The 912,834-nt window shown below is 37.6% G+C and overlaps 9 protein-coding genes and 1 long non-coding RNA gene across 15 annotated transcripts; 3 read left to right on the forward strand and 7 right to left on the reverse strand.

Annotated features, from left to right (window-relative positions):
* Positions 1-14,456: 14,456 nt before the first annotated feature.
* LOC5578748 (heterogeneous nuclear ribonucleoprotein M) lies at positions 14,457-46,281 on the reverse strand. Of its 2 annotated transcripts, XM_001657065.2 has the most exons (6): positions 46,115-46,267; positions 45,311-45,838; positions 44,331-44,451; positions 42,358-43,215; positions 42,161-42,296; positions 40,968-41,803 (listed from the first exon to the last, which is right to left on the reverse strand). In XM_001657065.2, the coding sequence occupies exons 2-6, from the start codon at positions 45,763-45,765 to the stop codon at positions 41,748-41,750; spliced, it is 1,626 nt and encodes a 541-aa protein (XP_001657115.1). In that variant the 5' UTR covers positions 45,766-45,838; positions 46,115-46,267; the 3' UTR covers positions 40,968-41,747. The 2 variants fall into 2 exon arrangements, with proteins under 2 accessions (XP_021709691.1, XP_001657115.1); XM_021853999.1 differs by lacking the exons at positions 40,968-41,803; positions 42,161-42,296; positions 42,358-43,215; positions 44,331-44,451; positions 45,311-45,838 and adding exons at positions 14,457-16,325; positions 16,385-16,583 and having other exon boundaries at positions 46,115-46,281.
* LOC110679434 lies at positions 18,664-19,214 on the reverse strand. Its single transcript, XR_002502486.1, has 2 exons — positions 19,042-19,214; positions 18,664-18,978 (listed from the first exon to the last, which is right to left on the reverse strand). It is a non-coding gene; the product is annotated as an uncharacterized LOC110679434 (long non-coding RNA).
* Positions 24,235-25,347, reverse strand: LOC5578747. The gene has a single exon (XM_001657064.2). It carries the CDS (start codon positions 25,345-25,347, stop codon positions 24,235-24,237), a length of 1,113 nt encoding a protein of 370 aa, XP_001657114.1.
* A 12,079-nt stretch (positions 46,282-58,360) lies between the features above and the next one.
* LOC5578749 (JNK1/MAPK8-associated membrane protein) lies at positions 58,361-62,366 on the forward strand. Its single transcript, XM_001657066.2, has 3 exons — positions 58,361-59,074; positions 61,936-62,070; positions 62,134-62,366. Exons 1-3 carry the CDS (start codon positions 58,453-58,455, stop codon positions 62,271-62,273), a joined length of 897 nt encoding a protein of 298 aa, XP_001657116.1. The 5' UTR covers positions 58,361-58,452; the 3' UTR covers positions 62,274-62,366.
* A 2,097-nt stretch (positions 62,367-64,463) lies between these two features.
* Positions 64,464-77,728, reverse strand: LOC5578750 (protein scarlet). Its single transcript, XM_001657067.2, has 6 exons — positions 76,718-77,728; positions 65,490-66,358; positions 65,202-65,429; positions 64,906-65,147; positions 64,751-64,851; positions 64,464-64,689 (listed from the first exon to the last, which is right to left on the reverse strand). The coding sequence occupies exons 1-6, from the start codon at positions 76,953-76,955 to the stop codon at positions 64,517-64,519; spliced, it is 1,851 nt and encodes a 616-aa protein (XP_001657117.1). The 5' UTR covers positions 76,956-77,728; the 3' UTR covers positions 64,464-64,516.
* Positions 77,729-84,805: 7,077 nt separating this feature from the next.
* On the reverse strand, positions 84,806-911,431 carry LOC5578803 (furin-like protease 1). 5 transcript variants are annotated; one of them, XM_021854004.1, is made up of 13 exons: positions 911,273-911,431; positions 910,013-910,300; positions 547,176-548,361; positions 195,149-195,364; positions 194,953-195,081; positions 176,418-176,899; positions 176,139-176,344; positions 175,853-176,039; positions 175,363-175,536; positions 174,801-174,919; positions 146,427-146,605; positions 137,470-137,560; positions 84,806-85,983 (listed from the first exon to the last, which is right to left on the reverse strand). In XM_021854004.1, exons 3-13 carry the CDS (start codon positions 547,902-547,904, stop codon positions 85,088-85,090), a joined length of 3,408 nt encoding a protein of 1,135 aa, XP_021709696.1. In that variant the 5' UTR covers positions 547,905-548,361; positions 910,013-910,300; positions 911,273-911,431; the 3' UTR covers positions 84,806-85,087. The 5 variants fall into 5 exon arrangements, with proteins under 5 accessions (XP_021709696.1, XP_021709694.1, XP_021709695.1 ...); XM_021854002.1 differs by having other exon boundaries at positions 910,013-910,431; XM_021854003.1 differs by having other exon boundaries at positions 910,849-911,431.
* Positions 679,742-681,038, forward strand: LOC5575436 (transcription factor Adf-1). The gene is made up of 3 exons (XM_001661901.2): positions 679,742-680,076; positions 680,147-680,309; positions 680,576-681,038. Exons 1-3 carry the CDS (start codon positions 679,938-679,940, stop codon positions 681,003-681,005), a joined length of 732 nt encoding a protein of 243 aa, XP_001661951.1. The 5' UTR covers positions 679,742-679,937; the 3' UTR covers positions 681,006-681,038.
* Positions 686,104-690,180, reverse strand: LOC110679435 (protein ALP1-like). The gene is made up of 2 exons (XM_021854006.1): positions 689,545-690,180; positions 686,104-687,090 (listed from the first exon to the last, which is right to left on the reverse strand). The coding sequence occupies exons 1-2, from the start codon at positions 689,652-689,654 to the stop codon at positions 686,166-686,168; spliced, it is 1,035 nt and encodes a 344-aa protein (XP_021709698.1). The 5' UTR covers positions 689,655-690,180; the 3' UTR covers positions 686,104-686,165.
* Positions 796,206-796,899, reverse strand: LOC110679436 (vitelline membrane protein Vm26Ab-like). The gene is made up of 2 exons (XM_021854008.1): positions 796,745-796,899; positions 796,206-796,677 (listed from the first exon to the last, which is right to left on the reverse strand). The coding sequence occupies exons 1-2, from the start codon at positions 796,757-796,759 to the stop codon at positions 796,435-796,437; spliced, it is 258 nt and encodes an 85-aa protein (XP_021709700.1). The 5' UTR covers positions 796,760-796,899; the 3' UTR covers positions 796,206-796,434.
* LOC23687962 (cuticle protein 19.8) lies at positions 806,197-806,868 on the forward strand. The gene is made up of 2 exons (XM_021854007.1): positions 806,197-806,312; positions 806,374-806,868. The coding sequence occupies exons 1-2, from the start codon at positions 806,295-806,297 to the stop codon at positions 806,743-806,745; spliced, it is 390 nt and encodes a 129-aa protein (XP_021709699.1). The 5' UTR covers positions 806,197-806,294; the 3' UTR covers positions 806,746-806,868.
* Positions 911,432-912,834: the final 1,403 nt, after the last annotated feature.

Raw genomic sequence — 912,834 nt, forward strand, 5'->3', positions numbered from 1 at the left:
GAAGGCAGGATCAAACATGTCGCGCGTCGGTTGAGTGAAGTGAAAAAGTTCCGCGATCGGTTAGTTCTGTTTGATCTTCGACCTTGACGATTGCACCTTGGCAGTGCGTCAAGAAAGCCCGAGCAGTCGTCAGTTGTTTTCCCTCTCGGGTCGTGCGCCTATTTTCTCTGAGTGCTTTTATATAGCCGAGCAAACGAGCTAAGCTGAATGTGGATTGTTGCTGCTCAGTCAAGGATGACGGATCAATTGGTGAGCTCGTTTCATGCTACTATTTCTAATCTATAAAATATGTATACCTGCACATTTAATCGATACAACGGTAGGACGTAAATATGATTTTTCAACAAACTATGAAGGGTTCGTCACTGTGAGTGTCGACATAAATTCTAATTCATGAATTATTTATGTTTAACATTTTTTTTTGTTTTCAAAACGCCCCTTTCTTTTTATCTTTCCCTGGGCTTGGGATTATATTTTCCAGGGAGCGATGAATTTTGATAATTGATCGCTGTTGTTAGTAGTTTTGATTAGATGTTGGGTAAATTTCAAAGCAATGGCAACCTTTTTATTACAAAATTTAGATTTTATCTTCTGACCTAAAGATTCTGGTTAAACTACTGTACTATGCAGTTGGGCTGCACTACGCTATCACTCATCAAAATTACTTTCACTTCGGGAAAATATAATTTCAAACTGGCGAGAAGATTACAGACTGAGGGTGGGTTAGGAGCACAATCAGACCCTTGAATGTGCAATGTGGGGTAGTAATTGGGAATGCCATTGACGGTCTGTAATCTTCTACGAGGTTTTCGAAAACCAACAGGGCGCGTGCACCGGGTTGCGGATAGGAGCAAAGGGAGATCAATAGCATCTACCTAAAATAATAGAGCAAAAAGCCGTTCCATGATTAGGTAATGTTAAGCGATCTTCTATGGTGTTCTAGTACTATAAAATTCTTCACTCACTGGGAATTCTGGCCTTGATAATATCAATAGTGATAAAAACATAAAATAATACCTAATACTTAATAAGCACAATGTAGTTTTAATGTAGTAATAAATGAAACAAAATCAATTTTCTATACTTGACAAGGTTTTGAAGACAATCAATGAGTGAAAGAACTACCTATTAGAAAAGCCACATCAGCTAAGTCTATACATATACAAATGTTGGTCATAGGGTCATGGCGAGCATTCGATATGTATGTCTATGACTGATTCTGATCTAATAGGGGCACTAGAAGACCACGCGGACAATTTCGAAACAAATTATTTTTATACATCGGTCTTACGTTCCGAAAGGCTCAGCTATGCTGCAAAGTAATTTTATAAGTTATTCATTACTGCTGTTTAATTGTTTATAATTCTAACAAAACTACATAATTAACTCATTACTAATCACTGTTCCTATATTCTCTTTTTCTCTCCTTCTTATCTGTTGCATGATTATGAGCATCACTAATATAATGCATGAGCATGCACAATAAGAATAATTTCAGGATTGAAAGCAGTACATGGATACCTGGATAGAATAGCTTCGAAAAGGGCGCTCAAAATATAATATTTCTGGTCAGGGAAGTATTTCATCAAGGGTATGTAAAATTTTTCCATTATTAACACCTAGATCACATAAACAAATGAACTAATATCAAATATTTTTTGAATATTTTTATATAAATCAGCATCGTCAATCAGTGTAAAAACAGATAAAGTTTGTAAAGTTATCAACATCGATTAAATTGCGCTCTGTATAGTAATGTTCATTCAGTATCAAAATCTCCTAAAGCGTCGCATTGTGCCATCAGCAGCCCTTAGCATCACTCTCATATTGTTATTATTTTGTTGTTTATAAAATTTCTAGAAAGCGATCAGCATATACTTTCTTACTTGTACAATGGCCGATCTATTTGGAATTTTAATAAGTCAAATCAAACTTCAAAACTCAAATTAAATTGCTTTCAGCACATTTACATTTTGCAGCATTAATCGCATTACTGTGTCAAGTCTTCTCCATTCCCTATACCCTACCCCAACCCTTCTTATCCTTTCCGATGGTGTTCAAGTGGTCCGCATAGACTATTACGGCCATTACCTATCCCTTACCCCGGCTTTGGACTGACTTGCGCTCTCATTGCCCCACCAAACGCTGCAAAATGAAAATGAAAATGAAAACGCCCCTTTCTTTTTATCTTTATTTTTGTAATTATAAAAAAACTTTGAAAGGTTCGACACTATAAGTGTAGACTTGCGAAAGGTTCACTTTATTCAACAAACTTTGGATGGTTCGCCACTGTAAGTGTCGGCATAAGAATAAGAGTGTTCTATGATGTTCCAGCCAATCGAGTTTTTGTTTCTTTTCAAATATGATTTTTCAACAAACTATGAATGGTTCGTCACTGTGAGTGTCGACATAAACTCTAATTCATGAATTATTTATGTTTGACATTTTTTTGTTTTCAAAACACCCCTTTTTTATCTTTATTTTTGTAATTATAAAAAAAACTTTGAATGGTTCGACACTACAAGTGTAGACTTGCGAAAGGTTCACTTTATTCAACAAACTTTGGATGGTTCGCCACTGTAAGTGTCGGCATAAGAATAAGAGTTTTCTATGATGTTCCAGCCAATCGAGTTTTTGTTTCTTTTCAAATAAGTAAAATATAATAACACATGCTTTCGTCCTGACAGCTGTAGTAATGTTACATTTAGATATTTGTTCAACAAACTTTGAATAGTTCGTCACCTCAAGTGTCGGCATAATTTTCCTCTACATAGAAATTTGGGTTAATTCTACGACTGGCGTGGGGTGACAATTGTCGGTGTCGTGTGGCGGGGTGACAGTTGTCGACTCGAGTGAAGTGACTCGCCGTGTAAATCAAATGGAGAGTCACTTCACTCGAGTCGACAGTTGTCACCTCGCTGTGCGACACCGACAATTGTCACCTCACGCCAGTCGTAGAATTAACCCAATTGTTCATATCAAATGAAAATATTATATTTTCATAAAAACATATTTATATTTGACAAAAAACTATCATGGTCTAATCACTTATCAAAGTGAATCCTTTGATCCAACGATCCTCCCCATTAACAAACATCCTTCCCAGTAACCTTTGTGGAGATGCAGAGGCAAACACGGTCTCCAAATAGCAAAGGTTACACACTAACATTCCTTCCTCCAATCCCACCTGACTGCAAGGACGTGGCCGGCGCCGTTATTGACCCTGTATAAATAGAGGCACTGAATTATGCACACTGAAGAAGATTATGGCCAATCCCAGCCGAACTTCTAGTTGATTCTTTGTGCATTTTCACTGACTTCGGTCAATCACGGAATAGCAACCATTGATATGTGTAGTCAGTCTAAGCTAAGCTAAGCTAAGCTAAGTTTTACTCATATGTAATTTTCAAACAAATTATGTATGGTTCGTCACTACAAGTGTCGGCATTATTCCTGTTTCATATAATTTAAAATATATACATGTAATTTTCAGTTTTCGTCATTAATAAAAACGTCTTTTGAATTGTTCGACATTATAGATGTTGACGTATTTTTTAAAACTTCTACCAAAAACTTCTCGAGACAAAAATACAAAACTAGCTTTAAATATAAGTCGTATATTTCCCCCTAGTCCATGAATCGCATCACCGACCAAAGGTGACTCCCAGATATTTTCCTCCCTCACTAATAAACACCCTTCCCGTGGTGATTGTGGAGATGCAGAGGTATTCTCGGTCTCTAGAAGCAACAATCATTACACCCTAACATTCCTTCACCATCCCAACTGACTGTAAGGACTTAGCCGGCGCCGTTATTGATCAGCAATATTGAATCTGCTAAAATTGCACTTCGAGAGTAAGCGGAAACTCCCATCCCTTATTCATTTGGATCGTAGTGCAATTCTTACCAGTTCCGATCAATCACGGAGTTGCAACCATTGACATGTACAGTCAGTCTATGCTATGCTGCTATGCTATGCTATGGTCCCCCTGGACATAGAGTATCATCGTACCTGCCACACGATATACGAATGCGAAAATGGCTACTTTGGCAAAGAAAGCTCTCCATTAATACCTGTGGAAGTGCTCATAAGAACACTAAGTTGTGAAGCAGGCTCTGTCCAGTGTAGTCCAGTTGAACACCGACCAACATAATGAAGATTTTTTAGTACAATTCATGACGCATGCTGATGTTCGATTGTGACTGTGATACAATTTTTCGAAGTACCGTCGGACGGGGCTACTTTTGATTCCGGGGGCTACTTTGGACAGTCACCTTTTGTATTTATTTGCAGCGTAAATATTAATCTGAGCAATTTTGTGTCTTCAGCACTTTTATTAACCAATATATGCTCTACCTCTAGGCATGATTTTTTTGGAACAACAGCAATAATAACAGGATAAACAAGAAAACATTTCAAAAAAGTCTGAATAAATATTCACAAGATATAAAACATTGGCTATGCAAACACTGTTTGAATTTTCCCCATGTCGTGGAAAGTTTTCGGAAGCATCACAAAACTATCGAATCGTCATGTTTCATAAAAATCATGTGATTTGTTTTGCTTAAAATTGTTGTTTTATTAAAAAAAATGATCAAAGGTCTTATTTTTACGACTTTTATTTTATTATAATGTTTTGGTTTGAATATTTTACAACATAAAAAAATTGAAATAAATATTTGTAAATTTGAATAGACATAAAACACACATATTTCAATACCAAGTTCACAACATAATTGTAATTGCTCAATCCACACCCTGGCAGACAATTATCCGCCCATCTAGACACGGGCTGGGTGAGGACCTACCAAGCCTCCCCCGTTAACATGTCCTATACCGTTTAGCACACCGGGATCTTCCACAAGCAGGCGCCGGAATTAAAGCGGTCCCACAAGCTTCAGATACATTAAATAGATATAGTCCCTCTGGCACTAAACCGAATAGCGGCCTTCATATCATCACTAGCACTGCCTATCCCGCACGCCAAACAAAATGCCGGAAGTAGCGTGCCGTGTAGAACATCCGATGTTCTACACAGCACATCACCTCCGACACCATGCTCAACGTACAGCAAAGACATCGCTAATAAAAAGCGGAATGCGTCATTCGATTCAGTGCCAGAGGGACTATAAATGTAACGAAGAGGAAATGAAAAGATAGTAGAGATGGTTTGGTTGTTGGATTGCTGAAACGAGAAGAAATAAAGTCATTACGTTAAAACGTGGTTTTTATAGTTGAATAAATGTATCGATAGTTTCTCATCTGTTTCTTTTCCGTGTCGTAGTTGCGTCGATTCTATCCACCTCGAGTTTTGTCGTCTCCGCTCGAGCAATGAGGACCGCGATGAAATGAAAATATAAAAATATGACCATTAGTGTTTATCTATTATTTAATGTGGTTCTCATTTGCTTTTAAATACCTAAGTAACATGTGAACTCTGCCTCTATCAGAAAATTCTAATGAATTATTTTTTTTATTCTCCTGCACTTTCCCTAACACAAAGTATTCCTATTTAGTAAGACATTTACAAGTGCAAAAGCGCAAATAAAAGTGTGGGACCTCATCGAATCATGTTGATGCCCTCAGAGCACTCATTCTTCGATTTGCGAAAAATGAGTCCACTGAAAACACCGACCCGACTCGACGCAATCGCGCACCTCTACCAACGCCTCCGCACATGTAAAAACTTCTGCGATAAACCTGTGGTGTGAAAGAAATGCGCAATATTATTTTAATTTCAATCCTAACTGCATGACCCGTAGGCTCTATGCGTATGATTGTTCATTATTTTAGCTAAATATACCAGTTATTCCTGTACATCAGAAGAAAAGAAAAACGATTAAGAATATCTTGCAGCGTAAAGTTTAAGTGATCAAATATTAATCCTTTCTTCGAACCTTATTTCATTATACATTGGGTTATGCTATGCTTCGCGTGTGATACGAACAATTAGATTTATCAATATAATGCATTAGCATCCAAATAAATACCCTAGAAAATTTTCTTATTGTCCGACAAACATTTCAAAACAATTACGAACTGCAAAAATTCAACGGTAACTTTACTCAACAAAGCTTTCATTCGATCACCCTTAAAATACACAGTCATCAGTAGACCATGCACTATAATATCCTCCTAATATAACGCAGAGCTAAAAATCCTCTCTTGCGTTACCCAATCTGAACAAGAAAACATTTTCAAATACTTCCCATAATTTGTGCACGGCGCCCAACTCTCCAGACCTGCGCCCTCCAAGATCCAAGGTGCTGCTGCCTTACGTTCAAAACTTCTTTCCTCAAAGTCTGTCTATCAATTCCGAACTCTATTGCATACTACCATACCAATCAGACCCTATTCCTGACAAGACACAGAGTCATAACCCCAATGTGATGGATTTACCCAGTAAATCCACAACCTTGTCCTAACCCCTCTTACGTTTCGCTATCCTCGAAAGTCACCCATATTGATGCTTGGCAAAAAATATCAGTATTCAATCCACAAATCCCAAATTACACCACATTACGTTGGTCCGTTTGGCGTCGCCGGTGGATACCTGTTCTGACATTCGTTTCTTTTAAACTCCATTTCAACCATGTCCCTCCACTTTATCAATACGAATGTTGACGAATCACGATAATCTGAAGATCGTGACCAGAACGGAGGTAGGATAAATCACTAGGGACCAACTACCACCTTCAATACCAAGTTCACAACATAATCTCTAAAAATATATTTTCCGTCATATTTTACATGGATTTGCAGTACAAAACAATTGCATCCTTCAATTGTTAAGATAAACTACTCTTAAGCCAGCTCTAAAGGCTAACAAGCTTAAAACATATTACAAAAGCAAACTTTTACTTCTTTACGATCTTGTAAAACTTCATAAATTGCGTTTTTAATGAAAATTACTTTTTAGTTACAGGTATTAATATGATCCTTTTTTTCGTTCATATAACAGTAAGAATAGAAAAGACAGTTTTTGTACATAACTCATTGATCATCGCAGCACCTAGTAGTTACATCGTTCGTTTATGTCAAATTAAAAATCAAGCATTCGTAACTGATAGTTCCATTTAAGAGGAAGTTGAAAGTAAAGTTTCATACTGCAAACTGAAAATAGTGAATAGCATGTTTCGCTGAAATTTGTTATATATGTGTAATTGTTTCGAATTTTGCAATTTTCTAAGTTATGTTTATCAATGAAAATACGTTCAATAACATCACAATGGACGATAATACATAGAATCAGTTTGAAATCTATAAGAAAAAATCATTTCATTATCATGTCCTAAGTAGCCCCTTTTTTGTCTTGAAGGACACACTTTTTACGCTATTCAAGCATTTTTGTTATTTCTTGATGGATTTGCCTCATATTTTGCATACTTAATACGTACATATACAACTTAAATATTTGCAAGAATTATCAATATCTATCCATAATTCTAAGAGTTACAAATCTTCCAAAGTCGAAGAATTTGGAAATAATGTCAAAAGAAGCCCCGTTTGACGGTATAGAACCATTCTGGGTTGAACACTACAATAATTCCTCAATAAATTTCTAGGTCGATTTTTTTTTTAGTTATTCTTCGATTTTTATAAGGATTCCTTCAACAATTCATCCACAGTTTCTCAAATCAATGAGTCCAAAAATTCTTCCCTTGAAGGAACTATATTAAGAACAACTCTTTCAAAAATTAGTCGATCAGTTCAACCAGGGATTTGTAATGAAGTTCCTTAAAAATTCCCAGTTTTATATCCAGAAATAACAACTGCATTTCTCGAGAAATTTCTCATGAAAAATCTTCATGGATTCTCTAAAAGTTTATTTTAGGGTAATACTACAGCATTTATTCTAGTATTCCGGTCCTTGCTATACACTTTTCTTTTTAGAAGTTTCCTTCAATATTTCTCAACAAATATGTGAACTTCGTGGTCGTGCAATTAGTGTTACCAAGCATTTAGCCGCATCGGTCCAACGCATGCATGGGCAGTGGAGTGGGGTAGCCGCTGCACCAATCAAATAGGCCAGCTATTGTTGGAATCCCTGGCCGCATTAAATGTAGAGCTGGCAAATGTGGGTACAGTGAGTACCTTCCGCAGAAATGGTGCAGAATTGATTATCGACGTAACGTTTTGTAGTCCTAACCTTTTAGGTATCATGAACTGGCGCGTTGATGATGGTTATACTCATAGCGATCATCAATCGATTCGCTATAGTATAATACCAGGCGGGCGGAAGGCAGCGCGATGTAACTCGACCCAATCCCGAGGATGTAAAACAGCGCGCTTCGACGGCGAAGTATTCACTGAAGCCCTGAGGCGCGAACGGAACACTCTGGACCTAAACGGTGAAGAGCTGGTTGCTGTGATATCAAGAGCGTGTGATGCTCCTCCTAGAGAGAACAGGCCACCGGTGTACTGGTGGTGCGAATCAATTGCAAATCTTCGAGCAATCTGCCTTCGGGCTAGACGAAGAATGCGACGCGCACGCACAGAAGCACAAAGAGAAGAACGCGGTGCAGCCAGGTCCGTCCCACTCGGACTCAGATTGGGTACCACTTCTAGTACTGCATTTGGTCCCTTGGTAGTTCAAAACGTACCCAAGTTTGACAGATCGCAGTACACTTTTCACGGCATTCTAGATTACCTTATGAGCCATAAAATTTTGGGCAACTGCAAGGGACAATTTGGTCTTTAATTTGTCTTTGGTGCAGCATTCAGAGAGGCAAAGTTGGCTCTCAAAAAGAAAATCAAGAGTCGAAAACGGGCATGCTTTGATAGTCTATGCGTGAGTGTCAATTCAAGTCCATGGGGTGACGCCTACAGAGTGGTAATGGCAAAGACCAAAGGTGCAATAGCGCCCCAAGAGAAGTCGCCCGAGATGCTGCGATCGATAATCGATGTACTCTTCCCGCACCATCCCATAAGCCCATGGCCCCCAACGCCGTATGCGGCAGATGAAGGAGAAGAAGTGGCGAGAGTGACAAACGAAAATCTGGCAGAAGTCGTGAAATCATTCGCGTCAAACAAGGCACCGGGACCCGATGGTATTCCGAATGTTGCCTTAAAAGCGGCAGTGATCGCGGATCCAGGCATGTTCAGAACCACGATGCAATGCTACATTGATCAAGGAATCTTCCTGGATGTATGGAAGCGACAGAAATTGGTGTTACTACCAAAGGCGGGGAAACCACCAGGTGACCCGTCGGCGTATAGACCTATCTGTCTACTAGATACGACGGGTAAGTTGTTGGAGAGGTTGATTCTCAACAGGCTAGTACCGTATACGGAGAGTGCGGACGGCCTGTCCAACAACCAGTTTGGATTCAGAAAAGGTAAATCTACTCTGGACGTTATTCAGTCCGTCGTTCAGGCAGCTGAGGTGGCAATCGAGCATAAAAGGAGCGGCATCCGTTACTGCGCGGTTGTCACTCTGGATGTGAAGAATGCGTTCAACAGCGCAAGCTGAGAAGCAATAGCACACGCACTTCACCGCCTCGAGGTACCGGTGCAGTTGTGTAAGCTTTTAGAAAGCTATTTTGGTGGTAGGATTCTACTGTATGACACAGAGGAGGGGCAGAAATTCGTTCGAATTACCGCGGGAGTATCTCAAGGTTCAATCCTGGGCCCGCTGTTATGGAATGCGATGTACGATGACGTACTGAGGCTGCCCCTTCCGACGGGTGTTAAGACTATTGGCTAAGGGGGGTCCGTAGCCTTGAGATTACGCTTCCGCTTCATAAGCGGAAGGTCATGGATTAAATTCCCAGCCCCTCCAAAAAATAACCCGTCCAGCCACCAGAAGACGCCGCACGGAGGACCGTGCTTAGGGGAGCACATCCATCCTCCGTCAGTATCAGATGGTGACTGAGACAAACTGACCCACTTCGCAGGCAGCTAGCCTCAAACGACTCAGGAACACGGCAAAACGAACCACCGCAAGAGCAATGGACTATGGCTTATGGAAATCGATTGGACCAACAGCAGAGCACTCTCCTACCTGCTCGGTGTGAGAGCAAAAGAGCAGAGGAGAGTGAAAGCAGATGTAAATATAGATTAGTTAAAAATAGAACTGTATCGGTAAGGAAGATACAGATAAACTGATTCCGGCACAGTAGTGGCCACGAGCACGGAGTGCCTTAAAAAAAAGACTATTGGCTTCGCCGACGACATCACCCTAGGCCTAGTGGTCTATGGTGAATCGATGGAGGAAGTAGAGTTGACAGCAGCGCACTCTTTTTCCATAGTTGAGGAATGGATGAATGGATGAATGGCCCGTCACAAGACTGAGGTGGTGGTGGTCAACAACCGCAAGTCCGAGCAACGGGCGCTTTTCTCGGTAGGTGATTGCACCATAGAGTCCAAGCGATCCCTTAGGCATCTTGGGGTAATGATCGATGACAAGCTCAGCTTCGCTAGCCACGTTGAATATGGCTGTAAAAGGGCATCTACGGCTATAGCGGCGCTTTCGAGGGTGATGTCTAACAGCTCTGCTGTAATTGCCAGCAAACGCAAGCTACTGGCAAGCGTGGCGCTATCCATACTAAGGTATGGAGGACCAGTCTGGTCATCCATACTAAGGTATGGAGGACCAGTCTGGTCAAAAGCGCTTAGAACGAGCAGAAACCTAAAGCGGTTGGAAAGCACGTACAGGATAATGTGCTTAAGAGTAGCAAGAGCATACCGGACGGTATCTAAAGAGGCCGTGTGCATCATAGCCGGGATGACGCCCATCGGGCTCATCATCAAGGAAGATGTTCAATGCTTCAACGAAAGGGGTACCAGAGGAGTCCGCGATACGTGTAAAGAGGAAACGCTCAGAAGCTGGCAGCAGGAATGGGATAACTCCACTAAGGGTAGATGGACCCATCCGTTAATACCAAATGTGTCAGATTGGTATAATAGAAACCATAGGGAAGTGAACTTCCACCTGCCGCAATTTCTGTCAGGACATGGTTGCTATAGACAGTACCTGCATAGGTTCGGGCACTCAGAATCTCCTGCGTGCCCCAATTGTGCTGGTGTGGATGAAACAGCGGAGCATTTCGTGTTCGATTTCATTGTTGTGAGAGGTCGCATGCTCACTACATGCGGAGGAGACACGTCCCCCGACAATATAATAGAGAGAATGTGTGCGGATTCCGATTGCTGGAATGCAGTAACTTCGGCTGTCACTCACATTATGTTAGAATTGCAGCGTCTATGGCGCGCTGACCAAGAGTTGGCTGCAGAGGATTAGCCCTGCCGAGGCTGGTCACTTGTAACTTTGTTTAAGTCGGCTAGGAGAAGCAGTTTACCTTATATGCACAGGCCCCTCCCCGAAGAAATACCGTAAGGTGGTCCCGGGGAGATAAGGGTCTGAAGCCAAGGGTAATGTCGATGCACTGCTGACCACTTGAGCAATTCTGAAAGAATTGCTCATGTACAGTGCATAGGCTGGTTTTAGCGGGTCGTCGTTGTTGCGTCATCCCCGCATTCCCTGAGTAACCTTCTCAGGGGATCTGTTTGCAGATTTCCCCCTTGTAAAAAAGTGTGGGTGCGGTTCCCACTATAGTCCGAATTTTTTTTCGTTAGGAACGTATTGCGGGTGTGCCATCCAGTCCGTTGTCTGATGTGGTGCTTTCTTCAAAGGACTTCTTCTTCTTTCTGGCATTACGTCCCCACTGGGACAGAGCCTGCTTCTCAGCTTAGTGGGTGGCAGGTACGAAGATACTCTATGCCCTGGGAAGTCGAGAAAATTTCCAACCCGAAAAGATCCTCGACCGGTGGGATTCGAACCCACGACCCTCAGCTTGGTCTTGCTGAATAGCTGCGCGTTTACCGCTACGGCTATTCGGGCTTCAAAGGACATAACCGTTGATTGAAAGCATTAACGTGCCAGTGTTTCTCAAAAATTCCTTCCGAAAATCGTGCATGATATTATCCAGAGATTCGATTGATGTTTTTTTTATTATCTAAGCAATTTATCGAAGAAATCCTCTAAGATTTCTTCAAAAGTCTAGGAGTTCTTTTAGCGACTGAGTGCCTTTTGATTGGAAACATTGACACCTGATGCCTGAAAAATTCCGAACAGGATTAAAAAGAGACCATACAAGACTCAGAAAACAAAAACAATCCAAACCACCATCAGGAGATTTAATTTTTCAGTGAATCCGGTCAGACATTTTTCTGTAATTTTTTTTTTTTTTGAGAATTCTAAACATTATTGCTCGTGATAATACAGCACGCATTTTTTTCTCGAATTTCATCACATAATAATTCAGGTATTTGTACAAAGAATTTATTTAATGATTCTCTTACGACTTGCCCAAGGAATTGCTCCATGAAATTAGATCAAAATACAGGTCGGATTCGATTATCCGGAATATATATTTTGATGTTCATGTTTTTCAGTTTGTATGCATAATTTTGAGATAATTTAGTATTGCTATGTACGATATGAATGGTTTAGCAGTTTTAGACGTAGGTATTGAAGGGGGAGTTTGAAAAAGGGGTTTTGTGTGTATGCCGGCCAAACAATTATTTTTCTTCTCAAGACCGCTAATGTTCCTAGAAATAATTTCTGACTGCGCCACTGCATCATATAAATAAAACAACGAAAAAAAAGATAATATTTAAATTCTTTTATCGCAGATTTTATTTTTTCTTTTAGTGATTCGATTATCCGGAGTGAAAAAAGAACCGATAGGTACTCTGGATAATCGAGTCCGACCTGCACCTTCAAAAATTTAACCTACAATTTTTAAAGGATAACCCTAGAAACTACTTCAGAGATTCTACTATGATTTTTTCAGGACTAAAGATTTGTTCATAAATTTCTCAATAAAATCCTGGAGCTCATCCAGTGATTTTTCTATTGATTTCGTCCAACATTTACGTTTAGGACATTTTCAAGTGCTCAAGCAATAATTTCTCCAGAATTTTCGTTGTTTTTCCAAGATTTTTAAACTCTAAGGATATGCTCAGAAATTACTCCTATGATTTCTTCAGAAAGTTCAACAGAAATTCTCTGAGAAAGGGTTTATCCAGGTTATGTCCCCTTGAAATATGAAAATGGAGGTAAAAACAACTGAAAAATCGACATACGCTTCAAAAACAGAGATTAAACTCAGATATTCCAAATCAAGGCCGGCCAACACTTCCCCAACAGGTTTCTACTCTTTTCAATGTATTCGAATCCTCTGAGCAGAATCTCAATAGAGAAACTTAAAAGTAGATAGGAGTACGGTGTACCTTTTAATTCCGCCCCTAAATGCTTATCTTTGACAGATACGCGTATTTCGACTACCATTTGCAGTCTTCTTCAGTGTCAGTTACTCGTAACCCTGAGTGGATGCAAGTGGTAGTCGAAATACGTCAAAGATAAGCATTTAGGGGCGGAATTAAAAGGTACACCGTACTCCTATCTACTTTTAAGTTTTTCTATTGAGATTCCGCTCAGAGGATTCGAATACATTGAAAAGAGCAGAAACCTGTTGGGGAAGTGTTGGCCGGCCTTGATTTGGAATATCTGAATTTAATTTCTGTTTTTGAAGCGTATCAATATCCGAGTTTGATTGTCGTTCGTTCTCTGTCTTTCTTTGTCCCCTTCAAATTGTCTCGTTGTATCTCCTCCCACAAACCGTTTCTGTTTAGTTTCGTTACAGATCTGTATATCTTGTCCCATCAAGGTTTATCAGCTTAGGGCCAATTTCTTCACCCGCTTAGTTCTTAAACCTAGTTTAATCATATGGGTAAACCACGTTTACGGCTTGAGCGAACGTGAAGAAATCAGCCCTTTGTAATCTAAATAGCTTAAGTAATCCCGAAAAATCCTTTCCTTTCCTGTTGTATAAGTGTATTCCCTAACTTTTAAACTTCCCCAAACTAACATAGTTTTAAAAATAAATACAAATTTTAAAATGCAAACAATGTTAAAAAAAGAAAAGATTTCGGCTCTGTTATGCTCTACGGCTCCCGAGCGGTTGTCCGACATTTCGCGGTAAACCATTCCGCGGTCTACCATTTCGCGGTGTACCGTTTCGCGGTTTGTATCATTTTGCGGTTTACCGTCTTGCGGTTAGTACCATTTCGCGGTATGCCGTTTCGCGGTCTATACCATTTCGCGGTGTGGTTTTTCCAACTGAAAATTGTTGGCATTATCACTAATAATGTTTTCATCGGTGATTTACCCTTCTTTTGAACACAGGCAGTCCTTCAAATTGCACTGTTAAGTTAGATGAAACATCTCGGTCCAAACCGCAAAACGGTACACCGCGAAATGGTAATAACCTCGAAATGACATGCCGCCAAATGGAACTAACCGCGAAACGTCGTACCGCGAAATGACAAACCGCGAAATGGTATACCGCGAAATGGTATACCGCGAAATGGATTACCGCAAAATGTTATACAATCCTCCCGAGCCTGCCAAATAAACGAGTTAAATAGAAAATAAATAAAACAACAACTGTATGTAACGAACCATTTGTAACATGTCTTTATTAATCCAAACCCATTTCAATACACATACCTAATTGCATTTCAACATCCCACAACGCTTTCCAACAAATCACACCCGGAGAGCACAGTGTCCGAAGCGAGCACCACTTTGCCACCGGTTAGTTTTTCGACCAACTGACAGGCGGCAACCTCGGCGTACGTGATTCCACCAATCACAAAAACCACTATCGTCTTAACCTTCAGTGGCAACAACTGGTTGACGTCCGCCTTTGCACTGGTGATAGAGAGCTCCCGCAACGTTTTGGGTCCAAAGTTTTTACCGGATAGCTTCAACCGTTCCAAATGGCCGAAACGATTGTTCAAATCCTCGAAGCTGACCGCGTTCAATATCATGCTGCTGAGCTGAGCGATCAGTGGAATGTAGTTTCCGTTGAAGACGTAACTGGGACATTGCTTCTTGCCGCTTCCGGTGGGCGTCGTCGGGCTGCTCGGTGATACCGGTGACTGGGCGGTCTCGTTCGCATCTGTTGGTAGTAGCTTGAGTTTGTTCGCTTCTATTTGGAATGGTGTTTTGAGAATGGGAATTGAGATTTGCGACAAGATCTTAGCTTTCGTTAGATTGGTTGTATCTGGGAACAGTTTTGCCTGGAAAAGGTTATTGAATACGGTCAGATGTTGATACCCAAAGGCATTCAAATAGGCGGTCATAAGTTTGGTCATGTCCTCGCTAGTAAGGCCTATGGTCACATGATACAGGCAAATCAGACGGAGCGTGTTGAACTTGTGGGCATCCGCCGCAAGTAATTCATCAATGTAAGACATAATTTGTTTGCGGTTGGTGTTGGTTAGGATGCTTTCCTCAATAAGTTGATGTTTTTCAAAATTTGCGCCGATTTCCTCCATGATTGTTTCGCATAGTAGCAAGTGCTTAAAAAGTTCCTTTTTCTGAGCAGCTACCTTGGGCAATTTGTTGGTGACGTAATCTTTCATTTCGGATAGTTTCATATCCTTCGAGTACATCTTTCCTTCCAGTCCGAGAGCTTTTGCTTGTGAACTTAGAAGGCCTATCACTTCCGAAAAGTGGCGGTACCGGTTCTCCTGATAGATGAGGTCTTGTGCTCCATTCATTCGGAGATTTGTTGTCTCCTTATTTTTTGGTTTACTGTTATTCTCGTTTTGAAGAATTGCCAGCTTTCCATTCTGTATCTTGTTACCCGTAGATTCTATTGTCAGTGAACCCGAGTTGTGTTTGTGGATTTCTAACAATAGGCCTGAATAAATGACTGGAGTCAGTAGACAGGACGGATAGTCTTTATCTCGATCTACGATCAACATGGCACTGAAGTCTGAAATATCTTTCGCCTCGCCACTTTTCACCTTTCGTTCTGCATCAATTTGTTGTATCATTTGCAAAACCTTCTCCGCATTTTCCCCAAAACTGAACAACAAGTTTGGCCTTCCCATCACCATGTTGAATATTCTCAAGCTTTGAGCAACAGATCCCAGCAATGAACCATCTCGTCTGACAAACACATCGGCAAACAAGTTTGGTATCTCTAGGCTTAACAGTCCCTGATCGAGTGCTATGAAATCCCACTGGAAACTGTACAAATCTACGTATCCATAAAGACCTTCCTCCTCTAGCAGGTGTTCAAAACTAGCCAGCACTTGCGGAAACACCATCACATGATACTGGCGGCTATTTCGTTCCGATTCCGCCGCCAGAATGCTATTGGAGGTCTGACTCTGGTAGCTGCTGATTTGATCCAGTGCACTTTTGAACGTCAACAGGTTGCTGGTGAGAAAATACAGAAACTGCTTCCGCTTGGGTGGGGCATTTTTCGGGTCGAATTTGTAGATTTTATCGATGCCGTTCTTTCTGAAATGGGATGAAGTGTGAGATCGACTTCGTCGTGGGCGTTTTTCGTGAATCGTTACCTCAACCAGGATGCTCCTACAATGTTTTCTAGAGGCTTTATCAGAGCCGGTTCAATTATGAGATCCTTATCCAGTGGGATTGAACAAAGAATATTTTGAAGCTTTTCTTGGGCAATTTGCCTGAAGCCGAGCAGCTTTTTGTCCAGTGTCGTATCCATTATGTTATGATAAAACAGTTTTTAAACAGAGTTTTACATTACTGAAATAAAAAGTAAACAAATTTAAATGTTTATGCGCTCAACGTTAACTCTGATACTTTAGTGTTAGTGCAACTTATACGAAGAAACAGATGGATCAGAAGTTCTTAAAATGTCATTTGACATTGACTAGTTTTTTAAAAGGCTTATGCTAGTTGTATTCATAAGCTCCGCTTCAAGTTAAATTAATTAACTCACTACTCGTGGTAAAGATTAGTTTAGTTAGATGTTTATGAATATTGTTTCGATTTTGAGCGAAAAATTTGATTCGAAAATTGGTAAAACGATGACGGTTATTTTCTCTTAATGTGAAGATGAATCGAAGCCTCACATCAAATCTTAAAGAACAGAAATCTTGAGAACCAGGAGATCTTTCAAGCTGAAAATTTAATCGATTAGTCACTAGCTGATGTTAAGCAATTATTTTAAATTCAAGTGAAATTACAACAGTCAAACCTACATGAGTTGATGTTCTATTACTCAATATCGTCTCATAGAACCTTACTAAATAAAAAGGGTTTCTTTGATAGTCCCTTTAAATAACTTTCAAATAAATATCTGAATCTTGATCCGATATTCTAAGGTGAACATTAATCGAACACATAGCTCAAAAAGGGTCCTAAAGCCCCGTCCCAATTTTAGTGCCAAACGCTTAAGTTTAGGCCAAAAATACATGTTTACTCAATTTTTTTCGTTTGTTTAGGTCCAAAAAACATTTTTATGCATCTTGTCACTTTTTTCACTCGATGAAGGGTAATCGATCATGTTAAATTCACTCTAATCCTAGCACACGTTTGAATTGATAAAATGTTCAGCTTTAAAGGTTGTCTGGTTCATTTGTGCTCTAAACAATTCGAGGTTCGGCTTCGATGTATCTTCACCTAAACAGGGCAGTTACAAAAATCTTAAAATTGCTACTTCTATATTTCTTCAAGTTTTTTTAATACATGTTTACAGGGTGCTCGATTCATGAGTGCAAACATTTTAAGGGATGATAAAGGACCACGTTAGATGAAAAGAATCGTTCTACGCATATTTCAAATTCTTAAGGTGAAGATGAATCGAAACCAAAGCTCAATTTTTTAGGAGCACAAATCAGGTGAATCGAACACCTGTTCGAGCTGAAAACTTAATCGATTGGTCACCACCAGCTAGTGACCAATCGATTAAATTTTTAGCTTAAACGGACGTGTGGTTCTCCAGATTTGTGCACTTGAAAATTTAAAGTTTCTCTTCGATTCATCTTCACCTTAACCGTTACCGAGTTATTGAACATTTTAAGTTTTAGGCAATGTTCGTCTTTAAATGGTAATAACTTTAGAATAGTTCAACGCATCTCAGTTCTCTTACTCCCATTCGAAAGCCAATGAAATTTCCAATCGACCTACCATCGAATGGATTTTTGAGAGCTAATAAGTTCAAATTATTTTTTTTTTTTGTTTTTGTCAATTTACTTGAAAAATGTGAAATGAATTTCAGTATTGTTTTAAGGCCAAAGTGAAAATGGATCAAATGTCAAAAATTAGGACACCACCGTGACATGCCCTATTACCGTGAGGCTAAAATATCTCAAGTTTCAATTAATCAGAAAAAAATAATGCAAGATTATTTCAAGTTTTTTAAAGTTTTATATAGTAGACCGTTTTATATATTTTGCACCAAAAATATGATTTGTACTATTTTGAAAATTTTAACCATAGTTACAGTTGCTGTTGTTAAACATACCATTGTTCCAAATACCGCGCATCTGACCCCGACTACCGGGTGACATTTTGAAACATCTCTCAATTAAACGAACAATGCGCATCATAATTAAAACTTTTGTGTCAAACAACGTCTTGAGGTTTGTATGATTAAATTGGGGAATAAAATATATCATTTACTCAGCCATTTTGGAATTATAACTGAAACACGGTATTTGGAACTCAGGTGCAACCGTGCCCTAATACCGTGTGTTGGCACCAGGCGATAGAATTCTAACATTATTTTAGTTCCCTTGTATGTGCAACTTAAGTTAGAATTTGACATGGCTTCCTAAAGACTTGTTAATATGGTAACGTTTGTGTAAATCATTTAATCTGCTAATATCAACGCACCCCCTAGCCATGGCCAATCTGCGTTGTTTACACAAACATCCCTATAAACCCCACGCTGGGAAATACGTTTACCGAAAAAGGCGTTAAGAGGTTCTGCACTGCATTCTTGTATTGGATTTACTTTAATGGCATTGTTGTTAGCAATTCACAAAAAAGTGAAAGAGAAAGAAAACATGATTTGTGCAGGCAGAGCCCCATAGGCCATGCTATACCAGTTAGCACGACCGACGCCCACCGATGACAGAGTGGGTAGGCTCGCACCATCGTCCCGCCCTTCTACCTATTTTTGAGATAGGCAGTTCTGTCAGGGTGTAAATAGTTATTATTATCCATGTAATCAAATTGTAATGCACCGATTTACGACCTTCTACGTGTTAACGACCTTAAGGTGGGAATATTTGCGTGCCGGGTTTGCACATCTTCCTGTTGTGACATCACTTCTCCACAATGGCTTGGAGGTTTCCTTCTTCATTTCGGTTGTTCTGGAAAGATAAGAAAACAAGGAAAGGAAGGGGCCACACCACTCCACAGAATGGCGGCCCATCTGATATTAGTTTTGTGTTAAATAATTATTGTTGTGAGTAGAGATCCTGAAAGGGAGAAATGCGAGTAGGCGGTAAGCCGCCAATCGAACCGTCAAAATCCCCATTAGCTTTCAATACTATGCCTCTATCAGAAAATTCTAATAAATCATAATTTATTCTCCTACACTTTCCCTAACACAAACTATTCCTATTTAATAAGACAAGTGCAAAAGCACAGATAAAAGTGTGGGACCGCATCGAATCATGTTGATGCCCTCAGAGCACTCATTCTTCGATTTGCGAAATATGAGTCCGCTGAAAACACCGACCCGACTCGACGCAATCGCGCACCTCTACCGGCACCTCCGCACATGTAAAAACTTCTGCGATAATCCTGTGGTGTGAAAGGAATGCGCAATATTATTTTGATTTCAATCCTAACTTCATGACCCGTAGGCTCTACGCGTATGATTGTTCATTATTTAGGCTAAATATATCTGTTTATACCTGTACTTCAGAAAAAAAAAACGAAAAACGACTACGAATATCTTGCAGCGTAAGTGATCAAATATTCATCCTCTCTTCGACCCTGCACTATAATAACCTCCTAATATAACGCAGAGCTAAAGATTCTTTCTTGCGTTACACAATCTGAACAAGAAACCATTTTCAAATACTTCCCATAATTTATGCGAGGCAAAACAGATTCCACTTTCTACGTAATGTAACCCAGCATAAACAGCTGCCCAACTCTCCAGACCTGCGCCCTCCAAGATGCAAGGTGCTGCTGCCTTACGTTCAAAACTTCTTTCCTCAAAGTCTGTCTATCTATTCCGAACTCTATTGCATACTACATACCAATCAGACCCTATTCCTGACAAGACACAGAGTCACAATTCCAATGTGATGGATTTACCCACAACCTTGTCATAACCCCTCTTACGTTTCGCTATCCTCGGAAGTCACCCATATTGATGCTTGGCAAAAAATATCAGTATTCAATCCACAAATCCCAGATTACCTACACCATATTACGTTGGTCCGTTTGGCGTCGCCGGTTCTGACATTCTTTTCTTTCAAACCCCATTTCAAGCCTGTCCCCCCACTTTATCAATAAGAATGTTGACGAATCACGATAATCTGAAGATCGTGACCAGAACGGAAGTAGGATTTATCACTACACTGAGGAAAAAAATATATCGATTTCCATACGAAACGGGTATGAAATTTTACCAGAAGAAAATATTATAAATTTCATACGATGTCGTTATGAACGAATTAGCTTGTGGTATAGTATGCTTTTTGCAGTACAGTAGTATAGATTCCATAAATGTTTCGTATGAAATCTATGAATACTTGTTATGGACATCAAATTGTACTCGTATGAATCTCAATATATTTGAGTATGACCCTTGTACGACACTTCATGTAATTTATTTTTTTTTTTTTTTTTTTTTTTGTCGGTAGCGATAGGGGTAGTACTGGCACTCTTAATCTGCCCTAAGCTCCTTCCCAGCATTTGCTTTTATAAGCCTCTATTGCGTTCATCACACAGACGTTCCTAAGCAATGTTGCTCAAATGGTCACTGTGTACGCTAGCAGCAATTAGCCCTTGCCGTAGTTTAGAAGTCTAGTAGTTCAAAATACTATCAAACTATGATAAGGCCTGAAATGCTACTAGAGTGGTTAAAGTGAAGAACGAAATAGTTTTATTAAAAGGTCCTCATTCCCCATTTCATTTCATCACTCACTATCGTCACTTTTATTTTCGACACTATCACGTATATCACCGATTATCACTCATCAACTTTCGTAATACACTTCAGATATACTTTCTATTATATCACTTTTCACATCACACCATTTTCATATAAATCTGTTAGCATTACCATCTGTTAGCATTACTAAGTAATTTAAAAATATTCAATTTAAATGTATCATTATTTTTGTTGCTGTAGAGTCATTACTATTCAAACTACGATTTAGCACTATGATCAAGAAAGTTACATTAAAAAAAATCAATTCGATCCATTCTTCTGCACTCGCTGTCATTATGTATTAATACTTTTATCATGTACGTTTGAAGAACTAGGCAATTGAGTTTATATTCAGAAAAATGATTGCACAATGTATTATGGCCATAATTAAATTAGTAGAGTTCACATCGTTATTATTATATTTTTAGGGGACGGACCTGGTGTAGTGGTTAGAACACTCGCCTCTCACGCCGAGGACCTGGGATCGAATCTCATCCCCGACATAGTCACTTATGACGTAAAAAGTTATAGTGACGACTTCCTTCGGAAGGGAAGTAAAGCCGTTGGTCCCGAGATGAACTAGCCCAGAGCTAAAAATCTCGTTAATAAAGTCAAACCAACCATTATATTTTTAACAAAACTATCAGAATCACTTCACCTTAATTTTCAAATTTTCATCACTATAGATTTAATTATAAAATCACTATTAGCACCTTCACAATCACTAAATTTAATAACGACGAGTGTAACGCACAGTTCCACCAAACACCCATTCTTATGTTGCATTATAAAACGATTGATCACACGTTGGCTTCGAAACTTAACCACCATTGCTGATTAGTACAAAGGATTCTACAGCTCGTGTAAACGAATTGAAACATCAAACAACCAGCACTGGTTTATAAGTAACTAATGAGCCCTGGCGGTCCCTCCGTTCGAAGAGGACCTGATAATATGCCGAAACATATTAACAGATCCTCCGCCTGAATGCAGCCGTTTCATGATAAATCATGAACCGTTGGAGGTGTGCCAAAGTATTGGGAAGGTGATATGTTTCACAGACGGGTATTATTATGGTGCACCTTCTACTTTGGCACCGTCAAACCCTGTGATCGTGGCCAGGGCCACTTCATGTAATTTATTTTATATTATTATGACTTTTGCAGTATTTCAATTGTAACAAGACGTTTCTCGTAGTTTTCTTTGTCTTATAGAATATCACTTATAGCGTTCTTTTCATTCTAAACACGGCCACTTATTGGAAAATGTTGTTTGCAACTTTTTAAATTGATTAGAAATGAGCACTTCAATATATGTAAACTATGCTATATTTTTGCAAAAAAATTACAATAAAAACATCATTCACTTAAAAACATACATTTCGATCGCTGTTTACAAATCAACAGTTTGTATCCCCGTTGAAAATGACATCCAATTGAATATTGCCGTTGTCAGAACTGAAGTCTCCTGGCAGTTTGGCACCGCTCCAGAAAGTTTCATTGAGATGTTGAACAGATTCTGAAGGAGATAGTCGATTAATAATATGAAACATAAGATAAAATCTAATAACTCAACTTACGTTTTGTTCTACCCTTCTTGATAACCTCGTATTCCCATTGTGCTCCCATTGCACGAGATAAAGCTTTACAAATTTCTTCTTTTGGCCGCCGTATTTACGCTCTACGTAGAATTATCGATAATTTTTTTTACCTCTAAACACGGCAAAGGTCTTGACCAAACTATGAAATTCGCGAGCTTCTTCTGTACAAACGCCATTTTGATCCAAATAGAAAGTAGACCAGACTCGATTCATAAGAAAAACGTATGAACTTTTTCAAACAAGGCTTGCATTGGATTTCATAAGTACATCGTATGAAATGTTATAGAGCCTCGTATGAATCTTGAATTTGATTCGTATGCTCTTCATAAACGATTTATGGGAATCATACGAATCGTATGAAATGTTTTTCAGCTGACAAAATACTGTTTCATACGAAAGGTGTTATGAATAACATAACTCCAGTTTCCTCAGTGTAGGGGCCAACCACCACCACTAATGGCACCGGCACCCTAATTGTCAACAAATTCCAACCAGATTTTCTCAAGATATTTCTTAAGGAATTTCTCCAAAAATAGAATAGCAATTCAGTCGACTCTCCACAACTCGATATTCTATAACTCAATATACTCTATTACTCGATGGATTTTTCGGTCCCTTCAAATTTCCATACATCGTGCTCTCCATAAGTCGATATTTCTATAACTCGATATCTCCACTAGTCGATGTCACGTGAGTGGTAAATTTCTCTCCATAAGTCGATATCTATTTTAAATTCTTTTTTATATGGGGAAACGAGGTCTGAATCATTTTTGGAGGTGAATAAATACTTGCAAGTTGTAATAAAAGTTGAAAAACATGAAAATAATAAAAAAAAGTCAGTGTAAACAATGTGATTTTTCGAGTATTTTGAAAAAAGTTTTCAAATAATATATTAATAGTTTGTAAAATACTATTAACAAAATAGTAATGCTTTCTTACAGGAGTGATCATATATGTATTAGAAAAAGAGAAAAATGTTCCTTCGATTTTATGATTTTTTGCGTCCGTGTATTCTATAACTCGATGGTCCCTTGAATATCGAGTTATGGAGAGTCGACTGTAGAACCTTTTAGACAGATATATCAACCTTTATATACCATGACTGAACTAAACCATACTAAAATGAAAGTCTATTAGATAACGACTATCTTTGCTCTGCAGGCGAAACTTGTGGTAGGTACTGATTGTTAAAAAAGTGTCAATTTCTAGGCCACTAAGCATCTATTTAAATAAAAACCTCTGAACTCTAATATAACCTTCTTTTTTTCCTGACGTTACGTCCCAACTGGGACAGAGCTGCTTCTCAGCTTAATGTTTCAATGTTCACATCCACTGAGTATTTTTTTTTGCGAATTGACAATTTTTGCATGTGGCATGTACGAAGATACCCTATGTCCTGGGAAGTCGAGAAAATTGCCAACCCGGAAAGCTCCTCGACCGGTGGGATTTTTAAATACGACCCTTAGCTTGGTCTTGCTGAATAGCTGCGCGTTTACCGCTACCGCTATCTAGGCCCTACTGCTTACGCTATCAGCATTACATACTATTATAAATCCAAGGAATTTCTTTCGTAAAAAACCTTATCAAAATCGCCTATTTCAACTACTAGGATACTTTCATTATATTGACCTACATCACAAGTTGACTTTCGAGTAACAATTCCAAAACATAACCCATCACTGACCGGACCGGCCCGTCATGCCAGGCACTCTATATAGGAACTCACCGTCGTCATCGTAGAAGCAATCATCCAGCTGATAGGTGGCGCCTTTCTTATACAGCTTACGAGGAATATGGATGTTCTCTCTGAGGTCAGATTTTTTCTGTACGGACGTGTTGCTCGGATCGAACGATACCAGTTCCGATTCATATTTCTTCACATTAATCAGGCAATCACGGCTCGAGGTAAGGGAAGATGCATCGGAATCATCGGAGTTATCAAGCGACGTTGGAGGCATGCCCAGTTCTCTTTTAACCTGCTGAAGTGTTTTCGGCTGCCTATCGGATATGTCTTTCATCACGAACATGTCCTGGTTCGGCGCCTTGATAGGAATCTCCGGTATGTCGTGTTGCGCTATTTGATCCTCCTCGCCGATCCTCTTGACATCAACCTGATTTTGTTCATTAGCGTACTTTTTACAGCTGGTTATGATTTGCGAAAATTCTCCCCCTTCCTGACCCTGTTGTCGAATGTCGTAAAGCCGCTTATGTTCCACCTTTGGCTTCTGAACTTCCTGGAAGTTGCGATGGACAAACTTGTTCAAATGTTCTGCGAATCCATCGTCGATGTTCTTAATCCGACCCGATTTGAAAAGTTCCCAGTTTTCTCTAACCGCTTCGTCATGCCTTTGGACTCGAGTGGTATCTCTTGGAATCCACTTAGCTTTGATAATCTTCACAACAGTATAACGATCCGCAGGAAAACTTTCCACCAACTTATCAATGCTCCACTCTTCCGGATCGAAATTGTGCAGGTAACGAATCTGCTCCTTCTCCGACCAAGTCAGAAAGTTAAGCTGCTTAGTTTTGAAGTATTTATTTCCTACGATCCAACTCTGCAAGCGTTCTCGGTAGCGTTGCGCTTCTTGCTCGTATTGTTTGTGTGATTTGTGGACCTGACTGAAATCGGCCTCCTCCAGTTGTTCCAATTCGTTCAGGTTTGTCTGCAACTGGTCCCGGTTCAGCAGTGCCATCCGACGATCTACTCCGGGATTGCGAGCACGGCGAGCATAGTTCCGGACAAGCAATTTTTGTTTGCTGTAGGCAAGCTTGAGAATTGTACGTAGCATTTAAAATTAACTTTAACTTTTTTCAAGATGAAAAGGGAAACTATGACGCAGTGTCTGGAAAAAAAATCAACGAATAAATAGTTAATAGCCTAGTTACTTTGCACGTTTGTTTTGACTGGATAAACAGTAAGCTCGACAACAAAAACCAAAGATGCAAACATATATCCAATGTCAAAAAGAATCGTCTGTCATTTCCGTCATTTCACGCTACACTGTTGCGTCAGTCTGCACATAGTTAACATACGCCCTTTTGTATAGAAATCTATGATGGGGCACATCGGGCTCAATAGGCCTTTTCATGTGACAGATCCGTCTATGCATTTGTTTACATCGGTGGAGGACCGGTGCTAACACGGGCCTGTCATTTTCATAGAAGAACTGTCAAAGTGCTTCCCGATCAGCTGATTTGAGACGTCATGTGAATAGGCCTATGGCTTTCAGCCCTTGAACCAATGCACTATATATCACATTTATATTATATCACATTGGACTTGAACGACTTTAAAAAAAAAAAAAAAGATTCTACTCGTTAATGCTTCCAGTGGGCTATTTGCCCTTTGAAGAAAGCACCACACTAGACAACGGACTAGCATGCAACGCCCAGTGGCACAGTCGGAAAACATTCCTCTCGAAAAGTTTTTCGGCCTGATGCGGGAATCGAACCCACACTCCTTAGCACGATGTGGCTAAATGCTTCGGTGACACTAACCGCACGCAGAGTTGCTCACTGTAACTATGAATGCTAAAAAATTGCTGATTTGTACAGGCCGACTGCGATACAAATCGAATCATTCCATATCACATCAACATCATGCTGTCTACTCCATCACCAGTGCATTGATGGCGATAAACTATTGTCGTTTTCGTTTTTAGGAACTGGGTCGGTGATCAACACATAAACAAACCAAATTGTAAAAAAAATAAATTGTAGTTCCGTCGAACCTGAATCGGGTTGGGGTGGAAACTGTGATTCAGAACGGGTTGCGCCAGTTCCAACCTAGGTTCAAAAACGAATTCGACATATGTATATCACTGTTGGGTTAAGTTTAGCTTTAAATTAAGCAATCAAAATAGCAATTTATCAGTACGATATTTTTGATAGTGCTGCCAATGGATTGAAACTGTGTGTTGGTCACTGAAAAACATTATTAGTTTGGATAATTATCACGTGATCATTCATTCTGCAGTGATTATGATCTAGAGTGCGATGTCGCATCACTGCTTTTGGTTGTCAAATCAAAGTGATATTGATAGTTCGCAACTGATATTGATAGTTTTAAAACATCAGCCATCAGCTAATATGACTGACATTGAGCAACTCTGACCGCACGGCTACGAAGCCCATACGACTTATTCGAGCTTTAGCTTGTTTAGAAATTTTAGCTCGGTAAGACTATATACAATAAGCGGAAGGTCATGGGTTCGATTCCCAGCCACTCCACAAAAAAACCCGTCCAGCCACCAGAAGACGCCTCACGGAGGACCATACTTTGGGGAGCACATCCATCCTCCGTCAGTATCAGATGGTGACTGAGACAAACTGCTCGATGTGAGAGTAAAAGAGTAGGAGAGAGTGAAAGTTGATGTAAATATAGATAAGTTGAAAATAGATCTGTATCGGCAAAGAAGCTACAGATCAACTGATTCCGGCACAGTAGTTGCCACGAGCACAAAATGCCTTAAAAAAAAAAAAGATTATATAGGGTCAGTGTTCCCTTAGTGGACAGTCCCCTATAGTCGCACTAGCGGCTTTTTACGGCCGTTTTGCTATGAATCTTTTCAAAATATTTTTTGACATGAAGGTCAGGAGCTATTTATCTAAGTACCATTGATACACAGCTTGATTTTGTTAAAAAAATGATCGAAATAATTAGTTTTGCTTAAAATTTGAGCTCCCTTGCGCCTATAGTTAACCTATTGTTCCTATAGTAGCACTACTGAGAGAAACTATTTTTTATTATACGAAATAATTAATGAATTAAGTACTTTTTTTACATCAAACGAAAGCTTTTGATCCACACTTTCAAGGAAAAATATAAAAGCTTTGTAAAAATAGGTTTTGATTAGTATTTTGCCAACGCCGTGAAGAAATTAGAAATAGTGCTACTATAGGCACATGTATTCCTATAGTGGCACAAGCGATAATAAATGCAAACATATGAGTTTTCGCAGTTCTCACATTTTTCCCACAAAACCAAGATAAAAAGCTTTCAGATGATGTAAAAATAATGACGCTAGCGTTATTTTTCGATTTTATACGAATATTTGTTTTTAGATATGCGGCTATTGGTACATCGACCCTATTAGTTGTTGAATTAATTACGACGAATATTTAGTTCTGCAACGAGTGGCGTACAACATTTTTTGCAATTTCCTATATCAGAAATTAAATGGAGATACGTTTATCGGTTGTCCGACATTTGTGTTGAAGTTGATGCGACTGAAAACCCCAGCATGCCATGACTTTTCAAATATAATTCTGAATCGCAATAAATTGAGTTATAGTTCTAGTTTGACCGTCAAGCAAACCTGTTGTTTTATTGCTTTCGGTCCGAGCTACGGTCACATCTCTTAGCTGTTTATGTAATCGATTTTTCATCTCTTAGATTGTTTATGTAATCGATTTTTCATGAAATAATATTTAACATATTATAAAAATAGTTTCAATAAAAAAAAAATAGAATGACGCTCTGGGGCGAAATTGATCACCATATAAAAAAGCAGGTTGAGGAGTAAAAATTTCCCTATTTACTAAATTTGGGTCTCCTGAATCTGAATATGATGTCAAAAATCTTACAACTCTAATATTTGATCATTTTATTGCAATATCAAACTTTGAAAATCTGCCTAATACGCCTAAACGTGGGTAATTTCCTATAAAATAAGCACATTATTTGAGAATAAACGATTTTATGAGCAAAACACTATACTTTCTATGCTGTATGATATCAAAAATGAGTTCAGCAGTTCATACTAAAGTTTACAAAACATTTTAAACACTCATAGTTGGCATGTAGGCATGGCACCAGTGGATTATTTAGCATCGACATTTCCAACTGTGGCGCGGTAAATGGCTGGGCATGGCGTACCATTGGTACCTCGCGTACCTGCAGGAATAAAATAGACCCCTTTGTGCGGTCCTTAGCCTCTTGCCCAGCAACTCCTATCCCTACCTCCTCGTGGTACTGGCCGGGGTACGAGTAACCTTGGGGAAGATCGGGTAACCAACCCCCGGTGGGAACTTTGGTCGTATGCTGACAGGGAAGGGGGGGTTTGCTTTTGCAAACCTGGAGCGTCTGTACTCCACGTTAGGAGCGGCTCACAACAGCGTCTGTTCCCCATGTCAGGGGCGGCTGATCATCGTCCGAGTGCCAGAGAAGGACTCTAAGCTAAACTGCGCACTATGGCCCTCCGAACATTTAGGGGGAATGGTCCTCCGGAAATCTAGGGGGTTGGTGTCAGGCCCTGCAAGCCAACCGTAAAAACACATCAGCACAGGAACGTCAACGAGAGAATACGGACCAGAACAATCGGCAAAGACCACAGCGACGAAAATGGACTAGCGATTGGAAACTCGGTACGTGGAACTGCAAATCTCTCAACTTCATTGGAAGTACTCGCATACTCTCCGATGTACTGAAGACCCGCGGTTTCGACATCGTAGCGCTGCAGGAGGTGTGCTGGACAGGTTCGATGGTGCGAACGTTTAGAGGTAATCATACCATCTACCAGAGCTGCGGCAACACACGCGAGCTGGGAACAGCTTTCATAGTGATGGGTGATATGCAAAGGCGCGTGATCGGGTGGTGGCCGATCAATGAACGAATGTGCAAGTTAAGAATCAAAGGCCGATTCTTTAACTTCAGCATAATCAACGTGCATAGCCCACACTCCGGAAGCACTGATGATGACAAGGACGCATTTTACGCGCAGCTCGAACGCGAGTACGACCGCTGCCCAAGCCACGACGTCAAGATCATCATAGGAGATTTGAACGCTCAGGTTGGCCAGGAGGAGGAGTTCAGACCGACGATTGGAAAGTTCAGCGCCCACCGGCTGACGAACGAGAACGGCCTACGACTGATAGATTTTGCCGCCTCCAAGAACATGGCCATTCGTAGCACCTATTTCCAGCACAGCCTCCCGTATCGGTACACCTGGAGATCACCTCAGCAGACAGAATCGCAAATCGACCACGTTTTGATCGATGGACGGCACTTCTCCGACATAACCGACGTCAGAACCTATCGTGGCGCCAACATTGACTCCGACCACTACCTGGTGATGATGAAACTGCGCCCAAAACTATCCGTCATCAACAATGTACGGTACCGACGCCCGCCCCGGTACAATCTCGAGCGGCTGAAACAACCGGATGTCGCCAATGCGTACGCGCAGCATCTTGAGGCAGCGTTGCCGGATGAGGGCGAGCTCGATAGGGCCCCTCTTGAGGACTGCTGGAGGACAGTCAAAGCAGCCATTAACGACGCTGCCGAAAGCGTTGTCGGATATGTGGAACGGAGCTCAAGAAACGATTGGTTCGACGAGGAGTGCCAGGAGGTTTTAGAGGAGAAGAGTGCAGCGCGGGCTGCAATGCTGCAGCATGGTACGCGGCAAAACGTGGAACGATACAGACAGAAGCGGAAACAGCAAACCCGCCTATTCCGGGACAAAAAGCGCCGCCTGGAAGAGGTGGAATGCCAAGAGATGGAGTTGCTGTACCGTTCTCAAGAAACGCGGAAGTTCTATCAGAAGCTCAACACATCCCGCAAAGGCTTCGTGCCGCGAGCTGAGATGTGCCGGGATAAGGATGGGAGCATCTTGACGGACGGACGCGAGGTGATCGAAAGGTGGAAGCAGCACTACGATGAACACCTGAATGGCGCAGAGAACACAGGCACAGAAGGTCAGGACAGCGAAGGCGATGGCTACGTCAGCACAGCGGACAGCGGAAATCAACCAGCTCCCACGATGGGGGAAGTTAAGTATGCCATTCAACAGCTCAAGAACAACAAAGCCGCTGGCAAGGATGGTATCGGAGCCGAACTCATCAAGATGGGCCCGGACAGGTTGGCCGCTTGTCTGCATCGGCTGATAGTCAGAATCTGGGAAACGGAACAGCTACCGGAGGAGTGGAAGCAAGGCGTTATATGCCCTATCTACAAAAAGGGCGACAAACTGGAGTGTGAAAATTATCGTGCAATCACCATCCTAAACGCCGCCTATAAAGTGCTATCCCAGATTCTCTACCGTCGTCTATCACCTATAGCAAACGAGTTCGTGGGAAGTTATCAAGCAGGTTTCATCGACGGCCGCTCGACAACGGACCAGATCTTTTCCGTGCGGCAAATCCTCCAGAAATGCCGTGAGTACCAGGTCCTTACGCACCATTTGTTCATCGATTTCAAGGCGGCATACGATAGTATCGACCGCATAGAGCTATGGAAAATCATGGACGAGAACAGCTTTCCCGGGAAGCTCACAAGATTGATCAGAGCAACGATGGACGGTGTGCAAAACTGCGTGAAGATCTCGGGCGAACACTCCAGTTCTTTCGAGTCTCGGCGGGGACTACGACAGGGCGACGGACTTTCGTGCCTGTTGTTCAATATTGCGCTTGAAGGTGTCATGCGGAGAGCCGGACTTAACAGTCGAGGCACGATTTTTACGAGATCCGGACAATTTGTTTGCTTCGCGGACGACATGGATATTATTGGGAGAAAATTTGAAACGGTGGCAGATTTGTTCACCCGCCTGAAACGCGAAGCAACAAGAGTCGGGCTAATGGTGAATACGTCGAAAACAAAGTACATGCTGGTTGGCGGAACTGAGCGCGACAGGGCCCGCCTAGGAAGCAGTGTTACGATAGACGGGGATACCTTCGAGGTGGTGGACGAGTTCGTCTACCTTGGATCCTTGCTGACGGCTGACAACAATGTTAGTCGGGAAATACGAAGGCGCATCATCAGCGGAAGTCGTGCCTACTATGGGCTCCAGAAGAAACTGCGGTCAAGAAAGATTCACCCCCGCACCAAATGCACGATGTACAAAACGCTCATAAGACCGGTAGTCCTCTATGGGCATGAGGCGTGGACTATGCTCGAGGAGGACTTGCAAGCTCTTGGGGTTTTCGAACGCCGAGTGCTAAGGACGATCTTCGGCGGCGTGCAGGAGAACGGCGTGTGGCGGCGAAGGATGAACCACGAGCTCGCTCAACTCTACGGCGAACCCAGTATCGTGAAGGTAGCTAAAGCTGGAAGGATACGCTGGGCAGGGCATGTTGCAAGAATGCCGGACAACAACCCTGTAAAGATGGTGTTCGCCACGAATCCGGTCGGAACAAGAAGGCGTGGGGCGCAGCGAGCTAGGTGGATTGACCAGGTACACCAGGACCTGGAGAGCGTGGGTCACAGTCGAGGATGGAGAGAAGCGGCCATGAACCGAGGGAATTGGCGAAATATTGTTGGCGAGGCTTTATCAAGATAATTGATGTAAAGCCAAATAAGTAAGTAAGTAATTTCCAACTGTATTGCTTACACCTTCAAAAAATGTGAATATTTCTATGCAAAACTGACACTTATTAAAATGAAATAGTTCCAAATCATCATTAGGCATCTATAAACTTGAAAGCATGGAATGTGTTTGGTGCCAACGAAACCTTCAGCATCTGTGGGAGGAAATGTTTTTCGGTACCGACCTGATCAAATTCGCCCCAGTGATCAATTTGCCCCCGGTTTACGGTACCACATTGGAGACGAGCAAGATCCCACGGTGGAATCGGAATTCAGATAGGACAGGAACTCAAGTTGATTCTCAAGTCATCGATTAACGGTAACTATAAAATAGCTGAATTTCCGACGGATAACATCTGATCGGATCAGGTATGGGTAATGCGAAAAGACTCGCCTAGAAATAGGGAGACGCCTTAACGGCGGATGAAAATCCGACCGGAGAAGGCAAGAGAAATGTCTCGCCTAATGGTGGGGAGACGCCTTAACGGTGAAAAGCCGGAGAAGGCAAAAATGTCTCGCCCCAAAAAGGGAGACACCGAAATGGTAGATGAAAATCTGACCAGAGCAGGCAATAAAAACGTTTCGCCTCATGTGAAGGAGACGCTTAAACTACGGATGATAAATCAGTTGGAGAAAGCAAATTATTTCATCTCATAGGAAAGAGACCTATGAAGAAAAGCAATTTATAAAAAAATGCTCACCTTGGAAAGGAAAAAGTCGTTATGACAGTTTTGAGCTGTCAGGTTATGTAAAGGGAACAGTTGAAGCTACAATCCTTTGTGACCAGCGGTAAAATCATATGTTCACTATATTGTGATCTCAACAGGAAACATTCAAAACCGCTGGTACGATCCATTGTATAAAAATATTTATACAATGTAGAAAATAAATGGAAAATGAAAATGTATAATTATTTAGAAAGCGCTTCAAAAGTAGTCAAGCTGGACAATATTTCTGAAGAAACAGCAATTCAAATATTGACCAAAAGTCACGAAGAATCAAATTGCAAGCAATCAATACAAAGCAATCTGTAAATAGAGTAAAATAAAATAAAATTATTCGAGGCCAATTCTGGATGAAAGATTTAATGGCAGCAGACTCCATGAAAATATTAAACTCAGATGTAACAGTTGTCCCCTCAGAGTGAAAGCACGTCTTTCGGCGAAGAAAAGGAGATGTGGTAGGTTGACAGCAAGGCGAATTCAATTCTCTAAGGTGTCCTATTATGCTCACTTTGTGGAGAAAACTCCAGCACAGTGGTGACACGATTTTCCCGGATTTCGGGGTTTTGCGTTTTTGCCCGATAAAGGCAGCATAAAATTGAACTTGTTTACCGTAAAGTGCCCTAATTCAGCGCAGTGCCTAATTCCGCGCATTTCATACAAAATTATTTATATATGGAAATACACGTTAATATTTCAGCAACTTTTAATGCTATTCGAGGCTACTTTGATTAAGAATAAGTTTGAATCACAAATAAAAGCAAATAAGGCATTTTTTCGCGGCATAAAAAAATAATCAGTGCAGGCCCGTCGGAGTAGACGTTATTTTTCTAATTTTCTTAGCGTCCGCGCTAAGACTGTACGACAACAACAAACGCGATTTCTTTATTAAAAATGTTTTATTTTTTATGCAATATTCCTTGGAACTACTTGCTAGAGATATGTTTCATGGTGCCTCTATGAAATCTTATCAAATATTATTTGAGTTTTATTCAAAAAAGTATTGTGCGGAATTAGGCCACGTCTTTTTTCATAATGCCCTAATTCCGCGCACTGTTCTTCGCATAACAACAGACAAGTAAAACATGCTATATCCGTCTTCACATCTGTCTATTTCTCTGAAAAGTAACTTTATGCATACATACGTTTCATGTACAAGCGGAATATCGGGAAAGCCCACTTAGGCAGCGTCCATAAATGACGTAGCATCTTTTGACCAATTTTTGACACCCCTTCCCCCTTCGTAGCTTATTTTTCCATACTTCCATACTTCCATTACATGGTTCGTAGCAAAATCGTAGACTCCCCCTCCCCCTAAATTGCTACGTCATTTATGGACGGTCCCTTACAGGGAAAAATACCACGTGGTTTATGCACAGCCCCAACAAAATAGTCTATACACACTTAGATTTTTTTCACGAGCTCGGCTATGCGGATCTCTGTTGAAATTAGCCGAGATTCAGCATTCTAAATTAAGTGTGTACAATGTAGGGGAATGTGGGGCAAGATGAGCACCCGGGGCAAGATGGGCACCCCTAGTTTGTGTCGTTCCTACCAATTTTTTTTTCAAAACATTATTTGGGGTTCTGATGAATATCATTAAATTGATATGATGACCATAAATTTCAGCTAAAAAATCAACAGCACAACGTAAATATTGTCCAAAATACATATACACCCGATTCTGTTTTTGCACGGGGGATGCGTACCGTGTAAAAAAAGTTTTCAGTTCAAAATTTCAAAAACCGTGCAAAAAAAGTAACACCATTTCTCGACGTTTCATGCAAAAATAAAGTTTCGGCGGAAAAAAATATATGGAAACTTTTTTTGCACGGCCGTGTAAAAAAAATCCGTGCAAAAACAGAATCGGGTGTAAGTCAAAAAATTTACCTTTTCATATAAGATTTGTTCATTTAAAAGTGAAATATTTGTTGCGTAAACAAATTTATTTATACATTTTTGGTCGTATAGTCATAGAATAATCTTCTGTAGATAATCAGGAGCAAAACTTTTTATCAAATTTAAAAAATATTTCAATTGTTTTGATTATATTAATAAATTTACACCCTTGGGGCAAGATGAGCACCATATTCAAAATTAAGTAAAAGTGTGAAATTATAGAACCACATTTAGCTGTGAGCTTGACTTACGGTATCTTCTTTGCACAAAACGATTTTTCTAAAAAATATACAAGCAAACAACAAATTTAATCGTTTTTTAAGTAAAATCTTAGCAATTTATGAAAAGTTATTTATTTTCTGATAAAAGTTTTAACAACTAAGCTAGTTGAAGATAAATATTATCAGATATTAAAGATAATATCTTGGGATATTGCAAGCATTGAAAAATAATAGTTTTCTTTAGTAAATTGCATCTTTTAATGGGGGTGCCCATCTTGCCCCGCAGTTTTTTTGACCGATGATAAAAAAGCTATTTTTTAAAGTGTTATTTGTAAAACTATTTATCACTTTTTAAAACTTTTAATGGTTGGAGGTCTAAGTAATAATGTAAAAGATAAGGATGGTTACCAATTTTACCAAAATAATAACGTTTAAGTAGGCTTAAATCGCACTTATCCTTAGGGTGCTCATCTTGCCCCGCCTGACCCTACATCTGTGCGCACAAAATTTACTTAGCATAATGAACCACACATAACATTGGCATTGTTTATGATTCTTATTTATATTATACAATCCATATGGAATCATTGTAAAAACAACATATCGTTCACATGTTCAACAGGTCGTAATTTGTAGAAGACCTCACAAATTACGACACATTCTCGGGAAATGATTCACGGAAACTTTACGATCTCTACATAATTTACGAAGCCTCCATACAAAAAGTATGATAATACGGGGGAGAGGGATTGAAAAAGGCCATATTTTGTGTGACGTAATTTATGGATGACCCTTAGGTTCTTCTGAGGTTTCTTTTTGCTTAAAAAAATAAGTTTCAGTTACCCGTGGCATTAGTGGATACCATTAATTGATTTGCTTAAGGTGATTATAAAACGAAGCCAAACTTTGAATTTTCAAGTGCACAAGACGAGAGAATCTGACAACAGTTTGCGTTAAAAAACCAATCAAATTGCTTGCTTGCTGGTGGTGATCAATGGGATAGGTTTTCAACGCGGAGCGCTGTTTGGTTCTCCAGTCTTGTGCTCTTGAAAATTTGAGGTGTGGCTTTGTTTTATAATCACCTTAAAACCCTTTGATTCCAAGCAATAATGCGAACTGGTCCTTGTATTGTATGAACAGTGCAGTTTGCTACAAAGCAAAGCCATGCTGAAGGTGTCTGGGTTCGATTCCCGGTCGGTCCAGGATCTTTTCGTAGTGGAAATTTCCTTGACTTCCCTGGGCATGAGGTATCATCGTGCCTGCCACACGATATATAGGGGGCTAAGGGCAAGAAGGACACCTTAAGATATATAGGTTCAAATCATGGTTTATTAGCACAATTTTTGAAGATTATTTCAGTGTAGGGGTAAGCTCACCTCTTGTTCTAAATGATGTTATCGATAGATTTCAAAAATATAAGAAACACATGATGATTTGAGATTTTTGAAAATGTCCCTTCTTATGAGGTTTTTAAACGAGGCACGGGGCAAGAGTGCCACTCGTATGGGGCAAGAAGACCACCAGAGTAAAATGCCACAAATTTTGTATATTATTATTTCACCGCCAAAACGATAAATACTAGAGTAAGTAAAGATAAAAACTGAGGGATAAAAGTTAACTTATAGTTAAAAAGAAATTTTACGAAATTAATTTAGTTCTCATCTTATTTGACTGTAACAATAATAGTAAAAATTTTCAGAAACCATTTTGAATGTCCAAAATGGGTTATTTTGATTTTATTTAGTAGAAAACATTGATTTAATGCAATAACAAACAAGAAAAATAAAAGTTCATTTGATTTTATATGAGAAAATTGCGGTGTCCCTCTTGCCCCATAAGACATACTGTTTTTATATATGTAAAACTTAATGTCAAAAGGACTTTTTCGAAAAAAATTCCTCACAGCTATATTAAACAATTGAAAATCATCAATACTGTACGGAAAAATCATTATGTTTTGTATTTATTGGGAGTCAAACCTTGTTTTCCAGCCTTACATTCTTATAATATTTCTCATTTTTCGCGTTCGTAAAATAATTAAATTGTTAGATTCTATGGGATAATTTCACAACATAAAATAGGGTGCTCATATCACCCCATCGACAGAAGAATCGACGAAAAATCATTCGTGTTTTTTTAAGACGACGGAAATCGTGCGTATCTAGTGTATTGATCTAAAAATTTCAATTGTTACGACTTTTCTTAAGATGGCCAAATTGCCCCACTTTCCCCTAGACGAAATTCACACGTACCAATGCCACGGTTTTGGTTATCTTTATTTCATGTGATAGACAAAAAGTTAATAAAAAAACTGAACGTAGACTAAAAAGTTACGGTTCATACAAAACTCTACGTTTTCTCATACAAAAAGTGTAACGGAAGGGGAGGGGGAGGGGGTTTGAAAATTTTCAATTTTAAGTGTTACGTAACTAATGGATGCAGCCCCTTATCAAAATTAATGTTAATTTGATTGTTTCATAAGTGCACGGAATTAGGCATTCTTCTGAGCGGAATATGGAAAAGCGTTTAAAAAATGCGCGGAATTAGGCAATTTCAACGAATGAACCATTTCAAAAAAATCACAATTGTAAATTATGAATGCAGTCTAGTTTATATTTTTCCCATAATCTTGAATAGATTTGCTAGCGATCCACTCATAAAGCTTTTTTGTTGATGCAATACTAATTTTTAATTAACAATTTGAATCGTTTTATTCCTTAACTGCGCTGAATTACGGCACTTTACGGTATATGTATCACAATGGAATGAATGTGCTCTTGTTGTTAGCGCTAATAGATTTCAATTAGTTGAAAACACAAGCGAAATATTAGCGATTGAATTAGGTATTTAACATCTTTTTCAATCATTCACCTCGGGATGGCTGCCCGAAAACGATCACAGTGGAGAGACAAAAACATTCAAGCAGTGTGTGAATCGTTGGCAGCTCAACGTCTGATGGTATTGATGCTGCTGCTGCTTTGTGTTTTGGTTGACTGGCAGAATCGATGAACTGTGATGAATTGTGGTCACAGTTCCCAAGCCTGGTAAGGTGATTCCGGGGAGATACTCAATACTCGATGATGCGGTTCCATACACTCAAAATAATCCAAACGTCATTGCTACGTGAAAAATCACGTAGACCATTCCAAATTCATTTTGCCTCATCTTCACCTGACCAAGGTAATTATTACTAGGGCATATATAATCACCAAATGGAGTCCGGTTGATTGTTACCGAAGCTACCCGTCGCACTTACCTGAAAATCATGTAGGCAATTAAATTCATTTTCACATCGCGTTCATTCTCTGCTTTGACATCGCGTGTATTCTCAGTTCAATTTTAAAAATGGTGGCCGCTTGTTTTTCCAGGAGTTGCTGGACTTTAAAACAACTTTTGGATTGATTTCATGGTAAATATGTGTTAGATACTGGAGAATATCAATATTTTATAGCTTTTTTATATCTTTCATAACTTACGAAACATAGAACAGCAAATCCGAACAAATTTGTGTATGTTCTAATGCAGTTGGACCATGGATGCCACCGTGTCGGTCAGTGGGTATACACACCATCAATTGAAAACAATGTTAATACTTGTATTCGCAATAACGATTGAATGCAATAAATACTTGAATTCTTTTTGTTTGTTATACTTTTTTTTTCAATGAAATACTATTTACCGTGAGGGCCCCTAACTCTGCGCAGCTCCTAACTCTGCGCACTTTTACCAAAATCCACCAAAATCTGGTAAATCATTTAAATTTTTGTTTAAAATTTGTTATCCATATATTGATACAATAGTAATAAAAAAGTACGTGAAGAATTTTCTTGACAAATTTTCGTTTATTACTTTAATAAAAAATAAAATAGCTTTAAAAATATTGAAAAACGTCCAAATTGACTGCCCGTTAGCAAAAATGCTAAGGGGGTTGTCCGACATTTCGCGGTAAACCATTCCGCGGTCAACCATTTCGCGGTGTACCATTTCGCGGTTTGTATCATTTTGCGGTTTACCGTCTTGCAGTTAGTACCATTTCGCGGTATGTCGTTTCGAGGTCTATACCATTTCGCGGTGTGGTTTTTCCTACGAGTTGCACTGAAAATGGTTGGCATTATCACTTATAATATTTTCATCGGTGATTTACCCTTCTTTTGAACACAGGCAGCCCCTCAAATTGCTCTGTTAGGATAGATGAAACTTCTCGGTCCAAACCGCGAAACAGTACATCGCGAAATGGTACTGACCGCGAATTGACATGCCGCCAAATGGTACTAACTGCGAAATGTCGTACCGCGAAATGACAAACCGCGAAATGGTATACCGCGAAGTGGATTACCGCAAAATGTTATACAATCGCTAAGGGAGTACCTCATCACTTAAGTCATTTGAATCAAGTTAAAGAGAATATATTTCAGATTTTTAGATCACTGGTGAAGTGCACCTTATTTTCTCTTCATTTTCTTATTCTTCTTAAGTGCGCATAGTAAGGAACCATTTTTCAACTATGTCCCTTACTATGCGCAGCAGTTATAAAACGTTATTTTCAACATACAATCAACCCTCCAGAGGTCGATATTGAAGGGAACCATCGACTTGTCGACACCATCGAGATATGGAATGTAAAAAATTTTTGGTAAATTGTTTAAGGGGATCATCATAGTAAGGGAAGATTAAAAAATGACGTCCAACATATTTTAAGGATTTCTACACTCCGTCCCCCCAATCCCCTGTCGCGATTTTAACAGTACCTAATGGATGAATTGTCACATTTTCGTAGACTCCTCCTTCCCTGAACGATGGACGTAATTTTTGAATGCTCCCTAACCATGCAATAGAATAATTTTGATTTTTTGTATAGTTTCATGAGTCAATATCGAGTAATGGAACATCGAGGTTTAATCGTATTTGCTATATAGAAACGCTAATAAAGTACTGTTATTGATCTGAAATATGAATCGTTCATTAATAACGTCATGCTTATACAGGGCGGCGATACTTGTCGATTGAGTGATGAACAATACATTAAGCATGGATATACCCTTTCGCTTAAACCATTCTTCGTATTTAGTAGGAATGTTCGGGTTTCACATATAACAAATCAGAACCAGGTTCTTATTAATTTTATTCAAACTCGGACCCGAACCGAATAAAAGAAAATTTGGTTTTTATATTTTCTAGTGAAAATTCATTAACAGTCAAAGCTAATTTTCCTTTACACGCCAAGAAAGAATGCAAAAAAGATGTAGTTTGTACCCTTTTTGTATGTTGCTTTGGATTTTAGAAAACTAAGTTAATTACATGTTTTGGAAATCATATGATGATTTCGATTATTTTGAGAGTTCCACTTAATGGCATTCAGTAACAGTAATTATCATGGATTGAATTAAAGATAAAATTCACTTCACTTAATAAACTTCTATGTTAGAGACATTCCACGCTCCACTGGGGACGTAAAGCCGTATAAAGCAAGAAAATTAAGATTAATTCAGAGTTTGAATGCTAGAAATGCTTTTAGCAAAATACTTCAACTGTTATAAATAATGTATCGAGTGCGCAGAGTTAGGAACCTGAATGCGCAGAATAAGGAGCATTGCAAAAATGAGTGCGCAGAGTTAGGAACACGGACACCCTTGAGAAAAATTAAAAATTTGCAATAAAAATCATTACTTAGTGAAGCTTTTATATTTTTTCCTTATACATGAAATCAATAAGTATTTGCTCCCAAAATTTCAGAGGATTGTGTTTTGTTTTCAATTAATTACAGCTGTTTGAAATTTAAAAATCCTTAAGTGCGCAGAGTATGGGGCCTTCACGGTAATTGGCAAAGCCAATGCAAAGCAGAATTGGGTCTCATTTAACTATACCGATAAAAATCAATAAAAATATCATCTAGGATCCACTAAAGCACTTCGTAGAAGCTACGTGAAACTTCGATGGAACTGATGAGGTCTATTTGTTCATGCGTTCATTCAGTGGTACCTATGATCCACGTAAGCGCTACGTGAAAAGTGCGATGGAAAAAAACCACGTATGTTTTCACGTAAGAATGACGTTTGGATTATTTTGAGTGTACGTTGGGCGGGTAGTGTATATGCGCATCTTCTAAATCTACACGGACAGAGACGAAACCTGAATGAATTAATTTGAGAAACTTACATTGTGAATTGGAAGAATGGGACTCAGAAAAGGTCATAAAGAGCTCATCCATTTAGTGCATTAGATATATAGGCAGATACAAGAAATGTCATCGCAAGGATATCGCACAATTTGATTATTCTCCAATCTTTATTCGTTACCATTTATATGCATATCGCGTTTGGAATATTTACGAGTAGGTACCTTCAAGTTCATGTTGTAGACGGGTAATATTTTCTCGTAGATACATTAATTACTAGAGCCTGGAGTGCAACACTACAAACTGAACAACCAAAAGGCGCCCACTTTCGACGCGGAAATGAATTAAGCATGTAAAGACATAGTAATATCGTCATTCACATGCCTCTATGTGGAGTAATATGTATATTCCTAATGACGGAAAATCAGTTCAGAACCAGCGCAATATTATAACTTAAGCTTAAATCCTAATCTATGCTGTAAAATGGACAATTGCCTTTAACGATTATCCTCTAGTTGCAGAAGTAAAACAAAGATGTTGCTCCAAAAACAATTATGTTAGGAAATCATTCGAAACACAGAAGTGAAATTTGTCAAATACTAGTCGGTGGTCACAACTTATACAACGCTGTGGAAAAAAGTACAAAATATCGAAGAGTTCCGATACTACCCGAAATTCTTCGCTGTTCGACTATTCTCTTTGACACGGGCAAAAGAAAAACAACCAAATCGACGCAACGGACAATCGCAAATAATTTGATCTTCCAGGAAAGAAAAGTGTCGTCCCTTAAAAAAAGTTCCTACGTGTGAGAGACTAAAACAACCACTCATCCTACTAAAATGTACAGCTAATGTAGCTCAAAGGGGGAGGGGGTTATGGTTTCTCTGTTACTGGAAGTAAATACGGGAGCGAACAACCTCCGGCTAGGTGCTTAGAAGAATGTGACATCAACGGTGCGACCATCGAAACGCGAACCGTCCATTAATTCTGGAAAAGTAAGATATAAAAAAAGACAATCAGTTGAGGAGATCTATAGGTGTACAATAGGATAGGGTGCGGCTTTTTTTTTCAAATGCTCTCAAAACCAAAAGCTCGTATACTTAACCTGGTAACCTGAATTCGGTTTTAACTCAACAATCATGTGATCCTCTTTCAGAAAATTAGATGGCCATCCAAACACAACGCTTTCTACTGTATATGCAACACCTAGCCGAGATCCACTATTTATTAGTTATCGAGCTACGGACTAAACGATTAAAATTCAGAAGAGCACACGAATTTTCGGTTTTGAGTACTTTTGACAAATAAGCCGCACCAAAGTGCACTATCATTCGTATGACATACTTATGGCAACCTCAGCGTCTCGTTCCTTGGCGAAGCGAACGACGCCAGTGTCCTGTCCGCGGATTTCAGCAAACTTGACTTCTCCGACATCACGGAATTTGTCCCGAAGGGTCTGCCATGTCCAGGAGATTGGCATCTATGGATTGAAAGAGATGTTAAGAAAGGTTTTTTTTTGGGAATGCTTCTAATGAACTTACATTGCGAATAACAATCGTGTCGGATGTTTTGCGATTGTTTCCGTTATTCATGCCGCCATAGCTACGTCCGTAATCGTCATTCGGTGCAGTGCTGTAGTTGCGGACATTGGACGATCCCATGTCGTAGTCGTTTCCTCGGTTGCCGCCACCGCTGCCTCCAAATGCCCCAGAAGAATAGTTCTGGTTGAAGTTGCTACCGCCGAGTCCACCGTCATTTCCTCCTCCACCAAGGGAACTAAGACCAGCCAATGCGGAAGCACCGGATGCACCGAGTCCACTAAGACCGCCACCACCACCTCCGCCGGTAAGATTACCCAAGCCCGTCAAATTGGACAAACCGGCCGCAGCATTGCTCAACAGAGAATTTTGCAAATTACCAGTTAAATTGGACAAGCCAACGACGCTACTGAGTTGAGCGGCCAGATTGCTGTTCAATCCGGAAGCAGCGCTCAACAAGTTTGCACCGAGTGGAGGTTGAACCGGAGTCGGAGCAGCGTTTTGGATGGGATTGTTCTGAACCTGATTATTCTGTTGTAACGTGGGAAGATTGCGAGCCACGTCCTTTAATGGTTCGCCGTTCGGACCGAGACCGATGCCGATACCCTTCAAACCCTCCGGCAGACGGTTAAGCTCACCCTTCTCCGGCACGCGATCAAGACGAACGGTCATGCGACGATCGAACAACATTTGCCTGTCGAACATCGAGATTGCCTGGACAGCCTCGACGGGATGATCGTACTCAACGACTGCGAAACCCCGGCTGTTGCCGTCTTTGTCGACAGACAGGTCCACATTCTGGACCTTGCCGGCCATCTTGAAGACCTGCTTGAGCTTTTTAGCATCGACCTTGTAATCAAGCTGTACGATAATCGACGGGAGACGATTGGCGTTATTTCATTCACAAGAGAAGAGATGGAAAAGAAAGAAAAGCAATATCCTTACGATTAGCTAACTGCTAGTTAAGAGGAAAATTCTACTGCAGGAGATAGGATACAACTGTTTTGCGGGATTTGTTGCAATCTGATTGACGGGGAATTTTTAACCTTTTCAATTGATATTGATTCTATGGAATCTGGTATGTTGTACGGAACACTAGACGAGTGCTAGGAAATCTTTGATATCAATGTGTAACAACTAAGTAACGTCTATCTGATTAAAGTATTGCCGATCGCAGAGAGGACCAAGTAGAAAGATTAAATTAATGGATTTGTTATCACACTTACGAACAGAGACGTGAGCACATTCAAAACCATGGATAGGAAAAAAAAGCAAACATTTCACTAAAGATGTGTGAAATTCAGAGGCGACTCGTAACCTCACTTTTTACCTGTTCTACGCATCTAATAATGTCTTTTTCGACAAATTGAGATCATAAAGCAAATAGTAAATGATTGGAATCTTCCTTTCTAGCAAATCTTCACCCGATAGATGCAAATTGGTTGCATAAAATCAAGAATTTCTATTCGTGGAACAGGTAGATTTGAGGTTAGGGAATCGCCACTGGTGAAATTCTTATGTAATTTCCAAAATTTTCCCCGACGAAGGCAAATAACTGAATAACTAATCTTGTCCGATTGAATTATGAGTTAGAACTGAAATCTGCTACTGGAGAAACAAGATAATATCAAACTGTTGAAAATGTGCATAGATATTCCTTCAGATTTTATTCAAACTGTAAATTTGGATCACTACAAGGATGGAACGAGGGGTCCAAATACCACAAGAACAATTTCGAAACGTTAGAAGTCGTCTAAATTTATTATTTTTGTATGAAGTGAAATAGACTTCTGATTGTCCTACCCAGGATTTTTAGTGTACCCTGCGCCTCTGCTAACGAACAACTTCGACGTCGATTGGGAATAAACCTTTCTACCGTTTGCAAACTATGTAAACTCATAAATCACCCCACAAAACAGCTTCAAAAGTTCATGTACTGTAAAAAGAGACAATAGACTACAACAAACCATACTCACATTGGCAATGAAGATACGCGTATGCAGAGGTCCCTGAATGCCGAGACCTTCCAAGAACTTGATGCTGAGACCGTAGGTATTGAAGTCCGGATTGAAACCACCACCATCATCACGTCCCGAACTACACGAAGAGCCGAATCAGCCGAAAACATACAACAGAAACAAAATATACAATTCAAATGAGAATCGAAAAGCAAACACAAGAGTACCGGAAGCTCCTCGTTGATCAGGTGACGGGATGAGCGAGATCAGTAAGACAAAGATAGAAGCACCTCCCGGTTATGAGAGGAGCATCTCATGGCAACTTTTCGAATAAGCTAAAGATCTTTAAAATGCAAACTGAAAGAAGAAGGATCAACCTGCAAAGGATATCTATTCGAAGTTACATAAACGACGTGACCAACTAGGGTGTCGACTCTATTTTGAAAATTCAATTCTCTGACTTTCCCAACCTTCCAGTCGATTTGCAGACCATATAGCAATGCTCGAGTTTGACATTTCATTCCCTACGGACGAAAAAAAAAACTATGATTCAGCATATTATAGTAGAAAGCAATGCTGTACAGATTTATGGTAATATGTCTATTTGAGTAGATTTTCTCCGTTTAATACAACTCTGATCCATATCTGTGTTCTATCTATAACTGTGGGACAAACTATCTGAAATTATGCCGAGATGGCAAGATAGATGTTTTAAATCATTATCAAGAGATTGTAATCTATTGCAATGCTGGATTGGTCTGTGGGTAACTTTGAAAAAAAAAAAAACTAAAAAAAAACATGTTCAGTTGAGAAAAAGGTTTGTTTTCCGACAATCCATGTCAAAATGGAATTTCCTGACAGTTTTCCAGGTTGTCGACACCCTGCCATCCCTTTCCCACCATCTTTCCATCGAAAAAACCCAATCTTCGAATAAATCCCTTTACCAAGGAGCCGGCAATCTTACGAACTAGCAAAAATACCAAACCAAATACACGCACATGCGATCATCATCACGATCCCGACGACGGCTGCTATCGTCGCGATCCCCGCGGAACGACTTCGGCACAACCCGGCCATACTTGTCCCGTTCGTTGCCGTAGTCCTCCTTGATAACCAACTGGCGACCGTTGATGTCGAAGCGGTTCATTTTGTCGAGAGCGGCTTGTACGTGTTCGGCCTTTTCAAACTCCACGATTCCGCAGCCTCTTGGCTTATTGTTCTCATCGTGGAACAGCTCAACGAACGACACATCACCCACTTCCTTACGGAACAGATCCTTCAGATCTTGCCAACGGTACTCGTACGGAACGTTCGAAACGTAAATCCGACGGCAATCGCCACGCTCACGATCACGGCTACGGTCCCGGTCGTTGCTAAAACGGGAACTGTTGCGGCCCCGATCGTTACGACGGGAACGGTCACGGGTATTCTGCTGGTCGTTGTCGTTATCCATCACTTCCAAAACACTTCCAATTCAAGCGACGAAATAGGTGCACACCTTATGAGAACCAAGAACGAACTAGTCACTAGAAAACAGATCAAGAAACACTTGTAGATTAATTCTGCGGAACCAACGATGGAGAGGTAGATATCGTAAACATAAACAAGAGGTAAACGTTTCTGTTTTTTGAGGTTAGGTATGCAGGAGCGAAAACAATCGAACCAAAGCGGAAAACGGAACGGGCGGAACCCGTCCCCCATTTTATTTTCTGCACGCAGGCGGTACAACACCATATTTATATTTCCACTTTTGACCGAAGATTTAACAATTCCCCCCGGAAAAATCCATCTTAAAATACTACCTGATGGCACCAACGACAAAAATTCGACAACCAAGCTCTATGAAAACGATGATTTTCAGGCAAAATTTGCACTTTTCACCGGCACTACACGCGACCACGCACTTTGCACTCCACAAGAAAGCCACGAAAAGTTGCCAAGCAAGAAAGATGGCCGACTGATGTCTTGTTTTGTGAACAACGTTCCTGAAGGGTACTACCGCAAACACGGAGGGAAAAAGTCAAGGTAAACAATTGAAAAGTTTCCAAAAGACTCAATTTTTTTGCAGCAGCTGCCAACTTTTGCACGAGGCAAATCGAACTTGATTCGCGGTAGATGAAAATCGATTTTAATATTAATAATAAATAGTTCCCTTGCGATACTCCGCTGCCCCTAACCCGATAAATCCAAACTTTAAGAAAACATCATCACATACGGTCTGTATTCCATGTTTTACCATACCCTGGGAGGGAGAAACCAATACAAAATTTCTGTACGTCATAGTGAGCCGAGATTTCGCTGTCATGAACTGTCACTGTGAGCCCAGATCTCAAACATTTGACAAATATGAAAAAAGCGCGTAACTGATTAAAACACATTTTCGTATTTCTTCAAAAGTGATAAAAATCGAATGAAAATCAATTCATGCACATAACGCAAGTAATGTCACGTGAGCACCATTTAATCTGATTGAACATAAAGCATTGAAAAACACATCGTTCTACTTTTTCCAATGAAAATGAATATTTAGTGCATAGAAAACTGTGGCCCTGTTTTCATGTTTGTCAGGAAAGATCGAAGGTGCACAACAAAAGGAAACTACCGATTTTCTCGAAGCCTGCCTTGATTGTTGTTGGCAAGCTGGAGTTATCTTGCAGTTCAAAATAACGTTGCCTTATATTTCGTGTGTAGTATCGGTGCCTCCCTCCCAGACCATACCCATATGATACCTTCGACCGTAAGAGGACCATTTTCGGTTAATGTTTTGACCGTAACTGTTAAAGTTTTTGGGAACCTGATCATATCCACTTATCCGCGAGCGGGAATAGCGTCTTGTGGGTGCTGCTTGATGGTGGGTGAGATTCAAAGTTTGACGTTTGTTGGAGGTCGTCAAAGCAAGGGCACCTACCAGTGAAAATTTCGTCCACGCTGGGTTTGATGTTTGCAAAATATCAATGTGAAAGAGCGGTACGTTTAGATAAAAGTTTAACTTGAACAATTCGAATTCTATCGTAGAAAAGTTTTGAAATACCATCTGCTAGAGTGAGCACACTGTCCGAAGAAAGTTTATTTTTATAACTAGGAATTCGCCCAACCAAGCCAACATCAATTTCGAAAGAATTCAAGCTTTCAGAAGCTATGACAACAACTTTCTCATCAAGCTCCTCTCGTAAAACAAAACACTCTTCTTGTAGCATATCTGGAACATACACTATCTGAACATCCTGTTCCTCCGAAATATGTGTTACGCAGTATCGTAGCATCGGGATAGCTCGAGAAGTTCATTCATTTTCATGGGTCAGCTTGTTTGTACCACCGGCGTCACTCTGTTTGCTTAGAATGGATCATTGAAGGTAGTTTTTGCCAGTGCTCTCCGCATCAAAACAAAGGCGCCACTGTATCCAGCTTTTTACGCTGGGTAGCTATAAAGTTCTGGATCACCCCCACTTGATGTTTCTTGTCTACACTATAATTTTTTTATGGTTAGATCTCAGCAATCCTAGAAGGATAAAAAACTTCGATGTTGACAACAGCCGTCAGATTTTTTTTTTCAATCCAACTTGATCAAGTTTTAATTTTCTATCAATTTTGAACTCGTTTACGATTTATAACAGTTTGTTTTTGCAGGTTTACAAAACTCATCGAGTCGAATTGGACATAAAGATACTAATTGACTGAATATTGGAACATGGACTTCAAAGCATTTCAAATCTTCAATGAGGACTTTCTATCCGTCGTGCGCCAGCAACGTGCATTCATAATTGCAGTTAAAATTCAATTAAACTAACAACAGTATATATAAAAGGCATAAGCTAGAATAGTAATTTGTCTAAAGCTTACAGAATCTGCCAAATTTCGCTGTCAGACAATCGATGGGATACGGGTGATGGCCTGATCCAGAAGAACCAAACAGTATTTAAACAGCTCAAAATTGTGTTGGAAATCTATCAAATGTCGCTAATATATGATTTGGGATATGGGTACCTGAATGTACTTCTCATTTATGCAAGATTTCGGAAAGAAAAAAGCATGATTGTGTGCTTAGGTTTATTTTATTCATACGGCCAAGACTCAAAAATTTAAGTTAGATTGCACAGTTTTTCGATTTCTTGATCCAAGTGAAAGTTGTTGATTGATGATTATTTTTTCGGAATGGAATATTATAATGTAGGGACATCTTCGTCTTCTAAGTTTGTCTTGAACACAAGAATTCATGTTGAAAGCCTGATATTACTAGTAACAATAACAGAAATCAGATCTCTTCAATGTCCATATGTACCTATTATGCGAAGTTCAAATTGAAATCCACGTATCCGATTGATTGGGGAACCTAAAATCACGTGAAATAAATAAATTGAACAAATTTATACGATACATTAATAAAATTTGATTTAAGAAATTCTCCTAGGTGCAACACGAATGTGGTGAAAATTTTTGACAATTTAATAAACAAACCAGAATTACAGCCTGCTAAGATTTTACTATAAAATCTGTGAGCAAAATATGTCATAATCAAATCACCCCTCGTTTTTTTTTATAGCCAGCGAAAAAAACCTGGATATGGGATTTAACGTTGTGACAGCATTGCTGTTCTGTCAAACACACAAGGCTACGGTGGCGCTATCTATGCTTTCCATAGCGGCCGTTTTGGTTATTTTAATGATCCATTGGGACAGGATGGGAATCTGTGGAACGACACTGTTTCCGGGATGCATTTTAAATTATATTTACACGTTTAGATTTACATTTTTTTTTCAAAACTACCATGGTTTGAGACAAGACAATGAGCCTCTGTACGTGCCATACATTATTTTGTGCTCATGACTTTTACTGTGCGCCGTGTGTTGGTGCTGTCTCCCTCTCTCTCACGGGCAACTTGAAAACAGGGCGCACAGTAAAAGTCAAACGTTTTATAGCATGCATAGGCTCATTGCCAACTTTACTCTACGGTAGATGCTTCTTTTTCTACTCTGGGTGACAAGACTGCTGTCTCCGGTAGGTGCACTTCCCGGATAAAAACGTATCATTCAGTGAATGGAATAAACCATTAATGTACAATATAACGTATTGGATACAATACAGCGTATTGTAATTGAATGTCAAAGCAATATTATTCTTATTTGGATATACAATTCAAAAACAATATAATATATTGTAACAGAACATTGTATTGTTTTTAATTGATTTTATACATTACAATTTTGGTCAAATTCCTATTTTCGCGTAAAACAACTGTTGCTTTTTTCTATGTAGCTTTGCTGAAAGAAATAAACAAAACAAGTTGAGAAAGCAAGAAATGTTGGGTGAAAAATATTCAAAAAGTAAAAATAAGTAGTTTTTTAGAAGTCACTTGACATTAGCTGTAACGACGAATGCAACCATGATACAGTTCGTTGAATTGTTTTTGTATTGTACAACAATACACGAATTGCTAATCAAGACAATACATGAACATTATATCGTATTGTATTTTCAAAATGTTTGTATGAGAAAATATCTCTATTTGTATTGTTACGATACTTAACCACCCATACATTATATTGCAAAAATCTCATATACCATACAGTGAACTGTTCAAAACAATATATTGTACTGTAATTATATTGTCATTTTACATATACTGTATTGTATTTCCAATATATTGAATGGTACTGTTACAATACGTTATATTGTTTTTGTATTGTATTTTTTATTTGTGTTGCTTTGACGACCTCCAACAAACGTCAAATTTCGAATCCCACCCACCATCAAGCAGCACCCACAAGCCGCCATTCCCGCTCTTGGATTAGTGGATAAACAATGGGTTGTTAAGAATGTTTACCATGAGCATGAGCATGAGCATGACGGCCCGCAGATGCTACTCCGTTATTGCAAGAAAGGCTGTACTTACACAGGGAACCAACAGACGCTACTCGGGATGAGTAGCATCCTCAATGTGTAAGTACTGGTGCTCTCATTATTATAACAAACAATAACGGCGCCGGCTGCGTCCGAATGCAGGTCAATAGGGTCCTAAAGCCCTGTCCTAATTTTAGTGCCAAACGCTTAAGTTTAGGTCAAAAACACATGTTTACTCAATTTTATAATGTTTTCCGTTGGTTTAAGTCGAAAACACATATTTTTTAGATTTTGTCACACCCCTTGGCTTAAACTCAAATTTTGGGTGTATTTTGTTTTCCGTGTCCCTTCCGAAATGTCAGATAGGAACAACCCCGGTGTTAAAACTAAAACCCCTGTGGTGTTTTTGTCGACTAAGCGAACGTCAAACATGATCTCAAGTGTCAAGGTTCATTTATGGACCCAATTTTTAAATTAAAGTTTAAATATGATATAGCCGTTATTTGAGCGGGAAAAAATGCTAAAGTAGTTGAAGTAACATGCTCTTTCGGGTTGTTAAATAAAAACAAGATTTTATTGAAAATTTTAGGACCCAATTGAGGGATGGGAGGGAAATGTTGACGTGTTCCTTGCTTTATGGAAGCCGAGGAGTCCTCTGCACTTCCACTAGTAAACACTGGGAGTTTGGATATGGGGGAGGGATTCGTTTTGGTAAACGATAAATATATAATTTGAAATAAATGCGCCTTACCGGATTCGCGATATTACTCGATAAACGAATTGAACGCCGAACAAGTGTTCGTCACTCGCCCTCATAGGACCAAGCGACAAGATCAAAGGATCAAACACTACTAACGCGTTCCGCCACCCGCAATACTATTCCACCTAGGGTTACCATATTTGCTCTCACTGAAAAGAGTACATTTTTTCAACTCTGTAAAAGAGTACTGAAGAGTACACTTAGCCTATTTAAAATTTCAACTTTTTACCAATGTATTTGTCTTAATTTTCTTGTGTTACCCATTTTCTTAATTTATTCTTAATTCTAAAGTCGTTGGTCGCATTAACACTATTGACTACCAAAAGTTAGATTAAAAAGTTAAATGCAAATTGCCAGATTCATATTAACAGACACTCTTCTTGCATTTCAATCACAGTTTAGTTAGCAGGGAGACACTATTCTCAATTTTTCATTCTAGATTTCATGAACTTCAGCGTTTTTCCGCTAATTCTATAATATGTTTTCTTAATATACTGGACATTGACTTTGAGCGAATTGGTGTACTAAATCATGATTTTTTTTTTATAATAACGCAAGTTATGTTTTTTATAATAACGCAATTTATATAGAAATGATGACTTTTTGTAACAATGTATTCCTTCAAATGGGTTCGTTTCTTAAACAAACATTTAGTAAAAATGTTCTCTACCAGATGCACTGAGAAATGTCAATTTTGGTAGCATGGCACTGTGTTTTATTTTGTCGATTGCGTGCGCTTTTACAATAGCACCCGAATCGTTGATTTTAGCGATAAAGTTTATTCGGAGAAGTTTCTTGGCATACTGAAGCGCATCTTTTGATGCAAACTGTTTAGTGATCAAACCCCCAGCAGTGAAATAGAAAAACTATCTTTTCATAACATTTAGATAGACAAAGTTGTAGAAGTAGCAATTTGAAACAACTTTGTGTGTTCGATTGTCTATCTCCCAATCTTTTCTACACCGTTGTATGTGAATTTCCTGTAAAAATCATATTATTGATTATCATTTTCCAAAATTTTCAACATTTTTTGTGTTTTCTACAAAGTTTGTTTTCACATACAAACCCATGTTTTTGCTGATCATGTTATCAAGCTATCTTTAGAAAGAACAAAGTTACTCAAAAATTACTATTTTTTGAGGGCTAGTTTAGACCCCAATTCCTGCTTTCGGCGCAAAACGGTGCAGACAGCCCTTAAATATTATAATAGAGTCATATCTTCCGTTCCGAAAAAACAATTGTCTATAAGAGTATCTTCATGCGCTTTTCTATCAAACAAATAAGCCTTATGAAACAGAAATCGACCAATAACTTCTTTACTCTAAGAGATCGAGAGTTGTGATGTTTTAGATGCTATACTTCAAAGTTAAACCTTTTAATTTTTGAAGCTTTGTTCATTATTTGCATTGCCAAATCGACGTTTCCAGAAAAAGTGCACAGTTCTAGGGAAGTTGTTTCAAATAGGCTGAATTGTTATAAACAACTTTACACAACTCTCATCTGAAAAAATAGTTAGTTGATTGTTTATCAATAGATTTTTCATTGGGCCTCTTATTTATATATTGAGTGGATTCAATGAGCGCAAAATTTCTTTCCAATCATTATTGCGCTTATCATACCAATGCTACTCAATCAGCATTTCTCAAAATATGTTAGAAAAAACATCTCTTATCGTAGGAAAAAGGTTTCACAAGTAACCGTGCTTGTGGCCAATTTGCCTTTTTGGACTTAAAGTGCTAAGATAGGACAATAAAGATCATGTCACCTGTGTAATAGAACTATACAACTTGGGTAATCGGGTTTCTTTCACAGGTTATTTGATTTTATCAGCATTCGTCAGCAACATCTTGAAAAGAGTACACTTGAGTTCGTTTAGCCAAAAAGAATAGTACACATATTTTTAAGGCGAAAAAGAGTACATGTACTCTTAAAATAGTACGTCTGGTAACCCTAATTCCACCGTGCCATGCGAGCGACACGTAACACGATTAATGCTGCCTTCATCACCCACCCCCGTAGGAGCAAGCGTCAAGGTCGAAGGATCAAACAGAAGTAGCGGACCAATTCACTTTTTCACTCTTTCCACCGACGCGCGACTATTTGATCCTGCCCTCATCACCCGCTCCCGAAAAAGCAAGCGTCAAGGTCGAAGGATCAAACAGAACTAGCGGACCGATTCACTTTTTCACTTTTTCCACCGACGCGCGACATGTTTAATCCTGCCTTCATCACCCGCTCCCGAAGAAGCAAGCGTCAAGGTCAAAGGATCAAACAGAACTAGCGGACCGATTCACTTTTTCACTCTTTCCACCGACGCGCGACATGTTTGATCCTGTCCTCATCACCCGCTCCCGAAGAAGCAAGCGTCAAGGTCGAAAGATCAAACAGAACTGGCGGGCCGATTCACTTTTTCCACCGACGCGCGACATGTTTGATCCTGCCCTCATCACCGCTCCCGAAGAAGCAAGCGTCAAGGTCAAAGGATCAAACAGAACTAGCGGACCGATTCACTGTTTCACTCTTTCCACCGACGCGCGACATGTTTGATCCTGTCCTCATCACCCGCTCCCGAAGAAGCAAGCGTCAAGGTCGAAAGATCAAACAGAACTGGCGGGCCGATTCACTTTTTCCACCGACGCGCGACATGTTTGATCCTGCCCTCATCACCGCTCCCGAAGAAGCAAGCGTCAAGGTCGAAGGATCAAACAGAACTAGCGGACCGATTCACTTTTTCACTTTTTCCACCGACGCGCGACATGTTTGATCCTGCCCTCATCACCCGCTCCCGAAGAAGCAAGCGTCAAGGTCGAAGGATCAAACAGAACTGGCGGACCGATTCACTTTTTCCACCGACGCGCGACATGTTTCACTCTTTCCACCGACGCGCGACATGTTTGATCCTGTCCTCATCACCCGCTCCCGAAGAAGCAAGCGTCAAGGTCCAAAGATCAAACAGAACTGGCGGGCCGATTCACTTTTTCCACCGACGCGCGACATGTTTGATCCTGCCCTCATCACCGCTCCCGAAGAAGCAAGCGTCAAGGTCGAAGGATCAAACAGAATTAGCGGACCGATTCACTTTTTCACTCTTTCCACCGACGCGCGACATGTTTGATCCTGCCCTCATCACCCGCTCCCGAAGAAGCAAGCGTCAAGGTCGAAAGATCAAACAGAACTCCAATGGGTTGTTAAGAATGTTTATCATTCAAAAACACGATGTTTCTCACACAAGTTTTGCACGACGACTGTACAGGGAAAGTATCTAGTACGGTCGAAAAATTTATTACTGGAAAGATACTCGAATGTTGTTGATATGTTTCATATATAGATATATTTATGTACGATTTATTTTCAAAACAACACAATTGTTCAATTTTTGATCACATTTTATTTCTGCTTATGAATAATTTAACAGATGTATGCCATAGTTTATGTATATATCTCGCATAACTTCTGATCTCGCCCTAAAAGCCATCCCAAGTAACCACGAAGCTATATATGCATACTTTATGTTTGCTCTATAGTGTGCTATCAGATTTTGTTTTAAAGTGACATAACCTTTGAAAGCTTTATAAAGCATAATTAAAGTGGGAAAGGGCCCCACAACAACCAAATTAATGCAATACTTGGTAAAGCAGTTTTAATGCACAAGCCCTACTAAAGCATTTATGTTTCTATATTTAGGGTTCATGATGTATATTAGCTTTAAATAATGTATGTTCAGGGCTTGCGTTAAAAATAAACAAAACAATGAATCCATTGACAACCTTTCAATGGTTTTCTTTACCAGCTTAATGATTTTTTTGTTAGAATCAGGATTCGAACCCACAACTAGGATGATGGTGTGCTGGATGCCTGGCGCGTTGGTGTCCTGTGCTAAAGCTGCTGATGTAATAAGGTAGGATAAAAGTTCCTTATAAACGAAGCCATTGTGTGAGTTAACATTAATATTCGCCCAGTTATTGCGAATAGAAAGAATTCTCTTCGGCGATTGATTTCCTTTCCTCACCAAATGAAACATCAATAGAAAGAATTTGATCACCATTCTTTCTCGTAGAGGAAATAACAGAACTTAACACACAAAACAAAGCCCTAGCACATTAAAAAGATTTCAGGGGAGAGAAATTGATCGACATTTCTTCTCGCTCCTTATGAGTAAAAGAGTCTCATAGATAAAATACACCAATTCTGATTGAATACATATATCCTTAGATCATGAAATGGGGGTTCGAGATGGAAGAAAGTAATTTCATTATTCTTCCATATCCCACAAAACGTAATGAGCGAGTGCGAACGTGCTCGATCGTCTTACTTATTTATTACAGATTCGAGTGCGTTTAATGAGGTTACGTAATCTTGTATGACAGCATAACTGTATATTCACTCTAAACGCTTAGCATAATGCTATATTAAAATAATGCTACAAAGCATTTACAATGTTAATCAAATGCATCATTGCTTGACAGTTATTGAATAAATGCATGATAACATTATTAATGCAAAAAAGGTTGACTTCCGACCAAATTAATGCAATGATATAATGCTTGTGGTTACTTGGGATTGGTAACCATGTGTGTAGCTCGTTGTCTCTGAGCATTTGAATGGATTTTCATGTTATTTAATAATGCTATGGGGAAGAAAGGATCATTATCTACCTGCCCGTAATGTTGGTTTGGATGCTTTTTCTTTCATGGGTTTGTTCACATATTTCATAACGCTAAAAATAGTCATTTTCGACACCCACCCACCCCCTCGTAACGCTTTTTGTGTGAATATTTTACAAGTTTTGTATGAGCCGTAACAGGACGAGGACACCCACCCACCCCCTTCAGCGTTATGAAATTTGTGAATGGGCCCCATTTGCTCATAAACAACGAGCTACACACTTGGCTACCAATGGCTTTTAGGGCGTTATCTCAGAGTATGCGAGATATGAATGAAATTGATGAAAAAGACTCTGTGTTTGGGATTTTGGTTATAAACAAGATGATGTGAAAATGACGCTGGAACGGGAACACCTCTTGCAATCGACTTCACCCATTTGGAGGAAAAAAAAACTTTTGTACGAATGGTCGCCGCTGTTCCAATTTTGACATTGGTGCCACTCTTATTTAAATCCACTCTGTGCGGAACGTGTGCCGGGCACACTGAGCCGAGTTTCCCACCCCCTGGGAAGAATGCACTTCAACAGAAAAGTAATCGCCTGTCTCGATGCGTGGGGAATTTGCAGTTGGTATAGGGCATGTCCATAGACTGGAGATTAGGCGCGAAAAATCCAATAAGAACCGTCACTTTCGTATCAATCTCCGAAAATATGCCAACGATCGATAGAACTGTTATATACGCCGAATAATATAGCTAACAGGTCGAGGCGACCAATTTTCGCCTGTCTAGTGTTAGTAGTGACCAACACTACAACATCTAGCCGTTCAAGACCAGGACGTTAGGCAACGATTTGTCGTTCCGATTGTGTTGTTCACACATGGCCTTCTGTTAAAACAAATTTTCAACTTCTATTCATTTCTCTCGTCTCTCGCTTGCGATTCTATAAATACATCTTGTTATTTCATTACTTTCGTTGCTCCCTTTCACTCTGAGTATTGCATTCACCGAAAAAAGCCAATGAATTTTCATAATATTTAAGTTATACTTTCATTCACATGTGCCGCTCTTCTACATTGATTTTTTTGTAAACATCAATCCCAGGACGCCAAAATTCTCACTCATCAAGCCAAGTACGGACCTGAAACGTAAATCACTCAAGTAAAATTTCTCCTTTTTACCAAAGTAATTTTGACAGCTGATTCAGTATAAGCGAAATGTCACTTTTACTTGCGGAATAATTGAGCGGCACATTTTTCCGTTCGGAAAAGTGACAGCTCCCTTTGATTTGTACAACAGGCGTTACCGACGTTATGAAATCAGCTCTACTTCTCAGCTGCGTACAGCTAAAGTAATTTCGGTAGCGGAATCATTCCTTGACCGTTTCTTGTCCTATCCTTTTGCACAGTACTTATGATCAGCGTACCGGCCATCAAGCAGCACCCATAAGACGCCATTCCTGCTGCGTCAAAAACACGGAGAAAAAAATGGGTAGATACAAACAAATTTAACTTAATTTCAACCAAAATCTTAGGTTAAAACTTGCACAAACGAAATCTTAGTTTGATTTTACCAAGTGCGTTGGTTGCACCAAACTAAAGTTCAATGATGTTTTTATCATGGAAATGTTATTTGTTTTTACCAACTTTAGTTTAAAACAACCTAAGAATTTGTTGTTTGATTTGACATTTGTAAAAACAACTACTATATTAGTTTGTTTCAAACAAAGAAAAGTAGGTTGAAATTACAAAATTACATGTTGAATCAAACAAATTGTTTGCCTGATATTAACATTTTTTGGTAGAAACCCCAGCTTCATGTAAAATGATAAAAATTAAAAAAAAAACTTGAATGATAAACATAAATTTATTGTTTCCTTTTCAAATACTAAAATAATAATATATGTTATACAATTCTTCATTATTTAACAAGCGATCCTTGATGTGGTTCGGTTAAGCAAAATCATTGGACTCATGAATCTCGCGTTGTCCTGGGTTGGGGAATGTTGAATTTTCTGGGAACATGATCTGCAATACACATACATCTTTGCAGTTTTGTTGCACAATATAAATTTAAAATTTACCTCTAAATTCGCCATTGGATAACTCAGATGCATGACGGCAACATGAATTAAACGAAAATGAAAAATAAATTAGTGACGTTGATGTCAGTTTTCTTGAATAAACAAGGCAAACTTACCCAATAATACACACAACGGAATCAATAGCACCGTATATACGAATTGGTACGCATCGACTTTTCCATTATGTATTAAAACAATGTTTTCCGGGATACTTTCAAATGAAAAGGCTAGCAGTAGAGCGCAGCGAAAACAAAACAAAATAAACTAAGTATTTAGTTTATTTTAAATCATAAATATTGTTGTTTACTTTTTCAAACCACATCTTAGTTTGATTCAAACTAATATTTGGGTTTGATTTCTCGCTATGGTTTCAAATATAAACAACCCAGTTTATGACAAAAGTAAATTAGGTTTTGTTTGAAATAAACTAATATTTTAATTTTATTCAACCATAATCAATGTTGAATCAAAATAAATGGTTTAGTTTGAAACAACATAACTTTCAAGGTTGATTTAAACAAAGCAAATAGCTTGTAGCAACAAATTCATGGTTAGGAACAACCAAATTCCTAGTTTGAAAAACAACAAAAAATTTGGTTGTTTCAAACTAGCCTCATTTTTCTCCGTGAATGAGGTTAAAAACCACTATGTCCTTAAAGTAGAACGTTGCTATCAAATTTAGCAAGCCTAATCCCACCCTGGTTTTTCATCACCACGATGCCCTTCAGAAAAGAAATCTAAAGAAATTTCATTCGTCAAAACAGAATCAAAACAAAACAAAGTTCGCGAAGTGGTGATAAAAATGGATATTTTTAGGATTTATTTGTAATTATTCGTGAGTTTTCATTAGTGAAGCCATGCTAAAAGTGGTGGAAAAATGTCCAGGCCTGTACTGTGGCCGGACACTGCTGGAGAATGCATCGTACAGCGACTGCGGCGCTTGCATGCGAGGATATCGCGTCGACAAGCAGTTCGTTTGTTCCCCGTGCCAAAACGACCTCAGTGAGTACGACTGGCTGTATCTGGGCTTCATGGCCATACTCCCGTTAATCATCCACTGGTTCTGTATCGATCTGAACCGGCAAAATCAGAGGAAGTTTACGAAAGGTGAAATGATTCTGCACGCGAGTGCTTGTATCGAGGTGCTGCTTTCGGCGTTCCTTACCATCCTCTTCACGGATCCAATCTGGGAACTGCGAATCAATTCCTGTGGGGTGCGTCTGCTGTCCGATTGGTACACGCTGTTCCACAATCCGACACCGAACTACGAGACGACGCTGTACTGCACCCAGGAAGCGGTTTACCCGCGGCAAACGATGATCTTCGTGTTTTATCTGTTTTGCGTTACGTTTATGATGATTATCAGACCGATACTGAACGCAAGAGCTCTCCCTGTTTGCGGGAAGATGGCCGTGTATTATGCGTTGTACATCTTTCCAATACTGTCCCTGCTCCACGCTGTGGCCGGTGGGCTTATTTGTAAGTATAGAGTCGAGCCTTCTTGAACAATTTTACCCCGATTACGCTTTCACACTTAGATTAAATTACTGGGGTCGGTAAAATTTTACTGGGTTTTGGAACTACCGAAAAAGTCAGTAAAATGAAAACTGTCGCCACGCGTAATTGAAATGCAAATTTCACCATGTTTTATTTTTTATCGATATATGATATAAAAAGAAAGCTCTCTGCAAAATTTCAGTGAAAAATCTCTGTTTTTCGATTTATGACATTTTTTTTTAGTTTACTGACTTTTTCGGTAGTTCCAAAACCCAGTTATTTTTACCGAACAGATTGAGTGTGTTCCTTCGATTTTCAAACTAGTTTGACTACACTATGAATTTTGTTGTAGAAACTACTGAATCCATGGTAAAATTCTCGCCTAACTTGAGATCTCGCCCTAAAAGCCATTGGTAACCGAGTGTGTAGCTCCTTGATTCTAAGCAAATTAATGGACCTGGATGAAAACTATCACCATTAGAAGATAGAGGAGCATTGTTGAATTACGTGAAAATCCATTCGTTTGCTCGGTAGCTACAAGCTACACACTCGGTTACCAATGGCTTTTAGGGCGAGATCTCAAGTTATGCGAGAATTAATCCAATGATTTGCTCCAGATTTTTCACTACTCCTCCAAGAGTTCTTTCAAAGATTCCTCCAGAAATTCATACAAGAAAATCCACAAAGGTTTACTTTTGACGCAATTTGTTTAGGAATTTTTTAAAGTCCCCCTACAAAAGTTCCTACCGTCAAACGGGGTGACTTGCAACACTTTTCAACTTCAATCAACCAAAACCATGATCTAAACATCATCTAAAAATCTAAATTCCTTTTGGAACTTTTAATGGCCGGCCCACCTACAGAATGGGATGACAAAAGATTGAATCGAATTATTTTGTCATATCAAAAGTCATCAAAATGATGATTTTTTTTAAATGTCCTTATGCGGGGTTACTTACAACACTCAATGCTAATTTAGTTTTTGCCAACAAAATGTTGGAATTTTTTATTAGTCACAATTGTTAAGTATTGTTAGTCATGTATTTAAAGCATTCGAAACAGTACAAGAGCATTTTGAATACCTTTTTGTAAGAAAATAATTGAGCTATTTTTGTATGGGAAAAATATGTGTTAAATCATCAAGGTCCAATATCTTAACTGAACAATGTTTTTAATGAGTGTTTGTTGCTGATTGATGAATTATTACTCTTTTGATTATAAAGTAGACCTAACTCAAAAGTTTTTCACTTTTATAAAACTCTAAATTGCTTGAAAATAAAGTGTTGCAAGTCACCCCGTATAAGTACATATTTATAAAAAGGATTTTTATTAAAAACTTGTTGCTACAATTTCGTAAAATAAAATTCGTCATATTATTACTTATTAGTTATAGAAACACCATGTAGAGTATTACTTTTGTAAATTAAATCTATCTCATGTTTTTAGTTCACGATTTTGAACCTCCATCAAGTATCAGTTTTAAGACATTTTAAAGAAATATGTTCAATGTATAAAAATATTTATGATAACAGCTTTAATAGTGACTCTTACTTGACTTGTGTGTCAAACGTATTGAAGCACCGATTTGAAATTAATTTTCTTTTGAAATTTGTGTTTTATAGCGAAATATAGTTGTAAATTACAATGTGTTGCAAGTCACCCCGTTTGACGGTAAGTCTTTTCATGTAGATTTTTCCAAGAATTCATCCACGTTACTGCTCGAGGAAATCTATCAAAAACTTCCAGGAATTCATAAAAAGACCTGGGATTAATCATAAATTTCTAGGATATTTTACATCATTTCTTTCATGAATTACTTCTAGTTAGTTGTTCCAAAACATCTTGAAGATTATTATTATTATTATAGCTTTATTAAGGAGATTTTCAGCCCTTGGCTGGTTCATCTCCGTACTTCTTGAAGAATATATAAACAAATCTATGGAACTTTTTTTCCTTTAAGAAATCCTGCGGAATTGATATTTTTAACTACCTTAGCGGTTTATTTAGAAAATCTCCCAAAACTTACTCAAGAGTGTGGGAAAATCTAAGAAAGCTAGAGGCATCTCTGTCGAAGTTAATGTTCTGAGGAATCTTGAATGGCGTGCTAGGAAAATCAATGAAAGATTTACTGAATTAATTGATTCCTGATTAAATCTCTGAGGTGATCTCTGAGGTTTGAAAAAATCAAGATTGAGTTCTTGAGGTATCCAAAACAAAATTCTTGGAGGAATTCATTAGGAAATTCTTCGAAAAATTCTCTGAGAAAGTTCTTAACGTTCAACGCAACGTCATCGTAATCATCGTCATCATCGGAACTTCAACAGCAGTTTTTCTGTTCAAAACTGAACTTTTTCCGACGAAAATCTGTGCACTGTGTTTTGGTTGGAGCATAGAAAACAGTGAACACATTTTCATGTGAACTTTCATGAATTTGAACAAAAAAACTGCTTTTGAAAATTTCCAAATTGATGACGGATCCTGCCTACTTAAGGAGATTCCATGGACAATAATCGCTAAATGAACTCCTGAAGAAATCTTCGGAGTAATGTCTGAATCTTAGGCCATTCGAATTCTCAAACCCAAAACTCGACCCAAACCCGTATCATTTATAGAACGAAGCCACACCTCAAATTTTCAAGAGCACAAGACTGGAGAACCAAGTGGCGCTCCGCGTTGAAAATCTATCCCAATTGATCACCACCATCAAGTAAGCAATTTGATTGGTTTTCAACGAGAACTGTTGTCAGATTCTCCAGTCTTGTGCACTTGAAAATTCAAAGTTTGGCTTCGTTTTATAATCACCTTAAAGATCGACTAAATTTTAAAAATATATTTCTTTACAGATTATCTCTTCCCCTATCTGAGCATTGTAATCTCGGTGGTGTCGAATGCACTGCATTTTTCGTTTAAACTAGACCAATCGATGAAAGCCCTGTTGGAAAACTCAGTTACTCAGATGCGCAACGTAACTATCATACGTAAGTAGCCCGTTCATTGGAATACCTAAATAATGTTTCACGACAACGTGGATACAATTTCAGTGGGCCATTGGTTACTGCTGGCGTACGGTATCATTTCGATTCGGTATGATATTTCTTACTTTTCCCTGTTGCTCGTGCCCGTTCCGGCTCTATTTTACATCTTTACCGCGAAGTACACCGACCCGGATAACTTTAAGTGAATTCCAGATTTTAGAAGCCTAGTTTTAGGTATGTATTAAAAATTGTATATTAAGTTAGTCGCAGTGTGATAATACTTCTAATTTGTTTAAAAACGTTTTTTTGTTGCGTAGATGAAATTTCACAGTGATCCACAGTGGCGGGCCTCCATACCAAAATCGGACAAATCGACACTGTTCTTTCATAAGGGCTTATCTGACATAACATCCTCAAAAAGCATATGCTTTTTTCCTAATATCCCTCCACCAATTCTCCCAGGAATTCGTCTAGAAATCATTTCAGCGATTTTTGAAAGGATGCTTTGAGCAAATGTTTTCAAAATTTGTTTCAGGATGTCCTTAAGCAGCTCCTCCACAATTTTTTTTCAACATTTCATTACAGTAAATACTTTTGCAATTTTTCCACAAATTTCTCGGATATTTTATTAACATAAATTTGCATGGACTCTAAGATGTCTTAAACGGAAATCCAGGAAGGATACGTAAGGAAATCGATGGAAGGATCTTCGGATGAAATCTTGGAGAACTTAGGACTTTTTTTGTAAATTTGGCGTTTACCAAACAACTTTGATTGTGATAAAAAAGTAGTAAAAAAGGTTTTTTACAGAATTCAGACAAATTTTACATAATTTAGACGACAGCAATTATGTTAGTATGCAGAATTAAAAAAATAAATAAAATAAAATAATCCAAATTTTAGAGTCATAATCTAACTTTTATTTGTCAATTCTGGATGTAGTGATGAAATTTTAATTATCGTAAAACTCGAACACGAGAAAATAGTGTGGCTGATCCAATAATAGTGGTAGTGCGGGGTTTAACATTTAAGCTATGTATCATTACACACTTTGCCAAGTGTGCAAATATTTGGCTATTTGACATTTCAGACGTTTGGCCAATGTTTGCCGTTTGGCTTTTATTTGTCAAAAGTCATTGCACGATGGACAAACATCTGACTAACTCATATTTGTCCATGTTTGCCACTCGAGAACTGAACGGAGTTGCAAAGTTGAGCAAATAAAATTTGTTTTGGCATACTTTCGCATTATATATTTCCTCGTATCTTCAAGAATTACAAAGTTAGACAAATATTTGTACATCAATGTTTTTGCAAATATATTTGGTCATTACACATGTGACAAATGAATTTGTCAAAATTTGGCAAATATTTGCACATTTGGCTAAGCACATATGAGATGGTACACAAATTATGTCACGCTAAATTTCAAGTTTTTTGAAATAAAAAATCAGCAGTTTTCATCGGCACACACTGTAGGTCTCAGCGCATTAGATTTTCATAACTTTTGAACAGCTCAACCGATTTCCAATCTTTTTTATGGAATGAAAGCTTAAGATTTCAACTTTTCAGAAACAAATTAAAACTCCAGAAAAAAAAATTCATGAAAATATATAAAAATTTTCTAGGTTTTAGGAAATTTTTATTTTTTTTTCAGAGTCCTATATATTTTTTTGAAAACTTGAAAAAAAAAGTTATCATTTTTTTTTAATAAAAAATCTAATGCGCTGAGATCTATAGTGTGTGCCGATAAAAAAAAAAACTGATTTTTCATTTTCAAGAAAAAAAAAATAAAATAAACTAAAACCATACTATTGCTAAAATTTTTTTTTTGAGAAAATCCAATTTTTGTGAAATTTTATATTTTTCTTGAAAAGTCAAAATCTTTAGCTTTCATTTCGTCCAAGGAATTGAAAATCGGTCAAGCGGTTCGAAAGTTAAGATTTTTAAAAAATAAAAATTTTGCGTAGTCGCGATTTTTCTGGTCACCTTATTGCGGCTGAAACTAGAGTAAATTTGCGCTTTATACAACAGAAGAGATCGTTTCGAACTGTTTCACAGAAAATTTCTTATGTTTCTAAACACGGAATGTTCTCGGAAAATATCATGGAAGCTAGGCATATTTCCATGTTCTGTAAAAATTACAAATTTGAGGATACATTCCCATCAAACATTCTAATGTCAAGTTTGTTGAGTTTTGAAAACCGAAGAACTTTTACAGTTTTGTTGAATTGAGTTCAAATTTTGGTTTGCAAATGCAAATGCAGTATTTGCAAGATAAAAAAAAATATTTTTGCTCATGGGGAGTTTGGTTTTTGTTTCCGTAGTTCCCACGGTTATTTGATGTTATCAGGAAATCAATTGGAATTTTCGAAAACTAAGAAAGCCTTATTAGGTTTAGGATTTATAATTTTTCGTCTTTATTTCGCCACCTTATAACTGCTTCGTATTAACTCTTTGAAGCTCGCCTATGCAAAAATAGTAATGCTAAAGCATGATATAGAAAATACTGAGTTATCAGCGCAATAAAGTCCAACATCAAATGCGTTCTACCAAACGAATACTGCTGAAGAACGTCATCTCCGTCGTGCAGACACGCCCTGTCCGGAATTCCTTCGCAATCTGAAATGATTTTGATTGAACAACCAATGTCTACCATGGCGCTTCTTGGTGATCCATTTACCTAAATAGTCAATTCCATCCCACTGAGCAACTGAAATAGCTTCGCTGGCAAACATCATCCACGATATGAATGGCATCCACCGTAGCACCGTCGGTATGGTCCTGAAATATCTAAATTTTATCCAGGGATCAGACCTGATAGCTTATCAACCTTACCATATCCGAATGAAGATTCCGGACGTTATCATGAGGATGTAATCGAAGGGCACGAGGTAGGACATGGCCATTGGAACCGAAGAGAACATGGTGGAGAAAAAGCACCCACACGCCATGGAAACGTTCATTACCAGCGTACAAGCTGCCACGGTGCAAAGAAGTCCTAGTATCGTAGGTCGAAGATGGGCCAGGTAGTACACTATCAGAATGAACGTCGTTGACTCCAGTAGAACAAATGGAAGCTGAAGATCATAACTGATTAGCTTTAGAACGGAATTAATTCTTGCGTTTCTTACCATAGCAACAATTTGAGCGATATAGAACTGTCCCGTTCCGTACAAATTGGCTTTGCGTTCTCGCAAAAACAATGGAAACGATTCAGGAAACACCGACAGAACGGCATACATCGGTAAAAAGGTATTCTCCGAAACGATGAGAAATATGATTCCTTGCACCGCTTGGGCTCCGCTTTGACTCAGATCAATTGTGCTGGAAAAGCACAATCCTACCAACACGGCGATAACCTAAAAATGAAAAGCAATCGTTAGTCATTACTTTTTGTTTCAAGAGTATTAGGTTTTTACAAGCCTTTGTGCCAGTTTCATGTACTGCAATTGAGGATTCCGATGGGCGCAGAGAAAGTTTCTTCTGATCAAGCAATTAAGCGTGTAGAACCAACTGTGCCTCTGCTGTGAATCTTCCATTTCCAAAGGCCTTCTGTATCCATATTCCGACAACAGAAGTTCAGAGCTTATGACCAACTTCTGTTGGTGGTAGATATCGCTGCGCTCATATTCGTCGCATATCGTTTCGGGTTTAATCCGATCCGAAGCGTCCCTACAAGTCGAAAGGCATTTGATGAAATGTTCTGCCGTTGCGCAGTTGCCTGGCCGAATCATGCCCAATCTATCGAAAAACTGAATCGCTTCGTGAGGCTTTCCCATAAATGCTGTCCTCCCGTTCGAGAGCAAGAGCACGCTATCGAACATGTAGAACAACTCATCCGACGGTTGATGAATGGTGCACATGACCGAAGTCCCAGATCTCGTTAACCTTCGGATCATGTGTACCACTTGGCCGGCACTGTAGGAATCCAGTCCAGTTGTAGGCTCGTCACAGAACAGAATCTTGGGTCGAGAGATCAGCTCTACGGCAAATGCAAGACGTTTCCTCTCGCCTCCGGAGAGAGTTTTCCGTACGCCAATTTGTCCGATCTGTGTGTGGTAGCATTGTAGCAGGTTGGTTTGAGTTAGCAGGTCGTTGATCAAAAGATGTTTCCTGTGGGTTGACAGCGAGGGCCCAAGTTTGAGACAGGCCATAAGGTGCATATGTTCTCCGACGGTTAGTTCGCCACATAATAGCTCATCCTGGTAAATGATTCCGCTGACGTTGTACATGAATGGTCCGATTCGCTTGCCGTTCAATCGAATTTGGCCTGACGTGGTTATCCCGGCTTTAATGGAAATTGGAAATAAATAGACTGATTAATGTGGTTCAGATGGAGTAATAATCTCTGAAATTTCAAAACATGTTTGGTAAATGCTGGGCATGGCGTACCATTGGTATGTCGTTTATTTAAAGGGATGGAATAGACCCCTCTTGTGTGATCCTTAGTCTCCTGCCCAGCAACTCCGAGGAGGTAGGGGTCATCGCGGGAGTGCGAGCAATCTTAGGGAAGATCGGGTATCAAACCCCGCCGGGAACAAGGGAAAGGGTTTGCTTCTGCAAACCTATAGTATCTGTACTCCAGCTTAGAAGCGACTCACAACAGCATCTATTTCCCATGTCAGGGGCGGCTGGTCATTGTTCGAATGCCAGAGAAGGACACTAAGCTACACTGTGTACTATAGCCCTTCGAACATTTAGGGGAATAGTCCTCCGGAAATTTAGGGGGTTGGTGTCAGAAATCAGCGCAGAATCGTTTACGAGAGAATATGGACCATACAATCCACAAAGACCACAGCGGCGAAAATGGACTAGTGATTGGAAACTCGGTACGTTGAACTGCAAATCTCTGAGCTTCGGAAGTACACGCACACTTTCCGATATACTGGAGGTCCGTGGTTTCGGAATCGTAGCGCTGCAGGAGGTGTGTTGAACAGGAGCAATGGTGTGAACGTTTAGAGATAATCATTAAAAACCATACCATCTACCAGAGCTGCGGCAACACACGTGAACTGGAAACAGCTTTTATAGTAATGGACGATATGCACCTTCGCGTAATCGGGTGATAGACGGTCAACGAAAGAATCTGTCAGTTGAGAAATAAAGGCCGATTCTTTAACCTTAGCATAATGACGTGGTAATGACATTCCATCGTATAAAGGATCCAATACTGTGTAACTACTACATCGATAGCAATTTGCTTCGTAGAGTTGATAGAGTAAATGACCTTGGAGTACTACTGGACCCGAAGCTCGATTTTCGTCTACACTATTCATCAATCATCGCGAAGGCTAACAGACAACTTGGCTTTATTTCTAAGATAGCTCGAGACTTCAAGGATCCTCACTGCCTTAAGGCATTGTACTGCTCACTGGTTAGGCCTATAATTGAAAATGCTTCTGTGGTCTGGTGTCCGTACGAGGTTACCTGGATCCTTCGCCTTGAAGGAGTGCAGAAGAGATTCGTGAGGCTAGCCTTACGGAATCTTCCATGGCGTGACCCAGTAAACCTACCGCCTTACCCGAACAGATGTTTGTTGCTAAGTTTGGAAACTTTGGAACGAAGAAGGAAAATTCAACAAGCAACGTTGGTTGCAAAGATAATAAATGGTGAAATGGATTGCACGGAATTATTATCGCAATTAAACTTTCGCATTCCGCAACGGACTCTAAAGAGCTACACGTTACTGCAGCCAAGGAATCATCGTACGGCATACGGCTACCACGAACCTCTAACGGCGATTATAAGAGTGTTTACTTCGATGGAATCAGCGTTTGAGTTTGGTGAGCCCTCATATAAGTTCCGCAATAGAATAAGAAGAATGTAATGTACTGTTTTTAATGTAGTTTTGTGCTGTAGATTGTCTTTGTTTATTAGTTTTTTTTTTATCAATTAACCACATTCATGTAGACTGTTGTTGTCAGATGAATTATATCAATAATCAACGTGCATAGCCCACACCCACATCACAAGGACGCATTTTATGCGCAGCTCGAACGCGAGTACGACCGCTGCTCAAGCCACGACGTCAAGATCATAATAGGAGATTTGAACGCTCAAGTTGGCCAGGAGGAAAAGTGCAGACCGGCGATTGGAAAGTTCAGCGTCAACCGGCTGATGAACGAGAACGGCCTATGACTGATAGGTTTTGTCGTCTCCAAGAATATGGTAATTCGTAGCATCTATTTCCAATACAGCCTCCTATATGGATACACCTGAAGATCACCTCAGCAGGCAGACTCGAAAATCGACCACGCTTTGATTGATGAACGGCACTTCTCCGGTTATGGTGAAACTGCGCCCAAGATTATCCATCATCAACGATGTATGGTACCGATACCAGCCTCGTTACATTCTAGCGCGACTGAAACAACCAGATGTCGTCAATGCGTATGTGCAGCATCTTGAGGCAGCGTTGCCAGATGAGGGCTGGATGGGGTCTCTCTTGAGGACTGCTGAAGATCAGTCACAGCGTTAGCGTTAGCGTTAGCGTTGTTACGGTATACTTCGTAGATTGGATACTAGCAACATTCATGTTTCTTTTTAATAATCTCATCCTGACTACTTTCAGGAACAAGGCAGGGGAATATACCTTGTTCTAATAATAAACAAGAATATTAAAAGCATGAATATCGCTATTCCCGGCCACGCCCATCTTTACCGTAACTTAGGATAGGGGAAGGATATGTTGATGTAGCACTTACTTAATGAGAGGCCACCGACTCAGCGACGCCCTCATAAGTGCTACGGAGGTGGGGGTTGGGAGGGGTATAAGGTCACGTCAGGATTCGCCTGAAAAGCTAGCGATGGACCCAGAGCATTTGTGATTAGGTGGTAATTATTTAGTCTTTTGAATGCCGGCAATCAAAAGAAAAAGCAATAGTTTATTTATTATATAAATAATATTTAGATTGATGATTGTCGATTGTCCGGTATTTTTTTTTTTTTTGCTCAATAGCCAGTAAAGAGCAAAAACGATCCCTCCAGGGTCATCGTTTGTAAAAAAGATAATAATGCACGTAAAACAACACATCCGACCGTAAAAAAACATTGAATTGCAAAACGGATGGTACGGTTTTTAGGAGAGTCAAAAAAGGAAGGAAGCGCGTTTGAACTAAACAATGAGGACAACACACTCTGTTTTTCTGCTCAAAATTATACCAAAAGCAGAATCGATCCCTCCAGGGTCATCGAATGGTTAAAAAAAAAGTACCCACAACTCATTGTAAGCTACATAACACCCGCCCGGATAGAACACGCGAACCGAACAAAAATATCAAACTCCGAAAAAACATTTTTCGTTCAAGAAACGACCGGAAGATCCACAACGCACAAAAAATACGGTCCTTAAAACATACAAAAGAAAAAGTATCAAACTGGAACAAACTCACCGGATTGATTCTCTGAAATCCTGTGTTGCATGAATCTTCCGGACGGTTCGTTGCAAAGCATGGGGCAGCCAAAAACCATTTGATTCACAGTATCTACAACACGAGTCAACGAAATCACTTTTCCATTCTTCAAATTTTTCACTATCACTTTTTGAACATAACATTTGTATTCTAATATTAATAGACATTAAACCCGGGAAGATTTGTTTTTTTTTTATTTGACCCACGAATTCCTAGAATTAGGAATCTTCACTTACATTCCATGCATTTACAAGTCATTGACTCCGCAAAACTATCGCATTATGTACCAACCTACTGTTCAACGGTAGTTTGATCATTCCAAACGTATTCCAATCGAGACCCGGTGATTACGCTGGAATCACGGGTCCCAGTGTCATCCCCTCCCTGGTGCACGTCACTGACCGACGTCAAGTACACCAGCACTATGCGCTGTACGAAGGAAATAAAAAATAAAGACGAAGAGAAGCACCCGAAACGGGATCTCTCTTTCGGATTGCAGATTTTTTCCTTTCCTTTCCCTTCCTTCCCCGGGAACCCATTTGCCCCATCCCTTCTCTTTGATTCGTTTCGCCTTGTGCTCTTCCATGGAGGATGATAATCTTCCCAACAATAAAAGCAACTATTTTTTGCCCAAACGGGATTTTGACTGTGAATAATCCGAATAATCTTTGTCTTTTACCTCCGATACCGATTCCTCGTCCGATTCCGAAGAGTCCGAAACCCGGGGCTGGAACTCGGAGAACGTCGTCTCCGTGTCGGACTTGTGCTCCGGGGACGAGTGCTGGCTGCTTGACTGCTGTCTTCCTGCTCCTCCACCACCACCACCCCCGGAAGATGTCGTTCCGGAGGGGGCGGAATTGCTACTTCCTGTCGCTGCTGTTATTGTTGACATTGCATTATTTGCCACTTCACCGCGACTATTGTTGGAATTGGTTGCACTTCCGGTCGTTACTCCGACTTCCGGCGGGGCACGACACGAATTATTCTGGTGCTGCTGCTGCTGCTGTTTCGGATTATTCCCTTTGGCAGCAGCAGTTCCTGCACTTCCCACTGAAACTCCGTTACCACCAATACCACTACCACTAATTCCACTTCGATTGCTCACACCAACACTAGCACCGCTATTACCAACACTACCACTACCACTACTACCGTTGGATGACGAAGTAGGCTGCGGCTGCTGCTGCTTCGAATTCGATTGATTCACCAGCGAAGATTTCTTCGCACTGCCTCTACCAGATTTGTCCCGGTTCTTCGTTCCGGATTGTTCCGCATTCTGCATCTTGTCCGGCACCGGTTTCGAACGCCGGACACATTCAACTCGCGTTTGACGCACTTTTCGGCCCTCTTGGGGTTCTGGTTCGCCCGGAAATTGCTCGCAACTGAAACGCACTACTTCTTTCTGAACACCGTTCCGTCGTGTCACTGCTGAAGATCAGTCACAGCAGCCATTAACTACGCTGCCGAAAGCATTGTCGTAGAACGGAGCTCAAGAAACGATTCGTTCGACGAAGAGTGCCAGTAGGTTTTAGAGGAGAAGAATGCAGCGCGGGCTGCAATGCTGAAGCGGAAACAGCAAACAAAAAGCGCCGCCTAGAAGAGGTGGAATGCCAAGATATGGAGTTGCTGTACCGTTCTCAAGAAACGCGGAAGTTCTATCAGAAGCTCAACACATCCCGCAAAGGCTTCGTGCCGCGAGCTGAAATGTGCCGGGATAAGGATGGGAGCATCTTGACGGACGGACGCGAGGTGATCGAAAGGTGGAAGCAGCACTACGATGAACACCTGAATGGCGCAGAGTCAGGTCAGCTCATCCTGAGTGAAAGCAAGGCGTTACATGCCTTATCTACAAAAAGGGCGACAAACAGGAGTGTGGAAAGATAATAAATGGTCAAAGTGCTATCCCAGATTCTCTTCCGTCGTCTATCACCTGTAGCAAACGAGTTCGTGGGAAGTTATCAAGCAGGTTTTATCGACGGCCGCTCGACAACGAACCAGATCTTTGTTCATCGATTTTAAACGGCATATGACAGCATTGACCGTGTAGAGCTATGGAAGATCATGGACGAGAACAGCTTTTCCAGGAAGTTCACAAGATTGATTAGAGCAACGATAGACGGTGTGCAAAACTGCGTGAAGATCTCGGGCGAACACTCCAGTTCGTTCGAGTCTCGGCGGGGACTACGACAGGGCGACGGACTTTCGTGCCTATTGTTCAATATTGCGCTTGAAGGTGTCATGCGGAGAGCCGAACTTAACAGACAACATGGATGTTATTGGGACAAAATTTGAAACGGTGGTAGAATTGTTCACCCGCCAGAAAAGCGAAGCAACAAGAGTCAGACTGGTGGTGAATGCGTCGAAAACAAAGTACATGCTGGTAGACGGAACTGAGCATGACATGGTCCGCCTAAGAAGCAGTGTTACGGTAGACGGGGATACTGTCAAGGTGGTTGATGAGTTCGTCTACCTCGGATCCTTACTGATGAGTGATGGCTGACAACAACGTTAGTCGGGAAATACAAAGCCGCATCAGTGAATGTCGTGCCTACTCTGGGCTCAAGAAGAAACTGCGATCGAGAACGATTCACCTCAACACCGAATGTACGATGTACAAAACTCTCGTAAGAGGATTACCCCTCTACGGGTATGAAACGTGGACTATACTCAAGGAAAATTAAGCTCTTGGGGTTTTAGAACGCCGTGTGTCAAAGCTGGAAGGATACGCTGGGCAGGGCATGTTGTAAGAATGCCGGACAACAGCCCTGTAAAGATGATGTTCGCTTCGAATCCGGTCGGAACAAGAAGACGAGCTAGGTGGACTGACCAGGTGCTCCATAATGTGGAGAGCGTGGGTCAAGTTAATTGATGTAGAACCTAATAAATAAATAAGTGATATATATATGAACGTATAAATTCGTTCTAATCATTCTTGAGCTGTTTTCTGTTTTCTTAACAAGTTATTTAATTTGTTCGGAAATCGTATTTTTCGAAATATTGACAATTTGAGTGACAATTAGAAATTCTTCAGTCAAAACTTCGGCGTCGGCATTTTAATACGGTGCTTCGCCGACGCATAAGGATTACCTTTGTCGGTGTAGCAATTCGGTAGAATGCCGACGCCGAACTTCGGCGAACTTTCGGTGATATTTCATTTCTTTTATGAACTTCGGTCTAAAGTTATTCTGAATACACAATATCTGGAAAAGAGTACACTTAGGATAATTTAGCAAAAAAAAAAAAAATAGTACACGAATTACTAAGGCAAAAAGACTACATGTAATCTAAAAGGAGTACTCTGATAACCTTAGCGAAAATGAAAATCATCTTGTTTGTATCGGGAAATAGGGTTGGGCTCGGGTTAGGCAAAAATCATTCAATTCATAGCGAAAGTTTTCGTTCAGTGTAGAAGCAAGAGCATTTTATTCCCAATTGTTCGTGAATCTACGATTCTCAAGATTATCTTTCAGTAAACGATTGTTTAATGAATCATAAATTAATAAATCCGAATATTCTGTACAACTTTGCTTAATTTATAAGAGTTTCTAATGTATCATTAGTTATCTAATCCATCAAAAATTGAATAACTAAGTGAGATACATGCTTCAACATGTGTGGCTTTGTTTCATCCTTACCTTAAACTTATTTGCTTTAATGAACACTTCATTTTTATGAAGAAAAATCGAAAGATAAATGGTGTTTGTTTGTCACAAGTTGGCTTGAAAACGGATTGACCGATTTGAACAATTCTTTCATTTATGTTTTCCTTAAGGGCTCCAAAGTGTTTGTGTGGAATATTTTTTTTTAAATCTTCCGAGAACGTTGAAAAAACGAAAAATTCAAATTTGACATCAACTTCGGGATTTTTTTCTAATGCCTCTACAGCCTACTCTGCAATAGAACGTTTGCCGGAACAGCTAGTTGTTGGTAAATATGGGCTATCAAATTTAAAACGACCCCTTGGCGAAGTGAATCAAAAGTGTCATGAGTGTAATCCATCCTATTGGCACAATTCAGAGGGTTAGAAGCAAAGGGATGTAAGTAAAGAAAATGGTTTTGGGCAAATCGACTTTTTCAGAAATTTTTCATTCCATATCAATTGTACGGGAGCCAAAAAACAAGCCAATCTTCTACGAATAATATTATTTATCCTATTGGACGTAAAAATCACCTAAAATACGGCCTAAGAGTTACCCTTTTAAATTTGGGCCCTTCAATTAAAAACCGGAAAAATTTTAACAATTATACCGGGAAAAAAGCGGGAATTTCGAAATGGATATTTGGTGACCACCCTGAGATGATCAATAATTCACAAGATTGAAAACTGTTTGCTGAACTTTAATTTTTGTGATTAGATTTTCGAACGTGTGCGTTAAGGTGAAGATCGAAACCAAACCTCAAATTTTCCACAGAACAAAACTAGAGAACCAGACAGCGGTTTGAGGTGAAAACTTAATCGATTGGTGATACGCTGTGGTCACCACCAACCATTTGATCAAGTTTTTAGCTTGAACGGCTAAACCTCTAGATTTGTGCATCTTCACCTTAATGAATTAAAATTGTGTTGCTAGCTTTATGTTCATTCACTGAAAAATAAGGGTTCAATGCACAGTAAGTGGCTGGTATAATTACTTTCGCTTTTATTACGTATAAACAAATTGCCTGATGATAAGGAGCTACAATGACATGTCAATTTCAGTGGGACAATCCCGTACAGTAGCCAATCAATTTTCGAACGTGTCCTATGTCAATTATTTGTAAATTGATATTTTTTTTGGACTGCTGATAGAAATTTGCGTACGATTGAGGCAATGAATGGTCACATCGGTCACTGCGCACATGGTTCATTGAAATAACATACTTTTTCTTCATAATACTAACGGATTCAACAGATTACAGTAGAATGTCAGTGTTGGCCGCTTATCTCCATGCAAAAATGTGAATATTTTTGAGTGAACAAGACGTCTTCTTCTTCTTCTTCTTCTTATTCTGGTTCTTGGCATTACGTGCTCGCTAGGACTGAGTCTTCTGAGCTCAGTGTTCTTATGAGCATTTCCACAGTTATTAACTGAGAGCTTTCTTTGCCAAAGTTTCCATTTTCGCATTCGTATATCATGTGGCAAGTACGATGATACTCTATACCCAGTGAAGTCGAGGAAATTTCCATTACGAAAAGATCCTGGACGGACCGGGAATCGAACACAGACACCTTCAGCATGGCCTTGCTTTGTAACCGCAGACGCTAACCACTCGGCTAAGGAAGGTCCCAAAAGACGTACTAAATGATAATGCGTTAGGGGCGGTCCATTTATTACGTAAGGCAATTTTCGGGATTTTTCGAAACCCCACCCCTCCCCCCATGATAAGATTGTTTGTATGAAAATTAAAAATAAATTGTATGCCGCGTAAGAAATCTCAAAACCCCCCTCCCCCCATAAACCCTTACGTAATTAATGGATCGCCCCTTACGTCAATATTGGAAATCAAATCTTCAGTATTACGCTGAGTTGTAGAAAAATAAAAACTTTTCGGAGATTAAGATTCCAATACACCGTGATTAAATGTGACGGTCGTGCATGACTGAACCGTTTGAAGAGCAACGATTATGTAAAACAAAATTGTTTTTATTTTGCCTGTTCTATAAATGTACGAACACAGACAACAGACATAATACTTGGAATAAATCTCTTTAACAATCTTTCACGCTAGCATCATCTGGTGAGAATATTCCACGAAAATCTGTCTCGGGCGATAGTGAGTGAAAAGTCAAACACGAAGAAAGCGATGCGCGCGTTCTGCTTGTATGAAACATTGCGAATTTGAAATGATCGTTAAATGAGTGGTCGATTGAAATATCGTCAGTGTTGCGTTTGTTTATCTGTGGTACGTAAGTGCATTCGTACAAGTCGGATCAAATGCAACTCATTTCATTCAACGAGTTATCCATTCTACTCGTGTTTTTGAGTAGTATAATGTACGGTACCAACATTAGTTTAGTCACCGCACTTTTATTAATCAGCATACTGCCCATAACTGCAAAACAGTCACATTCGACATTTTTGACAAATTGGAGTTAATACCATGGAGAGTCATCAAATGATAAATACTTTCGATCAAGTTACTGACACCTGTGAGATTGTTCTAGAAAATTCGAAAAAAATACCAAGTTGTTTTGTCACATTGGTAATTATAACCGCAAAACAGTCACATTGAGATTATAGATGAGCCTCGTAATGTGATAGCAACGAAATTTCTATCAGAATAATTTTCTGACAATTCACCTAGTATGCGATATGAGTTGTACAAAATATCAGCCTCAAATAAGCACTTTTGAGTTCCTGGTAATTTTTAGAAATTTTAGTTTCCTCCCATACTGCCATAAAATGCACACTTGGTATTCCATTTACTTAATGTCTACTTTTGCCGAGTGTTACAAATATGCAGTTATGGGCAGCATAGTTACTTTGAGTCACTTTTCAGAATTTTGGTTAACACATCATTAGTTGCGTTTTTTGTATTTTTACTGGTGGAAAAAAGCTCGCAATTAATAAATGGATGGTTAGCAATTAATAAACTAGAAAACTACTAATTCAACTTTATCACTTCACTTCTGAATCACTTTCGCAAAATAAAAAATAAAATACTAAAAATCACTAGTAAGGCAAGCAAATGCCTTTAAACTCTAATATGATTACCGAAAAGCTAAACATTACATATAGTTTGCAATTGGATTAAATGGACAAATTGATGTGAAGTTTTGCTAAAAAGTTACACGTCTTCTCAGTGAGAATCGAATTCACGACTCCCTCATCTCTAGTTGCGAAAAAGGACCACGTGATTATTTAGCTGAAATCGAATTCAGGTTAAATTCTGCGTTTATGAGTCCTCTCATGGCGTAGGGGTAACGCGCCCTAACTAGAGATCAGGGAGTCGTGAGTTCGATTCTCACTGAGAAGATGTGTAACTTTTTCGCAAAACTTCACATCAATTTGTCCATTTAATCCAATTGCAAACTATATGTAATGTACAGCTTTTCGGTAGTTGTTAAACTTCCACTCGGCTGGTTAGCCGTAAACAACGATTCATAATTAAAAACAAGTATCTAATGATGCTTATCTTGACTGATAGGCCTAGTTCGTCTGCGACTTACAGTCTTTTTCGATGTGAAATACTCGACTTGATATTGATTAAACGATAAGTTGAACAAACTAATATGCAATGTACTATTCACTCACCTGAACTCCGATGAGCCAATGCTCCCATAAGGGTACTTTTGCCAGCTCCACTGGGTCCCATCAGAGCGACCAAGCTTCCCGAATGCAGCGATCCGTTCACATTGTGCACAATTGTGCTGCAGCTGTTTCGTGTTTGGCTACTGATGGTCAAATTCTGCCACACTAATGTGACGGTATCGTTGTTGGAGGTGCACAGTTCCGATTTTACCGATTCCGACAGTCTGGTCGTTCCGTCCATCACACTTTTAACTGCCGATTCCTTTTAACTGCTATATAATACGATAAGGCGTTCGGAAGCCAGTAAGAACTCAGAGCGTGCTTCACTACGGATGGCTACAATGCTACTGAAACATTATCAGTAATTTTGGTTCATTTTCGGGATGTTCGAGATTATAGCTGGAAAGTGTTTTTTTTTCGCTTTACAAAAAAAAAAGATGAATGTTTTCTATCACAAAACGACGTTATCTTCAACGTTATGAATGAAAGCATAATGATGCATTTTCTTTCTCAGCAGCATCAAAATCACGTAAACCTTTGTGAGGTCAACGAAATTTTTGCATCCGAAAAATCGTTCAAGGCCACACTGGGATCTATTGTGGTCATCAATCATTGTTCTATCAATTTGAAGAAGCGAATTACAAGTTGCACTCCATATATCGATTTTTAATTGTTAAATCCATGCAAGCTTTGATAAATTCATGTAAACTTTTCTGCAAATAATTTATGAAACATATTTGAAAAAACACCAAGTAAGCTTCTTGAGAATTTCTATAAAAATTTTGGAGATATTTCTTAAAATTAAAATAACGACAGTTTCAGTGAATTGCTCCGGAATTTTTTTTTCACTAGTATTTACAAGATCTTCCGGGGAAATTTTTCGAAAATTTTTTGATATATTCTTTACAGAAATCTTTGTAACGGTTCCTATGTATTACTGACGGAATTAAGGTTTTTTTTTTCTATCTTTATTAACGAGATTTTTAGCCCTGGGCTAGTTCATCTCGGGACCAACGGCTTTACTTCCCTTCCGAAGGAAGTCGTCACAGAATTTTTTTTGTGACTATCTCGGGGATGGGATTCGATCCCAGGTCCTCGGCATGAGAGGCGTGTGTTCTAACCCCTACACCAGATCCGTCCCCCACGGAATTAAGGTTTATATTTATGGAAAAATCTCTAGACGATTCTCCGGAAATATCTTTTAAGGCTTCCTCAGAGAAAATTATGAAAAAGTTACCGTCAAACGGGGCTTCTTTTGACATTATTTCCACATTCTTCAACTTTGAGGATTCGTAGCTCTGTGAATAATGGATAGATTTCGATAATTCTTGCGCATATTTAAGTTGTATTTGTAAGAAACCAATGTGCAAAATATGAGGCAAATCCATCAATAAATAAAAAAGTTGCTTGAATAGCGAAAAATATTTGTGTCCTTCAAGACAAAAAAGGGGCTACTTTGGACACTTTTAAAAATTAACACGTTCATCATAATTTTCAAACTGATTCTATCAATTATCGTTCATTGTGATGTTTTCTAATGTTTTTCAATGATATACATAACTTAAAAAATAGTGAAGCTTGAAAAAACTACACATACCTATTCAATACTTTTCACAAAAACATGCTATTCATAATTTTTAGTTTGCATGATGATATGTCAACTTTACTTCCTTTTAAATGTCAGCTTGATTGTTCAAGTTGATGCAAATGAATTGTGTAACTACCAAGTACTGCGATGAATAATTAGCTTTGTACAGAAATATTCGTTCTGATTCTTAATGTTATATGAACGATATGTAGAAGAATCTAATTAATTCCTGTAACTAAAAGTAATTTTTACTCCAAATACAATCCATGAAGTATAAGAATAATGATTCACAAGATCATAAACAATAAAAGTTTGCTTTTGTTAGATGCATTTTGACTCTTCATAAATTTGAGATGGCGTAAGAGTAGTTTATTTCAGCAGTTGAAGGATGCCATTGCTTTGTATAGCAGATTCATGTAAAATATGACTGAACAATATTTTTAAAGGATTATGTTGTGAGTTTACGGTTTATACAAGTTGAAATATATATGATTTATGATTATCTACTTTTCTTCATCCTTTGTTTATTTTTATTGTGTTGTAAAATATAGAAACCAACACTTTATAATTAAATATGAGTCGTAAAATGAAGACATTTGATCATTTTTCAATTCAATTCATGTATATTTGTTGTTTTGTCAGTTTACAAAGTGTATCATTAGATTAACAATAGAGTTTTGGTTTTCCTTACAACTATTTCATAATTCAGTTTGTCATTTGACGTAATTTATACAATATCGTTTGAGCAGCTCTGCAGGAAAATACTAGCAAAAAACCTGCAATCATTACTTTTAGAGATGGGATAGAAAGAGGAAGGATTATTTTCTTAAAACTATATCACAGACAAATTATGGCACCAAATTGACGATCAAATCGTTTTCCGAAATTGTGCATCCAGTCCAGAATTTTTGGAGCAGCTTTGTGGTCCATGAACCCAAGTGTTCAGTGTGTGATACTTCTTGTAGCTCATCAGATGAAAAGTTGAATGGTAAATCCAGCATCATTTTCAAGATCTTGTTCTGCTTGACTTGAAGTTTCATGCGACGAGACTGAGCGCAGCTGTGCCAAGCTGGAAAGCCGGAATATCATTTTATATATTAGTATTTTATTCACGCTGTTGAGTCGTGATCGACGACAAATTAGAGGATAAAGCATTTTAATGAGTTTGTTACATTTCCCCAATATGCTTGCAATATGCTTATCAAACTTAAGCTTTTTATCCATCACTAGGCCAAGGTATTTGGCCTCATCCGACCAAGGAACAGTATGGTACATTGCTGTTAATTGCGTTTGTGGTAGAAAACGTTGATTACGTCGTCGAGTGAAGAAGATAGCTTGAGTTTTCGTCGGGTTTATCCTAATTCTCCATTGCCGTTGGTAATCCTCAATAGCTTTTTGGGCTGTCTGTAACTTTTTGATGACCACCTCTGCTTTTTTGTCGACAGCCACAAAGCCAGTGTCGTCAGCGAATAGGAAATACTCGACTCCGTTCACCATCACCATATCTGACGTGAAGATATTGTACAAAATAGGGCTCAGCACAGCACCTTGTGGAACACCATAGGGTATCTGTTGAACGTGAGACAGCTCTCCCTTGACGATGACTTGGAAGCTACGTTCTTTAAGGAAAGATTGCAGAAGTTTCAGGATGTACAGTGGAAAGTTGGCAGTCCTCATTTTGTGCAGAATTGCATCTTGCCAAACGGAATCGTAAGCTTTTTCCACATCCAAAAGTACCATGCCAGCTGACTTTCCACTGGTGAATGCATTTTTAATGAACTGGGTGAGACGAACTAGCTGATGACTTGTGGAGTGACCACGTTTGAACCCAAACTGTTGCGCAGGAATGATGTTGTGACCTTCAAGGTGTCCTTCGATTCGAGACAAAATGACTCGCTCAAGTATTTTGCTCTTGCTGGGCAGCAGACTGATAGGACGATAGTTCGCAGGAAGAGTTATGTCCTTACCTGGCTTAGGAATTGCAGTGACAACTGCGTGTTTCCAAACTTTTGGAAAGTAGGAGTTCCTCAAGCATGCGTTGATGATCTTGGTGAGCATAACCAATCCTTTTCGAGGAAGATTCTTAAGAAGTGCGTTCCGGATTTTGTCCTTTCCGGGTGCTTTCTTCTGTTTCATAGATTTAATGATCTTTTCGATCTCTCTGGGCATTTGATCATTAATATTTCTAAAAAAACAACTTTCAATACAAATTTATCACAAATTTCTTTGAATCATGACGATTCGATAGTTTTGTGATGTTCCCAACAAGTTTCCACGATATGTGGAAAATTCATACAATGTTTACATAGCAAATGTTTTGTAGCTTGTGAATATTTGTTTGGACCTTTCTGATATATTTTCTTGTTTATCCTGTTATTGATGATGTTGTTCCAAAAAATATTCATGTCTGATTGTTGAACATAAATTGGTTAATAAAAGTGCTGAAGACACAAAATGGCTCAGATTAATATTTATGCTGGAAATAAATCCAAAACGTGAGTGTCCAAAGTAGCCCCCGGAATCAAAAGTAGCCCCGTCTGACGGTATGGTTTGAGATTTCTTAAGCATCATACAATTTATTTTAAATTTTCATTCAATAAATCTCACCATTCGGGGCGGGGTTGTTTTAAAACTCTGAAAATTGCCTTACGTATTCAATAAACAGCCTCTAAGCTGAAAAGTAGCCTCTGCCGCGGTGGGAAGGTTGCGCCAGATAAAAAACTATTACTTGAAAGACTTTCTTTTTGTTCAAAATCAATTCCATGTAACACCATGATTTCCATAATATGACCTATGATATACTTCATGGAAGTATTTGAGATATTCTAGGCTATCCAAACAGTCTCTGATTGTCCTTTAATCTACCAGTGCAACCAAGGCTTAAAAGATTTTCCATAAAATCAAAACCAAGTAGATCCTTTAGTTCTAAAGGCTACTCTTCCAGTGTGTTAAGTTAAGCTAAGCTTATTTCAGACTGTCTGCACATTAGGGTGCGGCTTATTTTTCGAAAGTTTGCAAAACCTAATACCTTTTTGTGTTCTCTTCTGAATTTAAATCACATAAGAAGAGAAACCTCAAAGTTTGAGCCTTTTAGGCTTAAAGATTTAAAGGTGGTGCAAGCTGATAAAAGGCTAATTTTCAAGTTATAAAATATGACTTCTAGTGAAGTTTTCTTAAAAATTATATTTTAAAAAACCTTATAGAGCATCAAATTTGCCTAATATTAAAATTGTTCTTGTTAAAAATGTTTTTCATTTTACTAAAAAATACTGATTTTTGATCATAACTTAATGAATACTCAACCGATTCCTAATATTTTCACATGCTTTTGAATTAAATTTAAAAATTGTTTTGACCTATTTATTGAAAAAACTACTCAAATACGGGATTTTTCGTTGAAAAATAAAAACAAATTTCTTTTGATTGTTCATGTTTTTTGTCGAAAATTATATTTTTAATTTTACTGTTAGATTGTTAATGTACCATCTTGTGAGAACGATTTGAAAAGTGCATATTCTTTTTAATAAGTTTTTGTCTTAAAAGTAATTAAAAATATTGTTGAGACCTTCTCAAAGGTATGTATGATAGAGTAAACTATATTCTACCATCTATAAAAAATCCTAAGAATATCGAATTTTGAAAATGTGATGAATAAGGTTCCAAGCGTTACTTTAGGATTTTTATCAGAAGCTTTCCTATAGTGATGCTCAGTTTTTAGAATGAACACAAATAATTCCCCAGATATTCTGGAGAATCTTCTGAAATTCTTCTTATAATTACCTTAAGTGTTCATTCTGCGATTCTTTGCAATTTGTTATATCTGGATCATGAGCATTTTTTCGGTGAAATTTACTTAAAATCGTAGCATTTACCAAACGTTGTGACCTACTAATTGATTCGGTCATCATCAGCGGTTCATGCTATAGAGAAAGTCCAACACCCTCATCTATCTGCTTACTGGAGGGAAGAGTACCAATTTTCGACCCAGCGTTAGTTTTCGCTTCACTCATACAATTGTGGCCCATTTTGTATGAAAATCTGAAAATTAGCACAGAATTCTTGTGAGTCGAAAATTGGGGAAACGCAGCAGGCTTTGCCGCATACGGTCGTGTTATATTTTGCTCCGCGTGCTTTTATTCGTGCTTCAGTTTTTCGCGATTTCGCCGGAATTGGCTGGCGCTACGCCATTCGGATTTTGGGTTGAGAGTGAATTATAGAAAGCCCAAGGAGTTTCACGTTATAATTCGTGTTTTTGTGACGTTTCTCGGCCTTTTGCAACTAGATATTGAATTTATTCCTGCGAAAAATGTGTCCGGAATTGTGAATATCGTTCTACCGCCACCTAGAGTGTTGAACCGGGTTTAAAAAATGTCGGAAATAGATCACAGAGCCTCTTCCTGGCAAATGGAGCAAATTGGAAGAAACAAAACAGTGATTTGGTTTGTTAGAGAAAAATGCGTTGATGTGAATCGAAAAAAAAACGTAGTGCAATACTAGATATTGGAAAAATGATTTTTGTGTGGTGCATAGACGAACGAATACGTGGCAAAGCCGAAAGGGGAAGAAAGGCGATTCCAGAGCTGGTTGAGTCGAAGGTTACCATGTTGACGGCAATGCCGCCTTAGATGGTTTTCGGTGAGATTGTTCTGATTATGATTCTTACTAAATAAACTGCGGGTGCCAGTTTTAAAGAAAACATCTTTAAAACTGGAAGTGTGTTTGCAATACCATTATCCATTTGATAACGGTAATGCATGCATGCGGGGCTTATTGTTAGTGTAGGTGACTTCTGAATGGACAGAAAAAAAAACAGGTAAAAATTTGAAGTCCGTACGTGGGCGCTAAGTGGTCCCCCAAAGGCACTGAAGGTATTAGGTGTAAATGACCCCCGTGCGCAAAATCGAGCTCGCTGCTCTAGTGGACGCAACATGACTACGAAAAGCCACTGGTAACAAATTGATAATCAGCATAGAATTTATAAGTACAGTGAAACCTCCATGAGTCGATATTTAAGGGACCATCGACTCATGGAAATATCGAGTCATGGAACAGAAATATTTTGGAAAGCTGTTTCAAGGGACCATCATAGTAACCAAGAAATTTTGTTTCTAGTATGGTTCCATGAGTCGATATCGATTCATGGAGGTTTAACTGTAAAATAATATTTTATACTGTGGATAGTTTCATAACACTGCACACTGGTATAAAATTCAGAACTACAGAGGGATCGTTCAAATATTACGTAACGCAACAGGGGGAGGGAGGGGGTCTTCCGTAGTGTTACGGTCCATACAAAAATTTTAAATTTTTTATACAAAAGCTGTTACGAGGGGGTCTAAAATTGGTAAATTTTGCGTCACGTAATATTTGAATCATCCCAAAGAAAACAAACTTCTACGCTGATTATCAACGCGCGCAGGACTATTTGTTACTGATGGCTTTTCGTACTCATGCTGCGTGCACTAGAGCCATTGGGGGACCACTTAGCGTCCACGTACAGACTTAAAATTTTTACCTGTTTTATTTCTTTCCAAAACGAGCACTTTACAATGACGAACTTATAACATTTTGCATTTTCAAAAAATAAGGGACGGCCTAATATACAACTTGGGTCAATCCGTCCTAAAAGAGTTAAGCTTTCAATGTAGGGGAAGGGGTGGTAAAATGAACACCTTAAGGATATCATCTTGTTTCTGATAGAAAAACGAGGAATTCATATAGTTCTATCGCACAACATCAAAAACAGGGATGTTATTGTGCATCCGAGTAATCGCTGCAACGTCGCTCAACTGTCGCGTCGTTGGACTGTTGAGCGCTTTGCAGTTTAGTGCTCCAGCGACGCATTGAAATAGCCTGTTTCGCTCGAGCACCAACATGAAAAGGTCGCCAGCGACCAGCGACGTTTTGGTCTGTCGGAATAGTTGAGCGAAGTTTGTGTTCGTTCTTACTATTGTCTGCATTGACAATATCAATAGCAGCGATACGAATTCAGACTAAAATAGCTAAATTTTCACATATTTTTATCGCTAGCAAAAAACGATGCAAATGTTCATTTTAGCTGCACTATGTGGGTAAAATGAACAGCTGTTGGTGGTAAAATGAACATCATGCAAAAATATTTTAGTGAATCTTCATTGCATATCCGAAAATATATCCATTGAGGATGGTAACTCATTCAAAAAGAAATTTAAAAGTATCAAATTTGGCATCATATTATAACGATATTCACCTCACTGAAAAACGTCACAACTTCCGAGCAAAAAGTTACGTCAGTTCTAATTTTCAAACGTGGTTTTCCAAAATCTTTGTTTTCGTTGATATTTTCACTTCAATTGACCTCCGTATCAACCCGAATACTACGATTTGTGTTCTAATTCGTCCGTGCGTGTTAAAAATTAATTGAAAATTGTTTTTTTTTCGGTAAAAAATATGGTGTTCATTTTTCCACCACTTCCCCTTTGCTGTGATATAAATGTACTACGAAAGTCAAATATAACCAAACATTTAATAAAATATTTATCTACTTTATTCTAATCACTTTTTGTTTGTTACCTTACTTTACTAGTTTAAAAGCTTCATTCTAACTGGTTCATTTTACTTCAATTGTGCTCATTCATTTCTCTGCATCACCTTCCTACCTGTAACTACTAGAAATCCAATCAACTACATACTACTTAATGCTCTCCTACCCATCTTTGCCGGAGTGTTAGCTCCATTTGCCACATGGCATGGAGTGTCGAATGGTGCTTTCGCTGATTCGGGCCCATGCTAATGACACCACATCTCTATCGTTCCAGTGGTGCAATGATTCGGGTGGCCATAAAACTGCCGCCCGACTCGTCGCTGGAGCTTTCGCCCAGAATGTCATCAATCTCGTCTCGAACCAGTTCGGCGTAGGACGGTTCACTGCCGGCATTGGCTTCGTCTGTTCGCACCCGGTCGTACTGGTAATCGGCGGTGCCACCAGAACCTACCCCGGAACCCAACAGGACACCCCTGAAGCAACGCCGCCACATCAGATAGATGACCGCAAAGGCCACTACCAGTGTCGCTCCTACGGCGGTTATCATAATGAGGTAGTCGAACGATTGCCAGCTCTTATCGGACTTTTGGCTATCGTCCTGGTAGGATAATGTAACATTAGGCCGGGATTTATTTGTTCCGCCCGAGCGTTGTTTTCCGGTGATAGAGACGCAGTGACGTCGTTGGTTTGGCAAACCCACATCCGAACTGGGATGCGACGCATTGACATCATTGTCGCCGTCGACGACGAAGGCAAATAATGGCTGACACTCGGTGCACTGAAATTCGTCCGGGCCGAAACACTTGAGGCACGTGGGATGACACTGAATGCACAAACGGCTTTCCTGATCCTGCTCCTGCTGCTCGTGAGGTTGAGTGTCACGTTCTTGCGGTGATGGTTTTGCCACTGGCACCAGTAGTGCGTCGTTGTCCAAATTGTTGGAATTATCGTCGACCAGCTGGAAAGCGATAGCTGCCGCAGTGCTGCGTCGTAATGAACCTTTCGGTAGCGGTTGCTGCTCGATGAAGGCACTTTCTTTAATGGTAGCTTCATCGTCGTTGTTCGGTGGCCCACTTGGGACCGCGTCCGACGGGAAGGTCGAATCCGGGCATGTACTGTAGCAGCGGCCTTTGTACAAGTATGAGGATGAGCCGCAATCTGTAATGGGAATTGGGGAGAAAGAAGTTCGCATTCGATTGAAAGTTGCTAACCGGAGCTGTTTGCGGATTACGGGTTGTGGAATCTGTACCGTGCACTTTTCCATCTGTATCCCGTTGGTGTTATCAGAAGACAATGCAAATGTTAAAGTTAGTAGATGAACCGACACCATATGAAAACGAATTATGCTAACGAGGCGAACATTGATTGAGGAGATATGTAATTATGTTAAATTTTGTATTGAACTATTGGAAGGGTTTGATTAATTAAATAATAATTAGTCACTAAAATTGTTAGGCACTTTTGTAACATTTTACATCTTTTTGAAGCATAAAACTTCGGGATAAAATTTGATTACGAAAATTTAAAAATTATCAAAAACTGTATGCATATGAATTAAATTTAATCATTTTTTTGAAAATCAAGATTGAACGAAAAATATTGAAGTAAAAAAGGAATCAAGGAAATTTGATCCTTGTTTTATGCGCGAAGGTTTCAAAGATCGTTTTTTAGGAAATTTTTCTTGAGTTTTTCTGTTGAAATTCAGATAGCGGTAGTGGTAAACGCGCAATTATTCAGCAAGACATAGCGGAGGGTCGTGGGCTCGAATTCCAATGGTCGAGAAGCTTTTTTGATTAGAAATGTTCACGGCTTCTCAGGGCATAGAGTATTTCCGTACCTAGCATACGATGTAGACATACAAAAATGCACAAATGACAAAGAAAGCTCTCAATCAATATTTGTTGACCTAAACCACTTTCCTCTTCCATGATCGCAATCTTCTCCTACATTCTCCATGCATGAAAGCTTTTTAAATATTAATTTTTGTATGGAATAAGTCCGGTATCCGGGTTTCGAAGCGTGCGGGCAATTAGAATCAACACAGTACTCCTCAACATCACCAGAGTTCGGTGACATGCACTAGAGCAAGGTGAGTGCTTTGTACTCTGTAGCCAGAGTAAAGTGAACACGCCTTGCACTAGAGCAGCATTCTGCCTGCTTCTTAGCGTGAGAGCAAACAAATGCAAAGCAGAGAGGGGAATCCAATCTTAGGGAAGATCTGGTAAAAAATCCCGGGTAGAACTTTGGTCGTATGCTGACAGGGAAGGGGGGGGGGTGGGGGGGGGTTGCTTTTGCAAAACTGGATCGTCTGTACTCCAGGTTAGGAGCGGCTCACAACAGCGTCTCTACCCCATGTCAGGAGCGGCTGAGTATCGTCCGAGTGCCAGAGAAGGACTCAAAGCTAAACTGTGCACTATGGTCCTCCGGAAATCTAGGGGGTTGGTGTTAGCCCAAGGAACACACATGTTATAATTGATGCATATTAACTCTTATATGACTAGATTTTGTCATATAAGAGTTAATATGCATCAATTATAACATGTGTGTTACTCGGGAGGCCTTTGTAGCTAGCCATAAAAAAATCAAGCAACGAATTATCAACGAGAGAATACGAATCGGGATAATCGGCGAAGACCACAGCGACGTAAAGGGGCTAGCGATTGGAAGCTCGGTACGTGGAACGTGCACAGCCCTCATTTGGGAAGCACTGATGATTATAAAGACGCTTTTTACGCGCAGCTCGCACGAGAGTACGACAGCAACCCAAGCCACAACATCAAAATCATCATGAGAGATCTGAACGCTCAGGTTCACAAATTTCATAACGCCAAAAATGGCGATTTTGCTTAAATGCTTTTATATAAATATTTTTACGAATTTTATATGAGCTGTAACATTTCGATGACACCCACCCACCCCCTTCACCGTTATGAAATTTGTGGCCTGTTCACTTGACGAGAAGCAGGAATTCAGACCGTTGATTGGAAAGTTCAGCGCCGACGATCACATACGGTTACACATACCCGGCAGAACGTGGAACGTTATAAACGGAATCGGCAACAGCAGACTCGCCTCTTTCGGAAGAAAAAACGCCGCCTGGAGGAGACAGATTGCGAGATGATGGAACAGTTCTACGCATCCAGCAATGGCTTCGTGTCGCGAGCCGAGATGTGTAGGGATAAAGATGGGGGCATCTTGATGGACGAACGTGATCGAATGGTGGAAATAGAACGGCTACCGTAGGAGTGGAAGGAAGGGGTAATATGCTCCATCTATATGAAAAGGCGACAAGTTAGATTGTGAAAACTTTCGAGCGATCACCATTTTGAATGCGGCCTACAAAGTATTACCCCAGATCATCGTTCGTCGTCTGTAGTAAACGAGTTCGTGGGAAGTTATCAAGCCGGCTTTGATAGCATCGACCGCGTAGGCCTATGGAAAATCATGAACGAGATCAACTTTCCCGGGAAGCATACGAGAATGATAAGAGCAACGATGGAAGGTGTGCAAAATTGTGCGAAGGTTCCAGTTCGTTTGAATCCCTCCGGGGACTACGACAAAGTGATGGACTTTTGTGTCTGTTGTGCAATATTGCGCTAGAAGGTGTTATGCGGAGAGCCGGCCTAAAAAGCCGGGGTACGATTCTTACGAGATCCAGTCAATTGATTTGCTTCACGGATGATATGGACATTGTCGGCCGAACATTTGAAAACCTTTTCGATGGATTGTATGATCAACGATCAAAAATTTTACACTCAATAAATTACAAGAAGGCTCGCTGAATCACAAAACATCCATTCTTCCATAGCTCTTGATGATCAGGACTCTAACTCTGAGGTTACTAAAAGCGAGTTAGCCTCCCCCCCCCCAAAAGCCTCGTAATCTACTCAGCAACCATGAACAAATCCAAAAACCTATCAACGAGAATGTTTTGATTTAAACTCAAAGAGGAAAGATAGCTTCGCTACTACAGGGAAAATATTAAATTCCAGATAGGGTAAATGATGGCTTCGGCACCCTGAGGGTATTTTCGGCAGCATAAACTAGTCGTCCTTTTTAAGATTTATCTACGGAACAAGAGTTACCTACAATGTACTCAATATATTCCTTGAACTATAATCTTCCATGTGAACCTCATCTTTCACAAAAATATGACATAACATGGGTTTTATCATTGAATGAAATAAATGCTTACGAAATTATCGTCATTCGTGACCTGCCGAATAAAACAACACAAGAACAGCTTAAGAAAAACTCACCACTTTGAAAGGTCCAATTCTCCGCTCCAATACCAATTTGTCACAAAAGCTACGCACCGATCACTCATGCACTTTTAAACTTTTGATTTGTCTATAAGACACTCGAAAAAACTGAATTTTTGTGCTTTAAATCACAAATTAAAATTAATGCACTTTGCTTTCCTCGGCAATCACTTTTTATTACTTTTACTTTTTATTTATTAAATGTAAAAATAGCCTGTATAATTTTCAATTTCGCGTTACCTTTTAGCGATTTTTTTGCGCATAGACACTAGGGTGCGGCTTTTTTTTCCAAAAGTTCTCAAAACCAAAAATTCGTGTGCTCTTATGAATTCAAATCATATTAGAAGAGAAACCGCAGAGTTTGAGCCAAAAATATTAAGATTTATATATTTATTTATTCGCCGTCTTTGACTACAGGTCACACAGACTGAAATTTTAATATTATGTACTTTACTTAAATTCTATCTCTTATCCTATTAAAAATTTTGGGGTGGCGCGTGCGTCTTGAAGGTGAATTTTCAAGTTTTAATAAATGGCCTTCAGCGAAGTCACCATAACTTTGGTTATTTCTCACCAATTTCAAAAATTTTAGCATCATTATTTTCAAAATTAATATTTGAAAACTTTCTAGAACATCAAATTTGTCTTAAATCGAAACAAATCTTTGTTAAAAGTAGTTTTCTCGAATTTTTTCTACATTTTACTGGAAAATTCATATTTGATTGACCATAACTTCATAAATACTCAACCTATTTCAAATATTTGTACAGTCGAAGCTTGTTATAACGACATGACAAGGGAGCGTCGTAATAGAGAAATGTCGTTATAGAGAATAGTGAATAATAACATTAAAATCTTTTTCAAGGGACCGAAAAATGTCGCTATAGAGAGCTTTTGTCACTATTAAAGTGGTCGTTATAACGAGCTTCGACTGTACATGTTTTTGAAGCAAAAAATAGTTGTTTCCATACTGTTCATACAACATATGTTTCTAAAAAATGGTTTTGGCTTTGTTTTGTAACAAAAACTACCCAAAACATGATTTTTTAAAGAAAAAATATAATTTCTTTGGATTATTTATGTTTTTTTTCGCCAAAAAAAAAAAATTTTTTTTTCTATCTTTATTAACGAGATTTTTAGCCGTGGGCTAGTTCATCTCGGGACCAACGGCTTTACTTTCCTTCCGAAGGAAGTCGTCACTGATTTTTTTAGTGACTATTTCGGGGATGGGATTTGATCCCAGGTCCTCGGCGTGAGAGGCGTGTGTTCTAACCACTACACCAGGTCCGTCCCCCTCGCCAAAAATTACATTTTTTCCTATAAAACTTGTGTTTATAAAGCATTTTGTTTTAATTACGAGTTGAATAGTGCATATATTTTTTACCATGAGCAAAAATATTATTGTTTCAAAATTATTCAAAAATTGTTGACAAGTCCTTTTCAAAGGTTTTCCAAATGAGGAAAACCAGTTTCAGCTTTAAAAATATTGTTTAGCTGACAAAAAATAAAAAAAACTGACGTTTTTCGTTAAGAAATCATGGTTTTGTGCAGTTTTTGTTGAATAACTTGGTCAAATATATTTTTAAGTGAAATGTGTCGAATGAAAAGTATGAAATTAATTAAGTAAGCTTCTAAACCATGCAACAAGATTTGGAATCGGTTGAGTATTCATGAAGTTATGGTCAAACAAAGATGTTATTTTAGTAAAATGAGGAAATATTTGGAGTAATCTACATTTTATTGTAACTAGTTTTGATTTTACACAAATTTGATATTCTACAAAGTTTTCATAAGTTTTCAAGATAATGGTGCTGAAAGTTTCAAAATTGGTTAGAAATTACCGAAGTTATGGTGACTTCACTGAAGGCCATTATTTATAATTTGAAAATTTACCTTCAAGACGCTTGCCCTCCTCTAAATCTTAATATTTTTGGCTCAAACTTTGAGGTTTCTCTTCTAATATGATTCGAATTTAAAAGAGTACAAGAATTTTTGGTTTGAGAGGTTTTGAAAAGTAAGCCGCACTCTAATAAACAGTAGTGTGAGTAGCGAATAGAGGCATGTATGTAACCCATTCAAACGCAACTCTGAAATTCCAGTAATCCGATAATCGTGTTCCGTGGATTTTACTTGCAAAGCACAATATTATGAATCAATTAACCATGACGTTACGCTGCAACTTCTAGGCTGGATTCATTTGCTGCAAGACCATGACATGGCAATTTTAACAGCCGAAATGCTGCCATAGTGAGAGCGTTACGTAATTTGTGGACGGTGCCTTAGTCATAAATTTGCCATAATTTTAGTGGCGCCATAAATTTAGTGGCGTTGTGTATTCAATTTGACTCTCTGCTATTCTATTTATAACTGCAATTATGTTCTCAGTGTAGTGTGTATTTTTCTGCATTGGCCCTTTCAACAAGTAGAACTTAATGAGTGACGTTTAATTTCAGGATTTGTCAACAGATATGAAATGTTACCAATACATAAACTAGTTTTTGCGCAGTTTTGGATTGCCGAAGTGAACATTTTTGTTGCCGACAATAGTAATTGCATTGCCGATAAAAGAACAAGTGCCTCGTGACTTTGGTGAGGAAAAATAGAAGATTAAGAGAATAAAATAGTGTTTTGTGTATAATAATTAACAAATGAAGAGTGCTCAAGTGTAGTTAAGGCGTCTGCTGCTAATTATTGTGCTCTATTGTGGCGTAAAATTGCCCTCTTAAAAGTTCAGCTGCTTAGGCTGCCGACAATATGTAAGTTCCCCTATCTTATCTTTTAAGACTTCGGAAACAGCTGGGTTTTCAAATGCAACGATCATACGTTTTCATGAATTGAAACCCACTAAGGTCGAAGATGTGATCCAAGACCACCTCTGTGAAGTCTACAATATGACAACTCCAGCAAAAAATGGAAGTTCAAAGGATTGCCGACTTAACTTTTCTTCAAAATGTTAACAATCCAGAGAAAATGGACTCGTGATTGTACACGGAGGGTAACTCAGTATAGTATCCTCATTGGGAAGTCCCAAAATTTCACTTTGTCAGAAAACTCCAAATGGAAGCTAAGGATGTCATAAAAAAAAACTATTGTATGGGGGAAACTCGGAGAAATTACGTTTAGAGGTTGCCCCATCAAGATTTTTGATAAAAGTCTGAGTTCCGTGAGAATGTCAAAGAAATATTTATAGCTCAGCAAAATCAAGACAAACGGTTTGTCAACCCAAACCAATATTATATTATTATTATATTATATTTTTTGTAAATCCATAGGGGTCCAAGATATCCTAGAAAAATCATTAGCACGTAAATTTTGCACATCGATTTTTTGAATGCTCGAAAATAATTTTTTTCAGGGCATTTTTGTTTTATATTATAAAAAGTTGGTATCAAACTTAACGCTAGACTTATTTCTTACTTATTGAAAGATGGGAAATTTTATAAGGAAAAACTTTGCCATATATCTAATTTTATGCGTTTTGGAGTTATTCGAGATTTACAGCGGGCAGAAATGCACCCTTTTAAGTATTTTTCTTGCCGAATATCATACAAATGTGATCCAATTTCCACCATATGTTCCTAAAAACCGAAGGAAACGTATTGGTGCACCATTTTTCACTAAGGCTGGTTTTCTTTTTTGAAAGACGGTTTTTAGAAATTTTGATTTTTTTTCTCATTGCAGTCACTATATGCTCGATTTTTTCAATAGTTTTGTAATGCTGTTCGCACAAAACCTCATACCATTTGTGGGCTTCGTAGCCGTGCGGTTAGCGGCGTCAGTCGTTTAGGCGTATTGTGCTACGGAGTGTGGGTTCGATTCCCGCCCCAGTCGAAGAAAACTTTTCGTCAAACGAAAAATTCTTCACTGGTCCACTGGTCATTCCGTGTGTCCGTTGTCTAATGTTAGTTATGTTCAGTCTGTGCAGCCTATGGCTGAAGACGGTGTAAATTGTCTTTTTTTTTTTTTTAATTATTGTAGGTCAACCAGAATAATTTAAATTTTTAAGTAACTTCCCTAGAAAACCAAATTTATTATATTTAATTTTGATTTCATTCAAAATTTAAGTTATGAATAATTATTGCTTAAGCCTTTATCCTCTAATCTGTACAGTTTTTTTCTGTTTTGGAGCGTCTTGCTGGGTAGTGCTTCGTGAAGCCCAAGCAGGACAGTTTTTACATTCAGAAATGGAATAGTGAAAAGTGAAAAATGAAAAAGTGATTTGTTTGATTTGTGTCCTTAGTACTGTTGGTTTTTGGCTGCCCTAAGTTCACCGAACCATCCGGAAGTGACAGGCAGCACATAAATTTAGAGAATCAATCCGGTGAGTTTGTTCCAGTATGATACTTTTTCTTTTGTGAGCCTTCCGGATCGTTTTTGTCCGCGTCGTGGAACTTCTGATCGTTTCTTGAACGGAAAATGTTATTTTCGGAGTTTGATAATTATGTTCATATTGCGCATTCTGTCCGGGCGGGTGTTACGCAACTAACAATCGGTTGTGGATGCTTTTTAACCGTTCGATGACCCTGGAGGGATCGCGCTTCCTTTCGTTTTTCGATTATCTAAAAATACAGTACCACCCAGTACAGTTTTTCAATGGGCACAGTACAGTTTTTCAATAGGCGTGATTTTTTTTTTTACGCGTATCGTTATTTTATACAATCCGATGACCCTGGAGGGATCGGTTTTGCTTTTTACTGGTTATTGAGCAAAAATATTACTGCACAATCGACAAGCATTTCGCGAAATACTATTTATACTATAAATAAGCTATTGTTTTCTCTTTTGATTGCCGGCATTCAAAAGATTAATTTGAAAACGCTTAAACAACAAATATTTATGGTCTATCGCCAGCTTTCTAGGCGAATCCTGACAATATACCTTCCCCAACCTCCAACTCCGTAGCACTTATGAGGGTGTCGCTGAGTCGGTGGCCTCTCATTAAGTAAGTGCTACATCAACATTTCCTTCCCCTATCCCAAGTTACGGTAAAGATGGGCATGGCCGGAAATAGCGATATTCATGCTTTTAGTATTCTTGTTTATGATTTGAACAAGGTATACTCCCCTGCCTTGTTCTTGAAAGTAGTCAGGATGAGATTATTAAAAAGAAACATGAATGTTGCTAGTATCCAATCTACGAAGTATACCGTAACTACGCTAACGCTAACGCTAACGCTAAGCCTTTATCCTCTAATCTGTACAGTAGCTGTAAAATTATTTCCAATAAAGTATTCGCAACAATGGGAACAGTGTGAGACCCTTTTTGAACTAACACATTTGCTATGAGAACATTTCCATAATACCACAGACAAACAGACGTAACAGCTAGAATAATTATCAATTTAAAACATAGTCACGTAAACATTTACGCCTAATGCTAAAAATACTTCATTAGGCCAACCGCGAACTAGGTGGCGGTTGTGAGCAGATGTCAAACTCGAACAAAAGTGATGCGAGCGCCACGAGTGGCCCGTCGGCCAACTACCAAATATTAGAATTGGGCGCTATTCTGCTGTGCGATGCAAATAATTAGAGTGTTACGTCTGTTTGTCTGTGATACTACATTAGACATGATGGACGTTTAACATGAAGTAAAATAAATGACTCAGCCAGCTCATGTACGGAACTAAATAGCTAACTTGCCCACCAAATTATGAACCCAGCCCTATCAAACAACAACTATAGTCTCTCTAGCACTAAACCGAATAGCGCCTTTCGCTTTTTTACGAGCGCTGCCTTTCCTTTACGTTAAAGATAATGGGCGGTATGAATAAAATGTAGTAAAGTTGAGTTTACTACATTCTCGGTTCCACATGTAGAACATGTTTGTGTCATTTTTCTTTCTACACTTTCCGAACATACTACAAACAACGCGTTGATATGAATAAAGGTAGCATTTACTACAAAGCTTCTAGTAGTTAGCATCAGAGGTTGCTACTCATGCTTTTATATTATTAAAATGAATGGAATAATTGCAATATTAAATTGAAAATGAGATAACGATGTCAGCTTTGAAATTTAGAAAGTTATTTTCAGATTTCCGTAGAAACCCTGATAATTCGAAAAAAATGAGATTCCCATTTGGAATTTATTTGTGAATTCCGGTATTTTTTCTGGCGCCACATCCCAACCGAGACAGAACCGAGAAGTAGGCTTAGTATTCTTATGAGCACTTACACAGTTGAGCAATTCTCGCTGAAACCAGGCCGCCATCGGAACCCATCGTTAGAATTCCAATTTTATGTCACTGATCGCTAGTTTTTGATAAAACTTAAGAGTGGTCCTTTCTGTTTTCTCAAATTGGTGGACCCCTCGTATGCCAGCTAGCTGAACAGTTTGCGAAAAAGCCCATTTTTTGATAAATCTTGTGTATTTCGTCACGTGATATGTCTCATATTTCGTTTGGAACACAAAGCAAACTTAGTGGCATCACATAGAGAAAGGATATAGCTTTCATTTGAAATCGAAAAAATATTGGCGGCCATTTTGAATTTGGCCGCCATCTTGAATTGAGATAGAAAAATCGTTTTTTCACCATTAGCGCACCGCTAGTTTTGAATTCTGAGATCCCCATCAGAAAGCTGAGGAAAAATTGCGTTAGATAGGCTACAGAAACTAGGTGAGCAATGGTATTTACCCTATCAAATGAACGATTTTCTATATCATGTTCTACGATTTTGACGCATATGGCGAATGCAATCAATACAAAAATCTTTTTTTGTACTACAAAGAAACAAGTTTTCAATCTTTGGTGTTTTATCGAGTCGAGTAAAGAATATGAATATTATTTTAAGTGAAAAAATCGGGCGGCCATCTTGGATTTTGACGCCATCTTGGTTTTAAGTAGTGGAATGATTTTTCACCTTGTTAGCACTCAACATGTTGAACTTTAATGCTACCGTTACACTTATTATTCTTCTTGTTCTTATTTTTCCTGACGTTACGTCCCTACTGGAACAGAGCCAGCCCCTCAGCTTAACTAGCTTTAAAAACAAATTATCAAGTATGATTTTTTAACTTGCTACCTGAATGGTTCTTCTGCATATCTTCGAGTTGAAAAATAGCATTATTTCTTTCATTTATTTGGTCTTAACCATTGATAGAAATGAACAATCAGTTGAACAGCTGAGATAAGATAAGAAAAATATAATCTGATTGTTATTTTTTAACGGAGACCTCATAATTCAACATGAACAACAGAACAAAACCTGCTTCTCATCTTTCAATTTCGCTATTTTTCACATGCATGTTGGGCGGTAGTAAAAACGATACTTTATTGTTCAGAAAATCAAGGATGTTTTTTTGCTTCAAAATGTAAGATTTCCATTCTAAATTAATGCACTTTTGTCAATGTTTTACGTTAAAACTACAGATATTACAACAAGACTTACTAATGTCCCGTTGCCCAATCTATAAAATTCATTCAATGAATGGTACAAAAATGTTTGTTTAATACAATCAATGTTTTTGACCGGTTTTCATTTATTGAATTTATTAATTCAAAGATAAGTCGTAGAATTATTCTGTTCTCAGAAATCGCATTATAAAAGAAAATTCCTGTCTAATAACCTGGATTAAAACTAATAAAGCTGAGTATCAGGCTCGGTTCCAGTAGGAACGTAACGTCAGGAAAATGAAGAATAATAAGAAGAAGAGTATACGTAACCTTTTTTTTATTGGTGGTCACTAAATTCGACATGCTGAGTGCTATCAAGGTGACAAATTCATTCTTCTACTAAAAATCAAAATGGCGTCAAAATCGAAGATGGCCGCCAGATTTTTTCACTTAAAACAATATTCTTATTCTTTACTCTACTCGAATAAAACAACAAAGGTTGAAAACTTGTTTCTTTGTAGTACAAAAAAGGTTTTTGTATTGATTGCACTCGTCATATGCGTCAAAATCGTAGAACATGATTTAGAAAATCGTTCATTTGATAGGGTAAACACCATTGCTCACCTTGTTTCTGTAGCCTTCTTCTTCTTCTTTCTGGCCTTACGTCCCAACTGGGACAAAGCCTGCTTCTCAGTATAGTGTTCTGATGAGCACTTCCACAGTTGTTAACTGAGAGCTTTCTTTGCCGATTGACCATTTTTGCATATGTATATCGTGTGGCAGGTACGAAGATACTCTATGCCCTGGGAATCGAGAAAATTTCCTTTACGAAAAGATCCTCGATCAGCGGGATTCGAACCCACGACCCTCAGCATGGTCATGCTGAATAGCTGCGCGTTTACCGCTACGGCTATCTGGGCCTGTAGCCTATCTTACGCAATTTTTCCTCAGCTTTCTGATGGGGATCTCAGAATTATCAGAAAAACTAGCGGTGCGCTAATGGTGAAAAAACGATTTTTCTATCAAAATTCAAAATGGCGGCCAAATTCAAAATGGCTGCCAATTTTTTTTCGATTTCAAATGAAAGCTATATCCTTTCTCTATACGATGCCACTAAGTTTGCTTTGTGTTCCAAACGAAATATGAGACATATCACGTGACGAAAAACCCAAGATTTATCAAAAAATGGGCTTTTTCGCAAACTGTTCAGTTAGCTGGCGTACAAGGGGTCCACCAATTTGAGAAAACAGAAAGGACCACCCTTAAGTTTTATCGAAAACTAGCGGCCTGGTTTCAGCGAGAATTGCTCAGTTATTAACTGAGAGTTTTCAATGCCATTTGACAATTTTGTATGTGTATATCTTGTGGCAGGTACGAAGATACTTATTACGATAATTATGTTCATTCTGGCATGACGATAATTATTTTGTTTCTTAGGAATCCTTGGATGTATGATGGAATTCACTATTTATAAAGTAATTCTTTATTTTACGTGAGAATTGTGACATCCATTGTTCGCGGATTTCCTTTGGAATTCCAGAATTTCAGAGCAAATTCTGTGATTCCGACAGACATTCCAGATTTGTTATAATAACTCTGGGATTATGTAAGCCTTTCTAGGATTCTTGTGGCAATATTAAAAATCCGACATATGATTCGGTTATTGATAATTTAAAATTATGTTGGTATCTTTGAGAAGGTGTTTCTGATATTTTCTGATTTTACATCAGAATCTCAATACTCGAATCCAAAAATGTATCCAAATAGTATAATGTTATGTTGCTGTAATCTCAAGACCACTTTATAGGATACAGATTGCTAGCTAAAATTCCAAAATTCACAGAAAAATCTTTGTTGTCAAATCATCATAGAATTCACATGCACATAAAGGGAATGCCAGATTTATCGCAAATGTATACATCAAATCTTGTAACATTACATAACCTACATGAATTTGTGTCCAAGCTCGATTACGCGATGTATAGCGGGAATGTAGTAATATTCATATTTTAACATGATTTGTCGTTTGAATAAAGGCTCATTCACACATATCATAACGCAGAAGGGGGTAGATGGGTGTCCCCAAGATTTTTGGCGTTATGCAATATGTGAGTGAACCCTAAAGGACAAATTTGGCATCCCCGGTTATGCATGTTTTTATTGATTTTAAGAGTAACTCTGAGTGGATTTTTAACGTGCAGCATCGCTCTGCACTCTGAATGGAATTTTCTTAGTGTTCAGCATCAGTCACTGCTATCCGTAGAGTGCCTGTAAATAAGAGTAACGTCTTGTTCCGGTTTTGACAGGTCTCCTGCTCGATTGGACGTGGATTTGTATGAAAATGACAGTACGCCGCTGTTCCAATCTTGGCATTGACGCTACTCTTATTATTTAATCATGTTTGAAAGCAGTACGTTCTGCATGTTCGGAAGGCTTTTCATTCATACCAGTAGGCGAATTCCGGCGCGTATTTTCTTCGAAGAAAAGAAAATTTTCTTGCTGGTGGATTATGGAAGAAAATTTCTTCTCTTCGAAGAAAATGTGCGCCGGGATTCACCTGCAGAAGTGTGGATTTTGTTTTTAAGTAGATGCTACAAGTAGTAAACTGCCCATAACTGCAAAACAGTCACATTCGACATTTTTGACAAAATGGAGTTAATATCATGGAGAGTCATCAAATGGTAAATACTTTCGATCAACTTACTGAAAACTGTGAGATTGTTCTAGAAAATTCGAAAAAAATACCAAGTTGTTTTGTCACATTTTCAATTATAACCGCATAACAGTCACATTGAGATTACAAATTGGCCTCGTAATGTGATAGCAATGAAATTTCCATCAGAATTATTTTCTGACAATTCACCCAGCATGCGATATGAGTTGTACAAAATATCAGCCTCAAATAAGCACTTTTGAGTTCCTGGTAATTTTTAGAAATTTAAGTTTCCTCCCATACTGCCATAAAATGCACACTTGGTGTTCCATTTACTCAATGCCTACTTTTGTCGAATGTTACAAATATGCAGTTATGGGCAGTAAAGTTCAACGCTTTTTATCCATACCACCCAATGTCGGAAGAAGTGCGCTGTATTTTCCATCGAATGCTCTATACAGCGCACCATTTCCGACATTATGTTTAACGCACAGGAATGACAGCGCTAATAAACAGTGGAAGGCACTATTCGCTCCCAATACGACAATTCGTCCGGTGGGGTGTGCTGCTGTCGTCACGATGATGGTTGACGAGAGCAATGTCAAACTCATTCATGGTTTCAAAACATTCGGAACAAAATATTTATTTTCACCGCTTACTTCACTTATGTATGAAATTGAATGAGATCCAATGGTAGAGAATTCATTTATCTACCCAATGGTATTTTTAGGGGCAGCGGAGAATGTCCCGAAACGTGTTTTATTCAAGCGCAAAAATCGCTCAGGCGAAAGTTCCAATGAAACTAACCTCACATATCCTGGTTTTCCAACCTCAAACTAGTGCTCCTACCAGCCGGATCTCAATTTTTATGGAAGTAGTGCAATAATACAAAAAACAAACGTATGTAGAACAAAGAGAATGGATATTCCTACCACAGACAAACAAACGTAACAGCTAGAATAATTATCAATTTAAAACATAGTCACGTAAACATTTACGCCTAATGCTAAAAATACTTCATTAGGCCAATCGCGAACTAGGTGGCGGTTGTGAGCAGATGTCAAACTCGAACAAAAGTGATGCGAGCGCCACGAGTGGCCCGTCGGCCAACTACCAAATATTAGAATTGGGCGCTATTCTGCTGTGCGATGCAAATAATTAGAGTGTTACGTCTGTTTGTCTGTGTTCCTACCTTTTCCGCCTAACTGTTTCACTGTGAACCGTCTTATATCAGGAAAATAAAACATTTTTCCTCACAGCGGCATGTGATGGATGCGTGAAAAATCAAATCTCTCATCATCTGACTAGTTGCGCTACCAAAGTATAGATGGCTAACAGTATGTTGCGTTTCGCGATTGGAGGCCTATTCAGTTGAGTACTAGAACTTTCGCCATTATGTATACTACGGTTTATGGAGACATATTTTGGTGTTTGACCGATGGGCCAACGGATGGTTAGTGCCAAGCAGAAGTTTGTCCTTCCGTTCAATGAGTCTCTTATATGCTTTTCAGATGTACTTATGGGTGTTTCTGGATATCTGAAGTTAATTGGAGTTATTATTTTTTTTTAAAGACACCGACACGTTAATGCTTCCAGTTGGCATTTTGCCTTTTGAAGGAAGCACCACACTAGACAATGGACTAGCATGCAACGACCAGTGCTACAGTCGGAGAACATTACTCACGAAAAATTTTCCGGCCTGCAGCAAGAATCGAACCCACACTCCTTAGCACGATGTGGCTAAATGCCTGGTGACACTAACCGCACGGCTACGAAGCCCACAATTATTAAATCGCTAGTGCATAGAGAGAAAGTCTCATTTAGTTGATCAATTTTGTCGAACACATCATTTTTTTTTCTCATCACTGGACACCAATATAGGCGACCACAAAAAAAGATATAAGTGAATAAATTATTTGCCCCAAGCATTTGCTAGGGAGCACATTTCTAACTTTTAAATTTTGTATGCGAATAGTCTTACTTAGTTGATTAACTATGCTGAAGCCATTCATGTTGTATTCAATCGCTGGATTGAGCCAAATGCGAATAAATTGTTTGCCCACTAGTACCATCTTGGGAGTGATTTACGAACTAATGAGGATTAGGCGAATGGGACATATTTAGTTCATCAGATTTGTCGTAGACACCAATTTTGTATTTAATCACTGGACTTAGATATCAGTGAATAAAATGTTTGCCCACTAGCAAAACCTTTGGAGTGTATTCCGAACTAACAGGTTTTAAGCCGAATATTTAGTTGAAAACATTTGTCAAAGACATCCATTTTTTATCTCATCACTGGGCTGAGATAGAACGAATAAAGTATATGCCCACGAGGACTCTCGGGGGAGAAATTTCCGAACTAATAAGAGTTTATGCGACTATGTCTCATTTAGTTGATCAACTTTATAGAAGATACCAACTTTGTATTTCATCACTGGACCGAGCTACAAACAAATAAAATGTTTGCCCATAAGCGCCACCTTGGGAGTGTTCTCCGAACTAATAAATTTAAAGTGAATCGATCTCATTTAGTTGAACAAATTTGTCGAAGACATCAGTTTTGTATCTTATCACTGAACCTAAATATAAACGGATAAAATATTTGTCCACTAACGCCGACTTGGGATAGTTTTCTGAATTAATAAGGTTTTAGGTGAATAGGTCTGATTTAGTTGATCAGCTTTGTCGAAGACACCAATGCTTTATCTCATCACTGGACTGAGATATAGGCAAATAAATTGTTTACCCACTAAGGATGTTTCCCGAAATATAAAAATAGGCTTTATGGCCGATTTCTTCACCTTCGCTTAAGCCGTAAACTAGGTTTAAGGTCTAAGCGGTGGTGAAGAAATCGGCCCTTAGACGACTAGGTCTCATTTAGTTGATCAACTTTGTCGAAGACACGGATTTTGTATCTCATCACTGGACTGAGATATAAGTGAATAAAATATTTGCCTACGAGCGCCATCTACAGAATGTTTTCCAAACTAATGAGGTTTTAGACGTATAGGGCTCTCTTCGCTGGACTTAGAAATAAGCAAAAAATATATTTGTGCGCCGAAAACTTATTCCTTATTTTACATCTACATGCGCCTTTGGTTGGAGTCTGTGCGCCACCTGGTGAATTAATTCTGAATTAAAACAGTCACCAAGTGGAAGTTAGCAGTCCTGTGATCAAATTTGCAGAAGAAAGTTTTCTCCTAAGCCTCTTTATTTTCAAGATAATGGCACTACAAATACTGTCCTATTTATAGGCTGTGCGTTCTTCTGTCCTATTTTTAAGACGCTGGGCGAAGACACGGATTTTGTATCTCATCACTGGACTGAGATATAAGTGAATAAAATATTTGCCTATGAGCGCCATCTACAGAATGTTTTCCAAACTAATGAGGTTTTAGACGTATAGGGCTCTCTTCGCTGGACTTAGAAATAAGCAAAAAATATATTTGTGCGCCGAAAACTTATTCCTTATTTTACATCTACATGCGCCTTTGGTTGGAGTCTGTGCGCCACCTGGTGAATTAATTCTGAATTAAAACAATCACCAAGTGGAAGTTAGCAGTCCTGTGATCAAATTTGCAGAAGAAAGTTTTCTCCTAAGCCTCTTTATTTTCAAGATAATGGCACTACAAATACTGTCCTATTTATAGGCTGTGCGTTCTTCTGTCCTATTTTTAAGACGCTGGGCGGATTTGGGTTGAATTCGATTAAGTTTTTCAAACTGTATCAAATTCTCAGGGTGTCAACAATTTGCAACGTTTCATCCATCTACATAGTATTTGTCACTTAGAACTTGTTTGTTTCAGAGAAATTAACAAGGTGCGTTCTGCCCCTACGGTGCATATTACCCCAGAAAGCTCTACGCCAAACATTAACCCCTCTACCGGCAGCTTCATTTTTTACCGCAAAATTCAAATTCAAATCGTTATAACTTTTTTGTTTTTCAATATTTTTGCACCATTTTTCCACAAGTTCTCAAAAAACTCTTCTAGTATTTGGATCTGTGTCGTTATTGATCATTGGTCAGCTGGTGTTGAAGATATTCCAAAATTCCTTGGGGGACCGACCCGTTACTAAAACCCCCCGTTAATTTCTATAGGCTATAGAATTTTAATCGTATTCAGATATTCACTCTTCGGGACAGTTCATTCATGAGAGTATATTGTGAAAAAATGAAGCAATTAAGTGCAGCCGTCTTTAAGTAATGAGCATTTAGGTTTCTGGAACCACGCTGGCCAACTTCTTCTTCTTCTTGGCATTAACGTCCTCACTGGGACAGAGCCTGCTTCTCAGCTTAGTGTTCTTATAAGCACTTCCACAGTTGTTAACTGAGAGCTTTCTTTGCCAAAGTTGCCATTTTCGCATTCGTATATCGTGTGGCAGGTACGATTATACTCTATGCCCAGGGAAGTCAAGGACATTTCCATTACGAAAAGATCCTGGACCGACCGGGAATCGAACCCAGACACCTTCAGCATGGCTTTGCTTTGTAGTCGCGGACTCTAACCACTCGGCTAAGGAAGGTCCCTAACACGCTGGCCAACTAAAGATCTTAAAAACTTCAAAAAACATCATATCGTAATTTTCAGATATCTCTAAGAATACTGAACCGATTTGTATGATTTTTTCAGAGTAGCTTCTTATAACCTGGCGTAATATAGCCCACATTTTATTTTTTTGATAAATTGATCAAAACAAAATGGCCGCCAAAGACATTTTATATGGAAAATGTCGGTCCCCCAAGGAACATCGGAATATCTTTAAAACCAGATCATCAATAATTAATATCGACACGGATTCCTAAACTAGAAGAGTAGTTTGAGAACTTGTGAAAAAATGGTGCAAAAATATTGAAAAACAAAAAAGTTATAACGATTTGAATATTTATTTTGGGGTAAAAAATGAAGCTGCCGGTAGAGGGGTTAAATGCTTTGTTAATCCACGCACATACTATCACACTGCCTGGTTTTGGCTCCTTCTAATTGCTCCATTCCGGGCAATGAGAAAGCGGACTCTGGTGAAAGTAGACACTGAACTGATCTTCACGAGCGTCTAATGATGTTATTTTTGGCCCGTCAGGAGATCTTGATCAGCTACTAACAGAAATAGGGCTTCAGTGGTAGTAATGGAACCTTTAGTAGCTGAGATTCATTCTCGACGTTTTTTTGCAATGATATCTTAGATGGATATACGTTTTCTGCAGTCTTTTAACAAATTTCATGTCTTTACTTCATAGTGCGCAAAACATTCGATTTAGCCCGTGAAATACTCATTTGGAAAACTGTTGTCCTTATGCCTATTACTTATGGACCCTCTTGCGTGGTTTCATTTACAAAACTGTTCAATTTTTTGTATTTTTATACCTTAATCCAAATATTTTGCTTGAAACTGCTGACTACCAATGCAATCGAAGTTTCCCCGGTGGATTTTCATAGGAATAAGGTTGCTTTAAGTGTTAATTTTATGTTTTTCTGTAGGGGGTACATAATACGCAAAGGGTCCATAACCGGCATTGACTCCCTAGGTACAGATAGTTGCATTATATTTTTTCTGCAGGTGTCGAGAAACAGGGTTGAAGATGAGTTAAATATAGATTCTCTAGGATAAACATATTTTTTTGAAACGGCTTAGTAACAGAATGTTATTATTTTAGTGAATTCCTTCGACTTAAATTAAACATTTTTTTTGTCATACCACTTACCTGCGAACAGACAAATAATGTCTGAACCGGAAAATTCGTAAACATTCAAAGCATATTTTTACAGCGCTTGCCATCTCACTCCTCAAGGTTAGCGTTGAGTTATTTTTGGTTAGTATCCACTAGACGATTATGTGATAGATGTGTGCATACGAATGAGCATTAATATTAGCTTTTTACATAACTCATACACCATTATTAAACATCAGGTATCAGGCTACTTATATGTACAAAAGAAATGGGTCGAACTCATGGATGCAAAGCAACAACTAAATCTAAAATTATTCTTAATCTAAGGATACACAAATACAAAAAAAAAAAAAGAAATGTTCAAACTAAATACTAAAGCTTTACAAAACTAATCAATGTGAATAAATAAAACAACTCCAAGCAAACAAATGCAAATTCGAGTGATTTGTTTTCCGATTTGCCTCGCTAGCCGTGTTTAAAAAAAAACCATATATGTAAAGTATGGGGAAATGAAACTGGGACCATAATACGAAAACTAACTAAAAAAAAAAAATTGTTAATAACTCTCTAAACTACGGAGTCCTTGGAAAAGATAAACCGGATGCAGCAAGAGTTAGAGGCTTTGTTTCTTTCCACTTCGTGGATGGATGGACGACAGCGGGACGGGTTTTGAGTACTTTTTTCAACAAACATTGTATCGCAAATGTGTTCGCACTTTATTAAATCGATTCCACTTGTTTCTTTTTTTTCTGCTTCATGTTATGTTTTGTTTGTTTGTTTTGGATGGCTTGTGGTGTGTTTTTTTGCGTGTGTCTGTTTTTATGTACGAAAACGGATTTCTTCTGTACTGTTCTCAGTTTTCGTTCATTTTTTTTTACTCGGAAACATTCACATCTTCTTACGATCGGATTTTACACAGTTAATAGGTTGGGGTTTACTTGTTCGCAAATCGTAATTTCTGCATTCGGTTTGGGAATTGAATTTATAAATACAACTTTGTTTACTTGCTTGCCCTTTTTTACGCCTATCTAATGAACCAGGTTTTAAAAGATATCCTTCTCCCGCTAGTTTATCTCTTGTCTTAAATAATAAATGTGGGAAGGATGATTTTGTTTCACGCAGAAGTAGGGATTGCGAAATTAGATGTATCATTATGCTATATTTTACAAATTTGTGCTTTGATTTTTTGTTTTATCTACACAGTAATGTTTTCCCTTTTTCGCGTTTCGTGATGTTTCACTTGTTTTCGATATACAATTTAACTAAGTTACTATCATAATTACTGTTATGTTTCATCTTACTTAGCTGGAGTTTCCCATTTGTTGTTGTTTTAATTCTTATGCAACTGCTTTGCCCTTAGCTGCTGAGCTTTTTTTCTGTTGTGCTCGTTAAGTAACATAATCACTAGCTTTTTAATTTCAGCCATCCGAACCTCATTTGTTTGCGAGAGTATTTTATTTATTCAAAACGAAACGAAGTAGGTAATTAATTTCATTTGTTCAAGAGTTGAGTCAAGATATTACAAAAGTTTTTCGTTAATCCGCCTTATTTGGCAATGTCGCATTGTTTTTTTAATTACAGCACCAATAGTGTAATTTTTGTTAGGGGTTTGCGCGTTTTTTTTCTACAAAATTTTGTCACTTTCATTTGTATACAAAATTTATTGCAATCTCAAGTATTTACGCAATTTTTTGTGGAGTATCTATGGATAGATGCCTTTATTCATGTAAGCATTTCTCAAACTCGTTCACTACATACTGGTCAGAATATTGAGCAAACCTAAAGAAAGAAAATGCTACTTCATTGTATGGCAGTGAACAATCTCTTATTTTCACACTAAAAATTTCCGATGTTACTGGGTTGGTTAAATTGATGAAATGTACTCTGGATGATTATGTAAACCATTAGCGAAAATATGTGTTACGAAAGGTGTTTTATCATTAACATACAAAGTTTGAAACGAGTTTTCCAAAAGCGGTCGAAAAACGAAAAAGACTGCCGATTTTTTCACAACACTGATCCAATGGTTGTTGTTTTATACATAATTCAGTGTACCGATCTAATCAAGCTCAGTTTTTAATAGAGTTCAATTTGAATTCTAGTTTGTGTTGTTCAATGGTTAATTAGTTATTCCGCATGGTTGTGTTGCTATTTCAAAATCATCAATAAATTTTTAGTAAAACATAAATAACAAACGAAAACTTTCATCTGGCCCAGTTGCCTATAAAAGTGAAAAAGAAAATCGATGAAGAAAAATCGATCACTGCAGATACGCCTCTATGATACTAAACGCGAGAATTCGACAATATTGCTTCATTATAACTTCACTGACTATATCGATTGCTCTTCATCAATCCTCTATTTAACAAATAACTTAGCCAAAACAAATAAATTCGCAATATTTCTTGCTCACGAAGCAATATTTAGTGATCCTTTATTTTTCAACACTGAAATATGTTTCGAAAAGTGAAGTAATGCAAAGACAGCAACGATGAAAAGAAATCGATAATTTCAAGTAAATCTTTATGATAAATTATTGCCAAACTGCTGTCTACAACCAGACTACAAATCATTCGATCTCTACTAGGAAGTAAACTTGATTGTGAAGACCATTAGTACTCGTAAAAAGTTGGCTACGAAAGTTTGTGATAATTGAGATTAGGTTCTAATAGTGAAAACATGGGATTATTTTGCCAGCTGCCTTCTGCTAATGCAATTTGTATTGCGCAAACGTGCTGCCATCTCTGGTCGACTTCTTTCCAGTTCTTTGTATAATTAGCTAACGAAATGTTCAAGTATTTTTTCTGCTTTAAAGAATCGCGATTAGATAAAGTGCTAGGTATATAGGTTTGGGATATGTTACGCGGCGCACATACTTAAACGGGTACATACAATAGATATACATATATAACTGTCGAACAACTGAAATCCTGGTTTGTTTGGTTGGTTTCACTTGAGCACGCAGGATTCGAAGATAACAACAGAACTAGAATTGATTGTTTTGCGTACGAACTACTAAACGATATATAATATGGTATAATAGTTATCAATTTATATAAATAGTAATATGTGTTTTTTTGTTTGTGTTTTGTAAGGAAGGGGGGTTATTGTTATTGTTTCATTTGGCTTGTTTTGATTATACGTGATTTGTTATGTTGGTTGGCTTTGCAAGTCATAGCGTCTAAGGATATGTCGGTAATTATAATAAGCGCTCATTCAATATTTGATATTTCGGCGAAACGGATCGAGTTGAAGATGCTACACTGCTTGAGAGTACGCCTGGTTGCCTATAACGATGAAACACGATCTAACAGTAGGAAGAATCGTAAGAGTTTTGTGGAACAACTTTTTTAATCATTCTCTTCCAGCCCGATGAATATTGGTACTGACATCACGGTGCTTCCCAGACCGCTATTATCAGAAGAAAAATCTCCATCAAATGTACTCACCAGTCCATTATCATAGTTTATCTGCACTTCTACGTCTACTTGTCCCATATCCTATGTAAACCTTATGGGCTGCGGGGCTAATATGCATAGAACGTTTTAAGGCTATACCAATTTGATGGTATGAGTCCACAAATTCTTAAGAAAACTATTGTGTGCTATTTACAAGATTTTTCGTCTTTCGTTATTATTAGAAGTAATACATCATCAAAGCTCGGTTCAAAGTTGTTTCGTAAAGAATTTTTTTCACCTCTAGACGGATTTTTCAAATAATAAATCTACAAAATGTTGAGTTACGCCCTTTTTCAGGCGTAAACGTTAAGAACCTTAAGTTTAAGTAGCTTAACGTAGCATTTCAATACCGTCAATCGCTATTGAATAGATTCATTGGCAAACAGCGATTTCAATTCATTAGATTTTTTTTTCTTGGTATTATGTCCTCACTGGGACAGAGCCTGCTTCTCAGTTAGTGTCCAATGAGCACTTCCACAATTATTAACTGAGAGCTTTCTTTGCCAAAGTTGCCATTTTTGCATTCGTATATCGTGTGACCAGGGAAGTTTCCATTACGAAAAGATCCTGAACCGACCGGAAATTGAACTCAGACATCTTCAGCATGGCTTTGCTTTGCCGCGGACTCTAACCCCTCGGCTAAGGAAGGTCCCCCTCCGTAGAGCGTTAAACGCGATTGAGCCTCAAATAAATGAACTAGATAAAAAAAAAAAAAATAAGGAAGGTCCCTTATTAAGATTTATGTACTGAACTGATTTTTTAAGGGGTTTTGCACTATGACGCATTACGGAGCCAACTTTTTTTAATTACACAGCGTAACAAAAATAACATTTTTGCGTGTCTCAAGGATCAAATTATGTGTCTCTAGTTGATTTGGGGTTGCTGAATCTGGTGCCATTCTCAGAAATGTTCCAGCACGTCACAATTTTTTGCTACAGATCGCCAAAGTTGTATAAAACACTGGTTTTATTAATGTTTACATGAAATTTAAAGTACATTTTATCATACTTTTTTGTAATCTAATCCACCAAACATGCAAAATAGAACTTGAACTTTCATTTCAGACATCATTTGATTGAAATTGCGCGATTAAATTTCGATTAAACCGATTTTTTCAACATGCTTGCAGTCTCCATACAAAATTCTTCGTTTCTTCTATATGGCAAAATACAACAATTCTCTAAATCATCAAAAAATAACTTTTCCGTATCGAAAGTAATACAAACTTTGATGATAAGTATTGATATACACATAAAGTTTGAATTCTGTGGCAAATTAAGCCAATATATTACCTTACAAGCTGGCAAACTTGCATGCAAGTTGGCTGAAATAGTCATTTTTTGCATTTTCATCAGTCAATATCTCAAAAACTAGACGTGCTATGATATTTCTGAAAACGGCAATGGATTCAGCAACCCTTAATTAAGTGAATAGCGGTATTTTGGTGCTGGAGACAAAAACGTGTTCCGCAGTGTTATTCATTTACGCAGCATTTGAATATCGTCAAACGTAATCGAATATATATTCAATGACAATGGCCTTGCTTTGGGTGTAGAAATTTCGTCATTTTCGTCCATTCTTCCATTGATTTCAGAATGAGATCATTCCAGAAATCCTCCAAGAAATTCACAATCACTTCTGCATGAACTCTTTCCACAATTCTCCCAAAAACCAATCTACCAATGCTTCAAAAAATGATTTTTCCTCGAGTTCTCGCGAAGATTTTTTCAATACTCATTTCATGGAATAATTTATGAATCTATAGATATAGATATCAAGACATAATCCAATGTTCAGGAAGCGCCTCTTGGGTAAGCTTGTCCAACTAATGGAAGTTGCTTTACAACATTTTCCAGTCTATCTAGAACCTGGTGAAATATTTCCAGATTTTGAGAAGCTTTACATCTTCTGGGAGCTTTGTTCTGGGAGATGCTTTTTCAGCTTCTGGGTAAAGTTTGTACAACCCCTTGTAGAAGCTTGTCCGCGTTCTCAGAGAAGATTTTTCAGCATCTCAGCGAAGCTTTCTCCACTTTTCGGAGAAGCTTTGCCAGTTATTGGATGAAACTTATCCAGCTTCTGGCGGACGCTTTATTCCAACTTCTGCACATGCGTTTCCAGATTTTACAGCTTCAGAAGGAAGCTTTACCAGGTATCTGAAGGAAAAAAACTTCATTCCAAGCTTCTAAGGAAAGCTTTTTCAAACATCCAAGAGACGTTTTTTCCATACTCCTAAGAGAAGTTTCTTCAAGCGTCTAGTAAAAAAAATTCCAAGAATCTAGGAGAAGCTTTTTACGCTTCTAGCAGAAGGTTTACCAACTCTGCAGTTTTTTCAAGATTCTAGGCGAAGCTTTTCCAAATTTTCAAGATAAGCTTTTCCTAGCATCTAGGAGAAGCTTCTCCAAGTTTCTCGAAGAAACTTTTACATGTTTCTAGGAGAAACTTTTCCAAACTTCAAGGAGAAGCTTTTCCAAGCTTTTAGAAGAAGCTTTTACAAGCTGCTAGGAGAAGCTTTTACAAGCTGCTAGGAGAAGATTTTCCAAGCTTCTAGGAGAAGCTTTTCCAAGCTTCTGGGAAAAGTTTTTCCAACCTTCTAAGAGAAGCTCTTCCAAGCTTCTAAGAGAAGCTTTTAAAAGCTTCTACGAGAAACTTTTCAAAGCTTCTAGGAGAAGCTTTTCCAAGCTGCTTGGAGAAGCTTTTCCACCAAGTACCTGTATGATGCTTTTCCAAGCTTCTAGATAAAGATTTCCAAGGTTCGATGAGAAACTTTTTCAATATTCTTGGAGAAGCTTTTTTTCCAAAGCATCTAGGAGAAGCTTTTTCAAGCATCTGGATGGAGCTGCAAAAAGAAGCTTGGAAAAACTTCTAGGATAAGCTCTTCCAAGCTTCTAGGAGAAGCATTTCCAATTTCTGGAGCAAGCTTTCCAGCTACTCGAGGAACAGGGTGACCAGTGCACCGGGAAATCGGGAAAACCGGGAAAAAGCCGGGAATTTCAAATCATCGGGAGAAAACCGGGATATATACGGGAATTTCAATTAACACCGGGAAAATATTGTATACTAATGTTTCAACCAGCACAATCTTTATATTGTTTGTGGATTTTAACTAGAGCTTCTGGAATCGAATCCCAAGTAAGCCAATAAAGTCAGGGGATTGTTTATGGAAGCATTTCCTCATTATAAATGTTACCACTTGCTCTAATCCAATAAATAATTAGCCAGTAAATTAAACACGTATAATGAAGAAACATCTTGCGAGAAGTATTTTTTTGCATAGAGTTTCATGAAGCATTTAATGTTACAAACTACAATGTATGGATATTATCAATTACATTTTTTTAAGCAAGCTTGCAATTCGCTAAGATAAAATGATTTGCATTTATAACTTTCTATGCGTCTTAGTTAGAAGTCCCTCCCCTCAATACTTCTTTTTTATTGCTAACTAGTGGCCCCGGCAAACTTCGTCTTGCCATCAAGTAGGCTGTTGTAAAACGTCATGTTCATCCCCCATACAAATTGACAGATTAGTTTTCTCCGGATTTTCCAACTAATCCGGAGACTTTTCAAAACTTTTTTTCTCATACGAACACGTCGGAGCCCTATATGAATACAACAGTGAAAGAATCGTGCAAATCCGTTGACCCGTTTGAATGTCATTTCGTGACATACAAACACCATTCCATTTTTATTTATTGCTAATAATAAGTTGTTGGCATCCTTAGAAAATATTTTTTGAATCCTTTATCGGAAACAGCTTATGGGAATGCTTACCTATTTTTTCATATATTGTATGAATTCGACAAATGAGTATAGATACATTCACGCCTCTTTTGGTTTTTTTTTAATTCCTTAAATATTTGGTAAATTTTAAACCTATGATCTTCATTGAAAATTTGCAATTCGTTTCTTTTTTGAGAATGGTAAAAATAGTATAAAACTTTCTAATCCATTCCAGAATTGTAACTGTTATATTTTATCAGAAATAATTGCCCTGAGAAAAACTTCTAGTTTTGTAGGGGGTAAAAACATAAAAAAATGTATATGATGATAAACATGGAACGAAATGTTGAATAATTGATAAATTCGTTATTAAGTCTACCGAATCTGTGTGACCTAAAATTAAAACTATGATTCATTCTCTTCCATCATTTAAACAAGGGTCAAACTTTTTTAACACTAAACTGTTTCATAAGAAATTCCACGATTACTTAAAATGACGTAAAAAATTGTTTCATACAGCGTTGCCAACCTTCCAGATTTGTCTGGAATATTCCAGATTTTCGAGGCCTCATTTTATAAAAACCTGGAAGATCCAGATAAAATTAGTAATGAATTTGTAAGGTTTTGTAAATAATTTGTAAGGTTCTCCATATACGACATAAAAGATCCAGACTTTCTAGACAAATTTTCAAAATCATCCAGATTTTTGGAAAATTGACTTGGCATCCCTGGTTTCATATAACAAACTTAAATTCAGCAGAATCAGTATAAGCCCAGAAAATTTAAATTCGCAGCAAAAAAAAAAAAAGATTTCCATCTACTCCTAATAACTAAAAAACTTAAGTACGAGTTTAAAGTCGTTTAAATTGGTAAAAAAAATCGTAATAATATACATTTCATAGCATATTATTAAACCGGGAATATTTTTGAAATACCGGGAAAAAACCGGGAGAAAACCGGGAATTTGAAATTGACTTTTCACTGGCCACCCTGGAGGAAGCCTTTCCAGCTTCTGGGGAAAGTTTTTCCAACCTACTGAACAAACTTCCAACTTGTGGGAGACACTTTTAGAGTTTCAAGGGGAAGCCTTTTCTGTTTTAAGATCACCAAAACCAGCACAATGAAAGCATTTATGCGCACATTGCGGTCAACCAGTCAGTGATTGTCGATAGCGATCGACATCGGTTCGTTTTGGATCGTTGTAACGCTGGTTGATCGGTATATATGAACTATAGAAAGTTTTTGTGCTACAAAAAATATTTAAATTGCACAATGACACTCCATAATGCTTCATAGCGATTGAGCCATGAAAAGTAGTTATTTATGAAAAACATTCAGAGGGATATCCCACCTAAGCCAATAAATTTTCAACTCCAAAATTGGTTTTATGCAATTTTTTAACCCATTTCTACTAAATATGATCTCTTTTGTTTTGTACAAAAATTGATTTGGAAATATTCATTCCAGCATTGCATTTTAATGATGTGTTTCAGCAGTAATTTTATCAATCTTGGAAGGTGGCCTCCAATACCGGACACAATCTTGAAATGTCTCCAAGTTACTAAATGTTTCCTCTTCATGAGAAGTGATTAGTAGATAATTCGAAGCACCTTGAATATCGATATGGATTATTTGAGTTAAACTTTTCCTTCAAGACGCATATCAAAAATGGGTTGATATAGAAGAAAAAAAATGTTAATTGTTAATTTTGCATCTTGCCATTTATACCTTAAAAATTGTTTTGAGGTACTGGTGCGAAAATAACAATGATATACTGCGGAAAATTTCTCTGTCCAAAACTGGGGGACAGGAGATGTAAGACCAATACATATTATATTTTTGCTATAGTTTCTTTCAATATGGTTAAACATTTCAATACAAGATTGTTTTTGATCATTCTTGTGTGTTTCATATTAATATCTCAGACGTATTGTTATCGTCGTTTTTTTATCGGATTCTAAACATTTGTTATTATTGAAAATGCATGCAAAGATGTGTAATTCCAGATAAATTATACTCTATGTTACAGCTTCCTTTTCTTCTGATACAGATTTTTTGTGCTTTTACGAAAGAGACTGAAAGAGTAGAGATTGTGATTTGCTTTGTCTAGCACAAACACAAATTGTCTCTAGCACCTTGCTTTGAATTTACTCGCAAAGAATGGGAGACGCACAATTAGTTTCTGAGTGACACGCATGTTTTTGGCACAGCTATGATTTTTCAGACATTCCCTGTTCTTGTGAACTCCTTAGGATTAGAAAAATTCTTAAGTTAAATCCTAGAATGATACTCGTAGGAATTCATGAAGAATCATTAAAAAAAATCCAGATGAAAATATTTGGAATCTTCGTGGCAACTTCATGAAAAAATCCAAATTGAATTGGAAAGATGTCTGTCTATATGGTTGTGCTACTTTTCCCCGAATATCAGTTCCCCGAATGCCAGTTCCTCGAATACCCCGTTTTCCCGAAAAAATCTTGGTACTCAAAATTGCCATAACTCGTCTGATATGCACCCTTCTTTATTTGATTTGCGGTTTTTTCGAATTTTAATTTTCCTCGACTTTTGTGGCACCATCTGATTAGTCAAGAATGACCAAATATCTCCTTCTTTTGATTACTTAGGCAGCGTCCATTTATTATGTAATGCTAAAATTGGAAATTTTTGACCCCCTCCCCCCCCTCCGTAACGCTTTTTGTATGAAAAATTTCAAATTTTTGTATGAGTCGTAACGATTGAGCCTACCCTCCCCTCCCCCTGCCGCCTTATCATTCTTTCCAGTTTGCCACCATGTCACTGAAGACTATTCTGGTACATTTCTGAATTGTATCACTTTTCGGGGAAACGGGTCATTCGGGGAACTGGCGTTCGGAGATATGAGACTCGGGGAAACGACAAGTAGCATAATCATCCATATAGGAGTGCCAGAGAGATTATGACGGTACCAGTTATAACCATAGATAGTGGTACCCTATTTCACCACTTGTGATAACTTGAACATCTCAACATTTTGTAAGGTTAGAAGTGTTCTAGCATTAAGATATAGGGTATATCTTGATGGTAACACATTCAAAAAGATTAAAAATGCGAATATTATCGAAATTTCACATATGGCCAAGTAGGGAACCACTATGGCTATAACTGGTACAGTTTCTCTAGTTATATAAGGATTTTTCACCTAAAGCAAATCCTTAAGAAATTACTACAGAAATTCTTGACGGAATTGCTTAGAATATTCTACATGGAAGCGCTGGAAGATATTTTCTGGATTTATTTCTTATGTTGATTCTAAAAGATTGCAGTAAGAATTCCTGAAAAAAACTACTAAACAAAGAATCTCTGGATATGTTTAATTACAAACTGTTGGTGAAATCCATCACACTATCTCATATAAGTGTACCATGAGAAAATTACAGAAAAAATTGCAGAGAAATATCTAACTCTTCTTGAATAGTTAAAAAATAAACTTGAACAAAAGGTGATTTCCAATCAATTTCATGGGGAAATCACTAGGGATTGTGCAGTGGAACCTGTCGAGGAATCAAAATATTTCCTAAAACCTTTTATCAGGAGAAGTGATAGAAGGAATCATTGGTATAACTCATAGCAGAAATGCAGGAGAAATACTTGGAGCTATCTCTAAATGATTAGTATTGAGATTAGTAAATCCGTGAATTAGTCATTGTACAAAACTCGATCGATAGATAGTATCTCAAGCGTAGAAATCTTATACAATGTACAAACCTTCAACTCATGACTATGATGTAATGTAACTGTTGCAAAGGTCTTTTTATTATTTTGAAATGTGTGATATAGTGATATTGAGCTTCGATTATTTCAGGTCGTGAAAAATTGTGCCCAAGCTCATTCAAAACTAACCAAGGCTCCAGATTTTTGAAGGCCTACAAACTTGGATAGATGTCAAAATCAAAATTTATTAAGAATAGCCGACCGACCCCCACCCCCCCCCCCCCAAATCCACTTTAAACCTATCCATATCATAAATAAAGGATAATCAAGGGGCCTCTGTACATCGCCCATCCGCCTCCTCTTAAACTGATTCAACTTGCAATGCTCATTTTCATTTTGGGATCTTACAAATTGTCAAATTCCAACAAGCTTGTCCGAATGCCATTACCCTGAATTCCAAATCCCCAAACGACCCATATCCCCGAGTGCTATTTCCCAGAATTTACAATTATCTCGACATCATAACATCGATGACATTTCCCCATGATATTGGAATTCGGGGTAATGTCATTCGGGGTTATGGGTCTTTCGAGGATTTGGAATTCGGGGTAACGGGGTAGAATTCTGCCATCAGAGCATGTATAAATCGTTGTACACAATAAACTTATATTAGAAAAATAGTTAAAGTCGACTCTTCACAACTCGATGTTCTATAACTCGATATACTCTATAACTCGATGGATTTTTCGGTCCCTTCAAATTTCCATACATCGTGCTCTCCATAAGTCGATATTTCTATAACTCGATATCTCCACTAGTCGATGTCACGTGGGAGGGAAATTTCTCTCCATAACTCGATATCTATTTTAAAATCTTTCTTTTCTGGGGAAACGTGGACTAACTCTTGTTTGGAGATGAAAAAATACTTGCAAGTTGTAATAAAAGTTGAAAAACATGAAAATAAAAAAAAATATTGTCAGTCAAAATAATGTGCATTTCGAAAAAAGTTTTCAAATAATAGTTTGTAAAGTACAATCAACAAAAAAATATTACTTTCTTACAGAGGTGATCATTTACGTATTAGAAATATACAAATTTGTTCCTTCGATTTTGTGATTTTATTTTCGGTACATTCTATAACTCGATAATTCTATAAGTCGATGGTCCCTTGAATATCGAGTAATGGAGAGTCGACTGTATTACCGTATATGTACAATGGATGCTTTATGCAGATTCGCTTTAAAAATTGTGTAAAGCAAAAGATCTTTTTAAAAAAAATCCTCCCAAGAGTAAAGCATACTTATAAAAACAAGCCGTAAAATGAAAAACCGCGTAAATACTTTTTTTTCTTAGAAATTGTAAGTTAATCGTGAAGATATATTGAAGCCAAACTTCAAATTTCTAAGAGCACAAATCTAGACAACCATACAGTGGTTTGAGCTGAAAACTTAATCGATTGGGCACACGCTGGTAGTGACCAATCGATTAAGTTTTCAGTTCAAACCACTGTCTGGTTCTCTAGATTTGTGCTCCTAAAAACTTAAGGTTTGGCTTCGATGCATCTTCACCTTATGTACCGTTTTGACTCATATTTTGAACACTTGAGGCCAACAGTGACTTCAAATGCATCTGATTGGCATAAATTGGTTGATATTTGTTTAAATTTTAATTTATTCGCAAAGTCTAACTGTTAGCTATTGAGTGTAGCAATAATAATGTTGACTAAATTAGTTTTATTATTGTTTGAACGTAAAAATATGGAACAACATTTTGATTCAAATGCCGAACACTGTGTTTATTCTGTCTCATATTCCGAACACCTTGATTCAAATTCCGAGCAGCACGAGTAAATCGTGTTCAAATGAATAATTTTGCAAATAAATTTATATGAGCTTGTTTTACTGATTGGTAGTATATGACTACTCCCGTGGTATAAATTATATTGGAGACGTTAAAACTGAATTGCAATTCACTGCCATTTCCTTGTTATTTGGTGACATATTTCAGCGAAACATTTCAACCAAATCGCCATACAAAAACCGAGTGTTCGGAATATGAGTCTGTTCGAAATTCGGAATTTGAGACAGAACGGTAATCAAAATAGGCGTAATTTTTTAACAGACCCTATGATTTTTGTCATGACCTACAGCTAAGCTTTAGAAATCGACTGATCAGTACAGATTTGATGGAGATTTTTTTCTGATAATAACGGTCAGGGAAACACCGTTCGAGTTGCACGTTAAGGAATTTGAGTTGTTCGATTGTCAGTAGACACACATTATAATTGCGCCATAATTTACTCTAAATGCATGGTTACACGTCGTTGAGCATGCAGATCAATATCCCTCAGCCAGCGATAGCCGTAAATTATTTGCGCAATAAATTTCATCGATCCTGGCAGCGGGATATGATGTTATAATTATCGGCGCGTAAAATGCCCAATTCGACAACTTTCTCTCGAAAAAAAAGGTACAAACTGACATATGTACTGCTTGGCACTATGGAAACGATTTTAACCAACTCAATTAATAATTACTGCAACACGGTCCAAAGTGGTCCATTTTTTCTCTGCTCAAACATGGGTTTTTATTCTCCACTTACTGGTAGCATCATGCAACCCCGTCCCGGTTCGCCAATAATCCGAAAACATATGCTACTACAAAACCCGATAATTGACAACGATATCATTATTTTTCTGCGGGCGGACAAAGTCCTACAACAAACAATGTGGCCCCTCGGGGGGAAGATGGGTCGCAATGGGGGTGGGAGGCCGACGATAACGACGATCGAATGCATGCATAATTAAAATGTTTTACGCGCGCCGAAACAGGAAAAATGCGATTTATTCTCACACGTTGGCCGAACCGACGACGGCGACATCCTGATTGACAGCAGTTCGATTGGGCGAAAATTGAACAAACATAACGCGTTGCTGCCCGGGCTGAACGATGAATTAATTAAATGGCGAAAAAACGGCGTAAATTGTTGTACTGCGTGCTGGAGAGCAGATTGTCCGCGACGATCGATGTGGAAAACAGGAGTTTTTTTTTTCTGGGTGTAACAGATTTGGAGGCATTATTAATCTGGTGGAAGTGAAATCCAGTACAGTATTCATATCTGAATAATCTGAAGATGAGTATTAAAATATTATTCCAAAGAGTATATAGATTCATTCTGCGCCGTTGTGGCTAGCAGCAGTTGAGCCAAATAAACCCAGAAGTAAACAAAATTGTCCTTAGAGTAATGAGATCTTTCCTAAGAGTTGTTGCATGAATATAAGAGATTTATGATTGCTTGAATCAAGCGACAAACGTAACCCATAACGCGGGTAGATCACCTTTTCGTGGTGCGTTATGGGGTAAAGATCTACCAGTGAACCCTAGTCCTGACTGCTTCAAACGAAGAGAACAGGATGTTATAGTAATCAAAGGAACACTTTTAGTCCTTGTTACATTTTAAACCTTGTTGAAAGTGACAAGTCTCGGTTTTCCCAGTTGCCGAGAATGATCTTGAGACAAGGAAAAAAAATGAGTCGAATTCAACAATTTGTTTTCTAATCTTTTATTTATTTTGTTCTCTAGTTTGAAGAAGTAAGGACTAGGATTCTGATGCATGGACAATATCGGTGTAATTTCTTGGCTTTATCGAGGGATCCGATTTTGCCTGATAAAGGGGCGCGCCTGTGGAGAGTGCATGCACCACACTCTTCGAAGGGTAGGAACCTTTCAGTTAGAATCCTTTCCTGTGATCAAGTTAGGAATTACAACTGTAAGAAAACCGAATGCTTTATCACTTCTCGATAGTGACAAAGTAAAACGACATGCACTACACAAAGGACACGGGATATACTACAATAGATCAAATATTGGTCGCAGTGGTTTATGTTCCGAACAGAAAAAAGAAAAAAAAAAGCGACAAACGTTTGTTGTTCTTCGGATTATCAAATGAACTTACGTTGTTTCTCGAATAAATGATAGTTTCCTGATAATTAGGACAACTTTTTTCACACAGGTTATTTCAATGCATGGAATTCAAAGCTTGTCAGAAAATTACCATAAAATGAAACACATATATCTTCATTGGCATCAGAAAACCCCCATGTTTGACTGCAAAACTGCACAAAAAAAAAAAAAAAAAAAAAAACACTGGAAATTACATCCTATCCATTTTCCCATTTTCTGATCGATTCCGCATTTTGTAGCTGATATTAATCCCAGATCGGTCAAATTGACACGACAAGCCACTCCATACCGCATCAGCCACACAGTCAGTCAGTGATGGGAATACAGGAAGGCAAAAACTGCACAATATTTCGTTCCGGTTAACTTTCGGTTGTGGCGAATTGATTTTAATCATATTTTTTTTCCTTTGCATTCTACCTCGTCATAGCACAAAAACGTTTCTGTTGCAAAGCGTTTATGCAGTTGGTCGGTACAGGTAGGGGTGATAATAAATTGGAAAATTTCTGGACTATGGTGTGGCTGTTTTTGAAACCTGCATACCGGTGGAAGCTTTGCTGTCATATCTACTGTCAGCGTAGTTTTTGCTTACCGAAATCACGATAACTGTTCTGTTTAAAATGTATTCTCATTAATTTTGAAAAGCTTCTCCCAAACGCCTGGAAAACTTCTGGAACAACTTCTCCCAGAAGCTAAAAATGTTTCTATCAAAAGCTAAAAAAAACTTTTTTTGTAAGATGAAAAATCCAGAAGACGGAAAAGCTTCTGCCAGTAGCTGGGAAAACTTCTCGCAGAAGCTGGAAAAAATACTCCCGTCCAGATGCAGGAAAAACCTTTGTTTAAAGCTGAAACAGCTAATCCCAGAGGCTTCCTACCAGAAGCTGGAAAAGCTTTCCCCAGAAGCGGTGAAAAACTTCCACCAGTATCTGGAAAAGCTTTCTTCCAGCACCTGGAAAGCTTCCTTCTAGAAGCGTGAAAAGCTTCCTTCCCGAAACGTGAAAAGCTTTTTTTCCTAAAGATGGAAGAGTTTCCTTCAGAAGCTGGAAAAGCTTCTTTGCAAAAGCTGGAAGAGCTTCCTTTAGAAGCTGAAAAAGCTTCCTTTAGAAGCTGAAAAAGCTTCCTTCAGAAGCTGGAAAAGCTTCCTTCCAGCAGCTGGTAAAGCTTCCTGTCAGAAGCTGGACAAACTTCCTTCCAGAAGCGTGAAGAGTTTTTTTTTCTTAAAGATGGAAGAGGTTGGAAATGATTTCTTCTAGAAGCTGGACAAGCTTCCTTCCAGAAGCTGAAGAAGCTTCAGAAAAAGCTTCCTTCAGAAGTTTCAAAAGCTTCCTTTCAGAAGCTGCAAAAGCTTACTTCCATAAGCTGAAAAATTTATTTCCAGAACCTGGAAAAGCTTCCGTCCAGAAGCTGGAATAGCTTCCTCCCAGAAGCTGGAAAAACTTCCTTCCAGAAGCTATGAAAGCTTCCTTCTAGAACTTGGAAATGCTGCTTTCCAAATGCTGGAAAAGCTTCCTTCTAGAAGGTGGAAAAGCTTCCTTCCAGAAGCTGGGAAAGCTTCCTTCCAGGACTTATATATGCTTCCTTCTATAAGCTGGAAAAGTTTCCTCCAGAAGCTGGAAAAACGTCTTCTAAAAATCTAGAAAAGCTTCCAGCCAGAAGCTGGAAAAGCTTCCTCCCAGAAGCTGGAAAAACTCCCAGAAGCTGGAAAAATTTCCTTCTAGAACTTGGAAATGCTACTTTCCAAATGCTGGAGAAGCTTCCTTCTAGAAGGTGGAAAAGCTTCCTTCCAGAAGCTGGGAAAGCTTCCTTCCAGGACTTATATATGCTTCCTTCTATAAGCTGGAAAAGTTTCCTTCCAGGAAACGTCTTCTAAAAATCTAAAAATATATGCTTCCTTCTATAAGCTGGAAAAGTTTCCTTCCAGGAAACGTCTTCTAAAAATCTAGAAAAGCTTCCAGCCAGAAGCTGGAAAAGCTTCCTCCCAGAAGCTGGAAAAACTTCCTTCTAGAACTTGGAAATGCTACTTTCCAAATGCTGGAGAAGCTTCCTTCTAGAAGGTGGAAAAGCTTCCTTCCAGAAGCTGGGAAAGCTTCCTTCCAGGACTTATATATGCTTCCTTCTATAAGCTGGAAAAGTTTCCTTCCAGAAGCTGGAAAAGCGTCTTCTAAAAATCTAGAAAAGCTTCCAGCCAGTAGCTGGAAAAGCTTCCTTCCAAAAGCTGGAAAAGCTTCCGTCCAGAAGCTGAAAAAGCTTTATTCCAGAAGCTAGAAATGATTTCTTCCAGAATCTGGAAAAGCTTCTTTCCATAAGCTGGAAAAATTTCCTTCCAGAGACTAAAAAAGCTTCCTCCAGAAGCAAGAAAAACTTCCTTCCAGAAGCCGGAAACGCTTTCTTCCAGAAACTGAAAAAGCTTCTTCCAGGAGCTAGAAAAGCTTTCTTCCAGAAGCTGGAAAAGCTTCCTACAAGAAGGTAGAAAAAGCTTCCTTCAGAAGTTGTAAAGCTTCTCCTTCCAGAAACTGAAAAAGCATCCTTCTTGAAGCAAAGTTCAGTGGCTGAAAAAGCTTATCTGGAAAATCTTCCTTATAGAAGCTGGAAAAGCTTTCTTCTAGAAGCTAGAAAAGCTTCCTTTCAGAAGCAGGAAATGCTTCCTCCAAAAGCTGGAAAAGCTTTCGTCCAGAAGCTGGAAATGCTTCCTTCCAGAAGCTGAAAGAGCTTCCACAGAAGCTGGTAAAGCTTCCTTCCAGTAGCTGGAAAAACTTCCTCCTAGCAGCCAGAAAAGTTTCCTTTTCCGGAAGCTGGAAAAACTTCTTTTAGAAGCTGGAGAAGCTTCTTGTAGAAACTGGAAAATCTTCTTCTAGAAGCTGGAAAAGCTTCTTCTAGGAGCTGAAAAAGCTTCTTCTAGAACTACAGCTTCCTGAGAAGCTGGAGAAACTTCCTCCAGAAGCTGGAAAAGATTTCTTCCCGAAGCTGGAAAACGTTCCTCCCAGAAGCTGGAGAAGCTTACTCTCTGAAACTGGAAACGATTTCTTCTAAAAGCTGGAAAAACTTCCATTCCAGGAACTGGAAAAGTCTACTTTCAAAAGCTGGAAAAACTTCCTCCAGAAGCTGGAGAAGCTTCTTCTAGAAGCTGGAGAAGCTTCTTCTAGAAGCTGGAGAAGCTTCTTCTAGAAGCTGGAGAAGCTTCTTCTAGAAGCTGGAAAAGCTTCTTCTAGAACTACAGCTTCCTGAGAAGCTGGAGAAACTTCCTCCAGAAGCTGGAAAGGATTTCTTCCCGAAGCTGGAAAACGTTCCTCCCAGAAGCTGGAGAAGCTTGCTCTCTGAAACTGGAAACGATTTCTTCTAAAAGCTGGAAAAACTTCCATTCCAGGAACTGAAAAAGCTGGAAAAACTTCCTCCAGAAGCTGGAGAAGCTTCCTCCAGAAGCTGGAAAAGCTTCCTTCCAGAAGCTTTAAAAGCCTTCTTCCAGCAGCTGTAAAAGCCTTCTTCCGGCAGCTGGAAAAGCTTCCTTCTAGAAGCTGGAAAAGCTTCCTCACAGAAGTTTCAAAAGCTTCCGTCCAGAAGCTGGAAAAGTTTCATTTCAAAAGCTACAAAAGTTTCATCCAGAAGCTGGAAAAGTTGACTTCCAGTAGCTGGAAAGGCTTCCTTCCAGAAGCTGCAAAAGCTTTCTTCTAGAGGCTGGAAATGATTTCTTCCAGAAGCTGGAAAAGCTTCCTTTCAAAAGCTGGGAAAGCTTCCTTGCAGAAGCTGGAAAAGCTTTCTTCCAGAAGCTGGAAATGATTTCTTCCAGATGCTGGAAAAGCTTCCTTCCAGAGGCTGAAAAAGCTTCAGAAAAAGCTTCCTTCGGAAGTTTAAAAAGCTTCTTTCAAGAATCTGGAAAAGCTTCCGTCCAGAAGCTGGAAAAGCTTCCTTCCAGAAGCTGGAAAAGCTTCATTCCGAAAGATGGAAAAGCTTCCTACCAAAAGCTGGAAAAGCTTCCATGCAGAAGCTGGAAAAGCTTTCTTCCAGAGGTTGGAAATGATTTCTTCCAGAAGCTGGACAAGCTTCCTTTCAGAAGCTGAAAAATTTATTTCCAGAAGCTGGAAAAGCTTCCTTCTAGATGCTGGAAAATCTTCCTCCCAGAAGCTGGGAAAGCTTCCTTCCAGAACCTGGAAAAGCTTCCTTCCAAAAGCTAGAAAAGCTTCCTTACAAAAGCTAGAAAAGCTTCCTTACAAAAGCTGGAAAAGCTTCCGTCCAGAAGCTGAAAAAACTTTATTCCAGAAGCTAGAAATGATTTCTTCCAGAATCTGGAAAAGTTTCTTTCCATAAGCTGGAAAAGTTTCCTTCCAGAGGCTAAATAAGCTTCCTCCAGAAGCAAGAAAAACTTCCTCCAGAAGCTGGTAAAACTTCCTTCCAGAAGCCGGAAACGCTTTCTTCCAGAAGTTGAAAAAGCTTCTTCCAGGAGCTGAAAAAGCTTTCATCCAGAAGCTGAAAAAGCTGTCTTACAGAAGCTGGAAAAGATTCCTACAAGAAACTACAAAAAGCTTCCTTCAGAAGTTGTAAAAGCTTCTTTCCAGAATCTGGAAAAGCTTCTTCCAGAAACTGAAAAAGCATCCTTCTTGAAGCTGGAAGAGCTTCCTTCCAGAAGCTGGAAAAGCTTCCGTCCAGAAGCTGGAAATGCTTCCTTCCAGAAACTGAAAGAGCTTTCACAGAAGCTGGTAAAGCTTCCTTCCAGAAGCTGGAAAAGGTTCCTCCTAGCAGCCGGAAAAGTTTCCTTTTCCGGAAGCTGGAAAAACTTTTTTTAGAAGCTGGAAAAGTTTCTTCTAGAAGCTGGAAAAGCTTCCTCTAGAAGCTGGAAAAGCTTCTTCCCGGAACTGGAAAAGCTTCTTCTAGAAGCTGGAAAAGCTCCCTCTAGAAGCTGAAAAAACTTTCTCCATAAGTTGGAAAAGCTGCGTTTTAATAACTGGAATAGTTATGCAGAGAAGCATAAAATTCATTCAAGAGAACCTTCACCATGCAAAGGCAGCTTCAGCAATCTTATCTAGAACTTTTACAAAGGACAAAATAGACGTGGCGCTTTTACAAGAGCCATGGACGAAAAACCACAAAATTTTAGGAATCAATATATTAGGATGTAAGTTAATCTATGATAATACTCAGCTCGTCCCGAGAGCTGCAATTCTAGTTAACTGCAATGCTAAATTTACACCAATTACAGAATTTATCGGGAAGGACATTGCTGCAATTTCTTTAGAGGTGCCAACCGCGAAAGGAAATACGCTAATATACGTTGCGTCCGCCTATTTTCCTGGCGATGTTGAAGAAGTACCTCCTCCAGAAGTTGCAGCTTTCGTGTCCCACTGCAGGAGACAAAACAAAGGGTTCATCATCGGATGTGACGCTAACGCCCACCACACTATCTGGAGCAGCACCGATATCAACAGTAGAGGTGAGTCTCTTTTCAGTTTTATATCTCAAAATGATATTGACATTTGTAATAGGGGTAACGCCCCTACTTTTATTAATGCTGTGAGGGAAGAAGTGTTAGACTTAACACTCTGCAATTCAACAATATCGGGTAGCATTGAAAAATGGCGGGTATCTGATGAAATATCGCTATCAGATCATAGGCAAATTTTATTCGAATTTGCTACCAAAGATATAGTAAGGGAAACGTTTAGAAATCCCCGAAAAACCAATTGGGAACTTTATGATTCTCGGTTACGATTACAAAATGAGTCAACTTCTAACATCATTAATACATCCGTTGAACTTGAAAAGGCAGCTGACTGCCTTACTACTTCTATTATGGTGGCTTATAATGAAAGCTGTCCAATAAAGGTACGCTCTACTAGTAGAGATGTTCCTTGGTGGAATGATAGATTAGATAAACTAAGAAGAAATGCTCGTAAACTATTCAATCGGGCAAAACGTACATCGAACTGGTCTCAGTATAGAGAGGCCTTAACCAATTACAACATAGAGATAAGAAGATCAAAGCGGAAAAATTGGAGACACATGTGTGAAAGCATAGATAGTACTCCTGAGACTGCAAGACTTCAAAAGGTTCTTTCTAAAGACCATACCAACGGTCTCGGAACACTTAAAAAGAACGACGGGTCTTTTACTGAAAATACACAAGAAACTCTAGAATTAATGATGGAAACTCATTTTCCAGGGTCACTACCATGTTCATCTGATCAAACTAGCACATTTAGCTTATCAAATGGATCGGATATGTCCAATGAAGAAGCTTCAGATCTAGCGGATCATATATTTACATATTCTAAGATAGAATGGGCATTGGACACTTTTGATCCATTTAAAACCCCAGGATTAGATGGAATTTTTCCAATACACTTGCAGAAGTGCAAGGAAAAAATTATTCCTACCCTGCTGACCCTATTCAAGTGCAGCTTTCTATTAAGGTATATTCCAACCAAATGGAGACAAGTCCGAGTGGTGTTTATACCCAAAGTAAATAAAAAGGATAAAACATTGCCGAAATCATTTAGGCCAATAAGTCTTACGTCCACATTTTTAAAATTAATGGAGAAATTAATTGATGAGTATATTAAATCAGATATAATTAAGCATAAACCGTTAAATAGAGCTCAATTTGCCTATCAGACTGGCAAATCCACGACAACGGCTCTCCATTCCTTAGTTACAAAAATAGAGAAAACTTTTGATTACAAAGAACTACTTTTGGCAGCTTTCCTTGATGTTGAAGGTGCGTTTGACAACGCTAGCTTCACATCGATGAGAAGAGCCATGAGAAGTCGGGGTTTTTCAAAAAGTATTATTGATTGGATAGAAGAGATGCTGTCAAACAGAGAGATATCAGCATATCTTGGTGATTCAGTTGTAAGGGTAAGAGCTGTTCAAGGCTGTCCCCAAGGCGGAGTTATCTCTCCCCTCCTCTGGTCCCTAGTTGTTGATGATCTTCTTATAAAACTGCAGCATCAAGGGTTTGAAGTAATTGGATTTGCGGATGATATCATCATTATTGTTCGTGGAAAATATGATGCAATCGTTTCTGATCGGATGCAATCTGCGTTGAGCTACACTTTAAGGTGGTGCCAAAATGAAGGGTTAAACGTTAACCCTAACAAAACCACAATTGTACCGTTTACTAAAAGACGCAAAATCTCCATATCGAGTCTAAAACTAGGAGATGTTAGACTGTCTCTGTCTTCAGAAGTAAAATTTCTTGGAGTTATCTTAGATAGTAAGCTCAGTTTTAACAGACATGTTGAACAACAGATAGAAAAAGCAAGAAATGCTTTCTGGGGCTGCAAAAGAACTTTTGGTAGAAAATGGGGACTAAAACCAAGGATGATACTTTGGATTTATACAGCCATTGTGAGACCGACTATTACATATGCATCTGTTATTTGGTGGGAAAAAAACAAACAAATCTCAACTCAATCCAAATTGAACAAGCTGCAAAGATTGGCTACAGCTGCATTAACTGGGGCGATGCGTAGCACTCCTTCTAAAGCTTTGGACGCAATGTTGAATCTACCTCCTTTGCAAGATTTTATACAAATGGATGCTGTTAAAAATGCTTCACGACTCAGAAGGTCCTCTACTATTAATGATAGCGATCTCAAAGGACATATGAGCATCGTAAAAACATTAAATATAAATCCAATATTTTCAATAAGCGAAGATTGCATGATGAAGCGAAACTTTTTCGATCATCTCTTTTGTGTTCCAGATATAACTCGTCAGGACTGGGAAGTGGGACAACCGAACTTCCGTTCTGGCTCAACAATCTTTTTTACAGATGGCTCGAAGCAAGATAACCTTGTTGGTGCGGGAATATCTGGCCCGGGAGTAAACGTTTCACTACCACTAGGTTGTTGGCCAACAGTTTTTCAGGCGGAAATTTTTGCCATCTTAGAATGTGCCGACATCTGTCTAAAAAGGCGCTATAAAAATGCTAATATCTGTATTTGTTCGGACAGTAAGGCAGCTCTCAATGCTTTAAAGTCGAACGTTTATACATCTAAACTGGTTTGGGAATGCACCATGCTACTGCAGCAGTTGTCCTGTCGCAATAAGGTCAATCTTTATTGGGTTCCTGGTCATTGCGGAATAGAAGGGAACGAGAAAGCTGATCAGCTAGCTAAAATAGGGTCATCCACTCAATTTATTGGACCTGAGCCTTATTTTGGAATAGCTCCATGTGGTTTTAAACTAGAATTCGAGTCTAGTACACGACACTGAAGACGGCCTTACAGTTGAGGTCGAAATACGCGTATCTGTCAAAGGATACAAACTCTAGTGGAATTAAATGGTATAGTACTAAATTCGGTTTTTTCATCTACTTAGAATTAAAGAATTTAAAAAGGACAAAGATAAAACTTACCTGGACCAATACATCCGATTCCCGTCAGGCGAAACGATTCATAGAACCGGACGCCAGAAAAACACTAAGGTTAATAAACTTGAATAAACATGAGTTAAGTACTTATACTGGACTAATCACAGGTTGCGTTAAAATACACTCAAATAAAGATATAAAAAAAAAAAAAAAACTAATCACAGGTCACTGTCCTAGTAAATACCACTTAAAAATAATTGGAAAGTTGCAGGAGGATAAGTGTCGCTTCTGCAAGTTGGAGAGTGAGAGCTCTGAACATTTAATGTGCGAGTGTGTTGCACTTTACCGTAAGCGTTGTAGATATCTTGAAAAAGGCTTATTAGAGCCTTGGGAAATCTGGAACTCTCATCCCAAACAGGTACTAAGTTTCATACGAAATGCAGTACCTGATTGGGATACACGCCAACTGATGGGTGGATAGTCACTTCTTATAGTGATGAGTCCACTCATCGCGGCAAAAACAAAGAGGATGACACCACAAAAGATCAAATAAATGGTCGCAGTGGTAATATGTCCCCGACACTGGAAAAAAAAAAAAAACTGGAATAGTTTCTTTCTATAAGCTGTAAAAACTTCCTCCATAAACTGCAAAAGCATCCTTTCAGCAGCTAGCAAACTTTTTGTCCAGAAGCTGGAAAAGCTTTTTTTTCCTGATACTGGAAAAGCCTTCTTTCAGAAATTGGAAAAGCTTCTTTCCAATAGCTGGAAATACTTCCAAAAGAAGCTGGAAAAGTTATCTCTATAAGTTGCATCAGCTTCCTCCAGTAGATGGAAATGCTTTTTCCACTCGCTGAAAAAGTTTCCTCCTTGAATAATTGTGGAGTGAATTCATCTTCTTCTTTCTGGCGTTACGTCCCAACTGGGACAAATCCTGCTTCTCAGATTAGTGTTCTTATGAGCACAGTTATTAACTGAGAGCTTTCTCTTCCGATTGACCATTTTTTGCATGTGTGTATCGTGTGGCAGGTACGAAGATACTCTATGCCCTGGGAATCGAGAAAATTTCCTTTACAAAAAGATCTTCGACCAGCGATTCGAACCCACGACCCTCAGCATGGTCATGCTGAATAGCTGCGCGTTTCCCGCTACGGCTATCTGGGCCCCTGGGAATGAATTCATGCAGGAGATTATTGTGGATTCCTTGGAGGGAATTGTAAAATCTATTTAGAAATATCATTAGAAATCTTTAAAACATTCTTTTGTAATCAATGGAAGAATGGACGATAATGACGAAATTCCTACACTCAATGCACTATGGGACAGGGACGCAATCTGGCGGGACAAAATTAATAACTCGGTAACGAAGCGTTTCCGGTATTTGGTGTCTTCGGCAAAGTTTTTTGTTACAACGAGGACCATCTACTGACATAAACGGATAGTTCGTAAATCGTCCGCATAGGTGACGCCACAATCTAACTTTTTACTGTGACGTTCTAGAGACTTGGCATGTTCGGCAAAGTTGTTCATTTTGATAAAATAAACAACTCTCTCGAAGACGTCAAAATTCCACAGCCTACTATTTTCGAGTTATTGGCGAAATTAGAGAAAATTAGTGAAAAAACGATTTTTTTCACCGAATTTGACATTTTTCCTAAGAACCATGTCATATAATATTTTTTGCCGATAAATATATAACAAACGCAAGCTCTGGTGGAAAATTTTTAATAATACGATGCGTAAAACCTAAGAAATTATGAAAAAACCTGAAAAATAGAGCATTTTTTGAACCTTAATATCTCCAAAACCGCAAAAAATCGCAAGCTGAAATTTTCAGGCAACATAGAGCAATACTTGATGAAACGGATGTCAAAATTCCAGAGAGGTATATTTTGGTGTTTTTGAGATTTTTTAATTTGTTTTACAGTGATTATATTTCTCCAATACAGTGAATTTCCATGAGGAATCTGAAGGGACGATCGACTTCAAGAAATAACGAGTCGTGGAACAAAAACTTTCAGAAAACTGTTTAAAAAAACCATCATAGTAGCCATGAAATTCAGTTTAAGAGCAGTTCCTTGAGCTGATATCGAGTAATGTAGATGAAAGTGTAGATTAAAACTGGGTACATAATTGTTTTTCTTCAATAATTCCAAAGATATAGTATGCCATGAAAGACTTGATCATGTGTCAGTTAATTGTTGTCATCATGGTTTAAGGTGAGCAATTTATTTTGTGAATGTGTTACTTTTAACACGGAAAATCAAATTTTAAAGCATATTCATGTCGATATCTCTAAATATTAAAATTTCAGAGCGCACGATCTCTTGTCCGGAGCTAGTAGATTTATTTTAAAGCGGAAAGAGCGTTGATTCTTGGATGTTTCGAAACAGAGGATACAGATCAAAGGTATCAATTTGAAGATTCCTTCGATTTTGAGAACTGTTAGGTTGTTTAACCTTAAATGTTTTTAATCACCGGATTTGCTTAAATTTTGAGCTTCCGGTAAACTGTGACAACGAATCCGAGATGAAATCCAAAGCCAGCTTGTACTGTGAGCAGATATAATAATTTCATGAAATAATAAAATATATTTTTCCGATAATTTAAACATACACTTAAATATTTGCCATGACAATATTAATCGCGTAATGGAAAGGAAACCGTAAAAAAATTAAAAAATCTCAAAAACACCAAAATATACCTCTCTGGAATTTTGACATCCGTTTCATCAAGTATTGCTCTATGTTGCCTGAAAATTTGAGCTTGCGATTTTTTGCGCTTTTGGAGATATTAAGGTTTAAAAATTGCTCTATTTTCCAAGTTTATTCATAATTTCTTTGGTTTTATGTGTCGTATTATTAATTTTTTTCCACAAGAGCTTGCGTTCGTTGTATATTTATCAGCAAAAAATATTATATGACATGGTTCTAAGGAAAATGTTAAATTCGGTGAAAAAAATCGTTTTTTCACCAATTTTCTCTAATTTCGCCAATAACTCGAAAACAGTAGGCTGTGGAATTTTGACGTCTTCGAGAGAGTTGTTTATTTTATCAAAATGAACAACTTTGCCGAACATGCCAAGTCTCTAGAACGTCAAAGTAAAAAGTTAGATTGTGGCGCCACCTATGCGGACGATTTACGAACTATCCGTTTATGTCAGTAGATGGTCCTCGTTGTTACAAAAAACTTTGCCGAAGACACCAAATACCGGAAACGCTTCGTTACCGAGTTATTAATTTTGTCCCGCCAGATTGCGTCCCTGGCCCATAGTGCAATGCAAGGCCCAATACAAAAATTGTATTAGATGCTTTCATATACCGTTTTGTTTCAAATTCATGACTCATGTACTAAACAGTGGCGAATTTTTTAGAGGAAATTTTGGAGAACTCTTGGAAAAAAAATCTTTCAAGTTCATTAGACAAATTCCAGCAAGATTTCTTGAAACATCCTCTAAAATCCTATGGAAGTCCCTTGCAGTATTTTTTGGAGGTATTCCAACAAGAATATTCTTGAGAACAGATATCTCGAGAAGCTCTTGAAAGAATATCTGGATGAGTCCATGGAAAATTTTTTGTTCCACTCTTTGGAGGAGTTCTTGAAAGATTTCACAAAGGATCACTTGGAGGAACTTTTGGATAAATCCTTGATGAAATTCCTTTAAGCGTCAGGAAAAAGCTTATGTTCTCTTTCGATCACAAAGAGGAAAGTGGCCTTGTTTTTTTTACCTAAGACTAAGACTAGTCAGGATCATCTCAATCTCTCTAAAAGTCTTTATTTTGTTCAGGTGATGTAAAAAAAAAAATAATAATGGTTTTGAATGGATCCAGCCTCACTTACTATCTAATGCCAACTTATATTTCACATGCACGTGTGTCAATCATGCTCTCACTTCTATCTAGATCGATCCAACCTGTATGGTTGAACACAGGTGATCAATTTCCGACGCGTTTGGGTTTCGCCCAGGGTTTAAATGATGGTCGCTTGGTTTCAGATGGAAATGGAAGTCCTCAGCACCTCACACAATCCACCATGGCAGTTGTGTGGGAATCGGATTGGTGCCATTGAACACGAAATTCGATGTAAAAAAGTAGGATAATTTATTTGCACGGCGGCTTGTTCGTTCGTTTGGGAAAAACATATTTCCGATTTGCTCGGTGCCATGTACCAGGGTATGGTTCCGGATATAATTGAATTCTGGAGTTTACAGCCAGCGCGCGGTTTCCATGGAGGTGAGGTATGCAATTGTACTCGATTCGGGATGTACCTCATTATATTTTTTTTTCTCGGTGTTCCGTCGCACTGAAAACAATTTAATTTAATTTTCTCATGTTCCACCAAATGACCCCGCGTATCGCGATGGGAGGCTCTCTATAGTCGTATTTCAAAGACTAAATACATGGAACACGAATCGTTAGCTGTACCAACGATATCGTTTTTTACGTGTTATTTTCCGCGTTCAGTTAGCCTTGATTGCTACTGAGGGGATGCGAAGCCATTCCCAAAAATGGGATGGTAATCCGAAATGGACATGGCTTTTCAACTTTTTGAAATTTTTGTGGGATGGTTGCGACCCAATTGCAAAGTATTTGTTTCAGTACCATGTATAGTGAAATTGATTCCACCGAAATTCAATCGTTTGCCAAGTTGATTGGGGTTTTAAAGAAGGAAATTAAACAATGTGAAGGCTCAGGAGATGACGCGGCTCGAATATGTTTGATTTAACTTTACCTACTATCTCGATTCCTTCAAACAACCGTATCTCAACGAATCTCAATCGGTCCTTTGAAATACATGTCTGAATCCTTGCATGCTAGTCATGCAGTTTAACATGTCGAAAACACGTTGTCCTTAAATGTAGCTACCCACAGGAGTTATTCAAATTTCTGTAATAGTTCATCTAGAAGTTCCTATAGGACTTCTTACTGCTCAAATTCCTCCGGAAGTTACTGCCGGAGTTCCAGTAGGAGTTTATCTGCAATTTCTATTATGAATTCCTCCTGAAGTACCTGAGATAGCTTCACTGGAAGTTCCTCCGGAAGCCCCTGTAGAATTTCATTTAGAAGTTCCTGTAGCAATTACTTCGGAAGTTTGTGTATGAGTTCCTCTGGAAGTATCTGGGGAAGCTTCACTGTAAGTTCCTGTAGAAGATCTTTCGGAAGTTTCTGTAGGAGTTACTTCGGAAGTTCCACCGAAGGTTCCTATTGGAGTTCCTCCGGAAGTTCCACCGGAAGTTCCTGTAGAAGTTTCTCCAGAAGTTCCTGTAGGAGTTTCTCCGGGAATTCCTGAGGAAGTTCATTTCAGGAGTTCCTCCGGAAGTTCCTGTAGGAGTTCCTTCTGAAATTCTTGTAGGAATTGTAGTTCTTGAAGAAGTTCCTGTAGTAGGTTTTTCGGCAGTTTCTGTAGGAGTTCGTCTGGAAGTTTCTGAAGCAGTGCCACTGGTAGTCTCTGTAGGAGATCCTTCGTAATTTCCTGTAGTAGTTCTTCCGGAAGTTTTTGTAGGAGATCCTCTGTATATTCCTGTAGTAGTTCCTCCGGAAGTTTCTGTAGCACTTTCTCCGTAAGTTGCTGAAGAAGTTTCTCCGGAAGTTCCTGTAGGAATTCCTCCAGAAGTTCCTGTAGGAATTCCTCCAGAAGTTCCTGTAAGTGTTTCTCCAGAAGTTCCTGTTGGAGTTATCCGGAAGTTCAATTCAGGAGTTCCTTCGGAAGTTCCTGTGGGACTATCTCTAGAAATTCCTGTAGGAGTTGTTCTAGAAGTTCCTGTAGTAGCTTTTTCGGCAGTTTCTGTAGAATACCATCTGGAAGTTTCTGTAGAAGTTCCTCTGGAAGTTTCCGAAGGAGTGCCACTGGTAGTTACTGTAGGAGATTCTCTGTAATTTCCCGTAGTAGTTCCTCCGGAGTTTTCTGTAGCAGTTTCTCCGTAAGTTCTTGTAGGAGTTTCACTGAAATTTTCTGCTGGAATTGCTCTGGAAACCTTGTAGGAGTTCCTCCGGAGGTTCCTGTAGAAGTTCTTCCGGTAGGGGTTCCTCCGGAAGTTCCTGTAGGAGTTCCTCCGGAAATTTCTGCAGGAGTTTCTCCGAAGTTCTTGTAGGAGTTTCACTGAAATTTTCTGCTAGAATTACTCTGGAAACTTCCGTAGGAGTAAGTTCCTGTAGAAGTTCTTCCGGAAGTTCCTGTAGGAGTTTCCCTGGAAGTTCCTGTAAGAGTTCCTTCGAAAGGTCCCGTAGGAGTTCCTCCAGACATCGTTTGGAGTTCCACCAAAAGTTTCTGTACGAATTGTTCTGGAAGTTCCTGTAGGACATAAGTACCTGTAGGACTTCATCTGGAAATTCCTTTGTAAGTTTCCTTAGGAGTCCCTCCTGAAGTTCTTCTAGTAGTTCCTCTGGAAGTTTCTGTAGAAATTCCTTTGGAAGTCCCTGTAGGACATCCTTTATAAGTCCCTGTAGAAAATCCTCTGAGAGTTCATGTAGGACATCCTCCATAAAATCCTGTAGGAGTTGCTCCAGAAGTTCCTGTAGGAGTTCATTTGGAAGTTCCTCCTATAGTTCCTGTACCAATCCGTCTAAAGGTTTCTCTAGGAATTTTTCCAAAATCTTCTATAATTTTTCCGAAAGTTTTCCTAGAAGTTTGTCTGTAGAGTTGCTCTGGAAGTTGCGGTAGACGTTATCCCGAAACTTTATCTCTGGAATCTTCCTGAAGTTCTTCCGGAAAGTTTTGTAGAAGTTTTTCCGAAAGTTCCTCTCTAAGTTTCTCTTTCACCGCTTGTACCTCCGAAAACTCCATCGCATTTGCAGTTCATTCGGAATTTCTCCAGAAGTTTTTCAAGGGTTTTCTATAGAAGTTCTGCTAGGAAACCCTCCAGAAGTTCTCGTAGAAAATTCCTTCGAAGCTCCGCAAAGAATTGTTCTGGAAGTTCGCTAAAAAGTACCTCCGGATGAACTGGAAGTTTTTTTTGGATTACTTCTTAAAGTTCCTCTAAAAGTTCTTCCACAAGTTTCCTTCAGAGTTCCGCCACCACTTTTTCTAGGCTCTACTCCAGAAATTTCTTCAGGAGTTTTTCTTAAAGTTTCACAAATTCCGGTGTTTCTCCGGAAGTTTCTTTAGAATTTCTTCTGGAAGTTTCTCTAGGATTTTCTCCGAAAGCTCCCCTAAGAGTTCCTCCATTATCCTAAGAGTGACTCTAGAAATTCCTCTGAAGTCTGCAACGAATACTTCCAGAAGTTCAGTTAAGAGTTCCCCCAGATGTTTCGCAGTGATTTTCTCCGGAAGTTCCGCTAGGTTATTCCGAAATTTTATCTCTGGATTTTTCCTGAAGTTCTTCCGGAAAGTCTTGTAGAAGTTTTTCCGAAAGTTTCTCTCTAAGTTTCTCTAGGAATTCCATCGCTAGTTCCTCCGGAAACTCCCTTAGAAGTTCTTTTGGATGCTCCTTTGGGATTTGTTTCAGAAGTCTCCCTAGGATTTCCTATGGAAGTTCCGCTAGAAAACCCTCCTGAACTTCTTGTAGAAATTCCTTCGAAGTTCCGCATCAAATTCCTCTGGAAGTTCCCTTGGAAGTTTGCTAAGGAGCTCCTCCAGAAAAATCCCCAGTTCTGCAGCTCCTCTGAAAGTTTGTTACGGATTTCTTCTGGATGTTCTTTTAAAAAATTTCCCCGCAAGTTTTCTTCAGAGTTCCTCCGCCGTTTTCCCTAGGATTTTCTCCAAAAGTTACCCTAAAAGTGTTTCCTCAGATTTCGCTAGGAATTTGGAATTTCTTCTGGAAATTTCTCTAGGGTTTCCTCCGAAAGCTCCCCTAAGAGTTCCTCCATTATCCTAAGAGTGACTCTAGAAATTCCTCTGAAGTCCGCAACGAATACTTCCAGAAGTTCAGTTAAGAGTTCCTCCAGATGTTTCGGTGTGATTTTCTCCGGAAGTTCCGCTAGGTTATTCCGAAATTTTATCTCTGGATTTTTCCTGAAGTTCTTCCGAAAAGTCTTGTAGAAGTTTTTCCGAAAGTTTCTCTCAAAGTTTCTCTAGGAATTCCATCGCTAGTTCCTCCGGAAACTCCCTTAGAAGTTCTTTCGGATGCTCCTTTGGGATTTGTTTCAGAAGTCTTCCTAGGATTTCCTATGGAAGTTCCGCTAGAAAACCCTCCTGAACTTCTTGTAGAAATTCCTTCGAAGTTCCGCATCAAATTCCTCTGGAAGTTCCCTTGGAAGTTTGCTAAGGAGCTCCTCCAGAAAAATCCCCAGTTCTGCAGCTCCTCTGAAAGTTTGTTACGGATTTTTTCTGGATGTTCTTTTAAAAAATTTCCCTGCAAGTTTTCTTCAGAGTTCCTCCGCCGTTTTCCCTAGGATTTTCTCCAAAAGTTACCCTAAAAGTGTTTCCTCAGATTTCGCTAGGAATTTGGAAGTTTTCCACATCGAAAAGTGTACTAAAAACCTGGATTTATGAGGTGCTGATACTGTCTTTAAATTGTAAATTAGAACTAATAAATTATTAGTAATAATAACTCCATTATCGACTACAACCTTTTTAGAGGGTAGAGTGCCTTTAAACAAGAGTGACGCCATGTACTAATTTTGCCAGGTGTACTGATCGATTGGAACGTGGATTTTTATGGAAATTACACCACTACTTCAATTTTAACATTAACGAAACTCTTATTCAAAGACACTCTAGTTCACCGTTTTCCATCACCCGGTTGTATTTTGCAGTACACTAAAACGTCGATTCCCCATAGAAGTTTGTCTAAAGCACACGAACATTATTCCGATCCGCGTCTTTTTGTAAGCGAAACTCAACTCCGACTTCTCACACCGACGACGACGGTGACATAAAACGACCGCGATTGATAACGCGTATCACATCTACCCTATTTTGTTTCAAAATTTTTGCTTCAATCACATTTGCATTCACGGTTCACACCTCCGCAGCAAAAGTATATCTTTTTACAGTTTAATTTGTGAATGTGTTTATTGTTTTCCTCCGGTCGTGTTTTTTATGTTTCGTTTTATTATCTCTTTCGAATGTACGCTTTATCCCTTTTTCAATCTCATTAAAATGTACAAAATGCATGAGTTGCTCAGATCGCTTTTTAAATTTAAATTTAATTAATGGTATCGTGAGTAGTGTGTAATTAATTTGTTCCCCGCGTTGAATGTGTGTGTTTGTGAGTGTGAGAGAAAGAGAGTAAGTTTGTGTGAGTGTGTCTATGTGTCAGTTGATGGGCGAATGCAATGTGTTATCTTTGTTTTAAATTTCCTAGAAGGTATAAAAGTTTAATTATCCGCCGTTCTGTTATTCGCTACTGTTGTTACGTAGTTTGCGTTTGCTGTGTATTGTTAGTTTTTTCATCTTGTTGTAGAAAATTTTCCTAAACGATTTTTTGTTTGCTGCACAATACTCGAGGTGCGAGTGCGCTATGTTTCCGATTTCATCTTTTTTTTACAGAATTACCCATTTATTCTTATTTGGTTTTTCGCTTAATTTTCTCTAGCTCTCTCAGTAGCATTGTAGTAGCTGTTCATTTGTGAGAATTCATTATTAATTACCTACTTTCGCTGATTAGCTTTACTTGCTTACGGTAGTTGGAAAGGAACAAAACGATCAAACACGAACCTATGCACAAGGCTCCAGAGTATTTGGCGCACACCGAGGCCGTCACGTCGCTCGAAGCCGTCCGCTGGACGTCCACGTGGCTTTCACCGATCTGGAATAGAATAAAGAAGATATTAAACTTGAATTAGCAGTATTGCGCGATGACGGTATAAAAAATATGATGGCAGATGGTTTTCTGGCGAAGCTTGTTAGATTCATGAAACTTCAATTTGTTCTTTAAGACTATGCTCTCTAGCAACCTCTTTAACTGTTATAGCCATAATTGATACTTCTACGCTAATCTATTTAATTCACTTGAATAAATAATTCAACGAATTCTTAGATTACGTAAACATTGATTACAAAACATTTCATTTCAGTGGTTTGCGGGATGTGTAAAAGGACGTCGCCGCTTCAAACAAGTTGAGAACCACTGTTCCAAGAAAAAATGATTCTTATGAAGTTTGCCCCAATTACAGCATCAAATGTGGTTACCGATGATATTCCGAACAGCTTGCTGAAACAATAATCGAAAAAGACTGCCGGCAAACAAACAACAATTGAGTCAGCTTCCATTAAGTTCGGCATTTCATCATCGAAGTGCAGTGTTTTCTCCGTAGGAAATGGCATTCTCCTCTCTGCCTTCTTCTGAATGTGAACAAGTGCCAAGGATAAGAAAATGATTTAATATGTAAATAACGGGGTCTTCCTTAGCATAGCGGTGAGTAAGCGGCTGGGTTCGAATCTTGTACTTGTCACACAAACTTATTTCCTGTCATCAATCATTGACGGGTTCTCAGAATACCAGTAAGAGGAACAGGATCTGTTCCTGGTAGGGCCGTACTTTGTGAAAATGAAGAGAAGGATGTAAATAACGATGAAACGTTTGCTCGGAGTTCACTGTGGAAATGGGAGAACCACAGATTTTCTATTTATATGTAAATATTACTGACCGAAAGCTTCCGGCTCGGTCTGGTTTCAGTCCGGTGCTGTGTTTGCTTTGCGTATTTCTGTTTGCTCCGTCGAAACAATGGTAGGGCAAATATTGAGAACGGTTTGTCGGGATCATTTCCATTGATAAATTCTCAAAATGGTTCCATGCGGGCAGTTCCGTGATAAACTGTGGAGATTGATCGAACGTTCTCCGATATGCTGCCGGTGCCACACATCAAACAAACTTCATCAGGTTACGGGTGTTCATGGAAGTTAATTTATTTTCCTGGTTAACTTTGTGCCTAGCAGCTGTTGACCATTTTGATTATTGTGGTTTGTTCAACAGTAGTGAAACAATGTTGGGTACGAATGTAAAGGACTAGTCTTGAGAGTGGAAGTGGATGGAAGTTAAAATCTATCGAACCAAATTCTAGAATTATCCTTCTTTCATGCTGATATGATGTTCCTTTCAACGATAACCTGTTCTAGCAATTTAAGGGCTAGATTTTAGAATTCAGATTGAACGATTGAACGAAGTAGCGCTTTTCAGTAATGTATTTGTTGGTGTGAAGAGTAGGCCGTTATATAGTTCATTCTTTTGATAACAAGTAGGCTGATATGCAACGGAATTGCATAATAGTTATTTATGCAACAATTAAAGATTCTTTAACGAAACTGAAAAGTATTACTTTTGTCATTACACCATTATGAAACAGTGCTAGTAAAGAAGCACTTTACAGTATTGCTTTTGTTGGTGGGAATAGTAGGCCACTATGTTGTTCACTCTTATGATAAAAAGGCTGATCTGCAACAGAATAGCAAATGTGTTTCCATTAGAGGATGCTCGTCTTTCGTCGTAACCGTCCTCAAAATGGCATGCTGGACGTAAACGTTTTAAAGAATTCTGATTCCAATCTCAGTATTATGAAGCCCACAGACGCTCATACGGTTTGACCAACATTAACTTGGCCCCCTAAGCTAGTCAAACCAATTTATGTCCGACTGTCAAAGTTCGTTACACGAACACTATATTTCTTCACTTGCTTTGAATCTTAGCGAGTCTAGTCGGTATGTGATTGTTAAATTTTCGCATTTTGTGGTTGAAGGGAAAATATCTCAACGATTTTTAGGCAATAATCGTAGTGAGGAAGAGCAGAACTTTCAAAATTAAGGTAGCGGAAAAAATGGATATGGATTCCTCGATTCAGTTATAATTCGCACGAAGTATTCCGGCAAAACTCTAAAATTATGGAGGGTCTCTGTCAGGAATTGTTCTGAGCAGTCATCGCTATGGGAATGGCTATGGGATTTTTTTCGAACATTTTATTCAGAACAGTGTTGTGAAAAACTCAATTTCTCACAACTCATGCTTGAGATTTTTTATGCGTGAGTTGTCAATCATGCAACTCAGCAGTCAAAATATCATGGATGAGTTGGCTCACCTTTTTAACTCATTGTCTCGTATTTCCACAGTTAACTCACACACGGCAATTATTTCTTGTTAGTCTGTCAAAGTTATATTAATCCTTTCTAACGTAAACAACAACATTCGTGTTTCACGAGTTTTTGCCGGGTTTTGCGACTGAATCATTTTTTACGGGTTGAGTTGATTGAGTTGATTTTGCATCAAAATCTCAAGCGTGAGATTTGCGAAGCAGATCTCTAATGAGTTTGCTCTCACGGGAGAGCGTATTGATTGAGATTCTGAGTGTGAGTCTATCAACACTGATTCAGAATTATTTAGTGGTTTCCTATAGTTATTCTACTTTGAAGTTTTTCCAGGAATCTATGGCACGGTTCTTTCCTGAGCGTTATTTTTAGAATAAAAAAAATCTCCATCAAATCTGTGCTCACCAGTCGTTTTCCAGAGCTATGCTGCATGTCTGGGCAGAATTTAAAAAAAATCGTAGGGCCCGTTTTGAAGTTACGCCTTTTTGATTGTATAAGTCCACCAATTCAAAGAAAATCTGAAGCAGAACTCAAATTACAAATGGCTTCTCTTTCAAGAGAAGCCGTAAACCGTAAACGTAATGCGGAAACCTCTGCTGGCAGCTGTTACCGCTAAGCAAAGAAATAAATAATTGCTTACATATAGGATTTTCTTTTGTCAGCACTGACTGTTTCTTGAACTAAAACTTAGAAGCTAATTGTTTATATATCAATGATAATTTATCCTTCTTTCAGAATAAGCTGAATAAGTTCTTCGAAGTTCAGCCTAGAAATACATTACACATGCATGCTAGCTGTGTTTCACAATTGATTTTCAATTTCGGCCAAACGGCATTCGGCCAAATGACTCGGAACCACCACCACGTAGAGCCAAAATTGCGAACTTCACAGTGCTGCCAAATTGCTTTCAAGCTACTGAACAACTTTGCCGAAGACAAGAACTTTCTAGGTGGCCATGATCATGAGCTAGATTCTACTGGAATATGACCAAATTACATGCACTCTAGCGCCACGTACCGTCAACATTTCCAACTAAACAGTGCTGCTTCAAATTGCTTTCAAGCTTCAGAACAACTTTGCTACAGACAAGAACTTTCTAAGTGATCGGGATCATGGGATAGAACTTGCTATAATATGATCAAATTACATCAACACTACCGCCACGTAGCGGCAAAACTTCTTAATTAACAAGCTTTGTTAATTTGAAGTCAGCTTGACTCAATTTGCTTTCAAACTTCCTAACAACTTTGCTGAAGATCTTTTTCATGGCATTAACGTCCTCACTGGGACAGCGCCTGCTTCTCAGCTTAGTGTTCCTATGAGCACTTCCACAGTTATTAACTGAGAGCTTTCTATGCCAAAGTTGCCATTTCCGCATTCGTGTATCGTGTGGCAGGTACGGGAAGTCAAGGAAATTTCCATTACGAAAAGATCCTGGACCGACCGAGATACCTTCAGCATGACTTTGCTTTGTAGTCGGCGGCCGGAACCACTTTGTTGACGATACGAACTGTCTAAGTAGTCGGGATCAAGAGCTAGAGTCTGTTGGAATATGATCAAATAACATGCATACTAGTACCACGTAGCGGTCAAATTGCAAACTAAACAGTGCTTCCAGCTTCTGAACAGCTTTGCTTAAGACACAAACATTATAAGTGGTCAGGATCATGAGCTAAAACTTTTTATAATATGACCAAATTACATCCACATTACCGCCATGTAGCGGCATAATTGTTAACTAAACAGTACTGCCTCAAATTGTTTTCAAGGTTCTTAACAACTTTCGTGATCTGGATCAAGAGCTTTCGTGGTCAGGATCATGAGCTAGATCCTGCAAGAACATTAACAAGCAACATGCACGCTAGCGACACGTTGTGGCAAAGTTGATAACTAAACAGTGCTTTCTCAAATTGCTTTCAAGCTTCTAAACAACTTTGCTTAAGACACGAACTTTCCAGGTGGTCAGGATCATGAGCTAGAACAGTGGTTCTCAACCTTTTTGCAGCCGCGACCTCCTTTGAACCTTTACAAACGTTTCGCAGACCCATAAATATGGATGTCCTAAAAATCAATCATCATGGAAATACCGAATCTCTCAAAAGGAATCCTTCCGGTCGTCATGCGGTTGACCATCGCCAGAAGCACCACGCTGTTGCTGAGAACGAAAAGCGAGGTTTTCTCAACTGTGTTGTACAAATTACAACATGCAAATATTGAAGTGTTTTTCGATGTCCTGGGCTGGCATTCCTACAAATCATGTCTGTAATCCAAAAAAGATTTTAAGAAATTGTCAATACAAGAATCCTGCTGTGATCCTTTGGAGAAGTTCAATAAAAATTGAGTGAAAAATCTAGTATTTTTCCAATAATACAAAGAACTTCCATAAAGGATCTTGACAATATTCAACAATGCATGCAGGGTAAGTAGACAACAGAACGTCGAATTTTTGTACGTTTCAGAATAAAGTAAAGAACTTTGGCATTTCCCGGATCCACTTTGACGGGTGGAATTTTCTTGGCCGAATTGTGCGAAACTTGGTAATAAGAAGCGCTGGAAAAGAATGAACATTGTGACCAAATACGAGCTCAGTAGATAAAAAAAAACTTGTCGAAGTGAGTCAGAAGTGCAAAGAGTAAAATACTTCACTTCCTAATTCCTCCAATAAATCATCAAAAATATTCGCAGTAATTAATTGAAAATTTCGTGGGTTCTTTAGAAGCCAAATATCTTCCGTTGGGAGAAGTATCAACAAAATTGTCAGAAAATTTCCGAAAATCTTGGATATCTTCAGTTATCTGGCAAAATCTATCAAGGATTAAGTCTCAAATGTTCCAGAAATTACCTTTCTCAATTTCCTAGTAATTTTATTTGACATGCAATCTTTAACTTTTTATTTGACATGCAATCTTTAACTACATTGAAGGTATGTCCCAGTATTTTTACAGATGAAAGACATAAAATAGGTTTCAATTTAAAAATACTTCACAGATCAAAACTTTGCAACTCGGTTATAATGTTCCCTTGAAACCAAATTGGATTCAGGAGTCCTCACATTTATTCACCAATCAGGAGAAACGACACTTGCTCTCAATGGCTTCGAGGACCCTCTGGGAACTCTTCACACCATCCTAAGGGTCCGAGGACCACTGGTTGAAAACCCCTGAGCTAGAGTATAATGAATTTGACCAAGTTACATGCACACTAGCGCCACGTAGCGGCAGAATTACGCATTTAAATTTTCGCCAAATAAACGCCATAAGGCAACAACTTTGCCGAAGACCGCAACTTTGTAGATAGTAAGGATTCCGAGGTCATTGATCATAAATATTATTGTTTTTAGGTGATGCTAAACTTTTTGGGGGGTGCTGCAATATTCAACTGGGGTGTTGCAATTCTAGGTGATGCGATTCCATACTTATGGCGGGTAGTGTAATTCTTTACCAGAAATTCTTCAAGGAATTCAAAAACATCCCAAGGGATTTTTTCAGTGATTCATCCAATGCCTCTACCAAAAACTTCTCCAAAGTTTTGAAGATTTGTTTAAGAATTCCTCCAGCGAAACATCAGAAACTTCTATACAGACTCTATCAGAATTTTTTCCTGCAATTCCACCAGGAACTCCTCAATTTTTGAATCGTCCCGATGAAATCCCTGGAGCGATTTCTGATAAGATTCTTGATGGAACTCCTGATATAATCCCTAGAGGATCTCCTTATGATATTCCTGAAAAAAACATTGATGTAATTTCTCGAGGGGCCCAGATAGCCGTAGCGGTAAACGCGCAGCTATTCAGCAAGACCAAGCTGAGGGTCGAGGGTTCGAATCCCACCGGTCGAGGATCTTTTCGGTTTGGAAATTTTCTCGACTTCCCAGGGCATAGAGTATCTTCGTACCTGCCACACGAAATACGCATGCAAAAATGGTCATTGGCATAGTAAGCTCTCAGTTAATAACTGTGGAAGTGCTCATAAGAACACTAAGCTGAGAAGCAGGCTCTGTCCCAGTGGGGACGTAACGCCAGAAAGAAGAAGAAGAATTTCTCGAGAAACTCCTGATTTGATCTCTAGAGGGACTCCTAGAAACAATTGGGGAATTCCAGGTGAAATCTCAGAAGAAACTCTTGATAGGATTCCCGGAGGAACACTTGATGAAATCCCCAGCAGAACTCTTATGAAATCCCTAAAGGTATTCCTGATAGAATCCTTAAAGAAACTCCTGATGTAATCCCTGAAGGAACTTCTGATTGAAACTTTTGAGGAATTCCTAATGATATTCTTCAATGTACTCTTGATGGAATCATTGGAGGTATCCTGATGAAATCCTTACATGATGGAATCCCTTTAGGAACTCATGATGAAATTCCTGAAGGAATTCCTGATAAGATTCCTGATGGAACTCCTGATAGAATTCCTAGAGGAAGTCCATAATTTCTAGAAATATCATAATTCCTACAAGAAATATTGAAATCATTGAGAAAACTCCTGATGAAATCCCTTGAAGAACTCCTTGGTATCCCTATAGGAACTCCTGATGAAATCCCTGGAGGAATTCCTTATGATATCCCTAGAAGGAATACTAATGGAATTCTTTGAGGAACTTCTGATATAATCTCTAGAGGAACTTCAGATAGAAACACTTGAAAAATTCCAGGTGGAATCTCGGAAGGAATTATTGATGGAGTCCCCAGAAAAACTCTGATGGAAGCCCTAAAGGCACTCCTGATAGAATCCCTATAGGAACTCTTGATGTAATCTTTGGAGGAACTCCTGATCGAAACTTAGAATGAATCGCGAAAGATATTCTTCAAGGAACTCCTGGTGAAATCATTGGAGATATCCTGATGAAATCCCTAGATGATCTCCCGATGGAATCCCTTTAGGAACTCCTGATGAAATCCCTGGAGGAATTCCTGATAAGGTTCCTGATGAAACTCCTGATAGAATTCCTAGAGGAAGTCCATAATTACTAGAAATATCATAATTCTTAGAAGAAATATTGATGGAATCTCTGGAGGAATTCCAGCTAGAATCCCTGAAGGAATTCCTGATGGAACCCCTGGAAGAACATCTGATGAAATCCCCTTAAGAACTCTTGGTGGAATCCCCAGAGCGACTTCCGATGAAACCCCTAGAGAACTTCTGATGAAATCTCTTGAGAAACTTCCGATAGCATTCCTAGAGGGACTGCTGATGGAAACCCCGAAGGAACTCATGATGGAATCCTTCGTGGAATTCATTATTGAATCTTTAGAAGTACTCCTGATGGAATTCCTGGACGAACTCGTGTTTAATTCCCTAGAATAACTCCTGATCCCTAGAGGATGGATGGGATCCCAGTAGGAAGTTCTGATGGAATCCTTGGAGGAAATTTTGAAGGAGTTCCTGGTTAAATCCTGACAATAACTTCTGATGGAAACTTTTGAACGGAGTGGAATCCCTGGAAGAACTTTTTGAATAATTTCTTGAGGAAGTCCTTGTGGAGGAATTCCAAGTAAACTTTCGAAAGGAATTCTTACAGGAACAAAAAATTGGGCATAATCTTGATTGAATTTCTGGAGGAACACCTGGTGGAATCATGAAGGATTTACCGATAAAATCCATGAAGGAAATTTGGTAGAAATTCCTGCAGCGTAACCTGGATACTTTAAAACCTTTCAGCTCAACCATTAAATCGGTACCGTAATCCGGGGTAACATTGATCATTTTTTTTAGTTTTTCTTAAATTTTTCATTTCACAATACAAATGTTACAAGTTTCATATTTTTAAAACAAGTACTGGCACCCTCCGCTCCTAACTATGTACTTTATTTTGTTTATCGAAAGATTTAAACATGTTTAAATAAATGTTTTAAGTGATTTTTTGATTCAACTGATATGGGGTAACATTGATCACCCAAGTAAACAACGTTCGCTAATATTGGAAATGTCGTTACTTACTAAAATCAGGGCCCCTGAAGCCGAATATGAAGACCAAACTCTTACAAGTCATTTACTTTTTGAGTTATTTCAAAATTAAAAACACCTTGAACCGTGGAATACGCCTAAAAGTAGGCAATTTCCTCAGGAAATTCTACATTCGTAATAGTAATTAGTTAATGTTACCTAATTGAATAAACTTATGAAAGATTTGACAACGGAATCGTTTTCGGCAATGCCGTTTTTAGTAACACCCGCATTTTCCTTGATCACATCGTCTGCAGAACTCATGTGAGACATGAATTTTCGGAAGTGTCAGTGAAAATGATAGAAATCATTGTTTCAAAAAGTTGACAAATTTGCGCATTAACTAAACGCAGTTTTTGCAAAAACCTTAATTATCATTAGCTTATGAATATACGAAAGAGAGGCACCATTCATGGTTCGAAAATGTTTCATCAATAAATCTTTATTTGAACGTTTAACAAGATGAGTCATCCCGATCAATGTTACCCCGCTGATCAATGTTACCCCGGATTACGGTATCACAAACTGTCAAATTGGTTCGTCAAGCAGCATCACACACGGCCAAACATAGTACCAACATGAGCATCAACCCGGAGGCGAAGTCAACGTTGGTCAAACCGTCTGAGCGTCTGTGGGCTGCATTATTCAACTCACCTGCTGCATATTCCTCCACTGGTCGCTGGTGATGCCGTTGTCGAACTCCAGCGAGTTGTGTTCGATCTCACCGCCATAGTTGCTATCACTGAAGCCGGGCTTCCCCAGTCGGACCGGGTCATCTGGTTGAGCCGGCGTTTCCGTACCGTAGAAGATTAGATTCCAGTGCGTTATTTGAGCTGGTTTGAAGAAAGAAAAAAGGAAATGAGAAGTTAGTCGTTGAAAATACCATTTGAATAAGCAATTACATATGAAAATATAAATAAGGATATGCTTTTAATACAAACACATAAAACATCGAAGAATAATCTACAAAAAGCAAACAAAACAGTAGGTAAAACACTAATGAAGAAACTGAAAAAAGCGAACAGCAATCTTGAAGGCAGTACTTAAGAACTAAACATCAGCCAACTAGCTACAGCTAATTACCTAACGACGTTAGTAGTCGAAAAGAAATTATGAAAAACTTTAAGATCCGCAGTTACCGTCGTCACCCGTTGTCGTAGTCTGTGCCATCATCGTTTACAGTAACATGGAGCTAAGGAGGCAAAACACTACAGCTTTTTTGCACCGACAGAATGTCTACTCGTTATTGCATTGTCAGGGCTGGTAGCAGGTCTCTTTTAGAGACTTGGTAACTATTTGCAATTCTCTAAAAATTCTCTATTTTCTTTTTAAGAAATTCTCCATTTTCTCCTTTTCTTCCTTTTTCTCATGATCAATCCTGGTGCAAAATTATGATGGCCTCATAATCTCCGCCAGAGTCTCTTACGCGACTATTCCACAGATTCTTCAATAATTGTCAGATTTCTCGAGGAAAAGCTTCAGGAATACTCCTAGTGATTTCTTCAGAAATTTTTCACTGGAATTATATAAAAGAATTTTTATAAAAGTGCTAGTGTCATGAATTATTGTTGACTCCTTTTTGGTTTCTTAGTTCCTATTCGATTTCTTCTTGTTATTTTGTTCCTGTACTTTAAGACTTTATTTTCAGACATAAGTTCCTATTTTTAAGACATCCAGCCGCTACCAGCCCTGCTTTTCAACAAAACCGAGCGAAAGCGAAACTTTTTCGCACTGCACAAATCGAATCAAGGCTCTCTCCCCGTTGGCAAAACCGGCAGGAAAGAACCGTGCACGAGAACATTATAGAAAACAACGCAAACTTGAACTTGTGCCGCCGAACGGCTGACGCTGAAACGCTTTAGCAAGCGAACAGAAAAAAAAAATGTGGAAATATTAAAAACTTTCAAACCGATTTGTGTGGGCTTGGGCACGCGACTTCCGTTTGTAGTTTTGCTCTGGTGAAAGAAAAGAAAAACTTGCTCGAAACTGTCTCGTTGCTTCGCTGCTCGTCGTAAGCCGAGTTGGCGTTTTGTTTCGGTTGCTCCCCGGGCAGATGTTGTTGAGGAAAAGTTTTTTTTCCTTAAGGAAACGATGAAATCTGCTTTGAAGCGGAAGATACTCCAAGTTTTCACAAAGGAAACCCGTCGTCGTCCGTGCGGGATGAAACGCTGGAAGATTAAACTTTGGTTCCCACAGCTAGCGGTCACTGTGCCACTTGGCCTAGGTTCCTCGTGTCGTTAGGGGAAAATATTTTTTACTTTTTATTCGTTTAACTGTTTTTACCTTGTTCTAATGAAATTTAGGATGAGAAAACTGAATATAAGTTCAGTCATTCGGCTCAAGTGAAGCAACCAAATTGCAAGCCGGAACGATTTTTTCTTATTTCTTCAATAATGACAACATACGTTGGGACAAATACACGGATTCAGTTTTTTTTTATGGGAAGCGGTAAGCTTTTTTAATAATAACATCAGATTTGCAGGAATAAAAAAAGAAACGGTAAAAAGACATCTGTCGTAGAACAGCAACTCAGAAAACTTCAACTAAGTGGCACAACCGTTGAACTTGGCTCTTCAGACAAATTTTATTGTTTTCATTGTTTTGAGATGCCACTGGTTTACAGATTGTATACGAAGTTTGGGACGTTTCGTAATATCGTGTTAGGCGCAGCAAAAGAAACCTCAATTCGATCCTCAGTATCAGGTTTAAGTTTGGAAGTATCTTACATAATTCCTTTGTAATAAGGATTTAATTGCATACCTACAGTTAGCAGGTCACTTTTTAGAGAAGTTGTCACTAAGCATCTGAAAAGTTTCTAAAGTCACTTTTTGGTCCTTATTGTGCATGCAGTTAATCTTGATGCAATGTTCTAGCGGCTCTGGAGAAACTTTTAGAGTCTCTTACGCGATTATTCCACAGGTTATTCACAGACATCTGCACATGCATATCTTCTAAGATTCTGCGAGGGGAATTCTTCTAGCAATTTCTCCAGAGATGCTTTCGAGAACTTCTTTCAGGGATTTCTACAAAAATTCTTCTAAAGAATATACTGATTTTTCAAGAGACACATAGAAAATGTTCATCAAAATTTGCTCCAAAAAAGCCTTGAACACTTCAACGAACTGCTAAGATTTTATTTAGATACTAATTCAGGAATTGCTCCAAATATTACTTTTCTATTTTTTACACTAGTAGATTTGCCAAAGATTCACACATGAGTTCTTCCTAGTCAAAAAACTCGAACTAGTATTAAATAGAATAAAGGTGAGGTTAAATTTCACTTTGAATCACTTTGAAAACTAAAAATTGGCGTTTGCCAGAAAACTTTAATTGTGATGAAAATGTAGGAAAAATGGTTTGTATTAGAATCTTGACAAATTTTACTTCATTCAAGCACCAGCAAGTCAGAATTAGTTTTTCCAATCCTCCAATTTTACGAAACATAACCCAACTTTTATTCGTCAATTCCTCATAAATCTCCTCCAGAAATTTGTCCAACACTTTATCTGAAGATTACTGCTGCAAACATTTCTAGAAAAAAATCTCAAGTTTAACTTTATGGATTGTTCGAAAGTTTCTTCAAAACTTCATACTAGTAAATACTTTTGAAACAATTGCAGTGATTTCTAGGATCATTACTATGCAAATTTCTTCCGGGATTTGTTCCGACGTTCTCCAAGAAATTACTACAAAAAGTCCTGCGGGATGCGTAGATTTGATTGTTTTATTTTTCAATAATAATCTGAGCAATAATATTACATATATGTATAAGGAAATCCTTCAACACTTTTACAAGCTTGTAGGAGTTTTTTCAGAGATCCTTGCAGCAGTTTATCAAGGGTAATTTTAAAATTTAAGGAAGTACAGTCCTCTCAGATGCCAATGAAATTTTCTAGATGTGTAGACCTTGACTAAGTAAGGCACTATGCATACTTAGTTTTTCCAAAATGTATCTGGACTATCCTTAGGAAAAGACCAAATTTTTTAACTCGATTTTTTTTTTTTGCGAAATAACGTATGAAAAAATGGCAACCCCTAAAAAATAAGTGTTGTACGGATGACTTGTAGATGATTGTCCAAATTGTTGAATAAAATTACTAAAACGAATCTCATTTGTGGCCTACACTGATACACTGAAAAAAAAAAAGATTTCTAAAATTTTAAGTCGACAGTGGCTATTTTTTATATTAACAAACTTTTGTCTTAAGATATGTAATTATTTACTACCAACCGTCCATACATAGCGTGATGGACACTTTTAAGGAAAACAAGTTTTTCCAACAAAAACCTTTTTCCTATCTTCATTTTTTTAGCGTGTCATTTTCAAACAGAATTAAACAAGCAAAAGTCACACTTATCTCAGAATTCAATGAAACTCAAGAAGCAAGCCAATTTGGTCTAATCAAGAATTTCATTTAAAAATTGTCTCATTTGTGGCCTACACTGAAAAGAATGACCTTCAAAATTCAAAGGCATGCCCATTTTTTATTCGGATGAATTTTTTTCTCAAGATAGTTTTTACTGCCAACAAATTTGAGGAAAAAAACATTTATGGCAAAACCTTTTTCGCGTGTCATTTTCAAGCAAAACTAAACAAGTGAAAGTCACAATCATCTCAGAATTCAATTCGACTTTAAATTTTTAAAATCTGTTTTTTACAGTGTATATGCCACAAATACGATTTTTTCACTATTTTTATTCAAACATCCATGCAGGGGTCATGCACAAATTACGTCACGCTCCAAGGGGAAGGGTAGAGGGTCAAGAAAGGCGTGAAGAGCCTTACAAAATTTGCAAAGTATTCATACAAAAAACGTGAAAAAGGGGGGAAAGGGGATCAAAAAGGTCGAAATTTAGCGTGACGTAATTTGTGTGCCATCCCAACTACCTACAAGTCATCCATACAACACATTTTTGTAGGAGTTTTTCGATTGCATTATTTTGAAAAAAAAAAACGGGTAGAAAGATTGGCCCTTCAAAAATAGTCCAGATAGATTAAAAAAAACTAAGTTATTTAGTCAATGTCTATACATCCAGGAATTTTCAATGAAATCTGAGAGGGTGCTGCTAACAATCTGTTTTCTTTTAAAGTCTAAAAGACTAAGAAAAGACGGAAAAATCCGGAAATTTGGGATGGTCACTGGAAAAATCGTTTTGAACGAACATTTTCGAGCTTTCAATCTACAAACCATAAGTTGTAGAAAATCGTTTTGTTTGAAAATATTGAAATTCTGTATTTATTAATTTCAGCAAGTAACTATCATTGGAATACTTTAAAATTTCCAATAATTCAATTTGTATTTTTTACACTGTGATTTGAGGGAAGGTTCATCGTAACATCGTCAATCAAGTTTAAAAATATTTGTTTAATCTTTCCACTACTGTCAGGGGTAACATATTTTGAACTTTTCTTTAACTGATTTGACCCAAAGTTTTGAATCACAGTTAAATATTGTTTATCAGAAGATTTCGGCACTCAACCGTATGTATTTACAAATTTCTTCAGTTACTGAGCATTCATACCACTATTGGGTTTTTGGTATTTTTCAAAAGTTGGCAAATTGCACTTTTAAATGAAAGCTTATCGTTTCTTGATATTTTTTTATATTATCTGTACCTGCACCAGCAATCAATGAAAATGGTAAAAATTATTTTTTTCTCATTGAAAGACGGATAAAATAGTGACAGCTAACTTTACCATAACTTTGAGTGAATTTCGTTTATCGTGCATAGTAAGGTGTGGTTTATTTTTCAAAAAAAAAAAAAAAATCGTGTGCTCTTATGAATTCAAATCACAGTAAAAGAAAAAAAGAGAAACCTCAAAGTTTGAGCTAACAATATTAAGATTTAGAGGTGGCATAAGCGTCTGAATTAAGGTGAATTTTCAAGTTGTAGAAAATGGCCTTCAGTGAAGGCACCATAACTTCGTTATTTTCTAAACAATTTTGAAATTTTTAGCACCATTATTTTCAAAATTAAATTTATGAAAACTTTGTGGAACACCAAATTTGTCTAAAATCAAAACTAGTTTTAGTTAAAAGAATTTTGACCCAAACTTTTCCTCATTTTACTAAAAAAAATATCTCTGTTTGACCATAAATAATCATAAATACTCAACCGATTCCTTCATGCTTTTGAAGCTTATTTATTTGTTTCCAATCTGTTCATACAACACATTTCACTGAAAAATTGTTTCGACCAAGTTATTCAACAAAAACTGCACAAAAACATGATTTTTTTCACGGAAAATGTCCCTTTTTTCAAATTTTTGCCAGTTGAACAATATTTTTAAAGCTGAGACTGGGTTTCTCATTTGTTAAACATTTGAAAAGGACTTTGCAACAATTTTTAAATAATTTTGAAACAAAAATATTTTTGCACATGTAACATATTTGCACTATTCAACTCGTTAATGAAACAAGATGCCTTATAAACTTAAATTTTATAGAAAAAATGCAATTTCTGGCAAAAAAAACTTAAATAATCAAAATAAAAAAAAATGATGTTTCATTAACAAATCGTGTTTTTGGGTAGTTTTTGTTAAATAACTAAGGCAAACCCATTTTTTAGAAAGTTGTGTTGCATGAACAGTTTGAAGACAACTAAATTTGCTTTGAAAAATGCAAAAAAAAAAAGATTAAGAATCGGTTGAGTATTCATGAAGTTATGCTCGAACAAAGATGATTTTTTTTAGTTAAATGAGGAAACATTTGAAGAAAACTTGTTTTAACTAAGACTAGTTTTGTTTTCAGACAATTTCGATGTTCTACAAAGTTTTCATAAATTTAATTTTGAAGACAATGGTACTAAAAAGTTTTTAAATTGGTAAGAAAATAATGAAGTTATGGTGGCTTCACTGAAAGCCAGTTTTTATAACTTGAAAATTCACCTTCAACACGCTTGCGCCACCTCTAAATCTTAATATTTTTAGCTCAAACTTTGAGGTTTCTCTTTAAATGTGATGCGAATTCATAAGAGTACACGAGTTTTTGGTTTTGAGAACTTTTGAAAAATAAGCCGCACCCTAGTGCACAGTTTGTTTACGAATTGCAAAAGAGGCCATGGTGGCTGGTGCATTTTGTCAACGCCATGTCACCTAAATTAAAATTTTCTTCATAATGTTCAAACATTTTTTTTATTTCTGGGGCTCAAAAACTAACATAATGTTGGTTCTGGAGTCAATTTTGACTGACAAGAAATCTGAAATAATCTTAACACCCCTCAAAAACCAAATTGAGTTTTTAATTTTCCCAAATTTGTCAAATTTTGTTTCCACATGGTAGCTTTACGTTTTCTGTGCACAACAATATTTCTTTCAGATTTTTCGCACATCCAATTCGCGAGATAAAAATCGCAAAACTATAATTTCGTTCATTGAAAGACGGATATCATAATGACAGCTCGCTTTTTGACAAAAGTTTGAGTGGTTTTGGTGTATTGTGTACAGTGTGTTTACAAATTGTAAAGGAGGTCATGGTCATCACTTTTCAATTTAATTTGCAGTTCCTTAATGCTCGGATACAGTTTATCGGAAATTTGATTTTTTTGTCAGTTTTGAACGAAGAACCTGAAAATGAAATACAAAGATAACCCAACTTTGTCAGCCTCTTTTTCCAAACTTTTATCAGTTCTCCTTCAGAATGTTAACAGATAAGGTCCTAAAGCCCTTTTTCAATTTTTTTACCTAACGCTTAAGTTTAGATCAGAAACATATGTTTTCTAATTTTTTAAATGAATATTGGTAATTAAAGCCAAAAAAACTTTTTTATTGTTTTCCGTGTTTCTACCGAAATGTCGGATAGGAACAACCCCGGTGTTAAAATTAAAAGCTTTGTGGCATTTTTGCCGACAAAGTGAACGTCAAAAATGATCAAAAGTGTGAAGGTTCATATTTGAAACCATTTTAAAAATTGAAGTTCAAACATGTTATAGCCGTTATTTGTAGTTGAAAAAAATATGCTTGTTTGTATGTATGTGTAACATTAAATTACAAATTTTGTAGTTGAAAAAAATACTCTTTCGTATTATTAAATAAAAACAAGATATCCATAAAAATTTTAGGACCCAATTGTCAGAATTCCTTATTCCCTATGTTATGCATGTTCATAATAATTTGAACTGGGATAAGATTTGGTGAAAAACAGGCATTGCATTTTATCTCCTCTTTCGATCATCTGAGCAAGATATGGATCGAATAAACAGATATCATCTAGAGCTCTTTGATCATCTTTCTCGTGAAAATCTTTGGCTCTTTTGATGCTCGATAAAATCTTTTCAACTCAGTAATCCGCGGGGTTTATACGGTGACAGCGTTTGAAAGAAGTACAAAACAATTTGCATACTCAACGTAAGTTAGCGAACTAAACACATTTTGAATAAAATAAATTTTCATTTTAATCAACTTTTAGGTTTTGCAGCACTTTACTGATATGAATTGAAGGTTCATTCACTGCATAGTGTATATTAAGTTTTGTGCATATCGAACCAGTAAGTCTAGCTGCATAGTATATAGATACTCATTGAGAATCTTAATTACCGCTTTTTCTTCAAACATAGAACTCAAGCGCTCGAGTACGGAATATTCCAAACAACAAAATGATTTTCATTGATGACAAATTTATGTTAGCTGGAATCCGCTTGTAATCAAAATAGTTGTCTATAGAAAGTTAAGCTTAGCAGCACTGATTCTGAATTAATTTGACAAAAAAAAAAGAAATAAATAAATTCTATGTCTAACACCCTTAAAATGAGAATGAAATCTATGTTCCTCCAAATTCATCTGGCATGGCATGGCATTTGTCGGACATAGTGCGCAATGTAGCATACCGGATCTACTGTACAACTTCACCATAGGTCTTACGCATGGATTTGAATAAAAGTCGACTTTCAAGGTACGATAATTTAGGTACATATAAGTGTTGGTCCATTGGTCCACTGAGTGTTTTAAGTGTTTTCTTATGGAAGACGGTCTAGTGTCTGTAATACGGGTTAAATTAGGTTTAAGGCCTGAACGGTGGTGAAGTAATCGCTTTTAAGTTTATAATTTCAATGGCCGACTGCCATCAACAGTTCCTTTTAACATTTTTCGGTCTTCAAATTCGTCGGAACGCTGAATGATTTGTCTATAGTTTATCAATCAGTAGACAGTACGTTTCAAAAATATTATCATTTTCAAGAAAATGCTTAGCAGTTAAGACACGTTATCGAACACCAGTAACCAGTTATGTAGCAGAAATTTAATCATAACACCAGAAAGTTGTCAAGATAATCAAGATGGAAAGATGATCTCATTTCAATGCGCTCTTCGATTAGGGATAATATCTTTGAACCACACGGAGATGATCTCTTTGATCAGATGAGATTGTTATGCCTGGTGAAAAATGATGTGGCAATATTTTAAAGTACGTTTGACATAGAAAATGGGTTTTAATAAATTAGTTTTGTTTTCCATGACATGAGGTAGAAGCATCTAAAAGGGGGGAGTGGGTTTCCATGACACCTCATAGGTCCAATGTCACCCTGCATGATAGTACCCAGGTAACGAATAATCACTATGATCATCATAGTGCTAGTATTACATTGTTCAATTACTTATTAGCCATGTACTAACTTTATTTCTCCGATTTGAAGCTTCAAGTGCTCAATAATTATTTGGCTACTGTACGTATTATCGAGCAAAAATGTAAGTTACATCGATTTGTACATTGCACATTGGTCCCAGAGCCATATCTAGGAAGACAAAAATGATTGCGCCTAAACCGTCAATTTTAGATATATGGTGTCTTTGGCAAAGTTTCTCCATATTTTTCAGACATTTTTTTCAGAGATGTGAAATTAGGGTGGCCCACATGGTTTACGAGATCAGCACATAAACTTTTTTGCTGACGCATTTGGGACTACACAATGTTCTACAATGTTTTAGAACAACCGATTTGGAGCAACTTTGCCGAAGAACCCGAATTTCTATCTCTTATGGTTCGCGAGTTATGATTTTTTTTAATAAAAAAGTTAGGGTGGTACTGAAAAATCAGTTTTTTCTTGATAATTTTTTATACCATAACTTCTCGCAAAAACTTTGTTCCGAGCACTTTTAGAACTTTTGATTGCGCAACTTTCTGCCGAACAAACTAATGTTCTATCTCTTATGGTTACAGAGTTATCAGAAATTTTCTTCGAAAAAATGGTTGTTTTCAAATGCCCATATCTCCGAAAGGCGCAAACGGATTTTCAATCTTTTATCGGCATTAGAAAGATTATTTCTTTCTCTGTTTATGGTGAAAAAAACTGTGAGAACGTTTTTTGTTTGAAAAGATTGACAAAGTTTTGAAAATGATATGTTTTTCAACCGAAAATTGTCCATAACTTGAAAAATATTTGAGATAGCTCTTTGGTGCCTTCAGCAAAAATGTGCAAAATTGAAAGTTCTGAAAGTGCTTCATACAAAGTATTCATAAAAAATCATTGCTTTAAGATATATTCACCATAAACCGAATTTTGTATGGTAAAGAAAGCAAAAAAAAGAGATATTTGCTGGAACAACCGGAATAACTGTATGTAAAGTCATTTAAAATTGAAAATATATGTAATGAAATAAGATCGATCACAGTAAGCGAAATGTTTGGAGTTAGGGAAAGATAGTTGCTGAAGCAGTTTTAACAATGATCCATGGACATTGATCCATAAACGGTGTCTTGTTATTTCACGCAACATAATGTTTGTCCAGCTAAGCTATGCAGTGGTTGGTTATAAATTGCTACCGCTTCGGCTTACTAAGCAGAAGGTCATGCGTTCAATACCGGTTCCGTTTGTTATATTATCAATCCCAAACGATAACAAAACGTATACTTTGAAGAATTCCTTCAAATTACCAAAACCTTACTTCCCGTGATATCCTCCCAAAGAAATATAGAAGTATCTGCAATTATTCTATCTGGGCATCCAACTTAATCTGGGCATCCAACTTAACTTGATTGAATTGAATAATCAAATCCAATAAATCTGCCACAGCGAATTAGTCAGGGCAGCATTCGCCTGTTGAAGAATACATGAATCTTGAACAAGAACCAGATATAAATCCCAAATATCTGTCTAAGGTAACGAACCAGAAGGTGGGCCTTGATCACTTGAAAACTGTTTCAGCAAATAATTTTCCTTTTTTCAACTCTTTAGATTCCGCTTACTATGATCGATATCAATACATGTGTATTCAATTTTAAATGACATACATACAGTTATTTCGATTGTTCTAGCAAATATCTCTTTTTTCGCTTTCTTTACCATATAAAATTCGGTTTATGGTGAATATATATGTAAGCGTTGATTTTTTTGAATACCTTGTACGAAGCACTATCAGAACTTTCAATTTTGCACATTTTTGCAGAAGGCACCAAAGAGCTATCTCGAATATTTTTCAAGATATAGACAGTTTTCGGATAAAAACATATTATTTTTAAAATTTTGTCAATCTTTTCAAACAAAAAACATTCTCACAGTTTTTTTCACCATAAACAGAGAAAGAAATAATCTTTCTAATGCCGACAAAAGATTGAAAATCCGTTTGCGCCTTTCGGAGATATCGGCATTTGAAAACAACCATTTTTTCGAAGAAAATTTCTGATAACTCTGTAACCATAAGAGATAGAACAGTAGTTTTTTCGGCAAAAAGTTGCGCAATCAAAAGTTCTAAAAGTGCTCGGAACAAAGTTTTTGCGAGAAATTATGGTATAAAAAGATATCAAGAAAAAATTGATTTTTCAGTACCACCCTAACTTTTTTATTAAAAAAAATCATAACTCGCGAACCATAAGAGATAGAAATTTGGGTTCTTCGGCAAATTCACGAAACGCGACGCGAGACAAGACATAACACTTATAGTTCTTACTATCGTCAAAAAGTTTTAAAAATTACCTTTCTGTCGACCGGTTTCGGGCGCGATGTAGCCCATCTACGGGACAATGTCCGACTGACTGCATTTCGTACGTTGCTCGTACACGTCCGAAGAGAAATGCTACTGGTGCTTCGTGTCTACCAAATCGAATAGGCACGATGTGATGGGGGGATCGTCTTCATTCATCAGCGGTCCTTGATTGTTGCTGATAAACATGGATTCCCATGCGTTTAAGTGTGAAGCTTTCCTAATGCTTTTGATGAGCTTAGCACTTTCCCAAAGGATTTCATGATTTGTATTTACCGCATGAGCTGCTACACTGGATTCGTTTGTTTTACCGCCCGTTACGGCATTTTTATGTTCTCTCAGGCGGTGTTTGACTTTTCGGCGGGTTTGACCAATGTAAACAGCTGGGCAATCCTTACAAGGTATCTGATATATTCCAGATTGTTCGTCCGGTGGAATCTTGTCCTTAAGGTTGCACAGTAAGTCGCGTAGGGTCTTATCGCTTTTGTGTACAACTTGTAGGCCTTGTCGATTTAGTGTGTTTTTAGCTCTACTAAGTCTCCGTCGTCATTTGGAACGCAGTCGAGCTCCACCAAACCACATCGACGCGTATCTTTCCGTTGCTCAGGTGTGTATGAAGCAAAACTTTTTCACATTTAGAGGAAAGGTTTACAGGCAAACTTTCGGATTGAGCATGGGCAGCAAGCTATCGCCTTTACTAGCAGACGTCTTCATGAGTGATTTGGAGGTTGATGCTCAGAAGGATATATTGTTTCCCAGAGTCTGGTGGCGGTACGTAGACGACATTTTTGCCCCAGTGAAAGAACGATATTTAGACCAGACCCTGAGAATGTTAAATTCCCAACACAGTTCGATTAACTTCACGGTAGAAAAAGAGGTTGAGGGCAAATTGCCTTTCCTCGATCTGACAATCAGCAGGAAAGAAGATGATACAATAAAATTTGGTATTTATCGCAAACCTACGTCCACTGATCGCTATATCACTTCCGATTCCAACCACTTCGGCGCCCAAAAGCAGGCCGCTTTTCACTCAATGGCACACCGGCTCTACAACATTCCAATGGAACAAGACGAATTCGATAAAGAAGAAAACCAAATCCACGTGGCAGCCGAGATAAACGGGTATGACAGAACATTTGTTAACAAAATTCTCCGAAAACACAAACGCAAAAGACACCGAAGAAACATAACTACACTACAATCGGATACCGAACAAGTTAGAAGAGTCAGTCTGCCTTTCTTTCCGAAAGTAACCAATTCTATTAAAAACACACTAAATCGACAAGGCCTACAAGTTGTACATAAAAGTGATTAGACCCTACGCGACTTACTGTGCAACCTTAAGGACAAGATTCCACCGGACGAACAATCTGGAATATATCAGATACCTTGTAAGGATTGCCCAGCTGTTTACATTGGTCAAACCCGCCGGAAAGTCAAACACCGCCTGAGAGAACATAAAAATGCCGTAACGGGCGGTAAAACAAACGAATCCAGTGTAGCAGCTCATGCGGTAAATACAAATCATGAAATCCTTTGGGAAAGTGCTAAGCTCATCAAAAGCATTAGGAAAGCTTCACACTTAAACGCATGGGAATCCATGTTTATCAGCAACAATCAAGGACCGCTGATGAATGAAGACGATCCCCCCATCACATCGTGCCTATTCGATTTGGTAGACACGAAGCACCAGTAGCATTTCTCTTCGGACGTGTACGAGCAACGTACGAAATGCAGTCAGTCGGACATTGTCCCGTAGATGGGCTACATCGCGCCCGAAACCGGTCGACAGAAAGGTAATTTTTAAAACTTTTTGACGATAGTAAGAACTATAAGTGTTATGTCTTGTCTCGCGTCGCGTTTCGTGAATGTCGTGTTGTTCTTACGTTAGCACAAATCACACAAATTGATAGTTCTTCGGCAAAGTTGCTCCAAATCGGTTGTTCTAAAACATTGTAGAACATTGTGTAGTCCCAAATGCGTCAGCAAAAAAGTTTATGTGCTGATCTCGTAAACCATGTGGGCCACCCTAATTTCACATCTCTGAAAAAAATGTCTGAAAAATATGGAGAAACTTTGCCAAAGACACCATATATCTAAAATTGACGGTTTAGGCGCAATCATTTTTGTCTTCCTAGATATGGCTTTGGGACCAATGTGCATTGTTTTATCATGATCACCTGTGATTTACTTTTTTAAATGGTTTAAACGCACTATAAACAATTCGAAATTGTGATAGAATTCTTTTTAGTGTATTCAAATCCATTGAGCAGAATCTCAATAGAGAAACTTAAAAGTAGATTGGAGTACCTTGTACCTTTTAATTCCGCCCTAAACGCTTATCTTTGACAGATACGCGTATTTTGACTACCACTTGCAATCTTCTCCAGTGTCAGTTACTCGTATCAACTGGTGGATACGAGTAACTGACACTGAAGAAGATTGCAAGTGGTAGTCGAAATACGCGTATCTGTCAAAGATAAGAATTTAGGGCGGAATTATAAGGTACAAGGTAGTCCAATGTAGTTTTAAGTTTCCCCTGTTATAATATTGTTTGTTTGAACTATTATCGGATCCGATATAGATAACAAAATCCGATATAGATTTGCTGACGATATTTTCTACATCTAATATTGATATTATAGATAAGCAGTACTTCGTCCTAGCTCTAGAATGTTGTGAGTATGCCTGACCCAAAAATATAATTTGTCTGACAAGATTTCGATCTTCTTCGTCGCAATCGCTATTATTCGTCGTATCAAACTTGAAATGTTCCACTACGGCCGATATTCGAACTTACTCACAAAGTATGTTTTTAAAGTTGTTATGGTTTGTTACAAGTGGACAAACCATAACAACTTTAATAACACCAAAAATGCAATACAACTACTGTATTTCGATGAATAATTTCAGTTCAATTATCCACTTTACACTTTTTCACCAAAATCGCATGGACGCTGTGTGACGAACTTCACCGGACACTTATTTCCACTATAGAAATCCTTCGTACATCTTCACTGAAGGATTTCATTCCAATCACACGCTATAATTCACGAAATTTTAAGGGGACATGATCCGTCATTGATTTCGGAATTTTCGAAAGCAGTTTTTTCGTTCAAAATCAAGAAAATCTACAGGAAAATGTGTTTACTGTATTCTGCTCTTCAATCGAAACACAGTGAACACATTTTTATCAAATAATTTTTAGTTTTGAACAGAAAAACTGCTTTTGGAGTTTTGATGATGACGATGGCGGAGCGTTGAACGTTAAGAAATTTCCTCAGCCATCGCATATCATTGAGAACGTAAACAAAGTTTTACATCCGTCCGAACTGAGAAAACAAACTTGTACGCATCAATGAAAACGATTCCTTTGATTGTGATTGTTTCACTGCACTGAAGTGTTGTATTTTGACTACTCATTAGATCACAGTGAGCCGTTAGTTTTGAGACGAATCAAAACTGATTACGACCGATATAAAACTTGATAAGACGAATATAGGCAGAGGTAAGTAATAACTTCATTGCATTATTTTCAATAAACGATCGAGATTTATCAAAATCTTATTGCACAATGCGAAAGCCGTCTGTGGAAAAAATAGTCTGTCATCGGTTTGTATCGGCATCATTCACTGCAATACTGGGAAAATTGCAGGTTCTCACTGATCAAAGCTTAATACGATGGATATTAGCACATTACCCTATGTCAATAGTCAAACATTTTCTATAAAACTACAAACTGAAGAAGGAAAATCACTCGAACAAGCATAACAACATTATAAAGAAATCCCAATCAAATGAGAGAAAGAGAGAGACGCCAGTACCCTTGCCACTTTTGGACCCGCTGGACACGAACTGCGAGCTCTGCGTCCGCCCGTAGAACGGCTGTATCGGTTGCAAGCTGGACGAAATCTTCCTCGGTCCGATCGCGTCGATGATGTCCGTGTCGGGGAAGAAAATCTTGGTGTTCGCTCGCGAGGGTTTCCCGTTGGTCACAATCGCGCTCGGATAAGATGACGATCCGCCGCTGCTGGCGATAGTCCCGCTAGCATTGATGGACGACAGTAGTGTGGAAGACGGTTTCACCTGGGATGGTTGATTGGGCGCTGGCGGGCGATCCAAGTCGTCCCGGATCGACGAGTACGGTTTCAGCTCCGGGTAGAACTGCTGGATTTTTTCGTATTGTTGGAAAAGTTTCGGGATGCGGGCGTTGGTTGTGGAGAATCGTTCATTGAAGAACGGCGGTTGCGTGGTAAGGCTGGTAGTTCCCGTGTAGGTTGTGCTACTACCACTAACGACTTGTGACGATGGCAGATTTGTGGTTGAAGTCACCGAGATCGGTTTTCGAGATGATGCCCGGGACGGAGTTTGCGAGTTGCTGTCTTTGACCTGCTTAGGGGCTTTGATAGCGACTTGCTTCTCGTAGATGGTGGAAGACGCCGCATTGAATTTTTCGTTTCGGTTGTAGTTGGAGTTTTGCGACGCCGGAGGTTTCGGCTTGGATGTTCCCGTTTTCTTGTTCCCGTTGGCATAGGCGTCAAATTTCTTACCGTACGAATTTGCGAAAACACCTAATGTGGTTTGACCGCCGTTCGGACGGACGGTCGTAGTTTTAGATGAATTTTTATTAGGCTTGTTTTTGTTCTTGTTTTTCCGTGGAGGCGTCGCGGCAGCTGGAGGCGCTTGGTACATGGTAGTCATACCGATCTGGGAAGCCGCTGGAGTGTACGTTGCATATTGCAGCTGTTGTTTGCGGTTTGGTTTACCAAGACTGCCACCCGTTGCGAAGAAATTCTTCGAGCTGCCCACTGAATAGCCAGCGTAACCGGACGCGGGTATGATGGGTGGCAGCACCGGTTGAGGAGTTGACAGGACACGTGGCACGTTCGGTGGATCGTTAGGATCCGGTGCACCGCTAGTGCCGTACAGTATTAACGACCAACCGCGAATCAATGAGTATCCTGTTGTCGTTTGCGATTAGTGCGGTGTTAGTAAATCCATTAGGCGAATGCATGCATGTACGGTTAACAGGTGAGGTAAATGGGAGTTAATTACAATGATACATATAGTGACACTAATTGCTGTTGGATATCCCTGACCCTTGTGTTTCTGTGTTTCAAGTGGCGGATGGTCGGTGGCATTGTGTCGAAGATTCCGATTTGATTGTTTGTGTTTCCTGAAGTGGAGCTGAAAATTGTCAGCTGAATGATTGATGACTGATTGCGCCGGTGCTAATAAATTAACAACGGGCAAAACCTATCGCTTCCTGCATCGATGTGGATGACGATATCTCCGAACATCAAATTATAGTTCAATCGATTGATGTGACTTTGCGGTGAAGAGCGGTTCAAAATGGTAAATTAGATTTAATGTCATTCGTGCCGAGCACGCTATCGATATGACGTTTGGATAATGCATCTACCTCGGGCTACTGATTTGGGGCAATGAGGCGTATATTTGTTGCTCATCTGGTTAGTTTTGCCCGGCTTGATTTGGCTCGTAATTTGCATGAAGTCACATCGATTTCGATATTATGTTCAATAACATCAGATGAATGTGTTCGTAATCAACAGTAAACAAATTTAGAGGAATAATCTGGTTTGAAAGTTGAGACATCACAAATTTTAGGGAATACCTTGAAACCACATAGGATTTCTGTTAGGAATTATAATATATGTTACTCTTCATTATAACCCTTATTACGTAATAATTGTGTACGCTACAAGGTGAAGAATGATTGAATCATTGATCAAAATCGACACAAATTTAGGCTGACCATACGTACCGTATTTAACGGGACAACGGTACTGTCCCGTCGTTTCATGGAAAATGCTCGAATTGTCCCGTATTTTAGGAAATGGAGAATTGGCACATAATTTTCAATACCAGTAAAACAATAAAAGTAACAACATAACAAACAGTTTTTAGAAATATTTCAGAGTTTATTGTCTTACTCATCTATTTTCCAAGCAATTATTAGTTACTCAAACAGAGTTAAACTTGATCCGTACATGCTTCTGCATAACTTTTTGCGTTTCTTTACTCATATTTATGCCAAAATTGGTGGATTTCCAAAATACGGATCTTCATAAGATAATTATTCTATAATACCTAAAATGAAAAAAAAAAACTATGTGTTTACTTTGCAATTGATTGGATTAACTGTTTAAAAAGTGGATATTTCAATAAAGTAATGAAATATTAGAAAAATTTCTGTGTGAATTGGAAAAATTAAAAAGTGTAACGATTTTTTTTAGGAAATTTTTAAAAAACCGCTGCTTCTCGGAAATCAAAGAATGCGTTTCAAGGTTCTTAAGTAGTTTTTCTTGAATCATACAGACATGTAGCTTGGGATTGCATAATCTGGTTCTGCTAGTTTCCCTCGAATGGCGGTTTCCCGAATGTCATTCTCCCAACGCCAGTTCTCAGAATGCTAGTTCCCCGAAAACCCCGCTTCCCCGAATAGCTAAGTTCTCAGAAAAGTTCTAACACTCATAATTCTCATAACCTTTCGCATTTCAAGGTGATGAACAGTGTGTATATTTGGCAATATGTATTTAGTCGAGAACGATCAAATATCTCCTTCTTTGGTAGCTTATCGATCTTTCTAACTCAACACTATCTCACTACCCGAGCAGAAGCAAAGTTCTAACCATTAAATTGAGATATTGATTTGATTGACATAAGAGATAAAAGATCTGAAGATAATATCAAAATTTTATTCCTGGAACTTCTGAGCCATAGCTAAATTTGATGTTGGAAGATCTAAGGAATAGCTCGCTGATATTGGTGAGATCTTATAAAAGCTAAATATGATATGCTAATAGTATTCCAGGAGTAAATTTTAGATATTATTTTCGGATCTTTTATTTCTTATATCTCTAAGTTAATATCACTTTTGTATGTCCATATCAAAATTTGGTAAACACTTAGATTAAATAACTGGGGTCGGTAAAATTTTACTGGGTTTTGGAACTACCGAAAAAGTCAGTAAAATGAAAACTGTCGCCACGCGTAATTGAAAAAGCAAATTTCACGTTTTATTTTTTATCGATATATGATATAAAAAGAAATCTCTCTGCAAAAATTCAGTGAGAAATCTCTGTTTTTCGATTTCTGACATTTGTTTTAGTTTACTGATTTTTTCGGTAGTTCAAAAACCCAGTTATTTTTACCGAACAGATTGAGTGTGTATTACTTAGCTTTTTTCGCCTGCTCGGGTAAAGACTATTATTGCACTTTTTTGAGCTGCATTGCTTTACAAGGGAACGGGTCATTCGGGGAAATGGCTTCGGTTAAACGGGCCATTCGGGGAAAAGTAGCACAATCGCATAATCTATGGCTTTTAAAAATGTCCCGTTTTTGTTTTTTATTTGTCCCGTTTTTATCTGGTTGGCTTATGGTCCGCCTACACAAATTCTAAAAGTAGAAGAGTTTTTTGAAGACTTGTAAAAAGATGGTGCAAAAATATCGAAAAACATAAACAAAAAAATATTGCCATTTGAATAGTAGAGGGGTTAAAGAGCTTCTTTGAAAACAGGAAAAGCATAACCATTAATCTCTCAAAGGAATTAATGAAAATAGGTCGAAAAGAGACAAAAGGCCTGAAGGACAAGAACAAAAAAAAAAAAAAACAAAGGGTTGAAAGCCTTTTTTCAAAGAGTGAAATTCCATCCTTTCCTTGTCCTTTTGATCTACTCTCCCTTTGACTATTTGTCTTTCGATCTTTTGTTCATAGACCTTTTAAAGGTCAATGTATAAAGTTAACGCTTACACAGGTCAATATAATTCATGGCTTTTGGTTTCAACTACAATATATGGATAAACTTATTTGGGTGCAGCCTTCAAATCTTAGAGCTTAACTAATTACCGCCCACGACTTTTTTTTAATTTTGGATAGGAAAAATGGCTTCATACGAAATTTTCTTAAACAAAAGTAGTTGAAAATTGTCTAAATTTATCGAACGCCAACGTTACAAAATCGAATTGAATCAATTTGTGCTGGATTCGTCGAAAAGTGATGGTGCTCTACTGACACCATGAGCGATGAAGGGATATATAGTGATCTCCTGAAGGTTATACCCAAGCAGGCTCATTATAATATCTCCTCAATAAGCTCTTGAAGCAAGTTCAAGCAAGTTCCTACAATTGAATTCTATGGTTTTTGTATTTCATCCATACCTGCCGTTATGCATGAGCTACTTTGAGTAATCTCATTGAGATCTAATAAATATGGTTCACATCTTGGCTCGCACACAAACACTATTTAGACAGAACTTAAGGTTCGATAATCGTAATCGTAATCGATGATGATAATCTGTCGGAGTTTAATGATAAATGGTTTATACTCAAGTAGGCTCAAACAAAGGACCATCGAATTATGGAACTGATCGAAAGACAAAACGTCGAATCCCAAAACATCGAAAGGGACAAAACGTCAAAGTGGTCAACATTGCTTTTCAGATGTCTTTTTTCACATTACGTTCGAAAAAATATACTATGAATAACGTCTGGCACATAGTGAATTATTTATTCTTTCAGAAGAGAATCATTCTTCGAAGAAATGTGCGTTTCCTTCCTATTCTCTCTTTTCGACGTTTTGTCCCTTCGCCGTTTTGGCCTTTCGACCTTTTGTCCTTTCGACGTATTGTGATTCGATGCCAACCAAAACGCCAAGGAAAACTGATTGTTTGCACCATCATAGTAATCATTCAATTGGGTTTTAGTGTGGTTCATGAAACACCGACTCATGGAGGTTTTACTGTATTACAATAATATTAAAATTATTAAATAAATAAGCTTAAATAAGCTTAAAGGCTGCTTCATCCAAGTACATTGTCTGTTCCATCAGTGTAATCATTCAAAAGTTAATGAATATATGAGTAATATGAGCGTTGAGCATAAAGATAATCTAATAATGAATTCTTCTCTCAGATTTCTTTAAAATGTCTCTACATTTCGATGAAAGGTCTCTAATTTATACAAAATGGTCTCTAAAGGATCTCTTTTCCTTATCTTGCTTGCAGTTAATTCTGATGTCTAAATTCTACAGGGTCTCGAGTAGTTTTCAGAGATTGTTACGAAACTATTCAACTATTCAAGAATTTCTTCACATATTTCTAGAGAAAAGTTTCAAGAATTATCCTAGTGGTTTCTCCAGATATTCCATCTGGAATACTTTCTGGGTCTAATTTAAGAGATTCCTCTACCACTTCTTTTTGAAAGGAGCTTAAAGGAATATCTCCAGAATTTGCTTTAGGAAATACTTGAGCACTTCAACAGTACTACATAACTTAACGCTAGCTCAATAACAATAAAGTTTTCTCGAAAAACTTCTGATCCCGACGCTGGCAGCACTGAAAGCGTACATATCGAATCAGAAGGTAAAACCCCCGATCGAACTCTGAGCGCACTAAAATGACACCAGCAGGAAATGTCATGGATCAAGGGATTCCTGACAGACAAACGTCAATGCAGTGAAGATTGGAAAAGACGTTGTAAATCCTTCGAATATGATGAGTGAATTTCAGGTTGTAATATTTCATTTTGGAAAGCTTAAATTATACGTCTTACTTTGAGCACAAGTGTGTTAAATTGAACTATAATATCTACTTCGTAAGTTTGCTGAAATATTTGGATGTACTTAAAAATTATAAATTAATTCGCTTAAATTTAGACAACCTGAAAGGTTCTGATAGAATTGTTAATCCTTAAACTACCAGCGGTAAAAGGTATAGTCGAGTAAGTTATTTTTTTTTACTTTTCTGATGTGCCGCGTAAAATAATATTTATTGGGATAAATTAAAACTTGAAAGACCAGATTGTAGGTAATATGAGCGTTGAGCATAAAGATGATCTAATAATGAATTCTTCTCTCAGATCTCTTTAAAATGTCTCTACATTTCGATGAAAGGTCTCTATTTTATACAAAATGGTCTCTGAAGGATCTCTTTTCCTTATCTTGCTTGCAGTGAATTCTGATGCTAAATTCTACAGGGTTTCGAGAAGTTTTCAGAGATTGTTACGAAACTATTCAACTATTTAAGAATTTCTTCACATATTTCTAGAGAAAAGTTTCAAGAATTAACCTAGTAGTTTCTCCAGATATTTCATCTGGAATACTTTCTGGGACTAATTTAAGAGATTCCTCTACCAATTCTTCAGCAATTTTGAAAGGAACTTAAGGTGATTATAGAACGAAGCCACACCTCAAATTTTCAAGAGCACAAGACTCGAAAACCGAACCGCGTTTTGCGTTGATAATTTATCCCACCAGCAAGCAAGCAATTTGATTGATTTTCTACGCGGAGCGCTGTTTGGTTCTCAAATCTGGTGCTTTTGAAAATTTGAGGTGTGGCTTCGATTTATAATCACCTTAAAGGAATATCTCCAGAATTTGCTTCAGGAAATACTTGAGCACTTCAACAGTACTACATCCAGTAATTTTCTCAGGGGTCACTTTGAAAAGTTTTTCAAATACTTTTTCAAGACTTCCTCGAAATATTTTTTCAATAACTCTTTTATCAAATTGTCCAGCTGTTGCTCTAATAGATCTTCCAAAGATTCCCATATAATTTTTAATAATAGTCGTCCAGAAATTTTGCTTTCTTTCAAGAAACTCAACAAGAATTTTTACGCCATTTTGTCCACATTCACTCCAAAAAAGTTACAAAAATTCCTCGAGTGGTTATTCGAGTAAATCTATTAGGAACATTTCAAATACGACATGTAGAGTGTCCATTTCCCGGCCATTTTAATCGGCCCGGGTTCGGGACAAAAATCTTTGCTATGTAGTAACAATGCAATTCAGTAACCTAACCTGATGAAGTAACCTAACAATAATCAAAACTTAACTTGATGGATTACGGGTTTGCTATGGATTTTTTCAAATTCTCTATAACATTTATGAACGGAAGTATGATAAAAACTTAAGTTAAAATTTTAAATCAATTTGAAAAGTCATAAAACTTTAGAACAAAAGAAACGATTAAAGATCATTGAAAATTATTGACTGAAGTATACTGCCGTGAATCGCAAGGCAGTCCCATCTACATTTTAGTCAAAATTTAGTTGATATCAGTTTTCATTATATCTTCTAATGATCTTTCAGCTGTACCAACGAGAAATCACTTTTATTTCAGTAAAATTAGGAAAAAACACCAAGTTGAATTCATCCATAATGAAAAGTCATGCGTTTACTTTCAGTCCCACAGCATATTTTCGCCTAGTGTAGCACAAAAATGGATCGTTATTTGGTCATCTTTATAAGTTTCTTGGAAAGGTAACGAAGTGAAAAGCAAATTATGAAAGTTTCATTGAGAGCGAAACATTTTCCAATCTCCTGGAATTGGCTGCAATTGGCTAATGTTAAAAAGCAAAGCATTAAGACTTTGCAACTAGACAAATAAAAATGTGTTTCTTACTTGGTAAATTGATTTTCTCATGAAAATAATCAGTCGTTTATTTGTATGTTAGTAAAAACATAATGTAGAACATCTTTTTCATTATGCTTTTCTACTTTATTAAATAAGGTTGATAGTGAGGAAAAATGTCATTGTTTTTCATTGAAATTTAGTGGTTTTTCATCAAATTCTACGTACATTTCGGGAATCCCGGGATTCCCGGGATATCAGAAATAAAATCCCGGGAAACGGGAAATCCCGAAATTTGTCAAATCCCGGGATTTTTTGTCCCGGGATTTCCCGGGATGGACACTCTAGACATGTGTTTCGTTATTCAGTTTCCCTAGAACTTTTTCTTGGGATTTCCCCAGCATTTCATCAAAAGATTACTGCAGTTCTTCCAAACATTTCTCGATGGATTTATCAAAAATGCATGGAATTTTCGAAAGTTCATTTAAGGTTCCACACCAGTTGCTATTAGTACTCTGATCATTCCTACACAGTTTCTTAGATATTTCGTTTTTCAAGGAGTTCCTTCACAATATTGATTTGGTTTTCTTTTTTTTTCAATTATCTTAGCAATCACTCTAGAAAATCTTCTAAAGGTTTGTGAAGGTTCCTCTAGAAATCCTTATATATCAAAAATGACCTAAGAACTTACACAAGTTCTATCATAGTTTACTCTAAGATTTGCTTTAGAAATTCGTCATGAAAAACTCCTGGGAGAATGCTTGGACACATCTTTGAAGACTTCCCTAAGAAATTTCTAACAGTTTACTGCAGGAATTTCCAAAAAATCTTAAGCGCTATCTCTGGAGTAATTCCTGATCCTAATCTTTAGAGAAATTCCTAGTCAAAATATTAAAGAAATTTTGAAGGACAATTCTGTAGGAAATCCTGATAAACCCCTGGAGGCATCTCAGGAGAAGTTTCTGGTTGAATATTCCAACGTGTTTGCAATGGGAGCCTTGGAGGTTCTAGAAAAACCGGTGGGAGAATCACCGGGAAAAAAACCTTGAGAACTAAAGGCTTTCTTGAAAAATATCTGAATCTTATATGAAGTAATATCTGATGGAATCTCAGGTCATTTCTGTGGTTATTTTTGGAAAAATTCAGGTTGTATTTTGAGATAACCAAAACAAAATTCTAGGACGAATTAGGAAAATTCTTGAAGTTAATTTACATGGGAAAGAATCACTGAATGAATCCCTGAAGAAAAAAAAAATGCAAATCTTCAAATTAAAATATCGATTTATCTATCTAACCTGAAAAAATTTTCGGAGCTATATCTGGATCTTTGGACAAATACCTGAGATAAATTCCGGCACGATCATGGTCAGAGCTTTTACAATCGAAATAAAATACATTATTTTATTAAATACAATTTATTTGAACAGATCTTGAGCTTTGATATTGTTAGCACTTTGCTTTCAAAATGTTTAGAAGTGTAAATACACTTAAAAATATTTTTAAATTTCATTAGATTGTTTTCGTTATATACAAATAGAGTATTTCTAGAACCTTTATAAAACCTCGAAAATAACTGCAAATATCAGGGAATTCCATTGTGCTAAATGAGTAGGCACCCTGAAAACCTACTAGAACTACAATATGCGTTAGTATTTTCCGTATTCATTAACTTCCGAGAGTTATTGTGTACGGTTATAGATTTGCAATAAAGTCCTAATAACCATAGACATTTGTTCAGCTTCAAATTGGATAGATAGGACTCTGCTTTATAACAATAGATCCAATCAGATGTTGTATGTATTTTTTTTAGAGTGCATTTTACTCTCTACCATAATGATTGAGCTTGTGAACTTGCACACACTACTTAATAAATTTATTCATAAATATGATGAACACAAAGAAAACATTTCTTACATATAATTATAGATCAAATAATTGCCAGCTATTCATAGAGCTAAGTCAATATGCAAATTTACTTCAGTGCATAGTTCTCGGCAGTGATCGACGTGTTGTGACGTGCAAGTCTTAAGTTTTGAACAATGTTGTGGGGAAAATGTTTGTCGAAAGCTGGGAAATAGGAGATGTTCAATGTTTAAGTGTTCATGAGAAGCGCAATGATCAAAATTGCGCGTCGTTTGCAAAAAAAAAATACCGTGACCTGCTCTAATTCCGTGTGTTGCCTAATACCGTGTATTTGGGAATTATGTGGATTTCTAGCATATTATATTATTTATTTTTCTAAATGATTGTCACAAACGTTAGCACATTAAGTAGTATTTAGAAAGCCATGACAAACTTGAACTAAAGTTGCACACACAAACAAGCAAAAATAATGTTAGAATGTAATCGCCTGGTGCCAATACACGGTATTAGGGCACGGTTGCTTATGGTTCCAAATACCGTGTTTCAGTAATAATTCCAAAATGGCGAAGTGAAATATATATTTTATTTCCCGAATCAATCATGCAAACCTCAATACGTTCTTCGATACAAAAGTTTTATTTTTGATGCGCTTCGTTCGTTCAATTGAAAGATGTTTCAAAATGTGACTCAGCAGTCGGGGTCAGATGCACGGTATTTGGAACACTGGTATGTTTAACAACATCAACTGTAACTATGGTTAAAATTTTCAAAATGGTTCAAATTATATTTTTTATGCATAGTATATAAAACGGTCTACTATATAAAACACAAAAGACTCGAAAATAATCATACGTTATTTTTATCTGATCGATTGAAACTTGAATTTTTTTAACCTCACGGTAATAGAGCATGTCACGGTACAACGTTGTAAAAAATTGTTTTCGAAAACTAGCCCAATATGGAGGCAAGACACAGAAGAATTGTGGGGCAAGCTAGATCATGGAAAATGGAAAATCATCGGGACAGTAATTAACTTTCTAAAGAGCTTCAACCAGATTAAGAAAAAGACTGTGTCTTGATGTTTCTCGTTAGACAACATATCAATTTTCGAAAAGTTGCCCGCGTAAAAAAGTTAAATAAGCTAATAAGCTTTTGAGACGCCATGAAGAAGCACGGATTCGCTTGCAATAATATACGTTGAGGTTGGATCATTATTTGAACAGTTTAATGGTAATTGAACAACTATTTAATTTCAATAAACTCTGGTTTTATAGTTATGAAATCTCAGATTTTCTCTTTTCGTTGAAGATTCGATTAAGACAACACATTTATGATACATAAGCTGCCTTCCAAATACCTGTCGTAAATATCTATTGAAATAAAGAAAAAAAAAAAAAAACATTGTTTGGTTCTTCAATTATGATACATAGTATAGGATTATGCTACTTTTCTCCGAGCATCACTTCCCTAAACGCCAGTTCTCGAATAACTCTCTTCACCATTTGCCATTTTCCCGAATGACTCGTTTCCCCGAAAAGTGATGAAGCCAGATCAAAAAGGATAAATCAAGCGTGTGCTGGAATAAGGGCGTAAGCATTAGCGTACCTTGAACTCAAATCTAGAGGGGGTTTGACGCTTTTGATCAAACAAATCCCTTAAGTAAGGTGCATACTTAGCAAGAGAGTTTAAATTTTCTAGGGGGGCTTGAACTTTTGTTTCGCATGATCGATTTCTCTTGATCGATCCTCTTTTCTGTGAATAACGGTGACAAGATGCGGGTTTTTAAGCATTTTTTCATCTCAGGATGCAAGATTGCATCGCGGCCTAGCGTCCTGAAGTGAGAAATGCTAACAACATCTTGTCGCCTTTATTCACAGAAGAGAGGATCGATGAAGAAAAATAGATCATGCGACTTACGCCCTTATTCTAGCACACGCTTGAAATGATATTATTCAGTGACATGATGCTGAACTAGAAAGAACGATAAGAAATCAGAAAAAGGAGATATTAGGTCATTCCTGCCCAAAGAAATATTGCCAAATATACTGAGGACAATGAAACTCGAAAGAGATATCGATGAAATAAAGCACAACAGATGATCGGTTTTTCACCACTTTGAAATTAATTAAGTCATAACAATTATGGGTACCAACAACTTTTCGGGGAAATGGACTATTTGAGGAAACGGGGTGATGAAAAAGGGGCATTTGGATTAGGGGAAACGACATTCGGGAAACATTCGGGGAAAAAAAGCCATGAAAAAAATCATTAGATTAAGTCTACTAAGGTCGAACTTTCACAAGAGCGAACAATATCAAAAACATGTATAGCATTCTCAAACAAGAAAATTTTTTTTTAAATAATTTTTGGAGGATTTATTTGGAAGAAATGAATTAATAACTTAGAGACCTTTCTTAGCCGAGTGGTTGGAGTCCACGGCTAGAAAGCAAAGCCATGCTGAAGGTGTCTGGGTTCGATTCCCGGTCGGTCCAGGATCTTCAGCTTTCAGTTAATAACTGTGGAAGTGCTCATAAGAACACTAAGCTGAGGAGCAGGCTCTGTCCCAGTGAGGACGTTAATGCCAAGAAGAAGAAGAAAGAATTAATAATAAAGTGAAATATGATTAAGTAATTCAAGAACATGAAAATATAATTATTACGATTAAACAATTTTAAATAGAATTAGCAATAGTCAATCAAATCAAATTTCAGATTGTCAAGAGGAATATAGAACAACAATCTGAATATAAGCAAAATTTGTGTAGAACATTGATATAATTAGTAGAAATTTGGTTACATTATTTACTTTATCACACCCTTTTATCAGTAGTCATCAGAAACCGTTTTTAAAAGCTGAGCTGAAGGTACGAACGACTTTCAGTAACCATATTTACCTATAGCATTATTTTTTGTACCAATTCTGAAACTACTAAGAATGCACTTCAGACGATTTGTCATAGACTGCGTTTAAAGCACATATCGGATTTAATGATAATGAATAGTGGTTTGTATTCGCAGAACAGGACACATTTTATGCAATTTTCATAAAATTTAACCAGGAAAAAGTTTATTGCCAGCAATATAACCACTTAGTTGTCGAAGAAGCGGTGACCCAAACAGCACACAGTTTTACGTTTTAGAAGCAACCACGCGTCTCCATCGCCACGCTTTTTCGCTGTTCATTTCTTCTGATGTTCTACTGGCGGTGCGGAAAAGTAACCGCCAAATGCTTAAGATTCTACCTTTGATGTTTCGTTCCTCTTCGCTGTTGGACATCATCCATCCATTTCTTCCACTTCAGGAAACAAAGTTAACATCCAACATCTCTCGGCATCGGCGGTGAAGAGAACACAGATCAAAAGCCACAAGAACCTGTCGTCGCCACAATGCCACCGACCAACCGACCGACCGTTGTTTGGTTCGTAGTTTTGAGCAAAGTAATTAGTTTGTGTCATCCCGCTGTCGAGCAACACACACATTGCATCACATTTTCTGCAAGAACACATGTTCCTAGACCATCTTCATTAGACTGATGCAAATTTTGAAGTTTTGGCTCTCCTATGCTTAAACGATGTCAATTATGATTGATAACATTCTCCCGAAATTTGAAATGATTTGGAAGTTCTTATGCAAATTACTATAGAAAATGCCAAGCGTAAATCATTTTAAACTATTGTGAAAACGTTGTTTGTCATAATTGGCATCATTTGAGCGAGGGAAGCCAAAACTTCGAAGTTTACATCAGTCTAATCTTCATATAGCTGCAACCAAACCACCATCACCGCAGCCACCAAAGTTATCCCGCTATATGGAGCCTGCCGCCGTCCAGATGGTGGCCATGGCTCTATAATATGTAGGTAGTGTCATATCAATCTCTCACCTAATAGACGGCCTTCGTTGTGGATCTCCAGCTGCCAGGTCCCGTGCGGCGCTTCGCCCCATGTGTGCACCGACATGAAAGGCCACTGATTGAAACCGGAACGAGATAAATCATGGGATCTGCGAACGGAACACGGAAGTTAGATTGAACCATCCAACGGATGAAAACGGTGCCCTTGAGCGCACGGTGGGATGGAAAGCAATTATTATCGAACTTGCATGAACTTCTGATCTTTTTTTACTCAAACTTAGCCTTGGTAGTCCAGATTTTTTTTTTATATTCTTGTCGATTTCTCATTTATAGGTTATATAGCAATAGCAAAATTATCGAGTTTCAATAATAGTTGCAATTGACGTCAACTGCCTAAGACCAATTTGACATATCTTGAAGCTGAAGGAATTAAGATGTTTCAAAATGAGCATACTAAATGATCAGCCTATGGCAGTATGCCACATTTTATTTGCTGCTTCAAACTTACTGATATACCCAGCTTTCCGAATTATACAAATTTCAAGTTCGATAATAACTACGTTTCAGAACACCGCGTGGCCATCGTTCTTACCTAGGTGTCAGCAGCGTGACTCGGGTGCCGGACGGCGAGGTTAGGAATATTTGAATATCGCCCCGTCGCTGGGAGGTCAGTGTTATTTTCGCTTGCACATGCTCCAGATAGTTGACGCCCTTGCAGTGCTCCACCACGAGCTGTAGGGTGACTTTGGTGCGAGGTGGAATTTGCCTGTTACACGGTACACAACGACAACGGACGCACAGTGAAAAGTTAATATTGTTCATCGATGATGGAAGAGTGGTAAAAAATAAATGACATGCATCTTGCGAAGGACGCACAATGGGACCATTTTAGGAAGAGACGATCAAAACCTCTAATGGGTCTAAGATGGCGTTTTAGCGCATCGGTGCTTCCAGAGAATGTATTCAAAATGTTCTTCTACATTTTTATACTAAATAATTTTGAGGCTAGGTAATAGGGTATACTCGACCAAAAAAAAAAAGGCTTTAAATTTTTAGAGAGTTGTTTGTGGAACAATACGTACTTGTCCAGATGGGGTGCGTTGATCTCGCAGATTTGCTGCTCCGGAACGGTTTTCCATGTACGTGCCAGCTTCACCATTGCTGCGGCGTCCATCAGCCCGTAGCCAAACGAGTGAGATACTCGTCGACCGACGCCGTTTTTTGACCACGTTGGATCCTTCAGATTGCCTGGTTTAGCCGTACGGACCACTAAATTACAGCGCGAACGAAATGGTGAAGAACACAAAAAATAGGAATGTGTATTTGGTCATGTGCTTTTCGATAAAATGGGTTATTTATGTTGCTTACCTATGTGCTGTAGATCTCGCCACGTGAGGTTAGGATTCGCCTCCAGGACGAGAGCAGCTATTCCGGCTGCAAGTGGAGCCGAAGCCGACGTTCCCGTGTGCGATGACGTACAGGAGTGATGTAAATCGGTTGTGATCACCTGTTTTTCATTGGTGTTACCGCTGCTATAAGTGGTCGCCAGCGTAGAGCTGCACATTTCCGAAAACCTAAAGCAAAAAACGTAAAAACCATACGTATATTGACTGTTCTCATTTGGTTCAACCTCGCATTCATCCTTACCAAGGCACCAATCCTTCCTGCGAGGCGCTAGAAATCGACAGGGTCCAGATGGAGTTGGTGTACCCGTCGCAATTGCAGTTGTCGTGTTCCCGGCCACCGTTTCCCGAGGCCCAGATGAAAATGGAACCCTTTCCGCCACGTCCCTTCCGGACGCCTTCGATGAAGGCCCGCGTCGCCATGTCCCCCGGACCATCAACGGTTTTCCCGTCGTCGTCCGGTCCCCACGAGGCACTGTAGATGTCGATATGTTGCGAGTTCAGACCGAGCGATTTCGCTTCTACCACGTCCGTAACGTCCCCGTCGAGCATCCGGACACCACCGACCCGGGCACCGTACGCAATGCCCACGGCGCACTTGGAATTATTAGCCGTGGCAGCGACCTCACCGGCACACCGAGTCCCGTGTCGGTTCGAGTCCGTAAGGTCGTAGTGTGGCATCGGGTCACCGTCGTTTCCGTTCACGTCGTACGATGCTTTGGGGTCCTGTTTGGAGGGTGCGAGAGATGAGAAGCTTGTTAGGGAATCGATATTGAACGGGGCAATGGTGTTAACACATAGAGTTCATAATTTCTTACACGCATTCATTCTTTTTTTGTAAGTCTTATGGTCTGCCAGTTTTTCTATGAGGTTATGTTTCTTATATCTTCTTTTTCTTGGCATTCGGTCATCACTAGGATAAAGCCTTTTTTCAGCTTAGTGATCTTCTGAGCATTTTTAGTTCCAATAATTGACTGAAAATTTTCTTTGCCAAAGTTGCCATTTCCATTTTGCACGATGATAATTATGCCCAGCGTAGTTTCCATTTTGAAACGATCCTGAATCGAACCCGGAAACCTTCTGCATGGCCTTGTTGGTAGCCGTAGACTTCACCACCCTTGGCGTAGCTAGTATTTTTCTCTGGAGGGGGCCTAGCAAAGTTTTGTTTTGCAGAAATAACGTTGGTCACAATAATCAAGATTTTCGTAGTTTGCATAAATTTTATTTGTTTGTCATTTTGCCTGACATCGATGCACATTAGTGACATTTGTAAATTAATATTTTCACTACAGAAAATATTCCTTCATTTCCATCATCATTCCAGTAAAAAATACTTAAAGATGTTTTCCAAAGAACTCACGATGAATATTCCTTGTGATTCTTCCACGAACTTTCCAGGTATTCAACCATGTTTTTAAGAGATTTCTCAGAGAATTCTCACGTGAATTTATTCACGAATTTTTTCCGTACTTTTTCAGCGCTCATTCCCGAAAGCAGTAGATTTTATTTAAAAGACTTTTCCCGAAGTTTCTTTAGGCTTCCTGAGTTTACTTAAAAATTTCTCAAGGTATCTCCGACGAGAATGTTTTAGAAATGTTTTAAACATTTCTCTAGGAATGTTCTCTACGCGCTTATAACATATACATATTAGCATTTGTTGGTTCAAAATATAATCTAGTTATTCATTAATAATTTGTTGTTTAAAATAGAAAGTTCCATAGGAAGCACCACTCAAGACAACGGACTAGCATACAACGCCTAGTGGTACAGTCGAATTATTGCCTGACGAAAAGTTTTCCGGACTGTAATGGGAATCAAACCCACGTTTCTTCGATCGATGCGACTCATGCTTAGTTACACTAACCTCACGGTCACGAAGCTCACTTAAATTTTCTGGAATTATTGAGGATTTCTCCAAGAAGTTTTTGGAGTCTAACCACAATTATCTTCAAGATTCAAGCAAGGGTTCTTTCCAGAAATTTTTCAGAGTTCACTAACAGTTCTTCCAAATTTGCTTTTGAGGTTCTTCCTGAAGATTTTGTTCAGATGCGTTGAACAATTATTTCGTATATTTTTCAAGGATTGCTTAAAAAATTCGCAGCAAAAATTGTCCAAAAATGGTTGCTTCCCGCATTTCTTCAAAAATCACTTGAAAATAATATTTTATTTTTATTTTTTTCAAAAATGCCTACCTGAGAATGCGTAAAACGAGCCGGTAAAATGTTCATCATATATTTTCCCTTCTTTTATATGTCAACTATTCTTTCGAAATATCTTGTTGGCAATTATCTTCTGCTCATTCTTTCTGAGACAGTGTATGTTTATCAGCTCAGTGGGCACTTTCGCAGTTTAAGGGTTCATTCACAAATTCCATGACGCCAAAAATGGCCGTTTTTTCACCTACCCCCCCTCTCGTACCATTTTTTGTACGGAAATTATACATATTATATACGGCCACCCTCAACATTTTTTGCCCCCTTAAGCATTACAAAATTTGTGAATGAACTTTTAATATAATAAGCCTTTTATTGACTGAGAGCTTTCATTGTCAATTTACCATTCTTGTACATGTGCCTCTATGACCAGGGACGTCAAGGAAATGTTCAATGCACATAACCCACAATAAGGCCTTGCTGAACAGCTGCGCGATCACCGGTATTTGGACTTCTTGGTGGTGTTCATATTTCAATTTTGTTTTTAAACAAATATTTTTCTTTCTTATGAATATAGGTTGGGTTCTTACAGTGATGATTCACGTCATAGCTGCAAACATTTCACCAGAAATTTGCCCTTCTTTCTTAAATAGGATGTTCTTTCAAGTTTTCGTTGGACATGCTAGTCACTAATATTTCCGTTTTTTTTTTAAAGAAAAATATCCTGAAAGCATTCACAAGTGCATCCAGCTATAATTCTATTCAGTAATTTTCCCTTTTTACCTTCTTGTATTAAAAGAGACAGATCTCTTATGCATTTGCTCACCACTTTGCTGGCATCGTTATTTCTTCATTGTCTCGAATAAAAAACAAATTGTGGTTATCTCATCGAAATTCAAAATAATGAGCTCACAAACCAACGAAAGTTTTTACTGTAGCGGCAATCAGAGGCCGCCGTTTTTCTAACAAGTACAAGTGTATTAACGTTTCGTTGCTATATCGGAACGGTTGCGTATCAGGTTGGTCTTTGGGCGAGTTCCGTAGAACAACACTTGCAGCGACTATCTTAAGGTGATCTTCCATTACCATCGTTTACGGAACAAAACCTTTGAGAAGATCTTAATGCTAGTAGACCGACACCTACAAAAATGAATAAAGGACGTACATGTAGACATTATTACATCCTAATTTTGTGCAGAATAGCTATAAATCCTTTTCATAATTAATTTACCATTCTTTTCAAAATAGGCTGTTCTTCAGAGCGTTGCAATGTGGCTGTGTGAATCTCATCGAAATTAGAGGACAAATCCAAACAAAACTTAGTATGTAAAAATTATTTGTTGAAAAACTAGCTACTTTTCTATCTTCTAATATTTAAAAAATAAATTGTTGGGTCAAACTCGTTAAATACTTATAAGGAATCGTACAATTATCTCCCCGCTCTCTAGTTAGAATAAGTCTCAAAATGTTATGCATTCGGGGTAATGGCGTTCGGGGTAGTGACCCATTAGGGGTAGTGGTGTTCGGGGTAATGGCTTTCGGAGTAACGGCGTTCGGGGTAGTGCCATTCGGGGTAGTGGCGTTCGGGGTAGTGTCATAGAGTCGTTCAAATGTTCTTTCATATCTTTTACGCGAAAATCCTAAAATGTTACGCGAACCTTCATGGATTTCTTTAGATAATTATATTACTGTTTCTCCTGGAATGTTATCCTAGGATTCTTAAAAAAAAATTTCAAAGATTCATCGAACTATTTTTCAAAGATTTCGTTCATGAAAACAGCACTAATGATTTTTCTGGAGATTTTTTGAAAGAAATGATTTACTAAAGTATTTTGCGATTCATTCTTGAACTTCTTAAAAAATCCTCCAGAAATTTCATCAGCTATAATTCTGGGTTCTAAAGATTACCCTGTATTTTTTGCGAATGCTTATCCCGGGATTCTTTCATAACAACTCTTTAGAAATCTATCTACTCTCCATTTTATGTTCAAAAACTACTCCAGGAATATATTTTTCAGAGATGTCTTTATAATTTAATTAACGAAAAACTATCCATATAAAATTTATATCAGATTTCTATAGTAACACATGAGCAATTCTCGCTGAAACCAGGCCGCCATCGGCACCCATCGTTATAATTCCAATTTTATGTCACTGATCGTTAGTTTTCGATAAAACTTAAGGGTGGTCCTTTCGGTTTTCTCAAACCTCTGGTGGACCCCTCGTACGCCAGCTAGCTAGTATTTCTTCACGTGATATGCCTCATATGTCCCTTGGAACACATAGCTAACCTAGTTACATCGTTTAGAGAAAGGATGTAGCTTTGATTTGAAGTTAAAACAATTTTGGCGGCCATTTTGAATTTGGCTGCCATCTTGAATTTTGTTAGAAAAATAGTTTTTTTCACCATTAGCGCACCGCTAGTTTTTAATTCTGAGATCATCATCAGAAATCTGAGGAAAAATTGCGTAAGATAGGCTTCAAAAACTAGGTGAGCAATGGTATTTACCCTATGAAATGAACAATTTTCTAAATCATATTCGATGATTTTGACGTATATGGCGAGTGCAATCAATGCAAACATTATTTTTTGTACTACAAAGAAACTTGTACAATCGTCGGTGTATTATTCGAGTCAGATGAAGAATAGGAGTATTATTTTGAGTGAAAAAATCTGGCGACCATCTTCGATTTTGATGCCATATTGGTTTTAAGAAGTAGAATGAGTTTTCACCTTGTTAGCACTCAACATAAATGACGATATACAACACAGAAAAATTGTTTTTTTTTTTTAATTTACTACAATTTGATTTTTTTTTCAGGAATTCCTGATGGACTTCCATCAGGACCTGATGGACTTTCAAAAATCACTATTTTTCAAAACTTCAAGAGTTTATCCTGTCTTGCTTTTTGAAATAAGAAAAGATTTTTATACAAAGTTCTTTAAGGAATGGAAGAAATGCAAATGGAAGGAATGAAAGAAATGCGAGGAAAAACTTTGAAATTATTAAAGATTAAGTTTTTTTTTTCAAGTTGAATCTGGAAACATATTCCAGAATCAATTTGTGTACAAATAAAGACATAGAAGGAATGGTTGTCCTCCCAGAGGAATTCAGGTTGAAAGGTCGAAAAAATCTTACAATTTTATTTGACTGTTTATCAAGCAAAACCTCTGAAGCTACCTTTCGGTATTCCTTGAGGAATGGAAAGCTGAAATTTGCCTCCCAGAAGCTGTAAAAGCTCACTCTCAGAAGCTGTAAAAGCTTCCTACAAAAAGCTGGAAAAGCATCTTTCCGGAAACCAGAAAAGTATCATCCAGCTTCCTCTCAGATGCTGGAAAATTTCCTATCAGAATCTGAAAAAACTTCCCTTCAGAAGCTGGAAAGGCATTCTCCAAGAAGCTGGAAAAGCTGCCTACAAGAAGCAGGAAAAACCTTTTTACCAGAAGCTGGAAAACCCTTTCTCTGAGACTGGATAAGCTTCCTCCCAAAAGCTGGAAATGCATCCTCCTAGAAGTTGGAACAGCTTCCTTTTAGAAGTTGGACGATCTTCTTTCCCAGAAGCTGGAAAAGCTTTCTCCCAAAAGCTGGAAAAGCTTCTTCCAAGACGTTGAAACCCCTGGAAAAGTTGCCTGGAAAAGCTTCCTTCTGAAAGTGGGGAAAGCTTATTTTCAAAAGCCTGAAAAGCTTTTTCCTAGTACATATCTAAAAAAGCTTGCTCAATGAAGCTGGAACGCATCTTCCCAAAAAGCTGGAATACAACCTCCCAAAAGCTTGAAAAGCTTCTTCCTAGAAGCTGGACAATCTTCTTTCCCAGATGCTAGAAAAACTTCCTCTTAGGAGCTGGAAAAGCTATTTATCTAAGCTCAAAAAGCTTCCTCCCGAAACTGGAAAAGCTTCCTTCCGAAGCTGGAACAGCCCTTTCCCTAAGCTGGAAAATCTTCCTCCCGAAGCTCGAAAAGTTTCTTCCCGAAGCTGGAAAAGCTTCTACCAAAGCTCAAAAAGCTTCTCCCGAAGCTGGAAAAGCTTCTCCCGAAGCTGGAAAAGCTTCTCCCGAAGCTGGAAAAGCTTCTCCCGAAGCTGGAAAAGCTTCTCCCGAAGCTGGAAAAGCTTCTCCCGAAGCTGGAAAAGCTTCTCCCGAAGCTGGAAAAGCTTCTCCCGAAGCTGGAAAAGCTTCCTCCCGAAGCTGGAAAAGCTTCTCCCGAAGCTGGAAAAGTTTCTCCCGAAGCTGGAAAAGCTTCTCCCGAAGCTGGAAAAGCTTCTCCCGAAGCTGGAAAAGCTTCTTCCGAAGCTGGAAAAGCTTCTCCCGAAGCTGGAAAAGCTTCTCCCGAAGCTGGAAAAGCTTCTCCCAAAGCTGGAAAAGCTTCTCCCGAAGCTGGAAGAGCTTCTCCCGAAGCTGGAAAAGCTCCTCCCGAAGCTGGAAAAGCTTCTTCCGAAGCTGGAAAAGGTTTTCTCGAAACTGAAAAAGCTTCTTCCGAAGCTGGAAAAGGTTTTCCGAAACTGGAAAAGCTTTTCCGAAACTGGAAAAGCTTTTCCCGAAACTGGAAAAGCTTCCTTCCGAAGCTGGAAAAGCTTCCTCCCGAAGCTGGAAAAGCTTCCTCCCGAAGCTGGAAAAGCTTCCTCCCGAAACTGGAAAATGTTCACCCGAAGCTGGAAAAGCTTTCTCCCAAAGCTGGAAAAGCTTCCTCCTGAAGCTGGAAAAGCTTCCTCCAGAAGCTGGAAAAGCTTCCTTCAGAAGCTGGAATAGCTTCTTTCAGAATCTGGCAAAGCTTCCTCCAGAAGCTGGAAAAGTTTCCTCCCAGAAGCTGGAAAAACTGGCTCCCAGAAACTGGAAGAGCTTCCTCCCAAAATCTGGGAAATCTAACTTCCAGAAGCTGGGAAAACTTCCTCTCAAAAGCTGGAAAAGCTTCCTCCCAGAAGCAGGAAAAGTTTCCTTCTGGAAGCTGGAAAAGCTTCCATTAGAAGCTGGAAAAGTTTCTTCCTAGAATTTGGAAAAGTTGTAAAAGCTGCCTCTAAGAGGTGGATAAGTTTCTTCTCAGAAGCATGAAAAACTTCTTCTAGAAGCTTGAAAAGTTTCCATCAGAAGGTGTAAATTTTTCTTTAAAACTGAAACAGCTTTTATCAGTAGCGTGGAAAAATTTTTCCGAGAAGCTTAGTAAAGCTGCTCTTATAAGCATAAGGAACCTACCCTCAGAAGCTTGGGATAGCTTTTTTAATACTTCCAAAGCTTAATGCATCTACTCCTTAAAGCTTGATAGTGCTTCTTTTTGGTTAGAACTTTGGTGGAAGACTGTATATTTGAAGACAGTATATTTCAAAATAAATATCAAAATAGATTCTTGAAAATTTAAAAATGAAATTAAACGATTCTTAACATTAGTCGGAATGTAATTTACCGGAAGACAGTTTACTGGAAAACATTTAACTGGAATGCATTTACCGGAAAAGCTAATCTGACGATCTTTATCAATGTGGTTGCATTTCAATTCTTATTTGCTTTCTGTTATGTTTATCATTGCAAATTATATAAATGAAATAACACAAAGATGGAATTGCAGTTTCAATATTAGTTTCAGTCAATATGATCAAATAGTGCTTCTAGAGTTCTACAGCTCATTGGTGGGACGTATAAAGTCATCATCGCAAAATTATTCAATTATTGTAACCATTTCTCTCCAATTATGTCGAAATGAAACAACACGTGGCATTTGATACCCTCGATAACCGACGAAAACAATGCTCATCACAATCTAAACAATTACCGTGGCATATATGAACACAAAACCACGTGTTAAAAACAAAACTCCTAGCTAGAATCCACACAATAAAAGTTCAATTAGTTTTGACACGTCCCTGTTTACCAAGGAAAGATATAAATCAAATCTAAAATTAACAGCAACATAATCAGTTTTGTGTAGGTCGGGTATTATGCTGCAATTAAAACGAACCCGGTAAGCATCCAGCCTAGCCTGGCAGATAATTTATCAAGTTTGTTCGATTAAATTGGTATACATTATTGAATGATTAAAACGGCAGCAATACGATCCGGTGGTAATTTATTTCGAACTATATGTTAAATTGATGTGGTTGTCCAACTTCGATTTATATTAATTTCACCGCAGACGTTGTTGGGCAACCTGTTTGAATATTTTTGCAGACATACATTGTTTTGAACAGAATACTAATTTCTGCTGATGAAATGCATGCAATTGACTCTTGAAATAGTTATATAATTTTCTGATAATAGGGTTTTGCCGATGGAAACTACGCGGTCAAATTAAAGCCTAATATTTGATAAATAATAACTTATTTGGAAGGATGATCAAACGAAATAATTTAATTCCACAACATCCGAAGCTCGAACGCGCTTCATCCCCAGTGGAGAATTTCCATGCAGGTATGTGATTTGGGGGCTTCCCATTAGGCAACCCTGAATTGTGTATTTTTCCTCTGTGGCTTTACCAGGCTAGAGGGTAAACAATATTCCACCGAAGAGCACCGGTCGAAAAGTAAATTCTGAACACGTTCGAACAGTTTATTTACCCTCCCCGTATATGTGCGTTCCCGATCAGCAGGAAGATACAAGATTATAACAGAATGTGTTCCTCTGATATGATTTGTGTTTATATCACTAGTGGTTGAAAAACGTGTATTGTTAATGGTTGAACTACTAAAATTGGCAAAAAAAAACAAGAGTAAATCAAATCATATTATAATTACAACAAAATTATTGCAGAATGTGTTTCAAGCATGTTACAAAATGACATAATTACTGTAAAATATGATACTGTTCATAACTTCAGATTGTATTTACAACAAACATGCAAATGCAATGTACAAAATATAATCAATGTTGTTTTAAGCCTGTTGAACAAATATAACAATTTAAGATCAAAGCCATCTTGATAACAAAATTATATAAACTTCTGTTAATTTTAACCGCTATTGATATAAATGTATTATAATCTTGTTATGTGTTTCAGGTCGGGTTTGTTCGGTGCGGGGAAAATATTTCTATCAACTTGAATTACGGATGTATAGGCATGGGTAAATTCTGCCAGCAAGTGGACCCTGATCGAGCGGAAAGGTCCTTTATTGTTTTTTTTTGCTCCCCCTTGTGCAGTAGTTTGGAATTTATGAGCGGTTCAATTAAGGTTGTTTCAACTGGCATTTGTTTGCGTAATGAAACGTGTGGGTTGAAGCAGAACTAGTGCTTCTTGATTGTGTCTTTTGGGTGTGCCTTGCACAAAGGGTTATAGATGTTTTATAATGTTTTATATGTCAATTAAATTTTGAATCTGTTCTCAAAACATTTCTCTGAACACGCTCGGTTGACCACACAAATCATATTGCATTTGATACATAAAACAGATTTGGATGTAGAATAAAACGATTTGTGCTCTATTCTCCCCAATCATACATATTTATTGATTTTGAAAAACAAGTTGCCCGAAAGGCGTGGTCCAAGTAACATATTTGTATAGGATCTTCTAGGTAGCTTTTCCTCAAGAAATTTCAAAGTGTTTTTTTTGTGGTCAAAGGTTTCTCCAGGAAACACAATGAATTACTGCAGAGATACCTTTATAAACTACTAAAGAGAAAGAACGATCTATCAGGATTTCCTTTGAATTCTTTCTGAAATTTCTTTATGATTTCACTCGTAAATCCTTCCAAGAATTTATTTACTCACAGGAATAATTACGGTAAGATTCAAGATTTTTTAAGAGGATTCTATTCAAAAACACAAAATACCTTAAATATTTTCAAAGAAAATTCTTCAAGGTCAAAACCTTCAAGTAAGAATTACTATAGGGATTTTTCAAAGAATTTCTTTCTTTCTTAAGGATTTTCCCGGGAGATACTTCAAGATTTTCCAGAACTGCCTTCAGAATTCAGTCAGAAATAGCTATACGGACAGACCTTAGATTTGTTTATACGATTATTTTTTGGATTTTTCTATGGGTATCCAGTGATTCCTTCGAACATGGATTTATCAACGAATACCTCTCAGAATAGAGACGAATTCGTCTTGAATCTCCTCAATATGTTTTTGTTTGCCTTCTATAATTTCCCCAATTGGACAATAACAATTGGAATAACTACAAAGAATTTTCAAAGACTTATTGCATTTTCTCTATCTTTATTGAAGAGAGAAGCTCTAGCGGAATTCCTAGATTTGTTATTAGTGTGATTGTTGGAAAAATATGTGAAAACTTCTAGTGTGTCTTGAACTTCTTAGAAATCTTTAAAAAAATATGAAACAATTATTTAAGAAGTTGTTTCAAGTTTTGAAAGAAATGCTTTAATAATTACAGAGGCAAGATTTTTTGATTTTTTTAGATGTTTTCTATAAAACTACTTATAGGAATCCCTGGTTGAATATCTGAAGAAATTTGAAGGCAGACTTTTGAAGATATTTCTATAAGAATCGGCTAGGCATAAACAAAAAATCAGGTTGTTCAAAAATACTGTTGAAAGGTTTCAGAATTGAAAATAGTAACGGGACGTGTTTCGAATTTTGTCTGACCACCTGAAACATACTATAGAGATATCATGGCAACTGACGGTTTTGAAAATGCTACCGAAACCATTTCCTTGAAAGCTGCCTCAAGAGTCATTTTCGCTCTGAGGAAGTCATGTCATTTCAGATGACTGTCAATGCATTTGTGGTCATAACTGTAGTGACCGGAGGAACGAACCGGCACATGCAAAGTTTATGGCTCGATCAGGCTTATTACTCATTCCTCATTCAGACATCACTTCTCATTTTGCATTCCTCACTCCTTATTCATCACACCTGACTCCTCATTCCTCATACCTCACTCCTCATTCATCACTCCTTATTCTTCACTCTTCATTCTTCACTCCACATTCCTTACTTTTCCATCATTCCTCAATCCTCGTTCTTCACACCTCATTCCTTATATCTCACATCTCATTACTCATTCCTCATTCATTATTCCTCAAGAATTACTTTACCCTCTCGGGGGAATTCAAGCATTGCCTTGACGTATTTCACCACATACCATACCATTAAGCATAACACAATAAAGTCGGCTTTATTTGAAGAATTCTGATAATACTGTTTTCCGATTATGTTTCAAATTAGTTACTGATTGATACTGTGTCGTTCATAAACATAAAATAAAGTAATATCTTACCCAACATTTAAATTCACTACAAGCAACGAAACAAATTTTAAAATACATTTACCGTAACCTCCGAACTCCATTAGAGCAATCCGGCATAAAATCAACAATTAACACAACATGTCCTCCGTCTAGTGCCAAAAATATAACGACTCATCCTGAACAAAAAAAAAAAAAAAAACAACAATCAACTTCGAGGCTTCGACTCAAGTTGTTCTGTCTTCCGTTCCAGGCCGAGGCTTCAAATGTTTGGGAGCGCACAATACACTTATCAACTGCGCCATTGTAGTGTTCGGAGGTAGGAACCGGCACATGCAAAGGTAATGGCTCGATCAGCCGAATTGCAACAGGAGCTCGAAACACTTCACAAGCCATTCGTCTCTTCGCGTTTGCTTAGTTTTTCCTTGTTACTGAAACTATATGCCCTTCTGCTTAGTTTATATCTTCTCTAGAACCCCTCTCAATCCCTACAAGAATTATATTTAGATTTTCGTAATTCTACAACTTGACTTTTTAACTTTTGAATCACACAAGCACGACGGAGTCTTGGACAAATGCAACAGTGAAAAATTTATGTTAATTCGTTGACCCGCTCTTAAGCCAACTATTTACATATAAACAGCAATCCATTTTTATTTATAAATAGAATGATATAATTCCATATCATTCCGTGTTGACAATCAGGCACTTCCCCAAGACTAAACAGTGTTCATTGCATTTCTTCTTTCGAAACCTGAACGGTCAATATCATTATCAATAGTGCTTTATGTGTAAAAATATCGAAAAGCATTAGTCAAAAAGTCAAATGTATTCAAAAAACATATTTCGTCAATTTCTTATCCCAACGGAATTCGGAGTTCTGTTTGATCCTTCGACCTTGACGCTTGCTCCTGGGCAGTGCGTCAAGAAAGCCCGAACAGTTTTTTTTTTTTTTTTATTATTCTTTTTGGGTCGCGCGCTTATTTTTTTTTCCTGAGTGCTTTTTTATAGCCGAGCAAACGAGTGAAGCCGAAAGTGGATTGTGGCTGCTCAGTCAAGGATAACGGATCAATTGGTGAGCTCGTTTCATGCTACTATTTCTAATCTATAAAATATGTATGACTGCACATTCAATCGTTACAATGGTGGGATGCAAATATGATTTTTCAACAAACTATGGATGGTTCGTCACTGTGAGTGTCGACACAAACTCTGATTCATGATTTATTTATGTTTAACATTTTTTTTTCAGAACACCTCTTATATACCTTTATTTTTGTAATTAAAAAAACTTTGAATGGTTCAACACTACAAGTGTAGACTTGCGAAAGGTTCACTTTATTCAACAAACTTTGGATGGTTCGCCACTGTAAGTGTCGGCATAAGAATAAGAGTGTTCTATGATGTCCCAACCAATCGAGTTTTTTGTTTCTTTTCAAATGAGTAAAATATAATAACACATGCTTTCGTCCTGACAGCTGTAGCAATGTTACATTTAGGTATTTGTTCAACAAACTTTGAATGGTTCGTCACCTCAAGTGTCGGCATAATTTTCCTCTACATAGAAATTGTTCATATCAAATGAAAATATTATATTTACGTATAAGCATGTATATATCTCACAAATCATTGTTTATCATGGTCTAATCGCTTATCAAAGTGAATCCTATGACCCAACGATCCTCCCCATTAACAAACATCCCTCCCAGTAACCTTTGTGGAGATGCAGAGGCAAACACGGTCTCCAAAAAGCAAAGGTTACACACTAACATTCCTTCCCCCAATCCCACCTGACTGCAAGGACGTGGCCGGCGCCGTTATTGACCCTGTATAAATAGAGGCACTGAATTATGCACACTGAAGAAGATTATGGCCAATCCCAGCCGAACTTCTAGTTGATTCTTTGTGCATTTTCAATGACTTCGGTCAATCACGGAATAGCAACCATTGATATGTGTAGTCAGTCTAAGCTAAGCTAAGCTAAGCTAAGCTAATTTCTTATCCCAACGGAATTCGGAATTACTCCGCAATCATAACGTGAATCGGTTCCATTTTGCGGCTCATGTAAATTGAGACAAATGTGGATCGCATGCAACACCGCTAGCGTATGACGGTTCACCATAGTAGGATGTCCGAAAGAATTTGAAACTATGGATTACCAGAGCTACAGGTCCATGCCCTGATAACTATGGCCTAAATTTTGGAGTTTTACGCAGTATTCTTCAAATTTAATTCTTTATTATTGCCTCAAGGGTGTGGTCTTCTGATTACATTGCATGCTACTGTTATGTGTGCAACGGAATTCAGATCAGTTAGGGTAGCGTTGTGAGTGGTGAGCTCGTTTCATGATTATTATAAAATATTTGTGTCGTGGCAACGTTACGTTTATGTAATTTTCAAACAAGCTTTCGATGGTTCGTCACAACACGTATCGACTTACTGTTAGGGTAAATCATGTATTTTGGCCAGGCTAACTATAAGCCTGGACAGTGTTGCATTTAAACGCGTTCAGTTTGCGTTCCCTTTTCAAACCTTTGAACGAAGGATCAAGTAGGCTTGAACACGTGCGAATTCAGAACGCGTTCAGTTCACTTTTGGCTCGCGTTCAGTTTAAAATGCTTCACTGAGTTTGGAAATGGTGATCGATTTACTGCAAAAGATACTATTATACACTCCCGTGCAAAAATTTGGGTGCACCCCCCCCTAAAAACATACAAATGTGCTCTGTGTACATACAATGTAGCTCTGTGATTACAAGTCCAATTGAAACTCTTTAAGCCACATTCGAAAAGCAAAGAGTCATTCTTACTTCGTATGTATTTTTTCAAAAACATTTTTTTGAATTTTCATTAGAATCGTAATCTTATATTCTTTGAAGAGACCCCACGAAATGTTGGCGGAAAAAGCTGGAAAGAATTTAAAAACAATGAAACAGTCAGTTTAGTCATCGTGCAAAAGTTTGGGTTCACCTGACCAAACGCACATCATTTATGTCAATATCTCTGCCATTTTTCAACCGATTTTAATAGTTTAAAGCTTTTTTTGAGTGCTAATAATGGCGCGTACAGGATTGGTTTAAGATTTCACAGATTTAAGTAAGTTCAGGTGAACCCAAACTTTTGCACGATACACCATACTGAGGGGTGAACCCAAACTTTTGCACGATGACTTGACTGACTGTTTCATTGATTTTAAATACTTTCCAGATTTTTCCGCCAAAATTTCGTGGGGTCTCTTCAAAGAATATAAGATTACCATTCTAATGACATTTTGATTTAAAATTTTGGTCGATCCAATGCTAAGGAAATTAGATATGATTTTTCAGAGAGTTTTTCGAAAAATATCTCAAATTTAAGTAAAAATTTAGTATACAAAATTCAAAGAAGGTTTTTGAAAAAAATACATACGAAGTAAGAATAACTTTTCGCCTTTCGAATGCGGCTTAGAGAGTATCAATTGAACGTGTAATCACAGAGATATGGACTGAACACTTTTGCATGTTTTTAAGGAGGTGAACCCAAACTTATGCACGGGAGTGTATTACTACGCCATGTTACTTACATGCTTAATGTCTTATTCTACTTTAACTTTGTGGAAAGAAAAAGCTTATAAAGGGCAGCATTAGCTTTCAAAATAACGTTTTAAGCGGCCCATCTATTATACATTTTGGACACCAAATATACATTCTGGACATCCTCGTGTAAATATAATTTGAAAATAGACGTTATCTCAATATCCTTTAAATAATTTCTTAAAATCAGAAAGCGTCTGACTTATGCATTTTTTATTTTATGAGATGTGTAGGGTAACGGTCGTGAGCCCTAAGGAAGTGATTTAAGTTTTTTGTCACATTTAATTAATTGCACAGCGTAACCAAGTCAAAGAACATGCCAAAATGTAGACAAAAACTTCCTCTACGGGATAAAAATGCCCATACGGTCATGTAGAATCCAAAAAACGTCGAAAATAATTGAATTGTGAAGCACTGTTTTTTGGGCACACCAATACATTTTGGACCCTCAAAGTATATATTTAGGACACCCGGCATTTTTTATCGTTTGGCGACAATGTTCACGACACCGATTGTATGATATGCTTGTCAATTGTCTAATCAATCGATTGACAATGGAAAACCGAAGAAATTCTACGCTTTTAGTTCAGAAATTTGAAAAAAGATTTTGTTTACATTTGAAAAAAATCTGATGGCTTCAATTTCTGTGTGTAACATGTTGTAACGGTTGGATGGATGAACCGATTAAATTTAATTAATTTAAGATAAAATAAACACATTTTCTATGTACAAACGGTTGATGCAAGTGCGGAATAGTCCTCTCTTTCCAAATGGCATGCGAATTGAGTTGGTCTTTTGATTCAAACTGGGAAATTTGCAGGAAAATGGCCTAGGGGGTCCAAAATATATTGGTTACCCTATATTAGTGTAACCTTGATTTATGATTCAAAAGATGAAAAGAGAAGCTGAACAACGTAAATGGTTACTCATAGACAGTGATCTTAGCGCCATCTTCTGGAGAAGGGTCACAGTTAAGGGAACTGGGGGTAATTTGCCCATAGGGGGCAAAACGCGCCACCCTCGATTTGGACGAACGATGTGTTTTAGAATATTTTTTTTCTCCCTAGATTATAGAATATGGATATAAATACTTCTCTTAATATATTTGTATGTTTTTTTTCCACGAAAATCGTAGAAAGCGTACAATAACATTTTTGGCTGTTTTAATTACAGTTTTTGCGATTTTCAAGGTAATTTTTAAGGTCGATAAATAACTAAATTTCTGAAACTATTGCCGAGAGCCAACTTGTGCACTGTAATAGTTTGTATTACATGCAAAAAATATGTTTAATTTGTCCTTAAAAAGCTTATTGAAGGACCTAAATTTTAATCAACTCGTGGCGTTTGTTCAGATGTTATTGTTCAATAGTAGTATACATGCTGATGCGACAAATGTGCATTTGTAAGGCTCCAATTTGCGCGTTACTTTTTTGGTGTTATGAAATAGGGGTGGACGTTTTGCCCCACGAGTTGATTAAAGTGTACTGCCGCGAATCGCAAGTCAGTCCCATCTGTAAAAAGTAGGCATTGAGAAAATGGGCTGTGAAGCTTTCAAACTCGTTTTCCATATGAATATTCAAAAAATTCCAGAGGATTGGAAAATGTTCAAATCTTAATGAAACTTTCTCAATTCGCTATTCACTACCATAACTTTCCGAGAAAAATATAAAGATGATCAAAAAGCTGTTCATTTTTGTGTTACACAGTGTGAAAACTGTAGTGGGACTGATATGCGGTTACTTTTCATTATGGGCCAATTTGACTTGCTGTTGTTTCCTAATTTTTCCGAACAAATCATATTATCTCATTGGTGCAGCTGAAAGAGCATTGGAAGATATGTTGAAAACTGAACTCAATAAGGTAGGTCCTTCAATAAGCCTTTTAAGGACAAATTTAAGATAGTTTTTGCATGTAATACAAACTATGACAGTGCACAAGTTGGCTCTCGTCGATAGTTTCAGAAATTTGATTATTTTTCGACCTAAAAAGTGATCTTGAAAATCGCACAAAATTGTAATCAAAACCGTTATTGAGAAAAACACATAAAAATGTATTAAGAGAAGCATTTCTATCTATTTACTATAATCTAGGATGAAAAAACAGCATTCTAGAACACATCGTTTGTACAAATCGAGGGTGGCGCGTTTTGCCCCAAATTACCTCAAGTTCCCCTAACGCGCAACTCAAGCGGGGCGTTCTACCCCGCAAAACAATACATATGCAGTTAAGCAAGCATTTAAAAACAAATGATTAATAAATCCCAGAAAGGCTAAAATGGATAACTGTTTCTACTATTTGATTGAAAACATGTTTGTTTGTTCGTCGCGCTGTTGTATTTTGTACAACACTGTTGAAAAACCTCGCTTTTCGTGTACAACAGTAGCGTGGTGGTTCTGACGGTGGCAAACCGCGCGACGACTGGACCCCCAGTCCCCTACCGTTGAAATCCGGCTAGAAATCGAATCGAAATCAAACAATTATACTCCATAAAACTTAATCGAACCATAATAAGCAAACGATAAACACTACTCAAAACTGCTAGATGATGAAATTCGAGCTAATGGTGGAGACGCATGGTCTTCCACGGTTGTTCAAAAGTGGACCAAAACTAATTCAAAAAAATCAAATACCTAGCACTCACGAACTCAATCTTTAACGAGTCAATTTTCGAAAGAGTATGAAACAAAACTAATCAGGTAATGGTACCTAACTTCTATCTTTTAACAATATTTACAGGCCATTTAAGCTCGTATCATGGAGTGCACTCTGGTCAAGCTTACTTGGTCGCCAGAGGGCTTCTGGCTTGGGTATCTAACGTAGGAAGCGCTTCAGGGACGCTGAGGGCTTGAAATTCGTTCTTGGTTCCACCTTGGCCACCTAGCGGCGACAGGGTGTCCCACCCACGTAGAATGGGTTGTCACGTGTTCAATGTAAATTTGGAATGTTTGAGCACTCTTATAACTTTTTCAATAAAGTTATTACCTGGTGGAGAATCGACTGTATGATATGACTGTATGCATATTTGATTCTATATGCTTTTCCGCTTCGCATTCTTAATTTTTACAACGGCTTTTTTATTTGCCCGACATTTCGACACAGGAATTGTGTTTTTCTCAGGGGGTAAATATTGTTGTCGTAACAAATATGATAGACCAAAGTGCGGCCAGAAATGAAGTAATATTGCGCCATTGCCAGTACATGCTGTTCGGTTAGCTCCTTGTCACCTAGCTTTGCACAGCCCATTTTTTTGTTGTTGATAAATTGACGTAAAACAAAATGGCCGCCAAAGACGTTTTATATGGAGAATGTCGGGCCCCCAAGGAACATCGGAATAACTTTAAAACCAGATCACCAATGTCAGATATCGACATTGATTCTAAAACTAAAATAGTTTTTGAGAACTTGTGACAGTATATCGAGAAACAAAACAGTTATCAAGGTTTGAATATTTTTATTGCGGGAAGCTGCCGGTAGAAATCGAAGTACAATTCTTACCAATTCCGATCAATCACGGAATTAGACATGTACTGTACAGTCAGGCTATGCAATGCTGTGCTTTGCTTAGACTGAGATTGTAGGTACAATATCAAAAATCACTATTGCGAAATTCGTAGCAATAGCCTATGATAAAAGAAGAAAAACTTTCTAATTCCAGTTTTGAAAAATTCGGCTCAATAACCCACTCGGCTTAATCAACTTTGGCCTAACATAATTCGACCTAATGATCTGACACCATCCACTAATATTATAACCTGTAGGCGAATTCCGGCGCGTATTTTCTTCGAAGAAAAGAATTTTCTTACTAGTGCGTAATGGAAGAAAATTTCTCCTCTTTTAAGAAATTGTTCGCCGGAGTTCATTTACTGGACTTGCTACTCACAAGAGAATGAAATGCTTATCAGAAACGTAAAAATCCCATTCTACTTACGTAGTTATGTTCCAGATCAGGATGGTCCGATTCCAGACCGTCGTCCAGGATCGTCACCACGACTCCCTTCCCCGTTACGCCTTCCTTCCAGGCTGGTATCACATTCATGTCTAGGCCGTTTCCTCGATTCTGCAAGCACGGAAGAAGAAAGGGCGAATTAGTGACTCCGATTTTCTCGATAACCGTCCGGACTTACCAGGTACCACATCTCGCCCCACTTGGGGTCGTTCAGCTGTATCGTGTAGGGGCTCTTGAGGGGTCGAAAGTCCCGCTTCGGGCGCCGTTTGGCTCGCTGCTGTTTCGCCCATCGTACCCGATCGTCTCCGTCCAGTCGCCGCTGGTGATGCCCCGAAGGATTAAGGGATCGCTTCTGCAGGTGCCGGTGCTCGAAGTGGTAGTACCCGTCGAATATCTGCCGAGCGAGAAAATCGGGAAACGAAAACGTATTAGTAATTGGTTGATCTACATACAGATAAATGGATATGAGTTCGTAATTTCAACCTCATGATACAACATTCATGAAATCAGTCTGCGCCATGTTTTAATCTTTTTAGTACTCAGGAATATACTTTTTCATAAGGTTTAAGACAATTATATATAAATTCGTTATAGTACAAAATCTTAAGGTTGCATGATGAACTTCGAAGATAAGTTTGGTTAAGTGTAAAATCTAAAACTGCTCGAGTTGGCTTATTTTGTGATTTATGCACCGGAATGCACTTATTTAAGGATGCATATTGTTGAAATTATGTATAAATTATGCGTGTAGAGTAGATTGGTCGAGGCGTACGCTTCCGACATGACGTTGGTGGCCAGCGCTGGAGAATTGTTTAGTCAGCTTGCAAATATTTGCATTTTGAAATGCGCTTACCACAAACACAGCCAAAATGTGATGTACTTGCACATATGGCAAACGGTATATGATATCCATCGGTGGTATCGCCGGAGGAAAGGATTCATGCAGCGCAAGTTTGATTAAAGTTTTTAATTAAATTCACAATAGCTCGCAGTAGAGTGCACGGGTCATGCCACCGGGGAATCGCATTGTGGTGGAATGGTTCTGGTTCCGGCCGGACCGGATCTGATTCCGGGGTTTTGGTCGGCGCACAGAGGAGTAGCTAGAATAAATAGCGTGGTCATAATATCAAATTTATATCATTTAAACCGTTTTGGGTCATTTGGTCAAACGCCATATGGTCGAATGACGTTTGGAAGAACGTCATTTGGCCGAAACGATGACCGAATGCCATTTGGCTTAATACCGTTTGGCCGAAAAATTACACGAATTGGAATACTATAGTAAACATGTCAGAAACAAGATCTAGTATGATATGAGCCATACGTTATGAATGAGCCCGTCTAGAATGCGACTGTGAGTAGAATTCTTTAAGAGATTTCTTCTGAAATACTTACAGAAATTTCTCCAGGAATTCCTCCAAATATTACTTCAGAGATTCCTCCATCAAAGTGAAATTGTTACATCGATTTTTCAAGGAATGCTAAGAAAAATTTCTCTAGCATTTGCGGAAATCATGGAGGAAGACCCCAGCCTTTTACCATTTTTAGTCTATATATAATAAGATCATTAAGAGCAGTAAACAGTTTTTGCCATCCAAATTACTCCTGTGTGCATCGTTTCTAGCAATGATGTAGGTAGGTGGGCCTCGTTCGTTTACCCCGGTGGGAGTTGCGTGGGGATTTTGTCATTTGTGGTTGGAAGTGGCAACAAATTTAGCGTTTATCACTGACTCGACTTGACTGCAGTGGGTTGGTTGATTACACGGTTGAGTAAACAGCTTGTGGGATTGTGCAGATAATTACAAATATGTATGTTTGCCCATGGTTCAAAGTTCATCATACGTGTGCTTAATTTCGAGGAGAACTAGTTAGACCAAACTGCGTAATTGTTTAGGGTCTAGTGGTACCATTACCCATGAATAATTGAAAGTGACTTCAATCCAATCCTAATCTGGTGTATGACTGGAACGCGAGTTCAATTTGCTAATCGGAATGGTATAAAGTACTAAGCTTAGCTAGCATCAACCAATCAGATTGATCAGCAAGACGAAGTTCAGTCTACCAAACTATTGCACTAATCCACAGTTTTAATGGAGTTCAGCTACAGAACCGCCAGTGCGTTAAATCTCGCTAGCCCACGACCCGTAGCTGATGGTATTTTTTCCACACCGCCAACTTTCCGATAACATCCATTATAATTCCCCCCAGTCATTCATTGCCGTCGTAAATTAACATTTCACATGCAAAAGTTTTCGCTTCAGCATAATAGCTAGATTATATGAATATTTTGATTCTCCTCATCGTTTCAGTCGTAAACCATCATCGGTATGTGCTGCTGGTTCGTCATTCCATAGCATTGTCGGTGAACAACTCCACACCTGTGGTGCGTACCAACTGTAGGATACTTTCAACTCAAAGTTCGGTACTCATTCGTTAATCCCATCGCAAACTCTGGCATCCATTCTGTATCGCACTCCTCTGTAGCAATGTGGCCCGAAGCGATGAATTCTTTTGTACCACACGTGTGGTGTGCACACCTGACTCTTGCATATTTGCGCCTGTTAGTACACAAATGTTTGATGCGTGTTGAGCTTTGGCACCCAGAACTGATACCGAATACCAAAAAAATTGGAGATTTAGGGAAATATGATGAGAGATTTGAATTTAGCATAAATGTTTTAAAATATTCACTAAGATCTCTTGCTATCAATACTTCATAACGCTTGTTAGTAATTAGCCAAGGATTTTGCAAGTAGATCACTGCAATAAATTAATCGTATGTTTTTTTTTTGTAATAAGTGTCGCTCCAATATTTCCTAACTGCCTTTTTATTCTTAGGCAGCATCATCAACCTCACTTAACGCTGGTGTCAATTCATCACACTTGACCGCACCGATGCAGCTCTGCCTGTTATCATTGTTGGTGTTCAGCCACCAGCTGTTCACAGTAGTGCATTTTTCACCTTTCACCAACCTCACGTTCACTTCTACTCTTCTCTTGGATCCTGTTTTCTCATCTGTTTGTATCGCTCCATGTTCGGACGAGTTTCCTGCTGTACCACCAATGCCAGAACGAAAAGAAGCCACGTGTTTAGGAAACTTTTACTGTAAAATGTGGTCTCTTACAATCACATAAAAACTGAACCATACACTTAACGCTCAGAATTATAAGTGACATATGATCATTCCCAAACAAGTGTGTTAAGTGCTGGAATCAGTATTTTGTTAACCATCCCGAGCAATCAGCACTCTTTGGCACAACATTTTGACTTCATTTCAGTTGATCATGAGTAACAGCCCATTCGGTCCCATGTGGAAGATAGGCCATGAATCTCTTGGAAAAATAGTTAAGGTTGCCTGCTAAATTTTCCATTAATTCCACCTGGTATCTAATATGCTTCAGTAAATATTTTTTTCAGTGAAGAAAAACTTATGAGATAACTACTCTCAACTGAGACTAGTTTAGAATTTAAGACAAATTTGATGTTTTACAAACTTCTCATAAATTCAATTTTGAAGCGAATGATGCTAAAAGCTTTAAAGTTGGTTAGTTAGAGGTTGGTTGCGCCACCTTTAAATCTTATATTTTTGGCTCAAATTTTGAGGTTTCTTTGTGATTTTACAATTAAGAATAGCATACGAATTTCTGGTTTTGAGGACATTCAAAATCTAAGCCACAACCAGCATATGAATATTTTATATTGAACAAATGTTTTCCATCATTTTTGCTTTGAAGATTCTCCAATAAATAGAAAAATGACTGCAAAAACCCGGTAAACGCGTTTAAAAGCAAAACAGTTATACCTTGAGAAACTAAAATGCTGGTTCTCCAGGGTAAAACGGGCAACTCCGTAGACATAAGTCATTTTGGAACTTTCTGTTCATTGAAGTCTCTTCCCTAAAGATTAAGGAATCTTCAGGTGAAAGTAAATTCCATTATAGCGCCATCTAAAATGGAAATGGAACATATATTCTTCTATTTAAATTTCTCCTATCAAGTAGAATCCCCTCTTGTTAGAATCGATTGGTCCGGATGATGAATATTGCATATTGTTGATATGCGCTACTCTAATGTAGAAAAAAAGCCTCGATTTGTCGGACTTTTTCGAGATTTTTGTTGTTGTATTTTTTTGAGCTAATGAACATAAAAAATCAACTACCGTTTTGTCTCAAATTCCGAACAGACTGATATGTCATAAAATTGCCATGAAATGGCAGTCATTTGGAATTCAATTTTTATGTCTTTTCATCTATATTATATGTGTTAGGAGTTGTGATGATTCTCTAGTTCGAGGTCAGCAGAATTTGAGAGAGAGGAGACAGCTGGCTTAGATTGCGAGTTCCCAAACGTCAAAAACCGTCAAAATTCAAGTAAATTTAATAAAAATTTCTAGGCGTTTTTAGATGATTTCACATTTTTTTTTTGAATTACTAAATATAGTTGTGTATTGACAAACTGCTAGTGATTTCTTTCTATTCATACCCTTTTTCATAGTGAACAACAAAAAGTGAATATAGTTTTGACCAAAATAAGTTCAACTGACTGTTGTGCACAACCCAAGAATAAAAGAAAGAGGTCAAAGAATGCAAGAAAAACATGCCAACTGTCAGTGAACTATCTCCTCTCTCCCAGAGTAGTACTAGTTCAGATAAATTTGTTTGCGAAATTATTCATTTGAATACGATTTATTCGATCTGTTCGGAATTTGAATCAACGTGTTCGGAATATGAGACAGAATAACACAGTATTCGGCATTTGAATCAAAATCTTGTTACATACTTTTACGTAAAACAATACTAAAATACATTGATCATCAATTTTATAATTGGTACACGCAACAGCTGGCAGTTAATCTTTGCGAGGATATAAAAATTTCAACAAATATCAGTAAATCCATGCCTACCAGAGGCATATGAAGTCACTGTTAGCCTTTAGAATTCGGAATATGAGTCTTTTTTCTAGAACTTCTGGAAGAATAATATGAGAAAAAATATAACTTCAATTCTCTCATTACGACTGGTATTTGTAGTTTTTTCGAGACAAGTTTTCAAAAGATTTGTTGAGAGATTGAGGAGTTTTCATTTCTGTAAATGAGTAGACACTAGAGATGGGCAAAACGGTTAATTTTAGTGAACGGATCTGATCCGAATCACTCATTTTATTGAATCGGATCTTTTGAACGGTTCAGCGGCTCGCACAAAGGAAAAACGAACTGAACCGAGCGAACGGAAAAAAAAGAGCGATTGGCTTATGCTGCGCGACATGCGGTGTAGCTTTTGTATCTTTCGCTCTCTCATTTTTCGTACATTTTTCCCCAGAAACTCTCTATATACTCCGATTTCTCTTACACGAAACAAAAGGAACAAGCAAATGGTAGTTTACGCAAAACAGTTGCGTAATGAGAAAGCGTTCCGAATTATTAATTACAGCACTGGTTTACTTCAGGAAAGTAGGCCGTTTCATGTCAGATTGGCGTGAAAAAAAATCAGCCTATTACGATGAGATTTTGCAAAAGTGTGCTTTGCCATTCAAGTGGGCACTTTTTCTCTCTATCTCTCATCTGTCTGTATGCAAGTGGGCGGGGCAAATTAGTTGTTTGGCTGTGTATGCTGAGAGTGCAGAGCTGCTGAACACTGTGTTTGCATGTGTGCCGTGTCGCGCAAAGCAAGGCACGTGTCGAGCGTTGTAATAAAGTCGAGGAAAGAACACAGGAGAATAAGGGAAAATAATCGGTTCGTTTATTTTCCGGGTCACTTTTTGTCTGATCCGTGCCGGTCAAATGAACCAACTCTCGCCAAAAACGAGCCATCTCTAGTAGACACCATTACTCATTTACAGAAATACAAATTCATGATATTTTCAGATATTTTCCAAGATTAAGAAGCTTTTCAAAATGCATAAATTATTGACAAATGGTTACATTGACAGTTGACTATAAATATTTGGAATAAAGGTAGTAGTCTTCGAAACACTTAACCAAAAAAGTCGTAACGATAAATTTCACAGTATTTTCCGCTTCAATAAAAAAAAATGTTAGAGAAATTTGGTGATTGTTATTCAATTTCCACGAACAACGAGAATGTCTATTAAATGATCCGAAAGTGTCTTTATTCATCAAAATCAGATATGAAAAATATTCTATTCGATCTTAAAAAAACCTTTCCTTTAAAATGGGATTCAGATTCAGATTAAGATTCGGAATTCAGAATTCAGGGCTCGTAGAGACTGATAGTCTTGGAAATAAGTATTCTAGAAAACTCTTGCTTTAAAAAAAAATAATGGTAATAATAAACATGAACCAAAAAGAGACCATCTATGAATTATGACTTATGACTAAAATACACCTTACAGGAACCACGACATGAGAGTATGATTCCTCATTTGAACAGACATTTTTTTAAGAATATTTCTTAGACTTCTTTGGAATTCCTTGTGACAATTCGACAATTATTACTACTTGTTTTACTGTAAATTTTGGCACGTATTACTCGAAAGAGTTGATCAGGAGTTTGTTTTGAGATTTTTACAAACTTTTCATGTAATTCTTTCAAGAATCGTTTAGAATCCTTCAAAAATTCAATTTGGATTGTTTTTTAAGAAAACCACGCTTTTTCATTAAAACTATACTTTTACATCTTTTACGAATGCATTTCTCCGTTTTTTAATGTTTTAAGCTAAAAAGATCATTATATTGGTTGTTTTTTTTTATTATGGCGAAGAAAATACTTTGAAGATTCCATCAGGAAGTCCTCTATTTTTCAAGGAAGTACCAAGCTCTCCAGAAATTTATGCATTAGTTTTTCTTGGATTTCATTAGAATTTACTCCAATTTTTTTGAATAAAAAATCGCAAAGTCTTCAAAGTATTCTTCCACTTATTCATCCAAGGATGTCTCCAGGGAAATGTCAAGGAAATGTTTCAGATTTTTTTTGTAGAAAATTTTGACTAAACCCGTGAGGGATTTCTAAAGCAAATTCTAGAGTAATCTCTGATGAAATTTGTGTGAGTTCTAAGTATTCCTTGATGAATTCGTACGGGGATCTCTGAAAGAACTCCTGGATTCTCGATGAAATTATTTCTTAGATAAATTACTCTGAATAATGTCCCCCAAAACATTTTGGAGAAAGTCGGACAGAATCCCTGAAGAAATTGATCTATAAATGATCGGACCAATAACTGTAATAATTGCTGCTTGAATTAAATTGTGAAGAATCCATGGAGATTTGGAAATTGTGTTCGTAAAATTATTAGTGAAGTTTTTGAACCGCAGCAATAATATTTTGATGAAATGCTGGAAAAATTTCCAGAGGAACCTAATAAGGAATACTAGGTGCAATTTATCGAATTTTTTAGCAATTTCTCAGAGTTATTGTGGATGAGTTTTCATAAGAACCCCTATAAAAATGTCTGGATTAAATGAAAAAGTTGTAGGATTCATAATAACCTTTGTGGAAGAACTAGTTGTAGGACCTATCCTAGAAGTAACGGAGAAATCGGTGGAGATTCAGAGTATGAAATGATATTTACTGAAGGTAGTAGTGTTGCAACGCCGCCTGGAAGAGGTGGAATGCCAAGAGATGGAGTTGCTGTACCGTTCTCAAGAAACGCGGAAGTTCTATCAGAAGCTCAACACATCCCGCAAAGGCTTCGTGCCGCGAGCTGAGATGTGCCGGGATAAGGATGGGAGCATCTTGACGGACGGACGCGAGGTGATCGAAAGGTGGAAGCAGCACTACGATGAACACCTGAATGGCGCAGAGAACACAGGCACAGAAGGTCAGGACAGCGAAGGCGATGGCTACGTCAGCACAGCGGATAGCGGAAATCAACCAGCTCCCACGATGGGGGAAGTTAAGGATGCCATTCAACAGCTCAAGAACAACAAAGCCGCTGGCAAGGATGGTATCGGAGCCGAACTCATCAAGATGGGCCCGGACAGGTTGGCCGCTTGTCTGCATCGGCTGATAGTCAGAATCTGGGAAACGGAACAGCTACCGGAGGAGTGGAAGCAAGGCGTTATATGCCCTATCTACAAAAAGGGCGACAAACTGGAGTGTGAAAATTATCGTGCAATCACCATCCTAAACGCCGCCTATAAAGTGCTATCCCAGATTCTCTTCCGTCGTCTATCACCTATAGCAAACGAGTTCGTGGGAAGTTATCAAGCAGGTTTCATCGACGGCCGCTCGACAACGGACCAGATCTTTTCCGTGCGGCAAATCCTCCAGAAATGCCGTGAGTACCAGGTCCCTACGCACCATTTGTTCATCGATTTCAAGGCGGCATACGATAGTATCGACCGCATTGAGCTATGGAAAATCATGGACGAGAACAGCTTTCCCGGGAAGCTCACAAGATTGATCAGAGCAACGATGGACGGTGTGCAAAACTGCGTGAAGATCTCGGGCGAACACTCCAGTTCGTTCGAGTCTCGGCGGGGACTACGACAGGGCGATGGACTTTCGTGCCTGTTGTTCAATATTGCGCTTGAAGGTGTCATGCGGAGAGCCGGACTTAACAGTCGAGGCACGATTTTCACGAGATCCGGACAATTTGTTTGCTTCGCGGACGACATGGATATTATTGGGAGAAAATTTGAAACGGTGGCAGATTTGTTCACCCGCCTGAAACGCGAAGCAACAAGAGTCGGGCTAATGGTGAATGCGTCGAAAACAAAGTACATGCTGGTTGGCGGAACTGAGCGCGACAGGACCCGCCTAGGAAGCAGTGTTACGATAGACGGGGATACCTTCGAGGTGGTGGACGAGTTCGTCTACCTCGGATCCTTGTTGACGGCTGACAACAATGTTAGTCGGGAAATACGAAGGCGCATCATCAGCGGAAGTCGTGCCTACTATGGGCTCCAGAAGAAACTGCGGTCAAGAAAGATTCACCCCCGCACCAAATGCACGATGTACAAAACGCTCATAAGACCGGTAGTCCTCTATGGGCATGAGGCGTGGACTATGCTCGAGGAGGACTTGCAAGCTCTTGGGGTTTTCGAACGCCGAGTGCTAAGGACGATCTTCGGCGGCGTGCAGGAGAACGGCGTGTGGCGGCGAAGGATGAACCACGAGCTCGCTCAACTCTACGGCGAACCCAGTATCGTGAAGGTAGCTAAAGCTGGAAGGATACGCTGGGCAGGGCATGTTGCAAGAATGCCGGACAACAACCCTGTAAAGATGGTGTTCGCCACGAATCCGGTCGGAACAAGAAGGCGTGGGGCGCAGCGAGCTAGGTGGATTGATCAGGTACACCAGGACCTGGAGAGCGTGGGTCACAGTCGAGGATGGAGAGAAGCGGCCATGAACCGAGGGAATTGGCGAAATATTGTTGGCGAGGCTTTATCAAGATAATTGATGTAAAGCCAAATAAGTAAGTAAGTAAGTAGTGTTGCAATGCTTAAGAATTTGTTTGACCAAATTCTGAAGAAATTCCTCCAAGCATCCATTGAAAAAATGTTGATTGCATCCCTGGAGGAGTTCCTGAAAATACGTTAGAACGTACCTCTAGAGAAATAGTCGGTGGGAGTTTTTGGAGCCTCTAGAATGTTGCACAAAGATTCACTGCAAGTTGATTAAACCTTCCTTTCCTACGACTTTGATCGATTTTTTCGAAAATAGCGTTTTTATAAAAAGCACTTGAACAAACAATGTTTAAGTCTCTAAACTAGATACTTTTTAGGCAAAAACTAGATACCGTAATCCGGGGTAACATTGATCAGCGGGGTAACATTGATCGGTATGACCCTTCTAGTAAATAGTTCGAATCACCATTTATTGATGGAATATTTTCAAAGCTTGAATGGCGCCTCTGTTTCTTACTAATAAGCTAATAAAAATTACGGTTTTTGTGAAAATTGTGTTTCGTTCGTGCGTAAATTTATCAACTTTTGGCATAAATGATTTTTAACTATCGAAGATTCATGTCTCACATGAGGTCTGCAAATGGTATTAGCAATGAAAATGCGGCTGTTACTACACGCTATGTCCAAACCAGCAGATTATAAAGATCGAATGTACCTCGAAGTTTTTCCCGCTAGATATCAGTATATTGACCAGACATAATCGAAAGGTTAGAAAATATTCTATCGGTGAAATCTTTCCCATACATTTTGTATGGGCATAAATGTGTCGGAAAACGTGATTTTCATTGATTTTCATAGGCTTTATATGAAAAAAATGCTAAAAAGTGGAAACAATCAAAATTTCACTCATGGAATATTTTAAAACCTTCCGATTATGAAAAGATAACCTAATTACTGAACTATAGCGGAAACAAAATCCGATCGATTTGCATAATCTGCTCGTTTAGACATAGCGTGTACTACAAATAGCATCGCCGAAAACGATTCCATTGTCAAATCATTCATAAGTTCATTCAATTAGGCAACATTAACGAACTACTAATAAGCATGCACAATTTCCTTAGGAAAATGGCTACCTTTAGTTGTTCGAAGTGTTTTTATTTTTGAAATAACTCAAAAAGTAAATCACTTATAAAAGATTAGTCTTTATTTTCGGCTTCAGGGGCCATGATTTAAGTAAGCAACGACATTTTCAACGTTGTGTACATGGGTGATCAATGTTACCCCATATCTGTTATATCTTAAAATCACTTAAAACATTTATTTTTTTTTATTATTTAAACACACTTAAATCTTTTGAAAACCAAAATACAGTGTAGTCACGAGCAATGGGTGCCAGTACTTGTTTTAAAAATATAAAACTTGCGACATTTGTGAACCATGCTTAAAAGTCGTTTGCAGATGCAACGAATTTATAACAAAAGGTCGAAAGACAAAAAAGTGAAATTCGCCCCAAATTTGATTAAAAAAAATTCACAGCAAAAGAGAATCATCGCAAAAAAGAGGAAGGTGCGGTTGAAGTATCAAACTAGTATTTGTGATAAATTCAATGTTGAAGTGATAGATGTGCGATGCCAACTTAGGCGAGCCGAAAGTTCACGAAGTTGCCGAATATGACGCTATGTCTGATGAGCTGCGAACATTTTTTTTAGCAGCTGATCGTGTTGCCTACACCTGTTTCGTGACTAATACAAACAAAAACATACTAAGAATCGAACCTGTTCTTTAGGACATTGCAATGAACTACTGATGTCAACGTCAACTTTAACGAATTACTACCAAAATAAACGGATCGAAAGTACGCTCAATTATTTTCAATCAATTATACGGCTCATTCACTATAATCAGTATTACAGTTAGCTAGAACTAATCAGACATTTCGTTTGGGCCTAGCAAATAAACGAATTAGAAAAAAAAACTAATCAGACTGAAATAGTTCTATCATATGGCAACCTGCTACCTCAGAATACAGGCCAATGCGAATAATATATTGCTGTGTGCGGTTGAAACGCAAATGTGAAATGCGGGAACACCAAACGCGGCAAGATTTTCTACGAGGAATGCGATGCCAAAGATAGCTTTTTTTTATTATGTAGGCTGTGATATCGATTATAGTTGCTAGGTGTCCTTTGATTGTGTTGTCTTACTGCATTTGAAGCACAGTTAGTCAAGGATTACACCTCAAAGGCAAACAGCAATACTCGCTAATTGCAGACCGTGAAATCTACTTCGCATGTGCAAGGTCATCTAGGTTGCAATCATATCGGGGGAATATTGTATGGCATACACTCAACTGTACAATATTTCTACTCATGAGCATGCATTGAGTTTCGAAAACAAAGAGCGATGGCTATGAAAGAATAGTTTTCAAGTGCGCCAAATTAAGATTGGAAGGGAAGTGAAAGATACAACTACAAAGTACGAGGAAAGGGATAGGCCTGGGATTCAACTCATGGCCAATAGCCATTAGAACACCATATAGCCATATAACGCGCAGCTATTCAGCATGACCATGCTGAGGGTCGTGGGTTCGAATCCCGCTGGTCGAGGATCTTTTCGTAAAGGAAATTTTCTCGATTCCCAGGGCATAGAGTATCTTCGTACCTGCCATACGATATACACATGTAAAAAATGGCCAATCGGCAAAGAAAGTTCTCAGTAAATAACTGTGGAAGTGCTCATAAGACCACTAATCTGAGAAGCAGGCTTTGTCCCAGTGGGGACGTAACACCAGAAAGAAGAAGAAGAAGAAGAACACCAACCTTTGAACTGTAGATCGTGTTTGTCCCTGAAATCAAATGAATCTTTTAAGTCCTTTTACGCCCCTTTACTCGGTTATAAAACCATAATAAAACCAGAAAATGTGATACGGCTTAACAAAAAGTCAAACATTCACATTCTCTTTGGGTGTCGGTTCATAATCAGCTGCCGCTCCAGGTGATGTATTTATGGGAGCGCTGAGATAGCACAAAGACGAAAACTTTGTTAATGAATTTAACTGAAAGGTGATGTATGCAATGAAATTTTCCGGCTTGTTATCTGTCTGGATAAATGTACCTATAGTGATATTACCTATCTCTAGCAGGGGAGCGATAATCACCACTAGAGAAAAAGTTTTTCAAGTGCGGCGCATTATTTTTTATATGTTTCAAATGGAACTTAGTTCGTAGCCAAAATAAAATGTAGTTAGGAACATTTTCACAGTTTTTAATTTCAGGTGGTTCTTTGTCTGTCGTTGCATATAATGCATTGCATTGAATGTGATTAGCATAATGAAAAGCTTTGTGAGAATTTCGAGAAAATTCCCCCTATGAAGTGCCGAGTTGAAGAATTGCAGTGAATTTTTGAAACGGCAGTGAAAGATGAAGTTATTGCCTTGAAATATTCCATTTCATAAAGAAATTCAGCATAATTTGGCAGATTCACATCTTCTCCCATAGACTTGCAAAATTATACGAATCACAAGATCCATTTCATTATACCAAAAACTACATAAATAAATCACAATCTCGCAACAGGGTGGCAAAGAAACAGTATCTAATGACCAGACTCCATTGTGCGGCAGACCAATTATTCATCGAAAGTGTCCACTAGCGGCCAGAGGCCAGTCTAAGTTGTATAGTAAGACATCTTCTGGCTCTGGAATAGAATGCCGGCACGTTTGCTGGAAAACGTTGCGCTCTAACGTCCTATTCACTTTGTTTTTATGCTGCAGTGCACTCACAACTCTTGATGTTGCTGAGGCTATTGGTGCTGCAGTACTAGGATGAGGAACCCATCCCATCCAAGATACGACTAACCATGTTGATTCCGGGGTGAGCGAACTTTTGATTTTTTTTTCTTTTCCCAATAGCGGAATGTATCTTCTGCGGACGGAGAAGCGTGCCAAGTTTTGTCCGAATGGTACTGCAGGAAGTCAGAGAGTAGCGAATGTGTACAAGTTGAATCAATGTGATTGTTACACTTGAAAATAAGATTCGAGCTACGACAAGGTTTTTTTTAAGTTCCTCAGGAAATTCTTGGAAACCTTCAACAACTTAAAGTTCCTCTAAGAACACTAGGAACCACCAGGAACCTCTGAGAACCTCTAGAACCTTTTTGGAAACTCCATCGTAAACTGCTAAAACACTCAAATATCCAATGAGAATGACTTCATAACCTTGCGAACCCAAAAAGCCCTAAACCCCTTGAAAATTCTTTGAATCTCTTTATACTAATACTCCTAGAAATCTCAGAGAAGCTTCAGAAAATCCTTAAAACCCCATAAAGTCCTTAAAAACGCAAGAGTACCCCTAGGAACCTCTATATTCCAAATTGGACCTCCTAAAAGCCTCTGTGTACCGCTTAAACGCTTAAACCGCTGTAATTCTTTGAGAATTTTTAAAATCTCTGGAATTACTTGGAAACGCTATTGGAACCATGTTGTAACCTCAGGAAAACCTTGTATGTTTTCTCGTTCAAAATCATTTATCAAATCTTTTTTTCTGGTTCTGTCTGGAATTGATTGATTGATTTATTGAACCAAAATGAAGATAAACTGTAATTTTCAAATGATTCAATTCAAATCAGTCAGTGTATCGGGTAAATCAACTTAGCTTTCCAGCTATTTATAGTAGTTTGCTGCCCTAAAAGCCAAACAAAATACTGCCTTTACCTTCGTTTTACACATGGCCCACCGCCTCTAACCTTTGACTGAACAACAACCACAGCCATCGTTCAACTCAAGTCAACAACAAGGCAGGGGCCAACAAACCCGGCCATACCTAAGGGAAAACGTGGGTAATATACGCCCTCTAAGGGAAAAACTGAATTTAGGCAATGAATTTAAAACAAATAAATTTGAAATAAATTAAATAATATTCAATGATTTTTAATGCAGCGGGATATAACGCACCACCTCAATTCCAAACGTTTTTACACAGGTTTGGATTTTTGCAGCAATGTCATTTAAACCAAATGTTGCCAAAATAATTTTTGTTTTGTCTTTTTTTTTGTAGAAGCTGGGAAATGTTTTTTTCTTCTGTGAGAGGCATTAACATTGATAAATATATCGTATGAAATGATGATCGAATTTGACTAAAACATCCTCTGTCTTGGAGATATCCCGGTGGCACGATTTACCCCGACGGCGCATTTTACTCCTTGTTCCCCTGCATATGGGTACCCGTAACGCCCCGGCTCCACTCCAGGGTGCAAACATTATTGTAGCGTGCTGTTTGCGGAAAAAGCTTCCTTCGCTCAAAGAAACCAAACCCTGTGGTGGTGGTGGTTTGGCAACAGCACCAGCCGGAAAATGGGTGGCATGAAAAATTACGGCTGGCTAACCGAAAGCTGTGCTCACTTTGGTTCGCACTTTTTACGCCTCATTTTGGGAATAGGGGTGGTGGGGAGGTCAAGACGTTGTAGTAGAGAAAGCGACCAGATGCTACATAGTGGGGTCCTAGGGTGATCTGGGAGGATGAAATTAATCATCTTGATGTAATTAGCACATCATCTATTTCTCTTGAAGGTCTATAATTCAAATTAAGACAATTGAGTATTTTTTCTAAAATATTAGACGTTTGGTGAGATAGTGGAAATTGAAAGGTTCATGTGGATGTTTGATCGGGAGGGGTAGGGGTTGACGAAGTGTCTATGTATGTGTACGATGAGGGTGGAGGAGCATCAAAAAAATTGAATTTTATGTACACATGGTATCTGGACGACCCCTTTATATGTGTTTCTTCAGAAAGAGTTTCAGAAATTCAAATTGAATATCTCTTTCAATAACTCTGGGTGCTCTGGGAGTTTCATATAGAAAAAAAAAATCGTGGATTCCTCACATTTCTTCCAGAATTCATGGATTTCAGCTAAACTTTTCAAAGTTTTTTTTTCTGTGATTCGATTTCAACTTTAGACCAACCAGACAATCAAGGCACCCCTCCCTGTCTCGGTCGCTATTACCCACTGCCGGCAAGTCATACTTTACTAGTTAACTTTCATAACACGAACAAACGAGTGTGCATGTGAATGGATGTGTGTATGTTGTTGGTATTTGCAACCTGAACCTGAATGGGGGCCGTATTGTTATGGAATGAAAAATGAAGCAGCAAATTTTGCGGTCCATGGAGCAGCATGGTAAATTGTTCCACCTCCGGGCCAGTCCTTTGTGGACTAATGGAGTGTAAAGCTGTTTTCATTCATATTTGTAAGTGGTTTTGTTACACAGTCAGGTTTGCTGGTACAGCAGCACCACATATCACTTGCAGGTTGAGGTCTCGTCGGGCTGACCCACATTGAGGAGACGAGGAGGTTGGTTGGTCTTGGTCTTTGGTTTGGAACAATAGGAGAGGCTTTGAATTTATGACTATGTTGAACGCGAAGAAAGTGGATTGAGTATACGTAAACGAAAGGGACAATCTGGGCTAAACATATTGCTTGAAATGTATTTGTATGTATAAATTTGGAAGAGTATTCTGATAAAGGAAATGGGATAATTGGAGAGAATGCCGTTTTACGTAAAATTGTCCCATGTTTCTTTTAACTCCTTCTGATTTTTTGCCATGAAACCGTCCCGATACTGTATTTCTACGCATAACTGTCACATTACGGAACATAAAGCGCTAATCTCAAAGAAAATATTTAGTACGCAACTTTTAATAGTCAGCGACTTTGGAAAACCGTTTTGAAGATCTTCTAACGTTTGCTTCAAATGTCATGTGAAAAATAACCTGTTTTACGTCTATGTATTCTGGGGTCCCGATCGTATTAATACTTTTGTGCCTGACGTCAAATCTGAGTAAATTTCAAATTTCAGAATTTTATTCCCCATCCATCTTTTAACAGATTTCCGTTAAACTTGGATGGGCGAATAAAAAATTCTTCTGGGGTTTGGAACCGCGGTCATCAATTAGGGAAGTACGTTAGTTTTGGAATCGCGGGGAGTAATGCAATAACCACTTCAATATCGAGTCCCAAACATAACTTGCGTTATATTAAACTTTATGGTCTGGCAAACCAGGTCTAAAGCATTTATGGGTTACTTGACCACATGCTGGGTTGTTCCGAAAACTCGGTTCCCTGGAGGGAGGGCCCATTATATTAGTAGTTCTGATACCTAGCTTGTGATATATCAAACTTCATGAATTCACAGATCAAGTCTGAAGAAAGACGGTTAAGAAATTTTCGTATCGAGTTTGTTTTATCAATTTTCAACTGGAGTTTCGTCTTAAGTCACGGGTGTAGCCAGGGTTTCCATCAGAGGGGGGCGAGCGATCACCGAGCTCTACCCTGAGGAATTTTTCTAGAGATTCTAGATTCTAGAGATTTAAGATAATTTCTTCCAGAGATATCTTTGGGAAAAACTAAGATTTTTTCATATTGCCAATCACCACTATTCTTGTTTACGTTCGAAAGCTTTCGATCGGAAACCGTTTTGCATTCTCGTTTACGCCAGCAAAATCAAGTGGGCCGCGGATTCGAACGAATAGGATTCGATCGAAAGTTGGATACGCCGCAAACAAGAATGAGGGTGAACATTTACATATATGTATCAAATAAGAATTTCTCCAGGGATTTCTTTAGAAACTTCTACAAAATACTGAGAATAAATTCCTCAGGAGCTTTTCTTAAAATCTCCCAACAGAAAATTTGAAAAAATTCTCCCAGAATCTCATACACAGATTTCAAAATAAATGTTCTCAAGAATGCATCAAAATTTCATCAAATTTTTTCTCATGTCGTTCCTTCAGAGTTTTTTCAGGAACTCCTCTCTGGCCAAGAAGCATTATTCTGAAAAATATTCTACGAGTTCTGCAGAAGAAGTTTTTTTGGTGCTTGAATTCATAGATAAATAATAATAAACTCTGAAGAAAGCATAAGATGAAGTCCTGAAAAATCTATGGAACAATTTCTAATGCATCTGTGGAATGATTCCTGTTTAAATATTTAGTAAAATCCTTACAACAGGGGTTTCAGCATTTGTGACTCATGAATCACTTTTAGAAATAAAATTGATGTTTGAAATACGTTTGAAACACGTTGAAGTCGACCTTATGATTCCTTCGAAAATCGTAGAGTAAGATTCATATTGGTTTATCTCCTATTAACTTTGATCTTATTTTAAATATCTAATAATGGTCTAAAAAATTTGCTTTATTTGATTTAGCAAGTTTCTTATATTTCAGGCTTAAGCTGTGACAATAAGGTATCTAAATGGAGCTATATTTGTTTTTCGTCAACTGATTAAAAATCCTGGGCTTAAAAAAGGCAGAATAGCTTTGGTTAGGAATTTCTCGCCTTTTATTTTCAGGTCGAACAACTAAGCAAGATTCGATTACTATCGAAGTGGTATGTACCTTATTTTTTTTGATAAAGAAAGATATCCCGACAAAACTTTTACACCCTGTTCTTCCGGTGAAAAATAGATGCCTTTCAGTTTAACCCCTCTACCGGCAGCTTCAATTTTTACAATGCCAAGTAATAAGGAGCTACTCTGAAAAAATCATATAAATCGGTTCAGTATTCTTGGAGAAATTTGAAAATTACGAATTGAGTTTTTTTAGGGGTTTCAAGATCTTTATTTGTCCAGCGTGGTACCAGAAACATAAATGCTCATTACTCAAAGACGGGTGGACCAAATTGCGTCATTTTTTCACAACATACTCGCATTTATGTGTCATTCCGTGGAGTGAATATCCGAATACGATAAAAAAATCTGTAGCCTGAGATATTTACGTGGGTTATGGCTACGCGTCGGTCCCCCAAGGAATTTTGGAATATCTCCAGATCCAGATGACCAATTGTCAATACCGACACATATTCTTAAACTACAAGAGTTTTTTGAGGGCTTGCGAAAAAATGGAGCAAAAATATTAAGAAACAAAAAAGTTATCGCGATTTGAATATTTTTTTAGCGGTGAAAAATGAAGCTGCCGGTAGAGGGGTTAAGGATACAAAATTCAAGAAAACCCAATTTTGCAGCTAAAACTATCCAAAAAAAATAGCCGACATAATATTTTTCAGCTTACAATTACAAAATCTTAGCCCAAATACTAAACATTTCAATAAATATATTTGAAGTAGTTTTTTCGAAGAAAACTTCAATGTGTATGCATGCTGTTTCAAAGAATTACAATTTATATTTTTAAAACAAGTACTGACATCCTAGCTATCGATTGCACTTGATAGATTGCCAAAATTTATTCTGAATGGATATATAATTTTTCATATAATCGAAAGTCGGTTTTCTGTCTTGGGGTAACTTTGATAATGGAGTATGAATCGAACAAGATTGAATGAATTACGGAACATTCATAGGGCGTTGCATACCTCTAGGCGCTTAACGCTATATGGAAATTTTTGACTTAGATTATAAAAATGGTCCCAGTTTGTAAAAATGGTTTTCGCTAAGAGATTTGAAACCGAATTCATGTTCTACTATAACTAGGCTATCATGGGTAAGTGACGAACTCATTATGACTTTATCAAATAGTGGTCGTAGAACAGATTGTTTTTAAGCGTTGCAAAAATGATAAAATCTTGTAAATTTTTGATATTTGCATAAAAATCTGCAAATGCACTTGACTACAGGATTAATTCTGGGGCGAATCAATTTTTGAATTATTTTCCCGAAGGGACTCCTCAAATATTACGAAATCTCATTAAGGATTTCAAAAGAAAGGATCATGGAAATATCTGACGAAATTCTTTAAAAAGAAAAAAAAACTGCCTAGAGAACTTTCTGCAGGAGTCGTTATTGATTTTTTTTAAGAATACTCAAAAATATATACAGCAGAATAGGGTCCTAAAATGTTTAATGAAATCTTGATTTCATTCAATAACACGAAAAAGCATGTTACTGCAACTAATTTAGCAATTTTTCCCGCTCTATCATATTTAAACTTTAATTTAAAAATTTGGTTCATAAATGAACCTTGACACTTATGATCATGTTTGACGTCCGTTTTGGTCGACAAAAACACCACAGGGCTTTCAGTTTTATCACTGGGGTTGTTCCTATCTGACATTTTGGAAGGAACACGGAAAACAAAATACACCCAAAATTTGAGTTTAAGCCAAGTGGTGCGACAAAATCTAAAACAACATAAAAAATGTTTTTTGGACTTGAACCAACGGAAAACATTAGAAAATTGAGTAAACATGTGTTTTTGGCCTAAACTTAAGCATTTGATGCTAAAATTAGGACAGGACTTTAGGACCCTATTTCCTACACAAATTGCAATCGTGGGGGTACTCTGCCAATTTCTTCAAGCTCAAAAGGTATCTGTGTAGAAATTTCTACGATTGCATCCAAACTATTTAAAATAAATTACTTTGAATTGGAAATTTCTGGAAGAATATTAAAAAGCGTTCTTGGAGAAGTTCCAAGATATATTTTCAGATCATATTCCTGATTAAAAATTAAAAATTTGAATCAGGAATAGACAAGGAATTCTTGGAAGAGTTCGTGAAGTAATTCATAAATTTCCAACAATTTTTAAAGGAATATCTCGAATTTACAAAGAAATAAATAACAAAAACTAAAGTGATTCCTAAAAATATATAATTCCAAAAGCGAAGTTCCGGGTTTATCTTCTGACCGAGATCGAGAGGAAACAAATAGAAAATTTCTTAAAAAATATTCAGAAGAATTTCCGAAGGTGCCAGCTTAGGCGAATTTTTGGAGGAATCCCTATAAACTTTCATGTAAGTTCTTTGTGAGAGCTCTTGAAAGAATTCATGAAGCCTTGTCTTTTAAACATATTTCTGGTAGCACTACAAAGATACATTCCCCAACAAAAACCTTGGGTTTTTGCTAAAGTCTCATTGAAGAAATTGTAGGTATAACGAGAAACGGGTTCTGGAATTAAACTTGGATTGATTATTTATGTAATATTTGAAGAATCTAAAGAAAAACATATAGAAAAATCTGAGGAGGAATGAGCTTCAGGAATATGTGGAGCAATCTCTTATCCATTTTTTTTTCATGTTCTTGGATGAATTCCTAAGAGAATTTGTTTTAAGATAACTCGGAAGATCTTTTTGAATTCCGTAATATATTGTTGACAGATTACACTCAAGATATAGTGATAGAACCGTCTAATGATAACTGGTGAGATCTTGATCAGAAGTCTAATTGTGTTTGGTGAAGTTGAAGAAGTCAATCAGATCGCAATTTTTTTTTTTCAATTTGGATGCTGAACGTAACTTCTTAGAAATTCAAACATAAGCTCAATGTCCATGGCAGTTTTATTCATCGGCCAGGAAGGGGTAAGGCAGAGCCAAATTTTCTTAATGATTTCTGGAAAGATCTTTGACATTCTGATTTTGAGTAGGACTCTTAGATTTATAACTGGCTATGCCCATGTGTTAAGTGGAGGCTTCGCTAGTCTTAAAAAAATAAAACAAGCTTTATTTATTTGTCAAACGTTCTGGTCTTTATTTATTTGTCCAACGTTCGGCTCCATTTTGCCAAATGTCACTTGAGCCTCATATGAAATTTCAACATTGTGAAATTCAACTTCCGCCTAGTTAATGAAATGAAGAATTTCCTACATAAGAGTGCCATCACAGCATCGCGAGACTTATTTTGATTGGACGGATCAGTCAAAGTACCGTAAACCGGGGTAACATTGATCAGTTTTTTGGCATTTTCATAAAATTACATTTGAAAACGTAAATGTTGCAAGGTTTATAATTTTAAAAGAAGTACTGGCTACCATCGCATGTGACTATTTACTGTATAATGTTGTCGACAACTTTTGCTTAAGAGAATGTTTTATTCAATTATTTAATTTAGCAGATTTGAGGTAACATTGATCACCTATGTAAGCAAAGTTCGGTAATGTTTATAATGCCGTTGCTAACTAAATGCGTGGTCTCTAAAGCCTAAAATGAAAGTTAAACTCTTATAATTCGATTGCTGCATGAGTTTTTTTTAATTAAAAAACACCTTGAAGCGTGCAATACGCCTAAGGGTAGGTAATTTATCAATAAAATTAAGCATTAGTTATAGTAATCGTTGGTTTAGCTCATTTGAACATATGTACGTTTGGTAATTTCGACAATGGAATCGGTTTTGGCGATGTCACTTTTAGCAAAAACAGCATTTTTCTTGTCTATTTCATTTACAACACCTATATGAGGCATGAATCTTTGGTAGTGTAATGAAAAATCATTATAACCAAAACTTAATTTATCGACGAAAACATTATACACGGGTAAAAGTGCGGCACCCTAAAAGAGGAGAAAGCGTCATGATTTCTGGAGGAAGGTGTGTTTTCTTGTTAAGAAAATACACCTTTACCAGAGGTCATGAAATCATGAGGCAGTTTAACGTAACACCGGCTGTACGTTACGTTTTCAATTTAAGCGAAAAAAAATGTCAATTTGAATCCTCAAATAATGAAGTATGCATGCTGGAGCCATTAATAAAATTCATGGAAACCTAAGCACTATTCATAGATTTAGTCACCTGTCATTTATGATTCCTATTTTTGATACGAAAAGTGGCAATTTCGGTCATGAAATCATTATGCAGGATCTGACACAGTTCATGAAAACACAAGATCTTTTCATGTGTTTAGATGCCTGTTATTTATGATTCCGATTCTGGTGCTGAAAAGTGGCAAGTTAAGCCATGAAATCATGAACATCGAAATGATGACAAGGTTTCGAAGAGCATGATCTTCAATTTAAACTTTTTCAAAAACAAAATTTTGTTTTTTATAATTTCACCAGAAAACATCACCGATCGCCATAAGAGGCGTTGACTAAGGTGAAGAAAGTGACAGTTAGAATAGTGTAACGCGCTAAGCATACAAATTCTTGCATAATACTCACGATTTCATGACTTTTAGTCATGATATCATGAAATATAAAATTTTATGAATTCATGACGTTTTGTTCATGGATCCGACAGCGGATTTTTTTTTCATATTCTTATAAGATCCTGAATCCAGGAGAAGAAAGAACTATTGATGCGTTGAATATAATTCAACGAAAAATGTTAATTCGAATGTTTTACGGTGGGGGTCATTCCGATCAATGTTACCACGCTTGTCAATAATACCCCGTTTTACGGTACTCTGAGTGTGTGAGTGAAATTAAACAAAACCAGCAAGCGTGAAAGAATCCTTTTTGATACTCTTCTGTTCAGATCGCGTGAGGATTTATGTTAAGAATTCTCAGTTCAAGGTCTATTCCTCAGAACTTCCTCAGATGAGTCACTGTAAAGCCTTCTGTAAAGCTTATTCATTTTCCCATAACCTCACATAGGGTGATGTGCTTATATCCATCGTATTAAGCTTTGATGAGCGATAATCTGCAATTTTCCCAGTACTGTAGTGAATAATGCTAATAAATACAAACTTAGCTTAGCTTAGCTTAGACTGACTACACATATCAATGGTTGCTATTCCGTGGTTGACCGAAGTCAGTGCAAATGCACAAAGAATCAACTAGAAGTTCGGCTGGGATTGGCCATAATCTTCTTCAATGTGCATAATTCAGTGTCTCTATTTATACAGGGTCAATAACGGCGCCGGCCACGTCCTTGCAGTCAGGTGGGATTGGGGGAAGGAATGTTAGTGTGTAACCTTTGCTATTTGGAGACCGTGTTTGCCTCTGCATCTCCACAAAGGTTACTGGGAGGGATGTTTGTTAATGGGAAGGATCGTTGGGTCACAGGATTCACTTTAATAAGCGATTAGACCATGATAAATAATGATTTGTGAGATATATACATGCTTATTTGTAAATATAATATTTTCATTTGATATGAACAATTTCTATGTAGTGGAAAATTATGCCGACACTTGATGTGACGAATCATTCAAAGTTTGTTGAACAAATACCTAAATGTAACATTCCTACAGCTGTCAGGACGAAAGCATGTGTTATTATATTTTACTTATTTGAAAAGAAACAAAAAACTCGATTGGTTGGAACATCATAGAACACTCTTATTCTTATGCCGACACTTACAGTGGCGAACCATCTAAAGTTTGTTGAATAAAGTGAACCTTTCGCAAGTCTACACTTGTAGTGTCGAACCATTCAAAGTTTTTTTTTTTAATTACAAAAATAAAGGTAAAAAGGGGTGTTCTGTTCTGAAACGAGCTCACCAATTGATCCTTTATCCTTCACTGTGCAGCCACAATCCACTCTCAGCCTCACTCGTTTGCTCGGCTATATAAAAGCACTCAGAAAAAAATAGGCGCGCGACCCGAAAAGGAAAAAAAACTTGGCTTTCTTGACGCACTGCCCAGCAGCAAGCGTCAAGGTCAAAGAATCAAAAAGAACTAACCGATCACGCCACTTTTTCACTTACTAGACCGACGCGCGACATGTTTGATCCTGCCCTCGTCGCTGGCCCCCGTAGGAGCAAGCGTCAAGGTCGAGAGATCAGACAGAACTCAGTATGTAGTGAATAATGCTAATACAAACAGATGATAAACTATTCTTTCCCTAGACGGTTTTCGCATTGTACAATGAAATTTTAATAAATCTTGAACGTTTATTGAAAATAATGTAATGAAGTTATTACTTAGCGTTGCCTATATTCGTCATATCCATTTTCATATCGGTCGTTATCAGTTCTGATTCGTATCACGCTCACTGTGCTATAGTGATTTGTCAGAATACATCACTTCAATCTTATAATAAAATGTTTAACTAGATTATATAGATCTTCGGGCATCCCTCTCCATTCCAAAAGCATGTGGAAATATGTAGATTTTCCTTAAAATTCATTGGCCCCATAAGAATACAGTCCAAATATTTACGGCCAACAGTGCATCGAAAATAATCACAAATAAAGGAACCGTTTTCTATGCCGAACATGACGCACACATTTTTTTATCAGTCCGGATGATGAAAAACTTTGTTTACGTTCTCAATTATATGCGTTCGTTGAGAGAATTTTTAAATTTTGTGGTTTTGCGGCGTGTTATTGTAATAAAAGCTTTTAGTACAACTTTTAGTACGAGCTTTTAGCTTTTACGACGAATAGTAGCGCTTGTGACGAAGTAGATCGAAAAGCCACAGATAACTTTGAATTCCATCCCACATTTTTACACAGTTTTTCTATATTTCCCCCACATTTTGGCTCCGTTTTGCACATGGCATTTGAGACTTCTTAAAGTGCGTTTACCTTGAAGATATAGGTACGCTACATTCGGTAGAACGTATACCTAAGAAAAGTCAGCACCAAATTGGTCTTCACAATCAGTGGGGCTATTATGCGTTAAATTAAACTAAAATTCCATATTTTAAGGCATCAAAGTTCTATTATAAATTTCATAGCAAAATTTGCGTTTTTCCGATAGTAAAAATTCTTGATTCTAATGAACACCTTAGTCTTCAAACTATTGCAGTGCAATGAATTTATTTAAATTCGTCAAAAACCTGGCCAATACGAGATAGAAATGTGTTAAAATCTTAAACGCATATTTTGGAACATGGGTATAGTAAATTATAGATTCGAGAGAAACTACGATTTATTTCACATTGAAGTACATAATTGATTGACGGAAATATGTTCATCAAAACATCAATCCTCATTTATTATTAAAACTGGTCCGTTTGAAAACTCCGATCATCTGTTCCTCCCCACTAAATCAAGTTAAACCATAAACGGCCCATCCAATTACCAACTTAGCACGCTAATTAAATTTTGGACATGATCGTAAACAATGTATATCGGATCCAACAAATCCACCTAACCCGTAAAAATTTCCACCGAATCCATCTCGCCAGAACCCCGTCCCCTGCAAAAGCTCAGTATAACAAACAGTAATGTTTAAAGGGCCCATAACCGGCAATAAATTGGCTACTTTCATCCCCCTCCTTTGGCAAACATTCCACCACTCTCCACCACGAATCGTGGTTCTAATTTGCGCCATATTTTATTACCACCATAAACAGCGCCATGCCGATAGCACTGATTAAATTTTCAAAAACCAACCACAACACTTTGAGTCCGAATAATAGCGGTGTACTCGAAGTGGACCTGGTTAAAATTTGAAAATTAGTTCGCAACATTTAAACATGTCTCATCTGTGGCTGTGGTTCCATCATTGGAAACGTCAAAGCCTTCGTTCGAGGGCCAAAATAGCAGTGGCGAAAATTGAGACTTTTTTTTGTGAAAAGCCAGAGGAAAGAGATGTGGTTACCATCTGGCGGATTTTGCTAGGGTTAAGCTTCAATTAGTTTAATTTGGGTGGCTGGCTGCGATCCTTTGCATTTGACTTTTTGTGTATGGATGCTTGAGATTTTTTGCCATCTTCGACGGTAACTGGATCTGTTGGAAAGGAGCAGTATTGAAAGAATAAATAACGTGGATTTTTTTTCTCAATTTTCTGCGGTTCTATCGTTGGCTTGAGAACATCATTTGTTAGCCCAAGCGCAGATGTGAAAGTCCTTACGAGCATTACCTCGATCCTAAGTTGTGCAAAATACGTGCTTTTTTTATAATTTATGAGGGCATATATAGTTTATGAAGAAGGTGTTCTGTGACGTAGAGGAATGTTTGTTAATCGTGGAAATAGATACATGCAGAACGAATATTTCACCTCCGAGAGATTTCATGACAGGGATTGGATGCTGAGAAAATTGAGAGCATCTCTCACTTATCGCTCTCTGTAACAATCATGATCCGCAGCAGATCATGAGAGCCTGTGTAGCGTATACTGCCACAGCTCTGATTAGATCGGAGGGATAGCAGTGTATAATAAAACTCAAAATTAGAATGAATTCTGCAGTGATTGAACTCTAGATTTAAAACTGTGGAGGTGCTCTTTCAACATGTTAGAATGTAACGATAGAAAGAAGAAGAAATTGTTGATGAACAATTATGGAAATTGAATTGACGTTGGTGTATTCAAACAGCTAAGTATATTTAATAAGATAATTTAATGAAACTACTCTCAACAAAAACTCCGGAAACTTTTTCTCAGTTCCCGAGAAACACATTCACGAAATGCTTTTAAGCCCTCCGCATGCTCCTCGAGTGGACGTTCGTTCCCAGCAAACCGAACAGATTATCGCCATTAATTAAGTAGATCTGTCAAGCAGCGGAAAATTCCATGGAAGCCACTCATACATTTGCGAAGAAAAAGCTGTAGGTACCGTCGACTGCAGGAGCAAACCGACAGTCAAATAGTTGCTCTAAAGCCACATTATCCCTGCCGAGCAACGGGCAAGCAACCGCGATGCTCTAAGGCAGTGGTTCTCAACCGGTGATCCGAGCATTACCAGGGGGTCGCGACGACTTCTCGAGGGGTTTGCGGAATTGTTACAAAGAGTTTATTATTCCTTGATTTATGATTCAATTTAAGTAGTGTATCTTATTTGTAATTTACGGAAAGCAGTAGACAGGATTTTTTTTAATAAATCGCATAGGGTCAATTTACGAATAGCTTTTCAACTAAGAACAAATATGTGCATAAAATCTAAGAATTTGGACAATTCGTCTAATATTGAAAGGCTGTTGAACGTAGCCTATTGTTGAACAGTCCGTGTATTCTTTTTGGCATGTTCTACAATTAGCGAGCATTTTGACCGTCCAACAATAGGGTCCTAAAGCCCTGGCTCAATTTCAGTACCACACGCTTAAGTTTAGGTCAGAAACCCATGTTTACTAATTTTTGAAATGATTTTCGTTGGTTTAAGTCCAAAAAACATTTTTTACGGTTTTTGAGATTTTGTCACAACTCTTGGTTCAAACTCAAATTCTGGGTATATTTTATTTTCCGTGTTCCTTTCGAAATGACAGATAGGAACAACCCCAGTGTTAAAACTAAAAGACCTGTGGCATTTTTAGCTTAGCTTAGACTGACTACACATATCAATGGTTGCTATTCCGCGATTGACCGAAGTCAGTGAAAATGCACAAAGAATCAACTAGAAGTTCGGCTGGGGTTGGCCATAATCTTTTTCAGTGTGCATAATTCAGTGCCTCTATTTATACATGGTTAATAACGGCGCCGGCCACGTCCTTGCAGTCAGGTGGGATTGGTGGAAGGAATGTTAGTGTGTAACCTTTGCTATTTGGAGACCGTGTTTGCCTCTGCATCTCCACAAAGGTTACTGGGAGGGATGTTTGTTAATGGGAAGGATTGTTGGGTCACAGGATTCACTTTGATAAGCGATTAGACCATGATAAATAATTATTTGTGAGATATAAACATGCTTATTTGTAAATATAATATTTTCATTTGATATGAACAATATCTATGTAGAGAAATGCCGACACTTGAGGTGACGAACCTTTCAAAGTTTGTTGAATAAAGTGAATTTTCGGAAGTCTACACTTGAAGTGTCGAACCATTCAAAGTTTTATTTTTAATTACAAAAATAAAGGTAAAAAGAAGAAGGTGTATTGAATAAAAAAAAATGTAGACATAAATAATTTATGAATCAGAGTTTATGTCGACACTCACAGTGACGAACCATTCTTTCTTTTTTTTTTTGAAACATCATATTTACATCTCACCGTTGTAACGATTAACGGTACAGTCATACATATTTTATAGATTAGGAACAGTAGCATGAAACGAGCTCACCAATTGATCCGTCATCATTGAGCAGCAACAATCCTCTTTCAGCTTCAGTCGTTTGCTCGGCTATATAAAAGCACTCAGAGAAAATAGGCGCGCGACCCGTGAGGGAAAACAACTGACGACTACTCGGGCTTTCTTGAAGCACTGCCCAGGAACAAGCGTCAATGTCGGAAGATCATAAAGAACTAATCGAAAGCGGCACTTTTTCACTTTACTCGATCGACGCGCGACATGTTTGATCCTGCCCTCATCGCCGGCCCCCGCAGGAGCAAGCGTCAAGGTCGGAAGATCAAACACAACTAAGCAATCGCGGTTTTTTTCACTTTTACTTGACCGACGCGCGACATGTTTGATCCTGCCTCTATCGCCGGCCCCCGCAGGAGCAAGCGTCAAGGTCGAATGATCAAACACAACTAACGGATCACGCCATTTTTTCACTCTCACTCGACCGACGCGCGACATGTTTGATCCTGCCCTCATCGCCGGTCCCCGCAGGAGCAAGCGTCAAGGTCAAACGATCAAACACAACTCACTAAAAGCCCTAACGTCAAACATGATGAAAAGTGTCAAAGTTCATATTTTAAGCCGTTTTAAAAATTAAAGTTTAAATATGTTATCGCCGTTTTTTGAGCATGGTTTATTGCTAAAGTAGTTGAAAGAACATTCTTTTTCGTATTATCAAATAAAAACATGAATTCATTAAACATTTTAGGACCCATTTGACGAATTAGCCGTAGCCATCATGAACGGACATCTATAATTATCTCTGAAGACTTCTGGAAGATTTTAAGTCGTTTCGACGGTTTGCCGATGGTCTTTTCTATGGATTGCTAGCTCTTGTGAATTTTTACAAGTACCTTACGAGATTCTTGACACATTCCAAACGTTGCCCTTAGCGGAATCAAAACATGACTATTGGAAAATATATCGAAGCATTTCTTGTGCGATCATTGTAGATTATTAGAGGACATCTTTGGTAAACCAGAGATGTTGGATAAACTCCTGACAAGATTCGTATAGTCCTTCTGTCAAAATCTTGGTCTGCGTCAAGTTGCTTAGCGTACTCCTGGTAACATTTCTTCTTATTTCTATTCATTATATTGGTTTATTCATTTTAATTTTCATAAACGTTTTTGTCCAGTTATAAAAGCTTATTGAAGCCGAGAAACATTAGTAGAATGTTTAACGAAGTGGTGACTCAGAAAATGTTGGGAGCCACTGCTCTAGGGCTGCTCAGAAGAGAAGAATGGAATCCGGCGGCTGCCAACGGCCAACAAAAGCGACCGGGGCAAAAATTTAATCTGGCTTCTGAGCTACGCTGCCCGTTGCTGTTGTCATTTTCCGTTCGGTCATGTTATGGCTTATCTTTTGCCGAAAACAAACTAAATAATTAACACGAAAACTTTTCTCTCGGGAGCATCTTTCGCCGGGAACGAACAAGGACGAACTTGGATTGCACATGGAGGCTTAGCACTACAGTTCTAAGGGATCAGTAGTCATAACCTGGTTTTGCTCATTGTGTGATTATAAAGAGCTCCAAAGTGAATTCAACTTGATAAATAATATGAAAGTTCGGTTTTCCATTGTTAATAATTGCGAATAATGTTATCAATACATTAGATCAGATCGTTCCGACACACCGTGTTGACCGGTTGCCTTTGTACGTGCGCTCGAGTTAAACCAGGTGTTTTTCCGAGTTTTTCGCGGTTTTCACGATCGAAACGCGTGTGAATCCGTGGTTGCGGTGGTGAAGAAGAAGAGCATAGTGAAGGTTTGGTGAAAAACGGTTAAAAATGGTCGAAAACAGTGAAAAAGTGTGTACACCACGTGCTGTTAAAGGCAAAACAAATCGCCGTCAGTCGGCTCCCCGTTCTCATTCACCATTCGGTAGAGTCAAACGTGGACCCAACGAACCAATTTGGTGAGTTGATGTTCCTGCAACTGTTTGGGAAAAACGGAGTAGCGTTACCGATTAACCCGTACATTACCGGGAAATCGGTTGAGGCATGTGCCGGCGGACCTATTGAAAGCGCGAAATCCGAAGCGCAAAGTACAAAATACACCCTAAGAGTCCGCGACCTAGCCCAAATTGCCAAGTTACTTAAGTTAACGAAGCTAATTGATGGAACAGAGGTAGAGGTCGTCCCTCATCTCAATTTGAATATTAGTAGATGCATTGGCGTAGGAACAGGGGGGGGACAGGGGGGCCTGGCCCCCTCCAGAATCATCCAGCCCCCCCCCAGAATTTTTGATGACAATAAAAAAAAAAATAATAAAAATAAAAAGATGACGCAAATTCTTCTGGAATTATGTACATGACTCTTGTTTTCAACAAAAAAATCGCTTCAGTAGTTAGTAGTTAACTTACGTATTTTCGGCAGCTTAAGCCGATGCCGTGCTTCTTTTGTAATTTTCTCGGACATCAGCAGACAAATTGCGTGTTTGTCTATTTACATTTATGCGTTGCTCAATCCTCTATCGATTCATACCGACAGAATTGTCAAAAATGCTTTTGGAAACGTTTTTACAACGCTGCTAACATCCCTTGTCAGTGTGACTATTGTCGGCAGCCTCAATCTCTTCGGCAATTTTCCCATAACAACTGCTGGTGAATCTCTTCGGCAGCTCCAAATAAGCCGCATTTTGAGGCGTGCTCATTTGAATTGATGACATCTCCGGCGATATCGTTGGTTTAGTCTCGGAAATCTCGCCAGCGGGAAGCGGGCAGAACAAAGGATCATCTGAATGTTTCCACTGATGTGTTTTGATAGAAAAATACTCTTTAATGAATGTTCGAATCCTCTGAGCAAAATCTCAAATAGAGAAACTTAAAAGTAGATGGAGTACCGTGTACCTTTTAATTCCGCACCTAAATGCTTATCTTTGACAGATACGCGTATTGTGGATACGAGTAATTGACACTGAAGAAGACTGCAAGTGGTAGTCGAAATACGCGTATCTGTCAAAGATAAGCATTTAGGAGCGGAATTAAAAGGTACACGGTACTCCATCTACTTTTAAGTTTCTCTAGAAAAATACTGTATATTTGGCGTTTGAAATTTGGTTGCCGATAATAGTCGAATGGTGCCGAAGCCGTAAGTCTCCCTACGTTATGTAATGTTGTACAACTTAATGAGAAAACCTCGTTTACGTTACACAGCATCAGCGCGGCTGTTCTGACTTCGGTGAATCGTGCGACAATCGAAAGCTTAACCGTCCGATTGATTTCCCATATGAGAATTCGCTAAAAAAAATATAATAATTGAAAAAAACAGACACAAATTTTGTCACAAAATTACTAAAAATACTACTACGAAAATTAAGGTTTAACTTCCAAGGAATTTCGGCATGGGAAACTTTTTATCAGATTAATGGCTAAAACAATGTAACAAAATCGGCCATAGTGTTATTCCAGCAATAAATTCTTTCTTTGATTTTGATTCAATGTTTTAAGTATTCGCATGAATAAATTTATTGCTTTAACTATATTATTTCAAGAAAACTTATTATTCCATAAATTATTTGATTAATTTCCAACAGATTTGTAGCAAATTATTTTCAAATAACTTTTCGATATTATTCATAGAATATAATTTTTATTAAATTCCTCAAGGAATACTGAAGGGTGGCTTCAGATCTTTTGCAAATCTCATGGAAATTAATCAAATAATATTGTTCATACCTTCAAAGTGAATTCTTCCTGGTGGACATCCATTCCTTCTATGTCTACATTTTATTAGCAAGTTGATTACGGAATACGTTCCCGGATTTTAAAAAAAATTACTTCTGTCAAATCTAATGTATCCCAGCACTGTGAATTTCTTTCAATTTTTCACAAAAATTTTATTTCAAATTCTTTTGCGTCGCTCTTCAATGGTCCTTAAGAAATGTTTCCAAAATACATCACTAGTTGCGTCAAATTCTTCTTTCCTTTTTTTTAGAAATTTTGCTTCAAATCTCCGGTTAATTCATGAATTGGAAAGAAAATTGTATTTGAAACATCTCTTGCCTTCGAATCTTCAAAATAAATTTGTTGAAATACCCCTGGAAATTTTAGCTTCCAAAGTTAGCACAGCGGAAAAGGAATTTGTAGAGAAACATGTAGTAAAATAACTGGGAAGGGGAAAAAGATATTTTAAGATATTCATAAAGAAATTTTTATTGATCTTTCCTAAAACACTTCCTTAGAAATAATTTTACCAATTATTGTCTGATTCCAAATTCCTATATTTTTGGTCGGAATTTCTAGAGGCTTTCTGGCAGTATCCTAGAAAACCAGAAGTCAAAGAAGGATAGATTTCAAGGATAATTTCTAAAGATGATTCTGATGGAACCTGAACCTGAACCTGAAATAAAACTTGATGGAATTTCTGGAGATTTTTTTTGAAAACTTCAAGAATGAATCGCAAAATCTTAGTAAATCGATGAAAAATTTCTTCAAAAAAATTCTTTTGGGAATTTTTGGAGGATTTTCTTTTGGGAATTTTGTTAGTGCGGTTTGAAGAAAAAAAAAAAATCTCTGTGAAATACTTAGATGAATCTCTGGTATTTTGTTCACGAGAATCCTAGGGAAACAATAATTTAATTCTCTCAGACATCCCTGAACAAATTACTCTGGAAATCTTTGAGTATTTTCGTGGAAGAGTTTTTGAAAGAACAGTTCAACGGTTTCCGCTAGGAACTTTATAAAAATGTTAGAATTTTTTAAACATTTCTTAGTTAAGTAAAGCAAAGAAAATAAAATAAAAATTCAGATGAAGTTTTGAAGGAATGGGGGATATTGCTCCTTGATTTTAGAGAAATATAAAAAATGCAGGTAGATATGTGTTGATGATAGATTGGCTTTTCAGTCCTGACAAAATTAAAAAAAAACTGTTATTTTATTTTGTCCAATGTTTCACTCTGTTTGGGACTTTCTTCAGAGACTCAATTTTAACTGTTCTTCCTTCCAGATAGATAGACGGTCAACTTCTTTGAGAAATCATGAGAATAACAATTTCCCAATTGAATTCTTTCTAATTGATCATAACATTTTTGTGGAATATTACGAGGAACATTTAGAGTAACACCCAGAAGTTTTTTTGCGGGAAGTCTGGATAATTTTTGTTGTGATTATTTTCAAATAGCACTGTAGGGCTTCAAAAGCAAACTGTTCTGAGGAATTCGTGAAATGAATCCTGGCTTGGTGATCTTGAAGACATTTTAGGTGTTTTTTCTGATTAAAATCCTAAACAAATTATTAATGAGCAACTGGAGGACACTTTAAACTAACAGTTTATATATGATAAGTACGTAGAGGACCTTCCAAAATAAATGATTAAAATAATTTCTAATACATTTTCTGGCCGAATTTTTCAAGAGATTGTTTAAGTAATTGGATACAGATTCTTCGAGAATTTTTCTGGTGAGATCAGAGAGTCAGGGTATGATTTTCTGTGGAAAGCGGAGTATATGAAGTATGGAGTATATGGCTTGCTCCGTGTTGCTACTCCGATGCTCTGCTATGGCTGCTTCAGCTATGAGCACACTCGTGTTCATTGCCCTGGACCGCAACGCTGCGCCAATTGTTCTCAGAACTTCCACGGGGAAGAATGCGGCGAAGCTCCGTCGTGCCGTAATGGCAAGGGTGATCATCGGCCAACCAATCGCCAGTGTCCGGTATATCAAAAGGAAGTGCAAGTGATTAAAATGAAAGTGAGCGAAAACCTGAGATTCCCGGAGGCCAGAAAATGCGTGGAGCAACAAGCTGGTAGCTTTGCCTAGGAAGCGGCCCAACAGAGCGTTTTTGAGAGGAAGCTGAAGGAGCTGGAGCGGCCTGCTCCAAAAAGATAAGGAAATCGCCAGGTTAAACGAAGACAACAAAGAGAAAGACGAGAGGATCGAGCAGATGATGGCTTTCATCATGCAGCAGTCTAACCCAGAAAGAGTGCACCATGTGAGCGAAACCGTCGTCGTTGAGAAGCCCCGCCACAGCCGAGAGCAACGAGTGGCCCAGTCGACGGCTGGCCCGATGACTCGCTCAAGAAACAACTCCCCGGCTGTTCAGGAGACCAAGCGCGGAAGACCTCCGAAATTCGTCTACCCCAAACAAGCCACCCCGCCAGATACCAGCCCGCCTCCGAAGAAGACCGCACCCACTACCCATGACCTGACTCAGATGGAGTATTCCGGCGAAGAGTCTGAGGTATCGGAAACACCTTCTAATCAGCGTCTTCGATAACCCCATACTCGAACAACGTTCGGAATACAATGACGACCTCCGTAGCCGATGGAATCCCACACGACACCACGATATTGCAGAGCCACCGAGGTACCATCCACTCTGTTCCAACATCAAGCAAGACCTTTTTACCTGTTTGTTGCTAAAAATCATAAGAACTTCTATTCATAGAACAGGTATATTTGAGATTAGGGAATCGCCACTGGGTCAGTCTTATAAATTCTCAACCACAAACAGGTACTGCCGCGCCTGCAATACTTTCAGACATCCACCAAACACCACCAACCGCTGCAAATCCCAATGGACATCAACCAGCATCAACCTACCGCCTCGTATTCAACAACCAACTCACCGACGATACTACACAAAGTCTTTCCCCAGTGCCGGCTGTTGCCGGTGTTACTGGAATCAGTCGTCTAGTAGTTTCGGCAATGGCTGGCACTGTGGGGCAAGACGTCACACAGCTCAGCCTTTCTAATTTCCCAACGCAAACGGTTGCTGGTGCACTCGGAGAAGGCCCTTCGAGAGTTCATCGCAAAAACATTACACAAAGTGCTTCCCCAGTGCCGGCTGTTGTCGGTATTGGCAGAACTTGTGTAATGGTTTCGACAGCAGCTGGTACTGTGGCACAAAGCGTCCCACAGGCAAGTAACAGACTGGTTTTTTCACCGACAGAGGCTACCGCACTCCCTTTTTCTCCCACAACAGACCCGCTGATCGTCATCCACCACACGATATAATCTTCGACGTCGAACCGTGCGTCGTAGCTTTGCAGGAGACCAAGGTGAACCAGACTGTTGTTCCGCCAGACTTCGTTGGCAGAAACTACACGTTGCTGCTACAGTCGAGGAACGCTAACTATAGGCAACATGGTGTAGACCTTGCCATCCGTGAAGGCATACCGTTCGAACGCATCCAAGTCGATACCTCTCTGCATCTCGTTGCTGCTCGCCTTCACGCACCGATCCAGGCAACCGTTGTGTCGATATACGTTCCGCCGAGTTCAACTCAGTGTCAGACCGCACTGGGGGAACTATTCGATCAGTTAGAGGGTCCGATTTTGCTCCTGGGAGATTTCATCGCCCACCACATCGCATGGGGATCGCATCATTCAAGCGCGCTTGGGCGATTCATAGCTGAAACAATGTTACAAAGCAAATGGTTATCCTGCAGTGCGCATCGTACCTTCGTGCTGTGCGTACACGAATTATCTCTGCTCTTGGAAGTTTTCTTAAAAACTTTAGGTAGTTTGACAATAAAACAGTACTTTTCAGTGCTACAAAAACAGTACTTTTCAGTGCTAAAATTAAAAACGGTACTTTTCAGTGCTACTAAAACTATTTTTTTACTATTGATCCCTTTATGATCCTTGTTTGGACCCGTGCCTTCGATTTTTCGTTGGAATCGTTGGCGAAAGCTAGCGGTGGTAATCCTTCTTGGACACCGTCTTGGGAAAAAACCTCTCGAAGGTCACGTATTTTTTCGTTTATTAACTAAACATGGTATCAACAACTAACAAAAGGAAGGGTTAATCTCTGAATTCACAACTTCCTTCCAAAAAAGTGGGATTTAAAACTGTCACTAAACGTGGCAAGAATGGAAGAAAGGACGCTTCCCCGGAATGCGAACTTTCTTCCAAGGGCGAAATGAATAATTGTATCGAAATGAGCAATCAGTTCGATGCTCTAGACAAATTTTCCGAACACCAAATCGAAGCAGCCTCTAGCCCAGGCTCTTTGATTCAAGTGAGGAAGATAAGAGTGCCGTCTATCCTGGTCAGTTGTTCCGAATTTGGAGGATTTAGGCAGGAGATCTTGAACTCCATTAGGGGAATCAAGGTTTCCTTCCAAATCGCAAAGAAAGGAGACTGTCGCGTTTTGCCGGAAACTCTTAAAGATCGCGAACTTCTTCTCAAACATCTTGAAGAGAAGAAGCACAAATTTTTTACTTATGACGACAAAACTGAACGTTTGTTCAAAGTTGTCTTGAAAGGTCTCTCAAGTGACTATAAGTCACCTGAAGAGATCAAAAATGGAATAAATGATTTGCTTGGATTTTCCCCAGTCCAAGTCCATTATGAAAAAGAGAAACCAATCTGGCATTGTTCGGAAAGGACTTTCTCAAGATTATTATTTAGTTCACTTCAACAAAAAAGGACTAAATAATATTAAAGCTTTAGAAAAAGCAAAACTATTGTTTGATGTCCGTGTGACATGGGAACATTTCCAGAAACCTGGAGGAAATTACCAGAACCCCACTCAGTGCCGTCGGTGCCAAATGTGGGTCATGGTACAAAAAATTGTCGCATGGATGCTAAATGCATGATTTGCGGAGGTTCTTCTCACGTCCTGTGAAAGAAGATACCAGAAAGTTTGAATTTTCAATTGCAAGGGCCCTCATAAAGCTAACTTTTGGGAATGCCCTTCACGCAAAAGAGTCATTGAGGCTCGTGCCAGATGAAGGATAATATCCGTTACGATAACGGTCGTTTCCGGAATTTGCCTGGTAGAGCATCGAACAATGCTCATTTTTCAGTTAACGATCGCTTGATTAGGAATCAGGAAGATCATAATCATGCTCATTCACAAACAAATTTTAATCCGTCGGGTAGCCGTTCGAATCTTTCAATTTCAAATGTATCTACCCACGGAAAATCTTTTGCCGATATCGTAGCAGGTAATTTGAACCCTCCCCTATTCGTTCCATGAGTACCCATTCTTCTTGTTTCAAATCAAATGAAAAAAAAAAAACCCTACCGCCACAGGTAACTTCTACTCCGCTTCTTCGTCTACCGAAAATTCTAATGAAAAATCATCAGATGTACTCACTTCAAGTGATATATAGATATAAGTGATATTTTAATTTTCTAACTGAACAATTGAATCTGATGATTGATGCAATGTTCAAAGCCACCACTATGACTGAAGCAGTCCAAGTAGGTGTAAAATTTACAAATCAAATTGTTATTGGATTACGTTTTTATAATGGATCTAAATAATAATTTAAATATTTTAAATTGGAATGCTCGTTCTCTGAATGGTAAAGAGGACGAGCTGTTTAATTTTCTTACAGCTAATAACGTGCATATAGCAGTTATTACCGAAACTTATTTAAAACCTGGATCCAAACTAAAAAAAGATCCTAACTTTTTTGTTTATCGTAATGATCGACTTGATGGGGCATGAGGGGGAGTTGCAATCATCATTGATAGGCGTATAAAACATCAACTGTTTTCGTCATTTGAAACTAAAGTTTTTGAAACTTTAGGTGTTTCAGTTGAAACACAGCTTGGTAAATATACTTTCATAGCTGCCTATTTGCCTTTTCAATGCTCTGGACAGCAAGTCAATTTGCTCCAAACTGACTTGCGAAAATTGACTCGCAATAAGTCAAAATTTTTTGTCATTGGTGACTTTAATGCCAAACATCGGCCATGGAATAATTCTCAAAGTAATTCCAACGGCAGAATTTTATTTGATGAGTGCTCTTCAGGATATTTCAATACCCTGATAGCCCTACATGTTTTTCCTCTTCTAGAAATCCATCTACGATTGACTTGGTCTTAACCGACTCTAGTCATCTTTGTAGCCAATTAGTTACTCATGCTGATTTTGATTCTGATCATGTCCCTGTTACATTTCAAATATCCCAGGAAGCGATTCTCAATCCTATCAGTTCCACTTTCAATTATTTACGAGCCGACTGGAATACATATGAAACGCAGTTGACTCTAATCTTGATGTTAACATTTCTTTGGAAACTAAACTTGATATTGACAATGCTCTTGAAACCTTAACAAATTCCATTGTGGAAGCCAGGAGCATTGCAATTCTAAAATGTGAAGTAAAATTTGAATCCGTGATTATAGACGATGATCTTAAACTCTTGATCCGTCTTAAAAACGTGAGGAGAAGGCAATTTCAACGCATCCTGCTATGAAAATTATATGGCAGGATTTGCAGAAAGAAATCAAGAAACGTTTTGCAGATTTAAGAAACAAAAATTTTGAAAATAAAATTTCTCAATTGGACCCTGGCTCTAAGCCCTTTTGGAAATTATCTAAAATTTTGAAAAAAACCTCAGAAGCCAATACCGGCATTGAAAGAGGAAAACAAATTATTACTAACTAATTGCGAAAAAGCTCAAAAACTTGCTCTGCAGTTTGAAAGCGCGCACAATTTCAACTTAGGACTTACGAGTCCATTTGAAAATCAAGTTACTCAGGAGTTCGAAAATATTCTCAATCAAGAGAACGTTTTCGAAAATGCCTGGGTGACTGATTTGGAAGAAGTGAGAACTATTATTAAAAAATTCAAAAATGTGAAAGCTCCTGGCGATGATGGAATTTTCTACATCCTCATCAAGAAACTTCCAGAAAGTAGCTTATTATTTTTAGTTGATATATTCAACAAATGTTTTCAATTAGCATATTTTCCTGACAAATGGAAAAATGCTAAGGTTGTTCCAATTTTAAAACCAGACAAAAATCCAGCAGAAGCTTCTAGCTATCGTCCAATCAGTTTGCTTTCCTCCATCAGTTTACAGTTTGACAAGGCTATTTTGAACAGAATGATGGCCCACATCAACGAAAATTCAATTTTTGCCAATGAATAGTTCGGATTCCTCCATGGACATTCGACCACTCATCAACTTTTACGTGTAACAAATTTGATCCGTTCCAACAAATCTGAAGGCTACTCTACTGGTCTTGCTCTTCTAGACATAGAAAAAGCATTCGACAGTGTTTGGCATGAAGGTTTGATCGTAAAATTAAAAAAACTTTAATTTTCCAACATACATTGTTAGAATAATTCAAAGTTATCTGTCAAATCGTACACTTCAGGTTAATTATCAGAACTCCAGATCTGAAAGACTTCCTGTAAGAGCTGGTGTTCCCCAAGGCAGCATTTTGGGACCAATATTATACAATATTTTCACATCTGACTTACCTGAGTTACCTCAGGGATGTCAAAAATCTTTGTTTGCGGATGACACAGGCCTCTCCGCCAGAGGACGAAGCCTGCGTGTCATCTGTAGTCGATTGCAAAAAAGTTTGTATATTTTTTCTTCATACTTGCAAAAATGGAAGATTTCTCCTAATGCTTCCAAAACTCAACTAATAATATTCCCACATAAACCAAAAGCTCTTTATTTGAAACCTTCAAGTAGACATGTTGTCACGATGAGAGGGGTTCCAATAAATTGGTCAGATGAAGTTAAGTATCTAGGACTCATGCTAGATAAGAATTTAACTTTCAAAAATCACATTGAGGGCATTCAAGCCAAATGTAACAAATATGTAAAATGTCTCTATCCACTTATTAATAGAAAATCAAAACCATGTCTTAAGAACAAGCTTTTGATATTCAAACAAATTTTTAGGCCAGCCATGTCGTATGCTGTACCAATATGGACTAGCTGTTGTAATACCAGGAAGAAAGCTCTGCAGAGAATTCAAAATAAAATTTTGAAATGATTCTGAGGCTTCCTCCCTGGTATAGTACAATGAGATGAGTTACATAGAATATCCAATGTTGAAACATTGGAACAAATGTCAAATAAAATAAATAATAATTTCAGGCAAAAATCGTTACAATCTTCTATTGCCACGATTAATGCGTTATATGTTTAGGTTAAGTTAGGTTAAGTATATTAAAAACGTTTTTTTTCTCTTATAAGCAGGTGAAATCAAATCACCTGTAAAAATCTGAACTGCTACGGCAAATGAAATGTAATATGTTGTTAACAAAATGTTTATAAAGTCTTAGATTTGTGTTACCAAATTAGGATGATAGTGTCGTCCAATAACACAAAACACCTAGATATAAGAAATAATGAATGTAATGTTTGGAATGATACTAATAAAGAAATTATAAAAAAAATTGTTTTCCTGAATGACGTTTCAGTAACTCGCATCGACCCTGCTTCTGGCAACACTTCGGCGATCGATGTGACCATCTGCTTGGAGAGTCTGGTTCGGAGGTTCACCTGGCGGATCTTATCAGACAAGTCCGGCAGCGATCACTTCCCGATTGCGGTGTCCATACCGGGTGGTCATGTCAGCGAACAACGCGGCGAAAATGGCTCTACAACCAAGCTGACTGGACATTATATGAACGAATTACAGAAGAAACTATCCGTCCAGAGATCGAGTGGGATGTAGGTAGACTAGCTGCATGACGAAGACCTTTGAGCGAATTGTAAACCGACGTTTAATCACGAAGCTGGAGTCGAACGGACGACTAGACAAGCGTCAGCACGCTTTTCGTGTGGGACGCGGTACCGATACGTACTTCGCCGAGCTGGAGAGATCGATACCGAACGCCGACGAGCACTGGTTGATAGCGTCTCTTGATATGTCGAAGGCATACGGCACCACCTGATGACACGGTATTCTTCGCACCCTGAAATCATGACGGATACGTGGTCGGCTGATGAACCTTCTGCAAAGCTTCCTCTAGGAGCGAACGTTTCTGGTGTCGATAGGTGGTTACACGTCCAGTCAACACAACCTAAAAAATGGTGTGCCGCAGGGATCAGTATTATCCGTAACGCTGTTCCTCGTGGCGATGCAGCCCATCTTTCGGGTACTGCCGGATGGAGTTGACATACTTTTGTACGCCGACGACATCCTCCTCATCGTTAAAAGGGCCAAAAGCGAAGGGCACGCCGCCGTGAAGGCTGTCTGTAAGTGTGCGAAGAGTTTTGGCTTTGCCATGTCCGTACCTTAACGTTCAAACCGCATTGCAAAATGGCGAAGAAAGCATGTGAGTCACGGCTGAGAATACTCCAGATGATCGGAGCAAAACTACCGCGAGGCAATCGAACATGTCTACTGCAAGTCGGATCGACGTTGGTAACAGCAAAACTGACGTACGGCATCGGATTGGTGAGCCGAGTAGGACCAGCAAAATTGCAGACTCTCGCTCCGGCTTATAACAAAATGGTTCGGTTTACTTCTGGAGCGTTTGTCACCAGCCCTATAATTTTGGTCGTGGCCGAAGCGAGCATCCTACCATTTGAACTGTTGGCGGTTCAGTATGTAGCGAGGATAACCATCCGTATTATGACGAAGAACAGCCGTAACTCTTCCCTTGATTCGACGCGCTTCGGAACGTTTGGAAGAACTAACCGACGCAGCACTCCCTGCTGTCGGTCACATTGCAAGACAGGGCGATCGTTCCTGGAATGAACGGAAACCCTCGATAGGAGGGGACGTGAAAAGGAGCATTCGAGCCGGTGACCCTCCGGAGAAAGTCCACCCAGTCGTCCAGCAACTTCTGTCGACACGCTTTCGCAACTCGACCGTCGTCTACACTGACGGTTCGAAGTGTGAAGACACGGTAGGAGCAGCTTTTTACAACAACGGCATCTCCGGAACCTTTAATCTACCGAAGGAGTGCAGCGTTTTCTCGCGTTTTGATCGCATACGCTGATCAAGGAAGCGGTTTCAATTCCAAACATTCGGAACGAGGTGGTGATCTTAACGGATTCGGCGAGTTGTTTGCAGGCCTTAGAGGCCGAATCTTCAATGCACCCGTGGATTCAGGAGGTTGAGTACATAGTGAGAAACAAACACGTTTGGTTTTCTTTGGATCCCGGGTCCAGCTCGACAACAACCGGCTATCGACTTCCCTATCCCCAGCGAAGATGTACTGAAAGCGACGAAAGCAGCCATACGGCGCCGACAGGATTGCCAATGGTTTGGAATAAGAGATAACAAGTTGAGAGAAATTAAGCACGATACCAAGAGGTGGACAGAACGTGGCAATGCTGCCGACAAACGCGTGCTAACGAGGTTGAGAATCGGCCACACCCGGTTTACACACACTTTTCTTTTGAAAAGGGAATCTCCGCCTACTTGCGAGTGTTGTGGAACCATAATCGATGTGCGTCATCTAATTCTGCACTGCAGGAAGTTCGAACACGAAAGAAGAAGATACGGTATCGATGCTTGAAAGCTTGAAAGAAGCCCTCGATGACAATCTAGAGAGAACAACGAGGCTGTTGAAGTACTTACACGAAACAGGATTGTACAAGACATTGTGAACATCAAAAAACGGATTGCGTAATGTAAATTAGATTGAACATTTTTAACAGAAACGAATGCACCCTTCTGGTGTAAAGTGTCATTAATAAACAAAAAAAATGGTCATTAATAAACAAAAAAAAATACATTAGATATTGGATGTAAAATGACCTTAAGAGAATTAAATTAGTTTTCAAAGTGAAAAACAAGAACAAAAACAAAGAAAGTTATGATTTAATCCTTAGTTATCACTAGGATGAATGCATGCACGTTGGGATTTCTTGCCTGATTTGTTAGAGTGGTAAACAGGTAAGAGATTCATTAGAATTCAGTCGATGAGCATAATGACTGACGAACGTGAGGTGACTGAAAGGTGGAAGTAGCACTTCAATGAACAGCTGAATGGTACCGAGAGCGTAGGAAATAAGGGTCAACAAAACGGAAGAAATTTCTTCGTCAGTACGTACGATGAAAACAGAGAGCCGAGCTTTACAGCTAGAGTATGATTTTCTACAGATTCAGTACATTTGTTTGCTTCGCGGATGATATGGACGTTACCGACCATACATTTGAAGAGGTGATAAACCTGTACATCCGCCTAAAACGTGAGGCAGCAATAGTCTGACTTTTGGTGAATATGTCAAAGACAGAGTATATACTAGTTGGCGGACCCGAGAGCAATAGGATGTGCCTAAAACGCATTGTGACTATAGACGAGGATACGTTCGAGATGGTCGATGAGTAAGTCCACATTGGATCCTTGCTCACGACTAATAATAACGTTAACCGTGAGATACTAAGATGCACCATCTGTGGAAAGCTTCAGAAGAGCTGACGTTCAAAAGAGATTAGTTGCCGCACCAAATGTTCAAAACGCTCATAAAAAGATTATGAAATAGATGTTCCAGTATCACCTGTTTAGATGTTAAGTTAATAAATGAATGAAGTCTTCAGTTGTCCACAAAGGTCGATATTGATGGACTAATGAATTATATGAAATTTGAGATGAACTATATGAAATTTTATCCCATCTCATTTTTACCTCCAAATGGAATGCCAACACAGTGGAAAACCCTTTTTTCGAAGACATTTCCGTCCCACAGACAGACAGGTTTGTTTTCCATGCATACATTCACGCGCTGATGTGACGGCAAGTTTCGAGATTTGCAGCACCATCTAGATACTGCTCCATCGGCGAACCATAAATGACAGCAGAGTGTCGGTCCTGATTCGTGATTCTGCATCTTTTGCTCGTACCGATTTTTTCTCGCCCTTCACGAAAATGGAGCAGGAAAAAGTTTTCCCTTCCACCATTGCTCGAGAAAGAGCTTTTGTTTGCGATCGTAAAAGCGTATTCACTACCGTAATTTAGGAAATTTCCTGAAGTATGAGTTTTCAGGGCATATTTTGCTTTATACACTTTGTATTGATTGCAATAATTAAGTTCTTTATTTGACAGACTTAAAATTCGACGTTCTCATCGGTAGCGTTCGGTGAGAACGCTAAGCCGTCCGCAGTCTTAGCCCCCTACAGTAAACTTGTACTTCATCTCAGCGCACCTTCGATGTCGTCTCACGTTCTCCCAACCTCAAAGTAACGTGCCTTGGTGTGGAGCGAAAAGTGGAAAATAATGGGAAAAGTTTTTCCCGTAAGATGCAAAGACGATTGTTTTTACTGATGATAATATTGTTGTTGTTGTTATTATTGTCCCATAGAAGTCGCGAGCATGTGAATTAAAGCTTGTGCGACATATATACTTGGAATCGGACGAACTTCCACCCATTTAGGTTAGGGAGGGGGATTCGGAAGAGACGACTTTGTGGCTTAGCCTCTGCCTCCGTGTCCTTGGGAAGAATGTTCGCATTTTGTGCGATTTTCATTGTACTTGGCATTACAAACAAGTGGAACAGTTTGTTAATCCACCTTTTCAATTTGCAGCGAGCAAATCTTTGCTGGGATGGCATTTCGGTCGGTTGATGTTCATTCTGTTTTATATTCTGTTGAAATGTGGGGACGTTTCGGTGGAAAATCGTGTACTATTCAGAATCCGTTTTTCAGATTGTGCTTCTACAGATTACGAGAAATAATCCAGACTTAGGTTATCCTTAAGATTATACCCGACCAGGAGAAAATTGCTGCTGAGTATCCAATTAACGCGAGGTATTCCATACCAAGTGATCTACAGTAGTTATTATCTGAATAAGGTATTCGAGAGCCACGTTTTAATAAAAATACCAAATCTTATTTATGTTCTACAAACACAAAATTCATATTTAGTTCAGGTATATCAATACCCAAATAATACAAAATTTCTTCTACATTATTAAGATTATATCAGGTTCTACACCAACTTATATAACCCCAAATTTACTTGTTATTACGGGGTAATGTTATTCAGCAAACTTTCGAGTATATTGAATGTCCTTCGACTAGCGCAGTAAAGCAACGAAGGCAACTCTCGGAGAAAATCCTTAAAAAAAGTCCTGGTATATTACGAGAAGGATTAAAAATTCATCATCTAAGAAGTTCATTCAAAAGTACATCATCTTCTTAGTCTTTCCACTCAACAAAATTTTACAGCTCTCATTTTTTTTCGTGTCTCGACAATACCGCTACCATATACGCTCTCGACAACAAGGTCAACCAGCAAATAGGATCAAAGTCCCCCAAAGTAGAACAAAGCAAAAGTTCACTTGCTTGCGCTTGGGAACTTTTATTTTCAGCAAATCTTTCGAAGAAAAGATGATGGAAAAGCACTGAACCTGGGCGGAAGAGGTACCTCTCGAACTCAAAGCGCAAAGTTTAAGCTTCTTCCCCTATTCTTTTGAAGGACTCCGAAACGGAAATGATTCCAAAAGCTGTTCACGAAATCAACACAACCGAAAATAATCTTCCCAAGTGTCACTGCGTTTATTCCGTTCGTTGCTCTGCGCCATGAATTCGCACTGTGGAGAATCACTTTTGCAAACGCATTCCGCTTCAATCACATCAATCACATCACCCGCCATTAATCCGCTGATTGATGGGCCCACGTGAATTATGCACAATGGACGGGCAATATCTGGCCGCCATCATTCTCCGTCGTGACACGAGCCTGTTGGTGATGACGGGTTGGTTCAGAATCACGGAGACCAGTCACACAGGGGTTCACTTTGCTAAAAAGCTGACAAAACACAATTTCCTGACATTTTTTTAGTTAAAAAGCAACATACGGAAATCTCTGAAGAAATTTTTTCTTCTTGTTTTGATTCAAAATAAAAGACATAAACAAAAAATATTTTTTTTGTGTTAATACTCAATTGATTCATCTTCATCACAAACATAGAAATATAGATTTTAGTACAAATTTTGCTGATTGGTAACTCATTTTTATCTAGACTCAGCATTCCCGGATGCATTTTTTATGTGTTTTATGTTTTTTTTTATGTTAACCCTATCTTTTCTTCTATATAATTGAAAAGGGAATGGTTTTTGTACGTCACGAATTGGCTCGAGCATGGGCTATCGGATTTTGAAAACTCTCTCATAGCTATGTGCCTGAAGTGCTCAAACGTGTTTGTGTCTATAAAAAGCACAGAAAATTCAGGAAAATCGAAAAAAACAGGAGAAAACAGAACTGCCGTTTTGTATAGGACATTCAATGATATTTTTCAACAGCCTACTTTAAGGCAAGACGAAGTTTGCCGGGACCACTAGATAAATTTATAACTGGTATTGTAGATATGCCAAATAATAAAAGTACAGCTTCTTCATATCGTTCAAATCGCTCCCGCTGCTTCTCGGGGAGAAATCTTGTCCAAATGTTTTTTTTTTAAGTCTAAAGAATCGATTAGAAAAAGACCGTACAGCCGAAGTTTGCCTGAACATTCGTTTTTTGAAAAAAGTTGAGAATTTTAGAATGTTTGAAAAGAAAATTATTAAAATTTTGTTCTATGCCCAAAATAGGATTTTTAGTCCTAAAACATGTTCCACGACACTTGTCAAGAACCAAACATGAAAAGTACTAATAATGCGTCATTTTGCCATGAATTTTCAAATCTGAACAACCGTGGGCCACATGGTCATCACAACCACCGGTTGCCACGTCATTGTCCCATTTGTTGTAGCGCCAAATGGAAATGTCTTCAATATGGTAACTCGCTCGAAATGACGGACGATGCTGGCCGTATAAATTATGACGAGTGGGAGGAGCTTTGGAAGGAAATACTAAGGAGACAGACGCAAGAAGGCTTGATGGTGAGATGTGATTAGAGCGAGCTCCAATTAGCAGATTGAAATGGAATTTTCACGGTAGGCTACGTTTTATGGCGGCGGTTTACTGAAGATGCACGTCTTTGGTAGAAACTTAGGAATGCTTCCTAGCTGGAAAGTAGCTCGATTAAGTTCGGATTCGCATTTAAGATTTTTTTATGCATTCTGGAGAAAATGGATAAAGTTGCTAAAATGAATTTGGTAGAGCTTTTTAGAGCTTATTACATAATATTTCCGAAGAAATTTGGAAAAACTTTCCAAAAATACTAGAAAATTCTTGTTATTCCTCCCTCCAAAGTAGGAGGTAGAATTTTACGATAACTTCAATCAGCTTGTCACATAGCACTGAGTGTTGAAATTACGCTTCCTTACAGAAACTTCAAGATGCTTGCAGATAAAATTTCGGAAAACTTTCTGCATAATTTAGGAAAATTTCACGCCATTTGAGATTATTACGTAAAATTTGGAAAAATTTCCCGCAAAGGAAAAGTTTACTGAATATACGACGGTTTTACACAGAAGCTTTTTGTAACTAGATGAAGTTTTTTTCGGAAATTGACCGTGAAAAAATCGAAAAGGGATAAGGACTGCTTTTTACATAGGATTGAGAGGAGGAGAAAAGCGTACAAAAAAGTTTTTGAAAGCTGTTTTTTGAAGTTTGGGATATTTTTTCCTTTATTAGGGTTGGCTTCCCAAAACAGCGTAGGGTAAGTCTCTCACAACTTTGCGTAAAAGCTCTCAAAAAAAAAAAAAAAAATAAAATAAAAACAAGAAAACTTCAATAGCTTCTCACAGCAAATTTTCACAAACCCTTAAACAGCTTTCCATAGGAATCTGGGCTTTGAGAACCATGAAGAAGAATAACTCAGAAACTTTAAGGCGATCATCACTTAGTTCGGAAGGGTGGGTAAATATATTAATATTTTTGAAAAAAGAGAAGCTTGAGAGAACCCGACTAGCAGATCATATCAAAATTATAACATAAATTTATCATTTACTCATTTCGCATATAGACGTTTCGCATGGAGCAGTTTCATACATGAACAGGTAGCATTTTGAGGAAGGTATATAATTCTGATTATGCTTAATGCTTAATTGAGATACAATTATCGGTAGTAGGTCGTTGGGCATAAAGTCGTTTGGCATGAAGCCGTTTGGCATAAAACCGTTTGGCATAAAGTCGTTTGGCATTATGATCATTTGGCATAAAGTCGTTTAGCATAATGGTCATTTGGCATGATGAGTCTGAAAGCAAGGATTTCTTAAGATGACATTCGTTTTTACGTTTTTTGAATCTCTCTGACAACATCAGGCTTATTTTGGAGTCAATTGATACAAAATGACACTTTATCCAACAATCCTATGCTCTTGAATAAACTAAAGCATATTAGGAAAATTATTGCCAATAGTATTTTATTATTTATCTAGAATTTATCATTCTTTCAAATATTAATTCTTCTTTCGAGTTTCGCTATTGGAATCAATTTTTGCACTGGAGATTTTGATATATTTAGCACAAATTCATCCTTCTTTCAAACATTTGATATTCTTTCTGAATATTATGTAGCCATGATAATAGGCAAACTATTGATTTCAAATTCAAATAAATTTCAGCATCTTTTATACATAGGTTGTTCTTTGGAGCTATATTTTCAGATATTTTTTATTTCCAACTGAGGGCGGTAATCGATAACATTGAACTGCTCAAGTTATCAGCGAAAAATGAAATCGATTGCTGCAGTTACTTTGATAATTATGAACGCAATTTTTGTTTGTTTTTTAGTATGCCGCAATAATTTTGGCGTCCAATCTTCTATTGTTTTAATCATAAATTTTGCCTTCTTTCAATAATAGGCTATTCTACATACTTAAACTGATGTAAGGTAACATTTAGTAAAGCTAAATGTTACCCATTTTTTTTATATTTTGCTATTTTTGTACAACTATTTTTGACATTGGAAAATATCTGAACGGATACCACGCTTGTTGAGAACCTCCAAAAAATTTTACTATAGGTTCGTTGGTGTTGATCTCGGTAAAAACTTAAAAAATGCCGATATTCATTGTAAGTCACTCATTATGCCAAACGGCCATTATACTAAATGACTTTATGCCAAACGGCCTTATGCCAAATGGGGTACAACCTAATTATCTCCCGTCGAGAAAAAATGTATTCCTTATAACATATATTTATAACAAGATCATATCAGAACGTGTAAAAATACATTTTATAACAAATCATGTTACAAAAATGTATAACAAATTTTCTTATAATCTAGTTATAAATGGAACAGAATAGAGGTCTACAAGCAAAGTGCCGCTTATACCGACGCACGATCGATCGATTTCCTCAGAATTTTCATTCTGCTCGTATCGTGTCACAGCAAAAAAAAAAAAAGTTGTGACAGTTCTCACAATAAACAAAGAGAATTCTGACATCATTGCACTATTACGCAGGCAATTGTACATAGAAGAATACAGAGCTCAATTTGTCATTATAATCAAATTACACAAGTACAACAAGCAAGTTGACCATTTTATTGCGTCGCTAATTGTGATGTCTTGTTTTTCAGCTAAGAAGCGCTAGCAATTTGAAGAACATCAAGGCCTTGTTCAGATGAGCTGAGAAAACGTATAACTGGTTGAGCTTGTATCACCCTTCATTCAAAGTGTATCAATAGCTGCGATGGTAGGGACGTCAGGTCCACACTAGAAGCTTACCGGTTCGATTCCCGGTAAGAACTCTGTTTTTTAACAATGGAAACCTTTTTTATTTGATTTCAGTTACTTTCTAAAAATAGACATTTAAACACATTTAAAAACATTAACCCAAAAATGAGTAAGAAATATATTGTTGATTCACTCTAATTGATTTTTACCCAAAGCGGTATTGTAACAGAGTATGTTATAATTTTGATAAGTGGTATTGCAAAATTTTATATTTTTTTTTAATTTTCCTACGGTGTTTAGGTCAATACAACCCGAAACGCACTTTCAAAGCGTCACAACTGTTGTTTGTTACTTCCTATTGTTATGGTATTTAATTACTTTAAATATTTTGAGGAAAATAAGAGTTTTATGTTTGAAAACAAAAATTGTAGGACAGTTCTGCAGGGCTGGACAAAAAGGCTTATATTTTGTGAATATATTGTGATTAACAAGATCCTGCATCTTATTTATAAAAATCGGTGTTACAAAACATGATCGCAACTAAATAACACATCAAATTATAATTTTGGTAGTTTCTGCTATTCAGGAAGCTATTATTTAAGGTTGAGAAACGTTCAACAAATGCTTATAAACAATTCTCCATTTGCTTTGCATAGATACTTAGATAAGTTTCAACAAGAGAAGTATTGGTTTGTTAAAAATTAAAAGCTCCCCAAGCTTCTGTCAAGTGGAAGTTACCCAGTTTTTACTTTCGAACAATCTTTAATATACATAGCGAAATGTGTACTTCTAAGGAATTGTTTGCTAGCAACGGAAGCTTCTTGAGCTTTTGTCAAAAACATCAGTAGTTTTCAAGCATCTATCAGAAGATTCGCAGGCTTTTACAAAGACTTTTAAAGCTTCTAATGGAAGCTTTGCAAGGTTCTGTACGAAAATTTGCTAGCAGCTATCAGTTTGTATGCTTCTATTGGCAGCTTTTCAAGTTTTTATTGGAAGCATTACAAGCTTCTATTGGAAGCTTTCCAATCATTTTTGGAAGCTTTGCAATTTGCTCTGGGCCTCAACTTGCAAGTTTCTTTTGGAAGCTTTGCAAGCTTCTATTGGAAGCTTTCCAAGCTTCTATTGGAAGCTTTCCAAGCTTCTATTGGAAGCTTTCCAAGCTTCTATGTAACTGCGTTGCGCTTTTTTCTGTGAGATTAAAGTATTTTGATCAAGGGTTCTACAGCCCTCTGGTATATGGTCTTTAGATCCATTCAAAGTAGTTCGGTTTATATGACATATTATTCCCCATTTTGAAAATACCGAAATCATGAGTTAACATTTCATAGTAATCTATCACCTTGAATACGGTTATACATTAAAATGGGTGGAGTATCACAATAGGTCAAACACTGCAACAGACTTCTATTCATTGGAAGCATTAAAAACTTCTATAGGATTGTTCTATAGGATGTTTTGAAAACTTATATTGGAGAATTTGCAAGCTGCTATTGAAAAATTTGCAAGCTGCTATTGGAAGCTTTGTAAGCGTTTATTAAAAGCTGTGCAAGCTTCTACTGATAGCTTTGCATGCTTTTATCGAAAGTTTTACAAGCTGCTGTCGTAAGCATTGAAAACTTGTATCTGACGCTTTGCTCACAGGTGTCGGAAGCATAGCGAGATTCTTTCGAAAGCTTTGCAAGATTTTTCCGGACGTTTCGTGTACTTACATCGGTAACTTTGGAAGCTTCTTTCTGAACCTGTCAAAGCTTCTGTCGAAATCTTCCTAAGCTTCTTTCAGAAGCTTTCTTAGATTCTTCCGGAAGCTTCTGTCGGAAGACTGCCAAGCTTTATTGGAAACTTCCAAAGCTCTTTTTGAAAGCTTTTCAGCTTCTAAGCTTCTATCAGAAACTTCCCAAGCTTCTATCGCAATTATCTAAACCTTTTATCAAAAACATTCCGAATTTTTATCAGTTTTTCAAGATTCCACCGAAGGTTTTGTTAGCTTCTTTAAAAAGTTTCCCACTTTTCGGGCTTTTTATTTTATTTAGAAGTATTTTCTGTAGAAAGTTATCTTACTTCTACATATATGCAAAATCTTATAATTATATAATTATAATTATAAAAGCTTTCAAAGCTTCTGTGAACATTTTTTTATATATATTTTTTTTAAATTTGTATATGAATTTTACCAAGTTATTGTAAGTGGTTTCAGAAGTGGGAATGCTTCTGTGACAAATAAGCGATAAATTGGGAATTTTCTATAGTTTGGATTGCCTAAAGCAACTACTTTGAAGCTTTTGCTTACTTTAGAGCTTGTTTTCTAGAGCACTAATTGGAACTAGTTTTACTGTCCCGTAGTAGACGTACTTACTGTAGGATCTATTTCATAACTTCTCCTAAGATTGTTTCAAAAGCATATTAAGTTTTTATTAAAAGCTCCGCAAGCTTCTGTAGAAACTACTCCAAGCTGTTGGAAGCTTTCGTCGCAAGTATTTTAAGCTTCTATCGAAAGCTTATCAAGATTTTGATGAAAGCTTTTTTCTGATGAAAGCATATTAAGCTTTTTTAGAAAACTTCTTCAGCATTTGTCGTCAGCTTGTTTGAATTTTGTTAAATGCTTCTTTAGATTCTGTTTCTGATGCTTTTAACGACTTTGTCGAAATATTCTTAACCTTCTGTGTCAAGCTATTTAATTTAAGATTACTCAAAATTCTCTCAAAAGCTTTCTGAGATTTAGTTGAAAGTTTTTTCAGCTTCTGATTGAACTTTCTATTAGATACTTCGTATTCAATAAGCTTCCTAAACTTCCTTCAGAAGCTTCTCATGCGTGTATAGAAAGCTTCACACGCATGTTTTAGAAGCTGTGTAGCTTTCCAGCTCCCAAGTTTCTACCAGATGCTTCCAAAGCTTCTATCGGACGCCACCCAAGCTAAAGAAGCTTCCAATGTTTTTATCTCAAGTTTTTTCGGAGCTTTTTTCGGAAGTTTGCCAAGCATTTATTGGAATCTTTTCAAGTTTCTGTTGGAAGAAACCCTAGATTTTGTAGAAAGCTCTCGAGATTCTGTTGGAAACTTTCCAGCTACTGTAAAAAGCTTTCAAAACTTCAATCGGAAGTTTATGAAGCATCTGTTGGATGCATGCTTCTGTGAGTAGTTTTTTTTCTGTTCGGACATCTTAACCCTCTAATACCCAAATTTTTATTTTCGATTTAAGTATTATTTTTCGTTATCTAAAATCGTTCTAAACACGTTTTGGGCATTTATTTATTTTTATTCGCAAATTTTTAAATTTTGGTTTTTGATTTTTATAATTTTTAATTTTGAACATCCCTAGCTTTTTTCATTTTTTCTTGAAGCCTTTTCTAGTTGTTGATTTTTGGCAATAATAAAAATTTAAATTGTTACGGTATTTTTAAAAATATTAAATTTTTAATTTTTTTTCGGAGCATATTTTATTTTCCGTGTAACTAACGGAAAAACAGGTTTGAAATGATTTTAATACCACCAGGCTCTTCGTTTGTGATAGGTTAATCGTAGAAAAATATAAAAGATACGAATTTTTATATTACACGTTAAATGAAACCCAGGCATTTGTAGGTTATATAGGAATGCAATTTTTCAAACAACTTTTAAAAATACATAAAAGTTTCAAAACCCTTAAAAAACTTTTCTTATATGCGTGTTATGAGTCAAGGTATAAGCCAAAAATAAAATCATTTTGATTTGCGAGCTACGAAAAAATACACAAAATTCCAAAGTGTACCCCGTCTAAAGGCGGGGTTGGGTATTAGAGGGTTAAGGTTCAATCAGAGCTTCCCAAGCTTCTGTCAAAATAAAGCTACTATGGGAGGTTTCACGAATGATTTCCCAAGATTATGTTGAAAGTTCATCAAGCTTTTATTGGATGCATCTGTAAGCATCTCTACAGGCTATTGGAAGCTGTTCAAGCCGTTTTGGTATTCTACATTGGCTTCCATTGCAAGCATTTTGAGCTCCTTTTGGATTTTTTGTCAAAAGCTCCTTAAAGTTCTGTCGGAAGATTTTGAAGTTTCTTTCTGATGGTTTTTATACATCTATCGGACCTTTCTATTGGAAACTTTGTTTTGTCAAATGTAAGGTTTCTAAGCAACTTACAGAAAAACAATATGTGTATCTCAAACTTCTCAAGATTCTTATGAGAGTTTTTCTAGTTTCTATTGTTAACATCTTAAGTCTTATTGTAAAGCTTCGTTAGAAAGCTTCTTAACGTATTTCAGCAACTGTCAGAAACTTAATGAGCTTTTATCAAATCAATTAAATTTTTTGTGAAATTCCCGAAAATAGAATTAAAAAAAAAAATGCAAATTTTTGTATACAAAATTGAGGTATAAACCTACAAATGCTTAAAACATAGAAACAGCGTTTGCAAACGCCATATTTCAATAATCAAAACGTTCTCAAACCTTTCACCGAAAATCCTCCCAACTAAACATGAATAATTAAGTCAACTGCGAAGCAAAATCTCCGTGACTTGTCAGCAAACATCTTCCATTAGCAGGCAGAAAATCTAATGCCGCCCGAAATCCCTTAAAAGAGAGACATCGCCGTTTTGCCACACTGCAGGCCGGAGGAAAATTAATTATCAACCCGTTTAAGAACATGTCAGCATTACCGTATGGCAGCTTTCCAAAAAGAGAGGAAGAAAGTTCCATTTTCCCGGTGAAAACCCGACGATGAGGAAGACGGGACGAAAGGATGCGGGTATACATCAAACGTCACTCCCTGGGTTGAACACACGTGACTGAAGCGACAAACAGGGTAAAGCTTTCATCTTCAATCACTCTCTCCTCGCTGTGTTGCTTATGGAACATCCCCGGAGGGATGTATCCTTCTTTTGAAGGGCTTCCTTAGCCTAGTGGTAACGTCAAGGGCTTCAAAGCAAAACCACGCTGAAGGTGTCTGGGTTCGATTCCCGGTCGGTCCAAGATCAAAAGCTCTCAGTTAATAACCATGGAAATGCTCATAAGAGACTGAGCTGAAAAGCAGACTCGATTCCAGCGAAGACGTAATGTCAAAAAGAAAACGAAGTATGTTTCTTCTCTACAGTACCTATCTACCGAAGGCTTCCCTGTGACATGTGAAAATAAAAACGGCTCACCAGGCTTTATTAAACTCGTATGAGTGCTTGAGCTCCTATAAGATGCTCCCGGCTTGTCAAGAGATTTTTGTGCAGGAGTGATTCGATTTCGTTACTTGTATTATTTTAACATTCAGTTTTGATCAGAAACTCGCAGATTTTCTAAAAACCAAGTCACTAATAATATACAACGAAATTCAGTGATGAAACAATTTTCGACATGAACTGCAGAAACCACAATTACTCAGATGATAAAATCCCAACTACCCTGTACATCTTTTTCTGAACGAACGATGACGGTGGAGCAACGAGTAATCCTTTAAAGACGTCATGAATAAGGAGCTTCCTGCTCTGGCAAGACGATACAGGTTGCAGCACACTGGAAGGAAGTGGTCGTAGGAAGACGTGGTGCGGTAGAAAAGCCAAAGCTGAGGGAAATTGAAGATAATAATTCATAATTCGGTTTTTCTTTGCTCGGCGATGCATATTCCGTACCCGGAAATCAGCGGTGATGTAACTTGTTTTGTGTTGAGCGATAGTTGGGGGAAGGTTCGTGTGGGAAGGTAACCGAGAGGATTAACTCACAGATTTGAGCCAATAAAGATTGCTTTGAAATCGCAGCTTAAAGATCAAGCTGAATTTATTGATATAGTTGCTCTTTTTCAATGATTCCTACTTCCTAAGTAAAACCTTTGAGAAAAGCTGAGGAAGCTTCTGATAGAAGCTTGAATGATTTGATAGCAACTTTGGATGCTTTCGATAGTAACTTGGGAAGCTTTCCATAAAAACTTGAAAATCTTCAAAGAGAAGCTCGGAAAGCTTACGATTGAAACTTGGGAAGCTTCCGAAACATGCGAAGGTTACGATAGAAGCTTGGCAACCATCTAAATAAAGCTTGGAAATCTTCAAATAGAAGTTCCCAATGGAGCTTCTTATATAAGCTAGGGATGCTTAAAAGGGTTGGGAGCTTTCAATAGAAGATTGGGAAGCTTTCAGTAAAAGCTGCCGACAGAAGCTTGAGAAGCTTGAGTGGCTTCCGACAGATGCTTGAGAAGCTTCCGACAGAAGTTTGAGAAGCTTCCGACAGAAGCTTGAGAAGCTTCCGACAGAAGCTTGAGAAACTTGCTTGTGAAGCTTGAGAAGTTTCCTTGAGAAGAGTGAGAAGCTTCCTTGAGAAGATGAGAAGTTTCCTTTAGAAGCTTGAGAAGCTTCCGACAGAAGCTTGAGAAACTTCTTACAGAAGCTTGAGAAGCTTCCGACAGAAGCTTGAGAAGCTTCCGACAGAAGCTTTAGAAGCTTCTGACAGAATCTTGTGAAGCTTTCGACAGATGCTTGAGAAGCTTTCGACAGATACTTGGGAAGCTTCCGACAGAAGCTCGAGAAACTTCCGACAGAAGCTTGAGATGCTTCCGATAAAAGCTCGAGAAGCTTTCAGATGTTTCCGACAGAAGCTTTAGAAGCTTTCAACAGAAGATTGAGAAGCTTCCAAAAGAAGTTTGAGAAGCTTCCGGTAGAAGCTTGAAAAGCTTTCGACAGAAATTTGAAAAGCTTCCGACAGAAGCTTGGGGAGTTTTCAACAGAAGCTTGAGAAGCTTCCGATAGAAGCTTGATATGCTTCCGACCGAAGCTTGACATGCTTCCGACAGAAGCTTGAGTAGCTTCCGACAGAAGCTTGAGTAGCTTCCGACAGAAACTTGAGAAGCTTCCGACAGATGCTTGGGAAGCTTCAGACAGAAGCTTGAGATGCTTCCGACAGAAGCCTGAGAAGCTTCTGACAGAAGCTTGAAAAGTTTCCGACAGAAGCTCGAAAAGCTTCCGACAGAAGCTCGAGAAGCTTCCGACAGAAGCTTGAGAAGCTTGAGAAGTTTGAGAAGCTACCAACAGAAGCTTAAGAAGGTTCCGAAATGATCTTGAGAAGTTTCGGACAGAAGCTTTCGACAGAAGCTTGAGAAGCTTCCAAGAGAAGATTGAGAAGCTTCCGGAGAAACTAAGTCAGCATCCAAAAGAAGCTTAAGAAGCTCAGTATCGACTTTTGTGTAGTTATTTTTTGAAAACATTCCACACAAGATTTCTTCATCATTATCTTTTCTTCACAGACGTCCAAAACTGTTGCTAGGTGCGCTTCGTTAGAGTAACGATGTATTTCCACGAACACACATCAACCATGGTAACGGTTGCAACAGCTCTTTTCTCCACCGAAGAATGGCAAACCAAACTGAATGCTACCACTCACCTCTCTGACCCACCACGAAAGCAGCAGATCGCATTGCACATTGGTCCCAAAGCCATATCTAGGAAGACAAAAATGATTGCGCCTAAACCGTCAATTTTAGATATATGGTGTCTTTGGCAAAGTTTCTCCATATTTTTCAGACATTTTTTTCAGAGATGTGAAATTAGGGTGGCCCACATGGTTTACGAGATCAGCACATAAACTTTTTTGCTGACGCATTTGGGACTACACAATGTTCTACAATGTTTTAGAACAACCGATTTGGAGCAACTTTGCCGAAGAACCCAAATTTCTATCTCTTATGGTTCGCGAGTTATGATTTTTTTTTACAAAAAAGTTAGGGTGGTACTGAAAAATCAGTTTTTTCTTTATAACTTTTTATACGATAATTTCTCGCAAAAACTTTGTTCCGAGCACTTTTAGAACTTTTGATTGCGCAACTTTTTGCTGAAGAAACTACTGTTCTATCTTTTATGGTTACAGAGTTATCAGAAATTTTCTTCGAAAAAATGGTTGTTTTCAAATGCCGATATCTCCGAAAGGCGCAAACGGATTTTCATTCTTTTGTCGGCATTAGAAAGATTATTTCTTTCTCTGTATATGGTGAAAAAACTGTTAGGATGTTTTTTGTTTGGAAAGATTGACAAAATTTTGAAAATGATATGTTTTTCAACCGAAAATTGTCCATAACTTGACGAATATTCGAGATAGCTCTTTGGTGTCTTCAGCAAAAATGTGCAAAATTGAAAGTTCTGATAGTGCTTCATACAAGGTATTCATAACAATCATTGCTTTAAGATATATTCACCATAATCCGAATTTTGTATGGTAAAGAAAGCGAAAAAAGAGATATTTGCTGGAACAACCGGAATAACTGTATGTAAAGTCATTTAAAATTGAAAATATATGTAATGAAATAAGATCGATCACAGTATGCGAAATGTTTGGAGTTAGGGAAAGTTAGTAGCTAAAGCAGTTTTAACAGTGATCCATGAAACATTAATCCATAAACGGTGTCTTTTTATTTCACGCGACATAATGTTTGTCCAGCTAACCTATGCCGTGGTTGGTTATAAATTTCTACCGCTTTGGCTTACTAAGCAGAAGGTCATGCGTTCAATACCGGTTCCGTTTATTTTATTATCAACTCCAAACGATAACGAAACGTATACTTTGAAGAATTCCTTCAAATTACCAAAACCTTACTTCCCGTGATATCCTCGCATAGAAATATAGAAGTATCTGCAATTATTCTATCTGGGCATCCAACTTATCCCATTCAATTCAATCAAATCCAATAAATCTGCCACAACGAATTAGTCAGGGCAGCATTCGCCTGTTAAAGAATGCATGAATCTTGAACAAGAGCCAGATATAAATCCCAAATATCTGTCTAAGGTAACGAACCAGAAGGTAGGCCTTGATCACTTGAAAACTGCTTCAGCAAATAATTTTCCTTTTTTGTTGAGTTGTCCTTAGACTCCGCTTACTATGATAGATATCAATAGGGGGGGGTCCCCCAGTGCCGGACAGCACCCAATACCGGACAAAGTCGAAACATTGAGAAATCATGGTCCAATCGAGATGGTGTATTAGTCGAGAAGAAAGCTATTATGTAGACTAATGTTTGCGAAGAATAACACATCCTTGAAATAGGCATGCCTTTTTAAAAAAGTGGAAATGTTTGAAAATTTTAAAAAATTTGGCGTATTCTCTTAATTTTGAGCTTATTTAGTAATGATTTTGAATATGAAAAAATACTTTGAATCACGCAAGCATGATCGAACATAACCCTAATTTGATAGTATGAATGTATTTTGTACCATAATTGAACTAAATATGGACAAATTACAATTTTCGTTAAGCACCTCCTGTCCCTCAGTTTCGGACAGATTGATTTGTCATATGATAGCTTTGTAATTATTGCGTCAGTGTCTCTAAATACTTTCATTTTTCATGGGTTCCGTCGATCATGGTATCAAACATGCAATAAAATTAAGACGATTGAACATTCAGAACAACATCGTAAAATGTGCTATTTTTCATCATATATGAAGGAGGTTTTTTGATAGGCATCTTGCAAACTAAGAAAGACTCAAATTATTCTTGTAAATGTTGCAAATGCATTGAAATGATAAATATCAACTATTCCTATAGTGTACACATTCAATGATGTTCAAATTTGCAGAATTCAAGGCATTTCCAGATCGTGTCCGGTATTGGGTGCTACCTTTCAAGATCGATCAATTTGGTACTGAAATACATCATCAAAATGCATTGTCAAAATTCATATTTATATTTTCAAATTTATTTTTGTACACTATAAAAATGATAATATTTATCATAAATGGGTATCACGAGCCCATAAAATCAATAGTTTTTGAATTATGAATTTAGTGGCTTAAGTGTCCGGTACTGGGGGATCTCCCCCTACATGTGTATTCAATTTTAAATGACATACATACAGTTATTTCGATTGTTCTAGCAAATATCTCTTTTTTCGCTTTCTTTACCATATAAAATTCGGTTTATGGTGAATATATGTGTAAGCGTTGATTTTTTTATGAATACCTTGTATGAAGCACTATCAGAACTTTCAATTTTGCACATTTTTGCTGCAGGCACCAAAGAGCTATCTCGAATATTTTTCAAGTTATAGACAAATTTCGTTTAAATACATATTATTTTCAAAATTTTGTCAATTTTTTTAAACAAAAAACGTCCTCACAGTTTTTTCACCATAAACAGAGAAAGAAATAATCTTTCTAATGCCGACAAAAGAATGAAAATCCGTTTGCGCCTTTCGGAGATATCGGCATTTGAAAACAACCATTTTTTCGAAGAAAATTTCTGATAACTCTGTAACCATAAGAGATAGAACAGTAGTTTTTTCGGCAAAAAGTTGCGCAATCTAAAGTTCTAAAAGTGCTCGGAACAAAGTTTTTGCTAGAAATTATCGTATAAAAAGTTATAAAGAAAAAACTGATTTTTCAGTACCACCCTAACTTTTTTGTTAAAAAAAAATCATAACTCGCGAACCATAAGAGATAGAAATTTGGGTTCTTCGGCAAAGTTGCTCCAAATTGGTTGTTCTAAAACATTGTAGAACATTGTGTTGTCCTTAATGCGTCAGCAAAAAAGTTTATGTGCTGATCTCGTAAACCATGTGGGCCACCCTAATTTCACATCTCTGAAAAAAATGTCTGAAAAATATGGAGAAACTTTGCTGAAGACACCATATATCTAAAATTGACGGTTTAGACGCAATCATTTTTGTCTTCCTAGATATGGCTTTGGGACCAATGTGCATTGTCCTGAGCTGCCCACGTTCGAAAAACTCTGACACAAACTTTCGAGAGCGTGACAGCAACCACCGACTACCATGAAATTCCGAGAAAAGCTTGTCAAATTAACTTTTCGTCGGAAAGTCTCGAAAAGTGCAGTGCACTTGGGGTAGCAGCTGTCATCGTTGCACACAATGAGCTTTACCTGTTCGGGTTACAGCAGCGTTGTTACTGAGGCGAGTGGTATCCGACAGAGTTGGACAGTTGGACCACCACCCGAACGAAATTCAATTCTTCAAATTGTTGGAAAAAGCAATTACTTAATCTGTTCAATGCAATACACCACGAACAAGATGCTTCTGGTTTCGAACTTACCGATATGTATTTTTTTTTTCTGTTGGATTAAGAGAGCGAAAAAAAGGAGCGACAATCCTTTGGCACCACTACAATAGATAAGGGCAGCGATTGTTCGGAAAAGGCCGGAAACAGTTCAAAAACGTTTTGCCTTCAGAACCATTGCGAGCGACCAGTCCGACATACGTGGAAGGCACTGATGAAAATATCGGCTTAATTTACACTCTTCATAAAATAACATTATGATAGCGTAATGTCTCACTAAATTTGCATGATGGCAACGTAATTTTACAATTATCATATCCTGCAAGTTTTTTTTCGTACTGTGCACCAAACACATGCCACACAATTGTGAAAGCATCGGGTTTCCCAGTGTTGGTCTGCGTCTTGTATGCTGCTGATGCACCGGAGAGCACCAGTGAGATATCTTTACTGCTCTTGTTCGGGGTATGGTCCTGATGGTTTTGGGTCCGGTTCAATGCATTGTTACAGAAGCTCGGACCTGGACCCAGACCCGAGTTGTGTCGTTGGCATGTGAGAACCGAAGATAATAAAATTTGCAATATCCTGTATGTTGTGTGTGTGAATTGAACCGAAGCTGGGCTGTCACATTTCAATGGGTTACGTAGGTACGTGTTGGAAGATTGTCTTTATGAAGAGGAGGGATAAGCTATGAGTTAACAAGGTAATGCGTTGGATTGATGGATTATTTTTTGTGAGAGATTCCCGCTTGGTAATACTTTGCTACACAATTAAAAATGTACAAGAAACTAAAATGCATTATTATAGAGACATAAAATATTGAAAGAAAACGGAATTTCACTCAATGTATGTAAAGTAAATGGGAAAATCACCATTTACTTTACAGACATTAAGTGAAATTCTTTTTTCTTTCTAAGATATGAAATAAGAGGAAAAATTTGAATGTTTTCAACAGATTCTGAAGAAGCTTCATACAGCTTCCTCAGCTTTCAACAGAAGCTATGGATGATTCAGATAAAAACTTAAGAAGCTTTCGACAGGAATTCAAGAAGCTTCCAACAAAAGCATAGGAAGTTTTCAATAGAAGCGCTTCCGATAGTAACTCATGAAGCTTCCAACAGAAACTTGAGAAGCTTCTGACACAAGCTGACTGAAGCCTGGTGAGTTTCCAAAAGAAGCGTGAAAGCTTAGGAAGCTTTCGAACACAAAATTAGGAAGCTTCGGACAAAAGCTTAGGAGTTTTCCGACAGAACTTTGGAAAGCTGTCGACAGTTGCTTAAAAAGCTTGTCAAGCTTCCAATAGAACAAATTGGGAAGCTTCCGACAGAAGCTTGGGAAGCTTCCGACAGAAGCTTGGGAAGCTTCCGACAGAAGCTTGGGAAGCTTCCGACAGAAGCTTGGGAAGCTTCCGACAGAAGCTTGGGAAGCTTCCGAAAGAAGCTTGGGAAGCTTCCGAAAGAAGCTTGGGAAGCTTTCGACAGAAGCTTAGGAAACTTCCGTCAAAAGCTTGGGAAGCTTCCGACAGAAGCTAAGGACACCATCTACAGGGTAGACTTCCAATGAAAGCTTGGGAAGCTTACGATAGAAGCTTGAGAGCTTCCGACAGAAGCTTAAGAAACTTCCAACAAAGGCTTGGAAAGCTTCCGACAGAAGCTTAGGAAGCTTCCGACAGAAGCTTAGGAAGCTTCCAACAGAAGCTTGGGAAGCTTTTGACAGAAGCTTAAGAAGCTTCCGACAAAGGCTAGGGAAGCTTCCGATAGAGGCTTAGGAAGCTTGCGAAAGAAACTTCCGACAGAAGCTTAGGATGCTTTTTTTTAAAAGACACCGACACGATAATGTTTCCAGTAGGCATTTTGCCCTTTGAAGGAAGCACCACACTAGACAACGAGCAAGCATGAAGCACCCAAGGGCACAGTCGGAAAACATTCGTCACAAAAAGTTTTCTGGCCTGAAGTGGGAATCCAACCCACACTTCTTAACACAATGCGGTTAAATGCCTGGTGGCACTAACCGCACGGCTACGAAGCCCACAGAAGTTTAGTAAGCTTCCGACAGAAGCTTAGGAAGCTTCCAGCAGAAACTTTGGAAGCTTCTCACAGAAACTTCCTATATATGCTTAGGATGCTTCCGACTGGCTTGGAAAGCTTTCCGACAGAAGCTTGGGAAGCTTCCGACAGAAATTTAGGAAGCTTCCAACAGAAGTATAGGAAGCTCCCGCTAGAAGCTTAGGAAGCTTCCGACTGAAGCTTAGGAAGCTTCCAACTGAAGATTAGGAAGCTTCCGACTGAAGTTTAGGAAGCTTCCATCAGAAGCTTAGGAAGCTTCCATCAGAAGCTTAGGAAGCTTCCATCAGAAGCTTAGGAAGCTTCCATCAGAAGCTTAGGAAGCTTCCATCAGAAGCTTAGGAAGCTTCCGTCAGAAGCTTAAGAAGCTTCCATCAGAAGCTTAGGAGGCTTCCGTCAGAAGCTTAGGAGGCTTCCGTCAGAAGCTTAGGAGGCTTCCGTCAGAAGCTTAGGAAGCTTCCGTCAGAAGCTTAGGAAACTCCCGTCAGAAGCTTAGGATGTTTGCGACAGAAGCTTACAGGGTGTCCGCAAATTATCCGTACAAACTTTGAAGACATGTCTCTATACAATCAAGCATAATAAATTCAATATTCTTGCATGGTTTCAACCATTGGCTTATTATATTCATAAGAAGTAAGTTTGACGCATTTCCGAACTCAAATATTTGTAAAACCAAGCCAATTGTGTAGAGGTGTCTTAAAGAGAGCTGTTTTTCGTGCTTTATGACGGAAGAGAAATGTCCGTAGAACTCACTGGACTTGAACCGTGTAATTTTCTATTTCCAGTCTAACTTGAAGCCACTAAACTGTAGGTTACTTCAAATAATAATAGGACATTTGAATTCATCTTTTTTAGATTTTAGGGATAACACATCTCCAGTATGACTAGCGGCCCTCAGGAAAATCGTCTCCGAAAAATTTAAATTTGCCTTTCTCAGTAACAAGCAATTAATTCGAAATTATTTAAAGTTGTATTTTGTGTTAGCATATAGATGTATTATAAAAGGTACATAGACATTGATTTTTCATTGTTTTCAATGCGAAATCATCTTCCGCATATTTAGCTGTTCGGATAATTTGCGGACACCCTGTAGGAAGCTTCGGACTGACGCTTCTGGCCGAAAGCTTTTGAAGCTTTCTACAGAAGCTTTGGAAATCCTCAGCAGAAACTTTGGATGTTTCCTACAGGAACTTTTAGCGATATAAGCATAGGAAGCTTTCGATTGGCTTGGGATGTTTTCTTCAGAAGCTTAGGAAGCATCCGATAGAAGCTGAGAAAGCTTTCGACAGAAGCAAAGCAAGCTTCGGACTGAAGCTTAGGAAGTTTCCGGCAGAAGCTTAAGATGCTTCAGAAAAAAACTCAGGAAGCTTCGGACAGAAGCTTTAGATGCATCCGAGAAAAGTTTAGGAAGCTTCGGATAGAAGCTTGGGAAGCTTGCGAAAGGAGGTTGGGAAGTTTCCGAAAGAAATAGTGAAAACTTCCTACAACGTTTGGCAAGCTTGAAACAAAAACTGAGGAAGTTTATGACAAAAACTTGGTACTTTTCGATAGAAGCATAAAAATCATCCGACAGATGCTTCAGAAGCTTCCAACAGAAACTTATAAAGCTTTCTATAGAAGTTTGGGATGTTACTGCCAGAAGCTTGGAAGGACACAACATATTTGTCATTATAATCAGAGTGGGCTCATGGTTTGTTCTATTTTTTAAATAAGAACTGCTTTTTTTTGTCAAATATGATTTGTATATGGGAAGATGATATTGAATATGTTAGGAAAAAAACCTTTCAGCCAGGAGAAGATTTACATTTTTGTATAAAACAATTTTTCAAAGCTTCACGTGCTAATATGAAAGCTGTTTTCTAACTTCTGGGAAAAGCTTTTCCAAGCTTCTGTAATAAGCTTTCCAAAGTAATGGAATAAGATTTTTGAACTTCTGAACCTTTTCCAAGCTTTTTTTGGGAAAAGCTTTCCAAGCTTCTGGTAGAAGCTTTTCCAAGTTTATGAAAGGAGCTTCTCTAAGCTTTTGAAAGAAGTATTTTCAAGCTTCTGTGAGAAGCTCTTCAAAGCTTCTGTGAGAATCTTTTCAAAGCTTCTGGGAGAAGCTTCTCCAATCTTCTAGGAGAAGCTTCTCGAAGCTTCTAGGAGAAGGTTCTTCAAGCTTCTGTTAGATACTTTTCCAAGCTTCTGTTAGAAGCTTTTCCAAGCTTCTGTTAGAAGCTTTTCCAATTTTCTGAAAAAAGCTTTTCCAAGCTTCTGAAAGAAGCTTTTCTAAGCTCTTGAAAGTATTTCCATTTTTTGCGAGAAATTCTGCAAGGTATTTGAAGGAGCTTTCACTGCTACTGGTTATAGTTTTTCCATGCTTCTTAGTGGAGCATATTTTTTCTAATGGAGCATATGTATCTGGAAGCAGCTTTTTGAAGCTTCCAGGAGAATCTTTTCTAAACTTGTGAGAGAAACGTTTTCAAGCTTTTGAAAGAAGCATTTTTGAGCGACTGGTAAAAGTTTTTATAGCTTTTCCTTGAGAGAAGTTTTCTAAGCTTCTGGAAAAAGCTTCTCGAACCTTTTCCATGCTTTTAAGAGAAGTTTTTCCAAGCTTTTAAAGGTTCTGGAAGAAGCTTCTGGTTTAGGATTTTCTAAGCTTTTCAAGCTTGTGGAAGAAAATTATCCAAGTTTTTGAAAGAAATTTGTCCATGATTTTGAAAGAAGCTTTTTCAAGCTTCTGGGAGAAGTTTTTCAAAGCTTTTGGGAGAAGCTGCTCCAAGCTTCTGCGAGGAGCTTTTCAAAGCTTCTGTTAGAAGCTTTTACAAGCAGCTATTTCCAAGCTCCTGAAAGAAGGATTTCCATTTTTCGAGAAGTTTCTGCAAGCTACTGGAACGAGCTTTCACAGCTTCTGGTTTAAGTTTTTCCATGGTTTTCAGTTGAGCTTCTTCAAGCATCTGGGAGCATATTTTTAGGTATCTGTAAGAAGCTTATCTGGAGTGTGCCAATTACAGAGGAATTACCCTGCTGAATTCGGCGTACAAAATTCTGTAGCGCATCCTGTTTAACAGACTGAGACCGCTCGAGGAGTCCTTCGTCGGCGAATACCAAGCTGGTTTTCGTGAGGGCCGTTCGACAACGGACCAGATGTTTAGCTTGCGAATGATCCTAGACAAATTCCGGGAGTACAACTTGCAGACTCACCATCTGTTTATTGATTTCAAGGCGGCGTACGACTCAGTGAAAAGAAATGAGCTTTGGCAGATAATGTCTGAAAATGGTTTTCCGGCGAAACTAATTAGGTTGATACGTGCTACGTTGGATGGTTCGAAATCAAGTGTTTGGATCGCAGACGAGGTGTCAACCTCATTCGTGACGTTAGACGGATTGAAGCAGGCAGACGCACTTTCGAATTTACTGTTCAACATTGCACTCGAGGGTGCTATTAGGAGATTTGGCGTGCAGAGAAATGGCACTATTATCACAAGGTCGCACATGCTCCTTGGTTTTGCGGACGATATAGACCTAATTGGAATCGATCGCAGGTCAGTGGAAGAGGCCTTCGTGCCTCTGAAGAGGGAGACAGTGAGGATAAGCCTGACCATTAATTCTACCAAAACGAAGTACATGGTTGCAGGTAGAGATAGAGTCAGACATGGTGGTGTAGGTGCTGAGGTAGTGTTTGATGGGGATGTGTTTGAAGTTGTTGAAGAGTTTGTTTACCTTGGAACACTTGTGACATGTGCCAACGACGTTTCCCGTGAAGTGAAAAGACGTGTTGCGGCTGCGAATAGGGCCTTTTACGGACTACGTAACCAGCTTAGGTCCCGCAGCTTGCAAACGCAAACAAAATTCACCTCGTATAAAACATTGATTCTTCCGGTGGCTCTCTACGGGCACGAAGCGTGGACGTTGAAAGAAGCAGACTGGAAAGCTCTCGGTGTTTTCGAGCGTAAAGTGCTGCGGACAATACTCGGTGGGAAACTCGGAAATGGTGTGTGGCGCAGACGCATGAATCACGAGTTGTATCAAGTGTACAAAGATGCGAATATTATCAATCGTGTAAAATACGGCAGACTTCAGTGGGCTGGTCACTTAGTGCGAATGTCGGAAGAAAGAATTGCGAAAATAATATTCAGCAGGGAACCAGGAGAGGTCGACGGCTTCGGGGAAGACCACGAATACGCTGGCTGTACGCAGTGGAAGAGGACCTGGCGACCCTAAACGTTCGGGGTAACTGGAAAAGTTTCGCCCAAGACCGACGAAGATGGAGCTCTACAATATGCCCGGCGTGATGCTACGCTGTAGCCATCAAGGTATCAAGGTAGGTAAGAAGCTTATTTGAAGCTTGCTGGAGAATGTTTTCTAAGTTTGTGAGAAAAACGTTTTTAAGCTTTTGAATGAAGCATTTCTGAGCTAATAGCAAAAGTTTATATAGCTTTACGCTGGTAGAAGTTTTTCGAGTGTCTGGAAGAAGCTTCTTGTAGGAGTTTTCTAAGCTTCGTGAAGAAACTTTTCCAAGCTCGATTTGGGAGATTTTCTAAACTTTTGAATGAAAGGATATTCTATTGGTTTCTGAGAAAAGTTTTTCCTAGCTTCTGATAACAGAAGGACTAGTTTCTGTCAAATAATGTACTTTTTTGAGAGGATTTTTTCATGAAGATTCTATAAGACGCTTTTCCAAGCTTTTTGTAAGAGTTTCTTTTTCAGTTTGCTGAAAGAAGTTTTGTGAAATGCTTTTCCATTCTTCTGAGGGAAGCCTTCTCTAGCTTCTGATAAATTGATGTTCATACTTCCAGAAGAAGTTCTTTCCTGATCAGAAGAAATACTTTTGGGAAGAGTTTTTTCAAGTTTCTGGGAGAACCTTTATCAACATATGGAAGAAATTTGTATGCTTTATGGGAATGTCTGCGAGAAGCTTTTTTGGATGCGGGGAGAAGCTTTTCCAGCTTTGGAAGTAGCGTTTCTAGCGTTTGGGAAAAAACATTCTGATGTCTGGTTTCAGCTACAGGAATTTTTTTTTTGCAATGTCTGTTTGTGTTGAAAATCACTGGTCACTCGCTGGTAAGGGTATGCGATATGGATTTTTTCCATGTCGATACGAAACGAAACGATACGCGGAATATCTTGCGCTGATAATGACGAAACGAAACGAAATTTTAAAATGTTTCATGTAACTCGATACGAAATCAAATATCTCACGGAAGTTTTCGAAACGAAACGAAATTTTTGAATTTGTTTCGCGGAATACACGTTTATGTTTTTTTTCTTGTCAAACGCTGGAAATTTGACAATAGGCATAATAACGTCTTTTTAAATCCTCTACCAGCATTTAATAATCTTGCTCAGCGGAATCCTTACATGTTTTGGTAAAACTCTTTTCTGTTTGTTTGAAATCTTCTTAATAACTTTCAACATATCTGACACGCACAAGGCAATGAGTGGGTTTAATTTAAATGTAGCAACTAAGAAGTGGGTCGAAAAGCAGTTACAAACATTTAAAACAATCTCAAAAATATTGAGAGAAGTCCAAAATTAATTTGATTTTTAGAAACGTCTTACAATTTTTTTAATCATGTGGATATGCTGATATATACCATAAAACATGGAATAATAATATTCATTTTTTTGCTGTATTTTATGCTTTGTGGCTTGAATAAATGTGATTGGGGACACAAGTCGATCAGTGATCATGAAAACAATAAAATGAGAAGCAGACTCTTTCCCAGTTGGTACACAACGCAAGAAAGAAGAAGAAAAATAAGTAGAACAGAGGAATCACTGGAATATTTGCTTTAGTATTTGCTGGAGTATTGAATTAAATTAAATTTTAAAAAATCCATCAACACATACCTAAGCAATCAATCAAGATTAATTTAAAAGAACTGCAAAAGTAATAAACTCCAAGAGACATAGCGACAGCAACTTAACCAGGATTGCCTGTTGGGGTAAATTAGAAGTTCTTAATAAATTTTCTGGAAAAGCCTTGCATAAACTGTGAATTAATTCTTGGAGGGATCAAGTCTGGATGAATGCAAACTTTTAGAGTAAACCTTGTAGAAAATACTGAAGGTATTTCTATTATTTTGTAGAGCAAATACTGGAGAAATGATCCTCTTCCAAAATCTGTGAAGGAATTTCTGGAAGAAGTAAGGATTGTTAATATTATCTCATTTTCAGATTCTTTGTTTAAAACTGACTACAAAATCACATTTTCACTGAATTTTGAGTCTCGAGAGTATTTTAAAAAAATATTTGAAAATTTCGAAAAAAAAAGTTTTGAACCTGGACTACATAGCATAGAGGAACCGCAAATAAGATTGACAAGTTCACCCATGTCCGTTCAGACAATCCGTCTTTCAATGAGCTAAATTTAATGTTTGGCTTTTTTTTCTCGAGATCTAGATGTGCGAAAATTGAAAAAAAAAAAAATTGTTGTGCTTTTTTATTGTGAAATACCCTAGGTACCCCACCAAACTTGAATCTAAATCCGGAACCAATTTTGATGGTGCTTGCAATGCATGAATCAAATTTATAACTGATTTGTGATTTTTACTAAAACAAATCATCAAAATCGATCGAAAGATGACGAAACTGGAGAATTTTGAAACTTGATGTCGGTATTGTAAAGGTTAAGACCTTTGCCTTGCGGCATTTGGCTTCCAACACTTGTAATGATAGATTATCAATATTAGCATTTTTTTAATTGGGGGTCGTGAGGAAATTATGTCACGTTATAAGAGGAGAGAAAAGTTGGTGGTGTGGTACAGTGTGAATAAACCTAGAATCATTTTTCGATATAAAATAATGTAAGCATCTTCCTTGTTTAAGGTGAATATAAATCGAAGGCATCAGAATTTCAAGAGCACAAATCTAACGAACCCGACAGCGATTCAAGCTGAACACTTGATCGATTGGCCATCGAGTAACCAATCGATAGATTTTTCAGCTTGAATGAACGTCTGGCTCTTTAGATTTGTGCTCTTGAAGATTTGAGGTGTGGCTTGGGATCACCCAAATCAACGCGATTTTTTACGGCGACAGCGACAAACAATCGCTGCGATTTCGCTGCTACATGTAGAGTTTTATGACACAACAACGAAATCGCGGAGAGCCTTAACTCATTGATGCGTGCTATTAGTTTTCTCTTCTATTCTCCCGCTGTTCTTATGCAGAGTTAAAAGTGACGTCATAGCGGGAAAGCAAGAGAGAAAACTAATGCGCGCATAAATAATCTGCTCAACCTGAGCAAATCCAGAACATCAGGGACTCACGCTCCGCAGCTTTTTTTTTGACATTTAGGCTGATACAAATATTAATTTTCTTTTATGTCACCCCCCCCTTCGAAAATCCGAAAATTTTGAAGGGGAGAAAAAAAAAGATTCGTCATTTTTTTGACATCAGTTAGGTTTTTTCAATTTTAAAAGTAAAAAACAAGTAAAATAATAACCCAGAGGACGTTTGAAAAAAAGTTTAACAATTATCGTTAAAAATGAAAATTCGAAAAAAAAACTTTTTTTCATTTTTATTTTTTTGTTCCTTATTTATTTTTATCCCCCCCCTCGTACCTTTCAAGTGGTCTCGGACATAAAAGAAATTTAATATTTGTATCAGCCTTATGTACAAACAATTTTTGCGATATATTAACCTTTCAGTCGTCGCGCGGTTTTCCACCGTCAGAACCACCACGCTGATGCTGTGTACGATAAGCGAGTTTTTTTCATCACTGTTGTACAAAATACAACAGCGCGACGACTGAAGTGTTAACGGATTTGCTCAAAAGGACACGCGATGTTTCCAGGAGGAAACCGTGGTTTAGCTCTCTTCATTCTTATGGAAGATAACATTGCGGTAGTTCATCAAACGCAGTTGTTCCTTTCCTGGGCTATTCGTCGCGAGGAATTTAGGGCAAATGGGCGTTTTTGGAAACTTTACAATGGCAGTGCAGTTTATCAGATCCTGAAGACCAGTCAATACTACAGTCATCCCACAGTTATGGATAGCACACAGATATGGATCAAAGTTGGATTAAACGGAGAATATCTCATCAAATAGAGTAGCAATTACGCAGAACCCATTTTACCTACGCGAACCATAAATCTATACAGCATCGCAATCAACAATAACATGCTTAAACACATTTGTTCCATTCGTAGGAAATAAAATGTCATACATATGCCTAGAAGCGTTGATTCATATTTGTGGGGCATTGAAACTCATACCACAATTATGAATCTAAGATAAGACGATTCCTAAAGAAACGTCAAAACGTATGCTTTCACTAGCACACCATTCGTTTGCCTCGCAGATAATTTGCTGTTATAGTGTTCTGATCCATGGTATGAGTCGGTTTGATCCATAATACGGACCCATTTTTGAATGTAGCTGCTAGGAGTAGAAGCGAACGTTTTGCTTTTTTTTTGTTCGAAATTAAACTCGAATTTCGCGAAATTCCGTTTTATTCCGTTTGTTTTCAATTTTCCGTGGAAATATTTTAACAATTTGGCGAAACGAAACGAAATAGCAAAATACAAATTTCGCCAGTGCGAGTTCCGTGGAATTCCGCGGAATTTCGTTTCGAAGCGTATTTGACGGAATCATTCGGTATTTCGCATACCCTTACTCGCTGGTGGTGCATTTCCTGAATCTGTGGAAGGGTCTTCTAAAATCTTAACAGGTATCAAGGCTTCGTTTTTTTTTCTTGTACTTCAAAAATACTCTGAAATTGATGAAGTACTTACCATAGTCCTAGACAGAATGATTTCAGATTAATAGTTAAGAAATTACCTGAAATGAAAGTAGAAAATCGAACGTTAGTATTTTAAAATTCATTGAAAAGCTTATCGTAAGATTGCGAAGACTTCAGCTATCAAGTTTAACAAACATAAAGAAGTTCAAACAGTTTCCATCTCTTCATTAACTTGAGTCGTATTCCTGATCGGAACATAGTTATGCTCTCCTATAAGCAAGGACAAGTTTTCCTGTACTGACAAGGGTCAATATTTGCCCGAAGAAATCTCGTCCAAAACCTCGACAGCCAATCTAATTTCCATTCCACCGAAAATACGACAACAAACTTAATTTAAACTTACGTCATCTCATTTTCTGATTACATACAAACTAAAACCACCCTATTCCGTCTCTCTTCGTCGTCGTCGTCGAGCAGTTTCTTCGCCCAAAAAATTAAGTTCCACCTAGTTACCGCAAGTAATGAGCTTTCACCACTTAGTCACCTAAACACTAACTATCGGGTAGTGTGCTCGGCCTGGAATTGTCACAACCTCTCCCCGATGAAAAACTGCCAACAAAAAGCTGAAAATGACTGCCGCCCTGTGAAACGGGGAATCAGAGTAACGAGAGGAGCCGTTCGCTTCCAACGGCCGACCACGGCCAACAACGAGAAAAATGTGATCATGCCCTAGGAAAACGATAACCGTTGCAAAATCTGACAATGAAATTTTTCGAATTTTTTTGTATTTAAAAATAAAATTGAACAAATTCCACGAATTAAAATGTTCCAAGAAAAAACTACAATAATAGACATTTATCAAAGAAAAAAATCAACACTTCAAACCGCAAACGTGTTTTTCGAATTTTAAAGTGTTTAGTTTAAATTTTTCATAACAAAAAAGTTTGTTTATTTTTTTTCTTTGAATATTTGAAATTTGTTATTTGTAGTTTAAATTTTTATTGCTGATTTTTTTTATTTCTTGCATACAGTTTGTTAAAAGTTTGTACTAGTTCCAAAATCATCATTATTATTTATCGTTTCAACGATATGAAATATGTTTTTAATGCTCTTTCGTCTTTTCATTGATAATTATGTTCAAACAATTGATCATATCAAATTATTTTATTGACTACTTTTCGATACAACACAGAGTATTCCCCTTCTTTAAATGCTTGCTAATTTGCTTGCCGCCAACAACAGCAACACCAGTATCAGTGCCGGCGAAAGTTGACTAATGAAATTACTTTGGCTCCTGGAAAAGTTCAGCTTCTCTGGTCCAGTTCGCCTTGTGGAGGAAGCTCCACCACGGACGGCAGGTGTGTGCGTTCTAGTCATTATCGCTGACAGTTTTCCTCAGAATTATGAGCTGGACGCATGGAACGAGTGGAAGGGAAGGGAAGGGATGGGGATGCACCTGAGTTACATTACATGGAGTGGAATGAAAAATTTTGTGTCGTAAGAGAAAAGTTTGATTAATTTACTTTTTCTTATCTACCTTGCCGCAGCAGTATAGGTACGGAGCAGCCAGTTGAAGCAACACGTTTGGAAGGGCCACGACGTAATTCACTTACGTATAAATTACGCACTTAAAGCGAGAATATACTCTACGGTAGTGGAGGGATACAAAAGGGAAATCAGAAATAATAGGAACATCAGTAACTTAAGAAACATTGGAAACATCTGAAACAACAGAAACATTTGAAACATTTGAAACATCGAAAACATCTCAAACATTTGAAACATCTGAAACATTTGAAACATCTGGAACATTTGAAAGATCTGAAACATCATGTGTCTAGCTCCTAGGAATGTTTATAGAAAGCTTTTGAGAGAAGCTTTTCCTGCTGCTGGGAGAAGCTTTTTGAGCTTCTAGGAGAAGCTTTTTGAGCTTCTAGGAGAAGCTTTTCCAGTTTTTGGGCGAAGCATTTTCTGAACAATCTGAAACATCATGTTTCTAGCTTTTAGGAATGTTTAGAGAAGGCTTCTGGGAGAAGCTTCTCAAGCTTCTGAAGGAAGTCTCCCCAACTTCTGAAGGAAGCTTTTCGACAGAAGATATTTAGGTTCTGAAAAAAGCTCTTGCGGCTTCCGGCAGAAGATTTTCTAGCTTCTGGGAGAAGTTTCTAAAATTTATATAGGCTTTTGGGAGAAGCTTTTCCTGCTTGTGAGATATGCTTTTCCAGCTTCTGGAAAAAGCTTTTCCAAATTCTGGGAGAAGTTTTTCAGTTTCTGAGAGAAGCTTTTTCAGCTTCTGAGAGAAGCTTTCCAGCATCTGGGAGAAGCTTTTTTAGCTTCTGGGAGAAGCTTTTCCAGCTTTTTGGAGAAGCTTTCGATATTCAGAGAGAAGCTTCTCCACCTTCTGGGAGAAGCTTTTCCAGCTTCTGGAAGAAGCTTTCCAGCTTCTGGGAGCTCTTCCAGCTTCTGGGAGAAGCTTTATCGGCTTCTGGGAGAATTTCCTGAAGAAGCTTTTACAGCATCTGGGAAATGCATTTCGAGATTTTGGGAGAAGCTTTTCCAGCTTCTGGGAGAAGCTTTTCCAGCTTCCGGGAGAAGGTTTTCCAGCTTGCTTGAGCTTTTCCAGCTTTTAGGAGAAGCTCTTCCAGCTTCTGAAAGAACTTATTCCTACTTCTAAATGAAGCGTTTCCAAGTTTCTTAGAGAAGCTTTTCTAGCTTCTGGGAGAACTTATTCCAGCCTCTGAGAGCAGCTTTCCAGCTTCTGAGAGAAGCGTTCCAGCTTCTGAGAAAAGCTTTCCAGCTTCTGAGAGAAGCTTTCCAGTTTCCTAGAGAAGCTTTCCAGCTTCTGAGAGAAGCTTTCCAGCTTCTGAGAGAAGCTTTCCAGCTTCTGAGAGAAGCTTTCCAGCTTCTGAGAGAAGCTTTCCAGCTTCTGAGAGAAGCTTTCCAGCTTCTGAGAGAAGCTTTCCAGCTTCTGAGAGAAGCTTTCCAGCTTCTGAGAGAAGCTTTCCAGCTTCTGAGAGAAGCTTTCCAGCTTCTGAGAGAAGCTTTCCAGCTTCTGAGAGAAGCTTTCCAAGCTTTTAAGAGAAACTTTTCCACTTTCTGGGAGAAAGGTTTTCCAGTTTCTGGGAGAAGCATTTTCTGATATATCTGAAACATCAGAAATATCATGTTTCTAGCTCTTAGGAATTACAGAGAAGGCTACTGGGAGAAACTTTTTCAGCTTCTGGAGGAAGCTTTCCCAGCTTTTGAAGGAAGCTTTTCAAGATAAGCCTTTAAGCTTCTGGAAAAAGTTTTTGCGGCTTCCGGTAGAAGCCTGTTTAGTTTCTAGGATAAGCTTCTAAAGTTTATTTAAGCTTTTCCTGCTTCTGATATATGCTTTCCCAGCTTCTGGGAGAAGCTTTTCCAACTTATGGGAGAAGTTTTTCCAGCTTCTGGAAGAAGCTTTACCAGCTTCTGCGAGAAGCTATTCGAGCTTCTGAGAGAAGCTTTTCCAGCTTCTGGGAGAAGCTTTTCCAGCATCTGGGCGCAGCTTTTCCAGCATCTGGGAGAAGCTTTTTCTGAAACATCTGAAACATCAAAATTTCTAGCACTTAGGAATGCATAAAGAAGGCGCTTCTGGGAGAAGCTTTTCCAGCTTCTTATTTATCTTCTTCGGTTTATTTAGGCTTCTGGTAGAAGCTTTCCCTGCTTCTGAGATATGCTTTTCCAGCTTATGAGAAAAGCTTTTCTTACATCTGGGAGAAGTTTTTCCAGATTCTGGAAAAGCTTAACCAGCTTTTGGGAGAAGTTTTTCCAGCATCTGCGAGAAGCTTTTCAAGCTTTTGAGAGAAACTTATCTAGCTTCTGGGAGAAGCTTTTCCAGTTTCTGTGTGAATCATTTTATGAAACATCTTAAACTTCTGAGACAACTGAAACAACTGAAATATTTGAAACATCTGAAAAATCTGAAGCAAAAAATCCTCTTTCAATGAAATGGCCCTGCGTGAAAAACAGGTCACTCAATTTGCATATCACCATATTTTTACCCTCTAAACGCATCACATGCTTCAAAAAATCCACAAAACGCACCGCTCACAGCGGCCTGAGATTGAATTTGATTATAATTTGCGAAGCAGTGCCGGGAAAATAGTTTGCAATTGACATTGGACTGGCTGGCTCATCCATTCGGGGGTGAGTTTGGCGTCGTCGCATTTCCAGCACAGCATGAAGTGGCCAACGATGACCCAAAGCTGACCAAAATGACGAAGAGCGGACTAAAACACTCGCCGGAATAGGCTGACCGGAAGTTAGGCGACAACTTTGGTCGTTTGCCAAAAATTGTTATCATATCATTATTTTAAAATCCGGACATTTATTTCTGGCGAATCACCAACGGTTTGCTCTCGATATGTCGTTTTTTTTTTGCCTCTTTTTTGCACTCTGCGGTTGGATACTCGAGCATAAGAGTAATGCAGAATTATAACTACTGGTGCTATTTATCTCAATTTTATTTGTTACAAAGTGTGTTATAAAATACACTGAAAAGCTGTTAGAATGACAAAAATTATAGCAAAAAAAACTGATTGATAAAAATATATATCAAATATTTTCACGATTGATTTATATTATAACACATTTAGTTACTTGTCAAACTTTGAGTCATAACTAATTTGAGTTAACCCTTTTTTTCTGCATTATTTTTAAGAGTGTTATTATATTTTTAGAATTTCACAATACAGTCGAAGCTTGTTATAACGACATCGCAAGGGCCCGTTGTAATAGAGAAATGTCGCTATAGATAATAGTTATAACATCGAAATATTTTTCAAGGGACAGAAAAATGTCGCTATAGAGAGCTTTTGTCGCTATAAAAGTTGTCGTTATAACGAGCTTCGACTGTAGTTAAAACAATCTGATTTTCAAAAAACCGGATCACGATGGGAGTTGAACTCGAATCTGCAACATGTTCGATACTACCTGTATGACTGAGGCCAGCAGTGCTAACCCGTTCACGCGCCAGCTCGTGACATACAAACACCATTCCATTTTGTTATATAGATGTATTGATAGATAGATCACGATGAAATTTTTGCAGAACACGTTTCAAAAGTATATCTGAAAGCAATAAACGTTGATATAAATATCAACAGTTGATATAAATGTGTTTCAATTTTGTTATTCCTTCCTGATCAGACAAAGAAAAAAAAACTGCTCATACTGGACAGTGGCCACTAGGGCCATTTTGGAGAGTTGCAACTCTAGATAGACTCTTGAATGGGAAAAACTCTTGTCTTTTGGGCCAACGTGCAATTTATAGTGCAACTGCTCTGCCCTTTCCCCTCCAGCTCTGTCCATTGATGATTTTTCCTCGTACCGGACTGTCCTAAATGAACTGAAGAAAAACGGGCACAAGCCAGCAAATATTTCCGAGGACCGAAAAAAAAACGTGGCATTGCAAATAAATATTTCCCGCACTTCCCCCGAACCTTGGCTGCAGCTTCCAAAAGCCTTTCGTGTTGGTTCGATAAAATGATTTAATGCTTTTCTGCAGTGAGATAGAGGGAAAAAGATTCACCAATGATTTCGGAGGGCACCAAAAAATAAAAAAAAGCATAACCAATCCTTGCCGGGAATGCAATAGTTTCGAAATTTAGTGCCAATCTCGGCATGGATTCTGGGATGCTGCGAGGGTGGGTTTGGAACGAACGATCAGTCCAATTCAATGGAGGGAAGAGTCACATAAAATGGCAATTGGTCTTTATTATCCGAGGGAGCTTTTTGTTTTATTTCGGAACGATGGACGTGATTTTGGCAAACAGTTGCGGTGTATTTTTATGTGGGCATTTGTGCATCTAAGGGTGACATTTTGTATTTGACAGAGCAGAACATGATAGTCATAGAATGCAGAAGAAAGCAACTGTCAAATCTTGAAAAGCTTTTAAAATATTCTTGGCAGAAAAATTAAAAGTTTGTGCTACATGTGGAACTATATTAGGAGGAAAATCATTTCTCCCAAATCTACACATACAAGCTTTTCAGAACAAGCTGTTTAAGCAAGAGGAAAACTCTGAAATTTGTAAAACAAGCTTTTCGTATTTTTGAGGAAATTCTCCGGTCTTGCAAGCTTTTCCAGCTCCTTAAAAAGAAAAGTATTGCTTTTTCTGGTAGCTTTTCTAGATTCGGTGAAAAAACTGTTTCTAGGTTCTGGGAAAATTTGTTTCAAAAGTTTTGAGGAAGCTTTTGGAGGCTTTTCCAGCTTCTGGAGGAAGCTCTTCCAGCTTCTGGAAGAAGTTTTTCCTGCTTCTGAAAGAAGCTTTTCTAGCTTCTGGGAGAACCTTTTCCAGTATTTTCTGCATCCAGAGAAAGCTTTTCCACATTCTGGGAGAAGCTTTCCCACCTTCTGGAAGAAGCTTTTACAGCTTCTGGGAGAAGCTTTTCCAGCTCCTGGGAGAAGCTTTTAGAGCTTCCTGAAAAAGCTTTTACAGCATCTGGGGAAAGCATTTCGAGATTTTGGAAAAAGTTGTTGCAGTTTCTGGGAGAAATGTTTCAAGCTTCTGCGAGAAACTTTTCCAGCTTCTGCGAGAAACTTTTTCAGCTTCTGGAAGAACTTATTCCTACTTCTAAGAGAAGCTTTTCCAAGTTTCTGAGAAAAGCTTTTCCAGCTTCTGGAAAAAGTTCTTCCGGCTTCTGGAAAAAGGTTTTCCAGCTTCTTTGAGAAGATTTTCCAGCTTATAGGAGAAGCTTTTCCAAGTTTCTTGAAGAAGTTTTTTCATGTTTCTGAGAGAAGCTTTTCCAGCTTCTGGGAGAATCTATTCCAGCTTCTGGGAGAAGATTTTCAGCTTCTGGGAGAAGTTATTCCTACTTCTAAGAGAAGCTTTTCCAAGTTTCTTGGAGAAGCTTTTTCAAGTTTCTGAGAGAAGCTTTTCCAGCTTCTGGAAAAAGTTTTTCCAGCTTCTGGGAGAAGGTTTTCCAGCTTCTGGGAGAAGTTATTACCAAGCAGCACAGTTTGTTTCAACTCAACAATAAAATAATCTCTTGAAACTAATCCAACTTGTCAATGGTAGAAAATATGACTTACAATTGCACTGAATAGCAACGCAAAAAGCGCAAGAGGTGGAGTCTGTTTGCAACATATTTAAGTTACATCGAAATTGCTTATTTGTTGCAAAATACTTGAGACAAAAAATGAAAACAAAAATATGAACGCGAATTTAACTTCCGACCTTAAGATCACCAATCTTCTCTTCTACTCACTACTCTGCCAGCTCTTCGAACAGTTACTTCGCCAATGCACTATAAAAGCGACCACACGGCCCATTTATCAAAGTTTGTTGCTAATAACTTTACTGCACCCTTCGGAATACAAGTTCATTACCGGCGAAATTGGGCCACGCCTGAAATAATCTAAACTTTTCGCAAAAACTTTCGCGCAACACATGAGAAACACTATTCAAACAAACGAACCGTTGATAGACCATGTTTTCGTTGTTAGATGATACGTAAGGTGCAACTCAACCATATCGCAACTGGATTGAAACAATATTCTAGCTGTCGTACACGTAGTTTAGTGCAACGTTCTCGCAACTGGAATGAATCTTCTTGAGTTGTGGGTATGAGAACGAAAATTGAATGCAAGTAACGGATGCTTTAAATGAAAGTAATTTTAAACATAACATTAAAACCGGTATTTTGGGAGAAGTTTCAAGAGTTTGTTTAAAAAGTTGCTGAAAACATCTTGATAAACTTGACTTCATTGCTATTTGCAAAGGGTATTTGCAGCTAATTTTGTCGTTTCAAAAGTGTTAAACGTCGAACAAGAAGTGAAATGCATGTTCATTGGAACGGAAATGAAACTTTATGAGCCTTGATATTGATATGCAACCGAACTAGAACCAAGTAAGTTACAGATGCTTTTATTGATACGCGATTGAAACCATTTTTGAAAAGCATCTCTTTGGAAGATGTTTCGTGTGCTACTTGGGTTCCTATTTCTAAGAGAAGCTCCTCCAAGTTTCTGAGAGAAGGTTTTCAAAGCTTCTGAGAGAAACTTTTCTAAGTTTCTGGGAAAAGCTTTTCCATCTTCTGGGAGAAGTTTTTCCAAGTTTCTTGGAGAAGCTTTTCCAAGTTCCTGAGAGAAGCTTTTCCAGCTTTTGGAAAAAGTTATTCCAGCTTCTGGGAGAAGCTTTTCCACCTTCTGGGAGAAGATTTTCAGCTTTTGGGAGAAGTTATTCCTACTTATTAGATAAGCTTTTCCAAGTTTCTGAGAGAAGTTTTTCCAAGTGTCTGAGAGAAGCTTTTCCAGCTTCTGGGAGAAGCTTCTCCAGTTTCTGGGAGAAGCTATTGCTACTTCTAAGAGAAGCTTTTCCAGCTTCTGGGAGAAGCTTTTCCAGCTTCTGGGGGAAGCTTTTCCAGCTTCTTAGAGAAGCTTTTCCAGCTTCTGGGAAAAACTTTTCCAGCTTCTGGGAGAAGCTTTTCCAGCTTCTGGGAGAAGCTTTTCCAGCTTCTGGGAGAAGCTTTTCCAGTTTCTGAGGGAAATTTTTCTCAAGCTCCTCTAAGACGCTTTACAAACTTTGGGAGGAGCTTTTCAAAGCTTTTTGGAGAAGCTTCTCCAAGCGTTTAGGAGAAACTTTCCCAAGCTTTCTGGCGCTTTTGTAGTATGCTTTCTCGGATTCTTGAGAAAATATTCTCAGCAGCTGGAGGAATCTTGTCCTACTGCTCAAGCATCTGGGAGAAGCTTTTAAGGGCTTCTTGAAGACGCTATGTAAAGCTTCTGGGGAAGTTTAGTAATGCTGCTTGAAGAAGCTCATAAGATTTTCTGAGAGAAGTTTTTCTAGCCTCTGGGAGAAGTTTTTTCAGCCTCTTGAAAAAGCTCTTCAGCTTCTGGGGGAAGCTTCTATGGCTTCTTCGAAAAGCTTTGCTTACTTCTAAGAGAAATTTCTCCAGCTTTTGAAAGAATATTTTTAGTTTCTGGGTGAAGCTTTTCCATCTTTCGACAGAATCTTTTGCAGTTTCTAGTATATGCTAGTATATGCTCTTGCTTGCTTCTTGCTTCTGGGAGAAGTTTTTTAAGCTTCTAGGAGAAGTTTTTTAAGCTTGTGGGAGAAGTTTCTCTTGATCCTGGGAGTAGCTTTTTGAAATTTAACAGAGTTGTTTTTCCAAGCATGTGGAAGAAGCTTCTTCAAGCTTTTGGAATATGCTATTTTGAATTCTTGGTAGAAGTTTTTTGTATGCCCCTGGTTGAAAATTTCCAAAATTCTAGATGAACCTTTCAAGCTGCTCGGAGGATGTAAATTTACTTGCGATGCCAAATACTGGTAACACACAATATTGTGATGGCAGGATTTTTGTTTATCCTCTGATGCGATACCTTATATAAAACGGTACTTTCAATCAACTACTTTATCCGATAGTAAATTCTCCCTCCTTTACAACAATCTAAGAATGAAGATGTTTATTTTCAACTGTTGTCTGAATTTCTCGGAAAGAAAAGTTGTGTGCCATGAACGTTCATCGTTCCTTCATACTACATATACGGACACTGCATCCACTCAGTGAAAGGAAAAAGTACACAAGCCATCCACGAGAGAAGGATGGGTGGATTGTTCCATCTAGGATGAAACCAGAATCAGGGCACACCACTCACCGCCGGGATTCCAACATAATGCGGAAAAACCATTGTGTGCATCTTTTTAGAACTACGAAAATGGTATCCTTTTTCGATGTAAAAAATAAAAGGAAAAAAGACAACTTCCAAGCTGGATAGACGAAAAGCTTACTAACGATTTTCCGGTATGAGATAAGCTTGCATTGTTCGGTCAAGTAAATGTTCCCCGTAGTTTGCGCCTTACTTAGGTGGAGTCCATTAGGATACCTTGAACAAACAAATTTTATTCCATCGAACGCCCAACTCTATACTTTTTTTTTATGTGTACCGCATAAGATAGGTGTGATAACCCCATCCCTTCTTTTGACGTACATCATGCGTCTTGGTATGGCGTCCATTGAAAGCTCATCGCCATAGAGCAAAAAAGTCGAAAGTAAAGCTTTTCGTCCAACCAAGCTGGAATCCATCATCGTCCCCATTTGATTCGTTCATTGAGGTGGAACGTACCGGGCAGCACTTACATAGGTGGCTTATTGGCTTGTGTATCCTATCTTTACTTGACTTAACTAGTGAGCCATTTGGGTGGAGAGGGGAAGTGAAAATCTGGAATTTTACGCTCCAGTCCCATCACTCGGAGTGTCAACGTCGATAGAGATCTTTTTTCGGAACACTTTTGAAACAAGTGGCTTCGATGATGGTTCCGTCGATGAAGAAGATGAAGATGTGAATGATGTTGACTTTGGAACAATTTGCTGCTGTAATAAAGGTACAATGATGCAACAGGTGTGTACGACGAGTATAAAGTTGTAGAAACTGAATAGAAATATAAGCAAAGATATTATTTTGTATGTATTGTATGTTATTGTTGGTCCTACTTTATAGAAATTCTTAAACCCAACTGTAACTGACCATATATAATTATTTCTCTGAATACCTACTTATCCAAGACATCCTCATTAGATTTCTCTATGACTTCTCCAACAAACTCCGCTAGGAAAGTATTTCAGGATTTCTTTTCCAGGACTATCTGTTCCTGTGGAAATTGCTTCTGGAATTCTTTCAATTCCTTCAGATATTTGTTTGAACTATTGAAAAAAATCCACTGAAAAGAGTCGAGGGATTTACAAGGGAACTGCAATGTTAATATTTATCCGTATTATAGAGATAGAAAAATGGGGATGGGAGATTCGTTACTCTCCTTTCTGCTTTTTAAGCAGGATGTTAAGGGAACAATCCCAGGCCCGTCCCCTTCTGTAATTCATTTTGGAGCAGTTTTCTTTCTGTAAAAACCCTCTGCCGTCCTTTATAATTACATTACCATCAAACATTACAGGAACTATTCGAAAATAATTCTAACTAACCGCATACTACATAAGTCTTCCTTGGTCTTAACATCTCTAATCAAATCCCTTGTCCACATTTTCTTTGGAAATGCAGAGGTATACTCGGTTTAAAGTATTACCAGTCATCTTAATCGACCTTTCTCATCCTTGGTGAACATAAGGACAAAATTAAAAATGTGTGTGCTTCGGTGAGAGTTGTACATGAATCTCAAATGCAATCTAGGTGATTCTCTGTTCAATACCACTTGTTTTGATCAACATAAATCCATTTAAGATTCATTAAAGGTTTTTCGAAAAATAACCTCGAGAAATCTTCGAAGAATTCCAATGAAGGTCCCTCCATAAACGGTTATGATTAGTACACGTCACCAAAAAAAAAAAAAATGTAATCATTGAAGAGATTTTCATTTTTTATTGAAATCTCACATATGTGGTAGAGGTAACTTTATTTTACAACATATGTAAGGTTTTTATACAGAATTGCATTGTAGAAGTCATCCGCTATTACAGGGATTCTTACAGGAATTTTCCGGAAATACCTTCGAAGATTTCATCGAAAATTCCTCAAAATTTCATTAATGTTTCTTTTACTAGAAGATTCTTCCAACTCTTCCAGCTTTTCTGTACAATACTTTCGAGAATTCTTTCAGGTATTCAAGTAATATTTGTTTAGGATTGCCTGGCTGAATTCTTCAATGGATTAATCTAAATTTACTCCAGTGACTCTTCCTCAATCAAGAATCTCCTTGATAATCAAGAAATGCTTCTAAATAAATATATCAGAATTCAAGGAAAATATTTTTTTAAAGAAAATACTTCAAATTTATTTTTAGATATACAGGTATGTTGCGTTTTTATCAACAAGATCGGCAATTTTTAATTGACAAAAACAGAAAAATTTTCTTAGACAAAATATTTTACAAATTTGAAAAGAAAATTGCAGTTTTGTCAAGATAATACACATTTTCATCATATTAATGTACAGTATTGATGTTTAAAAGCTGTGAGGAGCTTAAAATAGTTCATTCTTATAAGTTCGTAATGGAAGTTGATAGCAGACTCCTATCAATATGATCTTGTAATAAATCTTTAATAGTTTTAGTTCAGATGTAATTAGAATATTGAAACAATATTCACACAAATGTCCTATGCATTATAAGGCGCGTCACATATGTAAAAATAACTACAAGGAAGTGGGTCGAGCTGATATTCTTTTTTTTTTCTTAAGAGAGATTAAAGAAGAAACAACTTCCTTTTCTACTGTTCCTCTTCATCCTTTTGCTTCTTCTTCTTTATGGCATTAGCCTGCTTCTCAACTTAGTGTTCTTATAAACACTTTCGCAGTTATAAACTGAGAGTATTTTTTGCGAAGAGTTATGTTGCGAAAGTATTGCAAACTGAAATGAGTATGCTCGGTTTTCTGTGATTGCCAAAATCTTACCAGTAAAATGATTGTGGTTATCTTTCTTCTAAAGTTATTACTACCAACTTCGACAGGGATGCACTAATCACCAATCTAGAACAGCGCCACCATCGTCTTTTAGCTTTACGTCAGTTCACGAATAGAATGGCAATAAACTAACCTAAAGTTCTAGTTTTTTGTTAAGTAAAAAAAAATATTAGTGGTCCCGTCAAACTTTGTTTGCCACTTAGTAGGCTGCTGAAAAATTGGAATGCAATCTCCCATACAAAACGACAGATTAGTTTTCTGTTGTTTTTCCTGTTATTCCAGAGAATTTTCCAAATCATTTCCTTCATTCAAACAAGTCGGAACACTTGACCAATGCAACAGTGAAATAATCATGTATGTCTATTAGTCCGTTCTTAAATCATTTCGTTCCAATTTTATTTGTATAGGAGTTCATTAAAAACACAAAAGTGTACAAACTATAGAACAAGCATCACCACTTTTTGGTAAGAAACTTTTTTGTTAAGTTTTATGAATAAGCGTATGAATGTTGGTATAAGACTCCTAATTAACCTTTGAGTCTCCATTTGAGAAGAAGTTCATGCCGTCTCAAAGATCAAGATCCCAGCAAATTTGGGATGGCAACGTGCGTGACGTCCAGTATCAACAAATCGGGAATCGGAAATCGGAAATCGGAAATCGGAAATCGGAAATCGGAAATCGAATCGGAAATCGGAAATCGGAAATCGGAAATCGGAAATCGGAAATCGGAAATCGGAAATCGGAAATCGGAAATCGGAAATCGGAAATCGGAAATCGGAAATCGGAAATCGGAAATCGGAAATCGGAATCGGAAATCGGAAATCGGAAATCGGAAATCGGAAATCGGAAATCGGAAATCGGAAATCGGAAATCGGAAATCGGAAATCGGAAATCGGAAATCGGAAATCGGAAATCGGAAATCGGAAATCGGAAATCGGAAATCGGAAATATCCGAAATCTGAAACCCGAAATACGAAATCCGAAATCCGAAATCCAAAATCCGAAGTCCGAAAAAGGTAGTTATTTTGAATTTAAATATTTCAAATATATCAAAATATACATTCGGCAAACTTTGACATTTGGTAGATGAAATATAGCGTACTTCGGAACATTGATAAGTTTTTGCAAAAACTTGCAACTTTTTGAGTTAAGTTATGTTAAAAATTATGATATTTTTACAATAATTTGCTCGATAATTTAAATATTTATATAAAAATAAGATTTTTTTTCTCATACAGTAAATGCATGTTATCGAAATAAAGCGACGCATGGTTTTTAAAATGAAACATTTTACGATTTTGATGTAAACAGTAGAAAAAAACGTAAAATTTAAGTGATTTACACATTTTTACCATAACTTTGTAATTTGAAGTCCTAGAACTTTGGTGTCTTCGACAACTTGTCGTATTTTTACACGTTCTAAAACATTGCCGAACACGCGAAAGCTCTAGGACGCAAAACAAAAAAGTTCGCATCGCAGCGCCACCTATGCGGCGAAATTTCCAACTAAATTTTGTCATCAAATTGAAGAAAAAACAAATTCAAGATAAGTCTCCTTTGACACCAACCCGAAAAAATGCACTCCTAAAGCGCTAGAGGTTTGGTCTGGCTAAATTCTGCTCCTGGCCCAGTGTGCATTGGAATCCTGAAAATAATTAGTGAAATTTTGAGAATTCTTTGAGGAACCGTGAGTTATTTCCTTAAACATATCCGATGGATCCCATTAGAATTTGCAGCTTTATAGCAAACTACTGATATCCCTAAAAAGGATAATGAGAATTTCCGACGGAATCTTGAGGGGTTTGCGGGACTCCAGTAGAGGATTCTCAGAGGGGCTTTGGAAATTACATCAGATTCTAAGCTGGATTGGGATAGCTTAGCCACGGGAGTTTTTTTTTGAGCCTTTACATGAATAGTAGGTTGTGTTACTCTTTCTTGGATGTTGGTCGATGAGCTTCGACTGAGGTAATGTAGTTTCAGTGTTGGCTAAACAGTCTTCGGGGAATTGAAAACGCTATTTTTTTATATCCTTTTCTAACATTGGTGTTCATTTGGGATCTCTCTCAAGGGTTGAGTCACTGCGGTTTTCTAATCCAGCCATTCCATGAAAAACCGATCTAGTGGGCCACCGAATCACGTGAAAATTTGCTATTTTGTTTCTTATCCGAAATAAGGATACACGTTTTTTGGATTTTTTGGTTAGGGTGACCATTTCCGAATTAGGGTGATCAAAAAAAATCGCGATTTTGCAAAATTTTTATTTTATGGAATGTAACGATTCCAATTCCCCTAAACCTGATTAATCAAAACTGAAACGAACTGAAAAAATATTGGGAATTCTACCTACAGAATTACGGATACGATAAATGTTCCCGCTGTTTGCGTGAATAGCAATCCCAAAAGATGGAGTCATGGTTGCTCTTGAAACTTAGGTATCTGAGCAGACGTCCTCAGCATTAGAAGGACCTCCAGAAATCAAGCATTTAGCATCCATGCGGCAATTTTTGCTACCATGGTCCCACTGTTAGCACCAGCGGCACAGCTAGAAATTTCCTCTAGTCTTCTGGAAATGTTCGTCTTACGGATATCATTTATTTTTATTTTTATCTGATATGACAAGCGTTCATCTGATATAAAAAATGTATTGCTGTTTGCATTTGAGAAGCAAACCTTGACTAAACGTCCTCCAAATGCGGTAACACAAAACAATCAAAGGACACCTAGTAACAATTAAATAAATCACCGCCGCCCTAGCAAGATAAATCGATTTTTGACATCGCATTTCTTGTGAAAAATCTTACCGCGTTTGGTGTTCCCGCATTTGATATTTGCATTTCAAATGCACACAGCAATACCTCCTCTTTTCAAGATGTTCGAGAGGATGTACGGATCTTTAAGAGCTTCCGCCAAAACGTGTCTCCTTTCTTTGCTATTTGTTAGGAAACCATTGTTCTTCTAATGGAGCTTTAGATCTCCGGCCTGGATCAACCAAATTCTGAAACACTGACTAAGACTGGCTAAGCCCTTCCTTACTTGAATCAAAGAGCCTGAACTAGAGACAGCTTTGAAAAAAAATTAGATCCACCTTTCTCCTCTTTCTCTTAAACATGTTTATCTCAAAAATATTTCGCATTTAATGGCGACCACTTTAAGCTCCTGTTGCTCGCCCCAAAATTAGCTAATGGAATTATTTTGCTCAACTTATCCAACCAATCATATCATATCCCGCTGCAAACGAATGACAACCCCATTTCCACGGTTGCACTTCATAAATCACGATCGCTGCAATCCACTCAAGGATGAATAACACATGCCGCCGAGCAAACAGAGCTTTCCTCCAAACAACAAGCCACCTTCGCTGTTCTGTCTGACCCGAGGCTTCGTAGTCCCAATGTCATCTCCGTCATCTCCCCCAGGGAGCAGCGATCCGTCGCCCCAGATTGGATTAGAGAGCAGCGCGCATATTTCCATAAATATTCATTTTGTGTGCCATTTTTCTCTCACTTCATCCATTTTCATATGGTCTACTAGCCATCGTCGACGCCGCCGCCGCTGCCGACGCCATTCGGTGACCTGGTAACTCTACGGAAGCAAGTTGCATCATCCGACCGACTTTGCCACCAGGACGATGACGACGGCGACGTCGGAAATGGTGTCTAGGGCAGATCAATTTCCACAAAGTTTGAAAATCTAACCTTCCATATATTTCTTATGATCTTTTAAAGAAAATTTGAGCTTTGTGACAGTTAAGCCCATCGTCAAATATATTGTGGGTCCGATTTCTGCTACAGCTGTTGAAATTTCCAGCTTCTGGTTGCCAACTTCTGCACGGGTAAAAATGTGGCACTCAAAACAAGCAGAAAAGGTCATGATTTTGGGAGGAAGGTGTATTTTCATGTTATGAAAATACACCATGACCGAAAGTAATGAAATCATGAATCTTTTTAGCGTAACGCCAGCTGTACGTTACGTTTCCAAAGTGTATATTCAAATCATCAAATCATAAACTATGTATGCTGGAACCATGAATAAAATTCATGAAAACATGAACACTATTCATGGATTTAGATACCTGTCATTTATGATTCCAGTTTTGGCGATGACAAGTGGAAATTTGAGTCATTAAATCATGAAGCAGGATCATGAAATCATGAACTAATTTCAAATGTCAATTATGATCCCCGTATATTTGTCATAGGTAAACAAATAACATGAAGATGTATTTTGTGCCAGTAGTTTCGGAATAAACTGTGAGAAGAGTCAACAAGTGCCACATCTTGGGCAGGAACGCGAACATCCGGTGGTTATGTTTGCACGCAAAATGTCAGTTCAAACATCAATGAATTGGCACATCGTCCCTGGGCTGCAAAATGCGATGGAAAAATTCTAAACGACTCTGCAGGCGTGTAAAGTGGTAAAGATCAGCCAGCTGCCGAAGTTTTGTGTGAGCTGCTCTATTGTAAGATGTGGAGAATGCATCACATCCGAACATTGAAAATCGCCGACGAATTTGTCAAGCAAAACCTTCGTCAATCATTGCCCGGTATGGAATAATCTGTGTGAAAGCTGGCAAGTACATTTTCGCACATCTAATAGCACCGGCAGTTTAATTGGGTTATCGGTAATATCATCGATAAGATGGCAAACTTCTGACGAGCATGGTATTCAAATTAACTTCTTCCGTAAACAAAACTTATTCATAATTTCACTTAAAAAAAACACTACCAATCGCAAAATACGTGTTGACTTAAATGAAAAAAGTGACAGTTGGATTTATGTAACGCCCTGAGCACACAACTTCTTGATTAATAGCCATGGTTTCATGACTTGTAGTCATGATATCATGAAACATGAAATTTTATGATTTCATGACTTTTTGTTCATGATTCCGGCAACGGATTTTTTTCCGTGTGTGAGAATCTTTTAAAGCTTTTGGGAGGAGCTTTTCCACCTTCTGGAAGAAACTTTTTCAGTTTCTGGAAGAAGGTTTCACAGCTTTAGAGAGGAATTTTTCCAGCTTCTTGTAGAAGTTTTTACAGTTTCTGGGAGAAGTTTTTCAAGATTCTGAGAGAAGCTCATCAAGCTTCAGGGAAAAGCTTATCGAGCTTCTGGAGGAAGCTTATCCAGCTCCTGAGAGAGAGCTTTTCCCAGCTTATGAAAAAAGCTTCTGGGAGAAACTTTTTCAGTTTCTGGAAGAAGGTTTCACAGCTTTAGGAAGGAATTTTTCCAGCTTCTGAGAGAAGCTTTTCCCAGCTTGTGGAAGAAATTTTCCAGATTCTTAGAGAAGCTTATCCTAGCTTATGGAAAAAGCTTTTTTCAATTTCTGGGAGAAGTTTTTTCAGCTTCTAGGAAAAGGTTTGCCAGCTTCTGGAAAAATCTATTTTATATCCTAAGAGAAGCTTTTCCAGCTGCTTGAAACATTTTTTCCATCTTCTGAGAGTAGCTTTGAAGCTTCTATGAGAAGCTTTTCCAGCTTCTAGGAGAAGCTTTTCCAGCTTCTGAAAGCAGCTTTTCCAGCTTCTGGAAGCAGCTTTTCCAGCTTCTGAGAGAAGCTTTTACTGCATCTACAGTTTCTGGGAGAAGCTTTCCAACTTCTAGGTGAAGCTTTTCCAGCTTCTGGGAGAAGCTTTTCCGGGTTTTGGGAGAAGCTTTCCCAGTTTTGTGAGAAGCTTTCTCAGCTCCTGAGTGAAGTTTTTCCAGCTTCTAGAAGACGCTTTTCCAGCCTATGAGAGAAGCTTTTCCAGCCTCTGGGAGAAGCTTTTCCAGATTCTGGGAGAAGCTTTTCCAGTTTCAAATACTCACTAAAATGTCTGAAAATTGGCATGTTGAGGTTGTAAAATCAATATATATAACCATTTTCCAACTTTTTTATGTTATTTAAACCACCCTAATGATTCCGTTCTCAATGCCTTGCTGTCCTTGCCATGAAAGTGGAATAAAATAACATGGAAAAATATGAAAAATAAATTTTTCCGCTACCTTTAGACACCGCGTGGTGGCAGACAAGAAGCGAGAACGCGATTCGGCCCGGTGAAAAATAAACAGCGACCGCCACGCTAACTCAACGCCGCGCCAAGGGGAGCGTTGCCATTTATCTAAATTCAATTTAATTCCGAGAGATGACAAGCCGGGGACCGAAGTAGTAATCTGGTGCTCAGGTCTCGGAGTGATTTTATCATCGGGAAGGCGAAGGAAGTTTGCAGCGAAAATCGAATCCAACCGGGATCACACAGGATGATTCTATTTGCATTCTTGCCACTACCGTAAGAGGACCATCGAAGAAGATGGTTTTCGCTTGTGGGAAAAAAAGGGAAAATCGAGAATTGGAAATTGATACTTTTGACAGCCACTATTGGAATCGTGGAATGGAGTTTTTTTTTCGGAATGGCCATTAGAAGTGTGCAACAGTTTTATGCGTCTTCCCGCTCGAATTCGTCGGGTGGCAGCGAAGTGAGCAAACTCCTGCTTCGGTTAGTTGTCTGATTGCTATCGCAATTGTTTACAGGGTATCGCATTTCGATTTAGCAGCTGGAAAGAGGTGGTGGAAGTTTAAACGATTCAGGAAAGCATTCGGATTAGGTATAAAGGTCTGCAATATTTAAGCGGAACTTATTCGAAATCAATAAAACAGTCATACAGTCAACATAAAAAAAGTTTGGGGTCACTTGCATTCCATGAAAATCATTTTTGTTAATATATCTGCAATTTTCATTAGTTTATGACTTGTTTTAACATGTTTATAAAGCACATGCCTTTAAGGTGAAGATGAATCGAAGCCAAACCTCAAATTTTCAAGAGCACAAATCTGGAGAACCGAACATCCATTTGAGCTGAAAACTTAATCGATTGGTCATCACCAGCCAGTGACCAATCTATTAAGTTTTCAACTTAAACGGATGTTTGATTCTTCAGATTTGTGCTCTTGAAAATTTGTGGTTTGGCTTCGATTCATCTTCACGTTAAGCTAAATCAAAAAGGTAGTCGAATATTTTTCCACACAGATACGGCTTCCGGTTCTGCATGTTTTCGCAACTTTTCATCGCGGAATGGTAACAACAGAACTTTTGAGAAATCAGCGTGAAACAAATTTCACTGCAACGTTTTCACGTGCTTGGAAACGATATCTTTTGGCACTGATATGATCTATTACAGATTTGGTTTGCTTCTTCTTCTTGCAATTGCACTTCTTGGCTTCTTCTTCGGCTTGACGACGCTTAACAATGCTGGCAATGGCAGTCACCATCAGGCTTCTTCCTTGCTCTTGACTTATCCTCTTTCTCCCCCTTTTAAAGATCAACTACAAAAGAGAAGCGATTTTACCCAAACACAAACTGAGCGTACGAGCTCTGCGGGATGAATAAATCACACGTTTGTGTTTTGTTATTTTCATTCCCACAGTGTTGAAGAGTTTGTTTTGACAACCTCAGTGCTTAAAAGCGAAAGAGATTATTTTCTCCCTTTCTCAGTTAGGGCAAGACCATGTTTTCCCATTTCTCAATTCGGGGAAGAGCATTTCCAGACAGCTCTTCGCTGTCTCTTTGTAGCTCTTTGCCCAAATGGGCAAAGAGGAAAGTGAAATCATGCTTTTGCGTTGACGGAGAAACCAACCTCAGTTCATCCCAAAAGCAATGATGATGTGTTTGCAGAGCCTCGCAGTAACCTAGAGCTGTCAAATGGAAGATGTGCGTTTGGGTCGAGCCAACGTTTCTCTCCACTCTCTCAGCCACGGATTATTCAACCAACTGCGAATGCTGGTTCATAATTGTTGTGAGCGTACGAGGTCGCTTCATCTATCAGATCAAGATGAGCAGAATAAAGCCTGGTCACCATCAGGGTTGGGAGAAAATCTGAAATTCACTCTACAGTAGCCAAGCAAAGCCAATCACAGTCAGCGAAGCCAGTGAAACTCACGCCCATCGCTACTGTAGGCAAAATGCCTTGAAAATAGCAAAACACCCGTTGCTAAGGGCAACCCAGAATTACTGTAGAAAAATGTTCTATTTCCCGCTGCATTTCCCGCATGATTTGATTTGATCATGATTTAGAAAATTCGTGCACCCAACATAAGCTACTTGATGAGATTCACGTTTTTGAACTACTGTACTGGGAGAGCCACGTGATTTTCGCGAAAATTCAAGCCTACTACTATTACCATTCCCAGCACTGGTCACCATATCTGCCATTCCAGTAATGGGTGAACATGTGTTCTGTGTGTTCTGCTTTATGCATTGCCCGTACTGGTGGGACAATTCCTCTTGATCTGATGTGGAAACAGACTACCTCGATCAGATGTCCGATTCTGGGATTCTATATACTGCCCATAACTGCATATTTGTAACATTCGACAAAAGTAGGCATTGAGTAAATGGAATACCAAGTGTGCATTTTATTGCAGTATGGATGGAAACTAAAATTTCAAAAAAATGCTAGGAACTCAAAAGTGCTCAATTGAAGCTGATATTTTGTACAACTCATATCGCATACTAGAGGAATAGTCAGAAAATAATTCTGATAAAAATTGCATTGCTATTACATTACGAGGCTCATTTATAATCTCAATGTGACTGTTATGCGGTTATAATTACCAATGTGACAAAACAACTTGGTATTTTTTTCGAATTTTCTAAAACAATCTCACAGATGTTATTAAGTTGATCGAAAGTATTTATCATTCGATGACTCTCCATGGTATTAACTCCAATTTGTCAAAAATGTCGAATGTGACTGTTATGCAGTTATGGGCAGTATAGTAGAATGTCAAAGCTGAAGTTCTATCGATGGATAGATGGATAGATGGACAAAAAAGGTAGTCGATTGTTTCCACATAAGTATTTTTGCTTTGGATTCTGTGATTTGTCACTAATACAGTGACGTAAGATTTTTTTAAATTAAGAGTTTTTTTAGCTATCCCGAGATGAGAGCGAACTTATACATACAGTGGTGGAAGATTTTTTTCTCAATTAAGAGTATTTTTGTTCTATCTCGAGTTGAGAGCGAACATTGTTTTGACCTCCATTGAAGATTATCGTCTCCTCCATCAAGAACTGTTTGTGTGTTTCTCGCTGCTAGAAGCGGTTTTATGTTGTCCCTGAGACGAAGAGACCTGGTAAGAAAGCAGACTACAGTCGGGTCTCCTATTAAACGCATTCCTATAACGTGCACTCCTATTACGCTCACTCCTATAAGACACACCAGGACGTTATAGGAGACCCAGGGCTTATGGGATTTCATCACTTTGGGGGTGTCGTTGAATATCTCGTATGCCAAAAGAGATAGTACAGTACTGTCTTCGGCGAAGTTTCAGTACTAAGTACGATCTACCTTTAGGAGTTGAGGATCATCCTTTTAGTTGAGAACTTGGCCGGTAGGGGCGCTTTTTCTGATTTGCACTATATGAACCATGAGGGATAAGAATGCAAAATTTTGTAACATATGATATCTCTGAATCCTGATGTTTTGGAAGGTTGGTGTCTTCGGAAGAGTTGTTCAGTAGCTCAAGGGCTGACATGTGGTGGTCATTCTGATACGGAATTACGCCACCAGGCGGCGCTAGTGGGCATGGAATTTTTGTTTTGCGCATAGCTCAGTTGCCTGACCACTTAGAAAGATGGCGTCTTCGGCAAAGTTGCTCAGTATCACAAGGGCTAATATTATTTTGAGCCGAAAGATTCAAAATTTTGCCACTAGGCGGCGCTAGTGAGCCAAGAATTTTTGTTTTGCGCATAGCTCAGTAGCCCGACCACTTAGAAAGATGGCGTCTTCGGCAAAGTTGCTCAATATCACAAGGGCTAACATTATTTGAGCCAAAAATTTTCAAAATTTTGCCACTTGGCGGCGCTAGTGAGCAAATAATTTTTGTTTCGTAGGTAGCTCAGTAGCCTGACCACTTAGAAAGATGGCGTCTTCGACAAAGTTGATCAGTTTCACAAGGGCTAACATCATTTGAGCCGAAAGTTTCAAAATTTTGCCACTAGGCGGCGTTAGTGAGCAAAGAATTTTTGTTTTGCGCATAGCTCAGTAGCCAGACCACTTAGAAAGATGGCGTCTTCGGCAAAGTTGCTCAGTATCACAAGGGCTAACATTATTTGAGACGAAAGTTTCGAAATTTTGCAACTAGGCGGCGCTAGTGAGCAAATAATTTTTGTTTCGTGGGTAGCTCAGTAGCCTGACCACTTAGAAAGATGGCGTCTTCGACAAAGTTGATCAGTTTCACAAGGGCTAACATTATTTGAGCCGAAAGTTTCGAAATTTTGCCACTAGGCGGCGCTAGTGAGCAAATAATTTTTGTTTTGCGCATAGCTCAGTAGCCTGACCACTTAGAAAGATGGCGTCTTCGGCAAAGTTGCTCAGTATCACAAGGGCTCACATTATTCGAGTCAAAAGTTTCGAAATTTTGCCACTAGGCGGACCTAGTGAGCAAATAATTTTCGTTTCGTGGATAGCTCAGTAGCCTGACCACTTAGAAGGATGGCGTCTTCGGCAAAGTTGCTCAGTATCACAAGGGCTAACATTATTTGGGCCAAAAGTTTCGAAATTTTGCCACTAGGCGGCGCTAGTGAGCAAATAATTTTGTTTCGTGGATAGCTTTTGAAACTTTCGGCTCAAATAATGTTAGCCCTTGTGATACTGAGCAACTTTGAATTTGCAAAAATTCTTGGCTAACTAGCGCCGCCTAGTGGCAAAATTTCGAAACTTTCGGCTCAAATAATGTTAGCCCTTGTGATACTAAGCAACTTTGCCGAAAACGCCAACTTTCTAAGTGGTCAGACTACTGAGCTATCCACGAAATAAAAATTCCTTGCTCACTAGCGCCACCTAGTGGCAAAATTTCGAAACTTTCGACTCAAATTATGTTAGCCCTTGTGATACTGAGCAATTTTGCCGAAGACGCCATCTTTCTAAGTGGTCGGGCTACTGAGCTATGCGCAAAACAAAAATTATTCGCTCATTAGCGCCGCCTAGTGGCAAAATTTCGAAACTTTCGGCTCAAATAATGTTAGCCCTTGTGATACTGAGCAACTTTGCCAAAGACGCCATCTTTCTAAGTGGTCAGACTACTGAGCTATCCACGAAATAAAAATTCCTTGCTCACTAGCGCCACCTAGTGGAAAAATTTCGAAACTTTCGACTCAAATAATGTTATCCCTTGTGATACTAAGCAACTTTGCCGAAGACGCCATCTTTCTAAGTGGTCAGGCTACTGAGCTATGCGCAAAACAAAAATTCTTTGCTCACTAGCACCACCTAGTGGCAAAATTTCGAATTTTTCGACTCAAATAATGTAAGCCCTTGTGATACTGAGCAACTTTGCCGAAGACGCCATCTTTCTAAGTGGTCAGACTACTGAGCTATGCGCAAAACAAAAATTCCTTGCTCACTAGCGCCACCTAGTGGCAAAATTTCGAAACTTTCGGCTCAAATAATGTTAGCCCTTGCGATACTGAGAAACTTTGCCGAAGACGCCATCTTTCTAAGTGGTCAGGCAACTGAGCTATGCGCAAAACAAAAATTCCTTGCTCACTAGCGCCACCTAGTGGCAAAATTTCGAAACTTTCGGCTCAAATAATGTTAGCCCTTGTGATACTGAGCAACTTTGCCGAAGACGCAATCTTTCTAAGTGGTCGGACTACTGAGCTATGCGCAAAACAAAAATTCCTTGTTCACTAGCGCCGCCTAGTGGCAAAACTTCGAAACTTTCGGCTCAAATAATGTTAGCCCTTGTGATACTGAGCAACTTTGCCGAAGACGCCATCTTTCTAAGTGGTCGGGCTACCGAGCTATGCGCAAAACAAAAATTCTTTGCTCACTTGCGCCGCCTAGTGGCAAAATTTCGAAACTTTCGGCTCAAATTATGTTAGTCCTTGTGATACAGAGCAACTTTGCCGAAGACGCCAACTTTCTAAGTGGTCAGACTACTGAGCTATCCATGAAATAAAAATTCCTTGCTCACTAGCGCCGGCTAGTGGCAAAATTTCGAAACTTTTGGCTCAAATTATGTTAGCCCTTGTGATACTGAGCAACTTTGCCGAAGACGCCATCTTTCTAAGTGGCCAGGCAACTGAGCTATGCGCAAAACAAAAATTCTATGCCCACTAACGCCGCCTGGTGGCGTAATTCCGTATCAGAATGACCACCACATGTCAGCCCTTGAGCTACTGAACAACTCTTCCGAAGACACCAACCTTCCAAAACATCAGGATTCAGAGATATCATATGTTACAAAATTTTGCATTCTTATCCCTCATGGTTCATATAGTGCAAATCAGAAAAAGCGCCCCTACCGGCCAAGTTCTCAACTAAAAGGATGATCCTCAACTCCTAAAGGTAGATCGTACTTAGTACTGAAACTTCGCCGAAGACAGTACTGTACTATCTCTTTTGGCATACGAGATATTCAACGACACCCCCAAAGTGATGAAATCCCATAAGCCCTGGGTCTCCTATAACGTAGATTCCTATTACGCCCCCCAACCATGTGTCTAATAGGAGACCTGACTGTTCCTCGAATAAAACTGCAAATTCAAGCTTGTTATAACGAAGGGGTTGTTCTAGTTCAATCGATGGATATAAACTTCGATGAGCCTTCCACTTGAATCTTAACTTGTACTGAATTCTTATTTCATTGCAAAGCAGTATCATGATGTCATAGTTTTGGGGGAATCTGTTTAGTACATCTCATTGGAAACATTTGCAGGTAAAAAAAACGATCATATGTTGCTACTCACGAAACTAATCGTTGGTTTGAAAATAACAAGGAACACAACACAGGAACACACATTTCTCTATGCATACAGTAAAATCATGGGAGTTGCATTTAAGCGGACCTCCGTATAAGTGGAATGATCAATAATAAATGTCAAGGAACAAACTCACCATTCTTTCCATGGCAGGCAATGTATTTCAACAAAAACACTTTTTGATTTTTGTCTGCTAAATTCTTACTTAGAGTTTGAACATAAAAAAAAAACACTCAAAAAGTAAAATGTGCCAACCTTGTTTGGATGTTCGATTCTAGGATTCTTTAGCAATCTACTCTAGCTGAAAGCTGAAGTTTTATCATTAGAAAATATAGGGGAACTTACGTATTGTCGGCAGCCTAAGCAGCTGAACTTTTAAGAAGGCAATTTTACGCAACAATGGAGCACAACAATTAGCAGGAGACACCTGAACTACACTTGAGCACTCTTCGTTTATTAATTGTTATACATAAAACATTATTTTGTTCTCTTAATCTTCTATTTTTCCTCATCAAAGTCACGAGGCACTTGTTCTTTTATCGGCAATGCAATTACTATTGTCGGTAACAAAAATGTTCACTTCGGCAATCCAAAACTGCGCAAAAACTACTTTATGTATTGGTAACATTTCGTATTTGTTGACAATTCCTGAAATTAAACGTCACTCATTATGTTCTACTCGTTGAAAGGGCCAATGCAGAAAAATACAGACTACACTGAGAAAATAATTGTAGTTAGAAATAAAATAGCGGAGATTCAAATTGAATACACAACGCCACTTAATTTATGCAGACTAAGGCGCCGTCCACATATTACGTAACGCTCTAGGGGGAGGGGGAGTTGGCTCAAACGTTGCGGCTCAAACACATTTTTTTTTCATGCAAAGACCGTTGCGGAGGGGGAATGGTCGAAAATTGTACATTTTAACGTTATGTCATGAATGGACACTGCCTAATTTCATTTTCATTTATTTTAATGGAATAAATTTTGTATTCAATCTCACTATGGCAGAATTTCGGCTTTAAAAATTGCCATGTCATGGTAATAAACTTGCAGCAGGTGCGGCTTATTTTTCAAAAGTTCTCAAAACCAAAAATTCGTGTACTCTTCTGAATTTGAATCATATTAGTAGAGAAACCTCGAAGTTTGAGCCAAAAATATTAAAATTTGGAGGTGCTAGCGTCTTGGAGGTGAATTTTCAAGTTATAAAAAAATGGCCTTCAGTGAAGTCACCATAACTTCGGTAGTTTCAGCACCATTACCTTAATTATTTTTTTTTTTGGAAAACTTTGTAGAACATCAAATTTGTGTAAAATCAAAACTAGTTTCAATAAAAAGTAGTTTACTCCAATTTTTTTTATTTTACTGAAAAAATATCTTTGTTTGACCATAATTTCATGAATACTCAACCGATTCCAAATCTTTTTGCATGGTTTTGAAGCTTATTTAATTGTGTTCAAACTTTGCATACACCGCATTTTACTGTTTTGACCAAGTTATTCAACATTTTAATTTTTATCAGTTAAACAATATTCTTAAAGCTGAAACTGGTTTTTCTTTTTTGTTAAACCTTTGAAAAGGACTTGGCAACATTTTTTAAATAAATTTGAAACATTGATATACTTGCACATGTTAAAAAAATACACTATTCACATTGTAATTCAAACAAAATGATTTAGAAACATAAGTTTTATATGAAACAAAAAAACTTAAATAATCCAAAGAAATTCGATTTTTTCTTTAAAAAAATCATGTCTTTGGGTAGTTTTTGTTACAAATCTAAGCAAGGTCCTTGGTTCGATTCCAGGTTGCCACGAAAACTATTTTTGTTTTCAAATGTCGGTTCCATGACGTAAATTTATGAATTGCAATCCAATTTCTTGTGGCGAATTTTCATATGGGGATCCTATGTTTATCGATAGTTCGATTTCCTGAGTGTAGTTTGTTTGGCCCAATGTCACCTTCTCGAAGGGGTGAGTTTGGGCCAATTTTCAAATGATTCCTATTTTAAGGAAAATAATCAGATTTCAATTATTTGTTCAGCATTTGCAACGTATTCTCATATTTAACCGAACATATCAAGTCAAATTGCGAAAGTTATTTAAAAATAAATGAGAACTTACGTACTTTTGGCCAAATCTCACCCCCAACGATGGTACTTGCATAGTTGTTTTAATTTTTTTTTAATGTCAAGAATTTCACCATGAATTGAACTATTCACTGACAAGCTGAATGGCTCGATATGGTTTTAGTCTGTAAAGGTTGCTGCTCTTGAACGCTCTATCACCAAGTTATTACCGAGAGAATGAATGATATTACAGACCAACCTCTTTTTACGACCGTTTTTTTTTACCGACGGTTCGTTTTACGACCACTTTTTAACGACCGAGATTCAGATTAACGACCGTTTTTATAAATGACCAATATCTTACAAAGTATTCAAAATAGAGGATCATGATGTTAGCAAAATTGTTCACTAGTTCAAGGCCTAGCACCACCATCACTGAATTGCGGAATTCTACCACTAGGTGATGCTAGCGAGCATGAAACATTTGTTTTGCGGTTATCTTAGGATCCTGGCCACTTAGAAATATGGCGCCTTCTGCAAAGTTGTTCAGTAGCTCAAGGACTATCATTATAAAAGCTATGAGATTCAAAATTTTGCCACCAGGTGGCACAAGTGAGCATGAAACTTTTGTTTTGCGGATATATCAGGATCCTGACTACCTAGAAAGATGGCGTCTTCGATAAACTTGCTGAGAAGCTCAACTTTGCCCAAGACGCCATGTCTATGTAGTCAGGATCCAGCTATACAAAAGTTTCATGCTCACTAGCGCCGTCAGGAGGCAAAATTCTGAATCGCATAGCTTTTATGATGATAGCGCTTGAGCTTCTGAACAACTTCGCCTAAGGCGTTATTATTCTAAGTGGTCAGGATCCTGAGATATCCGCAAAACAAAAATTCTACGCTCACTAGCGCCGCCTGGTGGCAAAATCCCGAATCTCTTGGACAGACTAATGATAGTCCTTGAGCTACTAAATAACTTTGCCGAAGACGCCATCCTTCTAAGTGGTCAGGATCCTGAGATATGCGCAAAACAAAAATTCTACGCTCACTAGCGCCGCCTGGTGGCAAAATTTTGAATCTCATAGCTTTAATAATGATAGCGCTTGAGCTAATGACCAACTTTGCCAAAGACGCCATCTTTCTAAGTGGTCAGGATCCTGAGATATCCGCAAAACAAAAGTTGCATGCACACTTGTACTGCCGGTGACGCAATTTCACTTAAGCAGTGTTGCCAGCTACGACAAAATTTTGAACCCTTCATGAAAAACTGGATTACAGTTGAAGAGTATTGCTATGTTGCTAAGCATTCTATTTTTCTGTTCCGCTCAAGTTTTATGGTTTTGATCTTTTCTTTATTCTTCTTGAACAGTGCTGCCAGCCACATGAACATTTGTGATTCGGCCGACTGTATAGCACGCAACACTTCCTTCAACTTTGGTCAACATTCGGTACCGTCATCTTCGTCATCATCGAAATTTTTTGGTATTTGCATATCACACCCCCATAAAATTGGCTCTTTTGATAACAATCGAGCAGTGTTGCCATCTATTACCAAAATATGAAAACTTGAACGGCCATTTTGGAAAGTTCTCAACCCATGCTTCAACTTTGCCGAATATCCCGAATCAGTATTTCCGCATATAGAAGTTGCATTTTTCAATTTATTACCCAGATTTTTTTACGGCCCCCCGATAACGGTCGTAAAAAGAGGTTGGGGTGTATTAAAAAAAATCCGATTGCGATGTCCCAGGAATTTTTTTTTTTTGTTTTTGAATATCACTCTCCGAATATGGTTTGATCAGCTAATTTGGATCGAAATCCAAACCTTGCCAGTAATTTTTAAGGTTCATATTCTTCTCAGTGTATGAGAAAATCAGAATAGACCCTTTTCAAATCTACTCACTTTTGATTTGACACAATTACATCATCCACTGATTGCCTGTAGAACAACAGGAGTGTTGTCAAAATAGTTAACCTATTAAAAGACGTATATTTTATATGTTTCTCAGTATTTTGAAGTTTATGCGCTACAATCTTCAAATAAGGAAGGCATTGAAAGACTCAATTATTACCCATGCATGCTTTGTTGCATAATTCCAATAAATTAATTAGTTGTGTTCGATCTTTTCTGTGAATTTAAATCGTGAATAATAATTACACCGCAATTGAATATGGTTTTCTGGCAACCTGGTGCAGTAATAAAAAGTGATTGCCGAGGAAAACAAAGTTCATTAATTTTTACTTGTGATTTGAAGCATAAAAATTAAGTATTTTCGAGTGCTTTATAGACCAATCAAAAGTTTAATTGTGCATAAGTGATCGGTGCGTAGATTTTGTGGAAAAATTGGCATTGGAGCGGAGAATTGGACCTTTCGAAGTGGTGAGTTTTTCCTAAGCTGTTCTTGTGTTGTTCTGTTCGGCAGCTCACGAATGACGATGATTTCGTAAGCATTTATTTCATTTAATAATAAAACCCATGATATATAATATTTTCATCAAGAATGTGATTTATATGGAAGATTATAGTTCAAGGAACATGTTGAGTACATTGAAGGTAACCCTTGTTCCGTAGATAAATTCTAACAAGGACGATAAGTTAGTGTTGCCGAAAATACCCTCAGGGTGCCGAAGCCATCATTTACCCTATATTGATAAAAAAACAGCAAAAACTTTACTAAGGTATTTTGATTCCTCCAATTGAGAAAGAACTTTGTGTTTGTTCTCTATTGAAGATTTTCGTCACCCTTATCAAGAACTGTTTATGTGTTGATTTTTTGTCTCCGAGACGAAGATTCATGTCGTTATACTTGTCATGAAAGCAGACTACCACGAAGATAACATTGAACTAAAGTTTGTTATATACTACGAAGGGACTGTTCCTGTTCTATCGATGGATATGAACATCAATGAGCTTTCAACTTGAATCTCAACTTGTTTCATCGCAATGCGATATCCCATTATTAAGATAGTTTGTTAGCTGGAAATCTGTTCTTAGCACATCACATTGCCAACATCTACAGATAATAAGAAAAGTGAATAAGGAACTCTTACCATAAAACATTAATTAAATTACATTTCAATGGACTTCCATATAATTGAATTAATAACAGCAAGGAACGAGCTCACCAACACCTTCTTGTCATTATTCTCATTAGCAACTTTTTTTTATACGTTGAATTCAGAGTGGTAAACTCACCTGAATGGCGCAGAGAACACAGGCACAGAAGGTCAGGACAGCGAAGGCGATGGCTACGTCAGCACAGCGGATAGCGGAAATCAACCAGCTCCCACGATGGGGGAAGTTAAGGATGCCATTCCCAGCTCCTGGGAAAAGCTTTTCCAGCCACTGGGAGAAGTTTTTTCAGCTTCTGGGAGGAGATTTTTTAGCATCTGGGAGAAACTTTTCCAGCTTCTGAGAGAAACTTTTCCAGCATCTAAGAGAAACTTCACCAGTTTCTGGGAGAAGCTTTTCCAACTTCTTATAGAAGCTTTTCTTGCTTCTGAGAGAAGCTTTCCCAGCTTCTGAGAAAAGTTTTTCAAGCTGCTGAGGAACTTTTCCAGCTTCTGTGAGAAGCTTTTCCAGCTTCTGAGAAAAGTTTTTCAAGCTGCTGAGGAACTTTTCCAGCTTCTGTGAGAAGCTTTTCCAGCTTTTGGGAGAAGCTTTTCCAGCTCTTGGGAGTAGCGTTTCCAGCTTCTGGGAGAAGCTTTTCCAGCTTCTGTGTGAAAACTTCCAGCTTCTGGGAGAAGCTTTTCCTGCTTATGGGAGAAGCTTCTACAGTTTCTGGGAGAAGATTTTTCAGCTTTTGCGAGAAGCTTTTACTGCCTTGGGAAAAGCTTCTTCAGCTTTTTCAGTTTCTGTGAGATGCTTCTCCAGCTTTTCCAGCTTCTCGGTGAAGCTGCTTATGGGAGAAACTTTTTCAGCTTCTGGTAGAAGATTTTTGCTTCTGGAAGAACGTTTTCCAGTTTCTTGAAAAGGTTTTCCTGCTTTTGGAAGAAGCTTCACTAGCTTCTGGGAGAAACTTTACCAGCTTCTGAGAGAAACTTTTCCAGCTTCTGGGAGAAGCTTTTTCAGCTTCTGAGAGAAGCTTTTCCAGCTTCTCTGAGAAACTGTTCCAGCCTCTAGAAGAAGCCTTTCCAGCTTCTGGGAGAAGCTTTTCCAGCTTTCGGGAGAAGCTTTTCCAGCTTCTGGGGGAAGCTTCTTTAGCTTCTGGCAGAAGCTTTAGGATGGAGCTTTTCCAGATTCTGTGAGAAGCTTTTCCAGCTTCTGGGAGAAACTTTTCCAGCTTCTGGGAGAAGCTTTTACAGCTTCTGGGATAAGTTTTTCAGTTTCTGGGAGAAACTTTTCTATATCTTGAGAGAAGCTTTTCCAGCTTCTGGGAGAAGTTTTTCCAGCTTCTGGGAGAAACTATCCTATATCTTGAGAGAAGATTTTCCAGCTTCTGGGAACAACGTTTCCAATTTATATGAACATTTTTCCAGCTTCTGGGATGAGATTTTCCAGTTTCTGAGGCGTTTAAAATTTTGGAAGATGCTATTTTAGCTCTTGGGTAATACTTTCTCAGCTTTAATGAGGAGCCAATAATTTTCCATTTTTTTCAGAATGTTCGTAATTACAAATTGTTTAGTCCCATTAATTTCTCGCTTTTCAACGGATAAATCTCCCTTCCATCTACTAAAAATTGAGAAGAGCTTCACTTGTGAAGCACTCGAGTTACTTCTTGAAAACTGTGGAAAGTTAGCAACGATTTAACGCATTGTGAACGTTTCCTCCTACGCTCCACTCCACCGCCAATTTTCCTACTGGAGCAATTTACCGACGGCAGCCTCGCAAAGTAAATGTTTTTCTCTGGTTCTTTTATCTCACGCTCAAGCACAATGCAGCTTTGCAAACCGAGGGAACAAGTTTAGTCCTGCTGTAGTGGCTGGAATAAATCCCAGCTGCTTTTTGTCTCTCGTCGCACAGATGTCCAGGGTTCTAAAAAAAACTGGTAAAAAACTAATTCAAATGTAAAACAAAGTCTAACATTCATCTAGTACAGTGATTCCCAAAGTGGGCGAATTCGCCCCCCTGGGGGCGATTTTCAGATCCAGGGGGGCGAAAATTTGTAAAACTTAATTTGGGGGGCGAAAATGATAGAAAGGGGGCGAAAGTTGGGAGCAAATGAAAAACACAAATAGATTCAAAGCTTGTAAAAGACACTAATATGTTGATGATACAGTGGCGCAACCAAGGGGGGGTTTTGGGGGTCAAAGCCCCCACCAGAGCAGAAAAAATTATAGGAATTACCCAATTTAGTTTTGAAATTCAACACTGCAATCTACAAAAACTGGAGCAGTAAGTTGTATTAGTATCTATGTTCTTCTAAGTGGTTGATTTTTAATTTTACGACCACCAAAGAGTTTTGTTAAAACGAATGTTTTGAACGAGAAGTTAATCAAATATACGTGCAGATATGAATGTATATTGTGACCTTTTAAAAAGCTGATTGATGCAAAATCTGTTAGTCTGTTCAGCATTTACCTAAGTTTTATGACCTTCAGAGAGCACTAGCAGCAATTCCTCAGTTTTGAATGACTTAAGATAAAAATCCTAGTAAAGATTAAGTGAAACGGCGATTCCTAAGCTGAAAAATTATACATATTGGTCTACAAGCTAGAAATGCTTCAATATCTGCTATGTCGATTCGTCTTCGACCTTATTACAACTCTGGGCGTTGAAAAACTTGAAAACGTGTATAACCGCTCCAATAGCAGCTTCATTTATTGCCGTTAAAAATTTATTCAAATTCATTTTTTCACATATTCTTAAAGAACTCTTCTAGTTTTAGAATCTGTGTCGATATTGACCATTGGTCATCTGGCTCCAGAGATATTCCAAAATTCCTTGGGGGAGTTATTGTGATTTGATTTTTTTTTGCGGAAAAAATAAAGCTGCTGGTAGAAAGGTTGAGGAACATCATAGGCGAAGAGCACTATCATGCTAATATATTTGCATCCAAATTAATAAACTTTTGAACAAACTATGAAAGATGTAGGTTTAATCGATATTAGAATATTGTAATGTCGTTTAAGCATTCATATTTTAAAAGTGAAATCCACGATATATTTAGTAAAACACGAAATATTCTTTTGAGCCTCCACAAGCGTCTGTCGGAAAACTTTTGGAAAATTTCGTCAGCTATAGAAGATTCTTGGCTGGCAATAAATTGTATATGAAAAACAAATGCCTAGGATTGACGCCAGAAGTTTATGGTTAACAGAATGTTTAATTTTTTCATGTTTATCTCAAAACAAATTTTTAAAAGTTTCTGCTTGTAATTTTTTACAAACTTTTCTTTTCCAGAAAATTACATTACAAAACTCCCCCCAGAGCCAAATCCTGGTTGCGCTACTGTGATGATAGCATATACATCTTAGGAAGAATTTATTTGACACCTAATTATTTCATTGACTTTTTTATTCCAAAGGTGCTCGTTTTTAAGTTATGTTAGACAAATTTGACGATTGTCATTGAGATCTGAATGTTTGTTTTTTTTGCTAAAAATAATATTTAAAGCATTTTGAAAGGAGAAACTTTTAGCGATGTTTGAAATTTATGTCCAAGTCTAAAGTAAAGTTTGATCACTTTTTGATTGAGGATCTTTACAATAAGGTAGCTTAAGTTCCTATTCTTTCTAACGTATTTGTTACACTATTCATTTTGACACGCATACTAACAGTATTTATAGTAGAAATCATTTTATAAATAAATTCGTGTGACTTTGGTGTGCAAAAATCGGGTCCCAATGATAAAATCTCTGCATGCCATAAACGTAAATCACCCTACTTAAAAATAGACTTGAGCATCATAAAATTGCGACATAAATGGATCAAAGCTTTAAAAAATAAATAAATTGAATGTTATATTTCAGTGAATGAAGAGTTGAAAAATGTCTGGGTTTACTTATATTTTTTTAAATTTTGTATATAAATTGGTCTGTTTCCAGAACAGTCGATGAGGTATTACCCAAAGTTTCGTAAATTTATTACAACAACTTAAGATACATAAAAAAAGCAAAAAGTCAGTAAGTGTGCGAAAATTTTTTTGATGATCACACACTAACCAAGATTATAGATTTGTTGATACAAATATAATCGATGCACATGATAGATATGGCATGACTCCTTTCTGGATATACCAGTAGAAGACACTTTGGGGTATTTTATTGAAGCATTATGGTTGACTGCTACACGCTTTAAATTTGACCAATTTTCGGTATACTTATGATGAGATATTGATCAATACTTCAACGTAAGTATATCGCTTAATACAAATGTTTAAATTTTATATCAGGGGGCGATTCTAAAAAATATTGGTCTCAAGGGGGCGAAAGTCAAAAAAGTTTGGGAAACACTGATCTAGTAAATCAAATATGCAAAATATGCGAAAATTTCAAAGGAAAATTGTTTTTCTTTGTGTTTTGATCCTAATTAGGACTCATTTAAACCTTGATTCAACTTTCCTGGATGCTAATTTATTTTTATCTGTCGTCAACCATGTAGATATCTTGCTCAAATGGTCTTTTTTTGTCCAAGAAATCGATTGGGAAAAAATCCTCTTGCCCAAGTTTGCCTAAGCATTCGTTCTAGAAAGTTGAGAACAGCAATTTTATTCAAATTTTATTCTATTAAAATCAAAATACGGTGGCTATGTCCACAATCAGGTCTGTAACCCCAAATCATATTCCACGCCACTTGTAATAATCGAAACTTGTCTAATATTGACTTTTGCCATTATGTTTTGTAATCTGGACCACTGTGCGTCGTCGTAGTCATCGTTGTAGAGATAGTTCTTTGGGGAAGATCGAACTGATAGCTGGAAAGTTGGCAAAAGTTTTTCACTGCAATGCGCTGAAACTATTATCGGGAGACTCATTGCACAGGCAGAGATAACCTACGACGACGACGACGACGACGTTGAGCGTGTTTTGGGTGATGGGGAGGGACGTGTTGAAAACGTAATGAATCTTGTCAGGGGGTGCTTCTGTGAATTGAGAGCGAGTTTGTTGATACTGTTATCAGCCGAGTTCTTTCGAGGAGTGGATCGGGCAGAGGGAAAGACAGTGCCAAGAGGTTAGTGCGTTTCATAATTGTGAGACATTTATGGACCATTCACAGCGATGATGGAAGATGTCGTAAAAGTGATGCGATAGGAGAACTTCTCACTTGGGACTTAAATTATCCTGGAAGATGTATTGTAAGTAGGTCATAATGGCTTTTCCCGGTGGAATTCGCGTCAAGTAAGTCAAAAGATAGTAATTGCATGAATTGGGTAACATCTCTTCTTAATGGTATGTACAGTATCGGACATATAAAATGCACCAACGCCGTTTTCCCATACAAAATGGTCATCTTTTGAGAGCTATATCTTCGCCGTTTCTCAACCGATTCTTTTCATTTTTTCTGTGACGAACCTCAAATACCTCAATTTTTGGTAACTATTGAAAATGTTGTGTGAAAACTATTGGTTTAAAAGTTACAGATAGGTTGAATTTTGACATAAAAAATGCACAAAGGCGAAAAGTAATGTATCAGACGAACTATGCGTCGTATCCTTTCGGTGTCTTCAGCGCATTTGGTCCTTGGATTTTCCCGGAGTAATTAGAGTAGTTTCCGACGAAAAAAAGAAAAACAAGTAAAAACTTTCTGTAAGTTTTTTTTAAATACTAAACAAAACAACAAAAATATCAAGATTGATATCTGCGAATCCGAGGACATTTGAACTATTCTAAAAACTAATGTTTGCAGATAACTCCCCCTGTCTACACATAGAAAACGCTGGAAGAAACTCTAGACGATTATTTGTGATAAGCTTTTTATGAAGTATTTCGCGTATGCTTCCAATAAAGTTTATCTACAGCTACTTACATTTAGATTATTTGTTACTGTTATTATTCATCATCAAAGTTCCTCTTACCTGAAAGCAGAAACAAAAAAGAATATAGAGTTAGATACGGAGATGAATATAGAAACGCTATAAAATCATATTTTTGAGTAGATTTCTGCAAGAGTTGTCAGAAGAACACAAAGTTGGGATGATAGCCTGTGTTTCAGTCGAAACAGTCAACCACAAACAAGACAAATATTTGCAACGGTACCGAAAATATGCAAATATCCACTTTCACCATCTGTAAATTGACATCGGTTCCCTAAGTGTCGTTTATCGCTAATCCTCCCGAAAACCTTCTTTCAGTCAGCATCAACCATCTGCCACTTCCTAAACATTTTATCTTATCATCTCTCGGAAGACAACATCTTCATTATTTGCTTATGGATTCTCCGCCCCCTCCGTTCTTCATTCCCATCGCTGGTACGATAACGATAAAGCAGACCAAACTGCGCCGGGAATGGCTCTCTGTGGTGGTAGCTTCGGGTTCTTCTGACACGTGTGCGGTGGAATTGTTTTTGGATTGCTCTCTTCCTTTCCGGATAGAATTTTTCTTGCATGCATAACTGGCACCCATAAAGCCTAACAATTTCCTTCTTCGCCACACCGATGAGGATGATGATGATGGTGATGTGACCGAACCCAATGTTGTGGGATGTCTATTACGGAAAACCGGTGGATTTGACCGGAAGAACCGGGAAGTGGATCCCACGTGTCGTCACAATTTTCCGATATTGTTATGATATGCTTTCGGACTAAGCTTTCTTCGGAACTTTTGTAACCGCAATTTCGGTGTTTGATATGGCGTTACAGATATTGATTGTTTGAATTTGTTGCCACTTGAAGGGCAGTAATCTATCTATCAATCAAGTGAATTGAGTAGAAAGCAAGTTAGGAACGATCAAGAAACATTTGTTCAATTCCTTATCAGTATTATTTCAAACATTACATTCATTTCTTATATCTAGGTGTTCTGGGTTTGGTAATTGGTGTTATTATTATTTTTTTACATTTGTTCCACTGTTTCAACATTGGATATTCTATGTAACTCATTAGTACTATACCAGGGAGGAAGCTTCAGAATCTTATTAAAATTTTATTTTGAATATTCTTCGGAGCTTTTTTCCTGGTATTACGACAGCAAGTCCATATTGGTACAGCATACAGCATGACCGACATGAAAATTTGTTTGAAGATTAAAAGATTGTTCTTGAGACAAAGTTTTGGTTTTTATATATTTTTTAGATTTGGCTTGTATGCCTTCACTGTGGTTTTGAAAAATAATTTTTTATCTTGCATGGACCTTTGATTCCTAACTTCATCTGACCACTTTTTTGAAACCCCTCTCAACGTGACAACATGTCTACCTGAAGGTTTCAAATAAAGAGCTTTTGGTTTATAAGGAATATTATTAGCTGAATTTTGGAAGTATTACGAGAAATCTTCCAGTTTTGCAAGTATGAAGAAAACATATCCAAAATCTTTTGCAATCTACTACAGATGACACGCAGGTTTCCTTCTTTTGGCGGAGAGGCCTGTGTCATCCACAAACAAAGATTTTTGACATCCTTGAGGTAACTCAGGTAAGTCAGATGTGAAAATATTGTATAACATTGGTCCCAAAATACTGCGCCTTGAGGAATACCAGCTCTTACAGGAAGTTTTTCAGACTTTTAGTTCTAATTATCAGAACCTGAAGTATACGATTTGACAACAACTTTGTATTATTCTAACAATGTATGTTGGAAAATTGAAGTTTTTTAATTTTACGATCAAACCTTCATGCCAAACACTGTCGCATTTGACAGTTTCTATGTCTAGAAGAGCAAGACCAGTAGAATAGCCTTCAGATTTGTTGGAACGAATCAAATTTGTTACACGTAAAAGTTGATGAGTGGTCGAATGTCCATGGCGGAATCCGAACTGTTCATTGGCAAAAATTGAATTTACGTTGATGTGGACCATCATTTTGTTCAAAATGCCTTTTTAAAAAGTTTACTGATGGATGAAAGCAAACTAATTGGACAATAGCTAGAAGCTTCTGTAGGATTTTTGTCTGGAACCAAAATTGGTACAACCTTAGGGCCTTCATATTTTTGATTTTTTAGTAATAGTTCTCACTTCTTCCAAATCAGTCTCCCGGGTATTTTTGACATCGTTCTCTTGATTGAAAATGTTTTCGAAATCTTGAGTAATTTGGTTTTCTATTGGGCTAGTAAGTCTAAATTAAAATTGTGCGCGCTATCAAACTGTATAGCAAGTTTTTCAGGGTGTCTACTAGGCCGTCCCTTATTTTTCGAAAATGCGAAATGTTATAAGTTCGTCCGTACGTGGACGCTAAGTGGTTCCCATAGGGGACGTTAGCCACAAGGAAGGACGTCTCCAGTAATACTGTTTCATATGGTATGCCCTCTTCAACATCTAATCCAATTTCTCTCGCCGTTCCCTTACGGCATCTATCCATCTAGTATTCATTGCTTTCTTCTCCATGCTCCCTCTTACTTCGAGCAAATAGACCGATATGCCGATAAACAATGTCAATGGTATGTATTAGGTATAGATGACCCCAGTGCGCCAAATCAAGCTCGCTGCTCTAGTGTATGCAACATAAGAACGAAAAGCCACTAGTAACAAATTGATAATCAGCATATAAATTTAAGTAGAATAATATTTTATACTGTAGATATCTTCATAACACTGCACGCTGACATAAAATTCATAACCACAAAGGGATAGTTCAAATATTACGTAACGCAACAGGGGGAGGGAGGTGATCTTCCTTAGTGTTACGGTTCATACAAAAAAAAATCATGCAAAAGCTGTTATGTGGGGGGAGGGAGGTGGTCTAAAATTGGCAAATTTTGCGTTACGTAATATTTGAATCATCTCAAAAAAACAAACGTCTATGCTGATTATCAACGCGCTGGATAATTTGTTACCGATGGCATTTCGTACTCATGCTGCGTGCACTAGAGAAGCGAGCTCGATTTTGCGCACGCGGTCATTTACTCCTAATACCTTCAGGGCCGTTGGGGGACCACTTAGCGTCCACGTACGGACTTCAAATTTTTTCCTGATTTTTTTCTTACCAAAACGAGCACTTTACAATGACGAACTTATAACATTTTGCATTTTCGAAAAATAAGGGACGGCCTAGTGTCTACTCGTTTACCGAAATAAAATTATCTGATATTTTCAGGTTTCATAAAATAATTCCTGGTTTAAGAAATACATAAATGTACTCCAATTTTATATGGCTAAAACAAAATAATGACAAATTTAATAGCAATTTATGCACTTCTAGAATATTTTTAAAGCATGCTGAAGCTATTGCAATATGAAAGTTCTTACAATACCAAAGTTCATGTTTTATTCAAAAGAATTGTATTTGCCAATGATGAAGTCTTTTATTTATTTTGTAAGAACTTTGTTTATCATCGTAAATTGAATGGAACTTTCAAGTGCATCAGTATGCTTACTCTCTAATGCTTTTAAAGTAATGCGTTCTCGTACAATTCAACATTCATTTCCATGAGTCATTTCGATACCTAAGGCGACTTCATGGGCGCAACAGTATTTTTTTTTTTGGATTTGTGACAACATGTTAAAATAAAAGCTAAGTTAATGGATGTTCTCGCAAGTATTCATACAGTTCCGACCTACAAAAAAATAAGCAAAATCATATTTGATAATGTTTATTCCCATCTAAATTAATACAAATAATCCGAAAAACTTCTGAATCTGAATTCTGAATCTTTTTTTTCGGATAATAGAAACACAGAATGTCAGGTCCCGGTGAATCGCGTCTGGCCTGTATAACATTCAAATGTGGTAATTACGATATATTATGAATTATTATACTTCATTGAAACATGTTCAACAGTTTTTAATTAACCTTCTCTTTCCCATGGTAGCATTAGAGTTCCATTAATTTTCGACGAACTTAAGACACACTGAATCAGATAAATACAGTGCAATTTCTCAAATAAATAGTCGGTTAAAGCCGTGCTGAATTAAAAAGTTAATCATAATTTTAACGATATTTTGAATTTAAAGTTGTTTAAATTCCAGAGTAAAGATGTTGGAAGGCTATCAACGTGTCGTTCTCACTCACTCTCTCGACACGTTGATAGCATTCCCACATCTTTACTCTTCCACAATACAGTTGTTGTGAAAGCGATGTAGGTGCGATAGGCAAACAGTTTCAACACTAAATAAATAGCACTCGCTCTTTCCGTGTGTGTAGTGATATGAGATGGATGTATATGGGTTATGAGAGGGGTCCGCGTGGTCTGTAGGGATTTGAATTCTAAACTTGTAACCAACTCAGTTATTGGGTCACCAAGTGGCTCGGTAGCTTAGTTGGTAAAGCGCTCGTCTAGCATACAAGAGTCCTGGGTTCAAATCCCAGCCGAGCACGTGGATTTTTTTTCATAATTTCACCCATAATTTGTCCATCTTTACCACGCGTAATGAGTTTATTAATTTAATAACCATGCGGATTGGATTACCGAACAGCTCAATATAAGTATCAATTTATATCGAAATATGTTTCATAAGTGTTCCAGTCGGCTCGAAAATAATTGAATGTGGAGCTTGTTGGTTTGTGAATCGCTGCATGGGATATTTGAAATGTAACAGGGACATGATCAGAATCAAAATCAGCGTGAATAGTCAGTTGGCCACAAAGGTGACTGGAGTCGGTTAAGACCAAATCAATCGTAGATGGATTTTTAGAAGAGGAAAAACATGTAGGGCCCTCAGGGTATGGAATTGAAATATATCCTGAAGAGCACTCGTCAAATCAAATAAAATTCTGCCGTTGAAATTCAATGTGCGATATTTGGCATTGAAGTCACCAATGACAATTTTTTTTTTGATTGAATATGAGCTAATTTCCGTAAGTCAGTTTGAAGCAAATTAACTTGCTGCCCAGTGCATTGAAAAGGCAAATATGCAGCTATGAATGTATATTAACCAAGCTGTGTTTCAACAGAAACACCTAAAGTTTCAAAAAATCTGGTTTCAAATGACGAAAAAGCTTGTTTGCCTATGAATGATGACTGCACCACATGCTCCATCCAGTCGATCAATGTGATGAAAAAATTGGAACTCTTTTGAGTTTGGATCCAAGTTTGAAATAAGTTTTAATAATTATTATTCAGGGTGTCTTCAGAAATCGAATTTCCGGATATTCCCAGGTTTTACAAATAATTCAAGGCTCAAGAAATACTCTGATTTCAAATGGATAAAATGTTAATGACAAAAAAATGGATTCGATTTAAAATTGTTTGCATTTTATTCGAAAATGTTCAAATTTTCTAAATTGCATGGCTGATAGCGACTGAGTGTATTAAAAATAGGAACCAGCGAACCAGTGACTTTTTCCTGAAAAAGAGACAAACTAGTGACCGAAAACCGAAAACGAAAAGAGATCAAACAGGAAAAAAACGAAAAACGAAACCTAACAGGAACCAGAGTGAGTTTAACAAAGGAACTAAACTAAGGAATTCATCAAAGAATTTTATTTTAGGTATCTCAAGTGTACAACTTGGTTTTTGCCAAATATAACCACAGAAATCAACTGCAGATTGTTTTAGATATTTTTCAAGAAAGCCCTGAGTCCTCCAGGATTTTATCCGGTGATTCTTCCATCTTTTTCACTAGGACATCCTCCAAATCTTCCGTTTGAAACTTCTTCACAGAATCAACCAGAAATTTCTCCAGGGATTTGTTACAAAATTGTCCTTCAGAAATTTCTTTAGCATTTTAACTAAGAATTTCTGTAAAGATATCTCTGGAAATTGCTCAGAGATTTCTTCAGGAATTCTTACAGTAATTCTTCGAAATTTCTCAAGGAAGTCTTTGAAGGTTTGTCCAAGAATATTTTTACTTAGAATTTTTTGAGGTATTTCCCAAAGGAAAGCTGAATTTTTTTGCTAAAGCAAATTTTAAAAACATTTCTGATTAATATTGTTTAAGTTCTTAAGTCACCTTCGATGAATATGGGTTATTTGAAGAACTTTAAGAAGAGTTTCTAGTTAAATTTTTAGGATGATTGAAAAAAGTATCAATTAATACAGGATTTTCTGAATGAGCTTCTTGAAAAACATTGGACGGAATACCCTAAAAAAATTGTAGGGATGATTGGAGGATTTTGAGCATGAGCATGAGCATTAGAGTGATGCAAATTTTGAAATGTTTGCTCCCCTATGCTTAAACGATTTTATTTATGGTAAATAGCATCCTCCCAAAGTTTGAAGTGATTCGGAAGAAATTTGACTGTGCACACACCATTTGAAGTTTATATGGAGATTACTATGGAAAACGCCAATCTTTTGTGTTCAACTCTCTATCTCTCCTTCATAATATTTTATGGAAAAGTGAACAAATTCTTCTAATGTGAAATCCTCCCAGCTACAACTTTACCGAAGACCACTTTTTGATCGGACCTCAGGATAAATTGTTATTCATCGTCATAAAGTTGGTAAGCATGCAGCATGCTTCACCAACTGTTCGGCAGGCAACAGTGGTGCTCCTGGCGGGAAGAGTAGATCAAAGTAATCCAGGCTACTATGTTCTACAGCAAAAAAGCAGTGTTGCTCTGAAAGTAATTGAATGATCATCTCAGCATGATTTAAACTTTGTTACCAAAAATAACAAATTATCCTTACGTCCCATCGAAATGTGGTCTTGGGCAAAATTGTAGCTGGGAAGTTTTCACATGAGATGAAAGTGTTCACTTTTGCATTGATTATTATGACGAGCAGTTAGGGGACTGAACACAAAAGGTTTGCCTTTTCCATAGTAATTTCCATATAAACTTCAAATAGCGTGTGCACAACCAAATTTCTTCCGAATCACTTCAAATTTTGGGAGGATCATTTTCATGATAATTGACATCGTTTAAGCATAGGGGAGCAAAAACTTCAAAATTTGCATCAGTCTAATGAGCATAAATGACCGTACAATTCGTAGTTGCTATTCCGTGATTGACCAGAACATTCAAAGCTGCACAGGGAATTGATGAATGGGGCTTGGAATTAGCTTACCATTCTTCAATGTGCACAAATCGGGAGCTAAAATTTTAAAAATCAATAACGGCTTTGGCCACGTCCTTACGGTCATCGGAGGAGGGAAGAACGTTAGTTAGACAACCGTTGTTACTAGAGACCGAGTATATCTCTGCATCTCCACAGTTGTCATGGAAAGGATATTGAATTAGTGAAATAAGGTAGAGATCAGGAGTCACCAATGGTTGGTGATGCGATCCATGATATAGTCACGCCTAATCGGATTCGCGATATAATTCGATAAACGCATTGTACCCCGAACAAGTGTTCATCACTCGCCCAAGCAAGAGCAAGCGACTCGATCAACAGATCAAACACTACTAACGATCCGCGGCGCTTTTTCATTTCACTACTCGACCGACGCGCGACATGTTTGATCCTGCCCTCGTCACCCGCCCCCGTAGGAGCAAGCATCAAGGTCGAAAGATCAAACAGAACTCTAAAGTGAACTAAATAATATTCTTGAGAAAGTCCTTTCCGAAGAATGGCAGATTGGGTTCTGTTTTGCATATTGACTAGGGAAAACCCAAGTAAATCATCTATGCCATTTTTGATCTCTTCAAGTGACTAATAGCCATAAGAATGGATCAAAAAATCGTTTTTGCTCCACACTGCTCATTCGATTCGAGATCAAAGACTGCACAAGCCTTTCAAAGTTTATATGGGAATAACTATGGGAAAAGCAAGCAAATCATTCAATCGGTCTTAGTATTTGTCATTATCATTATCGCTACATTGATACTGTGAGATACATTCATCAGCTACAACTTTGTCGAAACCCGTTTTCAAATCGGACGCCTCAGTAATTAGTTATTTATTTTTATGTGAGTTGTTAAACTTTGACTTTAATTATTGGGCTGATCTGCAGGCATCACTGGATATGTGCAGTGAAACATAGTAGCCATGATTTGTGTGTGCTATCTTTTGCGCAATGTTGCCTGTTCAGGAGATAAATGAGCACTGTAGAATAATTTGCAATTGGATATAAATCAATAACTAATTACTGAGACTTCCGATTTGAAAACAGTCTTCCGCAAAGTTGTAGCTGATGAATGTATCTTACATTATCAACGTAGCTGTAATTCCTAAGGCCACATGGGCAAACACTATGACCGGTTGAACGATTTGCTTGTTTTTCCCATAGTAATCACTATATAGACTCTGAAGGGTTTGTGCAGTCTCAATTTTTATCCAAATGAGCTCAAATTTTGGGAGAACACTCAGAATTTATTATTGAATCGAATGAGCAGTGTGGAGCAAAAATGATTTTTTGAATCACTCTAATAGCCACTTAAAGGTCTCTATTTAAAGACAACTTTGAACAAACGTTCAGTAAAGTAAAAAACTATGCTTCTTTTCTTAAATATGTCTGAGAAGAAATTCGCGATCTCTAATAGTATCTGGCAAAACACGATAGTCTCCTTCTTTGCGATTTGGAAGGAAACCTTGATTCCTCTAATGGAGTTAGTTCAAGATCTCATGCCTAAATCCTTCAAATTTGGAACAACTGGCCACGATTTGCGGCACTCTTTGTTTCCTCACTTGAATCGAAGAGCCTGGGCTAGAGGCTGCTTCGATTTGAAAATTTGTCTAAAGCATCGAACTGATTGCTCATATCGGTGCAATTATCAGCATCAACCATTTCATCCTTGGAAGAAAGCGCGCATTTCGGAAAAAACGACCTTCCCTCCATTTTCGCCTCGTTTAGTGACGACAGGTTTAAATCCCTCTCTTTTTTTAAGGAAGTTGAAACCATGTTTAGTGAATAAACGAAAGAAAAAGTGGCCTTCTAAGAGGTTTTTCCCAAGACGGTGTCGTAGAAGGATTACCACCCTTAGCTTTCACTAACGGGTCCAACGAAAAATCGAAGGCAAGGTTCAAACAAGAATCGTAAAGGGATCAAAAGTTTTTGTAACACTGAGAAGTGCTGCGTTATTGCTTTAAATTCTTTCAAAAACCTCCGAGAGTAGAGATAATTTGTTTACGCACAAGTACGACGGTAGGTACACTGACATTCCCTATGGTTGATCGCCATTTCATTGCAGCAACAATTCTATTGCTTTGTTGTTGTAAACCACACCGCAATAATTAATTCGACTCTCGAGTGCTGGAATGTACGTTACGTGCGTGCCCAGCCTAAAGTCATTTGAGGCACGGTTTGGAACTCCTTTAACGTCTTGATGGCTTGACCATCAGATGACCATCAAATGGCTTTAAGGACATTCGAAATGATGTGGAACTGGAAGGGAAAGAAGACCGAATTGAAACGAAGCCAGATTCGCCTCAAGGTTGACTACTGCGTGATTAAGTTCCGTGTGGATACACAACTAATGAGGAAGCCACGGGATGTCCAACTGCTAATTAACGTTTTCATTCGAGTGGAGTTGTTTTCTGGTTGTTGTTTAATGGGAGCTGCAGGAGTAAATAGTGACAGACGCTATGTTTAGAATCCTCCGGCAACGGGCAGAGAACGACAATTTGTCATGTTATTAGATTGGGGGAATGCTCTAAGAATTGTGACGTTCAAAAGCAATTAACCGAATTCAAGGTGGTAATTAAAAGAAACATGTGCCGGAAATAGGTACTAATTTCTGTCGGAATCTTTCTTTTAATAATTAAGATCATTTTTTTTTTATTTTCAATTCTATTTTTATTTCACTCTTCTTTTTCCACATCACTCTCCAACAACATCATTCTTCAAACTGAACGCTCATTCAACCACGGTCCCTTTCATCCCTATCGGAAGCTCGCTTTTTCGCCATCGCTCTTTCTATCTCGCTTCCACATACTACTCACTGTCCATTCAACTTCAAGTTGGGTCAGTCCTACGAAGCTGGCTATTGAAAGTTCTCTCTCAGTCTCACAAACGGTCTTCTCTTGACTTCGCATATTATTGGAATCTGTCAGTTCTGGTTGTGCTTCACTTCATTTAATAGTACACTGGTCCAAATCGTTCGATAGGAATCGGTTAACCTTCATGGAGATATTAAATAGAATATGTTCTGTCTATGTTCAAGTCTAATTTACATAACAGCTTTGTTATTAATTTATAAGGGTTACTCATTACACATATTATTCCTACATCCACCTCCTCCCCTACTCTTTCTAATTATTAACTTTTTTTTTTTATTTACTATCTCTTTCTTCAATGTGCTTTTCTTATGAAATCGTTGATTTGTGATGTTATGAACACCTGAAATATAAAACAAATGGTTAATGGATTCCAAATAAATGGTATACCAACAAAAGACGATAGTGTCTTTGTACCTACCATAGAACATCATTTCAAAACCATAAATAACCAATAATACACACACATTTGTTAACAATATTTTAATACGAAGCACACAATCTAGATTTCGAATGCTTCTTAAGTCAACAATAGCCAATAGTTGATTTATCTATGCTTTTTTTTTGATGCCATCTTTCAATCTCCAACAGTATAAATCCATTTACTTTTTATCATTTCATTGTACATAGTCCTACAGAGTCATCCAATGATTCAAGAAAAGTGAATAGCTAAATTATCTCTGCTCTCATGGATGGAGCATATCAGGTTCTATAATTATCAATCAAGTTACCATCACAGAAAATGTTCAATATGTTTTTTTATTATTCACATATTGAATTGTTTTCTTTTTAAGCTCCAGAAGTACCAATCGATTTATTAAATCCGAAAATCTGTTTTATTTAATGTCTAAAAAATCTATCTCTCAACAAAACTCAATGTCTGATTCAATTCTGCTTTTTAAGGATGGAACTTATCGGGCTTCAGAAGTGCCAATCGAGTAAGCAAATCAAAAACTGTTCCAAATAATACTACATCTCTGTAATTCAACATGATCTATCACCCAACAAAATTCAAAAGCTGACCTCATACTTCTGTTTCGTATTGATATATCTGAATGCAGAAGTGTAAACCGAGCAATCATAAAAAAAAATATTATTATAATATGATTAAATACAATGAAATTCTAAATAGTCTATTACTCAACAAAAATTAATAGATGATTTAATCTTTCTATTTCATATGAAGCTTATCAGGCTCCATAAATGTACATTGAGCAAAAAAAATCAGAAAGTATTTCAACAAATGTACGCCAAGAATGCGATTACACGTTCTATTTCTCAACTCCTGACAATAGCTGATTTCAATATGCTTCTTCGGATGGAGCTTACCAGGCTCCAGAAATATCCATTGAGCAAAGAAAATCAGAAAGTATTTCAACAAATGTACGCTACGAATGCAATTACACGTTCTATTTCTCAACTCCTGACAATAGCTTTTTTCAATATGCTTCTTCGGATGGAGCTTACCAGGCTCCAGAAATGTCCATCAAGCAAGGAAAATCAGAAAATATTTCAACAAATGTCCGCAACGAATGCAATTACACGTTCTATTTCTCAACTCTTGACAATAGCTTTTTTCAATATGCTTCTTCAGATGGAGCTTTCCAGGCTCCATAAATGTCCATTGAGCAAAGAAAATCAGAAAGTATTTCAACGAATGTACGCCAAGAATGCGATTACACGTTCTATTTCTCAACTTCTGACAATAGCTGATTTTAATATGCTTCTTCGGATGGAGCTTACCAGGCTCCAGAAATATCCATTGAGCAAAGAAAATCAGAAAGTATTTCAACAAATGTACGCTACGAATGCAATTACACGTTCTATTTCTCAACTCCTGACAATAGCTTTTTTCAATATGCTTCTTCGGATGGAGCTTACCAGGCTCCAGAAATGTCCATCAAGCAAAGAAAATCAGAAAATATTTCAACAAATGTCCGCAACGAATGCAATTACACGTTCTATTTCTCAACTCCTGACAATAGCTTTTTTCAATATGCTTCTTCGGATGGAGCTTTCCAGGCTCCATAAATGTCCATTGAGCAAAAAAAAATCAGAAAGTATTTCAACAAATGTACGCCAAATGTACGTTCTATTTCTCAACTCCTGACAATAACTGATTTCAATATGCTTCTTCGGATGGAGCTTACCAGGCTCCAGAAATATCCATTGAGCAAAGAAAATCAGAAAATATTTCAACAAATGTACGCCAAGAATGCGATTACACGTTCTATTTCTCAACTCCTGACAATAGCTGATTTCAATATGCTTCTTCGGATGGAGCTTACCAGGCTCCAGAAATATCCATTGAGCAAAGAAAATCAGAAAGTATTTCAACAAATGTACGCTACGAATGCAATTACACGTTCTATTTCTCAACTCCTGACAATAGCTTTTTTCAATATGCTTCTTCGGATGGAGCTTACCAGGCTCCAGAAATGTCCATCAAGCAAAGAAAATCAGAAAATATTTCAACAAATGTCCGCAACGAATGCAATTACACGTTCTATTTCTCAACTCCTGACAATAGCTTTTTTCAATATGCTTCTTCGGATGGAGCTTTCCAGGCTCCATAAATGTCCATTGAGCAAAAAAAAATCAGAAAGTATTTCAACAAATGTACGCCAAATGTACGTTCTATTTCTCAACTCCTGACAATAACTGATTTCAATATGCTTCTTCGGATGGAGCTTACCAGGCTCCAGAAATATCCATTGAGCAAAGAAAATCAGAAAATATTTCAACAAATGTACGCCAAGAATGCGATTACACGTTCTATTTCTCAACTCCTGACAATAGCTGATTTCAATATGCTTCTTCGGATGGAGCTTTCAAGGCTCCAGAAATGTCTATTGAGCAAAAAAAATCAGAAAGTATTTCAACAAATGTACGCTACGAATGCAATTACACGTTCTATTTCTCAACTCCTGACAATAGCTTTTTTCAATATGCTTCTTCGGATGGAGCTTACCAGGCTCCAGAAATGTCCATCAAGCAAAGAAAATCAGAAAAAATTTCAACAAATGTACGCTACGAATGCAATTACACGTTCTATTTCTCAACTCTTGACAATAGCTGATTTCAATATGCTTCTTCGGATGGAGCTTTCCAGGCTCCATAAATGTCTATTGAGCAAAAAAATCAGAAAGTATTTCAACAAATGTACGCTACGAATGCAATTACACGTTCTATTTCTCAACTCCTGACAATAGCTTTTTTCAATATGCTTTTTCGGATGGAGCTTACCAGGCTCCAGAAATGTCCATCAAGCAAAGAAAATCAAAAATATTTCAACAAATGTACGCTACGAATGCAATTACACGTTCTATTTCTCAACTCCTGACAATAGCCTTTTTTAATATGCTTCTTCGGATGGAGCTTTCCAGGCTCCATAAATGTCCATTGAGCAAAAAAAAAATCAGAAAGTATTTCAACAAATGTACGCCAAATGTACGTTCTATTTCTCAACTCCTGACAATAACTGATTTCAATATGCTTCTACGGATGGAGCTTACCAGGCTCCAGAAATTTCCTTCAAGCGAAGAAAATCAGAGAATATTTCAACGAATGTACGCCAAGAATGCGATTACACGTACTATTTCTCAACTCCTGACAATAGCTGATTTCAATATGCTTCTTCGAATGGAGCTTACCAGGCTCCAGAAATATCCATTGAGCAAAGAAAATCAGAAAGTATTTCAACAAATGTACGCTACGAATGCAATTACACGTTCTATTTCTCAACTCCTGACAATAGCTGATTTCAATATGCTTCTTCGGATGGAGCTTTCCAGGCTCCAGAAATGTCTATTGAGCAAAAAAATCAGAAAGTATTTCAACAAATGTACGCTACGAATGCAATTACACGTTCTATTTCTCAACTCCTGACAATAGCTTTTTTCAATATGCTTCTTCGGATGGAGCTTTCCAGGCTCCATTATTGTCCATTGAGCAAAAAAAATCAGAAAGAATTTCAACAAATGTACGCTACGAATGCAATTACACGTTCTATTTCTCAACTCCTGACAATAGCTTTTTTCAATATGCTTCTTCGGATGGAGCTTTCCAGGCTCCATTATTGTCCATTGAGCAAAAAAAATCAGAAAGTATTTCAACAAATGTACGCCAAGAATGCGATTACAAGTTCTATTTCTCAACTCCTGACAATAGCTGATTTCAATATGTTTCTTCGGATGGAGCTTACCAGGCTCCAGAAATGTCCATCAAGCAAAGAAATTCAGAAAATATTTCAACAAATGTACGCCAAGAATGCGATTACACGTTCTAACTCCTGACAATAGCTTTTTTCAATATGCTTTTTCGGATGGAGCTTACCAGGCTCCAGAAATGTCCATCAAGCAAAGAAAATCAAAAATATTTCAACAAATGTACGCTACGAATGCAATTACACGTTCTATTTCTCAACTCCTGACAATAGCCTTTTTTAATATGCTTCTTCGGATGGAGCTTTCCAGGCTCCATAAATGTCCATTGAGCAAAAAAAAATCAGAAAGTATTTCAACAAATGTACGCTACGAATGCAATTACACGTTCTATTTCTCAACTCCTGACAATAGCTTTTTTCAATATGCTTTTTCGGATGGAGCTTACCAGGCTCCAGAAATGTCCATCAAGCAAAGAAAATCAAAAATATTTCAACAAATGTACGCTACGAATGCAATTACACGTTCTATTTCTCAACTCCTGACAATAGCCTTTTTTAATATGCTTCTTCGGATGGAGCTTTCCAGGCTCCATAAATGTCCATTGAGCAAAAAAAAAATCAGAAAGTATTTCAACAAATGTACGCCAAATGTACGTTCTATTTCTCAACTCCTGACAATAACTGATTTCAATATGCTTCTACGGATGGAGCTTACCAGGCTCCAGAAATTTCCTTCAAGCGAAGAAAATCAGAGAATATTTCAACGAATGTACGCCAAGAATGCGATTACACGTTCTATTTCTCAACTCCTGACAATAGCTGATTTCAATATGCTTCTTCGGATGGAGCTTACCAGGCTCCAGAAATATCCATTGAGCAAAGAAAATCAGAAAGTATTTCAACAAATGTACGCTACGAATGCAATTACACGTTCTATTTCTCAACTCCTGACAATAGCTGATTTCAATATGCTTCTTCGGATGGAGCTTTCCAGGCTCCAGAAATGTCTATTGAGCAAAAAAATCAGAAAGTATTTCAACAAATGTACGCTACGAATGCAATTACACGTTCTATTTCTCAACTCCTGACAATAGCTTTTTTCAATATGCTTCTTCGGATGGAGCTTTCCAGGCTCCATTATTGTCCATTGAGCAAAAAAAATCAGAAAGAATTTCAACAAATGTACGCTACGAATGCAATTACACGTTCTATTTCTCAACTCCTGACAATAGCTTTTTTCAATATGCTTCTTCGGATGGAGCTTTCCAGGCTCCATTATTGTCCATTGAGCAAAAAAAATCAGAAAGTATTTCAACAAATGTACGCCAAGAATGCGATTACAAGTTCTATTTCTCAACTCCTGACAATAGCTGATTTCAATATGTTTCTTCGGATGGAGCTTACCAGGCTCCAGAAATGTCCATCAAGCAAAGAAATTCAGAAAATATTTCAACAAATGTACGCCAAGAATGCGATTACACGTTCTATTTCTCAACTCCTGACAATAGCTTTTTTCAATATGCTTTTTCGGATGGAGCTTACCAGGCTCCAGAAATGTCCATCAAGCAAAGAAAATCAAAAATATTTCAACAAATGTACGCTACGAATGCAATTACACGTTCTATTTCTCAACTCCTGACAATAGCCTTTTTTAATATGCTTCTTCGGATGGAGCTTTTCAGGCTCCATAAATGTCCATTGAGCAAAAAAAAAATCAGAAAGTATTTCAACAAATGTACGCTACGAATGCAATTACACGTTCTATTTCTCAACTCCTGACAATAGCTTTTTTCAATATGCTTTTTCGGATGGAGCTTACCAGGCTCCAGAAATGTCCATCAAGCAAAGAAAATCAAAAATATTTCAACAAATGTACGCTACGAATGCAATTACACGTTCTATTTCTCAACTCCTGACAATAGCCTTTTTTAATATGCTTCTTCGGATGGAGCTTTCCAGGCTCCATAAATGTCCATTGAGCAAAAAAAAAATCAGAAAGTATTTCAACAAATGTACGCCAAATGTACGTTCTATTTCTCAACTCCTGACAATAACTGATTTCAATATGCTTCTACGGATGGAGCTTACCAGGCTCCAGAAATTTCCTTCAAGCGAAGAAAATCAGAGAATATTTCAACGAATGTACGCCAAGAATGCGATTACACGTTCTATTTCTCAACTCCTGACAATAGCTGATTTCAATATGCTTCTTCGGATGGAGCTTACCAGGCTCCAGAAATATCCATTGAGCAAAGAAAATCAGAAAGTATTTCAACAAATGTACGCTACGAATGCAATTACACGTTCTATTTCTCAACTCCTGACAATAGCTGATTTCAATATGCTTCTTCGGATGGAGCTTACCAGGCTCCAGAAATGTCCATCAAGCAAAGAAAATCAGAAAATATTTCAACAAATGTACGCCAAGAATGCGATTACACGTATAGAAAATCAGAAAGTATTTCAACAAATGTCCGCTACGAATGCAATTACACGTTCTATTTCTCAACTCTTGACAATAACTGATTTCAATATGCTGCTTCGGATGGAGCTTACTAGGCTCCAGAAATGTCCATTGAGCAAACAAAATCAGAAAGTATTTCAACAAATGTACGCCAAGAATGCGATTACACGTACTATTTCTCAACTCCTGACAATAACTGATTTCAATATGCTTCGGATGGAGCTTACCAGTTTCCAGAAATTTTTATCAAGCATAGAAATCAGAAAGTATTTCAACAAATGTCCGCTACGAATGCAATTACACGTTCTATTTCTCAACTCCTGACAATAGCTGATTTCAATATGCTTCTTCGGATGGAGCTTTCCAGGCTCCATAAATGTCTATTGAGCAAAAAAAATCAGAAAGTATTTCAACAAATGTACGCAAAGAATGCGATTACAAGTTCTATTTCTCAACTCCTGACAATAGCTGATTTCAATATGCTTCTTCGGATGGAGCTTACCAGGCTCCAGAAATGTCCATCAAGCAAAGAAAATCAGAAAATATTTCAACAAATGTACGCCAAGAATGCGATTACACGTTCTATTTCTCAACTCCTGGCAATAGCTGATTTCAATATGCTTCTTCGGATAGAGCTTACCAGGCTCCAGAAATGTCCATCAAGCAAAGAAAATCAGAAAATATTTCAACAAATGTACGCCAAGAATGCGATTACACGTATAGAAAATCAGAAAGTATTTCAACAAATGTCCGCTACGAATGCAATTACACGTTCTATTTCTCAACTCCTGACAATAACTGATTTCAATATGCTTCTTCGGATGGAGCTTACTAGGCTCCAGAAATGTCCATCATGCAAAGAAAATCATACGCCAAGAATGCGATTACACGTTCTATTTATCAACTCCTGACAATAGCTGATTTCAATATGCTTCTTCGGATGGAGCTTTCCAGGCTCCAGAAATATCCATTGAGCAAAAAAAATCAGAAAGTATTTCAACAAATGTACGCCAAGAATGCGATTACACGTTCTATTTCTCAACTCCTGACAATAGCTGGTCTTTGACTCTGCTCAACACTCTCGAGCGTGACCCCCATACCCATGGACTTTCATTCTGTTCGGATCTCTCGAGTGGGACGCCCATACCATGGACGTACCAGCATTTCAGCTGGACTTTCAATCTGCTCGACCCTCTTGAGCGGGACGCCCATACCATGGACGTACCAGCATTTCAGCTGGACTTTCATGCTGCTCGAACCTCTCGAGCGGGACGCCCATACCATGGACGTACCAGCATTTCAGCTGGACTTTCACTCTGCTCGACCCTCTCGAGCAGGACGCCTATACTTTGGACGTACCAGCATTTCAGCTGGATTTTCATTCTGCTCGAACCTATCGAGCGGGACGCCCATACCATGGACGTACCAGCATTTCAGCTGGACTTTCAATCTGCTCGACCCTCTCGAGCGGGACGCCCATACCATGGACGTACCAGCATTTCAGCTGGACTTTCATTCTGCTCGAACCTCTCGAGCGGGACGGCCATACCATGGACGTACCAGCATTTCAGCTGGACTTTCAATCTGCTCGAATCTCTCGAGCGGGACGCCCATACCATGGACGTACCAGCATTTCAGCTGGACTTTCATGCTGCTCGAACCTCTCGAGCGGGACGCCCATACACATGGACGTACCAGCATTTCAGCTGGACTTTCATTCTGCTCGAACCTCTCGAGCGGGACGCCCATAACATGGACGTACCAGCATTTCAGCTGGACTTTCGATCTGCTCGAACCTCTCGAGCGGGACGCCCATACCATGGACGTACCAGCATTTCAGCTGGACTTTCAATCTGCTCGAACCTCTCGAGCGGGACGCCCATACCATGGACGTACCAGCATTTCAGCTGGACTTTCAATCTGCTCGAACCTCTCGAGCGGGACGCCCATACCATGGACGTACCAGCATTTCAGCTGGACTTTCAATCTGCTCGAACCTCTCGAGCGGGACGCCCATATCATGGACGTACCAGCTTTTCAGCTGGACTTTCATTCTGCTCGAACCTCTCGAGCGAGACGCCCATATCATGGACGTACCAGCATTTCAGCTGGACTTTCATGCTGCTCGAACCTCTCGAGCGAGACGCCCATACACATGGACGTACCAGCATTTCAGCTGGACTTTCAATCTGCTCGAACCTCTCGAGCGGGACGCCCATACCATGGACGTACCAGCATTTCAGCTGGACTTTCAATCTGCTCGAACCTCTCGAGCGGGACGCCCATACCATGGACGTACCAGCATTTCAGCTGGACGCCCATACACATGGACGTACCAGCATTTCAGCTGGACTTTCATTCTGCTCGAACCTCTCGAGCGGGACGCCCATACCATGGACGTACCAGCTTTTCAGCTGGACTTTCATTCTGCTCGAACCTCTCGAGCGGGACGCCCATAACATGGACGTACCAGCATTTCAGCTGGACTTTCGATCTGCTCGAACCTCTCGAGCGGGACGCCCATACCATGGACGTACCAGCATTTCAGCTGGACTTTCAATCTGCTCGAACCTCTCGAGCGGGACGCCCATACACATGGACGTACCAGCATTTCAGCTGGACTTTCAATCTGCTCGAACCTCTCGAGCGGGACGCCCATACCATGGACGTACCAGCATTTCAGCTGGACTTTCAATCTGCTCGAACCTCTCGAGCGGGACGCCCATACCATGGACGTACCAGCATTTCAGCTGGACTTTCAATCTGCTCGAACCTCTCGAGCGGGACGCCCATATCATGGACGTACCAGCATTTCAGCTGGACTTTCATTCTGCTCGAACCTCTCGAGCGGGACGGCCATACCATGGACGTACCAGCATTTCAGCTGGACTTTCAATCTGCTCGAATCTCTCGAGCAGGACGCCTATACTTTGGACGTACCAGCATTTCAGCTGGATTTTCATTCTGCTCGAACCTATCGAGCGGGACGCCCATACCATGGACGTACCAGCATTTCAGCTGGACTTTCAATCTGCTCGACCCTCTCGAGCGGGACGCCCATACCATGGACGTACCAGCATTTCAGCTGGACTTTCATGCTGCTCGAACCTCTCGAGCGGGACGCCCATACCATGGACGTACCAGCATTTCAGCTGGACTTTCACTCTGCTCGACCCTCTCGAGCAGGACGCCTATACTTTGGACGTACCAGCATTTCAGCTGGATTTTCATTCTGCTCGAACCTATCGAGCGGGACGCCCATACCATGGACGTACCAGCATTTCAGCTGGACTTTCAATCTGCTCGACCCTCTCGAGCGGGACGCCCATACCATGGACGTACCAGCATTTCAGCTGGACTTTCATTCTGCTCGAACCTCTCGAGCGGGACGGCCATACCATGGACGTACCAGCATTTCAGCTGGACTTTCAATCTGCTCGAATCTCTCGAGCGGGACGCCCATACCATGGACGTACCAGCATTTCAGCTGGACTTTCATGCTGCTCGAACCTCTCGAGCGGGACGCCCATACACATGGACGTACCAGCATTTCAGCTGGACTTTCATTCTGCTCGAACCTCTCGAGCGGGACGCCCATAACATGGACGTACCAGCATTTCAGCTGGACTTTCGATCTGCTCGAACCTCTCGAGCGGGACGCCCATACCATGGACGTACCAGCATTTCAGCTGGACTTTCAATCTGCTCGAACCTCTCGAGCGGGACGCCCATACCATGGACGTACCAGCATTTCAGCTGGACTTTCAATCTGCTCGAACCTCTCGAGCGGGACGCCCATACCATGGACGTACCAGCATTTCAGCTGGACTTTCAATCTGCTCGAACCTCTCGAGCGGGACGCCCATATCATGGACGTACCAGCATTTCAGCTGGACTTTCATTCTGCTCGAACCTCTCGAGCGAGACGCCCATATCATGGACGTACCAGCATTTCAGCTGGACTTTCATGCTGCTCGAACCTCTCGAGCGAGACGCCCATACACATGGACGTACCAGCATTTCAGCTGGACTTTCAATCTGCTCGAACCTCTCGAGCGGGACGCCCATATCATGGACGTACCAGCATTTCAGCTGGACTTTCAATCTGCTCGAACCTCTCGAGCGGGACGCCCATACACATGGACGTACCAGCATTTCAGCTGGACTTTCAATCTGCTCGAACCTCTCGAGCGGGACGCCCATACCATGGACGTACCAGCATTTCAGCTGGACTTTCAATCTGCTCGAACCTCTCGAGCGGGACGCCCATACACATGGACGTACCAGCATTTCAGCTGGACTTTCAATCTGCTCGAACCTCTCGAGCGGGACGCCCATACACATGGACGTACCAGCATTTCAGCTGGACTTTCAATCTGCTCGAACCTCTCGAGCGGGACGCCCATATCATGGACGTACCAGCATTTCAGCTGGACTTTCATTCTGCTCGAACCTCTCGAGCGGGACGCCCATATCATGGACGTACCAGCTTTTCAGCTGGACTTTCATTCTGCTCCTCACTCTCGAGTGGCATGCCTTGGACGTGGACTGCTCGACACTCTCGACACGTGGACTTAGCAGTATTCGAGGTGGAATTACAAATCAATACAAAATTACGCTCAGCTTTTCTTTGTATGCGATTCAATATTTGTGAAAATAATTAAATACTTCCAGCTACTTTTCAAAATATTCGCATAGTCAAATTGTTCAAACAGCCTTTGAAGATTACATCGGTATTTTTTTCAATTAAGCATAATTCGCGAAATTTTATGCTGCGGTAATGTTTCTCTCATAAAAGTCATATTATTTCATCAATAGGGTCTTAAAGCCCTGTCCCAATTTTAGTATCAAACGCTTAAGTTTAGGGCAGAAACACATGTTTACTCAATTTTTAAATGATTTTCATTGATTTAAGTACAAAAAACATTTTTCTATGATTTTTGAGATTCTGTCACGCCCCTTGGTTTAAACTCAAATTTTGGGTATATTTTGTTTTCCGTGTCCCTTCCGAAATGTCAGATAGGAACAACCCCAGTGTTAAAACTATAAGCCCTGTGGCAATTTTGTCGAAAAAGTGAATGTCAAACATGATCACAAGTGTCAAGGTTCATATTTGGAACTATTTTTAAAATTGAATTTTAAAAAGGTTATAGCCGTTATTTGAGCTAGAAAAACTGCTAAAGTAGTTGCAAGAATATGCTCTTTCGTATTATAAAATAAAAACAAGAATTCATTAAACATTTTAAGACCCAATTATCTTGAAAGTTATCTTTAACTGATATAATGTTCTGGCTCTGTCAAAATTATCACATCTCTTAAATTAGTTTAATATTTATTTCTCAAACAATTAACAGTTTCGTTGACACTGCTGGTAGTATTCTCTTCTACGCATAAGCAAATTAGCAAAAGTTTAGTACATAATCAACACCCAATTTTTTACAAAACGCTATGAGGTGTTGTTTATTCCCTTTGCTTGTTTGCTTGTTAACAGGAAAACACATCTTTTTTCTTGATTAGTAATTTGGAGTGTGATTTGAAAAAAACATACTCTATTCCAGGTTCTAAAGCAAGTCAGATTATAAAAAGTTCTACTTATTATTCTTTGCAATTTAATCACTCCAGTGGTTAGGCTTCTTTTTTTCTTGGCATTCACGTCGTAACTGGGCCAGAGCCGGCTTCTCAGCTTAGTGTTCATATGAGCACTTCCACAGTTATTAGCTGAGAGCTTTCTATGTCTTAGTTGCCATTTTCGCATTCGCATATCGTGTGGCAGGTACGATGATACTCTATGCTCAGGGAAATCAAGGAAATTTCCATTACGAAATGATTCTAGACAAACCGGGAATCGAACCCAGACACCTTCAGCATGGCTTTGCCTTGTAGCCGCGGACTCTAACCACTCGGCTATGGAAGGCCCCAGTGGTTAGGCTATTACATTTATTTTGTTTATTTTGTTGGTAGAATGAGCATCGCTTCTCGTACTCAGCATCAGAGTTGTGATTTTTGCGATAGTAAATCGTGCGACAGCAAGGTTAAAAATATCAGCAATTGAATAATTTGATTTACTTTTGAAAACACCGATTTGCTATTTGCGAACAATGTGAGGTTATGTTGCGAGTGTTTGTAATATCAATGAATATTCACGGTTTCCTGTGCTTCGAATTGAAAAATTGTTGGCAGTTAAATGTTTGTGGTGATATTCCCTCCAAAGTTATCGTTACTAACTTCGACGAATCACCATTTTAAAACTGTCACATTTGCATTTTAGCTTTGCGTTAAATCACGAGTATAATCGACGAAAATCAGATGGTCAGATAAAACAAACACTGCCCACTTTCTGCACCCCACCTTGAATCACTGTCTAACGATCGCAAAGCGCAAATAAGAAGAAAAAAAAAGTAGCGAAAGTTCAGCGGCGATATCACTGCATAGCACAAACTGTACGGTACTGTACTGAAATGCGAATCATGCTGATATTTACACATCTCAAAATTGAAACAAACACCTTCAGTCCACGGTCTTTGTGATGCTTGTTAATCAAAAGATTGCCAGCATCACTTCTGTCGTCAAAATTCAGTAAGAATTTCTAAAGAATAACAACTTACTTGCATTTTTGATTTCATCAGATATTTTTTTAACCACACTTTCAACCGTCCAGCCATTAATGATCAGCTTTAATATTCACTATTCACTACCAAAATCACTACAATCACTACCGACTGTGCCATTGTCGGAATCTTTCTTTTAATAATTAAGATCATTTTTTTTTTATTTTCAATTCTATTTTTATTTCACTCTTCTTTTTCCACATCACTCTCCAACAACATCATTCTTCAAACTGAACGCTCATTCAACCACGGTCCCTTTCATCCCTATCGGAAGCTCGCTTTTTCGCCATCGCTCTTTCTATCTCGCTTCCACATACTACTCACTGTCCATTCAACTTCAAGTTGGGTCAGTCCTACGAAGCTGGCTATTGAAAGTTCTCTCTCAGTCTCACAAACGGTCTTCTCTTGACTTCGCATATTATTGGAATCTGTCAGTTCTGGTTGTGCTTCACTTCATTTAATAGTACACTGGTCCAAATCGTTCGATAGGAATCGGTTAACCTTCATGGAGATATTAAATAGAATATGTTCTGTCTATGTTCAAGTCTAATTTACATAACAGCTTTGTTATTAATTTATAAGGGTTACTCATTACACATATTATTCCTACAATTTCGTCTTTCTTCTACTCGGGATGCTTTTCTGCTATCCTTGTAGAATTCCTTCAAGGAGTTTTCACAAGATAACCTCGGTTGATTGCTAAAACAAATTTGATAGCCAGCCAATTCCAATTGGGCCATTTGAATCGAAATACTCTTCACTCGGATAGGGGAACCGTGCTCATATATTAGCGTGTTTACTCTTCGGCTTTGGAATTCGGAGGGCCACTCGCAAACGATGGGAATTGATGTCAAATTGATGTACTTTCCGTGCGGTTTTGTGAAGTGGTTGGGCGCAATATCGTTGTAATGATTTTAATATCGAACCAGACATAAATAACGGCATCCCAGTCGGCAAACATACACATTTGTACACACACGCGCTCAATAATCGTGATTTATGGAACTGAATAAAAGTCTCTCCGCTGCTGCTGCAACGCTCCCATGAGAAGCAACGACAGGAAACCCAAATAGGTTTATTTTCGCTGAATAAATATGTAATTAAGTTGGAAACGTGCATTAAGCTTATTTTGAACAGAGCCAGAAATTATGGATGCGTTCCCCGAACGAGAAAATAATGGAGCAAAATTAATAAAACCTCCCAAAGCCCTACAATTGCCTGCTTTGCGAGCGAAGCCAACACCAGTTTTGTGCAGTTTTGGCATTCTCGACAGCGGTAATAATCCCCTCACAGGCGCACTGTCGATGCGAAGTGAACTGCTTGCTGCTGCTGGTTGTTGTTTGCTAAACAAGTGCTCCATTTAGAGAGATTGCACTCGAACAACAGCAAACCAAAAACAAGTCACCACCATCCAGTGCGAACTCGCCGATTTGTTCTAGTTTTCGTTTCAGAGCTACTCCATGAGTGGTATGAATAAAAAGCGGTCAAGTTGAGTTTACTATACATTATCGGTAGTAAATTGTAAATGCTGCATGTGGAACTCTTTGTGGAACATGTTTGTGTCATTTTCAAATGGGTTATTGGTAACATTTTTGTTATTCCAACAGGTGGCGTTATTTTTATGTAACGCACCTCAATATGTTGTGGTGTTCAGTAAAAAATGAAAATGGTTTAGATACCTTTCTGTAATTAAAATTCATGTTATGAAAAAGTACGTGCAACATGCTACATGTAGTATGGTTAACCGTTTTTTATTCACATCACCCCATGTGTTCAGCATATACTACATATTTCATTGCCAAATTTGAACGTAACGTTTCGCATGAACGAAAGCACGAGAAGCACGGTATGTGTCGAAATGAAATTTAGATTACATTTCAAGCGACCAATTAGAATTCAGTTAAATCGTAAATATGCTACTCTGGATGGTACGACCGAGAGTGGATGCAGTTGCATTCGTAACTACGGCTGCGAGCACGTACGAGAGCAGGTTCTAATCCCTTGCTCGATGGAAGCGGTTCCCGAATAAAATGGTACCATTCAGTGAAATGGTGTATTTATGTACGATATAACGTAATGTATATAATACAGTGTATTGTAATTAGGTGCCAAAGCAAAATTGTTCTTGTTTGAAGATACAATTCAAAAACAATTTAATATGTTGTAACAGAATACTGTTGAATTGTTTGTGTATTGTAGAACAATACACACATTATTCATTCAATACAATACATACACAATATTTTCTACAATTATCTGCTCAATTTTATTACCAATAAAAACAATATATCTTACTTATAGTTTTTTTTTTTCAAACCTATGCATGAGAAAATACTGTATTGTTACGATACCTAACAATCCATAAAGTATTGTAAAACCCTCTTATACCATACAGTGAAATGTACAATACAATGTATTATACTGTAATTGTATTGTTATTGTATAATATACAGTATTGTAATTTTAATGCTTCCAATAGTACTATTACAATACGTTACATGGTTTCTGTAAAGTATTCTTTATCCGGCTTCTCAGAGCGATGGGTGCATCCCATGGCGGATGGAATGGAAGAATGCTTCCGGATTTCGCACGACCGTACACTGTATCGTTTTGGGAAAGTGCTGCAGAGCACATGTGTTGGTGCATGTAGGGAAGGACACCAAGGAACCAACCGAAAACAAGCGGCAATTAAGCGGCTTTTTGTGAAAACGGTGCATCCTCCGCCCGGTACCGGATGATTCAGAAGTTGATTGTGAACATATGGAAGTGTGTCTCAACTTAGGAACTTGGGAAAAGATTGGAAATATTCTTTCGAGATGTGACAGATGTTGACGTCGTCTTATTTAATCTCGTTGTAAGTAGATCAGTCAATGTTGTTCGTAGTGGAACGTAATCTTGTAACAATATGGGATGAGATTTTGTCAAAACTTACTGCTATTCATGAAGTTCTAGATCTTCAACTAGAGCTAGCATGCTTTGCACAGCTCCTTTAAGTTTTTTTTTAGATTACGGCGGAGAGGGATATGTTCAGCGTCTTCAGTACTTGGAATATTTGGACAAAAATATAGAATTGTTCACAAAAGTAATCGCTAATATTATTATTTTTGTACAGGTGTCTTTAAGATAGTTCTCCCTGTGGGGATTAGGATTCTACCAGTTGATGTAAATATTCATGAAATAAATAATTTTAACAAATTCGTAGGGCTCTACCCCATTTGGCTTAAGGCCATTTGGCATAATTCCGTTTTGGGTAGAGCTATTCGTAGGTAATTGTCTTTGGAACCAGGTCACCATCGGCAAATATAGTGAGCATTCAAATTTGTTGTCACTGATCGCTAGAACATGCTAAAACTAGAGGAGAAGCGTGAAATTTCCATATGTTAAATTTCGAAAACGTTCTCATATATTCTCATCTATTCATCATTCTCTACTAAAACACATACAATTATTCAAAATTTGTAAACAATTAAATTAACACGTATTGCGAAATAGGTACCCAGATAACCAATAAGCTTTATTTGGAGCACGTAATTAGCATTAGGGGTCATGCACAAATTATGTCACGCTCTGAGGGGGGGGATCAAGCCAAGCGTGACAAGCTTTACAAACATTTCGGAGGACTCATACAAAAAACGTGACAAAGGGGGGAGGGGAGATGGTCGAAAGAGTTGATATTTAGCGTGACATAATTTGTGTACCATCCCTTATATGCGTCTCTACCCAATCAGCCAAAGTCACCTATTGCAAACATTGCTAGCATCTCAGCAATTGACAGCTAGGATAAAACACGATTAGCATTCTCTGATGCAGCCGTGCAAACCGATCTAGGGCAGCCTAAAAAAACAAGAAAACAAAAAAAATCCTCTAAGGATGGCAAATCGAACAAGTGCCTTGCATTGCTTACACATGCCAATGCGAAATTGGATGCTTTAGGGTCTTCCGGATCAGTGCCGAATCTGCATGAATGTCATGCCATCGAACTGAAAGATACCAATGAACCCAATGAATGATTTGAGTGAATTCGATTTTCTTGAAAAAAAAGTAAGGATAAAGGATTCGTCGAATAGGCGATTGCTTCAATTAGTCAACTACATGGTCCCCAACGGTACACAGGAAGAGAAATATCCGTTTGCCTGTAGATTATGGACTATTTTTTCGACCGCCAGTTTCTGCTGAAATGGTCGTGGACTGGAACTGGGCGAAAATCTCCTGAACAAGAACAAGTGTCGAAGAAGATCCCATTCAATAAGTTTAAAGGCGTGATCAAATTGTTCTACCGGATTGTTCTCCATCCGACTCTGAATTTCCGTTGGACGAAGGTAAGGCGTTTTTGCATCGATGTTTACGCAATGCGAAGCAGCGATTTGAAGAGCAAAGAGGATCACGGAAACCTACTGCACGCAAAAGGAAGCTACGTGAATCAAACGGACAGAAAGCAATGTATAAAGAAGATATCGTTGAAGTAGCAGGCGCTGTTTCCAAAAGTTATTTTTTTCTTTTTCACGGTTCCTAACTTATGTTGTAATCGTACATATACTGTTTTTCGATAGATGGGAATGGCTACAAGCTTGCGTAAGATTTCTTCGAAGGTAAAAGCTTACTTGGTTCAAAATTATTATTAGCAAAGGAGCGAAATACGTTCAGATCAAGCGCCTTCGGTGGACTTTTAAACTGTTGTTCAGTATTTTTGAGTTCTTTCCAACGTTGTTCGCATAAATTACTTGTTCGTTCTTAGTGAGGAACCACGTATCAGAAAACATATTTTGCAACGTGAATCCTTCCGAAATTGTAATTTGAGAGAATGTCGTCGTATCTTCGCTGCAAGGATGTGTTAGTAAGAGATAGTTTTCAAGCATCTTCTTGTCAAGCCCTTGTTTTATTTTTTAGACAATTCGATTAAAGATTTGGTTTTGGAAATTTCCATTACGAAAAGATCCTGGACCGACCGGGATTCGAACCCAGACACCTTCAGCATGGTTTTGCTTTGTAGCTGCGGACTCGGCTAAGGAAGGCCCCTATAATTCAATCATATCATGCATTTTTTCCCACAATGTGGGTATTAAGAACGGTAAATCAAAGTCGGTTTTTATGTTTTTATCACATTTCGAAACAAGGAATAAACGAGTGTGACATAGCAGCATAAACTCCCAGATGACATAAAAGTACATAAAATGACGTAAAAATATAAAAAGAGTTTTAAACATAAATAATCGCAGAGATCTTTCTACATCGTATCTTGCCGACGAACGTACAGCTTTCTTCTGAAATAAAACGACTTAATTCCAGAACCCCATATCCGCTTTCCAAGTTACGGGAATTAGTATGCTAATGAAATGAAATCTCAATCTACGGCTAATGAATCTTTTATTCTCGTGAAAATGGCAATTTACACCACAAGTTTGCAATCTTATCTTCATTGCTTCCGGTGGTGATGCGTTACTCAGTAAGACGTCCCCCACCGGAACAGAATGGGTGTTATACAATCAACCACCCCCGCCAGCAATGGCCTATCTTATCAGCCGAGGATGGAGCACAATCGGAAGCTTCCAAGTGGAAAATTTAGTCCTCCTCCAGCTCCGAGGAGAATGGGGTGTGCCAGTCAGTGGCAGACGTTTGCCGAGATCTGATGAAACGAACACATTAAGTCCGCCCACACAATGTTCTCGAAATTAGAATGTCTTGCAGAGGCTCCAAACTCAAGCCAGAACATTCCAAACAAGATTGCCAGAGGTTGTAGCTGTCTGTATCTCTCCCAGTTGGAAAGTCGCGCGCCTTTCGGAGACAGGACATGTAGACCGAACACGTCTTGGTTTGCCAACCGACAGCTGACAGAATTCCCACGCCTCCGAGGGAGATGGGTTATAGACTCCGCCGTGACTAGGTGTCAATTAGGTTTGTTGGGTTGTACGCTCGATAGTGTGTGCATGACGCCTCTGTGCATGGGCGTAACCAGGATTTCAGTGAAGGGCAGGCGAACGAAACTTGCTTCTTAGCTTAACGTTCTTTTGAGCAGTTCCACAGTTATTAACTGAGCACTTTCTTTGCCAATTGACCAATTTTTGCTTGTGTATATCGTTGGCCCTTTCTCACTATGCTTATGCGTGTACCCTTTCTCGGTTTGTAAATTAAATTGGATCATGTCTCGGGATCAGTACCAGTTGTCATCCCCGACCGGCACAAGCGGTGCCAGATTTGATTGGAGATTACAAACAGAACAGTTTAATTGTGGCTTATTCGCATCCCGCCGAGACTCGACGGAGGAGGATAAATCACCCGAGACTAGAACCAGCTGTATTAAGAGATTGTGTGACTAGGTGCGAAACTGACACTATTAGGTGGAGACCCGCAGGGGTAAAGGACTCACCTAAATTGACACAGAAACCAATTCCCACGGGGACTTGGTTAACCAAGCCGCTAACTCACTGCAGCAGGGCAATAAATCATTTTGGATTCCCGTTTCCAGTTAAGCAGGGGTGGCGGCGGTGACAAGAACGAATGTCAATCGGGGAAATTCGAGAGCCCTCAATGCCACGGGGGGAAAATATCACCCCTTTCAAAAGCGATTCCATGCAATAATTTTCAAATTATGCAAATGAGCTGCGGTTGGCAGGCGACTGTTTATAAATCAATCGGTTGGCTTGGTGCGATTTTTCCGTTTTCCCTCCGGGAGGTGCTTCTCTCGAGGGCATATAGATTAGGGTGAGGCTTATATCTTGAAGATTCTCAAAACCTATTCGTGTACTATTCTTTTTTTTAAATCACAAAAAATTGGAAACATCAAGATTTGAGAAAAATATATTGAGATTTAGAAATTTGAAGGTTAATTTTTAAGTTATTAATTATGATTTTTACTGCCCATTAAAGCTTAATCATCTCATATGAATTTACGAACCAACGCCTTTTTGTATCGTAACATTCTTTTTTTATATTTACTTTTCTACGAATGCACTTTGTTTGGAAATGATGTAAAAAATTATGATTTTTTGGAATTTTGTAGATGTTTGATCATCGAAACCATTGTTTCGGAATTATTCTCCCCAATTAAATCTAAACATCTAAACAAAACAAGTTTATTTGCTCAAAGCCTTTGCAATATTCATGAAAATCTATCATTGAATTGGTTGCTATTCGGACACACTGCACTAGATAATATTTGACGTTCTAAAGGTTAAAAACTCCCTCAATTCTGATTTTTTCAATACTATTTTGATACAAATTTATTATCAAATAGATAAGTTCCACTATGACAGCAAAATGCAAATATTTTCCTTAAACCCTTAAAAACCACTATCTGAACACCCTCTAATTTTACTTACTATATGTAATACAATGATAGATTTTCATGAAGTATCTTCTACTTTTGAACAAAAAAACTGGTTTTTAATTTTCGATAATTGCTGATAATTGAATGATGGATTCTTGAGCCTCATATAATTGAATGCAGTTCACATACCGATTCACCTCTGTTACTTCATAAGGGCTTAACTGACTTAACCGATTTTGCTTCCTCTCTTCTGTTAATAACTTTAAAAAAATTCATAATATTTCTTTTTCGTCAAGTAAGATGTAATTTTGTCGACGCATCTTCTTCTTTTTTCTTGGCATATCGTTCCCACTGGGAGGAAGCTGGCTTCTCAGCTTAGTGTTAGTTCAGCACTTCCACATTCATTACCTGAGATCTTTCTCAGATAATGACCTTTTTGCATGGATATATCGTGTGGCAAGCATGCGCCCATACTCTGTGCCCAAGGAAGTCAAGACTCTTTCCTTTACGAAAAGATCCGGTAATCGTCATACAAATCTCAAGCTCTACTTCTTTTTTGCAATCGTGCAACACGACTATCCGTGTAGAGGCGTCACTACTGTACTGTCACAGACAAACAGACGTAACACTCTTGAGAAGCTCATGGTACATGCGTTTAACGATGAATTTGAATTTCATTTGACCGACGCGATCGTTCCACCAGAGGCGCTAGTGTTCGACCGCTTTGATTTTTGATAGTGTACACGTTGCTGAATGATGCGAACAAAATTTACAGGCAATTCGTGTAGTAGTGTGCGTGTTATGCAAACGTCAACTAAAAATCCATCATGGCAGACAGTGCTTCGCGCGGTTCTTGCAACAGATGGCAGTGTGGACTATAAGACTATCCATGAGGACACTTCGCGATTGGGTTGACAGCTCAAAGTGCAAGCATAGTGAACACTAAACTTACCGAAATTTCGTTAAGCGTCATCAGTGCTTACCAATCTCCTTTGTTCCCCAAGCGATGATTGTCAAAAATTCATGGTAAACAAAAAAATTTAGCTGATCACAGCTGTCTCATGGATTGCCTTATTGTCAGTTAAGCACTTGGTAAACTCTTTGCCATGACATGAAAAGGCATGTGAAGCAGCGTTTTTCTTGACATAATAGGTATGTATTACCAAGTACGAACATCAATTGTATTTACAAAAGGCATTTTAAGCTTCTTTTATACTGCCCATAACTGCAAAACAGTCACATTCGACATTTTTGACAAAATGGAGTTAATACCATGGAGAGTCATCAAATGATAAATACTTTCGATCAACTTACTGAAATCTGTGAGATTGTTTTAGAAAATTCGAAAAAAATACCAAGTTGTTTTGTCACGTTGGCAATAATAACCGCATAACAGTCACATTGGGATTATAATTGAGCCTCGTATTGTAATAGCAATGAAATTTCTATCAGAACTATTTTCTGATCATTAATCTAGTATGCGATATGACTTGTACAAAATATCAGCCTGAAATAAGCACTTTTGAGTTCCTGGTAATTTTTCGAAATTTTAGTTTCCTCCCATACTGCCATAAAATGCACACTTGGTATTCCATTTACTCAATGCCTACTTTTGTCGAATGTTACAAATATGCAGTTATGGGCAGTATACTAATTATTCTATTTGTCAGACTTCTGCATGTTCAGGATGTTCTAGGTTGCCAAGTAGGACATTAAGGCATACACCTAAAATTTTTCCCTGACAGGGAAGTATATTTGCAAGGACTTTTCCGAAGACAGTAAATTTTATTCATTGGTTCTTTTTATACAGCCATTTTCCGACTGCGGTCATAAATGACCGTGCCGGCCCCAAAGGGAAAACTTTGATCATTTTAGCGAGAAAAGTTACTGGAACAAGGAACTTCAGGGTAAATTGGAGGGCCTGGAATATCACCAACGTTCCTTGAAATAGCCAATTGGTCTGTGAGAAGGTTCAGTGAACATGGTAGATTATATAACTTCACTCAGTTTAGAAGGAAATATTAGGAAGTTCTGAACTCCAGGGTAATTTGGAGGGCCCGGAATACTCCAAACGTTCTTTAAAACATCCTATTGATACGTGCGAAAGTTCAGTGAACATGGTAGATTATATAACTTCACCCAGTTTAGCAAGAAATACTACTGGAATAAATGTAGACATGAAATTCAGATTTCCAGGGTAATTTGGAGGACCTGGAATACCTCAAACGTTTCTTGAAGTAGCCTTTTGATCCGTGACAAGGTTCAATAAAACATTGTAGATTATATAACTTCACTCAGTTTAGCGAGAATAACTACTGGAACAAGTGTAGACCTGAAGTTCTGAACACCAGGGTAATTTGGAGGGCCTGGAATATCCCAAACGTTCCTTGAAATAGCTCTTGAGATTCTCAGAGGTTGGTAGATTCTATTTGAATTTGTAGTGTTATTGTTTTTAACCCAAACAATTACTGTTACGGTTGTAGATTTCAAAGAGTGTGCTTCAGGACAGTGTGGACGTCCTAAAACATCCCAGGACATAGCAAAGCAAGTGAAATAGTGTTTTTTTAAAAGAGTAATTCAGTATTTTCTAGCCTGAAAATCATTTATGTTCACAAACAGCGCTGTTTTCCAAACTTCAGGATGTTCAGGATGTTCTAGGTTGTCAATTAGGTCTTAAAGGCATATACTTCATATTTTTCTCTGATAAAAGAGTATATTTGGGACAACTTTGCCGGAGACAGTATATACATTTGTTCATTGGTTCTTTTTTTACAGCCTTTTTTGTACTGCGGTCATATATGACCGCGCCGGCCCCAAAGGGTTAAAATCAATAAAATCATGAATATAAAAAGAATGCCAAATTTCTCGCTTATTTACACTAAAAATCATGTGAAAATATGAATATGTATTACTACATTACTACATATTCATTAATTTTTTAGATTCCGATACTAAGATTCTTACAGAAATACCTTCTTAAAAATACTCTAAATAATTTCCGAAGATCAAAAATCGAATCAAATACCGGATTTTCATATTTCCTCAAGTATCCCTGAATTATTATGAGAAATCTAGAATGTATATCCGAATCCCAGAGTTAATTTAAAAATTTTCGAAATTCCAAAGAAAATCCGAGAACTTTGGATATTACAATTCTCACGTAAAATTCAGTATTACATTATAAATACCTGAATTTCCACCAACATAATTATCGTAATGTCAAAATTCGTGCGAAAATTCATAATTCCTACGGTTATCTTACCGGAATCTCAAAATTCTTTCTAAAATTTTCGTTTTTTTTATGGAATATCAAAGCTGACATCATTTTCGCATGATTTTTACTCAAAAGTAAATTATTTAATTGAATTTAACAACCTCAAAGCATGAGTAGCAACCTCTGAAGCTAACTACCAGTAGCTTTGTAGTGAATGCTACTTTTATTCATACCAACGCGTTGTTTGTAGTGTTGTTCGAAAGGTGTAGTGAAGTAAAATGACACAAACATGTTCCCCATGTGGTATTTACTACCTAGAGTGTAGTAAACTCAACAACACAAATATCTTCGAACTATGCAATTTGCTATGGCCTGCATTTGCGCAATTTGGGTTCAAGGTACGATTTAAAAAAATCTTAAAAAAGACACTGACACGTTAATGCTTCCAGTGGGCATTATGCCCTTTGAAGGAAGCACCACACTAGAAAACGGACTAGCATGCAACGCCCAGTGGCACAGTCCGAAAACATTCCTCACGAAAAGTTTTTCGGCCTGCGGCGGGAATCGAACCCACACTCCCTAGCACGATGCGGCTAAATGCCTGGTGACACTAACCGCACGGTTACGAAGCCCACATATTTGTTTTAAAATTTACATTTCTTGTCGTCATCAGCTTCCAAATACATTCAGAAACCACATAAAGTTAATTCACAATATTCTGCTTCAAATTGGTATGCAATAGAGTGTACATCCTGAGACAAGAAAACCACGGGATTTGAGAAAATTTAACTACTGAAATCCTGAAAATCCCAGGATTAATGTCCGAATAAAATCCTTAAATCCATCGAAATATATTGTAGTTGGTCAAGCTACCACCCGCAGCGCTCGCATCGGTTTTGTTCGAGTTCGACGTTTACACACTACCGCCATCTGTTGGTCTATCGGTCAAACACGACGATGTCAGTATTGGGCCTACATGTTTTCCCGATTATGATATTGATTTCGATTTGTTTTAAGTGTTACGTCTGTTTCTCTGTGCTTAAATCTTATTGTTAATCAATACCAAGTTGGGCCAAATTTGAACTTTATTTGATTATGGAAAAACGCATTAAAAGAAGATAGGGGTCGTCCATAAACCAGGTGGTCATTCATGTGCGGCATGAGGTGGGGGGACTTGGTCAAAGACCACGGTCGATACAAATCTTAAAATTTGTTATGGACAAATGATTACGAGGAGGAGGGGGAATTTAGAATCCCGACAAAAATGACCCCATAGGCGAATTTTCATAATGCTTGTCACTGAGGTATTGGAAGCTATGATTATTTACTTTGAGCCCGATCCATCAAGACAACTTCATATGTCTTAAATGGAAACTTAACGTGGACAAAACCATAACTAATTTAAAATTTGAAAAAAAGTCAGTCAAATTTTGAAAATCGTCTTACATACTCGCAATTTGTTGAGATAAATGAAGATTTCTGTTTAAAAGATTCGTTAAAACAGGATTTAGAACACTTGGTCGAAAGACATTTGATAGAAAGTACATTTAGTCGAAGGGACATTTTGTCAAATGGACATTTGGCCGAAAATCTTTAGAACATTTCGTCATTTGGTCGAATGACGTTCGGTTGAATGACATTTGGTCTCAAGTATATGTAGTAGAAGGGAAATTTGGTAGAATGGACATTTGGTCGAATGACGTTTTGTCAAACGACGTTTGGTCGAATGATATTGTCCGTTAGTTTATTTTAAAAAGGTTTATCGATAGCAAGAAGATTCTAGTGGAATTAGACGGTTTTGTACTAAAATCGATTTTTCATTTAGGCGGCATCCACAAATTACGTAACGCTCTAGGAGGAGGGGGATTAGACTCAAACGTTACCTCTCAAATAAAAAAAAATTCATACAAAAAGCGTTAAAATAACTGAATTATCCATTATTATTGGATGAGCAAACTGGACGTTTTAGGCCAGCCAATTTTTAACATCATACATCCATTTGTGGGAATTTAAAGTTATGCAAATATCTAAGATTTCAATAATAATTTCAATTACCTTTTGAAAATTAGTTGTTGGGTTTACTGACCTACAAATAAATTGCACGCAAAAATTTATAGGCCATTTTCAAAATAGAAATTCAGGAACAGAGTCAAGATGATCGTTTTTCTATGGTAGAGGGAGATCCCCCAGTACCGGACAGCACCCAATACCGGACAAAGTCGAAAAAATTGAGAAATCATGGTCCAATCAAGATGGTGTATTAGAAGAAAAGAAAGCTATAATGGAGGCTAATGTTTGCGTAGAATAACATATCCTTGAAATATGTATGCTTTTTTTAAAAAGTAGAAAAGTATGAAAATCTTAAAAAAATTGAGGTATCGCCTTAATTTTGAGCCTATTTAGTAATTATTTTGAATATGAAAAAATACTATGGATCACGCAAGCATGATCGAACATAATCCTAATTTGATAGTATGAATGTATTTTGTACCATAATTAAACAAAATATGGACAAATTATAATTTTTGTTAAGCACCTTCTGTCCCCCAGTTTCGGACAACTTGATTTTCTATATGATATCTTTGTAATTATTGCACCAGTGTTTATAAATACATTCATTTTTCATGGTTTTCATCGATCATGGCATCAAACATGCAATAAAATTAAGAAGAATGAACAATCAGAACAACATCGTAAAATGTGCTATTTTTCATCATATATGAAAGAAGTTTTTGATGGACATCTTGCGAATTAAGAAAAACTCAAATTGTTCTTGTAAATGTTGCAAATACGTTGAATTGGCAATTATATAATATTCCTATAGTAAAAACATTCCGTGATGCTCAAATTTACAGAATTCGAGGCATTTCCAGATCCTGTCCGGTATTGGGTGCCACCTTTCAAGATCGATCATTTTGGTACTAAAATACATCATCAAAATCCAATTTCAAAATTCATATTTATATTTTCGAATTTATTTTTGTACACTATAAAAACGATAATATTTATCATAAATGGGTAACACGAGCACATAAAAGTAATATTTTTCGAATTATGAGTTTAGTAGCTTAAGTGTCCGGTACTGGGGGATCTCCCTCTAAACACTTATTCGACCATACTGAAAACATATGAAAAATTTACTGTAAATCAAAGATGGTCGTGTCCTGTGACTGACCAATTTGACATGGAATTTGTCAGTACAAGCCTGAATGTAAAAGCAACATGAAATGTAAAAAAATAACAAGGGGCCCAAGCAGCACAGTTTGTTTCAACTCAAGAATAAAATAATCTTTTGAAACTAAACCGAGTTGCCAATGGTTGAAAATATGACCTACACTTGCATTGAATAGCAACACAAAAAGCGCAAGAGGCGGAGTCTGTTTGCAACATGTTTAAGTTATATCGAAATTGCTTAGTTGTTGCAGAATACTTGAGAGAAAAAAAAAATAAAACAAAAATTTTAACGAGAATCAAACTTCCGACCTCAAGATCACCAATCTTCTCCTCTACTCACTACTCCACCAGCTCTTCGAACAATTGCTTCGCCAATGCACCATAAAAGCGACCACATGGCCCATTAATCAAAGCTTGTTGCTTATAACTTGACTGCACCCTTCGGAATACAAGTTCATTACCGTCGAAATTAGGCCACGCCTGAAATAATCTTAACTTCTCGCAAAACTTTCGCGCAACACATGAGAAACACCATTTAAACAAATAAACTGTTGCTAGACCATGTTTCCGTTGTTAGATGATACGTAAGGTGCAACTCAACCATAGTGCAACTGGATTGAAACAAACAATCTTCTAGCTGTCATACACGTAGTTTAGTGCAACTTTTTCGCAACTGGGATGAATCTTCTGGAGTTGTGGGTATGGGAACGAAAATTGAATGCAAGTTGCAGATGCTTTAAATGAAAGTAATTTGAGACATAACATTAAAACCGGCATTTTGGGAGAAGTTTCAAGAGTTTGTTTGAAAAGTTGCTGAAAGCATCTTGATAAACTGGACTTCATTGCTATTTGCAAAGGTCATTTGCTGCAAATCTTGTCGTTTCAAAAATGTTGAACGTCAAACAAGGAGTGAAATGCTTGTTTATTGGAACGGAAATGAAACTTTATGACCTTTTTATATTGATATGCAACCGAACTAGAACCAGGTAAGTTACAGATGCTTTTATTGATACGTGATTGAAACCATTTTTGAAAAGCATCTCTTTGGAAGATGTTACGTGTGCTACTTGGGGGTTGATCATATATGTTGGAAGAATACATCATCAAATAGAATAACATAATATTGCTTAACGCATAATGATTACTGCTAACACAGCTCTGTGTATTGGTGACAAAATGATACTTTAGACGATAATCGGTTTGAACATACTATTTAGATTCGACCTAACGACTTTTCGGCGAAATGTCGGTACGGTCAAAGTTCATATGCTTTCTATTGCAATTATATGTTTTCGATTCATTCCACGAAATATCCGTTTGACCCAACGTACTTTCGACTACACCCACACAACCAGAATGTACATATAACGAAATCACCTTTTGCGTTATGCGATGCTTATATGCGCAAAGTTTCACGTATAAGATGTTGCAAAAAGGCCTTATACGTACATAAGTGGAGGCGATATACTTGCATATTGTATATGATGAAAAGTAGTTTGCAATGCGAGTGTGTATATCTTATTACGAACTAACCTGTACTCTTATACGACTTAATTTGTAACAAAAAAAAATAATTTGCCAGCTGCTACGGATTGATCCGACTTACTTTGTATGTTTATGCGGGACGAAAAGAAATGTACATATGAACCCATAAATAAGCGTTTTATGCGAGGAAACTCGTCGGTCAAACGATTTCGCACTCCATGAAGTGCGGGTGTGATGCTATTTGTACTGATAAACGACTTTGTTCGTAAACTGTTATGCGACTTCTGGTTGTCAACGAAATGTCATTCGACTAAATGTCTTTCGACTAAATGTCATAGATCCATTAAAACAAATAAGAACATACCGGGATCCTGGGTTTACTGGGGGAAAAGCACCAGTTTCCGACCCATTCATACAATTTTGGCCTTCTTTGTATGAAAATCCGAAGATTGGCACAGAATTCTTGTAGGTTGAAAATTAATGCTTCTCCCCTCAATTCAAAGGAATTCGATGTTTATAGGTTTTATATTTAAATTAACAAAATGTTTCAAACTAGTTCTGCAAAGTGTACCAGAAATGTCGAATTTTTGTTTCAGCGACCATTTCGATCAAAATACCTTCAAAAATTATGAACGAATCAATAATGATTTTTAAACGATTCGAGTGAGAATTTTACTTGGAATGCGACAACTGTGCGGTGTTGATAAATGAATATGACATACAGAAATATACTAAGAAATTACGAACATTTATATGAGAAGACAGATTTTTATTTTCACGAGAAAAAAAATGGTAAGCCAAAACGTTTTGACTACAAAAACTGCTCAGAATCATGAACCATAAATTAAAAATTAAAATTGATTTTTAGATTATACTCTATTAAATTGAAATTTACAAAGCATCTTACGAAATTTACTAGTTCAATAGGCACAAATATTTCATAACAAGCGAAAATATGTTTGTTATCAAATAAATTGAAATCTATTGCTAAGACTTTTTTAATAGTTTACCAATGTAGATTAACGAATTGTGCACAATATTAAGATTTAACAAGCATAACATTGAAAAAATGTGACATTTTTCTTCAAAATTTCATGTTTCTGTCAAATAACTAGATCAAACGATTTTTTGAGGATTCGACTGTTTGACTAAGCTTAAAAGTAATCAAATAGTCGACGTTAAGTCAGAGAGGATCAAGTGTCATTTTTCATATTTTGAGAAAAATGAGCTTGAAGTCTAACACTTAGCAATTCTCTTTAATTTGAGAAAATTTTGGATCATTATTCTCACACATCTTGGTGTGACTTTTAAACAATATAATGTCAAGTGATGATCATGGAAAAACATAATCCAAACCTCTAATAGAACGATTTTTTGATGGATTGACTGCACTTGATACACTCTGACTGAGCTGAAGAACACTGTTCGGTGATTTGGTTCACTCTGACTGAGCAAGATCGCGATAAATAGATAAACAGATTACCAGCATAATTCGATATCAGTATCGTGAATTCTTTAAGTCTCCATATCCTTAATTCTGAAATCAGTGACATTAAGGTAGCTTAAAAACTAAAGTTTTGTTGGTTCAGAGCAGTGAAGGCCATAGATTTTTAAATGTGTGTTCAATCAGAGTGAACTAGATTTTGAGTAGTGACCAAAATATGTTGTTCTAATTGAGGGACGTACAGAGACAGACACCATACTACTAGCGATAATTTCTATGGGACTTTAAAATAGACTTAAAAAAAATGAAATAATCAATCAGTTCATTGTTTTTGACACTTGGTCCACTCAGTCTGCACAGAAATTATTGCAATTTCTAATCACCTATCCAAATATAGTAAATAGCCAGAAATCAAAATCAGATAAATGTGTTTCATATCTCTTTACAACATTCATCAAATATGATCAAAGTGAAATGAAGGTAAAGAAGTTTTGCATCTAATAACAGAATAATTTTCCCAAGTTTTGTACTTCGTCCACTCTGACTTAACGCCGACCAAATGAACTTCAAATGCATATCGAATGATTTGAAAATGATTGAGTATACATGAAGTTATGGTCAATCAAAGTTCAAACATTGAATTAATAAGGAAAAAATGAAGAAAAGGGCTTTAAACTAAAACTCGTTATAGTTTTAGATAAATTCTATGTTATACAAGCTTTTCATAAGAATATTTTTTAAGAAAATGCTACTAACAGAATTGAAATTCTCTGGAAAATAACAAAGTTATGTAGACTAAAGTTACTAAAAATCATATTGTACAACTTGAAAACTCATCTTCAAGTCGGTTGTGCCACCACTCAATCTTAACATGTTTGGCGCAAGCTTAATTTGTATATGATTCGTTTCAGTTCTTATATGATTCGAATTCAGAAGAGTACACAAACTATTGATTTTAAAAACTTTTGAATATAAGCCGCACCCTAATACACTTTCATCCGATGTAATCTCGTTGTTCGCGAGACATGATCGGATCGGAACGACGTAACCATATGGGACCTGGTGCACTTGTCTGTAGCATTCAACCGCCGCCGGGAGCATCAAGTGGCATCATCACCGCGCTTACTATCAGTGACGGGATTACGGATGCACGTGAAGGACCGTTCATAAAGGAGGTTACTGTTTTTTGAGGAGAGGTTTTCTGAAAATGTGACGATTCACGCAAAATGTTTGGAGATCTGTCAAATGGAGAATGGGCATATGCCATGTGAAGGCGTCGTAGTTGATGGACGTTTGAGTGCTTTGGAAGGGTGAGATTCTCGCAATTTACTGTATGTATAATTTCTTCCTAGAATGAGACACGTGTTGACTGCCAGTCAACCGCAAGCATATGAAACGCGTTTAAGTAATTTTAATTGAAAACTGATTTTATAGAAGTTTACTTTAGGCTTTGCGGCAATCTGTTGAGCCCGATATTTGGATAATTGTAAACCAATCAGGTGATGACTCTCATGTTATCCAATAAGCATAGCTTTTGCAATAACATGGATATATTATATTTCGAATATTCTGCCGCTATACGCATAATTGTCTCATATTCCAAAATATGCAACAGTGAAATACTTGCTTACAAATTCTAATGTTTCGTATTGGCAGTTCAAGGGGAAAATACCCATCATCGTATTAATTTTTTGTTAAAAATCGGAGCAATGTCAATTACGCCCCATTGCCCCAAGCCATTTTGAGTTTTCTATATCAAAACTTATAGAATGAAATGTTAAATTTTATTTCATGAACTGATAGTGATCCATGAAGTACTGATTTTGTTAAAATTGATTTGACAATATTTGAATTCCAAAGTAAAACATAACAAAAAGTTGTAAAATAGTGATCTATTTGCCTCCGTTGGTCAGTAATATAATTCTGATAAGCAGAGTAAATATTTATTGGGTTGTATCCGTTTATACAGATTTAATGTATAAATGTTTCGGTTTTGTGCAAATAAACAATGTTATCGACAAATGCTGCGAGAAAAAAATCCCCTAAAAATATTGTAGCCTACAAACATCCTCTAAAATTCGGCACGCACGTGGACCATTCCCATCATATTCCAGCTCGCCACACCTAAATGGATTACTTGGCAGCGGTATCCAGTAATTGAATGACCCGAGTGAAAGCACTGATGCTGCAGTAGTGTACCTTCTTTCCGAGGCAAAATATGCCATAAATCCACAATCTGCCCGTTTTTCACATACAACACACTCACATGTGTTGTAACATTCGACCATGAACTCCCACCCCACAGCCCTTCGCCAACATCCAAAATTCACATCACGAAAAAAAGAAGAAATCTACAAAACCATGCCAAACGTGCAAAATTTTCGCCAAATGAGATTTGGATTAAATGTATTTCTGTTTGCAAAACAAACAGTTTCATATTCTGCTGGATTTGATGTGAATAGAAAGTAGGAAAACAGGCTGACAGAGAAAGCGGGGAGAGGAGATGCAATGCGATTTCCACCCACCATCAGATGCACACGTACTCACGGATTTTTCCCCCGCATTCAGCAGAAGTAATCCTTCTTTTCTTAATATTTCTTTCATGTATTTTTTTCTCGTACTTACTTATCACGTTTCCTTTTTCCCCGTCCACGAATGCGATTTATTGAAAGAGCCCTCTGAATGTGGGAAAAACGAAGCGAGTGGAGGTGGATGGTTCCAAAATTGGATACGGATGCCCGGAGCTTGTTTCGGTTATTTGAGAAATGTGAGTGATGAGATTTTTTCTTGTTTGATTATTAATGACATCCGTACGAAACGTCGTTTATCCCTTTGATGATGATGATGATGATGATGGGGACCATGAGATGGCAGGGGGAATGAAATCCGAACTGGGTTCCATTAACGAAATTTGTGCCCTGGGTTATTTTCGCAAGGGTAGATTCGATAAATGACAATTACGATCATTTTTTTTCGAGCATTGGATTTCTGGCAATAACTGGGCTTGTAGCGACTGAGTGAAACCTAACAGAAAGAGATAAGAGTTTTTTTTCTCATGAACCAGACATTCCTATGAATATATCTTAGAATATCCTAAAACCTTTTTTTATTCCTCGTGACATTACGACAAATGCCACTGCTCGTATTCTACTGAGTGCATTTTCAAATGATTTTCGTAAGGAATTTTATCAGAAATTTTGTCAGGTTTTCATATATTGCCCAAAGATTCAGATATTTTTCCGAAGATTTCTTCAGATTAGATAGATGAATAAATATCTTTATTTGAGGAATCTGGAGTCCGAGGCAAGCTCATCTCTTAAATTTCTTCAGAAGTTTATTTAGTGGTTATTTGCCTTGAAATCTTTCCAAAAAAATTGTTTTGGATACCTCAATAACCACGGAAATTTCATCAGGAATTTCTTCTAATATTCTTTCAGATATATTTCAAGAAAGCCCTAATTCCTCCAGGATTTTATTCGGTGATTCTTCTATCGATTCCTCATAGACTCACGTTTAAAACATCTTCTAAACTTCAACCAAAAACTTCACCATGGATATCTCAGGATTTCCTACAAAATTGTCCATCAGAATTTTCTTAAGATTTTATCTAGAAATTTCTCTGAGGACACTCTAAGCCAATCCTCCAGATATTGCTCCCAATATATCTTCTTACAAAATTCCTCCAATACTCTTAAAGATTTTTCTAGGACATTTTTGTCCAAGCTTTCTTGCTGGAGTTTTTTTTCATACATTTCTCACGTAACTTTTCAAAAGGACCTATGTGACAATGAGAGTTTCTCTCTTCTTACGCTTTCTTTCATTTCAATTTCAATATCAGTGCAATACTCATAATACTGGGAGTTTTTCATCATAAATTGAAAGACAATGTCCTTGGATAGCGTTTTTTATGAACACACCACAGAAGAGGTTGATGTGGCTAAGTTATTGATCAAAGAGAAAGTAAACAAAAAAAGCTTCTCAATGTTAGGTAGGTCCTTCTGTACACGATCAAAACATACAAGATTTCTCCAGGCAAATGTGAATAAATTTGTTCATTAAGTATTTCTAAAGCAAATTTTAAAGTAACCTCATATGAAACTGTAATTTATTAATCTATAAGTCACCTTTATAGATTTAATTTTATAGATTAATTGCCAAATTTATTGAAAAAAAAAACATAAACAAATCAATCGATCTGTGAATAGTTTCCTGCAGAAATTGAGAAGGAACTCATTGAAAAACAATATACTGAATCCTTAAAAAAGCTGTAGTGCTAACTGGTGTTTAACCCTAAACGAACTTTTGAAGATTCCATGGAGAATTTAGAGCAAAAGAAGAATCAATTTAATTAGTGAAAAAATATATGAAGGAAAAAAATCAATTATCTGTTTTTAGGAAATTTCTGTATGAGTCCCTGAAAATATTTCAGATGAAAAATCAGGAGAAACCTTTTTGGATAATTACTGAAGGTTTTTTTTTCGTGAAATCGGAATTATAGAAATTATTGAAGAATTAGTCCCGTAACCACGAGGTCATTTTTTCACATTTTCAGACTCCCTTCCTCTCGTGTTTCATTTGTGTTCATACAAGAATTTTAAAATTCGTATAGACTGTATTTGTAGTCATTGCACAATGGTCGGGCTTCATATAAAGGGTCGGCCAAAACTACCAAAAACTTTTTTGAGATTTTTATGTTTTTTATCATTTTAAAATATACCTCATGTATTATAGTATTGTGATCCTCAATTGAAATTGAACTAAAACTTAAATTGCTTTGACTTTTATGACGGCAAATTGGCAAGTCAAATTGGCAGTCTGGCCAATTAGACCGAAATATGTTAGGCCTAAGTACTTTGGGCCGAATGGACAATTAGGTCGAGCTTGTCATAAGGCCGAATGAGATAAAAACGGAGGAAGAATAGCATTCAAAAAGAGGATAAACAATTCTTTTTTTTTTTTTCATTTTATTTTATGGTAACTAACTTTGGCTCAACGAACTTTGACCCAATAACCTGACCCCATTTTGCAGCACTTGAATCGGTGTACACATAAATATCCAATAACACAGCGTAACAAAAATGACATTTTTGCGTGTCTCAAGAATCAAATTATGTATCCCTAGTAGATTTGGGTCTGCTGAATCTAATGCCGTTCTCAGAAGTGTTCCAGCACGTCACAATTTTTAGCTACAGGTCGCCAAAGTTGTATAAAACACTGGTTTCATTGATGTTCACATCAAATTTAAACAATGATTTATCAAAAAATATTTTGATATAATCTACCAAACATGCCAAATAGGACTTCAACTTTCATTTCAGATATAATTTGGTTGAAATTGCACGATTAAATTGAGGTTAAATCGATTTTCTCAACATGCTCGCAGTCTCCATACAAAATTCTTCGTTTCTCTTATATGGCAAAATACAATACTTTTCTAAATCAACAAAACATAAATTTTCAGTACCGTAAGTATTATGAACTCTGTTGATAAGTATTGTTCTATACATAAAGTTTGAGTTCTTAGGCAAATAAAGCAAATAAATTGCCATACAAGTTGGCAAAGTTGCATGCAAGTTGGTTGAAATAGTCAAATTTAACATTTTCAACAGCCAATATCTCAAAAACTAGATGTGCTATGATATTTCTGAAAATGGCTATGAATTCAGCATCCCTTAAATAAGTAAATAGCGGTATTTTGGTGCTTGGGACAAAAAAGTGTTCCGCAGTGTATTTGGAGAGAACTCTGTGAGGCGATTGCTCAAATATCAAGTACAGGGCTACGTAGATGGAGTAACTCTGGAGAGGTCTTGAAACCGGCAATTCAAATGTACTGGAAATCATTAGAAAATGTGTCGACGTTTTCGACCATGTCTGCTACAGAGGATTACTCCAGATATTTCTCCAGTTATTTTTCCATAATATCTTCTGCTAGTCTTTTCGAGATTCTCCTAAGGATTATTCCTGAGATTTCCTCCGGGATTGCTCCAGAAATTTTCCTGGAGAAATTCATCTAGGGATTCTACGAAAATAACTTCATGAATTCCTATATGGACTCCTCAAGAGTTTTCTTAAAGAATTCTTTCAGGTATGAAAATGGCTACATGAATGATTCTAAGGATTTCTTCAGGTAATTTTCCAGGAATTCACCTGAAAATTTCTCCAGAGATTCCTGTTCTGGGCCTCCTAAAACTCATCCAGGGAATTCCTCGAGAGCTCCTCCAGATATTCCTACAGAGATTCGCTTATGAATTCCTCCAGGGATTTCTTAGAGATTCCTCTAGAAACTCCTTTCCTACAGCAGTTTTTTGAGAAAAAAAAGGAAACCCTAGATCCTGAAGAGATTTCTGGAGAGATCTTTGGAGACAGAGATTATGGAACAATCCATGGAGAAAATTAAAAAAAGGCACCTACACGTAAATGCTTTCAGTGGACGATTTGATCTTTGAAGGATGCACCACACCAGGCAATGGACTAGCATGCAACGCCCAATAGTTGAAACATGTTCCTGGTGAAAAGTGTTTCGAGTTAAAGTGAGAATCGAACCCGCGCTCCTTGGTCAAAGCTACTAAATGCTTTGTTACTCTAGAAAACGAATCTAGAGTAACCCCCCAAGGAATCCTCGGTTAAATTTCTGGAAGAACCCTGGACAAATTCTTGCAGGCGCCTATCGAGGGATTCCTGAGGAAATCTCTGAAACATCAAATATGCTTTTTGACTACACAGTCTTTATTTTTTCAACGGCTATGTTATAATAAAAACTTCGTAGATGAAAAGCATATTTCATTAAAATATGCAGTTGATTGTCTACCAGCTCATACCTGGAACAATTTCCCGAGGAAATCATTTAGAGATTTTTTTTTAAACAATCCTTTATGAAATTCCTGAAGAAAAATCTGAAGAAAGCTCTGCAGGTATCGCTGTAGAGATTTTACGAGAGAAATTCCTGGATGAGTCTCTGTAGAAACTCCTGTAGAAATATCTGAAGGGCTTCTGGAAGAATTCCTGGAGAATCTTTGGAGGTATCCCACGAGGAATCACTGTAGAGATTTTGCTGATGGAATTTGTAGAGAAATCCCTGGAAAAACCACTGTAGAGATTTTACAGGAGAAATCTCTGGTATAATTCTTAGAGAAATCCCAAGAGAAATCTCTCTCTCCGTGAAGAGATGTCCCAAAAGATGTAGATTCATTTAAAGCATTTCCCGGAGGATTTTTTTGTAGAGATTTTCCTTAAATAATCGCTGAGGTAATTCTTAGGACACTTTCTGATGTAATTCCTGCAAAAATTCATAAGAGAATATCTGCAGGAATTTCAAGAAGAACTTTTGGAGGAATCCCCAAAGGATTTTTTTGAGGCCCAGAACGAGTCACTGGAGAAATTCCTGGGGAATCCCTGGAGGATTATCTGGAGAAATCATTAGAATAATTCATGTCGCGATTTTCCTTGTAGTAATTGCAAGAATTTTTTGAGGAATTTGTGAGTAGTGGAACACCTACAGATATTTCTGGTAGAATCGCTGGAGCGATCTGGGGAGGAATCCCGGAAGAAATCTCCGGAATGATTTCTGGAAGAATCATGAGAATACTATTTGGGGATGATTTTGTACGTTTCCGTGGAGGAAATTCTAAAGAAACCACTAGAGTAAAAATCTTGAGTAATCCTTGAAGAAATTGTCCTAGTGTAACTCCTGGAGAAAACCTTGAAAATATGAAAACTCCCAGTTGAACTTTAACATACTCTAATCATCTCTCCATAAAATTAAAAAATATCTTAAAATATCTCCATCTGAAGATATATCTGCAAGAATCCTTGATTTTCTAGAAGAATCTCTGAAGGAATACCATAAGAAATCACTTGAAAAATTCCTGAACTTTCCTGAAAGAAATCCTGAAACAGATCCAGGAAGATTTCTGTGAAAAACTCCTGGAAGAATCTCAGTAATAATTTTACTGGAGGAATTCATGAAGGAATTACTATTTGTTTATTTGGCTTCTAGCTTCATCTGCTTTTGCTGAATGAAGAATTTGATGAGGAATAGCCGATTTGAGTAGACCAACAAGCTCAAAAAGGTGTAAAAACCTTATTTCTTTCCTACATAAACATTACAATCACTGTCAGCAACAATTATAAACAAAGTCAATAAATATAATACGATCACAATTACTTTTCTACAAACATTGGCAATCATCAGAAAACTTAAAAACTATTCATGCATCATCCATCAATTCTCAGTCTGTGGAGATATTGAGAGAGGAATTCTTGAGAAACCTCCAGAGATTAGGTTTTGCTGAAAAAACGCCCCATTTGAACAGGTCTCAGATTTGCGATTGGTGCCAAAAGTTATAATTTACCAGCAATAAAATGTCGTTGTACGCATCAAAAAAAAAAATGTCTTATGTTCGGAAGGTCCATATAGCTTTAGCGGTAAACGTGACATTTCCAGCTAGACCAAACTGAGGGGCATGGGTTAAAATCCCACAGGTCGAGGATCTTTTCGGGTTGAAAATTTTCTCAATTTCCCTAGCATAAAGCATCTTCGTGTTTTCCAAACGATATACATAGGCAAATATGGTCAAATGACAAAGCTCTCCGTTAATAACTATAGAAATGCTCATAAGTGTTGAGAAGCAGGCTTTGTTCCAGTATGAGCGTAACGCCAGGTGCATGCTATGGTTTTCTGTTACATCTGGATGAAAAATCGTGTATTTTGAGCCGTCATTTGATGGAATTATATGATGGTCTGAAAATGTCCACATCAAACCCTAGCGGAACCGGTTCCGGAATACTCCGTCCAAATCCAGCTAAATCTAAATGTTGGTCCTCTCGGTGCTCTTGTCAATCTGAATGAAAAACCATGAAATTTTCGTGTGTATGAACTGCTGAATATGATATATGCCAGTTACTTCTGAAACAGGTTCCAAGTTCTCTTGTGCCTAAAATGGTCATACTCACAAAAAATTCTAGGGTTCCATTCTAGAGTTCCATATCTTTCATTAAAGCTAAAAGAACGAAAATCAATTCAAAAATGGATTTTTGAGAGCGTTTCAAAGTCAAAGCCCGTTGACCTAATAGAGTTTATGGAGAGATTGAAGACAGCTTTGGTTGAAGTAAAATCTAAAGCGATTCCTCTTAAGGAGTTACCAATCCCGAGATAAGAACTAATGACAATGGTGATACGAGTTCAGTTGCTGATAACAATTGAGCGGCCCAAACGGTAAGGGTGTATGTGACATTTTGGCCGGCTTTGACATCCTAAGAATGTCTACTGTTTATAAGCTTTTCAATGATTTGGGTGATTTTTCTTTCAACAAAATAAATAACAGAATTCATAGAAGTAAAAAAAATGTATGAAAAGAAAAATTGCTCAAATAACTTCATAGTTGATTTTCTTAAAACTAGTTCTATGTCACATACGCCTCTTTGCTTCTAACTCCCTTAATTCGCAATGGATTTTCATTGAGGATCAACCAAGCTGCCTTGTGGAGTGATTCGAAGACAGTGATGGCATATTTCAACTCGGATCATCGAAAATATTGGCAATTTATCGTAATTCGAACAATCCAATAATTAACGTATCAGCCGAATTAGCTTCGCCGGAACACCATGTTCAGACATTACATGTCAACCTCCATCAATTTGTCAATGTACACCACTTTTGATCAGCAACAATCAAAAAATTACCATCTTCTCCTTGTTGGTGCCCAACGTACAACACCCCGCAGAGCAAACATTTCCCTAAACGAATGGTTCATTTCCCGCTTACGACACTATCCAATGCCCGCAGACTTCATGTTTGTTTCTCTACTTGCATCATTCGAAGGGAAAGAGCTATACCGTCCCGAGTGCCTTTTTTCCGGTAGCTTGCCATTCCCCACAACAGGTAAAAGTACCACCGTCTCAGAGAACCCAACACATCAAGTTGGGGCCGTCACTAGTTTTCCGGAGCGCAGTTTCAATTTTAATTAGAAAAGTTTGCGCTACTTCTGCTGCTGTTGTTGGTGAGACTCCGATGTTCTCTCCTCAGTATGTAGTGCATAGCTCGTCGGCTCGGGTCGGTGAAACAGTATCGGCGAGAACCTTTTCCGGAGCTGACTGGCTGCAGGAATAGGCCCTGAATAGGCATCGCCTAACTTTTGCTGTTCGTGCGAGTTATTACTTCCGAGTCGGCCAGAAGTAAGAAAAACATGCATACGGCACAGTTGGCCGGAGCACAGTGGTCCAGAATTGAGAAATCATTTCAAAAATTTAATTCTCTTGAATATATGATTCAGAATATGATTCTAGGTCGTATTTTGAGCACAATCACCATTCATTTTTGGTTTTCATGGAACAAAATTGCGGTTTTCATACATTTTGAGATACCCAACTTTTAAAAATCTTGTCTGTTTTTTTTTTTCAACTAGGGTGCCGGTGCCATTAGTGGACTACCTAAGCTTTAAAAAATCATAACAAAATAACGAAATGCCTTAACAGAGATCTTTTGGCGTCAACAGAAAGATTTCAACCTCTACTATATGGGAAAAATATAAAAAGAGTGATTAAACTAATTTTTCAACATAAAATCGCTTGAGCCACTATTGGTACACGTGTTCCAGTAGTTGCGCTAGTGCTCCAGTAGTAGACGTTCGGGAATGATACAAGGAATTTTGAACAAAATGGTAAATTTTTACATGGGTTTAACATTTTTCCCTCGAAACAGCAATTAATATCTTTCGAATGAAGCATAAAGATCATCTCTGGGACTTTTCTTCATTTTTATACATCAATTTTAAAAACTGCTTCCATCCGTTGATCCACTACTGGAACACGACGGCGACTATTGGTGCAAGGGAGCAAATTTTTTGCGTAAACTTAATTATTTATATGACTTTTTGGTAGAATAAAAAGCTGAAATTTGGCAAATCGACTAAACTAGAGGCGATCTATCCACCAAAAAGAACACATGTCGTTTTTATCGGAAAATGTACGTTTTATTCCATAGTCCAATCTACTGGTACATTACAACCATTGGTACCGGCACCCTATTTGATAAAGATGAATTTTTGATTTTATTTTTCAACTTCAAATCATGTTTGGAAAATTGTTGTCAGCTTTTCAACAAACTGGGCCTTTGTGCAGCATTTGGTCTTCAGTCTGATGCTGCTGGAAATGGAGCCATCTCGGTCGTCAGCCTGGATGCTCTGTAAGGCCGTGTATGTGACTAATGAATTTGAGTTTTCATTATTGCGGCTTTGTGGGTGTATAAAGGGAAACGGGGTTTTGATCACCTACTGATGAAACACGGCACTACGAGTGCCGAGTCCAATTACATCGAAAGTTGGGGCTATTAAAGGGAGAACGTTGAAATTTGTAAATTCAATCAATTGTGGGGAGTCGGTTAGCTTTAGAAAAGTACTTCTGAAAAAGTTTCGGTGATTGTGGAACTATTTTGCAGATGTTCAGACAAACGTCCCTCGTTGATTAAATAAAATGAGGGTATGCATTCATTTACAGATGGAGTTTTTATCAAGCCTACAAACGACAAAGAGCATCACAAATCAAATCTAGATGGATGAAAACCACAGTGAGAAATTAGAAAGCTTCTGGAAAAGCTTCTCCAGGTTACTGGTAGAAGCTTTTCCAAGATTCTGCTAGAGGATTTTCCAAGCTTCTTGACTTCTAGTAGAAGCTTTTCTAAGCTTCTGGTAGTAGCTATTCTAAGCTTCTGGTAGAAGCTAATCCAAGCTTCTGGAAGAGTCTTTCCAGCTTCTGGTAGGAGCTCTTCTAACCTATGGAAAAGCTTTTCCAAGTTCTGGGAGAACTTTCCAGATTCTGAGAAAAGATTTTCCAACATTTTGAAAAAGTTTTTCCAACTTCTGGAAAAAGTTTTTCAAGCTTCTGGGAGAAGCTTTTCCTGTTTCTGGGAAAAGCATTTCCAGTTTCTGGGAGAAGCTTTTCCAGCTTCTGGGAAAAGCTTTTCCAGCTTCTGGGATAAGCTTCTCCAAGCTTCTGGCAGAAGCTTTTCCAGCTTCTAGGAGAAGCTTTTCCAGCATCTGGGAGAAGCTTTTCCAAGCTTCTGGCAGAGGATTTTTCAGCTTCTGGGAGAAGCTTTTCCAGCTTCTATGAGAAGACTTTTCAGCTTCTGGGAGACGCTTTTCCAGCTTCAGGGAGAAGCTTTTCCAGCGTCTGGGAAAAGCTTTTCCAAGCTCTGGTAGAAATTTATCCAAGCTTCTAGTAGAAGCTTTTTCAAGCTTGTAGCAGAAGCTTTTTCAAGCTTGTAGCAGAAGCTTTTTCAAGCTTTTAGTAGAAGCTATTTCGAATTTCTGGTAGAATCTGTTCCAAGCTTCTGGTTGAAGCTTTTTCAAGCTTCTGGTAGGAGCTTTTCCAAGTTTCTGGTAGTAGCTTTCCTGAGCTTCTGGTATGAGCTTTTCCAGCTTCGCTGAGAAGCTTCTCTTGCTTCTGATGGAAGCTTTTCCAGCTTTTTGTAGAAGTTTTCCAAGCATCTGGTAAAAGCTTTTCCAAGCTCCTGGTAAAAGCTTTTCCAGCTCCTGCGAGAAGCCTTTCCAACTTTTGGGAGAAGTATTTCCAGCTTCTGGTAGAAGCTTCTCCAAGCTTCTGGTAGAAGCTTCTCCAAGCTTCTGGTAGAAGCTTTTCCAGCTTCTGAGAGAAGCTTTTCCAGCTTCTGTGAGAAGCTTTTCCAGCATTTGCCAGCTTGTGGGAGAAGCGTTTCCAGCTTCTGGCTGAAGCTTTTCCAGCTTCAGGGGGAAGCTTTGTCAGCTCCGGGGAAAATTATTTCCAGCTTAAAGGTAGAAGCTTTTCCAGCTTCTGGGAGAAGCTTTTCCAGCTTTTAGGAGAAGCTTTCCAGCTTCTGGGAGAAACTTTTCCAGCTTCTGGATAAAGCTATTCCGCCTTCTCCAGATTTTGAAAAAAGCTTTTACAGTTTCTGGAAGAAGCTTTTCTTGCTTCTGGGATAAGCTTTTTCAGCTGGAAGAAGCTATTCGAGCTTATGGGAGAAGCTTTTCCAGCTTCTGAAAGAATCTTTTCCAGCTTCTGTGAGAAGCTTTTCCGGCTTCTGGTAGAAGCTTTTTCAAGCTTCTTGTTCAAAGCTTTCTAAGCTTCTAATAGAAGCTTCTCCAAGCATCTGGTAGAAGCATTTCCATATTTCTTATAGAAGATTTTCCAAGCTTCTGGCAGAAGCTTTTTTAAGCTAAGGTAAATGCTATTCCAATTTCTGGGAAATGCTTTTCCAGCTTCTGGGAGAAGCTTTTCCAGCTTCATTGAGAAGCTTTTCGAGTTTCTGATAGAAGCTTTTTCAAGCTTCTGTTAAAAGCTTTTCCAAGCTTCTGGTAAAAGCTCATCCAAGCTTCTGGTAGAAGCTTTTCCAGCTCCTGCGAGAAGCCTTTCCAACAATTGAGAGAAGTCTTTCCAGCTTCTGGTAGAAGCTTCTCCAAGCTTCTGGTAGAAGCTTTTCCAGTTTCTGAGAGAAGCTTTTCCAGCTTCTGTAAGAAGCTTTTCCAGCTTCTGGGAAAAGCTTTTCCAGCTTCTGGGAGAAGCTTTACCATGTTCTGTGAGAAGCTTTTCCAGCTTCTGGGAGAAGCTTTTCCAGCTTCTGGAAAAATCTTTTCCAGCTTCTAGAAGAAGCTTTTTTCAGCTTATGAGAGTGGAAGCTTTGCCATCTTGTGAGAGAAATTTTTCCAGCTTCTGATTGAAGCTTTTCCAGCTTCAGGGGGAAGCTTTGTCAGCTCCGGGGAAAATTATTTCCAGCTTAAAGGTAGAAGCTTTTCCAGCTTCTGGGAGAACCTTTTCCTGCTTCTGGGAGAAAATTTTGCAATTTCTGGGAAAAGCTTTTCCAGCTTCTGGTAGAAGCTTTTCCAGCTTCAGGGGGAAGCTTTGGCAGCTCCGGGGAAAATCATTTCCAGCTTAAAGGTAGAAGCTTTTTCAGCTCCTGGGAGAAGCTTTTCCAGCTTTCAGAAGAAGCTTTTCCAGCTTCTGAGAGAAGCCTTTCCAGCTTCTGGGATATGCTTTTCAAGCTTCTGGGCGATGCTTTTCAAGCTTCTGGGCGATGCTTATCAAGCTTCTTGGCGAAGCTTTTCAAGCTTCTTGACGAAACTTTTCAAGTTTCTTGCCAAAGCTTTTCAAGCTTCTTGGCGAAGCTTTTCCAACTTCTGGGAGGAGCTTTTCCATCTTTCTAGAAGCTTCTTCAAGAGAAGCTTTTCCAGCTGCTGGGAGAAGTTTTTCCGACTTCTGGAAAAAGTGTTCTTGTAGCTTCTCGTAGCTGGTAAGAGCGTTTGTCAAGCTTGTAGCAAAAGCTGTCCGGAGAAGTTCTTTTCATACATTTTAGTGATATTTATTTATAACATTCATCATGTTTCCAAAATTTGTACTACTTACAATCCAAAACGAGATTCGTTATCTCAACATAGAGGATGAATGTTTACCTGCAAAGAAAGAAAAGAAGAACATTGTTATTAATTTTGTCAAAAATATTCATATAATTCGTGAGTGAAAAATCTAAAATAATTCTCTCAAGATAAACAAAATTTGAATAACCATCACTCAGATAAATCTTCGCCCTCGTTGAAAAGTAAAAAAAAACAACATTCCCCAGTATCATCCCTATATTTTCTTTCGATTTTCCCCTGAATGCATGCTTCGAGAAGCCAATCTGCGAGATGCCATACACGGCTACGCTGGAATCCCAATTCCAGCGTCAACAGAAGGGAAAAAATGTGCATACAATGTTTAACGAGCCATTTAAATGCCCTACTACGATGGCAAGTAATCCCTCCCTTTTGCGAGTTACTCTTTTTTCCATCCTGCTGCATTATCATCACATCATCTGCCATCATCTGATGTAGCACGCCGCCATTCTTTCCATTCAGCCTGAATGTATGCCTTGTTACAAACACCCCCATCCACGGGAATGCCTCCTCGCCCGCGCCATGGTTGGTGTGTGACATATTTTGCTGTAATACCGGATGATGTTTCCGTGTCAAACCATCTTGGTCTGTCGTTATTTTTTCTGATGGTTTGGTTTACTTTAGGTTAGGTCGAACCGGGTTAGGTCGAATTGGGTTAGGTCAAAATGGATTGAGTCGAGTTCCGATTTATGGCAAATTTAATATTTTTGAACGTTTTTCCAGACAAGTTCGATGTGGTTTTCAAGAATAATTCGCTTTAGTTGTGAAATGTTGCCTATATATATTTTTTGTAACAGTCGATTCGGTTATTTAGTACATTTTGGCTAAATTGTCATTAGTAATCAGCCCACTATAGTCTGCCTATTTTTTTTTTTGACATAACAGTCTTAGGTTTTAAGAATAACTTGGCCTAGTTGTGAAAAGCTTCTTCAATACATTTAGCATTCGGTGATTATGACCAAATTGTCAAAAGTGGCCAGCTTACTATAGTCTACCTTTTATTCAGAATAGAATACCCTAAAATTTTGCGACAATTTGGAGCTAGTTTGACTGTATCAATTTAGTTAACTAAGCATAAATCTATAAGCTTTCAAAAATACTTAATATCTAAGTGGTTTTTCAAGCTCAGACAAGTATCAAATAATTGTTGGGCGCCATTTTTGACTTATATTTGTCCTTTTGTCAAAGAAATAAACTGTTAAATTCCAGTCATTCTTTGTTGGGCATTAATTTTGACAAATATTTGTAAGTGGTTTAAGCAGGTTTAAAACTCGGCAACATTTGACCAATCCCTCTTCAACTTAAAAGTCTGCACCTCCTCAAAGCTCATGCCATTCACAGTTCTGTCGCCATCGTCGCGAAAGGAAATCGCAGAAAAAGGATTACCCCGGACCGTTCCTCCCCACAGGAAGATCACTCACTGCAAATGCAACTTTTCAAGTCTCATCAAACGAATCTCTGCGTATCGTCCTGCAAGCCGGCTGACGATGAACTTTGTGAGTGTGTGTATGTCAGCAACAGCAGTTGAGACCCGTAATTCAAAGGTCGCTTCCCCATGCTTTTGTGGTTGGCTCAGTTTCTACACCAGAGAGGTGCTTGAATAAGTGGATGAAGTCGAAGAGAAAGAGAGAGCAAAAAAAAATCAAGCTTGCCACCGTGTTTGTCGGAGTAGAAGATCAAAGCTTCCAGACTCTTGGCTACTACAGCGCCAATCAACAGCCAGACAGTAGTGCAACGTAGGGAAAACAAGTTCAAAATGCACTCATCGGGGACTCCATCAATCTTTTATAGCAGCTAGAAAGTCTTTTGCTTCGGCTTTCCGAAGTTTCGGCGTATATTTTGCCTAAATCCTTAAAGAAAGCGAAATATACGCCGAAACGTCGGAATGTTGAAGCGAACTGAAAACTGAAACTGAACTGAAACTGAACTGAACTGAACTGAAAATGAAACTGAAATGAACTGAAACTGAACTGAAACTGAACTGAAACTGAACTGAAAACTGAACTGAAACTGAACTGAAACTGAACTGAAACTGAACTGAAACTGAACTGAAACTGAACTGAAACTGAACTGAAACTGAACTGAAACTGAACTGAACTGAAACTGAACTGAAACTGAACTGAAACTGACTGAAACTGAACTGAAACTGAAACTGAAAACTGAACTGAAACTGAACTGAAACTGACTGAACTGAAACTGAACTGAAACTGAACTGAAACTGAACTGAAACTGAACTGAAACTGAACTGAAACTGAACTGAAACTGAACTGAAACTGAACTGAAACTGAACTGAAACTGAACTGAAACTGAACTGAAACTGAACTGAAACTGAACTGAAACTGAACTGAAACTGAACTGAAACTGAACTGAAACTGAACTGAAACTGAACTGAAACTGAACTGAAACTGAACTGAAACTGAACTGAAACTGAACTGAAACTGAACTGAAACTGAACTGAAACTGAACTGAAACTGAACTGAAACTGAACTGAAACTGAACTGAAACTGAACTGAAACTGAACTGAAACTGAACTGAAACTGAACTGAAACTGAACTGAAACTGAACTGAAACTGAACTGAAACTGAACTGAAACTGAACTGAAACTGAACTGAAACTGAACTGAAACTGAACTGAAACTGAACTGAAACTGAACTGAAACTGAACTGAAACTGAACTGAAACTGAACTGAAACTGAACTGAAACTGAACTGAAACTGAACTGAAACTGAACTGAAACTGAACTGAAACTGAACTGAAACTGAACTGAAACTGAACTGAAACTGAACTGAAACTGAACTGAAACTGAACTGAAACTGAACTGAAACTGAACTGAAACTGAACTGAAACTGAACTGAAACTGAACTGAAACTGAACTGAAACTGAACTGAAACTGAACTGAAACTGAACTGAAACTGAACTGAAACTGAACTGAAACTGAACTGAAACTGAACTGAAACTGAACTGAAACTGAACTGAAACTGAACTGAAACTGAACTGAAACTGAACTGAAACTGAACTGAAACTGAACTGAAACTGAACTGAAACTGAACTGAACTGAACTGAACTGAACTGAACTGAAACTGAAACTCGAACTGAAACAGAACTGGAGCAAATTGAAAATTTCATGTTCTGTATTTCGACATATCCCTTACTCGATGATTCCTTCAATATCGAGATAGGGATAGTTGACTGTAATACTATTTTTGAATGTTTTTTTGAAAATCAATATTTTACATCAAAGTTTTTCTGGAAAATATATATGATTCGATAATAGTTAATATTATTATCTACTGTGTTACGTTACAAGCTTCTAGTTAAACTTTGTCATCTCTCAGTAGAATGTGATTGAGTTTAAGTTGACGTTTCAAACATTCTTCCCCTGACTATCGACAGTGCAACTGGGGTGATGCAAACAGATCGATAGAGGTTTTTATGTGGGATTCCTTTTCCATTTTGCTTCGATGAAATTTTCACCCTCTTTCAAATGGGACCATAGGTTATGTGTGTGTATGATTCATGCAAGAGTTCTTGGAACTGCCATTTGATCCGGACGGCATCCTTGGCTGAGATGTTATTCCAGCAGACGGTCAAAGGAAGAATATTTCATTCCGATAAGAGGATGATGAGGAGAGGCATGCGAGGATTCTAGTTCGCACATTCCTTGGAAGTGTTACAATGTCCGGGTGTAAAAGCTTGGCAGTCAGTTCAAACAACTTTTAGCTCCGTGTTGCTTCTTAGCTTGCATTCAAATGGGCAAAGTTCCGCCGTATATAACCCATGTATACGGAACTTTCTTGATAGCACTAATAACCGAACAAGCTCCGGAGTAACCAAAAGGGGATAAGGTCAACAGTTTAATCACTTCCGACCGGATTGACTGCGACTTTGAGAGGCAAGTTGGTGCAAGTTTTCCTCTTGAGGCTGAATGCATCGGGGCTATAAATTTTGGTCGGGATTTTCCCGAGAAAGCAAACAGAATGGGGAAATCTGCTGTGGAATAGTGGCAGTATGTTTCGCACTATTGGTCGTGCCATGAGGGTTATCCACTGAAATTGCTGCGGCATAGAATTTCAAGAGAAGCGTGTTTCCACAACATGGTTTCTCATCGAGAGGGCTTGTGCAAGATTCTTGGAAATTAAAAAAAAAAAACAAGTGTTCTTATGGTTCATGAGTTATGATGATTTAAAGCAAATAAGCTGGTGGGGATTCCCCAGTGCAGGACATTGTCGGATAATTGAGAAATGATTGGATCAACGAGATCAAGATGCTTTATTAGGATAAAAGTAAGATCTTTTAGAAAGCAAATGTTGGCCTGAAATATGCATGCTTTTTCCAAATGCATGAAATCCGATGAAAATCAACATATCGCCTTATATTTGTACCTTATAAACAATGCTTTTGAATTAAAACCAGACATTTCGAAAACACAAGCAAGACCAAAATAGTCCTTTATGCAACAAGTTGCAAATATGTTCAAGCAAGTATGTTGCTAGGGATTATCCAGAAAGCAATGTTTCCCTGTGAAATAATATGTCCCTGGAATATGCATGCTGTTTCCAAGTATGAAAATTGTTTGAAATCTGATAAAAAAAAATCTACGTACCGCCTTATATTTGAACCTTATAAATAATGCTTATGAATATGAACAAAAAAAAATAAGATTATAGATTAAATGCAACAAGTTGTAAAATAAAGATTTTTTCGAGGCTTGCCGAGTTAAATAAATACGATGAGTGCTGAAATAATCCAGTTTTGCTACGAGTCGCATATAGCACTGTTTGCAATTACAAAAATTGTTGGTTTAGTTGAATTATTTGCTTCCAATTTTCCCTCTGAGTCGAATTCGGTTCGTCCAACGGATTTTTTTGTTGGTAGGAAAAGTATGCTATTATGTTGTTCATTATTTTGATGAAAATAGGCTGATAGGCTACGGAATTGAAAAAATAGTTGTTTTATTATATAAATACATGTTAGGGGGATTAGGGGCATAATGAACATACGGGCGAAATGAACACCCCCTCAATATCTGAGAATATGTACACTTCATCGAAAGTTCATACACTCCATGAAATATGTATTGCATTTGAAATGTTTGACGGTATAAAAGTTTATTTTTTGCTTCAATTGTCCTTCAAAATCTGACTTAAAGTTTTTCTCTGTTACAAATTGGCATATAAGCAAGGCCGTGGAAGAATCTAATTTTTGAGCAAAGTAACGAACCCAGAAAGATTCTTTTCAGCTATTATAATTGAGGGAAAGCTCTTTTATATATCGGAACGATTGACAGTCATTAAATTTATAGGAGTCACGAAATTTCATATAGGTGTTCATTTCGCCCCGATACCTTTTTACCAGCCCTGTTTTTGACCCAATTTTCTATCTCGCTTTTCTGACATATGATATGATTTTTATCATCATGAATGAATGTAGCATATCGTACTAGCATCAAACTTGAAAACTAGCCGGGGGTAAATTAAAAACATTGCCATTTTATGGGCTTAAAACGAAATATTGCTTAACGTGTCCATTATGCCCCTAATTCCCCTACATCATATTAAACATGACTGTCAGAAAAACATGATTTTATTCTCACATGACTTGTCCTTCAATTTGTGGAAACTTGATTTGCTGCAGGTTATCAATGTTAAATCTGCTTCAATGTCTCAAAAAACACTCATTTTTCATGGTTTTCGAAAAAAACATCAACAGTACTGTTAAAAGTGAACGTTTTTTGACAAGCTATTTTGAACTAAAATTTCCCTTGTCAGTGTCCAATATGCTTTGACCAAATTTGATGCAAATTCAATAACTTTGAACAATTTCAATGTTGTGCCCGATATTGGAGGTTCAAGATTGGTTAAATTGGTACTAACATACATCATCAAAATTCAAAGCCAAAGTTCCATATTTATATTTTTGGAATCATTTTTGGAAAAAAATATTATTGATGGCATTCATCATAAACGGGAAACAAGATTGTGTTGAATCAATAATTTCAGACATATTAATTCTGCGGCTACTGAGAGATCTACCTTATCAGAGGTATTCTTAGAAAATCATTTTATAATCTAAAACATATTTCACCTGAATAAACTGTTATTTAGCTAGTAATGTTTGTAGGGGAGGTCTCTATTTTAATGAAAGATTCTGAAAAGTCTCTATTTTTACTGGAAGGTCTCTAAGGTAACTATTTTGATCAAAATACGCTCTAGAGTCTCTTGTGGCCTCATAAGGATTGCAGTGAATCCTGATGCAAAATTCTACGGGCTCCAGAGAAAAAGACTTTAACCTTTCAGTCGTCGCGCGGTATGCCGCCGTCAGAATCACCACGCTGATGTTGTGTACGATAAGCGAGGTTTTTTCACCATTGTTGTACAAAAAAGAACAGCGTGACGACTGAAGTGTTAATGCAGCAGGTTCTTTGAAAATTTCCTCTCACAAGTCTCATGGAAAAACTTCAAGAATTCTTGTAGTGATTTTTCCAGATATTTCATCTGAAATACTTTTAGGAACTCATACTGGGATCCCTCTAGAATTGTTTCTACAGATTCCTCTACCAATACTCCCAGAAATTCTTTCAGCGATTTTGAAAAGCATGCTTAGGGGACTTTCTCTAATATAACCTCGAGTACTCCAACGATTCACCTCCAGTTATATCCTTGAGGATTACCCAGAGTTTTGTTTTCCAAAAACTATACTAGGAATTTATCTAGATATTTTTTTCACTAATCCTCCAACCGAATATTACAGTTGATACTAAAAAAATCGATGGAAGAATCACCTGATACGATCATGGAGGACTTAGGCCTTCCTTGAAAAATATCTAGAAGAATCTTTGTAGAAATTCCTGGGTATTTTCTATAGTTATCCTTGTTGTATTCCAAGACATATTCTTAAAACAAAATTCTTGGAGAAATTCCTTAGAAAAAATATTGGAGGAATTCCACAGGAAACAACTTAATCTTCGGAATCATTTCTGAATCTAGGGGAAAATATTTAAATTCTCCTAGAAAAATTCATGAAAAAAAAAACATATAGTAATACGAGCAGTAACACTGTCCCAGATAGCCGTAGCGGTAAACGCGCAGTTATTCAGCATGACCATGCTGAGGGTCGTGGGTTCGAATCCCGCTGGTCGAGGATCTTTTCGTAATGGAAATTTTCTCGATTCCCAGGCATATAGTATCTTCGTACCTGCCACACGATATACACATGCAAAAATGGTCAATCAGCAAAGAAAGCTCTCAGTTAATAACTGTGGAAGTGCTCGTAAGAACACTAATCTGAGAAGCAGGCTTTGTCCTAGTTGGGACGTAACGCCAGAAAGAAGAAGAACACTGTCGTAATGACGTAATGAAGAAATTCAAAAAAAGAGTTCTGTTTCATGTTTGATCCACTTTTGGTCTCTTTTTGGTCAGTTTTTTTCAAGCTTGAGTTCTCTAAAGTTCAAGGCACTTGAACGCTACCAGGTCTGCAATGTGATCGATAGAGTAATTTTCAGAATAAATAATTTAACAATTAAGTCCTATTACTTGATCTGCAGATATACAAATTGCACTCGAACCTCATCTTAAACTTCTTTGAGGCATTTCGTTATAGTTGCAAAAGTCATGTTAGAAAATCGTTAGCAATTTGTTTATCCAATTTTTCTCCACTTGTTTATCCAATTCGTTTTTGAATCTTTTTTTTTCCTGTACGGTCAACAAAATCCCATTCGAAATGTTTGAATATTTTGTTCTAGTAATTTTACATATTAGAGTTTATTTAAAAAAAATTACCCATCGCTCCGGATTTATTAAAAAAACTAGTGGGCTCGGCAAACTTCGCCTTGCCATCAAGTAGGCTGTTGAAAAACGATATGGATCGTCCCATACAAAATGACAGTTCCGTTCACGCTCGCTTTTCCGACTTTCTCGGTGAATATCCTGGGATTTTTATACACACAAACACGTCGGAACACTTGAGGAACAAAACGGAAAAATAATCATTGAAATCGGTTAATCCGTTCGGAAGCCATTTCGTGACATACAAACACCACTCCATTTTTATTTATATAGATAATCTTACCATCGCATGATGCGTTTCCGAAAAGTATTAACTATTGCATTGATTCTAATTATTCGTGGAAGTTTAACTATAAATATTTTCGTCGAGATTTGTGGAAGCCCCTAAAATGTTGGGGCCTGGGGTGACGGCCCCCTCGGCCCCTCCGTAGATGCGGCCCTGGTAATACCAATTCGCAGGAAATTAAAGCAGAATTACGAGGGAGACGCTTGTGAAATTCCAAATGCAAGTCTTGATGAAGCTGAAAGGAAAAAATCCGCAGTATTCCAATAAATTCATGTTTAACTCCAAATGAAATTCGAAGATAATGCAACCGAAATTTTAGTGTAATGCCAAGTGGAACTTCGAGGAGATATTAGTAGAATTCGAGAAGAGTTAATGCAAAATTGCTGAGGATTGATTTATTATAAAATCTACGTAAGTAATAGAAAATGTTAAACGATGTTACTAGAAAAACTTAGAATGGATTTCGAAACGATTCCGGAAAGAATAACGGATGTGTTCCAAAAGAATATCCGATGAAATTTCGTAAAAATGATAGAGATAGTTCTGACAGAAATACTTATTGCATTTCTGATGAAGTTCAAGTAGAATTACGCAATTATGTTTTATTTATTTGGTCAGTGTTACATCAATTTATTTGATAAAACCTCGTTAACGATGTTACGCCAATTTACTCGGTCCATGTCTGTGTCCCTCCAACTTCGATTTTGGCCCACGCTCTCCAGATCTTGTTGCACCTGATCAAGCCACCTCGCTCGCTGTGCTCCTCACCTTCTTGTGCCAACCGAATTCGACGCGAACACTATCTTTGCAGGACTGTTGTCCGGTAGTCTTGCAACATACCCTGCCCAATGCACCCTTCCGGCTTTCGCCACCTTCTGGATACTGGGTTCGCCGTAAAGCCTAGCGAGGTCGTGGTTCATTCTCCGCCGCCAAACACCATTCTCCTGCACACCGCCAAAGATCGTCCTAAGCACCCTTCGTTCGAACACTCCAAGTGCTTGCAGGTCCTCCTCCAGCATGGTCCATGCTTCATGTCCATAGAGGACCACCGGTCTTATTAGCGTTTTGTACATGGTATATCTGGTGCGGGTGTGAACCTTTCTCGACCAGGCGTTTCAGCCGGGTGTACAGGTCTGCCACCGTTCCAAATGTTCTGCCGACAATGTCTTCATGATCCGCGAAGCAAACAAATTGGCTGGATCTTGTGAAAATCGTACCTCGGTTGTTGAACCCGACTTTCCGCATGACACCTTCTAGCGTGATGTTGAACAGCAGGCACGAAAGTCATTACCCTGTCGAAGTCCCGGCGGGATTCGAACGAACTTGAATTTTTCCCGAAATCTTCACGCACACCGTCCGTCGTTGCTCTTATTAGTCTTGTTAGCTTCCCGGGAAAGCTGTACAATTTATTTTAGAAAAAAATTTAAAATAATTAAGTTTGAAATGATTTTTAGTAAAATTTCACAGCTACTAAAAATTTTACGTGCGAATTTAGGATGGAAATCTAATCTATGAAAATTTAGCTCTAGTTTTATAGCAAAATTCTGTTGGAATTGAACTTTTAAAAATTGAATGAGAGATTAAGACTTCTTGTGGACGTAATTGGAATAGATTTTTGTAGAAAATTGTAGCAAATTAAGTAGAGATAATTCTTGTTCATCAGGAATTTCCTAGAAACTTGAAACGATTTACCTTCCTTACATGGTGGATGAAGTTTAAGGAAAATTTATTATTTCATAAGCAAATCTTAATGAATTTCGTAAAAGTTCTAGATTGTTATCAAAGATATTCACAGTGGTGGACAATACATATGTAACTTTTTCGGTTTTCATACAAAACTATCAACTTTGGAGGGTTAGATCTAAGTTATTTACGAGCATATTGAAAGAAAATATTAATGCATTCCTCCCCTTGCAATATTGGGTGGTGGCCTAGGAAAAACTATGTGCTAGCTCTAGTTTTGCTGTTATCCATTTCTCGTCACAGTAGTGCAGGAACGACTTTAAAAGCTTGATATAAGCAAAATTTCCACGTGGAAATATTTAAATTAATAATGGAACGAGTAGATTGGCTGGAAAGATCTTTGACATGAGCCTGAAGAAGTTTATGAGGGTTGTTTGAAGGATTTTTTTTTGCAAGGATCTGTGGTGACTTCTCGACAAAATCTATATGGAGTTCTTTTTCAGAACTTAAAGAAAGATTTATCAAAAAAAAAAAATAAAGAAAACAGAGAGTGCTAAAATTGTTCAACGATTTATCCTGAAATAGAGTGTCTATTTTCCGGTCATTTTGTTCATCTCGAGATTTGGGACAACAATTGAGTTAAGATCCCGGGATTTCCAAAATATTCAATAAAACATTTTTTTTGTTAATAAAATGGAAGTTAAATTGCAAAATATACAATGTTTTCAATTAAAAAAAAAGAAAAAGTAATTTTGCAAGATAAAATTGTGAGCTACAACACATTCTGATTTATTTGAAAATATTTCATTCTGAAGATGTAACTAGTTAACTGAACTTAAACCAAAGCGTATTTTGAGTATTTCTTAGGATTTTTTTTAAATACTCAGTCATAATAGTTAAAATATTAAAACAGTTTGCTTCAGACATTCAAAAAGTTATCAAACTTTGAAGTACAAAAGAAGTGTCAGAGATCATTGGAGGTATTGTAGTAGAGCAAGCTAAAAGTTAATCAATGAAAATTACTGACGGAAGTTAAGGATACTTTCATATTTATTTTTTTTTTTCAGCCTGGGCTTATGACAATAATCAAACGCAATAACAACCTTTGCAACGGAACAAATAATAAAACATGCCTGTTTGGTAATTTGGTCTTTTCATATATAAGGTGATTTATTTCCTTTTCTTTATGATTAATTTCTATTTTATGGAATGAACTCCGAGTCCGAGGGAAAATATCTATGTTTTGCTTAACATTTTGTGGTTTCCACCAAACTTTATGATCATTTCGGGAATCCCGGAATTCCCAAGATAACAGAACTTCTATCCCGGGAAACGGGAAATCTTGAAATTTATCAAAATCCTTGGATTGTTTGTTCCGGGATGAATACTCTATACTATAATAATAATTTTAATAAACAGTATTGGACAAAACATTTGCAACTTTTTTTTTATTTTCCATACAAATTAATCAACTAAAAAAAAGATCTCTGTTATTTATCAATCGATTCGAATGAAATTTGCACAACACGTCAGATATACCGTTCTGATTCAAATTCCGGACTCTCAACTTTGTATGGGAAAGGTTTCAATTGAAATGTTTCAAAATTTTCCGTTCAAAAGCTCCCAATTCGGAGACTTGTTTTTAGCATAGCAATCCATGAAAATTTACTACGCTCAACTAGTATTGACGTTACCCTAACGGTTGGTGTTGTTTAATTAACGATTTTACTTTTCCAACTTTGCTTTTCACGAGCTGTCCGGGATTCAAATCTAAAACTCCGGAATAAGAAGCATAAGTGAGGTGGTGTGCGGATTAAAATTCATTCAAGTTGTGGAATTCAAATCTTTACCTACCATTCGAACGGTAAGTATTTTGAAAGCATGAGAACGCTGAGGTGTCATATATTAGGCAAGTATAAGGTAAAACAGGCTTTAAGTGTTCGTAATATGAATCAAAACGGTAACTTGAATTTTATTTATTTGAATTTTTTTTCCAATGATAAGTTTGAAACTAATGACGATTTTACTTAAATGAAATTTTCGAGAATAAAAAATCAAAACTGTTCATCTCATAATCTAGAAGCCCTACAAAAAAACGTCTTCAGCAAATTTGTTCATCTCGTCAAAATCTAAAACTTTACTGAAGATACCATGAGCTCATTCCTTCAATTTGTTATGTTATGTCAATTATAAAAAAAAATCGTTTAAACATTCACTTAAGTCAAACCCTTATTGCTTTTGAATTCGCGGTTGGAAAAGTCATTTAAAAATATATGTTTATATCCCAATTATGTTTGAAGAACTGTGTAAATTTCATTTAAATCGGTTTGTAAATAACTCGGATATAACCCTCTAAAGTTGATAATTTTGTAGAGAAAACTGAAAAAGTAGCTAATGTGTTGCCCAATACCGTAATTGTAATTTTTTTTTTTCTAAAAAATAGTCTTAGGGATCATCCAAAAATGACGTCCATCATTAGGGGGAGGGGGGGGGGTCTACGAAAGTGTGACAGTACGTGTAGAAGGTATTGGAAAAAGCGTGACAGAGGGGGGAGGGGGGGTCTAGAAATCTCAAAAAACGATGGACGTCATATTTGAATCGTCCCTTATGTAAAGAGACGGTCGTCATGTAGAATGACACACAGTACCCGTTCGAATAAACTTATTCTATAGTTCAGTAAATCAGAGAGAAATCCATGGAGCATATTTTGAAGCAAAAGCTCATAAAATTCTACTGTTTTCCCACCGTCCTGAAATGCGTTTAATTCCGAATTTGATTATAATTACTCCCGCGCGTTAAAAAGCAATACTCATGCAACCTCAAATGGGACAAGAAGCCACAAATTGCAGCCGTCCTCTGAAGGTCCTTCCCCAAAACATGAAAACCCTGCATCATCTCAACCAGCAGCGCTTCCGGAAATGCTTGTCTGCATCGTAAAGCACAGTTTCACAGATTTATCGCGCTATTTACCGCGCCGCAAAAGCTCTGGGTGTGCGAGTCTGTGCTTGATCAAGCTTCTCCATTCTCTCTGGATTGGAGGTCTCGCATATCCTTCCTCCCCCTCCCCTCTGGATCCATCCGCACTCTCTCCGTCCCTGAAAACAGCACTCGACCCAATTACCAGTGCTTCTCATCACGCGTCGCGTCACTGGGAAGGTTGCAAAAATTTACGACAAAATATGCGCACATAATTGGCGGTCTCTTACCGTGGCCAAGGCTCTCCTGTCGTCGACATTATTGTCGGTTCGCTGTGGGGCAGAATCAGAAATTTGAGGACAAAATTCCTTTCATAATGAAAAAATCAATTTGAAACCGGGACCCAAGACCAAAAGAGATCCAAACTTTTTTGATTACCGAAATGATAGACTGGACGGACCATGCGGTGGAGTTGCTATCATCATTCATAGGCGTATGAAATATTAACTTTTTTGTCATTTGAACCTAAAGTTTTTGAAACTTTGGGTGTTTCTGCTGAAACACAGCTTGGTGAATATATTTACATAGCTGCCTAGTTGGCTTTTGAATGCAATGGGGGAGCAAATTAATTCGCTCTAAACTGTCTTGCGAAAATTGACTCGCAATAAGTCAAAAAAAAAAACTAGTCATTGTTGACTTTAATGTCAAACATCGCTCATGGAATAATTCGCAAAGCAATTCCAACGGCAGAATTTCATTTGATGAGTACTCTTCAGGATATTTCTCAATTCAGTACCATCAAACGGGGCTTCTTTTGACATTATTTCCACATTCTTTAACTTTGAGGATTTGTAACTTTTAGAATTATGGATAGATGTTGATAATTTTTGCCTATATTTAAGTTGTATATGTACGTAACAAATGTGCAAAATATGAGGCAAATCCATCAAGAAATAACAAAAATGCTTGAATAGCGAAACAAGCGTGTCCTTCAAGACAAAAAAGGGGCTACTTTGGACATTTTCACAATTTGCTAATGAAAGGATTTTTTTTATAACTTTCAAACTGATTCAATAAATTGTCGTCCACTGTGATGTTATGGAACGTTTTTTATTGATAAACTTAATGTAGAAAATTGCAAAGCTAGAATCAATTATACATACATACCAAATTTCAACGAAATATGCCATTCATTATTCTCAGTTTGCAGTATGAAACTTAAATTTTCAACTTCCTCTTAAATGAAACTATCAGTTACGAATGCTCGATTTTCAAGTTGACATAAACGAACGACGTAACCACTAGGTACTGCGATAATAAATGAGTTTTGTACAAAAACTCTTTTTTTTTTCTATTCATACTGTAATATGAACGATATGTTGAAGAATCACATTAATACCGGTAACTAATTTAATACCAGTAAGTAATTTTCATTAAAAACTCAATCTATGAAATAAAGTTTAACATGATCGTGAAGAAGTAAGTTTGCTTTTGTAACATGCTTTTAGCTTCTAAGCAGTTTAGAGCTGGCTTAAGAGTATTTTAATTTAGGCATTTGAAGGATGCAACTGTTCTGTACTACAAATTCATGTAAATTATGACGAAAAATTGTTTTTTAGAGATTATATTGTGAATTTGGCATTGGTACGTATTGAAATATTTGCGTTTTATGTCTGTTCACTTTTACAAACATTGATTTTATTTTTTTTCAAGTTGTAAAACATACAAACCAAAACATTATAATAAAATTAAAGTCGCAAAAATAAGACCTTTGATCAATTATTTTAATAAAACAACAATTTTAAGCATAACTAATCACAAGATTTTTATGAAACATGACGATTTGTTAGTTTTGTGATGCTCCCAATAAGTCTCCAAGACATGGGTAAAATTCAAACAATGTTTGTATAGCCAATGTTTTATACCTTGTGAATATTTATTCGGGCTTTTTTGAAATGTTTTCTTGTTTATCCTATTATTGTTGATGTTGTTCCAAGAAAAAATCATGTTTAGTGGTTGAGCATATATTGGTTAATATAAGTGCTGAAGACACAAAATAGCTCAGATTAATATTTACGCTGCTAATAAATACAAAAGGTGAGTGTCCAAAGTAGCCCCTGGAATCAAAAGTAGCCTCGTCCGACAGTACCCTGATAGTCATCTTGATTAGAAAACCGTTATGGTTGAACCCTTGCGAAAGATCCCAAATGGACCGAAACGTCGGTAAAAAACCAGTTTTTTTATTTACCTACTGCTAAGCAAACATTGTTTCAATTTATGATGAAGTTTTATGGAATTTTGTGTCGCATTTCTGGCCCATAGTGCGGTCGTCATCCTTGATGGAGGACGCATTGCCGGTTCTGACGCGACAACGACGACGACGACGATGATGATGTTGGCTGGTTGCATACTATCCGGCGCGCTGAGCGTCGTCCTTTGTGGTTTATCCTGCACGAACAGCGGCGCACTTAAAATTTCCATTCACTCACTCGCTCACGGAGCCTTGATTGCTCGAGATGCACTTGAGCAAGATTAATTGCAGGAAAGATGGAAATGAAAAGCAACAGTCATAAATTGTGTGATGCGCCCGGTTGCTTTAGCTAGAAGTCGTGTTCCAGCGCGTGGAAATGACTTTAATTACAGCTGTAAAATTGGTGCGCGTTGTGCGGAAAACCCGGGCAGTGGCTGCCGCCATATCCTGAGAGTGTCAGAGCTTTTTTTATGTGTGTGCTCCATACAAACAAGTTTTTCCATTAGTCAGCGAAACATTTTTCCGTCAGCGCCAGTCAGTGGTTTATGCTCTTAAAACTCCCGGAGCGAATAATTTGGTCACTAAAAGTATCCTTCCAATTTCCATTTCCTTTCGGAGTGGCCAGTCTGTCGTGCTCAAAGGAGTCATCTTGGCCCAGGCACTGTAGTCACTACCCGAGTAGAATCACATAACAAGATAATAACATACATCTATCAAGAGCAGTCAAAAATATCTGAATGTGATGAAGAAATGACTAGCTTGTTATTTTTTGTAACAGATTCCTAATAAAATTTGTTTTTTTTTTAACTGAAGTTTGTTGTAAAATCATCCGAAGTTATGAACAGTTACATAAATTACAATAATTTGATTATTTGGTACCGTCGGACGGGGCTACTTTTGATTCCAGGGGCTACTTTGGACACTCACCTTTTGTATTTATTAGCAGCGTAAATATCAATCTGAGCAATTTTGTGTCTTCAGCACTTTTATTAACCAATATATGCTCTACCACTAGGCATATTTTTTCTTGGAACAACATCAACAATAACAGAATAAACACGAAAACATTTCAAAAAAAGCCCGAATAAATATTCACAAGGTATAAAACATTGACTATACAAACATTGTTTGAATTTTACCCATGTCGTGGAAACTAATTGGGAGCATCACAAAACTATCGAATCGTCATGTTTCATGAAAATCTTGTGATTTGTTTTGCCTAAAATTGTTGTTTTATTAAAATAATTGATCAAAGGTCTTATTTTTGCGACTTTTATTTCATTGTAATGTTTTGGTTTATGTATTTTACAACATAAAAAAATAAAATCAATGTTTGTAAAAGTGAATAAATAAAAAACACATATTTCAAAACGTACCAATGTCAAATTCACAACATAATCTCTTAAAAACTATTTTTCGTCATATTTTACACGAATTTGTAGTACAGAACAGTTGAATCCTTCAAATGCTTAAATTAAACTACTCTTAAGCCAGCTCTTAACTGCTAAGAAGCTAAAAGCATATTACAAAAGCACACTTACTTCTTTACGATCTTGCTAAACTACTTCATAGATTGCGTTTTGAATGAAAATTACTTACTGGTATTAAATTAGTTACCGTCGGACGGGGCTACTTTTGATTCCAGGGGCTACTTTGGACACTCACCTTTTGTATTTATTAGCAGCGTAAATATTAATCTGAGCTATTTTGTGTCTTCAACACTTTTATTAACCAATATATGCTCTACCACTAGGCATGATGTTTTCTTGGAACAACATCAACAATAACAGGATAAACAAGAAAACATTTCAAAAAAGCCCGAATAAATATTCACAAGGTATAAAACATTGGCTATACAAACATTGTTTGAATTTTACCCATGTCTTGGAAACTTATTGGGAGCATCACAAAACTATTGAATCGTCATGTTTCATGAAAATCTTGTGATTTGTTTTGCTTAAAATTGTTGTTTTATTAAAATAATTGATCAAAGGTCTTATTTTTGCGACTTTAATTTTATTATAATGTTTTGGTTTGTGTATTTTACAACTTAAAAAAATAAAATAAATGTTTGTAAAAGTGAACAGACATAAAACGCATATATTTCAATACGTACCAATGCTAAATTCACAACATAATCTCTAAAACACAATTTTTCGTCATAATTTACATGAATTTGTAGTACATAACAGTTGCATCCTTCAAATGCCTAAATTAAACTACTCTTAAGCCAGCTCTAAACTGCTTAGAAGCTAAAAGCATATTACAAAAGCTAACTTACTTCTTTACGATCATGCTAAACTTTATTTCATAGATTGCGTTTTTAATGAAAATTACTTACTGGTATTAAATTAGTTACCGGTATTAATGTGATTCTTCAACATATCGTTCATATTACAGTATGAATAGAAAAAAAAGAGTTTTTGTACATAACTCATTTATCATCGCAGTACCTAGTAGTTACGTCGTTCGTTTATGTCAACTTGAAAATCGAGCATTCGTAACTGATAGTTCCATTTAAGAGGAAGTTGAAAATTTAAATTTCATATTGCAAACTGAGAATAGTGAATGGCATGTTTCGTTGAAATTTGTTATATATGTATAATTGATTCTAGCTTTGCAATTTTCTACATTAAGTTTATCAATGAAAAACGTTCCAAAACATCACAGTGGACGACAATTTATTGAATCAGTTTGAAAGTTATAAAAAAAATCATTTCATTAGCAAATTGTGAAAATGTCCAAAGTAGCCCCTTTTTTGTCTTGAAGGACACGCTTTTTTCGCTATTCAAGCATTTTTGTTATTTCTTGATGGATTTGCCTCATATTTTGCACATTTGTTACGTACATATACAACTTAAATATAGGCAAAAATTATCAACATCAATCCATAATTCTAAGAGTTACAAATGCTCAAAGTTAAAGAATGTGGAAATAATGTCAATAGAAGCCCCGTTTGACGGTAACTAATGTTGTTTTGTTAATTTCTTACGAAACAAGTTTTATAACAAATATAACTATATGACATAATACAAAAAATCCTATCAGAGAAACGCATTCCGTTATAATCTTGTTTCTTCCATCTGTCCGGATTCTGGTCGGTCACTGCTTGCTGCTTATGCTCAGAGCTCCGGATTTTTGATGAATGAGAATGGAAGGATGGCAATTTTTTTTCGTTTGCTCCCATTGCATCCGGTTAAGAGTTTCCCGAGCTCTGTGATGACAGAGTCATATAGTGAAAATGCAAATTTTTCGGACATGGCGCCAAAAAGACTTCCTCTGCAGGCAGGGTTATGCTCCGGAAATGTACAGCGCCAAGCATACGCTCGTGAATATATGAATGAAGCGGCTACACAACTGACAACTGTCGAAATTAGATCAATTTAACGTTTCAGTGACCAAGCGGGCCCTTCGAGGGAGTCAAATGTTTATCAGATAATTTAGCGCGAAATGTTTTTGAGGGAACTTCTGGTATGGTATTTTGGAATACTTCATACAAAGCGCGCCTTCCTTGCTTAGTTTTAAAAGCAACCTATTTGAAATGCAGCCATGGAATTTTTCTTCCATTCCTTCCGGATTTATGATAAACTGTTGTCAAATATTTGTTAGAACTATGATCAGAATACTGCTATATCAGCTATCGATAAAGTTCATGCCGCTAGACTCAGAATATTAAAGACTACTGCTTAGTTCTTATCTGAATCTAAAGTTGATTTTTTTTTTTTTGAAATATGTGGAATGTTTCTTCGTAGATCAACTTAAATGCTTATGAGTTTTCAATTTGCTTAAAAACATAACCTACGGAATCATACATAGATTCAAAAATCGGCTGGAATATCAGATTAAATTGTGTTACAAATCCCTTAGAAGTCCTCCAAAGAACCTGTTCTGTTATGATTAGGGGAGACTGGGTGGACGTGATCCTGGAATAGACTTTAACCCACCCTATTTCTGTATTTTTTAAATTTGTTTCGTTAGCATCATTCCAAACATTACATTCATTTCTTATATCTAGGTGTTCTGTGTTAGACAACACTATCATCCTAATTTGGTAAAACAAATTTAAGATTTTATTAACATTGTGTTAACAACATATTAAGTTTCATTTGCCGTACCAGTTCAGATTTTTTACAGGTGAGTTGATTTCACCTGCCTATAAGAAAAAAAAACACGTTTTAACTTACTTAACCTAACTTAACCTAAATATATAACCCATTAATCGTGGCAATAGAAGATTGTAACGATTTTTGTCTGAAATTATTAATTATTTTATTTGACATTTGTTCCAATGTTTCAACATTGAATATTCTATGTAACTCATTGGTACTATACCAGGGAGGAAGCTTCAGAATCATTTTCAAAATTTTATTTTTCGGAACGGATCAAATTTGTTACACGTAAAAGTTGATGAGTGGTCGAATGTCTATGGTGGAATCCGAACTGTTCATTGGCAAAAATTGAATTTTCGTTGATAAGAGCCATCATTCTGTTTAAAATGTGGGCTTCGTAGCCGTGCGGTTAGTGTCATCAGGAATTTAGCCGCACCGTACTAGGGAGTGTGGGTTCGATTCCCGCCTCAGGCCAGTAAACTTTTCGAGAGGAATGTTTTCCGACTGTGCCACTGGGCGTTGCATGCTAGTCCGTTGTCTAGTGTGGTGCTTCCTTCAAAGGGCATAAATGCCCACTAACGCACTAAATGCATTAACGTGTCAGTGTCTTCTTTTTTTTTTAAATGACGTTTTCAAAAAGTTTACTGATGGAGGAAAGCAAACTGATTGGACGATAGCTAGAAGCTTCTGCAGGATTTTTGTCTGGTTTTTAAATTGATACATCCTTAGCACTTTTCCGTTAGTCAGAAAAATATGGTAATTGCAAACATTTGTTGAATATATATCAACTAGAAATGATAAGCTACTTTCTGGAAGTTTCTTGATGAGGATGTAGAAAATTCCATCATCGCCAGGAGTTTTCATAGTTTTGAATTTTTCAATAATAATTCTCACTTGTTCCAAAATCAGGATCTTTCCGTAATGGAAATTTCCTTTACTTCCCTGGGCATAGAGTAAAATCGTACCTGCCACACGATATACGTAAATTTGAATTATGGCAACTTTGGCAAAGAAAGCTTACAGTTAATAACTGTGGAAGTGCTCATAAGAGCACTAAGAGGAGAAGCAGGCTCTGTTATAGTAAAGACGTCAATGTCAAGAAGAAGAATAAGAAGAAGAAGAATAATAATAATAAGAAGAAGAAAAAGAAGAGAATTCTAAATCAAAATCTGGCAAATTTAGAAAGGATTTGTTAAAAAAAAATGTTTTGCAAAAACTGTTGTTGAATCAGTAGTAATTGAAGTCCTGCTATTTGAATATTTTTAGCCATGGGCTAGCGAATGAGAATCACGTCCGCTACCTCTCGCCTATCTCAATGAATTTCTTGATATTTTCTTTGGTCAAATCCGATACGTTTCGAGTGAAATTTAATTGATTTATTTTTTCAAATTCCGAATATGACTAATATAACAAACAGTGGTAATTTGAAAGGTAAAAATTTATATTTTCACAACTTTCAAATATGAAAGACTTGAACCGAAGAATAATTGATTGTCCTGTTAAGAAATTAATGTTTCTTAAATCGCTAAAAAAAAGTAGAGTATTTGAAATATGAGTCATGCTCAGAATTTGAACCAAAACGTTGTAGTGGACGTGATTAGATTCGTTTACGTCCGGTTCTTGATACATGTCCAAATATTACTTCGGTGAATATTAATTTACTTCTTGGTGTGTATAGAAGAAGAATTGTACAAATATTGAGTAAAAATAAAGAGTTGCAACATTTTTTTGTTTCCGAGAATATAGGGTGGGATAAAGTCTCTCGGGGATCAGGTCTCTTCTGATTAGCGATTAGAACATTTCATCAGCTAATTGTTGCGATTGTTTAGATAAAAATAAAAATCAAAAGCAGGCATGCTAATAGATTGATTTCGGAGAAAATTGAGATTATATCTCACTTATCGCTCTCTGTAACAACCATCAGGTATCAGAAGGTATCAGAAGGCCGGCTCCAAAGGCACGTTCCCCACCAGTTGGGAGATTTGTGCCATCGCCATATTTGAGCCTATTTCATCATCTACCCGATGGGAGAGGAAAGGGGAGGGAAAAATGGGAGGAAATAGGAGTGGGGTCCCTTGAAGAGGGATGATCGCATGAGCGAATTGAGAGCATGTAGCTCCATACCAAAATGGGTTCGAACAGCGCCCTAAAAAGGGCACTGCAAAACGCATGAGCGTAAAGAGAGCCTATAGCTCATTACCAAAGTGAGTTAAGAATAACAGAATGTCCTGAAGATTTTGGCGTCTGAATTCAGTTTCACTTAATGAGTGTTTACCAAGTAATTGGAATCGCATTTGCGCAAAAACTGGACAGTTACATACACTCCCGTGCATAAGTTTGGGTTCACCCCCTAAAAAACATGCAAAAGTGTTCTGTCCATATCTCTGTGATTACACTTCCAAATGAAACTCTCTAAGTCGCATTCGAAAGGCAAAGAGTTATTCTTACTTCGTATGTATTTTTCCAAAAACATTCTTTGAACTTTGTATACTAAATTTTTACTTAATGTTGTGACATTTTTCAAAAAACACATTGAAAAATCATATTTAATTTCCTCAGATTTAAGTCAGTTCAGGTGAACCCAAACTTTTGCACGATTTGCATCATACTGAGGGGTGAACCCAAACTTTTGCACGATGACTTGACTGACTGTTTCATTGCTTTTGAATACTTTCCAGATTTTTCCGCCAAAATTTCGTGGGGTCTCTTCAAAGAACATAAGATTACGATTCTAATGACACCTTGATTTAAAATTTTGGTCGACCTAATTCTGAGGAAATTAAATATGAATTTTCAGTATGTTTTTTGAAAAATGTCACAACTTTAAGTAAAAAATTGGTATACAAAATTCAAAAAATGTTTTTTGGAAAAATACATACGAAGTAAGAATAACTCTTTGCCTTTCGAATGCGGCTCAAAGAGTTTCAATTAGACGTGTAATCAAAGAGATATGGACAGAACACTTTTGTATGTTTTTGAGGGGGTGAACCCAAACTTTTGCACGGGAGTGTATCAGGTGATACGATGTTCCATAATCGGAGTCACAACTATCACACACAAATGAGTCAGCACGCTGAATATTTGCCATGTGATAGTTGAGTCGGCAGTGGCCTGTCAACGCTCTGACCAAGAGACTGCAATTCTGCTTTGACAGATATGTTAAATACTTCGCCACCCTGAGATGGCTCAGTAATGTACAATTTTGTTTGACGACATGACTCCAAACTATTCCAATATTGCTTGCGCTGAGTTGCCGCCTAAGAATTTATCTGAAGCTTCACCCAGCACTTCGAAATTGAAATAGCAGACTCAGGGCCAATGAAGTCATGCGATGCTCCATCGCGAACTAGCTCATCAGCCAATTCATTTCCAGCGATGGAAGAATGGAAAATTCCTCAATTTGAGTTCGACATGCGATAACAAGCTTCGACCTTGAGTTGGCCGCAGCGAGAGCTTTTATAGTAGCCTGACTATCTGAACAGAAGTATATGACTTTACCCATTACGCGCTGTTGAAGTGCTGATTGAACTCCACACATAAGAGCAAATATTTCCGACTGAAAAACGGTGCAGTTTCTACCAAGTGAGTAAAACTGATTCAGCCTTAGCTTAGCTTAGCTTAGCTTAGCTTAGACTGACTACACATATCAATGGTTGCTATTCCGTGATTGACCGAAGTCAGTGAAAATGCACAAAGAATCAACTAGAAGATCGGCTGGGATTGGCCATAATCTTCTTCAGTGTGCATAATTCAGTGCCTCTATTTACATGGTCAATAACGGCGCCGGCCACGTCCTTGCAGTCAGGTGGGATTGGGGGAAGGAATGTTAGTGTGTAACCTTTGCTATTTGGAGACCGTGTTTGCCTCTGCATCTCCACAAAGGTTACTGGGAGGGATGTTTGTTAATGGGGAGGATCGTTGGGTCACAGGATTCACTTTGATAAGCGATTAGACCATGATAAATAATTATTGGTGAGATATAAACATGCTGATATGTGAATATAATATTTTCATTTGATATAAACAATATCTATGTAGAGAAAAATTATGCCGACACTTGACGTGACGAACCTTTCAAAGTATGTTGAATAAAGTGAACCTTTCGCAAGTCTACACTCGAAGTGTCGAACCATTCAAAGTTATTTTTTTAATTACAAAAATAAAGGTAAAAGAAAGAAGGTTTTTTGAAAAAAAATAAAATTAAGACATAAATAATTTATGAATCAGAGTTTATGTCGACACTCACAGTGACGAACCTTTCATAGTTTGTTGAAAAATCATATTTACGTCTCACCGTTGTAACGATTAAAGGTGCAGTCATACATATTTTAAAGATTAGAAATAGTAGCATGAAACGAGCTCACCAATTGATCCGTTATCCTTGAGCAGCAACAATCCACTTTCAGCTTCACTCGTTTGCTCGGCTATATAAAAGCACTCAGAGAAAACAGGTGTGCGACCCGAGAGGGAAAACAACTGACGACTGCTCGGGCTTTCTTGACGCACTGCCCAGGAGCAAGCGTCAACGTCGAAAGATCAAAAAGGAACTAATCGGACGCGGCACTTTTTCACTTTACTCGACCGACGCGCGACATGTTTGATCCTGCCCTCGTCACCCGCTCCCGCAGAAGCAAGCGTCAAGGTCGGAAGATCAAACGATCACGCCACTTTTTCACTTTCACTCGACCGACGCGCGACATGTTTGATCCTGCCCTCGTCACCCGCTCCCGCAGAAGCAAGCGTCAAGGTCGAAAGATCAAACGGAACTAAACGATCACGCCACTTTTTCACTTTACTCGACCGACGCGCGACATGTTTGATCCTGCCCTCGTCACCCGCTCTCGCAAGAGCAAGCGTCAAGGTCGGAAGATCAAACAGAACTCAGTAAAACTGATTCAGCCTTAGCACACGAGAATATACACCTGCACCAGCTCTACCTTCAAGAAGTGAGCCATCAGTGTAACATACTTTATTGTTTGATATACTTCTTTCCAAATAGCCAGACGTCCACTCTTCCCGTGAATTGTGTGGTAAATGTCCTGTAAGGAATGTGACAAGCAAATGTGAGGCTTGGAGTAAGGACCATTTTGTCCCAATTCACCCAATTCACCAAAAGTGAAATCAACGAAGTGTGTGTATATGTACGATTCACTTTCTCCAGTAGATCTAGTACCCATAAACGGTAAGAGCAAGAAAGTGCTTCTTGTTTAAGATGTATATGTGGTTGCGAAACGTCGAAAAGGGCCTCGAGTGCTCCTTGGGGTGTTGTAGAGAACGCTCCAGACATCGTTGATGTGCACATCCTTTGGAGATGGCCCAATTTTGATTGGATTGTTCTCATTTTGCCCTTTTGTCACCACACAATACATCCATATGCTAATATTGGTCGAACAGCTGTTGTGTTAATCCATTTGATATACTTGGGTTTGAGGCCCCAGGTTTTACCAAAGGTTCGCCGGCATTGACCGAAGGCCATGCAGGCTTTTTTGACTCTGAAATCAATGTGAGGTGTCCATGAAAGTTTTGAATCAAGAATGACTCCGACATACTTTACTTGATCAGTCACATTAATCTCAGTGCCAAAAAGACGTAAAAGTGGAATTCCTTCGCGGTTTCGTCTTTCCGTAAAAAGAACAATAGATGTTTTATTCGGGTTAACCGAAAGGCCATATTGGCAACAGCAACTCTCGACTGCCTGAAGAGCACTTTGCATCAGGTCGAATAGGGTGCTTAGGCACATACCAACTATCAAAGCTAGATAGTCGTCGGCAAATTCATAGGTTGGAAAACCGCAATTATTGAGTTGCCTCAAGACTCCCCCTCGGGGACATCTGCAAGCACTCAATTTTCGAATCGCTGCTTGACGCAACGTCGAGAAGAGATGTCGGTTTTTGAGCGTTTGATGAATCCAATTGGCAACCATTGTAGGTAGCCCATGGTTTCGTGCGGCTTCCAATATGGCATCGAAAGACACGTTATCAAAGGCACCCTCAATATCCAAGAAAACACCCAAGCAGGATTGCTTCTGAGCGAATGCTTTCTCGATATCGTATACAACTTTGTGTAAAAGAGTCACCGTGGACTTTCCAGATTGGTAAGCATGTTGATTCACATGAAGAGGCATGTTTGCCAAAAAAAAACATGTGATGTGATGTGATGATCGATAATGCGTTCCAGACATTTCAGAAGAAAAGAGGTCAGACTGATTGGTCTAAAATTCTTCGCTTCTTCATACGACGCACGTCCTCCTTTCGGGATAAACTTTACAGTAATATCACGCCAGGATCTGGGAATGTACCAGGTAGCAAAACTGCAACAAGTAGCTTTGTCAAAACATGTTTGATAAACTCAAATCCCTTTTGGAGCAGAACAGGATAAATCTAATCCGCTCCTGGAGATTTGAAAGGAGCAAAACTATTAAGTGTCCTTTGAATCGATTCAGTAGTTACGATACTGCGAGCCGAGGCCAGAGACTCGTAACTACATGAAAAGGCATTTGGTTCATCCGTTGATGCTAAGTCCACACATCCGGGGAAGTGTGTATTGAATAAACATTTTAAAACTTCTTAATCGGAAGAAGTAAAGTCACCATTAGGTAAGCGAATTTCGTTCACTTGGAAATCCTTAGATTTTGCAAGGATTTTGTTCAGACGACTGGCTTCTTTCAAACTGGAAACGTTTGTACAAAGGTTTTTCCAGCCGGATCGTTCAGCAGATCGAAGAGCCTTCTTGTAAGCCTTGCGAGCCGACTTGAACGACTCTGATCAAGCTGAACGGCGTCTGTTCCAACTCCTTCTACATTGTTTCCTGAGCCTAGTTAGATCGGAATTCCACCATGGGGTCCCTCTTGTAGTCTTTACAGACCGTAGAGGACATGCTTCTTCAAAAGCTTCCATAATGTAGAATGTTGTAATATCAACGGCATCATCCAGATCACTTGGATTTTCAATGGACGGAGAATATCCATGAAATTTGGTCGCAATCAATTCAATATAGAGTTCCTAGTTTGTTGACCGGGGATTTCTAAAACGCAAAGTCTGCGCAGTTACATCTGAATGTTCAAAGAAGATGTAGCAATGATCAGATAATGATTCCTCATCTGATACATGCCAATTCGTCAACTCGTGACTGATTCTATTCGAGCAGAGCGTTATGTCTAACACTTCTTCTCTATTAGAAACCATGAAGGTTGAGCAATTACCTATGTTAAGTAATCCAAGGTCTGTACTACTTAAGTATTCCATCAGACTGGAGCCTCTAAAATTGATATCTGAGCTGCCCCAGATGATGTGATGAGCATTGGCATCACTGCCCACAATCAGCGAAAGGCCTTTTGTTACGCAGTGTACGACAACTCGTTCGAAGTCATCCGTTGGGGATGAACCATGTGGTAAATATACCGAACAATAGACGTATTTCCTGTTGAGATCACCAACAGAAACATCGATTGTGACAGCACATACATCTCTGGTAGTTAACTCAGAAATGAGTGTAGCAACGATTGCTTTATTAACGAGCACGCATGCGCGGGGCATGGAGCGCGAGTTTACTATTTCAAGTTTGCTGAAAGTAGCAAAAACTGGGTCCACAAGATTACCTAGATAGAAGTTCCCTCTAAGGGGTCGTCCATATACCACGTGGTCATTTAAGGGGGGGGGGTTGTCTGGCCAATGATCACGGTCGATACAAATTTTAATATTTTTGTATGGACAAATGACCACAAGGGGGTGGGGGGTTGTATTTGAAAATTCAAAAAAACAAAAAATGACCGTGTGGTTAATGGACAGTCCCTAATAAGATCGGAGGGATAACAGTGCATGATAAAATCCATCTAAACAAGCTCCAAACCTGGGGGCAGTATTGCTGTAGGAGGTTTAAAAACCTGCCTCCAATGGTAAATAAGCGAAACACGAAACATCGCTTTTTCTCTCTTTCATTGGGGCTCTCGTTTTTTTTTGCTGCGAATTGTGGTCGATCATGGGCCGATATAGATGGGATGTTTTATTCACTTGATTTGATCGTGCTTCAAAATCAAATGAGAGCGAATTCTGCAATGCTTGGACATAGTATCTGAAGTTGGGGAAGATTTGAATAAAAAAATTGTACCCACAGCAACTTTGGCATATATCCTATCATTTGAATGGACACAATTCGTACAGTTATTTATCCCAACGTTGATAGTAACAGACTAAGTTTAGTTTAGAATCAAGAACGTAAATAGTACAGAGTTGAAAAAATTACAACAAATTGATGTTGATAGCATTGTCACAGGAAATCAACGATTTTTAGCAGTCTTTGCAAAGTAAAAGCACTTTGAGACGATTAAATGGCGTTGCATGTTTAGAACGAATCACACCACCAAAACGACCTGAAAGCCATAAAGTGGCCAACGAAAGCTTGCGGTTTATGTTTCTTAGCATCGGAGAGATCTCCTCAATTCACAGCGACCAATAATAATGTACCACCCGAGCATCATTATCGTGGAGCATTAAACCTAATCGACCATTTTCAATCGTGTTGCATGTGGTTTTCATTTTATTGTTTGAACATGCCGGATGCCGGAGGAGGTGTTTCCCATCATCGTCATCATCAGACCACCCGAGCGCGAGGAAATATACAGAAAAACCATCTCATCTGTACCGATATGCGATGGTAGATTTCCATCTCATTACCCTTGGGGGTGTTGTTGAGTGCGAGAGATTGGAAAACGTCCTTTCGTGTGAAATGAGCTGTAGCTACTCATTGATGATGGGCATGACCACGGTGCTTCACTTACCGTTGTCTTAAAATACTAATGTTTAGATGTTTTTTTCATGCATTGTTGTCTTACCGATATAATTAGAACTGCAGTAGAAACATACTCTCCTGATGTGCTGCGGATCACGATTGTTACAGAGAGCGATAAGTGCAAGTTTTCCTCTATTTTCGCAAAATTCAATCCCTGGGTGTATGTGTATGTACATAAACTGGCGTTCAAAGGTTTGATCACTAAATTTCCTTGATAATAACGGTAAACGAAACACCCTGATGACAGAGTCGGTGATTTTCATCGGTGTTCAAGTGGGCGGCTGACTCAATCAGGGTCTATTGAAATTTTCGCGGGCCAATAATTCCCGCTCCATTCAATTATCATTCGGGGCAACCCATTATTGCACCTGCCACAAGAACATTATATAGTAAAATGTTCATATTGGAGCCAAAAATTTCGCTTCGTTGGAAATTCGGAAAACATTTCCGCACCCTAAACGCTTTCACTCGTTGCATTCCGGGTGACTTGGCACGAAATTGACTTTCATCCCTTGTCCAAACGGGACGCACCGGCCGGAATTCCCTCTTTGACCGGAACATTATCAGTCTGTGTGCGTGCCGGTGCCCCGTACTGGCAAGGGCGTAGTCAGAATTTCCATCACGAGGGATGGTAGAGGGGGGTTTATTGGCTCGAGCGAGTTCAAAAATTCATACACGAATATTACAAGAAAACTTTCTCTTAAGTTGATAATCTTGTTTACCATTGATGAACGACTCGAATATGTTTGAAGAATCACAATTTGTGCAAATTTAACAAGAAGAGTATTCCACATAAAGTTTAATGTATTTAACAATGCTTGAAAAGCTCTAACATAATATCAATTTCTTTAAAAACTAGGTAATTAAAAAAAAATCCCTAGGCCAGGAGGAGAGACAATACCCTCTGTCCCGTTTTAGATACACCCATGGACGTGCCTGTGTTCAATGCAAGCCGGGAAATTAATTCTCTCCCTCGCCTTCAATGCTCACCGTCAACTCCCTTGCTACATATAAATCAAACGCTTTTGTTGACTCAAACTGGAAGGAGGGGTAAAACAGGGAAACCTGATGCCTTGTTCCGAACTTGACCTCGAGTGCAATAATTTACGTGACTTCGCACGAGCTCCGAAAAAAAATCCATTTCACCTGACCCCTGTTTATTTTGCACCCATCCGATATTCCGACCGACACGATTGCTTCCGTGTTCCGTTTGCAAAAATAAAATCACCAAACAAGGGGAAAGAAACATGTTGAATGTGTTTCCCTTCCGTCTTCAGTCGTGTGCACTTCTACATTTGTCGCATGTCGGTTCCAAGACCTTTTGGCAGGAAATGATGTGCGAGGGTGTGACCCTTCGTTTGCACCCTCTGTTCATCTCGTCAGGGACTCCCTTCTTGTAGGCCGAAGCTGTGTTATTTAGCGATTTTACTTTTGTTCATCCTCACCTTCGCAGCCACCATCACAAGAAGTGTGTTGAAAAGTAGTCGCAAATATTTATAACAATCTCAGAAATATTTAGTTGAACTCACAAGAAATATAAAATATGAGTAGTGAAACCAGAGGATTTTTTTTTAGAAAATTTGCCGTCATGACAAGGTGAATTTAAAAAAAAACACTAATCAGAATTTGAGAGTAAAATTAAAAAATGAAAATAGTCAATTTTTACCCGACCAAAAGGAATAAACAGAATTATAACACCACTCATTTGAAATAAAAGTATGAAACGAGCTCACCAATTGACCATCGTTGATAGGGGAGCTACAAATTACTTCAGTTTTATCACCAGCCCGCCTTAAACAAACGAGCTAAATGAAGAACGAGCCAGCTTGTTTGGGCTTCACGAAGCACTGCCCAGCAAGATTTGCGAAAACGCACACAAAACTTGTTGAGTTGAGAGCATAATGAAAATATGATTGAAAACATTTATGAAAGAGGAAAACTAAGCTCTGAAATTCATCAAACAAGGGTTTGCGACTACTTTTCGCTACACTCCTCAACATAGCATGTCCCGTTTCAATTTACGATCTGGAATCGGCAGGAATTCGACTCACACATCACAGGAAATAAAACAAACCCCCCTGCCGCTCCTACCAGCAGCCTCCGATGCGCTGATGGTTGTGTGTCATTCGAACATGTGCCCACAGATGAGAGAAGTAAATCGAACCGTTTATGTTTCCCTAAATTGGTTTTTTCTTCGTCTTTGGAACGGGGAAAATTAGGGAGGGCTTCTGGAGGCGGCGAAAGAATGAATGAACCATCACGCGTGCCGACTTTTATGTGAACGGGCTTATCTAAAATTTGAGTACTCGTCTTATTTCCCCGGGGAATTGAGGTGATGATGATTTCGAACCGACTTTGTGTTCGTTGTTAGTTATCTTAATTTGAAATCTGGTGACATCATAATTCTTAGGATCAAAAGTATATTAGTTCATTACATAACATTTGATGATATTAGCCTTGATAAGAAAGACCTCTCGCATACGCCTGCAAGACTGACTACATGGCTGTATGCAATTGAGCGGAATAATTTATATATTCTTGCATGGTATAATACTTTGACCTGTTATATTATTTAGTAGTAAGTTTCTCACATCTTCAATTTCAAATATTTGTAAAACCAAGCCAAAAGTGTTGAATGATCTTAGAGAGAGCCGTTTTTCGAGCTTTTTGACCGTAGATACAACTCACAGGGTTTGAACCAATTAATTTTCTATTTATAGCCATACTTGGCGCCAAGGATCTGTAGGTCACTTCAAACCGTAATAGAAAATTTGGTTTAATTTATTTCAGATTTTAGAGAGAAAAATTACTCTAAAGATTCCCTTATAAAATCATCTAGCATTCATTTCTGCAGGAATAACTATAGGGGTTTATCAACGAATACTGATAAGGACACTTTCAGGAGTTCATCTAGCTTCCTGGAGAGCTTTTAGATTTCCACATGAAGAAGATTCTATAATTCTATTATTCTAAAATTATATCCCTGAAATTGTGTTTGTCATAGCTATCATTCAAAGGATATCGAATTCTTCAAACTTCTGCAGGCATTACTACAAATACATTTCTTGACCAGAAAAATAGAGTTACCGTAAACTGGGGGGAAGTTGATCACTTTTGAGCGATTCTGTGCTATAATTCCTAGTGGGATGCATGTATTATCATCCAAATATTTTTAAAACCTGCACTGGTTAAATGTTTAATGAATTATATAAATGAAATTTTGACGAATTATTATCGTAATAACAAAAAAAAAAAAAAAAAAAAAATTTGGAGATCAAAAAGTGGTGTTTTTGATTCCGGGGTGAAGTTGATCAATTACTGCGATAGGTTTCCTAAAATAAAGAAGTATGCCATTCATTAAATTTTGGGTCTCTGAATCTGAATCAAGACTTAAAAATCTTACAACTTATTGATAAATCGGGTAATTTTTTAATTGAAAGTTGTGAATTACAGGTTACACCACATTAAACGCCTAAGGGTAGGCAATTTTCTTTGAAATTAGCAACCCTCTTGCAAAAAGATCATTTAAAAAAAAAAAGTATTTGTATCCTCAATACAAATTCGTAACTGGGTACACAAAACATATCTGGGATGTATGAAACAGTTTATTAAAACTGTAGCTTTGTATAGCCGTGAAAAAAGTCGTTTGTTTGGAGAAGAACCCTTCAACAGTTCATGAAAAATTTCCTAAAAAATCTGTTTTTCCATGAAATAATTACCTTGAATGCCAAACCGAATTTATGAAAATCAAGAGTAGCTATCAGGTAATGCCACAACTCAGAAATTGTGATAATTGAAATCGTGTCATAGCTCTTATAACAGTCTATACATGTGGGTACGGGAATGATCAACTTCTCCCCGCTGATCAACTACACCCCGAATTACGGTACTTTAAAAATAATACTTAAATTCCTTCAGTGAATCCGTTTTGGATTTCACTTAAATAAGCTTCTCCATAACTTTACAGTATTTTTTCTCGAAATTTTTTTGAATATATGTTAAGCAACTATTCCTGGAAAATTGCTACGGAAAAATCATGACAAAGCCTTCTAGAAATACTTTAACAACTCAAGAGCTTTTCCAAGCATTTTCCTATTAAACTCTTACTTTTAACAGCTGCTTATTTTCTGTAAATCAAAAGTGCAAAAGTGAATGCGATGACATGAGGAAATTTTTTATTCCAAAAAAAAAACACACATCTCATAGCTTTGAGTTTTGATTTACAGGCAAACAGGCTTGAATAAGAATAATGTTTCTAAGATTTTAAGTACACGAAATTTTTGGTGTAAGTAATCTAAAACTTTTATTTATGCTCATGTTCATTTTAGAGATTGCTCTAAATACAATTTATAGTGTATTTAAAAAAACAATACTGCTTAAGCATGCTAACTTGACCTCTACAATCAATATTAAGTCGAAAAAATTACATATCATAGCAATGAATCTCGATCGACAGACAAACAGGTTAAACAAATTTTTTTCATAGTTTTTCAAGTTAAAATTTTATTGAATGTTCTCTATAATCATTTTTTCTACTCAAACAAGTTCAACGGTATTCAACTAGCAAATTTATGTTAAAAAACAACATGTCGTTTTTTTCAAATTTGTATTTACTATTTGCCTGTAAATGTAGAAAATAGGGTTCTGATTAGTTTTTTTTCTGTAAAAGAAGTTTTGAGTGTAATCAAAAATTGCTATTTTGACCTAAGCATGTACACTGAATTTCTTCAACTTAGTTGCAATTATGTTGTTGCATTTAATTATTATTTACTGGCAATCAGGTTCAAAACCTATTTTTTGTTTTTTTTTTTTAAGCAAAAGAAGTTTCGAGTGTAATTTAATATTTATCTTTCTTCCTTAACACACGCACTGTTTCTGCACAATTAAAATTAATACAAAGAAAATACATGTCATCGCTTTGGAACTCGAGTTATGGCCAAAAATTATAACAAAATGAGTATTTCCGAAGTTTTTTAACAAGAGAAATTTTGAGTGTACTCAAAAATTGCCATTTATGCCCAAACACATCCACTGAACTTCTAAAAGTGACATCATGCCGCAAAAAATACAAGTCATTGCATTGAATATTGATTTAGAGACAAACAAAACGAAAATTGAGGGTTTTCGTAAGTTTCTAGTAAAATAAATTTTAAATGTAATCAAAAATGTCTGCTCCTAATCATGTTCACTGGACAGGTACAATCCAGTTTATGCCGAAAAAAATACATGACATCGCTTTGAAAAATGATTTATAGGCAAACAGTTAAAAAAAAGAATTTCTTGTAGTTTTTTTTTAACAAAATAAGTTTTGATTGTAATCTTAAATTCCTATTTCTACTCAAAAATATTCTCTATACTACTGCAATCAATTTAATGTCGAAAGAATTACACGTCGCAGGGGGTCATTCACAAATGACGTCTATCATATGGGGAGGGAGCAAGCAGCGAACTGGACTATCGAATTTCATACATTTTGCCTTATGAAAGGTGGAACGATTATTGCAATACGAACGCTTTATGTATCGTTTTAGCATCACTCCACATCAAGGCGTCGATAGGCGCGTGGTGTACGCTTGGGCCTTTCGATCGCAAGGTTCTTGGATCGATTCCAGGTTGCCGCAAAAACGTTTTTTGTTTTAAAATTCTGGTTTCATAAGGCAAGTTTATGTATTTCAATCCGATTTCTTGTGGCGAATTTTCATAAGGGGTTCCTATGTTTATCGATAGTCCATTTGCCTGAGTGAGGAGGTTTACGGAAGTTTGACAGTACGTATTTAAGCCATTGGAAAAAAAGCGTGACAGATGGGGGAGGGGAGGTCTAGAAATCTTGAAAAACGATTGACGTCATATTTGAACCGTACCAAAAGTGCTTTGAATGTAGGCTCATATGCAAACAGTTAAGAAAAAAAATATATTTTTTAATTCTTTTCAGTAATTTAAGTTTTTAGTGTATTACCAACGCCATGATACGAAAATAGAGATACCACGATATACCTCCCGGATGAGCTGCAGAGAACCCTAAGCCCAAAAAATGTGACCATTAACCTCGAGTTGCCACGAGTATCATGGCTCCATCCTTTACTAATTTCGTAAATAAATTGCAAACAATACAAAAAATTAATTTCAGCTCCGTAAAGCGTTAAACGCGATTCAGCCTTAACCCGTACAGGCCTGAGTGAAAGCAAAAATATTAAAACCCTCCCCACTCAGCGAATTCTTGATGGATTCAAATGATTTTTTGTCAGTATACTGGCACACATATCTAGTTTCTAGAAGTGAACAGAGAAACGCGGAAATATTCCAGTGTCCGGAGTTATTCCGGTGGTTCAGTGGGTCAGGTCGGGTGAAAAGGTCGCTGTGCGTTTGTGCCCCTGGATGTAGGCAAATTTCAAGGCACAGATAATTTCCGGGATCGGCTATAATGTGGCCTCTATATGACGGAATTTTAAGAAAATTGCATCATTGTAAACCTTTTGAGAAACTATTTAGTTGGATAACTATGAGTTTTGCATTTGATTGAACCTACAAATGACCATTTTCGGGTCCATGGACACCTCAAACATAAGATAAAGTGGCCAATTTGTATCTGAACATCTATGCCAAGCTTATGGGAACGTATTTTAGTGCACATTTATGTTTGATTTCTACTTTTCGGGAATTGAAACGGTTTAGTATCTAACATATCTATAACCGGTTCTTCCGGGCATTACGTCCGGATTTCCACATCCGGTATATGTTAAACGATGCAAAATTCAAAATTTATAATGGAGGGTTTGAGATTTCTTTTGCGCCACACAAATTATTTTTTAATTTCCATAAAAAAAATCTTACCATGGAGGGAGAAAAGAGTAGTAAAATCCCGAAAATGGCCTTAAGTAATTAATGGACCACACTCTAATTAGTAATGGCAATTTCGACTGGATCTTGAATGCTACTGTCGGATGGCGTTCTCAGATTGGTAGTCAAAAAACGATGTTTTTTACATTCCCGACGTTTTGACCGATGGGATTTGGCCTTTTTCAAGGAGCCTAAGATCTATCGTTTCCCGTTATAAGCAAATTGTCGTCTGATTGTACACCAATCAGACGACAATCTGTTAATAACGGGAGACGATAGACCTTACGCCCCTTTAAAAAGGCCAAAACCCATCGGCCGAAACTTCGGGAATGTAAAAACGAAATGCCTAGTTATATATCGGGGAATCCGGGTTTGAAAAACTTTAAATTAAAACATTCGTGGTAAAATTTGACACGATTCTGCTACCACTTCAAGGTGTGAATTTTTTTTATTGATTTAATTGCTCTTGGGAAAATTTGGACACCACTAGGATCATATTTTTTTTCAATTTTTAACTTTTTTAACTATGTGATATGGACATGAGATATGTGAAAATCGGTTGAACCTTTGCTGAGATATGGCTGATTGAAGTTTTAGGTACAACTGATATTTGATCTAAGAGAAATTTTTGGTAGAATTTCTTCCCGAAGCTCTAGAACCCTGATGATGTCTTTAAACTTCCAGTCTTCGCGCGGTTTGCCACCGTCAGAACCACAACACTGCTGTTGTATACGAAAAGCGGTTTTTTCACCAGTGTTGTACAAAATACAACAGCGCGACGACTGAAGTGTTAAATTCTACTTCCATAACGGAAGAATATCTGTATTATTCATAGCCAAAGTTTCTTGTTGAATTATTGTAGATGTCGTAATCTAAGTAGTTGCTAACTAAATTCTTAAAACGGTCCGTGGAAAATCTTTAGAGAAAACGCCAAAGTAGTGATCAGTAGAGTTATTAGACGAATACTTAATTGAATAATTGAAGATTTCTTGAACAACGCCTTGAAGAGTTTGTTAGAGAAACTCAAAGAATTCCGTGTATTTCTTATGCCAATTTAGCAAGCATTTTGGCCGTTCAAATTACCTGTGCCTTAATAGATTTCATGTCAAATCGCTCATCTGTGACTCGACCTCTTTGATTTACAGTAAATTTCGCACATGTTTTTGTTATGATAGAATAAGTGTTTGCCACAGATAAAAAGATCATTTCGACTCAAGCATAACTTCTAAAAATGGCCTATGGATATTTTTCATGCAATTTATTTGACAAATGTTAATTCCAAAACTTCTATGGAAAATTTGTAGTGAACCATTTGAGCTACAAAATAAAAATATACACTGAAAAACCACCTTTTTTGATTACGAACTACGCTAAAATAAAATATAAATTTAAAATCATACAAAATATTTGAATTTTCACCTTGATATTGATCTTGATATGAGATAATTGTTTAGGATACAGTTTCATGATCGAGGCTTTTTTTTTAATAAAAAAAATTCTAAGAGCAGCTTTGTTTGATTTTCAAAGTTTTTTTTTTCAAAAATAAAAACAAAATTGTGGATGTTATTTTATTTGAGAGTAAAGGGCATATTTCTCTTTACTGGGTTATTGTTCTTGACATAAAATCATGAATAACTTATGAAAGGTTGTGCTACTTTTCCCCGAATGTCGGTTTCCCGAATGTCATTTCCCCGAACGCCAGTTCCCCGAATGACAGTTCCCCGAATATCCCGTTTCTCCGAATCACCCACTTCCCTGAAAAGTTTTTGGTAATCATAATTGTCATAACTTTCTACATTTCAGTTCTTAAGAGTTTTGCCGTCCTCAGCATTTTTGGCAACATGTGTATAGTCGAGAAAGACAAAATACCACCTTCTTTCGATTGTCTATCGTTCTTTCTAGTTCACCATCATGCTACTGAAACTATTCGAACAGTACCACTTTTCGCGGAACTGGATCATTCGGAGAAATGGCATTCGGAAAAAATGGTCATTCGGGGCACTGGCGTTCGGGGAAAAGTAGCACAATCCTTATTTAAATGCCCCTTTTTATTATATGGGGTTTGTTAACCATTTGTCGGCCAGAACGTCTACCGAACGTATCCTATGGCACTACCCTTTCCATCAACATTCCACAACATCCCGTAACACCTATGAGAGGTCGTAGAGTTCTCTGCATCTTTCTTAAGTAGGTATTCAATCAATCATCCTTTCCCATTCCCCAGCTTTCGCAAGGACGTGGCCAGGACAGCTCTCGATTATTGGAGGATGCGTCAATCTTGTCTAAGAGTGGGAGGTTAGTCCCAAATTTCTGATTTTGGTAACGGACGGGAAGGAGGCAACCCTCATACAATGGTCTAGGACTGTACCACCTACGAATTTGTGCGAAATGTTTACTGCTAATGCTAATGCTAATTATTATTTGCCCAATGATATTAGTTGCTTTTATTCTTCTTTAAATTTATTCATATCTCTTTTAAAAACTGGTCACTTATCTGATGAACAAGATGATGAATCGTTCATGTTTTTTGAATTAGAAAACATCGTTCTGCAAAATTAGAAGAGAACAAAAATAATTATTTTAGTGAAAACATCTAGTATTTCCCAGATTTGTAGGTTTGTTGTTTGTTGTTTTTTTGAACAATCACTTATTGGCAAACAGCTTGGTGATAGCAATATTTATACCTAACTTCTGCTAAACCGTTTTAGCCGCTCTGGCATACATTTAGTTGTTTTTAACTATGTCTTTTTTCACAACACTTACATGGATCGGAACTAGCTAAGTGATGACAAGCCTTCTTCCTTATCGAAATGACGAGAATTCATTCCCTGGTCTGGTCATATTCTAATTTTTTTTCATGATTTCGTTCGATAAGTTTACAGATAGTTCGGTTTTTTTTTGGCAAACCCTTGAACTACTGAGATTTCGGTGTAATTGCACTGGAAATTATGGAAAGAATCTACCAATGTAACCACTTGTACGGTAATCCCTGTTTTTGTCTTATGCTCAATGGGAATGTGACGAAGTAAACATTGACGTACAAAGCTCATTTCCTATTAATTTCGCCCTAGTGGGTCGCAAGAGAAAGACGATTTACGGCAAGGTGGGTCGCGCACTCAAAAAGTTTGGGAACCTATAACTACGAATTATGTTGTTTTTCTTGTTGGACGAAAATCTCGAAAAAAAAACCATCGGAAAGCTTAAAAACTGTGGAATTTTTTGGTATACTTAACTCAAAACCGAACGAAATGTCACTTACACCCCTTTGCGTTTGGGCCTCTTATTCAATTGATATAATTTTAAATTAAAATTCAAGTAACTTGAACATGGCCACTTTCAAACAAGTGATCATGATAATCATTATGATGTAGAATAATTTTAGGGTTCTTTTGCTCGTATATATTTTATCTCAATGAAACACACAATTTCAAAAATTCTATCTAAAGTTGTTCTTAAAAAAGCTTTTTTATTAAAAAACAGGCTCCTTCATTAAACTTTGTCCCAAACATCTGTTTTCTAACAATGTAGAAATTTATAAGTAATAAAAATGTGTTTTTGTATAATTGCAAATTTATCTTACAATTTAAATTTTTCGTAATAAAAAATTAAATATTTTTTCGGTGTACATTTTATTTCATGTAGCCTTAGCGGCACACTATAACTTCTTCTGTAAAACCAACAGTTTCCGAGCTTGAATTTAATAAACAAATGCATGCAAAAACTCATTGGCCATTTTCAGAAGTATGCTTGAGTAAAAATGATCGATTTTTCTATGGAAAGAAGTGTTTATCGTTACTGAAAATATATGCCAAATTCAATCCAAATCGGGGTTTATTTCTAATAATTTCGACTCATTCTGGATGGAATTATTTGAAATTCATGTTCCGAATTTTTCTAGAATCCTGGGCAAGGTTTTAGGGGATTTTTGTTTTTCTATACTTCTATTACAATCTAGCTCAAGATTGATAAAAAAGATTCTACCCCATTACCCCGTATCCCATTTCCCAGAATTTCCCGAATTCCATCACCCCGGAAGTACCATTACCCCGAATTCCATCACCCCGAATGCTATTTCCCCGAATTTGCCATTATCTTGACATGATGACATTGATACCATTTCCCCATGATAATAAAATTCGGGGTAATGTCATTCGGGGTTATGGGTCGTTCAGGGTTTTGGAATTCGGGGTAATGGCATTCGGGTTAATTTCTGAGACACATGGGCAGAATCAGTTCACCTTAGATTATGTGCACACACTGTCCAGGATTTCGTTAGAATTTCGTCTCGTGCTCGGTAGTAATCATTTTGTAAAATACATAACCTTCCTAAGAAAACCTGAAGTTCGTAGACACAAAATTCAATTTGAACAAATTCAGTTGTAAAATTGTGGATCTTGTGTATACGAACTTAAGTTTTTTTTTTCAAACACCGTCGGCTGGTTTAAGCCGTCGTAGACATGACAACACTAGTTACGGAATCTTAATAATCCTTCCAAGGATTCAGCAGGAATCTCTTCCAAAATTGTGTAGAATTTGAATCCAGGATTCTGTGAGAATCGAGGCCATGATTTCGATCGACGAGTTGAGTCTTTTGACAGCAACATTTTTCAAGGTAGAAATTCTATTTGGTTTAGTTAATAGTTAAGAATGTTATAGAACAAATAATTGTTTCATAGGAAAGTAACTATAAACTTAAGTGGGTTACGATGGTTTTACGTACATCGATTCAAATTTAATAATTATTATGGTCAAAAGCCGCACGCTAAGAATTAACATTCGTATAAAATCTTAAAATAAAGCCAGCTGCATTATTTTTATATAATCTGAAAACTTGTTGTCTTGGTTTTGTGGGAAAAATATAAGAGCTACGGAAACTCATACTTTGTTTGAAATTTTTCTGGAGGTATCCCTGGGAGAATTCCTGAAGAAAGCTCTTGATGAATCCTTATTGAAATTCATTAAAATGTTCTTTGTAGAATTCCAAGATGCAATTCTGCACAGTTCGAACGAAACGTGTAAATTTCTGAGACATATAATGCACATAATTGGAGCGTGGAAAATCATGGATATTTACATGATATGTCATGTAAACTTCAATTATATGTTATGTAATCCAGCAGCATCCTGAGTGGCTACATGACATATAACACATTTTTACATGATAAGACTTAAATTTACATGACTTCAAGTTTACAGCGCATAAGTGAAGTTTACATTACGTGTAATCTTCATTATTTTTAACAGTGTGGTGCAATCTCCGAAAAAAATCCTGATAAAATTTCTGGAGCGATCCCTGAAGGAAATCTCTGCGATGAATCCTAGAGGCATCTCAAGAGAACTACCTGAGGAATATATGGAGAAAAAGCTAAATCCTTGATGAAATTTCAATAGTGTCGGCTGGAGAAAGCCTCCCTGCAAAAATCCCAGAAGAGATTTTCCTGGAGGAATCCTTAGAAGAGTCTCTGGAAATTTTTTTTTTTGAGGATTATCAGGAAAAATCGTTTAAAGAATCTTTGGAGGAATTCTTGAAGTAATCTTTAAAATAATTCTTATAAAAGTTCTCAGTAAAGATTTTACAGAGGAATCTATGGACGAATCACTAGAGGCATTCCGGCAGAAACTAGAATTTCTGGTAGCCAACAAAAGTCCTTTCTGGAGGAATCTCTAGCAAAACCGATAATGGAAGCTCATGAGAAATCACTGTAGGGATTACAGTAAAAATTATATTGGAAGAATTTCTGGTAAAATCCCTGGATGAATGTTCGAAAGAGTTTCTGAAGGAATTTGTAGGAACTATCGAATGACTAAGCTATATGATGGTCTGAAAATGTCCGCACCATACCTTACCAGAACCGATTGTCGAATACTCCGACTGAATCCGGCCAAATCTAATTGTTGGTTCACTGGATGGTCTTGTAAATCGTAATGAAAAACCATGAAATTTGAACCGTCGTACCGCACATGCGTTTGAATTTCTGAATATGATATGTGCCAATTCCTTCTGAAACAGATTTCAGGTGCCCTTGTGTCCAAAATGTCCACACTCACAAAAAATGACCAGAGTCATTTTGTTTTTGTAGCGCCGCTCCTAAAGGTCGCTGAAAGCTTCTTTTAGCACCAAAATGTTCGTTTTCAGAAATAAGAAAAAAACAACAATTTCCAAATTTCTATCTTTTTTCTCCCCAATGCACAAGAAAGGGTAATAGGGGAAAAGCACTAATTTTCGACCTACAAGAATTCTGTGCTAATTTTCGGATTTTTATACAAAATAGACCAAAATCGTATAAATGGGTCGAAAACTAGTGCTAGGTTGAAAATTGGTGCCTTTCCCCTAGCGCTTGTGCCGCTATAGGAACAGATGCGCACTATTTCTAATATCTGTTCCTATATCAATAATATTTGCAATGTTCAGGCAAAATACAAATCAGAATCGTACTTTACACAACTTTTATATTTGTCCCTTAAATAATGGATCAAAAGCTCTCGATTGATGTAAAAATGTTCTTGATTCTTCCTTTAAATTGTTTCATAAAACATAGTTTCTCTTAGTAGTGCTAATATAGGTACAACAGGTTTATTATAGGCGCAAGGGAGATTACATTTTCATCGAAACAATTTATTTCGATCATTTTTTGAACAAAATCGAAACAAATTTTGCAACGATTCATATCTACTAAGGGTACACCGACTTCACAAGTTTTCTACTGTTTCTATGGAGCTAAAACATTATAACACCATTCTCGGAGAAATTTCCCATTTATGAACCTCAAAGCCTCAATTGAATTTTTAATAATTTTTAATGAAGTTGTTTTTATCTCGTGTTATGCGCGATTGCACGTTTGTTATCTCGTTTCTGAAAATATATCTGTGAAAATAAATCTTATCTTCTGCACATATATCAAATTTTATCCACCTTTACAAGTAACATGAATCACTAGCACCAAACTAATCCTAATCATCTAGGTATGTGCTAATATTTCATCCACATACGAATAGATGAGTCGCTTCACATAGTCAACTGTTAAAATGAAGACACCTTCACAGCTATGGTCACCAGCTAGCCCTCGGTCAACTATCAAACAGAAGGAGTAACTCATCCACATGAGCACACCGTTGAGCACCAGGATTTTCTGCAAACTTTCCGTGCAACTTTAAACTTATTACTGCCATCGGTGGGGTTTCCTCTAAGCTGGCGGTGTTCTTAACAGTTTGCAGCCAAGAGAACGTGAGTTGCACCGAACCGAACTTGTGCATCCTTCCTGTTGGTGAAAACTTCTGCACTGAGCAGTCGTCGGTCAACTTCGCTGTTTGTGTCTTAGCAATAAGTCAACGGAATCAGGAAGGAAAAATAAGCACAGCACGACGAAGTTCAAACACTACACTGAGATGGTAACTTTTCCAAGCAGGGAGGGGGATTTGAAGTTTTCTTCGGTAGAGAAGTGAAATATTGAAAATCAACCGTGACCGAGAGCTGATGAGAATGATGGCATCAACTATTGAAGAAACGTACCGGTATTCAAGTTCATGGGTGATAATGATGCAAGTAAGCAGCAACGTAAGAAGTTTTCAAAGGAATTGGATGGAAAACAAGAAATGGGTTACAATCTTGAAATGATTCCGAAAAGCACTGTGCTCAATAACCGGCACCGTCACAGTAATACGCTGAAAAGCAGATTCCTTTTACAGGGCTGGTAGCGACGAAATGTTTCAAAAATCGGAACTCTAGAGATATCATGCATAGAAAAACAGACCAAACATGAAACAAGAAAGAGCAAAGTTGACCAAATAGAAGTAAAATAGGATCCAAAAAAAAAAGACCCGGAAGGACCGAAGAGGAACCCAAAAAGGAATTCAGGAAGCAAGAAAACAGTTTTCAGAGAATTTTTTTTTCATATTTTCAAATCAAGCCATATGGTAATCTCTAATGAAACTTCTGCAAAATATCCTGATTAAATAATCAATTCAATCCCTGAATAGTTTTCTATAGGATTTCCTGAAGGAATTTATTCAAAAACATCGAACGGATTATCAAAAGAAATTTGTGTTTAAAATATCGGAATTATTGCTGTACGTAGTTTTTGTGGAGCGGGATGTGATTGGCACTGGTCAACGACGAAGGTGAAACGACTGGTTCGATGAAGAGTGCCAAAGAGTGACAAATGTGAAGAAAGTCGCCAGAAGGACTTTTACATGGACAAGTGCTTAGTTCAAAATTCAACCACCGCGTGGTTCTGGTGTCGACATGAACTTCCGGTAGGGGCTACCAGGGCTACCAGCCCTGCATTTGTCAATTGAGCAACAACCGTCCGACTAGGAAGGATAGCTGAATGAATGGCAGCAGGTAAACTAAGTAGCTTCATAATAACATCGTTGGTATCACCCGCCGGAATATCCTTTGAAGTTTCTGTGTGTGTGCCGATTTGCATCCAAGTCGTTTGATAATTCCGAGAAGGACCCCCCAGTGGGATTCATCCACTTCACTTACCCGGTTGAAAGTGTCAGCTTTGGGCGATAGATTCAGTGCCGCGCTTTTGACTATTTCCGGTTGAAAACGTCCCGGAATGGAAAATGTCTTACCTGTAAATGGAAGAAAAAGGCGATATCGTTATGAATCACGTTGAAGATGGGGTTAAGGGTTTGAGATGCAAAGAAGATTTTTGAGCTTCACGTCTTTCTTGCTCTCTGATGGTAGCACCAGAACCTCCTTAATTTTGATCATTTATTAAATTCAGCAAAGGGACCGGGACTCTGATTTATGGCCGTTTCATTAGGTTGGGCTCGAGGGTCATCGCTTGAAGTAGCGCTGGGTGGCGAGCTTGATATTGAGTTGTAATGAAGGCGATAAAATAACGGGTTTTGAGAAGATAAATGAGTGAGAACGGTCAGATGTTTGGGCAGAGGTTAAAGTATATTTGGTGCATCATTAGAAGAGTTAATTAAGGATGAAAGTGTTAGCAACGAAATATGGGTGAGTAATGAGTGAAGGTTTAGATCAGATTTAAATACAGTATCAAAAACTAATTTCTTTTTATTTCATACATAAATATCTGTTCAAGAGTGAATTAGTTATGTTAACATTTTACATAACAACTTAGTGTATGATTAAGCGTCTAGCTTCTTATCTAACATTAATTTCATTTCTTATTATTAAGTAGGGAGAATAATTCACAAATCATTTTTTCAATAGTACTTGTCATTGAAAACCAGAGAAAAAATCCCGAGAAATTATAGGGTATACCCCCAGATTTTTCTTGAGAAAAGCTGAAAATGCTTCGTAGATTATTTTTTAAATCTATAAAAGCTTTTATGCAGAATACAAGGGGAAAAGCTGGAAAAATAATTTGCTGAGCAGATTCATAAACTTGTCCGAAAAGCAGGATTTGTTTTCAATAATCTGAAATAGATTTCTTAACAATCTAGAAAGTTTATCTAAGGAGCTGAGAAAGATTGAATAACCAGCAGCTGAAAAGGTTTCTCAAAGAATTCAAAAACATTTCTCACAGAAGCTGAAAAAACTGAAGCCTTACTTAACGAAAAGAAAAGTATTTTGCTGATGATGGAAAATTTTATATCTGAAGTTGTAAATGCTTCTTTCTAAAGCAAAGAGAAACTTCTTACATAAGCTTTCAATAACTACTTTCAACTCATGAACAAAAATCTTTGCGAAGCTGGGAAAAGTTTCTCTTAGAAGTCTAAAAACAAATTTCACGCAGTAAGGAAAAACGTTCTGGAAGAAATCCGGGAAAGCTTATTCCAGAAACCAGGCAAATCATCTGCCGTAAAGCTAGTCAGAATCATAGAAAATTTTCTTCTCTTACACTAAATTGTTGGCTTTTCTATCAGAAACCCGCAGAAAAGCACCTTATGAATTAGGAACAGTAGGTTTTAGAGCAGAAATCTGAATTATGTCGAGAGCCTGAATAAACTTTTTTGCAATACGATTGCATATCGGCTTACTTTTTATCAAGTACCTACATAACAGACTACTTTTCCTATCGATACAAAAGTAACCGTTTTCAGCACTAATAACAGTTTCGAAAAGTAGCACTTTTCAGTACTGTTTCGGAAGTTATCGAATCGGCGTCGGATCACCTTCATACATCATTTATTGAAATGCTGCAATTTTTTCAACTCATTCTGATTTTAGGATCCAAATCCGATTCAATTCGGTTCGTCAAATGGATGTAGAATCAGAACTTAAGTTGATTCTACATCCATTTGACGAACCGAATTCAATTGGATTCTGATCCTCGAATCAGAAACTGGTTGACCGGAAATCTGAGTCTTGCGGAAGTAGAGGAGTTAGTAAAATTTATGAGTTCACTATAAAAAGAAAGGGAGCGTTATGGAGTGGTTCTTGAATATTTATGTGTAGGCAATTCAACAATACAATATGATTGAAAATTCTAAGCGGAGCATCCTTACCTGGTTTGTCTTTGATAGTAGAATTAGCAATGAAAGTGTGAAAATTTGTGACGGTCATTCCACAGCCTACCTGATTGAGAAATACTGAGTTGCTACAAAGCATGGATGCCCATGTGGATTTTCTTGAAATATCCCCAAAAATCCAACTTCAACGGCATTTTTCGTTATTGCAATAGATGTTGTATGCAACTCGTTGCAAAGCTCGATTTTTTCAGCACTCGTCGTATTTATCCAACTCGGCGAGTCTCGTTGGATAAATGTACGACTCGTTCTGAAAAAATCATCATTTTGCAATTTGTTGCATAAATAACTATTTTAAGAGACCAGAAAAATGTTCCTTTCAGTTGCGTGGAAAAGCTTTTCCCAGAAGCCTGGAACATTTCTTCTCAATAGCCTAGAAAACCTTCTTGGAAATGCTTTTTCTGATTGATTAGAATCAGAAATATTGTTGAACTTCTCCAAAAAGCTCGAAAAGTCTTATCTGAGAAACTAGGAAACACTTCTAGTAGAAGCATGTTTGAAAAAAGCTTCCCGAGTAGCATATATGATATAACTGAGGCCGAATAATTCTTATATGACAAAATCTAGTGATATAAGAGTTATTCTGCCTCAATTATAACATGTGTGCTACTAGGGTTGAGAATACATTTCTTGGAAACATAGAAAAGTAGCTCATAAAAGCTTCCTTTAGAAGCTTCAGCAAGCTTTTCCCAGAAGCAACCTAGAAAAGCTTCCCCTACAAGCTTGGGAAAGCTTTTCCAAGTAACATGTATAAAAATCTACTAGAAGCTGGAAAAGCTGCTCTAAGAAGCTGGAAGAGCTTATCCAAGAAGCCGGAAGAGGTTCTCTTAGAAGCTGGAATATCTTCTAGCAGCTGGAATATTTGCTAGCAGCTGGAAAAGCTTATCATAGAAGCTGGGAAAGTTTCTCTTAGATGCTGGAGAAGCTTATCTCAGCAGCAGGAAAAACTACTTCTAGAAACTGGAAAAGTTCCTCCTAGAAAATTAGAAAAGCTTCTCGTAGTAGCTGGAAAAGGTTCTCCTAGAAGCTGAAAAAGCTTCTTCAAGAAGCTGGGAAAGCTTCTCCTGATAGCTGAAAATGCTTCTCCTAGAAGCTGGAAAAAAAATCTACTGAAAATGGGAAAACTTCTCCTAAAAGCTTAAAAAGCTTCTCCTAGATGCTGGAGAAGCTTCTCCTACCAGCAAAAAAGCTTCTTCTAGAAATTGAAACAGCTTCTCCTAGAAACAAGAAAAGCTTTTCCTACAAGCTGGAATGCTTCTTCTAGAAGCTGGAAAAGCTTCTTCAAGAAGCTGGGAAAACTTCTCCTGTTAGCTGAAACTGCTTCTCCTAAAAGTTGGAAATTTTCTCCCAGAAGCTTGAAAAGCTTATCCTAGATGGTGGAAAAGCTTCTTCCAGAAACTAGAAAAGCTTCTTCTAGAAACTAGAAAAGCTTCTCATAGAAGCTAGAGAAGCTTCTCTTGGAAGCTGGAAAAGCTTCTCCAAGAAGCTGGGAAAGCTTCTCCAAGAAGCTGAAAAAGCTTCACTTATAAGCTAAAAAACTTCTCTTAAAAGCTGAAAAATCTTCTCCTAGAAGCTGAAAAAGTTTTTCCTAGAAGCTGGAAAAGCTTCTCCAAGAAGCAGGAAAAACTTCTCTCAGAAGCTGGAAAAGCTTCACTTCACGGTGTGCTGGAACACACATATTATGGAACTTGCATGAACCTCCGATCTTCTTTCACTAAAAGTTAGCCTTGATAGTCAAAAAAAGCTTGCGAAATATTAAAAAATCTTTCATCGTCAAAAAAATTTAAAAAGTCGATTTTTGTGTTTTTGAATTATATGAGAGAATATGAGTTCATAGGAGAATACTAGAGTTACACTAATTTTGATGCATTGCAATAGCTTAAAGACTTATTTGATATACCTTGAAGACGAATCAATTACAAGACGTTTCAAATTGAGCATAATTTCAACTGACATTCACACAATGTGACCAGCCCATGGTGGTATGCCGTTTATTAACGACATCGCGTTTTGACATAAATTTATTAAGATAACCGAAAATTGTATTAAAATACACAGCCATACAATTATATAGGGCAATGTACTGTTTCAATTTTGTATGGTATGTTCACTCTAGCTGGTCTTGTTATTCACATTTGTTTTGATTGAAAGATGGAGGAAGATTTTACGCAAACCTGTATACGGGGTGTCTACATCCAAAACTAGAACGCATACAAATATTGTTAAATATCGTTACATATACAGAGTTTGTACAGAAAATGTAAGATGTGAAAAAAATCTATGATAGTCTTATGTTTCTTGTATGAGTAACAATATTATATAATATTTGTAAAGTTGTCATGCAGATTTATATTGAAATCTTGCAGCCGCTTGTTGGGTGCATTTGTTAAAACCTCACATCATTAACAAATCCTTAGTTACATTCACACACATTAAAAACTAAATACATATCATGAGACGGGGTGACTTTGATAGTTTTTTGAGAGAAAATCTTTTTTTTTTTGTAAATCAAGCACTGGTTTGTTAGTTATCGATTGCACATGAAAGATTGCATAACGGTTCGATAATCGAAAGTCAGTTTTTGGTAATGGGGTAACATTGATAATGAGTAGATAAGCACATGAAAATCCACAACAAATTATTGTTTGACATCATTACAGTTTGAATTTGATTGGAGAATGTTAATAGAGAAACTGGATTATATTTTATCAATTAAAATACAGAATTTATTGAACAAAAAATACCTTTAAAAGAGTTTTCAGTCAAAACAAATATGAAAAACACCATTATATGTTGATAATTATGAGTATAAAACTATATCTCTGAATAGATATATATCGATAATCATGTTTCGACATTGAATTCACCATAAATCAATCGTTTTTGGAACATGAATGTGTATAAATCGAATGAATCCCGTGATGTACATGACGCGTTGCATACCTCTAGGCTTTTAATGTTATATGGGAATTCGTGACTTTGATTACAAAAAAATAATTCCAAATTGTAAAACTGTTTTTCGATTCGTTTTGCCTATCTGAATAACATAATTTTTATTATTTTGTTTAGTACGTTGCGGATCCTATCCAAGATACCCGCATTATCGAAAATACCTCGTTTTACGATACTAAAATTTATGTGTCCATGTTGGATATTGAAATTGTTGTGTCTATTTTGCAATATGTGCCCTCCATAAGTGCGAAGTCGTGAATAAAAGTGCTGGATTACGTTGGACCGATTTGTCATCTTCGCCACATTTATTATTCATCTCATGACAAATAATTGGAGTAATGACATAATGTCGATCCGAAGTAATCCAGCCCTTTTATTCAAAATCAGGCCTTTAAAACCCCAAATATCATGTGCGCATTGCATATGAGTAGATTAGTGACTGCACAAAACGTCATGTTATAGTAAACCCTCTTTCAAGACTTTTGTGCGTATAAGCACATGAATACGGCCCATACTGTGTATCCATTTCTGGGAATTCCTATTCTGATTAGAAAGCTGTGCCACATACGTAAAATATTACTGATTTGATTCAGAAAGAAGAATTCAAATCGTTCGTATGAGCTTTTCTGAAGTGAAAAGTGAAATTTCCATTATATAAAATACGGCATACCATCATGGGCTGGTCATATTGTGTGAGTGTATTTAGGAAATGATGCTTAATTTAAAACATCTAAGAATTTATTCATGTTAAAGATTTGTCAAATTGTTGATTAAGCCATTAAAAGTCATCATATTAGTGTAACTCTAATATTATCCTATGAACTCATATATGGGAGAAGGATAAAATACAAAAATCGACTTTTTTCAATTTTTTGCCGATGAAAGATTTTTTAATATTCCGCAAGCTTTTTTTGACTACCAAGGCTAACTTTTAGTGGAAAAAGATCGGAGGTTCATGCAAGTTCGATAATATGTGTGTTCCAGCACACCGTGCACTTAGAAGCTAGTGGAAAAATATTTCCTAGAGGTTGGAAAATCATCTCCTAGGTGCTGCAATAAAAATCTCCTAGAACCTGGAAAAGCTTCTCCTAGAAGCTGGAGAAGCTTTTCAAGAAGCTGGGAAAGCTTTATCGGTTAGTTGCAAATGCTTCTCCTGGAAGTTGAAAAAACTTCTCCTAGCAGCAGGAAAAGCATCTCCTAGCAGCAGGAAAAGCTTCTTCTAGAAACTAGAAAAGCTTGTCCTAGAAACTAGAAAAGTTTCTCCTAGAAGCTTTAGAATCTTCTCCTAGAAGCTGTAAAAGCTTTTCCTTAAAGTTGGAAAACTTCTCTTAGATTCTTGAAAACCTTTCTCCTAGATGCTGGAGAAGTTTATCTCAGATGCAGGAAAAACTACTTCTAGAAGCTGGAAAAGTTCCTCCTAGAAACTAGACAAGCTTCTTCAAGAAGCTGAGAAAGCTTCTCCTGTTAGCTAGAAATGCTTCTCCTAGAAGCTGGAAAAGTTGCTCATAGAGGTTGAAAAAGCTTCTCCTAGAACCTGGAAAAGCTTCTTTTAAAGCTGGAAATGCGTTTCCTAGAAACTGGAAAAGCTTCTCCTAGTAGTTGGAAAAGCTCTTCTGGAAGATGGAAAAGCTTCTTCTAGAATCTGGAAAAGCTTCTACTAGAATCTGGAAAATTTTATCATAAATGCTGAAAAATCTTCTCTCAGAATCTAGAAAAGCTTATCCTATAAACTGGAAAGCTTCTCCTATAAGTTCGAAAAGCTTATCCCACAAGCTGGAAAAGCTTCTCCTAATAGCTGAAGAAGCTTCTGCTAGAAGCTGGAAAAGCTTCCCCTATAATCTGGAAAAGCTTCTCCTAGAAGCTGGAAAAACTTCTTTTAGAAGCTGGAAAAGCTTCTACTGGAAGCTGGATAAACTTCTCCTAGAAGTTGGAAAAGCTTCTCCTAGAAGCATTTTTACTAGAAGCTGGAAAAGCTTGTGCCAGAAGCTGGAAAAAATTCTCCAAAAGCTTCTCTCAGAAGCTGGAAATGCTTCTCCAACAAGCTGGAAAAGCTTGGTGAAGCAGAAGCTTTCCCCAGAATCCTTCAATGACTATTATTAGAGGCAAGGAAAAAACCTCCCAAAAGTTTGGAAAAGTTTTTTTAGAAGCTCAATTATTAACTTTAAGTAGTTTGAAAAAAAAAGCTCTCAACGTAATCTGGAAAAGTCTGGAAAGCCAGGAAAAGCATCTGGTATAAACCTGACTGACGTTGTACTGACAGCTTGAAAAAGATTCTCTTAGAAATCTGGAAGATATTCAACTGCAAACCTTAAAAGGATTCTCTCATAAGCTTAGAGTCGATAGTCTGTAAAAGCTTCTTCCAAAGCAAAAAAGCTTCCCCACAAGCCTGGGAAAACCTTCCAAGAAATCTTGAATAATTATTTTCAGAAGTCTGGAAGTTCCTCCTAAAAGACTTGAAAAGCTTTCTTAAAGCTTATCTGGAAACACAGTAACTAAAAGCTTCCCCTGGAAACTTAGAAAAGCCTTCCTTCAAAGCTTGCAAAATCATTTCCTTCAAACTTGGAGAGGTTTTTCCTTGAAACGTATATCAGATTATACTAGACAAAGCAATTTGCAAGTATCTTGGAGAAACTCTAAATCATTTTTGAGAGGAGCTTTTCTAAGCTTCTCGGAAAAGTTTTTTTTTTGTGAACCTTTTTCACAGGCTTATAAAGGAGCGTTTCTAAAAGTATAGTAAAGTATGTATCTTGAAATTGCTAATCTAGCTTGTTCTAGAAGATTTTTTGACTTCTGGGAGAAGATTATCTTGGCTGTTGTTCTTACTTATGCGATTTTTCGATTAGTACTGAATCTTTTTCATAATCTTGAAGAAGCTTCTCCATGCTTCTGCGAGAAGCTTTTCCATGCTTCTGCGAGAAGTTTTTCCATGCTTCAGGGAGAAGCTATTTCAGCTTAAGGGACAAGCTTTTCAATATTTCGGGAGTAACATTTACATTATATTTGAACTTACAAACTTTTGAAAAAAGCTTTTGTAAAGTGCTTTAAAAAACGTATTTTGCAAGCGTCTATTACAATCCTTAAACTTTCTAGAACAAGTTTTTGGAAGAACAAACTTCTCGGAATCTTATTTTGTTAATCTTCTTTGAGAATCTTTTGCAAGCTTCTGGGAGAAGGTTTTCCTACTTTTCTATTAAAAGATTTTTATTTCTTCAAAAATCTTTGCCAAACTCTAGTTATGGTTGTGATCTGAAACCTACTTCCGGGGATCCGTTGGAAGTGGTAGATGTTATAAATGAAGTAAAACCTTACCATGCGACTTATCAAACCGCGCCAGTTTTAATAATATGATGAATTAAAAGTACTTATCTGTGCTTATGACCAGATGAACATCACCGATTTCGGACGCTTCAAAGAAAGGGGAAGTTTCTCTATCTGATACTTTGAGAGCAAAAAGGCATTGCAGAGGTGGAGCCTCGATGGGATTCGAGGGAATAAGCTTTTTCACCGGAAACCTCTAAGCAACTTTGCAAATTCGTCCTCCATAGTGACAAATAACCTTGTAAGCTCTCCAGAGAAGAAATTTTCGTACATAATTCCATTTTTGGGATCCTGAATTATAAATAAGTGCGTCCAGTTTCTCTAGAAGAAATAAATTCGTTCCCTTGTTAAACATTACAACAAAAAAAAAAAAAAACGAGTAAAGCCTTTTCCATCCCAGATGTGCTGTGCTTGGCATTTATTGTCAGTAACTCAGTTTTTCTCCTTCATCCCCTGCGATAGCATAAAATAGAGTAGGTAAGTCCGCAAAATTCTACCGGGCCGGCTTTTCTGCGAATGGGAACAATCCGATAAGCAGGTGACTGAACACGGACAAACTGGATAAAATTATGGACCAAAATGGAACCATTCACGAGAACTGGAATGGCCCAAAATGTAGGCGACAGCTCCGGGGAAAAGAATTTCGAATTCAGGTGGTCGACCGGCAATTGCCAGCTGCCCTGCGATTGCGCTTAGCCTAATGATCTGGAAGATCTGGGGGAAAGATGGCGAAGGGAACTAGAGGCAGGATAGAGGAAGACGATGAAATTCACGACATTTCTTATTCCCGGTTCAGTTCACAAGTCACGTAGAGTTGGCGTCGGCACAAGACGATGAATGGCGACGGATAAATCATAGGCATTTACGACGCCCCCGCCCATTCGATGCGCTGCTTTCCGTATTCATGAAGAGTAAGACCCATTGGGGCCCGGTGAAAATTGGGACCTATGCCTGGTAATTATCACAAATAAGAGTCCATTTGTCCTAATCAAATCGAGCTTAGGGGCCGTCTATTATCCCGGCAGCAGAGAAACAAGACTCATGGCTCCGTTCAATTTTTCGGCGAGAAAGAAAAGCAATCTGGTTGCCATCGTCCTCTGTTTCGGATCCGCACTCCTTCTGGGAGCCTCCCCCAGGCCAAAAGAATCCCAAGAGTGCAACATTGCGAAACAAATGGCTGGTGATTATGTAAAGTAAGGCTAGTTTGCCGGATCATTACAATGAAGTTTAACAAATGACCATACTGTCTCCATCTCGATTGAGCCTGCTTTGCATAAGGTCTGGTGGCAAAAGGCTCGCTTCTGTTCGGTTGGAAAGCAGACGAAGAACAATACCGCCAGCTCTATCCAACGTTCAAGTTGAAAGATTTAGACATTCGCGCCAATAACACTTAAAACAGAGATGGGCCTTCTAGGAGGAGCAGGGGTTGACAGAGTGGGACAAAAGTTCGAGTGGGGTAAGAGTTTCTTTTAAAAATTTCTAGCTTAATTAAAAACAAAACTTATAAATGTCATGGTGGTTCGAATGATATTCAAGTAAGAGACTTTCACTCCAAATATCATAAAAATCGATTGAGATTTGGATAGCTATTTGTAGTTTTTTGACGTGAATATTGTAGTTTTTGGTCAAAGTTTTGTTGCATGGGACCAATTGAAGATAATTGTTTTTCATATTTTATGTAAGGGCGTTTCTAGGCCTATTATAAGGATGTTTTGAGGTGTATTAGTTTTTGCATAAATGCATGGAAACATGCATTTGGCCCATAGTGAGGCAAAAGTTCGGATCAGCGGTTCAAAAGTTCGACCCGATTCGGAAAAAATTGCAAATTGTTTAAAATCTACATATTATCTTCAAATTTAGCTATTTTTTTTCTGATCGTGCGAAAAATGTAACCAAAATTTAGCATTTCCACTAAGTTTTGCTAAAAACTGCTATTTTTGAGTACATTACAATTAACTTTGTTTGGGACATTTTTCGGCAAACTTAGGTTTACGGCTGGTGTAAAGTATACCTTTCATAAAAGGATCAATATTTTGTGTTTTAGCCAGTGAACTTTTGCCCAACACTAGATTCGAAATTTAGCCCCACCGTTGGGGCAAAAGTTCGTTTAAGACAATCAATTTTGAAACTGTTATAACTAAAAATGGGTAAATATTTTGGCACAAGTTTGTTCAGCAAAATTATAGCCAATATTTTGAAGGTTCACTGTATGGTATTTGTTTTGTTTCAACTGCTATTGTTTTCCTAAAAACTTTGGTTATACCACTAAGGTCGAACTTTTGCCCCACCTTACTCTATCATGTATGTAAAATCCCAGAGTTGTCTGTCTGTCAGTTACGCTTTGGAATGTTTCACCGCAATGTTCCAATATTGAGCATCATCTTCAATATTATTTTGAAGCATTGAAAAAAATTATTTAATGTTGGAACATTACAACTGTCATTCAGAAGGATAATAATAAATTATAGAAGGCTACAACAGCTACTCAGAAGAATTTTCATGATGGAACTTTTGAAATGTTTCACAGAAGAAAAAACACAACAGCAGCGCTTAAGGTTCTATTTAGAATCGGTTGTTTACCAAAATTGAAAGAGCAGTTTTCTTTCGATTGGCCAACAATAACGAAAAACAAAAATGTCCGTTCATCGTAACATACAAAATGCAGAAACGGGCGTTTTTATAGTACTAGATTTGAACATCAAGGAACGCGCTCAAAAGGGCATGATTACATCATAAATTTAAGCGATTTTTCAATCATTGGTACCATGCGTGTGTTAACGATGGGTAATGTTAACAAAATATAACTTTTATCATCTACTTCTTGACATCACATATCTGTTGTAACGTAGTCTGTCTCTATACTGAGTGTTCATAGAGCGTTTTTAGAATGATGTACTTACAGGTGAATTGTTTAGCCCAAATTATTATCTTGTGTTTGAATACAGGCATCATCCATCTTTGAAAGGCCATACATATTAATACATAGCGTTTTAAATACATAAACTAAGAAAGAACCATATTATCAACTGAATTGAATGAAAATTGAGTGATTGTTCACTTACCTTGTCCTTAGCTTATCAAACCCACCAATTCAGCATTATGATGTTAGTTTCACATCTTCTTATAAGCACTGTGTCATTGAAAAAGAATATAACTAAAGAAATAGTTTTGAAGCCTTTCAAATATCATTCAAAATTGATGGTAAAATGGTAAAGCTTCTTCCAACCTTGTGAAAGCTCCTTCTAGAAGTTAACAAACCTTCTATTATAAATTGAATAGTAAACTCCTTGAAAAAAGTCCCAAAAGATTCAAAAGTCTCTTCGAGAAACTGAGACAGCTACTCCCAGAAACCAGAAAGCCTTTTGTCAGAAGTACAAAAAGCTTCTCGTAAAAGAAGGTAAAGCTTATCAAGAAACTGGAACAGCTTCTCGCACAAGTAAGAGAAGCTTTTTTAAGTTTCTAGGAGGAACTTTTCCAAGAAGCTCGAAAAGCCCGTCCTTGAAGTTTAAAAAGCTTCTTACACAAGCAGAAACAACATTTCCCAGAAGATGGAAGAGCTTCTACCACAAGCTAGACAATCTTCTCCCCGAAACTGGAAAATCTTTTCACATAAACTTAAAAAGCTTTTCTCAGATATTAGAAAAGCTTCTCACAGAAGCAGGAAAAGCTATTCGCACACTGGAAATGCTTCTCCCAGAAGCTAGAAAAGCTTCTCCCAGAAGCTGGAAAAGCTTTTCTAAAAAGTTGGAAAAGCTTCTCCCTAAAGCTGGAAAAGTTTTTCCCAGAAGACGGAAAATCTTCTACCACAAGTTGAAGAAGCTTATCCCAGAAGCTTTAAAAACATCTCCTAAATGCCTTAATAGTTTAAACAACCCAAAAGCTGGAAAAGCTTCTCCAATAAGCTGGAAAAGCTTCTACCAGAAGCTGGAAAAACTTCTACAAGAAGCTGAAAAAGCTTCTCCAAGAAACTGCAAACACTTCTCCAAAAACCTGGAAAAGCTTCTTTTAGAAGCTGGAAAAACTTCTCCCAGAAGCTTCTCAAAAAATATGAAAAAACATCTCAAAGAAGCTGGAAAAGCTTTTCCAAGAAACTGGAAAAGCTTCTCAAAATAGCTGGAAAAGCTTACCTAGGATTTGGAAAAACTTTAGCCTTCTTCTAAAAGCTTCTCCTTGAAGCTAGAAGAAACAAGAAACTGGGAAAGCTTCTCTTAGAAGCTAGAAAAGCTTCTTCCATAAGCTGGAAAAGTTTCTCCCAGAAGCTTCTTCTATAAGCTGGTAAATCCTTAGCCTTCTCCTAAAAGCTTCTCCTTGAAGGTGGAAAAGCATCAAAGAGAAGGTTTTCCAAGCTCCTGAGAGAAAATTTACCTAACTTCTGATAAACGCTTTTCAAAGCTTTATAAAGGAGCAGTGCTATACTTCTATAAGAACATTTTCTATGTATCTTGAAGATGCTGATCTAGCTTGTTATAGAAGATTTTTCTGACTTCTGGGAGAAGTTTTTCTTGGCTGTTGTTCTAACTTCTGGGATTTGTCGATTAGTACAGAAAATGGAAAGACTTCTCCAAGGTACTGGAAAATGCTTCTCAAAAAAGCTTCAAAAAAGCTGGAAAATTTTCTCCCAGAAGCTGGGAAACTTTCTTCTATAAGCTGGGAAAGCTGCTCCCAGAAGTTGGAAAACCTGCTCTAAGAAAGCTAGAAAAGCCTCTCCGAAAAAGCTGGAAAAGCTTCTCCTAGAAGCTTGAAAAGCTTCTCCTAGAAGCTTGAAAAGCTTCTTCCAGAAGCTGGAAAAGCTGCTCCCAGAAGCTGGAAAAGCTTCTCCCAGGATCTAAAATTGCTTCTCCCAGAAGATACAAAAGCCTCTCAATGAAGCTGGAAAAGCTTCTCAATGAAGCTGGAAAAGCTTCTCCAAGAAACTGGAAAAGTTTCTCAAAAAAGTTTCTCAGAAGCTGGAAAAGCTTCTACCAGAAGCTGGAAAAGCTTCTCCCAGGATCTGAAAATGCTTCTCCCAGGAGCTGGAAAAGCTTCTCAAAGAAGCTGGATAAGCTACTCAAAGAAGCTTCTTCAAGAAACTGGTGAAGCTTCTAAAAATAGCTGGAAAAGTTTCTCTCAGGAGCTGGGAAAGCTTCTACCAGAAGCTGTGAAAGTTTTTCCCAGAAGATGGAAAAGCTCCTCCCAGGAGCTGGAAAACCTTCTCCTAGAAACTGGAAAAGCTTTTCCCGGAAGCTGGAAAAGCTTCTCCCATAAGGTGGAAAATGGTCCTCTCAGAAGCTGGAAAGGGTTCTCACAGAAGTTGGAAAAGCTTCTCCGAGAATCTGAAAATGTTCCTCCCAGAAGATAGAGAAGCTGCTGAAAAAGCTTTAATTATAAGATGGAAAAGCTTCTCCAAGAAGCTGTAAAAGCTTCTCCAAGTAGCTGGAAAAGCTTCTAGCAGAAGCTGGAAAAGCTTCTCCAAGAAAGCTGGAAAAGTTTCTCCAAGAAAGCTTGAATAGCTTCGAGGCTTGAAAGGCTTCCAGAAACTGGAAAAGCTTCTCCCATAAGCTGGAAAAGCTTCACCCATAAGCTGGAAAAGCTTCACCCAGAAGATAGAAAAAGCTTCTCCCTGAAGCTGGAAAAAGGTTCTCCTTGAAACTGGAAAAAACTTCTCCCAGAAGCTAGAAAAGCTTCTCTACGAAGCTGGAAAGCTTCTCCCAGTTGCTGGAGAAGTTTCTCCCAGTAGCTGGAGTAGTTTTTCTCAGGAGCCGGAAAAGCTTCACCCAGCTGGGAAAGCTACCGTTTTGACTCATATTCCGAACACTTAAGGCCAGCAGTGACTTCGAATGCATCTGACAGGCATAAATTAGTTGATATTTGTAAAAGTTTTAATTTCTTCGGAAAGCCTTACTGTTAGCTGTGTAATGTGCTGATAAAAATGTTTATTTGAACTTGTTTAGTATTGTTTTAACGTATTTAACGTGTTTTTCCATAACATTTTGATTCAAATGCCGAACACTGCATTCATTCTCTCTCATATTCCGAACACCTTGATTCAAATTCCGAACAGCACGAAAAAAGCGTATTCGAATGAATAATTTCGCAAATAAATTTATTCAAGCTAGTTTCACTGGTCTTGAACTAAAGAATCACCAATACTCCCGAGGTATAAAATACATTTAAAGACGTTAAAACTGAATTGCAATCGACTGCCATTTCCTGGTTATTTGATGACATATTTCAGCGAAACATTTCAACCGAATCGCCATATAAAAACGGAGTGTTCGGAATATGAGTATGTTCGGAATTTGAGACAAAACGGTACTCCCAGAAGCTGGAAAAGCTTCTCCTACAAGCTGGAAAAGCTTCTCCCAGAAGTTGGAAAAATTTCTCCCAGAAGCTGTAAAAACTTCTCCCAGAAGCTGGAAAAGCTTCTTCCATTAGCTGGAAAAGCTTGTCCCAGAAGCTGGAAAAGCTTCTTCCAGAAGTTTGAAAAGCTTCCCCAGAAGCTGGAAAAGCTCTTACTAAGATCTGGAAAAGCTTTTTCAAAAAGCTAGAAAAGCTTCTCCCAGAAGTTGGAAAAGCTTATCCCAGTAGTAGGAAAGCTTCTTCGAGAAACTGGAAAGCTCCAGCTCCAGAAGGTGTGAAGGCTTTTCCCAGAAAATGAAAAAGATTTTCTCAGAAACTTCCAGAAAACTGGAAAAGCTTCTCTCACAAGCTGAAAATTCTTCCTTCAAAAGCTGAAAAAGCTCCTCCCAGAAGTTGGAAAAGCTTCCCCGGAAGCTGAAAAAGCTCCTATCAAAACCTGGAAAAGCTTCTTCAATTAGCTAGAAAAGCTTCACTCACAAGCTGGAAAACCATCTCCCAGTAACTGGAAAAGCTTCTTTCAAAAGCTGGAAAAACTTCTCCTTGAAGTTGGAAAACTTCTCCCAGAAGCATGGAAATCTTCTTTGCCTGTCAAACCTCCTAAAATGCAAGCACACTCAAATTTACAAATGGGCAAATTTTCAACCATTTTTTGAGATTTTGTCCGACTTTTGTACGAACATCTGCCACTGTGCCACAAGGGGGCCCGTCTGTTTCGCATGTTTCGAAAACCGCTATTTCGACGAGGGAGATCGGAGCCTGGGATGGTTTCTCTGCAGCAGATTATTTGGTTTTGCTTTGGAACGCCGTCAGTCGAAATCTGCCCGCGAAGAAGGCAGACAGCGCGACATGAGAATATGAGAAGACGCCTGCCAGTCTAGCAGGCAGTCGTCCTTCTGCTCCCCCTCTAACCTTTATCCCCTTCTTCAGCTTTTCCACTTCAGCGACGTAGAATATGAGAACTACTACAGAATGCGCATATTTTATGCTTCCCTGACTTCGGCTACCGTATGGGTGGTATGGGTGGTGGTGGCGGAATGAAGAAGAAGCGTTGGCAACCAGACAGACTGCGAAGCAAATGCGATTCTGTGCCAAGAAACAACCCCGAAACAGCAAGTGCCATGTCAACCGCCAGAACTCTAGCTTTTGCTAGCAGGAGGTTAGTCAGGACTCAGTCAGCCAGACGATGATCCAAAAGAACGGGCATGAACGTTATTTGTTTGCTGCAGTCGGGAAGTGAGGTGTTGCTTGCCACGGCAGGGATTATTAATCCAGAACGAGTCTAATACACTTCAAAAGCTTCTCCAAATCCAAATCCAATCCAAATCCAATCCAAATACAATCCAAATCCAATCCAAATCCAATCCAATCCAATCCAAATCCAATCCAAATCCAATCCAAATCCAATCCAAATCCAATCCAATCCAAATCCAATCCAAATCCAATCCAAATCCAATCCAAATCCAATCCAAATCCAATCCAAATCCAATCCAAATCCAATCCAAATCCAAATCCAAATCCAATCCAAATCCAATCCAAATCCAATCCAAATCCAATCCAAATCCAATCCAAATCCAAATCCAATCCAAATCCAATCCAAATCCAATCCAAATCCAATCCAAATCCAATCCAAATCCAATCCAAATCCAATCCAAATCCAATCCAATCAATCCAATCCAAATCCAAATCCAAATCCAATTCCAAATCCAATCCAAATCCAATCCAAATCCAATCCAAATCCAATCCAAATCCAATCCAAATCCAATCCAATCCAATCCAAATCCAATCCAAATCCAATCCAAATCCAATCCAAATCCAATCCAAATCCAATCCAAATCCAATCCAAATCCAATCCAAATCCAATCCAAATCCAATCCAAATCCAATCCAAATCCAATCCAAATCCAATCCAAATCCAATCCAAATCCAATCCAAATCCAATCCAAATCCAATCCAAATCCAATCCAAATCCAATCCAAATCCAATCCAAATCCAATCCAAATCCAATCCAAATCCAATCCAAATCCAATCCAAATCCAATCCAAATCCAATCCAAATCCAATCCAAATCCAATCCAAATCCAATCCAAATCCAATCCAAATCCAATCCAAATCCAATCCAAATCCAATCCAAATCCAATCCAAATCCAATCCAATCCAATCCAAATCCAATCCAAATCCAATCCAAATCCAAATCCAATCCAATCCAATCCAAATCCAATCCAAATCCAATCCAAATCCAATCCAAATCCAATCCAAATCCAATCCAAATCCAATCCAAATCCAATCCAAATCCAATCCAAATCCAATCCAAATCCAATCCAAATCCAATCCAAATCCAATCCAAATCCAATCCAAATCCAATCCAAATCCAATCCAAATCCAATCCAAATCCAATCCAAATCCAATCCAAATCCAATCCAAATCCAATCCAAATCCAATCCAAATCCAATCCAAATCCAATCCAAATCCAATCCAAATCCAATCCAAATCCAATCCAAATCCAATCCAAATCCAATCCAAATCCAATCCAAATCCAATCCAAATCCAATCCAAATCCAATCCAAATCCAATCCAAATCCAATCCAAATCCAATCCAAATCCAATCCAAATCCAATCCAAATCCAATCCAAATCCAATCCAAATCCAATCCAAATCCATCCAATCCAATCCAAATCCAATTCCAAATCCAATCCAAATCCAATCCAAATCCAATCCAAATCCAAATCCAATCCAAATCCAATCCAAATCCAACTCAAATCCAATCCAAATCCAATCCAAATCCAATCCAAATCCAATCGCAAATCCAATCCAAATCCAATCCAAATCCAATCCAAATCCAATCCAAATCCAATCCAAATCCAATCCAAATCCAATCCAAATCCAATCCAAATCCAATCCAAATCCAATCCAAATCCAATCCAAATCCAATCCAAATCCAATCCAAATCCAATCCAAATCCAATCCAAATCCAATCCAATCCAATCCAATCCAATCCAATCCAATCCAAATCCAATCCAAATCCATCCAATCCAATCCAAATCCAATCCAAATCCAATCCAAATCCAATCCAAATCCAATCCAAATCCAATCCAAATCCAATCCAAATCCAATCCAAATCCAATCCAAATCCAATCCAAATCCAAATCCAAATCCAATCCAAATCCAATCCAAATCCAATCCAAATCCAATCCAAATCCAATCCAAATCCAATCCAAATCCAATCCAAATCCAATCCAATCCAATCCAAATCCAATCCAATCCAATCCAATCCATATCCATCCAAATCCAATCCAAATCCAATCCAAATCCAATCCAAATCCAATCCAAATCCAATCCAAATCCAATCCAAATCCAATCCAAATCCAATCCAAATCCAATCCAAATCCAATCCAAATCCAGTCCAAATCCAATCCAAATCCAATCCAAATCCAATCCAAATCCAATCCAAATCCAATCCAAATCCAATCCAAATCCAATCCAAATCCAATCCAAATCCAATCCAATCCAAATCCAATCCAAATCCAATCCAAATCCAATCCAAATCCAATCCAAATCCAATCCAAATCCAATCCAAATCCAATCCAAATCCAATCCAATTTCAATTGAAATCTAATCAGTTGATCACGACAGCACCTTCAATAGTAATAAAAAAATCTTAGAAATCTAAGAAATCAATAAGGGACATGAAATTTGCATCACGATGTCCGTTTATATGACTGTGAATGATGGGTCATCATCATCTGTATTCACGGCTGAATTAACTGAGAAGAGCTGCAATGAAGCTGATTATGGCGCTGATAGACGAACTGTCCTCATAGTTTAATCCCATGACAGCTCGAATGTGAACCCAGTGGACAGTGTTGTTGAAAACATTTGGGATTTTAATGTCACAGCGCATATGCTGGAAGAGCAAACAGAGCAACGATGAAAATTGTAACTCATTCCGAGAAGAAAATCCCTACGTTCCGGCATGGAAAATACGCTGCTGATAGTGAAGATGCATTGCATTCCACTTCCACGAATTTTTCCGTGCATTTTCAGAAGCACGTGACAGATAGACAGATATGTCTAATGTATTCCAAAGAAAATTTCACTTAATGATTTCTTGGAGCCTGCAGTTCACGGAAAGGGTTTCCTTTCATCGTATTTTCGAACACTTAACAATAAAATTGAATATTTGTCTCTTCATACTGAAATTGATATTCTTCTTGATACCCCGAAAGAAATAACAAAAAAAATCACTCAGAAATATGTTTATTACTTTCTCAGGAAAGCTTCATTTCTTTACGATAAAATCATGCTCTCAGGGTGTAATACCATCAAAGACCCAAATGCTACCCCAATTTGGTCGCGTCCTTTGTTGTCTGTTGCAACGAGATCGAAAATTGATAGAGAAGAAATTTGCAAAGCCAATCAATACTTAGTAGTCATATTTTCGGAGGACGGACTCACTGGCAAGGATGGAAAGACAGCTACCATTTTCCAACTGGTGCTAGTTTGAGTTCGCGAGAAACTACTGCTACTTAATTTTTTGCCGAACAATAATTAAACAAATTAAAACTCGCTCGAACATGAGCGCCCTGTCCTCCTAGAAGCAGCAGTAGCAGAAGTAGCAGTGATCACGTTGATGCTGGAATTTCGTTTTAATTAAACAGCATTAGGCAGACTTGAGTTTGAGCACAACCGGGGAAAAAGTTTAAATTGCTTCTTGGCAAGTTAGCAGAGCGACAACAGCCATCGACGGCACTTTGGCTGCAAACCAAATTCCGGGGGCTGCAGAAATTCGCATCACGAATGAGCGAAAAAGTTTACCGTTGTCTTGTTTGGCTGGAGGGTACTTGTTGTATTGTCGAGGGTATCTGCTGTCACAATAAGACTGTTGTTTTTGGTTGACGATGTGCAACTTTTTGAGTGCCGCTTCGGTGCTTAATTTGAATTTAAGTTTAGCAAGAGGAAAAAGTTTTTTATATTTCAGACATAAGAATTCTTCTAACAATAAAAAATCTCTTCTTTTTATAATGTATTAGTATCGAGTAAGCCTCCAATAAAACATAGCAAAAAAATCTATAAAATAAATAATAGAACGATCTCACCACTGCGTACTGCTACGCACTTAATATGATGGAAGCCAAAACGCAGTGCGCATTGTACTCTCCTGCTATACGTACCAGGCAGTCAATGTTCCGAAATGTACCTAATGCTATGTTCAGATAAAGATTCTTCCGGAAAATCTTAGAGGAATCCATGAATACACAGAATTAAAAATCCATGTAAATTTTAGCGTAAAAGCATGCACATAAAGGGAATGCCAAGTAGAGTTACATATTTTTTCAGGAGCACAAAAATGTACTGACCAGCCTCCTACCAAACCGTCTCTTAGCTCATCGGATTCCTAGTGTGCTGCGCTAGATGGAGGCTCACAAAAATTCTAAAAGCGCGCGCTAGGTGATGTACTTTCGGGGAGACTCGTCTCATGTGCTGTTCGGCGCTACGGCTCACCATCGGTATCCAAGTTGTGAAACAACTGCTTAGTAACGAAGAGCTTCTACAACTATTTTCGCCTCATCATTCAGGTGTCTAGATGGCCTACATGATACGGTCGAAGACTGGCGATCTGAAAGTTACAATTTCGATCCTCGTTGAAAACTTTTGTAATCACTTCAATTATTGCGCTGAATTTTAAACAGCACATGTGATGGAGCGCATGAGACCGCAGTGAGACACATCTCAAGAAAAATGAGGCGCACCAAAAGAGGTCTCACAATGTACAGCGCGCCCGTGCGCTTGCAAGCAATGAGGCTCCTGCACCTAAGGCTACAGCACGTGCACAGTAACTCTAATGCCAAGTATGTCGCAAATTTACATGACACATCGTGTAAAATAACATGAACATCTTGTAAATTTAGACGAATTGTCGTGTAGTCGGTTAGAGTCCATGCTAGATTACACGATGTCTAGCGGAAACTTACATGTTATTGTAATTTTACACGATATGACGTGCAAATTTGTGACAAATCTGGCATTCATGTGTACGATTTAAGCTGAAATTTACAAGACTTTTTCTTTCTGTGTATGAAAATCGCTCCGAAAATTTTCCAGGAACTACATTAATTATTCCTCTATGAAATCATCTGGAAGATCCTCAGGGAATAGTTCTGGGAATTCTTTCGATAACTCCTTTAAATTTTTCACTAAATATTCCACAGAAAATTCACCTCGGAACTTTTCCAGGAAGTTCGTCAGGAACCACTCCGTATTTCTCTAGGAATTCTTCCAGGAACTACTCCGGGCTTTTTAAAGGAAATCATCAGTAAACATTCCGTCAATTATTCCAGAAGTTTATTTAGGGAATTACTCCACCATTTTTTCTGGAAAACACTTTTCTTTCAGAGATTACTACGGGAATGCTTCAAGAAATTACTCCGGTAATTTGTCTATATTGTGGTGTAGAAATTCATTGAATAATGCTCCGAAAATTCTTCTAAACATTCCTCGCGAACTTATCTTAGAATTCTTCAAAAAATTCTCTCGGGGATTTTGTAAGGAATTCTCTCAGTAATTTCTGTAGCAAATCTATTAGGATTTTTTTTTTCTGAAAAAAAATCTCTAGAAACTTCTCTGGGAATTCCTTCAGCGTTTCCCTTTCAATTATTTCTGTGAATGATTTAAGGGCATTTCTGGGAATTACGTAGAAGTTCGTTAGGGAACTACTTTAAGAATTCCTGTGAAGAATTACTCCAAAAAATCTTTAGGGAATTATTCCCAAAATAGATCCAGGAATTTAGTTTTTTTTTCTCAGAAACGATTAGGGAACATCCTGCATTAAATTCCGCCAGTAATTTCCATGTGAGTTTATTCCAGAATTCCCTTATATATTCGTTCGGGTTTCCTCTGGAATATTGGATATAGGTACACCTGAGAATATCTTCAGGTGCAAATCCCAAAGGAATTCACAATTTCTAGAGCAACTTCCAAAGGAACTACTAGATGTACTTCGGAAATTCCTTCAGCGATTACTATGGAAATGTTTCAAGGAACTACTCCGGTAGTTTCTCTAACCAATTCTTTCAGAGTTCCTACAGAGATTCTTTGAAATTGAAATTGAATTTGATATACTGCTCCGAGAATTCTACCAGGTATTCGTCACAAACTTATACATGAATTCTTTCAAAAACTTCATCGGAATTTTTTAAGGAATTCTGTCAATTATTTATGTATTTGAATCTTATGAGTTTTTCAAAAAAAAAAAATCGAGCAATAATTTTGGAAGTTTGTACAGCAATTTTCCACACTTGTTTTGGTGTATTTCTCTGGAAATTCGCCTGAAGTTTCTTCAGAGTTTCTTTTTGCATTTTTTCAATGAATCATTTAAGGGCATTTCAGTGCATAATGTCAGAAGTACCTCTGATAATTACTTTAAGAATTTCTGTACAGAATTACTCTAAAAGGTCTTCAGAAATTATTTATAAAAGTCTTTCCAAAAATTCTGAAGATTTTTTTTAGCAAATAGTATGAGATATCCTACATGAACTTCTTCAGGGAACTTTTTAGAGAGTTCCTCCAGGAGTTTCATAAGAATTCAAATCCCAGAGTAAATGTCAAGTCTTTACAGTCAATTGGCATGGGGAAGGAATGTCAGGGTTCTATGATTATTGTTTCTAAAGGTCGAGAATACCTCTGCATCTTCACAAGCATCACAGGAAGGGTGTTTATTAGTGAGCGAGAAAGACATCTGAGAGTCAGCTTAGGTCGGTGATGCGGTCCATGGATAAGGAGGAAAAATACAACTTATATATAAAGCTAGTGTTGCATTTTTGTCTCTAGAAGTTTTTCGTAGAAGATTTAAAAAATACACCAACATACATAATTTCGATCCATTCAAAATATGTTTTTAGTAATGTCAAAGAAGAATATTAAATTAAAATTACATAAAACGAACATAATGCCGACACTTGTAGTGACGAACCGTACAAAGTTTATTTGAATATTACATTGAATATTACGCTGTCATGAAAAAATGTGTTATCATAAGCATGAAACGAGCTCACCAGTTGGTAATCCATCCTCGACTGAACACGAATATCTTTTCGCACTTACACAACGCGAACCGCAAAACTTCTCAGCGTTCCGAAAACGAAGCACATTCAGAGTCTAGGTCACGCTCGACCGATAAAAATTTAAAATAACCACCACAAGCAGTTTCGGAAGAACTTCTAGAAGAATTTCTAAACGAATTCCTAGAGCAACGTCCGTAGGAACTACTAGATGTACTTTCAGAGAAAAACTTAAAGGAACTTCTACAGAAACGGTGGAACTTTTAGCGAAACCACCGGAGAGACTCATAGCTCAACTTCTGGAGGAAATCCTGGGAAATCTCGCGGAGGAGCTCCTAGCGAAACTTCCTGCTGAAAACCAACCATCTGTCCCAATTTTTTTGGTTTCCCTTCGGGAACAGAACTCTTAGGAGACCTTCCGGAGGAATTCCTAGAGAAACTTCCAGAAGAAATTCTGAAGAAACTTCCGAAGCAACTCCAGGTGTGGAAAATCTGTAGGAACTTCTTCGCAAATTTTCAAATTTCTAGCAAATCATCAGGAATAAATTTTGGGGTAACTTCTGGAGGAACTCTTAGAGGAACTTCTGGAGTACATCATGGGAAAATTTGTGGCGGATCTCTGAAGAAAACTTTTAGAGGAATTTTCAGAAGAAATCCTAGAGAAACTTCCGGAGGAAGTCCAGCATTGGGAATACTTCTGCAGAAACTTTTTGGCGAACTTCTAAAGCAACTCTCAGGGGAACTTCCAGATGAATTCGTTGCGGAACTCAAAGGGTTTCCGAAGGAACTACTTCAATAACTTCAGAAGAATTTCCTAGCGGAACTTTCTAAGAAAATTTTAGGGAAACTTATGGAGAAATTTCCAAAGAAGCATCCGAATTAACTCCTAAAATAGATTTCGAAGGAACTTGTGAAGGAATCTCTACAGATACTTTAAGTGGAACTTCCACAAGAAATATTAGAGGTACTTCCGAAAGAACTTTAACAAAAATTTCTCGGAAGATCTTCAAGTGGAACTTCCGGTAGATCCCTTAGATAAACTTTCGGGATAAACTCTGCCGCAACTTCCTCTTCAACTCTGCGGAAGAACTTCTAGTGGATCTCGCGGAAAAATCCAAGAGGATCTTTCGGGAGTACTTATTATTCTGTAGGAATATACTATTATTCTATAGGAACAGTAACAGTAGCTTTCGGAGGAATTCCTACGACAACTTCCGAATGAGCTTCTGCAGGAACTTCCGGAGAAAATATCAGTGAAACTCTCTCAGGTACTTCCGGAGAAACTCATACTAGACCATCCAGAGGAACACATAGTGAATCCTTTGAAGGAACTACTACAGAAACTTCCGAAGGAACTGCTACACTAACTTCCAGAAGAACTCCTACGGGAGCTGTTTAAGGAATTTCCAAAGAAACTCCTACAGAAACTTTCGGAGGAACTACTACAAGAACTTTCGTAGGAACTTCCGCAGTAACTTCTTGAGGAACTCCTTCATGAACTTCTGAATGTACTCCTACAGGAATTTCCGGTAGAACTTATGGAGAAACAGTGGAGGATCTTCTGGAATTCCCGAAGGAACTCCTTCGGGAGCTTCTAAAGGAACTCTTACAGGAACTTTCAGAGAAACACTCACAGGAATTTCCAGATGAACTTTTGCAGGAATTTCAGGAGGAACTCCAATAGGAACTTCTGGAGGACACCCTACAACATCTTCCGGATGAACTCATACAGAAACTTTTGATGGAACTTCTGCAGTAACTTCCGGAGGAACTTCTGCAGTAACTTTCGGAGAAACTTCTACAACAACTTCTTGAGAAACACCATCAGGAACTTCCAAATGTACTCCTACAGGAATTCTCGGTAGAACTTATAAAGGAAAACTGGAGGATCTTTTGGAACTTTTGAAGAAACTCCTTCGGGAGTTTCCAGTGGAACTCTTACAGGAACTTCCAGAGAAACTCTTATAAGAATTTCCAGATGAACTCTTGCAGGTTCTTCCGGAGGAACTCCTGCAGGAACATCTGGAGGACGTCCTACAGCAACATCCGGATCAACTCATGCAGAAACTTTCGGAGAAACTTCTACAGTACCGTCTTGAAGAATTTCTTCGGGAACTTCCGAATGTACTCCTACAAAAATTTCCGGTAGAACTCATGAAGGAATACTGGAGGATTTCCTAGAACATCCGAAGAAATTCTTCCGGGAGCTTCCAGAGGAACTCTTACAGGATATTCCAGAGAAACTATTACAAGAACTTCTGGAAGACAACCTACAGCAACTTCCGGATGAACTCATACAGAAACTTTCGGAGGATCTTGTGCAGTACCTTCCGGAGGAACTTCTACAGTCACTTCTTGAGGAACTCCTTCAGGAACTTTCGGATGTACTCCTACAGGAATTTCCGGTAGAACATATGGAGAAACACTGGAGGATCTTTTGGAACTTCCGAAGGAATTCCTTCGGGAGCTTCCAAAGGAACTTCCAGAGAAACTCTTACAGGAATTTCCAGACAACTCTTGCATGAACTTCCGGAGGAACTCCTACAGGAGCTTTCGGAGGAACTCCTACAGGAACTTTCGGAGGAACTTCTGCAGTAACTTCCGGAGGAACTTTTACAGTAACTTCTTGAGGAACTCCTTCAGAAATTTCCGAGTGTACTCCTACAGGAATGTCCGGTACAACTTATGGAGGATCTTCTGGTAGAACACAGGAGGATCTTCTGGAACTTCCAAACGAATTCCTTCGGGTGCTCCAGAGAAACTCTCACAGGAATTTCCAGATGAACTCTTGCAGGAACTTCCAGAGGAACTCCTACGGGAATTTCTGGAGGACATCCTACAGCAACATTCACGTCTTCTCAGTGAGAATCGAACTCACGACTCCCTGAGTTCGATTCTCACTGAGAAGACGTGTAACTTTTTCGCAAAACTTCACATCAATTTGTCCACATTTAATCCAATTGCAAAATATATGTAATGTTTAGCTTTTCGGTAGTTGTTAAACTTCCAATCCCTTCCATATTTATTTTATACTAGTGGTCCCGGCAAACTTCGTCTCGCCATCAAGTAGGCTATTGTATACGCTATGGATCGTCCCATACAAAATGACAGTTCCGTCCACTCTCGTTTTTTCGTCTTTTCCGGTGAATATCCTGGGATTTTTATACGCACAAACACGTCGGAACCCTTGACGAACAAAACGGAGAAAAAATCATTCAAATCTGTTAACCCGTTCGTAAGCCATTTCGTGACATACAAACACCACTCCATTTTTATTTATATAGATAGATAGATAGATTTTTCAGGTGTGGAATCATAGGCCTGGAAGTACGAATCTAGTCAACTGTAATAAAACGGACAAAAAATGTGAAAAATAAAGATAGAACGGTCTCACCAAATTGTTGCTGCCTTGGAGCAAGAAATGAAAGCGAAAATGCAGTTATTAGGATCGCCATTGAATTATTTTAAGTATGTTGGACAAACAAAATCTAATGAAATTAATCCAAAGAAACGAGAACAAACTCTGTAACGTAATTTTCCATCCCAGAAAATCCCAACTGAACACATTCCCATCGAACAAGACACAACTCCCATTGAGCGGAACGAAAAACCATTTGCTTCCCTCAGAGTGATTCAAAAACCAATTCTACATGCCCACAGGAGAGCATGGCGAGCCGAGATAGTGTTGCAAAATGGACAAACAAAACTTCCCTAAACGAGCGAAGAGAAAGAAAAAAAAAGAAGCGATCCAACTGTTGGGAATATATCCTAAACACACAACATTCGGTTGGGTCCGTGTGCCCGATCAAAGAGGTATGGTTTATATGGAAATATGTTTGGTTAAGTTTTAGAAGCATCATGAGAAATCTTCCATTTTTGTAAGTATGAAGAAAAAGATCCAAACTTTATTGCAATCTACTACAGATGGCTTCGTTTTTTTGCGAAGAGGCAAGTGTTACTCGCAAACAAAGATTTTTGACATACTTGAGGTAACTCAGATAAGTCAGATGTAAAAATATTCTATAATATTTGATCCAAAATGCTGCCTTGAAAAACACGAGCTCTTACAGGAAGTTCTTCTTCTTCTTTCTGGCATTACGTCCCCACTGGAACAGAGCCTGCTTCTCAGTTTTCTTATGAGCACTTCCACAGTTATTAACTGAGAGCTTTCTGTGCCAATGACCATTTTTGCATGCGTATATCGTGTGGCAGGTACGAAGATATTTAATGCCCAGGGAAATTGAGAAAATTTCCAACCCGAAAAGATCCTCGACCGGTGGGATTCGAACCCACGACCATCAGCTTGGTCTTGCTGATTAGCTGCGCGTTTACCGCTACGGCTAACTGGGCCCGCTAAAAGGATATCTTTCAGGCTTAGAGTTCTGATAACCAACCTGACGTTAAGTGTATAATTTGCGAGATAACTTTGGATTATTAAACCAATGTATTTTGAAAAAAAAAAGATTTTAATTTTACAATCAAGCCTTCATGTCAAACACTGTCGAATGCTTTTTCTATGTCTTCAGATTTAATGGAACGAATCAAATTTATTACACGTAAAAGTTTATGAATAATCAAATGTCCATGTCGGAATCCAAACTGTTTATTGGCGAAAACTGATGTTTCGATTATGTGAAGCATAATTCTGTTAAAATGACTCTTAAAAAGTGGAGGAACGCTAGCTGATTGGACGATAGCTAGTGGCTTCGGCAGGATTTTTTCCGTTTTTTAAATTGTTACAACCTTGGCATTTTTCTATTTGTCAGCAAAGTATGCCAACTGAAAACATTTAATAAATATATCAATCGAAAAAGCTTGAACCGGTTTTTGAGGTTTTGATTAAAGTTATTTTTGTGGTTGATTTTCTTGTTTTATTTCTTTTTAATCGGGTACTAATATGGTGCCCGGTATATCATGTCTCCCCGAGGCAAAAGTCGGCCGTTCATCTGAAATTTGTTATGCTTTCTTTTCGGGAGCGAGAGGATAAACATGCGGACTTTTCTCCGTTCGGTGCTCCCCCTCTGTCCTCCCCTTTCTGATACCGTTGATACATGGCTCCCAGAAGCCGCCTCGGGGATCTTCCATATGAGTATTGAGGGAGGGAGGTGGGTATGGTCCGACCGTATTGTTTTGCGCACATCACATTCGACGCGTTGACGACCGGTTTCTAATGAAAATCTAACTGTTGGGGGAAAATTCCCTCACCCGGTTTGTTTACACGAGCCTGGGAGATTCCGCGCGGAGAAACTTTTGCCAGATTGGCCTTGTGACAGTGATAGCTTTGTGTTTGCCATTGTTATGAATAATGAGTGTTTGTTTGCTTTGGATGTTCGGTAGCTCGGAAAAGTTGTACGGATGGAGGGTAGGAAACAGATCAGTGCTCGAAAAGTTACACATTGAGTCCCGGATTGGTCGTCGATGATTATCATTGATATAAAAAAAAGAATTATAAGGGTGGATCCCCCAGATGCCCAACACTACCCGCCGTTAACAATGTACAGTACCGACGCTCGCTTCGGTATTACATTGAGAGCCTGAAATTTGAACAGTCTATGCAGTATCATGGATTTAGTAGTAATTATGAATGACAACTTTAAGACGACTGGTAAATAATTCTAATATTTATAAACAGTCATAAACATCTATACCCTCCTGAATATCTATTATAAAAAGCTCAATGCTCCATCCTTTCCATTTAATAATTCCCGGTCTCATGACATTCTTACGAAACAAAGTGCTAATGGGGATTAATGGGAACTTTTATCGCAGGACTATTCCGTTTCTTTTCGGAGAAACCCGGTCCTAATGGAAAGACGCTCCCCTACTTCGCTCCCTGAACCACGACCATCAGTGCCATTCCGGAGCGCATTGAATCCGCGAATTTCCACCCTCTAATGGAGCAAAGCACGGCGCGACATCATTTTCGAAGAAAATTACGTTTAATTAGAGGACACCCAGCTTTTGGACTCAATTCTCGGGTATGTTTCCGAACAGCTGCTAGCCATTAAAGTGTGCTTCCGACCGATCGATGGCAACTTTCGGAACGATCTGGTGTTACGTCTCAACTGGGACAGAACCTGCTTCTCAGCTCAGTGTTCTCATGAGCACTACCACTAGCTTTCTTTGCCGATGACCATCTTTGCAAAAGGTATATCGTGTGACAGGTACGAGGATACTCGGTGCTTAGGGAAGTCGAGAAAACCGGTGGGTTTTGAAACCCCGACCCTTCAGCTCGGTCTTGCTGAATAGCTGGCGTTTACCTTTGCGGCTATCTGGGCCCCCAGCTGTCACGTTCTATCCTGGAATTTTGCTCTCGGTGAGACTATACTGTTTTAAAGACCTCGTGAGCTATGTTTTCCCGGAGACCACCTGCGGCGCCTGTTTTATTCGTTGTCGCTTTTCGTTTGTACCATTTTGATTCACTTTCTGAACAGTTAAGCCTTACAGTGACTTTTAATGTGTATAATCTGCACGAGTAAGCCAGATCAGAATTATGAAATTTTTTGTATCTTTGCAGAATCAAACTATTATTATAATATTGGTTGTGCCGATGAAAATAATGCTTAAACATGTTTTTTCAGAAACTAAACAGTAGATTAGAGTATTTCAAAGTCCGAAAAGTTTGAATAATTAGCATTTAAGTAAATAATATCTCAAATCAATTCATTTGAACAAGTTGTTACAATCTTGATCTACATTATTACAATGACTCTTAGAGTTCAAATTAGCGTTAAAGGCATTGAAATTAAGATGCAAATGTTCATTGAGAAATTTCAACGTAATCTCTATACAAAACTCGAGTGTTAAAAATATAAGTTCTTCTTCTTCTTAGAATTACTTCACTACTGGGACAGAGCCTGCTCCTCAGCGTAGTGTTCTAATGAGCATTTCCACAGTTATTAACTGAGAGCTTCCTATGCCAAAGTTGCCATGTTCGCATTCGTATATCGTGTGGCAGGTACGATGATACTTTGTGCCCAGGGAAGTCATGAAAACGGTACCACATTCGTCTCCTCGTGGGTGGAAATCGTTTTGGCCAGCGTGGTATTTGCGGAAGAAGATATATTGCAATGGATGGGGACTACTCTGAAGTCGAGTTATCACACCCGTTGGTATCTTCATTGTTTTTATTTATGGAGAAACGTTACTGTTCCGGACAGGTGACATCTACCTACCTGCGAAAATTGTGATGTGCTATGTCAGCGACAGAATATGGCAAAGATACTTGATGGAAGCGCACAATGATTTTTGTTACTGATGAAACTGAATTAAAAAATATAATTCAGGTTTCATTTAGATTAATTTAAGTTGATAGGTAAAATATTATTCAATATCACTAAAATCTATCAATTGTTAATCTCTTATTCTTTCAAGATGCAATATTATAAAACTAAAATAATAATATTTCGTTGATTCGTCGTCATGTATTGCTCAAAGAACTTTTAGAGACATTTCCAGAGAAATTCTTGGAAGAACAAATGGTGAAATTCCTCAAGATTTTTTTTTTTTGAAAACATTGTTTGAATTACTTCTTGAGGTGTTACTGGAGCAATAGTTCAAGAAAGCCATAAAAATATCTAGAGATAATCATGACAGAATGCGATTGAGCAAAATCAAAATGTAAAATATCAAGTGAAATCTAAAAAACATCCAAGGGATTTTCATAGAAAAATATCAAAGGAATCCATTGAAAACTCTAAAAAAAACTCGGGAAATTCTATATGAAAATTTATAGAGTGAAGTATCATGAAGAAGCCCAACGTTCAATTCCTGAAACATTCTATTGGTGAACTTTTGCAGAAATCCTTGAAGTAACTCTGGGTAAAAAAATGTAAGTAATTTATTAAGGATGTATTGGAGAAACTTATTATATTTTGTTTAAAAAATCATCCCGAGCAATCTTAAATTTCCTGACTTATTTTACTATTGGAAACGAACAAAACTATGCTTAACCCGTATAGGCCTGAGTGAAAGCAAATATTCTGAAACCCTCACCGCTCAGCGAATTATTAATGGATTCAAATGATTTTTTGTCAGTATACTGGCACACATATCTAGTTTCTAGAAGTGGACATAGGAACGCAGAAATATTCCTGTGGCCAGAGTTATACCGGTGGGTCAAGTCGGGTGAAAAGGATACTGGGAGTTTATGCCCCTGGAGGTAGGCAAAACTCTTCTTTGTAATGTTGAATATCAGATCTTGTACGGGGCAAGTGAGAATCCGGGGTAAGTGGGGCGTTTCGTCATAGCTCAACTAGGAAAAGTTTTTCATGGGGGTATTCTTCTAGAAAGTTGAAGATACAATGACAATGAATGTATTTAGTACTAACCATATTATTATTTATTATTACCATGTGGTTCATGTAACAGTTGTCAGTTCAGCGCCATTTACAACTTGCATGACAAATTGTGACACGTTTCACGTCTTGCATTGACTCGCAAAAAATAAATGTGTTTTAAATCGAATTTCCATCAGTGAGCTATAATTTTTAGTATTATTACAAGCTGCTAACGATAAACCAGTATTTTGTTTTCATTTCATATGAAATTTTCGATGGTCTGTCTTACCCCAAAATATATTTGTACCTGGGGTAAGTGGGACCTATCAAAACAAAAACCAGAATCAAAACTTTTCGTACACGTTTCATACATTTTGCTAGAGAGTAGCACTAAAACATTCAAACAAATGATTTTTATCAAAAAAGATCAACCTCAAATTACGTAATTGCATAAAAGGGAGAAGAAAAGTGTTTTTATTATTTATTTTTTGCAATTTCTCATCGTAATAGGCTGTTTTTCATCACGCCAATCTGTCATGAAACGGCCTACTTTCCTGCACTGAAGTATGCAGTGCGGGAATAGTCATTACCTAACTGAAACCAGTGCTGTAATGATTCATTACGCAACGCTTTCTCATTACGCAACTGTTTTGAGTTGCGTAATGAATCATAACACAACAATTTTTCAGAAATTGTGAAATGATGGTGAATGCATTCCGACATAATTTCTGATACCCTCAAGTGGTCTTCTACGAAATTGCAAAAAATGTTGTACGTAACTTGTTGCAGAACTCGATTTTTACAGCACTCGTCGCAATTATCCTACTCGGCAAGCCTCGTAGGATAAATTTACGACTCGTGCTGTAAAAATCATCATTCTGCAACTTGTTCCGTAAACTACTATTTTAATTATTTTTTTATTTTTGAAATACGATTTCAAAATTGAACAAACACTCAGCTGAAATTTGTAATGCATCATGAGAACGATTACTTTTCTATGTTATTTGAACTTTATTTGTTATTTCTACCAAATTAAGTAGTGATATGTAAAACAATTCCATCCCATAAGGTGGTTTTCTGCCATGCATATAAATAATAACAAAACATATTAATAATTATTCAATTATAAGTCAATTTTTGATTATTTATGTGCTACATTTTAATTAACAACGTATAAATGATATATTTTGAACATGTTTAATTCCTCTTTACGCTTTTATTGAGGAATTTTCAGTTACTATTATATGTGAGGTGACATACTATTAAATAAAGGGTTTCTTCCTAAAACGTAACGTAATTTATGGTTGATCCCTTATGTACATTAAATATGTACTCAAAATTTAAAAAAATTTTGAATTATCAATCCTATTATTGTAATGGTTGACTTACTGATGTGGATTGACGCATGAAACTGGATGTGTCCCACTTGCCCCGCTTAGCGAGGTAACTGCGTCCATTGGCTCATTCTAAAACTTTCTTCCAAGGTTTTCACAATTTCGAAATTATTCGATTAGTTTCATGCACACACCAGCAAATATGTTGCCAAAACGTGATTGTGTTGTTGGATTTGAAAAATATTGACATTTGAAAATTTTATTGAACAATTTGTTTGAACTATCGTTTTTTTCGTTCCCACTTGCCCCGCGGTACCTTAATTTATGCAAATTGAAATGATTGTCTTTGCAAAAAAATAAAGGTAACTTGGCATGTCCTAAAAAATATCCTTTTTTTACCCGACTTGACCCAGTGATCCACCGGAATAACTCCGGCCACAGGAATATTTCCAAGTTCCTCTGGCCACTTCTAGAAACTAGATATGTGGGCCAGTAAACAGACAAAAACTCATTTGAATCCGTTAAGAAATCGCTGAGCGATGAGGGTTCTAGTATTGTTGCTTTCACTCAGGCCTATACGGGTTAAAGAAACTTATAGTGAACTATAGGAATAGTGTTACAAAAAAGTCACACATGCATTAAGTGTCAAAAATGACCAATGGCTTTTTAAGCGTTAAAACCATTTTATGGCATATGTTGACATAAAGAGTCAGAACACATGCAAAAATGAGCCGATTTGTGAAACTTTTACCTCAAATGAGAGTTTTGTGACCGGCGAAAATATAGATCATACTACCGTTTTCCATACAAAATGACCAAATTTGGTGACTTGGATCTTGGCTTCTAGACCTCCGATTGGGCTGAATTACCGCAGCTAGGAAATAGCTTGAGATTTGTGCAGTAAAAAATTCACAACATTTTGATCACCCACTTCCAAGTTATTTCCTAGTGTCGGTAGAAATTTCAGATCAATCGGAGCTCTAGGAGTCTAGATCCAAGTTTCTAAACTCGGCCATTTTGTATGAAAAACGGCAAAATGATCTTATCGCCGGTCACTGATGTATATTTATATATCTAATTTATTAGTCAAAATAAAATTTGTTCTGTATTCTAGGCTTCCAATGCAATCATATCGAAAAATTGGTGCGGCCCACGGCCAGACTGATTTGTGCTTTGGCAAAGGATTTGGTATAAATATAATTTGAAATAATATTTACACGGCTTGCTGTATGAAATTTTACAATCAAAAATCCATGGATTTTTGATCGAATTCATACATGTGCACCTTAAGTTTTTACCTATAAAAAATCTTAGCATCAAGCATTCTTTAGGGGTTTTCCAAGAATTTCTTGAGGGAATCCTTCTGAAATTCCTCTTAGGATTTCTGCAAGAATTATTTCTGTGATTCCTCAAGTATTTCTTTAGGGACTTCTCCACAAAAAATTACTAAGAATTTCTCAAAAACTTCTAATGAGATGCATTGACGGAATTCCCTAGGAGAGTTTCTGCAAGAATTCCTGAAGGAACTGTAGGAATAACTGGTAGAACTCCTAAGGAAATCCCAGAAAAAAAAAACTTGGGAAATCTCATGAAAAATGCCTGGAGAATGCCTGAAAAAAAAAAACAATGCTGGAGGAATCCCTCTGGATAATGTTATAATGACTAGAAATTTCCCAATGAAACCCCTGGGCAATACCTAGAGGAATTAGTAAATTGTCGAAAAAATTACAACAGAAATTCGTGGGAAAATGCCACGGAGGAATTCTGCAAGGTTTAAGAGTCAGGAATAACTGGAAGACCTTCTAGTTCATTTGAAAAACTCTGAAAGAAGCTTTAGATTTATGACTGAAGGAATTTTCAGAGGGATCTTAGAAAAAACGCTGTAGGAACTCTTGAAGAAATTGTCAGGGATATTCGTTGTGGAAACTGTGAATACACTTCTATAAGTTTTCCTTATTAAATTTCTGGATCAATTACTGGATGAATTCCTGAAGAAATATGGATGTGGTATTTCCTGAAGGTATTCTTGAATGATTCTAAGGAGGAATTTTCGAAACAACTATTAGAAGAATTCATTGAAAAATACCTGGACAAATTTTGGGAGGAATCTCTGGATAAATCCAAGGACGAATTCTTAATGGAATCTCTGGAAGGACGTCTGGAGGAACGGATGTGATTATCCATGAATATTTTTTTGGAAGAAGCTTCCATTAAATCCCTAGAGATGTTACTGGAGAAATTTATAGGGAAAACAAAACAAATCTTGAAATACTTGCAGAAACTTTTTATTCAATTTATACGGAAAATCTCTGGAGATTTTTAGAGGTTTTTTGGTTGAGTAGAATTGGAGGAATTTCTTTAAAAATCTCTGAAGAAATTACCAGAAGAATCCCTAGAGGAACCCTTGAAAGAATTTCTGGATCAATCCTACAAAGAATTCATGGAACAATACCTGGGGATATAATTCTTTTAAGGATTCATGCAAGAATTTCTTCAGGGAATACTTGATTTTTTATTTTTCAGAAAATTTTCTATGATTTTATAAATTGACACTTATATTGAGCTGTTCGGTAATCCAATCCGCATGGTTATTAAATTAATTAACTCATTACGCGTGGTAAAGATGGACAAATTATGGGTGAAATTATGAAAAAAATCCACGTGCTCGGCTGGGATTCAAACCCAGGACTCTTGTATGCTAGACGAGCGCTTTACCAACTAAGCTACCGAGCAACTTGGTGACCCAATAACTGAGTTGGTTACAAGTTTAGAATTCAAATCCCTACAGACCACGCGGACCCCTTTCATAACCAATATCCATCCATCTCATGTTCCTACACACGCGGAACGAGCGAGTGCGATTTATTTAGTGTTGAAACTGTTTGCCTATCGTACCTACATCGCTTCCACAACAACTGTATTGTGGAAGAGTAAAGATGTGGGAAGGCTATCAACGTGTCGTTCTCACTCAAGTGACGACATGACTACTACAGAGAGGCAGTAACAAAAATCATGCTGGAAGCATCATTTATGAAATTTATTTGGAACTAGTGGTCCCGGCAAACTTCGTCTTGCTATCAAGTAGGCTGTTGAAAAACGCTATGGATCGTCCCATACAAAATGACAGTTCCGTTTACTCTCGTTTTCTTTACTTTTCCGGTGAATATCCTGGGATTTTTATACATACAAACACGTCGGAACCCTTGAGAAACAAAACCAAGAAATTATCATTCAAATACGTTGACCTGTTCGTAAGCCATTTCGTGACATACAAACACTACCCCATTTTTATTTACATAGATAAGCACTGTCAGAATCACATGTATATTTAGAAAAACCTATGTACGAAACTAAGAGTGCACATACAGGCTTCAATGAAAGAATTTTGTAAGTAGTTTCTGGAGCATGTCCTAGATGAGCCCCTTGACGAATTACACTGCGGAACACGTTTTTGTCTCAAGTATCAAAATACCGCTACTTACTTAATTTGGGCTTGCTGAATCCGTTGTCGTTCTCAGAAATATCATAGCACGTCTAGTTTTTGAGATATTGGCTGTTGAAAATGCAAAATTTGACTATTTCTGCCAACTTGCATGCAAGTTTACCAGCTTGTATATTTAGCATTATTCGCCACAAAAATCAAACATCATTAATATTTAAGAAGCTGAAAGTTTATTTTTTGATGGTTTAGAGAGCTATTGTATTTTCCCATATAAGAGAAACGAAGAATTATGTATGGAGACTGCAAGTACGTTGAAAATTCAAAATTTAATCGTGTCGTTCAAACCAAATTATATCTTATATGGAAATTGAAGTCCTACTCTGCATGCTTGATACATAAGATCACTTAAAAATTTGATAATTCATACTTTAAATTTCATGTGAACATCAATTAAACCAGTGTTTTATACAACTTTGGCGACCTGTAGCTCGAAATTGTGACGTGCTGTAACATTTCTGAGAACGGCATCAGATTCAGCAACCCCAAATCTACTAGATACACATAACTTGATCCTTGAGACACGCAAAATTGTCATTTTTGTTACGCTGTGTTATCGAAATATCGGAAAAAATGCTCGATCATGCTTGATTGATGAAAGCAATCGAAGTTGCACAGAGATTCAATGAATGGGATTTGGGATTGACTAACCATTATCAATGTGCTCAAATCGAGAGCTCAGAATAACAAAGTCAATAACGGCACCGTTCACGTCCTTGCGGGCATCGGGGAAGGGAAAGAATGTTGTTTAAACAATCATTGTTAGTAGAGACCGAGTATACCTCTGCCCAAAGGAATTTTCGGAGAGATTCCAGAGAAGTTGTTAGAGATACTTTTGGAAAAGTTTTTCTTAAAGGAATCTAAGAAGGAATTTTGAAGAAATTCTTAAAAGAATTTCTGGAGCTATCTCGAAGAAATTGTAGAGGAATGTTTGGCGGGATGCCTGGATGAGTTCCTGTAGCTATCCTTGAAAGAAGTTCATGAAAAATTCCTTAAAAATATTACTGGAGAAATGTATAGAAAAACTGGAAACTGAATGTATGGAATTACTGGAAAAACACTTCAAGAATCCCAGAAAAAAAAATTCCTTGAAGAATTCCAGGATTATTGTCTGTAGATTTTTTTGTAAAATTTCCGGGAGAAATTCAGAAGGATTAGTACTGCAGGGGCCCAGATAGCCGTAGCGGTAAACGCGCAGCTATTCAGCATGACCATGCTGAGGGTCGTGGGTTCGAGTCCCGCTGGTCGAAGATCTTTTCGTAAAGGAAATTTTCTCGATTCCCAGGGCATAGAGTATCTTCGTACCTGCCACACGATATACACATGCATAAAATGGTCAATCGGCAAAGAAAGCTCTCAGTTAATAACTGTGGAAAAACACTAATCTGAGAAGCAGGCTTTGTCCCAGTTGGAACGTAATGCCAGAAAGAAGAAGAAGTACTGTAGAAATTTCTTGAGGAACTTTGGAAGAATTTATGAAGAAATCGCTAGTAAAAATGTTTCGTAGGATCAGTGGAGAATTTTTGGATGATTACCTGGAAAAATCTGCAAGAAAATCTGGAGGAATCTCTGGAGCAATTCTTGACATTCTGAAATAGAGCATTGAAGTAGTCCTTGGAAGCTTCCGTGAAGGGAATTACTGGAGGAATATCTGGTGAAATATGTATTTCATTTAAAGATCTTTGGCAGAATCAATTGGCTGATGAAATTTCTGGAGGCATTCCAGGAATTCCGAGAGAAGTTTCTGGTAGAATTTCTATTGGAATCCATCATGGAGAAACATTTGATGATAACACCTTGGTAAGATTGATGTTTCAGATCCTTCTGAAGGAGGCTCTAGTTGCCTTTGTGGCCAGAATTAACAAATTTACATAAAATGTTCAGGGTTCCATGTAAGGGTCACGTACCTTTCGTTCAAAGCTAAACGAATAAAAATCTGTCCAGAAAACGATTCTTGCGAGCATTTCAAAGTCCCGAAAATCTAGACAAACTTTGCAATGGATCAAACGGACAAATTGAAGTGAAATTTTCAAAATATTTACACGTGTTTTCGGTGAGAATCGAACATCGTAATAAGCTGTTTTTCATCCCGCTAATCTGTCATGAAATGGCCTACTTTCCAACACTGAATTATACAGTGCGGTAATGGTCATTACACAATTGAAACTAGTTCTGTAATGATCCATTACGCAACGCCTTCTCATTACGCAACTGTTTTGAGTTGCGTCATGAATCATTACACAACAATTTTTCAGAAATTGTAAAACAATGGTGAATGCTTTCCGAAACGATTTCTGATACCCTCAGATAGTCTTCTATGATATTGCAAAAAATGTTGTACTCGATTTCTACAGCACTCGGCAAGCCTCGTTGGATGAATGTATGACTCGTGCTGAAAAAATCGTCATTCTGCAACTTGTTGAGTTAAATTCTATCAAAGTCATTCGCTTTGTTTTATCCTTAATTCATAAAGTGTTAGGAATGTTAAAGAAAAACAAACTTTAAGAAAACGCTGATGAAGTTGCTGATGTGAAGAAAAAAGATATTATTGTCGTTCAAATCGGCTAGTAGAATGCATAATGCAGAAAATCCCGAACGAGTTATTTCGAAATTAATGGAGAAAAAATCATAATTCTGTAGTGAACACCCAGTGAATGATTTATCATTTTCTGAATTACTGAACTTCAACAAAACACAGAAGTGTACCACTGATAAGTCTACAGTAATTATTCTCATACTACACAAAAAGCCAAAGGTTGATGTCACAACTCGTGAGTTCAGCAATTAACACCTATCACCTATTTTTACCATGAAGTAACACTTGAGTCACAGATGTTCGACCTATTCAAGCGGTCGTCTGACAAAATCTGTCGTGCTTTTGCTCGATACATGTTTAAAATCGTGACAACTCAATTCTAAGCAGCAGAGGTGCCTTTACTTGCTAACCAAGAGTCACTTCTTCGGTATAGATTGTATTAGAACAATCCTGGAAACCGTTGCCTTTATTCTCCGGGGAATGAACTTAGCAGCTGACATCATCGTGTGAATGATGGTTTCCATTACAGAGGAACCTTGCGGAGTAACAGGCAGGTGTTAATTTCTCTATCGACTGCAACATAGCGGAACTCAGTATCCGAGGCACTGCAAAATTTCAAATGTAGATTCGAAGTCAAGCTACGCAGCATCATTTCATACCGGAATAAATGAGCTGCCAGTTGCCCGATCGGATGGATTGTGCGATATTTGCCAGAAAACCATTTGCCAGAAAACTATTCGCCAGAATGACATCTGCCAGAAAACCATTCGCCAGAATGTACCATTTACCAGAAAACCATTTGCCAGAATGTACCATTCGCCAGAAAGTACCATTCCCCAGAAAGTACCATTCCCCAGAATTATTTTTCTTGTCGATTTTGATCAATTAATGCATGGTGAAATATCTCTGAATCCAAAGATGGCCGTCACAATATTCGACTTGTGTCACTTTTCATATCTTCAAGAACACTAAATTGAACTAGTAGTGTTCCCGCAATCGGCAACAATACGGTAGACGAACTTCCAAAAACTTAAACGACTCGCCGAATTCAATTTACAACGTTTATTATTACGGCTGGCACGTTAAATTTTCCCTGTTGGGATACAATTATTCAAATTTATGGATTATTCATCTTGACGAATTCTTTGCCAGAGTCACTTTAGTTAAATCTCGAAATTTTACATTTACTTACGTTTAGTGTCTATTTCCTAATTTCCGTTGGGTCCGAAAATCGGTACTGTACGGTATTGCTGCGGGTGCAGTGCCTGATACCTGCATTTCAATATTGCATGTTTTGTAAACTTCTGATAATGTATTACTAAAGTAAGTTACCTTGACTATCCTATAGTTCTTGTTTCAGATCACTGCCTCAGGATTAGCTACAAATCTAGTGGTTTATTTTCTTTGCCGACTGTGATAGAACCTGTGATATTTACAACATAGTATAAGTACATATAGTTTTAAGTTTACAATCTAGGATAATAAATTCATTTTTACCTGCTGATTCTTCAGTGATAAACCCACTACCGACTAATTCAAAAACGATCTAATTCACTACTGGTTTTTTTATAATTATTTGCAAATAAAGTGGATTTTAATTCAGGGAAGTGTTCACAGGTTGTTTGTTTATACTTGGATATTTTTTCTGTCTCCCTACTTCGTATGCCTACACATTCTCAGCTATACATACGCAAGCCTTTGAGGTTTGTCCACCGACACAAGCGCATCACGCTGAGTCAGTGGCGTCGAATCCTTGTGGGGGCTTATTGGTAGCGGAGGCGCGTCCGCGGATGGCGGAACAGTCCCCCCCGGTACACAGGATCCGGGTTGATGTGTACTACCTATTGCGCCTACGTCCAATACTGCAAGTCTCACTGCTGGGCGTTCGTAAACGTTCGAGGGTGTTCGTACCGTTGCACTACGTACCTGTCCATTTTTAAGGTTCACGTCTACGACACGCCCTTTTGGCCACGAGTTTCTGGGTAGGTCTGGATCGACGATTATAACTATGTCACCGATTTGGATTGGCTTAGCTGGATAATGCCATTTAGTCCGGCGGGTAATCGTTGGCAGATACTCACGAAGCCAACGTTTCCAGAACATGTTGGCAAAAACCTGCGAAGTTTTCCAACTGTTCACTAGCGTAGCGGGGCTATCGTCGTAGGGCACTAATGGTTTCGTGCCACCAGAGGTACCCAGAAGAAAGTGGTTGGGCGTTAGTGCTTCACACTCGGCGTCTTCGATGGGAACATAGGTGAGAGGGCGCGAGTTGATGATGCTTTCCACCTCCATCAAGCTGTTACGAAGAACTTCGTCGGTGGGTGTCCTTGGAAGGTGCATGTTGCCAAGGATCTTCTTCACCGATTGCACCAACCTTTCCCAACTTCCTCCCATATGCGGGCTGCTTGGGGGCAGGAAAGTCCACTTGGTGTTTGGTGTCACGAATTCCTCCATGAGCCTGTCCTTGTCGAGAGCTCGGAGCGCTTCGCTTAACTCACGGTTAGCCCCAACAAAGTTTGTTCCCCTATCACTGAATAGCTCCACAGGGGTTCCACGTCGTGCCATAAAGTTCCGCAAGGCCATGATGCAAGAACTAGTGTTGAGTGAATGGGCGATTTCAATATGGATAGCCCGTACCACCAAACAGGTGATTAGCACTCCCCACCTCTTCTCGATTCGCCGCCCAACAATAACCTGCATTGGTCCAAAAAAGTCGATCCCGGTATGGGAAAACGGTCTCGAGTAAGCGGCTAGGCGAGCAGGTGGTAGATCAGCCATAACGGGTGGCTGTGGTCGAGCTCCAGCGTTTTTGCAGTACTGACAATGCAGACGGACTTTGTAGCAAATTCTTCGCAGCTGGGGAATCCAGTAATGTTGTCGCAGCTCGTTGACTACTGTTTCGTGGTTAAGGTGATGGTAACGTTCGTGGGTGAACTGAACGACGAGTGTCGTAACTGAGTGCTTCTTCGGCAGTATGATGGTGTGAACAGCGTCTTCATCGATGAATTGACACCCGGCGGTCCGTCCACTCGCACGTAGCACTCCGTGGATATCAAGGAACGGTGATAGCTTGTAGAGTGAGCTGCTTTTAGGAATTGGTGCCACTGACTTTCCTTCTGCATTCGTGGAAAGCTTCAGTTGAGAGATCTCCTCGCCAAAGACTTCTAGTTGGGCTTGCCGATATATACAACGTTCCGCTGCGATCAGCTCCGGTTGATCGAGAATGCCAGTAGATGATGGACGATTCTGCAATCTGGCTCGAATGTTGCTGATGAACCGGAATACGTATGCCGTCACCCTTAAAAGCTTGCGCCAGCTGGAGAACTTAGCAAAGTTTAGGATGGGTTCGTGTACCGCGTGGACATTAACTGAAGCATTTATTTCGGTCGTGGTTATGCCGTGGGTTGCCGGCTGAGTTGGCCACACCGCATAACTACGCCACAGAAAATCCGGTCCCTTGAACCAGCGGCTTGATGGAGAAAGATCGGGAAGCTTCTGCCACTTTGTGCCTTCGTCTGCCACGTTCTCCCTTGTTGGAATCCAAAACCACTCCGAGTGTCCAGTATTTTCCAGAATTTCACCGATTCTGGCACCGACGAATTTGCTGTATCTTCTGTGGTCCGAGCACAGCCAGCATAGAACATCCCTAGAATCGGTCCAAAAGAACCGTTTTCTTATCGGGATTCGATGGGTTTCAGCAATATCCTTTGCCAAACGAGTACCAATCACTGCCGCTTGAAGCTCCAGCCGAGGGATGGAAACGTACTTGAGGGGTGCAACACGTGTTTTCGCAGTGACAAATGAACATTCTATTGTACTTCGTTCTTCGAATCGGAAATAGGCAACTGCTGCGTATCCATTTTCACTGGCATCAACAAAGACATGCAGTTGAATTTCGTTGGTTTTGACTGACGACGTCGTTATTGTCCGATAACACCGAGGAACAGAAACACTCTCCACTTGGTGCAGCACGCTGAGCCAGGTTCTCCACCTTTCTAGTTGGGAGTCGGTTATCGGTTCGTCCCATCCGATTTTAGAACGCCATATCTCTTGAAGTAGTACCTTTAAGAACATAAGCACGTTCGCAAGGAGTCCCAGTGGGTCGAAGACGGACATTAGGATCCGTAGCACTTCACGCTTCGTGGGAACTTGCGCTCCGGATAGCAGCTCATGTTGGCATCGCTTCGGAATCTTGAAGGTGAATGTGTCGTTGGTTGTGTGCCACCACATTCCCAGAACTTTCTCGGTGGACAGCTCACCATTCTTGTTCAGGTCCTTCTGAATCAATTTTGACTCGCCCATGGCTTCCACAACTTTCTCGGAGTTTGATAACCATCCCCGGATCTCGAATCCACCTTCTGCATGTATTGCACGAACATCGTGCGCAAGCCTCACAGCTTCTGCTTCGGACTCAACGCTGCAGAGCATATCATCCACGTACGTTCCGTTACATATAGCCTCAACCGCATCTGGAAACTGGCTTCTGAATCGTTCTGCATTCAGGTTCTTCACGTACTGTGCGCTACTTGGGGAGCAGCTCGCACCGAACGTCATCACTTGCATCGCGTACGTCGAAGGAACTTTTCCGGGAACGCCATCATTCCACAGGAACCTCTGACAGTGTTGATCTTCAGGATTAATTCGGACTTGGTGGAACATTTCGCGTATGTCTCCTGTCACCGCTGTTCGAAACTCTCTGAACCGTTGTAGGACGTGTTGCAGTGGCATGACTAGATCGGGGCCTTTCAGCAGGAATGAATTTAGCGAAAGCTTTCCCACTTTGGCGGCGGCATCCCAAACAATTCGCAGCTTTCCAGGTTTGTTTGGGTTCACGACCGGAAAGATTGGTAGATACCACGAACGCTCGGTGTGTGTTGCTTCCTCCTGTGCCGATAGCTTTCGGATATACCCTTTGGCTTTATAGTCCATGATTTTCTCATGCAATTCCTTGGCTAGCCTTGGTTCGCGAGCCATGCGCTTGTTTAAGCATTCGTGTCGCTTCAAGGCCATGGCTTTACTCTCCGGCATCCGAAGGTCGTCATAACGCCACAGCAGACACGTCTCGTATCTTTTTCCTCGGCGAATCGTATTCTTTTGCAGCAGCTCAAGCGCTCGCTCGTCGTCCTTGGACATCAGTGGCTTATCGGCAAGTTGTACTCCGAGGCTGTCCATGGAAAAGTAGTTTTTAACGGTCGAATGAAGCCCCTCGCATTGACAAATATGGTAGCCGTAAGAAACTTCTTTCTTCGGGATTGGTTGCCCTGGCGCCGAGCACGGACCGTAAACTATCCAACCCAGCCGCGTCAGGACTGCTGTCGGCTGATTTTCGTCACCCTCCTTGGAGTCGAGCGGATATTCCAGTCTGGAACTGTCGACGCCGAGCAAAATTTGTGGTTTCACTGCGACGTATGATTCGATCGGTAAACCCGACAAGTGATGGAATTTCTTTGCTAGAGTCGATACCGACAGTGTTTGTGCAGGAAGATCAAGACTTCGAACTGTGTGCACCTCCGGGAGACGGTAGCTTTGTTTTGGCGTATGGGCGCCGGTGATCTCTGCAGAGAATACAACCGAATCTTTCTCGTATCGGCCTTGTCCGCCAGTCCACGATATGCACAAAGGGGATTTCTCTCCGCTGAGGTTTAGTTCCTCCCATAAGCTGTGTTCCATCAGCGTTGAAGTCGATCCGGCATCGAGAAATGCGTATGTGGTGATTGATTTACCTTTGCCATATACCGTGACACGAACGTACTTCAACAGTACCCTTCCCAGCAAGCTGTGAGTGTTGACTGAGGCGACCTGCGTCGGTATGCTGGGTGACGGCCTTTGGTGTCTACTGTCATCATGCAACAGCCGATGATGCAGGAAGCTACACCCACCCTGGTTGCAGGGAACCCTCCTCTCACAGGCTTTGAAATGCTTGGTAAGGCACTTCCGGCAGATCTTTTTCTGGTTCACTAGCGTCCATCGTGCATTCGGTGTCATTTTGAGAAAGCTGTCGCATTTTTCTAGGGAAGTACACTCGTTTTCACACGCTAGACATTCTTTCCTATCTGACTGTTCCTGCGGGTCTGTCGAATGCGCGTGGACAAAGGCTTCATCTCTCCTTACCTTCCTCTCGGGCTTGCTCTCGGACCGTTGTGGTTTGGCCCACACCGCTGGATGAATCACTTGGCATAAGGCATCCACTAGCTCACCGATCCAGTCGCTGAAGTCCAATAGTGTGACAGCTCCTTTATCTTTCCGATGGAACGCCCACTTCATTTTCAACGCTGATGGCAGGCTATCGACAAGCTCTTGAAGTAATGCGACGTTGTATAGTCGCTCGTCCATCTGGCACACTTGCATAGTCGCACACAGATTCTGTACTGCAACGCCGAAGTCGACAATTGTTTCCATTTTTTCTGCCTTCGGTGGTGGCATCATACGGATTCTCCGGACCATAGTCTCGACGATGGATTCCGGATTGCCGAAGAGAGTTTTCAACCGACTCATTATCACCGGAACGTTGTCGGGATGCAACAGCAGACTCTTAACGGCGTTGAGCGCTTTATCGTGCAGACTACGCTCCAGACGATCGAGCAGTTCATCGTTCCGGAATGCACACATCCTGCTAGTGCGCTCGTAGGCAGCGATGAATCGCGGCCAATCCTCTGGATCACCTCCGAACTTGGGTAAATCTTTCACCGTCTGCCTCGCCGCTAAATGACCACTGTTCAGCGGTACAGCATCGCTACTCATCTGCAGTGGGTATTGTTGCTGAGAGGACTCGACATTTTGCCGCGGAGTTGATGTGGTCAGGGGTGGCTGCCCGATACCTTGAACAGCGTTCGTCATGCTCTGAACGACGTGGCGTGGATGGTTTGCCGCCGGGTAGGCTGTTGACGGTGGCTGCTGCGATGCTACGCCGTGTACAGGTAGCGAAGCGAAACCGGATAATGCTGGTGGATATTCACCAAACGCTGGCTGGTAAGCTTTTGAGATGTTTACGCCAGACTGTGGATGTTTCGCGTGAGTGCAACTTCCACCAGGTTGCTGCCGAGGAATGCGTGACTGAATCGAATCAATCGGCCCGATGAACTGTTGCTGAACGGAGTGTCCAGCTGTAGCACCGCTGCATGTGGGACGTAGTTGAGATGATGACACGGTCGCTTTCCGCAATAATTCGTCGTATATCGGCAATGGCGTATCGTTCATCGAGATTCCTGCTTCTTCCCCCATGTTCTCCGTTTTCTCCAGCCAATCATTTATCTTTTCGATACTGATAATCGACTCCACCTCGGAATCGCTGGTCTCGAGCATCTCACGCTCCAAAGCTAACCGCTCTTCTAGCTGCTTCTTCTCCAACGATTGTCTCGCTTCCAGAGCTCTAGCTTGCAAAAGCCGAAGTTTTGTTGACCGCCTCGATGACTTCGATGAAGCTCCGTCGGTTCTGCTAGGTGGTTTCGCATTAGTGACGGTTGAGTTTGCCAACGGTTCCAGATCACGTCGATCATTCGTTTCGACTCCTTTCGATGCAGCTTTCTCCAAGATCGTGACACGCTGCTGCTGCTGCTTCGGGATAACACCAAGCGATTTTGAAGGAGCTTCAAGTTCTGATATAGCTGCTTCGAACCGCAAACTCTGTGGCTGCAACTGCAACTGTGCTGTCTGCGTCTGGTAGAACTGCTCCTGCTTCTGCCGCTGCAACTCTTGTTGTTTCCGCAGCTGTTCAAGCTTCTGCCGTTCCTCCATCTGATCAACACGCTTCTGTTGCTCTTGTTGCCACTGTCTCTGTTGCTGTTCAAGTCGCTTCATCTGCTCGCTCAAAGCACATCTCTGCTTTTCCAGTGCTGTCCTTAGGCAGCCATTACAGCTCCAATCGTGATTCCGGATGCTGTCGTCCACATTCACACAGTCGTAATGGTACCACACGTCACACTCGTCACATTGCACCATTCGACTATTATCGACACGACGGCACGACCCGCAACTCGCTCCCTCACCACCAGGGGAATCCCGTTTCTTTCGGGAAAATTCCCCGGCAGCCGCTACGCTTCCGCTTGACATTCCGGAATTAAACGGAAAATTTAATTTGTTCCCGCAATCGGCAACAATACGGTAGACGAACTTCCAAAAACTTAAACGACTCGCCGAATTCAATTTACAACGTTTATTATTACGGCTGGCACGTTAAATTTTCCCTGTTGGGATACAATTATTCAAATTTATGGATTATTCATCTTGACGAATTCTTTGCCAGAGTCACTTTAGTTAAATCTCGAAATTTTACATTTACTTACGTTTAGTGTCTATTTCCTAATTTCCGTTGGGTCCGAAAATCGGTACTGTACGGTATTGCTGCGGGTGCAGTGCCTGATACCTGCATTTCAATATTGCATGTTTTGTAAACTTCTGATAATGTATTACTAAAGTAAGTTACCTTGACTATCCTATAGTTCTTGTTTCAGATCACTGCCTCAGGATTAGCTACAAATCTAGTGGTTTATTTTCTTTGCCGACTGTGATAGAACCTGTGATATTTACAACATAGTATAAGTACATATAGTTTTAAGTTTACAATCTAGGATAATAAATTCATTTTTACCTGCTGATTCTTCAGTGATAAACCCACTACCGACTAATTCAAAAACGATCTAATTCACTACTGGTTTTTTTATAATTATTTGCAAATAAAGTGGATTTTAATTCAGGGAAGTGTTCACAGGTTGTTTGTTTATACTTGGATATTTTTTCTGTCTCCCTACTTCGTATGCCTACACATTCTCAGCTATACATACGCAAGCCTTTGAGGTTTGTCCACCGACACAAGCGCATCACGCTGAGTCAGTGGCGTCGAATCCTTGTGGGGGCTTATTGGTAGCGGAGGCGCGTCCGCGGATGGCGGAACAAGTAGTATGGTAACAATTCCGTTCTTCTCATTTTAAGCTGACTGCTACTGCACAGAGTCGAGACAATATAACACTGTTATTCTACATCTCTTGCGAGATTTTTGCCTATTAGATTTTGATACAATATTCTAAGCTGTTTTACCTAGTTTTAACTTCGAGAAAATTGTATTTCCTGTCACCGCAAGCTTTTCTTCATCAGAATATTGTATTGTACAGAATTTATTGTACAACTACCAGATATTTTTTGCTTTTCAATGGGCAGTTTATTGGGGCTGCGCTACTTTCTCCCGAATATCGATACTCCGAGTTTCTTTTCCCCGAACACCAGCTCCGCAAATGCCAGTACCTTGAATAGCCCGTTTTCTGAAGTGGACTATTTCCTCGGAAATGTTTTGGCACTCATAATTACCATAACTTATTGTATATTTCAAGGTGATGAACCGTTTATAAGATATGCCACCTTCTTTTTTGATCAGCGGTTCTTTAAAGTTTCTCCGAACTCAGCATTTTTCCTTGTTTTCTCTATCGTTCTTTCTAGTTTACCACCCTGTCTCTGAAGATTGTTCCTAATTCATTTTGAACTGCATCTATTTTGGTACCGGCCATAAACCACGTGGTCGTTTAAGGGGGGGGAGGGGGTGTATGTATAAGTGGGTGGTTCTATCCTAATACCACAATTTTGGGTCATTCTGGAGAATAGATTGCGGGGAATAGTGTCGTTCGGGGAAATGCTATTCGGGGGTACAACATTCGGGTAAAAATAAACCAATCATTTTTTAGTGATAATGGTCACTTACATTTCAGAACATGAAAAAGTATTCAAAAAAGAGTCATTGTCTATCGCTATTTGATATGGTTTGGGGCAAATCAGAATTCTCCATTCTTCATTAATAGGATATTCTTATTAATTTTTCAACTGTCTTATTTGTCAGAAAGTTCCTGAAAGTTGTTAATGTAACTTTGGTTTGCGAGTGGAGGCAATAATTACTTCATAGAACAGACGGCACAATTAGTTGCAACGTATATCGAAATCTTGTAAATATCCAATGAACTATCCCTTAAGACACAACAAAACTTTAAAGAACAGCTTATGGTGAAAAGAAGAGAGAACCACTTGTGAAATATTCCAAATCGAAATCCTCTTTGAAACTTAATAATATTAGAAAAGAAAAATATTTAATTGAAACTGAAAAATTCAGGAAGAAAACCGTATGGAATTTAGTAATTATAAAATAACAATCTCATACTATAAGATTTGTATAACAATAGTTGCAAAGTATATAAAAATCTCGTAAATATTCAATGAATTCGTCCATGAGAAGCCACAAAACTTTGAAGAACAATTTAGGTTGAAAAGAAAGGCGAATCTCTTGTGAAGTCTTTCAAACCATAATACCATTTTACTGGGACTACATATATTAAAAAAAACATTACTTTATTATCCGTCATTCTGAATATCGAATCTTTACATCAGTAAGCAGTATCTTTCATGCATTGTGGAACAGCTTCCGATGAATGGAATTATGATTATGTTTTCTTCTTTCTAGTTCCAAGGTCCCAAAGGATTAAGTGCTGTCTTCTCAATTCATATTTATACCATTGGCGTAGGAACAGGGGGGGCCAGGGGGGCCTGGCCCCCTCCAGAACCATCCAGGCCCCCCCCAGAATTTTTGATGATAATAAAATTAAAAATTAAAAAAACCAAACAAACAATTTAACATGCAGCAAAATTTTCTGAATCAATTTACATGACTTTTGTTATTGACAAACATTTCTTCAGTAGTTACGTTATTTTATGATGTAGCGAGAAAACCTCGCTTGTATTATACAGCATCAGCGTGGTGGTTCTGACTTTGGTGAATCACGCGACAACCGAAAGCTTATCCGTCGATCGATTGGTACTGTTAGAACTAACTTCTTGTTATATGCGGTAAGCGCAATTTTTCGACGTATCCATTGCAAAAAATACCGTGGTATAAAAAAGTGGAAGTTTGATTCCAAAAATTAGTTTTTTTTCTGAATAATCCAATCAATTCTGTTTCAGTATAGAGCAGCACTGCATTCTGATTTCTCATGTTTTGGGAGGATACCCTGCTCGAGGTGTGTGGTGATGATGATTACCCTTATGAGAATCCACTAAAGAAATCCATGCATTAACTTCAGCTCGTATAATGTCCGAAAAATATAATTGAAAAAATAGTCAAAGTTACTATAGGAATTTTTCAAAAAAAAAATGTAACAAAATCGACCATAGTGGCCATAGCTCTCTTTGATTTTGATTCAAATTTTTAAGTAGTTTTGCATGAATAAATTTATTGCTTGAACTTTATTTTTTCAAGAAAGATTATTTTTTCCAAAATTATATGATTAATACTTAACAGATTTGTAGCTCAATTTTTCAAAAATCTTTTCGATAAGCATTATAAAATTTTAGTTTAATCGAATACCTCAAGAAATATTTAAGGGTGGCTTCAGAACTTTGGCAAATCATTTCGAAATTAGTCAAGTAATATTGTGAGACTTGTTCATACTTTCAAAGCGAATTCATCCTGGTGGACATCTACTCCTATGTCTACTTTTTATTATCAAATTGATTTCGGAAAATGTTCGCAGATTTACCTTTAAAATGTTGCTCTATCTTTCAAAAGATCAGTTTTCACTTGCAATTCCTCCAAAAAATCATTAATTCTGTCAAATCAAATTCAGAGATATTTCACTGAAAGTTCTATTAGAAATGCTTCTTTGAATTCTTTTAAATAGTTTTCCAGAAAAAAAATGTATTACAAATTCTTCCGCAAATTTCATCAAAAGTCCTTAAGAAATATTTCCAAAATATTTCACAAATTGCGTCAAAAAGTGTTCTATGTTTTCTATTTTAGAAATTTTGGTTTAAGTCCCCGGATATTTCAAGAAATGGAAAAAAATGTTTTTGAAATGTCTCTTGCCCTCGAATCTTTAGAGGAAATTTGTTAAAAACCCCCAGGAAAATTTTGCTTCCGAAATTAGCATAGCGGTAGAGAAGTCGGGTAGCAAAATAACTGGGAAGAGGAAACATTATTAGGATATTCAGAAAGAATTTTTTATTGGTTTTCCTCAAAACACTTTTTTAGAAATTGGTTCTTGGTTTAAATTTGTGTGCGATACGAAAGTGGAATTTTTAGAGGCTTTCTGGCAGAATTCTAGAAAACCATAAATCAAGGAAGGATAGCTTTTAAGGATAATTTTTAAAGATGATTCTGATTAACCTTGAGAAATTTGTCTTATTTGTTAATTCATTAGAGCAATTTTTACTATCCTGTAATTAACATGTAGAGAAAATATTATAAATTATCTTACATTGTATCATTGCCCATCTATTGTTCGACTTGCTTCAACATTTTGTTGTTTTTCCTTCCTTCACATAACGCATAACAAAAATCTTACCGTACTCCAAGAAGCAACGTTTTTAAAAATCTAAAAGAGGTTAATTATACAAGTTTTGAAAAATTACAGAATTTTTATGCGTATGGTTTCTGATTCCTGAAAATCCGTCAGGAATTCCTCAACAAATTTTCAAAGTAATGCAAAAGTTTCCACTAAGATTTAAATGAGAATCTTACATTTTCGCGTTAAACTTCTACAGTACAACAAAATAGTCGATAATAAAACCTTCAAAAAAGTTTGTTTGGAATTTTTAGTTGTAGGAAAAAAATGGGTTCGATACACGCTTGGATTAAATTACTGGGGTCGGTAAAATTTTACTGGGTTTTGGAACTACCGAAAAAGTCAGTAAAATGAAAACTGTCGCCACGCGTAATTGAAAAGCAAATTTCTAATTTCAAATATTTTTTATAAATATATGATATAAAAAGAAAGCTCTCTGCAAAATGTCAGTGAAAAATCTCTGTTTTTCGATTTCTGACATTTTTTTTTAGTTTACTGACTTTTTCGGTACCGTCAAAGGGGGTAACTTGCAACAGGGGTGAAACTTGCAACACTTTGACATGTAACCGAATTAACGTTTGGTTTAGCATTAAGTTTAATTATTGTAATTTATTTCGCCGTTTATTGACCTAAAGTATAAAACAGAAGATTTTGGCGAGTGTTTGGGTATTGTTTCTTTTATGGTTGGTTTGCTGGAGGTGAAAATCATATTTCACGTTGGATTGTATGAAAATAATGCTGAAAATCGTTCCTCGTGCCACACAAACGGTAGAAATATGTCATTCGAGGCATTTGCTATCAGTTACAGTACTTAGTAGTGTACAAATTGACAATATAAAAGTTTTGATAATTTGATGCTTAAACACTTTAAAAATTCAAAAACGTTTTTGACTACCCTTGTGGGGTAACTTGCAACAGCAATTTTAATCTCAATTATTCGATATTTCTTGCCGCACGTCATCAAAACCACATGAAATAGCAAAGTTTAACATATATTTGTTCAATAGCATTAAAATTTGTGTACCTCAATCAATTCAATACACGTTTGGTACAAAATATTTCAAAGTTTACAATACGGTTCATTATAATTATAATTATTTTTATTCTCTTCATGAAAATTGTGAATAATTTTGAAAATCTGTATTAATCTGTATTAATCTGTATTATAAGTTAATTTTAATTAGTGGATCTGCCATTAGGAACTTTTTGCATGAAATATGGTGATAATTATGTCAAAACACCAACAGAGACTATATGTGATATGTTGCGTTGATTGAAATATGTATAAAAATATAAGTTATGCGAAGTATAACTTAAAATTCCATTATATTTGTAGAAAAGTTGGCTTTCCAACTTTAGAGACTTATGATGTGCTAGAATTTCCCCGTGTAAACATCCAATAGAGTTTTCAATCGAATTGGTTTAATACTCCTAATTCAAACAATAATAATTAGTTTACTAAGAGTAGATTACTCTGTTTTTGATTATTGTCATGCTTTTACTGCATAAAATTATTATATATTCATAATAACACGATATAGATTAACTTTTTAATAGTGAACTTTTGGTAGCACTATGTGTTGCATGTTACCCCACATCAGGGGGAGCTTGAAAAATGTATATTTTTCGTCTCTCCTTGTCCCAGAAAACCAAATGCTGATAAATTCAATACCGCGTGGTATTCTTCACGTGGCGATTAGGATACCACATGGTTTTTGTTTCATCTGAATCCTTAAATTTTTTTTCTACATAGCTTTGAAGTTGAAAAGTGTTGCAAGTTACCCCGTTTGACGGTAGTTCAATAACCCAGTAATTTTTACCAAACAGATTGAGTGTGTAGTATCATGAATCTTCAGAGTTCATACTAAATATTATATAAGATTCTAGTTACAAATACTTTCAGTAAAAATTCCATACGTTTTAACACGGATCATTTTCTATTATAAAAGACGTCGAAAAAGAACACGATTTATGTAGTAAATCATACAAGAACCACTTAAGCTTTTCTGTGAGGTACATTGTTAACATGTTTTAGAAATTCCTTAATTTTATGACAGGAATTCAGTGATTTTTCCGAATTATATTTAAGCTGCAATTATTCAAAAACTTATCAACAAAGTTATTTTAAACCTTTCGTTTCTTTAGAAATCTGATATGGAGTGATTCATAGAGGAATTTATATAGCAATCCCTAAAAAATATTAAGTTATTCCAGGACTAGTTTTTGAACCAAAAAATGGAGAGTGTTTAAATTTGTATGTTTTTTTTTATGGAAGAGTCCTGAGATTTATATTCGCAAAAACAAATGAGTTATTTCTAGAACCTGGAAGAATACTTGATGGAACTTCTGGAGATTTTTTTTGAGAAGTTCAAGAATGAATTGCAAGTGCTTAGTGAATCTGGTGAAAAATTTATTCTATTTATATCCTAAAAGAATCGTTAGTGCGGTTTTAAAGCAAATAGCTCTGGAAAATGCTTATATGAATCTTTGGTCATTTTTTCAGAAGAATCTAAAAGAAACAATAATATAATTCTCTAAGAAATCTCTGAATAAATTACTCGGGAATTTTTTATTGTTTTCACGTAAGAGTTTTTGAAAGTATTGCTTAGTTAGGCATATTTCGAGAGACTTTCAAAGGAATGCGAGATGTTGCACCTTGATTTTAAATAAATCAAAAAAAAAATTATCTGTGAAAAAACAGATTAATTGCGAAGAGCTTCTCCGAGCAATTCCGAATAATATTTCCCAATTGAATTCTTTTAAATTGCTCATAAAATTTCTGTGGAATATTGCTAGCAATCCTTTAAGTAACACCAGGGAGATTCAATTAATACTTTTGCAGGATGTCTGGATAATTAAGCTACAATTTCTCAAACAATTCTACAGAGAAACCTTAGAAAGAAATTCAAAAGTAAAGTTGGAAAGAAATCGTGGAATGAATCCTTGCTTGGTGATGGCGAAGTCATTTTTGGTGAGAATCCTATATTTTTTTGTTCTATATTTTGGAGAAATCCTAAACAAGTTATTAATGAACACAGGAGGATACTGTAAACTAACAAATGTAATTTATATGTAATGTGTACCTAGAAGACCTTCCAGGAGAAATTATTAAAATAATTTGTAATGCATTCTCAAGCGGATTCTTCAAACGATTTTTTAAGCAGTTCGATAGAGGTTCTTCGAGAAATTTTCTGATGAGATTTCAAAAGTCTGAGAATGATTCCCTTGGGGAATCCTAGGACGAACAATGAAAACTAGTAAAGGAGTTCCTTAAAAAGCACTGAAAAGTACCGTAAATTCGGGTCAAATTGATCAGTAGGGTGAAATTGATCACCGTGCCACACGATTTTCTTTCTTCCTAATGGAGCACAAATATCAATGTAACCTGCAGTGAATGAACGTTGTTTGTCGGAACTATTGTCGAATTGTGTGCAGTGATGTTTTTAGCGTTATAGAATGTTTATTTATATGAAAATAACGCAAAATTTCAAAATTGTGAATGGTGCAGTATTGACAAACATCCATAAACTTCTTGTTCTAAACAAGGTTTTGAACATGGTATAAACTTAAAAATTTGTAAGGATGCTTAAAATATATTCCCAAGCCAGATTTCATCATCAAAACTTGTACCAAATTGCTCATTTGTTTGAAATAATTGAATTTCTGTTCGATATCATAAAATTCCTTGGGAAATTGCCTACATTTAGGCGTTTTCCGCGTATTGTATTGCTTAAATTTTGGCAAGCATATTCGGATTCAGAGAACTCATGTTCAGTATGCAGAGTTGTTTTAAAAACTAACAACAATCGGATTGACAGGTGATCAATTTCACCCCGAAATTGAACACCCCGATTTATTATTTTGGAGATGATTTTTAGCACTAAAATCACATTTGTTAGAAAATTTCGGTATACGAGCCAATGAACCTCACCATTGTACTTGTTTTCATATACTTATTTGTTTGGCATTGTTAGCATTATTGAAAATAGACAAGGAAAACCGATAAAAATGATCAATTTCACCCGAAATTACGGTACGAACATAATTCATGAATAAATTCCCGTAGGAATTCTCAGAGGAAACTCTCCAAATCACATAATTGAATACCTGAAAAGATCAAAGAAGAAACACAAAAGACAATCCTTTGAGTTTTTTGCTTGTATTATTTATAGATTTTTGACTGGATACAACAAGAATGAATCTTTTTCGTAGCGATAATTGAAAATTACAAATATGACTGATATGCCGCGAAATGAGACAAAATAAGATATAAATGAAATCGATACAAATCTATAAAAACTACGAAATTTGTGAAAATCGTGATTATTGCGACCGATATTACTTCGGTAACACAAGAATTTGCTAGGCCCCCCCTAGGCCCCCTCCAGAAAAAAATCCTAGCTACGCCAATGATTTATACAGCTTCAAATGTTGATATTGATCGTTGAATGCACGAGAAAACGATATTTTTATGAACCGTAAGGAAGTCATGTGTACCTAGTCCAACAATTAGAATACTAGAACCACAATACTCAAAACGGATGTTCTAAGCTGGTTCACTAAGTCAACTGGAGATGGTGTCCAAAATACCCTGTACTTTTTTAAGTAACTAACAAAAACAATCTCACAAATGTTTTAACGCTCTGGCTCGATTATTTCTCCTACAATTGATTAATCTGAAAAACAAAATTTAGGGAATGGTCGATTCTGGGGAATGGTACATTCTGGCGAATGGTTTTCTGGCGAATGGTACTTTCTGGCAAATGGTTTTCTGGCATATGGTACTTTCTGGCGGTTGTCATTCTGGCGAATAGTTTTCTGGCGAATGGTTTTCTGGCAAATATCGCACAATCATCGGATGTGGTAGAACGGTTCTCCATGTTTGCATCCTTTCAGCACTCACCCGAATCGGACCAATTTCCACGTCAAATCATAACAAATTGCCTTTTCCATCAACCGATCGGATCCGATTCAACGCGTTCGGACCGACCTTCGCAACGCTCAAACCCCCTTTTCTCTATGAAAGAGATCTATTTATTTAGTTTCGCTACTTTTTACGACCGTTCTCGCCTACCGGTTCTGAGTAAAACATACACATGGATGAAGTAAGTTGAGTTGCGAACCAGCTGAATAGACTGTTTGTTTATGAATGGTTCTTTGATTTGAGCTGCGTAAATTATTGGCAGTTAATTAAACATGTCCATAGGTTTTACCGGTGAAATTGATGAGGCGTTTCGCCACATGTGAGTAGTCGTCGTCGTCTTCGAATGAATATCGTGTTGGAACTTCTGTTTGAGTTTGTACTCTGATGATTTTCTAAACAGATTTAGTAATCATGTAAAAAAATGATGCTATATATGCTATTTGATCAGTGTTTAGTCAGATTGAACCCAGCGTTTTTTTTAAATAATTAATGAAACATTTGCATGAATAGCACATAAAAAAGATCAGAATTGTTGGAGTCCGTGACCAAGCACAAAGCTAAAATATCATCTAGTCCGATCTGGCTGAACATTTAACTGAGATCAGTTGCGTAATGATTATTAAGCAACACTTTTCCATTGCGTAACTGTTTTGAGGTGCATTATGAATCATTTCACAACCGTTTTCGGAAATTTCAAAACCATGGTGAATGCATCCCGATATAATTACGGATTCCGTCAAGCTATCTTCTGCGAAATTGCAAAAAAAAAAAAAATTGTATGAAACTCGTTGCAGAACTCGATTTTTACAGTACGACTCGGGCTGTAAAAAATCAACTTAGTGCAGATGAATATGATTTTTACAGCATTCGTCGTAATTTAGAACTCGGCAAGTCTAGTTCGATAATTTTACGACACATGCTGTAAAAATCGTCATTCTGCATAATTAGGCGCAAACCATTAGTTTCAACTTGAATAAATTTCATATTTCCGAATATCTTTGACAAGTATTTTCTCGATTATTGAGACCACTTTTCAATTGAAAGTTCAAAGTTATAATCATAACACAGAATTAGGTGCCCAATTTGCAACAAATCAGATAAAACAAAAGTAATATAGACAGACTATGAAACCTAATGATGCAGTACATCATGCGGCCATTCCGTAACCACTTTTCCATGGTTCCGGGTCATTTGGCCGAATGCCGTTTGGCCGAATGCCGTTTGGCCGAAATTGAAAACAATAGTGAACTACAGGGGGCCTTCCTTAGCCGAGTGGTTAGAGTCCACGGCTACAGAGCAAAGCCATGCAGGAGGCGTCTGGGTTCGATTCTCGGTTGGTACAGGATCTTTTCGTAAAGGAAATTTCCTTGACTTCCCTGGGCATAGAGTATAATCGTACCTGCCACACGATATACGAATGCGAAAATGGCAACTTTGGCAAAGAAAGCTCTCAGTTAATAACTGTGGAAGTGCTCATAAGAACACTAAGCTGAGTAGCTGGCTTTGTCCCAGTTGGGACGTTAACGCCAAGAAGAAGATTAGCATGAATATGTAATGAATTTCAAAGAACTTATTTTGCTTATTCTTAAAGAAAGATAAATCATCATTGATGCACAAATAATTAGCTCTTTCGTGTTATTTCAAAAAACAGTCAATGTTGAAGAACGTCCTAAACATAAACAATCATTCGCTTCTCTGCTAGGGGTGACAGCTGCCAGCAGAGGTTTTCGCATCGTGTTTGTAGTCTTGTATGCCTCTGACAGCAACTAAACCGTTTTTCGATTCAATCGACTTTCTGCTGGATCGGGTTGCTTCGATTCCTCGAATCGTACTAAGTAAAATATTTCATAGTTCTAGCAACCACAAGTCTTTGTTTCTCTTATTCACAATGGAGAACCAGTGAGCTTCTTCGACGTGTTCACTGAGTCGTTCGGTTTACTGCTTTACACAAGCAACGGTGCAGAGTTCAATTCACACGTTGCAATCCTAATCTTGGAGGAGTAAGACATCTCACCTAAGTTAACCGTTGAGCAAAAAAATACATATGTCTTTTTTATGAACAAGCCTAAATTTCAATATCTCTGAAAAATACTACACTCTTTAAAAACAGCCTATGATCAAAAGAAGGAATAATCTCTGATAAAAATTTGAGCAAGTGTAATGCAAATATTAGTTTTATCGGTATAACTACAAAGAACTACCGATAATTTTAAAAAGGTAAAATTCCCAATGAAAACATTAGCTAAATCATTGCCGATATGATATGAAGAAAAAACAGTTAAACTCGGAAGAAAAGCTTATGTTTGAAAGAAGGAAAAAATTATGATGAAATCATTATAGACACATGAAAGCTTAAAACACCGTTGATAACCCAGAGACGAATCAACCATCAGCTTAGAGTCTTGCACGATGTGTCTTGCACAACTTCGTCCTGAATAGATAGTTCAATCAACAATTAAAGCGTTGTGGCAATTTGATTTTTTTTCGTAATTCGGCCAAATGGCGTTCGGCCAAACGGCGTTCAGCGAAAGGGCGTTCGGCCAAACGGCGTTCAGCCAAATGGCCGGACACTCTTTTCCATTTGAGATGACATCGATGTCCATGAGCAGTACAATCCCAGCATCCGTCACCAAGCTTTTTCGAATTTCGTAAAACTTTGTCTACACAGTCATTGGCAAATCATTTTGAGTAAAACAAAAACCACAAACTCCTCCTAAGCCCGCCCGGACCATCATCTTCAGCTGTAATTTAAAGCGGCCAACTTTTTCCCTCCCATTGCTCATCGGTCGACCGCCAATGACTTTTTAATGTCCACGCAAAATGCTGGTTTGGATCGAGCTCCCCGACCCCGAGCAAATCCTCCAAGAGAGCTTTCGTCATCGGTCGCCGAAATTACAAAAGTTCATCAGCTCCTTGCCCCTGTGTCCCCATTCTGTCACCCAAGTTCGCCGAAATTGTCTCACTCGTTTGTGGAAAATTCGTCTTCCAAAAATTAATTTCATGCAGCTTTCGAGTAAATTCTTGGATTTCGGTTGGAAGATTGTGTTGTGGCAACTTTCTGCCGTTGTTGAAGGGAGTCAACCTTGGACGGACTTCAGACGTTTATTCTCTCCGGGGATGGTGTCCGTTTCGAGGTGAATTACGGCCTTTGTTGCTTGGAGACTTTCCTTCGACAGTTGGAACAACTCATCAAAATGGATCTGGTGGAGAGGTGAACGCAGAAATTGACTGAACAAAGCTTAGATCATATTCTCAGGAGAAATAATTTCCTGGCGTAATCATTCCAATACAAATTGAATGTGAAAGTCTGTGCCAATTACTTTTTCAATATTCTAATTATGTCTTGATAACCCAGATAGCCGTAGCAGTAAACGCAAAACTATTCAGCTAGACGAAGCTGAGGGTCGTGAGTTAGAATTCCACCGGCCAAGATTTGTTTTGTTTAGAAAATTTTCTCGACCTTCTAGGACACAGAGTATCTTTGCACCTGCCACACGATATACACATGCAAAAATGGTCCATTGGCGAAGAAAGCTCTCTGTAAATGACTGTGCAAATGCTTAGAAGAATACTAGGTTCAGAAGCGGGTTTTGCCCAAAAAAGAATAAGAATATGGTGGAAGCATCGACTAATAAACTGTTCTCACACATCCTTTGCCCTTCAGTCAAAAGTTCCAATCGTGATTTAAATTTTTGGCTTAGAAGCAAAGGCATTCCATTCAGCATTGCGACACACCAGACCGCAAAGCATCCACATGCCACCCTTACATCATTGAGACAGATGAGGGGCCCAGTTAGCTGTAGCGATAAACGCGCAGCTAATCAGCAAGACCAAGCTGAGGGTCGTGGGTTCGAATCCCACCGCTCGAGGATCTTTTCGGGTTGGAAATTTTCTCGACTTCCCAGGGCATAAAGTATCTTCGTACCTGCCACACGATATACGCATGCAAAAATGGTCATTGGCACAGTAAGCTCTCAGTTAATAACTGTGGAAGTGCTCTTAAGAACACTAAGCTGAGAAGCAGGCTCTGTTCCAGTGGGGATGTAATGCCAAAAAGAAGAAGAAGAAGAAGAACAGATGAGTAATTAAAGCTAGATGGGTTCTGCTACCAATCCAGATCCAATCACCCCTATCCACCTGAATGTACGAACCGCAAAAAGTTCAAGAAACCGAAAGTATGCAAAAACTTCTGATCGTTTTCATCTAATATAGCCCTCAGTTCGTATATGACAGTGGTTCCCAACGTAACACGCGAACCCTTAAACTGAATGTTCTCGAAATAAATGTATTTGGAAGCTTTGGAAGGCTTCTCATTGAGAATCAACAAAAATCATTGACAAGAACAAAAGAGGCCTAAAAAGGGGGTTATTCTCCTTGTTTTCAACCATAGACAATGCAAGTCTACTGGTAAGCTCCATTGGGCCCATTAAGAATCTTTCAAGAAGTTTTGCCTGAATCTAGTAAGGAACTTTTTAAAATGTTCTTTCCAAAATCTAGCAAAAACTCATCAATTTGTCAAAGATGTTTCTAGAAGTATGACCAAAATTTATTCGAGAACCATTGGAAAAGAGTTTCATAAAATTTGAAATATTTCCTCTAGGATGTCACCGGAACTCTTAATTTTTTTGCCAGATAGTCATCAGCGATCATCAAAGAAATCTTTAAAAAAAAATTTGCAATTCCGTCAATAGAAAGAAGCAACTAAGACTTAGTTTCGTGAACCTACTAAAAATCCATAACGGGGGCCGTGGACCCCCGATTGGGAAACCCTGTCCTCTGACATACACTCCCCATACCTCACACCTTAGTAAGTGATTGACAGACAGGATGGTGGCTGGAATTCTTCCGTTAACCCCGACGAGCAAGAAGCTCATTCGAAGAGAGCTTACCCTGCTACCCCAGATGTGCGCGGAGCAATGGGTCATAAATTAAACCAAGCCCACCACGCGATGCCACGGGAAGGTGAATTTATGGGCGGTATAGAGATGATAAAAGCGGCATTCTTTCGAGACGGAAAAGTTTTCCCATTCGTCGGGAGGTGGCGAAACTACCCATACTTAGGGTGGGTGCTGCGGGAGAATGTGTTCCGTGCTTAGCTTGTGGGGTGAGGAGTATAATTTTATGGGAGGTGAAGGATAATAGCTCTCTGTTAGTGTTCGTTGATTACTTTATTTCAGATGAAGCTAGACCTAAGTGATCTACGTGTATAGCGTGATTGTGTCAAATCAGACTCACCCATTGCGTTGTTAGTAATGAAAATTCAAACGTGATCTGAAATGAAATCATCCTTCAATTGGGTCCTAAAATGTTTGATAAAATCTTGTTTTTATTCAACAACACGAAAGAGCATGTTACTTCAACTACTTTAGCAATTTTTCCCGCTCAAATAACGGCTATATCATGTTTAGACATTAATTTTAAAATTGGGTCCATAAATGTACCTTGACACTTGAGATTATATTTGACGTTCGCTTAATCGACAAAAACACCACAGGGGTTTTAGTTTTAACACTGGGGTTGTTCTTATCTAACATTTCGGAAGGGACACGGAAAACAAAATTCACCCAAAATTTGAGTTTAAGCCAAGGGGTGTGACAAAATCTAAAAAAACATAAAAAAAATGTTTTTCGGACTTGAACCAACGGAAAACATTGGAAAATTGAGTAAACAAGTGTTTTTGGCCTAAACTTAAGCGTTTGGCACTAAAATCGGGACAGGGCTTTAGGACCCCATTTCCATACTTCAAAAGCAATGCAAAACAAATCTCTCTGTCAATAGTGGGAATTCGAACGACATTGACAATCGCCTCAATGCGCACAGTGGTTCCGTCCATAGGCCAAAAATCGGAAAAATATGTCTTCAAATTCAAACTCTTACGTTTTCATTGATTAATTGTGATTCTACGAGAAACCACTGTGCCACGTGACAAACGATGAGCCGCCTTTTTCACGATACATATCCCACGTGTTTCCTGAAGCACAAGCTGAAGACTGACCCTTCTCAATGCATCAAGCTTAAACTCCCGCTTAGGATGTCACTCGTTAGAGCAAACACCAGATTTCGGTGTAAGAATTTATGTTTGTTGCGGTTCAAGTTGTGCTCGTTGGCTCGTTGTCCGGCGATGACAGCGACAAAAGTCGCCATAAATCAAGCGGACGAGCTCAAAGGACGACGTCGGGAAAAGGATTGTTGTGACTGCGGATGGTGGACTAAAGGCGACTCGGTGTGCTGTTCGGTAAAGCTGAGCTTTGAACTAGGCGTTGTGACAGCGAGTAGTGTTTTCAAGCTTGTTTACTGGATGCTAGCAGCAGGATTTGCGGGACATTCTGTGCCGGGCATAACATAGCTGGCAGTGGAGGCTTTGAAGTATCAATTGTGAAAATTATATCCTTCTAGTGAGCGTTATATTTGCAAGACTTCATTTCAAAGATGTATATTTCCCTACACAATCGAATCATGTTCAGTATCTCTAGCTCGATAGCTAGGATGCTAGGGAATTCACTTTGAAGACATTAAGACATTTCACAGGTCTTATTAAATTTTAGCTGTTGGTCATTTATCATAGCTATCATTATATTTCACAACCCGCAGAAAGCTTCCTGAGACGTCTACTTGGAATCACTTAAAAGATCAGTCCTTCATAAGCCGAATGGTTAGGTTCCGCGGCTACAAAGCACAGCCATGCTGAAGGTGTCTGGGTTCGATTCCCGGTCCATCCAGGATATTTTCGTTATGGAAATTTCCTTGACCTCCCTGGGCATAGAGTATCATCGTACCTGTCACACGATATACAAATGCGAAAATGGCAACTTTGGCAAAGAAAGCTCTCAGTTAATAACTGTGGAAGTGTTAATTGAATTGAGCACTAAACTGAGAAGCAAGTTCTGACCCAGTGAGAACGTAATGCCTAGAAAAAAAGATCATTCTTTGACTGAAAACTGTTATCGAGAAGATTTTCGATTCAGAAGATGATACCGGTCTCGTTATGTTGATGAAATTCCTAATAAATGTCATCTGGCCTATTGTCCCTTTGTGATATTCGATAACTACCTTCTGTGCGAAATTCCATCCCGTAATATATCATCAAGAGCTATTTCTGCAGCACTGTTCGACAAAACATCCATTATTGAGCAATCAAACTCCTTCCACCCGTCGCGGCGCGCAGGCAATATAAAAACTGTCACCAGATGAAAAATTTATCGTCCGTGTTTGTGAAAAATATGCATTCGAACCAGATTTTCACGCGCCTTTCAAGTGCAGCGGTGCATGATAGGGAAAGCATGGCCTGGCCAGAGCCACTGGAATTAGCATTTTTAACAAATGTGATTCATTCTTTCAAGTGCGGTGGTCCCCAGATCTCTATTATAAAAAAAAACTTCATCAAATCCGTGCTCACCAATCGCTTTCTATGGCTAAGCTGCATGTCTGGATTCTTCTTCTTCTTGGCATTAATGTCCTCACTGGGACAGAGCCTGCTTCTCAGCTTAGTGTTCTTATGAGCACTTTCACAGTTATTAACTGAGAGCTTTCTTTGCCTCAGTTGCCATTTTTGCATTCGTATATCGTGTGGCAGGTACGATGATACTCTATGCCCATAGAAATCAAGAAAATTTCCATTACGAAAAGATCTTGGACCGACCTGGAATCGAACTCAGACACCTTCAGGATGGCTTTGCTTTGTAGCCGCGGACTCTAACCACTCAGCTGAAGAAGGCCCCACGATGCGTGTATGGAATAAATGTCAAAAATCGTAAGATCTGTTTTGAAGTTGAGCGGTTCCACAGAAAATGACGACTTTTTTCCCAAATTTCATTTTTATATTTTTTGATTTGGATGAAATTTTGCACATGCTTTCTTTATGCCCAAAAATGCCTTTTTGCATCATCGGCTCGCCATTTTGACTCTAGCCTTACTTTTGAGAAAGGCCTAAGAAAAAAATCCCTAATATTTTCAAAAAATTATAGCTTAGAAACGGTTTGTCCGATCAGTTTGGTGCCTTCCGCAAAGTTTTAGGTTATTGTTGGGACTATCTGGAAAAAAATTTACACTGTAAAAAAAAAGTTGTGATTTTTTATACAGTCAACCCTCCATGAGTCGATATTGAAGGGACCATCGACTCATGGAAATATTGAGTCATGGAACAGCAATGCTATGGAAAGCTGTTTGAGGGGACCATCATAGTAACCATGAAATTTGATTTTTAGTATGGTTCCATGAGTCGATATCGAGTAATGGAACATCGACTCATGGAGGTTTAACTGTATATCGAAAATAAAGCTTAAAAATCAATTTTCTCAAAAATCGTATTTTTGATTTTTTTTTATTTTTTTATATGTTAAAGTAGACAAAAAATGAAGTCTTTTGCACAGTGGGTCAAGATGGAGAAATCATGGACAAAAAGTTATGATTTTTTAGAAAAAGGTTGATTTTTCAATATGGTCTAAATAAACTTTTTGAATGCTTTTCGACCCGATTTTATGAAAGTACGCAAAATTTTCAACAAAAAAGGTATATGAGAAAATTTTGCTAATTGCTACCGAAACATTTGAAAAGTTTATTATGACCATTTTCAACAAATTCACCTTTCTTTTTAAAAATCATAACTTTTTTGTCCATGATTTCTCCATTTTGACCCACTGTGCAAAAGACTTCATTTTTGTCTACTTCAACATATAAAAAAAATCTAAAATACGATTTTTGAGAAAATTGATTTTTAAGCTTTATTTTCGATATATAAAAAATTACAACATTTTATTTTACAGTGTATATTTTTTTCCAGATAGTCCCAACAATAACCTAAAACTTTGCGGAAGGCACCAAACTGATCGGACAAACCGTTTCTAAGTTATATTTTTTTGAAAATTATCAAGGATTTTTTCCTTAGGCCCTTCTCAAAAGTAAGGCTAGAGTCAAAATGGCGAGCCGATGATGCAAAAAGGCATTTTTGGGCATAAAGAAAGCATGTGCAAAATTTCATCCAAATCAAAATATACAAAAGTAAACCGACATTCGAATTCAAATGGAACCGCTGAGTAACGCCCTTTTTTATGTTATAAGTATTCATTTAAACGAAATCATTTACCATAATTATCAGAAAAAAATACCATCAGAACATAGTTCAGAGTTCGTTTGATTGGTTGTTTGTTTTGAATAAGAGAATCTTTAAATCCGACCATAATACGATTTTCTTTGCATATGATCCACAATTATGATGTCTTCTTTTCAATCATTTAAATTAAGGAAACAATATTTTTTGGGTGAATTATAGCCGGTATCAGAGATAGCAAGCACCCGGACCATTCGAATCAACACATTGCACATCAAATTTTTGAGATATTGGCTGTTGAAAATGCATAATATGACAATTTCAATCAACTTGCATGCCAACTTACTAGCTTGTATGGTGATTTATTTCCTTAATGTATCACAGAACTCAAACTGTCCTGAAGAATATTTATGAGTAGTTAGTGTAAAACCAACATCCTTAAGTTTATCAATGTTTGAGCAGATTTTAAAGCAGTTTTTGCCACACCCCATCTTTGCTTGCATCATTTCATGTATTTTGGATGACATATTTTGGAGAGTGCCCTGCTCGAGGTGTCCGGTGGTGACGATTTCCATCATAATAATTGACTTAACACTTCAGTCGTCGCGCTGTTGTATTTTGTACAACAGTGGTGAAAAAACCTCGCTTATCGTACCTATAGTATCAGCGTGGTGGTTCTGACGGTGGCAAACCGCGCGACGACTGAAGGGTTAAGAAGTCCAAATATTACCTAAAATTAAAAAAAAAAAATGTCCAACAAATTTAAATGCAATGCCATATTACTTATGGAATTTATTAGACAAAAAGTAAAAAATTCGGGCGAAGAATGTGGTTTAATTCTAAACTAATCTTTTCAGAAAATTATAACGTGGCAAAGTTTTCAGAATTACAGAAATTTTACCTGGCTTAAAAATGTTCAACAAAATCGACCGTTTATTTCAGATATCAATTTGATGTTCGATTTTGCTTCTTTCTTCAAAGTAATTTTGTATGATCAGACTCATTGCCTTAACTCTTAACTACATTTTCCCAATAAAATTTATGTGTTAAATTCTTAGGAAACTCAAAAAATTATTTAAGACATTTTCAACGGATTTGTAACAATATTTTTGAAGCCACTCTTCGAAATTCAATGAAGAAATTTAGAATAATCAAATTCCTCAAGGAATATCGAAGGGAGGCTTCAGAATATTTGCTACAAATCTTTTAGAAATTATGGTGGGAATAGTTCATACTCTCCACGTGAATTCTTCCTGGAGGACCATCATTTCTTATATGCCTAATGTTAGATAGATTCTGAAACATGTTCCCAGATTACATAAAAAAAACTAACCCTCGCAAAAGCTTAAATTTTCCCTCGCATCTTCTCCAAAAAAATGTGCTTTTGTCGAATCTTATACTGAGATTTTTTGCTGTAAGTTCTACTGAAAATTCCTCTGTAAATTTCTTTAAATAGTTTTCCAAAAACTATTATTACAAAATCCTACGCAAAGTTTACCCATAATTTTAAAACATGAATAAAATGAAAGAGATATTTAAAAAAAGAATATTTAAAAACACAACAAAAATGCGTCAGACATACATCAATGACTTTTTGTTTTGTGGAAACTCTGCTCGGGTCTCAAAGAAAAATGATGCATAGATAAGTCAAAACTGAGCAACAATTTCTCTTTTCAAATAGACATATCGAAGAAATTTTCCAAATTAAAACAGCTATGTATTTTTAATTTCTTAGATTTGTTAGTTGAAAAGTAGAAAAACTGCTTTTACAGTTTAGATTTTTGGACCATTTTCACTTGGACCTTAAATCCCCAGATATCTAGAATAATCTACGAAAAATGGTTTTTAAATGTCTTCTGTCGTCGAATCTTCAAAAATTTTTTGAAAACCCCCACAAATACTTTTGTTTTCAATTAGTATAGCGGTAGAGAAAATTTTGGAGGAACAATTAGCAAAATGACTGGAAAGGTAAAAGGGATTTATTCAGATATTAGTGACTCCGGCAAATTTTGTTTGCCATCAAGTAGGCTGTTGAAAAACGTCATGAAACGTCCCGTACGAAATTGCAGTTTCGGCAACTCCCATTTTTCTGACATTCCCATTCAATATTATGCGCTCTTTATATGCACAAACACGTCAGAGCACTTCAGGATCATAATTATGAAAGAGTTTTCAAAATCCGTTAACCCGTTCTCAAGTAATTTCGTGACATACAAACACCATTCAATTTTTTTTTATATCGATATAAGAAGAAGATAGATAGATTCATACAAAAATTTGTAAGTATCTCCCTTAAAACATTTCAATAGTTTTTTTTTTTTCAAATATTGGCAGAATCCATATTATGGGATTGAATTCTTGTGCAAAGAGGCTTTCTTGCAGAGTTGTATGGAATCAAAAAATATTTCAAAAAAATATTCTTGAGAAATTTGTATATTTTTATTCGAGAGACATTTTAATTATCCTACAAACATTCGCCTCTAGAGAAAAGATTAAAAATAATCACTTATCTTCCATTGTTTTGACATTTTCTTGGGGAACTTCAATTAAAAATCTTTTCGAACTCCCAAAAACGCTTAAAAAAATCTGAAAAAAAAAAATTCTATGAGTTTTGAAAAATTGCAGAATTCTAACACGATTTATGAAATTCCATCATGAATTACTCAATAAATTTTCAGAGTGCTTTGCAAAGGCCCAAGCAGTCCGATTCATTTTCGCGCGCTCGGGGTGTTTTTGTTTTTCAGTTAGCACTTCAAACGCGCGCTATCGGAGTTATTTTATATTCCTGCTTATACGTGTTTACGCTGTGATTGCAACTGTTCAGTCGAGAATGGATTACCAATTGGTGAGCTCGTTTCATGCTTTTATAACACATTTGTATCATAACATGTATTTTTTTATGAATTTTTTGAACAAACTATGAATAGTTCGTCACTTTAAGTGTTGACATAAGCGCTTATTCATGTTTTATAAAATTTCTTGATTCAAACCTTTGAATAGTTGGATGTTTGAGATGTCGACGCATTGATAGATAACTTTTAAAACAGAAGTTACATGAATCGCATCACTTACCAAGGTGAATCCTGATCATGTAGCTTTGAAGCCCTCCCACTAACAAAACTCCTTCCTGCGGCAACCATGAAGATGCAGAGGTATACTCGGTCTTTAGTAACTATGGATGTCATCCATTGACATCCATGGATCAACAACAACAATGGATGTCATCCGTAACGCGGGTAGATCACCTTTTCGAGGTGCGTTACGGGGTAACATCTACCATATTGTACTCTTGTTGTATTTGTTCTTGTGAATACTTATAAGTTACGGTCGGAAGAGTATAAGAGAGTAACAAGTCACTGAGACCCACCTATACCCCACGCTAAAGTACGCTAAATGCATGGTCAAAATCAGTATCATTCAACCAGCATAGTGGCTGAACCTGATTAGGGGGCGCGCTTTTGAGAGTTTAATGATGACAAACTGTTTCCTCCTGTATAAAAAACGACTACTTCATTATTTCTCAATAGTAATGGAGTAGAACGACATGCACTAAACAAAGGACACAGGTATCCCACAAAAGATCAAAGAAAACTGGTCGCAGTGGTTCATCCCGAACAGGGCATTCCTTTCAAAGTTCTTCCAGGGATTCCGTCAGGAGAATTTTAAAAGTTTCCATCAGAAATTATTGTGAAGATTCCACAAGAAATTCCTTCAGAGATTCCACCAGGAACTCTATCAAAATTTCCTCCAAGGATTTCATCAAGAGTTTCTCCAGAGATTCCATCAGGAGAACCTTCAGCGATTGCACCTGGAACTCATCTAGCGTTGATATCTGGAGTTCTTCTAGCAATTTCAGAGATTCCATCTGAATCCAATTCTATCATAAGTACCTCTAGGGGTTCCATCAGGAGTTCTTCTCGGGATATCACCAGGTGATCTTCCAATCATTCTATCAGGAGTTCCGTTAAGAATATCTCTAGAAATTCCTCCAAGGATTCCATCAGGAGTTCCTCCACAGATTCCATCAGGAATTCTATCATGAGTACCTTTAGGGCTTTCATCAGAGTTCTCCAAGGGATTTCATCAGGAGTTTCTCCATGGATTCCATCAAGAGTTCCTACTGAAATTTCACCTGGAATTCCTCATGTAATTCTATCGGGAGTTCCTTTAGAGATTAGATCAGGAGTTAGAATTACATCAATATATCTTCTAGGAATATCATAAGGAGCACCTCTAGATCCCATCAGGAGTTCCTTTAAGAATATCTCTAGAAATTTCTCCAAGGATTCCATCAGGACTTGCTCCAAGCATTCTATCAGGATTTCCTCCAGAGATTCCATCAGGAGTTGAAAAAATCACTCGGGATTTTTTTTTATTTAAGTCCCTGGAGGAATCCTTAGAAAAATTACTAGAAAGAATCGCTGAAGAAATTCCTGGTGGAATTTCTGAAGCAACTTCTTCGTGGAATTCAAGGAATCAGCCCTGAAAAAGCCTGGTGAAATCTTTGGGGCTAAGTTCTGGTGATGAATTTCTTGAGGAATCCTTTGAGAAATATCTGAAAGAATTCAAGATGTGATTCCTGGGTAGCGTGTGATGGAATCCTTGTAATTAACTTCTAAATTAATTCCTAAACGAATCTTTAAAGAAATTGTTATAGCAATCCTGGAGGAATTCTTGGGGGCAGCCCTGAAGAAATCCCATAGCTATTCTCATATCGATGACTGCTCAGAACATTCCCCAAAAAAGATCCCGCATAATTTTAGAGTTTACCGGGATACTTCGTGCGAGTTCCTCATCACGGTGTTAATCTTCTTATTCAAACCCTCTTTCAAAGGTTACATGTTACTAATCATATAAACTTTGTACCTACTTTTGATGGTATATTTCTGCTGATAATCACTGGAAATGAAAACACGTTTCTTTAAGTATCTGATTTTCCTATGATTAGTAAAAATAAATCAACTGGTGAGCACAGATTCGATGGATTTTTTTTTCTGATATTAACGGTCTTGGTAGCACCGTGTCCAAGCAGAGACGTGTGGCCGGCTGCTGATTGCCATTCCCTTCGGGTTCATTGCATTTCATCGGTAACGGCTACTGGCGATCGCAGCATAGTTGTTTGTGTGGAATATTTTATTGAAGTTTTTATGAAAAAAAAAAAAATTCACTTTTTTATCTATAAACGTTCGTTCCAATTGGGGAAATTGGACCCGAAATAATGGGAACAACAGAGTTTCACATGCGGAAGACTCAATTTGAGTGCGGGCGGTGATTTATGGGGTTCAATTGGGCTTGATGCAACGACCCACCCTCTCAACGTCGTCATTCGCCTAACCAACAATCGGAGGCTATAAATTTTATGCGATTTATTGGGAATTCCGTGCTACACCTTCTTCCACTGAATTGCAAAAATTCCGATTGGCATTTATTAACACATATATCCATCCTCACGCATTCTACTGGCGCGGCGCTCCGAGCAGGTGAACATCAAAAGGAATTCCTCGGACGGAATGGGGCAGTTGGTCGATTTCAATGAAATTGACTTTATTTGGCTTCATTAATGTGAAAGAGAATATTCACTTTTATGAACAACATTGTATTACTGAGGATCTTCGAAATCCCGTAATTGTCTGGGCACCAACCAAATAAGCTCTGGATGGATGAAATAATAATGAGAGCTTATTTCACTTTGAACTACTTTGAAAATCATCGCAGGGGTTGCCCTGGCTGAAATTGCACCATTGGTTTAAAATTTCGATTGATTCATTAAAAGGGAACTACTTGAACTTGAGATTTCAGAGACTATAGAAGGATACTAGCATAGCATAGACTGACTGTACATGTCAATGGTTGCTATTGGGGATTTTTTTTTATATCCGTACGGGTTTGGGCCGAAAGGTCTCAGATTTTAATGAAACTTTTTCCACAGGCAGGGCTCATCAATATATGAATAAACAATATATGAATATGACAAAAAATGTATCTATGACGCTTTTATCTTCAGTTATGATTTTCGAACGAAAAGACTTGTACGAGAAATCTGGGCATTTTTCACAAAATTATGACCAAACGCAGGAATTAAAAAGTAGTACATCTTAAAAGTTTCAGTAATTGAAATTTATAAAATTTTGTTCTCAAAAAAAAATTCTTTGAAAATCTTACACGAGTTAGAACATAGTTTTCCCGGCTTTTCTTTACGAATTTTATCAACGGTGGAAAACTGTTTCCAGTTAATATTTTTTTTAATTCCTGACAAAATTTGATTTCTACGATGCTTCTTTCTTGAGTTATGATTTTTCAAAGAAAAGGCTCAAAATGGCACATTTGCACAATTTTACAAAATTGGCCATAACTCAAAAACGAAAAAAAGTACATTTAAAAAATTTCAGCAATTAAAGCTTATGAAATTATCTTCTCAAAAATATGTTTTTGAAAATTTTCCACGAGTTGGAGCATAGTTTTTCCGGCTTAACGAATTTTCTCAACGGTGGAAAATTTTGTGGAAAACTTTTTTCCAGTTAATATTTTTTTCATTTCTGAGAAAATTTGCTTTCACTTTCACAAAAAAAAACTTTGTTTCTACGATGCTTCGTTCTCGAGTTATGATTTTTCAAAGTAAGTAGTGTAAGAGGAAAACAAAAAAAAATCCAACTGAGTTTTCCGGGAAAATAAGCGACCCTGAATTTTTCTCAATTTTTTTTATTCATATATCGATGAGCCCTGCCTGTGGAAAAAGTTTCATGAAAATCTGAGACCCTTCGGCCCACTTTGTATGGAAATAAAAAAAATCCCCTATTATGTGATTTATTGAAACTGCACTTCTATCCAATTGAATAAGGGATGGAACTTTCCGCTTACTCTCGAAGTGCACATTTTAGCAGCTCTCATTTTATTGATCAATAGCGGCGCCGGTCAAGTCCTTACAATCAGTTGGAATGGGGGAGGAATGTTAGTGTGTAATGATTGTTGCTTCTAGATGCCAAACATACCTCTGTATCTCCACAATCAACACGGAAAGGTTGTTTATTAGTGAGGATGGAAAAAGATCTGGGAGGCATCTATGGTCAGTGATGGATAAGGGCAAAAATACGACTCTTGACTGAAACTAGTTTTGCATTTTGTCTCGCATTTAAAAGATATTGATAGAAACTCAGAAAAAGAAGCTAAAACACTTTTCAATCTTTTTAATTTATTGCAGTTGATGCAAATTTGTGAAATGATCATCATAATTTTATAAAAACAAACCATTTTGAGCACTTTCAAGAAAACTTAGTTGTTTGGGACGTCGACATTCATAATGTAGAACTATTCAAAAATTAATTTTAGTAACGATGAAAAACGAAAGGTATGGGTATATCAATACTTTATAAAAAGGAAAAATGCTGACACTTGTGATGAACCATCCATAATCTGCTTGAAATTTTAATTGAAAATAGCCTACTAGATGTCCAACAAAACCGATGATTTTTAGTGGAAATAGTGGTGTTCTGATCGGCTTTAATGTACTATTGCTGCATGAAATTTTGGGATGAATATATCAGTTAAGTTATAAATAAAATTAGGTCACTTTATCTTCAAAAACGAGATGAGCGTGATTCAAGTGAAAGTCTAGAGTGAGTTGTTATAGCATACGTTTCAAATTATTTGAAAGCCACTGTCGAACATCTATATAAATAAAAATGGAGTGGTGTTTGTATGTCACGAAATGGCTTGAGAACGGGTTATCGGATTTTGAAATTTCTTCCATAGTTATGTTCCTGAAGTGTTCCGACGTGTTTGTGTGTAAAAAAAGCAAAGGATATTTAACGGGAAAGTTGATAAAACTCCTGCTGAACGGAACATCCATTTTGTACAGGGCGTTTCATGGCGTTTTTCAACAGCCTACTTGATGGCAAGACGAAGTTTGCCGGGACCACTAGTTTTAAATAAAATCCATCGGATTCCAGCTTTCATTTTCGAGAAGCAGAAACTTATTGCAATATTCGATACCTGCACTGCAATTTCCAGATCCAATTGGCGCAAATTGAAAGCTCAATTATCGACTCCAAAAAGAGCTGCTATACTTGAGTATAGTTCAAGTTTCGCAGAACCATCCAATTAGTACCGGGGCAAAATGCAGCACCACAGTTTGTGTACTCCCCAGAAGAATTTCATGTTGCCTGTTACTTCCATTACGGTTACTGTGGTTTGTTACAGCAGGACGATGTCGACGTCGACGATGTGGTTTCCATTTCTCGTCAGTAGTTTCCTCCGATGATGCCTATGTGGGGTGCTCTCCACGTCTTCATTGTTTTTGATTACCATGTTTCCTTGAAAGTACGGCCAGTTTGCCCCGGCCGATTCCCACAGGACCTGCCATTATTCAATTTTTCCCGGTAAGAGGCAGGTGTGCTTGCGAGTTGTAGGAGGAGGGTAGAAATACTTCCACATCGCTAGTGGGAAGCTCGGGTGCTAGTTACTCGGTTCATAGTTCACGTTGCATGACTTGAAACGATTTATCATTTTTTTTTTTGTTCGTAGAAATTGCACTCTGCTGGTCTTGTTTTTATAGGAGGAACATACAGGACGGTTCGGTGAAATGTTTTGCACTCCGGAAAATGGGAGATTTTTTTTATTTCAAATACGATAAAATAATGTCGAAGCGTCTTATAATTTTAAATTACTTTTTTAGCGAGAGAAGTAAGTATAATGATTGAGTAAAGTTTAATTCTGAATATGTTTATCAATTTATGAAAGATACCGATTTGTTCTTTTTAAAAAAGGACAAGAGTTCGTGTTCAGTGTTATTCATCATTTTCATGTCTGTTCATGTGGTTTCCACTGATTCGTGAATGAAATCATTATTGAAAATTGTGCTTTTGGAATTGACAATCTGGCTACACTGTTTAGCTGGATGATCAGGTCAGCGAACTTCAATTCCTTCAGAACTATAATAATGGTTCCGAATGCAATTTTTTGAGTGCAATCTTTTCATAGACGGAAAAAAGACTAACAATAAAAAAATAGACACTCAATTCCCGCACCTATCAATTATGTAAATCATAGTCAAACAGGTGCTCTGCCGGAAAGCGATTCTCTTATCTTGTCGTACCAGACAGGCCGTATGAATTTTTAAACCCAACCTTCAAGTGACATATTTCCATATTCTAGTCAAAATCCTACTTGTTTGAACTGTACGAACTACAACTGCCTCAAAGGCATACAGTAGCCATCTTCTAGGGGAGAACGAAGGTATAATTTTGCATAATCCATTATGCACCCAAAACCAATCATCCCTACCGTATTCTGTTCATAAGGTCCTGTCACGATACTTGGGTGTTCGCAACAAATTTCCCCATGCACCCTTTTCGCTTCATCAAAACGGTATTAATTTAATGACGTTTAAGTGCTTTGCATTCGAAAATTGTGTTACCCTTTCGGACTGAAGGAACAACGATGACGACGGACAGTGCAACAGGTTCGAAATGGAACCCCTCGACGACGGTGATGATGATGATGATGGGTTGGTTGCAGGCAATCGATACCCCTGTCGTTGTTTAGCGATGCATCAGGTGGAAAGCTACCGTGTTTCGATAACTATCCCTATCCCTATAAACGACCTTCGGAACGCTCGTGCCTTGCGTCAATCACCCGGGAGGTTTCATTCAAGGATATCAAATTACGCCGGGAATAGAGTTTTGTGTAGGGTCCGGGTGTCGATTTTCCGCTAAATTTAGAACAGCTTATTTCATTTTTTAATTTGGTTGCGGTTAAATGGTTGGATTTTGAATTGAGGGCATCATGATTGAAATGTTTTTTTGTCCAGGAGTAAATCGATTGAAATGAATTATCAAGTGTAGTTTTCAGCTAGCTTATAATTATATTCTTCAGGTTCGCTGAACGTATTATCATCTTACTTTCTATCGATACGTCTCTCGGCTCAGAAATAATGAAATAGGATTAATTTTATGGTTGATTGCTTCAAACTCGATTATATCATTGCAAGTCCAAAACTTATGTTGTTAATACAATCTCCAGGAATCTAAACCGTTAAGCCCTCAACGATTTCGGATTACGTTATCGAAACGCGACTATTACTTTTAATTCATTTATTGTGCTCCCAACCAACACCGATCAGTGGCGGAGCACACCAACTGATCCACTACACGCATTCGTATAATAAGTTCAACACATCTCATAAGTCAAGGGATGTCTATTTCATTATCCTGACATACATACATACAGTATTCCGGAGATCACAAATTTTGCATAAAACGTTTAACGAACAACTACCGTAAAACTAAACATTGCATATGCTTCGCAATTGGTTGAAATTGACAAATTGATGTGAAATTTGCGAGAAAGTTACACGTCTTCTCGGTGAGAATCGAATTCACGACTCCCTGTTCACTAGATAGAGCGCGTTACTCCTACACCACGAGAGGACTCATGGACGCAGCAGTTAACCTTGATTCGATTTCAACTCAATAATCTCAATTTATTAAATAATGTATAAGAATTACTATTTTATACCATTTGTTTGTTCTGAAATGTTATACGATATTTTTCAACAAACGATTTTTCTTGGCGCTATTTCCGGTTTAGCAGAACCTTCTGTTATAAAAAAAAGTTGCATATTGAAGAACAATCTGTAATATGACATTAATGATAAGCTTGGGTATGCATTCCGCAAGCACTCGATATCATCTCTATAGTACCTCTCAAATCTAGCTTCAACGCAACGAGAGCTAATATGCAAAACTATGAATTTCAAATTACGAATCTCTATTCAAACATCTCACTGGCAGTTCCCAGCATATTCAGATTGTACAACTCGTTCTACTCAAATTACCCTTTGCCACTCCCACTAGCATTGTCATGTCATTTTTTTTGTTATTTTTTTTCTTCTTCTCTGTATCCATAATGAAGTCTGATCCCATTAGCACATTTTACGTACCAATTCACTTGCTGCTAAGTTAATTTAAAAGTTTTCCACTCTTGCACGAGACTTTACCCGCTCCAGAAAGCTTGACTCGAATTTCCCTTTCCACACAACCGCTCCCTCTAAGTTCCCTTTAAACTATTCCAAACCCTTGATGAGTTTGACGTGTGGCGTCGCTACACCTCTCACTACGTCCCTCAGCTCGAAATCCGAGGATGACGACGGTGGCAAAAAGGATTCGTTACGTTCCGATGGGAGCAGCGTTTCGGTATGCAAATCATTGCAGTCAGTTTTCCACTATCCAACGAGAGGCACCCCCCCCCTCATAAGCCACGGAACAGACCAATTTTTCCAGAGCCAAAAGGGGTGGGGGGAAGGGGGATTGAAGTCGCAGTCGTCGACGACTGGTCCTGGCAGCCAACTGGCTGGCTCTCGTCACTCTTTATATCTATTAATACCAACGTACGTGGGCAAAGCCAGGGGGACCAGGAGAGGTGTTGCACCTGCCCCCTCACACTCACAAAATAGTCTCATAATAAACTTTTTGGATAATTGCACAGCGTTACAAAAATAACACTTGGGTGTCTCAAGGATCAAATCAGCAACGAGCAAACAAACCGCCATACAGGCTGATAGACTTGCATGCAAGTTGACTGAAGTCGTAAAATAATACATTTTCAACAGTCAATTTACCAAAAACACGTCAATGAAAAAAAAAAAAACAATGGATACATAAACCCTATATCAAGGTAAAACACCTCGGAATCCAAAGATGGCCATCGTAATGCCCGACTTGTGCCTCTACTCAAGTTTTCTAGGCACTAAACTGGAAAAATAACAGGCAAACGTTCCTGGTCTTCTTATTTTAAGCAATCTGCTAGTGCACAATAAAAACTGCACTGCGAGATTAATGTCTTTGAAGTTTTAGTGCAATTTTAGAAGTTGGATTCTGAACTGTTTCACCTTTAGTAAATAGTGGTATTTTTAAGCTTAGACAGGTTATTGTCCGGTTATTGTGTTATAGTCTAACTAATAATCAGGCTTCGGCCAAAGATCTTATCAGAAATATTTCGAAGGTTGTATAATAATATCATAAAAGATCTTGGAAAGAATATTGTTCAAAATCTGGTATTCAACTTCAAAGGTTTTTGCTAAGCATAGTTTAAGTTATTCTAAAATGAATTCATACAAGTATTCTTCGAAGAATTTGTCTATTGTGTATTTCTAAAATTATAACAATCGTCCAAGAAGGCCAAGTCCAGTGGCCGAAACGTTGGATTTAAAATAAAAAAATAAAAAAAAAGAAAGTAGCGTTTTGATTTATCCGTAAGACTGAAAAGCTGTTAATTTTAGAAGTTACACAACAGTCGTATTCTTATCAACGAATTATAAGCTTTCGATAATATAAATCATATTTCTAACTATGGAATTTTGTTTTTCATTAACAAAAGCGGTTGACTAGTGAAAAGGGTCTATTTCATGTTTTATTAAGTAAATTTTTGCCTTAAAATTAATATAGCTCCAAAATGACCGTTTCTAGAGATGTAATCATGATGATCATCGTGGTTGAGAATATTTTCAACAAGGTTCTTATTTTATCATCCAAACTTTTTTTTGAACAAAAAAAAAAACAAATTTTGAACATCTACCGTATATTGTTTTTACAAAACATGTTTTTTTCCGAAAAAAAAATCATCATCATGAAGCTTTATTCCAAACATCTTTTTTTATCAGGATTCTGGGTTTTGAGTTATTTAAAATTTAAGGTTGATTATTGAAATTTTCAATTTTCAAAATATTTCTTCTTTTTTTTACGTATCTCAAATAGCCTGCATACAATCGTTTTTGTATAAACATAATAGTTTCAAAGCTAGAAGTTACTCTTGGGTCAAAATGACCGTTGTGCGTATTGGAAACAATCATTAATAAAATCAACTAATTCTAAAAGAAATTCATAAGGAATTTATACTTGGATGCATCTTTACTTTCCTCAAGATTCTTTATATTTCTCAATAATTATTCCATAGAATATTAAAGAAATGTTCTTCTTCAAAGTACATCGAAACTCTCCAACAAATCCTTAGCAACATCCCAATCAATAATCTCTGCCGATATGCTCCTTAAGCGCATCTTTGATTTTCTCAGAGAATTTACATGAAATATTTATAAAAAAAAAATCACACAGAATTTCTCTTAAGAGACTTCCCAGAATTAATCTGTGAAATCTTAACAGAATATTCTTCAAATCACAAGGAATTGTTTCGTCAATTCTTTCAACAAGTACAGCAAAGGACATGTTTAAAAGTTCATGGGATGCCTATTCAAGTTTTGACGATTCTCTCAATAATATATTTTCTTAGAGATTTCTCTAAAAATCTTGATGAAATGCATCTAAAAAAATTCATCGATTACTCTGAGATCTCCTCCAACTATTTTAGAGATTCTAACAGAAAATAAACCAGCTTTCTCTCTGATTATTTGTACAGATTTAACAGCAAACCAAGAATTATTCTTAAAACATCTCGAAGCATTGGTTTAGGCAGGGAACCCGAAAGAAATTACTCCAGGGTTTATTTCCAGTAATATCTCAAATAGTTCTAGATATTATCCTAGCATTGAAATGCTTATGAAGCTTTTTCAAGGAAGTTTACAGAATTCTTGAGGAAGTTTACAGAATTTCTGAGATATTGTTATTTAGGAATTTCTTTTGTGTATATTTTTTAAGAATTTCGTTTCGGATTTTTCAAGGAATTACATAAAATAGATTTTACAACGATTTCCGCAAGATTTTTCCAGACAACACTTAAGGATTCCTTCAGAGATTTTTCCAAGATTTTAGTCCAGAAATTCCAACTGGAATTTTTTGAGGATTTTGAGGACGTCCCTCAATTATTCCTTATTGTGATTTCCTAAAAATGCAGGAATTGATTCTCAAGATGCTATTTTGATTTCCTCCATTTATAATTTACTCCAACATTTTTTCTCAGGACTTTTTCAAATATTTAAACAGGGATTCTACCCTTCATAAAAACAGGAATTTCAGGACTTCATCCAATGCTTCCTTCGGGATTTACTTTAAGAAAAGATGCGACAACTGGTTTCTTGTTGAATTCTTCTATTCTTTTTCAATATTTGTGTTTCCAGAAGTCTAGTGCGTATCGATGAAAATTAAAAAGTAGAGCAGAGCGCTGAAAGCGCCCATGTTACCATGCAATAATAATTGCTGACAACGATACATAACTGTAGGAAAAGTTAAAACAAATTAAATAAGTATGTAACATGTAATGATATTAGATCAATCACAGTGAGCTGAATCAAGGAAAATTATTGCTTTAGAGCTGTTTTAACAGTGGTCCATGAAAGATTCATACATTATCGGAGTCTTCTATTTTTAACGTGGAATATAGTTTGCCCAACGGAGTCGGTGATAAATTGCTGCCGCTTCGACGTCATGCATACAATCTCATTTCCGTTCTTTTAAGTCAACTAACGATAACAAAACGTACCCTTTTATGAATTCGTTCACATTGACAACTTTTAACTTCTCGTGATGTATATGAGAGGTATCTGCAATTCCCTTAATTCATAGTCCAAGCTATCCCATTTGTTACAATGATTTAGCCAGGGCAGCATTTGACTGTTGAAGGATGCATTTATATTGTTCAAAAGCCAGATATAAGCTCCAAATATCTGCCCTAGGTAGCCGATTCAAAATTTTGGACCTGGATCACTTTAAAACTGTTTCAGCAAATAATACTTCTCTGCTTAGACTCCACTTACTATGATTGATCTTATCTAATAATTTATTTATTTAATTACTAATGATTTTTCCTTCAGTTATTTTGGTTGTTCTGGCAAAATGACTTTTGCGTAATTTATCAAATAAATTTTGTTTTATGGTCTATATATCCTAAAGCAGCGATTTCAATAATTATTTTGTTTTAGACACTTTTAGAACTTTCATTTGTGATAATTTTCGCTGAAACGCTCTTTGGTTTATCAAGTTATAAAATTTTTTGCTCGATTATTTGTTAAGTTATGAACTTTTTTGTTAAAAACAGTAATATTTTTTTTTCAAAATTCAATTAATCACTTCAAACATTAAACGTCCTCACAATTGCAAACACAAGCACAGAAAAAAAGATAATCTTTTCAATGACGTCAAAACATTTAAGATTTGTTTACGCCCTTCAGAAATATCGAAATTTGAAATCAACCACTTTTCAGAAGAAAATCTTGGATAACTCTGCAACCATAAGAGATAGAACAGTAGTTTCTTCAGCAAAAAGTTGCGTAATTAAATGTTACAAAAGTGTTTGAAACAAAGTTTTTACGAGAAATTATCGCAAACATATCGAGAAAAAAAACTGATCTTTCAGGACCACCCTAACTTATTTGTTAAATAAAATCATAACTCAAATTAAAACACAAATTTGGGTTCTTCGGCAAAGTTGCTCCAAATCGGTTGTGCTAAAACATTGTATTGGTATAAATACATCAGAAAAAAAGTTTATATTCTGATTTCCTAAATCAAGCTGGCCACCCTAATTTCATATCATGGAAAGAAATCTCGATTACGTTTTCAAATCGACGTAAGTAACTTTCACACGGCTTTGAGAAATTTAATTAAGAAGAATCACAACCTGTCTTCTTAAAAGTAGTGTTTTGTTTTGATTCGTGGTTAAGTCACTTTGTCTCTCCATACAACGGAGCGGTGAGAGTAGCGGTTAGGTTGTGAAAGTTGAGAATCTTACGCCGTTTTGTAAATCCGGAAATTAAATGTTATAAAAGTGAAATATCGGTTTGGTTTAGAGCAGAACGTGTACATTTTCGTCTGCGTAATACGTAGCACAGTGGCCCAGCTGACCAAAAGTAAAAAAAAATGGAAATTCCTTCTTGAATATTTTTACTTGATATCTACATTATTAAATAAAAATTCCCCAAAGTTTCAGATCGATCGGTGTGTATTTCGATTTTTCACAGCATGTGACCTGAAGATATGTCAGCTGAAATTGACCCTTTCGAATGTTTCAAATTTCGTGAAAGTTGTTCTATAGGAATTGCAGTTTCTATACTAAATCATGAGCAAATCATTCTCAACCGGTCTCATTCGAAAGAATATACCTTAAGCTTCGATTTGATGATGTTTTGAACTTTGTTTGACATGTTTACAATTTGAGAATGTCAAGAACAAAGAGCTCCTTCAAAAATTAGTCATTTTTTCAAAGGTGGTGCAAGATATCTAGGAAACGCTCTAAAATAATTATTAAGCCCTCAATATGTGGCAAATTTTCCATAGTATTCGATGTACTATGGCTTCACTTACGCTTTTTCGCGCCAAGGTAAGAAAAAAATATGTTTAGTTACACTGCCAATCAGACCATTAGACCATCATACTTGTTATGAATATCTCATTTTTACTATTATAAGCTCCCGAATAGACTCAGAAACCACCTCGAGTTTGCTCTCACGATATTCAACTTCAAATTGGCAAATGTACCGAAAGTATCGGTTTTCTATATCAGCGACTATTTTTATCAAATAATCTCTACAAATCATGTTTCGTCAAAAAATTAGCATTTTTGAACGTTTTGAGAGAGAATTGTACTTTTGGCCAGAATTTGTATAGAGTGCGGCCACTGTGCGTAGGATCGATGAAGTAAGTTTAGTTACCTTTTTGGACTTGAGACTGTTTGAATAAGTTTGCGAGAAATGTCTGAAAAATATGGATACCATATATCTAAAACTGACGGGTTTAGGCATAAACATTTTTGTCTTGCTAGATATGGCTTTGGGGCATTGCATGATTTGCGGACCAACCATGGGTTGGTCCATTTTGGCTGTCTCATATTTTTTTTTAAATTAATGGCAAACTGTGCAGAAAAAAATACCTCTGAGAAAATCGCACAAAAAATCATCTCAATATCCCAAAAGAAATTCTTCAAAACCTTGTTTGAAATTACGCATACCAAAATTTTCTGCTAGGAATATTTTTATAAAAAATCTTCAATAAATACTTGACAAGGGACAAAATATCGAAAATAAAAAATCGAATGCCAAAACGTCGAACTGTGAAACGTCGAAGGAAAACGTCGAAATGACAAAGGGTCAGCGGTCAATTTCCAACATTGTTCTCCATGCTATGAATAACGTCTGGCACGTAGTGAACTATTTATTCGCTAGAGAGCGAATCATACCGTCAAGAAATGTTTGTTTTTCAATTCTCTCCTTTCGACTATTTTTTTCTTTTCGATTTTTGTCCCCCCGACGTTTTGTGCTTAAAAAATCAGAAGTATTTTTAAAACATTGTAGAAAATGTCTAGGAACTCTTGGGAACATTTGAGTAGAAATGAAACCCTGGAGAAATCCTCTAAATTATCTTCAAAGAAATTCAAAGAAGACCTCATGCAAACATAATTAGTTATTATAGATATCAAGATAATTTCTAGAGTTTTCTAACAGGTAATTAAAAAAAATCGAAAAAAATCTTGGATGAATTTTACTAAGAATTTAAAAGATCGATGGATGGAATTGATGGAATATATGGCAGAGCGCTAAACAAAAAACAGTAGGAAGTAGTGTCCATATCTTCACAATATCTAAAAAAAATATGACACTTGTCAGAAGTTTTTGAATTGATATTAAGTTGATGGAAAAATTCCTGGAATGGTCCCTAGAGGAATTCCGACTGACATTTCTGAAAAGCAAGAGAAAATATTCAATAGAATCTATTGAGAAGTTACATGTATCATCAGAGGAACTTTTAACTTAATAGAATTCATAAAATAAATAGTTAAGAAATCTGTTGAGTATTTCACGGGGAAATCTTTGCGCTTATGAAATCATGCTTTGTGTTTTCAAAGTAAAACATTTGATAAAATACAATGAGAAGTTTCTAGAAGAACTGCTTTAAAAGTGTAAAGTAAACATTGAAAATAGTTAAAGAATCTTAAAAAAACTTTATAAGAGATGTTTGAAAAATTTGGGACTTATTCCTGGAAATATTGTTCGAGAGATCTATGTTAGGAAGCTTAGGAAACTTAAAAACTTCTTATGTCCCGTATGAATAACTGACCAGGGTGAAATTGCTGTTCAATACGAGCTCTACTACTTTTTTCAACCTTCATTTTTACAATTGAGTTAATGGACACGTTACTTAGCCAACAAAAGATGCGTTTTGGAGTCCACTTTGGTCACCGTGCCCTTCATATATCAACTTTTCAAGCAAAAAGGGATTGTAGATTGTACATACCACTGCGGAACACGATATTGTCTATACCGCTATTTGCCAAATGGAGCATTGCTGGATCCATTGCCATTTTAATAAATATCATAGTACGTCCAGGTTTTGAGATATTGGCAGTTGAAAATGTAGAATTTGACTATTTCAGCCAACTTGCATGCAAATTCACCATCTTTTATGGCAATTGGTTTGCTAAATTTGAAACAGAAATCAAACTTCATGTGTTAAACGATACCTGTCAACAAGGTTCATAATATCTTCGATGTTCGAAAGTTGTTTTTGATGTTCAGAAAAGTATTATATTTTTCCATTTTAAAGAAACAAAGAATATTGCATGGACACTGCAAGCATGTTGCAAAAGTTGATTTAATCAAACTTTAATCGTGCAATTTGTTTCAAATTATATCATTACTAAAGATGGAGGCCTATTTTGCACCTGGTGAATTAGAACGCTAAAAAGTTCACAAATCACACTTTGAACAGCAAAGAAACCAGTATTTCATGCAACTTTGGCGACCTGTAGCTCACAACTGTGCCGTCCTGGAACATTTCTGAGAACGGCATCAGCTTCAGCAACCGCAAATCTACTAGAGACACATAATTTGATCCTTGAAATAAGCAAAAAATTAATTTTTATTCTACTGTGTAATGGTCGTATTTCGTTTGAAATTCCTTAATGAACTTTAGAAAAAGCACCCCTCTCTCCCTTAATTGAAATCCTGGTAACGCCCATGCCCCCACACGCTAGCTATGCAAAACGCTAGCAGTCCAACCCCAGCTAACCACGAGCCGTTTAAGTGGGTGGACCAAGAAGGATATGGGGGGCTGGGGGTTAGTTTTGCCCTTTCGGTGTGGAAGCGTTCGTGTGAAGTGTAATTTAATACACATTCCCTTTCGTCTGCCCACGAGGAGCTGAATACCTACCTGTCTGCAGGCGGTTTTGCTTTTTGTGCATGGGAGCTCTCCTATTTAATTATGTTCATTTTCCATGGGAAAATGGGGAAATTTCTGCTGGAATTTGTCGTCTCGTGACAGGTATATGATATCAATTACGGCAGTGGTGAACAGATGGAAACAGTGTCACAAAAACTTTATCGGGTCACTAAATTGAGCTTGAGTTTTGCAATTTTACTGACGTTCAGTAAGCTTTTCTCGCAATAGGGTCCTGAAATGTTTAATGAAATCTTGTTTTTATTTAGTAACACGAAAGAGGATGTTACTGTATTTACTTTAGCAATTTTTTCCGCTCATATAACGGCTATACCATATTTAAACTTCAATTTCAAAATTGGGTCCATAAATGAACCTTGACCTTGTATAACGTTCGCTTAGTCGACAAAAACACGACAGGGCTTTTATTTTTAATATAGGGGTTGTTCCAAACCTATCAGGTATCAGGTATCAGAAGGCCGGCTCCAAAGGCACGTTCCCCACCAGTTGGGAGATTTGTGCCATCGCCATATTTGAGCCTATTTCATCATCTACCCGATGGGAGAGGAAAGGAAAGGGAAAGATGGGAGGAAATAGGAGTGGGGTCCCTTGAAGAGGGAAGATCGCATAAGCGAAATGAGAGCATGTAGCTCCATACCACAAATGGGTTCGAACAGCGCCCTAAAAAGGGCACTGCAAAACGCATGAGCGTAAAGAGAGCCTATAGCTCATTACCACAGTGGGTTAAGAATAACAGAATGTCCTGAAGATTCAGGCTTCTGAATTCAGTTTCACTTAATAAGTGTTTACCAAGTAATTGGAATCGCATTTGCGCATAAACTGGACAGTTACATATCAGGTGATACGAAGTTCCATAATCGGAGTCACAACTATCACACACAAATGAGTCAGCACGCTGAATATTTGCCATGTGATAGTTGAGTCGGCAGTGGCCTGTCAACGCTCTGACCAAGAGACTGCAATTCTGCTTTGACAGATTTGTTAAATACTTCGCCACCTTTGGAGATGGCTCAGTAATATATAATTTTGTTTGACGACACGACTCCAAACTATTCCAATATTGCTTGTGCTGAGTTGCCGCCCAAGAGTTTATCTGAAGCTTCACCCAGCACTTCGAAATTGGAATAGCCGGCTCAGGGCCAATGAAGTCATGCGATGCTCCATCGCGAGCTAGCTCATCAGCCAATTCATTTCCAGCGATGGAAGAATGGCCAGGTACCCATACAAGGTTTACAGAGTTGACTGAATTCAGTTCCTCAATTTGAGTTCGACATGCGATAACAAGCTTCGACCTTGAGTTGGCCGAAGCGAGAGCTTTTATAGCAGCCTGACTATCTGAACAGAAGTATATGACTTTACCCATTACGCGCTGTTGAAGTGCTGATTGCACTCCACACATAAGAGCAAATATTTCCGCCTGAAAAACGGTGCAGTTTCTACCAAGTGAGTAAAACTGATTCAGCCTTAGCTCACGAGAATATACTCCTGCACCAGCTCTACCTTCAAGAAGGGAGCCATCAGTGTAACATACTATATTGTTTGATATACTTCTTTCCAAATAGCCAGGCGTCCACTCTTCCCGTGAAGGGAATTGTGTGGTAAATGTCCTGTAAGGAAATTTACAAGCAATTGTGAGATCACTTGGAGCAAGGACAATTTTGTCCCAATTCACCAAAAGTGGAAACAACGAAGTGTGTGTAGATCTACGATTCACTGGATTTTTCTCCTGTAGATCTAGTACCCATAAACGGTAAGAGCAAGAAAGTGCTTCTTGTTTAAGATATATGTGTAGTGGCGCAACGTCGAAAAGGGCCTCGAGCGCTGCTGTGGGAGTTGTAGAGAACGCACCAGACATCGCCATCAAGCACATCCTTTGGAGATGGCCCAATTTTGATTGGATTGTTCTCACTTCGCCCTTTTGCCACCACACAAGACATCCATATGCCAATATTGGTCGAACAACTGTTGTGTAAATCCATTTGATATATTTGGGTTTGAGGCCCCAAGTTTTACCAAAGGTTCGCCGGCATTGACCGAAGGCCATACAAGCTTTTTTGATTCTGAAATCAATGTGAGCTGTCCATAAAAGTTTGGAATCTAGAATGACTCCGACATACTTTACTTGATCAGTCACATTAATCTCAGTGCCAAAAAGACGTAAAGGTCGAATTCCATCGCGGTTTCGTCTTTCCGTAAAAAGAACAATAGATGTTTTATTCGGGTTAACCGAAAGGCCATATTGGCGACACCAACTCTCGACTACCTGAAGAGCACTTTGCATCAGGTCGAATAGCGTGCTTATGCACATACCAACTATCAGAGCTAGATAGTCGTCGGCAAATCCATAAGTTGGAAAACCGCAATTATTGAGTTGCCTCAATAGCGTATCTGCTACGAGATTCCACAAAAGTGGTGACAAGACTCCCCCTTGGGGGCATCCGCAAACACTCAATTTTCGAATCGCTGCTTGACGCAATGTCGAGAAGAGATGTCGGTTTTTGAGCATTTGATGTATCCAATTGGTAATCATTGTAGGTAGCCCATGGTTTTGTGCGGCTTCCAATATGGCATCGAAAGACACGTTATCAAAGGCACCCTCAATATCCAAGAAAACACCCAAGCACGATTGCTTCTGAGCGAATGCTTTCTCGATATCGTATACAATTTTGTGTAAAAGAGTCACAGTGGACTTTCCAGATTGGTAAGCATGTTGATTCACATGAAGAGGCATGTTTGCCAAATAAACATCACGGATGTGATGATCGATAATGCGTTCCAGACATTTCAGAAGAAAAGAGGTCAGACTGATTGGTCTAAAACTCTTCGCTTCCTCATACGACGCACGTCCTCCTTTTGGGATAAACTTTACAGTAATATCACGCCAGGATTTGGGAATGTACCCGGTAGCAAAACTGCTTACAAGTAGCTTTTTCAAAACATGTTTGATAGACTCAAATCCCTTTTGGAGCAGAACAGGATAAATCCCATCCGCTCCTGGAGATTTGAAAGGAGCAAAACTATTAAGTGCCCATTGAATCGATTCAGTAGTTACGATACTGCGAGCCGAGACCAGAGACTCGTAACTACATGAAAAGACATTTGGTTCATCCGTAGATGCTATGTCCACACATCCGGGGAAGTGTGTATTGAATAAACATTCTAAAACTTCTTCATCGGAAGAAGTAAAGTCACCATTAGGTAAGCGAATTTCGTTCACTTGGAAATCCTTAGATTTAGCAAGAATTTTGTTCAACCGACTGACTTCACTCAAACTGGAAACATTTGTACAAAGGTTTTTCCAGCCGGATCGTTCAGCAGAACGAAGAGCCTTCTTGTAAGCCTTGCGAGCCGACTTGAACGACTCTGATCCAGCTGAACGGCGTCTGTTCCAACTCCTTCTACATTGTTTCCTGAGTCTAGTCAGATCGGAATTCCACCATGGGGTCCCTCTTGTAGTCTTTACAGACCGCAGAGGACATGCTTCTTCAAAAGCTTCCATAATGTAGGATGTTGTAGTATCAACGGCATCATCCAGATCACTTGGATTTTCAATGGACGGAGAATATCCATGAAATTTGGTCGCAACCAATTCAATGTAGAGTTCCCAGTTTGTTGACCGGGGATTCCTAAAACGCAAAGTCTGCGCAGTTACATTTGAATGTTCAAAGAAGATGTAGCGATGATCAGATAATGATTCCTCATCTGATACATGCCAATTCGTCAACTCGTGACTGATTCTATTCGAGCAGAGCGTTATGTCTAACACTTCTTCTCTATTAGAAACCATGAAGGTTGGGCGATTGCTTATGTTAAGTAATCCAAGGTCTGTACTACTTAAGTATTCCATCAGACTGGAGCCTCTCAAATTGATATCCGAGCTGCCCCAGATGATGTGATGAGCATTGGCATCACTGCCCACAATCAGCGGAAGGCCTTTTGTTACGCAGTGTACGACAACTCGTTTGAAGTCATCCGTTGGGGATGGTTCATCATGTGGTAAATATACCGAACAATAGACGTATTTCCTGTTGAGGTCACCAACAGAAACATCGATTGTGACAGCACATACATCTCTGGTAGTTAACTCAGAAATGAGTGTAGCAACGATTGCTTTATTAACGAGCACGCATGCGCGGGGCATGGAGCGCGAGTTTGCCATTTCAAGCTTGCTAAAAGTAGCAAAAACTGGGTCCACAAGGTTACCTAGATAGAAGTTCCCTCTACGAAAGTAGGGTTCTTGAACTAGCGCCACTTGGGCTGCACCATTTTGCATGAGTCTGCAAAGATTGATCGTTGCTGTTCTTTTATGCTGAAGATTGATCTGAGCTAACCTAACCGTAGCCACTACCCAAACTAGGCAGGATTAAGCTTTTTGCAATCTCAGCACGAAAAAGACCATCAACGAAAAAACCAGATCGGTATCTGTTTAAAGTCGCCAAAGGCGAAAGAGCACAGAATACACTGTGTAAAACGCATAATGCGAATCCATGTAGGTGATAATTTAAATTAAATGTCAACATATTCATAATCCCACCCTTATTAAGCCTCAGGATAGAGACTGAAGAAGGGCAGCCGATTATCTCGGAGAAACACAAGGTCACCTGCACCATTGCTCCGGGTAGCACAGGAAGGACTCAATACTGTGGAGGGCGCCCTGGTACCCCACAGGCTCCGTTTGCGGTTAGGTTTTATTTAGACCCCCCTAACCATTCATTCTTAGGCACGGTACGCATCACACCATAAATTAGGGGTCACCTGTGAGGTGGACTTTTACCACCGGAACAGGCAGTCCGTAGTGTTAATTCTTAGTCAGTTGAAACAACCGCTACCGACACTACGCGGCTATCTAGGCTGCTCGGGAAAAGGAGGTTAATATTGATGATTAACTCCTGACGTGCCCAAGCAGCCCTCAACGCTTTTATTTTTAATATAGGGGTTGTTCCAAACCTAACCGTTTAGCACTGAAATTGGGACAGGGCTTAAGGACCCTATTATGAATTGGTGTATTTCTTTTATTGTGTTGTCATACGATAAAAACCCAGATATTTGAAATATTAATAAAATTTCTAAGTCTTAAGAAACATTAGTTTAGAAAATTTGTAAAACAACGAATATCAATTACCTTACCAACTAATCTTTGGCCTCGTGACCCCTTATTTGTAAATCCGGCCCTGCCAACCACTTACAATTCATCAACTGTTCAAAGCAAACAGGACCAACTAAAGCCCACCTTCGCCACCAGAAGTCCTTAAACCTTTTGCCTGAACTTGTTCAACCATAATCAGCTTAAGGTTGTTTACCAGACGGTCTTACACGCTCATTAGCGAAACTATGAACCTAGTTAAGCAGTGGCCACCCACACTTAAGTCCGTCCATCCCCCACCTGGATACATTTCGAGGTCAAGTGGAACTTAAAGTGAGCACACGTCCCGCCACTGCCTTTCGCCACCTTTAGGGCGGTAATGAGTAGGCTCCCTTCTAAGAAGTATGGGGAAGAGGCGCCTTGGTAATTGGATTCAGAAGGCCGCTTTTTATTAGAGGAAAGTCTATATGATGGGCACCACAGCAGTTTGATTCAATTTCACTTTGGCACCAGCAAGTGTGAAAGGAGCTGGGTGCAAAAAACGGTGTCTCCAGTAAGTACCAACAGATGTAGGTTTTTTTGTTCCGAAGAAAGGTGGATTTGCCTTGAAGGTGGGACGGATAAAAGAACGCATGTTGTCTTACTCGGAAGATAAGAGGATTTGTATTGTGGTTGGGTATTTTTTTGTAACGATGAATGTTTCAGTATTACCCTGGGCTAATGGCGTTAATTTGGTAGGGTTTCCAAGTAATGGGATTATAGAGCAAATTATCGCTACTTACTTCATGATAAGCATTATAGATGACGGATACATACCTGTAACAAAAGAGAAGAAATGGGACAGTTATTAGGAGTTGACACATCTATCTATATAAATAAAAATGGAGTGGTGTTTGTATGTCACGAAATGGCTTGAGAACGGCTCGACGGATTAGAATGATTCTTCCATAGTTATGTTCCTGAAGTGTTCCGACGTGTTTGTGTATATAAAAAGCAAAGGATATTTAACGGGAAAGTTGAAAAAACAGGAGTGAACGGAACTTCCATTTTGTACGGAGCGTTCCATGGCGTTTTTCAACAGCCTACTTGATGGCAAGACGAAGTTTGCCGGGACCACTAGTATACGATATAATTTGATTTCTGCGACGTAATACGACGCATTTAAAATAAAATTTACACGATTCATAATTAAAAACAAGTATTTATCGAGCAACGGACTCATGTTCCGTAACCGGTCGTTTGAGAGCGTCGCGATCCATTGGAAGCCCACACTATAGAAACCTCAGCTAGCAGAGTTGCTGGCTAGTGTGGTGTGCTATTTCAATACCTAAAAAATAATGCGCTCTAGGGCTAGGCATTGGATATAAATAGAAAGCGTTGTGTTTGGAGGGGTATCTAATTCTTCCGAAAGAGGTGCACTTTGCGAAAAAGGACCACGTGATTATTGAGCTGAAATTGAATTCAGGGTAACTTCTGCGTCCATGAGTCCTCTCATGGCGTAGGGGTAACGCGCCCTAACTAGAGATCAGGGAGTCGTGAGTTCGATTCTCACTGAGAAGACGTGTAACTATTTCGCAAAACTTCACATCAATTTGTCCATTTAATCCAATAGCAAATTATATGTAATGTTCAGCTTTTCGGTAGTAATTAAACTTCAACTCCGCTGATTAGCCGTAAACCACTATTCATAATTAAAAACAAGTAAGATTTACTTGTTTGATCATTCGACTCGTAATTGATATTCAATAATTTACAGCACATCATCATCAACACCAATCATCAATCAGTTTCTTCAAAATGTTACTTTTTCATTATTTGAGATCCCAAAGAATTCTCAGAGGTACTTTCAAGAATTGTTCTAGAGATCCCTCCAGGTATTGAAGAATATTAAGGATTTATACTTGAGTTCCTTTAAAGTAAGCCCCATGAATATATCCTGCAATTCATGTATATGTACTCCTACTGGAAATCTTCATAGATCCCCAAGAACACTTTAAAATGTTTTCAAAAAAAAAAAAAAAACTTCATAAACTCATGCTAAAGCTATTTTAAGGAATCCATGTTTCAGAATATAAAAAAAGCATCAATGAGTGTTATATGCATAGTTGATAGTAATATACAAATGAAACATAAAAGAGGTACAATATGTAACAATAATATCATAGGTTTACTTAAATTAGCGTACATTATCAAGCTTTTGTAATATCTGTTCAATAGCAAGGAGCTGTGAAACTTCTGTTACAGATAATAAATAACGACATTTTGTCTCAATATAAAATTAAAACAGGCCCAACGTAGAGTCAATTCCAATATTCAATATTGAATTCAAATTAAACAACTCACTTCTTATTAGATATTCTCTCAGCGGACTTTCTCTCAGCAAGTTCTCTATTTAACTAGCTACTCTTTCAGAGGACTTGTGATTCGTTAGCTACATTCTTAAGGGACTCGCTCTATATTAGCTCTTCAGGGGGCTTACTTTTTGTTGTCTACCCTCCCAGAGAAATCACTTCTTCACTAGCTACTCTCGCAGGAGACTCTTTTTTCTAGCTACCCTCTCAAAGAACTCACTTCTTTATTAACTACTCTCTCAGGGAACTCACTTATTCATCAGCTACCCTCTTATGAGAGTTTTTGTTTTATTTAACCTCTCTAAAGACACGCTTTTTTATATATTATCTTTTTATAGTACTCACTTTTTGTTAACAACCCTCAGAGGACTCACTTTTTTATTTGCTACCGTCTCATGAGACTTGTTTTTTATTAACCACCTCAGGAGACTCACTCTATTGTTAGCTACTCTCTCAGGGAACCCTTTGTTTTATCTTTCCTCTCAGAGGGCTCCCTTTTTATTAAGTACCCTCTCGAAGGGTCTTTGTTTGCTACCTTCTAAGGGGACTTAGACTCCTTGTTGGTGGTTCTATAAGGAAACTCACTTCTTTTATCACTATACTCTTGGGAGACTCGATTGTTTAATAGCCACCATCTGAGGGAACTTTTTCTATAAGTTACCCTCTCTGGGAATTCCTTTTTTAAGAACTATCCTCTAAGCGGCCTCACTTTTTTAACAGCTTCCCCAAGTAACCATAAGCACTAAAAATAAGCCCTTAATCATCAGCCCAGCATCACTGGGCACTATAAATGCTTACACGCCTAATAATAGCTCTTCGACCACATAGAAACCTTATTACTGCATCATTAATGCTTATAATCCTAATGCATACAGGCATTGAATATGCACTATATTGACAAACAGGGCCTGTTTCAATGCTATCTAGTGTTTTGGCAGATAAACACGTGCTTATTGGCATTAGTGGAGCAGAGAAGCACGGTTATATCTTTTCAATATATTGGCACGCTATTTCGCCTTTTCTAGCCTATTAATTTCTGAAAAATAAAAAACTCAAGCACAGTGCAAAGGCTGGTTTTAGCGGGTCGTTGTTGGTGCGTAATCCCCGCATTCCCAGAGTTATCTTCTCAGGGGATCTGTTTGCAGATTTCTTCCTTGTAAAAAACAAAAAAGGCTTTCAATGGCATTATATGCGTATATTGGGTCATGCATCCAATAACTACCCTACATTCGCATATAATGCTGTTATAATGCCGCATTATCGTGCTTACTGGTAACTTGGATCATTCTCAGGGGACTGTGTTTTTGGCTGTCCTCTAAGAGCACTCGATTTTTATTAACTACTCTCTTAGAGAACTATCCATGTTTGCTCGCTACCTTCTCAGAAGACTCACTTTTTGAACTACTCTCTCAGGGATCAAGCAAATTCTGGACGTGGACACTACAACGAGGAAAACTGTAAACAAATCATAAAAGGCAAAATGACATAATGACGTTCTTCTCCTTCTTCTTCTTCTTCTTCTTCTTCTTCTTGGCATTACGTCTCCACAGGGACAAATCCTGCTTCTCAGCCTAGTTTTCGATGTACACTTCCGCAACTGTCAACTAAGAGCTTACTATTGTCAAAGTTGCCACTCGGATAAGGAAGGCCCTCTACCCATTGTTGAAGATTACATTCTGAACTGAACACGATGAAAAACGAAGTGTGCCGGTGAAAAAAAAAACAAACGCGACAGTAGTGTTGGATTCGCTGAATCTGTTACATGCTCCCTGTGGGCGAGCGACGGAATCCGGATCCATTGTGTCCGGTTCGCGTTGCGCGAAAGAAAAAACGAAATGCGCCGGTGAAAAACAAAAAAAAACGCGCCTGTAGAGTTTGATACGTTGAACCTGTTGTATGCTCCTGTCGAGCGAGCAACGAAATCAGTATCGTGTCTGATTTGGATAGTGCGGTCATTCGTGTATATGCTTACGTATTCATTTCGAATTATATATTTATCGTTTACCAAAACGAATCCTTTCCCATATCCAAACTCCCAGTGTTTTCTTGTGGAAGTGCAGAGGACTCGTCGGCTTCTGTAAAACAAGTAACACGTCAACATTTCCCTCCCATTCCCAAATTGACCTGCATTCGGACGCAGCCGGCGCCGGTATTGTTTATTATAATAATAAGAGCACCAGTATTTACACATTGAGGATGATACTGATCCCAAGTAGCGTATGTTGGTTCCCTGTGTAAGTACAGCTGTTCTTGCAATAACGGAGTAGCAACTGCGGGCGGTCAATCATGCTCATGCTCCTGCTCATGCTCATTCTGAGCTAAACGCGATGGCGGGTTTGCGTTCAACGTTTTGTTAGTCCTCAAATACTCACGTAAATGATAAGTTTTAATATACGTAGGTGTCTTTAGCTTAAGGTGAAGATGAATCGAAGCCAAAGTTTAAATTTTCAAGAGCACGGATCTGGAGAACCATACATCCGTTTAAGCTGAAAACTTAATCGATTGGTCCCTAGCTGATGGTGACCAATCGATTAGGTTTTCAGCTCAAACGGCTGTTTGGTTCTCCAGATCCGTGCTGTTGAAAATTTGAGCTTTGGCTTCGATTCATCTTCACCTTAAGTTAGAGGATTTTATTTCTGACTTGTCTGTGAATTAGAAGGCATGCAATCACTCTACCGGTATCTTCACTTCAAAAAATATTAAAATAGCGATAATTTTCTTCGTTTCTCAATATTTTTACAGTAAAAAAAAACTTCTGTTTTCAGACTCTATGTCGATATTGGTGATGGTCAGTCATATCAGTCATATGGTTTTGAAGATTCCCCGATATACCTTTGGAGAACCGATACTCCCAATATGAAATTTATTCGGCCGCCATTTTTTTTTTGCTCAATTTATCAAAAAATAAAAAATAAATAAATCATTTAAGACCGACATATCAAAGCGAGCTAAATTATATAATATTAAGTTGAATTTCAACTTAACACGTTTGAAATGAACGGAGTAGGAATTTTACTTTTCTAAAATTATCAAGCAAGTAATTTTACAATAAGATGCTCCCTGTCAGCCTAATCTCAAAAACTATATTTATTTGCCAATTCCTCCACAAATTGCTTCCAAATTGTAAAACTGAATGACTCCTTTCAATATCACACATTTATATTTGTTTAACCATAACGAACTTACAGAGTATTATATACCAATTTGACACCGTCAACTGCTCCGCGATGGCAAGAACAATGTCTACATAAATTTGTAAATTACCTTATGATTTTCCACAATACCAAATGAAAAGGGAAAAAGTGCAGTAAAGTTCAAATCCGCTGTCCAAGTTGTTGTTTTGTTTACTGGTTGTGCATTTTGATCTTTCTCCAGAACGAAATGTGCAGTTGTGTCAATGTACCAAGCAACTTCTCTGTAAAAATCATACAAATTGGTTCAGTTATTTCCAAGAAATTTATAATAAGCATATGACATTTTTTGAAGTTTTCAAGATCTTTTTCGGCCGAAACATAATTACTCATTACTTAAAAACAGTTGCACCATTTTTTCACTTTTTAACAACAGACTCTCATCGAAGTATTGTTTTGAAAAGCGAATAGCCGAATACGAGAAAAAATCTGTAGCCTGTGATATTTATGTAGGTTATAGCTACGCGTTGGTCCCTCAAGGATTTTCGAAATATCCCCGGATTCAGATGACTCAAAAAGGACACAGTTTCCAAAAATAGAAGAGTGGTTTGCGAACTTGTGATAAAATGGTGCAAAAATATAGAACAAACAAAACGGTTATTGCGATTTGAATCATTTTTGGTGGTGTAAAAATGATGCTGCTAGTAGAGGGGTTAAGCTCCCTTCAAATCATATAATCAATTCACTACCTATTTTCAGGCAAATTCTTCTGGCATGTGAACCACCTAGAGTTCTTCAACTATCTCAGAGAATTTGAAAAAATCACGTCCCACCAAAGATAGAAACCTTTAGGCATCTCCCAATCAACAATCAACAAGGATGGACATTGGAACTCTGTCAAGTAATCTCTCCAGAGAGCAAAAAACAATAATCTTAAACATTAACCAACGTTCAAGCTTCTCTGCAGCAACCTTTTAAGGGGTTTTGAGGAGTGCTTAGTAGCTTCTCAGTTATTTTCGAAGGATGTCAGTAAGTATCTTGTCCCACGGAATTCACCAAGGAGAATTATTCAAAACATGAGGAAACTACCAACAGTCATTCAGAAATGTGTCCGGAATTTTGCCAAATTCACGCGAGCTTGGAGTTATCACAAATGCAGTTTGGATTCCGCAAAAGAGTATCGACGGTAGACGCAATTCGAACAGTTTTCAAGTGTGCTGAAAGAGCGTCGAATCAGAAATGAAGAGGAGACTACGATCGTGGTTACGATAGATGGAAAAAACGCATTTAACAGCACCAGCACAGAATCCAGGTCCCCGATTATTGGTGCAAGATCCTGAAGAGCTACTTCCAGAGCAGAATCTTGGTGTACGAAACAAATAGCAGAGCAGAAGTCAGCGGGTGTTCCTCAAGGTTCCATTCTCGGTCCAACTCTTTGGAACGAGATGTATGATGGAGTCTTGACACTGCGGTTGCCCAGGAAGGTGAAGATTGTTGGTTTTGCGGAAGATGTATCACTAACGGATGAAGTGGAGATGTCGATAAGGGAAACAATTTACGCAATGTTGGGCTGGATGAGCGGAGTTAAACTGCAGATATGTAGGTCACCACTAAACAGAGGTGCTGCTAGTCAGCAATTGCAAGGCGGTTCAGCAGATGGAGGTCATCGTCGGAAGATATGTGATTGCACCTAAGCATGTATTGTAGCACCTGGGACTGGGAGTAATGATTGACGATCCGCTGAATTTGAACAGCCACGTTGATAGATCGTTTCGGCTGATGACAGTGCGTGTTGCTAGTGCGTAAGTATAGAACGATATCGTCAGATGCTGTATGCGTTATAGCCTATATGATTCTCATTTGCATCACTTTGGTGGAGAATATCGAGTGCTACCAATGAAGAGACGTCAAAAACGTACGAAAAGTCAGAGTTGGATTTATGGCGAGGTGGCAGCACAAGCGCAAATGTGCTGAGGAAGGAAGATGGATCCTAAACCTGTCGACGTGATTTAAAGTGAAGATGCATCGAAGCCAAACCTCAAATTTTCAAGAGCACAAATCTGGAGAACTAAACAGCCATTCAAGATGAAAATTTAATCGATTGGTCACCATCAGCGATTAAGTTTTCAGCTCAAACCGCTGTCTGGTTCATGGAAACATGGAGAGGTGAACTTCTACCAGACGTAGTATCGGTGAACCTGCGAACCGGAAGTTTTTCTCCTCCGGAATCGTAGGACTGACCTCGACACCAAACACGATCAGCATCGAGTTAGCGTTTGAGGTAGTCTAGGTCTGCCATCGGGGACTATTTGAGTAGACCGCGAAATTAGCACCGACAAATGGTCGTCGGGGCACCTGTGAACCAGAAGTTTTCCTCCGCCGGAATAGCAGGACCGGCCTCGGTATCGGTTCGTAAAATTTTCCGCCGCCGACGAAATCTTCATCGGAGTAGGGTAGATCCACCGCCGGAGAATATTCCGAGTAGTACCCTATCACTGGCTTGCGTCGTAGCGCCAGTGAACCGAAAGCCATCCTCCAACCGGAGTCGCTGGACCGACATCCACACTCTACCGGACAACAACGGAGTAAGAACAACGCGTAATGTAAGCGGTTTGAGGAGCTACTACTTCATCGGGGAATTCTCCATCAGAGTAGACTAGCTTCACCGTCAGGAACTATGACGAGTAGTATCGATCACGACGAACCGCTTGCGTTCTGGAAGGCACCCCTTACCGGAATCGCAAGACTGACCTCGGCATTCAAGCGGTCCGCCCGAAGAGCATGACGAGCAGCGCAGTGGAGTCAAAAGAACCAACAAGCACAGGAGCATCTATCATAAAAAGTCTCACATGGCCCAGTCGCGTAGCTGGCCCCAAAATGTAAGTGACATGACAGAGACAAATCGCAGCCAGAGCGAATACATCAAAACAGCGTAAAGGCTTCAACAACAGCCCCCTGAAGTGATACCGTGATGTAGTTCCGGGAGTCATCGGACTTGTTGCCTAAGCCAAATGAAGGTGGCGTGGTACAAAGTCGTTTTCCCCCTTTTTCTTCTCTATGCCACACTCAAGATGTGCATCCATAATAGACCGTTGAGTGAGAACCAAAGAGCTAAAACCCCAGATAGCCAGGTTAGGTGCGAAAATTATAAAACAAAAAAGAAAAAAATCACCAACATCTCACTGCGAATCTTGGCACCAAACATCTTCCAAGGAATTAATTAATAATCTCTTGATAAACCTCCGAAGTTCTTACTAAGGGTTTCACATGGATCTCCCAAGAAATACAGCAAGAGCTGTGCGTGAGATACTAATCCTCTAATATCTCGCAAGTAATTTTCCATATATTTGAAATCGTAGCATATCTAAGAATTGTGTTTAAGTCAGAAACACGGGTAGTCACATATTTTAGTAATTTATAACTATTTTCTATCTGCCTTTCTCTCATTCTGTAGCCTTCATTGCATTAAGCAGAAGAAGAAGCTTTAGGTTAGCTGACAGACATTGGAAATCTGTTTATTTGAAAGCGGTATTCGTTTCAATCAAGTCCTTTATTGTGTATTTGACAATCCCAAGCGAACTTCAATATTCCCACAAGGTTATGAGTGGGACAATACACAGACCGTTACTTTACCAGCTTCTCTGAATATACATTACCGGTTGCTGTGCACCCATAAATTAATCTCCAACTCTCGTACAACTTTGCTACACATCTAATCCCATCATTGACCTTCGCCTCCAATAGAAACTTTATCACGTCCCGTTGTTGCTTAAGGAGTCGAGATTATCACCGCAGAAGGTAAGATATTCCACCAAAACCCGAATCTAATTATGCCGTCGACTTACCAGAGAAAACCGCTCCATTAATTCCGATCCACCCATCTTCTCAGAATCTGGGCTCCAGCGTCACACCATTGTGGCCAGGATTACAAGCTGCTGCCGCCACTGTACCCATGTAAAAGGCCCTCCAAATACAGTTAATCCACGAAGTAGGACACCTTAAATGCATAGGTTTCCATTAGTTTTCACCTACCAGAGGTCGCCATTTTGAGGGCCTTCCTTAGCCGAGTGGTTAGAGTCCACGGCTACAAAGCAAAGCCATGTTGAAGGTGTCTAGGTTCGATTCCCGGTCGGTCCAGGATCTTTTCGCAATAGAAATTTTCTTGACTTCCGTGGGCATAGAGTATCATCGTACCTGCCACACGATATACGAATGCGAAAATGGCAAGTTTGGCAAAGAAAGCTCTCAGTCAATAACTGTGGAAGTGCTCATTGAACACTAAGCTGAGAAGCAGGCTCTTTCCCAGTGGGGACGTAAATGCCAAAAAGAAGAAGGTCGCCATTTTGCACTCTGAATCGCCATATTGGTTTTCGAAAAGATGTATATTACCGATATTCAACATCTCCAAATATGCCCATATTGCATTGGTTTCCAAGGGTTTTCACATACTTGCTCTCTGGATTGCCATATTAGATTCCAAGATGGCGTCAAACATCGACTTCCAACATCTACTCGTCGAGGCTATAACAAAAATACCCATATTGCATAGATTTCCAAAGATTTTCACACACATGAAGTAGCCATCGTGCTGCTGATCCACCATCTTGGATTCCAAAATGGCGTCAGGTATCAGAACCGTCTAGACCAGTTGAACAACTTTGTCGTCAGGCTAACAACATATTCCTAGTATGTATTAGTTGACCGAAATCCCATAACCTACGGGCCTACTTATACGCGGTTCCGTCCTGGAAACCTTCAAACATGAAAACCACGTAGATGAAGTACGTCCTACATCGGAGGATGACCGTATTTCATATCGTCGCAATATATCGCCTGCGGTATCATAATCATCACTTGCATTTGACCTTTACACCGTCAACGGCGTTGACTGTAGTCAGTGTTTCAAACGTGCCCGTGCAGCGTTTCGTGACCCGGCCTTAATTTACCTGATGACGCGCGATTCACGAACCAATTCTCAGCATTAATCGCATGCAGATTTGTCAACGAGAGGTGAGTGCGAAAAAAAAATGTAGGATCCCTTCGCATTGTCCATATAAATAAACTTGATTACATGATTTGCGTCATAATTTTGGATGACGTTGAAAAAAAAACTTGATTTACTGTTCACTCAGAGGTCATTGAGTGATTGGTAAAGTCGATTTCTATTTGGTCAAGCTCTAGGTACAAATTGTCTTAAATTTAATACGTCTCCATCCTAAAAGCATATCTCAACTTGGATGACTTGCTTCAACTAAATCAATTTTTAAACATTCGATCCCCAGGATTGTAAGCTGTAAGCTTCAATCGTCGGAATCCGGTTCTGCAGAACTATCCAGAACTATCAACTTTTCAAATCACGTCAAAACTCCCAACAACTTCACACTCCATTTTATTGGAACACGTCGAGAGCATCGTTCTCCGCCCATAAAACTCGTCCAAATCCTGATGTTTTCCTACTCAAGTCACATTCCGAGGGAACATGAAGCAGCCCCACCAAGAGAACAACTTGAACTATGTGCATGTGTATACAAGTTTGTGTTTCGGTAGGCAGGCACTCGAGAAAGTGTGCCAAACTTGGGCCTCCCATCCAAGGAGTAGTGTCACGTAATATCAGAGCGCAACTGCTTTCGGTGGCATCCTGTCACGTTTCGAATTGTTGACTGTGTCCCTGTTTTCCTGACCTTGTACTGCTCCTGTCGGCAGTAATCCATAACACAGGGCAACACACAAAATGTAGACGAAATTCTAACTTCAGGTCTTTGAAGAACACACCCATCCTATCAAAACTCCATTTGAGTTTGAGATTTACGCCCTTTTCAAATTGCAACCTGATCGATCCTTAGTATGGGTATATTTTATATACGATAGAGAATTACTCAAAGGTTACATTGAGAAATTATAAAGAAGAGTAAAATAAAGAGAAAAATTGTTTTTCTAGTCGTAATAAGGTCAACAAGCGGGTGTAAAAAAAGGGCGTAACATAAATTTCACACTAAATTATGAATACCAGATTACCCCAAAAACGTTGTACTGTGTAATGGAAGGAGCTTCCACAATGTGGAAGCGGTTGACGTGAGCTCTCGAGACCGATTTGAAGCAAATCATCAACGGGAAAACTTTTGCTACACTTGAGCAAAGTTTGCCGTAGCCGCATTATTGCACGAAAGTGGGAAGATTCGGTAAATAGTTAGTCTGAAAGGGCATAGATTGTTCGTACAGAAATGGGAAATCTGTTCGCAGAACCCCTAACTGTCATATCTATACTCACTTGAGATGTAACACAGGGAACAACACTTGTATATGCTATAAACAAGTTTGGTTGGTTGATTTGACTCAAAACAATTTACTTGTCTTCACAAGTTGATGTTAAACTTCGAAATTTTCTGATATTATTCTATCATAGACAAAGGATTGGATTGGATTTGGATTGGATTTGGATTGGATTTGGATTGGATTTGGATTGGATTTGGATTGGATTTGGATTGGATTTGGATTGGATTTGGATTGGATTTGGATTGGATTTGGATTGGATTTGGATTGGATTTGGATTGGATTTGGATTGGATTTGGATTGGATTTGGATTGGATTTGGATTGGATTTGGATTGGATTTGGATTGGATTTGGATTGGATTTGGATTGGATTTGGATTGGATTTGGATTGGATTTGGATTGGATTTGGATTGGATTTGGATTGGATTTGGATTGGATTTGGATTGGATTTGGATTGGATTTGGATTGGATTGGATTGGATTTGGATTGGATTGGATTTGGATTGGATTTGGATTGGATTTGGATTGGATTTGGATTGGATTTGGATTGGATTTGGATTGGATTTGGATTGGATTTGGATTGGATTTGGATTGGATTTGGATTGGATTTGGATTGGATTTGGATTGGATTTGGATGGATTTGGATTGGATTTGGATTGGATTTGGATTGGATTTGGATTGGATTTGGATTGGATTTGGATTGGATTTGGATTGGATTTGGATTGGATTTGGATTGGATTTGGATTGGATTTGGATTGGATTTGGATTGGATTTGGATTGGATTTGGATTGGATTTGATTGGATTTGGATTGGATTTGGATTGGATTTGGATTGGATTTGGATTGGATTTGGATTGATTTGGATTTGGATTGGATTTGGATTGGATTTGGATTGGATTTGGATTGGATTTGGATTGGATTTGGATTGGATTTGGATTGGATTTGGATTGGATTTGGATTGGATTTGGATTGGATTTGGATTGGATTTGGATTGGATTTGGATTGGATTTGGATTGGATTTGGATTGGATTTGGATTGGATTTGGATTGGATTTGGATTGGATTTGGATTGGATTTGGATTGGATTTGGATTGGATTTGGATTGGATTTGGATTGGATTTGGATTGGATTTGGATTGGATTTGGATTGGATTTGGATTGGATTTGGATTGGATTTGGATTGGATTTGGATTGGATTTGGATTGGATTTGGATTGGATTTGGATTGGATTTGGATTGGATTTGGATTGGATTTGGATTGGATTTGGATTGGATTTGGATTGGATTTGGATTGGATTTGGATTGGATTTGGATTGGATTTGGATTGGATTTGGATTGGATTTGGATTGGATTTGGATTGGATTTGGATTGGATTTGGATTGGATTTGGATTGGATTTGGATTGGATTTGGATTGGATTTGGATTGGATTTGGATTGGATTTGGATTGGATTTGGATTGGATTTGGATTGGATTTGGATTGGATTTGGATTGGATTTGGATTGGATTTGGATTGGATTTGGATTGGATTTGGATTGGATTTGGATTGGATTTGGATTGGATTTGGATTGGATTTGGATTGGATTTGGATTGGATTTGGATTGGATTTGGATTGGATTTGGATTGGATTTGGATTGGATTTGGATTGGATTTGGATTGGATTTGGATTGGATTTGGATTGGATTTGGATTGGATTTGGATTGGATTTGGATTGGATTTGGATTGGATTTGGATTGGATTTGGATTGGATTTGGATTGGATTTGGATTGGATTTGGATTGGATTTGGATTGGATTTGGATTGGATTTGGATTGGATTTGGATTGGATTTGGATTGGATTTGGATTGGATTTGGATTGGATTTGGATTGGATTTGGATTGGATTTGGGATTGGATGGATTTGGATTGGATTTGGATTGGATTTGGATTGGATTTGGATTGGATTTGGATTGGATTGGATTGGATTTGGATTGGATTTGGATTGGATTTGGATTGGATTTGGATTGGATTTGGATTGGATTTGGATTGGATTTGGATTGGATTTGGATTGGATTTGGATTGGATTTGGATTGGATTTGGATTGGATTTGGATTGGATTTGGATTGGATTTGGATTGGATTTGGATTGGATTTGGATTGGATTTGGATTGGATTTGGATTGGATTTGGATTGGATTTGGATTGGATTTGGATTGGATTTGGATTGGATTTGGATTGGATTTGGATTGGATTTGGATTGGATTTGGATTGGATTTGGATTGGATTTGGATTGGATTTGGATTGGATTTGGATTGGATTTGGATTGGATTTGGATTGGATTTGGATTGGATTTGGATTGGATTTGGATTGGATTTGGATTGGATTTGGATTGGATTTGGATTGGATTTGGATTGGATTTGGATTGGATTTGGATTGGATTTGGATTGGATTTGGATTGGATTTGGATTGGATTTGGATTGGATTTGGATTGGATTTGGATTGGATTTGGATTGGATTTGGATTGGATTTGGATTGGATTTGTACTGACCGGGAATTGAACCCAAACGCTCTTATTATTGGGACTGCGCCCTTACAATTTGTGCCAACTATGGCCCCATCTTAAACCGCCTACGAATTCCTTAAGTTGATGGAAACTGCCATCATCGGACGAGAACCTCAAAGAACAACACTGAGAACCAAAGTGATGAGGTTGATGATGTTGCCGGTAGTGGATTGACACAACGTACGAATGTCTGCTCTTTCTCCCCATTCTTAGTTTGCTCAGCACTTTTGAAGAAACGATTAAGACCCGATTCGGTAAACATTCATATTTCTTTTGTTGATTTGTCACATGGATGCCGGCGACAGAGATGAATATAAGCTGACGACAACATCCTACTGATGGTGCTGTGAAAATCCTTGCTTTGGATGGTAGAGCTAGAGCAGTCGTACGGAGAGAAAGACATGTCTCCGGATGTGTTTGTGTTTGTTTTGCGGAAATGTTTGCAAGGTAGCAGAAAAGAAAACAAATTTGCGACAAAATGAGCATGATTTTGGGAGTGAGTAACTCGAATGATGTACAGTTGTGAAATTTCATGCTGAATACGAATTACGTATTCCTCGAACAGAGCCTACGCGAAAATCGTCCGCCCCAATTAACGAAACTGGAGTATTTCTGGCTCCCCTTACTCCTGCAAAATACTCAACGAAAATGCATTACAGTCTTTGAGCCACCATCATCAGTTTGACTGATTTTGTATGCCGAGTATACGCCTGCTAGCTCCCATCCGTCCCGACCTGGGCCAAATCAACTTGACTTAATGCAATTATGATGCAAAACAAATGCTGGCCCTGTTCTAGTGCAGGCTCCAGTTCGCCGTGTTTTCGTTCCATAATCAAATTCAATTAATTCACATTAGTTATTGCGCTCCAAGGTGGTTGGTGCCAGAGCTTGAAGCATGAAGTATGATGACACGAGTATCTACGTGTGCCAGTAGCAAAACCTGCTCGTGCAAATATAATTGACGGTTGAGTGTGTCATCCCGGGTTACACAAGGTCATCTAGGTATATGCGACAGGGTTCTTCCATCATTTTAACTCAAGATTTTGAGTTCAATATCATTTCAAACACAAAAGGAAATACACATTGCGGAGGAGAATTTTAACTTCACCTGTAGGCTTTGTTTCATGTGATAAATAATCCCTTACAATCCCATAGAAACAATACATCCAAACACACTCGCCTGCTAGTCAGCTCGCCAGCTGTCACATCCACCTTCCCCGCAGCTAATCTCACCTTGTACCCACTGACTGCTTAGATTGATGAACCTCCCTTCAAGCAATCTAGATGAACACAACCAGATTGGAACGTTTCATGGATTTCTCCTAGGATTTTGAGTAGTTCCTCCAGGCGTTCTTCCAGAAATTTTCAAGGTATTCCTGCAAAACTTTCGAGAAGGTGGCCTAGGAATTTTCTCTATATTTCTTTTGCTAGCTAAGTAAGCGCAACAGGTGTTCTAGTTAGCGATAGCGTTAGCGTAGTTTAAGCGCAACAGGTGTTCTAGTTTATCCAAAAACTTTCTGGAATAAATACCTTCAATTTACTGTTGTAATCAGGGATCTGTTGATGTTCTTACAAAATGACACAGACTTTCCACCTAATATACAAGTATACGGAGTATTGCATGGATAAGTACCGATATTCTTGGTTCTTCAAGGACTCCGTAGAATATAGGCCCAAAAACCTACAAGAGTAAGTAGTTGTATATTGATAAATTTTCATAATGGCGTAGGCTCTCGATCCTTCATATAACTAGACGAAGTATTTCATTAAGTTGTCAGAGTGTTCTTGGTTCTGCAAGAAACCCATTGGATATTGGCCTAAGGATATATAAGCGTAACCAGCGATCAATTGATTGTTTTTAGTCTAGGCCATAAAAGTCACAAAAGCAACAGAGTATTCATTTGAGTAATATCGATGTCGTTGATTCTCCTAGAACTCTATGGAGTAGAGGCCTTGATATCCTCAAACGCTACTCATAAGCGAGTGTAAACTTTATTTGCTCGGATGTTCTGGGTCCCACAAGGTCTTCATGGTATATTCATCTCAAGATCTACAAACGTAATCAGTGCCCTTTTCGTAGCTTTTAACTCTTCTTCTACCAAGGGAGTGAAAACTTACGCCAACTACAAAGGGTCCAATAAAAGCTAGAAGTGCAACTTTGAACATGCATATCACAATTTTCAGCAATGGAACCGGACACTATTCAAGATTAATACCGTAATCCGGGGTATATTGATCTTTTTTTTTATATTTTTTAAAAATTTCATTTGTAAATGCATATGTTGCAAGTTTTATATTTTTAAAACAAATACTGACACCCATTGCTCATGTCTATATACTGTATTTTGTTTTCTGAAAGTTAAAAGCATGTTTTTAAAAATGTGGGGTAACATTGATGAAAACAACGTTTGGCTATTTTGAAAATATCATTACTTACTAAAATCACGATCGCTGATGCCGAATATGAAGACCAAACTCTTACAAGTCATTTACTTTTTGAGTTATTTCATTATTAAAAACAGATTGAATTGTGGAATAGGCCTAAAATGTAGGCAATTTCCAAATTCTGCATTCTTTATAGTAATTTGTGAATTATGCTTAACTGAACATATATATATATAACAGTTTTGAAAACGGAATCGGTTTCGGCGATGTCATTTTAAGTAACAATCGCATTTCTCTTGATAATACCGTTTTCAGCTTTCATGTGAGGCATGATTCTTTGATCGTGTTATTCATAATCTTAAAAATCATTGTTTCCAAAAGTTGTAATTTACGCATGAACGCAACTCAATATTTACAAAATCTTAATTTTTATTAGTTAATGAATAGAAGGAAGAGAATAATCATTCATGCCTTTCAAATATTTCATCAATAATTGTTGGTTCGAACGTTTTACGATGATGGACATTGCGATCAATGTTACCCCGCTGATCAATGTTACCCCGGATTACGGTATTCATTTTTGCGTTTTTGAAATAGATGCGTCTACCCAAAGTTATTAAGCAAAAGGCACTTCCTAGAATCATAACAAGATTGTATCAGAACGAGTTATATTTCATTGCATAAAACATCATGTTACAAAAAGTTAAATCAAATCCTTTTAAATCTTGTTATAACTGGGGATTTTTTTTATTACCGTACGGGTTTGGGCCGAAGGGTCTCGGATTTTCATAAAACTTTTTCCACAGGCAGGGCTCATGGATATATGAATAAAAAAAAATTGAGAAAAATTCAGGGTCGCCTATTTTTCCGGAAAACTCAGGTGGAAATTTTTTGTTTTCCCTTGACACTACTTACTTTGAAAAATCATAACTCAAGAACGAAGCATCGTAGAAACAAAGTTTTTATATGAAAATTTAAGAAAATTTTCTCAAAAATCCAAAAAAAATATGAACTGGAAAAAGTTTTCCACAAAATTTTCCACCGTTGGGAAAACTCGTAAAGAAAAGCCGGAAAAACTATGCCCGAACTCGTGGAAAATTTTCAAAAAAATATTTTCGAGCAGGTAGTTTTATAAGCTTTAATCACTGAAATTTTTGGAATGCACTTTTTTTTCGTTTTTGAGTTATGGCCAATTTTGTGAAAAATGTCCAGATGTGCCATATAAGACTTATCTTTGAAAAATCATAACTCAAGAACGAAACATAGTAGAAACAAAGTTTTTATATGAAAATTTAAGCAAATTTTCTCAGAAATCCAAAAATAAGTATAAACTGGAAAAAGTTTTCCACAAAATTTTCCACCGTTGGGGAAATTCATAAAGAAAAGCTGGAAAATCTATGCCCGAACTCGCGGAAATTTTTTAATAAAATATTTTTAAGAAAGAAACTTTATAAACTTCAATTCTGGTAACTTTTAGGATGTACTTTTCTTAAGTTCCTGATCTATGGTCAATTTTGTAAAAAATGCAAAGATTTGCCATACATGCCTTTTTGTTTAAAAATAATGACTCAAGACTCATCATGACTTGTCGAACCGGATTCAAATTATTTCAAAAATATGAAATTTTTGAAATGGAATCAGTTTCCCAGGACATTTTTCACTGTTTATGAAAACAAATAATTAAAACCCGATTAGCTATTCCAGCTTTCAAACAAAGTATATTTGAAAAGAGCGATCAATAAGATCCAATCCTACAATATTTTTCAATACGCTCATTTTTCGTTCCTAAAACATGATCAAATATTGCTAGGATGAGCTGTTTGAACCATATATTTACAAATTTATAAGTTCATAAACAAAATTTCTTAAGAAAGAAATTATATAGAAAAAAAGTTTTCTTCAATCAGAATGTAGGCAATTTTTTCCTGTTAGGTAATTAAAAAATTGATAGTTAAATAAATGGGTAAACAATATGACAAATAGGTATTTACCAATTCAAGTTTAAAGCGTTGAAATGGCTTGAGAATCATAAGTTTACCAAAAACTAACAAAGAGCAGTGAGAAAATGAAAGTGTTGTCTATAAGGTGTATATTACTCGTTATTATTTTTTGTAAAGTGAAAAAAGTTTTCCCGAAGCTGTTGAAATGGACAAAGTTCAATATTACGAATACAATTCTTTATGCTGTAACCCCTTCGGACTGGGCGGTCACAAATCAGTAAGGACAAATCTACGATCGATCAGCCAAGGCCTCATCAGTAAGCTTCATTCGAATGGAGTTCGGTGGATTACGGAAAAGATGAAAATTTGCGTGAAGTGCTCCATTACCGGTGACCAGAAGGCTCTCGTAACGGATCTTCCAGAAGCAATGGCGTTTGAGGAACAAGTTTCACCACTATCTTCGTTGGCGTCGCCAAAGGAAACTCCTTCCTTGGGTGAGCCAGTTGGTTCTATAAATAATGTACAAAAAATACAAGAGCTTGCTAAATTCTTGGAAATTTCTTTTCAAGTAAAATCTTCACGTTTGGATGCTTCTAGTAGTAACTATCGCAATTCTTCTATGGACGAAATGTTCAATCAAATTTTGAGTAAAATAAAGACTTGGTTTCCGACTAATATTATCGATGTTACAGAGGATTTTAATTCCGTTTTATTAAATTTGAACTCAGCTGTTACAAAAGCCGAACCTGACAAGCAAATTGAACTTCTAAAATTACTTCCTAGGAATTGGTCATATGCCAAAGTTAAAGCTCATTTTGACGTGTCTCAACACGTTATAACTGAATCAAAAAAATACAATTTAGGGATTCAACCACTTTCAAAAGTAGGACGACCCTCGCATGGATCAGATGTCCAAGACATAGTTTCAAATTTTAACCTAAGGGATGATATCAGTCGGCCATTTCCTGGCTTGAAAGATACCATATCTATTAAGTTACCCAATGGAGTGCGCCAAAGTGTTCAAAAACGCCTTTTGCTTGACCCTTTGGATAGTTTATATAAACAATATTTGGAAACCTGTAAGAGTGAACAGGAATCTGTCTCATTCACATCGTTCTGGAAACTTAAACCAAAACAATGTGTTTATACAAAGGATTCATCGGCCATGAATGTTTGTGTTTGCATGATACATGAGAATATGAAATTCATGGTTGATACATTGAAAAAAACTAATTGCTTTGAAGTTCATAATACAGAAAAAAAAAACTTAACACCTTTTTGACTAGTCAAATGATATGTCCAGATAGTACAGATGATTGTTACTTGAGGTCCTGTGGGGATTGTAAATTAAAGAAATTAGATTTTGTTGCCAATCGCTTAGATGAAAACAACGTTGAAGAAGTTAAGTATTGTTTTTGGATTATTTCTCCTCGTTGTGAAATTATCAACAAAGAGGAAAATGTAAATGATTTTATAGAAAACTTGAAAAATCTCACAGAGAAGTTTCTTGTGCATCAATTCAAAGCAGATAAACAAAATAATTTTATAAGAGCTAAAAAGGAATCACTAGTTGAAAACAAAGAAATAATGTGCCAGATGGATTTTGCCGAAAATTATTCGTGCGTGATACAAGATTCCATTCAAAGCCATTACTTTGTACGACCTCAAGTAACAATACATCCATTTGTAATTTATTACAAAGACAAATCTTCGATCAAAGTCTTAAATTTTGTTGTAATTGCTGACATAAAAAAGCATAACACGACATCAGTTTATGCTTTTCAAACAAAACTAATTTCAAGATTGAAAAATAAATTTCCTGAGCTTGAAAAAAACATTTATCTTTCTGATGGTTGCGGAGAGCAGTACAAAAATAAATCAAATTTCAAAAATGTATGCAACCATGAAAATGATTTTAAAATTAGAGCAGAATGGCACTTTTTCCCAACCTCACATGGAAAAGGTCCATGTGATGGTATCGGTGGCAATATTAAGCGAATGGCTAGAGATGCTAGTATTAGAAAGTCAGCGGAAATTAATAACGCCAAACAATTTTTTGACTGGGCTGTGTCGCAAAAGGTGAAAGACCAATTTAAAAAAGATTGGGAATTCATCTATGCAACTGAAAATGACTATTCAGAGGCTGAAAAATTACTTCAGGAGAGATTTTCTAACCTTGTTCCAATTCCTGGAACAAAAAAATATCATTCATTTATTCCAAAAGACGAACGAAGCATTTTTGCGAGTGAATTCTCAGATGCATATGAAAACCAAGAAAATACAGCATGCTTTGTTCTTAATACTACAAAGAAACGAAAATCTTCTGGTGGTAGCAACCAAAGGCAATCTTCCCGGTTGAAAAAATAGATAGTTTTAAGATAAAATGTTAGTTATGTACTGAATAATTGAATAAATAAAATTAAAGAAATATATAAAAAGAATCTTATTTGTTCCATAGAAAAGAAAGAATCCCTTGGAATGGAAAAGAAACAGTTTTTTCAGCTTTGCTTAACGGTGTAATGTTTAATGAAAAATATAATCCAATCCGACTTATACTTCATTAAAACCAATCCCATATCGTTTCTTTCAGATCTTTTAGAAAATTTGCAATTGCTTTGATAAAAAAAACCTTGTTTTTCTGATGCTTCGATTGAAATATGGGTTTTCAAAAAAAAGACTAATATGGTCATTTTTCACAAAATTAACCATAACTCAGGAACAAAAAAAAAGTACATCCTAAAAGTTACTAGAATTGAAGTTTATAAAGTTTCCTTCTCAAAAATATTTTAATAAAAATTTTCCGCGAGTTCGGGCATAGATTTTCCAGCTTTTCTTTATGAATTTCCCTAACGGTGGAAAATTTTGTGGAAAACTTTTTCCAGTTCATTTTTTTTTTGGATTTCTGAGAAAATTTGCTTAAATTTTCATATAAAAACTTTGTTTCTACAATGTTTCGTTCTTGAGTTATGATTTTTCAAAGAAAAGTCTTATATGGCACATCTGGACATTTTTCACAAAATTGGCCATAACTCAAAAACGAAAAAAAAGTGCATTCCAAAAATTTCAGTGATTAAAGCTTATAAAACTACCTGCTCGAAAATATTTTTTTGAAAATTTTCCACGAGTTCGGGCATAGTTTTTCCGGCTTTTCTTTACGAGTTTTCCCAACGGTGGAAAATTTTGTGGAAAACTTTTTCCAGTTCATATTTTTTTTGGATTTTTGAGAAAGTTTTCTTAAATTTTCACATAAAAACTTTGTTTCTACGATGCTTCGTTCTTGAGTTATGATTTTTCAAAGTAAGTAGTGTCAAGGGAAAATAAAAAATTTCCACCTGAGTTTTCCGGAAAAATAGGCGACCCTGAATTTTTCTCAATTTTTTTTTATTCATATATCCATGAGCCCTGCCTGTGGAAAAAGTTTTATGAAAATCTGAGACCCTTCGGCCCAATTTGTACGATAATAAAAAAAATCCCCAACTAAAACATAAGTTTAGCTACATTCATTATTATAACAAAATTATATCACAGGGCATAATATGATTGTGTTTTATTGTATGAAGTACATTTACCAAGAACTAGTAAGTTTGTCGTTTATATACGTTACAAAATGTGACGTCATGTTTTTTTCCACTCAGACGCAGCAGCAATTCGAAAAACACATGTTCATATGAGCTGAAAAGACGTAGAAGCAGTTGAGCTTGTATCACCCTTTTCATCAAGTGTATCAATAGCCCCAACAGTAGGGGCGTCATACAGCGCGTTGCTCCATAGACAAAAATCAAATTTCAAGTTATTTTATTCGGCGATAATAAGTATCCACAAGTGTTTATAGATAACATCGGCTATTGAAACGTGTATTTATAAGATTTATAAAGCACTAAAACGACTACAACAAGCGTCAAAAGTGACAGTTGTCGGAGTAGCAGAAATACTCAATTTTGTCGCAGGTTTTCAACATTACTTTCAACTAGTACGGAGGGTGTTAAAACCAATCCATTCAAGAAAAATTTGAAAGAGAACATGTTTGAAGGTTGGTAAAGTATATTTGATGGGATAAGCACACCAATTTTAACTTTAAATTTGGAAAATCTGCACGATGTGTTGGCTATGAAATCAAACTTATGAAATACTAACATGTAACTTTGGTTATCGATTCAAAAAAAGTTCCACCGAGTTCCACCCTAAATCACTCACAGACATGTTTTTCAGAGTGTCCTCTAAGAAGTCTGAAAGATACAGCTGCAACTCCCTGCAACTCTTCGAGATTTTCAACTATTTTTCGATATACTCCTTAACCAGCAGAAGTATGAAAATGAGTTGTTTGTGATAAAAGTCCGAAAATCTCGCAACGCTATGTGGTCAAAGCTGAACTAGAAATTACACCAGAGCAAGTTCATGTTTAAAATAATATATTTTAAATGAAGTTTGCAAGATTTTATTCAAATTTTATGTTAAAAACTGGATAAATTTAAAAATATGCGCATTATTTTGCATAAAGGCGTATAAGTCACTTTTGCAGCTACGAATATAAAGAGACATATTTGCAAATAACTTTTTACATCATTATAGGCAATAATAGTACAAATTACAAGGTTTTTCTTGGAAAATAATGGAATTGGCGCTTAGGACAGTTTTGCGATTATGCGTATACTATATGTCATTTTTGCAAATTGAAGCTCTTTTGACCAAAAAAAACTTTTCCTCTCTTACCAAGGTACTCAAAAGGCTTGATCTTCCAGTTTTGATTTTTGTCCCGCATCTCCATACATTCAACGCACTGTGCGTCAGGTCCATTTCGGTGTCGCGTTTCAATACCCGGTAGATACTATTTTTAAATAAAATAAATCTTTTTTATTCCATTTCTGCATTTTCAAAAAATGGACTTACTCATTAGAAAACGTTTACCCAAAAATGAGAAAAAATATATAGTTTTTACCCTAATTGATTTTTACCCGAAGCATTATTTATAACAAAATACGGTACAATTTTGATATGCTGTAGTACAAAGTATCATTTATTTTGACAACATCCGGCATCTAATTTATAACAACCGGAATTACAAAAACAATATCCTAACTGAATAACACATCAAGTTATAATATTGATAGCTTCAACAAGTAGGGATTATATGGATTGCAATCATCGGATTAATGTCCTTCTTCAGGATATTGAATTAACTCCAGAACATCCCGCAAGTCCCTGTAATTGACCCTATGTTGCAATAAATCCAGTTACAAATACTGTAGCATTGTTTGATCTGTGCAAAATAATTATAGAAATGTCTCAAATGTCCTTTGAACAGTCCTCATGGAACCTCCGTGTGAATCCGGAACCGATCGTCTGACTTAGGTTCACAGTACAGGTCATCAAATTTGAATAGTGTTGTGGTAATGTGTTAAAATTTCATTCAAATCGGCTAAAAGTTGTGGAAATTAGAGACAAATATCTTAAATTTACAATTTTTCTTATTGTTTCAAATTTGTAAATTAATGACTATTCAAATAAATTGGACGTTAAGGTTTTCACTATTCATTTCAATAATATATGATTTTCATTTTTTTATTCAAGATAATATATGCAACAAAAAATATCATATTTATTTAGATTCCAAAGCCCAACGTACAATTTTTCATTATTAAAATCTCGATCACATATATAACAGTGATCTTCTATTGGCGTTGCAGTCAGTTGAAATCAAAAGCTGATTCGTTTCAAATGTCCAACGTTTCGATGTATTTGACACCTGTTTCAAGGATGAGAAAAAGGTGTTAAATTCATCGAAACGTCGGACATTTGAAACTAATCAGCTTTTAATTTAAACTGCCTGCAACATCCATAAGGCAGCGTCCATTTATTACGTAACGCTAAAATTAGAAATTTTTAATTACCTCCCCCCCCCCTCGGTAACGCTTTTTGTATGAAAAATTTCTAATTTTTGTATGAGCCTACTCCCCCCTCCCCCTAGAGCGTTATGTAATTTGTGGATGCCGCCCAACATATCACTGCCAGTTCCCTCAGTCGATAGCATTCGTTCGACACATATATAACAATATAAAATATGAGAACATATTTCATTCAAAAATACTGAACTCTTCGAGGTAAACGTGTCTGTTCTTGAATATTCGTCCGTTGTTTGAGCACCGTACCATCAAAACAACATATTTCGTGTTGGGAAAATTCAACGGAAAATTTCAGCGTTTTGCTCTGCGACATCCCCCATGGAACGATCCAATCAAATTGCCCAGTTTTGGAGATCGTTGAAAACTAATTGGCCTAGAGTTGGTAAGTGTTCGCCATCACATTAGCAATAAGTCTAAAAATCATTCCAGAAAATTGCCCAAATAACATAAAAACTACGGAGATTTCTCGAGATTTTAATATTTGTCCATGAGTTCTTGGTTAGAGTTTTCATTCTCGGGAACATTTCCCGGGAATTGAGATTTCCCGGGATTACCGTTTCCCGGGAAATGATTTTCTGTTTCCCGGGATTCCCGTATTTCCCGGGATTTCTGTAGTTCCCGGGAAAATCTATTTAAATACAGAATGGACCATGTATATTAATAAATTGACGCTCATATTGAGCTGTTCGGTAATCCAATCCGCATGGTTATTAAATCAATTAACTCATTACGCGTGGTAAAGATGAACAAATTATGGGTGAAATTATGAAAAAGATGAACAAATTATGGGTGAAATCATGAAAAAAATTGATTTTTTCATAATTTTACCCATAACTTGTCCATCTTTACCACGCGTAATGAGTTAATTAATTCATGTATATTCAGTTAAAATCTATCGCACAATTTGCTTTTCATATCACACCAAACAATGTCCTCACTAGAAGAGATACGATGTGTTTGTGAGTTCAAATATTGGTGAAAACCAACCGAAAAAAGGGAAGAAAACGGGATGTATTTCACTGACATTTTATAAGTGATTTCTACATGGCTTACTTCACTGCCTACTGGTTGGCAATATAACGTTTACCGAGACAACTAGTTGGCAATACAATATAAAGAAATTTTCGAATAATCTATTTCATGATTTGAGTTGAATTATAAAGTTTTCAAGGTTTCTACTTGTTTGTTTTTTATTTTAGTTTTGTAAAGATAAATATTATTTGAACTTCATACGATACCTCCACATATAATTTTGCTTAATTTCATAAACTTTTTTGTTAAAAAGCCTCGCAAAAAACGAAGCAAATATTTTTGGAGGAACATAAATAAATTACTCATAAACAGAGAGAACCAATCGTGCAAATGCAATGGGTTAAAAAAAAACATACATAAAATAAGACATTATTTCAAAAAATCTTCATCAAATTAGCATAACTTTTACGTTTTTAGAATTTCCCGGGTTCCCGGGAATTCCCGGGAAATGATGATTTTATTTCCCGTTTCCCGGGAAGTCAATTCCCGGGAAAATTGAAAACTCTATTCTTGGTACTTCGAAGAACATTTCCGAAAACTCGTTAAAACATTCTTGTGGACAATACATCAGATGCTCCTTCTCGCAGGAAATATTCATTAAAAATCACTTAGATATCAACATAATTCTCACAGGAATTTCTCCATAAATTCCTTCTTTGGTTTTGTTAGAAACTCATTTATGTTTTTTGCACAGTTATATCTTGATGAATTATATTGCAGTCACTTCCTAGGATATATGCATTTTTTCAGGTTTGTTACAGATATTCTTACAAAACTTCCTCCGATAATTTTCGATATTGTGATCCAAGAATTTTCTCTAGAATTATTTTACAGCTTACTTCAAAAACACTTGTATGAACTCTTGCAAGAAGAACATGAAGGGTGCGTCACCTGTTTAGTTCTTCAACTTCTTTACCTACGAACTAAGAATAATTTCAATCAATTCCAGATATTCTTTTAGATTCTTTAAGGTTGACCCAAAAAATCGTAAAAGAATTAAGTTTTTTTAGATTTCTCCCGGAAAACTTCCACTGAACGAACAGCAACGAATGAAGAAATTTTATTATGAATTTTTTTTAATCGAACAGATAATTGCTTGATGAATTTTTCAATTTTTTTAGAGGTTTCTTCAGCAGTTCAACCTATTTTTCGTCTAGTGCTACAAATATTTATGTAGATTTCTGTAAATGTTTTGGAACAATTGAAAACGTTTTATAATTAGAAAAATATTTCCACGGATTTTTAAGTGTTCAATTTTGGTTTCCGTCTAAGGAATTGATTTTATAGAGAGTTTGTCTATATGCAACTTTTTTTTTACGAAATTCCATTGCATTATTTATTGGGGTGTCCTGGATGAGTTCTTAGATGAGTTTTTCAAGATATTCCTAAAGGAAACCCCTGATAAATGCGAAGGGAAGGCATAATTTAATACTTGCAGAACAAATAAGGATCTCCAGATAGCCTAGTGAGCTTAGAGTGCAATCCAGAGACGGCTGATTCGATTAGTGTTTTTTTAGGATTACCGAGGTTGAATTTCTAGAGGTTCATTTGAAAAATTCATGGCTTACTATTTTGATAACCTCCTGAAAAAAGCTATGAAGTATTTCCTCCAAAATGTTCTTAAGAAATATTAGAGGAATCCTTTGAGCAAACGTATTGTCATGCAATCTAACAGTCGCATACGTAAGGATCGTAGGAAATTCCCAACACACATTTTTGCTGAATAAGAGTTGAACAAATCACTCCTCAACATATTTCAACTGAATAAGCTGTTGTTCAGCTACTAATGTTACTTGGGTTGTGAGCCCAAAAGAGTTCGGTAATTAGTTACATGAGGGATTAAGGCACTTCATCTGTACAAAGATAGCTCTAAACTCACGTAAATGTGGGAATTTTCCTTTATACAAATACCAACTCCAATCTAGGGATGGTTGCTTAGAGTTTTATATCGAGACTTCAACTTTGGAATACTTTTGTATCCTTAAACATGTCCTCCAACAATGTTTATCACAAAAATACATTCATGTGACCATCAAGGACAAAAAGTGAGCTTGCATGTCGCTACTGTTTTTTAAATACAATCCAGCAGACCAAATCCTAAAAATCAGCCAAAAATAAAACTCTCGCGTCGCCACTGCTTGTTTGCTTCTGGGGATTTTTTTTTATTATCGTACAAATTGGGCCGAAGGGTCTCAGATTTTCATGAAACTTTTTCCATAGGCAGGGCTCATGGATATATGAATAAAAAAAATTTGAGAAAAATTCAGGGTCGCCTATTTTTCCGGAAAACTCAGGTGGAAATTTTTTATTTTCCCTTGACACTACTTACTTTGAAAAATCATAACTCAAGAACGAAGCATCGTAGAAACAAAGTTTTAATGTGAAAATTTAAGCAAATTTTCTCAAAAATCCAAAAAAAATATTAACTGGAAAAAAATTTCCACAAAATTTTCCACCGTTGGGAAAATTCGTAAAGAAAAGCCGAAAAAACTATGCCCGAACTCGTGGAAAATTTTCAAAAAAATATTTTCGAGAAGGTAATTTTATAAGCTTTAATCACTGAAATTTTTGGAATGCACTTTTTTTTCGTTTTTGAGTTATGGCCAATTTTGTGAAAAATGTCCAGATGTGCCATATACAGTTGTGTTCAGAATAATAGTAGTGAAAGCCAATTTTCATACAAAATGCTCAACTTTGGCATGCTGTAACTTTGTTTCCATTTGAACAATCGGCATGAAATTTTGGCAGTGAACTACAAATATACTCAATTTCATTATCACAAGATTTGAAAATTTTCACACTACCGGCTGAAAAGTTAAGCACCAGGTGAAATCGCTCAAAATAATAGTAGTTTTTCTTTTGTAAATTTTTGTTCAGCAACAATTTTTTAAAAAATTGGCTTGTTTATACATTTATAGCTTGGGTGAAAATGGTTGAAACAATGAAGAAAGAAAAATTCAAAAAGCTCAAAATACAGCAGATATTTAAATTATTAAAACTACTATTATTTTGAGCGATTTCACCTGGTGCTTAACTTTTCAGCCGGTAGTGTGAAAATTTTCAAATCTTGTGATAATGAAATTGAGTATATTTGTAGTTCACAGCAAAAATTTCATGCCGATTGCTCAAATGGTAACAAAGTTACAGCATGCCAAAGTTGAGCATTTTGTATGAAAATCGGCTTTCACTACTATTATTCTGAACACAACTGTAAAGACTTTTCTTTGAAAAATCATAACTCAAGAACGAAACATTGAACAAACAAAGTTTTTATATGAAAATTTAACCAAATTTTCTCAAAAATCCAAAAAAAATATGAACTGGAAAAAGTTTTCCACAAATTTTCCACCGTTGGGAAAATTCGTAAAGAAAAGCCGGAAAAACTATGCCCGAACTCGTGGAAAATTTGCAAAAAAATATTTTCGAGAAGGTAATTTTATAAGCTTTAATCACTGAAATTTTTGGAATGCACTTTTTTTTTCATTTTTGAGTTATGGCCAATTTTGTGAAAAATGTCCAGATGTGCCATATAAGACTTTTCTTTGAAAAAATCATAACTCAAGAACGAAACATTGTAGAAACAAAGTTTTTATATGAAAATTTAAGCAAATTTTCTCAGAAATCAAAAAAATATGAACTGGAAAAAGTTTTCCACAAAATTTTCCACCGTTGGGAAAATTCATAAATAAAAGCTGGAAAATCTATGCCCGAACTCGCGGAAAATTTTCATTAAAATATTTTTGAGAAGGAAACTTTATAAACTTCAATTCTAGTAACTTTTAGGATGTACTTTTTTTGTTCCTGAGCTATGGTCAATTTTGTAAAAATGCAAAGATTTGCCATACATGCCTTTTCGTTTTAAAATCATGACTCAAGACTCATCATGACTTGTCGAACCGGTAATGGAACACTTCACGCAAATTTTCATCTTTTCCGTAATCCACCGAACTCCATCCGAATGAAGCTTACTGATGAGGCCTTGGCTGATCGATCGTAGATTTGTCCTTACTGATTTGTGGCCGTCCAGTCCGAAGGGGTTACAGCATAAAGAATTGTATTCGTAATATTGAACTTTGTCCATTTCAACAGCTTCGGGAAAACATTTTTCACTTTCCAAAAAAATATAACGAAGAATATACAGCTGATAGACAACACTTGCACTTTCTCACTGCTCTTTGTTAGTTTTTGGTAAACTTATGATTCTCAAGCCGCTTTAAACTTGAATTGGTAAATACCTATTTGTCATATTGTCTACCCATTTATTTAACTGTCAATTTTGTAGTTACCTAACAGGAAAAAATTGCCTTTGTTTCTATGTAGTTTCGTTCTTAAGAAATTTTGTTTATGAACTTATAAATTTGTAAATATATGGTTCAAACAGCTCATCCTAGCAATATTTGATCATGATTTAGGAACGAAAAATGAGCGTATAGAAAAATATTGTAGGATTGGATCTTATTGATCGCTCTTTTCAAATATACTTTGTTTGAAAGCTGGAATAGCTAATCGGGTTTTCATTATTTGTTTTCATAAACAGTGAAAAATGTCCTGGGAAACTGATTCCATTTCAAAAATTTCATATTTTTGAGATAATTTGAATCCGGTTCGACAAGTCATGATGAGTCTTGAGTCATGATTTTTAAACGAAAAGGCATGTATGGCAAATCTTTGCATTTTTTACAAAATTGACCATAGATCAGGAACTAATGAAAAGTACATCCTAAAAGTTACCAGAATTGAAGTTTATAAAGTTTCTTTCTTAAAAATATTTTATTAAAAAATTTCCGCGAGTTCGGGCATAGATTTTCCAGCTTTTCTTTATGAATTTCCCCAACGGTGGAAAATTTTGTGGAAAACTTTTTCCAATTCATATTTTTTTTTGGATTTCTGAGAAAATTTGCTTAAATTTTCATATAAAACTTTGTTTCTACAATGTTTCGTTCTTGAGTTATGATTTTTCAAAGAAAAGTCTTATATGGCACATCTGGACATTTTTCACAAAATTGGCCATAACTCAAAAACGAAAAAAAAGTGCATTCCAAAAATTTCAGTGATTAAAGCTTATAAAATTACCTTCTCGAAAATATTTTTTTGAAAATTTTCCATGAGTTCGGGCATAGTTTTTCCGGCTTTTCTTTACGAATTTTCCCAACGGTGGAAAATTTTGTGGAAAACTTTTTCCAGTTCATATTTTTTTTTGGATTTTTGAGAAAATTTCCTTAAATTTTCACATAAAAACTTTGTTTCTACGATGCTTCGTTCTTGAGTTATGATTTTTCAAAGTAAGTAGTGTCAAGGGAAAACAAAAAATTTCCACCTGAGTTTTCCGGAAAAATAGGCGACTCTGAATTTTTCTCAATTTTTTTTTATTCATATATCCATGAGGCCTGCCTATGGAAAAAGTTTCATGAAAATCTGAGACCCTTCGGTAATAAAAAAAATCCCCTTCTGTCATTGTCCATCATTGATGTTTCATTGTCGCCCGTCAGTCTGATGCGGCCCTCATCAAACATTGAACCAGTCGCGCAGTGGTACAAAAACCAGTTCCGTTGACCATGCCTGCAACTGTTTCCTTCCTCTCGCCCGTACAACGCCGCATCCGATGATAATGAGATGAAATGATGATAGTTCTGTGGTCCGTCCACTTCGGGCTCCGTCACCTTCTTTCACATGTTGTAGGTAATGTAGGACAGCTTCCGATGAAGTCGACACCTTTTTGTTGTTTGACCCGGCCTTCATCGGTAGAGGAGCACAGTGAAGGCGGTGATGTTCGAGGTCCTGTCGTCTCGACACGGTTCCGGTTTGGGATATGTGCGTGTAAAGTGACTATCCTGGAGCTGTGGAAGGGCAGAAGTGGTAGTGGGGAGAGGGCCACAAACAGTGACCACTTTCCAACCCTAATTTGATGGTTGTTTGGGTTTTTGCTCTAGAGTTTTCCTAATTTGAGGGACATGGCTTTCGAAGAGTAGCTATCTATCAATGGTAGTTATTTTCGACCGGTGAAAGAACGTTCAATGTGAATATCATACTTGACTGAGAGAGCATGGGGTGGAAACGGTTCATCCCCAAAAGGTGTTGATGAATTTGCGGTACCGAAAGCACACTATTATCAGAACTGTCAAGTGTTTGATGGCGGTTTGGCCAAATGTTTTGCACATAAAGAATGGCCTCTGTGCGGTCGATTAAATTCTCATCGAAGCGTGAAACGAAATTAGTTAGAGGACTCTCTTAACTGTTCAGTGTTCTGTTCCATACGGGATCTAATTGAAGACAATTTGCTTGGCAATAATAGTAGGATCAACGACACCCAGTGGCTAGTTGTTGAACAGTCAGAGCTCGATTGATAGGCATGGCCTCGCACTAATTTGCACCAATTGGTTCTAATTTACGCCGTGCGTAGTTGCTTCAGAATAAGCGCTCACAACCAGACCTACCAAGTGCTAGCGCTTCTTGTTGCTATGCCCGTAAGCATGTAATTGTAATTATTATTCAACAATCAACTTTCTCTATGATTGAGATGATCTACAAGTCTAGTCTGCCCGTAGTGAACAAGATTATTGTAACTTAGGTCAAATGTTTGGACTGCTGTCAGATCCCGGAGAAATATGCAAGATAGAAAATATAAAATGTCAAATTGTCAGAAATATTTTCAAGTATTCCCTTTTTCTTTTTGGCATTACGTCCTCATTGGGACAAAGCCTGCTTCTCAGGTTAGTGTTCTACAGTTATTAAATGAGAGCTTGTCATGTTTTGAATTCGTATATCGTATGGCAGATACGATGATACTCTGTGCCTAGGGAAGTCAAGAAAATTTCCATTACGAAAAGATGCTGGATCGACCGGAAATCGAACCCAGATACCTTTAGCATGGCTATGCTTTGTAGCCGGTTCAGGAAGGCCTCAATTGATCATAATCAATGGATAATTTGGTGCTTGAGACAAAAACGTGTTCCGCAGTGTTATTAACTTTTACTTAATGCATTAGGAGAGTCAAGAACGCAGCCAGAAATGTTTGGACTCATTCAAAGAAAGCATAAATGTCATAAATTTATCATACATTCATCACAACGAAAACGCTTGATATTCATTGGCCTTTGATCTCCTGTACCTAGCCCAGCAATGTCGAACATTTTTCTCCATTATTTGTAAACCTTCTGTGCAATATGAGCAAATTGAATGTAACCAATCAAAGGGATGCGCATATTGCTCCTCTACATGATCACACACAATTTATGAAATTTCCCTCTATATTTACCTTGAAAGTTTCCGGTACATATCCATTTAGATGACAACGTTGCCCTGCATATCGGAATGGCAGAGGAAATTCATAAAGTTAGGGTTTTTTGCTTTAACAAATAACCAATAGCATGCATGGAAAACGATTGGAAAATATTCATGTCGCTTGTTTCCAATCAATTTCCCCACCTCCCACCGGGGAAAGGTTCATCAAAAGCCATAAAAATCAAATATTCATTTGTTTCAAAGGAATTCGCCATGCTCGAATGCTGTTTGGATTATTGGGCAGGTGGATTAAATTGATTTTTTTTGTCGCAGCAGGTATGCCACTAACTGGCAACATGGTTGTCTCGTTTGAAAACCACACTGCCATAAGCCCCCTGGATCAAGCTGCGGGTTTGTGTGTGATTGGCGTGAACGCGCGGATGATGAATTGTATACTGTGATTCGTTTTCATTCTATTTTACTCGTTTTTTTGCTTGTTTGAAGTCTCCGCTCAATCTATTATTACAAGGAATTTTGAACGAGAGTCTCATTTTATGCAAAACGTATTTTGAATCGACTAACTAAGTACAGTGTACTCTGTGCTTTGTTTTTGTGAGCTGAATTTATGTTAGTTGCCATCAGAATAAATCATGGACATTCATAATGCTGACTCAAGAGCATTGGCTCATAACGGCTGTGAACCGTTGAGGTAACAACAAAAACGTTTCCTACTAAAAGTACTATATTTTTTACGTCGGATCAAACGCACCCTACAATTATACATTATCAGGCATTGCAGAATTCGTTATTAGCCTTCTAATACCCAAATTTTTATTTTCGATCTATATATCATTTTCAGTTATCTAAAATCGTTCTAAACACGTTTTGGGCAATGATTTATTTTTATTTGCAGATCTATGAATTTTGATTTTCTTTTTTTTTAATTTTTATTTTTGAACATCCCTATCCTCTTTCATTTTTTTTCAGTATCTTCTAGTAACTGATTTTTAGCAATAATGAAAATTCAAATGTTTACGGTACTTTCGAAAATATTAAATTTTTAAAGTTTGTTTCAATAGGTTTTCCCCAATATAATCAGAGCTTTATTAGTAGACGATAAACATACTCTCATGATGTGTAGACGATCATGATTGTTACAGAGAGCAATAAGTAAGAGATTCCCTCAAATTTGTTAAAATTCAACCCCTGTTCATAATATTGGACTTAAAAAATTACTAGATTTTTTTCGATTTTTTTCAAAGTATTGCGATCTAAACCCCTTTTCAAAAACTTCTCCATTATCAGAACAGAACGGCTCATAACGCTACTTCATATACAACTTTGTAGTACTAGGATGAAATTGTTTATGTTTATATTAGAGTGCCTATAAACCAGAGTGACGTCATGTTCCAATTTTGACAGGTCTCCTGCTCGATTTGAACACGGATGTGTATGAAAACGACAGTTCGCCACTGTTCTATTTTTGACATTGACGCCACTCTCATCTAAATCCACTCTGGTTCATGTCTGTGAACAGCCGACACCTTATTGTGTCAAACCCATAAAGTGTTGCCAGGGTTTCTGTTGCGTGAGTCGCAAAAAACCCAACCTCGAACTTTTGCCCCGAATTACCGTTTTGATTCATATTACGGACAGCTTCAAATTCCGGACACTCTCGTTTGTAAGGGAAACATTTCACACGAAATGTTTCAATTTTCGCCGTCCAAAAGTTCTCATTTTCGAGGCTCATTTTTGTGGTAACCGACACTCGCCGGTTCAATGCAGTGAGATATTTTTTTTTTGCGTGCGTTCGTCGCAAAATCCGTTAACAAACTGAAGATCAAAGCCGAACATTATCCATGCTCGCAACAGCTCCAAAAAAGACACCCATACATATTCATCCCGTATCAATCATCAGCGCTGTTTCTTTCGCACCCATCTGCCGAACATCTTTCATTTTTCTCTCACTTTCTTCATTCACGGCGTTGCATGCAGGTACGGGTACTCACAGCTTTTGATTGGATACGCAGCTCATTCTTGTTTTTACCAATACAAACGAAGGCTACGTCGATCCTATTCAAATACAATCCAAAAAGCTTCCGTCAGATCGTGCGCTATTCAAATTCTAAAAACACTGAAACAAACAAGACTAAAATTTCTACTTTTCTAGATATGTACTGGAAGATGCATGCTATCCGAATTTCGTAACGCAGACTCTATACACCACAATCGCTCCCTTCTCTACTCTATTAATAATGCAAATTGTAATGTACCTTATTCTATTCCAATTTTTATAAGAAAAAACATTTCTATCGATATCTATCGTAAAATATATTTCAAAAAAATCAATTCCAAATCCGGCCGACACCTAACTCAATCCAAGTCAAATTCAACTAAAACCAATCCCAATATAATTCGAATGCTTTTCTTGTCCAATCAGATTTCAGTCCTATCTAAGTCAAGTACAAATCCAAATACAATCAAAACTACTTTAAATACAATCGAATTCAGAACTATCTCATGTCATATTTGATCCATATCCACTATTTTTCCTATTTAAAAGCTTATTCAAATTCAATCCAAATGAAATCTTATCCAAATAAATTACAATCTCGATTCAAATTCAATTTATTTAGATAATTCTAATTGAAACCAAATTCTATCGAATCCAATCAGTATTCAACCTTATCTAAATCCAATAAAAATTTATTCCAATCAAATCTATTCAAAAACATATATAAATCAAATGTCAAAGCAATCAAAATCTAATTTAAATCTTATGAAAATCCAACCCACATACAAACGTATATCGAAGTTGAAATCCAATCCATATCAAGCCAATCCAGAATTCTAGCCATATCCAATCCAAAACCAAAACCAATCTCAATTCAAATCCAATTTTCATTCACTCTAAATTTTATCAATGGAATTTAATTCTGTCGAAGTCCTATGCATATCCATATTTAATTTAAATATAAGTCAATCCGAATCTAAGTCTCAAATGAATATTCAATATCTCTATGTAAATCCAATCCATATCTAAACCCATAAAGACGAATCCTGTACAAAAGTAACCTGAATCCAATCTAAATCCAATCATACTCCGAAAACAATCCCAAACACGTAAATCCAATGCATCTCAATTAAAATTCAGTTGAATTTAAAACAAAAAAGTATTATTCAATCGGAATCCCATCTAAATTCAATTCATATCGAAATCTTTTTCAAATTTAATTTAAACATCCAATGCAAATCATATCCACATCCAACAAAAAATCATTTAAATCTGATTCTTATCTAAATAATGCTTAAATCCAATTCAAATCTCTTTCAAATCCAATCGTAATCCAATTCACATTTTAATTCAAATTAAATTTAATCCATAACTAAATTAATATCCATAACTAAATTCAAATTAAAAACAATTCGTTCCAAATCCAAATACTGTTTAAATAAAGTCAAAAAACCTATCCATATCTGATCAAAGTCCAATGCAAATTCAAATCCAATCCTTAGTTCCAATCCAATCTATCTATTGCTTCCCAATCAAAATTAGACCAGTCTAAAACAAAATCCAATTCATATCCAAATTTATTTAGGAACCAATCAAATTCGTTGTCAATTCATTCCAACTTCAATTTAAATCCAATCCAAATAAAATTCAAACCCAACGAACTATCAATCTGTATCTAATCCAAAGCATACCATAGTCCTACAAACTCGAATACAATCTGAATCCATTCTAAATCCAGTTCAGAATTCCAAACCAATTCCCGTCTAATCTAAATCGAGTCCAATCCAGATCTAATTGATATCGAAATCCAATCCACATCTAATTCAAATGCACCATAATGCAATTGGAATCCGATCCGAAGTAAATCTAATCCAAATTCAAACCAATCCCAATTTTAATCTAGTCCATATTGAATTTCAACCAATATTCAACCAGTCGAAACCCAAATTCAATTTGAATCCAATCCAGATTTGTTTTATATCCAATCCGATGTGAATTTAATCTAACTTCAATGGAAATCAAATCCAAACCTTATTCTATGTGAATCCAATAAAAATCATTAATCCGATCCAAATCCTTTCGAATCAAAATGTAATCGAATTTAATGCAACTTTATTACAAACTATACCACAATCTTACCAATTCGGATCAATTCCAATCCAATCTAAAACCAATCCAAAGTCAAATCCAAATCAGACCCTTGTTCAAAAAGAACTATCTATACAATTAGGATCGAATCCAAATCTATCCAAACCATATAAGAATCCTACTAATTCAAATACAATCCGAGTCTAATCTAAATCCAGTTCTAAATCAAAACCAAGTTAATCCAAATTTACTCCACTCTAATGCAAATTGAATCCATTCTATATCTGATCCATATCGAAATTCAATCTACATCTAGTACAAATACAAACGTAATCCAATTAAATCTAATCCATATTCAAATCCAATCAAAGTTCAACCAGTCCAAATCCAGTCAAAATCAAAATTTATTAAAATTCAATCCAATAGATTCAAATCCGATTCTAATTCAAATTCAAATCAGAGCCTTGTTCAATCTCAATCCAATAAGAATCATCAATATGATCCAAATCCTTTAGAATCAGAATATGAACGAATATTGTCCAAATCGTATAAGAATCCTTCTAATTTGAACACAATCCAAATCAAATCTAATTCCAGTCCAAAGTAAAATCCAAGTTCATCCAAATTTAGTTCAGTGTAATGCAAATTGAATCCAATCCAGACCTAATCCAAATTGAAATCCAATTCACATCTAATCGAAATACAACGTAATTTAATTGAACCCAATTCATATTTAAATAAAATCCATGTTTAGATCCAACCAAAATTCAACCAGTTTAAATCCGAATCCAATCTGAATCTAATTTTTTTCAGAATCCAATCCGATGCTAATCCAATTATTCGATCTAAATCTAATCAGTATCATCAATACGATCCAAATCCTTCCGAATCAAATTATATAGAGTCTAATACAAATATTTTCCAAATCATACAAGAATTCTACCAATTCGAATACAATTACAAATCCAAATTTGTTTAAAATCCAATTTGATGCAATTTCAACCAAACTTGAATCCAAGTCCAATCTAAATTCAAGAAAATCAATCCATATTCGGTTCTTAACCAATGAAACTACAATCTGAACTTTATCCAAATCACACATAATTTCAATACAAATCCATTTCACTCAAATTCCATCCAATCATAATTCAGAACAAACAAAAAACCGATTCAAATCCAATGTAAATAGTCTCTCAAAATAATTTTCACTTGGAATCCCAGTTTACAGTTTTAAAATATTATGCATCCCGATGAAATTCAGAACGTGAGCTTCGCTCAATTTTCACTTCTTTATCAACGAACTTAAGGTAACACACGATAAACTTGTTGTGGCATCCATGAACAATCTATGTTCAAACTATCGTTAAAATATTTCTGCTTTATATCATATCGATCATTAGGTGATCTATCGGATCATATGCTTGCTAACAACAGGCATGTTCATACATTTTCAGTTCATCCCTGTCCGGTAAAACGGGATTCGTATATCCAAAACTACAAAATTGATCATCATTTATGGAAAGCAAACAATTTCACCTTAAGCACCGCCAGCACATTTTCAATCGGAAGGATTTTGGCGCTCTCGAACTGACGAATCCTACGCTGTGGTGGTCGTCCGATTGATTTTTCTGACGGATTCGCGCGTATTTTCGTTGCCGGAGTTTTTTCCCCTGTTTTGGAGCGCCTTGCTGGGTAGTGCTTCGTGAAGCCCAAGCAGGACATTTCGGGTTTGCGTCGTCCGATTGATTTTGCTGACGGATTCACGCGTATTTTCGTTGCCGGAGATTTTTTTCCTCTGTTTTGGAGCGCCTTGCTGGGTAGTGCTTCGTGAAGCCCAAGCAGGACAGTTCGGTTTTGCGTCGTCCGATTGATTTTGCTGACGGGTTCGCGTGTATTTTCGTTGCCGGAGAATTTTTTCCCCTGTTTTGCAGTAGTGTGTGATCCTTTGACTGCGACGCTTGCTCCTGCGGGGCGGGTGATGCGGTCAGGATCGAACGTGTTACGCGTGGAGTGCAGTGAAAAAGTGTATAGTTTTTTTACGGAAACCCCAGTGCGGCGACGGAGAAAAACTGCTTCACATCCTGGTAAAATCGTTCTTTATTATTGTTTACTTTACTCACTTATTACCAATTCAAACTAAATACGTGCCAGGGTCGAAAATATAATTTTCGATTCGGGAAGTGTAAAAACATTGCATATATCCATTTGATATCTGGATGTTTTTATGCGGGGCTTACTGTAAATGAAAATGACCTCAGAATGTGTGTGTATTTACTGCCATTCTTGAAATGGGTCGTTGGAATTTCAGTAGAACTATCACCTTTCATCTCCTGGGCTAAAATTGTCTGCAGATATAAAGATATCGAAGGGGGTCATTAAATACATGCATACAATTTTCTTCCATAAAAGCACTGCCGGCCAGTGGGAGGTGGATTGTATCACACACACACACACACACACTCGAACTGACGAATCCTACGCTGTGGTGAAATTTGCTTCCGTCGACGTGATGTCGGTCTGTTTCCAAAAACAGTCCAGATACAAGCCGAGCCGGCAGAGCAATGACAGTTAGTTCGCTTCGGAAGTCCAATCGGCGAACTGCAGATTGCTGCTGTGAAGTCACTTCATCGCTCCAAAAATTACACTCTGTTGCTCTGGTATGAAAATTAGTTGCCAGAAAATCGTTCGCATTCCATTCGTTACAACGTCTCGTTTCATAAAAATATCGATCTCTATTTACCTGTCCATAACGATTTCTATTTAACTGTCCAAGTTTTACCAGGGGACTTGTCACCCCGAAAAAGTTAACGTCTCGAAGACCTGTCGCTTCGGAACTTCATACCTCGGTGACCTGTCGCTCCGGATAATACTTCCACGAAGACCTGTCGCTTCGGAAGTTTGCCTTGGAGACCTGTCGCTCCAGAAAAAATAACATCGAAGACCTGTCGCTTCGGAAAATTTATTGCCGGAGACCTGTCGCTCCAGAAAAATCGACACCGGAAACCTGTCGCTTCGGAAAAGATTAATTGGAAATCCATTGTTCCACATAAATTCAGTTCGGAGTCCTGTCGCTCCACACATTTTTATCACACAATACCTACCGAGTTACGCCATTGTGGTAACCGACACTCGCCGGTTCAATGCAGTGAGATATTTTTTTTTTGCGTGCGTTCGTCGCAAAATCCGTTAACAAACTGAAGATCAAAGCCGAACATTATCCATGCTCGCAACAGCTCCAAAAAAGACACCCATACATATTCATCCCGTATCAATCATCAGCGCTGTTTCTTTCGCACCCATCTGCCGAACATCTTTCATTTTTCTCTCACTTTCATCATTCACGGCGTTGCATGCAGGTACGGGTGCTCACAGCTTTTGATTGGATACGCAGCTCATTCTTGTTTTTACCAATACAAACGAAGGCTACGTCGATCCTATTCAAATACAATCCAAAAAGCTTCCGTCAGATCGTGCGCTATTCAAATTCTAAAAACACTGAAACAAACAAGACTAAAATTTCTACTTTTCTAGATATGTACTGGAAGATGCATGCTATCCGAATTTCGTAACGCAGACTCTATACACCACAATTTTATTAGGTTTTTTCCATAAATGTCATTGCAAATTTATAAAGCCCAACTACCTTAGACGTCTCTTAAGTGGTTGAACGATTTCAATTGATGATTTGACTGTTCCATTAATGATTATCATGAGCTGTCCGTAATTCGAATCAAAGCGTCCGGAATATGAGGCAAAAGTGAGGGAGCGTCCGGAATAAGAATCATGAAAAGGTCACACGTTTTGATTTATTTAAAATGTTTCAAGTAGCGGACGCGTATTCTTTACCCACCATCCGAAAGTTAAGGGCTTCCGACGCTCGATAACGCTAAAAAATCATACAGCCATTTCATGAAAAACCGATCTAGTGGGTCACCGAATTCCGTGAAAATTTGCTATTTTGTTTCTTATCCGAAATAAGGATACATGTGTTTTTGGATTTTCTGATTAGGGTGACCATTTCCGAAATACGGTGACCAGAAAAATCGCGACTTTGCAAAGTTTATATTCTTTAAAAAATCATAACTTTTGAACCGCTTGACCGATTTTCAATTTTCTTGGACAAAATGAAAACTAAAGATTTTGACTTTTCAAGGAAATTATAAAATTTCACAGAAATTGTTTCCACCTGAAAAAAAAAAAAACGTTTTTTGTTGTTTTGAAGGCCTTGGGACTAAAGGGGCTATTGCTGTTTTTTCTCATATTTTCTTGAAAGTTCAAAAAAATATATCTCAAAAACTAAAAAACATAAATTGACGCTTATATTGAGCTGTTCGGTTATCCTATCCGCATGGTTATTAAATTAATTAACTCATTACGCGTGGTAAAGATGGACTTTGAACCCAGGACTCTTGTATGCTAGACGAGCGCTTTACCAACTAAGCTACCGAGCCACTTGGTGACCCAATAACTGAGTTGGTTACAAGTTTAGAATCAAATCCCAGCCGAGCACGTGGATTTTTTTCATAATTTCACCCATCATTTGTCCATCTTTACCACGCGTAATGAGTTAATTAATTTAAAAAACATACATCGCTGAAAATTTGGGGATATGCGTAAAATTTCTGAACTTTCTAGAAAAAATTAGAACAGTAATGCCCTCTTTGGTCCCAGAACCAAAAAAACTCCAAATAGCTAAAAAAGGCTAAAAAATATTTATATTTTTTCATGTAAAAACAAGTTTTTTTTTAGAGTTTTATATTTATTCTGAAAAGTTGAAATTTTAAGCTTTCATTCCGTAGAAAAGGATTGGAAATCGGTTGAGCTGTTCAAATGTTATGTTTAAAAAAAAATGTAATGCACTGAGACCTTTAGTGTGTGCCGATAAAAAATGACTGATTTCAAAAAAATATATCTCAAAAACTAAACAACATGCATCGCTGAAAATTTGACAGTAAACGTACCTAAACGTAATTTTCAAGAAAAAATGAGAACAGCAATAGCCGCTTTGGTTCCGAGGCCTGCAAAACACGAAAAAAAAAACGAAATTTTTGATTTGTTTTCATGTACAAAGCCAATTTTTGTGAAATTTTCTATTATTTTCGAAAAATCAAAACCTTTAGCTTTCATTTCGTCCAAAAAAAATTGGAAACCAATTGGTCAAGCGGTTCAAAAGTAAAGATTTTTTTTTAAATAAAAATTTTGCAAAATCGCGATTTTTTCTGGTCACCCTATTTTGGAACTGGAAGCGTTACTTAAACTCAATCCTAGAGAGGGCTTGGCATACACGATCAAAAATATTTCTCAAGCAAGATACGTACTTAACATGGGAGATTTAATTTTCTAGGGGGGGGGGGGGCATCCCACTAGACCCCCCCTTATTTACGCCAATGGGTCACCCTAATAAAAAAACCAAAAAAAACTAAGGATACACGGGTAAGGAACAAAATAGCACATTTTCACGGAAATCGGTGACCCACTAGATCGGTTTTTCATGGAATTGCTGCATTTCACTAGCGTTTTCCCACAAGCGTTATCCTATTTCTCTAGAAAATCCACCAGCAATTTTACCTGTGATTCCATCAAAAGTTTAACAAGGAATTCCTCCAGGGAATGTACCAGGAATTCCTCCAGGCATTGCTGCAAAAAATTCTTTTGAAATTCCTTCATGATTACACCAGGTATTTCTCAATTCATGAAATCAAGATTTTGTCCACTGATTTAACTAGGAACTCTTGTAAGGATTCCTTTATAAATTCCTTCTGAAAGTTCACCTGGAATTCCTCACGGGATTCCATCAGGTGTTCCTCTAGGGATTCCTTTAAAAGAACTTCTAATTTCTACAGTAAAACTTCAAAGGTTTATATCAGAAACTAATGTAAGGATCTGACCAGGAACTCCTTCAGAGATTCCGCCAGGAATTCCATCAAAATTTGCTTCAAGTATTCCATCAGGAATTTCAACAGGGATTTAATCAGTATTTCCTCATGGAATCATGAGTTACTCTAGACATTTAAACACGAGATCGCCCAGGAATTTCCTCTATGGATTCCATCGAAAGTTCCTCTATGGACTCAATCGAAAGTTTTGCTAGGGATTCCATCAAGAGTTCCTTCAGGGAATTCATCTAGAATTTATCCAGGGATTTCATCAGGAGTTTCTATAGGGATTCTATCAAGAGAACTACTATGGATCACATAAGGTGTTCCTCCAAATGATACCATCAAGAATTCCTACAAAAAGATCAGGTATAAATTCCTCCAAGGATTCCATCAAGAGATCCTCCAGAAATTCTATCATGAGTTTGTTGAAGGTTGCCATCCGGAGTACCTTGAGGGCTTCCATCAGAGTTCTTCTGGGGATTTCATTAGGAGTTCCTCCAAGGATCAGGAGTTCTTCAAGTATATTTTTTCTAGGTATATCATAAAGAGATCTACTAGAGATTTATCAGGAATCTTATCAGGTATTCCTCTAGTCATTTTATCAGGAGTTTCTTTAGAGATTACATTGGAAATTCCACTAGAGGTTTCATTAGAAGTTATTCCACCTGGAACTCCTCCAGGGATTACACCCGAAGTTCTTCAGGGGATTACATCAGAACTTCTTCTAGAGATTTCATCAAGAGTTCCAGGGATCCAGCAGCTCCTTTAGATGTTCTACATGAAATTCCTCCAAGGATTCTGTCAAAAATTTAACTAGGTATTTCATCAGGAGTTCCTTCAGGTACTCAATTATGAATTCCTTCAGAGATTCCACCAGGAGTGATACCATAAAAAGTGCCTTCAGAGATTCTACAGGATTCCTACAGGACTTTCAGAAGTTTTGCTAGGGGTTCCATAAGGAGTTCCGTCGGAAATTGGATTTGGAATTCTTCTAGAGATTACATCAGGGCATCCTCAAGTAATTCCATCAGGGTTTCTTCTATGGATTTTATCAGGTGCTCTGCCAGGCATATTATCCGTATACAGGAATTTCATCAGGAGTTCCTTCAAAGATTCTTCCAGCGATTACATCAGACATTTTTCTAGGGATTACAGCAGGAATTCATCTAAAATTCTTCCAAGGACTTCATCAGGAGTAACTTCAGAGATTCCATCTGGAACTTTTCCAGGGATTCTGTCAGGAGTTCCTATAGGGATTCTATTAGGAGATCCTCTAAGGATCACATAAGGAGTTCCTCCAATGATTCCATCAAGAGTTCCTTCAAAATTATCTTTAGGAATTCATTTAGGGATTCTATCAGAAGTTCCTGCAGGATTTTCTTTAGGGCTTCCATCAGAGTTCTTCTGGGGATTTCATCAGGAATTCTTCCAGGGATTGCATCAAGAGTTCCTTCAGAGATTCTACCTGGAATTCCTACAGAAATTCCATCAAGATTTCTTCTAGGTATATCATAAGGAGTTCTTCAAGCAATCTATCAGGAGTTCCACCAGGAATCTTATCAGATATTCCTCCAGTTATTTTATCATGAGGTTTCATTAGAAGTTTTTTCAGGGATTCCACCTGGAATTCCTACAGGGGTTCTTCCAGATGTTCCTTCAGTGATTCAATAAGGACTTCATTCAGTGATTGCACCTGGAATTCTTCTAGAGATTACGTCAGGGTTTTCTCAAGGAACTCCATCTGGGTTTCTTCTAGGCATTTTATAAGGAGCTCCGCCAGGCATATTATAAAAAGACACGGACACCGTCTTCAGCCATTTAGCTGCACAGACTGTAGCTTAACACTAGTCAACGGACAAACATGCTCCAGTGGCACAGCCGTGAAAAATTTCAGACGAAAAGCTTCGATGGCTGAAGTGGGAATCGAACCCACACCCCATGCCACGATGCGCTCTCTGCTTGACGATACTAACCGCTCGGCCACGAAGCGCACAATTCCAATTCCAATTCAGGAATTTCATCAGAGATTCCATTATTAGTTTCTCCAGGGATTACAGCAAGAGTACCTCTAGGGATATCAGCAGGATTTCTTCTAGAGATTTTATCAGGAATTCCTCCAGGATTTCCATAAGAGGTTCCTTCAGAGAATCTACCTGTTATTACTACAGGAGTTAAATCAAGAGTTTCCATAGGGATTCGTCCAGGGGTTACATCAAAAGTTCTTCCAAGGATTACATTAGAAGTTTCTCTAGGGTTTTTCTTCTAGTTAATTAGGAGTTACATCCCTGTAACTCCTAATTAACTATGAACTTAACATCCCATCAGAAGTTCTTTCATCCAGGAAAACTTCTTAGATTTCGGAAGAAGTTTCTCGGATTCTCAGAAGTTTTCCCAAGGATTTTAACAGAAATTGTTTTTTTTAAGGATTTCACCACCAGAGTTTCTTAAAAACTTCCTTCCGGAATTTGGCAAGGGATTCCTCGTGGAATTCATCAAGTTATTCCTCCCAAAATTCTTTGAGGAATTAATCCCGTAATTCCTTAAGGGATTCCCCCCGGAATTTCTCAAGAAATTTCTCACAGAATATCTCAAGATATTCTTGGGGGTTATCAGAATTCATCCAGGGATTTTATCAGTAATTTCTTATAAGGATTGCACTTGTAATTAGGGAATCCACCAGTAGTTCTTCCAATGGCTTTATCAGGAATTCCTCTTGGGATTAAAAAAAGGAATTCCATCAGGGATACCTCCAAGAATTCCTTCAGTAATTCCACCAGGAATTCCTTAAAAATCCGCTAGGATTTTATCTAAGGAATCCTAAAAATGTCCAACATAAATCCCCCAGAGATTACTTCAAGGATTCGACCAGAGCTTTCTTCATCGATTTCATATGGTATTCTTCAGGATTTCCATTAGGAAAACCTCCAAGGATTTCTGCTCAAATTCTTATTGGGATGCCGCTAGAAATTCATTCAGAAACTTCACCAATATTTTTCCGCTGATTTTATCGCGAATTCAAAAAATCGCCCAAAAACATTCTGGAAGAAATCCTCCAAGGATACCACCAAGATGTGCTCCAAGGATCCCATAACAAATTTCGGAAGGGATTCGACCACAATTTCCTATAAAAGTTCCACCAGTAATTCCTTCAGAAACTAGTGACTCTCTAACTATTTCACCAGTAATTTTTTGAGAGAGAAGTTTTTTTAAGGAATTACCCCAGGAATTCTTCCAGGGTTACCACTGAGAAAATCACCCAAGTTTCGCCAGAATTTCAGCCAGTAAAAAATTACCAGAGTTCCGTCAGATATTCTACCAGAGAAAACTTCAAAGGTTTTATTAGGACTTCTCTGTTTATGAAATTTTTCCAGAGAATCAACCAAAAAATTCCAAAGGTTATATAAGCCTTTTTGTTTTGAAAAACCATTGATATTTCCGAGAGAAAATCTACCATAAATTTCGCGAAGGACTGAACTTTATTTTTTTCCTTTCTTTACTCTAGGTATTCCATCAGGAAGTTTCTGCGAAATTCCAAAAGATTAATCATCCAAGGAGTTACTGATATTTCCTCAGAGGATTAAACACAGGATTTCTCTGAACACCTTCAGGTTCAATCCCTGAAGTAACATGGAAGTTTTTTTTGGAAAATTTCTGGAAGAAACCATGGAGAAATTTCTCGAGCAATCTTTGGAGGAATCACCAAAGAAAAAACTGGAAAAATTTCCAAGGAATTCCATGAAGAAATTCTTAGAGCTTTTAAAGCAATGCCTGAAGGAATTCCCAAAGGATTCTTGGAGGATACCTTGGAAAAAATCCTGCAAGAAATACTGGAAGGAATTGATGAATATTATAATTTCCTCGAATCCTCGAGGCATTTCTGGTAGATTCTCAAAGTAATTCCTGAAGAAATCCCAGGACAAATGCTTGGTAGGGTCTCTTCAAGGATTCAGTAAGAATCTTCAAAGGGAACACTGGAAGAACATTTAAAATAATTTATCGAAGATTCCCTAGAAGAATCCCCGGAGAATAACTTGGGGGAACCATTCAAAAAATGACAAGCGGAATCTCTAAAGAAGTTCCTGTGGAATCCCATGGAGGAAGTTTTGGTGAATTGTTTTGCAGTATTTTTTGTAGAATTTCTTATGGAATCCCTGGAGGAATTCCTTGATGATTCCTCTATTGTATAGAATAACTATAAGAATTCTTGGAGTAAATATATAGATATGCCTGAAGGATTTTTCTCGGAGCAATATAGTTGAATCTGTGGATAAAATTCTAGAGGAATCATTGATAAAATTCTTAGTAGAATCTCAGGAAGAATATCTGGTGGAATCCCTAGTATAACCCATGGATTCCTGTAAAAACTCCTAAGTAGAATAACTAGAGGAAACCACTAAAAATTTCGGATAGAATATTTGGAAAAATTCCCATATCGATGATCTCTAAGAACAATTCAGAAGATTTCATCAAAAAATTAAGGACCTTATTGAACTAAGGTATATACATTTTCCAATATGACCCTCATTTATGCCAAACAAACGATATGGTAGAACAATTCGGAAATAATTTTCATCACATAGCCTATCGAATGCTCGAAACTGCTGTGATAAACATTCCGCCTAAATTCCTCCGAAATAGCATTTTCATGCCTGATGGGATGCTCATTAAAATTTCTCCACAAGTGGACATACGCACACATCGCGATGGCATCGTAACTCATTCGAGCCTCGTGGTACCCAACGGAAACAATTGTCCCATCATGGTGCCATTTTCACGTATCAACATTCAAGCCATCAAACTATGCAAACAGTCCCCATGCAGTGTCTCTTCGGGGAATCATTATCAACGGAACCAATTTTGGCCAGGCCGAAATTATCCGCGAAAGAATCGTCCTTTAATTTTCTATCGAGGCCGAAATTTGGCGACAGGGAGGACATCACAGCACTGTTTTCATTCCATTTCCGTCAGCAGTGAACGGTGACCGGTCATCGGTCTTCCGTCACTTGAAATGGGTGACTCGTTTAGCCCTCTAGTGCCCAACTTCCCCCTCTAGAAAATCAACACAAACGTTATGGATGTACAAAGCAGGTTGTGTAGTAGGAATTTAAATTCATATTGTTTCTTTTTTCTATGATCATTTACTTTACTGACAGGAACTATTAATCACCCTGTATATTTTCCACTGAAACTTTTTTTTCCGTTAATAACACGAAAAATAAAAATGTAAAGAAAAATTCATTTATTTATTATTGTTAATCTGAAACCAGAAGAGACTTCACGAAAAAAATAAAAAAGAGAATGATACTCTAAAATAACCATTAGAAGAAGCAAAAATCAAAAATTCATATACCATGACCCCACAGTTATGGATCAAATAGTGTGGAGTCCAACCTATAAAATTCAATAAAACGACATGGAAAACGTAAAATTGTAATTGAAAAGCACGAATTGCATCGTTTCCAATTGGAACTTCGGTTAGTAAACTGTTTTGAGTGTAATATTCACATAGGATTACATAAAAATGAAAAATTGCATCGGTTTCTGAAAACCATATTATGGATCAATTTTCATATTATGGATCAAATTGTGACATATTACGGATCAGTGCGCAAAATCAAGAGATTTTAAACTCAATGCATCTGTATTGCATGATTTGGTTAAAGTTAATAATGTGTCACATATTACTGCAAAAAATAGCATTGTTAGAGCTGGAAACAAGGGTAAAATGTCCTTTTTTGTGATATATTGTATTGTAGTAACTGAGGCATGAACTGTTTTCGCTCCACACCAAGTTTCCCACCCATTTTTGTCTGCTCAAAAATGAAATTTACTAACCTTGATGTTGTATTAGTTTTATCCTTAGTGCTATTCTCTGAAAATGTCGAATCCAATGCTTAAAATGGTAGAAATCTACATTCTTTGGTAGTGATCCATAACCGTGGTAAACAATCATTTCCTTGTCCATATTATGGATCACTAGTTAGAAGTGCTAATATTCGGTATTTAGAATCAACAATCAAGAAAACTGATTTCTAAAGATAAATTCACACTAAATCGAAGCGAACGAGCATATTTTATGCTATAACATATGAATTTTACCACTTGTGGGAGCTTATGAATGCTGCCGGCACTTCTTAAAGAAAACGACCATATAATGATAGCTGTGTGGTACCAACTAAACATTTGTCAAATACACCGTTATTAAGCGGTTGAATGTTGTGCTTAACTTTACAAATGCTAGAAGACAAATAGTATAACATGGGAAAAATATGTTTTACGTCAACGTTTATATTTTGAGCGAGTTATCCGATGTTGAACGCCAAAGTGATCCGTCACTGTGGGTGATCTGTAACTGTGTGGGCATGGTATTTATGTTTAAAACAAATTCATTCACAAATAGAATAAACGTGGGCTCTACCCCAATTGGCATAATGCCATCTGGCATAATGCCGTTTGGCATAATGCCATTTGGCATAATGGCCATCTGGCATAATAGCCATTTGGCATAACGGCCATCTGGCATAATTAAAAAAAAATTCTCACACATTTCACGTTTAACGTTCAACGCTCCGTCATTGTAATTCAGTTTTTCTGTTCAAAACTGAAAATTATTCGATGAAAATGTGTTCACTGTGTATCAGTTGGAGAATAGAATACAGTGAACACATTTTCCTGTAAATTTTCTTGATTTTGAACGAAAAAACTGCTTTTGAAAATTCCGAAATCAATGACGGATCTGCCCCCTTAAAGTGCTTGAAATGTTTTTTCTAGGACAAGTCAAATTGACTGGAAAAGTAACTAATATGGACAATGATTTTTAGTCCAAAAAGTTAATGTGAAGTAAGTACCGTAATCCGGAGGCAAATTGATCAGTGGGGCGAATTTGATCAGGTCGATACCAAAACACATTTCCTCCAAAGGATGCTGAAAGCTTCGTTGGCACCAAAGACATTCCATGTTTTCTAGTTTATGGATGTCTAATGATGATGTTGCACTATTTCATTTTTATTAGGGTCAGTTTTGCATAGAAATATTCACACTTTTTGAAGGTGTAAGCAATACCGTTGGAAATGTCGGTGCTAAACAATCTACTGGTGCTATGCGTACATATCAGCTTTGAATATTTAAAATGTTGTGTAAGCTTAAGTATAAACTGCTGAACTCATTTTTGATATCATACAGCATAGCAAGTATAATTTGTTGCTAAAAAAACGGTTATTCCAAAAATATCTGCCTATTTCAAGGAAAATTGCCTACATTTAGGCGTATTAGGCAGATTTTCAAAGTTTTATTTTGCAATAAAATGATCAAATACTCGAGTTGTAAGAATTTTGACCTCATTTTCAGATTCAGAAGACCTTAATTTAGTAGATACGGACATTTTATTATTTTGTAACCTGCGTTGTTATATGGTGATCAATTTCGCCCCAGTGTGTCATTTTTATTTTTTGAAATTAAAACTATTTTTATCATATGTTAAACATTATTTCATGAAAAGTCGATTACATAAACTGATGAAGATCAATGGAGTACTGATTTTGTCGAAAATTATTTGACAATATTCGAATTCCCAAGGGTAAAACAACAAAAAGTTGTAAAATAGTGATCAATTTGCCCCCGGTTTACGGTACGAGGAAATACTTTAAGATAGGCTCGTCCAAATAGTGCGTTTGAGGCTGATGATAATAATATTACCAACATTATTACTTGTCACATCTGAGGTTGAGCATATCGCTGGAGGGGCATCCCATAACATATGGGGTAATTAATTTAGATTAGGGGTCGTCCATGAACCATGTGGTCATTTATGGACAGAAGGGGGTTTGCCGAAGACCACAGTCCACACAAATTTTAAAATTTTTGTGTGGGCAACTGACCACAGGGGAGGAAACAATTCGGTCTGAAATTCCGAAAAAAATACCATGGGTTAATGGGCAGCTCCTTTTAATAATTCACCTTCTTTCAAACATGAGCTGTTTTTTTGAGTTTGCAGTTTAGCGAGTCATAACGAACTGTGGACGCTGCGAATGCCAGACAGTGGCCTTTTCGCGATGTTTTTAGACTAAACTCCGACTTTTTCGTCTAAAGTCCATAATTATCACGTCCTTTACATTCTCCATGCATAAAGTAGAAGAAAAATGACTTTTGGGTGAATTAGGGGCAGTGTCTGGGATTGAGTAGTGTTTAGTCTATTGGATGTGTCGCTTGCTCCAGCGGGAGCGAGCGATGGGGCCAGAAACATACTCGTTGGACATGCAATGCGTAACCGAGTAATATCGGAAATCCGGTTAGTCGTGATCATATCATGGATCTCACTACTGAGTCGTGCTCATTCAATTAAGATGAGTTTCCGGAATTTGAAGCGTCCGGGAAATTTGATTCAACTCGGTACCAAGGGCATCCGATGTAATTAAAAATCGATCATGGCGTGCCTATGATTCACTACGTTGCATACTAAAAGAACAGCTTATGTTTAAAAGAAGGTAAAATTTATAGTTGGGTAGTTCACCAATTATTGAATGCATAAAATGCTCGCTAATTGTTGAACATTTCTTTAGGAACACACATATTCTTCAGTAATAGGCGAGATTTAAGGCCGTTCAGCAATAGGCGAAATATTCTGCTTAATAACCGTGTATCAACTGATTGTTGTAGCATTTATGGCAAAGCATCTCTCTTGAGATTTTCCTTCTTTGGAACATTGGATGTTCTTCATATTTAACTTCTGTGCCCTCAAAAAAAAATCAATATAAAATCGTGGCACCCAAGCGACGGCCAGAAATCGAGCTAATGCTTTAAAAATTATTAAAGACAGACATTCAAAGAGCATAACAAGAATGATAAAAGCCGGCTCACTCTACGGTGCCAAATTTTTACTCCTCATAAAACTTCTTTATGAAGCTACGTGAATAAAATCTCACATCTACAAGTGTGACTTGAAGGGCACTGGTCGAAAATCAAAAATGATTCTATTATATTGTCTAGAATGGACATGTATTTCATTTAGGCTGATCATTATCAGGCCAAAAGTTGAGGACAATAATTTAAGGAAATGTATTCTTCAAATTATGCCAAATGGCCGTTATGCCAAATGGCCGTTATGCCAAATGGCCGTTATGCCAAATGGCCATTATGCCAATTGGCATTATGCCAAACGGCATTATGCCAGATGGCATTATGCCAAATGGGGTAGAGCCTAAACGTGCTTAAATCGATTTTAAATAGCGAAAAACGATATTTATATCTAAAATAAATATTTGGGCATTAAAGGGTTAATGCAACGATAACACAGCCCCAGTGTTCAAAGAGCTCAGCCGTCCAGTTTTGTGATCTGGACGTTTCGGCGTGGCCTTTGGGACAACCAACGAACGGCCCGATGCGTTCGTTGTTTTGAGCGAAGCGCATATGGGTTGTACCTTTGTAATTGGGTGAAATTGTTATTGACCTACGGAGGAGAATTTTCCATCAAAAACTCGTCCCGGGCTGGCTCGTACGATGCAGTCACTTCTGTGCTGTCATCATCACTGGAAGGCATAGTGATTAAAACTATTCCTTTCAAGTGAGCTTTTTGATTTTATCAATATTAATAAGTTGAGTTTGACGATAGCTATTTAAAATTAAATTCATACAGAGGTTTGGATGGATTTGACTATAAGTATTAGGGAAAACCTAGGGAAAAATCTAAATTGATTTAGATTTCATCACCTTCATTTACAGTTTTTCAGTTTCGTCAAATTGCGCTAAAATTTGTGCAGATCTTGTCAAATGGCGTTCAATATTACTTCTCAGCGAGACAAAATTAGAAAATTAAAAAAATAATGCATATCTGAAACAATAATGATATGAAACATGAAAATCACCCTAAATTTCCTTTCAGAAGATTTTAATACAATTTTAAATTAATATAATTCAAGGTTTAATGTGATTTAATATATTTTAACCTGCAAGACAATTTATTACATTCAAAAAAAAATAAACGAAATAAAATCTTGCCCTAAAATCTATTTAGGAAAAAGAGGTAAACCTTCAACTATGTATAAGAATGGACATTCGGGTGCGGCTTATTTTTCGAAAGTTATCGAAACCAAAAATACGTGAACCCTTGTGAATTCAAATCACAAAAAAAAACGGGAAACCTCAGATTTTAAGCCAAAAACATTGAGATTTAGAGGTGGCGCAAGCGACTTGAAGGTGAATTTTCAAGTTATGAAGTATAACCTTCAGCTGAGACTTCGTTCTAAAATTTGAACTTTGTAATTTCTAACCAATTCCAAAGCTCTTAGCATCATTTTCTTCAAAATAAATTTATGGAAAGTTTGTAGAACATCAAATTAATCTAAAATCAAAACTAGTCTTAGTTTAAAGTAGATTTTTTCAAAATTTTCCTCTTTTCACTTAAAAAAAATATCTTTATTTGATCATAACTTCATGAATACTTAACCGATTTCAAATATTTTTTCATGCTTTTGAAGAAAATTTAGTAGCTTTCAAACTGTGGGTACAACAAATTAAAAATAAAAAAAATAGTTTTTTTTAAGGCACTCCGTGCTCGTGGCTACTACTGTGCCGGACTCAGTTGATCTTGTAGCTTCTTTACCGATACAGATCTATTTTCAACTAATCTATATTTACATCTAGTTTCACTCTCTCCTACTCTTTTACTCTCACACCGAGCAGGTAGGAGAGAGCTCTGCTGTTAGTGAGGCTAGCTGCCTGCGAAGAGGGTCAGTTTGTCTCAGTCACTATCTGATACTGTCGGAGGATGGATGTGCTCCCCAAATCATGGCCCTCCGTGAGGCGTCTTCTGGTGGCTGGACGGGTTTTTTGTGGAGGGGCTGGGAATCGAACCCATGACCTTCCGCTTATGAAGCGAAAGCGTAACCTCAAGACTACAGACCCACCTAAAAAAAATAGGTTTGACTAAGTTATTTAACAAAAATTGCCCAAAAACATGAATTTTCTGTTGAAAACACATTTTTTTTTATTTTTGTCAGTTCAATACTTAAGCTGAAACTGAGCTTTCTCATTTGTTAAAGCTTCTAAAAGGTCATAGAAGTACTTTTTCATAGGTTTTAAACAAATATTTTTGAATTTTTTGAAAAATATATGCATTATTCAACTTGTCATTATAACAGGATGCTTTATAAACTTCGATTTAACAGTAAAAATGTTATTTCCAACAAAAAATGATTTTTTTGGGAAGCTTTTGTTAAATAACATTTCTTTCAAACAAAATTTTTTGTACACGCAGTTTGAAATCAACCAAAGTAGATTCAAAATAATGTGAAAAGATCTGGAATCGGATGAGTATTCATGCAGTTATGACCAAACAAAGATGATTTTTTTAGTAAGAAGACGAAAAATTTAGAGAAAACTACTATTAACGGCCCAGATAGTCGTAGCGGTAAACGCGCAGCTATTCAGCATGACCAAGCTGAGGGTCGTGGGTTCGAATCCCGCTGGTCGAGGATCTTTTCGTAAAGGAAATTTTCTCGATTCCCAGGGCATAGAGTATCTTCGTACCTGCCACACGATATACACATGCAAATATGGTCAAACGGCAAAGAAAGCTCTCAGTTAATAACTGTGGAAGTGTAATCTGAGAAGCAGGCTTTGTCCCAGTTGGGACGTAACGCCAAAAAGAAGAAGTACTATTAACTAAGACCATTTTTGATTTTAGGCAATTTTTTGTTCTACGAACATTTCATAAATTTAATTTTAATATTTGTTTTTATGTGATTTCAATTCAGAAGAGCACACGATTTTTTTGGGTTTGCGAACTTTTGAAAAATCAGCCGCACCCTGATGGATATACCTTCAATGACACTTAGCCTACAAATTTGTCAAACAAACAAGTTTGAAGATTTTGAAGAAAATCTCTTAATTGATTTAATGATGAAAAAAAAGTAAAAGTTGGCAACACTGTATTGAACCATCATTAAAAGATTAAGAAAAAGCTATCGAAAAAAGCTAAAAGACAAATAGTTTGAAAGCTCAGAAAAGTTGCAGAGGATGTCTGAAGCCTCTTTGGTGTTTGTTTTAAAAATAATTAGGGCTGGCAACACTGTTTAGGCTCGATTATATAATATTTCACATTTGATGAAGGACACCAAACAATGTAGTAGATACTGAATATCGAATTACTCTAAGGTGAATTTACACCAGAAAGAACTTCGCTACCATATTTTCTTCTCCCTATGGGAACCGATAGGGTTCAAGATAGCAATTCGTTTAGGAATTTTGCCGACAGGAGTTCTGCCAGGGATTCCTCCAAGGATTATCTCAGGAATTTTTGCAGGTATATTTTTACAGGAATTTCTCTAGCATTCTCCATAGAATCTTCTAGTAAAATCTTTATTGGAATTTCAACAGAACAGGGAACTTCTCCAGGAATTATTGCAGAGATTACTTCAAGGACTTCTCCAAAGATTCTCCAAGCAATTTTTTCTGATATTCTTCCAAAAATTCTTCTAACTCCTCTAAAATACTCCAGGAAAATGTTTACAGGGATTTTTACAGAGATGTGTAAAAGTTTCCTTTACACTAAGACATTTTTTTTTTCAAGGATTATTTCAGATATTTGTTATATTCCCAGTAACCATTAACCCGCTAATTCGCCTTTTAAGCTTATAGGGCTGTTATACGGCTAACATAGGGCACGTCAGCTCTATAAATCCCTATATAAGCACGGAGGGCGAATTAAAGTGCTATCTGGTTACTTGGGTTATTTTAGATTTCTCCAGAAACACCTCAGGAAGCCCTCTCAAGATTTCTCTAAGAATTATTCCTGAAATTTTCCTCCAGGGATCGTTCTAAGAATTCTATCAGGAGTTCTACCGAAGATTCCACCAGAAAATCATCTAGGGTTTCTACAAGAAATAACTTCATGATATCCTATTGGAATTTCTTAAGAGTTTCGATCAGGATTTCACCCAGAGATACCTCCAGGTAAACTCCTACACGAATTATTCCAAGGATTTTTTCAGGTAATGCTCAGAAATTTCCCCTCAAAACTTCTCCAGAGATTCATTCTGGGCCTCCAAAAATCTTCCGGGATTCCTCCAAGAATTTATGTAGAAATTCCTACAGAGATTCACCCATGAATTTCTTCATTAATAATAGGGATCTCATCAACAAGAAATAAAATTCCTCAAGGGTTGTTCCCGCGGATACGATCCGGTAGGGAATAATTATACGAAAGAGATGTGTTCGAATTCACGGTTTATTTCTAACTGATTTGGTATATCACATGGTGTTGTATTTATAGTCCTCTACCCTATTGTACTTGCATAGAATATTCTCGATGTGCATTGTTGTATACAATAATGTGTTGTGTCTAAACTGTTATACAATTGACGGACTGAATATTCTGGAACTGTCAGACAATAGAGAGAATGAAAATGTAAATAAACAATCGTTGGATTGTGTTCGGTCTGGAAAGATCGAAAGGTAAGTTGATTGCTAATGATGAAATTATAATGGTATACTAATGTTTTCTGTTTTGTTACAGGTATGCTCGATTGTTATGGTATGCTCTACAGGTAAGTAGTTTCAGTGTTGCCAGAATGGCAGAATTTATGGAGTGTTTGTGGCCTCAACATGAGGCATGTTCGCCCACCGGTGTGGTGCAGCATGATGCACCCCGGTGGCTTGTTGTTGGCCACAACAAGGGTTTTCTCCGAGAATTTGTTTTAGAGATTCCTCGAGAAATTTCTTTCTTGAAGTAGTTTTTGTTGAAATCTTTGGATAAGTTCCTGAAAAGTTTCTTAGAGCATTGTGTGGTGGAAACTCTAGAAAAAATCTAGAGTAATCCCTAAAAGGATCCCCGGTTGAATTTTTGAAAAAAATCTGGAGAAATTTTTTCTGGAGCATATGGAGGGATTCCCGAGGAAATCTCTTGAGGAATTTCGGAAGAAATTCCGTAAACATCAAATGTGTTTTTAGCTACGTAATTTATATTTTCTCAACGACATTTAATAATAAAGACTGCATATACGAAAAGCGTATAGTCAATAAAATATATGGACAATTCTCTAACAGTTCATCCCATGAATAGTTTCTAGAGGGAACCATGTGGAGAGCAATCCTTGGAGAAATTCCTGAAGAAAAATCTGGTGAAATATTAGCATGAATCCCTGTAAAGGGTATCCTAGAAAAATATCTGGATAAACTTCTGTAGGAATCTCTGAAGGATTATAGGCAATTACTAAATACTCCTGGACTATTGTAATCCCTGGAGAATTCTTGGATGTACCCCAAGAAGATTCACTGCAGAGATTTTACTTGTAGAATCTCTAGAGGAAAAAAGCATGAAGAGATTTTTTCTGGAGAAATCCTGAAATAGTCCTTGAAGGAATCGATGGAAGTATTTCTGGAGAAATCCCAGGAGAAATCTCTGGAAGAATCCATGAAACGATTTTTAGAAGGAATTTATAAAAAGATTTTATGCAGGAATTTTTGTAGAAATTTTCTAATGGAATGCCCGGAGAAATTCTTAGTAAAATTTCTGATGAAACTCCAAAAGGAATTCAATATCTGGAAGAATTTCAAGACGAGTCTTCAAGGAATCCCCGGAGAATTTTTTGAAGGTCCAGAACGAATTCCTGGATAAATTCCATAGAAATCCCTGGGATATCCCTATCTGTTGAAATCCTTGGAGTAAGTGTAGCGATTTTCCTGTTGGTAACTCTGAGAGAATTCTTGGTGGAACTTCTTGAAAAATCCCTTGAGGGATTCGTGAGTTGTAAAACACCTGGAGGAATCACTGATGGAACCCATGTACAAATTGCTGGTTGAATCCCTGGAGTGATCCGTGGAAGAGTATCCGGAATAATTCCTCGACGAAAAAAATCCTTGAAGAGATTGTCCTAGTCCTGGTCCTGGAAAAAGCCTTGAAGACATCTCTGCAAGAATCCTTGTAGAGATTTTCCTGGAATAATTTGAGAAGTCTTCGGAAGATTTTCTAAAGGAATCTCCGAACACCAGAAGGTTCCCTGGAGAAGTCTCCGAAAAAATTCCGGAGTATTCCTGAAACAGATACTGGAGCAATCCTTGGAGAAATTTCTAAAAGAATCCCTGTAAAGATTTTACTGGAAGAATCTATGAGGGAACCGCTGAAGACATTCCTGCAGGAACTTCTTGTGAAATCTCTAAAGGAATTGCTGTAGATTCTTACAGGAATCTTTGGCGGAATCGCTTGTCGAATCCTTGGAATCCCGGAGGAATTGCTGAAGGTATTCCTGGATTGCTATCAGAACCGGTCTAAAATGTCTCATGACGAGCAAAAATTCGTCCCGGAGGAATTTCTGACAAGAGCCTCACTCGATACATGAATCAACAAGTTAAAACACCTTACATGCGAATGAAGTTCTCAATATGATATGTCAAAGTTCCTTCTGAAACAGGTTCCAGGTGACCTTGTGCCCATAATGGCCATACTCACAAGAAATGTCCAGGATTCCATTCTAGAAATCCGTATCTTTCATATAAAGTTGGATTTATGAGAGCGCTACGAAGTCATGGGTCATTTCTGACCCTTAATGAATAATTTTTAACTTTTTCTTAATGCATCAGGAAAGTTAAGGTATTCTGTGCTGGTGCTATTTAAGAGCTTCGTAAAAACATACTTTAAAATTGGGAACAGTGTTTCCAGATTTTTGATTTCTCACGAAACAGTTTTAATATTTTTCTGCGTTTCAATCGTTATTTTCAAAGAATAAAAAAACGACTTTTATCAAATTTGAGATATCAGATTATTGTTCCAAAGTTATATTAACATTTGGGGCCAAGAAAGTATAAACACACAAAAAAAGATCCTGTAAGTCGTCTAACCTGGTAATCTCAATGTTCCGCGGGCCTTTTTGATGCTTATCATGTTCAAAATTGGTAAATAATCATAGTGACCATGTAAAAAGTTTTAAATTTTTAACTGAATCCATTCAAAATAATGTGTAAATAACAGTTACTATGAATTTGATTATACAATCAGTTTTTCTATAATTTTGACTGATAAATGCAAATCTGGCAACACAGTTGAAATGTTTTGGCTTTTTGTTGATTTTATGATTTCAGAACAGCTTTGTTAGCGTTAGCATTACATTGAGCTCTAATGTTTTTTTTAAACTAGGGTTACCAGACGTACTCTTTGTAGTGTTCATGTGCTCATTTTTACCTTACGACGCACCAAAAAGCCTTGAAAAAAATGTGCATTCTAGGCTTCTCAGGATAAGCTCAGTCTATTCGTTTTACAGATTTAAGATGAATGTACTTTTTCCGGCCAAAGCAAATATGGTAAACCTATATGAAATTATAGTGTATGTGGTTTTTTGAAGTAAATTCTGACTTTTTACTTCAAAACGATATTTCTCTATTTTGGCACATCATCGTGAAGTTAACTGTTTTGGAAAATGTCTGATGGAATTCTGATTTTTGGTTGATGGTATCTTTACAAATAAAGAACAAACATTAGACGAAAAATCAGCATTAACTTTTAAAACAAACATCAAGTATATTTGGCAACACTGTATCCAGAAAACGTTTTCATTTTATAATAGGTGATAAAATAGGGACCTACCTTGCCATGATTGATGAACCCGTGCTCGTCGGCGACTTGTTCCGCCGTTTCGCCGCCGCCCTCCGGAATGTGCACCGCCCAGTGGTGTGTGTAGTGTCCGCTGCCCTCGTAATGATCCTCGCACGCACCCACACTCCCACTGCCGAACGCGTCGTCCTGTTCCACCGCGTTGCTCTCGCCACTGACCAGATGTTGCCCCCCGTCCACGACGGCGTTATCACCACCTCTTTGATTAGGATTGCTATTACTACTAACACTACTACTGCTGCTGCTGCTGCCCCCACTACTAACTGCATCACAGTAAACCGTGGAAATTGCACCTACTAACACTACGCCTACTATGTACAACACTAACGCCGGCGAAGACCGGTGCCAGCACCACAACCTGCTGGATGACGACGACCTAGATCGCCGCCTACTACTGCTGCTGCTGCTGCTGTTCGACTGTTCCGCTGAGTTACCACTCCCACTCAACCTTCTGGACGCCGCTGGACAAGGCATCGTCGGCAATGGGCAGGACTGGAATGCTTCGGTCGAGCTCTCCGCCATCACTTCTTCAGCTCCCTTGACGATCTTTCGCGACACGCGATTGCTACATTTGGCACTTTTTCGGCGACCTTCGCCACTTCGAACGCTACCGGGTTCAACTGTCCATCTGACGTCACTGAACATGACTTCCCCACCTGTGCCGCCACTTCCGGCAGCTCCGTTCAGGTCTTCAAGCTTCATTGGTGGTCTTCTGTGCAGCTTTTGCCGGCTGTTGAACTCATTAGGCTTCGGTCGTGCCTTTTGCTACACACACATACACTTACACAGATAGACGAACACTTACATAAGAATTTAAAACTGTCTCCCAGCAAGAGACAAGCCTCTTCCGTTGATCACCTGAGGCAACAGATTAAGAACGAATGCACCAAGATGACTTCACGGGGGCGTGGATGGCGCTTTTCTTGAGCTCGTCCGGCGAGTGGCGTTGCGGTAATTGAATTAAAATGTGACACTAATGATGATTGCAGATTTCTTGTGCACTTGTTTCGACGTCTGGCTTCGACCGGTGACTGAGCTGCGCTTCGTTACCTCCCGAGTGGACAGAGACTATTAGAAGTTGCAATTTAGCTGCGGTTGAGGGTGAGGTCCATTTTAATCACTGATTCGCGGGGTGAGTGTTGTTTTTTGTTTTGTTGCGCTGCGAACGGAGAAGAGATTAAAAGCGAGTTAGAGATTCTGATCGTATGAAATATGAAAGCTATATTTTTATTTGATTGAAGTCTTAGAGGTAATTTAAAGTCAATGTTGTACGATAAGTCCTCATACCTGGAAGAAGAAACTTCTGATTGTATGTTTAATACCTCAGTAATAAATACTCGGTTATGTTATATCTGAACCAATTAAAATAATAAGTCATTTTAAAATCGAGAAAAATAAATCATTGATAATCTAGGCTGTTAATTTTTGAGCTGGAATATATTAAATTTTATACGTCATTATAGATAACCCATGTACATGACGGCTCTTTATTGGAGCACGTCCGAAAAAAACTTAACAATATTGAAAAATAGAGCTAATTGATGAGAGCTATTGATTGATGAATAGAACCAAAAAGAGGAAAAGAATAGAACAAAAAAAAATAGGAAGAGAAAACGGATTGTTTTTACAACTACAGGCCCGGCAACGAATGAAGGACATCGATTGGAAAGTCACATCTTGAATCACGAGAAGACATCCAGAAATCGTATAAGAGTTTTACGTAAACGTCCTTTAATTTTACGAATTACATCACGTTTGAATCACAAATTTCCTCGGATGTATCGCATTCACTTTTATATGTAGGAGACATTTTGATGATGGTCCTCCAGAAATATAGGAGGTTGGTATCAGGTCCTGCAAGCCAGCGTACAGGTCCTGCAAGTAAGGGTTGCGTACTTAGCTGGTAGTGCAACCTGGGCACAGTTGTCCTTCTGACATCAGCTAGAGTGAGGGGGTGCCAGGTGGGAGCTTGGGATTCTCACCCTTTCCAAGCAAAACTCGCACATACAACCGTATGGAATACCACCTTTAGCACTTCCTTCGGGAGGTGGCCGAGCGTCTGATCCATCTGACCAGGGGCTCAAGCATGGTCTACCTAAGATGTGGCGGGGGTTCATAAGTAGGCTCTGGTGAATCTCTACAAAAAACCACAGATCTGGAAGTAGCCCTGAACAAGCGACCTGGTACCGCTTTCAAAGTACCTTAGCTCTTTGCATTGCCAACCGGCACATCAGGATGCATGCCAGTAAAATCCTGATTATGGTATACTGGTCACGGCGCAGAACAACGGGCAGGACACGCATTACGGATTACACACTACATTGTGACACAGAGCTGACAGTCGTGTGATTCTAGTTTCCGAGAAAGTATGGGTGATACCAACTTGAAACGGCGAGTAGGCAAATAGTGTGATTGCCCCCGTCCCGGTAAAACCTTGGCAGGCCTCTGGATACGTTCGAAACCCGCCCAACTTAAGTGAGGAGTACTAGGCTCGGATGACAAAACCCCGATCTACGCCGATCCGGCTCTGAACACGATTCATAAGGGATCATGTCAACCCTTACATGGCCTCCCTGCTTGCATAGATAACCATGAGATCATGGAAGGCGACTACGTACGGCGGGAAATGATAGCGGTGCAGAGGGGGGACCCTGAAGAATGGAAGAGAGTCAAATTGAAATCGAAGAAGCCGCGGCGAACCCTTTCGCTAAAGGTGGCTTAGTATCGCTGTGTAGTTTCCGGCTTATAGAATAGAACTACGGATGACCTGTTCCGGTGGTAAGAGTCCACCAAACGGGGTAACCCCAATTCAAGGTGTCAAGCGAAAAACCGTGCTGAGGAATGAATGGTCGAAGGGGTGAAAAAGATGTTCGGCCATTAACGGAGCCTGTGGGGCACCTGGGCACCCCTCACAGTACTTTGTCCCTTACCGCGTTAATGCAGGGCTCTGGCGTGGTGGACCTCTTTCCCCGTGCTACTCGTGGGATTCAATAATGAGTACAATTTCTAATCAAAACAATAGTAGTAGTGCAGGTAGTAGCAGTAGTAGGGAAGCGAACCCCTTCGCAAGAAGTGGGCTAGCTAGATCTCCGTTGAGGAGAGTAGAAGCAGGAGGAGGCAGCAGTGCACGTAGTGCCAGTGCTGGAAACCATATTTCATCCCCGGCTAATCGGGTGAGGTTATGGATGGAGCGTGGTTGATGAGGGCCATCAATAAAAGTAGAGATGGGCTCTCTGCGATGGAAGTGGCTGCACAGCAGCTCGACTCCATAATTGACTTTGCGTCCTCGAAGTCTAACATCAGCAAGAAACTCAAGCAGGCCCTGTTTAGACTTCGTAAGTCAATGTTGGCGGCCAAGCAGAACCATGCTGAACCCATGGTGACTGTGGCTGCGGCAGAGCCCGTGGAATTGAAGGTGCCGAAGTCTACCCAGACGGATCCCTTCGTCTTCGCGGGTAGCCCCAAAAGCGCGGAAGCGAATGCTTACAACAAGCAATCGCAGAAGCGCGCGAGGCAGCCGTCAGGGGAGGAGCTACCCGGCGGCGCTCGCAAGGCCAGGCGGATATTGACCCCGAAAACCGGCAGAAGTGCCGGAAAATCGGACCCCAGCCAGGCGTTCCGGAAAGCCGAGAAGGGTGGGTCCGAAAAGGCCGGCCCCACATGGAATGATGGGAACAGGGGGTTGCGACCTTTGAGAGGCCCTCAATCACCACAGGTTAGGGCGGATCAGGGGGGGACGCCCCCTGGACAACCGTAGTGAACAAGAAGAAGAAGAAGAAGAAGCAGGAGGTTCTTCAGCAGGTTCAGGAGCGCAGGGATACCAGACCTAAGAAAGGTAGGAGGGTAGGTGCCAAGCGCGAAAAGGGTGATGCGATTATCATCAAGACGGAAGAGTCCAAGTACTCGGAAGTCCTGAAGGCGATGCGCAGTGACGCGAAGCTCGCAGATCTAGGAGCCGACGTACGCAGTGTCAGACGCACTCGTACAGGTGAAATGATCCTCGAGCTTAAGCGCGACAAGGAGCGCAAGGGCGCCGCCTACAAAAGTTTGGCGGAAGAGGTCCTTGGCGCTGGTTTTGAAGTGAGGGCTCTGACGTAGTCAGTGACTCTGAAGGTGATGAACCTTGACGAGATCACCAACGTAGAAGAGCTTGTCACGGCACTGCGGCAACAGTGCGAAGTTCAGGTGCCCACCGCCGCCGTTCAGCTACGGAAAGGTCCGGCAGGTACTCAGGTGGCCTTAGTACACCTACCTGTGGCGGACGCAAATAAGTCCGCTAAGGTAGGTAAGATCAAGTTTGGTTGGTCAGTATGTTCACTGAACATACATGAGCAATCGGTGATCTGCTTTAGGTGTAGGGAACCTGGACACAAGTCCTGGGGCTGTAAAGGCCCTGATAGGACCAAGTTGTGCAGGCGTTGTGGTGAGGAAGGTCATAAGGCACTAGGCTGCAAGAACCCTGCCAAGTGCTTGATTTGTTCCGGCAAGTCCGTGAACAACAATCACCCAACGGGAGGCTCAAGGTGCCCGACCTTCAAACGAGCCATTAACGAAAAGTCACAGTGCAGGTAACGCAGCTGAACCTGAACCACTGTGACGCAGCTCAGCAACTGCTGTATCAGTCAGTTGCTGAGTGGGGGACGGACATCGCCATCATATCGGACCCATACCGAGTACCCGCCGGCAACGGCAACTGGGTCGTGGATGGATCCGGAAAAATGGCGGCAATATGGACAACGGGTAAATACCCTGTCCAGCAGTTGGTGTCTACTACCTACGAGGGCTTCGTGATCGCCAAGGTAAACGGGGTCCTCTTCTGTAGCTGCTATGCGCCTCCGAGTTGGTCGACCGAGCGGTTCACGCAGATGCTGGACTGTATGACGACCGCGCTGACAGGGCGAAGGCCAGTTGTAATAGCGGGTGACTTCAATGACTGGGCCGTGGAATGGGGAAGCCGTAACACGAACCAGCGAGGTCAAATCCTGCTAGAGGCACTGGCCGTGCTAGATGTCGATCTGGCTAATGTTGGTACCAAAAGTACCTTCAGCCGTAACGGAGCGGAGTCGATTATCGACGTTACTTTTTGTAGTCCTGGCCTAACGAGTAGTTCGAACTGGAGGGTATACGATGCCTACACTCACAGCGACCACCTGGCGGTTCGCTACAGTATCGACTACAACAACAGCAGGCAACGGGTTGAGGAAGCGGCTAGGTCAAGGCCAAGCCCTCGTAGGTGGAAGACATCGTACTTCAATGATGAAGTACTTAGGGAGGCGCTCCGCCGTGAGCGTAACCTACTCGGCCTAAGCGGGGACAAACTGGTAGCGGTGCTTACGCGTGCTTGCGATGCGACCATGCCTAGAAAAGTCCACCCTAGGAATGGGAGACCACCAACATACTGGTGGACTCAAGCTATTGCGAACCTGCGCCGTGCCTGCCTACGGGCCAGGAGACGGATGCAGCGAGCACGTACCGAGCAGGAGCATGAAAAACGACGGGCGGTGTTCACCGCTGCCAAAGTCGCGCTGAAGTCCGAGATAAGGGCAAGCAAAAAGGCCTGCTTCGAGGGACTCTGTCAGAGTGCCAACGCGAACCCGTGGGGTGATGCCTACAGGATCGTTATGGCGAAGACAAGAGGTGCAATTGCTCCTACGGAGCAATCTCCACAGATGCTGGAGGGGATCATCGAGGGGCTCTTTCCGCGCCACAACCCTAGCCCATGGCCTCCTTTTGTAGGACAGCCGGGGATTGGGGCTGGCGATGAGGATAGAGTAACCGATGAGGAACTTGTAGGGATTGCAAACTCCCTAAGCATGGGGAAGGCACCAAGTCCGGACGGAGTTCCAAACCTGGCCCTCAAAGTCGCAATCTTGGAGGCTCCCGGTATGTTCAGATCTGCTATGCAGATATGCCTGGACGAGGGAGTATTTCCAGATGCGTGGAAGAGGCAGAGCCTGGTACTATTGCCAAAGGCGGGGAAACCACCCGGTGACCCGTCGGCGTATAGACCAATATTCTGACGGTTAAGAAAACCGCTGAGATAGCACTCCAGCGTAAGAGGAGGGGTATTCGCTACTGCGCAGTAGTGACTCTGGATGTAAGGAACGCATTTAATAGTGCCAGTTGGGCGGCTACAGCTGATGCGCTCCTGCGTCTGGGGATACCCGAGTACCTGTACAAGATTCTCGGAAGTTACTTCCAGAATCGGGTATTAGTATATGACACAGAGGTGGGTCGGAAGTGCTTTCACATAACCTCAGGAGTCCCGCAAGGTTCCATCCTGGGTCCGGTGTTATGGAATGTCGTGTACGATGAGGTGTTGAGATTAAAATTCCCGGCGGGTGTGGTCATCGTTGGTTTTGCCGACGATATTACGCTGGAGGTCTACGGTGAATCGATCGAATAAGTGGAATTGACTGCAGCCCACTCGATCGCAATTGTGGAGGAGTGGATGAGCTCCAGGAAACTGGAATTGGCTCACCACAAAACGGAGGCTGTTGTTGTCAACAACCGAAAGTCGGCGCAGCAAGCGGTGATCAGTGTAGGCGACTGCACAATCACTTCGAAGCGCTCCGTCAAACACTTGGGAGTGATGATCGACGACAAGCTTACCTTCGGTAGCCATGTCGATTATGCCTGCAAGAGAGCCTCCACAGCTATTGTGGCACTGTCCCGGATGGTGTCCAATAGCTCTGCGGTGTACGCCAGTAAGCGTAAGCTTCTGGCCAGTGTCGCCTCGTCCATACTGAGGTATGGTGGCCCGGCTTGGGGCACGGCTTTGAGTACCGATAGCTACCGTAGCACTCCTGTCTTTTACGTAAGATTAGAGTCTTAAATGTCAATTGTCGTCAAGTCTTAACAAAATTAGGCTGTTTAGTAATAGTTCTAGTTTTTTGTTGTTAAAAGTATTTATTGGTCATTACGTTCATATATCCCTTAAGAAAAGTCGCTTTCCTTGTCTGTTCAACAACTTTTCGAAACTAGCAAGTGTACCCTAATGATCGATCTCAGCGTCTTACTTTCCATAGTCCATTTTTATAGTGAATATTGAAGAGTAAAGTTACCTTAGGCTCCTATTACAGTCTCCTACAAGATTCACTTTTCGGTGGCAAATGCAATGCTTCACAACGCCTACTTTCTACTTTTAAATTTTGCGAAAATGAAGCTGGAATTAGATTATTTATACCGCTGTTACAAAATAGGTATTTCTTATTATGGCAATGTAAAAACCATATTAAAATAAGATTGTCGCCACTTATTTCTACTCAGTGAATCTACTAGTCATTTTCCTAAGAGTTCCTAAGTATTCCCTATGTCGTATATGATAACGATGTGTCTAGCTAGCTAATAGTAAGAGTGGCTACGGATCATTCTGGTTAGCAAAAGGCAAACTGAACTTCACCAATAGTATTAATGTCCTTTTCGAATAGATTAATTATTTGAAATGGGCATCAATTCTATCAATGACGCAGAATGTCCGTTGGATCACATCCGAGATATTATTGCGTCTATGCCATATGAATTATGACGCGGCTTTAAGCAAAAAATGCCAAAATGTGATACCACCACTACAGGTTACGCCTTTGGTTTCCATCATATGGGCTAATGGATTATGCCCTCCCATCGCGGCAAGGTCGCATAACCAAGGGGAGGGGATTTTATTATAAGACCAGTTGTTATAAAACATATACTGTTAGTACAGTACTGACCCGATTTTGTCAGCCCCCGATTTTGTCTGCCCCCGATTTTGTCTACCCCCGATTTTGTCAGCTTTTTGACCCGATTTTGTCAGCCTATTTAAAATTTGTCAAAAAATTGTTATCGTCATGTTTTACCACGTTTACATTCAAATTTACGATGATGTTTCATGTCATGCACGCATGGGCGTAGCCAGAGGGGGCAATGACAATGCCTTTTATTAAGTGTTAAAAATCGATATTACCAATATAAGGGAGGGGGGAGCCCCAGATTAAAAAAAACTGGCTACGCCCATTTTCATCGCCCTCTTAAAAGTCAATGTAACCATGTAACACATAAAAATTTGAAAAAAGGGAACAAAATAAAATGACCCGATTTTGTCCAGGTTCCCCATTTTGTCAGCCCAAAATTCACCGAGGGGCTGACAAAATCGGGTCCTTACTGTAGTTGGAATAACAAATTTTAACGCAAAAAAAAATAAAGAAATAAACAAACGCGTATTTCGACCTCAACTGTAAGGCCGTCTTCAGTGTCGTGTACTAGTCGAGTCTAGTACACGACACTGAAGACGGCCTTACAGTTGAGGTCGAAATACGCGTATCTGTCAAAGGATACAAACTCTAGTGGAATTAAATGGTATAGTACTAAATTCGGTTTTTTCATCTACTTAAATCCTATTAAAATTATACCAATACTACATTACAAAACGTGTTACCGACCTGTCACAACAAAACAAACATTATTGCAAATTTTGTTATTGTTCATAACTTTAGATGTTATTTGCAATATAAGATATATAACAAATGTCATGTTATTAATCTGATATAAAAAAAATGTGACAAGTTAAGAACAAAGCCATCTTGACAAAGTTATATGAACTTCTGTTAATTTAACAGCTTTTGTTACAATATGTCATAATTTTGTTATGTGATTCTAGACGGGTGTCTGAGAAGCCTGAGTGGCCCAGAAGTAATATCTGAAAAAGTTCCCTGAGGAATCGTTCGAGAAATTCCTTGAGAAATTCTAGTTAAAATTTTACTGGAGGAATCTATGGAGGAATCACTGGAGACATTCCCGCAGTAAGTCTTGGCGAAATCCCTGTACAAATATCCCTGCAGAAAGTCCTGGAATAATACTTGGAAAAATCCCTGGAGGAACTTCTGGCAATATTCCTGATGGAATTGCTGGTATTTCTGGAGTTCTATCGGAAACGGTCTGGTAGCGAACAAAATTTGTTTCTTGGAGAAATCTCAGGGTAACCGCTTGTGGAACCCATGGAAAAATCGCTGTAAGGATTACAGTAGAGATTATCTTGGATCTTATGGCTCCTGCACATAAGGCTGCAGCACGTGCACAGTATGCAATCAGTGGATTACAACAAAATTGTATCACAATTTTATCAAGATTTGTTACAAATATCAAATTTTATTTCATTTTTGTTCATGCACGTTGAGTTGTAACAATGTCCTTACATAATTAAAACAAAATCAATTATAATAACAAAGGCTATTTCAAATTTGTTTAAATTTATAACATAATTATAAAACAAATCGTTATAAAAAATCTGAGGGAAGTTGCATATGCATGTGCGCTTTCATTCATGTAAAAAACATAACAAATTTTGTTATAATTAAGTTATGAATAATGACAAACTGAGTTATATTTTTGTTTGATTTGAAACATAATTAGTTACATTTTTGTTTAAATTATATTATATTTTGTTTCAATTTTGTTTAGTATAGAGGAAATTGTATTGTATTATTTGTTATTTAATCTACTACCGACCATTGGATTACAACAATATTGTAGCACGATTATATCAAGATTTATTACAAGTATCAAATTTTGTTTCATTTTTGCTAGAAGTACTTTGAATTCATGGAAAAAATTTAAACATAATTGAATCAAAACCAGTTATATTAATCAAAGCTGCTTCAAATTTGTTACTAGTTAGAACATTATTATAACACATTTTTCATAACATATGTGAAAGCAATTGCTTATAACAAATTTTGCTATAATTCAGTTATGGGAAATAACAAAATGAGTTATATTTAGGTTTGATTCGAAACATAATGAAATACACTTTTGTTTGAATTATAACATAATTTATTTCAGTTTAGTTTAGTTTAGAGTAAATTGTGTTATAATTTTTATTATTTTAACTACTAATCATTAAAAATTATAACATACTTTTTTTAGGAAAAAACGCGCTAACGGAATAACAAAATCTGTTTCAACTCTGTTGTAATCCAGTAGTCAGGTTACTCTAGCTTTTACTGTATACCTCCCTTATTCTCTGATCCGTTCAAAATTCAGTTATGCTGAGTTGACTGTATAATCATTTTTTTCTAATTTGGCCGTACCGGAAATGATATTCTAATATAATATTTTTATGTTTGGGAAGCCCAGCGGTAAACACGTAGCTTCTCAGCTAGACCAAACTAAGGGACATGGGTTCGATTCCCACCGGACGAGGATTTTTCCGGGTTGGAAATTTTTTTGACTTCCCAGGCATACAATATCATCGTGCTTGCCAAGCGATACATAGGCAAAAATAGTCAGATGGCAAACCTCTCCGTTAAAATGCTGAGAAGCATGCACTGTTCCACTAGGTGCGTAACACCAGGTATATGGCATGGTGTCCATTTACATCGTGTATTTTGAGCCGTCGCATGATGGAATATATGATGATCTGAAAATGTCCACATCACACCCTAGCGGAACCGGTTCCGGAATACTCCGAAATACCGGCCAAATCTAAATGTTGGTCCTCTTGGTGCTCTTGTAAATCGAAATGAAAAACCATGAAATTTGAACCGTCGTTATATACATGTGTATGAACTGCGCCAGTTCCTTCTGAAACAGATTCCAGGTTCCCTTGTGCCCTTGTGCCCAGAATGGCCATACTGACATACAATTTCCAGGGATCCATTATTGAGTTCCATATCTTTCATGTAATGCTAAAAGAACCAAAACTGGGTAAAAAAATGGATTTTTGAGAGCGTTTTAAAGCCATGGGTCATTTTTGACCCTTAATGCATAATGTGTCACTTTTTTTGTAGCGCCGCTCCTAGAGGTCGCTGAAAGCTTCTTTTAGCACGAAAATGTTCGTTTTCAAAAGTTAGGAAAAGTCAGAAAATTTCAGATTTATATCTGATTGATTGATTGATTTGACTTTATTAACGAGATTTTTAGCCCTGGGCTAGTTCATCTCGGGACCAACGGCTTTACTTCCCTTCCGAAGGAAGTCGTCACTATAACTTTTTACGTCATAAGTGACTATGTCGGGGATGGATTTATATCTCTTTTCTCTACAAAGTTACAGCTTATTTACCGTACCGATTGGCCAGAAATGACCCCAATGCACAAGGAAGGTTAAGGAAGGAAGCAGAAGGTACACACTTTTTAATCTATTCTTGTAATCGTCTATTTAAAAATCTAATCTTATATTTTAGGTAGAATGTGAATTGGAATCAATATTCTCACTCGTCACCACTAAAAGATTTATTCTTCACTAGTGGCGTCAATTGCAGCACTGATCGCAATCCAGAAAATTTACTCCAATGCTGAGAAAAAAGCAATTTCCATCACATCGTTAACTTCGTAATTTTATAGCACTGTTGTACAACAATCCTGAGAGAGAGAGAGAGAGGTCCCGTACAAATGGCAAACCCCGATGACGGTATTGTACGCCGGTTCTGCATATATCCAACCAACCCAGTCAACATTGTATACGTTGCACCTGGAATGTTCTCATTTGCTCGGGAAGAAATTTAATTAAGGGAAAATATTTGTATTCATTTTTTTTTTTCATTAACTCATTCAATAACTCACATTTTCCCCCTTCTTCTTCTTCGAGCTGAAGGCTCACATCCCTAGGGATGAATTGACGATAGCTCCAGATGCACAGTAGTCCAAATTTAAAACTTGTTGGCAGTGAAGTTAAATATCTAGGGCTCATGCTGAATAAAAATTTTTCTTTCTAAAATCACCTTGAGGGCATTCAAGACAAATGTAACAAATATGAAAAATGTCTCTATTCACTTATTAATAGAAAATCAAAACTTCGTCTAAAGAACAAGCTTTTGATATTGAAACAAATTTTAAGGTCAGCGATGGTGTATGCTGTACCAATATGAACTAACTATTGTAATACCAGGAGGAAGCTTTTCCAACTCCTGGGAGAAGCTTTACCAGCTTTTTGGAGAAGCTTTTCAGCTTCTGGAAGAAGCTATGCAAGCTTCTAAAAACAGTTTTCCAGCTTCTTGGGGAAAATTTTCCAGCTTCTGGGAGAAGCTTTTCCAGCTTGTTTCAGCTTAAGGGAGAAGCTTTTGCAGCTTCAGAGAGAAGCTTTTCCATCTTCTGGGACAAGCTTTTTCAGCTTCTGAGTGAAGCTTTTTCAGCTTCTGCGGGAAGTTTTCCAGTTTCTGGAAAACAGGGAAGCTTTCCAGCATATGGGAGAAACTTTTCCAGCTTCTGGAAAAAGTTTTTCCAGCTTTTGGGAGAAGCTTTTCCAGCTTCTGGGAGAAGCTTTACCAGCCTCAGGAAGAAGCTATTCAAGCTTCTGAAAACAGTTTTTCCAGTTTCTTGGAGAATTTTTTCCAGTGTCTTGGAAATCTTTCCAGCTTCTGGGAGAAGCTTTTCCAGCTTCTGGGAGAAGCTTTTAAAGCTTTTGACAGAAGTTTTCAGGTTTTGGAAGAAGTCTTCCCAGCTTCTGGAGAAGCTTCTCCAGCTTCTTTTTTTATTAAAAGCTTTACCAAATTAGATATAAGAAATGAATATAATGTTTGAAATATTACGAATAGAATACAAACATAACGACAAAGCAATTTTCTTCAGAAATATTCGTATGTGTTCTAAACTATCTAACATTGTAAGTTAATGTATGGTAATGACTTCCAATTAAATAAACATGTTTGAAATTTTGTTTTTTCCACCTTTTTAGAAGAACCGACCTACGTGTGTGACGGTAGAACAATACCGTGCTGCAGCATTAGTGCTGCTGCAAAGAATTTCCCTGCACCGGTCCCCCCATTGGTTCCACCAATCGCTAAAACTACTCTGGAATATCGAAAGGCAAAAGAAATCCTCGACTTCATGGCGAACGGGGGAAGAACATCGACAAGCATCCCAGACCACCAACGATTGGTCAGTGCTCGTTGTGTTGGTTTGGTTTCCTTCGGAGGGAGGCGGTGATTACCGGGGATTTAGGTTTCAATTCCCATTCTGTGCCACCTCGTTTTCGGGACCGACGACCATGACCATGACGATGACAGCGGGCTAATGAGTGCAATTGGGAACGATCATCCCGGGCACTGATTAGGATTTTTATGGGACCCCGTTTGGTTACTGTTGGTTTAGGGGAACCGTTTGGAACATTTCGTTGGGGAAAATTGGTATTGTTCCAAGTTCATAATAAGCCGGCGAGAGCATCGGGATGGAATGAGCAGAAAATTCAATTAAATCGAATTGCAATCCCAGGCAAGCAAAAACACAATGTGAATTAATTACAGTAAACAGAAAAATGCCGGCCAATGCTCAATTGGATTCAATTCTTCTCTACGGGAGTAAAAACTCCGACAGGGAAGCAATTTGTTGCACAACTTTTTCTTCGAAGGGACGCCCCAAAGAAGGATGGCTTTCAATTGCATTTCAGTTCCAATCAAGCGGAAGCGGAATCCTTGCTGCAGTTTTTATTTTGTTTCGAAAAATACGGTGGCGGTTCGTGGAAGATTGGAGAGCTGGATTTGGTTTACTAGTACGGAGTTGTTGAATGGGGTTCATAATTTTTGACGCAGGCCTACGGTTGCTTTTGCTTATTTGGGTTTGTTCCAATGTATTGGATAGGAGATTCTCCTTTCATTTCGATTTGGAAGGAAACCCTGATTTTCCTAATGGAGTTCAAGAAATCCTGCCTAAATCCTCCGAATTTGGAACAACTGACCACGATTGGCGGCACTCTTTGTTTTCACACTTGAACAAATGAGCCTGAGCTAGAGACTGCTTCGATTTGATCTTCGGAAAATTGTCTAAAGCTTCGAACTGATTGCTCATTTCGATACAATAATCAACATTACGAAGCACACTAATAAGCAGCTTCATCATTCCTCGATACGGTAGTCCTACGTCAGCTTCCTTACAACTTTAAAGCAGATTCAGTTTCACACATTTTTTTTCCATGTTCCATTCCAGTTCCCATTTCCAACTCAGAATTCAATTACGAAAATTGAAACTCTGCTCTAGGTTTGCTCCATTTGTATGATGAGCGTTCTTGCTTCTGTTGCTGCGGGGAAACACCGATAAACTAAACTGACTAGAAATCTTTTCGATCACTTTTTTTTTTTTTCTGTGGAAGTAACTTCCAGTCGTTCTCAATTGTTGTTCCACGGAGCACTTGAAGCGAATGTGAGTATTAGCATCCATATGAAACTTGAAACCCTGCCGGGCAAAATGCAGTTCTTCATCCTGGTTCAACGTTTTGCCATCGCACCCAGGAGCCATCGGAGGTGTGTGCGGGATGAAGCAATCCAGAGACCTGTAATCGGAAAGAGAAGAGAAAAAAATCGATCAATCTTCGGTACGGCGAGAGCATCTTCCGGAAGTAAAACAATATTGGCACAACTTTGTAAATGGATTGTCTTCGGGCACGTTGCAGTCAATCCGCACACACACAGGGAAAAAAACGAACCGCACGGTTAATGGGATTATTGAGCTTGACTGGAGTGTTTTTTTTTTGTTATCCCAGCTCATATCACGGAAAGCGCTCTAGAATTGTTTGTCGGATAGCAACTAATAAGAAGTGGATCGTCGGATGTAGAATAACGTTGAGAAGGATATTGTTTGACTGATGGGAATAATTTTCCATTCCGAGAACAGTAATCAATGCATTGCATTCTTACGTTTTTCAATTCGCTTAGTTTAAACATGCAAATATATGTTTTGTTTTCAATTTCTGTTCTTGCTTTTCATTCTTTGTTCCTTGTTTTCAATGTTTTTCTTCAGTTTTTAAATTTATCAATTATTTCTACGTTCTACTTGTTAATTTTTGTTTGTTTTTTTTTTCTGAGTTTTTATTTCGACTTTTGTATTTTATTCTTGCTTTTATTTTTTATCTAATTATTCGCATATTTTACTTGTTGATTTGTTGATTTAATTTATTTCTCTCTTTCATTTTTTTTTATTTTTCATATATTTTCCTCCTGCGTTTTTTGTTTTAATCTAGCATGTTTTCATACTTTATTGAAGATAATTCTTTTCCAAAGCTGAAGCACAATCAAATTTTTGGTTTGGCTTGCTGGATTGGCTTTGTTACTGTTTAATCGCTCTCAAAATAGCCTTAGCCACCGCCAACGGCCATCCATCTCCTTATCCGGACGCGGTTAATTAATTATTATTGGAAAAGTTTCCGAAACGAATCCAACGGATGATAGCCGTAACTCATAATCCAGCAGCTTGCGCGATTTAGCTCCACCCGCGAAACTTTTTGGCTTCGCAATAAACGGCAAGATTCAGCCGAAAGGGAGATTTTCGGCAAAGAAAAAATGGTGCACAAAAGAGTTGAATTTAATCGGTTGAAGTCGCCTCTTTGGTAGTTGAGTGATTTTGGCGTATCTTAAATTTGAAAGGGTCACTTTCAATGAATGAAACTTCAATCAAAAGTGCTCCTAAAAGCGAATAATGAAACAGCAAAAGTTAAATTGACCAGAACAGCATTGAAATTAGAAACCATTGTAATGACGGTTTGATATATAAGCCTTAAATCAATAATCGATAATTTTGAACTCTAATGCTCTGTTTTATAATATTATATTTTAGAGCAATTCAATTCGCAAATCGTAATGAGAGAACAATAGAAGATCCAATCGAGAATCTAATAGTAGATCTATCGTAGATCAAATCGTAAATCCAAAGGCAGAAGTTAGAAGCCAGAAGACAGAAGCCAGAAACTAGAAGCCAAAAGACAGAAGCCAGCAGCCAGAAGCCAGAAGCCAGAAGACAGATTACAGAAGACAGAAGACAGAAGACAGAAGCCAGAAGCCAGAAGCCAGAAGCCAGAAGCCAGAAACAGAAGACAGAAGACAGAAGCCAGAAGACAGAAGACAGAAGACAGAAAACAGAATACAGAAGACAAAAGACAGAAGACAGAAGACAGAAGACAGGAGACAGAAGACAGGAGACAGAAGACAGAAAATAGAAGACAGAAGACAGAAGACAGAAGACAGAAGACAGAAGACAGAAGACAGAAGACAGAAGACAGAAGACAGAAGACAGAAGACAGAAGACAGAAGACAGAAGACAGAAGACAGAAGACAGAAGACAGAAGACAGAAGACAGAAGACAGAAGACAGAAGACAGAAGACAGAAGACAGAAGACAGAAGACAGAAGACAGAAGACAGAAGACAGAAGACAGAAGACAGAAGACAGAAGACAGAAGACAGAAGACAGAAGACAGAAGACAGAAGACAGAAGACAGAAGACAGAAGACAGAAGACAGAAGACAGAAAGACAGAAGACAGAAGATAGAAGCCAGAATTAGAAGCCAGAAGCGAGATGCCAGCTGCCAGAAGCCAGATGCCAAAAGCCAAAAGCCAGAAGTCAGAAGCCAGAAGCCAGAAGCCAGAAGCCAAAACGAGAAGCAAGAAGCCAGAAACCAGAAGCCAAATGCCAAAGCCAGAAAACAGAAACCAGAAAACAGAAGCCAGAAGCCAAAAGCCAGAAGCTAGAGGCCAGAAGACAGAAGCCAGAATTAGAAGCCAGAATTAGAAGCCAAAGGACAGAAGCTAGAAGCCAAAAGCCAGAATTAAAAGCCAGAAGCCAGAAGCCAGAAGCCAGAGGCCAGTCCAAGTCCAAAACCAAATCCAATCCAAATCCAATCCAAATCCAATCCAAATCCAAACAATCCAATCCAAATCCAATCCAATCCCAAATCCACCAATCCAAACCAATCCAATCCAAATCCAATCCAAATCCAATCCAAATCCAATCCAAATCCAATCCAAATCCAATCCAAATCCAATCCAAATCCAATCCAATCCAATCCAAATCCAATCCAAATCCAATCCAAATCCAATCCAAATCCAATCCAAATCCAATCCAAATCCAATCCAAATCCAATCCAAATCCAATCCAAATCCAATCCAAATCCAATCCAAATCCAATCCAAATCCAATCCAAATCCAATCCAAATCCAATCCAAATCCAATCCAAAATCCAATCCAATCCAATCCAATCCAAATCCAATCCAAATCCAATCCAAATCCAATCCAAATCCAATCCAAATCCAATCCAAATCCAATCCAAATCCAATCCAAATCCAATCCAAATCCAATCCAAATCCAATCAAATCCAATCCAAATCCAATCCCAAATCCAATCCAAATCCAATCCAAATCCAATCCAAATCCAATCCAAATCCAACCAAATCCAATCCAAATCATCCAATCCAATCAATCCAATCCAAATCCAATCCAAATCCAATCCAAATCCAATCCAAATCCAATCCAAATCCAATCCAAATCCAATCCAAATCCAATCCAAATCCAATCCAAATCCAATCCAAATCCAATCCAAATCCAATCCAAATCCAATCCAAATCCAATCCAAATCCAATCCAAATCCAATCCAATCCAATCCAAATCCAATCCAAATCCAATCCAAATCCAATCCAAATCCAATCCAATCCAATCCAATCCAATCCAAATCCAATCCAAATCCAATCCAAATCCAATCCAAATCCAATCCAAATCCAATCCAAATCCAATCCAAATCCAATCCAAATCCAATCCAAATCCAATCCAAATCCAATCCAAATCCAATCCAAATCCAATCAAATCCAATCCAAATCCAAATCCAATCCAAATCCAAATCCAAATCCAAATCCAAATCCAAATCCAAATCAAATCCAAATCCAAATCCAAATCCAAATCCAAATCCAAATCCAAATCCAAATCCAATCCAATCCAAATCCAAATCCAAATCCAAATCCAAATCCAAATCCAAATCCAAATCCAAATCCAAATCCAAATCCAAATCCAAATCCAATCCAAATCCCAATCCAAATCCAAATCCAAATCCAATCCAACAAATCCAATCCAAATCCAAATCCCAAATCCAAATCAAATCCAATCCAAATCCAAATCCAAATCCAAATCCAAATCCCAAATCCAAATCCAATCCAAATCCAAAAATCCAAATCCAAAATCCAAATCCAAATCCAAATCCAAATCCAATCGAAATCCAATCCAAATCCAATCCAAATCTTAATGCTTATAGAGTGTTTCATTTAATACAGTTGGTTTGACACTAACTTCTGTGTTATCACAGTCAGCATCAAATCACTAAAATTTCATCTAAATCAGCCTAGTTTTGGTCGCCTTGTTCATTCATTGCTCACAAATAATCATGGCCAGGAGCTCGCTAATGATGAAAGGCGTCCCCACCTTTCCTCCCGTACAGATTGCCTGATGCCATTCAAAAGGAGCTTCATTGTAAGGGCAGCAGCTCCTCGACGCCAAAGGCAGCTAAATTGTCTCCTGTGTTTGCCGGTAAATATTTACCGATGTTGCTTGCTTTCTGTCTCGCTGTGTGCGTCTGTGTGTGCTGAACGCCCACTTTGACTAAAAATGCCGCTTGTTGTTGTTGTTTTTGTTGTTGATAAATACGGTCGTCCTTGATGAAGCTCTGCTGATTCTGATGCCTGTAGTTGACGGTACGTACAGTTTATGACACAATTTTCATCTACGGAAATAGAATGGACTGGATGGAATTCCTGGGAACAAACTATGACTAGAGGCTTATAGCAATCCCGCTTACCTATCTCTCTATGAGTACTCCAGTTTAGAGCAGATTGAGGTAGGATTAGTTAATAGCTTTCGAGTTGTCCGTTGCTGAGTTTGGCAATGTGGATTTTTATGGAATGAGAAATTCGCACTCGAATACTTTCAGGACCAATTCAATGAACAAGTCTTGCAACGAACATCGATAACCGTTTCTCACGATTCCGTCCGGAAGGTGTTACCCAGCGTGATTAAATATTCAGTATCTTGTGATTGCAAAATCTCATCAAGTCACACCTGTTGTTCTAGCTGGGAATTGCTGAGTGCGATTCCGAACGAGACCACCTCGTAGCCAAGGCGAAGGATCTATTGCTCAGGAAGTGCAATATCATGCCAGGTCGTTACTATTGCAGCCCTGTCTGTGTAACGGAACGAAGGAGGAGATGAGCTTTTTCACGGAATCATAAATTATGGTTGTCCAGAGAAGCCACCACGTTTGGAACATTTGCTGCTGGTGCTGCTGCGCCAGGTAGAGACGTCAATTACGAGGAAACTACTTACGCTGGGGGGTTCTCTGTTGACAATTGTGGCAATGTGTAACGATATTGCAGGGTAAACATTTGAAATTCTATGCAAACGTTTGCCGAGGCACCACCGTAAGTCTGGAGTGATGATGACCTACTTGGCGGTTATCTAATGGGACGATCCATCCTGGGCGAACGACGAACGATGCACTGACTGTCAGGACGTGTGTGATACAGTGCGCTTTCGTAAGCGTGAATTAATTTTATGGGCACGAGATCGAGGCTGTAAGATGTGAGAGAATGACTGTTGCAGCGGTTCTCAAGCTTCGAATTCAATGTTAATTTAGAGGAAACGCTTTCCTTATTCTCCTAGAAATCCTAATATTCCAGATTTTTTCTAGTGTCGACAACTTTCTCGATTTCCCTTATTTGCCAGATTTTCCTTAATATCTTGATATTCCCGATCTCCCATTTTTTCTTACTTTCCTGATTGTCTTGATAATCCTGATTATGCTTGTCTTCTTATTTTTTTTCTGATCTCCTTTTTTCTTGTTTATTCCAATTTTCCTAATTATGTAACTTCATTCTTTAAATTTTTCTTATATTTTTATTAATCCTCAATGTTTTATATTTTTCTGATTTTACTTATATTTTATTTCCCTAATTTCCAAGTTTTCTGATTCTCATTATTTTCGCAATTCTCATTTTTTTCTGATTTGTCAGCATTTTCTGATTGAACTAATTAAGATTAACTTCATGGTTTTCCTGATATTCGTGATTTTACTCGTTTCGATCATATTCAAGTACTTCCTGATTTTCCTGATTATCTTGATTTTGCTGATCTTTTAAATTTTCCTAACTGTCTTGATGTTTCTGATGATTTCTATAGTTCCTTCTTTTCATAATAATTTCGAATATCTTGGTTTATTTTAGAATTTTTGTGTTCCAAATTGCCCTGAACCCATTCTTTTTCTAAATTTTAAGATTTTTAGTCTTTCTATTAATGTTTGAATTTTTCTTATTATCCGGATTTGCCTTATTTCGCCATTCCTGATTTGTTTGTTAATATTCTTTATTTGTTTTATTTTCCTCATTTTCCAGATAGTTCAAATGTTCGTAATTTTTAGGGTCTTGCTGTTTTTCCTTATTTTTCTAATTTTACTAATATTTTTGGTTTGCATGACTTTCTTTACTTTCCTAATACAACAGGTTTGCACAATTTTCCCAAAAAATAATAAACTCACTTACCTTTGTTTTTATATATTTTTTTCTCAGCTAGTATTTTCTAATTCAATGTTAATTTGGAGGAAAACGTTTTAGATTAACAATGATTGTTATTTTTTTTTTATAAATTTCATAACATTACTGATATTCCACATGTTCTTGCTTTGACAACTTTCTCTGTTTCTTTTATTTTTCAGATTTTCCTTAATATCTTGATTGTCCTGATTGTGCTTGTCTCCTTATTTTTTTTGTAATTTCTTTTTTTTCCTGTTTATACCTATTTTCCTAATTATGAACCTTTATTTTAAAAATATTTCTTATTTGTTCATATATCTAAAATTTTCCCTATTTTTCTAAATATTTTAATATCCTTATTTTTCCAATTTTCTAATATTCATTATTTTCTCAATTTTCCTTTTTTCTGATTTGTCAGCAATTTCTGATTGAACTTATTTTGATTAACTCCATGATTTCCCTGACTATTTGGATTTTCCTGATACAGTAAGGACCCGATTTTGTCAGCCCCTCGATGAATTTTAGGCTGACAAAACAGGGAACCTGACAAAATCGGGTCATTTTATTTTGTTCCTATTTTTCAAATTTTGACGTGCTACATGGTTACATGGACTTTTAAGAGAGCGATGGACATGGGAGTAGTCAGTTTTTTTTGATCAGGGGCTCCCCCTCCCTTATATTGGTAATATCGATTTTAAACACTTAATAAAAGGCATTGCCATTGCCCCCTCTGGCTACGCCCATGCGTGCATGACATCAAACATCATCATCAATTTTAATGTAAACGTTGTAAAACATGCCGATAACACTTTTTTTGACAAATTTAAAATAGGCTGACAAAATCGGGTCAAAAAGCTGACAAAATCGGGGGTAGACAAAATCGGGGGCAGACAAAATCGGGGGCTGACAAAATCGGGTCAGTACTGTATATGTAATTTTACTAACTTTGATTACTTTCATGTACTCCCTGATTTTTCCTATTCAGTTCCTATTCCTCAGTCTGATTTCTAAATTTCCTTCTTTTCATAAAAAAAATCGATTATCTTGGTTTATTTTAGAATTTTCTTGTTCCAAATTTACCCGCCTTCTTTTACATAATGTTAAGATTTTCGCTCTTGCCATTAATATTTAAATTTTTCTTATTTTCCTGGTTTGCCTTATTTCGCCAATCCTGATTCGTTTATTAATATTCATTATTTGCCTTACTTTCCTCATTTTCCTGATAATGATACTGAAAAGTTCAAAATTTTCATGGTCTTGTTGATTTCCTTGTTTTTTCTTGGTTTTCTAATATTGCTAATATTTTTGCTTTGCATGACTTTCCTTATTTTCTTAATTTTTCCAATATTTTTGATAAGCCCACTTACCTTCGGTTTTATATATTTTTTCTCAGCTTGTTTTTTTTTTTGAGAAAGTTTAAAACAAAAATCTAACTTACCCAAATATCCAAAGTTTGATTATTCTTCCTTTGAATCACCCGATTTGGTCCTGATTTTTTTAGAAATTTTGATTCTTCTATTTTTTTTGTGTTCTTCCAAATAATTTTATTCTTCTAGTTTGTCCAATTTTTCTTATTCTTCTAAGTCTTCTTATATCCTTTCTTGTGTTACTACTGAATATTTATAATCTTGGGAATATTAATAATCTTCTGCTTTACTAAACCTTCTGATTCTTCAGATTTTTCTGAATCAGAATGTTTTGAATCTTTTGAATCTTCTGAGTCTTCTGAATCTTCTGAGTCTTCTGAATCTTCTGAATCTTCTGAATCTTCTGATTCTTCTGAATCTTCCGAATCTACTGAATCTTCTGAATCTTCTGAATCTTCCGAATCTTCTGAATCTTCTGAATCTTCTGAATCTCTGAATCTTCTGAATCTTCTGAATCTTCTGAATCTTCTGAATCTTCTGAATCTTCTGAATCTTGTGAATCTTCTGAATCTTCTGAATCTTCTGAATCTTCTGAATCTTCTGAATCTTCTGAATCTTCTGAATCTTCTGAATCTTCTGAATCTTCTGAATCTTCTGAATCTTCTGAATCTTCTGAATCTTCTGAATCTCCTGAATCTTCTGAATCTTCTGAATCTTCTGAATCTTTTGAATCTTCTGATTCTTCTGATTCTTCTGATTCTTCTGATTCTTCTGATTATTCTGATTCTTCTGATTCTTCTGATTCTTCTGGTTCTTCTGATTTTCTGATTCTTATGATTCTTCTGATTCTTCTGATTCTTCTGATTCTTCTGATTCTTCTGATTCTTCTGATTCTTCTGATTCTTCTGATTCTTCTGATTCTTCTGATTCTTCTGATTCTTCTGATTCTTCTGATTCTTCTGATTCTTCTGATTCTTCTGATTCTTCTGATTCTTCTGATTCTTCTGATTCTTCTGATTCTTCTGATTCTTCTGATTCTTCTGATTCTTCTGATTCTTCTGATTCTTTCTGATTCTTCTGATTCTTCCTGATTCTTCCGATTCTTCAGATTCTTCTGATTCTTCTGATTCTTCTGATTCTTCTGATTCTTCTGATTCTTCTGATTTTCTTTTCTGATTCTTCTGATTCTTCTGATTCTTCTGATTCTTCTGATTCTTCTGATTCTTCTGATTCATCTGATTCTTCTGATTCTTCTGATTCTTCTGATTCATCTGATTCTTCTGATTCTTCTGATTCTTCTGATTCTTCTGATTCTTCTGATTCTTCTGATTCTTCAGATTCTTCAGATTCTTCAGATTCTTCTGATTCTTCTGATTCTTCTGATTCTTCTGATTCTTCTGATTCTTCTGATTTTTCTGATTCTTCTGATTCTTTCTGATTCTTCTGATTCTTCAGATTCTTCAGATTCTTCAGATTCTTCTGATTCTTCTGATTCTTCTGATTCTTCTGATTCTTCTGATTCTTCTGATTTTTCTGATTCTTCTGATTCTTCTGATTCTTCTGATTCTTCTGATTCTTCAGATTCTTCAGATTCTTCAGATTCTTCAGATTCTTCTGATTCTTCTGATTCTTCTGATTCTTCTGATTCTTCTGATTCTTCTGATTTTTCTGATTCTTCTGATTCTTCTGATTCTTCTGATTCTTCTGATTCTTCTGAATTCTTCTGATTCTTCTGATTCTTCTGATTCTTCTGATTCTTCTGATTCATCTGATTCTTCTGATTCTTCTGATTCTTCTGATTCATCTGATTCTTCTGATTTTTCTGATTCTTCTGATTCATCTGATTCTTCTGATTCTTCTGATTCTTCTGATTCTTCTGATTCTTCTGATTCTTCTGATTCTTCAGATTCTTCAGATTCTTCAGATTCTTCTGATTCTTCTGATTCTTCTGATTCTTCTGATTCTTCTGATTCTTCTGATTTCTGATTCTTCTGATTCTTCTGATTCTTCTGATTCTTCAGATTCTTCAGATTCTTCAGATTCTTCTGATTCTTCTGATTCTTCTGATTCTTCTGATTCTTCTGATTCTTCTGATTTTTCTGAAATTCTTCTGATTCTTCTGATTCTTCTGATTCTTCTGATTCTTCTGATTCTTCTGATTCTTCTGATTCTTCTGATTCTTCTGATTCTTCCTGATTCTTTCTGATTCTTCTGTTCTTCTGATTCTTCTGATTCCTTTCTGATTCTTCTGATTCTTCTGATTCTTCTGATTCTTCTGATTTCTTCTGATTCTTCTGATTCTTCTGATTCTTCTGATTCTTCTGATTCTTCTGACTTCTTCTGATTCTTCTGCATTCTTCCTGATTCTTCTGATTCTTCTGATTCTTCTGATTCTTCTGATTCTTTCTGATTCTTCTGATCTTCTGATTCTTCTGATTCTTCTGATTCTTCTGATTCTTCTGATTCTTCTGATTCTTCTGATTCTTCTGATTCTTCTGATTCTTCTGATTCTTCTGATTCTCGATTCTTCTGATTCTTCTGATTCTTCTGATTCTTCTGATTCTTCTGAATCTTCTGATTCTTCTGATTCTTCTGATTCTTCTGATTCTTCTGAATTCCTCTGATTCTTTCTGATTCCTTCTGATTCTTCTGATTCTTCTGATTCTTCTACTCTGATTCTTCTGATTCATCTGATTCTTCAGATTCTTCTGATTCTTCTGATTCTTCTGATTCTTCTGAATTCTTCTGATTCTCTGATTCTTACTGATCCTTCTTGATTTCTTCTGATTCTTCTGATTCTTCTGATTTTTCTGATTCTTCTGATTCTCTGATTCTTCTGAATTCTTCTGATTCTTCTGATTCCTTCCTGATTCCCTTCTGATTCTTCTGATTCATCTGATTCTTCTGATTCTTCTGATTCTTCTGATTCATCTGATTCTTCTGATCTCATCTGATTCTTCTGATTCCTTCTGATTTTCTGATTCTTCTGGATCTTTTGATTCTTCTGATTCATCTGATTCTTCAGATTCTTTTGATTCTTCTGATTCTTCTGATTCTTCTGATTCATCTGATTCTTCAGATTCTTCTGATTCTTCTGATTCTTCTGATTCTTCTGATTCTTCTGATTCTTCTGATTCTTCTGATTCTTCTGATTCTTCTGATTCTTCTGATTCTTCTGATTCTTCTGATTCTTCTGATTCTTCTGATTCTTCTGATTCTTCTGATTCTTCTGATTCTTCTGATTCTTCTGATTCTTCTGATTCTTCTGATTCTTCTGATTCTTCTGATTCTTCTGATTCTTCTGATTCTTCTGATTCTTCTGATTCTTCTGATTCATCTGATTCTCTGATTCTTCTGATTTTCGATTCTGATTCTTCTGATTCTTCTGATTCATCTGATTCTTCAGATTCTTCTGATTCTTTTGATTCTTCTGATTCTTCTGATTCTTCTGATTCTTCTGATTCATCTGATTCTTCAGATTCTTCTGATTCTTCTGATTCTTCTGATTCTTCTGATTCATCTGATTCTTCAGATTCTTCTGATTCTTGATTCTTCTGATTCTTCTGATTCTTCTGATTCTTCTGATTCATCTGATTCTTCAGATTCTTCTGATTCTTCTGATTCTTCTGATTCTTCTGATTCTTCTGATTCTTCTGATTCTTCTGATTCTTCTGATTCTTCTGATTCTTCTGATTCTTCTGATTCTTCTGATTCTTCTGATTCTTCTGATTCTTCTGATTCTTCTGATTCTTCTGATTCTTCTGATTCTTCTGATTCCTTCTGATTCTTCTGATTCTTCTGATTCTTCTGATTCTTCTGATTCTTCTGATTCTTCTGATTCTTCTGATTCTTCTGATTCTTCTGATTCTTCTGATTCTTCTGATTCTTCTGATTCTTCTGATTCTTCTGATTCTTCTGATTCTTCTGATTCTTCTGATTCTTCTGATTCTTCTGATTCTTCTGATTCTTCTGATTCTTCTGATTCTTCTGATTCTTCTGATTCTTCTGATTCTTCTGATTCTTCTGATTCTTCTGATTCTTCTGATTCTTCTGATTCTTCTGATTCTTCTGATTCTTCTGATTCTTCTGATTCTTCTGATTCTTCTGATTCTTCTGATTCTTCTGATTCTTCTGATTCTTCTGATTCTTCTGATTCTTCTGATTCTTCTGATTCTTCTGATTCTTCTGATTCTTCTGATTCTTCTGATTGTTCAGATTCTTCTGATTCTTTGATTTTCTGATTCTTCTGATCTATCTGATTCTTCTGATTCTTTGATTCTTCTGATTCTTCTGATTCTTCTGATTCTTCTGATTCTTCTGATTCTTCTGATTCTTCTGATTCTTCTGATTCTTCTGATTCTTCTGATTCTTCTGATTCTTCTGATTCTTCTGATTCTTCTGATTCATCTGATTCTTCTGATTCTTCTGATTTTTCTGATTCTTCTGATTCTTCTGATTCTTCTGATTCATCTGATTCTTCAGATTCTTCTGATTCTTTTGATTCTTCTGATTCTTCTGATTCTTCTGATTCTTCTGATTCTTCAGATTCTTCTGATTCTTCTGATTCTTCTGATTCTTCTGATTCTTCTGATTCTTCTGATTCTTCTGATTCTTCTGATTTTCTGATTTTTCTGATTCTTCTGATTCTTCTGATTCTTCTGATTCTTCTGATTCTTCTGATTCTTCTGATTCTTCTGATTCTTCTGATTCTTCTGATTGTTCAGATTTCTTCTGATTCTTCTGATTTTTCTGATTCTTCTGATCTATCTGATTCTTCTGATTCTTTGATTCTTCTGATTCTTCTGATTCTTCTGATTCTTCTGATTCTTCTGATTCTTCTGATTCTTCTGATTCTTCTGATTCTTCTGATTCTTCTGATTCTTCTGATTCTTCTGATTCTTCTGATTCTTCTGATTCTTCTGATTCTTCTGATTCTTCTGATTCTTCTGATTCTTCTGATTCTTCTGATTCTTCTGATTCTTCTGATTCTTCTGATTCTTCAGATTCTTCAGATTCTTCAGATTCTTCTGATTCTTCTGATTCTTCTGATTCTTCTGATTCTTCTGATTCTTCTGATTTTTCTGATTCTTCTGATTCTTCTGATTCTTCTGATTCTTCAGATTCTTCAGATTCTTCAGATTCTTCTGATTCTTCTGATTCTTCTGATTCTTCTGATTCTTCTGATTCTTCTGATTTTTCTGATTCTTCTGATTCTTCTGATTCTTCTGATTCTTCTGATTCTTCTGATTCTTCTGATTCTTCTGATTCTTCTGATTCTTCTGATTCTTCTGATTCTTCTGATTCTTCTGATTCTTCTGATTCTTCTGATTCTTCTGATTCATCTGATTCTTCTGATTCTTCTGATTCTTCTGATTCATCTGATTCTTCTGATTCTTCTGATTCTTCTGATTCTTCTGATTCTTCTGATTCTTCTGATTCTTCTGATTCTTCTGATTCTTCTGATTCTTCTGATTCTTCTGATTCATCTGATTCTTCTGATTCTTCTGATTTTTCTGATTCTTCTGATTCTTCTGATTCTTCTGATTCATCTGATTCTTCAGATTCTTCTGATTCTTTTGATTCTTCTGATTCTTCTGATTCTTCTGATTCTTCTGATTCATCTGATTCTTCAGATTCTTTTGATTCTTCTGATTCTTCTGATTCTTCTGATTCATCTGATTCTTCAGATTCTTCTGATTCTTCTGATTCTTCTGATTCTTCTGATTCTTCTGATTCTTCTGATTCTTCTGATTCTTCTGATTCTTCTGATTCTTCTGATTCTTCTGATTCTTCTGATTCTTCTGATTCTTCTGATTCTTCTGATTCTTCTGATTCTTCTGATTCTTCTGATTCTTCTGATTCTTCTGATTCTTCTGATTCTTCTGATTCTTCTGATTCTTCTGATTCTTCTGATTCTTCTGATTCTTCTGATTCTTCTGATTCTTCTGATTCTTCTGATTCTTCTGATTCTTCTGATTCTTCTGATTCTTCTGATTCTTCTGATTCTTCTGATTCTTCTGATTCTTCTGATTCTCTGATCTCTGATTCTTCTGATTCTTCTGATTCTTCTGATTCTTCTGATTCTTCTGATTCTTCTGATTCTTCTGATTCTTCTGATTCTTCTGATTCTTCTGATTCTTCTGATTCTTCTGATTCTTCTGATTCTTCTGATTCTTCTGATTCTTCTGATTCTTCTGATTCTTCTGATTCTTCTGATTCTTCTGATTCTTCTAATTCTTCTGATTCATCTGATTCTTCTGATTCTTCTGATTTTTCTGATTCTTCTGATTCTTCTGATTCTTATGATTCATCTGATTCTTCAGATTCTTCTGATTCTTTTGATTCTTCTGATTCTTCTGATTCTTCTGATTCTTCTGATTCTTCTGATTCATCTGATTCTTCTGATTCTTCTGATTCTTCTTGATTCTTCTGATTCTTCTGATTCTTCTGATTCTTCTGATTCTTCTGATTCTTCTGATTCTTCTGATTCTTCTGATTCTTCTGATTCTTCTGATTCATCTGATTCTTCAGATTCTTCTGATTCTTTTGATTCTTCTGATTCTTCTGATTCTTCTGATTCTTCTGATTCTTCTGATTCTTCTGATTCATCTGATTCTTCTGATTCTTCTGATTCTTCTGATTCTTCTGATTCTTCTGATTCTTCTGATTCTTCTGATTCTTCTGATTCTTCTGATTCTTCTGATTCTTCTGATTCTTCTGATTTTTCTGATTCTTCTGATTCTTCTGATTCTTCTGATTCTTCTGATTCATCTGATTCTTCAGATTCTTCTGATTCTTTTTGATTCTTCTGATTCTTCTGATTCTCTGATTCTTCTGATTCTTCTGATTCTTCTGATTCTTCTGATTCCTTCTGATTCTTCTGATTTTTCTGATTTTTCTGATTCTTCTGATTCTTCTGATTCTTCTGATTCTTCTGATTCTTCTGATTCTTCTGATTCTTCTGATTCTTCTGATTCTTCTGATTCTTCTGATTCATCTGATTCTTCTGATTCTTCTGATTCCTCTGATTCATCTGATTCTTCCTGATTCTTCTGATTCTTCTGATTCTTTCTGATTCTTTTGATTCTTCTGATTCATCTGAATTCTTCAGATTCTTCTGATTCTTTGATTCTTTTGATTCTTCTGATTCTTCTGATTCTTCTGATTCATCTGATTCTTCTGATTCTTCTGATTCTTCTGATTCTTCTGATTCTTCTGATTCTTCTGATTCTTCTGATTCTTCTGATTCTTCTGATTCTTCTGATTCTTCTGATTCTTCTGATTCTTCTGATTCTTCTGATTCTTCTGATTCTTCTGATTCTTCTGATTCTTCTGATTCTTCTGATTCTTCTGATTCTTCTGATTCTTCTGATTCTTCTGATTCTTCTGATTCTTCTGATTCTTCTGATTCTTCTGATTCTTCTGATTCTTCTGATTCTTCTGATTCTTCTGATTCTTCTGATTCTTCTGATTCTTCTGATTCTTCTGATTCTTCTGATTCTTCTGATTCTTCTGATTCTTCTGATTCTTCTGATTCTTCTGATTCTTCTGATTCTTCTGATTCTTCTGATTCTTCTGATTTTCCTTTTCGATTCTTCTGATTTTCTTTCTGATTCTTCTGATTCTTCTGATTCTTCTGATTCTTCTGATTCTTCTGATTCTTCTGATTCTTCTGATTCTTCTGATTCTTCTGATTCTTCTGATTCTCTGATTCTTCTGATTCTTCTGATTCTTCTGATTCTTCTGATTCTTCTGATTCTTCTGATTCTTCTGATTCTTCTGATTCTTCTGATTCTTCTGATTCTTCTGATTCTTCTGATTCTTCTGATTCTTCTGATTCTTCTGATTCTTCTGATTCTTCTGATTCTTCTGATTCTTCTGATTCTTCTGATTCTTCTGATTCTTCTGATTCTTCTGATTCTTCTGATTCTTCTGATTCTTCTGATTCTTCTGATTCTTCTGATTCTTCTGATTCTTCTGATTCTTCTGATTCTTCTGATTCTTCTGATTCTTCTGATTCTTCTGATTCTTCTGATTCTTCTGATTCTTCTGATTCTTCTGATTCTTCTGATTCTTCTGATTCTTTCTGATTCTTCTGATTCTTCTGATTCTTCTGATTCTTCTGATTCTTCTGATTCTTCTGATTCTTCTGATTCTTCTGATTCTTCTGATTCTTCTGATTCTTCTGATTCTTCTGATTCTTCTGATTCTTCTGATTCTTCTGATTCTTCTGATTCTTCTGATTCTTCTGATTCTTCTGATTCTTCTGATTCTTCTGATTCTTCTGATTCTTCTGATTCTTCTGATTCTTCTGATTCTTCTGATTCTTCTGATTCTTCTGATTCTTCTGATTCTTCTGATTCTTCTGATTCTTCTGATTCTTCTGATTCTTCTGATTCTTCTGATTCTTCTGATTTTCTTCTGATTCTTCTGATTTCTTCTGATTTCTTCTGATTCTTCTGATTCTTCTGATTCTTCTGATTCTTCTGATTCTTCTGATTCTTCTGATTCTTCCTGATTCTTCTGATTCTTCTGATTCTTCTGATTCTTCTGATTCTTCTGATTCTTCTGATTCTTCTGATTCTTCTGATTTCTTCTGATTCTTCTGATTCTTCTGATTCTTCTGATTCTTCTGATTCTTCTGATTCTTCTGATTCTTCTGATTCTTCTGATTCTTCTGATTCTTCTGATTCTTCTGATTCTTCTGATTCTTCGATTCTTCTGATTCTTCTGATTCTTCTGATTCTTCTGATTCTTCTGATTCTTCTGATTCTTCTTGATTCTTTCTGATTCTTCTGATTCTTCTGATTCTTCTGATTCTTCTGATTCTTCTGATTCTTCTGATTCTTCTGATTCTTCTGATTCTTCTGATTCTTCTGATTCTTCTGATTCTTTCTGATTCTTCTGATTCTTCTGATTCTTCTGATTCTTCTGATTTCTTCTGATTCCTTCTGATTCTTTCTGATTCTTCTGATTCTTCTGATTCTTCTGATTCTTCTGATTCTTCTGATTCTTCTGATTCTTCTGATTCTTCTGATTCTTTCTGATTCTTCTTGATTCTTCTGATTCTTCTGATTCTTCTGATTCTTCTGATTCTTCTGATTCTTCTGATTCTTCTGATTCTCGATTCTTCTGATTCTTCTGATCTTCTGATTCTTCTGATTCTTCTGATTCTTCTGATTCTTTGATTCTTCTGATTCTCTGATTCTTCTGATTCTTCTGATTCTTCTGATTCTTCTGATTCTTCTGATTCTTCTGATTCTTCTGATTCTTCTGATTCTTCTGATTCTTCTGATTCTTCTGATCTTCTGATTCTTCTGATTCTTCTGATTCTTCTGATTTCTGATCTTCTGATTCTTCTGATTTCTTCTGATTCTTCTGATTCTTCTGATTCTTCTGATTCTTCTGATTCTTTGATTCTTCTGATTCTTCTTGATTCTTCTGATTCTTCTGATTCTTCTGATTCTTCTGATTCTTTCTGATTCTTTCTGATTCTTCTGATTCTTCTGATTCTTCTGATTCTTCTGATTCTTCTGATTCTTCTGATTCTTCTGATTCTTCTGATTCTTCTGATTCTTCTGATTCTTCTGATTCTTCTGATTCTTCTGATTCTTCTGATTCTTCTGATTCTTCTGATTCTTCTGATTCTTCTGATTCTTCTGATTCTTCTGATTCTTCTGATTCTTCTGATTCTTCTGATTTCTGATTCTTCTGATTCTTCTGATTCTTCTGATTCTTCTGATTCTTCTGATTCTTCTGATTCTTCTGATTCTTCTGATTCTTCTGATTCTTCTGATTCTTCTGATCTTCTGATTCTTCTGATTCTTCTGATTCTTCTGATTCTTCTGATTCTTCTGATTCTTTTGATTCTTCTGATTCTTCTGATTCTTCTGATTTTCTGATTCTTCTGATTCTTCTGATTCTTCTGATTCTTCTGATTTCTGATTTCTGATTCTTCTGATTCTTCTGATTCTTCTGATTCTTCTGATTCTTCTGATTCTTCTGATTCTTCTGATTTCTTCTGATTCTTCTGATTCTCTGATTCTTCTGATTCTTCTGATTCTTCTGATTTCTTCTGATTCTTCTGATTCTTCTGATTCTTCTGATTCTTCTGATTCTTCTGATTCTTCTGATTCTTCTGATTCTTCTGATTCTTCTGATTCTTCTGATTCTTCTGATTCTTCTGATTCTTCTGATTCTTCTGATTCTTCTGATTCTTCTGATTCTTCTGATTCTTCTGATTCTTCTGATTCTTCTGATTCTTCTGATTCTTCTAATTATCCGAAGAGTCTCTTTTGTCTTGTTCTCGATGGCCCAAGACCTTATCCCATGTACTTCAAACTTAAAGCTCACCTGCAGAAACGTGTCGAAAGACGTCGAATAATTATCAATTCTTTATCCTGATAGAGGTAAACAAAAGACCGATACCTCCAAACAATCATTTAATTCCGAGAAGGATCTCATTCTTCCAGGTTATGACAAACTACAAATTGCATAACGCTTTCATAATCCGCAAAGTGCTCCTTCTCAATTGGCAAAGCTTCTATCGTCACGTCATTGCCGTTATCGTTGCCGCAAAACCCTTGCCATGTGCCGGCAGCTGTAATTGCAATTGCAATTTTCATCCTGTCATTTCCAACTAAAGGATTATCACCAACCCAAGAGTTGGGAAGGAGGAGAGTCACTCCGGTTTCAATTATTGCTCTCCCCAGACTCAGCCACTCGGGAACCAGTCACTCAGAGTGCTTATTGCTCTTTCTATATAGCTTGTCATTATCATTTAGACTTAATTCCCGTTTCACCAAGAATGGGTCCGATACTTCGACGGAAGATGATGCCGGTTCGAGTATTCCTGGCGTCTGGAATCCTTTTCTTCGACGACGCGGGAATATTTCTGATTGATCGATTTTACCATTTTCTCGTCGAGTGGAAGTAAATTGAATTTACTGGGTCTGACTTATGGATGAGCAGCTCGAGAGTCCAGTCCGGTTCAGCTGGAGCAGATTTTACAGCACACCGCTCTTGCAAATTCATGTATCCCAATGCAAACGGAAGCCCTGCGGTTGTTAGTTTCCGTATAATTAATTTAATTTTAATCCCTTACAGTCCTGTGGGTACCGCAACGAGCAGCAAATGTATAAACTCGTTCCGTGTGTACTCCGACAAACGTTGACAACGATCACTGTAATACAGCATCAGCAGCAGCAGTAAACGCACCATGACAACACCTTCCGTTTAGTATCCCGACTAGCAGATCATATCAAAATTTTATCGTGAACAAAAGCACCAACTTCTTGAAACCATTGACGATCAGGGCCCAGTATACTGGGAGATCGTTAAGAATAAGGTTTGTATCCCGGGAAGAACTATCTGATTAGAACATTGATGGGATAGTTCCTGCTGGTCGGGATACCATACCCATCCATAGAACATTAGCAGTGCGCTGTTTTGTTACGGCGGCGTCATCGAGCAGAAGTTATGGAATGGAACCGCACCATCGAGGTCACCGACGGACGAGAAAGCTTCTTCCATCATGCCCGGTCGGTCTTGTGTTCCTGGCTCTATCTCTCTGTCTATTTGGGTTGCAATATAAATGTTTTACACGCCCCAAATGCACCGCTGCAGCATATAGAGGAGTATCCACGAAGTGCATGAGATGCTGGAGCCAGATAGGTCACGACCAACCACATTGCACTGTAGGTAGAGGTGGTCTTCCTTGGCAGGTGCTAAAGTGGGTTCGAAGGCGGCTGGATTTGGAAAAGAAATGATGGGAGCAGCGGTACCCAATGATGCATATTGGGGATCACTATAAACGTAAATTTCCCTCTATTCTATGGAATTGTTTTCGAAATCTTTCAGTTTTTTGACAAATGTTTGTGCAACGATTGTTTCCAGCTTTCTTCTCATAGTAGAATTCTAGATTGATGAGAACGTTCATAGATAATACATGCAGTCGCATACAGGACAGGCTTCAGCCATCTTGTTGGAAATCATGTATTTATGCCTCACAAGGAATCCGCTAGCGCATGATGGCTCACCATAGTAGCATGTCTGAAAGAACTTGAAATTATTGAGAACCAAAGCTAAGAATCCAAAGCACTGATAAAGGTTGATGTGTGTGATGGCTATGACCGTGATCATTATGTTAAGAACAAGCGGACAATGCTGTATCGTGTCAGCACCGAGGAGGCTATCCATATAGCACGATGTAGGTAGCGCAATCCTTTTTAGGTAGCGTATTGAAGACTTTTCACCAACCAAGAAAGGCAAAAGTAGAAAAGCTGCTGGGAAGGACGAGATCCCGGTCGAGCTTTTCAAACACGGAAGTGAGTAGCTGTACCAATCGGTCCTCCGAGTAAATCTGAAGGTATGGGAGGACAAAAAAATGCCCACCGGCTGGTTGAATAGTCCGCTGCTGCTGTTCGAGCTCTCCTGGTGGACCAGTTGGGTGCCGAGGTCGGTCAAGCGATTCCGGTTGGAGGATGGCTTCTGATGCACTGGAGCTCCAACGATTCAAGCCGGTGATACGCTACGTACTACTCAGAGTAGTCCCCAGCGGTGAATCTATCCTACTCCGACGAAGATTTTCCCGGCGGCGGAAGATCTCCCGAACCGATGCTATCCTAACAGATGGCAAGGTCCTGCGATTCCGGTGAAGGGTAACTTCCGGTTCACAGGCGCCCCGACGACAATTTGCCGGTGCTGTTTCGCGAATTACTCGACTCGACTCGACGTTGGACGGTCAAGTGCCAGGGTCGGTTCTGCAATTCCAGTTGGAGGAGGGCTTTCGGTTTACAGGCGCCCCGACGACTTATTACCGATACTACGCTACGCCCGCCCTACTCGATCTAGTCCCTGACGGAGGATCTAGCCTACTCAGATCGCGGCCCGGAGCTCTCTGGTCTTCACGCCATCTCCTTTGCAGTGACGACATAATCTGCGTTATCCCTCTGTCCATCGCATTCCAAGTGCTTCCAAGCTGGCACATGTTCTGCACGATGTTGTTTGGACTTAGAATGCTTGCGGATCCTTACATCATCTCGCTTCGTGTATCTCTGAATCGAGGACAGTCGAATATAACATGCTTCGGGGTCTCCTCGATATGTGAACAGGCCGGACAATGTGGAGACTCTGCGTGTCCGAATCTGTGCAGATATTCCCAGAAGCAGCCATGGCCTGACAATAACTGGGTCAGGAACCCAAGCAGCACAGTTTGTTTCAACTCAAGAATAAAATAATCTCTTGAAACTAATCCAAGTTGTCAACTGTTGAAAATATGACTTTCAATTGCACTGAATAGCAACGTAAAAAGCGCAAGAGGTGGAGTCTGTTTGCAACATATTTAAATTATATCTAAATTGCTTATTTGTAGCAAAATTCTTGAGAGAAAAAAAAATGAAAACAAAAATATGAACGAGAACCAAACTTCCGACCTCAAGATCACCAAACTTCTCCTCTACTCACTACTCCACCAGCTCTTCGAACAATTGCTTCGCCAATGCACTCTAAAAGCGACCACATGGCCCATTAATCAAAGCTTGTTGCTTATAACTTTACTGCACCCTTCGGAATACAAGTTCATTACTGTCGAAATTAGACCACGCCTGAAATAATCTAAACTTTTTGCAAAAACTTCCGCGCAACATATGAGAAACACCATTCAAACAAACAAACTGTTGCTAGACCATGTTTTTGTTGTTAGATGATACGTAAGGTGCAACTCAACCATATTGCAACTCGATTCAAACAAACAAACTTCTAGCTGTCATACACCTAGTTTAGTGCAACTTGGTCGCAACTGGGAAGAATCTTCTTGAGTTGTGGGTAAGGAAACGAAAATTGAATGCAAGTTGCGGATGCTTTAAATGAAAGTAATTTGAAACATAACATTAAAACCGGCATTTTGGGATAAGTTTCAAGAGTATGTTTGAAAAGTTGCTGGAAACATCTTGACAAACTTGACTTCATTGCTATTTGCAAAGGACATTTGCAGCAAATCTTGTCGTTTCAAAAATGTTGAACGTCAAACAAGAAGTGAAATGCATGTTCATTGAAACGGAAATGAAACTTTATAAGCCTTGATATTGATATGCAACCGAACTAGAACCATGTAAGTTACAGATGCTATTATTGATACGCGAATGAAACCATTTTTGAAAATCATCTCTTTGGAAGATGTTTCGTGTGCTACTTGGGAATAAGTCAACTTCTCCATGTTTTCTGGTCGTCCACGCCGACTCGTTAAGAATGAGCCTGTGGGTCTACCTTCCTTTATCCGAGTTATTCCACTCCTGCTGCCACCTTGTAATTGTATCCATTCTAATGGTGTTCGTCACATTTCTTGTGTCCTTTTGTTCGTCGCATGCTATGACCTCAGCCAGAGTGATGCAGATGAGGATCATTCCGGTGAGAACGCACATTGCCTCCGATGATATAGTGCAGTAGGCATTCGCCACCCGTATAGCCATGAGACGGAACGTACCTGCCAGCCTCTCTCGGTTACATTTGGTTTCCAACGCTGCAGCCTAAGCTGGGACTCCGTATCTCAATATGGACGATGATGCGGTCGCCAGAAGACGTCTCGTACTGCTTCTTAGTCCTCCAATCATGGGCATGATCCTAGCTACAGTGTTAGCTGCTTTCGCTGTCTTTTCGCAGGCATAGTGTACGTGGCTGTTGAAGTTTAGCCTGCCATCTACAATTACTCCGAGGTGCTTTAGAGAGCGTTTCGATGGGATTGCGTGTCCACCGACGTTGATATCAAACTGCTGACCAACACAACCTCCGTTTTGTGATGAGCCAACTGCAGCTTGCCTCCAGGCATCCACGACTACATGATGTCTAGCGATTCCGCCGTCAGCATCTCCAACTGCTCCGCACTCTCACCAGTTATCGCAATAACGGCGTCATTTGCATACCCAACGATCTTCGCTCCAATCGACAGTGACAAAGTTAGAACTCCATCGTACATCATATTCCACAGTGTTGGACCAAGTATGGATCCCTGCGGAATTCCCGCCGTTGATTTCATTGACATCCGTCCCTGGTTTGTGTCGCAAACCAGTACCCGGTTCTGAACGTAGCTTTGCAGAACTTTACACAGATATTCGGGAACCCGCGTTCTGTGTAGGGCTGCGGCGATAACCTCCCAACTGGCACTGTTGAACGCGTTCTTAACGTCTATTGCTACCACTGCGCAGTATCGATTGTCTGTTCTCTTCTGCTTGGACGCTTTCTCCGTTCAATCCGTTCACGCTTTTCGTGTAGATCGTCAGCCTGCCGAGGATGAGCTTCTCCAGAAGATTATCAAGAGTATCCAGCAAGCATATTGGTCTATATGAAGCAGAATCTCCTGTCGATTTTCAAGGTTTTGGCAGGGAAGCAGCCTTCCGCCAGACACTTCTGCAACGCTGTCCTAAATATGTCTGGGAATGCCAAGATTGTTGCCCTTAGCGCTACGTTAGGGATACCTTCTAGACCGGGAGCTTTGTTCAGCTTCAATAATTGGTAATGTTTGATGGGGATATGTATGAAGTTGATGACGTTTCCCACGAAGTGAAAAATAGTGTTGCGGCTGCTAATATGGCTTTTCACGGACCACGTTACCAGCATAGGTTGCGCAACATGCAAGCGGAACCAAAATACGCCATGTATACTACAAATAGTCTTCTACGGGCACGACGCGTGGACGATGAAAGTGGCAGACCAGAAAGTCTTCAGACAATACTCGGTGGGTAACTAGACAATGGTGTGTGGTGCAGACGCCTGAATTCTACCAAGTAAACTTGCATGCAAATTGACTGAAAACGATAGATTATGCATATCCAACAGGATTTTTTTTTTCAAAAACCAGATGTGCTATGACATTTTTGAAAACAGCAATTAATTCAGCGCTCTCATATTAAGAAAAGAGCGGTATTTTGTTGTTTGCGACAAATACTTGTTACGCTGTGTCTTCTGCACTGATAATTTCTGTCAATCAGTCATGAATTTGAAGTAAGATTTTTAAAGAAAACATGTGATTTATGAGATTTTTGTGTATTTTGTCAAATTTTTCTAAAAGTCGAATCTACACAAAGTTTTCTATGATAGGAATCACCGCAATAATTCTTAGGAAAAATTGAAGAATAATCTTTGGAGCAGTTCTTGGCGGAACTCCTGGAATAATCTAAGGAGTTCTTGCTACACCTATGTAGACGATGCTTATAGAATGTTGGTTAAGGCGATACAATTTTTTAAAATATTTGAAAATCCCTTCTCCCATATGCTCCCTACGATCCTTACCATAAAAATGGTGTTCTGTGAAATTTTCAGCTTTCAAGGAGGTGATTTGATGGAGAAACTTTGAGAAATGTACCAAACACGCTAGTACTGTAATGTAAGTAGAAACTTATCATCCCATATTGAAAACTCATTCTTCGAAGCTTAAAAAAGGATGTTGCTGAAAAAACAAATCCCTTTTGAGCTAATTTTGTTTGAGTTTTTTGTACATGTTTGCAGTGCTATAATCCCATATTAAGCTAAATTATAGCAAATTGATTTTCTCTGTTCAGCAAATTTCTTTATTGTGGTTTAAAGAATGAGCTTTTACTATAATAAGTTTGTACTTACATTACAGTTCTAGCGAGTGGGTTTGAACATATCTCAAAATTTCTCTATAGTAATTTCCATATAAACCTACATTGTCTTTGGGCTACCTTAAAATCACCACCTTGAAAGCTGAAAATTTTACAGAACACTATTTTTATGGTAAGGATGGTAAGGGACACATCGGAGATTGGATTCTCGAACCTTTTTCAAATTTTGAACCGCCCTAATGTTGGTTTAGTAATTCCGAAATAGACTTTATTGATCTGTGCTGTTTAAAGTCATTTTTTAAATAAAAAAATAAAAATGAGTTGCTTAAAACTTTTTTTACGTGGCATATAACATGAACAAGTATTGTCAACCTGTATTAATTCAGAGATGAATACAGGGAAAGGCATTTTCCGACGACATTTTCCACGGAAAGCGAAGATATTAGCAATATTCACATGTCAAAGTCACGTGATTTTCGTGACAATTAACAGCTCTGGTTACCTTGACGAACTGTAAGGGTATACAAGCTCCACATCTTCGACAAAGTTGATCAAAATTTCTGGCTCGTGAGAAAAACGATTGAAAATATTTAAAATGAAAATCCCGGGTAACTAACTGTAATAACTGTTGCAAGGCTTTAATATTTGCCGAATCTCTTGACGATTCTCAGATAAATTCATGTAGAACTTCCACAGCGCACTGTCTTAAAGTTCTTGGCTGATACAGCTAAAAAATGTGATCCAATGAATGATGCTAAAGACAAAAATCTATTAAGTCTCTGAAAAATCTGTATTTTTAATGGAAGGTCTCTAATATACACGCTCAAAAAAGAGTTCTGGAAAACGTGAACTGTCAAAAATACACCATAAACTACCATCATGTTTACGCAACAACATGATCTAGTTTACGGTGTACTTTTGCTTGTTGACGAGTCTGCATTTCACGGATACGAGAACGGATTTTTTTCTGTGTACATTTTAACCAAAATGGTCTCTAAAGTCTCTTTATTCCTTATTTTGCTTGCATTGAATCGTGATGCAACATTGTACAGGCTCCAAAGAAACCTTTAGAGACTATAACGTTTCAACAGGTTCTTTAAAAATTTCGACTTTGATTTCCCAAAGAAAAGCTTCAGAAATTATCAGAGTGATTTTATTTAGAAGACTTACAGGGATCCCTCTCGAAATTCTTCTAGATATTTCTCTACAAATTCTCACAGAAATTCTTCCAGCGATTTTTCAAAAAAATGCTTACAAGAATTTCTCCAGATCTTGCTCATGGAAATCCTTGAGAACCCCAAAGCTACTACCTTCTGTAATTTCCTCAGTTATTATTTTGATTATTATTTTTTTTCAAAACTGTCCTATCATTTCTTCCAGATATTTTTTCACTAATCCTTCAACAGAATTCTCCAGTTGTTACTCTAGGAGATATTCAAAAGATTTCTACATAATTTCTTCCGAGAAAATCCACTAAGGTTTATTCCAGAGTAATTGTAAAAATAGCTAGAAGGTATTTTTATCTTTCAAGAATAGGGTCCTAAAGCCCTGTTCCAATTTTAGTATTAAACGCTTAAGTTTAGGCAAGAAACACATGTTTACTCAATTTTAAAGTGTTTTTCGTTTGTTTAAGTCCAAAAAAACGTTTTCTTCTGGTTTTTGAGATTGCACTGTACCCCTTGAATTAAACTCAAATTTTGGGTGTATTTTGTTTTCCGTGTCCCTCCCGAAATATCAGATAGGAACAACCCCAGTGTTAGCACTTTTTAAAAAGTAAATTCCAAGTGGAAATTTGTCGGCGAAGTGAACGTCAATTATGATTATTAGTGTCAAGGTTCAAATTTGGACCAACTTTTAAATATGAAGTTAAAGTATGATAAAGTCGTTATTTGAGCGAGAAAATTTGCCAAAGTAGTAGTAATGACACACTTTGTCGTGTTGTTTAGTTAAAAAGAGATTTCATCAAAAATGTTGGGGCCCAATTATTCCGCCTGTTCATATGGATTCCTTCAAGAATTCATCCACGTTTTCTCCCAGAAATATAAAATTCCTTGAGTAGTTCTACGAATAAATGAATTTTTTATTCTAGGATTTTTTCCAGCATCTCATCTAAGTATAACTCCTGCAGGTCGCCTAACATTACTTAAAAAGTTTCTCAAAAATTTCCATGCAATTTTCCAAAGTTTATTTCAGTTTTCACATCAGTTTATACTAGAGCAATTTTTCTAAAAAAAAAATCATCAAATTATCCCTACGCAGGGTGCAGAGCTACTTGGGCACTTCCATGATTCACTTTGGCATGGGGGGTTTTTCTCGGTCGAATTGTCTAAAACATTCCACTAAGAAGCACTTCAATACGACGCATATTGTAGCCAAATATGAGCTCAATAGCTTTCAGAAAATTTCACTGCCGAAGTGAACCAAAAGTGCCAAGAATAGGATCCGGCTCCCCATATGTATATAGGGATTCTGTCCAATTTTCTACGAGAAATTTCTTTACAAAATCCTGCGGAATGCTATCTCGAGATTCGATTCTTTTTTTGATTATCTTAACAAATTATCTATGAAATTTTCTAAAACTTCCTCAAGAGCCCAGGAGTTATTTCAGAGATCCCTATTTTTTTAAGTGGTTATGAAACTTACGCAAGTTTTATTCGAAGTCACGCTAGGATTTTTTTAGGAATACCTCTAGGATTAATTTTTCATTTCCTTGGCATTTTCCTGGAAGAATTCCTGAGAAAAAATTTTCAAGACGTGCTTGGGAGAATTTAAAAGAATTACTGCAGAATTTAAAAAAAAAATAGCGGGTATCTTTAGAGCAATTGCTGGAGGTATCTTCAGAGAAATCCCTAGTTGAAATCATATATAAATCCTGAGAGACAATTTCAATGAAACCCCTAGAAATTTATGAAGAAGTTATTGAATGAAATTTAGAAGACGTTTTGACCGGGAATCTTGGAGAATGTCCCACGAAAATCAATGAATGAATCATTGGATAAAATCTTCGAGGAGTTAGGACTTTCTTGAAAAATTTCTCAAACAATTTTTGGAGATTCAGATGATTTCTGTGGTTCTCCTTGAGAAAATCCGGGTTAAATTTTTGAGGTGTCCTAAGAAAAATTCGTGGAGAAATTCCATAAAAAAATCACTTACTGTGTTTATAAATTTTCTAATGCGCGAATAAATTTTCTAATAAATGAAATAAATACAAAAAAAAAGTCTTAGGTCTTATAGAAATGTTTCATCTGATGCCAATAAGAATCAAAATTTTAAAGCACGCAGTCTCTACCAGACCTGTAAAGACGAAATTCTTTCTTAGTCTTGTGGTAACGACTGGCATGAATATGGGCGGAGTTGTAGTAAAGAGTAGTAGCAAAGTTTAAGAAAAGCTAATTTGCAGGTTTTTATGCTATTTTCATTCTATACAAATTGTATAGGAGCTTAAGCCAATCTGGCTCCAAATGGCCAAATGGCTGCTGACGGTTTATGGAAATCAAAGGACACCTTTGCATGAAGGGTTTTCGAAGAAGCTTTGATATTCTCCTCGATCCAGAAGACACCATTTTGGATTCCAATATGGCGTCGTACATCAATTTATATAATCTTCTTCTGAAGAACGCTCTGAAAATACCTATATTGTATATATGCTCAACTTTTACAAGATTTAAAAAAACGAAAACACCGTCTTGGATTCTAAATAAGCGTCAAACATCCTTTGAAGACAACTAACTGGAACGTTTTTTGAATTTTTGAACGCAAAGTTTTGCACCCAATGTATACAATGGTATACAATGAATTGGCATCTGATGGTGTCCCTCCATTGCGAGTTTCTACAGAAATATATATTGTTAAGCTTCTTTGGGAAAGTCATGTAGCACAAGTTCTGGAAAGCAACAAGTAAAAATAATTAAAAAAAAGCTTAAGAGTATAATAAGGGAGAAGAATTCCCACTCTGTTCAAAATTTAAGAAAATGCTGCACATAATGGTACTGTTTTCATTTGCTCTTCATTCCATTTAATTGTTTCAAATGTACAAAGGCCACAACCTGGACATGATCAATGTACAGTTTTTTTTTTTTGCTTCAACCCTTGCAGACTAGATAAAGTCAGTTCATAAAACGTTCCTTGCGCGCCCCCAACAACTCATTTAAATTTTCCATCCCATCGCAATTACTTCCCGGCCAGGGACTCTTATTTACACCCCTTGCACTCAAGTGGCATCATTGCCGCCTCGAATACGCGTTGCCTGCTTGGCCGCTTTACTTTCCCTATCTCTCCTCGTTCGTTTTTTCTCTTTGTCCGCCACACTGACTGTGCGAAGACCAAGAGTAAGTCATCATCATGGTCCTTGTCATAAGTTCCGCTCGTAAAACATTCCACATCACGTGAGGAGCACTTGTTTCGCCACCTTCTTCGTCGCCCTTGTTGGGGGCTTTGTAAAAACAAAGGACTTTACTTGGTTGCCTTTTTGCATTTGTTACTCCACAATGTGCAGGGGACCGAGAAGAAAGAAAAACATCTCCTTCCTCCTACCAGTGAACACTGAGCAATGCAACACTATACAAGCATAGATATAGGGGAAGACGGGATGAAATAGGCAGTTTGCGTCGATAATGACCATTGATGGTTATCTCGTTTTGAAGATATTCGGATATTCATTGGGAGACCGACACTTTTCATATGAAATAAATTTGGGCATCTATTTGTTTTTAGTCCATTCATCAAAAAATGAATAAATAGAATGTTGCCTATACAATATCAGGTAATAAGGAGATCCTCTGATAAAAAAAAACATACAAATCATCATCTAAAATGCTTGAGAATCATAAATCATATATCTTGTACTTAAGTAGGGTATTAGACAAAGTTTCAAGAATAACGACATTTTCATACCTAACTGGATGTGATCCGTCCGACCCCGTCTTCCCCAACCAACAGCAAGAGATGCGACCATACATTTCCACGCAAAACATGCTACTTTTGATGGGGGAGTCCGCCAGAAGTGGGCCGGAGTTCGCGATAGAACCGACCGTTAGCTGAGGTGATTCTGAATCAGTGAAGCACGTCTCTTGCGACCTCATAGCAGTTACACAATGTCACTCCAGTTTGCGGAACATTCGCAACAACAATGGCTGCGAAACACAATGACAATGGGCAAACATTCCTGCGCCATTGTATGTCTTCCCGTGCACGAGCCAAAGCCGCATTCCCCCCCCCGATAAACTTGCAACCGACTAGGTAGGTGACTTCCCTCGCATTGCACTGGGGTGTGCTACCGAGAAGAGCCCAAGTTAGTCGGTCGGAGGTCGTAACTTTCCCTGCTGCTAGCTACAAGATGAACTTCAACTTTCCGCCTGCTTGACCCCGCCGGAATCTGTAATCGTTACTTTCATCGACCACCATCGTGCCGCAGTTGCCAAGACACAATAGGAGGATCATGGAGCTGCCTGATGACAGACGACGCCGCCGCCGCCGGTCTAAGGGAGAAGTCGACAAAGGCAACAACAACAAACGACTGTCGGCGGTAACAATTCTCGGAAGAACACCGAATGTCACCTTACAGCAGCCTCCACTGCCTCTCCTCCTACTGGTTAAATGGATTGGAATTGCTGCCAGCTGAGGACACGTGTATGAATGGTTACTGGGGTGATCCCCTGCCGACAGGTCATTTGTTAAGAAAGAGAAGTTGACATGGTGAAAACATAAGTTCAGCCATACCTCCATGTAGGATTATACTACGCTCCAGCCTCCCATCGCGTTTAATCAAGGGGTATTTTAAAGTTTTCAGAAGTAGTATTTCGTTCAAAATCAAAACAGTTCATATAAAAAAGTGTTCACTGTATTGTGGTTCATGTGGGAACACCTTTGTTGCGTCCACGTTCGAAACCATGAGTAGGACAAACGTTGGCAAGTGCACAACAAAGCTAAGAGAAAAAAATAACTAAGGACTGGAAATTTAAATTTACTATATTTGAGGGGCTCAAACGCAAAAGGGGGTAAGTGACATTTTGGCTGGTCTTGAGTTGAGTTGATTTGAGGAAATTCTATCGTTGAACGATAATTCCAGGTGCTTTTTCCGCTCAACAGAATAACTAGCGCAACTATTTGAAGACTAGCTTTTTTTTTGAACCTCATATATAATGAAAAATATATGAAACAAATGTAGATGTAGATTTTCTCAAAAAAATTTTTATGTCACTGACACACCTTTGCTTTTAACCCCCTCATTTTCACGCCAGATGTTACCAAAACAAAACTAAGAAAACTTTTCGTCTTTACTGGGTTGGTAGCGACTGAGTGCCTTAAAAATATGATATTAGAGACCTTTTCCAGAAAAAAAATGTATGAAATGAACGAAAAGACGTCGGATAGAGACCAAACAGGTATAAATTAAACAAAACGAAACCTAACAGAAGCCAGAAGATAAGAGTTTGATTTCTCATAGCATTAGAGCAGGCATTTCTCTAAGATCTAAGACAATTTCTCGTCACACTACGACAAGTATTGCTGTATGTGTTTTTTCCATGATTTTCTCAAGAGCTCAACCTGAAAGTCAAGGAGAACCACAGAAATAGAATTTTACCAAAGATTATGTAAAAATCTTCTGAATTCCTCTAAAAAATCTTTGAGAACTTTTTCAAGACATTTAATATTGTCTGTCCTCCAAGGTTTTATCCAGTGATTCATCCATCGATTTTCCTGCGACATCCTCCGAAGTTCCCGGTCAAAACGTATTCTATTCAATCAATAAGTAATCCAAAAAAAAATCTAGGGATTTTATTTGAAATTGTTTTTGTTTTCAGTATTTATATAAGACTTCAACAGAAATGCCTTCAGTGATTCTTTGAGATTGCCTCCAGTAATCCTTATTTTTTTAAAGGAAATTCTCTAGGAATGTCTCCAGGACTATTGAGCAAGTTTTCGAAAATTTCGTACAATATTTGCTAAGATAATCGAGAAAAAAAAACTAATCGAATCTAGGGATAGTATTCTGCAGGATTTTCTAAAGAAATTTTTCGAAAAATATTGAACAGAATCTCTACAGAAATGTGTGTAGGAATGGTTAAAATTAAAATAAGCTTTTGAAGATTGCATGGGAACTTTCTGAGAAACTTTCTAAGAAATGTTTGTTAAAACTGCAGAAGTAATACTTGGATGAAATGCTGAAAAAAATCCTAGAAAAAAAATAGGTTTGTTCGAAGAACCCATCGGAAAATTTTGAAATTCTGGGAAGAAACATGGATTGAAGGAATCCACATAAACATGCGACACATTGTTTTCAAATTCTATGGAATAAACCGTTGCGGATTTCTCGGACGAAAATCTGTAAAAATCTTTGGAATATTTCCTATAGTAACACTTGGAGTATTCGGTTGAAGGATTAGTAAAAAAATATTTGAAGGAAATTCTAAATAGAAATAAAGTAATACTTGAGAAAATTACTAGAAGCTATGGAGTTCTCAAGGATTTCCTGGAGCAAATTCTGGAGAAGTTCTTCTAAGCATTAAAGCATCTAAGCATCTAAGCATTAAAAATCGCTGGAAGAATTGGAAAAAAATCTCTAGATGAATTTCTGGAGAGATTCCTGTAGGAGAACCTGTAAGTATTCTTAATAAAATCATTAAGGTATTCCTTGAGCTTTTCCTCGGAGAATCTTTAAGAGCTTGTTGAACATGTTATAGTCTTATAAATCTGTACAATTTTGCATCAGGATTCAATGTAAGCAGAATAAGGAAAAAAGAGAATCTAGAGACCATTTTGGTTATGTTACTGGGTAATGGATACTTTAGAGACCTTCCATTGAAAATGGAAAAATGTATCTATATTTTAGATACTTGCATTAAAATAGAGACCAAGCCATGCATTGGATTGACCTTTGTTATAAATATAAATATATAATATATAAATATGAATATTCTTTATATTTATATAGTTTTGAAATCCATTTTATTAAACAAATTTGACAAGAATAGACTAAACTGCTTGTCTTTACAACCAGTGAAATTGTTCTAATTTCTTAATCTATTTCAAGATAACAAATGGATGAACAGCCTGTGAATTTTTGTAATCCTTTTTTTTTTCTTAGTATCAAAGTGGCCCAGCTAATCGCTAAAGTTTTCAAGAGACACTGAAGAAGCTTGGAAAATGTTTCATCGCGCAGAAACTATTTTCCTACAATTTCGTCAAGAATTATGCAAAAAAATCTTTCAATAAACCGTCAAACCCTGCTCTAAATGTTTTAAAGAATTATGCCGCAAAACATCAGTAGGGATTTGATCAAATCATTTATCTGGAATCAACTAAGAACAACTTCCAGAAATTTCTACGGCAATTCTGAATCAGCCAAGAACTTCTAGGAGGTAGACTGTGGGAGTTCTATAGGCTCCGAAAATCTGTTCAATGTATTAAAACTCGATCAACGTCGTAATTATTCTTATGGAGGATGGAAGACACGATAAGGTTTCTCATGGTATTCTCATGCCCAGTAAAGCGTGACATAGTTTGTGCATGACCCCAAACATTTGATATATTTTTCAAATTTCCTGCTTATCTCGTCCCTTTTTTGTTGAACCGTGCTTGTGATTATTCTAACAAGGTATGTTGGAAAATTAAAGTTTTTAAATTTTGCAATCAAGCCTTCATGCCAAACACTGTCGAATGCTTTTTCTATGTCTAGAAGAGCAAGACCAATAGAATAGCCAGTAGGATCGAATCAAATTCGATTCACGTAAAAGTTAATGAGTGGTTGAATGTCCATGTATGAATCCAAACTGTCAAAAAATGAATTTTCGTTAATGTGGGCCATCATTCTGTTCAAAATTACCTTTTCAAAAAGTTTACTGATGGATGATAGCAAACTGATTGGACAATAGCTAAAAGCTTCTGCGGGATTTTTGACTGGTTTTAAAATTGGTACAACCATAGCTTTTTTTCATTTGTCAGGAACATATGCTAATTAAAAACATTTGTTCAACTAAGAATGATAAGCTACTTTCTGGAATATTCTTGATGAGGATTTAAAAAATTCCATCATCGCCAGGAGCTTTCATAGTTTTGAATTTTTTTTAATAATAGTTCTCACTTCTTCCAAATCAGTTTCCCAAGAATTTTCGAAAACGTTGTCTTGATTGAGAATATTTTTGAAGTCCTGAGTGACTTGATTTTGAATTGGACTAGTAAATCCTAAATTAAAATTTTGTGCGCTTTCTAACTGCAATGCAAGTTTTTGAGCTACTTCGAAATAGGTTAGTAATAATTTGTTTTCCTCTTTCAATGCCGGTATTGGCTTCTGAGGTTTTTTTTTAAGATTTTAGATAATTTCCAGAAGAGTTTAGAGCCAGGGTCCAATTGAGAAATCTTATTTTCAAAATTTTTGTTTCTTTATTGTGAAAAACATTTTTGGATTTCTTTCTGCAAATCCTATCATATAATTTTCATAGCTGGATCGCGTGTGCGTTGAAATTGCCTTCTCTTCACGTTTTAAGACGGATCAAAAGTTTAAGATCATCAATTTTACTTCACATTTTGGAATTGCAATGCTCATGGCTTCAGCAATGGAATTTGTTAAAGTTTCAAGAGCATTGTCAATATCAAGTTTTGTTTGTAAAGAAATGATAACATGAAGATTAGAGTCAATATACGTTTCATATATATTCCAGTCGGCTCGTAAATAATTGAAAGTGGAGCTTATAGGATTGAGAATCGCTTCATGGGATGTTTGAAATGTAACAGTGACATGATCAGAATCAAAATCAGCATGAGTAATCAGTTGGCTACAAAGATGACTAGAGTCGGTTAAGACCAAATCAATCGTAGATGGATTTCTAGAAGAGGAAAAACACGTAGGGCTATCAGGGTATTTAATTGAGAAATATCCTGAAGAGCACTCATCAAATAAAATTCTGCCGTTTGGAATTACTTTGAGAATAATTCCTTGACCGATGTTTGGCATTAAAGTCACTAGAGTTTGCAATATTCCCGGGATTTGACTTCCCGGGAAACGGGAAATAAAATTGCCATTTCCCGGGAAATCCCGGGATCCCGGGAAATTTTCAAAAACGAGAAAATAAAGCAAATTTGATGAAAGTTTCTTTTGAATTATTCGTATTTCATGTAGGGGAACTTACATATTCTCGGCAGTCTAAGCTGTTGCCGCGCTTCTTTTGTAATTTTGTCGGACATCAGCAAACAAATCCCGTGTTTGTCTGTTTACAATTATGTGTTGCTCAATCCTCTATCGATTCACACAGACAGACTTGTCAACATGCTTTTAAAAACGTTTTTACAACGCTGCGAACACCACTTGTCCGTGTGACTATTGTCGGCAGCCTCATTTTCTTCGGCAACTTTCCCATAAGAACTGCTGGTGAATCACTTCGGCAGCTCCAAATCAGTCGCATTTTGAGGCGTTGATGCTGAATTGATGACATCTCTGGCGATATTGTTTGTTCAGTCTCGTAATTCTCGTCGGCGGGAAGCGAGCAGAACAAAGAATCATCTGAATGTTTTGATTGATGTGTTTTGATAGAAAAACACTGTGTATTTGGCGTTTGAAATTTGGTTGCCGATAATAGTGACTGTTACATTCATGAAAACTTTATAAGCCCACTCAATTTATGAAAAAAAAAAATCCTTCAAAAAATCCTTTGTTTACTATAGCTCATAATCATTTTTAAGAACAAACATATCGTCAAAGACATATACATTTTATCAACAGCTATTTGATTTCGAAAAACAACAAACCAACATCGAATTATAACTAGTTATCTAGTGAACTTATTGCTTATAATGAGATCATTCTTCTTCTTGGCATTATATCCTCATTGGTACAGAGCCTGCTTTTCGGCTTAGTGTTCAATGAGCATTTCCACAGATATTGAATGAGAACTTTCTTTGTCAAAGTTGCAATTTTCGCATTTGTATATCGTGTGGCAGGTACGATGAGTACGATGATATTTTCCATTACCAAAAGATTCTGGACCAACCGGGAATTGAACCCAGACACCTTCAGTATGGCTTTGCTTTGTAACCGCGGACTCTAACCACTCGGCTAACGAAGGTAAATGATATGACAAGTAAATTGTGCGAAGGTTTTTGTTTGAAAATAGATGGTTAATCCTTTTTTTAATAGAACTACCCGGGAAATACGGCAATCCCGGGAAATACGGGAATCCCGGGAAACAGAAAATAATTTCCCGGGAAACGGGAATCCCGGGAAATCTCTCGGGAAATGTTCTCGGGACTGCAAACTCTAAAATTCACCAATGACAAAAAAAATTATTGCGAGTCAATTGTCGCAAGTCAGTTTGGAGCAAATTAACCTGCTGTCCAGAGCCTTGAAAAGGCAAAAATAGGCAGCTATGAAAGTATATTTACCAAGCAGTGTTTCAACAGAAACACCTAAAGTTTCAAAAACTTGGTGAGGTAGAATTTTCGGTAGACGAAGAGGCGGAGTAGAAGTTTCCTGTGGCAGTAGAGTTTTTTTTATTTGATTTGAATCAGTTAGAACGGGTACTCGTGTTATGAAATGGGGAGAAGTTCAAATTATCTGCTAAGATATCGGCAAAGGATTTTCCTTGGGTAGATACATTCGAAATTAAAAGATTCAAACGGCTACCCAACGAATTAAAATGAGTTCGTGATTGAGCATGATTATAATCTTACTGATGGGTATGATTCCTAATCAAGCAATCGTTAACTGAAAAATGAGTATTGTTCGATACTCTACCAGGCAAATTCCGGAAACGATTGTTATCGTAACGGATATTATCTTTCATCTGCCTGGCACGAGCCTCAATGACTCTCCTTCGCGAAGGGCAATCCCAAAAATTGGACTTATGGTTGTTCCCGCAATTTGAGCATTTAAACTTGGTGGTATTTTCCTTCACTGGACAGACGTCCTTGACGTGAGAAGAATCTCCGCAAATCATGCATTTAGCATCCATGCGACAATTTTTTGTACCATGACCCCACTTTTGGCACCGACGGCACTGAGTGGGGTTCTGGTAATTTACTCCAGGTTTCTGGAAATGTTCCCATGTCACACGGACATCGAACATAAGTTTTGCTTTTTCTAAAGCTTTAATATTATTTTTTTTTGTTAAAGTGAACTAAATAATATTCTTGAGAAAGCCCTTTCCGAACAATGCCAGATTGCGTTCTCTTTTTCATATTGATTACTTGGACTAGGTAATCCAAGTAAATCATTTATTCCATTTTTGATCTCTTCAGGTGACTTATAGTCACTTGAGAGACCATTCAAGACAACTTTGAACAAGCGTTCAGTTTTGTCGTCATAAGTAAACAAATTGTGCTTTTTCTCTTCAAGATGTCTGAGGAGAAATTCGCGATCTTTAAGAGTTTCCGGCAAAACGCGACAGTCTCCTTTCTTTGCGATTTGGAAGGAAACCTTGATTCCCCTATTGGAGTTCACTGACCACGATAGGCGGCACTCTTTGTTTCCTCACTTGAATCAAAGAGTCTGGGCTAGAGGCTGCTCTGATTTGGTGTTCGGAAAATTTGTCTAAAGCATCGAACTGATTGCTCATTTCGATGCAATTATCAACATTAACCATTTCACCCTTGGAAGAAAGCGCGCATTCCGGAAAAACGTCCTTTCTTCCATTCTTGCCACGTTCAGTGACAGTTTTAAAAACTACTTTTTTGGAAGGAAGTCGTGAATTCAGAGATTCACCCGTCCTTTTGTTAGTAGTTGCAAACATGTTAAGTGAATGAACGAAAGAAGAAGTGACCTTTGGAGAGGTTTTTTTAAGGCGGTGTCCAACAAGGATTACCACCGCTAGCTTTCGCCAACGGGTCCAACGAAAAATCGAAGACACGGGTCCTAACAAGGATCGAAAAAAGACCAAAAGTAGAAGAAATAGTACTGAAAAGTACTGTTTTAGTTGTACCATTTTAAGAATCGGAAAGAACTGTTTCTGTAGCACTGAGAAGTATTGTTCTAGTGCTTTAAGTAGTTTTAAAAACTTCCAAGAGCAGGGAGAGCTCGAAAAAGAAGAAGAAGAAGAAGATACAATTATCATCCAGAACAACCATTCAAAAAGTAGCACCCTCATCATAAGAATTTATTACTTGGAGATTACTTTGCTCCATGCAAATGCAAACTCAAACAAAGGGCATCAATCTCGCTCAGTTCGTTATTAACCGTCACAGCTTACTCATCCAACCATCCTGGGGTCCATTCCGCGGCTATGAAAGCGAAACCAATTCGAAAGCTTTCCCTTTCATCTTCCAAAAGCTTCATTCATGTGCAGCCTAATAATTATTCATAACGCCGGGATCAGCTCCACTCGTTGATGTTGACGGTTCGGTTGGTCCACGTCCGTATAGTACCTAGGTACCTTCAATCCATCATCATCATCATCATCGTTTGTCGTGTGGCGATCTCATTGTTACGCAAAGTTTGTTTTCGCAACATTTCAATCACAACGGATGGCTCCTTAAGGGTATGCGATATGGTTTCGATCTACTTCGTCGCAATCGCTATTATTCATCGTAGCAAACTTAAAATGTTCTACCACGGCGGATATTCGAACTTATCTACAATATGAATTCATTTTCCAAGTGTAATTTTGTGAGAACTGTTTTTGGGTCGTACACTCGTACACCAAAAAGGTAATAAAATTGCTGTTTTTCGATAAATAACTTCAGTTCAAATATCCACTTTGCACTTTTCACCGAAATCGCATGGACGAAGACGTACCTAGCGAAATCTGTTTAGCGATCGACTGAGCCACAAAACATTACGATTCAATTTTTTCCCACCCCACCTATGAGACTTATCTCACTGTCTAAAAAAACAGTGTATCCTTTCGTTTCACATCATAAGATAAAATCCATATCGCATACCCTTAGCGACGCTTCAGCCTAAGCTCTCTTCAGTCGTTCGGCGATGGTTGAGGGGAGTTGGCTTAGTGCGGGTTTCTCATAAATTGCGATTAAATGGCGCTGCGGGCTCACAGCAGCGGAAACAGCTCATCATTTATCCTCGTCCTGTTTGCGCCCGGTTATGGAAATCGAAACTCGTTCGCGCGCGCTCGATTCCCTTACCTGTGTGTGTGAAGAGAGAGAAAAAAACGGAAAAGCCATTAATATTAATTCAAAGGAAACGGAGAGAACGATTATGCGTTTTAGCTTTGGTAGGTATATGAGATGGGAGGCATTTGCCAACCCAACCGACTTGACTCTTCTACTGGCTAAGCAAAGTTTTCGTTTCCATTGGACCAAGGAGTTTCCAAGACGTTGGGTAGTTGGGTGGGTGGTTTCGGCTAAGAAAGCATATCGCAAGTGGATGAGCATTTGCATAGATATGGAAAATTTTCCAGCCCAGCAGCTGGACCAGCTGTAAGTTTCGAAGCGGATGATGTGCAGAGGTGTGGAGAGGAACGACTCGGGGGTTGATGAATCAATTGTGGTAAAGAACTGCGTTGTATGCATAGAGAAGTCAATCGAGAGGTTTGACGAACATTTTCTAAGAAATGTATGTCTGGTACGTTTTTCATTAGATCGTTGACAATATATAGATTTATCTTTATTTAAGCAGTTTGTTTCGTGTTTCATATGAATTGTAACATGTAGCGGTCCAGGGTGGTCTAAGGACTACCGTTTCTGCTTCATTATCAGAAGGTCAAGGGTTCAATCCCAGGCCCGAGAGAGGTGAACATGAGCAACCACTAACTTGCGGCGGGCTGATGCTATTATTTGAATGTTCTTCTTTCAATTTTCTGGTAATGAGAGAAATTGACGCAAGTGGCTTGTCAGCACGAGCAGTGTGTGGATGATTCTGAATGTCCCTTGGTGTGGTCTCTCACGAATACGGCACTCAGCCTCTGTCAGTTCTCACACCGTGGAACTGAATGCGAATGCCGCTGAGCTTTGCTTGAAATTTGGGCACTGAGATGCAAACTTGTCAGCCCTGATCATAAGTCGATTTGAGAAATGATTTATTTTTATTCGCAAAAAATAAGAAAAATCTTAGGCTTGACAATGTTTTCGTATGTGTATGCTCATACCGTGATGCATCAATACCCGGACACTTAAGTAGATACAAGTATTCGAATTCAGTTTTAGACAAGTAACTTTCAATTTAAATTGAAATGTAATATTGACGCATTTAGATATATACCAGATCTTAGTATAAACGATGATTTTCATGTCAAAAGTTATGAAAATATAGTGAAAAACTTTGAAATAATCAACCATGTCCTGTCCCTAAATCCGGACATCTGACTTAACCTTGGTTTTAAATCCGGACACTTATGAATCAAAATCCGGACACCTGTATCGCAACATGAATTTTAGGAATAAAATTGATAAAATTGCATTTTAATTAACTTAAAGGATCATTTGATAGAAAATTTGATGCAGGCGTTTTATCTGTGCAGCACATAAAAAAATAATTTCAGTGAGTTTGTGGTTCATTTACCTCTACTCGATCGAAGTCTTGCGAACACATTCGATTGAGTACTTGGTGTTTACTAAGCATCAAATAACAAATTGCACAAATTTTCTTAGCACTTATAATCACTCGTAACACTTTAATGTCAATATTTTCTGCCTTTCTAGTGTATCAACTTTAAATATATTGGCTTACTTACTTTACTTTTGCTGGCTCTACGTCCTTCAAGACATGACCTGCGCCACAATGTTACGCCAACTAACTCGGTCCATGGCTGCTAACCTCCAATTCCTCGATCGCCCCACACTTCCTAGATCCTGCTCCACTTGGTCAAACCACCTAGCTCGTTGCGCTCCCCTTCGTCTTGTACCGGCCGGATTTGAGTTGAACACCATTTTTGCGGGATTGTTGTCCGGCATTCTCACAACGTGTCCCGCCCAACGTACCCTTCCAGCTTTGGCGACTTTCGTGATACTGGGTACACCGTAGAGTTGCGCAAGCTCGTGGTTCATTCTTCTCCTCTATACGCCGTTCCCACATACTCCGCCGAAGATCGTCCTAAGCTCACGTCGTTCGAAAACTCCTAGCGCTTGCAGGTCCTCTTCGAGCATTATCCACGTCTCATGCCCGTAGAGGATTACCGGTGTTATTAGCGTCTTGTACATGGTACACTTAGTACGGAAGTGAAGTTTACCAGACCGCAAGGTCTTGTGGAGTCCATAGTAAGCACGACTTCCGGCAATGATACGTCTTCTAATTTCTCTGCTGCAGTTGTTATCCGACGTTATCAATGCCGAGGTAGACAAATTCGTCCACCACCTCGAACTCATCCCCGTCGATCGTCACGCGTCTGCCTATGCGAGCTCTATCACGCTCGGTTCCTCCAGCCAGCAGATATTTCGTCTTCGACGTATTTACCTTCAATCCAACCCGATCTGCTTCACGTTTCAGCTTGGTATACTGTTCAGCAACCACCTGGAACGTTCTTCCGACAATGTCCACGTCGTCAGCGAAACAAATGAACTGGCTGGATTTATTGAAGATCGTGCCCCGCATGTTGAAGCCCGCCCGTTTCATAACACCTTCTGGGGCGATCCATTAATTACGTAAGACAAATTTTCGGGGTTCTCAACCCCCCTCCCCCAATGGTAGGATTTTTTGTATGAAAATTAAAATTAAATTGTATGGCGCGTAAGAAATCTCAAACCCCCCCTCCCCCCATAAACCCTTACATAATTAATGGACAGCCCCTTCTAGCGCAATATTGAACAGGAGGTAGGAAAGACCATCGCCTTGTCGAAGTCCTTTGCGTGTTTCAAACGGGTTCGATAATGCACCCGATATCTTCACACAGCACTGTACACTATCCATCGTTGCTTTGATCAGTCTAGTCAGTTTCCCGGGAAAACCATTCTCGTCCATAATCTTCATAGGCCGCTTTGAAATCGATGAATAGGTGGTGCGTAGGGACTTGATATTCGCGACACTTTTGGAGAATCTGCCGCAACATAAAGATTTGGTCTGTCGTCGATCGCTCGTCCACAAAACCGGCTTGATAACTTCCAACAAATCTGCTTGCCAGTGGCGATAGACGGCGGAAGATGATCTGGGAAAGCACTTTATAGGCTGCATTAAGAATGGTGATCGCTCGATAGTTCTCACATTCTAACTTGTCACCCTTTTTGTATATTGGGTATATTATTCCCTCCTTCCACTCCTCCGGTAGCTGTTCTGTATCCCAGATCCTGGCTATCAATCGGTGCAGACAAGTGGCCAACTTGTCCGGGCCCATTTTAATAAGTTCCGCTCCAATACCATCCTTTCCAACTGCTTTGTTGTTCTTGAGCTGTTTGATAGCATCCTTAACTTCACCTATTGTGGGAGTTGGCACGTCTCCCTCATCCGCCGTATTGATGAAGCCATTCCTCCTGCTGTCTTGATCTTCCTCCTCTGCGCCGTTTAGGTGTTCATCGTAGTGCTGCTTCCACCTTTCTATCACCTCACGTTCGTCCGTCAAGATACCACCATCCTTATCCCGGCACATTTCGGCTCGCGGCACAAAGCCTTTGCGGGATGCATTTAGTTTCTTGTAGAACTTTCGTGTTTCTTGAGAACGATACAGCTGCTCCACCTCTTCACACTCCAACTCTTCCAGGCGGCGCTTTTTATCCCGGAATAGATGGGTTTGCTGTCTTCGCTTCTGTTTGTATCGTTCCACGTTTTGACGGATGCCTTGCTGCAGCATCATCGCCCGCGCTGCATTCTTCTCGTCCAAAACCGTCTGACACTCCTCGTCGAACCAATCGTTCCGTCGATTTGCTTCCACGAACCCAATGGCACCTTGCGCTGCGTTGTTTATGGCTGCTTTGAGACTACTCCAGCAGTCCTGGAGAGGGGCTTCGGTGAGCTCACCCTCTTCCGGCAACGCTGCTTAAAGGCTTTGCGCGTAATCAGTTGCGACTTCGGGTAGCTTGAGTCGTTCCAGATTATACCGTGGCGGGCGTCGGTACCGAATGTTGTTCACAACGGAGAGTCGTTGGCGCACTTTAACCGTCACTAGGTAGTGGTCCGAATCGATGTTTGCGCCGCGATAAGTTCTGACGTCGATAATGTCCGAGAAGTGTCTTCCATCAATCAAAACGTGGTCGATTTGCGATTCAGTTTGTTGGGGTGATCTCCAGGTGTACCGATACGGGAGGCTGTGCTGGAAGTAGGTACTACGTATGGCCATGTTTTTGGAGGCGGCGAAATCAATCAGTCTAAGGCCATTTTCGTTCGTAAGCTGGTGAGCGCTGAACTTCCCTATAATCGGTCTAAATTCCTCCTCCTGGCCAACCTGAGCGTTGAGATCTCCGATAACGATTTTGACATCATGGCTTGGGCAGCCGTCGTATTCACGTTCCAGCTGCGCGTAGAAAGCGTCCTTATCGTCATCGTCACTTCCTAGGTGAGGGCTGTGCACGTTGATTATGCTGATATTGAAGAAACGGCCTTTGATCCTCAACTTGCACATTCTGTTGTCGATTGGCCACCACCCACCCAGTCACGCGCCTCTGCATTTCGCTCATCACGATAAAAGCTGTGCCCAGCTCATGTCTGTTGCCGCAGCTCTGGTAGATGGTATAACCATCCCTATACGTATGTACCGTCGACCCTTTCCAGCAAACCTCCTGCAGCGCTACGATGTCGAACTTGCGGACCCTCAATAATTCATACTCAATATATTGGCTTACGAAAGTAAAATACAGTGCTTTTCAATGATGTCCGGATTTCAAGCCACTTGTCAGCATTTCCGAACAGTCTCTTTTCATACCACTTAGAGTATATTCTCACGTTTTATCACAAATATAGTGATTTAGGACATCGAAATATACGTTACGTTCACTTATTATTCAGAACACAACGAGAATTAGGTTAATTAAACATATTATTATCAACTGAACATTGCAACGCGTAGTGGTATGTTCGTCAAGGCTTTTTTAAAATATGACCAACACTGCAGTGAAATCACGTCAAACTGGAGCTACATTTTTGTTTTTATTTTTATTAATTATCAGGCAAAGGTAACAAGATCACGAATGTAACTAAAATGCCTAATAGGCTGGAAAGAAGAAATTATGGGTAAAATTATAAAAAAATATTGCTTATTTCTACATTTAATTAATGATAATTATCAAAGTGTCCGGATATTGGTACCGTCCGGATTTTGATTCACCACGGTAGTTTTCTGAAACATATTTTATTTTGCATGGAAACATGGCTTTGTTGTGAATTAACCACCATTTGTTACTTTTTCCACGATAAGTTGATAGTGCAAAAATGTAAAATATACAAAGCCAAGAGCACGAAACTGGGGAACTAGACATCCGTTTGAACTGAAAACTTAATTGATTGGTCACTAGCTGGTGGTGACCAATTACTTACGTTTTCAGCTCAAACGGATGTTCGGTTCTCCAGATATGTGCTCTTGAAAATTTGAGTTTTGACTTCGATTCATCTTCACCTTAAACATTAAATGAGCCTCTACTATTTCGGTCCTGCTCAGTTTCACATTCAAGGATTGAATTCTGAGAAACGTGAGAGTATCTCTCACTTATCGCTCTCTGTAGCAATCATGATCCACAACACATCAGAAGAGTCTGTTTATCATTTTCAGCTCTGATTTGATGATAAAACCCAACTAAACAAGCTTCAAACATTGGAGGCACTATTTCTATATGATGTTTGAGGATTGTTTTTCATAGCACTAAAATAAGGGGATTTTTTTATTTCCGTACGGGTTTGAGCCGAAAGGTCTTAGATTTTCATGAAACTTTTTCCACAGGCAGGGCTCATCAATACATGATTAAAAAAAATTGAGAAAAATTCAGGGTCGTCTATTTTTCCGGAAAACTCAGTTGGGATATTTTTGTTTTCCCCTGACACTACTTACTTTGAAAAATCATAACTCAAGAACGAAGCATCATAGAAACAAAGTTTTTTTTTATGAAAATGAAAGCAAATTTCTTCAGGAATAAAACAAATGACTGAAAGAAGTTTTCCACAAAATTTTCCACCGTTGAGAAAATTCATAAAGAAAAGCCGGAAAAACTATGCTCCAACTCGTGGAAAATTTTCAAGAAAATATGTTTAAGACGGTAATTTTATAAGCTTTAATCGCTGAAAATTTTGAAATGGTATATTTTTTCGTTTTTGAGTTATGGCCAATTTTGTAAAAAATGTGCAAATGTGCCATTTTGAGCCTTTTCTTTGAAAAATCATAGCTCAAGAAAGAAGCATCGTAGGAACAAAGTTTTTTTTATGAAAATGAAAGCAAATTGTCTAAGGAATAGAAAAAAAATGTTAACTGGATAAAGTTTTCCACAAAATTTTCCACCGTTGAGAAAATTCGTTCCTATTAGTGGAAAACTTCCAATTGAAATTAGTGTTCCAATTAGTGGAAAACTTTCAAAAATATATTTTTGAGAAGGTAATTTCATAAGCTTTAATCGCTGAAATTTTTGAAATGTACTTTTTTTTCGTTTTTGAGTTATGGCCAATTTGAGGAAAATGACCATATAAGCCTTTTCTTTGAAAACCCATATTTCAATCGAAGCATCGGAAAAACAAAGCAATTGCAAATTTTCTAAAACATCTGAAAAAAATATATGGGATTGGTTTTAATGAAGTATAAGTCAGAATGGATGATATTTTTCATGAAAAATTACACCGCTAAGAAAAACTGTAAAAAAAAACTGTTTCTGCCTCAATTTTTCATTACACTGAAAAGGGATTCTTTCTTTTCTATGAAACAAATAAAATTGTTTTTATTTTTTTAAATATTATTTATTAAATTATTCAGTATATAACTTACATTTTCATCTTAATACTATCTATTTTTTCAACCGGGAAGATTGTCTTTGGTTGCTAACACCAGAAGATTTTCGTTTCTTTGTATTATGAAGAACAAAGCATGCTGTATTTTCTTGGTTTTCATGAGCATCTGAGAATTCATTAGCAAAAATGCTTCGTTCGTCTTTTGGTATAAATGAATGATATTTTTATGTTCCAGGAATTGGAACAAGGTTAGATAATCTTTCCTGAAGAAATTTTTCAGCCTCTGAATAGTCATTTTCAGTTGCATAGATAAATTCCCAATCTTTTTTAAACTGGTCTTTCACCTTGAAACTTGTTCCTCAAACATCATTCCTTCTGCAAGATCCGTTACGGGAGCCTTCTGGTTAATCATAATCATGCACTTCATGCAGATTTTCATCTTTTCCGTAATCCACCGAACTCCATTCGAATGAAACTTGGTCATGAGACCATGGCTAATCGAGCGTAAATTTGTCCTTACTGATTTGTGGCCGTCCAGTCCGAAGGGGTTACAGCATAGCGAATAGTTTTCGTAGTATTGAACTTTGTCCATTTCAACAGCTTCGGTAATAACGAGTAATATACAGCTGACAACACTTTCTCACTGCTCTTTGTTAGTTTTTTGGTAAACTTATGATTCTCAAGCCATTTCAACGCTTTAAACCAAAATTGGTAAATACCTAATTGCCATATTGTCTACCCATTGATTTAACTGTCAATTTTGTAGTTACCTAACAGGTAGCTGGAAAAAATGCCTACATTATGATTGAAGAAATCTTTGTTTCTATGCTGTTTTTTTCTTAAGTAGTTTTGTTTATTAACTTATAAATTTGAAAATAAGCTTTATAAACTTATAAATGTATAAATTTGTAAACAGCTCATCTTGGCAATATTTGATCATGTTTTAGGAACGAAAAATGAGCGTAAGTATTTAAAAAATGTTTAGGATTGGATCTTATTGATCGCTCTTTTCAAATATACTTTGTTTGTAAGCTGGAATAGCTAATCGGGTTATCATTATTTATTTTCCTTAATGGTGAAAAATGTCCTGGAAAACTTATTCCATTTCAAAAAACCTCTAAGTTTTGAGAAAATTTGATTCCGATTTGACAAAAAAAAATGTTTCTGTGCCGCTTTTATCTTCAGTTATAATTTTCGAACGAAAAGACTTGTACGAGAAATCTGGGCATTTTTCACAAAACTATGACCAAACGCAGGAATCAAAAAGTAGTACATCTTAAAAATTTCAGTGATTGAAATTTATAAAATTCTGTTCTCAAAAATATTTCTTTGAAAATCTTACACATTTGCACATTTTTAAAAATTTGCCATAACTCAAAAACGAAAAAAAAAATACCATTTCAAAAATTTCAGCTTATGGAATTACCTTCTCAAAAATATTTTTTTGAAAATTTTCCACGAGTTGGAGCATAGTTTTTCCGGCTTTTCTTTATGAATTTTCTCAACGGCGGAAAATTTTGTGGAAAACTTTTTCCAGTTATTTTTTTCTTTTTCTTGAGAAAATTTGCTTTCATTTTCATAAAAAAAGAAACTTTGTTTCTATGATTTTTCAAAGTAAGTAGTGTCAGGGAAAAACAAAAAAATTCCAACTGAGTTTTCCGGGAAAATAGGCGACCCTGAATTTTTCTCAATTTTTTTTATTCATATATCGATTTTGTGATTTTGAAACATTCATAAAGATTGTAAATGTAAAAATTATCGAAATTTCACATATGACCAAATAGGGAACCACTATGACCATAACTGGTACACTTTCCCTAATTTAGAACAATGCTAATGCCTCCAAAACATTCTGAAGTTACGATCATAATCAAAACAGGTGCATATATTAGTTTAGGCGAATGATGTCTACGTTTAGTGGTAGCATTCTTTGAGCCTTAACAAACGTGTCCACAAATTTTGACGAGATATTGGATATTGGAAGTAATACAAATTGTCCTGGAATTTAGGTCCTTATGATCTTCAAAATCTACTACAGTCTATACTCAAACAATTCTCGTGAAACATACTCATTCCTATCCATATCGCTTCATATGGCTCGGAAAGTGTACTAATATGAATATTGTTAATTTTAAGGTCTTCAGAACACACAGAACACAAGATTACAATATCTATCGAATCTACTGGTGCTGTTTCTCACTTGTTTTCAACTTTTATTTGTACCAAGCCTCTATAGACATCTGCAAAGCTGCAATGTTACCGTGAGTCCCTTACAAACCATCAGTGTTTATTTTTATTTTGAATTTGCAGGTATCGTACAGTAGTACATCAATTATCAATTTGAAAATTAAAGTTATTCCGGATTTATCACGTGGAGTACTGAGGTAACCCTACTTAAAGAATCAGTAACCACTTTAATTCCAAGTTCATGGCTTGTGACTCATCAATGTTCATGATTTAGCAAACTTAGTCTAAAGAAGAATAGTTTAAGCTTTTTTGGATGACCTGGTCACATATTGGGTTGTTCCAAGTACCTAGTTCCTAGGTGGAAATTGCCATGATATTGACGATTTTGATTGCGACATATAAATCTTCATGAATTTGCAGTACTTGATTTGAAGATGATTTAAAAGTCTTTGGATGACTTGACCGCATGCTGGATTGCCGGTTCCCTGAAAGAAATGGCCATTGAATTGACGGTGCTGAAACCTAGCTGTCGAAATATTGAACTTCATGAATTCTCAAATCAAGGATAAAAAAGGATGATTCATACGTTTTTGGATGACTTGATCACATGCCAGGTTGTTTTTGGATACCCTGTTCGCCAGGGGAATTTGCTCTCGTATTGGTGGTTCTAAGACTTATCTTGCGACATATCCAACATCATGAATGTGCAAATCAAGTTTAAAGAAGAATAGATGTGTGAAGATATGTGTCGTTAATTCGGGGTTAAACATTGAACAACCTTGAAATAGCAGATGAGTTTCTGAAAAGTTTGCAGCTGGAAGTGTCGATAGAACAGTTAATCACCTTCACTTAATTCTCTAACCCAAAGTATAAAATCAATTTCCCCACTTCTCCACATGTGGCTCCGTTTGGCTCATGTCACTTGAGCCTTCATTTAGTGCCCCAACATAGTCTTGAGGATATACATCCTCTATAAGAACGGTCATCAGTACACTTAGCACATAATAGATCACTACCATCAGTGTTAAGCGTAGAAAACCACCTAAAACCCCGTATTTCTTGGCTGAATAGTCCCACTTTGAATTTCGTAGTAAAATTTACTTTTTACCATACTACAAACTCTTGATTTTAGTGAACACGCTATGATTAACCTGGCCAATACGACACATGAATTTGCTAAAATCTTTAAACGCGTTTGTTCTCGGTTGCATAGCTAGAACATGGAACAGTTATGCATGTTTTGCAGTACACGTTTAGAACTATATGAAGCTTTATGGATAGGAATGAGAATGTTTCACGAGAATTGGGTGAGTATAGAATGTTGTAGATCTGGTAGGTCAAAAGGTCCTGAACACCAGGACGATTTGGATGACTTCCAATATCCAATATATTGTCAAAATTTTTGGGCACTTCTGTTAATGCCTCATGAGTGCTGACATCAACCACATTAATAATATATGACCCTGTGTAGATTGCAGTCAAAAACTCAGAATGTTTTGGAGGCCTTAGCATTATTCTAGGTTGTAAATACATTTCTAAATCCCTGGTGCATCGTAACTTTTTAAAAATAACTGGTCTGTACACTTTTGGTATGGAAACATTTCGTTTCCAAATTATAAATGAGTTCTAAAAGGAATTTTATGTAATTTTTACCCTACCTGACCCTGAGATGTTCTGGAATACCTTTATCAAAAATACTCCGAATGTATAGTTTTCCATCACACATTAAACTCCAACTAATAGTGAAGCAATCTTTAAAATTTCATTGAAAAATATGGAGTTATGCTCAAATACGAGCAATTTAAATTATGTACGTCAGCCCCGTAGCCTGTGTTTTTTTTATATACACAAACATCTCGGAATACTTCTTGAGCATAACTATGGAAGAATTTTCAAAATCGGTTTGCCTGTTCTTAAGCCATTTCGTGACATACAAACACCATTTCATTTTTATTAATTTAGATAGTTTTAAACACTTCCTTAAAAACCATCTACCGCACTGAGAATATTTAAAATAATTCTTTAAAGGTTTTGTCAAGATTTTTTAAGATGGCAAGAATTTGTTTAGAGTTTTTTGGAGGAATTTAAGAAGAAACACTCAAATAAATCTTTATGCCGTTTTGACAGTTTAACTTCCAAATGTTTCTGAAATGAATTTCTCGAGAAAAAATTTCAAAAATGTGTATGAGTATCTAAAAAAATAATCGAATATCTGGGTTAATATGAATATTTCTAGAATTATTCATGAAAAATTATTGAAGAATTTTTAAAAACAAAATTATATTTTTGAGAAATTTCAAGAATTTGTATGCATGATACTCTTAAGCATCCCAGAAGGATACTTAAAATAACTCCACGATAAGTTCATGGGGAAATTATTTTCCAAGAGCTTCTATAAAAATCTATGAATGATTTTTGGCAAGTAAACATTGAAGAAATCTTTTATACTGCGTTTAGGGACAAATGTCAAAAGACAAAACATCTAATGCGAAAACATCGAAAGGACAAAACGTCGAAAGCAATTAATCTTCATTTCAGGAGTTCGTTGACGAAACTTCGAAAAAAAAATCCAAAACTTTGAATGCCAAAACATTGCAAGGACAAAACATTGATTGGTCAACAAAACGTCGTGAATAGAGAATTGGAAGAAAACGAAAGTTTCTCTTCCGAAAGAAAAACTTTAGTGTTAGACGCTATTCATTGCCTATTTAATTGACTACGATATAAAAAAAGCAAATCTGGAAATAAATTCCAAATTGTTGTTGAAAATTAACTGCTTTCGACGTTTTGTCCCTTTTGACATTTTGTTCCATTTAACGTTTTGACATTAGATGTTTTTCTTTCGACATTTTACCCTTTGAAATACAGGAGCGCGAGTGTTAAACGATTTCTTCTGGAATTACTAGACGCATTTTGATTGCTATAGAACTTAGCACAGTTTATTTTTCAATAATTATATCAAAATTCATAGAGCTTATGTAACATTACAGAAGCAATATCAAGTGGAATTCTCAAGACAATTTCTGCTGGAAATTGTGTAGGTATCGCTGGAGATTAATTTATGAATGGTTTATGTGTGGATAACTTGCCATTTTCCAAGCAAGATTATTGGGAGAAACCTTTGAAGTTTCATAACTTTCCAATGGGGGATTTATTTGCTAATTTTATTGTGATTAGTTGTCAAATATTTTGAATGATGTCTGGTCAGATGTTGAGTGGTTTCAATATTTTAGGGTACCGAGCATGGAAACTCGAACATTTCGAAAGCATAAGAAATCCACCGTGTAAATCAGGCTCAAGTTTTTCATTTACACCTTCGAAAGCATCTCCATAACTCTCAAACTCCTCCTCAAAGACGACCCAAGGGTCACATTTTCCAAAGCCACATACATCACCGAGTTTTTCTGCGTGCGTCAATGTTCGACACTGGGGGAATTTTCCCAAAGCCCAAACGGATGGATAAGAATCCGAGTGAGTGCGAACCGTTTTTAGTCCTGAATACGGAAAAGTTTATCACTCGACTTCTCTGCATGCGCCCTGGTCTGGAATAGAGTAAGGTGGGGCAAAATTTCGAGTGGAACAAAATTTTTTTTTGAGGTTTTTAGCACAATTCGAAACATTAATGTCAAGGTGGTTCAAGTGCTATCGAATATGAGACTTTCACTCAAAATATCATAGAAAAAAAATATGAAAATTTGGAATTCTTATAACAAAAAATGGGTAAATATTTTGACACAAGTCTGTTACGCAAAATTGAAGCCAATATATTGAAGGTGAACTGTTTTATATAAACTTCTTTTTAACTGTTATATACAGATAAGAAATGTTAGATCAGGATACATGTGTTTTAATAATTACAGGTTGGCTTCATTATGGAATTTGTGTACAATATTCCATGAAGGAAATAATTTTGTGTGAAATTTAATGGAAAAAACATGGATGAATATGGGTTATGAGAAGGGTCTGCGTGATCTGCAGAGATTTTAATTTGAAACCTGCTTGAATTTGCTCCAACTTACTCTACTGCAAGTTGCACTGCCATCATCATCTTTATCCTTTTTCTTTCCAGGTTCACTTGCCCGAATCCGGAGAAGTCGAACTCGATGTGATGTGAATCGGAATGAGTTTTCCAGGCCATCCGGGGGATGACGATCGACAATGTATGCGCACTGGAAGGAAAGGTTACCCGACCAGTCAATTACAACAAAATTCTATACCAAGTTCATTTAGGAAAAATAGTACTATAAGTTATATTTTTGTTTTCGGCTGTGTAGTCTTCTAAAATGCGTCGATTTAATGCAATCTTTGCCAAAGTTCCACTCCTATGATCAAACCTTCTTCAGGACTTGATATCAATCATCAGGGTCAATTTTGGAAATCGTGTTTAAGTGTGTCAGTTTCGAAAGGGTTACAGCTAGTTGTAACCCTTTCGCAACAGGCACACCCAAAACGCGATTGTCAAAATTGACCTCATTGATTGATATCGAGCCTTGAAGAAGGTCATATCTAAGGACCGAAACGTCGGCTAACATTTAATCGCATTTTGTTTTCGGCCTATACAAAAGTTATTGTTATATAAAAATAACTTTTGTTCTGTTTGAATTATACTACAATCTGTATCGATTAAGTTTAATGTAGATGAAGTTTTGTTATAATTGTTGTTATTTTAACTAGAAAGCCAAAATTATAAGATATTTTATAAGAAAAGACGTGTTAGCTGAGTTGCAAACTTTATTTCTATAATGTTATAACCCACTGCGCGGGAAAGGCGAAGGTACGGCCTCCCGATAGGTAGCTTTTAATGAGAAGAATTTCAATTACCGGCTCTGACTCTGGCCGGGTTTCTTGCCGTGCGCTGGGAGGAGGAAGAGGAGTTAAGGAAGGGAAATAGATATCTTTTCACTGGGATGGAGCATTTTTTTCCCAGGAGCAGCAAGCTTTTTCCCAGAAAGTGTCATCCAGTGGGACGTTTCTATTGGGTGCAAAAAGGTGAGATATACTTCACTACGGAGTGGGTGACTTGGAGAAGGACGACTTTGGTTTGTAAAGTTGATTAGATAGTAATTTGCATACGAGAAGGAGAGTTCGATTCGAACTGCCATTAAGATCGGAATCGTTACTCTAATTAATGTGGAGATAACATTCATGGGAATCAGTAATTGATGTCGAATGATAATGTCTTTCCATGTTTTGTGAAGCGTTCAAATGCATGCACACAAGAAACAATTTATTGGTCTTTTAAAATATAATTAATATTGAAGCAGTGATTTCTAATGGAGGTAAGTTAATACATTGTCGTGGATGGAAAGAAAAACCAAAATGGATGTCAAGATTTCAATTCTTGAGAACCCATTTCCGACGAATGCCAGATTGGGTTCACTTTGAATCTATGACATTTGGTCGAAAGACATTTGGTCGAACGGACATTTCGTCGAATGGACATTTGGTCGAAACGGTTTAGTTGCAACAGAAAGCATAGAATATTTCTAGAGTAACATTTTGGCACGAATACAAGAGTGATTGAATAACCGAAAAAGTATCAACTATTTTACCAACAATCTCTATGCGATAAGTAACATTTTGTTATCCAATTTGATGGACGCCCTCCCAACATATTGATTAAGCTCTTGAGTTTTTAATGATTCCAGTTGCTTTTTTGTTCAGGCATGTTCTGCGATTCGAGATAAGCTGATCTTAAATGGAAGCAAGCCGACTTTTGTCTCCTCAGTCAACTCGTATTACTCACCCGATACATAGAATTAGCCCTTTTTCTCATTTTTAATAATACATAGCTTCTACAGCAAACTCTGTTTTTAGCCGAGGTCATCAAGACTGCCAGCACAGCCATATATTTGCTTGAGGAAAGTTATTAAGCTGGAAGTCACAATAAGCCACTTGGCAATAAGTAGAGTTACCAACACCTAGCATTCACTTCGTCATAAAGGGTTTCCTTAAAGCATTTTTTTACTGGCGTTTTAATCTTGATTTCCGCTTTCAAAAATCTTACCCAAGCTGCAAAACCCGTAATTCAAAGAAAGATCCCGAGCACTCTCTCTGAATTTTTCATAAAATTAACATCAGGTGTTCATTATTAAGAAAGTTGGCATTTCAAAAGAATAAAAAATAATGAAAACATTATGTTCACATCGTTGGGTGATAAAATAAAAGCTTGTTGAGCAGTCGAAGAATGATGATATTTTCAAAGAATAATAAATTCACTAGAGCTAAATATTTCAGTTAATGTACAAAAAACTACTTCTAAAAAGTTTAAGTTCAGTTGAATAATAATCGAAATCCTAGATTTTTGGCATAATGATCAAATGATCTTTCAATAAACCATTTAAAAATAAGCTCTCAACCAAATTTTCGTTCAACTAAACGTCATTCGACCAAAATAAGTGTTCCAAAGCAATTCGACCAAATGTACTTTCGACCAAATGGCATTCGACCAAACGTCATTCGACCAAACGTCATTCGACCAAATGTCATTCGATGAAATGTCCTAAAGCCGTTCACTTTTTCATAATGATTACTTGGATTGGGAAAAATCAAAGTAAATCATTTTTTTTTATTGATCTTTTTAGGTGACTAATAGTCACTTGAGAGACCTTTCAAGACGACATTGAACAAACGTTCAGCTTTGTAAAAAAAAGTAAGTAAGTTAAGTGAATAAAAATGTGCTTCTTCTCTATATTATTGCCTTGGAATGACCCGCTGAACCTCCCGAACTACGAAGATCGCTGTAAACTAATAAACCTAGATCTCCTTGAAGTGCGACGAAATGTATCGAAAGCGACATTTATCGCTGACCTGCTGACTTCTCGTATAAACTGTGCCAATTTGCTGTGCCAATTGAACATCAACATCCGTAGTCGAATTTTGCGCACCAACGACTTTCTTCGCGTACCGGGATCGAGAACTAATTACTGTTATAATTCTCCTTTAGCTAGTATGTGTCGTGTATTCAACAAGTGTTATAATGTGTTTGATTTTAATTTGTCTAGATCTACTATTAAGAAAAGAATTAAGCAATTATTGTGTTATTCGTAAGATTTGAATGTTATTTAACAGATATTTGTTTATTAGTTTTAAGTCAATTGTATCATTTGGATTTGTTAATCTGTTGATGCGAAAAGATGAGAAGGTTTTATGCCTATTTGAGAGAGAGTTCATTTTTAAGCTCAACTCAAACGGGCTTTTCCCTACTCCTAAAATAAAAAAATGTCAGTACTCTACAAAATATGTGAGAAGGAGTTCGCTATCTTTAGGAGTTTCTGGCAAAACGCGACAGCCTCCTTTCTTTGCAAATTTCAACGAAACCTTGATTACACTAATGGAGTTCAAGATCTCCTGCCTTAATCTTACAAATTCGAAACAACTGACCACGATCAAAATGAATCAAGTAACTCCAAAGAATAGAAGAACCATGTACATACTGCAACAACCTCTAGACTAGTTTGAATACCTATAGCATCCACATCAACAGGTCTTTCGTTCTGTTTCCTCGCAAAGTTACATTTTATGACCTAATCCATCGTGTCCCCTATTCAGTGCTCCCAACGAGTGGGTCCAGCTCAGGTCCCATAAAACCGCCCAATTCAAGCGGCCACACCTCCGGTCCGTCCTTCTCCATGAGAACTTATCCAACCGTAGCTAGTAGCAAAAGTGGACTTACAGCCCATACAACCAGCCCCATAAATACTAATCCACCGACCATCTGGTCCAAAGGAAAAGCCTATTACAAGCTCTTATGTCACATACACTCTCGCTCTTCTTCACTGTCCATTTCGCAGGGTCTCGCAACGCTGCACCCATGGAAAACCGATGCATGGTTCGTGGGTTTTCGCTTCCTAACATTTCTCATTTCCACCGAACGCGAGCCCCAATAAACCACGACGACGATGTTGCACAGTGGTCCAAGGCTGGCCAAAAATTATAAAAGTGATGTTTGCAAATGCTGAAAGTGATATTTGTTTTCTTCTTGTTAGTACCGAATAGCAATTCCACAATGTTTCGATAACCATTGTTTCTGTACTAAATCACAATCAAATTAAGCTCAAACATTGCACTCGAAATGAAAGTCCTTTGTTTTGAAGACGAATTGTATCGTTTTTGTGAAGCTTACCATATTAAAATATCAACACATTTGTAACATGGACATTGACTTTTTTCAAACATTTTGAAATTATTCAAAGCTGGTGTAAAATATCTGCACAGTTTAAAAAAATATGTGCCAACGCCATTCTAGCCTAGCAGTGATCAGAACTACCGTTTTGTCTCAAATTCCGAACATACATAAGCACTAAAGTTTTGAAGAAATAGCGATTGGATATAAATCAATAACTAATTACTTAGATGTCCGATTTGAAAACGGTCTTTGGCAAAATTGAATGTATCTCACAGTATAACGTACGTTAAATCACCAAGAGCACACGGGCAAGCATTATGACCGATAGAATTAGATGATTGCTTTTCCCATATGAACCCATATGAGGCTTGTGCAGCCTCAGTTGTTTTTTTGGGTTGGTATTCTTAGAATTTGATCTACAATCGAATGAGCGGTGGAGAGAAAACCCCGATTTTTTGAAACACTCAAATAAAACATGATATGACGATCCTTGGTGAAAATCCTAGAGCAATCCCAGGTTTATTTTTAGAGTGGAATTCCTGGTGGACTTACTAGATTAAACTATGTTGGATTTTCTGGATGAATCCCAAATGGAAATCGTTGAGTAATGCATGGTAAAGTGCCTGAAGTAATCTCCGATGCAATCGCTTGGGAATCCTTTGTGGTAGTCCTGGAGGAATCTACGGTTAAATTCTTGGAAAGATTTCCAGTAGAATTTTAAATAGAGTTCTGGAGGAAATTTTATTAGATTTCCTGAAATCAATCCTGGAGAAATCTCAATAAATGCCCGAAATTTTCTGGCAAATTCTAGGAGGAATCTCTGATGCAATAATAAGAGGAATCCCAGGTATAATTTTTGGGTGGAATCCTTGGTGGACTGGATGGTGGGATCCTGGATAACTTGGAGAGTTACCTGATGGTATTCTTGGACAATTCCCTAAAGAAATTGTTAGAGAATTGTTGTCCCACCCGATTTTCGCATTTTTATGGGCCATGTTGTAGCTCCCAGTCAACTGGCTCAGAGGAATTCTTTTGCGATATAATTAACTTGAATGCAAATTATTCATGTTTGGAAGTTGCATAAAGATTTTCGGAATATGAAACAGATAATAGCAAATTGAACTCACTTCTCTCAGAGTGGTGAGATGACCGAGAGGTATTGGAAGCGACGCTCACTCGCTAGACCGGAGATCAAATCCCGGTCTAACTTTTACATGCTTTCTGTCAATTTCCCAAACCGCTTTTATGGATTGTGTTCGTGCATACCACGAAGCAAAACTATGCGCCACCTATATGTGAGCAACAGCATCACATCAAGTCGACTTCGATTGAGATAAACGCCCAAAACGTAGGTGAAGCTCATCATGGCGAACAACCTTCTTCCGGGACACCTAATATAAAAAGGGAATAGCAAAGCGACATCGGTCTCTTTCTCGCCGCGAAGCACCATCTCGACGCCATCATCGCAAGTGGATCAGAACGCCATACAAGAAACAAAGTTTTGTAAAATCTCGAACTGAAGTGTGAATTGAACTTTTTAATTTAATATTATTAGAGAAGTTATGTTAAGTGTAATAAATTAATTAGAAGTAGTTGGACAACAAATAAAAAGTGTTTAGTTAAACTATAAGTGTGCTCCTGATTAACATCCACAATACTGAAGTCCACCAATAACGCCAACTGTGAAACTACTCTCTGGGAAGATCCGTCAGCTTGAATCCGTTTCCGTTGCTGCTCGCTGTGCTCTCGACATATGGTCCTTCGAACCGGATAGCGTCGAAACTCCGCTAGTCCGACAGTCCTGCGCCTGTGAGTAACCAAGCTACCGCCATTGTGAAGCTGCTGGTGAATCCCAGAAAATTCTACCGTGAAACCGCCATCTTTCGAATCAACCGTTTCGTCGAAGAAGCACTCCTTCCGGAACCATTCTCGGCCGTACGTCCGGCCGACCCGTAGAACTGCTACGTAACCAATACAAGGCAAATTCATTGCCTCTAGGAGGTAATTGTAATTCCTATTCCGCTATTATTCGTTTTGTGTGGGCTACGCTGGTCTATAATTTACAGATCCACTTCGTGACGTCATCATGTCTACCGATCGCAAAATCAAGTCCCTAAAGGTGCGGCAGAGGAGCATAATTACATCGCTTAACCTCATCAGAATCTTCGTCGATGGATACGATGAGGAACACCAGGCCGACGAAGTGCCCGTCCGGCTGGAACACCTAATGAAACTGTGGTCAAACTACAACGAAGTCCAGAGCGAGCTCGAGATGCTGGACGAAGCTGCTTTGGAAAGTCTTCTCGACGAGCGGTCAAAGCTGGAGACCGCCTACTATCGCATCAAAGGTTTTCTACTGGCCCACAATAAACACGCACTCAACGAAAGTCTCTCTCCGATCAATCAAGCACCACCTCAAGCCTTCCCGTCTGCATCGCAAGTGCGATTTCCGGACGTTAAACTTCCGGTGTTTGATGGCAAGCTGGAAAATTGGCTCAATTTCCACGACTTGTTCGTATCGCTGGTTCACTCGTCCACCGCTCTCTCCAATATACAGAAATTCTACTACCTGAGGTCGTTCAGTCCATCCCAATTAGTGCCATTAATTATCCAGTGGCATGGAACCTTCTGCTGGACCATTTCCAGAACACCGATCGGCTGAAGCAAAACTATGTGGACGCTCTCTTCGAATTTGCCGCACTCAAACGTGAATCAGCCACCGAACTTCACAGCTTGGCGGAGAAATTCGAGGCAAATGTTCGGATCCTCAAACAACTGGGAGAACACACAGAACATTGGGACATCCTCCTAATACGTATGCTAAGATTGGGAAGACTACGCTGCTTCGCAAAACGTCATCACCTTCAAGGACCTGACAACCTTCCTTCAACGTCGTGTCACGGTCCTTCAATCGATCCAACCGTCCAAATTAATCGACACTCAGCCTGTCAATAGCTTGAAAAAACCCGTGCAACGATCCGTATCGAGCCTTGGAGCGAACCATCTCTACCCACGGAAGTGCATAATCTGTTCAGACCACCACCCGCTTTACGTCTGCGAAGCTTTCTCTAAGCTAAGCATGGAGCAAAAAGAAGACCAAGTAAACCGCCATAAGCTTTGCCGTAACTGTCTGCGACAAGGACACTTTGTGAAAGATTGCACTTCATCGTCAACCTGCCGAAAATGCCGTGGACGACATCACACCCAACTCTGTTCGACTGATGCTTCAGCGAAATTGCAATCCATCACACCACCAGAATCGAACCCGACGGCATCTACATCAACGAGCAACTATTCATTCACTTCTGCATCTGCTATCACCGAAACCATAAGCTGCGCTACTGCTGGCGACCCACAGAAGACAATTCTCCTTGCTACCGCAATCATCAACATAATCGACGACGACGGCACACAACATGTCGCCCGCGCGCTCCTTGACTCAGGGAGCGAATGCTGCTTCATCACTGAACGCTTGTCTCAACGCATCAAGGCTCCGCGGAAGAAAGTTCATCTCCCTATCACCGGCATCGGCCAAGCAACCACCCACGCACGGCAAAAGTTTCTCTCTCGCATTCGTTCTCGAGTTGGCGAGTACTCCACCAACGTCGAGTTCCTCGTTCTGCCAAGCGTAACAATAGACCTACCAGCCACGTCCGTCGATACTTCGACCTGGAACATGCCACCCGGCATTCAACTTGCTGATCCATCATTCGCCGATACCAACCCTGTGGACGTCATAATTGGAGCAGAAATCTTCTTTGAGCTATTCCGCAATCCTGGTCGAATTCCTCTTGGCGACAACCAACCAGTACTCATCAACTCGGTCTTCGGCTGGGTGGTATGTGGTAAATCAACGGCCCGTCCATCCACACCTATCGTCGCACACTTTGCTACCATCGCAGCATGTTCGACCGACAGACCAGCATACGAAAAGCAAAATCCAACTAGCGATCAACAGCCAACGAATGACGATCAACAGCGAACACACAAACATCACGTCCAAAACCAGCGAGAAACATCTGTAATAAACGCGCGAGTTATCAATGAACTCTATTCATCATCATCTCGGATACACCACACTCCAGAGCAATCTCCAATCCTACCGCATTCCATTCAACCGAACCAAACCATCGTTCAGTCACCACAACGTTTGTGTAACCGCACACCAAATCTTCGCTTGCATCACAATCTGCTGGAACAACATTCCTGCGGTTCAATTGCACACTGCCTATCTCAACTCGGATTTCAACGCTGCTCGACAAACATCCATCCGACCGTTTTTCGGCAAACATCTACCCAGACCGTCACCAAATTCCATCAACGAACTCCGAACTACAATCATCATGCGATTATCACCGTGTCATCTGCATCACTCGAATCATCAAACCAGCAATTCATCACCCAAAGCAAATCGCATTCTCAGCTAGTTTTCCGAATGGCCAAAACCTCTTCTCAATGGTGGTCATTCATAGGGGCCAGCATTTCCATCAATCGTAACGCCTACTTTTCCGTCAAAGATCGTAGGATTCATTCAGCATCAACGACTGATCACCGGCAGCTATGGATGCATCGAATCATCATTCGCACGCCCAGCGAGGACTTAACACCAGAGTCGCCGTTCTGTGCATACGAGCGGCTGCAACACAACAACGTTCCACACTACAGCGATCCAACACTTGTTCGCATTGCTGGAATCGTTCGCCGAAGTCATCACACAACCAAAAACCACATCATCCAACGAAACCATTTCCTTTTTACCAGCGCTGCCTGAGGAGGATCAACCTAAAATGAAATAAACAAAGGCCTTCTATTAGGAAGGACACGGTAAGCACCTGTCCATTAAAATTAATTTTCCCAAAACCCGCTACCGGGTCTTAATTTTGCAGCATCTAAAATAATTCCAACCAAAACAATTCCGCCATCGAAATACCCGTCATGCATCGAAACTTCGTCGACTAGATGACAGATAAGGAGAAAGAAGGAGATAATCAACAAAAGGAATACCAAATGACAGAAACGATGTTTCTGAGGGGCCAGTATGTTCGTGCATATCACGAAGCAAAACTATGCGCCACCTATATGTGAGCAACAGCATCACATCAAGTCGACTTCGATTGAGATAAACGCCCAAAACGTAGGTGAAGCTCATCATGGCGAACAACCTTCTTCCGGGACACCTAATATAAAAGGGGAATAGCAAAGCGACATCGGTCTCTTTCTCGCCGCGAAGCACCATCTCGACGCCATCATCGCAAGTGGATCAGAACGCCATACAAGAAACAAAGTTTTGTAAAATCTCGAACTGAAGTGTGAATTGAACTTTTTAATTTAATATTATTAGAGAAGTTATGTTAAGTGTAATAAATTAATTAGAAGTAGTTGGACAACAAAGAAAAAGTGTTTAATTAAACTATAAGTGTGCTCCTGATTAACATCCACAATACTGAAGTCCACCAATAACGCCAACTGTGAAACTACTCTCTGGGAAGATCCGTCAGCTTGAATCCGTTTCCGTTGCTGCTCGCTGTGCTCTCGACAGATTGAAATATTCTGATTTTTAGTGGTACCGGTAGGTTGTATACATTCAAAAGATGTACCATCTTGTCTCAAATTCCGAACATGACTCATATTTCTAACAGTGGTGATTCCAAAGGTTTTTATTTTCACAACTTTTAAATGTGGATGACATGATCATCCTGTGAAGAAATTTGGGTTTCTTCAAAAATCTCTTAAAAGTTGAATCAAGTTCGGAATTTGAGACAGAACGGTAATTGTACACCAAATTTGCAACAGTACGGATATGCTGAAAAAATGGCATGATATTACAATTTATTTTTTGCTGTGCTGGAAACGCTCCTCAATTATCATTTACTTCACACAGTGGTTACAACTGTTACATTTGTTCCATAGTATTCGACGTAACATGGCTTCATTTGAGTAATTTTGTGCCAAGACATGAAAATTCTCATTAGACTTCATCATCGTCAAATATGTTTTAAGTATTGCAGTTTTTGTCATCTTATGCAAATAAAAATATTTCAATAATGTTCGAAATTAATAAGGTTGCATTACATAAATTGACTTAACATTTTCAACCAAGTCTATCAACCTATGTAACAATTGGAATTTTATTCAAGTAATGACGAATTCCTTTAGCGTAAAGTATTCAAAATCCATGTGCAATCGATTTTTTTAATTTCTCTTCATTTGACTGAAACTGTTGGATTGTAGCATACCTCACTTCAATTATAATTATTTCGACCGGTAGTGTAGACACTCAGTAAAATTAGTTTCGTATAAGATAAGAAAACTCTTCGTAAAACTTCGTTGCCAAATATCCACGAATGACATTCAAGATACAAAGCTAGGAACATAAAGTCAGTAGGTCTAGGACCATTATGCATGTAGTACGCGTTTTTAAATGTTAACCGTCTTTAAAAGTCCTGTAAATATATGTGGAATTTAAGTGTAAATATATATTGCTTTTAAGTCCAAAAAGTGTAAATGTAAATCTTTGGTGCTATGAAAAATGAGAAAAGGACGGATTTGGCCTGGCCAACATTACCATCAAGGAACCTCTATGGCCCCAAGCGATGTTGGGAAATATCTCACCAACCCACATACAGTCCACTAAACCCCGGATCGGCCACTTCCCAACAGAAACATTATTAAGATACAATATACTCAAACTGGCCCATTCTACAGAATGGTAGAGTAAAGTGGGGCATAATTTGGGGTGGGGCAAGAGTTTCTTTTAAAGATTTCCAGCTCAATTAAAAACAAAACTTATGAATGTCACGGAGGTTCGAATGCTATTCAAGTAAGAGACTTTCACTACAAATATCATAGAAATCGATTGAGATTTGAAAAAGCTATGGTTATTTGTTGTATTTTGACATAAAATTTGTAATTCATTGCATGGAACCAAATTAAAAATAAAACATATTCCATTATTTATGCAAAGGCGATTCTAGGCCTATCATAAGGTTGCTTTGCCGTGTATTAGTTTTTGCATAAATACTTGTAAACAAATTTTAGTCCGTAGTGGGGCAGAAGTTGGAATCAGCGGGGCAAAAGTTCGACCCATGTATAAACTCACGGTAAAATTTTCTAATTGCCTTCTTGTTCTTCTTGGCATTACGTCCTTACTGGGATAGAGCCTGCCTCTCAGCTTAACGTTCTTATGAGCACTTCCACAGTTCTCAACTGAGAGCTTTCTTTGCCAAAATTGCCATTTTCGCATTCGTATATCGTGTGGCAGGTACGGTGATACTCTATGCCCAGGGAAGTCAAGGAAATTTCTATTACGAAAGATCCTGTACGACCGGGATTCGTTTATCTTTAATCACTTTACTTTTTATCCTATTAATCTTAGATTTTGCTTCTAGATTTTTATTATCTTAGTAAATTGTTTATTAGGATTAAAACTTATTATATGGAAATAACTTGTTTAAAGTTGAGTCTCTAGCATGGCGTCTATTTGAATTTTTATATCGTCATGTCGTAGATGCGAAAGAATGTCTGACTATGATGTGTACCAGTTTCTATAGAAATAGGTTCCAGGTATCCTTGTGTCCACAATGGCAAAGCTAAAAACATGTCCAGGACTCCATTCTTCGGTTATTTATCTTTCGTTTAACGTCAAAAGAATGAAAATTAGTTCAAAAATGAATCAAAGTCATTCTCAATCAAAGTCATCCTTAATCCATGTTGTGTAACTTTTTCTTAATACATTAGGCGTTTACTTACAAGGGAAGGTCACGATGGTGTTACACGGGGTTTTCAACCGGAGTATTTTTGTTAGATTCTACATGTCGAAAGATGAAAAACCCCAAAGCCTTTCGGGTGATGGACCAGTGGTGTAGCCAGGAGGGGCTCTGAAAGGGGCAATTTTGCACGTATACTATATTATTAAGCTAATTGAAAATTTGACAAAAATATTTTTTTAGTATCTATTGTGAAGGTAGAGAACATAATTGACATTAGTGTATGTTTAAAATGTATTTTCCATGCCATTGGCGTAACTAACATGTAATATGGACACCAAAACAAATTTGGTTTTATTATAATAGTATACCAATACTAAACCCATCCCGATTGCGCTTTTGCATGGAAAATACATTTTCAACATACATTAGTGTCAATTCTGTTCTCTACCATCACAATAGACACCAAAAAAATATTTTTGTCAAATTTTCAATTAGCTTAATAATATAGTATACGTACAAAATTGCCCCTTTCAGAGCCCCTCCTGGCTACACCACTGGTCCATCACCCGAAAGGCTTTGGAGTTTTTCATATTTCGACATGTAGAATCTAACAAAAATAGTCCGGTTGAAAACCCCGTGTAACACCATCGTGACCTTCCCTTGTTAGTAAACAGCCCCCTACAGTCGCACTAGTGGCTTTATACAAAAAAAAAAAAAACAAAAACATAAATCGCTGCAAAATTTTTTTTGGACATGAAGGTCAAGAGTTATTTATTTCAGTACCATTGAAACAAATCAAATAATGATCGAAATAAATAGTTTCGCTTAAAATTTAGGCTTCCTTGCACATAAAGCAGACCTATTGTTCCTATTGTAGCATACTAACTATTGTTTATTCATCCATACCCATAACGCGGGTAGATCACCTTTTCGTGGTGCGTTATGGGGTAAAGATCTACCAGTGAACCCTAGTCCTGACTGCTTCAAACGAAGAGAACAGGATATTATAGTAATCAAAGGAACATTTTTTAGTCCTTATTACAATTGTAAACCTTGTTGAAAGTGACAAGTCTCGGTTTACCCGGTTGCCGAGAATGATCTTGAGACAAGGAAAAAAATGAGTCGAATACAACAATTTGTTTTCTAATCTTTTATTTATTTAGTTCTCTAGATTGAAGAAGTAATGACTAGGATTCTGATGCATGGACAATATCGGTGCAATTTCTTGGCTTTATCAAGGGATCCGATTTTGATTGATAAAGGGGCGCACCTGTGGAGAGTGTACCCACCACATTCTTCAGAGGGTATAAATAGCGGAACCTTTCAATTAGAATCCTTTCCTGTGATCAAGTAAGGAATTACAACTGTAAGAAAACCGAATACTTTATCACTTCTCAATAGTGATAAGGTAACACGACATGCACTAAACAAAGGACGCGGGATATACTACAATAGATCAAATCTTGGTCGCAGTGGTTTATGTTCCGAACAGAAAAAAAATTGTTTATTCAACAAAACAGTTTATGAATTAAAAACGTTTTTACAACTATCGGAAGCTTTTGATCCACACTATATAGGAAAGATAATAGTTTTGCAAAAATACGGCTTTTATTTGCTTGGTACATCGACCCTAAGTTTGTAGATCGTTTTTAAACCAGAATTGGTAAAAAATATTGATCTTTGGGTGAAGCCAGGACAAAACTAAACACTAAAAAAATTGCAGAAAAAGGATGAGAGGGGTTCCAATAAATTGGTCGAATAAAATTAAGTATCTATCTAGACGCTAAGACTGATGCTACATGAGAATTTACCTTTCAAAAATCCCTTTGAAATTCATAAAAAAATATAAAATATCTCTATCCTCTTATTAATAGAGAATCGAAACTGTCGCAACAACATGAAAAGCCGGTGTAGAAACATTGAAACAAATGTGGAATAAAATTATTAATAATTTTACAGGAAAGTCTGACAGACTGCAATTCTATTAACACGATTAACTGTCACGAAACGGTGCTTAAAATTAGCGTTACACAGATTTTTGAAAATCCATTACTCTAAAACTAGTCATCCGATTTCAAATCTTCTTTCACAGTCATAAATCTTGACTCTTCAATTAATAAACAAAAATATTCTACATAGTCGTAGCAAAGTACAAAGCGTCTTGAGGGGGGGGGATATGTCTTCCTAAAAAAAGAGCGTTACAATGGTTCAAAGCTCATATCCCAGCCATCAGACAAAAATATTATAATTATATTTCACCGTTGGAAACTTTCAAGATCAGCTTTGCAGCGAAAAATATCAAACAGAGTCGTAGCAAGGCAAATTGAGAATGGTGGGCTCCCATTTGGAATGTTTACCATACCTATAAAAAATATTTCGGTGCCGCTATGCAATCAATTTTTGATTTTCTTTCGCGATTCGACACTTCTAGTGTAGATCTTCAATAGAAAAATACTTAACATGGTCGTAGCTAGGATAAACAGAAATAAGGGGCTTCCATTAAAAAATGGTTCAATATTATTAAAAGAATCATCACTTTACACTGAATAAACCATTTTTTGATTTTATTTTACCAATTGAATGCTTAAATTTAAAGCTTTCAGAGAAAAACAATATTGCACATAGTCGTAGTAAGATATAAGGTATTTAAGGGGTATACCCTATTTCTTGGTCCCGTTTGACTGTAAATCAAAATTTAAAGCGATGGCATGTAGGCTTTTCTTCAAAAAAATGATTGCAGAAGTCAAGTTAATAAAATTTAATAGAGATGTACATTTTTGAAAACACTCAAAATTTATTTTGCCTAAAATCTAAATAAAAACCATTTTTTCACCTGTAGTTCAAAATTCAATGCAATCGCATGTACTTTTCTCGACAGAAAAAATAATTGCAAAAGTCAAATTAAAATGTATGAACAAAAATAAGAACTTCAAATTACACTCAAAATTTATTTTTCCTAAGAAACTGCTAAAAACCCTGTTTCATTAGCCTGTTTTTGTGTAAATCAAAATCCAAAGCAATGACAAGTAGTTATCTTCGGATTGAATTTGTTTATAAAAGATAAGTAAACATGTTTGAGAAGGAATAGATATTATCTAATAACACTTAAAATTTATTTGAACTGAGAAACTACGAAACACTGATTTCATGAACTTGTTTGCCTGTAAATCTTAATTCATAGCGATTGGCACATAGCTTCATTGAAATAAATTTACTAAGAGAAGCTAAAAGAACCCGTTAAAGTAGTAATAGTAGTTTATTAGTACAAATAAAATTTGTTTACTCAAGAAACTACGTAAAACCTTAATTCATAAACTTATATGTTTGTGAATAAAAATTCAAAGCTATAATATGTTATTTTTTCAACAACAAATTGTTTATAGAAGTTAAGTAAATATGTTTGAGGAGTAATACAAATTTTTGATTACACTCAAAATTTATTTTACCCAAGAAACTACGTAAAACCCTGTTAAAAAATACTTATGTTTGAAAAGAAACATTCAAAGCAATGATATATTGTTTTTCCAACATCAAATCGATTGAAGAAGTTGAGTTTACATATAAAATAGGTAAAAGCACATTTTTGATTACATATAAAATAGGTAATACAGTGAAACCTCCATGAGTCGATATTGAAGGAACCATCGACTCATGGAAAAATCGAGAAATCCTTTGGAAAGCTGTTTCAAGGGATCATCATAGTAACCATGGAATTTAATTTCTAGTATGGTTCCATGAGTCGATATCGAGTCATGGAACATCGACTCATGGAGGTTTTACTGTAGCACACTTAACATAAATTTTGTTAACTAGGAAACAGGGAAAAAATCTGTTTCATGAGCTTGTTTGCCTTTAAAGCAAAAATCTAAAGCAATATGCAGTTTTTTGACATTGAATTGATTGTAGAAGCCAAGTGAACATGTTTGAGTAGAAATAAAATGTTTGATTATACTCAAACTATATTTCACTTAAAGCTACAGTGCTGTTCTGAATAATAGCAGCGCATGTCGATTTTCATACAAAATGCTCAACTTTGACATGCTGTAGTTTTGTTCCCTTTCAAGCAATCGAGCTGAAATTTTCTCCACAGAACTACAAATATGATCAATTTTGTAACTACAAAATTTCAGTTTTTTCTGAGTCCCTGTCAAAAAGTGAGACACTAGGTAAAAATTTTCGAAAAAATAGCAGTTTTTCATTTTAAAATTTTTCTTCTACAAATATTTTAAACATTTTCTGTTTAGGTGTAGGTTTGATAAGTAGGAGGAGATTGTTCCAATGGTAAGTGATATACAATTAAAACTATAATGTCAAAACTACAAATGAACTTTAACACTTCACTTTTTGCAAAAAAAATAAAATACTAAAATCACTAAGGTGAGCAAATACCTTTAAACTCTAATATGTGTTGCTTATCTTGACAGATAGGCCTATTTCGTCTGCGACTTACAGACTTCTTCAGTGTCGAGCACTCGACACTGAAGAAGTCTGTAAGTCGCAGACGAAATAGGCCTATCTGTCAAGATAAGCAACACATATTAGAGTTTAAAGGTATTTGCTCACCTTAGTGATTTTAGTATTTTATTTTTTTTGCAAAAAGTGAAGTGTTAAAGTTCATTTGTAGTTTTAAACATACTCTAATAATCCCTCCCAAAGTTTAATATAAAAAAGTGTAGTATAATGTCAAGCCGAAATTCAAATTTTTAAAACTGCTATTTTTTCGAACAATTTCACCTAGTATCTCACTTTTCGGCAGGGGCTTAGAAAATTTTGAAATTTTGTGTTTTCAAAATTGATAATATTTGTAGTTCTGTGGAGAAAATTTCAACTCGATTGCTCGAAAGGGAACAAAACTACAGCATGTCAAAGTTGAGCATTTTGTATGAAAATCGACATGCGCTGCTATTATTCAGAACAGCACTGTATGATGTTCATAGTTTTTAAGTGAAACAATTTTTGTGTGTGATCAAAAATTTATTTTTATGTTCAAACATATTCACTACTATAAAGAAATTTATCTTGAAAAAACTCAATGTCATCGCTTTGAATTTCAATTTACAGGCAAACAGTCTCATGAAATATTGTTGTTCTTAGTGTCAAAGATAATATAAATTTAGAGTGTAAAAAAACTATTTTACTTAATAATGTTCGCTTGACTTCTACAATCAATTTAATTTAAAAATAAACTATCGTCACCTTAGATTTTGATTTAGTGGCATACAATTTGAAAAATTGGGGTTAATCAAAGTTTTTGAAGTAAAATAAATTTAGAATGCAATCAAAAGTTATATTCTAAACTCAAATATGTTAAAATAACTTCTGTTAGTAAATTTATAACGAAAAAAATAAATGTCATCGCTTTGAACTATGATTTACGGGCAAACAGGCTCATGATTGATGTTTCACCTTAGTTTCTTATGTGAAATAAATTTTGATTGTTATCACAAATTTCCATTACTTCTTAAACCTTACTGAAATTCTACAATCAATTTGATGTTAAAAAAAACAAAATAGTATTGCTTTGTTTATTTTTACAAGCATAAATGTCTTTTGTTTGGACAAATAATAATATTGAGAGTAATCAGAATTTGTATTACTTCGCAAACATATTCATTTGACTTCTACAATCAATTTTATGTTGAAAAAAACTACAATCCTAATAATACAATATAAAAGAGGCTACATATCATTGCCATAGAATTTGATTTAGAAATATAATTTTAAAAATTGGATTTTTCTCAGGTTTTTTAAGTAAAATAAATTTAGAGTGCAATCGAAAATTCTATTTTTTAACCAAACATGTTAATATAAATTCAATAAATAAATTTGTATCCAACTATTATTTACAGGCTAACAGGCTGATATAGGGTTTTTCTTTGTTTTTCATGTGAAGCAAAGTTCGAGTATAATCAAAACAATTTGAAGTTGAAAGCAATAATATATTTTTGCTTTGATTATTTTTTTACGAGCATAAAACAATTTTTGAGTGTGATCAGAAGCTTCTATTTCTATATAAACACGTTCATCTAACTTCTATAAACAAATTTATTCCGAAAAATCTACATGCCATCGCTTAGAATTTTGGTTTTCAGGCAAACATGCTGAGCATGCAAACATGCTGCTGGCAAACATCATGAGATAGGATTTCTCGTAGTTTTTTAGGTTAAATAAATTTGAAGTGTTAAAAGAAAATGTCCGTTTCTTCTTAAACGTGTTCACTTTATTTCTATAAGCAAGTTCATGCAGAAAAAAGTTCTTGTTATTACTTTGGATTTCGAATTACAGGCAAACAGACTCATAAAATAGTGTTTTAAGCAGATTTTTAAGTAAAATAAATTTTGAGTGTAATCAGAAGTTTCTTTCTTATTCGAATAGGTTTCGTTGGTTTCAACGATTAAATATATGTAAAAAAACACATATAATTGCATTGAATTTTTACAAACAGAAGAAAAAAAGGGGTTCCCATGGTTTTTAGGTAAAACAAATTTTGAGTGTTTTCAAAAATGTATGTCTTTATTCAAATTTAACAACTTGACTTCTACAATCAATTTTATGGAGAAAAAAAACTTGATGGCATCGCTTTGAATTTTGATTTACAGGCAAATGAGACCAAGAGATAGTGCATACCTCTCAAAAACATTATATCTTGCTACGTCTATGTGCAATATTATTTTTCTCTGAAAGACATAAGCATTCAAATGGTAAAATAAAATCAAAAATCGGTTTGTTTATCATAAAGTTATGATTTTTTGAAAATATTGTACCATTTTTTAATGGAAGCCCTTTATTTCTGTTTTTTCTAGCTACGACCATGTTTAGTATTTTCTATTGAAGATCTACACTAGAACTGTCAAATCGTGAAAGAAAGTCAAAAATTGAGGCATCGAAATATTTTTTTTATAAGTTTGGTAAACATTTCGAATAGGAGCCCCTCATTCTCCATTTGCCTTGCTACGACTCTGTTTGATATTTTTCCTTGCAATGCTGATCTTCAATGTTTTCAACGATAAAATAATATGATAATATTGTCTGATGGCTGAGATGTAAGCTCTGAACCATTGTAACGCTGTTTTTTCTGAGGTTGACCATTTTTGCTCAGCCCCTCACGGACCGTCTACCTTGCTACGGCCATGTGTGTTATTTTTCTATAAGCGAATGATCACAATGTTTTCGTTAGTGAAACATTTTCAGCATTTGGACAAATATTTGAAAAGTTATGATTTTTTGAAAAGTCCGTGTAACGCTGTTTTGGGGTCACCGTCGTCTACGGGGTTTTTTTTTTCTCACAGTAGCGTGACAGTTAATGCAATAATGCATTGTACATTTAAATTAAGTTAATTGAAAGCGTTTTGTTTTCTCTTATAAGCACGTGGAATTAACTCACCTGTTAAAATTTCAGAACTACTACGGGAAATGAAATGTAATATGTTGCTAACTGATGGTTAATAATAGCTCAATTAAGTTTTACTTAATTGGAATGATAGTGGTAGTGTTGCCTAACACGAAAAACCTCGGCATACGAAATGAATGTAATGTTTAAGTTTATATTAATGTAATGTTTAAGTTTATATTAATGAAGAAATAAAAAAAGAAATTGCTGAAAACCACAGAGCTGTGTAAATATTAATTAGGAAATGTACCGTAGATATTGATTTTTGGTTCCAGCGACTATTTCAATCGAACTGCTTTCAAAAATCTTGTTTTGTAAATGAATTAAAAATGTATGAAATCGTTCAGTGAGATTTGTACTTTTGGTCCCCATTTGCATAAAGTGCGACCACTGTCCAACGATGAGCATGTTTCTCCGCCATCGCTTCCTTCTGCTTCCGACACCTTGATATGCAATTCAGCGCACCGCCCCATTAGCATGGGAGCTTTATATCGTTCCGATGAGCGTCGGTCGGCTCGACTTCTGACTTGAATCCGACCACCAACATGTGCAGCACAGGTGGAAACCATTCTCTGTTCTGTAGGTAGTGATAGTCGGCGTTCGCCCTAGAAGGGCCCTTCTCGTGTATGACGAAAAACAGAAAATGAAACGAAAAATCCGGATGTGGCAAAGTGTTATCCGCCCCCTTCCGTATAAGGGTTGCAACCTGCACGCGGCGAACGAAAGCGAAAATGTTGAAAGGTTGCAATCTGGATGTCGCGTGATGAGAGATGTGACCTCGGAGCTGACACACTGGGGAATCCGTTTAGGGCTGCTGGCTGGATACATACATGCGGGTTGATGGCAGTAGCAAAGCGCAGTGCCATACGGGATAAAACCATTGCTCGAGCTGTTTTGCATACAAATAGAAGTGAAGTGGCTGATGTTGTGAATAGACAAAGTTACCAACCGTGGGGGCGATAAAGTTGTTCTAGCCGGTGAAGCTTTAAAGCTTAGTGGTGAGTTTCAGCTTTAAAATTTATGAACTGCTGCAGTTTAACCCTTTGAGGAAGGGTTTTCTGGAAAATTCAGATATTCAATACATTTCGAGGTTCGTCTTATACATTTTCTTAATAACAAATAGCGGTACACGGGCGTAAAATTAGTTTTAATAGCTGTTATACTATATTGATTCGAGAAACATCTTTGAAGAGCTCTCATCAAAATTCTGCTTTTGGAGTTGCTTTGTGAATTATTCCATGCTTGGCATTTAATGTCTCAATGCCAGTCAATTTCCGGAAGTCAGTTTAAAAAAATTAACTTGTTGCCCAGTGCATTGAAAAGGATAAGCAGCTATGAAAGTATATCTACCAATCTGTGTTCCAACAAAAACACCCAAAGTGACAAAATCTTTGGCTTCAAATGACGAAAACATTTGATGTTTTATACGCCTATGAATGATGATAGCAACTCCACGATGTTCTCCATGAAGTCGATCATTATGATAAAAAAAAAGTTTCGATCTCTTTTGAGGTTAGATCCAGGTTTCAAAAATGTTTTAGTTAATATATGTTTACTGTCCTGAAAGGGTTAATCCCTACTAATTCAATGCCACTATCAACATCCTGCTATTCAAATCATGGAAATCTCCCGCCAAGCCTGATTATCACCCCCATGCGCACCCACGAATGTTTTTCCCAGCGGGAACTTCAAAGCAAGTTTGCACCTCATCAAATGGCGAGTTGTTGATCGAACTGACAGCCACCACAAGCTGATTACTCACTTATTAATTAGCAATTGGCGTTTGCAGTTATTCAACAACATCCGGTCCTCAACCCCCGTTACCCCGAAAAACAAACGACACTTCCCCAACACTCCCGGTAGTGTGTCATTGGATCAAAAATTAATTGAGCTAATCTTTCACCCATCATCGCCTATAAATTTCGCTAATCGGATTAAAAGCTCGGATGCTGCATTTGGCGCAATAATTGCCGGATCGCACATCGACACGTGCTCATCAGCTTTCGGAGGCGCAGCGACATATCGACAAATCTGTCCAAAATTGCTCCCGCCCACATCCAAATCAATCGAAATGGAAGCGTATGGATTGGTAACTTTAACACCGGATGTGGAGACGCCATATGCCATAACGGTTGTTGATGTTGTTCACAGAACGGATGGGGAAGACAAGGGGGAATATTGGGATTAAGTGGCCCATTTAAGCTGCCCGCCGAGGGGCACTTTAAAGCGGACGAATTGCATGCCTGTGGCATCCGGACCATTTTGGGATCGGATCAATACTGCTGCTATGAGCCGTAGTTACTGTCATTCTTGTGCAATTACATGGGCGTCCGTAATCGTGGAAAAGAGAAGGGTTAAACATACCATGTTATTATTTTCAACTTTTTGTTTACTCATGTTAAGATAAAGATGCATCGAAGCCAAACCTCAAATTTTCAAGTGCACAAATTTAGAGAACCCGACAACCATTTGTGCAGAAACTTTAACTCACTGGTCACTCGCTGGTGGTGATCTATCGATCGAATTTTCAGCGGGAACGGTTGAATTTGAGGTTTGGCTTCGACGCATCTCACCTTAAATATGATATACAAACTAACAGTATTAAATAAATATACGAAAAAATCGAATTTACTATTATACCATTTAATTCCATTCAAGTTTGTATCCTTTAACAGATACGAGTATTTCAGTCGAGAAACGCGTATCTGTCATATGATAAAACTGTAGTGGAATTAAATGGAATAGTACTTAACTCGGTTTTTTGTTTACTGATTCCACTGAACAGTTCGAAGATTTATTATAATAATATTAATTTTAAAATTACCAGCAGATTTGCTGAAGCTCGTATCTTCAGCAAATCTGCTGGTAATTTTATAATTTATATTATTATAACAATCTCTTTCTGATTACTCTATAGAAATACAGAAGTATCTCATAAGCGCATTCAAAAAATGGTTTTAACATTTATTTTCAATTTTAGAAATTAAAAAATATTATATTATTTGTGAAATCTTCATCGGAGGGAGAGCTGAGATTTTTGTGGGTACTTTTATACAGAGTGCTGTAGATATACCTGTGGAAACTTTTGCTAAGACTAGAGAAAAGCACTTGAGATTCATGCAGAGGATTTTGTTGAGACCTCGGTTAGGTTATCTGTGAAGATCTAGGAAAAAGATCTGGGTGTCATCTTTGGTAAGTGATGCGATCCATAGACAAGGTGAAAAATACGACTCTTACTCAAAACTAGTTTAGCATTTTTGTCTCGCAGAAAACAGAAAAAGTATGTCGACATTCATAATGTCGAACCATTCAAAGGTTTCATTTAGCAATGACGAAAATAGAAAACGAAAAGTATGTACTTTTGTCAAAATTAAAAATAAAACACGAACTAGGGTTTATGCCGGTGCCCGCAGTGACCAACGTTTATTAAACGTAACGTTGCCACGATAGAAATGTGTTATCCTAAGCACAAAACGAGCTCACCAATTGTATGAACTAACACTCTACTGAGCATGAATATCTTTTCACACAGCGCGAATCGGTCACGATTGATCTTGATTCCGTCGCATATTTCACAGCAGTATTCATCAGAATCAAAACAATCCATTTGAGCCTCAACGAAGCAATCTCTTCCATTTGATGAGCGGATAGAGATTGAAAAAAAACAAGGAATTATTTCATTTTTTATTCCAAAAAAATTGCAAAGGTTTCTCAATAAAAAAAATTTAAATTTCTCCCTGGTTTTCTCAAGGCATTTGTCTAGGTATTTCATTAAAAACACTCTCAAGAAGTTTTTCGAAGAATTAATCCATTTTTAAGAGTAATTTCACCAGATGTTTCTTTTGGTTTTCCTTCAAGTAAACCTCCGATTGTTCTTCCAGAAATTCAATCAGAAAAATCTTAATGACTTTTGTCTAAAAGTGTTCGAAAACCACTCCCCCAGGTTCTTCAATGATTTCAGAATTGGAGCTTAAATTCTGTTAAGATCTCTAAGAAGAATTTGCCAAGGATTTTTTTTTTGTAGAATGTAACGAATAAAAAACCATCACTAATGCTATGGATTAACCCTTTGGGGCCTGATTTTTTTCCAAGAACTATTATACAGTTTTTTGAACGCCTTTCAATAGTTTTGGTGCTCAAAATGCTAAACATAACAAGAAATGATGACAATTTTTTTTTTGGGAGGTGCTAGGTCTTCCAAACTGCTCTTGAGTTCATAACTTGAAGTCTATGCTTGTAATAACAACCTTGTTCATCATACAAGGTGATGAACTGTAATCTACCGTATATTCTGAACCTTCTGAGTGTTCAGCAAATATTATCAGATCATTTCGAATGTTCTAGATTATCTAACTTGTCGGGATGTTCAGTACATAAGATCTACAACGCGATGAGAGTCAGGATTTAGTGGTAATAAATTAATAATCACGAAACGAAGCACTTCCGAAACATGGTGTATTCGACAAAGTTTCCAGTCATAATTAGCGACATCTATTGGGAAGCATCCATAAATTATGTCACGTAAAAATATACTATTTTCAACCCCCCTGCTTTTCACCTTTTGTTTGAGAACAGTAGGTAGAGTCTAAATGCGTAAACGAGTAGAAGCACGTTTTGAATACATGTGTTTTTCGACGAATCTTCTTCTTTTTTCTTGGCCTATCGTTCCCACTGGGAGGAAGCTGGCTTCTCAGCTTAGTGTTAGTTTAGCACTTCCACATTTATTACCTGAGATCTTTCTCAGCTAATGAACTTTTTGCATGGATATATCGTGTGGCAGGCATGCGCCCATACTCTGTGCCCAAGGAAGTCAAGACTTTTTCCTTTACGAAAAGATCCGGTAATCGTCATACAAATCTCGAGCTCTACTTCTTTTTTTTTGCAATCGTGCAACACGACCATCCGTGTAGAGGCGTCACTACTGTACTGTCACAGACAAACAGACTTAACACTCTTGAGAAGCTCATGGTACATCCGACCGGGAATCGAACCCGGAACCCTCAGCATGGTCATGATGAATACCCGCGTCTTCACAGCTTCGGCTATGGGGGCCCTATATAACCTGGTAGATTACATAACTGAACTCTATTTAGCGAAAAAAAAACACTGCTACAAGGGCAGATTTGAAGTTCTAAGCTCCAGGATAGTTTGGAAAAGCTTTTGAGATTCTCAGAGGTCAATAGATTCCGTTTGAGTTGAAAATATTATTATTTGCAGCATTGCCAGATCTACGGAAATTTCCGTAGATCTACGGAATTGAGCACTTTCTACGGATCCGTAAGATAATTCTACGGAAAATATATTTTAGCGTTAGCGTTAGCGTAGTTACGGTATACTTCGTAGATTGGATACTAGCAACATTCATGTTTCTTTTTAATAATCTCATCCTGACTACTTTCAGGAACAAGGCAGGGGAGTATACCTTGTTCAAATCATAAACAAGAATACTAAAAGCATGAATATCGCTATTCCCGGCCACGCCCATCTTTACCGTAACTTGGGATAGGGGAAGGAAATGTTGATGTAGCACTTACTTAATGAGAGGCCACCGACTCAGCGACACCCTCATAAGTGCTACGGAGTTGGAGGTTGGGGAAGGTATATTGTCAGGATTCGCCTAGAAAGCTGGCGATAGACCATAAATATTTGTTGTTTAAGCGTTTTCAAATTAATCTTTTGAATGCCGGCAATCAAAAGAGAAAACAATAGCTTATTTATAGTATACATAGTATTTCGCGAAATGCTTGTCGATTGTGCAGTAATATTTTTGCTCAATAACCAGTAAAAAGCAAAACCGATCCCTCCAGGGTCATCGGATTGTATAAAATAACGATACGCGTAAAAAAAATCACGCCTATTGAAAAACTGTACTGGGTGGTACTGTATTTTTAGATAATCGAAAAACGAAAGGAAGCGCATTCGAACTAAACACCCTAGGATAACACTGTCGGTTTTTCTGCTCAAAATTATACGAAAAGCAGAATCGATCCCTCCAGGGTCATCGAACGGTTAAAAAGCATCCACGACCGATTGTTAGTTGCGTAACACCCGCCCGGACAGAATGCGCAATCTGAACATAATTATCAAACTCTGAAAGTAACATTTTCCGTTCAAGAAACGATCAGAAGTTCCACGACGCGGACAAAAACGATCCGGAAGGCTCACAAAAGAAAAAGTATCATACTGGAACAAACTCACCGGATTGATTCTCTAAATTTATGGTTCGGTGAACTTAGGGCAGCCAAAAACCAACAGTACTGAGGACACAAATCAAACAAATCACTTTTTCATTTTTCACTTTTCACTATTCCATTTCTGAATGTAAAAACTGTCCTCACAATTCTACGGAAAATATATTTTCTACAGAAAGTTACGGAAATTCTCATTATTCTGCGGTAATTTACGGATTTTTCCAACGGAAATCTACGGAATTGCAATGCCGGGGATCTCTCCCCCCCGCTTATCACTTTTCGTCTACGGAATGATTTCCAAAGAAATCTGGCATCGCTGATTATTTCTAGCGCAAGCAGAGAATTGAGCTTCGGGATAGTCTGAACGTCGTAGAATATCCCAGGACATGAAAAGGCATGTGAAGCAGCGTTTTTCTTGACACAATAGGTATGTATTACCAAGTACGAACATCAATTGTATTTACAAAAGCATTTTAAGCTACTTTTATACTAATTATTCTATTTGTCAGACTTCTGCATGTTCAGGATGTTCTAGGTTGCCAAGTAGGACATTAAGGCATACACCTAAAATTTTTCCCTGACATGGAAGTATATTTGCAAGGAATTTTCCGAAAACAGTAAATTTTATTCATTGGTTCTTTTTATACAGCCATTTTCCGACTGCGATCATAAATGACCGTGCCGGCCCCAAAGGGAAAACTTTGATCATTTTAGCGAGAAAAGTTACTGGAACAAGGGCAGACCTGAAGTTCTGAACTCCAGGGTAAATTGGAGGGCCTGGAATATCTCCAACGTTACTTGAAATAGCCAATTGGTCTGTGAGAAGGTTCAGTGAACATGGTAGATTAAATAACTTCACTCAGTTTAGAAGGAAATATTACTGGAAAAATAGTAGACCTGAAGTTCTTAAGTCCTGGGGAAATTTTGAAGGATCTGCAATACCTCAATCGTTCATTGAAACAGCATATTGATCCATGAGAAGGTTCAGTAACATAGTAGATTATATAACTTCACTCAGTTTAGAAAGAAAAAGTACTGGAACAAGGGAAGACCTGTAGTTCTGAACTCCAGGATAATTTAAAGGGCCCGGAATACTCCAAACGTTCTTTAAAACATCCTATTGATACGTGCGAAAGTTCAGTGAACATGGTAGATTATATAACTTCACCCAGTTTAGCAAGAAATACTACTGGAATAAATGTAGACATGAAATTCAGATTTCCAGGGAAATTTGGAGGGCCTGGAATACCTCAAACGTTTCTTGAAGTAGCCTTTTGATCCGTGACAAGGTTCAGTAAACATTGTAGATTATAGAACTTCACTCAGTTTAGCGAGATAAATTACTTGAACAAGTGCAGACCTGAAGTTCTGAACTCCAGGGTAATTTGGAGGGCCTGGAATATCCCAAACGTTCCTTGAAAGAGCTTATTGATCCATGGAATGGTTTAGTGAGCATGTTAGATTATATAACTTCACTCAGTTTAGTGAGATAAATTACTGAAACAAATGTAAACCTGAAGTTACGAACACTTGGGTAATTTAGAGGGCCTAGAATACCCCAAACGTTCCTTGAATTAGCCAATTGATCCGTGACAAGGTTCAGTAAATTTGGTAAGTTATATATCTTTACTCAGTTTAGCAAGAAAAAATACTAGAATAAGTGTAGACCTGAAGTTCTGAACTCCAGGGTAATTTGGAGCACCTATAATATCCCAAACGTTCCTTGAAACAGCCTATTGATGATGAGAAGGTTTAGTGAACAGGAAAGATTTTATAAATTCACTCAGTTTAGCGAGATAAATTTCTGGAATAAGTGTAGCCCTGAAGTTCTGAACTCCAGGGTAATTTTGAGGGCCCGGAATACTCCAAACGTTCTTTAAAACATCCTATTGATACGTGCAAAAGTTCAGTGAACATGGTAGATTATATAACTTGACCCAGTTTAGCAAGAAATACTACTAGAATAAATGTAGACATGAAATTCAGATTTCCAGGGTAATTTGGAGGGCCTGGAATACCTCAAACGTTTCTTGAAGTAGCCTTTTGATCCGTGACAAGGTTCAGTAAACATTGTAGATTATATAACTTCACTCAGTTTAACGAGAATAACTACTGGAACAAGTGTAGACCTGAAGTTCTGAACTCCAGGGTAATTTGGAGGGCCTGGAATATCCCAAACGTTCCCTGAAATAGCTCTTGAGATTCTCAGAGGTTGGTAGATTCTATTTGAATTTGTAATGTTATTGTTTTTAACCCAAACAATTACTGTTACGGTTGTAGATTTCAAAGAGTGTGCTTCAGGACAGTTTGGACGTCCTAGAACATCCTAGGACATAGTAAAGCAAGTGAAATAGTGTTTTCGTTAAAAGAGTAATTCTGTATTATCTAGCCTGAACATCATTTATGTTCACAAACAGCATTTCACGCTTCGTATGTACTTAAAGTTCAATTTTCCAAACTTCAGGATGTTCAGGATGTTCTAGGTAGTCAATTAGGTCATAAAGGCATATACTTCATATTTTTCTCTAATAAAAGAGTATATTTGGGACAACTTTGCCGAAGACAGTATATACATTTGTTCATTGGTTCTTTTTTTACAGCCTTTTTTGTACTGCGGTCATATATGACCGCGCCGGCCCCAAAGGGTTAAAATTGATACTTTCTGATACTACGGATGATAATTACTTCAGGACAGCTACAGACCTTTCCACAGGGATCTGAAGAGAATGTCTGGAGATATTCATGTAGAAGTTATTAAAAAAATCCTATGGAATCTTTGTTGTAAATTCGAATAAAATCGTTAGAGCATTTCTTGGATTTCTTTAGGTTCAATCTACGAAAGAATGTCACAGTTTCAGCATTTAGGTATGCTTGTTAAAAAATATAAGCCACTTTCCCTAAAATAATTGGAGGATTTCCTCATATCATTCCTGTTACAGCTTCAAGCTTCAAAATATCTTCTGTAGAAAATTTCAAGGCATTCTTGGAAAAAAAATGTGGAAATTTATTGCTTAAAAGAATTTCAAGAGAAGCAACTTTATATATTTGAGAAGTTATCTATAAAATCCTTAAAACTCTGGAAATAATTCTGTTAACATTCTTTGGAAAAAGGTTCCTCCATTTTAAAGAAATTGGTAGAAATCTCTCGACAACTTCCTGGAGATAAGTATAGAGTAATCGCTGCAATAATTTTATGGGAAAGCTTTGAAAATCTTTTGAACTTTTTTGGAAAATACCAACAACGATTTTTGAAAAATAAAGATTACGTGGGTAGTCTTAAGAAACCCTGCAGTAATTGTGAAGCAGTTTTTGAACAGTTCAAAAATAAAAATATAAACTATTTTTAAAGACTTCCTTTTGGAAACTTAGCTTAATAAATACTGAAGTATCAGCTATATGTTCAGAACATTCTTTGAAGGTATTTTCAAAGCTTCTGTATCTAGACTTGAAGAAATCCTGAAATTCGAAGGAACATTTTTAGTAAAAATCCTGGAAGAATCGCTAGATAAACTCCTGGAAGAGATCCGAAAAAAATAAAAACTTATTTCAATCCTTGTAGTCTGTTACAATGAAATCACTAGAGAAATTATTGACAGTCAACACTCACTTAATCGATATTTCGTATATTGATATCAGTTAGAGAATCATAGTATTGGTTTTCATGGCTACGATCCCTAGGATTGCAGTTGCCTTGCTTTTGTGTTCTGTAACTCGCTTGCTAAAAACGCCTTAGTAAAAATGGAGCAAATGTCAAACATGAAATAGCAATTTTGTCTTTATAAACCGATAAATAAAAATTAATAAAAACACACAGCTATTAAATTTGACAAATAAAAGAGCTGTGTGCTTCTAGTTTCTTCGATTCATCGATTTTAAAAGAAAAAACAACTGCTTTTTCAATGTCGACATTTACACCATTTTTACTTGGGCCTTAAAAAAAATTGAATGAACATTCGTACTGTAGTTAGGTTAAATGTAAGAACTACACAGAAAATATTTGATATTTATTCGAAATTAAAACATCCCGTCAATTGCATAAGTGGCCCATTCAAAAGTTAGTCTCGATTTTTTTTCAAACAAAACATCAAATTTGCATTACAAAACTCATATATAACGCATTTCGCCACAACTTGAACAGATGTTGTTGAGCACCTTCTCAGATTGCAATGAAACTTTCTGGATGTGTAGACATTGACTTTGTAAGCCACTTTGCATACCGTTTTGTCTCAAATTCCGAACAGACTCATATTCCGAACACTCGGCTTTTGTATGGCGATTAGATTGAAATGTTTCACTGAAATGTGTCATTAAATTACAAGAAAATGGCAGTCAATTGTAATTCATTTTTAATGTCTTCCAATCTATTTTATACCTCGGCAGTAGTGATGATTCTCTAGTTCGAGACTAGTAAAACTGGCTCAGATAAATTTATTTGCGAAAATATTCATTTGTATACTTTATTCGTGCTGTTCGGAATTTGAATCAAGGTGTTCGGAATATGAGACAGAATGAACACAGTGTTCGGCATTTGAATCAAAATGTTGTTTCACACTTTCACGTAAAAACAACACTAAACAAGTTCCAATAAACAATTTTATTGGCACACCCAACAGCTAACAGTTAGACTTTCCGAGTAAACAAAAATTTTCACAAATATCAGCTAATTTATTCCTATCAGATGCATTTGAAGTCACTGTTGGCCTTAAGTGTTCGGAATATGAGTCAAAACGGTACTTAGTTTTTTCAAAATTTATCTGGAGTATCATTTGAAAAGGACCAATATGTTTAACCCAAATCGAAAAATGACAAATCGTACAAAAAAGTGTTGCTTGGATGACTTATACCGTTTTGATTCATATTACGGACAGCTTCTAATTCCGGACACTCTTCTTTGTATGGGAAACATTTCATACGAAATCTTTCAATTTTCGCCTTTCAAAAGTTCTCACTTTCGAGGCTCGTTTTGATAAGCATTTTTCATAGATATCTATGCTAATTTAAATTGCCCAACTACATGACACGTCTCTTTAGTGGTTTGACAATTTCAAATGATGATTTGACTTTTCCATTTATGAGTTCCATGAGCTGTCCGGAATTCGAATCAAAGTGTCCGGAATATGAGGCAAAAGTAAGGAAGCGTCCGGAATAAGAATCATGAAAAGTCCACACATTTCTAGTTATTTAACATTATTCATGTTTCAGAATCGAAATCTTCACCCACCATTCGAAAGTTAACTGTTTTGAAGGCTCGATAATGTGGAGGAATCATATAGAATTACTTATTCTGAATGCTTCTTGATGAGTATTACTTCACTGAGGCCTTAAGTGTCCGTAAAATGAATCAGAACGGTAGGTAATTGTCTAAAATACCGAAAAAATCTCATTTGTGGCCAACAATGAAAAAAATATTTTCAAAACTTAAAAATTCGGTTTGAAAAAATGGTCATTTTAGCCTCAAGATTGGTAATTGAGAGACCAAAACACAATGGCGAATATGTGACAAAATCAAAGAAAAAAATTATTTGAATAAAAAAATAAGTTTAACTCCCGAAATTTGTTCATTTGGACCCCAAAAGACTACTGTGAAGGATAAAGAGAAATCTTTCAAGTTAAGGGAGGGGGATGGAGCTGCTCAACAGGCTCGAAATTTGTATGGAGAAAATTGATCGCAAGGGAAAGTAAAAATCTGGTTCTCCCGGTGTGAAACAATTCTTTAGAATGAAACGTATTCTAAGACTTAATTATTTTAGTTTCTTCTCTATTAATTAGGGAATCTTCAAGTAACTAACAAAAGAATTCATCACTTCAGCGCCATTTATTACCGAAAATGTATCTCATTGGTAACCTACATGTTCATAGGTACAAACTTTAAGCTCGTTGAGCATTTTCTTAGAATTGACGGATGCCGTCCACATTTTGAGCTTGAGCTTGAGCTTGATTGGCCGCCCATGGATGCACTCCAGTATTGCCAGATCAGCTGCACTTACACAAGGAACCAATCGAATGACTGCTTGGGACTAACAGGCATCCTCAGTGTATAAGTGCTGGTGATCTTCTATTTTTAGGCAACAATGGCACCTGCCACGTCAGAATGCAGACCAATGAGGGGAGGGGAGGAATTGATGATGCATTGAACTGGCTCCCACGTAGACCGTATATTCCACTGCATCCACGCCAGTTCATGCGGGAGTGTATGGATTGAGGGAAGGCATGGCAGAGAGGTTTGCTTTTGTGGTTAGCAGGCGTAAGAAAGGCGTGCGCGTGGAAGTAGGAAGCGTTAGGAAAACGGTTTCTTGTCCGTCTCTGGTTCTAGCGTTTTCTATGAACGAATAGTTTGAGTGTGATATATTTAGAATGGAAGATAGAAGCAAGTGAGAGATATACAACTACAAAGTACGAGGAAAGGGACGGGGCTAGGATTGAACCCATGACCTTCTGCATATGAAGCAGAAGCGGTAGCCATCAGACCACCAACCCCGTCCACATTTTTACTGTAGCCAAAGACGAAATAAAGACTTTCTAATAATAAATTAAAATCGAGAATGCTGGGAAAAGTGTACTGCGTTCTGTTTTTTAGAGTATAATTTGTCGAAAAATAAGTCTTAGTTGAATCTGCCATTTATTTACAGATCATAAGCGTGTGATTCAAAGTAAACAAGTCTAAGATTGATTTTCAATCATATTCTCGATGATTATCCATCACCTAGTGAAACGGTCAAACTTTCAATGTCAAATAGTTCGAAATTTTGATCTTTGAGTAAAAAAAGAATTGTAGACTACTAGAAGTGGTATTCGTTCTGAGCTCGAGCTATTATGTCTTTATTCCGTCTTTGCTCCGAATGATCAAATTAGGGGGTGTACTTAATACTTTTATGATCATGGGCCACCATTATCCATATTCTTGATTGTTATCAAAAATGTTTTATATTTTGTTTTCAATTTCTTTCTGAATATTTGGTGAATTTCTGGTTGATTTTTATTTTTTTATTTTCTTGAGTCTGAAAGCAGAAGAACATTTTAAAAACCCATGTCCACAAATTGCAGTCCTCAGTGCTTTCCGCTCCCACTAGACAACCCCACCAATGGATTCTAGTTCTAGTGGCATCGGTCGTAAAAACAACAGTAGAAAATGGAATTGCATTAACTTTAAGCACCGCATTCTGCACCGAGAGGCGCGCATAAAACCAAACGACGATCATATTTCCATTCTTTGCTAGCTCTCGAAAGAACACATTTTCTTCACCCTTCAAGAGAAATGGGGCAACCACGAAAATTGTTCCCACTTGTACACCAAGTGGCCCCCGCTAGAGATAACCATCGGACGTCATCATCAGGAGAGCGAGCGGCGCTGCTACCCACTTTTAAAGTGCAGATTAATGAAGAGTAATAGGAATAACGCAAAATTGATGGCAACGAGCTATGGGCCTCTGGAGATGAACAGAATCGGATCGGAACAGAAAGCGAGAATAATCGTATTAAAAATCGATTTACTGACTGCTCCCGATTGCTGATACCGGAATCGAGGTGCAAGTGTTCCTCAGCGCTTGACCTGAATTTCGCTATCCATCTCCCCATTAGGGTGCGGGTGATTGTTTTGTTTCAAACATTACATTCATTTCTTATATCTAGGTGTACTGTGTTATAAGACAACACTATCATCCTAATTTGGTAAAACAAATTTAAGATTTCTTTAACATTTTGATTTTGGTTTTGATTTTTTACAGGTGAGTTGATTTCACCTGCATATAACAGAAAAAAAACACATTTTCAATTAACTTAATCTAACCTAACCTAAATATAAAACGCATTAATCGTGGCAATAGAAGATTGTAACGATTTTTTCCTGAACTTATTTTTTTGACCTTTGTTCCAATGTTTCAACATTTGATATTCTATGTAACTAATTGGTACTATACCAGGGAGGAAGCTTCAGAATCATTTTTTATTTATTCAATTTTATTTAAATATTATTCTCTGCAGTGCTGTCTTTCTGGTAGTACAACTGCTAGCCCATAATGGTACAGCATACAACATGGCTGGCCTGAAAATTTGTTTGAATACCAAAAGCTTGTTCTTAAGACAAAGTTTTGATTTTCTATTAATAAGGGGATAGAGACATACATTTGGCTTGAATGCCCTCAATGTGATTCTTGAAAGTTAAATTCTTATCTAGCATGAGCCCAACTTAACATCATCTGACCAATTTATTGGAAACCCTCTCAACGTAACAACATGTCCACTTAAAGGTTGGGTACGGATGATTTTTCGTAAGTTTTCAAAACCACAAGTTCATGAGCTCTTTGAATTTAAAATCACATAAAAAGAGAAACCTTAAAGTTTGAGCAAAACGTAATAGGATTTGGAGTTACATAACTTTGTTATTTTACGACCAATTAAAAAAAAATAGCATGTCGATTTAGCTCAAAATGTTTGAAAATGACAATATCAATCGTTTCCTGTTCGCGTTGTGCGAGTGCGGAAGGATGTATGTGTTCAGTCGAGGATGGATTACCAACTAGTGAGCTCGTTTCATGCTTATGATAACACATTTTTATCGTAAAAACGTTAGGTTTATGAAATTATGTAATTTTCAAACAAACTATGAAATGTTCGTCACTACCTTTGTCGGCATACCTTTTGGCTAAAAGAAGTTCTTATTTTAGACATATTTTATACTCTACAAAATCCGCTACCCTAAATGTGATCGGAATTCAAAAGAGCACACACAATTTCGGTTTTAAGAACTTTAGGAAAACAAGCCGCACCCTAATCCCCCCACAAGCCTTTTGAAATATTGATGAAGAGGTTGCGTTCATCTGCAGGGTTGCAAAAAGATGCAGGATCCCCTTCGAGAGACTGTACGAAACACCCACAGAGCTCCACATTGGCATGGCGTGTGTATGTGTTTGTGCCTTGTGCCAATTATTAGATATTCATGAAAATTAAAATTCATTCACCGACGACTGCTCTGCGCTGGGACGAGTTTTCCTACAAGCGAAAGGACCGCCCCGATGCTCACCATAAGAAACGATAGAGTACGCGGGCGGCGTGTCGTTCAGGTGAGCGTGTTTGCATTTTGGGATCGGAACATATGATGCTCTGGATGGTTCAACCCATAATCACTATGCGCCATCAGGTGGCCATAAATCGCAAAAATATATTTGTTCTGATACAAGAAATTACGATTACGAAAAAAAAAAATTGAAATGTCTTTTGAAACAAATCTTCAATTTTTGAAATCAGAATAGCGGTAAAGAAATTTGTGGAAAAGCATTTAGCAAAACAACTTGGAAAGGGGGATCGGATTTATCAAGATATTTATACAGCCGTTCCATGAAAAACCGATCTAGTGGGTCACCAAATTCCGTGAAAATTTGCTATTTTGCTATTCTATTGCTATTTTGCTTATTTATCCGAAATAAGGATACACGTGTTTTTGGATTTTTTGATTAGGGTGACCAGAAAAAACGCGATACTGCACAATTTTTATGTTTTCAAAAATCATAACTTTTGAAACGCTTGACCGATTTTTAAATTTCTTGGACGAATAAAAAGCTAAAGATTTTGATTTTTCAAGAAAAATATAAAATTTCGAAAAAATATTTGTTTTTCATACAACAAATCCGTTTTTTCGTGTTTCGAAGGTCTTGGGACCAAATGGGCTATTGCTATTCTCATTTAATCTTGAAAGTTCAGAAAACTTTAGGTTTAGTGTCAAATTTTCAGCGATGTTTGTTTTTTGGTTTTTGAGATATGATTTTTTTTAAATAAAATAAAATAGTCATTTTTTATCGGCACACACTGCAGGTTTCAGCGGATTAGATTTTTTATTTAAAAAAATCATAAGTTTTGATCAGCTCAACCGATTGCCAATCTTTTTTATTGAATGAAAGCTTCAGATTTCAATTTTTCAGAAACAAAAAAATTGTTTTACATGAAAATATACATATATTGTTTATTAATATTCTTCCAGAGTTTTGAAAAGTTGAAATCTTAAGCTTTAATTCCATAAATGAAGATTGTAAATCGGTTGAGCTGTTCAAAAGTTAATTTTTTTTTTTTTAATAAAAAAAAATCGCTGAGACCTATAGTGTGTGACTGATTTTTTATTCTAAAAATATATATATATATATCTCAAAAACTAAAAACATACATCGCTGAAAATTTGACAGTAAACGTAAAATTTTCTGAATTTTCAAAAGGAATATGTGAACAACAATAGCTCTTTTTGTCCCAAGACCTTCAAAACACGAAAAAACGTAAATTTTAGATATTTTTTTTCATGTAAAAAAACAATTTTTGTGTAATTATTTTTTTTTTTGAAAAGTCAAAATCATAAGCTTTTATGCCGTCTAAGAAAATTGTGGTTCAAAAGTTATGATTTTTTTTAAAAAATAAAATTTTTGCAATGTTGCGATTTTTCTGGTCACCCTATTTTGGAAATGGCCACCCTTATCAAAAAATCCAAAAACAAGTGTATCCTTATTTCGGATAAAGGCTGGTTTGCTACTGACAAGAAAAGGAATCGCCTATCTCGATGCGTGGAAATGTCTTCCAAGAAATGGTCAAGAAAATCTCATTTTTCTGATCGTAGTTCGCAGTTGAGAAGAAACGCCACTTCAAATGGGGCTCTCTGTAGGAAATTTCTTGACCCATTCAGTCAAGGAATATCTTTACTTTTCTTGAGCGAAACAGCATACTTAGCTTAAGGAACAAAATAGCAAATTTTCACGGAATTCGGTGACCCACAAGATCGGATTTTCATGGAATGGCTGTATAAAGATATTTGTAGGGATCTTCCTCAAAACTTTTCTTTAGAAATAATTTGATATATCATTGGATGCTGGAACTTGATAAATATGTTTTTCCTTCATTACAAAACTTTTAATTATCGCTTTTATAATTCACTTCTAGATAAAATTGCAGAAGTCTTAAACGAATGGTTCCCGATCTCTAAAAGTCCATCCAGAATTCCGCGAAATAATTTTAAAGTACATTTCCTCCTAGATTTAAAATTAGTAAAAATTTGCATCAAGGGAATGCTCCTGAAATACCGACAACAATTTCTTTTTAAACTTTTAGTTTCTTTTTTTTTTTAGTTCTAACACAATAATTGAAGGAGGTTCCTTCAAAAAAATGTTTATAATTCCCGCAAGTGGGAAAACTACACAAACAAAAACTATATTAATCTTTTCACTATAGTATTATTAAACATTTTTGTAATTGTTACTCGTGAAATCTTATATGAACTGGATATGGACTGATTCGAAGGGGCTCAGATAGCCGTAGCGGTAAACGCGCAGCTATTCAGCATGACCATGCTGAGGGTCGTGGATTCGAATCCCACCGGTCGAGGATTCTTTCGGATTGGAAATTTTCTCGACTTCCCAGGGCATAGAGTATCTTCGTACCTGCCACACGATATACACATGCAAAAATGCTCATTGGCATAGTAAGCTCTCAGTGAATAACTGTGGAAGTGCTCATATGAACACTAATCTGAGAAGCAGGCTTTGTTCCAGTTGGGACGTTATGCCAGAAAGAAGAAGAAGAATGGACTGATTCGAAGAGTTATTTGTAAAGAGAGTGGTTTGATTTTTAGATACTTTGAGTGGAATTATCTCGAAAATCCATCAGCTATTGTTAAGGGTTTTAGTAATCAACCAATATTTTTATTCTGAACAAAAATATCGGTTAATTACTAAAACCTAAACCGATAGCTGATGGAATTTCTGGATAAATTTTTCGAGGAGATCACGAATGAATTGTAAAATCATTCAGTAAAACTGGTGAAAAAGTTCTTGGAAAAATTCCCAGAATAGTCGCCAATGCTACAATCTTAGGATAAGACTTCGATGAATCTCTTGTTATTTTTTTTTTTTTTTTCGGAAGAATCCTACGATGAAATCCGAGAGGAAACAATTATTATTCTTCAGAGAATAAATCCCTGTACAAATTGCCCAGAAAAATGGTGAGTATTTTCGTGGAAGAGTATTTTGAAAGAGTTAAACGTATTTCGCTAGAAACTTGATTGATTTTTTTTAAATTTTCTTAAAAAGTTATTTTTGAAAAAAAAACTTTAGATTTAAAGAGAAATCTTAGGGTTTAAAGCATTACCTATGAAAAAAAAACTACAGTTTGAACTCTAAGAAATCATTAAGAAAATTTTCTTAATTGAATCATGTTTAATTATCTGTATCGTTCGAATAACACCGGGAAGAATCATTTGATGCTATTTTTTTGTAGGAAGTCCTGGATAACTTTAACTGCCAATTTTTCAAGCAAAAATGTTAAAGGACTCCGAAGAAAAAAATTAGGAAGAACCTAATAGGCATAATTGGAAAAACTGTGGAAAAAATCCTTGCACAATAGACAATTTTGGTGAAACTACTAGAATTTCTTGTATTTTTTTTAGAAATCATCAGCCACTATTGAACAACTGGTTAAAATTTTATAACAAGAAAATGGAATTTCTTTGTAAGAACTTAGAGAACTTTCTTGGAGCATTATCTGGCTATAGATATTTTAAAATAATCCGATTGAGATCATATGAAAAATGTTCTGGTAAGATCAGATGGCCTAACAGCCATTCCTCTAAAAACCGATCTAGTGGGTCACCGAATTCCGTGAAAATTGGCTATTTTGTTCTTTATCCGAAATAAGGATTCACCCGATTCTGTTTTTGCAAGGATTTTTTTTTACACAGCCGTACAAAAAAAGTTTCCATACATTTTTTTTCCGCCAAATGATGCATCTTTTTTTGCACGGTTTCTGAAATTTTGAACTGAAAATGTACGCATCCTCCGTGCAAAAACAGAATCGAGTGTACACGCGTTTTGGGATTTTTTGATTTTCCGAAATAAGGTGACCAAAAAAATCGAAACTTTGCAAAATTTTTATTTAAAAAATATATAACTTTTGAACCGCTTGACCGATTTTTAATTTACATGGACGAAATAAAAACTAAAGATTTTAACTTTTCAAGAAAAATATAAGTTTTCACAAAAAATGTTTTTCACACGTTTTTTGTGTTTTGAAGGCCTCGTGACAAAAGGGACTATTGCAGTTCTCATTTTTTCTAGAAAATTCAGAAAATTTCACATTTACTGTCAGTTCAGAAAATTTTACGTTTACTGTCAAATTTTCAACGATGTATGTTTTTTTAGTTTTTGAGATATATTTTTTTGCAAATATAAAATTCTGTCATTTTTTATCGGCACACACTGTAGGTCGCAGCGCATTAGATTTTATTTTATTTTTTTAAATTCATAACTTTTGAACAGCTCAACCGATTTCCAATATGTTTTATGGAATAAGAGCTAAAAATTTCAACTTTTCAGAAAAAAATATAAAACCCTGAAAAAAAAAATTACATAAAAAGATATTAAAATTTTTTAATTTTTTTTTTTCATGTAATTTTTTTTTAGTTATATATTTTTTCTAAAAAGTTGAAATCTTAAGGTTTTATTGCATAAAAAAGGTTGGAAATCGGTTGAGCTGTTCGAAAGTATGATTTTTTGAAAAATAAAATATCTAATGCGGCTCAGCCGAAAAAAAAATGACTGAATTTTTATTTTCAAAACTATATATCTCAAAAACTAAAAAAACATACGTCGCTGAAAACTGGACAGTAAACGTAAAACTTTCTGAACTGTCGAGAAAAAATGAGAACAGCAATAGCCCCCTTTGTCCCGAAGCCTTGAAAACACGAAAAAACGGAAATTTTTGATTTTGTTTTCGTGTAAAAAACAATTATTGGAAAATTTTATATTTTTTTTATATAACAAAGGACGAGAAAAATATGTTTGGCCGCCGGACCACATGAAAACTGCCCATTGTGCAACCCAACTGCACCAGACCATAAAGCTCGCGTGTTAGTTTGGCTGGGAAAGGACTCTTCGCGGCGCCCCAGTTGCTTGGGATGTAAATTGAAAATGAGATGCTTGGCTTGGCGAATGTTACATCATTCGGAAGCAGCTTCAGTAGCAGGGGTGGCTTCTGTTTTTCTCCCCCAAGTCCCCGAACGTGATTATGTAAGCGCTTTGAACGAATGAATGTGTTGAGCCGGTGTGAGTAGCTTCCTGGGGATTATGATTCTGGAGTGCTGCATAAGGATAAGTTTTCCTGAAGGATACATTTACATGTTTTGCGAACATTTCATTCATTCGGGGTATCAAATCTAGTTAGCAAATGAGGTTTTGAGTATGGTATGTTGGCGAGTTGGAGCACAGTTTGATTGAATGTAATTATCACCTTTTGATTGGGGGATCATGAACGAAAGTTTGTGTGAAATGACTTCCATCAGTGGGAAAACTGAGCTGACAAATGTTACAGAAGCTTAAAACAAACACTTGAATTCTAAATGCTGACGTAAGTTATGGGAACTTTTGAGAGAAGTGAACAATTCCACTGTGGATACGAGTAACTGACACTGAAGAAGGCTACAAAGTGGTTGTCGAAATACCCGTATCTTATAAAGATAAGCAATTATTGCGGAATTGAAAGGTATGATTATCAAATCTATTCCTTAGAATTTAAGGGTTTTAGATCATCTAGAACCTTCCTTAGCAAAGTCCGCGGCTACAAAGCAAAGCCATGCTGAAGGTGTCTGGGTTCGATTACCAGTCGATCCAGGATCTTTTCGTAATTTCCTTAATACGATACACGAATGCGAAAATGGCAACTTTGGCAAAGAAAGCTCTCAGTTAATAACTGTGAAAGCGCTCATAGGAACACTGAGCTGAGATGCCGGCTCTGTCCCAGTGGAACGTAATACCAAAAGAAGGTCATCTAGTGAATCAATCTCGTTATATAGTATGCTATTCGTTGCCTACACTCGGTGTTGCAACAACCTCACTCATGCCAATCCTCGATGTAATTAGAAAGTCCCCAATAAGAGTTGAAGAAAAGTCGGATAACCTTCCAACATAGTATTGCTTGTACATATGCATGCACTTGAAGTTATCAATTGCGCCCTCCAGTACGAAAGCAGGTGTGTGCACTTGGCATTCTGCCCGTTCCATTTCTTCACACCATCCCGCCCAAAGTACCTTTAGTACTTCGCCCTTTAATCAGGAAATTGATACTTGGAACGGCCATCGGTGGTGCTGCGTGCGATATGTTTACAGTTCTGCGTATATGTACTTTTCCTACGTGTTACGGCTTGCAATCAGCATTTGCACCGTGAAGGTATTTGACAAAGTGCTCACAAGGTCAACACCGTTTCAATGTACTGATCCAAGTGATGCTGATCCACTTCTTCCTTTTCTGGCTTTATGTCTCAACTGGAACAGGTGCTGCTTCTAAGCTTGGTGTTCTTATCAGCACTTCCACAGTTGTTAACTTTGAGCTTTCCTTACCAATTGGCTTTTTTTTGCATATATGACAGGCACGAAGATGCCCAGGAAAGTCGAGAGAAATTCTTACTCGAAAAGATCCTCGAACGTTAGGACTCGAACCTACGACCGTCAGCTTGGTCTTGTCAAATAGCTACGGCCATCTGAGCCCCCCTCGATTCTATTTCACCTTCCAGGCGCTTTGCACCACACTTTTCGCACTCCGTGAAATTGACGCTTTGGTCTGTGCTAGGAGGTGTGGATAAACAAGTGTCATAAAATGGAAATATCGTACGCAACCATGCGCAGGCAATCGTAGCCAACGGGGAGTTAGCATAACGTGGTAACGCCAAGTCATGGCCCGTATCCATTTGGCACCACGGTTTGACTGTGCAGGTACCATGCCCACACAGTTACGGATCACCCACAGTGACGGATCACTTTGGCGTTCAACATCGGATAACTCGCTCAAAACATAAACGTTGACGTAAAACATATTTTTCCCATGTTATACTATTTGTCTTCTACCATTTGTAATGTTAAGCATAACATTCAACCGCTAAATAACAGTGTTTTTGACAAATGTTCAGTTGGTACCACACAGCTATCATTATATGGTCGTTTTCTGTAAGAAGTGCCGTCAGCATTCATAAGCTCCCACAGGTGGTAAAATTCAAATGTTATAGTATGTTTTATGCTCGTTCGCTTCGATTTAGTATGAATTCATCTTTGGAAAACATTCTACTTGAATTTTGATTCAAAATACCGAATATTAGAACTTCTAACTAGTGATCCATAATATGGACCAGGAACTGATTGTTTACCACGGTTATGGATCACTTCCAAAGAATGTAGATTTCTGCTATTTTATGCATTGGATTCGACATTTTTAGACAACAGCACTAAGGATAAAACTAATAAAACATAAAGGTTTGTAAATTTCATATTTTAGCAGACAAAAATGGGTGGAAAACTAGGTGTGGAGCGGAAACAGTTCATGTCTCAGTTACTACAATGCAGTATCACAATATAAAGGGCATTTTACCCTTGTTTCCAGCTCTAACGCTGCTAATTTTTGCAGTAATATATAACACATTGTTAACTTTTGCCATACCATGCAATACAGATGCATTGAGTTGAAAATCCCTTGATTTTGCGCACTGATCCATAATATGTCACAATTTGATCCATAATATGAAAATTGATCCATAATATGGTTTTCAGGAACCGACACAATTTTTAATTTTTATGCAATCCTATGTAAATATTACACTCAAAACAGTTTACTAACCGAAGTTCCAATTTGGAACGATTCGATTCGTGCTTTTAAATTACAATTTTACGTTTTCCATGTCGTTTTATTGAATTTTATAGGTTGGACTCCACACTATTTGATCCATAACTGTGGGGTCATGGTACACATTTCCTATTGCAGCCATCAATTTCTCGTCTCAAGCCTACAGCGCAGTAGAGTAAGATGGTTCAAAACGCCAACCTAATCTCAATCTCATATTGAACATGAGCATGAGCTTAGATGACCGCTATGTAGTTGCACTCTGTGATTGACCAGAACAACCCAAGCTGTACAGAGATTTAATGAATGGGGCTTGGGATTAGCTAACCATTCTCAAAGTGTCATTTCGAAAGATCCATATGCAAAAGTCAATAACGGCATCGGTCACGTCAAATGCGGTCATCGGAGAAAAGAAGGAATGTTAGTTAGACAACCATTCTTACAAGAGTCCTAATAGAGTAGTGTTTGATTAGTTGAATCTATTGCATGCTCTTAATATATTTAGGATTTAAGCAACGAAATCAGGATCGTGTCCGGTTCGCTTAGTAACCGCATTATCGGTATCGCTCATTACGTATTCATATCAAATTACATATTTATCGTTTAAATACCTAAACAAAACTGTTCCCATATCCAAACTTCCAGTGTTTTCTTGAGGAAGGCAGAGGACTCCTCGGCTTCCATAAAGCAAGTAACACGTCAACATTTCCCTCCCATCCCCAAATTAACCTGCATTCGGACGCAGCCGGCACCGTTATTGTTTGTTATAATCATGAGGGCACCAGTACTTACACATTGGAGATGTTACTGATCTTGATTACCATCTGTTGGTTCCCTGTGTAAGTACAGCTGTTCTTGCAATAACGGAGTAGCAATTACGTACGGTCAATTCAGCTTATGCATGCCCATGCTTATTGTTACTAGAGACTGAATGTACTTCTGCATCTCCACAGTTGTCATGAAAAGGATATTGGGTAAGTGAGATAAGTTGGTGATGATGGCAAAGCGATAAATGATATAATAACCAGATTCTCGATATTACATCATTGCGCATTGCCTGCCGAACGGAAGTGCTTCCGGTTGCATCGCTCGCTCCCACCGCACATTGGTCCAAGTTTTTAAAAATAAACTTTAAGATATGCTTATTCAAGTAGTGGGAAAAGTTTTTGATTTTCCTTGCGCTATTTTGAAATGTTACGCTTGGAAAAGTGGATGACAAAACTAAAAAAAACGCTTTCATATGCAAATTTTTGAGGTATGACATCTTCAGAGAAAATGTGTGTTTTGCTCATATCTAAAACTCTTTAGAACATAGTAGGCCTGAAAAATTGATATTTTCGTTAGTATTGAGGAAAAACCGATTTTTCACCATAAAGTGACCTATATCTTTAAAACTATCAGATATAGAAAAAAATGGTGTTCTACAAAGTTTCCATATTTTCTATAATCTTCAATATTGTAGAGCATTTTGTTGTGAATCTATTGAAAAAAAAGTTTGAGAGCGAATTTCGAAAGCTATGGAGTTTGGCGCTTAGGACACTTTTGCGTATAACGCGCCTTGACCAGACAAACAAATGTTCAGAAGACACCAAAACACTATCTCTTATATTTTTCAAGTTATTAATTTATTCCAATTAATTTTGTTCCGTGGACCAATGTGCACTGGAGCAAGCGCCAGATTCGATGGGCCAAACACTACTAAACAACCTAATATTAATAGCAAATTATAGGAAAATAGCAAAGGTTTACAAGAAAATTAAATCGTAGCAGAGTTGTTTACAATAAATTCTATTACTGATTCAAACATTTTTCTATAAAAAAAATTAAGCTGAAAATTAATTTATAAGATGCATTTAAAAACAGTACTAGTTTGAAAAGCCAAATGAACGGTACGAAACACACGTCATCGCGATAAGGGAGCGCTTTGATGTTTTAAATTTCTCGATATTTGTGTTGAGGCGATAGAATGATAAAATTGACGTGTCCCAATATCAGTAAAAAAAATCGTATAATACTCAACGCACTTTAATTGCAACAAAAATTTCGCGCATCCGTGTGATTTGCGGGTGCTAGTGACGAAATTAAAAGGGATTGGCAACTGTCCAATCAACAAAGGATTATCAATTGGTGAGCTCGTTTCATGCTTCCATTTCAAATGAGTTATACATCTTAACAAAGAATTCTTTTGTACCAACTGTTTTAGAGTTACGTTTATGAATTTAATAAAAAAAACATTTATGATGAACTACTACAATTGTTGACATAATCTGGTTTGTGTTTTACATAAAAAATTGAGGTAAACATACCTTTATTTTTGTTTTTGTAATTAAAAAACTTTGAAAGGTTCGATACTACGAGTGTTAAAGCAAGAGGTTTTCGGGGCCCGCTGAGGAGACAAATTTGGGGGCCCTCAAAATAAAAGATGGGCAAAAAGAATCGAAGCCGGCCAAAAAATCCGGATCACTCAAAAGAACTACTAATCCGTGGCTCTTTTTTTGGCGAGAGTCGGTTCATTTGATTAGCATGGATCAGGCAAAAAGCGACCCGGAAAAAGAACGAACCGATTCTTTTCCCATATTCTCTTTCGTTCGTTTCTCGGTTTTGTTATTACGCTTGACACGTGCCTTGCTCTGCGCGCCACGTCACAAATGCAAGCATAGTTTTCTGCTGCACCGTGCTCTCTGCGCTCTCAGCATAGACAGACGAATTTGCTCGCCCACACTGGAAGATGTAAGATAGACAAAAAAAAGCCCACTCGAATGGCAAGAACATTGTTTACTCCTTCCTTTTGGTACGGGTAGGGGAAATCGGCCAAGTGTATTGTGAGTTTCTGGGCAAGAATGTACGAAGAACGAGAGAAAGAGCGAGGAAAATACGAAAGGAACGACGCATGTCGCGCAACAGAGAGTGAACCGCTCTTTTCCCGTTCGCTCGGTTCAGGTCGCTTTTCTTTTGCGAGCCGTTGAGCCACTGAACCGTTCAAAAAATCCGGTTCACTAAAATGACTGATTCGGATCGGATCCGTTCACTGAAATGAGCCGTTTTGTCCATCACTACTCCAAAATGAGGTAGGCACCGCCGAGGTATGGTAAAAATAAGCTACATAATAAGATAAAGTAGTTTTATTGTACTAATACAGAGTGACTGTGACGTCCCTCGGGCGATGCGCACCTACCATTACACAACCCTGTTTCATAACGCGTCGGTTTAATGAGTGCTCAATAGAGCGACTGACGTACACACCGAACGGTCAGGACGGATGAAAATGTGCATTCTCATCAAAGCGAAAGTTAAATAATCATTCCTCAAAGTTTAATATTGAATTAGTTCAACGTTTCAAAAGAATCTAAGAGAATATTTTGCAGAACATTCGAGATTCATGTAATTGTAATAGTTTGAATTAATTATTCTAACTGATACAGGTCTATTTAGTGCTTAACTACGTTGATTGGTACTTCTTAGTCCAATTCGACACAATTCATATAATCCAAACTGATTTGCAAATCCTATAACACTGCGGAACACGTTTTTGTCTCCAGCACCTAAATACCGTTATTTACTAAATTAAGGGTTGCAGAAACCATTGCCGTTTTCAGAAATATCATAGCACGTCTAGTTTTGGAGATATTGGCTATTGAAAATGCAAAAAATGACTATTTCAGACAACTTGCATGCAAGATTGCCAGCTTGTAAGGTAATATATTGGTTTAATTTGCCACAGAATTCAAACTTTATGTGTATAACAATACTTAACATCAAAGTTTGTAATACTTTTGTTACGGAAAAGTTATTTTTGATGGTTTAGAGAATTGTTGTATTTTGCCATATAGAAAAATCTAAGATTTTTGTATGGAGACTGCAAGCATGTTGAAAAAATTGGTTTAATCGAAATTTAATCGCGCAATTTCAATCAAATTATATCTGAAATGAAAGTTGGTTTGTTTGGTGGATTAGATTACAAAAAAGTTTGATAAATTGTACTTTAAATTTCATGTAAACATCAATGAAACCAGTGTTTTATACAACTTTGGCGACCTGTAGCTAAAAATTGTGAGGTGCTGGAACATTTCTGAAAATGACACTAGATTCAGCAACCCAAAATCTACTAGAGACACATAATTTGATACTTGAGACACGCAAAAATGTCATTTTTGTTACGCTGTGTAATTGATTACACTGCGGAACACGATTTTGTCTCCAGCATCAGAATACCTCTATTTACTTAATTAAGGGTTGCTGAATGCATTGCCAAAATATCACAGTACGTCTAGTTTTTGAGATATTAGTAGTTGAAAATGCAAAAATTGACTATTTCAGCCAACTTGCATGCAAGTTTGTCAGCTTGTAAGGAAATGTATTTGCTTAATTTGCCACAGAATTCAAACTTAATGTGTAGAACAATACTTATCATCAAAGTTTGTAATACTTTTGACGCGGAAAAGTTATTTTTTGATGGTTTAGAAAAGTATTGTATTGTGCCATATAAGAGAAACCAAGAATTTTGTATGGAGACTGCAAGCATGTCGAAAAAATCGGTGTAATCTAAATTTAATCGTGCAATTTCAATCAACATATATCTAAAATGAAAGTTTAAGTCCTCTTTTGCATGCTAGGTGGATAAGATTACAAAAAAGTTTGATAAAATATACTTCAAATTTTAGGTAAACATCAATAAAACCAATGTTTTATACAACTTTGGCGACCTGTAGCTAAAACTTGTGACGTGCTGGGAAATTTCTGAACACGGCATCATATTAAGCAACCCCAAATCAACTAGAGACACATAATTTGATGCTTGAGACACGCAACAATGTCAGTTTCGTTGCGCTGTGTTATTCTAGTTTCATCAGTAAGAAAAGTATAGCTTAAGTATAGTAAGAAAGTGCTCTTCTAGTTATTGTTTATAACACTAATGATCCTTCTTTCAAAGGAAATATTAACCAACTAAAAATGCTCGAGGTAGTGCATTTTTTTCGGAAGCTTTTAATGCTGAAAAACCCTAAATTTAATGAACATAAATATAGCTATTAATTTTTAAAATGCATGTATCTTCAATATTTTCTCGAAAACGTTTTACACTTGGCCGGCAAGAGTTCATTCATACATAGCCAGGATTTCCGCCGAAGAGTAATTTCTGGAGCGACATTTTTGGAATACAAGAAAAATATGTGAATCAACTTTTTCAGAAGTTATATGCCGTTATGGTTCGAGAGATCGCAGCAAGCTGCGCACGGTCAGACGTGTTTCGAACCAACTGTCAAGATCTTCCTCATCTCCGTGAACAGTCTAGAAGAAGTTATACAGTTCTTAAATCAATTGGTGTGGATGAACATGGAAGTCACCAGAGTATTTGTTTGATAGCTAGGTTGACAAGAATAATTTGGTAAGTTCGTTCCGAAACACTCTTGAAATGTGTTTGTTTTCCATCGAAACTTTTCATGATCTGAGAGGGGAGGGTCTTTATCTCTTTCCAGAGGAAAGGCGCTTAAGCCAAGGCCCTTGAGCCAGGGCATAAGGGAGAAATACCTGTGTCTCATTCCAAGAGAAGTAGAAGCAACACATGGAGTGTGCACTGTGCATTAAAATTCTTATCAACAACACTCCAAACGATGACATCTTCCTCCCTGAAATGAAACGGTTGTCCCCGTTTCTTTTATAAAAAAATTAAATATTTGCGTTTATCATTCATACATGGTTAATCTGATCACCGTTATATTTTGAATTATCTTCAAACTCAAGTCTGCACAGTGTGGTGAACCGTCGCGAATAATTGTTCCGTGGATTTCGGATGATACACATCTGCCTCGGTTTGAAGTTAAAACACAAGTGTCGTTTATTTTATCCATTAGTTCTGTCGTTACATATTGATGGAATGTGGATGAGGTGAGACTCGAAAAATACTATATTCCCACGTATGATTTTCTACTACGTTAGCATTCTTAGCGCAACTAGAATGGCGCGTGTAGACTGTGAAACTGGAGACATTTTCCGTTGAAGACTTATGGTCGTGAGAAAGCTTCAAAACGTAGAATTCTATGGAAATGATAAAGTGCTGATTTAATGAAAAATGGTTGAGCGTTGCTAAGCGCAAGCGATTTGATTTACACTACAACAGTGGGTCTAACCATTTTAATGTTTGCGTCATATCACCAATTTACTGCATATGTTAATGCTGACAAGAAAATAGTGGAATAAATTTCAGTATTTCCAGGATGCTTTTCAATATTGGCTGGGCAATCACTTAGAATAGAATGGAATAGAATAGTTATATGCCGTTATGGTTCAAGGTATAAGCCAAAAATAAAATCATTTTGATTTCCGAGCTACGAAAATATACACCATTTTAAGGCTGGGTTGGGTATTAGAGGGTTATAAAAGTATGGTAGTAATTCCTCGTTATACTCTTGGCAAAGTCGATAGCAATTCAAAGGAAAATTTCTAGTCATTTTGCTCGACAAATTCCTGAAGTTTTAATTCAAAAACCATTGCTGTGTGTTTTATGCAATTCTACCTGGCAAACATAATAAAATGCTTGAAGGAACAGTTGATTCTATTTTGCGAGGATCCTCCAGCGATACTCATAGAGGTGTTATAGAAGGAATTGTTGATCAAATTCGGTAAGAATTTCTAAAACAATACTTCCTGGAAAAACTTTGAAATAAAACTCGCTGGGAAGTAAATATATATTATTGTAACTCTGTCGGAATTCCACAATTTCTTGGAAGATTTTCTAACGAAACTCTTTGCAATGCTTTCAAAAGAAATCTTGCATAGATAACTTTAAGAGAAATTCTGGAAAAAATATGGTGGAATCACTTAGAAGAATCTGGAGACTTAATGCGTGTATCGCTTGAAGAATTGCTTCCTGTAACGCCTGAAGTAAATTCAGCACGAACCCAAGAAGGACTGTCTTGAAAAAAACGATGAACGAATCCAAAAGGATTGCCAATGGCCTGAGGAATTAATTACTAAAATAAATATAAGTGCAAAATGCTAATTATTAAGGGGCAGGGATTGAATCCTGGGGATATTGAGAGAATCGCTCACGTATCGCTCTCTGTAACTATCATAACATGCTGCACATTATGAGAGACTGTTTATCGTATACTGCTACAACTTTGATCCGATTGGGGGGATAGTAGTGTATGATAAAACCCCTCTAAACATGCTCCAATCCTGGGGGACACTATTGCTATTGGAAGTTCGTGGATTGTTTATCGTGCCAGTAAAGAAAAATACCTATCCCCAACGGTAAACAAGCGAGTAAAATGGGTTTTATCATCGCTCGCTCTTTGGGGCTCTCGCTCGCTGCTTCCATTTATCAGACTTGTTACACCTTGCGATACAATGACGATCGTGGACCGCAACAGATGGGATGTTTTTCTTTGCTTGCTTTGATCGTGCTTCATACTCAAATGAGAGCGAATTCTGCAAAGCCTGTTAAGGGGTATATTTAAAAAACAAAAAAAAACGTTGGAGAATCCCTGAACTGACAAACCCTTTGGAGAAAAAGGTTTGGAGGTCTCTTTCTGGAATGTTTCCTGTAGAAAATACTGAAAAATCCTTAAAGCAAAATCTAGATTGGGGTATAAGGAAATTTTCTGAATCTTTGCAGTAATTTCTTTAAAAAATAATAGTTTCCCATACATAACCTGTTGGACAGCAGGTACATCACACACCCTGCAGTGGAAATGTCTGAGATAAGAATTTTAGAGGTAAGCGAATGAATTTCAATATATACAGAAGGCATTGAATAAAAGAGAAGTGTGTGTAGTTCATTTATTTTCAACTGAAACGCCAGATAGATGGTTCCGAGTCATTTGGCCGAATGCCTTTTGGCCGAAATGAACTACAGTTAGCATGGATTAGAAATAAATTTTAAAGTACTTATTCTGCTTAATCTTAAAGAATGATAAATCATCATTGATATACAAACAATTAGCTCTTTAGTGTTAGTTCAAGAAACAGTCAATGCTGAAAAAAGAAGGCTCTAAATGTATGCAATCATTAACTTCTCTGCTAGAAGTAAGAGCTGCCAGCAGAGGTTTTCGCATCGCATTTGTAGTCGTGTAGACCTCTGACAGTATCTAAAACGGTTCGCAACTCAATCGTCCTTCTGCTGGATCGGGATACTTTGTCCTGTCGAATCGTACGAAATAAAATATTTCATAGTTCAAGCAACCACAAGCCTTTGTTTCTTTTTTCCCAACGGAGAACCAGTGAGCTTTTTCGACGTAAGTGTTCACTGTGTCGTTCGGTTTACTGCTTTACGCAAGCAACGGTACAGAGTTCAGTTCACAAACTTAATCTTGGAGGAGAAAGACATCTCACCTAAGTAAACCGTCATGCTAAAAAAATATATTTTGAAATAGACTCCTTATAAACGAGTTTAAAATCCAATAATTATGAAAAATATTTCACTCTTAAAAGAATAGCCCATGATCAAAGAAGGAAAAATCTGTTATGAAAATTTAAGCACGTGTAATGCAAATATTTTTTTTATCAGTATAACTACAAAGAACTGCCGATGATTTAGAGAAGGTAAAATTCCAATTGAAAATATAAGCTAAATTATTGTCGATATGAATGATACCAGTACAACTCGAAAGAAAATCCTATGTTTAAAAGAAAGATAAAATTATGATGAAATCATTAAAGACACTCGAAACCTTAGCACACCGTTGATAACCCAGAGACGAATCAAACATCAGTCTTGCACGATGTGTGGAGTCCATAATTTCGTCCCAAATAGACGGTTCAATTTTATCATTATCGTCCCGCCACATCATACAAATCAACAATTACATTAGTAATTGGGTCACATTTATAAATCCTACCCATCAGCGTTGTGGCAAATTATTTTTTTCGTAATTCGGTCAAACGGCATTAGGCCAAACGACTCGTTCGGCCAAATGACATTCGGCCAAATGGCGTTCGGCCAAACGGCGTTCGGCCAAATGGCCAGACACCATTTCAGTATAGCACCCTAAACCAGATCCGTCCCCATGGATAGAAAATACTTTAGATCTGGCCTGCCCAGCCTTTTTGGCTCTTTTTCGACATAAGTGGTTGGTGCGTTCGCAATAATTGACCGATATGAACAAAATTAGTCTCAAATGAAAGCTTGGTAGTATATTTGTTTATTCCATGCTACAAATTTAAAATTTATAACAACATATTTGCTTCCCATGCAATAAAGTTAAAAAAATAGCTGGCGAATAGTTTGATACAAATTTAAAATTACCAGCATGGATTATACAGATATACAACAAAGCTTTTATTTGAGACTAATTTCGTTCATATTGGTCTATTCTTGTGAACGCACCAACCACTTATGTCGAAAAAGAGCCAAAAAGGTGGGGCAGGCCTGCTTTAGATCATTCCATTAGTTGTAAAATATCGCTCGAAAACAAATATTTCTTTGGGTACCTTTAACCCCATGAGTACATTTTGAACCACATAACCCTACACATACCTATCGAGCAGCCATAAACTTGAACTTCGGCGCACAGAAAAGACCTAAACCTTCAGGTGGCAACCAATCAAAAAAGGTCTCGATGTGGAACCGGTAAAAAACCGTCGTCAGGTTAGGAAGTGTGCTAACTATTAGCCGGTCAGCTTCCTATCTTATGTGTGTTTGAGTGCAATTGCGACGATCACCTCGAGGGCGAAGGCGTTACGTAATAGGGTACCCGGCCGATTGCTCCGGAACGAATTGTTTCTGTATCTTCAGACATGGACAAGAACGGTACTTATGCTGGCTGTGGTATAGAATCGTCATTCCATTTTTGGGGCGAAACTATGAAGCAGATCCAACCACAAGTGTACTCGCAACGAAACGGTTGGCTAGCAGCAGTTAGGTGTGAGTTTTCTTTTACGACTGCAAGTTCAGTCATTGGTATCCCGTCGATTTTCTCGTTGTCTTCTTCTTGGGTGGCTTTTATGGTGCTGGCGAGTTTTACGCTGATGAAGGGCGAATGAGAAGCTAGAGGTGTTAACTGTTTTATTGGGTTGGTTTTAGTTTTACAGTTGCGCCTGTGAAGATGTTACATCTGATGTGACAGCTGGAAGAGCTTAACTGTCCCAATTTTTCCATGCCTCAACTCTACTCTATTCAATCTACAGACAATATCTGTGATATGTACAACAATTACACCATTACGTTCAGTCATCTCCACGAAAACTTCCAATCATGGACCTTCCTCGAAATATCGTCTCGACATTTCCCAGCATTTAAACCAATTATTTCCCTTCCCCATTTTCCCCAATTAAAGCGCGCACCCCCAATTAAAAGACTGCCTGTCTCGCCAATCGCCCGACTGCCCCGCAAGTGGTCACTTTTCGCGCACTAGCTCACGTCACTCCTTCCCTTGATGCATGGGGGGGCTCTATCACATGGACAGAGCTTTGGCACGCGATGGACCACCCCTATTGGATAATGGGAGGGAAATTTCCCTTTCAAGCGATTATGCCATCGGAACAGTTAACTGGCAGAAAAGCAGTAACAAGGGCGGCCCCAGGTGCCGGCAACTCTACTAAACAGAGCGCGCCTTCGGTCCCAGTATTTTATTCCGATAAGGAAGTTCCGACGCGATCAATCAAGTGTTTTCCGCCGGGCGCTTCGCTAATTAATTCTTTCGAGAACCCATTTTGTTCGTTTTCGATAACGGGGGAGTACTGAAATCTGTCCAAATTGATTGATGGCTGTGAGAGTCTAGGATGTCAGATTATTGTCCATGAAGCTTCTGCTGTAATTGGATAAGTGCGTGAAGCAAATTCTTAATTCAACGTTATGAATTCTAGGGAAAGCGCTTTCTATTAAATCGAAATTTATGAGAAAATTTAAAAAAATGTTCTGAGATGAAATTTATCATTCAGAGAGTTTTCAAAATAGTTTTGAAATTTTAAGTAAACAATTGTTAATTCATAAACATAAGCATAAGCATAAGCATAAGCATAGATGACCGTACAATTCGTAGTTGCTACTCCGTGATTGACCAGAATAATCAAAATTGTACAGGGAACCAACAGGTGCAGCTTGGGAGTAGCTAACATCTTCAATGTACAATTTCGAGAACTCCAATGGTAGTAATGTCAATAACGGCGCCGGCCACGTCCTTACGGTCATCGGGGAAGGAAAGGAATGATAGTGTGACGTCCATTGCTACTAGAGACCGAGATCACCTCTGCATCTCCATGGTTTTCACAGGAAGGAGGATTGTTAGTGGGAGGAGGATTCACCTTGGTTAGTGATGCGATTAATGTAGACTCAATTTGAAAAAAGTTATCTATCTGTCGTCGACAATTTTATTGTCGAACTATTCAAAGGTTATTTTTTGGTTATTGCGACCAATATATAAAATAATATGCTCGTGTAGCTCAGAATTTTTAAAACAGGGATAATGCCTTATGCCGACACTTACAGTGACGAACCATCCATAGTTTGTTTAGTGATTAAATAAATGAAGCAATGCCATGATACAAATTAATGTTATCACAAGCATGAAACGAACTGAAATGCGGAATAATAACAAGGTTTTGCCAAGGGATTTGCAAACAATACAACTAACTTCTTCAAATGCTATAGAGTAGAATGATAAAAGGAAAGTTCTCACCGAATGTCAAAGCATGTCTTCATGGGAAGTTCGTCCATTGTAGCGGCCTCCTACTCCTTTTCAGCTAGCGAAATGTAAAAGAAACCCAACTCGAATCCTGATCTTCTTTATCTTGCGAAGACTTCGATTTCACAAATCTTGACCGTTGAGAAACACTTTTTCTTTTCTCAGTTTCAGTTTCTTCAGATTGGAATAGTTGATCTTTTTCCCTGCAGATTTACGGCAAAGATGTTTCACTATCTTTACAAGCTTTTTAAATGACAACAATAAATGCTTCTTTAACAAAACTGGAAAACAAAGTCACTTTTAAATGGCACAATCGTCAGCCAAATATCAGACAAAACGCTAAAATTATAGAGTGAAAATTCGTGACAGGAACAATTTTGCGACCGGTCGCGAGCGCGGCTTACTGCGATCCTTTAAGTAAACAATTGTAAATTCAATAGCAAAAGTGATTGTATTGCTGTGTGCGTTTGAAATGCAAATATCAAATGCGGGAACACCAAATTCTGTAAGATTTTTCACAAGAAATGCGGTGTCAAAGATAGATTTTTCTTGCTAGGGCGGCTGTGATTTATATAATCGTTGCTAGGTGTCCTTTGATTGTTTTGTGTTACCGCATTTGGAAGACGTTTAGTCAAGATTTGCATCTCAAATGCAAACAGCAATACTCTCATTAAAAACTAATCACAAATGTAATCTCAATCAAAAATCGAAACGCAAATCCAGTCACACATTCAATCGCAAAACATGCAGTAAATGGAGAGCACAAAACAATAGTGAATCCAATGAAAAATCCAATCACAAATCCAGCCTTAAATCTGGTCTCAATCCACTCCTCAATCCAGACTGGATTTAAGACTGGATTTAAGAATGGATTTGAGATTGGACTTAAGACTGAATTTTAGACTGGATTTAAGACTGGATTTAAGACTGGATATAAGACTTTATTTTTAACCAGTTTCAAGACTGGATCTAAGACTGGATTTAACACTGGGTTTATGACTGGATTTAAGTCTGGATTTGAGATTGCACTTAAGACTGAATTTTAGACTGGGTTTAAGACTGGATTCAACATTAAATATAAGAATGTTGTTAAGACTGCATTTTAGACTAGATTCAAGACTGGATTTAAGAATGGAATGTAGACTGGATTTTAGATTAGTTTTAAGACTGGATTTGGAACTGGATTTTAGATTGGATTTTAAACTGGATTTAAGACTGGATTTGAGATTGGACTTAAGACTGAATTCAAGACTGGATTTAAGACTGGATTAAAGACTGAATTTGAGATTGGACTTGAGACTGAATTTAAGACTGGATTTAAGAACTGGAAATCCAATCCAAATCCAATCCAAATCCAATCCAAATCCAATCCAAATCCAATCCAATCCAATCCAAATCCAATCCAAATCCAATCCAAATCCAATCCAATCCAAATCCAATCCAAATCCAATCCAAATCCAATCAAATCCAATCCAAATCCAATCCAAATCCAATCCAAATCCAATCCAAATCCAATCCAAATCCAATCCAAATCCAATCCAAATCCAATCCAAATCCAATCCAAATCCAATCCAAATCCAATCCAAATCCAATCCAAATCCAATCCAAATCCAATCCAAATCCAATCCAAATCCAATCCAAATCCAAATCCAATCCAAATCCAATCCAAATCCAATCCAAATCCAATCCAAATCCAATCCAAATCCAATCCAAATCCAATCCAAATCCAATCCAAATCCAATCAATCCAAATCCAATCCAAATCCAATCCAAATCCAATCCAATCCAATCCAAATCCAATCCAAATCCAATCCAATCCAAATCCAATCCAAATCCAATCCAAATCCAATCCAAATCCAATCCAAATCCAATCCAAATCCAATCCAAATCCAATCAATCCATCCAAATCCAATCCAAATCCAATCCAAATCCAATCCAAATCCAATCCCAAATCCAATCCAAATTCCAATCCAAATCCAATCCAAATCCAATCCAAATCCAATCCAAATCCAATCCAAATCCAATCCAAATCCAATCCAAATCCAATCCAAATCCAATCCAAATCCAATCCAAATCCAATCCAAATCCAATCCAAATCCAATCCAAATCCAATCCAAATCCAATCCAAATCCAATCCAAATCCAATCCAAATCCAATCCAAATCCAATCCAAATCCAATCCAATCCAAATCCAATCCAAATCCAATCCAAATCCAATCCAAATCCAATCCAAATCCAATCCAAATCCAATCCAAATCCAATCCAAATCCAATCCAAATCCAATCCAAATCCAATCCAAATCCAATCCAAATCCAATCCAATCCAATCCAATCCAAATCCAATCCAAATCCCAATCCAAATCAATCCCAAATCCAATCCAAATCCAATCCAAATCCAATCCAAATCCAATCCAAATCCAATCCAAATCCAATCCAAATCCAATCCAAATCCAATCCAAATCCAATCCAAATCCAATCCAAATCCAATCCAAATCCAATCCAAATCCAATCCAAATCCAATCCAAATCCAATCCAAATCCAATCCAAATCCAATCCAAATCCAATCCAATCCAATCCAAATCCAATCCAAATCCAATCCAAATCCAATCCAAATCCAATCCAATCCAATCCAAATCCAATCCAAATCCAATCCAAATCCAATCCAAATCCAATCCAAATCCAATCCAAATCCAATCCAAATCCAATCCAAATCCAATCCAAATCCAATCCAATCCATCCAAATCCATCCAAATCCAATCCAAATCCAATCCAAATCCAATCCAAATCCAATCCAAAATCCAATCCAATCCAATCCAATCCAAATCCAATCCAAATCCAATCCAAATCCAATCCAAATCCAATCCAAATCCAATCCAAATCCAATCAATCCAAATCCAATCCAAATCCAATCCAAATCCAATCCAAATCCAATCCAAATCCAATCCAAATCCAATCCAAATCCAATCCAAATCCAATCCAAATCCAATCCAAATCCAATCCAAATCCAATCCAAATCCAATCCAAATCCAATCCAAATCCAATCCAAATCCAATCCAAATCCAATCCAAATCCAATCCAAATCCAATCCAAATCCAATCCAAATCCAATCCAAATCCAAATCCAATCCAAATCCAATCCAAATCCAATCCAAATCCAATCCAAATCCAATCCAAATCCAATCCAAATCCAATCCAAATCCAATCCAAATCCAATCCAAATCCAATCCAAATCCAATCCAAATCCAATCCAAATCCAATCCAAATCCAATCCAAATCCAATCCAAATCCAATCCAAATCCAATCCAAATCCAATCCAAATCCAATCCAAATCCAATCCAAATCCAATCCAAATCCAATCCAAATCCAATCCAAATCCAATCCAAATCCAATCCAAATCCAATCCAAATCCAATCCAAATCCAATCCAAATCCAATCCAAATCCAATCCAAATCCAATCCAAATCCAATCCAAATCCAATCCAAATCCAATCCAAATCCAATCCAAATCCAATCCAAATCCAATCCAAATCCAATCCAAATCCAATCCAAATCCAATCCAAATCCAATCCAAATCCAATCCAAATCCAATCCAAATCCAATCCAAATCCAATCCAAATCCAATCCAAATCCAATCCAAATCCAATCCAAATCCAATCCAAATCCAATCCAAATCCAATCCAAATCCAATCCAAATCCAATCCAAATCCAATCCAAATCCAATCCAAATCCAATCCAAATCCAATCCAAATCCAATCCAAATCCAATCCAAATCCATTCCAAATCCATTCCAAATCCAAATTCAATCCAAATCCAATCCAAATCTAGTCCAAATCTTTTGGATTTATTTTCAAAAGCAATTGCATTGATTTTGATTGGAATCTGAGCTTTATTGAATGTAAACCAATATTTAAAAGCGACCAACCCTAATTCTGAGGCAAGCAGAAATACGTCGTATCCCACAAAATTTGATTGTTACAGGTAGCCACAGGCTTTGGGAAATGAAAGCCTATACGGTGTTCTAAATTGGTCCCCGGAAATCTCTCGCACAGACCAAAATGACTGCCTAATTCGTTTGTTGTTCGTATGCAATATCCAGCGCGATTCGTATTGCTTTGACAGGTAATTTTTCCCAAATAATAGTACCACCGTGGGCGGTAGATTCGAAGCCGACCATCATCACACGGGTGGCAGTCAATCCAGGGGCTTTGATGTTGCTGACACATTCTATGGAAAACTAAACCATGATGTTCATTTCCAACCCTGCCCAAAGGGAGGGATTAATTTGTCGGTTTTTTGGGGGAAACCGTTACGGATCTGGTTCTGAATGGTTTTGAAGGGTCGTGTCATGATTTTCCGATTTGGAAATCGAATCTGAGGGAATTGATAAATTGGAAAGAACCAAGCTTCCAGCTTTCTATTGCAGACACAAGAGAAGAGTCAAGTAGAGACTATACTTACAAAATAATTGAATGTTAAACCTTTTCAGACAAACAATGGAATGTAGTCGTACCTGCAAGTAAAAGAAAAAGAAGAAAATATAAGTTGAATTTTAAACACACTAATATTTAAGTAAAACTATTATTTCTAAAGTAGTATGAACTGAGTTTCATATCGAATAGCTGGCTAACATCTACAGGAAGAATAGAACATATTTGCCCAGTTCGATTTCCCATTCCAGAAAAACGAAGACCGGAAAGGGGCTTGATTTCCGGTGAAAATCCTGTTACCCACAGGAGAGTACCATCATTGTCGCACTTCACTCAAACATTTGGCACAACAGATTCGACCGGTGTTCTCACAGATACCATTAATCGGTGTTAAGCCAAACGAGCAGAGGGTGTTTGTTTCGTAATTGATTTGCAAATATTCCGGCAAGCTCGACTGGATCCATTCTCGGGGGAACTGCCACTATGCTTTCAAATCCGGTTTCGAACCGTTTTCCGGCGCCTCTTCCACCCACTTCTCGATAAGTGCTGTTCTGAGCTTTGTTCGAGCTGTGAATGGATTGGATTGGATTTCGGTTGCAATTTTTTCACACCATTTTTCGAAAGGTGAAGTTTGGACCAAACGTTCACAGTTGCGGTAAGAGAAAAAAAACAGACTGAAACTAGTTTTTTTGCGTTGAGTTTTCCTCCCCCAAAAGTGCCAATCCATTCATAGCTGGCGAAAGTCAATAAACAGCACGAGCATTTCGGACCATGGCCCGTATGCACTGTGTTTTATTTTCTCGTTTTCATGCGCTTTTTGAATACAGTGGGATTCCGTTTTTGGCAACAAAGTTGAAATTTTCAGTTGCCAAAAACGGAACCGTGCCAAAACCGGAACCCATATTTTAAATTTTATTTTTCAACTATTGGTTTTGAAAACATCATTACAATTCTTTAATGAATGTTCGAATCCTCTGAGCAGAATCTCAAATAGAGAAACTTTAAAGTAGATGGAGTACCGTGTACCTTTTAATTCCGCTCCTAAATGCTTATCTTTGACAGATACGCGTATTTCGACTACCACTTGCAGTCTTCTTCAGTGTCAGTTACTCGTATCCACTGAAGAAATCGTCGCATCTCTCTACCTTAAATACTAACACCAGATAAGTACCTACACAATCAAACTACCTAGGAAAAATTTCGACAGGAGTATACCTGTCATGTCTTGGTCAGAATTGAAAAGGGGGGATAATAATAATTATACAAATCCCTAACTATCTACCTATGTATTCAAGCTCGTTTATATTTCTTAGGTACAAACTTAAACAGCCTTGATTGTCCGTTTCCTTGATCCCTATTAAGAAGTAATGAAGGCTTTTGTTTGTAAATTTCTAAACTTTCAGCGACGTCTAGTTTCCAAGGTGAAGATACGCTTCGTACGATGTCTATGTTATCGCTTGTCATTTGATGTCCATCCTGGAAAACATGTTCAGCCACTTTTGATTTAAAATCATACGCTAATCCCTTTTCTAATTCCTTGTCCGCTTTTTTTACCTCAGCAATATGTTCTTTGAATCTTATTTCTAGTGTTCGTTTTGTTTGTCCTATATAGATTTTATTACAATGGGGGCATGAAATTTTATATACTCCTGCTCTATTCAGTTTATTAATTTTATCCTTTGTTGATCCTAATCTAGATTTAAGCTGACTACTCCTGCTGCTGAAAACCAAATCTACTCCATATTTTCGAAATTTCTTAGCCAAAGGCTGTGTAATCTTGGTATCAAAATTCACCGCTACTCTTTTTAAATCCTCTTTTTCGGCAGTAAGTGTTGTCATACTTTTCCTATATTTATCCCTTGCCCTCTTATCTACTACTGCTTGTATTGTACTATTCCTATATCCGTTAAGCCTAGCCGTCTCAAAAATATAATCCAGTTCTTTTGATTTTCCAGTTTCACTTAAAGGAAGGGTTTGCATTCTATGTATCATATGATGAAAAGCCGCCATTTTATGCTGATAAGTGTGGTTGGAAGTACTCGGAATAACTCGCATAGTATTAGTTGGTTTCCGGTAAATTTCAAATTCAAAGTGAGACGATTCCCTAATAATTAGCAAATCCAAAAAAGGTAGTTTATTATGCTTTTCCTCTTCATGAGTAAATTTAATATCTTTGTGGATACTGTTAATTGCTTCTAAAATTTTTGGCAAACAATCCTTTTTGATAATGCTAAACACATCATCTACATATCTCCACCACCGCTGTGGTAACAAATCTTTCTTTTTCAAAATGCTTTCAAAATTGGCCATAAACAACTCGCTCAAAAACGGAGACAATGGATTACCCATAGGTGCACCTTTTGTCTGCTTATAAAAATTACCACGGAAGCTAAAATAGTTCTCTTCCATACAAAGTCGGGTTAATTTGATGTAATACCGAACTTTGTTTTTCCAATTTGACTCATTGTGTTGGTTAAGTAGCCATTCTTCCAAAAGGTTTATGGCTTCTTTAGCTGGCACACTAGGAAATAATGCTTTAACATCAAAAGAAACCATAATTTCATCATCTTGAATATACCCAGAAGCTTGAAGTTGGCTTGCAAACTCCTGAGTATTGTTAACTGAACGGCTTTCAAAAGGTTTGGGCATGGATTGGAATTCCTTAACCAGCCACTTTGCAAGTTTGTGTGTAGGAGACCCTTCTGCTGATATAATTTCTCTCATTTCATTGCCAGGTTTGTGAATTTTTGGCAATCCTTTAATTCTTGGTAGAACTGGATTAGAAACTTTGAGGCGGCTAGTGTTATCTCCAAGAAGTGGCTTACATTCTTTTAAAGTTTTTTCTACATGTCTCACCATTGTGGGAAGTGGATCGACTCTAAAATGCCTATAGGGACCAGTGGTTATTTTTTCGTTCATTTGGTTATCATCCCCCTTTTCAATTCTGACCAAGACATGACAGGTATACTCCTGTCGAAATTTTTCCTAGGTAGTTTGATTGTGTAGGTACTTATCTGGTGTTAGTATTTAAGGTAGAGAGATGCGACGATTTCTTCAGTGGATACGAGTAACTGACACTGAAGAAGACTGCAAGTGGTAGTCGAAATACGCGTATCTGTCAAAGATAAGCATTTAGGAGCGGAATTAAAAGGTACACGGTACTCCATCTACTTTAAAGTTTCTCTATCATTACAATGTTAATACATAATTTTTATGATATCATAAGGCATTGAGACTTCGAAAAGGTTCACTTCGAAGCATTTTTTTCGAAGGATTATACTATGCTATGAATCTATAGCCCCGTAATGTTAAATCTGGCAAACGTTTTTCTGCTGGCGTATTTACGCCTCAATGTCTTCAATTATTTTTTAGAAGCTATAAGTATAATTTTTGTATAAGAGGGCCTTGTAAAACCAATAATCGCGTAAGTGACCTTTATTCAAGAACTGGGCATTTTCTTAAAACTATGAGAGAAAACGAAAAAAAAAATATTTGTTTTCTTATAAAGACGTATTTATGAATCAAAAGCGCTGGGTATTGCAAAGTTACATTAGCTTTTTTTCTAATTCTATGAACATTTTAAATTAGTTTAACTTTTGGACTTTAAAGTAAAATTTGAAAAATTTGGGCGGTTTAGAATTGTTCCTTCAATTTATGTTTCTGATAAAGTCAAACATTTTATAATGAATGGTTGACTGAAATCAAAAGGCAAATATACATATGAGATGATGCATAAACGTGACTCGTAATTTTGTAGAATTTAGTTTTTATTTTAAATAATTTTAAATTGAGCTTGATTTATGTTTGACACCTACCTTATGAAATCAACTGAAATTTACAGGATTTTGTTATGAAACCTCAAGAACCTTAAAGGAATCTTCAGGTTCTCATAAGGGATCTACAGAAAAAAAAAACGCTTGAGCTCTAAAGCATCTTGCCAAGCATCGTTAGGATCTCGCATAGAGTTCTCAGGATCTTGGTAAGGATTTTGCTAGAAGTAAATATCTTAGAATTCCGCTGCGATGTTGCTGAAAATTCTCAAGTCTCCGATAAAAAAACATTTAAAGTTTATTTTAATAAGTTTTATTAGTTATAATTAATTTTGAAAATTCTACTAGAAATTCACATTATCCCGCTTAAAATTTACAGGATGCCCTAGAGTTTATTAGGAATTACCAGATTTGGGATCTACTTGGAATCTGCAGATATCCTCATGATTTCGATAACATTTCTGAAAAGTCCCACAAGAACCAAGAATTCCTTAACGATTCTCCAGGGTACAGTTAGGAAACTCATAGACTCAGCTCGTTAGGAACATTTTGATGTTGTTGAGGCCCGTATCCTTGATTAACAATCTTGTACAGAATTCTGGATCGTCTCTTAACATATCTAACGCCTTACAGAGCCTATAGAAAAGAGGGAACGTAGCTTTAAATAGTTGACGCAGAAAGATCAATATACACACCAATACCACCGTAGTTATCGCACGCTTCAATGATATTATTGAGAATAAATTGTAGTTTTAACCGTACTCGCATTTGTCATGTTATTTAATGAAATTTATTAAAAACGACATTTTGCTGTACATATTTGTATCTATTATTGCGGTTTTTATTTCATGCGCAATGTATGTAAATGCATAATAATGAAGACAGAGGGCCAAGAAGATGAGACAAGATTTATGATTGTAACTCTGTGTGAGTCATAGATTTTTTGTTGCTCTTATGTCGGTGCTGGTGCTTTGTTCAAACAAGCTGTTCCAAATCTGAAGAAAAGTGTTTTTATTGTATCACCTACTGGCAGACTCAAGTGGGCTGGTCACTCGATATGAATGCCTAAGAAAAAAGATTGGTCTTTAGTTGAGATACTGGTGGAGATTATTGGTCTCATAAAACGTTGTCAATGTACAACCAATGACCATTCTGAAGTAAATAAGCGCGTACCCGAATCATTAGTAGTTGGTGAGATTTGGGAAAATATCGACGAAAATGGAGCTCTGGAATGTAATTGGTGTGGAGTTGACATGCTATTCAAATGACTAAAGCAACAGACACGATAATATTTACAAAAAAATACAAATTTTAATGGTATTGAAAAATGTTGCCAAAAACGGATCCATTTTGTTGCCAAAATCGGGGGGTGCCAAAATCGGAGCATGCCAAAAACGGAGCATGCCAAAAACGGAATCCCACTGTAGCGCTCAAACCGTTGATTCTAGCGATATAAATTGTTCGGAGAAGTTTCTTGGTATATAAAAGCGCAACTTTTGACTAAAAAAATTTTGTGATCAATCCACCTAGCAGTGAGATAGAAAAACTATTTTTTCAAAACATTTAGATAGACATATGGTGTCTTCGGCAAAGTTGTAGAATTGGCAATTTGAAACAACTTTGTGGAAGACACAATTTTTCTATCTCTTATACTTTTTGAGATATGTGCCGTTGTATGTGAATGACCCCAAAAAACCATATTTTTTATCATAACTTTTTTCCAAGATTTTTAACATTTTTTGTGTTTTCTACAAAGTTGTTTGTCATAGAAAAACCCGTGTTTTTGCTGAACATTTCATCACCCTATCTTTTAAAGTAACAAAGTTATTCATGATTTACTCTTTTTTCAAGGGGTAGTTTAGGCCTCTTTAACTGGCTTCGGCGCAAAATGGCGCAGACAACTCTTACAAATCATGAAAGTACCATATCTCCCCTTTCGGCAGTTGATAAAAACTTTTGTCTATAAACGTCTTTGCATGGGTTTTTGCTATCAAACAAATAAGGCTTATTAAAACGAATTCGACTAATAATTCTTTTACTTTAAGAGATAGAGAGGTGCAATGTTCAGCAAAACCACGCGTTTTAAGATGTTTAACAACTTTGTAGAAGACATGAAAAATGTTAAAACTTTAAATAAAAAGTTAAAAACGAAATTGATTTTAAATGATTTTTTTCATACAAATTTGTGTACTTTAAGTTAAAAAATTCGTAACTCCAACAGTCAGAGTCACTCACTTACAAAACCGTACACAAATTTGAACTAATTTTTCAAGTACCTCCATTCAGCGGGGCTTTCGGATCGGTGGAAGGGAATTCCACCGAGAAGAGTTGATGTAGAACAATATTTCACTTTTGGCTAGACTCGTCAAGGGCTCTCCCTAGCTACTGATTGTGTGACGAGATTGATGGAAAGTGTTACCAGTCAGTCGATGGAGGTTTTCGCTGGTATCTGAAGCGAGACATCACCGTAATTGGTTCAATTTCTTCGTCTAGAGTGGTTTTAATAAACACGGTGGTAAAATTGATGGGTCTGCATTGTTGTGAGCTTGTAATAAGAAGAAATTAATTGAAACTTTAAATGAAGTTTGGAAAATCTACTTGCCGAATTGGAAGAAAAAATCTCCCAGAAGCTGGAAAAGCTTATCCCAGAAGCTGGAAAAGCTTCTCAAAGAAGCTGAAAAAGCTTCTGTCAGAAGCTGGAAAAGCTTCTCTCTGAAGCTGGAAAAGCTTATCCCAGAAAACGGAAAAGCTTCTCAAAGAAGCTGGAAAAGCTACTCCCAGATGCTGGAAAAGCTACTCCCAGATGCTGGACAAGGTTCTTTCAGAAGCTGGAAAAGCTTCTCTCAGAAGCTGGAAAAACTTCTTCCAGAAGCTGGAAAAACTTCTTCCAGAAGCGAGAAAAGCTTCTTCCAGAAGCTGAGAAAGCTTCTCTCTGAAGATGGAAAAGCTTCTCCGAGAAAACTGGAAAAGCTTCTCCAAGGCGCTGGAAAAGCTTCTCCCAGAAGCTGGAAGAGCTCTTCCCAGAACCTGGAAAAGCATCTTTCAGAAGCTAATATAGCTTCTTAAGGTGAAACATCTCGGAATCCAAAGATGGCCGGCACAATGGCCTACTCCCCCTACTCACGTTTTCAAAGGAAATAGTTGGCAAACATCCCTGATCTTCTTATTTTAAGCTTTCTGTTAGTGCACAAATCCAAAATAGAAAGTGCACTTTTGTGGGATGCTTTCTTCGCGAGAATTGTGCCTTTGAAGTTTTAGTGCAATCTAAGAAGTTGATTCCAACCTGTTTCACCTTAAAGAAGTTTGAAAACTTCTTTCGAAAGCTTGGGAAAGCTTCGCCCAGAAGCTCGAAAAAGCTTATCTCAGAAGCTTCTCATAGAAGCTGGGAAAAGTTATTCTCAGAAGCTTGGAAATGCTTTTCTCTGAAGCTGGGAGAAGCTTCTTCCAGAGGTTTGGAGAAGCTTTTTCCAGAAGCTAGCAAAGCTTATCCCAGAAGCTGGACAAGCTTCTACCAGAGCTGGAAAAGCTTCTCTTAGAAGCTTGAAAAGCCTCTCTCAGGAGTGTTAAAAAGTTTCTCTCAAAAGCTCAAAAAACATTCAGATTCTTGTAAAACCTTCTCCCAAATTCTTGGAAAAAAAATCTATAGTTTAGACTAAAGTCTAATAGTCTTGAAGTTCTCGATCTATAGAATATTTAGTTCAAATTTTTTACAAAAGTTTTTCACAGTATTATTGTAACATGGTTCCGATTGATCGATTGGCACTTCAAATTCCGACAACATTCACTTTGTTGCCATCACGAATCCCCAAAACTCAAAATCCACATCAACGTTTATCTTCCTCGCCAAACTCGAATAAAAACGCACTTCTCCGCAGAGAGGAATTGAATTGTATGTCACTGTTCGATTGCAAATGCATTTTCAATGAGACGCGAGTCCCTGTTCAACTCGTCACCACCGTATCCGACCGACCCGATATGCAACTTCAAAATTCATCTGCATAAAATTCACGTTTCCCACATGCACAAACTCTTCATTCCTCGGAGAGCTGTGTCATTTTTTGCCCCTCCCCGCCGAATGCGTTCGAACCCGACCCACGATGATCTTTCCCATCGAGGAGCAGCCGAAGCAGAAGGCTTCAGCACAGCTATCGATGTCAAACCAGGTCGCTTTTCCGAGCGCCATCTCACGTTGAATTCATTTAGCATACAACAACGGTGCCGGTGGTGGCAAAAAGGCGACATTCTATCCAAGTGCTACAAAAACTCCGTCTCTCTCTCTGAATCGACTGTGAGTGCCGTATTCCAATCTACAAACACCTACGGAGCCAAACGGGGAAAGAATGCAAATTTTCCACATCATTGTTATTTGCTATCAAGAGGCCCAACCTGCCGCGGCACTGCATTCCTCTTTCCCTTAACCTTCTGTCTGTGCGAAAAAAATTAGCTTGTCTGTGCCTTGGGGTCATTTTGATCCCAAATACAATTCTTAGAAACAGTTTTGTACAATATTCTACATACTTCAGTCAAGATTTGCAACCGGGATAGAGCTGCTTTATTAAACATTGCACATTGGTCCCAAAGCCATATCTAGGAAGACAAAAATGGTTTTGCTTACGCCGTCAGTTTTAGATGCATGGTGTCTTTGGGAAAGTTTCTCCATATTTTTTAGATTTCTTTTTTCAGTGATGTGAAATTAGGGGTCCCGCGTGGGTTAGGAGATCAGAATAATAACTTTTTTGCTTATGCATTTGTTGCATCTTTCTAATGATATCAAAAGTTTTAAGAATCGTTTGCGTCTTTCAGAGATATCAACATTTGAAAATAATCAAAAACAATCGAAAAAATGATTGTTTTCAAATGTTGAGAGATAGGTATCAGAGAATCAAAGAAAGCCACAAACGTATCTTAAATCTTTTGGTAGCATTAGAAATATATTTTTTTGTTTATGGTGAGAAAACTGTGAGAATGTTTTTTTGTTAGAAGAGATTAAGGAGAAGTAGGCCGTCATTGAAATTTGTACGCGTCGTTGATGATTGTTGGTAATTTATCTCACGATTTCGAATCATAGAAAATCACTTGGTTTTGCACTGACACACCTGAAAAAGTATCAGCATACTTTATGTATGTTAGCGCGTACAGTGACACTGTTTCAAGTCAATTTAAATTATCAAGGCTGAAATTTATCACTTTGAAATACAAGCAGAAATGTCATCATTGTTGCCAAAACGAATGACGGGCTACTTAGCCATAAATGGATTTTGAAAAAAAAAAAGTTTTTGAACAAAACACGTCTATAACTTGAAAATTAATCGGAACAGCTTTTTGGTGGCTTCAGCAAAAATGTATACAATTGCTTTGGGATATATTTACCGTAAATCAAAACCTATATGGAAAAAAGAGTCAAAACAAATATTTTGACTAGAAACTAACCAAACTAACTGTAGGGGATGCGAATAGGAATTAAATAAACATGTTGGGGAACTGTGGATAAAATGAACAGGTTTGAGTTTTATGGTAATTATGTTACAGAACCTATGCAAAACATAGCACCATCCTTAATTCTCAGCCACAATGGTCCGTCAGCGTCGACTTCACCGTCAGCTTTAACTGACAGCTAAGTTTAAAGCAATGATATTCAATGCAGCAACCCACAATGATGCGTTGCGTCAAACGCACGCATGTACTAAAAACGCTGACGCTGTGCTAAACTTTGAAAATCTTCAAACTTGACGCATCAGCCAACGCGTGAAGGAAGATTCAAAATAAAAAAAATGGCTAGTTTTGAAGAGAAGTTAATTGTTCTAGTAAAAGAGTACCCATGTCTGTACTCAAAGGGCTCAAAAGAGTACCGAAACGCACAAAAAAAAGAGCACATTTGGATGCACATTGCGGGGCAGCTAAATAAAACAGGTAACTATTAAATGTTGTATTTTACTGTATAAATTGAAACATCAATCTTAAAATAACCTTTGTTTTTCAGCTGAGCAAGTAAAAGCCCGCTGGAGGAGCCTCCGGGATCGTTTTGGCAGTTTGAAACGCAAACTGGCGGAAGATTCACGATCGGGAGCTGGGGGTAGCTCGAGTCCGGGATGGCCGCTGTATAAGGAACTATTGTTCCTTGGCGCACATATGGAAGCAAGACCGTGAGTATTACATATTACAGGGTAAATGATACATCTTGGGCATCTGGCTATATTTTGGACCTTTGCTTATATTATGTTTGTTTTGATGCCTAAAATTCAGCAAAAAGAGATAATTCGAAGACATTGCTTTGTATTATTCATATTTTTCCTAAATTTTATGTGTCAATTTGCACATAATATAGCCAAATGTCCAAAGTATATTTAGAACTCCAAAATTCCTTATTTGACCTATTCAGTGCTTAAAGTCAGCAATGTTCTTTTTTCAGATCATGTTCCAACTACGCTGCTCCTGGTTCTTCCGGTTCTTCCCAGTCTTGTTCTCAGGCCAACTCAGAAGTTGATGCTGCGGAACAGGAGGAAGACGGCGAGGAGAATATGCTTGACACCAGCGCTACCACTCCTGTCGGAAGCACACCATCAGGGCATCGTCAGCGCCGCCGGAAACTTGACGACGGCGTAGAAATGCAAATGCAAAGCATCCTTGCGTCCGTACAAGAGCGGGTCGATGGATGGGGAGCGAAGCGACCGAGGCACGAGCGGTTTGCATCGTACTTGGCAGCGCAAATGGAACAGCTTCCGCTGCAGGTGGCCCGATCGCTAGAAGTTGAGTTCATCGGAAAGGTGAATAGCCTCATTGATGAGTGCGAGGCGCTTCAATACGAACCAAGCGATGAAAATTCAGTTCAAGACAACTAATGATCTAAAAATTTCCGATTACATATTTTCTTTTTTTACGTTAAAAAATATATATAAATATATATAAAAAAGCATAACTTCAACAATATTTTTTAATTAAACTTGCAGAGATCCAGAAAATCTCTTTTCATTCTGGTGCAACTCAGTTCATTACCCAAGTTATTGTATCCGATTGTGTTGGGGTACATTTATTCATTCATTGTCCAAGGAATTCCTTCAGGGATTCCTCCAGGAATTCTTTCAGGGATTCCTCCAGGAAATCCTTCAGGGATTCCTCCAGGAAATCCTTCAGGGATTCCTCCAGGAATTCTTTCAAGGAATTCGTCCAGGAATTCCTTTAGGGATTCCTCCAGGAATTCCTTCAGGGATTCCTCCAGGAATTCCTTCAGGGATTCTTCCAGGAATTCCTTCAGGGATTCCTCCAGAAATTCCTTCAGGGATTCCTCCAGGAATTCCTTCAGGGATGCCTCCAGGAATTCTTTCAGGGATTTTTCCAGGAATTCTTTTCGGAATTCCTTCAGAAATATAAGGGATTCCTCCAGGGATTCTTTTCGGGATTCCTTCAGGAATATCTTCAGGGATTCCTCCAGGAATTCTTGCAGAGATTCCTCCAGGAATTCTTTCAGGGATTCCTCCAGGAATTCCTTCAGGGATTCCTTTAGGGATTCGTCCAGGAATTCCTTTAGCGATTAGTCCAGGAATTCCTTTAAGGATTCCTTTAGAGATTCCTACAGGAATTTCTTTAGGGATTCCTCAATGAATTCCTTTAAGGATTCCTCCCGAAATATCTTCGGGGATTCCTACAGGAATTCTTTCAGGGATTCCTCCAAGAATTCTTTAAGGGATTCCTTTAGGGATTCGTCCAGGAATTCCTTTAGGGATTCCTCCAGGAATTCCTTTAAGGATTCCTTTAGAGATTCCTGCAGGAATTTCTTTAGGGATTTCTCCAGGAATTCCTTTAGAGATTCCTCCAGGAATTCATTTAGAGATTCCTCCAGGAATTCCTTTAGGGATTCCTCCAGGAATATCTTCAGGGATTCCTCCAGGAATATCTTCAGGGATTTCTCCAGGAATTCTTTCAGGGATTCCTCCAGGAATTCCTTCAGGGATTCCTACAGAAATATCTTCGGGGATTCCTTCAGGGATTCTTCCAGGAATTCCTTTAGGGATTCCTCCAGGAATTCCTTTGAGGATTCCTTCAGGGATTCCTGCTGAATTCCTTTAAGGATTCCTTCAGGGATTCCTGCTGAATTCCTTCAGGGATTCCTGCTGAATTCCTTCATGGATTCCTGCTGAATTCCTTCAGGGATTCCTGCTGAATTCCTTTAGAGATTCTTTCAGGAATCCCTTTAGGGATTCCTCCAGGAATTCCTTTAGGGATTCCTCCAGGAATATCTTCAGGGATTCCTCCAGGAATATCTTCAGGGATTTCTCCAGGAATTCTTTCAGGGATTCCTCCAGGAATTCCTTCAGGGATTCCTCCAGAAATATCTTCGGGGATTCTTCCAGGAATTCCTTTAGGGATTCATCCAGGAATTCCTTTAGGGATTCCTCCAGGAATTCCTTTAAGGATTCCTTCAGGGATTCCTGCTGAATTCCTTTAAGGATTCCTTCAGGGATTCCTGCTGAATTCCTTTAGAGATTCTTTCAGGAATCCCTTTAGGGATTACTCCAGGAATTCCTTTAGGGATTCCTCCAGGAATATCTTCAGGGATTCCTCCAAGAATTCTTTAAGGGATTCCTTTAGGGATTCGTCCAGGAATTCCTTTAGGGATTCCTCCAGGAATTCCTTTAAGGATTCCTTTAGAGATTCCTGCAGGAATTTCTTTAGGGATTTCTCCAGGAATTCCTTTAGAGATTCCTCCAGGAATTCATTTAGAGATTCCTCCAGGAATTCCTTTAGGGATTCCTCCAGGAATATCTTCAGGGATTCCTCCAGGAATATCTTCAGGGATTTCTCCAGGAATTCTTTCAGGGATTCCTCCAGGAATTCCTTCAGGGATTCCTACAGAAATATCTTCGGGGATTCCTTCAGGGATTCTTCCAGGAATTCCTTTAGGGATTCCTCCAGGAATTCCTTTGAGGATTCCTTCAGGGATTCCTGCTGAATTCCTTTAAGGATTCCTTCAGGGATTCCTGCTGAATTCCTTCAGGGATTCCTGCTGAATTCCTTCAGGGATTCCTGCTGAATTCCTTCAGGGATTCCTGCTGAATTCCTTTAGAGATTCTTTCAGGAATCCCTTTAGGGATTCCTCCAGGAATTCCTTTAGGGATTCCTCCAGGAATATCTTCAGGGATTCCTCCAGGAATATCTTCAGGGATTTCTCCAGGAATTCTTTCAGGGATTCCTCCAGGAATTCCTTCAGGGATTCCTCCAGAAATATCTTCGGGGATTCTTCCAGGAATTCCTTTAGGGATTCATCCAGGAATTCCTTTAGGGATTCCTCCAGGAATTCCTTTAAGGATTCCTTCAGGGATTCCTGCTGAATTCCTTTAAGGATTCCTTCAGGGATTCCTGCTGAATTCCTTCAGGGATTCCTGCTGAATTCCTTTAGAGATTCTTTCAGGAATCCCTTTAGGGATTACTCCAGGAATTCCTTTAGGGATTCCTCCAGGAATATCTTCAGGGATTCCTCCAGGAATTTCTTCAGGGATTCCTCCAAGAATATCTTCTGGGATTTCCCCAGGAATTCCTTTAGAGATTCCTCCAGGATTCCTCAAGGAATTCCTTTAAGGATTTCTTCAGAAATTGCTTTAACGATTCCTACAGGAATATCTTCAGGGATCCCTCCAAGAATTCCTCTAGGGATTCCTCCAGGAATTCCTTTAAGGATTCCTTCAGGGAATCGTCCAGGAATTGCTTCAGGGATTCCTGGAGGAATTATTTCAGGGATTCCTTCAGGAATTCCTTAAGGGATTCCTTTAGCGATTCGTCCAGGAATTTCTTTAGGGATTCCTACAGGAATTCCTTCAGGGATTCCGCCTGGAGTTCCTTCAGGGATTTCTCCAGGAATTCCTTCAGGGATTCCTTTAGGGATTCGTCCAGGAATTCCTTTAAGGATTCCTTTAGAGATTCCTGCAGGAATTTTTTTAGGGATTCCTCAATGAATTCCTTTAATGATTCCTGCAGGAATTCCTTTAGGGATTCCTCCAGGAATATCTTCAGTGATTCCTCCAGGAATTTCTTCATGGATTCCTCCAAGAATATCTTCAGGGATTCCTACAGGAATTCCTTCAGGGATTCCTCTAGGGATTGGTCCAGGAATTCCTTTAGGGATTCCTAAAGGCAGTCCTTTAAGGATTCCTTTAGAGATTCCTTTTGGGATTCATCCAGGGATTCCTTTTGGGGTTCATCCAGGAATTCCTTTAGGGATTCCTCAAGGAATTCCTTTAGGGATTCTTCCAGGAATATTTCTGGCATTCCTCCAGGAATTTCTTCAGGGATTGCTCCAAGAATATCTTCAGGGATTCCTCCAAGAATTCCTTCAGGGATTCCGCCTGCAGTTCCTTCAGGGATTCCTCCAGGAATTCCTTTAGAGATTCCTCCAGGATTCCTTTTAGGGATTCCTCAAGGATTCCCTTTAGGGATTCCTCAAGGATTCCCTTTAGGGATTCTTAAAGGAATTCCTTTAAGGATTCCTCAAGGATTTCTTCAGAAATTCCTTTAAGGATTCCTACAGGAATATCTTCAGGGATTCCTCCATGAATTCCTCTAGGGATTCCTCCAGGAATTTCTCTAGGGATTCCTCCAGGAATTCCTTTAAGGATTCCTCCAGGGATTCGTCAAGGAAGTGCTTCAGGGATTCCTGGAGGAATTCCTTAAGGGATTCCTATAGGAATTCGTCCAGGAATTCTTTTAGGGATTCCTCCAGGAATTTCTTTAAGGATTCCCTCAGGGATTCCTTTAGGAATTCCTTTAGAGATTCCTCAGGAATTCCTTTAGGGATTCATCCAGGAATCCCTTTAGGGATTCCTCCAGGAATATCTTCAGGGATTCCTCCTTGAATATCTTTAGGGATTCCTCCAGAATTTCTTCCGGGATTGCTCCAGGAATTCCTTCAGGGATTTCTCCTGGAGTTCCTTCAGGGATTCCTCCAGGAATTCGTTTAGAGATTCCTCCAAGAATTTCTTCAGTGATTCGTCCTGGAGTTCCTTTAAGCCTGATTTGCTGCTGAACAGGAATCGCTAAAGAAATTTCTCGCCGATTCCTTGAAGAAATTTTCTACAGCGGCTTCCGTTTGAACTGACATCTCTTTTCAACTGCGTACTGCGATCAGAAAAAAGCGCTTCCTTGATCGATTCCTTGCAGGAATTTCCCATGCATCAAGATAGGCCAAGAAATTACTTGTCAGTAGCGAATCAGGCTTTAGGGATTCCTCAAGTAATTCCTTTAAGGATTCCTCAAGGAATTTCTTTAGGGATTCCTTCAGAAATTCATTTAGGGATTCCTCCAGGAATTCCTTCAGAGATTCCTCCAGGAATTCCTTCAGAGATTCCTCCAGGAATTCCTTCAGGGATTTCTCCAGGAATTCCTTAAGGGATTCCTTTAGGGATTCCTCCAGGAATTCCTTTAGGGATTCCTCCAGGAATATCATCAGGGATTCCTCCAGGAATTTCTTCAGGGATTCCTCCAAGAATATCTTCAGGGATTCCTCCAGTGATTCCTCCAGGAATTGCTCCAGTGATTCCTCCAGGAATTCCTTCAGGAATTCCTCCAGAAATTCTTACAGAGATTTCTTTAGGGATTCGTCCAGGAATTCCTTTAAGGATTTCTTCAGGGATTCCTCCAGGAATTTGTTTAGGAATTCCTTCAGGGATTCTTTCAGGAATTCCTTCAGGGATTCCTCCAGGAATTTCTGTAGGGATGCCTCCAGGAATTCCTTCAGGGATTCCTTCAGAATTTCGAACCAAACAAAGTACTCAAACATTCTTGACTGTCCTTACAAATTTACCAGCAACAGCCACAAATAATCATTTACAAATCAGTTATTTTAATAGGTTTTTATGGAAGAAATTCAACAGTATTTTCAGAGTTGCGCGATTTGTTTTATTTATTTTCTAAAAAGCACTGATCGCTTAAATTTACATCAATTTTCAGTAAATTCAAGTACAGATTTTACACAACACGGTTTTTAGAAGAAGTTTGTAACGATTTTTCTTTCAGTTGATTGGATGCTCTAACACATATTTTGCCAAAATATCGCGATTTTGAAAGGCTGATCGTCCGGCATTGTTTCCTCTGTGGATGGACGCCGCAGGAATGCTTCTCAACGGATCGACCAGCGTACGCCATTCACCCGGTTCAATGATGTTTCCGTCATTGTCCACATGGTCCACAAAACCTGGTGGACAATATTCGGTGGCAGAATGACGTTTAACGAAATTATGTAAAATAACACACGCTTTTACAATTTTTTCAGCTGAATCAGGAAGCATGAAAAGCGTATTTTTCAATATTCTCCACCTAGCGACAAGAATGCCAAAGCTATTCTCAATGGTTCTTCTAGCTCTTGATAAGCGTTTGTTGAACGTTTCTTGCACGACGGATAAGTTAATTCCAGGATACGGGCGGAGTAGGTTATTTTTTAGAGGGAATGCCGCATCGCCGACAACAAAATGAGGCAGTATTTCGTTTGATCCAGGCAATTCACAGGGATTCGGAAAGTTGAGCATATTATTGACTAGTCGCCTCCCAAATTCCGAATAAGCAAATATGCCGCCATCGCTGTTACCGCCGTAGCCTCCAATATCTACCGCGATGAAATTGTACTTTGCGTCACAAACACCCAACAGATTGATTGAATGAAAATGCTTGTAATTATAGTATAACGATCCGCTGTTTGGCGGACATTGTATGGCAACATGTTTGCCATCGATGGCTCCGCAGCAGTGTGGAAAATTCCACATTTCATAAAATTCACGGCTGTAGTCGTTCCATCGACTTTCATCCACTTCTGGCATGTATTCCTCCACTAAAGAATCCCATAGTGCTTCACAAACTTCCAGTGTAATCATTCGGACCGTAGACACGCCCATACGAAATAGCCTTGAAATGACGTATACAGAGGACCCGTGAGCAAGGTACCTGGAAATATACAAAATATAGAATTATTATTTCATATCTGTAGTTTACTTTGAGTTAACTCGAATAGCTTAATAAAGGTTAGAGTGAAGGTACATCGAAACTACAACTGGTATTTGAAGATCATGTGGAAAACCAAATAGCGTTGTACCGAAAACCACTTTATCAGGAAGACTGAGCTATGTTCATATATCAAATAAACGTAAAACATTCTGTGTTTAATGATTGTGCGAAACGGTAGTAGTTACCAAATTGATTCAGTTACTCACACTAATGTGTGCGTAGTTGCCACCTTTCTGCGTAGGCAGCGCAACTAATGGTGTCTGGTTATCTGAATTCCCTGAAGGAATTCTTGTAGAGATACCTGAAGGAATTTCTGTAGGAATCCCTGAAGGAATTCCTGGAGAAATCCCTGAAGGAATTCCTGGAGGAACCCCTGGAAGAATCCCTGGAGGAATCCCTGGAGAGATCCCTGGAAGAATCCTTGGAGGAATCCCTCTGAAGAATCCCTGGACGAATCCCTGAAAGAATCCTTGACAGAATTCCTGGAGGAATCCCTGGAGGAATCAATGGAAGAATCTCTGGAGGAATCCCTGGAAGAATCCTTGGAGGAATCCCTGGAGGAATCTCTGGAAGAATCCCTTGAGCAATCCCTGGAGGAATCCCTAGAAGAATCCCTGGAGGAATCCCTGGAAAATCCCTGGAGAAGTCCCTGGAACAATCCCTGAAAGAATCCTTGGAGGAATCCCTAGAAGAATCCCTGAAGAATCCCTGGAGGAATCCCTGGAGGAATCTCTGGAAGAATCCCTTGAGCAATCCCTGGAAAAATCCCTGGAGGAATCCCTGGAGAAATCTCTGGAAAAATCCCTCGAAAAAACACTAAATGAATCCCTGGAGGAATCTCTGAACGAATTCCTGGAGAAATTCCTGGAAGAATCCCTGGAGGAGTCCCTGGAACATTCACTGGAAGAATCCCTGGAGGAGTCCCTGGAACATTCCCTGGAAGAATCTCTGGAAGAATCCCTGGAGGAATCCCTGTAGGAAGCCCTGAAAGAATCCCTGGAGGAATCCCTGTAGGAATCCCTGAAAGAATCCCTGTAGGAAGCCCTGAAAGAATCCCTGGAGGAATCCCTGGAACAATCCCTGAAAGAATCCATGGAAGAATCATTGGAAGAATCCCTGGAAGAATCCTTGGAGGAATCCCTCTGCAGAATCCCTGGAGGAATCCCTGGAAAATCCCTGGAGAAGTCCCTGGAACAATCCCTGAAAGAATCCTTGGAGGAATCCCTAGAAGAATCCCTGGAGGAATCCCTGAAGAATCCCTGGAGGAATCCCTGGAGGAATCTCTGGAAGAATCCCTTGAGCAATCCCTGGAAAAATCCCTGGAGGAATCCCTGGAAGAATCCCTGGAGAAATCTCTGGAAAAATCCCTCGAAAAAACACTAAATGAATCCCTGGAGGAATCTCTGAACGAATTCCTGGAGAAATTCCTGGAAGAATCCCTGGAGGAGTCCCTGGAACATTCACTGGAAGAATCCTTGGAGGAATCCCTGGAGGAATCCTTGAAACAATCCCTGGAGGAATCCCTGGAGGAATCCCTAGAAGATTCGCTGGAAGAATCCTTGCAACAATCCCTGGAGGAATCCCTAGAAGAATCCCTGGAACAATCCCTGGAAGAATCCCTGGAGGAATCCCTGGAACAATCCCTGGAAGAATCCCTAGAAGAATCACTGGAATAATCCCTGGAGAAATCCCTGGAAAAATCCCTGGAACAATCCCTGGAAGAACCCTGGAATAATCCTTGTAAAAATCCCTGGAACAATCCCTGGAGGAATTCCTGGAGAAATTCCTGGAAGAATCCCTAGAGGAATCCTTGGAGGAATCCCTAGAAGAATCCCTGGAGGAATCCCTGAAGAATCCCTGGAGGAATCCCTGGAGGAATCTCTGGAAGAATCCCTTGAGCAATCCCTGGAAAAATCCCTGGAGGAATCCCTGGAAGAATCCCTGGAAGAATCCCTGGAAGAATCCCTGAAAGAATCCCTGGAGGAATCCCTGTAGGAAGCCCTGAAAGAATCCCTGGAGGAATCCCTGTAGGAAGCCCTGAAAGAATCCCTGGAGGAATCTCTGGAAAAATCCCTCGAAGAAACACTAAATGAATCTCTGGAGGAATCCATGAAGGAATTCCTGGAGGAATCCCTGAACGAATTCCTGAAGGAATTCCTGGAGGAATCCCTGAACGAATTCCTGAAGGAATTCCTGGAGGAATCCCTGAACGAACTCCTGGAGGAATCACTGGAGGAATCTCGGAGGATTTCAGAAAAAGTTTATCAAAAAATAGAAAAATTGTTGAAGGCAACCATGGAAACGGATTCAATTTCAACTTAATCGAGCAGAATCCAACCAACTTCAGCATTGCTTTCTCGCATTCTACGAATCTATATGAAAATATGTACTTACATTAAAGTCATGAACAGCCTACATTCTGCGGAAATCGGTTTCCGGAAGGAAAATTTCTGCAACTTTGATCCAACTTTACTCATTAGTAAACCAAAGCATTCCGGACTCATACGGACGGATTTAAAAAAGTATTCCGGATCTCGACTTCTCAATAAGTGAAAATCGGTTTCGAAAAATCCTTTTTTCTCTCGCTGTTCATTGGCAGGCCGAATCCACCACCTAAAAACAGAAATGTTACGCCGACAAAAATAAAAAAAAATCTGATGATACTTTACTCACCTGCGAGCAGCTCTGCGGGGATATTCACGAGAATTAACAACCGTTCTCAAGTCGTTTAATACGGAGACGACCTCCAGAATTTCCGCTGCTTCGCTGAAGTATTTCATTTTTTAAAACAAAACTTCGGATTCCGCTAGAAATGCAGTCAACGTCAAAAGTTCAACTCCGAGGAAAAAGTGATCACAACTTGATGTAGGTAAACAAGTCTACGATGAGAATGACGCAATTCAACAATAACAAAAACGCACGACGCAACGCAGTATTGTGTGCATGTGTTGCATTAACGCATCCGTCAACGTTTTTAGTACATTGACGGATGCGTTAACGCTGAAGTCGAAGTCGAAGTTGACGGACCATTGTGGCCCCGCTTTAAGAAACTATTTCGACAACTTAGGACGATCTAGAACTGTCAAAAGCTGGAAAAGTAAACAAAAACAAAATACGCCTCTCCAATTTTTCATATGATGTAAGTTTTCACTAGTGGAAGTTATGGTTTTTATGACTGAAACCATCAAAAATTGAGTGAACTGCGTACTAAACCATATCTTTCAAGTATTTATAATAAGTATGTAGACCGCAATTGAAAGCACTTTTACCTTCTTAATTTTCAAAACAAATGATTTGAAGATGTTGACTCCAGGGTAAAATGAACTACTCGAGATGGGTGTAATATGAACACCAGGGCAGGGCAAGTACTACCGAAGTTGGCGAACAAAAATTCAAAGACAGTAGTGTAAGGAGTTGAGCGAAGAACAATTATTTTAAAAGTTTTAACAGTGATGAAAGATTGCTCTATAAACGGACTCTCGGTTATTTTACGAGGAATTCGGTTTTTCCAACCAACCCTATGATGAAGTCGGTGATAAATTGCTACCATTTCGACATACTAGGCAGAAGGTTATGCGTACCGTAATCCGGAATAACATTGATCAGCGGGGTAAAATTGATCGCAATGACCCTCTTCGTAAAAAGCTCGTATCAACATTTGTTGATGAAATATTTTCAATGCATGAATGGTGATTCTCTTTCTTCTATTCATGAGCTAATAAACAATAAGGTTTTTGCGAAAATAAAGTTGTGTTCATGCGTAAATTTTTCAACTTTTGTAAACAATGATTTTCATGATTATGGATGACACCATAAAAGAATCATGTCTCACATGAGTTCTGTAAACGATATGAGCAAGAGAAATGCGGTTGTTACTAAAAATGACATCGCCGAAAACGACTCCGTTGTCAAAATTTTCATAAATATGTTCAATAAAACATAATTCACAAATTATTATAAAGCGTGAAGAATTTCCTTAGGAAATTGCATACATTTAGGCGTATTCCACAATTCAAGGTGTTTTTAATTTTAAAATAACTCAAAAAGTAAATGACTTATAAGAGTTTGACTTTCATATTCGGCTTCAGGGACCATGATTTTAGTAAGTAATGATATTTTCAATATAACCGAACGATGTTTTCATGGTGTGATCAATGTTACCCCATATCATCTAAATCAAAAACTCACTTAAAACATTTTTTATACATACTTTAAACTTTCAGAAAACAAAATACAGTACATAAACACGAACAATGGGTGGCAGTATTTGTTTTAAAAATATAAAATTTGCAACACATGCATTTTCAAATCAAATGTTTAAGAAATATTCAAAAAAATGATCAATGTTACCCCGGATTACGGTACAATCCCAGTCTTGTCCGTTAGTTTCTAACGACTTTCCCTACAGTTAGATCGGTTGTTCCACTCAAAATATCTCTGTTTTCTTAAGCATTAGGATTTGGTTTATGATGAATATATCCTGAAGCGTTGATTTTCAATGAATATTTTGTTATAAATACTTTTAGAACTTTCAATTCTGCACATTTTTGCTGAAGCCACCACAGAGCTATCGCGATTATTTTTCAAATTATAGACGTTTTTCGTTCAGAAACTTACTATTCTTGAAGTCCCTTTAACTTCTTAAAAATCAAAACGCACAGCTTTCCCACCCAAAGAAAAAAAAGCTAATCTTTCTAATGGTTTCAAAACATTTGCACCTTTCAGAGATATCAAAATTTTGAAACAATTTTTCGTCAAAGAAAACCTCTGATAACTCTACAATAGACCTGTTCATATTTGAAAAAAATGTCTGGAAATCTTCCTGTCAAGCAGTATTCTGAATTCTCATGCTAAGAACAATGTCTGGTCAAATTCCACTATGCTTCAAGTTGAAAATGTGTTTTAGGCTTATTTTAAGGTTTGAAAAATCATAACTCAATACTCATAAATCAAAACCACTTGCCATTACCACCTATTGAAAGCCAATTATATTCTGTTAAAGTTTGTCGAACACGCCAATGAGATTAAATTATGTTTAAACATTGTTTGATCGAGATTTGTACTCCACAGTACCCAGAAATCACCGTTTTCTGAACATGTATGCTATAAAAACACACATTGGCATTATTGTTCCAGGCCATAGTCAACGGGAAACAAACATAATGAATCTATGAAATCATTAACCATTAACAGCTTACATGTTGCTTTAGGAAATAAATTACAAAAAATGCCTAAAGATCGAACAAACCATTCCAACCTGATGATAGTTAAATCGTGCATGACACATGTACCGTCGAATGAATGAATTGAACAAGTTAGCATTGCTTTTTCTTTCAGAGTGATGATTGTTTTGATCGTATTTCACTGACTATTCAGAACGATTTGAAAACAATCATTATCATCGACTGAGAAAAAGCAGTGCTAACGTGTTCACTGCTCAAAAATAGTGATTTCCAAGAACCTTGAAGCACAAACCTCAACCAAACTATGTTTAAACTTGCTCCAATCATAAAACCGTGTTCGACAAAAGTTCGTAGAATTGAATAAACTACTATGTAGAGATATTTTCAATAGGTTTTAATGTTTCGTTTAGCAGTTATTAATTTTCAAAGCTTGAAAATAGTCCAAAAACACATAATTGATTTTCAACATGAATAATCAAAATATTGGTTGACTGAGGAACTTCCAGATATTTGAATAGGTCTACTCTACAACCATTGGATATAGAACCTGAGTTTCTTCGACAAAAGATTGCGCAACCTGAATTCTAAAAGTGCTCGGAATAAAGTTATTGTGAGAAATATTAGTATAACAAGTTATCGAAAAAAAATAGTTATTTATGCAACAAGATGCAAAATGATGATTTTTTCAGCACGAGTCGTACATTTATCCGACGAGGCTTGCGAGTTGGATAAATACGACGAGTTCTGAAAAAATCGAGTTTTGCAACGAGTTGCATACAACATTTTTTGCAATTGTGAAAACTTTTGTTACAGTAGGATTATATCGAATAGCATAAATGTACCTACTTCACGAGAACCCACATGGGCGAACATCCATGCGTAGTAGACCTGTTCATATTTGAAAAAATCTCTGTAAATCTTCCGGTCAAGTAGTATTCTGAATTCTCATGCTAAGAACATCGTCTGGTCAAATTTTGAGCTCATTTGATAAAGATTACGGTATGCTTCAAGTTAAAAATGTGTTTTGGACTTATTTCAAGGTTTGAAAAATCATAACTGGCATGTGGAATATCAAAACCACTTGCTATTACCACTATTTGAAAGCTAATTTTATTCTGTTAAAGTTTGTCGAAGACCCTAATAAGATTAAATTGAGTTTTAACATAGTTTAAACCATATTTGTTCGCCACAGTACCCAGAAATCACAGCTTTCGCAATATATATATGGTCTAGGAAACACACATTGACATTATTTCTTCAAGCCCTAGTCAACGGGAATCAAAGATAATAAACCTATGAATTCATTGACCATCAACTGCTTACATGTTGCTTGAAGCAATCAATTACAAAAAATGCCCAAAGATCGAGCACAGCATCGCAATCTGATTAAAGTTAAATTGTGCGTGACACATGTACCGACGAATGAATGAATTGAACAAGTTAGCATTGCATTTTCTTTCCAATTGATTATTGTTTTGATCGCATTCCACTGACCATTTAGAACGATTTGAAAACAATCATCATCATCGACTGAGAAAAGGCAGTGCTAACGTGTTCATTTTTTATGTTTTTCGAAACTCACGGTTGTGCTTTTGGCTCACTAACAGCGTATTTACAAATGTGCTTCATAATTATCTATTTTTTACAATTTATTTTCGTAAGATAAATGGTAACTTTAAACGGTATTGACTTTTAGATGTGCATAGCCATCATGTCTGGAAATTTAAAATCTGAAGTTTTCATACAAGTGTGCTTTCCAGAGAAAACACTCCCCGAAAATAGAGATTTTCAAGGACCTCGAGACACAAACCTCAATCAAGCTATGTTAAAACTTGCTCCAATCATAAAATCGTGTTCGACAAAAGTTCGTAGAATTCGATAAACTACTGTGTAGAGGTATTTCCGATAAGGTTTGGTGTTCTTTTCGGTAGTTATGATTTTTTAAAGCTTGAAAATAGCCCAAAAACACAAAATTGATTTGAAGCACACCTAAATTTACTCCAAATTGACTGAAATTTTGACCAGAAGTTCATTTTGACACGTTAAATTAAAGTATTGGTTGACTGGGGAGTTTCCCGACATTTTCAAAATAATGAATAGGTCTAATGCGTAGTAACAACTCATTGTGTTTCAATCAAGTAGGCTGTGAATCAGTTGAATGGCTGTCACAAATTTTCACACTTTCATGGTTCCATACCTGATTCAGTATTCGAAGACAGACCAGGTAAGATACCGAATACAATTTTCTATTCACATTATGCAGTCATGCTGCGTATGATGAACTGCTTAAGGGCTCACACGAACCGTCTTTTTGTGGAAAGTAAATAGCGCATTACTGACTCTACTGCCTCCTCCACATTCGCATGACGAGCCTATTCCCATTCAGAATCCCTGAGTCAGATTCGGATGGTCCAATGTATGAATCAGAAATCATCTAGAAATCCAGAACAATTCGTTGAATGGCTTATGGAGGCCTTCAGATATAATTCTGCCAATACCCAAAAGGGAACTGAAAAGTGCTACTTTTCAGCACTGATAACTGTGCTGAAAAGTAGCACTTTTCATCACTGATTATTTTGCTAGGAAAAGGAGGCCGTTATGACGTTCATTATGTCAATAAAAACTAAGCTGATTCGCCACGGAATTGCAAAAAAATACTTAATTTGTTAAAAAAAAATCATGAATCGCGAACCATTAGAGATAGATATTTGGGTTCTTCAGCAGGCAACAAGTATTACATCCTTACAATCCTTTAGGAAGAGAAGTTTATTGTCTACTTAAGATACAAGAAACCCAAATTATTTTCTTAGACGACACAGCATGAGAATTATTGGGGAGTATGAATAAAAAACGATTTACTTTACTACATGCAGTGCATCAACTCAAAAACTGGTCCACAGAGTATAAATTTTTCTGATTCAAAATACCTTGGGGGACCGACGCGTAGCCATAACCCACGTGAATATCTAAGGCTACAGAATTGTTATCGCATTCGGATATTCACTCCTTGGAACAATGCATTAATGAAAATATGTTGTGAAAAAATGAAGCAATTTGATGGAACCGTCTTTGAGTAATGAGAATTTATGATTCTGGTACCACGCTGGCCAAATAAAGATCTTGAAAACTTAAAAAAAAAACTCATATCGTAATTTTCAGATCTCTCCAAGAATACTGAACGGATTTACATGATTTTTTTCAAAGTAGCTCCTTATTTCCTTGCAATATATAGCCCACATTTTATTTTTTTGATAAATTGAACAAAAACAAAATGGCCGCCAAAGACATTATGGAGAATATTGGCCCCCCCAAGGAACATTGGAATATCTTCTAAACCAGATCACCAATGATAAATATGGAATTTTCCAGGAAGTACATCAAGGAAAACCTCAGAGTTCCTTTTGAAATTACTCCAGAGATACCTCAAGAAATTCGTCTAGGGATCCTTTCAGGAAATCATTCGACGATTAATTCAGGGATTTCACTAGAGGTGCTTTCACGTATAGCTTTAGGGATTCTTTAAGAAATTCATCCAGAAAATCTTTTTGAAATTCTACCACGGATTCATTTATTTATTTCTTAATAAATTTCTCCAAGGATTCTTCCAAGAATGCTCATGCAATGGATTCCTTCAGGGAGAAATCTCGAGATTTCTTCAAATATTTGACCAGAGATTCTTTCATAAATTTCCATTTTTTCATTTCCTTCACGAAATTCAGTAGGAATTCCTTAAAGATTTCCCCCAGGGATACATTCACGAATTCCCCTAAGAATTGCTTGCGGAATGTCCTCCAGAGAGTACTTGACTAATTTCCCCCAGAGATTACTTCATGAATTCCATGTAAACTTACTCCAGGAATCCCCCTAGGATTCCTATATAATTTTCTGAAAAAAAATATCTTCAGAATTCAGAATTGCACAGAAAAGCTTCCAGAGATACCTTCAAAATTTCCTACTGGAATTAACTCATGATTCGCCCAGTGATTACTTTGAAATTTCTATAAAAAAAGTCCATGAATTTAAAACTTCGCCGATTCCATCGAAGAAACTCTGCTTACTCTAAACAACTTTCTAAAAAACAGATTTTTTTTTTATTTAATTAAGATTCCGAGATATTCAACTGTTCCGATGATGAAGCTCTTCTTTCCTTGTACAACTTTATCAAAGAGAAAACATCTATTTCGTTAGGATTCTGAAATATCCGTCAATTGCAGCATACCAGAAGTATTTACTTACACTAGCACCATGTAGTAGATAAATTTATAACATTGAAGGGTTTTTTGGTGAAGCTTTGCTAATTTATGGCCAATGCATGAAAGTTTAGATTCTGAAATATGCAAAGACACACTTGCGCCACGTTGTGGATAAATTTGGAGTTTTGCAGAGTCCCTCAGGGAAGCTGTACTCACTCACGTAGTGCAACATTGAAGGGAAGCTCTGCATATCCGAAGACATGAATGTTCTGTCTCATTTATATTCCGATATATCCAACGATTGCAACAAGCCAAAAGTATTTACGAACACTAGCGTCACATAGTTCTCGCGTAACAATTCAAAAGGGCCAATCTTCAGATCGTTGACTCTGAGAAAATTCGATTTGAATATTATTCACCACATTTTCAATCCTCGAATCAATCAATGTAATATCTTGCTAGTTGAGTGATGATTTACTATTACTACACGCTGATAATCGATTTTATTATGAAAACTGACAAAAATGAAAAAAAAAATGATGATTTTAAATGCTTGGCCCTTTTTCGATTTTCAACAAGGCGTGGGCCTTTTTTATTGGCCAAAATAGAATTTTATTAGCGTGCTTGGCCCAAGGATAGGCCTTTTCGGTTTTCAATGAATGAGCAAGGGAGAGTCATTGGCCTCCCACCATGCTAAGGCCAATGGCAGTTTGCGAAATTTTCCGATTGTAGGCCCTCTTGATGGAGCGAGAACCGATCATTGGCCTTTTCGAGCGGAGGCCAATGATTGATTTGGAAAAAAGCGGTTATCGGCCGTTTTGAAAATCGAATTTTTAACGGTAAGTTTTATGATTAAGTTGACAATATTTGCATAGTTTGTGGGTGTTGGGAGATACTATCGAATGGTATCAAAACCCGGTTTGTTTACAATTTGATCATTGACCCTTTAGAATTGTTACGCGAGAGTTGATGAATTTGGAACTTTGTGGGGTCCTCCAAGAAACAACTGTTTAAAAGAAAAATGACCAATTTTTTATCTCGTTCAGGTTCCGGTGGGATGGAAGAGGTACCGAATATGTCATGGTGAAAATTCCACCACTACCGCTGCGTAGTAGTGGAATTTTTCACCATGACATATTCTGCAAGGAAGCGAGCACTGTTCTGTACAATTCTCTCGAAGACAGTACCCTTCTAAATGGTCGAAGTCTTGAGATATTCCACCGTAAAGCCTGTTACGGTATACCCGACTTGAATTCAACTAGCGGGAGATGCGCAAATCTTGTGCACGGTCTTGATCCGGCCGGTTCTCATTCATGGTTGCATAAAATTTGCAAAAAGCTGCTCGACAAACGCATACAGAAATTTTCTAAGTCCGAACCGTAAAAACAGTACCACGAAACGTTAAATACTTAGAAATGTTTACCTTAACAACCACGGCGTGCAATCCTCTATGGGTAGTACAGGGCTTCTGGAGCAGACAGGAAAATCTGCACAAGATCATAATGTGTTGCTCTAAATTGAATTACTGAAGTTCATAATCAGCTATTGGTTTGTTAGAGATACGGAATCATAAATATTATCAAAAAAGAATGAATAATCACTACTAAAATGGAGTGGTGTTTGTAAGTCACGCTTGGTTTGATAACGGATGAACGGATTAGCGTAAATTTTAGCAGTTTGGAAACACACAACTATATTTAAGTATTAAGCTTTTCAAAATGTGAAATCATCGAAAAACACCTAGAAATTTTAATTACTTTTCCTTTAATTTTGATGGTTTTGCAAGCTCTGCTCATGACTTTTGGGAGTTCGCAATCTAAGCTATCTGTGTCTTCTCTCTCAGGTATTTAAAATACAGAGATGCTATCCATTCGGCTATGCCTCGCAATTGGAAGCGGAAGCATATGTTAAATGTTTAAAAAAATATTTCAAATTCAAAACTCTATCTTTTTTGTCAATATATCAAATTTGTCATAACTTAAAAGTTTGATTATGAAATAACACATTTTGAGGTTACTTCAAGCTGTATTGAAAATTGCAGGTTAGTCAGATCTCTAGAAGCCAAGAACCATTGTGTATGGAAAACGGCCCATACATCTTTACTGAAGAAAGTAAAATGTCATGAATCCAAATGAAAAAAGTACAGCCCTTCAAAGTTCTCTTGGTTCAACATTGATCCCAGAACACAGACAACGGGTTAATGCGAACGAATTCGGTGCATGCATCGTTCACCTGCAGCAACAGCCCGAGTGCCTGGTTTAGCATTTTTATTAGAGGAGCTTTCAGATGCTAGCTAGCGAGCGTCAAGGATCGACCATCCAACCAACCAGACCAATCCGACGGGGGCAAAGGAAACTCAAAAGCACAAGTCACGAAAAGAATATGGTGGCGCGGGGTGCCCTGCCACCTTCCCTATCCATGTGTGGAGTAGACTGTGTAGTAGAGTTGTTATTTGTTGTTCCACATCCTGCTGAAGGCTGTGGGACATTCTTGCGCTGGGATGGAGGAGGAAAAGGCGTTCGTTTCCATATGATGATGTCGATGATACTGCCACAACTGTGCATCATTTGGATCAAGCTGATTCAGCACAATCGAATGACATTTGTTGTTGCAAAGTGCACATATTGAACGGATGATTTTTTCTTTCTGTTTTTGCTCAATCACCTCAAGGCATATCCAGCTGCATATATTAGAATTTGATTCGAGCTTGGAATATGAGTTTGATCTGTCTGGTAAGGACGAGTCCCGTAGCTTGTTGAACAGTACTCAATTAACATTTTAGGATTGAAGCATTATCCAAGTTGCATCTTCTGAGTTGTTTAAAGTTATGCATGTTTAAGAGAGTTTTATAACTACCATGATAAGTACCATCAAAAATAGATTTTCGAATAGATTTTATAACGAAAATAATCTGTAGGCTTATTATAACTTCTCATTTTAATAATGGAAGGAAAAAACATCTACCAGTCCTGTAATTCCTGTATAATTTTCTATAGAAATCCCTTAAAATATCACAAGAACGCCTAGCAGAATTCCCTTAGGAATACGACTGAATTTTTAATCTTAATGCCTATAGAAGATATTCATGTTATAAATGCTGATTTTTGGCTATAAGTTCATGCACTCTGTAATTCCAAAACAATCAAAGAATAGCCGTCCATTTCAAGTCGTTGAGCACTGATAACCTCAATCAGCACCAACAATCGAATTTCTTCAAGAAACTTATCAGTCATCATAGCTGCCAACAACCCTAATCACCTCGGCCAAAGGAAGGTCATGTAGTTGTCGAAGCGATAACAGTTCCACTGACAACCGGATCGAATCAAAACCCAGGCAAGCGTTCAGGTGGAAACGATATGCGGTGGTGCTTTCTCCGTGGAGAGGCCTTCATCCGAGCTAACACCTACCAACTTGTCCCCCCTTTGCTCATAGGCCTGGAGGGAATCACCATCGCATTCTGCTGGCAGATAGCAGTGCTTTCCTGTGAGGTGCTTCTTCTTCTTCTCTTGACATTACGTCCCCAGTTATTATCTAAGAGCTTTCTGTGTCAAAGTTGCATTTTCGCAATCGTATATTGTGTGGTAGGTACGATGATACTTTATGCCCAGAAGTCCAAAAATGTCCATTACGAAAAGATTCTGGATCGACCGGGAATCGAACCCAGATACCTTCAACTTTGTAGCCGCAGACCTTACCACTAGGTTACGGAAGGTCCCAGCGAAGTGCGACCATCCGTTTTTAGTTATTTGGTGTTAATCCGAGCGTGTGATTCGGTGGCTGATGTGCGTTGACACCGGCAATTGGGTTCGACCAATTTCGAGCAACGTGGTTTAAAGTGGCGCTTTCCAGCTGATTTGTTTTGACGAGACAAATCAGCTTCTAGGATTTTTGAACCAAATGTGAACCACAAATCTAGTTGCCGCTCTTGGAACCACTTTTTCAGTTCACCACAATTTTCCAGTCGTCGTCGTACATCCCTCAAAAGAAATTGCAATTGGACAAATTGCACCCGGTCGCTTGAGCAAATCTTCAATTTTCCAGCATCTTCCAATCGATTACAGCTTACACCCGGACCCGGTAGAACTGTTTCTCTAAACGTATCTGTACTAAATATTTCGTAGCTTCCGGGTATGGGGTGGAGAAGAAAAATGTCGTCTCGATAAACTCTCAGTCGAAACCGCATCGCAACGCAACTGGATGGACTGACTGCACACGACAACTTCTGATTGGTGTTGGTTTGTGTGCTTTCCGATTGGACACCCATTCGATATACTTACCCGTGGCTGTAGCCAAAGAGGGGCAGGAGGGCCGTGTCCTTCCCCTCTGGCTGGTGAACTTTTTGAAACGAAGTACGATTTATTTCTGATTTTTTGAAAGATGCTATACGACATTGATGATTTTGAAATAATTGTGTTATGAGAAAGTTCCTCTTGTTGTTGAGTGTACTAAAAAGGCAGATATCTACCAAAGATCTTACAAGAAGCCTTCAGAAGATTTGATCAGAATCCGTAACTTATCTTCCTTGGAATCACAGAAAAAAATGTGATATTTCTACCAAGCAAAACTACTAGGTTTTAAACTATTTGAAAATATTCCACAATTTTCTTCAAGTTTTTTTTTCAGAAATTTTTAAAGGTGTTACTTCAAGAGCTACGCCATGTATTCAGCAATGAATAGATTATTATATTTATCTACACAGGGTCCTCAGTTCTTCTAGAACTTTTCTCGGTGTTCTTTGATGAACTCACAGAACTAAGTACAATTTCTCGAAAAAAATCATAAGTAAGTTTTCTTAAAAAATCCTTTATAAATTTATCAGAATTCCTGGAGAAACTGCGTATAAAAAATCACTCAAATAATCAACCGAAATTCTTGCAAAGATTTAATACACAATACAGTAATGTATTAAAGACTCCTCCAAGTATTCATCTAAGAATTTTGCTTATAACGCTCTTAGGAACCTCTGTTAAAAATATCACAAATTCCTTTTCGAATACATCCAGGAATTGCGCCAGAGAGGATTAATTAAAAACAATAATAATAATAATTTGTTTCTCTGACGAATCAATTTTGCGATATTTTCAGCAGTTTCTAAAAATATTTATAAAGAGACTTTTGACTCAGTGTGATATAGAAATTTTGGGAATACGTTTGACAATTGAGAGACAACTCTCGCTGAAAATTTGGCGTCCATCTTGGATTTTGACACCATATTCGTTCTCAAAAGTTGAATGATTTTTTTTTCATTTGTCTGAATTATGAGGCTTTCATTGAAAAACAAACAAGATCTATCATCCTTCTTCTCCGCTGTTTGATTTCGCTATTTTTTACGTGTATATCAGGTAACAAATAAGATTACTCTTATGGTGTTAAGCTCCATCGAAGTAAATACGCCGATCGCGTATTAACTTCGATGGAGCTTACCACCATTAATGGCTAAGAAAATTAAGAAAATTTATTTCCTCTACAGATAATTCACTTTTAGTGATGCTTTACATTAGAGCTATATGTATCACCAGAAGACTTTAGAATTTTGCATTGTCCCTTCATGGCAAATAAACTCGTTCCTTTTAAAAGTCAACTGAGGGCGGTATCAAAAAAATCAAATGAAAATGGATGAAATGGCAGCTATTTGAAACTGTTTGTAGGCAGTCGGGGACGTAAAGGTTAATGGATTTTCAAAGGACATTGTAGGGGTCCAAACGCAATGGAGTGGTCGGTCTTAAGATAAGCATACTAAGAAAAAATCTTGTGTTTATAAGCTTTTTCCGTCCAACTGAGATTGGCTTTTTTGGCTTCCATACAGTTTGCATGGAATGAAAAATTGCTGTAAAAACTTCAAAGGCGCTTTCCTCAAAACTAGGTTTCAGTCACTTAACCCCTTTGCTTCTACATGGAAGTTCGGCAGGTATTACTTTTAAGAATTCCTGCAACTATTCACGCTACTATTTCAACAAGGTATCTTCAGCAATTCCATTTGAGATTTTTCAGAGAATTTTTCCTGAAGAGCTCCTAAAAAAGTTCATGAAGATTTTTTTTACAAAAATTGGGTTCTATCCCGTTAGGCCGAATGTCGTTAGGCCGAAGGTCATTAGGCCAAATGCCGTTAGGCCGAAATGATCGTTAGGCCGAAAGGGTCATTAGGCCGAAAATGGGCGATAGTTCTATTGAACTGTGAGATCGAAAGGGTAACCGACAGGGATAGATCAGGATAACCTGCATCATCTAGAAGCTGCCAGCTGAATTTTCAGGTCGAACGGATTGTTAGTTGTTAGATCACAATTATTTGTATTACCTAGAAGCCTACAATATCCGCTGTGAACTTAAACTAGAAAGAACATTAAAAGGAAAAAGGAAAAACACTGATGACTGTGTTAGCCGTTTGATATAGTTGAAAATGATCAAATATTATATCGGCCTAACGATCCTTTCGGCCAAACGGCATTCGGCTTAATGGCCTTCGGCCTAACAACATTCGGCCTAACGGCATTTGGCCTAACGACCTGCACCCATTCCACTTGAGATTTTTTTCGAGATTTTTTTCTGAAGAGCTCCTGAAAAAGTTCATGATTTTTTTTTAGAAAATTGCTTGATGTTCTACAGGTTTTTTGTTTGCCAAAAGTTTCTCAAGAAAATAATCATGATATTTAATCGGAGTCAATTCTCGGTATTACCAGTAGGATAATATGATGACTTTTTCCAGGAACTACATCGAAGCTTTCACAAAATGTGTGGCAGAGTATCATATCATATCTGTAGGTTATATCTGAAATTTTACTAAGAACCGCTTTGAGACCTTTTATTCAGAATTCTTTCAAAAATAAAGCCAGAAGGTTACTTCAAATAAACCAGGTCTTTCTTAAAGGACCTCCTGGTTAATTTAAGGAATGATTCCAAAGACTCTTCCAGGAATTCGTCAATAAATCACATATTCAGGAGTAACTACAGACATTTATTTGAAAATATCTCTCAGAAAACTTTTTCTTTCAAAGAATTTCACGCAGCAATTTTCATGAATAGCAAATTTAATGAAAAAAAATCTTCAGATAATATTTTACATAATCTGTTAAATCAGAAAGTTGTATTTGCTCTAATGATATCAGGAGAAAACATTCAGAGTTTTGATAGAATATCCAGGCATAGATTTTCCTTAATTACTAAGCTATTTTTCAACCTTTTTCAAGTATCTATCAGGGATTTGTCCAAAAACTCGATCAGCGATTCATACTTTATTTATTTTCCTAACAACTCCTCAAAAATAAACAAGAGTTCTTCTATGAGTTTATTTACAAAAATCTGTCATGAACTTCTCCAAGAATTCTCTCATGATTTTTTTCTAATTGAATCTACAGGAAATTTTATACATTCCAGATTCTAGTGGTGCTTTAAAGTTATTCTTACAATTAAGGATACTTTCGAAAATTGGTCTTTGAAAATAAAAAATGATTTCTTTAAGAGCCTTTTCAAGCAATACGTCTAAAAAAATTGTATAAGATGTTCTTCCAAGAAAACTCTGGAATTTCTTTTTCCAAATCCAAAAGTTTGATTTGGCGTATTTCTTTAATCTCCAGGAAAAAAAAACATTGAATATTTCATATCGCATGAGAACTTTCTGAGCATAATGAAAAGAAGAAATTCATACAAAAAGTGAAAATTCTCCAGACGTTACTTGGAAAAACAAAAATCTAGAGATGTTGGACGTGTAATTGATAGCAGATTTCAAGACATAATACATATTGAATATTGACTAATGTGCTCAGAAGACCAATCCGCATTATAATCAAGTTATTTAACTAATTGCGCATGAATAAAAATTGATAAATTAACACAGAGGAACAAAGTTAACATTTTCGCGTGACCCACCGGTCAAACTATGTGTCTCCACTCCAGTTGATTTGAGGTTGCCAAATCCATTGCCACCCTAAAAAAATGTTCTAACACGTCAAAATTTTAATCTATAGATCACCAGAGTTGTATAAAATATTGATTTTTATTGATATTGAGATAAATTCAAACTATTCATAGGGGGTTTTGGTACCAACCATGCATATATGGACCTAAACTTTCACATGAGGCATGATTTAGTTAGAATTGCACGATTTTATTTTGACGAATTCGAGTTCTTGGACATGCTTGAAGTCTCCATACAAAACTCGTTGATTTCTTTATATTACTAAATGCTTTACTTAAAAAACATCAACAAGTACTTTTTTAAAAAGCGAAAGTATTACAAACTTCGTAGATTTGAATTTTTCAGGGTACCAAATTGTTTCGTTTATAACTTAAGCATATAAATCAGCATACAAGCTGATATACTTGCATGCAAGCTCACTGGAATTGCTATATGATGCAGCCCACAGACGACTCAGACTGTTTGACCAACATTGACTGCGCTCCCAGGTTGGTGCTATGTTTGACCGTGTGTGATGCTGAGTGATGAAACAATTTTAAAGTTTGTGAAAGCACTGGTGGGCGGAGCCAAATGTTTGACGAACTGGTCGTATTGTCTGTAGGGATGTTGCACGAACATCGACGTCAGCATGTCAAGTGACGCTTTAGCGTCCCATAAACTGCCGATGCAGAAGGGTGGCATGTCAAAAATTCAACAAAGAATTCCTCATAGGATTATATCAGGAATTTCATCAGGAATTTCCCCAGGTAATGCTGCAGGAATTTCTTTAGGAATTCTACTAAAATTCCTTCATGGATGTTATCGGTTATTTCTTCATGGTTCCACTCGGGTATTGTCCAGAAATTTAATCAAGATTTTGTCCAGTAATTTTACTAGGATTTATGTAAGAATTATTTTCGAAAGTTCACCTGGAATTCTTCACAGGAGAACATCAAAAGTTTCCATCAGAAGTAATTGTAAGAAATTCTTACAGTAATTCCACCACGAACTCCGTCGAAATCTGATCCATCAAAATCGGAAGTTCTTCCATGGATTCCATCGGAAGTTTCTCTAGGGGTTCCATCAAGAGTTTTTCTAGGAAACTCAGAAGTTCATCTAGGGATTACATCAGGAGTGCTTTCAGGCACTTTATCTAAAATTCCTCCAGGGATTCCATCAGAAGTTCCTTCAGAGATTCCACCGGGAATTCCTTCAGAGGATTCAATCAGGAGTTCCTCTAGGTATTCCATCAAAAGATCTTATAGGGATTACATAAAATGTTCCTCCAATGTTTGCAACAGGAGTTCCTTCAAGAATATCTTTAGGATTTCATCAGGAGGATGGAATTCCATCAGGAGTTCTTATAGAGGTTCTATCAGGAGTACCTTTAGGGCTTCGATCAGCGTGATTCTGGTGATTCCATCTGAAATGCCTTCATTGTTTTTTTTTTCAGGAATTCCTCTAGGTATTTGATCAGGAGATTTTCTAGGGACTACACAAGAAGCTCCTCAAATGATCCCATCAGGAGTTCCTTCAAGAATATATTAAGAAATTCCTCCAAGGATTCCATCAAGAATTCCTCCAGGGATTCCATCAGGAGTTCCTATATGAACTCTTATCAGGAATACCTTTAGGGCTTCCATCAGAGTTCTTTTGGGAATTAACTCAGAAGTTGCTCCAAGAATTCCATCCAGAGTCCCTTGAGAGATTTCACCTGTAATTCCTCCAGATATCAGGAAAAGCTCAAAAGATAACATCAGGAGTTCCTCAAGGAAATCCTCCCGGATTTCTTCTAGGAATATCATGAGCAATTCCTCTAGGGATTCTATCAGGAGTTCCATCAGGAATCTTATCAGAAGCTCCTCCAAAGATTTTATCAGGAGTTCAAATATAGATTACATCAGGACTTTTTTCAAAGATTCTTCCTTAAACTCATCCAAAGATTACACCAGAAGTTCTTCTAGGGATTATATCACAAGTGCCTCCAGGCATTCCATCAGAAGATCCTTCAGAGATCTCAGCTGGATTTCCTCCAGAGGATTCTATTGGGAGTTCCTCTAGGGATTCCATCAGGAGTTCTTTTAGATATTCCGTCTGAAATCCCTCCAGGGATTTTATAAGGAAATCCTCTAGGGATTCCTTCAGAAGATTTTCTGGGGATTACATAATGAGTTCCTCCAATGATTTCATCAGGAGTTCCTTCAAGAATATATTTAGAAATTCCTCCAAGAATTTCCATTAGAAGTTCCTGTAGGGATTCTATCAGGAGTACTCTTAGGGCTTCAACCATTGTTCTGGGGATTCCAACAGAAGTTCCTCCAGAGATTTCATCAAGAGTTCCTTCAGAAATTACACCTGGAATTCCTAAAGAGATTACATCAGGAGTTCCATCAGAATTTCTTCTAGATATCACAATGAGTTCCCCCAGACGTTCCTTTAAAGGCTCCACCTGGAACTCATTCAGGGCTTATAACAGAAGTTCTTCTGGGGATTACATCAGGAGTTCTTTGCGGGATTTAATCAAGAGTTCCTTCATGGATTTCATTATCGATTCTTTTAGATATTCCACCTGGATTTCCTCCAGGGATTCTATGACAAGTTTCCATCAAAGGATTCCATCAGGATCCACAGGAGATATTCTAGGGATTTCATCAGGAGTTCCTCAAGGGATTCCATCAGGACTTAATCCAAGGATTCCATTGAGAGTTGCTTCAGAGATTCCACCAGGCATATTATCAGGAATCCAGGGATTGCATCAGGAGTTCCCATAGGGATCCCGTCAGGAGTTTCTCCAGAGATTTTATTAGAAGTTCCTTCAGGGAATGCATTAGAAGTTATTCTAGGGATTTCAGCAGGAGTTCCTCTAGGAATTTCATCTAGAGATTATATCAGATCTTATGATATTTCTGGAGAAACAGTGATACCATGAGAAGTTCCTTCAGGTTTTCCGTAGGGATTTCATCAGGAATTCCTCCAGAAATTACATAGAAGTTCTTTCAAAGTTCAATCAGAAGTTTCTCTTGGGATTTCGTCAGGAGTTATTCTATAGATTTCATTGAAAGTTTCCGCAGGGATTCCATTAGGAACACTTCTAAGATACCATTTGGAATACTCCTGGGATTCCATCAGAAGTTCTTCTCTAGGGAACTCTTGAAGAGATTCCTCCAGGAATTCTATATGGGAGTCCTCCCGGAATTGCTTGAAGGATTCCTCCCGGAATTCCTTATGAGATTTCTTCCGGAATTCATCAGGAGGGGCCTCCCAAAATTCCTAAGGAATTATTCTCGGGATTCCTTAAGGGATTCCTCTCGGAATTCTTTCCGGAATATCTCCAATGATGCTTGAGGGTAATCGGGAAATTCCTTAAGGGATTTTACCAAAAAAATCTTATAAGGATTTTTCCACCGAAAATTTTTAACGAATTCCTCCCGAAATTGCTTAAGGGAGTATTCAGGGATTTTTTAAAGAATTTTTTCGCAGATTTTTTCGCGGAATCTCTCGAGGGATTCGTAGAAATTTTCAGGAATTCCTCCAGAAATTTCTCGCAACGATTTAACCACTAATTAGGGAATGTGCTCCAGTGAATTCTGGGTTCATCCTGGGATTCAAATAAGGAATTCCTTTAGGGATTCTTCTAAAAATTCCTTCATTAATTCCACCACGAATTCCTCCAAAAATTCCGCTACGATTTTTTATAAGCTTCCAACTAAAAACCCCCTAAATAAATCCTCCAGTGATTTCTCTAAAGATTCCACCTGAGGTTCCTGCATGGATTTCATGTGGAACTCGCTCATGTAATTCTCCAGGATTTCCATTAGGAAATCATATATTGCCACAACAAATCGACAAAATCAGTACTCCATTGATCTTTATCAGTTCATTACATAATTAATTTCATTAAATAATATTCAACATATTATAAAAATAGTTTTAATATAAAAAAAAATACAATGGGGTGAAATTGATCACCATATAACAAAGCAGGACTAAGAATAAAAAAAATCCCTACCTAATAAATTTGGGACTCCTGAATTTGAAAATGATGTCAAAATTATTTCAACTCGAGTATTTGATCATTTTATTCCCAAAATAAACTTTTAATATCTGCCTAATACGCCTAAATGTAGGCATTTTCCTTTGAAATAAGCACATTATTTGATAGTAAAAGGCTTTAGTATGAATATTTGCATGCATAACTTCAAATTCGCCCCAGTAATCAATTTGCCCCTGGTTTACGGTGTATAAACGCGTGCTGAATGTGGTTTCCAATCCCAACTGAGCAGAAGGATTTTTTATCATAATTTATACGTCTCAACACATGCACAATAAGTTAATAAGTTTTATCATTTTTGGTGAAACTTTGTGGAGTATTTCAAAAAAATCTAAAAGAAATTCTGTGGTGTAGTTTATGGACGAATCATAAATAAGTTTTAAACATTTCAAGGATCTATTCCTGAATGATTGAAGTAATACTTTTAAAGGAATATTTTGAGGAATTGCCAGAGAAACCCGTGGATAATTCTTGGAGGAATATCTAAAACAATTCCAAGACTTATTCCCGAGAAAATTTCTGTCAGACTGCTAGAAATACTTTTAAACGCTTTCTGCGGTATGAAACTGGTATGAAAATCCTTTGTGTATATTACCAAACATCGTGCACAATACTGATCCTGAGGCTCAAACTAGCCAAAAGGAAGTCTCCGTTCAATGGGACCGCTACCAATCAGGCATTGAATTCTGAGAAAGTGGAGAGTATCTCTCACTTATCGCTCTCTGTAACAATCGTGATCGGCAACACATCATGGGAGTTTGTTTATCGGGGGATATCAGTGCATTATAAAGCTCATCTAAACAAGTTCTAAACCTGGAGGGCACTATTGGTATAGGGTGTTCGGGGATTGTTTAGCATGCCAGTAAAGTAAAACAACTCCCTCAATGATAAATTAGTGAGAAAAATGGGTTTTTATCATCGCTCTATCTTTCTCTTTGGGGCTCTTTTTTGTTGCTGTTATTGATCAAGCTTGTTACATCTTGCGAAACATTGCCGATCATGGACCGATCCAAACGCACTATTTTTTTTTTCGATTGCTTCGATCGTTCTTCGATATCAGCTGAGAACGAGTTCTGCAATACTTATTCTTTCTTCAAAAGTTCCATGTGGGCGCTCGAACACTTGGCTACGCCCATGACCTTATCTATCTTACCCACCGTGCGAGAACGAGAAATCGGAAACTCCAACCGGGCGGAAGTGTGGCTTAGATGGAGAGAAAAAATAAATAATTTCCCATTATTGCACTTGCACTACGGAGCTGCCAGATCGAATCGGTTCAACTCAACGCCACTGGCAAGATCCGGCAACCGAAGAGATTTGCTTTTGCTCCGTTTGATTGGCTTTCGTGGTTTGTCAAAGTACCTTCCTAGTTCTAGGTCTGGTGTTGGAGACGAGTTACTAACTTTTCCTCCTGGGACTGCTGCTGAGGTTAACTTGCTCCAAGTAGCAGTATCTAGAGGAGATTCTATGTTCAGTAAATAACTCAAACTGAGGTTTTTTTTGCCATTAGTGTCTTAGACGAGCTCAGTGAAATTTTGCAAAACCGAGTTCCCCTGACACGTCCCTGGCAGGAAAATATTTATTCAATTCAGGTACTCGACATTGTTCATTGCGTTCTCGATTTTTACGCCTGCCGGAGCAGATACGAGAGTGTTCGTCTCATTCTTTTTGCTGCAGTCAAACAAAGTACCTACCCGACTAGAGAATTATGGCAGAATCATAACATTTGCTGCTGTTAACTTGAATAGTGTTTTGAACAATTTCCAGAGTGAACAAAACGGAATTCCCTGAAATAGTGAATTTTTAATTCGCTTTGATTAAAGACGAGACTTCAGAGAACATCCATAAAAAATTAGAGACTTGCTTCAAAATAGAGACCTGATACAAGACCAGTCTTCTCATTCTTCTTCTTCTTGGCATTACGTTCTCAAAAAATCCTGGAAAAATCAGCTCTATTTGATCTGTTGCAAGAAGACTATCGTCCATCGGAGTGGTGTATTTTAGAAGTTAGTTTTGAACGATAAATTGATGATGTCCGTACTAGGATTATGGATTTTGGTTTCCCTGCTGGGATACTCCATTGGATACATTATTGTTCAACGCCCAGGTGAGTAAAAATAGTTAAACGAGTTATGTGGGCTGCTTGGGCACGTCAGGAGTTAATCATCAATATTAACCTCCTTTTCCCGAGCAGCCTAGATAGCCGCGTAGTGTCGGTAGCGGTTGTTTCAACTGGCTAAGAATCAACACTACGGACTGCCTGTTCCGGTGGTAAAAGTCCACCTCACATGTGACCCCTAATTTATGGTGTGATGCGTACCGTGCCTAGGAATGAATGGTTAGGGGGGTCTAAATAAAACCTAACCGCAAACGGAGCCTGTGGGGTACCAGGGCGTCCTCCACAGTATTGAGTCCTTCCTGTGCTACCCGGAGCAATGGTGCAGGTGACCTTGTGTTTCTCCGAGATAATCGGCTGCCCTTCTTCAGTCTCTATCCTGAGGCTTAATAAGGGTGGGATTATGAATATGTTGACATTTAATTTAAATTATCACCTATATGGATTCGCATTATGCGTTTTACACAGTGTATTCTGTGCTCTTTCGCCTGACTTCAAATAGATACCGATCTGGTTTTCTCGTTGCTGGTCTTTTTCGTGCTGAGATTGCAAAAAGCTTAATCCTGCCTAGTTTGGGTAGTGGCTACGGTTAGGTTAGCTCAGATCAATCTTCAGCATAAAAGAACAGCAACGATCAATCTTTGCAGACTCATGCAAAATGGTGCAGCCCAAGTGGCGCTAGTTCAAGAACCCTACTTTCGTAGAGGAAACTTCTATCTAGGTAACCATGTGGACCCAGTTTTTGCTACTTTCAGCAAACTTGAAATGGCAAACTCGCGCTCCATGCCCCGCGCATGCGTGCTCGTAAATAAAGCAATCGTTGCTACACTCATTTCTGAGTTGACGACCAGAGATGTATGTGCTGTCACAATTGATGTTTCTGTTGGTGACCTCAACAGGAAATACGTCTATTGTTCGGTATATTTACCACATGATGAACCATCCCCAACGGATGACTTCAAACGAGTTGTCGTATACTGCGTAACAAAAGGCCTTCCGCTGATTGTGGGCAGTGATGCCAATGCTCATCACATCATCTGGGGCAGCTCAGATATCAATTTGAGAGGCTCCAGTCTGATGGAATACTTAAGTAGTACAGACCTTGGATTACTTAACATAGGCAATCGCCCAACCTTCATGGTTTCTAATAGAGAAGAAGTGTTAGACATAACGCTTTGCTCGAATAGAATCAGTCACGAGTTGACGAATTGGCATGTATCAGATGAGGAATCATTATCTGATCATCGCTACATCTTCTTTGAACATTCAAATGTAACTGCGCAGACTTTGCGTTTTAGGAATCCCCGGTCAACAAACTGGGAACTCTATATTGAATTGGTTGCGCCCAAATTTCATGGATATTCTCCGTCCATTGAAAATCCAAGTGATCTGGATGATGCCGTTGATACTACAACATCCTACATTATGGAAGCTTTTGAAGAAGCATGTCCTCTGTGATCTGTAAAGACTACAAGAGGGACCCCATGGTAGAATTCCGATCTGACAAGACTTAGGAAACAATGTAGAAGGAGTTGGAACAGACGCCGTTCAGCTGGATCAGAGTCGTTCAAGTCGGCTCGCAAGGCTTACAAGAAGGCTCTTCGTTCTGCTGAACGATCCGGCTGGAAAAACCTTTGTACAAATGTTTCCAGTTTGAGTGAAGTCAGTCGGTTGAACAAAATTCTTGCAAAATCTAAGGATTTCCAAGTGAACGAAATTCGCTTATCTAATGGTGACTTTACTTCTTCCGATGAAGAAGTTTTAGAATGTTTATTCAATACACACTTCCCCGGATGTGTGGACATAGCATCTACGGATGAACCAAATGTCTTTTCATGTAGTTACGAGTCTCTGGCCTCGGCTCGCAATATCGTAACTACTGAATCGATTCAATGGGCACTTAATAGTTTTGCTCCTTTCAAATCTCCAGGAGCGGATGGGATTTATCCTGTTCTGCTCCAAAAGGGGTTTGAGCTTATCAAACATGTTTTGAAAAAGCTACTTGTAAGCAGTTTTGCTACCGGGTATATTCCCAGATCCTGGCGTGATATTACTGTAAAGTTTATCCCGAAAGGAGGACGTGCGTCGTATGAGGAAGCGAAGAGTTTTAGACCAATCAGTCTGACCTCTTTTCTTCTTAAATGCCTGGAACGCATTATCGATCATCACATCCGTGATGTTTATTTGGCAAACATGCCTCTTCATGTGAATCAACATGCTTACCAATCTGGAAAGTCCACTGTGACTCTTTTACATAAAGTTGTATACGATATCGAGAAAGCATTCGCTCAGAAGCAATCCTGCTTGAGTGTTTTCTTGGATATTGAGGGTGCCTTTGATAACGTGTCTTTCGATGCCATATTGGAAGCAGCACGAAATCATGGGCTACCTACAATGATTACCAATTGGATTCATCAAATGCTCAAAAACCGACATCTCTTCTCGACATTGCGTCAAGCAGCGATTCGAAAATTGAGTGTTTGCGGATGCCCCCAAGGGGGAGTCTTGTCACCACTTTTGTGGAATCTCGTAGCAGATACGCTATTGAGGCAACTCAATAATAGCGGTTTTCTAACATATGGATTTGCCGACGACTATCTAGCTCTGATAGTTGGTATGTGCATAAGCACCCTATTCGACCTGATGCAAAGTGCTCTTCAGGTAGTCGAGAGTTGGTGTCGCCAATATGGCCTTTCGGTTAACCCGAATAAAACATCTATTGTTCTGTTTACGGAAAGACGAAACCGCGATGGAATTCGACCTTTACGTCTTTTTGGCACTGAGATTAATGTGACTGATCAAGTAAAGTATGTCGGAGTCATTCTAGATTCCAAACTTTCATGGACACCTCACATTGATTTCAGAGTCAAAAAAGCTTGCATGGCCTTCGGTCAATGCCGGCGAACCTTTGGTAAAACTTGGGGCCTCAAACCCAAATATATCAAATGGATTTACACAACAGTTGTTCGACCAATATTGGCATATGGATGTCTTGTGTGGTGGCAAAAGGGCGAAGTGAGAACAATCCAATCAAAATTGAGCCATCTCCAAAGGATGTGCTTGATGGCGATGTCTGGTGCGTTCTCTACAACTCCCACAGCAGCGTTTGAGGCCATTTTCGACGTTGCGCCACTACACATATATCTTAAACAAGAAGCACTTTCTTGCTCTTACCGTTTATGGGTACTGGATCTACTGGAGAAAAATCCAGTGAATCGTAGATCTACACACACTTCGTTGTGTTGAGTAATGTATTCAATATTAGTAGATGAATTGATCAAATTCATAGGAAGTCGCTGAAGTGCGTTTTGTTCAATAACATGTTACTCAAACGTAGCATGTGTGGAACAACACCACGCGAAAGTTTATAAATATTTGACACATCGGAATTTGGTGCCGATGTTGTTTAACCTAGTTTTGGTAAACTATGAACCAGGAACTTTCGGTCTTTTCTTGATTGTTATGTTTACGTTTGAAGTATATGATTGAATAAAGACGATTCCAACTTCGGACATTGATGAAGAAGGTTCACCTTCCGTGACCATCTTTAGAACTAAAGCAAAGTGTTATAATTACAAAGTGATGCATCACCGGTATCCATTCGTAGTCCTTCTCCACCATTAGGCAAAACCACGATATGGCGACCGTGACAGGACCTACAGTCTTCGTAGTTATCGAAAAAGTGAAGTTGGTGTAACAGTGAGCAAAAATGTGCCATTAATCGGTAACCAAAAAATATATTCGTCATGACCGATAATTGGCGGCCTTCAGGCAAAGTGCCGTGTGTGGTACTGATTATTGGACTTGTACTAATGGCATTAATGTGTAAAATAGTAATGCAATTAATAATCGAGCAGAAAGAAGTGACCGATAAGGCTAAATTCGCCCATCTGTTTGCTCATTGGTAAGCAAGAAGAATTACGTTCGCGTAAGAAAGTGAAGCGAAGAACATTGCCAGAGAAAACATTACCTTCCACAACCTGTAACCGACACAGTTAAAGTGCGATTCCATTGCCCGGCCTCGTTCGAAAAAAGTGCCACCTAAACGAACGAAATGGGAAATACGGAAAGTAACGACCAAAACACACACGTTAAACAGTTAGGTGACCAGCAAGTCACTATTATTGAAAATCAGCAAATTAGCACACAGCTTCATAACCAGCACGATATAAAACTGTGGATAATTTTATTTATAACGAGTGCCTTATTAACATTAAAATTAGTGAGAATGATGTGGAAATGCTGTAAGAGGCAAACTCTTAAAGCATTAAGCACCGCAAATAAAGTGCAAAACGTTTGAACATTGAACTGAATCATTTAAATTAGCTGTTGCAATCGCTATAGCGAATGTGGTAGAGTGTGAAAATCGTAATGTCATCGCGAAGTGCGCGAAAGTTAACAATATCGTCAAATTCAACCACACTGCGCTTATGGATAGCGTCACATCATTGCGAACCAAAGGCATCAACAAAGCAGAGTCCCCCGCACAACCCACGGTAGAGCCGTTGAGTGGTAGAATGATTAACTGTAAACCCGCTACTGTTGCTGATACGGCTGTTGTTGATCCAGGATTGAGCGCATCAAACTACACATACAAAGTAATGGAGTGGATAATTATAATCAAAGGTTAGTAGAAATAGATAGTGTTAAGTAATATGTTGTAAATTTGTAAAATGCGTTTGACGTAGTATAAATCATTGTGTTAAAGGTGTTAAATTGTAAATGTGTAAAACCGGTAATCTTTGAACAAAGTGTGTAATGGTTTTTCGTGTTTTAAAATTCAATGGATGAAGATATCGATCCATTAATTAAAAAACTTTCCAATATTTTGAGAAATCTAAAGCAATGCTAAAGCAAGTGAAAGTCGACAAATTTATGACAATCTTATAGAATTATTTCAATTAATTGATGAAACAAGACAAAGATTTTTAACCAAAGCTGTACGTGATATTTACAGCCAGATTAAAATTTTTATTGATACCAGGCTTGATACAGGTATTCATCTGTTGAAGTTCAAACAAGTAGCACAAGTAGTACTTGCAATTGAAATTCTTAAAAAAGGGAGTCGAAAAGTTACCATGGCAAATAATATGGAAATTGTGAAGCTTATTGCTACGCTTTTGCCTCAATTCAATGGCAATGCAGATAAGCTTGAAGGTACGACCGCCGCCTTGAGAGCTATTGATACGATGGTAAACGATAATAATAGAGCTATCGCCATTCAGGTGATACTCTCAAGATTGGAAGGCAAAGCACGATCAGCTGTTAATGCTGCTCCTGCAACTGTCAACGAAATCATTACAAGTTTGGAACAGAGATGCAGAATTACGCAGTCTCCTGAAGCTGTAGTTGCAAAATTGAACGCAACTAGACAGACTTCCACTATCGTAGATTTTACTGACAAAATTGAAAAACTCGCTTTGGAGTTGGAAAAAACTTATTTAACAGAAAACGTTCCATTAGCATCCGCAACCAGGTTAGCATCTAAAGCTGCCGTAAAAGCGTTGACCAATGGAGTAAAGAACTCCGAAATCCAACTAATACTTAAAGCCGGACAATTTGAAAACCTTACTTCTGCAATCACCAAGGTAACTGAATTGAAGGCTGATCAAAGTCAACAGAAACAAGTTTTCTGGACCAATGGCCACCAACCACGTTATCAACCACGTCCAACCTTTTCAAATCACCAGCCTAGGATGATAACTTCTACTTATCGAGGTAGAAGATCAACTTATAGGGGACGAAACACAAATACTGCAAATCGTTTCCAGTATCAGCCACGACCGCAAACAAACAGTTTCCCTGATAGAAACCACAGTCATCAATCAAATAACCGAGGTAGAAGAGGTACGAATTCTCGTGTGTATGTTGCACAGGAAAATTCTAGTCAACAACAATCAACAAACCAATCAAACCAACAACAAGTGACAAACAATCCTTTTTTAGAGGTACAGTACGGGCGTACTCAATAAGAGTTTCAGCATCAAATTTTGTCTTGCTCAAAACTGATCTGTCAGACACTCAGTGTACATTTATTGTAGACTGTGGTTCTGATATATCAGTGATCAAAGCGAAATGTGTTAAGCCCACCAAAACATACTTCCCAAACCAAAATTGTAATATAGTAGGTATAGGTGAAGGTACAATAGCCTCTCTAGGTAGTACCAAAAGTACAATAAATATTAGTGAACATATGATAGATCAAATTTTTCACATAGTTGAAAACGACTTTCCAATACCGACAGATGGTATAATAGGAAGAGATTTTTTTGTAAATAATCGTTGTACAATAGATTATGATTTATGGTTGCTTAATATCAGTATAAGTAACGAAGTTTTTACCATTCCCATAGAAGATAACGTAGATGGAAAATTTATTATACCTGGAAGATGTGAAATGGTGAAAAGAATTGACGTTCCAGATAATGAAGAAGATGAACTACTTGTTTGCTCACAAGAAGTTCAGCATGGAATTTTTATAGGAAACTCCATTATAAATAAGAAAAATCCTTACGTAAAATTTATTAATACATTAAATGAGCATGTAGTAGTAAAACCCTTCAAACCTACTTTAGAACAACTAAGTTGTTATAAAATAATGAACGTCTCAAATTCGAACATTAAGCATAGTAATAGGATTGAAGAATTAATTACTAAAGTGAAAATTGGGAATATTTCACACAAAACTCAGAAAAATCTTTACAAATTGATGATGAACTATAATGATGTATTTCATATATCAGAGGATAGGCTAACAGCAAATAATTTTTACGAACAATCAATAGAATTAATTGACAATACCTCCGTTTACATTCCTAACTACAAACAGATTCATTCCCAACAAACTGAAATAAATAGCCAAGTTAAGAAAATGCTCGATGATGGTATCATTAAACCATCTGTTTCGCATTTTAACTCAACCATATTATTAGTACCAAAGAAATCTGACTCTGGTAAAAAATGGCGTCTAGTTATAGATTTTCGTCAATTGAATAGAAAAATCTTACCCGATAAATTTCCACTGCCAAGGATTGAAACCATTCTTGATCAACTGGGTAGAGCACGCTATTTTACTACATTAGATTTAATGTCTGGATTTCACCAGATACCTTTGGAAAATAATTCAAAAAAGTATACTGCTTTTTCCACTAGCGATGGTCATTATCAATATACAAGATTACCCTTTGGACTAAATATTTCTCCTAATAGTTTTCAAAGGATGATGACTATCGCAATGGCTGGACTATCACCGGAATGTGCATTTATTTACGTAGATGATATTGTTGTGATAGGCTGTTCAGAAAATCATCATCTTAGAAATCTAGAAAATGTCTTCGAACGTTTAAGAATGTACAATTTAAAATTAAATCCTGAAAAATGTGATTTTTTCAAAAGTGAAGTCACATATTTAGGTCACAAAATTTCAGATAAAGGTATAACACCTGATGACGCAAAATTTTCAATCATCGAAAAATATCCAGCACCACAAAATGCTGATGAAGTTAGAAGATTCGTCGCGTTTTGTAACTATTATAGGAAATTCATTCAAAATTTTGCTTTAATAGCACGACCGTTAAATAAATTATTACGAAAAGATGTAAAATTTTTATGGACATCAGAATGCCAGGAGTCATTTGAAAATTTGAAGAAAAAACTACTTTCACCTCAAATTTTACAATTTCCCGACTTTTCGAAAGATTTTACTTTAACCACTGATGCTTCATCCTTCGCATGTGGTGCAGTTTTGTCTCAAAACCACAATGGAAAAGATCTACCTATAGCATTTGCTAGTAGAACTTTTACAAAAGGTGAAGAGAACAAAGCTGTAATTGAAAAAGAATTAGCTGCTATACACTGGTCTATAAATTACTTTAAATCATATTTATATGAACGTAAATTCAAAATTAGAACAGACCACAGACCATTAGTTTATTTGTTTGGAATGAAAAATCCAACTTCTAAACTAACCAGAATCCGATTGGATCTTGAAGAATTCGATTTTACAATTGAATATATGGCAGGAAAAGAAAACATAGTCGCTGATGCTTTATCACGAATAAAGTTGAATTCAGATGATTTAAAATCCATGTTCGTTTTAACTAGAAGCATGGTCAAAGAACAAGACAACCCAAACCCAAATCAAACAGTCACCTTGCAGCCTGATCAACTCAAGATGTATGACTCGTTGTCAAATGAGGAGGTTAGAGGTATTCCAAAGCTTGAAATCGAAGTTATAAAAAGAAACAAGAAATTCGTACAATGTGTAGTATATATTATGAATAAAAACTACAAGAAGTCTCTTCTATTAGTAGGAGAGTACAGAATTTGTCTCCAAGAACCTGTCGCATTAGAGTACATGGTTCGAGATATTGAAATAGCTGCTGAAAATAAAAGCATGCACAAAATAGGTCTTGATGTTAACACAACGTTTATGAAATTATTAGACGTCGATATATTGAAGAAACTTGCAAGCAAAATACTCAAAAAACTAAACATCGTACTATTTGAACGACCAAAAATAATTATTGATTCCCATATGATATCCGAGATTCTCGAGAAAAACCATAACACACCAACCGGAGGTCATATAGGACAGAACAAATTATATAAAAAACTTAGGAAAGAATATGAATGGAAGCAAATGAAACGAACAATCGCAGAGTTCGTAAGAAAATGTAACGCGTGTAAAATGAATAAAAACCAGCAAAAAACTTGTGAAAAATTTGTTAAAACAACTACACCACTTAAACCATTTGAAATTATAAGTATAGATACCGTTGGACCATTTGTCAAAACAATAAACAACAATAGATACGCAGTCACAATACAATGTGATCTTAGTAAATACATAGTCATTATTCCAACACCAAATAAAGAAGCACATACAATCGCAAAAGCAATAGTTGAACACTTTATGTTGATATATGGAACTACAATAAAGGCAATAAGAACAGATTTAGGGACAGAATATAAAAACGAATTATTTACAAAAATAAACATTTTTTTTTGAAATTAATCATATCACCTCAACAGCATATCATCCCCAAACAATTGGCTCACTGGAAAGGAATCATAAATGTTTAAACGAATATTTAAGAATCTTTTCCAATGAACACAGAAATGATTGGGATGAATGGACAAATTATTATTGTTTCTCTTATAATACAACGCCAAATTTCTCAACAAATTATACAACTTTTGAACTAGTATTTGGCAGATCAGAAAAAATTAATAAGGAACTATTATCAACAAAAATAAATCCAATTTATAACGTAGATGATAACAATCAAGAATTTCAACACAGATTAAAAATTGCTTACAACAGAGCTAAAGACTATTTGGAACAAACAAAATTGAAAACGATACAAAATCAAAAAAATGTAAAACCGATTGAAATAATAGTAGGAGATAAAGTAGGGTTGACAGTCGAAAATAGAAAAAAATTAGATGCTTTATATTCAGGACCATACATTGTTAAAAATATTATAGACCCAAATGTTACTATAGAAAATATACTTACAAATCAAAACCAAATTGTACACAAAAATCGACTAATAAAAATTTAAGACAAAAAGTACTTGGTCATAGAATGATATAACATCATTCTCCTAAAAGGGGAAGGTGTTGAGTAATGTATTCAATATTAGTAGATGAATTGATCAAATTCATAGGAAGTCGCTGAAGTGCGTTTTGTTCAATAACATGTTACTCAAACGTAGCATGTGTGGAACAACACCACGCGAAAGTTTATAAATATTTGACACATCGGAATTTGGTGCCGATGTTGTTTAACCTAGTTTTGGTAAACTATGAACCAGGAACTTTCGGTCTTTTCTTGATTGTTATGTTTACGTTTGAAGTATATGATTGAATAAAGACGATTCCAACTTCGGACATTGATGAAGAAGGTTCACCTTCCGTGACCATCTTTAGAACTAAAGCAAAGTGTTATAATTACAAAGTGATGCATCACCGGTATCCATTCGTAGTCCTTCTCCACCATTAGGCAAAACCACGATAGTTGTTTCCACTTTTGGTGAATTGGGACAAAATTGTCCTTGCTCCAAGTGATATCACAATTGCTTGTCACTTTCCTTACAGGACATTTATCACACAATTCCCTTCACGGGAAGAGTGGACGTCTGGCTATTTGGAAAGAAGTATATCAAACAATATAGTATGTTACACTGATGGCTCGATTCTTGAAGGTAGAGCTGGTGCAGGAGTATATTGTCGTGAGCTAAGGCTGAATCAGTTTTACTCACTTGGTAGAAACTGCACCGTTTTTCAGGCGGAAATATTTGCCCTTATGTGTGGAGTGCAATCAGCACTTCAACAGCGCGTAATGGGTAAAGTCATATACTTTTGTTCAGATAGTCAAGCTGCTATAAAAGCTCTCGCTTCGGCCAACTCAAGGTCGAAGCTTGTTATCGCATGTCGAACTCAAATTGAGGAACTGAATTTAGTCAACTCTGTAAACCTCGTATGGGTACCTGGCCATTCTTTCATCGCTGGAAATGAATTGGCTGATGAGCTAGCTCACGATGGAGCATCGCATGACTTCATTGGTCCTGAGCCGGCTATTCCAATTTCGAAGTGCTGGGTGAAGCTTAAGATAAACTCTTGGGCGGCAACTCAGCACAAGCAATATTGGAATAGTTTGGAGTCGTGTCGTCAAACAAAATTGTACATTACTGAGCCATCTCCAAGGGTGGCGAAGTATTTAACAAATCTGTCAAAGCAGAATTGCAGTCTCTTGGTCAGAGCGTTGACAGGCCACTGTCGACTCAACTATCACATGGCAAATATTCAGCGTGCTGACTCATTTGTGTGTGATAGTTGTGACTCCGATTATGGAACTTCGTATCACCTGATATGTAACTGTCCAGTTTTTGCGCAAATGCGATTCCAATTACTTGGCAAACACTTATTAAGTGAAACTGAATACAGAAGCCTGAATCTTCAGGACATTCTGTTATTCTTAACCCGCTGTGGTAATGAGCTATAGGCTCTCTTTACGCTCATGCGTTTTGCAGTGCCCTTTTTAGGGCGCTGTTCGAACCCATTGTGGTATGGAGCTACATGCTCTCATTTCGCTAATGCGATTTTCCCTCTTCAAGGCACCCCACTCCTATTTCCTCCCATCTTTCCCTTCCCTTTCCTCTCCCATCGGGTAGATGATGAAATAGGCTCAAATATGGCGATGGCACAAATCTCCCAACTGGTGGGGAACGTGCCTTTGGAGCCGACCTTCTGATACCTGATACCTGATCCTCACTGGGACAGAGTCTGCTTCTCAGCTTAGTGTTCTTATGAGCACTTCCACAGTTATTAACTGAGAGCTTTCTTTGCCAATGTTGCAATTTTCGCATTCGTATATCGTGTTGCAGGTACTATGATACCTGTATGCTCAGGGAAGTCAAGGAAATTTCCAAAACGAAAAGATCCTGGATCGACCGGGAACCGAACCTAGACACCTTCAGCATGGCTTTGCTTTGTAGCCACGGACTCTAACCACTCGACTAAAGAAAACTACAAGACCTGTGTATGAACCAAATGCGCAGGACTTGTCAAAACTATATAAAATCAAATCTATAAAATATTGCTGGAGTACATTATAAAACATTTCGCTACAGTTAATTTGTGTCGCCAATTTCAATATAATTGTGATACGATTTTGATGTAATCCGCTGATCGGGTACCCATTGCCATCGCTCATGCATTTTTACTGGAGCTGTCAAGCACGCCTAGCACCGACGCCACCCGGTTGGTTTAGAATGTATGCAATGCACGTCTCCTGCCTTTTTGCCGTATGTGCAATTCGCCACGCAGAAGAAAATATTCAAATTACAAACTCTTTTCTCGGTGAGCACACAGAGCACCGAACTCCTCACGCTGAACGGAAATTCTCGTTACAACAAAACCATTCACCAACTGAGAAGTCTCTTCATTCCCTCCAGAGTGGAACCTATCAGTTACTCATATTGATGTGATTTTAAGCAGCTATCCTCCCACCGCCCACTCTGGATCCGATTTCCACCGATTGCCCCCCTAAAGGGCAATGTTTTCCCACGCAGCCAAAGCAAACCACTCTCTAATGACGTCTTGTGTCCTTAAGTGAGTCGGTGAATAATCAATCCGAAACCCATTTCTTCCGGCAGCTTTCGACGCTTTGCTTACATTTGGCACCCTCCCCCTATATCACCCATCGGCCACACCCGCATACACAGTCTTTGCTATCTTAAAATCTCAACCACTCTTGAGGGAATGTTTTCCCTTCTGTAGTTCGTTTGGCGGAGAGCTTTTGGTCTCCCCCGGAGGATATGCGTTCCCAAGCGACGGTTCGTGAAACACTATCTTATCGAATGATATCCTAGCAGGATTATTTAACTGATAACCTAATGTGAACTTGATCACATAGTTTGAACTTTTGCTTTACAATCACCCTATGGGAAGTTTCTCAAGAAAATGGCTTAAAAGTTATTTTTACAGGAATGTAATTTTATTTCTAGCCAAATATCACGTGTTTTAACACCAACATAAGGTACGACCTCTATTTAATAACTCTAGTACTTAATATTGGCAGAATTTTTGTAGCATCACAAACCGATGCAGAATTTAGATACTTTTGGCACAAGGTCGTATACAGTATTGGACAAAACATGTGCAACTTTTTCGGTTTTCCATACAAAATGGTCAACTTTGGTGGCTCATATCTCAGAATTTTAACATATATTTTCGAGAGATTTTTCCAATCACGAATACAAAAGCAATAACAGTTTGACTTAAGTGAATTTTTCAATTTTTTTTATGATTAACCTAATTTAAAAAGTTGAAGTAATATCATTATGATGTCTTCAGCAAAGTTGTAGATTTAGGTAATATGAACAAGTTTGCTAAAGACAGTTTATGTGTAGGGCTTTCATATTTTCAGATAAATCAGATAAATTCAGACAAATAATTTTTCGTTTAAATTTTCACTTTAGTCCAACCATTGTTACCGTAATCCGGGGTATCATTGATCAGCGGGGTAACATTGATCGCAATGACTCATCTCGTAATAAGTTGGTATCATCATTTATTGATGAAACATTTCCAAAGCATGAATGTTGCTTCTCTTTCTTTCATTTATGAGCTATTGAAAATTAAGATTTGTGTAAATAATGCGTTAACTTTATGCGTAAATTTGTCAAGTTTGCGAAACAATGATTTCAAAGGTTGAGCATGACACTACCGAAGATTCATGTCTTTCATAAGTTTTGCAAGCCATATGAGCAAGGAAAATGCGGTTCTCACTAAAAATGGCATCGCCAAAAACGATTCCGCTGGCAAAACTTTTATAAGTATGTTCACTTAGGCAACACTAACGAATTACTGTTAAGAATGTAGAATTCCCTTAGGAAATTGCCTATCTTTAGGCGTATTCCGCTGTTCGAGGTGTTTTTATTTTTTAAATAACTCAAAAAGTAAATGAGATGTAAGCGTTTGGACATCATATTCGGCTTCAGGGGCCATGATTTAAGTAAGTAACGACATTTTCAATATTACCGAACGTTGTTTACATGGATGATCAATGTTACCCCATATCATCTAAATGAAAAAATCGCATAAAACATTTTTGTAAATGTGTTTAAATCTTTCAAAAACAAAAATACAGTATATAGTACGAGCTATGGGTGGCAGTACTTGTTTTAAAAATATAAAACGCCGAAAATTTGCATTTTTGAATTAGATATTTATGAAATATCCTAAAAACTGATAAATGTTACCCCAGATTACGGTACTTTTGAACTCGTAATTTGAAAAATCTCTCAAAACTATATGTTAAAATTCAAGTTACATCTGACGCGCTGTGGAAAATTCATCCAAATCGGTCCACAAATAACTGAGATATGAGCCTCCAAAGTTGACCATTTTGTATGAAAAATCGAAATATTTTATCAAATACTGGATGTATGTTACGCTTCGGATCTCTATGTTCAGTAGCAAGCAGAAGATCTAGAAGTAAATCTGAGACGAACCCCATCTTTGTAGAGTCGCTGTCCGGAATTCTTCAGTGGCATATGAAGCAGATTTAGAAGAAAAGAAGAACATAAAAGTAAATTAAACATCAAGAATTGTCCATTTTATAGAGTGCACACCTTGTTTATGCTATACCTTTTTTATTTATTAAGGAAATCGTAATCAGTACATCGTTCAATTACTATTCTACAATTATTTAAAAAATAAGATCTACCAAATTTTTTTTTGGTTGAAGAACAAAATACTTTTTCTAAAACTTTGTGAGAAAGGCTGTTCTTCAAAATTAAGCATAAGTTTTGGCATAACAAAAATCCTTATTTTTATCAACAAATTGTATGTTGGTATCCTTTACAATTATACTACTATATTGTAAACGTTTTTCTCTGAATATTTCGATTGATTATCTCAAAATAATATTTTATGGAAAAAAACGATTTCTATGCAGCAGTGTTGCCAATTTTGATAATTTTTTTTGTGCTCTTCTGAATTTTTTTTTTTCTTTATTGTGCTCTTAATATGACGTAGGAACTCTAAATATGACGTTGTGCTTTAAACATGACGAAGCATCTCTATTAAGGCGTAAATTATGTTTAATATAAAGACTATATTAGTACTGCCACCAGGACGTATTTTAAACCTTAAAAATTTATTGCAATGTAGTTACTATTGAGTTCAAAATATTTTTCTCCAAAAAATCAGGCATCTTATTGGTAAAGCTTTTGAAAAACACGCCATTTTTGAAAAAAAAAATATTATCGAGTTTTTCAGCCTATTTCTACTAATCATTCATTCCGATAACCTTCAAAAATCAAACGTTCTATACGTGATATATGTGAGAGATAATATTTCAATATGTTAATATTTCTTATCCAGCATAGTTATGATCGAAAATAAATAGTTTTATCATTACTGTGAATATTAGACGTTATATATCAGTGAAACAATTAAATAAATCTATTTTAACTATTGCCATGATTGGTACATCTACCCTTCTATGGCATCGGGCTATCTGGCTGAATTGGGTCCTAAAGCCCTGTCTCAATTTTTTTACCAAACGCCAGTTGAGGCCAGAATTTTTTTCGTTTTTTTTTGAGACCAAAACATTATTTTTTCAATTTTTGTGATTTTATCATATGTTGTGGTTTAAACTCGAATTTCGGTTGTAGTCTGTTTTCCGTGTCCATTCCAAAATGTCAAATAGGAACAACCCCAGTGTTGAGAAGTCGGATAGGAATAACTGTGGTGTTTTTGTCGACTAAGCGAGCGTCAAACATGATCATGAGTTGTCAGTAAGGTCCAAGTTTGACCCCATTTTCAAATTACAGTTTGAACATGATAAAGCCGTTATTTGAGCGAAAAAATTTGCCAAAGTAGTAGCAAAAACACGCTCTATCGTTATATTAATTGCAAACAAAGTTTTAGTCGAATTATGAACTAACAATTAATTTAGTTGCCAACAATGATATAGGGTAGAGTTCTCTAAATCTTTGAACGTAGTGTAGTTGTTTTAAGTTACCCCTGATTCAATTTTCATCATGATTATACCTTCTTGTTAACTCTTGAAATACACTGTGACAATGATTGTTGACATTATGAGTTCTAATATTTTGTGGTGTAGTTCATAAGTAGCGTTGGAAGACGATGCAGGTAGTCAGAAAACTTTGGCACAAGGCAATATATGTTGAGCTTCGGATTTCCATGTTCAGTATCTTTTGCACGTCTCGTATCACAGAGCAAGCATAAATAAAAAAGCAGCATGGGTCATCAAAAACGGAAAATGGTTAGTATTTTTCACAACTGCACGTTTTCGACCAAATGTTCATTCTACGAAATGTCCGTTCGACCAAATTTACTTTCGACAAAACGTCATCCGGCTAAATGTCATCCGACCAAATGTCATAAATTCTCAAAGGCTTTAGGACACTCGTCGAATGACATTTGGTCGAATAACGTTTCGTCGAACAACATTCAGTCGAAAGTACATTAAATCGAAGAGACATTTGGTCGAAAATCTTGTTGTCGTGTGACATTTGCTAGAATGACGTTTGGTCAAACAGAAATTTGGTCGACAGCTTAGTTTGAATTTTTTGTCGTGAGATCATTTGATCAAAAGTTCATTACAGGTAAACTGGAACAAATCTTCAAACTGACGAAGAACTGCCTCTGAAGCTAAGTGAATATCTTGTTTTGGTTATTTGAATTATCATTTTAGATACAGTTTTTTGCATAACGACTAAAATATTTAGTGAATCATCATTCTCTGCTTAAAAATTTATTTCATTACACAACGATGTGAACATTTTGGTCTTTTGAATTTATTATTCTTCCAAAATGTCATCGTTTTTCTTAATGAATTGCTAATTTTTAATCGAATGGAAGCATTCGGAGAGAGTGCTTGGGATCTCTTTTTTTTTAATTCCGGGTCTTGAGCGACCATAAGCGTTGATGAGATTTTGGAATATGGAAATTGTTCTTAAAACGGCAGGAAAAAAGTGAATCTTAACCCTCTAATACCCAAATTTTTATTTTCGATCTAAATATCATTTTCAGTTATCTAAAATCGTTCTAAACACGTTTTGGGCAATGATTTATTTGTATTCGCAAATCTATGAATTTTGGTTTTTGATTTCTATAATTTTTACTTTTGAACATCCCTATCCTTTTTAATTTTTTCTTGAAGCCTCTTCTAGTTACTGATTTTTGGCAACAATAAAAATTCAAGTTTTCACGGTACTTTGAAAAATAATAAATTTCAAATATTTTTCTGAAAATTCTTTTATTTTCCGTGTAATTGACGGAAACACAGGTTTCGAATTATTTTAATACCACCAAGCCCTTCTTCTGTTATAGGTTAATAGTAGAAAAATATAAAAGGTACGATTTTTATATTACACGTTAAATAAATCCCAGGCATTTGTAGGTTATATAAGAACACAATTTTTCAAACAATTTTCAAAAATACAAAAAAGTTTCAAAAGTCATAAAAAACTCTTCTCATATGCGTGTTATGAGTCAAGGTTCAAGCCAAAAATAAAATCATTTTGATTTCCAAGCTACGAAAAAATATACAAAATTCCAAAGTGTACCCCGTCTAAAGGTGGGGTTGGGTATTAGAGGGTTAAGTGTCGGTAACACGACACTTTTTCCTACAAATGGTCAATTGACTAATTGAAACTTCCAGCTTAATATCGTTCCTTAAGACAATATTTGGCTTTACTGATGGTGTTGATAACTCCGAGTGTATAATAGAGTTTCCGATCGAAGCTTTGAATGGCTGGCACCGAAAATTAATTTGATCGAAAAGAAATAAACAAGAAAACTGTGCTTATTTTGTATATTGGGTGAGATAAGATGAGTTGACTGAGGTATTAAAAGTCGGCTTGCTTCCTTTTGACATCAGTTAATCTCGACTCGCAGAACAAGCTTCAGAAAGCGCATTAGCGACAAAATGCTACTTTTGAGAATAATCGGACTAATCAATGTAAATAAAAAAAAATAGTATGGAAACATTGTTTCCATACTATTTCAATTAAATCAAATGTGCTTTCGACCTAATGCTTCCTATTGCAATAAATCTTTTTCGACCAAGTGTCATTCAACCAAGCGTCTTTCGACTAAATGTTCGAGATGATGGAAGGGAGACAATTGTTCATGGATTATTTAGTAACAGCGGTGATCGAATAACTTCCTGTGTCAAAATGTGATTATATAATGAAAATGCTTTCATTTAATATTCCTGACATGATTGGGTATTGGATAATTTACAAGGTATTTTTCGCACAAAACAATAACATTGTTTTTCTATTGTGCTCTCATAACCTTTTATTTGAATACGATTGTAGATGTCCGCAGTTACTTAAAATCTGATAAATGAAAACAATAAGTTTTTTCCTAACACTAATACATTGAAATAACATAATTTTAATAGTAGTTCTAATTATTTTGTTTTCAACTACCTTTCATGAAATTACTTCTTGGACTTATGTAAGAAGACCATTAAATTGAGCAAGCCATTAGGTATCATGTTCATTTCTACTTTGCCTAAAACAAGATAAAGTTGAAGTTTGATTTTAATTTGCCTTAATCAGCTTTGATTTTTTCGAAACTTTCAAGGGCCTATTCACAAATTTCATAACGCTAAAGGGATTGGGTGGGTGTCCTGAAGATGTTACAGCTTATACAAAATTTGAAAAATATTCATACAAAATGCGTTACGAGGGAGTGAGTGGGTGCTGAAAATGACCATTTTTGGCGTTATGAAATTTGAGAATAAACCCAGTCTACAGTTTCCTGTAGAAATTTATACTTCTAACAGGAGCAAAGCAGAGTTGCCAGATTGTTAAGTCTTAAATCATAAGATTTCATGGCAAAAACTCCTAAAATTTGTACAACAACATTGGAAAATACAGTCAACTCATCATAACTCGATATTGAAGGGACCATCGAGTTAGGGAGGTATCGAGTTACAGAACACAAGACCAGTGCAACTGCGTTTCAAGGGACCATCGAGGTAGCCATGATAACCAGCATTTACTATGGTTCTCTAACTCGATATCGAGATACGGATTATCGAGTAAGGGAGAGATGACTGTACAACTAATAATATGTAAACTAACTAACTGCACAAATTAGATTATTCTTGCATTAATGGAATAGAAAATGCTAGCATTCGATGATCAACTATTTTTTGTAACCAGAATGGAAATTTTAGTTTTTTTAATTAAAATTTAACAAAGCTAAATAAACAGTGCACTTTTTTATTGTAAAAATTTGGAATTCAGATCGCATTTTTTTTGTTTTAATTAAGAAAATGAGAGAAAATTTATGTTTACGTATTTTTGTACTATAATTAAACCTTATTGAGCACGGGGTTGGTGGTCTAATGGCTATCGCTTCTGCTTTGCAAGCAGAAGGTCGTGGGTTCAATCCCAGGCCCGTCCCTTTCACATATTTGTAACACTCTTCCTAATAGCTGTCTTTCACTATCTCTCTGCGTCATTATGGCGCAAACATCATCAGTTCTATCTATCGCTAGAACTGAATATATCGACTTAACCGCTTACCACAGTGGTATCCATACGGTCGAATACCTCATCCATCACTAACAAAAAAACACTCCTACTTCCAAGGTAGCTGTGGGAAATGCAGGAGATTCTCCGGTTTTCTAGTAACAACGGCTAACTAATTAACTTCCCTCCTCTCCCCGGTGGACATAAGGACGTGGCCGGCGCCGTTATCAATTGAGAAATATCAAGGGTAGTGTTATTGTACATTGAAGATGGTAAACAAGCTAAAGCCCAAGCTTCATCTGAGTGGTTCTCTGTGCAATATCACTATCCTGATTGATCACGGAGTAGCAACTACGAAGTGTATGTTCCATCAGTTGATCGTTGATCGTTTTGATATAATTAAACCTTATTGAGCATTTTTTTAAATGACAGAAATGTACACTAATGAAACAAATACACCAAGGTCTTTTTTACACGGTCCCCCGTGCCGTGCAAAAACAATCCGCGCAAAAAAACCGTGCTGATTTCGGAATCCGTGTAAAAATAAACCGTGTTAATTCTGGAATCCGTGGAAAAAGTACCGTGTTATTTCTGAAATCCGTGTAAATAAGAAAAAAAAGCCGTGTTATTTCTGAAATTCGGGTAAATAAGTAAAAAACCGTGTTAATTCCGAATTCTGTGCAAAAAATAGTAGCGTGTAAATTCCGAAAGGTGTGTAAAAATAAAACGTCCAAAAAAAACCGTGTAAAAAAACTTTAGTGTATGATCATTTATGAACAAATATTTTCTCTTTTCGACTACTCAACTCCTCAGTGATGATTTCGTTGATGTGTTTTTCAATGAATTGTTCGTCGGAATTCTTCAAATATTTTCTTGATAGTTTTGCAATACTCTGATACTCCCATAACACTGCTTCGACCTGTATGTCCAAAAATATGGAATCTAAAAATAGTTAGGAACCCCTGGCTCCACTATGAATCCCACCTACAAGAGCAACTAGCATCCACCATTGGAAGGAACTTTCCATCCAATGACCAAACATTGCCATTACAAATAGCAGCTTCGCTAGGAAAGCTTCGCCTTTCCGTACCGTAGTTGTCGTCGCCGTCGCCGCTTCCTGGGAACACTTCGTCCCAAACGGTGGTAGAGCCGTTCGGTGCTGCGATAGAAAGAGGCTGCTACATTTGTATGCATCAACTGCAATTGGATTGTTTGCTATTGCAGAAGCACTGGGGCGCTGAATAGCACCAGCCGGATAGTAGTGGGTGGAAATGTATGGCCAAATGTGTTGCAGATACGAACCTACGAGCAACGCATGGGGAAGGAACTCTATCTGTGGAGCTGTTCCTCGTTCCGTGCATCCGTATCCTTGGTAGCCTGGTTAGGTTTGCTTTATTGGCATTCAGCAAGCGCGGAGAAGGTGAGAGCCCGGTGTACATCCCGCAGATTCCGTGGTTGGGTCACATGGGAAACTACGTTCTGTGGCGTTGGAAGACTTTGTGGGTGGATTGAGATCCTTAGCTAGAATTTGAGCTTTCCGTTGGTTAGCTTTAGTTGGAATAATGGAAAGATTTCAGCGCTTGAATTCGATATTTGGGTTTGCTTTGGGAAAGGTCTGAAAGGAAAGCTTTTTTGTCGATGTGATAAAATTAAGTGAATATCCGTGTAATTTTGTATTAATACAAATCTAGATCCAAATAACGTTTGTGCTGTAAACTTGTTCGTATAACCACACTGTAGGTGTCTGATTGATCAAACTTTCAGCGCATAAAGAAGTTAGGTTCTCTAGATTTGTGTTCTTCCTTTTTACTTTTTCTTGCGTGACATCCCAACTGAGGCTGAGCCTTCTTCTCAGCTTAGAATTCTTTCGAGCACATCAGAGTTATGAACTGAGAGTTTTCTATGCCAATCGACCATTTTTGCATTCGTATATTTTAAACAGCTCTTAATAAATTAACTTTACATGGAACCATGAACTTTGAAAATTCATTATGATCAATTAAACGCTTGAGCTTTTTTGTTATCAATGCATATGGAACGGGGAGGGGGGCCTTTCTTAGCCGAGTGGTTAGTGTCCACGACTACAAAGCAAAGCTATGCTGAAGGTGTCTTGGTTCGATTCCCGATCGATCCAGGATCTTTTCGTAATGGAAATTTCCATAGAGTATCATCGTATCTGCCTATCGTGTGGATCGTGAATGGGAAAATGGCACCTTTAGCAAAGATAGCTTTCAGATAAAAACTGTGAAAGTGCTCATAAAAACACTAAGCTAAAAACTGGCTTCGCTCTGTCCCGGAGAACTGGTATACGCTCTGTCCCAGTGAGGACGTTAATGCCAAGAAGAAGGAGTATATGGAACGACCCTTATTTCTCTGGTCTGGTAGATATCAGTCGCTCTGCATATGGCTCATATAAATTTATTTATCGAATGCAGGTAACACTCCCAAAAAGAGCAGTGATTTTTAGGAATAGCTTGCCAGTACCGGAGAAGACATGGATGACTATAGCAACATGAATTTTACTCGGGACTGACCTTTTCACCTGCAAACCCATGTACAGGGTACAAAGCTGTTTTTCCAATTTCCATAATGGATCTTCAATTATCTTCTGTGCCCCATCCAAGGGTTGACCCCACCGGTCAGTCAGTTCATCCCAAACGATGTCACTCGGATGAAGATGATCTGCTGCTGATGCCATGGCTCGGTTACTATGCACTTGGTGCATTTTTCAATTTTCTTACTTTGAAAGCTCTTCAAAAAGCTAGTCCAGCAGAATCCAGCATTGCTGCTTGATCTGGACAGGTAGAATGGGTAAAAGGTACCACTTTCGAAGCTGAATGCACTCAAATGTTAAATATGTATGCAGTACACCCGAGAAATGGTCTCTTTCTCTCTGTTTACTGAAGATAGCAGAGCTAAATTAATTTCACTCGGATGGTCTACGACGGTCAGATCCAGGACCATATATGGATAGAGTTTGATATGGGGCTACACTTTGGAATGCTTTGCCCCCAAAACGAAGCCAATCGAGGTGATTACGGGGGATGTGATGCAAGTGAAATCGGTTTACATAGCAGATGTTGTGGTTGATTACAGCTTGCATTGTGACTGGACTCACAAGCTATTGAGATGTGTTTAAGGTTAGTTTCATAAGCAAAACTTATTTATGGAATTGAACTAGAACGATTGGAAAACTGAAAATACATGTCGGCTTTGAAGAACAAAATTCCTATTTAAACGACGTATGTATGGCAAAATAATCGTACGTTCCGTTTTCGTAAAAGCAAAAATCTTAATCTGAATCTCAATCTCAATCTCAATCTCAATCTTAATCTCAATCTCAATCTCAATCTCAATCTCAATCTCAATCTCAATCTCAATCTCAATCTCAATCTCAATCTCAATCTCAATCTCAATCTCAATCTCAATTCAATCTCAATCTCAATCAATCTCAATCTCAATCTCAATCTCAATCTCAATCTCAATCTCAATCTCAATCTCAATCTCAATCTCAATCTCAATCTCAATCTCAATCTCAATCTCAATCTCAATCTCAATCTCAATCTCAATCTCAATCTCAATCTCAATCTCAATCTCCAATCTCAATCTCAATCTCAATCTCAATCTCAATCTCAATCTCAATCTCAATCTCAATCTCAATCTTCAATCTCAATCTCAATCTCAATCTCAATCTCAAATCAATCTCAATCTCAATCTCAATCTCATCTCAATCTCAATCTCAATCTCAATCTCAATCTCAATCTCAATCTCAATCTCAATCTCAATCTCAATCTCAATCTCAATCTCAATCTCAATCTCAATCTCAATCTCAATCTCAATCTCAATCTCAATCTCAATCTCAATCTCAATCTCAATCTCAATCTCAATCTCAATCTCAATCTCAATCTCAATCTCAATCTCAATCTCAATCTCAATCTCAATCTCAATCTCAATCTCAATCTCAATCTCAATCTCAATCTCAATCTCAATCTCAATCTCAATCTCAATCTTCAATCTCAATCTCAATCTCAATCTCAATCTCAATCTCAATCTCAATCTCAATCTCAATCTCAATCTCAATCTCAATCTCAATCTCAATCTCAATCTCAATCTCAATCTCAATCTCAATCTCAATCTCAATCTCAATCTCAATCTCAATCTCAACCTCAATCTCAATCTCAATCTCAATCTCAATCTCAATCTCAATCTCAATCTCATCTCAATCTCAATCTCAATCTCAATCTCAATTTCAATCTCAATTTCTCAATCTCAATCTCAATCTCAATCTTCCTTAATCTCAATCTCAATTTCAATCTCAATCTCAATCTCAATCTCAATCTCAATCTCAATCTCAATCTCAATCTCAATCTCAATCTCAATCTCAATCTCAATCTCAATCTCAATCTCAATCTCAATCTCAATCTCAATCTCAATCTCAATCTCAATCTCAATCTCAATCTCAATCTCAATCTCAATCTCAATCTCAATCTCAATCTCAATCTCAATCTCAATCTCAATCTTAATCTCAATCTCAATCTCAATCTCAATCTCAATCTCAATCTCAATCTCAATCTCAATCTCAATTTCAATTTCAATTTCAATCTCAATCTCAATCTCAATCTCAATCTCAATCTCAATCTCAATCTCAATCTCACTCTCAATCGCAATTTCAATCTCAATTTCAATCTCAATCTCAATCTCAATCTCAATCCCAATCTCAATCTCACTCTCAATCTCAATCGCAATTTCAATCTCAATTTCAATCTCAATATCAATCTCTCAATCAATCAATCTCAGAATCAGAATCAGAATCAGAATCAGAATCAGAGATTCAGATTCAGAGATTCAGATTCAGAGATTCAGATTCAGAGATTCAGATTCAGAGATTCAGATTCAGAGATTCAGATTCAGAGATTCAGATTCAGATTCAGAGATTCAGAGATTCAGATTCAGAGATCAGATTCAGAGATTCAGATTCAGAGATTCAGATTCAGATATTCAGATTCAGAGATTCAGATTCAGATGCAGATTCTGATTCTAATTTTGAATCTGTCTCTGAATCTGACTGTTAAACTATAAAGGTATCAGAATTTGAATTTGAATCTGAATCTGAACCTAAATCGTAAACTGATGTTGAATATAAATTCAGATATTCAGATTCAGAGATTCATATTCATAGATTCAGATTCAGAGATTCAGATTCAGAGATTCAGATTCAGATTCAGAGATTCAGATTCAGATTCAGAGATTTAGATTCAGAGATTCAGATTCAGATTCAGAGATTCAGACATTCAGTGATTCAGAGATTCAGAGATTCAGATTCAGATTCAGATTCAGAGATTTAGATTCAGAGATTCAGATTCAGATTCAGAGATTCAGAGATTCAGAGATTCAGAGATTCAGATTCAGAATCAGAGATTCAGATTCAGAGATTCAGATTCAGAGATTCAGATTCAGAGATTCAGATTCAGAGATTCAGATTCAGAGATTCAGATTCAGAGATTCAGATTCAGATATTCAGATTCAGAGATTCAGATTCAGAGATTCAGATTCAGAGATTCAGATTCAGAGATTCAGATTCAGAGATTCAGATTCAGAGATTCAGATTCAGAGATTCAGATTCAGAGATTTAGATTCAGATTCAGAGATTCAGAGATTCAGATTCAGAGATTCAGAGATTCAGAGATTCAGAGATTCAGATTCAGAATCAGAGATTCAGATTCAGAGATTCAGATTCAGAGATTCACAGATTCAGAGATTCAGATTCAGATTCAGAGATTCAGACATTCAGTGATTCAGAGATTCAGAGATTCAGAGATTCAGATTCAGATTCAGATTCAGAGATTTAGATTCAGAGATTCAGATTCAGATTCAGATTCAGAGATTCAGAGATTCAGAGATTCAGAGATTCAGAGATTCAGATTCAGAATCAGAGATTCAGATTCAGAGATTCAGATTCAGAGATTCAGATTCAGAGATTCAGATTCAGAGATTCAGATTCAGATATTCAGATTCAGAGATTCAGATTCAGAGATTCAGATTCAGAGATTCAGATTCAGAGATTCAGATTCAGAGATTCAGATTCAGAGATTTAGATTCAGATTCAGAGATTCAGAGATTCAGATTCAGAGATTCAGAGATTCAGAGATTCAGAGATTCAGAGATTCAGATTCAGAATCAGAGATTCAGATTCAGAGATTCAGATTCAGAGATTCACAGATTCAGAGATTCAGATTCAGATTCAGAGATTTAGATTCAGAGATTCAGATTCAGATTCAGAGATTCAGACATTCGGTGATTCAGAGATTCAGAGATTCAGAGATTCAGATTCAGATTCAGATTCAGAGATTTAGATTCAGAGAATCAGATTCAGATTCAGATTCAGAGATTCAGAGATTCAGAGATTCAGAGATTCAGAGATTCAGATTCAGATTCAGAGATTCAGATTCAGAGATTCAGATTCAGAGATTCAGATTCAGAGATTCAGATTCAGAGATTCAGATTCAGAGATTCAGATTCAGAGATTTAGATTCAGATTCAGAGATTCAGAGATGCAGATTCAGAGATCAGATTCAGAGATTCAGATTCAGAGATTCAGATTCAGATATTCAGATTCAGAGATTCAGATTCAGATGCAGATTCTGATTCTAATTTTGAATCTGTCTCTGAATCTGACTGTTAAACTATAAAGGTATCAGAATTTGAATTTGAATCTGAATCTGAACCTAAATCGTAAACTGATGTTGAATATAAATTCAGATATTCAGATTCAGAGATTCAGATTCAGAGATTCAGATTCAGAGATTCAGATTCAGAGATTCAGATTCAGAGATTCAGATTCAGAGATTCAGATTCAGAGATTCAGATTCAGAGATTCAGATTCAGAGATTTAGATTCAGATTCAGAGATTCAGAGATGCAGATTCAGAGATCAGATTCAGAGATTCAGATTCAGAGATTCAGATTCAGATATTCAGATTCAGAGATTCAGATTCAGATGCAGATTCTGATTCTAATTTTGAATCTGTCTCTGAATCTGACTGTTAAACTATAAAGGTATCAGAATTTGAATTTGAATCTGAATCTGAACCTAAATCGTAAACTGATGTTGAATATAAATTCAGATATTCAGATTCAGAGATTCAGATTCAGAGATTCAGATTCAGAGATTCAGATTCAGAGATTCAGATTCAGAGATTCAGATTAAGAGATTCAGATTAAGAGATTCAGATTCAGAGATTCAGATTCAGAGATTCAGATTCAGAGATTCAGATTCAGAGATTCAGATTCAGAGATTCAGATTCAGATATTCAGATTCAGAGATTCAGATTCAGAGATTCAGATTCAGAGATTTAGATTCAGATTCAGAGATTCAGAGATTCAGATTCAGAGATTCAGAGATTCAGAGATTCAGAGATTCAGAGATTCAGATTCAGAGATTCAGAGATTCAGAGATTCAGAGATTCAGAGATTCAGATTCAGAATCAGAGATTCAGATTCAGAATCAGAGATTCAGATTCAGAGATTCAGATTCAGAGATTCAGATTCAGAGATTCAGATTCAGAGATTCAGATTAAGAGATTCAGATTCAGAGATTCAGATTCAGAGATTCAGATTCAGAGATTCAGATTCAGAGATTCAGATTCAGAGATTCAGATTCAGATATTCAGATTCAGAGATTCAGATTCAGAGATTCAGATTCAGAGATTCAGATTCAGAGATTCAGATTCAGAGATTTAGATTCAGATTCAGAGATTCAGATTCAGATTCAGAGATTCAGACATTCAGTGATTCAGAGATTCAGAGATTCAGAGATTCAGATTCAGATTCAGATTCAGAGATTTAGATTCAGAGAATCAGATTCAGATTCAGATTCAGAGATTCAGAGATTCAGAGATTCAGAGATTCAGAGATTCAGATTCAGATTCAGAGATTCAGATTCAGAGATTCAGATTCAGAGATTCAGATTCAGAGATTCAGATTCAGAGATTCAGATTCAGAGATTCAGATTCAGAGATTCAGATTCAGAGATTCAGATTCAGAGATTTAGATTCAGATTCAGAGATTCAGAGATGCAGATTCAGAGATCAGATTCAGAGATTCAGATTCAGAGATTCAGATTCAGATATTCAGATTCAGAGATTCAGATTCAGATGCAGATTCTGATTCTAATTTTGAATCTGTCTCTGAATCTGACTGTTAAACTATAAAGGTATCAGAATTTGAATTTGAATCTGAATCTGAACCTAAATCGTAAACTGATGTTGAATATAAATTCAGATATTCAGATTCAGAGATTCATATTCATAGATTCAGATTCAGAGATTCAGATTCAGAGATTCAGATTCAGATTCAGAGATTCAGAGATTCAGAGATTCAGATTCAGATTCAGAGATTCAGACATTCAGTGATTCAGAGATTCAGAGATTCAGAGATTCAGATTCAGAGATTCAGATTCAGAGATTCAGATTCAGAGATTCAGATTCAGAGATTCAGATTCAGATTCAGAGATTCAGAGATTCAGATTCAGAGATCAGATTCAGAGATTCAGATTCAGAGATTCAGATTCAGATATTCAGATTCAGAGATTCAGATTCAGATGCAGATTCTGATTCTAATTTTGAATCTGTCTCTGAATCTGACTGTTAAACTATAAAGGTATCAGAATTTGAATTTGAATCTGAATCTGAACCTAAATCGTAAACTGATGTTGAATATAAATTCAGATATTCAGATTCAGAGATTCATATTCATAGATTCAGATTCAGAGATTCAGATTCAGATTCAGAGATTCAGATTCAGATTCAGAGATTTAGATTCAGAGATTCAGATTCAGATTCAGAGATTCAGACATTCAGTGATTCAGAGATTCAGAGATTCAGAGATTCAGATTCAGATTCAGATTCAGAGATTTAGATTCAGAGATTCAGATTCAGATTCAGATTCAGAGATTCAGAGATTCAGAGATTCAGATTCAGAGATTCAGATTCAGAATCAGAGATTCAGATTCAGAGATTCAGATTCAGAGATTCAGATTCAGAGATTCAGATTCAGAGATTCAGATTCAGATATTCAGATTCAGAGATTCAGATTCAGAGATTCAGATTCAGAGATTCAGATTCAGAGATTCAGATTCAGAGATTTAGATTCAGATTCAGAGATTCAGAGATTCAGAGATTCAGAGATTCAGAGATTCAGATTCAGAATCAGAGATTCAGATTCAGAGATTCAGATTCAGAGATTCACAGATTCAGAGATTCAGATTCAGATTCAGAGATTCAGACATTCAGTGATTCAGAGATTCAGAGATTCAGAGATTCAGATTCAGATTCAGATTCAGAGATTTAGATTCAGAGATTCAGATTCAGATTCAGATTCAGAGATTCAGAGATTCAGAGATTCAGAGATTCAGAGATTCAGATTCAGAATCAGAGATTCAGATTCAGAGATTCAGATTCAGAGATTCAGATTCAGAGATTCAGATTCAGAGATTCAGATTCAGAGATTCAGATTCAGAGATTCAGATTCAGAGATTCAGATTCAGATATTCAGATTCAGAGATTCAGATTCAGAGATTTAGATTCAGATTCAGAGATTCAGAGATTCAGATTCAGAGATTCAGAGATTCAGAGATTCAGATTCAGAATCAGAGATTCAGATTCAGAGATTCAGATTCAGAGATTCACAGATTCAGAGATTCAGATTCAGATTCAGAGATTTAGATTCAGAGATTCAGATTCAGATTCAGAGATTCAGACATTCAGTGATTCAGAGATTCAGAGATTCAGAGATTCAGATTCAGATTCAGATTCAGAGATTTAGATTCAGAGATTCAGATTCAGATTCAGAGATTCAGAGATTCAGAGATTCAGAGATTCAGAGATTCAGATTCAGAATCAGAGATTCAGATTCAGAGATTCAGATTCAGAGATTCAGATTCAGAGATTCAGATTCAGAGATTCAGATTCAGAGATTCAGATTCAGAGATTCAGATTCAGAGATTCAGATTCAGAGATTCAGATTCAGAGATTCAGATTCAGAGATTCAGATTCAGAGATTTAGATTCAGATTCAGAGATTCAGAGATGCAGATTCAGAGATCAGATTCAGAGATTCAGATTCAGAGATTCAGATTCAGATATTCAGATTCAGAGATTCAGATTCAGATGCAGATTCTGATTCTAATTTTGAATCTGTCTCTGAATCTGACTGTTAAACTATAAAGGTATCAGAATTTGAATTTGAATCTGAATCTGAACCTAAATCGTAAACTGATGTTGAATATAAATTCAGATATTCAGATTCAGAGATTCATATTCATAGATTCAGATTCAGAGATTCAGATTCAGAGATTCAGATTCAGATTCAGAGATTCAGAGATTCACAGATTCAGAGATTCAGATTCAGATTCAGAGATTTAGATTCAGAGATTCAGATTCAGATTCAGAGATTCAGACATTCAGTGATTCAGAGATTCAGAGATTCAGAGATTCAGATTCAGATTCAGAGATTTAGATTCAGAGATTCAGATTCAGATTCAGATTCAGAGATTCAGAGATTCAGAGATTCAGAGATTCAGAGATTCAGAGATTCAGATTCAGATTCAGATTCAGAGATTCAGATTCAGAGATTCAGATTCAGAGATTCAGATTCAGAGATTCAGATTCAGAGATTCAGATTCAGAGATTCAGATTCAGATATTCAGATTCAGAGATTCAGATTCAGAGATTCAGATTCAGAGATTCAGATTCAGAGATTCAGATTCAGAGATTCAGATTCAGATTCAGATTCAGATGCAGATTCTGATTCTAATTTTGAATCTGTCTCTGAATCTGACTGTTAAACTATAAAGGTATCAAAATTTGAATTCGAATTTGAATCTGAACCTGAATCGTTAACTGATTCTGAATATAAATTTTAATTTAATCTGAATTCATGTCTAAACCAAATCTAAATCTGATTTTGTTTCCAGGAATTTCAATTTGACTCTCATTCTGAGTTTTGGCCTGTTTCTCAACCTATAAATAAATCTAAGTCTGACTTTGATTACGACTCCAGTAAAACCAACCAAAGCAGATATATACCTCTAGTAATTTTCACGCGAGTATTCTGAATTTTTACGCAAGGATTCTCCCAGGATATCCTCTAGAGATATCTAACACTGTTCACTTCTAAATTTCCAATATGGTTTCCAAAGAAATTTTTCAAGGATTGATCCATTAATTCCTTCAGGAACACTTCCAGAATTCCTTAATTAATAAAATCAGAGATTGCTTACAAAGCTTCTCCAGTCTCTCCTTCTGAATTTGTTTGGAGCATGTTAATAATTCGGGAATTACTGCTATTGTCTACCCCAAAGGGTTCTCTCGTAATTTCTCAGATGTATTCTTAAAAGATTCTTGAAAAGTCCATTTTGGACTTCCACCAAAAAATGTCTTACCAATTATTACAGAAATTGCTCCTATCTTGTTCGCTGTGTTTTACATTGAATGTTGTACTAATTTATCTAGAGAGTCCTAAAAGACTTTCTCGAGGGCTACTTTAGTAACTTCAGAGATCCTTTGCTGGAGTTTTCAAGTTCAGGAGACTGCCAGTGTTTATCAAGGATTTCTGTCAGAAAGTTACCAAATGATTTTGAACAGAAATATCTCTCGATATTTGTCAGGAGTTTCTCCCTGACTTCAACTCGAAACTTTTCATAGGCATCTCTGTGGTAATTAATTCGGTTGCATTGTTTGAAGAGTCCTGTATGAAAATGCTGAAAGACAACCTAGGAGAATTTACGAAAGAATCACTGCGGAATTTCATTAGAGATTCTGTCTGAAGCAATCACAGGGAAATTTCTTAATAATTACTGAACGTATCTTTGGGCATAAATCCTGGTTGAATTCTTGAACACATCGTTAACAAAAATGTCGGAGGAATTTCTTGGGAAATCCACGAAAATATAATGGATGAATACTCAAAGAAGTCTTTCGAGTTATATCTGGAGGAAATATTGGGCTGATATACTTGGGGTATTACCTGGCATGATGTAGCAAGGAATCCAAATTCTGGCCATATAAGCACCGCCTAGAAAACCGAACATATGTAAAAATGTGTCATGATTAGCATGACGGTAATTCGATGAACGAACATGAGTTGATTGAATGGTGGAAGCAGTGCTTTGACAAACATCTGAATATCGTAACGACAGAGCACCAAGATAGCATGAGGCATGGCTACTTTCGTAGTCTACGCAGCTGTACGTCGTGTAACGATGTGAACTATTTGAAAAATCTGGGAAATTCTAAATGATAAAGGTATCAAAATGGAGTTTGATGAAAACGTCGAATGAAGTTCTACTAAGTTTTCAAATCTTACAGTAAGCTCCTACATCAACGACGGTTTCCTAAACTGAGAACTAAATTTCTCCAATTGAGAAATAAAAAAATCGTGGCGACAATTGCAGGCAAGCTCGATTAATCCCTCTTGAAGTTTTCATTATGCCAAGCAAACAAAATGAAAATCAGATCCGTCTCTCAGAAGTTATTACTTTGTTTCTGTCTAGATATAATGATTTTTTTTTGTTTTTGTCTCCAGCGCCATCGCAGTCCTCTAATCAATTATTTTTTGTCCCGAATAACTTCAAATCTCTCTTAATTACGTCCACGACGCTCGGTCCAGCCGCAAATTCATTTACGCTCGCATGTAGCTATCAAAGCGGAATCATCCGCAAACCACCAAAATGAAGACCCAAATTAAAAAGTTCCCGATGCCTCCACCCCCTTCCAAAATGGCACCACCACCATCAGTCACGACTCATTTTCTTCGATTTGGCTCTTCCACGCGAGTCGGACCTCATTAGAAATTCTGTGGCAGTTTTTTTTTTCTCTTCATTCAGCACCCCAACCATAAGAACTTTCCTCATTTCGAGTGAACCGCGAACGAGCTCGAAGACAGAGATCCAAAAAAAAAATCGGGCGTTCTTTCAGGGGTTCTTCGATAAAGGGCGGAGACTCGGGGGTACTGCCGGAAGATAGCACCCTCGAGTTTGGTCCAGTGTCACCCTCCGAGGTTATCGTAGAGGAGATGCGTATTCGGCGTGTTCGACAAACTGTTCTAGGTCATCAACTTCGGCGCCATTTCCAACACAAGCAAGATTTTTTTTTCTTTTTTATTCGATTTCAATGAATGCTAGAACCTTTTTGGCATTTTTGTTGGAAAAAGCTTACAAATATGCAACATTTGTTCGAAGAACACACTCCATTTAGGCTTATGGACAAAAGGCCGAAAACCAAAACATCGAAAGGACAAAAGTTCGAACATAATTTGCTAAGTGCGAAAATTTTCTCTCTGAAAAAATATTGTCAAACTTTTATCCCTACTTTTTTGTTCTTTGACCATCTGTCTTTTAGATTTTCTGCCTTTTCGACCTTTTGTCTTTCGAACGTTTTTCATTGCTTATACCATTTAGAAGTTCACACTGTCTACCTAGTAGCATTAGGTTGCTTTAGGTGGATCATTCATATTTCTTATCTTTTTTTCTCTCTATCAATAAGGCTTCCTCTATCGATTTGAAGAAATCGAACACGGAACCCCATTAGCATTGGACCGAAGGGGCGGGAAAGTTAATGACGGGCACGATTCTCGATTCTCGATTGAAGAGATACTCGAGCCGCGGGAGTTGAGATGTATACGGAGAAGATGAAATCACATTTCGAGCAAATTAATTATGCAAAGTGCGGAGTCGACGGGGCAGCTTTGGCGGTGGAAGCATAGATATTGGACCTCGCCCATTGGCAAGGGCATTATCAAATTATCGGTTGTAGGAAAGCGATTCTATCGATGGCAATTGGTGGGCAACGAGCGGGACAGTTCTGAGTGTTGGTAGATTAAGATTTTAGTGTAAATTTAAAAAAGTAAAACTACATTATTTCGGCTGTATATCAATGTACGTACCTACGCAATGGTATTCAAACGCTGGTATCAGTAGATTTCTGTGATTTCCAAAATGGTATACACAAGTAAAAATGGATGAGGTCATCCATCAAGAAAAATATCACATAAGAATACCATGCAGTCCCATACAATAATGAGTTCAATCAACGTCTTAGGGTATTGTAAAACAAGGGTGGGTCATTTCATAGTTGTTGGAGAATTCCTCAACTCGTCACCGATGTCTTACACTTCTTCTCTAGATACTAGGTTCGGCGATATTCAATAATCCATATTCTGTACTACTAATTTACCTTGTCAGTTTCTATTGAGAGACGCCAAATGCAATCAAGCGCAGAATACACTGTGTAATACTCTCAATGTAGAAAAGGTTATAACTTAAGTGAACTAGGAGCAAATCGATAACCCTGTCCTGAGGATGAGCAACTCAAAAATGAGACTTAAGCAGCTGACAATATTTCCATCACTGGACTATATATATCGTATGTATATCGTAGGAAAGACACAACACCGACAATTTGAGATCCACAGTGCACTCCATAACCACCGATTCGATGCATTTCGCGGAAAGTTTCCCGGGGCCTACGATTGCAGCCAAGAATTGATCCAATTTCCGCAGAAAATACGTTTGCGTTCCATTATTCAAGAACCTAGCGCCCCAGAATCACCTTCCGCCCCTGGTGACGAGCAAATCCGTGTCGTTCCGGTTAACGAGAAACCCCGGCGAAAGAGGCAGCAAAAAAGCGCAATCATCCGTAGCTGGCGATGACAACGAGGACGCCGCTGATACAGCAATAAACAGCAGATTCCCGCTGAATGACTCTGCTCCTCATCCAACTATCGCTATCAGCCTCCCTTTTGGGGACCTTTCAAAACTTGTGAAACGTTGGTGATACTAGAAATTCAAAACCTACCAATCTCGGCGTTACGCTTCGAGTGGATGCCACCCAGCGCGTCAAATGAAGTAATAATGAACTCCCCCACGTTCTCCAGAGTGAACGAGAGTTTCGCGCGAATTTCCCAGCGCCATCGTTCTTAATCCTCGCCTGCAGTGAGCGCCGTCGTCGTCATCATCTTTAATGCAATCTTTTTATTACGATCCCCAGTAGTAAGTATATCGGCACGGGGTGGGGTCGGCACATCCACGTAAAGCTTTGGCATTATCCTCTTCGCGCTTCCAGACGGTTCCGGCACAGACAAATAGATGTAAAAAGGACAAAATTTCTATTCACTCATTTAACGAACATTACCAACTTCACAACCAGAGGCGCGCACATCGCTTCTTTTCGTGTTTGACGATTCACACTACCAACAAGTCTTCTTGGACAAAACAGTATCTGGCTTTACTTCCTTTCCGAATGAATTCGTCACCAAAACGTTTCGCCATAAGTGACTATCTCGGGTTCCATGTATTTCTCTAGGGATTGCTGCAAGGATTCCATCAGGAAATCCTCCAGGGGAAAACAAATGTTTCACAAATGTTTGAGGGCTCCAGGGAAAGCATCACGAAAATCTCTACCTGGATTCCTCTACGAAAATCTTTTCATGGATTCCTCCAGATATTTCATCAAAAATTTCTCCATGCATTCCTCCAAGGACACATGAGATGATATCTCCAGGTAATCCCTTTTAGGGCTCCATGGATTCCTCTAGGGATCGCTCCAGGTATTCCATTAAGAAATTCTCCACGGATTCCACCAGGAATTTCTCCAGGGACAATAAATTACTTCACTTTTTTTTGAGAGATTCCTTCAGGAATTCCTGCTGGAAAATCGCTAGATGATTAACTTCCAGGAATTTTCCCTCAGAATTTCGTTTCAGAGATTCGTTCTGGCCTTCTAAAAATTCTTCCGGATATTTCTTCAAGCATTCCTTTAGAAATATTTCCAAAGATCAACCATGTAATCATCCTCCAGGAGTTTAATTAGAAAATAGGGATTGCATCAGGAAAATCTTTACCTAGATTCCTCTAGGAAAATCTTTTCATGGATTACTCCAGATATTTCTGCAGCGATTTCTCCAAAAATTTCTCCATGGATTCCTCCAAGGATTATCTAGGTATTCCTCCCGCATGATCTTCATAGTGATTCTTCTAGCGATTCTTCCAAGGACTTTCTTTACGGATTCCTTCTGAGATGCTTCCAGGAATTCCTTCAGCAATTTACCCAGATCCTTCAAAGATCCTTTGATCAATAAAACTGAATAACCATTTTTATACTTATTCAGCATTTTACTCAGGTAATCCTTCAGGAAATTCTCCTGAGACTCCTTCAGGTATTCCTCCAAAGATTTACCCAGCAATTTATTCAGGAATTTCTCCAAGAATTACTCCAGAAAAATCTCTACAAGAGTTCCTCTACACAAAAATATTCGAAAGATTTCTTCAGGAATTTCTTCAGAGATTTCTTAGGGTATTCATCCAGAGACTCCTGCCAGATTTTTTTCTAAGAATTTTCCAATGAATCCAAATCAAAATCTCTGGAAAAAAATTCTCGGGAAATTCCTGGAGGATTACTTGGAAAAATCTTTGGAGCGACTGATGAAGGACAAGTCTTGTAGTATTTTTTTGTAGAATCCCTGGAAGAATTTCTGGCGGAACCTCTGAAGAAATACCTGGTGGAATTCCTGAAGATATCTACGAAATAATTCCTGGAGGAATCTCGAAGGGTCTACCTGGGGAAATTTCCGCAACTATGCTTGGAGGAATTTCTGCAGAAATCACGGGAGAAATAACAATAGTCATTCTTTGAGATCTTTGAGGAAATTCTTGGATAAAGCTAAGATTTTTTGTGAAGATTTTCTTGGTGCAATCTTTTTGTCTCTGAAAAGATTTCTGAAAATTTCTGAATATCTAAATAAAAGCGTTTGAAGAATCCTTGAAGAAATATCTAAAGGAATCCCTAGAGCAATCTCTGGTATATTAGCTATTGTTCCCGGAAATTTTTTGGCTTAATCCCAGTAAAGATTATAATGGAGGAGCCTATGAAAAAAATCACTGGAGAAACTCTTCGCGAAATCTCTAGAATTTCCTGCATAAATCCCTGAAATAATTTTTGGATAAATCTCTAGAGGAACACCTTACTGAATTCCTGGAGGAATTTCTTAAGGTATGTCTGGAGCCCTATCGGAAGCGATCCAAAAATTCGAGTAACGATCAAAAGTTCTCCCTGGAGTAATTCAAGGAGAAATCTCTTGCGAAATTCCTAGTAGAATTTCTGGAGAAATCGCTGTATGGATTAGAGATTACCTCGGTATTTCCAAAACTTCTTCGGTAAAGAAGTTCCTCATGCAATTCTTGAAAAAAATATTCGAGTAATCCTTAAAGGCATTTCAAGGGCAATTTCGGATTAAATCCTTGGAGGAATTCATGAGGGAATCTCTAGAGGAATTTTCGGAGGCCACCCAGTCAACATTTTGGTTGGTATAACTTTTGTTATACATCATTCTATATGAATCAAATCAATCATATAGAATACATGAAAAAGCTAAATACCTACCAAAGTGGAGGCTATATGTATACTCGGCACGACTTTTTCAGACTTTCTGCGACCAAAAATACGATGCCTAAATATTTGGATGAAAATAAAAAAAAGCTTCCATCATGCGCCTCGAACACGGGACCTCTGGATTGGGAATTGGACACTTTGCCACTGTACCGCTAATATTTACTTAGTAAATACCCGATTATTTGCTAATATTAATGCATGTTTTATATACAACAACACTTGCTGTGTTGTTCTTTAAGGCCCATCGTCAGCAGATACCAAGTTTGGGTGGCAATTTTTGCTAAGTTATTGCGATTTCATATGATGCTTTCTAGATTGATATATGATCTGTCAGTTTATATAACTAAACGCGATTTTGCGATGCACTATTTACGACATGCTTTGCTGTCAACACAGATTGTCGTTTATGAATTGTATTGGGGATTTATATACAACTTTTGTTGACATTGATTACGCCTTATTTGGCATTTTGTGCGATTCTGATTTTTGGTGTACGAATATGTGATTCTGCATGCACATTCTTATACGATACGTGGTTCACTGGGCAATGGTAAATCTCTGGAAGCATTTCTCGGGTATTTCCTGGAGGATTACTAGGAAAAATCTTTGGAGTGATTGATGTAGCGTTTTTTTTTTTAATTTTTTTTGTGATATAGCTGTAAGGAAAATCTTTAAGTAATTCCTTGCAGAATCCCTGGCGGAACATCTAAACAAATTGTGGAATCTCTGAAATCTGCGAAATAATTCCTGCAGAAATCTCGATACGTCGGGAAATTTCTGCAGGCATGCTTGGAGTAACGTCTGCAGAAATCACATGAGAAACATCAAGAGTAATTCCTTAAGATCCCTGGGGGGATTCCTGGATAAAGTCAAGATTGTTCTAGAGATTTTCCTGTGGATGCTGTGGAAAAATTCATAGAGGATGCTTTGTAGGAATATCAAGACAATAGCATTCGAGCAATCCTTGAAGAAATTTCTGAGGGAATTCCTAGAACAATCTCTGGAATAATTGCTTGAAAAGTTCCCAGAGAAATCCTTGGAGAAATTTTTGGTAGAATCTCAGCAAAGAATATACTGGAGGAGCCTCCATGAATCACTGGAAAAGCGCTTCGAATCTAGAGAAGCTATAAGAATGTTTGTAGAGATTTTCCTGCATAAATCCCTGAAATAATGTTTGGATGAATCCCTAGAGGAACATTTGACAAAACTCCTTGAAAAATTTCTGAATTTATCCAGGGTCTTCTCAAAAACTTCTTCAGTAAAGTAGTTCCTCGAGCAAACCCTGAAAAAAATCTTGGAGGAATTCCTTAAGACGCTTTTTGGGTAATTTCTGAATAAATCCTTGGAGGAACTTATTAGGGAACCTCTAAAGGAATTTATAAAGGAATTTTCAGAGGCCAATAACAAATCTTTGGAAAAATTTCTTGAGGAATTCCTGGAGGATTACTTGGAAAAATCTTTGAAGTGATTGATGTAGCGATTTTTTTGTTTTTTTTTTTGAGATTCGTGGGATAATTCTAGAAGGAAAATCTTGTAGTAATTTCTTGAAGAATTCCTGGAGATCAATGCACTATACGAGTACGTGAAGGACAGGACTAATGTGCATCATAAGATTAGTAATCTAGTAACGAGCATAAAATCCGCCATGAACACAGTCGAAAACGAGCAGAAAGCGGTAAAATTGAGAACCGAGGCAGCCGAAAAGGCACTTCAAAATGCTAAGGAACAAACAGTTGCTGATGCACCTAAAACCCTTAAAGCACATGCCAACAACGCGTGATAGAGACTCGCCAGGAGAAGAAGCGGGCACGAAAAAACAGAAAAATGAAGCAGAAAACGATGAAGAATGACAAACCGGCAGGAACCAGAAGAACAGAGGAAAGAAACACGTCGAAGGTAGTGAAAAGAAAAAGGAAAGTACGAAGAAAGTGACGCCATACTTGTTAAAGCAAGCGACCAAACCACATACGCAGCGATTCTTCGTAAGGTCAAAGCTGATCCGAAGCTAAAAGACCTCGAAGAGAACGCTGTCAAAACGATGCGTACTCAGAGAGGAGAAATGCTCTTCGAGCTGAAGAATGCACCGGTCATCGAAGGTTCGGCCTATCATTAGTTGCTTGCTGAATCGTTGGCAAACAAGGCAAGCGTAAAAGCTTTAACTCAGGAGGCAGTGATTGAGTGCAGATATCTGGACGAGATCACATCCAATGATCTGCAACAGGAGTTACGATCACAGTGCGATATTGGAGATATGGCCATGACAATCGAGAAGTGGTTTCTAGCACCAAAGAAGGATTCGTGATCGCGAAAGTCAATGGTGTCTACGTAGGCAGCTGCTACGTTCCTCCAAGGTGGACCCTCGACGAATTCAGGCGGATGTTGGAGGGATTGACCGATGAGCTGTCGGTCGGCATCCAGTACTAATTGGAGGAGACTTCAATGCATGGGCCGTGGAGTGGGATAGCAGGGTAACCAATACCAGAGGTTACAGCCTGCTGGAGGCCCTGACAAAGCTAGATCTCCAACTGTGCAATGAAGGTACAGTTAGCAAAACGGACGAGCCCATCGTTAGCGGGCAACATGAACTGGATGGTAAGTGAGGAGTATACCCATAGTGATCAGCAGGCAACCCGTTATACCATTGACCGACGGGACTGCACGGCAACGCCAAGACACAACTATCGTGCAGCAGTGGAAGACGAAGGCCTTTTCGTCGAAGGACCTTTTCGTCGAAGCACTTCGTGTAGGCAGCGATATCCCGGATCTCGATGCGGTGGAGCTGACAATTGAAGCCATCAAACAACCAGCGTCCCGTATACTGGTTGAATGAGACACTCTGCACTCTTCCCCGAGGAGGAAAGAATAACTCGTCAATAACCATATCATCAGTATCATACCACAATTAGGTATTGTTCAGTTATCAATACCTCATTTTGGTATTATAATGGTATTTGAAAAAAAATGTTTTAAACAATTGAAAATACTTCATTTTGATATTCGACAGCTATTGAGGACTGCTGGAGGTATTGAACTAGTATTGAAAAATTTCACTTTTATATGAAAATCCATTAAGTATTATTTAGGTATTACGATACCTGATCTAGTTATCAGCATGGTATTTGTAGAATATGACGAAGGTATTATTTGAGGTATTTAACCTCTTATGCAGGGCTCATTCATACCTCATTCAGGTTGTAAGTATTGGAAATTATCTGGTATGGAATACCTCAATTTGGTATTCAGTAGTTATTTTCTTCTGCTCGGGTCGAACCGCTTGTCTTAAAGCCAGGAGACGATATCAGAGAGCGAGGCAGGAGGAAGTCCGAGAAGAGCGGAGAATAGTGTTCCAGCAAGCAAGTCTAACTGCTTCAAAGAGCTGTTCCGAGCAACTGATGCTAATCCTTGGGGAGATGCCTACCGAGTCATAATGGTGAAAATCAAGGGCCCGTCGACGCCGGTCGAATCGTATGCGGACAAACTGAGAGCAATCGTCGAGGGTATATTTCCAAAGCATGACCCTACAATGTGGCCGCCCACATCATATGGCAATGAAGAGGTAGAAAATGCCGAAGGCCCCGGGTCCGGACGGAATTCTCAACGTGGCACTTGAAGTAGCGGTCCTTGCGTATCCAGATATGGTAAGGAAGGTTATGCAGAAATGCCTGGACGAAGGTCAATTTCCAGAAATATGGAAATATCAGAATCTGGAACCGTTGTTGAAGCCTGGAAAACCGCCCGGGGATCCAGTATCGTATAGGCCTATATGTTTACTGGATACACTCGGTAAACTCTTAAAACGGGTTATCCTCAACAGGGTGATAAAATTCATAGAAAGCGAGAACGGGCTATCAGAAAGGCAGTTTGAATTCCGGAAAGAAAGGTCGACGGTTGGACGCAATTCGGACAGTGCTGGAGAGGGCCGAGAAAGCATTGAAACAAAAGCGTAGAGGAGATCGTTACTGTGCCGTGGTCACGATACCTGTGAAGATCACGTTCAACCTCGCCAGCTGGGAGGACATTGCCACAGCGCTGCACAGAATGCGGGTTCCTGACTACTTGTGCCAGATTTTGAAGAGCCTTCCAAAACTTCACAAACCAAGTACTGAGGTATGAAACCGACGCCAGCCCGAAGGAGTTAAGAATAACGGCTGGAGTCCCACAAGGTTCCATACTAGGACCAACGCTATGGAATGCGATGTACGATGGAGTCTTATCGATGGAGCTACCCAAGGGGGAGGAGATCTTCGGCTTCACCGATGACGTCGTCATTACGGTAATAGGTGAGACACAGGAGGAAGTAGAAATGCTGGCAACGGAGGCAATTGGTCTGGTCGAAGATTGGATGAAAGAAGTCAAGCTGAAGATAACCCACCACAAACTGGAGGTGCTACAAGTTAGCAACTGCAAAGCAGTCATGTACGGTGAGATCACTGTCGGGGGGCATCAGCGAAGAGAAACCAGGCAGGCGAGGAAGTTGGCAAGAAATCGTGGCTAAGTGGCAGCAAGAATGGGATGCCACCGAGAAAGGAAGGTGGTCCCACCGGCTTATCCCGAATCTATCGGCCTGAGTGAACAGGGAGCACGGAGGAGTGAACTTCCACCGAAACAGTTCTTGTCAGGCCACGGCTGCTTCAATCAGTATCTGCATAAATTCGGTCATGCGTCTTCAACATTCTGCCCTGAGAGGATGGAGATTGAAGAAACGCCAGAACATGTTGTCTTCGATTGCCCGAGGTTCAACATAGTACGAAACACGATGGCGGCTGCTTTTGGTGAGTACTTCAGCGTAGAAGGTGTGGTACGCGGAATGATAAGCGATTCCGATCTTTGGAATATGATGACCAACATGGTGGGGCAAATAACGTCTGGCTTACAGCGTAACTGACGAGCAGAGCAGCGAAACGAGACGCAGAGCGCAGCGCTGATGAACCGGAAGCCAACCTCCAACCGGAATAGTCGAACCGACCTCGGCACTCGACAAATCAGTCTGTTGATAAAAGGAGACCATCGGGCGCGATCAGAGTAGACTAGATCTTCCGTCAGGGACTAGACCAAGTAGAACGAGCGTAACGTAGTATCGGTAATAAGCCGTCGAGGTGCCTGCAAACCTGAAGTCACCCTCCGACTGGAATTGCAGAACCGACCCTGACACTTGGCCGGCCACCATCGAGTCGGAGTGAGCTAGATCCTCCACCGGGAACTAGTTGAGTAGATCGCGAAACAGCACCGGCAAATGGTCGTCGGGCGCCTGTGAACCGGAAGCATCCACCGGAATCGCAGGACGGAACTTGGCATTTGCCCGAATAGCATCGGTTCGGAAGATCTTCCACCGCCGGGGAAATCTTGGTCGGAGTAGGATAGATGCACCGTCAGGGGTCATTCTGAGTAGTACGAGCGTATCACCGTCTGGAGTCGTCGGAGGGCCAGTGAACCGAAAGCTATCCTCCAACCGGAAACTCTGGGATCTGGGATCGCCTCCAAATGGAACTCTACCGGCCAAAAACGGAGTATGAACAACTAGTAACGCTACCGATTTCGGGAGATATTCCACCATCGAGGTACTCTCCATCGGAGTAGGCTAGCTTCACCGTCGGGAACTACGTCAAGTAGTATCGATAACGACTTAACGCCGGCTTTGAGTCGTCGGGGTGCTTGCGAACCGGAAGTCACCCCTAAACCGGAATAGCAAGACCGACCTCGGCATCCATCCGGTTCACCCGTAGAACATGACGAGCAGAGTAATGAAGTCAAGCGCACCAAAAAACACAGCAGCATCTCTCGAAAAAAAATCTCATATGGCCCAGGCGTGTGGCTGGCCCCAAAATGTGAGTGACGTTGAAGAGACAAATCGCAGTCAGAACGAATAGAGCAAGAAGTGACGAAAAGACGTAGAGGCATCAACAAGCCCTTCGGCCCCTGAAGTAATACCATGAGGAAGTTCCAGAAGGACATCGTACTTGTAGCCCAAGCCAAAGAAAGCTGGCGTGCTGCAGAGTTGCATACGCTTAGTTAAGACCGTTAAGTAATATACCATAAAAGACCGTTAAGTGAGAACCACAGAGCCTAAATCCCATGTGATCCCAAGATAGCCGGGTTAGGTGAAATTTCTAGCTTTGATAGAAGTCCGTCAAATCTATAGGTAAAAAAACAGGTCTGTCCCCTGGCAAGACATATTTATCAATTGAGATCGAAATTGCTGTTGCAAGTTATCCCACAAGAGTAGCTAACAAAGTTTTTTTTTACTGTTTTATGCCTAAGGCCAATAACTGATGTAATAAATTAAAATAATTTTATTCAACATTAAGAAAACGTCTACCCTGTCTCTGGTTGTCTGTGATTCCGCCTTAGGCAAACAATCGCGCGAAATCGGATCGAGAAGGGGGGCGGAGTGTGGGAGTGGCAGAAGCATAAACTGCGGGTGCAGTACCAGTAAATCGCGCTGATAAATTCCTTTTTACAACAGCAGAAGCACCCGCAGGAATCTACGGGTCGTGTGCTCTTCTCGACGGAGCTTGGAAAATTCTGAAAAAGAAAAAATCCGACACAATAAGGGGATGGCTTGAGCTGTGTACGGAGATAGAGAGATGCACTTCTGACATAACTGGAACTCATTACTGTTATCTCGAGGTGAAGTATGTGCTCTCGTTTGCTGTTGCTTCTGTTCCCTGGTCTGTGCGTAGAAGAAGTTGTGATTCCGATGTTGTTATCGGGATTGCAAACAAGCTTCGCATGGATAGTTGATATGCGAACGATTTGATTGAGCGATAGACGTTCACGAGGAACGTTCTATTTCTGTTGAAAACTTTTCCCGGCTACGACAGGAGCTTTATCCATCGGATGACAGGAGACTATAGAGCTTAGATCACTGTAAAAATTTCAAGGATTCCAAATGGAGCTTTGGATGTTGGTATTCACATGGTTGAAGGCGCCATCAAAGGATCAAATATTACTCAAAGAAACAGGGCAATTCAGTCTAACAAGATATGTATTAGATTCTGGTGATCAATAAGAGGATAACTTTTTTGGATTCTTGCAGGAGTTTATCAATAGATTCGCCAACAAAAAGATCAAAGGATTCAAGAATAGCACCCGAAGTACTACAGGAATACCTCCATATCAAAGGCGCGATTACGTTCAAAACCAAGGGTGAAAAATGACCCATGACTTTGAAACCATCTCAAAAATCCAAATCAAAAATCAAAATTCATAGTTTTCTATTCCGATTTACAAGAGCGTTAAGAGAATTAATAATTTCTAAAGGAATCCACGGAGGAATCCCCGGAAAAATTTTCGAACAAATATTTGGAGATATTTCCGGGACAATATCTTTCCTGAAAAAATCCTTAGAAAAATTCATGTAGCAATTTTCCATGTAGAATTCCTGAAGGAAACTCATGAGAATCCCGTGAAGGAATTCGTAACGTTATTCCCTGGAGGAATTCCTGGTAGAATCCCTGGAGTGATCCATGGAGAAATCCCTAAAGAATTCTCAGGAATAATTCCCAGAGGAATCTTGAGAGGACTACCTGAGGAAACCCCTTCAACCATCCATGGAGAAAATCTCTGCAGTAATCATTTAAGGTGATTATAGAACAAAGCCACACCTCAAATTTTCAAGAGCACACGACTTGAGAACCAAACAGCGCTCCGCGTTGAAAATTGGTCACCACTAGCAAGCAAGCAATTTGATTGATTTTTAACGCGAACTGTTGTCAGATTCTCCAGTCTTGTGCACTTGAAAATTCAAAGTTTGGCACCTTAAGAGATTGTCGTAGTGTAATCTGGAGAAAGCCTTGAAGACTTCTTTGCATTTTATCTTGCAGGATTTCTGGTAGAATCCCTGTAAAAATCTTCGAAGGAATTCCTACAGGGTGTCCGCAAATTATCCGAACAGCAAAATATTGGATAGATGATTTCGCATTGAAAACAAGGAAAAAACAATGTCCATGTACCTTTTACAATACATCTATATGTTAACACAAAATACAACTTTAAACATTTTTGAAATGATTGCTTGTTACTGAGATAGGCAAATTTAAATTTTTCGGAGACGTTTTTCCTGAGAGCCGCTAGTCATACTGGAGATGTTTTATCCCTAAAACCTAAAATAGATGAATCCAAATGTCCTATTATTATTTGAAGTAATCTACAGGTTAGTGGCTTCAAGTTAGACTGCAAATAGAAAATTGTACGGTTCAAATCCAGTGAGTTCTATGGACATTTCTCTTCCGTCATAAAGCTCGAAAAACAGCTCCCTTTAAGACACCTCAATACATATGGGTTGGTTTTGCCATTATTTAAAATCGGATGTGTGTCAAACTTACTTCTTAAGAATATAATAAGCCAATGTTTAAAACCATGCAAGAATATTGAATTTATTATGCTTGATTGTATAGCGCCATGTCTTCAAAGTTTGTACGGATAATTTGCGGACACCCTGTAGAGAAATATCTAGAAGAAATGCCGGAGAAATTTCGAGAGGAATTCTTTGAAGGAATCTCTGGAAGTTTTCCTGAACGGTTTACGGTTAAAGTGGACTCAAAATTGCGAAAGCTGTCAAAATTTATAATTCGTCCACGATGAAACTGGAAAACAAATCTCGAGATATAGGAAGAGAGATCCCTCGACGAATTCTAGGCAACTTTCTGGATTCCCGGGTGTTTTCTGAAAGAAGCTATCAAAAATATGTTCGAGGAATCCCTAGATATCTTGAGTTATTCCTAATAAAATCTCTGGGGGAATCAATTGTGGAAACTTCGGTGGAACTTCCATTCTTCCGATTGCAAAATTTTGCCTGAATTCAGTTAATGCAAGATAGGATAGGTGTACCAGTTATGGACATCATGGTTCTCTATTTCGCTATACGTGATAATTTGAATATCTTCAATTTTTTTAGCATTCTGTGTGTTTAAGCAGTTTGACATCAAATATATCTTGATGCTGAAACATTTAAAAATGTTCAAAATGTGAAAGTTTTCGAGAAGACACGTATGGCCAAATAGAGAACTACTATGACCATAACTGGTACACTTTTCTTAACTTTTATCTCGTTGCCGAGGAGGCTACTAGAAAACAATCAGAAATATACCGACTACGTTTGACAGTATCGGCAAACCTGCAAACAAGATACATAGGATGTCAATTTTGTCGGCTAGAGTTCTACAATGGTTTTAATTTTGACGAATAGAGCTAATCATATGCTATGCGATTGTTTGCTCTGTATTTTAACCAAACGATCCTGAATAGGGAAACTCTCACTAACCGAAATCAATCCACCTCAAGATTATTTACTCTTCCAACTTTCGACTACGTATGTGCAAGTTCTTAGCATTGCTCAATCGCACATCTTTGGAGAAACCACAGAACTCTGCTGGATGAAGATTTTCCCGAACAACTACCAGCAGCATATCCGTGACACTCCGATAGCAGCAGAACGATCCGTAATCCCCGACAGATCTAACTGGAAAGACGTCGACGCAAACCGCGACGAGTTTTGCGGTTTCCATCGCACACATCGCAAACCATGAACATAAGGCGCCGCCAGTTTTGTCGTCGTCTTCCGCCCATCAATTGCACGATGCAAACTTCGGGGTAACATACATACGCCCATCAGTATGTTATGATGGCGTAATATGCACCTAAAAAAAATCAATTTGAACTGTGAATCCGGTTGAAATATATTGTGTGAAATGATCGGATTTTTGTCTTCTAAATATTGCGGTGGCAAGTTTTACCCCAACGGCACATTTTACACCTAGTTCCCCTACCTCCGGTAGGACACAGTTTGCAGCGGTTGGCGAAGAGCACACACAAGGGCGAATAATGGTGCTGTGCTGTGACATGGAATCCGCCGTCATCGCCAAGAGGAGTGATGATTGGGCGGGCGTGAAGATACGTCGTAAGTAATCGGGTGCGACTTGATTGGACATTAGGCGGCCCAAAATGCACGCGAAATGTGAACGAACGCTTAATTAGTGCGCGCAAGTGCGCTAAGTATAGTAGACGCTTCTTGGTTGGAGGGTTCAAGGGAAGGCGGTCAGTGCTTTTGATCGAGTCTTTCCTTGATTTTTTCGGATGATAGGGTAACCAATATATTTTGGACCCCTATATATTTTGGACACCCTGGACCATTTTCCTGCAAATTTCCCAGTTTAAATCGAAAGACCAACTCAATTCGCATGCCATTTGGAAAGATAATATTGCGTTTCTTTTGAAATTTTTCCATTCTGCGGTAGCCGCCAAGTTCTACCGCAGCTGTCAAAGTTCTACCGCAGACTTGAGAATCATTGTATCATTGAACGAAACCATCTAATCAAAGTATGCTAGTAGAGTTCACAGCTTTGGAATAACAGCGGAAAACAACAATCATCAGCATGGTTTCCAAGGTATCATAGCAGCCGATCGATGATGCTTTGAAAATCAGTAATGTGACAGCTGCGGTAGCTTTCTGTTCAACCGCAGAACGGAAAGTTATCTCTGAAATTGCAAAACTATTCCGCACTTGTATCAACCGTTTGTACATAGAAAATGTGTTTAGTTTATCTAAAATTAATTTAATTTAATCGGTTCATCCATGCAACCGTTACAACACGTTACACACAGAAATTGAAGCTGTCAGAAATTTTTCAAATGTATACAAAAACGTTTTTCAAATTTCTGCACTAAAAGCGTAGAATTTCTTCAGTTTTCCACTGTCAATCGATTGATTAGACTATGGACAAGCATACTATACAACCAATGTCGTGGACTTTGTCGCCAAACGATAAAAAATGCCGGGGTCCAAAATATATACTTTGAGGGTCCAAAATGTAATGGTGTGTCCAAAATAATGAAAAACAGTGCTTCACAATTCAATTGTTTTCGACATTTTTTGGATCCTACATGATCGTAGGGGCATTTTTATCTCGTAGGGGAAGTTTTTCTCTACATTTTGGCATGTTCTTTGACTTGGGTACGTTGTGCAATTGATTCATTGGGACAAACAACTAAAATCACTTCCTTAGGGGGTCCAAAATACGACCTTTACCCTAGTTAGAGTAAAGTGGAGCAAACGTTCGAGTGGGACAAGAGTTTCTTGTCAATATTTCTAACTTAATTCCAAACAAATGTCATATTGTTTCAAATGCCATTTAAGTAAGAGACTTTCACTCCAAAAATTATTGAAATCAATTGAGACTTGGAAAAGTTATGGCTGTTTGTTGTTTTTAGATTTTAAAATTTTCCGTCAAATTTTTCCTGCATTGGACAAAATGAAAAAAATATTTTTCAATTTGTTATGTGAGAGCGTTTCTAAGCCTATCATGTGGTTGCTTTGAAGTGTGTTAGATTTTGCCTAAGAGCTTGGAAACCATTTTTGGCCCATAGCGGGGTAAGATAGCCGTAGCGGTAAACGCGCAGCTATTCAGCAAGACCAAGCTGAGGGTCGTGGGTTTGAATCCCACCGGTCGAGGATCTTTTCGAGTTGGAAATTTTCTCGACTTCCCAGGGCATAGAGTATCTTCGTACCTGCCACACGATATACGCATGCAAAAATGGTCATTGGCATAGTAAGCTCTCAGTTAATAACTGTGGAAGTGCTCATAAGAACACTAAGCTGAGAAGCAGGCTCTGTCCCAGTGGGGACGTAACGCCAGAAAAGAAGAAGAAGCGGGGTAAAAGTTCGAGTCATATATTATTTTACGGAAGAATTTTCAAATTGCCTAAAGTTCACATATAATCTTCAAATTTAGCAAATTTTACCCATTGTACGAAAAATTATCAAAATTTCACGTTTACACTTAGTTTCACCAAAAAACTGCTATTTTTGGGTATATTAAAATAGACTCTGTTATGGGCTATTTTTTTGTTGGAAATTAAGTGTGTCTTTTTCGGAAAGCATAAATTTACGACTGGTATGAAGTAGGTCTATTATAAAAGTACAGACAAACAGACGTAGCACTAAGAACATCTTTTTTCTTAAGAAGGCACGATCCGTCATTGATTTCGAAATTTTCAAAAGCAGTTTTTTCGTTCAAAATCAAGAAATTATACAGGAAAATGTGTTCACTGTATTCTATTCCCCATCCACAACACAGTGAACCCATTTTCATAGAACAATTGAGGGATTCCACGGAGGCATGCAAGTCGATTCTGATCGACCATTTCAAAAATATCTGAAACTTTGCACAGTTTTTCAGTTCCATCTAAATCGTCATTTTCCGATATCAAATCTTCAAGTTGAGTAACGACTAACTTTTCAAAAGGGTGTATGTGAAAATGGTTCAAAAATATTCAAAAAGCTGCACAGCAAAAACGGTTCGTTCGATTGCTTGACAACTAAAGAAACAAAGTTAGACAACTAAATAAAGATTCCAAAAAAAAAACACACAGTGAAAAAAAATTTTTGTTGCATTAAAAAACATAATTTTTGTCACAAAAACTCAAATATCTCAAAACCCTATCGGAATACCAACGTAATTTTTTGAGGGAAAACGGTCCATTATATTAGCTATCTACCATAAAAATTTGGTGATGGTAAGCCAATAAACAAAAAAGTTATGAAATTTCAAATATTTCACAAATTTGACACATAGTGAAATTTGTTTTTTTTTTTCATTGTTAATTTTTTTTAGGACCGCAGTTTGTTGCTGAATTTTTTGTTAAGGGTACCACATGAGGTTAACAAGTTGTTTTCATGATATTTTATTTAATTATTCATAACTATTATAGCATCTATTAGAAAGTTAGACGCGATCCAGTGTTGTGATCTAAAGTCTTGATAGTGTCATATTTTTTATTGTACGTAACTGAAGAAAAATTCTCTCAATAGTGTTGAAACCTTTTGATAAAAGAAACCTATAAGAAACCTAATATTGAAGACAAAAGCTACAAAAAAAATTTCTATACAGGTATACGACTAGTTTACCTGCAAAAAGTTTACCTCGTAGAGAACAAGGCGGGTCTATACCCAGATGATCTAGTATACGTAAAGCAGGTCGGTTTTCTCGGCGCTGGTTTTCTCCACAAAGTTAAAATCTGATTACACCTGGGTATAGACCCGCCTTGGTAGAGAATAGACTTTGTTAATCATATTTGGGAGAAAGCGAGTAACTTCAACAACATCAAAAACATGATAGGTACATACCATGAACATACTCACGAAAAAGCTAAAAATATACTACCACTATGGTTATAAAAAAATTAAATTGTAAAATTTTTCTTCAGTCAAGCAAACGACACCAAACTAGTCAGTAAAAACTTAAAAGTGATTTTGTTTATTAAAATCTAACGAGCAACATGAGTAGTCGCTTTCTCAACTGTTGCAGGCCGTTTGCAGAAAAAAAGTGTTCGAAAGAGCTACGAAATCTCACCGAAAGCACCATAGATAAACTGAAAGCGGCTGGTTATGCTCCAATGTCTACATTGAATACAAATTTACGCATTTGTACGTCCTGCCGTTTAAACGTTGACAAACGGGCAATCTGTACATCATCGGTGGATCAGGTTGCAGGAAGTTCGAAAACAACAACAACTGAGGAATTACTAGATGCACCGACAACAACTGAGGAGTTACCAGAAGTACCAAGTGCAGATAGTCTTGCCACGGTACCATCAGCGACATCTGTTTCAACAAATCAATCAGAAGATGAGTGCATCCAGAAGGTCAACATCGAACGCTTCAACGAAGAGATAGCTGGAATAAAAGTGACTCCGATTAAATGGACGAAGATTACGTCAATTATCCCGAGAAAAAATACCGTGAAATCAACGAAGCTGTACGAAGAAACCTCTTCAAATTAGGATGTGGAAAATACAGACTACGATGAGGTAATTATGAATATGAAGGAAAGGTTCTCGAATCTAGCCACGACAAGGAAAGAAAAATTATTGATTTTGTCGATGCTGCCAAGCTCGTGGTCTATTCAAGACGCCATTGATGAGTTCAAAACCAATAGAAATACAGCAAAAGAGGCAAAACAATTCAAAAATAACTGTCTTGCAACCAAAAATGCTAGGTCGAGTACTTCATTAACAGATGAGACAAAAGAAAAAATAATTCAATATTTTGAAGACGATGAAGTAAGTAGAGCTATGCCTGGCCAAAAAGATTATGTATCTGTAAAAAAAGATGGAAAGCGTCAAGCAATCCAAAAACGATTAATGATGACTACTTTGAAAGAAGCGTATACACGCTTCAAGGAAATTAACGAAAATATTAAGGTAGGTTTTTCCTCATTTGCAAGCCTTCGTCCAAGGCAATGCAAGCTTCTATCCAATTCAGGAACACATAATGTTTGTGTGTGCACAACACACGAAAATATTAACCTAATCTTACATAGTTTGAAAAGAATCATTTTATCAAAGGATATTAAAATGTTAACTGGTAGTCTTTTGTGTGAAAATACAACATCAAATTGCTATCTACGATCTTGTTCGGATTGTCCAGATTCTTCATCATTGGAAAATACTTTATTCGCTGAGTTTGAAGAAAATTATATTGATCAGTTATCATTTGAGCAATGGGTGACCACGGATAGGTGTGACCTAGAAACTATTGTAAAACCTGTAGATGAGTTTGTGTCATTTTTTTGCTTGAAATTAGAAAGTTTAATTCCTCACGACTTTATTAAAACAGAGCAATCCCGCTTTTTAAAAAATACGAAAAATACATTACAAGATGGTGAATTTTTAGTCATTTGTGATTTTTCTGAAAACTATAGCTTTGTATTGCAAGATGAAGTGCAGTCCCATCACTGGAACGTACAACAAGCTACAATTCATCCATTCGTTATTTATTTCAATGGAAGTACGCAAATTGAACATTTTAGTTTTATTGTAATTTCCGAAGATTTAAGACACGACTCAGTATCTGTAAATTTGTTCATTGCCAAAATGATTAACTTTTTACGCGTTGATAAGGATAAAGAAATCAGAAAGATATATTTCATGTCTGATGGAGCAGCATCGCAGTACAAAAACCGTAAGAATTTTTCGAGCCTATGTCAATTTAAATCAAAGTACGGAATTGATGCAGAATGGCATTTCTTTGCTACGTCACATGGCAAAGGTCCTTGTGATGCTATTGGAGGAACCATAAAGCGCATGGCCACAAGAGCAAGGTTAGCCAAAGAACGTGAGCATCCAATTAAAACTGCAAAAGAACTATTTGATTGGGCGAATCGCAGAAAAGAAGAAGATTTAACAAAATTATCATTTTGTTTTACTACTACTGAAGAGTACGAATTAACGGCATCAGAGCTCAGCGAGCAATATAATAACGCGAAAACGATCCAAGGAACCCAAAAATTTCACTGTTTCATTCCATTGTCAGAAAATAAAATTAAAGCAAAACTATACTGGAACTGTACTGATAATGATGCAAAAGTGTTCGATATTGTAAAAAAATTGAATAACAATAAATAAATAAATAAGTATTAAAAAAATGTTCTCATGATCTCATAACGCATACCCAAAACCAAAACTTTTAAAGTTTATATATAACATTTAGAAACTCATCGATCATACTCTAAAAAAAAATATCCTGGTAAAAAAAATTTTATTTTCGTGTAATCTGTTAATTCATTTTAATTTATACATATATACATATACATATAATATTTATACATATACATAATATTTATACATATAATATACATAATACTAATGAATACATGAAAACGACTTGTTTAATTCACGCAAGGCCCTTAACAATAAAATCAGCAACAAACTGCGGTTCCCGTAATAATTTACACTAAAAAAAAAAAATTTTTCAACTAAATGTGAAAATTGTGACATGTTTGAAATGTCATAACTTTTTTTGTTTATTGGTTTACCATCACCAAATTTTTATGGTAGGCTAATATAATGGACCGTTTTCCCTCAAAAAATTACGTTGGTATTCCGATAGGGTTTTGAGATATTTGAGTTTTTGTGTCAAAAATTATGTTTTTTAATGCAAAAAAAAAATTTTACTGTGTGTATTTTTTTGACGTTGGATAACGTCTTACGGCAACATACTGGGGTACAATTTCGAAAAACGAAAAATCGCTCGCGTCACGAAAAGTGGTTAGATTTTGACTGTTAATAACTTACTAACGCCCGGATAGATTTTCAAGATTCTTGCACCAATCGATTGGAAATCTTTCTACGAATCTACTCCAACAATGAAAACTATTGATTCTCATGACTGAACTATTGAAAAATTGAGAAATATCGAAGCATGTCTTATTTTTCATAGAAAAGCACATTTTTCTTGTGTATTCCTGACACAGACATCATTGCGCGATATCTTAGCCACTTTCGTCATTCAAAGGGAAACGCCCCTTTCGGTCTTCTTCTTACTTCTCTCCATTATCTCGTGTTCAGTCGAAGCCAATCAAACTCCACTTCACGCGCACGCGCGCGTCCGCATTTTAATTAAATCGTCTTCGGTAATCTTTTGGTGTGTTTCTGTCTAAGAATGAAATGAAAACCCAGTTTGATCGATTGTGACTACCACCAACCGTCCTTTTCAGGACGACAATTTCATTTTGAAAGAGAGTTATGAGAATTTTACACCGTGAAGAGCGACATTACTGGTGAATGGATGTGATGGATTCATATTTCGATCAGTCATTTGCATGCAATCTTTCATTAGCGTCAACATTAGTGCTTTTCGAGAATCACAGGGCCAAGAAATCAATTTCCCATCGCGCTCTTGCAGGGCAATCTTCGACATTGTGTGCATGAGAGATAAATTGGGGACGGCACTAGAATGAGAATCCCGGTTTGCCTCGCATTTAGCGATGATTGAATAATGCCGTTGTCGTCGTCGTCGCTAACCACATGCATGACAAAGCGATCAGAATAAACTTGTCGATTTGAAAGCTAAAACTTATCAGCAACAGCTTCGTTGATGATTTGATTTGGTAAGGAATCGTCGATCGAAACCAAATAATCGCACAGAGAAGACTGCAAAAATGCTACCGCCGCCCGACGGGAACCTATGTAAAACTTTGTTGGCCATTTCACTCCGTTGGAAAACTAATCATCCGAAATTTCAATTGGCAATTAAATAAATAAATAAATTAATAATAATAGGTGAAATATCTCTAGCCGTAACTCTTTTACGTGGAATGCATTGTTGTGGCTCTGAAAAGGGCCGTTTTGCTTGTGTCCCAATTCAATTTAAACTCGTTAGTCACGGATACGACGAGCCAGCTAGAAGGCTTTCGGCATGATGGTCACACGCTTGGCGTGGATCGCGCACATGTTGGTAGCCTCAAAGGTAGGCCTAGCTCGCTTCCTGCAGGGCCATGACGGCCAAGCTCTGTAATCGCAGATCGGTCTTGAAGTCCTGAGCGATTTCACGGATCAGGCGCTGGAAAAACAATTTGTGGATCAGCAGCTCCGTCGAATTCAGGTAGCGACGGATCTCACGCAGAGAGACCGTTCCTGGCTGATAGCGATACGGCTTCTTGACTCCTCCGGTGGCTGAGGCGCTCTAGCGAGCGACTTTCGTGGGGCCGCTTCCACCAGTGCACTTACGGGCAGTCTGCCAAGGGGGCCAAGCATCAGTTTTGTTACAATCGTTGCCGAAGATAGACCGGACTCGGAAAAGGAAGCGCCATGCGTCATCGCAAGGTTTTGCGTGACAACATCAATTGCATCATCACCAAACCACCGCCGTCTGGCTCGCCGTGGTGACGTACCTTCGGTCTCATCTACGAGAAAATCCGCGGTGTGCTGAAGTCATCCAGAATTCTGTCGGCTACGCTCTGAAGTGGCAGAGCCGTACGCTGTACAGATTTTGAGGTTAAATCACCTCCATCACCGAGACCAGAATTCAAAACTAGCACTGAATCCATCAAACCTGAGCATGGAATGGCGATCGACGATATCCAAACCCAACCGTCCTTTTCAGGACGACTATTCAATTTTGAAAGAGTTTTGAAAATATTTCTACCATGAAGCGCAACAGTATTGGCAATTCTCACAGCAACAGAGCTGTCGGTGAACTAAATAATAGTTACTCGATTCTCACAGTTCAATCGGCCCTTTTCAGGGCTAACAAATGTGTACTTAAGAGTTATTTGTGTTATATTTGCTAATGTGTTCACCACATTCTTGCTATAATTCATCTCTGATTAGTTATGAATAATTGACAAAACGACAATTTGAGAATGTTTCCGAAAACGCTGCTGCAGTGCTGTCGGAATGCAATATATTTTCTATTGTGAAGGAATGATTCAAATATTTTGAATTAATTGCTCCAAATTAACAATGATTAAGTATACACTTAAAAATCAATTCTTCAATATAACGGACTAAGCTTCTGAATACATGTAAAGTGATTATTTTGTATTAACACAAAATAATAACACAAATATCTATAGTAAATCAGAATTGACATGCAACAAATAGTGTGAAAATTAATTGGATTTTTAGCAGTAGAAATCTTTCATAAGTTCGTGACGGTCCCAAGCCAGGAAATAGAAGAGGCTAACGTTATCCAACGTCAAATTGGCGGTCGTATCTTGGAAACAACCTCTTACTTTTTTTTTTTTGGAATTTTTATTTAGTTGTCTAACTTTGTTTCTTTAGTTGTCTAACAATCGAACGAACCGTTTTTGCTGTGCAGCTTTTTGAATATTTTTGAACCATTTTCACATACACCCTTTTGAAAAGTTAGTCGTGACTCAACTTGAAGATTTGATATCGGAAAATGACGATTTAGATGGAACTGGATAACTGTGCAAAGTTTCAGCTCAATAGAAAAAAATGAATTAAAAAATTTACCAAATTTTGGTGCTGTTGCTTGGAATCACTCAATTTTAAGTTGTGCACAGAAAAACTGCTTTTAAAGCTTTTAAGATGACGATGATTACGATGACGGAGCGTTGAACGTTAACATTCATTAGTAATCATTATCCGTCAACATTTAGTGAGAATGTTGCACCAAAAGCTGTTTTGTGCAACATGACATGCAGAAGGCGCTAGTGTGAAACGTCAAACACGAAGAAAAAAGATGCGCGCGCCTTTGCTTGTGAGGTTTGTAGCATAACGAATTTGAATCGATCGTTAAACAAGTGGTCGATGGAAGTTTCGTCAGTGTTACGTCTGTTTGTCTGTGAAAAAGGGATCGATATTTCACGTTTCGGCCAACGAACTTTCGCTTAACACTAAATTCGAACACCCGCCTCAGTAATGGGACAAAAGTTCGTTTAAGACTTAGTAGCCCGTCATTCGTCTTAGGCTGTGAACCGTTTCACCAATTCGCTTAACTTTTAGTTAAAATTTGACTTTTCCATAGTTGTTGGTCGACCCATTTGAATTGTGACAGTCGAGTAGTATTTCAGAACAATGTTGACAGATGGGTAGTTATTTTCAAATTACAGGGTTATTTTTCACCGAAGGGGAAATAATCATCGAACTATTAAATTTCAACTAAAAGTTGAACGAATATGTTCAAAACATGGTATTTGTCATTTACCTTTGCTTCTAACCCCCTCAAATGTGCTAATAGAACGGTTTACATTCTTGGCACTTTTGATTCACTTTGTCAGGGTTTTGTTTTGTAAGCTACCAAGCCAATACCTACCAACAATAGCCCCCTTTGTGCATCTCACAACCCCAATTGAAAGAAGCTCTTATAAATAAAGGATTGTTTTCAAGAACATTCGGATTTTTTAATTTATTATTCAGTAACTAAAGAAAATTATAAATCCAATATGTTTGATGATGATGATGATGATGATGATGATTATTTAGCCACCATCAGCGCAAGGATTACCTATGGCTGCAGAATCATATCGGGATGGAATGATCTACCTGATGGTTTGTTATAAATATGTTTGAGTGCTAAAACCTTCTGCAAGGAGTTTCAAAAATATAAGTTCAAGTCAGATAATTTAAAGAAAAATTCAAGCCTTGATAGTAAGAGAAACAAAATTATAAAATATATTTTTTGCAATTCGATTGCGTATCGGCTTACTTTTTATCAAGGAAATGACCTACATAACAGCCTACTTTTTCTATCGATACAAACAGTGCTGAAAAGTGTTACTTTTCAGCACTGATAACAGTATCGAAAAGTAGCACTTTTCAGTTCTGTTTTGGAAGTTACCGAATCGGCGTCGGATCACCTCCATACGTCATTTATTGAAATGCTGTGATTTTCTCAAACCATTTCTGATTCTAGGATCTGAAACCGATTCAATTCGGTTCGTTAAATGGGTGTAGAATCAGAACTTAAGTTGATTCTTCATCCATTTGACGCACCGAATTAAATCGGGTTCCTAGAATCAGAAGCTGGTTGACCGTGGGGATTCTGAGTCTTGCGGAAGTAGAGGATTTATGGGTTCACTATATAAAAGGACGGGAGCATTATGGGGCGGTTCTTGTAATTTTGGCAATTCAGCATATACAATATGGTTGAAAATTCTAAGCGGGGCGTCCTTACCTGGTCTGTCTTTAAAAGTAGAATCAGCAATGAAAGTGTGAAAATTTGTGACAGTCATTCCACAGCCTACCTGATTGAGAAACGTTGAGTTGCTACAATGCATGGATGGCCATGTGGATATTCTTGAAATATTCCCAAAAATCCAACTTTATCGGCATTTTTCGTTATTGCAAAAAATGTTGTATGCAACTCGTTGCAAAACTCGATTTTTTCAGCACTCGTCGTATTTATCCAACTCGGCGAGCCTCGTTGGATAAATGTACGACTCGTGCTGAAAAAATCATCATTTTGCAACTTGTTGCATAAATAACTATCGAAACATTGCTAGCCAATAAGAAAAGTGAATAATTTCTATGAAGTATAGTGTAGCAAAGTAGACTATTTTTACAAGAGATTTAATCATTAATGTTTAAAAGTTATTTCTCCCAAAATCACAGTTGCTTAATAATTTTCTACAACTTATTTTTGATAGTTTGTAGATTTGGAGTTTGAAGATGTTCGTTCAAAATGATTGTCCCAGTGACCATCTCAAATTACCGTTTCTTCCCGACTTTTTCCCGATTTTGGCGGCATCCATTTATTACGTAACGCAAAAATTTGAAATTGTTTGACCCCCTACCGCTCTGTAACGCTTTTTGCATGAATTTTTTTAGATTTTTGCTTGAGCCGTAACGCTTGAGCCTACTTCCCCCTCCCCCTAGAGCGTTACGTAATTTATGGACGGAGCCTTTATCGTTTTTCCTGGTTCGGGCGCCACCCTTTGGATATCAAACTTAACGCTAGGATTATTCTGAACCTATGAAAAGTTAGGAAATTTTTAAGGCAAATCGTTGCCAATATTTTTAAAACAATCAGAAGTACTGAAAAATGTGATTCTGCCAACTTGTGTGTCTCATCAAATTGAACAGTTTTGCAGAAGGGCAATGGAATATTTGCGAAAACTTGACAGTTTGTTAATGAAAATTCTTACCTTCAAGCTGTGGTGAAAATGTCAGGTCAATCGAAGCACTACAAACTTGAGTCTAAGAGTCTGAACTTGATCATTTTGTATAGAAAAACAGCCAATGTCTACTTCATCCAGTACTGTATTAGACATTTGCATACAATACTTTTAGAAGAATTGGCAGACATAAACCACCAATGACAAACAGAACAAAACAGCAAAACATACGTTAGTTTCCCTACTTCAAAGCTTATCATCCGAAAAATTTCCACGAATTTTGAAGCAACCTTTACAGTATTAGATCAGAGATTTTTTATGGAGCATTCCTTATAGAATTACTAAAGGCATTCATTTCAAGAATTCCAGAAATAATTTTTTTTTTTTTTTCAGGAATCCGGACTGATAAGTTTAAATAACCCTTCCTACGATAAAGAGAACACATTCTTGGAAATCTTTGAGCAATTTTTGGAGTTTTTTCATGAAAAAGTTAAATAAGAATTACTGAAATATTTACTAAAGAAATCAGTGTAAGAGTTCCGTGAAGATTGTTTAAAGAACTTAACAGAAAAATCAAGCAGAAAATCCTGGGTAAATTTTTGAAGCAATACTTGCATAATTTACAAGAGTTACGTAACTTGAGCAAATGATTTAAACAAAAATATCTTAAGGAATCGGAAATATAGTTCCAAGAAGAATTCTTTCGAAAGATTGCCGCAGAAAATACTCGAATTTTTTTTTTTGGGAAACTTATGGAGGAATCATTGCATGTGCCACTAATGGACTTCTTTTAAAAACCAGCGTAGGAGCGAAAGGAGCCTTGTAGCATTTTCTAAAAATAAGTCCCTGAAGCAATTCCTGTAGTAATGTTGGCAGAGGAAGAGAACCAATTTTTGACCCAGCACTCATTTTCGACCCATTCATTCGAATTGGGCCTACTTTGTATGAAAATCCAAAAATTGGGTATTTTATGGATCGAAAATTAGAGCTTTTCCCCTGGATTTTTCTAAGAAATATCAGGAGACATCAAGGATTGACTTCGGAGAGAATTGAGAATATCTCTCACTTATCACTCTCTGTAACATCATGAGAGCCTGTTTTTCATCTTCTGCTACTCTGCCGTGAATCGCAAGTCAGTCCCATCTGTAAAAAATAGGCATTGAGAGAATGGGTTGTGAAGTTTTGAAACTCATTTTCCTTACGAATATTCAAAAAATTCTAGAGGATTGTAACATGTTCCAATCTTAATAAAACTTTAACAACTTGCTTTTTACTACGATATCTTTCAGAAAAATATAAAGATGATCAAAACACGTTACATTTTTGTGTTTCACTGTGCGAAACTCTGTAGTGGGACTAGGCTTACCAGAAGGATATTTCAGCCCTACCAGACCAAAAATTGAACTTTTAATGCTTGTTTTTTTTTAACTGATGACTCATTCATAGAGAAAACTATATCAATACATTAGAAAATTGTGACAAAGCAAAATAAGTGTTACCACATTAAACAAACCTTAAGAATGAACTCGCAAAGGGTGTAAAGGGTGTGGCAGGTATTTTTTCGACTTTTCCAGCAAAGTGTAAACTTGGATAAAGATTTGCCAAGTAATTAGACTCGTATTTTTCAGAAAAACGAAGTTGAGTGTTGATAATTTTCTAATATGAATTGTTAAAGATAAAATGAATGTTTGAGTTTTGTTTGTCTAAATTAAGGTAAAAAAATATTTTTGAAAAATTTAAATGCATTTCAGCTTTTTAAGACAGCATGCAAATGACGTTGATGAGTAAACATGTTCTGCAAGGTGACAAAACCGAGGCCACGAAGCTATCCTTTTTTAGACTTATCAAATATTATCTAGAACAAAAATCAATAACCTGTTCCATATTTGATTCGGAAAGCTTAGACAATGTACATACAATATTTAAATACAATACAAAATTTAAAAATGTAAAATTGGCTAAGATTTAGAAAAAACAGTGGTGGATACTAACTTAATTTTACATTGGGTTTAGTGTGAAAACTCCTTTATCCTCATTTGATAGATTGTAACGAAAAAGTGAAATTAATTGTTCAATTACTTCGGAAAAGGAGGACATTTTCAGCCCAAAGGAGGACGGGAGGACACATGACCAAAAAGAAGAACATGTCCTCCCAAAGGATACCATCTGGTAAGCCTAAGTGGGACTGATATGCGATTACTTTTCATTATGGGACAATTTGACTTGCTGTTTTTCCCTCATTTTTCCGAACAAATCATATCATTTAATTAATGCTGCTGAAAGGGCATTGGAAGAGATGTTGAAAACTGAACTCAACTCAATTTTGACTAAAATGCAGATGGGACTGACTTGCGATTCACGGCAGTACAGCTCTGATTAGATCGGGGAAATGACAGTGCATGATAAAATACGTCTTAACAAACTCGAAGCCTGGGGGACTGCTATCGGATTTTCGAGGATCGTTTACCATGCCCAGTGTTGTGAAAAACTCAATTTCTCACAATTCACACTTGAGATTTTTCATGCGTGAGTTGACAATCATGCAACTCAGCAGTCAAAAAATCATGGATGAGTTGGCTCACCTTTTTGACTCATTGTCTCGTATTTCCACAGTTTACTCACACATGGCAATAATTTCTTGTTAGTCTGGTAAAATTATATTATTTCTTTCTAACGTAAACAAGAACATTCGGGTTTCACGAGTTTCTGCCGTGTTTTGCGACTGAATCATTTTTTACGGTTTGAGTTGATTGAGTTGATTTTGCGTCAAAATCTCAAGCGTGAGATTTGCGAAGCAGATCTCTAATGAGTTTGCTCTCACGGGAGAGTGTATTGATTGAGATTTTGAGTGTGAGTCTATCAACACTGATCATGCCAGTGCACTGAAATAACACACGTAATCCTAATGGTAAATAGGCGATAAAAATGGATTTTATCATCGTTCTCTCTTAGGTGCTCTAGTTTGCAGCTCTTATTTATCAATCTGTGATACATTACCGAACATGGACCGATACAGATGGTTTTTTCTTCGCTTGCTTTAACCGTGCTTCAAAATTCTGCAAAGCCTGGGAGACATTCTTAAAAGAATCCTTGATTTACGTCAAAAAGAATCTCTGAAAAACTTTAAATAAGGCTCAGAGGGAATCATGCAAGGATCTCTGTTAGAATTGTTGAAGGGATTCCAAAACAACAGGAGTCAATGCAAAATACCGTGAATACCTTGGAACTGATGGAGTTATTCCTGGCAAGAAATTCTCAAGAAAATCTCTATAGGACTATATAAAAACAAAAACTCAACAGAATCCTTGGTATAACTCCCAGAAGAATACTTAACCAAATCCACCCAAAAATACTGGATGAAGCAGGAGAACACCTTTCAAAGTTGTGCTGCAAGAATCTTACAAAAATGCCAGGATTTTTTCTACAGAGATTTTAGGGATAACTCCTCGAAAAATCGGTTACAAACTCATAGCTTGCTCGTACAATATAACTTGTTTTTGTGTTTGCAGCAAATCTATGATATATCAAATTCAAGATTCTTTTTTTTTTTTTCTGGAACCTAAATCTGTCTAAAGCGTATTTGGAACTTCTTAAAAATACTTATCCCATACCTTGTGACTCGCGACTTGTTCTGAACATACGAAAACGGGCTGCATAGTAGGTTATAAGGACCTAACAATCGGCAGCTCCATTTTCCCCCAAAAAATATGTTAATCTTAATAACCCTTATGTTTCTCGATTCTTTCACAAGTTCTCAAAAAACTCTTCAAATTTTAAAAACTGTGTCGATATTGATCATTGGTCATCTGGTTCTTTAAGATATTCCGATAATCTTTGAAGGACCGACTCTCCGCACATGTGTCTTGGCCGCCATTTTGTTTTAGTCAATTTATCCTAATATGTGGGCTATGCAATATCAGAAAAAATCGTAGGTGAAATTCGGTTGAGTTTTCTCTGAGAAATTTGGAAATTACGATATGACGTTTTTTGAAGATTTCATGATTTCTTTATGCGGCCAACGAGGTACCAAAAACATAAAGGCTCATAACTCAAAAACGGTTGCAGATACAGTGAACACTCCCTAACTCGATAGTTTATATCTCAATATCGAGTTGAAGAACAGTAGAAAAAAATCGTTTTCATCGCTACCGCGATGATCCCTTGAAACGCAAATTCGATACCTTCCAAGCTCGATGGTTTTTTGCTAATAAAGGCGAAGTAGACCGTCATTGAAATTTGTACACGTCGTTGATGATTGTTGATGAAACGAATTGAAGAAAATCAGTTGGTCTTGCAGTGATGTACTTGAAAAAGTTATCAGCATACTTTCTGCATGCAACCACATATAGTGATGCTTTTCCGTGTCAATATCAACTATAAGGACTGAGTTCTATTACTTTGAAATTGCGAGCTGCAATTTCAACATGACTGCCAAAACGAATGACAAGCTACTTAGCCCTAATGCTCAAGAATCCGTCACTAAATCATCAGCAATCATTCAGAAGTCAAAAAACCATTTTTTTTCGTTCAAATTTTAAGAAAAACCGCATGAAAATTTTATCACCTTATTGTATAACAAGTTTAACGTGTAATGCAATGATAGATTTTAATGAACATTTTGAGCTGAAACTAACTGGTTTTGAAAATTTGTAAAAACGATGATGATTATTTTTCATTTAATATGTTCCAAAACATTCTTCTTCTTGGCATTACGTCCCCACTCGGAAAGAGCCTGCTTTTCAGCTTAGTGTTCTTATGAGCACTTCCACAGTGTTATTAACCGAGAGCTTTTCCTTTTTTTATCGTGTGGCAGGTACGATGATACTCTATGCCCAGAGAAGTCAAGGAATTTCCTTTACTAAAAGATCCAAGACCGACCGGGAATCGAACCCAGAAACCTTCAGCATGGCTTTGCTTTGTAGCCGCGACTCAACCACTCGACCAAAGAAGGCCCCTACAATTTCCAAAATATTTTCAACAAAAAAAATTTTGTTCTCAGCATTATTAGCTTTTATCTCTTCTTGTCCAGCCTTATTTTATATTCCTCTTTGAAAAAGCTCAACTGAGCATTTTAGGATTTCATATGGCGGGTCGAATGAAAAGGAATATTTGCGATGCTATTGAAATGAGTCATCCATCTAATGATAATACCCTAAGAGTAGCACCTGTAGCATATGGATAGAATGAGTGTGTACGCAAGTTTATCAGGCTGATGTGAACTAAGCTTCTTCGGAACACGGCAAATCGCCTAAATCCATTCAGCTACTTTTCTGTGATTTATTTAGCGACATCACATCGACTTCAGAGTGGAACAATGTATTTATTTGTGTAATTCCAGTGAGTATCTTACTTACGAATGGCGAAAGCGACCTAGAAATATTTCATTGGCTTACAAGCCGCCGTAGTCTATAGGCATAAATCATGGGGACAAACCTGCAAAAGAAAAGAAACGAAAACAGGGATTTACTTATTGATTGTGGTTATTTATCACTGCGACGGAATGCGCTTGTCTATCTGTGATATGAATGAAGAAGTACGGTACTGAAAGACTGTATTTACTGGTTTTAATAGAATTGAACATTGACATAGTACTGCGATAATTCCATAGCCATTAACTAACGATATTACTCCATGTCTATTCAAAGGCCTTCGTCCAATTCATCTAGCACAATCATATCCTTCAATTTCAGCCACAATTCCAGAAAGAAGTTTGATATTCTATCCAAATAGGTCTCTTCTTTTGGAGGCTCCGGTGGCAGCAGAATAAACTCCCTTTTCCAATCTTGTCCATTCCAAATCGCAACCAGTTGGTCAAAGTTCAACAACAAGAGAACTGCCAGCAGTAATGCAATCATAACTATCGAAAGGCCTGTCCAGAGTGCCAACCAGGGAAATCCAGCCCTCCGTTTCACACTCTCTCCTTCGAAAATGTCGCCCCTACAAATGTTGGTCAAACAACAGCGACTGGCGACGCCTTCCAAGCAAGTTTCCTCGCAAAAGCTGGTAGAATTGGGGACATTGTCATCACCCTCGTAGCAAAAGTCGAAAACCGGATGACTCTCGGAAGCTGATAGGATCTTCCCATTGGAACTAGTGCCATCTCCGATCGCACTTTCCGGAACTTTCACCAGGGCACTCGAGGACGGTTGCTTGTCCAGGTTGCACTGCTGAACGATTCTGATGAATTCCTTCTCCTGATCAAGAACGTTTTGCAGGGCGTGTCTGAAATTCAAAGACTTTGTTCTAAAGCTAGAATCAACCATTTCGTAGGGTGCACTCAACTGATCCAACAACTCCGAAATGATCAGATTATCAGGTTGGTTCTTGTCTGGTGTTTCGACCAAGGCGGTCTCGTCTTTCTTAGGATTATCTTTAACATTTATCTCCGGGGTCTGCACCGGATTGGGTTTGACTTTGCGCCCGTTCAGGTCGAATACGGCCGGTGGATCAACGGCTAGCGAAGAATCTGCACTGGAGGGTTTGAGCATGCGCGATGGAGGTTTGAATGTGGTGTCCTTGCTGGAACTACGGAGGGGGATTTTCGATGGCGTCACTTGCCGTTGGAATTTGGTGGCTCTGGGAAGGATTTTGGAGTGATAAACGTGGTAGAAAACATTGGACCGTAGATTACTTACTTGTTTGAGTTTTTCATAGTGGGCATTTTGTTTAGCCGAAAAACTGTCACGCAGTTCAGCAAACACTTTCGGCTACTGTGATCGAGTCATTCACGAACTCAAGGTAAAGTACGCCGCCATGGACGGATGCACCTAGGACAGGACGTGACAGCTCAACTAAGACTGCCCCGTTGTGTTTCAGTCGTTAACCTTGACGATACAAAAGCCAGTGTTACCAGTATCCTTTTGAAGCAAAACTTGTGAACAAATTCAAATATAAAGGATCATAATTTGATTGTTTCTTGTGCGATTCATTCATTTAGTGCATTAAGGATGCTATATTAAAAAACAAATCAGGTTTTAATTCAAGACCGACGATATTTTAGAGAGAATTGACACAATTTCCATTATATTGGTCTCAATAAGGCATTTTTATGTATTTTAACATTGAAGGACCACAACCTAACATCGAATATGAATAGATTTGAAACAAAAAGGTTACATTTCAAATTTCCAAATTTTTGATGAATACTCTAACAAATGAACTAGCAACACGGCCGGGCTAGCAACAAAGTGCCCTGTTGCAATCTAACTCAACGATGTGAACGTAGGCCTTTGCCAAAACGACCAATGAGAAGTGGTCTTTTTTGACAAGCAATTGGTTTCATTTTTGTACTTTGACCTGTCCGGTCTTGTCTTAGGGATGCACGAGTTCACTATCTGACGTTTGAGCGGTGCCGTGTTATTTATGTGCCCACGGAAACCGGTGAATTCGGCACCGCTCAAACGTCAAATAGTGAACTCGTGCATAGGTCCATTGACATCAAGTTTTGTAGATACGCGTCATTAATGATTGTCGCTAATTCCTCTCATTTCACTTGAAGCATCAACAGTTCGTTTTGTACCTTGCACTTCAACAGAAAACTAATCTCCTATCTCGATGCGTGGGAAATTTCTTGCAAGAAAAGCATTTTTCTTGGATCGCAGTATGCAGTTGAAAAGAAATGTCAATCTAAATGGAGCTCACTGTAGAAAATTTTTTGACCATTAAGCCTGATTCGCTGCTGACAAGTAATTTCTTGGCCTATCTTGATGCATGGGAAATTCCTGCAAGGAATCGTTCAAGGAAGCACTTTTTTTCTGATCGCAGTACGCAGTTTGAAAAGAACTGTCAGTTCAAACGGGAGTCGCTGTAGAAAATTTCTGCAAGGAATCGGTGAGAAATTTCTTTAGCGATTCCTGTTCATCAGTAAATCAGGCTTAACTTGCGCAGAAATTTTTACTTTTCTTGAGCTGAACAGGATACCTAGCTTTACTAACAAAGTTTTTCGACAAAATCACCATACTTTCTGCATGTACCGTTTTGATTCATATTACGGACACTTAAGGCCTCAATGAAGTATAATCCATCAGGAAGCATATAAAATAAATCAATCTGTATGATTCCTCGGCGCTATCGAGCCTTCAAAACACTTAACTTTCGAATGGTGGGTGAAAATTTTGTTACTGATATATGAATGATTTTAAGTAAATAGAAATATGTGGACTTTTCATGATTCTTATCCCGGACGCTCCCTTACTTTTGCCCCATATTCCGGACACTTTGATTCAAATTCCGGACAGCTCATGAAAATCATAAAAAGGCAAGTCAAATCATTATTTGAAATTGGCAAGCCTCTAAAGAGGCGTCTAAGGCAAATGAGTATTATAAATTCTCATAGACATCTATAGAAAATTTTGGTTAAAATGAACCTCAAAAGTGTGAACTTTTGAACAGCAAAAATTGAAACATTTCATGTGAAATGTTTCCCATACAATGTAGAGTGTCCGGAATAAGAAGCTGTCCGTAATATGAATCAAAACGGTACCTATGTACACATGAAGTAAAACTTTTCCGAATCAAGCTACGAGGACTGAGTTCAATCATTTTGAAAATACGAGCTGGAAATTCAACACACCTGTCAAAGCAAATGCCTTAAACCTTAGCCTAGGAATTAGGATTTGAAGCCGTTCGTTAAGTCTTTGTAATTAATAGTCGTTTTTTGTCTGTTCGGATGAGCCACTGCAATCATTATTTTAATTTAAAATCGGAATCGTCCGGTCGATGAGTTTACTCGCATAAAATGCTACTTGTTAAATAATTGATCATCCTTTATCACAGTGATTTTGAACTTGTTTGGCTAGTTCGTCACTCCAATTCGTCAATAAAAAAATCCAGAGAACCATTATCAATAAAAAGAGTTTATTAACAATAAAAAGCCATTCAAAAATTTCTAAAATAGTTCTGCTTATGCCCGGCGTATGCATTGAAATCATCAGTATCTAAAATTATGTGTTCAAATGTTTATTATAAAATAACTATTGAGTCGATCAATACTTTTTCATTTCACAATGTAGCTCTGAGTAGGTAGGTAGGTATAGGTAATCAGCGGAAAAATCAAATGAGTTTAAAAAACTTTAATAAAACATATTTAGGGTGCCGGTGCCATTAGTGGACTACCTAAGCTATAAAAAATCATAACAAAATAACGAAAAGCCCTAACAGAGATCTTTTGGCGTCAACAGAAAGATTTCAACCTCTACTATATGGGAAAAATATAAAAAGAGTGATAAAACTAATTTTTTAACATAAAATCGCTTGAGCCACTATTGGTACACGTGTTCTAGTAGTTGCGCTAGTGCTCCAGTAGTAGACGTTCGGGAATGATACAAGGAATTTTATACAAAATGGTAAATTTTTACACAGGTTTAACATTTTTCCCTCGAAACAGCAACTAATATCTTTCGAATGAAGCATAAAGATCATCTCTGGGACTTTTCTTAATTTTTATACATCCATTTTAAAAACTGGTTCCATCCGTTGATCCACTACTGGAACACGACGGCAACTATTGGTGCAAGGGAGCAAATTTTTTGCGTAAACTTAATTATTTATATGAATTTTTGATAAAATAAAAAGCTGAAATTTGGCAAATCGACTAAACTAGAGGCGATCTATCCACCAAAAATAACACATGTCGTTTTTATCGAAAAATGTACGTTTTATTCCATAGTCCAATCTACATTACAACCATTGGTACCGGCACCCTATCTCTTCTTTAGAGCATAGATTGTTCTTCTATATTTTACTGGTCCAATAATCATTGATATAAAAATAGTTGATAATTTGAAAGTTAGTCTCGTCTTCTTCTAAGCTTTGCTAAATAAATTAATAGAGCTACTAAAAGATTAACAAGATTTTTTCTCGTAATAATATGTTATTCCTTCAAGTTACATCCTAAAAGCGAATACTAAAGAATCTAATGTTTTGATCCACCATTTCTAATGCCTTCGATCTACTCTTGAAGAATAGTTGTTTTAAATAGATATCTGCTTCGATTTAAGAAGTGAGTATTAGCATTATGAGTATTGATTATTGACGTGCTCACTTTATTTGCTGTTTTTGGCTAGATGACCCGCCTAAGAAAATGACGTTCGGCCAAATTGTTTCTAATCAAGGTATAAAAAAGTAATTTATCTAGTAGACTGATATTAAGTATCAGAAAATAGGTAAAGAAACATGGTGTTCGTGTTTTTTTTTTTTTAAATATTGAGAAGGAAAACTCGAGGTTTGATTATGTAGGACAAGATTTAACAGATTCTCTGATTGTGCTACTTTTCCCCGAATGTCGATTCCCCGAATGTCGATTCCCCGAATGTCGGTTCCCCGATCGCCAGTTCCTCGAATGACCCGTTTGCCTGAAAAGTGTAGCTGTTCAGATAGGTACTATAATATTATATAATAGTTTTCAGTGGCAGGATGATGCATTAGAAAGAACGACAAGCAATCAAAAGAAGGAGGTATTGAGTCATTCTCGACATGTTGCCAAAAACGCTGAGGATGGTAAAACTCGTAAGAACCGCCAATCAAATAAAGAAGGGTGCATATCAGATGAACAGTACGTTCACCCCCCTGAAATGTATAAAGTTATGGCAAATATGAGTGCCAAAAACTTTTCGGGGAAGTTGGCTATTCGGGGAAACGCGATATTCGGGGAACTGGTATTCGGGAAACTGGCGTTCGGGGAAACGACATTCGGGGAACCGACGTTCGGGGAAAACTAGCACAACAAGATTCTCTAGTATAATGTGCTAAGGCTCAACGGACAATGGACAATGGAAGAACAGTCCATCATTAAAAGAAGGAAAAATTAAAATTCAAATACTATCAGCTAAGCACCACTAATTATTGCAACAGTATAAATTTAAAGAAAAGCTTATAATTCTAAGAAGAAAAATCACGGCCAAACGTTCATTCGGCCAAACTTCCATAAGTCAACCATACAACTTTCAAAGAAACTGACTATCATATGTACTCGATTTTGCATGTCAGTTTACCACAAGAACGAATTTTTAAATCACTTACCTCAAACACTAGGATTTTATAACAAATTTTCATTTAGCCTCACAACAGCTGACATCTGGCGGGCCCAGATAGCCGTAGTGGTAAACGCGCAGCTATTCAGCAAAACCAAGCTGAGGGTCGTGGGTTCGAATCCCACCGGTCGAGGATCTTTTCGGGTTGGAAATTTTCTCGATTTCCCAGGGCATAGAGTATCTTCGTACCTGCCACACGATATACGCATGCAAAAATGGTCATTGGCATAGTAAGCTCTCAGTTAATAACTGTGGAAGTGCTCATAAGAACACTAAGCTGAGAAGCAGGCTCTGTCCCAGTGGGGACGTAACGCCAGAAAGAAGAAGAAGAAGAACAGCTGACACATTGCACACTGTTTGGCAGCAGGATCATGAATAGCTTTCGATATGTAAATATTAGTGAACGGATTCGATCCGAATCACTCATTTGAGTGAATCGGATCTTTTGAACGGTTCGGTGGCTCAGCGGCTCGTAAAGAAAGAGTGAACTGAACCGAGCGAACGGATCCAACGATTCATTCCGTTCTTTTGCTTCATCATTCTTCGTGTACATTAGACTGATGCAAATTTTGAAGTTTTTGCTCCCCTATGCTTAAACGATGTCAATTATGATGAAAATGATCCTCCCAAAATTTGAAGTGATTCGGAAGAAATTTGGTTGTGCACACGCTATTTGAAGTTTATATGGAAATTACTATGGAAAAAGCAAAACTTTTGTGTTCAGCCCTTTAACTGCTTGTCATAATAATCTATGGAAAAGTAAACACACTCATCTCATGTGAAAACTTCCCAGCTACAACTTTGCCGAAGACCACATTTCGATGGGACGTAAGGATAATTTGTTATTTTCGATAACAAAGTCTAAATCATGCTGAGATGATCATTCAATTACTTTCAGAGCAACACTGCTTTTTTGCTGTAGAACATAGTAGCCTGGATTACTTTGATCTATTCTTCCCGCCAGGAGCACCACTGTTGCCTGCCGAATAGTTGGTGAAGCATACTACATGCAAACCAACTTTATGATGATAAATAACAATTTATCATCAGGGTCAATCAAAAAGTGGTCTTTGGCAAATTTGTAGCTGGGAGGATTTCACATTAGAAGAATTTGTTCACTTTTCCATAAAATATTATGACGAAGAGATAGAGGGCTGAACACAAAAGATTGACGTTTTCCATAGTAATCTCCATATAAACTTCAAATGGCGTGTGCACAGTCAAATTTCTTCCGAATCACTTCAAACTTTGGGAGGATGCTATTTACCATAACTTAAATCGTTTAAGCATAGGGGAGCAAACATTTCAAAATTTGCATCACTCTAGTGTACATTCTTCCTCAGAAACTGACGATTCGATCGGACACAAACACGATATTCGGTCGATTTCCCCTACCCGAACCAAACAAAAACTGCAAAACTATGCGCTTTCTTGTTCAGGTGAGAACTTTCTCTCTTGATCTTTCGTTTGTCTATAAATCAAGAGGGCGGGGCAAATTTGTCAGTCTTTACTGAGAAGGCTGAGAGTACGGAGAGGCAGCAAGTTGTGCTTGCATGTGTGGCGTGGCGCGCAAAGCAAGGCACGTCTCAAGCGTTATGAGGCGAGATACGAACGAAAGAGAATAGGAGAAAAGAGTCAGTTCGTTCTTATAATAGGTCACTTTTTATCAGATCCGTTGTGTAACTGCCGATTGAAAACACCGACTCTCGTCAAAAAAGAGCTCGTTCATTTGAGTGATTCGGTTCTTTTGATCGGCTCCGATTCAGTTTGCCCATGTCTAGTAAATATCAGTGAGAAAACAACGATGATATACTGCAGAAAATCTCTTTATATGGTTCAACATTATTTCATACTTTCAGAATAAATTTTTTGTGATAATTTATGTGAAAGTTTTTTGGTAAGATCTCATTTTCAGAAGCATTCATAAATATGTTCACATATAACGCAATTGTTTGGTTTTTATCGGATTTCAAAATTTTCTAATTCTTGAAGAATGCATGCTTTTTTCACGGACGTTTTATTCCAGGCAAATATTAATCTAGGTAACAGCTTCCTTCACTTCTAATACAATACTTTGATAATATAGTGATTTCTCCATTTTATAACAATGTCCGGTACTCAGTGATCTCCCCAAAAACATTGGTTAGATACGACTCAACTAAATTTTGCATGAATCGAGTCATTTTTAAAGACCCTTTCAACAAAACAAATTAGCTCCGATATAGTTGCTGATCACAAAGTCACTTATTTGCTTAGATATTCAAGACACGGCATTATTAATTCGAAGAAAAACAAAAAGCCAATACTCCTGTCATTAATTTGTCAATGTAAAAAATTACATTATAACACGTATGAATCAAAAATTGATGTTGATTATCAAAAATACAGAAATTTGTATCAAATAAACCTTTTCTGCGCGATTGAAAGTAAGAAGACGAATCCTATTATTGGCACTTTTGATTCACTTCGATAGTGAGGTTTTTTGAAATCTACTAACCTCATATTTAGGCTCTGCACAAAAATATACCTTTCCCTTTCATTCTTTTATGAAACTTATAAATCACAAGGCCAGTTAAAGTCAAAATCCCATACAAAATTAAATCAGCGCAGATGTATAGGCATATAGGCGTCGTATTGAAGTGCTTCTTTTAGCAAAGTTTCAGGTAATTCGGTCGAGAAAAAACCCCCATGCCAAAGTGAATCATAGAAGTGCCCAAGTAGCTCTGCACCCTACTAGCAGTTTTATTGAAGTGAATTTGCAGACAAAATTTCAAAATCACCAAAACTAAAAAAAAAAGAAATCACTTGATGGTATGTATATTTGCGAAACAAACTTTTTGTTTTGGATTGTCAAGTTTCCTGGTACATCATTTACGATTTATCGTCAAAAAAAAAATAGTGCAGTCAAATTGTCGTTACTTTTTAACTTATAAAAGGTAAAAATACTCTCAATAGCATTTGGAGTTTATATTTATATTAAATTGCTTCCAAAATTATGTTAATATTTAGGAATCAATCATTTTTCGTTAATATTTGGATGAAGTGCTGTGCAAATTTATTTCAAATTGGTCCATAAATAAAACAGATCTTAACTTTCAAAGCAGACCATTTCAGTTCGAAACATGGATAAGCATAGATGACCTTCGTCCCGAATTTGATACTTTGCGATTAACCAGAACAAGGGTGATTCCAATCCTACCCCTCAGTTATAATAATTTCATACTATTTGGCTGAATAAGAGGAAGAAAGAATTTGGAGTCCACCTATCTCACTATCGCGTTGTGATCAGTGTGCTCTGTACTTGTTCAGCTTCGGTTCTCATTATAGATAACGTAGCAACATGTTTTTTTTTTTTGCTGTCATTCTTTTTTTGTACAACAATACTTTGCTGGAATGGCAACTGTATCGTATTATTGGCTGACAAGCTTCAGATAAGGAATTCTTAAACCTATCTTCCCAGTGGTAGTTGTTTTTCGACGATTTTGAAATAAACCAAATCAGATGGATACTATGCAATAGTTACTAGAATATAATTCCTTACTCATCAGATTAATCCAATAGCCAACTAGGGTAGCGGTACCAATAGTGGACTACCTAAGCTATAACAAATCATATCATATAACGAAAAGCCTTAGCAGAGATCTTTTTGCGTCAACAGAAAGATTTCATTTCTAATATTTGGGAAAATATAAAAAGAGTGATAAAGTTAATTTTTGAGCATAAAAGCCACTATTAGTGCACGTGTTCCAGTAGTTGCGCTAGCGCTTCAACAGTAAACGTTCGGGAATGATACAAGGAATTTTAAACAAAATAGTTGATTTTTACATAGATTTAATATTTTTCTCTCGCAACAGCAACTAAGATTTTTCAAATGAAAAATAAAGATCATCTCTGGGACATTTTAAATATTCTGGGCATACAACCCAGACACCTTCACTCGTGAACGTTACTATAAGACTGAGGGAAATTTTCAACAAGAGATTGACAGATAAATGGTCGAAATAACAACATATCGAAAATGAAAAAAAGATCGAAAATCTTTTTCTATAGAAGGACAAATTTTGCATCAAGAAAATCGTTTTCAACCATTTGTCTTTCGAACTTTCAACCTATTATCCTTTCGATATTTTGTTCGACTGATGGTGACCCAGAAGAGAACACTACATGGATGGATCAGACGATCCAATCCATGTAGTGGCAACCAACCAAACCGATGCGGTTCACTGGAAATTGGTACCGTAATTTCGGGTGAAATTGATCACTTTTCACTGTTTTTCATGTCTGTTTTCTATGATGTTGCCAATTCCAAATAACTTAATGCAGGAAAACAAGTACGACGGTGAGCCTCATTGGTTTTTATACTCAAATTTTCATACAGTTGTAATTTTAGTGCTGAAAATCGTCTCTAAAATAATAAATCAATGAATTCCATTTCGGGGTGAAATTGATCACCTGTCAAAACAATTATTGTTAGTTTTGAAAACAACTTTACTTATTTAATTTGGGCCTCCTGAATCCAAATATGCTTGCCAAATTCTGACCAATGCAAAATTTATAGAAATAATAAACAATTAAGTTTCAACAATACCGCAGCAAACGCCTAAATGTAGGCAATTTCCGAAGGAATCATCTGATATCTATGAAAAATTCAATTATTACAACAAAATGAACAAATTGGTAAGAATTTTGATGATACAATTCGTTTTGGGGATATATTTCAAGTATCCTTACAAATTTTCAGGTTGACACCATGTCCAAATCCTTGTTTAAGACTATAAGTTTATTGATGTCTGCCAATACCACACTGAACACGATTATGGAATTTTCTATTATTTTCATAGAAATAAACATTCCTTAACACAAAAAGCTTCACAACATGCAATTCGACAATAGTAGAGACAAACAACGTTCATTTACATAGGTTGCATTGATTTCTGTGCTCTATAAGAGGGAAATAAAATCGTGTGATACAGTGATCAATTTCACCCTACTGATCAATTTCACCCGAATTTACGGTACCAATATTTACACTCCGTATAGGTACCTACACCTCTCGCCTCATCCTTCGTCTGGTTAGATTGAAAGGTGTGCTTTCTTTTTTCCCTGTGGTCAAATCATTCCATACCACACCGAACCAATCCTTTCGGTTTGGCAGTCACTTGGCACTTGTTCTTTTTGGCAAACCAGCCGTCGAAGGAGATCACACGCTTGTGAAGAAGAGGCAGGTTGCCGTTCGTCGGTCACACGACTCCGATCCTAATCAATAAATAATAATCTTATTTTCATACACAAGGATAGCCATTTTTTGGTCGTCTTCGAACACCGCACGATTCGGTTCCGAAGGATGAACCTCCTCGGGTATGGGGAGGGATATAAAATGTGTGGAGCATTATTTTTTATGCTCGATTGTTCTCTTTTTTTAACTCTATGTTGGCTTTCTTGTGCTGAAGCTGGCTGACTCATTTCGGGTTTATTGTTTGTTTATGGCGCTTTGAATTTCGTTCCAAACACTGGGTTTCGGTTGGGTGGGGGATGGGGCCCGATGAAAATGCGAGAAAGGTGAGTCGTTTGAGGATTGAATTTCATGTTCGTAAACAAACGGATTATGGCAGGTTGCAAATTTGTTTGATTAAGTATTTTACAGGATTATCGTTTGAAGCTCACAGAGTCATTGGGGCGTCGATGCAAATGCAATAATGAACATTCCAAAATTGAGTTTATTCTTCGCAGATTTTCTAGCATCTGCTTTAATCAAATTTGCAACACAAATTGCATAACCGTCAAACTGTTTACTTAATAAATTGCTTTAATTTGATAAGTCAATCCACATTCATAGGAAACACATAAAGAGCGACCCAGGAATAATTGCGACGCAACTTTTTTTTAGTTTCCTAGGTTTTGATTTTTCTTTTTCTTCTCTTTTGGTATCATTCCCAACATTAAATTCAATTCTTATATCTAGGTGTTCTGTTTTAGAACACTCAGATATAAGAACACTATCATCCTAATTTGGTGAAACTAAATTATGATTTTATTACCATTACCGTTAACAACATATTACATCTCATTTGCCGTAGCAGTACAGATTTTTAAAGGTTAGTTGTTTCATCTGCTTCTATTGGAAAAAATGAACAGTTTCAATTGTCTTAACGAAACTTAACCTAAAAATTCGCGGTAAAAAAAGATTGCCACGATTTTTGTATAAAATATTATTAATTTGATTCGACATTTGCTCCAAAGTTTCAACATTGGATATTCTATGTCACTCATATGAGGTTTATTTTTCAACAAAAATTCTATTTTGAGCTTCTTAAGCTCTTTCATGGAAATCTCGCTCCTTTGATTGCACGGCAAAACCAACCATTATTTAGCAGCTTGTCTTAAGGTGATTATAAAACGAAGCCAAACTTTGAATTTTCAAGTGCACAAGACGAGAGTATCTGACAACAGATCGCATAGAAAACCAATCAACTTGCTTGCTTCCTGGTGGTGACCAATGGGATAGATTTTTACCGCGGAGCGCTGTTTGGTTCTCAAGTCTTGTGCTCTTGAAAATTTAATGTGTGGCTTCGTTCTATAATCACCTTAATGGCATTGATTCCAGCGACGTCACATAGTATGAATGTACCTGAACCACATTATCAGGTACACCGACCCGTGCGCAAAACGATTATACCTGTATGAGCGTTAATGCAAGTGTTTTGCGTTCCGTTTCGTCAGTTTGGCACTACTAAAACAAATAACGACAATCGCAGTTACAGGTGTACGGAGGTATGTAGGTGCACAAACGACTACACAGGGAGTGATTCCAAAACGCAAGTCGTCGTAACGATAAGTGGATTGAAATGTGTTATGGCTGGTGCCGGGTGTTGGTGATCTTCTTTTTGCTTCCACAATGACCATCAAGGCGACGGAAGCAAGGCCATAATCGCGCAATCAAGGTGTGACGATAAAGAGGATTCACTTTTTTTTGTGACACAGCACTTGACATGTTATCGAGAGCTTGTCGTTTTAAGGAAACAATTTGATTGGGACGCAAAGATAGCGTAAGTTAACATTAGGCTTCGGGCTACTGTACTTCAGGGTTAGATGTGATGACCTAGACTTGTTTCAAATTAGGAAATGATACAATTACCAATTAAATTTGATAAGATTAAATAGGGTGTCTGTACCAGTGATAGTAGGAATACAAATCCGCAAAACAAATAAAAATAAACGGAAGCTCAACAATAATAAAAAGCACGGCCTCTATTAAGGAACATGTACCAGTAATAGTGGTATATGCTAACTTCTGTTCATTATTTTATTTAATTGGCTTTACATCAATTGTATTGATAAAACCTCGCCATCAATATTTCGCTAATTCACTCGGTTCATGGCCGCTTCTCTCCATCCTTTGCTGCGACCTCCGTGCTTGTCACACGATATACATATGCAAAAAAATGATCAATTGGCAGATCTCAGATTATCACTGAGGAGGTATTTTTGAGAACAGTAAGCTGAGAAACAAGCATTGTTCATGTCGGGACGTTACGCTAAAAAGAAGAAGTTGTCTACTGGAAATCAGTAAATTCTAAAGAAGCCAAACTATAATATTTCCAAAAACTCAACAGTATATAAAGAATTTCTCTATTAGGTACAAAAAAAACTACACAACACATCAAATATTTTTTCCAGCACCACAATAAAAGACAACGCCATCGCTTCAATTGCTGAGACCGCAATCGAGTAGCACCTCATGCAGACGAAGAACGATGACTACGATGATGAACCCGTTCAATTGTGTGTGTATTTGTGACTCAAAGCTTCAGTGCTAGAGATGGGTTCGGGTGGATGATGCTGATGGCCATTGTTAGTAGCAACAATCGAAATCGGCTTGGTATCGTCTCTTAGTTCTCTTCTCGAATGGTATCGCTACCCGGCTATATGATATTGCGGAACATCCATCCAGTAGAAACACAATATTGACCAGAAGGTTATGTGTATATATGTGTACAAAAAAGGGTCGCCATTCAGATGGACACCAGCACGCAGTGCCGGTAATTTGCCACTTTGGCGGCGCTTTCGCTTTTCTTTCTACAGCTTTCGTTGGTTCTTAAGAATAGTGCTGGTCAGTCAACATATGGAAAATGGGAAGCAAAAACCCCAAGGAGGATGAATGTTTTTATTTATATTTCATTCTTTATAAGGAAAACAGCGATCCATCATTCGATTTTCATATACAAATTCCTAATTGGGCGCAGTTTTTATAATGAAACAAAATTGAAAGGATTCGACTTTATTCTCGGAGACATTTGAATTTGATACATGGGAAAGAATTATTAGCAAAAAGAACTAATTGTATGTTCAGTACGACTGATGGATTCAGTAAAGGTATTATAAGGTAACTTTATTAGGTTAATTAACTCATAACTCGTGATAAATATGGATAAATTCTAGACAAAATTATGAAAAAATCCACGTGCTCAGGTGGGATTCGAACCCAGGACTCTTGTATGCTAGATGAGTGCTTTATCAACTAAGCTACCAAGCCACTGAGTGACTCAATAAACTCAGAAGGTTACAAGTTTGGAATTCACTTTCTTTTTTTTTTAGGGCACTCCGTGCTCGTGGCCACTACTGTGCCGGAATCAATTTATCTGTATCTTCCTTACCGATACAGTTCTATTTTTAGCTAATCTATATTTACATCTGCTTTCACTCTCTTCTGCTCTTTTGCTCTCACACCGAGCAGGTAGGAGAGTGCTCTGCTGTTGGTCCAATCGATTTCCATAAGCCATAGTCAATTGCTCTTGCGGTGGTTCGTTTTGCCGTGTTCCTGAGTCGTTTGAGGCTAGCTGCCTGCGAAGTGGGTCAGTTTGTCTCAGTCACCATCTGATACTGACGGAGGATGGATGTGTTCTCCTAAGCACGGTCCTCCGTGCGGCGTCTTCTGGTGGCTGGACGGGTTATTTTTTTGGAGGGGCTGGGAATTGAATCCATGACCTTCCGCTTATGAAGCGAAAGCGTTACCTCAAGGCTACGGTCCCCCCTGATTCGAATTCACTTCTAAATTCTCTTATAAGAAGCGTTTTCATCAAAAACACAATCTAGTTCAATTGCAGACAATCAAATTTATAATTTTCTGCGTATTTTTGCCAAACGTCAAGAAAAATTGATCATGCCAGAAATCATGAATGATTGTTTGGTAATGATAACGATCAGGAAAATGAGTTACATGAGATGATAAAAGGATATGTCTGGGATTGAATCGCAATCGTCTGCTTTGGAAGCAGAAGCAATAGTAATTAGAATACGAACTTCATCTCCAATAATTTCTGAAAAAGATTCGAAAATTCTGAGATTCCTGAGACGACATTCTGATATAAATTCCGGGGGTGTGCATTGCAGCGTAACATCTCCACCAGATGGAAAACCTCTGTTCCAGCACAAATAAACATCCCCAAGAAAACAAGAAAGCAAATTTAAAGCCTGTGTCACAGATCGCCAGTGGATCGAAACGAATAGCAATCGATACCCATATAATGGTATTCCAATTTCCAGACGCTAGCCAAAACCCCCTTGCCGATCCTCCCCGAGGCGCCTGAATGTAGCTAGACATCCATAAACCCAATAGTAAAGCATATGACCGGGGAGTGAAACATTGTTCTCGACTCATGTTTCTCGAATTTCTGTTTATTGTTCCGTCCAGCGACAGCAAAACGAGCTTTCTAGAAAGGGTGCCCACCTTATTTTATTGTTATCCGTTATCGGTGGGAAGGAGTGGGAAATTGCTTAAAGAGGATTTTCCTCTCTGTGATGTCGCTGGCTTGGACTTGTTTCCATTGGTGAGGTTGAACTTTTCTTTTGCTCCTTCGTCCCGTCAAAGGAGAGGGGAAGGAAGTCGGAAATTTGGCGTGGAGTAAAGTGAGCATACGGTCGGTCGAGTAGTTCGTTCGAAAGGAAATTGCCTGCTCTTGGCATGTTTGACGCGTGTATGCTAGCCTGGAATGGAAGCTCCTGCGAAGGGAATCGTTACAGATCGTTAACTGGTAGTTAAAACAAATGAGTTTGCTGGTTTGGTTTCGTTAGGTTAAGTTTTTTTTCATTTTCGAAGGAAATGGAGCATGAATTTTGGATGATAACATGGCGAGACATTTTAATGTAGATCCCGAACAATGGATCAATTGTATTCGGGGTTTGTACTCAGTTTGGCATAAGGGTAGTTTGTCATATTATGCCCACGTTCGCAAAATCGACGTAAGCGCCAATGTAGCTAAAATACATGTTATCATTGTTATACATTCTTTACCTAATATAGGTGACTCTCCACATCTCGATGTTCTACATCTCGATATCTCTCCATACGTCGATGATTTCTTCAATCCCTTTCCCAATTTTCTTCTCCATGTCTCGATATCCTCCTTATATCGATATCTTCATATCTCAATGTGATTTTCATCCCCCGATTTTCTCTCCACATGTCGATATACCCATTATCAAAGGATACTAGACCAGATTTTCGTGATTCTGAATAATCTAGGAACACGAAATGACGTCTGATTGTTTATTATTTTCCTTTTTTTCCTGACAACGGAGTAATTTTCAATCTATTATTTACATCAATCATGTTCTTTGTCTCGATCTCTCCCTATCTCGATGGTCCCTTCGATATTGAGATGTGGTGAGTCGACTGTAACACAGTCGTTGAACGTGCGAACAGCACTTCTTTGTTCGAAAATGTTTGAATTATTAGGAGGAAACGGATTGACATGAGTACTCCAAATAAACTAGTCTAGTGTTTGTTAGTTTAGTTTAGCGTATAAACCAGGTTCCTATGAGAGTGACCAGGTGTTTATGCCAATTCATGCATATAATCATTCAACGAATCGTTGTATGCGTTTCTAGTTGACAAAAGTATGACATGAAATGAAAAATCTACCCAGTCAACATTTTAGTATTAATCTTCAGCAAATGCAAAGTCACAAGGCGGGTGGTCTAATGGCTTCCGCTTCTGCTTCATAAGCAGAAGGTCATGGGATCAATCCCAAGCCCGTCCTCGTACTTTGTAGTTGCTTCTATTTGCCACACTTTATCTATCACATTTAAACTAATCGTTCATAACCAGAGACCAGAGACGGACAAGAAACCGTTGCCTTAAGCTTCCATTATTGCATCATTATAGCACGTCTGGCAGTCTGCTAACCAAAAAGCAAGCCTCTCTGCCATAAATTACCTTACCCCTATACCTTCCCGCATGAACTGGGGTACAACGAATATTGATTTCCAAATGTTTTCAATTTTAATTCCACTAAGGTGCAGTGAACGGAGCCGTGAGTAACATAAATCGATGGGAAACTAAAATGTGTTTCTCCCAAATGTTAAATGATTCAAAAACAGTATGGCGTATCTCATAATCGAAAAATATGTTTTGATTCTGCACAGAAGACGTACGGTACGGTGTATATGCTCTCATCAACAAATTTTGACAGTTGAGTCACTTTGCAAATCGTATGGTGTATGTAGCTAAATAAAAAAACACCGCGCAAATTGCGCATAGAACACATTAAAAATATCAAAAATTGGTTTTTGGAATACTTTTGTAGACTCAATCGCCCAACTAAGGGCTAATAGGGGCCGCACGCAGACTCTCTTTCTGGTAGGAATCAGTCGAATTGACGCTTGGCCTAGGTTAGTTCAATATAAAATGTCCCAAGACAAACGTCAATTCGATTGATCCCTGTCAGAAAGAGAGCCTGCTTGTGAAAGCCATAAGCGCTTTAAAAAAACTGGAATCGTGTAAACGTTCTAATGCTCTTTCGATCGAAAACTTTTATGCATTCTCGTTAACGCCAGCAAAACCAAATGGGCCATGGATTCAAACAAAAGTAGGATTCGTCGTAAACAAGCATGTACGTTATGCGCTGGTCGTGCACATGCAAAGCATATGTTGATTTGTTTATTTTTGCTTATATTGAGGATTTTGCCCTCTAATAGACTCACACCTAAATAATTTTGTCACACCAAAATATTCTGCCACCATGTTTGCCATGTATTGGATGGCGTCGTAGCTAACAAAACCAACAAGTAACGCACATGTAACGCATTATGTTGGATTGTACATTGAATGCAAGGTGCGTGCTTCTATGAAAGTGCCATATATACTGACGTGTGAGTATTTATTTTTCCACGCTGAAAATGTGCACGAGAATCTATTCCTCAACTAAACGAACAATACGTCGGTTTGACAATTTATGCTTGAAATTATGGATTTAGGTAAGATTGATGTCAAAAATTTTTATCAGTCGATTCTAGGGAAATCACATATTCAAAGTAAGAAAAAAAAACAAACCCAGTTAAGGTGAAGATGAATCGAAGCCAAAGTTCAAATTTTCAAGAGCACGGATCTGGAGAACCAAACATCCGTTTAAGCTGAAAACTTAATCGATTGGTCACTAGCTGGTGGTGACCAATCGATTAGGTTTTCAGCTCAAACGGGTGTTTGGTTCTCCAGATCCGTGCTCTTGAAAATTTGAACTTTGGCTTCGATTTATCTTCGCCTTAAAACTTCCAGGTTATCGGGTGAAATTAATCAATTATATAGAAAACTTGTTTTCAGCTTTTCTGATTGAGCTCAAGCTTTGCCATTTTTATTTTCATTTCGAGATAAATATTTTGAATTTACACCATATTAACAACAACCATCAGAAGTTGCTAGGAATTCTGTGTATTTGTTATGAATTGAATTGTTATGAAGACGACCTTACTTAAACCATAGCCTTATAAGGTGTAGATGAATCGAAGAAGATAATTTTCAGCTAGAATTGAAAATATTTCCATTAGGTCGTTACCCATATTTCATAACTCAATTATTGTTCCAATTTATTCCACGAAAGCTTTGAAGTTATATGTGAAATTGGAGAGAAACGTGGAATAAATATCACGCGTCTGCTTCCCAAACAAGAGATCATGGGTTCAATTCCAGGCTCGTCCCTTTCTCATATTTGTAACATTCTTGGTTGGTTGGTTTGACTTTATTAAAGAGATTTTTAGCCCTGGGCTAGTTCATCTCGGGACCAACGGCTTTACTTCCCTTCCGAAGGAAGTCGTCACTATAACTTTTTACGTCATAAGTGACTATGTCGGGGATGGGATTCGATCCCAGGTCCTCGGCGTGAGAGGCGAGTGTTCTACCACTACACCAGGTCCGTCCACCAGTAACATTCTTCCTAATAGCCATCTTTCCCTATTTTTCTGCGTCATCTTTGATGGCATTCAAACATCTTCAGTTCAATCTATCGCTAGGATAGATACAATCGAATACACCACTTTTCACAGTGGTATCCGCACGGTGTTTTGACCCCTACCATCGCTAACAAAGCACTCCCACTTCCAAGGAACAGCATGGCTCATAATAAAGGTTACAAAATAGAGCACACACAAGCGTTATTTTCATCGTTTTTGTGCATTTTATTGTTTACTTTAGTAGATTTCGACATGATTTCACCATGTAAGACAATTTTTGTCATATTTTTTTTCCAAATGATAGAAGGTTTTTTTCTCTAATAGTCAGAAAAAGCATTTGATCATTGCATACTCTTGCGATTAACTTTCAACCTTGAAAAATAGCATTTAATTGTTGAAAATATAAGTTTGTTCTGCCTCAGAGGATAGAGGAAGTGTTGGATAAAGTGTTTTTTTTTTTTAACGATCGTCATGGTTTTGGGGAAAGTTCTGTCTTATGAATTCAATGTGCCTTCAGTATTCTTTGAAGTTTGAGACACGGTGCTCTGCTGACCGTTATTATCAGAAAAAAATCTCCATTAAATCTGTGCTCACCAGTCGTTTTCTATAGCTAAGCTGCATGTCTGGGCAAAATTTCAAAAAAAAAAATCGTAGGGCTCGTTTTGAAGTTACGCCCTTATGAATGTATAAGTCCACAAATTCATAGCAAATCTGAGATATTGAAACGTATTTTTATTAGCCGTGATTATCAGAAGAAATAAACCTTCAAAATTTGATTCAAGGTACATGTTTTTAGTTATTTGTGATCTCTGGACGGAGTTCTAAATGAGAAGATCATTGAAAGGTTGAGTTACGTTTTTTTTAAGGATAGTTTGGTGAATCAATGAACTCACGTGCCAGATTATTTAACACGCTATTCATGTTGTATATCGAAGCTGAAGTTGACGTCAAAGAATACTTTCGGACTCGAGTATTTGGTTATGAGTAGCAGAGTATAGAATAAAATGAAAATAACAATGTCGTCACATTGTTTCTTCTGAAAATCACGGCCAATAAAAATCCGTTTAAATACCTCATATTTCCTATGAATTTGTGGACTAGTACATTCAAAAAGGCGTAACTTCAAAACTGGCCCTACGATTTTTTTTTTGTCCAGACATGCAGCTTAGCTATAGAAAACGACTAGTGAGCACAGATTTGATGGAGATTTTTTTCTGATAATAACGGTCAGGGGAGCAACGTGTGAGAAAAATAAATACTACGGTCAATACGATTTTTTTGAGGGAAAAACTTGTTTGAATAATTAGAGATAACTTAGATGAACATTGTTCATGGTCTTTAAGCAATGAAGATTGAAATGCCCAAATAGTTCTCTATCCCAATCAAAGTATATTATTTATTAACGCAAAACAATTTAATATAACGATGAAACAAAGCCACAAATGTACAAGCATGTATATCTAACTTAAGGTGAAGATAAATCGAAACCAAAGTTCAAATTTTGAAGAGCACGGATCTGGACAACCAAACCTCCGTTTGAGCTGAAAACCTAATCGATTGGTCACTAGCTGGTGGTGACCAATCGATTAAGTTTTCAGCTCAAACGGAAGTTTGGTTCTCCAGATCCGTGCTCTTCAAAATTTGAACTTTGGCTTCGAGTCATCTTCACCTTTAATATTCACTTCTTAGTCGAAATAACTGAAAAATTGTAAGCTGGCTCTCCGAAAGGATTATTTACAAGAATATCCGGATGTATAGTAGTCAGGGATTGAATCCTGAGAAAATTGAGAGACTTTCACTTATCGCACTCTGTAACAATCATGATATTCAGCATATTGTGAGAGCCTGTTGATCGTATACTGCTACAACTCTGATTATATCGGGGAGATAACAGTGCATAATAAAACCCCTTAAAACAAGTTCCAAAAGTGGGGGACACTATTGCTATCGGATGTTTGGGGATTGTTAATTGTTAATTAATTTTAATAAAATAAAACAACTACAACAAGTGAGAAAAATAGATTTTATCATCGCTTTCTCTTTGGAGCTCCCGTTCGCTGCTCCTATTTATCAGACTTGCTACAACTTACGATACATTGCCGATTGTGGACCGCTATAGATGGGATGTTTTTCTTCGCTTACTTTGATCGTGCTTCAAAATCAAATGAGAACGAATTCTGCAATGCTTGATTGTGGCACAAACATTAATTAATTGGAGGAAATTTCCAATTAAATATGATTGAGCACTAAAACCTTTTGCAATAAAATAATAAACTTTGATTCAATACGTCGTGTAAAATACGTAAAATAAAAGATCAAAAATTTTTATTCTTGCAGGAAAAGGAAACAAAAAAAATATTACGAAACATTCTATTGAGAAAAGCGAAACTTTTTTAAGAAGTATAGTGTATAGAACACCCAATCTTTTTGAATCGCGAGCCAAATCTCAAAAATACTATTGTTTAGCGGGTCAATTTAGATTTTTTTTTTTTGGTGAAATCAAATAAAAGTTTCAACATATTTCTATTGATGAAATTGAAAAAAAAATATTGTGATGATCTTGCCAAAAACGGTGTTCAAATTGTGCTCATGATTACGTTTCAGGATTATTTTTGAAATCCTGTCCTCAATTCTGTGAGAATTTTGTCTTGAATTCTGTATAAATCATACTCGTAGTTCTAACAGAAATGTTCGTATTTACTAAGTATTTCTTTTTTGTAAAAAATATCTTTATAATTCCATTAGAACCCCACGCAAGGCTCATTTTTCAAGTCCTGTTTAGAATTTTCATTTAGGATAGTTTGAGAACCTTGCCCAGTATAATGTTTCGCATTCGGTGATAATCATAGATGGATTTCTATGAAACTCTACTAAGGATTCTGTGACAAGCTTGTTCAACATCTTGTGAGAAACTTGCTTAAGTTTTCCGTAAAAGTCATGTTAGAATCCTGTATAAAATATTACAAACTATTAATCTATCTCTGGATCTGCCAATTTTTGAACTCCCCTCTCATGTATGAAATTCGTGCTCAGGAGCTTACGAGAACTGAGTGAGATTGTGTTTGACCTTCAACTTTTCGTGGAAAACATTTGTTCAAATTTTATATGTATAATTGTTTTGAAAATCAATCATTTAGGAAATAATTTTCTGGTACAAAATCAAGCCAATTGACAAAGATGAAAAAATGTAAAGAATTCTGAGACTAAAATAATCTAAAATTGAAGAATCTAAACTTGAAATAATTGGCTTTGGAATGTTTAATGATCAAGTTACTAAAGAAAAATCAAACATAAAAACACTCTACAATTTATTTTTGTGGTTTGAAATTCAAGCTCTGGTGTTTTGTTCAAAACGTTTTTCCCGGTGTCCATCAAACATTTTCGGGTTTCTCGGTAGATTCAAATTGCCTTATTTTCCCCGATTTTCCCGTTTTTTTTCCGTTTTGTTGGCTACCCTGAAAATGTTTGATCAGTTTATCGTTTTTTATCATTATGTTAAATGACTGTTATGTCCAATAACTGTCTGCTAAACCAGTTATCACCATGTTCGAGTGCTGTTGGCAGTTTTGGTTAAAATTTCTTCAATTACATCAATACTCCTCAGAAATCAGTTGCACATTTTTGAGATTTTATTTTTTGTTCCGCAGAAATCCTCTTCGAATTTTTGGCATTGTTTTTTGATTATTTTTGAAGGGATGTTTTTTTAATAAGGGTTCCAGAGATACGAGATCATAGAAGGGTATAAACATTGGATGTGGAAGGATTTACAGGACCAGGGAGGTGTAGGGGAGGGCAGCGGCAGCAGCATACGGGTAACCAGCAGCATAAGGCAGGGCAGCAGTGTAAGCAGCGGCAACTGGGGCGGCAGTGTAGGCAGCTGCTACCGGAGCGGAGTAGGCGGCCAGAGCAGGCGAAGCCACAAGTGGAGCACTGTAGGCACTGTAGGCAGCTACTGGGAACAGTGGCTTGGCGGCGACGCAAGCGATGGCCAGGACGGCGAAGAAGATCTAAAATATTACGGTGAGAGAAATCCCATTAGAACCAGAGATCCCAAACTCAACCCGAAAAACTTACCACTTTGGCGAACATGTTGAGGCTGGAAGTGGTTTTTGGTTTGGTTGCAGTGACAAACTGTGCCTTTCCCAGCGCTCAGGACATGATTTTATACTGATTGGCTAGCCCCCACGCAGAGTACCGCGAGGAATACCAGATATCGGCACGATACGCACTCGGGCTGCTCCGAAAAATGCCTTGACCTTGTCCTAGCTTACGTGTGTCAGTTCGGAATCGAAGCCGATTGCGAACCGCCACTCAGCTTCAATTTAAATGGTCATATTGTTTTGCACAAATCGAATTCATATGCGAACACAGTGACAAACCATGTGCGCACGTTGCAATTCGATTAGGATGACATCGCCGTCCGTCCATCGTGTTCGTCTCCGGTGGACTACAGTTGGACGGATGGACGGATGGACGGACGGACGACAGTCGCAAAATTTGGATCGAAATTAGCATACCTAAATGGCCAACGCGATTTGATCAGCTGTGTTGGACGACGGACGTCCGAACCTCTGCGCGGCATGGTGTTCTGAAATGAAGTTTCTGCAGTGTGAAAGACGAACATTTGGAGAATCTCACACATCTGGGCCACTGTGGAATGGTTAGTGTGACTTGATTTTCTCGTAGTGGGCGAATGCATTGATGAGATTGCTTGATTGCTCATCGACGAGAAGAGGAAAATTGCTCGCTACTTGAAATGAATACAAGCACAGCAATTTCCATCAGTAGTTGAATATTCTGGGATTCATTTGACAGGTTTTGAGGAGATTAAAAGACTTTTCCAAGAATATTAGATTTGGTGGGTGTAAAACAATCACATGCACTTGTATCCCTAGGAGCCCCGGGATCAACAACATCTAAATGGATTTTCGGCTATATCTCAGTGATGGCTCAACCGATTTTCCTTCCACGTATCTCATGTCCATTCCTCAAGTTTTGAACGGGTTGAAAAAACTGTTCCTAGGGGTGTTCAATTTCCCCTAGAACAATCGAACAAATACATTTTTTTGTTAACTGGAATTGCATGAGAATCATATCAAATCTTATCGACTCAGATTAGTTACTCAGACTAGTTACTCAGATTCGAATAATAACAAAAATAACATAAGTATTTTAGAAAAATATTTCGAGCATCCCCAACGTGGCAAATTTGGGCAGAAAATTGACTTCAAACTTTTTGCATCAATTGTTCATTCCATTCAAATTGCATGGGAGCCAAAAAAAATAAGCCAACCTTCTACGAATTATGTTATTATTTTTGTTGGACGAAAAAATCACCTTAAAATACCGTTGGAAAGTATGAAAACAGTAGATTGTTGTGGTTTTGTTCAACTCAACACCGACCAAAATGTTACTTACACCCCTTTGCGTTTGGGACCTTCAATTATAATTAAAAAAAAAAAACTATTAGTTTTTTTAACCTTCGGGCTGTCGCGCTGTTGTACTTTGTACAACAGTTGTGATTCGTATGCTATCATTTTGCAACAAAGATATCTATTGAGACCAAACCAAAATGTATTCCTCATGAATCTTCTTAAGAACAATACCCGACAGTTTTTATTTACAGTATGGCCCTTTATAATACGGTAAAATCAACAAATGTACATGGAAGTCGCATTATAATGAACGCACTATATACGATTCGAGTAAACTACAGTTTGAAATCGGTATATCTCAAAATCCAGATAATATAGAAACTTGGGGTATTAAGTAAAGTTGTTCTGAAGGTGAAGCTATATCTGATGATACCTCATTTAATTCGGAATTTGACCGCTAGGTGGCACTAGTGGGCATGGAAGTTTAACTTTTCTTTTGCAGATATTTCAGGATCTTGACCATTTAGAAGGATGGCGTCTTCGGCAAAGTTGTTTAGTAAGTTAAGGGCTACCATTGTTTGAGCTAGTTGATTCAAAATTTTGCCACTAGGCGGCGCTAGAGAACATGCAGTTTTTGTTCGCAGATATCTCAAGAGCCTGATCACTTAGAAATATAGTGTTTTCGGCAAAGTAGTTCAGCAGCTAAAGGGCTATCATTATTTTAGCCAAGAAATAGGATATTTTGCCACCAAGCGGCGCTAGTGAGCATGAAATTTTTGTTTTGCGGATACTTCAGGATCTTGAATTTTTAGACAGGCACCTTCGGCAAAGTTGTTCAGTAGCTCAGAGACTATTATTATTTTACAAAATCTCGTACTTTAAGTATTAAACAAAGAAAGAATGTGAGCTACTGAACAACTCTGCCGAAGACGCCATCTTTCTAAGTGATCAGATTCCTGAGATATTTGCGAAAAAATGTTTTATGCTCACTAGCGACGCCTGGTGACAACATTTTGAATCAACTAGCTCAAACAATGATAGTCCTTGAGTTACCGAACAACTTTGCCGAAGACGCCATCTTTCTAAGTGGTCAGGATCCTGAGATCTGCGAAACAAAAATTTCATGCTCACTAGCGCTGCCTAGCGGCAGAATCCTGTATTTTTTGCCTAAAATAATGATAGCCCTTGAGCTTCTGAACAATTTTGCCGAAGACATCATCTTTCTAAGTAGTCAGACTCCTAGGATATACGCAAAACCAAAGGTGTTGTACAAAGTACAACGCGCGACTACTCGCGTTACAAAAAATCGCGCGACGACCGAAAGGTTAAAATCATTTGAATATTAATCAAACTTCAAAGTGAAAACATGTAATTTTTTCGGTATATATTAGATTGTACGAGTTCAGTGAGCATGTTTGAGCAGTAATGTTTGAGCAGTAATATAAATAATACACTCAACTGTTTTAAATAAAAAAAAAAAAAACCTACGAGAAACCCTAGATTTCATCACGTTTTCCTATTGAACAATGTTCAAAGCAATGTCATGTAGTTTTTGGAATCAAAATTTCTTTTACTAAAAACTACGAAAAAAATATTGTTTTAATTGTGTGCCTTTAACCCTTAAAAGCCAAACCTTGAATTTTCAAATGGTTATTCAGCAGATCAAGAGCTATCTGGCGATGAAAAATCTAATTGAGAATTAATCCACTAGGTGGCGCTAGCAACATTTTTTCTTCAATTGTCTGTACCTTATGACCCTTATCAGCTAGAAGGTTGGTGTCTTCGGCAAAGCTGTTAAGCAGATCAAGGGCCACTTGGTGGTTGGGGGTCTGATTGAGATGTCATCCGCCAGGTGGCGTTAGTAACAAAAAGCCTTCAATATTCTCTACCTCAAGGTGTCATAGTTGTCATGTTTGAGTTACGCATTGGTAATAATTTCTGGTTGGCCATACATTGGCGCCGATATTTTTTACCTCAAGATAGCCCTATATGCTGTATATATTTACCGAAGACACCAACCTCCTAGCTGACAAGGAACTTGAGGTAGAGAAGATTGAAGATTTCTTGTTACTAGCGCCACCTAGCGGATGAACTTCCAACCAGACTCTTTACCGCCAGACAGCAATTGATCTGCAGAGTAGTTTTTCCGAAGACACCAACTTTCTAGCAGCTGATAAGGGTCTTAAGATACAAGGATTTTGAGATACATACATATGGTCGGCGTTAAGTCAGAATGAACCATATGACATTTTTAATATTTTGAGAAAAATGGGTAAAGTCTAACGCTTTGTAATTTTTGAACTCATTAAAATTTTAGTTCAATATTTCTACACATCTTTGTGTTACTTTCTAACAATATAATGGAGCGGTTCCATTTGAATTCCAATGTCGGTTTACTTTTGTATTTTTTGATTTGGCTGAAATTTGGCATATGCTTTCTTTATACCCAAAAATGCCTATTTCATCGGTTCGCCATTTTTACCCTAGCGTTACTTTTGAGAAGGGCCTAAGAAAAAAAGCCTTAATAATTTTCAAACAATTAAAACTCAGATACTATTTGTCTGATCGGTTTGGTGTCTTGCGCAAAGTTTTAGGTTATTGTTGGGACTATCTGGAAAAAAATAAACACTGTAAAAAAAAAATTTGTAATTTTTTATATATCGAAAATAAAGCTTAAAAATCAATTTTCTCAAAAATCGTATTTTTGATTTTTTTTATTTTTTTATATGTTAAAGTAGACAAAAAATGAAGTCTTTTGCACAGTGGGTCAAGATGGAGAAATCATGGCAAAAAAGTTATGATTTTTTGAAAAAAGGTTAATTTTTGAAAATGGTCATAATAAACTTTTAAATATTTTTAAACTCGATATTATGAAAGTACGCAAAATTTACAACAAAAAAGGTATACGGAAAAATCAGGCTAACTTTTACCGTTTTAAAGATACAGCGATTTTAATACAAAATTATGATATAATTTTCAATTTTCGGTCATTATAATATAACTTAGAAACGGTTTTTCCGATCAGTTTGGAGTCTTCCGCCAAGTTTTAGGTTATTGTTGGGACTATCTGGAAAAAAATATACACTGTAAAAAAAATGTTGTAATTTTGTATATAAAGAAAATAAAGCTTAAAAATCAATTTTCTCAAAAATCGTATTTTTGATTTTTTTTATTTTTTTTTATGTTGAAGTAGACAAAAATGAAGTCTTTTGCACAGTGGGTCAAGATGGAGAAATCATGGACAAAAAAGTTTTAAGCTTTATTTTCGATATATAAAAAATTACAACATTTTTTTTACAGTGTATATTTTTTTCCAGATAGTCCCAACAATAACCTAAAACTTTGCGGAAGGCACCAAATTGATCGGACAAACCGTTTCTAAGTTATAATTTATTGAAAATTATTAAGGATTTTTTTCTTAGGCCCTTCTCAAAAGTAAGGCTAGAGTCAAAATGGCGAGCCGATGATGCAAAAAGGCATTTTTGGGCATAAAGAAAGCATGTGCAAAATTTCATCCAAATCAAAAAATATAAAAATGAAATTTGGGAAAAAAGTCGTCATTTTCTATGGAACCGCTCAATGTGAAGTGACAATCGTTAAAAATCATAATCCAAACCAATGATAGAACGATTTTTTGATGGACTATGTGTACTTGGTCCACTCTGACTGAACTAGAGATCACCGTTCAGTGAGTTGGTTCACTCTGACTCAACAATTTCTAGGAAAATAATAGAGATGGACGGGTTTCAGTTTTTTCAAACCTGAACCCGACCCGTACCCCACTTATTTTATTTCTTCAAACCCGGACCCGACCCGAACCCGAGACCAAAATTGAAAAGCAAACCCGGACCCGACCCGAATCCGAATAAATGTCTCTGTTCAAACCCGAACCCGACCCGAAACTCGAAATTATTTGCTAGAAAAACCCGAGTTCTAAAAGATGGCAAATTCATCATTTCTGATGCATAGGGTAGCTTTCAGGTTGTTACGCTTTTCACGATTCTCAGCAAGCCCTACCCAAACCCGATTTTTTTCAAGCTCGAATCCGGCACGTACCCGATAATTTTATAGCCTTTAGCCTGACCCGAACCCGAACCCGGAAAATTTTAAATTTTCACACCCGTACCCACAACCCGTCGGGCTCGGGTTCGGGTTTCGGGTTCGAGTTTTTAAGCCAAAAATCGTGTGCTCTTATGCATTTAAATTACATAAAAAAAGAAACCTCAAAGTTTGAGCCAAAAATATTAAGATTTAAAGGAATTTTTAAGTAAGTTTAAGACCTTTAGTGAAGTCTACATAACTTTGTTATTTTTTAACCAAAGCTATTAGCATCATTCTTTTCAAAATTATTTTTTGAAAAGTTTGATGACCACTAAAATTGTCTAAAATCAAGACTAGCCTAGTTGTAGTTTGAAATAGTTGTCTCCAAAATATTCCCCAGTTTGCTAAAGAAATTAATTTTGCTTTTCTATAATTTTGTGGAAACTCAGCCGATTTCAAATACTTTTATATGATTTTGTTGCCAATTTAGCTATTTTTAACACTGTATACAACACATCAGATTATTATATTAGTTATTAAGCAAAAACTGCTAAAAACCTTGTATTTTTCACGAAAAATACCAAATTTTCGGAATTTTTTTCCTGGTTGAACAGATAAAACCGTTTTTTTCTCATTTTTTAATCTTTGTTAAGGTCTTAGAAATTTTTTTTTATTGAATTTTATGACAAAAACGTATTTGCGTTTATTGAAAATATGTGCACTTTTCAAATCATAACAGTAAACTTCAGCTAAATAGTAAAAATGTTGATTCCAATTAAAAACAAAATTTAAAAAAATCCTAAAAAATATATTTTTTTATGAAAAAAATCATGTTTTTGGGCTGGTTTTAAAGAACAACTTGGGTTAAACTATTCTTAGGAATGAATTGTGTTGTATACACAGTTTGAAAACAACTAAATTGGCTTCAAAATCATGTAAAAAAATTGGAATTTGTTGAGTATTCATGAAGTCATGATCGAACAAAAATGAAGTGTTTGATAAGAAAAAACAATATTAGGAGAAATTTACTTTTAACTAAGACTTAATTCGATATAAAACTAATTTGAAATTATTTAAACTTTTAGTAAGTTTAATTTTGAAAAGAGTGATGCTGAAAGCATTAAAATTGATTGGAAATTAAAAAAAAAAAGTTATGAAAACTTTGCTGAAGGTCATATTTTATAACACCTTCAATTCGCTGGCGCCACCTTAAAATACTTATAGCTTAAACTTTGAGGTTTTTGTTTTTATGTGATTTGAATTCAAAAGAGCGTTTTGGGAGATTTTGAAAAAGCCGCACCCTAATGCACACTAAAAGATCTTTAAATAGCCAGTCTATCTAGAGTTATTGAGCTGAAGGCACTTCCTAGTTTCATCTGATACGCTTTTTGGTACAAATTCAACAATGGGAAATCATTCCAAGCAATGAAATATAGTGTTTGTTCATTGTTTCAAGACACCAATGAACATGTTTGCAGGAAGAAACATTTTTTTTATTGAACTAAAAGTTTTCTTTACTTAAAACCAAATTGTTTAAAACTGTTTGCCTAGGAATCATACTTTAACCCAATAACATGTAGTTTTTTCGACATATTTATTTTCAATTGTGGAAGCCACAGTGAACATGTTTAGGAAGGAATGGGATATTTGATCACAATCCGAATTTCTTTCAATTAAAAAAACTACGAAAATCCCCATTTTTAACCTCTAACAGGTGAATCAAAAGTCATAGCGAAGGCATAATATTTATCTACATGAATTGGCTTGTAGAAATCCAATAAACATATTTGCTTAGAAACCAAAAAAAATGTTCACACTCATTTTTTTTTTTCTTTATTCACTAAAAATTACGAAAACCTTTCTTTTAACAACTGTTTATTTTCTGTTTATCTAAATTAAATGCGATGTCTTGTGACAAATTTTATTTCGAAAAAAAAATTAATTGCATTGAATTTTGATTTACAGACAAACAGGCTTGAATAAGGAGAATGTTTCTCAGATTTTAAACACAAGAAATTTGGAATGTAATCTTAAATTACTATTTATGCTCATGGACATCTTACAGATTGCTTTGAATGTTGATTTTCAAGCAAGTAAAATAAAATTTAGATCGCAATTAAAACTTCCTGCTGATCCTGCTTTAGAATGTTAACTTGATCTCTACAATCAAATCATCAAAAAAAATGACATGTCATTGCTAAGTATTTCAATCAACAAACAGTTTAAAAACTAGGATTTCTTCAATTTTTTTAATCAAAATAAGTTCTGAGTGTTATCTTGCATTTCTATTTATCTGAAAAAAAAAACAAATGTGTTCTCTAGACTACTGCATCATAATTGATGTCGAAAAAACTAGATTTCAGTGCATTGATTTTTTAGTTCATAAGCAATCGGTTAAGAAAAGAGGTACAGTACTGGGCAGAATAAAGTACGCAACTGGCTGTTTTTCATACAAAATGGTCAAGTTTGGAAGTCTGGATCTCGGCTTCTAGTGATCCAATCAGAAATAACATGAACTGTACTCAACTCGAAAGTAAACAATATTTGAAACAAAAATTATGGATTTATTGAAAATTTTACTACTTGTCTTCTTGTCTTCTTCTTGTCTTCTTGTCTTCTTGTCTTCTTGTCTTCTTGTCTTCTTGTTCTTGTCTTCTTGTCTTCTTGTCTTCTTGTTCTTCTTGTCTTCTTGTCTTTCTTGTCTTCTTGTCTTCTTGTCTTCTTGTCTTCTTGTCTTCTTTGTCTTCTTGTCTTCTTGTCTCTGTCTTCTTGTCTCTTGTCTTCTTGTCTCTTGTCTTCTGTTTTTGTCTTGTCTTCTTGTCTTCTTGTCTTCTTGTCTTCTTGTCTTCTTGTCTTCTTGTCTTCTTGTCTTCTTGTCTTCTTGTCTTCTTGTCTTCTTGTCTTCTTGTCTTCTTGTCTTCTTGTCTTCTTGTCTTCTTGTCTTCTTGTCTTCTTGTCTTCTTGTCTTCTTGTCTTCTTGTCTTCTTGTCTTCTTGTCTTCTTGTCTTCTTGTCTTCTTGTCTTCTTGTCTTCTTGTCTTCTTGTCTTCTTGTCTTCTTGTCTTCTTGTCTTCTTGTCTTCTTGTCTCTTGTCTTCTTGTCTTCTTGTCTTCTTGTCTTCTTGTCTTCTTGTCTTTTTGTCTTCTTGTCTTCTTGTCTTCTTGTCTTCTTGTCTTCTTGTCTTCTTGTCTTCTTGTCTTCTTGTCTTCTTGTCTTCTTGTCTTCTTGTCTTCTTGTCTTCTTGTCTTCTTGTCTTCTTGTCTTCTTGTCTTCTTGTCTTTTTGTCTAAGAAGCAGACCCTAATCTATTGGGTATTTATTGCTAAGTAGTGATGTAATCATATGTAGGGAATACCATCCAAGAGTATATCGGTTAAGGTATAGAATTTTCTTCCAATTAGATACAATGTATCTGTAGCAGATAATTCAGAGATAATTCAAATAATCCACTTCCATGAGAAGCGGTAAGTTCTGCAAAGAGAAATGCAAATAGAAATTCAAGCAAGTGAATCCTCCACTAGGAGCAGAACACAAACAATCACCGAACCAAATTACACTTTACGTGCCCAGCCCAGATCTACCGTTCATCTTAACGACGTTTTCATTGTTACCGAAAATAAACGAATCCGTTATTTTCGCTAAGATTCTTAGGCAAACATTAAACAGAGAGTAAAAATCAACGTGATGTAATAAAATTTTATTGCATTCTCTCGATCCGGTGGAAATACTAGAGCAAAGAGGCTAATTGGCCGCCCAGTTAGAACGAGCAATTCCCTAATACTGACTGTTCCTCCTCTTTTACGAACCCCACATACGTGTAAACTGCCAGGCAATCACTTAAAAAGCTAGCGATGGTAGTCCCGAAGTGCGGTCAGCACGCTAATTCAACATTCCGTGCACGTTTTATTGTAATGTTCGCAACCGAAGAGCAGCCATTCTCCGCAAGCAGGTCGGCGGTTTTTCGACGGTCGAACGTGCTGCTCCTTGAGCTCGGTGAAGCTCGAGGACTCGAGGCGAGCTTTTTCGAATTTGTCACAGTCGACGCACTTTGACTCAGCACCGGAAAGGGGAGGGGTTCGACTCGAGCGAAAAATTGTGCATTTCTATCATATAAATACTGCAGTGCGATTAGTCGAACAGTATCAGTTTCAGCTCAGCTACAATCAACTAAACTTGCCTTAGTCGCAACCAACCCCCCAAAACAATCAACATGTACTCCAAAGTTGTGGTAAGTTTTTAATTCAGCTAGTTCCTGAGCGGAGTAATCAATTTCTCTTTTTCGTTTACAGATCTGCCTGGCCATCTGTGCCCTGAGCTCGGTTTCCGCCGCTGTCGTTCCAGTTGCTGCCCCCTTGGCCGCCGCAGGAGTCGTTGCCCCCTATGCCACCTCGTACAATGCGCACACTGTGAACCACAACATCGCCGCCCCCTACGTAGCAGCTACCCCGGTTGCCGCTCCAGTTGTTGCTAAGTACGTTGCTGCCCCAGCTGCTTATGCCGCCCCTGCTGCCTATGCTGCCCCAGCTGCCTACGCCGCTGCCGCTCCAGTTGCCAAGTACGTTGCTGCCCCGGCTGCCTATGCCGCTGCCCCAGCTGCCTATGCTGCTGCTCCAGCGTTCGCCGCCTACAGCGCCGCTTACCCCTACCCATACCTGTTCTAAGTCGGCCACTCCTGCATACGAAAGCGATGGAAATGAGTTCTAGTCATTGATATGGACACGCCAAGTTTATGTTGAAAATAGCTGAACTGTTGATTGAGAATAGATGAATTTATAGTAATGCAATTTGAAATGGTTATTTGGCTTTCGAACAATATCCGAACTAACAAATTTGAAATGACAAATTCGATTCGACGAAGTCGATTGAACAAATTCGAATCAACAAAATCGAACTCACAGGATCGAACTGGCAAAATCGAATCGAAATCGATAACAAAATTCAAGATTACATCGTTATCACTCATGAGAGACTTCTCATCCCAATTGAACTCACATAAAGTTCGTACAAATTTCCCACCAATGGCGTCTGCAAATGCAGCACCGTTTCAGCCGTCGCAATGATCAATGTTTTCGGAATGTGTCATAAGCGCTGAATGTTCATCTCATCAAAAGCTTTTTCTGTGCCCGGCATCGAAACGGGGGCATGCTTCTCCATCGCATACGATCCAGCACGTGCCCCCTTGTTATGATTGATTCGAAAATTTACCCCTCTGCGATCTCCATCTTGCATCAATCAATTTCCTCCCGGACCGGACCCGGACGTTCTGGAGGAGGTGGTTCTCGCTCCACCTCAAAATGTACAAAATGTATAGTTGAACGCGTGCTACAAAGTGAACCGAAGAAATTCGTTTGCCATACGGTGGTGTGGCAAATTCGACTGGGAATCAATTTTTCAACTATTGAATTGTACTTTTAGCTCTCGCCGTCGTCGTCGTCGTCGTTGTGTCTACGATATCTTCTGTAGACTCCAAGAGGGGATGCGGAACGCTTGGGTAGAATAACGTTAGTTCGAGTGAGAATCGAAATAGAATCGATTATAGGAGGATTCTTTCATATAATTATCAATGTTGGCAAGCTGGGATTTGTTTTGATTTATTGAATTCTATTGGCCTGTTACGGTCGTCATGTCTTGTAAAGTTGTACTGTTTTTTCTTCTTACTATCTTATTATAATCATTTTCTTCTTCATTATCATCCTGTCCTTCTTCTTTTTCTTCTTATCAGCATTATATCTAGACAAACTATTGTTGTGCACCAACTATTTTCTATAAAAAACTTAGTCTTATTTCAGGAATACATTAAATTGACTTGTTACGGTCGCCATGTCTTATATTGTCATGGTCGTCATTGCTACATGAAAATTTCTTTTTATCTTCATTATAATGTTTTTCAGCTTCTTTTTAGCATTATCTAGCTTTTTACGCTAGCTGAAAAACAACAAGGGGTGATTCAGATTTGACATTTCTTGCCAACAGATTTTATAGTTAGGTCTTAGGAGGCAATTATTCGTTTCAAATTATGAGATAATATTAGGTGCCTAGCTCAGATAATCTTCTTCCTCAAGACCGTAGTGCCAAATAAATGGATAATGTTTGACGCAATGAATGAATCATATACCTATTTATCTTATGAAAAATAGTCATGTCATACTAAATGGATTGATAATTTTTATGTGATGAATGAAGAGCTTCGTAATTTTTGGCTCTTGAATATAAGTTGAAACTCGTTAAGACTAAATTGATTGTTAATCAAGGATTAACAAAAGTTGTTGTAAAAGGTTATATTCGCTAAACACATTCTCACTGATTACTAAGAGGGATAAAATCTATGGAATCTTGAGCATGAATTTACCGTAATACTATGTGTAATCTTTGACAAAGGTCTTGCCATTTCTTGGTCAGGAAATCTAGGCGAAAATGGGCAAGGAACTGTAACAATAACGGGAAATAGTTTTGAGTAGCAACAAAATTGATAGAAGCATAAGACATTTTTTTTTTGCAAAATCTCACATAATATTGCGTTGGACTTTAGCATAACTCTCGCTCTAGATTATGTGGTTTGATGTAAATATTTATAAAAGTAGAACTGCATGCATGCATTTCATTCCATCAATGTTAGCCCAAAAATTCCCTCTCATAAGCATTGTATTGAATTGTTGAATTGTTGCCGTGCGATATCTTCAACTGAAATCAATTGCTTAACTTGTTTTCATATCAACTGAATTAAGTTTGTAGCTGATAACAGTATCACCAGATAAGCACCTATCATCACTTCATTCCAACCTAAAATAGAAAGGAAAAATATTAGAAAAAAAAAATGAAAAATATAGTAATTTTGTTTTTCAGAAAACAGGAGTGGAAAAAACTCTGACATAACATCGTCAACATTAGAAATTTTCATTTTCACAAAGCTTGATAAGATTGAGCTATAAAAATTATGGTGCATGCAAGACATGTCAAAAGGGGGTGTTTCAAATATTATAGCAGGCTAGCGTAGAAAGCTGGATATCACCTGGGAGGGAGAAACCAATACAAAATTTCTATACGTCATAGTGAGCCGGGATTCCGCTGTCACGAAAAGTCACTGTGAGCCCAGATCTCAAACATTGGACTAATATGGAAAAAGCGCGTAACTGATTAAAAAACATTTTCGCATTTCATCAAAAGTGACAAAAATCGAATGAAAATCAATTCATGCACACATTGCAAGTAATGTCACGTGAGCGCCTTTCAATCGGATTGAATATAAAGCACTGAAAAACGCATCGTTTTACTTTTTCCAATAAAAATGAATATTTAGTGCATAGAAAACTGTGGCCCCTTTTCCATGTTTGTCAGGAAAAATCGAAAGTACACAACAAAAGAAAACTAGCGATTTTTCCCAAGCCTGCCTTGATTGTTGTTGGCAAGCTGGAGTTATCTTGCAGTTCAAACAAACATTGTTCTGTATTTCGTGTGTAGTATCGGTGCCTTCCTCCCAGGATATCACCAATGTTGCGAAGTTTTCGGACAAATTCACGTTGTTTTCCAATCACACAGCGTAACAAAAATGACATTTTTGCGTGTCTCGAGGATCAAATTATATGAGAAGCAAGCACTGTACTAGGAATCTGTGGCAGATGTACTGTAGAAATTATTTGAGGACTAATTGTATGAGACTTTGACGAAGTTTGCGTTGGAGCTATTCCTGAAAATGCCCTTTGTAATGTTCGATAGAACCAATGAAGAAAATCAAGAAGAATGTAGAAAAAAATCCAGCATAAATAAATGGAGGAATCTTCTAGAGACTTTCTGGAAGAATCAGAGGAACTCCATTGAAATCTCTAGTTAACATGATTGGAAGTATGCTTGAAAGAGTCCAGAGATGCAAAGTCACGAAAAATTCTTGATCAAATTGATTGATTATTTTTTGGAAAAATCCCTACAGGAACGCATTTAGCTAAAGATTACTGGAGTATCTCTTCGAAAAATGTATTGAAATATTTCGGGAAAAATCCATACAGTAATCCTTGAAGTAATATTCGCAGAAACTCTGAAAGGAATACCTAGATTAGTTCTTTCAGGCATTTTAAAAAGGTTCATATTCAGCACGTCATGTACATTCGTAGTGTATTGGGATCAGTTTGACTAATTATAATGATAAAATCTCTGGAAAAGTTGCTGCAGGAGGATGAAGAATTTGTTCAAGAGTTCCCAGTTAAATTCGTAAAACAAATCATATCGAATTTTCTTGAAAGAATTTCATAGTGAATTCCCAGAGGAATTGTTATAATATTGTACAAAAGTAATCATTAAAAACTAGAGCATGGTTTCCCAACCGGTGGTCTGCGGACCCCTAGGGGCCGTGACAATTTCCCAAGGGGTCCACGAAGCCATTTGTAAATAACTGTCATTTTTCTTGATTGAGGGATACATGTGAGAAATCCCTCACTTCGTTCGTGTAGAAGATAAGAATATAGTAATGTTATAGTTTTAAAATATAACTTATTTTATTCTTGTTTTAAATACGCGAATAGTAATAAAAATATGCCATACCACTCTATAAATAAGAGATTGTAAGCCTTATACTATTGTAATTAGAATTGGAATTGCAAAATAAAACTAAAAGCCCTCCTAGGTTTCCACGAGAAAGTTTTCAAAATCGGCAGCTAGATATATATTAGCTTTCATCACAAGTAATTGTGGTAGGACTTGAAAACGTCGAATAGATCTTAATGCGACTGGAAATTTCTGGCATATTTCAAGCTTAGTCTTTTGCAAATTTTGGCAAAATGCTTTGGAAGTTTCTTTGCGATTTTTTTAGTGGATTTAGAAAGTTTGAAATTTTCCAATGTTTCCATCATTGACGGAACTCTTTCGAATCTACCAGCAGGACCGTATAAAATACGGTTCCCAACTGATATCGGTGGTAGTAACTCTTGAAAAAATCTAAAAAAATCTTGATTGAGATCTGAGAAGAACATTCCTGGCAAAATTTTTAAAACTTTTTTCAACGACCGTTAGTTGTGTCCTTAAACATCAATCGATAGTTTATCAAAATATTCAAAAGAGTTTCTAGAACTATACACTGGAAATTCTTGTCATATTTCAAGCTTAGTCCTTGGCAAACTTTGGCCAAATGCCTTGGAAGTTTCCTAGAGTTTTTTTCATTAAAAAAGTGTGAAATCTTTCACATTTTTCATCATTGGTTGAACTCTCTCGAATTTATCAGCACGTTTGTATAAAAAACGTTTTTCAACTGATATCTGCAGTAGTGATATTAAAAAAAAAATCTCAAAAATTTTTGATGGATATCTAAGAAATGGCAAAATTTTTAACAATTTTGTTTCCATTGACCGTAAGTGGGCAACTTGAACCTCAACAGTAAGTTTATCAAAATTCCTGGCATATTTCAAGCTTAGTCCTTTGCAAGTTTTGGCAAAATGCCTTGAAAGTTTCTTAGCGAACTTTTTGTGGATTGAAAAAGTTTGAAATTATTCACGGTTTCCATCATTGGCGGAATTCTTTCAAATCTACCAACAGGACCGTATAAAATATGGGTTTCAACTGATATCTCTGTAGTAGTGATACTTGAAAAAAATAGATATCTGAAAAAAATTCTGGTAAAATAGTTAACACTTTTTTCCAATATTCAAAAGAACTCGGTGGGCAGCTAATTGATGTCCGAGAACTTCGCGGATTCTGGTGAAATCATAGGGGATACTTTTTTCAAACATTGTTACAACCTTTAGAGATGATTTTCCATGAAATTAACATCAAGACTTGGATGTTGCTTACTTTCTTCGAACGTCCATAGTAGATTCTTGGAAAGATATTTGGTAGACTCTTAGCTAAATTCTGAGTGGGTTTAATGAACTCCAGATAACCATAACAGAACTCTTACATTACCTGTGGCAGGCCTATTAAACATGTGTTGATTAAATAAAAGATCTTTCCACAAACTACGATTTCAAGCACATAAATGGTTGAGGGTCCACACTATATGTGAAGAACTTCAAAGGGGGTCGGCACTTTGAAAAGCTTGGGAGACACTGCACTAGAAGACACCATTAAAAAATAAAAAGTTCCTGAACCAATATCTGGTACGATTGCTGGCGGTATTTTAATATCTCCAAATGAAAACTTGATCAAAGAAATTTTTGCGTTAAAAATAAACCAGGAGAAATTCGAGGAAAAATCTCTGGACAAATAGGAACTTAAAGATTTTTTTGGATAAATAGCTTGATAAATAAATTGAGAACTTTTTTAAGAAATTTCAAATAATTTCCTTCCAAAATGCTTGAAGAAATTCCAATAATTCTAAAAATGGTTGGATGAAACTTTGGAACCGCTATGACTGGTTGGATGAAACTACTGAAAAAATTATATAAATAAGAATGAATGGTGATTGTATGTCACGAAATAACTCAAGAATGGGCCAACGGTTTTAAGTAATTTCTTAGCGGATGCATTCCCCAAGGGTTGCGACGTGATTTTGTGGAAAAATATAAGTAAAAAAAACTCATAAAGAAAGTTGGATAAACAGGAAAACGAATATGACATTTTGTGTAAGGATTTTCCATAGCCTACTTTGGAGTAATACAAGGTATGCTGGGAAAACCAGTTGGTATTTTGATTCCGTTGTGTCCAGTCGCATTGTGTGAGTTCGAAAAGAAATTCGTGTTCAGTCGAGGATGAATCGCTGGCTTATGTTGTGCTGATGAGCTCGTTTTATGTTTATTTTTATCGTGGCAACATTACTCTTATGTAAGTTTTAAACAAACTTTGGATGATTCGTCACTAAAAGTGTTGACATAAACCCTAAATCCTGTTTGATATAACTTCAATATACACTCACCTTTCTTATTTTCGTAATTACTGACCTTCGAATAGTACGACATAACGAATGTCGACGTATTTTTTTTCTCCTATCAATATCTACCAATATAGTTTTACCAAGAGACTAAAATAAAAATTGTTTTAAGTAGGGCTCTTATTTTTCCTCATTATTAATGGATCACATCACCGACCAAAGGAAACTCTCAGATCTTTTTCCTCCCTCTCTAATCAACACTCTTCTCGCGATGATTGTGGAGATGCAGAGGTATTCTCAGTCTCTAGAAGTATCTTCCCCATCCCAACTGATTGTAGGAACTTGGTTAATATCGACAGTTGTATTGACGAACCATCCATAGTTTATTTGAAAATAACATAACGTACAGTTGCCATATTGTCGATATTAGTAGAAGTACTTCGACGTTCACAATGTCGAACTATTCAAAAGATTTTTTTTTATTTTGTAATGACCAAAAAAATATGTATGTTAAAATTATATAAAACAGGAATAAGAGTTATGTCGACACTTGTAGTGTCGAGCCATCTATAGTTTATTTGAAAATTATATAACGTAACATTGCAACGATAAAAATGTGTTATGCGATATTGGTAGAAGATTAAACAAGTACGTCGATATTCAAAATATCGAACTATTCAATGGTTATTATTTGGTGATTTTGGACTGGAGTATTTATTGTGGTAATTTTCTGGCTAGCAGCCTGAATAAATGGATCACAAAACAATTATTCTCGCTCCAATGTTTCGATCTCGATTTGAATCTTCATCAGGGGATCTGTATTTTATCGAGAGATATAACAGAAAATGGAAAGTTGTACTTTCATAGGAAAAATGAGGGACTAAACACTTCACAATAAAAAAATATATATATAAAACATCAACTTACAAAGAATTATTCGTCACCGTACAAAAACTTTCAGTCTGTACTGTTGTCTATACATGTAGGAAAGTCGGTATAGTAATCTAGTACTCTATTATTACTCTATCTATTCTCCCACAATTTTTGTTACAACACTTCTCACTCGTCGATGATTAACTGATTTTTTTCTTATCGTGGTGTATCTAATGGTTTGATTTCGTAGTATTTCCTCTAATTAGGTTATTTAGGACACTACCATCCAAAGTTTGTTTGAAAATTGTATAAACGCAGCGATGCCACGATTAAAATATATTATCATAAGCATGAAACGAGCTCGCCAGTTGACAATCCATCCTCGACTGAAAACGAATTGCATTATGCCAGTGCTTGGACTAATATTTGCACCATTTTTATAAATAACTCCTAGAGCATTCGATGAATAATTAAGGTTAAAGCACCTAGTTAAAGCCTTAGAAAAAATGTCAATAAAAATTATATGGGAAACCGTAGGGGTAGTCGGGGCGGTTTGGCCAATGGGGTGGAATGAGCACCCCTTAAAAACTGCATAAGTTTTTGAAATTTCATCTGAAATAATATGCAACCGAAAAGCCGACAAGGAAATTAAGCAATAGACATGCTACAAGTCAGTGCTATGAACTCAAAGAAAAAGAAATAAATGAAGTTTTAAAAAACTGCCCATATTGCCCCGAATGGCTCTTTCAAATTTCATCATTTTAGAATGATAAAATTTGACTGTTAGAATGATTTCTATAATTCAATCTTTTTGCACGGAGTGTTTATAAATACTAATAACTTTCAAGTGTTGTGAAAAAAATAATTGATTTTTTAGTCTATATGAGATAATTTTACAACCAAAAATAGGGTGGTCATTTCACCCCATCGGTAAAAAATCGACTCAAAAAATTACAAATTTTGAAAAATCTCGCATTCATTCGGGAATTTTATAATACAACGGAAATCATACAGATCTAGTGTATTGATCTAAAAATTGTTGGAAAACACGCAAAAACCCAAAGTTTCCATAATATTTTCAACACTTTTATCGACTTTTTTCTAAGGTGGCCAAACTTCCCCACTTTCCCCTATTTATGTTACAAGCATGTCAAACGCAAGCTTTCATTCCATATTATGCATGTAAAATATTGAAACTGAGCTTAAACCATCATTTCGCTTTGAAAATCTCGTCGGTCAATAGAGGCCACCAGATGCAGTTTTGGCCACCTCACTTTGGTTCCTAAATTGTCCAATCACATTGATTTCTTATGAGAGTGGCCAAATCAGGAGTACCCTGGCCAAATTGGATGTTTGGGAGTTAAAATTATAAGGAAAATTTATTGTTTTTCTTATGTTTTGAATCAATTCGGATGAGTAAATAAAAGTAGCTCTACCATGTAGATGTGATTCACTCGATACATAAGGCTTCATGCTGATTGGCTATGTAAAACGGAGTATAATCCACTATGGCTATTACTGGCGTATGTCCAAAACCGGTGCTTCTACGCCACTGCATTGTTCTTAAAAGGGGCCGCAGAAAAAAGTCATAAAAAAATTCTAGACAAATTCCTACTGGAACCCGGGAATAAAAAAAATGAAAATATCAATAAAGGAGTTCTTAATCAAACACTTAGTAGAATATTAGTAGGTATCTTTTAGGAAAAAAAACTGGAGAAATTCAAAACCTTTGGAAAGAAATTGTTCGAAGAATCCATTTCTAATTTAAACTAAAGAAAATGAATTTGAGCTAAAATACAAGTTACGTTATATCGAAGATAAAGTTATGTTTTATCGAGGTAAGACTTCATGTTCAGAATACAGTCGCCTCTCCACATCTTGATATCGAAGGGACCATCGAGATAGCGAGATCGAGACAAAGAAACATTTTTTGATGAATACTAGATTGAAAAACACTTCGTTGCCAAGAAAGTAATACACAAACGAACGTCATTATGCGCTCCTAATTTGTTTTGAATCCCAAAACTTTGGTCTAGTAACTTTCGATAATGGTCATATCGACATACGGAGAGAAAATTGAGAACGAAAAATCAACCGAAACACATCGAGATATGGAGATATCGAGATGAGGAGGGTATCGAGATATGGAGAGTGAAAATGTATGCAGACTGAAGGGACTTATGAAACCATCGACATAGGGAGAGATATCGAGATGTGGAGAGTCGACTGTATTATAAATGAAGTTAAAGAACACTTGTGTATAAGCTGCTAATATTCAATTGAGGGGATTGTAAGGAGTGTAAGTGACATAAAACTAGCTTTGAGAAAATCGACTTTGAAACTTCTTTATCAATTTTTCATGCCATATGAATTCTTCTTCTTCTTCTTGGCATTACGTCCTCACTGGGACGCAGCCTGCAACTCAACTTGTTCAATGTGCACTATTGCCATTTTCAGTATATTTTACTAAAACCGACCAAAATGTCAAACACACCATTTCGCGTTTGAACCCCTCAACTGAATTCGGCTTCGACTCGACCTTCCCAAAGAGGAAGAGTTCGGTTCACACTTCTGCTCTGCCAGTATCCGATTCCCACATTGAACTACACGAATATGAAATTTATTTCACGTGACGCCTCCATCCATTTCCCCTTTCTTCCACTCCCCATGGATCCAAGTGGTGAATAACTCAAATAAAATTTCGATATACAGCAACACAGGACTTCGCACGAGTACTTCGACTGTACGACTGAATCGCCGAGTGGAAATTCCCGAGCAGGAACGAAGAACTCGCACTATCTGTTCATACTATATTCTGATATTATATTAGGTATTGTTCAGGTATTCAGGTAATGATAACACCCAAAATTGGTATTGCTATGGTAATAAAGTAATTGTTTGAAACAATTAATAATATCTTAGTAAGATATTTAACTACTATTGAAAAAAAAATGACTTTTATATGAAAAACCATAATGTATTATTTAGGTATTACAATACCTAACCCAATTATAAGTTTGACGTGCTCTTCAATACCTTATCCAGATAGTAGGTATTGAAAACAATCTGGTATTTAATACTTCAATTTGGCATTTTGTAGCACTTTTCTCCTGCTCGGGTTAAGGGGACGATCCGAACGATACCGACCGACTTATCGTCACACCTTCCGCAGAGAGGAACTTGGAGCTTTTTCCTGGTCATGTCGATCTCAATATTTCAAAATTTAATTTTTTTATTAGAATTGAGCTTCGGTTTGGGGGAAACTGCTTTCCCAGAGCCATCCCGAGAACCGAAATATATTTCCACTTCCACGCGAATCGTGCTCTGAGTTACGGAAGTGGCAATAAAGCGGAAACGACTGCGGCAATGTGCCGCTCGAATATATATACACTACATTTTTTCTGGGTTTCCTTTAATAATTGACAAATGTGCACCGGATGCGAGTTTTATGTGCGAAAGGCTATAAATTGTGCTGCAGCTGGGTCCAAATCAGCAAATGGGGCATAATCAGGTTCATGAGGGAATTATTTATGTGTTTTTCAACAATTTGATAAATGCAAGAAATAATCAATAATCTGAAGTATACTACCACTTTTGATTGGTTTTCAATTAGAAAAGACAAAGTTATGCGAATCTAGAGACAGGGATCTCAGTTTACTTTTCTCGGTCGGGATGAGGAATTTTCGTGATACAATTAGTATGCTTGTCACGTACAAGAAGACTCGGTTGGACAGGTATTAAGGTACATACTAGTTGATGCTTTTGATAGAAAAGAGACGCACAATCTCTACGATAACGACACAGAGATAATTCGTTAGCTTCCAGAAAAAGTTGGACATATTTAGAAGAAAACCTAATTACAGGTTATCTAAATCCTGGTAAAAACGTGACAATCAAATTGATAAGTCCGATGGTCAATTAATATTTCTTTTTAAAATTATAGGTTGAACTTACGGTTTTATGTAGCTAGGTTCTATTTCAGATCTTACCTGAAAAGAGATAAATGAATTCATTAGAATATGATTGGTCAGAGAACATATTTTATTTTCAAGATAAAGTGAATTCTGGAATATGGAATATGAAATATGGAAAGTCATTCTGAAGGTGTTTGGGTTTGATTCCCGATCGGTCCTGGATCTTTTTGGTAATTTTCTTGACTACCCTGGGCATAGAGTATCATCGTACCTGCCACTCGAGATACGAATGCGAAAATGGCAAAGAAAGCTCTCAGTTAGTAACTGTGGAAGTGCTCATTGAACACTAAGCTGAGAAGCAGGCTCTGTCCCAGTGCGGACGAAATGCCAAGAAGAAGAAAAAGAACAGTATTATAAACAAGCAAGGTTTAAAAAGCATAGATTTTTTGTGAAAAGTGCTTACGAGCCACAATTAGCTAGAACCAACCATAAGCACCAGGACAAAATTATCACAATAACTTACCTACTTTCAGAATATATTTTCCCCGTACCGGTAGGCTATTCTTCCCGCAACGAACCACAATCGCACATTATACTTCTGTTCTCAACCGATATTTATGATATGGCACACAACTCCCCAAGGAATTCCAACTGTCAGGCATACTGTCACATCTGGTTAGCGTTCGAAGTTTATGCCATTCTTCATGGTTCGAGAGACATAAGTGTAACACGAGTAAATCATTCCCTAAACCTTCTTTCCCTCAGCCCAGCAACTTCAGCCAGTTTCCCCATCTGGGAAGGCCTGGGAAGTGAATGAATTTCCCCCGAGAGAACAACTTTCGGTTCGATCCCCCAGGAGGGTTTGGACGGGAAGGACAACTCCCGGGTTGGACAATGATGAGCCTTCCGCACTACAAATCATCTTCGCCGCCCTGACGCACTAGCACAAGCTAGCTACCGCGAGAGACGAAACACGATATGATGGACGTACGCCACCGGGCGAATATCGAGACCAGGGGTGGTAGCAACTGAGTGACTTAAAATTAGAATCTTTATAGACATCTTGATTGAAAAAAGGAACCAAAAAGTGGCTAATAAGCGGTTTCTTCACCACCGCTTAGGCCTTAAACCTGGTTTAATTGTATGGGTAACCGTGGTTTACGGCTTAAGCGACGCTGAAGAAATTGGCCCTAAGAGAAGACCAAACAGGGAACAGAAAGTGATGATCATACAAGAATCAAGAGAACAAAAACAATCCAAACTGGAGGGATAAATGACATTTTTTTGGAAATCTCGCCAAAAGTATGGGTATTTATTTTTTTTTTTTAAGTCATGACAAATATTACTTGTGACAGTACAACAAGTATTACTGTAGATTAAAGTGGTGCAAAAGTTCAACCTTAGCGGAATAATCAATCTTTCCAGAAAAATTATAACAGTTAAAAAATATACCACAGAGCAAACCTCCAACATATTGGCTACAACTATGTTAAACAAACTTGTGTCAAATGAACTATCTTTTTTAAATTAGAACAGTTTTAAAATTGATCTTGAAACACCTTTTACAACTTAACAAATAACAACAACTCTTCCAAATCTCAATAGATTTAAATAATAAATAGAGTGCAAGTCTCCAACTTGGATAGCATTCTTATAATGAGGTCAGAGAGGAACAGGGAGCTAGCTTCCCCACCTGACCGGAAATAAAATGAAAATTAACAGTTTTGGTAGGAAGCATAAAATTTTATTTCAAAACTTTCAAAGATGATCCTTGAGAAAGAATCCACAACGGATCTTGCAAGGAATCTACAGAAGCGTTAAGAAATCTTCAGTATTGCATATCGAGAATTCTGCCAAGATTCTTGTGAGCAGAGCAATAAGTAACTCAAAATAAATCCATTTAGGGAGGATGGGGGATGGATTCAATAAGAAATTTATCGAGGAGTTCCTATACTGCCCATTAGACTGATGGAAATGTTGAAGTTTTTGCTCCCCTATGCTTAAACGGTTTCAATTATGGTGAAATTCATTCTCCCTAAATTTGAAGTGATTTGGAAGAAATTTGACTGTGCACACGCCATTTGAAGTTAATATGGAGATTATATGAAAAACACTAACCTTTTGTGTTAAACCCTGTATCTCTTCGTCATAATATTTTCTGGAAAAGTGAACAAACACTACCCCAGCTACAACTTTTCCGAAGACCACATTTTGATTGGACGTCAGGATAATTTGTTATTATTGATAACAAAGTCTAAATCATGCTGAGAAGATCATTCACTTATTTTCAGCGCAACACTGCTTTTTTGCTGTACAACATATTAGCCTGGATTACTTTGATATATTTTTCCCGCCAGGAGCACCACTGTTGCCTGCCGAGCAGTTGGTTAAGCATGAAAAATGCAAACTCAGTTTATGATTATGAATATCAATTTATCCTGACGTCTAATCAAAATGTAGTCTTCGGCAAAGCGGTAGCTGAAAGGATTTCACATGAGAAGCGTTTGTTCGCTTTTCCATAAAATATTATGACGAAGAGATAGAGGGCTGAACACAAAAGGTTAGCGTTTTCCATAGTAATCACCATATAAACTTCATATGGCGTGTGTGCAGTAAAATTTCTTCCGAATCATTTCAAAATTTTGGAGGATGCTATTAACCTTAATATAAATCGTTTAAGCATATGGGAGCCATCATTTGAATCAGGGAAATGGCTTTCGGGATAATGGGGTAGAATAATATGCATTTACTTTACTTGATTGGAGTGGGTAGTCGAAAATGATCAAATATCTCATTCTTTTGATTACTTATCACTCTTTCTAGTTCAGCACCCCGTCACTAAAGACTATTCTTTGACCTTCTTGAATTGCATAACTTTTCGGGGAAACGGGTCATTCGGGGAAACGACATTCCGGGAGAAGCAGTACAATCGTATTATGCGGTGTATGATTGCAAATTATGTCTATAGAGCATTTGTTCTAACCCTCATCAAGATATCTGCGTTTAAAAATTTCAGCACATTTGTTATTTGTTCAAGTAACGTCATCCTTGCGAACATGGGCAGTATAAATATTCTCCCATTTTTTAAGCTGAAATGTTTCTAAATCTTTCATAAGATTTATCTAGTAAATCTTAAATATATTTAATTCAACCACTAGCCCGCTAATTCACTATTATAGCCTTACGTTTTTCAGTTTATTTATTATATTCAAAAAAGCTCGAGATATACTATTATTATGTCAAGTTAATATTACATCTATCTTAAATATAGATTTTTTTCAACATTTGTTCATATTCTTTTCGAAGTGCTTTAAAAACAATTTACGGCTTTTCCGTCTCTTGTCGCGAAGAATGCTTTGAAAATGGCAAATCGGTAAATCCTGAGTCAAAATTTGACAAATTATATGCAATGGCTTCGGCACAAAACAATCCAGCTTTTTGGGTGCAGTATTGTTATTTTGTTTGCAAGTCAGTTTCACTGGGTCTACTACATTTAGTGTCACTGTATAAGTTCCTCTAATGGAGTTTCTTTAAAATTTATTTATGATTTTTTCTCCAGTATTCACTTTTGAACTGGTCCTAGGAACGTTGGAATTTAGTTTAATATTTTTTTTTTTGATGGTTCCTAGTGATTATATCTTAAAGTGAAGATGCATTGAAGCCAAACTTTGAATTTCCAAGAGTACAAATCTAAAGAACCAGACAACTCTTTGTGCTAAAAATTTAATTCACTAGTCATTCGCTGACCAATCGATCACATTTTCTACGCGAACGGTTGTCAGGTTCTCTGTATTTGTGCTCTTGAAAATTCGATGTTTGGCTTGAATGCATTTTCACCTTAAGATAGTTGCGAATTGCTCTTTATATATTTGTTATTCTGTCTTCAATAATTCCATGGATTTACATTCCTTCAATGATTTATGCCTTGAGACATTTCTCCAGGAAATGTGACTTGCCAAGAGCATCGACCAGAAATAACCTCAAAAAATTCTAAAAAAAGTCTTCTACAGAAATTTTCAGAACAGCTTTCTATTTTGCTCCTGCACTTTTCAAGAGTTTTCTGAGTAATTTCACTTAAGCCACAGAACTCGACCATCAATCAATTAAATTGCATTTAATTTTGAACATGTTTCGGTATGGTACATTATGTGTTTTCTAGAGATAACTTTTGGAAATGGTCTATAAGTTTTTGCATGCAATTTATTTGAAAAATTCTAGTTCCGAAATGACTGATTTTAGGAAAAAAAAGCTCTATGGAGAAGTTGTAGTGAACCGTTTGGGCTGTAAGAAAAAAAAAACAAAAAATTCCCCATGTAAAATTTCTTGGTCGTCAATTTATCCAAAATAACTAAAATATTGGCTATATAATGTTAGGTTATACGGAGCTTCTCTGAAAAAATATTCAAAACGGTTGAGTTGTCTCCATACAGTAGTCTTAATACAGTAATGTCCCGATTTTGTCAGCCCCATGCTGAATTTAGGGTTGACAAAATCGGGAAAAAGCAATCGGGAAAAAAAATTCGACTGGTTTCAAGTTTTATTCTAACTTAAGGATTTAGTTTTATAATTTTGTTAATACAAATATTGTGTATTTTACTTCAATTTTCTATGTACCGTAATCCAAGGTAACATTGATCAGTTTCATGAATAATTATTGAAAATTTCAGATTCCAAAATTTTGGTCTTTAGATGATTGTATAGACGTGGCCAAGGTCATAATTGACTTTGTGCACCCAATATTACCAGTATAGACGAGCTTACTCTCATTAAAATATATCAATTTCAAGGCTCACAAAATCGGACAAAAAGGATGCTAAAATCGGGGATAGACAAAATCGGGTCATTACTCTATAACAATATGATGTTTTTTTTTAAGTTTTCAAGAGTCCAGAATGGAATCACGAACAGAAATGCTCACATCTTAAAAACGATTCCACCAAATAGGCTCATTTCTTCAGAACAGGCTCTCATTGAAGTATTCGAAATTTCGAATTCGAAAAAAAAAATCTAAAATAAATCTGTAGCTAAGATATTCGAGTGGGTTATGGCCATGCGTTGGTCTCCCAAGGAATTTCGAGATATCTTCGGATTCAGACGACCAACGATGAAAATCGACACAAAATTTAAAAGCAGAAGTTTTTAAGAACTTGTGAAAAAATAATGAAAAACAAAAAAGTTTGCGCGATATGAACAATTATTTTTTTGTTTTCAAAAATGAGGTTGCTATTAGAGGGATTAAGGTTGCATTCAGACCTCTTTCGACGCAAATCAAATCTTCAGACTTTTTTCAATCCTTCCAAAACACTGAAATAACTCGTTATATTGTCGATTGATTTAATTAATTCGCACGTTATTCCAATTTACCCACTGTAATAGAAAGAAAAGAGTAAACGTCTCCTGCAAAAGTTTAAAATGACGTAACTGAACCGCAAACAAAAAATGTAAAAATTGTCCCTAAGTGTCACATTTTATGAAACTGGCGAAAAACAGCTTTAAGATCACTTTTAAGACCTGCAAGATTAATTCGTGGATGAAATGTTGGAGAAATTCCTAAATAAAATTATGTCATACTTGATGACAAAACTCTGGTTGATGTCTGAGAAATATGCTGTTCAAGTATGGGCTCCTTACCACGAAACTCAAATCGCTCGTATAGAAAGAGTGCAACGATGCTTCGTCCGATATGCCCTGAGCAGATTACCGTGGTCAAACCCGATCGTGCTGCCTGCGTATGATAGTCGGCGCCAACTAATAGGGCTGGAGTCACTACGCCATCGAAGAGTTTACCTTCAAAGGATGTTCGCATATGACGTAATAAGTAGCCGGATCGACTGCCCAGAGCTTCTGCAACAGGCGAATTTCTTTGTCCCAGCGCGTCTTTTACGTCAACGTTCTTTAATCAGGATAAGTCGACACCGTACTGTTTTCGGCCAAAATCATCCACTCGAAAAATGTTTTAATCTTTTAAATGATGTAGATATTTTTGATTTTACTATTGATAGAAATCGTTTTAAGAATATTGTGAGACAAATTTATTAGTAAGATAAGGGGTATTCAGTCTGTACAGCAAAGCTGAAGACGGTGTTAAATAAATAAATTTGGAAGAATCCATATCAAAATGGCTGGAAAATAACTGTGGAAATTGACGTAGGAACAGCTTGAAAAGTTCTTGTAGGGTTTGTTGGAATAATCTCTTAACTTAAAAAAACTCAGGAATAAATATTTGAGGGTTTTCTTGGATTGATCTGTAACAACTGAAGCAAATTTTGTAAAAATTGGTCTAAATAGTTTTTGAAAAATCTTTGGAGGAATTTGTAGACGGATTCCTGGGAAACCTTAGAAGAATTTATAAAGAGATGCCTGAAGAATCTCTGAAAGAATTCCAGAATTTGAAGAAATCATAGAAGCGTTTCTGAAACCTTTTTTCGAGATATTTGAAAAGAAATTCGTTGAGAAAAAACCCGTTAGAGTTTTTAAAAGTTTCCCTGGAGTCTCTAAAAGATTGCACCACGATTCAATGCCTGCTTGCAAAAAGGAAAAAAAAGTGACTTTACAGACCTTTCTGGTGACAAAAATAGACTTTGTAGACCTTTCATTAACAAATAAGACTTTTTAGAGACTTGCATCTAAAAAGTGCCCAAGTCTCTAAAAAAAAAGTTGCTACTAGCCCTGCCAGAGCCGTAATGCACGTACGCCGTTTGTGCTTAAAAGATAAATCAATTGATTGATTGCGTGTGTCCTTTCGAATGGCGTCAACGTGCGGCGGAGGATGTTCCGTTCTGGATGGTTCTGTTCTAGTTGGAGCGTGTTGGCCATCGAAATCGACGAGTTGGCTTCTAATAAGTCACCCATCGGAAAGAATGACAACGATGGCAACGGAGAGCGAGGTGAAATCGATTATTGGAAAAGTCGTCGGACAGAGTGGAGACATATTTGGTTCATGTTTTATGACGCACCCACTGAATTCGTGGTGAGAATAACGATAACGGAGAATTTAGTGTTACATACGAGATTCAGCAAACGATATGGTTGTTCTGGATTCGAATAAAGATCTGAGATTGTTCTCCATGTCTATTGCATTTTTTTTTTTCATTCGAAAAGAAAACATCGAAATCATTCGCATGGATGGTCATTGTCATTGGGCATTGAGAGTCTGTACGAGAATAAAATACCAGGCGATTGGAACCGGCCGCCTTGAGGATTTCAATTACGTTGATACTAATAGGCAAAACGTGGCACCAGAATGCCAGTACGCTTATCTGTTCTGTTCAAAAATTCCCAATTGATTCCGAATCGTCCAAATCTGAATCCTCTGTCTTGGAATGAAATTCAACCAATCGTACCGTTCATCCATCAATCTTATTGGCAAACACGATCGGCTATCACAAATCGAACACCATCCTCGGATTATGTAAGCCGGCTAGAGCATGTTTCAATCATTTTTCAAGCTCTGCTGCAACCAACAACAACAAGGAACCGTACGCAGTGCCTCAATCACAGCAGGGCAGGATCCGGAAATTGCCAACCGCGCCCGACGCGGAAATTGACTAAAACAAGACATGAACGAGAGACGTCGAATGGCCCCCGCATCAACTATCTATCTATCATCCACGCTAGGCAAAGCCTTGGCTCAGAGAAGATCTATGTCGTCGTTGTCGAATGACGTGAAAATTGGAGCGTGAAGAGAGACGCCGCTGGCTACCGAACGGCATCGAGTTTCGTCTCGACAATCGAGATGTATTAAATGGGGAAGGATAGTCATCGGAAAGCGCTTTGTATCGGGATTGCATAGTGGTCCGAAGCGTTAGCAGTTTTGAATTCATGAATGATAAAAAATCAGGGAAACAAAACTACAACACAACACACAAAAAAACAAAGGGCAGGATAGCGAGAAGAATATGACAAATACAAAAATATTAAGCGACAAGAAACAACGAGAAGACTATTTGACGAATGAAAACACAAAGACTGGAATACTACAAAAAGAAAATAAGAAAAACATAAAGACGAAAGCAGACAAGGAAACAAAGAAAACAATAAAACAAGAAGATGACTACAGGACGAAATGCAAATCAGATGTGAAATTGAAAAATTCGTCCAGAAATAACCTCGAGAAGTCACCAAAAAAATTTTCTGTAGAAATTTCCAATTTTTTTTTATATTGTGCTCCTGGACTTCTCAAGAGTTTTCTGAGTAATTTCACGTAATACTTTACGAAATTTTTTGATAAAAACTCTTCTCTAAACGTACGATAGAAAACAATAATAATCTTAAAGGACTTCATTTCAAGATAACTCGTCAATTTGTTGAAACATTTTGGATTTATTTTAAAGAAAACGCGAAACTATTTTCAAAATTTCTACTGACTGTTCTTGATCAGACGATAGGAAAACAAGAAAGTTGAAAGAAGGCAAGAAAACATTTAGATGCCAAAATCATTAAGTCCAAACTAGGACAAAAAAAGCGATAAGAAAGACACAAAGAGTGCTTGAAACCATAGTTGGGGACGACAACAAAAAATAGCACAAAAACAATACGTAGACGAAGGAAAACTACAAAAATACATAACAATAAAAAGACGAAGAGGAAAAAACAAATGATAAAAAACGTGAAGGTAAAAAGAAGACAAGATGACATTAAGATGCCAGGACATAAAAGACCAAACGAGAACAATAAGAACAAATAGACAAAAAAAAGGAAACGGAAAGTGTAACGAATAAATACGACAAAAAGAGGACAATCGTCAAACAACGGGAGGACAAGAAAGGAAGAAGGAGATGATAAAAAAGGTTTCCTGCAAAACGAAAACATAGAAAGAAAACGGAATAACTATTAACGTTAGCATAGTTAGACAATGAGATGACCAATGGATGACAAAAAAACATACAGGAAGAATAGGAGATGACCAGAATACAGGAAAAAAGGACAAAAAGATGATGAGTGGATAACAAGAAATCGATAGAAGCACGCCAATAGACGTCAAGAAAATTACTGGGAGGCGACATAACGACAAGGTATTAAGAAAACTGGAAAACAAGTAGATGAATCAATCACAAGTAGACAAGCAGACAAAAAAAGATGACGAGAAAGCGTCAAAATAATAACAAGAAAAATGTCTAAAGACGCTGAAAAGAAAACATAATGACTTAAAGACTAGAAGACGACAATAGGCCAATGAAATCGTCGGAGCGATGACGAAAAGACGACATTTAGAAAAAATGTCAAGAAAACAAAACAACGAAAACAAATAATCTTGAAAAGTTGAAGCAGGAATATGAAACGACAAATACAAGAAAAACAAAAGATGAAAATAAGAGCTACTGGATTCAGCACTGCAGTCTTGGGAGGAATCAAAACGATGTTTTTAGATTTTTCCCGGCGTTTCGATTCGGAATCGAGTCTTCTTTTAGGGATAATCCTATTGAAGAACGATTAAGTAGAATTATCTCCAGACGAAAACTTGATTCTTAGACGAAACGTCGGGAAAAATCTAAAAACATCGTTTTGATTCCTCCCAAGACTGCAGTGGCGAATCCAGTAGTTCTAAAGTTCACATTAGTCGAACCAAGAAAATGATTCTTCTTTCGATAAAAATAAGATTAAAAGTAAGCAACAAGCGGATGATAATAGGACGACAAGGAAACTATAAGAAAGCCACAAAAGACCAAAAGAGACGGTAATGAGGCAAGAAGAATATAGGAAATCAAAAAACGTGAAAAAGAAAAAAGCAGATAACAAATATGCGTAATGTAGACAACAATCATACAACAGCAACAATCAACAACAGCAAGAAAATTAAACACAAAATTTCCATGTCATGTGCTGAATAGAAGACTACAACAAGCTGATAAAAATACGTTAAGAAGATGATCAGGGGATTGAAAAATGACGACAAAGAAAAATAACAAAATAAAGAAAAAAAGCAACGACTAAAAAATGAAAACAAGACGACTGAGAAAAAACGGAGGTCTTGAAGCCGAAAATAAGACAAAAACACTATGAGATCACAATATGATGAAAAATAGTGAAAAAAAAAGTGGACACTTTGTTTATGCTATATCTTTTTTATATATTTATAAAATCGTAATCAGTTTTCTGTGCATCGTTCAACTATTATTCTACAATGCTATGAAAATATAAGATCTTAGAAAATGCTTTTGGTTGAAGAGCTAAACAGTTTTTCCAAAAACTCATAGGAAAAGCTGTTTGTCAAAGTTTAATATTATTTTTCGCAAAACAAAAATCCTCATTTTTATGAACAATTTGTATGTTTGTATCCTTTATTATTCTACTAAAGGTAGAGCTTTAAAAAAATCAATTATATTCCACCGTTCTCTGACTTTAGGTCACTTTAGTGATTTATACATTTATGGCCAAATTTGCTGATACACCATCCTTTCGCTCCCAGCAAAAGAGAAAAGTAAAAGCGTGTTCAAAACAAGTTTAGACTACTAACGAAACTATATTTGTATAATCAAGAGCTAAATCGTGAGATTAAACCACAGTCTTATGTATAATTTTTAAACTTTATGGTCGTTTTACTTAAAAGTCTCATATTTTTAAAATCATGTACGCATATTTATCGATCTACCGCAAATTGTAAACATTTTTCTCCGAATATTTCAATTGGTAATCTCAGAATAACGTATTATGAAAATAATATGAGGAAAATAAATTCGATTTTATTATAGCAATGTTGCAAATTTTGATAATTGTCAATGTACTTCAAAAGGTCTTCTAAAAATAAAGTAATTGTTTTTCTATTGTGCTTTAAATGTGACGTGGGGACTAAATAAGTAACTCGATGGAGGCGTAAATTATTTTCCATATTAATACTATATTAGCACTTCTGTCAGGACGTACTTTGAACCAACAAATTCTACTCATATCGATCCCCTTCAAATTCAAAAAAAATTTCTCTTAAAATATCGGGGAAAAATGATTTTATCATACAGTAATACCTCGATATAACGTAACTCGATTTTTATTTTCGTTACGTTATATCGAGGTTACGTTATATCGAAGCAAAATATTTTGTTTTCTAAATTTCGTTCAACATGTATTGTTTGATGAGAAAATGGGTCTTAAATTTATATTATTGACCTAGCAGTTATTTTCAGTCTTTCCTACACATGTTTTTTCGATATGTTTCCATGTTTTTGTTGTATTTTTCTTCATATATTCTTTTTTTTTATTTTTACGTCTCTATTGCAGTAATCCTTAAAGAAACGTATTCAGGTAAAATCTTTGGAGGAATCTTTGAACACTAGGAGAAATTCTAAAAGAATTAATTTCCTTTATTAAAGAGGCTATCAGCCTTAGGCGGGTTCACCTCTGCAATTCTAAAAGAATTTAATAAATGAGATCTTTAAAAAAATATTGTTGAACAGTCTATGAACAATTCAAGCAGGCGATTGTGGAACTCCAAGATTTTTTTCCATTTTATTTGTTAAAGCTCATGGTAAAACTCTTAAAACAAATCCTTTTGTAATTTCTTGACAGAATTATAAAATGTATGTCCCAAGAATTCTTGGAAATTTTTTATTCAGAATTAATGAAGAAATCACAAGAAAACTACTTTAAAAACTAAAACTATCCTTGAAGGATTTTCTATGGAAAAGTTTTTGAACGAGTACGTGATGGATTATCGGCAGTATGCTTAGAGAGTTCTATGGGGGATCTGGGGAATTTTCTCAGTTTTTGAACAAATCCCTGAATATATTTTTGTAATAAAGAAACATAGACAAATTTATAGACGATAACATCAAGATTAATCCTAGAATCTGGCTTTTTTGGGAATAGTTCTTGGACATATTCTGTAGAAATTCATAAAGAAATATTTGAACTGTTTCTTGGTGGAATTCAATGAGAACTTTTTAATGCAATTTCTCAAACAATAATTTAGACGGGTATTCGTTAAGACAATACTGATCAAATATTCCTAGAATCACTTGGACGAATCTCTAAAATCGATTTGAAAAAAAAATCTGGTTTCATTTCAGAAGAAAATCTCAAAGGTTTTTAATCATGAATACCTTCCTGATATTAACTAGTGGAATTCCTGAGAGATGCCAGTTGGAATTTTTTTAAGGATATGTTTTAAGTTTTGCACATGAATATTAGAAGAGTTTAATATGAGTCCGTAAAGAAATTATTTTAGGAGTCGCTGGAGGCATCCTCCGAATGATTCTTCAACTTGAATCCATGGAAAAATTCCAGGAGAAATAACGAATTCTTGGAGAATATTTGTAAGAATTCCTTGAGCAATAACTACATTTACAAATTTTAGTTTGATCTTGTCTTTTTGAACACTAAGTCTAAATCAATAATAATTAAAGTTTTCATAAAAAATGAAGTGATTCGCAGGCTTGGTTCCAGTGGCAGCGTTAATGTTACAAAAATAAATTAGAATGATGTATACAAATGTACAGCAATGACAAAATGTTGGTTTTAACATTGAGCTTATAGCTCACTCGATATCGATTTATGACTGTATTCAGTTATAGTAAACCATTGCATTGCTTTGATTTTGTATTTGTTGTGGTTTGAATCTTGAAGAATTTTTATTGTAGTTCATAAATCATGTTTTTAATGAAAATTGGACAAATAAATGGGAGCCAAAAAAAAGGTTACGTTATATCGAGGTAAAAATTACGTTTTATCGAATTACGTTATAAAGAGGTTACGTTACATCGAGGTTACGTTATATCGAGGTATTACTAAAATTGGTATTTGTAAAATTGTTCCTCCAAAAATAATTTGATTTTTTCCATCAGGCTTCTGATTGATGATGCTCCCGAAGAGCAAGCCTTTCAAGAAAATAAAAAATATAGATTGTTGAATTTTCCAGCCATTTTCTAATAATCATTGATTTTGATAACCTCCAAAAATCGACCTTTTTAAACGTTGTTCCATATTCGTGTGAAATTTAATTATTTTGGAGAATTTTTAATCATCACAACATTGTACAATACTAGTCGAACGATGTACAGAAAACCGATTGAAATTTCATTGATAAATTAAAAAGATACAGCATGCACAAGGTGTCCACTTTATAAAATGAACAGTCCTTATGTACGAAAAAACGACAAGAACGTGGCAAGAAGACCACAAGGAGAGAGTAACAAGAGAAGGACAAAAAGAACACAAAACGACGACTTGATAACGACAAGAAGACGACAATAATACTTGAAGATAAGAAGAAATAAAATCACTGACGTCGAAAAAAGATAGAAAGAAGACCATGAAACCAAAAGAAAGCGTAAAGACAAAGAATGACAAATATACTAGAAGATCACGAGAAGACTACATATTAATTTAGGACGACAAGAAGAAGACAGAAAGGAGACAACTTTTGTTGCAAAACGAAGACAATAAGACAGCAATACGGCTAACAGAGGATAAGAAGATGACGAGAGAAGAAGGCTAAAGACTGATAAGTTAACGACAAACAGATGACGAAAAAAAAAGACGAAATAAATACACGAAGGCGACAAAAAAGGCAACAAGAATACAAGAACAAGCCCACGAAAAGGCAACAAAATGAAGATAACGAGAAATCATGAAGAAATGACAAGAAAAAGACGATAATAATGCGATAAGAAGGAGAAAATGAGATAGTAAAAATGCTTCTAAAAGACGCCGAGCAGACGATAATAAAAATAACAACAAGAAACGAACGGTAAGAAACCAGAACACAACGGCAAGAAGACGGAATATACAGTATATAGAAATATAGAAAAAGATAAACGACAAAAAAAGTTAGAGGAAAACAGAACTACAAGAAACGAAGTAGAAAGACAACAAAAATGTGACAAGAAAAAAGATAGTAGAATACTATATAGAAGAATACAAGAAGACAAGAAGACAAGAAGACAAGAAGACAAGAAGACAAGAAGACAAGAAGACAAGAAGACAAGAAGACAAGAAGACAAGAAGACAAGAAGACAAGAAGACAAGAAGACAAGAAGACAAGAAGGCAAGAAGACAAGAAGACAGGAAGGCAAGAAGACAAGAAGACAAGAAGACAAGAAGCAACGAAGGCAAGAAGACTAGAAGACAAAAACTAAATCGAATTAAACAACGAGTTCATCAAAATATCCTTTCTGAACCACTACTGCCACAGTGCACAACGAGACGTGAGACAGCGATTTCCGGTCCAGTGCTGATCCGCTCGTGTGATGGTGTGCGTGGCTGTGTGCAATTCACTGTTTGGCAATAAAACTTGCGAACGAATTTTTGGATTTTTCCACCAGCTTTGGTTTTATCCCCTTCCCCGTCCGAACACAGAAGAAGACAGCAGACGGACGAACTGGGATGGATTTTGGCTCAAGCTCTTCGGCACTTAAGTGCGCTTTAATTTATTGCCACGCGAATATCTCCAATACGGCATCGTCTTCATCGTCGTCCTTTTACTTCCTTCGTTCGTCGGGCCGACAATAGGGAACCAAAGCAGAGAACCGTTACGTAAGTCTCGGAATCGGAACTGGTTGCGACTCGAAGACCGACCAAAGAAGAGGACGCACTGGGAGGAAGCTAAGGCGTTCGTTTTCCGGCCGCCAAGACCCCGTCTCGAGACGAGCCTGCGGAGCGGAATTGGAGCGAGAACGTGTCGATGGGAAAAGCGCATTGCAAACAACGACTGCTGCATGAGGGACTTCTGCTTGCGAACTCGGGTGCGGGTACGAGAAAATCGCAAGGAACGAAATTTATGGCGCAATTAACGGGGCATCCGGGGGGATTTGCGACACTCGGGGAAAACGGGTACCGTTAAATGCGGTATCTTTGATCATTCGGGTAACTTTGATAGGACCCACAACACACTAAAAGAAATAACATCTCCTCTTCTTGGCATTACATCCCCACTGGGACAGAGCAGGCTTCTCAGCTTAGTGCTCAATGAGCACTTCCACAGTTATTAACTGAGAGCTTTCTTTGCTAATGTAGCAATTTTTACATTCGTATATCGTGTGGCAGGTACGATGATACTCTATGCCCAGGGAAGTCAAGGAAATTTCCATTACGAAAAGATCCTGGACCGACCAGGAATCGAACCCAGACACCTTCACCATGCTTTTCTTTGTAGCCACGGACTCTAACAACTCGACTAAGGAAGGTCCAATCAATTAAATTCAATTTTCTTCCAAAAAATACTATCAAAGATACCCCGTTTCACGGTACACTAAGTTTATAGACGCGTAATAGTTATGGTAAAGAAACGGAATGAAAGACTGTTCGCTGCAGGGACACGCAATACTTGTGATGTAAATTTTTCACAAATGGCTAGGATTTTAATAATGCTTTATTGAATTCGAATTTGCATTTCCTGGAAGAGGAAATCTTCTTTCGGCGCTATGCAAGATTGCAACTTCTATAAGCAATGTTGACACTTTCCGATGAATTTTATCAAATTGAACTTTTCGAGAAACGAAAATTACTACCAATGCAGATGAAAGTGCTTCAATCAATTTCCCTATCAGCATCAAATTTCAATCCCCTCATTCAGACCCACGTACAAGAAAAAAAAAAAGAATGGAAGCCGTGAACGAAAACTCAATTTCTTCCGGCTTGCCGTCCACAAAACCATCGATCGAAGCCCAATCTAGGCATCGCATTCATCAGCCGCGCACAGTGCAAACAACGAGCCCGGTCGAAAGCAGCAGCATCAACGAAACAGCATTCACAACTTTTTTTTTTCGATGGTTGATTCCGAGAACGCGGGAGGCAAAATCCAATTTCTCTAAGCTCAGCAGCAAGTAGGTAGCAACGGTGGGGTGAAAAAAAATTGGTACTACCTCGTCTCCAATAAAAAAAAGTGAAGACCAATTTGAGTAGAAGCCGAAAAAAATGTTAACAAACCTCACCATCGTAGCGGTATTGTTGTAGGTTTTTATGACGAGTACGCATTTTGCACCCATGAAAGAGATAAAAATCGCAGAGGAAATTGATCAGAAGGTTCAGACCAGCACTGTAATTCAAATTAATGTGAATAAATTTCAATAGTAAACTATTTGATGTGTAAAATTCACTCTACATTGCATACAAAATAAAAGCTTTATCAATTGCTGAAAATACTGTTATGGGTTATTGTTTACATTATAGATGAAGAATTGGCATATTTTGGATTAGTTTGATAAATCAAGAAATTTCAACTCAATGCATTCGTATTGCAGTGATTTAGCGAACATTAACATCTTATACCGAAGAATAGCAAAATTGGGTGAAATATCTTTCCCCTTGTTCATAAAATAACATGAAAAGTATTACGAAAAAACAATATTACGGGGGGAAATTATTACGAATAAATCAATCAATAAATATTACGAATAAACGAATAAATCAATAAATCAATCCATGGAAGCGCTTTTCAGATAGTATTCACAGAGAGGAAAGCCCATTTTGACCATTCGATTATGAGAATTGTCTTTGTTTTCAAGCATATTTGATCCCCAAATAAGTTGCGGCTCTGATTTTATATTTTTGTAGATTTTTTTTTCTGCATTGTAGTAATTGAGACTGTATTCGCTCTACACCAAGCTTTCCTTCATTTGCGTTTGTTTAAAAGTGAAATCTACATACCTTGATTATGTAAGTATTTTATTCTTAGTACTTTTGCCTGAAAATGTCAAATATTCTTGGATAGTTTCAGATCAATGGATTACAACACAGTTGTAACAGATTGTGTTACTCAGTTAGCGAGTTTTTTCTAACAAAGTATGTTATTATTTTTGGCTGATTAGTAGTTAAGATAACTGAAATTATAACACAATTTCCTTTTTACTGTACAAAATTTAAACAAAATATGTGGTAATCGAAACAATAATGTACCTTATTATGTTTTAAATCAAATAAAATTATAACTCATTTTGTTACTTTACATAACTGAATTATATCAAAATTTGTTGATAGCAATTGCTCTCATTTTTTATAACAAATTGTGTTATAATTATGTTTAAATTGAAACATATTTGAAACAGCCTTTGTTATTACAACTGATTTTGTTTTGATTATGTTAAGGTACAGTGGGGGAAGTGTATCAGTGGGGTAAGTGGATCATTTGTCAATATAAAGCATAAATACTTGAATATGTTGAATGTTTTCGTACCATTGCTTCGTTTTAGGTTATATTCTTACGCCCACACTGAAACTATTGCAAAACTGGTACTACACGTACACTAACACAAGCAAACTTGTTAGCTGCAAAAAGTAATTAATTTGAAAATTGTTTTCCATCAATCAAAAATTCATTGTATCTCTGTCTAAAATCGAATTCTATTATTTTTTTCGACACATGGTGAGCATTTCAGTTCTAATTGAATGAATCACGATGAAAAATATGTCATTTTTATAAATAAATACAAATATATTGGACATGGTACACTTACCCCTACTTTTTAATGGGGTGGGGTAAGTGGATCAAGAATAATTATCATTTATTGGCAGACTGCTTACGAGAATTTTAATAAGCTTTAATATTCGCAAATGTTGTTTTCCTTTATACTGTTCCATTCCCAGCTTGAATTTGTCAAATTGACCATAGAAAATTTGAATTAATCCACCTAAAAGTTTTTTTAACCTTTCTTGCATAAAAAAAAAATATAAAAAGAATAATAATTTCAAAATTTACACGAAACTTTTCGTGGTTTATCTAAGCTGAGTTGTAAAAGAACAAAATATACTTATTTTCCAATCGAAAGCATAGTATCGTACCTTATTTGACCATATAAATTGTTCTAGACAGATGATACACATATATTCATAAATAAAAAAGAAGGAATTCAGTTTGTTATTCAAAAGTAAATGTAACTAATATTTTTAAACTACGAGTGTTTTTATAAAATATATCGTTAGAAATAATCCCACAAAACTTCTGTATAATTTATGTATTATGGATGTATTTTCTCCAAATTATTCTAGTTGCAATGTTTTTTATTTGTTCAAATAAGTATGAATTAATATATACATACTTTTTATAATATTTTGATTTAATAAAGATACTTTCTAATTTTAAAGTATTAAAATGTAACATTTATAGCACTAATAACAAGAGCAAGGGTAACATCATTCTTATTAAACATAATCACACTACATTTGTTTCGAGAACTGATTTGTTTTAAAGGTGATCCACTTACCCCACCATGGTGGGACAAGTAGATCATTTGGCGCAAATTTTTAAGTCTTTCATACTCAATGCATAACAATCAGAAAAATCGAAATAAATGACGATTTGAAGTATAATAGTCTCTTATTTGTTATCCACAGAAAAAAGTTTGAGTTACATTATTCACGTTAGCTGTACATAACAATGAAGTTAACTATTGATTATTCTGTATCCACTTACCCCACGGTACCTTATAATTTCTTCTTGAGTTCTTCTGACTTCTGACTGAAAGTTCTTCTAGAGCGGTTCCATTTAAATTCGAATGTCGGTTTACTTTTGTATTTTTTGATTTGGCTGAAATTTGGCATATGCTTTCTTTATACCCAAAAATGCCTATTTGCATCATCGGTTCGCCATTTTTACCCTAGCGTTACTATTGAGAAGAGCCTAAGAAAAAAAGCCTTAACAATTTTCAAAAAATTAAAACTCAGAAACTATTTGTCCGATCAGTTTGGTGTCTTCCGCAATGTTTAAGGTTATTGTTGGGACTATCTGGAAAAAAATATACACTATAAAAAAAATGTTGTAATTTTTTATATATCGAAAATAAAGCTTAAAAATCAATTTTCTCAAAAATCGTATTTTTGATTTTTTTTATTTTTTATATGTTAAAGTAGACAAAAAATGAAGTCTTTTGCACAGTGGATCAAGATAGAGAAATCATGGACAAAAAAGTTATGATTTTTTGAAAAAAGGTGAATTTTTGAAAATGGTCATAATAAACTTTTTAAATATTTTTAAACTCGATTTTATGAAACTACGCAAAATTTACAACAAAAAAGGTACACAGAAAAATCAGGCTAACTTTTACCGTTTTAAAGATACAGCGATTTTAATACAAAATTATTATATACCCAAGTAACCAGTAAGCACGATAATGCGGCACGGTAACAGCATTATATGCGCATATAGGGTAATCATTTGATGCATGTCAGTTTTATATACGCATATAATGCTATTATAATGCCAGAAAAGGCGAAATAGCGTGCCATTATAGTTCCAAGATATAACCGTGCTTCTCTGCACCACTAATGCTGATATAAGACCACGTGAGAAACGTCAGTTGTTATCGCCAGGTTTTTAGGGCGAATATTTTGTGCTTTCGCGTACGCAGCCAGAGAGCTTTCGCGTATACGGCCAAGCAGCTGGTACACGAGGTAAATAAATGAATGAATGAAAACGGAAACCTCTAATAGTATGCAAAAAATGTAATTAAATGATACAGATAATACTTCTCCGTATCAGACACATTCGTTTTGGTAGTTGTCATAATTTGAAAACTTGCAATTGCCACATTTTGATCCTCGTTTTATGATGATGAAATTCCTCATTTTGCGTCTCGAACCTGCGACACCCGTATTGTTGAGTTGTTGTCCTGCTCCATTGCTCCTACGACCACATAAGATGAATAGTATTGGAAAGAAAAGTGACCAATTTAAACCATCACTTTTCCCCGTCATAAAACCTGCAATTGTAGTAGTGAGAAGATTTATGTTTGACTCCCTCTTACCACTATATGCAAACACAAAGCACGTGGTTTATCTGTCAGATCACTGGATGGCATTTAAACATGCCCTGTATTCGAATATAAAGCCAATATAGTGCTTATTTAATGCCTGTATACATCAGGCTAAGAAGCATTAATGGTGCTATAATAGGGTTTCTATGCAGCGAAAGTGCTGTTATAAGGTGTGTAAGCATTTGTGGTGCTATTATAATGCATGTACGCATCTATGATGCTGATTAAGGGCTTATTATTAGTGCTTATGGTTACTTGGGTAATTTTCAATTTTGATCGGTTTGTCCGATCAGTTTGGTGTCTTCCGCAAAGTTTTAGGTTATTGTTGGGACTATCTGGAAAAAAAAATATACACTGTAAAAAAAAATTGTTGTAATTTTTTATATATCGAAAATAAAGCTTAAAAATCAATTTTCTCAAAAATCGTATTTTTGATTTTTTTTATTTTTTTATATGTTAAAGTAGACAAAAAATGAAGTCTTTTGCACAGTGGGTCAAGATGAAGAAATCATGGACAAAAAATTATGATGTTAAAAAGAAAATTAAAAAAATATTTTTTGATATAATTGTGGTACAATGTTGTTGTACACTGCTCTGGTGAATTTTTACATGATCGTTGGTGATTTCCTGTTATCTTCGGTGAAATGTTGATCAGATCGTAAGTGGATTTAAAAATTTCGTAAAATCTTTATCACAGTAAACCCTGAAAAAATCATCAGTAAATGTTTTGCATTTTTTAAGCGGAGTAGATTTTTTTAAGGACCTTCTACTTAGGCGCAGATTTCCAACACAACCCTTAGCAGGTCCTTGGCAGATATGCCGATCATCGCTCCTGATGAAAATTATATTAATTATTTAGGTTAAGTTAAGTTAAGTAAATTAAAATCGTTATTTTTTTTCTCTTATAAGCAGGTGAAATCAACTCACCTGTAAAAAATCTGAACTGCTACGGCAAATGAAATGTTATATGTTGTTAACAAAATGTTAATAAAATCTTAAATTTGTTTTACCAAATGATAGTGTTGTCTAATAAAACAGAACACCAAGATATAAGAAATGAATGTAATGTTTGAAATGGTACTAATAAAGGAATTTTAAAAAATTACACTAATTGTGAGATATCTGAGCCAATTCCTGGTCATGCCTTTGGTGGAATCGTCTTTTGATATGTCTTTGCTCATTCTAGTGATGTCTTGGTTGTGATTTTTTTTGTGTATTCCTGAGTCAATACTCACTTTTTCCCTACAGCAAATGAATCGAAACATATTTAGCAAATTTATAGATAGAACCTTAAAATATACTTAGGGATGTCACGCTAAATTTAGACTTTTTCGACCCCGCTTTTTGTATGAGTCCTCTAAAAATGTTAGATTTGTCACGCCATGCCTGACCAACCATTCCCCCCCTTCGAGCTTGACACAATTTGTGTACGACCACTTACACAGTGGCGTACCCACGGTGAAGCCACAAATTTAAGATCATATAAAAATACAAAAAATTTCGGCTGTGCCACTTTTGACATTCTATTTGGCTTATTCCATCCTTTAGATGTTGATTAAACTTTCAGAGTCAGGTTTCCAGTAAGTTAAGTGCTAACTAAAGTAGACACGATATGCAAACCAAAAATCATTATCGGTGAAATTTGGACTTCGCTTTGCGTTGCGAATTCACTCTGGTCATCTCTGAGGATTGGCAATCCCGGGATGACGGGTTCGGTTCCTAGTGCGGTTAATGGTCTTGCAATGAGAGTATTTTTTTCAATTTCCTGTACAATGTGCGCTAGACTGATGCAAATTTTGAAGTTTTTCTTCCTCTATACTTAAACGATGTAAATTATGGTGAAAATCATTCTCCCAAAAGTTTTAATGATTTGGAAGAAATGTGCATATGTTATTTGAAGTTTATATGGAAAAGGCAAACCTGGTCAACCCTGGACAAAACACCTTGTTTTAAAAGTGTTTGTTTGTAAAATGATGTATGTTATTTGAATTCGTTTGTAATTTTTCTAGAACAAACTACAAAAAATCATAAATGTACAAAAAATGGTCTCGCTGGTACTACATGAATCGTTATCAGTGATAAAACATATCTGTGAATCTTTATCGTTTGAAATGAACTTAAAAACTTTTAAATAGGTGAAACTAAAAAAATAACAATCATAACCCTCTACCGGCTTATTTTTAAACACAAAAAAATAGTCAAATCGTGATAACTTTTTTGTTGTACGACATTTTTACAAAAATTTTCAAAATACCCTTCTATTTTTGGAATCTGTGTCGATATGGAGCATTGGTCGGCTCCACATTGTTAGGTAACAAGGAGCATTTCTGGAAAAAGAATCATACAAATCGGTTGAGTTTTGATATGATGTTTTTTGAAGATTTCAAGAATTTCATACGGACAAAGTGGTGCCAGAAACATAAATGTTCATTACTCAATTGAGATATTGTTTTAAAAAGCAAGCAAAAAAAAACAAGCAAAAGAATGAGGTTTATTTACGTGAGGTATGGCTACGTGTCGGTACCTCATGGATTTCGGAATATTTCCGAATCTAGGTCAAGGAATCAATGATCAAAGTCGACACAAATTCTAAATCGATCAAAATCAACACAAGATCTAAAGGAAGAAGTTTTTGAAAAGTTTACAAAACCAATGATATCTTGTTTAAGATATTTCCTTGAACTCTAGGAGTGTCTCAGTAGCAGTGATGGAAAGCAGCGAACATGTTTGCTGAACTGGAAGAAAAACAAAACAAAATACTCGCAAGCTTCAGACTGCTTATTTGCTCGCGTCTATCGTGCTCGCGAGTAAACAAAGCTAAAACTGTTCGCAAGTGTGTTCGGAACTGTTCAGAGCCCATTGCGCTTTTGCAAGAAAACTATTTCCACTCCGAGAGTTCTTGTTTTCATTGGTTTTTGACTACAAAGTTATAGTTTACTGTCGATTCGATGATTGGCAAAACCATGATGAATCACACCTTATTCGGTTGCTCGCGAGTTAAACTTCGCGAAATTTTTGCTATTCCTTTTGGTAAATGCTCTCTCGAGCAGGAACATGTGAACGCATTCACACCAAGCTTGTTCGCGAGTCTGTCATTTGATTTACACTCGTGAGTTGCCTAGTCTGTTAGTTGATTTACACTCGTGAGTGTAAACATGATGTGAACATTTCCACCACTGCTCATCACTTTCATCACATTTCACTACTGTAATACTGCAGGTAAATCAAAATTCAATTCGATAGTACTTTTGCACAGGTTTAAATAATATCATTTTTAACCATATAATTTAAGAAGCATCCAAAAAAGTTTGGTGACACTTGATTATCGTCTATGTTTATAGAAGGGTGTAAGTGACATTTGGGAACAGTTCTTAGTTAAGTTACATTGACTCCGACCACTACCTGGTGATGGTGAAACTGAGCCCAAAACTATCCGTCATCGACGATGTACGGTACCGACGCCCGCCTCGGTACAATCTAGCGCGACTGAAACAATCAGATGTCGCAAATGCGTACGCGCAGCATCTTGAGGTAGCGTTGCCGGATGAGGGCGAGCTCGATAGGGCCCCTCTTGAGGACTGCTGGAGGACAGTCAAAGCAGCTATTAACGACGCTGCCAAAATCATTGTCGGATATGTGGAACGGAGCTCAAGAAACGATTGCACATTGGTCCCAAAGCCATATCAAGGAAGACAAAAATGATTGCGCCTAAACCGTCAATTTTAGATATATGGTGTCTTCGGCAAAGTTTCTCCATATTTTTCGGATTTTTTTTCAGTGATGTGAAATTAGGGTGGCCCACATGGTTTACGAGATCAGCACATAAACTTTTTTGCTGACGCATTTAGGACTACACAATGTTCTACAATGTTTTAGAACAACCGATTTGAAGCAACTTTGCCGAAGAGTCCAAATTTCTATCTCTTATGGTTCGCGAGTTATGATTTTTTTTTTTACAAAAAAGTTAGAGTGAAACTGAAAAATCAGTTATTTCTTGATAACTTTTTATACGATAATTTCTCGCGAAAACTTTGTTCCCAGCACTTTTAGAAATTTTGATTGCGCAAATTTTTGCCGAAGAAACTACTGTTCGATCTCTTATGGTTACAGAGTTATCAAAAATTTTCTTCGAAAAAATTGTTGTTTTCAAATGCCGATATCTCCGAAAGGTGCAAACGGATTTTCAATCTTTTGTCGCCATTAGAAATATTATCTCGTTCTCTGTTTATGGTGGATATGAGGACGTTTTTAGTTTAAAAGGATTGTCGAAATATTGAAAATAATATGTTTTTTAACCGTGAATTGTCCATAACTTGAAAAATAATCGAGATAGCCATTTGGTGCCTTTAGCAAAAATGTGCAAAATTGAAAGTTCTGAAAGTGTTTCATACAAAGTATTCATAAAAAATCAACGCTTTAAGAAATATTCACCATAAACCGAATTTAATATGGTAAAGAAAGCGAAAATTGCTAGAACAATCGAAATAACTGTATGTAAAGTCTTTTAAAATTGAATACACATGTATTGATATCGATCACAATAAGCGGAATCTAAGGAGTTGAAAGAAGGAAAATTATTTGCTGAAGCAGTTTGTAAGTAATCAAGGCCCACCATCTGGTTCGTTACCTTAGACAGACAATTGGGACTAATATCTGGCTCTTGTTCAAGATTCATGTATTCTTCAACAGGCGAATGCCGCCCTGACTAATTCGTTGTGGCAGATTTATTGGATTTAATTGAATTGAATGGGATAAGTCGGATGCCCAGATAGAATAATAACAGATACTTCTATACTTCTATGAGAGGATATTACAAGAAGTAAGGTTTTGGTAATTTGAAGGAATTCTTCAAAGGTTAGCTGGACAAACTTTATGTCGCGTGAAATAACAAGACTTCGTTTAAGGATTAATGTTCCAAGGATCACTGTTAAAACTGCTTCAGAAATTAACTTTCCCTAACTTCTAAGATTTTGCTTACTGTGATCGATCTTATATCAATACATGTATATTCAATTTTAAAAGACTTCACATACAGTTATTCCGGTTGTTACAGCAAATATCTCTTTTTTCGCTATCTCTACCACATTAAATTCGGTCAAACTTTTCAAACAAAAAACGTCCTCATAGTTTTTTCACTATAAACAGAGAACGGTATAATCTTTCTAATGGCGACAAAAGATTGAAAATCCGTTTGCACCTTTCGGAGATATCGGCATTTGAAAACAACCATTTTTTCGAAGAAAATTTCTAATAAATCTGTGACCATAAGAGATAGAACAGTAGTTTCTTCGGCAAAAAGTTGCGCATTCAAAAGTTCTAAAAATGCTGGGAACAAACTTTTTGCGAGAAATTATCCTATAAAAAGTTATCACGGAAAAACTGATTTTTCAGTACCACCCTAACGTTTTTGTTAAAAAAAATCATAACTCGTGAACCATAAGAGATAGAAATTTGGGTTCTTCGGCAAAGTTGCTCCAAATATTGTAGAACATTGTGTAGACCTAAATGCTTCAGCAAAAAAGTTTATTTGCTGATCTCGTAAACCATGTGGGCCACCCTAATTTCACATCACTGAAAAAAATGTCTGAAAAATATGGAGAAACTTTGCCGAAGACACCATATATTTAAAATTGACGGTTTAGTCGCAATCATATTTGTCTTCCTAGATATGGCTTTGGGACCAATGTGGGTTGGTTCGACGAAGAGTGCCAGGAGGTTTTAGAGGAGAAGAATGCAGCGCGGGCTGCAATGCTGCAGCGTGGTACGCGGCAAAACGTGGAACGATACAGACTGAAGCGAAAACAGCAAATTCGCCTATTTCGGGATAAAAGCGCCGCCTGGAAGAGGTGGAATGCCAAGAGATGGAGTTGCTATACCGTTCTCAAGAAACGCGGAAGTTCTATCAGAAGCTCAACACATCCCCCGAAGGCTTCGTGTCGCGAGCTGAAATGTGCCGGGATAAGGATGGGAGCATCTTGACGAACGGACGCGAGGTGATCGAAAAATGGAAGCAGCCCTACGATGAATACCTAAATGGCGCAGAGAACACAGGCACAGAAGGTCAGGGCAGCGAAGGAGATGGCTACGTCCGCACAGCGGACAGTGGAAACAAGCCAGCTACCACGATGGGGGAAGTTAAGGATGACATTCAACAGATCAAAAACAACAAGGCCGCTGGCAAGGATGGAGTCGGAGCCGAACTCACCAAGATGGGTCCGGACTGTCAGTTGTTCGTGGATTGGAAGGAAGCAAACGAGTTCGTGGGAAGTTATCAAGCAAGTTTCATCGACGGCCGCTCGACAACGGACCAGATCTTTATCGTGTGGCCAGGAATGCCGTGAGTATCAAGTCCCTACGCATTATCTGTTCATCGATTTCAAGACGGCATACGGTAGAATTGACCGTGTAGAGCTATGGAAGATCATGGACGAGAACAGCTGTCTCGGAAAGCTTACAAGATTGATTAAAGCGAGTCGACTGAACAGTCGAGGCACAATTTTCACGAGATCCGGTCAATTTGTTTGCTTCGCGGACGACATGGATATCGTAGGGAGAAAAGTTGAAACTGTTTATGAACAAAAGGTCGAAAGACAAAAGATCGAAAGGAAAAAAGGTCGAAAGACAAAAGGTCGAAAGGGGAAAAGGTAGAAAATAATTTGCTTGGTGGGAATTTTTTCCTTCTTTGAAAAAAGATATTCGACCTTTTGTCCCTCCTTTTTTGTTCTTCGACCTTTTGTATTTTCGACCTTTTGTCTTTCGACCTTTTGTCATAGATTCAAAACAACGTACATGCTAGTAAGCGGAACTGAACACGACAGGGCCCGCCTAGGAAACAGTGTCACGATAGACGGGGACTACCTACGAGGTGATGAACGAGTTCGTTTATCTCGGATCCTTGCTGACGGCTGACAACAACGTTAGTCGGGAAATACGAAAGCGCATCATCAGTGGGAGTCGTGCCTACTATGGGCTCCAGAAGAAAGATTCACCTCCGCGCCAAATGCACGATGTAAAACACGCTCATAAGACCGGTAGTTCTCTATGGGCATGAAACGGACTATGCTCGAGGAGGACTTGTATGCTCTTGGGGTTTTCGATCGCCGAGTGCTAAGGATGATCTTCGGCGGCAAGCAGAAGAACGGTGTGTGGCGGCGAAAAATGAACCACGAGCTCGCCCAACTCTACGGCGAACCCAGTATCCTGGAGGTGGCCAGGGCTGGAACCAATATCTGAGCAGGGTATGTTGCAAGAATGCCGGACAACAGCCCTGTAAAGATGGTGTTCGCCACGAATCCGGTCCGAACAAGAAGGCGTGGGGCGCAGCGAGCTAGGTGGATTGACCAGATGCACCAGGACCTAGAGAGCGCGAGTCGAAGATGGAGAGAAGCGACCATGAACCGAATGAATTGGTGAAATATTGTGGGCGAAGTTTTATCAAGATAATTGATGTAAAACCAAATAAATAAACTAACATTGTCTTTCATATAGATGAGGTAGAGAGTTTTCATTCTTCGCCTCAACGTAAAACACAAATGTATTTACTAACTTACCCGACGAAAACTTGGAGTGTCACGAAGAAAGCAATGTGTCTGATAAATGGATGAATTCCCAAAAGACTTCAAAGCATTGTAAAAGTACTATGCCAGGAAACGGCAATTGTTTCGAATTACATTTCGCCGTGGTTAGAATGGGTTTATCATCGAAAAGCAACGGTGGCATAGCCAAAGTATGGAAACGATTGAAATTGTATCAATCAGCGGAAGAAGTGTTGTTTCTTCCTCCCGGAATCCACATATGAGATTCAAATCCTTTGATGTTAGCTCCCGGGATCTTATGGCTGTTTGAGAGCTGTGCTCATCACTTCTAGGAATGTTCTCCGTGTAAACATGAGGCGCGAATCAGTTCACGTCAGTGAATCAATTGTCACCGAACACGCAGCAACAAAGACATTGTCACCTCCCATTCTTGTTGCAACAATATTATTCCGCAACATCAGTTTATCATAACTTGAACAGAATATGACAAAGATCGATCACCACGTGTGCAGCGATTTTCTGGGCTTCGCATTGCAGTTTTCGAGAACTATCTCCGAGTTGATAAACATTGACACATTATCAAACAGCATCCATAAAATAAATTTGGTTTTGTGTTTAAAATAACTGATTAATCGCGAGTTGAAAAGGTTGCAACAATGTTGCGCTCTGTGATTGTCATGACAATTTTGCTTTTGATTGTGTCCTTATCCGCAACAGTTGTGACAAACGGTTGTGAGCGAGCTTGCTTTGTTGCTTGTTTTTCGTCTATTTTGATGACAATTTGATTCACTGGTGCACGTACAATGTTATCTTCGGAAAACTTCGAATACGAGCCCTCGGCACAGAAAGTTGCCACACTACGCAAAAACCCAACCGTCTGACGGGGAAATCCTTTCGCCACCAGACGATTTTATTTGCCAATTTGTGCGGATTAAAATCGAGCATGTTTCAGGCGTTTCTGGAAATGACAATATGGTGTGTGATTCTGTGAAACGACATTGACTGTGAGGGTGAAGACAAACGACGATGTGTGAACGTCAGTAGTAACCGTTTCATCGAAGGATCGATTGTTGCTGAGGACGATGAAAGGCAATTGATTCGATGATGATGAGTTTGAAGAGACCACCATAAAATTTAAGGTGCAAGAAAAAAATGGCTCGAAAGTCAGAACTGAAAAAGCAGTTTTCTCCTTTTAAAACAATAAATTGATAAAAATAAGAACACACAGTCTTTTTATTTAACAAATAAAAGAGCTGTGTTTTTATTTTCTTTGATTTGTCTATTTAAAAAGAGAAAACTGCTTTTTCAGTTTTGAATTTTGCACCATTTTTACTTGGGCATTAATAAGGCGTAATATGCAACTTTGTCTAATTGCAACAACTGATGCTTCTTGCTCATCTTCTCTTATCTCCGCAATCTAATCAGAGCTGTAGCAGAAGATTATAAAGAGGTTCTCATGTTGTGCAGCGGATCATGATTGTTAAAGAGCGCGATAAGTGAGAGATACTCTCAATTTTCTCAAAATTCAATCCCTGAAAAATTTGTTCGTCTGCCCGGGAAGGTCATCAATTTGACTCGAACCAGGCTGCTTCAAAAACCTCGTCGTCCTTTTCCCAAGTACCTAGCACATTCATGAAACCACAAAAACATTTTCGGCACATATTTGGGGTCATCAAAAGCGGTCTGGGTATGCAGTTCTGGGACACATTTTACGTCCTTCTTTGGTGTGGTCTGCTAAATCGACGCGTCGGTCCTCCCATCCGTCTTCTTCGACTGTACCGTACCGGAGGGAATTATGTGCGATGAAATATTCATATGCAGGAGCCCCAGCATCATCATCGTCGTCATTATTATTATTATCATTGCTATTATTACTTCCACCCACTCTGATGGTCGCGACCGTTCAAACAGAGAAAGTTACATTACCGTCTCGTGTAGACTGGATGGTGGAGGAACAAGCATTTTTCCCACAACTAACACCACCCGGATGGGGTGGTGACTACTGCGCGCCATCCCAACAACGGAAAGGATTCAAAGGAGCTTTGCTCCCCACCATGAAATTTATGAGCATCTCGACACGACTTGGGAATTTGAAAAACGATCGTTCGAGAAAAATTGCGCCATATGAAACGTAATAAAATTTGCGTGGTTGAACACATTTCATTACGCGAGCGACGACATCAATTTGCTTGAATGTTTTGAATGATGGGGGAAAGGGGGGGGGGTGCTTGTGTCGAGGAAAGCTTTGATTTATGCTTGGTGATAGACAGCTTGCTTGCAAGAACGCCTTGAGAATGTTTGAGATTATGAGATTTATGAGATTATAGGGGTGAAACTTTTGTTGTAGAATTGTTCCTTTGGATTTTTCTTTGGTTCTCATAATTCAAATTCAGCTGTGAGTTAGAGCTATGTATCAGCTTGAACCTCTAATTTAGAACTTACCGACTTAAAACTTCAACTTTGAGCTTCACAACCCTATATTTTGGTTTGTAGATTCACAAAATGAAACTAACGCTGCTCCGACTCATTAAATCTCTAACTGTTCGAATCTTAAGAGTTCATTGATTCATCTAGATGCATTTAGCTTCAGCATGGAGCTACAAAGCTCAAAGTTTTGGCTTGCAGCTATAGAGCCCGAAGCTTCAGTTTGGAGCTTCAGAGATTGAAGCTTTTGCTTGGAGCTACAAAGCTCATTGCTTCAGCTTCGAACTTCCAGGCTCGCATTTCCAGCTAGTAGCTAGAAGCTTCAGTTTAGAGCACCAAAGGTTTCTCAAAGTTTCAGCTTGAGGCCACACAGCTCTCAGCAAAAGCTTGATGCTACGGAGCTCTTAGCTTCAATTTGCAGCATGGAATTTCAAAGTTTGGAGCATTAGAGCACAAAATTTCAACTAGAAGCTACATAGCTCGAAGCTTCAGCTTGGAGCCACATAACTCGAAACAACAGCTTGGAGCTATGAAGCTCTAAGCTTCAGCTTGAAGCTACAAAGCTAAGAGCTTAAGTTTTTAAAGCTTGCAGCTTCAGCTTGGAAATTCAAACTCGATGCTTCAGCTTGAAGCTTCAAAATTAAGAGCTTCAGCTTGGAACTTCAAACGCAGTTTCAGCCTTGAGATTGAATCTTTAGCTTAAAGTTTCGAAGCTCGCAGCCTTAGCTTCGTACTTCAAAGCTCGTAGTTTCAGCTAGTAGCTTCAAAATCCGAAGCTTCAGCTTGGAGCATCAGACCTCAAAGTGTTAGCTTGAAGCTACAGAGCTCTTAGCTTCAGCTTGTAGCTCCAGAGTCCAAAGCTTCAATTTGGAGCTTTGGAGCTCGTTCAGTTTGGAGGTTCAAAGTTTGAAGCCTGAGCTTGAAACTTCAATGTTTTAAGCTTCAGCTGGAGCATCAGAACTAAAACTTTCAACTTGGAGCTACATAGCTCGAAGCAATGAGCAGGATAGCTTACTGATCTTGAGCAAGATCATCAATTGCTTTTGAGAAACTCGACTTGTTCATCATTTTGTGGTCATTTGTTGAGTTGTTTGTTTTACAGTGAAAAGTGTCTTATGCAGCCGAGAATCCTTATCAGATGTCTTTTGCTAATTGAAAATATGTTATTTCAGCTTTGCTCGAATACTATATGGGCTATTATTGAACAAAATCAGAAATGATTTGGTTGCAGTACATGAAAACTTAGCCACTAATTTACTGTACAGGGTGATTACTATATCCTGTCAGTAAAATAAGTAATCATAGAAAAAAAATGGTTTTATGAATTTTAATTACCAGTGCATATCCAGTTTAGGACATCTATAACATTTGTCTTTGCTATACATAGATAACAAATTAATTTTTTTACCTCAATTTCCAGCCACAAGCATTGTTTCAGAAGCATTACAGTTAACACGCACGTTAAACAAAATCATATATTTTAACCAAAAAATACATATTTTTTTCGCTAAAATTTTCCATAATCCATCTCATTCTAATCCCTTGTAAGTCTAAAAGATTGTGGTAACATGCTGTTTCAATCAGGCAATTTTTTTAGCGAAGTTTAGTCAAAAATACATATCTGTGGAAAACGTGCGTGCCAGGTGCAATGCCTTTAAAACAACACATATGACTAAAAACTAAGGTAAATGAAAAAAGATTTAATCTTTACTTTGTCAAAATAAACTTTATAGATGTGCAAAACAGGATGTACACCGAAAATTAAAATTCATACATACATCTTTTATCTACGAACATTTACTTTACTGACAGGAATTAGTAATCACCCTGTAATCATTTTCCTCGCATTGTTGAGTTCAAAAAGTTGTAAAAGTACTTGTAGAAAAGTGCATGCTGTAAACTAGTTTTAACAATAACATAGAAAAGCAGCAGGTATATTCGTTGGCTTGAAAAAAATGACATAAAATTCTGCGGCAACATCATTTGCTACTAATTAATTAATTTCTTTGAAAAATCCCAGTATAAATGGTAAATCCGTTAGCTAACATCACTAGGACTTACCTCATAATATGAGTTGCATCTTACATTCTTGAACATTTTAACAATGAACCCCTTTCTTCGTGAAGACAATCGTTATCACATCTCTGACATCCACTCGACATTTGATGGAAACAGATGCAAGATCGAAGCAAATCTACGACCATTAAAAGTGAATTAGCAGATTTTTAAGCAAAGGTGAGTAACTCAGAGTTTGCTCGATGCGCATAGCCTGTTCAGAGCAAAGCTGTCCTCCCCTTGGCTCGGAGCTACGAGCTCGAAGCAACAGCTCGGAGATACAAAGCACTAAGCTTCAGGAGCAATAAAGCTTGAAGCTGCAGAGCTCTAAGCTTCAGCTTGGGGCTACAAAGATAGGAGCTTAAGCTTGGAGCTATAGAGCTCTTAGCTTCAGTTTGCCACTTGGAGCTTCAAAGTGTAAGGTTTCAGATGGAGCATTAGATAACAGACTTTTAACATGGAGCTACATAGCTCAAAGCTTCAGCTTGGAGCTGCATAGTTCGAAGCTTCAGCTTGGAGCTGCATAACTCAAAGCTTCAGCTTGGAGCTACATAGCTCGAAGCACCAGCTCGAAGCTTTAGTTTGGAGCTTTAGTTTGGAGCAATGAAGCTAGAAGCTACAGAGCTTGAAACTTCAGTTTTAAGTTATAGGCTCGAAGGTTCAGCTTGTAACTACAGAGCTCATACTTCGTCTTGCGGCTTCAAAGATAAGAGCTTAAACTCAAAGCTTCAAAGGTTGTAGCTTCAGCTTGGAACTTCAAACTCAATGCTTCAGATTGAAGCTTCAGAACAAGTAGCTTCAACTTCAAACTTCAAACGCCGTTTCAGTTTGAAGCTTAGAAGCCTTCAGATTGAAACTTTAGCGTAGAGCTTCAAATTTCGTAGCTTTAGCTCCGAACTTCAAAGCTCGTTGTTCCAGCTTCAAAATCCGATTCTTTAGCTTGGAACATCAAAGCCCGAAGCTTCAGCTTAGAGCATCAGATCACAAAGTTTCAACTTGAAGCTACAGAGCTCTCATCATAAGCTTGGTGCTACAGAGCTCTTAGATATATGCAGCTTAGAGCTTCAAAGTTTAAAGTTTCAGCTAGAGCATTAGAGCTCAAACTTTCAACTTGAAGCTGCATAGCTCGGAGCTTCAGCTTAGAGATACAAAACTAGAAACAACAGCTTGGAGCTACAAAGCTTTAGTTTGGAGCAACAAATCTAGAAGCTACAGCATCGCAGGTTGAAGCTTCAAAGCTTGCAGTTTCAGCTGGGAACTCCAAATTCGATGCTTCAGTTTGAAGGTTCGAAATTCAAAACTGCACTTTGGAACTTCATACGCAGTTTCAGCTTGAAGTTTCAAAGCCTTGAGATTAAAGCTTTAGCTTGGATCTTCAAAGCTTCAAAGCTAGCAGGAAGCAAATACATAGCTCGGAGCAACGGAGCTCAAAGCAACAGCTCGGAGCTACAAAGCTCGATACTTCAGCTTGTAGCTATAAAGCTAGTAGCTACAGTACTGTTCTAACTTGAAACTTCTGCTTGAAGTTACAGGCTCGAAGTTTCAGCTTGAAACTATAAAGCTACTAAGCTACAAAGATAAGAGCTTCAGCTTGAATATTTAAAGCTAGAAGCTTCAGATTGTAGCTTCAGCTTGAAACATCAAAGCCCGTAGCTTCAGCTGGAGCATCAGAGCTCAAACATTCAGCTTGCAGCTACAAGGCCCGAAGCTTCAGCTAGGAGCTACAGATCTCGAAACTTTAATTTGGAGCTATAAAGCTAAAAGCTGCAGAGCTCGAATCATCAGCTTGAAACTATAGAGCACATACTTCAGTTTCAGCATAGTGCTTCAAAGCTTGCTTTTTCAGCTTGGAACTTCAAACTCGATGCTTCAGTTTGGAGCTTCTAAGCAAGAAGATATTCAATTGGAACTTCAGATGCAGTTTCAGATTGGAACTTCAATGCTTGGATCTTCAGATCTCAAATCTACTGCTTAAATCTACAAAACTCAAATCTTCAGCTTAGAATTTAAAAGCTTCTAACTTCTAGCTTCAGCTTTGAGCATCAAAGTCCGAAGATTCAGCTTGTAGCTGCTACTGCCTTAATCTTGCAGATTGACGCAAGCATAATCTAAATTTCCAGCTCTTTTTTGCCTATCAATTGAAATTAAAGCTTAATAAACTGAAGCTAGAGCTGCTCCAACTTATTAAAATTCTAACGGTTTAAGGCTTCAGCTCAGAGTTTTAAACCACAGAGCCCTTAGCTTGGAGTTGCAAAGCTCAAAGTTTCAGATTGCAGCTGCAGAACCTGAAACTTCAGTTTGGAACTTCAAAGCTCGCAGTTCCAACTTGTAGTTTCAAAGTCCGAAGCTTCAGCTTAAAGCATCAGACTCAAAGTTTCAGCTTGAAGCTACAGACCTCTCAGCTTTAGCTTGATGATGCAGAGTTTTTAGTCAAGCTTGCAGCTACAGATTCCGAAGCTTTAGCTTGGAGCTTCAAAGCTCAAAACTTCAGCTGGAGCGTCAGAGCTCAAACCTTCAGCTTGCAGCTAGAAGGCTCGAATCTTCAGCTTGAAATTATAGAGCTCATACTTTAGCCTGCGATTACAGAAATAAGAGCGCAAGCTTGGAGCTTCACAGTTTGCAGTCTGGAGCTTCAAAACACGATGCTTCAGCTTTGAATTTCAAACGCAGTTTTAGCTTGAGGCTTCAAAGCCCGAATATAATATTTGCTTCAAAGCTCAAATCTTCAGCTTGGAACTACAAAGCTCAAATCATCGAACTTCAAAGCTCGAAGCTTCAGCTATAGGTTGAACTATAGAGCTACAAACTTCAGACTAGAGCTACAGTACTCGAAGCTTCCGCCTTTTGTTTATTTTATAAATTGAAACTTACCAAACTTAAGCTAAAACTGTTCCAACTTATAAAAATTCTAACAGGATAAGGCTTCAGATCTCAAAGCTTCAGCTTTATGCCACAGAGCTCTTAGCTTGGAGCTACAAAGCTCAAGGTTTCAGCTTGCAGCTACAGAGCTCGAAGCTTCAGTTTGGAACTTCAAAGCTCGCAGTTACAACTTGTAGCTTCATAATCCGACGCTTCCGCTTGGAGCATCAGCTTGAAGCTATAGACTCGAAACTTTAGTTTTTAGCTTAAGCTTGCAGCTACAGAGCCTAGAGCTCCAGCTTGGAACTTCAAAACCCGAAGCTTCAGCTGGAGCATCAGAGCTCAAACCTTCAGCTTGCAGCTACAAGACCCGAAGCTTCAGCTTGGAGCTACCGATCTCGAAGCTTTAATTCGGAGTCATAAAGCTAAAAGCTACAGAGGTCGAATCTTCAGCTTGTAGTTACTAGGTTTGGAGTTTCAAAGCTTATAATTTCAAACTCGATGCTCCGGTTTGGAGCTTCAAAACTCGAAGCTTGGAACTTCAAACGCAGTTTCAGATTGGAGCTTCAAAGCCTGAAGATCAAGATTAGAGCTTCAGAGCTCAAATCTTCCGCTTGGAGCTACAAAGCTCAAATCTTCCGCTTGGAACTTCAAAGCTCGATTCTTCAGCTTCAAACTTCAAAGCCCGAAGCTTTAGCTTGTAGCTGCTATCGTCATAATCTGGCTAACTGACGTAGACGCAATCCCAATTTTCAGACTTTTTTTGGCAATCAAACGAAACCCATAAATAAGTTGTGAGAATTTCTCTTCCCGAATGAATAATAATACTCTTGCAACTTTATGATTAATAAGTTCCACAATTTCTTCAATTCTGTAGATATTTATATGGAAAAATAGGCGCTTACATCACTACGCATCAGCTTACATAGAACTTCAAAGTTGAAAATTTCAAGATTGAGCTATAAAGCTCCGAACCTCAACTTTGAGCTACAAAACTCGGAGCTACAAAAAACGAAGTAGTGACAAAAACACACTATGTAGATTAGCCTGGCCCTTAAACAAAAAAGTTGTAAAACTCAATGGGGCACTCCCTAGATATGAGCCTTAGGGTAAGAAAAACACTCTCTCAAAATTTCAACTCAATTGGTTGCTTCACCAGCTGGCGCATTCGATTTGAAGTTTGTATGGGATATTCGTCTCAAATATATTGAAAATTGATCCTATGTCACTGTTTCGTTCCGTATACTAATTGTTCGCGTTCAAATAAGCCATGAAAGACAAATACACTAGTTGATACCCTAATGAACATAATTGCAGAAGGTTGTATCTGGATTTAATCTCATTTTCATTACTCTTTCAGTTGATGAAAGTTAGGCTTAGATCAGCACTCCCGTACAGTCACTTATATGCATGCGACATGTGCCTCAGCTCGCCCAGCGTCATAGGTGGCTATGATGCGCTTAGTGGCTACCTCTAAGCTATGTTGAAGAAATACAAGCAGTATTGCATGATATACTTCAGATGGTTAAAACACCAACTTTATTAATTTTGATCATGGTACAATCTTCTACAATATTCTTCGCTATTACATCAAGTAGTGTTTTTGACATTCTGGGTCCAATTGAACGCGATCATATTCTTTCCTGAAACAAACAGTAGATGATGTGCTGTTGCTCATATGTTTGAGCTGAAAATCTCATATTACCTTCAATTCAATTGCGTCTGCTCATGGAACGACCAAATGAGCTGAATTTTTCAGAAAGACTTCGTCTAACCCCAAGAAATAATCCTGGAGGGTGCCCCGTGGAATCATACAACTTTATTTTTCTCCCATACTGAGCTGGGCCAGTCTAATGTAGATATTTCCTTTCCATTGAAGCTTGAAGAGGAAGATACAGTATTGAAAAGAGAATATGTACCAAAGAGGTTTTCCTATAAGAATGATTATTATGGAAAGAAATGAGAAAACTATTGAACCGAAGGTTACAGATGAACTGAATATAACATTAAAAAAGAGCTATTGCTGAAAACCAACGCCTCGAGTTATCTGGGTGTCTTCGGCTCATTTATTCATCGAGTGATAAAGAACAGATGCGATGAAGACTCAAAGATAATGTTTTGTTTTTGAAAACTGCCCTGCCCCTAGAATTGTGGCATGTTCAACTGATATTTTTGGTTCAGAGGCTTCAAGCGAATTTCTCACAAGTTTCTTGACATGTTTTTGACGAGATCTTTTATAAATTCTTGGTGAGATGTTGATGAGGTCCTTAATATGTTTCTAGTGAAATCTTCAACGAGCACATGTAAAAATTAATTGATGCATTTGTAAAGGAAATACTTACGCCTGTCGAGGACATCGTGATGGAATAATAAGCAACTTACATGCTTATAAAATATGTATTCTTCGACGCTGAAAGAAGCAAAACTAGTTGAAAAAAAATAATATTTTTAACATTTTTGGATCATTCCGACTGATATTGAGCTCCCACCGATTGTCGAAATTGACTTCATGCACAATTGTTGGCAAAAAATGCTTCAAGGCATACCTGTACGCCAGTGCTCAAAACTTCAGATCGGGGCTTCATTACTCTAAGCTTCAGCTTGTATCTTCACAGCTCTAAGTTTCAATTTGGAGCTTCGCAGCTCATAGCTCGAAGCTACCGCTTGCAGCTTCATAACTCAAAGCTTCAGCTTGGAGCTTCATAGCTCGAAGCTTCAGCTTGGAGCTTCATAGCTCGAAGCTCCATCATGGAGCTTCATAGCGCGAAGCTCCAGGTTGAATAGCTTGAAGCTTCAGCTTGGATCTTCATAGCTCTAAGCTTCAGCTTGAAGCTTCATAGCTCTAAGCTTCAGTTAGTTTCATAGGTCTAAGCATTAGCTAGGAACTTTAACTTCGAGCTCTATTGCCCTTAGCTCATAGCTGAAGCTAAGCGCTTCATAGCTCGCAGCTTAAATTTGAAGCTTCACAAGTTGATAGCTTGGTTTATAGTTTGATTCATAGCGTCGGCATGAGTTTCAGTTGTTGGCTTTTACTTCGATCTATGTATACCTACAGTTATAAATCAGCCTGTCAATCAATCCATCGAAACTTCTAAGATATGATCCCAAAGGGGTTTCCCTTCCAGAAAGTCGAAACATGTTTATCGAGTGGTTCACTTTCCCACTCGGTGAATTGTTTCACTCAATTCCACTCGCCAAATCCGTACATTCCCTTCCAAAGTCGAAATGTTTAAGTTTGTTTGAAAAGAAAATTCCAAAAGCTCTTCCCATCAGGTTTCTCTCGTTACTTATTTTCGGACGCTACACCTTCTTGAGAAGGGAACTGCTGTCTTTGTCGACAGTTTCCGGGGCGGCTAACCATGGCACAAACGACCCGAACAGATCCGGACAAGACAGGAAAAGCGCGAAACATCCAACAACAACCAGTTGTAGTCGTCGTGTCTATTTACGACCTGATAAGTTTTGTCAGTACCGCCCATTCGACTTTCTTCTCTGGATCCGGATTCTGGCCTCTTTTTGCCGTTCTGGAACTTTTGGCCACGACACTATACGGCCCTAAAGTTGGACAAAAATCGCAGCGAAAAGTTTCACGCAAGATTCCTTCATCTTGGTGACTTTCTTTGGTTCTATCCGTTCCTTGGAAGTCAAAAAGCTAAATCCCGTTTCTTTCTTCTTCCGCTCGGTGTCTCATCCACAATACGAAAAGATGCAAAACTTTCCGCAATCCTGTTAGCGCAGTTTCTTTATTTTTTTTTTGTGTTTATGTTTAGAGGTGATCAAATTGGAAGACACCTAATAATTCTTTCTTGGGAAGACTTTCAAATTCTGTGACATTCAAAGCATCATTCAAAATCTGCCATTTATGAGAAATCGTCAATCTACTTGCCTCAATCGAAGAGCAAGATATTTGCACACCCAGCACATCTCTGACGGAGTGCCCTACAAAGGAAATAAAGTGGAGCTGCATCCGGTTTCGATGGCACTATTCCACCTCAAAGCCCAAAAGACAGAGCACGGGAAAACTGGAGCGGGAACAAATCTTCTGCATAGTTCGGAAGAACCCTTTTGCATTGTACCTATCCAGTCGTCGTCGTTCTTGTAGTCTCCCTGCAAACATGTCACTGAGGAATCGTAAGATCACAGACAAGCATACGTAACAACTAAAACAATCATGAATTTATAACATAGAACAGCCCAAATTAATTCAAAGCCCAAAGCCAAAAATATTGTGTTTGGCCATCCGAAAACTAGGTGGCGGTAGTGCGCAAAGGTCAAACTCGACAAAAGCGATACGAGCACCACGAATGAATATCAGACCAAATATCAGAATGGAGCCGTATTCTATTGAACGATGAAATCAACTCGAGTGTTATTCCTGTTTGTCTGTGATAAGACGCCGAAGACGTTCTCCCAACCAATGACGGACCGGCACGCAATATTGGAGGGTTAAAAGGAGTTCTTTTGGCAGCCAAGCCACCCTGAAATTGTTGAACAGCTTTTGAAGGATTGGGACGACACTCGTCTTGGTCCTGGCTGGGGTCGTGTAGGACGGATGCGGCAGGAAGGTAGTTGGCTAGCATAGTTTGTGGGAAATCGATTTTGTTTTCCCGGATTGTTGAGATGCTCTAGCTCCAGTCGAGTCTGAGGTGCGGTTCTACCGAGCGGTGCTCTGAGTTTGATTGGGTCCCAACGATGTAACCGCTATTTGACGATCCATTCAATGGACTCAATGGTTTATTTCGGTACTAAGAGATACTCAATTTCACTTTTTCAGTCTTCAGTCAGAAGTGGAGAATGGCAAATGTGCGCTCAGTAGCATCCACAGATCACTTTATCTTTTTTGGGGGTAAGTCTGATCCTCCTGATATTTCGAAGTTTATTTTCCTATAACAGCTGTGCTACTTTTCCCGAACGCCAATTACCCGAATGTGCGTTCCCCGTATACCCCATTTCCCCGAATAGTCCATTTCTCCAAAACAAATTTGGCAATCATAATCATCATAATTTTACAAAATTTCTAGATGGTGAACTAAACGATTATCCGATAGGCGGATCTTTAGAGTTTCACTATTCTCGGCATTTTTGGAAATAAGTGTTCAGTAGATAATGATAAAATATCCCCTTCTATTGGATGCTTGTCGTTGTTTCTAGTTAACCACCCAGAATAGTCTTAAGGTGGACAATTTTTTAACAGGTTCAATCTGTTAACTTTTCGGAGAAACGGATCATTCGGGGAACTTGAAGAAAATTCTTGTTTGACAGTAATAATCACATATTTCGTGGTTTGCACAGGTTTATATTGGTTTGATTTTTTTGTTTGTGATTTTGTCTCATGTCGCTGCCTAAATGTTTGTAAATTTAAATTTTCACTACGGAAAATTTAAAACAGTGAAAAAAATAACGTCAAGAATTTTTCCAAATATATCACGAGGAATAATCCTTGTAATTCTTTAACGAACATTTCAGGTATTCAATCATGTGCTTTTAAGAGACTCCTCTGGTAATTCCCATGAAGGAATTACTTCGTGAATTATTTATGCACTTTTTCCGTGCTTTCTACAAAACTTCTTTACCAGTTTTCAGTTCCCCTTAGACTCTCGCGACGAACAATTCCCAAGATTAGTAGTTATTATTCAACATTGTCTTCCTCAAGTTTCTTAAGACTTTCTGATTTTATCACAAAATTTCTTAAATTTGAAAGAGAATAAATTAAATCCCTCCAAGTTCTTTATGTTTTACTAGAAAATTCTGGGAGCCTCCCCAAAATTATCTTCAAGATCACTAAGGATTTTTTCCACAAATTGTCAAGCAAGGATTTTTTCCACAAATTGTTTAGAGAGTTCACCAAAAGTTTTCCCAACTTTTCCTATGAGGTTCTTCGTAAAGCTTTTTTTTTATATTCCTTAAACAAATGTTTCAAAAAATTCAGAAATTCATCGAGGATTGCGTCAAAAATTACCCAGGACTCTATACAAAAAAAAAATTCTTCCAGGTGTTCTTCTATGGATCCCTCCTAATATTCCACAAGTTTTGACAAGCAATTGAATTCAATTAAAAAAAATGTTTTTAGCGATTTCTCAGAGTAATTTTCAGCAGATCGAATTTAAAAAAAAATCAAACATTCCTATAAAACCTCTAGCGGAATACGTTGACTGCTTTCAAAAGCTCTATCACGAAAATACTCACAATTGTCCAGAACAATTTGTTCAGTGTTTTCTTCAGAGAATATATACTATTGATTCACAAAAGAATCATGCAAGTATTACACTCAATTTTTATAAAATTTAAACAGCACTAGCGACTTTTCTAGGATTGTTTTTCAACAGTTTTGCTAAAGGATTTTGCAATTAATTCTTGATCTTCTCGAAAAAAATATCCAAATTCCATCAGCTACTGATTTTGGTTTTAGAAATTACTTAACACATTTTTTCAATTCCGGGATTATTCCATAAATAACATATACAAATCTATTCACTCTCCATTGTTGGTTCGAAAACCACTCCAGGAATACCTTAATATTTTTCCTAGGGATTTCTTTACAAATCACTTCATTTCCATTTTAACCCTTCAGTCGTCGCGCGGTTTACCCCCGTCAGAACCACCACGCTGATGCTGTGTACGATAAGCGAGGTTTTTTCATCACTGTTGTACAAAATACAACAGCGCGACGACTGAAGTGTTAAATAAGATTTCAGTAGTAACTGACGCAAAAATAAGTTGTGGAAGAACTTCTAAAGACATTTTTTGGATAATTTCAGATAATTGAATTCGAAAATTTTACTAAATTCGAAAAATTTAAGATTTTTCCGTAGAATTTCTGAACCTTTTTGACGAAATTCCTTACGATATATCCCACAGAAAAGCTTAAGAGCTTTTGTAGGATTTATTACAAAAAATATTGTTCTCTTTTCTTCGTCTTTGGCGTTAAGGTGAAACATCTCAGAATCCAAAGATGGCCGGCACAATGGCCGACTTGTGCCCCTACTCACGATTTCAAAGGCACAAAACTTGAGAAATAGTTGGCAAACGTTTCTGATCTTCTTATTTTAAGCTTTCTGCTAGCGCACAAAGCCAAAATAAAAAGTGCACGGTTGTTGGATGCTTTCTTTGCGAGATTTGTGCCTTTGAAGTTTTAGTGCAATCTTAGAAGTTGATTCAAAACTGTTTCACCTTAAACGGATGACATTTTTACTGAAGTTTTGAAAATGTTTAGCATAAACAAACAGGTTGAATAGAAACCATTTTTCCTACTTGCAGAACTTCCAAATAAAATTTTTGAGGGGACTATAATTCCTGATGGACTTTCAGAAATTGGGATTGATACGTAAAGGAGTTGATCATTTTTTTTCAAAACTTCTAGAATTTTTCTTCTTTAGATTCTTCAAAGTGTTGGTTTTGGGAGTATGAAAAGGAAGCTCCTCAAGAAAGCATCATACAAAGAATGGAGAAACAACAAAATGTTGAAGCAGGTTGACAGGATAATTAAAAGTGTTCTAATAAATTAAAAACAAATCGCAGGAAGTTCCATCAGAATTTTATTTGAAAACTAGTGGTCCCGGCAAACTTCGTCTTGCCATCAAGTAGGCTGTTGGAAAATGCTATGGCACATCCTATAGAAAATGACAGCTTCATTAACTCTCGTTTTTCTGACTTTCCCAGCAAATGTCCTGGGATTTTTATAAACACGAACACGTCGGAACCCTTGACGAACAAAACGCAGAAAAAATCATTCAAATTCGTTGACCCGTTCTCGCGCCATTTCGTGACATACAAACACCACTCCATTTTTATTTATGTAGATAGATTATTATTTGACTCAATTTGTGATATAGGGTAGGTGTACCAGTTATGGCCATAGTGGTTCCCTATTTCGCCATACGTGATATTTTGAATGCCTTTACATTTTGAAAAATCTTTTGTGTTTTAGCAGGAAATTAAAGAATAAATCTTGATGTTAAAACATTCAAAAAGATTAAAAATATAAAAGTTCTCCAAATTTTGCATATGGCCAAATAGGGAACCACTATGGCCATAACTGGTACACTTTCCCTATTTCGGAAATGAAAGACTTTCGATTAACTTCGCGAAAGAATTTGTAATATATTTATGAAAACTATTTCAGGGAATTCACAGAGAAGTATTCAGTAAAACTTTCAGCAAAATATCTCAGCATAAGATTTGACAGAGTCAATGATTTTTTAGAAGAATTGTGAAGGAAAACTTTGAACTTTTGAAATGTTTACTTAAATTTGTATTGTTTATTATATTAACGAATTTGCCAATATAATTAGAATAATTTCCAAGAGATTTGTAGTAAAACTTCTGAAGTTATCCTTTGATATTCCATGAGATATTTGATTATACTAAATTCTTCAAGAAAAATCAAAGGGTGGCTTCAAAAATTTTGCTACAAATCTGTTGAAAATCAGTAAAATTTTTTTTCTCGGAAAAATATTGTTTTGAATTTAAAAACTAAGTTTATTTATCAAAAATAAATAAATAAAAGCATAATCAAAGAATATTATATTGTTGTAATATAAAACAGTGGTCAATTTTGTTAAACTTTTTCTCACACGGGTTTTACCACCCATCTGCAAAAAACTTAGCCAGGTTGAAATTTCTTGAAAAGACGAAGACAAGCGAGGCTTGCTAACTATTGTTGTACATACTACTAGTACCTAATTACTGAAGAGTTTGTTGTAAATAATAAGAATCATGTAAGTTCATTCAGAAGATTTTTTTCACGTTAGAATTATGTGAAATGATTTTTTTTTAATACTTATCATCATTATTCCTACGCCAATGGTAATTCCTGGACCAATATGAGAAGCAAAGCCTGGAAACCCGACTAGCTGAAGTTATCAAAATTATAACTTGATGAGTTATTTAGTTACGATCTTTTTTTGTAACACCGGTTGTTATTATAAATTAGATGCATGATTTTGTCAAAATTACTAAAATTTTGTTGTACAGCATATCAAAATAGTAACACGCTTTGATACAAATACCGCTTGGGGTAAAAATGAATTAGGATAAAAACTATATAATTTAACTCATTTTTTGGATAAATATTTTTAAGTTTGTAAGTCTATTTTTAGAAAATGAAATAAAACAGTTTCATGATGTTTTAAAAAAAAACCAAGTCAATAACGGAAATCGAAACGAGACTACACCACCGGAATTGACCTGACCTTGAAGTAAAGAGTGATGGAAGCTCAACTGGTTCTACGTCTTCCTTGCTCATATGAATGGACTTGGTGTTTTTCAAATTTCTCCTGCGTCTGAGCTGAAAAACATGACGTCACAGTTAATGACGTGTAAAGCTTAGCTTAGCTTAGACTGACTACACATATCAATGGTTGCTATTCCGTGATTGACCGAAGTCAGTGAAAATGCACAAAGAATCAACTAGAAGTTTGGCTGGGATTGGCCATAATCTTCTTCAATGTGCATAATTCAGTGCCTCTATTCATACAGGGTCAATAACGGCGCCGGCCACGTCCTTGCAGTCAGGTGGGATTGGGGGAAGGAATGTTAGTGTGTAACCTTTGCTATTTGGAGACCGTGTTTGCCTCTGCATCTCCACAAAGGTTACTGGGAGGGATGTTTGTTAATTGGAAGGATCGTTGGGTCACAGGATTCACTTTGATAAGCGATTAGACCATGATACATAATGATTCGTGAGATATATACATGCTTATTTGTAAATATAATATTTTCATTTGATATGAACATTTTCTATGTAATGGAAAATTATGCCGACACTTGAGGTGACGAACCATTCAAAGTTTGTTCAACTAATACCTAAATGTAACATTCCTACAGCTGTCAGGACGAAAGCATGTGTTATTATATTTTACTTATTTGAAAAGAAACAAAAAACTTGATTGGTTGGAACATCATAGAACACTCTTATTCTTATGCCGACACTTACAGTGGCGAACCATCCAAAGTTTGTTGAATAAAGTGAACTTTTCGCAAGTCTACAATTGTAGTGTCGAACCATTCAAAGTTTTTTTTTAATTACAAAAATAAAGGTAAAAAGGGGTGTTCTGAAAAAAAAAATGTGAAACATAAATAATTCATGAATCAGAGTTTGTGTCGACACTCACAGTGACGAACAATTCATAGTTTGTTGAAAATTCATATTTACGTCCCACAATTGTAACGATTGAATGTGCAGTCATACATATTTTATAGATTAGAAATAGTAGCATGAAACGAGCTCACCAATTGATCCTTTATCCTTCACTGTGCAGCCACAATCCACTCTCAGCCTCACTCGTTTACTCGGCTATATAAAAGCACTCAGAAAATAAGGGCGCGCGACCCGAAAAGGAAAAAACAAAAACTTAGCTTTCTTGACGCACTGCCCAGCAGCAAGCGTCAAGGTCAAAGGATCAAAAAGAACTAACCGATCACGCCACTTTTTCACTTACTAGACCGACGCGCGACATGTTTGATCCTGCCCTCGTCGCTGGCCCTCGTAGGAGCAAGCGTCAAGGTCGAAAGATCAAACAGAACTCGACGGCACAGTTAATGACGTGTATAAATGACAAACTTACTCGTTCTTGGTAAATGTTCTTCATACAATAAAACGCAATTATATCATGTCCTGTTATCATAACAACCTATGATATAATTTTGTTAAATGATGAATGTAGCTAAAATTTTGTTCCCTTTATAACAAAATTGTAATAAGATTTGTTATAACTTTTTGTACATGATGTGTTATAAAATGAATTGTAACACGTTCTGATATAATCTTGTTATGAAACATTGGAAAAATATTACATCATATCGGAATTAAATCAACGATTACTCAATATATAATATTTGTGATATAATTTTAATATGATCTGCTAGTCGGGAAACAATTATAAGGAATCCCTAATGAAATTATTTGAATAATCTTGAACCTTCCTGGAGAAATTATCGTAGCAATTCCTGGAGAGTTGCCTTAACCCAAGATCGGTCGCATGCGTGTACTGAGTACACGCACCCTGAAAAAAGTTCGCTTTTCGACGTGGTGTCGGCAATGGTTGAATGCGCGACCGCTCTTGAGTTAAACAGCAAATCAAAAAACTGTTCGTCCACTACTAGAAAAATTCCTGGATAAATTATTGGGAAAAATCCTGATCATTTTGTTCGAGAATCTCCTGATCAAACACTTGAAATTTGTTTGGAGTGGTACAGTACTGGCAAGAATAAAGTGATTCTCATACAAAATGGTCAAGTTTGGAAACCTGCATTTCTGCTTCTAGCAAACCGATTGAGCTAAAATTTGAACTGAATGTAGGAAATAGCTTCAAATTATTTCTGTGCATCAAACATGAAATTCTATGCAAGAATGTCTATGAGATTGAAACTGCCCATTTTGCCAAAATAGCCAAATTTTGATTCCTAGATATTTTGAAAACAAACAATTTTGGATAAGTATTATGTTCTACAAAGCTTTGCGTTTTATCTTAGTGAACAAATTTGCAAGAGCATGAATTCGTCTAAATAGTCACATTTCAAAATTATTTCAATTCGAAAATTTCAGCATTTCAAGCCTGATTGGCTACTGACAAGTAATTTCTCGGCCTATCATGATGCATGGGAAATTTCTGCAAGGAATCGACGAGGAATTTCTTTGGCGATTTCTTTTCAGTAGCAAACCAGGCTTTACTAAAAATAGTATATATTAATAACTTCCAAACTCTTGAATAGAATTCAGTTGATTTCTCATCAAATTTCAAGTTGTTTATGAGATACAGTTCAAGTTTCAGATTAAACGGTTCGTTATAGGCTGTGATACAATTTCCTGAACTTGATCATTTTGTATGAAAATCCGCCTTTCTGTATTTTATTATTGCCAGTATTGTACAAATACACGGTGCTCCCCATACCGTTTTTATTGATAAAAAAACATCCATCATATCCGTCTTGACCAATTCTTTTTCATAGCTAAGCTGCATGTGTGGGAAAAATAAAAAAAAAATATAGAGCCCGTTGTTGGTACCGTTTGACTCATATTCCGAACACTTAAGGCCAACAGTGACTTCAAATGCATCTGACTGGCATACATTGGCTGATATTTGTGTAAATTTGAATTTCTTCGCAAAGTCTAACGGTTAGCTGTTGGATGTACCGATAATAATGTTGATATAGTTCGTTTTAGTATTGTTTTTACGCAAAAGTATGGAACAACATTTTGATTCAAATGCCGAACACTGTGTTTATTCTGTCTCATATTCCGAACACCTTGATTCAAATTCCGAACAGCACGAATAAATCGTATTCAAATGAATAATTTTGCAAATCAATTTATCTGAGCTTGTTCTACTGGCCTCAAACTAGAGAATCATCACTACTCCCACGGTATAAATTATATTGGAAACGTTATAATTGAATTGCGATTGACTACCATTTTCTTGCTATTTGCTGACATATTTCAGCGAAACATTTCAACCAAATCGCCATACAAAAACCGAGTGTTCGGAATATGAGTCTGTTCGGAATTTGAGACAAAACGGTATTAGCCCAGAAATTCAAAAGCAATTCGAGATATTTAAACGGAATTTAATTTGCCGTGATTATCACACGCAACATACAATCAAAATTTTATTCCAAGCTGGTTTGTAAATTATTTGAAACTCCTAGGCGGAGTTCTGAATAAAAAGAGATCAACAGAATTTTGAGTTACGCCCTTTTACGGCGTAACCATTAAAAGTATTGTTTTAATATATTAAGGAGACATTTTAATACTGTTAAACATGTTTCAATGTTGTCAATGACAAACTGAAATTACATGCCACAAAAGTTCCACTATTTCTAAATTTACTCATTTTTAATAAGCTCAAGTGCTGTAAAACATTACGGAGCCAATTTTGTATTATTATTTTTATAAAATAATTCTTATTGAGTAACTAGAGAAACTTGAGCATTATCATTTAGCACAGTAGCTCCCAAGCTTTTGAAGCTGCGACCTCCTTTGAGGCACCATAAAAATGTCGTGGACCCCTAAAACTAGATACTCTGGAAATCAATGTTCATGGACACCTGTCGAAAATCTCGGGATGATTTAACAGATATACTAGGCAGGCACAGCCTAAAACCACGACAACTTGGATGAGTCCATCAAAACTTTAGCCAGGAGTTGAAAAATTCGTTAGAGATATTTTCAGAAGTTAATTGAAGCTCCCAACTGTTTCACCAGAAATCCAAGAAAATCTCGTCAAACAAAAACACAATATATTTCAAAAATACAAGGTATCCATCAAGCATCACCTCTTCGTATAAATCTGCCAAAGATCACTATGGCGTATATCAGTCGAAGTTCTTATTTTGGTACCAGGGAAGAATTTTACTTTGTTTTCAATCCTGTCGACCATCGCAAGAGTCCCGAGAATTTTTTCGAAGATTTCACCAAGAAGGTGAAACAAATCTGCCTATTGATTCCCCCAAAAGCGATCTTAGTTTCATTATCAAGCAAACATTGAATAAAATTAGAACGGTCGCGTATTAAGTAACCCTGTAAAATTAAATTGAAAATGTTTTACTAGAATTTGTGCAGCTTACATAAACAAAATGAATTACATTTGAAATATCAAAAATCTAAAACTACATACATTTTTTATTCTCAATGATTTCGCGGACCCCCTTAGAAGCCGTCACGGCCACAAGGGTTTCGCGGACCACCGGTTGGGAAAACTAAAACGTTTTGTTAACTTCATTCCAAATAATACTTTCGAACTTTGGCTTTCAAATGTGTGCCGTTTTACTAATTGTGAAATTTTTGATCGAGTCTAACTCTGATAAACAGTACTATAAAAATCGATAACTTGCAATGAATTTAACAATATATGTAAAACATAGTGAATACAGAGTTGTTCATGGATTTTTGCGTTCAGTTTTGGTTTCCGGAAACTCATAAGTTGCTTTAATTGGCTTTTATATAAGTCTACCATGGAGCGACATGAATACTTAACAAATTGAAGAATTCATGCTTTCTTTTAAATCGTTCGCATACTGTGCCTGTCAAGTTTTGGTTTGGCTTGGACACACCAGCCGCTACACACGGTATAACCAAACAAAACAAATCGTATTTCAGCTGCTACACAAGTTTTCCTGCTGTATGTATGTATAATCGTGAACACTCTTAGTGTGTTAGCTTATACTGAAGTTTGAAGCCTTCTTTGATTTGTTACTATACGATGAGTCTTAAATTTTTAAGACATTTATAATGAAGCTCTACAAGCTTACATGTTAGCTCTGCTCTGCAAATTCCATGAAACAAAATAATGAAAGATCTGTTAGAATTTTCACTATTTTCTTCCACTTTGTACAGCTGCTTTCAATGTCATAATTTTCTTTTAGTTTTTACACAACTTACACCGTATTTTCTTTGGTAACAAAAGTCGATTTTACTATGAGACGCAATAGTAACAGTAGACTTAACAAAGTATTGCGGCCAGCTGCCCACGACCTTTCGATCTGAAGGTCCAAAAATATTATTTGAGGTATACTTACTTGAACTTTGTTATACAATATATACCCATGAGTTTCATGAAAAAAAAATGAAGCGTGAGTACATTGATTCACCAAACTACCAGAATATTGCGCGACAAAAAATAATTTAGCTACATGATGAAATCGGCTCCGTAATACCTTACAGCACTTGAGCCCATGGAAAATCAATTATAAGTGAAAACTGTAATGTATTTATGTATGTGCGAATGTATGTAATCACGGTTTGTCGCATTTGATTGCAAATTTTGATAATTTCCTAGCAGCGTGAAAATTCCGGCAAAGCTTATATAGGAAATCTTAGAAGGAATTTTAGAGGGATTCCTGCGAAATCACTGAGCATTCTGTGTAGAAATTTGAAACAATTGTCTTAAATGTCAGGAAGAGAGTGTAAAAATATCAACAAATATTCAGGTATTTTAAAGGAAATTTATGAAGTAATCCCTGCAGAAATTAATTAAAAAAATCTCTCGAATAATTTTTGGATGGTATCATTTTAAAATGAACAGATGCTTCCAAAGTTCTTGCAAATACTAAAGCAATTCATCACGATTATTTGACAGCAACCGTGCAAGATCTGGGCGGATTCTTAAATTATTTCTGGTAACATCTTTGGCAGATATGTGTTTTTAGCAAACTTCAAGAATATAAGAGTTTTTTTATGACCCAATCAATCTTTATAAAAATCAAATATCTAATTTATCTCTATATCAAAGCAATTGATTTCGATTAATCTCATCGATGGCTTATTCCTACCCTCCTGGATATACCAATGATCACTTTTCATGGGACCTTCCTTAGCCGAGTGATTAGAATCCGCGGGTTCAAGGCAAATCCATGCTGAAGGTGTCTGGATTCCATTCCTGGTCGGTCCAGGATCATTTCGTAATGGAAATTTCCTTGACTTTCCTGAGCATAGAGTATGATCGTGCTTGCCACACGATATACGAATGCGAAAATGGCAACTTTGGCATTCAAAGTTCTTAATTAACAACTGTGGAAGTGCACATTGAACACTAAGCTGAGAAGCAGGCTTTGCCCCAGTGAGGACGTAATGCCAATAATAAGAACTTTTTTGTACTTCACTGTTCACAGATTTAGATGTGACATTTAGGTTGAAAAATGTTAGCTTAAGATTCAAGAATCCATCATTTAAACATCGGCAATCATCAAAAACCAGTTTTTTCGCTCAAATTTTAAGAAATCCTCATGAAAATCTATCATCGCAATACAGATAGTGCAATGCAATGATAGATTTTATTGAACATTGCTCAAATTTTGAGCAAAAAAACTGGTTTTGAAAATTTGAAAAGCGATGATGGTTATTTTCCTCTTAAGGAGGCAGGATCTATAATCAATTTGGGAATTTTGGAATGCAGTTTTTTCGTTCAAACTCATAAAAGTTTACATGGAAATGTGTTCTCTGTATTATTTTTACCTTCTCTTTTCTCTTTTCGTCGAATAAAAAAAATATTGCTGTTGGAGTTTTGATGATGATGATGATGATTACGATGACCGATCCTTAAACGTTATAGTCGCTCACTGGCACTGGCAATGAACTGTCATTCCGAACGTGAATACAGACACCTTTGTGAGCTGCTCCCCAAAAAGAAGATGTTCACAACAGCTCTACATTCGGGTCAACGTAATCCTAGAGATGAGATAAAGAAATTATCACCTCACGTCACTGTTCACAGAAGTGTAAATTTCATTACCACCCACGATTTTCTCAAATAAATTGTGATAAACATTCTGTTTAGCACTTGTATATCTACCTAGCTTGAACATGGGTGCTTCTGAGCAACGAAAATGAAGCTCACAAAAAGTCTTCATTCGCTATCAACGGCAAACATGTGTAGCATTTTGTTCAACGTTGGAATAAAACATGGAAAATCTTGGTTTTCGTTCATGGAATTTTGCTATGAGAATTTAGAATGAGTTACAAATCCGATTTGTGAAATGCAGTGTGATGCAAACAAAACCAGACGGTAAAAAAGCTTAATATTTGCTATGGAGTTCTGTGTCTAAATCAAAGCTATGAATCATCATGGAAAAATACTTTACAAACAACTTACCTTCAGTAGCAAATGAAGTCTGCTGATAAGCTCTGATAAGCTACGTTCCTTGCTTCTGTTTCCCTGCTTCCGCAAATCCGCTTACGCTGGATGCTATCTGGCCAAACGCGAACCACGATGATAAACTGCATCAGCCTCGGCCGAATGACGACTCAAAAATTTGAGTAACACAGGACACAAAACCCCAAAAAAAATAAACACAGAAAAAGGTCGAAAACCTACATCGAACCCGATCGGGCTCTTCAATCACACCTCGCTGCCGCCGCCGATCCAAAGCGCACTTGTCGGGCGGGGGTCGTATAACCTTTTCTTGACACACTCTTCAAACGCGCGAACGACCCACCAGAGGCTGAAATTTTCTATGTGCAACGTAAAACAACAGAACAAAAACGCCTTGTGAACGAAATGCGATTACCATAAAGAACCGAACAAAATCATCACCACGGATAGAATATGCCACCGAGAATTATAACCGATTTCGCGACCACACAAACGCTTTTTAACCGCGGGAAAAGGGGCACGCACGGTGTGTCTGGAACCGTTGTTAACAAAAATTATCAATTCTGCACCTGTCATTCGAACGATATGGTATTATATCATCATCTCCGTGAATTTGAAAATGGTTTAGGGTCGATGTACCAATAGCCGCATAGTTAAGAACAAATATTCGTATAAAATCGAAAAATAACGCTAGCGTCATTATTTTCACATCATCTGAAAGCTTTTTATCTTGGGTTTTGTGTAAAAAATATGAAAACTATGAAAACTCATATGTTTGTATTTATTATCGCTTGTGCCACTATAGGAATACATGTGCCTATAGTAGCACTATTTCTAATTTCTGTTCCTATAGTAGCACTAGCGTCACGGCGTTGGCAAAATACTAATCAAAACCGTATTTTTACAAGGCTTTTGTATTTTTCCTTCGAAGAGTGGATCAAAAGCTTTCGTTTGATGTAAAAAAAGTTCTTAATTCATTAATTACTTCGGATAATAAAAAATAGTTTCTCTCAGTAGTGCTACTATAGAAACAATAGGTTTACTATAGGCGCAAAGGAGCTCAAATTTTAAGCAAAACTTATTATTTCGATCAGTTTTTGAACAAAATCAAGCTGTGTATCAATGGTACTTAGATAAATAGCTCCTGATGTTCATGTCAAAAAATATTTTGAAAAGATTTATAGCCGAACGGCCGTAAAAAGTCACTAGTGCGACTATAGGGGACTGTCCACTAAGGGAGCACTGACCCTATCAAGGAAAATGGAAGTTATAGTGATCTGAAAATTGAGGGTCATTTTCGATTACATGTTCAACATTTACAAACAAATCCAATAATTATTAGGATCATAACCAATACTCGAACGATGTGACTTATAAGCATCTTCCCTGTGAATTCAGAGAATTCCGATAATGTAATTCCGATAATATTTACTGTAGAAAATCATAGAAGAGAAATGAAGAAAATAGTTACATCGGTTTTTAGGTTTAGATTAGATTTCAAGGTATTAACATCGAGTTTTTAGTATTTTTCATGTGTCACGTTTGGAAAAGGATTTAATAATCTTTTATTGTCATTCCTGTTTGAAACCTATTCGATACGGTATTATTTCAAACGTTATTGTACTTTTGTGAACGACTTGCTAATAGGATCAATTTGAACTAATCAAGGCTAGTAGCAACTAAGTGTATTAAACATAGGAACTCCAGAGATTTCATACTTAAAAAAACCCAACAGGAATAAAAAAGACACAAAAAAAAACATCAGCAGCCTTTTTTGAGCTTGCTAAAGAGAATCCGGCCGGAAATGTCTCAAAGAATATTTCTAAGAGTTTTTTCTTAATTCCATCTAGTTTAACTTGTAACGTTAGGACGCTATTACTGCATACTGTTTTGCCAGGAATTTCAACTTAAACTAATTAAGATTTTTGCTCGAAAAATTTCTAAAGAGTACTCCATAAATTTATGTTTGATATATTCATGCATTAAAGAAGAAGCCTCAACTAATTGAAATTTCCTCCAAAATTATCAAAAGATTTCTTCAGGAAGGACCGGAATCCTAGATAACAATGGTCAGTTTTCAAGATATTTCTCAAAAATATGATTTGAAAATTCAATTGCTTTCAGAAAGTTTGAAACTTATTTTAAATTAAAAAAAATAGTTAAAGTATAGTTGATCACCCATGTAAAAATGGGTGGGTAATATTAAAAATATCGTTATTTACTAAAATCATGGTCCCTGCAGCCTACTATGAAGTTCAAACCCTTAAAACTTATTCACACTTTGAGTCATTTTGAAATTAAGCACTCCTTGAATCGCTGAATGCGCCTAAAGGTAGGCAATTTCCTTAGGTCATTGTGCTTTCTTAGATAGATAGATAGATAGAAAGATAGATAGATAGGTATCTTTATTTAAGATATTTACAGCCCGAGGCTGGCTCGTCTCTTTGTCTGCATTCTTTGGAGTATTTTTAATTTTGCTGATTTGAACATACTTATTATAATGTTGACAACAGAATCGTTTTCGGTGATGCCATTTTTTTTGTAGAATAAACATTTTCTTTGCTTATATAATTTACAAATCTCGTGTGAGGCATGATTTTTGCCGGTGTCGTCCATAATCAAGTAAATCTTTGTTTCGAAAAATTGAAAAATTTACACACAAAAAAATAAATAGTACAAAAAATCTGAATTTTTAAAAGCTTTTGAATTTAAAAAGAGTAACCCTAATCAAGCATTGAAAATGTTTCAACGAAAAATGTTGTTCCGAACATTATACGAGGAAAGTCATTTACATCAATGCACATTGGTCTCAAAGCCATATCTAGGAAGACAAAAATGATTGCGCCTAAACCATCAATTTTAGATATATGGTGTCTTCGGCAAAGTTTCCCTATATTTTCCAGACATTTTTTTCAGAGATGTGAAATTAGGGTGGCCCACATGGTTTACGAGATCAGCACATAAACTTTTTTGCTGACGCATTTAGGACTACACAATGTTCTACAATGTTTTAGAACAACCGATTTGAAGCAGCTTTGCCCAAGAACCCAAATTTCTATCTCTTATGGTTCGCGAGTTATGATTTATTTTAACAAAAAAGTTAGGGTGGTACTGAAAAATCAGTTTTTTCTTGATAACTTTTTATACGATAATTTCTCGTAAAAACTTTGTTCCAAGCACTTTTAGAACTTTTGATTGCACAACTTTTTGCCGAAGAAACTACTGTTCAATCTCTTATTGTTACAGAGTTATCAGAAATTTTCTTCGAAGAAATGGTTGTTTTCAAATGCCGATATCTCCGAAAGGCGCAAACGGATTTTCAATCTTTTGTCGGCATTAGAAAGATTATTTCTTTCTCTGTATATGGTGAAAAAAACTGTTAGGACGTTTTTTGATTGAAAAGATTGACAAAATTTTGAAAATGATATGTTTTTTAACCGAAAATTGTCCATAACTTGAAAAATATTCGAGATAGCTCTTTGGTGCCTTCAGCAAAAATGTGCAAAATTGGAAGTTCTGAAAGTGCTTCATACAAAGTATTCATAAAAAATCATTGCTTTATGATATATTCACCATAAACCGAATTTTGTATGGTAAAGAAAGCGAAAAAAAGAGATATTTGCTGGAACAACCAGAATAACTGTATGTAAAGTCATTTAAAATTTAAAATATATGTAATGAAATAAGATCGATCACAGTAAGCGAAATGTTTGGAGTTAAGGAAGGTTAGTTGCTGAAGCAGTTTTAACAGTGCTCCATGGAACATTAATCCATAAACGGTGTCTTGTTATTTCACGCGACATAATGTTTGTCCAGCTAACCTATGCCGTGGTTGGTTATAAATTGCTACCGCTTCGGCTTACTAAGCAGAAGGTCATGCGTTCAATACCGGTTCCGTTTATTATATTATCAACCCCAAACGATAACAAAACGTATACTTTGAAGAATTCCTTCAAATTACCAAAACCTTACTTCCCGTGAATCCTCCCATAGATATATAGAAGTATCTGCAATTATTCTATCTGGGCATCCAACTTATCCCATTCAATTCAATCAAATCCAATAAATCTGCCACAACGAATTAGTCAGGGCAGCATTCGCCTGTTGAAGAATACATGAATCTTGAACAAGAGCCAGATATAAATCCCAAATATCTGTCTAAGGTAACGAACCAGAAGATGGGCCTTGATCACTTGAAAACTGCTTCAGCAAATAATTTTCCTTTTTTCAACTCCTTAGATTCCGCTTACTATGATCGATATCAATACATGTGTATTCAATTTTAAATGACATACATACAGTTATTTCGATTGTTCTAGCAAATATCTCTTTTTTCGGTTTCGTTACCATATAAAATTCGGTTTATGGTGAATATATGTGTAAGCGTTGATTTTTTATGAATACCTCGCATGAAGCACTATCAGCACTTTGTGCAATTTTGCACATTTTTTCTGAAGGCACCAAAGAGCTTTCTCGAATATTTTTCAAGTTATAGACAATTTTTGGTTAAAAACATATCATTATCAAAATTTCGTCAATCTTTTCAAACAAAAAACGTCCTCACAGTTTTTTCATCATAAACAGAGAAAGAAATAATCTTTCTAATGCCGACAAAAGATTGAAAATCCGTTTGCGCCTTTCGGAGATATCAGCGTTTGAAAACAACCTTTTTTCGAAGAAAATTTCTGATAACTCTGTAACAATAAGAGATAGAACAGTAGTTTCTTCGGCAAAACGTTGCGCAATCAAAAGTTCTAAAAGTGCTTGGAACAAAGTTTTTGCGAGAAATTATCGTATAAAAAGTTATCAAGAAAAAACCTGATTTTTCAGTACCACCCTAACTTTTTTGTTAAAAAAAATCATAACTTGCGAACCATAAGAGATATAAATTTGGGTTCTTCAGCAATGCTCCAAATCGGTTGTTCTAAAACATTGTAGAACATTGTGTAGTCCTAAATGCGTCAGCAAAAAAGTTTATGTGCTGATCTCGTAAACCATGTGGGCCACCCTAATTTCACATCTCTGATAAAAATGTCTCAAAAATATGGAGAAACTTTGCCGAAGACACCATATATCTAAAATTGACGGTTTAGGCGCAATCATTTTTGTCTTCCTAGATATGGCTTTGGGACCAATGTGCAATGATATCATCAAATTATCTGAGAAATTTGCCACGGATGTTGTCAGAAATTTATCTGGAATATATTTTTTTAGAAATCATCAGAGAAATTCCTGAAAATATCAAGAAGGCCTTTCTATAGAAAATCCTAAAGTAGTTTTATGAAACTTCTGTAGGAATTCATAGTATGAAAATCCTACAATGTTTTCGATGAGCCCTATCAGGGATCTCTCAAAAGCTTCACAGAATTCTCATCAGATTCTTCTCAGGATTCCTCACAGGAATCACATGAGATTCGCAGGATTTACATCCGATTCCTCTCAGGATTCTCATCAGAATCTATTCGTGATTGAAATCTTGCGGAAATTCAGGACTCTCCACAGAATCTTTTCACGATTCTCAACATAGTCTTTCCAGGATAATCAACATAGTCTTTCCAGGATATTCAACAGAGTCCTTCCAGAATTCTCAATAGAATCCTTCCAAGATTGTTATCAGAATTCATCCTTAGAATCCTTTGGTATTCGCAACAGAATCCTCGAAAGGAGTTCTCATCAAAATACTTCCAGAAATCTCAACGAAATCCATCCGGTATTCTGATTAGAATCTTTCCTGAATTCTCATGAGAATTCTCCTTGGTTTTTCATCAGAGTTCTTCCTGAATTTTCAACAGAATCTCTCGTGAAATTTAATCATAATCCTTCCAGAATTCACATCAAATCATCAAATATTATAGGATTCTCATTAGAATACTACTAGGATTTTCAAAAGAAGCCTACCAGTAGTGTCACCAGAAACTATCCAGAATTGTCATCATTCTAAGAATCTTATCAGAAACCTTCTAGGAATCTTATCAGAAGCCTTCTAGGATTCTTATGAAAAACTTTCAGATATTTTATCAGAAACCTTCCAGGGAAGTTATCATAATACTTCCAGGGATTACATTATAACTTATAACGTTAGGAAAAAAGTCATTCTAGGATCCCATCAGAATCTCACCAGGATTCTCATTAGAATCTCTACAGGATTCTCATCAAAATCACTATGGATTCTCATATGGATCCATTTAGGATTCTCATCGAAACCCTTTCAAATTTTTGTTCAGAATACTTCTATGGTTTTCATCGGAATCCATCCAGAATTATCATTACACTTCTTTTAAGAATTTCATCAGAATCCATCCAGGATTCTTCACTAAATGCTTCCAGGATTCTCCTTTCAGATTTCATCTAAGATTGTTATAAGAATTCACCCAGGATTCTCATTAGAATCCTTCAAGTATTCGCAACAGAATCCTCGAAAGGAGTTCTCATCAAAATACTTCCAGAATTCTCAACGAAATCCATCCGGTATTCTGATTAGAATCTTTCCTGAATTCTCATGAGAATTCTCCTCAGATGTTCATCAGAGTTCATCCTGAATTTTCAACAGAATCCTTCAGGGATTTTCATCGTTATCTTCAAAATTCATATCAAATTTTTCCACAATTTTCATCCAATGTTTCAAGGATTCTCATCAGAAATATTGCAGAGATCTTATCTGTAATCAGGACTTTCATCACAATTCTTCCAAAGAAATTCTTCTAGGATTCTCATCATAATCCTACTAGGATTTTCAATAGAAACCTTCCAGTATTGTCACCAGAAACTTTTCAGAATTGAAATCAGAAAGCTTCTAGAATTTTCATCAGAAACCTTTTAAAAATCTCATCAGAAATTTTCTAGGATTCTCAACAGAAACCTACCAGGGAACTTATCAGAATCCCAAGAAGATTAAATTAGAAGCCTTCTAGAATTATCATCAGAATTCATCCAGGATTCTCTTCTGGGATTCTCATCAGAAACATTTCAGAGATCTCATCTGCAATCAGGATTTTCATCACAGCTCTTCCAGCATTGTAAAAGAAATTCTTCCAGGATTCTCATCAGAATCCTACCAAGATTTTCAAAAGAAAGCCTCCAGTAGTGTCACCAGAAACTGTCCAGAATTGCCATCAGAAACCTTCTAGGATTCTTATCAGAAACGTTCTACGAATCTTTTCAGAAACCTTATAGGATTTTTATCAGGAACCTTTCAGAGATTTCATCAGAAACTTTCAGGAAATGTATCAGAAACCTACCTGGGATTAAATTAGAAGCCTTCTAGAATTCTATCATTTGCATTTTAAAGCGTTCCGGAACCAAGTACCGGAGCTACTGAACAAAACTCAAAACGTTCAGAATCTTCAAAATCATAAAAATGTGGTTCCGTAGCTGACTTAAAATGGTCACATGAATTCAAAACGACCAGAAAAGCTTCCGATGGTCATCTTTTGTCGAGTGAACATGATTTGCTATGACACAGTATGGTAGTCAACATTTGATTTGGGTTGTTTCTCCGGGATCACATACTAAGATTTCCGGCCTGAATCTGTCGAGTGGCCAAGTGGTTATTGTGGTTCAAAAATGTTCCACATAAGCTCGTAAGACTCGATACATACTTTACTCATATACATTCACATAAATCATTCGAAATATATTGAAATTTTACCACGAATCAAATGAGTTAAAAGTTATGAGCAAAAGAGTGCAAAAAAGTCGTTCACGCCTTTGAAGAGTTAATCAAGATATTTCGAGGAACTGCAAAAGTGATGTCTGGATGAACTATTGTAGATATTTCTAGAGAAGTTTAGAGAGCAGTTTAATCAGCAATTCCAGGTCGTTTATATTGGGGAATTCCCGAAAGAGTTTCCGAAAGAATTCGTAGAATTACCGAGGAGGATGTTTGTAGCAATTCCTGGAAGAAACTGTGGATAAACTCTCGAAGGTAGCCTTAAGAAAATGTCTGGAAGGAGTTCTCCTGGAGAAATTTTAGTAGGGCAAGCAGTCCTAAAATCCCTAAACTAATATCTTCAAAAAACTTTAGCTTAAACCTGGGAAGATCATCATGGAATAATTTATGTAAAAAGATCTGCTGTTACCCTAGCACTCGAGAAAACAATTGTTGGAAAAAATTTATGGATCAAATCCTATATTAGTCTCGGAGAACATTTTCAGAATAATCCAAGTGGAAATTACCGGAGGTAGTTTCGATAGATATCCTGGAGCAAACACTGGAGAAATTCCTGTAAGTTTCCCATGAACATTTTTTGGAATAGTTTGCGTGCAAATAAGGTCCTAAAACCTTGTCGCAATTTCAGTTTAGGCCAGAAACACATATTTATTCAATTTTTTAATGTTTTTCGTTGATTTAAGTCCAAAATTTTTTGTTTTGTGATTTTGTCACCCCCCTTTACTCAAAATTTGGGAGTATTTTGTTTTCCGTATCCCTTCCAAAATGTCAGATCGGTACAACCCCAGTGTTAAAAAGTTAAACTCCTAAGACATTTCTATCGACTTAGTAAACGTCAAACAAAATCAAAGACGTCAAGGGTGAAATTTGGATCCATTTTTTAAATTAGATCTTCAATGTGTTACATCCGCTATTTCAGGGTGTCTACTCGTTTAGCGAAATGAAATTCCCTGATATATCCAGGTTTTTCCAAGTTTTATAAAAATAATTCCAGGTTCAAGAAATACTCTAATTTTATATGTCTAAAACAAATAAATGACTAATTTTAAAGTGTTTTCGATTTAATAGTTATTTTTACAGTTCTAAACTTTATGCTGAAATTGTTCCAATATTACAGTATGAAGCTGATAACAATACCAAAGCTAAGTTTGCCAATGATGATGTCTTTCATTTCGTTTGTAAGAGCTCTGTAAACTGAACGGAACTTTCAAGTACATCAGTATGTGTCTTCTTGAAAGTACTTTTATGAACAGATTATGTACCGTAATCCAGGGTATCATTGATCAACGGGGTAACATTGATCGGAATGACTCATCTCGTAAAAAAATCGTATCATCATTTATTGACCAAACATTTCCAAATCACGAATGGTGCTTCTTTTTCTTATATTCATTAGCTAATAAAAGTGAAGATTTTTGGTAAAATTGCGTTTACCTTATGCGTAAATTCGTCAACTTTTCGAAACAATGATTTCAATGGTTAAGGTTGACATTATCGAAGATTCATGTCTCACGTAAATTATGCAAACGATATGAGCAAGCAAAATACGATTCTTACTAAAAATGGCATCGCCGAAAACGATTCCGTTGTACCATTCATTTCCATCGGTCGTTTGGATAACTAAGACATGGGCGCAAAATTAAACTTTATTTGGATATGTGGCAATATATCTACAATCTAAATTAACACAAATAATTCGTAAAACTTTTGGATCCCGAATTATAGAAACACGGACCGTATAACATTTAACTTTGGTAATATGAATAAATTATAAATGTTCTAATTTAAAGTTGTTTCGAAATTTCGAATTTAAAGTTGTTCAAATTCCAGTTTACTTTTCGAAAATTTTTTTTTCTGAAATTAAATATTTTCCAATAATTTTAAAAATTGTGCATGAAGTCTTTCACCATCAGCCCGTGAATCTTCTTCTTCTTTCTGGCATTACGTCCCAACTGAGACAGAGCCTGCATCTCAGCTTAGTGTTCTTATGAGCACTTCCACAGTTATTAACTGAGAGCTTACTGTGCCAATGACCATTTTTGCATGCGTATATCGTGTGGCAGGAACAAAGATACCCTATGCCCTGGGAAGTCGAGAAAATTTCCAACCCGAAAAGATCCTCGACCGGTGGGATTCAGCCCATCAGCCCGTGAATAAGTTTCTTGAAAATATGAAATTGAGAAACCAGGAAAAAAGAGATTAAAAAGTAATTAAAAATAGACCGAAAAGAGACAAAACAGTAATCAAAACACGAAACCTAACAGAAATCAGGACAAAATAGTTTAATCAGACCAGACAGTTCTCTAAAAATATTTTTAAAACTTTTTTTTGCAAATATTTATATTTTTTGCGACATTACGATGACATACCAGCACATCTGGTATATGCCAGTGAAGGACAAACATTCATTGATGTATTACGACAACATTACGATCGATTGAATCTATATTTGAGATATTCACTCTCCAAAAATTTTCCTAAGAAATTCCTCCAAAAATTTTGTTTTGGATATCTCAAAATAGAACCAGAACTTTCCAAACATTGTCACAAAAAATACCTCAAGGCTTCATCAAAAATTTTTCACCTATTATTTCAGATATTTTTTTTGAAAAAGCCCTTAGCCCTCGAGGATTTTATCCGGTAATTCTCCAATCAGTTTTTCTAGAACATCCTCCAAGACTCCCATTTAAAACATGTTGTAATATTCAACCAGAAACTTCTCCAGATGCCTCCAAGGACTTCTCAGGATTTTCTACAAAACTGTTCCTTAGAATTTTCATAAGAAATTTATAGGAATTACTCCAGAGATTGCTCCTAGGATTTCTTCGGAAAATCCTCTATTAATTCTAAGAGATTTCTCAAGGAAGTTTTCAAAACTTTTTTTTCTCAAGCATTCTTCTAGGAGTTTTCACCAAGGAAATTTGAATTAAATTACCCAGAAAGCTGAGAAATTGTTTTGAAAATTCGTGACGTATTCCTAGAGCAAATTTATGGGTATCTTCTGTTACAGTTACTTATGTAATTTCTTAGGTCACCCTTGATCAAAGAGGATTTTCAGGAAGACTTACTCTTGAAGAACTTTTAGAAGATTTCCCAGATTATTGCTACAATAATTAAAAAAAAAGATAATATCTTGCAGGATATTGCGCAGAGGATCTCCTGGAACTCAGGACGAAATTACTAGGAAATTGTATAGGAATGATCATTCCTACAATCGAAGAATTTTATAGAAAAAAATTGCAGTGATGTTAAATTGTGTGGAACCTTAAAATTACTTGTCAATACTTCATGGGGATTTTTCGAGAAATTCATTGACAAATGTTTGGATAAGCTCCAGTAATCCTTGGATGAAATGCTGGAGAAATTCCAAGAAGACAAACTCTTCTTCTTCTTTCTGGCGTTACGTCCCAACTGGGACAAAGCCTGCTTCTCAGATTAGTGTTCTTATGAGCACTTCCACAGTTATTAACTGAGAGCTTTCTTTGCCGATTGACCATTTTTGCATGTGTATATCGTGTGGCAGGTACGAAGATACTCTATGCCCAGGGAATCGAGAAAATTTCCTTTACGAAAAGATCCTCGACCAGTGAGATTCGAACCCACGACCCTCAGCATGGTCATGCTGAATAGCTGCGCGTTTACCGCTACGGCTATCTGGGCCCCAAACTCTAAAAATAATAATGAAACACAATAATAATGAAATCAATAATGAAACACAGGTCGAATTGAGTGAATTATTTGAAATGTTCTTAATACATTCACTCGAATAACCCCTCGAGGAGCTTTTGGATCTATTCTTTGTAATAACCGTAGATGAAATTGCTTTGAAATTCTTGTCGAGTTTTCTTGGGAGAAATTCTGTGGGAAACTTTGGATATCTCTTAGATTAACTACTGTAGAATTCGGTTGGATAGTTTAGTGAAAAAAATATCTGGAGGAAGTCCTAGGATAGTAACGTTGGAATGTTCAAGGATTTCCTGAAGCAAATAAAAGAGGAACTCCTGTAAGCATCCTATGAAAAAAATGCTGAAGAAATTTTTTGGAGAATTCTTGATAAAATCTCTGGAGCAACCACAAGGATATTTCCTGTGGCTGTTCTCGGGAAATACGAGAATAAATTTTGCATCACAGTTATCTGCAAGCAAGATAAGGAAAACAAGAGACTTTAGAGACTATTTTGGTTAAAATAAAGACTTCAGACACCTTTCATCAAAAATAGAAACTTTTCAGAGACTTGTATAAAAATGGTATCTCAAAAGAAACCTGCTACCAGCCCTAGATATATTAATCCTTTACCGAATAAATTTAGATACATTAAAAACATCAATCATGTTTTGATAAGCTACTAAAATTTCATACTCGAATGGATCCTCACTAAACAGCTCATATAGTGTTTGGAGAGCGGCGCAGCCGAATTTTTTTTCGAATGAAAGTTTTCTGACAATTAATGATAGCTCTGAGTTATAACGCTACAATCCTTTGTCGTGAACATTTTCTATCATGAATTACTGCCTCAAAATAATTTCCCTGATTCTGATCAAAATTCCCTGAGAATTCCAGGTTTTTTCCAGGTTGAATAAAATTCCCTGATAATTCCAGGTTTTTTCCAGGTTGAATAAAATTCCCTGATAATTCCAGGTTTTCCAGGTTTTTCCAGGTAGTAGACACCCTGTATTTGAGCTTATTTAAGCCTATTATTTTGATCTATTTAAGAGACCTACATGTTTATGTTTAAAAATAGAAAGGAACTTTGTTAATTTGTTAAATAGAAAATATTCATCAAAATCACGAAAAAGATACTCGAAAAGCAGTAATTTTAGTTCAAAGCGTCATATTTAAAATTTATTTATTAACTCTCGTTTTCAACCTAAGTGCTCAAGCTGAATCTTATGCTTATAAACGGTGCATGTAAAGCTAGTATTACTGTATAATTACAATTAAAGTTGATTTCAAGTGGAAAAGGCCCACAAAAGTCGAATTAATGTTGAAAATCACAGCTTCATTATGGCTCTAATGGGGCTTTTTTCCAATTCAAATGAACTTTAATTGTAATTATACCGTAACGCCAGCTTCGTATATACCGTTCATTTATATAAATTGTAGCTTGAGTATCATAGTTACTCTGGGAATGCTCAGTTTATTGGAAAACTCGATTATGTTTGATCTTCGCAAAAGTCACATTTCGACAGCTAAATTCGAATTTTTCTGAAGGTATGTCTAAAACTTCAAATCACTGTAGTTTTGTTTTCTTTTGATGATAGAATGTTGTCAAATTTTCAGAGAAAGGGCTTGATTTCTATATCTTACTAAATTCCAAGTGTCAATCTTTAATTTTTGTTGATGGAATTGATTTACCACCTGGTAAGCCCTCAAATAATGAACCGTATCAAGGATAGGCATTTGTTAAATCAAGTGTGTATCATTAAGGTGAAGATGAATCGAAGCCAAAATTCAAATTTTCAAGAGCACGAATCTGGAGAACCAAACATCCGTTTGAGCTGAAAACCTAATCGATTGGTCACCACCAGCTGGTGACCAATCGATTAAGTTTTCAGCTTAAACGTATGCTTGGTTCTCCAGATCCGTGCTCATGAAAATTTGAGGTTTGGCTTCGATTCATCTTCACCTTAAGGTGAAAATGCATCGAAGCCAAACCTCGAATTTTCAAGAGCACATATCTAGAGAACTTGACAAACGTTCGCGCTGGACAAGCGAGTGACCAGTGAGTTAAATTTTCAGTACAAACGGTGGTCTGGTTCTCTAGATTTGTGCTCTTCAAAAATCTAGGTTTGGCTTCAATGCATCTTCACCTTAATACGGCTATTGGGCCCTCAAATATATTACGCTTAAATGTGCTGTAATTTGTGATTCTTCTGAAACCACAGGGAAGATGAATGTTGAATGTGAACCAAATGGTTATTTGATTGAGAAATGAACATATTCTTCGAAAATGATCCTAAACCTTCAAAAAAGGAGGAATTGTAGAAATGTTCCATTTCCCTCTCTCCACATTCTAGAATTCACGTAGAGAATTTTAGATACCATCAATTTCGAATAGTGGGTGCAGAACTGATGATCTTTTTTTTTCGTTACTAACGGTTCCATACTCACCGTGGCTCCTCCACCAAATAGCAACGTCTTTCTTGCTCCAACTCGCTCCACGTTCTGGACAGAGAGCACTCTTCTTACCACGGTTCCGTTCGCCGCTCAGATGGAGGACTCTTCAATTATTAACAACAAATTTTTCACGGGTTTTTTCATTCGGCCCCTTCTCTCATCGCGACGCAAACTGTTTACTTCAAATGCCGGCTGATGTGCGAAGATTACGAACACGACGACGACGACGATGATGATGTGCGATCTGCTGCTACTGCTTCTGATGCTTCTCTAAGCCATTCCGCCGCCACTTTGCTCCCTTCCATTCAAGTCCGGCTCTAATTTATAAATATCGCGTCGTCATCATCGTCATCATCATCAAACGCGAGATCATCCACATCGTACAAACATCCATATAGCGGTTTGGTAGCAAACGTGACGATAACTTTTGCTCCCCATGTTGGAGAATGGATAAACGAAGGCACATTGACTGAAATCGATTCCGAAATTCGATCGGTACCTGCAAAGAAAAAAAGGGGAAAAGTTAGGGCTTAGAAACAATCTCGAAATTATTGGTGGATTAGGTGTTAGGTATACCCTTTTTTGAACAAGAAGCGACCTAATGCACTTCATCTGCCTTAGTTGGAATGAAATTTAAATCGCAGAACGTTTGTGCCATGGAAAGTACATACATATCTATATGTGACCAAGTGTACTGCTTACAATACTCCACATGAATACGGCAATTCTTTATGATAAGATTATTTCATCAACGCATCTTTCTCCTTCTTCTTCTTGGCATGACATCCCCACTAGGACAGAGCCTGTTTCTCAGCTTAGTGTTCTAAGAGAACTTCCACAGTTGTTAACTGAGAGCTTTCTTTGACAAAGTTGCCATTTTCGCATTCGTCATCGTGTGGCAAGTACGATGATACTTTAAATGTTTCACTACGAAAATATCCTAAACCAACCGGGATTCGAACCCAGAAACCTTCAACATGGCTTTGATTTGGAGACAGCGAACGTTACCACTTGACTAAGGAAGGCCCCAAAAGCCATCAACACATCCCTCGTAAATAAATCATATTTTCTTAGAAGTAATCTCTTCCGTTTATTCACATTCACTTTCCAGGTCAAAGCGCGTGTGTGGTGCACCTACAGCTGCACTTATTACGAGCACCAGCTTCTTTTATTACAGCGAATAATGATGTGCAATGTACATGCATTATGCATAGGAGAGTTCTCTCAAGAATGATAATTGCATCGGAAGACATTGCAAACAATGCCTCCGTGAAAAAGTTTAAGCTGGACTTCGTCAGTTCAAAGGTAAGCAAAGATTATTTTTTTACCTGTTTTATTTAGAAGAATTTTCAGTCGATGTAAATTAAGTTAATTATGCATTTTTTTCATAATGTTGTTTGGATTGGCAAATCCAATTGAAATTTGGCCATGATCGAGATGGGATCAATTTGACAAAAAAGCACTAACTACTAGTAAATCCTCAACATTTGTTATATCCAGGTATCAACCTACTGCAAAATATCGTTTAAAGAATGAATATTAAAAATGGGATATAAGGTGAGGGACTGTCCATTAACCACGTGGTCATTTTTTTTTTATTTTCTAACGTCCTCCCCGGAAAGGGCTTTCTCAAGAATATTATTTAGTTCACTGTAACAAAAAAGAACTAAACAATATTAAAGCTTTAGAAGAAGCAAAACTTATGTTCGATGTCTGTGTGACTTGGGAACATTTCCAGAAACCTGCATGATTTGTGGAGGTTCTTCTCATGCTAAGGACGTCTGTCCAGTGAAGGAAGATACCACCAAGTTTATATGCGGGGGCAATAATAAGTCCATTTTTCGGGCATGCCCTTCGCGTAGGCGAGTCGTCGAGGCTCGTGCCAGGCAGATGAAGGATAATAGCGGCTACGATAACGGTCGCTTCCGGAATTTGCCTGGTAGAGTATCGAACATTACTCATTTTTCACTTAACAATCGCTTGATTAGGAATCATACCCATCAGGAAGATCATAATCATGCTCATTCACAAACTAATTTTAATCCGCCGGGTAGCCGTTCGAATCTTTTAATTTCGAATGTATCTACCCACGAAAAATCCTTTGCCGATATCGTAGCAGGGAATTTGAATTCCTCTCCTAATCGTACTATGAGTACCCATTCTACTTGTTTCAAATCAAATGGAAAAAACCCTTCCGCCACAGGTAACTCCTACTCCGCTTCTTCGTCTACCGAAAATTCTAATGGGAAATCATCAAATGTACCCACTTCAAGTGATATGTTTGCCTCTGATTTTAATTTTCTAACTGAACAATTGAATCTAATAATAATGGCTGAAGCAGTCCAAGTAGGTGTAAAATTTACTAAGCAAATTGTTATTACATTACGTTTTTCTAATGGATCTAAATAAAAATTTAAATATTTTAAATTGGAATGCTCGTTCTCTGAATGGTAAAGAAGACAAGCTGTTTAATTTTCTTACAGCTAATAACATTGTGGGCTTCGTAGCCGTGCGGTTAGTGTCACCAGGCATTAAGCCGCATCGTGTCAAGAAGTGTGGGTTCGATTCCCGCTTCAGGCAGGAAAATTTTTCGTGAGGAACGTTTTCCGACTGTGCCACTGGGCGTTGCATGCTAGTCCGTTGTCTAGTGTGGTGCTTCCTTCAAAGGGCAAAATGCCCACTGGAAGCATTAACGTGTCCGTGTCTTTGAACTTACATATAGCAGTTATTACTGACATTCATTACAACCTGGATCCAAACTCAAAAAAGATCCAATCTTTTTTGATCGTAATGATCGACTGGATGGAGCATGTGGTGGAGTTGCAATCATCATTCATAGGCGTATAAAACATCAACTTTTTTCGTCGTTTGAAACTTTAGGTGTTTCTGTTGAAACACAGCTTGGTAAATATACTTCCATAGCTGTCTATTTGCCTTTCCAATGCTTTGGACAGCAAGTTAATTTGCTCCAAACTGACTTGCGAAAATTGACTCGCAATAAGTCAAAATTTTTTGTCATTGGTGACTTTAAAGTCAAACATCGGTCATGGAATAATTCTCAAAGTAATTCCAACGGCAGAATTTTATTTGATGAGTGCTCTTCAGCCCTACATGTTTTTCTTCTTCTAGAAACCCATCTACGTTTGATTTGGTCATAACCGACTCTAGTCATCTTTGTAGCCAATTAGTTACTCATGCTGATTTTGATTCTGATCATGTCCCTGTTACATTTCAAATATCCCATGAAGCAATTCTCAATTCTATCAGATCCACTTTCAATTATTTTCGAGCCGACTGGAATATATATGAAACATATATTGACTCTAATCTAGATGTTAACTTTTCTTTACAAACAAAACTTGATATTGACAATGCTCTTGAAACTTTAACAAATTCCTTTGTTAAAGCCAGGAGCATTGCCATGAAAATTATATGGCAGGATTTGCAGAAAGAAATTAAGAAACGTTTTGCACAATTAAGAAACAAAAATTTTGAAGATTCTTCTCAATTGGACCCTGGCTCTCAAGAACTTCTCAATTGGACCCTGGCTCTAAGCCCTTTTGGAAATTATCTAAAATTTTGAAAAAAACCTCAGAAGCCAATACCGGCATTGAAAGAGGAAAAACAAATTATTACTAACTAATTGCGAAAAAGCTCAAAAACTTGCTATGTAGTTTGAAAGCGCGCACAATTTTAATTTAGGGCTTACTAGTCCAATTGAAAATCAAGTTACTCAGGACTTCGCAAATATTCTCAACCAAGAGAACATTTTCGAAAATTCCTGGGGGACTGATTTGGAAGAAGTGAGAACTATTATTAAAAAAAATTAAAAATATGAAAGCTCCTGGCGATGATGCAATTTTCTACATCCTCATCAAGAAACTTCCTGAGAGTAGCTTATCATTTTTAGTTGATACTAGTGGTCCCGGCAAACTTTGTCTTGCCATCAAGTAGGCTGCTGAAAAACGTCATGAAACGTCCCGTACAAAATGGAAGTTCCGTTCACTCCTGTTTTTTCAACTTTCCCGTTCAATATCCTGTGCTTTTTATTTACACAAACACGTCGGAACACTTCAGGAACATAACTATGGAAGAATTTTTAGAATCCGATAGCCCGTTCTCAAGCCATTTCGTGACATACAAACACCATTCCATTTTTATTTATATAGATAGATATTCAATAAATGTTTTCAATCAGCATATTTTCCTGACAAATGGAAAAATGCTAAGGTTGTTCCAATTTTAAAACCAGACAAAAATCCTGCAAAAGCTTCTAGTTATCATCCAATCAGTTTGCTTTCCTCCATCAGTAAACTTTTTGAAAAGGTTATTTTGAACAGAATGATGGCCCACATCAACAAAAATTCAATTTTTGCCAATGAACAGTTCGGTTTCCGCCATGGACATTCGACCACTCATCAACTTTTACGTGTAACAAATTTGATCCGTTCCAACAAATCTAAAGGCTACTCTACTGGTCTTGCTCTTCTAGACATAGAAAAAGCATTCGACAGTGTTTGGCATGAAGGCTTGATCGTAAAATTAACAAACGTTAATTTTCCAACGTACATTGTTTGAATAATTCATAACATCTGTCAAATCGTACACTTCAGGTTAATTATCAGAACTCCAGGTCTGAAAGACTTCCTGTAAGAGCTGGTGTTCCCCAAGGCAGAATTTTGGGACCAATATTATACAATATTTTCACATTTGACTTACGTGAGTTACCTCAGGGATGTCAAAAATCTTTGTTTGCGGATGACACAGGCCTCTGTGAGACATGATGTCACGATGAGAGGGGTTCCAATAAATTGGCCAGATGAAGTTAAGTATCTAGGGCTCATGCTAGATAAGAATTTAACTTTCAAAAATCACTTTGAGGGCATTCAAGCCAAATGTAATAAATATGTAAAATGTCTCTATCCCCTTATTACTAGAAAATCAAAACTTTGTCTCAAGAACAAGCTTTTGATATTCAAACAAATTTTCAGGCCAGCCATGTTGTATGCTGTACCAATATGGACTAGCTGTTATAATACTAGGAAGAAAGCTCTGCAGAGAATTCAAAATAAAATTTTGAAAATGATTCTGAGACTTCCTCCCTGGTATAGTACCAATGAGTTACATAGAATATCCAATGTTGAAACATTGGAACACATGTCAAATAAAATAATAAATAATTTCAGGCGAAAATGGTTACAATCTTCTATTGCCATGAATAATGCGTTATATATTTAGGATAAGTTAGTGAAAGTAAATTGGGAACGTGTTTTTTTTCTCTTATAAGCAGATGAAATCAACACACCTGTAAAAAATCTGAACTGCTACGGCAAATGATATGTAATATGTTGTTAACAAAATGTGAATAAAATTTTAAATTTGTTTTACCAAATTAGGATGATAGTGATGTCTAACACAGAACACCTAGATATAAGAAATAAATGTAATGTTTGGAATGATACTAATAAGGAATTAAAAAAAAAACTACAATTCGTAGTTGCTATTATTGCTGGAAAGAATGTTAGTGTGACTTCCATTGCTACTAAAGACCGAGATCTCCATTGTTTTCACAGGAAGGAGTTTTCTTATTGGAAGGCACTGTGGCGGGCCTTCATACAAAGGTCGGACAAAATCTCAAATACGTCCAAAATCGCTTGATAATGGTCATCTATAAACTATATTGGATACCTGATAACATCCCGTTGGAAATAACTATTCAAATTGAAATTTCTATTGAAATTTGTCAGAAATTTTTTTTTTTTTCATCCATTCGAATAAATAGGCTATTTTTACAAAAAAAATTGGTTGTAATGCAGAAATTTGTACATAAACCTGAACTAGATATCCATATTTGTGTTCCTTTTAGCAAATTCAGTAAAGTTTTAAACGGGTTATGGCACATTTTACTGATTTGAAAGATGAAACAGATAAATTATAATGAAGAATGAAAATGGAATTTTCACCTCTAGGGGCAAAGAGGGGCATGAAAAACTGTTGCACCTCAGAAAGTATGGATGATTTGCTGCTTCATAGTGAGTGGTGAGTGACTCATTTTCCCGAAACACTTAACATAAAACGGATGAAGCTTTGAAAATTTATCAAAATTTTGAAGAAAGATTGTGATAAACATTTTTTGCTACAAATAACAACTCAATGTTTTAAAAATTATGAAATTATAGTCAAGTCAAAGGCTTAAGACTACGCTTTCAAATTAAACCTGTTGAGCTTAAAATGATTATGATTTCGTTGAAATATAGCTGTTTGAAGTTTGATAGATAAACCATAGTTGATAAATTTTAAGCAGTCCAGTGACTTTCCTGCACTTACGATGCTGCCAAAAATCGAGAACAAAACAGATCAATCTCAAATTTTGAGATATCGCCTTTCAATGGCATAGAAGTCTATAGAAAATGTTGACAAGTGATTTTGAGAACATGAGTTTTTAAGGTTTTCCGGCCATACGCCACTTTGAGAGGGTTCAAAAGCTACATGATCTGGATTCACCTTGGTAATATATCAGTACGTCGACATTTTGAATGTTGAACTATTCAAGTGTTATATCTAGTAATTGCGACAAATATAAGAATTGGCATGTGTATCTCAATTAAACTAAAATAAGGGTTTTTGCCGACACTTATAGTGACGAATCATCCATAGTTTGTTTAACTATTGAATAAACGTATAACGATCCAACCGTTTTTTTTTTCAGGCAGATACTCGATGGTGGGTTGACATCTTGATAGTTATTTTCCCTCAAATGGTTAAATTGAACTTCGCGGTCCACCCATTTGAGCTTTGACAGTCGAGTAGTATTTCAGAACAAAGTTGACAGATGATTAGTTATTCTCAAATTCACGGGAGCAGAAAATAACTTTTGAACTGTCAAGTTTAACCCCTCTACCGGCAGCTTCATTTTTTACCGCAAAATTCAAATTCAAATCGTTACAACTTTTTTGTTTTTCAATATTTTTGCACCATTTTTTCACAAGCTCTCAAAAAACTCTTCTATAGTTTTAGGATCTGTGTCGATATTGATCATTGGTCATCTGGTTTTGAAGATATTCCAAAATTCCTTGGGGGAGCGACTCGTAACTAGAACTCCTCGTTAATTTCTCAGGCTACAGAATTTCAATCGTACTCGGATATTCACTCTTCGGAACAATACATTAATAAGAGTATGTTGTGAAAAAATGAACCAATTTGGTGCAGCCATCTTTAAGTTATGACCATTTAGGTTTCTGGAACCACGCTGGCCAAATAAAGATCTCAAAAACTTCAAAAAACATCATATCGTAATTTTCAGATATCTCCAAGAATACTGAACCGATTTGTATGATTTTTTCAGAGAAGCTCCTTGTTACCTGGCATTATATAGCCCACATTTTATTTTTTTGATAAATTTATCAAAAACAAAATGGCCGCCAAAGACATTTTATATGGAAAATGTCGGTCCCCCAAGGAATATCGGAATATCATTAAAACCAGATCACCAATAATTAATATCGACACGGATTCCTAAACTAGAAGAGTTGTTTGAGAACTTGTGGAAAAATGGTGCAAAAATATTGAAAAACAAAAAAGTTATAATGATTTGAATATTTATTTTGCGGTAAAAAATGAAGCTGCCAGTAGAGGGGTTAACCATGGTCTGGAGCAGGGCTATTATTACCCGGAGGGGAAATAACCCTCGAGCTGTCAAACTCTAACTAAAGGCCAAAGGAATCAATTAAACGGTTCATAGCCTTAGAAAAATAATTGATGAATAAGCTTAAGTGATTGACGGATGTCTTAAGCCACATATCATACCGATTCCGTTTCCTCAAATTTTCCTCAAGCCACCATTTTGAACTGCACGACGCCTCCAATAATACCATTGAGCTGATCATCACCATCTCATCTGAGCAACTTCACAAATCCATTGAGAAGATGGAGTGACCGTCCTACGATGCATCCCAAGCCCCGAGTTTAGAACTTCTAACTTGTCGTGAAAGTATGACAAGATGTAGAAGCTAAACAAAATTAATACAAACATTGTATATAACATTATTGAATCGGCCCCTAATACTTTATGGTAAGGGCCTAAATAAAGATAGGTTTGAGGGTTTTATGCCTATAGGAGAAGAGATTTGTTTTCACTCCTACAGGCTTTCCCTCATTCCAAAAAAAAAAAGAATAAGCTTTTCTAACTGGAACGAACTCACCAACTTCAGTATTTCACATTGGAAATTGCTTCAGCTGTTCAGATACATTTTCTGATTCCGTTCCAATAGGGTACTTAATTAACCCTCTACTACCCAACCCCGCCTTTAGACGGGCTTTAGCAAAATTAATGTAACAACGTCAAAACGCCAAATTTATTTACCATCCACACATGAACATTTTCGCAACACGTTGACCTATGCTACACACACCTTGTTTTTATGTTGACTGTACCGCGTCACAAGAATTCTATGTTGAAAGTTGAAAATTTGTGAAAAAAAAGGAAAAAAAACTATTTTGATATTCAATGTGTAGTTAAAGCGACAAACTTCCATAATTTTTGGTGCTTTTAATCAGTGAAAAATTTATTGGTATGTAATAAAACAGTGATATTTTCCGGTGCGTACAATTTTTTTTGTTAAAAAATTAATCAGCACACCCCGAATTCTAATCAAAATTACAGCCCGTCTAAAGGCGGTATTGGGGAGTTGAGCGCAAAAATATTGCATCACCTTACCAAAATACTAGTAACCTGGAGACGATTTTTTCAAAGAAGTTGTTATTTTTTGTGTTTTCCTATATAGATTTGTTCTTCTGGAACGCTATGACCTGCCGTCGACGAGAAAATCTTTGTCTGCTGAGTAATCGGCAGGCTGAGGAACTGCTTGAGTCGTTGGATGTTGAGTTCAATACGGATGACGAAATTGATCCTGGAGGAAACTTCGATAGTGATGATGAGTACTATAATGACCCAGAAATTGAAGAACTGTTTTCATCGTTTTCATTACCTGCTCCATCCAAACGACGCAAGGAACAGGAAAACCTCCAACAAAAGACAAAGGAGGATGTTTCACTCGTAAGACCCGGAGCATTTACGGGATCTGCAGACAAAATCGATCCTACGTCTGCCGAATTCAAAAATATTAAATGGAGGAAAGGAAATCTTCTTGTTCCCGAAAAGGAACTCCTGTTTGACGAACCTGAGCTTGAACAGTTCAAAAGCCTGGACACACCATTCAAGTGCTTTTCATACTTCCTCGACGGGATTTTGGAATACATTGCAGATCAAACTAACCTTTATGCGAAGGAGAAGAACATCATGAACCGCTTCTGCACGATAGCAATGGAAATAAGGAAATATTTTTGGATTCTGTTGTACATGTCCGTCTTCAGATACCCGAGCATAAAGTCTTATTGGAGTGAATATGCATTCCTGCCGATCCGGAATACAATGAACCAGAACAAACTTTAACGATAATGGTGCCATTCCATCCACAACTTCAACGATGCATGGTCGACTGTATAAAATCAGGCTCATAATTGATCATTTTAACGAAAAAATCAAAACGGTCCCACTCTCCCAACATCTCTGCGTAGATGAACAGATGTGCGCCACTAAAATGAAGGCAATTATTCGACAATATTTAGCGAACAAACCCGAAGTGGGGGTTTAAGCTATTAGTTTTATCGGATTCATACGGATTTTCATACCATTTCTAAGTTTACGGTGGAGCTGGCGACAATGTGGTACTTCCGAGAGCTCCTGATTTAGGGGCAGCGGCAAATGTCGTTGTAAGTCTATCAAGAATACTTCCTGATTTCAGAAATCATATAATGTATTTTGATAACTTTTACACATCATTGCCGTTGTTAACTTATCTACGCTCTAGGGGTATGTACACTGTACTAGATACTTTGAACAGTGTCAAATTAAAAAGGAAACTATCTTTTGTTACAGGTATATATTGATTGGGAACCTACGCAACAACCGAATCCCTAACAACAAGCTTCCAACGGACACCGCCTTGAAAAAGTATGATCGCAGATACTCAACGGAATTCGTTGGAACTGCCCATGGAGTTGCATTATCAGCGACTGTTTGGAAGGATAATAAAGCAGTGAGAATGGTATCGTCTTTTATAGGCACCAGGTCGCGGTCAGAAAATGATCGCAGTACAGAAACCGTGTCCCGATTTGTACGGTCCTCTAAATGTCGTGTTGACATTCCATGCCCACCCATGATTAGTGACTATAATCGTCATATGAGTGGTGTCGACATGGCTGACGGACTCATTGGGCGATACCGAATTCAGGTCAAAACAAGAAAGTATACGAACCGTTCGATGTACCATTTGCTAGATATAGCTATGATGAACGCGTATGTTTTGTTCAAACGTGTACACAAAACAGATCTATCATCCGAACTGTTCCAGCTACCTAATTTTCGAGCTGAGGTTGCAAAGGCAATGTGCACATACAAAGCTACAAGGATCATCGCTAGAAAGAAAGCATCGATTCCGAAGCGAGGGTATCTCCCACCACCTGAAACGAGATATGATGTTACAGACCACTTCCCAGAAATTGTACCTCGGTCCGAAAAAAGAACCTGCAAAAATCAAGGCTGCAAGTCTGAAACCCAAGTGAAATGTCGTAAATGCAGCATTCATTTGTGCCTGCAGTCACAAAAGAACTGTATTTACGAGTTTCATCACAAAGATAAAGCATCTTAACTAATTGAAAGCGAAACACGTTTCTCATTTATTTTTCTCTCAGCTCCCCAACCCCGCCTTTAGACAGGTTACACATTTTTAAGTATAATTAATAAATTGAATATGAACTAATTATATATTTTTCGGTTTTCTTGTCACAACAGCAGCCTACAAGAGTTTTTTCATCCAAAACAAAAATTTGGGTTTTAGAGGGTTAAGTTTTCAGTCTTAAGTCTTGAAGTGTTCCGTTTTTGTATACTTCGTCGGAAGACACAGTTTCAATAAAACACCACTTTGCTACACCAGAAACAGCTAAAATCAGCCAAAATTTATGAAAAAAAAGCGACTGTTTGGACAGTATAAAGTTGGAAGCTCGTGGAACAACATTGGCATCTCATATTTAGCATAAGATAACCAATCTGACCAATAGTTGCGAGCTGTTCATTGGATCTACAATAGACTGGCCCAGCTCAGTATGGGAGAAAAATAAAGTTGTATGATTTCACGGGGCACACCCCAGGATTGTTCCTTAGGGTAATAGAAAGACTTCCTGAACAGTTCAGCTCATTTGGTCTTTCCATGAGCTGGCGCATTTGAATTGAAGTTAATATGGGATTTTCAGCTCAAACATATGAGAAACAGCACATCATCTACTGTTTGGTTCAGGAAAATTGTTGATCGCGTTCAATTGAACCCAGAATGTCAAAAACACTACTTGATAACATAGAGAGCAATATTGTAGAAGGTTGTATAATGATTAAAATTGAGAAAGTTGGTGTTTTAACTACCTGAAGTAGATTTGTTAAGCTCATGCAATACTCCTTTGTATTTCTTCAACATAGCCACTAAGCACATCATAGCCACCTATGATGCTGGGCGAGCTGCTGGACATGGCGCATGCATATATGTGATTACACGGGAGTACTGATCTAAGCCTAAAGTTCAACCACTGAGGGGGTAAGGAAAATGAGCTCAAATCTAGATACAACCTTCTGCAATTATGTTCAGTAGGGTATCAACTAGTGTATTTGTCATTCTAGGCTCAATTGACCGCGATCAACTAGTATACGGAGCGAAACAGTGACAAAGGGTCGATTTGCAATATATTTTAAAAGAATATCCCATACAAACTTCAAATTGATTACGCCAGCTGGTGGAGCAACCAATTGGGTTGAAATTTTGAGAGAGCTTTTTTCTTACCATAAGGCTCATATCTAAGGGGTGCCCCGTTGAGTTTTTCAACTTTTTTGTTTAAGGGCCAGTCTAATCTACAAACATCAAATTCGGTTATGTTTCAGAAGTTCCAGGAAAAAAAATTGGTACTATCGATAGATCTTTTATCTCTTATGTCAATCGAGTCAACATCACGTCTTGATTGCCAGAACTTTGCTTCTACCCACTCGGGTTGATGTGACTGAGTGTCTTTGTCGACAAGCTCGCTAAGCAGGACTTCATTGTCCTACTAGATTTTAAACAGGAAGGTAGCATTTAAAAGTTATCTGCCATTCAACGTTGTAAATCATCGTACAAATTCATTACACTTAACTCAAACTTCCACCTCACAATAACTTTCAGTAAAATTATTACTTAACCTGTTCGGCCACACTCCTAGCAGTTCACGTCGTAAGTAACTCCAAAAACCTGAAATTGCACTCCATTTACCAGAAGCACTCCGCAGCTGTTCCGCCAAACCGAGCTGTCAGGTAAATTCTCTTGGTTTAAATTTAAAAACTTTTTCCACCCTCTCCTAAACACGTGCTGCTGAGGTAGAGAGATCCCAAGTCGTGTACACACAAAAACGACCTCCACGCAATCGGTTTTCCTGCAGACCGCACACCGGAGGAATTCACTCAGAACGACAAACACTCCCCGAAACGGAAAGAAAATATTCCGAAAACTTTCTAGCGGTATGTACCCTTCTGTACCTGCGAATAACCGTTTCCCAAATACATCCCCCGGTCGGTCTTTGGTGCTGTAATACTGAAATCGTACATCAAACACCATAATTAAATTTTCACAGCTCGACTAGCACCGAGACAGAGGCCCCAGCAAACGACTGACTGTGTGACTGTGCGAGTAGAGGCGCAAAAAAAAACTATGAAGACTTACTTGTATGGACGGATAGAACCTCAGAGGGAAACACGACAATTGCGCCGAAGACGACAACGGTCGCCGACCCAGTTGTTAAACCCGTCGTCGACTCGTAGTAGATCTACACAACAAGAGTACAACTTGACTTTGTCTTGTAACAAGTGCGCTGGGTGTGCATAAGGGTGGCCCATAATTATCAAACTACAAAAAATCTTGAGTTACATCCACAGATTTATTCATTTGAAAATTTAAGCTGAATCCGTCAACTCTAAGGGTTGATGTGGCGGGTAGGTATCTGAACGAGCTCAAAGTTTGCATGGAGAAAATCGACCAAATGTATAAAAAAAACGGTTCTAATAACAATTTCGTTCAAGAAATAATGCAGAAATTTGTGATGTAATTGCCTCATTCGTAAAACCATCTGATGATATATTCCGAAACTTTATTATCAGACCTCGTGGTGACCTCGAAGAAATACAGAGAGAAATTTCTATTGGAACAAATTTTGTTAAAATTTTAATAAGTTTTGATAGAACTCTAGTACAAAATTGTGAAAAAAAAATAAAGCAGATGATATGTATTGTTATTCTGAAGGGATTTCCGGGGAAATTCAGAATAATGTTTTACAGAATTAGTGGTAGAAGTTTAGCAAAATAATTTTTTGATTAGTTTCTGATGAAACTTTTTATTTTAGTATTATAACGTAGTAAATAACATTTTTAATTTACTTAACCTACCTTAACCTAAACATATAACGCATTAATCGTGGCAATAGAAGATTGCAACGATTTTTGCCTGGAATTATTAATGATATTATTTGACATTTGTTCCAATGCTTCAACGTTGGATATTCTATGTAACTCATTGGTACTATACCAGGGAGGAAGCCTCAGAATCATTTTCAAAATTTTATTTTGAATTCTCTGCAGAGCTTTTTTTCTGGTATTACAACAGCTAGTCCATATTGGTACAGCATACAACATGGCTGGCCTAAAAATTTGTTTGAATATCAAAAGCTTGGTCTTAAGGCAAAGTTTTGATTTTCTATTAATAAGGAGATAGAGACATTTTACATATTTATTACATTTGGCTTGATTTTTGAAAGTTAAATTCTTATCTAGCATGCGCCCTAGATACTTAACTTCATCTGACCAATTTATTGGAACCCCTCTCATCGTGACAACATGTCTACTTGAAGGTTTCAAATAAAAAGCTTTTGGTTTATGTGGGAAAATTATTAGTTGAGTTTTGGAAGCATTATGAGAATTCTGATGAAACTGTTTTATTTAAAACCAAAGCGTTCTCATCTAATATGAATTAAGCTCGCTTATCGTGAACAGCATCAACGAGCAAGTTCTGATAGTTCTGGATATGACCAATTACGCAACAGTTGGAAGAGGAAAGTCGACCAAAATCACCGCGCTTATGCTGTGCATGAAAGGCAAGGTTTTGAATATGTGCAGTACACAATATAATTGCGAGACTATACCCCCACCCTCCCCTTAGAGTTTACTTACACAGCAGCTTTTGTGGGTCAAAATGAACAAATTTGGGGAGTGTAACTCAATATTTTTGTAGTTTGATACGGGCCACCCTAGTGTGCATATATCTGTTGCAGTGTACAAGGTGCAACATTGCGCGCAAAATGAATTTGAAAGATGTACACGTGCTCTACTTATTTCTTTTTGTGTTTTTCTCGTTCGACCAGAAGCGAGCGAGTAGGACCAAGAGTTGTAGCTCTCCCGGTTCCGAAAAAGTGGGAAACTTTCTCATCTTTTTTCTGCCCAGGTTGGATCGTTTGCAACCGGGTCGAGTATAGAATATACACACGGTAATTTAACAAGCTTTGTGAATCATAAGTTTTGGGGAGAGCGCTTGATCTGGTGGAATGTAGATTGTTAAAACGTTTAGGTTAAGAGATTCAATGTCGTACTACGTCATACACACAATGGAATTTATTCAGGCAATATCTCATAAGTTTTTGCAAGGTGGATCAAATAATTTACTAGCTGTTTTTATTGAATAGTCTTATGAATGAGTCTTATCATGATATTTAAAAGTTGCTGAAGTACTTTACGTTTCTTTTTCTTCTTCTTGGCATTAACGTCCTCACTGGGACAGAGCCTGCTTATCAGCTTAGTGTTCTTAAAAGCACTTCCACGGGTATTAACTGAGAGCTTTCTTTGCCAAAGTTCCCAAAGACCGACCGGGAATCGAACCCAGACACCTTCAGCATGGCTTTGCTTTGTAGCAAAATGAATTCCTTTAAAGTATGAAGCGTGTCTGAGATTTAAGGAATCCTGCAGCTATTTACACCGCGCAGACTCAACTTAAGGAAATCCAATAAACATGTAATTTACATGCAAAACAGCTCTTACGAAAATTATTCAAAATCATTTTTATTCTAATGCTTCACATGAATTTTTAAAATAAATCTTCGGTCATCTTCTTGTGTACCTCACTTCAAAATTTATGTAACTATTCTAGCTTTTCTTCATTATAAATTTCTCCACGAAACTCACAAAGGTTTCCTAAGTTGAAAGAATTAGAATGGATTTTTTTGTATGTGGACTGACCAGGCATTGCAGAATTCGCTCTCATTTGAGTATGAAGCACGATCAATGCAAGCAAAGAAAAACATCCCTTCTGTTGCGGTCCACGATCGTCATTGTATCGCAAGGTGTAACAAGTCTGATAAATAGAAGCAGCGAGCGAGAGCCCCAAAGAGAGAGCGATGATAAAATCCATTTTTCTCGCTTGTTTACCATTGAGGATATGTGTTTTTCTTTACTGACACGATAAACAATCCACAAACTTCCAATAGCAATAGTGTCCCCCAGGCTTGGAGCATGTTTAGAGGGGTTTTATCATGCACTACTATCCCCCCAATCTGTTCAAAGTTGTAGCAGTATACGATAAACAGTCTCTCATAATGTGCAGCATGTTATGATAGTTACAGAGAGCGACACGTGAGAGATTCTCTCGATTTTCTCAGGATTCAATCCCTGGGTCTGACTCATACGAATAATTTACTCGTATGATTAAAACATTTTGGACTTAGAAATTAGACAAAGATTTCCCTTAGCTAGGATAATTCTCAAACTATAGAAGACTCTACATTTTCATCAAATGATGTACATACCGTGATTTGAGATTCTCAAGTTTTTTGAGACTCGCATTTCTTGAGTTTTTCCGTAATTTTCAGAGTATTCTTTGAATTACATGTACATATAAGCATTCCAGAGTACTAACGGGTATTTCAGAATACTCACAAGTACTCAGCGGCACTTGTTTTGAAATACCTTCATTATTGGTAAACTATTTTTAACATAATATATCATTTAATAGTTTTTACCAACTTGATGTGAAAGCAATATGTGAACTTGATATGAAGCAGGAGTGAAATCTTTAAGAAGTATAGCTTAAGTATTCCGAAATCCTGTCCGAAACCCTGTGCACCGCGCACCATCACCACCATTGGCGTAGCTAGGATTTTTTTCTGGAGGGGGCCTACTACAGAAGTAATGTCGGTCGCAATAACCACGAGTTACAAATTTCTCAGTTTTAACAAATTTGTATTGATTTTATTTATTTGTTGTTTCGTCTCATTTGGCGGCATATTAGTAATATTTGTAAATTTCAATATTCGCTACGAAAAATTATCTTTTCGTAATCCAGTCAAAAATCCTTCAATAGTTCTAGCAAAAAAAACCCTCGCAAGGAATGTCCTTTGTGATTCTTCCAAGTATTCAACCATGTGCTTTGAAGAGAGAATTCATACGGGAATTTATTCATGAATTATTTTCGTACTTTTCAGTGTTTTCTTCAAGAACACCTTTACCAGTTCTCACCAGTTTCCACTTCACCCTGGGATCCCCACGAAAAACTATTCCTAGACTTTCTGATCTCACCAGAAAATTTCTCGAAGAATTTCTATCGACTTACTTAAAAAATCTCTTAAAGAATTCCACCAGAGAATGCATTAGAAATTATTTTAATAATTTCTCCTGTAAAGTTTTCTACGTACTTATTACATATAAATCCTAATTGTTGGTTTAAAGCAGTGTTTCCCAAACTTTTTCGACTTTCGTCCCCTTGAGACCAATATTTTTTGGAATCGCCCCCCTGATATGAAATTTGAACCTTTGTATTAAGCGTTAAACTTACGTTGGAGTATTGATGAATATCTCATCATATAGTATACCGAAAATTAGTCAAATTTTAGGAGTGTAGCAGTCAATCATAATGCTTCAAGAAAAATATCCGAAAGAGAGTGTCTTCCACTTGTATATATCCATAAAAGAGGCATGCAATATCTATCATATGCATCGACTACTTTTGTATCAACATCAACAAATCCATCATCCTGGCAAATGTGCGATCATCGGAAAAAATTGGCTCAGTTTCTGTTTTTTTTTTGTACAACGTTCCTTAAATTATTGAAATAAATTTACGAAATATTGGGTAATACCCTCGGCTAATTTGAACAATACCTCATCAACAACAGAAAATCGTACTTTTAATTTGAACGATGTGCATAAATTAAAAAATGTTCATATTAAATGCGGTCAAGCCAACGGGGATACACGGTACATTTTCGGTTGTCATGGAAACAGTGCAATCTATATACAAAATTTAAAAAAAAATCATCAGTAAACCCAGATTTTTTGAATTCTTAATTCATTGAGTATAACATTCAATTTAGATTTTTTTAAACATTGAGCCATGAAATTTTATGCCACTTAGGCCTATTTTTGAGTAGGGTGATTTACGTATATGGCATATAGTGATTAAATTATTGGAACCCGATTTTTGTCTACTAAAGTCACATAAATTTATGTATAAAATGATTTGTACTATAAATACTGATTGGTATGCGTGTCAACAAAATATCAAAATAAGTAGTCTACCAAATGCATGAGAAATAAAAGAAACTAAAGCCGTCTTATTCTAAAGATCGTATAACAAAAAGCCACTAAACTCTATTTTGGTCTTGGAAATAAATTCCAAACATCGCCAAAAGGTCTCACATATTTACTGCTTTCAAAAAGCATTCAATATTATTTCTGAAAAAAAAAACATTCAGATCTCGCGTTTAGAGGTAAAGAATAGATGAAGTAGTTAGATGTAAATTCTTCCTCAGATGTATATGCTTTCATTAAAATATGAGTGTCTCTTACAAACTTTGAATCTAGTTTTGTTTTTCAATTGCTCCCACTTTCGCCCCCTTTCTAGCACTTTCGCCACAACCACCCCCCCCCAAATTCAGTTCTACAAATTTTCGCCCCCCCTGGATTTAAAAATCGCCCCCAGGGGGGCGAATTCGCTCACTTTGGGAATCACTGGTTTAAAGTATTCTCTTGTGTTCATTATTAATTTGTTAAGGATTTTCAGGAATTACTTTTCTCCAAAAAGTTTTAGGAGTCTCACCAAAAATGTCTTCAAGATCACTAAGCAAGGATGCATTCCACGAATTCTTCGGAAAGTTTGCCTGCAGATTTTTCCAACTTTGCATTTGAAGTTCTTCCTAAAGTTTCTCTACAGGATTGTTTGGAAGAATCGCAGTAAAACTATATAGACTTTTTGCAGGAAGTCTATATAATTTTACTGCGATTTTTCCAAACAATCCTGTATACAAATATTGACCCTTCCAGCTGTAACTGTAGGGATTCCTCATAATATTCCACAAGAATTTCATGAGCAATTAAAAATAAATCAATTGGGAAAATGTTACTCATGATTTCTCAGAGAAGTTTTCACAGATATTTATTTTTTTGATTTCTCTAGAATCATGGAGCAACATCTCGCTTTTCTTCATAACTCTAGCGAAAAAAATGTTTTTGTTCAAAAATGCTTAACTAATAAATTTTTGAAGAATTTTATCGTATAGAAACGTTAAAATTTCTTAAACATTCATTAATTATATAAGCATTGCGAATAAAAATTCATAGCAGAATAGTCTAACAATTCTTTTCAAAACGAAAATACTCAAAGAGTTCTTGAGTAATTTGTTCAGGGATTTCGTAGAGAATTATATTATTGTTTCCCTAATATTTTTTCTAAAAAATACCAGAGATTATATTCTTTAAACCGCACTAACGATTCTTTTGGTAATTTTTTAAGGAAATTTTTCACTAAGATTTCGCAATTTATTCTTGAACTTCTCAAAAAATTTCTCCAGAAGTTCCATCAAGTAAGTAGATGAAAAAAACAAATTTAGTACTATGCCATTTAATTCCACTAGAGTTTGTATCCTTTGACAGATACGCGTATTTCGACCTCAACTGTAAGGCCGTCTTCAGTGTCGTGTACTAGACTCGACTTCAGTGAAGACGGCCTTACAGTTGAGGTCGAAATACGCGTATCTGTCAAAGGATACAAACTCTAGTAGAATTAAATGGTATAGTACTTAATTCGTTTTTTCATCTACTTATAGGTATTCTACTAAACAGTTCGAAGATTTATTTCCATCAAGTATTTTTTCAGGTTTTAGAAATTACTCCATTTTTTGCGAATGATTATCCTAGGATTCTTCCATAAATTACTTTTAAAAATTTATCCACTCTATTTTTTGTTTCAAAAACTACTCCAGGAATATCGCAATATTTTTTGGAAATTGCTTTACAAATTCCTCTACTAACCACTCCATATTAGATTTCTAAAGAAACACATAAAAAAAGGTTTAAAAGAACTCTGTTGGTATTTTTTTTCTTTTCTTTTTTTTTTTGAACAATTACAGCTTAAATACCGTTTTGACTCATATTTCGAACACTTTAGGCCAACAATGACAAATGAATATCATAGTAACAAATTAGCAGATATTTGTGAAAATTTAAATTTTTATTAGCTGTTGGAAGTGCTGATAAAAATGTTTATTTTACCTTATTTACTACTGTTTTTACTTAGAAGTTCCGAACAGAACGAATAAATCGTATTGAAATGAATAATTTTGCAAATACATTTATCTGAGCTAGTTTTATTGGTCTCAAACTAGAGAATCATTACTACTCCCGAGGAATACAATAGATTGAAAGACTTCAAAATTGAATTGCAGTTGCCTGCCATTTCATTTTAATCTGATGACACACCGACTGTTCAGAATATGAGTCTGTTCGGAATTTGAGACAAAACGGTATAGGTAATGTGGAAAAAAAAATACTAAATTCCTGTCGTAAAATTCAAAACCGTGGCATTTCTGAAACTGGTTGACATTGTATCTCACAGAAAAGCTTAAATGGTCCTTATAGGATTTATTACAAAAAGTTTTGTTCTTGTTTTGGTCTTTTAAAATCGAAAATGATTGGTGTTGATACGAATGGAATTTTTACTGAAACTTTTTGTAACTAAAATCTTAGATAATATTTTGTATGAACTACGAAGTTTTATGATACTATGGTGAACATATTGATGTAGAATTCTTTTTTCCTACCTTTGTAAATTCCAATCTTTTCGGAAGGGTTTATTATCGATTATTTTGTAGTTCTGTAAAAGTTTGACACTAAAATGTAGCCCGTATTTTTGAAAAACATTATCGAAGATGTATTATGGTGAAATTCGTAATGTAAGATTTTAATGAATTTAAATCTTACGGGAAACTTTTGCATTACTTTGAAAATTTGTTGAGGAATTCCTGATGGACTTTCAGGAATCAAAAACCATACGTATAAGAATTCTGCAATCAAAACTTCTATAATAAATTATCTTTTCTCTAGTGGTAAATTACAGGATAGTTAAAACCTCTCTAATGCATTTACAAATAAAACAAATTGCTCAAGAAGGTCCATCAGAATCTTCTTTAGAAATTATCCTTGAAATCTATCCTTCCTTGACATTTGGTGTTATAGAATTCTGCCCTCGTACTGCACAAAAATTCAAACCAAGAATATGGATTCAGCCAATAATTGGATTTTGCTTCTAATTTCAGAAGCAAAAGTTTTCCAACATATTTCCTCTGAGGATTCGAAGGCAAGAGACATTTCAAAAACAAATTTCTTTCTAATTTTTGAAGAATCCGGTGATTTGAAGCAAAATTTCTAGGAAAAAAAATAAAAGAATTTTTGACGAAATTTGTGAAGAATTTTGGAAATATTTCTTAAAGGCTTTTGGTGAACTTCGCAGATGATTTTGTTATATAATTTTTGGGAAAAATATCTAAAGAAATTTACAGAAGAATTTCCAATAGAACATTCAGCAAAATATCTCAGTATTAGATTTGACAGAATCAATCATTTTTTGAAAAAGATGCGAGGGAAAACTAAACTTTTGATTAATCTTTCAACATTTGTTAGGTAAATCCGGGAGCATTTTCCGAAATTAATTTGCTAATAAAAACTACACATAGAAGGGATGGATGTCCACCAGGAGGAATTCACTTTGAAAGTATGAAGAAGTCCCACATTATTATTTATTAATATGAAGAAAACTTGGCCATGCTGAAATCCCTTGAATGTCCATCCTTATATTTCGACAAAAATTCCCGCTATGTATTGTCTGAAAAATTCCTTTAGTAATTTTGTCTATATTTTCTTTTATTTCTTTTGCACATAAGCTCGTATATGAAGTTGATGTATGGATTTCTTTAGTGAGTTTTCATAAGGGAAATCATCATCACCGGACACCTCGAGCAGGGTTTCCTCCAAAAACATGAGAAATCAGAATGCAGTGCATATGCTGCTTTATGCCAGAAACAAGAAGTGAGTTCTAACATTAACTAATCTATCGACGGCCGGACGGTTAAGCTTTCGATTATCACCGAAGTCAGAACCGCCACGCTGATGCTGTGTAAGACAAGCGAAGTTCTCCCACTATGGTACAACATAAAATAACGTAACTACTAAAGAGATTTTTGTGAATAACAAGAGTCACTTTTGCGCCATTGTATTTTTTTTCTTGTTTTTTTTTATTATCATCAAAAATTCTGGGGGGGCTTGGATGACCCCGGCCCCCCTGTTCCTACGCCGATGATCACCACTCAACAAGCGTCGTAGGTCGTAAGTCCGAATCCCTGTGGTTCGGCAAAAAAGACGAATATCATCAAAACATGATAGAATTAGAGAGCAGCGGTGTGAGATGAAGATAAAAAAAACTAGTAATAAGGTAAGGCGTAACGTTTTAGACATTATCAGTTTAGCAGCCGGATACGAGATTTCTGAAGACCTAGCATTTGAGCAGCCTTATAGCGGCCCAAAACAGCCGTATAACGCGCCAAAATAAAGCATTTTTGTAGCAATTAAGGCGCATTAAATGACCTACAGTAAAGGCGCTAAATAAATGCCTTTTAAGTACTTACTGGTTACATGAGTGTATTTATTGCAATTTTAGGGAAAAATTTCCGTTTTACGGTGCAACGAAAAGCTACCGCAGCTGTCACATCACTGATTTGCACTGGTGAATCATCAGTAGGCTTCAATGATACCTTGGATACCGTCTTGATGATCGTTGTTTGTTGTTATTTTTCATAGCGTTTTCTCATTGAAGCATACTATGATTGAATTGTTTGCTTCAATGATGGAATGATTTCGAAGCCTGCGGTAGAACTTTGACAGCTGCGGTAGAACTCTGCGGCTACCGCAAATCGGAAAATTTTCTTAACAACCGTAATACATCCCAGCATGTACATAAGTTTTTCTGAGGTCTTTGCATACCGGAAAACGGAACATTTTTATTTTCGTTTCAGAGAGCGAGCATTGGCACAGGCTTTCAAACCAGGACATAAGGAATACCTATGTTTCATCCTAACTAAAAGGAACACTTTCAACAATGAAATGTGCACTAATATTCTTAGAAAACCAACAACCAATCAACTGAAATGCATCGTTAGTTTATCTATATCACAATTAATCGTTATATTTGTTGAGGATTAGGTTTATTACTTGATAGGCATTTGTGTCACCATTAAATTCGAAGCATTTATTTCAACATGTGCTACAATCTCAATAAAAAAAATCTTCTTCTTCTTGGCATTACGTCCTCAACAAAGCCTGCTTCTCAGCTCAGTGTTCAATGAGCACTTCCACAGGTGTTTACTGAGAGCTTACTTTGCCAAAGTTGCCATTTTCGCTTTCGCATATCATGTGGCAGGTACGATGATACTCTATGCCCAGGGGAGTCAAGGAAATTCCTATTACGAAAAGATCCTGAACCGACCGGGAATCGAACCCAGACACCTTCAGCATGGCTTTGCCGCGGACTCTAACCACTCGGCTAAGGAAAGCCCCACATAGAAGAACTATGTTTCATTAAAAAATATCCCACATGCACGGTAAGAAAAAACATCTAGAGCCATTTGGAATAATTCTCTTCCATTTCGTCGAATAAAAATCTACCGTGAAAGGTAGACTTTGTCATACAGTGTATTCCAAACATTAGTTACCTTATAAAACCATTCAAGAAATATATACTGCCCATATTTGCATAACAGTCCCATGTTTATAGGAAACCTCATAGAAGCGCGAATACGGGCAGTGTATTAATATATTAAGCCGTCATTGAAATTTGTACGCGTCGTTGACGATTGTTGCTTAATCATGTCATAATTTTGAATTGAAGAAAATCAGTTTATATTGCACTGACGCTTCTGAAAAAATATCAACATACTCTCAGCATGTCAGCGCATGTAGGTAGTGATACTTTTCCGGATTTTTATGATCTATGGAGACTGAGTTTTATCACTTTGAAGTTTCGAGCTGCAATGTCAACATGGATGCTAAAACGAATGACGGGCTACTTAGCCTTAATTTTTATTTTTTTTATTTTTACTTAATGATTTATTTATAAGGCTCTTGCCTCGTAAAACTCGCGGTTTGATCGAGGTTAGGGGTAACAATAATTTTAAGGAAAGGATAGGACAATGGGATCATTTCGTTGACATTCAGCAGCTCTCAGTTATGGCGTATTTGCTTTGCTGCTAGTCGAACGTAGAGTGGACAATGACAACCTGTAAGGATACAAAAAGACGGGTTTCGAGGGGACAAAAGGTGGACAAGCGGACCGACAAGAAAGGGGAGTTAAACAATGATGTTAGCTTGTTTCAAAAAATTGTACATAAGCTTCATGTACACAAAGTTAAGTTTACCCAATACATCCCTAATGTCTTCCTTTTCTGGTTTCCCATGGGCCCTGAGGAATGCACAAAAATCAGATCTGGCAAAACCGTATTCGGGGCATTCCCTATCTACGTGGTTGATATCTTGGTAAGCTGCACCGCAGCTGCAGTGATTGCTATCTGTGTGCCCTATTCGATAGAAGTGAGAGCCTAGAGAGTAGTGATTGGACATAAGACGACACATAATGTAATGTGTGACACATTACACACCTTAATAAAGTAAAAATAAAATTGAGTATTTGCTTCGAACGAAGCAGATCTGGTATTCCACGGATATCTTGCTTCATGGTCAGATCAAAAACTACAACGGAACTTGAGAAGTCAGGGAAGCAACCGTGATTGGGAAGATTCAAAGAAGGGTTAACCTCCAGAGTCATGTATGAGTAATACAATGTCATAAATCTTTTTTGAGGATTTCGTTCAATTAGCTTCTCAAAATTTTCAATTACCAACGGGTTTAACACTTCACAGCGGATAAGGAACCTTAACGACAATTCCACGAACCAATCTGATAAAGGCAGTATTCCTGCTAATACCTCTAAGCTTATGGTATGAGTCGAGTTCATACAGCCTAAAGCGATCCGAAGACAGCGATACTGAATACGCTGGAGCTTCATTCGATACCCAGCATTACAACCCATGCGGACAAATTGTCCAGAGTGTCTTGCAACGGTCCTTGCAAATCGTCCGCCTCTGGTCCTGTGACAGAAACAACGGCGTCATCCGCAAGCTGTCTTAATGAGCAATTTCTCATGAGATAATCATCAATATCTCTTGCGTAAAAATTGTAAAGAAAAGGACTTAAACACGAGCCCTGGGGGAGACCCATGTAACTTATATGCAAAGTTGTCGAGTTTCCATGTGAGAAAAACATGTGCTTCTCAGACAATAAATTGTACAAGTAGTTGTTCAAAATCGGGGAAAGTCCACACTCGTGGAGTTTGTCTGAAAGGACATCTACGCACAGTGCATCAAAAGCACCCTTAATATCCAAAAAGACTGAGCCCATTTGTTCTTTTTGAGCATAGGCCAGTTGAATTTCAGTTGAAAGCAACGCAAGACAATCGCTCGTTCCTTTGCCTCTGCGGAATCCAAATTGAGTATCTGAGAGAAGGCAATTCGATTCAACCCATTTGTCCAGCCGAAAGAGAATCATCTTCTCTACAACTTTCGAAGACACAACAACATCCCAATAGGACGGTACGAGTTGCAGTCCGAAGAAGGCTTTCCTGGTTTTTGGATGGCAATAACTCTCACTTGTCTCCAATCATCCGAAACAATGTTGCTCTCCAAGAATGCATTTAATAAGTTCAACAAGCCCCTCTTTGCGACGTCTGGGAGGTTTTTGAGCAAGTTGAACTTAATCCTGTCTATACCTGGGGCAGAATTGTTACATGAAAGGAGAGCAAGTGAGAATTCTGCCATCGAAAAAGTTGAGTCCATATCATTCCTTTCGTCTGGATAATCTCGTGTGATCGTTTGAACTCGGACAGAATCCAGGCAAATTTTCTTCGCGAAGTCGAATATCCATCGAGAAGAGCTTTCACGATCCTGATTTACCGATACCGCATTCCACGTTCTTCTTCCGACCGTCCAAAGAGTTCGCATCGACGTTTCCCGTGATAGACCATTAACGAAATTCCTTCAGTAACCGCGTTTCTTCGCTTTCACGAGGCTCTTGAACTTACGGTCAAGAGAACAATACCGATCGTAGTTATCGCGCGTGCCACGTTTCCGACATTCTTTAAACGCATCTGATCTTCCGCGATAGACTCCGGTGCATTCGCCATCCCACTGTGGGGTGGGTGGCCGACGTCGTACTGAAGATCCTGGAACCGGTTTACGCTGAGCTTGAAGAGCAGTGTTTATAATCAACGTGGATAAGAATTGATATTCTTCCAGCAAAGGAAGTAAATCGACCGATTACTCACCTACGGTGATCGCTTCAATATATTTTCCCCAGTCGATATGTTTCGTGAGGTCATATTTTTATTATTCTTGAACATTCTCTTTTAACAATTTCTCACTGAAATAGGCTGTTTTTTTATCACGCCTATCAATCCTGAAACGGTTTTCTTTTCAATATCGAAGATTGTGTATCGTAAGAGTTCATAATGCTACTAATTTCTGTTGCGTATTGATTGACTACAAATCGCTTAGATCAGTTGCGCAACGACTTGACTCGTTTCGATTTGTTGCGTAAGCTACAATTATTATTACAAATTTTTTTCATGTGTACAGGAAAAATAAAAGTAGGCGGTTACGTAGCATGCGTCAATTCATAAGAAATTTTATATCCATCAATATGAAGAATATTCTGGAATATGCTCCCAACAGAAGGAATGATATAACCGATGGCGGTGTACCCCAGCAACATGCAGAACGATAGGGGTTATTTGGATTGTTTCACCTTTTCTAATAATTCAAGATTGGGGGTCATGCACAAATTACGTCACGCTCCAAGGGGAGGGAGGGGGTCAAGCCAAGCGTGACAAGCCTTACAAAAATTTTGAAGGGCTCATACAAAAAGTGTGACAAAGGGGGGGGGAGAGGGTCAAAAAAGTTGAAATTTAGCGTGAAAAATTTGTGTACCATCCCTTGTATCTCGAACATTCTTTTCTACGTTCATGAATTCGGTGTCGTAGACAAGAAAATTCATGTTCATGCACTGTGCAGGTATAACAAACCTTTGTATCTGCTCGCTTTCGATTCCTAATTCAGTGAATGAGACACACACAATTTTTTTGTCCCATATTTTCGGCTACTTATTAACGATTAACTATAAAAAACTACGTTTACTATAATCATGGTTCATTAAGCTTTTTTCTACTAAATTTAATTGTATCGAGTGTTCCGTTGACAAACATTAATTTAAAGGTCTTTCGGTTAAGCAGTATTCTTACTACTCTGAAAGACAACTTTGTTACTTCTTTGTGCTCTTATTCCTATTAAACAGTTTTATACACAAGCATTAACTTAACAAAATTGTAGTTATTTCGTTGTCTACAATTTTTGCTAAGGTGATTGGTTAATTTTTTTGGCAGTTTGTACATGTGCCGAAGTTTGAATTTTAATTAGTTCAATTTATGTTGTATTATTATCCACCTGTTGACTGCAGGCACTACAAATTACTTACAAAACATAATAAAGAGTATTGAACTCGTCAAATTGTTTTGTTCATTCTTAATTGCTGATTATTCTTCTCCCCAACGGCCACAACACACGAAACCACAAAACTCCAAACAAGCTCCCCTTTTTTTTGGGGTTCTCCGCTCATCAAGCCATCCCCGGAGGCAGTTCCGATTAATGTCGTGTCCTCGTCCACCGCACATAAACCGCCTTCCCCAGTAAAACAAAACGCTGAAATTCACTTGCCTCTCTAAAAACCCGTGTGTTGTTATGACTATATGCCTGACTGGCTGTCGTTGTCTTCCTCATAGAAATTTTATTAACTATACATTCCCAACAACAAACGCGATGCATGCACCTCGACTCGATTCGTCGCTTCGGCTCACGACTTCTCGCGGACGAACGAACGCACGTACCTTTACATGAATACACCAATCAGCACGACCACAAAAGTAGAGCTGAGCTTGAGCTGCCTTCTCACTCCTTCTCTTCTTCACCGATACTCCTTCCTATATAGGTGGGCGCTTCTTTTGCCCCGATGTGTGTCGGTATTATAAATCTTCAATGATTATTTTGTTTGCTTCTTCTTCCTGAATCTTCCACTGCTGTCGTCGCCCCGTATAATCTCTTATGGTTGTTATTGCTAGACGATGCTCTTGCTGTTGTTGCTCTTCATGCACATCGAACACTCACACTGCTAAATCCTGGAGAACACGATTCGGTAGTGATGCAAATATAATCTATTAACTCTTTTTCGCGACTCGCAGAAGAACGCATCAAAGCGGAACGTCAAATCACTAACATCACCTTACACGCAATGGTGACGACTATAGGCCTAGATGTAACTTTTTTGTAAATCGTGATGTTCGATGATGATGATGTAGTTGTGTTGTGGTTATACAAACGTCAAATCTTCCTGCTTCTTCTCACTGTGGTGTTTTCTTCTGTTACTCCGGTCTCAAATGAATGCGAATTGGATGTACGACGAAGAACGAAAATACCGTAACACTGACACCTTTCTCTGGTTGAAGTGCTCAGACTGCGTATCTGACATTCAATCCCAGAAGCTTCTAATGAAAGAATAACCAAAATCCACAATCACTACCGAAATAAAACACCGAGCAATACACGGCGCCACACAGGGCCACGGCTGTCCCAAATCTCGTCTGTGTGTCTCAAAAGCAAAACCAAATTGGCGACCAACGAAACCAGCTCGCCCTTTTCTTCTCTCAAGTTCGGTAGACACTCTCACCTCCAGAGCGGGTTGTCTGTGCTGGATAGTTTCCGCAAACGGTCTTAACGATCCAATCAATGCGGGGTCAATTCACACTCTCGGAACGGTTCCGATTTCTAACAACTCCGACCCCAAGATTCCAACGCGCAGTAAACACTTCAATTGACTCGCGTGGCGTAAAAATCCCACTCGAAAAGGTCAAACAGACTGGCCACGACGTCGACGATGGCTACCCGCTAATCAATCTCGTTCCTCATCTCTTTACTTTGACCGAAATGCCTCTATCTCCTCTGCTTCTGTAGACTCTCTGGCCGTCCCGTTTCCCACAGAGCACAACTACACCACTGCCGAAGAAGAGATCGTCGTGATGCGCTTCGCGACTAATAGTATCCCCTTTGCAATTATTAAGTAGTTCAAGCTTCGACCGTAGAACTGGACTGACCTCAACTTGCCCGCCTTGGTGGCCACTGACTGCCGGAACGCACCACACACTACTAAGCGGTCAATCGAAGGAATGAATGAACGAACGGAGCGAACGAACGAACGAACGGGGGCACACATCCAATCCCGTCAGCTGATCCGAAGTGACTGAAACCGACGAGCAGGCGACCAACGAGCTCCGAGCCGACCTATCCCGTTCCGTTTTGTCTCCTCTCTTTCTCTGGACTGAATTGGAATTTTTACGCCGTTTGTCCCATTGCACGCTGTCCGCGGCCTGCTGCACGTGGTCGTGTGCGTAGCCATTCCGGCTTGGCAAGCTTCCTACAAAACCATACAAACACCCTATATGCACAGTTACAACTGTATGTATGTGAGCATGTTTTGTTACGAAGTGACAGGTGTCACAGGCTGACGCAAGATCATGAAAGTAATTTCGATATAATTCGGTTTCAAGCTAGAAACTAGTATCGACATCTCTTGGATTTTGTGGACATCTCTACGACGGGAGCGCGAAATTGCCATCCCGAACACGTGATTTGGAAGAAGATATTTTACCGGCAAATCACCAATCGTTCAGATATGTAGTCTTTTTATAAGGTAAGTGTTCTTACATCCTACTGATTGAAGCACAATTTGCTTTGTGACATATTTTTCTATTTATAGTTCAACATAGCACATTACAAAAAAAAATCAGAGGGGGTTGTGTACAGGACACGACCGCATGACGTTAACTACGACAAGTGATTTTCTGCATTTGAATTTTAGTCGATTGTCATAGTTGCAGCACGTTGCAGCCTTCTTATGGTTCGAACTCTAACATCATATAATGACGGTCGCAACATTTTAGATTTTCAATTGACACCCAGTATATAAGGCTATCCATGAGGACTTTCCGCGATAGGACTGACAGCTAAAAGTGTGCATGCAACCGAAACGGAAGAGTAAACATAACATGCGAGTGTTATCAGGGCTTAACATTTTCCTTTGTAATCGAACGGTCACTCCTATCGCGAAACGTCAAAAGCTCATGGTAAGCAAAAAAAACCAGCTGATCGCAGCTGGATGCATGGATTGCCTTATTGCCATAAGACGTAGTTAACGTAAAAAAAAAGAATGCGCAAAGAAGCAGAAATCGGTCTGCTTTTATAGTGCACTTGCCAACCAAAAGGAATCAAGGGTTTGGTTGCGTAAGAAAGGGGTCGACATTTTCCCAATTTTCGACAGTCTATCGTCAAAAATCGAAAGTTTTCTCCATTTGAGTAAAATTTTGTATAAATTTCCAACCAATTGGTGGGAAAATATTTAAAATCTACCGATAAATGGCTGAGTTAATAGTATTCAAAATCTTACATAATTTCGTGACGGTCGCATTATTTTAGATTTTCAATTGACACCCAGTATATTGCCGTAAGACGTAGTTAACGTCAAAAAAAACCTATGCAAACGGGAAACCAATAGATAGTTAGTACCAGGGATGGGAAATGTACTGTAGCAAACATTTACCACCTCGACATTCACATGTTTCTACACGACCATCAAAATCCAAAGCAAACCATGACCGTT

This window comes from Aedes aegypti, chromosome 3 (assembly GCF_002204515.2).
Source record: "Aedes aegypti strain LVP_AGWG chromosome 3, AaegL5.0 Primary Assembly, whole genome shotgun sequence".
Classification (NCBI taxonomy): domain Eukaryota; kingdom Metazoa; phylum Arthropoda; class Insecta; order Diptera; family Culicidae; genus Aedes; species Aedes aegypti.

Excerpts from the sequence above, each read along its gene's own strand:
- LOC5578803 (XM_021854005.1), bottom strand. The coding sequence starts at position 547,904 with ATGAAGCTTGAAGACCTGAACGGAGCTGCCGGAAGTGGCGGCACAGGT. Across the intron at positions 176,900-194,952 it reads CTGATCTGGAACATAACTAC|GACCCCAAAGCATCGTACGA; the intron begins GTAAGTAGAATG and ends CCCTCCAAACAG. Across the intron at positions 137,561-146,426 it reads AGTGGAGGAATATGCAGCAG|ATCGGTGAAAGCCACGTGGA; the intron begins GTGAGTTGAATA and ends ATTCTATTCCAG.
- LOC5578747 (XM_001657064.2), bottom strand. The coding sequence starts at position 25,347 with ATGCTACGTACAATTCTCAAGCTTGCCTACAGCAAACAAAAATTGCTT.
- LOC5578749 (XM_001657066.2), top strand. The coding sequence starts at position 58,453 with ATGCTAAAAGTGGTGGAAAAATGTCCAGGCCTGTACTGTGGCCGGACA. Across the intron at positions 59,075-61,935 it reads TGTGGCCGGTGGGCTTATTT|ATTATCTCTTCCCCTATCTG; the intron begins GTAAGTATAGAG and ends ATTTCTTTACAG. Across the intron at positions 62,071-62,133 it reads GCGCAACGTAACTATCATAC|TGGGCCATTGGTTACTGCTG; the intron begins GTAAGTAGCCCG and ends ATACAATTTCAG.
- LOC110679435 (XM_021854006.1), bottom strand. The coding sequence starts at position 689,654 with ATGAGTCCGGAATGCTTTGGTTTACTAATGAGTAAAGTTGGATCAAAG. Across the intron at positions 687,091-689,544 it reads AGGCTGTTCATGACTTTAAT|GTACCTTGCTCACGGGTCCT; the intron begins GTAAGTACATAT and ends GTATATTTCCAG.
- LOC5578748 (XM_021853999.1), bottom strand. The coding sequence starts at position 16,542 with ATGGATACGACACTGGACAAAAAGCTGCTCGGCTTCAGGCAAATTGCC. Across the intron at positions 16,326-16,384 it reads GTAGGAGCATCCTGGTTGAG|AAAGAACGGCATCGATAAAA; the intron begins GTAACGATTCAC and ends ATCCCATTTCAG.
- LOC5578750 (XM_001657067.2), bottom strand. The coding sequence starts at position 76,955 with ATGGACGGAACGACCAGACTGTCGGAATCGGTAAAATCGGAACTGTGC. Across the intron at positions 65,430-65,489 it reads TGAAACTGGCACAAAGGCTT|GTTATCGCCGTGTTGGTAGG; the intron begins GTAAAAACCTAA and ends TTTCATTTTTAG. Across the intron at positions 65,148-65,201 it reads TCGCTCAAATTGTTGCTATG|CTTCCATTTGTTCTACTGGA; the intron begins GTAAGAAACGCA and ends TATGATCTTCAG.
- LOC5575436 (XM_001661901.2), top strand. The coding sequence starts at position 679,938 with ATGGCTAGTTTTGAAGAGAAGTTAATTGTTCTAGTAAAAGAGTACCCA. Across the intron at positions 680,077-680,146 it reads GGGGCAGCTAAATAAAACAG|CTGAGCAAGTAAAAGCCCGC; the intron begins GTAACTATTAAA and ends TTTGTTTTTCAG. Across the intron at positions 680,310-680,575 it reads GCACATATGGAAGCAAGACC|ATCATGTTCCAACTACGCTG; the intron begins GTGAGTATTACA and ends TTCTTTTTTCAG.